This window comes from Pelophylax lessonae, assembly GCF_965119305.1.
Source record: "Pelophylax lessonae genome assembly, chromosome: 2".
Classification (NCBI taxonomy): domain Eukaryota; kingdom Metazoa; phylum Chordata; class Amphibia; order Anura; family Ranidae; genus Pelophylax; species Pelophylax lessonae.
The window spans coordinates 268,354,659-269,508,091 of NC_138769.1; the positions used below are offsets into that span (position 1 = coordinate 268,354,659).

The following is a 1,153,433-nucleotide window of genomic DNA, read 5'->3' on the forward strand; positions in this document are numbered from 1 at the left end:
TGCACATATTTACTATGAATGGAATAGCGCGGCATAATAAATTATCACTTGAAGACAAACCTGCACTTTGTTTCAAGGCGGGGTCTGGGGAGGGGCCAGGGGTGGGGCTGAAGGGGGCCCCATCAGGTAGGCTATACAGGGCCCCATGATTTCTATCAGCGGCCCTGAGTAGGGGTACAATACTCATGAGTAAGGGTACATACTCATTCACATGGGGGGCAGGAACTGGGGGCCCCCCTTGTTAAAGGGGGCTTCCAGATTCTGGTAAGCCCCCCTGCCCGCAAACCTCTACAACCACTGCCCAGGGTTGTGGGGAAGAGGGTCCTGTCCCCATCAACATGGGGATAAGGTGAGTGAAACACCACTCAAGGTGGACCTCCACTGTTCCCACTGCACACTGGTGAGTGATGGCTCTGTACATCACAGGAATCCCAATGTGAAGAAAATCTGTCTGGCCGCACCTCCATCAAATCGCCTTTATTAATGCAGAAAATGCACGACGACAAATCCACAATGTATAAATGATGGGTATAGAATACAACTAACGTGTTTCATGCGATTCTTAATCGTAGCTTGAGCACCCCCCCCCCCCCCCCCATGTTGAGGGCATGTAGCCTGGTATGTTTCAGGAGGGGGGTGGGCGCTAGCTCGTCCTCTCTTTTCCTGACCTGCCAGGCTGCATGCCCTGATAAGGGTCTGGTATAGATTTTGGGAGGGACCCCATGTCATTTTTTTAATTTATTTTATTTTTTACATTTTGCTTTTTTTTGGTGCTTTTCATAGTTTTTAATTGCCATATGTTTTCTTTGTATATATCAATAACCAGATAGTGTGCAAATTACTAATATATATATATATATATATATATATATATATATATATATATATATATATATATATATTGTGGGAGATTAGCTCGGTGGCGGGTGTGGATGAGCCCTTGGGGGGTTTGTTACACAGGGAGATAGCCGAGAAGTGGTTGCAAACAACAGTTTGGTTTATTCATGCAATTTACTTCACACAAGTGCAAGCCTCAAAAACATCAAAATAAAAATAAACACAAAATAAATCCTTGCCACTGTGGGCGGCTACCTTCTCACATACAGGAACCTACCTACGGAGTCTGTCTCCAACCTACTGTTGGGCAAACTTTGCTGATCCTACAGCAGACACTCCATAGTCCATGTTTTTTCTTCACACAACAAATGTCCATTGAACATGTCCCTTTTCCTCTTCACATTGAACATGTCCCTTTTCCTCTTCACATTGAACATGTCCCTTTTCCTCTTCACATTGAACATGTCCCTTTTCCTCTTCACATTGAACATGTCCCTTTGCTTCTTCACATTGAACATGTCCCTTTGTTTGTCTCTTCACATAGCAACCATTCCTTTGCTTGTCTCTTCACATAGCAAACAGTTCATTTATTTCTTTCCACATAGAAATAGTCCAAGTCCTCACCTTGAGTAGTCTTCACACTTTTTACCTTCCTCAGCGCACATCGCTCCAGGAGGTCTTCTCCCATGCTCACACAGCGTCGGGAGGCACACATCTGACTGTCCTCCTCTCCCCAGCTTCACACAGCGTCAGGAGGCAGCAATCCATAGACTTCCTTTGGACAAATTATAGAGGCCTTAACTTCCTCATTTTGAACAGTTGAAGGCCTTTCAACTTCCTTAAGCCGTCCTGGCTACCTTTGCAGCCGACACCCTATAGTAATTGGTGAATTTCCTAAACCAGGTGGAAATGTATCTCCTGTCTGTGACTAAATCCACAGATTTACCTGACTTCCTGTCACAAAATATATATAGCATGACAGTGAATTAGATCAGTTGCTATTCATTTGGTGCTCTAAACACTCATGTAAATCAAAATAATAAATGATAATGTGCCATATCAAAAATAAAATTCAATACTGTGATGAAGGATAAGGAAACCAATCCACTTCGTGAGCCCTAAGTATATCGCTCTGAACATAATCCAGGCACAATATAGATGGACACTCTCCTCTTCTTCCTTCGTTTGGTGGATAATTAGTATCACCTCTATCTCTCCTTTCAGAAAATGTCAAGATAGCTCTCCTAATGTATAAGAAAATAGGGAACAGGAAACCTGATGACGCGATATGTGAAATGCATGGTGGTCTTGCGTCACTTCCTCTTAGCTGTGGAACGCACGCCGGCAGCGTCAACAGTACCAGGCTTTTGAATAGGAGTGAGCAGTTACCTCTCTTACACGGAGAACAACATTACAATTTGGGCAATCCTTCCCTGTGCCAGGAGGGCACTCTGAATGTAAGCGCATGTTCTCTTAATTTAATTTTAATAAACGGGATTACACTAGTGGGTTTCCTGTTCCCTATTTTCTTATATATTGGGAGAGCTATCCTGACATTTTCTGGAGGAGAAATAGAGGTGATACTAATTATCCACCAAATGAAGGAAGAGGAGGAGAGTGTCCATCTACAGTGCCTTGAAAAATTGGGCATGCAAAATTATTCAGCCCCCTTAAGTTAATACTTTGTATCTCCACCTTTTGCTGCGATTACAGCTGTAAGTCGCTTGGGGTAGGTCTCTATCAGTTTTGCACATCGAGAGACTGAAATTTTTGCCCATTCCTCCTTGCAAAACAGCTCGAGCTCAGTGAGGTTGGATGGAGAGCATTTGTGAACAGCAGTTTTCAGTTCTTTCCACAGATTCTCGATTGGATTCAGGTCTGGACTTTGACTTGGCCATTCTAACACCTGGATATGTTTATTTGTGAACCATTCCATTGTAGATTTTGCTTTATGTTTTGGATCATTGTCTTGTTGGAAGACAAATTTCAGTCCCAGTCTCAGGTCTTCTGCAGACTCCATCAGTTTTTCTTTCAGAATGGTCCTGTATTTGGCTCCATCCATCTTCCCATCAATTTTAACCATCTTCCCTGTCCCTGCTGAAGAAAAGCAGGCCCAAACCATGATGCTGCCACCACCATGTTTGACAGTGGGGATGGTATGTTCAGGGTGATGAGCTGTGTTGCTTTTACGCCAAACATAACGTTTTGCATTGTTGCCAAAAAGTTTGATTTTTGTTTCATCTGACCAGAGCACCTTCTTCCACATGTTTGGTGTGTCTCCCAGGTGGCTTGTGGCAGACTTTAAACAACACTTTTTATGGATATCTTTAAGAAATGGCTTTCTTCTTGCCACTCTTCCATAAAGGCCAGATTTGTGCAGTATACGACTGATTGCTGTCCTATGGACAGAGTCTCCCGCCTCAGCTGTAGATCTCTGCAGTTCATCCAGAGTGATCATGGGCCTCTTGGCTGCATCTCTGATCAGTCTTCTCCTTGTATGAGCTGAAAGTTTAGAGGGACGGCCAGGTCTTCGTAGATTTGCAGTGGTCTGATACTCCTTCCATTTCAATATTATCGCTTGCACAGTGCTCCTTGGGCTGTTTAAAGCTTGGGAAATCTTTTTGTATCCAAATCGGGCTTTAAACTTCTCCACAACAGTATCTCGGACCTGCCTGGTGTGTTCCTTGTTCTTCATGATGCTCTCTGCGCTTTAAACAGACCTCTGAGACTATCACAGTACAGGTGCATTTATACAGAGACTTGATTACACCTAGGTGGATTCTATTTATCATCATTAGTCATTTAGGTCAACATTGGATCATTCAGAGATCCTCACTGAACTTCTGGAGAGAGTTTGCTGCACTGAAAGTTAAGGGGCTGAATAATTTTGCACGCCCAATTTTTCAGTTTTTTATTTGTTAACAAAGTTTGAAATATCCAATAAATTTCGTTCCACTTCATGATTGTGTCCCACTTGTTGATTCTTCACAAAAAATTAGTTTTATATCTTTATGTTTGAAGCCTAAAATGTGGCAAAAGGTTGCAAAGTTCAAGGGGGCCGAATACTTTCTCAAGGCACTTTATATTGTGCCTGGATTATGTTCAGAGCGATATAGGTCTCTGGGACCTGCTGATTTCTGGTGAGCATTCTATATATCACAGCTCACGAGGTGGATTGCTTTCCTTATCCTTCATCACAGTATTGAATTTTCTTTTTGATAATGGCACATTATCGTTTATTATTTTGAGTTTTGTTTTACATGAGTGTTTAGAGCACCAAATAAATAGCAACTGATCTAATTCACTCTCTCTCTCTTTCTATATATATATATATATATATATATATATATATATATATATATATATATATATATATATATATATATTTTAGTAACTTTCACACTATCTGGTTATTGGTGTATATACAGAACCAGCACCTACTCTTTTTGTTTTCTTCAGTTGTATTTATGTAGTTTACACATTTAAAGGGGCAGCAGGTCGTTTCCAGCCTTTACTTCTCTTTACAGACCAGGCGCCTTCACATTGTTTCAGAGATATAGGTTTTCTTTACATAGTTCTTTACATAGTTACATTACATAATTGTTGAGGTTGAATAAAGACAATAGTCCATCCAGTTCAACCTGTGTAGGTGTGTATGACCCTAATCATCTCTCATACCCCTGGATGTTCTGATCCTTGAGATGTACGTCCAAGAGTCTTTTGAAAGTAGCCATACTTCCCTCAGAAACCACCTCTTTTGGTAGAGAATTCCACAATCCTGGATCCCTAACAGTAAAGAACCTCCTGTGTTGCCTGAGGTTAAAACGCTTCTCCTCTAATCACATTGTATGCCCTCGAGTCCTCATGCAATCCTTTCGACCGAATAGCTTTTTTTCTATGCAGAGATCACCATTGAGGTAATTATAAATTGCTATCATGTCCCCTCTCAGGTGTCTCTTCTCCAGGAAGAATAAATCAAGCGATTGCAGACGATCTTCATAATTAAAGTCCTCCAATCCCCTAATTAGTTTAGTTGCCCTTCTCTGGACTCTCTCCAGCTCCAATACATCCCTCCTGAGGACTGGCGACAAGAACTGGACAGAATACTCCAGATGCGGTCGGACCAGAGTTATATAAAGTGGTAGAATTATAGTTTTATCCCTGGAACACATCCCTTTATGCATGCCAATATTCTGCCTGCTTTGGCAGCTGCCGCTTGACATTGCATGCTATTGCCTAGTCTATCCTCTATTAAGACTCGTAGATCTTTTTCCATTTTTTTATTCCCCCCAAAGGTTCCCCCCCAAAGTGTATTGTGCTTTTATGTTTTTAGTCCCCAAGTGCAAAACCTTACACTTCTCCACAATAACCCTCATTTGCCATGTCGTTGCCCACTCTTGTTGTTTTGTTCAGGTCACTCTGTAGGATTTCTGCTTCATGCTGTGCAATTATTGCCCTGCCCAATTTTGTGTCATCTGCAAAAACTAAAATAGAACTACTGATCCCGTCCTCAATGTTGTTTATGAATAATTTGAACAAGGTTGGTCCCAGGACTTAGCCTTGGGGGACTCCACTTACCACCCAGACCAGTCTGAGTATGTGCTATTTATTACCACCCTTTGGACACGCCCTTTTAGCCAGTTCCGTATCCAAGAGCAAACCTTGCGGTCGATGCCTGCAGACCTTATTTTATAAATTAAGTGCTAGTGGGAACTGTATCAAACGCCTTAGCGAAATCCAGATACACCACATCCACAGGTCTCCCCCTATCTAGCTCACAGCTCACCTCCTGGTAGAATGTTAAGAGATTGGTTTGACAAGAACGCCCATTTGTAAACCCATGCTGATTACTGCTGATGATGTTGTTGTCTTTATCAAATTCTATGACATAGTCCCTTATCATCCCCTCCAGAAGTTTACCTACTATCGATGTCAGACTGACAGGCCTATAATTTCCCGGGACATGCCTCTGGCCTTTTTTGAATATCGGTATCGCGTTAGCTTTTCTCCAATCCCCTGCTACATTTCCTGTCATAATACTGTCAGCAAAGATCACGAACAGTGGTCTAGATATAACCTTACTACGTTCTTTGAGTACTCTCGGATGTACGCCATCCGGGCCTGGTGATTTATTTGTGTTAATTTTATCCAGCCTTTTCCTGATTTCAGGAAGATAAAAGCATTAAGCACGGTTGCTTTTTCAGTGTCCTCTGTAACCATCCTCCCCTCATCATTAATTATGTGTGCAATATGCTCTACCCTAGATTTTTTTTGGGTTCTTTTTACTATCCTCCGCTATTTGTCTCTCAAAGTTGATTTTAGCCATCTTGATTTCGTATTTACTTTTCTTATTTGCCTCCTTGTATTGCTCAAAAGCCGATAATGTGCCCTCTGATTTATATTTCTTGAAGGCCATTTTTTTTACCCCTAATAAGTTTTTTAACATTACGGTTTAGCCAGCCAGGTTTGGCTTTGTCTCTTCAAAATTTATTTCCCATAGGAATGCACTGCCAGATGTATTTGTTTAATATGTTACTAAAGCATTCCCATTTTTCCTCCGTGGTCAGTGTTCCTAGGGTTTGGTCCCAGTTTATTTTCTGCATCATTGAGCACAACTTAGGAAAGTATGCTCTTCTAAAGTTTAGGGTTCTTATGTTCCTCTCTTGCCTAGTTATATTGTTATTTACGCTAAATGTGATCATCCTGTGATTGCTAGAGCCCAGGTTGTCCTGGACTCCAACCTCCGAGATTAGGTCTGGGTCATTAGTGATCAATAGATCCAGCACTGCATTTTCTCTAGTAGGAGAATCCACCAACTGAGACATGTAGTTGTCCTGTAAGGTTTCCATGAAGAGACGGGCCTTCTGTGAGTGTGTTGTCCCCTCTTCCCAGTCAATGTCGGGATAATTGATGTCCCCTAATATGATGACTGATCCCAGCTTTGCCACTTTACCCAACAGTGATATAAATTCCAGCTCTACCTCCTTCCTTTGGTTGAGTGGCCTATAGCAAACCCCCACAATTACTTTTCCCTTTATTTCTTCCCTATGGAGTTCTATCCACACGGATTCTAACTCCATACTCCTCCCTTCCATTATATCACTCCTCTCTATCACCCTTACATTATTGTTGACATAGAGACATACCCCTCCCCCTCTTGTTCCTACCCTGTCCTTCCGGTACACCGAATACCCTTGAATATTGGCCAGCCAGTCATGTGAGGGGTCGAACCAAGTTTCCGTTATTCCCACAAGGTCTATGTCATCCTCATGTACTAACATTTCCAACTCATCCATTTTATTAGCTAGGCTCCTGGCATTTGCATATACCCCTCTTAGTTTTGTGGAAGTCCCCCCAATTGACGTGATGGAACTACTGTCGCTGCTGTCTCTAATACTGGCTTCTGTCCTTTGCTCCCTCCTGAATAACTCTACTTTTGAGCCCTCCCCCCGTCTCCTAGTTTAAAATCCCTTCCGACTTGGTGGTCATCTTTCCCAGAAACTCACCACCTGATCTAGAAAGCGCCAGTCTGCCACACTGCGATAGGAAGAGGAAGTGCCGACACTGACACTAGAGGCCCCCTCAGCCACATCCCTGAACACAGACTACAAGAAAATGGCAGCCATTAAACTCTATGGGGAAACCAAAAACATGGCTGCTGGACTACACAAACATGGCCGCTGAAGCTGGGAATATAGAATCCAGAGCAAAATGGCAGCACCATGCGGTGCTGCACGGAATCCTGGACCCCCGGGAAAAACACAGACCCCAGGAGGGGACACCCCCAAAAGGGGGGCCGACAGTGGCACCCACCCACTACTTCTCCGGCCCAGCACCAGACAAGCCCCCTCTATCCAAATGCACCCATGCCCTCCTAAAAAAGGGTCAAGGGAGGGGGGACAGGGGGCGGATGAGGGAACCTACGCAGGGGGAACCTCGCTAAGGAGAAGGGGGGGAAGCATGAGTGGGAGGAAGGACACAGGAGGGGGCGTACCATCCCCAGGGAGGGCCCACGACCACCCCAGCAATTCAGTAAAAAAGGAGGGGGACACTACTCACCATACCACGGTACCAGGCAGATGCTACTCCCAGCAGTCCACCGCACCATCTTGGAATGGGGGTGCTGCGGCCTGAGGTATGTTGCAACTCTGATCGGGACTGCTGTCGTAAACCAGGGCTATGCAACCTCGTGAGGTTTCACTCGTCGGCCAGCCCCTGTCCAGTGGGGCTATGTCGCAGCCAACCTAGTGCTGAGCTAATAGTTGGGTTGCGCTCGCAGGCCAGACTGGGAAGACCATAAGGATCTAGAATATCCAGTGTGTCGCCCAGTTCGGCTGTTGATTGTTGTTCACACAGAAACAAAAATAATAAAGAATAGGTAAAAATTTCCTTTAAAAAAGGAAAAAATGCCAGGACTGCAGATCCCAGCAGAGAGCCAGGTCGTTACTCCTGACAAGGCAGAAAGTCCTATGGCAGGAAGCGATGGTATAAGTGATGGTATACCTTCTGGGACTGCCCCAGGGGCGTAACCAAAAATGTTTCCGCCTAGTCCTACTCCTGAAGAGAGAGCAGCATTAAGCCCAACGGTCTGAAGAAATGGAGCTGTGTCCATCAGTGAACGAAAGAGAAAGTAAGGAGCCAGTTTGTGCTTGGCGGTATGGAAGGTGTATTGCAATCAATGTTTTTTTATGCATGTACGTTTGTACATGCGTATACAAGCATGTCTCCCCTGTGCCCCACTGAATGTAATGCAGTGCAGATCGCACTGAATTACATTCTTTCCTGGCCATGCTGGCCAGGCAAATTGTCAAATGGGATCTGAAAGTGATATCATACACATCGCTTCTGGGTCAGAAACCAAATTTGGGAGGAGAGAGGAGGCATGTCCACTCTCCTCCCTGCCCTCTACCTTGTGGCACTCGCTATCCGCTCGCAGACCCTCAGATGGGCAGCTAAGCCTGGGACACATAGCGGGGGGTGGGGGGGACTTTAAGTAATGCAGTGGAAGGCATGTGGACAATCCTCAGTAGGACACAGAGCAGAAAGGCAACATCACAGCCTGTACATCACTTGGCCACCATATGCATGTAAAGCCTGGTAAACAATGTCAGTTGAACAAAAAAAAAAAAATAACAATCTGATGTTAGTACAGTGATCTCCCCTGCTGAGCTGTTGTGTTCTGACAGGAGGACGGTCCCCCCACCAGAACACTCTGGTCGGCGCTTTCAGCCATTTGCTGAGAGCGCTAATCAGGAGCCGGTCGGCTGCTGGTTTTCCAGCATGGTCGTCCGACAGAAGATGGCTGAATGTTCGGCTTCCGTCAGACCAGCTGCCATACACGGGCCGAATGTCGGCCAGTTTTTTTTTTAAGCCACCGATGTAACCAGGCATTTGGCCCTGTGTGTACTAGGTTTCATGGTGTGATGGGCAGTGGCTCACTAGGGAAGGACAGTGCAGCAAGGTGGGGGCGATAGGAGATCCAGTGACTCATACCACTTTAGGCCCCTTTCACACGGGCGCCTTCACTAAGTGGAATCAGCTTGCTCAGCAGGTGATCTGTCCACTGATCACCATTGAGCAGGCGGATGACAGGTCCATGTCCGCTCTACTATGCAGAGCGGACACAGTCCCACTCTCCTCTTTGGGGCAATCCGATGGAAACTGACCGCCTTTTTAATTCCACTTGATGCCATCTGATCCGATCCGCCGGACAGGTGGAAAATAGGACCACCATCAGTCTGTTTTTAGTGGACAGCATCAGACTGAATGGAGCGGGTGTCAGCTGACATCTGCCGCTCCAAAGAGGAGACTGGAGGGTCCGATCAGGTTTGCCTTAAAAACTAGCAGGCAAACCTATTTTGATAGCCTGTGTGAAAGGGGCCTTCGGCTGCATGGCTGTGGGATGACGGGGAGAGAGTGCAAAACTAAAGAGAATGAAAAAGAATAAAACATTTTTTTTTTAATGAATGGAAAACAGTTTTCATCTTTTTGGGAGAGGGGGGTGTAAATGGAAACCAGCTGCCACACACTTCATGTCCTCTAATCATTATGGATAGGGCGCCAGTTCAAGCCCACAACCCCAGCTGTTGGGCAGTGGCAGCAGGCAGGGGAAGCCCTCAGGGTCGTCGGTGACTGCTTGTAGCACCCCTGGCCACGCAGCAGGCAGGGGGCCATATAGGGAAAAGACACTTGCTGCAATCTAGCTGAGGCACCAGGCCACTAATTCTTAGGCGCCAATGCAACCTTCTGGGACGTGTAAGCAGAGGAATCTCATGAATATTTCTTAACAGTGGTTACTGAAAAACCGACAGCGCCAATTGGAGATCCCACGAGGGCAATGGAGACCGCACTGGGGGAGCCAAGTGGCGAACCCCCCCGAACAAAGGTGCAAACCACATAAAACATAGCCAAAGGTTGATGTAAGAAAATCGCCAAGGCTGAACCTGGCTCTCGGTGGTACCCGAGGCCAGACGCTGCTCCAAACCTTGTTGGAGGAAAGCCAAAGGTGAACACCAAGCGATTCACATCCGCTAAGTACGTTCTTCAAACACAATGGTAAATCTTCCTAGAAGTAGATTTACTAGCTTACAGCAGCGTGGGAATCAGATTCAGACAACCCCCTAGCCTTTCGGCACCTGGCTTCTGACAGCCAAGCCGTTCAAGCCAGTGAATGTAGCGCAAGATGTAAGATTGGCCCTTGAGCCAATAGATCTCCTCTAAGAGGAAGTCTCCAAGGAACATTGGCGATATACCGTATTTGATCTGCATACCAAGACCGGCGAGGCCAGTCTGGAGCCACTAGAATGGCCGTAATCCCTTCTGCCTCAAGCAGATGACTGACGCAGGAGTCTTGGCAGAAGTTCTACAAGAGGAAAGATATATCAGACGATACTTGACCCAAAGGAGCCACCAGTACCTCTGTGGCATCGGCCAGAGGATGCTGAGACCATGCCACAAACCCAAGCACCTTCCTGTTGTGGCGAGAAGCCAACAGGACCACCTCAGGAGTTCTCGACCAGAGACACAACTGATGAAACACTTCCAGGGGAAGTGTCCAGTATATACAGTGGGTACGGATAGTATTCAGACCCCCTTAAATTTTTCACTCTTTGTTATATTGCAGCCATTTGCTAAAATCATTTAAGTTCATTCTTCTTCCTCATGAATGTACACCGCTCCCCATATTGACGGAAAAACACAGAATTGTTGACATTGTTGCAGATTTATTAAAAAAGAAAAACTGAAATATCACATAGTCCTAAGTATTCAGACCCTTTGCTGTGACACTCATATATTTAACTCAGGTGCTTTCCATTTCTTCTGATCATCCTTGAGATGGTTCTACACCTTCATTTGAGTCCAGCTGTGTTTGATTATACTGATTGGACTTGATTAGGAAAGCCACACACCTGTCTATATAAGACCTTCCAGATCACAGTGCATGTCAGAGCAAATGAGAATCATGAGGTCAAAGGAACTGCCTGAAGAGCTCAGAGACAGAATTGTGGCAAGGCACAGATCTGGCCAAGGTTACAGAAAGATTTCTGCTGCACTTAAGGTTCCTAAGAGCACAGTGGCCTACATAATCCTCAAATGGAAGACGTTTGGGACGACCAGAACCCTTCCTAGAGCTGGCCGTCCGGCCAAACTGAGCTATCGGGGGAGAAGAGCCTTGGTGAGAGTGGTAAAGAAGAACCCAAAGATAACTGTGGCTGAGCTCCAGAGATGCAGTCAGGAGATGGGAGAAAGTTGTAGAAAGTCAACCATCACTGCAGCCCTCCACCAGTCGGGGCTTTATGGCAGAGTGGCCCGATGGACGCCTCTCCTCAGTGTAAGACACATGAAAGCCCGCATGGAGTTTGCTAAAAAAACACCTGAAGGACTCCAAGATGGTGAGAAATAAGATTCTCTGGTCTGATGAGACCAAAATAGAACTTTTTGGCCTTAATTCTAAGCGGTATGTGTGGAGAAAACCAGGCACTGCTCATCACCTGTCCAATACAGTCCCAACAGTGAAGCATGGTGGTGGCAGCATCATGCTGTGGGGGGGTGTTTTTCAGCTGCAGGGACAGGACGACTGGTTGTAATCGAAGGAAAGATGAATGCGGCCAAGTACAGGGATATCCTGGACAAAAACCTTCTCCAGAGTGCTCTGGACCTCAGACTGGGCCGAAGGTTTACCTTCCAACAAGACAATGACCCTAAGCACACAGCTAAAATAACGAAGGAGTGGCTTCACAACAACTCCGTGACTGTTCTTGAATGGCCCAGCCAGAGCCCTGACTTAAACCCAATTGAGCATCTCTGGAGAGACCTAAAAATGGCTGTCCACCAACGTTTACCATCCAACCTGACAGAACTGGAGAGGATCTGCAAGGAGGAATGGCAGAGGATCCCCAAATCCAGGTGTGAAAGACTTGTTGCATCTTTCCCAAAAAGACTCCTGGCTGTATTAGATCAAAAGAGGCTTCTACTAAATACTGAGCAAAGGGTCTGAATACTTAGGACCATGTGATATTTCAGTTTTTCCTTTTTAATAAATCTGCAACAATGTCAACAATTCTGTGTTTTTCTGTCAGTATGGGGTGCTATGTGTACATTCATGAGGAAGAAGAGTGAACTTAAATGATTTTAGCAAATGGCTGCCAAGAAAATGCCACCCCACTCGGACAGGCTGGCGTCCGTGGTGACCACCGTCCAGTACAGGGCAAGAAAGATTTACCCTGTTGAAGCGTCGGAAAGCAAAGCCACCATATCAGGGACCCTCTCTTTCCCCGGCTCAACAGGATCAGATTGTATAGAGACTGTGGATTCTTTCCCCACATGGCAAGAATCTCTCTTTGCAGAGGTCTCGTGTGGACAGATTTTTGAAACTCGTCCCATAGGACGAACACCCTGGCTGAGGCCAAGACCAGAACAGACCCAGATAGTCCCAACTAGGTGGGCGGAACCAGAGCAAATACCTGGAAATGTAATTTCCAACTGAACTGCAGAGTCCCCACAGTAATCTCCAGGTTGTCCTTCAGAGCAGTTGGAGACTCTGCTCGCAGAAGATCATCCTTGTACTCCAGTATCGCAATTCCCCGCTGGCACAACAATGCCAACACCGGGGTGAACATTTGCAAAAACCAGAGGGGTTGAGATGAGACCTCTTGATAATGCTTCTTGTCCACAGCAAGCGGAGGAAGCGCGGATGACTGACATATAACGGAATATGAAGGTAAGCCTCCTTACTATCTATAGAAGCCAAAGGTACCCCTGAAGTAGGGATTCCACTACCGTAAGAATGGACTCCATTCAAAACATCTGTACCCGCACAAAGCGGTTTAGAGCTTGGGGTCCAAGATTGAACCAACCTCGCTTTCCTTCCTGGTACCTGCAAACATGAAACAAATGTTTCAAGATCTGAGACAGAAGCAATCACCCCTTTTACTAGCAAGTCTTGCACCGCCCCGAAGAGACCTCGCAGGCGGTCTGGGGATAAACGCAGGTTTGAAGGAAAGAACCTCTCTGGAGGAGAAGACTGAATACTTGATCTTGTAGCCAGACCCAAATAAGCTTGTGGACCCACTTGTCTTTAATCGGGGAGATCCACGGGTCTGGAAAGAAACAGACGTGCTCCCCCACCCCAGATACGGTTGAGAGCGCCCCTTCAGGCAGAAGGGGTGTTTGTCTGCAGGTTTTGGAAGGACTCGCTCTCGGCATATCTTTCCAGGGAGGCTCCGAACAGACAATTCCCCACAAAGGGAAGATCACATAAGGCCACCTGGAAAGTCTGGTCCGCAGACCAGCATTTTAGCCATATCATGCGCCGAAGGATCATTGCTGTCACGGACAGCCCAGAGACTAAGGGAGCCGCATCCAGAGAGGCATCACAGACTAAGGACTGAACCGGCCACAGAAAACATGTGACGGACTAAAGTCTTGGCTCTCCCATCAAAAGGATCTTTTAAAAACCGGAGACTCCTCCACCGGAAATAGGGCAGAATTATTCAGCCTGGAGACCTGAGCCAGAGGTGGGACTACCCACGTACTCAACAGAGACTCTTCAAGGAATACCGTATATAGAAAAGCTTAGGCACCTCCATGTTGAGTTTAGAACAACTCCACTGACTTGTAACCATTTTGTCATAGTAGGCGGGAAAAGGGAAATACCTTTGCCTCTTTAGAGGATCTGCAGGCCCCAAGGGCCGACTCCTCTGATGCAGCTGCATCCCCCATGTTTAAAGTTTTCCTGCACTGATACAATTAGTGCATCTGCCAGTGCCCTTGCATGCTCGTGTGCAGTAAAAAAGGAATCATCCTCCCCATTAGAGCACCCAAAGTGCGTGGACGCAGACCCAGTAGAGTCGCTATATGCTAAGCTCTCCCTGAGAACATAACAAGCAGGGGAGGTCACCAACCACAGTCCCGCAAGGAGACACTAGCTAAAGGTCCACAAAAGGATCACCTATTCGACCTAAGGGTCGCCCTCCATAGAGGACATATTAGGACAGGGCCCCCTAGAAAATGGAAGAGGGGGCCCGCCATGACGCAGACGTGCAGGCAGAGTACCCTCACACAATAATGTCTGCTTCACTTCACTAAAAAATGTGGGGGCGGGGGGGGGGGGAGGCGAACACTTGTCTGCAAGAAAGGAGAGAGCGGCGCCAGCTTAGTATAGTACAAGTTTATTTAACACTGTTAAAATTGGTGACTCACTGTCCAAGGTTGGGTGAGACCGGTACACAAAGACTGTTAGGGTCATCCATCTTCCTCTTCCAGGATAGTGGTCATAGGAGAAGGTGGTGAGGTTCCAGAGGTATAGCCGAGCCGCTGTGGGGCTGCTAGTTGTCACTGGCCGCGGCGGAGCATGCACAACAGGGCTCCGGCTGCCGACTTCTGATCCCTGATGACATCACTTCCTGGCAGGAGAAAAATAGGGGTTGCACGCGTTCAGAGCATCCGTGCTCCTTCGTCAGGCGAACACTTGTCTGCTGCTCCATCAACCCGGTCAGCAGCCAGAACAGCCTGGTCATCAGCTCAGTTTCACCAGCAGCTCGGACAGCCAGCCTTGAGTAGGCCACAAAGCTGCGGCCTAAATTTGGGGCCTGATCCGGCCTCGTGAGTCGCGAGTCTGCCGGCAGCTCTGTTAGTTTGATCAGCACCTCGGATAGTTCGGGTAGGAGCTCGGACAGCATGGTCATTCACTTGGACAGCTTGATCAGTCACCTGGACAGCCAGCTCTGTCAGCCACGAGTAGGCTGCAAAGCCATGGCCCTAACTTTCTGCCCGACCCGGCCACATGAGGCACGTATCCGTCGGCAGCACCGTCCGCCATATCAGCAGCTCGGACAGTCTTGTTAGTCACTCGGATAGCCTGGCCAGGCACTCTGACAACCGCCAGTAGGCTGCAAGGACGCGGCCTCAAGTTTTGGCCCGATCCGGCATCGTGAGACGCAGACCCATGGAGGATGAGACATTCGCTCCCCCCCAGCCTAATAACCACCGCAGGGAGCCCAGGGGACATCCCTGCCCCAATCACAAACCCCCAGGTGGCCGGGAACTTGCTCAATGACCCCTGTGTGCGATCCGGACAGCCCGGTCAGCAACAACCACATCCACCAACCCCCCCTTATAGGAGTAAGTGGCAAAGCCAGCTCCTACCTCACCGGGGGAGGGGGAGTGGGGGTAGGTTGGGGCCAAAAGACCACCGTGACTGTTAGGGGGGGGGGAATGGAAGGGAACCCGGGGGTTCAACCATCCCAAGGAGGGGCCCACGTCCACCCCGAAGGAAGAAGGGGAGGAAACTAGTTACCACACCATAGAACCTGTTCGGCACCACTTGGGGCAGACCACCTCCCCATCTTGGAATGGGGGGTGTTGTGGGCTAGAGGTACTCTGCAACGAGGTTGCATGTGTCCTCGCGAGGTGTTTTACTTGCAGGCCAGTCCCCGTCTAGTAGTACTATGTCGCGGTCAACCTAGCACGGAGCTTAAGTCTGCATGCACTTGCTGGTCAGGCTGGGAAGACCATAAAGATCTAGGATATCCAGTCCGGCAGTTGATTGTAGTTCTCACAGGAACCAAATTGATTGTAGTTCTCACAGGAACAGAAAATAATAAAATAAAATAATTTTTTTTAACCACCTCCCACCCGGGCCATTGTACATATACGGCCGGGTGGGAGTCTCGTCGTTCTGATCGGATGTTCTCGAACGTCCTTCAGAAGGAGAGAGATTGCGCCGCTGCGGGCACGCGCAGCAGTGCAATCTCGATGTGCCTGTGTCCCTAGGACACAGAGCAACAAGATGCGGCAGGAGGGCCCTGTGATTGGCCCTCCTGATCACATGACGGCTGTGTCCAATCACCGCTGTCATGTAATGTCAATACAGCCGTTGACGATTCGATCTCTTCTCCTCCTGACAGATCCTGTCAGTGAGGAGAAGAGGAGAGGATCGGTGCTGCAGCCGGGGGGGATAAGTGAGTATTTCTAATTACTCACTGATCACAGGGGGGGTCTGTGCTGGTAATCAGATGATTGATTACCAGTGCAGCCCTGGGGGGAGGGGGTGCCACTAGAGCCACCAGGGATGCCCACCCATGACCACCAGGGATGCCCACCATGGCCACCAGGGATGGCAAACAGGACTCAGAGAGCCTGCCAGTGGTGCCCCCCTATCAGTGCTGCCCACCAATGCCATCTACCAGTGCTGCCCACCAGTGCCGTTATTGCCATCTATCAGTGCCGCCCACCAGTGCCCATTATTGCCCACCAGTGCTGCCTATCAGTGCCCCCCATCAGTGCCGATCAGTGCCGCCGATCAGTCCCCATCAGTGCTGCCTATCAGTGCCCATCAGCGCTGCCTATCAGTGCCCACCAATGCTGCATGTCAGTGCTACCTATCAGTGCCCATCAGTGCTGCATATCAGTGCCACCCCATCAGTGCCTCCTCATCAGTGCCTGTCAGTGCGGCGTCATCAGTGCAGGAAATAACTTATCTATATACAAAATTTTATAACCTAAACAAAAAAACGTTTTTTTTTTTTTTTCAAACTTTTCGGTCTTTTTTTATTTGTGCACCAAAAAAGAAAAAACCTGGCGGTGATCAAATACCACCAAAAGAAAGCTCTATTTGTGGGGAAAAAATGACATAAATTTGGTTTAGGTACAGTGTTGCATGACCGCGCAATTGTCATTCAAAATGCAACAGCGCTAAAAGCTGAAAATTGGTCTGGGAAGGAAGGGGGTTTAAGTGCCCAGTATTGAGGTAGTTAAAAAGGAAAAAATGCCAGGACCAGAGATCCCAGCAAGGAGCTAGGTCCTTACTCCTGACTAGGAAGAAAAAAACTGAGATCCTAGAGCAGGAAGTGGGAGTATACCTCCTGGGACTGCCCCATAGGTGTAGTTAAGCTTTGTTAACTTTTGTTAACCTTTTTTCTGCCTGTTGTCCTACTCCTAGGAAGAGCAGCATAACCCATGGGTCAAAGAAGATATGGAGCTGTGTGTCAATGTACTAAAGCGGAAATGTAAAAATAATTTAAAGGATTGGAAGCAGTAGGAGGCTGACAGCTCCCACAGTCCATCTGGGCTGCTTGCATGGAGTGGTTACCTACAAATGATTGACCCTGAAAGCACACCTCTATGTGGCTTCTGCTGTCCCACCTGGAAGACAGGTGGTGTTACAGGAAAGAGAGACCAATCGTCTGTTCGCTGATCTACTCAGGTTTTGTAAGAATCTGGAAGCAATGTGTATGTTGTACATCCAGCTTCAGCTGTCACCTTCTCTGGCTGCTGGGGCTGAGGAAGAAGAGAACCGAGTACTGATTACTATATACTGTATGCTTCATTAGCTTTAGTGGAGGGACCGGGAGAAATTCTGATTCTAATAGACCCCTGATGTCTCGGTAAAGAGTACCTGTCCTAGCAAAATGGAACCACATAAGGAGGTTGTCAGTCCCCTATGTGGTAGCAATAAAATTAACTTTTTAAAGTAGAGTTCCCTCCACCCTCACACTCAAAATCAACCTACATTTTGAGCGTGCCTATGCACCAAAGCGGTGAGTGCACTACACGTTACATATCGCTTTGCACATCAGAGCAACAGCGATAATGCTATGGGTGATTATTTATGGTTAACTCTAAACACATTACCTGTAAAGGTTTTTAAATCATCACCTATGGAACATTTTGTGTACCAAAGTCTGTCACCATTTTACAGGTGCACGAAGTCTTGAGCCTTGATATGTTGGGCATCTATTTACTCAAGGTAGCTTCATCCCTTATATTTTACCAAAAATTGGGTAATATATTGTGTTTATATGTAATCAAAGTAATTTTAAGTATATTTTATGAAAATATGCATTTTATAAACCACAGTGCAAATATGATGTAGCACCCTCCAAGGTATGTGCTAGGTAGTGCAGAGGTTTGTTTGGGTTTCCGTGCTTACCAGGGGAACGGCCAGGCAAATTTAGGTAATCTCTGCCTAACAGAGAGCAGTGATCCATCGATCGGGTCTGCTCAGTGTGATCCGATGCTGCTCATGTTGTCTGCCTGTTTCACACTGGTCCAATCGGACGGGGTATATTGGACAGTGAGAGGAAACCTGACAAATAGGAGCATGGGTTTAGATACAGCCCTGGCCATTGGCAGAGGAAGGTGCCTCAAAACATGCTGAGTGACTGTATTTATACCAAGAGAACACGTGTGCAGGGGTCTTCGGCTGGACAGCAGGGTCCCGGGGGGAGGGGCTGCTCCTCTCCTCTGTACAAGCTGCCATGTGGCTTCAGGTGGTTGACCTGAGGGCTGGAGCTATACAGAAGCTGCAACCCTGATGTCCGGCAGAACTGACTGAGAAGGGAATATACCTGGAAGAGTCTGTTTCTGGTTGCTGTTAGTACAGATCTACGTCTAGGGGCCTGTTCGGTGAGGGCCATCCCTAGTGAAGTCAGTGGATGGGTGCCAGCTAAAGAGGATACTGATTAGTGTCCTGAAGAGTCAGTGTTCATTGAGTCTGCTGCCAGAGTAAGCAAAGGACTTTTCTTCCATGCAAATCCTGTATGGTTCAGCAGTGTGTCTGGTATTCAGTTCAATTAGATGCCAATAAATACAAAAGAAACCAAATTCCCTGGACTTGTCATTGGATAACAAGTGGATTAGTGCGTACCTGGCTGTGTAAAAATACTCAATCATCTGGCTGCAGGATAATCAGAGGGAGACCCAGGGAACATCATACTCAGCAACCCCTACGGGGGCAGTGCTACAATCATGTAACATTAAAAGAAATTACCACCATTTTATTCTCCATTTTTGCTGTCAGAAAATATGTTTTGTGGGTTTTAACTAATCTTCTGGCCTAAAATCTACATTTTACATGTATGCAAAAAAATACAGAACAACTCTGGAAGCAAAGAGGTAGAAGGGCTGCACAGGAGAGGGGAGGAGAAGAGAGAACGCTTGTCAATGACTGAGATTTCCAGGTACAGTGACATCACTCATGACTCCTATTTCCCAGTTGCTGTTGCTGCTCCCTCCTCTCCTTTGCAGCTGACACAGAGGAACCGGATCACGTGGCAAGACCAGAGCAGAGCAGCTGAAAATAGGAAGTATATACATCCTTTTCAAACAGGTTAGTCAGCATAGGTGTTGGTAGAGGGGAAAGGACATTTTACCTACTTGCCGCCCATAGGATGTCCAAGAACCTTTTTGGGATTGCAGTAGTTATACCGGGATGATGCCTGCACCTACAGGCATTATCCCGGTATTTAATTTTTCAGCCAGCGATTCCCTATGTAGCAGAAGTGATTTGAGTGACTAGATAGCCACTCGATCACATCTGCGGGTGGTGGAGGGGGATCCCTCCCCCCTCCCATTGCCTCTCCCAGGCTTTTCCACCCGATCGCGGAGCCCAGGGCGATGCGACCAGCAGCATTGTCTGCACGGAACAGAGAGGAAATTACCGTACATTGTTCCTCTCTCTCTCCGTGGCCCCAGAAACAGAAAACGATGACTATGTCATCACTTTCGGTCCCCCCTCTGTTTACCTGGCTGCTAGCGGCCAGAAAAGCAGCCAATGAGACTGATCTGTGTCTGATTGGCTGCACTGGACCCCCCTCTAATAGACCACAGATCTCCCCATAAAGAGGATCTGCCATGGTCTATGCTGTCACAAGGGATGTTGTTCATCCCTTGTGATAGCCATAAAGTTAATCCAAAGAAAAAAAAAATAAAGTATAAAAAATAAAGTTTTGTATAAAATAAAGAATATTGAAAAAGTTAAAGTGCCCCATGCCCCTGTGCTTACGTGCAAATATGAACGCATACGTTACTCCGACACACATATGTAAAAGGTGATTGCACCACACATGTGAAGTATTGCCACAAAGGTTAGAGTGAGAGCAATAATTCTAGAACCAGACCTACTGCGCAACCTGTAAACGTTTAAAGTGATGCCTATGGAGAGTTTTAAGCACCTTGGTTTGCCACCATTCCACGGGCAGATGCAATTTTAAAGCATGACATGTTGGGTATCTGTTTACTGGACCTATCATCTTTTACATTATACAAAGAAATTGGGGTAACATTTTTTTTTTATTACATTTTTTTCATTTGTATCTTATCCTGTATTTTTTCTAAAATAACTGCGTTTGAAAAACTGCTGCACAAATACTGTGGGACATAAAAAAATTGTATTGATTTCCATTTTATTCTCTAAGGTCTCTGCTAAAAATATGTTTGGGAGTTCTAATTCATTTTCTAGCAAAAAAAAAAAAGGTTTGTTATTTGCAGAATTACCAGGTGAAGTCCTTAATCTGCAAAATTTCTATTAACTCCAAAAATGTCATTTTTTTTTTTTTCTGTTGTGCAAAAAAATGGATGTACATTCTGGTCAATTAGTGGTCAGCTACACTATCATAAAACTGCAGCACAGAACTTCTTGAACTTAAAGCAATTTGGATACTCTTATGACAAGTCCATGCAAAACTAAAGACAGATGGTAAATTTCTCAATCTTTATCCAGCCAAATTCCAACCACACCTAGCAAAGGCATTTTCTACTCTGAAATAGAATCAGGCCTTAACAGTACTGCTACCGTAACTGTGCATGCAAAGAATTAGCTACATCATCATTATAAATGTAACATGAAGAAAACTGTTCCATTGAGCATATCTTATTTCATTACATGACAGTCCTGGAATGCTTGAATTTACCCAGGGCACCTTCACAATTCCGTAAAAGTAATCACTTTTACATAAAAGCCAGGGGCCAACTGAACAAACTGGTAATAGGCTAACAGCTGACAGTCATGAGGTTGTTTGACTATAGTTTGAATAACAAAAGGAGGAAACCCTAAGGAAGATTTCCTTCATCCACCTTTTTGTGCGGCTAGCGATCCATTACCTCTGACTAGCTGCTATTGTGGTATCACTAGAGTTGCAGTACCTCACAAAATGGAGTACACCTCTCATATTTTTGTAAATATTTTACTATATATTTTCATGTGACAAAACTGAAAAAATGACACTTTGCTACAAAGTAGTGAGTGTACAGCTTGTATAACAGTGTAAATTTGCTGTCTCAAAATAACTCAATACACAGCTGTCTAAACCGCTGGCAACAAAAGTGAGTACACCCCTAAGTCAAAATGTCCAAATTGGGCCCAAAGTCTCAATGTTTTGTGTGGCCACCATTATTTTCCAACACTCCGTTAATCCTCTTGGGCATGGAGTTTACCAGAGCGTCACAGGTTGCCACTGGAGTCCTCTTCCACTCCTCCATGACAACATCACGGAGCTTATAGCCTAGGCTATGTTTATGTAGAGCAACAAATCTTATTTTCAGATCCTCAGCGAGTTCTTTGCCATGAGGTGCCATGTTGAACTTCCAGTGACCAGTATGAAAGAGTGAGAGCGATAACACCAAATTTAACACACCTGCTCCCCATTCACACCTGAGACCTTGTAACACTAACGAGTCACATGATACCAGGGTGGGAAAATGGCTAATTGGGTCCAATTTGGACGTTCTTAGGGGTGTACTCACTTTTGTTGCCAGCGGTTTAGACATTAATAGCTGTGTGTTGAGTTATTTTGAGGGGACAGAAAAATGTCAATGTTATACAAGCTGTACACTCACTACTTTACATTGTAGCAAAGTGTCATTTCTTCCGTGTTATCACATAAAAAGCTATAATAAAATATTTACAAAAATGTGAGGGGTGTACTCACTTTAGTGAGATACTGTGTTTATGAGCAATGTTTGATTTATTCATTCCTGAGGTGAGCAGCCATTGCACTCAATGTTGGATACCTTGGTTTGGGAATGTTCGCATCGGTGACACATTTGGATTGAAAGTTTTTCATAACATTGCTGGATCACCATTGTTTGCTAATTTCCTGCACTTGCACGTGGACTTTTGATGAACTTTACACATTTATTGTCTAACAGTTTTGCATCATTTGCACTTTATATGGACTTTATATTTGGATTTATATTTTTGCCTTTTTTGGCCTTACATCATTTTAATTTTGCACATCACATTTGTTATATATTTATTATAATCATTTTGTTTATCAGATTATTTATCTGAAATTGGCGCAGATTTGTTTGCATTATTTATTTTCTGGTATGTGGTGACACTACAAATTGGCAGCTTTTTTTCCTTGTATTATTATTTTATTTTGATTATTCTTTACTATCACTTTCATTTACTTTACTGGTAGCGCATAGGCTCTTAATTTCTAATTTTGATCACCTGTGCGATTTTTTTTTTTTTTTTTTCTCGCTATAAACAAAAAAAGAGCGACAATTGTAAAAAAAAAAATATATATATATATTTCAGTGTATACTTATAGCTATGTGAGGAATAAATGAAAAAAGAAAGAGCAAGGGGGACAGGGACTGTAACAAAAAAAAGTGGAAAAAAAAAAGTGAGATATGATAAGCAATAAGTCCTTTTTAAAGTGTCACCAAGGTAATAGTCTCAAAGACGAGGATGTGCCAATGGTTTACCACCTGTCTTCTCCACCCAAAATTAAAATGGTCAGTGTGGTAGGAGAGCAGTAGAAAATTAAAGCAAAGGGGTAGCTAACTATTTCAACAAAATTCCCAGAAGCTCAACAGTAATTTCAGAAACTGTCACCCGATTGTGCTTTTCTCAATCCATGAAATACCTTCTTTCTGAGATTGGTAGTGGCAGCCAAGCGAGTCATTTTCTTCCAGATGTTGGGGAAGGCTAGTAGGACTGTGAATGACTTTACCAGTGGCCCAGTCATCCTGCTGGAAACAGAGACCGCCCCCTTAGCAGAATTGCTCCCAATCTCTTCCCAATCACAACAGCTGGATGGAACTGTGAGTGACAATTGCAGCTACAGCAAAGAAAGAGAACCAAACAATGTTTCTCATGTTGTACAATGTGTGGCACAGCGTCTACCTCAGTGCGGCTGTGGTGTGGGGAGTTTTGAGATCGTAAATTAATTAGTGCGGCGTCTCACTAATCCTTCCTTGTGCTGCTCTGCTCATGGGGAGGAAGTCGAGTGCTGGGAAAAGAGGCTACGTGGCACCCGTGCCGGGGGTAACCTACCCCTGTTCTACTGTGTCTGTGGAAAAGGAAGTAAAGGGCAATCTTAAGATTGGGACACAGACTGAAAAAAATGTAAAAAACGTTTTTGCTATACATATGCTTTAAACACATTTGAAACAACTTAAAATTGCCACTGTCTCCATGCAAATTAGATATTTTTCTAGGAAAACACCAGTATTTTACAATCTTTGAAGCTAATATCAAGAAATGTCATATTTAACAAGGTCTTATATCTTTGGTATAAAATGAAGTATGCATACAAAATGGGCTGCAGTACAGAAATCAATTTATATGTTAAGATTTCTCTGCTTTTTTGTCCCCCCCTTTTTTTCTTTGTTTCATATAGTCAGAATGAACACCTTATCCTAGTTCTGCACACAGTGACTGGGGACAGATCCTGCAGGAAAGTGGACTGCCTGGGTGAGTTTGATGCATCATTTTTTAAAATACGGTACAGTTTATGCTGCTGTGTAATCCCTGTATTTTCTTAACTAGATCTGAGATGAGTGCTGAGACGGGTAGAAAGCAGACCACTAATATATCCAGTGAGAACACATACAGCATGGTCTCTGATGCACTTCCAGATGGTCCTGGCATTAGGGTAAGCTCTGTATATATATTACAGTGTGTAAATAGTTATGACAAATTATAGCTGATGCTTTGGTATAATACTATTGGAATACCATCTTGATGCTTTCTATGTATCCTAAAGCTAGCCACACAATGCTCAAATTTCCACCGATTGCTTCTGAGTTGGTGGCCTTGTCAGCACCATCTCAAAACATAAAAAGTGGATTTGTTGTCTCAAATGCTTTTCATCAAAACCCCTCTGCAATAAGTGCCTTGAGCATCTGTCTTTTAAGGAAGAATGCCTGTTTGGTTCCTCCTTTGATAAATAAATTGAGGTGATCACGGGGAGTAAGAGTACCCTTCTCCCCCCAGAATAAGTAGGCTCGTGCTCCTGCAGGTAGATCTAATATTGAGTCTAGGAAAAGTTCCTTTGATTCCCTCATAGGACTTCAGCTCCATATCTAAGTCTGGAAGTCAGAAGATATGGTCCTCAAACCAGCCAATTCTGACTCTAAGCCCTCTTCGTGGTGATGTTTTGTCAAACTAGGGGGTATGCCTGTCAGCTTTCTGGGTCTTCAAGTCCCAGGAAATCTCCAGTGTTTGGGTCCAGAGTGTCCTTTTACAGGCACAGCCTGTAATGTTGCTCTGTGTACTGGATCCTGAAATGGCAGTCACCTTGGCAATTGGTGCAGTTAGGTGCAGGGTGCTATACAAATCAAGTGTTGTGGTCTGTTGCTATGAAACCCAGTCCTCGCATATGCCCTCTGAGAGGGCTAAAACCTGGTCTTTAAATACAGTCCAGCATCATGGCCATGTAAGATCTAAGCACTCTGTATGCTTTTGCACTGTGCTCTTAACCACTTCCATGCAGAGCAGTTAGACCCCCTTCCTGCCCAGACCAATTTTCAGCTTTCAGCACTCTCACACTTTGAATGACAATTGCTCAGTCATGCTACACTGTAACCGAACAAAATTTTTATCATTTTTTTCACACAAATAGAGCTTTCTTTTGGTGGTATTTGATCACAACTGGGTTTTTTTTTTTTTCGTGATATAAGCAAAAAAAGCAAAATTTTTGAAAAAAAAAAACACTTTTTTTTAGTTTCTATTATAAAATTTTGCAAAAAATTAATTTTTCTTCATACATTTGGGCCAAAATTGATACTGCTACATATCTCTGGTAAAATTAACCCAAATTAGTGTATATTATTTAGTCTGTGTGAAAGTTATTGAGTCTAGAAGCTATGGTACCAATTACTGAAAATTGATCACACCAGATGTACTGACGGCCTATCTCCTTTCTTGAGGCCCTGAAATGTCAGGACAGTACAAATACCCCCCAAATGACCCCTTTTTGTAAAGTAGACAGTCCAAGGTATTTAGTAAGAGGCATGGTGAGTTTTTTGAAGTTATCATTTTTTCCCACAATTCTTGGGAAAATGAAGAAAACAACATTTTTTTTTTCTTTTTTTTCCCACAAAGTTGTCAATTTATCAGCTATTTCTAAGACATAGCATGTACACAGCAAAAATGACACCCCAAAATACATTCTGCTACTCCTTCTGAGTATGTTGATACCACATGTGTGAGACTTTTACACAGCCTGGCCACAAAAAGAGCCTCCACATCCAAGTAGCACCTTCAGGCGTTCTAGGAGCATAAATACACATAAAACTTTCTTACTACCTATCAAACTTTTGAAGGCCCTAGAGCACCAATACAATGGAAAAGTCCACAAAATGACCCCATTTTAGAAAGCAAACACTCCAACGTATATTTTATGAGGCATTATGGGTCGTTTGAACATGTCATTTTTTTCCACAAGTTTTTGGAAAATGTGGGAAAAAAATAAACTTTTTTTTTTCCCACAAAGTTGTCAATTTATAGGATATTCCTAACACATAGCATGTACACAGCAAAAATGACACCCCAAAATACATTCTGCCACTCCTCCTGAGTGTGGCAATACCACACGTGTGAAACTTTTTCACAGCCTAGCCATATAGAGGGGCCCAAAATCCAAGGAGCACCATCATGCATCCTAGCCACTTGCCTAGGCCTATTTTTGACATTTGGTGTTTACAAGCTAAAATCAGTTGTTTTTGCTAGAAAACTACTCGGAACCCCCAAACATTATATATTTTTTTTTAGCAGAGACCCTAGAGAATAAAATGGAGATTATTGCAATATTTTTTATCACACCGTATTTGTGCAGCGGTCTTCCAAACGCAATTTTCTCTATCGCTCATTGACAGACGTAGTCCTCGGTGATACAGCACCTTCGGGTTATGTTGCCTCCACAGGAGTAGGACTAGACAGGAAATAAAATGCTCTGGCCACACCCTAGGGTATATCCTCTCTCTCTCTGCCTCAGCAAATCAGTTTTTTTCTGTCTAGTCAGGAGTAAGGACCTAGATACCTTGCTGGGATCTTCGGTCCTGGCAGGATTTTTTTCTTAGAAAAGAATTTTTTAAGACAGCTTTTTTTCTCCAGTGTTCCTGTGAGATCTTCAAGCAAGAAAGCTGAACTGGGCGACGGGCTGGATGTTGAGATCCAGTGGTCACCCCAGTTCAGCCTACGAGCGCGTGCAGGCCATAGCTCCGCGCTGGGTCGGCCGCGACATAGTCCCACTGGACGGGGACTGACCCTGTGAGTTAAACGTCTCGCTGAAACGCCAAAGACCATGAGTCACGGCGCCCGTATTGTTCGACAGCCCTCCTACCTCGGTGGAGAGGGGTACTGTCAGGATTTGGCGCCCGCCTGGTTCCGGTATGGTGAGTAGTATGTTCCCCCTTTCCCCCTGACGAGTCTTGTGGTGAACGCGGGCCCCTCTCTGTAATGGTAAGGATGGGTTCCCCTCTATCCTACAACATGTCACAGATCCCCCTAATTGAGTGTGATTTTTGTGTACAAGAAGCCAGGAGGCTTGGTTTGGGAGCTGACAATCTAATTGTAAAGATGTGTAAATGATTGTAGTCAGTGGCAGTACTAGAACTTTACTGTGATAGTATAAGGTATCCTACCTGTCAGTAGCCACAGGGCGATGTCTATACATGTATACTGCATTCCAGATCATTCCTCCAGCTAAGCAGCGGTCCGCATACGGCCCGCTAGGGTCCGGTACCTCCGACCACGCTGACCACCATGAGGGTGAAGGGTTGTGAGGCCGAGATCCTGCTGCAGACATGCCGCTATTCTGTGCAGGCCGCCGCCATTGTCTGGTAGATCGCACGAGGCCGCCATTTTGGTGTAGCCTCGTGTCTCCAGCATGGGGGCGGCCATGTTTGAGGTGACTCAAACACCTCATGGAGCCAGGGGGAGGAGCCGGCAGGTGTGTTAAGGGGCGGAGCCGCCTCTTTTACCCAGGAAATAGGGCCAAAGACTTCCTGTCTGTAACAAGACAAGCACTGAGCAAGCTGATGAAAACTTCTGTGCATCAGGGATGAGCCTTGGGGTCTGTCTCTCTCTCTGTGGGGTCCAAAAAGGCAGGTAACACTGAGGGGCGCTGTTGCGACTGGGGGACACAAAAAAAAAAAAAAAAAATTTCTTTTACTTTCTCATTTTTTGTCGCTGGCAAGTGTCTTGTATAATCATTGACCCTGCCGCATAGGTATCCCCACCTGATCCCCTCAAGGTGGCCGCAGGACCCTCCAGTACCCCACTTGTGTTTTAATGCATTATCGGCAATTTTGGAGTCTTTGGTATCCCGGGTGGAGGTGGCCTGTCAGGGACGGGGGTCAAGTAGCGACCCCCGCCTACCCCTATTGTTTATCAGATACTTCAGATACGGATTCGGAACTGGTCAATGCAGTTGCAGGTCCCTCTTAGGGGGCTGTTGTCTCAGGTAATATCTCCTCAGCAGTGAGGAGCACGTTTCTGCCTCCGCCATAGCACAAGAGTGGTGGATGCACTAGTTGTGTCCGTCCGGGAAACCCTTAGTCTTGAGGTTACACCGGCAGAGGTAGCTGAGACTGAGATTCCTTTTTGGTACTTGTTAGCCTACCAAAAGGGCGAAGGATTTTCCTTTACCCAAATGGGGTCGTTTTGAAACGAACCCCTGTTATTTCCAAACGCATGGCTAGGTGCTATCCGTTTGAGGAATTCCTCTTTATAGGATAGACGGTACCACCTGCTGTCTTGCCACAGACTGTTAGGATAAAAAGACCTCGTAACTAACGAGGACCTTCCTTTTCTGCTCATATAGAGTTGTTCGTTCCGCGAGGGCGGGCGATAAGGCGAAACCCTCCAAAGCCCCTTTAGAGGGGTTTCAAAGGGCGCTGGTCGGGTAAACAAATAGTCCGGCTCAGCCAAGCCTGAAGAATATAGCCTGATGCGCCCCTACCCATCTCTGGGGTGGGGGGGGGATGTCTTCACCGGTTTCTGGAGGACACAGGATCGAGTTTCGATCACTTCCACCGGTGCGATTCTGCCCTTCTAACATTGAGCGGTTTCAGGGGTTCTATTCAAACCTATTCACAATGCCCAGGAAAGAGGGCAAGGTGCGTCCAAATCTGGACTTGGGAAGAAATAGAGTCCATCCGTACAGTGGTGGCCTCCCTGCATAAAAGAGATTTCCTGGCGTCCATAGACATATAGGATGCCTATCTTTATATCCCCATCATCGCAGGACATCAGCGTTTTTTCGCTTTCCCAAAGATCATCCCTGATTCCCACCAGGAGACTGAACTATCTGGGCCTAAGGTTGGATACATCCTGGGCAAGAGAGTTTCTCCTTGCTGGGAAACTCCAGAAGGTTCAGTCAACGATTCGGATGTTGCTGTCCGTCAATTGGCTGGGACTGATGGTGGCCTTCTTAGAGGCAGTACCGTATACCCAGTCTCATACCCGAATTCTCCTGAAGGAGATTCTTTTTTAATGGAATCAGAATTCCGATTCCCTGGACAATCGGATCCGGTTGAGCGAGCGGACCAGGAAGTCTCCGATGCTCAACCAGGGGAAGTAATTTCTTCCGATAGTATCCAGATTACCAATAAGGGTATCGGAATTGAGAGCGATCAGATTTTGTCTGATTTACTGGATCGAGCAGCTCTAGAGCAGCCCGATTCGGATCCAATTGCATATGGCCTCTTCATCCAGAGGTTTTTTCCCTAGCTGTCCCTTCATTGGGACATCCCGGATGTGGATCTGTTGGCACCTTGGCCTAACAGGAAGGTGCGGAGGTTTGTAGCTCGCGCCACGATCCTCTAGCGGACGCAGCAGAAACGCTGATCGCCCCGTGGGGGCAGTATCAGCTACGGCATGCCTTCCATCCTCTCAAGTTGCTGCGGGAACTTCTTCGCAGGATAGAGGTGGAGGGAATTCCAGTTATTCTGGAAATTCTGGATTGACCTCGTCAAGCCTGGTACGCCGACTTGGCGAGGCTAGTCGCGGACGCTCCTTGGAGACTTCCTCTCAGGGAGGATTTGCGGTCTCAGGGACCGATCTTCCATCTTGCTTTACAGTCGCTGGCTTAATGGCCTGGCCATTGAGACCCAGGTACTGAAGGACAAGGGAGTGTCAGCTTCAGTTATTCCTACCTCCAGTTAAAGCAAGGAAAGCGACTTCCAGCACATGGAAGTCTTATATTGCATGGTGTGAATCTATTGGATTTTCCCCACATACCTATTCGGTGACCCGAATTTTGGTCTGTCTGCAACAAGGGGTTGAGCAGAAACTATCCTTGAGCACGATCAAGGGTCAGGTTTTCGGCGTTAGCAATCTTCTTTCAAGAGACCTTTGGCTAATCATTCCTTGGTGCGGAATTTCATCCAGGGGGTGCGACATCTGGCTCCGCCAGTGCGCGCACCCTTACCGCCTGGTATCTTAATTTAGTGTGGTCGGTTCTTCAGAAACTTCTCTTTGAAGATATTAGGGAGATTCCCTTGCTTACATTCCCAGAAGGTGGCCTTCTTGGTGGCCATTACTTCTCTACGCAGGGTGTCAGAACTGGCCGCATTATCCTGTCGTTCCCCAGATCTGGTGGTTCATAGGGATAAGGTGGTTCTTCTTCCGAATCCATCCTTCCTTCCTAAAGTGGTTTTCGTAAGACGGACTCACTTTTTGTGATCACGGATAGCCCTTGAAGGGGGTTGCCTGTGTCTGCCGCGACCATATCTACATGGATCAGTCAGACGGTGGTACAGGCTTATTCTATTAAGGGTCGGAATCCTCCGTTCCCTGTTAGGGCGCACTTCACTCGAGCGCTCAGTACTTCCTGGGCCTTTCGCCATCAGGCGTCAGTGGTCCAGGTATGCAAAGCGGCCACCTGGTCGTCGGTACATACCTTTACAAAATTTTATAAAATTGATGTGATGGCATCGGCGGATGCCTCATTTGGCCGCAAGGTTTTGCAGGCCGCAATTTGAGGAGACCGGTGGTCTACCTCGAGGGTTTTTTTTCTGTTTGAAAATTTTTTTGTTGAGTCTCATCATTAAGGATGAGCATTGTAAACTTCTAGTTGGCACCGGTTGGGCCTTCTAGATTTGGATTTGATTTCCATTTTCCCACCCCTCATTTGTGATACTGCTCTGGGACTTCCCGAAGGTGCTGTATCACCGAGGACTACGTCTGTCAATGAGCGATAGAGAAAAATGGATTTTTGTAAAATCTTACCGTAAAATCCTTTTCTCTTAGCTCATTGACAGACGTAGTACCCGCCGCTCTGTTTTTTTGAGTTGGGTTGGGTTAAATTCTCTAAAGACTGCTTTTATGACATAACTGATTTGCTGAGGCAGAGAGAGAGAGGATATACCCTCTGGGACTGCCCCTAGGGTGTGGCCAGAGCATTTTTTTTCCTGTCTAGTCCTACTCCTGTGGAGGCAACATAACCCGAAGGTGCTGTATCACCGAGGACTACGTCTGTCAATGAGCTAAGAGAAAAGGATTTTACGGTAAGATTTTACAAAAATCCATTTTTTTTGGAAAAAATTCACTTTTTTGAATAAAAAAATAAGAAACCAGTAAAGTTAGCCCAATTTTTTTTCATAATGTGAAAGATAATGTTACACCGAGTAAATAGATACCCAACATGTCATGGCGTCAAAATTTTCTCACGGAATGGCGACAAACTTTGGTACTTAAAAATCCCCATAGGCGACATTTTAAAAAATTCTACAGGTTGCCATCTTAGAGTTACAGAGGAGGTCTAGGGCTTAAATTATTGCTCTTGCTCTAACGATCGCGGCGACACCTCACATGTGTGGTTTGAACACCATTTACATATGTGGGCGGGGTTTCCATATGCGTTCGCTTCTGCGCGCGAGCTCACGGGGACAGGGCGCTTTAATTTTTTTTTTTTTACTATTTATTTTATTTATTATTTTTTATTTTTACACCGTTTTTTAAAAAAAAAAAAATTGATCATTTTTATTTCTATTACAAGGAATGTAAACATTCCTTGTAATAGAAAAAGGCACGACAGGACCTTTTTTTTGTGAGATCTGGGGTCAAAAAGTCCTCAGATCTCACAAGTACACTAAAAGATAGAAAAAATAAATAAATAAATAAATAAAATGAAAAAAAAAACAAAGGACCTTTAAACCGGTTGCTAGGCAACGACATTTGCCGTAGCTCTGGTCCTCCATGACCATAGAGTCAAGTGAGGGCAAGCTTGCCCTCACTCGACATCCTGTCTGTGAGGATCGTTTTCCCCGCTGCCGGCGGGTACGGTAAGCGGGGAGAAAGACCGGAACGCGGCGTGAGGGGGGGGGGGCACCTCTTCCGCCATCCTGAAAGGGTGATCCCACGGCGAATCCGCCACTGGGACCACCCTTATTGGAAAGCCAACCGTCCACCGTTTAAAAAAATACCAGGGTTATGGCAGCTATCTGCTACCATAACAGCGGTATTTAGGTTTAAACGGAGGACGTATATAAACCTTTTTGGACTTGGACATGGTGGCTGCATGAAGGGTGACAAGTACTCGGGTACTTTGCTGGGCAGGTGACAGGTACTCTGGTACTGATGAGCAGGTGGCAGGTACTGGAGTACTCCGATAGGCAGGTGACAGGTACTCGGGTACTCTGATGGGCAGGTGATGGGTACTGATGAGTAGTACCGATAGGTGATACTGTACTGATGGGTACGGATGATCAGTACTGATACTGATAGATACTGATGGGTACTGATGAGTACTGATGAGTAGTGATGGGTACTGATGAGCAGGTGGCAAGTACTCGGGTACTTCAGGTGTCAGGTACTCTGATGAGCAGGTGGAAGGTACTCTGGTACTCTGATGGGTAGGTGACAGGTATTCGGGTACTCTGATGGGTAGGTGACAGGTACTCGGGTACTCCGATGACGGGTACTCCAATGACAGGTACTCAAAGTACCCGAGTACCTGTCAGAGTACCCGAGTACCTGTCAGAGTACCCGAGTACCCTTCATCAGAGTAACCCGAGTACCCTTCATCAGAGTAACCCGAGTACCCTTCATCAGAGTAACCCGAGTACCCTTCATCAGAGTACCCGAGTACCCTTCATCAGAGTACCCGAGTACCCTTCATCAGAGTACCAGAGTACCCGTCATCAGAGTACCCGTCATCAGAGTACCCGTCATCAGAGTACCCGTCATCAGAGTGCCCGAATACCTGTCACCAGCCCATCAGAATACCCGAGTACCTCTCTGTATCCCATCAGAGTACCCGAGTACCTGTCACCTACCCATCAGAGTACCCGAGTACCTGTCACCAGCCCATCAGAGTACCGAGTACCTGTCATCAGAGTACCTGATGGGCTGGTGACAGGTACTCGGGTACTTTGATGGGCTAGTGACAGGTACTTTGATGGGCTAGTGACAGGTGCTCTTTATTGGGGGGGGGGGGGGGGGCAATCAGTGTGTTTGGAATGCACTGTAATTGGTAACTAGCTGTTACCACAATCTCCTCCTCACACAGGATCAGTGTGTGAGGAGGAGAACACGGTGACAGCTAGTTACCATGTTCTCTGTTGACATTTGTGACCGGCTGTGATTGGACACAGCCGGTCACGTGGTAAAGAGCCAATTTCACTGGCTATTTACCTAGATCGGGGGTGGGCTCTGTCCAAGGGACGAGCCTCGTCCCCGATCGCCGCCCTGCGCTCCCCCGTCGGGGCGCGCATCGAGGAAGGAACGAGCGGCTCGCGCTGGAGCCGCTCATGTGATTGGCTGTGATTGACACAGCCGATCACGTGGTAAACAGCCAATTTCATTGGCTGTTTACCGTGATCGGGGTTGGGCTCAGTCCAAGGGACGAGCCTCACCCCCGATCGCTGCGGGGGCGTGCAGTAGCGGCATATGACGGCCGCCCGGATCGAGAAAGACTTCCTGCCGCTGTCATTTTACTATGGCGCGGTATGGAAGCAGTTAAAGACCAGGCAGTATTGGAATTGTATTCACTATATTGTAAACTTTTCAAGTGGGTGCTAAAACTCAACCACTCAGTTTAGTCTTGGGTGGATGACCAGGTCTGACATCACACCACAGGTCATACATTTTTTTTTTTTTATAAATGTATTTATTGTTTTCAAAAATAAAGGAGCATACAGATACATTCATACATTAAAAACGTCAATTTCCAGTGATATAACTCCTCCCTTCCCTTATTTTCCCTCTATTGGTCCCCCCCTTATCTGTTGCTAATTGTCTTTCTCTTTTTCTCCACTCCATTTAGCGTATTCTCTCGTTGTCTTAAACTCTCTCCAATTTTCCCTTATATCACCCCATTCCTCTGTATCGTCTTCTTCCCAATCTCTCATGTATTCCAATGTTCTTATTCTCTCAACTCTCTGTACCCGTACAGTCTCCCATGGTCGGGGCCTCTTCCTTTTGCCAAAATAATGGGATTTATCCTTTTGCTGCATTCATCAGATGGGGTATTAATGTTTTATATTGCCTAATGGCATTTTTAATACCGTGAAATAGGCAGTACCAGGGATCTTCAGGAAACTCTATTTTTGTAATTTTTTGATTAGGTCCAAGATTTCCTTCCAGTACTTTTGGATCTTTGGGCAGTCCAACCATAAATGCGCCATTGTACCTACTTCTAAACAACCACTCCAGCTGTTTTTTTGATTTTCTTTTTGATAATTATGAGCTTTATCAGGGGTAATGTACCATCTTGCAATGCATTTGTAATTCATTTCAGCTGTGTTTATATCAACTGTGGAACTATGTATTAATTTTAAACTTTTTCCTAAGTGAAAATCTCTATTTCGTGTGCCCAGTTCCCTCTCCCATTTGTCGATGAATAGCGGGACCGCCGGTCCTTTCAAGTCCACTAGGATTTTATATATATTTGATATTTTATTATCATATTTCTCGGAGGAGCAGATCCGCTCAAAAGGGAGCAATTCTTCTCCCGTAGTGGGTGGGGAGTCGGAGGTATTTCTATTGCTGCCGGTGAAGAAGTCGGAAGTACGAAACGCGTCGGGGCGTGACCAGGCGGCATAACCTCACCTAGTGTACGAGGAGCTTGGACACCCGGAAGGTGCGCGGTCCACGGCGTGGAGTCTGGACACGAGTCCCGAAGGGTGCACACCTCCCTATGTTATGATATGCGGATGTTTTACTGGATACATGTGAGTGCAATACTTGTTTTATGTGCTTAATAAAGTGGTGTAAGCATTATCACACTAGTGGAGCATTGTTCTTTCCCCTACATGTTGCTGAGCTTGACTGATCATTTATCGCTGTGCCTACTTTGGACCCCTTAGTGGATGTGTTTTGCATCAGGCTTGTCTGCTCAGTCACGAGAGTAACTGAGCCAGTGAAGTTGGTGAGTTTGCATTGCTTCTCCCCACTTTGAGCACGGTGGTGGCGGTCATGGTGATCCAGTATGCCTGCACATACTATTTAACATTCCAGGAATAACAATTGTGGACTATTGCTATTATTGCTATTATTCCTGCTGTCTTGGTGGAACTTATATTGACTGTATTCAGACTGTCTATGCACTAGCAGTCATGGTCACAGATTGTTAGATGGTGAGGAGTTGTCACCATCTTTGCGCTACTGGAATATTTTATTTTATTATATGTTTTTCATTTATATGTATTCCGCCTTTCATATTATCTTTTTTAAGTAGCAGCATTGTATATTATACAGCTAGTAGATACGTGTTCTCACTGAGCGCTTGGGTGCTTACTTTAGGTATTGCGGTTTTGTAAGCTCTATATAAGTATAAATGTATAAATAATATGTTTTTAACCACGTGCAAAATAATTATAAAAATGTGCACCGCAACGATAACTAATAAAATTAAACAAATGCACCTAGAAAATCACTCTAAATTGCATAAATATGATCAATATCACCAATTATAAAGTGCTTAGTGACATTGCCTGGTTAATTGGTTAAATAAATCCCAATAAAGTGACATTGTGACATAAAGTGCAAAAACATATTTAGTGATGACTTTAGTGGCTTGAGGGAGGTGTAGTAGAATCAATAATTATTATAGATAACCTAAATAAATCAGTGACAGTAATAAATATATAAAAATAAATTGATATAAAAAAATCGATAATTATAAAACCAAAGAGTGGAGACAAAATAAGTATATATATCCAGTAATAAAAAATAAAGTGATTAGTGCAATAGTGTGACACCTGTGATAGGTATAATAAATTACACTGGGAATAAAGTTCAAAGTGGACAGTATCCAATATAGAAGTGCATAAAAAGGTTAATAAAAAAACTTTTTGGGGTGCAAATGATTGTATGCACAGTGAAATATAATCCAAAGCTCAGTGCATAAATTATAAAAATCCATAAATGGTTGTGCTCGATCTTCATGTGGCGATCCCAGATTTCTTCATATTATAAAGAAGGGTGCCCAGGGTTGTTTTAAAATAGATTGCACTCACCAGAGTGCCTAACCCCACACAGGGGTATTAGGCAGAGATAATATTGAGTTGTGTACCACAGCGTTGAGATAGCTGGTCTTGTGGGTCCTAAGCAATGCTCCCATGTCCGGAGCATGTCTCTGTACCAGGAGGGGGGTGGGGGGAGTAAGTGCTGATCCTCAGCAATCAGTATACTTCCTAAGTTGGACTCCAGCAGTAATGTGTATGAAACTGAACAAGGGGGGGACATATAGTGTGATACCGTAACAACAAAAGTTTTTTAGTAAAGTTCACAAGGTTAGGTACTCACAGTTCCATAGTAGATAAATGGCATAAAAACAGCAACTATACAGGGGAGACCGTGCAGGCAATGCGCATCCGAGTGGATGCGACTCTGGAACGCTGTACTTTACACGAAGGTCCCGGATCTGTAAATGATGCAACTATGCTGTACGCGTTTCGTCATAGACGTCCTCAGCAGCGTCACTTCACTTCCTGGTCACAACTATATGTACGCTGCGGTTGCCCAGCAACAAACCCATCAGAGTCACACATTAAGGGAGACCGTGGTTTCCATATAACTGGAAGTAGGGCCAATTGTTGAGATATATACTGATACTTATTAATGGCAACGAATGGATAGGTGTAATCAGATATTGAAGGTCCAATCAGTGTGTAATGCCAATTATATGTATATGCTATTAATGCAGTGTACATAAGGTTAACCCCATTAGTTAATAATCAATATACAATAAATACATTCTAAATAGGAAAAAAATATATGAATATTAAAAAATAAATGAATAAATTCCTTAATATTAAAAATGCTTCTAGGAGGGGTCTAATTAATATGGAGAACAACTTAATATAACAGTATAATTAGTTTATTTGGGAAGAGGAAATATATTGATATATATGAAATTTAATAAATAATAATAAAATAAGATGATAAAATTACTAAAAAACATATGCAGTAGGCTCAGAGAAAAAAAAAAAAAAAATATATATATATATATATATATATATATATACACACACAGTGCCTTGTGAAAGTATTCGGCCCCCTTGAACTTTGCGACCTTTTGCCACATTTCAGGCTTCAAACATAAAGGTATAAAACTGTAATTTTTTGTGAAGAATCAACAATAAGTGGGACACAATCATGAAGTGGAACGAAATTTATTGGATATTTCAAACTTTTTTAACAAATAAACTGAAAAATTGGGCGTGCAAAATTATTCAGCCCCTTTTACTTTCAGTGCAGCAAACTCTCTCCAGAAGTTCAGTGAGGATCTCTGAATGATCCAATGTTGACCTAAATGACTAATGATGATAAATAGAATCCACCTGTGTGTAATCAAGTCTCCGTATAAATGCACCTGCACTGTGATAGTCTCAGAGGTCAGTTTAAAGCGCAGAGAGCATCATGAAGAACAAGGAACACACCAGGCAGGTCCGAGATACTGTTGTGGAGAAGTTTAAAGCCGGATTTGGATACAAAAAGATTTCCCAAGCTTTAAACATCCCAGGGAGCACTGTGCAAGCGATAATATTGAAATGGAAGGAGTATCAGACCACTGCAAATCTACGAAGACCTGGCCGTCCCTCTAAACTTTCAGCTCATACAAGGAGAAGACTTATCAGAGATGCAGCCAAGAGGCCCATGATCACTCTGGATGAACTGCAGAGATCAACAGCTGAGGTGAGAGACTCTGTACATAGGACAACAATCAGTCATATACTGTACAAATCTGGCCTTTATGGAAGAGCGGCAAGAAGAAAGCCATTTCTTAAAGATATCCATAAAAAGTGTCGTTTAAAGTTTGCCACAAGCCATCTGGGAGACACACCAAACATGTGGAAGAAGGTGCTCTGGTCAGATGAAACCAAAATCAAACTTTTTGGCAAAAATGCAAAACGTTATGTTTGGCGTAAAAGCAACACAGCTCATCACCCTGAACACACCATCCCCACTGTCGAACATGGTGGTGGCAGCATCATGGTTTGGGCCTGCTTTTCTTCAGCAGGGACAGGGAAGATGGATGGAGCCAAATACAGGACTATTCTGGAAGAAAACCAGATGGAGTCTGCAAAAGACCTGAGACTGGGACGGAGATTTGTCTTCCAACAAGACAATGATCCAAAACATAAAGCAAAATCTACAATGGAATTGTTCACAAATAAACATATCCAGGTGTTAGAATGGCCAAATCAAAGTCCAGACCTGAATCCAATCGAGAATTTGTGGCAAGAACTGAAAACTGCTGTTCACAAACGCTCTCCATCCAACCTCACTGAGCTCGAGCTGTTTTGCAAGGAGGAATGGGCAAAAATTTCAGTCTCTCAATGTGCAAAACTGATAGAGACATACCCCAAGCGACTTACAGCTGTAATCGCAGCAAAAGGTGGCGCTACAAAGTATTAACTTAAGGGGGCTGAATAATTTTGCACGCCCAACTTTTCAGTTTATTTGTTAAAAAAGTTTGAAATATCCAATAAATTTCGTTCCACTTCATGATTGTGTCCCACTTGTTGATTTCTTCACAAAAATGTACAGTTCTATATCTTTGTTTGAAGCCTGAAATGTGGCAAAAGGTTGCAAAGTTCAAGGGGGCCGAATACTTTCACAAGGCACTGTATGTATGTGCGTGTGTATATATATATATATATATATATATATATATATATATATATATATATATAATTTTTTTTTCTTAATTAGTAGGATAAGCGTATATATGTACTCTATGTGTGTGTGTGTGTGTATATATATATATATATATAATGTGTGTGTATATGTATATAAAAATATACATCATGTACCAAAAGGGCATTTTGGGTGAACTTGACATGTATAGGATTGAATGTGGGTATGCAGACCTTTAATGTGGGTAACTGTACAATAATCAAATAACTTGAAGGATATAAATCTATTGAATGGGTAAAATAAGAGGGAGGTGGCAAATAATACAGAATTGCATGAGCATGCTAAAAAACTTGTTTGGTAAAAGGTATACGAGGTGGTATGTGGTAAATGGGAAATTGGAATATAGCATTTAAAAATGAGAGATAAAACAGTTAAGATCTATATCTATATTTAACCCTTTTGGTTGCAGGTTCTCCAATTAAAAAATCCAGGCCGTTTTGTTTCTTGAAATACTAATTGTTTTATTAACAACTCTACAGCGGGGTTTTACAGCGTCAATCCCATAGAATATTAATTTAATAGGGTCTTTAATATGGGCCTCGGCAAAATCCCTCGAGAGGCTATGTTTTGGAAACCCTTTTCGAATATTATTTACAGTGGGTACGAAAAGTATTCAGACCCCCCCTTAAATTTTTCACTCTTTGTTATATTGCAGCCATTTGCTAAAATCATTTCGGTTCATTCTTCTTCCTCATGAATGTACACATAGCACCCCATACTGACAGAAAAACACAGAATTGTTGACATTGTTGCAGATTTATTAAAAAAGAAAAACTGAAATATCACATGGTCCTAAGTATTCAGACCCTTTGCTGTGACACTCATATATTTAACTCAGGTGCTTTCCATTTCTTCTGATCATCCTTGAGATGGTTCTACACCTTCATTTGAGTCCAGCTGTGTTTGATTATACTGATTGGACTTGATTAGGAAAGCCACACACCTGTCTATATAAGACCTTCCAGATCACAATGCATGTCAGAGCAAATGAGAATCATGAGGTCAAAGGAACTGCCTGAAGAGCTCAGAGACAGAATTGTGGCAAGGCACAGATCTGGCCAAGGTTACAAAAAGATTTCTGCTGCACTTAAGGTTCCTAAGAGCACAGTGGCCTACATAATCCTCAAATGGAAGACGTTTGGGACGACCAGAACCCTTTCTAGAGCTGGCCGTCCGGCCAAACTGAGCTATCGGGGGAGAAGAGCCTTGGTGAGAGAGGTAAAGAAGAACCCAAAGATCACTGTGGCTGAGCTCCAGAGATGCAGTCAGGAGATGTGAGAAAGTTGTAGAAATCAACCATCACTGCAGCCCTCCACCAGTCGGGGCTTTATGGCAGAGTGGCCCGACGGACGCCTCTCCTCAGTGTAAGACACATGAAAGCCCGCATGGAGTTTGCTAAAAAACACCTGAAGGACTCCAAGATGGTGAGAAATAAGATTCTCTGGTCTGATGAGACCAAAATAGAACTTTTTGGCCTTAATTCTAAGCGGTATGTGTGGAGAAAACCAGGCACTGCTCATCACCTGTCCAATACAGTCCCAACAGTGAAGCATGGTGGTGGCAGCATCATGCTGTGGGGGTGTTTTTCAGCTGCAGGGACAGGACAACTGGTTGCAATCGAGGGAAAGATGAATGCGGCCAAGTACAGGGATATCCTGGACAAAAACCTTCTCCAGAGTGCTCTGGACCTCAGACTGGGCCGAAGGTTTACCTTCCAACAAGACAACGACCCTAAGCACACAGCTAAAATAACGAAGGAGTGGCTTCACAACAACTCCGTGACTGTTCTTGAATGGCCCAGCCAGAGCCCTGACTTAAACCCAATTGAGCATCTCTGGAGAGACCTAAAAATGGCTGTCCACCAACGTTTACCATCCAACCTGACAGAACTGGAGAGGATCTGCAAGGAGGAATGGCAGAGGATCCCCAAATCCAGGTGTGAAAGACTTGTTGCATCTTTCCCAAAAAGACTCCTGGCTGTATTAGATCAAAAGGGGGCTTCTACTAAATACTGAGCAAAGGGTCTGAATACTTAGGACCATGTGATATTTCAGTTTTTCTTTTTTTATAAATCTGCAACAATGTCAACAATTCTGTGTTTTTCTGTCAGTATGGGGTGCTATGTGTACATTCATGAGGAAGAAGAATGAACCTAAATGATTTTAGCAAATGGCTGCAATATAACAAAGAGTGAAAAATTTAAGGGGGTCTGAATACTTTTCGTACCCACTGTATATGTTCACGGATTCTTACATATAGGGGCCTAATCGTCCTACCGACATACTGGAGTCGGCAGGGGCATTCTATGACATATGTCACATGGGAGGTGTTGCAGGTAATTAGTTCCTTGATTTCAAATGTTTCATTATTCCACCTAGATTTAAATGTAGTGGTTTTCCTCGGTAGGTTCCTGTTAGTCTTGCACGGCAAGCACCGTTTGCACCCAAAAAACCCTTTAGTGTGTGAAAACATTTTCACAGTTTTGGGGGGATTTACCACGTTGTGTACTAGATGATTCCTTAAAGTAGGTACTCTTCGATCTACAAATTTTGGCTTGTTAGGGTGGAACTTGGATAGCACCCTGTCTGATTTGAGTATAGGCCAATATGTATTTATAATACGTTCCGTAGATTTATATTGCCTATTAAATCCTGAAAGCTACATTCGTGAAATTCCTTTTATTCTTTTGCTGTTTATATAGTAGCTCTTCCCGCTTCATTTCTTTACTTGTTCTTTTACTTTAATCAGTTTCTTCTTATCCAAATATATATATAAACTTAGACACCCACTGTCAAGTCCAAATATCTTTGCGCTTTAGGAGGAGTCAGTCACTTGACTGCTATAATGTGGAAACACTGCTGCTACTTAAACAAATACTGGATAATATTTGGAAATACAGAAATGGAAAAGGAGTAGCGCATGAAATCACTGTTAGATGACTTAAGGTGTAAAAAGCATGCTTGTCAAAGATACTGCTTGATAAACACTCAAAAACATATAAAGAAAAGCAATGTCCTTCAAGTCCATAAAATCCAGGAGTGCGTGAAGTATATAAATGGATCACCATCCACCACCAGGTGTCACATCGATAGATAGCAGAAATGGCAACTCACCAGAAAACGATGCTCAAGTGTTCTCACACCAGAGCAAACTGAGCAGGGATACCATACAGATGTAGGGAGTACACGCATGGAAGACCAGAGTCTCTTCACCACTGCCGCATAGAAGTACCCTTCACACACTTTCCTCAATGTAATGGTATTATGGAGAGAAAGAAGGGCTCCAAATAGTGAAGTACCATCAAAACACTTGCTTTATTAAAATATATAAATTTTGCACTCACATGTGAAAGCATATGGATAGGCATTGAATTCCATATCGGTCAAAGAGGAAGCCTAACTCGTCCAGTGTACTGGGCTAACTCCACGCCAGCCCAGTCCCTTCCGGGTAGCTCCTCTGCCGTGTCACGTGATGTCGGATGTGTCGTCTGGTCACGCCCCGACCGGTTTCGTCATGTCCGACTTCAACTGGAGGTGTGACCTAAACGACAACATCCGGCATCTAAATAGCCCTGCTGGGACGCTCTGCGTCCAATCGGCAATGAGGTAAGTAAACCGGAAGTTAACCCGCTCACCGCACTGCGGAACTTCCGACATCAATAACCACAATAAGGAAACCTGACATATAATATAGATTCACTTTAGCACTGAAAAATGACAATCCAAATCACATAATATGGGAAAAAGATAACATTATTATTCCTTGGAGTACTACCCCGTGCCGATGTGGATCTGCAGAGCATTACCAGTAACATTCTGCATATAAAACAGGTCATCTTGATATAAAGTAAAAATGCAACACACAATCTATATTGCAATAATCAGTACCCCAAACTGAAGGTACCAATATGATATCTATTAAAAATGATAAAAAGCATATTAAAAAAGCGCACCAATGGTACAAAAAATATATCAATTAAGCCTAATCAATAATACTCCAGTAACCATTTTGAGAGTGATGGGAAAATGAAAGATCAAGAATCGCTAATATAGCAATTCAAGTCTAACTCTATATTTAACCCCGTCGGTGCGAGGGCCTGGGTGAGGAAAATCCACTTGGTCTCACATTTGGATAATTCCCTCACCCAATTTGACCCCCGCCACGACGGGGTAACTCGCTCAATCCCCCAGAAGTGGAGGCTCCTAGGATCCCTCTGGTGGAACTGGCGGAAATGTGCGGACACGTTGTGATCGCGATTTCCTTTCAAAATGTTGGTGATATGCTCACCTACTCTAACTTTTAAGGCCCGCTTAGTACGGACAATATAAACTAAATTACAGGGACACATCAGTCCATAGACCACATGTGTGGTGTCACAGGTAATTAAGCTTTTGATTTTGAAGGATTTGTTGATAGCTCGAACCCTGAAGGAGTCCCTTCTCCTGAAATTGGTCGGTGTAAATGAACAGGCTCTACATCTTCCACAGGTTACATAGTTACATAGTAGGTGAGGTTGAATAAAGACAATAGTCCATCCAGTTCAACCTGTGTAGGTGTGTGTGACTGTAATCATCTAACATAGCCCTCAATCTCCTGATCCTTGAGATGTAAGTCTAAGAGTCTTTTGAAAGTCACCATACTACCCGCAGAAACCACCTCTTGTGGTAGACAATTCCACAATCTTGTAGCCCTAACAGTAAAGAACCCCCCACGTTGCCTGAGGTTAAAACGCTTCTCCTCTAATCGCATTGTATGTCCTCGAGTCCTCATGCAATTCCTTCGAATGAACAGCTTTTCTTCTAAGCTGAGATCCCCATTAAGATATTTATAAATTGCTATCATGTCCCCTCTCAGACGTCTTTTCTCCAGGGAAAATAAATCGAGCGATTGCAGCCGCTCTTCATAGGTAAGGTCCTCCAACCCCCTAATCAGTTTAGTTGCCCTTCTCTGGACTTTCTCCAGCTCCAACACATCCCTCCTGAGGACTGGCGACCAGAACTGGACAGAATACTCCAGATGCGGTCGGACCAGAGTTTTATAAAGTGGAAGGATTATAGTCTTATCTCTGGAATACATCCCTTTCTTTATGCATGCTAATATTCTGTTGGCTTTGGAAGCTGCCGCTTGGCATTGCATGCTGTTGCCTAATCTATCATCAACTAAGACTCCCAGATCTTTCTCCATTTTTGATTCCCCCAAGGGTTCCCCTCCTAACGTGTATTGTGCTTTTATGTTTTTGGTCCCCAAGTGCAAAACCTTACACTTCTCCACATTAAACCTCATTTGCCATGTCGTTGCCCACTCCGTAATTTTGTCCAGGTCATTCTGTAGGATATCTGCTTCATGCTGTGCAGTTATTGCCCTGGCCAATTTTGTGTCATCTGCAAAAACTGATAACGAACTACTGATCCCTTCCTCAATGCTGTTTATGAATAAATTGAACAAGGTTGGTCCCAGGACTGAGCCCTGGGGCACCCCACTTACTACCTCAGACCAGTCTGAGTATGCGCTGTTTATTACTACCCTTTGGACACGGCCTTTTAGCCAATTCCGTATCCAAGAGCAAACCCTGCTGTCGATACCTGCAGACCTTATTTTATAAATTAAGCGCTTGTGGGGAACTGTATCAAACGCCTTAGCGAAATCCAAGTACACCACATCCACTGGTCTCCCCCTATCTAGCTCACAGCTCACTTCCTCGTAGAATGCTAAGAGATTGGTTTGACAAGATCGCTCATTTGTAAACCCGTGCTGGTTACTACTGATGATGTTGTTGTCTTTAGCATACTCTACGATATAGTCCCTTATCATCCCCTCCAAAAGTTTACATATTATTGATGTCAGACTGACAGGCCTATAATTTCCCGGGATATGTCTCTGGCCCTTTTTGAATATCGGAATCACGTTAGCCTTCCTCCAATCCCCTGGTACATCTCCTGTCCTAATACTGTCAGCAAAGATCAGGAACAGTGGTCTAGATATAACCATACTGAGTTCCTTGAGCACTCTCGGATGTACGCCATCCGGGCCTGGTGATTTGTTTGTGTTAAGTTTATCCAGTCTTTCCCTGATTTCCCCCTCTGTTAGCCATAGTGGCAAGTCCTGTGTATTACTACTAACCATACAGTCATGGTCAGTGTACCCTTCCTTTTCCTGCGTAAAGACTGACGAGAAAAAAGAATTCAGCACGGTTGCTTTTTCAGTGTCCTCTGTAACCATCCTCCCATCATCGCTAATTATGTGTGCAATATGCTCTGCCCTAGTTTTTTTGCTGTTGATATATTTAAAGAATTTCTTTGGGTTTTTTTTACTATCCTCCGCTATTTGTCTCTCAAAGTTGATTTTAGCCATCTTGATTTCGTGTTTACACTTCTTATTTTCCTCCTTGTATTGCTGGAAGGCCGATACGGTGCCCTCTGATTTATATTTCTTGAAGGCCAATTCTTTTCCCCTAATAAGTTTTTTAACGCTACGGTTTAGCCAGCCAGGTTTGGCTTTGTCTCTTCTAAATTTATTCCCCATAGGAATGCACTGCAAGATGCCTTTGCTTAATATTGTTCTAAAGCATTCCCATTTTTCCTCTGTGGTCAGTGATCCCAGGGTTTGGTCCCAGTTTACCCTTTCCATCAATGAGTACAATTTTGGAAAGTCTGCCCTTCTGAAGTTTAGGGTTCTTATGTTCCCCACTTGCCTTTTTATATTGTTATTTATACTAAATGTGATCATCCTGTGATCGCTAGAGCCCAGGTTGTCCTGGACTCCTACCTCCGAGATTATGTCTGGGTCATTAGTGATCAATAGATCCAGGATAGCATTCTCTCTAGTAGGGGAATCCACCAACTGCGACATGTAGTTATCCTGTAAGGTTTCCGTGAATAGCCGGGCCTTATGCGAGTGTGCAGTCCCCTCTTCCCAGTCAATGTCGGGATAATTGAAGTCCCCCAATATGATGACTGATCCTAGTTTTGCCGCTTTACCTATTAGTGCTAAAAATTCCAGCTCTACCTCCTCCCCTTGGTTAGGTGGCCTATAGCAAACCCCCACAACTACTTTTCCCTTATCTTCTTCCCTATCGAGTTCAACCCACACAGATTCTAAATCCATGCTCATCCCATCCGTAATGTCACTCCTTTCTAGCACCTTTATATTGTTCTTGACATAGAGACATACCCCTCCCCCTCTTTTACCAACCCTGTCCTTCCGGTACACCGAATACCCTTGGATATTGGCCAGCCAGTCATGTGAGGGGTCGAACCAAGTCTCCGTTATTCCCACAAGGTCTATGTCCTCCTCATGTACTAACATTTCCAACTCATCCATTTTATTAGCTAGGCTCCTGGCATTAGCATATACCCCTCTTAGTTTTACGGAAGTTAAACGTGATTGGCGGTTTTGTTTATTTCTGTTTGGTCTGCTGTTCTCCCGCACAGACCCGCCAATTGATGTTGTTGACCTACTGTCGCTATTGACCCTACAACTGCCTTCAGTCCTCTGCTCCCTCCTGACTGATTCTATTTCTGACCCCTTCATGTCCGGGAAGAAGGAGACATTGGGAGGGTCTAGTACTTTCTTTACGATTTGATCACCAAAATTTGGGGCCCGCCTATATATAAACGATGGCTTGGCTGGTAAGGCTGAACATAATGTTCTATCCATTTGTAATATAGGCCAATGGTGTCTAAAGATTTCCTCTACCTTCTTGTAATCGTTGGAAAAATCTGACAAGAAGCTCCATTGTTTATGATCATCGTCCATCCTAGCAGGTTTAGCTGCAGGTCTTAATGGTCTGGGGGCATTCCCAATCTTGGTGATTTCTTTATTTAAGTTGGTCTCATCATAGCCTTTGGCCACAAACCTATCCCTCAAAACTGCTGCTTGTTCCATGTAGTCATCTACAGAAGTGCAGTTCCGCCTGACTCAGATGAACTGGCCCCTAGGAATATTCCTAAGCCAGTTAGGGTGGTGTCCACTTTGGATGGCCAAATAACTGTTCCTGTCTGTCATTTTGAAGTACACTTTCATGGTTAATCTGTTACCTTCTCTTTTAATGGTGACATCCAGGAAATTGATTTCATCAGGACTATGATGAAAATCCAACTTAATATTATTGTGGTTGGTATTTAGGTGTTCCATGAAGACCACCAAATCCTCCTCTGCCCCTTGCCAGATGAAAATGATGTCATTAATAAAGCGCTTGTACAGCCTGAGTTCATGTCGTACCTGATTAAAGACAAACTTGTCCTCCCACTCCGACATGAACAAGTTTGCCAGGCTGGGGGCAAATTTGGCGCCCATGGCAACACCTGTTTTTTGACTGTAGAACCTACTTTGATGCCAAAAATAGTTATGGCTCAGACAAAAGTCTAAAGCCCTACCAATGAATACTTTCTGTTCCCGAGGTAGATCCTCCCTCTGACTAAGTGCCCAATTTAAGGATAACAAGGCATCATCATGCTGGATGATGGTGTACAGGGACGACACATCGGCCGTCACAAGGAAGACCGGCGAGTCGTCCCCAAGTACCACACCATCCAGCATGAGCAGAAGATCCGTAGTATCCTTCAGAAAGGCTTTGGTTTGAACCACACTTTTCTGTAAAAACTGGTCCAAATATTGGCCCAGTCTGGCACTCACTGATCCAATCCCGTTCACAATTGGGCGTGGAGGAGGGTTAGTTGCGTCCTTATCAGTGTTGGGGGTAACGAGTTACAATGTAACGGATTACAGTAACTACATTACTTTTTTGGGTAGCGTAGTACCGTAACGCGTTACATTCGTAACATCGGTAACTACATTACTTTACAGGGCTTGAGGAACGCACTTTCCTGCGTTACCCAAGCCGTGCTTTACAATCAGGCAGCTTTATTTATTCTTCTTGCAATCTTTATTGTTTCCCTGGGCCCCATCTGCTCAAAAGAGGGTCCCAGGAGGCTGTAGCAGAGCAGGAACTTTTTTTCCATTTTCGGGCGGAGGTATATGATGTGCACTGCTGCACATTATAGTTCCGGCCGGCCGCCCACTGCCTATCCTCTGCCTTCCTCAGCGGAGTGATTCTTTGTAACTCCGCTCACTCCGCAGGTGCTGTGGAGTGAGGGAGAAGTTTCTGACAGGGCGCAGATCAGCAATCCCGGTGGCGGACGGTGCACAGGCAAGCGGCACAGTGACAGTCTCAGACAACTCAGAGGACTCGAGGAGGAGACGCGGGGGATCGTGTGGCCGAGGAGGAGGCGGGAGGACTGATGAGAAGACGCCCACCACTGCAGGTAAGTGCACTGGTCTCTCTGGCGTGGTCACTCTGGCATTGAAAGGGGAACACTGTGGTCAATCTGGGGGGCAGGCTGTGGTCACTCTGGGGGCACACTGTGGTCAATCTGGGGGCATGCTATGGTCACTCTGGGGGCACACTGTGGTCAATCTGGGGGGCACACTGTGGTCAATCTGGGGGGCACACTGTGGTCAATCTGGGGGGCATGCTGTGGTCAATCTGGGGGGCATGCTGTGGTCAATCTGGGGGGCACGCTGTGGTCACTCTGGGGGGCACACTGTGGTCAATCTGGGGGGCACGCTGTGGTCACTCTGGGGGCACACTGTGGTCAATCTGGGGGCATGCTGTGGTCACTCTGGGGGCACGCTGTGGTCACTCTGGGGGCACGCTGTGGTCACTCTGGGGGCACACTGTGGTCAATCTGGGGGCACGCTGTGGTCACTCTGGGGGCACGCTGTGGTCACTCTGGGGGCACGCTGTGGTCACTCTGGGGGCACACTGTGGTCACTCTGGGGGCACACTGTGGTCACTCTGGGGGCACACTGTGGTCACTCTGGGGGCACACTGTGGTCAATCTTGGGAAACGCTGTGGTCACTCTGGGGGCACACTGTGGTCACTCTGGGGGCACACTGTGGTCAATCTGGGGAAATGCTGTGGTCACTCTGGGGGCACACTGTGGTCAATCTGGGGGGCACGCTGTGGTCACTCTGGGGGCACACTGTGGTCAATCTGGGGGGCACGCTGTGGTCACTCTGGGGGCACGCTGTGGTCACTCTGGGGGCACACTGTGGTCACTCTGGGGGCACACTGTGGTCACTCTGGGGGCACACTGTGGTCAATCTTGGGAAACGCTGTGGTCACTCTGGGGGCACACTGTGGTCAATCTGGGGGGCACGCTGTGGTCACTCTGGGGGCACACTGTGGTCAATCTGGGGGGCACGCTGTGGTCAATCTGGGGGGCACGCTGTGGTCACTCTGGGGGCACGCTGTGGTCACTCTGGGGGCACGCTGTGGTCACTCTGGGGGCACACTGTGGTCACTCTGGGGGCACGCTGTGGTCACTCTGGGGGCACACTGTGGTCAATCTGGGGGCACGCTGTGGTCACTCTGGGGGCACGCTGTGGTCAATCTGGGGGCACGCTGTGGTCACTCTGGGGGCACACTGTGGTCAATCTGGGGGCACACTGTGGTCACTCTGGGGGCACACTGTGGTCACTCTGGGGGCACACTGTGGTCAATCTTGGGAAACGCTGTGGTCACTCTGGGGGCACACTGTGGTCACTCTGGGGGCACACTGTGGTCAATCTGGGGAAATGCTGTGGTCACTCTGGGGGCACACTGTGGTCAATCTGGGGGGCACGCTGTGGTCACTCTGGGGGCACACTGTGGTCACTCTGGGGGCACACTGTGGTCACTCTGGGGGCACACTGTGGTCAATCTTGGGAAACGCTGTGGTCACTCTGGGGGCACACTGTGGTCACTCTGGGGGCACACTGTGGTCAATCTGGGGAAATGCTGTGGTCACTCTGGGGGCACACTGTGGTCAATCTGGGGGGCACGCTGTGGTCACTCTGGGGGCACACTGTGGTTAATCTGGGGGGCACGCTGTGGTCAATCTGGGGGGCACGCTGTGGTCACTCTGGGGGCACGCTGTGGTCACTCTGGGGGCACGCTGTTGTCACTCTGGGGGCACGCTGTTGTCACTCTGGGGGGCACGCTGTGGTCACTCTGGGGGGCACGCTGTGGTCACTCTGGGGGGCACGCTGTGGTCAATCTGGGGGGCACGCTGTGGTCACTCTGGGGGCACGCTGTGGTCACTCTGGGGGCACGCTGTGGTCACTCTGGCATTGAAAGGGGGCACGCTGTGGTCACTCTGGCATTGAAAGGGGGCACGCTGTGGTCACTCTGGCATTGAAAGGGGGCACGCTGTGGTCACTCTGGCATTGAAAGGGGGCACACTGAGGTCAGTCTGGCATTGAAAGGGGGCACGCTGTGGTCACTCGGGCATTGAAAGGGGGCACGCTGTGGTTATATATATATATATATATATATATATATATATATATATATATATATATATATATATATATATATATATAAAAAACAATAAATATTGTATTGTTTTTTTTGTGCACTACAAATAAATATGCGCATTGGAATTTGTTCATATTTTTTTTCAAAAGTAAAGTAAAGTAATAAGTAGTGAAGTTACTTTTCAAATGTAGTAACTAGTAAAGTAATTTCATTACTATTTACAGAAGTAACTAGTAACTAGTAATTAGTTACATTTTTTGAGTAACTACCCCAACACTGGTCCTTTATGGACCTTAGGCAACGTGTATAGAATCGGGATCCGGCACGCACTAGGTGTTAAATAGTTGCGTTCCTTCTTTGTTAGGACACCGTCCCTGAAACCCGATTCTACCAACCGTTTCAAATCATTCACAAAGTCACCAGTCAGATCTTTTGATAATCTGGTGTAAGTTGTAGTATCACTTAACATAGCTATGATTTGATCGTGATAAAATTGCTTGTCCATCACCACCACTCCCCCGCCCTTGTCAGCTGGGCGGATGATAATCTCTTTACGAGATTCTAGCGAATCTAGGCCTTCCTGTATGTGTTTATATGCAGAATGTTACTGGTAATGCTCTGCAGATCCACATCGGCACGGGGTAGTACTCCAAGGAATAATAATGTTATCTTTTTCCCATATTATGTGATTTGGATTGTAATTTTTCAGTGCTAAAGTGAATCTATATTATATGGCAGGTTTCCTTATTGTTGTTATTGATGTCGGAAGTTCCGCAGTGCGGTGAGCGAGTTAACTTCTGGTTTACTTACCTCATTGCCGATTGGACGCAGAGCGTCCCAGCAGGGCTATTTAGATGCCGGATGTTGTCGTTTAGGTCACACCTCCAGTTGAAGTCGGACATGACGAAACCGGTCGGGGCGTGACCAGACGACACATCCGACATCACGTGACACGGCAGAGGAGCTACCCGGAAGGGACTGGGCTGGCGTGGAGTTAGCCCAGTACACTGGACGAGTTAGGCTTCCTCTTTGACCGATATGGAATTCAATGCCTATCCATATGCTTTTACATGTGAGTGCAAAATTTATATATTTTAATAAAGCAAGTGTTTTGATGGTACTTCACTATTTGGAGCCCTTCTTTCTCTCCATAATACCATTACATTGAGGAAAGTGTGTGAAGGGTACTTCTATGCGGCAGTGGTGAAGAGACTCTGGTCTTCCATGCGTGTACTCCCTACATCTGTATGGTATCCCTGCTCAGTTTGCTCTGGTGTGAGAACACTTGAGCATCGTTTTCTGGTGAGTTGCCACTTCTGCTATCTATCGATGTGACACCTGGTGGTGGATGGTGATCCATTTATATACTTCACGCACTCCTGGATTTTATGGACTTGAAGGACATTGCTTTTCTTTATATGTTTTTGAGTGTTTATCAAGCAGTATCTTTGACAAGCATGCTTTTTACACCTTAAGTCATCTAACAGTGATTTCATGCGCTACTCCTTTTCCATTTCTCCAGTTTCTTCTTATCGTATCTGACCGGGCTGTGCGACTGTGAGTGTTGTGCGACTGACCAGGCTGTGCGATTGCGAGTGTCAAGTGAGTGTAGTGGAGTACCAGAGGGTGAGAAAGCAGAGTTAGGAAGCTAGGAAACAGCAACACAGGATAGACTAAAATTACTGAATCCCCATTAGATTAGATTAGTAGGTACAATGCCCAGCGGGTGAGGAGATGCGATTTGGTGTGCATCTTGTGATATGTATGCGTTCCTCGATCATGCGATCGAGGGCGAGTACAAATGCGCAAAATGTAAGCACGTTGCTTGAATCTCAGGTCCTGAATCTAGGGAAGCAGCTGGCAACACTGAGCCGAATTTCCATACCGAAGGAGAGCCGGGATTGTACCCTTCAGGCGCAGGCAGGCGCCTGCACAGAGGTGGGCGGAGTATTGGAGGTGCAGGCATCAGAGCAGAGTATAGAGGGGTGACAGGAGGGGTAGAAGGGGACAAGGCAAGGAAGCCGGTCCTGGGCTGGAGCACCCCAATAGATACGACCCATTGCATGATGTTTGGGAAACCAGTCAGGGACCAGCATTGCTGGAGCAGAGCAATGCCCCTAGCTGCCAGGGGAAGAACTCCTCCAGTGAGGCCGGGAGAAAGGGAAAGGAAAGGAAATACAGGTGCTGGTGGTAGGGGACTCAATCATTAGAAGGACAGACATTGCAATCTGTCACAAAGACCGTGAGCGCCGAACAGTCTGTTGTTTACCGGGCGCTCGGGTTCGGCACATCGCGGACCGGGTGGACAGATTACTGGGTGGGGCTGGGAAAGACCCAGCTGTCATGGTACACGTGGGTACCATTAACATAGGCAGAGGAAGATGGAGAGTCCTAAACTATTTCAGGGACTTAAGCGCTAAGTTGAGGAATAGGACCTCCAAGGTAGTATTTTCAGAAATACTACCTGTACCTCGAGCCACACCAGAGAGGCAGCGGGAGATTAGGGAAGTTAACAAGTGGCTGAGGAGCTGGTGTAGTAAGGAGGGTTTCGGGTTCCTGGAGAACTGGGCCGACTTCTCAGTCGGCCACCAGCTCTTTGGCAGAGATGGATTGCACCTAAATGGGGAGGGTGCAGCCGTACTGGGTGAGAAGATGGCCATAAAGTTATAGGGGCTTTTAAACTAGGTGATGGGGGTCAGGGTACAGATGTAGAATTAGTCAGTGGAAAGCAAGATTCAGAGGGCACAAATGGGGACATTAGCGGTAGGGTGTTCAGAGCTCCTAAACCTAGGGTGGGTTTGGGGAAAAATCTCAAGAGCAGCCTAAAAACATCAAATGAGGATCTATGTAACCGGTCAAAATTAAGAGGTTTATATACCAATGCCAGAAGCCTGGCCAACAAGATGGGAGAGCTGAAGCTGCTGATGTTTGAGGAGGACTTAGATTTTGTGGGGATAACAGAGACTTGGTTTGACAGCTCTCATGACTGGATGGCGACCATTCAGGGGTATTCCCTTTATCGCAGAGATAGAGAAGGTAAAAAAGGGGGAGGGGTATGTCTGTATATTAAGAACAGTGTACAGGTAAATATGAGGGATGATATTAATAATGGAGCTATGGACGAGGTAGAATCCCTATGGGTAGAACTTCAAAGGGAAGGCACTGTGGGGAAGGTAATATTGGGCGTATGCTATAGGCCCCCCAACCAGATGGAGGAGGGGGAGGCGGACCTCCTTTTACAGATAGGATTGGCAGCAAAGATGGGAAATGTCATTATAATAGGGGACTTTAATTATCCAGATATAGACTGGGCAGAAGAAACTGCGCATTCAGCCAAGGCTTGGCAGTTCCTAAATGTTTTGCAGGACAATTTTATGGGTCAGATGGTGAACACACCGACAAGAAACAATGCGGTACTTGACCTACTGATTACAAACAATACAGACCTGCTCACGGATATAGAAATATGGGGCAACTTAGGAAACAGTGACCATAGGTCAATTAGTTTCAGTATTATTCATAGTAATAGGAAACATAAGGGTAATATAAGGACACTGAATTTCAAAAGAGCCAGTTTTCCAAAACTGCACTCTAGAAAATATCAAATGGGATAGAACCCTGGGAACAAAGAACAAGGAGGAAAAATGGGAGTGCTTCAATTGCATACTAAACAAAGGCATTGGCCAGTGCATTCCAAAGGGAAATACATTTAAAAGAGCAAAATTAAACCCTGGGTGGCTAAACTCCAACATAAAATGCATATTAATACTAAAGAAAAGGCCTTCAAAAAATACAAGGCTGAGGGGTCATTGGCAGCATTCAAGCATTACGAAGAGTGTAATAAGAAATGTAAAGGCGAAATCAAGGCGGCTAAAATAGAACACGAGAGACATATAGCGGAAGTGAGTAAAAAGAACCCCAAGAAATTCTTTAAGTAGATAAACAGTAAGAAAGCGAGGCCATAACACATTGGCCCCATAAAAGACGACAAAGGAAATCTGGCCACAGAGGACAGAGAGAAGGCGGTAGTGTTATATAATTTCTTCTCTTCAGTCTTCACAAAAGAATTGGGGGGCTACACTAACCCAGCTTGTAATGCTAAACTAAATAATACACCATAACATAAATAAATCACCGGGTCCGGATGGCTTGCACCCGAGGGTTCTTAAAGAGCTCTGCCAGGTGATTGCCAGACCATTATTCTTGTTCTTTAAGAATAGTTTACAGGCGGGTATGGTGCCAGCTGATTGGAAAAAAGCCAATGTGGTACCAATATTTAAAAAAGGGCAGAGATATATCCCGGGTAACTATAGGCCGGTCAGTCAGCCTAACATTAATATTCTGCAAGATTTTGGAGGGGATGTTAAGGGACCACATACAAGACTTTAGTAATAAAAATGGTATTATTGGTAATAATCAGCATGGATTCATTAAAAATCGTTCTTGCAAAACCAATCTATTAACCTTCTTTGATGAAGTGAGCTGCCACCTAGATAAAGGTAAGCCTGTGGATGTGGTGCTTTTGACACCGTTCCCCACAAACGCTTACTGTTCAAACTAAGGAAGGTAGGTATGGACCATAAGGTGAGTACCTGGATAGAGAACTGGCTCCAGGGGAGAGTGCAAAGGGTGGTGATTAATGGGGAGTACTCGGATTGGGCGGGTGTGGAAAGTGGGGTCCCCCAGGGTACTGTCCTGGGACCAATCCTGTTTAATTTATTCATAAATGATCTAGAGGTGGGGATATCTAGTACAATCTAAGTATTTGTGGATGATACTAAGCATGCCAATATCTTCTATGCAGGATGTGGAAACCTTGCAAACCTTATCTGAACAAAATAATGGGGTGGGCAACTACATGGCAGATGAGGTTTAATGTTGAAAAATGTAAAGTAATGCACTTGGGTGCCAGAAACCAGAAAGCAAGCTACTCATTAGGGGGGAACCTCTGGGTGAGTCTAGGATGGAAAAGGACCTGGGGGTACTGGTAGACAACAGGCTTGGCAGTGGCATGCAATGCCAAGCCGCTGCAAGCAAAGCCAACAGAATACTGGGATGCATAAAAAAGGGGATTCACTCCAGAAATAAAGAGATTATTCTCCCTCTCTACAAGACTCTGGTCCGGCCACATCTGGAGTATTCTGTCCAGTTCTGGGCACCGGTCCTCAGGAAGGATGTGCTGGAACTGGAGAGAGTCCAGAGAAGGGCAACAAAAATAATTAGGGGAATGAAGGACATCAGCAATGAGGAAAGACTACAAGCACTGAACTTATTCTCTCTGGAGAAGAGACGATTAAGGGGGGATATGGTATCAATGTACAAATACTGTACTGGCGACCCTAGCATAAGGAACAAACTATTCCGAGAAAGAGAATACAATAAAACACAAGGCCACTCACTAAAACTAGAGGAAAAACGTTTTAACCTTAACATACGTAAGGGGTTCTTCACTGTCAGAGCAGTAAGGATGTGGAATTCTCTTCCACAAGCAGTCGTATCAGCAGGGGGCATCGATAGTTTAAAAAAACTATTCGATGGGCACCTTAAAGACCACAACATACAGGGGTATACAATGTACGGTTAACAGCAAACACACACACGCACATCATAGGTTGAACTGGATGGACGGATGTCTTTTTTCGATCTCACTAACTATGTAACTATGTATCCCTTTTCTTCAAATCTTCTTATAAGAGTAAGTGCTTGTTCTTCAAAATCATTATCAGTGTCACAGTTCCTGCTAAGTCTTGTAAATTGACTTAGTTAGGTTAGGTTAGGGATATTCTCTAACCATCTAGGATGGTGATAGCTTGAGGTAGGTATATAACCATTATGGTCTGTTGGTTTAAAAAAGGTTTTTGTCCTCAATAAATAACTCTTTAAAAACTTGTAAATCTAAAAAAATCAATAGATTCGTGACTCGAATTGCCCGTAAATTTGATGCCATACTCATTATTATTTAGATCTTGAAAAAAGTGCTCCAGTGCATTTTCAGGGCCTTCCCATAAAATAACAATATCATCAATGTACCTGTTTGTAAAATTTAAGATGTAGTTTATCTTTTGAATAAATTATTTTCTCTTCTAGCATGTCCATAAATAAGTTCGCTACGCTGGGTGTTTAGCGTGCTCCCATCGCTACACCTTTCTTTTGTACATAAAAGTTTTGCTCATACCAAAAGAAATTATTGCTCATGGCTAGGTCTAATCCCTCTAATATATATACTTTATTTATGCTTGTTTGAGATTCGTCCTCTCATGTAAGGCCTTAGACACTCCTTGTATACCGTTGTGCTGCTTAATACTTGTATACAAGGAGTTTGCATCGATAGTTGCCAAAATGCAGTTGTCAGAAACATTGATATCTTTCAATAATTTAATGAGTTCAGAACTATCTCTCAGGTAGGATCTTCCCATCTTCACTATTGGCTGTAAAAATTTGTCTAGGTATTCACCTAATCTCGAGAAGAGGGAATCTATCCCACTGACTATGGGCATACCTGGTGGTTTCACTGGGTTTTTGTGAATTTTTGGCAAATAATATATAACAAGTGTTTTAGATGTTTCTGGTATTAGATATTTGCTCTCCTTGTTCAATATCCCGCCTTCCTTTTTGAACAAAAGTCCTTAGTTTTTTTCTTGTATTGTTTTGTGGGATTGTTCTTCAATTTTTGCTAGGTACCCTCGATCTGTAATAAATTTATCATTTCCTGTTGGTAATCTGCTTTTTTTAAAATCACTAGTCCTCCTCCTTTATCCGAGGGGCAGATTACAATGTCCTTTTGTTTTTCTAATTTTTTAATGGTATTCCAAATTTTATTAGTATCTTTCGATTGTATGTCTATTTTCCTTAAGTCTGTTTCCACCATCTTCTTGAATGCTCCTAAGCAGTCGCTCCCTGGTACTTTTGGGTTAAAAAGGGAGTGATTTCTGAGATCCGTATGCCTAAAGTCATCTTGTACCGTATGAGTCGGGCCTGTGCCTTTGAGACTAAAGAATTTTTTAATATTGAGTTTCCTCATAAATGTTTGCAAATCTACATACAATTCGAATTTGTCTAGGTCCTTTGAGGGGACGTATTTAAGACCAAGGTCTAGTAAATGGAGTTCCTCTTTCAAAAAACACCACTCAAATTAAAAATTCCTTTCCATAGTAAACGCGTCTTTGCTTTCTTCCTCCCTCCTCTCTTACCTCTGGCACGTTTCCTTCTTCCCATTGGCTGTTGTAATCCTTTTGGTAATGACCTCTCCATTGGCATTGGTAGCCTCCTCCTCTGGAAAATGGGGGTTCCCTGTTTTGTGGGTGTTCTTGATTTCAGTTTTGGTAATTCCCTCGAGGTCCTCTTCCTCCTTGTCTCCATTGTGGTCTGTGCCATCCTTGGTGTCTGGGTGGTGGTGGTCTTCCTCTGGGTCCACCCCGAAAAAAAACCCCTCTGCTCTTCATTTGGTACTGTCTCTGTTCTTCCTCTCCTTGGTATATAGGGTTCTGTCCTTCTCAATGGGGAATAATGATTGTAGGTGGAGATATTATATCTCGGTGTTACAGGTGAAATTGGTCTCTGTGATATTTGAGGTCTGCTCCTCTCGCGTACTGGTGGATTTAATTTTGTGAAAGGTGTACTCCACTGTGTAATTCCTAGTGGGTCTAAATGTGAATTCACGTGGTGTTCTGATTCCTGGTGTCTCCATTGATGTTACCAAGTCGTCGCCATCTGGGGTGGTCTCTTTTGATTCGAAAATAACTGTAGGTTGTGCAGTATCCATTTGTTCTATTCCTATTTGCCATTTATAGACTTTCTGATTTCTATAGTCTGCAACATCATGGCATCTTTTGTTTTTTGTTCTGGACCTCCGCATCATATTTGGCAATATAGGTTTGTAACTGTTTTTCTTTTTTTTTTATATTCCCTTAAATTTGAGAAGGGTGCTAGCAAATTTTTGAGGGTCAGAATTTCTGCTTCAATCTTTCTTAATTTGAATTTTCTCCTGCTATTAATTAATGGGAGGAGATCATATCTATTAAAGAAGGTGTACCACTCGTCCATCAGGGTTGTGTCATCTATCCCATCATTTGGGTTCACATCCCATCTGAGTTTTTGAGTTTAAAAGCTGTTTAAATAGACTCTCCATATCGTGATTGCTAGTGACCCTTTCTTGGTTAAAAACCTCCGCCACATTAATGTTCCTATTTCCTATATAGCCAAAAATATCCATTGCTGCAGGATTTGTCATGCCCCTAGGGGAATATAGGTAGATGTAAAGAAAAGTCCCACGCTATGCAAATCAGGGGAAAGGGAGAAAAGGCTGCTGCCAAAGGCTATATCAAGAATGTAGATGGATAAGGGTAGGGAAAATGGCTCTGCCAAAATGGAATGGGTAATAGGTAGTAAAACTACAGAGCAGATGAACTCTAGTAAGTATAATCCAAGAAGGTGGTAGGATGAATGTATTGATGTGACCCTTTGGTCTTGCCTCCACCCCCATGGTCTTCACCAACGTGTTGGCGGTACTAGGGTACTTGGACGATCTCCTCTTAAGAGCAGACTCCCACTCAATTCTGGTGGGTGATCTGTCAGTCACTGTACGGACTTTGCAAGAGTTTGGTTGGACCATCAATTTCAAAAAATCTGCTCTGTTCCCAGCCTCCAAAATGGTTTATCTGGGACTGACTCTGGACTCCCTCGGAAAAGCTGCAAAAGTTGCAGAGGGCGATTTGGTTCTGTTATCCAGCACTCTGTTCATATTGCGGACTTGCATGAGAGCTCTAGGCCTGATAGTGTCTACCTTCGGGGCGGTTTCCGTTTGCTCATTTCCACACAAGACTTCTGCAAAGGGGTATTCTTGTCAAGTGGAACAAGGATACAAAATCTTTGAACAATCTGATTCGGTTGAGTCAAAATGCAAGATGTGCTCTTCTGTGGTGGCTCTGTTCCTTGGCCCTGCGTCAGGGAAAGCCCTTCCTTCCATTGTATTGACCGTCCTTTCCAGCTGGTGGGGGGGGGGGGGTTTGGAAAGGTGAGGTCCAGACAAAGTTACGCTATTGAAACGTGTTGACGTCACTGTGGTGGTGTATCCTCACCAAGAACCCCAGATGAATGACGGACCCATAGCGAAGTCCTGACTTTAGCCTTTGAGCCACAAGCGACCCAACACAGCGGGCACTCCCTGCAGGGGCTACGGCATGCGGAACAGCTGCACAGATGCATTTAAGCCTCATCACGGAACAAGCCAGGGGACTACCAGTATCAAGCGGCTGTAAGGTAACAGAGCACTGTGCAACAAACTGAACCATTCGTTTCAATTTTTGATTATTGTCATATGTGATTCTAGCACAGCCAAGCTCTATTCATATCACCGCCAGCCACTACATGTCTCCCCTGTTTGCACAGGAAAAGTAACATCTATTGCAGGAATGTTTTTTCTGCTGACACGCCGACCCTCTTAAGATACATAGTTTCAAAGGAAGTAGCCTGTCAGATACAACTGCATTCAATCACTTACACAGTGTTCCTCTGACTGTTATGAAGATCGCAGTATATCGGGCCACCTCATATATACTCATTGCTGCTTACTGTATCCTGTCAGCAATGTTTCAATCCAGCAGATCTTTTCATTGGAACTAAATTGTTTGCACCTCAAATGTGGAACTTAATTTATGATGGATTGTTTCAGGAACAGCATTAACAGTGCCTTTTATTTTTGTGCCTAAATTTCACCAGGCTTCCTGCCATATATGATATATCCAGTACAGTAAAACCTTGGTTTGAGAGTAACTTGGTTTAAGAGCGCTTTGCAAGACAAGCAAAATTTTCAAATAAATTTTGACTTGGTTTACAAGCGATGTCTTGATATACAAGTAGCTTCAAGTCACAGCTGAGTATAAAAGAGAAGAGAGGCGCCTCTAAGTGTAGCAATATGGTTACATTTAATGAAGGTACAACATTTAGCAACTCACATGGTTGATGATTGGAACAGGCACATCTAAGTATGCAGGCATCCAGGCTAAAGCTGTCCACATAGACCAACCTCTGCACCGCCATCTACGTCATCCCTTCCATGCTGCCCCTCGCTTTTAGATCGCTTTACTGCAGGGTGGTCTTCCCGGTCAGGATTACAGACTGGCAGCCGGCGGTGCAGAAGATAGTCCATGTGGACAGCTTTACCCCGGATGCCTGCATACTTAGATGTGCCTGTTTTATTCATCAACCATGTGAGTTGCTAAATGTTGTACCTTCATTAAATGGAACCATATTGCTACACTTAGAGGCGCCTTTCTTCTCTTTGATACTCTGTAGCTCCTACTGGATTTTGCTTCTTATCCCCTTGTGGAAGGTGCTATTTGTGGATGGACATTTTATGGTTATATAACCTATAGCAATGCTATAATCTTTTTATATGGACTATAAACTGAAGGACTTATGAATAAATGGTTGTGGAACGAATCATCTGAGTTTCCATTATTTCTTATGGGGAAATTTGCTTTGATATAAGAGTGCTTTGGATTACAAGCATGCTTCCGGAACGAATTATGCTCGCAATCCAAGGTTTTACTGTACTTTCAATATCCTGCACTTTATTATGATATTTTGCATATACTCGCATGTCTATGAATTTACATATATTTTCTACTACATGACTAATAAATATTTGGAATTGTCCATTTGTCTCGCTGCCTATTCTAAGGATCAAGCCATATAACCTCCTTTCTTTTCCACTCTCTTGTGGGATACATTTTTTGCTTGTGTGTCCAGGGGACCTTGACTCTGAAAGAGTCCAGACTTAAGATCAATATTCTGGAACTCAGAGCGATAAAGCTTTGCTTGAGTCACTGGATAAATCTTCTGCAAGGTTGTCCTGTTTGGATTCAATCAGACAATGCCACGGCCATGGTTTACATCAATCATCAAGGGGGCACCAAGAGTGTCCTGGCGCCCGGGAGGTGACTAAGATCTTAATATGGGCAGAAGATTTTGTTCCATCGCTCTCCGCCGTGCATATTCCTCGGAGTTGACTGGCAGGCGGATTACTTGAGTCGTTAGGTGATGGATCAGGGGGAATGGTCCCTGCACCCAGAGGGGTTTCACCTGTTGTGTGTCCGGTGGGGGACACCCGATGTAGACCGGTTCGTATCTCGGCTCCACGAGAAGGTACAGAGGTTTGTAGCCAGGTCTCGGAATCCTCTGGCCGACGCCACAGACTCACTGGTGGCTCCTTGAGGTCCTTATTGGTTGGTCTGTGTTTTTCCACCGCTGAAACTTCTGCCGAGGCTTCTGCGTTGAATAGAGGTGGAATGGATTCCGGTCATTTTGGTGGCCCCAGACTGGCCTAGCTGATCTTGGTATGCAGATCTGGTAAGGTTGGTCGCCGATGCTCCTTGGAGACTTCCTTTCAGGGAAGATCTGTTTTCTTAAGGGCCGATTAACGGCGTGGATGTTTAAAGCCAGGTATTTAAGGATAGGGGTCTTTCTGACTCAGTGATTCCTACACTGATGAAGGCTAGAAAATCTAACTCCAGGAAGATTTATTATTGTACGTGGAAATCGTACATCTCATGGTATGAATTCGTGATTGACTGATATCGTTTTTTTATTGCCAATACCGATATTTTGGTCATTCCTCTACAACAGTACCTGTCAAGAAAAAAAAAAAAAAAAAAAATATATATATATATTTTTTTTTTCTTGATCGGTACTGTTGTAGAGGAATCTGCAGGTCTAAAAGACCCCAAACCCCTCCTCTGCACTTAAAAGCATTCAAACGCCAAGTTTGGCTGTTTTGAATGCTGTCATTTTTTTTAAATCTGGCGCAGGGTAGGCCTGCAGGCTGGTTGCCCGGGTCTCCCAGTAGGACAGGAGACCCAGGCGAGCCACGGAAGGGGGGGGCACGTCCCCTCCCGCTCCTTGTAATGACAGACGAGCGGCTTCTCAGCCACATCGGTTGTCATTACAAGACAGCCGACCACCGTCTATGGATGCCGGTACCAGGGTGATGCCTCTAGCTGCAGGCATTATTCAGGTACAAGCACTTTCCCGAAATATCGGTAACATCTGGGGCCGATTCCGATATATCGGGGAAAGTGCATATCAGCCCCCAATAATCGGTCGATCCCTAGTGTGAATCGATTAAGGTGTATCCACGCTCCTTTTTAGTGGCTAGGATATTTGCTTTCCCCTAAAGAGGGATTGAGAAGCGGTTGGCCCTGGGTACTATTAAAGGCCAGGTGTCGGCTTTGGCGTTTTGTTTTTTTTTTTTTTGTCAATGCCCTTTAGCTGCGCATTCTTTGATTCACACTTTTATCCAGGGAGTTCGTCATGTGGCTCCTCCGATACGGTCCCTGTGGGATCTTAACTTGGTACTGTCTGTTCTTCAAAAACCTTCATTTGAAAACCTTAGGGAGATTCCTCTGCTTACACTGTCATAGATGACAACCTATTTGGTGGCTATTACCTCTGCAAAGTAGATGTGTTGGCATCCTTGGATGCTTCTTTTGGCCGCAAGGTTTTGCAGGCTGCTGTTTAAAAGAGCAATTTTCTCTTTGAGGGTGTATGTTGTTTCTAGGTGAGCTCCAGTTGTTCCTGGTTGAGCTCAGTGTTATCTGGTTGGCTAAGTTTAGCCTTTGGGGAATTATGTTCTTTCTCTGCATTGTTTTCCCATCCCTCATGCAAATACTGCTTTGGGATGTCCCAATGGTTAAGAAGAACATGGAGCTGCGACTGTCAATGAACGATAGAGAAAACTGGATTTTTACCGTAAAATCCTTTTCTCTGAAGTTCATTGAGACGCAGCACCCGCCCCTCTATTTCTGAGTTGGATGGGGTTTTTTACTTCTGACACTGCTTGCAACAAAACTGAATCCTATAGCAGAGTGAGTGGGTGTATGCCTTAAGGGACTGCCCCATAGGCATGGTAAAGTGTTCCTGCCTAGTGTCCTACTCCTGTAGGGGCCTGCATAACCCAATGGTTAAAAAGAATATGGAGCTGCATCTGTAAATGAACTTCAGAGAAAAGGATTTTACTGTAAATTAAAAATCAAATTTTTTTTCCAGTGTGGATGTGTATGTCACATAATAATATAAAACAGCCCTACTAGCAATAAAGTAAGTTGAAGTACATTTCTGGGCCTTACAATAGAGACTAGAATATTGCTGGGCTGCCTGTTTTTCTATGCATAATCTTGATCTGCATTTACAATTTTTAGTCTAGAGCAGTGTTTCTCGACTCCGGTCCTCAGGGCCCACTAACAGGCCAGATTTTAAGTATTACCTTGGGGAGATGCAGACTAGAACACTGCAATCACTGAGCAGCAAATGATATCACCTGTGATGTATTTCAGTTTTCTTGCAAACCTGGCCTGTGTGTGCCCTGAGGAACGGAGTTGAGAAACACTGGTCTAGAGTACTATAAATAGGTGTGCGAACACCTGTCTAGGTCATAAATAAGTACTGAAGTAGAGATGGTATATTATTTTTTTTGTGAGATGCTTTGTGGATTTACACAGGGTATTTTTTGTTTCCAAAAGCCATCTCGACCGTCAAAGAAAGGAATCGCCTTTGGGAAACGCTCTAACTCTATGAAAAGGAATCCAAATGCTGTAGTCACAAAGATGGGCTGGCTGTACAAACAGGTGAGTGAAAGATCTAATTAAACCTTTGAAATGAACATTACATTTGAAACAGCCATATCATATCATATAAAAAGGTATCAACCTATTTATACTGCTTCTGTATCTGAAGTCAGTGGATTTTCATTTTCACCACAAATATTGAATTTGGCAACATCCTCTATTACTGTACTTTAAGCAGAGCTGTTTTTCAAGTAAGCATCTGACATTTCAGGTAAAAAATATGTAATTCTCACTCCTCGGATGAATACCTTGCCTATACCTGAACAACTGAAAGCCCAGAGATAAGAATTTGACAAATGGAGCTCACATCCAAATTGCATTATACCTACCCCCCCCCTTTTTTTCATGCGTTTTAGTGCACACACTAATGGGCCAGAGTTTTGCTTTCCTATAACAGAACACTTTCTGTAATGAGGACTTGCTTCCTCCATATACCAGCCAATAGAAGATGCCGGGGGAGGTTGTGGCCCTACAACCATGTTCACATGAGATGAGCCCCCTTTGGCCTGGACCCCTACTTTGCACAGTTCTTTCTAGACCACATCATAAGTCTCGAACCGAAGCTAGACTAGGATACGGAAAGGATAGTAGGCTTTTGCACTGTTTGCCTTATGTACATATACATTGATGCATCTTTTGTTCGGTATCTAGGCTGTAGGTTTGACTATTTGTACTGTCAAGTTTTAACCTCTGTTATTTTTTGTTTTTGTATGTGGCATGCCAATAAATAAAGAATTAAGCTTGAGCATAGTGCACTGAACTTGCATCTTGAGAAGCACCTGGGCCGAACCAGGACTAACAATATTTTTCCACACAATTACCAAACTGAGATACACAGTCAAAGATGACAAAGAAGAAAAGCAAGTTTCCCAGACAGTCCCAAAACTTATTGATAGACCTTATGTGTTTGCCAAGTATGTCAACCTCAGCAGAACCACCACTGACTCCAAATACTTGGGAGGATGACAAAAGACCGCTATTTTAAAGCAGTGCTTACTGAAGCGGATATGGACATTTAGCTCTAGGGACTAGTAATGGAGCAGGATTGTAAAGCCCTTATGCAAGTCATCACTTAGCTTAACCACTTAAGCCCCGGAAGATTTTACCCCCTTCCAGACCAGACCTCTTTTTTCAACTTGGCACTTCCTGAATTTAACTGACAATTGTGCGGTCATGCAATGCTGTACCCAAACGAAATTTATGTCCTTTTTTTCCCCACAAACAGAGCTTTCTTTTGGTTGTATTTGATCACCTCTGCGCTTTTATTTTTTGTGATATTAATAAAAAAAGAGCGGAAATTTTTAGAAAAAATGACATTTTCAATTTTGTCTTTTAAAAAATATCCAATATACTCAATTTATATCATATTTTTTGGCCAAAATGTATTTAGCTACATGTCTTTTGACAAAAAAAATTTCAATGAGCTTATTTTTATTGGTTTGCGCAAAAGTTATAGCGTCTACAAACTATGGTGTAAATACTGAAATTTACACAGCTTTAATTTCTGACTGCCTATCTCAATTCATGAAGTGCTAAAATGGCAGGGCAGTACAAAACCCCCCCAAACTACCACTTTTTGGAAAGTAGACATCCTAAGGAATGGTCCTGAGAGGCATGTTGAGCTCACTGTATATTTAATTTTTTTGTCACAGGTGTTTGAAAAATGACTAAAAAAAACATTTTTTTTTTTACACAAAGTTGTCATTGAAATTATATATTGCTCACACATGCCATGGGTATATGTGTAATTACACCCCAATATCTATTCTGCTGCTTCTCCTGAGTATAGGGATACCACCTATGTGAGACTTTTTGGGAGCCTAGCTGTGTACGGGACCCCCGAAAACCAATCCCCACCATCAGAATTTCAAAGGGCGTACATTTTTCATTGCATTTTCTCACTACCTATAACGGTTTAGGAGGCCCTGAAATGTCAAGATACCACAAACCCCCCCAAATGACCCCATTTTGGAAAGTAGACACCCCAAGCTGTTTGCTGAGAGGCATGGTGAGTCCATGGAATATTTTTTATATTTTGCCACAAGTTTAGGGAAAATTACAAGTTTTTTTTTATTTTTTTTATTTAACACGAAGTTTTCACTAAATGATAAATTGCTCACACATGCCATGGCTATATGTGAAATGACACCCCAAAATACATTCTGCTGCTTCCCCTGATACCCTGTGTGTGAGACTTTTTTGCAGTCTAGCCGAGTACAGGACCCCAAAAACCAATCCCCACTTTCAGGCTTTCCAAGGGCGTAAATGGTTGATTTCACTCCTGACTACCTATCACAGTTTTGGAGGCCATGAAATGCAAAGACAGCACAAACCCCCCCCCCCCCCAATGACCCCTTTTCAGGAAGTAGACACCCTAAATTATTTACAGAGAGGCATATTGAGTGTTTTGCAGATCTCACTTTTTGTCACAAAGTTTTGGAAATTGAAAAAAGAGGAAAAAAATGCATTTTCCTGTTTTTTCTTCATTTTCCAAAAAAAAATGAGAGCTGCAAAATACTCACCATGCCTCTCAGCAAATAAATTGGAGTGTCTACTTTGCAAAATGTGGTCATTTGGGTGGGGTTTGTGCCATCTTGGCATTTCATGGCCTTCAAAAGTGTGATGGGTAGTGAGGAGTGAGATCAACAATTTACGCCCTTAGAAAGCCAGAAGGTGCGGATTGGTTTTCCGGGTCCTGTACGCGGCTAGACTGCCAAAAAGTCTCACATATGGGGTATCCCTGTATTTAGGAGAAGCAGCAGAATGTATTTTGGGGTGTCATTTAACATATACCCATGGCATGTGTGAGCATTATATTACCTGCATTCCCGTGTGGTCTGGTTTTCTGGCACCCTGACACTACACAAGGGCCATGAATGCTGACGATGCAGGTGCTCCTACACTTCCCATGCTGGTTACCAGGCTTGATCAACAAGATCACCTTTTGGGTCAGTTCGCTCAGTTATTGCAGACGTTTCTTGCACGCACAGCACACCTTGATCCTGGTGCTGCTAGGCCAGTGGTTCCTTCTGTTGTTGCACCCGCTTCTGCTCCTGTTGCAGGTCCTGCTCCTGCTGCTTAAGTCTCTGTTGCCAGAGGGATGACTGGTTCAGCCCCCCTCCAGCAGTGCTATGGGGGTGAAAAAAGTCAGTGTCGTGGTTTCCTAAACCAAGTGGGCATTTTTTTAAGTGGTCCCTAAGGCGTTTACCTCTGACAGGTCCATGGTGGGCTTCCTAATCTCGTTCCTTTCAGGCAAGGCCTTAGCCTGGACAAATGGGAGAACGATAATCCTGTGATTCTCAATTACCAGAGAATCCTCCTTTTGTAGGGTATTCGATGTGCCTGCTTGCACTGCCTCTGCTGCTAAGCTGCTCCTGTCCATTCAACAAGGTATACGAACTGTTGCCGAGTATGCCATCGAATTTCGTACCCTGGCAGCAGAGGTGGGCTGGAATAATGAGGCTCTGGTGTCTGTCTTCTCTCATGGTCTCTCCGATGCATTGAAGGACAAGATTGCGGCCAAGGATCTCCCTGACTAGCTCGAGGCTCTCATTTCCTTCCTGATTTTGATTGATACCAGGTTCAGGGAGAGACCATCGTTTAACCACTTGCCGACCGCCGCACGACTATTTACGGCGGCGGTCAGCCCCTCACAGGCAAAGCGACATAGGGCTACGTCGCTAGCCTGTGAGGCTCTAGGGAGCGAGAGCGCTCCCGCTCGGTCACGGATCCCCTGCGCGTGTGCCTGGCGGACCCGATGTCCGCCGGGCACTCGCGATCGTCCGTTACACCGGAAGAAAGGCAGGCGGCTAATGTAAACAAAGTTGCCTGTCATTCTTCCCTGTGTAAGAATGGAGATCATACGGTTCTGCTATGTAGGACCATTGATCTCTGTTCTTACACATCAAGCCACATCCAATCACAGTAAGAAACACGCCCCTGGGGACACACTTAACCCCTCCCTCTCAAAAAAGTTAACCCCTTCACTGCCAGTGTAATTTTTACAGTAACAGTGCATATGTATAGCACTGATTAATGTAGTAATAATAATTGTAGTAATGTCACTGGTAACCCCAAAAGTGTCAAAAATGTCAGTCAAGGGTCCGATCTGTCCACCGCAATGTCGCAGTCCCGCAAAAAAAATTGCAGATCGCCGCCATTACTCGTTAAAAAAAAAAAACAACAAAAATGACAAAAATCTTTCCCTTAGTTAGTAAACGCAATAACTAGTCTTTACCAAGCTTGGCTTAAGGGCGGCGTATAACCTCATAAGGATCAAGGAGGGTGACGGGTGGAAGACCACGTTTAATACCAGAACCGGTCATTACGAATCTCTGGCGATGCCTTCTCGGCTTGTACAATGTGCCTGCTGTCTTCCAGGAGTTCCATCAATGATGTCTTTCGTGATATGTTGCAGCAATGCATGGTAATCTATTTGGACGACATCTTATTTTACTCGGACTCCATTGAATCACACTACCTGGATGTCAGACGGGTGCTGCAACGGTTTACATGAAAATTGGCTTTTCTGTAAGCTTGAAAAATTTAAACTCCACCTGTCTTAGGCTGCCTTCTTGGGCTACATAATTTCAGCTGATGGGTTCTCCATGGACCCTCAGAAAGTTTTAGCTGCTCTACAATGGCCTCGCCCCAGTGGTCTCTGTTCCATTCAGCATTTCCTTGGGTTTGCCAACTATTATCGGAAATTTATCAGGATCTTTTTCTTTTTCTTTGTCCAAACCTATCTCAGATCTGACCAAGAAGGGCAGCGATTCCCACAATTGGAAGCCTGCTGCCATCCAAGTTTTAGAGACCCTAAAGTCTGCTTTCGCTTTCGGGTCCCATTCTGTCTCATCCCAATTCTAGTTTTCCCTTTGACCTAGAGGTGAATGCTCCTGAGACGGGAGTAGGCGCCCTCCTGTCTCAGCGTCGGACACCTGATGGACCCTTACTTCCTTGTGGGTTCTACTCCAAGAAGCTGTCTGACGTATTTCTCGGAGGCCAAGAGGCTCACACCCCGTCAGGCCAGATGGACCTTAATTTTTGTCTCATTTTAACTATGTGGTCTCCTATTTGTCTGGCTCCAAGAATGTTAAAGCTGATGCCTCACCAGTTTTCTGAGTTGTCCAGGGAGCACTCTGTGCCAACACTGGTCATACCTTCAGATAATATCCTGGCTGCCATCCGTACCCAACTTAACCTCTCCTCTTGGGGAACAGATCTTAGCTGCACAACCTGATGCTACCACAGAGAGACCTGCAGGCAAATGGTTTGTACCTGAGGGTTTGCGCATCAGACTGTTGCACAGATACCACAATTCCAAGACCGCTGGTCATCCTGGTAAGAACCAGATGTCCTGGGCTATTTCTCGTCAGTTCTTGTGGCCATCTCTCTGCACTGATGTTGCTGCGTATGTGGCTGCTTGTTCGGTCTGTCCCTAGAACAAATCTCAGCACCTACCTTGGGCCTATTGCATCCCATTCCCTATGCGGAGCGTCTCTGGTCTCACCTGGCCGTGAATTTTATTGTGGAACTTCCCGCATCTTGAGGTTACACAGATATCCTCATGGTTGTTTACCGGTTCCCCAAGATGTGAGGCTGTCTACTGTCCAGGAGCTTGCCTCTGTGTTTGCCAGGGAGGTCTTCCGTTTACACGGGTTACGTAAGGAGATTGTCTCAGAACGTGGGAGCCAGTTTGTCTCCAGGTTCTGGCGCGCCTTTTTCTCCCAGTTGGGTATTCGACTCTCCTTCTCCTTGGCCTACCATCAGCTGTCCACTGGTGCCGCTGAGCATTCCAACCAAGCTCTGGAGCAGTTTCTCCACTGCTATATCTCTGACCATCATGATAATTGAGTTGATCTACTACCCTGGGCGGAGTTTGCCAGGAACTCTGCCATCAACTCGTCTTTTCCGGAATGTCTCCGTTCATGGCCAATTGTGAGTTCCAACCTGCTGTGTTGCTTGAGTTGTTTTCAGCAAAGGACATCCTGGCTGTGGAGAATCTTCTTTGTGCTCTCAGTTTCTCTTGGATGCAGATTCAAGAGTCATTGTGGGTCTCTGCGCATTGTGGGTCAGAAGCTCCAGGCTGACCAGAGAAGTTTATCTACTCCTTCGTACCAGGTCGGGGAGAGGTTGTGGTTGTCAACCCCTAATGTCAACCTTAGGGTGCTCACTCCTAAACTGGCACCCTGTTTTTGTTGGGCCTTTTCACATCCTTCGTAAGGTGAACCCGGTGGCCTATGCCCTTGATCTTCCCCCTGGCATGCATAACTCCAATGTCTTTCACGTGTCACTTTTGAAGCCACTGGTTTGCAATCGCTATACTTCTTTACTTCCCCATCCTTGTCCCATTCCTGTTGGAAATCATGAGGAGTATGAGGTTAGCAGCATCTTGGATTCTCGTCTGTTCCAAGTTCAGGTTCAATACCTGGTGCACTGGATGGGTTATGGTTCTGAGGAGCGCTCCTGGGTTCCCTCCACTGATGTTAATGCTTCTACCCTTCTCCATGCTTTTCATGCTTGCTTTCCTCAGAGGTTCTGTTGAAGGGAGGGTACTGTCAAGGTCTTACCTTGCCCTCCTGTTGGCAGCAATATTGGACATGTGCAGACTGCTGCCTCCGTTAGACTCTGATTGCATTTTCACTTCCTGCTGCCTGGATGTCGCACATTGATGTCGCACACCTGACTATATCTATCATCTGCTGGGTTGCTATCATTGCCCTTGTGTTTGTGCTCCAAGGTGCATCTCTGCTAGCAAGCAGTCTTTTGTTCTCTGTGTTCCTCCGCGCATTACCTGGCTTGGCTGATGTCTCTCCTGGCTCTAGACCTGGCATCGGCTGACGACCATGCTTTGGCAGACTACCCACTTCTGGATCCGACCCGGCTTGGATTACTACCTGCTCCTGGACTTGTTCCTGCTCTCATTTCCTCACTGTTACTGTGCGATTTATTATTATTGTTGTTTTCTCCAATAAACTGCTTCATTTTAGTTGCATTCCAGTGTGGTCTGGTTTAGTGGCACCCTGACAGGGAGGCATCCTCGGCACAGATTGTGCTCCGAGGGTGTGGACTCTGGAAGATGTACTAGAACTCCGAGCGACTTTGTCTTGATCAGTGGACAATTTGTCTTCAGGGGTGTCTGGTATGAATCCAATCAGACACCCCTGGTCATGGTCTATCAATCACCAAGGGGGCACAAGAAGTGTCCTGGCATCTTGGGAAGTAGCTGGCATTCCAAGGTGGGCAGACTGATTTATTTATTTACCAGAGAGAGTTTATCAACTCTCTCTGCTGTACACGTTCCAAGGAAGGTACAGAGGTTTGTGGCACGATCTCGGGATCCTCTGACTGACACCACAGATGCATTAGTGGCTCCTTGGAGTGGAGATCGTCTGATTTACGCCCCCCCCCCCAAACTTCTGCCAAGGCTCCTGTGCAGGATTGAGGCAGAAGGGATTCCGGTCATTCCAGTGGCTTCAGACTGGACATGTTGGTCTTGGTATGCCGATCCGGTACGGCTGGTCGCCGATGCCCCTTGGAGAATTCCTCTCTGGGAAGATCTGCTGTCCTGAGAGAAAATCTTGGGGTGAGACTCTTGGGGTTCTCCCTCGCTCCTCCTCAGTGGCTCGGAATCTTGGCTTTCCTCCAACGGGGGAGTGTTGCAGCGCCTGGTCTTTTGAGTACCATCAAGGGCCAGGTTTCGGCCTTGGCGTTTTTTCTTTCAATGTCCATTGGCCATATATTCCTTGGTGCATACCTTTATCCAGGGAGTTTGACACTTGGCTCCTCCAGTACGGTCTCTATTGCCATCGTGGGACCTCAATTTACTTGTCAGTTATCAAGGAACCTCCCTTCGGAAATATTCAGGAGGTTTTCCTGCTTAGGTTGTCCCAGAAGGTGGCCTTTTTGGTGGCTATTACTGATGCGGGTGTCAGAGCTGACGGCGTTGTCTTGTCATTGACCTTAGCTGGCGGTTCACAGAGATAAGGTGGTTCTTCATCCCTGTCCGTCGTTCCTTTGAAGGGTCGTCTCTTATTTCCATTTGAATGAAGACATTGTGTTGCCTTTCCTATGACCCAGGCCTAAACATCCTAAGGAAATTGCCCTGCATTCCCTGGATGTGGTTCGGGCAATCGGGGTGTACTTGGCAGCTACGAGTCTTTTAGGAAGTCAGACTCACTATTTGTGCTCACAGATGGATCTCTGCTGCGACCATTTTCAAATGGATCAGACAGACAGTGATTCAGGCCTATTCAATTAGGGGTCAGGTCCTCCTTTCCCTGTTTAAGGCGCACTCTACTCGGCCGCTTAGTTCCTCCTGGGCCTTCCAACATCAGGCGTCAGTGATGCAGGTTTTCAAGGCGGCCACCTGGTCGTCTGTGCACACTTTCACACAGTTTTATAAGGTGGATGTGTTGGCATCTGTGGATGCTTCTTTTGGCCGCAAGGTTTTGCAGGCTGCTGTTTAGAGGACCTGGTCCTCTTTGAGGGTGTATTTGTTTTTTTTCAGGTGAGCTCCATGTTACCTGGTTGGGTACAGTTTAGCCTCGGGAATTTTTTCTTGCTGTTCCCACCCTTCATGCTTTGGGACGCAGCAGTGGTCAAGAATAAAAGGAGCGTTGTTCGTCAATGAACGAAAAAGAAAATGGGATTTTTGACTTGCCGTAAAATCCATTTCTCTGATGTTCATTGCGGACACAGCACCCACCCCTCTGTGGAGTTGGCTTTCTTCTGACTCTGCTTGTAACAAAACCGAGTGCCTATAGGTGAGAGTGGGAGTATACTCCCTGGTACTGCCCCATAGGTGTAGTCAAGCTTTTTCCTTCCTAGTGTCCTACTCCTGTAGGGGGCAGTATAACCCAATGGTCAAGAAGATAAGGAGCTGTGTCTGTCAATGAACATCAGAGAAATGTATTTTATGTTAAGTCAAAAATCCAATTTTTTAACTTTCTGCTATGAAACATTCCCAAGAAAAAAAATAAAAAAATCAAAATGTTTCATCATTTTAGGCCAATATGTATTCTGCTACATATTTTTGGTGAAAAAAAAAAATCCAAAAAGTGTATATTGATTGGTTTGCACAAAAGTTATCATGTCTGCAAACTAGTGGAAAGATTTGTCATTTTTATTTTATTTTTTACTAGTAATGGCAGCGATCAGCGATTTTTAGGGAGACTGCGACATTGCGGCGGACAGATCGTACACCTAACTGACATTTTTGACATTTTTTGGGGGGGACCAGTGACATTACTACAGTAATCAGTGCTAAGAATATACACTGTTACTGTACTAATGACACTGGCAGGGAAGGGGTTAACACCAGGGGCAATCAAAGGGTTAAATGTGTCCCTATGGGGTGCTTTCTGTGTGGGGGATGGGCTTGCTGAATGAACACAGAGACCTGTGTTCCTAAATAAGAGGAACACAGGATCCCTGTGTTCATTACTGACAGAACAGTAGTCTGCTGTGTTTACGATGGCAGACCGCCATTCTGTCTCCACGGGGAGTGATCGCGGAGGTGTCCGGCGGACATTGCGGCCACCGGACCCGCTGATTGGTGCCCCCACTAGCGGACATGCGAAACGGCATACAGGGAAGTATAAGTAATTTTTCGGGACAGAGCTTACCTGCCGCAGTATAAGTACGGCAGCTGGTCAGCCAGTCGTTAAGATAATTTTTTTGTTTTAAAATAAAACAAAATGTTACACCTACTGCTCTGGTTTGCAGTGTTTAGGGACAGAGGTGGGCAGAACAGGTACAGTGCCAGTTTACTAAATAGACAGAATAGGCACCGGTTTGTGGCACCCACGGCGTTTAAGGGCCCTGCGACAACTATCAAAATAATAATTAAGTCACTGTATCGCGTGACGAAACCGGTCTGTTCTATTCAGTGCACTGGATTGGAAAGTCCACTCTCCTTGTAAGTATATTACAACTGTGTTTTTAAATAAAGTAGTCCCTTATTTTGATATACTACACCATGATGTTTTTGATTTGGTTCTATCCCTGGCTGAGCTCTGGAGGCTGTGAGAGTTGGATATATGATGTAACCTGATCCTGAGGTCTGTTATCTCCTGGAGTACTTCTGCAGTGAATACACCCAGTAATCTGGGAAGGCTTGTGCTGACCTTACCTATTTAAGGGGAGTCTCTAGATAAGGTAAGAGGCAGCTTGAATAGGTGGTGGAGCACAGAGGTGATCACTATTGGGCACTTCATTTTAGGAGAGCACGTGTGTGTATGTGTGGTGTGTGTGTGTATGTATATATGTGTGTGTATATATATATATATATATATCTATATATATATATATATATATCACAGTGAAACAAAAGCATAGTACCAGGAGTGTACTGTGATTTGGCAAAGCACCATGTGTGTGTGTGTTTAAATGCAGTGCACAGAGGTGGACTGTTATATACAGTGGAGATCAAAAGTTTGGGCACCCCAGGTAAAAATGTGTATTAACCACTTTACCTCTGCCCACAGTAATATTACTGCGGCAGAGTGGCTCGTTATTGTCTGACGACGTAGTACTACGTCGTCAGACACTCCCCTTTCTCGGCGGCGCGCGCATGCCGCCGGAGGCTCGCTCCCGCTGTTTTCAGTCACAGCGGGAGTGGGGCCAGGGGAGGAGCAGCGGCGATCGCCGCCGCTCTTCCCCGATCGTCGGGGATCTATTGTGGAGATCCGCCTGCTTGTGTAAACACAAGCGGGCGGATCTCCTAAGTGACAGGCAGGGTCAGATTGCCGGGTTCAGCATAGCTGAACCCTGGATCTGTCCTTGTCACATAGTCGCCTCCCCCCACACACGTCAGTAAGCACCAGGCATACATTAACCCCTCCCTCTCCAATAAAATTAACCCCTTCCCTGCCAGTGTCATTTTTACAGTAACAGTGCATATATATAGCACTGATTACTGCAGTAATGTCACTGGTACCCCCAAAAGTGTCAAAAATGTCAGTCAAGGGTCCGATCTGTCCGCCGCAATGTCGCAGTCCCGCAAAAAAAATCGCAGATCGCCACCATTACGCGTTAAAAAAAAAAACACCAAAAATGACAGAAATCTTTCCCTTTGTTAGTAAACGCAATAACTTTTGCGCAAACCAATCAAAATACGCTTATTGTGATTTTTTTTACCAAACATAGGTAGCAGAAAACAAATTGGCCAAAAATTTAAAAAAAAATTGCTTTTTACATCTTTTTTGGGGGGAATTTCATATAAAAAAATGTTAAAAATATTGTTGTTTTTTCAAAATAAACGCTTTTTTTTTTGTTTATAGTGCAAAAAGTAAAAATCGCACAGGTGATCAAATACCACCAAAAGAAAGCTCTGTTTGTGGGAAAAAAAGGACGTAAATTTCGTTTGGGTACGGTGTCGCACGACCGCGCAATTGTTAGTTAAAGTAGCACAGCGCCAAATCGCAAAAAGTGGCCCAGACGTAAGACAGCAAAATACTCCGGTGGTAAAGTGGTTAATGTGCATAAAGAAGCCAAGGAAAGATGGACAAATCTCCAAAAGGCATCAAATTACAGATTAGACATTCTTATAATATGTCAACAAAAGTTAGATTTTATTTCCATCGTTTACACTTTCAAAATAACAGAAAACCAAAAAATGGCGGCTGCAAAAGTTTGGGCACCCTGCAGAGTTAACCACTTTACCACCGGAGGATTTTGCTGTCCTACGTCCAGGCCACTTTTTGCGATTCGGCACTGTGCGACTTTAACTGACAATTGCGCGGTCATGCAACGCCGTACCCAAACAAAATTTAGTTCTTTTTTTTCCCCACAAACAGAGCTTTCTTTTGGTGGTATTTGAACACCTATGCGTTTTTTATTTTTTGCGATATTAATAAAAAAATGCAAACATTTTGAAAAATATCCAATATATTCAATTTTTGTCATATATTTAGGCCAAAATGTATTTAGCTACATGTCTTTGACAAAAAAATTCTCAATGAGCGTATTGTTAACCGCTTTAAGACCGGAAGATTTTACCCCATTCCTGACCAGGCCATATTTTGCGATTCGGCACTGCGTTATTTTAATGGACAATTGCATGGTTGTGCAATGCTGTACCCAAATTTAATTTATGTCATTTTTTCCCCCACAAATAGAGCTTTCTTTTGGTGGTATTTGATCACCTGTGCGATTTTTACTTTTTGCGCTATAAACAAAAAAAGAGCGATAATTTTGAAAAAATAACAATATTTTTCAAATTTTGTTTTATGAAATTCCCCCAAAAAAATGTAAAAATCAAAATTTTTTAACATTTCAGGCCAATTTGTTTTCTGCTACATATTTTTGGTAAAAAAAAAAATCGCAATAAGCATATTTTGATTGGTTTGTGCAAAAGTTATTGCAGCTACTAACTACGGGAAATTTGTCATTTTTATTGTTTTTTTTTTTTTAAGTAGTAATGGCGGCGATCTGCGATTTTTTTTTTTTTTTTTTGCAGGACTGATATTGCGGCAGACAGATCGGACCCTTGATTGACATTTTTGACACTTTTGGGGGTACCAGTGATATTACTACAGTAATCAGTGCTATAAATATGCACTGTTACTGTAAAAATGACACTGGCAGGGAAGGGGTTAACTTTTATTGGTGATTAAGGGGTTAATGTATGCCTGGTGCTTACTAACGTGTGTGGGGGGAGGGGACTGTGTGATACAGGCACAGATCGCAGGTTCAGCTATGCTGAATCCTGTAATCTGTCCCTGCCTGTCACTTAGGAGATCCGCCCGCTTTGTTTACACAAGCGGCGGATTTCCACACTCGATCCCTGGCGATCGGGGAAGAGCGGCGGTGATCACCGCCTCTCTTCCCCTGGCCCGACTCCCGCTGTGACTGAATACAGCAGGAGCGAGCCTCCAGCGGCGCGCGGCGCCCACAAGGGGAGGAGTCCAGCGACGTAGTTCTACGTCGCTGGAAGATATTGAGCCACTTTGCCGCAGTACGGTCAACGTGACCGGTCGGCAAGTGGTTAATATCTTGTACTGCCCCCTTTGGCAAGTATCACAGCTTGTAAACGCTTTTTGTAGCCAGCCAAGAGTCTTACAATTCTTGTTTGAGGTATCTTTGCCCGTTCTTCCTTACAAAAGTTTTCCAGTTCTTTGAGATTTCTGGGCTGTCTGTCACGCACTGCTCTTTTAAGGTCTATCCATAGATTTTCAATTATGTTGAGGTCAGGAGATTGTGAAAGCCATGGCAAAACCTTCAGTTTACGCCTCTTGATGTAATCCCCCGTGGATTTTGAGGTGTGTTTAGGATCATTATCCATTTGTAGAAGCCATCCTCTATTTAACTTCAGCTTTTTCACAGATGGCATCAAGTTACCATCCAAAATTTGCTGAAATGTTATTGAATCAATTTTTCCTTCTACTCGTGATGTTCCCTGTGCCACTGGCTGCAATACAACCCCAAAGCATGATTGATCCACCCCCATGCTTAACAGTTGGACAGAGGTTCTTTTCATTAAATTCTGTGCCCCTTCTCCAAACGTACCTTTGCTCATTTTGGCCAAAAAATTTGATTTTAACCTCATCGGTCCACAGAACTTGTTTCCAAAATGCATCAGGCTTGTCTATATGTTCATTTGCTAAGTTCAAACGCTGATTTTTGTGGTGAGGAGGTAGAAGAGGTTTTCTTCTAATGACTCTTCCATGAAGAGCATATTTGTACAAGTATCTCTTTATAGTGGAATAGTGTACCACAACTCCAGTGTCTGCCAGATCTTTCTGGAGGGATCGTGCAGTCAAACGTGGGTTTTGAATTGTTTTTCTCACAATCCTGCGAGCTGTTCTGTCTGATATTTTTCTTGGTCTTCCAGATCTTGCTTTAACTTCCACTGTTCCTGATGACTGCCATTTCTTAATTATATTCCGAACAGAGGATATTGACATCTGAAAACGCTTTGCTATCTTCTTATAGCCTTCTCAAGCTTTGTTAGCATCAACTATTTTCAGTTTCAGTTTTTTGGCAACTGCTTAGAAGATCCCATGGTGCTGATTGTTGGGGCAAGGTCAGATGAGTCTGGGCATTTAAAACCTTTGAGATTGACATCACCTGGTCTTCCCAGATGATGATTGAGAACAATCCATGACACTGGCAGGTCTCGGCCTTGCAAAGGGGGCAGTGCATGCTATACATTTTGCAGGGTGCCCAAACTTTTGCAGGCACCATTTTTTTGTTTTGTGTAATTTTGAAAGGGTCAATGATGGAAATAAAATCTAACTTTTGTTGACATATAAGAATGTCTAATCTGTAATTTGATGCCTTTTGGAGATTTTTCCATCTTTCCTTGGCTTCTTTATGCACATGAATACTAATTTTTACCTGGGGTGCCCAAACTTTCGATCACCACTGTATGCGCTCATTTTGTATATGTATGCACTTATTAATTGTAATATATTTTTGTATGTGTTGATGTGTAGATTTGCATTATACTGAATTGATAACACATTACACACATTAACACATTAATAATTATTTGGTTGTACTGCACATTTTTTTTTTGTTTTATAATTTTTGATTAAAATAATGATTTAACCTTGAAATAAATTGCAATGAATTATTCTTAAATTGTTTACGAAAGATAGATAAAAAATGAATTAGTGCAAAGAAAGGAAAACATTATTTTAAAAACGCTGTATTAATGTATTGTACCCAATAACAACATAAAGTACAAAAACCATACCCGTCAGGTTCATATTAGTTTGTCTTTTTAAAAGCTTATCTTCTTTCAGCTGTCAGTTTGTAAAAAAATAAACAAAAATTGGCACAACCTACGTATGTGTAATGTACAGTAGTGATGGTCATCTGTCTAGCGGCCAACATGCACTCTACTTATGTCAAGGTTATTCTACTACAGTGCTCACACGAGAAACCTGGGAAGGGGGGCCCCAAGGTTTTGACTGCCTAGGGGCCTCCTTAGAGTTTAATCCGGCACTTTACAGGTAGTGGCCATTTTTTGTTTGACTCTATGCCTTGCTAAAGGAAGGTGATGTTCTTAAATAGTTTCCCAAATATGATTCAACTCATTTCTAAGAGCTATCACAGATATGAAATCTACGGACCTTATTAATAAAATTTACTTTTTTTTTCTATTTATTATTTCTCTAGCTATTGTATGTTCTTTACCTTTTCAATCTCTATAAATCTTTTATGGAGGGAACAAACCCCGTGATCTTAAACAGAGATTAAGGTGTCTCTCCAACTTCAGAAGATTTTTCTTTCTAAAAAAGAAAAAATACAGTAAAACCTTGAATTGCGAGCATAATTTGTTACGGAAACATGCTTGTAATCCAAAGAACTTGTAAATCAAAGCTAATTTCCCCAAAACAAATAATGGAAACTCCGATGATTCCTTCGACAACCATTTATTTCTAAGTCCTTCAGTCTATAGTCCATAAAAAGAATATTGCAATGTAATCGGTTGTGTAACCAAAAAATGTCCATCCACAAATGGCAGCCTCCACAAGGGGATTAGAAGCAAAATCCAGCAGGAGATACAGAGTATAAAAGAGAAGAGAGGAGCCTCTAAGTGTAGCAATATGGTTACATTTATTGAAGGTACAACATTTAGCAACTCTCGTGGTTGATGATTAAAAGAGGCACATCTGAATATGCAGGCATCCGGTGTAAAGCTGTCCACATAGACCATCCGCCGGCTCTCATCGCTGTCAGTCTGCAGTTGTGACCAGGAAAACTACCCTGCAGTAGAGCAATCCGAAAGCAAGGCTTGAAGAGCTCGTGGAGAACAGCGTGGAAGAGATGTCGATTGCGGTGCGAAGGATGGTCTATGTGGACAGCTTACTTACATGCATACTTATATGTGCCTGTTTTAATCTTTAACGATGTGAGTTGCTAAATGGTTGTACCTTTTACTACGTGTAGCCATATTGCTACACTTGGAGGCGCCTCTTCTCTTTTATACTCCGTTGTGACGTGATGCTACTTGATGAACGAGCGATGTCTTGATATACAAATCAAAATTTATAAAAAAAATTTGCTCGTCTTGCAAAACACTCTTAGACCAAGTTACTCTCAATTCAAGGTTTTACTGTATACTATGGTTAGAATTAAAATCGTATAACCCCTAGATTTTATGCCCACAGAAAGTGCATTTTACTGCTAAAAACAAAAACTAAACTCCCTATGCATCGCATTGACCAGTGGATTCTCAATGACTTGCTAACACAATAATCCAAAGAGATTGGGTATATTGTCCTTAATAAAAAAAAAAAAAAAAAAACCCACTCAAAATGGTAAATACTAAGACTCACCTCGTCAAGTGCTTTACTTGTGTAAAAGAAGACTTACTGGGTTAACAATTACACTAGAAGATATATTACCCTAGAAGCCACCATCTCACATTGTTTGACAAAACCTTTACTTTCTTGGCAGAGTTTAAAGACTGGATCTCAGTACTAAGTGAGAAATTTAATTTCTATCTTGACCAAACTACAGCCACCTCTAAAAGATGCTCAGTTCACTTGTTTTCCAGGATTTAAAGGAGCTGTAAAGTCTAAAGGTTTTTACCTTAAAGCTTAATCTGCATTTTGGGTAAAGAAAAAAAAAAACATTACCTATCCAACCTACCCCATCACTAAACCATTACCTTGCTCTTATTACTGCTCCAGCGCTGTCACTGCTCCGGCACTCCTACCCTCACTTCCTGGTCACACAGAAGAAACTAATGACAGTGGAGCCATATGCTCCTGCTGCTGTCAGTCAAATGGTTCCTGCTGCTGTCAGCCAAACTCCTGCGAGGAAAGAGTGAGGGGTGTGAATTCATTTGTGAGTATGATTACCTATTTTACCTTAAATGGTGCTTGGTATAACGCACTAGGCTGGTGCACCCTTTATAGAGCCTTTTTGCTACAGGGCACACCATCTTTATTACCATGCAAGCGTAGAGTGTTTAATCATTAAAAGCAATAAAAATTCACTCCCTAGTTTAAAAGATCAAGTCTTGTCATACAACGCCCATAAGGACCTCCAAGGATTACTGTGCGGCTGCAGAGCTTGGCAGGCAAATGGCTGGCTTAAGCAGAGTTCAGTCGGGGAGCTGCTGGTACAACATCAGATTTCAGGCTTAGGCTTAACCCCCTTTGTCCTGATGTAATCACACAGCCAATCAAAGTGCTGGTCGTAGCTGCAGCCATCTTTCTACAACCAGAAGCTGCTGCCTGTGTTTCAGCCTAAGCCTGAAAGCTGAAGTTCTACCAGCAGCTTCCTAGCTGAACTCTGCTCAAGCCAGCTGCTTGCGTCCCAAGCTCTGCAGCCCCACGGTGATCCTTGGAGGTTTTTATGGGTGTTTTTATGACAAGCCTTGATCTTCTTTAAACTAGGGAGTGAGGCATCTCTGGAGGTGGTGCAGTGTGTAAAAGCATCGGAGCTGCAGATGAGAGGCTGTGAGATCGAACCCAGAGTGCTGTGTGCTAAACTTGGTATGGCAAAATATGGTGAGCACAGGCTGACATTGGTAAGAAGAGCGCCTTACTTGTCATCCGCTGGTGGCAGAGCTAGGAATATGTGGCAGGAAAAAACTCAATTTCAGGGGTAGTAGTCAGTCAACAGTAAATGGCTTTAAACATGCTTGGGACAAACCTAGATGGCCCAGGTTTGTACTCTGGCTTCAGAACTTGCATAGAACAGTGGGGCCCTTACTGCTACCTTGTAGCACATTTTCTATGAACATAAAAAAGGATGAACTTGCCATGAGACCCATTCCTACCTCTCTGGGTGATTTGATCTCCCTTTGCATTTAGATAGACATTTGTTTTCATAAGCATGCTCTTGGATCTTGTTCACCCAGAGGGAGGTGATGCAGACACGTTTTCCAATTCATCAAGTTTCTATTGTCCTACCTTGTTTCAGTCCGCTGGGCTCAGAGCACTTATCAATTTCGTACATACGTGGACTTCTGTAACCTATTTTAACAAATCCTTGGCTTCCAAGTTAAGCATTCCTTTGGTCTCCCTGCAAATTCCCCTCTCCATTTCTGTGGTTGATGGTTTCAGAAACCACAAAATCCCAATAATGGGCACAAAGGTAGTAGATAACCAGTGTAATATTCGGTCCCACAACCTGGCAGCTCACACACTTGGGGACTAGATGAGAAAACAAACGAGCTAAAAACATGCAGCGCCTGTATTGTGTGTAATAGAGGCCAGTGGGAAGCATAGGAAACACATAAATAATCAAGTTAAAGTCAAACTTTTATTCACAAGGTAATTTTGAAATTAAAAACCAGCTCGATCCATAGTTCATGCCTAGGTTATGGTAAGCAGGGGATGGATGACTCACGTCCCATGTCTTGAAAGAAAAGCCCGAGAAGGCAAGAGGGAGCCGTTCAGGCGCACAGGGAGTAGCTGTTAGACCGTAAAGTGTCACAGCCTGCTAGAGCGAATCACCATCGCAGGAATGCAGGAAGTCTGAGCCAGTGAGGTCGGAAATGATGTTGAATTCCTGGCCAGGAGCCGCGGCTATGTCCTGCCCACAAACGAACCCGGGAGTATAGCTGTAGCCCCGATCATAGGTCCTATACACATCCAGTACCTCTCTACAGCTTTGCACTTCAGATTTTCGCTTTGTAAACCCATCAATTCCATCATTCTAGGCCTCCTTTGGTTGCAAAGACACCACATCTGTATTAGACAGATACTAGCTTGGAGATCTTTCTTACAAATTTTACTCAGGGGCATACAACTTCCCTATATTCCTCTGGCCAAAACCTTCACCATTCTGATGCTTCCTCCACAGTGCCAGTCCTTCTGTGATCATGCCACTCCTTACCAAGCCTTTGACTTGCCATTTTTCTTCTGTGGGGAATTTCTTCTCCTTGTGGTTTTATCTTCTTTTATCTATGAAACATAGACAATGCCTGAGTACATCCAGGAAAACCTGCCAAAAGCCTTCATCGGGAAGTCCAATTTAACATTAGGTTAAGACTCTTTATTCTAAAGAATAGGTCACTACGATGTTGCATCAACTACAAAGGCCCTAATGCCATCACGGTTAAGAATGCCTATCTCTTTCACTGCTTTTCAAACTTTGACAGACTTTGAGGTGCCCAATTACACCCCTAGTCCCTGGCAAAAAGCAAATGCAGTTCTCTTTTTGTTAGGAATGCACCGAATATTCGGCGGCCGAACATTATTCGGCCGAAAATAGAAAAAATAGCACTTTCGGTGTTCGGCCGAATAATTTTGTGCCGAACAATAGGGCTGAACGATAGTCGATATGATATCGACTATCGTTCTGTGACCGTAGGCGATATTCATATCGCCGAGGTCATGATATTTACAGGGGGAAGGGACTTGGAGGAGGACAGGAGGACTCACAGACTTCCGTGTTAGGCAGGGGAAGCCGGGACACTTCAGCGGTGAGCATACATACATTACTCACTCGTGCACTGCAGCCCGCCCCACACATTCAGTGAGTCTTACTCTCCTCCCTAGTTTTTTCAATGGCACATTCAGGAAGCCAATCACGCCGTGATTAGCTGCACAGCGAACCAATCACACGTGCCTGCACACCTGATTGGTTCCGCTGTGCCGCTACTCATGGCGTGATTGGCTTCCTGAATGTGCCATTGAAAAAACTAGGGAGGAGAGTAAGACTCACTGAATGTGTGGGGCGGGCTGCAGTGCACGAGTGAGTAATGTATGTATGCGGCTGTGCTCCTTTCCAGGCTCCTACTAGTCCACCTCCAGCCTCCTACTACCACCACTATGAGAGACTGTCTGTCATGGTATAATCTGATCGAGTCCACACTGACACTGACCGACTGTCACTGAGTAATTGATGTTACCACATTAACCCTGACCTGCCCAGTGCCCCGTATCTGCAATTAAAATTTACAAGGCTGCCTGCATGCTTCCTGATTTCCATTCCCAGCATCCTTCCCAATCCCTACAGTGTCACTAACATTAACCCTATGGTACAAGGCTGCAGTGTGCACTGAATCCCATTCCCTACAGTAACATTTAGGGAGAGAGACATGAGAGAACGAGAGAGAGGGAGACATGAGAGGACAAGAGAGAGAGAGAGACATGAGAGGACAAGAGAGAGGACAAAAATTGGCAAAATAAATGGAAAAAATGCGAAACACCGCGTTCGGTATTCGGCCTTCGGCCAAACATTTCATTATTATTCGGCTTCGGCCAAGAATTTCATTTTGGTGCATCCCTACTTTTTGTATACAAACTTTTATTGGAAGGAAACCGAAAATGGTGGTACAAAGAGAGTTGGCACATTAACAAGACAAATAATGGTATTACGTAGAGTAAACATAAATATAACATTCTTATGTATTAAGTTATCTCAGTCCAATACAGAAATTTGATATGAAGATAGGAACAAGGATATCAAAGATATAGTTACTGTAAATAGATGCATAACATCCAAGATAATGTCTTATTAAAGATAATTCCATGACTTTAAAGTGTTAGGCAGGAAACGTGGTGTCAAATGATAGGATTCTAAATGTTTAATCACCAGTACAGTAGTCTGAAAAAAAAAATGTCAGAGTGTGTAATCCATGGGTCCCATTTATTAGTGTGAAATTTCATAGAGTTGTAGATGGTATGAAAGATTCTTTCCATAATATAGATTGAATTAATTATTTTTTTAAGTTGTGAAACAGTGAGCGAATTTGATTTCCAATGTTTGGCAATCAACCATAGTATGGCTACAGAGATTGTGTGAATCAATCTAGTTTGAGGTATAGATAGATTAATAATCTGGGAAAAAAGCAAGCAGTTGGATAGAGAAAGCGTGATGTTAGTGTCTGCGATTTTCGTAGAAAAAATTTCCAACTGGCGCCAGATGAAAGATTTTATCAAAATACCAAAATATATGGGTAAAGGAGCAACCTCTGAAACAATTCGAAGGAGTGGAAGGGAAAATGGCGTGTAATTTAAGAGGTGTTAAATACCATCTAGTAAGCAGTTTGATCGGTGTTTCCCTAATAGTGAGGGATCTTGTACACTTTCTGAGATTCTCAATATTGGTATACCAATCTTCTAAGGTTAGGGTCAGTGAACATTAATTTTCCCATTTGAGCATATATGGGAGCTTATTTTAAGGAGTGGTATTGATTAAGTTGTTATATATTAAAGAAATCAGGCCTTTACCTCTAGGGTTTTTGAGGCATATATTTTCATAAAAGGTAGGGGAATCTAGGTTGGATAGTGGATAATGCATGTGATAGAAATGTCGAATTTGTAGAAATGCAATGCTCCGAATTCGGAATTTGGTACTTTGAATGTAGGGAAGAGAGTCAGGTACTCCCAATCTACCCTTGTGTTGTGAAGTATATAAAACTGTTTTGGAAAACCGAGGACGGGAATTTGTCCATATAAACTTATTAATTTATTTTTGAAATTTCATAATGAGGTACTTGTTCAGCCTAATGGGAACAGCTCTAAATAGGTATAGGACCTTTGGTAGGACAGTCATTTTGACTGCAGTGACCCTGCTTAGAAAGGAGATGTGAAAGGCCTTCCACATTTTGAGGGTCCTTCTGATTTTTAAAAAGAGAGGAGTGAAATTTTTTGCAAAAAGGGAACGAATGTCTGGGGTGAGGTGAACCCCTAAATAGGAGATAGAGAAGGACCACGTAAATTTAAAGGATTGTTGAAGAGCGCTAAGCTGTGAAGTGGGAATATTTAGTGTCATACCAATAGATTCGGATACATTAACTTTAAGGCCTGAAAAGGAGGAGAATATTTATTTGTAGAGTTTAAACAGGTTTGGTAGAGAATTTATAGGTTGAGATATGAAAAGTAGCATTCATCAGCGTACATACTGAGTTTATAAATTTTATTGGAGGAATGATATCCTTTAATATTGGGATGGGACAAAATAGCTATGGCAAGGGGTTCAATGGCTAGGGTGAAAAGTAACGGGGATAGGAGACATTCTTGTCTGGTACCTCTACCAAGCTGAAAAAAAACTCAGAGTTGCATCCTGGAATACGAACTCTAGTCCGAGGGCTTTTATATAATGCTTGAAAAGCGTGTAAGAATTCTCCATGTATCCCATATTTGGGAAGGATATTATTCAGGTAGTCCCAAGAGACACTATTGAAGGCTTTATTTATGTCCAAACTTAAAAGAAGAAGAGGTTCGGATTTGATGTTCGCTTCTTGGATAATGTTAGCCGCGAGGCGTATATTGTCAGTGATCTGACGGCCGGGGATGAAGACTGATTGGAAAGGAGATATTAGGCGGGCAATAACTGAGGAGAGTCTGTTTGCTAAAAGTCTACAAAAGATCTTAAGGTCATTATTGATAATGGTAATCGGTCTATAGTTTTACGGGAGGGTGTGGTCTTTGTCGGGTTTAGGGATAAGGGACATATTTGCCAATAACATTTCATAAGGGAAGGAGCCTCCTTTAAGGATAATATTTTATAGTTCGGATAACTTGGGTGATAATAGATGGGAAAATTGCTTATAGTAAAATGAGGTGAACCCATCAGGGCCAGGGGCTGAGCCCCTTTTTAAAGGATTTAATGATCTGTGTGATTTTGTCATGGGTGCCGGGGGCATTTAGTTTGTCTACTTGAGAGGAAGATAAGGAGGGAATCTGTAGGTTATCTAACCACGAAGGGTCGGTAGGGGCTGTGACAGATGAAGATTTTGAGAGAAGATTCATATAGAATTTTTGAAAGATTGACATGACATCTTTGGGACTCGTGACAATCTGGTTTGATCGGTTTTTAAGTTTATAGATATGTGGTGGTTTGATAGATTGGTTCAATTTGCGAGCAAACATGGTAGAATATGAGTTGCTGGAGAGGAAGAACTTTGCTTTGGACCACCTAAGGGCTTTCTCTGCTTTAAATGAAAGAAGGGCATCTACTTCTTTACGTTTGTCCGAAGAAATTCTTTAAATATATCAACAGCAAAAAAAACTAGGGCAGAGCATATTGCACACATAATTAACGATGATGGAGGATGGTTACAGAGGACACTGAAAAAGCAACCATGCTGAATGCTTTTTTCTCGTCAGTCTTTACACAGGAAGAGGAGGGGTACACTGACCATGACTGTATGGTTAGTAGTAATACACAGGTCTTGCCGCTATGGCTAACAGAGGGTGAAATCAGGGAAAGGCTGGGTAAACCTAACACAAACAAATCACCAGGCCCGGATGGCGTACTTCCGAGAGTACTCAAGGACCACTGTTCCTGATCTTTGCTAACAGTATTATGACAGGAAATGTACCAGGGGATTGGAGGAAAGCTAACGTGATACAGATATTCAAAAAGGGGCAGAGGCATAGCCTGGGAAATTATAGGCCTGTCAGTTTGACATTGATAGTATGTAAACTTCTGGAGGGGATGATAATGGACTATATCGTAGAGTTTGCTAAAGACAACAACATCATCAGCAGTAATCAGCACGGGTTTACAAATGGGCGTTCTTGTCAAACCAATCTCTTAACATTCTACGAGGAGGTGAGCTGTGAGCTAGATAGGGGCAGACCAGTGGATGTGGTGTACCTGGATTTCGCTAAGGCGTTTGATACAGTTCCCCACAAGCGCTTAATTTATAAAATAAGGTCTGCAGGTATCGACAGCAGGGTTTGCTTTTGGATACGGAACTGGCTAAAAACTGGCGTGTCCAAAGGGTGGTAATAAACAGCGCATACTCAGACTGGTCTGAGGTGGTAAGCGGGGTCCCCCAAGGCTCAGTCCTGGGACCGACCTTGTTCAATTTATTCATAAACTGCATTGAGGACGGGATCAGTGGTTCGATATCAGTTTTGCAGATGACACAAAATTGGGCAGGGCAATAACTGCACAGCATGAAGCAGATATCATACAGAATGACCAGGACAAAATAATGAAGTGGGCAACGACATGGCAAATGAGGTTTAATGTGGAGAAGTGTAAGGTTTTACACTTGGGGACTAAAAACATAAAAGCACAATACACGTTGGGGGAGGGGAACCCTTGGGGGAATCAAAAATGGAGAAAGATCTGGGAGTCTTGGTTGATGATAGATTAGGCAATAGCATGCAATGTCAAGCGGCAGCTGCCAAAGCCAGCAGAATATTAGCATGCATAAAGAAAGGGATGTATTCCAGAGATAAAACTATAATCCTCCACTTTATAAAACTCTGGTCCGACCACATCTGGAGTATTCTGTCCAGTTCTGGTCGCCAGTCCTCAGGAGGGATGTGTTGGAGCTGGAGAGAGTCCAGAGAAGGGCAACTAAACTGATTAGGGGATTGGAGGACCTTAATTATGAAGAGCGTCTGCAATCGCTTGATTTATTCTCCCTGGAGAAGAGACGCGTTAGGGGGGACATGATAGCATTTATAAATATCTCAATGGGGATCTTGGCATAGAAAAAAGGCTATTCAGTCAAAGGGATTGCATGAGGACTCGAGGGCATACAATGCGATTAGAGGAGAAGCGTTTTAACCTCAGGCAACGTGGGGGGTTCTTTACTGTTAGGGCTACAAGATTGTGGAATTCTCTACCACAAGAGGTGGTTTCTGCGGGAAGTATGGTGGCTTTCAAAAGACTCTTAGACCTCTTAGATGTGAGATGATTACAGCCACACACACCTACACAGGTTGAACTGGATGGACTATCGTCTTTATTCAACCTCACCTACTATGTAACTATGAGATAAATTCCAAGGTTTGCGGGTCTTGTGAGTTCATGTGAGATTTATAGATGTGCTGAAGGTCTTTTGTGAGTGCGAGTATTTTCTCCCATCTAAGTTTATTTTGAGTGGCTGCCAATTTGATCAATTTACCCCGCAGAACCGCTTTATGCGCTAACCACAGCGTCTCGACATTCATTTCGGGGGTGTTATTGAGGTTGAAATATTCATCTATAGTGGAGGCAATCTCCTGTTGGAGTGAGGGATCAGTAATCAGGGCTTCGTTAAGTCTCCATGAATAAGAAGTATGGGAGAGACTGCTGAATCTTGTGGAGAAGGTTATGTGATAAAATAAATCCTCCTGTATTGAATTGTATTGTAACTGTATTGTCTTCCCTCATATTGTAAAGCGCTGCGCAAACTGTCGGCGCTATATAAATCCTGTATAATAATAATAATACTGGAAGCAGTGATGGAATTGGATAAAATTATAGGGGTGCAAAATATATAATCTAATCGAGAGTATGATTGATGTGGGTGAGAGTAGAAAGTATACTCTTTTTTTTGTTGCCCCTATATTTAATTCTCTCCATGAGTCAATGAGTTGTAAAGAATTTAAGTTGGAGTTTAATGACTTGGGGAAGGCATTTGAGAATGGGGAATGCTTGCTACGGTCTAAATGTGGCTGTGCAATGGAATTTAAATCTCCCCCTAAGATGATGTGTGGAGTGATATTTTTGTAGGACCTCAAAGAAATTTATGAAAAAGGAGGCTTGTGCATCATTAGTGTTGGCTATTGTGAGATCTCTACCTGCCAAACGGCCTTTTATAATTATATAGCGGCTTTCAGGGTCCTTATAAACATGTTGTATTTCCATTGGGAAGGTGTGGTGTAGAAAAATTGCCACACCTTTTAGTTTTTGAATCCGTGGCAGTGTAAAATGTTTGGTTGTAAGCTTTGTGGAAAAAGGTAGGGTGATTATCTGTCTTAAAATGTGTTTCTTGTAACAGGACCACCTTGGCCTTAAGATTTTTATAATGGAGAAAGGCTTTTTTGCATTTGATCGGGGAGTTAAAGCCCTGAACGTTGTGGGAAACAATGACTATAGCCATATTAATATGTAGATATAAGATTGTTGGAATGTTATTGCTAAGCTGAAAGGAGTTAAGTGGGGTGAGACAGGTGTTAGGGATATAACCGGGCCCGAGTGTATGGGTTTTATAATACCAATTTTGAAATAACTAACCAAGGTTAGTTCGGAGACATTGAACGTATACCAAAATATAGTACCATAACAAAATTGAACAAAATAGTTTAGAGCAGGCATGTCCAACCTGCGGCCCGGAACCCCAGGCAATGCGGCCCACTGCCCCCTGACAATTTTTTTTTTGCTGGTGAGGAAGAAAGTTGGGTCGGGGGCATGGCCACAGCGGCTTCCAACTAACGGTAGGCAGAGGTTGCCTCGGATGGGGAGGGGGGGGGGGGTTTTGTGAGCATGTGCAGTGTTTCTGACTCATACCACCACTTCAAATCACTGAATTGGTCATGGTGGTTAGAGTGTTCCTTTAATATCTCTCAGAAGAAGTAAACCTCCATATACTGATTCAATTTCATTTGATAATCCTCTAGTTGTGTTAAATTAGTGCGGGGGGGGGGGCGGCATTTTATAACTTGTATACCTTAACTATAGTATATATTTTCTATGCGGCCGAGAAAATTTCTCTACAATCAATGTGGCCCAGAGGAGCCAAAAAGTTGGACACCCATGGTTTAGAGTATCTAGTAAATAATATATGTAAACATAAGTGTGATAGAACACATGTAATTTGATGCAGGGTCCAGAGTATGGGAAAACTCTGGACAACAAAACAAAAGCCAGAGACTAAATTGTCTCAATCTCAGTCTGACCACAGGGCCAGGAGCCACAGCCAGAAGCAGAGATGAAAAAAAAAAACGAGAAAACATTTTCTGTCCTGGGTAGCCCGGAACCCGCCAGATCATGGGTGGAACTAGTGAAGAAGTGTTTGTTCAATAATACCTTATCAAAAATGTACCGACATCCCTTATAGTCATTAATGTCAAAATTGGGGAGAGCCCCTAAATAGAGGAGAGACAAGACCAGGTGGTAAGGTCTGTCCGACCGAGAGTCCGAGAGTAAGAGAGGGAAAGAATTATCCCAGAAATGATAGAATACAGAACAGAGCAGAATAGAATTGGTGAGGGCAAATGGGATTTTTAAATGGTACTTAGCTCAAATTCCATAAGGAAGTGTATGAGATGATACAAATCGTATAAAATTGTATACATTTTTATTCCGAAATCTTTAAAATGACATACAAAAAAATATATAAATGAGACATACAACAGACAATAAAAAACTTTCAGTACAGGAGTACATATACAGGATTTTGTGCTTTAAATATATCTGATAAAAATACAGAATCAACCCGACATGTTTCGCAGTTTTTCTTTACTGCTTCTTCAGGGGTATATATTAATTGTACTGCAACATACAGTTTTCCTGAGTATTCCTGCATAACAATAAACATATTAGTATACATGGGCAAAGTTTACAGTTTAATTAGAACTCTTTATAGAAGGCACATGATGTCCCAAGGTACTCCCTCCAAAAAGCCCTCAAGTGGTCCCAGTGAGTGAAGAGTGAAGAGAAAGGGAGGGAAGGAACACCACAAATTATACGTCTCACCGACGAGTGTGGAGGCAAATAGCAGCATGCAAAGGCAGGTTATATATATATATATATATATATATATATATATATATATATATATATATAGGGACCCAAGAGGTCAGTAGCCCCTAAGGACCAAATTTTAGAGTGAGTGTTAAGAAGTTTTTAAATCAAATGGTGTATAGAATAGAATTGTTATACTCATAGATGCATCATGAGGTGCACTAAGAGTTAGTAAACAGATCACTATATAAAGTCGAGGACAGGGTCCCGCATGAAGGAAAGCATATATATATATATATATATCTGATGTTCCCTGAGGTTCACTCAGAGTATTCCACCTATGATTGTACCTATATGAAAAATGGAAGATGGTATCAAAACAACTACTCGCCATAAAAGGAGGAATTATTTATGTTCACCCCCAAATGCTAATAAATGTGCCATACCTCATACAAAATCAATTGTAGGTGTGTAGATGTATACTGCCCAATCTCTAACAAGAGAGGACCAGTGGGAGGGGAGAACACCAGGGCGGATCAAGTAAAGTTCTGTATATCCCTGACCATAAAGTTAAATGGGTTTTCAGGTTGAGCTGAAATGCAGTCAAGTATTGCACCAGGCACAATCCGGGTAAGAAATAATGCATAAGTTTAGCAAAGTCAAAAGAGAATGATGTATATATACACAAATAATCATTGAGCATTCAAGTCTCAAAGGCTGATGTATAAGGCATGATAAATTTACCCAATATGACCATCACATCGGGAAAAACCTCCCGCTACTGAGAGGCGTGCATGTGCTGCCTTTTGTACTAAAGCCTCAACCTGGCGTGTGACGTCAGATCCGCTCCGGGGCCCCGGACGTGACGCACATTCGCCGGAAATGACGCAACGTCATGCCGAGCGACTCGAGAACACCGGAGCCACGGAGCCACCGGAAGTGATGCGCCAACAGTCGGGTCAGGTCTCCAACTGGGCATACCCCTCATACCGAAGGGGCGTGCACAGTGCTGCGTAGGTGATTGGTCATGAATGACACAACCTAAAGCAACCACAGTGCGGTCGATGACCACAATGTCCGGAGACCACACACCCGTCGGGGACATATTGGGTGGAAGCCCATCCCCATCTACCACACAATGGGGCCAGGGGACAAGAAAGAGCGGAGCACCTGAGACATCATGTTTAGCCTAAAATACAATTGTATATAGAACATACATAGTAATCAACATTGTATAATCATAACAACACCTTGCAGTAAACACAAACATATTGGAATGCATATAGGCAAACAAAAATAAACATCAAAGGCCGTAAGAGGCCTGGAGTATCATATATAACAAAATCTATATATGTGTGTGTGGCTGTATGAGAAGGCCGTACAAAAAGGGTCGTCCCAGCAGCCTCACACACTGCATATCAGCATCATACTGGGAGAAATATATTAATACATCGGTTGCAATAAAGGTCTGTTTGCAACGGAACTTTGTTTAGTAGCATACAGGATAAACATAAAGATCCATCAGGAAACCACCTTTAGCTCGCTCACAGAATCCCCCCACTTATGGGGAAGAAGTCAATTCTCCCTCAGCGGGGCATATCCAACAGTAGTGGTCCAAAAAGAACTGCACCACACTGAATGGAAGTATGCCGCCTTGGGTCAATTCATTTACCTGAACAGTGGGCATGAAACAGCTAGTATAGCAGCTATGCAGAAAGATGTATTTACATGTTTTTAATTGCCCAAACTCGGGGTTTATAGAGTTTTGCCTCATTAACTGCCTAAAAAAGGCTTATAGGATATTGCCTCATTAATTCCAGGAGGCTTTGTCGCATCCAACATCTCTATCCAGAGAGTCTCTTTTTGAAGTATCCGTTTATCCCAGTCCCCCCGTCGGGGGTCTGGGAAAATTACCTCTAACACAAAGAATGAGACCACTGAGGTGTCATATCTATGATGGAGACCTATGTGGCGGGTTACGCTAGTTTGGATAGTAGAATAATAAGTGTGATCTCCTATTCGTTGGCTGAGCTTCCGCTTTGTTTTGTCTACATAAAATGCTCCACAGGCACAGGTCATCAGATATACCAAACCCTGAGTATTACAATCCGCAAACTGTTTTGATTTGTGCCACTTACCATTTGGTAATTTAATACCATTGCCAGCCAAAACCCATGGGCATTTGTTACAAAACCCACATGGGTATGTGCCCTTCCTTTGACGGGAACACTCCTCATGTGGGGTATAATGGCTCTTAGTGAGCGGATCTCTTAAGGAGGTAGCTCTCCTAAATACAAGGTTGGGCCTAGGGTTTAGATATTTAGCTAGAGTATAATACTGAGTTAGGATTGGCCAGTGTTTGTTTAAAATGTTGCGTAAGGGCTCTTCATGTGACGAAAATTTCGTAATGAATCTTACTATATTTTGATCTGTTTTGGGTTTGGTTTTGTATAGTAACTCTGTTCGAGAGCGTGTCCTAGCCCTATTGAAAGCTCTTCTTAAGAGGGTACGGGAGTACCCTCTGGCTAGTAAACGGGTTTGAAGCTGATTGGCCTGTATCTGGAAATTTGCATCCGTAGAACAATTCCTTCGTAGCCTCAAGTATCGGGCTTAAGGAATACTTTTAATCAGGGGGGTGGGATGGGCACTTGCTGCGCATAAAATGGTGTTACCCGCACTGGGTTTGCGGTAAAGATCTGTATCGAGTTGACCATTCGGCAACAAACTGATCTGTAAATCCAAGAAAGATATCTGTTCTTTTTCAATTGTATGTGTAAATTTAAGATTGTAATCATTGTGATTCAAAGCAGAGATAAAGCGTAGCAGATCAGAGTGTGTGCCGGTCCAAATGATCAGGAGGTCATCGATGAATCGATGCCAGATAAGAATAAAAGGCATCCATTCATCCATGACCTCACTCGAGAAGATCATCCGCTCCCAGCCACCTAGATAAAGGTTGGCATAGGAGGGTGCGCAGCAAGTGCCCATCTCAACCCCCTGTGTCTGTAAATACAATTTATCCAGGAATGTGAAATAGTTCCTGGTCAATACAAATTTTAACAACTTGAGAACAAATTCCATAAGGGGCCACGTATTGTGGTCCTGTTCCTTTAGGAAGGATTCAGCCATCCGGACACCCTGCTCGTGCGGGATACTCGAGTATAATGCCTCGATATCTATAGCAACGAGCAGGGCGTCCGGAGGGACCTGAATCTCTTCCAGGTGTTTTAGGAGATCCGTGGTGTCACGTATATACGAAGGGAGGCCCAAAACATGGGGCAATAGGAATGAATCCATATATTTACTAGCGTTTTTCATCAACGACCCTATACCCGATACGATGGGTCTACCGGGAGGTCGCTGAAGGTTCTTATGTACCTTTGGCAAGGTGTAGAACGTAGCCGTTCTAGGATGTCTAACGTTTAAAAAGTCAAGGGTATCCTTATTTATAAGGCCTTCCATGAAGGCCTCTGTGCATAGTTGGCGGAATTCACTTGTAAATTGTTTAATAAGATCAAAAGGGATTGGACAGTACCATTCACGGTTAGCTAACACTTCCAGGCACATAGTCTCGTATTGATGTCGTAGTAGTGTGATAGTGTGATAGAACACATGTAATTTGATGCTGGGTCCAGAGTATGGGAAAACTCTGGACAACAAAACAAAAGCCAGAGACTAAATTGTCTCAATCTCAGTCTGACCACAGGGCCAGGAGCCACAGCCAGAGGCAGAGATGAAAAGAAAAATAAGAAAACAAACATTTTCTGTCCTGGGGAGCCCGGAACCCGCCAGATCATGGGTGGAACTGAGTAGGGTGGAGTCATGTCGGCATAGAAAAGGGCAACCGCAATAGAAAAACATATGAACCGTGAAAAATTAGATAAAGTTGAGACTTGTTGAAGCCTCGAAAGAGGGGAGACGCAGGGGGATGTAAGGCACTAAAATAAACTTTACCTGCATTCCTCTTTTTCCTTTGTATTAGGGGAGAAAATTATAAGCAAACCGATAAACTATAGAGCTACACAATATTAGCTGTAAATACTATAAGGGTCCTTTCACACGGGCGTTCCGATCAGATCCGCCTGTCAGTTTTTTAGGCAGATCTGATCGGATGCCCCATTCAGCCCTATGGAGCAGCGGATGTCAGCGGTGACATGTCCGCTGACACCTGCTGCCATCCGCATCCGATCCTGTCCGTGAAATCCAGACGGATGGAAACCCTATTTTCCATCCGTCCAGCGGATCGGATGAGAGCAGACAAGCGGTCCGCTCTCATCCAATTCCCCATAGAGAGAAGCTGGGCTCTGACACCTCCCTCTCCGCACTGTGTGTGGAGACGGAGCAGTCCTCTGCCGGCTCAGCGGGGATCGGCGGATCGATCCCCGCTGAGCAGAGCACGGTCCGCAACGGAATGCGGACCGTGTGAAAGAGACCAAATGGCCATATTGTGTGAATGATTGCTGACAGCTAGAAAATATAAAGAGGTATTTAGAATGACATCATAACAGAGTGAGGTAAAATTAATGGTCAAGTGTCCATTTTGCAAAAACCTTCAATACGGTAAAACCCGCAATTAAATAGTGGGAAAAATATAAATCAGCAACAGCGGAAATTTAAGTACAGTAAACAATAGGGAAAATATTGTAGGCACAAAAAGTGATGTCATATTCAAAGGCGACAGTAGGTGTGCTCGGTGCAATAAATCATTGAAACCAGTGGTGTGGACTTGGCACATAAAAAAAACAGCAGGCTGTAACTGTGCAAAGTCACCACAAGATGTCCTCAGTTTAACATAACAGTCAAAAAAAGTTAAAGCTGAAAAACTGAAAAGGCTTTCTTTCTCAGTGGTAAAGAAAAAAAAAAGAAACCGATTACCAAAAGAGAGAGAAGGTTTTACAGTGTACAACCACTGACTTTTAACATCAAAATCAATCGTGATATTGAGGGCCAGCTTCATGGCGGAGTCTGCGCCTATCCCTGCGTGGAGATGGGACATGGGGTTGAGGTGGTGCGAGGTACTGTTTCTGGATCCAATAGGCCCAATTTAATTAGGATGTCTTTACCTTCAGAAATAGATGTTGCAATATATGTTGAGCCATTATGTGGAACGATCAATTCAAAAGGAAAGCCCCAATGATAACGGATTCTGGCTGAGGATAAGACTGAAGTTATTTCTTTCATTTTCCTTCTGCGATCTAATGTGGCCTGTGAGACACCAGGGTAACTCTGGATAGGAAAACCGTCTAATTTGAGGTTGCGTGTGTTACGTGAGGCTCTTAAAATTTCCTCTTTGATAAGAAAGTCTTTAATGCAGGGTACAATGTCTCTGGGGGGTTGGCTCTAAGGGCACGATGGATCCTAACGCAGGTAAATGCTTGTGCATCTTGATCAGGGAGAAGGCTCTGGAACAACTTAGTGGAGAATGCTATCAGGTCAGTGACCGATTCAGGGGCACCTCTGATTCTGAGGTTATCCCTCCTATTCCTATTATCAAGGTCTTCAACATGAGCTTGAAGCTGAAAACAAGCGGAGGAAAGAGCATCATGTTCCCTAGATAGGTCATTAAAAGCAATGGCTAATTTGTCATGCTTATTTTCAAGGAGGTCCTTATGGGTGCCAAGAGCTTCAATTTCTTGGGACAGTGTAGCGGTGGATTTTTGTAGTTATGATTGGAATTTATTCAGTAATTTGGAGCAGAGTGTCTCTAGACTGTTATCTAGGTCCTGTTTTGTGAGGTGGTTGTACTCCCTGTTAGATGCAGAGCTGGCAGCAGGTTGAGAAGTCTCTGGTGTGAGGGAAGTGGAAGCTGGAGTTTCTGCAGGGGCGGAGAGTGGAGAATCTGTGCCTTGATGTGCCATGCTGAACTTTTCCTGTGATCTTAGGAGGTACTGTGTGAGTGTTTTCTGGGGTCCCCTCCGTTGTTTTTTGCGTGAGGTCAGCATACACGATGTCTGTGACCCAGGGGAGTGTATTTAGTTAGACAACTGCGTTCGTTTGGCCCTGGTATAGCGGTTTTATGCCCTGTGCATAGCGGAGCTCACATCATTGTTTGGGAACTTTTTCCCTGGTGGCCTAGATGACAATGGCAGGCTGCATGGGGTAGAGCAGGCCTCAAACCACCGGACTACCAATCCAGGCTACACGGTCCAAAATAGTGAACACACCGGATGCCTGACTTATCCCCTTTTCTTCCGTGGCACTCGGGTCTGTGGATTGAGGTGTTGTGGCTTGGATGGAACCAGATTGAAGCCTGGATGTGGTGCAGGCCTCAGTGATCTGGCCTAAGATGTCAGCTGCCAGTCTTGGTAGGCCCGAGCAGGGGAGATGAAAGTCTTTATTCTGTTCCCCAGGTGATGATGGGGTGCAGGGGGAGGCTCAGAGGGGTTATATTAGAGTGGATGGGGGATAATTTCCTTACCCCGTCCTCTGATGCTTGCCTCAGTCTCGGAGTGTGTGCTGGCTGCGGTGTCACTAGTAGGCCGTGGGTCCCGCCGAGTAGCGATCCGGCTCTTCTGTGCCAAAATAGGGGTGTCTTCGGGTGCCCTGGATGAGGCTCTATACCAGAGGGTTATTTTAGAGTTAATACCGATCTGGAAACTCGGATGGATACAGATTCAGTTTGTTATGGTGTGGAGCTCAGTCAGAGCATCCTGCTCTGTTGATGTCCGGACACGCCCCCAGCAAATGTAGTTCTTGCAGTCTGCAGACAACCTCATCTGAGGACAATGATTACGTCTCATCCCTAACATGGTAACACCAATTTCATCACCTCTCACTAATGTGGAGGAGTCTCTGCAAGAATGCTAATGGATAATGTAAACTATGGATAAATAAAATGGTAACATAGATTTGGAAGTACAGATGCTTGCACAATATTTAACTTGCAATTGTATAGTGCCTGTATAAAACATATACTGTGATTCTGCTTTCTTACTACTATTTTGTTACCAACATCATCTGTATTGCTACCAGTGTTGTTTCCATGCTTCTATTCTTTGACTCGTACCCAAAGTATGTATTCCATGTGTATTGTATGATGCCTGCTCTGTCCTCTGTCATGTCTTTTATTATTTGTGAACTGTTTTTTATCAAAGTACATGACTTTTGTCCCTTTTCCTTTTGATTGTTCCTGTCTCTGTTGTCTGCAGGCCAGTTCTGGAGTAAAGCAGTGGAACAAACGCTGGTTTGTCCTTGTCGATCGTTGCCTCTTCTATTACAAAGGTACCTAGTAATTGGCTCAGTTTTAGCACCTGCCTAGTAATTTAGTGGAAAGTTATTTGTATTGTCTGAACAGATGGTTAGAAGACCTTTGCTCCCATCTGCTACTTGGTCACATTTCACCTACTGTATATTCAGATGTGGAGAAAGTGGGGTTTAAATAATTCATCAGTGCTGTATTGTTTTGTGTGTTCTGGTGAATTTACAAACACCTATTTATACATGCATGCGTAAAGGTGCTGACATTAACTCCAAGAGAAAAAAAATTACTTTGGTAGGATCATTCAACAGCACAGTAGATTGAAGAATTCTTCGGCAGTGAAGGAGTTAACCAGTGCTTTTGCTTTGACATATGTTACCCTCCCATGTTCCCTGACTGCAGAGTTGATAACTCTTCAACACCCTCCTGTACTCTTTCAAAAAAATGTTTGTGCCTTTTGTCACCAAATAATTCATTATCAGCTACCTTTTTCTTCCTGTTTACTATACTTTCTGTCTGTTCTGTTCACATCCTATTGGTAAGGTTATCCTATGGCGTCAACTGTAATATTTTTTAATATTGCCTATACTATTCTTTTATATCACGTTTTACTCTGCATTTTTCATATTCAGATGAAAAAGAAGAAGGGATTTTGGGAAGCATCCCCTTGTTAAGCTTTCGGATTTCTCCTGTTCAGCCATCTGATAACATCAGTCGCAAATATACTTTTAAGGTCAGTAAACCTTAGGTAGATGTAATGAGTATTTTTGTAAATGACCAATTTCATGTTATAAAGGCATTAGTCTGGTTATTTTTGCATATGAAATACAATTGATTATGCTAAAAAAAATTAATGTGGGTAGGGAATATGGCGCTGCCAGATAGGTGTTGATTAATGAAACAAATGGATTCAAATGTAGCCAGCGAATGGTGTATAGGTAAAATAGTCTACTGTAAGCCCTCAGATAAATTAGTAAAGAAAGTATGCATTCAGCAAATAATAGATGACAAGTGAAGAAATTTGCCAATTAAAGTATATAAATCCAATGACACGTTATCATAAATAAAATAAAAACAGTGATATAATCATAAACTGCTAGGTGCTATAATTTAATGAATAGATCTCTCAATATGGTGATCCAGTGGCATAGGGTGCAGACATATATATTGGTGACTATAGTGGCTAAAGGAGGTAAATATACAATATATATATATATATATATATATATATATACACACACAGTGCCTTGCGAAAGTATTCGGCCCCCTTGAACTTTTCAACCTTTTGCCACATTTCAGGCTTCAAACATAAAGATATAAAAAATGTAATTTTTTGTGAAGAATCAACAAGTGGGACACAATCATGACGTGGAACAAAATTTATTGGATATTTCAAACTTTGTTAACAAATAAAAAACTGAAAAATTGGGCGTGCAAAATGATTCAGCCCCTTTACTTTCAGTGCAGCAAACTCTCTTCAGAAGTTCAGTGAGGATCTCTGAATGATCCAATGTTGACCTAAATGACTAATGAGGATAAATAGAATCCACCTGTGTGTAATCAAGTCTCCGTATAAATGCACCTGCACTGTGATAGTCTGAGGTCCGTTTAAAGCGCAGAGAGCATCATGAAGAACAAGGAACACGCCAGGCAGGACCGAGATACTGTTGTGGAGAAGTTTAAAGCCAGATTTGGATACAAAAAGATTTCCCAAGCTTTAAACATCCCAAGGAGCACTGTGCAAGCGATAATATTGAAATGGAAGGAGTATCGGACCACTGCAAATCTACGAAGACCTGGCCGTCCCTCTAAACTTTCAGCTCATACAATGAGAAGACTGATCAGAGATGCAGCCAAGAGGCCCATGATCACTCTGAATGAACTGCAGAGATCTACAGCTGAGGTGGGAGACTGTCCATAGGACAACAATCAGTCGTATACTGCACAAATCTGGCCTTTATGGAAGAGTGGCAAGAAGAAAGCCATTTCTTAAAGATATCCATAAAAAGTGTTGTTTAAAGTTTGCCACAAGCCACCTGGGAGACACACCAAACATGTGGAAGAAGGTGCTCTGGTCAGATGAAACCAAAATCAAACTTTTTGGCAACAATGCAAAACGTTATGTTTGGCGTAAAAGCAACACAGCTCATCACCCTGAACACACCATCCCCACTGTCAAACATGGTGGTGGCAGCATCATGGTTTGGGCCTGCTTTTCTTCAGCAGGGACAGGGAAGATGGTTAAAATTGATGGTAAGATGGATGGAGCCAAATACAGGACCATTCTGGAAGAAAACCTGATGGAGTCTGCAAAAGACCTGAGACTGGGACGGAGATTTGTCTTCCAACAAGACAATGATCCAAAACATAAAGCAAAATCTACAATGGAATGGTTCATAAATAAACATACCCAGGTGTTAGAATAGTCAAGTCAAAGTCCAGACCTGAATCCAATGGAGAATCTGTGGAAAGAACTGAAAACTGCTGTTCACAAACGCTCTCCATCCAACCTCACTGAGCTCGAGCTGTTTTGCAAGGAGGAATGGGCAAAAATTTCAGTCTCTCGATGTGCAAAACTGATAGAGACATACCCGAAGCGACTTACAGCTGTAATCGCAGCAAAAGGTGGGCCTACAAAGTATTAATTTAAGGGGGCTGAATAATTTTGCACGCACAATTTTTCAGTTTTTTATTTGTTAAAAAAGTTTGAAATATTTAATAAATTTCATTCCACTTCATAATTGTGTCCCACTGGCCACTTGTTGATTCTTCACAAAAAATTACAGTTTTATATCTTTGTTTGAAGCCTGAAATGTGGCAAAAGTTGGAAAAGTTCAAGGGGGCCGAATACTTTCGCAAGGCACTGTATTTATCTATGTATATATGTGTGTGTGTGTGTGTGTGTGTGTGTGTGTATATATAATATATATATATATATATAATATAAATAGGTTGAATTTTAATAATCAAAAATTAGAGACACAGCTGTAATAATATACAATATATGCAGTAGTGAATAAAGTGATAAGTGCGGTGATGTAGTGGAGATAATTTAGTAAAAAATATTAAAGTGAAGTGCAAGGTGGACTATATAAATCAGGGATTAAAGTGCAAATGCTCTTATGCACAGTGAAAATGATGCACAGTGAAAGTGATCCAATGCTCAGTGCATAAATCCTAAATCAATGTCCATAGGTGGTGGTGCTCAATCTTCATATGGCAATCCCAAAAATCTTATTATTATAAGAGGATGCCCGGGGTGGTTATAAAATAGATTGCACAAACCTAAACCCACACAGGGATATTAGGCAGGGGTATATATAAGCTGTATACCACAGTGTAGAGATGGCTGGTCCTGGGGGTCCTAGACACTGTTTCCACATCTGTACATCTTGGTACCAAAGGGGGTAGGGGAGTAAGTACTGTTCCACAGCATTCAATATGTTTCCTGGTTGGTACTCCAGCAGTAGTGTGTATGTAAATGAACAAGGGGGGAGGAACGATACATAGTGTGATACCGTAATATAAATTTATTTGAAATATCACAAAGAAAGGTACTCACAATATGGTAGTAGGTATTGCGCATAAAAACATCCAAATATCCAAATATGGGGGACCGTGTAAGCACACGCCAAAGGGTTCGTAGCTCCGAAACGCAGTGCGTTCCACGAAGGTCTCCGGATCAGGAAGTGACGCAACTACGCTATACGTGTTTCGTTAGACGTCCTCAGCAGCGTCACTTCACTTCCTGGTCACCACTATATGTACGCTGCGGTTGCTCGGCAACGAAGCCAACGGAGTCACACGCTGCAAAAGACCGTGGATTTCCGTGCTTCTGGATGCGGAGTCACACATAATTATCTTTATTGAAGTTTATGGCAAAAAAATAGATGGAAAATTTAAATAAATCTTTATATGAATATATTGCCAATTGTATGTATGTATAAATAATTAACTCAGCGTACATAAGTAAACCCCATAGAATAAATTAAATATGTACATAGTAAGTGTGATCATAACATATGTATAAAAATGAAACATGAAATAGCATAAAATAAATATAAAATTAAAATAAATTCACAGGAGTGGTCTAATATAAATGAGATTAAAAACCTCTTATTGTAAATATAGACAAAGAAATTAATTTAATAAATTTGGGTTAAGAAGAATAAAGATGAAAAATTATAAATAAATATATGAAAGTAGAATCAGATGGTTAAAATTTATAGTAAATTTGTATTGTAACACTAATGTGCACTAAAAACTATTACCAATTTCATGTTATAAATGCATTAGTCTGGTTATTTTTATATATGAAATACAATTGATTATGCTTACTGGGCAGTGATTTAGTGGAGAATGGTTTAGAAACATGTTTGACTTTATCGGGTTAATCAGGCATAACATAACTGGGAGGTTTTTTAACCAAATGTACTTGTATATTTATTCTGTGTTAGAGGAATCACTTTGTTTATAGCAAAAATATAAAAATGTTGTATACCTTTTTATATTAGGGGTGCACCGATCCGACTTTTCTAGTCCCGATACCGATGCCTGGCTTTGTGTTTCTGACGATACCGATCTTGAACTATTGTTTTGTTATAATAATTGTGCATTCAATCACACTCAAAATTAAAAAGAATAAAAAAAAAAAAAAAAAAACTGTTTATTGCTTGAACATACAATAGCAATCAAACAGTAAACATGTAAAAAATATAAAGTGCAAAATCCTGCAAACAGGAATTTAAAATGCAACATAGAACATAGCAGCTGAACCTGAGAAATATATATTTATATATATCTCTATATCTATCTCATATATATATATAGCCTTTAAGGGTAATTGCAGGGATTTTTCTTGTAGGCACTGTCTGTCTGTGGCTGAGCCCGGGAAGCATGCAGCTGCAGTACAGAGCAAAGCCTCTGCTTCCTGTGTATGGCTCCTCCATTCACAGGCGGAGTGCATCTGATATCACTCTGCCTGTGAGGTGGACCTATACAGGAAGTAGCGGCTCCCTGCAAGTAAGTGACGGCTGAGCCGGGACTCAGCAGACACCGGGGTAGGTTCTGCTGCGATGAAACCGGATCGGCCCCTGGACCTGTTAATTTTACCGATCCAGCTATTTTGGCAGTATAGAGGCCGATATCCGATCCTAATATCGGATCGGTGCACCGCTACTTTACATATTATTGAAAGCGCCACTTCCCAAGTTAATATGCAGAAAAAAAAGTTTCCAGAGAAGCGAAGAAACAAAACTGACTTTTTTTGGGTGCATATTTCGTCACTTGAATTGAACAAAGAATTTTACATGTACCGTTTCTTAAAAATCATACATTAAGTATACATGAAAATAATTTGACAATCAATACATTTCCTAATCCTTTATATTTTGTACAGTTTACTATACCCTTACAGTATGTGAATCCTATTTGGTATGAATTTTCAATTATTGGAAATAGTCAATTCCATGTAGGGTAGTTGGCAGATTAAAACCACTTGCCGACCGCCTAAATGTAAATATACATCATGATTTTGAGGTTAAATAGCTGCCATAACCCAGACAGCTTTTTTTTTTTTTATTAAGCGGCCAGCTTTCCCATAAAAGTGTTGGCAGTGGTGGTTTTACCACGGGATCACTTTTATAGGTGACGGGGGAGGGGCACCCCCTCCCGTCACTGGTTGTTTTTCGAGCTTACCGGAGCCACCGATGAAGTCCGGAAATTATCTGGTGCAGCCGATTGCTGGGCAGGAAGTTTAGTGAGGACAAGATGGCCATCACTCGGCTCTCTGCCCTTGAAGGACCGAAGCGACCTCTGACATCACTTCCAGTAAAAATGTTAAAAAAAAAAAAGAGACATTTTTTTTTGCTTATAAGGTTAAATGAGAGATCTAGGGTCTTTGCGACCCCAGATCTCTCAATAAAGAGGACCTGTCATGCTTATTTCTATTACAAGGGATGTTTACATTCCTTGTCTATATTAATAAAATACAAGTGTCTCTGCGTCCACTCCAGTCCCTGTGTCCGTGGGATTGTGCTACTGCGCATGTGCCCCACGGACAGCCGTTACATTAATCGTGCAGCTCTACAGTAGAGGCTTTTGAACAGTCAAACAGCTTTTAACGGTTCTCTCTCAGTTTAAACGTTTACAGGTGGTGGATACGGCTCCACAATCCAGCCCCTCTTTCTGTCCCTCCCTCTCTTGGACATGTGGCCCTGCTTAGTGAAGAGGGGCGCACCCAAGCTGCTATCTAGAGCGAGCACGCTCTTCAGGTGCTTCTTTTTCCATGGCATCATGTCCCCACTCCCCAGCTAAAATCCGGAGGCAGAGACCGCATGACACAAGCAGTGAAGTGTCCTCACCTCCCAGCAGCTGGACGATGTTTCCCTGGCTGTTATGTGCAAGATTCTAACTCCTCCTCCAGTGGGCTATGATGTTCCTGTGTCCTCCAAATACCCCCCCCTCCTTCACCCCTCACTCGGGGGCTGTGTCCGCTTCTCCTCCAGCTGATGCGAGGAGTGGGGAGTGAACTAGTTGACAGGATAGAGAGGAGGGAGGAGTGTAGTGAAAACTTCTCATGTCCAGCTATCCCTGCATGAACACAGCTATAGACTTCACACATGCCACTTTGTTATTTCAGAAGAGGAGACATGGTAAAGGGCATAGTAACCGGTTTCTTGTGTCTGTTCCCTGAAATGAACATAGTGCTATGTGTAGGGAGCATACCTGTGTTCAGTACATAGCCGCTCTGCAGAAGAGAGGGAGACTGGCAACTCCCTGCCATCTAAAGTGACCCCGGATATTTCCCCAGAGTCTCATAAATTGTACATAAAAATCATCCCTATGTCACTGATCCCATCCCGCCACCACTATCCCTCTGTCACTAATCCCACCACCATTCCTCTATCACTGATATCATTCCCCCCCACCCCAACCACATCTGCCTCTGACTGATCCCCCCCCCCCCATCAGGCAGTAGTGGTGGGGATAGGGATGACATCAGTGGTGGTGGTGGAGGCATAGGGATTACATTAGTGGGAGTGGACTGATGTCATTCCTATCCCTTCATCACCACTGCCACTGATGTCATTCCTATCCCTTTATCACCACTGCCACTGATGTCATCCCTATGCCACCATCACCACTGCAACTGATGTCATCGATATCCCACCATCACCGCTGCCATTGATATCACTACCGCCACTGATGTCATCCCTATCTCTCCATCACCACTGCCACTGATGTCATTCCTATACCCCCATCACAACCTCCACTGATGTCATCCCTATCCCTCCATCCTCACCTCCACTGATGTTATCCCTATCCCCTCACCTCCGCTGATGTTATCACTATACCCTCACCTCCACTGATGTTATCACTATAACCTCACCTCCACTGATGTTATCACTATTCCCTCACGTCCACTGATGTCCTCCTTATCCCCTCACGTCCACTGATGCCATCCCTATCCCCACCTCCCCTGATGTCATCCCTATCTCTCCACCTCCCCTTATGTCATCCCTATCTCTCCACCTCCCCTGATGTCATCCCTATCTCTCCACCTCCACTGATGTCATCCCTATGTCCCCACCTCCACTGATGTCATCCCTATGTCCCCACCTCCACTGATGTCATCCCTATGTCTCCACCTCCACTGATGTCATCCCTATGTCCCCACCTCCACTGATGTCATCCCTATGTCCCCACCTCCACTGATGTCATCCCTATTTCCCCACCTCCACTGATGTCATCCCTATGTCCCCACCTCCACTGATGTCATCCCTATGTCCCCACCTCCACTGATGTCATCCCTATATCCCCACCTCCACTGATGTCATCCCCATATCCCCATCTCCCCACCTCCATTGAAGTCATCCCCATCTCCCCACCTCCATTGATGTCATCCCCATCTCCCCACCTCCATTGATGTCATCCCCCATCTCCACCACCACTGCCACTGATGTCCTCCCTATCCCTCCACCACCGCTGCCAACAATGTCCTCCCTATCCCTCCACCACCTCTGCCAACGATGTCCTCCCTATCCCCACCACCACTGCCACTGATGTCATCCCTATCCCTTCATCACCACTGCCACTGATGTCATCCCTATCCCTTCATCACCACTGCCACTGATGTCATCCCTATCCCTCCATCACCACTGCCACTGATGTCATTCCTATCCCTCCATCACTACTTCCACTGATGTCATTCCTATCCCTTCATCACTACCTCCATTGATGTCCTCGCTATCCCCCCACCTCCACTGATGTCATCCCTATCCCCCCCCACCTCCTCTGATGTCATCCCTATCCCTCCATCATCACTGCCACTGATGTCATTCCTATCCCTCCATCACTACTGCCATTGATGTAATCCCTATCCCTCCATCACCACCTCCATTGATGTCCTCACTATCCCCCCCCCACCTCCTCTGATGTCATCTCCATCCCCTGTACTCCTAGCAGTGTGAAACTAGCCTAAGCATATGTGTATGGAAAGCTGCATGGGAGGCTCAAACACATAGAACAATCTGAATCTATATTAATAAAATGCAAGTGTCTCTGCGTCCACTCCAGTCCCTGTGTCCATGGGATTGCGCTACTGCGCATGTGCCCCACGGACAGCCGTTGGGACGCAGAGACTGGGTGGGCGTGTGCAGGAGCGAATCCCCGCCCACCTTTCAGCATCCTCCTCAGGATTGGCTGACGCCTACTCCATCATCCAGCTGGGGAAGGAGAAGTACTCCACCTCGGTGGCGGAGAAGAGCGCGACTCCGGTATGGAAGGAAGAGGCCTGTCGGATAATCCCTCCCGTTGAAAAATGCATCTGACGGACTGCGCATGCGCGGTAAATGACGTACCTCCAGCTGACTGCTCCGCTCAGCTGGGGTTGACGTTATTATTGCGCGTGCGCAGTCCGTCAGATGCATTTTTCGGTGGGAGACAGTGCGGGAAGAACAGCTGACTGAGAAGAGATGGGGAGGCATTATCCGACAGTACACCGGCATAGCGATCATTACTCAGGACACCGTACCCCACTGACACCTACCTGCCTCTACCATCACCTACCTCTGCCACCTACCTCTACCATCACCTACCTCTGCCGCCTACCTCTACCGCCTACCTCTACCATCACCTACCTCTACCATCACCTACTTCTACCATCACCTACCTCCCTCTGCCACCTACTTCCACCATCACCTACCTCTACCATCACCTACCTCCCTCTGCCACCTACCTCTACCATCACCTACCTCTGCCACCTACCTCTAACATCACCTACTTCTACCACCTCCCACCCTCTACCACCTACTTCTACCATCACCTACCTACTTCTAGCGTCACCTACCTCTGCCTAGCTTCACCTACCTACCCCTTCTACCTGCCTTCTCTGCCACCTACCTTTACCACCTACCTCTGCCAGTGGTCCTGATTACTTTGTACAATGTTTACTAAACCCTCCACACAGACATGGGGTGGTGATCAGAGTGAAGGATACTTTGTATGGGTATGTCCTGTGTGATGGTATTCATCCTCTATACATCTACATTTCATTCCTAACGCCATCCCATCTATACAAAAGTACAAGTGTCTCTGCGTCCAGTCCCTGTGTCCATGGGATTACGCTACTGCGCATGTGCCCCACGGACAGCCGTTGAGACTTGGAGCGCAGAGACTTCGGGCGGCTGGTGTAGCATCGGATAATGCCTCCCATCAAAGAATGCATCTGACGGACTGCGCATGCACTGTAAATGACGTCACTCTGGCTGACTGCTCCGCTCAGCTGGGGTTGACATCATTATTGCGCATGCGCAGTCCATCATATGCATTTTTTGATGGGAGACTGCGGGAACAATCGTCGGATTCTGCCTGACGATCTGCGCATGCGCGCAGCGTCATAGCAGGAACGCAATTCTATTGGGCGGGCTATGGCTGGTCGCGCAGTTTGTCGGATGCACTATCCGACGGTATATAGAGAGCGGAGGGGAGAGAATCTATTCTCAGATTCTTCCTCGCTCTCTGTTCTATCTATGGGGACGGATTGGATTGCAGAGTATTCATTCTTATATGAGAAATGGCGGGAATATTGTCTGATTAGAGAACACAAACACAGCTCTTATCGGGGCACTCCCCTTTAATGTGCCCCGATAAGAGCTGTGTTTGTGTTTTCTAATCAGACAATATTCCGCCATTTCTCATATAAGAATGAATACTCTGTAATCCAATCCGTCCCCATAGATAGGACAGAGAGCGAGGCAGAATCTGACAATAGATTCTCTCCCCTCCGCTCTCTATCTACCATCGGATAGTGCATCCGACAAACTGCGCATGTCAGTGTCGTCACTGCCAGCACAGCTGATCGGAGCAGTCAGTTGGAGTGAGGTCAGTCCGCCGGATACATTCTTCGACGGGAGGCATTTTCCGACACAACACCGGGCGAAACTGATGAAGCGGCGGGTGTGCGCGGGCACGCGGCGGGTGCGCGCTCGCGTGGACTTACTGCTAAGGGCGAGCGATGTCACGGGAGAGCCGCTCGGTCAGCTCTGCGCGTGTCCCCCATGTTGTTTGGCAACAGGGAGGCTATGCGGAGAGCTGGCTACGTCATGCGGCTCTTGCGTTGTTAGAAAAAAGAACGAGATAAGCGAAATCCACCCAGTCAGCTCTGCGCATGTCCCCGACGTTGCTAGGGCAACAGCTGACAGAGGCTCTCGCTTAACTGAAACAAGTCTGTTTTTATAAATGTTTGACCACATATGTTCTAGCGCCCGTTCATTTAACGGGCTTAATGTCTAGTAATAGGAATAAAAGTGATCAAAAAATTAAAAGGGACAGTGCAAAAATAAAATGTAAAGCGCCCCTTCTCTCCATGCTTGTGCGCAGAAGTGAACGCGTACGTAAGTCACCCCCGCATATGTAAGCAGTGTTCAAACCACACGTGAGGTGACGTTGCGATCGTTGGAGTGAGAGCAATAGTTCTAGCTCAAGATCTCTTCTGTAACTCTAAACCGGTGTAACGTTAGAATTCCATACCTCGTTAGATTTCCATACCCTCGTCACTTCCTGTCTCAAACAGATGAGTAGCACAGCAGTGCGCATGCTCAGAGCCCCGGATACGTAATTGAACAGCAAAGAATTTGACAAGTGCGCATGCTCGGAGGGTAGGAAATTATCACGGCACTGTGTGTAATGTTATACTTGCGGCGGTCCTGATCTCGCCTAATAAATATAAAAGCGGTGGCGGGTGTATGAGATGTAAATGACGGCGATCGCGGCTCCGTGATCCGCTTTTATATTTATTACCTGAGAGCAGGGAAGTGACAGGGGAAGGAGCGGAAATGAGCCATGTTGCAGAGGAGCTGTTTTAATGTAACCGCCGCAAGTGTAAGTAGCGTGAGAAATCCATACCCTCCGTAGGTGCATCGGAAGTGACGAGGGTATGGTTTTCTCACGGGTATGTTTTTTTTCACGGAACACCGGTAACCTGTGACAAAGTTTAAAGCGTCTCCTATGAAAATTTTTAGTAGTTTGTCAGCATTCCACAAGCTTGCACAATTTTAGAGCTTGACAGGTTGGGTATCTATTTACTCAGTGTAACATCATCTTTCACATTATATAAAATATTGGGCTCACGTTACTGCTTTGTTTTTTTTTGTTTTTTAATTCATTTAAGTGTATTTTCTCTGTCGCTCATTGACAGACGTAGTCTTCTTGATTCACAAGAACTGGGTTATGTTGTCTCCGCAGGAGTAGGACTAGGCAGAAAAGAAAAAACGTTCTGGCTCCACCCTAGGGGCAGTCCCAGAGGGTATATCCTCCCTCTCTCTGCTACAAGGCATCAGTTTTTTTTCTGTCTAGTCAGGAGTAAGGACCTAAGTTCCTTGCTGGGATCTCTGGTCCTGGCAAGATTTTTTTTTAGAAAAAATATTTTTTAGGTAGTTTTTTCTCCAGTGTTTTTTCCTGTGAGATCTTCAAGCAAATACGCCGGACTGGGCGACACCAGTGGTCACCCCAGCCGGCCTACGAGCGCGCGCAGACCATTGCATTACACTTGGTCGGCCGCGACACATTCAAGTAAGTATGCAGGGCCGGGCGACGGGCTGGATGTTGAGATCCAGTGGTCACCCCGGTTTCTGCCTACGAGCGCGTGCAGACCAGAGCTCCGCGCTGGGTCGGCCGCGACGGAGTCCCATTGGAGGGACTGACCTTGCGAGTTAAAAGTCTCGCTTGGACGCCAGGAACCAGAGAGTCGAGGTGTCCGGAGTGGTCCACAACCCCCCACCCCGGTGGAGAGGGTATTGTGAAGAGAGGGTGCCTGTCGGTTCGGTATGGTGAGTAAACGTTCCCTTTTTTCCTCGTTATGAGGCAGTATGAATTATGGGCCCCTCCATACATGGTCAGTATCTGTCTGACACTAAAAGTCCCCCTTGTAAATACAGCATGTGTTTGGTGGGAAGTGGACTTGGTTTGAGAGCTAACACTCTACCCAGCAGACTGTAGTATTACAGCAGACATAGGAGGTATAATCCTACCTTAATTGTAGTGTACCTCCTGCAGATCGATAAACCGCCATTTAGCAGAGATGCAGGTGGATGTGCTGGGAAAAACGATTTTGGCAGTCTGCCGCCATTTTGCCGTAGACCGGGTGCATGAATGTCCTCAGGTCACGCCGGCCGCCATGTTTTTGGAGTCTATTGTCTCCTGTATGGGGGCGGCCATGTTTGATGAGCCCAGCTACCTCGTGGAGAGCTGAGAACGCCGGAAGGCGTACACAGGGGGCGGAGCCACGTCCTTCTACCCGGGAAAACTAACACAGCTCTTTCCAGTCTGTAAAAGACAGACGCTGACTGCAGTTGGTTGGAAACTTCTCTGCATCGGGTGGTGAGCCTTGAGGGTCCCTCTCTCTCTCTGTGGGGATCGAGAAGCAGGTACTCTGAGGGGCGCTATTGCGCTAGGGGGATACACATAAAAAAAAAAAAAAAAAAAAGTTTTTGTTTTTTCTGGCAAAGGTGTCCTGAATTAACATGGACCCTGCCACTCATGTATCTCCACCGGATCCCCTCGAGGTGTCTGCAGGATCCTCCAGCACCCCACTGACGGTTGAATCATTGTCAGCTATTATGGAAACTTTTGTGTCCCGGGTGGAAGTGGCTTGTCAGGGACAGGGCGCAAGAAAGCGACCCCCGCCTAACCCCTTATTATCTGAAACTTTGGATTCAGAATCTGAGCCTATTTCTGCAGTTGCAGGTACTTCATCTGGGATTGGTGTCTCGGGTACTGTCTCTTCAGACAGTGAGGAGGATGTTTCGGCATCAGCCATAGCCCGAGAGGAAGCGTTGGTAAACGCACTCATTGTATCTGTTCAAGAAACCTTAAGATTACAGGGTATTCCGTCGGAAATAGCTGAAACTGAAATCCCCTTTGGGACTAAAAAACGCATCAAAGTAGCGAAGGTTTTTCCATTGCCCAAATGTTTTGGCAATCCAATCAAAGAAGAATGGAGTCTGCCAAAACGCACTTCTGCTATTTCTAAACGCATTAACAGGCGTTATCCGTTTGAGGAAACCCTCATTAAGAAATGGACAGAACCACCTGTGGTGGATTCACCAATTGCTAGATTGAATAAAGCCACGGTTATTCCTTTAGAAGACGCCCCGTCTTTTAAAGATCCAGTGGATCGCAAGATAGAAGCTATGTCTCGCACCATGTTTTCCTTGATTGGATCAGCTTTCAGACCAATAATTGCTATTGGACTGGTTTCGCAGACTGTAACTGAATGGACCAAGTGGTTGCGCCGGGACTTAGAAGAAGTCCCTCAGGCGGTATCAGATTTGTTGGAACAAATGATACAGGGGTTACAGTTTGTGTGTGATGCGGCGTTAGACGCCACTCCATTATTGGCGCGAGCATCAGTTTCAGCAGTGGTTCTCAGGCGTACACTGTGGCTAAAAGGTTGGTTAGCCGACCAAGGTTCCCAAAAAGCATTGGCTAATATCCCCTTTTTAGGAGAGCGTCTATTTGGAGCCAACTTAGATGAGATCATTAAGGATCTCACGGGAGGAAAGAGCACCTTTTTACCGCAAAATGTTAAAGGTAAAGGACCTCGTCAAAGACGAGGGCCTTCTTTCTCTGCTCACAAAAAGTTTTTTTCGTCCCGCGGGTTAAAAAATTAAGTCCTCCAAAGCTCCTTCAGGAGGCTTCAGGGGACGTTGGTCGGGCAAGCAAAAGCCCGCCCCCTCCAGACCTGAAGATAAATCGTCCAAAGCCTGAAGGTGCGCCCCCACCCATAACTGGGGTGGGGGGACGTCTTCGCCGGTTCCCGGATCCATGGCTTTCCAGAATCCCGGACAAGTGGGTTTGCGAAGTCATAAGGTCAGGGTACAAGATCGAGTTTCGATCTCTCCCACCGGCGCGATTCTTCCCTTCCAATATCCGACTATCCCCGGATCGTCTAGAAGATCTGTGGAGAGCAGTCACGGATTTACTACAACAAGGAGTGGTAGTCCACGTTCCTTGGACAGAACGTTTTCAGGGGTTTTATTCAAACCTATTTACAATACCCAGGAAAGAGGGCAAAGTGCGTCCAATTCTGGACTTAAGGGCACTCAATTCCTTTCTCAACATAAGAAAATTGAAGATGGAATCCATTCGCACAGTAGCAGCCTTCCTGCATCCAGGGGATGTCCTAGCGTCCATAGACATCAAGGACGCCTATCTTCACATTCCCATTTTCGCAGGACATCAGCGGTTTCTACGCTTTTCCGTAGAAGAGAACCACTATCAGTTTGTGGCGTTACCTTTCGGTCTCGCCACGGCTCCTCGGGTCTTCACGAAGGTGTTGGCCCCAATGTTGGCACTACTGCGCCAAAGAGGCATATCGTTTCTAGGTTACCTAGACGATCTCCTGCTTCATGCAGAGTCTCCTCAGACCCTGCTACAAAACCTAGAAATTACTATAATTTCTTTACAGGAATTCGGGTGGCTGGTGAACCAGCTAAAGTCATTTCTGGTTCCCACCCAGAGGCTCGAATATCTGGGTCTAATTCTAGACACAGTCAGGACAAGAGTTTTCCTTCCTGTAGGGAAACTCCGGAAGATTCAATCAGCAGTCCAGTTGTTACTATCCAACAGCTGGTCTTCTCTTCGAACTTGCATGAGGGTTCTGGGGGTGATGGTGGCTTCCTTCGAAGCAGTCCCATTTGCCCAGTCCCATACCCAAATTCTTCAGCAAGAGATTCTTCTCAGATGGAATCCGGAATCCCTGGACAATCGGATCCGATTGAGCAAACAGACCAGAGAGTCTCTGGTCTGGTGGCTTCGGTCGCCGATGCTCAGCCAGGGAAAGTAATTTCTGCCAATATATTGGACGATAGTGACCACGGATGCCAGCCTATCCGGATGGGGAGGAATTCTCGGTCAGTTATCTGTCCAGGGACTTTGGTCCCCGGAAGAATCCAGGTTGCCGATAAATGTATTGGAACTGAGAGCGATCAGACTTTGTCTGATTCACTGGACCGAGCAGCTCCAGGGCAGCCCGGTTCGGATCCAGTCAGACAACGCCACGGCCGTGGCTTATGTCAAACACCAGGGGGGCACCAAGAGTGTCCGAGCGGCCAAGGAAGTGGCTTGCATTCTTCGCTGGGCGGAACGATTTGTTCCAGCGATCTCTGCGGTGTTCATTCCGGGGGTGGAAAATTGGCAGGCAGATTATCTCAGCCGTCAGACTCTGGATCAGGGGGAATGGTCCCTCCATCCAGAAGTTTTCCACCAGTTGTGCCTACATTGGGGCACCCCGGATGTGGATCTGTTGGCATCACGATTCAACAGGAAAGTACAGAGATTCGTGGCTCGCTCCCGCGATCCTCTAGCAGAGGCCGCAGACGCACTGATCGCCCCGTGGGGGCAATACCAGCTAATGTATGCCTTCCCTCCTCTCGGGTTACTGCCAAGACTTCTTCGCAGGATAGAGGAGGAAGGAATTCCAGTAATCCTGGTAGCTCCGGACTGGCCTCGCCGAGCGTGGTACGCCGACTTGGTCAGACTGGTGGCGGACGTCCCCTGAAGACTTCCTCTCAGGGAGGACCTACTGTCTCAGGGACCGATCTTCCATCCTGCTTTACGATCGCTGGCTTTAACGGCCTGGCTATTGAGACCCAGGTGCTGAAGGACAAGGGTTTGTCAGCTTCAGTTATCCCTACTCTAGTTAAAGCAAGGAAAGCGACTTCCAGAAAGATTTATCATCGCACATGGAAGTCCTACATTGCATGGTGTGAACCTCTGGGGTTCCGTCCACGGTCTTATTCGGTTAGTCGAATATTAGCTTTTCTGCAACAAGGGGTTGAGCAGAAACTGGCCTTGAGTACTATCAAGGGTCAGGTCTCAGCCTTAGCTATCTTCTTTCAGAAGCCTTTGGCTACTCATTCCTTGGTGCGGAATTTCATCCAGGGGGTGCGACATCTGGCTCCGCCAGTGCGCGCGCCGTTACCACCCTGGGATCTTAATTTAGTATTGTCGGTTCTTCAGAAACCTCCCTTTGAAGATATTAGGGAGATTCCTCTACCTACGTTGTCCCAGAAGGTGGCCTTCTTGGTGGCTATCACTTCTGCACGCAGGGTGTCAGAACTGGCCGCATTATCTTGTCGTTCCCCATATCTGGTGGTTCATAGAGATAAGGTGGTTCTTCGTCCGAATCCATCCTTCCTACCAAAAGTGGTTTCAGAATTTCATCTGAATGAAGAAATTGTATTACCTTCCCTGTGTCCTAAGCCCAGTCATCCTCGGGAGTTTGCTTTGCACTCCTTGGATGTGGTCCGGGCGATCAGGGTATACTTGAAAACGACAGACTCGTTTCGCAAGACGGATTCACTTTTTGTGGTCCCGGATGGACCCAAAAAGGGGTTGCCTGCATCTGCCGCGACTATTTCCAAATGGATCAGACAGACGGTGGTACAGGCTTATTCTATTAAGGGTCGGGAGCCCCCGTTCCCTGTTAAGGCGCACTCCACTCGGGCACTTAGTGCGTCATGGGCCTTTCGCCATCAGGCGTCAGTGGTCCAGGTGTGCAAGGCGGCTACCTGGTCGTCGGTGCATACCTTTACAAAACATTATAAAGTTGATGTAATGGCATCGTCTGATGCCTCGTTTGGCCGCAAGGTTTTGCAGGCCGCCATTTGAGGAGACCAGTGGTCTACCTCGAGGGTTTTTTTTCCGTTGGAATTTTTATTTGAGTCTCATTCTTTGTTTATAATGAGCCTTTAAAACTTCTAGTTTGGCACCGGTTGGGCCTTCTAGATTGGATTTTGATTTCTGTCAATCCCACCCCTCATTTGTGGCACTGCTTCTGGATGTCCCAGTTCTTGTGAATCAAGAAGACTACGTCTGTCAATGAGCGACAGAGAAAATCGGATTTTTGTAAGATCTTACCGTAAAATCCTTTTCTCTTAGCTCATTGACAGACGTAGTACCCGCCCCTCTATCATTGAGTTGGGTTGGGTTAAATTCTCTGTTGCTGCTTTGTGACAGAACTGATGCCTTGTAGCAGAGAGAGGGAGGATATACCCTCTGGGACTGCCCCTAGGGTGGAGCCAGAACGTTTTTTCTTTTCTGCCTAGTCCTACTCCTGCGGAGACAACATAACCCAGTTCTTGTGAATCAAGAAGACTACGTCTGTCAATGAGCTAAGAGAAAAGGATTTTACGGTAAGATCTTACAAAAATCCGATTTTTCTCCAAGAAAATTGTGTTTTAAAGACTGCTGCCCAAATATATGACCTAAAATATAGCAAGGACCACCATTTCATTCTCTAGGGACTCTGCTTATATATATATATATATATATATATGTGTGTGTATGTATATATATATGTATATATATGTGTATATATATATATATATATATATGTATATATATATATATATATATATATATATATATATATATATATATATGTTTGGGGGTTCGAAGTAATTTTTTAGCAAAAAATACAGATTTTTATGTGTAAACAACAAATTTCAGAAAAAGCCAGGGTCAGCAAGTGGTTAGAGCAGACAAAATATGCTTCTTTAAGCTTGACTAGAAATCGGTATCTAAAACATACAATAAAAGTCAGTACATAGTGTACCTTTTTCGTCATATCATCATTTTGGTGGTCATTAGATAGACAAATTCACAAAGTTTAAGTAATATTATTTATATACCATATTATATAATATTAAATTATGTATTATTTTATTTCTTAGAAGCCTGTTCAGCATTACACCCACGATCCACAGATTGCAGGTGCAACGTCAGGCCCCTGCAAGACTCTATGTAGCTGTTGGTCTGTGCAGGTATACAGGTAGACAGTTACTGAAGAGCAGGAAGAATTGATGAACTATATACAGTGCCTTGCAAAAGTATTCGGCCCCCCTGAACTTTGCGACCTTTTACCACATTTCAGGCTTCAAACATAAAGATATAAAACTGTAATTTTTTGTGAAGAATCAACAAGAAGTGGGACACAATCATGAAGTGGAGTGAAATTTATTGGATATTTCAAACTTTTTTAACAAATAAAAAACTGAAAAATTGGGCGTGCAAAATTATTCAGCCCCCTTAAGTTAATACTTTGTAGCGCCACCTTTTGCTGCGATTACAGCTGTAAGTCGCTTGGGGTATGTCTCTATCAGTTTTGCACATCGAGAGACTGAAATATTTGCCCATTCCTCCTTGCAAAACAGCTTGAGCTCAGTGAGGTTGGATGGAGAGCATTTGTGAACAGCAGTTTTCAGTTCTTTCCACAGATTCTCGATTGGATTCAGGTCTGGACTTTGACTTGGCCATTCTAACACCTGGATATGTTTATTTGTGAACCATTCCATTGTAGATTTTGCTTTATGTTTTGCATCATTGTCTTGTTGAAAGACAAATCTCCGTCCCAGTCTCAGGTCTTTTGCAGACTCCATCAGGTTTTCTTCCAGAATGGTCCTGTATTTGGCTCCATCCATCTTCCCATCAATTTTAACCATCTTCCCTGTCCCTGCTGAAGAAAAGCAGGCCCAAACCATGATGCTGCCACCACCATGTTTGACAGTGGGGATGGGGTGTTCAGGGTGATGAGCTGTGTTGCTTTTACGCCAAAAACATAACATTTTGCATTGTTGCCAAAAAAGTTCAATTTTGGTTTCATCTGACCAGAGCACCTTCTTCCACATGTTTGGTGTGTCTCCCAAGTGGCTTGTGGCAAACTTTAAACAACACTTTTCATGGATATTTTTAAGAAATGGCTTTCTTCTTGCCACTCTTCCATAAAAGCCAGATTTGTGCAGTATACGACTGATTGTTGTCCTATGGACAGAGTCTCCCACCTCAGCTGCAGATCTCTGCAGTTAATCCAGAGTGATCATTGGCCTCTTGGCTGCATCTCTGATCAGTCTTCTCCTTGTATGAGCTGAACGATCAGGTCTTCGTAGATTTGCAGTGGTCTGATACTCCTTCCATTTCAATATTATCGCTTGCACAGTGCTCCTTGGGATGTTTAAAGCTTGGGAAATCTTTTTGTATCCAAATCCGGCTTTAACCACTTCCCCCTAGGTGGACGTCATATGACGTCCAAACTTTGCGGGGGTATACCGGGATGATGCCTCTAGCTAGAGGCATCATCCCGGTACCGTTGTTTGAAGCCGACGGTCGGCTTTCCGTCGGTACCGATCGATGCGGCTCGGGAGCCGCTCGATCGTTACCCGGGGGGGGCGGAAGGGGACATCCCCCCCCTCCCGCCGCCTTCCGCGGCTTTTACCGGGGCTCCCGTCCCACCGGGAGCCCTGAGCACCCAGCCGGCGCGTCCGCCGGCTGGATGCAGTCCCGATGAATGCCGGGAACGGCATCGATCGGGTCTCCGATGACGTAACCCGGAGGCTGCGTCCATGACGTCACTTCCGGGTTAGTGTGCTGCAAAACGGTGCCAAATTTGAAAAACGGCTGTATGCAAAAACGCCGTTTTCGGCGTTTTGCATACAGGGAAGTGTAGTGGAGGGGTCTACGGTCTTTTAGACCCTCGATCCCTCCATAAAGTGTACCTGTCACTGCATATTGCTGTCACAAGGGATGTTTACATTGCTTGTGACAGCAATAAAAGTTATCAGATTTTTTTTTTTTTTTAAAAACTGTAATAAAGTTAAAAAAATAAATAAAATAAATGGGGGAAAAAAAAAAATTTAGCCGCCCCGATCACCGTTAGCTCGCGCACAAATAAAAACGTATACGGAAGTCGAGCTGCGAATGAAATCGCTGTTCAAACCACACATGTGAGGTATCGCCGCGATCGCCAGAGCGTGAGCAATAATTTTAAAAAAAGAGCTACACTCTAACTCTAAACTGGTAACCGTTAAATAAATTTAAAGTGTCGCCTATTGAGATCTCTATTGACCATAGTTTGTCGCCATCCCACGGGGGGGGGGGGGGGGGGCACAATTTTAAACCGTAACATGTTGGGTATCTATTTACTCGGCATAACATCATCTTTCACAATATACAAAAAAAATGGACTAACTTTACTGTTTAGTATTTTTTAAATGCAGTGAAATGTAATTTTTCCCCAAAAAAATGGCGTTTTAAAGACCGCTGCGCAAATACCGCGTGACAAAAAATATTGCAATGACCGCCATTTTATTCTCCAGAGTCTTTGCTAAAAAAATATATATAATGTTTGGGGGTTCTAAGTAGTTTTCTAGGAAAAAATACTGGTTTTAACTTGTAAACACAAAGTGTCCGAAATAGGCCTGGTATGGAAGTGGTTAAACTTCTAGACAACAGTATCTCGGACCTACCTGGCGTGTTCCTTGTTCTTCATGATGCTCTCTGCGCTTTAAACGGACCTCTGAGACTATCACAATGCAGGTGCATTTATACAGAGACTTGATTACACACAGGTGGATTCTATTTATCATCATTAGTCATTTAGGTCAACATTTGATCATTCAGAGATCCTCACTGAACTTCTGGAGAGAGTTTGCTGCACTGAAAGTAAAGGGGCTGAATAATTTTGCACGCCTTTTTCAGTTTTTTATTTGTTAAAAAAGTTTGAAATATCCAATAAATTCCGTTCCACTTCATGATTGTGTCCCACTTGTTGATTCTTCACCAAAAATTACAGTTTTATATCTTTGTTTGATGTGGCTGTGTGGGTGGAGCCCTGTATGGCCACGTTTTTTTTGAATTGTGACAACAGGTGCTAGGAGAGGATCCTCCGCCTGCTGTCACAGAAGAGGGATTGGGGGGCTGCTTTAGTAACATGTTACATCCATATTCAACATGTTGTAACATGTTACTAAAGGTGAACTTGTGCTTTAAGAAATATCCCCTATAGGACTGCAGAGAAAATGAGGGCATATGAGCAGACATAAGATGGAAATAAGGTCTTTCCAATGTTTAGATTGGTATATACAGTGGGGAAAATATTTGCTAGGAATAGTATTTGATCCCCTGCAGATTTTGTAAGTTTGCCCACTTACAAAGAAACAATGGGTCTATAATTTGTATCATATGCATACTTTAAATGGATAGAGACAGAATATCACCCAAAAATCCAGAAAAAAACACGATACTATTGCTATAAAATTGAGTTGCAGTTGAGTGAGTAAAATGTGTTTCTCTATCGTTCATTGGCAAAGAAAAAAAAGAGAGCAAAACTGCCTGATACCCCTCATGGACTAAAATGACAAATGCCTTAGTAAAATCATATAAATTTTATTAACATATCGTGTTAAAAGGTACAGTTGTGTGTCACTATGACCAGGGACACGAAACATATACAAATACAATACACAATTGGACTATTGTACACTGTATGGTATAATGTTGGGGATGAGGATGACACCTGACGTGTTTCGGACTTATCAGGGTGATGTCCTTCTTCAAAGGCTGCATCCAGATTCATCCATACATTTGAACAGGATAATAAATGCAATATTTCAAGATATAATCAATGCATGCTTTTTAGTAATGTATAATTATATATATATTGCAGTACTCACATATCCATAAAGGATTGATGTGTGAAAACAGAGTCTAATGTCCGCTCATAAAATAGCCATCAAAGTGAACACTGCTAGTGCATGGTGGCAACAGGTCTCGATTATGAGGAAAATTTGCAGCAGATGTGCGGTGCGATGTGCGGGCCAAGTGGGCTGTATGGATCCCAAACACCCGGGGCCGGTTTGGATACCTGGGCCCTATTGCCACTATTGATGGACGCAGTCTCTGTTTGTCTTAACAGTAGGGTTATACTGCCCCCTACAGGAGTAGGACACTAGGCAGAAAAAAAAAGTTCTGGCTACACCTATGGGCAGTCCCAGGAGGTATACTCCCTCTCTCTGCCATAGAATGTATGTTTTATTTTGCCTAGTCAGGAGTAAGGATGTAGTTCCTTGCTGGGATCTCTGGTCCTGGCAAATGTTTTTTCTCTAGTTCGTTTTTTTTTCTCTGGATTTTTTCCTGTGAGATCTACAAGCAACTAAACTGGATCTGGGCAATGGGCTGGATATATAGATCCAGTGGTCACCCCCAGCACCCTAGGTCAGCCGCGACATAGTCGCACAGGACGGGGACTGCCCCTGCGCGTGAAACGTCTCGCCAGGTCGCATACGACCGGGTCTAGGCCCGAGCCGCAGCGTTCCTATTGGCCGACAGCCCCCCACTTCGGTGGAGAGGGGTTCTGTATGGAGATGGTGCCCACCTGTTCCAGGTATGGTGAGTAAATGTTCACCCCTCTCCTCTGGCAGATTTTTGGGGTGGACGTGGGCCTCTCCTTAGAACAGTGAGACTCCCAGGTTCCCCTCTGTCCTGTCAAGCACCCCTCACTCTGCCTGTCCCCCCTCCACACCCTCCTTCCCTCACTTACTGGGGTTATTGGGCTCTTGAACTACCCCAGGGGGTTGGGACCGGGCGTCATGCCAACGGTGGGGGCAGGGGGGGTGCGCTGTCAGCGACAGAACGAGCGATCGTGCGGGGGGGACTCACCTGTCACTACCAGGGCCCCCCATCCTGTCGATCTTGTCCAGGAGGCTGTGGGGTCCTCTCAAGGGCACCCAGAAGCTCAGTAGGCCACGCGGGGCCTCCATTTTCTTGTAGCCCATGTGCTAAAAATGATCGGCAGGCCATGTTTTTGTAGCCCGGCGGCCATTTTACGGTGGTTCCCCATTAAAATTAATTGATGGCCATGTTTTTGGAGTCACTAGAGGCGTGTTTTGGTCTCCTTTTTCCCTAGTGCTGACACTCGGGTTTCCTTCTAATCACAGATCGCTGCAGACGTGCTCTACAGACATCCTGGGCTTTCCTGGGGCATTTCTGGGGCGGGTGGTGAGTTGGGGGGTCTCTCTCCCTGCTGGGGGTCTTCAGTGCTTGTGCCTGACCTTTTGGGGGCGCTATAGCGTGGTGGGACGTTAAGAAAAAAAAAAAAGTGTTTTTTTCTAAATTTACTGCGGGGTTCTACTGCTGCAACATGGACTCTGTTTTCCCACCTGACCCTCTCTCTGAGGCTGCAGAGCCCTCCCGATCCCAGCCATCCATAGATGCCAGCGGTCCTGGAATCCTTTGTGTCCCGGGTGGAGGTGGCCTTTAAGGGCTGAAGTGCCAAAAAACGCCCCCCCCCCCTGCCTACCCCTGCATCATCTGAGGTGTCAGATTCTGACTGATTCAGCCACCGCAGACGTGAGTCTCCCTGCCGGTCTACTACCTTGCGCCCTGTCTCCTCTGACAGTGAGGATGATACTTCCACTGCGCAAGAAAAGGCGCTGGTGGATGCACTGGTTGTATCTGTGCGTTAGACCCTAAAAATTAAGGATGCAGCTGCGACTGCAACTGAGGCACAGGTTATGTTTGGCACTCACAAGCCATCCAAGCGGCAAAGATTTTTCCCTTTCCCGCGTATTTTGGCAATATGGTCAAAAAAGAGTGGGACCACCCCAGGCGTCCCCTTGCGGTCCCTAAGCGGACCCTCCGGTCTCTAGACTGAATAAAGCTACCATGATTCCAGTGGAGGATTCCCCGTCCTTTAAGGATAGAAAGGCGGAGTCTGTGGCCCGCAATATGTACTCCCTGGCGGGGTCTGCCGGTGTTTACTTTTGCCCTTGTGTCACAAACCTTGACTGAATGGGCTAAGTTACTACGACGTGACCTGGAGAAGGTACAACTTGCCCCTGCCTTTTGCGGAGCTGACGGACCAGTTGGTTCAGGGGCTGCAATTTATTTGCAATGCCTCGCTGGATGCGGCTCCACTAGTGACCCGATTGTCGGTTTCGCCAGTGGTCCTCCAGCGTATACTTTAGCTAAAATGCTGGTCTGTTGGTCAGACTACTAAGAAGGCCTTGACTGATCTCCCTTTACAAGGAGATCGCCTGTTTGGGGTTACCCTTGATGACATTAAGGTCTTACAGGGGGACAGCGTGCCTTTCTTCCACAGGCTACCAAGAGTAAGGTCCCTTGTCGTAGACGGGGTCCTTCCTTCTCAGCACACAAAAAGTTTTGTTCGTCCCTCAGGGTCGAGTGATAAGGGATCAAAGTCTCTCAAGGCCCCCTCGGGTGGTTCCAAGCGACCCTGGTCTGGCAAACAGAAATCTGGTTTCTCCAAACCTGCGGATAAGACCCCTTCGGCCTGAAGGTGCGTCCTCACCCATATTTGGGGTGGGAGGACGTATATGCCAGTTCCAGGACCTGTGGCTATCCCAGATACATGACAAGTGGGTCCACGAGGGCATACGGTCTGGTTACAAGATCATAGTTGCATAGTTTGTGAGGCTGAAAAAAGACATCAGTCCATCCAGTTCAACCTATGATGTGTGTGTGTGTGTGTTTGCTGTTAACCGTACATTGTGTATGTTGTGGTCTTTAAGGTGCCCATCTAATAGTTTTTTGAAACAATCAATGCTCCCTGCTGATACGACTGCCTGTGGAAGCGAATTCCACATCCTTACTGCCCTGACAGTGAAGAACCCCTTACATATTTTAAGGTTAAACAGTTTTTCCTCTAGTTTTAGTGAGTGGCCACGTGTCTTATTGTATTCCCTTTCTCTAAAAAGTTTGTTCCTTATGCTAGGGTCATCACCAGTACAGTATTTGTACATTGATATCATATCCCCCCTCAAGCGTCTCTTCTCCAGAGAGAATAAGTTCAGTGCTTGTAGTCTTTCCTCATAGCTGATGTCCTCCATTCCCCTAATTTTATTTTTATTAAGTTTTTTATTTAGTTCTAAGTCTATCTTCTGTTAGCCATGGTGGTACTTCCTGAGGTGTATTATTTAATTTAGCATTACAAACTGGGTTAGTGTAGCTCCCCGATTCTTTTGTGAAGACTGAAGAGAAGAAATTATTTAACACTTTTGCCTTCTCCCTGTCCTCTGTGGCCAGATTTCCTTTGTCATCTTTTATGGGGCAAAAGTGTTCTGGCCTCGCTTTCTTACTGTTTATATACTTAAAGAATTTCTTGGGGTTCTTTTTACTCTTTTCCGCTATATGTCTCTCGTCTTCTATTTTAGCCGCCTTGATTTCGCCTTTACATTTTTATTACACTCTTTGTAATGCTTGAATGCTGCCAATGACCCCTCAGCATTGTATTTTTTTGAAGACCTTTTCTTTAGTATTAATATGCATTTTTATGTTGGAGTTTAGCCACCCAGGGTTTAGTTTTGCTCTTTTAAATTTCCCTTTGGAATGCACTGGGCAATCCCTTTGTTTAGTATGCTCTTAAAGCACTCTTATTTCTCCTCCATGTTCTGGTTACCTGGGTTCTTTCCCATTTGATATTTTCTAGCAAAGAGCGCAGTTTTGGGAAATTGTCTCTTTTGAAATTCAGTGTCCTTATATTTCCCTTGTATTTCCTATTACTATGATTGATACTAAATCTAATTGACCTATGGTCACTGTTTTCATATTTCTATATATCCGTGAGCAGGTCTGTATTGTTGGTAATCAGTAGGTCTAGTAACGCATTGTTTCTTGTCGGTGCGTTCACCATCTGACCCATGAAATTGTCCTGCAAAACATTTAGGAACTGCCGAGCCTTGGCTGAATGTGCGGTTCCTTCTGCCCAATCTAAATCTGGATAATTAAAGTTCCCTATTATAATGACATTTCCCATCCTTGCTGCCAATCCTATCTGATCCTATCTAATCGATACCTTTAAGTACTACCCATAGGGATTCTTCCTCGTCCATAGCTCCATTATTAATATCATTTTTTCATATTTACCTGTACACTGTTCTTACAGACATACCCCTCCCCCTTTTTTACCTTCTCTATCTCTGCGATAAAAGGAATACCCCTGAATGATCGCCATCCAATCATGAGAGTTGTCGAACCAAGTCTCGGTTATACCCACAAAATCTAAGTCCTCCTCAAACATCAGCAGCTCCAGATCTCCCATCTTGTTGGCCAGGCCTCTGGCATTGGTATACAAACCTCGTAATTTTGACCGGTTGCATACCATATCCTTATTTGTTGTTTTTAGGCTGCTCTTGTGATTTTTCCCCATACCCACCTTGGATTTAGGAACCCTGAACACCCTACCACTAATGTCCCCATTTGTGCCCTCTGAATCTTGCTCCCCGCTGGCTAATTCTACATCCGTACCCTCGCCCCCCATCACCTAGTTTAAAAGCCCCTCTAACTTTTTGGCCATCCTCTCACCCAGTACCCAAAACCCTCCTTACTACACCAGCTCCTCAGTCACTTGTTAACTTCCCTAATCTCCCGCTGACTCTCTGGTGTGGCTCGAGGTACAGGTATTTCTGAAAATATTACCTTGGAGGTCCTATTCCTCAACTTAGCGCCTAAGTCCCTGAAATCGTTTAGAACTCTCCATCTCCCACTGCCTATGTCATTGGTACCCACATGTACCATGACACCTGGGTCTTTCCCAACCCCGCCCAGTAATCTGTCCACCCGATCCGTGATGTTCTGAATCTGAGTGCCCGGTAAACAACAGACAGTTCACCGCTCACGGTCTTTGTGACAGATTGCACTGTCTGTCCTTCTAAAGATTGAGTCCCCTACCACCAGCACCTGTCATTCCTTTCCCTTTCTCCCGGCCTCACTGGAGGAGTTCTTCCCCTGGCAGCTAGGGGCGTCGCTCTGCTCCAGCAATGCTGGTCCCTGACTGGTTTCCCCAACATCACGCAACAGGGCGTATTTGTTGAGGTGCTCCAGCCCAGGACCAGCCTCCTTGCCTTGTTCCCTTCTACCCCTCTTAACTTTCACCCATCTACTCTGCTCTGATGCCTGAGCCTCCGTTTCTCCGCCCTCCTCTGTGCAGGCCCCTGCCTGCACCTGTTGGGTACAATCCCAGCTCTCCTTCGGTATGGACATTCGTCTGTGTTGCCAGCTGCTTCCCTGGATTCAGGACCTGAGCTTCCAGGGAAGCAACGTTCTTATATTTTGTGCATCTGTATTCGCCCTTGATCGCATGATCAAAGAACATATACATGCCACAAGATGTACACCGAATCGCATCTCCACACCTGCCGGGCATTGTACCTACTAATCTAATCTAATGGGGATTCAGTAATTTAAGTCTGTCCTGTGTGGCTGTTGGCTGTTTCCTAGCTTCCTAACTCTCCTTTCTCCCCCTCTGGTACTCCGTCAGTCACAGTCACAAACTATTCCCTCTGACTCCCCCCCCCCCCCCCCCCCCCAGCGGCCGAACAGCTGATCGGTCACCTACTCACGTCCTGTTCCTCCTTCAGTCCCTCTGGGTCCTCCGCCGCCGCTGTTCAGATGATACACCTCTTCAGTCACCGGTCACCTCGGCTCCCCCCCCCGCTGCTGCTCCTTCGCTCTCAGCACACAGCACGCGCTGCACGCTGCCTGCCCGTACACACACAAACACAAGTTACTGCTTCCGGCTTCTCGCAGCGCCTCCAATGAAAGATCGAGTTTCAATCCTTTCCTCCGGTAAGGTTCTTCTAGGGGAAGGATGGATTCTAATGTGCGACAGTCTCCAGACCCCTTACAGATTCTCTTTGGAGCGGTACAGGACCTGTTAAAACAAGAAGTAATAGTTCCTGATTCCATCTTTGGAAAGTTTTCAGGGTTTTTACTGAAACCGGTTTACGGTCCCCAGGAAGGAAGGCAAGGTGCGTCCAATTCTGGACCTAAAGGCACTGAATTGCTTTGCGTGAGTTAAAAAATTCAAGATGGAATCCATTCGCACGTTGGTAGCTTCCCTGCATCAGTTACTTCCTTGCCTCCATAGAGATCAAAGATGCCTACCTTCACGTTCCAATATGTGCAGGACATAAACGGTTTGACGTGGGAGAGGATCACTATCAGTTTGTGGCGTTACCCTTTGGTCTCGCCTCTGCCCCTCGGGTCTTCACAAAGGTGCTGGCTCCAGTCCTGGTGTTACGCCAGCGGGGGATATCGGTCCTGGGTTACCTGGACGTTCTGCTTCTCCTGTCAGTCTCCCACAGCGCTGGTGACAAACTTGGAGGTCACCGTAAGAACTCTGGAGGAGGTCGGGTGGATTCTGAACCTTCAGAAGTCATCCCTGATCCCTTCCTTGAGACTGGATTATCTGGGTCAGACTTTGGACTTGTCCTCAGGGTGTTTCTTCCTCCGGACAAACTTCAAAAACTCCAGGCTGCATTTCAGCTAATGCTTTCCAGCAAATGGTCGTCCCTTTGGACTTGTATGAGAGTTCTGGGACTGATGGTGTCGTCCTTCGAGGTGATCCCTTTCGCTCAATTCCACATGAGAATCCTCCAGAAGGAAATCCTTCTCAAATGGAACAAAGATCCAAATTCCCTGGACAACCAGATCCAGCTGAACTAGGTGACCAGGGGGTCCCTGATATGATGGCTTCGGTCCCCCATGCTCAAACAAGGAAAATCCATCCTTCCCCTATATTGGACAATTGTGGCCACGGATGCCAGTCTGTCCGGGTGGGGAGGTGTTCTCGGCAAGCTTTCTGCGCTTTCTGCTCAAGGGGTCTGGTCCCTGGAAGAATACAGCTTACCAATCAATATTCTGGAGCTGAGAGCGATCAGGCTTTGCCTAGTCCAATGAACGGAGTACCCTCAGGGCTGTCTAGTGCACATTCATTTGGACAATGCCACGGCCGTGGCTTGTATCAATCACCAAGGGGGCACCAGAAGTGTCTTTGCGGCCTTGGAAGTGGCAGGCATCCTTTGGTGGGTGGAACACTTTCTTCCAGTTCTCTGCCATTCACATTCCAGGAGTTGAAAATTGGAAGGCAGATTACCTCAGTCAGTAGACCTTGGATCAAGCGGAATGGTCTCTCCATCTGGAAGGGTTTCAGCAGTTGTGTCTTCATTGGGGCACTCCAGAAGTAGATCTGTTGGCGTCTGGGATCAACAGGAAAGTGCAGAGGTTTGTGGCCCGCTCTCGGGACCCTCTGGTAGACGCCACAGACGCGCTGGTGGCTTTGTGGGGTCAGTATAAGCTGATGTATTCCTTTCCCCCTCTCAAGTTGCTGCCAAAAAGGATTCACAAGATTGAGGCGGAAGGGATTTCGGTCATTCTTGTGGCTCCAGACTGGCCTCGCCGAGCTTGATACGCTGACCTGGTCAGGCTAGTCGCAGACATTCCTTGGAGACTTCCTCTCTGGGTGGATCTACTGTCTCAAGGGCCAATCTTCCATTCTGCTTTAGTCGCTGGCTTTGACGGCTTGACTGCTGAAGAACCGGGGATTGTCTGCTTCAATTATTCCCACTCTGCTTAAAGCATAAAAAGCGACTTCTAGGTCTATCATCGTACGTGGAAGTCATATATTGCGTGTTGTGAGTCTCTTGGGGTTCCCCCTTCCTCTTACTCGGTGGCTCGGATCTTGGCTTTCCTTCAAAGGAGAGTTGATCAAAAGTTGGCCTTGAGTACTATCAAGGGTCAGGTTTTGGCCTTGGCAATTTTCTTCCAAAGGCCATTAGCCACCTGTTCCCTGTTGCGTAACTTTATCCAGGGGGTGCGACACCTGGCACCACCGGTGCAACCTCCGTTGCCACATTGGGACATTAATTTGGTGCTGTCGGTTCTCCAGAAACCCTCCCTTTGAAAATATTCGGGAGATTCCTCTGCTTACCTTATCCCAGAAGGTGGTCTTCTTGGTGGCTATTACTTCTGCGTGCAGGGTGTCAGAACTGGCGGTGTTGTCCTGTCGTCCTCCCTATCTGGTGGTTCGTCCGGATCCGTCCTTCCTTCTGAAGGCGGTTTCCAGTTTCCACTTAAATGAAGACATTGTGCTACCCTCCTTGTGTCCTAAGCCTAAACATCCTAGGGAATTTGCACTGCATTCTTTGGATGTGTTTCGGGCAATCAGGGTGTACTACTGAGTCTTTTGGAAAATCAGATTTGCTCTTTGTACTCATGGATGGACCAAAGAAAGGGCTGCCTGCGTCTGCTGTGACTATTTCCAGGTGGATCAGACAGACAGTTGTGCAGGCTTATTCAATTAAGAGTCAGGTTCCACTTTTCCCTGTTAAGGAGCATTCTTCTCGGGCTCTTAGTGCTTCCTGGGACTTTCGCCATTGGGCATCTGTGGTTCAGGTTTGCAAGGCAGCTACCTGGTCGTCTGTTCGTACCTTTACAAAGTTTTATAAGGTGGATGTGCTGGCATCTGCAGATGCCTCCTTTGGCCACAAAGTTTTGCAGGCTGCCATTTAAAGGTGTTTGTAGTCTCCCTTGAGGGTGTTTAATGTTTCAGGTGGGAAGAAAGGGGGAATGGTCTGACACTAGCAATTGTGTGCACCTCCATCCCTAATTCAAATGCAAAGAAAAGAGTGCCCAGATGGGACTTTGAATGAGGTGCACGCAATAGTCACTACTATGGAATAATGAATGTGTTTTTTTTTTATAAAAACATAACTGAATATGAACAAGTACCGACAAGTAACAGATGTCAGATATTAATAAAAAAACATGATCAACATGACAGGATTACAGAGCAACATACATATGAAGCAATAGACTTAGTATATTGCTTAAATTGAGTAAAAACATACAATAAAAGTATAATGGTTAATGCACAGGCCAATGAGCATCAGCTCAAGGCATATGTCGCAGTAATGTCTTGGATAAAAAATTAACAGAATATCTATATAGTATAAAACTCGACGCTTTTCGTGGGTCTGTTGGCCCACTCATCAGAAGTAAATAAATATGTAAGCCTGTCAAAGATAATAGTGCACATGTTCTAAAATAGCCAGCAAGTATTGAATATCAACAAGTGTATGACCCAAGTGGGGAAAACCATACTTGCATACACTAAATATGACTAGTGGAGGGAATGCTGTCATGTGGTGGAGGTACCATAAGTCTGACCCGGGAGCTGAAGGGACAAGGATTGGCGGCAAAGGGATGGAGAGCCTAAGAGAAAAGTTCCCCTTGGGGTGGGACTTTAACGGCACACATAATAATTTATAGATTCAAAAATAGAATTATCAAAATAGATTTATTGAATGAAATACATATACAAAAAAAAAAGTTTAAAAGAATATGGCAGGTTAGATACAATTCATATGGTCATGTGGCAGAAGGATACCGCTGTAGTGAAGGTAAGTGCCCAACGCGTTTCAAAGACGTAAGTCAAAGCTCCTTCTTCAGGGGCAACCTTTAAATAGCGGTCTGTAAGTGATCAATCACAAAGGTAATTTAATCATTGATATATATATCAAAATGGCTACAGATATACAAAATATGCAAGAATGCAACATGCAGCTTTACAACATTGATAATGTCAAAAAAAGAAGAAACTAACAACAACACTTACAAGATCTGCCATGTGACTCTTTAAAGTGTATGCCTGCCAATAATGTTAAAAACAAGTGGCTGGATTGCTCTCATCGCTCATTGGGGAGAATGAATAACTTTGGAATAAAGGCAATTCATGCAAACAAGTTCCAATTGTGAGTGCCCATCAGCTGAAAGCTGACTGGAGACAGCTGAAACCCAAGAAAAATGGGAGATCTGCCGGGTGAAGACAGAGGGAAAATTACTAGAGGCGTTGTGCTTGTGATTGCTATAATAGCAAAAGAGTAATCATTGCGCTGTTTTATTGTGAACCACATCTGCCAAAAATGCTGCACATGCTTATCAAAATTAATTTAAAAAGTTTGACTGTTTAAACATAACAATAATATAAAATGAATAGAATCAATCCTGATTGTATCACTTAATGATGTCTGTAGGCAGTTATGATGCAACGGGCTCTAAAGTATACTGACAATAAGGCATTCATCATATGATACAAATCCATTAAAATAATGGAGCAGTCCCAGCGCTGGTTGAAAGTTAAAACAGCGTGTGAGGAACAGGATTCATTGAACCAGTGCAGCACCGATGACAGACAGATCACATTCATTACAGCAGCAGTCTAATGATAAATATAGATTTGATTACCTTGTCAGTCTCATGGGCTATTAGGGAACCGTGCAGCAAACATCCACCTTCCAGCGAGTGAGCAATATAACTCACTGCTCGAAGGGGAGCGGTTTATATTGTCTAAGTATTTGGCTTAGTTAAAATCAGCTGGATATGTTACCTCTCATTATGCCCAATTGGCAGTCCCCCAGTGGGTTCCCTGGTGCGCAGCCGCCGGACACGTTCCCGACTGCGCATGCGTTAAGGCATATTGAGGCGGAAACCCGTGCGGCCGATGCGCTCCACCGGCACGGTCACATCCGCCGGCGTGGACCGCAAGCGGAAGTGAGTGAACACAGCCAGAGGATCTCAAAGAGAGCCAATAGCAATTGCTCAGAAGGCGGACATCCAGAAGGGTGTCCGCCTACCGTGCCGGGCATGTCACCAAGGGCACAAAACAGAATGGAGAAGAAAATTGTTGTTTGACTCGTAAACAAACAAGATAATTAACGACTATGAATTGTGTCTTAAGTATATTTGCTTTAAGAGAAATAATGGAATGTAATTTTATAAAGGGTATTAAACTAAAATACTATAGTGAAAAATCCCCTATGAAGGTCATCATCCCAAAATGAGGGAGAAAGGCAAAACAGCCAAATGTAACATTCTTGTAGATCAAGCAGATCTCCCCTTAAAAAGTACACTGAACTAATTGATATCCTTAAGAGAATAACAACAGAGAAATTACAGAAAAAATAAAGGGGATTATATATTTGTTGAATATTAACATCAATAATACAGATCATGATGGAGTTTGACAGAAAGCTAACACTGATTGCCATATATGTAAATGAATAGAAGAGTAATGAAAGGTCAGAGATAGTTCGAAGAATGTAAAGAGGAATTATTGTTCCATACCTCCTGATGTGAACCCTTCTAAGAAAGGTTTAAAAGAAACCATTTCGTTTAACCCTGGAGGATCTGTAGCCTTTAAGGTATAGATCCACCGTTGCTCCATTTGTAGAAGAATTTTATTCCAGTCCCCTCCACGGGGACTGGGATGAATTCTATCTAAAATCAAAAATTAAATTTTTGGAAATTTTCCTGCGTGTACTAAACTGGTATGACGTCCTAAAGGTAAGTCTGAGTTACAAGTTTTCATGCTCTTTACATGTCTATTTGCTCGTTTAAAAAATGTCAGTTTGGTCTTGCCAACATAAAAGCAGCCGCACCCACAGAGGAGTAAATATACAACTCCGTGGGTGCGGCAGTTGGCGAAATGCTTGGGGAAAAAGATCTGGCCGTTGGGTAATGTTGGATTTTTTGTGGTTAACATATAACCACAATGGTTGCAATTGCCACAGATATAGGTGCCCTTAATTTTACAAGGATCTTGATTTTTATGCGTTTTAAATTCACTTTGTACCAGCTTTTCTTTCAGAGCTGGCACTTTTTTAAAAGTGAACTGAGGGCGATCTGGGACATGTTTACCCACAGTGGGGTAATGGAGAGCCAGACGAGAAGACGTGTGATATGAAAGTATGATTATAGTAATGTGACACCAACTGAAAAATGCATGGATAAAAATCTCAGTATTAAAAAAATGTGTAAACTGTATCACGTAGTGATAACAGAAAAAAGTATTGGTATCCAAATATATTCCAGGTATATATATGGTATCACATGGTAATAGCAGAAAAGGGCAATAGTGTGAAAAAATGTTGCAAAAAAAAACAGATAAAAATAAAACCAAGAGAGAAAGGGTGAGAAGACTGAGATTACATCACCTGGTGCTGATCTGATAGACAGGAGAATGAAGGGAATAATACAAGGTGTAGAAATTAGTAGAGCTAGGTGTGTGATCCAACTTGGTACCGTATATACTCGAGTATAAGCCGAGACCCCTACTTTTACCACAAAAAGATGGGAAAAATCATTGGCTCGAGTATAAGCCTAGGGTGAGAATGCAGGGCGGCGGGCATGGTACAGGAGAATGCAGGGTGACTGGCACGGTGCAGGAGAATGCAGGGCGGCGGGCATGGTGCAGGAGAATGCAGTGTGGCTGGCATGGTGCAGGAGAATGCAGTGTGACTGGCATGGTGCAGGAGAATGCAGTGTGACTGGCATGGTGCAGGAGAATGCAGGGTGACTGGCATGGTGCAGGAGAATGCAGGGCGGCGGGCATGGTGCAGGAGAATGCAGGGCGACTGGCATGGTGCAGGAGAATGCAGGGTGACTGGCATGGTGCAGGAGAATGCAGGGTGACTGGCATGGTGCAGGAGAATGCAGGGGACTGGCATGGTGCAGGAGAATGCAGGGTGACTGGCATGGTGCAGGAGAATGCAGGGTACTGGCATGGTACAAGAGGATCCGGGGTTGTGGGCATACTACAGGAGATGCAGTGCTGTGGGCATGGTACATGTGGACCATGCCCGCAGCACTGCATCCCTTGTAGTGTGCCCGCAGCCCTGCATAATGGCAGGTAGTGAAGCTGTTTCACTTACCTGTTCCAGGGGCGCCTTCATTTTAAAAATGGCGCCGCCCGGCGCCGACACGTCATTGCGCACGCGCCGCCGCCGCTCGTATACTTTCGGCTATTCCCGGCCTCTCCCGAGCGGCGCCGGGAATAGCCGAAATTACACAAGCGGCGGCGGCGGCGCGTGCGCGGTGACATGTATGCGACGGGCTGCGCCATTTTTAAACCTTAAACCCGTCGGAGCGGACAGGAAATTTTTTTTTTTTCCCTTGACTCGAGTATAAGCCGAGGGGGACGTTTTCAGCACAAAAAAAATGTGCTGAAAAACTCGGCTTATACTCGAGTATATACCAAATTGGCACTGACTGAACTTGCATAAAAATGTAACAAAGTATTCAAAGTGTATAAGCTGTAACACAAAAGTGACAGCAAAATAACGAGATGTAGAGTATATTAGTACATCTTGTAAAAAATAATTATTTTTATATATATATATATATATATATATATATATATATGTATGTAAAAATATATAATCCAGTCAGAACCCAAGAGGGACCAAAAAACAGTAAAAAACTGTGATCTCTACACCGTACAAGTGGTGGGTGAACAGAAAGTGATGATAAAAAAGTGTTTCAGGTGGGTCTTATCTTGTTGTTCTGATGAGTTCTATGTTGCCTGGTTGGCTATGGTTCAATTGTTGTCTGCTGTTGCAACCACTCATGTTTTATGGCACTGCTTTGGGACGTCCCTACTGTTAAGAAGAACAGAGACTGCGTCCGTCAATGAACGATAGAGAAAATTAGATTTTTGTCTTACCGTAAAATCCTTTTCTCTGAAGTTCATTGACGGATGCAGTACCCGCCCCTCTATTTTGAGTTGGGTTGGTATTGTTTTCTCTGACACTGCTTTGTTACAAAACTGACATCCTACAGCAGAGTGAAGGAGTATACCTCCTGGGACTGCCCATAGGCATAGCCAGAACTTTTTTTCTGCCTAGTGTCCTACTCCTGTAGGGGGCAGTATAACCCTACTGTTAAGAAGAACAGAGACTGCGTCTTTCAATGAACTTCAGAGAAAAGGATTTTACGGTAAGACAAAAATCCAATTATTTGATCCCCAAGCAAAGCATGACTTAGTACTTGGTTGAGAAACCCTACTTGGCAAGCACAGAGGTAAGACATTTCTTGTAGTTAGTAACCAGGTTTGCACACATCTCAGGAGGGATTTTGGTCTATTCTTTTTTACAGATCTTTTCTAAATCCTTAAGGTTACTTGGCTGTCGCTTGGCAACTTGAAGTTTCACCTCCTTCCTAAACCACTTAAGCCCCGGAAGATTTTACCCCCTTCCTGACCAGGGCCTATTTTGCGATTCGGCACTGCGTGGCTTTAACGGACAATTGTGCGGTCGTGCGACGCTGTACCCAAATGAAATTGACGTCCTTTTTTTTCCCCACAAAAAGAGCTTCCTTTTGGTGGTATTTGATCACCTGTGCGATTTTTTGATCATGCGCTATAAACAAGAAACAACAAAAAAGAGCGACAATTTTGCAAAAACAATATTTTTCACATTTTTTTATATGAAACCCCCCCCCCCCCCCCCCGAAAAAAAAAAATGTAAAAAATGTAACATTTTAGGCCAATTTGTTTTCTGCTACATATGTTTGGTAAAAAAAAAAAAAAATCACAAAAAGCGTATTTTCATTTGTTTGCGCAAAAGTTATTGCGTTTACTAACTAAGGGAAAGATTTTTGTCATTTTTTTTTTTAACGAGCAATGGCGGCGATCTGCAATTTTTTTTTTTTGCGGTACTGCGACATTGCGGCGGACAGATCGGACCCTTGACTGACATTTTTGACACTTTTGGGGGTACCGGTGACATTACTACAGTAATCAGTGCTATACATATGCACTGTTACTGTAAAAATGACACTGGGAGGGAAGGGGTTAACTTTATTGGAGAGGGAGGGGTTAAATGTGTCACTAGGGGCGTGTTTCTTACTTTGATTGGATGTGGGTTTGTGTGTAACAGCACAGATCAACGGTCCTACATAGCAGGACCGAGTGATCAGTGCTTTTACACAGGGGAGAGTGACAGGCGGCTTTCTCCCTCTCCACCCGACGATCGCGAGTGACCGGCGGACATCGGGTCCGCTGGTCACACGCCCTGGTTTCTTCGGGTACGGGCGGGAGCGTGCTCGCCCCCTATTCGCTCCCAGGCTAGTGACGTACCGGTACGTCACTTTGCCTTGGAGGGGCTGACCGCCACCGTATATAGTCGGCGGCGGTCGGCAAGTGGTTACATTTTCGAACAGTATTTTCTCCAAACGTGGCGAGTCCCCCTCTTCAAGAAGTCACATGCCATGCCATGCCAATGAACATCTGAACTTAAACTCTCTTACCTTTGCCTCTCTTCTCCACCCCACAGCTTATATATATCACCCTGTCTTCTTTCCTCTTCCTATTACTGCTCCTACCAACTCTTGCTAATTTTACATCCATATGCTGATAAAACCTCCAGGACTCTGGGACATGTCTCTTCATATAAATCGCACTCCAACATTACCTCCCTCACCCTCTTGCTTCTCCTAACCTCTGGTGACCTATCCCAAACCCTGGGCCTTTATCATCTGTCTTTTCCCTACACCCTCTGGCAGCAACCACAACCCACGGAACTTGGTCTTTATTCCTCTTCTTCCCAAAACCAGCCTCCCCTTCTCCTCTGCCCTCTCGAATGCCCACTCTGTCTGTAACAAACTTACTGCCCTCCATGTCCTCTTTATCACAAATTCCCTTAACCTACTTGCCATTGCCGAAACCTGGCTTTGTGAATCCGACACTACTTCTCCTTCCCTCTCCCATAGTGGCCTTCTCTAGACTCCCTCCCCCAGATCAAGTGGATAGAAGGGAAGTGAAGTGGGAATCTTTCTTGTCCCATGCAGCACCTATCAGGTACTTCACCCACCTCCCTCTCTGAGGCTCTCCTCTTTTGAGGCACATTGTATTAGTCTATTTTCTCCTGTTTCTTTAAGAATTGCTGTCATCTACCAGCCCCTTGGACCAGTATCAACCTTCCTGGATGACTTCTCTGCTTGGCAACCTTACTTTCTCTGTCGCTCATTGACAGACGTAGTCCTCGTTGATTAATAACAACTCGGGTTATACTGCCCTCTACAGGAGTAGGACTAGACAGGAAAGAAAACGTTCTGGCCACACCCTAGGGGCAGTCCCAGAGGGTATATCCTCTCACTACCTGCTACAGCAAATCAGTTTTTTTCTGTCTAGTTAGGAGTAAGGACCTAGATGCCTTGCTAGGATCTTCGGTCCTGGCGGGATTTTTTTCTTAGAAAGATTTTTTAGACAGCTTTTTTCTCCAGTGTTCCTGTGAGATCTTCAAGCAAGAAAGCTGGAACTGGGCGACGGGCTGGATGTTGAGATCCAGTGGTCACCCCAGTTCAGCCTACGAGCGCGTGCAGGCCATAGCTCCGCGCTGGGTCGGCCACGACATAGTCCCACTGGAGTGTTTCACTTAGGTCTCATCTTTTTGCTCGATGAGTCCTTGATGCTTCTGGTTGGCTCCGGTTGGCGGGGACTGACCCTGCGAGTTAAACTTTTCGCTTAAACGCCAATGACCATGAGTCACGGCGTCCGTATTGGTCGACAGCCCTCCCACCCCGGTGGAGAGGGGTACTGTCAGGAGTTGGCGCCCGCCTGGTTCTGGTATGGTGAGTAGTATGTTCCCCCTTTTCCCCCTGACGGGTTTGTGGTGAACGCGGGCCCCTCTCTGAAATGGTAAGGATGGGTCTCCCCTCTATCCTATAACATGTCACAGATCCCCCTATTTGAGTGTGATTTTTGTGAACAAGAATCCAGGAGGCTTGGTTTGGGAGCTGACAATCTAATGTCATTTCAAAACTGTAAAGATGACTGAAGTGTTCACAGGGCAATGTCTATGCATGTATAACTGCAGTCCAGATCGCATTCCTCCAGCAAGGGCAGGCTGCCTTCCGACGGCCCACGGACCGCATGCGGCCTGCCAGGGTCCGGTACCGCCGGTCAGGCTGATCACCATTCAGGGTGAAGTTTGGGGGGCCGATGCACTCCCGCAGGCCGCTAGGCCGAATACAGCATCCCGCAGGCCGCTGCTAAGCCGCCGCTATCCTAACAGGCCGCCGCCATTGTCTTGCAGAGCACACGAGGCCGCCATATTGGCGTAGCCTCGTGTCTCCAGCATGGGGGCGGCCATATTTGAGGTGACCAAACACCTCGTGGAGCCAGGGGGAGGCGCCGGAAGGCGTGTTAAGGGGCGGAGCCGCCTCCTTTACCCAGGAAAAAGGGCCAAAGACTTCCTGTCTGTAACAGGACAGCACTGAGCAAGCTGATGAAAACTTCTGTGCATCAGGGATGAGCCTTGGGGTCTCTCTCTCTCTCTCTCTCTCTGTGGGGTCCAAAAAGGCAGGTAACACTGAGGGGCGCTGTTGCGACTGGGGGGATACAAAAAAAAGAAAAAAAAAGTTTTTTACTTTGTCATTTTTTGTCGCTGGCAAATGTCTTGTATAATCATTGACCTTGCCGCATACGGATCCCCACCTGATCCCCTCAAGGTGGCCGCAGGACCCTCCAGTACCCAACTTGTTTTTAATGCATTATCGGCAGTTTTGGAGTCTTTGGTATCCCGGGTGGAGGTGGCCTGTCAGGGACGGGGGTCAAGAAGCGACCCCCGCCTACCCCTATTTTTTATCTGATACTTCAGATACGGATTCGGAGCTGGTCAATGCAGCTGCAGGTCCCTCTTATGGGGCTGTTGTCTCAGGTAATGTCTCCTCAGCAGTGAGGAGAACGTTTCTGCCTCCGCCATAGCACAAGAGTGGTGGATGCACTAGTTGTGTCCGTCCGGGAAACCTTTAGTCTTGAGGTTACACCGGCAGAGGTAGCTGAGACTGAAATTCTTTTTTGGTACTTGTTAGCCTACCAAAAGGGCGAAGGATTTTCCTTTACCCAAATGGGGTCGTTTTGAAACGAACCCCTGTTATTTCCTAACGCATGGCTAGGCGCTATCCGTTTGAGGAATCCCTCTTTAAAGGATCGACGGTACCACCTGCTGTCTTGCCACAGACTGTTAGGATAAAGAGGACCTCGTAACCAACGAGGACCTTCCCTTTCTGCTCATAAAGAGTTTGTTCGTTCCGCGAGGGCGGGCGATAAGGCGAGACCCTCCAAAGCCCCTTCAGAGGGTTTTTCAAAGGGCGCTGGTCGGCTAAACAAAAAGTCCGGCTCAGCCAAGCCTGAAGTATACAGCCTGATGCGCCCCTACCCATCTCTGGGGTGGGGGGGATGTCTTCACCGGTTTCCGGATCCATGGCTTGACAGAACCCCGGACTAAGGGGTTCGCGAGGTCATACGGTCAGGATACAGGATCGAGTTTCGATCACTTCCACCGGTACGATTCTTCCCTTCTAACATTGAACGGTTTCAGGGGTTCTATTCGAACCGGTTCACAATGCCCAGGAAAGAGGGCAAGGTGCGTCCAATTCTGGACTTGGGGAAAGATGGAGTCCATCCGAACAGTGGTGGCCTCCCTGCATCAGGGGGAGTTCCTGGCGTCCATTGACATTTAGGATGCCTATCCTTGTATCCCCATCATCACAGGACATCAGCGTTTTCTTCGCTTTCCCAAAGATCATCCCTGGTTCCCACCAGGAGACTGAACTATCTGGGCCTAATGTTGGATACATCCTGGGCAAGAAAGTTTCTCCTTGCGGAGAAACTCCAGAAGGTTCAGTCAATGATTCGGATGTTGCTGTCCGTCAATTGGCTGGGACTGATGGTGGCCTTCTTAGAGGCATTACCGTATACCCAGTCTCATACCCGAATTCTCCTGAAGGAGATTTTTTTTCTAATGGAATCAAAATTCCGATTTCCTGGACAATCGGATCCGGTTGAGTGAGCGGACCAGGAAGTCTCCGATGCTCAACCAGGGGAAGTCATTCCTTCCGATAGCATCCAGGTTACCAATAGGGTATCGGAACTGAGAGCGATCAGATTTTGTCTGATTTACTGGACCGAGCAGCTCTAGAGCAGCCCGATTCGGATCCAATCGCACTATGCCACGGTCGTGACTTATGTCAAGAAAGGGGCACTTAGAGTGTCCTGGTGGCCATCGAAACTACTAGCATCTTTTCATTGGACGGAACGGTTTGTTCCGGATCTCCCCGCAGTGTTCACTCCGGGGGTGGGAAATCGGCAGGCAGATTATTTCAGCCATCAGATTCTGGATCAAGGGGTATGGCCTCTTAATCCAGAGGTTTTTCACTAGCTGTCCCTTCATTGGGGCACCCCGGATGTGGATCTGTTGGCACCTTGGCTCAACAGGAAGGTGCGGAGGTTTGTAGCTCGCACCCGCGATCCTCTAGCAGACGCAGCAGAAACGCTGATCGCCCCGTGGGAGCAGTATCAGCTACGGCATGCCTTCCATCCTCTCAAGTTACTGCGCGAACTTCTTCGCAGGATAGAGGTGGAGGGAATTCCAGTTATTCTGGAAATTCCGGACTGACCTCGTCGAGCCTGTTACGCCGACTTGGTGAGGCTAGTCGCGGACGTTTCTTGGAGACTTCCTCTCAGGGAGGATTTGCGGTCTCAGGGACCGATCTTCCATCTTGCTTTACAATCGCTGGCTTAATGGCCTGGCCATTGAGACCCAGGTACTAAAGGACAAGGGAGTGTGAGCTTCAGTTATTCCTACCTCTAGTTAAAGCGAGGAAAGCGACTTCCAGCACATGGAAGTCTTATATGGCGTGGTGTGAATCTTTTGGATTTCCCCCACATACCTATTCGGTGACCCGAATCTTGGTCTGTCTGCAACAAGGGGTTGAGCAGAAACTGTCCTTGAGCACTAGTATCAAGGGTCAGGTTTCGGCGTTAGCAATCTTCTTTCAGAAACCTTTGGCTAATCATTCCTTGGTGCGGAATTTCATCCAGGGGGTGCGACATCTGGCTCCCCCAGTGCGCGCACCCTTACCGCCTGGGATCTTAATTTAGTGTGGTCGGTTCTTCAGAAACTTCTCTTGAAGATATTAGGGAGATTATCTTGCTTACATTATCCCAGAAGGTGGCCTTCTTGGTGGCCATTACTTCTGCACGCAGGGTGTCAGAACTGGCCGCATTATCTTGACGTTCCCCATATCTGGTGGTTCATAGGGATAAGGTGGTTCTTCTTCCAGATCCATCCTTCCTTCCTAAGTGGGCCTTCTGGATTTTGATTTCTGTTATCCCACCCCTCATTTGTGGTACTGCTTGGGAACGTCCCGAGTTGTTATTAATCAACGAGGACTACGTCTGTCAATGAGCGACAGAGAAAAATGGATTTTTGTAAAATCTTACCGTAAAATCCTTTTCTCTTAAGCTCATTGACAGACGTAGTACCCGCCCCTCTGTTTTTGAGTTGGGTTGGGTTAAATTCTCTAAACACTGCTTTGTGACATAACTGATTTGCTGTAGCAGGAAGTGAGAGGATATACCCTCTGGGACTGCCCCTAGGGTGTGGCCAGAACGTTTTCTTTCCTGTCTAGTCCTACTCCTGTAGAGGGCAGTATAACCCGAGTTGTTCTTAATCAATGAGGACTACGTCTGTCAATGAGCTTAAGAGAAAAGGATTTTACGGTAAGATTTTACAAAAATCCATTTTTCTCTCTTCTGAAATCCCCCATAATCATTCTCGGTGACTTAAAAATTGATATTTATGCTAATACTACTACTACTTCCAAACTCCTCAGTCTAACCTTATCTATTGACCTGAAGAAATAGATACAGGCTCCTATTTATTCCAACGGCAACACCCTAAGTCCCGGTTCACATTTGTGCGATGCGGGAACGCTGCGAATATGCAGGTTGATCCCGCATCGCATCCGCACCTCTGGCAGTTCACACTGCCATATGCGATACGCAGGGGGTGTCAATTAAAAGTTAACGACACCCCCAGTTGCGATCGCATATCGTAGTGCGATCTGCAAGTTCGTACAGAATCAGATCGCACTAGTGTGAACCACTATGCGATCAGATTCTGCTGCGGATGAAAAAAAGCCTCATGTGCGTGTTTATTGTGGATGCGGTGCGAATTCAGCAATACGAAGTGTGTGGCTGAAATTCACACCGCACATGAGATCGCATGTACAGTGGGGATCGAAAGTTTGGGCACCCCCAGGTAAAAACTTGTATTCATGTGCATAAAGAAGCCAAGGAAAGATGGAAAAATCTCCAAAAGGCATCACATTACAGATTAGACATTCTTATATGTCAACAAAAGTTAGATTTTATTTCCATCATTGACACTTTCAAAATGACAGAAAACAAAAAAATGGTGTCTGCAAAAGTTTGGGCACCCTGCAGAATTTATAGCATGCACTGCCCCCTTTGCAAGGCCGAGACCTGCCAGGGTCATGGATTGTTCTCAATCATCATCTGGGAAGACCAGGTTATGTAAATCTCAAAGGTTTTAAATGCCCAGACTCATCTGACCTTGCCCCAACAATCAGCACCATGGGATCTTCTAAGCAGTTGTCTAGAAAACTGAAAATAGTTGACACTCACAAAGCTGGAGAAGGCTACAAGAAGATAGCAAAGCGTTTTCAGATGTCAATATCCTCTGTTCGGAATGTAATTAAGAAATGGCAGTCATCAGGAACAGTGGAAGTTAAAGCAAGATCTGGAAGACCAAGAAAAATATCAGACAGAACAGCTCGCAGGATTGTGAGAAAAACAATTCAAAACCCATGTTTGACTGCAAGATCCCTCCAGAAAGATCTGGCAGACACTGGAATTGTGGTACACTATTCCACTATAAAGAGATACTTGTACAAATATGGTCTTCATGGAAGAGTCTTTAGAAGAAAACCTCTTCTACGTCCTCACCACAAAAATCAGCATTTGAACTTTGCAAATGAACATATAGACAAGCCTGATGCATTTTGGAAACAAATTCTGTGGACCGATGAGGTTAAAATTTAACTTTTTGGCCGGAATGAGCAAAGGTACGTTTGGAGAAGAAGGGGCACAGAATTTAATTAAAAGAACCTCTGTCCAACTGTTAAGCATGGGGGTGGATCAATCATGCTTTGGGGTTGTATTGCAGCCAGTGGCACAGAAAAAATGGATTTAATAACATTTCAGCAAATTTTGGATGGTAACTTGATGCCACCTGTGAAAAAGCTGAAGTTAAAGAGAAGATGACTTCTACAAATGGATAATGATCCTAAACACACCTCGAAATCCACGGGGGATTACATCAAGAGGCATAAACTGAAGGTTTTGTCATGGCCTTCACAATCTCCTGACCTCAGCATAATTGAAAATCTATGGATAGACCTTAAAAGAGCAGTGCGTGACAGACTTTTGTAAGGAAGAATGGGCAAAGATACCTCAAACAAGAATTGAAACACTCTTGGCTGGCTACAAAAAGAGTTTACAAGCTGTGATACTTGCCAAAGGGGGCAGTACAAGATATTAACTCTGCAGGGTGCCCAAACTTTTGCAGACGCCATTTTTTGTTTTCTGTTATTTTGAAAGTGTAAATGATGAAAAAAAAATCTAACTTTTGTTGACATATTATAAGAATGTCTAATCTGTAATTTGATGCCTTTTGGAGATTTTTCCATCTTTCCTTGGCTTCTTTATGCAGGTTAATACAAATTTTTACCTGGGGTGCCCAAACTTTCAAACCCCACTGTAATTTATATATCATAGGTAAAAAGGCGCTGGTAATCTTAATATATCACGTGTTATAAAAATTTAATAGGTGATTTAAAGTGTAATATATGTGATTAAAAATTGCTACAAATATATATATGATCTACTATTGGTGCAATTAGCAAAGAAAAGTGCATACCAGTGCAATTTCAATTCAGAAGTGTTTGTGCTTCTCAAAGTAAATTAATCCACAAAGGTGTGGATCAGTGAACCAATAAATAGATATATAAAGAATTCCATACAAAAATCACATAAGAATATATAAAAATATAAATATATAAATGTGCTCCAAGTAGTGTTTAAAAATCCAGGCAATAGCATGCAATCAAAATTGTGCTTGGTGGATTCTTATTAATCCCTTCACAGTGCTCCAGGTGCTGGGATGTGACAACCGTCAATTAAGAAGTGCTTGTGCTTCTCAAAGTAAATTAATCCACAAAGGTGTGGATCAGTGAACCAATAAATAAATATATAAAGAATTCCATACAAAAATCACATAAGGATATATAAAAAAATCACATAAGAATATATAAAAAAGTATAAATATATAAATGTGCTCCAAGTAGTGTTTAAAAGTCCAAGCAATAGCATGCAATCAAAATTGTGCTTGGTGAATTCTTATTAATCCATTCACAGTGCTCCAGGTGCTGGGATGTGACAACCGTGGCCTCTTACCAGCTAGCAGCAGGTCACAAGGACCCCCAACGCCTGTGATCCCTTTATTGGGTGGATCAGACCTCTCCTCGATTGCTTGGATCTCTGGCTCCTATATTACTCGAGTTGGACCATGTAGTCCCCCCATACACATAAAGATATAGAAGAACAAATAGCCTCCAATAGTGAAATACTGTTTTATTCTCCAAAAAACATACACTATAAGGTGACAATTAGCCTCTTACTATTTGTTGTGCCCTCCTGGCACTGGGCAATTCGGCAGTACAAAATCGTTTTTTTGGGTCTTAGGAAGATATTCTCCGGGGATCTGCAGCACCCTGTATCTCCTTTCCCCCTTTCTTTGTATTGCAGCGGTGGATGTGTATCCCAGCCTCTGTTCCGAATGCCTCTGTGTGTTACTTCCGGGTTAGCATTGACCACAATGCATTTCGCTTAACGAGCGTCCTCAGGCAGTCTGAGCATTGTGGTCAATGCTAACCCGGAAGTAACACACAGAGGCATTCGGAACAGAGGCTGGGATACACATCCACCGCTGCAATACAAAGAAAGGGGGAAAGGAGATACAGGGTGCTGCAGATCCCCGGAGAATATCTTCCTAAGACCCAAAAAAACGATTTTGTACTGCCGAATTGCCCAGTGCCAGGAGGGCACAACAAATAGTAAGAGGCTAATTGTCACCTTATAGTGTATGTTTTTTGGAGAATAAAACAGTATTTCACTATTGGAGGCTATTTGTTCTTCTATATCTTTATGTGTATGGGGGGACTACATGGTCCAACTCGAGTAATATAGGAGCCAGAGATCCAAGCAATCGAGGAGAGGTCTGATCCACCCAATAAAGGGATCACAGGCGTTGGGGGTCCTTGTGACCTGCTGCTAGCTGGTAAGAGGCCACGGTTGTCACATCCCAGCACCTGGAGCACTGTGAATGGATTAATAAGAATTCACCAAGCACAATTTTGATTGCATGCTATTGCTTGGACTTTTAAACACTACTTGGAGCACATTTATATATTTATACTTTTTTATATATTCTTATGTGATTTTTTTATATATCCTTATGTGATTTTTGTATGGAATTCTTTATATATTTATTTATTGGTTCACTGATCCACACCTTTGTGGATTAATTTACTTTGAGAAGCACAAGCACTTCTTAATTGACGGTTGTCACATCCCAGCACCTGGAGCACTGTGAAGGGATTAATAAGAATCCACCAAGCACAATTTTGATTGCATGCTATTGCCTGGATTTTTAAACACTACTTGGAGCACATTTATATATTTATATTTTTATATATTCTTATGTGATTTTTGTATGGAATTCTTTATATATCTATTTATTGGTTCACTGATCCACACCTTTGTGGATTAATTTACTTTGAGAAGCACAAACACTTCTGAATTGAAATTGCACTGGTATGCACTTTTCTTTGCTAATTGCACCAATAGTAGATCATATATATATTTGTAGCAATTTTTAATCACATATATTACACTTTAAATCACCTATTAAATTTTTATAACACGTGATATATTAAGATTACCAGCGCCTTTTTACCTATGATATATACCTATTTATTGTTTTATTACAATTAAAAGGGCAGCAGGTTCAACAATCTTTTATTTAAAGGGCCAGGCGCCTTCTCTTTTCTTTTTATTCCCACTGTAATTTAGGAGCAGTGCGCTCCGAATTACATGCGATCTCCGCAATCGCACAAATGTGAACCGGCACTTAACCTTATCGTCTATCTGTGCACTCTATGCAACCTCTCCAACAATCCTATCCCATTCTCTGGTCACCACTTTATTCATTTTACTCTATCCTGGTCTTCCACCTCCTCTCCCTCCAACCCCTTAACAGTTATCCGCAGAAACCTTCTCTTCTCTACTCTGCTACTGGCCACCTCTATGAAAAAAAATCTCATCCCTGTCCTGCCCCAACCTAGCCACTTTTGTCTGCAACAGCTCACTGTCATCCTCCCTACACAAGCTCGCCTCCCACTCCCTACACACAGAATCAGGCCTGAATGCTACAACCCTGGCAAACAGACTATACCAGAAGTCTCAGAAAACGGAACCGCGCTCTTGAGTGTCTATGGCGGAAGACTTCAGCCAGTATAAATCCGCCCTCCTAAAATATTATTCCTTCCTCCACACTGCCAAACAGAACTATTTTATCCTGCTCATTACCACATTATCACCCAGTCCCCATCCCCGTCAACACTTCAAAAATAAGATTGATACAATTCGTGAGGCGATCTCCAATGCGCAGAAACCTCCCCGACTCAACACCCCATGTCCACAGGTACAATCATTGCTTCCCTTCTAAAACTCTGCTAGTATTAACAAAGTTGCTAAACTTTTTTCTCTATCGTTCATTGACAGGCGCAGCTCCATATTCTTCTTGACCATTGGGTTATGCTGCCCCCTACAGGAGTAGGACACTAGGCAGGAAAAAACTTTACCTCGCCTGTGGGGCAGTCCCTGCAGACATACACCCACACACTGTGCTATAGCCTTCAGTTTGTTCCTGCCTAGTTTATGAGTAGGACCTCGTTCCTGGCTGGGACTTTGGTCTTAGCTTGTTCTTTTATTTTTAAAGGGAACCTTTGTTAAATATGTAAGTTTTTTTTTTTAGCTCGTTAAGTTCCTCAGAGAACTGCAATCAGCAGCCGACCTGGGTTTTCAGGATTTGATATCCTAGATCCTTAAGGTCTCCCAGACTGGCCAGCGAGCATGCGCAGGTAATAGCCCAGCGCTAGGCCTCACCACGACAGAGCCCCAATGGACGGGGTCTGGCCTGTGAGTGAAACACCTCATGGGAACACACACGACCTGGTTTGGCCCAAGTTGCAGTGTACCCCTTGGTCGTCAGCACCCCCACCCCGTGTGGAGAGTCAGTCTGTCCGGAAGGGTGCCCACCTGATATCGTTGGTATGGTGAGTAGGTGTCCCCCAATAACTCTGGCAGTCTCGGGGTGGACGTGGGCCCCTCCCTGGGAAATTTGGACTATCATGTACCCCTTATTTCCCCTGGCCAGTCGGGGCCAGGCTCCCCCATTTTCCTGTAGAATTGTCTGGCCTCATACGTTTTTTTCCATTGAAATGCATGGGCGGCCATGTTTTTGTGGTTTCCCCATAGGAATGCATTGGGCGGCCATTTAGATACCAGGGAGCGGCTAGGCCTTTACTCTAGTAATGACCCAGGTATTTTCCCTTCCTGTAAATGAGGCCGGTAAATGTGGCCTCTCTTGTAGCCAGAGTATCCGCGGTAGGGGTAGCCATTAGATGCATGGTGTGGCTAAAAAGCTGGTCTGCGGATCAGGCTTCAAAAAAAGTCTCTAAATCAGAGCTCCCCTTTACGGGGGACCGCTTGTTTGGATCCTCTTGGATGAACTGATCAAGGGGCTTACCGGTGGGAAGACTACTCTTCTTCCTCAGAAAAATGGATAAAATGAGTCAGGGACAGTCTTGGTATAAATCCAACCCAGCACCTGGGAAGATACCAATCTTCAGCCCTGCTAAAAATAGGTGGGATTTTTTGAGGGCTGTAGCATGTGCTGTAAAGTTATGAACAAGTGGAAAACTCCATATGTAAAAATTTAAACAACTTTAATACATGGAATACAAAGACATACATATTAAAACGTAATTGCAGAGAATTACATGTCAGACGTTTACAAAAAGAAAACAGTAGTATGGATCACAAGGGCCTACATGTTTCGCCGAGGTATAAATCCTCATGTAGTGGCTTCTTCAGGGCCCAAATACTTGTAATCAATTACTGATTCTAAATAAAAAGCAAAAAATTACAAAAACATACAGGAAACATAGGGAGTGATATGCACTTACAGAAAGCTGTTGGGCACAACACATAGATTCCCATGTATATACCAGTATTTGTACTAATGAACCAAAAAACAAAAATACAAAACTTACCATTTCATGAATGATATAACATCTGCTGAAAGAGAAAAGTGTCCTAGGGCGTAAAAGTGTGGCCTGAATGCTAACCCAGTGAAAGCCAGATGGTCAGATCTGGCATACCCGGGGTACCCAAAAGATTGGTGGACACTGGACCGGGCCACGGTCCGCAGGTGGAGTGCTTAGAACCAGGGGGTAAAGGAGTGCCTTAAATATACAAATGCAAAATAGGGGGAATAGGGGCACAAAAATATGCCCTAATCTGAAATTGTGTTTCACATTTTAGACAATCTGGAGGGAGAGGTATAGTCCTTCACCAGGAAAGCAGCCGTATATTATGCTAATCTCGCCCAAAATTTAGAGGGAGCAGGAGACCCAGAGTGTAAAAAAAGGATGTTAGGTTGTGAAGAGTACCATAGAGGGGTGAGACATAACCCAACACGGATAATGATCACAGCCAAAGAACAAATCAGGCATAGGAAATCCAAAGAGCCTAAAAGTAAGCATTCACCAGATGAAATAATATGGCCACATGCATACAGGTTGCCAGGTATGTTATAATAGAAGTATAAGGGTAGAGTGAAAATATATGCTTGGAATGCAGAGTGCAGTACAAGTAGTAAGCTCACCTTTTGATGTAACAATCGTTCCCCAAGGTAGATACAGTTGTGCTCAAAAGTTTACATACCCTGGCAGAATTTGATTTATTGGCATTTTTCAGAGAATATGAATTACTAGACATTAAGCCCGTTAAATTAACAGGCGCTAGAACATATGGCTGACTGAGCGGGGGCTGCGCGCATGGTACAGGGGAATGCGGAGCTGCGCGCATGGTACAGGGGAATGCGGAGCTGCGCGCATGGTACAGGGGAATGCGGAGCTGCGCGCATGGTACAGGGGAATGCGGAGCTGCGCGCATGGTACAGGGGAAAGCGGAGCTGCGCGCATGGTACAGGGGAATGCGGAGCTGCGCGCATGGTACAGGGGAATGCGGAGCTGCGCGCATGGTACAGGGGAATGCGGGGCTGCGCGCATGGTACAGGGGAATGCGGGGCTGCGCGCATGGTACAGGGGAATGCGGAGCTGCGCGCATGGTACAGGGGAATGCGGGGCTGCGCGCATGGTACAGGGGAATGCGGGGCTGCGCGCATGGTACAGGGGAATGCGGGGCTGCGCGCATGGTACAGGGGAATGCGGGGCTGCGCGCATGGTACAGGGGAATGCGGGGCTGCGCGCATGGTACAGGGGAATGCGGGGCTGCGCATGGTACTGGGGAATGCGGGGCTGCGCGCATGGTACTGGGGAATGCGGGGCTGCGCGCATGGTACTGGGGAATGCGGGGCTGCGCGCATGGTACTGGGGAATGCGGGGGCTGCGGGCATGGTACAGGAGATGCAGTGCTGCAGGCATGGTACAGGAGTACCATGCCCGCAGCACTGCATCTCTTGTAGTATGCCTGCAGCCCCCGCATAATGGCAGGCAGTGCAGCAGTGGAGGAGTCTAACTTACCTGTTCCTGATATGTGCTGGGAAGGATGGGGGAGCTCCTCGGTGTTGGAGGCCGGGTCCCGGGTGTTGGGGGTCACCCCCGATAATGGTGCGGTGTGAGGGCCGTTCTGAATTCCTATGTGCTGGGGGGCGGGCACTGACCTTTTTAGGCTGGGGGAGCTCCTCGGTGTCGGAGGCCGGGTATTGGGGGTCACCCCCGATGATGCTGCGGTGTGAGGGCCGTTGTACTGCCGATCGTTTCAGTAGCCACCGTCTGATCCGTATGTGCTGGGGAGGCGGAGTTCTGATCCGTTGCCTTAGATTTAAAAATGGCGCCACACGTCATTGCGTATACGCCGCTGCTCGGTAATTTCCGGGAATACCCAAACGTATCCGAGCTTTCCCAAGCGGCGGCGTATACTCAATGACGTGTGGCGCCGGGTGGCGCCTTTTTTAAATCTAAGGCAGGAATTTAAGGAAGGAAACTCCGCCTCCCCAGCACATACGGATCAGACGGTGGCTACTGAAACGATCGGCCCTCACACCGCAGCACCGTGAGCACCGGCAGTACAACGGCCCTCACACCGCAGCATCATCGGGGGTGACCCCCAATACCCGGCCTCCGACACCGAGGAGCTCCCTCAGCCTAAAAAGGTCAGTGCCCGCCCCCATTCCCAATCCCATTGGCTGTCTGTGGTGCACATGCGCAGTAGCGCAATATCACGGACACACGGAATCTAGAGTGTGGACGCAGGGACAGTTGCATTTTATTAATATAGATAACACAAAAACTTTTCTTTCACTTATATTTAGTGTTTGGCTGAAGCCATTTATTATCAATCAACTGTGTTTACTCTTTTTAAATCATAATGACAACAGAAACTACCCAAATGACCCTGATCAAAGGTTACATACCCTGGTGATTTTGGCCTCATAACATGCACACAAGTTGACACAAAGAGGTTTGAATGGCTGTTAAAGGTAACCATCCTCATCTTAGATCTGTTTGCTTGTAATTAGTGTGTATGTATAAAAGGTCAATGAGTTTCTGGACTCCTGACAGACCCTTGCATCTTTCATCCAGTGCTGCACTGACGTTTCTGGATTCGGAGTCATGGGGAAAGCAAAGGAATTGTTAAAGGATCTGTGGGAAAAGGTAGTTGGAACTGTATAAAACAGGAAAGGTGTCAACTTCTCACGTACCTGACTGATGAGCCCGATAGTGCAGAGGAAGGCCTCCCTTACGTATCTGACTCGCGGCCCCGGGTAGAGCAGACAGGTGGCACGGGAGAGCAGAATGGTATGAGGGCCTGGCGGGTCAGCTGTTGGACGGGCAGCTCCAAGGTCCCAGATGCTTTAAAAGGAGACAACCAGCAGGTAGGAGGATCCCAACAGCAGGCCGGCAGAAGGACGGAACACCCAAATCCACACTCACTCTGGGGGCTCACAGGCAAACGGATGAGTTCACAGGCCAGGTCAACAACAGGCGGGCGGCGTGGAATCCAAAGGAGCATGCAGGTTCAAGGTCAGAAGGGAGCCGAGGTCAGGTGCAGGCGGAAAGCAAGGGAAGTCCAAAGTCAAGCCGAGTCAAACAGGAGATCAATCACAGAAGCAGGTAAACAGGAGCAGGGGTCACAGGAAGCTGCTTATCAGACAGCAAAGACATAATGCTTCTGAGGAGTTTAAATAGAGCAGCCTGTTGCCAATCACTGCAATTAGTCTGCAGACTCTACACTAAGTTAACCCCTTAGGTTACAGACCCATGACAAAAGGGATATAAAAAGATATTCAAGGAATTTTGAATGCCAATCAGCAGTGTTTAAACTCTAATCAAGAAGTGGAAAATGAGGGGTTCTGATGAAACCAAACCACGGTCAGGTAGACCAACTAAAATTTCAGCCACAACTGCCAGGAAAATTGTTGGGGGATGCAAAGAAAAACCCACAAATAACTTCAGGTGAAATACAGAACTCTCTGAAAACATGTGGTGTGGCTGTCTCAAGATGCACAAAAAGGAGGCAATTGAAAAAAGATGGTCTGCATGGTCGAGTCGCCAGAAGGAAGCCATTACTACGCAAATGCCACAAAGTATCCTGCTTACAATACGCCAAACCACACAGAAACAAGCCTCAAACCTTCTGGCACAAAATCTTTTGGAATGATGAGAACAAAATTGAGCTTTTTGGCCACAACCATTAGTGCTATATTTGGAGAGGAGTCAACAAGGCCTATGATGAAAGGTACACCATTCCTACTGTGAAACACGGAGGTGGATTGCTGATGTTTTGGGGATGTGCGAGCTACAAAGGCACTAGAAATTTGGTCAGAATTGATAGCAAGATGAGAGCAGTATGTTATCAAAAAATACTGAACTAAAATTTGCAATCATCAGCCTGGAAGCTGCGCATGGGATGTACTTGGACATTCCAACATGACAATGATTCTAAACACAGAGCCAAGTCGACCTGTCATTGGCTACAGCAGAATAAAGTGAAAGTTTGGAGTGGCCATCTCAGTCTCCTGACCTCAATATGATGGAGACACTCTAGGGAGGTCTCAAATATGCAGTTCATGCAAGACAGACCAAGAATTTCCAGGAACTGGAGGCTTTTTGTCAGGAAGAATGGTCAGCTTTACCATCATGATCTGGGTCATTTGGGTAGTTTCTGTTGTCATTATGATTTAAAAAGAGTAAACACAGTTGATTGATAATAAATGCCTTCAGCCAAACACTAACCATGAGTGAAAGAAAAGTTTTTGTGTTATCATTCATATTCCCCGAAAAATGGCCAAGAAATCCTAAATTCTGCCAGGGTATGTAAACTTATCAGCACAACTGTAGTAACCTCCTGTTCCGTGGTCCGGCGTGCAGAGGGAACCAAGTACGGCTTCCTGCTCTGCCGCGGACCTATATGTATGCCGGTCCTACCGGAAGTGATGCGGCCAATACCTGGCCTCTGAATGTCACTTCCCGTGCGAGCGCTATCTTGCAGTTCACAACCAGCGTGGACCGCAAGCAAAGCGGACACACGCTGGAGTGATACCTGGATAGAAGTCCGCACTGAAGGGACACGGGGAAAGAAGGGGAACAGAGATGGATTAACTCACCCTACCCCGGCTTAGCGTCTGAGTGCTTATCAGAATAGGGTGAAGCAAGGGACCGTGCCACAGTACCGCCATGGGAAAAAGTGACCTCGATCAGCATGATGTTTTACAAAGCGACATAATGTAAACAATTCCTAAATGTACATAGGACAAATCAAAAGGACATAATACACATATAATTGTTTTAACTCAAGAACAATTGTTTATTTCTCTTACGTCCTCAGACAGTCGCCGCCGCCTCTAAGTCATCACTGTTGGGTATTGACTTCCGCTCCGCAGGAGTAGCTAGGCATATAGACTTATTTAAAAGACATTAGCATATACACACCCATGGGGCCTGTCCCATCTGGTCAATACCCCCCTGCAGTGACCACTCCCAACTCAGTTTTAATCTGCCTAGCGTCAGGAGTAGTCAGGCTTCCCTGTGCTGGGGCTTCAGTCTCAGCCTTCCTAATCTTTAATTTGATTTTCTTTGAAAATGTCAGTTTTTTCTTACTTTACTAGCTGTTTATTTTGTCAGCTTCTAGTGTTAGTCGTTTCTTCAGATATAGACGGATCATGCAGTGCTGGGATTCGGACTGACCGCCCTGGTTCTCCAGGGCAGAAGGGTCAGATGGACCCCCAGCCCGCCATCAAGCGTTCAGCTATGGTTCGCCCTGGCATTACGAACGACCTATCCCTGCTCGCCGCAGGGATGCAGCCGTGAGGTGGCTACCTCACAGGACACATCTGCGATGCTGCAGTGTCATGTCCCTGGCTCACGGTACTCCCTGTCAGATGAGGACAGCGGTTTTCCATTCATAGAGGCATCCCACGCCATCTGGTACAGGTAAGTACTTCTGTGTGGGGCCTCTGTCTGGGTCGGCAGTCTGTGTTGCTGTGTGTTCCCCATGTCTGTGCCTGTGTGACTCCCTATGCGGTCCCTGTGGGGATCGCTTGTGCAGATACTGTATGTTTTCTGGGGGTCTCCTTCCCTGTGTCACTTCGGTGCATTTTTGGGGGTGCAGACGTTTTTGTGTGGCGACCGCAGCGGCGTGAATTTGAGCGGTCCGCCATCTTTGATATGGGTAGGCATGTATAGCTTCCCTGTGGGCGATGCTATTTTGGCGCCATCCGCCGCCATTTTGTGGGAGGTGGACGATCGGTCCGACCGCATGTTCGGCGGCCATTTTGGCGTAGCCTCCAATGCATTCCTATGGGGCAGCCATTTTCCCTAAGTCTGGCAGTCTATGGTTCAGCCTACTTCAGCAGCACTTCCTTTCCCTCTGCAGCAGGACATCGGTGGCAACACTCTGCGGGCTCTGCAGGTTATCGCCCTCAATATTCCTCTGTATTATCGCTTCTGGCTCAGTTTTCTCTTCTCCTTTTGAGGGTCTTTGTCACTGTAGCTGTAGCGGTGAGCTGCGCATTCTGCAGCGATCTTAAAGGAGCAGTACACATTTTATTGCACTGTTTTTTTCTGTAACCTTGAGCAATGGATTCTCAGGATAGCAAATTCCCCCCAGCTCTGGTGGGGGCGCCCAGTTCTCCTGTGGCCCCGCTGAGACCTGATTTGGCTGCTGTAGTGTCGACTTTGGTGTCGAATATGGAAATGCTGATGACTGAACGTGCTGCAAAAAAGAGGGCTAGATTGTCTCTGTCCTCTGATTCAGATGGTGATATGGCTGCTGCTGCGAGCGTGCCCTTTTCAGGGTCCCGCTCATCCTTGGACCCCCCGGGGTCTGAGGGGGAGGCTGAGGTGGAGGGGGTTGATACCTCCCCGGGGTCGCCTGAAGAACGGGCGACCATGGATGAGTTAATTGTTTCTGTTAAGGAAACTTTACATTTGGAGGATGAGCCCAGTCCTCCGGGCGTTGTGTCCTCGTTTGGGACGCACAGGACCCGCAAGTCGGCGCAGGTTTTTCCCTGCCCAGCTGAATTTCATTACACTGTTAATGAAATGTGGCGCACGTTGAAACGTCCATTCCTGGTACCTAGTCGGTTCAAATTGCTTTATCCTTTTGCGCCGGCTACGGAATCACGATGGTGTGTGCCTCCACGGGTGGATCACTCTGTGGCCGTGTTAAACAAGGCTACCTTGGTTCCTTCCGAGGATACTCCGGTGTTCCGGGACCCTACGGACCGGTGGTTGGAGTCTCTAGCCCGCTATTCCTACACGGTGGCGGGTTCGTTGCTCAAACCCATTTTCGCGTCCCTTTTGGTGGCTCATTAGACTAAGATGCTTAGGAGCAATCTCATGTCTGATGGTGTTCCGCCTGCCCGGCTGGAAATGGTGGATCAGATCCACCAAGGAGTCCTGTATTTGTGTGATGCGGCCTTGAATGAGGCCCCTTTAGTGGCTCGCCTCTCTAGTGTCGCGGTGCTTAACCGGCGACTGATATGGCTGAAGAGCTGGTCGGCCGACCAGTCCTCACGGAAAACTGTTGCTGATTTTCACTATGCTGGCTCTCGCCTTTTTGGCGAGGCGTTGGATACCCTGGTGAAAGGCGTCACGGGGGGCAAGAGCACTATGCTGCCCCAGAACCCGAAGAACAAGTCCTTTCGAGGCAAGCGGGGTTCTGCGCCTAGATCCAATCAGGGGTCCTTTCGTGCCTTTCGGAACCAATCCAAGGGCAAGCCCTTCAAGGCCCAGGGCAACCGGAAGACGCCCTGGGCGGGGAAGCAGAAGTCGGGTAATACCGGCTTGGCGGGTCAGTCTGCCTCTGCCTGAAGGGGCGCCCTCACCCATTTCAGGGGTGGAGGGACATTTGCGCGGTTTCCTCCAACCTTGGCTGCTCCGGATATCGGACGGGTGGGTTCAGGAAATCATTCGATCGGGGTACAAGATCGAATTCCTTTCCAGGCCGGCGGACAGATTTTTTCCCTCAAATCCTCACTTGCCTCCGGGGCGTCTGCAGGACCTGCACCAGGCGGCACAGGACCTTCTTGCTCAGGGGGTGATTGTCCCGATGCCTCATCGGGACAGGTTTCGGGGGTTTTACTCAAATCTGTTCACTGTGCCCAGAAAGGAGGGCAAAGTGCGTCCTATTCTGGACTTAAATTTGCTGAACCGCTTAGTGCGTGTTCGGAAGTTCCGTATGGAGTCTCTCCGTTCGGTGGTGGCCTCTCTGAGCCCAGGGGAATTCCTGGCTTCGATAGATCTGAAGGATGCGTATCTGCACATCCCCATTTTCGAGGGTCATCAGCGGTACCTTCGGTTTGCTATCGCAGAAGGACCACTACCAGTTTGTGGCGTTACCTTTCGGTCTCGCTTCGGCACCCAGGGTTTTTACCATAGTGCTGCCGCCGGTTCTGGGCCTACTGAGGACACAGGGCATTGCGGTCTTGGGCTACCTGGACGATCTCCTTCTGAGGGCACGTGCCAGCCAGGACCTGGTGCGCGATCTGTCCACCAGGGTACAGACGCTCCAGGAGTTCGGATGGACCATCAACGTTCAAAAATCGGCGTTGTCTCCATCGGTTCGTCTTATCTATCTGGGAATGATTCTGGACTCTGCTCAGGCAAAGGTGTTCTTGCCGAAGGACAAGCTCCGGACCTTGCAGGACGAGATCAGGTCCCTCAGGGACAACCCGTCCTCGTCACTAAGAACCTGTATGAGGTCTCTGGGGTTGATGGTGTCCGCCTTTGAGGCGATACCCTTTGCTCAGTTTCACACGCGGGCTCTCCAGACGGAGATCCTGGCCAGGTGGAACAGACTGCCTCAGTCCCTGGATCTGAGTGTCTCCTTGAGTCGTAAGTCCAGATTGGCTCTTCTGTGGTGGCTCCGGTCCCCGTCGGTGGCGGAAGGCAAGTCCTTCCGTCCGTTTGTGTGGACGGTGATTACCACGGATGCCGGCCTGTCGTGCTGGGGTGGAGTCCTGGGCAACCTGTCTGCCCAGGCACTTGGTCGGAGGAGGAGTCCTCCCTCCCGATAAATGTGCAGGAATTGCGAGCGATAAAACTCTGTCTCTTCCAGTGGTCGGACCGTCTTCAGGGCCTTTCTGCCCGAGTACAGACGGACAACGCTACCGCGGTGGCTTACATCAACCACCAAGGGGGCACCAGGAGTGCTCGTGCGGCCCTGGAGGTGACCGACATTCTATCGTGGGCTGAGACTCATGTCCCGGCGATCTCAGCAGTTCACATTCCGGGTGTGGAGAATTGGCAGGCCGACTATCTGAGCCGCCGGACCCTGGACCAGGGGGAATGGTCCCTGCACCCGGAGGTCTTCCAAATGCTGTGTGCGAGGTGGGGATCCCCGGACGTGGATCTGTTCACATCTCGACTAAACCGAAAGGTGGAAAGGTTCGTGGCAATAACACGCGATCCACTAGCAGTCGCCTCAAATGCGTTGGTGGCTCCTTGGCATCAGTATCGTCTGATGTATGCCTTTCCTCCGATTCAGTTGCTATCCAGGTTCCTCCGCAGGCTAGCCTCGGAACCGCACCTGGTGATTCTGGTGGCTCCAGACTGGCCACACCGGTCCTGGTACGCCGACGTTGTTCATCTGGCAGTGGCGCCTCCGTGGCGGCTGCCCATGCGGGAAGACCTCCCGTCTCAGGGTCCGATCTTCCATCCTGCTTTACAGGATGGAACAGCCTGGCTGTTGAGACCCAGGTCCTGAGGGACAGGGGTCTCTCCTCTGAGGTCATCCCTACTCTTGTCAAGGCTAGGAAGACCTCCTCTGGAAAGATCTATTACCGTACCTGGAAGGCTTACTTCGCCTGGGGGTTCTCCCCTCGCTCGTACTCAGTGTCGAGAGTGTTGGCTTTTCTCCAGGCGGGAGTGGACCAGCGCCTGGCACTGGCCACGATCAAGGACCAGGTATCCACCCTGGCTATTCTTTTCCAACGCCCTGTGGCGTCTCATTCTCTTCTCAGGAAGGAGCCCTTACCTCCGTGGGACTTGAACTTGGTTCTGTCCGTGTTACAACGTGCTCCCTTTGAAAACATTCGGGATATCTCGTTGCCTCTGCTGTCTAAGAAGGTTGCCTTTTTGGTGGTGATCACTTCGGCTCGCAGAGTGTCGGAACTGGCAGCGTTATCCTGCCGTTCTCCATACTTGGTGATTCACCGGGATAAGGTGGTTTTGCGTCCGCAGCCCTCCTTTCTTCCTAAGGTGGTCTCTGAGTTCCACATTAATGAGGACATTGTCCTGCCTTCGCTTTGTACGAAGCCTAAGCATCCTAAGGAGGTTGCTCTGCACTCCTTGGATGTTGTCAGGGCGATCAGGGTTTACCTGTCGTCTACGGAATCTTTTCGTAAAACGGATTCCCTCTTTGTCCTTCCTGAGGGACCTCGGAAAAGGGCATGGCTGCATCCGCAGCGACCATTGCCAAATGGATCAGACAGACCATTGAACAGGCTTCCGCCTTGAAGGAACGGGTTCCACCCTTCCCTGTTAAGGCGCACTCTACCAGATCTGTGAGTGCATCCTGGGCCTATTGGCATAGGGCCTCGGTGGCCCAGGTGTGCAAGGCTGCGACTTGGTCGTCGGTGCACACTTTTTCCAAATTCTACAAAGTAGACTTTCTGGCATCAGCTGATGCTTCCTTTGGCTGCAAGGTTCTCAGTGCGGCAGTGCCATGAGGACCCTTGTGTTTTTTTCTGGGTCCCTGGCTGTTGGCATTTGCTTTCCTGGGCTGTTGCTCCTGTTGAGCATTGTTTCTTTCTGTTGCCCAGTCGGTTCTCTTACGGTGCATGTAAGATTCCTTTCTCTGATGTGGGTACTGCGTTAACTTTTCTACGGTTGCATCTCCCACCCCTCATGTCTATACTGCTTTGGGACATCCCAACAGTGATGACTTAGAGGCGGCGGCGACTGTCAGAGGACGTAAGACAAAACTGAATTTTTGTAAAATCTTACCTGTAAAATTCCTTTCTCTGAGTCCTCCGACAGTCGCCGCCCCCACCCCTCTTTTGGGGTTCTTGTTACCTACTGCTATGGTACCAAACTGAGTTGGGAGTGGTCACTGCAGGGGGGTATTGACCAGATGGGGCAGCCCCCATGGGTGTGTATATGCTAATGCCTTTTGTCTTTTGACTAAGTCTATATGCCTAGCTACTCCTGCGGAGCGGAAGTCAATACCCAACAGTGATGACTTAGAGGCGGCGGCGACTGTCGGAGGATTCAGAGAGAGGAATTTTACAGGTAAGATTTTACAAAAATTCAGTTTTTTAAAGCATCTAAAAAACCACATATACAAAATTATATGTGGAAAGTACCTGAGGAGTGACAAAAGAAAAAAAAAATGGGGAGGTAAACACAAAACAGAGAATGATCAATTTATTCCACAAATGGCTTAAATGATAAGGCTGTGTTCAAGCCGGGGGGTTGTGTGGCTTGCAGCCGATTAAATCCACTTGGATTCACATTTTAACTGAAATGATAAAAATTACCACCCCTAGGCCTTGGCATAATCGCTTCCAGCACTGAAAATTGCATAGTGTATGGATCAAAACTGTGATTGAGACCAACATGTTTACAGATGGGGGTGTATAGAAGGCCGGCGTCAATGTAATAAAGGTGGTCCTGTATAGGGCGAGAAAAGGGCCTTTTGGTCTTGCCAACATAAAAGGATCCACAAACGCAGCTGGCCAGGTACACCATCCCCTCCGTTCAACAGGTGGCATGAAAGGGTAGCCATTAGATGCATGGTGTGGCTAGAAAGCTGGTCTGCGGATCAGGCTTCAAAAAAGGCTCTAAATCAGAGCTACTCTTTACGGGGGACCGCTTGTTTTGATCCTCTTTGGATGAACTGATCAAGGGGCTTACAGGTGGGAAGACTACTCTTCTTCCTCAACTCTCCAAGGGCAAGTCACCACGTAATAGACAGGGGCCTTATTTTACAACCCACAGGCGGCACGCAGGAGAAAGGATCTAAGCCATTTAGGTCTTCTGGGGGATTCCAAGAAGACATAGTCAGGTAAACCGAGGGCAGGCCCCCCAGATCTGCAGACAAAACCCTGTCTGCATGAAGGGATGCCCTCGCTCGTATCTGGGGTGGGGGGACATCTTTGTTTCTTTCCGGATCCATGGACCTCCTTGATTCAGGACAAATGGGTCCACTAACTGATCCGATCGGGTTACACAAGATCGAATTCAGGTCCCGCCCGTCGGACAGATTTTTCACGTCCAATCTCCACCTATCTCCAGGTCGATTGTGGGACCTACGAGGGGCAGTACAGGACCTGCTGTCACAAGGGGTGATTGTACCGGTTCCCTCCCAGGAACGCTTTCAAGGGTTTAATTCAAACTTGTTTACTGTTCCCAGAAAAGAGGGAAAAGTGCATCCAATTATGGACCTCAAGGCTTTAAATCCCTGGCGGCTACTGAGAAAATCAGACTCTTTTTGTCCTCACGGAAGGACCTTGAAAAGGATTGGCTGCGTCTACTGCAACCATATCCAGATAGATCATGCAGGCGGTGGTACAGGCTTTATTCACTGAAGGGTCAGGTTACACCTTTCCCTGTGAAGGCGCATGCTACTAGGGCGCTGACTGCTTCTTGGGCTTTTCGCCTTCAGGCGTCAGTAATGCAAGTTTACAAGGCAGCAACTTGGTCGTCTGTGCACACGTTCACAAAATTCTACAAAGTGGATGTGTTGGCATCCCCGGATGCTTATTTTGGCCCCAAAGGTTTTGCAGGATGCGGATTAGAAGAGAAAATATTATCTTTGAAGGGTGTATGTGTTTCTAGGTGAGCTCCAGTTGTTTCTGGTTGAGCTCCATGTTCACTGGTTGGCTAAGTTTAGCCTTTGGGGAATTACATTCTTTTTCTTCGTTGTTTTTCCACCCCTCATGCAAATACTGCTTTGGGACGTCCCAATAGTTAAGAAGAATATGGAGCTGCGTCTGTCAATGAATGATAGAGAAAACTGGATTTTTGAATTACCGTAAAATAATTTCCTCTGAAGTTCGACAGACGCAGCACCCGCCCCTCTATTTCTGAGTGGGATGGGTTTTTTTCCTCTAACACTGCTTGCAACAAAACTGAATCCTATAGCAGAGTGAGTGGGTGTATCCCTTCAGGAACTGCCCCATAGGCGTGGTAAAGATTTTTCCTGGCAAGTGTCCTCTTGTAAGGGGAAGCATAACCCAATGGTTAGGAAGAATATTGAGCTGCGTATGTCAATGAACTTCAGAGAAAAGGATTTTCCGGGAATTCAAAAATCCAGTTTTTTGCTCAGCTTTTTTGAGGCCTGTTGATGGGTGTTGCACATAGGCTGCTTCAGCACACGCATGGCCCCAGAGAGTTTAGCATGCGGCCTGGGCCTATCTGGAGATGCTGGGGATGCCATGCAAACATGGCAGCTGTGGCAGCCTACATTGACAAGCCAGGCAAATGCACATCTGGAGAGAAGCCATGTAAACAAAGTTGATGGGTGCAGGGTGTGTGTGCTAATAAGGTCAGCTAGTGAACTGCTTCCTGTGTCTTACTGTTTTTTTCATCCTAAGTCTACATACTGCTTTCAGAAGAAAGAGAAAGTTCCCCTAGTGGTGGGATTTTGAAGGCACTCCAAAAATTGAAAAAACATATATAAGATATCAACATAATACTTTATTGAAAATACATCAATAGTTACATAGTTACATAGTTAGTGAGGTTGAAAAAAGACATCAGTCCATCCAGTTCAACCTATGATGTGTGTGTGTGTGTGTTTGCTTTTAACCGTACATTGTATACCCCCGTATGTTGTGGTCTCTAAGGTGCCCATCTAATAGTTTTTTGAAACTATCAATGCTCCCTGGTGATACGACTGCTTGTGGAAGAGAATTCCACATCCTTACCGCTCTTACAGTGAAGAACCCCTTACGCACTTTAAGGTTAAACCGCCTTTCCTCTAGTTTTAGTGAGTGGCCACGTGTCTTATTGTATTTCCTTTCTCTGAATAGTTTGTTCCTTATGCTAGGGTCGCCAGTACAGTATTTGTACATTGATATCATATCCCCCCTCAATCGTCTCTTCTCCAGAGAGAATAGGTTCAGTGCTTGTAGTCTTTCCTCATAGCTGATGTCCTCCATTCCCCTAATTATTTTTGTTGCCCTTCTCTGGACTCTTTCCAGTTCCAGCACATCCTTCCTGAGGACCGGTATCAGCATACTCCAGATGTGGCCGGACCAGAGTCTTGTAGAGCGGGAGAATAATCTCTTTATTTCTGGAGTTTATACATGCCAGTATTCTGTTGGCTTTGCTTGCAGTGGCTTGGCATTGCATGCCACTGCCAAGCCTGTTGTCTACCAGTACCCCCAAGTCCTTTTCCATCCTAGACTCACCCAGAGGTTCCCCCCCTAGTGAGTAGCTTGCTTTCTGGTTTCTGGCCCCCAAGTGCATTACTTTACATTTTTCAACATTAAACCTCATCTGCCATGTAGTTGCCCACCCCGTTATTTTGATCAATTTTATCAATGTAGAAGGCATAAAATCAGCAAGCAGTACATATTACATATCACAAAGTGCAGGTGATGACCATATTGGAACAGCAGGCAAGTACCCAACACGTTTCGAAGTATATAGTAACTTCTTCCTCAGGGGTAGTTCTAACCTTAGGTGGTATTCTGTCAACAATCAGATACATTTATCAATAATATACATGATTAATTCAAGTATAACAACATACATATATATATATATATATACTGTGACAGGAAGTCAGGTAAATCTGGGAATGTAGTCACAGGCAGGAGATACATTTCCACCTGATTTAGAAAGTTCACCAATTACAATAGGGTGTTGGCTACAGAGCTAGCCAGCAGGAAGTTGAACAGACTTCAGCTGTTCAGAATGAGGAAATGAAGGTCTCTATAATTTGTCCAAAGGAAGTCCTATTGATTGCTGCCTCCTGTTGCCGTGTGGGCTGGGAGAGGAGGACAGACAGATGTGTGCCTCCCGACGCTGAGGAAGCCTGGGAGAAGGACTGCTGCCTCCTGTCGCCGTGTGGGCTGGGAGAGGAGGACAGACAGATGAGTGCCTCCCGACAAGCTGGTGAGCATGGGAGAAGACGCCATGAAGTGATGTGCGCTAAGGAGGGTAAACAAGTGTGAAGACTACTCGAAGTGAGGTCTTGGATCGTTTCTAGTTGAAAAGAAACCAATGGAAACCAATCCTGTGTGAAGGGGAAATTAAGTAAGATTGAAGACTTCTCAAAGGTGAGGACATGGACTGTTTTTCTATGTGGAAAGAAACAAAGGGACATGTTCCATATGAAGAGGAAAAGGGACATGTTAAATGAACTGTTTGCTGTGTGAAGAGATTATAAATGAACTATTGATGGTCTGCTGTAGGATCAGCAAAGTCTGCCCAACAGTAGGTTGGGGACAGACTCTTAGGTAGGTTCCAGTGTGAGAAGGTAGCCGCCCACAGAGGCAAGGATTTATTTTGTCTTTTATTTTATTTTGCTGGTTTTGACGCTTGCAGTCTGGTGAAGAAAAATGCATTAATAAACCAAACTGTTGTTTGCAAGCACTTCTCGGCTATCTTCTTGTGAAAACGCACCCCCCAAGGGGTCATCCACGCCTACTACCGAGCTAATCCCTTACAATACCGATATAAATAATATTGCTCATTAGGTATGAAACACTTACATCAGCTGCGTTTGTGTAGGATTTCTATCGCTTGCAAAGGTTAAAAACAACCAAGTTGTGGAAAGCCTGACTGGTAAGACATGACAGGGATAGGATGATTAATATTAATGGAGATCCCGGGATGGCTATTCAGTGTATGCTCACAGCTTAAGCCGGTAGGGCAAGTCCAAATAGCTAGAGACCCTGTTGAACAGAAAATCAAGGAATAATCTACTAAAAAAGGGGGATGTACCTATATACCAAATAGAAAATATCAAGATGCATATTAAAGGTAAAAAAAAACACAAGCTCATGGCAGTTAACCATCTGACCCTTTTGGCTTTTTTGCAGTTGCGGTTTGCTGCTTTTTTGCTGGTTTTTGGGCAGCCCGGCACGGACAGAGGCGCCACTCTATGTGGACGCCTGTAATTGAGCAAGACGCTTTCCATCCTGATCTCTGTTGGAGAGATGAGCAATGTTATCTATATCGGTATATACAGTGCCTTGCGAAAGTATTCGGCTCCCTTGAACTTTGCGACCTTTTGCCTCATTTCAGGCTTCAAACATAAAGATATAAAACTGTAATTTTTTGTGAAGAATCAACAAGTGGGACACAATCATGAAGTGGAACAAAATTGATTGGATATTTCAAACTTTGTTAACAAATAAATAAAAAACTGAAAAATTGGGCGTGCAAAATTATTCAGTCCCTTTACTTTCAGTGCAGCAAACTCTCTCCAGAAGTTCAGCGAGGACCTCTTAATGATCCAATGTTGACCTAAATGACTAATGATGATAAATAGAATCCACCTGTGTGTAATCAAGTCTCCGTACAAATGCACCTGCACTGTGATAGTCTCAGAGGTCCGTTTAAAGCGCAGAGAGCATCATGAAGAACAAGGAACACACCAGGCAGGTCCGAGATACTGTTGTGGAGAAGTTTAAAGCCGGATTTGGATACAAAAAGATTTCCCAAGCTTTAAACATCCCAAGGAGCACTGTGCAAGCGATAATATTGAAATGGAAGGAGTATTGGACCACTGCAAATCTACAAAGTCCTGGCCGTCCCTCTAAACTTTCAGCTCATACAAGGAGAAGACTGATCAGAAATGCAGCCAAGAGGCCCATGATCACTCTGGATGAACTGCAGAGATCTACAGCTGAGGTGGGAGACTCTGTCCATAGGACAACAATCAGTCGTATACTGCACAAATCTGGCCTTTATGGAAGAGTGGCAAGAAGAAAGCCATTTCTTAAAGATATCCATAAAAAGTGTTGTTTAAAGTTTGCCACAAGCCACCTGGGAGACACACCAAACATGTGGAAGAAGGTGCTCTGTTCAGATAAAACCAAAATCAAACTTTTTAGCAACAATGCAAAACGTTATGTTTGGCGTAAAAGCAACACAGCTCATCACCCTGAACACACCATCCCCACTGTCAAACATGGTGGCGGCAGCATCATGGTTTGGGCCTGCTTTTCCTTAGCAGGGATAGGGAAGATGGTTAAAATTGATGGGAAGATGGATAGAGCCAAATACAGAATCATTCTGGAAGAAAACCTGATGGAGTCTGCAAAAGACCTGAGACTGGGACTGAGATTTGTCTTCCAACAAGACAATGATCCAAAACATAAAGCAAAATCTACAATGGAATGGTTCACAAATAAACATATCCAGGTGTTAGAATGGCCAAGTCAAAGTCCAGACCTGAATCCAGTGGAGAATCTGTGGAAAGAACTGAAAACTGCTGTTTACAAACGCTCTCCATCCAACCTCACTGAGCTCGAGCTGTTTTGCAAGGAGGAAGGGGCAAAAATTTCAGTCTCTTCATGTGCAAAACTGATAGAGACATACCCCAAGCGACTTACGGCTGTAATCGCAGCAAAAGGTGGCGCTACAAAGTATTAACTTAAGGGGGCTGAATAATTTTGCACGCCCAATTTTTCAGTTTTTTATTTGTTAAAAAAGTTTGAAATATCCAATAAATTTTGTTCCCCTTCAAGATTGTGTCCCACTTGTAGTTTATTCTTCACAAAAAATTACAGTTTTATATCTATATGTTTGAAGCCTTAAATGTGGCAAAGGGTTGAAAAGTTCAAGGGCACAGAATACTTTCGCAAAGCACTGTATATATGTTATACTTGAATTAATCATATATATATATGTATATTATTGATAAATGTATCTGATTGTTGACAGAATACCACCTAAGGTTAGAACTACCCCTGAGGAAGAAGTTACTATATACTTGAAACGCGTTGGGTACTTACCTGCTGTTCCAATATGGTCATCACCTGCACTTTCTGATATGTAATATGTACTGCTTGCTGATTTTATGCCTTCTACATTTATGTTTTTTTAATAAAGTATTATGTTGATATCTTATATATGTTTTTTCAATGTTTGGAGTGCCTTCAAAGTCCCACCACTAGGGGAACTTTTTCTCTTAATTGATTAAGGGATGTGGCACCAATATTAGAAAGCCTACCGAGAGCAAGACCTCTACTGCTTTCAAAAGTGGTTGTTTGAGAGGCTAGGGTGGATATATTCCCAGAATTTGTCACTGACAGATTACATTTTGGTGTAAAGTACACGGAATTGCTTTAACCACTTACCGCATACTAACGTATGGGTACGTCGGTAAACTTTGCGGTAGTGTACCGGGATGATGCCTCTAGCTAGAGGCATCATCCCGGTACCGTGGTTTAGAGCCGACGGTTGGCTTTCCGTCGGTACCGACCGATGCGGCTCGGGAGCCGCTCAATCGTTACCCGGGGGGGTGGGAGGGGACATCCCCCCCTCCCGCCGCCTTCCATGGCTTTTACTGGGGCTCCCGTCCCACCGGGAGCCCGAGCACCCAGCCGGCACGTCCGCCGGCTGGATGGAGTCCCGATCAATGCCGGAAACTGCTTTGATCGGGTCTGACGTAACCCGGAGGCATCCTCCATGACGTCACTTCCAAGTTACTGTGCTGCAAAAGGCGGCAAATTTGAAAAACGTCTGTATGCAAAAACGCAGTTTTCGGCTTTTTGCATACAGGGAAGTGTAGTGGAGGGGTCTAGGGTCTTCTAGACCCTCGATCCCTCCATTAAGTGTACCTGTCACTGCATATTGCTGTCACAAGGGATGTTTACATTGCTTGTGACAGCAATAAAACTGATCAGATTTTTTATTTTTTTTTAAACTGTAATAAAGTTAAAAAAATAAAATAAATGGGAAAAAAATTAAAATTTAGCCGCCCCCGTCACCGTTAGCTCGCGCACAAAAAAAATTTATACGGAAGTCGAGCCGCAAATGAAATCGCTGTTCAAACCACACATGTGAGGTATCTCCGCGATCGCCAGAGCGTGAGCAATAATTAAAAAAAAAGAGCTACACTCTAACTCTAGACTGGTAACCATTAAATAAATTTAAAGCGTCGCCTATTGAGATCTCTATTGGCTGTAGTTTGTCGCCATCCCACGGGGGGGCGCAATTTTAAACCGTAACATGTTGGGTATCTTTTTACTCAGCGTGACATCATCTTTCACAATATACAAAAAAATGGGCTAACTTTACTGTTTAGTATTTTTTAAATGCAGTGAAATGTGATTTTTCAAAATATTTCCAAAAAAATGGCGTTTTAAAGACCGCTGCGCAAATACTGCGTGACAAAAAATATTGCAATGACCGACATTTTGTTCTACAGAGTCTTTGCTAAAAAAATATATATAATGTTTTGGGGTTCTAAGTAGTTTTCTTGGAAAAAATACTGATTTTAACTTGTGAACAAAAAGTGTCCGAAATAGGGCTGGGGCTTAAGTGGTTAAATGGTTTATAAAAATCTTTTTGTATAAAGGAATAAAGTACAGTTGTATGATTTATTTATACATTGTGTCTCACTCATATGTAACACCTTTAAAGTCCCACCCTGATTAAGAGTTTATATTTTTGCACATTACTTTTTAGGCATGCAGTATCTTAATCATCCCTCCTACCACATAAATAATTAATTTGAACTGCTTATAGTCTAATAAAAACTGGAGAAATGGTGGTGGTCTAAAATTTTTTTCTAGTGGATTATGTTGTGATTTACCCCACTGAAAAAAACATACATACTGTCATTTTTGACACCTAAACCTACAGTAAATGAAAATACCATCAATAATGTGAGAAGTAATTCGTTCTTTTGCTACATGTGACATTGCTTATCTTGTACATTTTCTCCCGAATTCCATTTCTCTATACTGTACCAGCAAGTCAAATAAATTGTGCAGTTCATTTGAGTTACAAATAGGGGGCCTTTGCTTTGAATGGCTTAAGTCCCCTCCCCCTGTGTGTGGCATCTCTCACCTGTTCTGTCTTCCCTCCTGTGCTGGAGAGAGGATCCCATGGACCATACCTCTGTCAAGAGCCTGCCCCCCTGCAGAAGTGCTGTGCTAGGTAGTATATTTTGCTATACCTGCTGCATGCTCCCATTACCCACAAACTGCCTGCATCAGGCTGAATTTGCATGCTGAACTGTTACACATATATACACACACTCAAAAGAGCTATTTTTTTTTAGTCTATGTGTCGGCAAAACATTTTTCACATTTTGGATAGAGTAGAAAAGGGTTGGAACAAATGTGTCAAACTGATGTCCTTATGTGCTGAGTGTGGCCCTGTCAGCAAACGAGCAGTGAATGTGGCCCTATGGTTTAATGGTAAAAAGAAACCAATGCTTCTCAACTGTTTTGTAGTTGACAAGTTACACTTTCTTGCATAATTTTACAGCTGTATACTTCAGTAAAAGTAGAACTATAGGCAAAATCTTTTTTTTTTTTTCTTTTTTTTTTTTTTTTTTTCATTTTGAATATACTAAGAAAGGGCTATAACCCCTGTCAGTTTTTTTTTTTTTTTTTTTGCCATCTGTGTCCTATTGGGGAGATTTACCTTCACTTTCTGTCCCTCAGCCAAAACAAGTGAGAGGAAATCCCTGCAAATTAAGGGAATCAACCTGGGGGGCCCCAATAATCAGAACTACTTTCTCCATCGGAAAATTTCCCCTCTATCACTTTTCTGGAGACAAGCCTAAATTTGTGATTTTCTTTTGCTTTTACTTTCATTGATAATGGTAAAAAAGACAAGTAGAGCGGGTGAACCTCCTTAACGGGCAGAGACCGCAATGAAAACATGACAGGTTTTCTAATCTCTCTCCACCTTATCGGAGTTTGACATGCCTAGGTTAGCTTATTGCTGTCTGTGTTTCAGCTGGGGAGATTCACTCGTGTTCAAAAGTGATGTAAAATTCAAAATGTTAGCGTTATGAGAGTAAGGCCCCTTTCTCACGGCTCCGTTCCATCGACGGAGCCGTTCTGCTCAGCGGGGGATTGATCCACCAATCCCAGCTGAGCAAGCGGATGACAGCTCCATCTCCGCTCTGTGTGCGGAGATGGAGGTGTCAGATCCCCGCTGTTCTCTATGGGGGAATCCGATGAGAACAGACCGCCTGTCCATTCTCATCCGATCCGTCCGGATTTGAGGGACAGGATCGGATCGGATGTCAGCTGACATGTCTCCGCTGACATCCGCTGCCCTTTAGAGATGACAGGCGGATCTGAACGGATCCGCATGTGTGAAAGGGGCCTAAGAGATGAGAGTTTTTCATCCAGTGGTAACATGTTCCTGTGACAACTGGCTGAGATAGAATTCCCTGTACTTCCCCCTAGATTCCCTCCAGGACAAAAAGTGAAGGCAAATCTCCCTATTAGAATACAGACAGAAAAAAATTACCTAATAGGGGTTTGTTTTGGATTGTCCTAGAGTGCTTTTTAATAAACTATATTTATTTAAAAATACAAGGGGTGATAAGGTATCATTACAGAATAAAGAGGTAAAAACGTGTACAAAAAAGGTAAATGGAGGGTAATATGTACAGAGAATAAGACAAAAAGTCTCACTAGAAATGTTTTGATTTCCTCCTGTCCCAGGGTGACACAGTGCATGTAGCATTTTGTCCTGTTTTGATAGTTGGTCTTGAGCGACAGCATGCCCCCTCCCTTCAATGCTTTCTGACCATAGTGAAAACAAGGATATGAATAACCAACAAGGTCCAATAAACAGTGCTGGTCTCTGGCAGGAGTGCTGCTCTGGAGATCAGTGATCATTCAGCACAACAGGGATAGGGCATCATAACATAAGCACTCACATTAAAGGATTTGTTTACTATTGTGAGTGCAATCCTTAATCTACATGTGTACAAAAAAGAAGAAAAGATTAGCGCAAGTTACAGTGGGAGCCACTAGCAGTTGAGGAAAACACACAAGCTCCGAATGCAATAGTGTACAAAGAATTAAAGCACTATTGTACTACTACGAACACACCTGATAATCAATAATTAAAGAGCAAAAGTCCTCTTTATGGTAATGATACCCAAAACAAGTCCATAAAGTGCAAACATCCTTCATTTGCAATACTCTACATTTAGGCTACATATATAGGGCCACTCAAAATACCCACTAGAGGCCCCTGAGGACGCGTATTGACTGGAAACGCGTTGGGTGGTGCCATTCACGTGACGTCATGCCGCCGCTAGTGCCAATCATGGTGATGCTTATATTCAAGTGTTCTATGTCTTTTATGTTATGTGCATGTATGTTTTTAACCACTTCTGGACCGGAAGGATTTGCCCTCTTAATGACCAGGCCATTTTTTGCGATTCGTCACTACGTTACTTTAACAGACAATTGCGACGCTGTACCCAAATAAAATTGATGTCCTTTTTTCTCCCCACAAATAGAGCTTTCTTTTGGTGGGGTTTGATCACCTGTGCAATTTTTATTTTTTGCGCTATAAACAAAAAAAGTGACAATTCTGAAAAAAAGTGACAATTCTGAAAAAAAGAAAACAATATTTTTCTTACATCCTCTGAAAGTTGTCGCCGCTTTTAATTCATTATGATTGGGTAATGGCTGTGCACTCTAGGAGTGAGCTAGGCAGTTATTAAACAGTTAATAACAACAGTTTTTTTAACCAGACACACCTCTAGGGGGCTGTCCTACAGACATTATCCCTCAGATACTTCCTGTATCTAATCAGTTTTCTGCTGCCTAGCTCAGGAGTAGGCTTGGTTTCCCTGGCTGAGACTTAGGTCTCAGCTTTTTTCTTCTTTTTATTTTTTCTCTCTACAAAAGTGTTTTTCTTTTAAAAAGATAGCTTTTTATTTTCTCCTTCGCTTAGTTAGTCAGACTTTAGAAGACTATAGCGTTTGCAGAGCTGGGCCTTGCACTGGTTGTTATAGAACCTTACGGACTCCCAGCCTGCCACCGAGCTTTAGCAGGTTATTGGTACGCCCAGGCCTTGCAAACGACAGTGTCCCTGGTGTCAGGGATGAGCCTGCGAAGTTGCTATCTTAACTGGGATGTCTCAACTGTGGTATGCCCGCGTGTTGCTAGCGTCCCTTTTGGCTGACGGCACCCCCACTCAGGGTGGGAGGTTTCCTGTCGCAGAGAGGTGCCCATGTTCGCTGGACCAGTGAGTGCCATGACTACCCCTCTGTCTCTGAACGATGTTTGTTGGGGTGTGTGTGTGGGCCATCTGTTTGGGGATGACAGTTCACGTAAGGGTTCTGTGATTTCACCCTCATGGCTGTACGTGCGGCCCCTGTGTGTCCCTTCCCTGTCCCTGCGGGGGCGCTGTCTCGGTTTGACCGCGGTGTGGGGGGGGGGGGTGTGGGGGTCTCCTATGTCCCAGGGGTGCTTGTGGTGCTCTGTGGGGGCCAGTGCATGGTGTTATGGGGCCGCAACTAGCGCTAATCCGCGCAGCCGCTAATTTGTGTGTGGGCAGGCTGTTCGGCCTCATAGTGTGGGCAGCAGCCATTTTCTGTCATCCTTTTGGCGCCGATCGGGCGCCATCTTTAGTGTGGGCATGATGTCCTTTGTGGGCAGCGGCCATTTTCCCAGGGCTTTTCTCCTATAGACTTCTATTGGCAACCATTTTCTTGTGACTCAGGGCTGGCTTTGCCTCTAGGGGCGTGAGGTCACTTCCTCTTTCTTCCCTTCAGATCCTCAGCAGCACGCAAGTATAACACATGTGGGGGACTTTTTACTGGTTTCTCTGGCCTGGATTCCTGCTAGCACTCATTTTTACAGACTCCTGTAGCAAGGGACAAGGTCTCCATTTGCGGTGCAGGTTTGCAGGGGCGCCGCGGGAATCGTCGATTTAAAGGGCCAGCGTCACTTAAATTGTGTATTGCTATTATGGAGTCCCAGGATAGCAAATTCCCCACAGACCTGGTGGGTGGTTCAGGTACTCCTGAATCAGCTTCCATAAGTCTCTCTATCTGTTGCACTTGCGACTTTAGCGTCAAAAGTGGATTTGCTGATGTCTGACCGGGTTTCTAAAAAACAGCTTATGCCCTCTAAGTCTTCTGATTCGGAGCCAGATTTGGTTGCCATGGACAACGTCCCCCCTGAGGGGTCCCTGTCCTCTCAGTCGGATGTGGAGGAGGAGGATTCGTCCTCTGGGTCAGTGCGGGACCATGCTGTGGTGGACGCGCTTATCAGCTCTGTTAAGGAAACGTTAAATTTGGATGATGAGCCCCCCCTGTCGGGTAAGCGTGTTTTCTTCGGGACCCGCAAAGCCCAAAAATCGTGGCAGATTTTTCCTTGTCCTGAGGAGTTTCACGAAACAGTGAATGACCAATGGCCAGTATCAAACATATGTTTGTGGTGCCCAAGAGATTTCAGTACCGTTCTCCTTTTGTGGATCCGGTGGATTCTCGCTGGACTGTGGCTCCTGAGGTGGACCACACTGTTTCCAGGTTAAATAAAGTCACTTTAATGCCTGTGTTTGAGGACCCGGCGGATAGGTGGGTGGAGACAAGGCCCCCTAGTCGCTTAGCTGTCGGCGGTCGCGGTTGCAATCCACCGCATTACTTGGTTGAAAAGCTGGTCGGCCGACCAGTCTTCCAAAAAAGTGACTGACATCCCTTATGCTGGGAGTCTTCTTTTTGGGGACTCTCTGGATGAACTGATCACAGGGCTCGCTGGGGGTAAGAGCACTCCTTTGCCCCAGGTGGCTAGGGGAAAATCGTCCCGCGCCAAGCGGGGTCCCTCTTTTTAACCAAACCAGGGGTCCTTTCATAAGCCCGAGACCAGTTCACTTGGTTCGGCGTCACAATCCTCCTCTTCATGAAGGGACACCCTCACCCGTACCAGGGGTGAGGGGACGTCTGAGTGGTTTCAAGAACTAGATTCAGGATAGGTGGGTTCACGAGCTAATTTGCTCGGGTTGAAAGATCGAGTTTTAGATCCTTCCCTGCAGACAGGTTCTTTCTATCAAACCTCAGGTTGTCGTCAGACCAACTCGAAGGTCTCCGGGGGGCGGTGCAAGTCATGCTCGCCCAGGGGGTCCTTATACAAGTAACTGTGCAGGACAGGTTTCGGGGTTTTTACTCCAACCTATTCACTGTCCCCAGAAAAGAGGGGCAAGTGCGTCCTATTCTGGATCTGACGTCCCTTCACCGCTAGGTGTGGGTGCAGAAGTTCAGAATGGAATCTATCACATCTGTGGTGGCGTGATTGAGTCCAAGGGACTTTCTAGTCTTCATCGACTTGCAGGATGCATATCTCCGCATCCCTATTTTCAAGGGTCACCAGGGCTATCTCTGCTTCATAGTAGCGGGGGAGCATTTTCAGTTTGCGGCGTTGCCCTTCGGCCATGCTTCGGCTCCCAGAGTCTTCACCAAAGTTTTGGCCCCTGTATTAGCTTTAATGCGTTTAAAGGAGATTGCTGTCCTTGGTTATCTGGACGACCTCCGGTTAGGATCCTGCTCAGTTGCAACCCTGTCGCAGGATCTGTCAATGACATTCCAAATGCTTCAGGAGTTTGGGTGGACCGTGAACTTCCACCAATGGACTCTGATACGTCAGTGCGTATTCAGTATCTGGGCATGATCCAGGACTCTGCCCGGGCTCGGGTGTTTCTACCGGAGGACTAACTTCGGGTTCTACCAGAAGAGATCAAGTCCCTCAGAGACAGGGATCTCTCCTCCCTGCGGACCCGTATGCGGTCGCTGGGTCTGATGGAGTCGGCCTTCGAAGCAGTTCCGTTTGCTCAATTTCACGCCAGATCTCTACAAGAAGAGATCTTGGCCAGATGGGACAGGACTCCTTAGTCCTTGGACATGAGAATTTTTTTCTCAGTCATCAAGTGAGACTAGACCTCTTGTGGTGGCTCCTATCACCAGCCCTGACTCAGGGCCGGTTATTCCGGCCTCTCGGCCTCTCTTATGGACAGTGGTAACCACGGATGCCAGTCTTTTTGGGCTGGGGTGGAGTACTGGGCTGGTTGTCTGCCCAAAGTTTGTGGTCCATGGGGAGGCCTCACTCGCACTGACCGTGTTGGAACTTTGAGCGACAAAGCTTTGCTTGTTTCGGTGGATTTCCCGACTTCGGGGCTGTCCGGTCCGAGTACAGACGGATAACACCATGGAAGTGGCTTACATCAATCAACAAGGGGGTGCCAGAAGTGCCCGGGTCCCCTTTAGAAGTGCTAGAGATTCAAAATTGGGCCGAAACGCATGTCCCGGCAATTTCTGACGTTCACATTCCGGGTGTGGGGAATTGGCAGGGGGACTGCCTGAGCTGTCAGGGCCTGGACCGGGAGAATGGTCCCTACATCCAGAAGTATTCTGGCTCCTGTGTATCCGGTGGGGGAGTGTATCCGGTGGGGGACTTCGGACGGGGGTCTGTTTACGTCCCGTCCGAACAACAAACTGACAAGGTTTGTGTCCAGAACACGCGATCCTCTGGCGGACACCACGGACGCCTTGGTGATTCCTTGGCATCAGTATCGACTGATGTATGCCTTCCCTCTGATTCAACTGGTATCCAGGTTCCTTCGCCGAGTGGCGTCAGAACAAAGCTCGGTGGTTCTGGTGGCTCCAGACTGGCCACGTCGGTAGTGGTGCGCAGACATCATACAAATGGCCTTCGAACCTCCTTGGCGGCTACCATTGCGAGGCGATCTTCTGTCTCAAGGGCGGAAAAGCCTATTTTGCTTGGTGTGATTTGCGGGGTTTTCACCCGGGAAGGGGTAGATCAGCGTTTACGCTGTCTAAGATTGCGGGCCAGTTGTCGGCTTTGGCCGTCCTTTTCCAGCACCCCGTGGCGACCAATCCGTTGCTTCGCACTTTCATTCAGGGGGTGTGTCATTTGGCTCCCCCACGGAAGGCTCCGGTGCCTCCTTGGGTCTTGCATTTGGTGTTGTCAGTTTTGCAACAACCTCCTTTTGAGGACGTCAGAGATATTCCTCTGCCTGTTTTATCCCAGAAGGTTGCCTTCTTGGTCGCTATCACATCTGCTCAGAGTGTCCGAGATGGCAGCCTTGTCTTGCCGTTCACCTTACCTGGTGCTACATAGGGTCAAGGTAGTCTTGCGACTAAACTAGTCGTTTTTTGCCCAATGTGGTCTCTTCCTTCCACCTTAATGCAGATATTGTTCTGCCTTCGCTCTGTGCTAAGCCTGAGCATCCTAAAGAAGTGGCCTTGCATTCTTTAGCTGTGGTACGGGCTATTAGGTTTTACCTATCTGTCATGGAGTCTATCAGAAAATCTGATTCCTTGTTTGCTCTTCCTGAGGGAACTCGGAAGGGCTTACCTGCGTCCGCAGCGACCATTTCAAAATGGATCAGACAGATTGTGGTTCAGGCCTATTCCGTTAAGGGTCAGGTTCCTCCTTTCCCTGTAAAGGCTCATTCCACTCGGGACATCGGTGCCTCTTTTCGCCGTCGGGCTTCTGTGGCTCAGGTGTGTAAGGCGGAGACTTGGTTGTCTGTGCACACCTTTGCAAAGTTTTACAAACTTGATGTTTTGACATCCTCGGATGCTTCTTTTGGCCGCAAAGGTTGTAAGTGCAGCAGTTGTTTGAAGTGTTTTTGGCTCTTTGGTTTTTTTGTGGTCCTGGTTTTTTCCAGTTCCTTTAAGGGCAATGTTTTTTGCCTGGGGTGGCCTTTGTTACCTCCTTGATGGTTGCATTTTTTCCCACCCCTCACACCTTGGTACTGCTTTGGGACATCCCAATCGTAATGAATTAAGAGCGGTGACGACTGTCAGAAGACGTAAGAGAAAATAGAATTTTTGTAAAATCTTACCGTAAAATTATTTTCTCTGAGTCCTCTGACAGTCGTCGCCCCCGCCCTTCTGGTGTCTATTTTTATAGATATGGGGTTGTGTTTGCCTTGCGGCACTGCTTGCTACGAAACTGATTAGATACAGGAAGTAGCTGAGGGATAATGTCTGTAGGACAGCCCCCTAGAGGTGTGTCTGGTTAAAAAACCTGTTATTAACTGTTTAATAACTGCCTAGCTTACTCCTATGGCGCTTTTTCCACTGCATGGAACCGTACTGGTTCGGCACGCTTTTGTGCTTTTCCACTGCGGTACCGCATGGTATAGGGTCGGAACGGTTCGGTACGGTACGGTATAGGTTTGCTTTTCCACTGCATGGAACCGTACGGTACGGCTCTGAAAAAACAGTACCTACTCGATTGTGGTTCCAACAGGTGCCAAACTGGTACCATATCCCACAATCCTTTGCATGCAGTCACTACTAGCCACTGATTGGTCAGAGAATCACACCCACCCCGTTGTTATTCCACCCACTTAACTTTAGTACTACTTTAGTGGAAAAGCAAACCTATACCGTACCGTATATATAACTAAGTTGCGCTAAATGTGTTATAAATGGCAATGAATGTCAAATTAAAGCACAATATGATGTTAACTCCAAATGAATGTCCTCTGAAAGTCCCAGATAATCTCCAGAAATAAACACAGTCCAAAATGTAAATTCCAAAGTCAGAAACGTGTATCACCGGTGATGTAGTCTCCTTACCGGATAAAGGAAAGGGAAAAGCCAAACTCAAATTAGGTCTGCCAATCTCAGATCTGCAAGCCCATATTCATCTCAGGTGATGGATGGAAATCATGTAAAGAAAACAGAAGCTTCCATAGCATAATCCTGTTGTTAAATGACACCCTGAGAAGTGCACACCACCACCAGAGTAGATAAGGATGAAAGTTATGCACCAGCACCCCTATGTTCCAAATGCTTACCAGAAGATAGGTAAAGGGACACACAAAAGCCACCAAATTCAAAGGTTCAAAAGATCACCCCAACACCACTGCCTCTTACCAAATCGCATATGGGTAAACGCCAAATGTCCCATGGATGACCCTCGGAACCAGCAGTAGGTGGAACGATCACTCCAAGTCACAACCAAGTATGTAATAAAAGAAAGCTTGATAGTGTAAAACCAACAAACCCTTTATTCACAAATTCGCGGCGTGCTGACGTCACCAGCTTGTTGAGGACGGGCGGAGAAGCCGACCGGCCGGCGGCTCATCTCAATCCCTGTATCCACGCTTGATGCTTCCTATGTTTTTGAGTGAAATTTACCATTTGTGAATAAAGGGTTTGTTGGTTTTACACTATCAAGCTTTCTTTTATTACATACTTGGTTGTGACTTGGAGTGATCGTTCCACCTACTGCTGGTTCCGAGGGTCATCCATGGGACATTTGGCGTTTAGCCATATGCGATTTGGTAAGAGGCAGTGGTGTTGGGGTGATCTTTTGAACCTTTGAATTTGGTGGCTTTTGTGTGTCCCTTTACCTATCTTCTGGTAAGCATTTGGAACATAGGGGTGCTGGTGCATAACTTTCATCCTTATCTACTCTGGTGGTGGTGTGCACTTCTCAGGGTGTCATTTAACAACAGTATTATGCTATGGAAGCTTCTGTTTTCTTTACATGATTTCCATCCATCACCTGAGATGAATATGGGCTTGCAGATCTGAGATTGGCAGACCTAATTTGAGTTTGGCTTTTCCCTTTCCTTTATTCGGTAAGGAGACTACATCACCGGTGATACACGTTTCTGACTTTGGAATTTACATTTTGGACTGTGTTTATTTCTGGAGATTATCTGGGACTTTCAGAGGACATTCATTTGGAGTTAACATCATATTGTGCTTTAATTTGACATTCATTGCCATTTATAACACATTTAGCGCAACTTAGTTATATATACTTTTTTGATTGTTTGTCGCAATTTAAGTTGCTGCTGGATCTCATTAGTTAGCGCAGTTATCTTCTTGTATTAATCTATACCGTACCGTACCGAACCGTTCCGACACCGTACCATGCGGTACCGCAGTGGAAAAGCAAACCGGGCCAAGCAGGGCCGAGTAGAGCCGAGCCGGTACTAGCCGGTACTTGCAGTGGAAAAGTGCCACTAGAGTGCGCAGCCATTACCCAATCGTAATGAATTAAGAGCGGCGACGACTGTCGGAGGACTCGGAGAAAAGAATTTTACGGTAAGATTTTACAAAAATTCTATTTTTTCACTTTCTGCTATATAACATTCCCAAAAAAAATAAATTTAAAAATCACATTTTTTTTAACATTTTAGGCCAATTTGTTTTCTGCTACATACTTTTGGTAAACAAAATCGCAATAAGCGTATTTTGATTGGTTTGCGCAAAAAGTTATTGCATCTACTAACTATGGGAAATCGGTGAGCTGCGATTTTTAGCGGCACTGCAACATTGCAGTGGACAGATCGGACCCCTAACTGACATTTTTGACACTTTTGGGGGGACCAGTGACATTACTACAGTAATCAGTGCTAAAAATATGCACCGATACTTTAATAATGACACTGGCAGGGAATACTGTGGGTGACACAGGGGTTAATACTGTGGGTGATCAAGGGGTTAAATGTGAGCTTAGGGGAGTGATTCTAACTATATGGGGGCGTTGTGAAATTATCACAGAGACCTGTGATCCTACATAGCATGATCACAGGTGCTCTGTGATCATTCCAGGGAGAAGAACGGTCAGCTGTGTTTACAACAGCTGCCTGTCCATCTCTGCGGGGAGTGATCGCAGGTGTCAGGCGGCAATCGGAGCCGCCTGCCCTGTGCATCGAAGTCCCCACTGCCGAGTGGCGGCGCATGCTCACCCCCTAGCTGCAGGCGCATGACCGACGTATACCTACGTCGGTTCACGCAGGAGGGGCTGCCTGCCGCAGTATAACTGCGGCAGGCGGTCCTTAAGTGGTTAAGATGGATATTTTAATGTATACTACAATATGATACCTTGTTTCCTCTGTTTGGTATCATATGGTGGGAGTGTCCGGTTGCCCCCTAACAATGTACCGTTTAATATCCTTGGAGCAAGTGGATGTTGAAGGCAGTGTTGCTGGTATCCGTATACTCCCTGCTGTGTTCACTGGATGGTGACAGGCTCATTTTTTTTTTGTTTAATATGTTTTTATTGAGATATATATAATTATACAAACACGAGAATACCTCCGTGACAAAAGATACAAGTACACAATCCTTGAACAAATTTGCAAACATGGATAACACCCAAGAGCATGAAATAAAAACCAACAGCTAGGTATTCATGAGGAGTCAATATTTCAGGGATTATGAAACGCATCGAACCAGGTGTTTGAGCGGAGGCGCTCGAGGAAAGCAGAGAAAAAAGGGCGGAAAAAGGAAGAAAGGGAAAAAGAGGAGGAAACGACAGATGGAGGAGGGAAGGAGGGGGGGGGCTCCCTTAGTGTTACACAAGCCTAGACAATCTAACCTGAAGAGACATCAACCATATACATCGCATATGTACTGGAGTGGGTAAATGTTAGCCAACATGGCCATATCTTGCAGGCCAGGGATGCCTGACCACGGAAGTCCAGGGTCATGTCCTCCAAATGGTAAATACGATCAACCGAGCGCAGCCATTGAGGTATCGGGGGAGCAACTGACTGCTTCCAATATTTCGGGATTAGGGCTTTAGCCGCGTTTAAGAGGTGGGGGGTGATGGATTTGCGGTACTGTGCAGGGTGAAGTTTGGTGTCGTGAAACAGAACCGACCACGGATCCATGGCGATCGGTGAGCCCTGAATTATTTTGATAAGGGATAGGACAGTGGTCCAGAAGGGGCGAATAACAGGGCAGGACCACCAAATGTGTGCATGTGTGGCTCTGAGCCCACATCCTCTCCAACATTCGGCCGACAGAGATGGTAACATCCTTTGCAACTTGGCAGGGGAATAATGCCATCTGGTAAGAAGCTTGTAGTTAGCTTCTGCCGTCCTAGCGGAGATTACTGAGGTGTGAGACAGTTGAGGAATTACCTTCTCCTGTGTCGGGGAGAGAGTGCACTGAAGGTCTAACTCCCACTGTTTCAGAAAAGATGGGGTGGGGCTGGGAAGTAATGCGTCTAAAGCTTTGTAGAACTGTGATAACAGGCCTTTACTCGGTTCAGTGCGCGATAGGATTTGTTCGATCGGGTTCAGAGATTGCAGGTGGCGTAGGGGGTGGGGAAGTGCTTTCACAAACTGCTGTATTTGGTGGTACTTCCAACAATCCATGAATGTCTTTGGTGCAGAGCGGCATAACTTGAAGAGTGGCAATATCCCCTCCATCCCGGTTATATGATGGAGAGTAGCCGTAGCCCGTGGAAGCCACTGAGAAAACGAGGGATCCCTATGGCCCGGCAGGAAGTGGCGATGACCTAGAATCGGCATAAGCGGTGAATTATATGGAATCTTATGGGACTTGTGGAGAGCATCCCAGACACGGAACACGAACTGGTAAGAGGCGAGACAGTGTCGGCTAGGCTTCTAGCAGCCGGGGGTATCCAAAGCTGAGCATACAGGGAGGTAGTCGCCAACTTCTGCTCCAGCTCGACCCAGAGCTTTACACCTGAATAAAATTTCCAGTCGGCTATCCGTACCAGGGAGGCGGCGGTCAGGTATCTCCCAAAGTCAGGCACCACCAACCCCCCCCTGCTTTTGACCCGCAAAAGTAGCAAGAACACCACCCGGGGCTGTGAGCGGCGCCACACATGTGATCTAACCAAGGAGTTCAGGGTCTTAACAAAGTTACCAGGCACGTTGAACGGAAGCATTTGGAACATGAAGAGCACCCTGGGCAGCACATTCATTTTGACAACATTCACCCTACCTATCCAAGAAGTGGCTAGATGTTGCCAATTTGTGAGGTTAACTCTAATTGAGTTGAGTAAGGGGATGTAATTAACCCGAGCTAAATCGTCTACATGGGCGGTGATGTAAACCCCTAAATATTTAAGGGAGTGAGGTTGCCATATGAAAGGGAAAGACGGACGAATGGTAGAAACCACGGCCGGAGAGATGGTAACGTTTAAAATTTCCGACTTCGCAAGGTTAATTTTGAAATTGGACAAGGTGCCGTATCTATCAAATTCGGAAAGGAGATTGGGAAGGGATATCAGGGGTTGTTGGACATAGAAGAGGACATCGTCCGCATAAGCGGCATATTTATGTATCATGGACCCGACTGTAATGCCGTGGATGGATGGGTTTGCTTGGATTCTGGCAAGGAAGGGTTCCAAGGACATGGCGAAGAGTATAGGGGAAAGCGGGCACCTTTGCCTGGTACCGTTAGAAAGCTTGAAGGGATCACTAAGGATACCGTTAACTCTAATCTGGGCAGTAGGGGATTTGTAAAGGGCACTGATCAATCGGAGCAGGCGGGGGCCCAGGCCAAACGCCTGAAGTGTGGCCATCAGGAACTCCCAGTCGCTCCCAGCCCACCCTGTTTCTCTCCACGGATGCCGAAAAGGCGTTCGACAGGGTGGGCTGGGAGCGCCGCCGGACAAAGGACAAGAGGGAAATGGTACGGGACACATTATCCCTGGCCTCACGTCCAGGAACAAAGCCAGTTTGGCTGTTGGCAATACAGGCGGGGAGAAGAGGAAATAGTCTATTAGCAATTACCTTGGCGTATAGTTTGGCGTCGATGTTTAGCAGGGAAATGGGGCGGTAACTGGGACATAAGGAAGGATCCTTACCCTCTTTCGGGATCACAGTGACGTATGCGTGCAGAGTCTCCGAGCGCAGGGCCGAGTCGTCCGAAATGGAGTTAACGTAGGAGGCCAAATGGGGAAGGAGAATGTCAGAGTATTGTTTAAAGTAGGAGGCTGAGAAGCCGTCGGGGCCTGGGGCCTTGCCCGCAGGCATGGAGATGAGGGCAGATTGAAGTTCGTCCACCGAAACATCAGCTTCCAAGGAGTCCAATTTGTCTAGGGGGATGGATGGGAGGTTGGCACTCGCCAGGTATTCGAACATAAGTGATCTACGCACTTCAGGGTCCAGGATAGCCTTAGGGACGGTGTAAAGGTTTTGGTAGAACTTATGAAATTCGGCCGCAATTGAAGTGGAGTCATGCGCCAGGGAATCGTCGTGTCGCTTGATCTTAGGGATAAAAGAAGCTGCTTTTTGTTGTTGCAAGGAACGTGCCAGATGTCGACTGGGTTTATCCCCCCATTCGTACACCCTTTGGGAGACCTTACGGTAAATAGCTTTGTTTTGCGCATGAAATAGGGCCTTAAGTTCCTCCCGTTTCTGAGTGAGTAGATGTAGCATGGAGGCAGCGAGGGAAGCCTTATGAGAGCGCTCAAGGACCTGAATTTCAGCAATGAGAGCTCTTTGGCGCAAGGAGCGCTCTTTCTTCCTCCTCACTCCCAGTTCTATGAGCTTACCCCTGATATAGGCCTTATGGGCCTCCCAACATACAGCAGGACTGACGTCGGACGAGGAGTTGTCAATAAAAAATCTGACAAGTTCTTCGCCTATGTTCTGTTTGTCCGAGGGATCAAGGATTAGGGAATCGTTTAGCTTCCATGTGGATCTTTTGTGAGGGAGGGAGGGAATCTTCAGGACTAGGCAGATGGGAGAGTGGTCTGAGATGGAGGATGAGGCAATGGTGGAAGAGTCAACTAGTTCGAGGTGGAAGTGGTCCACCAAGAAGTAGTCAAGTCTCGAGTAGGAGGTGTGGGTTTTAGAGAAATATGAGTAATCCCTGTCTGAAGGGTGCATAGCACGCCAAACATCTATTAATTGAAGTTCGTGAAATTGTGTACGCAGAAAATTTAACCGTTTGTGTGCGATGTAGGACTTACCGGAAGAGGTGTCCAGCAAAGGGTCCATGGGGACATTGAAATCACCTGCCACCACCCATATACCGGCTGCAAAGTCGTGGAACCTGCGCAGGGTGGACGTCAAAAAGGACACTTGGTCTTGGTTAGGAGCATAGATATTAGCGAAAGAACATACAGTGCCGCCCAGAGTGCCCTTCAAGAACGAATACCGCCCACAGTCATCAGCTACCATGTATGTGAGTTTGAAGGACGACCCCCTGCGAAACCCAATGGCGACACCTTTGGAGTTACGGATGTCCGAGAGACCATAGTACCAGATAGGGTAGGTAGGGGTGGCCAGCTTAAGATTAGAGGTGTGGGTAATGTGAGTCTCCTGAAGAAACACCACTTCCCCTTTCAATGCATCCAATTCCCTAAATAGGCAGTGACGCTTAGCAGGGGTATGGAGACCTCTCACATAGGATACACAGGTTACAGACGCCATGGGGATCACATCGGGCAGGTGCCAACATCTTCACACAAGCTAGTGAACACCAGGGAGAGGGGACAGGAGGGAGATAGGAAAACAAGGAAGAGCCAGAGAGAAAGGACAGGGGGAGGAAGAAAGAAGAGAACAGAAGTGGAGAGCCGCCTTAGCGGCAACATGTCGGTGAGCAAACACTCACCAATGAGCGGGAGAACGGAATCCCCCACCCGCGAGACCAGCAACCCGGGAGGAAACGCAGGCGAAGAAGAGCCGAACACCGCTCAGGGATTGGGGGGGGGTGGTCAGCAGGAGGAGAGTCCAAGCCAGACCCATAGAGGTAAGGCACGGAGCCCCTCCGCGAGACCCCGCCAGAAAACCAAACATATGTCACTAACATCAAAGAAAATCAAAAGTCAAAAATCAAAAACCAGCAGGTCAGCATTGAACGCCGTGAATAAACCAGATGAGCCTAATCCGGAAACGGTAAGGGATAATCAGGTCGCCCCAAAAGACTTAACAGGGTGAGAACAACTCAGAACTTGTAGGGCATCACAGAAAGCTCAGAGTGGGGACAAAAACCCCAGCCAGAGGGAGTGCAGAGGTGTAGTCGCAAGTGTTCAGGTAGACTTGTGGGAGGGGCGGGGATCAGAGGGAGATTTCTGTGGTTTAGAGATCCTCTGCCAGGCGAAATCCACAAAAGAAGATAGGGCCGGGAGAGCTTCATATTGCCAACCGGGGAGGTCAGGCGGGGTTATGTTGAGAACCAAGCAGAACTTCTCCAGATCTTCCGGAAATCGCAGAGTCGCAGAACGGCCATCTCTGGAGGCAATTAAGCAGGATGGGAAGCCCCAGCGGTACGGGATGGAGGCAGCTCGCAGCTTTTCAGTGAGAGGCTTGAGTGCCCTGCGGCGCTCCAAGGTCTCCCTAGCCAGATCAGGATAGAGGGAGAGAGACACCCCGTCAAAGTCCAAAGATTGCGCTTCCTGCGCTCTGAGCATAATAAGCTCCTTTTCAGGATAATGGTGGACCCTGCAGATGACATCTCTGGGGGTGTCCGTTTGTAGATTGCGGGGGTGAAAAGCCCTGTGGACTCTATCAATCCGCATAGGATTATCAATGGGAAGACCGAGCAGCTTGTTAAAAATGCCACGTACCGTAGGGAGCAAGTCAGAGTCCTTAGTGGCTTCAGGCAGGCCGCGAATCCGTATGTTATTACGCCTGCTCCAGTTCTCCTGGTCCTCCAGCTTGTATAGGGCCATCCTGTGAGCTAGAGCCAGGCGTTTGGAAGTGGCTTGGAGTTCTTGGATAGCTGCAGCGTGCAAATCAAGTCTGTGCTCAGAGTCTTCCACCCGGGTGAGCACGTGGTTCAGGTCCGACCGGACCGAGGAAACTTCCTTTTTAATCGATTTCTCCAGACCTCTGAGCATGGAAGCCAAATCAGCCTTGGTGGGGAGACCGCTCACTAGCGCAGCCAACGCAGACCGGCTCGGCGAGACATCCGTCCCGTCGAAGCAGCAGGAGGAGGCAGGGGATCTGTGGCGAGCTGGCGGGCTCCGAAGGGGGGCGGAGCTTACACCGCCAGGCGAGCGGTCTGGTTCACCGGCGTCTAATGATTCCTCGGCTTCCGCCGTTAGGTAACGCTTTATGGAACCAGAGGACGGCTTCTTTTGTGGCTGGGTCCGTCCGGTTCGCTTCCCCATGGTGGGTGAGCGGTTTGGCGGCGTCAGGTAAGTGCTGGCTGGCTAGGCAAGTTGGCGGGTATCGCGGAGGAGCTCCGGCAGCGTGCGTCCTCACAGCCTCATGCGCAGGCCACGCCCCCACTACAGGCTCATTCTTATAATCTGTCTGGTGAGTTTGCACTGCAAGTGGGGGAGATGAAGTAAAGCACTGAGTCTTTTGTTTGCCATCATGACAGGTGTTTCTTTTCTTTCCACTTCTAACAAAATTTGGATGATATACTGCACTATGAGTTTTTTCTTTTGAACTTTTCACTTTATGGTGGAGAAAGAGACACAAGTACTTAATCATTAATAGCAGGCCCATTTTGTAGACCCACACATGTACCTTCAGTTAATCTAAGTTAAAGAGCCATTTTAGTTTTGGTGAGCGACTTTCTCTCGTATTTTTGCATATGAAGGATGTTTGTACTTCACACTTTATGGACTTGTTTTGGATATCATTACCCTAAAGAGGTCTTTTGTACTTTATTTGTTGTACAATAGTGCTGCAATGCTTTGTACAGTTATTCTGCATGTAGTTAGGCACATACAGTGCATTGCAAAAGTATTCTGCCCCGTTGAACTTTTCAACCTTTTGCCACATTTCAGGCTTCAAATATAAAGATATAAAACTGTAATTTTTTTGAAGAATGAATAACAAGTGGGACATAATCATGAAGTGGAACGAAATTTATTGCATATTTCAAACTTTTTTTAACAAATAAAAAACTGAAAAATTGGGCGTGCAAAATTATTCAGCCCCTTTTACTTTCAGTGCAGCAAACTCTCCCCAGAAGTTCAGTGAGGATCTCTGAATGATCCAATGTTGACCTAAATGACTAGTGATGATAAATAGAATCCACCTGTGTGTAATCAAGTCTCCGTATAAATGCACCTGCACTGTGATAGTCTCAGAGGTCCGTTTAAAGGGCAGAGAGCATCATGAAGAACAAAGAACACACCAGGCAGGTCCGAGATACTGTTGTGGAGAAGTTTAAAGCCGGATTTGGATACAAAAAGATTTCCCAAGCTTTAAACATCCCAAGGAGCACTGTGCAAGCGATAATATTGAAATGGTAGGAGTATTGGACCACTGCAAATCTACGAAGACCTGGCCATCCCTCTAAACTTTCAGCTCATACAAGGAGAAGACTGATCAGAGATGCAGCCAAGAGGCCCATGATCACTCTGGATGAACTGCAGAGATCTACAGCTGAGGTGGGAGACTCTGTCCATAGGACAACAATCAGTCATATACTGCACAAATCTGGCCTTTATGGAAGAGTGACAAGAAGAAAGCCATTTCTTAAAGATATCCATAAAAAGTGTTGTTTAAAGTTTGCCACAAGCCACCTGGGAGACACACCAAACATGTGGAAGAAGGTGCTCTGTTCAGATGAAACCAAAATCGAACTTTTTGGCAACAATGCAAAACGTTATGTTTGGCGTAAAAGCAACACAGCTCATCACACACCATCCCCACTGTCAAACATGGTGGCGGCAGCATCATGGTTTGGGCCTGCTTTTCTTCAGCAGGGACAGGGAAGATGGTTAAAATTGATGGGAAGATGGATGGAGCCAAATACAGGACCATTATTGAAGAAAACCTGATGGAGTCTGCAAAAGATCTGAGACTGGGACAGAGATTTGTCTTCCAGCAAGACAATGATCCAAAACATAAAGCAAAATCTACAATGGAATGGTTCACAAATAAACATATCCAGGTGTTAGAATGGCCAAGTCAAAGTCCAGACCTGAATCCAATCGAGAATCTGTGGAAAGAACTGAAAACGCTCTCCATCCAACTTCACTGAGCTCGAGCTGTTTTGCAAGGAGGAATGGGCAAAAATTTTAGTCTCTCGATGTGCAAAACTGATAGAGACATACCCCAAGCGACTTACAGCTGTAATCGCAGCAAAAAGTGGCGCTACAATGTATTAACTTAAGGGGGCTGAATAATTTTTCACGCCCAATTTTTCAGTGTTTTATTTGTTAAAAAAGTTCGAAATAATCAATAAATTTCGTTCCACTTCATGATTGTGTCCCACTTGTTGATTCTTCAAAAAAAATTACAGTTTTATATCTTTATGTTTAAAGCCTGAAATGTGGCAAAAAGGATGAAAACAACAACAGTAGTAAATAATTATAGGTTACATGCATGATAAGAACTGCATTCTCTGCTGTTCTTCTCCGCTCGCAGATTAGCCTAGTGTATACACTTTGAACTGAGAAGATGCTCAGTGCCTACCGGGGCAACACAAGGTGGGGGGCTCCATCTCAGTGCATGCTAAAATTACCTTCACCAGTGACAGTAATGGCAACCCTTGGCACCCCAGATGTTTTGGAACTACATTTCTCATGATGCTCAACTACACTGAAGAGTGCATGAGCATTATGGGAAATGTAGTTCCAAAACATCTGGGGTGCCAAGGTTCGCCATCACTGACCTACACTTTGGCCCAGGTACCCTCTAGGCTCCCCCCCCCACCCCAGGAAGTCATGGGTTGTTTCTGAATGGTGCCAGAGCAATTCTTTTTTGAAGTTTTATTACTGGATGGGTTCAGGTTGTCACTCTCAACCCAGGATAGGGGGATGAAGGTAGGCATGCCATATTGATGGACAATCAGGGGACTTTGTCCTAGGGCTGAGGCTCTGAAGGAGGTTACTGGACATCAGCGTGAGTGACCATTTTTTCACCAGGACCCAAGTAGCGTGAGTGACCAAAAGTAGAGATGAGCACCATTTGTTGGGCTAGTAAGAGCTGAACCAGGTCAGACATTGTGTGCATTTCCCCACAGTGAGCTACAGCTATCACAAATTGACATAAAGATGTGCTTTTAGTGCCCAATGTGGCTGTGGATCAGAACAATACCAAGGGTTTATCGAAATCTGGACACCCCCTGTAACAAGGGGCCCCCCCCCAGATCCCGGACCCCCCCTGTGTGAATGAGTATGGGGTACATTGTACCCCTAACTTTTCACCCCAAAAAAAGGTAGTGTAGTGTAAATAATGACAAGAGATGGTTTTGAGAAGTCCTTAATTAAAAATCTTCCTCTGATCTTCTCCCTCTGGTTTTCTTTCTCCCTCCGGTCCTCCTCCGACAATGTCTCCCGTGATTATTATGCCGGCTCCTCTCTTTGCAGCTTCTAATATAGCCATGGGGGCGCGGCCACCTGGTGACGTCACCCCGTGACCCCGTCCCCTTGTGTCGCTATGCGCCATCAGATTATGCCACAAGGGGGCAGGGTCTCCAGGTGACGTCATCGGATGGCCACGCCCCCATTCCTATAGAAGAAGCTGCAAAGATCGGAGCCGGCATAATCACGGGAGACGTCGGAGGAGGACCGGAAGGAGAAGATCGGAGGAAGATTTTTAATAAAGAACTTCTCAAAACCGTCTCTTGCCATTATTTACACTACGCTGCCTTTTTTGGATGAATGTGTAGGGGTTCAATATACGCCATACTTATTCACATAGGGAGGGGTCCAGGATCTGGGGGGGCCCCTTGTTACAGGGGGCATCCAGATTCCAATAAGCCCTTTGCCCGCAGACCCCCACAACCACCGTCCAGGGTTGTCAGGAAGAGGCCCTTGTCCTAATCAACATAGGGACAAGGTGCTTTGGGGTGGGGTGCAGAGCCCTCCCCTGCTCCAAAGCACCCACCCTCCCATGTTGAGGGTGTGTGGCCTGGTATGGTCCAGGAGGGGGTGGGGCCGTTTGCTCGTCCCCTCCCCTTTCCTGACTTGCCAGACTGCATGCTTAGATAAGGGTCTGGTATGGATTTTGGGGGTGACCTCCCCCCAAAGGGCCTTGGGGGGACCCCCACGCCATTTTGTTTTCCCATTTTGGCGTGGAGTTCCCCCTCAAGATCCTCAGAGTGCATGTCACACCTCAAGTCTGATCATCCTGCTCTGACTTTGATGCGACTTCTATTCAAATCAATGGGCTGAAAGCCATATCAAAGAAGGCTCATAGGCAACCATTGATTTTGAATAGAGGCAGAAAAACGCTGCTAAAAACTAACATGGCTAAACGTGCATTAACGCCAATGGAAAAAGCTACTAAAAGCACGTTTTTACAGCTGCTTTTTCCTGGCATTAACCGTTGCTCTGCAGCTCATTTTTGGAATGCCCTGTGTGCATGAGGCCTTAAGATGAAAAACCTCAGTTGCCCTTCCATGTGCCCCTTGCTACAAAAGCCAGTTATAGGTGAGGTGGTGGCAATTTATTTGTACTGTTGAAATACGGGTGAGGGGAGTCACTGGACACCTTTGCTGCCATTGTGCTTTATGCTGGGTGTCCAGTGCGCCCCTGTGCCTTTGAGGGGTGGGCTCCCTCTAGACTCACCTGCCCTATATTTATCCATAATAATGCATGTGCTTCCACTGTGTAGGATCTCAAAAATGTATAGCGTTAGGACTACAGATAATACTGGGGTGCCATGAAGTGGTTCTGCAGCTTACACATATATTTGCAAATGTGTGCAAACTAAACCCCTGTTTTTAACGTATACTGTTAGGATAATTTGGTTGATTGCCGGCTGGTTGGTAAGTTGAGCTGGGAATTTTCTTTTTCTTTGGTTTTGTTTGAAATGTATTGCATATAGTCATTTAATAATTGAACACACATGCATAAAATTTCATGTCCTATGTATACACTACAAATCCAAAATCAAACCAGTCCACCAAAAGGACCGGTATAAGCAGAGAGCATCAGTGGAGGACTGCATGGGACCAAACTGGAAGAATGGTTTATTCCTGGCATAACAAACATAGTAGTAAGATAGAATACTTAGACAGTATACCACCACCATACCATACCATGTTTTTTATTCTGGATACACAATTTATGCATGGCATGGAAGTAGATGTAGGAGTTGGAGGGTTGAGGCAAACCATTTAACACTGATGGGTGCTTACAATGGTCCGCTTTTGTGGACCATTGCATTGACTGCCTAAAAAGTGGCTGGATTTTGGCCACATTTTGTTAGTGTATATAAATCTTTTAGTGTATCTAAAAATTCCCTCCTCCCAAACTAAAAAGGCTGCTGTCCAAAGGCATCTCTGTTACTGTTTCATCCAGAGTGTAAGCACCCAAAGGCAAGGAAGTGTGTTACTACCCAAATCACCAGGTGAAAGCCTAAAAAAGATAACGAATGCAGCCACAACATCTAAAGATTGGTAAGCTGCAATTTGTAAAATTTTTGGTTTGTATTTTTTAATAACGCTTTAAGCAAAGCTTGTGTCAGGACCTAAGTTTTCCATTTTGTAACATGGTGCAGCCAAATTTAGGGTGTAACATGGTACAAATGTGCAGGTCCCCACACCCTCAATTTGGCAGCGAGCGGGGGGGATCTTCTCCTCCTGCTTGCTGCCACAATCTAAAGTAAACACTGCTGTTTCATTCATTCACAGCGTTCTGTGAATGAATAGACTACAACTACAGACAGCCTTTGTGGCTGCAGGTTTGTAGTTCTCAGTGAACTATCATGGCATTGTTGAGCGTTGTGGTAGTTCATTGGTTCTTCCTGTCAGTGTACGATGTACAGGCAGACCGCTTACACTGACAGTCTGCAGGAGACCTGCATGACATCAGCGATTTGCTGATTGCGGGCGCAATGCGTTCCAGGCTTCTAAAACAAAAAATAGTAAATGCACATTTTTTTTACCTGCAAACTGAACTCAGCCAATACTATTTGAGTTGATCAGATTCACAGCTTCTGGCTCATAGGAAGTTGTGTCCTGGCTCTATTCAGAGGCGTACGGCCAATTTCTTTATTAGAGTATCATTAGATTTGTCCATGAGGGTTTTACACTATCCATTTAGATCTTCAGCCCAGCCTAGCCTGCAGTGGTTTGAACATACTTTGAGGCCATGGTAGGTTGGACCTCTTTAGAGTGTCAAGCAAACCTTTTGAAGCCACTGTAAGCTGATATTTTCTATATTTTTTAGGAGCCTGTGAAGCATTGCACCCACGATCAGAAGATTGTGGGTGTAATGCCAGGCTCCTCCAGATTGTCAGTGTAGCTGTCTGCCTGTATGTCCAATATGGACAGGTAGTTACTAAATGACAGGAATCTCTGTAAACTACCTAGGGCACCTATCAGTGCTCATCAGTGCCCTGGTTGTTCATTGAGAGCTACAGCCATCAGCTGCAAAGGCTGATTGATTCACAGGTTGTATGGAGAAGAAAAAAAAAAGTGTACAGAGCGTTAAAGTGGTTGTAAAAGCAGAGGGTTTTTTTTTTTTTTTCCCTAATGCATTCTTAACCACTTCAATACTGGGCACTTTCACCCCCTCCCTGCCCTGGCCAATTTATAGCTTTTAGCGCTGTTGCATTTTGAATGATAATTGCGCGGTCATGCAACACTGTACCTAAACCAAATTTATGTCATTTTTTTCCCACAAATAGAGCTTTCTTTTGGTGGTATTTAATCACTGCAAGGTTTTTTCTTTTTTGCTAAACAAATAAAAAAAAGACTGAAAAGTTTGAAAAAAAAAAATAAGTCTTTTTTGTTTGTTATAAAATGTTGTAAATAGATACGTTTTTTTCCTGCATTGATGAGCACTGATGAGGCCGCACTGACAGGCACTGATGGGGTGGCACTGATAGGCAGCACTGATATGCAGCACTGATGGGCACTGATATGTGGCACTGATATGCAGCACTGATGGGCACTGACAGGCAGCACTGATAGGCGGCACTGGTGAGCAATAATGGGCACTGGTGGGTGGCACTGATAGATGGCAATGATGGGCACTAATGGGGAGGGCACTGGTGGGCAGCACTGATTGGGAGGGCACTGGCAGGCTCCCTGAGCCCTTATTGCCAACCCTGGTGGCCATTGTTAGCATCCCTGGGGTCATGGGTGGGCATCCCTGGGGTCATGGGTGGGCATCCCTGGTGGTTCTAGTGGCACCCCCCCCCCCCCAAGGGTCTGCACTGGTAAGCAATACTCTGATTACCAGTGCAGACCCCCCTGTCAGGAGAGCCGCAGATCGGCTCTCCTCTTCTCGTGCCTGTCATGCGCGAACTGAGGAAAGTCGATCAACGGCACTTCCTATTTACTATGTGACCAGCTGTGATTGGACACAGCTGGTCACATGGTAAAGAGCCTACGTCAGTAGGCTCTTTACTGGGATCGAGATGCTGCGTGTTAGAGTAACACGCCGCATCACCGATCAGGGCGCATTATCCTGCAGCCGTCATATGACGTCTGGTCAGGATAATGTAACCACCTTCCCGCCGTTATTTGCCTATAGGGCGGGCGAAAAGTGGTTAAGGTAAAAATCCACCTGTGATCAGCTCCCTCCCCTCCCCTAGCACCCCCTAAATACTTACCTGAGTCCTGAGCTGTTCTAGCTGTCCTCCCTGAATATGGAGGCAGCAGTGGGAGCCATTGTCAGTCAAATCCAGTGAGGACATAGCTGAGTGTCCCTATAGCAAGCGGCTTGCTATGGCGGGCATCCAGAAGGGAAGAGAAGCCAGGCACGCCAGCAGGGGGCCTTCGGAAGAGGATGTTTGGGGCTGCTCTTTGCAAAGCCATTGTACAGAGCAGTCAAGTATAACCTTAAAAATGGAAGTTTAGAATCACTTTAAATATAGAGTTGTATGTACAGAAAAATAGTGAATCTAGTCATATATATAAGCAGTCAGCCCTAAACTATTTATTCTAGTCTAAGCTTATAACAAAGTAATAATGAATTTGCACAATTATTGCTAAATATAAATATATTTATATACATTAGATCAGTTTTGATAGTTGATGCATTCTTTGTATGATGGTCAAGATCGTTGGTCGTTTACTAAAACTGTCATAAATACAGAGGGATCCTTTCCTACTCTATCCAACGGTAAAAAAAAAAAAAAAAAAAAAGTGGCTATAGATGCACCTAAATTTAAACCTGTATATATTTGAAGAAAAAAGTATCTAGTTTATATAGCAGGCAGCTAGCAGTGTCCCATCGTACCTTACATTGCATGCCTACTTTACTGATGCAAATAAGAACATCCTGAAAATCAGCCTCTTTTATCACAGATCTTCAGTGACTTATGTGGCAAGCAGAACAGGCATTTGCAAGAATTTAGTTGCATGTTAACTTTAACAAAAATTCTGCAGTATGTATATAGACACACAGTATGTGTATATACATGTATGTATATGCATGTGTGCATATAGATAAAGATGAGAGTGTGTGTATGTATGTGTAAGTAAATATCATTGGCATTGCTAAGTATTTGGTGGTTGTAAAATAAAGTGCAACATGCATAAACATCCACCACTTCCCATGACTGTTACTGTAATATTTTCTGCTGTGCTGCTTTTGCTAGCTTTGTAAATATACTTTGCACAGGCCAATTAAAATATTTCTTAGTAATGCAGAAAATCGCTTTAGCTTACTGACACACAATGGGAGAGTCAAAAATATTTAATGCAGTCAAATTAAAAATTGCTGCATTTAATGTAAAACTCAGATCGAGGGTTTGTTTGGGAATCATAGAATATATGTGTTTTCTGCATGATTTAATATTAATTACTACCTCTGATATCCCCACAGGTAACAGTGTGCTGGGTAGGGGATGAGTCTCTCCATAACAAAGCCCAAATGTCTCGACAGGCAGAGCACGCTGGCATCCGCACTTATTACTTTAGTGCAGAAAATCGAGAAGAGCAAGATTCTTGGGTACATGTAATGGGGGAGGCATCGCAGGTCCAAAACCCTATCACTTCTAGGTCAGTTACTAGTCACTAGTATCTGTGTATTTTAGCTCTTGATTTGCAAAATTTTCATGTACTTAAAAACAATACCATGTATTAAGTTAAGGTTCTATTAAAGCACAAACATCTATGCATGCTCGACATACTAACAAGGGCCACCCTGGTAACTGAAGAATTCCAGACCAATGTCTTTTGTGATGAAAATATAAGTTATGTTTATTGAACATAGTCATGTGAAAAAATAGGTACAGCCCATGAAACTGTGTGACTCTTTTTAAATATATTTAAACAGGCAAACATTAGATCATTACTCAAACATTGTCTACAGGTAAAGGTGATATACACTACTGCAAACATTTTAGGCAGGTGTGAAAAAATTTAGTAAACTAAAAATGCTTTCAGAAAAAGTGTTAATAGTTTATTTTCTCTTACGTCCTCTGACAGTCGCTGCCCACTCATACAGTCTTCACTACTGGGTATTGGTCTTATCCACAGAAGTAAGCTAGGCAGAAGATTTTGTAAGAAACATTCACAAAAACTTTGCATAGACACACCTACAGGGGGCTGTCCCTCTGTTTCAATACCCCCCTGCTAGCAGCATTCCCAATTCAGTTTGTCTTTGCCTAGTTAGGAGTAGGCAGGCTTCCCTTGGCTGGGGCTGCAGTCTCAGCCTTTTCTTCTTCTTCTTAATTTTTATTTCTGCAAAGTGATTTTTCTTTACACTTCTAGCTTTTTATTTGTTCCTGCGCTTAGTTAGTCAGACTTCGGAAGACTACAGCGTTTGCGGAGCTGGGAATTGCACTGGTTGTCCTAGAGCCTTACGGAATCCCAGCCTGCCATTGAGCTTTAGCAGGCTATGCGTATGCCCAGGCCTCGCAAACGACCTGTCCCTGTCCTCAGGGACAAAGTCTGCGAAGTGGCTACATCGCTGGGATGTCTCAACTTCAGTACGCCGCGTGTTGCTAGCGTCCTGTTCGGCTGACGGCACCCCCACCCAGAGTGGGAGGCTTCCTGTCACAGAGCGGTACCCATGTTTTCGGTGGACTGGTGAGTACCATGCTACCCCTCTGTCTATGGCATTTTCTGTCGGGGGTGTATGTGGGGCCTCTGTTATGGGGATGGCAGTCTATGTGGAGTCTGTGTTATCCCCCTCATGTCTGTCAGTATGTTTCCAGTGTGTCCCATCATGGTCCCTGCGGGGGCGCTATAGCAGTTCTGCCGTGGCGTGGGGGGGTTGCGGGGTCCCTGAGTCCCTTGTGATGCTTGTGCAACGTTTTGGGGGTACAGACATGTTTGTGGGGGCCGCATCGGTGTAAAACCGCAGGGCCGCCATTTCAGGTATGGGCAGGCTGTTTGGCCTCATTGTGAGGGCAGCAGCCATTTTCTGTAATGCCTTGGCGCCCTTTCAGGCGCCATCTTTAGTGTGGGCAATGTGCTTCCTCATGTGCTCGGCGGCCATTTTCTCGGAGCCTCCCCCATAGACTTACATTGGCAACCATTTTCTTGTGGCTCAGACCTTTGTTCGGCCTCTAGTGGCGTGACATCATTTCCTCTTTCCAAGCACACAGATCGAGCTGGCAGCATGGGTACAGTTTAGACACACTTCTGGGGGCTTTTTTGCTATTTTTTCTGGTTTATATCTCTGCTGGCAGTTATCTTTAAGTGCTTAGTAGCACAGGCTAGTCACTCATTGCGGTGCATTGCGGTGGGAACCGCCGCTATAGCCGATCTAAAGGGTCAGCGCCATTTAATCTGTTAAAGACATGCTACATTTAGAAGATGAGCCCCACCTGCCGGGTAAGCGGTCTTCCTTTGGGACCCGCAAAACCCAGAAGTCGGTTCAGGTGTTTCCCTGTCCCGCTGAGTTTCACGAAACAGTGAACGAACAATGGCGCAATTTAAATCGCAATTTTTTGGTGCCTAAGCGGTTTCAGTACCGCTATCCCTTTGCGTCTCCGGTGGATTTGTGCTGGACTGTGGCCCCTAAGGTGGACCACACGGTGTCCAGGTTAAATAAAGCCACTCTGATGCCCGTGGAGGATTCTCCGGTGTTTAACTACCTCCCACCCGGGCCATTGTAAATATACGGCCGGGTGGGAGTCTCGTCCTTCTGAATGGACGTTCCGGAACGTCCTTCAGAAGGAGAGAGATCGCGCCACCGCGGGCACGCGCAGCGGCGCGATCTCGATGTGCCTGTGTCCCTCGGACACAGAGCAACATCATTTGGCAGGAGGGCCCTGTGATTGGCCCTCCTGATCACATGACGTCTGTGTCCAATCACAGCCGTCATGTAATGTAAATAGAGCCGTTGTAACGGCTTCGATCTCTTCTCCTCCTGACAGATCCTGTCAGTGAGGAGAAGAGAAGAGGATCGGTGCTGCTGCTGGGGTGATCAGTGAGTATTTCTAATTACTCACTGATCACAGGGGGGGTCTGTGCTGGTAATCAGATGATTGATTACCAGTGCAGCCTTGGGGGGGGGGAGGGGTGCCACTAAGCCACCAGGGATGCCCACCCATGACCACCAGGGATGCCCACCATGGCCACCAGGGATGGCAAGCAGGGCTCAGAGAGCCCCCCAGTGCCCTCCCTATCAGTGTTGCCCACCAATGCCATCTATCAGTGCTGCCCACCAGTGCCGTTATTGCCATCTATCAGTGCCACCCACCAGTGCCCATTACTGCCCACCAGTGCCGCCTATCAGTGCCCATCAGTGCCGATCAGTGCCCCCCATCAGTGCCGATCCGATTATTGCCGCCCAACAGTGCCACCTATCAGTGCCCATCAGTGCCGCCAATCAGTGCCCATCAGTGCTGCCTATCAGTGCCCATCAGCGCTGCCTATCAGTGCCCACCAATGCTGCATATCAGTGCTATCTATCAGTGCCACATATCAGTGCTGCATATCAGTGCTACCTATCAGTGCCCATCAGTGCTGCATATCAGTGCCACCCCATCAGTGCCACCCCATCAGTGTCTCCTCATCAGTTCCTGTCAGTGCGGCATCATCAGTGCTCATCAGTGCAGGAAAAAACTTATCTATTCACAAAATTTTATAACCTAAACAAAAAAACTTTTTTTTTTTCTCAAAATTTTCAGTCTTTTTTTTATTTGTGCACCAAAAAAGAAAAAACCTGAAGGTGATCAAATACCACCAAAAGAAAGCTCTATTTGTGGGGAAAAAATTACACAAATTTGGTTTAGGTACAGTGTTGCATGACCGCGAAATTGTCATTCAAATTGCAACAGCGCTAAAAGCTGAAAATTGGTCTGGGAAGGAAGGGGGTTTAAGTGCCCAGTATTGAGGTAGTTAAGGACCCAGCGGATAGGCGGGTGGAGTCTCTGGTGGCAGGTTCCTTGATGAAACCCGTGTTCGCCTCAGTAATGGTCTCTCAGGCTGTGGTGGAGTGGACTAAGGTGCTAAGACGCACCCTTGTGGCTGATTCCGCCCCTCCTGCTACTCTGGAGATGGTGGACCAAATTATTCAGGCTGTTTTATACCTGTGTGACGCGGCCTTGGACGAGGCCCCTGTAGTTAGTGGAGGAGCACTATCAGTTCATGGCGTTGCCTTTCGGTCTCGCTTCGGCTCCAAGGGTGTTTACCAAAGTGTTGGCTCCTGTCCTGGCCCTGTTGCGGGAGCAGGGGATTGCAATCCTTGGGTATCTGGACGATCTCCTGTTAAGGTTAAGTTCCAGTGCCACTCTGTTGCACGACCTGTCAACCACGGTTCAGATTCTCCAGGAGTTCGGGTGGACCATCAATTTTCAAATGTCGACATTGTCTCCTCTATTCGCCTCCCTTACCTGGGGATGGTTCTGGACTCCGCCCAGGCAAAAATCTTCCTGCCGGAGGACAAACTCCAGACTCTGCAGAACGAGGTCAGGTCCCTCAGGGACAACGAGTCCTCATCGCTCAGGACCTGCATGCGGTCCCTGGGATTGACGGTGTCAGCCTTCGAGGAGATACCGTTTGCACAGTTCCACACACGATCTCTGCAAGTGGAGATTCTGGCCAGGTGGGACAGACGTCCTCATTCCTTGGAAAGGAGGATCTCTTTGAGCCACCAAGTCAGAACGGATCTTCTGTGGTGGCTTCTGTCTCCGGCTCTAACGGAAGAGAAATCCTTCCGGCCGTGGTTATGGACGGTGGTCACCACGGACGCCAGCCTGTCGGGCTGGGGTGGCGTTCTGGGCAATTTGTCTGCCCAGGGCACTTGGTCGGAGGAGGAATCCTCCCTACCGATGTCTTGGAACTGCGAGCGATCAGACTATGTTTGCTCTGTTGGTCGGATCCTATGTTTGCTCTGTTGGTCGGATCATCTTCGGGGCCGCCCTGTGCGTGTGCAGACGGACAACACAACTGCGGTGGCTTAAATAAATCACCAAGGGGGCACCAGGAGTGTCCGGGCGGCCAAGGAAGTGGCCGATTATTCTGTCCTCGGCCGAGACGCAGGTCTCGGCGATTTCGGCAGTTCACATTCCAGGTGTGGAGAACTGGCAGGCCGACTATCTGAGCCGTCAGACCCTGGACCAGGGGGAATGGTCCCTACAACCGGAGGTGTTTCAGATGCTGTGTGTGCGATGGGGATCCCTGTACGTGGATCTGTTAGCGTCTCGTCTAAACAACAAGGTGGGAAGGTTCGTGGCAAGAACACGCGACCCTCTGGCAGACGCCTCAGACGCGTTGGTAGTGCCTTGGAATCGGTATCGCCTGATTTATGCCTTCCCCCCCCCAATTCAGTTGTTGTCCAGGTTCCATCGCAGGTTGGTCTTGGAACCGAGGTTGGTGATTCTAGTGGGCCCGGACTGGCCGCGCCAGTCTTGGTACGCGGACATCATGCAACTGGTCGTCAAGCCTACCTGGCGGTTCCCATTACGAGACGATCTGCTGTCTCAGGGGCCGATCTTCCATCCTGCTTTACAATCACTGGCTTTAACGGTGTGGCTGTTGAAAGCCAGGTCTTGAGAGATCGGGGTCTCTCGTCGGCGAACATTCCTACCCTACTCAAGGCTAGGACGGCCTTTTCTGGTAAGATTTTATTATCGTACCTGGAAGGCTTATTTTACCTGGTGTGAATCGCAGGGTTTCCATTTTAGCTCCTTTTCGGTGGCGAGGGTGTTAGCCTTCCTGCAATCTGGTGTGGACCAGCATCTTGCGCTGACCACTATTAAGGGTCAGTTATCTGCGCTGGCCATTCTTTTCCAGCGCCCGTTGGCGTTAAGTTACTTGATCTGCACCTTTATTCAAGGGATGCGTCATCTGGCTCCCCATAGGAGGGCACCCTTGCCTCCTTGGGACTTGAACTTGTTTCTGTCCGTTTTGCAACGTCCTCCATTTGAGAACATCCGGGAGATTCCTCTGCCTGCGCTGTCACGGAAGGTTGCCTTTCTGGTGGCGATCACATCTGCTCGCAGAGTGTCAGAGTTGGCGGCCCTGTCTTGCCGCTCCCCCTACCTCGTTGTTCATAGGGATAAGGTGGTCTTGCGACCTCATCAATCTTTCCTTCCAAAGGTGGTGTCCGATTTTCATCTCAACAAGGACATCGTCTTGCCTTCGCTGTGTGCGAATCCTAAGCATCCTACAGAGTTTGCCTTGCATTCCTTGGATGTAGTCCGGGCGATCAGGATGTACCTGTTGTCTACTGAATCCTTCAGAAAGTCAGATTCTCTTTTTGTCCTTCCTGAGGGACCTCGGAAGGGTATGGCTGCGTCTGCGGCAACCATTTCTAAATGGATCAGACAGACGATTGTACAGGCTTATTCGCTTAGGGAACGGGTTCCACTCTTCCCTTTCACGGCGCACTCTACTAGAGCGGTGAGTATGTCTTGGGCTTTCCGCCATCAGGCGTTTGTGCCCCAGGTGTGCAAAGCGGCGACCTGGTCGTCCATGCACACCTTTACAAAATTTTACAAACTTGATGTTTTGGCATCGGCAGATGCCTCCTTTGGCCGCAAACTTCTGAGTGCGGCAGTGCCTTAGGGGAGACATGGCGTTTTTTCGCCTGTTCCCTCCTGTTGGGGTTTTTTATCCCTTGGTTATTTTGCTTTCCTGGGTTTGTTCGCTCTTGTTGAGCTTTCCTGTTACCCAGTCTTTTATCTTTCTGGTTCAGATAAGGTTCGTTTCTCTGACCTGGGTGCTGCGTTGCCTTTTGACGGTTACGTTTCCCACCCCTCCCCACACTGCTTTGGGACATCCCAGTAGTGAAGACTGTATGAGTGGGCGGCGACTGTCAGAGGACATAAGAGAAAATAGAATTTTTGTAAGAACTTACCGTAAAATTCTTTTCTCTGAGTCCTCTGACAGTCGCCGCCCCCCCCACCCCTCTTTTGGGGTTCATAGACTATCTACTGCTTGCTACCAAACTGAATTGGGAATGCTGCTAGCAGGACCAGAGGGACAGCCCCCTGTAGGTGTGTCTATGCAAAGTTTTTGTGAATGTTTCTAACACAATCTTCTGCCTAGCTTGCTCCTGTGGATAAGACCAATACCCAGTAGTAAAGACTGTATGAGTGGGCGGCGACTGTCAGAGGACTCAGAGAAAATAATTTTACGGTAAGTTCTTACAAAAATTCTTTTTTTTTTAATCAATTAAAAAATGGGAAGTACGTTTTGTCCTTGCGCTGAAGATAGTTCTTGTTGACATTGGCTGTATGTTTGGGGTCATTGTCCTGCTGCAGAATACATTTGGAGCCAATCACATACCCTCTGATGGTATGACATGACAGATAAGTATCTGCCTGTATTTCTAAGCATTGAGGACACCATTGATCCTGACAAAATCTCCAACTCCATTTGCATAAATGCAGCCCCAAACTTGCAAGGAACCTCCACCAGGTTTCACTGTTGTCTGCAGACACTTATTATTGTAACGCTTTCTCGCCCTTTGACAAACAAACTGCCTCCTGCTTTTAATACTAATGAAAAAAAAAAAAAAAAAGAAAAAGGTTGTGCTATTAATGTAAAGTGCATAAATTCATACAAATTAAGTAAAAAATACCTATGTATTAAAAACTATAAATGGGAAAGTGTTAAGCATTCATAAAGGACATACTTGTGTCAACAAAAATCCATATTTCTCTTTCATTCACTGACAGATACAGCTTCAATTCTTCAGACCAGTGGGTTTTATGCTGTCTCTTTCAGGAGTAGGACTAAGTGGAAACCTTTGGTTACGGTGCCCCTGGGGCAGTCCCAGAGGGTATACCATTACTTTCTGCTGTAGGACTCCAGTTTTTTTTCTGCCTAGTCAGGAGTAAGGACCTGGCTGTCTGCTGAGGTCTGTGGTTCTGGCATTTTTTCCTATTTAAATTGAACTTTTTACTTTTTCTTTATTATTTTTGTTAACTACAATCAACAGCCAGACTGGGCGACGCACTGGATATCCTAGATCCTTACGGTCTTCTCAGTCTGGTCTGCGAGCGCGACCCAACTATTAGCTCTGCGCTAGGTTGGCTGCGACATAGCCTCACTGGACAGGGGGCCGACCGGCGAATGAAACACCTCACGAGGTCGCATAGCTCTGGTCACAACAGCAGTTACGAGTCGCAGCGTACTTCAGACCGCAGCACCCCCATTCCAAGATGGTGCAGTGGTCTGCTGGGAGTGGTGCCCACCTGGTGACCATGGTATCGTGAGTAGTGTTCCCCTTCTTTCCAGCAGAATTGCTGGGGTGGTTGCAGCCCCCCTCCCCCCCCCGGGGATGGTAGGCCCCTCCTATGTCCTTGCTCCCCCCTTGTTTTTTTTTTTTTTAATTTTTAATTTTATTTTTTTAATTTTTTCCCCCTTCTCCTTTGTGGGGTTCCCCCCTGAGTAGGTGCCGTTATCTGTCCCGTGCCCCCCCCCCCGACCCCTTTTGGGGGCATGGGTGAATTTGGGTAAGGGGGCTGCATGGTGCTGGGCCGGAGGAGCGGTGGGTGATGCCGCTGTCTGCCCCCTGTAGGTTGTGTCTGTACCTGGGTGTAGTGCAGCGTGGTGCTGTCATTTTGCCATGAAATCTGTATTCCCGGTTTCGGCAGCCATTTTTGTGTAGTCCAGTGGCCATGTTTTTGGTTTCCCCATAGAGTTTAAATGGTGGCCATTTTACTGTAGTCTAATGCAGTGCTGAGGCTGCGGGGGCCTCTAGTGTCAGGTCAGGGTTTCCTCTTACTCTTTCCAGCAGTGTGGCAGACCGTTTTGGTGCTCTCCAGCTGGGGTAGCGAGTCTCTGGGGGTATATATATCCTTCCTCTGCTGTATTCAGCGCTGCGGGTTTGCTGATTTTTGTGGTGCTCAGGGGGTAGGGGCCCGTCGGGTTTTTAAAAAATAAAAAAAGTCTCCTTTGCTGAGCAGCGCGGTTACATTTAACCCTTTGTGGGCACAGAGCCTATGGAGCGCGTTTCACCACCCGATCCACTACTGGAAGCTGCGGGACTCTGTGGGTCTCAGTCTGCCATGACGGCAGCCCTGTAGTCGCTAGTAGCCAAAGTAGATATGGCCCTGCAAAGGAGGCCTGGCAAAAAGCGCCCCTCCGCCTTCGCCTGTATCTTCTGCTTCCTCAGATTCTGAGGTGGATTTGGCCGCTGTGGACGAGATCAGCCCACTGGGTCTGCATCCACGCACGCTGAGTACTCTAATAGTGAGGATGAGTCCTCCTCCTCCTCCGCCGTGCATGGAAAAGCGCTGGTGGAGGCCCTAATTGTGTCATTTCGGGAAACTTTGAAGTTGGTGGAGGCAGAGTTGGTGGCACCAGTGCAGTTTGGCCCCCGCAAATCGTCCAAGGTGACCAAGATGTTTGCCTTTCCTGCCTATTTTGATGAGATTGTCACTAGTCAGTTGGGTTCCCTGAAACGCATGGTTGGAAAATCTAAGCAGGAGATATCCCTTTGAGGAGTCTCTTCTGAAGAAACGAACGGTTCCACAGTGGATTCTTAGGTTTCCAGGCTGAATAAGGCCACACTTTTGATGATGGAGAATTCCCTGTCTTTTAAGGACCCCGTGGACAAAAGAGCTGAGACTCTGATCCGGTACCTCTTCACCATGGCTGGTTCAATTCTAAGACCAGAATGGAATGGAATGGAATGGGCTAAGATTTTGCGCCAGGATCTGGAGAGGACTCAACACCCTCCTGAGCTGGCAGACCAGTTGATCCAAGGGTTACAGTATATATGTGATGCATCCCTGGATGCGGCCCCCTTGGCCCGACAGGGTTTCTGTGATGGCGGTAATCCTTCGCTGCATGATCTGGTTGAACTACTGATCAGCTGATCAGGCTTCTAAAAAGATGACTGGGGGTGTGGCCTGAGGCTAGATGTGAGCGGACGCGTGTGAGCTGCTCTCTCCCGGCCGATATCCTGCAACGATCTCCTGTGCCCATCCACCGATCTCAACTTACCACTGCTGGACGCCGCTGACCCGCTTAACTCATCCGGTATGTCTCCGCCGAAGAAAACCTCTGAGGCGGCTCAAGAACTTGATAAATTTCGAAATGGAGAGCTGCGCTCAGGCCCAAAATGGCTTCTACCCGTCCACCTCCGGCGGCTCTCCCGCTGCTGACGCCCGCCATAGCCAGCTCCTTGAGGCCATCTCTGCCTGCCAAACCTTCCTCACCTCCAAGCTGGAAGAGGTGAAAGTGGGTATATCCCTCATTCGCCAGGATATGCAAAAACTTTGTGGCCGCATCACCGAGGTGGAGGATAGGGTGGGCCTGGTGGACGACGCTGTGCTGCCTGTCCAGTCGGCTGTGGAGCAGGCCTCCAGGGGCATCCAGCAGCTCCTGCACAAACAGGATGATCTGGAAAACTGCTCCAGGCGTAATAACCTTCGCTTCATTGGTTTACCTGAGGGGGCAGAGGGGTCTCACCCCGCCACTTTCCTGGAGGATCTTCTGATTACCACATATGGCCGTGCAGAATTCTCCCATGCTTTTGTGGTGCCGGCCAAGAAACCACCCCCGGGAGCCCCCCCGCTAGTCTTCATTGCTAAACTTCTGAACTTCAGGGATTGTGATGCTGTTCTTCGACTTGCTAGGGAGAAAGGCAATATTCCCTTAAATAATACTAACGTTATGGCTTTTCCAGACTTTTCGCGAAGGTACAGAAACAGCGCAGCAAGTTTATGGACATTAAACGGCGCCTCCCGGTGCGCAATCTTCAATGCTCTATGCTGTACCCTGCACGTCTGCGGGTGGTGGGAGAGGACCGGATCCACTTCTTCGAGGACCCTGAAGCTGCTGTTGCCTGGTTGGACAGTCTACCCTGATGTGTGCTGCACTTGAGTATCTTTTGGGGTTATTTCTCCACCCCCCTTATTTTTGTGCCTTGATCCTGTGGATTTCTCCTATCCCTCTAGGGCTGGATGGGCCCCTTTCTTCTGAACTTTACTGCTGGGACTGTTCTTGGCTCACGCTGCTACTGAACTTTCTCCACCTGCTCATGTTTGGGCCCCTCTGTGGGGACCGCACTTCAGCGCATGTTCGCCCCAGTTGCTCTGCTGCCCCAGGACTCGCGCTTCGGACTGCCCCTAGTCTGTGGGGGGTGATTCTTGCACTAGCCCCCATGTTGCAGTCCTGTGGGCTGAGCCATGTTTGTTTGACACTACAGTGTCGCAGTTCTGGGTTGTATACTCCCATGTGTTGGGGTTTATGTGGAGCTGGGAGAGTTATGTGGGTTTTGTGGGTTGTTGTATGTTTCATTTTTTGGTCTAATATGAATGTGGAGCTTACATATATGTCTTTACTTTGGTGCTGCATAATGTGCTACATGTGCTGTTCTGTGTGCTGGGTGGGCCTGCCTGTCCCGGGGATCACCTCTTTGATTTTGTCTGCCCCGATTAGCCCCCCCTTCTATGGCCACCCTAAAAGTGATCATGTGGAACGTGAGTGGTCTCCATGACAGCATTAAACGCGCTGTGATCTTTTCCTATCTCAAGGACAGTTGAGCGGATGTAGTGGCATTGGTGGAGACGCATGCTAAGGGTCAACTCTGTCGTGCTCTTTGCCGCCCTTGGGTGGGCTGGACATACCATGCCACGCATTCCTCGTACTCGAGAGGGGTCACACTTCTTATCTCTATGTCTGTGCCCTTTGTACCGTAGGAGGTGCTTACTGATCCCCAGGGCAGGTATGTCTTTATTCATTGTACGGTGGGTGGGCGTGCATTGTTACTTCTTGCCTGGTATGTCCCCCCCCCCCCCCCATATGTGGCCTCACTGCTGGTGGAGGGCCTTCACTTTATGTCTTGTTTCCCTTCCGTCCCTGCTATCTGGATGGGCGAATTTAATATGGTGTCCGATCCCGGGCTTGACCGCCAGGGACCCGTGCCTACCCCGCCCTCTCCCCCCCGTGACACTCGATTTTGTCGTTTACTACAAGGTTTTGGTCTACTGGACTCATGGCGCTGCTTGTTCCCCTCAAAACGTGCATACTCCTGTTACTTTGCCACTCACTCCACGTATTGATGCTATATGGGTTTCGCAGGTGTTAGTTCCCCGCCTCTGGTCTGCTGGATTTGGGCCCTGACTACTGTCAGATCATGCTCCGTACTGGATCGAAATAACCCCGTTTACACCGTCCACCCCCTAGGGGGTAGCGGTTGAACACGTTTTGGTTCACGGTGGTCCCAGATCTGGCTGGCCTGGGGGATGAGTGGGAACACTTTTTTACTGTGAATGCACCCTCTGCCAGTCCTCTTATTGTGCGGGGAGTCGTTCAAGGGTCATGCCAGACTGGTTCCCCTGATTCACTGGCCCACTTGAGACTACAAACCAGGGTTGTGGAACAGCTATGTCGCGAACGGGCTCATCGCAAGTTGTTTTTCTGTAAACAGAGGGCGTATGAAAAGGGGGAGCGGACGGGCAAATTATTGGCGTACTTGGTCCACATGAATGATAGACCCCCGTAGTCATTACCCTTCATCGCGTCTCCCAGGGTGATCCGTCCGATCCCATGGCAGTTGCGGGGGAATTTGCTAGATATTTCAAGGACATTTACACGACTAGGGTTCAGTAGGACGATGAGGATTTAGAAGACCTCCTTGACCCCCTCCCCTTCCCTGCACTGACAGAGGAGCAGGTTTCTATGCTTGATGCCACATTGACGCTCGACGATGTTACAAAGGCCTTATCTGCATTTGCTCTGATGGGCTCCCAGTTGAATTTTATCTCCAATACGCGGACTCCCTGGCCCCTAGACTCCTGGAATTGTACAACGCGATGTTTGAAGCGGACGCTATACCCCCCTCCATGTGTGAGGCCCTTATTGTCCTCATCCCCAAACCCGGCAAGGACCCTCATTACCCCGAATCATACCGCCCTATATCCCTTTTGCAGTGTGATGTAAAGGTTCTAGCTAAAATACTGGCCATTCGCCTTAACAAGGTTATTCTGTCCCTTGTTCACCCGGGTCAGACCGGCTTCATGCCCACTAAGAATACCGCTTGCAACACGCGTCGTTTATGAATATCCAGGCCTCTCATATAGTAGGTACTAGGGTGCTAGTCACTCTTGATGCAGCTAAGGCCTTCGACTCTGGCGAGTGGCGGTATTTATGGCACTGTTCGGTTTTGGACCACGCTTTATTAAATGGCTTACACTTCTTTATCAGAACCCCTGTGCTCGAGTGGTGGCTAATGGCTGGGTGTCCGACTTTCCCCCTTACTAGGGGGACGCGGCAGGGATGCCCGATCTCACCGCTACTGTATGCCATTGCGGTTGAGCCTTTGGCCATGGCCATTAGAGAACATCCTGGCATTCAGGGTCTCCTCTCTGGCGCGCATGTCGATAAGGTTGGTCTATATGCAGATGACATGGTCTTGTACCTTGCTGATGCTGGTCTCTCCCTGGCTACCACTCTTGCACTTATTGAGCGCTTTGGTACCTTTGTGGGGCCTGGCGGTTCCTGATTTCAGTGCGTATTACCTCGCAGCCCAACTCTCCCACATTTACCACGTGAATAATCTGGACCGGGAGAGGTACCTCTCTTTGGCATACCATAGACTGGGTACCCGCTCTCCTCACCCGCTCTGCGACATTATGCGCGGAGCGTCGGGCCTCCCCGGCCCCTCGTTGCGCTGTAGCACTTCGGCCCATTTCAGGAAGGTTTGGGAGGTCGCGCTCGCTAAAACTGATAGCCCGGCCATGCATGTTTCTACCCCTTTATGGTATAACAGGCATCTGCCAGAACTGGCAGATTACTTGCAGATTACTGACCCCAGTGCGTGGATGGATCGGGGTATTTACTACTTATCCCATGTGCTTCGCGATGGCGTGAATAAATCATTTGTGCAATTGCGCGCTGAGTTCTCTCTACCCCTCACTATGCAATTCCGTTATATACAGCTGCGGCATGCCCTTCCGGCTCAGTTTCCCGCGGGTATCCCTTCCCTCCCTTCCCCGGATATTCTGGAGATAGTGGGGGGCCAGGAGTCGAGCAAACTCATCACTGTTTTCTATGACACTCTCATTTCGGGCGTTGCCTCTCGTCTGGCCTATGGCCTTCGAGACGCTTGGATGGCTGACGTAGGGAACATAGACGATGAGGAATGGAGCGACGCTCTGGAGGGCTGCACCTTGGTCTCCCTTAGGGCGGCCGACCGTCTCACACAGGTGTAAATTGTCCATAGGGCATACTTCTCTCTAGACAGACTGGCTAAAATTGACTCTTCCCGTGACCCCACGTGCACCCGGTGCAGTCTCGCGGTTGGCACGTTCATCCACTTGTTGTGGCAGTGCCCCCGTGTCCACGGTTCTGGGAACAGGTGGTGAAGTTTCTCCATGACCGGATGGGTGCCCCAGTGACGCTGGACGCTAAGATTTGCCTGTTAGGTATATTCCCTGACAAAACTTTTGAAGCTACAGGATGCTGTTCGGCTCCTGTTGTCCAACCATTGATCATCACTCAGGACTTGCATGCAAGTGCTGGGTCTGATGGTCTCCATCTTCAAGGCGGTTCCATTTGTGCAGTTCCTCACCAGACCTTTGCAAAGGGAGATTCTGATCAAATGGAAAAAGGATCCGCTGTCATTGGACAATCTGATCCTGTTGAGTTGGGGTTCGAGGGAGTCTCTCCTATGGTGGCCCTGCTCCCTGGCTCTACGTCTGGGAAAATCTTTTCTTCCCCTGTATTGGACTGTAATCACCATAGATGGGGAGGTGTCCAGGTCCAGGTTGCCGCTCAACATACTGGAAATTCTGGCGAACAGACTTTGTCTTAATTGAAAGATCGTCTGCAGGGACGCCCTGTGCGGATACAATCGGACAACGCTACAGCTGTGGCATATGTCAATCATCAAGGGGGCACAAGAAGTGCCCTTGCGGCCCGGGAAGTGGCCGGCATCTTGAGGTGGGCAAAACTATATGTTCTGGTCTTCTCTGCTGTGCACATTCTGGGTGTGGAGAATTGGCAGGCGGACTAACTCAGACTGAAGACGTTGGATCCGGGAGAATGGTCTCTTAACCCGGAGGTATTTCATCAACAGTGTCTTCGGTGGGGGACCCCTGATGTGGACTTCCTGGCTTCCCGTCTCAACAAAAAGGTGCAGAGGTTCGTGTCAAGGTCTTGGGATCCTCTGGCTGACGCCGCAGACGCTCTGGTGGCCCCTTGGGGTCAGTATTGTCTGATTTTCTCCAATACAACTTCTGTTGAGACTGCTACGCAGAATCAAGGTATAAGGAATTCCAGTCATTCTGGTGGCACCTGACTGGCCTCACCGCTCTTGGTACACAGGCCTGGTAAGGCTGGTAGCAGACGCCCCTTCGGTCTCGGGGACCAATCTTCCATCCTGCTTTACGGTCACTGGCTTTAACGGCTTGGCTATTGAAAGCCAGGTGCTGAAAAACAGAAGGCTGTCGGAGTCTGTGATTCCTAAGTTGTTAAAGGCTATGAAATCTACTTTCAGGAAGGTTTATTGAGTTTGGAAGGCATATATTACTTGGTGTGAGTTTCTGGGAGGTTTCTCCCGGCTCCTTTTCTGTGTCTCGCTTGTTGGAGTGTCTACAATTGGGTGTAACTTAAAATAAAAATATATGGCGTTCAAGGTAACTTTCACATAAATAGCGGTGAAGGCATAAAATATGTCTGTCATTGCAAATCTCATAAACTTATATTTTATTCACAATATAATAGATAAAATATCAAATGTTGAAAGTGAGACATTTTGAAATGTCATGCCAAATATTGGCTCATTTTGGATTTCATGAGAGCTACAGATTCCAAAAAAGTTGGGACAGGTAGCAATAAGAGGCCGAAAAAGTTAAATGTACATATAAGGTTATAAGGTCAATTGGCAACATGATTGGGTATTAAAGGGCCTCTCCGAGTGGCAGTGTCTCTCAGAAGTCAAGATGGGAAGAGGATAACCAATTCCCCCAATGCTACAGTCCCTATGTCCTAAGCCTAAACATCCTAAGGAAATTGCCTTACATTCTTTAGATGTAGTAAGGGTGATTCGGGTGTACCTGGCGGTGACTGAACCAATTAGAAAATCATATTTGTTTGTTCTTATGGATGGACCTCGTAAGGGGCAGGCCACATCTGCTGCAACCATTTCCAATTGGATCAGGCAGACGGTATGGCAGGCCTCCTCCATTAAGGGTGAGGTTCCTCGTTTCCCTGTTAAAGCGCATTCTACGAGGGCGCTTAGTGCCTCCTGGGCTTTCTGTCATCAGGCGTTAGTGGTTAAGCTGTGCAAGGGGGCTACATGGTCGTCTGTACACACATTCACAAAATTTGATAAGGTGGATGTACATGCATCTTCGAGTGTGGCGTTTGGCCGCAAAGTTTTGCTGGCTGCGGTTGCAGAGGCTTTCGCTTCTTGAGGGTGAACATTTTTTCAGGTGGCGAACTCCAGTTGTTCCTAGTTGAGCTCCTGTTGTTACCTGTTTGGCTAGGTTTAGCCTTGTTGGGAATTCTGCGTTTGCTGTGTTTTTTCCACCCCTCATATTGACACTGCTTTGGGACATCCCACTGGTCTGAAGAACTGAAGCTGTGTTTGTCAGTGAACTGGATTTTTGTCTTACCGTAAATTCTTTTTCTCTGAGGTTCACTGACAGACCCAGCACTGCCCCTCTGTTGGGGTTGAGTTATTTGTTCTTCTGACACTGCTTGTTACAAACTGGAGTCCTACAGAAGGAATAGATGGTACACCCTTTGGGACTGCCCCAGGGGAGTAACCAAAAAGGTTTCTGCCTAGCCCTACTCCTAAAGAGAGACAGTAGAACGCCCACTGGTCTGAAGAATTGAAGCCGCGTCTGTCAGCAAACCTCAGAGAAAAGGATTTTACGGTAAGACAAAAATCCAGTTTTTAGTGTGGATAGCAAATTCTTCACACCCAAAAGTGCACACCCAACTCTGCCTTCTGCTATACCCAGATATTTAGAATTTCGACTCCTTCATGCAGAGCTGCCATTTTTCATTCCTATGATTTTTGTGCTCCTATGTGCCTGTGCTTGATGGGGTCCCTGTACCACTTGCCCTGTTTGGGGATGGCAGTCTAGGGTACCATCTTGCCAGGGTTTGTTCCTGGGCTTGTGTTTGCAGGTAGCAGCCTACAGGTGCACACTTCAGTACCCTTTTAGGACAGGCGCATATCTATACGGTTGCGTCTATAATCTGGTCAATATACCAGTGAGAGAGGGCTTCTGATGCCACTGTTCCTACACAGGTATAGGTGCCGAGGGCCATTCCTTTTTTAAAGGTGCTGGCAAAAAAAAAACGGTTCGCTGCCCAGCGTTACCTCAGATGCGGCTCATTCAGCTATGATTTTGTTTATCTAACCCTGTATTCCGCAGTGTATATCGTTTTTTGTATGGGCTTTTTTCTCTTTGTTGAGCTCCTTGCGTAGCAAAAAAGAAAAAAAAGCAGGTTTTTTTTCTTGCAGGGTGGATATTCTTAGTTTACCACTGCCAGTGAGGCTCTGCAGCCAGTTTTGGCCGTGGTCTGAGTGTCTTACAGTGGAAGGTCGTTATACAGAGCAGGTAAGCCTGCACTTGCCGCTATGTCTACCATTGCATGGATGGTGCTGTAACCTGGGTGACCATGGCCCTGTTGTCTTGCATGCTTACCATGGGCCAAGTTTAAGTTGAGCACAAGGTTTGTGGATCAGGTATATTTGGACCCGGCGGACCAGTTGGTCCAGGGCCTGACATATGGATATGATGTATCGTTAGGTGCTGCTCTGCTTCTTTCAAGCTCTCCGGCGGTGTTGCTTGGAATCAAATGCTAGGCTGCTGATCAGCCTTCTGAAATAGGTCCTGGTAGATCTTCCCATCCAGGGAGATTGCCTACTTGGTGCTAGATTGGATGGCTTTGTCAAGAATCTTTCAGGTGGCAAGAGTACCATCCTCCCACTGGCAAGACAGGAAAGGAATCATGTTGCCTCCATGCCTTTCAAGGCCCCCGAGGATGAGGCCATGTGCTGCTGGATCCTTCAGTCCACCTAGCCTGCAGATAAATCCATTTCAGCATGAAGGTTTGACCCGCTGATTCCCAGGGTGGGGGTTGTCTTTGCTGGTCATCCCAGCTGGACCTCCCTTATTCCCAACTTGTGTGTAAGTGACTGGTTTGTGGCCATCCATAAAATAGGGTTTCATTCTGTTCCATTATCGTCTTCCAGCAACACGCCTTTGGGCCTGTGCTGTGTGGTGCAGAACCTGCTTTGCCAGGGAGTAATTGTCCCTGTACCCAAGCCAGATTGGTTATGCAAGGCAGGGGTTTCTCCTGGTTCTGGACCTGTAGGCTGTGGATTGCTTCATGCTGGTTCAGTGGTTCCGGCTGGACTTTATCTACTCATTTGTAACCTTTTCATTTGGGATATTTTAAAGCATACTTGGCCATCAAGAGTGCATACTTGCACATTCTCAGGTGTGAGGGACATCAGCGGTTCCTAATCTTTGTGGTTGGGAATGCACCCTGTCAAAGTGTGGTATTTGCCTTCAGACTGGTCTCAACTCCATGACTGTTCAGCAGCGGTCTTGCATGCAGACTCTGGATCTTATGGTGTCCACCGCCAAGGTGCTTCCTTATGTGCAGTTTCATAAGGAGTTTTGCAGAAGGAAAACCTGCCCAAATGGGACACACCTGAGGCTTCCCTAGACAACTGGATTGTCTGAAACATTTGTTGAGGTGCTTTCTTTCCCTCCACTGGACAATGACGGATGCCATCCTGCCCGACTTGGAAGGAGTCCTGTGTTCAGGCTTGGCATACAGCTATTTGACTCTAAAGGGGGCTTGCTTACTAGTCACTGTACTGGAGCTACGAGCTATTGGGTTTCCCTGGGGCTCTGGATGGACTTCCTTGGGGGGGGGGGGACTCCTGGTCAGGATCCAACTGGACAATGCCACTGCAGTGGCCTGTGCCAACTGTCAGTGGCACGAGATGTGTGGTAGTGGCGCTGGAGGATTCCTTTGTCCTAAGGTGGTCAGAAAAGCACCTTCTGCTTCACTCCCTCTTGCACATTCACTGCGCCATTAATTGGCAGGTGAATTGCCTCAGTCATTGGCTGCTCAATTAGTGGAAGGGGTCCCCACAGCAAGACGTGTTTTGTCAGCTATTACTATGCAGGAGAACCCTGGATGTGGATCTTCTGGTGTCCTGCCTCATCAGGAAGGTGACGCGATTGTGGCATGAGTGCGGTACCCCCTGGCGAAGGTGCTTGTAGCGTCGTGAAACCAGTATCAACTCATTTACACCTTTCCTCCTCTCAAACCTGCTTCCTCGTCTGCTGTGCAGGATTGCTGGATGGTGGCTGAAAGGTTGCTCTCCTTCTGGTAGTTCTAGTCTGGTCTGTGTACACCGCGAGGGCCACTGGTTCTAGGGTCTGACTACCTTTTCTGCCTCTGACTTTGTTTACAGCCATGTATTGAAGAACAGGGGGTTATCTAGTTTGGTGTTTGTCATGAGGTTGAAGGCTTGCAAGTCTCCCTCTTTAATTGTTCCTGCAGGTATATTTTGCCTGGTGCAAGGCTCTGGGTGACCAACCACAGCCCTTCTTCTTCTTGTCTAGGGTGTTGCCCTGTTTTTCGACAGACCTTTGCATATCCCCTTGCCTTGATTACCATTGCTGGTCGATTTTCGGGCCTCACTGACTTCTTAAGCATCCCTTTGCATGTACTTCCTGCTTCACACCTTTATTAGGGGGTTGTCATCTGGCATCCACCTTGCTTTCCCTGTTACCACCACGAGACTTGCTTTTGGTTGGTAGCCTTCCTTTAGAGCAGGGATCTTCAAACTACGGCCCTCCAGCTGTTGCAGAACTACAAGTCCCATGAGGCATTGTAAAACTCTGACATTCACAGACATGGCAAGGCATGATGGGAATTGTAGTTTCTGCACAACTGGAGGGCCATAGTTTGAAGACCCCTGCTTTAGAGAGTATTGGGGATATTCCCCTGCTTACTCTTCTGCCAAAAGTTGCCTCCCTCTCTGCTATAGGCAATTCAGTTTGTAACAAGCAGTGTCATAAAAACGTAATTTCCAATTGAGGGGTGGGTTCTGTGTCCTTCAATGAACCCAGAGAAAACATTTTACGGTAACAAAAAAATCCCGCTGTCTCTTACATTCATTGACTGACACAGCGCTTCTGAATCTTGACCATTATGACGTCCCAAAGCAGTTGCTCAACAAGGGGCGGGCAAATCAAAAAGCAACTAGAGCAACCAGGTAAACATGCTAACCTCCCCAAAACCCCTAAGCGGGTAAAAATGAGCAGCAGCCTGCAAACCTTGCAGCCAAAACAAGCATTTGAGGATGCAACCTTTAACTGTGCAAAATTTGTAAAGTTGCACACTGATAACTACGTAGCCGCCACAAAAACCTGAGAAACTGATGCCATAAGCACAGGGGGCACTAACAGCCCTAGTAAAAGGTCCTGGAAAGAGGATGGAAGGAGCCGCCCCTTAACAGAGTACACCTGGACAAGCGTCTGCCAGATTCAATGGGAATAGTGGCACAGGAGGCCACCAGGCCTTCCCTAGAACCATTCATGAGTATAAAAGAAGTCCTACCACCAGCATGAGACCGCAGTAGACAGGCACACACGATCACCCAGACCACAGCCAAGGAGGGCAATGCAACCTCCGCAGTAGGTGACGGCTGTGGACAGAAGGGAGACAGGACACTGTGCTCAGTTTGATGAAATCTGACCCCCACCTTCGATAGAAAGATGGGCACAGACGAAAAGTCACCATTACAAGACCGTCCACTCAGACACCTGCCTCGCAGAAGCCTCGGCAATTGAAAAGGTAACTTTGGAGGAAAAAGTAAGCAGGGGAATCTCCTGGATACCCTCCAAAGGAAGGCTTGGGAGGTCGCGCTCGCTAAAACTGATAGCCCGGCCATGCATGTTTCTACCCCTTTATGGTATAACAGGCATCTGCCAGAACTGGCAGATTACTTGCAGATTACTGACCCCAGTGCGTGGATGGATCGGGGTATTTACTACTTATCCCATGTGCTTCGCGATGGCGTGAATAAATCATTTGTGCAATTGCGCGCTGAGTTCTCTCTACCCCTCACTATGCAATTCCGTTATATACAGCTGCGGCATGCCCTTCCGGCTCAGTTTCCCGCGGGTATCCCTTCCCTCCCTTCCCCGGATATTCTGGAGATAGTGGGGGGCCAGGAGTCGAGCAAACTCATCACTGTTTTCTATGACACTCTCATTTCGGGCGTTGCCTCTCGTCTGGCCTATGGCCTTCGAGACGCTTGGATGGCTGACGTAGGGAACATAGACGATGAGGAATGGAGCGACGCTCTGGAGGGCTGCACCTTGGTCTCCCTTAGGGCGGCCGACCGTCTCACACAGGTGTAAATTGTCCATAGGGCATACTTCTCTCTAGACAGACTGGCTAAAATTGACTCTTCCCGTGACCCCACGTGCACCCGGTGCAGTCTCGCGGTTGGCACGTTCATCCACTTGTTGTGGCAGTGCCCCCGTGTCCACGGTTCTGGGAACAGGTGGTGAAGTTTCTCCATGACCGGATGGGTGCCCCAGTGACGCTGGACGCTAAGATTTGCCTGTTAGGTATATTCCCTGACAAAACTTTTGAAGCTACAGGATGCTGTTCGGCTCCTGTTGTCCAACCATTGATCATCACTCAGGACTTGCATGCAAGTGCTGGGTCTGATGGTCTCCATCTTCAAGGCGGTTCCATTTGTGCAGTTCCTCACCAGACCTTTGCAAAGGGAGATTCTGATCAAATGGAAAAAGGATCCGCTGTCATTGGACAATCACATAAGCACAGGGGGCACTAACAGCCCTAGTAAAAGGTCCTGGAAAGAGGATGGAAGGAGCCGCCCCTTAACAGAGTACACCTGGACAAGCGTCTGCCAGATTCAATGGGAATAGTGGCACAGGAGGCCACCAGGCCTTCCCTAGAACCATTCATGAGTATAAAAGAAGTCCTACCACCAGCAGGAGACCGCAGTAGACAGGCACACACGATCACCCAGACCACAGCCAAGGAGGGCAATGCAACCTCCGCAGTAGGTGACGGCTGTGGACAGAAGGGAGACAGGACACTGTGCTCAGTTTGATGAAATCTGACCCCCACCTTCGATAGAAAGATGGGCACAGACGAAAAGTCACCATTACAAGACCGTCCACTCAGACACCTGCCTCGCAGAAGCCTCGGCAATTGAAAAGGTAACTTTGGAGGAAAAAGTAAGCAGGGGAATCTCCTGGATACCCTCCAAAGGAAGGCTTGTAATGAACCGAAAGAACCACATCACATCCAATGGGGACAACAAGGAGGGCATGGGGGACACCAAAAGACAAATTTCTTGAACAAAAGTTTTGAAGCAGGAAGTGCTTAGAGACACTAAAAAAAAAAAGAAACTCAGGGTAATGAAGGTAATTAACTGTACTTGTTTAATGTCTTGAAAAGGAAAAACCAGCACTCGAGTCACTGAGAAGGGACCCGGATGGACACCCAGAGCCTTGCACCCAAAAAACGAAGCCTTCAGTTGCAAAGACAAACACCTGGGATGAGTAAGCTTGCGAGCCTAAAACATGACGCATAACACCAAACCAGACACTCCCTGTCCAGCAAGGCTGGCTTACAATAGCCATGTCTTTCAGCCAGAAAGTACTCAAAGTGGAGAACAAACCCTGGGGCAGGAGGTGCTCCTGACTAGGCAACCCCCAGGAAGCGGTGCACCATGACAGTGTACCACAGACTGGTCTAGAGCCACCAGAAAGACCGGAAGTCCTGTGAGTGGTAGCTGACCTGCAAACCCACGCAGCAGGTGAGGGAACAGCCTGAGAGTTGGAAAGGCAGAATAAAGAAGATACTGGTCCCACAATGCCACCAGCATATCCCGTGTATCCGCAGGGGTCCTGCACCCTTGCCATAACAGTGGCACCTTCCTGTGGAGCAAAAGGCCAGAAGATCCTCTTCCGGGATTCACCACCATAGGCAGACTTGAGGAAAACTGTCCGGGTGCAGAGACCACTCCAGCGCAGGGGTAATCTGCCTGGCAATTCTCAACAATGAAAAAGTGCACAGGGGAGAGAGCAGAACATGCTGCGCCCTCCCCCCTAAACGTGAGGAAGCCTTCAGCACCACAGCCACATGTCATGTGCCACCCTGGATGTTGACATAAATCACCAGGTGGCATTGTCTGATTGGATCCTGACTGGGAGCCCGCAGAACAGGACAGTCCAGAACATGCTCTCAGCCCCAGAACATTCATAAGAGGGAGAGTCTCCTATTGAGTCCAAAGGTCTCAGGTCCAATGGAAATACTTTCTGGCTCGCCAGACAGGGGACTGAAACTACTACTATAGGAAGAAGGCCCTATCAATTGTTCCAGATGACCTGGTTGTTTGGGAGCCTGTAGATTTGCCCCATTTGGATAGGATATCCCTCCGCAGAATTATTTCATAAAAATGCACACAGGACCGCTGGGGAGGTGGATACCAGAGGACCCAGGTTCACATGCAAGTTTGCCGGGATTGCCGTTTGTGAGACAAGAGTAGTTGGTAGTTAGAAACATGGCAGCCTGCTCTGAGGTGGGAGTCAGACCCAGAGACTCTAGTCTCTTGGTCCACGCAGACTGCTTGAGGTTCGGGAACCATCTCAGATCTTTCAGCGAGCGCACTTTGATCTCCACGTTGTTTGTTAGCATTACCTGGAAGTCCTCCTGCAGAAGCCATTCACCCAAGCAACCAATCACAGCAGTCCCTTGTTGTCGCAGCAATACCCAGATCAGAGCCAGCACCCTGTGGAGTACCCAGCAGCAAGATGCCAACTCAAGGGAAAGCGCCACAAAGGAGAGCGTGCGCCCCCAACTGCAAAGCCAAGAAGGGCAGCTTGGAAAGCAACATGGCTGCATCCAAGGATGCATCATATCTTGCTGAACACCCCTGACTATTCGGTCTGCCAGTTACATTTAGATAGCAGACACCAGTCATTCACCCATTCCTTGAATAGGAGCTTGGCACAAGAGCAACTGCCAGAGACACCAGGTCTGTGGCTAACGCAGGGTCGAGCCAGCAATGTGAAGCACAGTGTGGGCAACTGAGACAGCCTAACCGAAGATGAGGGCCCCCAGATGCTACCACTGGACTGCACCAGGAAACGAAACTCACAACCGGTGCACACTGCGTCCTGAAGGAATAGTGGTCATGTCTCTACTGCACCTTGCCCCACAAGGAGGGTGGCAGGGAGCATGCTGACAGGCAAGGGGGATAAGCACAAGGCAAGAGAGCTGGACACAGCCCACCCAGTACCTGGCCATCATCAGATGCTGCAACCCAGCCAACAACTGCGCAACAGAAAGGGCACCAGACTCCTGAGCAGAAGTGGCATTCCTGAAAAAGTGGCATTTTGGACTCCTAAGCAGAAGAAGCCAGCATCTGCCCAGAATGGCTGCCAGGGTGTGAAAGGTCATCGACTACAAGAGCATGGTGGGCACCACTTCCTTCTCCAGAAGGCCACAAAGCCATTGTGGGCCCCCAGGAGAAAACCCAGTTAGTCAAGCAACTAGAGGAAATCCCTAGTGCTCACAGAAGGCTCACAGACAGGGTGCCAAATGGAAAGCAGTCCACCGACGTCCCCCCTACTGACGGGTCAGTAGTACCCCAGGGAGAGACCCAGACCATAACACAGGAGAGGCAGACAAAGCCTTCCCCGGGTGGGTGGGAATGGGAGTGAGGGAGGGATGGTGAACGATCTACTGAGCCTGTAGGGGTAGAGGGGAACCCCACAGGGCCGACCACCCTAGGAATACCTGCGCCCACACCACGTCCAGGGAGGGAAGGGAGGGGGCAGCTACTTACCAATCCAGCGGAGCATGCAGTTAAGGCTCCCATTATAGATCCTCCTCACCACCGAAGTGGGGGGGGGGGGGGGTGGTTTGTCGGCCAGGGTAACCCTGTGAAATAGACTCCGGCGCTCAGTCATATGTATTCCTGTAAAACATTTAACTCGCTGGCTGCCCCGGTCCAGGATGGGCCATGTTGCGGCCGACCCAGTGCGCAGCTAAAGGTCTCGCTGGCCAGACTGGGGTGACCACTGGATCTAGACTATCCAGCCCGTTGCCCAGCCTGGCTGTTGATGGACGATCTCTGCAGGAAAAATCCCAGGAAAAAAATGAAAAGCAAAAAGACTACTGAACCACATGCCCCAAGTCCTTACTCCTGAACACTAGGCAGGAAAACTGGATTGCCTATAGCAGAGAGGGGGGTTATATGCCAAAGGGACTGCCCATAGGTTCTTTTCTCCCTAGTGTCCTAGTCCTGTGGCAATATAACCCAATGGTCCAGATTCAGAAGCGCTGTCTGTCAATGAACGTAAGAGAAAAGGGATTTTCTTCCTAACCATTGGGTTATACTGCCCCCTACAGGAGTAGGACACTAGACAGGAAAAACCTTGACTACGCCTATGGGCAGTCCCAGGCGGTATACACCCACTCATCTATAGGTAGTTTTTTTTCTGCCTAGTCAGGAGTAAGGACCTAGTTCCTTGCTGGGATCTCTGGTCCTGACAATTTTTTCCTTTTTTAAATTGAATTTTTTCCTCCTTTTTATTACAGTGCCTTGCTAAAGTATTCGGCCCCCTTGAACTTTGCAACCTTTTGCCACATTTCAGGCTTCAAACATAAATATATAAAACTGTAATTTTTTGTGAAGAATCAACAAGTGGGACACAATCATGAAGTGGAACGGAATTTATTGGATATTTCAACTTAAATAAAAAACTGAAAAATTGGGCGTGCAAAATTATTCAGCCCCTTTACTTTCAGTGCAGCAAACTCTCTCCAGAAGTTCAGTGAGGATCTCTGAATGATCCAATGTTGACCTAAATGATTAATGATGATAAATAGAATCCACCTGTGTGTAATCAAGTCTCCCTATAAATGCACCTGCACTGTGATAGTCTCAGAGGTCCGTTTAAAGCGCAGAGATCATCATGAAGAACAAGGAACACACCAGGCAGGTCGGAGATACTGTTGTGGAGAAGTTTAAAGCCGGATTTGGATACAAAAAGATTTCCCAAGCTTTAAACATCCCAAGGAGCACTGTGCAAGCGATAATATTGAAATGGAAGGAGTATCAGACCACTGCAAATCTACGAAGACCTGGCCGTCCCTCTAAACTTTCAGCTCATACAAGGAGAAGACTGATCAGAGATGCAGCCAAGAGGCCCATGATCACTCTGGATGAACTGCAGAGATCTACAGGCTAAGGTGGGAGACTCTGTCCATAGGATAACAATCAGTCGTATACTGCACAAATCTGGCCTTTATGGAAGAGTGGCAAGAAGAAAGCCATTTCTTAAAGATATCAATAAAAAGTGTCATTTAAAGTTTGCCCCAAGCCACCTGGGAGACACACCAAACATGTGGAAGAAGGTGCTCTGGTCAGATGAAACCAAAATCGAACTTTTTGGCAACAATGCAAAACGTTATGTTTGGCGTAAAAGCAACACAGCTCATCGCCCTGAACACACCATCCCCACTGTCAAACATGGTGGTGGCAGCATCATGGTTTGGGCCTGTTTTTTTTCAGCAGGGACAGGGAAGATGGTTAAAATTGATTGGAAGATGGATGGAGCCAAATACAGGACCATTCTGGAAGAAAACCTGATGGAGTCTGCAAAAGACCTGAAACTGGGACGGAGATTTGTCTTCCAACAAGACAATGATCCAAAACATAAAGCAAAATCTACTATGGAATGGTTCACAAATAAACATATCCAGGTGTTAGAATGGCCAAGTCAAAGTCAAGACCTGAATTCAATCGAGAATCTGTGGAAAGAACTGAAAACTGCTGTTCACAAACGCTCTCCATCCAACCTCACTGAGCTCGAGCTGTTTTGCAAGGAGGAATGGGCAAAAATTTTAGTCTCTCGATGTGCAAAACTGATAGAGACATACCCCAAGCGACTTACAGCTGTAATCACAGCAAAAGGTGGCGCTACAAAGTATTAACTTAAGGGGGCTGAATGATTTTGCACGCCCGATTTTTCAGTTTTTTATTTGTTAAAAAAGTTTGAAATATCCAATAAATTTAGTTCCACTTCATGATTGTGTCCCACGTGTTGTTGATTCTTCACAAACAACTACAGTTTTATATCTTTATGTTTGAAGCCTGAAATGTGGCAAAAGGTCGCAAAGTTCAAGGGGGCCGAATACTTTCGCAAGGCACTGTATCTATCTATCTATCTATCTATCTATCTATCTATCTATCTATCTATCTATCTATCTATCTATCTATCTATCTATCTATCTATCTATCTATCTATCTATCTATCTATCTAATATATATATATATATATATATATATATATATATATATACAGAATATATGTATATATATATATATGTACACACACACACACACAGTATACGGTAATAGTAGTGGGTAGGTACTTGCAGAGCCAGAGATTTGCTTGTAGGCACTGTCTGTCTGTGGCTGAGCCCGGGAGGAAGCATGCGGCTGCAGTATAGCGCAAAGCCGCTGCTTCCTGTGTCTGGCTCCTCCTGTCACAGGCGGAGTGCATCTGATATCACTCCGCCTGTGAGCCAGACCTTTACTGGAAGTAGATGCTCCATTCTAGGAAAGCACAACTGTGCCGGGAGTCCGGACACAGCGGGGAGAGTTTTGGAATGAAGTCATACATTTTATTGAAAACATTACCAATACCACTCTCACTCTAGACGCTGCTTGCTGTCTTTTGCACATACATAACTTCTCTTATAAGAGATACAAACAATCTCTTTCTAGGCATCTGCTCAACGCAGCCAAGGCGCTTATACAACTTCACTGGAATTCCCAAACTAAACCATCAACAAAAGAATGGCTCGACAAAGTTAAAATGTTATACGAGATGGAAGAGATTATTGCTATTAAAAAAGAAAATGACTCTGCTTTTCATAAGACTTGGCGACCATGGATAGAATTCACCTTGTCTGACACGTACACAAATCTCTGTACTCATTAGACTCGAAATTAAACCATGATTACTCTACCCTTGACACAGGCTTCAATATTTAGATAATCCACCGGCGACCCTTAGTTGGTCCACTATGGTCTCACCTCTTTGTACCCTATCATTTTCCCACCCCCACTTTCCTCCCCTTCAACGCTCCCACTACTCACTGTCATTTCCTCCTCTCTTATTTCTCTCATCTCTTTTTTCTTCTTCCTTCTCTTTGCGGCTTCTGAGCCGCTGACGTGGGCATTGGCCTACCCTACTCAGGGTTTTTGTATCCATCTATATTCAATAGATATTGGTTTCATTGTTAAGTCACTTTATTTGAATATACCAAGCTCTTAGATGAAACGGTTATCTGTCACGCCTTTTTCATACCTTATATTTGCCATGTTTTAATATGCTTTGTTACACTGTTGCATATGTTTGTTTCAATAATCCTCAATAAAGCTTTTTATTGGAAAAAAAAAATTGATGGGAAGATGGATGGAGCCAAATGCAGGACCATTCTGGAAGAAAACCAGATGGAGTCTGCAAAAGACCTGAAACTGGGACGGAGATTTGTCTTCCAACAAGACAATGATCCAAAACATAAAGCAAAATCTACAATGGAATGGTTCACAAATAAACATATCCAGGTGTTAGAATGGCCAAGTCAAAGTCCAGACCTGAATCCAATCGAGAATCTGTGGAAAGAACTGAAAACTGCTGTTCACAAACGCTCTCTATCCAACCTCACTGAGCTCGAGCTGTTTTGCAAGGAGGAATGGGCAAAAATTTCAGTCTCTCGATGTGCAAAACTGATAGAGACATACCCCAAGCGACTTACAGCTGTAATCGCAGCAAAAGGTGGCGCTACAAAGTATTAACTTAAGGGGGCTGAATAATTTTGCATGCCCAATTTTTCAGTTTTTTATTTGTTAAAGTTTAAAATATCCAATAAATTTCGTTCCACTTCATGATTGTGTCCCACTTGTTGTTGATTCTTCACAAAATATGGCAAAAGGTCGCAAAGTTCAAGAGGGCCGAATACTTTCGCAAAGCACTGTATTTTGTTCCTGTGATCTAGAAATCAAGTGCCAGACCGGGCAACTAACTGGATAATCTAGATCCTTAGGGTCCCCCCAGTCCGGTCATCGAGCATGTGCAGACCGCAGCTCCTCGCTATTTCGGCCGCAACATAGCCCCCTTGGACAGGGGCTGGGCTGCGAGTTAAACGTCTCACGAGGACGCATATGAACTGGCTTTGGCTTGAGTAGTAGCGTTTTCTCCTTGTCGTCAGCACCCACATTACAATGGAGCCGTGCCCACTCTGTTCCTGGTGTGGTAAGTAGCTGACCCTGGAGGGTTTTGGGGTGGACGTGGGCCCCTCCCTGGGATGGTGGGCCCCTCCCTGGGATGGTGGGACCCCCGAGTTCCCCTCTTTTTTTTCTCACTTCTATCGACATGGGCCTACCTGCACACTCATGCCATTTACCAGCGCTTCCTCTGTTTTGCCGTGGACGGGGATTATTATCCGTTTGCGGCATTGACCTTGGTCTCGCCTCCGCTCCTCGGGTCAAGAGTGTTGGTCCCGGATCGCAGTACCAGGATTGCGGTACTGGAAGTACCTGGACGATCTTCTTCTGCGAGCGGAGTCTCTAACTCTGATGGTCACCTGGAGATTGCTCTGGTTTGGTTGGATTCTGAACCTTCAGGCTTTGCTTTGGTTCCGTCCACAAAAACTGGACTATCTGGGTCTGACTCAAGACTCGGCCTAAGCCAGAGTTATTCTTCCTCTGGAAAAACTCCAGCCATCGCTGTTCAGCAGACGGTCATCCTTCCGGGCTTACATGCGAGTGGGGCCTGATGCTGTTCACCCTTGATGCAGTCTGTTTACACAGTTTCACGCAAGATCTCTGCTAAAGAGATTCTGGTAAAATGGGACAGAATCCACAGTCTCTAGAGGTGGCTTCGTTCTCTGGCATTTCAACAGGGAAAATCCGATGCCAGCCTGTCCGGGTGGGAAGGCGTCTTCCGCACAGACGTGCTCAGGGGCGTCAGGACTTTGGCAGAGTCCAGACTGCTGATTAATGTACTGGAACTCTGAGTGATCAGACTTTGTCTGGCTCATTGGACAATTAGTCTTCATCGGTGTACAGTACAACTTCATTTGAACAATGCCATGGCCGTGGTCTATGTCAATCACCAAAGAGGGCACAAGAAGTGTTCTGGCAGCTCGGTAAGTAGCCAGCATTCTAAGGTGGGCTAACCGATTCGTTCCAGCCTCTCAAACTTCTGCCACAACTCCTATGCTGGTTCAAGGCAAAAGAGATTCCGGTCATTCTAGTGGCTCCAGACTGGCATCGCTGGTTGGTGCGCTGATCTGGTACAGCTGTTCGCCGATGCTCCTTGGGGACTTTCTCTCATGGAGGATCTGCTGTCCCAAGGACCAATCTTCCATCCTGCTTTACAGTTGCTGGCTTGACGGCTTGACTGTTGAGCGCCAGGTGCTGAAGGATGGAGGTTTGTCTGAGTCGGTGATTCCTACGCCCTACGAGACCTACATTGCATGGTGTGAGCCTCTCAGGTTTCATCCTTGCTCCTTCTCGGTGGATCGGATCTTAACCTTCCTTCAACGGGGGGTTGAACAAAAATTGACCTTGAGTACCATCAGGGGCCAGATATCATTTATTTGGCAGTATTTTTCCAACAACCTTTGGCCACACACTCTCTGGTGCGTACCTTTCCTTCAGGGTGTCTGACATTTGGTTCCTTCAGTGTGAGTTCTGTTGCCACTCTGGAATACTAATGTGGTGCTTTCAGCTCTACAGAACCTCACTTTGAAAATATTCAGGAGGTTTCCCTGCTTCGCTGCCCCAGAAGGTGGCCTTCTTTGGTGGCTATCACCTCTGCACGCAGGGTGTCAAAACAGGAGGCGTTATCCTGTCGTTCACCTTGTGGTATTCACAAGGATAAGGTGGTGCTTTGCCTCTCTCTGTCAATCCTTCCTAAGGTGGTCTCTGACTGTCATTTGAATGAAGACATTGTGTGGCTTCCCCTGTGTCCCAGGCCTAACCATCCGAAGGACATTGCCTTGCATGCCTTGGATGTGGTTCGGGCAATTAGGGTGTTCCTGACAGCTACGGAGTCTTTTAGGAAGTCAGACTCTATTTGTGCTCACGGACGGACCTCACAATGGGTTGTCTGCTTCTTTTGAGACCATTTCCAGATCGATCAGACGGTAGTTCAGGCCCATTGCATCAAGGGTCAGGTTCCCCTTGCCTTGTCAAGGCACACTCTACTTCTGTGGATGCTTCTTTTGGCCGCAAGGTTTTGCTGGCTGTTGTTTGGAGGACCTGGTCCTCTTTGAAGGTGTATTGTTTTCTCTTACGTCCTCTGACAGTCGCCGCCCACTCATTCAGTCTTCACCAATGGGTATTGACCTCTTATCCATAGGAGCAAGCTAGGCATAAGTCTTGTTAAAAAACAAAGTGATTTACATAGACACACCTATGGGGGCTGTCCCACTGGTCCAATACCCCCCTGCTATCAGCCATCCCAACTCAGTTTGTCTTCTGCCTAGTTAGGAGTGAGATAGGCTCTCCCTGTGCTGGGGCTACAGTCTCAGCCTTCTTCTATTTCTTATGATTTTATTTCTGCAAATGTGTTTTTTTTCTTTGCATTACTAGCTGTTTATCAGTGTTTAATTAGTCACTTCTTCAAGATGATGACGGTGTCGCAGAGCAGTCCAGTCGCACTGGTCGTCCTGGTATCCCAGGACAGAGGGCCTTATGGAATCCCAGCCCGCCATCTAGCGTTTAGCAGGCTATGCGTATGCCCTGGCCTTGCAAACGACCCATCCCTGTCCTCAGGGATGAAAGCCCGCGAGGTGGCCACCTCGCCTGGACGTCTCTCCCACAGTTCCCGTGCGTTGCTAGCGTCCTGTGTTTCTGGCTGACAGCACCCCCGCCATCTGGGATGGGAGGTTTCCCATCAATGTGAGGCACCCACACCATCAGGTATGGTGAGTACATTCTGTGTGGGCCTCTGTCTGGGGCTGGCAGTCCTGTGTGTCTGTGGTATCCCCTAATGTCTGTGCGTTTTTGGGGCTTTCTTTCTCCCGGTCCCTGTGGGGACTTTCACTCAGCTAGTTTGCTATGTGGGTTGTGGGGGGTTCCTCTCCTATGTGACACTTATGGTGTGTGTGGAGGTGAAGACACGTGCGGCGACCGCTGCGGGGTTAAAAACCGCCGGTCCGCCATTTTAGGTGTGGGCAGCATGTCTGGCTTCACTGTGGGCGCTTCTGCAGCGATGTATGTAGTGTATTTTGGCGCCTTACGGCGCCATCTTGGTGGCATTGTGTTCTCCTGAGCACATGTCGGCGGCCATGTCCCCGGAGCCTCCCATTGCTTTCTATGGGCAACCATGTTTCCTTAGTCTGAAGTCCTAGTTCAGCCTCCTGCGGTGACATCACTTCCTCTTTCTGTACAGAATCGGAAACACCAGATCGACAGGCGTGTGGTAATACTTGTGGGGTCTGTCTTTGCTGATTTTTTGTCGCTATACCTCTGGCTATCAGCTTATTCCTGTTTGGGGGTCTGCTTGCAGAATCCTTCATAGCAGTGTACTGCGGGGGATCACGGTGCGCTTAAAGGGCCAGTACCTTGAAAAAAAAAAAAAAAGTTTTTTATTATGGAGTCCTTGGACAGCAAATTTCCCCCAGCTTTGGTGGAGGATTCAGGTTCCTCTGAATCATCTGCTCTGACTGCCACACTTGCGACTTTAGCGTCCAAGGTGGATCTTTTGATGACAGAACGGGATGCTAGAAAAAGGCCTAGGCTCTCTTTCTTCTGATTCTGAATCTGACATGGTTGCCGTAGATAGCGTGCCCCTTGAAGGGTCTCGCTCTTCTCAGTCTGAGGGGGAGGCGGAGGATACCGGGGTGGATAATTCCCCCCCTGGGACGGCCGTGGACCACACAGCTATGGATGCGCTGATCATTGCCGCTGCCACTGCCTGAAGGGGCGCCCTCACCCATTTCAGGGGTGGGGGGACGTCTGCGCGGTTTCCTCCAACCTTGGTTGCTCCGGATTCCGGACAAGAGGGTTCAGGAAATCATTAGATCAGGTTACAAGATTGAATTCCTTTCGCGACCAGCGGACAGATTATTTCCCTCAAATCTTCATTTGACCCCAGATTGGCTGCAAGATCTTCATTGGGCGGTTCAGGATCTACTCGCCCAGGGGGTAATCGTCCCGGGGGCCACATCGGGACAAATTTTGGGGGTTTTATTCAAATCTGTTCACTTTACCAAGAAAGGAGGGCAAGGTGCGTCCGATTCTGGACTTAACAGCTCTCAACCGCTTTGTGCGCGTTCAAAATTCCGCATGGAATCGCTCCGCTCGGTGGTGGCCTCCCTGAGTCGGGGAGATTTCCTGGCTTCTATCAACCTAAAGGATGCGTATTTACACAGCCCCATATTCAAGGGTCATCAGAGGTACCTCCGATTCGCTATCGCGGAGGAACACTATCAGTTTGTGGCGTTACCTTTCGGTCTCGCTTCCGCTCCACGGGTGTTAACCAAAGTGCTGGCTCCTGTTCTGGGCCTATTACGGGCACAGGGCATTGCGGTCTTGGGTTATCTGGACGATCTCCTGTTAAGATCGAGTGCCAATCAGAGCCTGCTGCGCGATCTGTCCACTACGGTTCAGACGCTCCAGGAGTTCGGATGGACCATTAACGTTCAGAAGTCGACTTTGTCTCCTTCGGTTTGTCTCCCATATTTGGGAATGGTCTTGGACTCCGCCCAAGCAAAGGTGTTTCTGCCAGAGGACAAGCTCTGGACCCTGCAGAGCGAGGTCAGGTCCCTCAGGGACAACGAGTCCTCGTCGCTCAGGACCTGTATGCGGTCCCTGGGATTGATGGTGTCGGCCTTCGAGGCGATACCATTTGCACAGTTTCACACGCAGTCTCTCCAAGCGGAGATACTGGCCAGGTGGGACAGGCTCCCTCAGTCCTTGGACCTGAGGGTGTCTCTGAGTCACCAAACCAGAGTGGATCTTCTGTGGTGGCTTCGGTCCCCGGCTGGACGGGAAATCCTTCCGGCCGTTGCTGTGGACGGTGATTACCACGGATGCCAGCCTGTCGGGCTGGGGTGGCGTCCTGGGCAACCTGTCTGCCCAGGGTACTTGGTCGGTGGAGGAATCATCCCTACCGATAAACATCTTGGAATTGAGAGCGACCAGGCTGTGCCTGCTCCATTGGTCAGATCGTCTTCAGGGCCGCCCTGTACGGGTGCAGATGGACAATGCCACTGCGGTGGCTTACATCAATCACCAAGGGGGCACCAGGAGTGCCCGGGCGGCTCAGGAAGTGACCAGCATTCTGTCTTGGGCCGGGACTCACGTCCCGGCGATTTCGGCAGTTCACATTCCGGGTGTGGAGAACTGGCAGGCCGATTATCTGAGCCGCCAGACCCTGGACCAGGGGGAATGGTCCCTGCACCCAGAGGTTTTTCAGATGCTGTGTGCGAAATGGGGATCCCCGGATGTGGATCTGTTCGCGTCCCGGCTAAACAACAAGGTGGGAAGGTTCGTGGCAAGAACGCGCGATCCTCTGGCAGACGCCTCGGATGCGCTGGTGGTGCCTTGGCACCGGTATCGTCTGATATATGCCTTTCCTCCGATTCAGTTGTTGTCCAGGTTCCTGCACAGGTTGGTCTCGGAACCGAAGTTGGTGATTCTGGTGGCCCCGGACTGGCCGCGCCGGTCCTTGTACGCGGACATCATTCAACTGGACGTCGAGCCTCCGTGGCGGCTACCGTTACGAGATGATCTACTGTCTCAGGGACCGATCTTCCATCCTGCTTTACAGTCGCTGGCTTTAACGGCATGGCTGTTGAAAGCCAGATCCTGAGAGACAGGGGTCATTCCTACCTTGCTCAAGGCTAGGAAAGCCTCGTCCGGTAAGATCTATTACCGTACCTGGAAGGCTTATTTTGCCTGGTGGGAGTCCAGAGGCTTCCCTCCTCGTTCCTACTCGGTGGCGAGGGTGTTAGCCTTCCTACAAACTGGTGTGGACCAGCGCCTGGTGTTGTCCACGATTAAGGGCCAGTTGTCAGCACTGGCCGTCCTTTTCCAGCGCCCATTGGCGTCCAACTCTTTGATTCGCACCTTTATTCCAGGTGTGCGTCACTTGGCCCCTCCTCGGAGGGTGCCCCTACCTCCTTGGGACTTGAACTTTGTTCTGTCCGTCTTGCAATGTTCTCCCTTTGAAAACATCCGGGAGATCTCTTTGCCTCTGCTGTCCTAAACATCCTAAGGAGTTTGCTTTGCATTCCTTGGCTGTAGTCTGGGCGATCAGGGTTTCCCTTTCGTCTACTGAATCCTTCAGAAAGGCGGATTCTCTTTTTGTCCTTCCTGAGGGACCTCGGAAGGGTATGGCTGCATCTGCGGCGACCATTTCAAAATGGATCAGACAGATGATTGTGCAGGCCTATTCGATTAAGGAATGGGTACCGCCCTTCCCTGTCAAGGCACACTCTACCAGAGCGGTGAGTGCGTCATGGGCCTTCCGACATCAGGCTTTGGTGGTCCAGGTGTGCAAGGCTGCGACTTGGTCGTCTGTGCACACCTTTTCAAAGTTCTACAAACTTGATGTTCTGGCATCGACAGATGCCTCCTTTGGCCGCAAAGTTCTGTGTGCGGCAGTGCCTTAAGGGGACCCTAGTTTTTAGGGACGCTGACTGTTGGGGTTGTTTTCCCCCTTGTTTATTTCCTTTCCTGGGTTGTTGCTCCAGTTGAGCTTTTCTGTTGCCCAGAGGATACCTTTCTGCTTACGTAAGGTTCCTTTCTCTGCGGTGGGTGCTGCGTTGCCTTTCTGACGGTTGCGTTTCCCACCCCTCATGTCTACACTGCTTTGGGACATCCCATTGGTGAAGACTGAATGAGTGGGCAGCGACTGTCAGAAGACGTAAGACAAAACAGAATTTTTGTAAAATCTTACCGTAAAATTCCTTTTACGCCCCCGCCCCTCTATTTTGGGTTCTTTGGACTTTAACTGCTTGCTACCAAACTGAGTTGGAATGGCTGATAGCAGGGGGGTATTGGACCAGTGGGACAGCCCCCATAGGTGTGTCTATGTAAATCACTTTGTTTTTTAACAAGTCTTATGCCTAGCTTGCTCCTATTGATAAGAGGTCAATACCCATTGGTGAAGACTGAATGAGTGGGCGGCGACTGTGAGAAGACTCAGAGAAAGGAATTTTACGGTAAGATTTTACAAAAATTCTGTTTTTTTCAGGTGTGCTCCAGTTGTTTATGGTCGAGCTCCATGTTACCTGGTTGGCTATGGTTAGCCTTGGGATTGTTTTTCTGCTGTTTCCCACCCCTCGTGTTTGATACTGCTTTGGGGCGTCCCAATGGTTAAGAAGAATCAGGTTTTGTGTCTGTCAATGAAGGAAAGAGAACGAAACGAAAGAGAAAATGGGATTTTTGACTTACTGTAAAATCCATTTCTCTGATGTTCATTGATGGACACAGCACCCACCCCTTCTGACACTGCTTGTAACAAAACTGAGTGCCTATAGCTGAGAGTGACACAGCTTCTGCCCATAGGCGTAATCCAGCCTAGTGTCCTACTCCTGTAGGGGGCAGTATAACCCAATTATTAAGAAGACCAGGAGCCATCAATGAACGGAAGAGAAAATCGCTTTTTCATGTAAACCAAAAGTGTCAGAAAATGCTTGATCTTCAAGTAATTTAGAAGAGTTGGTGATTTGTGGCATAAGCTTCTAATATTTGAAATAAAATGCCAGGACAGTTCAAGCATCCCCCAAATGGCCCCTTTTTGAAAGTAGACACCCCAAGCTATTTTCTGAGAGGCATGTTGAGTCCATGGAATATTTTTTATTTTGCCACAAGTTTCAGAAAAATTAAATTTTTTTTTTTTTTTTTTACACAAAGTTGTCACTAAATGATATATTGCTCACACATGCCATGGTTATATGTGGAATTACACCCCAAAATACATTCTGCTGCTTCTCTTGAGTACGGGGATACCACATGTGTGAGACCTATGAGTTTTGCGGGAGCCAAAGGCCACCCGCGTCCCTGCCGGTGTGGGCTCATCAGCCAATTTTAAAGTTTCCATCACTGAAAAAATCAGGTCTTCCACTAAAGCACGTTCTTGCGCTGAAGCTGAAGAAGACAGGTCCTCTTCACCATCTGACTGTGAGGACAGCGACCCTTCAGGTAGGCGGGCACCCGTGGCGATCACATCAGCCTCTGAATCGGAGGACTCTACCAAAGATGGAAAGATGGAGAAGGCAGCGGCCGTTTCAGGCTATTAACCTTTTTCATGACAAAATCAACTTTTGTTGCCAGGCTTTCCAGAGCTTCTGAAATTGCGGCCAGCGACTGCAATCTGGGCTGTTCGGGAGTTGCACAGGGGTTCTGAGGGTGAATTCACAGCCTGGGACTCCATAATTAAAGTTACAAAAAAACTGAGTACAGTCACTTTACCAATCACGGTTTCCAGAGTCCTCCTTTAATATACACTAACAGCAGAGTGCTCAAGACCCCAGTATTGTACCACCTCCAGAGAGAAAGCTCCTGAACGGCCTCTGCAGCATGAAGAGACACAGGAAGCTGTGCCTGTCATTGAACATCAGAGAAATGGAATTTACGGTAAGTCAAAAAACCCATTTTTTTTTTAGTTACCATAAAAACCCTTTTTATTGATGGACACAGCACCCACCTATTTGTTGGAGTTTTCTCTTCTGACACTGCTTTGTTACGAACTGCTTTGCCAAGAACAGAGAGGGGATTTTATACCAGCTAGGACTGCCATAGGAGACGGTATAGGTGTAGGTGGCGGTATAACCCTATGGTCGAGATTCAGAAGAGCAGTGTCCTTCAATAAGAGAGGTATTTTACAGTGAATAATAAAAAAAAAAATAATCCTGTTATTTCTGAAAGAATTCTTACTTTATAGTATTTCTTCACACTTGCCTAAAACATTTGCACGTTACTGTAATTGATTTAGAACATAAGAAACATTTAGCTTTTGAAATACTCATTCAACAAAAATATCAATTGATATAATGGTGTAAAAGTAAAATGATTGAGCACTTATCAATGCAAAATTCCTATTGTTGAAATATGTTTGTGGGTTTTCCCCCCAAAAATGTTTTTGTGGGAATTAAATCAAGACAGTCCATAACCCTCTATTATTATTTTTTTTTTTTTTTTACTATTTCATGTTGAATGTTCCTACGAGGATCATTATCGTATAGAAAGACTTATTTCAGGTTTAACTTCCGTTTTTGGACAGATAGCAGTTGATGTACTAAAGGAAAATATGCTTTTCACTTTGCAAGGTAATTTACACTTTGCAAGAGAGTCTTGCCTTAGCTTAGCAAATGTAGTGAACATTCACTTTGCTGAGAATACCCAGTCACAAACAAGAGAAACATCGTACATAACGGGACACAGAGCCATATTCATTACCATATGGGTTATACGCCACCTATAGGTGAATGGACACTGGCAACCAATCAGACAGGAAGTCCCCATATATAACCCCTCCTACACAAGAAGTACCTCAGTTTTTTTTGGCCAGTGTTCTAAAGGTGATGGTCATGGTGGAGAAGCTCTCCACGTTTTTTTTATGTTTTTTCAAAGAAGAAAAAAGAAAGATTGTGCTACAATCCCCGATCATACATCTCTGAATCTAAGGGGTTAGCAATCAGATACATCCAAAAGAGTGGTACCTGAGCCTTGGGAAAGGAGATACAAGGTTTTGCCTGTAATGTTGTCCTTTGTAGGCACTGAACTTTGGGATCCGGACCCTTGGTCAAACCAATCCCAAAGGCTCTCCGGCAGGGTGCTCTAGAGATCCAAGGGAGTGGCCCCTCAAAAACATGGGGACCCAGTCTTTGAAGTTTGGCAAGTGACAGAAACTCACTGTGATGGGTGAAGATTGGATTCTTGTTACAAGACAGAATCCTGCGGCGGAACTGGTAAGTCCTCTTTAAAATATTTATAAAAATACTTTTATGCACTGTTCCCTTTAAAAGATAACAGATACCGTGTGCCATGTTGGTCTCTATAAAGAGACAATAGGTGTATTAGCTGTATCAAAGCACACCTTGTTTGTTTTAAATGTTTTGTGCTCTACCTGTGCAAAACAGTAGGTGTATCAGCTATGTTAAAGCACACAAAAGTTCTCTTTCGTTCATTGACAGACACAACTCCAGAATCTTCATGACCAGTGGGTTATGCTGTCCCCTACAGGAGTAGGACACTAGGCAGGAAAAAGCTTTACCATGCCTATAGGGCAGTCCCATGGGGTATACTCCCACTTCCTGCTATAGGCATTCAGCTTTTCTCTTACGTCCTCTGACAGTTGCCGCCCACTCATACAGTCTTCACTTATGGTATTGGTATTATCCACAGGAGCAAGCTAGGCATAAGATTTTGTTATAAACTTTAACAAAACACTTTGCATAGACACACCTATAGGGAGCTGTCCCTCTGGTCCAATACCCCCCTGCTAGCAGTATTCCCAAATCAGTTTGTCTTTTGCCTAGTCAGGAGTAGGCAGGCTTCCCTTAGCTGGGGCTACAGTCTCAGCCTTTTCTTCTGTTTTCTTGATTTGATTTCTGCGAAGTGTTTTTTCTTTACAGCTTTTTATTTGTTCCTGTGCTTAGTTAGTCAGACTTCGAAAGACTACAGCGTTTGCGGAGCTGGGAATCAGACTGGTTGTACTAGAGCCTTACGGAATCCCAGCCCGCCATCGACCGTTTAGCAGGCTATGCGTACGCCCTGGCCTCGCAAACGACCTGTCCCTGTCCTCAGGGACAAAGCCTGCAAAGTGGCTACTTCGCTAGAATGTCTCAACTGTGGTACGCCGCGTGTTGCTAGCGTCCTGTTCGGCTGACAGCACCCCCACCTGGGTGGAAGGCTTCCCGTCGCAGAGTGGCACCTACGCTTTCGCTGGATCGGTGAGTACCATGCTACCCCCTCTGTCTATGGCATCGTATGTCGGGGGGTGTGTGTGGGGCCTCTGTCATGGGGATGGCAGTCTGTTTGGAGTCTGTGATATCCCACTCATGTCTGTATGGTCCCCATGTGTCTCTCATGGTCCCTGCGGGGTCGCTATTGCGGGTATGCCGTGCTGTGGGGGGTTTGCGGGTTCTCTGAGCCCCTTGGTAGTGCTTGTGCATTGTTTGGGGGTACAGACATGGTTGTGGGGGCCGCTGTGGTCTTAAAATCGCGGGGCCACCATTTTGGGTGTGGGCAGGCTGTTCGGCTTCATGTGAGGGCATCAGCAGCCATTTTCTCTGTAGTGTTCTGGTGTAACGTTAAAAAACCATACCCCGTGAAGAAACCATACCCTCGTCACTTCCGGTCTGAAACAGCTGAGCAGCGCAGCAGTGCGCATGCTCAGAGCCCCGGATACCTAATAGAACATGAAAGGATTTGAGAAGTGCGCATGCTCGGTGGGCATGAAATTATCACGGCACCGTTTCTAATGTTATACTTGCGGCGGGTACATTAAAACACTTCGGCTGGAACATCAATCATCTCCTCTGCTATCGCTGTCACTTCCCTCATCTCCGGTAATAAATATAAAAGCGGCGGCGGGTGTATGAGTTGTAAATGACGGCGATCGCGGCTCCGTGATCCGCTTTTATATTTATTACCGGAGATGAGGGAAGTGACAGGGGAAGGAGCGGAGATGATTTATGTTGCATAGGAGCTGTTTTAATGTAAGCGCCGCAAGTTTAACTACCGTGAGAAATCCATACCCTCCGTAGGTGCACCGGAAGTGACGAGGGTATGGTTTTCTCACGGGTATGTTTTTTTCACGGAACAACGCACCCTTTCGGGTGCCATCTTTAGTGTGGGCAATGTATTTTCCCATGTGCTTGGCGGCCATTTTCCCGGATACTCCCCCATAGAATTACATTGGCAACCATTTTTCCTTGCCTCAGTCCTATTTTGGCCTCTAGCGGCGTGACATAATTTCCTTTCTCCAGGCATTCGGATCAAGCTGAAAGCGTGGTATTGTACAGATACACTTCTGGGAGGCTTTTTCTGCTATTTTTATGGGATAATACCTTTGCTGGCAGTTATATTCCTCAGTATATAGTAGCTCAGGCTAGTCCTCATTGCGGTGGGATCTGCCACTATCGCTGATTTAAAGGGCCAGCGCCATAACATTTTTTATGGAGTCCCAGGACAGAAAATTCTCCCTTGGGGATGGTTCTGGACTCCGCCCATGCAAACATTTTCCTGCCGGAGGACAAACTCCGGACTCTGCAGAACGAGGTCAGTTCCCTCAGGGACAACGAATCCTCATCGCTCAGGACCTGCATGCGGTCCCTGGGTTTGATGGTGTCAGCCTTCGAGGCGATACCATTTGCACAGTTCCACACACGATCTCTGCAAGCGGAGATCCTGGATAGGTGGGACAGACGTCCTCATTCCTTGGAAAGGAGGATATCTTTGAGCCACTGAGTCAGAGCGGACCTTCTGTGGTGGCTCCAGTCTCCGGCTCTGACGGAGGGGAAATCCTTCCGGCCGTTGTTGAGGACGGTGATCACCACGGACACCAGCCTGTCGGGCTGGGGTGGCGTTCTGGGCAATCTGTCTGCCCAAGGCACTTGGTTGGAGGAGGAATCCTCCCTACCGATAAATGTCTTGGAACTGCAAGTGATCAGACTATGTTTGCTCCATTGGTCGGATCCTCTTCGGGGCCGCCCTGTGCGTGTGCAGACGGACAACGCAACTGTGGTGGCTTACATCAATCACCAAGGGGGCACCAGGAGTGCCCGGGCGGCCTAGGAAGTGACCAAAATTCAGTCTTGGGCTGAGACGCAGGTCCTGGCGATTTTGGCAGTTTACATTCCAGGTGTGGAGAACCTGCAGGCCGATTATCTGAGCCGTCAGACCCTGGACCAGGGGAAATGGTCCCTACACCCGGAGGTGTTTCAGATGCTGTGTGCGCATTGGGGATCCCCGGACATGGATCTGTTTCGTCTAAACAACAAGATGGGAAGGTTCGTGGCAAGAACACACGATCCTCTGGCAGACGACTCGGATGCATATTAAAAAAGAATAGCGCGCAAATGCAAAAGAAATAACTACCAAATCTGAAGACAATCCATAAATAAAAATGGGGGTTTGGTCCCACTATATGGCCATATCGTGCTCAAGCCCACTACTGCGTCAAAGTACCCCATTATCAGTGGGTCCTACACTATCCATGAAAAAGAGATGAATCCAGCCTTTCTAACCCTTGGAGATAATACTCCTTGCTGGGAAGGATGTGCAAATGCACTACAGGGGACTCCTCCTATATCCACTTGATGGTGGACACTGATTGAGTACAGGTGTGTGTGGGGGGGTGGGGAGGGTTGCTCAACCTCGATAGTCTGGTCAGACCGAATACATAATAAACAGGCAAAAAATTTGGGGGAGCATACCCATGTATTTCTAAAGCTGCTGCAGCTATGAACCAAAAGACATGTATATTAAAAAAGAATAGCGCGCAAATGCAAAAGAAATAACTACCAAATCTGAAGACAATCCATAAATAAAAATGGGGGTTTGGTCCCACCATATGGCCATATCGTGCTCAAGCCCACTACTGCGTCAAAGTACCCCATTATCAGTGGGTCCTACACTATCCATGAAAAAGAGATGAATCCAGCCTTTCTAACCCTTGGAGATAATACTCCTTGCTGGGAAGGATGTGCAAATGCACTACAGGGGACTCCTCCTATATCCACTTGATGGTGGACACTGATTGAGTACAGGTGTGTGTGGGGGGGTGGGGAGGGTTGCTCAACCTCGATAGTCTGGTCAGACCGAATACATAATAAACAGGCAAAAAATTTGGGGGAGCATACCCATGTATTTCTAAAGCTGCTGCAGCTATGAACCAAAAGACATGTATATTAAAAAAGAATAGCGCGCAAATGCAAAAGAAATAACTACCAAATCTGAAGACAATCCATAAATAAAAATGGGGGTTTGGTCCCACCATATGGCCATATCGTGCTCAAGCCCACTACTGCGTCAAAGTACCCCATTATCAGTGGGTCCTACACTATCCATGAAAAAGAGATGAATCCAGCCTTTCTAACCCTTGGAGATAATACTCCTTGCTGGGAAGGATGTGCAAATGCACTACAGGGGACTCCTCCTATATCCACTTGATGGTGGACACTGATTGAGTACAGGTGTGTGTGGGGGGGGGGGTGGGGAGGGTTGCTCAACCTCGATAGTCTGGACGACTCGGATGCGCTGGTGGTGCCTTGGAATCGGTATCGCCTGATTTATGCCTTACCCCCAATTCAGTTGTTGTCCAGGTTCCTTCGCAGGTTGGTCTCGGAACCGAAGTTGGTGATTCTGGTGGCTCCGGACTGGCCGCGCCGGTCTTGGTATGCGGACATCATGCAACTGGTCGTCGAGCCTCCCTGGCGGCCTCCGTTACGAGACGATCTGCTGTCTCAGGGGCCGATCTTCCATCCTGCTTTACAGTCGCTGGCTTTAACGGCGTGGCTGTTGAAAGCCAGGTCTTTAGAGATTTCGGGGTCTCTCGTCAGCGGTCATTCCTACCCTACTCAAGGCTAGGAGGGCCTCGTCCGGTAAGATTTATTATCGTACCTGGAAGGCTTATTTTGCCTGGTGTGTATCGCAGGGTTTCCATCCTCGCTCCTTTTCGGTGGCGAGGGTGTTGGCCTTCCTGCAATCTGGTGTGGACCAGCGTCTGGCGCTGACCACTATTAAGGGTCAGTTGTCTGCGCTGGCAATTTTTTTCCAGCGACCTTTGGCGTCTAATTCCTTGATCCGCACCTTTATTCAGGGGGTGCGTCATCTGGCGCCCCCTAGGAGTGCGCCCTTACCTCCTTGGGACCTGAATTTGGTTCTGTCCGTTTTGCAACGTCCTCCATTTGAGAACATCCCGGAGATTCCTCTGCCTGCGCTGTCACGGAAGGTCTCTTTTCTGGTGGCGATCACATCTGCTCGCAGAGTGTCGGAGTTGGCGGCCCTGTCTTGCCGCTCCCCTTACCTGGTTGTTCATAGGGATAAGGTGGTCTTGCGACCTCACCAGTCTTTCCTTCCAAAGGTGGTATCAGATTTTCATCTTAACGAGGACATTGTCTTGCCTTCGCTGTGTGTGAATTCTAAGCATCCTAAGGAGTTTGCTTTGCATTCCTTGGCTGTAGTCTGGGCGATCAGGGTTTCCCTTTTGTCTACTGAATCCTTCAGAAAGGCGGATTCTCTTTTTGTCCTTCCTGAGGGACCTCGGAAGGGTATGGCTGCATCTGCGGCAACCATTTCTAAATGGATCAGGCAGACGATTGTACAGGCCTATTCAATTAGGGAACGGGTGCTGCCCTTCCCTGTCAAGGCACACTCTACCAGAGCGGTGAGTGCGTCCTGGGCTTTCCGCCATCAGGCGTCGGTGGCCCAGGTGTGCAAAGCGGCGACTTGGTCATCAGTGCACACCTTTTCCAAATTTTACAAACTTGATGTTTTGGCATAGGCAGATGCCTCCTTTGGCCGCAAAGTTCTGTGTGCGGCAGTGCCTTAAGGGTGACATGGCGTTTAGCCTGTCCCCGCCTGTTGGGGTTGTTCCCCCTTGGTTAATTTGCTTTCCTGGGTTTGTCGTTCCTGTTGAGCCTTCCTGTTACCCAGCGTGTTACCTTTCTGGTTCAGATAAGATTCTTTTCTCTGACCTGGGTGCTGCGTTGCCTTTGTGACGGTTGCGCTTCCCACCCCTCATGTCTACACTGCTTTGGGACATCCCATAAGTGAAGACTGTCAGAGGACGTAAGAGAAAATAGCATTTTTGTAAGAACTTACCGTAAAATTATTTTATCTGAGTCCTCTGACAGTTGCCGCCCCCCACCCCTCTTTTTTGGGGTTCTTGGACTATCTGCTGCTTGCTACCAAACTGATTTGGGAATGGTGCTAGCAGGGGGGTATTGGACCAGAGGGACAGCCCCCTATAGGTGTGTCTATGCAAAGTGTTTTGTGAAAGTTTACAACAAAATCTTATGCCTAGCTTGCTCCTTACTGGGATCTCTGGTCCTAGCATTTTTGTCTTTTTTAAAACTGATTTTTTTTCCTCTCTTTTGTTATTTTCTGTTCCTGTGAGAACTACAATCAACTGCTGGACTGGGCAACTGACTAGATATTCTAGATATTTGAGGATGCATAGACCTGGCGACGACCTGAGTTGCAGCGTGCCTCTGACCTGCAGCACCACCATTCTGGTGGTGCAGTGGTCTGTCTGGAGTGGCGCCCAGCCGGTTTCCATGACTTGGTAAGTAGTTTCCCTCCTTCTACTGGTGGCTTTTTGTGGTGGACGTGGGCCCCTCCCTTGGACCGTTGGACTCCCGGGTTCCCTTCCTTGCCACATAGCGTCCCCCCCTGATTTATCAGGGTCCCCATGTGGATCGCTCCCCCCTCCCTCCTCAGGGGAGGCCATACATGTAATGTCTGTGTGGGGGTGTTGAGGCTACGGGACCCTCTGGGTCCCAGTCAACTTTGTCTGCTATGACAGCCTGGTATTGGTATATAGCCTTTGCTATGGTCCTGCAAAATGGGATGGGCAAAAAGGGTCCCCCACCTTCACCTGCATCCTCTGTCTCCTCCGATTCTGTGGTGGATCTGGCAGCCACAGACGCGAGTCTCCCTACTGGGTCTGCGTCCACGCATCCTGAGTGCTCCTCTTCCACTACAGCTGCGCATGTAAAGGCGCTAGTGGGTGCGCTAATCGTATCAGTGCAGGAAACTAAAACTGGAGGATGCGGCTGCTGCGTCAGAGTTGCTGTTATATTTCAGTACCCGCAGATCCTCAAAGGCAACAAAGGTTTTCCCCTCTCCCACCTATTTTGACAAAATTGTCACGAGTCAGTGGGAATTTCCTAAACGCTCTGTCCGGGGGCCTAAGCATTTCGCTAGAAGGTATCCTTTTGAAGAGTCCCTGTTAAATAAACAACAGTTCTGCCTGTGGTGAATTCTTAGGTTTCCAGGTTAAGTAAAGCCTTTTAAAGACCCTTTTGACAAGAGAGCTGAACCTCTGGTCCGACACCTTTTTGCAATGGCCAGTTTCATCCTTAGACCAGTGTTTACCATAATTTTTGTTTTCCCAGACCTTAACTGAACGGGCAAAGCTTTTGCGCAAGGATTTGAAAGGGGAACAGATTCCCCCTAACCACGTGGAGCTGGCGGACCAGTTGGTCCAGGGGTTGCAGTTCATCTGTGATGCCTCTCTGGATGCTGCTCCCTTTGTCTGCCGGGTATCTGTATGGTTCAAATACTGGTCTGTGGACCAGGCTTCCAAGAAGGTCCTCTCTGATCTCCCTTTTGTAGGAGATCACCTGTTCGGAGCTTCCATGGATGAGATCATTAAGGGTCTTGCAGGGGGAAAGAGCACTCTTCTCCCACAGGCTACCAGGAGCAAGGAGTCTCGTCACAAACTTGGCCCTTTCTTCTCAGCTTACAAGCGGCACTTTCATTCCCAGGATCTTGGGACAAGGGATCATCAAAACCAGTTCGAACCCCCTCAGGAGGTTCAAAGAGGCCCGGGGTCTGGTAAGCCAAGAGTGGGTCCCTCCAGACCCACAGACAAGCCCTCTTCTGCCTGAAAGGGCGCCCTCACCCGTATCTAGGGTGGGGGGGATGTCTTTGCTTCTTTCTAGACCTGTGAACCTCCTTGATTCAAAACAAATCGGTCCACGAGCTAATTCAGTCCAGGTACAAGATCGAGTTTCGGTCTTCGCCTCTGGCAAGGTTCTTTCCTTCCAACCTGCATTTGTCCCCAGATCACCTGCGAGGTCTGCGTTGTTCAATCTGGCAATGCCACGGCCATGGCATATGTCAATCATCAAGGGGGCACAAAAAGTGTCCTAGCGGCTCGGGAAGTAGCTGGCATTCTAAGCTGGGCGGAACGTTTCGTTCCAGCTCTCTCAGCTGTGCATATTCCAGGGGGGGGAAATTGGCAGGCAGATTACCTCAGTCGACAGGCCTTGGACCAAGGAGAATGGTAACTTCATGCGGAGGTGTTTGATCAGCTGTGTCTCCGGTGGGGAGCTCCCGAGGTGGATCTGTTGGCCTTTCGTCTCAACAGGAAGGTGCAGAGATTCATGGCAAGGTGTGGAGATCCTCTAGCCAATGCCATGGATACACTGGTGACTCCTTGGGGGCAGTACCATCTGTTATATTTTTTTTTATATTTTTTTTGTATGTACCATCTGTTATATGCCTTTCCACCTCTCAAACTTGTGCCGAGACTTCTGTGAAGGATTGAGGCAGAAGGAATTCCGGTCATCCTTGTGGCCCTAGACTGGCCTCACCGGTCTTGGTATGCTGACCTGGTACGGCTGGTCGCTGATGTCCCTTTGCGACTCCCTCTCAGGGAAGACCTGTTGGCCCAAGGACCGATCTTCCATCCTGATTTACAGTCACTGGCTTTCACGGCTTGGCTGTTGAAAGCCCAGGTGCTGAAGGATAGAGGGTTGTCTGACTCAGCGATTCCCATGCTTTTAAAAGCTAGGAAATCTACCTCTAGGGAGATTTACCATCACGTCTAGAAGTCGTACATTGCTTGGTGTGAGTCTCTGGGGGTTTCTCCCCGTTCATTTTCGGTGGCTCGAATTTTGGCCTTCCTCCACAGAGGTGTGGAACAGCACCTAGCCTTGGGTACCAAGGGCAATTTTCTTTCAATGTCCTTTGGCTACGCATTCCTTGGTTCGCACCTTTGTTCAGGGGGTTCGCCACTTGGTTCCGCCTGTGCGGTCTCCATTGCCTCTGTGGGAACGCAATTTGGTACTGTCGTTTCTTCTGCCGGAAACTGCCTTTTGAAAATATTTGCGAGATTCCTCTGCTTACATTGTCCCAAAAGGTAGCCTTCTTGGTGGTGATTACGTCTGCACGCAGGGTGTCCGAGCTGGCAGCTTTGTCTTGTCTTTCACCTTATTTGATGGTTCACAGAGATAAAGTGGTGCTTCACCCTTGTCAGTCGTTCCTTCCTAAGGTTGTCTCTGGTTTCCATCTGAATGAAGACATTGTGTTGCCTTCCCTGTGTCCTAAGCCTAAACATCCCAAGGAGATTGCATTGCATTTTCTGTGTGTGAGCAGGGTGTATCTGGCATCATCCGAGTCATTTAGGAAATCAGACTCGCTTTTTGTCCTTACGGATGGACCTTTCAAGGGGTTAGCTGTGTCTGCTGCGACCATTTCCAGATGGATGAGACAAATGGTAGTGCAGGTCTATTCAATCAAGGGTCAGGTTCCTCCTTTCCCTGTTAAGGTTCCTTCTACACGGGCGCTTAGTGCCTCCTTGGCCTTCTGCCATCATGCGTCAGTGATGTAGATATGCAAGACGGCCACCTGGTCCTCTGTGCACACTTTCACAAAATTATGTGTTGGCATCTGCTTTTGGCTGCCAAGTTTTGCAGGCTGCTGTTTGAGAGGACTTTATCCTCTTTGAGGGTGTATTGTTTTCAGGTGAGATCCAGTTGTTCCTGGTTGGCTAGGTTTAGCCTTTGGAAATTTTTTCTGCTGTTTTTTTCCCACCCTTCATGTTTGACACTGCTTTGGGATGTCCCAATGGTCAAGAAGATTCTGGAGCTGTGTCCATCAATGAACGAAAGAGAAAATTGGATTTGGGTGGGCAAATTGTTCTTCCCCTTGTATTGGACAGTGGCCACAACAGATGCCAGCCTGTCCGGGTGGGGAGATCTCCTTGGCAAAAATTCTGCTCAGGGGGTCTGGACACTGGAAGAGTCCAGACTACCGATCAATGTCCTGGAACTCTGAGCGATCAGACTGTGCCTAGAACATTGGACAGATCGTCTTCAGGGATGTCCAGTGCGCATTCAATCGGACAATGCTACGATCGTAGCCTATGTCAATCAGAAGGGGGGCACAAGAAGTGTCCTGGCGGCTCTGGAGGTAGCCGGCACTCTAAGATGGGCTGAATGTTTCGCTCCAGTCCTCTCCGCCGTACACATTCCCAGGTTGGAAAACTGGCAGGAGGATTACCACAGTCGGCAGACTTTGGACCAATGGGAGTGGTCTCTTCATCCGGAGGTGTTTCATCAGTTGTGTCTACAGTGGGGCATCCCCGAGGTGGATCTTTTTGCTTCTCGGCTCAACAGAAAGGTGCATAGAATTGTGACTCGGTCCCGGGAACCTCTGGCAGACACCACAGATGCGCTGGTGGCCCTGTGGGGTCAGTATCCTCTGATTTACGCCTTTCCTCCTCTTAGGCTTCTGCCAAGACTTCTATGCAGGATCAAGGCAGAAGAGATTCTGGTTATCTTAGTGGACTGGCCCCGCCGGACTTGGTATGCCCATCTGATGTGGCTGGTCGCCGACATTGCTCGGAAGCTTCCTCTTAGGGAGGATCTGCTGTCCCAAGGACCAATCTTCCTTCCATCCTGCATACTTTTCTTCAGGTAGTTCGGCACTTGGCTCCTCCAGTGCGGTCTCCATTACCGCCTTGGGACCTCAATTTGGCGCTCTCAGTCCTCCAGAAGCCTCCTTTCGAGAATCTTCGGAAGATTCCCCTGCTTACGCTGTCCCAGAAGGTGGCCTTTTTGGTGGCTATAACCTCTGCGTGCAGGGTATCGGAATTGGTGGCGTTATCCTCTTGTTCACCTTACTTGGTGGTTCTCAGAGATAAGGTGGTTATTCGTCCCTGTCTGTTGTTCCTTCCAAAGGTTGTCCCTGATTTTCATTTGAATGAAGACATTGTTTTGCCTTCCCTGTGTCCCAGGCCAAAACATCCGAATTAAATTGCTTTGCATGCCTTGGATGTGGTCCAGGCGATTAGGATATGCCTGGCAGCTACAGAGTCTTTTAGGAGATCAGACTCACTATTTGTGCTCACGGATGGGCCTCAGATAGGGTTGTCTGCTTCTTCTGCGACCATTTCCAGATGGATCAGACAGACAGACGGATTCAGGCCTATAAAGTGGATGCATTGGCATCTGCGGATGCTTCTGTTGACCGCAAGGTTTTACAGGCTGCTGTTTAGAGGACATGGTCCTCTGAGGGTATATTGTTTTTTTTTCAGGTGGGCTCCAGTTGTTTTGGTTGAGCTCCTGTTTACCTGGTTGGCTATAGTTTACCCTTGGGAATTTATTTTTCGCTGTTCCCACCCCTCATGTTTAACACTGCTTTAGGATGTCCCAGTGGTTAAGAAGATCAGGCGCTATGTCCGTCAAAGAACGAAAGAGAAAATGGGATTTTTGACTAACCGTAAAATCTATTTCTCTGATGTTAATTGATGAACACAGCACCCACCCCTCTTCTGACACTGCTTGTAACAAAACTGGGTACTTATAGTAGAGAGAGGGAGTATATCCCTGGGACTGCCCATAAGCATAGCCAGACTTTTTTCTGCCTAGTGTCCTACTCCTGTAGGGGGCAATATAACCCAATGGTTAAGAAGATCAGGAGCTGTGTCCGTCAATGAACATCAGAGAAATGGATTTTACGGTAAGCCAAAAATCCTATTTTTGTTTTTTTTTACCAACAAATTACTTTGAACCCCCAAACATTGTATATATTTTTTTTAAAGCAGAAGCCCTACAGAATAAAATGGTGAGTGTTGCAGTTTTTTTTTTTTGTCACACAGTATTTGCGCAGAGATTTTCCAAACGCAATTTCTTTAGAAATTTTTTTTTTTTTTTTTTAAATTGAATGCACAAATACACAATAAATTGCCCAATTGTTTAGTAAATTATAAAAGATGATCTTATGTCAAGTACATAGATACCAAATATGACATGGTTTAAAATTGCACATGCCAGTGCATCAGTGACAAACTAGATACATTTTTAAAAGCCTTTAAAGGTTACCACTTTTTTTTTTTTTTTTTTTTACACCTTTCCATTAAATATTTTTTTAATCATTTTTATTTTTATTACAGGGAATGTAAATATCCCCTATTATAGCAATAGGTAGTGACAGGTACTCTTTAAAAAAAAAAAAAAAAAAAAATGTCTATTAGACTCTAGATCTCTCCTCTGCCCTTAAAGCATCTGAACACACCGAGATCGATGTAATAAGATGCTTTTCCAATTTTTAAAAATGGCGCTGTTTTTGTCTGGTGAAACTGAAGTGATAAAATGCTTGTAGCTTCCGGTATCTTAAGCTGATGATTGGAGCCATTCTGGTCTCCGATCAGCTCTATGGTCAGCTGACAGAACCACCGGCTGCAGTCTCGAGTTACCTGGTAGGACAGGAGAGCCCGAAAAAAGTATGGAAGGTGGAGGGGTGGGAAATCCCCCTCCAACTGCTTGTTAAAGCAGTCTAGCGGCTGATTAACTGCTAGGATTGCTTTTACATGAGAGCCGACCGCTGGCTGTAAAAACCATACCAAGATGATGCCTAAACCTGCAGGCATCATCCTGGTATGACCACTGTAAAGTCAAGTGATGTACGGGTCTGTGGGCTAAATGAAAAAAGGGAACCTAACAGATTCCTCCATTTACATTGATCGATGTGGACGAAGAAATCTCTGCAAAGAGAAGTGTTAAAAATATATGGCAAAGCAAAGGGGAGATCCACCCTCTGTGTCCATATGCTTCATCATATATGCTCTTTTTACATCTTCATTTTACATCTTACATGCATCTTCTTTAGAGTACTCTTTGAGTAGGGGTACCAGGGAGGACATCCGGAAAATGCCTCTCATGCAGCCAGCTGGATTGTGAATTTGATCTACAGCACCTTCTGGATACAGGACTGTGATGATCACTTTGAATTTTAGGAAGGATCCACTTCTTCCTGACGCTCTGTATAGCACATAAGCATTCAGCAGAGCCAATTGGAATAAGTATACAGACACTTTTTTGTACCAGCGTCTGGCCTTATGGGCAATTAAGTATAGTGCCAACATCTGGTCTTTGAAGTCCACCCCTCGCATGTTAAGGTTGTAGTCGCGGACACAGAGGGGTTTCTCAACGGCCCCAGTCACCGTAATTTGGACTGTGGTATCTGCATGAATGGAAGACATAACGAAAACATTCCGTGTGTCCTTCCACTTCACTGCAAGCAATTTATTACACTTCAAGCAGGCTCCCCCCCCCCCACGTCTAAGTCAGACATCTACAAGCCATTGGGGGAAGCCCCAGCGATTAGGTTGCGTGGAGCCACATGCGCCAACTCCAGGATCAAAAAGGTGACTAAAAAGTGGCACGCTTGTGTAATAATTATCCACGTATAAATGGTACCCCTTTACAAATAAGAGTGACACCAAGTCCCAAACAATCTTGCTGCTGCTCCCTATGTAGTCTGGGCAGTCGAGAGGCTCCACACCAGTGTTAATTTCGTCGACTAAAACCGACTAAAACGTTTTCGTCGACTAACACAATTCAGATGACTAAAATACGACTAAAACTAAAATGGCATTTTAGTCTTAAGACTAAAATACGACTAAAACTTAAATCGCATTTTAGTCAAAAGACTATAACTAAAACTAAATCGAAATTTGCTGCCAAAAATTAACACTGGTGCACGCTCAAAGCATAAATAATAACATATTAGATTTTTCACTCCAGGACCAGCAGTAGTATATAATGAGTTTGGAAATTGTAGAGAAATGCTTAAATAATGCATTACAAATTACAATTCAACTACACCCATTCAATTATAGATGACTAAAATGAGTTTTAGTCGACTAAAATGTAGGGCGTTTTAGTCGACTAAAATATACTGGAGTTTTAGTCGACTAAATACGACTAAAACTAAAACACTTGCAGAAGACTAAAATAGGACTAAAACTAAAATGCCATTTTAGTCCTAAGACTAAGACTAAAACTAAATTGAAATTTGCTGCCAAAATTAACACTGCTCCACACTGCTATTATTTTCCTCATAAATCCGGAAACTACATGTATAGTCTGTTACCCTTTCACTGAGCTTATACATCTTGACCCCTTATCTGGCACGCTTGCTAGGGAGACACTGTTTAAAAAAAAGGCGGTCAGAAAATTTAATCAGGGACTCATCAACAGCTTGTTGAGGCATATACAAGACTGCAGATTTTTGGTTGAAGTGATTTACTAGGGGCCGAATTTTGTGGAGTCGGTCATATCCAGGGTCACCATGAGGACGATAGAGTTCATTGTCAATGCATTGCATTAAGCGCAAGATTTGCTTGTATCCAGTCCTGGCCATGGTAGCAGAGAACATGGGCGAATGATGAATTGGGTCAGTTGACCAATATGACCACAACTTATTCTTTTAGTAATGCCCATGATGGGAGATAGGCTCAGAAAGGTTTTCAATTCGGAAACAGTGATTTGTTTCAATGCAGATTCTCTGGCAAGGGTCAAATTTGGGTTTGTGGCGATAAATTGATTAGCATGTAAATTGCTTTGTTCCACAAAAGATCTGTACAGATCTTGCATGAAAAACAGCTCATAAAAAAACAAGGGGAGTAAAATCGGCTGTTTCCACCTGAATTCCGGGTTGGCCAGTGAACGGGGGATGTTCAGGCGCTGCAGAAGTGGTGGGCTCTCAATCAGGATTTGCAAGCACATCAGGAAGGACACTATGAGCTCTACGGACCTGTCTTTGAATTCTTGCTTGCTGCAAGACACTACTTGTGCTAGCCACGTGACCAGCTTGAACTGCACTTATAGGACTCGCCATGTCACCAAGTGCAGTGTTGGTTTGTCTATGACTAGTATGTACTAGGCTGCTGGTGCTTGCCAGTTCACCAAAAGGTTGAGTGGCACTAGTACCGATCGACACTCTGCTGCATGCGAGAGCCATGCTATTGTTGCACCTCAGCAACCTGGGAAGGGGGTCGGGTACGTGTGACCTTAGCAGGGACCACTACTCAGTCATCAGAGCTATCTGTCAGGGTGCCGCTGCTCTCTACTGGTTCGAATACTGATCCTAATTCTGACAGTGAGGCTTCCCCATTGCTCTCATCTGCCATGCTCAGCATTGCGTAGGCCTCTTCGCTAGTGTACCTCTGTTTGGACATTGCGGGCATTAAATTTACAGGTACCTAGTGTAACTCACAGATAAAAAAGCACCTGGTTGTCAAGGACTGTTTGCTACCAAAAAATGTAACTGCTAGCACTAGCAGAGATCAGTCTGGACTCTGATAACACTGCAGTTTTGTGTGCTGTGTATCGGAAGTGACAGTGATCTGCTGATACTGCAATTCTTGGGGACTGGGGCTAAACGCAGATGCTGGCAGGTGTTGGGGCTGATCCTGCTAACGCTGCAATTTGGGAACACTATACTCAACTATTGGGGACGCTAGTATAGTTCTGATCTGATCAAAGATATTCATCCATTCAGACACTATACTAGTAATGGAGGTATTTAGTGTGTGTGTGTCACTGGCAATTGAAGGATTAAAACTTTATTACTGAATATGTGGCGGACAATCTGAAGCTATCCTGACGTCACCCGTGACCCTAATACAGGGGTCAGAAAAAAAAAATCTGTACAGTATAGTAATGACACTGTGAGAGGGCAGTAAAGGGGTTAACTGGGTGTGATCAGGGGGTTAAATCTTTATTAGGTTTAGGGTACCTGCCATATATTCCCTATCTGGGACTAACGCTAACTACCACTAACTGCTGCTCACACTAACTGGCGTCACCAGTGACACTAATACAATGATCAGTAAAAAAACCTGTACATTGTATATAGTCATAATGTGACAGGAAGTAAAAGGGTTAACTGGGGGGTGATCAGGGGGTGAAAAATGTGCCTATGTGTACTGGTGTTCGTGTAGTGTTTGTGTACTCACAATAGATGCTTTCACCTCCCTAAGGCACTTTGTCCCTGTATGAAGGTCTTGGGTATAATGGTTGCCGCCTTTAAGGCTGTGCTGTATGCCTTGCTTTACTCCATACTGATTTCACACAACAATGTGATAGTGTGGAACAAACAGATTCTGCCTTCCTTAACCTCACAATTTGGAGCTTAATGCTGGACTCCTGTTTTTGCAAGGACAGCATATAACAATCCAGTCAGACAGTGCCACGACCATGGCCTTACATCGCTCATTAAGGAGGCACCAGAAGTCACGCCACTCAAAGCGATGTGGGCTTCACAAACTTCACGTTCTGGCCCTTTCCATGGTCTACATCCCAGGGTAGAAAAATGGCAAATGGATATGTCAGTGTCTGAATCCAAGGGAATAGGCAATCCATCTGGAGGTATTTCAGGCCTTTTGTCTCAGTTTGGGGACGCTGGACTGCTGACATCACAATTCAGCAACAGTCTGGATAGATTTTCCACCAGGTCCAGGGACATTCAGGCCATTACAGTGGATGTTCTGGTGACCCCGTGAAATCAGTACAACTTGATCTATGCCATTCTGCTCCTCCAGGTTCTCGCTCCTCTGCTTTGCAGGATTGAGATTGATAGCATTCCAGGATTTCTCAACACGCCGGGATGTAGTACTCGGACATACTCAGACTTTTGGCAGACTCTTTGAGGGCCCTTCTGGATCTTCTGTTGCAATGGTCGGTGTTCTGGTCGCTGGCTTTAATGGCATGACTGTTAAAGCCAAGGTACTGAGAAATGGTACTATCGAACTCTGTCCATACTTTCTTGAAGGCTAGGGTACTGACTTCTGTCAAACAATACCATCACCCCTGGTAAACCTGTCTTGCTTGTTGTTAAGGAACCTTAATCTTAGACGGTACACTGTCGGATGTATTCTGTCCTTCCTCCAGTTTCGTCTGGATCAACATCTGGCTATGATTACTGTAACGGAACCGCGGACCCACTGTGTACTTGTGGTCTTCCACCGGTATAGGGCTTCCTTGCAGTCATGAACATATATACCACAGTTTCCCTGCCACCCTCATACAAAGCTAGTTAACAACTTAGCTTGTACAAGTTTTGGAACCTCCTTTATTGAACAGTTACACACTCAACTTATACACACAAGCACATCCCCCTCCTGATCAAATTACTACACACAGGTCAGGGGTTGCCTGACTACATTATCCTATGCAGATGAAATTGTAATCAGAAATAGAATTAACATATCTAAAGAACAACCAACACAAACCGTATATTTCCACTCAGCAACTAATAGATGACAGTAATTCAATCAACCTGAGCCAATTAAGTAGCAGATGGCCATCCTTGAGCTCCTGCAATACAATACACAAACAATAGGTGTACCTATTGTAGATAACAGGTGAGTACATCAGCATATTCAACGAGGTCTGGAAGACAGGTGGTTAAACTGATATTAGCATATTGTCTGTCTTTCATTCCCAGTGACAGTGAATACTGTCACAATTACCATCAAAGAACAGATCTTGACCTTTGTCATTCTGTTTCAGAGACACTTGGCCTTTCACTCCCGAGTTAGGGCCTTTGTTTAGGGTATCACACATCTCTTCCCTAGTACATTCTGCAGCTACCTCTTGAAACTATTAGAGATACATCATTTGTGGTATATCACTCGCAACATGTTCTTTCTAGTTGTTATCACCAATGTGCAGAGGAACTCTAAAGCCTAGTACACACGGGCCGAATGTCAGACGGCATCGGGCTGTTTAATAGAAACCAGCCAAGATACAGCTTGTGTGTATGACAGCTGGTCCGACAGAAGCTGGCCATTCGGCTGGCTTCTGTTAAAGGTTCGTGACCAAAAAAGGTCTGCCAGCCGGTTCCCTATCGGCTCTCTCAGCCAATGGCTAAAAGTGCTGATCGAAGTGTTTTGGCGGGGAGGTCTCCCCCCTTTCAGAACACAATAATACAGCAGGGGAGATTGCTATAGTAACATTGGATTGTTAGTACAGTGGCTCCTACTTGAGCTTTCAGTTTTTTCCTTCAATCTGTGGGGTTGAACGAAAAAAATAAAATAAACTAGTAGCTTAAAGCCTCGTACACACTATCAGATTTTGTTTGTTCAACCCAGGGGGCTGAACAAAAAAAACGAAGAGCTCGGAAGGGGATAACTATACTAACATTGGATTGTTAGTACAGGATCTCCTCCCAAGCTGTTCAGTTTTCTTTTACCTTTTTTTAGTCATGCCCCTTCGACAGAAACTGGACGTTCAGCCAGCTTCTGTTGGATTGGCTGCTGTACACACGGGCAAAATGTCAGCCGGTTTCTATTGAACCGGCCAATACCGCCTGATATTCGGTCCGCTAGTTAAGCTAGTTGCCCTAAATCATAAATGTTGCACAAGGACACAAAGGTTGTCTTGAGGTCTAAATTCTCCTTCCTGAAAAGGTGGTCTTTTCCTTCCACATTAACCACAACATTATTTGTGCTATATAATCTGCTTCAAAGCATCCAAAGAATGTTCTCTCTTGATGCACTTTGAGAGGTTACCTGTCTGCTACTACCACTTTTAGGCTAGGTTCACATGTGTCTGGTGTGAATTTCCCCTCAGTTATCACTGCAAATTTCCTAAGCAGCAGTTCAGCTGCTAAGCAAATGCGGTTCAGATGTATATTTTTGGAACTGGGGACACTGGCGTCTTTAACATTAGCTGGTTGTTAAAGAGTGGGCCAGGAAGCCAGCCGCCGCGTTCCTTAACAACAGATGACTTATTAGTCATCCCCACTGACAGCTGACTGTAAAACATTAAAAAACAAAAAAAGGCATGAGGCATTAATCCATAATAGCCCCTAGACACTAGTTAGGATTTTGAGGGGAACCCCCACACCAAAATTTAAACCACGAAAATCCATACCAGACCCTTATTCAAGCATGCAGCCTTCCATGCACCGGTCGAAAACATCACAAGGCGGCGGTGCCAACTGGTGACATCGCTGGATGGCCCACCATTTAGTTATTTAAGAACTGTCAGATGGCAGAGCTGACACATGGCGGGAGCATTTGGCGTGAGAGGAGCTTTTTGGGGTGGCGGTGGGGGTCATGATTGCTGATGGATCTACACTGGTGGACATTGTTTTTAGATTTTTATTTAAGGAATTGTCAAAAACTGTCTGTTTTTTTTTCTTTTTAACACTTTTTTTTGGTGAATGATTAGGAGCACAATGTACCCAATACATATTCACATGAGGGGCGGGATCTAGGGGGCCGCTTTATTTAAAGGGGGCTTCCAGATTCCGATAAGCCCCCTGCCCGCAGAACCCCACAATTAACAGCCAGGATTGTGGGGAAGAGGCCTTTGTCCCCTTTGTAAGGGATTATGGGGGGGGACCCCACACTATTTTTTTTTTTCCTTTTTAATTTTGGCATGGGGTTCCCCTTAAAATCCATAAAAGACCTGAAAGGAACCCCCACAATGTGTGTGTTTTTTTTTTTTTAATGATTGAATTTGTGTTTTAAACTGATGACATATGCAATTCAGAAGAGTTCCCATAAAAGGCAATGAGCCTGGAATTCACATTTCCGAATTGCACTGCAGTGCTCAGAAAACACACAGGACTCTTTAAATGTGCAGAAAATGTGCATTGCTGCTGCACTGTATATACAATTGTGCTCATAAGTTTACATACCCTGGCAGAATTTATGATTTCTTGGCCATTTTTCCGAGAATACTAATACAAAAATGTTTCTTTCACTCATGGTTAGTGTTTGGCTGAAGCCATTTATTATCAATCAACTGTGTTTACTCTTTTTAAATCATAATGACAACAGAAACTACCCAAATTACCCTGATCAAAAGTTTACATACCCCAGTTCTTAATACAGTGTACTTCCCCCTTTAACATCAATGACAGCTTGAAGAATTTTGTGGATGAGGCTCTTTATCTTCTCAGATCGTAAAGCTGCCCATTCTTCCTGGCAAAAAGCCTCCAGTTCCTGTAAATTCTTGGGCTGTCTTGCATGAACTGCACTTTTGAGATCTCCCCAGAGTGGCTCAATGATATTGAGGTCAGAAAACTGAGATGGCCACTCCAGAACCTTCACTATATTCTGCTGTAGCCAATGACAGGCCGACTTGGCCTTGTGTTTAGGATCATTGTCATATTGGAATGTCCAAATACATCCCATGCGCAGTTTCCGGGCTGATGAATGCAAATTTTCCTCCAGTATTTTTTGATCACATACTGCATTCATCTTTCCATCATTTCTAAACAAATTTCCTGTGCCTTTGTAGCTCACACATCTCCAAAACATCAGCGATCCACCTCCATGTTTCACAGTAGGAATGGTGTACCTGTCATCATAGGCCTTGTTGACTCCTCTCCAAATGTAGTGTTTATGGTTGTGACCAAAAAGCTCAATTTTGGTCTCATCGCTCAAAATGACTTTGTGCCAGAAGGTTTGAGGCTGGTCTCTGTGCTGTTTGGCATATTGTAAGCGGGATACTTTGTGGCGTTTGCATAGTAATGGCTTTCTTCTGGCAACTTTGCATCCAAACAATTTTCCTGGCAGTTGCGGCTGAAATTTTAGTTGGTCTACCTGACCGTTGTTTGGTTTCAACAGAAACCCCCATTTTCCACTTCTTGATTACAGTTTGAACACTGCTGATTGGCATTCTCAATTCCTTGGATATCTTTTTATTTCTTTCCTGTTTTATACAGTTCAACTACCTTTTCTCAGCAGATCCTTTGACAATTCTTTTGCTTTCCCCATGACTCAGAAATCCAGAAATGTCAGTGCAGCACTGGATGAAAGATGCAAGGGTCTGTCAGGAGTCCAGAAACTCATTGACATTTTATACACACACACTAGCTACAAGCAAACCGATCACACGTGAGGATGGTTACCTTTTAATAGCCATTCAAACCCCTTTGTGTCAACTTGTGTGCATGTTATCAGGCCAAAATCACCAGGGTATGTAAACTTTTTATCAGGGTCATTTGAGTAGTTTTTGTTGTCATGATTTAAAAAGAGTAAACACAGTTGATTGAAAATAAATGGCTTCAGCCAAACACTAACCATGAGTGAAAGAAAAGTTTTTGTGCAATCATTCATATTCTCGAAAAAATGGCCAAGAAATCATAAATACTGCCAGGGTATGTAAACTTATGGGCCCAACTGTATGTGAGCCGGCTCCAAAGAAAGCGGGTTTGGTTCACATGACATGCGGTGTAAAACGCATCCAAATTGCATATATGTGAACTGAGCCTCAGGCAATTGGATTCCTGCTTTTTACTTCCTGAGGGATCCTGCTGGTGTTTTTCTGCTTCTTGCTATGTGGTTGCCAGGTGGATCAGATAAGTTATCTTTTGAGCTTATGGTTTAAATGAGAGGGTTTCTCACTTTCCTGTTGAGACCCATTCTATTAGATCTGTTAGTGCTTCACAGGCTTTTCACCATCAGACATCTGTTTCTCAGATTTTCAACCTTCCACCTGGTCTTCTATTCACACATTTTTTAGGTTCTACCAGGTGAATGTTCAGGTTTCTTCTGATTCCAGTTTTGGATGCAAGTTGTTACATGCTGTGTCTATTGAGTCGTCTTGACCGGTTGTTGTGTGGGTCCATTGACATTGTTGCTTTTCTTCCTACCCCTCATTTGGACAGCTTTTGAAATGTCCCAATGGTAATTATTAAAGATCTCGCATTCCATACTGTGCGGCTAAGAAAGTAAGATTTTTGACTTAAAGAATAAAAATAACATCCACACAAATGTACATATGAAGGCAACTGGCAAAAGGAAAGATGCAGTCCCTTAATAAGCATATAAAAGAAATCGCAGTGCCTAAAATGAAAAATTAAAAAACTTATCTTATAAAAAAGTCCAGACTGAGACACAGTCTTACAAAGAGTGCAATAGCAGCTTCATCCAGTTTCCTCTTTGATCCATACATGGGAATGCTTTGATCTGCTGGATGGTGCTCGATGAATGAGAGACAGCGTGTTGGTCCAGGTTTTCAAATGCTGGCTGTAAACTGACAAGTTGTGCTGTGTTCTCTGCTGATGGGTGCCTGAAGGGAGGAGTTATGAAAGTGCACCAGTCCTGATCCCTTACATGATGTTTTCTATTCTAAGTGGGTTCTACTTATAAGGGACCGATAAAGGATTATCTAACCTACATTTTCTCACTGGATGAAGCTGCTATTGCACTCTTTGTAAGACTGTGTCTGGACTTTTCTTATAAGATACAATTTTTAATTTTAGGCGCTGCAATGTCTTTTATATGCTTATTAAGGGACTGTATCTTTCCTTTTGCCAGCTGCCTTCATATGTAGATTTGCGCGGATGTTATTTTTATTCTTTGATCTGATTTTTGATACCATTTTCTCATGATGCAACATTTTATTGTGTGATTATGGATGTGTTTGAGATTAGGAATAAGAGAGTCCTGAATGAAGATGAGGTATTTGAGGATGACCAGTGTGGTGAACTACAAGGAATGTTCACACACCTCAAAAATATTATGACCTCTTGAATAAGCGTGTCATGGGACATGTTATTGTTAGAACACAGTATAACGGAAAGGATGGTACCTAGGTTCCTTGGATGGGATGTACCCCCAGGACATGATGGTCTGGGTGATGATCAGGAATGGTATACGTTCTTCAATGAAGCAGGCATAGACCTTCTTAACTTTTTGGTCTTAAAGTAAAAGCAAAAACTAGCTAAATTGGACTCTGAAATTAATGCCACTAGAGAGACACTTATACCATTTAAGGACAAAGAAGATTACATGAGAGAATCAGAGAAATTAAGCATAATTGTAAATACTACAGAAAAGGAGCAGACATTTAAAAAGAAGTATAATAGGGATACTAAGGATTATAAGGAAGGTGTTGTCTTTAAATGGCAGGTGACGATGGAGGAAGGAAACATTGAAGGAAATGTTGTCCCTCCTGATCCAGAAACTGCAGGACCCTCCAATGCCTGGGTTTCAGTTAGAAAGCCAAAAAAGAAATCTAATAGAAACAAAATACTAACCATGGAAACGTCATGGCTGGTTTTTCTGCAGGTCAGGATAGCCAGTATTATGGAGGACAACAGTCCTTACCAGGTCTACCCACGAATAGTCGTTTTCAGCCTCTGAGTAATTATCGGGAAGATGGGCATGGAGCAAATTACATACTTGAGCATCCGTATCAATCTCCAACACCCTATAGGGGGCCACGTACCTATAGTCAATCCAGACCGAAACCTCATTATGACCCTTATTCTAGTGAGTCGAGGAAAGGGGGTTGGACTGATAATAGGAACAACAATGGGTATAATTCCAATCCAGCGTGGAGACCGGCTGGCTGTAGACGTAACAGCCATCATCCTAATACACCTAGACGGAACAATTATTACCATTTTAATAAAACTACCTCTAGGAACTATAATGAAGGGAGAGATTCCAGTTTCCAACGACCTCCTATAAATGCAGGTCCGCAACCACCAATAAATAATAATCCCAATGGTTATTTTTTAGGGGTTCGTGTGGACAGAAAACGGAATACGGACGGAAGAGATGAAAAAGAGGAGGGAGAAGGACAAATGGATCCCAAAAAAACACAAGATTTGGGATTAAATAAGGGTATCTTCAATCTAAGTTCAGCAACATTGGATAATGAGGAACTGTTAGTCTTGAATAAGGGCCTCAAATTTGCCCCAAAAAAGAGACTAAACAAGTTTCAAACCTTCATTGACATTAACAAGTTTGTTAGACAACTGAGTATTAAAAAACATTATATGCAGAACCCTATACATCTTCAGACTCTGCCCTCCCAATTTAAACACACAAATCTGAAAAATGCTTCTCTCTTTAATCATCCGAACACCAACCCAAACATTAGTAACAGGAGTCGTCCCGGAAGATTGGAAATTGGCAAATGTCGTGCCCATTCACAAAAAAAGGTAGTAGGGAGGAATCGAGCAACTATAGACCAGTGAGTCTGACATCAATAGTAGGCAAATTAATGGAAACCCTATTAAAGGATAGAATTGTGGAACATCTTAAATCCCATGGATTGCAAGATGAAAAACAACATGGGTTTACTTCAGGGAGATCATGTCAAACAAATCTTATAGATTTTTTTGACTGGGTGACTAAAATAATAGACGGTGGAGGTGCAGTAGACATTGCATATCTAGATTTTAGTAAGGCTTTTGACACTGTCCCACATAGAAGACTTATCAATAAACTGCAGTCATTGAGCATGGACTCCCATATTGTTGAGTGGATTAGGCAGTGGCTGAGTGACAGACAACAGAGGGTTGTAGTCAATGGAGAACATTCAGAACAAGGTCATGTTACCAGTGGGGTACCTCAGGGATCTGTACTGGGACCAATTTTGTTTAATATCTTCATAAGTGATATTGCAAAAGGCCTCGATGGTAAGGTTTGTCTTTTTGCTGATGACACAAAGATATGTAACAGGGTTGATGTTCCTGGAGGGAAATGCCAAATGGAAAAGGATTTAGGAAAACTAGAAGAATGGTCAGAACTCTGGCAACTGAAATTTAATGTGGATAAGTGCAAGATAATGCACCTGGGGCGTAAAAACCCAAGGGCAGAATATAGAATATTTGACACAGTCCTGACCTCAGTATCTGAGGAAAGGGATTTAGGAGTAATTATTTCAGAAGACTTAAAGGTGGGAGGACAATGTAATAGAGCAGCACGAAATGCCAGCAGAATGCTTGGATGTATAGGGAGAGGTATAAGCAGTAGAAAGAGAGAAGTGCTTATGCCGCTGTACAGAACACTGGTGAGACCTCACTTGGAGTATTGTGCGCAGTACTGGAGGCCATATCTCCAGAAGGATATAGATACTCTAGAGAGAGTTCAGAGAAGAGCTACTAAACTAGTACATGGATTGCAGGAAAAAACTTACCAGGAAAGGTTAAAGGACCTTAACATGTATAGCTTGGAAGAAAGAAGAGACAGAGGGGATATGATAGAAACTTTTAAATACATAAAGGGAATCAACTCGGTAAAGGAGGAGAGCATATTTAAAAGAAGAAAAACTACCACAAGAGGACGCAGTTTTAAATTAGAGGGGCAAAGGTTTTTAAAGTAATATGAGGAAGTATTACTTTACTGAGAGAGTAGTGGATGCATGGAATAACCTTCCTGCAGAAGTGGTAGCTGCAAATACAGTGAAGGAGTTTAAGCATGCATGGGATAGGCATAAGGCTATCCTTCATATAAGATAGGGCCAGGGACTATTCATAGGATTCAGATATATTGGGCAGACTAGATGGGCCAAATGGTTCTTATCTGCCGACACATTCTATGTTTCTATGTTTCTATATTGGTCTTCAGGAATTGAGTCATCCAGGATTTAGAGAAATTGAATGTGCAAAAAACTCAGGAAGAGAGAATGTTCTCCTCTGGTCTGAAAAAACTTCAGAATAGGAGTGACGTCATTATCAGGCCTGCTGATAAGGGAGGAGGATTGGTTGTGCTAAGCAAGGAGCAATATTTAAACCAGATATATGACATCCTTAATGATAGACACTTATTTACTACTTCAAAAAAAATCCCACTAAAAATTACTTGAAAGAACTAGAAGCTCTTATTAGTAAAGGTAAGGCAATGGGGATTTTGACTAAAAAAAGGAAAGTAAATTCCTTATCCTGACAGGTCCTCAGATACCTGTTATGTATAGCTTGCCCAAGATCCACAAGGACATGGTAAATCCACCAGGCAGGCCTATCATAAGCGTTATAGGTTCACTCACTTCTAAAATTGGAGAGTACATTGATACCTTCTTACAGACTCTAGTTACTGATACCCCAGCTTATCTTTGGGACACAAAGCATGTTCTAAACGAGCTGGCTGATTTTGAGTACAGGGAAGGGATGACATTGGTTACTGCTGATTTTGCCTCCCTGTACACAAATATAAAGCATGAACATGGTTTAAGAGCTGTTAAATACTATTTAAGCAAGGATCTAACAATTCCTGTTAAGCAGAGGAATTTTATCCTGGAGCTTTTGACATTTGCTATGTCTCATAACTTTTGTTGGTTCTAGGACAGATTCTACCTACAACAAAAAGGGGTGGCCACGGGGGCTAAATTTGCTCCGAGCCTGGCAAATTTATTCATGGTTTATTGGGAGAGGGATGCCATCTACCAGCGAAGACAGGAGGGCCTGGCTTTTCACAGGAGGTTCATAGACGATATTTTGCTCATTTGGACAAGCGATGCGTCCTCATTGAACACCTTTATGAGTGCTCTTAATACAAATGAGAAGAGTATCAAACTGAACTTCTGTACTAGTCGGGAAAAAATAGATTTCCTTGATAAATCCGTTAAAGTCAAGCAGGATAGGTTGGAAACCAGCACCTTTTTTAAGGTAACTGACAGAAATAGTTACATCCCTGTCACCAGCTGTCATTATTCCCCTTGGCTTCAGAATATCCCAAAGGGGAAAATAATGAGGATTAGGAGGCATTGCACCTTTTCGGAAGCTTTCATTGAACAAAGTACAGTTCTCAAGAACAGGTTCTTGGAAAAAGGTTACGACCAGGAAACCATTAATAAGGTGATAGATGAGGTGAGTAAAATGGATAGAACTGCACTAATGAGAACCGATCAGTGAAAACGAAAAAGAAGATGGTATGTCCGTTCATTACCTCCTCCTCCAAACAAGCATATCAAATCAAATTAATTATCAAAAAACCATGGGATATATTGCAAGCAGACCATACTTTGAGAGATTTTCTCCCTGAAAATCTGGAGGTTATTTATAGAAGAGCACCGAACTTAAGGGATAAAATTGTACACAATGTGGTAGATCCCCCCAAACCTAAACGTTAATGTTAGGAGGTTTAAAAGGTTTTTATCCCTGCAATAGGTGTCATATGTAAATTAGGCCATAATAGGCTGAAGATTACAAATTTCTCCTCTAATGTAACAGGAAGGAGTTATGAGATTGACACCTTTATATCTTGCGAGTCCAAGTTTGTGGTCTATTTATTGAAATGCGGCTGTAAGAAACAATACTTAGGACGCACGACAAGGGGACTCAGGGATAGACTAAGAGAGCATGTGTACTGTATTAAAACTGGTTATAGGAAACATAGTCTATCACTGCATTATAGACATACCACAACAGTAACCTTAGCTGCTTGAAATTTACTGCTGCTGCATTACTTGATCCCCATTGGAGGGGTTGTAATAAGAAGAGGGAGGTATCAAGATTGGAAATGCAGTGGCTGCATGAATTAAAATCTTATTTTCCGTTTGGTCACAATGTAGAGTGGGATCTCCATTGTTTTATAGACAATGGTTGAGCCTGCACTGCTTTGTGACCTTTCATTTTGTGTTTCTGCTCCTTATGAATTCTGCTCTAGATTGATCTTATAATTATGAGGGGGAAGAGGCTAATCCTCTTCTACACTCCATATACAGGTTGGTTACAGGGATGGGGGTGGGACTAGTTTGTCCTCGCTCTATGTCCATTTTTCCCCCTGTGTTTTATTTATTCGTATTAATTTGTAGGTTTTAAAAATATCTTTGGGTTAAGTTCATTCCCTATAAGAATTTTATGTTTTAAATGATGTTTGAGTGCAAATGGGTCTGATAGTTGCACAGAACTTGTCTCTTCCCTTCCTGTGCCTATGCTGCTGCTTCTGGTCTCACAGATAATGGCGTTGCATCACCGAAGTGATGTATTAGGCTACGGGGGGGGGGGGGGGGAGAACTTCCGTACTTTAATTAGATGTGGCTGTATAGTGAATTTAAAAGGACTGTGATAGACAGATGATCTAAGCCTCTTGATGATCGACGATTGGTCGGAAACACTTTGGGCATGGTTTCTCTTGCTAGTCGCGCCGCTGTGTTCTGTAACAGCGACGTGACCGATGTAAGTACACGGTCCACTTTTATTATTGTACCAATAAAAGTTTTGGGGTTTTAATCCCTGGTTTCCTCTTTGATCCATACATGAGAATGCTTTGATTTGCTGGATGGTGTTCGATGATTGAGATTTTTTACTTCCCAGTAAAATCCGTTTCCTGGAAAACAGTATGGGATATGTCCCGTTCCTGGCTCTTAAAACTGAGGCTCGCTGAGAGTGGGAGAGAATATACAGGAGGATGTTCCTGCAGCCTTCTTTTTCCAGTGACCTGAATGTAGATGCTTATAACCCAATGATGATTATTAAAGATCCAGTGTCCCATACTGTACTACAAGAAACACATTCTACTGGTCAAAATTCCTATTTTTCTGTTCTTGCAAAAACACACACAAACATAAAAATCCTTAACAACTGATCCTAGTATTGTTTGTGTTTTTTCAGACTAGAGAGGCAGGACAGTGAAAATATACCACCTGCCAGAGATCAAGATCCTGAAACAAGAAGCCGTGGTGAAGGAGATGGAAAAGGTTCTGAAAAGTTAGAGAGAAGATCTGAAAGTAGCCAATTAACCAAGGTTAATGGTTCAGGGTCTTCATCTGAAAGAATCCTAGACATGGACCCCTCTAGATACCTACCTGAAGGAGAGTACCCTCCACAACCAAATGGATGGATTTTTGCCCCTTCTCCAGTTCGACCAGTGGGTAAAGCTGTTACAGAAAAAAATGGACAGCGAGCAAACCTGCCACGTACACACACAGAAAAGGTAGCTCAGAGACAAAACTCAATGTCACAGCTTCAGCAGTGGGTGAATCTACGCAGAGCTGCAGTTCCTACAGAAGACATGCAAAGGTAAAATGCTTTTTACATTATGTATAGAAGAAGGTAGTGGCTACAGTTAGTGTTCCCTGTAAGATCCCGATTCTACCCTCTACATGGTATCTTTAGTGTGTATTTACTAAAATTGTGTTTGACTGTAGAGATTTAGATACAAAAAAGGAGTTGATTTACAAAGTTTCAGGCCATTATATGCAGTGAAATATAACAACCTAATCTGGTTTATACAGTGGGTTTTCGAAAGTTTGGGCACCCCAGGTAAAAACTTGTATTAATGTACATAAAGAAGCCAAGGAAAGATGGAAAAATCTCCAAAAGGCATCAAATTACAGATTAGACATTCTTATGTCAACAAAAGTTAGATTTTATTTCCATCATTTACACTTTCAAAATAACAGAAAACAAAAAAATGGCATCTGCAAAAGTTTGGGCACCCTGCAGAGTTAATATCTTGTACTGCCCCCTTTGGCAAGTATCACAGCTTGTAAACACTTTTTGTAGCCAGCCAAGAGACTTTCAATTCTTGTTTGAGGTATCTTTGCCCATTCTTCCTTACAAAAGTCTTCCAGTTCTTTGAGATTTCTGGGCTGTCTGTCACGCACTGCTCTTTTAAGGTCTATCCATAGATTTCAATTATGTTGAGGTCAGGAGATTGTGAAGGCCATGGCAAAACCTTCAGTTCACGCCTCTTGATGTAATCCCCCGTGGATTTCGAGGTGTGTTTAGGATCATTATCCATTTGTAGAAGCCATCCTCTCTTTAACTTCAGCCTTTTCACAGATGGCATCAAGTTACCATCCAAAATTTGCTGAAATGTTATTGAATCCATTTTTCCTTCTACTCGTGAGATGTTCCCTGTGCCACTGGCTGCAATACAACCCCAAAGCATGATTGATCCACCCCCATGCTTAACAGTTGGACAGAGGTTCTTTTAATTAAATTCTGTGCCCCTTCTTCTCCAAACGTACCTTTGCTCATTCCGGCCAAAAAGTTAAATTTTAACCTTATCGGTCCACAGAACAGTTTCCAAAATGCATCAGGCTTGTCTATATGTTCATTTGCAAAGTTCAAACGCTGATTTTTGTGGTGAGGACGTTGAAGAGGTTTTCTTCTGATGACTCTTCCATGAAGACCATACTTGTGCAAGTATCTCTTTATAGTGGAATAGTATACCACAACTCCAGTGTCTGCCAGATCTTTCTGGAGGGATCGTGCAGTCAAACGTGGGTTTTGAAGTTTTTCTCACAATCCTGCGAGCTGTTCTGTCTGATATTTTTCTTGGTCTTCCAGATCTTGCTTTAACTTCCACTGTTCCTGATGACTGCCATTTCTTAATTACATTCCGAACAGAGGATATTGACATCTGAAAACGCTTTTCTATCTTCTTATAGCCTTCTCCAGCTTTGTGAGCGTCAACTATTTTCAGTTTCAGTTTTCTAGACAACTGCTTAGAAGATCCCATGGTGCTGATTGTTGGGGCAAGGTCAGATGAGTCTGGGCATTTAAAACCTTTGAGATTGACATCACCTGGTCTTCCCAGATGATTGAGAACAATCCATGACACTGGCAGGTCTCAGCCTTGCAAAGGGGGCAGTGCATGCTATAAATTCTGCAGGGTGCCCAAACTTTTGAAGACACCATTTTTTTGTTTTCTGTAATTTTGAAAGTGTCAATGATGGAAATAAAATCTAACTTTTGTTGACATATTGTAAGTAGGGATGCACCGAAATGAAAATGCAGGATGCCTTTGGCCGAAAACCGAAACCGAAAATTACTTTTTCCCCCAAAAAATTCTAACAGATAGAAGAGGGGCATACACCAGAAACAGGCAGCGATGTACACCTGTCGCTGCCACCCTGTCACAGTATATGTACTGTGACGGGTTGGCAAGAGGTTAATTTAATTACCAATGGTATTTGTATTATGCAGCATGAGGGGGTTAATGTATTGCCACTGCTGGTCACTGATGAATTAGTGACCGACCAGTGGCAGTTAATTAACCCCTTTGTGCTGCATTAGTGCAACCAGTATCAGTGTTAATTACCACTGATTGCACTAAAGCAGCACAAAGGGGTTAATTAACTGCCACTGGTTGGTCACTAATGCAGTAGTGACAATACATTAACCCCTCATGCTGCATAATACTAATTCCATATGTAAGCTGCCTCAGCGTCCCTCCGCATCCCAAGGATGAAATCTCCTTACTCTCACTCTGCACCTTTTTTTTTTTTTTTTTCTTCAGCATAATGATCAAACAAATAAAAAAAAGCAGTCAATGTATGGGTTGCATAAGTGCTCAATGGAATTTGGAAGAACAGAGGGGGGGGGGGGGGGCAGATAGGGGAGACAAGGGAGGGAGATGGGGACAGTTATGTGTAATGAAAAGTGTAAATGCAGTGCTCAGTGCTCACTCATTCAAGGTCCGAGGACGAGGCAGAGGCTGGATGGCTCAGGTATCATGAGGCTTGGAATGTGTAGCTGCTTGCTGTTCTTCATATTTCCCGCCCACATCCCCCTCTCTGTCCTACACATACGTCGAGATAGGAGAGTGGGTGGCCCCGGGCAGACACAGAAAACCTGGGGTGGGAGGGGGGAGGAGGATGAGCTGCATGTCTTTCTCCTCTCCTGTCCGTGTCTGGGAGGGGTGAATACTGCTCGCTGCTGGGCTGTGTGATAGACGAGGTGTCACAGACGCTCTGCTCTGCTGCAGCCACAGCCCCTAATTGAAAAGACTGATTCTCCTATCCTACGGATGGGAGAATCAGGGACTTTTCAAACCTGCGCTGCGCCCTCCTCCTTCCTCACGGCGGCCATTAATTTCGGCACTTTTAACCTATTTTCGGCCGAAATGGGATAGGCTCATTTTCGGCCGAAAATTTCGGTGGCCGAAATTTCGGTGCATCCCTAATTATAAGAATGTCTAATCTGTAATTTGATGCCTTTTGGAGATTTTTCCATCTTTCCTTGGCTTCTTTATGCACATTAATGCACATTTTTACCTGGGGTGCCCAAACTTTCAATCCCCACTGTAGGTTTACCAGATTATAGTAGCCATAATACAAAAAGTATTGGTTGTATTTGGTTTCTGCAGTTCACAGATTGCCATTTTCAGCCTTGTTATTTTTTTTAACGAATGACCAAAAAAAATCTATATCAAATTTACATTTTGAAGTTTCTACATTATCCACTTAAACTAGTACCCACAGCTCCATCACCTAATGTAAGGGGTGGGGGGTCACTCACCAGATATCTTTGGGCCACAAGGACCATCACAGCTTGTGTGGTTAATCCTAAGATTAGTGTATACTTGGCGTCCACCTCCTTTGCTCTTTCATCCAAAATCACCAGCAGGGAAGTCCCAGAAAAAAAAAAAAAAGCGCAATAATCGTGCTATAAGTTTATCTAAAAACAATCCTAGTTAAAAACATATGCCATTGCACTTGCATTTCCATGTGCCAGAAAGGGGCACCCACTGTACAATGCCTGGGAAGTTAGAATCCTCGCTGCTCGTCTCCATGAGCCGCCGTGCGTGCAACCTGAGTCAGACGTGATGTCATGTGGCCGCCATTTTATCTATTGGTCCTATATACTCCCTTGTGCTGTCCCATTGGCTTACTACTCTCCTAAGCATCTTTATATATGCTAATAGCATATAATGGGGATGTTTATGCCAATAATGTTATTGACAATTTAGAGACATTAAAGGATGTACATGTTATACATCTATGCATAACATGTTAGAACTTAAAAAAACTTGGTTTTTCGCATACCTTTATTGGATAAAAACGTATATACATAATTTGCTATATGATCCTATAATACCTATTATAATGAAAATGTGTTTTAATATTATTATTATTTGTATTTCAATACCTCTTTTCCTTGACTCCCCTCTAGTGATACAAATGTGAATTACTTCCCTTTTATTTAAATCAACATATATGAGATCCTATTTATACAAAATACTTTATTAATTGCTATATTTCCTCTTCATTTTTCAAAATTAAACATTTAAAATCATTCAGGAAACAATTTATATCTATATCTATGTTTTATGGAAAGTATTCATAGTGCTTCACTTTTTCACATTTTGTTATGTTACAGCCTTATTCCAAAATGGATTAAATTCATTATTTTCCTCAAAATTCTACAAACAATACCCCACCATGACAATGTGAAAGAAGTTTGTTTGAAATCTTTACAAATGTATTAAATAAAATCACATGTACATAAGTATTCATAGCCTTTGCTCAATCATTTGTTGAAGCATCTTTGGCAACAATTTCAACCTCAAAAGTCTTTTTTTCCCTCCAGACATGACACTTGCCATTCAGTCCAAAGTGTTCAATCTTTGTTTCATCAGACCAGAGCATTTTGTTTGTCATGGTCTGAGAATCCTTCAGGTGCCCTTTGGCAAACTCCAGACGGGCTGTCATTTGCCTTTTACTCAGGAGTGGCTTCCATCTAGCCACTTTACCATACAGGCACGATTGGTGGAGTGCTGCAGAGATGGTTGTTCTTCTGAAAGGTTCTCCTTTCTTCACAGAGATATGCTGGAGCTCTGTCAGAGTGACCATAGGGTTCCTTGTCACCTTCCTGACTTAGGCCCTTCTTCCTTGATCGCTCATTTTGGCTGGGCGATCCGCTCTAGGAAGAGTCCTGGTGGTTCCAAACTTTTTCCATTTATGGATGATGGAGGCCACTCTGCTCATTGGGACCTTCAATGCTGCAGATATTTTTCTGTACCCTTCCCCAGATCTGTGCCTCGAAAGAATCCTGTCTTCAAGGTCTACAGACAATTCCTTGGACTTCAGGTCTTGGTTTTTGCTCTGACATGCACTGTTAATTGTGAGACCTTATGTAGACAGGTGTGTGCCTATCCAAATCATGTCCAATGCACTGAATTTACCACAGGTGGACACCTATCAAGTTGTAGAAACATCTAAAGGATGATCAGTGGCAAAAGGATGTCCCTGAACTCAATTTTGAGTGTCATGGCAAAGGCTATGAATGTTAGTGTAGTAGACACTAGTAAGCGCTGGCGTTCTGTTAAATGGGTGTGAAGATGGTATGCATATAATACTCTATGGCATATACAAAAACACTCTATGGCATATAATAAAAAGGTTCAATAAAGTGCTCACGTGCCCAGTGCCACAAAAAATAAATTGATAGTGAACTCCTATTATGGTGGGAAGTAAATAAATATAAAAGTGCTGTATTTTTACTTGTGAAGCAGTGAATATCTACTAGATGGTAGGTGCATATATACTATGAATAATTAGTTATAATTATAGTTATTATCAGATGAAGATATAATTATATAAATTATGACAAATAAATATATATATATTGATGATTATAAATAAGTGAATATTCCTTTAAATAAATTATTAAAATATTAAAAAAATTAATAAAAAAGTGCTAGTGCAAAAAGATAGTCCAAAATAAATAGTTTGTGATCCTTACAAAGTGCTAGTGTTATTCCCAAGTTCAAGGGAAAAATAAAATATCCACTCCACTCACACGTTGGGCTGGATCGTACGTCACTTTGTCACTTCCGCTAAATGTGGTTCTGTCTCGTGGAACGACCCGAACATCCAGTCCGAGCGCTTACCGAGCGAGATTGCTGTACGCACAGATCCAGTACTGTGAGTGGATATTTTATTTTTATTAAATATATTGCAAACTACTACACTATGGTCGGTTTACTCTTCTTTTGGGGCAACGTATGAGCAACGTATGAGCACCTCCGAAACATCAAACCAGAGGGTTAGCGTGGAGACACCTATACACACCAGGACCGGTACCAGAGGCATAGCCAGACTGGAACCAGTAAAAGCATAACCGCAGGATCTCCTGGACCATCTCTATTGCTGTGCAGAGCCTGCTACCCCTTTAAAGGGGAAAGCATTGCGGGGAGTGCAATTCTTATGGGGCACTGTATCACCGCACAGAGCACAGCCAAGTAAGAAATTAGCACACCTCCATCGTCTCACCTACATTTCTTCTAGCTTCTTTTTTTTTCCCTTAAACTTGGGAATAACACTAGCACTTTGTAAAGATCACAAACTATTTATTTTGGACTATCTTTTTGCACTAGCACTTTTTTTAATTAATTTTTGAATATTTTAATAATTTATTTAAAGGAATATTCACATATTAATAATCATCAATATATATATTTATTTGTCATAATTTATATAATCATATCTTCATCTGATAATATATAACCAATTATTCATAGTATATATGCACCTACCATCTAGTAGATAATCACTGCTTCACAAGTAAAAATACAGCACTTTTATATTTATTTATTTACTTCCCACCATAATAGAAGTTCACTATCAATTTATTGAACCTTTTTAATATATGCCATAGAGTGTTTCTGTATATGCCATAGAGTGTTGTTATATGCATACCATCTTCACACCCATTTAACAGAGCACCATTGCTTACTAGTGTCTTACTACACTAACATATTAGAAGTAGCGCCAATACCCTTCATATTTCCAAATCCATTTCAGACTTCCCACTTTTAGTGAGAAGTATTTTAGGGAGGCTGCAAACTTTAAGACCATAACACATATTTCTTCCACCTATCTGCGTGGGATTACATATCATTTAAAGGCTATGAATACTTATGTACATGTAAGTTTTTTCATTTTTAATAAACGTGCAAAGATTTCAAACAAACTTTTTTAACGTTGTGATTATGGGGTATTGTTTGTAGACTTTTGAAGAAAATAATGAATTTAATCATTTTTGGAATAAGGATGTAACCTAACAAAATGTGAAAAAAGTAAAGCGCTGTGAATACTTTCCAGATGCACTATATGTCACTACCTCTCCAGTAATAGTGCACCCTGTCCATCCCATAAAATTTCAATTTAGTTGGATCTATAAAATAAGACACACTGTAATGTTTATATCCTCTTTAAATATTCTACACATGCTCATTTATGCATTTGTATGACATCTGGGGGTCCAACCTACGTATCTCAGGCCACATGGACAGGTTAATAAATAACATATTTAGTGGTGCAAGTGCTGAATTTTTTGATTTCAAACTCCCTTCCATCAGATGATGTATAGGATTCTTCCTTTCTTTTCTAATCTGCAGTTGTTTTGCACCCCTTGCACCTTACACATCTAAAGAACCCATCACTTTGCAGGAATGTGGTTCCCCTTAGGGGTGTCTATAACATTTTATGTTAATAGGGTTTCTCAAACCTGGTGCCCATTTGTATATGAAAAAAGTTTTTTGGGGGACTATATTCCTGAGTGTGCGGTCTTTCATGAGTATGGGCCAGTACTTCTTAATACTCTTTTCTACACTTTTGTTCTGCAGATTGAATCCTGTGATAAAGGCCATTTCCTTGCTATCTGTTGTTTTTGGTTTTTTTAAGTCTTCTCTTTTCAGTCTATTAACTAGTTCCCTAATGTTCAATAATTCTTCCTTCTTATATCCTTTTTTCCATTAACCTATCTATTAGTACATCTGTTTGGAAAAAATAAACCAACCTTTTAATACGAGTGAATTGGCTCTTGGGTATGGCTTTTGTCAATGTAGGGTGATGGCAGCTTCTAGTAGATGTATAGCCATTCCGATCCACACTTTTAAAATATGTCCTTGTGCCTAATTCGTCTTCATCCTTATATACCTTCAGGTCTAAAAATGGAATTTCTCTTACGTCCTCCGACAGTGCCCCTTCATAATCTTCACCAATGGGTAATTGACCTTTGCTCCGCAGGAGTAGCTAGGCAACAAGATTTGTTAATATCAAAGCTTTTAGCATATCACACCCCTAGGGGGCGGTCCCCTCAGTCAATACCTCCCTGCTTCCAGCATTCTCAACTCAGTTTTCAATTGCCTAGCTTAGGAGTAGCTGGCTGTTCTTGTGCTGGGGCTTTCAGTCTCAGCCTTCTATCCTCTTTTTGATTTTATTTCAAGTATTTTTCTCTTTCTTTTACTTAGCTGTTTTTTTCTCAGCATTAGTTTAGTTTTCTTCGGATGAAGATGATCATGCGGAGCTGGGTCTCGGACTGGCCACCCTGGATCCCAGGGCTGAGAGCCAGGGGTTTCCCCAGCCTGCCATTGAGCGTTCAGCTCAGGTTTCCCTGGCATATTGAACGACCCATCCCTGTTTGCTGCAGGGATGCTGCCTGTGAGGTGGCTACCTCACCGGACGCCATTTGCGGTTTCGCACCGCAGTCCACTGCGTCCTGGCTGCGACACTCCCTGTCCTCAGTACAGCGGTTTGGTCGCTAGAGAAGGCTCCCCACGCCATCCGGAATGGTAAGTAAATTTCTATGTGGGGACCTGTCTGTTTGGGTGTCAGTCTGTGACTGTGTGACCCGCATGTCTGTGTAAGTGCTGAGCTCCCTGTCAGATTCCTGTGTTAGCTGCCTTTCTGTGGGCTGCGGGGGGGGGGGGGCTGTCCCGCTCTGCTGTGTGAGATGTATGGGGCAGACTGGGCTCAGACATGCTGTACGGCGACCGCTGATGCGGCCCGCCTTTTTTTTCGGCAAACTGTGGTGACCGGCCCTGTGTGGTACAGCTCGGTGTTTTGGCGGCGATCGCTCCTGCAAGCACATGTCGGCGCCATTTTCTTATTGCCTAGATTCCCTCAGCCGAGCGGCCATGTTTGTGGAGCCTTCATAGGCTATATAGGGCGGTCAGTCATTGCATCACTTCCTTTTTCACTGGAACAGCGATCGGTGGCAGCAGCTGTGTGCTCTCTCCAGGTTTTTACCTTCCTTATCCTGTATTTCCTTGCTCAGTGCTTCTTATCCCTGCGGGGGTCGGTACATACAGTAGTGTGCGGTGGGCTGCGCTCGCCGCGGTCTTAAAGGGGCAGTCCTTTATTTCAGTTGATACTGGGGCATGGATTCTCAGGATTGCAAGTTTCCTCCCACCTTGGTGGGGGGCCAAGGGGCTGCTGCATCCCCCGAGGGGGCTGATCTGGCTGCTGTTGTAGCGAACTTGGCTTCTCAGGTGCAGATGCTAATGGCTGATCGATCCGCAAAACGGCCCAGGTTATCTATTTCCTCTGATTCAGAGGGCGATGGGGCTGCTATGGCTGGAGTGCCCTTCTCAGGGTCTCGTTCATCTCTGGACCTTGTGGGGTCTGAGGGGGAGGCTGAGGTAGAAGGAGTTGATACTTCTCCCCCTGGCTCGCCTGAAGAGCTTGCACTCATGGATGAGTTGATTACTTCTATCAGTGAAACACTGCATCTGCAGGATGGACCGTGTCCTCCTGCTTTGATGTCCTCTTATGGGACGAAAAGGAAACGCAAATCAGCGCAGGTTTTTCCCTGCCCTGCGGAATTTCAGCGCGCTGTTGATGAGCAATGGCGCAATTTGAAGAAGCCCTTTACTGTGCCAAGTAAGTTCAAGCTGCATTATCCATTTACACCCGCCACTGATGAGCGTTGGTGTGTGCCGCCTCAGGTGGATCAAGCGGTGGCAGTTTTGAATAAATCTACTGCAATTCCTGCTGAGGATACCCCGGTGTTGCGGGACCCTACGGACAGGAGATTGGAGTCTCTGGCCCGTCATGCTTATACGGTTGCTGGTTCTATGCTGAAGCCTATTTTTGCTTCCATTATGGCAGCCCAAGCTATTGCAGATTGGACGCAGGTGCTCAGGCGCACCCTGGTGGCTGACTCTGCTCCGCCGACAACATTGGCTATGGTAGATCAAATTCATCAGGGTGTCATGTATTTGTGCGATGCGGACTTGGATTTAGTCCCTTTGGCTGCACGCCTCTCCAGTGTAGCGGTGTTGAACCGTCGCCTGATATGGCTGAAATGTTGGTCGGTTGACCAATCCTCTCGCAAGACTCTGGCTAATCTTCCCTACGCGGGATCTCGCCTTTTTGGCGAGTCTTTGGATACTCTGATAAAGGGAATTTCTGGGGGTAAGAGCACTCTCTTACCCCACACTCACAAGAATAAGTTTGTTCGCGGTAAGAAGAATACCTTGTTTAGGCCCTCTCAGGGGTCCTTTCGTGCCTTTCGGTCGCAATACAAGGGCAAGCCCTTCAAGGGCCAAGGCTCCCAGAAGAAGCCGTGGGCAGGTAAGCAGAAGTCCGGCCAGTCCGGGTCCGCTGCCCATGCCAATTCGGCCTGAAGGGGCGCCCTCACCCGGTTCTGGGGTGGGGGGACGTTTGCTCGGTTTTCTTCAACCCTGGCTGGCCCGCATTCGGGACAGGTGGGTTCAGGAAATCGTTCGATCTGGATACAAGATCGAGTTTCTCTCTCGGCCGGCGAGCAGATTTTTTCCCTCAAATCTTCAGCTATCTCCGGAGCGTTTGCAGGATCTGCACATGGCTTTGCGGGACCTGCGGGCCCAGGGAGTGGTGGTTCCGGTGCCTCATCGGGACAGATTTCGGGGGTTCTACTCCAATCTGTTTACTGTGCCCAGAAAGGAGGGCAAGGTACGTCCGATTCTGGACTTGAAAGCTCTGAACCGCTTTGTGCGGGTTCGCAAGTTCCGCATGGAATCCCTGCGCTCAGTGGTGGCTGCCCTGAGTCAGGGGGAATTCATGGCCTCCATCGATCTGAAGGATGCGTCACCAAGGTGCTTGCGCCGGTCCTGGCTTTATTGAGAGCCCAGGGCGTCTCTGTCTTGGGATATCTGGACGATATCTTGCTTCGGTCTGCGACCAGTCAGGGCCTGGTGAACGACCTGTCCACCACGATGCAGACTCTGCAGGAGTTTGGTTGGACGATAAATTTTCCAAAATCATCGTTGTGTCCGTCGGTTTGTCTTCCCTCCCTGGGGATGATCCTGGACTCTGCTCAAGCGAAGGTCTTCCTGCCGGAAGACAAGCTCCGGACACTTCAGGACGAGGTCAGGTCCCTCAGGGACACTCAGTGCTCGTCCCTCCGGACATGTATGAGATGTCTAGGTCTAATGGTCTCGGCTTTCGAGGCGATTCCCTTCACCCAGTTTCACACGCGGGGTCTTCAGGCGGAGATCCTGGCCAAGTGGGACGGGCGTCCGCAATCTCTGGATCGTCAGCTTTCGTTGAGCCGCCACACCCGAAGGGGTCTTTTGTGGTGGCTCCAGTCCCCGGCGGTGTCGGGGGGCAAGTCCTTTCGTCCTTTGTCGTGGACGGTGATCACCACGGATGCCAGCCTGTTGGGCTGGGGTGGTGTTCTGGGCGTTCTGTCCGCCCAGGGAACTTGGTCGGAGGAGGAATCCTCCCTTGCGATCAACATTCTGGAATTGAGGGCGGTAAAACTTTGCCTTCTGCATTGGTCGGAACGGCTTCAGGGCCGTCCGGTTCGGGTTCAGACGGACAATGCCACAGCGGTGGCCTACATCAACCATCAAGGGGGCACCAGGAGTGCCCGTGCTGCTCGGGAAGTAAACGGCATTCTGTCGTGGGCCGAGACACACGTCCCAGCGATAACGGCTGTGCACATTCCGGGGGTGGAGAACTGGCAGGCGGACTATCTGAGTCGCCAGACCCTGGACCAGGGGGAGTGGTCCCTTCACCCGGATGTCTTCCAGAAGTTGTGCGCAAAGTGGGGTCTTCCGGATGTGGACCTGTTCGCGTCTCGTCTGAACAACAAGGTGGAAAGGTTCGTGGCAAGGACGCGCGATCCTCAGGCAGACGCCTCAGACGCGTTAGTGGCGCCCTGGCATCAGTATCGTCTGATGTATGCCTTTCCACCGATTCAGCTGCTGTCTAGGCTGCTTCGCAGATTGGCCTCGGAACCGCACGCGGTGATTCTGGTGGCACCGGACTGGCCTCGCCGGTCTTGGTATGCAGACCTTGTAAATCTGGCAGTCGACGCTCCGTGGCGCCTGCCGCTTTGGGAAGACCTTCTGTCTCAAGGGCCGATATTCCATCCTGCTTTACAGTCACTGGCTTTAACGGCCTGGCTGTTGAAAGCCAGGTCCTGAAGGATAGGGGTCTCTCCCCTGAGGTCATTCCCACTTTGATCAAGGCTAGAAAAGCCTCTTAAGGAAAAATTTACTACCGTACTTGGAAAGCGTACTTTGCCTGGTGTGAGTCCAGGGGGTATTCCCCTCGCTCATACTCGGTGTCGAGAGTGTTGGCTTTCCTCCAAACTGGAGTGGACCATCGTTTGGCGCTGGCCACAATTAAGGGTCAGATTTCTGCGCTGACCGTTCTTTTTCAACGCCCTGTGGCGTCTAATTCATTGGTTAGCACCTTTGTTCAGGGGGTGCGACATTTGGCCCCTCCTAGGAGGGAACCTTTGCCTCCATGGGACTTGAACTTGGTTCTGTCCGTGTTACATCATGATCCCTTTGAAAAGATCAGGGAGATCTCGTTGTCTCTGTTGTCCAATAAGGTTGCCTTTTTGGTGGCGATCACTTCGGCTCGCAGGGTGTCGGAGCTGGCGGCTTTGTCCTGCAGCTCTCCCTACCTGGTGATTCACAAGGATAAGGTGGTCTTGCGACCTAACCCATCTTTTCTTCCGAAAAGGATCTCGGAGTTTCACCTGAATGAGGACATTGTCTTGACTTCGCTTTGCGCGAAGCCTAAGCATCCGAAGGAGGTGGCTTTGCATGCCTTGGATGTTGTTGGGGCGATCAGGGTTTACCTGTCATCGACTAAGTCCTTTCGCAAGTCGGATTCCCTATTCATTCTTCCAGAGGGACCTCGGAAGGGCATGGCGGCGTTGGCTGCTACCATCGCCAAATGGATCAGACAGACGATTGTGCAAGCCTATGCTTTAAGGGTGAAGGTTCCTCCTTTCCCTGTGAAGGCGCACTCTACCAGATCTCCAAATGCGTCTTGGGCCTTTCGTCATCAGGCTTCTGTGGCCCAGGTGTGTAAGGCGGCGACTTGGTCGTCCATTCACACCTTCTCGAAATTTTACAAAGTGGATGTTCAGGCATCGGCAGATGCTTCCTTTGGCCGTAAAGTTCTTAGTGCGGCAGTGCCTTAGGGTCCCTTGTTTGGGCCCTTGGCTGTTGGGGTGTTTTTACCCCTGGGTTACTTGTTCTTCATGGGTTGTTGCTCCTGTTGCGCACGTTTTTCTGTTGCCAGGTTGGTTCTCTTACCTTGGTAAGGTTCCTTTCTCTGATGTGGGTACTGCGTTGCTTTATGCGCGGCTGCGTTTTTTTTCCCACCCCTCATGTCTACACTGCTCTGGGACGTCCCATTGGTGAAGATTATGAAGGGGCGGCGACTGTCGGAGGACGTAAGAGAAAACTGAATTTTTGTAAAATCTTACCGTAAAATTCCTTTCTCTGAGTCCTCCGACAGTCGCCGCCCCCGCCCCTCTTTTGGGGTTTGTTTATGTACTCTACTGCTATGCTACCAAAACTGAGTTGAGAATGCTGGAAGCAGGGAGGTATTGACTGAGGGGACCGCCCCCTAGGGGTGTGATATGCTAAAAGCTTTGATATTAACAAATCTTGTTGCCTAGCTACTCCTGCGGAGCAAAGGTCAATTACCCATTGGTGAAGATTATGAAGGGGCGACGACTGTCGGAGGACTCAGAGAAAGGAATTTTACGGTAAGATTTTACAAAAATTCAGTTTTTCTCTTTATTTTAGTTCCCTGTTAGTTTAATCTCATATGGGCTATAATTTACCTTCTGGAGGAAGTTGAACAGCTCCTCCTCCGGACCCTCCCAAATTATCATAACATCCTCTATGAACCTTCAGTAGTATTTATGATTCAATAGATTTTTATAAAGAATTTTTCAAGAAATAGAACATACAAACTTTGAAAAACATACATTTGGAATGCAATGAACAAGTAATATTAACAAGAAAGAACCTGGGGTCTACGCTGAAAGGGCCCCCATAGTCCTCACTGTAATTCATGACACATAACCAAGTTCAGTAAATTACCTCTGCAGGAGGTCTTTTATGAACACAATCAATCACGCATTGGTTCAAGGACCAAAGAATATTATGGTCCACCATGGCTCCAGAGAGATGCCCCCAGCACCCCACTGGGATCAATCTGCGCCCGGAGGTCAGCAACCCTGCCCACAAAGCCCCAACAGGCGGTAAGCTGCTGTCTTCAATAATACTTTATAACATGGTAGATGTAGTCACTTTTCAAATGTAGTCAGATAAGAGAAAATATTTATACATGCAGAGTGTAAGCATAACGAAGGAAAAAGAATTGTAGGAAAAGAGAGTAGGAGAGAAAGAACAGAAGAAAAATAGGAACACTAGATACCATCATCATTATATAAAGAGTATATGTACGCATACACCATTAAGGTCAGGATTAATGTAGAGGAGGGAATCCTATATCATGGAGATGGGTGTAATTGTGTCCAGGTAGACCATTTGTGGTTGAATGCTTGTAAGGAAGTATTATTACTAGATATTGCTATTTCAAGCTGTATATTTATAAGTGCCATATGTGGAACAGCCTTGGTAAAGGTGCCAGTGGTGGATGAGATTAACGTAAAGTCACTTTTTCAGAAACTGACCACACTACGACAATCCCACAATAAGTGCATAAGCGTGCCAAGCTGCCCACATCCTTTCCAGCATAATGGGGATGTATTTGGATATATCCTTGACAATCTAGCGGGAGTCAAGTATCCATTATGCAATACTTTCCCAGTGATTAGTGCAGTGTGTAAGGGAGAAATTACAGTGAAAGGCCTTGTTCCACATTTGTTCCAAATGTTCCACATTTCCAATGAAAAATGTTTTTTTTAGGGCAGTCTCCCAGTTGAGGATGAAGGCCGGCTTATGAGAATCAGGTGGTTATTGAAGGGTGTTATAGAACCAGGATATACCTCTTTTGTTATTGGGTCCCGTGGACATAAAGTTCTACACCTGTTCAAGTACAGAAATATGGGTGATAGGATGGGTCTTATAAAAAAATTATAGCTGACGTAGACTATAGGTATTCGGTAGAGAAGGATCTTGCAACACGTCGGTCATATTGGTAAGACCCTTCGCAACCCAATTTGAAGTTTGCAGTGATGGGATGAGACATTCAAAGGCCTTCAATGGGATAGGAACTTGTTTAGTTGGTTCGGACCCAGGTAAGGAACAAACTATATGCTTCCAAGCTGTTGTATAAACCTGCATGGAAGGTATAAGTGGGAACCGTGGATGACCTGTTGCACTAGCGCACAATAATGAGTGAAAACCCCATTTCCCACCATATGTTTTTCGATTTGGACCCACAGTTTGTCCAATTCCTGATGAAACCAAGCTTGTAGCTGATCTAAAACTGTTGCCATATGGTAATTCTTTAATACTGGGAGACCTACTCCCTCTTTAGTCCTATGTTTAATCAGTGTGTTGTAAGGGATCCTGGGTTTCTTACCATTCCAGATGTACGAGCACAGTTCTTTGTCTAGTGCAACAAAGAAATTATTGGGTATAGCAATAGCTATAGTGCGGAATAGATAGAGTAGTTTGGGTAGAAGCAACATTTTAAATGCCGCTATGCGGCCTATCCAAGAAATCTTAAAAGAAGATATGTGTTTGAGCCCTTTTTTAAGTTCTTCGAGTATTTTCGGGTAATTGGCTTCATATGTTTTGTGGGTGGGAACTGACAGCTCTACACCTAAATAAGACCGAGATCCACTGGACCATTGATATTGGAATTGCAATTTAAGTTTCAACTCCGCTTTTTTGGGGACATTGATTGTTAATATAGAGGATTTAGACACGTTAAGTTTGTAATACGAGGCCATACTGAAGTGGTGCAATTCTTTTTTCACTTCCGCCAGGGAAGAGGCAGGTTCTGTAAGTGTAAGGATCACATCATTGGCAAACAAGCCAATTTTGTGGGTGTGGGCAGAGTCTGCCACTTGTATGCCTTTGATGATGTGGTTATCATGTATACTGGCAGCTAAGGGTTCCATGAGCAGGGAAAAAATTATGGGAGACAGGGGGCAGCTCTGTCTGATACCATTAGATATATTGAAGGCGTCCGACAGAGCACTTGATGTGTAAACCCGGGCTGAGGGGCATGTATAGAGAGCCATTACTGCCGAGCTGACAAAACCATCCAGGCCAAACTTACTCTGTACCGCCTGTAGGTAGCCCTAGTGTACTCTGTCGAACGCCTTCTCTGCATCCAAGGCAAGGAAGACAGCCAGCACTCTTTTCCTTTCCACTATATTGAGCAAGTTGAACATTCTACGCATACCATCTGGGGCTTGTCTGCCTTTAACAAAGCCAACTTGGTCAGTTTTTATAAGAGAAGGGGTAACTTTCGATAATCTGTGACAATAATCGCCTGGAGCATTTCAGGAGGAAAAGTGGAGAAGCGAGCAGCTTAATTTAACATTGATGTCATGGTAGGGACCAAAATGTCTGCAAATGCCTGATAGTATTCCATTGAGAATCCATCACACTCAGGAGATTTGTTGGTGGCCAAAGATGCAATAACACGCTTAACCTCTAAGGTTGTAATCGGTGCATTAAGGATACTCGAAGTCCTGATGAGTTTCCCGTGGAAGACAAATAGATTTCAGAAAGCCTTCTATAATAGTTGGCGTGGGTTGTGGGGTATTAGCATCATCCTGCAAATTATACAAGGATCAATAATACTTTTGAAAAGCTTTAGCAATATCCTTAGGGAAATAAACTGGTGCTCCACTAATCGGGTCCTTAATAAAGCTCAATTTAGTTTTCAGTTGGCGGGTTTTCAAGAGATTGGCCAGCAGCTTGCCAGCCTTGTTCCCTTGAGAATAGAATTTGGCTTTGCAGCTATTGAGGGGGTGTTCGTGTTCCCTTAAGAGATGCAACCGGAGCGTCTGCCTGACTTGCGAGAGGTCTGATAATAATTTCCTGTGTGGGATTAGATTTAGTTTGGTGTTCCAATTGTTTAATATTTGACAACAGTGTACTAATTGTCTGCGTCCTACTCCTTTTCTCCCTTGCTGCAATTTGAACTAGCAGTCCTCTACTAACCGTTTATGTGCACACCATACATTGAATACATTAGTTTGAGAACATTCATTCAAAGTAAAAAATTCCGTAAGGTGAGTTATCATCTTATCTTGAATTGGTTTCAGGGACATCAAGTATGTATTGTTGCACCATAAAAGAACTGGAGATGGGTGGTTGTCATCCCTGATTGTTACTGACACAGGAACATGGTTCTCCGACGTAATGTAAGGTCTACCACACACACATCAATTTGGGAATATGTTCCGTGCGCCACCAAAAAAAAAGTATAGTCTTTATGCACAGGGTGTAGACAGCGCCACGGATCAAAGAAATCGAAGGTGTGCAGCAAAGGAGCCAGAGAGGGGAGTCTAGCAGGGTTAGGGGCTGTAGTATCCAGTGAAGGATGGAGTGTAGAGTTAAAGTCCCCACACATAAGCAAACTGCCCTTTTGAAGGCAAAGGTTTTTTATCAGCATTTTACGTAGAAAAGTCACTTGGCCCGCATTAGGGGCGTAAATGTTTACAATGGTATAAGGGACAATATTTACTTCGCAGGTTAAAATGATGTAGCGGCCATTAGGGTCTGTCAAGGCTGTCAATACCTGTTCCAAGTGCAGGCAGGGCAGGTCATGTAGAGAGGGTGGTCTGGAGGGTCCTCTGCAGGATTGTAAAGAGGAATTTTACTCGCTGTAGCATACCATTTGCTGTGATGACGGTAAAGAGCAGAAAAAGAGAAAAAAAAGAGTTAAGAACAATTATAACAGTCATAGCAACAAAGTATTGCATTGACAATTCAAAGGGGGTCAATTCCGGTGTTTACCCCGCACAAAACGGTCAGATCATAGTTCCCTAAGAAAACATGAACTGAACAAATTAGAATGAGACTTCGGTGGGCGAATCAGGATCATCCCGCCTTTTCCCACTCAGGGGACAGGCGTTGTTTAGTGGGGTTAGCCCGAGGGTAGTTCTCCGAAGGGGGTAAGAAGTCCCATTGTTTAGCCATTTTAAGGCCTTCTTCCAGAGAGCTGATCATGTGCGTGGAGTGATCCTTGGTGATTTGACCGGGTACCGCCACTGATAGGTAATCTAATGATTGCGCAGTAACTTTGTTAAGGTACTCATTTTCTGTCGAGCTTGTATAGTGTACTGGGACAGTCAGTGAAAAGGGTAACCGCGGAGAAGGGCTCTGGCAGCGGAAAGTGTTGTCTGGCGAATCGCATAAGATCCTCCTTGATGTGATGAGTGTATTTTTGAAATGACATCCCTTGGTACTGATTCAGGGAGATGAGCTGGCCGAGGTAGCCTATGGGCCCTATCCACCACCCATTCCCTATCCAGGGGAATCCGGTAGTAGAGCTGCAATCATATTTTGAATATAGGAGCGGAGATCTTTGGGCAGGAGGGACTTGTTAATACCACGGGACTTCAAATTGTTCCTGCGGGACCTGTCCTCCAGGTCCACTAGTTTTGCTTTAAGCAGGGTAATGTCATCCTCCTTGTCATTGTGAGCATCCACAAACTCATTGTGGGCCTCAGTGAATTCCACCGTTTTTCCTTCCATGTGGTTTACCCTGGTCCCCAAATCAGCTACATCTTCACTTACTTGGGAGATTAACATAGCCTTATCTTCATGTAGGGAACCCCCGTGGGGATAGACTAGCATCTCTTTGAGCGTAGTATCCATAATGGGTTGATTTTTAGTGGGGAAATTGTCAATCAATTCCACTGCCTCCCTGGTGTTATCCTGGGAGTTGCTGTCCTCCTCAATATGGTTGTACCCAATACGGGTGATGAAACCTATAGAATCAAGGCAACTCCTGCTCCTCACAGAATAGGAAGCTGTGATTACCAGGGGGTTAGCAAATGAAGGTAAGAGCAATAAAACATAAAAAGAAGCCATGGCCATCGAGTAGCCTCACAGTCAAGGTGTCCAAAGGAGAGAGCATTGTGTCAGCCACACTACAGTGAGGATAATTGCATTCAGAGAACTTGGCTAGCTGTGAGTCAGTCTTCAAGTAAAGGAAGTTCAGGGAGATGGTATGTGAAACTACACCTAGGCCAGAAGGTGCCTCAGTTACACTCAGTGGGTGCATGCTGTAAGGTATTAAATAAAGAGAGTTTATGACCCTGAGAGCATCGTTTAGGTCAAGCAGGTAGCCAGGTTTTTGACGTTGATGGTAGCTGTACGTCCGTGAAGTGCCACCAGTCAGGGAAGTCCACAGTCTCCAGGCTTAGTTGAGACCAGAAGTGGGCGAGGTCATTTTTGGTGTGTAAAATAGCAGATTTTCTGTTCGTTCTGCCTGAAGATTAAAGGGGACTCCCCAACGATAGGTGATGCCAGCTTCTTGTAAGGCTTCCAGGAGAGGATGAAGTGCTCTTTGCTTTGCATTAGGATGCGACAAGATAAGTCCTGGTAAAAGAATAAGTGAACACCATTGAAGTCAAAGAAGGGGCATTTTCGCATACATTGCATTAATTGCTCCTTGACCTTATTCTTGTGTAATTTACAGATAATGTCTCTGGGATTTGCAGCATCCTGTGAGGGGGGTCTGAGGGCCCTGTGTGCCCTGTCAATCTCAACTGATTTGGTTGGGGAGAGGCCCAGGAGAGTGGGGACAATGTTCTAGGCTGCTGTTGTTTCGGGTAGTCCTCTGATGCGAATATTAGATCGGCAACTACGATTTTCATAATTGTCCAGCTGGGATATAAGGGTCTCAATCCTCTGATCCTGAGCTGTGCACTTATCCCGAAGCTGGAAAATTGCTGGAAGTGTGTCCTCAACCCTCTGCTTCAAAGTTTCCAATCTAGTGCCCAGATGCGTGGTGTCTGTCTTTAGTTGCTCAATGTCCTGCCTGAAGGCCTTCTCTATGCTGCAAACAAAACGTTCCAGAGCTTCCCTTGTGGAGAGGGACAATATACCACTGGAGCACGTAGCAGTCATGTGAAACGCGTCTACTGTACCCTGCTGTACCTTGTACCACTTATGTGAATAAAGGAACTTTTCTTTATTGGATTCCATGGTGGTGTGTGACCATTTTCTTTTTTTATGCATTTTCTTTTTTTATGCATCTTGGAAGTCTCGCCATGTGGCCACCCGCCGCCACCGAAAAAATAGTTTAGGTAGCCCTGGTCGTGTTTTACTGACCTCCACGGCTGCGAGGAGGCTCCCTGGAGCTGGGAAATTACAGGGGATATTGTGGATTAGTGGAAGATCCCCCAGTATGTGCTGTTTCAGCTGCAGTCTGTGAGGAGCTCTTGAGTTTTGCTTCCTCACTCGGCCATATCCAAACCACAATGTTTTTTTGTCACTTAGGATTCTCTGCATTTCAGCTTCATAGTCTTATTTCTGTAGGATAACTAATCCCACCCCCACCGCCCCTTTTCCGCTGGCTTAATTACGATTTTCTAATTTCTTCTTATATTTTTTTTTATTTGTTCTGTTTTGTTACTTTGATTTCTTTTATCTCTTGTTGTAGCATATTTTTGAAATGTAGTGAGTGTAGATCCAGGCCAGACTTTTAAACAACTCAGATATAGAATGGAGAAACAAATAAGATCATGGTGGGACATCATATCCCTAGAACAATATATCAAGGAAAATTTAACACCTAGGAGGTAAAGGGGGGACTTGGCTCCAAATGATGGTATGGAATACCAACAATTACTGAATGAACGGTATCATTTTTTTCAATCTGGGTGAGAAGAAATTGATAGAAATTATAGTAACTAGAAGAAAAATCAAACTAAATCTGATTGAAACAAAAATTAAAACTGAAGAAAACCTGATACCGTTCTAGGAAGCTCAGGAATATAAAAATTAAGTTAAATGTATGGAAGACTATATCACTATGTATGATAAAGATATTAAAAAGAAAAAAAAATCAAAGTACCAAAGAGACACCAAAGATTATAAGGAAGGAACAGTATATAAATGGCAGGATAACCAAGAGGCCTTGGTGTCCAAAGAGTCCTCAGTGGATAGGGATGAAATGCCCCCAGAAATGAGGAAACACATTACAAGACATTTTAATATTAACCACCAGAGTCCAGAGAATAATAACAAAGATGGAAGAGACACTCAACGGGATTGTCACAAGTTAGCCTGTAGTTTTGTTTGTATCTCTTACCTCCTTGCTGCTATTGCCTCTATCTTGCCTCCCTTCACATGTGGTGTTTGGCTTCTCTGTTCTCCTATGGGCGTCGCCTGCTCCATTGTGGCTTATATCCTGTTCCTGTCTATTACTTCCTGGGTCACCTCCCTGTGTGCTTCCCTATATATACACATGCTCAGTGCACTGCTCCTTGCTTGAGCAACATCACTGTTCTCTGAGCTCCCATCCGTGTATCCCTTGGCTATTGTATCTGATCTCCTGTGTACCGACCCGGCTTCGTTTCTCCGTCTATGTTCGTCTGCTGCCTGTCCTGACCTCGACTTGTCTCTTGGATCTCCTTATAGTCTCCTGTTTACCCTGCACACGCCAGCGGTCTCCACATCCTCAGCTGGGCCTACCTGGGGGCCGCGACCTGGTTCCAGTCTGCTGCAAGTCCATCCCCACTATCAGGGGCCCTGTTGAAGAAGCAGGCTGGGGCTTAGACTCCACGCCCTGGGAAATCCTAAACTGGGGATCTATAAGGGCTCAAAACCACAGACTCGTTGACAGTTTGCTCAAGCCATGAGCTCCTCGGAGACACCGCAGCCACTTCTGGATCAACTTCAGAGTTTGGCGCAGAGAGTTGACGTTCAGCAGGCTTAACAAGAACAGATTATGCAGTGTCTGCAGGCACTTTCCTCCCGTCTGGATCAGCTGCAGATTTTGCCTACTCCCTCTCCCTCCGTTCCAGCTCCTGGGTCCGCCCCTGTCGCTTCTGCTTCCGCAGTCCCTCCAGCAGAGGTCAGTCCTGCAAAACTCCAGCTGCCTCCGCCACCGCGCTTCTCTGGGGACCCCAAAGCTTGTCGGGGCTTCATAAATCAGTCCTCAATCCACTTTGAGCTAGCGGGCTATTACTTTCCTACTGATCGTTCCAAGGTGACGTACATGATTTCACTCCTGTCGGGACCAGCTTTGGCTTTGGCCTCACCACTGTGGGAGCATCAAGATTCTACCATTTCAAATCTCTCTGCCTTCCTACAAGCTTTCCGTAATACCTTTGATGTGCCTGTCAGGGCCTCATCTGCTTCTGGAGCTCTTCTTCGTCAAGGAAACATGACTGTTGGTCAATATGCAGTTCAGTTTCGCACCTTGGCTTCAGAACTGGCATGGAACAATGAGGCACTTACTGCAACCTTTTAGCAAGGTCTTGCGGATCATATCAAGGATGAACTAGCTGACAGAACTATACCCACCACCTTGGATGGCTTGATTGCCCTTAGCATCCAAATCGATATCCGCTTCCAGGAGCGAGATCTGGAAAGGACTGCGTCACGTCACCCCCCGGTGGGTCACTTCGCTCCTGTTGTCCAGAACATTCCTGAACGACCCATCTCTCCCGCAGTATAGGCTTCTGAAGAACCCATGCAATTGGGCCAGACATGCCTCACTCCACAAGAGAGGTCACGTCGCCTGAGACTCGGCCTGTGACTTTACTGCGGAGCTGGGGGTCATATGATAAAATCCTGCCCTGTCCGTCCGGGAAACTCTCTGGCCTAGGTCGCTTAGAGGGAGGCGATCTAGACCAGAATTTGAACTCTGCCACTTACCCTCGATTTTGTTATACCCGTCTCTATTCATTGGGCCCTGAATTCGTACCAAGTTTCTACATATGTGGACTCTGGAGCAGCTGGGAATTTTATTGAGCAGTCCTTGGCCACTGAACTGGGCATTCCTCTAGTCCCCCTGGCTATGCCCCTATCTGTATCGGCAGTGGATGGCTCGACCTTGGCCTTCGGACCCCTACGCTTTAGAACAACCTCCATCACCATGCATGTTGGTGTCCTTCATCGGGAGGAAGTCTCCTTTCTGATACTTCCCAAGTCTTCTAGTCCCATCATTCTTGGACTTCCATAGTTGAAGAAACACTCACCCTATCTGGATTGGAACTCTGGCCAAGTGTTATCTTGGGGGTCCCAGTGCCATCAGACCTGTCTCCCTAAGGTATCTCCACCTCTCTGTGTACCGGTGGCTGAGGTCACTACCTCACCAATACTCCCTCTGCATTATCTGGCCTTCCAAGATGTCTTTTGCAAAAATCTGCTGACAGTTTGCCTCCTCATTGTCCCTATGACTGTGCGATTGACCTTCAACCAGAGACTTCACCACCCCGAGGTTGAGTCTACCCTCTCTCCATCCCTGAGACCCAAGCCATGTCTAAGTACGTCCAGAAAAATCTGGAGAAAGTATTTATACGTAAATCCAATTCTCCTGCTGGGGCTGGGTTCTTTTTTGTGGAGAAAAAGGATGGTACACTCCGGCCCTGCATTGATTATAGAGGTCTCAATGTCATCACAATTAGGAATCGGTACCCGTTACCCTTGATTTCCAAACTTTTTGACAGGTTACGAGATGCTCGTATTTTCACCAAGTTAGATCTCCGTGGAGCCTACAATTTGATTAGGATTTGAGAGGGAGATGAGTGGAAAACCACTTTTAACACCAGAGACAGGCACTATGAATACCTCGTAATGTCTTTTGGCTTGTGTAACGCCCCAGCTGTCTTCCAGAACTTTGTTAATGACATTTTTCTGATCTCCTATACGTTTGTGTCATCGTGTATCTGGATGACATACTCATCTTTTCTCCAGATTTGAACACTCATCGCCAGCATGTTTGTACAGTTCTTCAACGTCTTCGGGACCACCGCTTGTATGCGAAGTTGAAGTGCCTCTTCGAGCAAACCCAAGTTCCTTTCCTAGGCTACATAGTCACAGATAAAGGGTTGTTTATGGATCCTGCCAAACTTCAGGCCATCTCTAACTGGCCTCAGCCTTCTGGTCTAAAAGCTACACAACGTTTCTTGGGGTTCACCAATTTCTATCGCCAGTTCATCCCTGATTACTCCTCTCTGGTGGCACCCATTACCTCTTTGACCCGGAAGGGCGCCAATGCCAGAACCTGGCCTCCTGAAGCTGTCGAGGCTTTCCACAAGCTCAAAACGGCCTTCCTATCGGCATCTATTCTCAAACGTCTTAACATTCTTCAGCCTTTCTTCTTGGAAGTAGATGCTTCATCCTTGGGAGTGGGGGGCGTCCTTCTCCAAATGCATGACAGTAAGCTCCGCCCCTGTGCATTCTTCTCTAAGAAGTTTTCTGATGCGGAAAAAAAATTACACCATTGGGGATCGGGAGCTTCTGGCTATCAAGCTGGCACTACAAGAATGGCAACATCTACTGGAGGGGTCTCCTCATCGTATTCTGATCTATACCGATCATAAGAACCTCCAGTATCTGCAGTCCTCCCGACGTTTGAATCCCAGGCAAGCACAATGGGATCTCTTCTTTGCCAGGTTTAATTTTGACATAACCTTCCGGCCCGGCTTCAAGAATGCTCGTGCTGATGCCTTGTCCAGATCATTTGACGTGGCTGACTCCGAGTGTCATATTGAACCTGAACCGATTATTCCTGCCAATTGTTTCCTGGCCTCCACTCACCTTCAGTCTCCACGTATCCCTCCCGGAAAGACCTTTGTGGTGCCCTCCCTTCGCCCCAAGCTTCTCAAATGGGCACATGACTCTAAACTCTCTGGACATCCTGGTGTGCAACGCACCTGTGCCTTCCTGCAGCGTTACTACTGGTGGCCATCACTCCGGAAGGATGTTGAGGAATATGTCCAGGCTTGCTCCATTTGTGTGCAGTCTAAGTCCTCTACATCAGCTACAGCAGGTCTCCTTTTACCTCTACCTGTTCCAGATGTACCATGGCGCTGCATCTCTATGGATTTTATATCGGAACTACCCCCCTCAGCAGGCTCCACCGTTATCTGGGTGGTGGTGGACAGGTTTTCTAAAATGTGTCACTTAACTCCACTTCCAGGCCTACTCTCTGCTGTCACTTTGGCTTCCATCTTCATTAGGGAAATCTTTCATCTCCATGGTATGCCCTCACACATTGTCTCAGAGGAGTTCAGTTTACTGCCCGCTTCTGGAGAGCCCTGACCACATCGTTTGGAATCAAGTTGGACTTCTCCTCAGCTTTTCATCCACAGTCAAATGGTCAAACGGAAAGAGTTAACCAGAATGTGGAACGGTATCTTCGCGCCTTCATTTCTGCCCATCAGGATGATTGGGTAGACCTTTTACCCTGGGCAGAATTTGCCCTCAATAACCACGCAAATGCCAGCACTGGGGAGTCTCCCTTTTTCACGGTATTTGGCCGCCATCCTTCAGTATCATTTCCTGTTCCGATCTCTGCTGAGGTGCCGGCGGCCGCAGAGATGCAACGGTCTCTCAATTCTATCTAGGCAGATGTTTCCAAGAATTTACATCTGGCGGCTTCCAGGTACAAAGTAGCGGCAGATCTTCCTCGCTGCGTGGGCCCCAAAATCCTCCCTAGTGATAAGGTTACCCTCTATGAAATTTGCTCCCCGTTTCATTGGTCCCTTTACAATCCTTTGCCAGGTTAACCCTGTCCCTTTTAAGCTCCGTCTCCCATCGCATCTAAAAATCCCCAATGTTTTCCATGTTTCTCTCCTTAGACCATACATCATTAATAGGTTTTCTCGTCCTATTCGTCATCCTTCTCCAACAGCTAGTACTTCGGATCAGTATGAAATCAAGCAAATCTTGGATTCTAAATTCTCCAGGGGGAGGCTCTTCTATCTAGTTGACTGGAAGGGGTATGGTCCTGAGGAGAGATGTTGGGTTCCTTCCACTGATGTTTCTGCCCCTCGTTTGGTGAAACTTTCATCAGAAGTTTCCTTTTAAGGCTGGGCCCAAACGAGTGGGGAGGCCCCGTAAGAGGGGGGGGGGGGGTACTGTCACAAGTTAGCCTGTAGTTTTGTTTGTATCTCTTACCTCCTTGCTGCTATTGCCTCTATCTTGCCTCCCTTCACATGTTGTGTTTGGCTTCTCTGTTCTCCTATGGGCGTCACCTGCTCCATTGTTCCTGTCTATTACTTTCTGGGTCACCTCCCTGTGTGCTTCCCTATATATACACATGCTCAGTGCACTGCTCCTTGCTTGATTGTATCTGGTCTCCTGTGTACCGACCCGGCTTCGTTTCTCCGTCTATGTTCGTCTGCTGCCTGTCCTGACCTCGGCTTGTCTCTTGGATCTCCTTATAGTCTCCTGTTTACCCTGCACACGCCAGCGGTCTCCACATTCTCAGCTGGGCCTAACTGGGGGCCGCGACCTGGTTCCAGTCTGCTGCAAGTCCATCCCCACCATCAGGGGCCCTGGTTAAGAAGCAGGCTGGGGCTTAGGCTCCACGCCCTGGACAATCCTGAGCTGGGGATCTATAAGGGCTCACAACCACAGACTCGTTGACAGGGATACACAAGAAAATAACAAACCCACACAAAATAGAGAAGGACCAAGGAATGCCCCATGTAGTGGGAATGAACCACATTCCTCCTATAGCAGGGATCTCCAAACTACAGCACTCCAGTTGTTGCAGAACTACATGTCCCATAAGACTTTGTAAAACTCTGACATTCACAGACATGACTAGACTAGGCATGATGGGAATTGTAGTTCCTGAACAGCTGGATGGTTTGGAGACCCTTGCCCTATAGGATACCTACCTCCAACAGATAGCATCCAGTAGTCTCCTTTGAGAGAAAGATCCCCGGGGCAATACACTTAAATCCCCTATAGAGGGAATTAATCAACTAACAAACCTCCCCCACCACCGAAAAGAGGGCAGGAAGCCCACACCTATAGAGAGTACCCTGACACCCCATATAGACATCAAAGGGGCAAATTTAGGGGTGACCATAGGGGAAATTTCTCTGTCGCTCATTGACAGACGCAGTCCTCTTGATTAATATCAAATCGGGTTATACTGCCCTATACAGGAGTAGGACACTAGGCAGAAGGAAAACGTTCTGGCCACACCTTAGGGGCAGTCCCAGAGGGTATATCCTCTCTCTCCCTGCTACAGGATGTCAGTTTTTTTCTGTCTAGTTAGGAGTAAGGACCTAAGTTCCTTGCTGGGATCTTTGGTCCTGGCAAGATTTTTTTAGAAAAACTTTTTTTAGGCAGCTTTTTTCTCCAGTTGTTCCTGTGAGATCTTCAATCAAGTATGCTGAAACTGGGCGACGGGCTGGATGTTAAGATCCAGTGGTCACCCCAGTCAGCCTACGAGCGCGTGCAGGCCCTAGCTCCGCGCTGGGTCGGCCGCGACATAGTCCCACTGGACGGGGACTGACCCTGCGAGTTAAACGTCTCGCCTGGTCGCCGACGACCAGTTGTAAACTGAGTCACGGCGTTCGTATTGGTCGACAGCCCCCCACCTCGGTGGATAGGGGTTCTGTCAGGAGTGGTGCCCGCCGGTTCCGGTATGGTGAGTAAGATGTTCCCCCTCTCCCCCTGTCGGGTTTGTGGGTGGACGCAGGCCCCTCCCTGGGATGACCGGGCCTTTATAATCCTGGATCCCCCCTCTATCCTATAACAGGTGTCACAGATCCCCCTCTTGAGGGTGATTTAGTGAATAGGAACCAGAAGGCTTGGTTTGGGAGCTGACAATTGAAAGTCACTGTATGAGGGGCACTGTAAGGGACCATGACTGAAGTCAGTGGCTGGCATTACTGTTAGGATGGCCATGTAAGAGGGTGATAGCATCTTACCTGATACATAAGGTGCAATACAGGCCGATGCCTGTGCCTGGACTACCGCCATCCGCAGGCCGCCATCCTCCCACAGGCTGTACACCTCCCGCAGGCCGCACAGGCCGATGACTACCTTCCGCAGGCCGCAGCAGGCTGCTGCCATCTTTCCACAGGCCGCTGCCATCTTTCCACAGGCCGCTGCCATCTTTCCACAGGCCGCTGACATTTTCCCGCAGGTTGCGCGGGGCCGCCATCTTGGCATAGCCTCGTGTCTCCAGCATGGGGGCGGCCATTTTGGAGATGATCAAACACCTCGAGGAGTAGTATGGGAGGCGCCGGAAGGCGTGTAAAGGGGCGGAGCCGCCTCCTTTACCCGGGAAAACGAGCCAAAGACTTCCTGTCTGTAACAGACAGTGCTGGGAGCAGTTTGATAGAAACTTCTGTGCATCAGGTGGTGAGCCTTGGGGTCTCTCTCTCTCTCTCTCTGTGGGGTCCAAGCAGGTAACACTGAGGGGCGCTGTTGCGCTGGGGGACTACAAAAAAAAAAAAAGTTTTTTTCTTTGCAATTATTTTTTTTTTGTTTGCTGGCAAGTGTCTTGAATAATCATGGACCCTGCCACACATGTATCCCCACCTGATCCCCTCGAGGTGGCCGCAGGACCCTCCAGTACCCCACTTGTGATTGATGCATTATCAGCAGTTTTGGAGTCTTTGGTATCCCGGGTGGAGGTGGCCTGTCAGGGACGGTGGTCAAGAAAGCGACCCCTGCCTACCCCTATTTCATCTGATACTTCAGATACGGATTCTGAGCTGGTCACTGCAGCTGCAGGTCCCTCTTCTGGGGCTGCTGTCTCAGGTACGGTCTCCTCAGACAGTGAGGAGGATGTTTCTGCCTCCGCCATAGCACAAGAAGAAGCGTTGGTGGACGCACTAGTTGTGTCTGTCCGGGAAACCTTAAGACTTAAAGTTACACCGGCAGAGGTAGCTGAGACTGAAATTCCTTTTGGTACTAGCAAGCCTACCAAGATGGCAAAGGTTTTTCCCTTGCCCAAATGTTTTGGTAATAAAATTAAAGAGGAATGGGATCGTCCGAAACGAACCCTTGCTATTTCCAAACACATTGCTAGGCGCTATCCGTTTGAGGAATCCCTCCTTAAAAAATGGACGGTACCACCAGTGGTGGACTCACCGATTTCCAGACTAAATAAAGCCACTGTTATCCCGTTGGAGGACGCTCCATCCTTTAGGGATCCGGTGGATCGAAAAGTGGAAGCGGAATCCCGCTCCATTTTTTCCCTGATAGGGTCAACCTTCAGGCCAGTGGTTGCCATTGGTTTAGTTTCACAAACATTGACAGAATGGGCCAAATTGTTACGCCGTGACTTAAAGGGGAGAAGTATCCCCCCCGGCAGCATCCGATTTGATGGAGCAGATTATACAAGGACTACAGTTCGTCTGTGACGCCGCCCTGGACGCCACTCCCTTGTTAGGGCGTGCATCGGTGTCAGCAGTGGTCCTCAGACGCGTGTTGTGGTTAAAGTGCTGGTCGGCGGATCAAGGCTCCAAAAAAGCTGTTTTGGGCCACCTTGGATGAGATTATAAAGGATCTCACTGGGGGCAAGAGCACTTTTTTGCCACAGACTTCTAAAGGTAAAGGACCTCGTAACAGGCGAGGACCTTCCTTTTCTGCTCATAAAAAGTTTATTCGTTCCGCTGGGGCGAGCGATAAGGGCTCCAAAGCCCCTTCAGGGGGTTTCAAAGGGCGCTGGTCGGGTAAACAAAAGTCCGGCTCAGCCAAACCATAAGATAAAACCAATACAGCCTGAAGGTGCGCCCCGCCCCATCTCTGGGGTGGGGGGACGTCTTCACCGGTTTCCGGATCCATGGCTTTCCAGGATCCCGGACAAAGGGGTTCGCGAGGTCATACGGTCGGGATACAAGATCGAGTTTCAATCACTTCCACCGGTGCGATTCTTCCCTTCAAACATTCAACTATCCCCGGATCGCTTAAAAGCTTTGCGGGGGGCAGTAATGGACTTGATGCAACAGGGAGCGGTAGTTCCCGTTCCTTGAGCAGAACGTTTTCTTCACTTTTCCCAAAGATCATTCCTAGTTCCCGCCAGGAGCTGGAAGATTCAGTGAACGATTCGGATGTTACTATCCGTCAACTGGTCTTCCCTTCAGACTTTCATGAGGATCCTGGGACTGATGGTGGCCTTCTTAGAGGCAGTACTGTATGCCCAGTCTCATACCCGAATTCTCCTAAAGGAGATTCTTTTCGAATGGAATCGGAATCCCGATTCCCGGGACAATCGGATCCGGTTGAGCGAGCGGACCAGGGGATCTCTGGTCTGGTGGCTTCGGTCTCCAATGCTCAGCCGGGGGAAGTCGATAGAATCCAGGTTTCCGATAAATGTGTAGGAACTGAGATTGATCAGACTTTGTCTGATTTACTGGACCGAGCAGCTCCAGGGCAGCCCGGTTCGGATCCAGTTGGACAATGCCACGGCTGTGGCTTATGTCAATCACCAAAGGGGCACCAAGAGTGCCCTGGCGGACATAGAAGTGGCCAGCATTCTTCAGTGGGCGGAACGGTTTGTTTTGACTCCCTCCGCGATATTCACTCCGGGGGTGGAAAATTGGCAGTCAGATTATCTCAGCCGTCAGATTCTGGATCAAGGGGAATGGTCTCTTCATCCAGAGGTATTTCACCAGTTGTGCCTTCATTGGGGCACCCCGGATGTGGGTCTGTTGGCATCTCGGCTCAACAGGAAGGTGCGGAGGTTTGCAGCTCGCGCCCGCGATCCTCTAGCGGACGCAGCAGACGCGCTGGTCGCCCCGTGGGGGCAGTATCCACTACGGTATGCCTTCCATCCTCTCAAGTTACTGCCGAAACTTCTTCGCAGGATAGAGGTGGAGGGAATTCCAGTCATCCTGGGAACTCCGGACTGACCTCGTCGAGCCTGGTACGCCGACTTGGTGAGGCTGGTCGCGTACGCTCCTTGGAGACTTCCTCTCAAGGAGGATCTGCTGTCTCACGGACCGATCTTGCATCTTGCTTTACAATCGCTGGCTTTAACGGCCTGGCCATTGAGACCCAGGTGCTGAAGGACAAGGGATTGTCAGCTTCAGTTATTCCTACTCTAATTAAAGCAAGGAAGGCGACTTCCAGCAAGGTCTATTATCGCACACGGAAGGCTTATATTGCGTGGTGTGAATCTCTTAGATTTCCTCCACGTACCTATTCGGTGACCCGAATCTTGGCCTTTCTGCAACAGGGGGTTGAGCAGAAACTGTCCTTGAGTCAGGTTTCAGCGTTAGCAATCTTCTTTCAGAAACCTTTGGCTACTAATTCCTTGGTGCGGAATTTCATCCAGGGGGTGCGACACCTGGCTCCGCCAGTGCGCGCACCCTTACCGCCCTGGGATCTTAATTTAGTGTTGACGGTTCTGCAGAAACCTCCCTTTGAAGATATTAGGGAGATTCCCTTGCTTACGTTATCCCAGAAGGTGGCCTTCTTGGTGGCTATCACTTCTGCACGCAGGGTGTCAGAACTGGCCGCATTATCTTGTCGTTCCCCATATCTGGTGGTTCATAGGGATAAGGAGGTTCTTCATCCGAATCCATCCTTCCTTCCTAAAGTGGTTTCAGAGTTTCATCTGAATGAAGATATTGTATTACCTTCTCTGTGTCCTAAGCCCAGTCATCCTCGGGAGTTTGCGTTACATTCATTGGATGTGGTTCGGGCAATCAGGGTATACCTGAAAACTACGGACTTGTTTCGTAAAACGGATTCACTTTTTGTGATCACGAATGGCCCCAAAAAGGGGTTGCCTGCATCTGCCGCGACTATCTCCAGATGGATAAGACAGACAGTGGTACAGGCTTATTCTATTAAGGGTCGGAATCCTCCGTTCCCTGTTAGGCTCACTCCACTCGGGCACTTAGTGCTTCTTGGGCCTTCCGCCATCAGGCGTCAGTGGTCCAGGTTTGCAAGGCGGCTACCTGGTCGTCGGTTCATACCTTTACAAAATTTTATAAAGTTGATGTGATGGCATCGTCGGATGCCTCTTTTGGCCGCAAGGTTTTGCAGGCCGCAATTTGAGGAGACCGTTGGTCTACCTCAAGTTTTTTTTCTGTTGGGTTTTCAGTTGAGTCTCATCCTTTGGTTTGATGAGCCTTTAAGACTTCTAGTCCGCACCGGTTGGGCCTTCTGGATTTAAATTTTATTTCTGTTATCCCACCCCTCATTTGTGGCACTGCTTTGGGACGTCCCGATTTGATATTAATCAAGAGGACTGCGTCTGTCAATGAGCGACAGAGAAAAATGGATTTTTGTAAAATCTTACCATAAAATCCTTTTCTCTTAAGCTCATTGACAGACGCAGTACCCGCCCCTCTACTTTTGAGTTGGGATGGGTTAAATTCTCTGACACTGCTTTGTGACATAACTGACATCCTGTAGCAGGGAGAGAGAGGATATACCCTCTGGGACTGCCCCTAAGGTGTGGCCAGAACGTTTTCCTTCTGCCTAGTGTCCTACTCCTGTAGAGGGCAGTATAACCCGATTTGATATTAATCAAGAGGACTGCGTCTGTCAATCAGTTTAAGAGAAAAGGATTTTACGGTAAGATTTCACAAAAATCAATTTTTACCTCCTAGGGCACATTACCAACAACAGGGGAAATGGAGGGCATACCATCAACACCAGGGGGAATGGAAGACATGAAAGGAGCCATACTTGGGACCTTACCCAGCAGAAAACAGATACGAAAGAAAAGAAAGAGGCAGAAAGAAAAAGGGAAGAGTAGACTCAGGAATATTTAATTTGGCCGGTGTACACTTTTCAGACAATGAATTGGAAATATTACAGTAAGGACTAAAGTACGCACCTGACATATTTTTAGATAAATTCTAAGTTTTATGTTGATGTTGAAAAATTTGCTAGAAAATTTGAATTGTTTTTTTTTTTTATGTTAATCTAAAAATACAACACACATTCCTTCAGGTTTTAAGCATACTCTAGTGGCTTAAAAAACAAATGCGTTTTTAATCCCAAATCTAGTACATACCAGTACATAGACGTTTTCAAAAATATGGTACAAGAAGACCTAAAACAATTTAAAGTTACAAAAAATAGAACAACAAAAAAAGTATGTGACGTAATTAAAAAATAAATCATAATTAGGCCCATGAACAAGGGGAGGGGATCCTAAAGAAAGAAGACTATGAAGCTGAAATGCAGAGAATCCTAAGTGATAAGACAACATATAAAAAATTAACAGGGACTCTATTTGTAAATTAAAGAAAAAATTAGAATGGCTAAAAAAGGGAACCAGAGGTGGGCGTGGCTGCCACGGACTAAGATGTAGGCTTAAGTCCAGAGCTCTGCTCCACTGCTCAGATCCCCAGCAACCACAGGCAACAGCCTGAGCCGAAATCCAGCCATCTGGAGTGGGTAAGGGCAGAGGATTACCCTGGGCATGTCCAGATGGCGATATAAGCCGCCAGTTCCCTGCCGCCTCACCAATTAATATGACACAGCAGCCATGCACTCAGCCCAAAATGGCTCCGGGAATGGCTGTGGCACATCCTCCAGCTCCCAGCCTGAGGGGACAAAACAAGCAGCTCCCCACCTAGGAGATTGCTCTGCCACAATCACCAGGGAGGACATGGACAAACTACCATCACCAGAGACCCCCTCCACAACACAATCAGCAGACCGAGGAAAGAGACTGGCATCCTCTCCTGCTCTTTCCCCTTGCAAAGGACCCCAATCTAAAAAACAATTGTGGGACCGCTTGTCTGGTGGTCCCACTGAAGCAGAGCTCACTCCACCCCCTCCTGCCATCCCTGTATCAGACCAGCCAGTTTCTGAAGCCTATGCTCCTCACTCTGCAAAAAGATATGCACAGGGAACTTTAAATCTCTATCTCTCAAATACTTGACAGAGTTGATTGCTTAGAAGAGAGAGCTGATGCACTGGGGGAAATTATGCATGACCATGCCAAAGCAAATAACGAATTATTAGATGCACACAATCACCATGCAGAAGAAATGCATCACATTAAAATGAAATTGGCTGACCTAGAAGATCGCTCTAGGCGAGACAATAATAAATTTAGGGGCATCGCAGAATTCAATAAAGCAAATTAACTCACTCCCTATCTGCAGCAAATGTTCTCGCAACTACGTCCCGCTTAAGCGCGCATGATCTCACTATTGACCGGCACATAGAATTGCTAAACCTGCTTATCTCCCTGCTGATGTCCTAAGAGATGTTTTGGCACAGGTACACTTTTTTCATGTAAAAGAGCAAATTCTCCACACCGCCAAAGCAACCAAACTCCTACCAGCACCCTACACTAATATCCTACTCTTCAGCGACCTCTCTCCAGCTACAAAGGAAATGCATAGAGCTTTTGAACCTATCCCTTCCATTCTACAAGAATGAAAAATCATCTGCAAGTGGGGTTTCCCTACCGATTTGATGGTCACCTATCAACAGCAATCAATATCCATTCTCACTCCCGAATGAATATAAAATCTGACCAACTGGGGAGTGCTACCTTTCCCTCCCAAATTAGCAGGGCGTGGAAACTCCCAACCAACACCACCAGCCCCCCGAAGCCCAGCACCCAATAAAGACAGAGGCTAACAGCTACCATTGCCTCTGATCCCATGCATGCATTAGATCCAGCATGGGCAACAATGCGTCTATTTAATCCACTCCCTCAGGTTACAGTGTGCTGAGCACACTATATCATTCATTACATATTGTTGATATTCTATTTTTAGCGTGAATTGTAATTTACTTCTTATTGAGCTACACCGGTTCTGTTTTCTTTTTTTTTTTTCTCTTAACTCAACTGTAGACTGACATATCGCACATCTGTACCAGCTTTATATATTGTAAACTGGCTTGATAACCTTACTGCATTTACTTGACAAGTGCCTAAAGGTGTGGCCCCGTTCCCGTCGCCCACAACTCCAGGTAACACTCATTATGGCCCTCTTTGAACACTAATGGCTTGAACTCACATTTCAAATGAACCCTCTAAGATACACATTTTGCTAAAACCAAAGCCCCAACATGTTCACACAAGAGATACCCATATTGCTTTTTTTGCTAACGCCCCCACTAAAAAGAAAGGGGTCATGATCACTATCAGCACCTCTATATCGTTTACAATTCATCACTGTGAATTTGATGAAAATGGCAGATACCTAATATAATGTGTGACAATTGAGAACTAAAGCCTCACCTTAGTCAATCTTTATGCGCCCAATACAGCCCAGAAAAAATTCTACTCAAATCTGCTCTCCAAGTTGGCACTATATAAAGCTGATCCAATTATATTTTGTGGGGACTTTAACAACATTTTTGATACTAATCTTGAAACCCCCAACCCATGAAAATGAAGGCCCTCCACCCTATCCTCACTACTGAAAAATTAAGGCCTATATAATCCCAGGATGTACTTACACGATGAGGAATGGGACTACCCCTTCTATTCCCACTCTCAACAATCTTACTCTCAAATCAATTTTTTCCTAACTGATAGATACCTACTCCAATCAGTCACAGAAGCACGTATTGGTGCGATCACTTGGTCCGATCATGCGCCAGTCTCCATAAAAATATTCGATCATAAACAATCCCTAAGACACACTGTGTGGAGACTTAACTCCTCCCTTCTAACCAACCCCCTCACATGAAGCCAAGATTTGATCCGAGATTGAGATCTACTTCAACCTAACTTACTCTCAATTGATGATCACTCTGTGATCTGGAATGCACACAAAAAAGAAAATAGGCGCTTCTGAGTGTAGCACACGAACTTTATTGAACGACAATGTGTAGACTTGCATGGAAGTAAATGCTTGTCCTCATGGCAGACAGATCTGTCTGAAGAAGGAGCGTTGTACACATGCTCCGAAACGCGTTACATCATCACGTCCGTGCGGTTCATCTGGGAGGTTTGCGGTCCACCACTGCCTCTGTTTGATCTGGTCTCTCCATTGGCCTTTCCTGTATCTCCATCTCCCGGCTGCTGGCCAGCCAGAGGACAGAAGCGCCATGCATCAGGAAGTGATCTGGGAGCCATGAGGACAAACATTTACTTCCATGTGAGTCTACACATTGTCATGCAATAAAGTTTATGTGTTACACTCAGCGGCGCCTATTTTCTTTTCAGTTCGCCAGCGGGACCTCACTTCTGCCTGACAGAGCTGCCCTTTGTGTTGGCACAGCACCATTGTGCACCTCAGAAGTCCGGCCGTTGATTTGATTGCCCTCTCCTATCAAGACCTATGCATTGGGGATCCATCCCTCAGCACAAGTGCCCAACAAACCCCTTTTTTTCTCTCTGGAATGCACACAAAACTTTTCTACGGGGTCTATTCAGAAAATTAGGAGCTTATGAAAAAAAAAAAAAACACGCACTCACCACAGAAGCCTTACTAAAACAAATTTGAGATCTGGAACAAATAAATAAGCAAGGCCCAACCGATAAAGTATCACTAGAATTGAAGAAAGATCAGATGCCAACTTAGCGAACACCTGCATATAATATTTGATTACTACATAAAGGGACTTAAACTTCAATTCTGTAGCTCAGCCAACAAACTGTGTGCATTTCTGGCCAAGCAAATAAAAAGACAACTCTCTAACAAATTAAATCCCTCACAAATTCCCACGGTAAACACTTAAACAACCCATTAGATATAGCAAATGAGTTTACATTACAGCCTTCCTCTCATCTATCCACCTTCCCTCCATCTCTTCTGCCCAAATAGAATCCCTATTGGCAGCCTTCTCTCCCGCAAAAATTCTTAAAGCCATAAAACTACTCCCACTACACACAGCCCCTGGCCCGGATGGCTTCCCCAATAAATATTATAAACGCTTCTCACACCTGATTACCCCATATTTAAGTAATAACTTCAACCACTATGCCTTCACAGATAAAATTCCCAAATAATCCTTGGAAGCCTTAGTGGTTACACTACCAAAACCTGGAAAAGCCCCTGACAACCCTGCTAACTACCGGCCAATATCACTCCTAAACACAGACCCCAAACTCTTAGCACAAGGCGTCTCCTAGAGGACAAGCGTCTGACGACACTAGACATTTCATTGATCTTAATCTGTGGAGCACAGTCAAACACCTTTTCTCTTCCTTTTATTGGATGCAGAAAAGGCATTCAATAGGGTCCACTGGATCTATATGGAAGCAGCACTTCATAAATTTTGACTCTCAGGAAAATTTTTACCTGCCATTTTAAATCTCTTCTCCTCCCCAAGTGCATGAGTGTGAACCTCAGGCATAATATTGGACCCCTTTCCAATCGCCAATGGCACAAGACAAGGCTGCCTGCTATCCCCCTTGATCTTTGCCATGGTCATGGAACCCCTTACACAGACTATTAGAGCAACATCGTCAATATCTGGTATCACAATAGTGAACACAGAACATAAATTGCCCTATATGCCGATGATGTTATCAACCCTACCCAATCCCAAAACATCCCTTAGGGACGTTCAGCAGCTTCTAGAACGCTTCAGTTCAGTTTCCCGCTTTCCCTCTACAAAATAAACCACACTAAATCCATCATGTTAAACCTGGGCATTGACCAACAGACTACACAATCTCTATCAGAAGAAATCCCCTTTATGTGGTCCTCCAGCTTTCTCTACCATACTTGTGAATCCACCTAACTTTCCCGAGCCAAGCCTTATTAAGAAGAAACTTTAATGACCCAGTAGAAAAGCTGAACCGTCTATCTAAAGAACTGAGCCACTCTCCTGTCTCATTGGCAGGCAGAGTCGCCCAAGCGAAAACGTACCCACTTCCTCACATATTATATATGTTTCGTACTATTACTCTACCCTTCCTACCTTTTCACTTAATAATAAAACTACAAGGACTAATTAGCACGTTTATCTGGCAACACAAAAAACTGAGGCTAAAAAAAATCCATTCTCCTCACCCCTGTCCCTCATGGAAGAATGGGAGCTCCCAATATTCAAACATACTACAGAGCAACAGTCCTAGACCAACTCAGAGCATGGTGGTCCCCTAACTCCAAGAAAACATGGAAACAAATCGAGTCTCAACAAAGACCCAAAACTGCTCAACTTCAAGCTGCAACACCAGCACCTAGGCACCATTACCGCAGCAATACATGTGTGGTCAGCCGCTCTCCAAGTTAAAAAATACTCCCACAATCCATTCTTTCCCGGTTAGCCATTAAAGCCATGGAACTACTGTCCCCAGACCTATCCTTCACAACTTGGACGGATAAGGGACTAGATAATCTAGGTCTCTATTTTCTGCAACAGAAATGCAGCCTTTCTAATATTTTCAGCAAACATTCGTTATCTCCTCTAAGACATTCTTCTTGTCCACTTACCGACCACCCACCGCCTATTTACGTTGGTCCTTTGACACTAAATACCGGGGTTATGGCAGCACATAGTTACATAGTACAGTAAACCCCCCTCCATTGTGGGGGTTACGTTCCGGACCCAGCCGCGAAAAGTGAAATTCCGCGAAATAGAAAAACCCTATTAAAATGCATTGTAGGCATGTTTATTTTACTGTGACTGTATGTGTAGAAGCATTTTAAGGTCTTTAAACACACTTTTAAAACAATAGAAACTAATTTAAACACATAAAAGATACTAAGAGACATAGCAAGAGCTATGGAAAACACAAACATATTTCATTTTTAATGATTCATATAGTAAAATAACATTACAAAAAAAAAACGCGAATTACCGGGACCGCAAAAACTGAACCGCGATGGAGCGGGGGATTACTGTAGTTGAGGTTGACTAAAGACAATAGTCCATCCAGTTCAACCTGTGTAGTTGTGTGTGGCCGTAATCATCTCCCATACCCCCTTATGTTCTGATCCTTGAGATGTATGTCCAAGAGTCTTTTGAAAGTAGCCATACTTCCCCCCAGAAACTACCTCTTGTGGTAGAGAATTCCACAATCTTGTAGGCCGAACAGTAAAGAACCCCCTGCATTGCCTGAGGTTAAAACGCTTCTCATCTAATCGCATTGTATGTGCTTGCGTCCTCATACAATCCTTGCGACTGAATAGCTATTTTTCTATGCTGAGATCACCATTGAGGTATTTGTAAATTGCTATCATGTCCCCTCTCAGGCGTCTCTTCTCCAGGGAGAATAAATTAAGCAATTGTAGACGCTCTTCATAGTTGAGGTCCTCCAATCCCCTAATTTGTTTAGTTGCCCTTCTCTGGACTCGCTTGTGCTCCAACACATCCCTCTTGTGGACTGGCGACCAGAACTGGACAGAATACTCCAGATGCGGTCGGACCAGAGTTTTATAAAGTGGAAGAATTATAGTTTTATCTCTGGAATACATCCCCTTCTTTATGCATGCTAATATTCTGCTGGCTTTGGCAGCTGCCGCTTGGCATTGCATGCTATTGACTAGTCTATCCTCTACCAAGACTCCCAGATCTTTCTCCATTTTTGATTCCCCCAAAGGTCCCCCCCCCCTAAAGTGTATTGTGCTTTTATGTTTTTAGTCCCCAAGTGCAAAACCTTACACTTCTCCACATTTAACCTCATTTGCTATGTCGTTGCCCACTCTGTTATTTTGTTCAGGTCATTCTGTAGGATATCTGCCTCATGCTGTGCAGTTATTGCCTTGCCCAATTTTGTGTCATCTGCAAAAACTGATATAGAACTACTGATCCCGTCCTCATTGCTGTTTATGAATAAATTGGAACAGGGTTGGTCCCAGGACTGAGCCTTGGGGGACCCCACTTACCACCCCAGACCAGTCTGAGTATGCGCTATTTATTACCACCCTTTGGACACGCCCTTTTAGCCAGTTCCGTATCCAAGAGTAAACCTTGTGGTCGATGCTTGCAGACCTTATTTTATAACTTAAGCGCTTGTGCGGAACTGTATGAAATGCCTTAGCGAAATCCAGGTACACCACATTCACTGGTCTCCACCTGTCTAGCTCACAGCTCACCTCCTCGTAGAATGTTAACAGATTGGTTTGACAAGAACGCCCATTTGTAAACCCGTGCTGATTACTGCTGATGATGTTGTTGTCTCCAGAAGTTTACATACTATCGATGTCAGGCTGACCGGCCTATAATTTCCCGGGACATGCTTCTGCCTTTTTTTGAATATCGATATCACGTTAGCTTTCCTCCAATCCCCTGCTACATTTCCTGTCATAATACTGTCAGCAAAGATCAGGAACAGTGGTATAGATTTAGTTTTACGAAGTTCTTTGAGTACTCTCGGATGTACGCTATCCGGGCCTGGTGATTTATTTGTGTTAATTTTTTACAGTCTTTCCCTGATTTCACCCTCCGTTAGCCATAGCGGCAAGTCCTGTGAATTACTGCTGACCATACAGTCATGGTCAGTGTACCTCTCCTTTCCCTGTGTAAAGACTGAGGAGAAAAAAGCATTAAGCACCATTGCCTTTTCAGTGTCCTCTGTAACCATCCTCCCCTCATCGTTAATTATATATGCAACATGCTCTGCCCTAGTTTTTTTTGCTGTTGATATATTTAAATAATTTCTTAGGGTTCTTTTTATTATCCTCCTCTATTCGTCTCTCGAAGTTGATTTTAGCCATTTTGATTTTGTATTTATATTTCTTATTTGCCTCCTTGTATTGCCGGAAAGCCGATACTGTGCCCTCTGATTTATATTTTTTGAAGGCCATTTTTTTTTCCCCTAATAAGTTTTTTAACATTACGGTTTAGCCATACCATAGCTGCCCCGGTATTTATAAAAATGGCGGGCGATCGGCTTTCAGATAAGGGTGGTCCCAGCGGCGGACGCTTACGGTGCAGCGGAAGAGGTACCCCCCCCCTCCTGCCGCGTCCCGCACCCGCCGGCAGCGGGGAAAACAATCCGGTCCTGGATCCTCTTAGAAAGGAAGTCGAGTGAGGGCAAGAGGAGGACCAGAGCGACGTCAAACGTTGTTGACTAGCAACTGGTTTAAAGGGACGATTTTTTTTTTTAACACTTTTTTCCCCTTTTTTAGTGTAGTTGTGAGGTCTGAGGTCTTTTTTTTTTTTTTTTTTTTTTTTTTTTTTTTTTTAAACGGTGTAAAAATAAAAAATAATAAATAAAATAAATAGGGAAAAAAAATGAAAGTGCCCTGTTCCCGTTAGCTCGCGCATTGAAGCGATCGCATACAGAAGTCCCGCCCACATATGTAAAAGTGTTCACACCACACATGTGAGGTATCGCCGCGATCGTTGGAGCACGAGCATTAATTTGAGCCCTAGACCTCCTCTGTAGCTCTAAACTGGTAACCTGGAGAAATTTTTAAAATGTCGCCTTTGGGATTTTTAAGTACCAAAGTTTGTCGCCATTCCGTAAGCATGCACAATTTTGAAGCATGATATGTTGGGTATCTATTTACTCGGCGTAACATTATCTTTCACATTATGGAAAAAAATTGGGCTAACTTTACTTTTTCTTATTTTTTTAATTAAAAAAAAGTGAATTTTTTCCAAAAAAATTGCGTTTGGAAGACCGCTGCGCAAATACGGTGTGAAAAAAAATATTGCAACAATCTCCATTTTATTCTCTAGGCTCTCTGCTAAAAAATATATATAGGGATTCTAAGTAGCAAAAAAAAATGATTTTAGCTTATAAACACCAAGTGTCAAAAATAGGCCTGATCTTAAAGTGGTTATACCTTAGTCCGATCGATACTATCGCGGGTGGCGAGCGGTACAGTAAACCCCCCCCCCCCTTTTTTTTTTTGCGGCGGGCGGCGAGTGGTGCGGACCCCCCCCCCCCCTGGCAGAGAGGGAGCAGAGGAGACTAGCGGAGCAAAGGCTGACCGGGAGGTGACAGAGGGAGGCGGGTGCAGAGCGGAGACTGACCGTCTGAGGGAAAAAAAAAAAAAAGCCAGGAACTGCTAGAGTCAGACTTAAAGGGACATACACTAGGTAAGTAAGACTGGTGACTGAGATTGTACACTGACTGAGGGTGTAGTGTAGTACCTGAGTACCTGTGAGTACCTGTTACTACCTGAGTATCTGCGAGTACCTGAGTATCTGTGAGTATCTGTGAGTACCTGTGAGTACCTGAGAATCTGTGAGTACCTGTGAGTATCTGTGAGTACCTGAGTACCTGTGAGTACCTGAGTATCTGGGAGTATCTGTGAGTACCTGAGTATCTGGGAGTATCTGTGAGTACCTGAGTATCTGGGAGTATCTGTGAGTACCTGAGTACCTGTGAGTACCTGAGTATCTGTGAGTACCTGAGTATCTGTGAGTATCTGTGAGTACCTGAGTACCTGTGAGTACCTGAGTATCTGGGAGTACCTGTGAGTACCTGAGTATCTGGGAGTACCTGTGAGTACCTGAGTATCTGGGAGTACCTGTGAGTACCTGAGTATCTGGGAGTATCTGTGAGTACCTGAGTATCTGTGAGTACCTGAGTATCTGTGAGTACCTGTGAGTACCTGAGTATCTGTGAGTACCTGAGTATCTGGGAGTACCTGTTACTACCTGAGCGTTGTGCGTCTGACCGGGCTGTGCGACTCGGGGTTGTGCGTCTGACCGGGCTGTGCGACTCGGGGTTGTGCGTCTGACCGGGCTGTGCGATCGGGGTTGTGCGTCTGACCGGGCTGTGCGACTCAGTGTTGTGCGTCTGACCGGGCTGTGAGACTCAGTGTTGTGCGTCTGACCGGGCTGTGCGACTCGGTGTTGTGCGTCTGACCGGGCTGTGCGACTTAGTGTTGTGCGTCTGACCGGGCTGTGCGACTCAGCATTGTGCGTCTGACCGGGCTGTGCGACTCAGCGTGGTGCGTCTGACCGGGCTGTGCGACTCAGTGTTGTGCGTCTGACCGGGCTGTGCGACTTGGTGTTGTGCGTCTGACCAGGCTGTGCGACTCAGCGTTGTGCGTCTGACCGGGCTGTGCGACTCAGCGTTGTGCATCTGACTGGGCTGTGCGACTCGGTGTTGTGCATCTGACCGGGCTGTGCGACTCGGTGTTGTGCGTCTGACCGGGCTGTGCGACTTAGTGTTGTGCGTCTGACCGGGCTGTGCGACTTAGTGTTGTGCGTCTGACTGGGCTGTGCGACTTAGTGTTGTGCGTCTGACCGGGCTGTGCGACTTAGTGTTGTGCGTCTGACCGGGCTGTGCGACTTAGTGTTGTGCGTCTGACTGGGCTGTGCGACTTAGTGTTGTGCGTCTGACCGGGCTGTGCGACTGAGGGTTGTGCGTCTGACCGGGCGGTGCAACTCAGTGTTGTGCGTCTGACCTGGCTGTGAGATTGTGAGTGTTGTGCAACTGAGTGTCAAGTGAGTGGAGCGGAATACCAGAGGGTGAGAAGGTAGCGTTAGGAAGCCAGGAAATAGCCACATAGGATAGGCTTAAATTACTGAATCCCCATTAGATTAGATAGTAGGTACAATGCCCGGCGGGTGTGGAGATGCGACTCGGTGTACATCTTGTGATATGTATGCGTTCCTCGGTCATGTGATCGAAGGCGAATACAAATGTGCAAAATGTGAGCACGTTGCTTCCCTGGAAGCTCAGGTCCTGAATCTAGGGAAGCAGCTGGCAACACTGAGACGAATGTCCATGCCGGAGGAGAGCCAGGATTGTACCAATCAGGTGCAGGCAGGGGTCTGCACAGAGGTGGGCGGAGTATCGGAGGTGCAGGCATCAGAGCAGAGTAGAGGGGTGACAGGAGGGGTAGAAGGGAACAAGGCAAGGAGGCTGATCCTGGGCTGGAGCACCCCAATAGATACGCCCCGTTGTGTGATGTTGGGGAAACCAGTCAGGGACCAGCATTGCTGGAGCAGAGCGACGCCCCTAGCTGCCAGGGGAAGAACTCCTCCAGTGAGGCTGGGAGAAAGGGAAAGGAAAGACAGGTGCTGGTGGTAGGGGACTCAATTATTAGAAGGGCAGACAGTGTAATCTGTGACCAAGACCGTGTGCGCCGAACAGTCTGTTGTTTGCCGGGCGCTCGGGTTCGGCACATAGCGGATCGGGTGGACAGATTATTGGGTGGGGCTGGGGAAGACCCAGCTGTCATGGTACACGTGGGTACCAATGACATAGGCAGAGGAAGACGGAGAGTCCTAAACGATTTCAGGGACTTAGGCGCTAAGTTGAGGACTAGGACCTCCAAGGTAATATTTTCCGAAATACTACCTGTACCTCGAGCCACACCAGAGAGGCAGCGGGAGATTAGGGAAGTTAACGAGTGGCTGAGGAGCTGGTGTAGTAAGGAGGGTTTCGGGTTCCTGGAGAACTGGGCCGACTTCTCAGTCGGTCACCGGCTCTTTGGTAGGGACGGATTGCACCTAAATGGGGTGGGTGCAGCCGTACTGGGTGCGAGGATGGCCGAAAAGTTAGAGGGGCTTTTAAACTAGGGAATGGGGGGGAGGGTACAGATGTAGAATTACCCAGTGGAAAGCAAGTTTCAGAGGGCAGAAATGGGGGCATTAGCGATAGGGTGTGCGGAGCTCCTATACCCAGGGTGGGTACGGGGAAAAATCAAGAGAGCAGCCTAAAAACATCAAAAGAGGATAAATATAACCGATCAAATTTACGAGGTTTGTATACCAATGCCAGAAGCCTGGCCAACAAGATGGGAGAGCTGGAGCTGCTGATATTTGAGGAGGACTTAGATTTTGTGGGGATAACTGAGACTTGGTTTGACAGCTCTCATGACTGGATGGCGTCCATTCAGGGGTATTCCCTTTATCGCAGAGATAGAGAAAGTAAAAAAGGGGGAGGGGTATGTTTGTATATTAAGAACAGTATACAGGTAAATATGAGGGATGATATTAATAATGGAGCTATGGACGAGGCAGAATCCCTATGGGTAGAGCTTCAAAGGGAAGGCACGGCGGGGAAGGTAATATTGGGCGTATGCTATAGGCCCCCCAACCAGAGGGAGGAGGGTGAGGCGGACCTCATGTTACAGATAGGATTGGCAGCAAGGATGGGAAATGTCATTATAATGGGGGACTTTAATTATCCAGATATAGACTGGGCAGAAGGAACCGCACACTCAGCCAAGGCTCGGCAGTTCCTAAATGTTTTGCAGGACAATTTCATGGGTCAGATGGTGAATGCACCGACAAGAAGCAATGCGGTACTTGACCTACTGATTACCAACAATACAGACCTGATCACGGATATAGAAATACGGGACAACTTAGGGAACAGTGACCATAGGTCAATTGGTTTCAGTATTAATTACAGTAATAGGAAACACAAGGGTAATATAAGGACGCTGAATTTCACAAGAGCCAATTTCCCTAAACTGCGCTCGCTGCTAGAAAATATCAAATGGGATAGAACCCTGGGAACAAAGAACACGGAGGAAAAATGGGAGTGCTTCAAGAGCATACTTAACAAGGGAGTGGGCCAGTGCATTCCACAGGGAAATAAATTTAAAAGAGCAAAACTAAACCCTGGGTGGCTAAACTCCAACATTAAAATGTATATTAGAGCTAAAGAAAAGGCCTTCAAAAAATACAAGACTGAGGGGTCATTGGCAGCATTTAAGCACTACAAAGAGTGTAATAAGAAATGTAAAGATGAAATCAGGGCGGCTAAAATAGAACACGAGAGACATATAGCGGAGGAGAGCAAAAAGAACCCCAAGAAGTTCTTTAAGTATATAAACAGTAAGAAAGCCAGGCCAGAGCACATTGGCCCCATAAAAGATGATAAAGGAAAAATGGCCACTGAGGACAGAGAAAAGGCGGAAGTGTTAAATAATTTCTTTTCTTCAGTCTTCACAAAGGAATCGGGGGGCTACACGAAACCCGCTTGTAAGGCCGAACTAAATAATACACCTCAGGAAGTGCCGCCATGGCTAACAGAGGATAGACTTAGAGCTAAACTAGAGAAACTTAACATAAATAAATCCCCGGGACCGGATGGCTTGCACCCGAGGGTTCTTAATGAGCTCAGCCAGGTGATTGCCAGACCATTATTCTTGATCTTTAAGGATAGTTTACAGACGGGTATGGTGCCAGCTGATTGGAAAAAAGCCAACGTGGTACCAATATTTAAAAAGGGGCCGAGATATATCCCGGGTAACTATAGGCCGGTCAGCCTAACATCAGTAGTCTGCAAAATTTTGGAGGGGATGATAAGGGACCACATACAAGACTTTAGTAATGAAAATGGTATTATAAGTAGAAATCAGCATGGATTCATGAAAAATCGTTCGTGCCAAACCAATCTGTTAACCTTCTACGATGAAGTGAGCTGCCACCTAGATAAAGGTAAGCCTGTGGATGTGGTGTATCTGGACTTCGCAAAGGCCTTTGACACCGTTCCTCACAAACGCTTACTGTACAAACTAAGGAAGGTAGGTATGGATCATAAGGTGAGTACCTGGATAGAGACCTGGCTCCAGGGGAGAGTCCAGAGGGTGGTGATTAATGGGGAGTACTCGGATTGGGCGGGTGTGGAAAGTGGGGTCCCCCAGGGTTCTGTCCTGGGACCAATCCTGTTTAATTTATTCATAAATGATCTAGAGGAGGGGATATCTAGTACAATCTCAGTATTTGCAGATGATACTAAATTAGGCATGCCAATATCTTCTATGCAGGATGTGGAAATCTTGCAAGCAGACCTGAACAAAATAACGGGGTGGGCAACCACATGGCAGATGAGGTTTAATGTAGAAAAATGTAAAGTAATGCACTTGGGTGCCAGAAACCAGAAAGCAAGCTATTCACTAGGGGGTGAACCTCTGGGTGAGTCTAGGATGGAAAAGGACTTGGGGGTACTGGTAGACAACAGGCTTGGCAGTGGCATGCAATGCCAAGCCGCCGCAAGCAAAGCCAACAGAATACTGGGATGTATAAAAAGGGGGATTCACTCCAGAAATAAAGAGATTATTCTCCCGCTCTACAAGACTCTGGTCCGGCCACATCTGGAGTATGCTGTCCAGTTCTGGGCACCGGTCCGCAGGAAGGATGTGCTGGAACTGGAGAAAGTCCAGAGGAGGGCAACAAAAATAATTAGGGGAATGGAGGACATCGGCTATGAGGAAAGACTACAAGCACTGAACCTATTCTCTCTGGAGAAGAGACGATTGAGGGGGGATATGATATCAATGTACAAATACTGTACTGGCGACCCTAGCATAAGGAACAAACTATTCAGAGAAAGGGAATACAATAAAACACGTGGCCACTCACTAAAACTTGAGGAAAGGCGGTTTAACCTTAAAGTGCGTAAGGGGTTCTTCACTGTAAGAGCGGTAAGGATGTGGAATTCTCTTCCACAAGCAGTCGTATCAGCGGGGAGCATAGATAGTTTCAAAAAACTATTAGATGTACACCTTAAAGACCACAACATACAGGGGTACACAATGTACGGTTAAAAGCAAACACACACGCATCATGGGTTGAACTGGATGGACTTGTGTCTTTTTTCAACCTCACTAACTATGTAACTATGTAACTATGTAACTATGTAACTATCCAAAATTTATCTAACAGATAAAGACTCCATCCTAGAGGCTCTGGTCAACATTTGACACCCCCAATCCTTCAATAAAAGCAATCTCTCTGGCATATAATTTGCTCACAACATCTTTGGATGAACAGCCGTCGTCCTCAATCAAATTTTGGTCCACTCTTACAAGCAGTCAACCTCAGATCAAACTTTGGCATCAAGCTCTGACCCTACCTTTGTGCATGTCTCACTGCATCTCCCATTGGGAATCCTTACAAAAGCTATTCCATAAATGGTACTTTACCTCATCCAGGCCTGCCGCTAAATACCGCGCAGCGTCTCCGCTTTGTTGGAGAGGATGCAACATGACTGGAACTCTACGCCACATTTGGTGGGACTGTCCTATCATCAAAAATTACTGGCAAGACATTTCTTCCGTCATCTCCACTTTATGCAACATCTCCCTCTCTTAGACCCAGAAGATCCAGAGGGGTCAATCAGTCCCTACTTGGCTTGGACAATCCAAAGTTCTGGCAACTCATATCCTCTGGCAACTCATAGCCGCCCGCCTAGCCTTGGCGAAACAATGGAAATCACACACTCCCCTACACTCTCGTACATCATTAGACTGCTGAACAACCACTTCCAACTGAAATTCTTCTTTGCTAAAGCTAATCTGACTACTTCATCTTTCTACAAAAATTGGGCAGCATGGATCGCCAACCATAGGACAGCCCTCTAAGATTTGAGCAATGGTCGGCTTTCCTCCTCCCAAACTCTTTATCCCTTCAGTTCTGCTCCTTCTCTAGTTGTACACATATAGTTTTTTCGGAAGGTTTGCAGATAGCTATGTCAAGTAATTATTTCTGGTACAATAAGGAGTAATTTAAACAGATAAAAGGAGTAGCCATGGGGGGCTCGGTATGCCCCCACTGTTGCTAATTTGTCCCTCAATTAATATTTTGTGTATACCACAACTTAAAGTGGAGTTCCACCCATTTTTGGAACTTTAGATCTTTGTAATCCCCTTTAAAATGGCTTTTACCATTGGAAACTTTTTTTTTTTTTTTTGCTAGTAAATACCTTAATTTCGGATTTATTCCTCCTCTCCTCACTTCCTGGTCCGATCGGCGATGACGTCATTCGGCGATCCGCAGTGTCTGCTGGGATGTATTCTATTCCAGAAATCTCAGTAGCTGTATCTGTACTGAGCCGTGCCTGCCCCGCCTCCGCCCCGCCTCCTCTCAATGAATTGCATTGTATGAATGTATTAAGGCTGTTCTCTGCCCAGCCTCCGCCCCGCCTCCTCTCAATACAACTCAATGAGAGGAGGCGGGGTGGAGGCGGGGCAGAGAACGGCCTTAATACATTCATACAATGCAACTGAATGAGAGGAGGCGGGGCGGAGGCGGGGCAGGCACGGCTCAGTACAGATACAGCTACTGAGATTTCTGGAATAGAATACATCCCAGCAGACACTGCGGATCGCCGAATGACGTCATCGCCGATCGGACCAGGAAGTGAGGAGAGGAGGAATAAAGCCGAAATTAAGGTATTTACTAGCAAAAAAAAAAAAAGTTTCCATTGGTAAAAGCCGTTTTAAAGGGGATTACAAAGATCTATGTATTCCAACCTATTAAAAATGGGTGGAACTCCGCTTTAAATACTACTGAAGGTTCATAGATGATATGATAATTTGGGAGGGACCGGAGGAGTCGCTTTTCGGCTTCCTCCAGCAGTTAAATTATAACCCATATGAGATTAAAGTGGATGTAAACCCTCTCCTATACGCAGTGAAGTGAACAGCCTCAAATGATACACAGGGATGAAATAAATGTCCCCACATAAGGTTTATTTGTATATGTGCTGACTTCAGCTTGCTCTATTCTTTATAATTCTAACATTCTGTTAGAATTTTTAGTTCTTCTTTCAGCAGTGTCATACACTGTGTGACAGCTGATTGGAGGAAAGGCACACAGCCCCCTACACATAGGCAGATGAAGGAAAGATGAAGAAAAGAACGTGCAGAGCTGTGCTGTGACAAGACAAGCTTTCTGCTAATCTATTTATAGCACCTGCCCTCACACATTTCAGGCATGATTTTATCTAGGTTGTTGAAGAGCTTGTCAGAAGTTATACTGATAACAGAGGAACGAAACCGCAGAAAGACACAGGACTTAGGGCTTTGGAAAGAGATAGGTAAACTCTACATACAGTATCTCACAAAAGTGAGTACACCCCTCACATTTTTGTAAATATTTTATTATATCTTTTCATGTGACAATAAGGAAGAAATTACACTTTGCTACAATGTAAAGTAGTGAGTGTACAGCTTGTATAAGTGTAAGATTGCTGTCCCCTCAAAATAACTCAACACACAGCTGTTAATGTCTAAACTGCTTACAACAAAAGTGAGTACACCCCTATACTAAGATATCCAAATTGGGCCCAAAATGTCAATATTTTGTGTGACCACTATTATTTTCCAGCACTGCCTTAACCCTCTTGGTAAAAAAAATACACCTAAATTGTACGGAGCTGCGCTCACCTAAAGTGCACTATATGATTGATAATAAATAAATATAAAATTCATAAATTCTTAAATACAAAGTGCATAATCAAATATAAAGTGCATCAACAGTTAATAAATTAGTGAATCTTAAATGAAGTCCCATACAGAGTCTATTAATCAAATATAAAGTGCAACAACAATTGGTATGTTCATTCATGAAGGATCCTCATGAAGGATCCACCTTGTAATCGCCTGTATAACAGATATACTCCGCACTCCTCTGCCAACCTCACGCATGCACGGTGCAGATCGGCCGTGTCTGGCGGAGTCCTCGGTGTCCAGGACAGATCTCCTCCCTTCCTCCCCCTCTAGCTGTCACCCCGCACTCTGTCTGCAGCTGGGGCTCCCCTGCACCGACACAAGCTCCGGCTACTACAGGCGGACAGAAGCCCGTACCTCCTCCAATCCTGAGCCCGGCCTGTCCTCTACTCCTTCCCGATCCAACAACGACTGTCCGTCCGCTCCGATCCGCCCCAAACACTGCCCGCTCCGGAGGATGGGAGCTCTACTGGTGGGCGAGCTGCTGGAGCGCCACACTCTGCTGCTGCAGGAAAACATGGGCTACTACAAGCTGGGGAGTGCGGAGTATATCTGTTATACAGGCGATTGCAAGGTGGATCCTTCAGGAGGGCTCAGACTCACTCTGTATTCTGATCATTGTGTCACACTTCTGCTTGCATTGACCCCCGATAATAAAGGGTCGGTGCCTTCTGGTAAGCATTTCCACACACTGGGTGTCCATGTGGTGAAGGGAGTGAAGATTTGTCTTTATGTGGAAGAATTATCCTTTAGAGACTGCATCATTGTTTCTCTGTTGGTGTATGGGACTATATATATGATTCACTCATTTACCAATTGTTGATGCACTTTATATTTGATTAATGGACTCTGTATGGGACTTCATTTAAGATTCACTTATTTATTAACTGTTGATGCAATTTATATTTGATTATGCACTTTGTATTTAAGAATTTATGAATTTTATATTTATTTATTATCAATCATATAGTGCACTTTAGGTGAGCGCAGCTCCGTACACTTTAGGTGTATTTTTTACCACTTTCACGTTTTTACGGTTTTGCTGCAGCCCCCTTCTTTATTTGATACCAACATATAAATTTGTGTCACTTATGCACTTTTGTATTGCACTTTATGGATTTGTCTAACACATATATCTAAATACCACACACATATATTTTTTACCATTTGCGCAGGTACTATTGGCAACTAACACCAATTCATTTTTCATTAACCCTCTTGGACATGAAGTTTACCTGAGCTTCACAGGTTGCCACTGGAGTCCTCTTCCACACCTCCATGACAACATCACGGAGTTGATGGATTTTAGAGACCTTGCGCTCCTCCACCTTTCGCTTGAGGATGCCCCACAGATGCTCAATAGGGTTAAGGTCTGGAGACATGCTTGGCCAGTCCACCACCTTTACCCTCAGCTTCTTTAGCAAGGCAGTGGTCATCTTGAAAGTGTGTTTGGGGTCGTTATTATGTTGGAATACTGCCCTGCGGCCCAGTCTCTGAAGGGAGGGGATTGTGCTCTGCTTCAGTATGTCAGAGTACATGTTGGCATTTATGGTTTCCTCAACTGTAGCTCCCCAGTGCCGGCAGCCCCAGACCATGACACTCCCACTACCATGCTTGTCTGTAAGCAAGACACACTTGTCTTTGTACTTCTCATCTGGTTGCCACCACACACGCTTGACACCATCTGAACCAAATAGGTTTATCTTGGTCTCATTAGACCACAGGACATGGGCAGCAAACTGTTTGCGGGCTTTCTTGTGCATCATCTTCCTTCTGGGATGACAGTCATGCAGACCAATTTTATGCAGTGTGCGGCGTATGGTCTGAGCGCTGACAGGCTGACCCCCCACCCCTTCAACTTCTGCAGCAGTGCTGGCAGCACTTATACGTCTGTTTCCCAAAGACAACCTCTGGATATGATGCCGAGCATGTGCACTCAACTTCTTTGGTCGACCATGGCGAGCCCTGTTCTGAGTGGAACCTGTTCTGTTAAACCGCTGTATGGTCTTGACCACCGTGCAGCAGCTCAGATTCAGGGTCTTAGCAATCTTCTTATAGCCTCTGCCATCTTTATGTAGAGCAACAATTCCTTTTTTCAGATCCTCAGAATTCTTTGCCGTGAGGTGCCATGTTGAACTTCCAGTGACCAGTATGAGAGCGATAACACCAAATTTAACACACCTGCTCCCCATTCACACCTAAGACCTTGTAAGACTGAGTCACATGACACTGGAGAGGGAAAATGGCTAATTGGGCCCAATTTGGATATTTTTACTTAGGGGTGTACTCACTTTTGTTGCCAGTGTTTTAGACATTAATAGCTGTGTGTTAAGTTATTTTGAGGGGACAGCAAATTTACACTGTTATACAAGCTGCACATTCACTACTTTACATTATAGCAAAGTATAATTTCTTCAGTGTTGTCACATGAAAAGATATAATAAAATATTTACAAAAATGTGAGACGTGTACTCATTTTGTGAAATACTGTATATATGTGCCTAGGTCAAATTTCATGAATCAGGTTTACATCCACTTTTTTTTTTTTTAATCCAAACAAGAACTTTATTAAACCAGCAATATCAACAATGACAGCAATGCAGTACATGTGTTAAAGATCATGGGTTTACATTCACTTTAAACTAACAGGGAACTAAAATAAATAGAAAGTAACATTTGTAGACCTGGAGGTATAAAAGGATGAAACAAATTGAGCACAAGGACATATTATAAAAGTGTGGATAGGAATGGCTATATATCTATTAGAAGCTGCCATCACCTCACATTGACCAAAGCCATACCCAAGGGCCAATTCACTTGTATTAAAAGCAATTGTAACAATAATATGGACTATATTTTCCAATCAGATGTACTAATAGGTTCATGGAAAAAAGATATAAGAAGGAAGAAATATTGAAAAGTAGGGAACTAGTTAATAGAATGAAAAGAGATGACTTACTAAAACAGAACCCAAAAAGAACAGATAACAAGGAAATGGCCTTTATCACAGGATTCAATCTGCAGTACAAACGTGTAGAAAAGAGTATTAAGAAGTACTGGCCCATACTACGGAATAAACACTGCTCAAAAAAAATTAAAGGAACACTTTGAAAACACATTAGATCTCAATGGGGAAAATATCTTGTTGGATATCTATGCTGATATGGACTAGGCAATGTGTTAGGAATGAAAGAATGCCACATCGTTTGATGGAAATTAAAATTATCAACCTACAGAGGACTGAATTCAAAGACACCCCAAAAATCTAAGTGAAAATTTGATGCAGCAGGCTAGTCAGTTTTCCTGAAATGTCATTGCAGCAACTCAAAATGGTACTCAGTAGTTTGTATGGCCCACGTGCTTGCACATATGCCTGACAACATCAAGGCATGCTCCTAATGAGATGAGAGATGGTGCCCTTGGGTATTTCCTCCCAAATCTGGACCAGGGCATCACTGGGTTCCTGAACAGACTGAGGTGCAATCTGGTGGCATTGGATGGACAGAAACATAATGTCCCACAGGTGTTCTATTGGATTTAGGACAGTCGAGCATGAAGGCCATTCAATGGTATCAATTCCTTCATCCTTCTGGAACAGTCTGCATACTCTCACCACATGAGGCCAGGCATTTTCGTGCACCAGGAGGAACCCAGGACCCGCTGCACCAGAGTAGGGTCTGACAAAAGGTTAGAGGATTTCATCCCAATACCTAATGGCAGTCAGGGTGCCATTGTCTAGTCCAGTGTTTCTCAACCTACGGTCCTCAGGGCACACTAACAGGCCAGATTTTAAGTATTACCTTGGAGAGATGCAGACTAGAATACTGCAATCACTGAGCAGCAAATGATATCAGCTGTGATGTATTTCAGTTTTCTTGCAAACCTGACCTTTTAGTGTGCCCTGAGGACCGTAGTTGAGAAACACTGGTCTAGCCTGTAGAGGTCTGTGCGTCCCTCCATGGATATGTCTCCCCAGACCATCACTGACCCACCACTAAACCGTTCATGCTGAACGATGTTACAGGCAGCATAACATTCTTCTCGGCTTTTCCCAGATCCTTTCACGTCTCTCACATGTGCTCAGGGTGAACCTGCTCTCATCTGTGAAAAGCACAGGGTGCCAGTAGCGGACCTTCCAATTCTGGTGTTCAATGGCGAATGCCAATCGAGCTCCACAGTTCAGGGCAGTGAGCACAGGGCCCACTAGAGGACGTCCGGCCCTCAGGCCACGCTCATAACGTCTGTTTCTGATTGCTTGGTCAGAGACATTCTCACCAGTGGCCTGCTAGAGGTCATTTTGTAGGGCTTTGACAGTGCTCATCCTGTTCCTCCTTGCACAAAGGAGCAGATACTGGTATGCAAGTTTTTATCCAATAAAATATTTTATATTTTAAATAATGTTTTATGTTCTAATGCATTCTGCATAGTTGTATATGGTTATATATTATATTGTTGTGGAGCTGGATATGGTTGTACCGGGACACGTAAATTGGATTATGAGATCTAGAGTATTACTATCACAATCTTGATTGGGAAAAACATGTACATCCTTTGATGTCTCTAAATTGTCATTAACATTATTGGCATAAACATCCCCATGATATGCTGTTAGCATATATAAAGACGCTCAGGGGAATAGTTAGCCAATGGGACAGCACAAAGGACTCCGATAAAATGGCCACCACATGACTTCCTGATGGCACCTTTCGGGAGAAATTCATTGAGGTCTTAGTAGTGACGGAACTTCCGGGTCTTGCTGATGTCACATCCAACTCGAGTGGAACGCACGCCGGCTTACATGGACAAGCGGCGAGGATTGTAACTTCCCAGGCCTTGTACAGTGGGTGCTGCTTTATGGCACATGGAAATGTGAGTGCATTGGCATATGTTTTTAACTAGGAATTTCTTAAACTTATTGCACAATTATCGCACTATTGTTTTTTCATTCAGTGACTTCCCTGCTGGTGATATTGGATATAAGAGCAAAGGAGGTGGACGTTAAGTATACTAGTGTGTAGTACCTTAGAATTAACCACATAGGCTTTAAGGGTCCTGGTGGCTCAAAGATATCTGGTGAGTGGCCCCCCGCTTATGTTAGGTGAGGGAGCACATATATAAAGTGGAGCACTATAAAGTGAGAAGAGCATGCATCACTAATGCACACGTGGTGACAGAAAAAAGTTGAATAGAAGATTGTTTCCTGTCTAGATATTTATCACTACAGGACTTTCACTTGCTATCAATTTGGTTGCACAGACTTGTTTGTTTTTAATTAATTTAATTATATTTGTATTGCATAGTGTGTGGTTATTGAAATATTCACATCTTCACATATATTTTTATTTTAAGCTAGCGCCTCGACTCATGATTTATACAAATGCATATTTCAATTGTTTATTTCTCTATCGTTCATCGACAGATGCAGCTCCATCTAGTCAGAGACTATAGGGTTGTGCTCCTCCTATCAGGAATAGGCAGGAAAAAAGCTTAACCACACCTATGGGGGCTGTCCCTACAGGCATAACCCCACACAGCCTATCAGTTTGTTTCTGCCTAGTTTAAGGAATAGGACCTTGCTTCATGCTGGGACTTCTGTCTTAGCTATATGGGAAAGTTTGTTAGTTTGTGAATTTTTTTATTTTCACTAGTTAGTTCCTGAGGACCAAGATCCAGAGGAACTACAAGCAACAGCCGGCTGAGGTTTCGCACTGCATAATCTAGATACTTAAGGTCTCCCAGCCTGGCCAGTGAGCATTAGCAGGTTATAGTCCAGAACTAGGCCTCGCTACGACAGTGCCCCGACAGATGGGGACGAGCCTGCGAGTGGACCGTGTCACTGGTACTCACATGACCTAGAACGCCCTGAGTCACAGCTTCCCCTTGGCTGACAGCACCCCCATCCCGGGTGGGAGGTGATCTGTTTTTGGAATGGTGCCCACCTGGTACCGTGGTATAGTGAGTAAATTGTCCCCCCCCCCCCCCAAAAAGACCCTGGCAGTCTCGGAGTGGACGTGGGCCCTTTCCTGGGATAGTCAGACCTTAGGGGCTCCCTGGCATCTCGGAGGACTAGTCCTGTGTACCTACCCCTGTCCCCTAGCAGGTTTTTACCTTGGGGGGGTAATAATGTGGCCGTTGTGGAGCTTATTTGAGGGGGGTGAATTGTCCTGTGTGGGCCCCTGGTCAGGGACTTTCCGATGCCTGTTGTTCTGGGCCCCCTTATGGGGGTCCTGGAGACCACATAGCGTGCCGTGGGGGCCGCCATTTTGCTGTTGATCATGATTTTTATATTCCCATTAGATTATATGGGCAGCCATTTTTTGGTAATTCCCCATTGAGAATGCATGAGCCGCCATTTTCTGAGGTCCATAGGCTGGATAGGCATGCAGCATGGTTTTTTAAAATGGGCTGAGTTTTCTCTTCCTCTTCCTGTACAGTCAGTTTCATTTTTGTACAGATCGTACTGGAAGTCTCCTCTGTGGTTTGGTAATGTTTTCCTGGGGTTTCTTGTGGGTTTTTCTTCACTGCTATTATCTTATGATAACCAGGGATTGTGAGCCCGCACTTGTAGTGGTGGGACCGTGTTTTTGGCAGTCTTGGAGAGACTGCCCAAAATATTTTAAAAAGTGTAAATGGAGTCCTAGGATAATATTTCACCTACAGACCCCGTAGGAGCGATTGCGGGACCTTCTGGTTCACATTCTCAGCCAGAGATTGCATTTTTTTTTAGCAAAATCTGATGTCTAAGGTAGATTTTGTCATTGCTAGTGCTGCCAGTCGCAAACACCCTCAGCCCACACCTCCATCAGCAGGGTCTTCGGACTCCGAGATAGACATGGCCACCGCAGACAGAGACCACCATGAGGGGTCGTTGCATTCTGACGGTGAAGAGGACCTGTCCTCCTCAGCCGCCACATGGGAACGTGCTTTGGTGGAAGCTGATGGTTTCATTGCGGGAAATTTTAAAATTGGCTGATGAACCCACAGCGCCGGGTACGCAGGTGTCTTTTGGCTCCCGCAAATCCCGTAAATCGGGCAAGGTGTTCCCTTGCCCAGAATTGTTTCATACTATTGTGGATGAACAATAGCGGCGCATTAAGCGTTTTGCACGCCGTTACCCCTTTGTGTAGGCAGCGTCCAGGTTGAATAAAGCTACTCTGGTACCGGTGGAAGAGCCTCCAACTTTTGCGGACCCTGTGGATAGATGGGTGGAATCCTTGTCCTGCCATTTACACGTGGTAGCAGGTCACATAGTAAAGACTACTGTTGTGAATGTTTTGGTAGCGCAGACTGCTACGGAATGGGTGAAGTTGCTTAAAAGTAACTTGGAAGCTGAACGGCTCCCCCCTGCGGTGTTGAAACTACTGGACCATTTGGCTCAAGCCCTGGTGTTCATGTGTGATACGTCAATGGATTCAGCCCCGTTGTTGGCCAGGGCGTCAGCAGTGGGGATTGCTATTAGGCGCATGGAGTGGCTAAAAAGATGGTCGGCGGACCAGGCTTCTAAAAAGGCCTTGACTGATCTTCCCTTCTTAGGGGAGAGGCTGTTTGGATCCTCTCTGGACGAGTTGATCAAAGGTATCACAGGGGGTAAGAGCACTCATCTTCCCCAATCCTCTAAGGGCAAAGCGCCAGGTCATAGGCGGGGGCCCTCCTTTAATACTTGTAAACGTCTTTTTGTGCCTCTGGGTCGCAAGAAAAAGCTATATCATTCAGGTCTTCTGTGGGTTCCAAGAAGCCGTGGTCGGGAAAAGCAATGACCGGCCAATATGGACCTGCAGACAAGTCCTCGTCTGCATGAAGGGGTGCCCTCACCTGATTCTGGGGTGGGGGGGACATCGTTGTTCCTTTCTGGAACCCTGGACCTCCTTGATTCAGGACAAATGGGATCACAAACTGATCCGATCTGGGTACAAGATCAAATTCTGGTCTCGCCAGTCGGACAGGTTCTTCCCGTCCAGTCCGGTTAAGGGACTTGCCAGGGGCAGTACACGTTTTGCTGTTGCAAGGAGGGATTGTACCAGTTCCTTTTCAGGAACGTTTTCAAGGGATTTATTCAAACCTCTTCATAGTGCCCAGGAAGGAAGGCAAGGTGCATCCCATCCTGGATCTCAAGGCCCTGAACCGCTTTGTGTGGTTACAGAAGTTTCGGATGGAATCCATCCGCACTGTAGTGGCGTCACTACACCAGGGAAATTTCTTAGCCTCTATAGATATCAAGGACGCATGTAACGGATCAACAGGCAGGGGTCAACAGAGCCATGCACTGAAGTCAGCTCTTCTGCGTGGTGTCTGGGGATCAAGATTCACTATCTCCTGTCTGTGGAACCCAGAAGATGTTTTTGGGGCTGCACCCTCCATAAGACCTCCACATCCAAGACCGTGGTTGCAGGTGAGCAAAGCACACTATTACTGTGCCATAGTGTCGATTCTACAGCCAGAATTTCCAGACAGTCAGCTGGTACTTCTGGATATTTCCAGGCAAGGGGAGCCCAGCCCTGGCGCTGAACAGAGTCTAGCAGCCATCTGTAGGCGATCTCCAGCTCCCATTCCTGAACGGCCAGAAACTCAATATCTTCCAGTGCCCAGAGCACTTCCGAGATATTCAGAATCCTTTTTCTGTAAACCATAATTTCCTCTAACCGCCACTCCAAATTGCTCCCAAAGTTAGGGACCCCTGACATCTTCTCGTACAACAGTCCTCGGCCACGTAGCCAAAGCCTTCCGTTGGGCTGTCATCCGCTATACAAGGGCATGTTTGGGATACATGCCACCGGAGGGCTCTATAGCTCTCTTCCAATTGCATCCCTGCCCAGACCAGCCTGCTTAACCCAGCTGTCTGCTCCTTGTGCGGTGTATCTCCCAAAAACAGCTCCCGCAATCCATACCGCGACCAGTACCTTTTCTGGATGGAGGGGAGGATTTTTCCCTTGTGGCACTGCTTATGGGCTAGCGTTTCCTTCCAAAGATCCAAGCACACAGAATCATGCCATGCTAGCAGGACCTTCTCTGACACTGGTCCCCTGTGCTGTATCCGCATCTCTCGCAACCTCCTTACAAATTCTTCTTCCATTTCGGCTGATATCTGTACCTCTCCTCTTCTACTATCTGGAACCTTAGATCCCGGTGGAGGTTTGGATGTCCCAGACTGCAGGAAGCATCCCACCGCTTGCCACCAATGTAACGGATCATCTGGCACCCAGACTGGGTACCTCTGTTGATGGATGCTCCTAGTGCTTCCCGAGGGCTCCAAGCACTCCACCAGACACCATAACTACTGCAGACCCCACGAACCGCCACAGCTTGGTTCGGGTCTCGCCATCTCCAACCCACCCTGGACCTATGTCAAGGCTCCAGGTTCCGGTGGGTGAACCTTTCTTTCCCCAGAAAGTGAAGCAGGAACAGGAACAAGCTCTTACAAGAGCTTAGTGATTATTCAAGGGATTATGAAGAGCATAGCAATCCCTTGTAGCAGTTTCCCCCAATAAGAGACAGGACTCTAGATTGAGGGTGATGCAGAACTCAAGGTTTAATGGTACAGCTGCTCTTTTATACAGTTTCCCCCCACAAGGTTACCACCTATGTTTTCCTCGTGGGGAACAGGACATGAAATTCACAATCCAATAAAAACAGAGTTTTGCACTCAGTCACTCCCATACAGTGTACACAATCCCTCCCCTTTGCCTGATTACATTCTCATATGCGATGAAATTGTATACAGAAACAGAATTAACCTGAACTAATTATCTAGCCACCTGGACAGAACAATGTGAGGGCATTAACATTTAACAATGGAACAGGCAGACTTAACACAATCCACATCCCACCTCAAAATAGACATTTGGACAAGACTGCCAATGACAGTCTGTCCATCTTCTACATTGAAGTTCGTGGTATACACATCTACGTATTGCTATGATTATTTAGGTGTCATAAACTTCATGGCAACAGGCTATAGGTCTCACAGTGTAAAGTGGGATTAAATCTTCATATTTCTTGAGAGATATTGTTGATAAATTTTACTCTCCCATTTGAAGTTATCCAAACCATTTTCTCAGTGTCCCTTAAGTAACTGTCTTTCACTCCTAGTGACGGTGAGTACCGTCACAACACGTATATACACATCCCTATTTACGCTGGACACCAGGGGTCTCTTCGCTTTGCGGTCGCACAGGAGCATTATCAATTTGTGGCGTTACCCTTTAGTCTCGCCTCCGCTCCCAGAGTGTTTACCAAGGTCTTAGCACCGGTATTGGCATTGCTGCGCCAGTGGGGATTGCGGTACTGGGGTACCTAGACGATCTCCTGTTGAGAACGGACACTCCTTCAGTCTTGTTGGGGGATCTGAGGGTCACTGTCAGAACTCTGCAGTATTTCAGTTGGAACATCAATTTCAAGAAATCGGTGCTGACACCTGTCTTGAGACTGGATTATCTGGGCTTGACTCTGGATTCAGCCTTGGTCAAGGTGTTTCTTCCCCCAGACAGGCTGCAAAAGTTGCAGGAGGCGATTCGGTTGTTATTGGCGAACAATCTGTCCTCTGTTCGAGTTTGCATGCAGGCCTTGGGTCTGATGGTATCAACCTTCGAGGCAGTTCCATTTGCTCAGTTCCATACCAGACCTTTGCAAAGGGAGATTCTTGTCAAATGGAACAAGGATCCAAAATCTTTGGACTCTTTTGATTCGGTTAAGCCACAACACAATGTCTGCTCTGTTGTTGTGGATTCAGTCTCCAGCGCTATGCCAGGGCAAGTCCTTCCTCCCGTTGTTTTTGGCGGTGGTGACCACAGATGGCAGCCTATCTGGCTGGGGCAGGGTGCTGGGAAAGCTCTGTGCCCAGGGTACCTAGACGATGGGAACTACCGATAAATGTTTTGGAGCTCAGAGCAATAAAGCGTTGTCTGATCCATTGGACGACTCGTCTCCATGATTGTCCGGTTCGGATTCAATCAGACAACGCCACGGCTGTGGCTTACATCATTTACCAGGGGGGAGACAAGAGTGTCTTGGCGGCCAAGGAGGGGGCCGAGATTCTGGCCTGGGAGGAAACATTTATTCCAGCCCTCTCTGCTGTACACATTCCAGGTGTGGAGAACTGGCAAGCGGATTACCCGAGTCGTCAGGTGTTGGATCAAGGGGAGTAATCCCTGCACCCAGAGGTGTTTCATCTCCTGTGTGTTTGGTGGGGGACTCCCGAGGCCGATCTGTTTGCTTCTCGCCTCAACAAGAAGGTTCAGAGATTCGTAGCCAGGTCTCAAGATCCTCTGGCTGACACCACAGATGCTCTGGTCGCTCCTTGGAGGTTTAGTATTGGCTAATTTGTTTTTCCTCCCTTGAAACTCCTGCCACCGCTTCTGGGCAGGATAGAGCTGGAAGGGATTCCGGTCATTCTGGTGGCTCCGGACTGGACTTGCCGGTCTTGGTTCGTAGACCTAGTATGGTTGGTCGCCGATGCTCCTTGTAGACTTCCTCTCAGGGAAGATCTGCTGTCTCAAGGTCTGATCTTCCATCCTGCTTTACAGTCGCTGGCTTTAACGGCATGGCTGTTGAAAGCCAGGTATTAAGAGATAGAGGTCTTTCTGACTCTGTGATTCCTGTGCTATTGAAGGCTAGGAAGTTGACTTCTAGGAAGATATATCATCGTACATGGAAATCATATATTTCATGGTGTGAATCACTGAAGGTGCACCCTCGCTTGTTTTCGTTCGCTAGGGTCTTAGCCTTTCTGCAGAAAGGAGTTGATCAGCAGTTGGCTTTGGGCACTATCAAAGGCCAAGTGTCTGCTTTGGCTATATATTTCCAACGCCCCTTAGTGATTCGTACTTTTATACAGGGAGTGCGCCATATGGCTCCTCTGAGAAGGTCTGCGCCACCTCCATGGGAACTCAATCTGGTATTATCTGTTCTTCAAAAGCCTCCTTTTGAGAACATTCAGGAGATTTCTCTGCTCTTGTCATCCCAGAAGTGGCTATCACTTCTGCTTGCAGAGTATCTGAACTGGTGGTGTTGTCCCTGCCGCTCACCTTAACTGGTGATACACAGAGATAAAGTGGTACTCGGACCTAATCGGTCGTTTCTTCCTAAAGTTGTTTCTGATTTTCATCTGAATGAAGACATGTGTTGCCTCCACTCTGCCCTAAGCCCAAATATTTTAAGGAATTTGCGTTGCACTCTTTGGATGTGGTTCGGGCGATCAGGGTCTATCTGGAGACCACTGAGTCTTTTAGGAAATCAGACGCTCTTTTTATCCTTACCGAAGGATCTTGTAAGGGATTGGCTGAGTCTGCGGCAACCAGATCCAGATGGATTAGGCAGACAGTAGTGCAGGCTTATTCACTGAAGGGTCAGGTTCCTCCTTTCCCGGTGAAGGCGCATTCTACGAGAGCGCTGAGTGCCTCTTGGGCTTTTCGCCATCAAGCTTCGGTGCTGCAAGTTTGCAAGGCGGCAACTTGGTTGTCTGTGCATACGTTTACAAAATTCTACAATGTAGATGTGTTGGCATCTTCGGATGCTTCCTTTGGCTGCAAGGTTTTGCAGACTGCTGTTTAAAAAGAACTGTTTTTTTTTTCTGTTTCTCTTTGAGGGTGTATTGTGTTTTCAGGGTGAGCTCCAGTTGTTCCTGGTTTAGCTCCATGTTACCTGGTTGGCTAAGTTTAGTCTTTGGGGAGTTACGTTTCTGTTTGCGTTGTCTTCCTACCCCTCATGAATATACTGTTTTGGAACATCCCTATAGTCTCTGACTAGATGGAGCTGCGTCTGTCGATTATCGATAGAGAAAACTGGATTTCTCTTACGTCCTCCGACAGTCGCCGCCCCTTCCCAAGTCTTCACCAATGGGTATTGACCTTTGCTCCGCAGGAGTAGCTAGGCACAAGATTTGTTAATAACAAAAGCTTTTAGCATAGACACACCCCTAGGGGCTGTCCCCTTAGTCAATACCTCCCTGCACCAGCATTCCCAACTTAGTTTGATCTTGCCTAACTTAGGAGTAGCAGGCTTTCCTGTGCTGGGGCTTCAGTCTCAGCCTTCTACCCTTTTTTGATTTTATTTCAAGTATTTTTCTTTCTTTACTAGCTGTTATTTTGTCAGCTTTAGTTTAGGGATCTTCGGATGAAGATGATCATGCCGGAGCTGGGTCTCGGACTGGCCGCCCTAGATCCCAGGGCTGAGGGCCAGATGGATCCCCAGCCTGCCATTGAGCGTTCAGCTATGGTTCGCCCTGGCGCTATGAACGACCCATCCCTGTTCGCTGCAGGGATGCTGCCTGTGAGGTGGCTACCTCACTGGACGCCATTCTGCGGTCTAGTGCTGCAGTCCACGGCGTCCTGGCTGCGGCACTCCCTGTCATCCTGATAGCGGTTTGTCGCTTGAGACGGCTCCCCACGCCATCCGGTACGGTAAGCACCTTCTGTGTGGGGACCATCTGTGTGGGTGTCAGTCTGTGGCTGTGTGTACCCCCATGTCTGTGTGCTATGCGGGCTCCTTGTCAGATCCCTGTATGGATGCATGCCTTTGGGGCTGCGAGGGCCGCTCTGCTGTGAATTCTGTGGGGCAGATTGGACAGACATGCTTGAGCGGCGACCGCTATGCGGCCCGCCATTTTTCAGCAGAAATTGCTATGGCCGGCCCTGTCCCTATACAGCGCTGTGTTTTTGGCGCAGATCGCCGCCATTTTGGCGGGCCGCGCTCGTTTGTGCACATGTCGGCGCCATTTTCTTGTAGCCTCGATCCCTCAGCCGAGCGGCCATTTTTGCGGAGCCTTTCACAGGCTATATCAGTCAGCCGGTTATTGCATCATTTCCTCTTTCTCTGGGACAGCGATCGGTGGCAGCAGCCTGTTTGTGCTCTCTCCAGGTTTTTCCTTCATTGTCCTGTCATTCCTTGCTCAGTGTTCTCTATCCCTGCGGGATCGGTGCATGCAGTAGTGTACGGTGGGCTGCGCTCGCCGTGGTGTTAGAGACAGTACCCTTTTTTTCCTTTCATTGCTGTGGGCATGGATTCTCAGGATAGCAAGTTTCCCCCCGCCCTGGTGGGGGACCAGGGGGCTGCTGCACCCCCCGAGGGGGCTGATCTGGCCACGGTAGTGGCGTCATTGGTGTCTCAGGTGCATATGCTGATGGCTGAACGATCCGCAAAAAGGGCCAGGTTATCCATTTCCTCTGATTCAGAGGGCGATGTGGCTGCTGTGACTGGCGTGCCCTTCTCAGGGTCTCGCTCATCTCTGGACCTCATGGGGTCTGAGGGGGAAGCGGAGGTGGAAGGGGTTGATGCTTCTCTCCCTGGCTCGCCTGAAGAGCTTGCACTCATGGATGAGCTGATCGCCTCCATTAAGGATACTTTGCACTTGGAGGATGAGCCCACTCCTCCTGCTAGGGTGTCCTCCTTTGGGATGCAAAGAACCCGCAAATCAGCGCAGGTTTTTCCCCGCCCTGCTGAATTTCACCATACTGTTAATGAGCAGTGGCGCAATTTAAAGAAGCCCTTTACAGTGCCGAATAAGTTTAAACTGCTTTATCCATTTGCGCCATCCACCGACGAGCGTTGGTGTGTGGCGCCTCAGGTGGATCACGCGGTAGCCGTTTTAAACAAAGCTACTGCGATTCCTTCGGAGGATACCCCGGTTTTCCGGTACCCTACTGACAGGAGGTTGGAGTCTCTTGCCTTTCATGCCTATATGGTTGCTGGTTCTATGCTAAAACCCATTTTTGCTTCGGTTATGGCGGCCCAGGCGGTTGCCGATTGGACGAAGGTGCTCAGGCGCACCCTGGTGGCTGATTTGGCTCCGCCTACCACATTGGCCATGGTGGATCAAATCCATCAAGGTGTCATGTACTTGTGTGATGCGGACTTAAATTTAGCTCCTTTGGCTGCACGCCTGTCTGGCGTGGCGGTGCTCAACCATCGCCTGATATGGCTGAAGAATTGGTCGGTGGACCAATCTTCTCGCAAAACGTTGGCGGATTTTCCCTACGTGGGTTCTCTCCTTTTTGGCGAGGCTTTGGATACTCTGATTAAGGGTGTTACGGGGGGCAAGAGTACTCTCTTACCCCAGAATCCCAAGCACATATCCTTCCGTGGCAAACGGAATTCCTCGTTTAGGCCCTCCCAGGGGTCCTTTCGTGCCTTTCGGTCACAATCCAAGGGTAAGCTCTTCAAGGGCCAGGGCTCCCAGAAGAAGCCATGGGCTGGTAAGCAAAAATCCGGCCAGTCCGGTTCAACGACCCACGCCAGTTCCGCCTGAAGGGGCGCCCTCACCCGTTTCTGGGGTGGGAGGACGTCTGCGCAGTTTCCTCCAACCTTGGCTGATCCGCATTCAGGACAGGTGGGTTCAGGAAATCGTTCGATCTGGTTACAAGATCGAATTTCTCTCTCGGCCGGCGGGCAGATTTTTTCCCTCAAATCTTCAGCTGTCTCCGGAGCGTTTGCAGGATCTGCACCTGGCGGTGCGGGACCTGCGGGCCCAAGGAGTAGTGGTTCCGGTGCCTCATCGGGACAGATTTCGGGGGTTTTACTCCATTCTGTTCACTGTGCCCAGAAAGGAGGGCAAGGTGCGTCCGATTCTGGATTTGAAAGCTCTGAACCGCTTAGTGCGGGTTCGCAAGTTCCGCATGGAATCCATGCGCTCAGTGGTGGCTGCCCTGAGTCCGGGGGAGTTCATGGCCTCCATCGATCTGAAGGATGCGTACCTGCACATCCCCATCTTTGAGGGTCATCAACGGTACCTTCGATTCGCCATTGCGGAGGAACACTACCAATTCGTGGCGTTACCTTTCGGTCTCGCTTCGGCTCCGCGGGTCCAAATGGATTAGACAAACCATTGTGCAGGCCTATGCCTTGAAGGGGAGGGTTCCTCCCTTCCCTGTAAAAGCGCACTCTGCCAGGTCTTTGAGTACGTCTTGGGCTTTCTGGCATCAGGCTTCTGTGGCCCAGGTGTGTAAGGCGGCGACTTGGTCGTCCGTTCACACCTTCTCAAAGTTCTATAAGGTGGATGTTCAGGCATCGGCCGATGCCTCCTTTGGCCGTAAAGTTCTCAGTGCGGCAGTGCCTTAGGGGCCCTTGTTTTTGGGTCCTTGGCTGTTGGGGTGTTTCACCCCTGGGTTACTTGTTTTTCCTGGGTTGTTGCTCCTGTTGAGCACGTTTTCCTGTTGCCCAGTTGGTTCTCTTACTGTGTGTAAGGTTCCTTTCTCTGATGTGGGTACTGCGTTGCTTTTTCTGCGGCTGCGTCTCCCACCCCTCAGGTCTACACTGCTTTGGGACATCCCATTGGTGAAGACTTGGGAAGGGGCAGCGACTGTCGGAGGACGTAAGAGAAAACGGAATTTTTGTAAAATCTTACCGTAAAATTCCTTTCTCTGAGTCCTCCGACAGTCGCCGCCCCCCGCCCCTCTTTTGGGGTTTTTGTGTACTCTTACTGCTATGCTACCAAACTGAGTTGGGAATGCTGGTGCAGGGAGGTATTGACTAAGGGGACAGCCCCTAGGGGTGTGTCTATGCTAAAAGCTTTTGTTATTAACAAATCTTGTGCCTAGCTACTCCTGCAGAGCAAAGGTCAATACCCATTGGTGAAGACTTGGGAAGGGGCAGCGACTGTCGGAGGACTCAGAGAAAGGAATTTTACGGTAAGATTTTACAAAAATTCCGTTTTTTGTAAGCACTTACCGTAAAATCCTTTTCTCTGAAGTTCGACAGACGCAGCACCCGTCCCTCTACTTCTAAATGTGTGTTTTTTTTTTCTATTCTAAACACTGCTTGCAACTAAACTGTTTGATGATAGCAGGGTGTGTGGGGTTATGCATGCATGGACAGCCTCCATAGGTGTGGTTAGGCTTTTTTCCTGCCTAGTGCCTATTCCTGATAGGAGGAGCATAACCCTAAAGAGTCTGGCTAGATGGAGCTGCATCTGTCGAACTTGAGAGAAAATGATTTTACGGTAAGTTCTTAAAAAAATTCATTTTTTTTTTTTTTTTCCAATTTACAAAATGCAAAGTGTGCGAACAGAAGACAAATCTAAATCAAATCGATATTGGCTATGACTACCCTTTGGCTTCAAACCAGCATCAATTCTTACCCTTTGTACATTTGAAGAAAGTCTGTGATTTTGTAGGATTAGAGTTAGGTGTATGATTACCAATTTTACCATGCAGGTGCTAATGACCATCAATTTAATATGTAGGTTGAAACACAGTTATTAATTAAACAGAAACAGCTGTGTAGGAGGTTTTTAAACTGGGTGAGGAACTCTGCTACTAAAATGAGGTTGTGGAATACCGTTTCATGTCATAGGTCATTTACTATAGCAAGACTGAGCACAGCAACAAATTGCAAGGTAGTTATACTGCATCTGAAAGGACTCTCCCAGGAAAATATTTCAAAGCAGTCTGGGGTTTCAAGATGTGCTCTTCAAGGTCTTTTGAAGAAGCACACGGAAACGAGCAACCTTGATGACTGCAGATGTAGTGGTTGGAAACTTGATGCAGCAGATGGAAGACATAGGAGTTGATTTACTAAAGGCAAATAGACAGTGCACTTTGCATTTGCTCCAGAGCTTAGTAAATTAGCAGAAGCTCTGCTGACTTCCATCATCCAATTGTGCAAGCAAAAATGCTAAGTTAGCAAAGTGAAGCATTCCCTTATTTACAGTATCTCACAAAAGCGAGTACACCCCTCACATTTATGTAAATATTTTATTACATCTTTTCATGTGACAACACTAAAGAAATTACACTTTGCTACAATATAAAGTAGTGAGCGTACAGCTTGTATAAGAGTGTAAATTTGCTGTCCCCTAAAAATAACTCAACTCACAGCCATTAATGTCTAAACCGCTAGGAACAAAGGTGAGTACACCCCTAAGTCAAAAAGTCCAAATTGGGCCCAAAGTGTCAATATTTTGTGTGGTCACCATTATTTTACATCACCGCTTTAACCCTCTTGGGCATGGAATTCACCGGGGGTTCACAGGTGGCCACTGGAGTCCTCTTCCACTCCTTCGTGATGACATCACAGAGCTGGTGGATGTTAGAGACCTTGCGCTCCTCCACCTTCTGTTTGAGGATACCCCACAGATGCTCAATAGGGTTTAGGTCTGGAGACATGCTTGGCCAGTCCATCACCTTTACCCTCCGCTTCTTTTGCAGAGCAGTGGTCATCTCGGAGGTGTGTCTGGGGTCGTTATCATGTTGGAATACTGCCCTATGGCCCAGTCTCCAAATTGAGGGGATCATGCTCTGCTTCAGTATGTCACAGTACATGTTGGCATTCATGGTTCCCTCAATGAACTGTAGCTCCCCTGTGCTGGCAGCACTCATGCAGCCCCACACCATGGTACTCCCACCACCATGCTTGACTGTAGCTAAGACACACTTGTCTTTGTACTCATCACCTGGTTGCCGCCACACACGCTTACTGAACCAAATAGGTTTATCTTGGTCTCATCAGACTACAGGACATAGTTCCAGTAATCTATGTCCTTGGTCTGCTTGTCTTCCGCACACTGTTTGCGGGCTTTCTTGTGCATCATCTGTAGAAAAGACTTTCTTCTGGGATGACAGCCATACAGACCAATTTGATGCAGTGTGCGGTGTATGGTCTGAGCACTGGCAGGCTGACCTCTGACCCCTTCAACCTCTACAGCAATGCTGGCAGCACTCATATGTTTCTTTCCCAAAGACAACCTCTGGATATGATGCTGAGCACGTGCACTCAACTCCTTTAGTCGACCATGGCGAGACCTGTTCTGAGTGGAACCTGCCCTTTTAAACCGCTGTATGGTCTTGGCCATCGTGCTGCAGCTCAGTTTGAGGGTCTTGGCAATCTTCCTATAGCCTAGGCCATGTTTATGTAGAGCAACATTTCTTTTTTTCAGATCCTCAGAGAGTTCTTTGCGATGAGCTGCCATGTTAAACTTCCAGCGACCAGTATGAGAAAGTGAGAGCAATAACACCAAATTTAACACATGCTCCCTAGGTGTGTTAAACTTGTGTTAAAGGTGTGTTTCACTTAGGAGTGTACTCATTTTTGTTGCCAGCGGTTTAGACATTATTGGCTGTGTGTTTGAATTATTTTGAGGGGACAGCAAATTTACACTTTAATTCAAGCTGTGCACTAACTACTTTACATTGTCGCAAAGTGTCATTTCTTCAGTGTTGTCATATGAAAAGATATAATAAAATATTTACAAAAATGTGAGGGGTGTACTCACTTTTGTGAGATACTGTACAAAGCTCTGAAAGAACTGCACTTAGCAAAGTGCATAGTCTATTTGCCTTTAGTAAATCATCCCCATAATGCTGAACTCCCTTCGACATCAGAAGATGTCCAGCCATGCCATCAGCACAGAACTGGCATAAATTAGTGGGACCCAGATACACCCATCTACAGTCCAGAGAAGTCTGGCCAGAAGTGGTCTTCATGGAAGGAATGCGGGCAAAAAGCCATACCTTTAATGTTGGAACAAAGCTAAGTAACTCAATTATGTAAGAAAACTTAGGAACTATGGTGCAGAAAAATTGCAGGAGGTGCTCTGGTGTCAAAATGTGAAATATTTGGCTGTAGCAGGAGGCAGTGTGTTCACTGAAGGGCTGGAGAGCAGTACAATAATCAGTGTCTCTAGGCAACAGTAAAGCATGGTGGGGGTTCCTTGCAAGTTTGGGGTTGCATCTCTGCACATGGAGTTGGAGATTTAGTCAGGATCAATGTCGTCCTCAATGCTGAGAAAAACAAATATCTATCCATTGTGCCATACCATTAGGGAGATGTGTGATTGACTCAAAATGTATTCTTCAGCAGGACAATGTACCTAAACATGCAGCCAATGTCATTAAGAACTATTTTCAGCGTAAGAAAAAACAAGAGGTCCTGGAAAAAAATGGTTTGGCACCCACAGAGCCCTAATGATAACATTGTGTCTGTCTGTGCTTACATGAAGATAATCCACAGAAGATCTGTGGTTAGTTCTCCAAGATGTTTGACACAACATCCTGCCAAGTTCCCTGAAAAACAGTGTGCAAGTGTCCCTAGAAGAATTGATGCTGTTTTGAAGGCAAAGGGTGGTCACATACAGCTGCAAAAAAAGTATGTCAACCCTTTGGAATGATATGGATTTCTGCACAAATTGGTCATAAAATGTGATCTGATCATCATCTAAGTCTCAACAATAGACAATTACAGTCTGCTTTAACTAATAACACACAAATAATGAAATGTTGCCATGTTTTTATTGAACACAGCATGTAAACATTCACAGTGCAGGTGGAAAAAGTATGTGAACCCTTGGATTTAATAACTGGTTGAACCTCCTTTGGCAGCAATAACTTCAACCAAACGTTTCCTGTAGTTGCAGATCAGACGTGCACAACGGTCAGGAGTAATTCTTGACCATTCCTCTTTACAGAACTGTTTCAGTTCAGCAATATTCTTGGGATGTCTGGTGGGAATCACTTTCTTGAGGTCATGCCACAGCATCTCAATCGGGTTGAGGTCAGGACTCTGACTGGGCCACTTCAGAAGGCGTATTTTCTTCTGTTTAAGCCATTCTGTTGTTGATTTACTTCTATGCTTTGGGTCATTGTCCTGTTGCAACACCCATCTTCTGTTGAGCTTCAGCTGGTAGACAGATGGCCTTAAGTTCTCCTGCAAAATGTCTTGATAAACTTGGAAATTCATTTTTCCTTCGATGATAGCAATCCATCCAGGCCCTGACGCAGCAAAGCAGCCCCAAACCATGATGCCCCCACCACCATACTTCACAGTCGGGATGAGGTTTTGATGTTGGTGTGCTGTACCTCTTTTTCGCCACACATAGTGTTGTGTGTTTCTTCCAAACAACTCAACTTTGGTTTCATCTGTCCACAGAATATCCTCTTCCTCTGTTGTATCCCCCCATGAAATCCATTCTTGTTTAGTGTTTTACGTATTGTAGATTCGCTAACAGGGATGTTAGCATTTGCCAGTGACTTTTGTAAGTCTTTAGCTGACACTCTATTGAGCAGTCTGCACTGTGCTCTTGCAGTCATCTTTACAGGACGGCCACTCCTAGCAGTGCTGAACTTTCTCCATTTATAGACAATTTGTCTTACCGTGGACTGATGAACAGCAAGGCTTTTGGAGATACTTTTATAACCCTTTCCAGCTTTATGCAAGTCAACACTTCTTAATCGTAGGTCTTCTGAGAGCTTTTTTGTGCAAGGCATCATTCACATCAGGCAATACTTCTTATGAAAAGCAAACCCAGAACTGGTGTGTGTTTTTTTATAGGGCAGGGCAGCTGTAACCAACACCTCCAATCTCATCTCATTGATTGGACTCCAGTTGGCTGACATCTCACTCCAATTAGCTCTTGGAGAGGTCATTAGTCTAGGGGTTCACATACTTTTTCCACCTGCACCTTGAATGTTTACATGGTGTGTTCAATAAAAACATGGCAACATCTCATTATTTGTCTGTCATTAGTTTAAGCAGACTGTGATTGTCTATTGTTGTGACTTAGATGATGATCAGATCACATTTTATGACCAATTCGTGCAGAAATTCATATCATTCCAAAGGGTTCACATACTTTTACTTGCAGCTGTATATGGAGATTAGGATTTCTCTTCTGTTCATTTACTTTGTTTTGCAATATGATAAATATAAACTATTACATCTATTTCTGAAAGCATTCCTAATTTACAGCATTTTTTTCATACCTGCCTAATACAGTAGTGTATATACAGTTGCTCAAAGTGCCTCCAAACTCCCCCAAGGGCTCCTTAGTTATACAGGGCACTTACAGTTGTTCCTTAGTAAAATAGTGTTGCCCTCAGTTATATAGTTTCCCTAATTATTTCTGCACTCTAAACATTTGTGTCTGAATTGCATACAATGCTCATTAGTTATGTAAACTGCTCTTTAGCTATATGCTGTGCCCTTCAATTACCCCTATTCCTCTGTTATACACAATGATTTTCAGTCAATGTTGTACCTTACTGTTATTTACGTCAGTGCATGTCCTCTTTTATACACAATGTGCAGTTACATGAAAGGAGCTCCCTATCCAAATCTAACTCTAAGGCTGGCCATACATGGTGCAAATTTATTTTCTGCAGCCACGGGTTGTATGAAAGAAAATGAGTGTTGACTGGGAAAACCAAAACCAATCCCTGCCGGAAGAAGACCGTGATTATTGCCAGCGGCAATAAGGAGAATCTGGCAGGCTGGGTTGTACCCAAGTTGATCGATCACCTTGATACATTCAGCCTGCCCATTAACAGTTCAAATCTCGGATAGTTCTTGCTGAACTGGCTGTGGTTCGACCCGTGTATGGTCGGCCTAACCTTGATCCTGAGCTGTACTGCAGATGTAACATTCAAGAACCCTACCTGTGTACTGGGCACTCTAGTGATCACACATTACCTTGAGTAGGCAGAGTATACTTCTTCAGTCCGCTCCTGAATGCTAGTAGGTCAGCTGACATTGAAGTGCTCCTGACTGACCTCAAGCTAGACTAATGTGACCACAGAAAAACTGAATTTTTGTAAGAACTTACTGTAAAATCCTTTTCTCTGAAGTTCATAGACAGACGCAGTTCCATCTTCATTACTAGTAGGTTATGCTCCTCCCATCAGGAATAGGCATAGGAACAGGAAAAAGCTTAACCACAAATATGGGGGCTGTCCCTGCAGGCATAACCCCTCACACTTTGCTATCAGTAATCAGTTTAGTTGCAAGCAGTGTTTAGAAGAAAAAAAAACTCATATACTCAGAAGTAGAGGGACGGGTGCTGCGTCTGTCGGACTTCAGAAAAAAGGATTTTACGGTAAGTTCTTACAAAAATCCAGTTTTCTCTATCGTTCATCGACAGACGCAGCTCCATCTTCATTACTAGTAGGGATGTCCCAAAGCAGTTTATAATGAGTGGTGGGAAGAAAATGCAAAAAACTAATGTAAGTCCCCCAAAGGCTAAATTTAGCCAATCCAGTAACCTGGAGCTCAACCAGGAACAACCGGAGCTCTCCCAGAACAAAATTACACCCTCAAACAGAAACTAAAAAAAAAAAAGGAGTTCTCTGTCAAACTGCAGCCTGCAAAACCTTGCGACCAAAAGAAGCATCCGTGGATGCCAACACGTCTGCTTTGTAGAATTTTGTAAACATATGCCCAGACAACCGCCTTGCACACTTGCAGCACCGACGCCTGATGGCGAAAAGCCCAAGAGGCACTCGGCCCTATCGTAGAATGCGCCTTCCCCGGGAAAGGAGGAACCTGACCCTTCAGTGAATAAGCCTGTACTACTGTCTGCCTGGTCTATCTGGAAAGGGTTGCAGCAGACGCAGCCAATCCCTTACAAGGTCCATCAGAAAGGACAAAAAGAGCATCTTGATTTCTGACAAAAATTTGGTTGCCTCCAAAAAAACCTTGATCGCCCAAACCACATCTATTAGGATGCATGGGCTTAAGACCGAGAAAAGGCAACACAATGTCTTCATTCAAATGAAAATCCAAAACGACCTTAGGGAGAAACCACTGATTAGGACGAAGTACCACTTTATCTTTGTGTATGACCAGACAAAGTGAGCGGAATGACAAAGCCGCCAATTCAGATACTCTGCGAGCAGAAGTGATACCCGCCAAGAAGGCAACCTTCTGAGACAACAAAGGCAGAGAAATCTCCCATTTTTTTTTCAAAAGGAGGCTTTTGAAGAACAGATAATACCAGATCGAGATCCCATGGAGGTAGCGAGGACCTTCTCGGAGAAGCCATATGGCGCACTCTCTGGATGAAAGTACGAATGCATGCGTAGCTAATGGGCATTGAAAATATATAGCCAAAGCCGACACTTGGCCTTTGATTGTGCCCAAAGTCAACCGCTGTTCAACTCCTTTCTGCAGAAAGGCCAAAATCCTAGCTATAGAAAACAAGCAAGGATGCACCTTCACACCATGAGATGTATGACTTCCATGTACGATGATAAATCTTCCTGAAAGTCGACTTCATAGCCTTCAAGAGCGTAGGAATCAGAGTCAGAAGGACCCCTATCCCTCAACGCCTGGCTTTCAAGCCGTTCAAGCCAGTGACTGTAAAGCGGGATGAAAGATCAGACCTTAAAACAGCAGATCTTCCCTGAGAGGAATTCTCCAAGGAATATCAGCGACCAGCTTTATTAGGTCCGCTTACCAAGATCAGCGAGGACGGTCCGGAGCCATTAGAATAACCGGAATGCATTCCGCCCCTATCCTGCGCAGAAGCCGCGGCAGAAGTTTTAATGGGGGAAATGCATAATTCAGTCGATACCGACCCCCAAGGAGCCACCAGTGCGCCTGTGGCGTTGGCCAGAGGATCTCGAGGCCTGGCTATTAACCTCTGAACCTTCTTGTTGAGTCAAGAAGCAAACAGATCGACCTCAGGAGTCCCCCCCCCCCCCCCCCCCGAACACACAGTAGTGTGCAGGGACCACTCCCCTTGATCCAGCACCTGACAACTCAGGTAATCTGCCTGCCATTTTTCCACACCAGGAATGTGTACAGCAGAGAAGGCTGGAACAAACCTTTCTGCCCAGGCCAGAGTCTCGGCCACCTCCTTGGCCGCCAAGACACTCTTGGTGCCCCCCTGGTGATTGATGTAAGTAACAGCCGTGGTGTTGTCTGATTGAATCTAAACCGGACAATCTTGCAGACGAGTTGTCCAATGATGCAGACATAGCTTTATTCCTCTGAGCTCCAAAACATTTATTGGAAGTCTTGACTCTTCCATTGTCTGGGTACCCTAAGCACAGAACTTCCCCAACAGGCTGGCGTCCGTGGTTACTACTGTCCAAAACAATGGAAGGAAGGACTTGCCCTGGCACAGAGCTGGAGACTGAATCCACTACAACAGAGCAAACTTCCTGTTGTGGCTCAACCGAATCATAGAATCCAAGGACTTTGGATCCTTTTTCCATTTGACTAGAATCTCCCTTTGCAACGGCCTTGTGTGGAACTGACAAAGGGGACCGCCTCGAAGGTCGATACCATCAGACCCAAAGCCCGCATCCAAACTTGCAGAGAAGACAGATTGTTGTCCAACAACAACCAAATCGCCCCCTGCAACTTTTTTAGCTTGTCCGCGGGGAGAAAAACCTTTGCCAAGGCGGATTTCTTGAAATTGATGTTCCAACCGCACTTTTGTAGAGTCCTGACCGTGATCTCCAAATCCCCTAACAAGGCTGAGTGAGAGTCCGCTCTCAACAGGAGATCTTCCAGGTACCCTAGTACCGCAATCCCCCGCTGGCATAACAATGCCAGTACCAGAGCTAGAACCTTGGTAAACACTCTGGGAGCAAAGGCGAGACCAAAGGGTAACGCCACAAATTGAAAATGCTACTGCAAAGCAAAGAAACCACCAGTGTCCAGCGTGTATAGGGATGTGTACCTATGCATCCTTGATATCTCTGGAGAACTCTCCCTGATGAAGAGACACCACTACTGTGCGGATGGATTCCATCCGAAACCTCTGTACTCTCACAAAGTGAATCAGAGCCTTGAGATCCAGAATGTGAATAGGTTTGAATAAAACCCTTGAAACCGTTCCTGATATGGAACTGGTACAATCACTCCTTATGACAGCAAATCTTGTACCGCCCCATAACCGGACTGGGGATAATTGTAGATTGAACGGGAAGAACTTGTCCAACAGACAAGACCGGAATTTGATCTTGTACCCTGATCGGATCAGTTTGTGAACCCACTTGTCCTAAATCAAGGAAGTCCAGGGTTCTTGAAAGAAATGAAGACGTTCCCCCTACCCCAGAATCAGGTGAGGGCGCCCCTTCATGCAGCTGAGGACTTGTCGGCAGGTCCAGATTTTCTGGACTTAGTCTTTCTTTCTTGGGACCCCCAGAAGACCTGAACAATTTTTCTTTCTCTTGCGACCCGGAGGTACGAAAAAGACATTTAAGAGCATTATAAGAAGGCCCCCGCCTAGCACGTGGCACCCTACTTTTAGAAGATTGGGGCAGACTAGTGCTCTTACCCCCCCCCCATGATACCTTTGATCAACTCATCCAGAGAGGATCCAAACAGCCTCTTCCTTGTAAACGGAAGATCAGCCACAGCCTTTTTTGAGGCCTGGTCAGCCGACAAGCATTTCAGCCATACCAAGCGCCTAATCGCAATCCCCACTGCTGACATCCTGGCCACTAACGGAGCTGAATCCAGGGACGTATCATACATGAATACCAGCACTTGAGCCAACTGGTCTAGTAATTCCGGCACCACAGGGGGGAGCCCTGCAGTTTCCAAGTTACTTTTAAGTAACTTCACCCATTTAGTAGCAGTCTACGCTAACAGAACATTCACAAACGTAGTCTTTAACATGTGACCTGCCACCACATGTAAATGGTGGGGCGATTCCACCCATCTATCCACGGATCCGGAAAAGTTGGAGATTCTTCCACCGGTACCAGAGTCGCCTTATTCAACCTTGCCACCAGAGAATCTACCTTTGTTGAAACAGTCCACCTTTTGGCCACCACCTCCGCAAAGGGGTAACGGTTTGCAAAACGCTTAGGCACCACCAACATGTGCTTAATTCATCTCCATTGTTCATCTACAATGGAGTGAAACAATTCTGGGCAAGGAAACACTTTCCCCGACTTAGGACATTTGCGAGCGTCAAAAGACACCTAGTGTCACGATCCGGGGTCAGGCTCGAAGACCAATAGCTATAGCAGTCGCAGGTCACACAGGAACCAGCAGGATAGGAACACTGGCAGGTCACCCAGGCACATGACGCAGGCTCACCTGAGGGGCGGAGTCTAAGTACTAACCGGTCTTCACCAGCGCTCCTGAAGGTGGAGATGGATTTTGCTGCGTGTTAGCACCAGGTCGCAGTCCTCAAGATCGCCCCACCAGGAGGTGAGCAAGTCAGAGTCCAGTAGCAGATAGGGATTAAGCTGAAGCGTAGTCAAGGAGTAGCCAAAGGTCGGTAACCAGTAGTTGCAGGTTGGGATCAAGCAGAAGAGTAGTCGAGGAACAAGCCAAGTGTCGATAACGGATGGTAGCAAAGATACCGACGGCAGCAGGAGAGACAAGCGAGATATCGGCTGTTGAAGGCACAATATTCTGGCAACAAATCGGCTGTTGAAGGCACAATATTCTGGCAACCAGGAAGTGCAAAGACTTGGCTTATAACAGGAAGTTCATGGGAGGAGCAAAGGGTTCAAGGCAATAAAGATTCACAGCAGGATCATTCAAGGATTTGTCCAGGGACCTGTCCAGCATTCCAGGTAGCTCAGCGAGTAGAGTCATAGCCAGACACCTTGGAGGCCCCAGGTTCAAGTCTGGGTCCTGACACCTAGGCACCTGATGCTGTAGGTTCATCAGCCAATTATAGAGTTTTCCGCACAGAAACAGTGCTTCCACCAATGTGAGCTCCCCCGCTTGCAGTTGATGACAGGTTCTCTTTACCATCAGAATGCAAAGATACCGACCCCTCAAGGTGGTCTGCATCTGCGGCGACCATATCTATCTCAGAGTCCAAAGACCCTGCTGATGGAGGTGAGAGCAGAGGGTGTTTGTGGGTGGCAGCACCAGAAATGGCCATATCTGCTTTTGACATCATATTTTGAAAAAAAAAAAACTGCAATCTCTGGCTGAGACTGGGAACCGGAGGGTCACTCAGTCACTCCCAGGGGGTCTGCAGGTGAAATTCTGCCCTGGGACTCCATGTTACTGTAACAGAATTTTTGCGGGTATATCCCGTTAAGACCACAAAAACAGCAGTCCCACCGTCACAGCGCGGGCTCTCAAATCCTGATCATTTATATAATAATAGCAGAGCAGAAAGGAAAAACCCACAGGAACCCCAGAAAAAATGTTACCAGACCAGAGGGGAGCTGCCAGCACGATCTGCAAAAATGAAACTGAATCTAACTGCACAGGAAGAGAAATCAGCCTCTATCTGTATAACCTCATGCGACATGTCTGTCCAGCCCATGGACCTCAAGAAAATGGCTGCTCTTACATTCTCAATGGTAAATAATAGAAAATGTGTGCCCATGCAATCTTATGGGAACACCGAAGTCATGAACCCCAGCAAAATGGCAGGCCGGTGGCACGCCATGCGGTCTTCAGGACCCCCAAAAGGTGTCCCAAAACAATAGGCATCTAAAACTCCCTCACCAGGGACCCACACAGGACAATCCAACCCCCTAAAAAAGACATCATAACAGCCACATTATTACTGCCCTTCCAAGGTGAAAACCTGCTAGGGGTAGGAGAATGCAGAGGGGTATCCAGATTTGTCCTCCGAGGTGCCAGGGAACTGAGGGAGCCCCTAAGGTCTGACCATTCCAGGGAAGGGCCCATGACTGCTCTGAGAGCTCCAGGGTTTTTTGGTGGGCAATATTTACTCACCATACAACGGTACCAGGTCTGCACCACTCCGAGACAGATCACTTCCCACCCAGGATGGGGGTGCCGTCAGCCAAGGGGAAGCTGCGACTCGGCGTTCCAGGTCGTGTGCGTCCCAGCGAGACTCTCCATTCGCAGGCTCATCCCCAACCATCGGGACACTGTCGTGGCGAGGCCTAGTTCTGGACTATAACCTGCTCACGCTCGATGGCCAGGCTGGGAGGCCTTAAGGATCTAGATTATCCAGTGTGAAAACCACAGCCAGCTGTTGCTTGTAGTTCCTCTGGATCTTGGTCCTCAGGAACTAACTAGTGAAAAAATAAAAAATCACAAACTTTCCCTGTTACAGCTAAGACCAAAGTCCCAGCAGGGCAAGGTCTTATTCCTAGCACTAGACAGAACAAACTGATTAAGGATAGCAGAGTGTGAGGGGTTATGCCTGCAGGGACAGCCCCCATAGGTGTGGTTAAGCTTTTTGCCTGCCTAGTGCCTATTCCTAATGGGAGGAGCATAACCTACTAGTAATGAAGATGGAGCTGCGTCTGTCAATGAACGATAGAGAAACAAAGCTTTTTCCTCCAAATATACCAGTTCCCAGTTATTTTTTTTTTTTTAAGCTAAGGTACTAAAAGTGGGATATAAAATGAGGTTACAGCGCTCAAATAATGATTTAAAGTGACAATCCAAAATACTGATGTGAAAAAAAGGTGTATATGACAATTCAGTCCGTAACAACATATATTATACTTTAAATAAATCCACAGATGTGTGCTGATATTCAGGGCTAATCTAATAAAAAAAGACACTCCTCCACCAGTGATCCTTCACCAAGATAAGAATGCGCACTCACCAGACCGATATGCTGCCTGGTTAGGACAGCAACTCTAAAAGCTGAATAAAACATCCAATATTGATCCATAAAATGCAGACATCAATTAAAGCACTTGCATAAAGAGCCAACAGATTTAGAGTAGTACTGGTGGCTATGGACCTCTGGCATGTAGCACTGCTCTATGGCCATTTCACGTTAATACGCTTCCTCAGGAGCAGTAATGATACATGACAGGCCCAATCAATCCAATCAATATTGGATGTTTTATTCAGCTTTTAGAGTTGCCTGTTATGCTTTATTTTAAATAAATACTACACCATAAGAAGATTTTCTCTCTCCTGTGTCTGCTGATTTGTGCACCTGTCCTGTTGGAGTATTGAAGAAGGAGATATCCTCTGGTGTGAACCCCCTTATATCTGGCTTTACTCAAGACCTGATACTGCATTAAAAACGCATTTGCTGTCCTAACCAGGCAGCATATCGGTCTGGTGAGTGCACATTCTTATCTTGGTGAAGGATCACTGGTGGAGTGTCTGTTTTAATTATATTGGCACTGAATATCAGCGCACATCTGTGGATTTATTTAAAGGACTTTATATGTTGTTACGGACTGAATTGTCATACACACCCTTTTTCACATCAGTATTTTGGATTATTTGTCACTTCAAATCATTATTTGAGCACTGCAACTTAATTTTATATGTTATGTTGGTGTTTGTATATATACACTGTTTGCAAGCTGCTATTTTATTTTGAGGCGCTGACATTTATTTTACTAAAAGTGAGATGCTAGCATTTTCTGCTAAAATTTGGGATCATTATATAGAGATTAGGAAGGTTTAGGGAACTGGGTATTTTGGAAGGAATCTTTATAAAACATACAGTATATATGGCATAAAAAGTGGGGTTTGGTACATGGCAATTGCAGAAGAGGGCCTGATTATTTGCCATTATCAGTTAAAAAATAATTTCTGTGTAGCTTAATTGTTTTTATGATTTTTACAGTGTGTGTGGTCTGTAAAACTTTTAGAGCAATGGACAAGTTGCTTTCCTGTAAATAAATGTAATGTTTTTTAACAGCCCTAACAGATATTTCCCAGGACCGCACCATATTCCTGGATACAACCCTCAGTATTCTTCACAATATCCTGATGGCTACCAGTACTACACTCAGGCAGGATCGCGTCCTGACAGCATTTGCTCTATGTCCGCTTTTGACAGGGCCATACCACAGTGGACTGTTGAAGACAGACCACAGATCTTTCACAGTAGACCATTATATGAGCCAAGGGAGTGGAAGGACCCTGCTGTTTATAGACGACCAGTAGAACTGTGGGCTCCTCGCCCTGCTTTTTACTACCAGGAGGCCGATGCAGCTTGTGGATCTCTTCGTCGCCTCTCTCTACAGCCTCGTTCTCGCTCAGTACCACGCTCTCCAAGCCAGGGGGCATACAGAACCCATCAAAGAGTCTGTTCACCTGTACGCTCCCCTAGTGCACGGTTCGAACCTGGTTCTCGAGATGAGATCTTTGGGGATCCAGCTGCGTACACCTTGAGACGTTCAATCAGTTCTCCAAAAGTGAGTTTATTTTTATGAATCCTGCAGATTTAAACACGTTGTATGCTGCTTTTATATTCTGTATATATATTTTCAGTATGCTGCAGATTTAATTAAATTCTAATTGATATATATATAAGTGTGTGTGTGTGTGTGTGTGTGTGTGTGTGTGTGTATATATATATATATATATATATATATATATATTTACAGTATCTCACAAAAGTGAGTACACCCTTCACATTTTTTTAAATATTTTATTATATCTTTTCATGTGACAACACTGAAGAAATTACACTTTGCTACAATTTAAAGCAGTGAGTGTACAGCTTGTATAACTGTGTAAATTTGCTGTCCCCTCAAAATATCTCAACACACAGCCATTAATGTCTAAACCGCTGGCAACAAAAGTGAGTACACCCCTAAGTGTAAATGTACAAATTAAGCCCAAAGTGTCAATATTTTGTGTGGCCACCATTATTTTCCCTCACTGCCTTTACCTTCTTGGGCATGGAGTTCACCAGAGCTTCACAGGTTGCCACTGGAGTCCTCTTCCACTCCTCCATGACAACATTATGGAGCTGGTGGATGTTAGAGACCTTGCGCTCCTCCACCTTGCATTTGAGGATGCCCACAGATGCTCAATAGGGTTTAGGTCTAGAGACATGCTTCCTGGTTCCCTCAATGAACTGTAGCTCCCCAGTGTGGGCAGCACTCATGCAGCCCCAGACCATGACACTCATACCATCATGCTTGACTGTAGGCAAAACACACTTGTCTTTGTATTCCCCACCTGGCTGCTGCCACACACGCTTGTCACCATCTGAACCAAATATGTTTATCTTGGTCTCAGACCACAGGACATGGTTTCAGTAATCCATGTCCTTAGTCTTCTTGTGCATTATCTTTATAAAAGGTTTCCTTCTGGGATGATAGCCATGCAGACCAATTTGATGCAGTGTGCGACATATGGTCTGAGCACTGATGGGCTGATCCCCTACCCCTTCAACTTCTGCAGCAATGCTGGCAGCACTCATACGTCTATTTCCCAAAGACAACCTCTGGATATGACACGGGTCATGTGCACTCAACTTCTTTGGTCGACCATGGCGAGGCCTGTTCTGAGTGGAACCTGTCCTGTTAAACTGCTGTATGACCTTGGCCAGTTTCAGGGTCTTGGCAATCTTCTTATAGCCTGGGCCATCTTTACGTAGAGCAAAAAATTTTTTTTTTTTTTTTTTTTTTTCAGATCTTCAGAGAGTTGTTTGCCATGAGGTGCCATGTTGAACTTCCAGTGACCAGTATGAGAGAGTGAGAGTGATAAAACCAAATGTAACACACCTGCTTCCCTGCAATCTATTGGCTTATGATGCTTGAGATTCCTGTTTGGCCCGGATATCCAAAAGATCATTGCAGATTCTGTGTTCCATTATACCAGATCTTAGCTTGATATGGGCATGTAACAGGTTCTTGTGCTATTTACCCACCTTGTCTGGGGAGATACTGTAATGTATATACAATATATATTTTTTCCATATGATATGGTTTTAAGATTTGTTATCATGTTGTCATAATTAATTTCATATTTTTTATATGTTGAGTACTTGTGTTTCCTTATGGGATTACCAGTGGCTACCTTTAAAGTCCTACTCATCCTTCCATTTCTTTGCATTATATTTTTTGGATGTGGTGCCACATATCTGAGTCCTGTCTCAAATCTGCCGCGTACAACCTTAGGGATTGTCAAAACTATGGCTAAAAGGCCAGGAGAAATTCATGATAAACTTGCTCTTGAGATAGACAACCCAAATTTTAACCCAAAGTTGCCACTTTTATCTTTGGCTCTGTGTGGTGGACATGTAGAACACAATTCATAACATCTCTAGAATTTTTGTACCTTCTGGCATATGCACAGAATACTGTTCTTTAAAGTCTGAGAAACTGATTCGGTGTGGGAAATATGCCTTTTGCGCATGCTCTTGAAATGCGAGCTTCTCTTTGGCATGTCCCTCAATTGTATATATTGAGGCAGCTACTGGTGAGAGAGGTTTCAGACCTTGCTTACCAAAGGTTACACTTCACCATGCAGTTTTCATCTATGTGCTCCTACTAGTTCAAAATCATCATTTACAGTTGGTCCTTCTGGTTGTTGCAAACCTTCCCTCTATAAGCCCACTGAAATGCCTATAAAGCCTTTCTCATGCAAATAGGTCACCCACTCTTATGGAAAGAGATGGGGTGGTTCTCTCTTTATCTTTGCAGATGTACAAGTATTCATAATTGCTGTCCTCTCCTAACTTTTCTAGTTCCTCCTTTTCTAATTGGAAAAGAATAAGATTCCTTAATCCCGCTCTTGCATATTGTTACAATGGATATTTGTCCTTTTTCCTACTAAGGAAAGGATTTCAGGATTTACCAACCCCTACACACAAACAAGATGCATTGGTTTGATTATTTTGGTAGTCAGGCTTTCATGGGCCACCCCTTGACACTGCCACTTCCTTGAGCTATGTTATGACTCCTGTACAAATGAGTCAACATCTGATACCGAGGAAATTCTCAGGTTTTTGCATTCCTGTCTGCTTTCCTGTGAGCTTTTTCTTGCTGATGTTAATGATTACTCGCATTCATTATGTCTGTGGGGTGCTGCATTATTAGGATTGTTCTCAGCCTATGGGATAACCAGTGAGATTAGTTGTGGCTATAGGCCTTCAGACACCCAAATTCTGTCATTAAAAACCTGACAGCTGCTTTTCCCTTTCGTTCATAGATGGACACAGCCTCTTCTTTATCCATAATGAAACAGGGTTTTATAGCCCCACCTACAGGAGTAGGACACTAGGCAGCAAGAAAGACTCGGCACCTCCTATGGGCAGTAGGACTCTGCTATAGAACTCCAGTCTTTCTGCCTAGTGTCTTCAGAAGTATGAACTTGTTTTTTCTGCAGGGACTTGTGATCCTACAACTTTTTTTCCCTTTTTATGTTTTTTTCCTTTTCTCCTGCAGAGATCTTCTATCAACAGTCGGACTGCTCCATTCCTCCCCCCCTTTTTTTCCACTTGGGAAGTGGGGGTTGCCTGCTGCTCTGGGGATCACTGTCTTGCCTGGGTCCCTGGATGGGCGCATTTCCCTTAGCGGTCCAGTGTGGGGGCAGTGTTGACTGCCATGTGGCATCCTCTCTTGCTATCAGCAAGTGTGCTCCCTGCGGGGGAGGGGGGGTCGTGCAGTGTGGTGTTGCTTTGGTGCACCCTGAGGGTATTTCAGTCCTCAGGCTGTGAGCTGGGGCTTGTGTGGGGCTGCAACCTTGTCCTGTGCTTCCCCTGGCCCTGCCCACAGGTGCACCATGCGGCTGGGCTGCCCGCAAATTTAGGTCGCAGCCTGCAGCCTTCTGGGTGGGCTTCAGTGCCGCTATCTTGACACAGGCATTAATGGCTGTGAGTTGAGTTATTTTGATGGGACAGCAAATTTACATTGTTATACAAGCTGTACACTCCCTACTTTACATTGTAGCAAAGTGTAATTTCTTCAGTTTTTTCACATGAAAAGATATAATAAAATATTTACAGAAATTTGAGGGTGTACACACTTTTGTGATATACTGTATCTCCATCTTCATATGGCAGCAGTGATCCCAGTGCGGGAACCTACCCCCTAGTAGGATCCTGCGGAATGCAAGGCAGAGGGGATAGCCAAGTCGCTGCCCACCAGTGCGGGATCAATGATCTGGTCTGTGTTGGCCACGGTCTGGTGACTCAGATGCTGTCTGAATAGGCAAGGTTTTGTGACCATCCTTGGCTTCTAGCCAAATGCCTGAAGCATATGTGGGACTTGCGGAATGGCTTTTCCAGGGGCACATTTGTGGCGCATCCCACTTTTCCCCACACCTTCCGTTTTGGCGGTGCTTCTATGTGGGTCCTTTGGCTCCATTGTTGGTCGGCTGACCAGGCTTCTGGACCAGCCTTGGCAGACCTGCCCTCCCAGGAAGTCCGGCTGTTTGGTGCTACCCTGGATGATAGTATCAGGAATTTTATGGGTGGCAAGAGTACCTCTCTCCCTCAGACCCTTTAGGAAAAGGAACATCCCAACAGAATACTGGGATGTATAAAAAGGGGGATTCACTCCAGAAATAAAGAGATTATTCTCCCGCTCTACAAGACTCTGGTCCGGCCACATCTGGAGTATGCTGTCCAGTTCTGGGCACCGGTCCGCAGGAAGGATGTGCTGGAACTGGAGAAAGTCCAGAGGAGGGCAACAAAAATAATTAGGGGAATGGAGGACATCGGCTATGAGGAAAGACTACAAGCACTGAACCTATTCTCTCTGGAGAAGAGACGATTGAGGGGGGATATGATATCAATGTACAAATACTGTACTGGCGACCCTAGCATAAGGAACAAACTATTCAGAGAAAGGGAATACAATAAGACACGTGGCCACTCACTAAAACTTGAGGAAAGGCGGTTTAACCTTAAAGTGCGTAAGGGGTTCTTCACTGTAAGAGCGGTAAGGATGTGGAATTCTCTTCCACAAGCAGTCGTATCAGCGGGGAGCATAGATAGTTTCAAAAAACTATTAGATGTACACCTTAAAGACCACAACATACAGGGGTACACAATGTACGGTTAAAAGCAAACACACACGCATCATGGGTTGAACTGGATGGACTTGTGTCTTTTTTCAACCTCACTAACTATGTAACTATGTAACTATGTAACGCTAGAAGGCTGGACCAAGCCTTTTGGCTCAGAAGCAGGTTTTTTGTTCCTCTGGGTCCTCAACTTAGAGTTCCAAACCTTTCAGGACTTTGTGGGTGGCACCTCACGTCCCAGAGGTCCCCTAAGCCCGCAGATAAGTCCTCCTCAGAGGACTTTTACCCCCCCCCCCCAGGGGGTAAGGCGGTCTCCTTCACTAGTTTGTGGGCGCTTGTGGGCTTCCGTCGGAACACCGCTTCCTTCAGCCTTGAACATGGATATAAAATATTACAGCGCCCCCCTACAAAACTAGCCGAGAAAAGCTTGTATAGAACTGGAACATTTATTGAACAAACTCACACCTAATATATACAAGATGAACATCCCCCCCTCCTGATTAGATTACCCCACCATGTCAGGTGCCTGATTACATTATCATATACAGATGAAATTGTATACAGAAATAGAATTAACCTGCACTAATTATCTAAGGAACCACCAACACAAACAGTATTCTACTTTCCCACCAGTCACTAATAGATGGCAGTGATTCAATCAACCTGAGCCAATTAACTAGCAGACTGCCATCCTCGAGCTCCTGAAGTACAATACACATTATCATAATGTAAACACAGAACCCACAGTAGATAACAGGTGAGTAAATCAGCATATTCAACAATGTGTTGAAGACAGGTGGTTGAGCTGATGATGTTATTAGCATCTGCTAGAAGTCTGACTGTGTGAAGCAGTCTCTTATTGGCAACAGGCAGCTAGGCCTTAACATGAATCCTAGGTCTAGAGTCCCAGAGTCTTCATATGTTCCTTGAGATATATTATTGACAAATATTACTGTCCCATTTGAGTAACCCAAGCCATATTCTCAGTGTCCATTAAGTCTATCATTTTCTTGGTCACCCTGTGTCCCTAATAGACACAGGGTGACTTACACATGAGAGGCCTTAGGGGGCTGAGAGAGGGCTTTCCCAACCTCTCTAAGGTAAGCTGTGTTCCACGGGCCCCCCAACCAAAGTGACTCCCGTCATAGGCAGTGTCTCACTCGTCCTTCCATCCAGGACTTCCATGGATCATGGCTTTCGGGAAGTCTGTGTTTACCCTATCTAAGCGCTTGGAGGTTTTGGGGCTGTTCCTCAATTCAGGGCGGCCCACGGTGTTCTGCCCACCGGCAATCTCCAGAAGTTCTGGTCTGCGGTCTGGCAACTCTTGGCTTGCGGGTGGCCTTTTGGAGTTTTATGTTTGCATACAGGTTTTAGGCCTCATGGTGGCTACCTTTCCGGTGGTTCTGTATGCTCAGTGCCATACAAGAACACTGCAGAAGGAAATCCTATCCAAATGGAAATAGTCTCCCGCTGCCTTGGACATTCAAATGCACCTGGAGCGATGAACGAGGGCCTCCCTCTTCTGGTAATAGCAGCCTCCGTCCTTCTGGTAAGGGATGTTCTTCCTTCCTCTTCGCTGGCCCATGGTTATGACAGATGTATGCCTTTCAGGCTAGGAAGGAGTCCGGGGTTTGGACATGGCTCAGGATTGATTGATTCCGGAGGAAGCCTGCTTGTCCTTCCTTGTTCCTGGGCTTCAGGCAGTCAGGGTACCGCTGATAAATTAGAAGGATCGCCTAAAGGGTCTACAGATCAGGATCCTGTCAGACAATGCCACCGTGGTGGGTATGTCATTCATTAGCGAGGCGGCACTGGAAGTGTCTCTCATCCTGCAATGGATGGACCAGTTCGTTCCAGCTCTGTGAATATGCCAGGTGTTGGAAACTGGCAAATGGACTATCTCAGCCGTAAGAGGCTGGATCTGGGCGAGAGGTGTTTCATGAGTTCTCTCTTCTTTGGGGGATACCGAACATGGATCTTCTTACATCTTGCCTCAACCGGAATATTCCCACGTGCGTCAAGATCATTGGTTCCTCTGGCGGACTCAACGGATGTGCAAGTGGCGCCATGGGATCAGTACAATCTCTTCTACACCTTTCCACTTCTCGGTCCCATACCTTGTTTGTTGCATGGGATTGTGGCAAAAGGATCCCAGTCATCCTGGTAGCTCTGGACTGGCCTTTTCATCTGTGTCAGGGTGCGGTTGGTGACAGATGCCCCCTGGCTGCTTTTTATTCGAGGAGACCTTCTATCCCAGAGGCTGGTGTTCCACCCTGTTTTAGTATTGTTGACTTGACAGTGTGACTGTCAAAAGCCAGGTTGTAGAGGGGGTTGTTGGCTTTGGGAAACCTGACCCTGTTAAAGGCTCATAAGCCTACCTTCTGGACGGCCTATAACGTTTGGTGTGAAGCCTTGGAGTTCCATCGTTGATCTGTGGCTTAGGTGTTGGCCTTCTTGCTACGTGGCATTAATCAGACGCTTGTTTTGGGTACGATTAAGGCTCAAGTCTCTATTTTGGCTACTTTTTTCAGCATCCCTTGGCTAGGCATTTATTGGGCCGCAGTTTAATTAATGAGGTTTCTCATGTGGTGCCCCCTGTGCGTTCCCATTTGGCATTGTCGGCTCTTCAGAAGCCTTCCTTTTGAACAGCTTCTGGGATATCCCCTTACACTCTAGACTCTAGCAGATGGTTGCCTTCTAGTCGCCATCACTTCTGTCATGTACCTGGGTGTCCTTGAACCGGGTTCCCAGTTTTGCAGTCTGCAGCCTTGCCTGTTGTGCCACAGGGAAGCTCTTGAGTCTTTTCAGTGATTTTCCAACCTGATGCTTTGCCTTGGACTCACTAGCCCCACCTGCTGCCAGCTGCAAACAATGTACAATTTAACCAGCCCATAAATAGCAGCACTTCCTGTTACTCATAGTGCCAATTTGTTTGGAGTATCTCCCTGGGTGTGCTGTATGCTCTTTGATTATCGTGTATGAACTTTTTCCTGAATTCTTGACTACTCTTCAGGAGAGAGAGAGAGCCAAGCGTCGATCTAAGTGTAGCACAGCAGTAATTTTAATGACACACAATAAAATCGTTACTCACAAGAGGTCCATAAAAGCAGGCATTGGTAAAATCAGTAAGGGGAAGGTCTCTGGGGTCACATCCGAGGTGGAAGATCCAGTCAGGCGGTAGCGCTGTGATGAGGGAGGACAGCCGATGGCCCCATGTCGGAGGCGGGAGACGTGCAGGTCCTCTGTGGTGGTGGAGCAGGGTGGGACCGCCGGTCGGATGGCTGTGACGTCACTTCCGGAGACAGCAGGGAATCAAACGGCGACGCGTTGCGGAGCTCCGCTCCTTCTTCAGGCCGTGCAGGGGCCATTTTGAATGTGGTATTTATGCCCATAGTCCGGGACAACAACTACAGTGGCTCAGGAGGGACAAATTTGGGAAGGGCGAACCAGCAATGGGATTAGTATCTACACAAAGAGTGGTGGAGGCTAGAGAAGGGAGGAGGGAGCTGTATGGGGAGGGGGAAGGGGGGGAAAAGGAGGGGGGGGGAAGAGGGGGTGGAGGAATGGCGGGGGGGGGGAGGGAAAAAGAAGAAGGGGGAGGGAAAAATGTGCTGACTTGACTGGATGTTTTAGTATTGGGGCCAATAACACTACAGGATGAATGTTCATGGTATGGAGAGTAGTGTGCATGAAGGGACTTGATTATCTTTTTGGACTGAAACGGTCCGTGCGGTAAGAGTGCACATGTATGGATATATACAGTAAGGACAATTGATATGAAAAAGAAGTAATAAATATGTGAAGGGTGTAGTCAGGGAATGTTTGGACTGGTGCAACATGATTGGATTGATTTTGTGACATGTATGGACCTACGCATGAAGGCAAGAATGGGGGGGGAGGGGGGGAAAATGTGTGCGTGCGTGAATGCGTATTAATGCACGCATGTTCGCAAGCATGTGTATATGCACGCTACCACATATACACAAACACACTCACACACGCACACCCATAGGAAGTTGGTGTGCCAGTGTGTGGGCGGGTGTCGTGCGGGGCATATATGGAGGAAGGTCATACTATGAATCGGATAGTGGTAACGAAACTATGTGGGCAAGGTTAACTAATATATGGGTACTTACTTTGGTGTTGGCTTGATATGAAGAAGCATATGTCGGGAGGGTTCAAAAAGATCTCTGGAAGACGGAAGGAAGAACCTGGGCAGAAAATGATCATGTTAGTATACCACAAGAAATATTACTTAGGGAGATGGGCTACAGCAGCACATTGATTTCAATTTCTTCGTTCAGGCCCCCAGGCGAGACCGTTTCAAGGGAGTAAATCCAGAAGGTTTCCCTCTGGCACAACCGCTTGAAACGCTCTGTCCTGGGCAAGGTATTAGGAATTGACTCAATTACCCACACCTTGAGTCCGGAGGGAGATTGGTTGTGGAACTCTGCAAAGTGTCTGGGGACACTGTGTTTGTCCTTCCCTTTTTCGACCAGCCGACGATGCTCACCAAATCGTTTCCTAAGGGGTCTTATGGTGCGGCCTACATAGAATAGTCCACATGGGCAGGTTAGACAGTATATGACATATTCTGTGGAACAGTTGTAGAATTGTTTAATTTGGTGTTTTTTGCCTTTCACAGTGAACTCTGTCTGTCCGTGTTGAACATGGGCGCAAGTGAGGCACAAGGGTTTGCGGCACTGGAACATCCCTATGAGGGGGATGAGGCAGATGGTGGTGGTGGGGTGGGGGGTGGCTGATTTGAGTTTGCTCGGGGCAATGAGATTTTTGATGTTTGAGGATTTTCTGTAGGAGACTTTGGGAACAGAAGGTATGGTGGATTTTAAATGGGGGTCCTCTGATAAGATGGACCAGTGTTTTCGTAAGATCTTTTCCATTTGTCTGTGTTTAGTATGGAACTGTGTGGTAAATCGTAGGGGTTGGGGCAATGAGTTCTTTGAGTGGGGTGGGGCCTGGGGAGCGCTAGAGTCATATTGTAGCAGGTATTCTGAGTGGGCTTGTTGGACCAGGGATTCGGGGTACCCTTTATCTAGGAATTTTTGGGTTAAGAGGGCACTTTGTTCGCAGTAGTCCTGTTGTTTGGTGCAATTGCGTTTTAAACGGCAGAATTGACTCTTTCGGATTTTAGAGATCCACCTGGGATGGTGGCAACTATGGTAATGTAAGAATGAGTTTCCAGCGGTGGGTTTTGTGTAATTTTTGGCTACAATGTTGCCATCTTCATGATATAGGTTAAGATCTAAAAATGCCAATTGAGCCGAATCGCATACAGAGGTGAAGGATAAATTGAAAGGATTTTGGTTGCAATGTTGTACAAATTGGGTAAAGGTGGATTGGGGACCGTCCCAGATGACAATGATGTCATCTATGTACCGGCCATAAAAAATGATGTGAGGGGTGAAAGGGTTGTTCTGCCAGATGTATTGGGCTTCCCAGAAACCCATGGTGAGGTTGGCATAGCTGGGTGCAAAATTGGCCCCCATCGCTGTGCCAGTGACTTGGAGATAGAAGTCTCCGTTAAACTCAAAATAGTTCCGGGTGAGGCAGAATTTGGTGGCATCTAGGATGAATAGTGCTTGCTGGGGGTGGATCGTGGGGTCTGCGGATAGGAAGTGTGAGACGGCCCTGAGTCCAACCTGATGGGGAATGGAGGTGTAGAGGGAATTAACATCCAGGGAAGCCCACATGTAAGTGGGTTCCCAGGAATAGTGACTGAGGAGGTCGAGTAGGTATGATCCGTCTCTGATGTATGAGGGAAGGCCTTGTGCTAATGGTTGCAGGAATTGATCAATGTATTGGGAAAAAGGGCTGGTGATGCTGTCCATGGCAGCTACAATGGGACAGCCTGGGGGGTGGGTGCTGTTTTTATGGATTTTGGGTATGTGATAAAAATATGGGGTGGAAAAGAAGTCTCTATTGAAGAATGAGAGTTCTTGTTTATTGATTATCCCCTCTTCAATTGCATCTCTGGCGAGGCACTGCGCCTCTGCTTGGAACTTTGTGAGGGGGTCCTGCGGGAGGGGGCGGTATGTGGAGGTATCTGAAAGAAGGCGGATGGCTTCCTGGACGTAATCGGCCCTGTTTTGGACCACTATGCCTCCACCTTTGTCAGCGGTTTTAATTATGAGGTTTTGGCTCTGGGTGAGGTGTTTGAGGGCAGATTTCTCTGCTTGGTTTAGATTGGAAGCTGGGTCATGGGAGGGGTTTTTGGATTGTTTACACATTTTGAGAATGTCCGCGTATACTACTTGATAGAACGTTTGGAGATACGGACCTTTGGACTGGGTGGGATTGAATACTGATTTTGGTCTGAGTGAAGAATGGCGGACTGGGGGGGAGGAAGAGGGATGGAGGGTGAATGGGATGAGGTCCTCATCATTATGGTGCTCAATGTGTAGTTCTTCTAAAATTTGGAGGGCCAGTGCATCCATGGAGGAGTCAAGATCAGGAGTGGAAGGAAGGGGTTGTGGGTTGGGAGAGGGGTCAAGAGAAGCCTTGGAGGATTGGATGTTGTAATGACGTTTCAGGGTAAGGTTCCGAATGAACCTGTTGAGGTCTTTGAACAGAGTAAATTGGTTTGGTGTAGTGGCTGGGGCAAAATTGAGGCCTCTATTCAGTAAGGCGGTTTCAGCAGAGGATAGTGAGTGGGAGGATAGGTTGTATATTTTTACTGTGTTAGTAGTTTGGCTCTTTTGTTTATTTCTGAGTCTTCCCCCCCGCTTTCCTCTGTGTCTAGTTTTCTTTTGTTTGTTTGAGGAGTCGGTACAAGCAGGGGTCGGTACCACCATACAGGGTCGCTTCACCCTCTACAAGCCTGCAGCCATCCAAGTGTCCAGCTATTGGATTACACTCCACCATCTGCCCACAGTATACTTTTGCAGTCACCCGTACTGTCTGTTTGCGCCACTTCTCTCCCCCCTCTGCCTGCCTTGACTACTCTTCAGCCTGCCGATTCCGTACTTCACCGCCAGCTTGTGTATGACCTCTGCCTGCCTGACCATTCTTTGGATTTTGTTTGTATACCGCTTCACCTGATCTGTTGCCGGCCCGATCTCTCCGACTACGTTTTCGCCTGAATCCTCAGCACTCAAGCTTCAGACTTTACCTCACAGGTACCTAACATAACAAATGGGCCATAATGACAGTGGACCCTGCTGAGATTGTTAAGGTACTTATGCGTCAGGGTAAAATAAAATGCAGCGCTAAAAAATTAAAAAATGCAATTGATTTAAAATGCACAATACTGAAAAGTCCACACAAACGCATGAACTGAAAATATCCAAAGTGGAGATTAATATGTATAAAACAACACTTATGATATGCAAGATTGAATAAGCAGTTCAAAGTGCTCCAAAATGCAGAAATACAAAATGCAATGGTTTAAAATGCACAATGATGAATAGTCCACAAAAACGCATGAACTGAAAACATCCGAAGTGTAGATAAATTTATGTAAACAGCACCCTTGATGTACAAAGTTGAAATTCAAGACCCAAAGAAACTCTCTGCTGTCTTGCAATGGCCCCAATTGACCACTCTGAAGGGACTCCAAAGCTTTCTAGGGTTCCCAAATTACTACAGGCGCTTCATCAACGGTTTTGCCTCCATAGCTGTCCCCCCTTACTGCTAGGACTAGGAAAGACACCAATTGCAAACTGTGGCCCTAAGAAGCAGAATCTGCTTTCCAGATTTTAAAGGGTATGTTCAGCAAGGCTCCAATTCTTCAGCATCCAAACCCTCATCTCCAGTACATAGTTGAGGTTGATTTCTCTGAGATAGGAGCAGGTGCCGTGGTGTTGCAGAGACAACCTAAGACCGGTAAAATTTATCCAGTGATGTTTTTTTTTCTAAAAAGTTTTCTCTAGGGGAGATGAATTACCATGTTGGGAATCGAGAACCCCTGGTTATAAAACTTGCATTAACTGAATAGCGACATCTTCTGGAAGGGGCTCTAACGCCTTTTTCTATCCTAACCGACCATAAAAACCTGCTGTATCCTCAGACTGCTAAATGTTTGAATTCACGTCAAGCACGATGGGTTCTGTTCTTCTCCTGTTTTAATTTTGTCCTTTCTTATGTCCCTGGGCATAAGAACAGGAAGGCCGATGCTCTGTCCAGTTTGTTACTTCTGAAGAAGATCAACCTACCGAGCAATATATTATTCCACCTCACAAGATTGTCGCACAGATCTCTACGGCTCTTTTCCAACAGTTACAGGAAACCCAGAATCGTGTTCCTTAAGGACTGAAGGTACCACCAGGTCACCTATTTGAAGCCCCCAGCCTCAGGAAACCTGTACTCCTCTGGGCAGATCATGGAATGTTCTCTGGTCATCCTGGTGTCACAATCACTCTTAAGACCTTGCAACGTCATGTTTGGTGGCCTAACATGAAAAGCCTTGGACCCATTTATCTATGGACAGAGTTACCCAAATCTGATGGCATGACTGCTATTTGGTTCATAGTGGATCACTTTTCAAAGATGTCTCATTTTGTACCACTCTCTGGATTACCTACAGCGGAAGCTCTGTCTACCCTCTTCCTTTCTCATAGTGTGAAACATCATGATATACCTACCAATATCGTCTCAGACCACGGATCTCAGTTAATTTCCCAATTCTGGAGAGCGTTTTGTAAGAAACTGGGAGTAACGCTGTCACTCTCGACCTCACATCACCGGCAAACAGATGGTCAAACAGAACGCATGAACCAGACCCTTAAAACCTATCTTCGATATTACATCAACTTGTTACACTCCAATTGGTCTAAGTCAGGGTTTCTCAACTCCAGTTCTCAGGGCACACTAACAGGCCAGATATTAAGTATCACCTTGGGGAGATGCAGACTAGAATACCGCAATCACTGAACAGCAAATTATATCACCTGTGATGTATTTCGGTTTTCTTGCAAACCTGGCCTGTTAGTGTGCCCTGAGGACCGGAGTTGAGAAACACTGGTCTAAGTATTTGCCTTTGGCTGAATTTGCCATTAACTCCCGTTGGCACAGTGCCCTGCATACTACGCCATTCTACGCAGCCCTAGGCTATCACCCTTAGACCTTTCCACTACTTCAGCTACACTGGAAAAAGATTTGCTTATTGCTATGGAAGTCAGCAGGCAGATATGAACTTTTCTCGAACAGACGAAGATGCCATATGCCTCCATATGCAGTGGGGGACAGAGTTTGGCCGTCTACCAAATATGTGAGACTGAAGCAACGCTCTACCAAATTCCTCGATTCATTGGTCCTTCTAGAGTAATTGCTAGAGTCGGACCAGTCTCCTTTTGGTTTAAATTGCCCTCCTCTCTCCGGATACACCATGTGTTCCATGTTTCTCTCCTTAAAAGGGCAATCTTCAATCGTTACTCCAGGACTCAACAACTACCTCCTCCTGTTCTTGTTGATGGACAACATGAGTTTAAAGTCTCTAAGATTCTAGAAGGTGGGGTCATGGCCTACAATATCTGGTTCATTGGAAAGGATATCCCATCACAGACCATTCCTAGGTTTCAGCTAAAGATTTGCATGCCCCTGCTCTCATTCAAGACTTTCATGCCTCCTTTCTCCCTAAGCTTCTGGAGGGGTCCATTGGAGAGGGGGCCCTGTCATGTACCTGGGTGTCCTTGAACCGGGAGGTTCCCAGTTTCGCAGTCTGCAGCCTTGCCTAGTGTGCCACAGGGAAACTCTGGAGTCTTTGCAGTGATTTTTTCAGCCTGATGCGTTGCCTTGGAGTCACTAGCCCCACCTGCTGCCAGCTGCGAAAAATTTACAATTTACTCAGCTCATAAATAGCAGCACTTCCTGTTACTCAGTGCCTATTTGTTTGGATTATCTCCCTGGGTGTGCTGTATGCTCTTTGACTGATTATTGTGTATGAACTTTTGCCTGAATTCTTGACTTCTCTTCAGCCTACCGATTCCGTACTTCACCGCCAGCTTGTGTATGACCTCTGCCTGCCTGATCATTCCTTGGATTTTGTTTGTATACCGCTTTGCCCGATCTGTTGCCGGCCGATCTCTCTGACTACGTTTTCGCCTGAATCCTCAGCACTCAAGCTCCACTTCGGACTTTACCTCACAGGTACCTAACAGCTTAAGCGCGGTGGATGTCTGTGTTGACTGCCTTGTCCTGTATGCCCCCTTATCTGGTCCTGCACAGGGACAAGGTGGTGTTTCGACCCTCCCTTTCTTCCTAAGGTGGTATCTGTTTTTCACTAGAAAGTGGACATCATCCTTCCTTCCTGGTGTCCTTGGCTGTCACAACTAAAGAGGTGGCCTTCCTCTCCTTAGATGGCGTTTGTGTGATTCGCGTGTACTTTTCTGTGACAGCTGCTTTTCGGAGGTCTGATTTTCTTTTTGTGCTCTTGGACAGTCTGAAGTAAGGCGTGGCGCTCTATTTTGCCAGTGTTTATTTTTAAACTAGGGAAGTGCTTGTGCAGGCAAATGCTTGTAAGAGGCTGGTATCTCCCTTCCCTCTTGTGGCACAAATCACCTGGATGGTTAGCTACTTCTGGGCGTACCAACTTTTGGTGTTTGCTCGTAATCAGTGCCCTGGTTGTCTGCGCACACATTTTCTAAATCCTTTAAGGTTGATGTTTTTGGTATTTTAGGATGATAGTTTTGGCCACAGAGTTTTGCAGGCTGCTGTTTTAGAACCCTCAGGCACAACTTGGGGTGGTTCGAAGTCTTGGCATGTTGACCTGGGTTATTTATCCATTAATTGGTTTGCCCACCCCTCTTTGTGGCACTGCTTGGGGACATCCCTGTTTCGATAAGGATAAAGAAGGCTGTGTCTGTCTGTGGATGGAAGAAAAAAATGGGACAGCACCCCCCCCCTCTATGGAGTTTCCTCCTTTGACACTGCTTGTGACTGATTGGAGGCCTAAAGCAGAGGCCTATGCCCAGAAGAGGACTGCCCATAGGAGTTGCCAAGCCTTTTTTGCTGCCTAGTGACCTACTCCTGTAGGTGGGGCGTTAAAACCTTGTTTCTCTTGCGTCCTCTGACAGTCGCCGCCCGATGGTATTAGCCTTCACTAATGGGTAATGGCGCACTCTGCAGAAGCAGGCTAGGCAGATAATTATCAGGTTAATACAAAAAAACCTTTGTACCTCAGCACGCCACTAGGGGGCCATCCCATAGCCATTACCAGCAACCCAATCTGATATTACTTCACTTTAGTTTCATTCTGCCTAGCGTCAGGAGCAGAGCTTAGGTCTTTCCCTGCTGAGACCTAGCGTCTTGGCTTTTTTATATTTTTTTTCTGAATTTCAGTGTTTTTTCTTTCCACACTCAATTTTATTTTCTCTCACTATCACTAGTTAGTCAGGGATTCCTTTCCTGGAGGACTACGAGTGACTGCAGAGCTGGGCCTCGGACTGGGTAAAATAGATCCTTATGGAGTCCCAGCCTGCCAACAAGCGTCGCAGGTTAACTGGTACGCCCAGGCCTCGCAACGACAGTGCCCCTCCAGATGGGGATGAGCGGGCTGAGCTGCGCTTAGCAGAGGATGACTCAACCCGGATTGCCCGCTTGTTGCCAGCGTCCTTCCATGGCTGACGGCACCCCCACTTAGGGTGGGAGGTCTCCCGTTTTTTGAGTGGTGCCTGCTGCTGGACTGGTGAGTACTGAACCCCCTTGTCCCTGTGGACGTTTGGGGAGTTTTGGGCCCACTCCTGGGGATAGCAGGGTGGACGGTCTCTTTAGGATCCCTCTTCTGGCCGGGTTGGGGTTCCCCCCTCCCCTCCCTGCCCCCGTTGGGTATGCTGTGGGGGTCTCCCTGGGGTCCCTGCTAATAGCCAGAAATGTGTTTGGAGCATTTATTCTGCAGCCATTTGGAGCGGCTGCCACTTTAGTGGTATGCAGATTCTCAGCTCTGGGTGAAACATCAGCCATGTGAGTTTTCTGCTTTAAATCCTGGTCGGGCGCCATCTTTGATGTGGGCGACATGCCTAGTAAGGGCAGCGGCCATTTTCCCTGTGACTTTTGTCATAGGCTTTCAATGGACACCTTTTCTCTTGGCTCGAGGGCTGGCCTCTAGCGATGTGAGGTCACTTCCTCTTCTCCTGTGTAAAAAATATGTGCTGACAGGCTGGGGATTTTTGCTCATATCTCGGTCATTATTTGACCAAGTCGAATTCTGATTTTTGCTAGAGTGTTTTCACAAAGGGCCTCATCTGTAAGTGCAGTTTGCAGGGGGGTCCGCGGAATCGCCGTCTTAAAGGGCCAGGGTCCCTTTTTTCATTTTAAGGCAAAATGGACTCCCAGGAAAACAAATTCCCCGCAGACCTATTAGGGGCTTCAGGTACATGGCCTCCTTATCTGCTGCCTTTGCGACTTTGGCGTCCCAGGTGCATCTGCTGATGTCAGAACACTTTTCCAAAAAACGGCCTGTGCCCTCCCAGTCCTCTGACTCTGAGCCAGAAATGGTTGCCACGGACGATGGTCCCCCTGAGGGGTCCCGGACCCCCGCGTGCTTCCTTTCGTGCCTTCGGGATGCAAGAGAAAGGTAAACCCTTCCGACCCCCGGGTGGCCAAAAGAAACCATGGACGGGTAAGCCAAAAGCCAGACAGTCTGGCTCGGCGGCCGGTCCACATCTGCCTGAAGGGACACCCTCACCCGTTGTCGGGGTGAGGGGACGTCTGAGTTGTTTTCAGGAACCCTGGTTGTCCGGCATTCAGGACAGGTGGGTTCCAGAACTGATTCGTTCAGGGTACAAGATCGAATTCTGATCTCGCACCGCAGACAGGTTCTTCCCATCCAATCTCCAGCTGTCTCCCGATGATCTCCACTATCTGCTTGCCCAAGGAGTCATTGTACACGTTCCCTCATGGGAACGTTTTTACTCCAACCTATTCACAGTGCTCAGGATGTAGGGCAAGGTACGTCCGATTCTGGACTTAAAATCTCTGAACCGCTGTGTGCCAGTGCAGAAGTTCAGGATGGAAACCATCCGGTCGGTGGTAGCATCGTTGAGATTTGGGGCCTTCCTGGCTTCAATAGACTTGGATGCGTATCTACAAATCCCGATTTTCGAGGGTCATCAGAGATGTTTCCGCTTTGCGGTGGCTGGGCAGCACTATCAGTTTGTGGCGTTGCCTTTCGGCCTCGCTTCGGCTCCCAGGGTCTTCACCAAGGTGTTGGCTCCGGTTCTAGCTTTACTGTGTTTTTGCGGGGCATTGCGGTCCTCGGTTACCTAGACGACCTCTTGTTCAGGTCGAACTCATGGGTGACCTTGTCGAGCGACCTGGCAGTGACTGTTCAGACACTCCAGGAATTCGGGTGGACCTTCAATTTTCAGAAGTCAGCACTGACTGCCTCAAATCATCTTCAGCATCTGGGGATTGTCCTGGATTCTGCTTAATCTCGGGTCTGCCTTCCGGAGGACAAACTCAGCAATCTCTCCTCTTTGCGGACCTGCATGCGAGTTCTGGGCCTGATGGTCTAGGCCATGGGTGTCCAACCTTTCGGCTTCTCTGGGCCACATTGAGTGTAGAGAAATTTTCTCGGGCCGCATATAAAATTATACTATAGTTAAGGTATATAAGTAATAAAACGCCGCCACACCCTTCCCGCGCCATGCCACACCCCCCCCCTGCACTAATTTAACACAACTAGAGGATGATCAAATGAAATGCAATCAGTATACAGAGTTTTACGTCTTCTGAGAGATTTTAAAGAAACACTGTAACCATCATGACCACTTCAGTGATTTGAAGTGATCAGCGTCTACAGATCAGTGTCTACAGTTATGTGCTGGGGGATAGTTGCACCCCTAGCACATATGACTTAGGCAGCCAGAAAATGTCATGTCCTTATTCATACATGTATGAACAAGGACATGACATATTATGACAAAACACAACTGTTTATTAAAAAACATATTGCAACAATTTACACACACTAATGCACATACCTTTTCTACTTATTTTGCAGACTGCTGGCGGTTACTGCTGGTGCGGTTACTGCTGGCGAGTAATGCTGGTCATGAGGGTACTGCTGGAGGAAGCAGCGGATGCAGCAGAGAGCAGAGCCGCTGCTTCCTGTATGGTTCCTGTCACAGGCGGACTGCATTTCATATCACTCTGCAAGTGACAGAGCTGGAACTATACAGGAAGCAGCGGCTCTGTCACTGACTGCAGACATCCTAAGTCTCCCGCAGCAGCCTAGTGCATGCCCATCCAATGCAGCCTAAACCGTGCCATCCAATGCAGCTTCACCAGTGCGTGCCCATCTAATGCAGACTGATCAGTGCCCATCAATGCAGCCTCACCAGTGCATGCCCATCCAATGCAGCCTGATCAGTGCTCATCCAATGCAGCCTGATCAGTGCTCATCCAATGCAGCCTGTTCAGTGCTCATCCAATGCAGCCTGTTCAGTGCTCATCCAATGCAGCCTGACCAGTCCATGCCCATCCAATGAAGCCTGATCAGTGCCCATCCAATGCAGCCTCACCAGTGCATGCCCATCCTATGCAGCCTGATCAGTGCCCATCCAATGCAGCCTAACCAATGCATGCCCATCCAATGCAGCCTCACCAGTGCACGCCCTTCCAATGCAGTCTGCAATAAAGAGAGAGTAGAGCCGCTGGATTACACAGAGCGGGGATCTCCCATTTACCCGGCGACCAATGTCATCGAAGTCCTGCCTTGTGGACCGGCTCCTATGATAGAAGTCACCAATGTGCAGTCTATCATAGGAGCCGGTCCAGGAAGCGGGGCTTCCTATGACAGCGACCGCTGGGTAAGCAGGAGATCCCTGATCTGCTTGTAATCCGGCAGCGCTCCCCTCCTCCTCCTATCTGAGGCAGCCTCTGCCAACAGTTAGTTGGAAACCACTGTGGCCGTGCCCCCAACTCGACTTCCTTCCTCCCCAGCAAAAAAATAATAATTGTCAGGGGGCAGTGGGCCGCATTGCCTGCGGTTCCGGGCCGCAGGTTGGACATGCCTGTTCTAGGCCTTCGAAGCAGTTCCATTTGCTCGATTTCATACCAGGACTCTGCAAGCAGAGATCCTGGACAGGTGGGACAGGACACCTCAGTCCTTGGAAAGGAGAATTTCCTTGAGTTGCCTGGTGAGGTCGGATCTCTTGTGGTGGCTCCAGTCGCCGTCTGAGACACAGGGCCAGTCTTTCCGGCCTCTGTTGTGGACAATTCTCACCACAGATGCCAGCCTGTTGGGCTGGGGAGGAGTTCTGGGGACACTCTGTGCCCAGGTGACCTGGTCGGCAGGGGAGACCTCGCTGCTGATCAATGTCCTGGTGCTCAGGGCGATAAAGCTTTGCCTATTCCGGTGATCATCTCAACTTCAGGGGTTTCTGGTCCGGGTACAGACGGACAATGCCACAGTCGTGGCATACATAAATCACCAGGGGGGCACGAAAAGTGGCCGAGATCCTGTCTTGGTCCGAATCGCATGTACCGGCGATATCAGCTGTTCACATTTCGGGTGTGGAAAACTGGCAGGCGGACTATCTGAGTCGCCAGACCTTGGATCAGGGGGAATGGTCCCTGCATCCGGAGGCGTTTCACCTTCTGTGCGCCCGGTGGGGGACCCCGGACGTAGATCTGTTTGCGTCCTGTCTCACCAAAAGGTGGAAAGGTTTGCGGCCAGAACTCGCGATCCTCTGGCAGACACGGCGAATGTGTTGGTGGGGCCTTGGCACCACTACCAGCTGGTCTATGCCTTTCCTCAGATTCAACTGCTGTCTAGGTTCCTTCGCAGGGTGGCATCGGAACGGTTGTCAGTAATTCTAGTGGCCCCGGACTGGCCTTGACGGTCTTGGTACGCGGACATCGTCCAGATGGTCATCGATCCTCCCTGGCGGCTTCCGTTGCAAGATGATCTTCTGTCTCGGGAACCGATCTTCCATCCTGCTTTACAGTCGCTGGCTTTAACGGCATGGCTGTTGAAAGCCAGGTCCTGAGGGATAGAGGCCTTCCGCAGGCGGTCATCCCTACCTTTTTAAAGGCTTGCTAAGCCGCTTCCAGGAGGATTCATCACCGCACCTGGAAAGCGTATATCGATTGGTGCAAGGAAAATGGTCGTCTTCCTCATTCCTTCTCGGTGGCGAAGGTCTTGGCCTTCCTACAGTAAGGAGTGGATCAGCGTCTGGCGCTGACTACGGTCAAGGGTCAGTTGTCGACCTTGGGCATCTTTTTTCAGCGACCGTTGGCGTCACATTCTTTGATCCGCACCTTTATTCAAGGGTTGCGGCACTTGGCTCCCCCGAGGAGGGCTCCTTTGCCTCCCTGGGATCTGATTCTGGTTTTATCGGTGTTACAAACATCTCCTTTCGAGAACATCAGAGAGATTCCTCTGTCTGTGTTGTCACAAAATGTGGCCTTTCTGGCAGCCATCTCGTCCGCTCGCAGAGTGTCTGAATTGGCGGCCTTGTCCTGCCGTTCTTATCTGGAACCTTATAGAGATAAGGTGGTAATGCAACCGAGTCAATCTTTTCTTCCCAAGGTGTTTTTCTTCATTCAACCTTAATGAGGGTGTCGTGTTGCATTCGCTGTGCGCACGGCACAAGCATCCTAAGGAGTTTGTTTTGCATTCTCTGGCTGTGGTCCGGGTGGTCAAGGTCTACCTGTCCGCCAAGGAGTCGATTCATTCGGCAGTCTGATTCTCTATTTGTTCTTCCTGAGGGATCTCGGAAGGGATCGGCCGCCTCCGCAGCGACCTTTTCTAAATGAATCAGACAGACGATTGTTCAGGCCTATTCTATCAAGGATCAGGTTCCTCCTTTCCCGGTAAAGGCTCATTCTACGAGAGCTGTTAGTGCCTCTTGGGCTTTTCGCCATCAGGCGTCTGTGGCTCAGATGTACAAGGCGGCGAGGTCGTCCGTGCACACTTTCACAAAGTTTTACAAACTTGACGTTTTGGCATCTTCGGATGCTTCCTTTGGCCGCAAAGTTTTGAGTGCGGCAGTTGTTTGAGGGGACATTATTTTAATGTCTTTCCTTGTTGGGGTGCTTTTTCTGGGTTTGTTCCAGTTTTTTTCTGTTGTATCAGGTTGTTACTGGCCCGGTTATTTGCGTTACCTTCTTATCTGGTTGCGTAGCTTTCCCACCCCTCATGCCTGCACTGCTTTGGGACGTCCCATTAGTGAAGGCTAATACCATCGGCGGCGACTGTCAGAGGACGTAAGAGAAAATAGAATTTTTGTAAGAACTTACCGTAAAATTATTTTCTCTGAGTCCTCTGACAGTCGCCGCCCCCACCCCTCTGGCTTTTGGATCTGGGGGTTGTGGCCTTCCGGTACTGCTTGCTACGAAACTGAAGTAATATCAGATTGGGTTGCTGGTAATGGCTGTGGGATGGCCCCCTAGTGGCGTGCTGAGGTACAAAAGTTTTTTTGTATTAACCTGATAATTATCTGCCTAGCCTGCTCCTGCAGAGTGCGCCATTACCCATTAGTGAAGGCTAATACCATCGGGCGGCGACTGTCAGAGGACTCTGAGAAAAGAATTTCTCGGTAAGTTCTTACAAAAATTCTATTTTTGTTATGGATAAAGTTGTGTCCGTCAACTAACTCAGAGAAGTGGATTTTACGGTAAGTAACAAAAAATCTAGTTTTTCCTATTCGTTCATTGACAGACACAGCTCCATATTTTCTTGACCTTTGTGTTTATGCTGTCCCTCACAAGAGTAAGACACTAGGCAGAAAAAAGTTGAATATGTCTATAGGGCAGTCCCAGGGGGTATACTACCACTTCCTGCTATAGGTCTTCAGTTTTTTTCTGCTTAGTCAGGAGGAGTATTGTATTAGCATTTTTTTCCTTTTTAAACTGAATTTTTACTTCTTTTATTATTTTCTGTTCCTGTGAGAACTTCTATCAATTTGGTTCCTGTGGGAACTACAATCAACTGCCGGACTGGGCGACAGACTGGATATCCTAGATCCTTATGGTCTTCCCAGTCTGGCCACCGAGCGCAACACGATTTTAGCTCTGCCTTACACCCCCCGCTGCTCTCGGTGGTCGGCTCCGCTGGGGCTCCCGGCTATGCAGGCCTACTGGGCCACACGACCACTTTGGGTGCTGCCCTTGAGGGGCGGCCTTAGTGAATTTAGCTGAAGCTTAGTGAAGTCACGGCAGGCGTGACTGGGTGGCCCTTTTGCGTTTTTGCGGGGTCTAACAGGTGGTCCTTTTTGGGGATCTTTGGAAGGCGTCTCCTTGTGGGACTGAGGTTGGGGGCCTCCGCTGCTTGTTATGTTTTCATGGTGAGCTTAGAATATAGCGACCCTACTGGGTATGCCTCCTCGCACTTTGAGTGCTCTGACAGTGAAGATGATTCCTCTTTTGCTGGTGCTGGTGGATGCACTGATTGTATCATTGCGGGAAACTTTAAACATGGGGGATGAAGCTGCATCAGAGGCGCCGGTCCCCTTGGGGTCCACAGATTCTCAAAAGCGGCAAAGGTATTCCTTTTTTTCCCGCCTACTGTGACAAAATTTCGCGAGTCAGTGGAGTTCTAAACGCAATATGGTGGTGTCTAAGCGTTTTGATAGACAGTATCCCTTGAGGAGTCTCTGTTGAGTACGTGGGCAGTCCCACCTGTGGTGGACTCTCAGGTCTTCAGGCTGAATAAATCTACCCTAATTCCTGTGGAGGAGTCTCCGGTTTTTAAAAAATCCTTTTGATAGGAGAGCCGAGACTTTGGTCCGCCACATGTTTACTATGGCCGGTTCGGTCCTTAGGCCGGTGTTCACTAAAGCTTTGGTGCCCCTGACTTTCCCGAGTGGGCAAAGCTTTTGCGCCAGGATCTGGAGGGGGGAAAAGCTTCCTCCTGCCTTTGCAGAGCTGGTGGACTAGTTGGTCCAGGGGTTGCAGTTCATCTGTGATGCATTTCTGGATGTGGCTCCCTTAGTCTCTGGGCTGTCCATGAGAGCAATAATCCTTCAGCGCATGATATGGCTAAAATTCTGGTCTGTGGACGAGACTTCCAAAAAGCCTTATGTGATCTTCCATTTGTGGGGAATCGTCTGTTCAGAGCCTCCCTGGAAAGACTTCCTCCCGAGGTTCCATGAGGACCTTGTCTGGTATGCCGAAAGCGGGTCCTTCCAGACCTAGTGCAGACAAACCACTCTTCTGCCTGATGAGGCTCCCTCATCCATATCTGGGGTGGGGGAGAACATCTTTGCTTCTTTCCTGTCCCGTGGACCTCCCTGATTTAAGACAAGTGGGTCCACGAGCTGATTCGGTCCAGGTACAAGATCGGTCTTCTCCTCCAGAGAGGTTCTTTCCTTCCAATCTGTGTGTATCCCCAGACCGCCTGCCGGGGTCTCTTCCAGGCAGGGCAAGTCTTGCTACTACAAGGGTGATTGTTCCAGTCTCAGAATCGGAACATTTGTTTAATGGGTTTTATTCAAACATGTTTGCAGGTCCCTAAAAGGAAAGCGAGGTACGTCCAATCTTGGACCTCAAGCTCTGAACCACTTTGTGCGAGTACAGATGTTTCGAATGCAGTCTATTCGTACTGTAGTGGCATCCCTATATCAGGGGGATCTTCTGGTCTCTATCAATATTAAGGACTCTTACCTTCATATTCCGATATGTCGGTCATCCGCGCTTCCTCCGCCTGCCGTGGGTAAGGAGCACTATCAAGAGGTCTCACCTCAACCCCTCAGGTTTTCACAAGTGTTGGCTCTGGTGTTGGCATTTTTGTGTCAGCGGGGGATTGGGGTACTGAAGTACCTGGATGATCTTCTTCTGCCAGCAGAGTCTCCGACTGCTCTGAAGGACAACAGGGAGATTATGTGCAGACTCTGCAGAGTTCGGTTGAAAATTAAATTTCCAGGTATTGGCTCTGGTTTCATCCACCTAGTTTGCCTATCTGGGTGTGTTCTGGACTCGGCCCCAGCCAGGGTGTTCCTCTCATGGGACGAGTTCCAAAATCTGTTCACGAGACCTCTGCAAAGAGAGATTCTTGCCATGTGGGGTAAGAATCCACAGTATATAGACAATCTGATCCTGTTGAGCCGGGAAACGAGAGGGTCCCTGATTCGGTGGCTTGGCTCTCCGGCGCTTCGACAGGCTAAAACTTCCTTTCCCTGTACTGGACGGTGGTCACCATGGATGCCAGCCTGTCTGAGTGGGTTGGCGTTTTTTGGCACGGATTGTGCTCAAGGGGTCTGGACTCTGGAAGAATCCAGACTACCGATCTATATACTGGACATTTCTTCCGGAGGTGTTTCATCACTGCTGAGGTGATCCTGTTGGACTCTTGTCTCAACAGGAAGGTGCTTAGGTTTGTGGCACGGTCTGCCAAGAATCATGTGTAGGCTTGAGGCAGAAGGGATTACGGCCATCCTAGTGGCTCCAGACTGGCCTCGCCGGTCTTGGTACTCAGATGTGATACGGTTGGTCCTCTTAGAGGAGATCTGTTGGCTTCCCCAAGTGCAGTCTTCATTGCCATCGTGGGATCTCAACTTCATACTGTCGGTTCTTTAGTAACCGCCATTGAAAAACATTTGCGAGATTCCTCTGCATACATTGACCCAGAAGGTACCCTTCTTGGTGGCTTTTTCTTCTGCACGTAGGGTGTCGGAGCTGGCAGCTTGTCTTGTCATTCCCCTTACTTGGTGGTTCACGGAGATACAGTGGTGCTTCCTCCCTCCCTCCCAGTCATTCCTTCCTAAGGTCGTCTCTGGTTTCCATTTAAATAAAGGCATTGTGTTACCTTCCTTGTGTCCTAAGCCTAAGCACCCTAAAGAGATTGTCTTACCTTCTTTGGATGGGGTTCGGGCAATCAGGGTGTACCTGACGGCGACTGAGTCGTTCCAAAAATCTGATTACCTATTTGTCCTTATGGCTGGACCCTGTAAGGGGCCGGCCCTGTGTGCTGCGACCATTACCAGATGGATTAGGCAGATGGTGGTGCAGGCCTATTCCATTAAAGGTCAGAATCCTCCTTTCCCCGTTAAAGCACATTCTGCAAGGGCGCTTAGTGCCTCCTAGGCCTTCTGTCATCAGGTGTCAGTGGTGCAGGTATTTGTAAGGCGGCTATCTAGTGCCCTGAGCACACTTTAATAAAATTTTATAAGGTGGATGTGTTGGCATCTGCGGATGCTTCCTTTGGCCACAAGGGTTTGCAGGCTGCTGTTGGAGAGGATTAGTCCTCTTTGAGGGTGTACTTTTTTGTCGGCTGAGTTCCAGTTGTTCCTGGTTGAGCTCCTGTTTCACCTGGTTGGCTATGTTTAGCCTTTGGTAAGTATGTTTATTGCTGTGTTCTTCCCACCCCTCATGTTGACACTGCTTTGGGACGTCCCAAGGGTCAAGAAGATATGGAGCTGTGTTCCTCAATGAATGAAAGAGAAAACTGGATTTATGTCTTACCGTAAAATCCTTTTCTCTGATGTTCAATGACGGACACAGCACCCACCCCTCTAATGAGTTGGGTTAAATTTTCTCCTGAAACTGCTTGTTACAAAAATGAAGACCTATAGCAGGAAGTGGGAGTATACTCCCTGGGACTGCCCTATAGACGTAGTCAAACCTTTTTCTGCCAAGTGTCCTACTCCTGTAGGGGGCAGCATAAACCCAAGGGTCAAGAAGCTATGGAGCTGTGTCAGATTTTACGGTAAGACAAAAATCCAGTTTTATCTATACCCTCCAAAGGCTGGGCTTACGCTGAGGGAAGTTTATTTTTCCTGAAAAATTGTCTAGGTACTATTGTCTCTTCAGACAACCCTCTTCAGAGCGGCATTCCTGTTTATATCTGATTTTAAAAAAATAAACTTTTTTCCTTAGACCTTCTTCTAGGGATGCTCCACTGCCCTTTATAGGATGGTCTTTTGCTTTTCTGAGGATGTTTCTAAACCCAGAACAGGGTAGTACTGCAGTTAAATTACCATTCCTAGGATAAGGTGTTTATTCTGTCCTCCACTGCCAAGGTCTTGACCACGATACGAGGGACACCATTGCCACATTGTATCAGCAATGGTCCAGTTCCCCGATAACCTTTTTGTAAGCAGGTGACCAAAACTGAACTACATATTTCAGATGAGGTCTTACTAATAGTTTGGGTATATGGTAAAATGTAGACCGCACACACATTAATGATTAATACCAAGCTCATAGACGTGCATATAGTGATTATACCACAATAAAAGATAATCAGTGATCACAATAAATATTATAGTGCAAACGTGCTGGAACAATTAATAATCCTAGGGGATTGAACTAAAATAAGTATGTGCAATATATGGGCATAAATAAATATGAGTCTCTATTTAATACGGACACAGTCCCAATCCATATGGTGTTCCTTGTATGGGGTCACCCGTGCTTACACAGATCTTGTACAGCCTCCGCCAGATAAGAATTTCACCCAAACTTGTGAGATTGCTGGCAGCTTACCAGATTGACTTGACCCCTGAATCAGGGGGCAAAATGATGTCTCCCTCTAAGGAATCTTCACCTAGTTCTTTGCTAGCTTGGCATGCTATTAAGTCTATGATCAGATCCTTCTCAGCCATTTACTCACCCAACTATTCTCCTAGAATTTATTATACATGCATGATTTTAGCCCCTAGATGCATAACTTTACATTTATCAACACTAAACCTAATTTCCCACAAAGTTGCCCAATTAAATTGTGCATTGATGTTGGTTTGTAAGTTGGAGGCATCCTGTAAAGATGTTATTCCACTGCATAGCTTGATGGTATCTGCAAACACTGAAATGGTACTTTTAATCCCAAACGCTATATCATTTACAAATATGTATTATAAGTAAAGCCAACACTGAACCTTGAGGTACACCACTAATAATCTTAGACCAGGAGTAGGCAAGCTTAAAGAGATGGAGATCTACCTTAACATGACAAAAGTCAAAGATCACAGGGCAATGTCACCTCCTCCTGTCGCAATCGCGTGCATTGTAGGACAATCATGGGTTTAAATCAGGTGGTGAGGAGGCAACATATTGCCTCCTCACCACCTGTCAAACACACTTGAATCACTTTTCAGAGGATCAGCAGTGCCTGCTGCCCTTGAAAATGAGCCCTAAAATGCATTTGGCAGCAGCAGCCATAGGGCTTGTTCACACATAAAGTTGATTAAATGATGATAGTGTTCCTTCATTTTTATTTTTTTAATGCTCTTTTCTTATTATTTATAGCTTTTTTGACTTTGTACATAGGTTTTATGTTTTAGCTTTTTCAATGTATTTTCCATGGGAAAATATTTTGCAGTGTGTTTTACATGCAGTTTATTTGAAACAGAACAGAAACTGGAATGCTACAAATTCTCTGTGTAAATTCTGTTTTACATTTTTCCCCAAACAATAAGCTAACAAAATATCCACCAAAGATAAGATGAAGTTTGGGGGCGTGGCAAACATGGCGGACTGACTGGACATCTTTCCAGGATCTCTGCTGGGGGAATCCTCTATTATACTCCTGATCTGGGCTGTTTGGACTCCTTGCTCTACTAACCTGTTGCGGATGCTGTGTAAATCGTCCGGGCGTATAAAAGGGGGTAAGAGACTTTGATTCCCCCCCCCCCCCCCGATACTACCTACTGTGCCAAATCCTGAGCCTCGGCCTAGTGTAGGCCCCATGCCCAGTGGCGTCTCCAGCTTTCATTTCTAGGGGGGGCACATGGGGGGACAGGGATAAAAGTAGGGGGGCCAACTATAATATGCGATTTTACACAGACACACACACACACACACACACATATATATATATATTTCAATAATAGAATGCACTCTAGAGGTCTTGTTACAAATTCACCTTTGTTTTATTTGTGCAATATACAACAACACCAAAAACAACTACAGATCCCTGGACTGATCATCGACATAACTAAATTAGAACCGCATTATCACACACCTTAATAAATGTGCATTATCAAAACGTCACCATAAAAAAATTATCGTATACACACGAGGTCCACGACCATTGATAAATAAGAATAATTACCTCAAAACACTATGGTAAAATACTCTAAGTATAATAGAACAAATTGCGTGTGTATGTGTGTTACATTCATACACACATTACACACACGAATACTCATGCCAATGAACAGCAGTTGCATTACCTTGGTATAACTTGCCAATGAGCAAGAGCAATAAATGCATACACTTTATATATCCTAACAATGGGCATCAAAACGCATAAACGTGAAATATTCCTGAAAACGGTCAAATGCATAAACATTTTATTATTCATGACTGATGGCCATTGCCAGGAATATTTCATATTTATGCATTTGATGCCCACTGTCAGGAATATTTCATGTTTATGCATTCGATGCCCACTGTCAGGAATATTTCATGTTTATGCATTCGATGCCCACTGTCAAGAAACAATGGGCATCAAACGTATAAACGTGAAATATTCCTAAACAATGGGCATCAAACGCATAAACTTTTACTGTATTTTCTGGCGTATAAGACTACTTTAGAACCTCAAAAAAATCCCCCAAAAATTGGGGGTCGTCTTATACGCTGAGTATAATATCTCCAAGGTAACTTAAGTATAAGTATTACCAGTAGATGAAAATTCGTCTTATACGCCGGAAAATATGGTAATATTCCTGAAAATGGGCATCAAAAATGCATAAACATGAACTATTACTAACCATGGGCATCAAACATGTAAACATGAAATATTCCGCACAATGGGCATCAGACGCATAAACATGAAATATTCCTAATAGTAGGTATCATGCGCATAAACATGAAATATTCCTAATAGTAGGTATCAAGCGCATAAATATGAAATATTCCCAACACGTAAACATTTAATAAAGCTGAAAATGAGCATTAAACACAAAAAAGTTAAATATTCATGACAATGGGCTGGGCATAAAATGCAGAAAAATGAAATATTCCTGACTGATGCCCATTGTCAGTAATATTTCATATTTATGCATTTGGTGCCCACTATCAAGAAAAAACAATGGGCATCAAAGGCATGAACATGAAATATTCCTAAGAATTTGTCAGCAATATTTCATGTTTTTGTGTTTGATGCCCACTGTCAAGAAACGATGGGCATCAAATGCATAATTATGAAATATTCCTGACAGAATTTTACAGCTGGACATATCAAACTTAATGACATGTATTATAGATGTTTGCCATGTTCAGCTGTAAAATTCTGTCAGGTGGGTCAGCCCACATTGTCATTTGCAGGGTGAGGGTGGGTGATATGACTCATATCACCCTCATCCTGCAAAGGACAATGTGGGCTGACACACCCTGAGAGAATTTTACAGCTGAACATGGCAAACATCTATAATACATGTCATTAAGTTTGATATGTCCAGCTGTAAAATCATATGAGATTGTCATTTGTAAACAAGCACTCTGCAGTGGACTCACTGCTCAACTCACCTGCCGGCGCCAGACGCCAGTGCCACCGTGACCTCTGCAATGGATGCTCTGGGCCTACTGCTACTCGTCATGTCCTTTGCTCTGGCTCAGTGGCTGTCTCTTCCTCTTCACCTTCCGTGGTGCTCTGTCTCCTGGGCTGGTGCGGTGCCTCTGTCTGCTGGTCCGATGCCTCTGCCGGCTGGGCTGGTGGCGGTGCCTCTGCCGGCTGGGCTGGTGGCAGTGCCTGGCAGCCTCAGTGTGGGCTCTGGCGGGGCCTGGCAGGAGTCCAGGCTGGGGCTGCCATTCATCCTCTTACTATGGGTTTGTTACAATGTGTGGCACATAGACATTCCTCCCGCTATATTGCCAATATGAGCTCTGTTCCTGGCCAGCACTCACAGTGGTCAGCTATTGATTCAAACCTCTAGCCTGAGTGGAACCCACACCTTTACAGTTGGGAACTGCAACAAAACTTAGCTTGCACAGGGCTAAGGACACTCCTTATGTGACAGCGCTGGTGCTGGGTGATTGGCCTAGTCCAGACTCTATTTTACTGGGTATTGTTTATTCTACCAGCAGCTGTAAGGAGCATTGGAGGAGCATGTTGAGTATGTGCTGTGCAGAGAAAAAAAGGGGAAAGAGGAAATTAAAGCAAACCTATTTCTTCTTTAAGTTGGCCAACAGGGCCGGCCTTTGGGGTGTGCGAGCTGTGCGGCCGCACGGGGCGCCATGGGCAACAGGGGCGCCGTGAGGCCATCACAGCTCACAGACTGTGAGTTGCAGACAGCTTACTCACATGATCAGTGGAGTCCGAACGAGTAGTAGCAGCAGGCACTGCCAGGTCCCCCTGCCCTGGGACTGGGTGAAGAGCTAAGAGCATCGGATCAGATCGGGATCGGCACCTGAAAAAATGGCTGCTGCCAGCTTCCGAAAGGCACACTGCGCAGGCGTCGCTGCTCGGGTCCCCGAACACGCTCGAAACACGCTCGGGTATTCTCGGGCAGACGGCGCAGGCGCATGCGCAGTGACGTCTAAGCGCCGGGACTTGGGAGGCGCCATTTTTAAATTCAAAGCCAGTAGCCACCGTCCACAGAACGGGTAAGTGTCACTGGTGCTGCCTGTGTCGTGTTATATCTACTTTTTCAGACAAATTAGGCTAAATACTTTCTATTTTATTGAAGGGGAGGATATAAGGAACTGTCACTTGTCTTAATATAAGGAAAAAAAAAAGTAGAATTAAAATACAATAAAATAATACAATACTTAAAAATAATATTTTTACTACATAATTGCATCGGTAATGGCAGTTACATACATGTATGTAATGCATGTATGTAATGTATGTATGTAATGTAATGTATACATGTATGTAATGTATGTATGTAATGTATGCGTGTAATGTTATCTATGTAATGTAAAACAAATTATTTGTTACAAATATTTTTTTCCTCTTTGTGTATGTTTGGGTGAAGATGGGCGGGGGGGGGGGGGCGCCACAGGATTAGCTCGCACAGGGCGCCTGAACACCTAAGGCCGGCCCTGTTTGCCAAACACAACTCAAATGTCCCTGCTGACACGCCCAGGCTTGACAACCTTAATTAAAAAATTGAAGGAGGGGAGCTAAAAGAAAGTCAGCCAAGGAGTGACTGCAGCCAATCTGCTGCAGTCACTGTTTGGATATTCTGACAGCCACCCGTGACTCCGCTTTAAGAGCATATTTATGCCTTTTTTACATGCATTTTTAAAGAGTTATTGGTCCGGCCAGAATAATCCCAATCTGACAGCTAGAGAGACATGACAGTAACTGATGGGTGGGGGGTAGTGGAAGCCTGAGGCATACACAGATCCCCCGGGAGTCTCAGACTGGGGTGACTGCAGCACCCATATAGTCTGTGTCATCATTGCTGGGAATAATGTTTCTCCTTTCCCACACCACTGATAAAACACAGACTTGGTTACAGGGCCTCTTTAAGAAAGCACTTCAGTCATCCTGGGGTCTTCTGAACATAAATACACACAGATAACAGATGTGGGATCACTTATAAAAGATTACATCCAGGTCTGGTGTTCTGTAAAAGAACTCTTCGTGTAAATCCATTGTGTGCTGGCTAAATGTCACACTGCAGCCAGGGCTCACCTCAGCCTGCTGTATGAGAGATGACAGGGAGAGAGCTCCATCCCACCTCTTCAGTCCTATGGATACCAGAAGCACGCACCCTGCCCAGTGACTGATGAGCCCAGTACACCTTTCTTCATCATAACTCGCCTACACTGACACATATCTTATCACATGGATCCCACTCTCCCTCCGGCTAGAAGGTGTCACTGTCTTCCTTGTGTTCAGTGGAGAGGGGAGGGGCCTCTGACCAGGGCAGCTAATCGGCTTCAGTGTACAAATGAATTACTTTGCTTGTACACTGAAGAGAGAAGCTGATTAGCTGCTCAGGTCAGAGGCCCCTCCCCTCTCCACTGAACACAAGGAAGTGACCTGCTAGCCGCAGCTGATTAGCTCCCTGGGTCCAAGGCTCCTCCCCTCTCCACTCTACACACGGAGGTGAGCTGCTAAGCCTGAGAGAGATCCCAAACTTCAGCTATCAGTGACCTGATGCCTGGCGGTGGCCAGAGAGCGGGATAGAATTAAAAGCATCCGATCCTTTTATTCGGGGGGGCACATGGTGGGGCACACTGTAATTTTGGTGGGGCCATGGCCCCCTCTGGCCCCACCCTAGTGACGCCACTGCCCATGCCACAAGCTACCATGGCTTCTCAAACTAACATGCTGGAGGGGACTGTGAGTCCTATACTGGGGATCCCGGAGGTGATGGCAGCCATTGTAGCCTCACAGACAACCCTTGGACATTGGACATCTCAGACAGGATCTGGACAAGGTCCGCTCCCTGCCTGACGACTGCGGAGGTGAGGGTGGGCCAGGTGGAAGATATAGTGGTGGAACATGCTGTACAGATCAGCTCCCTGCAAACTAAGGTGAATGTCCTTGAACATCGGGCTGAAGATGCTGAAAATAGATGCAGACGGAATGGCATTCACATTATTGGACTGGAGAAAGGCGCAGAAGGAAAGAACCCTACCGTTTTTGTTGAGGGGCTGCTGAGGACCCTGCTACCTGCAGCGCAGCTGTCCCCCTATTACACCCCGGAACAGACTCATCATATGCTGCCACAGCAGGGGTCACAAGGGTTCCCCCCCCCCCGCTCCTTCATTTTGCGGCTTCTTAATTTCTGGGACCGGGAAGTAATCCTAAAAGCTGTGAGATTGGCGGGCGAGCTTCTCTACCGTAACAACCGATTGATGATGTTTCCCGACTACTCGGTAGAGACCCAGAAACTCAGAAGATCATTCAACTCTGTTAAAGCTGCTCCCGTCTTAAAGCAATCAATTACAGTGTTTTGTTCTTGTCAAAGCTGAGGGTCGTGGATGGGGAAACTGTGAGATTCTTTACCTCTCCTAAGGATGCTGCAAAGTTGCTGGAGACCCTTCCACGATAGGATGTTTGGTGGGACTGTCTCACTACTTACCTACCCTGCATTGGTACCTCTGCCTACCCTGGCTTAGTGTGCCCACTCTGTTGACTGCCTATACCAGTTGGTACAATGCCGTTCCACCTGCATATCATTTTGGAGGAGCCGAGAGATGGACTGCCTTCTTTTCCCCTTGTTCAGTTATTATTAGTGACATGTTTTTCTCTTTTTTGGGCAGTCTTTCTTGGCCCATTTATTGTTTTTGTTTTATTCTTCTCTACACGCTACAAATTTGAGTGTCCCTGGCTGAGACCAGCTGATTAACCAGATCGTGAATCCTACTTCTGCTCAGCATCTCCTGTTGGGGATTTTTGACCCCCAGAAAAGTCGTCTGTGGTGGGTCAGTGAACGCTACACATCTGACTGCATGATCTCGTCTTTGTTGCCCTAGGGCTAGTTATTGGGGATCTAGGCAGCCTAACACTTGGGGAGTCCTGCGGGGTGGGGGGAATGGGATGTCAACCGTTGTTGACGCTTGTTGAGCTTTTTTGCTTCCTACAGTTTTTTTACTGTTTATGTATAATGTATGTACTTTTATGACATGGCTTGCTCTTCTCATCGCACCTGACGCTGATTTAGGAGTACGATTTTGTGTCCCTTGGAGCGCTGGCGTACATGCCCCTCCCTTGCCCTTCCCGCACTTATTTCTCTTATTTACCATGGCTCAGATCTCTATCGTTTCCTGGAATGTGAGAGGGCTAAATTCCGCAGTTGAGGTCTTTGGTTTTTCATTTTCTACGCACCTTCTCCCTCCAGATACTGTATGTGTATTGCAGGAGCCTCATCTCCTGGGCTCCCGCATTCTAGGACTTAAACAGGCTTGGGTGGGTTCCCATTCCCATGCAATGTACTCCAGGGGGCTTAGTATATTAGTGCACAAGTCACTTCCCTTTCAACTTCTGGATATTAAAACTGACCCAGGAGGCTGCTATCTGGTTATGCATGCCCTGATAGCCGGATTCTGCCTGGTACTAGTAAGAGTGTATTTTTTTTTTTTTAACAGAAAAGTTTTTATTTATGTGCAAAACAAAGGACATACAGAACAAGGTACATCCAATCATAAACAGAACACAAACTTGGGGGTTACATAATCAAAAAGAGCTAGAACCGAGATATTAAGCAACCTATTGAAGTGTAGCAAATTTCAAATACAACAATAGTGCAAACTTCACATGTCACAGTGCTGAGATTGAGGTAGCAGTGAAGAGAGGATGGGGGGGGGGGGAGAAGGAGGAGGCAGCGAAGGGGTGACACTCAAAAGACATTAAAGAGATATTGCAGAGGGATCCGGGAAAAGGGAGAAAGGGTAAGAAAAAGGAGAAGAGAAGAGGGGGGGGGGAGAAGGGAGGGGGGAAGGGAGGGGAAGAGGGGGGCTAGAGAAAGACTGGGGTGAAGGTGAGGAGGCCGAAGCCCCGCCACTGGCAAGGAGTAGGGAAGAGGTCTAGCGATTCAGCCAAGGTCCCCATATCTTATCAAACTTAGCAGGGCACTTCCTGGACATATAGGTTAGTCTATATAGGGGAAGAACCGCGTCCACCACCTTCCGCCATTGGGACACGGTAGGAGGATCAGTCTTCTTCCAGTTGGCAAGTAAAGTTTTCCTGGCGTAGAAAGAAGTGTAAAAAATCAGAAGTTTAGTGTGTTTCCCCGCAGGAAGGCCATCAGCCACACCCAGGAGGAAAATTTTGGGGTCCAGTGGGACATCCTGGGTCGTTATTGTAGACAACTCCCCTGCAACCACCCTCCAGAAGTCCTGGATCAAAGGGCAAGACCAAACCACATGTATAAAGGAGCCCAGTGCGTTCTGGCATTTGGGGCAACGGTCAGACCTAGCGGGATATATCCGGGCCAACTTTTGCGGGGTATAGTAAACTCTATGGAGGAAGCGGAGTTGTGTGTAACGGTCCCTCGCTGAGATGACCAGTGGAATATAGTTCCTCAGGCCCTCCTCCCAGTCATCCATCGTCAAGGAAGGAATGTCCCCCTGCCAGGCGTCAAAGAGTCGGGTCAGGGCCACAGGGTCATGGGTCGAGATCCTAAGGTATATGGAGGAAAGCAGCCTATCCGCATTCTTGGTAATAAGAAAACGTTCCACCGTGTGTGGAGCTACCTGGGGCGGAGTGGGAAATTGCCTGGAGTACGCATGTCTAAGCTGAAGAAAGCGGAAAAACATAGACGAGGGGAGTTCAAAGGTAGACTTAAGGTCATCGAATGAACGCAGGGTACCCTCCGGCATAATATGTTCCAATTTCTTGATTCCGTATCTGGCCCAAAGAGCTGGATCAGGAATGGAATAGAAATTAGGGAGACAAGGGTTCCCCCAGAGAGGAGTATGGGGGGAGACATCCCCAGTACCCGAAACTGCCTCCGACACCTGTCTCCAGACCAAAACCGTGGTACGCATTGGGACAGTCACGTTAGGGTGTGCCTTAGGGCCTCTATAGACCAAGTTACTGAGCGCCGTGTACGATCCCAGGATGGCCGCCTCGAGATTAACCGACGGATTGGAACGAGATTGGGCAAACCACCATCGCACTGTCACCAAGACCGCCGCCCAGTAGTACTGACGAAATGAGGGCAACGCCAGTCCTCCCTGCGAAAGTGGGAGTTGAAGTGTTTGTTTCGCTATCCAGGGAACAGAACCAGACCAAATAAAGGCGGAAAGGACCGTATCCAATTTACGAAAGAAGGACAAGGGAATGGGGACCGGGGTATTCCGGAAAATATATAGGAACTTGGGGAGAAAGGTCATCTTAATAAGATTAATTCTACCTACAGGGGAGAGTGGGAGCGTCTTCCAGGCCTGGCACCTAAGTATAAGTTGTTGGAGCACAGGGTACAGATTGTCCGACAAGAAGGAGGAGAGGTCCCTTTGCACCCCAATCCCCAGGTATCGAAATTTCAGAACCCAGGACAATGGAAGGGAGGGTACAGAGGGCGGCGGCGTTGGCGACAGCGAGAAAAGCAGGGATTTATTCCAATTAATCCGGACTCCCGAGAATCCACCAAACCTATCTATAATCTCAAGGGCCGCAGCGAGGAGTCCCCCGCATCAGGGAGGTAAAGCAAAGTGTCGTCTGCGTAGAGGGAGATCTTTTCCATCAAGGGGCCTACCGGGATCCCCGCAACAGAGGGGAGGGCCCTTATCAGAATAGCCAGGGGTGGCTATTCCAATGCCAAAGCAAACAGGGAGGGGGAGAGCGGGCACCCCTGTCGGGTTCCCCTACCCAGCTCAAAGGGGGGCGAAAGAATACCATTCGTCCGCACCCGGGCCATGGGTTTGTTGTACAGGAGTTGAATCCAGGAAATAAACTTGGCTCCCACCTCGAAACATCGAAGCACCCGCCAGAGAAAGGCCCACTCTACGGAGTCAAAGGCCTTCTCTGCATCCAATGAAGCTACAAGACCCGGTGAAGCAGTCTCCCACATATGCCAAATTGGTAAAGAGGCGGCGGAGATTGATGTCAGTGCCCTTGCCCGGCATGAAGCCCGTTTGATCTCCGTGAACGAGGGATAAAATCACAGAATTCAGGCGAATAGCCAGGAGTTTAGCAAAGATCTTGGCATCAACGTTGAGCAGGGAAATCGGTCTATATGACCCACATAATTCAGGATCTTTGCCGGGCTTAGGCACCACCACAATCACCGCCTGAGCCATGGACTGGGGAAGGGCACCTAAAATAGCCACCTCATTCACCAGGCCATGGAAGTGGGGTAGGAGAACATCCTCATTAGCCTTGAAAAACTCAGATGGAAGCCCATCGGGGCCGGGAGTTTTACACGTCTGCAGGGAGCCTATCACCGTCTGGACCTCCTTCAGAGTAAAGGGGGCCTCCAAGCGCCTCGCCGCCTCGATAGACAACTCAGGGAAGTCAACTAGGGAGAGAAAGGAGTCCAATTGAGCATTAGTGTAGTCCACTCTTGAGGCGTAAAGTCGGGCATAAAAACTAGCAAAATGGTCGTTGATTTGACTAGGGTCCGAGCAGATAGAGCCGTCATCCCCCCTAATGCGTGCTATGTGGGTAGTGGTCGAGCGTTCCCTGGAGAGCCATGCCAGCAGTCTGCCCGTCCGCTCACCCTGCTCAAAAATACACTGCATTTGGGAGAGCACCAATTTTTTGCAGGAAACAGTGCGGAGGAGGGTTATTTCCCTATAGGTCATCGTCAGTGCACCATAAATCTCTCTATTACCAGTAGCCACATACTCCGCTTCCTGTCTCTTGGCCTTGGACTCCAGGTCCTCCAGCTCCAGAGAGGATTCTTTACGAGCCGTCCCTATAAGCAGTTGGTACTGACCCCTAGCATAGGCCTTAAATGCATCCCAGGTCGTGGCCGAGTCTGCGGTGCCCTTGTTGTGAACCCAGAAGTCCAGGAGTTCAGACGTCACCCTCGGGGCCACCCTCTCATCCGTCACCCAGAACCGAGACAGCCGCCAAAGGCAGAGCCCAGGAGACGTGTCCGTGCTGAGCCGCAGGAGCACAGGAGCATGGTCCGAGATGCCCCTAGGGAGGATGGAGGCCTCAAGGGTAAGCGCTAGGAGGGGATTGCTGACCAACATGAGGTCAATACGGGAGAGTGTAGCATAAGTGGCAGAGTGGCAGGTAAACTGCCGCTCGTGGGGGTGCTTCCACCGCCAGACGTCCCAGAGGCCATAGACTTCAGCCCAACGGGAAAGTGGGGAATCCCCGGCTGGATCGCCTCCCATCCTGTCCACTGAAGGGATCGGGGGCATATTAAAGACACCGGCCAACAGCACAAGGGCAGAAGGGTATTGAGCGAGGATCGGGGTCAGCGTATGGAGAAGAGACATAGCGGCCGGGGGGGGATTGTAGATCCCTGTGATAACCATTTCAAGTCTATCACACATGGCATGAAGTACAACATATTTACCCCCGGGGTCAAGGTGGAGATCCAGTAAAACAAAATGTAGGGACTTGTGGATAAGAACACTGACACCCCTCCAGTAGGAAGAGTATGTGGAGTGGTAATGGGAGCCCACCCACGGTTTCTTAAGTGCAAGGAGTCTGCTGCCCATCAGGTGGGTTTCCTGGAGAATGCAGATAGGCGGGCGGTATTTCTTCAGGTAGTCAAACATAAGTGAGCATTTAAATTTGGAGTTAAGGCCCCGGACATTCCAGGACACAATGACTAGGGGGTCCATAATAGCAGGGAAGGACAACACAAGGGGGTCTGGATCTCTACCCAGGATCATTCAGGAAGGAGGGAAGGGTAAGGCACACAGCACCAGAGGACAGAAACATTAGTAGAGGGCAGCTCCAAGACAACAGGAGCAGCCCAGAAGACCATCGTTGCATAAGAGGAACCCACAAAAAAGAATATGTCACAGTAAACCCCAACAGAAAAAACAGGCAAAACAAACCCCTCCCCCCCCCTCCCCCCACGCAACCCCCCAAACCTGGGCGCGTTTCAGAGCCCCAAACCAGGATGGCAACTGCCATACGGGGGAATGACCAGTGGCACCCCGAAGGGTGATGTAAGGCCAAGTTCCAGAGTCCAGGCCCCAACGTGGATCGCCATGTAGAATGGGAAAATCACATACGCACGGTCCCTGCAGGATAGCGAATCAGCGAAGAGTCCGGGGGCACAAAGCTTGATTGCAGACAACTTCAGAAGGAGTAACAACTATGAAAAGTAAATCCAGTAACACCAGTTCCAAGGCCTCGTATCAGGATACCGAAGGACAGGCTTGGAAGACATCAGTGAGAGGGCCAACAGGGCAGATAGTTGTAGTCCGGGAGAAAAAACAAAGGGGGAAAGAAAAATAAAAGCTCCAGGTCTCAACCAGACTACCGCAGGCCATCCAAATGCGTAGAAAATAGGCGGGCAAGGAGAGATGATTCAGGTCCTAGGGAGGGTTTCAATCCAGCGTGAGGCTTCATCTGGCGAAGTAAAGAACCGGACCGACTCCCCATCCTGCACCCGCAACCGAGCAGGGAAGAGCATACTGTATTTAATTTTCCTGTTACGAAGATCCAGCTTGACATGGTCAAAGGAGCAGCGGAGCCTTTGTGTGTCCACAGAGTAATCAGGGAAAATCATTAGCTTAGCGGCTTCAAAGTGCAGGGAATCCAACTTCCTAGCCTCCCGCAGGACCAGATCCCTGTCGCGAAAGTTGAGAAGGCGGAAGATAAATGTGCGTGGTGGGGACCCCGGGGGCCTGCGGGCCAGTAGGCATTCTGTGCGCCCTCTCCACCACGAAAAATGGGGAGAACTGTGCCTGAGGAAGGAGGGAGCGCAGCAGGCGCTCAGTGAAGGACGCGGGGTCGGGGACCATCAGCCCCCTCAGGAAGGCCGACCACCCGGAGATTATTCCTCCTATTACGATTCTCCGCATCTTCTCCCCTGGACTCCAAAGACTTCACCTTGACTTTCAGGGTGTGGAGGATACCAGTGTGCTCATGAATAGTGTCCTCCGCCTCCCCCACCCGGCGCTCAACCTCCGTCATGCGGGTGCGGAATTTATCCATGTCCCTCCGCAGGAGACCAATGTCGGACTGGATAGAGTCAATCTTACCCGTTAGGGTGGCCTGGCAAGTGTTAATAGCCAGCATCAGGGCAGTGAAGTGCTCCGAGTCGCGCTGGGTCGGGTCCGCACCATCCGTCTGGGACGCCATGTTAGAGCGTCTGGCGGGAAGGGCCTTGGGGACGGCAGCGGAGGAGGATTTACCGGACTTCGGGTGGTGAGAGGAGCGGGAGCTTCGGCGCATCACCTCCACCGCCACAGCGCGGGTCGGGAGAGCAGCTCAAGAAGGTCGGTAGGTGCAGGGACCAGGTAAGCAGCGGCGGTCCACACGGAGCTCTCTCACTCCGTCGGCCATCTTGGACACGCCCCAGTGAGAGTGTATTTACCACCTCCGGTGGATGTTTCACTGCTTTCTAATATGCAGATCGTTATTGCTTATGGGGCTGAGGGAGTTCTATTATTGGGTGACTTTAATTTGACTCCTTGCCGGGATCTGGACAAGCTCCGCCCTGTGACTCGCTGGTCTGCCGGCCTGGCCCAATGGGCATGTACCTTCATTCTTACCGATGTATGGCGACACTTGCTTCCCAGAGACGGATTTTACGTGCCACAAATCCTCTTTCCAGACGTTATCCCGTATAGACTTGGTGTTTACCAGTCCGGCCATGCTTCGGAGGCTGTTATACTGCATAGGGGAGTCTCTGATAATGCCCCGTTGATGGTGTGGTTATCGCTGGCTTCACACATTGCTACTGCACCCAGGGAGTCTGAACATTCTCTTAAATCGCTGGAGGAGGAGGATAGGCAAAGGGAGGCTGCATATGTGGCACATCCTGATCGGGGAGCTTATGGGGCCTGGCAACATGCATTGAGAGAGGTCTCACTTTTATGAGCAGAGATGACTCAGAAGTCTATCTTAAATACTGCACAAAGAGTCTTTGAACATGGGAATAAAAACGGTAGACTTCTAGCATAGTTAGCTAAGGGACAATATGCCACCACTCACAGGGGTATTAAGGACTCTACCGGGAACCTACTGACCTCACCATACACAATTTATACCTACTGACCTCACCATAACAAAATTTTATTTATTGCAGATGCCTGCAATATTATTGCGACCTGTATTTATCCCGTATAGTATACAACTCTCAGGAATTATCATCCTATCTGGCCAATGTTGAGTTCCCTAAACTTGACCCGGAGACCTGCTCTCGTTTAGATCAAGACATTTTGCTAGAAGAAGTGCAGATAGCTGTGGGTCAACTCCAATCCGGTATAAATCCTGGTGTAGACGGGCTCCCGACTAAATTTTATTCGCAACACCTTGACCTACTTGACCCCAGACTCTCCTTTTATTTGAGCAATTCTTTCAGTCTGGTGCTCTACCTGACTCTATGAATAAGGCAGTGGTGGTGTTAGTGCCCAAACCAGGAAAGGACCCAGAGGAATTCTCCTCAAACAGACCGATATCACTCAATGTAGACACTAAGATTTCGGCGAAAAATTCTGACTAATCGACTCTCTACGGTACTTGAGGAGCTAATTCATGCCGGTCAAACTGGATTCATGCTTGGGAAGGGTACTGACCTCAACCCTAGACACCTTTTTCTTAATCTCTCAATTGACCACAGCAATAGGGAATGATGGGTTATTGGCTCTCTCAACGTGGAAAAGGTATTTGATTTGGTGGAATGGAGGTTCTTATGGGAGGTTCTACGTCGATTTGGCTTTGGACCTAATTTCCTTCAGTGGGTAGGGATGTTATATCAGGCCCCTAGAGCTCGGGTCTGGACTAACAACAGATTATCGGAGGCCTTCCTGATGCAGAGGGGGACCCGCCAGGGATGTCCTTTGTCCCCATCCCTCTTTGCGCTAGCTATGGAGCCATTGGCCATTCTCATTCGGGAGTCACCTGCGGTTGAGGGCCTCCAGATCGTTGCCTTGATAGAAAAGATATCTCTTTACATGGATGATGCCCTCCTATATCTAAACGACGCTTGCTCCTCTTTACAGGCAGCCCTGGCTCTGTTTAATGAATTTGGCAGATTTTCGGGTATATGTATAAATTGGGCCAAGTCAACCACCTTTCCTTTGGATCCCCAGGCTAGCGTAGAGGCAGCTGTCACCCTCCAGGCTTGGGTACATGAATTTTGTCCAGATAGGGAGGGACCTTAAAAGTTTCACTGACCTTAACCTGGCTCCGCTACTTTCTCAACTACGGTCCAAATGTGCCTCATTAGCCTCTCTACCCTTGAATCTCATGAGTAGGATCAACCTCCTTAAAATTATTTTTCTCCCCAATTTTTTTTTTTTTTTCCGTAATTGCCCTATCAGGCTACCAAACTCTTTTTTTAGGGAGATGGCAGCGTGGGAACCTTCATCTGGGGGGGGGGGGGGGGTGCTTTCCCTCCATTGGCAAAATCGACCCTGTTCCTCCCTGGGGTGATGTGGGGGATTTGCATTACCGGACTACCGTACATACTATTGGGCAGCTACCCTTGTAACGGTCCAGTGGTGGTTTATGCGATCAGCCGTGTGCCTGGAGGCGGTTGTTTTGGGCTCCCTTCGTGAGCTAGGGAACTTGGTCTACAGAGGCCAGCGGACCTACTCCAATCTTTCACTCCCCACTAGAACGACGCTCAAGGTATGGGGGGTTGCCAGGCATAGATTCCTTAGACCTGACAGCCTGTTCCTGTCACCCTTCTGTCCACTTTAGGGGAACCCCAATCTTTCACATTTCCATTCCATGCCGGATCCCCAAATATGGGCCAAGCATAGGGTGAAGACCCTCCGGGACATATACTCAGGGGGAGGATTAATTTCCTTCTCTACCCATAGGACCAAGTTTAAATTCCCAGTTATTTGAGGGTAGAGGATTTCCGCGCTTTTGGACAAGGAAAAGGAAGAAAAGGCTGCAGCCAACCCCAAAATATAGCCCCGAAAGCTATATCTAGGTATATAGGAGAAGGTGAGGTAAGGTGGCACTGCCTAATTAGTGTAATAAATAAAATGTGATGCTCACAAGAATAAATAAAAATAAATATAAAGTGCTATGGTGTTGACTGGCATATAATTGGTTAATCCAAAATTCTAAAGTGCATATGTGAGAGAGCGAAACAAATTTAATAACCAGGGTGATCCCCTAGTTAGGGTGTTGCTCAGTGTTGAAAATAAAAAGTAAATAAATAAATGCTGTATTGAACCCGTGAGAAAATATTAAAAAACACAATAAATAAGTGTGGGTAATATGTACCCTGAATACAAGAATATAATCAGTGCAAAATACTGCAATAATAAAGTATATATTGGAATTTGTGCCAATCAAGGTGATCAGTGCAAAATAATGCAATAAATATATATATATATATATCACAATTTGTGCCAATTCAAGCAAATAATAAATAAATATTGAAAAAATGTATAAAAATATATAAATATTGTTCATGCAAAAAACATATGATGATCCGATAAGTAAATTAGTAGTCCTTTAGTTGCTAGGTGAGTAAGTGATATAAAAACGTGGTATTCTCTAGGCAGTGACAAAGCAGTTGTAAAAATGCTGGTGAGGTGATCCCAGTGATCCAAAACTTGTTTAGGTGATGGGTGAGACACACAGGTGCACCCCTCCAATTGATCCCGCACTCACCGGAGGTATATACCCCTGCAGGGGTAACAAGCCTTAGTGTAGTATCCTCTTAGCCAAGGTTATGTGGGACTCCTGGGGGGGAAGAACCCCTTCACCCAGATATTAGGATCTCCTCTTATTACTCAGTCAGACGGTGATATGGAAAGAAGAAGCGCTAATATAGTGATGTACCATTTAAATTCGCTTTATTAGATTAAATAAAAGACAGGTACTCGCATAAAAACAATGTTCGTAGGCATCCGAAGCAGTAGGGGCCGCAAATCCCGAATTATTTTTATTTATTCTTGTGAGCATCACATTTTATTTATTACATTTATTAGGCAGCGCCACCTTACCTCACCTTCTCCTAAATTCCCAGTTACTTCCAACTGCGTCATGCGGCCCGAGCCCAATTCTCTACCCCTCTGGACCTACCTATGGACCTAATTGAGGAACTCCTGGTGCAAGAAACCTTATATATACTCTTGTCGGCCCTCTACCTTGCCCTGCTCAGTACTAACTCCCCCAAGATGGAGCGATTTATGGGTCCTTTGGAAGACAGACTTGCCTGATCTTGATAGGGAGGACTGGGAGGGTTGCTTTGAGGATAGTACCAGATTTTTGATCTCTTCGAGAGATAAGCTTATTCAGATTAAATTTCTACATAGGGTTTGCTATACCCCCAGAGGTTACATAGTCTAAATCCCTCTAAGTCACAGGAATGTACTCGCTGTGGGGATAATGTGGGTACCTATATTCATGTTTTGGACCTGTCCGCAGGTGGCCCAATTCTGGGAAGCAGTGGTTGTACATATTAATTTCTGCCTCCAGCTGTCTCTCCCAGTATCCCCCGAACTGGCCCTATTAGCAGAGACCTAGATGCACCAAACTGTTGCTTGCATACCTATTTTATTATGCCAAGAGGGAAATTGTCCTCGGGTGGCATTCCCGTTCCCCTCCCTCAGTAGGTTTGTGGGAAAAAAATCCGTTATTTCTGCTCCTCCTCTTTAGAAGTTGACCTATATAATAGGGATAGACCGATTATCAGTAAGGTCGCTATATCAGGGGGTGATAAGCACTTTCCCCCGATATATCGGTATCGGCCCCCGGAACTGGCCGATATTGCTGATATTTTTGTGACGTCATTCTGCCTTCTTAGGCCACCTCTATTGCCTTGGACAGCCTCGTCTGGAGTCGGGACTTGTCTCGCGGGGGTGTATCACAGCCATACACCCACCCACAGCAACCTAGTGGCAGCCAGCCACCCACATCCACAGACTCTGAGCCAGCCAGCCAGCCACAGACACTGTACCAGCGAGCCAGCCAGCCACCCACAGGCCCTGTACCAGCGAGCCAGCCAGCCACCCACAGGCCCTATGCCTGCCAGCCACAGCCACTGAACCAGCCAGCCACCCACTGGCCCTGTACCAGCCAGCCACCCACAGCCCCTGTGCCAGCCACCCACCACAGGGTGTCAGACAGCCAGCCACCCACCACAGGGTGTCAGACAGCCAGCCACCCACTGACAGGGTGCCAGACAGCCAGCTGCCCACAGGCCCTGTACCAGCCAGCCACCCACAGACCCTGTACCAGCCAGCCACCCACAGCCCCTGTGCCAGCCACCCACCTACCACAGGGTGCCAGCCAGTCGCCCACCACAGGGTGCCAGCCATCCATCCACCACAGGGTGCCAGCCAGCCAGCCATCCATCCACCACAGGGTGCCAGACAGCCAGCCATCCACCACAGGGTGCCAGCTAGCCAGCCACCCACCACAGGGTGCCAGCCAGCCATCCACCACAGGGTGCCAGCAAGCCAGCCACCCATCACAGGTTGCCAGACAGCCAGCCACCCACCAGAGAGTGCCAGCCAGCCACCCAGTACAGGGTGCCAGCAAGCCAGCCATTAAGCATTAAACAAAAATTAACATGTTCAGTACCAGATTTGTGTCAAAAATTGTTTTTTTTTTCAAAACTTTAAATGTACAAAATATTGGCCCATATCGGCGGATACTGATACGTTGTGACCAAAATATTGGTATCGGCCCTGAAAAAACCATATCGGTCTATACCTGCTATATAAACAGCAACTGCCCTAGGAAGTTTGAGAAGGTGTGGCAGCCATGGACAGCCCAGTAGGGGTAGTCTCCCCTTGTGAGTGATGTAGTCTTCTGTCGGTGGCAGCAGCGGCGCAGAATCGAGCTGCTCTGGATGGAATGTATTCCACGTACTACCTGTGGCTTAACAGTGAACGTGTGATGGGTGCCTGTTAAGCCCTTGCTGTAGAAGCCTGTTAATAACCTCTGTTTAAAGTGCGATGCTCTGCTTCATTTTTTTCTTTTTTTAAATTCTTATTATTGATTTTATTTCTGCACCCCATTCTGTAAATTATCTGCCATGTTTTTGGTTCAATAAAAGAACATTCTGTTTTGTAAAAAAAAGATAAGAGGAATTTTGACGTACTTGTAAATGATGTACCTTTGAGTACAGTACAGAACACAGGTCCCTCCCCTCTCTTCTCTGTGATCTTTCTATTGCTTGCTAACTAAAGGTAGCAACATATAACCCAAGGTCTATGAAGTGTTTCCTGTGTCCTGTACTGTACTCAAGTACAGTATGTAGAGTTTACACCAAATTCTTCTTTATTGCCTGAAGTTAAGCCTGGTACACATGATGAGAATTTCGAATGAATGATCCCCTGTATTTGTTTGCAAGCTAGTCTCATATCGAAAACGAATAGGTTACTAGAGTTACAAAAATTCTGTGGTTTTTAAGCCACTTTTTTTTCTTTTCACAGTTCCCTCTATTAGATAACATTAAGCTCCTCAGTGGATGTCATTATTAAAAATATGTTGTATAATACCTTATTTACGAGCGCCACTTGGCGCTCACATGACTGAACACTGGTCTCCTCTCCCGATCTGATAGCTAGCTGCAGGGGGAGGAGCTGGGTATCCCCCACTGCTGTCAGCCAGGACAAGGAGAGGAGGAGACCGGCTGGCAGTCACGTGAGCGGCGCTCGTAAATAATGTATTATACAGCATATTTTTATAGCGGTTCTATATACATCTGACACATTCATTGAAGGCTGGTTTTTACATATGCTCGGTGAGTGCATTTAATTTTAATAAACTTTCATTTTTGGAACGTATTACACTATGGCCTTCCCCCTTTTTGTGTTTTTGACATACGGGAGAGGGGTTATATGATCTGGCCTGGCTCCTGGATCTTCTGGGATTTTCCACTGAGTGTTTCCGGGGCTGATCTCCTATATGACCATAAGGCATTTTATGACCACTGTGAGAGCAGCGGTCACGGCTATCTGGTAAGAGGCCAATCGGCTTTTCTCTGTGTGGTGGAGGTGCTTATCGTCCTGGTCTCACTCACCAGTATCTATAGATCTTCACTTGTCAAGGTGTCTTCTGTTATTGAACACTTCACATACCATCTACAAGTGGACTTATGTTATACTGTGGACTGTATACATGCATTTTAGCGCTGCATTTTTGTTTTACATTTTCTTGTCAATTTTTGATTAATGCTGGCTGCTATTTCTAACTTTAAGTAGCGCCGAAATTCTTCTATTTTTTATACTTTTATATTTTTTATAAATGGCATACACTTGGAAGCTTAATGTTGTATAATAGAAGGAACTATAGAAAGAGCAAACTGTTTTTTTTTTACAGCAGGAGGGGAGGATCGGGGAGCTGACAGGCAGGGAGGGGAGGGAGAGAGGACACCGGAGACAGAGAGCAGGGCTGCGGCTGACAGAGGCACGTAAACTGACCACAGTGACAGGACTCCGTGACCATGATATACTGTGGTCAGTTTACATAGGGGAGGGTATAGCCAGGCAGCATCAGCTAGGTATTACAGCACTGTGCTGTATAACGATTTAAAGGAACAGGATTTTTTTTTTGTTTAGGGTAACAGACACTTTAAGACAGAATACAACTTCCTTTGATGATGTAATGTATTGTAATGTATTATTCCATTTCTAAACATGCGCTTTTTTGGTCATTTTTGTTCTTGTCCCTTCGGATAATTTCTCATGAACTGATCAGCTCTTGAAAGATGTCTACTAACAATCAGATTATCGGACGATCGCTTCGAAAGTGGTATTTTTGGTCTGATTCTCTCATCCTGTGTACTAGGCATTCGGCTTTAAAAATGCATTAGTCATAGAAGCTTATTAATGAAGATGGGGAAAATAAAACAGGAGTTGTCAATAGCAACATTCATAAAATTGACTTAGTTGGTTGCTCATTTCCTTTTATCCATTGGTTTTTGAACAGGCCTAAACAGTAAAACATTTTTTTTCTCTCCCTGGGACTTTGGATTGGCAATACCAATGTATGTATTATGCATTTATCAGTATGCTTATATGTCTAACGTAGGTACAGATAAATATATATAACATTAAACAGAATTGCATATGATTAGAAACTTACAAAATATTATATAGTCTAAAAGGACAGATTCAAACTTTAAAGTATGCTTCAATGTGTATATAAACTGAAGCAGATATTGTTTTGCATCTGAGAAAGGTTAATTAAAATAATTAAAATGTATAAAATCTCCAATCTCTTTATTTAGTATGATTATTTAGGAGACAGACGCCCGCTGCCTGCAGGAGCATACTCTGACAGCTACCCAGCTTCCCCACCTCTGCATGACAAAATGGTAAGTTGCTAAATTGCAGGAGGAAAGCATGTAGATACAATTTGTTAGATGTCTCTAAGCTGTGTATTGTGCTAGTATCATTTTGTTAGATGTCTCTAAGCTGTGTATTGTGCTAGTATAATTTCACTGATATCTTTGTAACACTGCAACTCTCCATTGTCCTGTTCCTGTCAGTTACTATACCTTGGATTGCGAGCATAGTTCGTTCTGGAAACATGCTTGTAATCCAAAGCACTCTTATATCAAAGCGAATTTCCCCATAAGAAATAATGGAAACTCAGATGATTTGTTCCACAAGTTCTTCAGTTTATAGTCTATATACTAAGATTTTAGCAATGTAATAGGTTGTGTAACCATAAAATGTCCATCCACAATATGCAGCCTTCCCAAGGCGATTAGAAACAAAATCTAGCAGAGCTACAGAGTATAAGAGAGATGAGAGGAGCCTCTAAGTGTAGCAAAATGGTTACATTTAATGAAGGTTCAACATTTAGCAACTCACATGGTTGATGATTAAAATAGGCACACCTAAGTTTGCAGGCATCCGGGGTAAAGCTGTCCACATAGACCATCTTCTGAACCACCTGCTCTCACCACTGTCAGTCTGCAATAGTGACCAGGAAGAATAGCCTGCAGTAGAGTGATCTGAAAGTGAGGCTTTGAATCACTCGTGGAGTGCAGCGGGGAAGGGATGATGAAGATGGCTGTACAGAGGATGGTCTATGTGGACAGCTTTACCACAGATGCCTGCATACTTGGATGTGCCTGTTTTATTCATCAACCATGTGAGTTGCTAAATATTGAACCTTCATTAAATGTAACCATATTACTACACTTTAGAGGCTCCTCTCTTCTTTTTTTATACATGACACTACTTGTATATCAAGACATCGCTTGTATATCAAGTCAAAATTTATTTAAAAAATGTGCTTGTCTTGCAAAGCGCTCTCAAACCAAGTTACTCTCAAACCATGGTTTTACTGTGTATGTGGAGTTTGTGCTGAAATTGAGATTGATTTACTAAAAAAATAAAGGCTTCTGACTTAGACAGCGCCAGGCTGAAGGAAAGCTAGAAGAGGTGGCCACCTTGGTCACTTCATTAAGAGGGTCACAAAAAGGGCAAGACCTGCAACTGATCCTGCTGTTCATAGGTCATGCGGGGTGCTCTTTTTGCCTGCGTGCTAAAGGCCCAAATTTTTAATAAAAAAAAAAAAAATACAAAATACTGGATCTTCCCTGAATACCCATGGTTGGGTATTTAACCACTTAAGGACCAAGCCTATTTCTGACACATGTTTACAAATTAAAATCAGTATTTTTCTTTCATTCATTGACATACAAAGCCCCTGATCTTTTTAACCATTAGGTTATCCTGCCCCCTACAGAAGTAGGACTCTAGGCAGAAAAAAAGTCTGGCTACGCCTATGGGCAGTTTCAGGGGGTATACTCCCTCTCTCTGCTATAGGTACTTTTTTTGCCTAGTCAGGAGTAAGGGCCTAGTTCCTTGCTGGGATCTCTGGTCCTGGCAATCTTTGGTTTATAAATAGATTTTTTTATTTTTTTCCTGTTGGATCTACAATCATCTGCCAGACTGGGCAACAGGCTGGATAATCTAGATCCATTGGTCACCCCAGTCTAGCCAGCGAGTGCGCGCAGACCTCCCCCCCAGGTTCCCCTCCTTTCACCCCCTCATCGGTCTGGTGGTCTCTGTAGGCCATCTCGCCCCCCCCTCCCCCCTTCACTTACACTGGGGCTGTGGGGTGATCTGGTCCACCTCCTGGGGTTGGGGCTAGGAGCTGTAGTGGCGATGTAGGGGGGGGGTGTGCTGTAGGCAACTGGGCGATCGGCTGTGGGGGGGTTGTACCTGGTGGGGGTTCCTGCCAGGCCCCTCCTTCCTGCCTTTTCTGTTTTCTGAGGCCTAGGGATCCCTTGTGGGGCCGCCATTTTCTTGTAGCCTGTGTGCTCAATGCATGGTTGCCATATTTGTGTAGTCCTGCTGCCATTTTGCGTTTATTTACCATTGAAAATGGTGGCGGTGGAGACGTGGCGTCCGAGCTCCGTGATGGCTGCTTAGGAGAGGAGCTCCGCCAGACTGCCGGGACAAACACACACTGACAGCGCCCACGACCGTTCTGCCAGCATCATCCGGAGCAGGAAAGCATCCGGAACCTCCGGACATGCCGCGGAAGAAGCTCGACCCGCCGGTTCAGCTTCGCAAGCTGGCCGGCTCCTTCACACAGCGGCGCACGCTCCAAGATGGCGGCGGCCTGCGATCCCGCGGCCTTTGCTAATCCTCATCCATCCGAGGCTCCCCTCCTAGATAGAGACTCTATCCATAGTGGGTCATCATCCGGAGCATCCACCCCATCTGCTAGGAGACCTGCCAAGTCCCATCCACGTACAGGTTCGCACGATGCAGAAGCTGGTCTGCCTGACATGGAGGTTAGTGAAGCCGCCCTCTCTCCATCTACCCCCAGGAATTCCAGAGACCCTATTGCTGGATTCCCCACCAGAGGGCAACCCATCTCGGACATTGTGCTCAAAGAGATGCTCATGTCTCTCAGGGACTCCCTGCACCAAGATCTTGTGGCCTCTGTATCCCAATGCCGCAGAGAGGTACATGCTGTGGGGGATAGAGTAGATCAGGTGGAGCAGGCCTTAGGAGAATACTCCCAATCTTTACAAAACCCTAGTAGATGCACACAGTGCTCAAAGTGAAGACATAATGTGGATAAAAGACAAACTAGCTGGGGATTTGGAAGACCACTCTCGCAGAAAACAATTTAAAGTTGAGGGGTGTCCCTTAATCTGTTGGACCATCTCAGCTCCCGCAGTACGCTAAAGATCTGTTCCTTGCCATACTGCCCAATTCCTCAGACCTTGAGCTTACTGTGGACAGAATCCACAGGGTCCCCAAGCCGTCTTTCCTATCGGATGAGATCCCCAGAGATGTCCTATTGAGAGTACACTATTTTAGGACCAAAGAATCACTACTGGAGCAATTCCTCAAACAAGACCAGCGTCCACCGACCTACGCGACCATACAGATCTTAACTGACCTCTCCTGCTATACCCTCCAACGGTTGCAGAACCTAGCCACAATCACTAAAGCCCTGAGAAATCACCAAATGCCACATAAGTGGAAATATCCAGCAACACTCATAATCACCCACAATGCATCGGCTACTTCCATCTCCTCCATGGAGGAGGGCATAGCACTCCTACGTCAATGGGGAATCCTCCCGGATCAACCTATAGACCCAGCTGGTGCCCAACACCATTCCCCAGCTACATCCCCCCAAGACTGGCAGGTCGTGACCTGCAAACGCTCATCACACTCCAAAAGAAACAAACCTGGCGCTAAGAATACTGCTCAACCACCCATATAGTCCCGGCGGGTCTTCAGTGGATACCCCACTGTGCCCCAGCTCATAAGAGCATACTAAATGTTCCCGGTACCGCTTGTGGTTCTCCTTTTTATATCCCCTTCTTCCCCTTTTGTTCTTTTTTTAGTTTTTCTCTTATCACAGGTCGTCCTGCAACACCGATGCCTCCCTGATACCAGTTGCTACCCTCCATCTGATGTAACCTCCAGTTCTTCAACACCTCTTCACCATGGTATTACGCCACACCGTTGCCTGCACTTGATTCCAACGTGGTCATGTAAGTCCGTATATCGCACTGCAAACATTATCCACTACCCATACCAATGACTATTACAGTAAACCCCCCTCCATTGTGGGGGTTACGTTCCGGACCCAGCCGCGAAAAGTGAAATTCCGCGAAATAGAAAAGCCCTATTAAAATGCATTGTAGGCATGTTTATTTTACTTTCACTGTACGTGTAGAAGCATTTTAAGGTCTTTAAACACACTTTTAAAACAATAGAAACTCATTTAAACACATAAAAGATACTGAGAGACATAGCAAGAGCTATGAAAAACACAAAAATATTCAATTTTTAATGATTTATATAGTAAAATAACATTACAAAAAAAAACGCGAATTACCGGGACCGCAAAAACTGAACCGCGATGGAGCGGGGGATTACTGTACTTGCCTTTCCATAAATGCCAAGGGTTTAAACCACCCGGCAAAGCGAAGATCACTGTGGAGAGCAGCTACCACCCGCAATGCGGACATACTTTGTGTCCAGGAGACACACTTTGAGCAATCAAAGACCCCAACATGCTGCCATCCCCGATTTCCTCACATCTTTATGTCCACCTCAGACAAGAAGGCTAAAGGGGTGATGATAGCAGTAAGAGGCACGGTCACCTTTTCTCTCAAACAAGTCATCCTAGACTATTCCGGGCGCTTCGTCATACTGACCTGTGACCTTGAATCTAAACCCTTCACTACAGCCTCTCTATATGCCCCTAATGTACGTCAAGTCCACTTCCTGAAAAAGGTACTTAAAAAGATTCGCCAAGTCAGCTATGGACGGATTCTAATCTGTGGGGACTTCAACGCAGTTCCAGACCCTACCTTGGACTCCACCAAAGGGAAATCACGAAGTGGGCCTTGCCTACGTACCCGGTTTTACAATGAGGACTTTGATGTGTGGAGATGCCAACACTCCAATGAGCGTGACTACACCCACTACTCACCCAGACACAGATCATACTCACGGATGGACCTCTTCCTCTCGGACAAACGACTCTTACAATGCTTATCTCAATCGAAAATTTTTGACATCACCTGGTCAGATCATGCCCCCATAGTGATCACCTTAAAGGAAGGTGCTGCCTCTATTAGAAACCCTGTGTGGAGATCCAACACCCGTTTATTACAGGACCCAGACTGTGCCAAAATATTAATGACAACCTTGTGGAGTTCTTCGTCCACACCGCTCCCTCTACCCCCGATGCTTTCCTTCTGTGGACTGCCCACAAAGCTTTTATTAGGGGGATTCTACTGCAACAAGGTGCCAGGTTGAAGAGATGCCACAATTCTAATTTAGACTCCCTCCTCTGAGATATTCACTACCTAGAAATTACAAACAAAACAAACCCGTCCCCGGTCCTGTCGGACAAGCTGCAAAAGCTACGGGAAGAGCTCAGGCTCTTGCTGATGCAGCAGTACGATATGCACCTCAGACGGCTAAAACTCCAGACTTACACTAGCGCCAACAGAGCGGGAAAATACCTAGCCAATCGGCTAAAGGCCGCTAGACCAAAAACCAAAGTAGGATACCTCATACACCCTATATCCAAGCACAAAGTCCTGAATCCACAGGCTATTGCTGACCAATTCGCAGACTACTATAGCGATCTTTACAATCTAAAGGACGACCTTAATACTCCCCAACCTACTGAGGACTTAATACTCCAATTCCTTAACAAAATCAATCTCCCAACACTTACCGAAGCTCAAATCCACACCCTCAGCGCCCCAATAACAGAACCAGAAATATGCAGAATTGTGACGTCTCTTCCGAATGGCAAATCACTGGGGCCTGATGGTCGCCCAATGAGTATTACAAATCCATGTTGAAACACTTGCTGCCTTCTCTATCCCTTGTGTTCGACCGAGCGGCTGCTTCCTCCTCATTCCCTAAAGAAATGCTACAAGCCTATGTGGTCACAATTCCCAAACCAGGTAAAGATCCCACCACCCCTTCCAATTTTAGCCAATCTCCCTCCTTAACTCTGATGTTAAAATATATGCTAAACTCCTAGCAACTAGACTGGCTTCTGTTATCCCTACAATAAAAATGACCAACTGGGGTTTGTGAGGGGGAGGCAGCCATTGGATGCAACACATAGGATCCTAAACCTAATGCACCATGCGGAGACCAGTCGAACGCCTTCTCTACTATTGTCTATAGACGCGGAGAAGGCGTTCGACAGAGTCGAATGGAGGTATATGTCAGAGGTGCTGACCAAATTTGGGTTTCGGGGGATCATTAAATTGGCCATCCTGGTACTGTACTCGTGCCCCTCTGCCCAGGTGTACACATCCGGCCTCCTATCCAAATCCTTCCTAATCTCCAACGGCACTCGCCAAGGAAGCCCGCTCTCACCCACCATTTTTAATCTGATGATTGAACTGCTCGCAGAGACGGTTCGTCAACATCCTGCAGTCACTGGATTTCGGTTGGGTAGCGAGAACCATGTCATTAACCTTTTCGCGGATTATGTGATTCTATTTCTGACGGAACCTAAACGCTCGCTCCCTCAGGCCCTCAAGATCCTGCAATCCTTTAGTTCAATATCCTTTTATAAGGTGAATTTCTCTAAGTCCCTGATATTAGACTTAGGAGTCGACCATGATACTAAATCCCTACTCCAGAGTACCCTGCCCTTTACCTGGGCAAGTGAGGATATACCCTATTTGGGCATAACCCTAACCCCATGCGCTCGCTCTATGGCGCAAGCAAATTATAAACCACTGGGCCACGAAACAGCTATCGTGGGTGGGCAGACTCGCAGCGTACAAAATGTCAATCTTACTGCAAATACTCTACCACTTTAGGATCCTTCCTATGCCTATTCCGCACCGGTATTTAAAATCCCTTACGCAATCCCTGAATAAGTTTCTTTGGCTCCACAAAAAGCCTAGATGCGCTAAGAAAATCTTAATCGCTCACAAATCGGTGGGTGGGATGGGGCTTCCCGACCTCAACGACTACAGACTAGCTACTATTCTTGACCAACTACGGCACTGGTTCTGTGCAACAGACAGGCCACGCTGGGCAGCTATAGAAATGCTCTTAACCAAAACCCCAGATCTGAGATATATTTTGCTCCTTAGGGACCTCGGGACCTCCAACCCCTTCCCCGACAGTGAGAGCCTCCATATTAGCGTGGCATCACCTTCTTAGCAACTCAAAAGATACACCTTCTATTGACACCCCTCTCATACCCATTCAGGCCCTATCCTCTAGGATTCCCTTTCTATACACTAAACCCTTGACAGCGTATGGCATTGCTCATGTGCAGGACTTCCTAGCTGAAGGCAAGTCGCTCACGTGGACTGAAATGCAACAGAAGTTCTCACTCCCACCTTCTCTATTTCTCGTGCCACCGTATATCACAATTTCTCAACAGACACCCACTTCCCCCCCCCTTCCCATTTCACCAACGGCATGGCTGTTCCTCAACAAAGACCCCCCCCCCCCCCGACTAAAGGGGGTATATCCCTCTTCTACAATGCCTTACAATCTAAATCTAAACCTCAAAAATCAGTACCCATGCAAAAGTGGGAGGAGGACCTCGGGGTGGAGTACGCCTGGGCGGAGTGGCAACGAGCAATCCGATTCACATATCAATTCTCCAAATGCACCAACCACTGAGAAATGATCCTCAAACTCTTGCACAAATGGCACTATACACCTTACAAACTATCCAAATTCTCCCCCCATAACTCTTCTCTCTGTTGGCGATCATGTGGACAGGTTGGTACGCTCCACCATGTAATGTGGGAGTGCCCCAGCCTAACGAGCTACTGAAATACAGTAATCCAAATGATCTCCTCCATCACGGGCTGCTTGACATCACCCGACCAAGGTCTGGTGCTGCTCAACCTGGGCATCACCAAATTTCCACCACAAGCGAGACAAGTAGTCTGCCACATACTCCTTGCAGCTCACAGCAATATACTGCAACTCTGGGGCTCTCAAAACTCTCCCAACTTATCTCATGTTAAAACCTTGGTAAATCGCAATTACACTTTTGAACGCTTACTAGCTATTAATCGCGGGACTTGCAAATCATTTGATGACCATTGGTTTCTGTGGCGGAAAACCAATGTACCTAACACAACCTTGTGAATGACCTAAGCTATCCTCCATTATTCTTCCCCTCGTAGAGTGGGAACGGACCTGCGCCCCCTCCTCCGCACTGTTTGCACCCAGATGGGGTGCGGAGGGGGACCAGCGCAGACCCGGCCGACTCCTCACCACTTCATTAAAGATGTAAGTTTAGACTTTAGCACTAGTCTATATATACCTCACGCTATTTGCAACTGTATACCTGTGAAGTTGAACATCTGTACGTTACATCGGTGTTGATATAGTTACCGGTTACTTCGTGCTTTGTTTTCTTGAAAATAATAAAAATGTATTTAAAAAAAAAAGAAAATAGCGGCAGCCATGACAATGGAGCCCTCTGAGCAGCGATTTTAGGGGTTGGAGCTCCTCATCATCCCCTGGTGCTGACTGCTGGATCTTTTCATTTCCGGATCACTGCAGGTGCCTGTTTCTACTGGGTGGTGAGTCTGGTGGGGTCCTCTCCCTCTCTGCTTAGGATCAATTAAGTGCTCTGTTACTGGCGACCGGGTGGTGCTGCGGAGCGGTGGGGGTGTCCCTTAGCAGTGTTTTTTGTTGTTGTTGTTTTTTTTTTTTTACACCTTTTTTTGGGGTCTCCCCTATTGACTCATGGAGTCCTTGGAGCACATTTCCCCACCTTATCCTCTCTCAGAGGCTGTGGGCCCCTCCGGGTCCCAACCATCTATTGATGCACTGTCAGTCCCGGAGTCCTTTGTGTCCCGGGGCTGTGGTTTTTGGGCGACGGGTTTCCAAAAAGCTTCTCCTGCCCCATCTGTTTCCTTGGATCCTGAATCTGATGCTGCCGCAGCGGACATTGGTCACATTGCTGGGTCTGCGACCACACGCCCTGCATTCTCAATTGTGAGGATGATTCCTCCACTCCTGTAGCTGCGCACAAAAAGGAGCTGATTGTATCTGTGCGTAAGACCTTAAAAATGGAGGATGCAGCCGAAGCTGCGATGGAGGCGTTGATTCCCTTTGGCACTCACAAGCCATCCAGAGCGGCAAAGGTGTTTCCTTTCCCCTCCTATTTTGACAGAATTGTCATTAAAGAGTGGGAACAACCAAAATGTCCCCTTGTGGTCCCTAAGCGATTTGCTATGCGCTACCCCTATGAAGAGTCCCTTCTTAAAAAGTGGACTGCTCCACCGGTGGTGTACCCTCCGGTCTCCGGATTGAACAAGGATACCATGATTCTGGTTGACGAGTCCCCGTACTTTAAGAACTCGGCTAACAGGAAGGCGGAGGATGTGGCCCGCAATATGTACACTGTGGCTGGTTTGGCACTGAGACCAGTATTTACCATTTCACTGGTCGAGAGTGGGCTTCTCCAGACACGCAGACAAGGCTACTTCAGCCCTCACCCGTATCAGGGGTGGGGGAATGTCTTTGCTGGTTTCCAGACCCGTGGACTTTCCTGGAACAAGACAAGTGGGTCCACAAAGTCATACAAGTCCTGCTACAAGATCAATTTTTTTTCTTACCCTCCGGAGAGGTTCTTTCCTTCCAACTTGCGCCTGTCCCCGGACCGCTTTCAGGGTCTTTTTAGGGCGGTGCAAGACCTGTTAGTTTAAAAGGTGTTTTGTCCTGGTTCAGACATCAGAACGTTTTAAGGGGTTTTACTAAAACTTGTTTACAGTTCCCAGGAAGGAAGGCAAGGTGCGTCCATTTCTGGACCTCAAGATGATGAACTGCTTTGTACGGGTGCAGAAGTTCAGAATGGAGTCCATTCGCACGGTGGTGGCATACCTGCATCAGGGGGATTTTCTTGCCTCTATCGACATCAAGAACGCTTACCTTCACATTCCAATATGTGTCGGTCACCAGCGCTTCCTGTGCTTTGCCATGGGAGAGGAGTATGATCAGTTTGTAGCTTTAACTTTTGTTCTCACCTCTGCTCCTCTGGTCTTCACAAAAGTGTTAGCCCCCAGTGCTAGCATTGTTACGTCAGTGGGGGATCGTGGTACTGGGCTACCTGGATGATCTCCTTCTGCAGAGTGTACTACTGCTCTGGTAGAAAACCTGGAGATCACCATATGAACTCTGAGGGAGTTCGGCTGGATTCTGAATTTTCAGAATTCTGCTCTGATCCTGTCCACAAAGCTGGACTGTTTAGGTCTGACTCCTGACTCAGCCTTAGCCAGAATGCTCCTTCCTCTGGACAAACTCCAGAAACTACAGGCTGAAGTTCACCTCCTGCTGTCCAACAGATGGTCATCCCTCCGGACTTGCATGCGGGTGCTGTGCCTGATGGTGTCTACCTTTGAGGCGGTTCCGTTTTGCACATTTCTATATGAGGTCCCTGCAAAAGGAGATACTAAGGAAGGTAGGTATGGACCATAAGGTGAGTACCTGGATAGAGAACTGGCTCCAGAGGAGAGTACAGAGGGTGGTGATTAATGGGGAGTACTCGGATTGGGCGGGTGTGGAAAGTGGGGTCCCCCAGGGTTCTGTCCTGGGACCAATCCTGTTTAATTTATTCATAAATGATCTAGAGGAGGGGATATCTAGTACAATCTCAGTATTTGCAGATGATACTAAATTAGGCATGCCAATATCTTCTATGCAGGATGTGGAAATCTTGCAAGCAGACCTGAACAAAATAACGGGGTGGGCAACTACATGGCAGATGAGATTTAATGTAGAAAAATGTAAAGTAATGCACTTGGGGGCCAGAAACCAGAAAGCAAGCTACTCACTAGGGGGGGAACCTCTGGGTGAGTCTAGGATGGAAAGGGACCTGGGGGTACTGGTAGACAACAGGCTTGGCAGTGGCATGCAATGCCAAGCCGCCGCAAGCAAAGCCAACAGAATACTGGGTTGTATAAAAAAGGGGATTCACTCCAGAAATAAAGAGATTATTCTTCCACTCTACAAGACTCTGGTCCGGCCACATCTGGAGTATGCTGTCCAGTTCTGGGCACCGGTCCTCAGGAAGGATGTGCTGGAACTGGAGAAAGTCCAGAGAAGGGCAACAAAAATAATTAGGGGAATGGAGGACATCAGCTATGAGGAAAGACTACAAGCACTGAACCTATTCTCTCTGGAGAAGAGACGATTGAGGGGGGATATGATATCAATGTACAAATACTGTACTGGCGACCCTAGCATAAGGAACAAACTATTCAGAGAAAGGAGATACAATAAGACACGTGGCCACTCACTAAAACTTGAGGAAAGGCGGTTTAACCTTAAAGTGCGTAAGGGGTTCTTCACTGTAAGAGCGGTAAGGATGTGGAATTCTCTTCCACAAGCAGTCGTATCAGCGGGGAGCATTGATAGTTTCAAAAAACTATTGGATGGACACCTTAAAGACCACAACATACAGGGGTATACAATGTACGGTTAAAAGCAAACACACACACACATCATAGGTTGAACTGGATGGACTGATGTCTTTTTTCAACCTCACTATGTAACTATGAGATTCTGGGCAAATGGGACAATAATCCACAGTCTCTGGACAATTAGATCCGGCTGAGCTGGGGAACGAAAGAGTCCCTGATATGGTGGCTTTGTTCTTCGGCGCTTTGGCTGGGCAAATCCTTATTCCCCTTGTATTGGACAGTGGTCACCACGGATGCCAGCCTGTCCGGGTGGGGAGGCGTTCTCACAAAAATTCTGCTCAGGGGGTCTGGACATTGGAACATTCCAGACTACCGATCAATATCCTGAAACTCCGAGTGCTCAGACTGTGCCTGCAACATTGGATGGATCCTCTTAAGGGATGTTTAGTGCGCATTCAATCAGAAAATGGCACGACCGTAGAAGATGTACCATCTTACGTGGAAGACGTACATTGCGTGGTGTGAGTCTCTTGGGGTTCATCCTCACTCTTTTTTGGTAAATCGGATCTTGACCTTCCTTCAATGGGGGGGGAGACAGAAACTGGCCTTAAGTACTATTAAGGGCGCTAGGTGTTGGCCTTGGTGGTCTTCTTTTAACGGCTCTTGGCCACACACTCCCTGGTGCGTACTTTTCTTCAGGGAGTTCGGCACTTGGCTCCTCCAGTGCAGTCTCTGTTACTGCCTTTGGACCTCAGTTTGGTGCTCTCAGTCCTCCAGAAGCCTCCTTTTGAGAATCTTTGGGAGATTTCCCCTTTGGCCTGGCCTTTTTGGTGGCTATCATCTCTGCGCGCAGGATGTCGGAATTGGTGGCGTTATCCTGTCATTCACCTTACTTGGTGGTTCCATCAAGGGTCAGGTTCCTCCTTTCCCTGTCGAGGCGCACTCTCCTCGGGTGCTCAGTGCCTTCTGGGCTTTTAGTGATGCAGGTTTGCAAGGGGACCACCTGGTCATCGGTGCACACTTTCACAAAGTTCTATAAAGTGGAAGTGTTGGCATCTGCGGATGCTACTTTTGGCTGCATGGTTTTGCAGGCTGCTGTTTAGAGGACTTGGTCCTCTTTGAGTGTGCATTTTTTTTCAGGTGGGCTCCAGTTGTTTTGGTTGAGCTCCTATTTACCTGGTTGGCTATAGTTTAGCCTTGGGAATTTATTTTCCACTGTCCCCACCCCTCATGTTTAACACTGTTTTGGGACATCCCAATGGTTAAGAAGATGAGGAGCTGTGTCCATCAATGAACGAAAGAGAAAAATTTTTTTTTGACTTACCATAAAATCATGTTCATTGACGGACACAGCACCCACACCCCTTTGTGGAGTTGGAATTCTTCTGACACTGCTTGTAACAATAAAAAGGTACAGCGCCAAACACTTCTAAAAAAATAAATGCATCAGAAGAAAGACTGAACAAAGTCCTTAAAAGTCTGTGAGGCCAGGTGCTAGGGTTCAGGAATGAATGTAGAAAGATTCCAACACCATAGGGTTAAACCACAGTCTTGAAAACCACCACGTGCTCATGTATAGTGATTCCCTTACCGGAACGTTAGACCCCCTGTTAAGGAAGGTCAAACGGGCATGAAACATGGAAATGGCCAATAGGATAGGGTCCACTCAGGAATCTGGCACCAGGTCCACCACGGTACTTCATCATCAATAATGTATCCTTATACATTCATACTTCATGAGTGATGGATAATGATGTCCCTTGGGATCGGGCCTCGCTCTCAGCTCCCCCACCGGCCACTCATTGAATCCGCCTCACACTGCAATCGAGGAGGGAGCGCGCCAGGCCAATCAAAGCTGAATGTGGTTTCGTCCGGGACTCTAACCAGCCAGCGGAGGTTCCCGGCTTGTTGCTCGTGTGCCCCCGGGGGACGGGAGTCCTGAGCAGAGCAGCAGAAGGCGGCGGGAGGGGAAGGGATGTCCCCTTCTGCTCGCTGGGATAACAGCCGAGCAGCTGCTGAGCCGCATCGGTTGTTATCACCAGAAAGCCGACCGCCGGCTCTTATCTGTTTCGGGGTGATGCCTGCGGCAGTGAACATACACTTTCCTTAGTGAATGGCTTCTACTTTTTTAGCAAATCAATCCCAGTATCTGATATTTCAATTATTATCATCATCATAGATTACATTGTAGGCTGTGCATTAGGCTAATTGATGCTGCATCTGTATTATTGAATAGTCAAACTAAACCTATTTATTACTGGAATTTATTCAGCACTTACAATTTATACAATGTTTTGCATATTTTTACATCTATATCAGTCTATCACATTTAAGCCCTGTAAATATGGGCCGAATGCCGGGCAACATCGGCCGGTTCAATAAAAAAACAGCTGTCATTCAGCCTGCGTGTAGTCGGACAGAAGCCAGCCGTTTGAAAAACCAGCGGCTGACTGGCTACCAATCAGCGCTGATCCGAGTGTTCTGGGGGGGCAGCATTTTATTTACCTACCTAATTTATCTATCATTTGCCATAACCCTGAGGAAGACCTCTAGAAGTTTTTTAAAGTCATTAACCCTCCCAACTAGTGCTTGCTGTCCAGCTCCCAGAACAAAATTAAATTGAGCTGAGTATTACTCAGCCATTCACAGCACTGTATTTTTCTGAATTAATGCAAAGCTTCCTCTGATTGGCTGAGGTGGAAATTGTGAGTTCATCTGCTCGCCTGTCTACATCAGCCAGTCATAGGAAGCCTTATTCGGGAAATAGAGAGCGTTATGTGAAAAAGCTGAGCAGTGCTAAGCCCAATTCAATTTTATTCTGAGAGCAATAATGACTGTAAACAAACAATTCAATTTACATATGTATGCATATTTATTTTTTAAGCAGGATTTGTCTCTGGGCCCAGTGCTCTACTTATAGGCAGGATAGGCAAAGAGGCTGCTTTTCCATGTACTATTATTGGCTACACATTTTTTTCCCAATATTCTAAACCTGGTTAGGATTAAGAAAACATAATTTCTCTATCGTCCGCCGACAAACGCAGCCTCATTCCATGAGCTGAGTGGGTTTATGCTCCTCCCATCAGTAGTAGTATAGGCAGCCAGGGGGCTGTCCCTCTATGCATAAACCCCACTGCATAATCCAGCACATCAGTTTGTTTCTGCCTAGAGAAGGGGTAGGACCTAGGTTTCCTGCTGGGACTGCGGTCTACGTTTTTTTTCTTTTCACAATATTTTCTTTTATTTATCTTTACTCACTTGCTAGCTAGTGTTCAGGAAATAATTTTCCTGGCGATCTACAAGCAAGGATACCGGCTTGGGCTTTGTACTGGATAATCTAGATCCTTATGGTCCCCCCAGTCTGGCCTACGAGCGTAAGCAGTTTTATAGTTTCGACCTAGGCCTAGCCATGACGGTGCCCCCCTGGTCCGGAGGGGGACAAGCCTGCGAGCGGATCCCTCGCCGGAACGCATCGGCCTGGAACGCCCTGAGTCGCAGCATACCCATCAGCTGGCAGCACCCCCACTTCGGGTGGGAGGCAGTCTGCCCTGAGCGGAGCCCACCTGATCCATGGTATGATGAGTAAATGCCCCTGCTGGCCTTGGGGGGGGATGTGGGCCCTCCCCTTGGTATAATGGGATTTGTGCCTCCCAAGAGATCCCCCTGGTCTGCCCGGTACTAGGTCTGTATGTCCTTCCCTCTCCCTTTCCCTGCGTGGACTGTGTGTCTGGTGTGCTCTGGCACTGTTGGTGGGGGTGACATGGTACATTGGGCTTGATGGTCCCTGTTGTGGTTCCTGAGGCCTTCATGTGTTGGTCCCTAGCCACATGGTGCACTGTGGGCACTGCCATCTTAGATGTGGGCAATGAGATGTTTTCCCCATAGACTTGTATGGGGCAGCCATTTTCTATGCAGCTTCCTATTGTTTCCTATGGGCGTCCATCTTTGTTTAGCCCTGGTGCTATACTCGGCAGTGTTTCCCTATCAGGCGACATCACTTCCTGTGTGGTCATTTGCTGCTGCTGTGCAGAGGTCACTTCCTGCTTTTCTTTCCATGCTGTGGTAGATTCAGGAGGAAGTGTGTCTGAGGTGGTAATGTATTGGGGGTCTCTGCGGGCATATCCTTACACTTTCTGCTTTCAGTTTGGTTTAAAGGGGTTCCCTGCAGATTGCTGCGTTGGGTGGTAGATACCGCGATAGGCACTCTAAATGTCACAGTACTTTTTTGTGATTTGCACTATGGAGTCCCAAACTGGAAAATCACCCTCAGACCCACTCTGTGCGACTCCCGGATAGTCCAGATCCCAGTCGCTGGCCTCGATTTCAGCTCCCCTGGAAAGCCTGGTGACAAAAGTTGCTTTAGTCATGAAAAAGATTGATAGCCTAAAACGGCCGCTGCCTTCTCCGTCTATGGAAGTGTCCTCTGATTCCAAAGGCTGATGGGGTCGCCCCGGATGCCCCCCTACCTGAGGGGTTGCTGTCCTCGCAGTCTGATGGTGAAGAGGACCTGTTTTCTTCAGCTGCATTGTGGGAACACGCATTAGTGGAAGCCCTGATTATTTCAGTGCGGGATAATTTAAAATTGGCTGATGAGCCCACGCCGGCAGGGACGCGGTTGGCTTTTGACTCCCAAAAGTCTCAGAAATCTAGCAAGGTTTTCCCTTGTCCCGACACCTGATGACCAATGGCGGCACGTTAAGCACGTGTTAGTGTTGCCTAAACGCTTTAAATGCCGGTATCCTTTTGCTGATAAGGTCTCCAACCGTTGGACGGTGCCACCTAAAATGGACCATCCTGTTTCCAGATTGAACAATTCTAGCCTTGTGCCTGTGGAGGATTCCCCAGTTTTTACGGATCCAGTGGACAGGCGGGTGAAATCCCTGTCCCGCCATCCTCATGTGCTGGTGGGTTCCCTTTTGAAACTGTTTTTTGTGTCTGTGTTGGTTTCACAGACGGTGACGGAATGTTTAGGGGGTTTCGGGAGTCTTTGGACCCCGAGACTGTTCTTCAGGAACAGCTGGAACCATTGGACCAAGTGATCCAGGCTCTGGTGTTCCTGTGTGATGCGTCTATGCGGCTCCCCTGGTGGCCAGGGTCTCGGCCGTGGGCATTGTTTTAATATGCATGGTTTGAATGAAGAACTGCTCGGCTGACCAAGCTTCTAAAAAGGTCTTAGCTGATCTCCCCTTTCTGGGAGACGGGTTATTTGGCGACTCATTGGAAGACACCCCATCCTAAGCAGGGTCCTCCCTTTTCTGCTCACAAATGCTTTTTTCGTGCCTCTGGGGCGCAAGAAAAAGGTAAGCTGTTCAGAACTTCTGGCGGTGCTAAAAAACCCTGGGGCAAGACAAAGGCTGGTCAGTCTGATGCGGCAGACAAGTTCTCTTCAGCATGAAGGGGCGCCCTCTCCCGACACATGGGTGGGGGGATGTCTGCGCTTCTTTCAGGAACCCTGGACTTCCTTCATTCAGGACGATTGGGTTCGCAAACTGGTTTGTTCCGGGTACAAGATCGGATTCCGATCCCGGCCAGGGGACAGGTTCTTTCAGTCAAATCTTCACCGGTCTCTGGAGCGTTTGAAGAATCTGCTGTGCGAGATCTTCTGGCTCAAGGGGTGATTGTGACGGTTCCCCAACAGGAACGCTCTCGAGGTTTCTATTTAAACCTGTTCACTGTGCCCAGAAAGGAGGGCAAAGTGCGTCCAATCCTGGACCTCAAGGCTTTGAACTGCTTTGTGCGGGTGCAGAAGTTTCAAATGGAGTCCATTCGGTCGGTGGTGGCATCTTTGAATCGGGGATTTTATGGCTCCCATCGATCTCAGAGATGCGTATCTCCACGTCCCCATATTTGAGGGACACCAGCGATTCCTCCGCTTTGTGATGGAAGAGGAACACTTTCAATTTGTGGTGTTACCCTTTGGTCTCACCTCGGCTCCCAGAGTTTTTACCAAGTTCCTAGCCCCTGCGCTGGCCTTGTTGCGTCTACGAGGTATCTTCATTGTGGGGTATCTGGACAATCTCCAGTGGCAAGCAGTTTCCCATTCGGATCTGCTGGACAATGTCTCCATCACCATTCGGACCCTTCAGGAATTCGGGTGGGCGATCAATGTCACCAAATCTGCCCTGACTCCGTCTGTGCCGGTCACCTATCTGGGGCTGATCCTCGACTCTGCTCTGGCGAGGGTCTTCCTTCCCTTGGACAAGTTTCAGAGGTTTTAAGGGGCGGTCAGGTTGCTGATGGAGGCCAATCAGTCCTCCTTGCAAGCGGGCCCTGGGTCCATCCTGCCGCTGTTTTGGATGGTGGTCACCATGGATGCCAGCCTGTCAGGCTGGGGTGGAGTTCTGGGGAAGCTCTGTGCCCAGGAAAACTGGACGACAGAAGAGTCTTCCTTTCTGATCAATATCCTGGAGCTGAGAGCGATCAAACTCTGCCTGCTTTACTGGATGAGTCGGCTACGCGGCTCTCCGGTTCGAGTCCAGTCGGACAATGCCATAGCCTTTATTAATCATCAAGGGGGGCATCAGAAATGCGAGGAGGTGGCCAAGATTCTGCTATGGGTGGAACACAATGTTCTGGCTCTTTCCGCGGTTCACATCCTGGGTGTGGAGAATTGGCAAGCGGATTACCTGAGTTGTCAGGTGTTGGATCAACGGTAGTGGTCCCTGCATCCCGAGATGTTTTATCTCCTGTGTGCCCGGTGGGGAACTCCGGAGGTAGACCTGTTCGCGTCTCGCTTCAACAGGAAAGTTCAGAGGTTTGTGGCCAGGTCTCGGGATCCTCTAGCCTACGCCACAGATGCTCTGGTGGCTCCTTTGGGTCGGTATTGCCTGTTATATGCCTTCCCTCAGCTCATTATACTGCCGAGGTTTCTTCGCCGGGTGGTAATGGAAGGCATTCCAGTCATTCTGGTGGCTCCAGACTGGCCTCGGTGGTCTTGGTACGCAGAACTGGTAAAAATGGTTGTGGATCCTCCATGGCGTCTTCCTCTGCGGGAAGTTTTTCGATCTCAAGGACCGATCTTCTATCCTGCTTTACGGTCGCTGGCTTTAACGGCTTGGCTGTTGAAAACAAGGTGTTGAGGGATAGAGGTCTCTCTGATTCGGTGATTCCTACCTTTTTGAAGGCCAGAAAATCGACCTCTAGGAAGATCTATCATCATACAGGGAAATCTTACATTTCATGGAGTGAATCGCTGCAGCTGCACCCTCACTCGTTTAGGTTAGGGTTCTGGCCTTTTTGCAAATAGGGGTTGAGCAGCACTTGGCGTTGGACTATCAAGGGTCAGGTGTTGGCCTCGGCTTTTTCAAAACTTCCGACGTCCGTTGGCTACTCATAGTTTGAATCGCACCTTCACCCAGGGGGTGTGTCATCTGGCCCCTCTGAGGAGATCCCCATTGCCTCCGTGGGATCTTAATCTGGTTTTGTCTGTTCTTCAAAAGCCTCCTTTTGAGAATATTAGGGAGCTATCTCTGCTCTTTGTCGCAGAAGGTTGCCTTCCTAGTGGCTATCACTTTTTCCCCCTGAGTCTCTGAGTTGGCAGCGTTGTCCTGTCGTTCGCCTTATTTGGTGGTCCACTAGGATAAAGTGGTCCTCCAACCTAATCTGTCTTTTCTTCCTAAGGTGGGGTCGGATTTTCACCTGAATGAAGACATTGTGTTGCCTTCCTTATATCCTAAGCCTTAACATCACAAAGAAGTTGCCTTGCACTCTCTGGATGTGGTTCGGGCGATAAGCGTTTATCTGACGGTTACTGAGTCCTTCAGGAAGTCGGACTCTCTATTTGTCCTTCCGGACGGTCCTCACAAGGGTTTGGCTGCGTCTGCTGCAACCATTTGGAGATGGATCAGGCAGATGGTGGTTCAGGCTTATTCAATCCAGGGTCAGGTTCCTCCTTTCCCTGTGAAGGCGCATTCTACTAGAGCGCTGAGTGCCTCTTGGGCTTTTTGCCATCAGGCCTCTGTTGTACAAGTTTGAAAGGGAGCGACTTGGTCGTTTGTGCACACCTTTTTACCAAATTTTATAAGGTGGATTTTTTGGCATCTTCAGATGCCTCTTTTGGCCGCAAGGTTTTGCAGACTGCTGTTTAATAAGAGAATGTTTGTTTGTCATTCTCTTTGGGGTCTTTTTTCTGGGTGAGCTCATGTTGTTTGGTCGAGCTCCATGTTGCCCGGTTGGCTAAGTTTTGCCTTTTGGAGTTGACGTTACTATCTGGTTGTGTTTTTTCCACCCCTCATACCTACACTGCTTTGGGACATCCCACTCAGCTCATGGAGATGAGGCTGCGTTTGTCGATGGACGATAGAGAAAATAAGATTTTTGTAAGATCTTACTGTAAAATCTTTTTCTCTGATGTCCGTCGACAGACGCAGCACCCACCCCTCTGTTTGGGGTTGGTTCTTTTGTCTTCACTGCTTTTAAACTAAACTGATGTGCTGGATTGTGCAGTGGGGTTTATGCCTAGAGGGACAGCCCCCTGGGCGTGTGTATTCAAATTTTACTGCCTAGACTACTCCTGATGGGAGGAGCATAAACCCATTCAGCTCATGGAGATGAGGCTACATCTGTCGACGGACATCAGAGAAAAAGATTTTACGGTAAGAGCTTACAAAAATCTTATTTTTTTTAAAAAAGGGGTGTTGCTTGCCAAAGGGAGTTTACCTTCAGGCAATAGCAATAAAAGTCTATTACTGTTTTTAGCAATGATAGAACTGCTTTTTAGTTGAATTCATGTTAATGTCAATGACACTAAGTGCCAGTTCACGCATATGCGATGCGGGAACACTGCAAATCCACTGGGGGTTCCCGCATTGCACTAGACTCGCAGGCAGTTCATGCTGCCATATGTGAATCGCTGAGGGTGTCAATACAGAGTTAACAACACCCCCAGATCAGATTGCATATGTGCCAGTGTGGACAATAATCAGATCGCATAGATGTGAACACATGAGTATGCTATCCGATTCTGGTGCGGACCAAAAAAAGGGTCCTGTCTGACTTTGGTCCAAATATGATGTGAATTCAATCAGACAATCTGTATGGTTAAATTTGCACCGCACAGACATCGCATGTGATTTACAGAGCAGTGCGCTGCGAATCACATGCAATGTCTGACATTGCATATGTGTTTAAAGCGGATCTTCACCCTCTATGACATGTTGTCTCCCATCCACCACTCTTCCTCTCTGCTGCACAAATTGGACATTCTTTTTTTTTTTTTTATTTCATTTACGTTTCTTGTTAAAATTTTTACTTTCAATAATGTTTGACTTTTTCACATAACAAATAACAAAGACAACCATAGAATATTAAAATGAAGAACAAATTACAGGGCGTTCTGTGTATACATAGTAGAAGCTACAGGTAAAACTTAATGCATGTAACATAGTGATGAGATTATCAACAGGAAGGAACAAAGTATCTACTTTGAGTCCAGACTGACCAGTCTTTGTGGAATTTCGGACCACATAGGGTAGAAAATGCGTATGCTTTTTCTAGGGAATATTGGACATTGACCTGTCGTATGACTTCTAGGTGGGAAGGGGCGATAGGTTGCTTCCAGTAGCGCGCTATAACGGTTCTAGCCGCAATAAGAATATGGGTTACCAGGGTTCGCATATCAGGTGGTATTATGTCCAGTCCCAGGGACAGTAGGGCTAGAGCTGGATTCGGTTTAAGCAATATGCCAGAGACAATGGAGATAATTTCAAAGATTTTGCCCCAAAAACTGGTCAGTCCCTTACACATCCAAAAGACATGGAGCATCGTGCCGATCTGATCGCAATTGCGCCAACATTTGGGGCTTTGATTATCGTAAATCTTGGATAAACGGTATAGAGTTAAATACCACCGATTTAAGATTTTCTGTGCTTGTTCCCAGTGGGATGATTTGTATGAGGTACGAATAGCCATTTTCCATTGTGCATCGGAAAATGGTAGCCCCAGCTCTCCTTCCCAAGCAGTCATATGTGGCGTTTTGTGAAAAGTTTTTGACCAAAGGATTTGTAAAACAAGGAGATACCTTTTGGCAGGACAAAGAGGGTTGGAAAGAAATTGCCACAGTTGGGGGGGGGTAAGGGTATCTTCGGCGGAGGGTATTTGTGAAGAAAACTAGAGATACTATTATACGAGAAAATGGCTTGTGTCGGTAGTGTAAATTCCCTTTGGAGTGTCTGAAATGACTTCAGGGCTCCGCCATGGTAGAGTTGTGATATGTCCTCAATACCCGCTGATGTGAGTTTAGATATGTTAACATATGAGAGTAGGGTTCGAAAGACGGTGAGTGGTTGGGGGATCTTAATAAGTGGAATTAAGGGGCGGAATTGAGGATGAGTTTCCTCCAAGAAAGCAATGATGCTTGAGTTGGAAGAGTTCCCTTTAGGCTTTAGATGTGAACTCCTTACCCCCGTCTGTAGCAGGTACTACAGAGAGCAGTCATCAGCCAGTTTTCAAAGGAGTTTTCAGAGGAGCGCTTCAGCAGCTGGGGGCGGAGCTTTTACCACCGTTTTACACGGCTTTGGGAACTCATGTAGCCGGAAGTGAGCAGAGCTGTTGCGATGGAGAGCTGAGCAAGACGCGGACACCTACATGCCTATGATGTCAATGCGTTTCGCGTGCGTCACACACACTTCGTCAGGACCATTTATATCGGTGTTGAGTTTTAATTGCAGTTTTTCTTTTGGATTTCCTGCTTAAGGCAGAACTACAAACCCTTGATTAATAAAGCAAACGATCATAGCATATGGCAGTGGTAATATATACATCAGAGACATATACAGGCAAAGGCACAGGCGGAAATTCTTTTGTATACAAGGATAAAAATAGAAGCCCAGAATATATTAGCTGACATAAAGTGCTGTCATAATTTTAAAAGGTTTGGCAGTTGACAAAATGTTTTGGGAGGAGCAAGTGGCCATTAGGTAATTGCATGCTTCCTCTCATGTCAATATTGACAGTGTAAACAGGAGCCACATGGAAAGGTTCCAAATAATTTGCATGCGTTGCTATTTACATGTCCCCGATATTCACTTTGTACTAGCTGGTCTCTCACAGACCATACCTGTCTGTAGGTGATCAAAGGGGGGGGGGGGGGGCTGGGGGGACAAAGGGACCCACTGTGGAATATGAAATTACAATTAAAAACTATAGTAATTGTAATTACAATTGTAAACTATAGATAGTTTACAGCCACACCAGAGAGGCAGCGGGAGATTAGGGAAGTTAACAAGTGGCTGAGGAGCTGGTGTAGTAAGGAGGGTTTCGGGTTCCTGGAGAACTGGGCCGACTTCTCAGTCAGCCACCGTCTCTTTGGTAGGGACGGATTGCACCTAAATGGGGTGGGTGCAGCCGTACTGGGTGAGAGGATGGCCAAAAAGTTAGAGGGCTTTTAAACTAGGGAATGGGGGGGAGGGTAAAGATGTAGAATTAGCCAGTGGAAAGCAAGTTTCAGAGGGCAGAAATGGGGGCATTAGCGGTAGGGTGTTCGGAGCTCCTATACCCAGGGTGGGTATGGGGAAAAATCAAGAGAGCAGCCTAAAAACATCAAATGAGGATAAATGTAACCGGTCAAAATTAAGAGGTTTGTATACCAATGCCAGAAGCCTGGCCAACAAGATGGGAGAGCTGGAGCTACTGATGTTTGAGGAGGACTTAGATTTTGTGGGGATAACTGAGACTTGGTTTGACAGCTCTCATGATTGGATGGCGACCATTCAGGGGTATTCCCTTTATCGCAGAGATAGAGAGGGTAAAAAAGGGGGAGGGGTATGTCTGTATATTAAGAACAGTGTACAGGTAAATGTGAGGAATGATATTAATAATGGAGCTAAGGACGAGGCAGAATCCCTATGGGTAGAGCTTCAAAGGGAAGGCACGGTGGGGAAGGTAATATTGGGCGTATGCTATAGGCCCCCCAACCTGAGGGAGGAGGGGGAGGCGGACCTCATTTTACAGATAGGATTGGCAGCAAGGACGGGAAACGTCATTATAATGGGGGACTTTAATTATCCAGATATAGACTGGGCAGAAGGAACCGCACACTCAGCTAAGGCTAGGCAGTTCCTAAATATTTTGCAGGACAATTTAATGGGTCAGATGGTGAATGCACCGACGAGAAAAAATGCGGTTCTTGACCTACTGATTACCAACAATACAGACCTGCTCACGGATATAGAAATAAGGGAGAACTTAGGAAACAGTGACCATAGGTCAATAAGTTTCAGTATTAATTACAGTTATAGGAAGCAGAGGGGTAATATAAGGACGCTGAATTTCAAAAGAGCCAATTTCCCAAAACTGCGCTCGCTGCTAGAAAATATCAATTGGGATAGAACCCTGGGAACAAAGAACACGGAGGAAAGATGGGAGTGCTTTAAGAGCATACTTAACAAGGGGATTGACCAGTGCATTCCAAAGGGAAATAAATTTAAAAGAGCAAAATTAATCCCTGGGTGGCTAAACTCCAACATAAAAATGCATATTAGTGCTAAAGAAAAGGCCTTCAAAAAATACAAGACTGAGGGGTCATTGGCAGCATTTAAGCATTACAAAGAGTGTAATAAGAAATGTAAAGACGAAATCAGGGCGGCTAAAATAGAACACGAGAGACATATAGCGGAGGAGAGTAAAAAGAACCCCAAGAAGTTCTTTAAGTATATAAACAGTAAGAAAGCGAGGCCAGATCACATTGGCCCCATAAAAGATGACAAAGGAAATTTGGCCACTGAGGACAGAGAAAAGGCGGAAGTGTTAAATCATTTCTTCTCTTCAGTCTTCACAAAAGAATCGGGGGGCTACACAAACCTAGCTTGTAAGGCCGAACTAAACAACACACCTCAGGAAGTGCCGCCATGGCTAACAGAAGATAGACTTAGAACTAAACTAGAGAAACTTAACATAAATAAATCACCGGGACCGGATGGCTTGCACCCAAGGGTTCTTAAAGAGCTCAGCCAGGTGATTGCCAGACCATTATTCTTGATCTTTAGTTTACAGATGGGTATGGTGCCAGCTGATTGGAAAAAAGCCAACGGGGTACCAATATTTAAAAAGGGGCCGAGGTGTATCCCGGGGGAACTATAGGCCGGTCAGCCTAACATCTGTAGTCTGCAAGATTTTGGAGGGGATGTTAAGGGACCACATACAAGACTTTAGTAATGAAAACAGTATTATTAGTAGCAATCAGCATGGATTTATGAAAAATCGTTCTTGCCAAACCAATCTATTAACCTTCTACGATGAAGTGAGCTGCCACCTAGATAAAGGAAAGCCTGTGGATGTGGTGTATCTGGACTTTGCAAAGGCCTTTGACACCGTTCCCCACAAACGCTTACTGTACAAACTAAGGAAGGTAGGTATGGACCATAAGGTGAGTACCTGGATAGAGAACTGGCTCCAGGGGAGAGTCCAGAGGGTGATGATTAATGGGGAGTACTCGGATTGGGCGGGTGTGGAAAGTGGGGTCCCCCAGGGTTCGGTCCTGGGACCAATCCTGTTTAATTTATTCATAAATGATCTAGAGGAGGGGATTTCTAGTACAATCTCAGTATTTGCAAATGATACTAAACTAGGCATGCCAATATCTTCTATGCAGGATGTGGAAACCTTACAAGCGGACCTGAACAAAATAATGGGGTGGGCAACTACATGGCAGAATAGGTTTAATGTTGAAAAATGTAAAGTAATGCACTTGGGTGCCAGAAACCAGAAAGCAAGCTACTCATTAGGGGGAGAACCTCTGGGTGAGTCTAGGATGAAAAAGGACCTGGGGGTACTGGTAGACAACAGGCTTGGCACTGGCATGCCATGCCAAGCCGCTGCAAGCAAAGCCAACAGAATACTGGGATGTATAAAAAAGGGGATTTACTCCAGAAATAAAGAGATTATTCTCCCACTCTACAAGACTCTGGTCCGGCCACATCTGGAGTATGCTGTCCAGTTCTGGGCACCGGTCCTCAGGAAGGATGTGCTGGAACTGGAAAGAGTCCAGAGAAGGGCAACAAAAATAATTAGGGGAATGGAGGACATCAGCTATGAGGAAAGACTACAAGCACTGAACCTATTCTCTCTGGAGAAGAGAAGATTGAGGGGGGATATGATATCAATGTACAAATACTGTACTGGCGACCCTGGCATAAGGAACAAACTATTCAGAGTAAGGGAATACAATAAGACACGTGGCCACTCACTAAAACTAGAGGAAAGGCGGTTTAACCTTAAAATGCATAAGGGGTTCTTCACTGTGAGAGCGGTAAGGATGTGGAATTCTCTTCCACAAGCAGTCGTATCAGCAGGGAGCATTGATAGTTTCAAAAAACTGTTAGATGGACACCTTAGAGACCACAACATACAGGGGTATACAATGTACGGTTAAAAGCAAACTCACACACACATCATAGGTTGAACTGAATGGACTGTTGTCTTTTTTCAACCTCACTAACTATGTAACTATGTAAGTGCCAATATTTGTTCAAGATGCATCTAACCTGTTATGTTCAGTAGAGTATTTTGTGATGATGCTAGTGGTGTCAAGCTTTTGTACTTTTCTTTTGGCAAATGGAAGATTGTGTCTGCTGGTCAGAACTGCTTGCTTAAACACTTTTTTCAGACACTCGTGGCTATATCCTGTCTCTAGTAGTCGTTGTATAAGTAGCCTCCGTGGTATAAGCATCCTTACTCAAAGCAATTCTGTCTAGCTAAAGGTAATGACTATATGGAATAGAAGCTGCCACGGGTTGGGGTTGGAATCATGTAGCGTGTAAAATATTATTACCTGCAGTGGGTTTGTGAAACTCACTATAAACTGCAACACTGGATTCACTAGAAGATATAGTGAACCCAAGGTTAAACGTGTTGCAGTTTATAGTAGTAAGACAGGCCTGAAGCAGATCCTCTGGACCATCCCAGAGAACAAAGCTGTCATCTATGTAGCGATACCACAAAAGTATGTTTTCCGTATACATAGAAAAATTGTCATTCATGAACAAAGAATGCTCTCACTCCCCCTGGTACAGGTTGGCATAGGCTGGGGCATGGCATGTCTCCATAGCTACACCCTGCACCTGGAGGAAGTTGTAGCCATTGAATGTGAACACATTGTGCTTCAATTTGTATTCAAGTGATTCAATGATGATTTCAATAAATGGTTGCTCAAGATAACTGGTCTGTATACAAGTTCTGTAATCCAAGTGGTGGTAGAAGTAAAATAACAGGGAAGGAAAAGATACTTTTGCATTATCCACACAGAGATCCTCAGTCATCCTGGCCTTGGATGGGATAGCCTCCCTATCTTTATAATTAAAGTGTTACTAAATCCAGAACCTGCATTCACTATATTTGGTCTCCCACGGTACACGGAACATTATATAGCAGCCTTGTGACTTGTATCAGTTCCTAGTAAAGCTTGTAAGAGGAGTTTTCATTCTTTCCTGATCCCCTGTCTGGACAGTGCTGATTGGCCCTGTGCTGATCACATGCACTCCTCCAAGAAAAAAAATAAAAACTCTCTAGCAATACACACCAAACTGCGCTTGCGCAGCCTAACTCATAAGCCCCCATGCACACAGGGCGTCAGAAAAAAATGAGCTGCAGAGCCAGTTCTAACGCCAGGAAAAAGCAGCTGTAAAAATGTGTTTTCAGTAGCTTTTTCCATTGGTGTTATTGCACGTTTGGCCATTTTTTAGCAGCGTTTTTTCTGTCTCCTTTCAAAATCAATGGTTCCTTATGGGAGCCCATTGATTTGAATGGAAGGCGCATCGCAAGTCGGATCAGGATGATCCGACTTGCACTGTGAGAATATTGAGGGGGAACTCCACGCCAAAATGGGGAAAAAAACAGCGTGGGGGTCCCCCCCCAGGTTCTAAACCAGGCCATTCGGGTCTGGTATGGATTTTGAGGGTAGCCCCATGCCGAAAAACGGCGTGGGGTCCCCCCCAAGATCCATACCAGACCCTTATCCGAGCATGCAGCCCGGCAGGCCAGGAAAGGGGAGGGGACGAGCGAGCAGCCCCACCCCCCCCCTGGGCCATACCGGGCCACACGCCCTCAACATGGGGTGAGTGCTTTGGGGCAGAGGGGGCTCTGCACCCCCCACCCCAAAACACCCTGCCCCCATGTTGATGAGGACAAGGGCCTCTTCCCGACAACCCAGGCCGGTGGTTGTGGGGGGTCCACAGCAAACATGGGAGAGGCAACTATGCCTTAATAAACGCTATTGGATTTTTACCCTACGCTTGTTAAGGAATACCAACCCCTCACACATTATTTCTGTGGAGGCGGTTTTCCATATCCACCAATCTAGCAGGATTGATAGAGGCCACCGATTTGATATGTTTAACATTATGCTGCAGGGGTTGCCATTTATCCTTCAGATTACTAGGACAGCCTTCTAATGCTAAGCAGCACTCTTGCAGCTTCTGCATATCCTGGCGCACTAACGATGGCTCCATTTTAAAAATTTGGGGGAGCATACCCATGTATTTCTAAAGCTGCTGCAGCTATGAACCAAAAGACATGTATATTAAAAAAGAATAGCGCGCAAATGCAAAATAAATTACTACCAAATCTGAAGACAATCCATAAATAAAAATGGGGATTTGGTCCCACCATATGGCCATATCGTGCTCAAGCCCACTACTGCCCACTACTGCGTCAAAGTACCCCATTATCAGTGGGTCCTACACTATCCATGAACCAAAAGACATGTATATTAAAAAAGAATAGCACGCAAATGCAAAAGAAATTACTACCAAATCTGAAGACAATCCATAAATAAAAATGGATTTATGGATTGTCTTCAGATTTGGTAGTAATGTCCCCAAAATTTTTTGCCTGTTTATTATGTATTCGGTCTGACCAGACCACCGAGGTTGAGCAACCCTCCCCACCCCCCACACACACCTGTACTCAATCAGTGTCCACCATCAAGTGGATATAGGAGGAGTCCCCTGTAGTGCATTTGCACATCTTCCCCAGCAAGGAGCATTATCTCCAAGGGTTAGAAAGGCTGGATTCATCTCTTTTTCATGGATAGTGTAGGACCCACTGATAATGGGGTACTTTGACGCAGTAGTGGGCTTGAGCACGATATGGCCATATGGTGGGACCAAATCCCCATTTTTATTTATGGATTGTCTTCAGATTTGGTAGTAATTTCTTTTGCATTTGCGCGCTATTCTTTTTTTAATATACATGTCTTTTGGTTCATAGCTGCAGCAGCTTTAGAAATACATGGGTATGCTCCCCCAAATTTTTTGCCTGTTTATTATGTATTCGGTCTGACCAGACCACCGAGGTTGAGCAACCCTCCCCACCCCCCACACACACCTGTACTCAATCAGTGTCCACCATCAAGTGGATATAGGAGGAGTCCTCTGTAGTGCATTTGCACATCTTCCCCAGCAAGGAGCATTATCTCCAAGGGTTAGAAAGGCTGGATTCATCTCTTTTTCATGGATAGTGTAGGACCCACTGATAATGGGGTACTTTGACGCAGTAGTGGGCTTGAGCACGATATGGCCATATGGTGGGACCAAATCCCCATTTTTATTTATGGATTGTCTTCAGATTTGGTAGTAATTTATTTTGCATTTGCGCGCTATTCTTTTTTAATATAAACCATGACTACCTGAATTATGTGCCATGGTGAATAGACACTGGCAGAAACAGACAAGACGTCCTCCACTAAAATACCCCTCCCATACATGGAGTACTTCAGTTTTTGAAAAGGGACTCATCCAACATGGATCTGATAGTATCCAAGTTCAGTGCGAAGCTTAGCAAGGTTGTCTCTCAGGGATCCTCAGGCATTGCGTTTAGATTCCCTGGTGACGCTGGGGGACCAGCTCATCTGATTTATGCCATTTCTCCTATACAGCTGCTTCCACACCTGTTACACAGAATTTGGTTGGAAGATATTCCTGTGATTCTAGTAGCACTGCCTTGGCCAAGGTAGCACATTAAAGTGTCATGGAAAAGAAAGTAGAATGCATAGTGTTCGTATTTATGCAGACTTGTGTATGACTGGAATCAGTCAATAGAGGAAAAAGGTGCTACTACCCTAGATTATGCAAAAATCCTCTTAAGCTTTCGGGTGCAGGATATGCAGTCGCTAAGCTGTTTACCTACTTCCCACCCGGCCAATGTACATAAAAACGGGTTGGAACTTCGTCTTCTGAGTGGATGTACCCATGCATCCCTCAGAACGTGAGCCCACTCACGGATGAACAATCCTGTGATGGCTGTGATCACAGGACACAGCCAAGACAGGATCAGGATGCTGGGTGCTGTGATTGGCCTTCCCGATCACCTGACAGCTGTGTCCAATCACAACCTTCACAGTGTAAACAGACACGTGTCATAGTTACATATAGTTGGTGAGGTTGAATAAAGACAATAGTCCATTCAGTTCAACCTGTGTAGGTGTGTGTAGCTGTAATCATCTCGCATAGCCCTGAATGTTCTGATCCTTGAGATGTATGTCTGTAAGTTATCCCTGCTGGGCTCAGTAAGAGCGCCTTCCCGGGGAGGGTAGGGGGGGGGGGAGAGAGAGGATCTGCAGCCTCTGTGACAGCCCTCCCTCTGTGTAAGGATTTTACACACAGAGCTGTCACAGATCCCCACACACACAGTACACCAATGCCAGTGGAAAAAAACATCTGTCACAGTCCCCCATCACATCTGTACCAGTGCAAAAAAAAATCTGTCACAGTCCCCCATCCCATCTGTACCAGTGCTCAAAACATCAGTCGGTGTCCCACCACGTCTTTACCAGTGCACAAAACAGCTGTCCGTGTCCCATAACATCTGTAACCGTGCACAAAACGTCTGTCACAGTACCCCATCACATCTGTACCAGTGCACAAAACATCTGCAATAGTGTCCGCCAGTGGACGATCAACATCTAAACAAAAAATTCTCCTGGGCTTGGTTGGTATGTAATGAAGGATAAAGGATCTTATATGGTCTTGATATGCACCACTCAAGGTCTTGCTGCCCCCTCAGGACCAAGGGTATCCAAAATGTACCGAAAGACACTGAAAGACAACAACAAAAAAAGAAGAGGACGACGCACCAACCTCGTGCATTACCACTAAGGTTTATTATTTCAAAGACTACATACATTATACTCACAAACGAGTGATGATATAGCACATAAAAGACAATGGAACCGGTCGTCTCCAAGGTGACCAGGGAACCCCCGTACTGGATGACGTGCTGGTGTGAGGAGCTGTATGGCTGGGCTGATGCGTTTCGAGGGAGGACCCTCTTCCTCTACCCAGCACTTTTTGGCTCTGAGGAAGAGCATTCTATGCATTAAGATAAAAAGCCTTCCATGTGCAGCAGCCCTCCTCAGACCCCCTAACACTTATCTGAGGTCCCTCTCAGATGGGTATCTGTCAGCTTTGGAAGCTGAATTGCATCTAGAAACGACTTCATGGTGGTTGTGCCATAGTTAGGTCAGCTTTCAGGTTGTAAAGAGAGCTATAGTAAGAGCTCAAATCATCTGCTACGGGTGTTCTAGAAAGGGAATATGGGTCTTAAGGTGGTGACCTTTAATTTCCTGGGACAGGAGTTTGCCTGCTTTATTGCCCGAAGCATAAAACATCATTCTAGTAAGTTTCTGCATATTTCCAAACCTTTCTAGTAGAAGCGTATTGAGCTCCAATCTTAAGTGCCCTAATTTAGATTTAAGAGCAGGGTTAGGTTGTTGTTTATTTAGAGTGTTCGTAGTTTGAATTTGAGTGAGTAGATGGTCAATGTGCTGCGCCCTCTGCCTCTTCGCCCTTGCCCCATATTTTATAATGAGGCCTTGCATGTGGGCTTTCTGTGCGGCCCATAGGGTTGATGGATCAGAGACTAAGTCTCAGTTGTAGAGGATTTCGGAGTTCATCCTCAAGGAGCTGATTGAAGGAGGTGAGTGTTCAACTGCCATATATATGAGGGAGCAAAGACTTGATTGTCCTCAATAGTAATGCATGCAGGTGAATGGTCAGACCAGGTGGTTAATAGGATTATAGATGACAATGTCGTCTGTACGAGCCACTGGTCTGTGAGGAAAAGGTTGATTTGGGAATATGTGGTGTTGCACGCTGAAAGAAACATGTAATCCGGCTCCATATCGTGCTGGTAGCGCCATACATTGAACATATGAAGGTTTTTTAAAAGGGGGTTTAGGCAAGGTTTTCCCCTTTTGGAAGTCTGTGAGGAGTCCAGCAGCTGTGGGTCAGGAACCAGATTGAAGGCGCCGCACAGGAGTAGAGAGCCTTGTTTGGCGTTGGCTATCTTCCTGTAAAGTTTCCGCAGGAAAAGCACCTGGTGCGTATTGGGAGTGTAAACATTACCACCGTGTAGCGGGTGTCATTCAATGAACATACGAGAATAATGAATAATCCTGCCGGTTCAGTAATGCAGTCGTGTAGCTGGAAAGAGACATTATTTTCTATTGCAATGAAAATATGGGGGGGGAGTTCTTGTTAGTAGAGTAGAAGTTAGTAGATAGAGAGGCTGATGAGAAGTATGGAAATAGGTTTCTTGCACACATATGACGTTGCAGTGAGTATCTGCTGCCAGTTTCCACACGGATGACCTTTTTGCTTGGTGGTTAAGATCTCTTGTATTGATGAAAAGAATCGGTATAGGCATAATGGGGAGGCAATCACTTTAACGGGGAAGAGAAATTTGTTAATGTGGGTTGATGGAGTATCCCAGTTATACGGTATAGTCGCGAGTAGAAACAATCAGAGGCACTGGTACTGCTAAGATGAAGACAAGATAAAGATATCCAAACAGCTGCAATGAGTGGTTAGTATGCAGGCAACAGCAACAAAAAAGAAAAAAAAAAAACAAATAAAATACAAAAATCAAAGATGGGACAGACGTCCCTCAAACTGCTTCCTAAAGCATGGCGAAAACGGCAAGGAAACAAACCCGGGAGTAAAAAAAGTTCAGTAAGGCCATGGGTGACTGAACACTAGACCAGGTGTTAAGAGGAGAAGGCCCTTCAAGGCACGTGGTTAGTGAGGTCTGGAGCTGTGATTCCGCTGCGGGAGAGAGGCGGTAGAAGGTGAGGCATCCCTTCTTTGTGAGGAAGGCAAGGGTTTAGGAAGGATGTTCGAGATGTTTAGCAGACGTAGACCTTCTTGAAGGGAGATGGTGTGTTTAGAGCCATTGTGCGTGATCAGGATTTTCGCAGGATTCGCCCATTGATACTCGATCCTATGGTTCTGCGAGGCTTTGGTGATGGTGTTCAAAAACTTGCAACATTGTAGCGTATGTTGCGATAGGCCTACGAAAATTTGGAGATGAGCGTACTGATCTGGGAACGCCCCTAGAGTTCTTGCCTTTTGCATCAGTTGATTCTTGACATGATAGAAATGGATGTGAAGTATGACATCCCTAGGGACGGATTTGGGTAAATGTTGCATTTTGGGGAGCCTTTGGATGCGGTCAGTGACCAGCTCAATATTTTTCATTTCAGGTAGCAAAGCTTTTAATCATACTGTGGGCATAGGCAGAGAGGTCAGGAGCCTGCACATCTTCAGGGATGCCCCGAGTATTAATGTTGTTGCAAGGGGACCTGATCCCCAATATGCTCTTCATGTGCCTCAATTAGCTCATTTACAGTTGATGCAACATCTCTCATTTTTGTTTCAATGTGGTTCATCCTCTCTCCTATGAATTATTTATTGGTTAGCTTGCAGACTACTAAACACTTGTAAAGAAGCAACGCTTGCTTTTTTTTTTTTTCAACATTTACCCACTTCCCGCCCGCATGACGTCATGTGACTGGACTTTGAGTGGAGATATCTGGATGATGAATGCAGCTACAGCCTTTCAGACAGCAATTTTCTACAATGTAAAAGCCATCCTAGGGGCTTATTAGCTGCTTGATGGCTTTTACAGTCAGCGGGAGGATACACCCCCCCCTCCGGAGATCTGATCCTGATCCGGTGTGGCGCTGGGTTACCACAGAGCTTGGTCCCTGGCAATCTCTATGACCCTGTTTATCCCGGACAAATGGGTACTCTAGTTGATGCGGTCCAGGTTACAAGATTGAATTTCAATCCTTGTCCCCTGGCAAGGTTCTTCCCTTTCAATTTGCATCTTTCCCCGATCAGCTTCATGGCCTTCTAGGAGCGGTACAGGATTTGTTGTCACAAGGGGTGATAGTTCCAGTTCCTCAGTCAGCAGGTTTTCAGGGGTTTTATTCAAACCTCTTCACGGTACCTAGGAAGGAGGGGAAGGTTCGTTCAATCCCAGATCTCAAGGCCCCGAACCACTGTGTGGGTTCAGTAATCCAGAATGGAATCCATTTGCAGAGCTGTGGCTTCTCTTCATCAAGGGGACTTTCTAGCCTCCATCGACATCAAGGACGCTTAGCTTCATGTCCTGATCTACATCAGGCATCAGCGTTTTCTCTGCTTTTCCATAGGCGAGGAGCACTATCAATTTGTGGCATTGCCCTTTGGTCTTGCTTCAGCTCCTTGGGCATTCACAAAGGTGTTTGCTCCGGTGTTAGTCTTGCTCAGACAGTGGGGGATTTCGGTACTCGGTTACCTGGAAAATCTTCTTCTGAGAGCAGAATCGTCTCTTGTCCTGCAGGAGGATCTGGACATCACAGTGAGAACTCTGCAGGAGTTTGGCTGGACTCAATTTTCCAAAGTCAGCCTTGACTCCGTCCACCAAGTTGGACTTCTGGGGCTAACTCTGGATTCAGCCTCAGCCTGGGTGTTCCTTCCGGAAACAAAGCTCAAAAAATTGCAGCATGCGATTCAGCTCCTGTTATCCAACCATCGGTCGTCTCTCAGAAATTGCGTGCAGGTGCTGTGGCTGATGGTTTCCACCTTCAAAGCTGTTCCATTCGCCTAAGTTCCATACCAGAATTTTGCAAAAGGAAATTCTAACCAAATGGGACAAGGATCCACAGTCTTTGGACAATTTGATCCTGTTGAGTTGGGGCACGAGAGGATCTGTCAGGGAAGAAGTAAGCCCAGGCACATAGTTATGTGCAGACGGAGAGTGTTTGTTAGCCAACGGAGAAAGCATATTAGCCAAACCTATGGACAGAGAATTCCTGTTCACCGCCCACGCCCACCACTAAGTGGTGCCAAATGGTCTATATAAACACATCTGCTGCACTAGGACCTTGCCTTATGGTCTAAAGCTTCCTGCTTCCTGTTTTCTGTTCCTGGTGTTTAAACTCTGTTGCTGTCCTGATCGGTCTGACCACGCTTGTACTCTGCCTGAACTGACCCCTGGCTTGCTCTTCGACAACGTCTCCGCTTTATCCTGCTGTCTGCCGTTGCCAACTCCAGCCTGAACCTGACTACTCTGCTGCCTTCTGCTCTGTTACTGACGTGCCTGCTAGCTACAGACCCGGCTTGCCTGACCCTGCTGTGTAACCCGCCATCCTTATTCCTGCTGTCTGTTTCCTGCCAGCCTTCCAAGTGTCTGCTGCCTGTGATCTGCCAGCCTGCTTAGAATCTGCTGCCTGTGACCAGCCAGTCTGCCAAGTACCTGCTGTCTACGTCCCGATCCAGCCTGCATCCAAGTACGCACGGACCATCTGCAGCCTTCACCATCTGTACTTCTAGGCACTTGTGCCACTCCAGGCTTCTGTGCCTTCTGTTTACATTATCAGGAGTACTAGGCCGGAAGTGTAAGAGAACGCCTTCCTCTCCACGTCAGGCTCCATCTCCAGGTATGCGACAGGATCTCTGCTTTGGTGGCTTCGCTCCCCAGTGCTTTGAGAAGGGAAATCCTTTCTTCCCCTGTCCTGAACAGTGGTTACTACAGACACGGGAGGGGTCCTGGGCACAATATCAGCCCAGGGGTTCTTCTCCAGGCAGGAGTCCAGTCTGCTGATCAACATCCTGGAAATTTGTGCGATCAGGCTTGGCCTGTCCCAATGAACGGATCGTCTGCAGGGGTGTCCCGTGAGGATTCAGTCGGGCAACGCCACAGCTGTGGCATATATACCAATCACCAAGAGGGCACAAGAAGTGCCCTAGCAGCCAAAGAAGTGGCTGGTATTTTAAGGTGGGCAGAACACTTTGTTCCAGCGCTCTCTGCTGTGCACATTCCTAGGGTGGACAATTTGCAGGCGGACTACCTCAGTCGTCAGGCACTGTGTCCGGGCGAATGGTCCCTTTACCCAGAAGTGTTTCAACAACTATGTCTCTGGCGGGGGACCCCCAATGTGGACCTGTTGGCCTCTCGTCTCAACCTGAAGGTTCTGAAATTTGTAGTGAGATCTCGGGATCCTCTGGCAGAAGCCGCAGAAGCGCTGGTGGCCCCCTGGGATCGGTATCGTCTGATTTATGCCTTCCCTCCAACACAACTTCTGCTGAGACTTCTGCGCAGAATCGAGGCAGAAGGGGATTCCAGTCATTCTGGTGGCCCCAGACTGGCCTCGTCGGTCCTGGTACACGAGCCTGTTAAGATTTGTAGCTGATGCCCCTTGGTGGCTTCCTCTCAGAGAAGACCTTCTGCTTCAAGGACCGATCTTCCATCCTGCTTTATGGTCGCTGGCTTTAACGGCCTGGCTATTGAAAGCCAGGTGTTAAAGGATAGGGGGTTGTCGAAAATGGTGATCCCTACTCTGTTGAAGCTAGGAAATCTACTTCTCAGAAGATTTGCCATCGAGTTTGGAAATCATATGTTACTTGGTGTGAGTCTAAGGGGGGATTCCCTCTGTTCTTTTTCGGTATCATTGGAGTTTCTCCAAAGAGGTGTAGATCAGCGTTTAACTCTGGGCACCATTAAGGGCCAGATTTCAGCTTTGAGAATTTTCTTCCAAAGACCGTTGGCTGTGAATTCCTTGGTTCACACTTTTGTGCAGGGGGTTCGCCACTTGGCCCTGCCGGTGCGGTCCCTGGTGCCTCCGTGAGACCATTACCTGGTACTGTCAATCCTTCAAAGACGCCCTTTGAGAATATTTGTGAAATTCCTTTAGTTACCTTGTCACAGAAATTGGCTTTCTTGGTAACACTTCTGCACTCAGGGTCTCGGAGTTGGCTACGTTGTCCTGTTGGTCGCCTTATCTGATGTTTCATAGGGACAAAGTGGTACTCCGCCCATGTCAATCGTTCCTTCCAAAGGTAGTTTCGGGGTTTCACTTGAATGAGGACATTGTGTTGCCTGCCTTATGTTCCTAATCCAAAGCATGCGAAAGAGGTTGCTTTGCATTCTTTGGATGTGGTTCGTGCCATCAGGGTGTATTTGATGGCAACTGAGTCTATTCGGAAATCTGATTTCTTGTTTACCCTTACGGATGGTCCTTGTAAGGGGCAGGCTGCATCTGCTGCAACCATTTCCAGATGGATCAGACAAACGGTGGTGCAGGCCTATTCCATTAAGGGTCAGGTTCCTCCTTTCCCTGTTAGGACGTATTCCACAAGGGCGCTTAGTGCCTCCTGGGCCTTCCATCATCAGGTGTCAGTGGTTCAGGTTTGCAAAGCGGCCACCTGGGCATCTGTACCTAAGTTCACCAAGTTCTACAAGGTGGATGTTTTTGTATCTGCAGATGCTGCAAAGATTAGCAGGCCGCTGTGGCAGAGACTTCTGCGTCTTGAGGGTGTTTTTGTCTGGTAGGTGAGCTCCAGTGGTTCCTGGTTGAGCTTCTGGTTTACCTAGTAGTAGGCTAAGTTTAGCCCTTCTTTTTGGGAATATGTTTATTTGTGGTGTTTTTTTTCCCACCCCTCATGCTGATAGTGCTTTGAGACGTCCCATCCGTCTAATAAAGATATGAAGCTGTGTCTGTCAATAAACGAAAGAGAAAACTGGATTTCTCGATCGTTGATTGACAGACGCAGCTTCATATTCTTCTTAACCATAAGGTTATGCTGCCCACTACAGGAGTCGGACACTAGGCAGGAAAACAATGTACCACCCTTTTTCTGGCAGTCCCTAAAGGCATACCCCCACTAAATCTGCTCTAGGATTCAGTTTGTCTCTGCCTAGTTTAGGAGTAGGACCTTATTCCCTGCTGGGACTTTGGTCTTAACTTGCTTTTTTATTTTAAAGGGAACCTTTGTTAAAAATTTAATTTTTTAGCTAGGTATGTTCCTGAGAGAAATGCAATCAACAGCCGGACTAGGTTTCAGACTGGATATCCTAGATCCTTAACCACTTCCATACTGGGCTATTATAAAATGACGCCGGCAGGAAGTCTTTGTCGATCCGGGCGGCCGTCACATGACGTCCGCCCGCTCTCGCCGCTACTACGCACCCCTGGGTGCACGCAGCGCGCTGATCGGGGGTGAGGCTCGTCCCTCGGACTGAGCCCATCCCTGATTAAGGTAAACAGCCAATGAATTTGGCTGTTTACCACATGATCGGCTGTGTCAATCACAGCCGATCACATGAGCGGCTCCAGCGTGAGCCGCTCGTTCCCTCTTCAATGTGCGCCCCCGGGGGGCGCACAGCGCGGCAATCAGGGATGAGGCTCGTCCCTCGGACGGAGCCCATCCCCGATCTATGTAAAGAGCCAATGAAATTGGCTTTTTACCACGTGACTGTCAATCATAGCCGGTCACAGAATGTCAACAGAGAACACGGTAACTAGCTGTCACCGTGTTCTCTTCCTCACACACGGATCCTGTGTGAGGAGGAGATTGTGGTAACAGCTAGTTACCCATCATAGTGCACCCCAAAACACACTGATTGCTCCCCCAATAAAGAGGACCTGTCACTAGCCCATTAAAGTACCTGTCACTAGTCCATCAAAGTACCCGAGTACCTGTCACCAGCCCATCAGAGTACCCGAGTACCTGTCACCAGCCCATCAGAGTACCTGTCACCAGCCCATCAGGTACTCTGATGACAGGTACTTGGGCACTCTGATGGGCTGGTGACCGATACTCAGGTACTCTGATGACAGGTACTTGGGTACTCTGATGACAGGTACTTGGGTACTCTGATGACAGGTACTTGGGTACTCTGATGACAGGTACTTGGGTACTCTGATGACAGGTACTTGGGTACTCTGATGACTGGTACTCTGATGGGCTGGTGACAAGTACTCGGGTGCTCTGATGGCAGGTACTCAGGTACTCTGATGGGCTGGTGACAGGTATTTGGGTACTCCGATGACAGGTACCCAGGTACTCTGATGACAGGTACTCGGGTACTTTGAGTACCTGTCATTGGAGTGCCCGAGTGCCTGTCATCAGAGTACCCGAGTAACTGTCTCCAGCCCAGAGTGCCCGAGTACCTATCTGCACCCCATCAGATTACCCGAATACCTGTCTCTAGCCCATCAGAGTACCCAAGTACCTCTCTGAAGCTCATCAGAGTACCCAAGTACCTTTCTGAAGCCGATCAGTGTACCTGAGTACCTGTCTGCAGCCCATCAGAGTACCGGAGTACCTATCTGCAGCCCATGCCTCCTAGATTATGTGTTGGGGTGTTTGCTTTCCAAAATGGGGTCATTTGTGGGGGTTTCCATTGTCCTGGGGCTCCAGGGCCTTCAAAAGTGTGATTGGTTGTAATGAAATTAGATGTGTAATTTATGCTCCTAGAACACCTAAAGGTGCTCCTTGCATGTTGGGCCTCTGTATGTGGCTATGCTGTGACAAAGTCCCAAATATGTGGTATCACCATACTCAGAAGGAGTAGCAGAATGTATTTTGGGGTGTTTTTGCTATGTACATGCTATGTGTTAGAAATATCTTATAAATTGATAACTTTGTGTAAAAAAAAATGTGTTTTCATTTTCTTTCCACATTTTCCAAAAACTTGTGGAAAAAAATGACATGTTCAAAAGACTCATTATGCCTCATAGAAAATACGTTGGGGTGTTTGCTTTCCAAAATGGGGTCATTTTGTGGGTAATTCCATTGTCCCGGTGCTCCAGGGCATTCAAAAGTGTGATAGGTCGTTAGGAAATTATATGTGTAATTTATGCTCCTAGAACACCTGACGGTGCTCCTTGAATGTTGGGCCTCTGTATGTGGCCAGGCTGTGTAAAAGTCTCACACATGTGGTATCGCCATACTCAGGAGGAGTAGCCGAATGTATTTTGGGGTGTAATTGCAAGTATGCATATACTGTGTGTGAGAAATAACTTGTTATTATGACAATTTTGTGTAAAAAAAAAATATATATATTTCTTCATTTTCCCAAGAATTGTGGGAAAAAATTACAACTTCAAAAAATTCACCATGCCTCTTACTAAATACCCTGGAATGTCTACTTTCCAAAAAGGAGTAATTTGGGGGGTATTTGTTCTGTCCTGACATTTCAGGGCCGCAAGAAAGGAGATAGGCCATGGGTACATCAGGTGTGATCAATTTTGACTCAGACTAAATAACCACTAATTTGGGTTATTTTTACCAAAGATATGTAGAAGTATAAATTTTGGCCCAAATTTATGAAAAAGAAATTACGTATTTGCAAAATTTTATAATAGAAACTAAAACAAAATGTGTTTTTTTTCAAAATTGTCACTCTTTTTATTCACTTATATCGCAAAAAATAAAAAACCCAGTGGTGATTAAATACTACCAAAAGAAAGCTCTATTTGTGTGAAAAAAAATGATAATTTGATTGGGTACAGCGTTGTATGACTGAGTAATTATCATTCAAAGTGTGAGAGCGCCGAAAGCTGAAAATTAGTCTGGGCAGGAAGGGGGTGTAACTGCTCTGTATGGAAGTGGTTAAGGTCTCCCAGTCCGGCCAAGCATGTGCAGGTTATAGCCCCGCGCTAGGCCTCACCACAACAGAGCCCCAATGGACGGGGGTCTGGCCCGCGAGGGAAGCACACGACCTGGTTTGGCCTGAGTCACAGCGTGCCCCTTGGCCGTCAGCACTCCCACCCTGAGTAAAGAGGTAGTCTATGAGGAGTGACGCCCACCCGATTGTCGTTGGTATGGTGAGTAGTGTCCCCCCATAGCTCTTGCGGTCTCAGGTGGACGTGGGCCCCTCCTTGGGATGGTCGACCCCTGGGTTCCCTTCCATTTCCCCTAGCCCCACTAACAGTCACAGTGGTCTTTTGGCCCCAGCCTACCCCCATGCCCCCCCCCCGGGGCTAGGTGGGCTGGCTTTGCCACTTGCTTCAGTAAGGCGGGGTGGATGCAGTTGTTGCTAACTGGGCTGTCCGGATCGACATGGTGTTTGAGCAAGTTCCCGGCCCCCTGGGGGTTAGTGACTGGGGCAGGGTTGTCCTTTGGGCTCCCCACGGTGGGTATAGGCTTGAGAGGGAGCAGATCTTTCTTCATCCGCAGGTCTGCGCTTCACGTGTCTGGGTCGGGCCGAAAATTTTGTCCGCGGCTTTGCGGCCTACTCGCGGCTGTTCGGGTACCTGAACCTAGCTGACCGAGATGAGGTGGCTGACCAAGCTGACCGTCGGATGCGGCCTACTCGCGGCTGATGGAGCTGGCTGTCTGAGTGACTGACCAAGCTGTCTTGGTGACTGACCAGTCTGTCCAAGTTCCTAACCGAGGTGTCTGAGCTGCTTATCAAGCTGACAGAGCTGACGGTGAACTCGCGACCGGATCAGCCCCAAATTTAGGCCAAGCTGCTGACTGACTTGCTGACCAGGCTGTTTGAGCTGCTGACCAGGCTGTTTGAGCTGCTGACTGGGATAATAGAGCAGCGGATGGGCATCCGCCCTCCCCCCCCCCCCCCCCTCAGGGGGGTGGACATATGGACTGCCTGGCACTCCCCCCCCCTTAAACCGGGGGGCTTTTTTGTGTGGGGATACTCTGCCTGCACGTCTGCGTCACAGCGGATCTTGTACCGCACCTGTAGATCTCTTAACCGATCTGAAGATAGGCATAGATTGGACAGGAAGAATCTGTCTGTCATACATCTCATGGTGTGAATTGATTATGGTGCATCCACGCTCCTTTTCAGTGGCTAGGATATTGACTTTCCTCCAAAGAGGGGTTGAGCAGCGGCTGGCCTTGAGTACCATTAAAGCCCAGGTGTTGGCTTTGGTAGTGTTCTTCAAAAACCTCCCTTTGAAATCTGAGGGAGAGTCCTGTGCTTACACTGTCACAGAAGGTAGCCTTTTTGGTGGCTATTACCGCTGCCCGCAAATTGTCTGAATTGGCGGCGCTGTCCTGCCATTCTCCTTCTCTGGTGGTCCACAGAGATTAAGTGGTACTTAAACCTAATCAGTCGTTTCGTCCTAAGGTGGTTTCTGATTTCCATTGAATGAAGACATTGTGTTGCCTTCACTCTGTCCTAAGTCCAAGCATCGCAAGGAAATTGCCTTGAATTCTTTGGCTGTGGTTCGCGCAATTAGGGTTTGCCTGACGGTTACTGAGTCTTTCAGAAAATCAGACTCTCCTTTTGTCCTCATGGAAGGACCTCGGAAGAGATTGGCTGCATCTGCTGTGACCATATGCAGATGGATCTAGCAGGGGATGTACAGGTGTATTCACTTAAGGGTCAGGTTCCACCTTTCCCTGTGAAGGTGCATTCTACTAGAGCGCTGAGTGCCTCTTGGGCCATTTCGCCATCAGGCGTCAGTAGTACAAGTTTGCAAGGGGGCAAGTTGGTTGTCTGTGTACACATACTCTAAATTCTACAAAGTAGATGTGTTGGCATCCTCGGATGCTTCTTTTGGCCGCAAGGTTTTGCAGGCTGCTGTTTAAAAGAGCATTTTTTTTCTCTTTGAAGGGTGTATGTTGTTTCTAGGAGAGCTCCAGGTGTTCCTGGTTGAGCTCCATGTTACCTGGTTGGCTAAGTTTAGCCTTTAGGGAATTCTGTTCTTTCTCTGTGTTGTTTTCCCACCCCTCATGCAAATACTGCTTTGGGACGTCCTAATGGTTAAGAAGAATATAGAGCTGCATCTGTCAATGAACAATAGAGAAAACTGGATTTCTCTTACGTCCTCCGACAGTCGCCGCCCACTCATACAGTCTTCACCAATGGGTATTGACTTCCTCTCCGCAAAAGTAGCTAGGCATAAGACTTGTTAAAAACAAAAGCATTTAACATAGACACACCCATGGGGGATGTCCCACTAGTCCCCCTGCAGTAAGCCATCCCACTTCAGTTTGTCTTCTGCCTAGCGTTAGGAGTAGATAGGCTTCCCTGTGCTGGGGCTACTGTCTCAGCCTTCTAATCTTTTTCTTATGATTTTTATTTGCAAGAATTTGCTTTATTAGCTGTTTAATTTGTCAGCTTTAGTTTAGTCGGATCTTCGGACGAAGATGGATTTTGCGGAGATGGGAATCGGACTGGCCGCCCTGGCTCTCCAGGGCAGAGGGTCCGATGGATCCCCAGCCCGCCATCGAGCGTTCAGCCATGTGTTCGCCCTGGCACTAAGAACGACCCATTCCTGTTCGCAGCAGAGATGCAGCCTGTGAGGTGGCTACCTCACTGCACACTTCTGCGGTTCAATGCTGCAGTGTCCTGCGTTTTGGCTGACGGCATTCCCTGCCATCTGAGGGCAGCGGCTTTCCGTTACTGAGAGACACCCCATGCCATCCGGTACAGGTAAGTACTATCTGTGTGGGGCCTCTGTCTGGGGTGGTAGTCCTGTGTGCTGTGTCTCCCCTCATGTCTGTGCATTTGTGGGGCTCCCTGAGGTGATCTCCGCGGGGTCCTTTTTTATTTGCACTGCTGGCACTGTGTGGGAGAGGGGGCCCCTCTCCTATGTCACTTCGGTGTTTGGAGGTGCAGACTGTGTGTGCGGCGACCGTTACGGGGTGAAAACCGCGCGGTCCGCCATTTTAGGTGTGGGCAGCATGTCTGGCTTCACTGTGGGCTTTGTTACACAGCTTCTATGTAGTGTTTTTGGCGCCATCCGGCGCCATCTTGTGTGTGGCGAACGATCGTTCGGTGCACATGTCGGTGGCCATCTTGCCGAAGCCTCCCATTACTTCCTATGGGCAGCCATTTTCCCTTAGCCTGCAGCATATTATTCAGCCTCTGGCGACCTCACTTCCTTTTCCTCTGGAGCAGAGATCAGTGTGGTAACACTCTGTGGGGCTCTGCAGACTGTCCTTTCCATATTTCCTCTGTTTTATCCCTTCTGGCTCAGTTTTGTCCCTGTGTACACAGTCTATTTAGCGGTGGGCTGCACGGTCCGCAGCGCTCTTAAAGGGCCAGTACTTTGTAACTTGTGTTTTCTGCAATGGCATCTCAGGACAGTAAATTCCCCTCAGCCTTGGTGGGGGACCCCAGTTCTGCTGAACCCCCCGTTCTACCTATTTTGGCCGCTGTGGTGGCGACTTTAGTGTCCAAAATGGAGGTGCTGATGGCTGAACGGGCTGCTAGAAAAAGGCCTGGGATATCTTTCTCTTCTGATTCAGATGGTTATGTGGCTGCTGAGGGTGGCGTGACCTTTTCAGGGTCTCGCTCTTCTCAGGACCCGCTGGGGTCTGAGGGGGAGGCGGAGGTGGAGGGGCTTGATGATTCTCCCCCGGGGTCGCCTGAAGAACGCGCAGCTATGGATGCGTTGATTTCTTCGGTTACAGAAACACTACATTTGGAGGATGAGCTCAATCCTCCGGGCATTGTGTCCTCTTTTGGTACACATAGGTCCCGCAAGTTGGCGCAGATTTTTCCCTGCCCCGCTGAGTTTCATCACACAGTGAATGAACAATGGCGCAGTTTGAAACACCCGTTCACGGTGCCAAAACGGTTTCAACTGATTTACCTCTTTGCGCCTTCTACGGATTTGCACTGGTGTGTGGCTCCCCAGGTGGATCACACTGTGGCTGTGTTAAACAAGGCTACTTTGGTTCCCACTGAAGATACCCCGGTGTTCCGGGATCCTACGGACAGGAGGTTGGAGTCTCTTGCCCGCCATGCCTACATGGTGGACGGGTTCCATGCTCAAACCTATTTTCGCTTCTGTCATGGTGGCTCAGGCTGTGGCGGATTGGACTAAGGTGCTTAGACGCACTCTCGCGTCTGATTCTGCCCCACCTGCTACGTTGGACATGGTGGACTAAATTCATCAAGGGGTCATGTATTTGTGCGATGCGGCCTTGAATGAGGCCCCTTTGGCTGCACGCCTGTCTAGTGTCGTGGTGCCTAACCGTCGACTGATCTGGTTGAAGAGCGGGTCGGCTGACCAGACGTCATGGAAAACGGTGGCTGATTTTACTTATGCAGGGTCTCTCCTTTTTGGCGAGGCCTTGGATACTTTGGTGAAAGGAGTCACTGGGGGCAAGAGCACTCTGCTGCCCCAGAATCCGAAGAACAAGCCTTTTCGTGGTAAGTGGGGTCCCGCCTTTAGACCCAATCAAGGGTCCTTTCGTGCCTTCAAGACACAAAACAAGGGCAAACCCTTCAAGGGCCAAGGTGGCCAGAAAAAGCCCTGGGCGGGCAAGCAAATATCCGGCCACGCCGGTGCGGCGGCTCAATCCACCTCTGCCTGAAGGGACGTCCTCACCCATTTCAGGGGTGGGGGGACGTTTGCGCAGTTTCCTCCAACCTTGGCTGCTCCGAATTCCGGACAGGTGGGTTCAGGAAATCATTCGATCAGGATACAAGATTGAATTCATTTCGCGGCCGGTGAACAGATTCTTTCCCTCAAATCTTCTTTTGACCCCAGGGCTGTTACAGGACCTTCATCAAGCGGTGCAGGACCTTCTTGCCCAGGGGGTGATTGTCCCGGTGCCTCATCGGGACAGGTTTCGGGGGTTTTACTCGAATCTGTTCACTGTGCCCAGAAAGGAGGGCAAAGTACGTCCGATCCTGGACTTGAAAGCTCTGAACCGCTTTGTGCGTGTTCGAAAGTTTCGCATGAAATCAGCCATAGCGGAGGACCACTATCAGTTGGTAGCATTACCTTTCGGTCTCGCTTCGGCTCCAAGGGTCTTTACCAAAGTGTTGGCGTCTGTTCTGGGCCTGTTGCGGGCACAGGGCATTGCGGTCTTGGGGTATCTGAACGATCTCCTGTTAAGATCTAGTGCCAGTCAGAGCCTGTTGCGCGATCTGTTGACTACGGTATAGACGCTCCAGGAGTTCGGTTGGACCATCAACGTTCAGAAGTCGACTTTGTCTCCTTCGGTTCATCTTCCCTATTTGGGAATGGCTCTGGACTCTGCTCAAGTGAAGGTGTTTCTGCCGGAGGACACGCTCCGGACCTTACAGAACGAGATGAGGTCACTCAGGGGCAAGAACACGTGATCCTCTGGCGGACGCCTCGGATGCGCTGGTGGCCCCTTGGCATCAGTATCGTCTGATGTATGCCTTTCCTCCGATTCGGTTGTTATCCAGGTTCCTTCGCGGATTGGCTTCGGAACCAATGTTGGTGATTGTGGTGGCGCCGGACTGGCCACGCCGGTCCTGGTACGCGGACATCGTTCACCTGGCCGTCGAGCCTCTTTGGCGGCTGCCGATGCGGGAAGATCTGCTGTCTCAGGGACCGATCTTCCATCCTGCTTTACAGTCACTGGCTTTAACGGCATGGCTGTTGAAAGCCAGGTCCTGAGAGACAGGGGTCTCTCCTCAGAGGTCTTTCCTACTTTGATCAAGGCTAGGAAAGCCTCGTCTGGTAACATTTATTACCGTACTTGGAAAGCTTATTTTGCCTGGTGTGAGTCCAGGGGTTTCTCTACTCGCTCATACTCGGTGGCGAGAGTGTTGGCTTTCCTCCAGTCTGGTGTGGACCAGCGACTTGCTCTGGCCACGATCAAGGGCCAGGTATCTGCACTGGCTGTTCTTTTTCAACGCCCTGTGGCGTCTCATTCTTTAATCGCACCTTCATTCATGGTGTGCGTCATTTGGCCCCTCCCTGGAGGGCGCCTTTACCTCCATGGGACTTGAACTTGGTTCTGTCCGTGTTACAGCGTTCTCCCTTTGAAAACATCTGGGAGATATCGTTGCCTCTGCTGTCTAAGAAGGTTGCCTTTCTAGTGGCGATCACGTCACCTCGCAGGGTGTCGGAGTTGGCGGCGTTGTCTTGCCGCTCTCCTTATTTGGTGGTTCATAAGGATAAGGTGGTCTTGCGGCCTAACCTGTCCTTTCTCCCTAAGGTGGTGTCTGTTTTTCACCTGAATAAGGACATTGTTTTGCCTTTGCTCTGTGCAAAGCCTAAGCATCCTAAGGAGGTTACATTGCATTCCTTGGATGTTGGATCAGGGTTTACCTGTCGTCCACTGAATCCTTACGAAAATCGGAAGGGCATGGCTGCGTCTGCGGCGACCATTGCCAAATGGATCAGACAGACAATTGTTCAGGCCTATGCTTTGAAGGAACGGGTTCCACCCTTCCCTGTTAGGGCGCACTCTACCAGATCGATGAGTACGTCCTGGGCCTTCCGACATCAGGTTTCGGTGGCCCAGGTGTGCAAGGCTGTGACTTGGTCGTCAGTGTACACTTTTTCCAAATTCTATAAGATTGATGTTCTGGCATCAGCTGATGCCTCCTTTGGCCGCAAAGTTCTCTGTGCGGCAGTGCCTTAGGGGACCCTGTTCTTTTTGTGGGTCCCTGGCTGTTGGGGTTGTTTATCCCCAGGCTTATTTGCTTTCCTGGGCAGTTGCTCCTGTTGAGCCTTTTTTCTGTTGCCCAGAAGGTTCTCTTACTGTGCGTGTAAGGTTCCTTTCTCTGATGTGGGTACTGTGTTGCCTTTTTATACGGTTGTGTCTCCCACCCCTCATGTCTACACTGCTTTGGGACATCCCATTGGTGAAGACTGTATGAGTGGGCTGCGACTGTCGGAGGACATAAGAGAAAAGTGAATTTTTGTAAATTCTTACCGTAAAATTCCTTTCTCTGAGTCCTCCGACAGTTGCCGCCCCTCTTTTGGGTTTTTTCCTGTACACTTACTGCTATGCTACCAAACTGAAGTGGGATGGCTTACTGCAGGGGGGTATTGACCAGTGGGACAGCCCCCATGGGTGTGTCTATGTTAAATGCTTTTGTTTTTAACAAGTCTTATGCCTAGCTACTCCTGCGGAGAGGAAGTCAATACCCATTGGTGAAGACTGTATGAGTGGGCGGCAACTGTCGGAGGACTCAGAGAAAGGAATTTTACGGTAAGATTTTACAAAAATTCAGTTTTTTGACCTACTGTAAAATCCTTTTCTCTAAAGTTCATTAACAGACGCATTACCTGCCGCTTTATTTCTGAGTGGGTTGGGGTTCTTTACTTCTGACACTGCTTGCAACAAAACTGAATCCTATAGCAGAGTGGGTGGGTGTATGCTTTCAAGGACTGCCCCATAGGTGTGGTAATGTGTTTTCCTGTCTGGTGTCCTATTCCTGTAGGGGGCAGCATAACCCAATGGTTAAGAAGAATATGGAGCTGCGTCTGTCAATGCACTTCAGAGAAAAGGATTTTACGGTAAGTCAAAAATCCATTTTTTTGTCTTACCGTAAAATCCTTTTTCTGATGTTCTTAGACGGACACAGCACCCACCCCTCTCTGGAGTTGGGTTATGTATTCTTCTGACAAACCTGAGATTCTAGTGCAGGAAGTGGAAGTATACCACCTGGGACTGCCCCATAGGCATAGTTAAGCTTTGTTAACTGTTGTTAACTCTTTTCTGCCTAGTGTCCTACTCCTAGGAAGAGCAGAATAGCCCATCTGTCTAATGAAAATATGAAGCTGTATCCGTCAATGAACATCAGAGAAAATGATTTTACGGTAAGACAAAAATCCAGTTTTTTACTCTACAAAAATGTGTTATATATTTTTAATTTTTTTAAAAAAAATTGGGTGGAAAATTGTGATTGAAAAATCACTGTGCAAATACAGTGTGACATAAATTGCAACAATCGCCATTTTGTTCTCTAGGGTGCCTGCTTAAAAAAACATAAATTTCTCTAACGTCCTCTGACAGTCGCCGCCCCTCATATAGTCTTTACCAATGGGTATTGACCTCTTATCCATAGAAGCAAGCTAGGCATAAGACTTGTTAAAAAACAAAACAATTTGCATAGACACACCTATAGGGGCTGTCCCACTGGTCCAATACCCCCCTGCTATCAGCATTCCCAACTCAGTTTGTCTTCTGCCTAGTTAGGAGTAAGAGGAGTAAGGCTTCCCTGTATTGGGGCTACAGTCTCAGCCTTTCTTCTGTTTTATTACCTTTATTTTATGCCAAGTGTTTTCTTTGCGCTACTAGCTTTTTATTTGTTCTGAGCTTAGTTGGAAGGGTATTTATTACTCGCGCCTAGGTAATGTTAATAATCTAATGTAATAGGAAGCGGCAAGTAATCAAAAGCACTAACTGGTAAAGTTCGTGGTCTTAAAATTGTAAAATATGTAAATTACTGCGCTAACCTGATGAAATTGCTTGAGAAATAAAGTGCACATGCAAACGTGTACCAATGCTTATATATTGCCTTATGTTGATATAATAAAATTATTTAAATTATAGAAATGAATAAATATACAAATAAATAAATGAATAAATAGTGCCGTGTATAGTATATCACTAAAATGCACGTGCAAACGTGTAAACAATATTACTGCTACTGCTTGATAATGAATCAATACACAAAAACAGTTCAAATATATAATAGTCCGTGAAGTGAACACAACTTAGTAATGTGCAAAAAAGAAAGAAACGTGCTCAAAAAAGTCTCTGGTGCAAGGATGGGGTCGTGCGTGACGGTGATCCTTTGGGTTCTATCACTCTGTGCCCAGGGGTAAGGTAGCACACTTACCAGAGGATGTGGATTCCAATGGCGTACGCCAAAAGGAATCTAAAGCGCTTAAGCTGCTGCTCCCATGTATGGATAGGTGGGTGGATGATCTCCTTATGGATAGGGCTGGACACTCGGCATGGAAGAAAAAAGGTAGAAGCTCCTCCTAGTGTAAAAAGGTTTTCCTTTTATTGAACTCCAAAAAATGCACAACAAACTTCACATACAACGTCCATAAAAAATATCCATAAAACCCCCGATCGGTACTGCAGCCAAACTTTAAAAACACTCCAAGGTGATAAAACCACTCCAAATGAATCGTGGGAGACACATCAAAAACAAACTTCGCCCAATATGAGTGGGGTCAATATAATAAAAGACCGCTGTTGAGCTCCTATGTTGCCTCGCGGCTGGATAGGACGCTGGCTCTCTCCGCTATTTTCGCCGAACCCGGAAGTAAGAGTCTCGGCGTGTGGTCCAGCTACTAGCTCAAAGCGAGGCAACGTGCGTGCCAACTTGACGCGTTTCGTCAGTGTGACGTCTTCGGAAGTGGCACGTACGTTGCGTTTCAGCTTGGTTATATGCCGGAATGGTGACTCATTTCCGCTCCTTTTCCACCCGCTCATAATTCCCTTTCTTAGGATATAAACCGGAAGCGATTCACTAAGTTCATAATCTGTATTACTATTCTCTTTATGTAATTGTATTTTAAACATGTATTCATAGCAGGTGGAGATAGTAATTAAATGAAGCTCGACTAAGACAAGGGTTGATAAAAATGAATGTAATTTGTATGCCGGTCACTATCCAGCTAGTTTAAAATCCCCAGTGCGAATAAGTATATATACTATTGTGTAAGTTGCAAACTATATAGTATTGCAATAATAAAGTGCAAAATTGCAAAAAAATGTGCGTAAAAAAGACTAATATCCCGATATTCCAATATTGTAAAAACTAATTATATTCTGTGTGATGTGATAATAAAATACACTGTCCAGATCTATGAAAATATTACTACTATCCAGATCTATGAACCAATGTTTGGCTTCCGTTTACATTCATGCCCTAGATGTTTCATATATACTCCAATATAATGAATATGAATATATAACAATAAACAAAAAGCAAAAATTACATTTATGCATTTAGATGGGTATTTATCCCCCCATCCGCCATCTTTTGACAATATCTACTACATCCCATAAATATATCATATTAAAATTACAAGTCAATATATTAATTTAAAATCAATAATTAGATAAAAAACAATTGATGTCCAGGTCTTTGTTCATTCCCCTTGGCTGTAAAGTATCTAGTTCACATATCCAAAAAGTTTCATTCTTTGATATGGCTATTTTTCTGTCTCCTCTTCGCCAGTGTGATTCAACTGTATCTATGCCACAAAATTTTGCTAGTGTGGGGTCTCTATTGTGATGGGTTCTGAAATGCATGGAAAGACTATGTTTTTTGAAACCCGTTCTAATATTATTTAAGTGTTCCCCTATTCTAATGCTCAATTTTCTGGTCGTGCGGCCCACATACTGTAGGCCGCATGGACAGGTTACTATATAAGTTACATGAGTGGTAGCACATGTGATGAGTTTTTTAATTTGATACTCTTTGGATGTAGTGTGGGATTCGAAGGAAGTTTGTTTCCTATTCTTTGCTTTGACTGTCTTGCATGCTTTGCATTTCCTGCAAGCATAAAAACCTTTAAAATCTAGGAAGGTCGACCCCAACTTCTTGGGAGGGTCTGGAATATTATGGACCAGTTTATCTCTCAAATTAGGTACTCTGCGGTATATAAACGCTGGTTTCGGGGGTAATATTGTTTTGAGAGTATTATCTCTCATCAATATATGCCAGTGACGTTTAATTACTTTCTCTAGTTGTTTATGGTTTCTATGGTATTGTGTAATGAATGCTAGGTTAAAGTGACTGGTGCTAGGTTGGATACTCTTATCCTTATCCATTAGTAGTGTTGTTCTATCCATCTTTCCAATATCATCTCTCAGTGTGACTAAAGCTTTTTCATTATACCCCTTATCTGTAAATCTATTTATTAATGTATTAGCTTTTTGCACATAGTCATTATCGTCTCTACAGTTCCTCCTCATTCTCAGCAGTTGACCCTTGGGGATGGCATTGATCCATCTCGGGTGGTGGCAACTGTGGGTCGGTATATACCCATTTCGATCTGTACCTTTAAAATAACTCTTAGTATAAAATTTTCCCTGTTTAAAATTAAGTCAGATCCAAAAAATTAACTTCGTTTTTATCATATATACCCGTGAAATTTATTCTATAGTTGTTGATATTCATGTTATGCATAAAGACTTTTAAGGCTTCCTCCGTTCCTGACCAAATAATAAAAATATCATCAATGTACCTTTTATAAATTAAAAGATCGCTAATGTTTTTTTGAAAAATTTCCTCCTCCTCCCATTTACTGAGGAATATATTGGCTACACTGGGGGCGTACTTAGCCCCCATGGCTACGCCTCTGTGTTGCCTATAGTATTGGCCCTCATGCCAGAAGTAATTGCTACCCATGGCGAGGTCTAGCATTTCACCTAGTAGAATTTGTTGGTCGTGTTTTAAGTCCGTTTTTTCTTTTAGAGCCCACATGATAGCTCGTAGGGCATCTGTTTGATCAATGTTGGTATACAACGACTCAACGTCTATTGTAGCCATAATTAAATTAGAGGTGCCTTGTATTTCATTTAAGATGTTAATTAGTTGTTTACTGTCCCTCAAATAAGCAGGGTAGGTCTGTGCTATGGGTTGTAGATGGAAGTCTAGGTATTCCCCTATTCTAGAAAAAATGGAATCTATTCCATTAATAATGGGTCTACCTGGTGGTGCTACAGTACTCTTATGTATTTTGGGGACTTGGTAGATGACGGGAAGTCTGGGGTGGTCTGGGATGAGGTATCTATATTCCTTTTTGGTCAAAATGCCTCTTTTGTGTGCCTTTTTCAATAATAATTTACATTTGCTTCTATATTTATTGGTGGGGTTGTTTTTTAATTTCTCATATGTAGCTATATCCTGCACCAGTCTGTTTAATTCCTGTTTATACATGTCCTTGGTTAAAATAACTATTCCGCCCCCCTTATCAGCGGGGCGGATAACTATATTTTTCCTTTGTTCTATTTGCTTAATGCCTTCCCATATGTCTTTCTTGGCCCTACCTTTATTCTTGTTCACATCCTTTAAATCTTGGGCTACCATATTTTTAAAAGTTTCTGTAAAATGGTTATTTGGGGGTTTGGGATTACAAGTTGATTTATTTTTAAGATGGCTATGTTTAAAATCACTGTGGGGGGTTTAGGGGGAGAATTATAGATTTTAAATTAATATATTGACTTGTAATTTTAATATGATATATTTATGGGATGTAGTAGATATTGTCAAAAGATGGGGGGAAAAATACCCATCTTAATGCATAAATGTAATTTTTGCTTTTTGTTTATTGTTATATATTCATATTCCTTTATATTGGAGTATATATGAAACATCTAGGGCATGAATGTAAACGGAAGCCAGACATTGGTTCATAGATCTGGATAGTAGTAATATTTTCATAGATCTGGACAGTGTATTTTATTATCACATCACACAGAATATAATTCGTTTTTACAATATTGGAATATCGGGATATTAGTCTTTTTTACGCACATTTTTTTGCAATTTTGCACTTTATTATTGCAATACTATATAGTTTGAAACTTACACAATAGTATATATACTTATTCGCACTGGGGATTTTAAACTAGCTGGATAGTGACCGGCATACAAATTACATTCATTTTTATCAACCCTTGTCTTAGTCGAGCTTCATTTAATTACAATCTCCACCTGCTATGAATACATGTTTAAAATACAATTACATAAAGAGAATAGTAATACAGACTATGAACTTAGTGAATCGCTTCCGGTTTATATCCTAAGAAAGGGAATTACGAGCGGGTGGAAAAGGAGCGGAAATGAGTCACCATTCCGGCATATAACCAAGCTGAAACGCAACGTACGTGCCACTTCCGAAGACGTCACACTCTGACGAAACGCGTCAAGTTGGCACGCACGTTGCCTCGCTTTGAGCTAGTAGCTGGACCGCACGCCGAGACTCTTACTTCCGGGTTCGGCAAAAATAGCGGAGAGAGCCAGCGTCCTATCCAGCCGCGAGGCAACATAGAAGCTCAACAGCGGTCTTTTATTATATTGACCCCACTCATATTGGGCCAAGTTTGTTTTTGATGTGTCTCCCACGATTCATTTGGAGTGGTTTTATCACCTTGGAGTGTTTTTAAAGTTTGGCTGCAGTACCGATCGGGGGTTTTATGGATATTTTTTATGGACGTTGTATGTTAAGTTTGTTGTGCATTTTTTGGAGTTCAATAAAAGGAAAACCTTTTTACACTATGAGGAGCTTCTACCTTTTTTCTTCCATGCCGAGTGTCCAGCCCTAGCCATAAGGAGATCGTCCACCCACCTATCCATACATGGGAGCAGCAGCTTAAGCGCTTTAGATTCCTTTTGGCGTACGCCATTGTAATCCACATCCTCTGGTAAGTGTGCTACCTTACCCCTGGGCACAGAGTGATAGAACCCAAAGGATCACCGTCACGCACGACCCCATCCTTGCACCAGAGACTTTTTTGAGCACGTTTCTTTCTTTTTTGCACATTACTAAGTTGTGTTTACTTCACGGACTATTATATATTTGAAATGTTTTTGTGTATTGATTCATTATCAAGCAGTAGCAGTAATATTGTTTACACGTTTGCACGTGCATTTTTGTGATATACTATACACGGCACTATTTATTCATTTATTTATTTGTATATTTATTCATTTCTATAATTTATATAATTTTATTATATCAGCATAAGGCAATATATAAGCATTGGTACACGTTTGCATGTGCACTTTATTTCTCTGAGCTTAGTTAGTCGGATCTTCGGAAGACTACAGCTTTTGCGGAGCTGGGAATCGGACTGGTTGTACTAGAGCCTTATGGAATCCCAGCCCGCCGTGGAGCATTTAGCAGGCTATGTGTAAGCCTTGGCCTCGCAAACGACCTGTCCCTGTCCTCGGGGATAAAAGCCAGCGAGGTGGCCACTTCGGTAGGATGCCTCAACTGCGGTTTCCGTGCGTTGCTAGAATCCTGTTTGGCTGACGGCACCCCCACTGCATGGGGTGGGAGGCTTCCCGTCGCAGAGCGGCACCCACGCCATCATGGACCGGTGAGTACATTCTGTGTGGGGCCTCTGTTCTGGGGATGACAGTCTGCTGAGAGTCTGTGTTCTCCCTCATGTCTGTGTGTCTGGGGATCGCATTCCCTCCCGGTCCCTGCGGGGGCACTATCGCGTCCAGGACGCTCTGTGGGGGTCCCTGTCCCCTCCGGCACTGTTGTGTGTGTTTTTGTGGGGTGCAGGCACGCATGTGAGGGCCGTTGCGGTGAAAAACCGTGGGGCCACCATTTTGGGTGTGGGCAGCTGCTCTGGCTTCAGTAAGGGCGATCAGCAGCCATTTTCTATGTAGTGTATCGTACCCTTTTGGGCGCCATCTTTTGTGTGGCAAGGTGTTTGTTATGCGCGTGTTCGGCAGCCATTTTCCCGGAGCCTCCCATTGACTTCTATAGGAAACCATTTTTCCTTAGCCCGAGTTTTACTAGCGGTGTGACATCACTTACTCTCTTCATGCAGCCAGATCGTTCAGCAAGCGTGGTAACTGTATAGCTACACTTCTGGGGGTCTTTTTCTGCTGTTTTTCAGGTGATATTCCTTTGTTGTCAGTTATATTCCTTCCTGTGGGGTGCTTCAGTATAGTCCTTACTGCTGTGCTTTGTGGTGGGTTTCGCCGCAATCGCGATTTAAAGGGCCAGCGCCTAAAAAGTTTTTATGGAGTCCCAGGACAGCAAATTCCCCCCAGCTTTGGTGGAAGATTCAGGTACGCCTGAATCGTCCGCGATTACTGCTGCACTTGCGACTTTAGCATCCAAAGTGGATCTTTTGATGTCTGAACGGGCTTCTAGAAAAAGCCCTAGGCTTTCTCACTCCTCTGATTCAGAATCTGATATGGTTGCCATGGACAGTGTACCCCCTGGGTCTCAGTCCTCTCAGTCGGAAGGGGAGGCGGAGGATGAGGAGGGGGATGATTCCCCCCCTGGAATCCAGAGAAGCTGGAAGCCAGATTACGCGCTGCTATGTCTGCGCTTATTACCGCTGTTAGGGATAGACTACGTTTAGAGGATGAGCCCAACCCGCCAGGTAAGCGGTCTTATTTTGGGACCCGTAGAATCCAGAAGGCGGCTCAAGTTTTTCCCTGTCCTGCTGAGTTTCACGAAACGGTGAACGAACAATGGCACAATTTGAAGCACAATTTTGTGGTACTGAAACGGTTTCAGCTCCGTTATCCATTTGCGTCTCCTACGGATTCGCCCTGGTCCGTGGCCCCTAAAGTGGATCACACGGTGTCCAGGTTGAACAAGGCCACTCTTATGCCCGCGGAGGATTCTCCGGTGTTTAGGGACCCTACGGATAGGCGGATGGAATCTCTTGCTCGCCACTCCTCTATGGTGGCGGGTTCCATGATGAAACCTATTTTTGCCTCCGTCATGGTGTCTCAGGCTGTGGTAGATTGGGCCAAGGTGCTCAGACGCACCCTTGTGGCTGAATCCGCCCCTCCTGCTATTTTGGAGATGGTGGACCAGATTATTCAGGCTGTTCTGTTCCTGTGTGACGCGGCCTTGGATGAGGCCCCTTTAGCCGCACGACTGTCTGCTGTTCTGGTGCTAACCCATCTCTTGGTCTGGCTGAAAAGCTGGTCGGCTGACCAGACTTCCAGAAAGACGGTGTCCGACATCCCTTATGCGGGGAATCGCCTTTTTGGGGACTCCCTGGACGAATTGGTTAAGCGGGTCACTGGGGGCAAGAGCACTTTGCTGCCCCAGAACCCTAAGGGTAAGTTTTTCCGCGGTAAGCGGGGCCCTTCTTTTAAACCAAATCAGGGGTCCTTTCGTGCCTTCAAGGCACAGGACAAGGGCAAATCCTTCAAAGGCCATGGTGGCCAGAAGAAGCCTTGGGCCGGCAAGTCAAAAGCTGGCGCGGCGGCCCAGTCTGCCTCGACCTGAAGGGATGCCCTCACCCGTTCCAGGGGTGGGGGGACGTCTGCGCGGTTTTCTAGAACCTTGGCTGCGCCAGATTCCAGCGCACAGATTCTTTCCCTCAAATCTTCGTTTGACCCTAGATAGTTTACGAGATCTTCATCGGGCGGGTCAGGCTCTTCTCGCCCAGGGGGTAATCGTCCCGGTGCCGCATCGGGACAGGTTTTGGAGTTTTACTCGAATCTGTTCACTGTGCCCAGAAAGGAGGGCAAGGTACATCCTATTCTGGACTTGAAAGCTCTGAACCGCTTCGTGCGGGTTCAAAAATTCTGCATGGAATCCCTCCGCTCGGTGGTGGCCTCCCTGAGCCCGGGAGACTTCCTGGCTTCCATCGATCTCAAGGATGTGTATCTACACATCCCCATATTCAAGGGTCATCAGAGATACCTCCGATTCGCAATCGCAGAGGAACACTATCAGTTTGTGGCGTTACCTTTCGGTCTCGCTTCGGCTCCAAGGGTGTTTACCAAAGTGTTGGCTCCTGTCCTGGCCCTGTTGCGGGCGCAGGGAATTGCAATCTTGGGCTATCTGGATGATTTCCTGTTAAGATTGAATGCCAGCCAGTGTCTGTTACGCGTTCTGTCAACTACAGTTCAGACGCTCCAGGAGTTTGAGTGGACCATCAACCTTCAGAAGTCGACTTTGTCCCCTTCTGTTCGCCTCCCTTACTTGGGGATGGTCCTGGATTCCGCCAAAGCAAACGTTTTTCTGCCGGAGGACAAATTTCGGACTCTACAGAATGAGGTCAGGTCCCTCAGGGACAACGAATCCTCATCGCTCAGGACCTGCATGCGGTGCCTGGGATTGATGGTGTTGGCCTTCGAGGCGATACCGTTTGCACAGTTCCACACACGATCTCTGCAAACAGAGATTCTTGCCAGGTGGGACAGGCATCCTCATTCCTTGGAAAGGAGGATCTCTTTGAGCCACCAAGCCAGAGAGGATCTTCTGTGGTGGCTCCAGTCTCCGGCTCTGACGGAGGGGAAATCCTTCCGGCCGTTGTTGTGGATGGTGGTCACCACGGACGCCAGCCTGTCGGGCTGGGGTGGCGTTCTGGGCACTCTATCTGCCCAGGGCACTTGGTCGGTGGAGGAATCCTCCCTGCCCATAAACATCTTGGAACTGCGAGCGATCAGACTGTGCTTGCTCCGTTGGTCGGATAATTTTCGGGGCCGCCCTGTGCGGGTGCAGACGGACAACGCCACTGCGGTGGCTTACATCAATCACTAAGGGGCCACCAGGAATGCCTGGGCGGCCCAGGAAGTGACCAAAATTCTGTCTTGGGCCGAGACGCAGGTCTCGGCGATTTCGGCAGTCCATATTCCAGGTGTGGAGAATTGGCAGGCCGATTACCTGAGCCGCCAGACCCTGGACGAGGGGGAATGGTTCCTACACCCAGAGATGTTTCAGATGCTGTGTGGGGATCAGATGTGGATCTGTTTGTGTCCAGGCTAAAAAACAAGGTGGGAAGGTTAGTGGCGAGAACCCGCGATCCTCTGGCAGACGCCTCGGATGCGCTGGTGGTGCCTGGAATCAGTATTGTCTGATTTATGCCTTCCCCCCCGATTCAGTTGTTTTCCAGGTTCCTTCGCAGGTTGGTCTCTGAACCGAAGTTGGTCATTCTGGTGGCCCCGGACTGGATGCGCCGGTCTTGGTACGCGGACATCATGCAACTTGTCGTCGAGCCTCCATGGCGGCTTCCGTTACGAGACGATCTACTGTCTCAGGGGCCGATCTTCCTTTCTGCTTTACAGTCACTGGCTTTAACGGCGTGGCTGTTGAAAGCCAGGTCCTGAGAGATCGGGTCTATCGTCGGCGGTCATTCCTACCCTGCTCAAGGCTAGGAAGGCCTCGTCTGGTAAGATCTATTACCGTACCTGGAATGCTTATTTCGCCTGGTGTGAATCCAGGGGCGTCCATCCTCCCTCCTTTTCGGTAGCGAGGGTGTTGGCCTTACTGCAATCTGGTGTGGACCAGCGTCTTGCGCTGACCACTATTAAGGGTCAGTTGTCTGTGGTGGCAATCCTTTTCCAGCGCCCTTTGGCGTCAAACTCTTTGATACGCACCTTTATTCAAGGGGTGCGTCATTTGGCTCCTCCTCGGAGGGTGCCTTTACCTCCTTGTAACTTGAATTTGGTCCTGTCAGTTTTGCTATGCCTTTGTGTTCTGACAGGGACTGCCCCTCCCCCACCCACCGCCAGAACTGGCAGCACTGATCAAATGCTTATTTTCTACCTTGCTCGTTTAACAGAAACCAGTTGTCAAACCAGATTCTGTTGGACGGGCTGCTGAAGATGCTGACTTATTCCCCACCCAGCACATTCAGTTGTCCAAGAAGGGGGGCCTGGATCACCTTTAGGGCACCCAGGAAGAAGAAGATCAGGGCTGCTCTGTGCAAAACAATAGCACAGAGCAGGTAAGCATAGGCATGTTTGTTATTTTAAACAAAAAAATCTTTAATTAAGTTTGCAGCCTGAAGTCCAGCGTGCAACCCCCACATCCCTGAACGTTGCCAGGCAACATGGCCTTCGACATGGGGGGAGTATCTTACTGGGGGATGGGGAACGCTAATGAGGATCTGGGGGGCTTATCATAACCTCTAGGCGCATTCAGAAGTAGAGGGTAAAGGCGTCCCCAACTACAACCACCCCACCCCTATGAATCAGAAAAGGGTACATAGTAGTACCCCTACGCATTCACAAAAGAAAATTCAATGGTAAATAAATACACATACACACTTTTTGACAAGTTTTTATTAACCTCTCCCCACCCAGCCACTGCAAATACAGGGCCAGGTGGGTGCTTTCTCCTTCTGAGTGGAGGTTCCTGAACATCCTTCAGAAGGAGGGAGATCGCACAGCCGCGTGCCCGCAGCTGCGTGATCCCGGTGTGCCTGTGTTCCCCAGACATTTCGCAAAACACCACTCGGCAGGAAGGCTCTGTGATTGTCCCTCCTGATCACATGACAGCTGTGTCCAATCACAGCTGTCATGTAATGTAAACTCAGTCATTGTGGAATATTTTCAGAACATCTGTCTGTGATCATCTGGCGCACATCTGCCAGTGATCATCTGCCACAGCTGTCTGTAATCATCTGGAGCACTTTATCTGCCACATCTGTCTGTAATCATCTGCCACATCTGTCCCTGTGAACATCTGCCACATTCCATGGATTCACATCTCTCACACATCTGTCCCAAGAATCATCTGCGCACATCTGTCCACATGGCTAAAAAATATCAAGGGCCTTCAAAAGTGTGATAGTTACTCCTATCCAGGAGTTCGGCTTGGAACCCGAGAAGAGGAGAATCCGGGCTTCTCTGTGCAAAATCATTACACAGAGCAGGTAAGTGAGACATGTTTGTTGTTTAACCTCCTCCCAGCCGGCCAATACATATAAACGGCCGGGTGGGAGTTTCATCCTTCTGAGTGAACGTTCCTTAAAGTCCTTCAGAAGGAGGGAGATTGTGCAGCCGCGCAATCTTAGTGTGCCTGTGTCCCCAGGACACAGCGCAACACTGCTGGGTAGGAGGGCTTTGTGATTGGCCCTCCTTATCACATGAAGGCTGGGTCACAGACGTCATGTGATGTCAACACAGCCATTGTAACAGCCATTGTGAGAGCGATCAGTTCTGCTTCTCATCACACAGTGAGGAGGAGGAGAGCGGATCTGTGCTGCTAGTCGAGGATCAGTGAGTACTGAGCTGTTTTACTCACTGATCACCCATCTAGTGTCCCCAACACCGTGAAAACACCTGCCACACATCTGTCCGAGTAAAATAATCTGTTAAGTGAACATCTGTCTGTGATCATCTAGCGCATCTGTCCGTTATCATCTGGCGCATCTGTCCGTGATCACGTCTGCCCTTGATCATCTGGCACATCTGTCCGTGATCATCTGGTGCATCTGTCCGTGATCAGTATCTGTCGGCGATCGTCTGGTGCATCTGTCCGTGATCGTCTGGCGCATCTGTCCGTGATCGTCTGGCGCATCTGTCCGTGATCATCTGGCGCATCTGTCCGTGATCATCTGGCGCATCTGTCCGTGATCATCTGGCGCATCTGTCCGTGATCATCTGGCGCATCTGTCCGTGATCATCTGGTGCATCTGTCCGTGATCAGCATCTGTCGGCGATCGTCTGGTGCATCTGTCCGTGATCGTCTGGCGCATCTGTCCGTGATCGTCTGGCGCATCTGTCCGTGATCATCTGGCGCATCTGTCCGTGATCATCTGGCGCATCTGTCCGTGATCGTCTGGCGCATCTGTCCGTGATCATCTGGCGCATCTGTCCGTGATCATCTGGCGCATCTGTCCGTGATCATCTGGCGCATCTGTCCATGATCATCTGGCGCATCTCTCCGTGATCATCTGGCGCATCTCTCCGTGATCATCTAGCGCACCTATTCTTGATCATCTGGCACACATCATCTGCCACATCTGCCAGTGATCATCTGCCACACCTGCCAGTGATCATCTGCCACATCTGTCCGTGCTCATTTGGCACATCTGTCAAATTGATAGAGCCAGTAGAAAGTTAGTATAAGGAAACCTTCAAGAAACTTGGGCTTAGGGTAAGTGTTGATGAAGGGAATTTGTATAATTTACCTAAAGGTATGATCATTTTACTGTTTAGTATGCAAGCTTTGTAATTGCTTCATTGTCTGGTAAAAGTAGCTTAAGAATATTGCAAATTTGACGCTGCAACTCTCAGAAATTCATTGAAGATGCAAGTGCCATGTCCACTGTACAAATCAGGCTAGGAGATAGAAGCAGTGCGGCCCTCTTTAAATCAGGGAATCCTGTACTGCACAAGAAACAAAGGGGGTGCAAATGCCTAGTGCTTTATCTCCAGCATTTCAACCTCAAGGATTTATGTGGAGTCAAGTAAATGCTCTGAGGAAGGGGGCCAGTCCCCCAAAATGCGTCAGCTGGTACAGTCATCTGAACTATTTGTTGAGGGTGTAATAAAGTGCAGGAGATAATGCCCTAGGCATTTGCACACTGTTTTTTTTTTTTTTTTTTTCTTGTTGTCTGGTGAAAATAAGGACATTAGGGCTATAGGAAAAATGAAAAAATAGAGTAAGAGAGAGGGCATAAAGTGAAGCATCAATAGGAGAAAAAAAATTGAAAAAGCCCTGGGATGGGATGTAGAAGAGAAAAGGGTTCTGATTGCAATTGATTGAAATATTTTTCTCCTGGATTTTTCCTGTGAGATCTACAATTAACTGCCGGACTGGGCTGGATAATCTAGATCCAGTGGTCACCCCAGTCTGGCCAGCGAGCGCACGCAGACCTCACCTCCGCGCAAGGTTGGCCGCGACATAGCCCTACTGGACGGGGGCTGGCCTGCGAGTTAAACACCTTGCGAGGTCGCATACAAACGGGTCTCGGCCCGAGTCACAGCATTCCTCCTGGCCGACAGCCCCCCCATTTTGATGGAGAGGGGTTACGTCTGGAGCGGTGTCCGCCTGGTTCATGGTATGGTGAGTAGCTTTCCCCCTTCTCCCCCTGGAGAGTTTTGGGGTGGAGGTGGGTCATCCTGGGGGTACAAGGATGGTTGGACCCCCAGGTTCCCCTCCTTGCCGTCAGGCATCCCCCTTGTCATCTGTCCCCCATCCTACCCCTCCAGATATGTTGGGGCTGTTTGGGTGGTGATCGATTGTGCGGGGAGGGGGGGTTGTACCTGATGGGGGTTCTCACCAGGGCCCCCCATCCTGCCTTGGTCTGTCCCTGAGGCCTGGGCTCCCTCCTGGGTCCTTATAAGCCTCGTGGTGTCACGCGGGGCCACCATTTTGTTGTAGCCTGAGAGTTTTTGTACACGACGGCCATGTTTGTGTAGTCCAGAGGCCATTTTGCAGTGGTTTGCCATTGAATATAATGGCGGCCATGACAGTGGAGCCCTATGGGTGGAAATTTTGGCAGTGGAAGCCCCTCCTCATCCCCTGGTGCTGACTCCTTTCACTTCCTTATCACCGCGTATGGAGTGCAGATTATTCTGGTGGCTGCGGGTGCCTGTTTCTGCTGGGTGGTGAGTCTGGTGGGGTTCTCTCCCTCTCTGCTGAGGATTGCTTGGTGCTTGTGCCTGGCAACCGTGTGGAGCTTGACCCTTGCACTGTTTTACAATTTTTGTGGTGTCCCCCTGGTGACTCATGGAGTCTTTGGAGCACATCTTCCCACCTGATCCCCTCTTTGAGACTGCGGGGCCCTCCGGGTCCCAACCATCCATCAATCGATTCACCAACGGCGGTCCTGGAGTCCTTTGTGTCCCAGGTGGAGGTGGTCTTCAGGGCAACAGGCTTCCCCTGCCTCATATGTCTTATCAGATTCTGAATCTTATTGCGGTCCTGAATCGCCCTGCTGGGTCTGCAACCACGCGCCCAGAATCCTGTCATAGTGAGGATGATTCCTACACATCTGCAACCGTGCACGAAAAGGCGCTTGTGGAAGCACTGATTGTATCTGTGTGTGAGACCTTGAAGATGGAGGATGCAGCTGCGACGTAGGCACAGGTTCCCTTTGGCACTCACAAGCCATACAGAGAGGTAAAGGTGTTTCCTTTCCCTGCCTATTTTGACAGAATTGTTGCTAAAGAGTGGGGGCGACCAAAGCGTCCGTGGGGTCCCTAAGCGCTTTACAAGGCATTATCCCTATGAAGAGTCCCTTCCTAAGAAGTGGACTGTTCCACTTGTGGTGGACCCTCCATTTTCCAGATTGAACAAGGCAACCATGATTCTGGTTGAAGATTCCCTGGCCTTGAAGGATCCGGCTGACAGGAAGGCAGAGGCTGTGGCCCGCAATATGTACATTCTGTCTGGTTCGGCACTGAGGTATTCACCATTGCCCTGGTGTCACAAATTCTGACCAAGTTGGCTAAGTTTTTACACTGTGACCTGGAGGAAGAACAGCTCCCCCTGCCTTTGCTGAGCAGGTGGTCCAGGGGCTGCAGTTTATCTGTGATGCCTCTTTGGATAAGGTTCCCCTAGTGGCTTGGATCTCTGTTTTGGCAGTGGTCCTTAGGCATGTCTTTTGGCTCAAATTCTGGTCTACGGACCAGACTTCTAAAAAGGCTTTGACTGATCTTCCCCTTCAAGTAGATCACCTATTTGGAGCTACCATGGATGACATCATTAAGGTCTCACAGGGGGGGAGAGTACCTTTCTTCCGCAAGCTACTAAGGCCAAGGAACCTCGTCGTAGATGTGGACCTTCCTTCTCGGCTCATGAGAAGATTTTTTGTCCCTTAGGGTCAACTGACAAGGGCTCAAAGCATTTCAGAACCTCCTCTGGAGGATTCAAACAAACCTGGTCTGACAAGCCGAGAGCAGGCTTCTCCAGACCCGCGGACAAGGCTCCTTTATCATGACGGTGTGCCCTCACCTGTATCTGGGGTGGGGGAACGTCTTCGCTGGTTTCCGGACCCTTGGACTTCAGATCGAATTTCGCTCTTGTCCCCTGGCAAGGTTCTTTCCTTCCAATATACGCCTGTCCGCGAACCGCTTACAGGGTCTGTTTGGGGCTGTACGTGACCGGTTATATCAAGTTTTGTCCCGGTTCTGACTTCTGAACATTTTCAGGGTTTTTACTCAAACCTGTTTACAGTTCCCAGGAAGGAAGGCTTAAGTGCATCCAATCCTGGACCTCAAGGCGCTGAACTGCTTTGTGCGTTTAGAAGTTCAGAATGGAGTCCATTTGCACGGTGGTGGCATCCCTGCATCAGGGGGATTTCCTCACATCTATAGACATCAAAGATGCTTACCTTCACATTCCAATATGTGCCAGTCTCCAGCGCTTACTCCGCTCAGCCTTAGTGCTCCTTCCTTTGGGCAAACTCCAGAAATTGCAGGACCATTGGACGGATCATCTTCAGGGTTGTCCAGTGCGTATTCAATCAGACAATGCCACAGCCATGGCTTATGTCAATCACCAAGGATGCACAAGAAGTGTCCTGGCGGCTCTGGAGGTAGCAGGCATTCTGTGGTGGGCCCGTGGGGTCAGTATTGTCTGATTTATGCTTTCCCTCCTCTCCAGCTTCTGCCGAGACTTCTATGCAGGATCGAGGCAGAAGGGATTGCGGTCATCTTAGTTAACCTGGACTGTCCTCGCCGGGCTTGGTACACCAATCTGGTGCGGCTGATCGCTGATGCTCCTTGGAAGCTTCTGCTCAGGGAGGATTAGCTGTCCCAAGAACCGATCTTCCATCCTGCTTTACAGTCGCTGGCTTTGACGGCTTGGCTGTTGAACACCAGGTTCTGAAGGATAGAGGTTTATCTGGGTCGTTGATTCCTACACTGTTAAAAGCTAGGAAATCTACTTCTAGGAGGATCTACCATATGTGTAAGACTTACATTAAGTGATGTGAGTCTCTTGGGGTTCATCCTCGCTCCTTCTCGGTGGCTTGGAGTACCATCAAGGGCCAGGTGTCCGCTTTGGCGGTCTTCTTCCAACGACCTTTGGCCACACACTTCCTGGTGCGTACCTTTCTTTAGGGTGTCCGGCATTTGGTTTGGGCTCTGTTGCCACCTTGGGACCTCAATTTTGTGCTTTTGGTCCCCAGAAGCCTTCCTTTAAGAGTCTTCGAGAGATTCTCCTGCTTACGCTGTCCCAGAAGGTAGCCTTTTTGGTGGCTATCTCCTCTGCGCGCAGGGTGTCGGAACTGGCGGCGTTATCCTGTTGTTCACCTTACCTGGTGATTCCTGGAGATAAGGTGGTTCTTCGTCCCTGTCCGTCGTTCCTTCCAAAGGTTGTCTCTGATTTTCATTTGAATGAAGACATTGTGTTTCCTTCCCTGTGTCCCAGGCCTAAACATCCAAAGGAAATTGCCTTGTCATGCCCTGCATGTGGTTCTGGCAATTAGGGTGTACCTGGTAGCTATGGGGTCTTTCAGGAAGTCAGAATCTCTGTGCTCACGGATAGGCCTCGGAAAGGGTTGTCCGCTTCCTCTGCGACCATTTCCAGATGGATCAGACAGACAGTGATTCAGGTCTATTCCATCAAGGGTCAGATTCCTCCTTTCCTTGTTAAGGCGCACTCTACTTGGGTGCGTAGTGCCTCCTGGGCTTTCCATCTTTTCTTAAATTAATTAATTGATTCTTTTTTTACCCAAAAAAAGGGGGGTTTTTTGGGACTTTAAATGAGATGAATGAACATCTCCATCCCGGTTCAATATATATATAGAAGAGGAGAAGGTTGAGACTTTGAATGAGACGTGTGACAAAGGCCATGGTAGTAAAAATGGTAATAACAGATTTATTATATAGATGCATACAAATATAACAACTGTAAATACAGTAAAAAAAAGCAATGATTCTGAGCTGGAGTACATACATACATCAAAATTGCACAATACATTGGTCAAAATTGTACAGCGTAAGTATGTAACAGTAACCCATAATATAAGTAATGGTATGCATCAAGATAGGCTCGACGCGTTCCTGTGGACTGGTATTCCACTTCATCAGGAGCATATGATGCAAATCTGTTAAGCTCTCGGTAAATACTGTTAGTGTCTGCCCTCCAACACTCTGTAACTGAAAATGATGCTCCCTTGGTGCAGTATCAAAGGATGGAGCTGGTTTTCCGCCTATATCCTGAATGCTGGCAAGCTCTTCATTCAGGGTAAAAGATACCTCTGTCTTTCCTTAGTTTTTGACAATCCTCAGCTTTCCCACTTCACCCCTTCCCATTGCCTTCGCCCACTGCTGTGCCCCACTTCAAAGTGACGGGGGTGTAGCAATCTGACAGGGTATAGCATTCTGTCAGAACACCGGCAGGGGCTTCGTGAGCGCTGCCGGAAGTCTATCCCACGCCGTGCTCCGTACTCTGGTGTGCATCGGCTTTTGGTCTTCCCCAGCATGTGTGATATTCGTGTTGTGGTAGCAGTGTACAGCTGTGAGGAAACCGAGCACCGACATGTCTGCCGATAAGGGAGAGCTGGATCTGAGTGGAGCCAAGCAGTACACAGGCGTGTGGCTGATGAAGCTTCCAAAGTACTTCGCACAGCAGTGGGCGAAGGCAACGGGAAGGTGTGAAGTGGGAAAGCTGAGGATTGTCAAAAACCAAGGAAAGACAGAGGTATCTTTTACCCTGAATAAAGAGCTTGCCAGCATTCAGGATATAGGCGGAAAGCCAGCTCCATCCTTTGTTACTGCACCAAGGGAGCATCCTTTTCGGCTATGTCACTAGAAGTACAAATTATGAATTTACGGCTGTCCTATTTTGGTCACACTGTCAGAAGAGAGATATCACTGGAGAAGGAAATGTTTGGGTAGACTGAAGGAACGAGGCAAAGAGGGAGACTGGCTACTAGATGGCTAGACGCAGTGAACACAGTTGTGGAAATGACCATGAATAATCTTGCAAGACTAGCACAAAATTTACTTCTCCTTAGATCTCTCATTCATCAAGTTGGTAGGGCTTGAAAAAAAAAAAAAAAATACTATTAAGTACATATTGGTTGGTTTACGTAAGTAATATTGGAATTTTTATTTGGGTTTTATTTTTTCACTACCAGTGACGGTGATCAGCGACTTATAATGGGACTGGGATAGTGCAGCAGAGAATCTGACACTAACTGACGCTGAGGGGGAACTGACTGTCTGCCACTGACATCACCAGTGATACTAATACAATGATCATTGCTAAAAATATACACTGTCACGTTTCTAATGACACTGGCTGAGGAGCGGTTACCATCTGGGGGCGATCAAGGGGTTACATTTGTTCCTAATAATTTATGTGTGCTGATTATTACTAAATATTTTTGTTTCTTATCCCTGCTTTGTAGGGATAAGAAATAAAGACATTGTTCCCTCTGTACAGAGCCCTGTGTTGATTGTGTCAGCTTTCATCAAAACTGACCTTATCAGTAGTCCCTTTATGATGTTAATTCTAATGATCTGCATCAGGTGGGGCGTAACAATCTGATATTATCACGCACGCCAATTGGCGTGGTGCCGTCTTTGTTTTTACTGCTGTCTGTTTCTGTGCTGTTTCTATATATGTTTTATCATACTACAGTAGTTTATGGGTATTGGTGTTTGCTTCTGCCGGATGAACTTACTTTTATGTTTACCATTTATAAATTAGGGCAGCATTAGTGTGTAAATATATATATACACAGTTTATGAGAATTGGTGTATGGCGCTGTCATTTATTTTGTGCTTGGAGTTAAGTACATAAAATATGAGTTTTAAGCATTAGGTGTACGCAAAAAACAAGAAAGCAAGCAGGAGTCTCCCACAAAATCCATACTAGACCCATATCTGAGCATACAGCCTTGCAGAAAACCTGATATCGAGCCACATGCCTTCAACCTGGGGGGACCTTGTCAGGGGGAATGCCCCAGGCTAAGCACCTTGTTAGGGTGTGGGGGTCTGTGGGTGGGGTACTATCGGAATCTGCAAACCCCCTTTAAAAATAAGGGGACCCCCTAGTTACAGCCCCAGTTTCCCATTTGGAGAAGTATGGGGTACATACCCCTACTCATTCATATAAAGGGAAAAAATTGTAAATAAGGCCCACATTTTGACAAGTCTCTTATTAATAAATAATAAGCAAAACTTACCCACATTGTAAATCTATTGTTAATCATGTCATTCAGTGATGCAGACCCTTGTCAATTAAAATGAACGATGCCCACCAAAATTAACAAACATTTGCAATCCCGTTGCTACACTCGCCGTGAATTGCATCTCCTTATCCTGGCCACTAAATGTTAACAAAGTGTGGGGTCTCCCAGGTGAATTAATTGACTAACAATGGCCATGGCCAAAATTGGTTAAAAGAGAAGTTCAGGGTTTTAAAAAACAAACATTTATACTTACCTAGTTGGATGCAGCATTGATCCCTCAGTTCTCCCCCTCTGCTCTGAGCAGAGAGCCAGTACTGTCATCCAGTTACTCTCTGCTCTCTCCTAATGCTCACTGGAACGGGGGACAAGGTGCTTTGGGGTGGGGGGGCAGAGCCCCCCCTGCCCTAAAGCACCCACCACCCTATGATGAGGGCATGTGGCCTGGTATAGTTCAGGAGGGGGAGGAGGGCGCTCGCTCGGCCCCTCCCTTTTCGGACCTGCAAGGCTGCATGCCTGGTTACGGGTCTGGTATGAATTTTGGGGGGACTCCACACTGTATTTTTTTTTTTATACTTTGTAATTGTCAGCTTTTTTTTTTTTACAATCTTTGGGTTGGCAGGAAAGCCTTCTGACAGCTGATAAGTCATCGGTTGTTAAGGACGCAGCAACCAGCATTATCAAAAACAGCGTGGGTGGTCCCCTGACGCCCAGACTGTTTTTTGACAAATTCCAGTCTGCTCCTTAGCAGCCATCTTAATGCGGTAAATTATCCCATTAAATAATGCAGTAATTACTGCTAAAACAAACAAATAACGCATTCGATACTTAATGGTAAATTCTTAGTGAATTGAATTTTCACATCTGATTTAGCGCATGCAGTATTTTTACCAAATTTTATTTGCCGTTATTTAACTCTTAGTCAATCAACCCCTTTATAATTTTGTTAACAGACCCCTTAGAATAGTGGTCTTTTGTAGCTGAAAGTGGTTAGGAGTAACTCCCTGTTGTTAATAGTCTGTTAGTACAGACCTCTAATTTACATCTTTCTCCCGTGAGATGCAGAGAAACATCACTGATTATGTCTAGTCTTCACCACAGGGTTAACCTAACAAATTGGTACTTGGTCATGCTATGTAATAATTCTAACATTAACAGTGATGATGTTGATACTGATGGTAATAAGGCTTGTTTATTCCATGCTCTCCACATCACCTCATCATCCTCCTTTGTGTCATTGTTGAATGCTAATACATTCTGCATGGGTGTCATGTGTAATATGTTGTGACATTTGTGTAAAATGTGTGATTGTTAAGTTTGTTATCTGCTTAGCATGACCCCTTTTCTTCTCTGCTTTAGCACGAATACTGTATATGCAGCTTGATGGATTTAAGGTCCTCTAACTCTTGTGTAGGACTAGCCACTAATGTGATGGATAGAAGTTCACTGATTGCCCTGTTTTCTGCTTTCCCTTGTTAATACTTGTTTGTTTCCTGCCGCTACTTCCCCTTACCCACAGGATGAAATGTTAGATCTCCAGTTACAGAGGCACCTTGATTTTTTGGATCAGCAGGTAGGATGTCACAGCAGTACTCAATCTTTGCTTTACCCTATGTGACTATACTTTTGTGATACATAAAGATATTTTATACTTTTGATAACCTCAAGTGTGACAGGATAAATCATTTGTAAAATTTTACTGTAACTAAATATTCTTTAAGCTCGCTCCAGAGTATGGATTAGAACCTGTAAAGCTGTTTTTCTTTTGTGGTCTGTGCCACCATGTCTTGGTAACCCCTTATCTGCTACTTTCTTTTTCTGGTGCGACTAGAGATGTAAAATTTCTGGAAATTTTGAAGCCTTGGGAAAAAAAAAAATTCAGTGTGGAGCAGTTTTACAAATTGAAAGTTATTGTGTTACACTGGGAAGGTGAAATGCACTGTATATCAAAGTAATATGGTTGATAAATGTACAGCTTATTCAGTAGTAAACTAAACTTGCTTTTTAAAATGCTATTACACATGGCTGTATATGTTAAGAACATTTCAACTATACTTGAGAACAGGTACCCCCCCCAGTCCTCGTAATAATTTAAATAATAATCCCTGATAATTGAGGATGGGCTGTGTGTTACGTTCGACTCGAACATCAGCTGTTCGTGTGTTCACTGACAAACAAATGGGGTGCTCTGTGGGAAGTTCACCCGCCGATGAGCATCCCATAATGCACTGGGCTCTTGCAGTGCATTGATTGCTAATGATTGGCCAAAGCACACACCTGACCTGTATGCTTTGTCCAATCAAAGCACACTGTACTGTGAGAGCCATGATTGGCCAAAGGCAGAGTGCCTTTGGCCAATCATGACTCAGGGGCTAAGTCCACACCCCACACTATATAAGGCTGCTGCTTACATAGTAGCCGTGTATAGTGTGTGACAATGGAGTTTAGGCAGATAGTTAGTGGATAGTGTGTTCAGTCAATTTAGTGCAGTCAGTGTAGTGTAGCAGGCATACCCCACTTTTTAAAAGTATGGATATGTTGTAATCCTGGGACCCCTCTCGGTGATCCCCAAGTTTTGGCGTCCCTGTCACTTATGGTTCGGGAGTAGTGCCATGTCAAGCTGACCAAGATTTTCAATGAGCACTGAAAGCTGAAAATTGGTCTGGGCAGGAAGGGGTTGAAAGTGTCCTGTATTTAAGTGGTTAAGGGGAACCCTATGACAAAAAAAAAAAAAAAATGCGTGTCGTCCCCCCCCCCCCCCCCCCAAAATCTGTACCAGGCCCTTCGGGTCTGGTACAGTTCCTGCAGGCACCCTACCTTGCCAAGTCCCTCATCCTGCTTGGGCTGTTTGGGTGGTCTGGCCACTTTCCTGGGATAGGGTGCTAACTGGGGATGGGGGTCGGGGGGGGGTACATCACCAGCGACCAGACGAACGACTGTGTGTGTGGGGGGTTGTGCCTTGTGGTGCCGCCATTTTGTTGTAGCCTGTGAGTTTCTATGCACAGCGGCCATGTTTGTGTAGTCCAGTGGCCATTTTGTTGTGGTTTGCCATTGGAAATAGCGGCAACCATGACAGTGGAGCCCTGTGGGTGGAGATTTTGGGGGTGGGAGCCCCTCCTCATCCCCTGGTGCCGACTCCTGGATCATTTTACTTCCTGATCCCCGCACATGTAGTGCAGATTCTCCTGGTGGCTGCAGGTACCTGTTTATGTGGGTGGTGAGTCTGGTGGTGTCCTCTCCCTCTCTGCTAAAGATCGCTTGGTACTTTGTGCCTGGTGACCGGGTGGTGCTGCCAGCGTGGTGGGGGTTGTAACTTAGTATTATTTTTCACTTTTTGTGGGGTCCCTCTGGTGACTTATGGAGTATTTGGAGCACATTGCCCCACCTGATCACCTCTCTGAGGCTGCAGGGCCCTCCTGGTCCCAACCTTCCATCCATGCACTGACAGTGGTCCTGGAGTCCCTTATGTCCTGGGTGGAGGTGCCTTGCGGGCAACGGGTAGCAAAAATGGCCCCTGCCTTTCCCTGCCTCATCTGATCCTGAATCTGATTCGACCGGCACAAACTTGGGTCACCCTGCTGGGTCTGCAACCATGCGCCTGGAATCCTCTGATCGTGAGGATGATTCCTCTACGTCTGTGGCCAGCACTATGTACACTCTGGCTGGTTCGGCAATGAGGCAGGTATTCACCATTGCCGTAGTGTCACAAACGCTGACCAAGTGGGCTAGGCTCCTACACTGTGAACTGGAGGGGGGGGAACAGCTCCCCTGTGCCTTTGGCGAGCTGGCAGACTGCAGTCTCTGGACAATCAGATACGGCTGAGTCGGGGAACAAAGGAGTCCCTGATAAGGTGGCTTCATTCTCTGGCACTTTGTCTGAGAAAATCCTTCCTCCTCTTGTATTGGACAGAGGTAACCACAGTCCAGACTACTGATCAATGTCTTGGAACTCCAAGTGATCAGACTGTGTCTGGATCATTGAATGGATCGTCTTCAGGGTTGTCCAGTACGCATTCAATCAGACAAGGCCACAGCCGTAGCTTTTGACAATCACCAAGGGGGCACAAGAAGTGTCCTGGAAGTAGTAGGCATTTTAAGGTGAACAGAATGATTCATTCCAGCCCTCTCCACCGTACCCATTCTCAGGGTGGAAAATCGGCAGGCTGATTTCCTTAGCCGCAGGCGTTGGTCCCTTCATCCGGAGGTGTTTCATCTGCTGTGTCTTTGGTGGGGCACCCCCAAGGTGGATCTGTTGCCGTCTCGGCTCAACAGAAAGGTTCAGAGGCTTGTGGCTCAGTCAAGGGATCCTCTGGCGCAGTCATTTTTGTCTGATTTATGTCTTCCTTCCTCTCAAGCTTTTTCCCAGACTTCTACGCAGGATCGAGGCAGAAGGGATTCTGGTCATCTTAATGGCTCCGGACTGGCCTCGCCAGGCTTGGTACGCCGGTCTGGCGGCCGACATTCCTTGGCAGATTTTTTTAGGGAGGATCTGCTGTCCCAAGGTCTGATCTTCCATCCTGCTTTACAGTTGCTGGCTTTGACGGCTTGGCTGTTGAACGTAAGGTGCTGAAGGATAGAGGTTTATCTGAGTCGGTGATTACTACACTGTTGAAAGCTAGGAAATCTACTTCTAGGAAGGTCTACCATCGTATGTGGAAGACTTACATTGAGTCTCTTGGGGTTCATCCTCGTTCCTTCTCGGTGGCTTGGATCTTAACCTTCCTTCAACGGGGATTAAACAGAAATTGGCCTTGAGTACCATCATGGGCCAGGTATAGGCTTTGGCGGTCGTCTTCCAACAACCTTTGGCCTCACACTCCATGGTGCGTACCTTTCTTCAGGGTGTCCGACATTTGGTTCCTCCAGTGCGGGCTCCGTTGCTGTCTTGGGATCATAATTTGGTTCTTTCAGCTCTACAGAAGCCTCCCTTTGGAATTTTTTGGGAGATTCCCCTGCTTATGCTGTCCCAGAAGGTGGCCTTGTTAGTGGCTATGCCCTCTGCGTGCAGGGTGTCGGAACTGGCGGCTTTATCCTATCGTTCACCTTACCTGGTGATTCACAGGAATAAGGTGGTTCTTCGCCCCTGTCCCTCATTCCTTCCAGAGGTTGTCTCTGATTTTCATTTGAATGAAGACATTGTGTTGCCTTCCCTGTGTCCCAGGCCTAAACATCAGAAGGAAATTGCCTTGCATGCCTTGGATGTGGTCCGGGCAATTAGGGTGTACCTGGCAGCTACGGAGTCTTTCAGGAAGTCAGAATCTCTATTTATGCTCACGGACGAACCTCAAAAAGGGCTGTCTGCTTCCTCTATGACCATTTCCAGATGGATCAGTGGTTTAGGCCTATTCCATGAGGGGTCAGATTCATCCTTTCCCTGTTAAGGCGCAGTCTACTAGGGTGCTTAGTGCCTCCTGGGCCTTCCGTCATCAGGCGTCAGTGACGCAGGTTTGCAAGGTGGCCACCTGGTCGTCAGTGCACACTTTTACAAAGTTTTATAAAGTGGATGTGTTGGCATCTGCTGATGCTTCTTTTGGCCGCAAGGTTTTGCAGGCTGCTGTTTAAGACGACTTGAGCCTCTTTGAGGGTGTATTTTTTATTTTTTTTTTCAGGTGGGCTCCAGTCATTTGGTTGAGCTCCTGTTGCCCGGTTGGCTAATGTTTAGCCTTGGGATTTTTTTGTTGTTCCCACTCCTCATGTTTGACACTGCTTTGGGACGTCCAAATGGTTATGAATATCAGGAGATTTATCTGTCAATGAATGAAAGAGAAAATGGGATTTTTGTCTTACCAAAGAATCTATTTCTCGAATGTTCATTGACGGACACAGCACCCACCCCTCTGTTGAGTTATAATTCTGCTGACACTGCTTGTAACAAAACTGAGTGGCTATAGCAGAGGGAGGGAGTATACCCCCTGGGACTGCCCATGGGTGTAGCCAGAACTCTTTTCTGCCTAGTGTCCTACTCCTGTGGGGGACAGTATAACCCCAAGGTTATGAATTTCAGGAGCTGTGTTCATCAATGAACATCAGAGAAATTGATTTTACTGTGTCAAAAATTCAATTTCTCACAGCCTTATCACAGAGAGGGACCCACAATCCAAAAAGCACCTTCAGGCTTTCTAGGGGAATAAATTACACATCTAATTTCCTTACCACCTATCACATTTTTGGTGGCCCTGGAGCCCCAAGACAGTAGAACACTGACAAAATGACCACATTTTAGGGGGTCAACACCCCAAGGTATTTTTTAAGAGGCACGGTGAGTCTTTTAAAGACTTCATTTTTTGGAAAATGCAGAATAAGAATGATTTGTTTTACATTAGGTTTTGAAATTATTTCTCACACACAGTACGGGCATGCTTACAATTACACCCTGAAACACACTGTGCTGCTACTCCCGAGTATGTGTGAGCCTTTTTCACAGCCTAGATGTATAGAGGGGCTCAAAATCCAAGGAGCACCTGTTGGCTTTCAAGGAGCATAATTTACGCATTTAATTTTCTTACTACTATCATATTTCTTGAGACCCTGAAGTGCCTGGCCACCAGTCAGTAAGTACAGGAGGCTAAAGGAAGGAAGAACAAAACCATTTGTGTGGTTCCAGGAGTCCAGTTGTCTGCAGAAGATGGCTGGGACTGGTGTCTTGCGGGAACATCAGTTCAGTTGTGCAGATGCAGTTTAAGTTATTCAGTTGTGCAGATGGGTCAATTCAGGTGGCCGGCAGAGACATAGTCAGCAAATAGGCAAAGCATTGGTCCAGGCAGCAGGCAGAAACATTGTCAATAAACAGGCCAGGGTCAGTACAGTATAGCAGGCAGTGGCAACACTGCATTGGTGAGGTGTAGATCAGGAATGCTGTTACATAGTAGGTGAGGTTGAATAAAGACAATAGTCCATCCAGTTAAACCTGTGTAGGTGTGTGTGGCTGTAATCATCTCACATAGCCCTGAATGTTCTGATCCTTGAGATGTACGTCTAAGAGTCTCTTGAAAGCCACCATACTACCCGCAGAAACCACCTCTTGTGGTAGAGAATTCCACAATCTTGTAGCCCTAACAGTAAAGAACCCTCCACGTTGCCTGAGGTTAAAACGCTTCTCCTCTAATCGCATTGTATGCCCTCGAGTCCTCATGCAATCCCTTCGACTGAACAGTTTTTTTTCTAAGCTGAGATCCCCATTGAGATATTTATAAATTGCGATCATGTACCCCCTCAGGCGTCTCTTCCCCAGGGAGAATAAATCAAGCGATTGCAGACGCTCTTCATAATTAAGGGCCTCCAATCCCCTAATCAGTTTAGTTGCCCTTCTCTGGACTCTCTCCAGCTCCAACACATCCCTCCTGAGGACTGGCAACCAGAACTGGACAGAATACTCCAGATGTGGTCGGACTAGAGTTTTATAAAGTGGAAGGATTATAGTCTTATCTCTGGAATACATCCCTTTCTTTATGCATGCTAATATTCTGCTGGCTTTGGCAGCTGCTGCTTGACATTGCATGCTATTGCCTAATCTATCATCAACCAAGACTCCCAGATCTTTCTCCATTTTTGATTCCCTCAAGGGTTCCTCTCCTAACGTGTATTGTGTTTTTATGTTTCTAGTTCCCAAGTGCAAAACCTTACACTTCTCCACATTAAACCTCATTTGCCAAGTCGTTGCCCACTCTGTTATTTTGTCCAGGTCATTCTGTAGGATATCTGCTTCATGCTGTGCAGTTATTGCCCTGGCCAATTTTGTGTCATCTGCAAAAACTGATATCGAACTCCTGATCCCGACCTCAATGCTGTTTATGAATAAATTGAACAAGGTTGGTCCCAGGACTGAGCCTTGGGGGACCCCGCTTACTACCTCAGACCAGTCTGAGTATGAGCTGTTTATTACCACCCTTTGGACACGCCCTTTTAGCCAGTTCCGTATCCAAGAGCAAACCCTGCTGTCGATACCTGCAGACCTTATTTTATAAATTAAGCGCTTATGGGGAACTGTATCAAACGCCTTAGCGAAATCCAAGTACACCACATCCACTGGTCTGCCCCTATCTAGCTCACAGCTCACCTCCTCGTAGAATGTTAAGAGATTGGTTTGACAAGAACGCCCATTTGTAAACCCATGCTGATTACTGCTGATGATGTTGTTGTCTTTAGCAAACTCTACGATATAGTCCCTTATCATCCCCTCCAGAAATTTACATACTATTGATGTCAAACTGACAGGCCTATAATTTCCTGGGATATGCCTCTGACCCTTTTTGAATATCGTAATCACGTTAGCTTTCCTCCAATCCCCTGGTACATCTCCTGTCCTAATACTCTCAGCAAAGATCAGGAACAGTGGTCTAGATATAACCTTACTGAGTTCCTTGAGTACTCTTGGATGTACACCATCCGGGCCCGGTGATTTGTTTGTGTTAAGTTTATCCAGCCTTTCCCTGATTTCACCCTCTGTTAGCCATAGTGGCAAGTCCTGTGTATTACTACTAACCATACAGTCATGGTCAGTGTACCCCTCCGTTTCCTGTGTAAAGACTGACAAGAAAAAAGCATTCAGCACGGTTGCTTTTTCAGTGTCCTCTGTAACCATCCTCCCATCATTGTTAATTATGTGTGCAATATGCTCTGCCCTAGTTTTTTTGCTGTTGATATATTAAAGAATTTCTTTGGGTTTTTTTTACTATGCTCCGCTATTTGTCTCTCAAAGTTGATTTTAGCCATCTTGATTTTGTGTTTACTTTTCTTATTTGCCTCCTTGTATTGCTCGAAAGCCGATACTGTGCCCTCTGCTTTATATTTCTTGAAGGCCAATTTTTTTCCCCGAATAAGTTTTTTAACGCTACGGTTTAGCCAGCCAGGTTTGGCTTTGTCTCTTCTAAATTTATTTCCCATAGGAATGCACTGCAAGATGCATTTGCTTAATATGTTCCTAAAGCATCCCCATTTTTCCTCTGTGGTCAGTTATCCCAGGGTTTGGTCCCAGTTTGCCCTTTCCATCAATAAGTACAATTTTGGAAAGTTTGCCCTTCTGAAGTTTAGGGTTCTTATATTCCCCACTTGCCTTGTTATATTGTTATTACACTAAATGTGATCATCCGGTGATCACTAGAGCCCAGGTACCTCCGAGATTAGGTCTAGGTCATTAGTGATCAATAGATCCAGGACTGCGTTTTCCCTAGTCGGAGAGTCCACCAACTGTGGCATGTAATTATCCTGTAAGGTTTCCGTGAATAGACGGGCCTTCTGTGAGTGTGTAGTCCCCTCTTCCCAGTCAATGTCAGGATAATTAAAGTCCCCCAATATGATGACTGATCCCAGTTTTGCCACTTTACCCAATAGTGCTAAAAATTCCAGCTCTACCTCCTCCCCTGGTTTAGGTGGCCTATAGCAAACCCCCACAATTACTTTTCCCTTTTCTCCTTCCCTCTGGAGTTCTACCCACACAGATTCTAAATCGATGCTCATCCCTTCCGTAATGTCACTCCTCTCTATCACCCTTACATTGTTCTTGACATAGAGACATACCCCTCCCCCTCTTTTTCCTACCCTGTCCTTCCGGTACACCGAATACCCTTGGATATTGGCCAGCCAGTCATGTGAGGGGTCGAACCAAGTCTCCATTATTCCCACAAAGTCTATGTCATCCTCATGTACTAACATTTCCAACTCATCCATTTTATTAGCTAGGCTCCTGGCATTATCATATACCCCTCTTAGTTTTACGGAAGTTAAACGTGATTGGTGGTTATGTTTATTCCTGTTTGGTCTGAGGATTTCCCGCACAGACCTGTTGTTGGCTAGACTGATCTGGTGACAGTGGGACTTGTGTAGCGGCGCTCAGGAACACTGTTGCTGGCTTAGGTTGGTCTGCTGACACTGGGGACTAGTGTTAAAGCAATCAAGAACACTGCTGCTGACTTACACTGGTCTGGTGACAATCAGGGACACCGTTCCTGGCTTACACTGGTGTGGTGACACTGACTGGTGTGACAGTGATAAGGGACACTGTTGCTGGCATTGCTCTGATCTTGGAACACTAGGACTGGTGTGCCCGTGATCAGGAAAACTGTTGCTGCGCTGATCTGGTGTGGTGGCAATCAGGAACACTGATTTTAGCTACAGTGGTCTGGTGACACTGTGGCTGGTGTGCAAGTGATCAGAGAACTGTGACTGGCTGCAATATTAGGGCTCATTTACACATGAGGTGGGGAATGGCAAAACCTTGAGGTTTAGCAATGGTTTAACGGCCCCAGGGTTGTACACATGCCTTGGCTTTACAGATCTGGCAGGATTTATACCCTGTGTCTCCACCAATCGCGACCTATTCAAGTGATTGGGGGTGCTTGTGTGGGGTTCGAGGCGTTAAATTGGGTGCTGAGGAGGCAATACAATGCTTTCTCACTGCCTGTCAGATGCTCTCCGAAAAGCGATCCAAACACAAATGGCTCTTCAGAGAGCATCACATATGTAAACAAGTCCTTATGGTGAAACTGGGACTGGTGTGGCGGTTATGAGGGACACTGGGACTGGTGTGGCTGTCATCACGGACAGTGTAACCAATGTGATAGTGATAAAGGACACTGTAACTGATGTGGCAATGATTAGGGAGAATATGACTGGTGTGACGATGGTCAGGGACACTGTGAGAAGACAGCAGTAATTAGGAACATAGACTTGTGTTGTGGTGATTTGGGATACTGACTAAAGCAGCACAGGTCTGGTCACATTGTACTGCAGTGGCAGTGATTAGAGATGATGGCTGACAGCACTGACATACAGTGACATCAGAGCAGCCAGCCATTGTACATTATCGCTGCCACAGCAGTACAATGTGACCATAGTGACACTGCACTTGGTATGGTGACAGTATGTAAAAAACATTTTTTTTTTGTTTACAAAATTGCCAACAGAAGAGTGCAGTATTACCATAGTGACACTGTACTGCTCTAGGGGAAAGGTGGCTGATCTGAATTTTTCTTTAAATTATGAATGTTTATATAATGATGATCATTGTATAAGCAATCATTTCTGTCTGTGTTTGACATCAATCATGCTGCCATTGTTAACTACTGTGAGTGCTGTGACTGGTCCCAGCTATCATATGTTGCTGTGGTTGGCCCTGTAGCATATTATCATTGTGTCCAGTCACAGAGATCACAGTACTAAACAATGGTGGCGTCATTATTTATAGCCATTGTTTTGTAATGCTGACGTTGATCAGCACGATCAGGCACGTTCACCCACATCAGCTCTGTTTCCGCCTGGCCATATCTGTACTTTGGCCAGACAGAAGTTGGTAAATATTAACTGGCTGGATGAGATGTTCTTTTTGCCTTAGGGGTTTACTTTAAAATAGAGAGCACTTATTGTTTTTTATGCTCTGTTGGTCACCACTATGTTTCCTTGTGCTTACATTTTACATAGTTAATGTGGTTGAAAAAAGACATCCAGACTTCTTTCTGTTATCACTTTGTGATACAGTTTACTTACCCCTGCCCCCTTTTTGTTTTTTAACACTGCATTTTTTTATCCTTGCATTTTTCAGTTGGTGTCAAAATACCATCATCATACTTTCACACCACATGCTTTTTCGCCTGGCTCTCCATTCCTCTGCCGCCAATCCTTGTCCCTTCAGCTCCCGGGTCAGACATACGGTACCTCCACTAGTCATATTTAGCCGCATACAAGTATGGTTTTCCCCACTTGGGTCATACATTTGTTGATATTCCATATTTGCTGGCTATTTTATAAGACATACTATTGTCTTTGACAGGCTTACATATTTATTCATTCCTGATAAGTGGGCTAACAGATATTCTGTTGAGTTTTAATCCAAGATGTTCTACTTATGTATTACTTTACATATGCCTTGCACTGATGCCCATAGGCCTCAGTATTAATTATTAAACTTTCATTATATGCTTTTACTTCATTAAAGCCATATACTTGGTCTATTGTTTTATATACACGTTGCTCTGTAATCCTGTCATGTGTATCATGTTTTGTATCAATATTTGACATTTGTGATTTTTCGATACTTGTTTACTATTAGTTATGCTTTCATAACAATAAATACATTTATCATTCTATAGTAGTGACTATTGCGTGCACTTCATTTAGAGCCCATTCACACTAGCGCGACTTGTGAGGCAACTTGTGTTGCCTCAGGTCGCCCCAGGTAGCTTGACATAACAAAAGCAATGTTAATCAATCAGTGCCATCTTAATTGGCACTACTGAAGTCGCTCCGACTTCAGAAAAGGGTCCTGTACTACTTTGAGGCGACCTGTGATCCGACTTGTCCCATATACTTCAATGGGAGTCGCCTCCTTATCTTAATTGACACGACCTATCAGACTTTCCAGGAAGAAGAAAGAGATTAGCCAGGCATTCCCCACATTGCAGCCATGCCTATAATGGAATATATATACCATTATCTCTGCTTGGTCTGTGTGAGTGGCACTGGTGGACACAGATAAGTGGCACTGGTGGACACTGATTCATGGCACTGATACGTGGCACTGGTGGACACTGATTCGTGGCACTGATACGTGGCACTGGTGGACACTGATTCGTGGCACTGATACGTGGCACTGGTGGACACTGATTAGTGGCACTGATAGGTGGCACTGGTGGACACTGACACATGGCACTGATACGTGGCACTGGTGGACACTGATTTGTGGCACTGATACGTGGCACTGGTGGACACTGATTCGTGGCACTTATACGTGGCACTGGTGGACACTGATTCGTGGCACTGATATGTGGCACTGATGCGTGGCACTGGTGGACACTGATATGTGGCACTGATACGTGGCACTGGTGGACACTGATACGTGGCACTGGTGGACACTGATACGTGGCACTGGTGGACACTGATTCGTGGCACTGATATGTGGCACTGGTGGACACTGATATGTGGCACTGATACGTGTCACTGGTGGACACTGATACGTGGCACCAATACGTGGCACTGGTTGACACTGATTCGTGGCACTGATATGTGGCACTGGTGGGCACTGATACGTGGCACTGATACGTGGCACTGATACGTGGCCACTGATACGTGGCACTGATATGTGGCACTGGTGGCCACTGATACGTGGCACTGATACGTGGCGCTGGTGGCCACTGATACGTGGCACTGGTGGCCACTGATACGTGGCACTGATACGTGGCACTGGTGGACACTGATTAGTGACACTGATACGTGGCACTGGTGGACACTGATTAGTGGCACTGATATGTGGCACTGGTGGACACTGATTCGTGGCACTGATACGTGGCACTGGTGGACACTGATTCGTGGCACTGATACGTGGCACTGGTGGACACTGATTCGTGGCACTGATATGTGGCACTGATGCGTGGCACTGGTGGACACTGATACGTGGCACTGGTGGACACTGATTCGCGGCACTGATATGTGGCACTGGTGGCCACTGATACGTGGCACTGATACGTGGCACTGATACGTGGCACTGGTGGCCACTGATACGTGGCACTGATACGTGGCACTGGTGGGCACTGATACGTGGCACTGATATGTGGCACTGGTGGCCACTGATACGTGGCACTGATACGTGGCACTGATACGTGGCACTGGTGGCCACTGATACGTGGCACTGGTGGCTACTGATACGTGGCACTGGTGGACACTGATTAGTGGCACTGATACGTGGCACTGGTGGACACTGATTTGTGGCACTGATACGTGGCACTGGTGGACACTGATTCGTGGCACTGATACGTGGCACTGGTGGACACTGATACGTGGCACTGGTGGACACTGATACGTGGCACTGGTGGACACTGATTCGTGGCACTGATATGTGGCACTGGTGGACACTGATATGTGGCACTGATACGTGTCACTGGTGGACACTGATACGTGGCACCAATACGTGGCACTGGTTGACACTGATTCGTGGCACTGATATGTGGCACTGGTGGGCACTGATACGTGGCACTGATACGTGGCACTGATACGTGGCCACTGATACGTGGCACTGATATGTGGCACTGGTGGCCACTGATACGTGGCACTGATACGTGGCGCTGGTGGCCACTGATACGTGGCACTGGTGGCCACTGATACGTGGCACTGATATGTGGCACTGGTGGACACTGATTAGTGACACTGATACGTGGCACTGGTGGACACTGATTAGTGGCACTGATATGTGGCACTGGTGGACACTGATTCGTGGCACTGATACGTGGCACTGGTGGACACTGATTCGTGGCACTGATACGTGGCACTGGTGGACACTGATTCGTGGCACTGATATGTGGCACTGATGCGTGGCACTGGTGGACACTGATACGTGGCACTGGTGGACACTGATTCGCGGCACTGATATGTGACACTGGTGGACACTGATATGTGGCACTGATACGTGTCACTGGTGGACACTGATACGTGGCACTAATACGTGGCACTGGTTGACACTGATTCGTGGCACTGATACGTGGCACTGGTGGGCACTGATACGTGGCACTGATATGTGGCACTGGTGGCCACTGATACGTGGCACTGATACGTGGCACTGATACGTGGCACTGGTGGCCACTGATACGTGGCACTGGTGGCTACTGATACGTGGCACTGGTGGACACTGATTAGTGGCACTGATACGTGGCACTGGTGGACACTGATTTGTGGCACTGATACGTGGCACTGGTGGACACTGATTCGTGGCACTGATACGTGGCACTGATATGTGGCACTGATACGTGCCACTGGTGGGCACTGATACGTGGCACTGGTGGGCACTGATACGTGGCACTGATATGTGGCACTGGTGGCCACTGATACGTGGCACTGATATGTGGCACTGGTGGCCACTGATACGTGGCACTGATACGTGGCACTGATACGTGGCACTGGTGGCCACTGATACGTGGCACTGGTGGCCACTGATACGTGGTACTGATACGTGGCACTGGTGGACACTGATTAGTGGCACTGATACGTGGCACTGGTGGACACTGATTTGTGGCACTGATACGTGGCACTGGTGGACACTGATTCGTGGCACTGATACGTGGCACTGGTGGACACTGATTCGTGGCTCTGATATGTGGCACTGATGCGTGACACTGATACGTGGCACTAATACGTGGCACTGATATGTGGCACTGATACGTGGCACTGGTGGACACTGATACGTGGCACTGATACGTGGCACTGGTGGACACTGATTCGTGGCACTGATATGTGGCACTGATGCGTGGCACTGGTGGACACTGATACGTGGCACTGATATGTGGCACTGATATGTGGCACTGATACGTGGCACTGGTGGACACTGATACATGGCACTGATACGTGGCACTGGTGGACACTGATTCGTGGCACTGATATGTGGCACTGGTGGACACTGATATGTGGCACTGATACGTATCACTGGTGGGCACTGATACGTGGCACTAATACTTGGCACTGGTTGACACTGATTCGTGGCACTGATACATGGCACTGGTGGGCACTGATTTGTGGCACTGATACGTGGCACTGGTGGCCACTGATACGTGGCACTGGTGGCCACTGATACGTGGCACTGGTGGACACTGATACGTGGCACTGATACATGGCACTGGTGGACACTGATTAGTGGCACTGATACGTGGCACTGGTGGCCACTGATACGTGGCACTGGTGGACACTGATTAGTGGCACTGATACGTGGCACTGGTGGACACTGATTTGTGGCACTGATACATGGCACTGGTGGACACTGATTTGTGGCACTGATACGTGGCACTGGTGGACACTGATTCGTGGCACTGATATGTGGCACTGGTGGACACTGATTCGTGGCACTGATATGTGGCACTGATGTGTGGCACTGGTGGAAACTTGATACGTGGCACTGATATGTGGCACTGATACGTGGCACTGGTGGACACTGATACGTGGCACTGGTGGACACTGATTCATGGCACTGATACGTGGCACTGGTGGACACTGATTCGTGGCACTGATATGTGGCACTGGTAGACACTGATTCGTGGCACTGATATCTGGCACTGGTGGACACTGATACGTGGCACTGGTGGACACTGATACGTGGCACTGGTGGACACTGATTCGTGGCACTGGTGGACACATACGTGGCACTGGTGGGCAGTGGCACTGGTGGACACTGATACGTGGCACTGGTGGGCAATGAGGAAATTAGTAAAAAAAAAAACAGAAAAGGGGAATTAGGTCACAACACATCATATTCTGATCGGCCAAACACAAAGTTGTCTGTCATATAAGTCCTGCAAAATAATTCACAAGTCGCGGTAAAGTCACGGTAAAATCGCGGTAAAATTGCGGTAAAAAAGTCGCTCCGACATGGGGCGACTTTATGGCCGTGGCAGTGTGAACCGGCTCTTAAAGTCCCACCTGGGCACTCTTTTCTTTGTATTTAAATAGGGATGGAGTTGCACACAATTGCCAGTGTCAGACCATTACCCCTTTCTCTCTACGTTTTTGAAAGTAGACAGTCCAAGGTATTTTAATAAGGGCCCTTTCATTTTTTTACCTTGAAAGAAAAACACAAGAAAAATGTTTCCCTTTAAATCCTAGGGGAGTCTTCAAGCAGTGGCATTACAGGTGCGGTGCATTTTGAAAAATCCTGCATGCTGCACCATTGGTGCGGTTTTAAAAACTGCACCAAAAATGCAGCTTCCTATTGAAATGAATAGGAAATGCTGTAAAATCGCAATAAAAATGCACTGCGATTTGCGTTTTTGGTGTGTTTCAATTCATTTTTTATTTTTAACACACTGTGACCAGAACAATACAGTGTCGCCATAGTGATCAGGATTTTCTTTTTTTTACGCATTATGATTTCTTATATAATTGAATTTCACGGTTGTAAGCAACCATTTTTACTGAATGAAATGGATTTATTCAGTGTGTAGTGTTATGAATAGCTGTGATTGGCCACAGCTAATCACCTGGTACGGATGGGCTGTGATTGGCCCTGTCTGTACCATGTGATCACTGTGACCAATCACAGCTAGCAACACAAGTGTCCTTAATGAATGGAAGTCCTCTATTGTTTACAATTGTCATGTGATCTGCTGTGATTGGTCACTGCGATCGCCGATCACAAAGTACCGACAGATGCCCGGTACACTGATCTGTCATTGACTGTGTCCAGTGTGTGACAGACCTTGCCTACTGATTATGCGCCCTGGCTTTTGAAGGGACTCTATTCTTTGGGAGATGTGTGCCTGGGGGACCTTTGGAGTGGTTTTGCTTCATATTCGGGTCCATGTCTCCCCGAAAACAGACTCTGGGAACCTAAGACCTGGATACAGATTTGGGTCTTTAGTGCCCAAACCAGCATTGATTTATTTTTGTTATTATTCATTTTGCTTTTTTATTTTATTTTGACACCTTCCCTTTTCTTTTTTTTTTTTTTTATTTAAATATTTATTTAATTTAAATATCCCCTATGATAGCAATAAGTGTCGGTTCACACTTATGCGATGCGGGAAGGCTGCGATTTTGCAGCCTGTTCCCGCATCGCAAACGCACCCCTGGCAGTTCACACTGCCATATGCGATACGCTGGGGGTGTCAATGTAATCTTAACGACACCCCCAGTTTGATCGCATATCGCAGTGCGATCTTGCAGTTCGCACAGGATCGGATCGCACAAGTGTGAACCGGTGTGCGATCCGATCCTGATGCGGCTGCAAAAAAGGGTCCTGTGCGTCTTTGCTGCGGGTGCGGTGCGAATTTAGCCATACAAAGTGTATGGCTAAACTCGCACCGCACAGCCGATCGCATGTAATGAAGGAGCAGTGCGCTCCGACATTACATGCGATCGCTGCAGCCGCATCAGTGTGAACCGGCACTAAATGACAGTAGAGCTGCACAATTTAATTGTATGATAATCGTGATCTCAATTCACATTCTCCCCTCCCCCCCCCCCCCCCCCCTGCAATCTCAATCCCCCATTTTCACGATTCTCAGTTCAGTGAGTTAGGCGTTGTGTCTGCATATGACCCATAGCCAGATATCCCAAGTCTCTGGCATGTGGGCTGCAGCTGCCTGACACCCGGGCGATATCCTGGCTGTCTGTGTTAGAGTTCAGCTGACCAAACTGAGCCGATGCTTCCTGTGTAGTTCTGGCTCCATTCTGTCACAGGTGGAGTGATATGAAATACACTCCTCCTGTGAGAGGGTACCAAGGAGACCAACGGGAAGCATCGGCTCTGCGCCGCTCCTCACACTTTGCCAGTAGTACCGCAACAGTACCCACCAGCCAGCAGTACTCACAGCAGTACCCACCAACCAGCAGTACTCACAGCAGTACCCACCAGCCAGCAGTACCAGCCAGCAGTGCTTACAGCAGTACCAGCTGGCAGTACCCACCAGCAGTACCAGCCAGCAATAACCACCAGCAGTGCCAGCCAGCAGTACCCACCAGGATTACCCACCAGCAGTAAGTCACATGTGCTAGGGATGCAACTAGCCCCCAGCACATAATTATTACATAAGTATCCCAGCATGTGCAGTGTTTCTGACTCCTACCACCATGACCATTTCAAATCACTGAGTCCCCAGGGACGTTGCACCCTTTATCCCTCTATGTGAAGTGTACATTCATGCCATGCTTTTTTAAATGTGAGCTGTCTTTATTTAACCCATTATTATCATGACAGAGAAGGGGGTAATCCGTGACGGGGGGGGGGGGGGATCCTAGTCACAGCTTTTTTTAAATGGTTAATAAAACTTCTAAGCAAAAAAATTGTGATTCTCATTTTTGCCAGAATCGTACAGCTCTAAGTGACAGGTACTCTTTTTTCAAAAAAAAAAAAAAAAAAAATGGGGTCTATTTTTTTTCTCCTCTGCCCTTAAAGCATCTGACCACACCAAGACTGGTGTGATAAGATGATTTCCCAATGGTGCTGTTTATATCTGGCGAAACCGAAGTCATGAAATGCTTGTAGCTTCCAGTATTTTAGTCTCTACTCTTTTCTCTCTGAAAATTGTAAAAAGCCAGCATCCACTCTTCCCTCTGCCCCCCAAACCTTCTAATCAAAAAATGATACATACAGTTCAGTATTCGCATCAATAGGGTGAGTTCTTGCAGGAAGCCTAGGCTTCGGATGATCATGTCATTTGCTTAAATTAAAAGTCCAGTCAAATTGGATCACAACTATGCAACACAGGACATTCAGAGTTTAGGAGATGGCATATGCAAACCTAGTTCTCTACTTAATATATTTATTAGTGTTTAAATCTCTGGCTCACCATCAGGGATAAAAATTCCCTAAAGTGCTTCTAAGATATAGGTTAGGGTTTGGTCACAGTTTGATCCCAGGTGGGGGACCAAACCTTCCCCTTAATGGGGAAGCCTATATAGTGATATAGGCAAAGGGGATTGTAACTTTTAGAATTTTCTCTTTTTGATAAACCTTGTCTAAAAGGAACTTGTACTGCAGTATGTTTTTTTCAATGTATATGTTCTTTACATATTTGTACTACTGATTGTGTACATTGAGTTTTTGTAATTCATAATTTTTGCAAATAAACATTTGAAGTTAAAAAAAAAAAAAAAAGTCCAGTCAAATACTAAGCCCTTAACCTGCTCTTCCCGCATTTCTTTACTTACCTATTCTGAGGGAGGTCTGGTCTGGTCACATGATCGGCTCCCCGTGCTGGCTTCAGTGTACAGGGGGAAAAGCCGATAACAGATGTCCCATAAAAATCGAATGGGTAATGTCACTGCATAGGCATTGCAGCCTTTGTTGGTGATCTCTCCTTCACTGAAGTGGGCTATTGGGGAGATCACATGACCGGACCAGATTGCCTTCAGAATTGGTAAGTATAGACAACTTTTCTTTACAGGGTAGTTAGAATACAATAAGGAATAAGATGAAAAAAAAAAGGCTGGTTAACATCCTCTGTTTAAAGAAAATGGACATAGTAAGGTTCTCTGTATTTTACCCTCTCTTAGTGCCAGTTCACACTACTCCGACTTATCAGGCGACTTGGTCGCCTGACAAGTCGTGCTCCATTCTGTGCAATGGGAACCGTTCTAATAGGAGCGACGCAAGTCGCTCCGACTTAGAAAAAGGTTCCTGCACTACTTTTGGCCGAAGTCGGAGCAACTTGCATTGACTTCCATTATGTGAAGTCTGTGCAAGCCGCGCCGAAGTTGCGGTGCCCGGCGACTTGTTCAAGTCGTGTCGCCATAGTGTGAACCGACTCTTAGTGTTTTGTTATGCATAAGTTACTAATATACTTTTCATTACATTGGGTTTAAAAATTAACATTTAAGCATTGTGTATATAAATGTAATAAAATAGATTTTTTTTAAAAACAAGGCCACAGATAGGATTCCAGTTTTTTAGTGAAAGCTGGAAATCAAGCAATTATCTAGTTGGCTATAATAGGGAATATGTTTCTTTTTGTGTAAAGGCCACACTTATTTGTAATAGACATGGATATCCCTTGGTAATGTATATCCAAGTCAAAATACACATATAAAAGATAAGGCATATATATCTCATTGCAAATAATAGAAATAACACTCGCGCCAAACATAAATAAATAATAGATGTATGGAAATATACAGGATTGCAGCTGCTACACATCCACCAAATGGGGAAACAGTATAGCTATACCCCGAAGTTTATGACCTCAATAGAAATGAGGTCATAAACTTTGAGATATAGCTATATATATCTCATACAGTTAAGAAGACATGCTTTACTCATAGAAGGTTAACTTATTGATATATTTTATGATTTGGTTTCTAATATAGAAGTTTGCAACTATGTTAAGTTTTTTTTTTTTTTTTTTTTTTCTTCTTTTTAATCCAATATATCAATTTTCATGCAAGAAACATATTTGTATGCTTTTGTCCACCTGTGATTTTTTTTTTTTTTGTACAACAACTAAAAGAATGTGGAAAATGAATGTATACTGATGTAAACTGAAGCTGAAGAGGGATGTACAAATTGATGTAAACAGATTCAGTTTCCTTTGTTTTTTTTTGTTTTTTTGTTTTTTTTTTTAATTGTTTTTTTTTTTGTAAAGAACAGATGACATTTACATGAAAGGACCCTACGGTTACTTCTTTAGTTATGTTCAGTTTATATCCTTTATTGCATCATTTTTTATGTCATTTTTATTTTTTTTTCTGAAGAAAATAGTCATTGGTGATAGTAAAAACAGAAAATATTTTTCCTGCCTAAAAATGTATGTAATCTGTCTGCAAAACAGAAAAAAAAAATGCTGCATATCTTTTCAGTTTTTTCTTTTTTCCCTGCAAGCATAAATTGACTCATAGTGGATGTAAATAGACGTAAATTTGCTTTTTGTCTTTCCGCCCATAAACATTCTTAGTGGTTCAGTCAGGATCTGTCTGAAAAAATGACTGATGGATTCTGATCAAACTTTTTTGTGAAAGGACCATAAAACCACTTTCTTGAGCTTTCATTAAAAAGCCATGTAATCTACTTCTATAATTTGCCTGAACAAAAAAATGACATAACACTGATTTGTACAAAAACAAAAGCCCATGGTCTCTATTAAACAGCTATATTATTTAAAAATGTTTGTTTTAGTTGTACACATTAGTAAGTATTATTACGCTAACAAGAATGACTGTGATTACTTAGCGTGTGTATATATACGGTGCTCAGCATAAATGAGTAAAACCCTTTTGAAAAGTAAGATTTTGATCAATATCTCAAAAAACTCAATAACCATTTCTAAAATTTTGACTTTTAAGGTTAATAATATAACTTGGATTACAAAACTTCAGTTTTCCTCAAATTAGTTGATGCAGAAATGAATACACTCCACAACAAAAACTACTACATCTAGTATTTTGTATGGCCTCTATGATTTATAAGGACAGCACCAAGTCTTTTAGGCATGGAATGAACAAGTTGGCGTTATATTTCAACATCTATTTTTATTCTTCAAGAACTACCTGTTTTAGAGCCTGGATGCTGGATGGAGAGTGATGCTGAGACATTCTTGGCCACTGAATCACTTTCACCCTGTTCTTCTTCAAAAATGCAACAGTGGCCTTAGATGTGTGTTTTAGATCATTGTTATGATGGAAAATTGCCCAAAGACCAAGGGCACGGAGTGATGGTAGCATCTTCTTTCTTAATATGGAGTAATACATCTGTGAATTCATGTTACCATCAATGAAATGCAGCTCCCCAACACCAGCAGCACTCATACAGCCCCACAGAAGGGCGCTGCTACCACCATGTTTCACTGTAGGCACCATGCATTTTTTTTTTAGTTTTTTGTACTTCTCATCTTTGCGACACCATACAGTTTTGAAGTCATCAGTTCCAAAAACATTTACCTTGGTCTCATCACTCCAGAGTACAGAGTCCCAGTAGCTGCCTTCTTTTTCAGCATGGGCCCTGGCAAATTCTAGGCAGGCTTTTTTGTGCATGGGCTTTGGGAGATGTTTACTTCATGGATGACACCCAGGCATGCCATTCCTCTGCAGCATATGCTGTATTTGGTCATTGGACACAATCACCCCAGTTTGGCTTTCTACTTCATTAGCTAACTGCAGTGAACTTGCATGGCAATTTTCTTCAACCCTTCTCATCAGAAGATGCTCCTGTCAAGGTGTTAACTTTTGTGGATGACCTGGATGTCTCTATGGGATGGTTGTTGTGCATCTTTGTTAAATGTTTGTATCACTTTTGCTACAGTATTCTTACTGATAAGTAAAGATTTGCTGATCCTCTTGTAGCCTTCACCTTTCTTGTGTAAAGAAATTATTTTCTTTCTTAGGCCTTGTGACATTTGTATTTTGGAGTATTTTGTAGTATAGTGTCCCATAGAAAATGTCAATTCTAAATGGTAAGTAAAGGTTTTCTGACAAATCTGTTGGGGTTTACTCATTTATGCCGAGCACTGTATGTGTGTGTGTGTGTGTGTGTGTGTGTGTGTGTGTGTGTGTGTGTGTGGATATATATATATATATATATATATATATATATATATATATATATATATATATATATATCCACACACAAACTCTGTATATAAAATATGGGGTTCGCAGCCCACCTAAGTGGTGTTTTGTCAGTCCATATAATACATTGGAATACAGTGGAAGAGCAGGAAATGTCAGTGTCTGGAGTGTCATTATGTATATATTTTTCTTCATCCTGTGTTTCCCCCTCACCACCTGCTACAGATGAGTGAGAGTGAGACATTGATCAGCATGGTGAATAATATGGTACACTGTTCCCCCAGAGCACAGATCTTCATGCAAGTAAGAAAACACTCCATTCTGCATGACGCAGTTCATTTTCATTCTTACAGGAATATGACATTACTATCCTGATAGTCTGATGTTACTAATCAGAATTGTATTGGTATAATGCCTTTAATAAAATATTATGTAAACAGATTCCATTTTTCTAATGCACAAAAGGTATATGCTATGGCAACTAGAAGAGTCATTGTGTCATCTGCATGGATAACATATGGTCATATTTAGGGTTCTTTCATTAGTATGTGTAGCTCATTAGCAGTTAGATATGGGCTTCCCATAGGTATGCAATCTAGGTAGTTTTCAGTCTTTGCCAGAAACTGAATGTTTGGACATTCTGGATTGACATTTCAGATTGGCAACCCAGGAGAAGAGAAAAGGTGAAAGTAACTGAAATAAGCTGTGGTTAGGCAGAGTTAGGAAACTAACACAAATCCGCTAGTGGAAAAACTTGGAGACAAGAAACATTTTGGTTGGACAAAGTATCCTCCATCAGGAGTTGTAGCCATATTGGTGCAATTTCAACAAAAACAATTTAGTGCTGTCCATGATATGTGTTTTTATTTGCACTAACATCTACATTTTCAGGACAAGCTTTTGGGGTGTACCCCCTTCTTCAAGGTTAAAGCAGTACTAATACGTCTGCTTGGACCTTAACCACTTCCCGCCCGCCCTATTACAGATTGACGGCGGGAATGTGGTTGTGTTATCCTGACCGGACGTCATATGACGTCGGCAGGATAACACAGCTCTGGGCGCCCCCCGGGGGCGCGCAGAGCGGCGATCGGTGATGCGAGGTGTCAGTCTGACACCCTGCATCTCCGATCTCGGTAAAGAGCCTCTGACGGAGGCTCTTTCCAATGTGATCAGCCGTGTCCAATCACGGCTGGTCACATAGTAAAACAGGAACAGCCGTACACGAGTAAAGGAGCGCCGATCGGCGGCTCCCCTGACAGGGGGGGGGGGGGTCGGCACTGGTAATCAGATCATTGATTACCAGTGCAGACCCTCGGGGGGGGGGGATGCCACTAGATCCACCAGGGATGCCCACTATGACCCCAGGGATGCCCACTATGGCCACCAGGGATGGCAATCAGGGCTCAGGGATCCCCCATTGCCCTCCCCATCAGTGCTGCCCACCAGTGTCCTCCCTATCAGTGCTGCCCACAAGTGCCCATCATTGCCACCCTTTAGTGTCGCCCACCAGTGCCCATTATTGCCCACCAGTGCCGCCTATCAGTGCCCATTAGTGCCCGCCAGTGCCGATCAGTGCCCACCAGTGCCGCCTATCAGTGCCCATTAGTGCCCGTCAGTGCCACCTATCAGTGCCCATCAGTGCCACCTATCAGTGCCCATCAGTGCCACCTATCAGTGTCCATCAATGCCGCCTATCAGTGCCCAGCAGTGCCGCCTATCAGTGCCCACCAATGCTGCATATCTGTGCCGCATATCAGTGCCGCCTATCAGTGCCACCCCATCAGTGCCTCCTCATCAGGGCCTGTCAGTGCAGTCTCATCAGTTCTCATCAGTGCAGGAAAAAACTTATTTATTTACAAAATTGTATAACATAAACAAAAAAACTTTTTTTTTTTTTTTCAAACTTTTCGGTCTTTTTTTATTTGTTTAGCAAAAAGGAAAAAACCCACAGGTGATCAAATACCACCAAAAGAAAGCTCTATTTGTGGGGGGAAAATGACATAAATTTGGTGTAGGTACAGTAATGCATGACCGCGCAATTGTCATTCAAAATGCAACAGCGCTAAAAGGGGAAAATTGGCCTGGGCAGGAAGGGAGGGAAGTGCCCTGTATTAAAGTGGTTAAAGAAGGGGGTACTTACCAAAAGCATGTCCTAAAAATTAGAATGTTAGTGCAGAAAAAAAAGTATGATGGACAGTATTTAATTGTTTTGTTAGACAAAGGAAAGGCCAAGTTCTCAATCAAAAACAACTCTCTGAGCACATAATTTAAATTTAGCACCTGGTGACTTTGAAGGACACTTGCATAGCTTTTTGTCTGCATGTTGACAATGGGAGATAGGTGGTAAGGGGCCAAAAAAATGTCTTGTATAAAAAAAAAAATATATATATATATATATATATACTTAACGCATGTTATGTTTACTGTTAAAAATCAAGCATTTTAGGAAATGAGTGACCTTGCGTTGATTCATAAAGAAACAATGATTCATTTAGATATTGCTATAGCAAGAGGGAATTGAAACTTTGTGTTTTTAAAATAGTTTCTCTGTGCATAGCCATAGAGCATAGGAGAGATCTAAATGACCAGCCCTGACCAGCTGCTTACAACACACAATGGTTCACAGGGCTGCTCATTGGACGGACTATTTTCAGGCCTGTCCCCCAGTGTGTTTTAAAGATATTGTACCTTTACCTTTAAGTGCTGAAGAAATCTGCCACTAGGAAAAAATGTGAAAGGAAAGTACATGTGCCTCCTCAAATCTGATTATTATTATACAGGATCGCTTCCAGAGTTTTACACTGCAGCTCTGACAGTTCCCCAAACACACATACTATAGTTCACACAGTAATACTCACAACCTAGTGGAGAACTTCATCAGTATTTACCTTCCCACTGCACATGAGCAATGTGCACATCAAAATACACGCTTTGTGCCCCTGTTTTGCATTTTTCACAGCTCATTCTAAACTATATGTAGTACATTCTCCAGGCAGCTCCCCCTGACTGTCTGCACTACTGTCCCACATTATTCTGGCATCATCCATCCCAGAAACGCGTTTTCTGCCAGTTTCGGTTCCTATTCATGCTGTGTTTTCTGGACACTTACCCTCCTTGTCCATGTGATTTTCAGTGGAACATTCTCTTTTGATGTGAGTCAAGTGTAGTGCTAGATCAGATATACTGGTTGCAATAGAAAATGTGTGATTTAAACTTGTTGGTGCCAGTGAAGTCAAGCTGAGGCAGCTCTCAAGCCAGAGTTACCACAAAAAAAAAGAAAGAAATCCTAGGTTTGACCAGTTAAAATATATATATTCAAGGGATGCCAACAGGGATAACCGTTACAGTTTTCTTTATTGTTTGAAAATGAACAGAATGCCAATCCATTTTGGGAGTATGAAACGACCAATTTATTCATGGCTAAATTGTAGATATACATGATAGATATACTGAAATGAGAATCCAGACTAATATTTTAGCAAATTTGCAGCCTGCTAATACAATTCCACAAAGAAAATTCACTGCACATGTTTACATATCTATTTCAAGGTGTTAGCTCCACTGATTGTACCTTAAAGTCAGCATAAATGAAGGATGCTTTTTCTTCTCAAACAATAAGGCCTCAAGCACACTGGATGTTTTTACAGCTGCTGTTTTTTTTGGCTTCAGCGTTTTTTTATTTTTTTCTGTAGCCAGTAAATTCTCCAGCATGTTATCCTATGTGTCCATGCACACATAGGTTGTTATCAGCGTTTTTTTGGCAGTGCATTTTCTGTCTGGAAAAAACCCCAGTACTAATGGGTTTTAAGAAGAGTTTTTCAGTTGTAATGCTCTAACTCTGATTAAAGTTAATGTGGCTATTGTGCGTTTATCAGCGTATTTAGACCATAAGCTTTTGGGGAGTATAGTTTTTCTAAAAAATGCTACTGCAAAAAAAAAGCTGCAAAACTCATTCTACAGCTACAGTTTTATACAGCTATCGCTACAGAAGTTTTTTAAAGTCCAGTGTGCATGAGGCCTAAAGCGGAGTGTACAAACTTAAAGTAGCTGTTGTTATCCCTGTTGCTGCATCTGATTCATTGTTTGTATTCCACTCCCATCGCTCTCTACAATATTGTCTGCTGCATAAAGCACTACACACTGATGTTGATTTATTGATACAGGAGAGTGCAAAATCTGGTAAAGCTGTTAATAGAAACTATTTAGCTTCCAGTTTTTTTTGTCAGAACTTAATTGAACAAGCTGAAGTTAGAAGCTGATTGGTTACCATGCACAGCTACACCAGATTTTGCTCTCTTCAGTTTTAGTAAATCAATCCCACTGTCTGATCTACATCTATCCCTTGTCCATTATCAGAGACTACTGTTTTTTTCCTCTTCCCCCCATGTCCACAATCATTTATTTGTTGACTACTTGAATAGCAGAGGTGCCCGTAGTAGTATGCATTATTTAGGAATGGGTTGTTGAGTTTGAATTAAACATAGACTTTAACCCAGTCCTAAATAGTAGTGCTTTTATGGACAACTCTACCATTTAAGTAGTTGATGGAGTTTTTTTCTTTCCTCTACAATTTATTTCTTCACCCCCTTTATATTCTGCTTGAGGATCAGGGACCAGGTTTCCCAAGGTATCGAGAGCTACCTACCTCTCTGCTGCATGGAGACTGGTATCCTCAGTACAGGTACTCGGTAGGTTGCATCTGCCATATAACTTGGTGATTTGCAGCCTCACCAAATGTAAGATGATTTGTTTTTTATTCTTTAATTTTTTTAAATAAAAATAATGTGTACATACTACATTATAAGGGCTGTCCCATCAATTCTTTTATTTTTTCCCTTGTATTTCTCTGAGGACCACCACCCCATGAACATGATCATTTCCTAAAGCCCCGTACACACGTAGCTATTGTCGGCCGAACGATCGGCCGTCTTTTGTCCAGTGCTGTCCTGTCGGCTGAAAAGTGCTAAAGACTGCACACGAATTTTGTCGGCCAACAACAGCCGACTGCAGAAGTGATGTCATGTGATGGTTAACTTTCCGTGTGTTTTTTCTTTTCTGAGCATGCCCAGTCTTGCTAATCTGCTGTTTGTCGGCCGAATTCTGTACTGACTGGCGAACAATCGGCCGTTCTGGTGACGGCCAACAAAAATTTTAAAGTCTGCACGCCAGATTCTGTTCGGCCAAAAATTCGCTGTCGGTTGTCGGAAGCATCATCACTAACAAGCCGACAATCGGCCGATCGTTCGGCGGCCGAATATTTACGGCCGACAATCGCTACGTGTGTACGGGGCTTTACTCTCTATATAATTTTTTATGGTGTTTGCTTAAAGGAAATCTATCATCACAGCCTACACTTCATTTTATATCGATCGATCGAACTTGGGGGAGTCTAACGATTTTCGTTCCTGCAACCTATGGCTGCAGGTTAGAAAATTGCATCATCTTTGGCCTGCCTAAGTCTCCCATTACCAAATACACCTACACTTATCCTCCCTCTTCTTTTTTTTCAGTCAGCTCATACTCTTCTTTTCCCAGTGTTCCATGGTCAGCTGTTGCTCTTTCTCTCCTTCACTACTTGCAATAAACACACTTAATTCTGTCTCCTGCATACTCCTTCTTCCCAACTCAGTTACTGTTCTGCCTTCTTTATCTCCCTTACATTGTGTCTATTCTTTGCTCATAGTCCATGAGGCCTTCCTGTTCTCTTCTACATCACACACACACACCTGACCAAATATTATGTCCAAACTAGTGTGTGGAATTGCACAGAGATAAAAAAAAAAACATCCAGCCCAAATTAACCTTTTCATGGAGAGACCATCTTTCGCTGGTTATCTGTAAAATATGGTTTCAAACCTGGCTAGTTTCTGTTTAGGTCATCCAGTTCCTAAAGTGCGTGCCATTTATTTGAATTTCTTAAACAAAGTCTACTGTTGTACATACTTTGAGCTAAGTTTTATTAAACATATTTGTAATTCTTAGGTATCCCCATACGCAGATCCTTACAGAGAGGCATTACAGAGCTACAAGTTCAATGAACAGGATACTGATGTAAGTTGATCATTTATGACCAGTCTCATCCAATGGAATGTTGATGTAGAAGCATCTTAATAAAAAGACAATTGATGGCTTCACTAACATTATGCTCTCCTTGTGGCAGAAACTCCTGGGCAGGCTGTGTGAACAACACAAAGTAGTGAGGGAGCAAGACCGTCTGGTGCAGCAGCTGAGAGCTGAAAAGGTAAGCCAAATTAAAAAAAAAAAACAATAACTAAATAAGAAATATGAAAAAATGTTTGGAAATCTATGTAATAAAACACCACAAGACTACAATCAACAGTTTTTATTTCTCTTCTAATGGAGCTTTCTGTATCTTTCAGTTTGTTTTTTCACTGGCATATTAGACTAGGCCTTTTGATTTTCTAAGTACAGTATACCTTTTGCAATATTGCTTGATACTTTCACAGACGTTGCTATTCCGCCATCGCTGTTGGAGCTCTCAGGGTGTTATGACAAATGTCTTTGCTGCCAAGCTACCGAGGTCCTGATGAAGCAACTAAATGTGAAACGCATTGACCTCTTGCAACAAACAGCATAGATACAGTTATTGTTATATCACTTGGTATATGTCATACAATGGGAGCAATGTTTCTTGGTTTTAAACAAAAACGTTTTTTTTTAAAGACATTGTGCAATACATTTTAAAATTTTACTATATACACATAGTCCTCCTTTTGGTAACAGTAAATGCCAACATTCTGCCCCATTATTTTCCCCCTTTCCTTTTGTTCTTTATTATTTAGGGTGCTTAAACCTCCACAGTGTATCAATCGGTGGGTACAATCGTTTTGAATGTATAGAGTAAGCACACCACATAGCCAAACTGCTTTAGCAATAAGTTTGTATTAAGCATGTACATACAATTATACATCAGGTACAGATAACCAACTATGTCATCTTACATCAAGCATAATACAACAAAGATGTTCACTCCACTGTTGAATTATAGCAAAAAACATGCATGTATTAGGGTGCAATGAGCTACACTTACACCATGTAAGAGCTGATGTTAAGAAATGCATACAGAAATTCAGTACCCACACAGAGTAATGAAAAGGAAAGCAGTGCCAGACCCTGTTGAAAAGAGAGAGGAGGAAGAGAAACCAATGTTTTGGGGATGTAAAACACCCTTTCTCCTTCGTTTATGGACGGGGACAGTGTTCCATATTCAGAACCATAGGGTTATATTGCCCCCTATAGGAGAAGGACACTAGGCAGAAAAAACAAACTTGGCTACACCTATGGGCAATCCTAGCTGGTATAAATACCCCTCTCCGCTATAGGCTTCCAGTTTTTTGCTGCCTAGTCCCAGGAGCAAGGACCTAGCTCCCTGCTGGGATCTTTGGTTCTAGCACTTTTTTCCTTTTGCATTCTCCTTGATTTTTTTCTTCCTGTTTTTTTTTCTGCGGAGAGCTACAACCAACGGGCATCCAGCGTGTACAGACAGTCAGCTATGCGCTAGGTAAGCCGTGACATAGCCTCACCAGACAGGGGCTTGGCTAGCGAGTTAAAGGCTCTAGCAGGGTCGCATACAACCGGGCGCCTGGTTCGAGTCGCAGTGTTCCTCTGCCCAACAACCCCCCACTTCGGTGGCAAGGGGCTCTGTCTGGAGCTGTACCTGCGTGCGTTGATCAGTGAGTACTGTCCCCCCTCTCTCCTGGCGTGGTGTGGGGTGGACGTGGGTACCCCCCCTGGGATGCTTAGACCTCGGGATTCCCCTCCTCCCACATGGCCCCCCAGTGGGTTGCCGTGTTCTCCTCCCTTCCACCCTGTCCATCCCCCCCTCCCCTCCGTGGGTGGGCCTTTGGGCCGGGTTGCTTTTATGGGCTTCAGTGGTGCAGTAAGGGCCTGCTGGCCCGCTCACTGACTGGTGAGCGGTTTCCCGTGGGGATGAGCACTGGGACTGTTTTGGTTCCACATACCTGGTTGTCCCCCTTTTTCTATTTGGTGTGTTGGGCTCTTGCTCCCGCAGGTATCGGATCACTCTCCCTGGGAACCTCGTGGTGCAGTGCACAGTGGCCATTTTTCTGTGGTTTGGTTTTCAGATGGCGGCCATGTTTTTGGGGCCTGTAGCCTTCTCCCGAGCAGAAATTTTCTTGTGATCTAGAGACCATTTTTCGTTGATCAGCCAGGCTAATGTAATGCACTGGCACCTAGTGAGCAGACACTGTTCCTTTGCCCCTTCTCCATTCTCCTGTGGTTTCTCCTCTCAGGATGCTTTCTGCACATGGGACTTCTGGTGTTTCTACTGCTTGGTGACTGGTGCTCCTTCCGTGGGATTGGGTTGTCCCCTTCTCTGCTTCACTGCAGGGGGTTCAGGCTCTGTATAGGTGGGTTAACCGGCCGTGCCAAAAATTTTGGTTTATGGGTAGCCTCTTTTTTCATTGGAGCTTCAGGAGCACATCTCCCCACCTGATCCCCTCTTGGAGGCGGCAGGTCCCTCGGGGTCTCAGGTCGCCATTACATAGTTATACAGTGCCCCTTGAACTTTGCGACCTTTTGCCACATTTCAGGCTTTAAACATAAAGATATAAAACTGTAATTTTCTGTGAAGAATCAACAACAATTGGGACACAATCATGAAGTGGAACGAAATTTATTGGATATTTCAAACTTTTTTTAACAAATAAAAAACTAAAAAATTAGGCGTGCAAAATTATTCAGCCCCCTTAAGTTAATACTTTGTAGCGCCACCTTTTGCTGCGATTACAGCTGTAAGTCGCTTGGGGTATGTCTCTATCAGTTTTGCACATCGAGAGACTGAAATTTTTGCCCATTCCTCCTTGCAAAACAGCTGGAGCTCAGTGAGGTTGGATGGAGAGCGTTTGTGAACAGCAGTTTTCAGTTCTTTCCACAGATTCTTGATTGGATTCAGGTCTGGACTTTGACTTGGCCATTCTAACACCTGGATATGTTTATTAGTGAACCATTCCATTGTAGATTTTGCTTTATGTTTTGGATTATTGTCTTGTTGGAAGACAAATCTCCGTCCCAGTCTCAGGTCTTTTGCAGACTCCATCAGGTTTTCTTCCAGAATGGTCCTGTATTTTCCACATGTTTGGTGTCTCCCAGGTGGCTTGTGGCAAACTTTAAACAACACTTTTTATGGATATCTTTTAGAAATGGCTTTCTTCTTGCTACTCTTCCATAAAAGCCAGATTTGTGCAGTATACGACTGATTGTTGTCCTATGGACAGAGTCTCCCATCTCAGCTGTAGTTCTCTGCAGTTCATTCAGAGTGATCATGGGCCTCTTGGCTGCATCTCTGGCCAGGTCTGCATAGATTTGCAGTGGTCTGATACTCCTTCCATTTCAATATTATTGCTTGCACAGTGCTCATTGGGATGTTTAAAACTTGGTAAATCTTTTTGTATCCAAATCCAGCTTTACATTTCTCCACAACAGTATCTCGGGCCTGCCTGGTGTGTTCCTTGTTCTTCGTGATGCTCTCTGCGCTTTAAACAACTAACAGATGACAATGATTCAATCAACCTGAGCCAATTAACTAGCTGACGGCCGTACTCGCTCCTGAAATACAATACACATCTCAATAAACATCTAAGCATTGCTTTGATTATTTAGGAGTCACAGACTTCATGGCAACAGGCTATAGGTCTCACAGTGTAAAGTGGGATTAAATGTTCATATTTCTTGAGAGATATTTGTTGATAAATATTACTCTCCCATTTGAAGTTATCCAAACCATATTCTCAGTGTCCATTAGTTATCTGTCACATAGTGTCTGTCTTTCACTCCCAGTGATGGTGAGTACTGTCACACTCTCCAATGTACGTCTACCAACTGATCATCTCAAAGCCCTTTCCGGGTGGTGCAGGATCTGTTGTGCCAGGGGGTAATCGTCCTGGTTCCGGTCGGGGAACAGTTTCAAGGGTTTTATTCAAACCTGTTTGCGATCCTAAAGGGGCAACGTTCTTCCGATTCTGGACCTCACGGCCCTGAATTGTTTTGTGCGGGTGCAGAAGTTCAGGATGGAATCCATTTGATCTGTGGTGGCTTCCCTGCATCAGGGTGATTTCCTGGCTTCTATCGACATCAATAATGCCTACTTGTACATTCCGATTTGTGTTCAACACCAGCATTTTCTCTGTTTTGCTGTTGGAGAGGAGAACTATCAGCTCTTGGCGTTACCCTTTGGTCTCACCTCCGCTCCTTGGTTCTTCACGAAGATGTTGGCCCTGGTCTTGGCAGCGCTGCGTCAGTGGGGGATTGCTGTGCTGGGTTATCTGGATGACCTTTTCTTGAGGGCAGAGTCCTGGTCTGCATTGACAAATTACTTGGCAATCACAATCCAGACCTTACAGGAGTTTGGTTGGCTCCTGAACTACCAGAAGTCCGCCCTGACCCTGTCTAGAAAATTTGATTACCTGGGTCTGACTCTTGATTCAGCGCTGGCCAGAGTGTTTCTCCCTCTGGAAAAACTCCAAAAGTTGCATTCCACGATTCATCTGTTGCTGTCCCACAGGCGGTCCGCCCTACGGACTTGCATGCAGGTGCTGGGCCTTATGGTGTTTACCTATTGAGGCGGTCCTGTTTGCACAGTTCCATATGAGGTTCCTCCAGAAGGAGATCCTGTTAAAGTGTCCCAATTCTCTGGACAATCTGATTTTTCTGAGCCGGGAGTCAGTTTCTCTGATCTGATGGCTTCATTCCCTTGCCCTTTTATCAGGGCAAGTCTTTTTTCCCCTTGTATTGGACAGTGGTCATGACAGATGCCAGTCTGTCTGGGTGGGGAGGTGTCTTGGGGCTGAGATCAGCTCAGGGTTGTTGGGCGCTGGAGGAATCCAGGATACAGATTAATGTCTTGGAACTCCAGGCGATCGGGCTGTGCCTGGATCACTGATCGGAGCGTCTCCGGGGCGCCCGATACGGATCCAATTGGACAATGCCACGGCGGTGGCTTATGTCAACCCCCAGGGCTGAACAAAAAGTTTGGTGGCAGCACTGGAGGTCTCCGGCATCCTCTGGTGGGCAGAAAGCCACGTTCTGGCACTCACGACCGTGTACGTTCAAGGTGTGGACAATTGGCAGGTGGATTACCTCAGTCGGCAGGCGCTGGACTAAGGGGAGTGGTCCCTGCATATGGACATGTTTTATCTGCTGTGTTGGTGGTGGGGCACCCAGGATGTGGATCTTTTGGTGTCTCAGCTCAAAAGGTTCTCTTCCAGAATGGTCCTGTATTTGGCTCCATCCATCTTCCCATCAATTTTAACCGTCTCCCCTGTCCCTGCTGAAGAAAAGCAGGCCCAAACCATGATGCTGCCACCACCATGTTGGACAGTGGGGATGGTGTGTTCAGGGTGATGAGCTGTGCTGCTTTTATGCCAAACATAACGTTTTGCATTGTTGCCAAAAAGTTTGATTTTGGTTTCATCTGACCAGAGCACCTTCTTCCACATGTTTGGTGTGTCTCCCAGGTGGCTTGTGGCAAACTTCAAACTACACTTTTTATGGATATCTTTAATCTTTAATCTGATCTTTAAGCCCCGGAATATTTTACCCCCTTCCTGACCAGGGCCTATTTTGCAATTCGGCACTGCGTGATTTTCACGGACAATTGAGCGGTTGTGCGATGCTGTACCAAAACGAATTTGACGTCCTTTTTTTCCCCACAAACAGAGCTTTCTTTTGGTGGTACTTGGTCACCTGTGCGATTTTTTGATCATGCGCTATAAACAAAAAAAGAGCGTCAATTTTGCAAAAATAACAATATTTTTCACATTTTTTATATGAAATTCCCCCAAAAAAATGTAAAAATCAAAATGTTTTAACATTTTAGGCCAATTTGTTTTCTGTTACATATGTTTGGTAAAAGAAATCGCAAAAAGCGTATTTTGATTGGTTTGCACAAAAGTTATTGCGTTTACTAACTAAGGGAAAGATTTATGTCGTTTTTTCTTTTTAACGAGTAATGGCAGCGATCTGCGATTTATTTTTTTGCGGGACTGCGACATTGCAGCGGACAGATCGGACCCTTGACTGACATTTTTGACATTTTTGGGGTTACCAGTGACATTACTACAGTAATCAGTGCTATACATATGCGCTGTTACTGTAAAAATGACACTGGCAGGGAAGAGGTTAACTTTATTTGAGAAGGAGGGGTTAAGTGTGTCCCTAGGGGCATGCTTCTAACTGTGATTGGATGTGGCTTGTGGTGTAAGAACAGAGATATACGATTCTGCATAGCAGAACCGTATGATCTCTATTCTTACACAGGGGAGAATGACATGCGGCTTTGTTTACAATAGCCGCCTGCCTTTCTCCTGCTGTGACGGACAATCACGCGATGTCTGCCGGGCACACGCACGGGGGGTCCGTGAACGAGCGGGGACAGGAGCGCGCCTCCGGCGGCCCGCGCTCACCCCCTAGAGCCTCACAGGCGAGTGACGTAGACCTATGTCGCTTTGCCTGTGAGGGGCTGACTGCCACAGTAAATATACTATGGGCAGTTGGCAAGTGGTTAAGAAATGGCTTTCTTCTTGCCACTCTTCCATAAAGGCCAGATTTGTGCAGTATACGACCGATTGTTGTCCTATGGATAGAGTCTCCCACCTCAGCTGTAGATCTCAGCAGTTCATCCAGAGTGATGAGCCTCTTGGCTGCATCTCTGATCAGTCTTCTCCTTGTATGAGCTGAAAGTTTAGAGGCACGGCCAGGTCTTCGTAGATTTGCAGTGGTCTGATACTCCTTCCATTTCAATATTATTGCTTGCACATTGCTCCATGGGATGTTTAAAGCTTGGGAAATCTTTTTGTATCCAAATCCAGCTTTAAACTTCTCCACAACAGTATCTCGGACCTGCCTGCTGTATTCCTTGTTCTTCATGATGCTCTCTGCGCTTTAAACGGACCTCTGAGACTATCACAGTGCAGGTGCATTTATACGGAGACTTGATTACACACAGGTGGATTCTATTTATCATCATTAGTCATTTAGGTCAACATTGGATCATTCAGAGATCCTCACTGAACTTCTGGAGAGAGTTTGCTGCACTGAAAGTAAAGGGGCTGAATCATTTTGCACGCCCAATTTTTCAGTTTTTTATTTGTTAACAAAGTTTGAAATATCCAATAAATTTCATTCCACTTCATGATTGTGTCCCACTTGTTGTGGATTCTTCACAAAAAAATACAGTTTTATATCTTTATGTTTGAAGCCTGAAATGTGGCAAAAGGTCGCAAAGTTCAAGGGGGCCGAAATACTTTTGCAAGGCACTGTAAAACAGTTAAGGTCGAAATGGACAGTCAAGCCCCTGGGAGAGAGAACCTTTGTTTTGAAAATCCAGAAGGATTCTTTCTTGCTGAGTTGGCGAATATGATTACCACCTCGCCAATGTATTCTTACTAATTCTAACCCCCAAAATTGCAATGAATCCGGTTTCTTGTTGCGAAACTCCTTAAAATGTCTAGCGACATTGTGAGAAAGTGATCCTTTTTTAATATTCCTGATGTGCTCAGCTATTCTCACATTCAGACATCTAGAGGTACGTCCCACATACTGGAGACTTCACCCGCATTCCACCATGTAGACGACCCCAGTAGTAGAGCACGTGATCAGATCTCTTATCACGTACTCCCTACCAGTACTAGATGCCGGGAACGTCTTTCTATTTTTCTTGTTGTGTCTCGTGTGGCTACATGCCCCACATTTGCCACAAGCATGGAACCCGGACAAAAAATTGAATAAGGTATTCTGCCTAGATATTGGGGGATTAACAACTCCCGGGGCCAGCCTATCTTTAAGGATAGGAGCTCTCCTATAAACAAACTTAGGCTGCGGAGGGAGATGTGGGCCTAAAATCCTATCCTGCCTAAGAATCCCCCAATGTTTCTTGATAATATGTTCTACTTGTTTGTATTGAACATTAAAATCAAAAATCAGTTTAAAGTCGTCAGTTCCAGTATTGGATTTGGTATTATCATTTAGGAGTATATTCCTGTCCATGGCTACCACTTCTTTTTGGTCTGCATGGACCTTATTCATGTCATAGCCCTTCTCTCTAAATCGATCTATAAGGACCTGACACTGAGAAACATAGTCCACCTGATCAGAATAGTTGCGGCGTATACGGATCAATTGACCCTTGGGAATATTTACAAGCAAGTTACGATGATGGCAGCTATCTATAGGAAGATATGAATTCCTATCAGTAGACTTGAAAAAAAATGTTGTTAACTGATGTCCTTGTTTTTTATATATCTCAAGATATAGGAATTGGATACTTTCTGTACTTATTGTCCAGGAAAGCTCAATTCCTTTATTGTTCTTACTCATTTTCTCTTTGAACGAATGCACGTCCCCTTTCCAAATGACCAGCAGGTCATCTATATACCTCTTACAATACAAGAGTTCCCTCGGGCGATTCTTTAAGATGACATTATGTTTCCATTGGGACATAAAAAGATTCACTATGCTGGGAGCGAACCTAGCTCCCATCGCGACGCCTCTAGTTTGCAAATAAAAATCTCCCGCATACCAAAAATAATTATGGCTGGGACAAAAACTCCGGCATTCAACAATATATTAGGAATGTATTTCCTCAAGGTCCGAGTGACTCAAGGCCCACCTGGTGGCTGCTATAGCTGCATAATGTCCTATGACGGTGTATAAGGAATTGGCGGTGTATAAGGAACTGACGGTGTATAAGGAACTGACATCAGCAGTTGCCAAAATTCATGCCTCAGTACTTTCCAGCTGTTGTAGAAACTGTATCACATGTTTAGTGTCTTTCAAAAATGCTTCCGTTTTCCCCACCAGGGGTTGCAAGAAAAAGTTGATGTATTTACCAAGTCTTGAACTCTGGGAATCAATCCCGTTAATTGGTCTTCCTGGTGGTCTTTCCAAATTTTTGTGAATTTTTGGTAGAAAATAAATAATGGGGGTCCTATATGCTATTGGATTCAGGTATTGAGCTTCCTTTTTTTTAAGTATGTCTTTATTTAGCTCCTTTTTTACCAATTTATCAAGTAAAATTGTATACTCCTTCAACGGATCATGGTTCAAAGGACTATAAGTTCTTTTATCTGATAGCTGTCTCATCATTTCCTCTTGATAATACTCAGCGTTCATCACTACTAGGCCACCACCTTTATCTGCTGGGCGTATAACAAGTTGTTTTATTTTTCTCTAAACTTGTTATTTTCTTTCTAATCCATTGGGGATTTTGAATTTTTTTTTTTTTAATTCTCCAGATCTGTAACCACCAATTTCTTAAATACCTTACAAAACTTGTTGTCCTTGTTAGGTGGATTTAAAACGGATTTGTTTTTTAACCACTTGCCGACCGCTCACAGCGTACTGCGGCAAAGTGACTCGATTTTGTCCAGCGACGTAGACCTACGTCGGGTGCGATCACGACTCCCAGAGCGCGCGCCGCGTTAGCCGATCCTGGCCTGATTCGGCAGAGAACCGATCAGTCACCAGATACAGACCAATGATTTTTGGTCTGGATCTGGTGATTGGTTCCAGCCAATGGTAACCTCTCCCTTGCCTGTGTAATGTAAACACAGGCAGGGGAAGTGATGTAACTGTCCCTCCTGGAGCCCTTTCGGTTCCAGGAGAAGACAGAGACACATCAAAAACGTGAGTTCCACCAAGCAGCACACTGACACACCTCACAATGGCACATTTAACCCCTTGGTCACCCCTGATCACCCCCCAAACCCCTCACAGTGTACACTATATACCGTGGTATACAGATCTTTTACTGATCACTGTATAAGTGTCACTTGTGAGTCTAATTTGCCCTTGCGTTATGCCCAATTAGGGTTAGGGCACCCGCCATCTATCCCCTAATAAACTTCTAACTCCTTGATCTCCCCAGTTAACCCCTTCACTCCCTATCACACAGTGCACTAATATATACAGTATATCAGATAACTACTGATCACTGTATTTAGTGTCACTTGTGACCATAATTTGCGCTAAGCCCAAATAGGTTTAGGCCACCTGCCTTCTATCCCTTATAAAGGTTTAACGACTTGATCTCCCCCAGTTAACCCCTTCACTCCCTATCACACAGTGCACTAATATATACAGTGTATCAGATAACTACTGATCACTGTATTTAGTGTCACTTGTGACTCTAATTTGCGCTAAGCCCAAATAGGTTTAGGCCACCCGCCATCTATCCCCTATAAAGATTTAACCCCTTGATCTCCCCCAGTTAACCCCTTCACTGTCCTGTCACAGTGTTCACTATATACAGTGATTACCGATCACTGTATTAGTGTCACGGGTGACACAACTTAGGCTAGTTAGCGTCAGGGTCCCACTACACCATTGTTATTTAGCGTCAGAGTCAAGTACACTAACGCACATACACACACACACCTCCATTACTAGTATAGTGTTTGAACAGATCAATATCTGATCTGATCAGAACTATACTAGCGTCCCCATAGTTTAGTGTTCCCAAAACACAGTGTTTGCACAATCAGCACTGATTCCTGCCAGCACCTGCGTTTAGCCCCCCTGCCCAGCCAACCCTACCCAGGCAAGTGTAGTAATCAATAGATTACTGTCACTTCCAAAAAACACAAATCACACAAAACCGCTGCGTTAGCAGTGTCAGGCCTGATCTCTGTTAGCACTAGCAGTTTTTTTTTTGTACCGACCAAATAATCCTTGACAACCAGGTGCTTTTATTACCTGTGAGTCACACTACTGTACCGGTAAATTTAGTTACTAAAATGTCCAAACGTTGGTACAGTAGTGCAGAGGCTTTTAGTATACTGACAATGTCAGATGAGAGCGATGGGGAAGCCTAACTGGCAGAATCAGGGTCAGTATATGAACCTGATAACAGCAGCGGCTTCCTGACAGATAGCTCCGGCGACAGAGAGGTCCCTGCTAAGGTCAGGCATACCCGACCCCATTCTGGAGTTGCTGAGATGCAAGAACCGGAATATTCTCGTATGCAGCAGAGTGCCAGTACTAGTGCCGCTCACACTTCTAGTGATCTGGCAAGCACGAGCGGCCTAGTACACCCTGGACCTAGTACAACCAGCACTGCAGTATCACTTGGTGACGTGGTGAGTCCCATAAGTGCAGTTGAAGCTGGTGCGGTGGCTAGCACGAGTAGTGGCCCGCAGCCACTGCGTATTCGAAGACAGGCCCGTAGAGCCCATAGTGTCCCTTGAAGCGCTGGCATTTCCTAATTGGCAGCCTACAGTTTTCACAGCGCCAGTACTTCCCCCATTTACTGCCCAACCCGGAATCCAAGTGGAAACAGCTGGTTTTAATCCCATTAACTTTTTTGAGCTGTTTTTCACTGAAGATCTTTTCAGGTCTATTGTGGACCAATCAAATTTATACGCACAACAATTCATTGCCGCCAACCCAAATTCACCCCTTGCCAGACCATTCGCCTGGAATCCTATTACGATTCCCGATTTTAAAATCTTTCTGGGCCTTTCCCTCAACACGGGCATTACAAAAAAGAATGAATTGCAGTTATATTGGTCCACTGACCCAATTCATCAAATGCACGTGTTCTCTGCTGCTATGTCCAGGGCTCGATACGAACAAATATTTTGGTTCATGCATTTCAAAGACAATGAACTCTGTCGTCCTCGGGGAGACCCTGAATATGATCGGCTCCACAAAATTTGGCCCCTCGTAGACCACTTCAATCAGCGGTTCGCAGCCTTGTTTACCCCCCAACAAGATGTCTGCGTTGACGAGTCCTTGATTAAGTTTACTGGCCGCCTTGCTATCAAACAGTATCTCCCCAGCAAGCGTGCCAGATACGGGGTCAAGTTGTGTAAGCTGTGTGACAGGGCCACAGGCTATACAGTTAATTTCCGTGTCTACCAGCGGTACACAAAATGAATTTTGGTTACGGCCGTGAACACGGAAGTGATGTCACCCGGCTCCTCCCGACAGTAATGCACTTACAGTGGTAGATTTCAATCAGGCAATGTCCCTTTAACAGCGTTTCTACAGTCGCAGATTTGCTTTGCTGAGTGTGACAGCTTTTTTCCTCTGTTTAAAGGATCCTTTTCCTGACAGCAACAGCTTTTTTCCTTTAAAAATTAATCATGGCTCTATTCGCTTTTTTCACTACAATAATTACAGTCAAAGGGTTTGCCAAGTATACGTTTCCTCATGCAATTCCAAGTATAAGTTTCCTCATACAATGTCCTTTTAATATCTTTAAGTCTCTCCCTCATCAGCCCCCTTGTCCGACCTGTCACGCACTGTGCACTGCGTCCCTGTTGCTCTAGCAATCTAGCAATCCAATCTAGTGTCCCCATCGGAGTGCCTCCTTACATTAGTGTCCCCATCGGAGTGCCTCCTTACATTAGTGTCCCCATCGGAGTGCCTCCTTACATTGGTGTTCCCATCGGAGGTTTCCCTTACATCAGTGTCCCCATCGGAGTGCCTCCTTACATCAGTGTCCCCATCGGAGTGCCTCCTTATATCAGTGTCCCCACTGGAGAGTGCTCCCTTACATCAGTGTCCCCATCGGAGTGCTCCCATCGGAGTGCCCCCTTACATCAGTGTCCCCATCGGAGTGCCCCCTTACATCAGTGTCCCCATCGGAGTGCCTCCTTACATCAGTGTCCCCATCGGAGTGCCTCCTTACATCAGTGTCCCCATCGGAGTGCCTCCTTACATCAGTGTCCCCATCGGAGTGCTCCCTTACATCAGTGTCCCCACTGGAGAGTGCTTCCTTACATCAGTGTCCCCACTGGAGAGTGCTCCCTTACATCAGTGTCCCCATCGGAGTGCTCCCTTACATCAGTGTCCCCATCGGAGTGCTCCCTTACATCAGTGTCCCCATCGGAGTGCCCCCTTACATCAGTCCCCCTTAATAATGCGGTCGGGGTCCCCCTTAATAATGCAGTCTGGGTCCCCCTTAATAATGCCATCAGAGTCCCCCTTAATAATGCCATCAGAGCCCCCCTTAATAATGCCATCAGAGTCCCCCTTAATAATGCCATCAGAGTCCCCCTTAATAATGCCATCAGAGTCCCCCTTAATAATGCCGTCGGAATCCCCCTTAACCACTTAAGACCCGGAAGATTTTACCCCCATTCCGACCAGGGGGTATTTTGCGATTCGGCACTGCGTGACTTTAACGGACAATTGTGCGGTCGTGCGACGCTGTACCTAAACGAATTTGACGTCCTTTTTTTTCCCACAAACAGAGCTTTCTTTTGGCGGTATTTGATCACCTGTGCGATTTTTTGATCACGCGCTATAAACAAAAAAAGAGCGTCAATTTTGCAAAAATAACAATATTTTTCAAATTTTTTTATATGAAATTCCCCCCCAAAAAAAAGTAAAAATCAAAATTTTTTAAAATTTTTGGCCAATTTGTTTTATGCTACATATGTTTGGTAAAAAATCGCAAAAAGCGTATTTTGATTGGTCTGCGCAAAAGTTATCGCGTTTACTAACAAAGGGAAATATTTTTGTCATTTTTGTTGTTTTTTTTTTAACGCGTAATGGCGGTGATCTGCGATTTTTTTGCGGTACTGCGACATTGTGGCGGACAGATCGGACCCTTGACTGACATTTTTGACACTTTTGGGGTTACCAGTGACATTTCTACAGTAATCAGTGCTATATATATGCACTGTTACTGTAAAAATACACTGGCAGTGAAGGGGTTAACTTTAATTGAGAGGGAGGGGCTGTGTGTGTCCCTAGGGGCGTGATTCTAACTGTGATTGACTGTGGCTTGAGGTGTAGTTACACTGATCAACGGTTCTACATAGTAGAACCGTATGATAAGTGTTTCTACACAGGGAGAACTGACAGGCAGCTTGTTTACACAAGCTGCCTGCCTTTCTCCCTCTCCCACGCCGATCGCCGAGTGACCAGCAGACATCGGGTCTGCCGGTCACACGCGCGGGGGGGTCTGTGACCGCGCGGGAGCGGGAGAGCGCCGCCTGCGGCGCGCGCTCGCTCCCCAGACCCTCCCAGGCTAGTGACGTACCGATACGTCACTCTGCCTGTGAGGGGCTGACCGCCGCAGTATATGTTCGTGCGGCGGTCGGCAAGCGGTTAATAATGCCGTTGGAGTCCCCCTTAATAATGCCGTCGGAGTCCCCCTTAATAATGCCGTCGGAGTCCCCCTTAATAATGCCGTCGGAGTCCCCCTTTAATAATGCCGTCGGAGTCCCCCTTTAATAATGCCGTCGGAGTCCCCCTTTAATAATGCCGTCGGAGTCCCCCTTTAATAATGCCGTCGCAGTCCCCCTTTAATAATGCAGTCGTAGTCCCCTTTAATAATGCAGTCGGAGTCCCCCTTTAATAATGCCGTCGGAGTCCCCCTTTAATAATGCCGTCGGAGTCCCCCTTTAATAATGCTGTCGGAGTCCCCCTTAATAATGCCGTCGGAGTCCCCCTTTAATAATGCCGTCGGAGTTCCCGATGAGAGCTGTGTTTGTGTTCTCTAATCAGACAATATTCCCACATATATATATATATATATATAATATACACAGTACAAAATGTCAGCTTCACAGAGTAATGAGACGCCTCCTTCTCTCTCTCTCTACTTATCTGCTATGTAACCCCGATGGTGTACACAGAGCCTATGTGTGCTGCTGAGCATATAACTTCTACTGTCTGATTGGTAGGTGGGAGTGATTTATGCAAATTACCCACAGAACTGCAGAGCTGATCACATGCTGAAGTGCAATGCTGTATTTATTAGTTTCTAATGTATATATATATATATATACATTATATAGACTTTGCATTTATTATTAAAGACTTTGCATTTCGTTCTGCACAATATATATATATATATATATATATATATATATATATATATAGATATCATATATATTGTGCGGAACGAAATGCAAAGTCTTTAATATATATGTGCATTATGAAGTACATTGAATACAACATTTAAATGGCTTTTATTATTCATGACAGTACCGTAATGTGAAAAGGCAGTTGTTATGGGCTGGCAGCAGTGACTGCCGGCTATTCACTCAGATGCGGCTGTGGGTTGCCACCCACAGTTTGGGAAGTCCTATCCTAACTCACTGAAGTAGGGTGGGGCGAAGTCTCTGCACTCCCAACGGCTGTCTGAGGGGCACATGCGCAGTAGCGCAATCCCACGGACACAGGGACAGGACCCAGAGACACTTGGATTTTATTATTATAGATGATGCCTGCAGATTTAGGCATCATCTTGGTATTGTTTTTTACAGCCAGCGGTCGGCTTACATGTGAAAGCAATCGTAGCGGATAATTGGCCGCTAGACTGCTTTTACATGCAGTGGGAGGTAGTGATGGGAAGTTCGATTCTTTTAAATGAATCGGTTCATTTCGAGTTACTCACTGAAATGAACCGTTTCATGAATCGATTCTTCGGTTCACTTGCTGAGTCTGCTGACAAGCAAGTGAACTGAAGCTCCGACTCAACTCTATTCAAATGAGCTGAATCAGAAGAGTGACTCATACGTTTGGCAGCTCTCTGGGGATGTTTTCTTTGATTTAGCTCTCCTTGGCTCCTCAGAGCTGTCTCAAGCCTGTGTCAGACACAATACACGTTGTCAGATTAGCCAGTATTATCACGTTCAGGACTTCAGGTGACTCAGCTGTATACATTTAAAGCAGGTTTCTGTGCATGTGAACTGCATTCTGATGGGCCAACTTCACAGTTAACATTGCCAGCTATCAGATTTGTCCAGTTTTTACAGCGCATGCACAGGAATAACGATCAGATTTTACTACTGTGTGGGTACTTCGGCCACAGTAATAAAATTAGATCGTTATTCCTGTGCATGCACTGTAAAAACTGGACAAATCTGATAGCTGGCAATGTTAACTGTGAAGTTGGCCCATCAGAATGCAGTTCACATGCACAGAAACCTGCTTTAAATGTATACAGCTGTATGTGCTGGTGATGAACGGTTATTTTAGTGTACTGTGTTCTAACAGAGACCGACTCATATGTTTTGATTCTTTTGACTCAGTAACTGGTGTACTGAACTACTCAGTGAACTGACTCGACTCTTCACTCTGAACTGTTACAATACAAGCTTGTTTCTGGCCAGTTCTTCAGTGTCAGTGTGCTGATTGGTTACAGGTAGGAGCTGAGCTCCTCACTCTAGTATCAGATTACCATCAGCCCAGACCAGCTCTCCTTCAGTGAATAGTGAACTGTTTCATACCGAGTCGTTCATGAAGAAGAACCGAGTCATCCAGTTCACTGAAAAGAATCGATTCAAAAGAGCGATTCGTTCATGAACTGGACATCACTAGTGGGAGGGGACTCCCCCCCTCCTACCGCCTTCCGCGGTTTTTCTCGGGCTCTCCTATCCCACCAGTTAACCCGAGAGTGCAGTCGGTGGTTCAGTTATCTAACCATAGAGCTGATTGGAGATGAGAACGGCTCCAATCATCTCTATGGCCTAAGATATCAGAAGCTACGAGCAATTCATTCTGTTCGCCAGAAATAAACAGCACCATTGGGAAATTGGGAAAGCATTTTATCACACCAATTTTGGTGTGGTCAGATGCGTTAAGGTCAGAGGAGAGATCTAGAGTCTAAAAGAACCCCATTTTTTTTTAAAAAGAGTACCTGTCACTACAGATTGCTATCATAGGGGAAATTTAAATTCACTGTGATAACAATAAAAATGATTAAAAAAAAATGAAAGAAAAGGTGTCAAAATAACATAAAAAAGCAAAAAAAAAATCAAGCCCCCCTGTCCCCCCCCGTGCTTACGCGCAAACCACAAACGTTGGTCTAGTGTCATATGTAAACCCCAATCGCACCATGCATGTGAGGTATTGCCGCGAACGCCAGGTTGAGGGCAGTAATTCTTGCAGTAGACCTCCTCTGTAAGTCCAAAGTGGTAACCTGTAAAGACTTTTAAAGGCTTTTAAACCATACGTAGTTTGTTGCCGCTGCATGGGCATGCGCAATTTTTAAAGCATGTCATGTTTGGGGTCTATGTACTCGGCATAAGATCATATTTTAAATTTTACCAAACAATTAGGAATTATATAGTGTATTTCTGCATTAAATATAAAAAAAGTGCTTTTTTTTTAACGCAAAAATTGTGTTTGGAAAATGTGTGCGCAAATACCGTGAGACAAAAAAATTGCAACATCCACCATTTTGTTCTGTAGGGCCTCTGCTTTAAAAAAATATATAATGTTTGGGGGTTCAAAGTTTCTTGTAAAAAAAAAAAATATTTTTTCATGTAAACAAAAAGTCACAGAAAAGGCTTGGTTTTCAAGTGGTTAGAAGAGTGGGTGATGTGTTGCTAAGATTGAGCATAAAATGCCAGGACTGTTCGAACACCCCCCAAATGACCCCTTTTTGAAAAGTAGACACCCAAAGCTATTTGCTGAGAGACCTATTGAGTCCATGGAGTATTTTACATTTTGCCCTAAGTTTTTTTTTTTTTTACACAAAGTTGTCACTATTGCTCAGGCATGCCATGGGTATATGTGAAATGACACCCCAAAATACATTCTGCTGCTTCTCCTGAGTACAGGGATACCACATGTGTGAGACTTTTGTGTACGGGACCCCAAAAACCAATCCCCACCTTCAGGTTTTCTAATGGCGTAAATTGTGTATTTTACCTCTGCACTACCTGTCACAGTTTCAGAATCCCTGAGATTTCAAGATAGCACAGAACCCCCCCCCCCCCCCCCAAATGACCCCATTTTGCAAAGTAGACACTGTAAGCTATTTGCTGAGAGGCATGGTGAGTCCATGGAATAGTTTATATTTTGCCACAAGTTTCGGGAAATATATATATATATATATATATTTTTTTTTTTTTTTTTTACACAAAGTTGTCAGTAAATGATATAATGCTCACACATGCCATGGGTATATGTGAAATGACACCCGAAAATACATTCTGCTGCTTCTCCTGAGTACAGGGATACCCCATGTGTGAGACTTTGTGGCAGTCTAACTGCGTACAGGACCCGGAAAACCAATCCCCACCTTCAGGCTTTCTAAGGGCGTAAATTGTTGATCTCACTCCTTACTACCTAATTCACTTTTGAAGGCCATGAAATGCCAAGATGGCACAACCCCCCCCCCCCCCCCAAATGACCCCATTTTGCAAAGTAGACACTCCAAGCTGTTTGCTGAGAGGCATGGTGAGTATTTTGCAGCTCTCTTTTTTTTTTTTGGAAAATGAAGAAAAAACAGGAAAATGCTTTTTTTTTCCCTCTTTTTTTCAATTTCCAAAACTTTGTGACAAAAAGTGAGATCTGCAAAACACTCAACATGCCTCTCTGCAAATAGCTTGGGGTGTCTATTTTCCGAAAAGGGGTCATTTGGGCGGGGGGGGGGGGGGGGGTTTGTGCTGTCTTGGCATTTCATGGCCTCCGAAACTGTGATAGGTTGTCAGGAGTGAAATCAACAATTTACGCCATTAGAAAACCTGAAGATGGTGATTGATTTTCGGGGTCCCGTACACAGCTAGGCTCCCAAAAAGTCTCACACATGGGGTATCCCCATACTCAGGAGAAGCGGCAGAATGTATTTTGGGGTGTCATTCCACATATACCCATGTCATGTGTGAGAAATTTATCTTTTAGTGACAACTTTGTGTTAAAAATAAAACAAATTGTAATTTTCCCAAAAATTGTGGCAAAATATAAAATATTCCATGGACTCACCATGCCTCTCAGCAAACAGCTTGGGTGTCTACTTTTCAAAATGGGGTCATTTGGGGGCGGGGGAGGGGGTGGGGGTTTGTGGTATATTGACATTTCAGGGCCTCCTAAACCATTATAGGTAGTGAGAAAATGCAATGAAAAATGTACGCCCTTTGAAATTCTGATGGTGGGGATTGGTTTTCGAGGTCCCGTACACAGCTAGGCTCCCACAAAGTCTCACATATGTAGTATCCCTGTACTCAGGAGAAGCAGCAGAATATATTTTGGGGTGTAATTGCACATATACCTATGGCATGTGTGAGCAATATATCATTTCAATGACAACTTTGTGTAAAAAAAAAAAATATATATATATATATTTTTTTTTTAGTCATTTTTCAAACACCTGTGACAAAAAAATGAAATATTTAATGAGCTCAACATGCCTCTCAGGACATTCCTTAGGATGTCTACTTTCCAAAAAGTGGTAATTTGGGGGGGTTTTGTACTGCCCTGCCATTTTAGCACTTCATGAAATGAGGTAGGCAGTCAGAAATTAAAGCTGCGTAAATTTCAGTATTTACACCATAGTTTGTAGACGCTATAACTTTTGCGCAAACCAATAAAAATACGCTCATTGAGATTTTTTTTGTCAAAGACATGTAGCTAAATACATTTTGGCCAAAATATTACATAAATTGAGTATATTGGATATTTTTGAAAAGACAAAGTTGAAAATGTCATTTTTTTTCAAATTTTTTGCTCTTTTTTTATTAATATCGCAAAAAATAAAAGATGCAGAGGTGATCAAATACCACCAAAAGAAAGCTCTGTTTGTGGGAAAAAAAGGACATAAATTTTGTTTGGATACCACATTGCATGACCGCACAATTGTCAGTTAAAGTCACGCAGTGCCGAGTTGTAAATAGTGGTCTGGACGTAAAGCAGGAAAATCCTCCCGTCCTGAAGTGGTTAAATTAGAATACGGGTTCCTTTCCAAGACTGGAGGTCGATTGTCAGGTTTAGCCAGAAAATATTTTTTCTGATTCAGAGACCTCATAAATTTCTGTTCGTTCACATAAGTGTTGAATTTATTAAGGTTCTTGACCGGTACAAATTTTAGTCCCTTGTCAAGAACCTTAATTTCCTCTGTACTTAGAGTAGTGCCGCTAATGTTGAAAATACCTTCACCCGAATGGTATTTTTTTCTTTTGTGTGCGTCTTCCTGCTCTCTTTCCTCTTTTCCTCTTTTGTTTCCCCCAAATGGATTTCCAGTGGACCCCCCGTACCGCCACTGGGGCCTGGGGTTCCCTAAAAAAACATCACCTGAGGGCCCAGCTTCACAATTGGATCTGGAGAATTTAAAAGTGAGACAAATTCGAGATCCCCAATGGATTAGAAAGGGAATAGCAAGTTTAGAGAAAAATAAACAACTTGTTATATGCCCAGCAGATAAAGGCGGTGGCCTAGTAGTGATGAACGCTGAGTATTATCAAGAGGAAATGATGAGACGGCTATCAGCTTTCTTGCAACCCCTGGTGGGGAAAACGGAAGCATTTTTGAAAGACACTAAACATGTGATACAGTTTCTACAACAGCTGGAAAGTACTGAGGCATGTATTTTGGCAACTGGTGATGTCAGTTCCTTATACACCGTCAGTTCCTTATACACCATCATAGGACATGACGCAGCTATAGAAGCCACCAGGTGGGCCTTGAGTCACTCGGACCTTGAGGAAATACATTCCAAATATATTGTTGAATGCCTGAGTTTTTGTCTCAGCCATAATTATTTTTGGTATGCGGGAGATTTTTATTTGCAAACTAGAGGTGTCGCAAAGGGAGCTAGGTTCGCTCCCAGCGTAGTGAATCTTTTTATGTCTGAATGGGAACATAATGTCATCTTAAAGAATTGCCCGAGGGAACTCGTGTGTTATAAGAGCTATATACAGGTCCCTCTCAAAAAATTAGCATATTGTGATAAAGTTCATTATTTTCTGTAATGTACTGATAAACATTTGACTTTCATATATTTTAGATTCATTACACACAACTGAAGTAGTGCAAGCCTTTTATTTTTTTTAATATTGATGATTTTGGCATACAGCTCATGAAAACCCAAAATTCCTATCTCAAAAAATTAGCATATCATGAAAAGGTTCTCTAAACGAGCTATTAACCTAATCATCTGAATCAACGAATTAACTCTAAACACCTGCAAAAGATTCCTGAGGCTTTTAAAAACTCCCAGCCTGGTTCATTACTCAAAACCGCAATCATGGGTAAGACTGCCGACCTGACTGCTGTCTAGAAGGCCATCATTGACACCCTCAAGCAAGAGGGTAAGACACAGAAAGAAATTTCTGAACGAATAGGCTGTTCCCAAAGTGCTTTATCAAGGCACCTCAGTGGGAAGTCTGTGGGAAGGAAAAAGTGTGGCAGAAAACGCTGCACAAAGAGAAGAGGTGACCGGACCCTGAAGAAGACTGGGGAGAGGGAAATGCCAAAATGCCTGAAGTCCAGTGTCAAGTACCCACAGTCAGTGATGGTCTGGGGTGCCATGTCAGCTGCTGGTGTTGGTCCACTGTGTTTTATCAAGGGCAGGGTCAATGCAGCTAGCTATCAGGAGATTTTGGAGCACTTCATGCTTCCATCTGCTGAAAAGCTTTATGGAGATGAAGATTTCATTTTTCAGCACGACCTGGCACCTGCTCACAGTGCCAAAACCACTGGTAAATGGTTTACTGACCATGGTATTACTGTGCTCAATTGGCCTGCCAACTCTCCTGACCTGAACCCCATAGAGAATCTGTGGGATGTTGTGAAGAGAAAGTTGAGAGATGCAAGACCCAACACTCTGGATGAGCTCAAGGCCGCTATCGAAGCATCCTGGGCCTCCATAACACCTCAGCAGTGCCACAGGCTGATTGCCTCCATGCCACGCCGCATTGAAGCAGTAATTTCTGCAAAAGGATTCCCGACCAAGTATTGAGTGCATAACTGAACATAATTTTTTGAAGGTTGACTTTTTTTTGTATTAAAAACACTTTTCTTTTATTGGTCGGATGAAATATGCTAATTTTTTGAGATAGGAATTTTGGGTTTTCATGAGCTGTATGCCAAAATCATCAATATTAAAACAATAAAAGGCTTGCACTACTTCAGTTGTGTGTAATGAATCTACGATATATGAAAGTCAAATGTTTATCAGTACATTACAGAAAATAATGAACTTTCTCTATCGCTCATTGACAGACGTAGTCCTCGGTGATACAGCACCTTCGGGTTATGTTGCCTCCACAGGAGCAGGACTAGACAGGAAATAAAAATGCTCTGGCCACACCCCAGGGGCAGTCCCCGAGGGTATATCCTCTCTCTCTCCGCCACAGCAAATCAGTTTTTTTCTGTCTAGTCAGGAGTAAGGACCTAGATACCTTGCTGGGATCTTCGGTCCTGGCAAGATTTTTTTCTTAAAAAGATTTTTTAGACAGCTTTTTTCTCCAGTGTTCCTGTGAGATCTTCAAGCAAGAAAGCTGAACTGGGCGACGGGCTGGATGTTGAGATCCGGTGGTCACCCCAGTTCAGCCTACGAGCGCGTGCAGGCCATAGCTCCGCGCTGGGTCGGCCGCGACATAGTCCCACTGGGGGACTGACCCCGCGAGTTAAATGTCTCGCTGAAACGCCAAGGACCATGAGTCACGGCGTCCGTATTGGTCGACAGCCCTCCCGCCCCGGTGGAGAGGGGTACTGTCAGGAGTTGGTGCCCGCCTGGTTCCGGTATGGTGAGTAGTATGTTCCCCCTTTTCCCCTGACGGGTCTTGTGGTGAACGCGGGCCCCTCTCTGTATGGTAAGATAGAGTCCCCCTCTATCCTATAACATGGCAGAGATCCCCCTACTTTGAGTGTGATTTTATGTGCAAAAAGCCAGGAGGCTTGGTTTGGGAGCTAACAATCTAATTGTATACATGTTTAAAAGATTGTAATCAGTGGCAGTCTGGGAATCTTACTATGATAATAATAAAGTACCTACCAGTCAGAAGCCACGGACATGTAGACTGCCTTCCTAGTCAAATCTCCAGCTATAGCAGGCCTTCCGAACGGCCATGCGGTCCGCCAGGGCCGGTACCGCCTACCACGCCAAATCCCCATGCAGAGAAGGTGTTGTGTGCTCTGCAGCACACCGCTATTCGGTACAGGCCGCCGCCATTTTTTTTGCTGGATCGCATGAGCCGCCATTTTGGCGTAGCCTCGTGTCTCCAGCATGGGGGCGGCCATGTTTGAGGTGATCCAAACACCTCGTGGAGCTAGGGGAGGCGCCGGAAGGCGTGCAGAGGGGCGGAGCCGCCTCCTTTCTTCCTGGGCAGCCAGCCAAAAGACTTCCTGTTTGTGAAGACAGCGCTGTAACCTGTTGCAGTTAAACTCTGAGCATCAAGTGGTGAGCCTGGGGGTCTATCTCTCTCTCTCTCGATCGATAGGGATCCCTAGCAGGTAACACTAAGGGGCTTTTGTGGCGCTGGGGGTCTGAAAAAAAAAAAAAAAAAAAAAAAAAGTTTTTTATTTAATTGAATTGTATTATCCGGGAAGTTACTGGAATAATCATGGACCCTGCCACACAAATTCCCCCACCTGTTTCCCTCGAGGGGGCCACGGGACCCGCCGGTGCACAGAGTATGGATGCATTTACAGCAGTTTTGGAGTCTTTGGTGGCTCGGGTGGAGGCAGCCTGTCAGGGACGGGGGTCAAGGAAGCGACCCCCGCCTACCCCTATATTATCTGACACCTCTGACTCAGATTCAGAGATGGTCACTGCAGCTGCAGGTCCCTCTGCAAGGGCTGTTACCTCAGGTAAAGCTCCCTCAGACAGTGAGGAGGACGTTCCTTCTCCCGCTATAATTCAGGAAGAAGCATTGGTGGACGCACTAGTTGTGGCAGTGCGGGAAACCTTAAGACTTGAGGTTTTACCGGCAGAGGCAACTGAAACAGAGATTCCCTTTGGTACTAACAAGCCCATCAAAACGATGAAGGTTTTTCCTGTACCCAAGTGTTTTGGTAATAAAATTAAAGGAGAATGGGAGCATTCTAAGCGTACCTTTACGATTTCCAAGCGTATTGCTAGACGCTATCCATTTGAGGAATCCTTCATTAACAAATGGACGGTACCACCAGTAGTGGATCCACCTATTTCCAGGCTGAATAAAGCCACGGTTATCCCAGTGGAGGACACTTCGTCCTTTAAGGATCCGGTGGATCGGAAGATGGAAGCAGAGTCCCGCACTATCTTCTCTCTGATAGGGTCAGCATTTAGACCAGTAATTGTTATTGGTCTAGTTTCCCAGACACTTACGGAATGGGCGAGATTGGTACGCCAAGACCTTAGGGGAAAAGATATTCCCCAGGAAACATCTGATTTGATGGAACAGATTATACAAGGGCTACAGTTTATCTGTGACGCAGCCTTGGACACTACTCCCCTATTAGGGCATGCATCTATGTCAGCGGTAATCCTCAGACGTGTGCTGTGGTTAAAATGCTGGTCAGCTGACCAAGGTTCCAAAAAGACCTTGACGAATCTCCCCTTTCAGGGGAATCGTCTATTTGGGGCCACCCTAGATGAAATTATTAAAGATGCCACTGGGGGCAAGAGCACTTTTTTGCCACAGGCTGCTAAAGCTAAGGGACCTCGCAACAAGCGAGGACCTTTCTTTACCGCCCATAAAGGGTACGTACGCCCGGCTGGAACAAGCGGGAAAGGCAAGACTCCTCCAGGAGGGTTCAAGAAAGGCTGGTCGGACAAACAGAGGACCGACTCAGCCAAACCCGAAGCAAAGGATTACACAGCCTGAAGGTGCGCCCCCACACGTTTTCACCGGTATTCAGGATATTAGATCGAGCATCGACTACCACTACCGGTGCGATTCTTCCCTTCCAACATTTAAGTACTACAGGGAGCGGTAGTCACCGTTCCCTGAATAGATCTTTTCCTTTACCTTTTCCTAAGATTAGTCTCTATTCTCCACAGGAATCGGATCTGGTTGACCAGACAGACCAAGAAGCCTCTAGCCGGGTGACTTCGGTCCCTAAGGTTCAACCAGAAAAGATCACCCTTCCTGATAGGAATCAGGTATCTGATAAATGTGTGGGAACAGAAAACGACCAGACTTTCTCGGATGGTCGGGGCCAGATAGCTCTAGGGACGCCTGGTTCAGATACAGTCAGCGCCAGTGGTCCTAGAAATTCTAGGCTGGCCTCGTCAAGCCGGCCTGGCCGACTTGGACATGCTAGTTTCAGACGTTCCGTGGGAACTTCGTCTCAGGGAATGTCTGTGGTCTCAAGGACCAATTTACCATTGTGTTTTACAGTCGCTGGTTTTAATGGCCTGGCCATTGAGACCCAAGTACTGAAGGACAGAGGGTTGTCAGCTTCAGTCATTCCTACCCTTATTAAAGCAAGGAAAGCGACTTCCAGCAAGGTCTATTATCACACATGGAAGACTTATATTGCGTGGTGCGAATCTTTAGGATTTCCTCCACGTACCTATTCGGTGACTCGAATATTGGCCTTTTTGCAAAAAGGGGTTGAGCAGAAACTAGCCTTGAGCACCATCAAGGGTCAAGTTTCAGCATTAGCAATCTTCTTTCAGAAACCTTTAGCTACCAAGTCCTTGGTGCGGAATTTCATCCAGGGGGTGCGGCACCTGGCTCCACCAGTCCGCGCGCCCTTACCGCCCTGGGATCTTAATTTAGTTTTGTCGGTTCTACAGAAACCTCCCTTTGAAAACATCAGGGAGATTCCCTTGCTTACTTTATCCCAGAAGGTGGCCTTCTTGGTGGCTATCACTTCTGCTCGCAGGGTGTCAGAACTGGCTGCATTATCATGCCAGTCCCCATACCTAGTGATTCATAGGGATAAGGTAGTACTTCATCCTAAGCCATCCTTTCTTCCTAAGGTGGTTTCAGATTTTCATCTGAATGAAGATATTGTACTACCTTCCGTGTGTCCTCAGCCCAATCATCATCGGGAACATGCGTTGCATTCCTTGGATGTGGTTCGGGCAATCAGGGTATACCTGAAAGCTACGGAATCATTCCGTAAGACGGATTCACTTTTTGTGATCACGGATGGCCCCAGAAAGGGGTTGCCTGCATCTGCCGCGACCATTGCCAAATGGATTAGACAGACGGTGGTACAGGCTTATTCTATTAAGGGTCAGAGTCCTCCGTTCCCTGTTAGGGCGCACTCCACTCGAGCGCTCAGTACTTCCTGGGCCTTTCGCCATCAGGCGTCAGTGGTCCAGGTATGTAAGGCGGCCACCTGGTCGTCGGTACATACCTTTACAAAATTCTATAAAATTGATGTGATGGCATCGGCGGATGCCTCATTTGGCCGCAAGGTTTTGCAGGCCGCAATTTGAGGAGACCGGTGGTCTACCTCAAGGGTTTTTTTCTGTTTGAAAAATTTATTTTTGTTGAGTCTCATCATTAAGGATGAGCATTGTAAACTTCTAGTTGGCACCGGTTGGGCCTTCTAGATTGGGATTTGATTTCCATTTTCCCACCCCTCATTTGTGATACTGCTCTGGGACTTCCCGAAGGTGCTGTATCACCGAGGACTACGTCTGTCAATGAGAGATAGAGAAAAATGGATTTTTGTAAAATCTTACCGTAAAATCCTTTTCTCTTAGCTCATTGACAGACGTAGTCCCCGCCCCTCTGTTTTTGACTTGGGTTGGGTTAAATTCTCTAAGCACTGCTTTTGTGACATAACTGATTTGCTGTGGCGGAGAGAGAGAGGATATACCCTCGGGGACTGCCCCTGGGGTGTGGCCAGAGCATTTTTATTTCCTGTCTAGTCCTGCTCCTGTGGAGGCAACATAACCCGAAGGTGCTGTATCACCGAGGACTACGTCTGTCAATGAGCTAAGAGAAAAGGATTTTACGGTAAGATTTTACAAAAATCCATTTTTATCACAATATGCTAATTTTTGGAGAGGGACCTGTAGATGACCTGCTGGTCATTTGGAAAGGGGACATGCGTTCGTTCAATACTTTCAAAGAGAAAATGAGTAAGAACAATAAAGGAATTGAGCTTTCCTGGACAGTAAGTACAAAAAGTGTCCAATTCCTAAATCTTGATATATATAAAAAAACAATTACATCAGTTAACAAAACATTTATTCAAGTCTACTGATAGGAATTCATATCTTCCTATAGATAGCTGCCATCATCGTAACTGGCTTGTAAATATTCCCAAGGGTCAATTGATCTGTATACACCGTAACTGTTCTGATCAGGAGGACTATGTTTCTCAGTCTCAGGTCCTTATGCAAGGTCCATGCAGACCAAAAAGAAGTGGTAGCCATGGACAGGAATATACTCCTAAATGATAATACCAAATTCAATACTGGGACTGACGACTTTAAACTGATTTTTGATTTTAACCACTTGCCGACCGCCGCACGACTATCTACGTCGGCGGTCAGCCCCTCACAGGCAAACTAACGTAGGGCTACGTTGCTTGCTTGTGAGGGTCTAGGGAGCGAGCGCGCGCCCCCGCTCCCGCGTGGTCACGGACCCCCCCCCGCGCGTGTGACCAGCGGACCCGATGTCCGCCGGTCACTCGGCGATCGGCGGGGGAGAGGGAGAATGTCAGGCAGCTTGTGTAAACAAACTGCCTGTCATTCTCCTCGCTGCAAAGACACTGATAAAACGGATCTGGTATGTAGATCCGTTGATCAGTGTCCTTACAGCTAGAGCCACAGCTAATCACAGTAGAAACCACGCCCCTAGGGACACACACAGCCCCTCCCTTCCAAATAAAGTTAACCCCTTCACTACCAGTGTATTTTTACAGTAACAGTGCATATGTATAGCACTGATTACTGTAGAAATGTCACTGGTAACCCCAAAAGTGTCAAAAATGTCAGTCAAGGGTCCGATCTGTCCGCCCCAATGTCGCAGTACCGCAAAAAAAATCGCAGATCGCCGCCATTACGCGTTAAAAAAAAAAACAACAAAAATGACAAAAATCTTTCCCTTTGTTAGTAAATGCGATAACTTTTGCGCAAACCAATCAAAATACGCTTTTTGCGATTTTTTTTTTTACCAAACATAGGTAGCATAAAACAAATTGGCCGAAAATTTTTAAAAATTTTGATTTTTACATTTTTTTTTGGGGGAATTTCATATAAAAAAATGTGAAAAATATTGCTATTTTTGCAAAATTGACGCTCTTTTTTTGTTTATAGCGCGTGATCAAAAAATCGCACAGGTGATCAAATACCACCAAAAGAAAGCTCTGTTTGTGGGAAAAAAAGGACGTCAAATTCGTTTAGGTACAGCGTCGCACGACCGCGCAATTGTGCGTTAAATTCACGCAGTGCCGAATCGCAAAATACCCCCTGGTCGGAATGGGGGTAAAATCTTCCGGGGCTTAAGTGGTTAATGTTCAATACAAACAAGTAGAACATATTATCAAGAAACATTGGGGGATTCTTAGGCAGGATAGGATTTTAGGCCCACATCTCCCTCCGCAGCCTAAGTTTGTTTATAGGAGAGCTCCTATCCTTAAAGATAGGCTGGCCCCGGGAGTTGTTAATCCCCCAATATCTAGGCAGAATACCTTATTCAATTTTTTGTCCGGGTTCCATGCTTGCGGCAAATGTGGGGCATGTAGCCACACGAGACACAACAAGAAAAAGAGAAAGACGTTCACGGCATCTAGTACTGGTAAGGGAGTACGTGATAAGAGATCTGGTCACATGCTCTACTACTGGGGTCGTCTACATGGTGGAGTGCGGGTGCGGGCTCCAGTATGTGGGACATACCTCTAGATGTCTGAATGTGAGAATAGCTGAGCACATCAGGAATATTAAAAAAGGATGACTTTCTCACAATGTCTCTAGACATTTTAAGGAGTTTCACAACAAGAAACCGGATTCATTGCAATTTTGGGGGTTAGAATTAGTAAGAATACATTGTCGAGGTGGTAATCATATTCGCCAACTCAGCAAGAGAGAATCCTTCTGGATTTCCGAAACAAAGGTTCTCTCTCCCAGGGGCTTGAATGTCCATTTCGACCTTAACTGTTTTATAAGCGACAAGTAACACTCTAGACATTAGGTTTAGCGGTTGACAGTTTATGAAGGATATGTTTCTGTATGTTCATTCACATTTGGATGTTGATATGGAGTGTTCATTTAAGCTCACCCTATATATAGAGCGGATATGTAGTTCACTCTATATATAATTCTGATTTTGCTATGTAGGAATTATAATATTTTAATGTATATTTTTAATGTACATTTTTAATTTATTTTTAATACATTTTTATACAATTTTAATATGTTTTAATATGTTATTAAATGTTGATAATATTGCTAGAGAATACAGCTGTTTTATGAGCTTCTTGTGTAGTGTAATAATGTACATTTATATTTATTTTTATATGAATGTGGCTGTTGTAAAGCCAGATGGAGAGCATTTTTTGATGCGGCGGGTATTAGGGAGGCTCTGCAATAAGTTTCCCCTTTTCCTGTGTGGTCCGTTTTAGGAGGAAGGAGTTTTCTCCTTATCTTCCGGTTTCAGTGATATAGAGTGAAGGGGACTTAGGACTGATACAGTCCGGGTGTATTGACAAACCTCCGCTGCAGGCCGGGCCAGCCTTAAATGATAGCTGCTAATGTGTAGGCTCCACCTCTACTGTTGAAGTCAGCGCCCTATCGGCTTAGACGTAACGCGTATAGGGGGTGGAGCCTTCCCTGCTGCTCGCTGCATCCTCTTAGCTGTGCGGTCTATGTTTTATAAGCGTGATTACAAGAAGTTGTTTGTGAGTATTTTGATTTAAATAAACAGCTTTATTCAGCTTACTTGCACGGAGAGCATTCAATTTCTTTCTGCTTCTTTCACTTATGTGGTGTTCTCTATTGGCGCTTTTTCCACTGCATGGAAATCGAACGGTTCGGCTCGCTTTTGCGCTTTTCCACTGCATGGTACCGCATGGTTTGATGTTGGAACGGTTCGGTATGGTACGGCGGCGCTTTTCCACTACATGGAATAGAACGCTACGGCTCACTTAAACAGTACCTACTCAGTTGTGGTTCCAAGAAGGCCATACCGGTACCATATCCCACAATCCTTTGCATGCAGCATTGACTGTTTGTCACTACTAGCCACTGATTGGTCAGAGAATCGTTGTTCTGACACCCACTTTACTTTAGTGGAAAAGCAATCCGTACCAAACCGAACCGTTCCAACACTGTACCATGCGGTACCATGCAGTGGAAAACCAAACAGAGCCAAGCAGGGCCGAGTGGAGCCGAGCCGGTACTTGCAGTGGAAAAGTGCCATATGTGCCCCGTGTGAGAGCGGCACCATAGCTGTTAACTTGTCCCTGTGCATCTGCTAAAGACCCTCATTCCATCCGGTGACACCAGCCAGTAACCCCAGTGGGGTAAAAAAGCATGTTTTGGCTCAATTTTTGGGTCAAACTCTAAGGTGAGAGGCTTTGATCTCTGGTGGCGGCGGAGTGGAGCACATTTATATGTACTAATCACTTGTACTGGGTGATCGTCTTTGGACCTGAAATGCACTTATAATTTATGGACACTTCATTTTTTATTGTATACACCTATCGATTTTTGATTATAATTTTATCGGAAAGCACATATGATATATGGATTAAGTTTGTAAGTTATTGTATACACAGATTGATTTTCACTATATACACAGATTGATTTATGTTTCTGGCGCAGCACTTTTTTGATTTTGAATACTTTATTGTGTAAGTGAATAACACTGTTTGGTGTTTGCTGCCGGACCAATTTAAATTATTTATTTATATATAATTTTTTTTTTTTTTTGAAAATGTTTTTATTGGTATCAAACAGAGAAAAAACCAACAACACAGTACAAAAACAACAATGGTGCATTCAATCAGTTACATGACCATGAAGGGATAAACATGGTGCTGTCATTCACATTATTAACGCGGAAAGATACAGCGTTCACAGTTAACATAATGAGAGAGAAAAAGGGAAGAAACAACCCACTCGTGAAATCAGCAAAACCAAGGGAAATGGAGTAGCAGGACCAAGGATCCCTATTCATTCCGCGCACGCCAGCAGGGCGGCCGAGGAACCCTCCAGCCATTGCTGCCAGACGCGGTCAAATTTTTTTGGACAGCCCCTGTGTGCGTATGTGTCTCGGTATAGTGGGATAACTCCATCTACCAGATCTCTCCATTGCTGGAGTGTGGGGGGAGCCTGCCTGCGCCATTGCAAAGCAATAATCTTCCGGGCATAGAAAAGCAGGAGACCCAGGAGGGTGCGTTCCGCCACCCTAGGCACCAAGTCATCCAACAGTCCCAGGAGGCCAAGCCGGGGGGAAGGGTCCAGGTCCATCTGCAAAAGAGTAGACGACACCGAAAAAACACGGGAGCAGTAGGCTGAAAGTTTTGGACAGGTCCAAAAAATGTGGCAAAAATCCCCTGGAACACCCCCACAACGCCAGCACTCCGGGGACTGCATAGGATAGAATCGATGCATGCGATGTGGGGTGAGATAAGCCCTGTGCACAATTTTAAATTGGACCTGACGGTCGCGCATGGAGACTAGAATCTTGAATGGGGAATCCCAAATATGCAACCAGTCCACCGAGTCCCAAGTCCGGAACGTCCCGGGCCCAGCGAGAGTGGAGGCCCAGGAGCTCCGGAGAGGAGACCCGGAGGAGATGGCGGTGTAGCACCGAGACCGCCCGAGTGGAGCAGTCGTATCGTAGGACCCGCTCCAGATCCGACTGCACCAGCTGAGAACTCTCAGGGGGAAACTGGGCTCTGAAGGCGTGGGACAACTGTAGGTAGTGGAAGAAGTGCGAGGGGGGGACATTGCGATCCGAAACTAGACTCGTGAAGGACGGGAGGGTTAGGTCAGGCGTGAGGTCTGAGACCTTTTTAATATTAAACTTGGTCCATCGCACCGGGTCAGGGAGACTGTACAGGTGGGGCAGGGAGGGGTTCCTCCACAGAGGGGCGCTCGGGGAGAACGCGGTGCTCGGATAAGACTCCAAAAGAAGCCCCTGGCGCCACGCTCGAAGCGTCGTGCGCATGGAGGTAGTCAATTCGTAAGGGGCCCGAGGCCCACGAAACAAGAGAAGGGACAACGCCTCCGTTGAACCCAGCACCGCGGCCTCCACCACTACTGCGGAATTAGAAGCCTCCGGGGCCAACCACCAGACAGCTGTGACCAGCTGAGAGGCCAAGAAATATTTGTGGCAGTCGGGGAAAGCCAGTCCCCCCTGGGAGAGGGGACGCATAAGGGTGGCGAATTTGTATCTGGGGGGGCGGGGGCCCCATAAGAAACTGGAAAACATCTTATTTAGTGCAGTGAAAAAGGACTTCGGGATCCATTGCGGAGAGTGTCGAAACAAGTACGTCAATTTAGGAAGGAGTTCCATTTTTATCAAATTGACCTTGCCTAGCAGGGAAAGAGGGAGGTTCTCCCACACCTTCAGTTTGGCCCTAAGTGCAGCCACAGCCGGATCCAGGTTCAGGGCAACAAAATCGGCAGGGTTCCGCGAGACCCGGACCCCAAGGTACATGAAGCTATCCACCCACTGGAGAGAAACACCCGGCCCACATCCACTTCTAGCCTCAGGGTCAATTGCCAACAGTAGGGACTTGGACCAGTTAACCCTGAGTCCCGTCACATCGGAGAAAGCATTCAGGATCCTGAGGGCACCTCCGAGAGATGGTCCAGCGTCATTCAGAAACAAGAGGAGATCGTCAGCATACAGAGCTACCCTCTCCTCCAGCCATGCCACCCGTAGACCCTTAACATGTGGGGAGACCCGAAGGGCCTCCGCCACGGGTTCCATGGCAATGGCAAAAAGGGCCGGGGAGAGAGGGCAGCCCTGCCGCGTACCCCGCGACAACCGAAATACGGAGGACAGGCGTCCCCCGAGGCGAATGGCAGCCTCGGGGGAGGCATAAATGGTCTGCAGCCATTTATGAGCAGTCATCGAATGAACAGGAGTGGAAAACCCATCCTCCGGAGCACCTCCCATAGGAAAAGCCACTCCACTGAGTCAAACGCCTTCTCGATATCGAGAGAGGCGACGACTCGGGAGCCAGAGTTGGTGTGATTGGCCTGTAAATTTGTAAAAAGCCTGCGGAGGTTAATGTCCGTGGACCTGTGAGCCATGAAACCGGTCTGGTCTTGGTCGACAATGGAGGGGAGCAGGGGTTGAAGTCTAGCCGCCAGTATCTTCGTGAGGATTTTTAGATCATTGTTAAGTAAAGCAATCGGCCGGTAGGAGGCGCATAATTTAGGGTCTTTAGGAGACTTATGTATCAGGATTATATGGGCCTGCGCCATGGAGGGGGGGGAGAGCCCCCTCCGCCAGACAATCGTTAAATAGAGCGGCTAGCAGCGGGGCCAGCAGATCCAGATAGGCCCGATAAAATTCGATCGGAAGCCTTCCCCCTGGGAATAGAGCGGATCACCACTTTCACTTCCTCCTCCGTGATCGGCCGGACCAGACCGGGACCGTTCATGATCAGACAACCAACCCAGAGCAATCGGATCTAGAAGAGGGTATAGGTCCCTCGGCAGGAGACTCGGCGGGAGGGTAGTGGTGTACAAACGGGAATAAAAATCTCTGAATTCTGACAGAATCGCCTCGGGAGAGGAGAGGACCTCCCCTGCCGAGGAGATGAGCTCGGGTACTAGCGTCAAGGGGGTATCCTGCTGAGAGAGTTGAGCCAACAAGCGACCATTCCGGTCCCCCTGCTCAAAACAACATTGCCGTGAGCGATACAGGGACAGCCTGGTGTGCTCCAAGAGGTGAAGCTGCAGGTCCCGACGGGATGCCTGGAGCCCCTCAAAGTTCGCTGCCGAGGGGTCCTGCTCATAGTGGACAGAAGCCTTCTCCGCCGCCGCCTCCAGCACCACCGTGTCAGCGGTCAACCGGCTGCGCACCGCCTTAATGGAAGAGATATAGTGACCCCTAGTGAACGCTTTGAACGCATCCCACACCGTAGCAGGGGAGGACATGCCATCATTAATGTTCCAATATTCTCGCAACACTGGAGGGGCCTGTCGTGAGACATCCGGCTGGTCTATCCAGTGTGTGCCCAGGCGCCACATAGATCCATCGCGAGTCAACCCAGACCGCAACGTAACCAGCAAGGGACTGTGATCAGACAGGCCACTCGGGAGATATGCCACCCCCTCCACCTTTGACAGGACGGACGGGCTGGCAAAGGCAAGGTCAATCCTGGAGGAGGTCTTGTGCGTAGCAGAGAAGCAGGAGTACTCCCTCTGCTCAGGATGTTTCCAGCGCCAGGCCTCCCGGACCCCAGCCGCCTCCGCCCAGTCAAGCAGATCGCGGGAGAATACCTTGGGCGGAACCGGTCTGTCTAGGACGGGGGAGAGGATGGCATTGAAATCTCCGACAATTACCAATTTGGCAGGGGCATAGAGGGAAACCTTGTCCAACACATTGTACAGAACTTCGGCCTTAAAAGGCGGGGGTACATAAATCCCCACCACAATGTACCGCTGCCTCCACAAGGTGAGCACCAACACGACAAACCTGCCCGTGGGGTCTGTATGGACAGCCTCTATCTCATGGGGCAGGGACTTGCGCACTAGTATTGATACCCCCCTAGCATAGGAGGAGTAGGACGCATGAAAGGCCCTCTGGACCCAGGGTTTCTTGAGGGCCTGTAGCTTGCCACCCACCAGATGTGTCTCCTGCAGCACAAGAATCGAGGGATTGTGGGACTTAACATACTGGAATAATTGCGCCCGCTTAAATTTGTTATTCAGACCGCGGACATTCCACGAAAGGATGGAGAAGCTAGAGGATTTAAGTGACGCCATATCTAGATACAATAGGCATGAGAGGGTCAACCAGCACGCACGCACGCTGGAGACCCATCTGGTGAGCAACAGCACAGCAGAGAGTAATGCACCAAACACCAAAACATGTAACTAGAAAACAAAAAAGGAAGAAACAAGCATGTACATTAAAACATACAACAGTCACCCCAGAGCCGAAGTGGCTCACCCTATCGTGCCCCGGACACCCCATAAAACACAGGGGAGGCGGGGGGACGATCTTGACCCAAAAACAAAACTGAAAAATTTGCACAGGCCGCTAACCGTGCAGCCTGCCAAGCAGTCTCATCAAGGGGGGAAGAAAACAAAGAGGGATGATTCCCAGTCTCCTTTCTGGGCCGGGAGAGCACAATCCGAACAGTACAGGGAAAAAATCAGCAGACAAAGCGATATCAGCAGCACTAGGAGGGGGATAGCTCCAGTGAGTAGGGACATCCATCCAGGGGAGGAAGTATTAGGGGGGGGGGAAGAGCAGCAGGGCAGGAAGATGGGAATCAGAGATGGGGGGGAGGCAGACGGCTGTCCTGGAGAGGCAAAGTCAGTAATGGGGTGGTCCAGGCAAGAAGGGAAATACTCAGAGAGGGGGGGGGGAGCACAAAAAAAAGAAGGGCACTCGGCTGCAGGGGGAGAAATAGGTTCAATACTTGCGACAGTGCAGGAGGTTCTCAGGCAGCCGAGTGATCATCCAGGCAGCCAGCCAGGCAGCCGCCGCCTCAGGGGTGTCAAAAAATCCAGCCAGGCAGCCGCCGCCTCAGGGGTGTCAAAAAATCGAGCACGGTCTCCATCTATGACTCGCAGGCGACTGGGATAGAGGAGGCTATACTTCAGACCCTTGTCTCGCAGCCGTTTCCTGACGTCGGTAAACTGGCGCCGTTTGCCCTGAACCTCCGGCGAGTAGTCAGGGAAGAACATCAGCTTGGCGTTTTCGTAGCAAACCTCTTGTTTGGCCCTGGCCGCAGCAAGGATTTGGTCCCGGTGCCTGTAATTGAGAAGGCGGAGGAGGAAAGGCCTAGGAGGGGCGCCTGGTACCGGGGGGGTCGGGGGGACCCTGTGCGCCCGCTCCACCACGAATGTTGGCGGCATGTCAGGAAGGCCTAGCAGCGAAGGGAGGAACGCCTCAGCAAACTCCGCCGGTTTGGAGCCCTCCGTTCGTTTCGGCAGGCCCAGGATGCGGACGTTGTTGCGACGGAGGCGGTTTTCTGTGTCCACCGCTTTATCTTGCAGGGCCTTAACCTGGATCTGAAGGGCGTGGAGTTCCGTGGAGTCGGCTCGTGTGGAGTCCTCCAGCTGAGATATCCTCTCCTCCGCTTCCGTCACTTGGGAGCGGAACTTATCAAGATCATGGCGTATTAGGCTAATGTCCGTAGCAAGGTAGTCCATTTTCGCAGTGAGGGTGTCTTTACAGGCCTTAATTGCCTCCAGGATGTCAGCCGGGGAAGGATCCGATGGGCTGCCGGAGTCCCGAACAGGCTGAGCTCCAGCAGACATCTTCGTCGGAGGAGCCCTCGTGTCCAAGATGGCCGCCACGGGACCCGAAGGCTGAGAGGAGCTCCGGGATTTGGCGGACCGCAGCTTCCCCGGTGAGAACGGAGGGATCTGCGACGTGCCGCCCTTCCTTCTGGACCCCAGGGTGAGTTTTTAGGGGTGTAGATGCAGGGGATGGATGCCGATGGAACAGATAGGATTAAGTCAGGAGCGGAGCTAGAGCCCTGTGCGTCCGTGCAGTCTCACATCCCGGCCACGCCCCATTTATATATAATTTTTATATATAATCTTTATTATGGTTGGTGATTTCCCCCCCCCTTTTTTTTTTTCATTTGAGCTGCTCTGATAGTTCTTTTGCACATTTTTTTCTGCATATACACTTATTTTCCTTTTTTCATTTCTGTACTCTTTAGTTCTGAGTTAAAGTGCAGCACCTATTTTCACCGGTTAGCGCACCCAATCTTTTCTATTTGACAGTGATTCAGACCTATTCTATTAAGGGTCGGGTTCCTCCTTCCCCTGTGAAGGTGCACCCTGCTCGGGCGCTTAGTGCTTCCTGGCCCTTCCGTCATCAGGCGTCGGTGTCGCAGGTTTGCAAGGTGGCCACATGGTGGTCGGTGCACACTTTCACTAAGTTTTATAAAGTGGATGTTTTGGCATCTGCGGATGCTTCTTTTGGCCACAAGGTTTTGCAGGCTGCTGTTTAGAGGGTCTTTCCCTCTTTGGGGGATGTTTTTTTTCAATTGGGGCTCCTGTTGTTCTTGTCGAGCTCCTGGTACCCTGTTTGTCTTCTTGTGTTTACCCTTGGGTTTTTCTCTATCGTTCATTGACAGACACAGCTCTCATACTTCTTATTCATTGGGTTTTGCTGCCCCCTGCAGGAGTAGTATTAAGCAGGGAAAAAAAAAAAAACAATTCACCACGCCCACGGGGCTGTCCCTATAGGCATAACCCCACACACCCTGTTCCAGCAAAACAGTTTTGTTTCTGTTTTTTTTATCTTTACTCACTTTGCTAGTTGGTGTTCGTGGGATCCTCCCGGTGATCTACAAGCAATGCCGGCTGAAGACTCGCACTGGATAATCTAGATCCTAAAGGTCTCCCAGCCTGGCCTATGAGCGTGAGCAGGTTATAGTCCCACACTAGGCCTCGCCATGACGGAGCCCCTTTTTGGATGGGAACGAGTCTGAGAGTGGATGTCTCGCTGGGACGTGACAACCTGGAACGCCCTGAGTCGCAGCGTACCTCTCGGTTGGCAGCACCCCTACTTCGAGTGGAAGGCGGTCTGTCCGGAGCGGAGCCCACCTGGTCCATGGTGTGATGAGTAAATGCAGCCCCCCACTGTCCCTTGGTGGTCTTGGGGGGGACATGGGCCCACCCCTGGGGATAATGGGACCTGGGCTTCCTAAAAGATCCACCTGGCCCTGTGCCCTGCCCCCTCTCCTGCCCCCTGGTGGGGGGGGGGGTGGAAATGGTACCTTTTCCTGCTGGGTCTGGTCTTAGATCCCGTCTGGCCTTCATATTGGGGGTCCCTGACCGCATGGCACGCTGTGGGCGCCTCCATCTTTAGTTTCGGCAATATACATTTTTTTCCCATTGACTTGTATGGGGCAGCCATTTTCCCTGTGTTTCCCATAGACTTGGATTGGCAGCCATTTTTGTGTAGCCCTATGGAGCTACACAGGCAGTGTGACCTTTCACATACCAGGCTGATTTCATTTCCTGTGACTCTCACTTCCTGCTGCAGATTGATTCAGGAAGTTTTCTCTGAAGGTGGTAACATACTGGTCTTTGTGGGCATATCTCTGCGCACTCTGCTATCTGCGGCCAAGGTCGATTTTGTAATGAAAACGGTTACTAGCCGAAAACGGCCGCTGCCTTCACCATCATTGGTGGGGTCCTCTGATTCAGTGACTGATATGGTTGACATGGACGCCCCCCTACCTGAGGGGTTGCTGTCCTCGCAGTCAGTTGGTGAAGAGGACCTGTCGTCCTCAACTGCAGCGCGGGAAGGAGCCTTGGTGGAAGCCCTGATTGTTTCAGTAAGGGAAACTAAAAAATGGCAGATGAGCCCACGCTGTCTTTTGGCTCCCGCAAGACCCAAATAATTGAGCAAGGTTTGTCCTTGTCCCGAGAATTTTAATGATATTGTTAATGACCAATGGTGGTGCATCAAGCACGTGCTAGTAGTGCCTAAGCGCTTTAAACGTTGTTATCCCTTTGCTGAGACGGTTTCCAACCATTGGACGGTACCGGCTACGGTGGATCATCCTGTTCCCAGGTTGAATAATTCTACTATAGTGCCTGTGGAAGATTCCCCGGTTTTTATGGATCTGGGGGATAGTGGGTGGAATCATTTTTTCCCCCATCTTTATGTGTCAGCGGGTTCTATCCTGAAACCGTTTTTTTGTGTCTGTTTTGGTGTCACAGACGGTTATGTAATGGGTGAAGGTTCTGAAGGGGAACTTGGATCCCGACATAGTTCCCCCACAAATGATGGAACCTTTGGATCAGATGGCCCAGGCCCTGGTGTTCCTGTGTTATGCGTCCTTGGATGCGTGTCGGCTGTGGGGATTGGCTTAAGACGCATGGTTTGGCTGAAGAGCTAGTCAGCTGATCAGGCTTCTAAGGGTCCATGTACACGGGACGCTGGAAATGGCCGTTTAGGAGCAGTTGGGTGTTTTTTTCAGAAGCCCCTGAACCCATCTACATTTTATCTTATCTGTCCATATACACCAGGTCGTTTACAGTCATTTGCAGGCAGTTGCGTTCAGGGACTTTTTTAGAACGCAATTATTTGCGTTCGAACGTGTGTTTCCCGGCGTTTCAAACGCGTCCGAACGCGTCTGAACGCGTCCGAACGCGATGACCTGCGTTTAGCGTTCGCGTTTTTCCATTTTAAAGGGGAATAATTTTTTTGACCTCTAGGAACTCTTCTAAACGCAAACGCCGCTAAACGCGGATACAAACGCGTCCGAACGGACGTTTCAAATGTCCTAAAAATTCCAGCATTCAAAGGGACTTTTAACAACGTCCCGTGTACATGGAGCCTAAGAAGGCCTCAACAGATCTTCCTTTTCTGGGAGAGCAATTATTTGGCGACTCGCTGGATGAGTTGATCAAGGGTCTGACTGGTGGGTAGAGTACTCTTCTTCCTCAATCCTCCAAAGATAAAGCACCCTGTACTTAGCGGGGGCCTTCCTTTACCTCTCATAGACTTTTTTTCGTGCCTCCGGGGGGCTAGAAAAAGGTAAGCCGTTCAGAGCTTCTGGATGAACAAAAATGCCCTGGGGCAAGCTCAAGACCAGTCTGTCCGGTTCTGCGGACAAGTTCTCTTCCGCATGAAGGGACGCCCTCCCCCGTTTCTGGGGTGGGGGGACATCTGCGCTTCTTTCAAGAACCATGGACTTCATTGATTCAGGACAAATGGGTTCACAAACTGATCCGATCAGGGTACAAGATCGCATTCTGGTCTCGACCGTCGTACAGTTTCTTCCTGTCCAATATTTATCTCCAGACCTGTTAAGGAATCTATGAGAGGCGGTACAGGATCTGCTTGCACAAAGGGTGGTTGTGCCGGTTCCCTCTCAGGACGCTTTCAAGGGCTTTATTCAAACCTGTTTACTGTGCCCAGAAAAGAGGGAAAGGTGCGTCTGTGACGGTATTCACCGTCACTGAAGGAGAGGAGCAGATAATTAATGGTTTGAATTTCTTCAGATGGGACATTAATATTTGTCAGCAATATCTTCATATAGAAATATGAACATTTATTCCCACTTTACACTGGGAGACTTAGACTGTTATAGACCATTGATATGAAGTCTGACTTCTAAATAATGTGTATTCCGTGCGCTTGTCTGTGAGAGAGACGCACAGACTGTCATTGGCAGACTTCCCTATTGTATTTGTATTGGGAGGGAATGTGGATTGTGTCTGTCCCATTGTTAAATGTTAATGACCTCACATTGTTCTGTCCAGATGGCTAGATAATTAGTTCTTGTATACACTTTCATCTGCATATGATACTGTAATCAGCCAGTGGGGAGGGGTTGTGTACACTGTATGGGAATGACTGAGTGTAAAACCCTGTTTCTATTGGATTGTGAATGTCATATCCTGTCCCCAACAAGGTCCACCTGGGCGGTACCCTTGTGGGGGAAAACTGTATAAAAGAGCAGCTGTACCATTAAAGTTTGAGTTATACTTCACCCTCAATCTAGAGTCCTGTCCCTCATTGGAGGAATATGCTACAAGGGATTGCTATGTCCTTCATACTCCTTTGGATAATCAATCACTAAGCTCTTGTAAGAGCTTGTGTAAAAGTTTGTACCTGTGCCTGCTGCCCTCTATGGGGAAATAGAGGTTCACCCACTTGAATCTGGAGCCTTGCCGAAGGTCCAGGGTGGGTAGGAGACGGCGAGACCTCAACTAAGCTGCGGCGGTTTGTGGTGTCTGGTGGAGTGCTTTGTGCCCTCGGGAAGCACTAGGAGCATCCATAAATGGAGGTACCCATTTGGGGTGCCGGTTGATCCATTACAGCATCCAATCCTGGATCTCGAGGCCCTGAACCACTTCATGCGGGTACAGAAGTTTCAAATGGAATCCATCCACATGGTAGTGGCATCCCTGCACCAGGGAGGCTTCTTGGCCTCCATAGATATCAAGGACGCATATCTACGCTGGGCATCAGCGGTTTCTTCGCTTTGCCATAGCAGAGGAGCATTATCAATTTGTGGTGTTACCCTTTGGTCTTGCCTCCACCTCCAGGGTTTTTACCAAGGTACTGGCCCCCGTTTTGGCATTGCTGCCAACAGAGGATTTTGGTACTGGGGTATCTGGATGATCTCCTATTAGGAGTGGACTTTCATTAAGCCCTGTTGGGTGATCTGTCGATCACTGTCAGAACCCTGCAAGAGTTCGGGTGGAATATACATTTCGAGAAATCCGCCCCGATACCTTCATTGAGACTGGATTATCTGGGCCTGACTCGTGATCCTGCTTTGGCGAGGGTCTTTCTTCCCCTGGACAAGCTGCAGAAGTTGCAGGGGGTGATTTGGTTGCTGTTGGCAAACAATCTGTCCTCTCTGCGGATTTGCATGTGGGCCTTGGGTCTGATGGTATCAATCTTCGAGACGGTTCCATTTGTTCAGTTCCACGCAAGACCTTTACAAAGGCGAGATTCTTGTCAAATGGAACAAGGATCCGTAGTCTGATTAATGCTTTTCCTCCTCCTGCCAAGGCTTCTATGCAGGATAGAGGCGGAAGAGATTCCGGTCGTTCTGGTGGTCCCAGACTGGCCTCGCCAGTCTTGGTACACAGACCTGGTAAGGTTGGTTGCATATGTTCCTTTAACTACTGTGACGAGACCAATCTCGCCACTGGGGCGTTGGAGAAGCCTGGTTGCTCGCCTCCTGCAATGTGACTATGGACCCTCTCATCAGCCAATGCTAAACGTAAACACCATGGCAATTTGACTGTGTTTGTGGCATCTGAGCGCTGTTTGGATATGTTGAGCGCTCAGATCCAGGCTATCGGGGGATGGGTTGAATGTGGGGGCTCTGTTCAGTAGACTGGGAGTTATGCATTTTTGTGTCTCTTTGGGTTTCTTTGGCCATGTGGATAATGGAGTCTTGCCTCTATCTTGGAAGCTAAAACGTATTCCTGTAAACTGTAAGGAACAGGAAGTCAACTCCTAATATGGTCATCCCAGGAAGTTCTGAGGAGACAGACTGTCTAAGGTGGCTCCCCATTCACCTTTTGTCAGGTGTGCTAATGACCTGACCTGTTGTCTGCTAAGGGAGGTATTGACACTCAGAGTAATGTGTATTGAGGGCTCGTTAGGGAACCATTGTTCTGTGTCTGACTATAGTTTACATTTATTGCCCCCTGGGGCTTCTGTCTCCTTGCATTGGTCAAAGCTATCTGACCAATCACTGTTGACTCATTTTCAAGCCCTCATTTGCATGGGCTGGAGAGGACCTTATTGGGAACTGCAAGTACTTTACAATTGACCAATGGGAAAGCGGTTGTTGGGGGAAGGATGTTCCAATTTCTGTATAAAAGTGTGCTGTGTTCTTATATACAATATATATATATTCAATAAATGTTGTTGTTCCTGTTTTACCCTCATCTCGGAGCTTTGTCTCGTTATTGGGGGAATCTGCTGCAGGGATTGCTATGGTCTTCCATACTCCCTTAGAGAATCACTAAGCTCTTGTAAGAGCTTGTGTAAGAGCTTGTTCTGCTGCACTCTCTGGGGAAAGAGAGGTTCACCCACAGGAACCTGGAGCCTTGTCGTTGGTCCAGGGTGGGTAGGAGATGCCAAGACCCTAACCAAGCTGCGGCGGTTCGTGGAGTCTGAAGTGCTTACGGTGTTTGGTGGAGTGCTTGGAGCCCTCGGGAAGCACTAGGAGCATCTGTCAACGGAGGTACCTGCTCAGGGGTGCCCTGTTCCGTAACAACTACTATGCGTTCATCTCTTGTCTTTGACTGTATTATGGATACATTTTGAATTGATTTTATCTTTTGAATACGAATAAAACCGATTTTATATTTTTCACCTTCAAGTTGGAGTGCAGCTATTTCTCTCTATACATTGCATATGTTCCTTGGAGACACCCTCTCAGGGAGGATCTGCTGTCTCAAGGGCCGATATTCTATCCTGCTTTACAGTCGCTGGCTTTAACAGCATAGCTATTGAAAGCCTGGTGTTGAGAGATTGAGGTCTTTCTGACTTTGTGGTTCACTATTGAAGGCCAGGAAGTCGACTTACAGGAAGATCTATCATCGTACATTTCATGGTGTGAATCACTGAAGGTGCACCCTCCCTAGTTTTCAGTAGCTAGGATTTCGGCCATTCTGCAAAAAGGGGTTGAACAGCGGTTGGCTTTGGGCACTATCAAAGGCCAAGTGTCGGCTTTGGCTACATATTTCCAACGCCCGTCAGCTATGCATGCCTTGATTCACACTTTCATTCAGGGATTGTGCCATATGGCTCCCCCGAGACGGTCCCCGCTACCTCCGTGGGATCTGAATTTGGTATTATCTGTTCTTCAAAAGCCTCCTTTTGAGAACATTTGGGAGATTTCTCTGCGTTCATTGTCTCAGAAGGTTGTCTTTTTGGTGGCTATCTCTTCTGCCCGCAGAGTGTCTGAATTAGCGGCATTGTCCTGCTGCTCAACTTATTTGATGTTCCACAAAGATAAGGTGGTACTCCGACCTTATCAGTCTTTTCTTCCTAAGGTGGTTTGATTTTCATTTGAATGAAGACATTGTGCTGCCTTCACTTTGTCCCAAGCATCCCAAGTAAATTGTCTTGCATTCTTTGGATGTGGTTTGGGCGAATGGGGTTTATCTGGTGGCCATTGAGTCTTTCAGAAAATCAGATGCTCTTTTTGTCCTTACCGAGGGACCTCTTAAAGGATTGGCTGCGCCTGCTGCGACTATAGCCAGATGGATCAGGCATACGGTTGTTCAGGCTTATTCTATGAAGGGTCACGTTCCTCCTTCCCCTGTGAAGGTGCATTCTACTAGGGCGCTAAGTGCCTCTTGGGTTTTCGCCATCAGGCGTCAGTGATGCAAGTTTGCAAGGCGGCAACTTGGTCATCTGTGCATACGTTCACAAAATTCTACAAAGTAGAACCTTTTTGTTGGTTCTCTTTGAGGGTGTTAGTTTTTCTAGGTGAGCTCCAGTTGTTCCTGGTTTGCTAATTTTAGGCTTTGGGGAATTAAGTTCTTCTTTGCGTTGTTTTTCCCACCCCTCACCCCAATTTACTTGGGATGCTTGGGACAAAGTGAAGGCAGCACAACTGCTTGAGACGTCCCAATGGTCTAAGAAGATATGGAGCTGCATCTGTCAATAGAGAAAACTGGGTTTTTGTACTTACTGTAAAATCCTTCTCTCTGAAGTTCATTGACAAACGCAGCACCCACCTTAGTTTCGTACCCCATTTTACTTGTAAGTAAAATGGGGTACGAAACTAAGGGCTGTAGCAGAGTGTTTGGGGTTATGCCTGCATGGACAGCCCCATAGCATAGGGGTGGTGAAGCTTTTTCCTGCCTAGTGTCTATTTCCTAAGAGGAGCATAACCCAATGGTCTAAGAAGATATGGAGCTGCATCTCTCAATGAACTTTAAAAGGATTTTACGGTAAGTAGAAAAATCCCGTTTTTGTTCCTGCTTATTGTGGGGATTGTAGGGTAGGTCATGTCTAGTCTGATTACATGCCCTTTTATAGGCTTTCTTGAGACAAGTGGTAGAATAGCCCCGTAAGAGAAGTATCTCTCTTTTTTTTTCTGCCTCTCTCTTGAAGTCTATTTCATTAGAACAATTCCTTCTCATTCTAAAATATTGACTATACGGGATAGATCTGATAAGTGGCTGTAAATAAAAACTGGTTGCATGTAAAATCGAGTTACCTGCCCACGGCTTCCAAAAAAAACTACTCAACAAATAACCCTCCGATTTTTTGTAAATATTCACATCCTGGAAGGTGATTGTTAGAAAATCACTTTCCATGGTAAATTTTAGATTAAAGTTGTTGTCATTTATTAATTGCATGAATCTATTCAGATCATCCATGGGACTGTCCCACACAACAAAAATGTTGTCAATAAAACGGAACCAAAAAATTGACCATTGCATGAACGGGAGTTAGTTCTTCTAATGAGTTTATAGAGCACTCCCATCCCCCCAGGTACAGATTGGCGTACGATGGGTCACAGCACGTCCCCATTGCAACACCTTGTACTTGGAGGAAATGGAAGCCGATAAACACGAAAAAGTTGTGATAAAGAATGAACTCCAGACTGTCAATGATAAAGTTGTTCAAGTCCCACTCGACTCTACTTTTCTGTGACAAAATGTGCTTAATGCATGCCAGACCTTTATCATGCAGGATCAAACAAAATAAGGCCTCTACATCAATAGCAACCAACATAGCTTGTGGTGGAATGTGTATACCATCAATATTTTGTAGGTGGATGGTATCTCGTATATAGCTGGGGAGATTTCGGACCTAGGCCCCTAGAAAATCATCTACAAATTTACTAAGGTTCTCAGTGAGGGAGCCATTGCCAGAGACAATGGGTCTCCCTGTTGGATGGTTTAAGCTCTTATACAACTTGGGTAAAGAATAGAAGGTTGGTGTGCATGGTAAGGCTGTCCAAATGAAATTCCAGTCGCATTTCTGATGACACCTTGCAAAAATGCTGTGTCAACTAATTGGTAAGAATCCGACTGGAACTTCTCAATTTTACTGGACGAGATACGATGATACCATTCCTTATTGTTTAAGATTTTGTAACACAGAGATATTTTTCATTATTTATCATAACGATATTTCCCCCTTTGTGGGAGGGTTTGATCGTAATCATGGAGTTTTGGGAGAGATTGTGTAGAGATTGTGTAAAGGGGAGAGATTTTCCTGGCTATTTTTCTTGAGTAGAATCTTAGAGATTTTGTTGCTTGTAAGTTTAAAAAAGGCCAGAACATTGTTATTGAGGTTGAGGGCTGGAAACTTGTCTGACTTTTTTATATTTTTGGAGGTCACTGATGTACAAGCCCCCAGTATGTCCGAGGTTTGGTTAACCTGGGAAAGTAACTGGTCAAGATCAGTCTGATCGATCCAATTGGAGGGATCATTATCCTCTAAGAGGCTGATTAGATTGTCAAAAGCTTTCATTTCTACAGCATTAAATTGAGAACTACATGATTGGTTTTTGTTGTATAGTAGTTTTAGAATGATTTTTCTGGCAAACAGTTGGAGGTCCTTAACCTCAAACTTGTCTATATCCTCATTAGGGCAAAAACTTTAGCCCCACTTTAAAACCTGTTTCTCAATACCAGTGAGTATGTGATGTGATAGATTGACAATATTTAACAAATCTCCTTGTTCTGTGTGTGCAGAGTGCAAATCAGTAACTTCCAATCTACAAGCGTTCATTGTGAATTGGGGTCTAAAAAAATCTCCTGTGTACTGTCTGATTCTCCTGCATCAGACAATGGTTGGTGGGGAGTGTTTACATCTGATGTGCACTGATTGTCACCACGTGAGTTCGATAAAGACGATACACCCAGATCACCAGAAACTTCTGTGACTGCTTAGACTGAGAAGGCCCTTTGGAGGAAAGAGACATGTTGGAATTAGAAGAGATATTAAGACATAGCTTTTTCAGATTGATCTTGACGTTTTTTTAATAAAAATTCTGTCATTCTTTTTTGAAAAGGGGGCAATATTGTTTTTGACATATTGTTCAAAGGAACCAATATGCCAAAAGATACAATGACTTTTTTTCTAGAAGATTTCTTTTCCTCATCTTTTTTCATTTCTCTATCCCTGAGCACTGACAGGCTGACCCCCCCACCCCGTCAACCTCTTTAGCAATGCTGGTAGCACTCATACATCTGTTTCCCAAGGACAACCTCTGGATATGACGCTCAGCAAGTGCACACATCTTCTTTGGTCGACCATGCTGAGGCCTGTTCTGAGTGCAACCTGTCCTGTTAAACCGCTGTATGGTCTTGGCCACCGTGCTGCAGCTCAGTTTCAGGGACTTGGCAATCTTCTTATAGCCTAGGCAATCTTTATGTAGAACAAAAATTATTTTTTTCAGATCCTCAGAGAGTTCTTTGCCATGAGGTGCCATGTTGACCAGTGACTAGTATAAGACAGTGAGGGCGATAACACCAAATTTAACATACCTGCTCCCCATTCACACCTGAGACCTTGTAACACTGAGTCACATGACACCGGGGAGGGAAAATGGCTAATTGGGCCCAAATTGGTCATGTTCACTTAGGGGTCTACTCACATTTGTTTCCAGCTGTTTAGACATTAATGGCTGTGTGTTGAGTTATTTTGAGGAGACAGCAAATTTACACTGTTATACAAGCTGTACACTCACAATTTTACATTGTAGCAAAGTGTAATTTCTTCGGTATTGTCACATGAAAAGATATACAAAAATATTTAAACAAATGTGAGGGGCGTGCTCACTTTTGTCAGATACTGTGTGTGTGTATGTATATGTATATATATATATATATATATATATATAGAAAGGGGTTAGCTCGGTAGCGGGTGTGGGTGACCCCTTGGGTGGGTGCGTTACACAGAGAGACAGCCGAGGAGTGGTTGAAAACAACGGTCTATGGTTTATTCTTCCAATTTGCTGGAAACAAGTGCAAGCATCCAAACAGCATAAATCAAACAAACATAAAATAAACCCTGGCCACTTGGGGCGTCTACCTTCACAACACAGGAACCTACCTATGGTGTCTGTCCCAACCTACTGCTGGGCAGACACTGCTGGTCATACAGCAGAAGACCAATAGTCTATTTGTTTTCTTTTCACACAGAAAAAGTCAACACCACCTCACCTTCAGAAGTCTCTCAGCTCACTGCTCTCCTTAACGCACAAAGCCTCAGGATGCAGCAAATCAGTAGTCATCCTCTGGATAAATTATAGAGGCCTTAATTGCCTCATTCTGAATAGCTGAAGCTTTCCAACGTCCTTAAACCTTTCTGGCTATCTCTGCAGCCGACACCTAATAGTAATTGGTGAATTGTCTAAACAAGGCAGAAATGTATCTCCCGTCTGTGACAACACCCACAGATTTACCTGACTTCCTGTCACAATATATATATATATCCTCTCGTGTTGTAAAGTGGAGTCTAGTTGACACAGCGCTCATTCTGAGATGGAAGGTATAACAAATGAAAAGAATTATTGTGTAGTAGAAAGTGTTAAATACCTGATTGATTCCCGGTGTAAGATGAGGCTTTTGAAATGATGTGGATCATTTGATTGTTCCTACCTGAGGAAGGGCGTGAACATTTTCTATAGCTCAAAACTGTTGTATCTGGAACTTTCAAATATCTATATTTGTATATTTTTTTCTTTTTCAGTAAATATGGTGTGCAGCAGTCCTGGACTTTTTTTCTTGTATATGGCCTGTGGGAGGGCCTGATTGCTAGCACTTGCAAGGGTATTGAGTACTGTTTGTCTCTTCTGTTTTATATATATATATATATATATATATATATATATATATATACACACACACCATAGTTTGTAAACGCTATATGTTTCACACAAACCCAATTATTAGATACTTATTGGGATTTTTTTTTATTACCGAAGACATAGCCGAATACATTTTGGCCTAAATTTATGAAGCTATGATGTTTTTAATGGTTGTGTTTTTATGTAGAAATTCTAAATAGATTTAAATGAAATGTGTGTGTGTGTGTGTGTGTGTGTGTATATACACACACACACACACACACACACACACACACAAACTATATTGTTAAAAGTTATAGTGCGCCTGCCTTTAAATACACATGAACTTTAATGGCATCCCAGTCTTAGTCCGTAGGGTTCAATATTGAATTGGCCCACTCTTTGCAGCTATAACAGCTTCAACTCTTCTGGGAAGGCTGTCAACAAGGTTTATGAGTGTGTTTGGGAATGTTGGACCATTCTTCCAGAAGCACATTTGTGTGGTCAGGCACTAATGTTGGATGAGAAGGCCTGGCTTGCAGTCTCTGCTCTTATTCATCCCAAAGGTGTTCTATCAGGTTGAGGTCAGGACTTTGTGCAAGCCAGTCAAGTTCCTCCATCCCAAACCCGCTTATCCATGTCTTAGCCCTGGTTATGAAGGTGGTAAAACCTTCTGGAGCTGAGGTGGTTAAACTGATCACATTCACTCATTTATACTTTAATGAAAGATTACCACAATAGGTTAGTTTTCTTTCATCCAAGTTTTGATTCTCTGCAGGATAATGCATTTGCAAAGGCCTACACTAAAATCCCAACTATGCCAAAGGGACCCATTCTTTTGAAAATGCCCTGCCTGTTGCATTCAGAGGTCATTGCGTCTGTGTATGGTAATGCTTTGTTAAATGCTTCTTGTTTTATAAAATTCAGACTAATTCAAAGAAATAATGGGGTATATTTATTAGAGATTAAATAATATTTTTTCTCATTATTCATTGGTCAACAGTCACCCTATGTACAAAGCCTAACTAAGGGGCATTCCTGCATGCCTGCCCTTTAGCTTTGGATTTGCTTTGAGCACTGGGTTCTTCAGCATCCCTGATACCCTGGAGGAGATACTGGCAATGTGGGGGTGGGAATGAGATGCATGTCTCCTCTCTATTGAACCGATTTTAGCTGTCCCTCACTCAACACCCTACCACTGAGTGTGGCTAACAAAAGGTGAAATACTAGGGCTCAAGATGGTAAATAAAATAATATGTCAAAGGTCCACAAAGTCCATGACAATGTCCACAGAGAATCAAAGGGGCCTGTGAGAAAGGCTGTAGGTAGTAAGCAAACACTAAGGGCACAGCTCTTCTCTGGAGTGAAGCCGACTCTAGATGTAGCATAAAAATAACATCAGAAGAGGTCTCTAAGTGTAATATTTTTATTTATGCAAATAGAACAATCAGCCAAATAAAAACTCACATGGAGTACAAGTTCAAAAGGCTCATCTGGGTGTGACGATCCAGCAGCGGAGAGATCGTGCCTCCCGGCCAGGTACATGTGATGCCGCGGTATAGCAGGGAACTCACCAGCGGGGACCGAGCGATTCCAGGTAGAAGCTGGGTGAATGGCAGTGTGGAATGCAGCGGTGACTGGTGTGTGACGTCACCAAAGAGAAGGAGAGACAACGCGTATCAGTGCATGTGCAAGGCCCATACAGAGCATGCGCACTCCTTTCTCAAGTGATAAAGTGACGGGAAGGAGTCAAATTTAAATAGACAAGGTGGCAGTACATAAACCGTCTAATAGATGGTCACACAAAGTAATAATTCTAAAAACAGGATATATATCATGGTGATGCATACTTAGTGATAAAGAATGAACTGGAAAGTATATACTGGAGGTATATATTATTGTGACATATGTATATCTCCATAAATTATTAAAAGTCATATAGAGAGATTTTATAAAAGATGTTATGGAGACAGAAAAAATAAATAAATAAATCTCTAAGGATGTATCACCATGATGTATATCTTATTTTTAGAATTATTGCTTGTTGTGACCATCTATTAGAGGGTTTACACACTGCCACCTTGTCTATTTAAACTTGTCTCCTTCCCTTCACTGTATCACTTGAGAAAGGAGTGTGCATGCTCTGTACAGGCCTTGTATATGCTCTGCAACAGGTTGTGTCTCCTTCCCTTTGGTGACGTCACACGCCAGTCGGCGCTGTGCTTCACACTGCCATCCCTCCAGCTTCTACCTGAAATCACTGGGTCCTCGCTGGTGAGTTCCCTGCTATACCGCAGCACACTTCTACCTAGACTGGAGGCATGGATCTCTCCACTGCTGGATCGATCGTTACCCCAAGATGAGCCTTTTGAACTTGTACTCCATGTGAGTTTTTATTTGGCCGATTGTTCCATTTGCAAAGATTAAAATATTCCACTTAGAGGCGCTCTTCTGTTTCTTTTGTCCAGGAAATAAGTTACACATGAAATAATTCCTGTGAATTTGGCTGCTGTGGATTAAAACAAATGCTGTATATAATCAAAACACGGAATATAAAAGCGAATTTCATAGATAAACCTCACTGCTCCAAACCTTCATAGACATAATACAAAGCATGACTATAACAGAAATGCTATAACAATAAAAAATAACATTAAGACTAAGTATGCATACAGTATCTCACAAAATTGAGTACACCCCTAACATTTTTGTAATTATTTTATTATATCATTTCATGTGACAACACTGAAGAAATGACACTTTGCTACAATATAAAGTAGTTAGTGCACAGGTTGTATAACAGTGTAAATGTGCTGTCCCCTCAAAATACCTCAACACACAGCCAATAATGTCTAAATTGCTGGCAACAGAAGTGAGTACACCCCTAAGTAAACATGTCCAAATTGGGCCCAAAGTGTCAATATTTTGTGTGGCCACCATCATTTTCCAGAACTTAACCTTAACCTTCTTGGGCATGGAGTTCACCAGAATTTCACAGTTTGCCACTGGAGTCCTCTTCCACTCCTTCATGACAACATCATGGAGCTGCTGGATGTTAGATACCTTGCGCTCATCCACCTTCCATTTCAGGATGCCCCACATATGCTCAATAGGGTTTAAGTCTGGAGACATGCTTGGCTAGTCCCTCACCTTTACCCTTAGCTTCTTTAGGCAGTGGTCGTCTTGGAGGTGTGTTTGTGGTGGTTATCATGTTGGAATACTGCCCTGCGGCCCAGTCTTCAAAGTACATGTTTGCATTCACGGTTCCCTCAAAGAACTGTAGTTCCCCAGCATCTGCAGCACTTATGCTGCCTTAGACCATGAAACTCCCCCCACCATGCTTGACTGTAGGCAAGACACACTTGTCTTTGTACTCCTCACCTGGTTGCCGCCACACACGCTTGACACCATCTGAACCAAATAAGTTTATCTTGGTCTCATCAGACCACAGGACATGGTTCCAGTAATCCACGTTCTTAGTCTGCTTGTCTAAAGCAAACTGTTGGCGGGTTTTCTTCTGCATCATCTTTAGAAGAGGCTTGATGCAGTGTGTTTTGTGGCGTGGCGTATGGTCTGAGCACTGACAGGCTGACCCCCCCCCCCCCCACCCCTTCAACCTCTGCAGCAATGCTGGAAGCACTTGTATGTCTATTTTCCAAAGTCAACATCTGGATATGACGCTGAGCACATGCACTCAACTTCTTTAGTCGACCATGGCGAGGCCTGTTCTGAGTGGAACCTGTCCTGTAAAACCTCTTTATGGTCTTGGCAATCTTATAGCCTAGGCCATCTTTATGTAGAGAAACAATTATTTTTTACAGATCCTCAGAGAGTTATTTGCCGTGAGGTGCCATGTTGAACTTCCAGTGACCAGTATAAGAGAGAGTGAGAGCGGAAATGCCAAATTTAACACACCTGCTCCCCATTCACACCTGAGACATTGCAACACTAACGAGTCACATGACACCAGGGAGGGAAAACTGCTAATTGGGCCCGATTTGGACATTTTCACTTAGGTGTGTACTCACTTTTCTTGCCAGCAGTTGCGTTGTTATTTTGAGTGGACAGCAAATTTACACTTTTATACAAGATGTACACTCACTACTTTACATTGTAGCAAAGTGTAATTTCTTCAGTGTTGTCACATGAAAAGATATAATAAAATATTTACAAAAATGTGGGGGGTGTACTCACTTTTGTGAGATACTATATAAACCATGAATAATTGCAAGTAAAAATTCCCAAATAAAAGAATGCTCTTGCAGATGTAAACAAAACAGGTGCTCAACTTCTTAGTGCCTCCAATGTTCGCATACAGACAGACACTCACTACAAGTTGTTGTCCTACTTTTGCTAGTCAGTAGTGCTTGTGTTTGGGGATATACCTGTAAGTCTCCAATGGCTCGTTCCTTTGGGTCTTTCTCCGATGATGTACCATTATGCATGCAAGTAAAACACCAGGGAGGATCTTATAGCAAAAAACTTTGATTCTATTAAAAACACACAGAAATATTATAAAAAAAATTCACACTTACATTTGTAGGTGCCTATAGGAACCAGCACTGGGTATGTATGGCTTGCATAGAGAGGAAAACATTGCCCCAGCTGTTCATGTGTAGAAAACGAGCACGTGCTCTAACAGGGGGAATATGTCGCCTGAAATGACGTCAACATGAAGGCCGCACCTTGACTGGTTTCGCCTATTGGCTGCAGAAGGAAGAAAGTTAACTTTCCTAGTAGACACATAAATCACTATGTACACCTAACAGCTTTTATGCACAACTTCTGGAAAGCTTCTGCGTGCAAATTTGACTTCAGGCTTAAAAATCTACTTTCCCCAGGGCAGTGGGGCAGTATAGATGACATTTGCTGGCTGCTACTGTTACCTGGTGTACATTCACCCTTTTATAAATGAGGTGAATGTAACTGTGGCATTCTAGGCAAATGCTGTCTAATGTCACTTGGCTAGATAGCAGTAAAGTAATATTAATTTGTAAAGCAGTAAAGTAATATTAATTCATTAATGATTACATTTTCCAACAAATCCTTTGATATATTTATAAAGTGCACAGGTGATTAAAATTCTGTAGTAACATACTGCTATAAGCCTAAGAAGATAGACTTCCACTGTGGGGGATATTTGAATGGTATTTGAGCTAGTTTAACAGATGTTATCTATGACACTGCTGACTTACTTCTTTTAATTTGTTAGGAGAGTTTGGAGAGTGCGCTAATGGGAACTCACCAGGAGATGGAGATGTTTGGCAGTCAAACAGCATTTCCAGACAAGTTATTGCATCGAAAGGAGTCTCTACAAAATCAACTGATCAGCATTCGTGTGGAACTGTCACAAGCCACTACAGTAAGAAATTAGAAAAATATATATTTCCTCTATTTAAACAGTTATACAAATGTGCTTTGCAGTGAAAATAAGTACTATGCATATGTATACATCTACAACTCATTTCTAGCACAAGATTATGTATGTTTACTCGACACGTAAACTAGCCCAATTTGTTTTTCAGGCATTAAACAACAGCACTATGGAGTATGAGATCCTAGAGGCAGAGGTTTCTGCTTTGCATGATGCTCTATGGGAACAGCTAAATCTCAACATACAGGTAAGAATGGAATGTCACTTAGGCATCCTGGGCAGCTTGGGGGGGGGGGGGGGGGGTAAAAATGGTTGCGCTCAACTGCTCAACCTCAATTTAACATGACCACTAGCCATGCTTAGTACACACTGCCATGGTGCTGTGCAGAAAAATTTGTACCACAGGTTACTTTTGGCAGGCAGAACCTCTGCCCAGTGAGCCAGTGCTGCAGGCTTTTAAGGATTAAGAAAGACATCCAGGAGACAAGCTATTGCTTCTAAACCACCTTCAAATGTTTCTGAAAAGTGATACAGTGCAGATCTATTTTTAGATGGGTGGTAATATTAGCTGCAAGTGTAAACAAGCCCTTAAAGCTGAATTTCTCTTTCCTTCGCTGACAGACACAGCTTCAATTCTTCAGACCAGTGCGGTTTATGCTGTCTCTCTTCAGGAGTAGGACTACGTGGAAACCATTTTGGTTATGCCTCTGGGGCAGTCCCAGGGGGTATACCATCACTTCCTGCTGTAGAACTCCAGTTTTTTTTTTGCCTAGTCAGGAGTAAGGACCTGGCTCTCTGCTGGTATCTGCAGTCCTTTCATTTTTTCCTATTAAATGGAATTTTCTACTATTTTTTTTAATTAAATTTTTGTTTCTGTGTGAACTACAATCAACTGTTCTTTTGTGAACTACAATCAACAGCTAGACTGGGCGATGCACTGGACATCTTAGGTGCTTACAGCCTTCCCAGTCTGGCCTGTGAGTGTGACCCAACTGTTAGCTCCGTGCTAGGTTGGCCGTGACATAGCCCCACTGGGCGGGGGCTTACCAGCGAGTGAAACACCTTGCAAGGTTGCATAGCCCTGCTCACGACAGCAGTCACAACCAGAGTCGCAGCGTACCTCAGGCCCTAGCACCCCCATTCCAAGATGGTGGGGTGGACTGCTCAGAGTGGTGTCTGGTGACCATGGTATGGTGAGTAGTGTCCCCCCTCCTTTCCTGCAGAATTGCTGGGGTGGTCACAGGCCCATCCTGGGGATGGTAGGCCCCTCCTGTGTCCTTCCTTCCCTTGTGTTTTCCCCCTTTTCCTTTGCAGGGTTCCCCCCTGAGTAGGTGTCCTCATCTGTACCCTGCCCCCCCCCTGGCCCCTTTTGGGGGCATGGGTGAATTTGGGTAGGGGGGCTGCATGGTGCTGGGCCGTAGTAGCGGTGGGTGATGCTGCTTTCGGCCCCTTGTAGGGGGTGTCTGTATCTGGGTGCTGCAGGGGGGGGGGGGGGGTGTGGTCATGTTTGTGTAGTCCAGCGGTCATGCTTTTGGTTTCCTTATAGAGTTTCAATGGTGGCCATTTTCCTGTAGTCTAAAGTAGTGCTGAGGCTGTGGGGGCCTCTAGTGTCAGGTCAGCCTTTCCTCTCCCTCTTTCCAGCAGTGTGTCAGACCGTTTTGGTGCTATCCAGCTCAGGTGGTGAGTCTCTAAGGGTATATATCCTTCCTCTGCTGTATTCAGCGCTGCAGGTGCGCTGATTCTTGTGGTGCCCCAGCGGTGCACGGGGGGGAGGGGCCTCCCATTTTTTTTTTTCAAAAAAATAAAAAAAATTTTTTTTGGGTGAGCAGCGGGGTTCCGTTTACCCCTTTGTGGTATTGGAGCCTATGGAGCGCATTTCACCACCCGATCCACTCCTGAAAGCTGCAGAACCCTCTGCGTCTCAGGTCTCAGTCTGCCCTGGCAGCCATGATGGCAGCCCTGCCGTCACTAGTAGCCAAAGTAGATATAGCCCTGCAAAGGAGGCCTGCCAAGAAGCGCCCCTTGCCTTCACCTGTATCCTCTGCTTCCTCAGATTCTAAGGTGGATTTGGGCGCCGCAGATTAGAGTGAGCCCACTGGGTCTGCGTCCACGCACACTTTCATCCATCTGGATCACAGGAAAAGGGCTTGAGATCCACCCGTAGCTTTGTGACCCTGGAATGGTAAGTCCAAAGAGGGCACTTTGGGTTCCACAGACAAGCCTTCTAACCCACGTGTGTGGTGGGGGGACCTCTTCGCTTCTTTCCAGATCCATGGACCTTGATCATTCAGGACAAATGGGTCTACGAACTGATTCAGTTCAGTTACAAGATCGAGTTTCGGTCTTTGCCTCCGGTAAGGTTCTTTCCTTCCAAATTACGCCTGTCTCCAGAGCGGCTACAGGGCCTCTACGGAGAGGTGCAGGACCTGTTAGCACAAGGAGTTATTTTGCCAGTTCCAGAGTCGGAACGTTTTCAAGGTTTTTTTTCAAATCTGTTTACAGTTCCCAGGAAGGAAGGCAAGGTTCGTCCAATCTTGAATCTCAAGGCTCTGAACCATTTTGTGCGAGTTCAGAAATTTCAGATGGAGTCCATCTGCACAGTAGTAGCTTTCCTTTATCAAGGAGATCTGCTGGCTGCTATAGATCTCAAGGATGCTTACCTTTATATTCCAATATATGTCGAGCATCAGGGTTTTCTTTGTTTTGCAGTGGGCGAGGAGCACTTTCAATTTGTGACATTACCCTTTGGTCTCGCCTCAGCTCCTCGATTGTTCACAAAGGTTTTGGCCCCAATGTTGGCCTTGTTACGGCAGAAGGGAAATGCGGTACTAGGTTACCTGGGCGATCTGTTTTTTGCGTGCAGAGGCTTCCTCGGCTCTAGAAGCTGACTTGGCCGTTACGATGTGAACTCTGCAGGAGTTCGGGTGGACACAGAATTTTTAGAAATCAGCACTGTCTCCGTCCACAAAGCTGGACTACTTGGGTCTGACGCTGGATTCGGCGTCAGCCTGGGTGTTTCTTCTTCAGACAAAAGTTCTGAAGCTACAGGATGCAGTTCGGCTCCGATTGTCCAACCATTGATCATCGCTCAGGACTTGCATGCAAGTGCTGGGTCTGATGGTCTCCACCTTCGAGGCGGTTCCGTTTGCGCAGTTCCACACCAGACCTTTGCAAAGGGAGATTCTGATCAAATGGAACAAGTATCTGCTGTCATTGGAAATTCTGATCCTGTTGAGTCGGGGTTTGGAGGAGTCTCTCCTATGATGGCTCCGCTCCCCGACCCTACGTCTGGGAAAATCTTTTCTTCCCCTGTATTGGACTGTAATCACCATGGATGCCAGTCTGTCCAGATGGGGAAGTGTCTTGGGAGTATGTTCGACCCAAGGTGTCTGGACTCGGGAGGAGTCCAGGTTGCAGAACAACATCCTGGAAATTCAGACATTTAGATTTTGTCTCAATGGACGGATCGTCTGCAGGGAAGCCCTGTGCAGGTACAATCTGACAATGCTATGGCTGTGGCATATGTCAATCATCAAGGGGGCACAAGAAGTGCCCTGGCAGCCCCGGGAAGTGGTCGGCATCTTGAGGTGGGCAGAACGCTATGTTCGGGCCCTCTCTGCTATGCACATTCTGGGGGTAGAGAATTGGCAAGCGGACTATTTTAGATGGCAGACGTTGGATCCAGGAAAACAGTCTCTTCACCCGGAGGTATTTCATCAACTGTCTTCGTTGAGGGTCCCCCGATGTTGACCTGCTGCCCTCTCATCTCAATAGAAAGGTTTCATGTCAAGGTCTCGGGATCCTCTGGCCGACGCCACAGATGCTCTTGTGGCCCCTTAGGGTCAGTATCATCTGATTTCGCATCTCCTCAAATACAACTTCTGTCGAGAATGCTACGCAGAAGAATTGAGGTAGAAGGAATTCCAGTCATTCTGGTGGCACCAGAATGGGTTCGCCGGTCTTGGTAGGTGGGTCTAGTATGGCTGGTAGCAGACGTCCCTTGGAAACTTCCTCTCAGGGAAGATCTTCTGTCTCAGGGACCAATCTTCCATCCTGCTTTACGGTCGCTTGCTTTAACGGCTTGGGTATTGAAAGCCAGGTCCTGAAAGACTGGGGGCTGTCACAGTCGGTGATCCCTACGCTGTTGAAGGATAGAAAATCTTCCAGGAAGGTTTATCATCGAGCTTGGAAGGTGTACACTACTTGGTGTGAGTCGCTGGGAGTTTCTCCCTGCTCCTTTTCTGTGTCTCACCTGTTGGAGTTTCTACAATTGGGTGAAGATCAACGTTTGGCTCTGGGCACAATCAAGGTCCAAATTTCCGCCTTGACTATTTTTTCCCAAAGGCCATTGGCGACGATGTCCTTGGTTCACACTTTTGTGCAGGGAGTTTGCCATCTGGCTCCTCCGGTGCAATCCCTGGTACCTCTGTGGGATCTCAATTTGGTTCGGTCGGTGCTTCAAAGGCCTCCCTTTGAAAGTATTCAAGAAATTTCTACTCACTCTGTCGCAGAAGGTGGCTTTTTTAGAAGCTATTACTACCGCACGTCACGTGTCAGAGTTGGCTGCGTCGTCTTGCCAGGCACCTTACTTGCTGATTCATAGGGACAAAATGGTGTTGTGACCCTGTCAGGCGTTCCTTCCTAAGGTTGTCTCGGGTTTCATTTCAATGAAGATATTGTGCTACCGTCCCTATGTCCTGGGCCTACACATCCTAAGGAAATAACCTTACATTCTTTAGATGTGGTAAGGGAAATTCTGGTTTACCTGGCGGTGACTGAACCGATTAGAAGATCTGATTCTTTGTTCTTACAGGTGGACTTCGTAAGGGGCAAGCTGCATCTGCTTTGACCATTTCCAAGTGGATCAGGCAGACGGTGGTGCAGGTCCACTCCAATAAGGGTCAGGTTCCTCCTTTCCCTGTTAAAGCACATTCTACGAGGGCGCTTAGTGCCTCCTGGGCTTTACCTCATCAGCCGTCAGTGGTTCAGGTGTGCAAGGTGGATATGTGGTCATCTGTACACACATTGACAAAATTTTATAAGGTAGATGTACTTGCATCTTCGGATGCCGCATTTAGCCTTTTTTGGGAATTCTGCGTTTGCTGTGTTTTTTTCCCACCCCTCATGTTAAAACTAATTCGGGACATCCCACTGGTCTAAAGAATTGAAGCTGTGTCTGTCAGTGAACAAAAGAGAAAACAGGATTCTGAAATCCTTTTCTCTGAGGTTCACTGACAGACACAGCACCAGTCCCTCTGTTGAAGTTGTTATTTGTTCTTCTGACACTGCTTGTTACAAACTGGAGTCCTACAGCAGGAAGTGATGGTATACCCTCTGGGACTGCCCTAGGGGCATAACCAAAAAGGTTTCCGCCTAGTCCTACTCCTGAAGAAAGACAGTATAAAGCCCACTGGTCTCGAGGCATTAAAGCTGTGTCTGTCAGTGAACTGCAGAGAAAAGGATTTTACTGTAAGACAAAAATATATATATATTTTTTTGGCTGAGTATTCAAAGACCCTGGTTTAATGTCGCAGCCCATTGAATAGCACCTGTTCCCATCTGTACGGCTTTAAAAACCAGCGACGTTGAAAAGTTACCTGCTCTACTTTGATGCAACTTTTGATGTGACTTCGATCCAGAGGGTGTAAAGTTGGATCAAAATTGCATCATAGTTGCACTCTAAATTGCAACAGTGGAAACGTAGACTAAAGCTTAGTTTTAACTAGTGTGACTTTGGACACAAAATCGCATGAGAAGTCACAGCCCATTGATTTCAGCTACTTTGAAAAGGTACCTGCACTACTTTGATGCAACGTTTGATGCGGCTTTGATCCAGAGAGTGTAAAGTTGGATAAAAGTCGCACTCTAAATCACAATAGTGGAAACGTAGACTAAAGCTTTTAAACTAAAACGTAGACACAATGCAGCATATATTTTATATACAGGTTACAAAAGTCACCTGGATCCACACCAGACTCTGTAAAAATGACTAAATGAAAGTATCTCTGTTTTATTTGTTTTCCTCTTAGAGTCACAGTTTGGGGTACTATTTATTCAAATGCTTTATTTGTAAGGAATATATATATATACATACAGTGCCTTGCAAAAGTATTCGGCCCCCTTGAACTTTGCAACCTTTTGCCACATTTCAGGCTTCAAACATAAAGATATAAAACTGTAATTTTTTGTGAAGAATCAACAAGTGGGGCACAATCATGAAGTGGAACAAAATTTATTGGATATTTCAAACTTTAAACTCTCTCCAGAAGTTCAGTGAGGATCTCTGAATGATCCAATGTTGACCTAAATGACTAATGATGATAAATAGAATCCACCTGTGTGTAATCAAGTCTACGTATAAATGCACCTGCACTGTGATAGTCTCAGAGGTCCATTTAAAGTGCAGAGAGCATCATGAAGAACAAGGAACACACCAGGCAGGTCAGAGATATTGATGTGGAGAAGTTTAAAGCCGGATTTGGATACAAAAAGATTTCCCAAGCTTTAAACATCCCAAGGAGCACTGTGCAAGCGATAATATTGAAATGGAAGGAATATCAGAGCACTGCAAATCTACAAAGACCTAGCCGTCCCTCTAAACTTTCAGCTCATACAAGGAGAATACTGATCAGAGATGCAGCAAAGAGGTCCATGACCACTCTGGATGAACTGCAGAGACCTACAGCTGAGATGGGAGACTCTGTCCATAGGACAACAATCAGTCGTATACTGCACAAATCTGGCCTTTATGGAAGAGTGGCAAGAAGAAAGCCATTTCTTAAAGATATCCATAAAAAGTGTTGTTTAAAGTTTGCCACAAGCCACCTGGGAGACACACCAAACATGTGGAAGAAGGTGCTCTGGTCAGATGAAACCAAAATCAAACTTTTTGGCAACAATGCAAAACATTATGTTTGGCGTAAAAGCAACACAGCTCATCACCCTGAACACACCATCCCCACTGTCAAACATGGTGGTGGCATCATCATGGTTTGGGCCTGCTTTTCTTCAGCAGGGACAGGGAAGATGGTTAAAATTGATGGGAAGATGGATGGAGCCAAATACAGGACCATTCTGGAAGAAAACCTGATGGAAGTCTACAAAAGACCTGAGACTGGGACGGAAAAATACCTGAGACCGGGACAGAGATTTGTCTTCCAACAAAACAATGATCCAAAACATAAAGCAAAATCTACAATGGAATGGTTCACAAATAAACATATCCAGGTGTTAGAATGGCCAAGTCAAAGTCCAGACCTGAATCCAATCGAGAATCTGTGGAAAGAACTGAAAACTGCTGTTCACAAACGCTCTCCATCCAACCTCACTGAGCTCGAGCTCTTTTGCAAAGAAGAATGGGCAAAAATTTCAGTCTCTTGATGTGCAAAACTGATAGAGACATACCCCAAGCGACTTACAGCTCTAATCGCAGCACATGGAGGCGCTACAAAGTATTAACTTAAGGGGGCTGAAAAATTTTGCACGCCCAATTTTTCGTTTTTTTGTTAAAAAAGTTTGAAATATCCAATAAATTTCGTTCCACTTCATGATTGTGTCCTACTTGTTAATTCTTCACAAAAAATTACAGTTTTATATCTTTTTGTTTGAAGCCTGAAATGTGGCAAAAGGTCGCAAAGTTCAAGGGGGCAGAATACTTTTGCAAGGCACTGTGTATATATATATCTATATTTAATGTGATTCTATACCTCATCCATTTTATGTAGAATTGTCTGTGTTTACCTATGCTAATAAGTCAGCATGTCCACAGTTAAGCTAGAAGGCCATTGTGGCCACAGGAGTGTACAGCCAATTACTCTGTAAATATTTTTTATCAATAATTTTTTACACTGAAAAGTCATTTTATAATGAAAAAGCTGCGCTCAGCTATTATTCCCTAATGGAGTTTGCCTCTTTGGCTGGGATTATCTCCACCTAAGCATGTGGTGGTTCCAGGTAAAGGTGATAGCAGGTAGGGATAGTGATCAAAATATTGATCAAAAGAGAGGAGATTGTAAAGGAAATTTGTACATCCTGTTAATTTTTGTATTATAGTTTGTATGTATTGCACACTGCTCTCATTGTGCACACGGCACTAATAATGTTTTCATTATATGTTTGCATTGTTTTGAGTCCTGGTTAGAATGAGCCTGCCTATGTTACGCCCCTTATCTTACCATAAAAGTACAATTGTAATATTAATGTGATACCTACATAAATTAATCATGTGTATAAAAACCTTCAATTGCGTCAAATAAAGCAGAACCGTTATTTTGGAAAGATGCGAAAAGATATTTTGGAAAGATGCAGAGTGTATCTTTTTGTGTCTGTTCCCTACTGTAGTAGTTATTATTAATTTGGAACCACTAATCATTATGAGGATAGGAGTTGCCTATAAAATGTCTGGGACGGACATTTCTAAAGCTGTTTCCACTAGTGTGACCTTTCATGCCACTTTGGACACACACAGTCACATGACAAGTCACAGCCCACTGATTTCAATGGCACCTGTTCTTATCTATGCAACTTTGAAAAGGTACCTGCACTACTTTGATGCAACTTTTGATGTGATTTAGATCCAGAGTGTGTAAAGTTGGATCAAAGTCGCACTCAAAATCAAAATAGTGGAAACGTAGACTAAAGCTTGGTTTCCACTAGTGCGACTTTGGACACAAAGTCACATGACAAGTCACAGCCCATTGATTTCAATGGCACCCATTCCTATCTATGTGACTTTGAAAATCAGTGACTTTGAAAAGGTACCTGCACTACTTTGATCTAACGTTTGATGCGACTTTGATCCAGAGAGTGTAAAGATGCATCAAAGTCGCACTCTAGTGGCTATTTTTTCTCTAGTGCGACTAAGTTGTGCGATTTAGAGTGTGACTTTAAGTGCAACTTGGATCCAACTTTACACTCTCTGGATCAAAGTCGCATCAAAGTAGTGCATGCACCTTTTTAAAGTCGCTGATTTTCAAAGTGGCATAGATGGGAACGGGTGCCATTGAAATCAATTGGCTGTGAGTTGTCATGTGACTTTGTGTCTAAAGTCGTATGACAAGTCTCTCTCTCTCTCTCCCCCTTTCCCTTCTAAACGAGGCTGTGAAGACAGGAGATCATGTTCTGTGAAGGATAGGAGGGATGGGGGTGGGGCTGGGCAGGTCTAGGCATGCCTGTCTAAGAAAGACCGGCAACCTTTTCAGGAAGTGAAAGACAGCTTAGCAAATTCAGATAAAGGTAGATAGCGTTGTCGGTGAAGAACAGGAAGAAGCTATCAATCCAAAACACAAGCTTTTAGTGAGTTGTTGGTACCTCGGGCCAAGTAAAAAGTGGGACTTTGGAGGCAGGTAAAGGTAATCACGAAAAAAGTACAAGTAAAGTAAATGATAAATAATAAAGTGGTATTTAATACTTAAAAAACATGTACAGTTGAGTACATTAAGTGGTAGGGTTATAGACCCTTGTGATAGTGTGTAGTAGATAGAAAGTTAGTGACACGTGATTAATGGTGACTTTAAGGGTATATCTCTGTCATTCCATGCTGTTTAAGCTTGGTTTTCCAGATCAGAGATGTCTCCTATGTTCCTACGCGTTTCGGCCCCTATGGAGCCTTTTTCAAGGTTAACAGTCACCATTTCTGTGGGTTAAATACAGATATGGTGGTAGGGATATATGTGCAATTGAAGTACGGGTTTGAGGAGGTTTGTAGGGTTAAATTTCAAGAGAGATGGTGTGGATACCTTGAGTCTTGAGTTTGGGCGATTTTTTGCAGCGATTCTGGGGTTCCCTCGGAGTGGGTGTTTTTTCTTTGCCAGATCGCACTTAATGAAAAAAATCCCTGGTTATTGGTATGTTTGTGTTGCTTCACAATTTTTACAGGTTTTTCAAGGGAGTGTTATAAAAACTTACATTTGATCAGTTCACCGCTCTCCGTCCTCTCTCTTCCCCGTTCAGCAAGGGAATGAGAGAGGCAGTGGTTCCCCAGCCGTTTTATCAGGCTTGCGCATGCGCCGTAGGCGCCGCACGTCTGATGCCTGATCCTACACAGCTGGTGTGTGTCTCTGGTGCGCCTGCGTCGGGTTGCCGAGTGCGCTTCCAGGTTGCACCGCTGGTGTTCACTGGCGTGGCCGCCGACACGGATGGGACACAGGGATCTCAGACTGGGGAGTCTGAGGAGCCGATGTTGGTGGCAGTTTGCTGTGCCTGCAAGAATGCCCCTGGAGGGGGGGGGGGATCCTCCCAGGGGCTTACCGTGCCGGGTGTACTATTTTGGGGAGGATTTTCATACAAGGATTTTTTACACTGTTTTATTCGTAGGGAATAATAATATATAAACAAATGCAATCGACATTTAATGTTTCAAGTAATCAAATAAAATCTTAACAGCAGTATCATTCTGGTCGGGATAAAAAACAGGAAGGGGGGAAGGTTTCGGGTGGTATCTACATTGGAAATGGGGATGGTGGTCCGTCAAAAAGTTTTAATAAGGCTTTAAAAAGCGGGAGGATGTATTCCTCTATTGCTGGATCCTTTATTATTATGCGATCACTGATTGTCATCAATAAGGATGTCCGGGGTATTTTAAAGGAAAGCATATTTTTCCTTTTTTGTCTTCAGAGGGGGTTTCCTTCATGGTGTCTGTATGGTTTTGTTTTCCAAGGAAAAACGTTTTGGTGCCGATCCTTTGACAAGTTTTTTTGTGAATGGATCTTTGTGAGTGAGTTATCAAGATAGTATTATGGGTAATGGTGTGTGAGCACAGGATATACCCATGATAACTCTTTGTATCACCTCTTGGTGGCGTGCTGTTAAGTGATTTTTTTTTCTCGTGTGTTCATGGGACGAGAGTTTTGGTGAATGGACTTTCTGAGATTTTTTTTATATCCTTTTGTCTGTGGATATTTTTCTAGTCCGTCTTCCCTGATGTGAAGCCTTCTAGAAAGGGGGCATAGCTCTCTGATTAGTTTAGGCCTGGAAAGGTGGTTGCTTTGAGATGTTTAATCCATCTCATCTCCATTTGAAGCAGGGTTTTGTTCCAATCGCCCCCTCTCCTTGGGATATGGATCCGTTCAAGGGCTATGAATGATTCTTCCGGCATCTTGTTGGCATGTTTGTAGGCCACGTGTCGACCTAGCGGTAGATGGAAGTTGCACATTTCCATTGAATTAACGTGTTTATTTATTCTCTTCCCAAATTCTTGTCTTGTCTTGCCTATATAGAAGGCATTACATTCGCATCTCATCATATATACAACGCCTCTTGTTCGACATTTGGCGAAATGTTTGGGTTCGAGGTTTCCCCGTTGGGTAGAGTTGTTCTAATGCATTTTCTTATGACTTTGCACTGATTACATGATCCACGTGGGTATGCGCCTTTGGTTTTGCAAGGATCCTTGCGTGTTCCTTCTTTGAACTCGCTATGGACCAGTTCCTGTCTTACTGATCCGGTCTTTCTATATGTAATTGGGGGATGGTCAGTAAGAAAATCCTTCACTGTGGGATCCTCTTTCAAAATTTTCCAATGTTTTTCCAAAATAGTTTTTATTTTTTTGTGCTCGTTGGTGTATCTCAAGATGATTCGCGTTTTTTGGTCTTGTTTTGCATCCTGAGTAGGTTTTTTTAACCACTTACCGCATACTAACGTAGGTCTACGTCGGTAAACTTTGCGGTAGTGTACCGGGATGATGCCTCTAGCTAGAGGCACCATCCCGGTACCGTGGTTTAGAGCCGACGGTTGGCTTTCCGTCGGTACCGACCGATGCGGCTTCCGTGGCTTTGCACGTCCGCTGGCTGGATGGAGTCCCGATGAATGCCGGAAACGGCATCGATCGGGTCTCCGATGACGTAACCCGGAGGCGGCGTCCATGACGTCACTTCCGGGTTACTGTGCTGCAAAAGGCGGCAAATTTGAAAAACGGCTGTATGCAAAAATGCCGTTTTCGGCGTTTTGCATACAGATCCCTCCATAAAGTGTACCTGTCACTACATATTGGTGTCACAAGGGATGTTTACATTGCTTGTGACAGCAATAAAAGTGATCAGATTTTTATTTTTTTTTTAAAACTTTAATAAAGTTAAAAAAATAAATAAAATAAATGGGAAAAAAAAAAAATTTAGCCGCCCCGTCACCGTTAGCTCGCGCACAAAAAAAAACGTATACGGAAGTCGAGCCGCAAATGAAATCGCTGTTCAAACCACACATGTGAGGTATCTCCGCGATCGCCAGAGCGTGAGCAATAATTTAAAAAAAAAAGAGCTACACTCTAACTCAAAACTGGTAACCGTTAAATAAATTTAAAGCGTCGCAAATTGAGATCTCTATTGACCATAGTTTGTCGCGATCCCACGGGGGGGGCGCAATTTTAAACCGTAACATGTTGGGTATCTATTTACTCGGCGTGACATGTTCTTTCACAATATACAAAAAAAATGGGCTAACTTTACTGTTTAGTATTTTTTAAAATTAGTGAAATGTGATTTTTCAAAAATTTTCCAAAAAAATGGCGCTTTAAAGACCGCTGCGCAAATACCGCGTGATAAAAAATATTACAATGACCGACATACTATTCTCCAGAGTCTTTGCTAAAAAAATATATATAATGTTTGGGGGTTAATCACGAAAAAAGTACAAGTAAAGTAAATGATAAATAATAAAGTGGTATTTAATACTTAAAAAACATGTACAGTTGAGTACATTAAGTGGTAGGGTTATAGACCCTTGTGATAGTGTGTAGTAGATAGAAAGTTCGTGATACGTGATTAATGGTGACTTTAAGGGTATATCTCTGTCATTCCATGCTGTTTAAGCTTGGTTTTCCAGATCAGAGATGTCTCCTATGTTCCTACGCATTTCGGCCCCTATGGAGCCTTTTTCAAGGTTAACAGTCACCATTTCTGTGGGTTAAATACAGATATGGTGTTAGATATTATTTTTTTCACCACTTGGTTTAATTGTGGTGGGTAATTCGTGGTTAATACATACATATTTTTCTCTTTAAATCCTTGTATGCTGTGGAGGCTCCCTTTCTTAGCACAGCGAGAACCTATGCGATTTCCTGAAAAAATATATGTAAGATTCAAATTCCAGGTTCCTATCAGTTTCCGTCACTCTAAAGTGTACTATATGTTGGACTTACATACCGCAGTGTACAAGGTTTTGGGGTGGGTCATATGGATCTCCCCCAATGGCTATTTGGGTTCGGTATTTAGTAGACCGGTACCTTTCATAAATGTTCTTTGCCTTTAAATTGTACTGATCTGTGTAAGAGGGATATATGTGCAATTGAAGTACGGGTTTGAGGAGGTTTGTAGGGTTAAATTTCAAGAGAGATGGTGTGGATACCTTGAGTCTTGATTTTGGGCGAATTTTTGCAGCGATTCTGGGGTTCCCTTGGAGTGGGTGTTTTTTCTTTGCCAGATCGCACTTAATGAAAACAAAGTCACATGGCAAGTCACAGCCCATTGATTTCAATGGCACCATTCCTATCTATGTGACTTTGAAAATCAGTGACTTTGAAAAGGTACCTGCACTACTTTGATCTAACGTTTGATGCAACTTTGATACAGAGAGTGTAAAGATGCATCAAAGTCGCACTCTAGTGGCTATTTTTTCTCTAGTGCGACTAAGTTGTGCGATTTAGAGTGCGACTTTAAGTGCAACTTGGATCCAACTTTACACTCTCTGGATCAAAGTCTCATCAAAGTAGTGCATGCACCTTTTTAAAGTCGCTGATTTTCAAAGTGGCATAGATGGGAACGGGTGCCATTGGAATCAATTGGCTGTGAGTTGTCATGCGACTTTGTGTCTAAAGTCGTATGACAAGTCTCTCTCTCTCTCCCCCTCTCCCTTCTAAACGAGGCTGTGAAGACAGGAGATCATGTTCTGTGAAGGATAGGAGGGATGGGGGTGGGGCTGGGCAGGTCTAGGCATGCCTGTCTAAGAAAGACCGGCAACCTTTTCAGGAAGTGAAAGACAGCTTAGCAAATTCAGATAAAGGTAGATAGCGTTGTCGGTGAAGAAAAGGAAGAAGCTATCAATCCAAAACACAAGCAACAGAAGCATATGGAAGAAATGGACTGGATGGCAGCACTCCAAAAAATTCTTCTTTTATTGAAGAAAAAATAAAATACAAAAATACATGAAGGATAATCATACCACAGCGGAGATGATGACACTGGCAACTAACGTGTTTCACACCCAAGCTGGTGCTTAGTCATATGACTAAGCACCAGCTTGGGTCCGAAACACGTTAGTTGCCAGTGTCATCATCTCTGCTGTGGTATGGTTATCCTTCATGTATTTTTGTATATTTTCTTTTTCTTCAATAAAGGACTAATTTTTTGGAGTGCTGCCATCCAGTCCATTTCTTCCACAGGAAGAAGCTGTTTGTCTAGTTTAGATTAGACTTTCTAAGCTACACAAGCAGCTAGCCAGAAAATGAATAATATCAAAGATAAAGATATTTAACATACTATTATTAGGACACATTTCATTTTTGACCAGTTTCCCTTTAGGGCACTAGATCCTGCATGGGCACTCAGCCAAACACTCTGTGCAATGCGTGTAGTTAGCAGCAGGGTACTATAAAGGTACAGGGATGTGTTCCATCCCATTAGAACCCATACCCTAAAGACCCTTCTGAGTTTAAGCCCACTGTGATGGCCGATGCCTGGACCCCAGACAAAGACCAGCATTGTGGACAGGTACGACTAGGGTCACTATGTGTCTCTGATGGTTACTTTAAATGTTTATTGTGTTTGGACTGTATAAACGTTTACAGTGTAAACTTTTTGAACTTGGAAATTCATCCATTCAGCTCAGTCTCAGGTGGATGACCAGGTTGTATATTACACCACAGGTCACACATTTTTCTGCCACTTCCACCTAGAGCTCCTTGTAAGGTTCTCAGGTGCTTCTTCCCACCCTCTTGCCATGAGGCCTTTGCTACTGAGTCTGTACCCAGTTTACTGCATTCTCCTTCTAGATATGTTTTCCTTCTGTCCACGAAATACTCGGTAAGTACCCCACAGGAGGTTACTCTCATCTATAGCAATGGCAGAAACCAGGCATAAGGGAGCCTCGGCAAATGCTCAATCACACATTCACTTTGTCAAAAGTCTACACAGCAATCAACCTCTGAGTGACAATGCTTCCCTTGCAGCAATGCAGGACCTTATTTAAATAACGTTCTCTGCATCTGATTCTACTTTCATATCAGGCATGCAACATTTAGCCTACCTGACCATGCAGGAATTGTCTGCGACCTTTGTTAAATTTCCTCTGCCAAGTGACGATCATGGCTGGGGAGCATGTGGCTGGGGTTCTTTTTTTTATAAGTGGGTCCTTTATTAAAGTAAGGGCAGTTTGGCTCTACTTAAACTGAATTTCACCTGAATGTCTCATCTGAACATCTTTTATCTGTCCTTGCACAGGTATGTTGCTTTTTCACATCCACCCAAAACCTAAAAAATTTAAATCGGTTGCTTTCAATGTACTTGTGTCTCTGGTATGTTGCTGCTTTACGTGGCGCCTCCTCTCAAACGTCGTCAGAGAGGAGGCGCCGCGTCATCACTACTAGACCTAGGCAGTGGTCCGCACTGCAGGCGGACCCCGCCATACAGCTCCACCTTGAGGGAACTCGCTATATTTGTCTTCATAACTGTAAGTGCAATCACTTGTATTCAATAAAATCTTACTGTTGATAATGCACTATGGCGGTCCCCTATGTTGTGTCCCCTATAATTGAGGTTAACCAGACACAGAAGTCACAGTAGCCTATCAGAGTCCAGGCACTTTTGGCAGGATCGTTTACCATCAGGTTTCTGTTTGGGTCTGTTCCTCTTGGACACAAGCAATTACAGCAACCATCCTAGAGCCCAGCAATTCCCGGCAGGATCACTCATCAATATCATTCCAAGCTTCTTGTCTGGCTTTTGTCCGGTAAGAGTCTAGGGAGCACTAGTGTGTTAGAGTGCCTTCTGAGTTTTTTTTGGGAATCCCTCCACCTGGTTTCATGACCCCTGGAGCGGTCACATCCGTATATGCCCTTAAAGTTCAACTTTTGGTAAGAGGCTAAGCTGGTGGTGGGACCTTGCACCTTCCAATCACAGTTCACATCTTCCTGAGTTTGAAGTTTATGTCACCACATTTGCACCTTTATTTATGGACTTTTAATATGGACGTTTATTGCACATTGGTGATTCACCAGTCACATTTCGGACTATTTAGTTAGCACGATTTGTATTGTTTTCATAATTTATTCCATAATTAGTATATTTTTTACACTATTGTTGTATTTCAATATACACATTTGGGTAGCGCACCTGATTTTTTACACATTCCACATTATTCACTCTAAGGTAGCGGCACACCCTTATCCGAATCAGCGCACTTTCCCACCTAACACTATGTTGCTGCTTTCACCATCTGTAGCCCTGCCCACATTATTGTGATGTTTATGTAGTTCTTTAGTTTCCTAGCAAAATTATGGATTGATCTTATCTTTACAATTCTGCCATCTTGTAAGTCTGATTCGCATTTGAAAAGTTTGCGCTGCTAGCCAGACAACCTTTATTAACTCCTTTTTGGTAAATTGACAAATACAAACCCCCACCCTTAACAGTATAAAGCTAGACCTCCCTTATGGGGAAGAACATGGCTGGGGTTCTTTCTATAAGTGGGTTCTTTGTTTAGGTGGGTTCATTTTGGCTCTGTACTTTAGTAATTACATGAAGCGAAACTACACAGCAAACTATTGTGAAAAAACATCTAACAGACTGCAGGTGACCTTGTTTTCCCATTCCGCTCTCCTTCCTCTATGTAAAATGCACTCTCTACCACTCCTTCTGACCGTTGTGTCCTCTCTCATTAAACTCTCTTTCCTTCACTCCTCTTCTCCACCACACAGCTTATATACAGTTTATCACCCTTACCTCTGGCCTTTTCTTATTACTGCACTCACCAACTCCTGCAAATTCGAATCCAACATGTTAATAAAACCTCCAGGATAGTGGGGCATGTGACTTCATATAAATCACACTCCCATATTATTTCTCTCACAATTTTGCTCCTAACCTCTGGAGATATATCTATATATCAAAACCTGGGTCTCCATCATTTACCTGTATCCAATGCTCCCATCACCCCACACCCTTTGGCCGTAGCCACGAACCAAACCATTTACTTTCTCTTCCTCTCCTTCCCAAAACCAGCCGACCCATCTCTTGGGCCCTTTGGAATGCCTGCTCAACCTTTAAAAAACTCACCCAGGTTAATGATCTCTTTATTACTAAGGGCTCGTTAATACCTGCTTTGACTTTAACACATTAAAGTGCCTACTGCCCCAACATGCTTTTTTAATGTGTTTTTGATGCTAAAAAATAAATATGGAGATCGTTGCAATATTTTTTATCACACCGTATTTGCGCAGCGGTCTTCCAAACGCAATTTTTTTGGAAAAAATTCACTTTTTTAAATTAAAAAATAAGAAAGCAGTAAAGTTAGCCCAATTGTTTTCCATAATGTGAAAGATAATGTTAGGCCGAGTAAATAAATACCCAACACGTCATACTTCAAAATTGTGCATGCTCGTGGAATGGCGACAAACATTGGTACTTAAAAATCCCCATAGGCGACAATTTAAAATTTTCTACAGGTTACCAGCTTAGAGTTACAGAGGAGGTCTAGGGCTCAAATTATTGCTTTCGCTCTAATGATTGCGGCGATACCTCACATGTGTGGTTTGAACACTGTTTACATATGTGGGCGGGACTTGCGTATGCGTTCGCTTCTATGCGTAAGCTAACAGGGACAGGACGCTTTAATTTTTTTTTCCTATTTATTTTATTTGTTATTTTTTATTTTTACACAGTTATAAAAAAAAATGTGTTCATTTTTATTCCTAATACAAGGAATGTAAACATCCCTTGTAATAGAAATAGGCATGACAGGTCCTCTTTATTGTGAGATCTGGGGTCAAAAAGACCTCAGACCTCACAATTACACTAAAAAAGAAAAAAAAATCGCCCCTTTAAACCGGTTGCTAGGCAACGCTCCGGTCCTCCAAGACCATAGAGCCGAGTGGGGGCCATCTTGCCCTCACTCGACTTCCTGTCTCTGAGGATCCATGACCGGATCATTTTCCGCCACACCGTAAGGGTGATCCTGCGGCGAATCCGCCGCTGGGACCATCCCTATCTGAAAGCCGACCGCCCGCCGTTTAAAAAAATACAGATAGCTGCCATAACCCCGGTATTTAGCTTTAAAAACGACCGACGTATAATGACGGCGGGCGGTCGTTAAGTGGTTAATGTCCCCCATGTTCTGCTGTGTGCCCCCTCTCCTGCAGTGTGTCCCTTAATGTGCTCCATGCCCTGACATGAGCCCTGTAATATGCCCCATGTTCTGCTATGAGCCCTGTAATGTGCCCCGTGTTCTGCTATGAGCCCTGTAATGTACCCCATGTTCTTAATTTTTTTTTTCTATTATTTACTGTTCTGCTGTGTGCCCCATTTCTCTTTCGTTCATTAAAGGACACCGCTCCTTATCTTCTTGACTGTTGGGTTATACTGCCCCCTACAGGAGTAGGACACTAGGCAGGAAAAAACTTAACTATGCCTATGGGGCAGTCCCACTCTCAGCTATAGGCATTCAGTTTTTTTCGGCCTATTCAGGAGTAAGGACTTAGTTCCTTGTTCTGATCTCTGGTCCTGGCATTTTTTTTCTTTTTAGATAGAATTTTTTCTCCTTTTTTTTCCCTGTGAGATCTGCAATCAACTGCCGGACTGGGCGACGGACTGGATAATCTAGATCCAAATGGTCCTCCCAGTCTGGCCAGTGAGCGCGTGCAGGCCTCAACTCTGCGCTAGGTCAGCCGCGACATAGTCCCACTGGACGGGGGCTGGCCTGCAAATTAAACATCTTGCAAGGTCGCATACGACCTAACCTCAGCCTGAGCCGCAGTGTTCCTCCTGGCCAACAGCTTCCTCTATTCTGATTGAGCAGTGGTTTATCCAGAGCGGTGCCTATCCTGTTCTTGGTATTGTAAGTATGTGTCCTCCCTCTACTCCTGGCGGGTTTTGGGGTGGACGTTGGGCCCTCCCTGGGATGGGCGGACCCCCTGGGGTTCCCCTCCTTCCCATGCAGTGCTTCCCTCCATTCTCTGGGTCCTTTACAGACTGTTCCCATCTGCCCACACCCCCCTTCCCCCTCTCCTCCCATGGGGTGGCCATATCTTTTAGGTCGGTCTGGGGTGTCAAGCTGGCAATGGGGGTGGGAGGAGAGCGCGCCGTCGGCGACCAGACGATTGACCTTTGGGAGGGGGCAGTCCCTGGTTGTGGTCGGAGCTCCTGGGAGCCGCGTGGTGACGCCATTTTATTGTAGCCTTTTGTGCTGCAGATCGGTGGCCATGTTTGTGTAGCCTCAGCTGCCATTTTCTTGAGGTTTCTCATTGAAAATAGCGGTGCCCATGTTTTTGAAGCTAAATGGGTGGTGATTAGGCGGTGGGAGCCCCTCCTCATCTCCTATAACTGACTCCTGGATCTCTCTCTTCCTGATTGCTGCATGGTGTGCAGTTAGCCTGGTGCTGTAAGTGCCTGATCAGTGGTGGTGAGTCTTTTGTGGAGTTCACTCTCCCTGCTATAGCAGTGGTAGCGATCTGTGCGGGGCCTTGTGGTTCCGCCAACGAGGTGGGGGTGTCCCTAGCAGTGTTATACAGTTTTTTTGTGTGGGTCCCCCTTTTCACTAATGGAGTCCCTGGAGCACATTTCCCCACCTAATCCCCTCTCAGAGGCTGTCGGGCCCTCCGGATCCCAACAATCATTGACTGCACTGACGACGGTCTTGGAGTCCCTGGTGTCCAAGGTGGATTTAGTCCTGGGAAAACTGGCTATCAAAAAGCATCCCCTGCCTTTACTGGCTTCATTTGTCTCGTCAGATCCTGACTCCGATTCAGCTGCCGTGGAGGCCAGTCACCCTCGTGGGTTTGCGTCCATGCACCCTGCAGGCTCAGATAGTGAGGAATATTTTCTCTGCTCCTTTACCCGCGCATAAAATGGCGCTGGCAGGTGTGCTGATTGTGTCAGTGCATGAAACTTTAAAGATGGAGGATGCGGCTGATGCTGCGCCGGTCTCTTTTGGCACTCAAAATCCCTCCAAGGAGGCGAGGTTGTTTCCCCTTTCCTGCTTACTTTGATAATATTGTCACAAAACAGTGGGGTTGTCCAAAGCGCATTTTTGCAATCCCTAAGTGTTTTGCGATGTGGTATCCTTAGGAGGATTCCCTGCTTAAAAAGTGGATGGTCCCATCTGTAGTGGATTCGCCGGTTTCCAGGTTAATTAAAGCCACCTTAATTCAGGTTGAGGAGTCCCCGGCCTTTAAGGATCTGACTGATAGGAGGTCGGAGGCTCTGGCCCGCCATATTTCCATTGTGGCTAGTTTGGTCTTTCGGACAATATTTACTGTTGCCCTGGTGTCACAAACTCTGACCGAGTGGGCTAAACTTTTACGCCAGGACCGAATGGGGAACAGCTTCCCCCCGCCTTTTGCGGAGCTGGCGAATCAGTTGGTCCAGGGGCTACAGTTTGTTTGTGATGCCTCTTTGGATGCGGCTCCTTTTGATTTCTAGACTGTCTGTCTCAGCAGTGATCCTTTGGCGTGTTTTCCGGCTGAAATGCTGGTCTGCGGATCAGACTTCTAAGAAGGCCTTATCTGATCGCCCATTTGTGAGGGATCGCCTGTTTGAAGCTTCCTTCGAAGACATCATTAAAGGCCTCACAGGTGGAAAGAGTACTCTTCTTCCGCAGGCTTCCAAGGGCAAGGAGCCCCGTCGTAGACAGGGACCTTTCTTCTCAGCTCATAAGAGGTCTTTTCGTCCCTCAGGGTCTCAAGACAAGGGATCTAAGCCCTTCAGGGCATCCACCAGAGGTTCCAAGGGGACTGGGTCTGACAAACCACGAGTGGGCTCTTCCAGACCTGCAGACAAGTCTTCCTCTGCATGAAGGGGCGTCCTCACCCGTATCTGGGGTGGGGGGACGTCTTCGCTGGTTTCTGGGTCCATGGACCCCCTGGTACAGGACAAGTGGGTCCATGAAGTAATTTGGTCCGGTTACAAGATCAGGTTTCGATCTTTTCCTCCAGAAAGGTTCTTCCCTTCCAACCTGCGCTTGTCCCCAGATCGCTTTTGGAGTCTCTTTGGGGCAGTACAAGACTTGTTACTTCAAGGGGGGATTGTCCTGATTCCGACTTCAGGGGTTTTTCTCAAACCTGTTCACAGTTCCCAAGAAGAAATGCAAGGTACGTCTAAGTCTGCACCTTAAGGCACTAAACTGCTTTGTGCGGATACAAAAGTTCAGAATGGAATCTATTTGCACAGTGTTGGCGTCCCTCCATCAGGGGGATTTTCTAGCTTCTATCGACATCAAGGACATCTACCTTCACATTCCAATATGTGCCAGGCACCTGCTCTTCGCCGTGGGACGAGGAGCATTAGCAGTTTGTGGCGTTACCTTTTTGTCTCGCCTCTGCTCCTTGGACATTCACAAAAGTGTTGGCCCCAGTACTAGCATTGCTGCATCAGCGGCGGATCGCCGTGCTGGACAATCTTCTGCGTGCGGAGTCTCCAACTGATCTGATGGACAACTTGGAGATTACTCTATGAACTCTGAGGGAGTTTGGTTGGATTCTGAACTTTCGGAAGTCTGCACTGGTTCCGTCCACAAGACTGAACTATCTGGGTCTGACTCTGGACTCGGCTTCAACCAGAGTGTTTCTTCCTCTGGAAAAACTCCAGAAATTGCAGGAGGCAATCCAGTTTCTGCTGTCCAGCAGATGGTCATCCCTCCGGACTTGCATGCGGGTGCTGGGCCTGATGGTGTCTACCTTCAAGACGGTCCCGTATGCACAGTTCCACACGAGATCTCTGCACAAAGAGATCCTGGTGAAATGGGACAAGAATCCTCAGTCTCTAAACAGTCTGATCCTGTTGAGCCAGGGTACGAGAGGGTCCCTGATATGGTGGCTTCGTTCCCGGGCACTTCGACAGGGAAGATCCTTTCTCCCCTGTACTGGACGGTTGTCACCACGGATGCCAGCCCTTTTTTGAGTGGGGAGGCTTCCTTGGCACAGGTTGTGCTCAAGGGGGTCTGGACTCTGGAAGAGTCCAGACTGCCGATCAATGTACTGAAACTCTGAGCGATCAGACTTTGTCTGGATGATTGGACAATTCCTCTTCAGGGGTGTCTGGTATGCATTCAATCGGACAATGCTACGGCCGTGGCCTATGTCATTCATCAAGGGGGCACAAGAAGTGCCCTGGTGGCTCGGGAAGTAGCCGGTATTCTAAAGTGGGCAAAACTATTCGTTCCAGCCCTCTCTGCTGTACACATTCCAGGGGTGGAAAATTGGCAAGCGGATTACCTCAGTCGACAGGCGTTGAACCAGGGGGAATGGTCGCTTCATCCGGGGGTGTTTTATGAGTTGTGCCTCTGGTGGGGTACTCCTGAGGTGGACTTGTTGGCCTCTCGCCTCAACAGGAACGTACAAAGGTTTGTGGCACGGTCTCGGGATCCTGTAGCCGACGCCACAGACGCATTAGTGACTCCTTGGAGTCAGTATTGTCTGATTTACGACTTTCCTCTTCTCAAACTTCTGTCAAGACTCCTGTGCAGGATAGAGGCAGAAGAGATTCCGGTCATTCTAGCGGCTCCAGACTGATCTCGCCAGTCTTTGTACGCCGATCTGGAACGGCTGGTCGCCAATGCTCCTTGGAGACTTTCTCTCAGGGAAGATCTGCTCTCCCAAGGGCCAATCTTCCATCCTGCTTTACAGTCACTGGCTTTAACAGCTTGGCTGTTGAAAGCCAAGTGCTGAAGAATAGAGGTTTTTCTGAATCGGTGATATCTACGCTGTTGAAGGCTAGAAAATCTAAATGTACATTGGGTGGTGTGAGTCTCTTGGGGTTCATCATTGCTCTTTTTCAATGACTTGGATATTGGCTTTCCTCCAACAGGAGGTTGAGCAGGGCCTGGCCTTAGTTATTTTCTTTCAATGTCCATTGGCCACAAATTCCTTGGTGCATACCTTTATACAGGGAGTTCGACATTTGGCTCCTCCATGAGGTCTCCATTGCCGCCGTGGGACCTCATTTTTGTGCTGTCAGTTCTTCAGAAGCCTCCTTTCTAAAGTCTTTGGGAGGTTCCCCTGCTTACATTGTCCCAGAAGGTGGCCTTTTTGGTGGCTATTACTTCTGCGCACAGGGTGTCACAGCTGGTGGTGTTGTCTTGTCGTTCACCTTAGCTGGTGGTTCACAGAGATAAGGTGGTTCTTCATCCCTGTCTGTCATTCCTTTTGAAGGTCGTCTCTAATTTCCATTTGAATGAAGACATTGTGTTGCTTCCCAATTTCCCAGGCCTAAACATCCTAAGGAGATTGTGTGGCATTCTTGGATGTGGTTCGGGCAGTCAGGGTGTACCTGGCAGCTACAGAGTCTTTTAGAAAGTTAGTCTCACTGTTTGTACTTACGGATGAAACTCAAAGGTTTGGCTGCTTCTGCTGTGACCATTTCCAGATGGATCCGACAGACAGTGATTCAGGCCTATTCACTTAAGGGTCAGGTTCCTCCTCTCCCTGTTAAGGCGCACTCAACTCGGGCACGTAGTGCCTCTTGGGCCTATCGTCTTCAAACGTCAGGGATGCAGGGTTGCAAGGCGACCACCTGATGGTCCATGCACACTTTCACAAAGTTTTATAAGGTGGATGCGTTGACATCTGTGGATGCTTCCTTTGGCCGCAAGGATTTGCAGGCTACTGTTTAGGGGACCCTTTCCTCTTTGAGGATGTATTGTTTTTTTTTTTCAGGTGAGCTCCAGTTGTTTATGGTTGAGCTCCATGTTACCTTGTTGGCTACGTTTTAGCCTTGATTTTATTTTTTTTGCTGTTCCCACCCCTCATGTTTGACACTGCTTTGGGATGTTCCAACGGTGAAGAAGATAAGAAGCTGTGTTTGTCAATGAACGAAAGAGAAAATGGGATTTTTGACTTATGGTAAAATCCGTTTCTCTGATGTTTATTGATGGACACAGCACCCACCCGTCTGTGGAGTTGGCTTTCTTCTGATACTGCTTGTAACAAAACTGAATGCCTATAGCTGAGCTGGAGAGTATACCCCTTAGGACTGCCCCATAGGCGTAGTCAAGTTTTTTCCTGCCTAATGTCCTACTCCTGTAGGGGGCAGTATAACGGTCAAGAAGATAAGGAGCTGTGTCCATCATCGAACATCAGAGAAATGGATTTTACGGTAAGTCAAAAATCCAATTTTTCTGCTGTATGCCTTGTGTGCCCCATGTTCTGCTGTGTGCCCTTATTATGTGCCCCATGTTCTACTGTGAGTCCCCTAAATGCCCCCTGTGCCCTGTTGTATGCCCTTTTAGCCCCATGTTCTGCTGTATGCCCCATGATCTGCTGTGTGCCCTTCAAGGTTTCCCATGTTCTACTGTGTGCCCCTTGATGTGCCCCATGTTCTGCTGTGTGCCCCATAATGTGCCCTGCTGCCCACATGTATTGTGTGAAAAGTGAGACCGCACTCAGGTTGCTGTTTTGTTGAAATCAAAAAGTATTTCCTTTATTCCTCAAGATAAAAATGGACAGACAGTGTACAAGCAGACGTGTCAGGTTAAAGCGTTTCACAACATTATTAGTCACTTACTCATAACCACACTGGCAGTGTGGTTATGAGTAAGCAACTAATAATGTAGTGAAACGCGTCAACCTGACACGTCTGCTTGTACACTGTCTGTCCATTTTTATCTTGAGGAATAAAGGAAATACTTTTTGATTTCAACAAAACAGCAACCTGAGTGCGGTCTCACTTTTCACACAATACATGTTTCTGGATGACGGATCCGACCTGCACCAGGTCTGAGACATACACCTGAGCGGCTCCACTCTTTTGTCTCTCACATGTATTGTGTCCCATAATGTGCCCTGCTGTCCCCCCTGTATTGTGTCCTCCTGACCTTCTCTGCTCTGCTGCCTTCTGTACACTGCTTATCTCCAGTCAAACCCAAAATTGAGCCTCTGTGCAGAAAAAAAAAAAACAGTACAAGTTTCACATAAAATAGGTAAGTTTTATCATTTTTGTCTATTATTCAATGCTATTTCTTTGTTGTTATATCACAGCTCGTTGATCACACCGCTGTTCCATGAGATGTAGATCTGAACTTTACTTCAGGGGTTCCCCGAGATCTCAGACTTTTTGCCAGGGGTTCCCCAGAGGTAAAATGGTTGAGAAACACTGCTTATGGGGGTTTAGGTCAGGCGAGTTTGCTGGCCAATCAAGCACAATGATACCATGATCATTTAACCTGGTATTGATTCTGCTAGAAAATTAAATCAGCATCTCCATAAAGCTTGTCAGCAGAGGGAAACATGAAGCGCCCTAGAATTTTCTGGTAGAGGGCTGCTCTGACTTTGGACTTGATAAAACACAGTGGACCAACACCAGCAGATGACATTGCTACCGAAACCATCACTGACTGTGGAAACGTCACACTGGACCTCGTACAACCTGAATTCTGTGCCCCTCCACTCCTCCGCCAGACTCTGCGACTTTGATTTCTAAATGAAATGCAAAATGTACTTTTATCTGAAAAGAGGACTTTGGACCACTGAGCAACAGTCAAGTCCTTTTTCTCCTTAGACTTGATGTTGTCTCCGGATTAGGAGTGGCTTGACACAAGGAATGTGACAGCTGTCGCTTATGTCCTTAAAACGTCTGTGTGTGTGTTGGCTCCTAAAGCACTGACATCCGCTGTAGTCCATTTCTTGTGAATCTCCCCCAAATCCTTAAGTGGCCTTTGCTTCAAAATCCTCTCAAGGCTGTGGTTATCCCTGTTGCTTTGCACCTTTTTCTACCACACCTTTTCCTTCCACTCACTTTTCATTAAAAATGCTTGGATATAGCACGGTAGTTTGTGACTTACCCTCCTTGTGGATGGTGTCAATAACTGTCTTCTGGACAACTGTCAAGTCAGCAGGCTTCCCCATTAATGTGTAACCTACTGAACCAGACTCAGGAAACCTTTACAGGTGTTTTGAGTTATTTGGCGGAATAGAGTGTTACACCATGAGTCTACAATATTGCATTTTTTCACAATATTCTAATTTTCTGAGATTTTTGGTTTTCACTAGCTTTAAGCTATAATTCTAAAAATCAAAGAAAGAAATGCTTAAAATATATATATCACTCTGTGTGTAATTAAATAAACTATATAATATATGAGTTTCACTTTTTGAATTGAATTACTGAAATAAATGTACCTTTTTGATCACATTTTTTTGAGATGCACCTGTATAAACATAAACTGGAAGTGACTGCTGATGACGTCTTCCCAGTACGTGTTTTGGTTTCACAGTGCATCGGGGGATCCCATACCTGCCATACCTCCAAAACAAAGCAAAGCTAACTCTGGATAAAAGCTTTTTAAAAGCTTCTGTTGGTGCTAGTTAGTATTTCCTAGATTTCTATAGAGGCTTTGGAGACACTTTGAAACCCCAAGAAAGCAACATGGGTATAATTGTAAAAGTGAAACAAATCAAAGCAAACCTAACGTGTGAACAGGACTGTAAGCTTTTCCATTTTATTTACTGACAGGTGCTTTGATTGGCATTCAGAGTGCTGAAAAAAATCATTTCAAATGCCACATTTTGAAGCAAGTATAAATGAGCCTTAACTCCTTTAAAGCAGAGCTTTATCCACAACAGCTTGATAAAAAAAATGTGCTTTAGTAAGGAACACACATTCCACATTAATAATTATACTACCAACATTAGTGAATTGTCTCCAGCATTGTTCCCATTTCTTCTTACTGGAGGCTGCCAATTTTGCTGAAGCCCAGAGCCCCTGAGCAGAAGTTAACCTTTAGGCTGTCGGCAGATTGACTTCTACATTTTGGACACAGTTCCAAAAAATAGAGAGCAACTGAGTATTTGCAAAGCAGGGTGGGACCTGTATTACATTATTTTAAACGGTATAGGCACATAGCTTTCATGTTTTACATAGCTATATTTGCAAAAAGGGCCAGCATGAAGGGATCTAGCAGGAACCGATTTTCTGATACTTAGAACCCCCAAACATTATATATATATATATATATATATATATATATATATATATATATATATATATATACAGGGCCGGTGCAAGACTATTTTGCGCCCTAGGCAAGACCAGCTACTTGTGCCCCCCCCCCCCCCTCAAAAAATAAATTAAAAAAATTAACTAAATAATTCTAGTGCTAAAACTCCTGCCTAACACTAAACTGATGACCTGTAGGGGCTTTGCGTATGTGCGCCCATGAAACTACGAAAAACTTCAGTTCCGTATATTTTTTCTTAGGCAATGCTTTAAAAGCCCCATGCAGATCATCAGTTTAGCGTCAGGCAGGAGTTCTGATGCTAGAAATATTTCTCTCACTCCGGTGTGCGCTATGATACAAACCATGTATATGCCAATCATAGGCGCTAAAGCACATGCATTTTTTTGTGTGTACAGCATACAGGTGTGGGCGGGCAACACTGGCACTGGGGTGTACAGTATTCAGGTAGGGGGGCAGGGGTGTGCAGTATGCAGGTGGGGGTATGCAGTATACAGGTAGGAGGGTGGGGGGTGTACAGTATACAGGTAGGGGCGGGGGGTATGCAGTATACAGGTGGGGGTATGCAGTATACAGGTAGAAGGGCCGGGGGTGTGCAGTATACAGGTGGGGGCAGGGGGGTATGCAGTATACAGGTGGGGGGGATGTGCAGTATACAGGTGTGGGGGTGCAGTATACAGGTAGGTGGGGGGGATGTGCAGTATACAGGTGGGGGGGGTGTGCAGTATACAGTCAGGTGGGGGCAGTATGCAGCTGTATGTCCTCTCACACACCAGGCAGTCAGGCTGTGTGGAGAGGTGACTCACAGTTAGGCAGGGGACTATCAGTGTGATGTGTACAGAGCCCCATCCTGGCTCCTCACATCACTGGACACCGACTCCACTCTCCTCTATTACCGATCATAGACTCCTCCCTCTTCCTGACTCTGGACCGTCCAACCCCGCCTCCTCCACGACGTCATTCAACTCCGCCCTTCAGAGTTCCTCATTCGTCCTGCATCTGGGCAGAACAAGAAACAAGGGAGGGGGATGATTTATGTAAAGAAGGGGGACAGCAGGATGTCAGGAGAGGCAGGGCGCGCCATCGCAATGGGCTCTGTATCGATCCTGTTTTGCCTAATGGTAGCGCCGACCCTGCAGGCTGCAGATGGCTCCTCCAACTCCCCCACCAGCCGGGACAATACCACACCCCCCACTGCGCCGGTCCTAGTCCTGCGGGCCGCTGTCACATCACATGACGTTGTAGTGAAGAAATCCAGGCTCTCAGGAGGTGCCGCCGCCCCCACTGCTGCTCACCTCCCATCCCAAGCTCTCAGGCTTACCTTCCCCTCAGTGTTCTCTTTCTCTGCGGCCGCCGCCCGCTTGCAGCGTGGAGACAGATGCCTACTCCACGAGAACACCGCTGCTTGCTTCCACCACCCTGAACCAAGACTCTCCAATGCCCGAGGCAGCGCCCTAGGCAGCTGCCTAGTCCGCCTAGTGGTAGCGCCGGCCCTGTGTGTATATATATATATATATATATATATATATATATATATATATATATATATATATATATATATATATATATATATATATATATATATATATTATATATATATATTCTTTCACCATTTGGTAATGCGCCCTCTCTGCAGGAGCAGGCTAGGTAGTGAAAAGGTTAACAACAAAAACTTTTACACACCTCTAGGTGGCTGTTCCTCAGCCATTAGATATCAGCCACTAGGTGTTGCTCTTCAGTTTCATGTTGCCTAGCTTAGGAGTAGGACCTAGGTTTACCTGCTGGGACCTATGTATCAGTTTTTTTGTCTTTTTCTTTTGAGAAAAACTTTTATTTCTTTCCTCACTCACTATCGCAGTTAGTCAGGGGGATCCCTGGAGGACTACAAGCGACAGCAGAGCTGGGCCTCGCACTGGATAATATAGATCCTTACGGTGTCCCAGCCTGCCAACGAGCGTCGCAGGTCATTGGTACGCCCAGGCCTAGCCAAGACAGTGCCCCTGAGGACGAGCACGAGCCTGCGGAGAACCCATCTTCGCCGGGATGTCTCAACCCCGGAACGCCCGTGTGTTGCTAGCATCCCTTCCTGGCTGACGGCACCCTCCACTCAGGGTGGGAGGTGTTCCATATCGGAGAGGAGCCTGCGGTCCATGGTATGGTGAGTGATGCTACCCCCCGTGTCCCTGGGACAGTCGACCTGTGTGGGGTGTCATGTGGGCCCACTCCTAGGGGAAGGCAGAATGTGGCGGTCTCTGTAGTGTCCCCCTGACCGCTATGGAAGGCCCCTACCCTCCCGGCCCCTTTGGGGGCGCTCTGTGGTGCTCAATGCCTGGTGGTGGGTGTGGGGGTTTTGTTACCTTGTCCTGGGGATGTCTCTGAGGGCTCCCCGCGGTGGCCAGCTCCTGGGTGTCCTGACTCTTGGCGCCATTTCGATCGGCCGCCATTTTGGGTGAGGGCGGCTTCACTGGCTTCCCTGTGTGGGCAGCAGCTATTTTCTAAGCCTTGGCGCCGGTTTGGACGCCATCTTAGCTGTGGGCGGCCGCCTAGTGAGAGCAGCTGTATACATTGCATACCATAGGCAACCATTATATTGTGGCTCAGGGCTCTATCGGCCTCTAGTGGCTGAGGACACTAATTGTTTTGCTGCAGCCGTTAGTGAGCATGTCTGCTTTTACATAGTGACGCTGTGGGGCTGTTTTCTGTTTTTTTTGGGGTTGTCCTCATAAAACTGTGCCTTTGCTGTTTTTTGCATCATTTGTAAGGGGACTCTGGCGGGGTGCAGAATTGTGGTGTGGACCACGGCAACCGCCGATTTAAAGGGCCAGTCTCCTAATTATTTTTGCTTTGAAAACTGGAGTCCTAAGATGGCAATTTTTCCCCACAGACCTGGTACTAGTTTCAGGAACTCCTGAATCAATGGCCATGACCTCCTTACCTGCTGCACTTGCAACCTTAGCGATTAAGGTTTATCTGCTGCTGTCTGATTGCGCTGTTCATAAACGGCTGATGCCTTCTCAGTTTTTTCTGCCTCAGAGCCTGATTTTGGTTGCCACGGACAATGTCTCCCTCCTGAGGGGTCCCAGTCCTCGCGTTCGGATGGGGAGGAGGAGGAGTACTCCCCCACTGCGGCGCAGGAACACGCTATAGTGGATGCGCTTGTTAGCTAAATATTGCGGTTGAGCCCACCCAGCCATGTATGCAGGTTTCTTTTGGGCCTTGCAAAGCCCAGAAGTTGAGTCAGGTTTTCCCCTGTCCCAAGGAGTTTCACAAAACCGTGAACGAACAATGGCGTTGCATCACGCATATGCTGGCGGTGCCTAAGCGGTTTTCCATACTGTTATCCCTTTGCGGATCCTGTCAATAATCTTTGGACGGTGTCACCTATGGTGGACCACACTGTTTTCAGTTTAAATAAATCCACACTGATGCCCGTGGAGGACTCCCCGGTGTTCACAGACCCGGCGGATAGGCGCGTGGGGGCACTTTCCCGCCACATATATTTGGTGGTGGGCTCCCTGCTCAAACCTGTGTTCGCTTCTGTGATGTTTTCTCAAGCGGTCACGAAATGGTTCAAGGTGCTTAGGCGCACCTTAGTGACTGAGTCGGTCCCTCTTACTGCCCTTGTCCTGGTGGATCACATGGCCCAGACCATAATGTACCTATGAGATGCGGCCTTGGTCGAGGCTCCTTTGGTCGCAAGGTTATCTGCGGTTGGGATCATTCCGCCGCATTTTTGGCTGAAAAGTTGGTCGGCTGCCCACACTTCCAAGACGGCTGTGTCTGATGTCCCTTATATGAGTTATCGACCTTTTGTGGATACCTTAGATGAGTTGATTAAAGGTCTTACGGGTGGTAAGAGTACCCTTTTTTCCCCCAAACCTCTAAGGTCATATCGCTCCGTGCTTGGTGGTGTCCTTCCTTCAAGGCTCATGGTGGGTCCTTTTGTGCCTCAGGGGCACTGGAAACAGGTTCCTCCTTCAGGAACTCAGGCGGTCACAAGAAGCCATGGCCGGGAAGCCCAAGGCCGGACGTCCTCCTGTCGAGGGCAAGCTCGTGTGCCGCTCTGTCGAGCGATCTGACGGTCACGGTTCAGACGCTCCAGGAGTTCGAGTTGAGAATTTTTCAGGAGTCGGCACTGACCCCATCAGTTCGTCTCAGTTACCTGAGGATGGTCCGGAACTCCGCTCAAGCAAGGTTTTTTCTCCCGGAGGGGAACCTCCGAACCCTGCAGGGCGAGATCAGGTCCCTCAGGGACGCCGATCTCTCCTCTCTACGGGCCTGCATGCGGTCCCTGGGTCTGTTGGCTTTGGCATTCGACGCCATCCTGTTTGCTCAGTTTCCAGTGAGCTCTCTGTAAGCAGAGGTTCTTGCCTGGTGGGACAGTATTCCTCAGTCATTGGACAAGAGGATATCTTTGAGCCATCTCACGGGGAAGGACCTTACGTGGTGGCTCCTGTCCCCTGCTCTGACACAAGGCAAATCATTCACCAGGGGGGCACCAAGAGTGCCTGGGCAGCCAAGGAAGTGGCCCAGATCCTGTCTTGAGTCAAGATGCGCGTTCCAGCGATTTCGGCTGTTCACATTCCGGGAGTGGGGGTTTGGCAGGCGGACTATCTGAGTCGCCAGTCCTTGGACTGGGAGGCATGGTCCCTGCATCCGGAGGTGTTTTGCCTCCTGTGTGCTCAATGGGGGACTCGGGACATGGCTTTGTTCACGTCCCGTCTCAACATGGAGGTTGGAAGGTTCGTGGCCGGAACCCGCGATCCTCTGACAGACGACACGGTTGTTCCTAGGGATGCAGTGGTCTTGCGACCTACTCAGTCTTTTCTCTTTAGGGTGGTGTCTGCTTTCCACCTGTTCTAAGCTGTTTTTTTCCTTTGCTTGTGCGAAGCCCACGCATCCCTGGGACTTTGCTTCGCATTTGCTGGCTGTAGTCCGGCCGATCAGGGTTGACCTGTCTGCCATGGAGTCCTTTAGAGAGAGTGCTCCCTGTCTGTCCTTCTGAGCGCCTTCGGTAGGGTTCGGCTGCGTCTGGTACAACCCTTTCCTGTTAGGCTGGACAGGCTATTGCGCTGGCCTATTCACGAAGGGGTCAGGTGCCTCCTTTCCCTGCGACAGCGCGCTCTACTAGAGCTGTCCTTGCCTTTTTGGGCTTTTCGCCATCAGTTTTTTCTGTGGCTCCGGTGTGCACAGCGGTTGCATGGTCGTCTCTGCATGCTTTTCACTAACTTCTACGATTTTGAGATAATGGCATCCTCGGATGCTTCCTTTGGCTGCTAAGTTTTGTGCGCGCCGGTTCTTGCAGAGACGTATTGTTCTGTCTCTTCTTGGGGTGCATGTTGTTCTTGGGTTGGCTCCTGTTGAGCTTATGTTGCCCTGTTGGCTCAGTTTTTTCTCTGGCCTAGTTGATACGTTTCCTTTTCTTGGTTGCGTCTTTCCACCCCTCACACGTGCACTGCTTTGGGATGCCCAATGGTGAAGGAATACTGAACGGGCTGCGACTGTCAGAGGAGGTAAGAGAAAATAGAATTTTTGTAAGAACTTACCGTAAATTATTTTCTCTGAGTCCTCTGACGTCGCAGCCCCCGCTCCTCTATTTTTTGGGGTTGCTTATCTTCCTGTAATGCTTGCTACGAAACTGAAGAGCAGCACCTAGTGGCTGATGGGCAATGGCTGAGGAACAGCCCCCTAGAGGTGTGTTGTGTGTAAATTTTTTTTAACCTTTTCACTACCTAGCCTGCTCCTGCAGAGAGGGTGCCATTACCCAATGGTGAAGGAATACTGAACGATCTGCGACTGTCAGAGGACTCAGAGAAAATAATTTTACGGTAAGTTCTTACAAAAATTCTATTATATGTAGCACTACTCCTATGGGAGCTGCTGAGTGTGGGTTCTCCTGGATTACCATTAGCAACAATAGAACATTCAGACATGTTTCCAAGTGTTTTTACCTCAGACAAGGACCAGTCCAGTTTCTTTGGTTTGTTTTGTTTTATTAGGAACTTGGATAGGAGAAGGGATGAGTGGGATACTTCAATGGTACTAAACTATGAACAAAAAGGCAGGGACTGTACAGAAAATGCTGACTGACGCTGTTTAATCACACACTGGGTTAGCTGGCTCCTTGATCTCCCTGACCTCTCTGGAGTGGCCCCTCTCTTAGGCAGACCCCAGGGCAGATCCTTAAGTACTCACGATACTGTTTTTCCAGAAGTATTATGCACAGCAGCTCCACTTGGTCAGCACACACTGGATCCGCTACAGCACAGCTCAACCCCCGGTCCCTAGGCCAACCGCCTAGACCACCTTCCTCACTTCAGCAGGAGGAGAGACAGCCGACCACCTGCTCCTGGGACTTTGCTCCCGGCCAAAAGACACCCTGTCACATGCCCCCTCAGGATTTATTCCCAATCCCAGGATGCATTGCAGCAATGCCCACCCACTGGGATAGTCATAAACCCTGGTGTGCTATTGGCCGGGTCTCCTCCACTGTCCAACAAGGTCCCTCATAGGATACAGTGGTGAGACTCCCCAGACTCAACAGGTCACACCTGGAAGCATGTGACAGGCTAACTAACAGATCAGACCCCTCTGATGAGCAGAACAGGGCCACACATACAGTCAGGTCCATAAATATTGGGACATCGACACAATTCTAATCTTTTTAGCTCTATATACCACCATAATGGATTTGAAACGAAACAAACAAGATGTGTTTTAACTGCAGACTTTCAGCTTTAATTTAAGTGTATTTACATCCAAATCAGGTGAAAGGTCTAAGAATTTCAACAGTTTGTATATGTGCCTCCCACTTTTTAAGGGACCAAAAGTAATGGGACAATTGGCTGCTCAGCTGTTCTATGGCCAGGTGTGTGTTATTCCCTTATTATCCCATTTACAAGGAGCAGATAAAAAAGGTCCAGAATTAATTTCACGTGTGCTATTTGCATTTGGAACCTGTTGCTGTCAACTCTCAATATGAGATCCAAAAAGCTGTTTCTATCAGTGAAGCAAGCCATCATTAGGCTGAAAAAAAAACAAATTAAACCCATCAGAGAGATAGCAAAAACATTAGGTGTGGCCAAATCAACTGTTTGGAACACCCTTAAAAAGAAAGAACGCACCGGTGAGCTCAGAAACACCAAAAGACCCAAAAGACCACGGAAAACAACTGTGGTGGATGACCAAAGAATTCTTTCCTTGGTGAAGAAAACACCCTTCACAACAGTTGGCCAGATCAAGAACACTCTCCAGGAGGTAGGTGTATGTGTGTCAAAGTCAACAATCAATAGAAGACATCACCAGAGTGAATACAGAGGGTTCACCACAAGATGTAAACCATTGGTGACCCTCAAAACCAGGAAGGCCATATTAGAGTTTGCCAAACAACACCTAAAAAAGCCTTCACAGTTCTGGAACAACATCCTATGAACAGATAAGACCAAGATCAACTTGTACCAGAGTGATGGGAAGAGAAGAGTATGGAGAAGGAAAGGAACTGCTCATGATCCAAAGTATACCACCTCATCAGTGAAGCATGGTGGTGGTAGTGTCATGGCGTGGGCATGTATGGCTGCCATTGGAACTGGTTCTCTTTTATTTATTAATTATGTGACTGCTGGCAAAAGCAGCAGGATGAATTCTGAAGTGTTTTGGGCAATATTATCTGCTCACATTCAGCCAAATACTTCAGAACTCATTGGACGGAGATTCACTGTGCAGATGGACAATGACCCGGAGCATACTGCGAAAGCAAAGAAAGAGTTTTTTAACCACTTAAGCCCCGGAAGATTTTACCCCCTTCCTGACCAGGGGGTATTTTGCGATTCGGCACTGCGTGACTTTAACGGACAATTGCGCGGTCGTGCGACGCTGTACCTAAACGAATTTGACGTCCTTTTTTTACCACAAACCGAGCTTTCTTTTGGTGGTATTTGATCACCTGTGCGATTTTTTGATCACGCGCTATAAACAAAAAGAGAGCGTCAATTTTGCAAAAATAACAATATTTTTCCCCTTTTTTTTATATGAAATTCCCCCCAAAAAAAAAGTAAAAATCAAAATTTTTTAACATTTTCGGCCAATTTGTTTTATGCTACCTATGTTTGGTAAAAAAAATCGCAAAAAGCGTATTTTGATTGGTTGGCGCAAAAGTTATCGCGTTTACTAACAAAGGGAAAGATTTTTGTCATTTTTGTTGTTTTTTTTTTTAACGCGTAATGGCGGCGATCTGCGATTTTTTTGCGGTACTGCGACATTGCGGCGGACAGATCGGACCCTTGACTGACATTTTTGACACTTTTGGGGTTACCAGTGACATTTCTACAGTAATCAGTGCTATACATATGCACTGTTACTGTAAAAATACACTGGCAGTGAAGGGGTTAACTTTATTTGAGAGGGAGGGGCTGTGTGTGTCCCTAGGGGCGTGATTCTAACTGTGATTGGCTGTGGCTTGAGGTGTAGGGACACTGATCAAAGGTCCTACATAGTAGAACCGTATGATCAGGGTTTCTACACAGGGAGAACTGACAGGCAGCTTGTTTACACAAGCTGCCTGCCTTTCTCCCTCTCCCCCGCCGATCGCCGAGTGACCGGCGGACATCATGTCCGCCGGTCACACGCGCGGGGGGGTCCGTGACCGCGCGGGAGCGGGCGCGCGCCGCCGGCGGCGTGCGCACGCTCCCCAGACCCTCCCAGGCTAGTGACATTTATATACGTCACTTTGCCTGTGAGGGGCTGACCGCCGCAGTATATTTACTTGCGGCGGTCGGCAAGTGGTTAAGGGGAAGAAGTGGAATGTTATGCAATGGCCAAGTCAATCACCTGACCTGAATCCGATTGAGCATGCATTTCACTTGCTGAAGACAAAACTGTAGGGAAAATGCCCCAAGAACAAGTAGGAACTGAAACAGTTGCAGTAGAGCTGAAACAGTTGCAGTAGAGGCCTGGCAGAGCATCATCAGGGATGAAACTCAGCATCTGGTGATGTCTATGCGTTCCAGACTTCAGGCTGTAATTGACGAAGTATTAAAAAGTGAAAGTTTGATTTATGATTGTTAATCTGTCCCATTACTTTTGGTCCCTTAAAAAGTGGGAGGCACATATACAAACTGTTGTAATTCCTGCACCGTTCACCTGATTTGGATGTAAATACCCTCAAATTGAAGCTGAAAGTCTGCAGTTAAAGCACATCTTGTTTGTTTCATTTCAAATCCATTGTGGTGGTGTATAGAGCCAAGAAGATTAGAATTGTGTTGATGACCCAAAAATTCTGGACCTGACTGTATATGACGACCCCCCTAATTTTCAAGTTAAAACATAGGTTTTGGGCTATACTCTACTCGCCGTGTTAAATGTAATCTCTCATATATCTACAAGGTACCGTAAGTACTGTAAATGTAATCTCTCATATATCTCCAAGGTACCGTAAGTACTGTAAATGTGATCTCTTAGCTCCAAGGTACCGTAAGTATTACCAGTAGATGTAAACTCTCAAGGAGCTGGCTGTGCGGGAATCCTATACCGGTATACCGAATGTGCCGTAGCTTTGGCTACATACAGTATACCACATTGTTTTGCTAGAATTATTGCTTTCGCTCTGGCGATCGCGGAGATACCTCACATGTGTGATTTGAACACAGCTTTACATTTGCAGGCTAGACTTACATATGCGGTTTCTTTGGTGTGTGAGCTTACGGCGTCGGGGGCGTTTTACATTTTTTTTTTTTTTCCTATTTATTTTTTTGTTGGTCAAGAAAAATGTTTGAGTAGAAAAATGCATTATAAAATTCACATCAGGCACATCAGCTTTGAAGCAAATGACAAAAATACATATAATAATTAACAGTAAACATTTAACCACTTAAGCCCCGGAAGATGTTTCCTCACCAGGGGGTTTTTTGGGATTTTTTACTGCGTGACTTTAACGGACAATTGCACGGTCGTGCGACGCTGTACCTAAACGAATTTGACGTCCTTTTTTTTCCCACAAACAGAGCTTTCTTTTGGTGGTATTTGATCACCTGTGCAATTTTTTGATCATGCGCTATAAACAGAAAAAGAGTGTAAATTTTTCAAAAATAACAATATTTTTCACATTTTTTTTATATGAAATTCCCAAAAAAAATGTAAAAATCAAAATTTTTTAACATTTTCGGCCAATTTGTTTTGTGCTACATATGTTTGGTAAAAAAAATCGCAAAAAGCGTATTTTGATTGGTTTGCGCAAAAGTTATCACGTTTACTAACAAAGGGAAAGATTTTTGTAATTTTTGGTGTTTTTTTTTAACGCGTAATGGCGGCGATCTGCGATTTTTTTTTTTTTTGCGGGACTGCGACATTGTGGCGGACAGATTGGACCCTTGACTGACATTTTTGACACTTTTGGGGCTACCAGTGACATTACTGCAGTAATCAGTGTTATACATATGCACTGTTACTGCAAAAATGACACTGGCAGGGAAGGGGTTAACTGTATTGGAGAGGGAGGGGTTAAGTGTGTCCTAGGGGTATGTTTCTAACTGTGAATGGACATGGCCACTACTGTAAAAACAGAGATCAATGGTCCTACATAGTAGAACCGTCTGATCTCCATTTTTACACAGGGGAGAATGACAGGCAACTTGTTTACATTAGCCGCCTGCCTTTCTCCCTCCCCGGCGAACGATCGCGAGTGACCGGCAGACATCGGGTCCGCCGGTCACACGCACTGACTTGTTAGGGAACGAGCCGGGGCGGGCGCGCGCCTCAGCTATTGGCTCATAAGCCAGTGACAGGCTAGTGACGTACCGGTACGTCACTTTGCCTGGCCGGGGCTGACTGCCGCAGTATATGTACTTGCGGCGGTCGGCAAGTGGTTAAACATCAAGGTCATGCCTTGTATATATTTCTTAAGTAGTGTGCAATACCAATATCTGAAAGATGTGCAAACCGGTAGGAGTGCTATTTAAAAAGTTACATGCTACAAGTTAGATAACTTCAACTTTAGAAAATAAAAAGGGGGGGGGGGATGAAAAATAGAAAACCCAGTGAAACATTCCCTCAACCAGTATTATGATTCCTCAGTATTGTTTTCCTCAGCTCTACGGAGTCTGTTTAGAATCAGGGGATGTGGCGTTAGGCCTGGAACATCTGGCCATGGTTGCCACAGGGAAAATAATCTTTTAGGTACATTACGGTGTTGGTATGTTAATTTTTCACGTATAAGTGAAGTATTCACCTGTTCCACCCATTGTTTCTTAGTAGGGACATGCAAAGACATCCAGTAACGGGCAATCAATTTGCGAGCAATGAATAGTAAAAGCAGCACCACCACATGTGCTTTTGGCCCCAAAGACTCTTCTTCCAGAGCACCCAATAAAAAGATCACAGGGTCTCTTGGAAGTTGAAAATTATAGACTAGTGAAATAGTGCCTGTAACGGAGCTCCAATACCCAGCCTAGGTATCTCCGCTGTATCATCCTTGAAGCTGAGGAAGTGCTAAAATATCCAAGGCAAAACCCCCCCAGTAACTGGACGACACACAGTTCTGAGAGTCAAACTAGACTAAGTTTGTTTATTGAAAACACAAGGGATCTTCAATCTAGGAAAACCCCTCCCTCTTTGAGCCATCCCACACACACGGCTGAACATCCCATAATAACCTTACTCACAGGAACAATAGACAATAGACTGCAGGTATTTACAAATAACAAACCCCCACCCATCTCCTGAGGGACACTGCTCCTTCACTCTTCCAACACAAATCACACTCTTAGTGTCCATTCCGCTACACTGCTCCCCCTTAACAACAAGCCGGCATACACAGTCTGATCCATAACGGATCGGCTTGGGGATGTCCGGGGAATACTCACAGATCATTTTTCCAGTTCAGTTTGTCGCGATAACCCGTCAGCCTTGCCATTCTGTTGTCCATACAAGTAGGGCTGAAGCTTCTTTTCCCTGGGCAGAAGCTTTCTGCTCAAGTAGGTTACGGGTTGTTCTCTGCCATCTTCTCCAACCTGGCTCAATACTGCTCCCAATACAAACATTAAAGTGTCTGGACCTCAGAAGGCCAGTAGGTCTCTGTGATGTGGGCGTGGGATCTGGACTGGCAGGAATTCTGAGGGCAACTGGCCTAGGTCGTTTCCCAGTAAGATGTCGGTGGGGAGCTCCCGTATCAACCCCACATCGATCAGACCTGACCCGTCACCCCAATTCAAGTGGACCCTTGCAGTGGGTAGCCGATGTACTGCTCCCCCTGCCATCCGTACCACTACTGAGCCTCCAGTTCGAGCGGCATCTGGGACCAGGTGTCGTTTGACCAAGGTGAGAGTAGCTCCCATGTCTCGGAGACCTTGCGCGGGCATTCCATTTAACTGGACGGATTGTAGATGGTGTTGTCGGTTCTCCGTAGTGGCTTGCACCAGGTTAGCTTCGTGAAGGGTACCCAATTGCTCCTCGGTGGGTTTGAACCTGGGTACGACTGGGGGAACCTCTGCGGCATAGTAGGGGACCGTTGTCCGTGCTGAAGGGGGTGATCCTGGTCGGATCCCTGCAGCTTGGTTCCTGCTATGGGTACAGTTTTGTCGATAGTGCCCAAACTTCTTGCACCTGTGGCACTGTACCCCACTGCGGGACGGGTATCTGGGTGTCTGGTGTTTGGAGGAGTTTCGCCCCCTCTGTGGTAGTGGGGGTCCTGTTCGAATCCATGAAGCGTGGTTCCGATTCTGAGTGCAGTCTCTCTGATAGTGCCCAAATTCCTTGCACAAATGGCACTGCACTCCGTTGTGCCCGTGGTATAGATTTTCTGGGCGCTTAGAGATTAGTCCTGATCTTTGTGGTGCTGGTGACCCTGGGTTATTGTTCAGCGGTCTGGGGTTTGGACTGAAGCTAATCTGTGATTGCCTGCGGGCATCCTGATATTCATCGGCCTGCCTGGCCGCTTCAGGGAGAGTGGTAGGTTTGCGGTCCTTTACCCACTCCTGTACCCCTGGGTTTAGTCCATTATAGAATTGTTCCAGTAAAATCAGCTGGGCGATCGCTTCTGCTGTGGTTGCCTGACAGGCTTGTAGCCAGGCTTGGGCTGCCCTCTGCATATGGCAAGCCCATTCAGTGTGGGAGTCCTTCTCCTGTTTCTTGGTTTCCCTGAAGCGTCTCCTGTACGCCTCTGGGGTGATGGCATATCTTGCCAAAATCACTTCCTTTACCCGGCTATAGCTTGAGATTTCCTCCTCTGGCACGGCTCTGTAGGCTTCTGCTGCACGGCCTGACAGTTTACCAGCTAGGATCCGTACCCAGTCTGTTAGTGGTACTTGGTACAGCCTGCATTGCCGTTCAAAATCTTGCAGGAAGCCATCAATCTCTTCCTCTGCTTCCACAAACTTTTTAAAGGCATCATGTGGTACCTTTAATCTTGTCTCTGGTGCCTGTGTAGTAGTTGGCCGTCTCTCCAAGGCACGCTGCTCTGCCAGCCGGAGTTGGTTCTCCCGGTCCTCTCTTGCTGTGATAAAGGCATCCACTTGGGCTAACGTTGCCTGTATCCGCTCTATTGAGAGGTTTTCTCCATAAAACGCTAGCCTGCGTTTCACTTCTTTGTCAAATTCTGTATCCATGGCTTCCGTAGCCATACTGCGTGCCCGATCCTCCTCGGTCAGCTCTGCAATCAGCGTGGCTTTGGTTTTATTGCTGGCTATCTTCCCTCTCGCTTCCAGCAAATCCTTTAACGTGGCTCGTTTTAATCCAGCATAGTTCGTCTCCATTCACACTTCCATTCGTGTAACCGAATTTGTACAAACTGCGGTTCTCCCGTTGCCGTTTATGTATCCAAATCCATACGAATGCTGCTTCCTCTTGCTGCAAGGCTTGTATCCGACCGCTTGCCACCAATGTAACGGAGCTCCAATACCCAGCCTAGGTATCTCCGCTGTATCATCCTTGAAGCTGAGGAAGTGCTAAAATATCCAAGGCAAAACCCCCCCAGTAACTGGACGACACACAGTTCTGAGAGTCAAACTAGACTACGTTTGTTTATTGAAAACACAAGGGATCTTCAATCTAGGAAAACCCCTCCCTCTTTGAGCCATCCCACACACACGGCTGAACATCCCATAATAACCTTACTCACAGGAACAATAGACAATAGACTGCAGGTATTTACCAATAACAAACCCCCACCCATTTCCTGAGGGACACTGCTCCTTCACTCTTCCAACACAAATCACACTCTTAGTGTCCATTCCGCTACAGTGCCTATGATCTCCGACCAGTATCTGAATAACTTGGGACATCTCCATATCATATGTAGTAAGTCTCCTTGCTCTTGTTCACATTTTGGGCAAAGAGGAGTGTCTTTACTCCCCCCCACTCCCCCCATGCAGCTGAATTGTTGTTCTGTAAGCTCTATGCAACAGAAAAATATGTGAGTGCTTCTGCTAGGCTGACACTGAAACCAGAGTCATAGACAGACATAGTTCCCATGTGTCACCGTCAATGCTGCCCACATCTCTCTCCCAACCCCTTTTACATTTTAGTGTAATTTTTTTCAGCAAGGCATTAAATATACTGTAGTACGTCCTGGATATCATACCCTTTTTGTCTTGTGCCATTAGTGTATCATAAAGGAAGGGGTGTTCTGTTAACTTGAGTGTAGATAACCTGGACTGGAAATTAAGAGCATATCTCAATTGTAGGTACCTGTAGAATTGAGTCCCAGGAAGTACAAATTATTTTTGTAGGTCTGAAAAATCCCTCTGACCAAATACCTCTAGTTTCATCAAATCACAATATTGTGAATTTTGCCATATTGAGGTGCTTGGCAAGAAACCCCGGATACCCAAAATTAACTTGATACATGACCACAATTTTTAAGAAGTGTTACTGTTGGAGTGTTATTAATTATATGGGTAAATCCTGCCTCCAAGTGTGCTAGGGCTGACTATGCAGAGTTCCCCGGCATAAGCCTGGCCCTGATAGAGTCCTTCGGATCCATATGACCCCCACCCTCCCAATTTGTTGTATTTGGGAAGCTAAATAGTAGACTCTGTATTTCAGAACCACCATACCTCCCTGTTTCTTACCCATTTGTAGTAAAGACATAGTAATTATTGCTGTTTTTTTTCGCCAAATCAATTCACTAAACTAGGAGTCTATGCGAACAAATCACTTCCGAGATATCCATATTGGAGAATTATTGAATATGTATACCCTGTTTCCCTGAAAATAAGCCCTACCCCGAAAATAAGACCTAGCGTTAATTTTGGAGATGGCTGCATTATAAGCCCTACCCCGAAAATAAGACCTAGCGTTAATTTTGGGGATGGCTGCATTATAAGCTCTACCCCATAAATAAGCCCTAGGTAAAGTCAACGTAAAAACATGTAATCTGTTTTGTAAAAAGATTATATAATGTGTAGTGTATCTCCTTTTGTAACTTTATTGTGGAAAATACCTTATTTACAGTGCCGCTGGGTGCTCACATGACCCATCGTAGATCTTCTCCTCTCCTCCCGGTTGATGTCAGCGGCCCCTCACTCTGCAATGCTCAAAGTGGGGAAAAAGAGCTCCGGTGGGTCACGTGAGCGCCTAGCGGCGCTGTATTTTTATTGTTTTAGTCCAGGTTTTTTAAAACAAAGAGAGGGGTAAATAACACGGCGCAAGCACTGTGCTGTCTATCATGCCTTAAAGGATCAGGATTTTTTTTTTTTGTTAGGGTTACAACCACATTAAGATCGTCATGATGACATGACTTTTTATGTAATGGAAATAAATAAGACATCCCCTGAAAATAAGCCCTAGTGTGTTTTTTGTAGCCAAAATGAATACAAGACCCGGTCTTATTTTCGGGGAAACACGGTAATAGTTGAGGGGCCCACAACGTTTTAATTAAAATTATTCTTCCAAATACGGATAGTGGGAGTTTACGCCAGGATATTCTCTCTAAATTTACACATTGGAAGAAGGTTTACCTTAAGATAATCATTAGGATCAGGAGAAATGTGTATGCCCAGATATTTGAAGGTGGATACTATTTGTATCAATGAAGTGCATGATGGTAATGGGTCCAGGGGCATGAGAACTGATTTGTCCCAGCTTATGGAAAACCTGGGTAGTGCTCCAAAATCATCAGTCATTGTCATAACCTTCTGTAAAGACTTTTGTGATGCACAGTAATGTGTCGTCAGCGTACAATGATGTTCTGGCTATCTTTGGACCCCGTTAAATTTGACCATGCCTGGGGACGTACAAATACGTGCCATCAGAGGCTCCAGAGCAAGGGCAAACAATAGGGGGCACCCCTGCCTGATACCCCTATGTAAAGCAAAGGGACCCGGCAGCTCTCCATTGATTCGAATGCCAGCAGTAGGGGTTGCATACAGCACACAAATCAATTTAATAAAAAGTTTTGCCCACCCCAAAGTGCTCCAAGACCTCCCACAGATACAGCCATTTGACACTGTTGAAGGTCTTTGCAGCATTCAGGGAAAGAATCTCCCTATTTCCCGTATTGTCTATGTACAATTGTAAATTCATGAAGGGTCGTCTAATATTTTATGCTGTGGAGCGTGAAGGTTAAAACCCGACTGGTCTCTATGGATTATTTTGTGAATGACCTTCGCTAATCTAGTTGCCATTATCCTTGCTAAAATTTAGACATCAGCCGTAAGAAGGGAGATAGGCTTATATGAGTCAGCCAGTAAAGCATCTTTCTCTGTCGCTCATTGACAGATGTAGTCCTCGTTGATTAATAACAACTCGGGTTATACTGCCCTCTACAGGAGTAGGACTAGACAGGAAAGAAAACGTTCTGGCCACACCCTAGGGGCAGTCCCAGAGGGTATATCCTCTCACTTCCTGCTACAGCAAATCAGTTTTTTTCTGTCTAGTTAGGAGTAAAGACCTAGATGCCTTGCTAGGATCTTCGGTCCTGGCAGGATTTTTTTCTTAGAAAGATTTTTTTTTTTTTTAGACAGCTTTTTTCTCCAGTGTTCCTGTGAGATCTTCAAGCAAGCAAGCTGTAACTGGGCGACGGGCTGGATGTTGAGATCCAGTGGTCACCCCAGTTCAGCCTACGAGCGCGCGCAGGCCATAGCTCCGCGCTGGGTCGGCTGCGACATAGTCCCACTGGACGGGGACTGACCCTGCGAGTTAAACGTCTCGCTTGAACGCCAATGACCAAGAGTCACGGCGTCCGTACTGGTCGACAGCCCCCCCACCCCGGTGGAGAGGGGTTCTGTCAGGAGTGGCCTGGTTCCGGTATGGTGAGTAGTATGTTCCCCCTTTCCCCCTGACGGGTTTGTGGTGAACGCGGGCCCCTCTCTGGAATGGTAGGATGGGTTTCCCCTCTATCCTTTAACAGGTCACAGATCCCCCAATTTGAGTGTGATTTTTGTGAACAGAAACCAGGAGGCTTGGTTTGGGAGCTGACTATCTAATGTCATTTTAAAACTGTAAAGGTGACTGAAGTCAGTGGCAGTACTAGAATGGGCACTACTAATGAAGCAAGAGGTATCTTACCTGTCAGAGGTGTTCACAGGGCGATGCCAATGCCTGAATCACTGCAGTCCAGATCGCCATTCCTCCAGCAAGGGCAGAGATCTGCCTTCCGACGGCCCACTGCGGCCCGCCAGGGTCCGGTACCGCCGGCCAGGCTTATCACCATCAAGGTGAAGGTTGTGGGGCCGAGATACTCCCGCAGGCGAACATAGAATCCTGTACAGGCCGCCGCCATTGTCTGGCAGATCGCACGAGGCCGCGATATTGGCGTAGCCTCGTGTCTCCAGCATGGGGGCGGCCATGTTTGAGGCCAAACACCTCGTGGAGCCAGGGGGAGGCGCCGGAAGGCGTGTTAAGGGGCGGAGACGCCTCCTTTACCCAGAAAAAGGGCCAAAGACTTCCTGTCTGTAACAGGACAGCACTGAGCAAGCTGATAGAAAACTTCTGTGGATCAGGGATGAGCCTTTGGGTCTCTCTCTCTCTCTCTCTGTGGGGTCCAAAAAGGCAGGTAACACTGAGGGGCGCTGTTGCGCTGGGGGATTACAAAAAAAAAAAAAAAAGTTTTTTACTTTGTCATTTTTTTGTCGCTGGCAAATGTCTTGTATAATCATTGACTCTGCCGCATAGGTATCCCCACCTGATCCCCTCAAGGTGGCCGCAGGACCCTCCAGTACCCCACTTGTTTTTAATGCATTTTTCGGCAGTTTGAGTCTTTGGTATCCCGGGTGGAGGTGGCCTGTCAGGGACGGGGGTCAAGAAGTGACCCCCGCCTACCCCTATTTTTTATCTGATACTTCAGATACGGATTCAGAGCTGGTCAATGCAGCTGCAGGTCCCTCTTATGGGGCTGTTGTCTCAGGTAATGTCTCCTCAGCAGTGAAGAGAACGTTTCTGCCTCCGCCATAGCACAAGAGTGGTGGATGCACTAGTTGTGTCCGTCCAGGAAACCTTTAGTCTTGAGGTTACACCGGCAGAGGTAGCTGAGACTGAGATTCCTTTTTGGTACTTGTTAGCCTAACAAAAGGCGAAGGATTTTCCTTTACCCAAATGGGGTAGTTTTGAAACGAACCCCTGTTATTTCCAAACGCATGGCTAGGCGCTATCCGTTTGAGGAATCCCTCTTTAAAGGAAGGTCATACGGTCAGGATACAGGATAGAGTTTCGATCACTTCCACCGGTTCGATTCTTCCCTTCTAACATTGAACGGTTTCAGGGGTTCTATTCGAACCTGTTCACAATGCCCAGGAAAGAGGGCAAGGTGCGTCCAATTTCTGGACTTGGGGAAAGATGGAGTCCATCCGAACAGTGGTGGCCTCACTGCATCAGGGGGATTTCCTGGCATCCATAGACATCTAGGATGCCTATCCTTATATCCCCATCATCGCAGGACATCAGCGTTTTCTTCGCTTTCCCAAAGATCATCCCTGGTTCCCACCAGGAGACTGAACTATCTGGGCCTAATGTTGGATACATCCTGGGCAAGAAAGCTTCTCCTTGCGGAGAAACTCCAGAAGGTTCAGTCAACGATTCGGATGTTGCTGTCCGTCAATTGGCTGGGACTGATGGTGGCCTTCTTAGAGGCAGTACCGTATACCCAGTCTCATACCCGAATTCTCCTGAAGGAGATTGTTTTCTAATGGAATCAGAATTCCGATTTCTTGGACAATCGGATCCGGTTGAGCGAGCGGACCAGGAAGTCTCCGATGCTCAACCAGGGGAAGTCATTCCTTCTGATAGCATCCAGGTTACCAATAGAGTATCGGAACTGAGAGTGATCAGATTTTGTCTGATTTACTGGACCGAGCAGCTCTAGAGCAGCCCGATTCGGATCCAATCGCACTATGCCAAGGTCGTGACTTATGTCAAGAAAGGGGCACTTAGAGTGTCCTGGTGGCCATCGAAACGACTAGCATCTTTCATTTGACGGAACGGTTTGTTCCGGATTTCCCCGCAGTGTTCACTCCGGGGGTGGGAAATCGGCAGGCAGATTATTTCAGCCATCAGATTCTGGATCAAGGGGTATGGCCTCTTCCTCCAGAGCTTTTTTCACTAGCTGTCCCTTCATTGGGGCACCCCGGATGTGGATCTGTTGGCAACTTGGCTCAACAGGAAGGTGCGGAGGTTTGTAGCTCGCACCCGCGATCCTCTAGCGGACGCAGAAGAAACGCTGATAGCCCCGCGGGGGCAGTATCAGCTACGGCATGCCTTCCATCCTCTCAAGTTACTGCGGGAACTTCTTTGCAGGATAGAGGTGGAGGTAATTCCAGTTATCTGGAAATTCCGGACTGACTTCCTCGAGCCTGTTACGCCGACTTGGTGAGGCTAGTCGCAGACGCTCCTTGGAGACTTCCTCTCAGGGAGGATTTGCGGTCTCAGGGACCGATCTTCCATCTTGTTTTACTATCGCTGGCTTAATTGCCTGGCCATTGAGACCCAGGTACTGAAGGACAAGGGAGTGTCAGCTTCAGTTATTCCTACCTCTAGTTAAAGCAAGGAAAGCGACTTCCAGCACATGGAAGTCTTATATTGCGTGGTGTGAATCTCTTGGATTTCCCCCACATACCTATTCGGTGACCCGAATCTTGGTCTGTCTGCAACAAGGGGTTGAGCAGAAACTGTCCTTGAGCACATCAAGGGTCAGGTTTCAGCGTTAGCAATCTTCTTTCAGAAACTTTTGGCTAATCATTCCTTGGTGCGGAATTTCATCCAGGGGGTGCGACATCTGGCTCCGCCAGTGCGTGCACCCTTACCGCCTGGGATCTTAATTTAGTGTGGTCGGTTCTTCAGAAACTTCTCTTTGAAGATATTAGGGAGATTCCCTTGCTTACATTATCCCAGAAGGTGGCCTTCTTGGTGGCCATTACTTCTGCATGCAGGGTGTCAGAACTGCCCGCATTATCTTGTCGTTCCCCATATCTGGTGGTTCATAGGGATAAGGTGGTTCTTCTTCCGAATCCATCCTTCCTTCCTAAAGTGGTTTTCAGAGTTTTCATCTGAATAAAAATATTGTGTTACCTTCCCCGTGTCCTAAGACTAGCCATCCTTGGGATTACACTCCTTGGATGGGGTTCAGACAATCAGGGTACACTTGACTACTACGAACTTGTTTCGTAAGACGAACTCACTTGTTGTGAGCACGGATAGCCCTAGAAGGGGGTTGCCTGTGTCTGCCGCGATCATATCTAGATGGACCAGTCAGACGGTGGTACAGGCTTATTCTATTAAGGGTCGGAATCCTCCGTTCCCTGTTAAGGCGCACTCTACTCGGGCGCCTAGTGTTTCCTGGGTCTTCCGCCATCAGGCGTCAGCGATCCAGGTTTTCAAGGCGATGACTTGATCGTCGGTTCATACCTTTACATCATTTTATAAAGTTGATGTGATGGCATCGTCAGATGCCTCTTTTGGCCGCAAGGTTCTGCAGGCCGCAATCTGAGGAGACTGTTGGTCTATCTCAAGGGTTTGTTGGGTTTTTCACTTAGGTCTCATCTTTTTGCTCGATGAGTCCTTGATGCTTCTGGTTGGCTCCGGTTTGGCCTTCTGGATTTTGATTTCTGTTAGCCCACCCCTCATTTGTGGTACTGCTCTGGGACGTCCTGAGTTGTTATTAATCAACGAGGACTACGTCTGTCAATGAGCGACAGAGAAAAATGGATTTTTGTAAAATCTTACCGTAAAATCCTTTTCTCTTAAGCTCATTGACAGACGTAGTACCCGCCCCTCTGTTTTTGAGTTGGGTTGGGTTAAATTCTCTAAACACTGCTTTGTGACATAACTGATTTTCTGTAGCAGGAAGTGAGAGGATATACTCTCTAGGACTGCCCCTAGGGTGTTGCCAGAACGTTTTCTTTCCTGTCTAGTCCTACTCCTGTAGAGGGCAGTATAACCCGAGTTGTTATTAATCAACGAGGACTACGTCTGTCAATGAGCTTAAGAGAAAAGGATTTCACGGTAAGATTTTACAAAAATCTATTTTTTCCTGGTTTCAATAGTAGTATAATTATGGCTTTGTTTATCGATTGGGGTAACGACCCTGTCTGTAATGCAGTATTATATACAAGGGTAGCGGTTTTTCTGCATATTGCCCATAGACCTCAGACGGAAGGCCATCTGCTCCAAGAGATTTCCCAGTAGGTGTGACTTTCAGCACCTCCCTAAACTCCTCCTCCATCAAAGGAGCATGAAGCATCTGTGTATTTGAGGCCGACAGGCGAGGCAGAGAGCAGGTATCTAAGAGCTAATTTTTGAATCGGTGGGAAGAATCTTAGAGGAGTATACAGTATCTCACAAAAGTGAGTACACCCCTCACATTTTTGTAAATATTTTATTATATCTTTTCATGTGACAACACTGAAGAAATTACACTTTGCTACAATGTAAAGTAGTGAGTGTACAGCTAGTATAACAGTGTAAATTTGCTGTCTCCTCAAAATACCTCAACACACAGTCATTAATGTCTAAACCGCTGGTAACAAAAGTGAGTACACCCCTAAGTGAAAATGTCCAAATTGGGCCCAAAGCATCAATATTTTGTGTGGCCACCACTATTTTCCAGAACTGCCTTAACCCTCTTGGGCATGGAGTTCACCAAAGTTTCAATGGTGAGGCCTGTTGTGAGTGTAACCTGTCCTGCTGCAGCTCACTTCCAGGGTCTTGGCAATCTTCTTCGAGTCTATGACATCTTCATGTAGAGCAATTTCTTTTTTCAGATCCTCAGTGAGTTCTTTGCCATGAGGTGCCATGTTGAACTTCTAGTGACCAGTATGAGAGATTGAGAGCGATGACACCAAATTTAACACACCTGCTCCCCATCCACACCTAAGACCTTGTAATACTAATGAGTCACATGACACCGGGGAGGGAAAATGGCTAATTGGGCCCAATTTGGACATGTTCACTTAGGGGTGTACTCACTTTTGTTACCAGTGACTTAGACGTTAATGGCTGTGTGTTGAGTTACTTTGAGGGGACAGCAAATTTACACTGTTATACAAGCTGTACACTCACTACTTTACACTGTAGCAAAGTGTCATTCCTTCAGTGTTGTCACATGAAAAGATGTTATAAAATATTTACAAAAATGTGAGGAGTGTACTCACTTTTGTGAGATACTGTAAGTCCATATAGAATGTGCGGAATGTCTGAAGCATATCCTGAGTGGAATTCTTTAACAGTCCTTGAGAGTCTTGTATGACAGAGATATAGGAAGGAGCTTGCTGAGAATGCACTATTATTGCCAGCATATGACCCGTATTTTCTCCCTCCTCAAAATGCCTCTGTTTTAAAAAGAAGCGCTTATTCTCCGCCAACTGAGTCTCCACTGTCTTGGACAGTGACTGGATTGCCAGCCACACCTGTTTTGTGTACTCAGAAGGGTTGGCAATATACACCTCCTCTGTCCTCCCAGCTTCCGCAAGGACCAGCATCTCCCAGGCTTTGGTGGATGTTTTAATTTCATTAATAATGTGTATAAATTGACCCCTTAGATTAGCTTTAGCTGCGTCCCATACCACACCCGTTTTGGAAGAATTAATATTGTGGCTAAAGAAGGAGGCTAACAGCCCAGGTACTGGGTCTGGGTTCGGAAATAGTGATAACCAGAACGTGTTAAATTTCCAGCTATGTATTTTAGGAGTAGAAGGGATGGTAATGTCTACCCAAAAGGGGGAATGGTCCGAGAGATGCCTGGGTTCGTAGCCAGAGGAGGCAAGGAGAGCCAGGAGTGAGCCATTCCCCAGTCCCAAGTCTATCCTTGAGAGACCCTCATACGTAGCAGAGTAGCAAGAGAACTGTTTAACGTGAGGGTGATGCAATCTCCACACATGTGTCAGCCCAAGTTCATGTTGTGTCTAGCAGGTTATTGCAGCAGCGTTACATCTGGGAATCAGGCCATATACCTCGCCAGTATTTTAGGAACTTCAGCTGAGAACAGAAAGGGGATTTACACACCCGCAATCAAACAGGATAACCCAGCAATATTACACATTAAAAAAAAAAAAAAATACTGACCGTATGGGTCAAAAATTTCTTGACTACACATAAATTGAGTACCATGTTTCTCTAAGAAACTTACAGCTCTGGAATATGAGGAATAGGTAGAATGGTATTGCTGACTACATAGCCGTGTAGAAAAGTAAGAGGGTGTGGAGGAGGGTATATGAGTCTTCTGCAGGCAAATAATGTCCGCCTTAAGACGTTTAAAATTCCTGAGGATTGATGTTTGTTTTATCAGTTTATTAAGTCCACGGACATTCCAGGACAAAACATGTGCAGTATCCAGCATATATCAAATAGAGTTCGTAGTAAAGCGTGTATTTCAATATCACATCTCCATGTGCCCTCTTCCTTATAATTAGTGACAAACATACAAATTCCCTTTCTCGGCTTTGAGGTGTAGTCTTGTGGGCATTGGGGGCAATGGAAGAGGAGAACAAACTTAAGGTTCCAGCAAGCCAGCTACCAACAACAGGCCAGGGTGAGTGAGTTACACCAAGACACCCACCCACACAACAGGCTGACCCCAAGCCAGCCACCCACCACAGTGTTCCTGCAAGCCAGCCACCCACCACAGTGTTCCTGCAAGCCAGCCACCCACCCACCCACCACAGTGTTCTAGCTAGCCAGCCACCCACTACAGTGTTCCAGCAAGCAAGCCACCCACAACAGAGTGACATCAAGCCAGCCACCCACCACAGTGTTTCAGCAAGCCAGCCACCCATAACAGGGTGACAGCAACCCAGCCAGCCACCACAGTGTTCCTGCAAGCCAGCCACCCATAACAGGGTGCACCAAGCCAGCCAGCCACCACAGTGTTCCTGCAAGCAAGCCACAAATAACAGGTTGACAGCAAGCCAGCCAGCCACCACAGTGTTCCTGCAAGCCAGCCACCCAGAACAGGGTGACATCAAGCCAGCCACCACAGTGTTGCTGCAAGCCAGCCACCCATAACAAGGTGACACCAAGCCAGCCAGCCACCACAGTGTTCCTGCAAGCCAGCCGTCCAGAACAGGGTGACCCCAAGCCAGCCAGCCACCCACCACAGTGTTCCTGCAAGCCAGCCACCCATAACAGGGTGACACTAAGCCAGCCAGCCACCACAGTGTTTTTGCAAGCCAGCCACCCATAACAGGGTGACACCAAGCCAGCCAGCCACCACAGTGTTCCTGCAAGCCAGCCACCCATAACAGGATGACACCAAGCCAGCCAGCCACCACAGTGTTCCTGCAAGCCAGCCACCCATAACATGGTGACACCAAGCCAGCCAGCCACCACAGTGTTCCTGCAAGCCAGCCACCCATAACAGGGTGATACCAAGCCAGCCAGCCAGCCACCCAGAACGGGGTGACACCAAGCCAGCCAGCCACCACAGTGTTCTGGCAAGCAAGCCACCCACAACAGGGTGACACCAAGCCACCCATACTGCCAAGCGTCTGCCACCAACCCACACTGCCAGGCGTCAGCCACCAACCCACAACAGGGTGCCAGCAAGCAACCCACACTGCCAGGCGTCAGCCACCAACCCACAACAGGGTGCCAGCAAGCAACCCACACTGTATGAAACAAAAAGAGATGACCGCACTCCGATGTAAATCAAAATTGGAGTATATTTATTCCACATCAAACAATAGGCAAACTTGAAAACATCACACTGTGAGTGCAGGACAAAAAGGCAGACTTAGAGATGTCGCTTACTCATTACCATGTGTATATATATGTATGTGTAGATATGGTAATGAGTAAGCGACATCTCTAAGTCGTGAAACGCGTCTGCCTTTTTGTCCTGCACTCACAGTGTGATGTTTTCAAGTTTGCCTATTGTTTGATGTGGAATAAATATACTCCAATTTTGATTTACATCGGAGTGCGGTCATCTCTTTTTGTTTCATACGACTTTAGATTGCGGATCCGACCGGCACCTGATACCCATCCCACCTGGAGTGGTCTCTCCTATCTGGACTCTATCTAAGCAACCCACACTGCCAGGTGTCAGCCACCAACCCACAACAGGGTGCCAGTGCCAGCAGGAGCAGCAACTTCAGCAAGCTATTTTATAAATCTTTTTTGTGTCTTTCAAATTGAAATGGAGATGGGTGAGGAGAGAAAAAGTAAAAGTGTGGTCTGGGACTATTTCTCATCTCAACCTTCTCCAGGAAAAGCAGCAGTGTGCAAAACATGTACAAACAACATAAGCATGGGGTCAGTAACAGCAAAAAACAAAAATATGTCAAATCTTTGGGCCCATCTAAGAGTTCATCATATTGAATTGTATCATGCACCACAGATAAAACAAAATTAATATCAATGTGATTTTGATTCAATACCTCCTCCACTATCCCAGGCAACAAAAACAGATATGTTTGTGAAAAAAAAAAAAATACATGTCACTGTCTAGATTCAGATGGAAGATCCCAAATGCTGGACAGAGTAATCACAGAGATGATTGTCACCGATAACCAGCCATTTACAATGGTGTCTGACTCAGGATTTCAGCGGTTGATGTCCATACTTGAGCCACACTGAAGAGTGAGAAGTATTATTGAACCGAAAGCTGGCAAAGCTTCACCAAAAGGTCGTTGACAAAGTAAAGGCTATGCTGCAACCAGAGAATGCTGGCAACTCACTCACGACAGACACAAACGGTCGCAGGACGATCACAAGATCAGAGTCACTAATGTCAGAGTCAGAGTCACTAATGAGTAAAAGAGTAGTGTCCAATCCAATCCACTGTCTAGCTTTTTTTCTAGCAGTTTTGCACTGTCTGCTGTAGTTGCAGTGAGTGCCCTACTACAGAGGTCGTCCACTGACTCCAGTCCAATATACTGTGTAGCTGTTGTCTAGCTGTTTTTTCTAGCAGTTTTGCACTGACTGCACTGCAGTAGTGATTTATTGCAGTGAGTGAGTGAGTGCAGTAATGCAGCAGTTTATTTATTATGCAATATGCATTCCATTAATGCAGATGATGTGAAACTGATGTCCCTGCAAGTGCACTTTTCCTATCAGTTTTCATGCAGTTGAGGTGTGAAGAATGTTAAAAATGTTAATAAATAAAGATTAACATGTTTATTAACAGATTTGTGTCGAAATTTTGTGTTTATTTTGCAAAATTTTAAATGTGTGAAAATATCGGCCGATACCGATATGCGATCACCAAAATATTGGTATCGGCAACGAAAAACCGATATCAGTTGATCACTTTAATATTAAGGGTGTTACGGGCATGCTTTAATAGATTAAATGCAGGATCTTCGGCGAAGAGCAGGAGGGACAAATCCTGTTACATCCGCTGCTCCTTCCTATTTATTTTACTTTTATTTTTAACACTGTTTAAAAAAAAAAAATCTGATCACTTTTATTACTGTCACAAGGAATGTAAACATCCCTTGTGACAGTAATAGGCAGTGACAGGTACTCTTTATGGAGGGGTCTGAAAGACCCCAGACCCCTGTACTGCACTTCACAAGTAATAAAAATGCGGCATTTTTGAATTAGGACACTTTTTTTTCAATCGGTGCTGTTGGCAGTCGAACATGTAACCCGGACGTCACGTTGTGACGTGACTTCCGGGTTACATGTTTGGAGACCTGATTGAAGTCTAATTTAGCTTAGTTCGGGACTCTGACCAGTCGGCGGACATGCTGGCTGGTTGCTTAGGTCTCCCGGTGGGGCGGGAGACCCGGGCAGAGCGGCCGCAGAGGGGGTTGTTATCTCCAGAAAGCCCACCGCCGGCTCTAAAAAACAATACCGGGGTGATGCCTCTAGCTGCAGACATCACCCGGTACAACCACTTCTTCAAGCACAGGACGTCGATTTGCGGGAAGTGGTTAATCTATTTGCTGTTACTGAAATCTGGCTTCATGATTCGGACACTGCTTCTCCTGCTTGGTGTCATCTGCAAAAACTGAAATGATACTTTTAATCCCTGACCCTATATCATTTATAAAGATATTTATAAGTAAGGGTCCCAACACTGAACCTTTTGGGGTACCACCACTGATAACCTTAGACCATTCTGAGTAAGATTTATTAACCACTGCTCTCTGAACTCTATCTTTTAGCCAGTTTTCTATCCATTTACAAACTGATCTTTCCAAGCCTGTAGACTTTACCTTACATATTAGCCATGTGTGTGGGGAACTGTGTCGAACACTTTTGCAAAATCCAAGTATACTACGTCCACAGCCTCCCCTCTACCCAAGGTTTTACTTACCTCCTCATAAAAAGAAATTAGATTTGTTTGACAACTTCTGTCTTTCATGAATCCATGCTGTCTGTTGTTTAAAAAATATTTTCTGCAAGAACTCATCTATGTGGTCTTTTATTAAACTCTCTAGTATCTTCCCGACTATAAAAGTTAAACTAACAGGTCTATAGTTACTTGGCAAAGACTTTGATCTCTTTTTAAATATATGTGTGGGTGGATGCCATCTGGTCCAGGTGCTTTATCCACCTTTATTCTGTCTAAATATTTATGGACCATATCACTTTTGAGCCACTTTGGATCATTTGGGGCTGTGTCAATACAATTCTCATTATGGTCACAAGTCCCCCATGCTCCTTTGTATACACAGAGCTGAAGAAAGTAATTAATAAATTTGCCTTGTCTTTGTCCCCAGTCACCCACTCTAGTTTACCCAGCCCATCCCAGTGTATCTATATCTGCTACTACATCTATCTCCCCCTTCCCCCCAAGACTAGCTATTTTCCTGTCTCTGTGCTCCTTCATCCAGAGTGGAGGCACTGTATTACAGGAGGTGTGTATCAATTATATAAAATAATACAGCCACCACATCTAATGGTGGTAAGCTGAAAAATATTACATTTTTGTTTTTGGGTTTAATACCGATTTGTGTCATTGCAGCAGACAGAGCAAACTGTTTTGTATCCTTTGTTTATTCCTCAGAATGAGCTAATGAACAGACACATTCAGAGAGAAATCTGGAGAATTCAAGATGTAATGGAAGGACTTAGAAAAAATAACCCCTCTAGGGGTACAGACACAGCCAAACACAGAGGTAAGTAAGTTCAAAAACTCAAATTGTGTCTATTGTTAACTTAGGGACACAGCATTGTAGATAGATTGATTGTTAGATATATTGTTCCTATAGGAGGATTGGACACTGGTTTGTAAAGCAAAAGAAAGGGGGTTGCTTCACCTGTTAGGTATACCCCACAACTGTTATAGAGCTTTAGGTCCAGACTGTTGTCGCATTCATTTGACAGACCAGCTGGCGCAGGATCTGGTATCCCTGTATGATGCAGTACTTGACTTTAGTCAACAGGTTTTCTTGCTTTAGTGTGACTTAGATGGTTGCAAAATGGCCTTATCCCTACAGTTCCCTGGGCAACAAAAGTATGTATTCACTATTATGTATTATGGTTGGTAAACCGTACAAATGTCAGATGTAGTATTAGAAACTGACATTTTTTTTTTTCTTGAATTCTGTTATTCAATAACTAAAAGTATCACAAAGGGCAAGGGAGAGGACTGTCTGGAGACCACTCAGTCGGGCTTTCACCGCGGACATTTACAACAGGTTTACCAGCGCCCTCATCCCCATAATAGAGCTATGTGTATTTGTTTTTTGGAAAAGTGAGTGTGATACTTTTAGTTATTGAATAAATCTTGTTATTTAACTACTTGCCTTCTGTGCACTTAAACCCCCTTCCCATCCAGACCAATTTTTAGCTTTCAGTGCTCTCGCACTTTGAATGACAATTGCGCGGTCATGCTACACTGTACCCATATGAAATTTTTATCATTTTTTTCACACAAATAGAGCTTTCTTTTGGTGGTATTTAATCATCTCTGGGTTTTTTATTTTTTACAAAAAAAAAAAGAAAAAAGACAAAAAATTTTGAAAAAAAAAAAGTTTTTCTTATTTTTTGCGAGTAAATTTTGAAAATAAATACATTTTTCTCCTTCACTGATGTGCGCTGATGAGGCGGCACTGATGGGCACTGATAGGCTGCACTGATGGTCACTGATGAGGTGGCACTTATGGTCACTGATGAGGTGGCACTTATGGGCACTGATGAGGTGGCACTGATGAGGAGGTACTAATATGCCGCACTGAGCACTGATAGGCGGCACTGATGAGCACTGAGAGGCGGCACTGCTGGGCACTGGCGGGCGGCACTGATGGCCACTGGCGGGCGGCACTGATGGGCACTGGCGGGCGGCACTGATGGGCACTGGCGGGCGGCACTGATGGGCACTGGCGGGCAGCACTGATGGGCACTGGCAGGTGGCACTGATGGACACTGACGGGTGGCACTGATGAGCACTGATGGGCGGCACTGATGAGCACTGATGGGCAGCACCATCAGTGCCCACACTCAGTGCCCATAGTGCTGCCAGTCAGTGCTCATCAGTGCCTAGATGAGCAGGCACTAATGGGCACTGACTGGCAGCACTATGGGCACTGATTGTTTGCACTGATGGGGGGCACTGTGGGCATTTAAGGTGTGTTTGGAGATTACCTCTAGTAATCAGGGCACTGGTGATCGGTGCCCTGATTACTTTTTTCTGTGTCCCCGGCGCTGGGCAGCTCTCCCTCCTTCCTCACACGCAGGCTCTGTGTGAGGAAGGAGCGCTGGCGATGAGAGATGATCTCATATGTTTACATATGAGATCATCTCTCATTGGACGATCCAAGGGAGAGATGATCCAAGGGACACGGCCGACAGATTTTCCCCGATGCGCGCTCGCGGGAGCGCGCGGGGAGACTGTTTCTGGGAGGCCGTTTAAAAACGGCCTCCCGAAAATGTGAGTCCCCGCTGCAGCCGTATATAGGCTGTAGCGCGGATGGGAGAAGGTTAAACGGTATCACGTTATGGAAGGGTTTCTGTTTATATCTTCCGCATACATTATATTAGAGGAGTGTCTGCAGCACAGGGCAGTGATCTGGATGGAGCTTCCTGTTTTGTCTAACGCTGTGGCTGCCTAATCCATGAGAGTGGATAGGCATTGATTTTTGGTGAGTTTGAATTTCAGACATCTGTCCCTGCACTGAAGGGGGTGGCAAGCAAGGGTGGTCCTTTAATTTACACCATGTATCCTGCATGTCTGCACTTTACATTTTAGACTCCTCATGAATGCACCTTAATATGCTCTATGCACTTTATTAATGGACTTTATGGACTTTTATGGATGTTAATTTATGTGATTTTATTCATTTATCTCATATTTATGCATCTTATCAGTATTTTGAGTAATCACATTGTATTGGCAGTGTGATTCAGTGGGAGGTCATCACCGTCCCTGTGCTACTAAAATTCTAGTTTAAAGAGCCAGTTCTTTTTTGGTGAATTTTATTTTATAATTGCATTTACATGTTCTGTGCACTGTCAGAGACCAGATATACAGTAGTTAATGCAGGGTCCTTGGTTTAGTAACACTTTAAGCAAAGAGTCTGATTTAAAAAAATAATAGTGAAGTATATAACCATACTTTGAAAAAATGGAATAAGGACTTAAGTGGACTGTAACGGAGACTAAACCAAATGTATCTGTATTAAATAATACATTTTTATCACAGAGTGCTTAACCACTTTTAGCTCCGAAAGGTTCATGACCAGGCCATTTTTTGCTACTCGGCACTGTGCTACTTTACCTGGCAATTGTGCACTCGTGCAACACTGTACACAAATTACATTTCATTTCTTTTTTTTTTTTTTTACACAAATAGAGCTTTCTTTTGGTGGTATTTGATCACCACTAGGATTTTTATCATATAAACAAAAAAGAAGTAAAATAACTTATTTTGGGCGACAGGCACCCCGCAATTCTATTTATGCGATTTTACTGTACTTCATCAAGCAACAACCTTGCCAAAATTGAGCCGCATTTGGGGTTCCATTACAAGTGATGGTAGTCGCACAGGTATCCCTTGATTTGCCATGATTTTGGATCACGGGCAAAATCGCAGCGATTCTGCCTGCGATCAGGGATGCCAAAATGTGAACAGAGCCTGAAAGTTACAAACTGTGGTATGTGTATTTGAAACTTATACTAACAGCCAATCTCATTTCTTGAAACCCTTAAATTGCCAGGACAGTACAAATACACCACCACCCCATCCCCCCAAATTACACTTTTTTTGGACAGTCTCCGGTATTTAGTAAGAGGCATGGCAAGTTCATTGAAGTTGTCATTTTTTTGTCACAATTTTTTGACAAATAAAAAAAATTAAATACATTTTTTTTTTTTTACTGCCCCCCCGCAAATTTTTATCTGCATAATGTCCCCAGTTCAGTACAGCATCATCATATGACTGGCTTGGTGGTGAGCAGGGACACTGACTGGTGACCTGTTAAAATATATACATTTCTCTTATGTCCTGTGACAGACGCAGCCACTTCATAGTTTCCTCACAAATGGGTAATGCGCCACCTACAGGAGTAGACTAGGCAGTGAAACTATTTAGAAAAACTTTTCACTAAACACACCCTTAGGGGCTGTCCCCTTAGACATTACCCCCAGACACATCCAGCTTACTTATCAGTTTCTTGCTGCCTAGTGTTAGGAGCGTACCTAGGTTTCCCTGCTTGGACTTTTCTTTGATAATTGTTTCTGTTTATTTTTCCTTACTCACTATCGCTAGCTAGTGTCAGGGGGATTCCACATGGTGAACTACAAGCGACAGAGGTTTCGCACTGGATAACATAGATCCTTATGGTCTCCTGCCTGGGCTACGAGCGTGCGCAGGTTGTGGTCTACCCAGGCCTCGCCACGATGGTGCCCGTGACGGATGGGGACGAGCCTGCGAACGGATGCTTCGCTGGGACACATCAACCTGGAACACCCTGAGTTGCAGCGTACCCTCTTGGCTGACAGCACCCCCACTTAGGGTGGGAGGCGAGCTGCTTCTGAGCGGAGCCTCCCCGTCCATGGTATGGTGAGTGATGCTGTGTCCCCGTATTAGAGAGGAAGATGGGGCCCACTCCTAGGGATAGCAGGCTGTGTCTCTCTGCAAGGATCCCCCAGGCCTATCTGGATGGTCCTGCCCTCCCCGCTCCCGCTGAGGGCACTCTAGTGGCGTCTGACACCTGGGGGGGGGGTCTTGGGGTTGTTACCTTGTCAAAGGGGGGTCCCCTTAGGTGAATCCCTGCTGTGGCCTCATTCCTGGGTTCCCTGTATGATTGGCGCCGTTTTTGGCTGCCATTTTGGCTGTGGGCATCAGGTTGACTTGGTGTGAGGGCAGCAGCCATTTTCCTGAGGCTTGGCGCCATTTTTGGGTGCCGTCATTAGTGTAGGCAACCACGCTGTATGGGCGGCTGCCATTTCCCCAGTGTTTCCTATGTTTTCTAATGGGCGCCATTTTGTTGTAGCCATCGGCCTATAGTGCTGTTTCGTCACTTCCTCTCCTCACGCTGAAGACTGCAGGAAGGGCAGCTGCTTCTCAGGTTTGCTGCCACAATAAGGGCTTTTTTAATTCTTGGGGCATTCCTCAGACATACCTTGCTCCTTTCAGGAAACTTAGTAGCATTAAAGGGGGACTCCAGCTGTAGCACGGAAATGCGGTGCGGACCGCGATCACAATTTAAAGGGCCAGTGTACTCATTTTTTTCACTTTATCCAACATGGAGTCCCAGGTTGAATATTCCCCTTCTGCCTTTATTTGTGCATCTGGACCCTCCGGATCACCTTCATCACCACTGTGATGAACCAAGTCACTGCTAGTAACAGGCCGATTCACTCTGTCTTCTGATCAGGACCTGATTTGGTTTCCGCGGACAACGCCCTCCCGGAGGGATCTCTGTCCTCACTGTCCGTCTGTGAGTCCTCAGCTGCGGTGCGAGAATGTGCACTTGTGGCAGCACTGATTCGTTCAGTGAGGGAAACATTAAATTTGGATGATGAGCCCACACAGTCAGGGAAGCGGGTTGTCTTTGGCTCCCGCACAGCCCACAAGTTGGGTCAAGTTTTGTCTTGCCCCGAGGAGTTTCACGAGACCGTGAATGAGCAATGGAGGCGCATTAGGCACATGCTGGCAGTGCCTAAGCGTTTTCAGCGTTGCTGCCCTTTTGCAGACGCCGTTTCCACTGTTGGACGGTATCCCCTACAGTGGACCACACTGTGTCCCGGTTGAATAAATCCACGGTGGTTCCCATGGAGGACTACCCGGTGTTTAAGGACCCGGTGGACAGGCGCCTGGAATCTCTTTCCCGCCACAAGCACCTGGTGGCGGGCTCGCTCCTCGAGCCTGTGTTCGCTTCCATGCTGGTCTCTCAGACGGTCACGGAATGGATTAAGGTGCTTAAGAGCAACCAGCTGCCGAAGTCGGTTCCACCGACTCTCATCGAGCTCACGGACCAAATGGCGCAGGCCATGGTGTATCTGTGTGACGCGACCCTGGATGAGGCTTCCCTGGTCGTGAGATTGTCTGCAGTGGGGATTGCTATTCGCTGCATGATCTGGCTGAAGAGCTGGTCGGCAGACCAAGCCTCTAAGAAGGCCGTGTCTGATCTCCCCTTTTTGGGGGAACGCCTTTTTGGTGACTCCTTGGATGAGATGATCAAGGGTCTCACATGGGTAAGACTACTCTTCTGCCCCGGTCAGCGGAGGGCAAGGTCCCTGGCGGTCAGCGCAGTTCCTCCTTTAAGGCCCACTGGGGGCTTTTTAGTGCCTCAGGGTGCAGGAAAAGGGAAAACCATTTAAGGCCTCCGGCAGAAACAAGAAGGCTTGGTCGGGTACAACCAAGGCTGGTCAGTCCAGTGCTACGGCCAAGTCTTCCTCCGCATGACATGATGCCCTCACCCGGCTCGGTTGGGGGGACGTCTGCGTTACTTTCAGGATCCCTGGACGTCTCTGATTCCAGACAAATCGGTTCTTGATCTGATTCGTACAGGGTGCGAGATCGAAAGCAGACAGGTACTTTCCATCGAATTTCCCTTTGTCCCCGGATCGTTTAAGGGATCTCAAGGGGGCTGTGCAAGATCTTCTCGCACAGGGCGTTATTGTCTCGGTTCCTCAGCGGGACAGGTTTCTAGGCTTCTACTCAAACCTGTTCACGGTACCCAGGAAGGATGGCACGTGCGTCCTATCCTGGACCTCAAATATCTGAACCACTTTGTACAGGTGCAGAAGTTCCAGATGGAATCCGTCAGGTCGGTGGTGACATTTTTAAATCAAGGGGATTTTCTGGCCTCCATCGATTTTAACTACTTGCCTTCTGTGCACTTAAACACCCTTCCCATCCAGACCAATTTTTAGCTTTCAGCGCTCGCACACTTTGAATGACAATTGCGCGGTCATGCTACACTGTACCCATATAAAATTTTTATCATTATTTTCACACAAATAGAGCTTTCTTTTGGTGGCATTTAATCATCTCTGGGTTTTTTATTTTTTATAAGAAAAAAGACAGAAAATTTTGGAAAAAAAAAAAGTTTTTCTTATTTTTTGCGAGTAAATTTTGAAAATAAATAAATTTTTCTCCTTCACTGATGTGCGCTGATGAGGCGGCACTGATGGGCACTGATAGGCTGCACTGATGGGCACTGATGAGGTGGCATTTATGGGCACTGCTGAGGTGGCACTTATGGGCACTGATGAGGTGGCACTGATGAGGAGGTACTAATATGCCGCACTGATGAGCACTGAGAGGTGGCACTGATGAGCACTGATAGGCGGCACTGCTGGGCACTGAGAGGTGGCACTGCTGGGCACTGAGAGGTGGCACTGCTGGGCACTGAGGTGGCACTGACGGGCAGCACTGATGGGCACTGGCGGGCGGCACTGATGGGCACTGGCGGGCGGCACTGATGGGCACTGGCGGGCGGCACTGATGGGCACTGGCGGGTGGCACTGATGGGCACTGGCGGGTGGCACTGATGAGCACTGATGGGCGGCACTGATGGGCAGCACCATCAGTGCCCACACTCAGTGCCCATAGTGCTGCCAGTCAGTGCTCCTCAGTGCCTAGATGAGCAGGCACTGATGGGCACTGACTGGCAGCACTATGGGCACTGATTGTGTGCACTGATGGGGGGCACTGATGGTGGGCACTGTGGGCATTGAAGGTGTGTTTGGTGTACCTCTAGTAATCAGGGCACTGGTGATCGGTGCCCTGATTACTTTTTTCTGTGTCCCCGGCGCTGTGCAGCTCTCCCTCCTTCCTCACACGCAGTCTCTGTGTGAGGAAGGAGCGCCGGCGATGAGAGATGATCTCATATGTTTACATATGAGATCCTCTCTCATTGGACGGCTTGATCACGTGGTGAATGGCCGCTGTGATTGGCCATTCACCACGATCTGTGATCGGCTGTGTCCAAGGGACACGGCCGACACAGATTCCCCCCGATGCGCTCTCGCTGGAGCGCGCGGGGGGCGTGTCACTGGGAGGCCGTTTAAAAACGGCCTCCCGAAAATTCGAGTCCGCGCTGCAGCCGTATATAGGCTGTAGCGCGGATGGCAGGAGGTTAAAGGATGCGTACCTGCACATCCCTATCTACAAAGGTCACCAGTGGTTTCTCCGCTTTGCAGTAGCGGAGGAATATTTTCAATTTGTGGCATTACCCTTTGGTCTAGCTTCAGCTCCCTGGGTTTTCACCAAAGTTTTGGCCCCTGTGCTGGCTCTGCTGCGTAAGAAGAGGATTGCGATCCTCGGTTATCTGGACGATCTCCTGCTTTGGGCAGGCTCGTGTGCCACTCTGTCGGGCAGTCTGACAATCACGTTTCAACCCCCGCAAGAGATCGGGTGGACCATCAACATCCAGAAGTTGGCACTGACCCCGTCAGTGCGTCTGCATTATCTGGGCATGGTCTTGGACTCCGCTCAAAGGAAAGATTTCCTCCCGGAGGAGAAACTTCAGACCTTGCAGGGCGAGATCAGAGTCCTCAGGGACAGCGATCTCTCCTCCCTGAAGACCTGCATGCGGTCCCTGGGGTTGTTGGTGTCAGCCTTTAAGGCGATCCCGTTTTCCCATTTTCACACAAGGATTTTGCAAGCGGTCATTTTTGCATGGACAGCATGGTTCGTTTGAACGGTCTCACGAGGTCGGAGCTTTCGAGGTGGCTTCTGAGCCCGCTCTGAGCCAGGGCAAGTCCTTTCTGCCGCTGTTGTGGACAGTGATCACCACGGATGCCAGCCTGACGGGCTGGGGTGAAGTTCTGGGCACTCTTGTGCCCAGGGTGTGTGGTCAAGGGAGGAATCTTCCTTGCCGATAAATGTTGTGGAGCTCAGGGCCTTGGATCAGGGGGAATGGTCCCTGCATCCGGAGGTGTTTCACCTCCTGTGTGCCCGGTGGGGGACACCGGACGTGGATCTGTTCATGTCTCGCCTCGACTTGAAAGGTGGACAGGTTCGTGGCCAGGGCTCGAGATCCTCTGTCGGACGTCAGGAAAGCGTTGGTGGTGCCTTGGCACCGTTATCGGCTGATTTATGCCTTGCCTCCGATTCAACTGTTGTCCAAGTTCCTCCACAGATTGGCACTGGAACAGGTGCAGGTTATTCTGGTGGCTCCAGACTGGCTTTGCCGGTCTTGGTATGCGGACCTCGTAAGGATGGTCGTCAAGCCTTCCTGGCGGCTGCCTCTGCGGGAAGATCTACTTTCTCGAGGGCCGATCTGCCATCCTGATTTACGGTCTCTGGCTTTAGCGGTGTGGCTGTTGAAAGCCAGGTGTTGAGAGATAAAGGTCTCTCTGATGCCGTGATTCCTACCTTGTTGAGGGCTCGAAGGGCTTCCTCCCAGGAAGATTTATCATCGTACCTGGAAGGCGTATATTGCCTGGTGTGAGTCGCAAGTGTTACATCCTCCTTTCTTTTCGGTGGCGAGGGTCTTAGCTTTCTTGCAGAAAGGTGTTTAACAACGTTTGGCTTTGGGCACACTCAAGGGTCAGGTGTCGGCCTTGGCCATTTACTTCCAGCGTCCCTTGGCGACTAATTCCTTGATTCGCACCTTTGTTCCAGGGGTCATCTGGCTCCTCCAAGGAGATCCCCCTTGCCTCCGTGGGATCTGAATTTGGTTTTGGCCGCTTTGCAACGACCTCCCTTTGAGAATATCAGAGAAGTCTCTCTGCTTGTGTTGTCCCCGAAGGTTGCCTTTCTGGTGGCTATCACTTCTGCTTGCAGGGTGTCTGGGTTGGTGGCGCTGTCTTGCATAAGGGATAAGGTTGTTCTGCCACCCAACAAATCTTTTCTTCCTAAGGTGGTGTCTGCTTTCCACCTCAATGAAGATATTGTGTTGCCTTTGCTTTGTGTGAAGCTCAAGCATCCCAAGGAATTTGCTCTGCATACTCTGGATGTGGTCCGGGCGGTCAGGGTTTACCTGTCGGCCACAGAATCCTTTCGTAAGTCTGATTCCCTGTTTGTCCTTCCTGAGGGACCTCGTAAGGGTTCGGCTGCATCCACTGCAACCATTTCTGAGTGGATCAGCCAGAATTGTTCAGGCCTATTCACTGAAGGGTCAGGTTCCTCCTTTCCCTGTGAGGGCACATTCTACTGGAGCACTGAGTGCCTCTCGGGCTTCTGTGGCTCAGGTGTGTAAGGCGGCGACCTGCTCAGTACACACTTTTACAAAATTCTACAAGATTGACTTATTTGCATCCTCGAATGCTTTCTTTGGCCGCAAGGTTTTGCAGGCTGCTGTTTGCTGAAGAGACTTGTTTTTCTCTTCCTGGGGTGAATTTTCGTTTTTGGGGTTAGCTCCTATTGGTTGAGCTTCTGTTGCTCTTTTGGCCATGTTTTTTTCTGGCCTTGATGGATCGTTACCGTTTCATGGATCTTCCCACCCCTCATGCCTACACTGCTTTGGGACATCCCATTTGTGAGGAAACTATGAAGTGGCTGCGTCTGTCAGAGGACGTAAGAGAAAATAGAATTTTTGTAAGAACTTACCGTAAAATTATTTTCTCTGAGTCCTCTGACAGACTCAGCCCCCGCTCCTCTATTTTGGGGTTGGTTGTCTTTTTCCTTCACTGCTTGCTACGAAACTGATTAGTAAGCTGGATGTGTCTGGGGGTAATGTCTAAGGGGACAGCCCCTAAGGGTGTGTCTAGTAAAAACATTTTCAAAATAGTTTCACTGCCTAGTAGGTGGATTTGTGAGGAAACTATGAAGTGGCTGCATCTGTCAGAGGACTCAGAGAAAATATTTTATGGTAAAAATTATATATTTTTTTTTCTTTAACATTTTTTTTCTGTTCAAACGGTTTTTATTAAGGCAGAAGGAATGTAGTACAAAACAATACCAATAGGTAACAGTGGTGCATAACAGATGAATACACGTCAAAATGACATCATGAACAGCAAGTAGTAGCATAACAATCAGGTTAAGGAATAGGAAAGGGGCAAGCTGGGCGCCCGGAATACAGGTACAAGGGATAAACACAGTGCACAGGGGTGGCTGGGGGTAGGGCAAAAAGGGAGGCCGTAGTGCAGTAACATTTTTTTTACATGCTTTCATCAGGGTAGTTCAGGGTCACCATAGTAACACTGTGTCACTCTGGGTGTGATCAGGGTTTTTGTTTAATACTTTGATTGCTGTTACATGGGTTACATTCATAACAGCTGGGATTATAGTGATCTATGATTGGTTACTGCCAATCACATGGTACAAGTTGCTGTGATTGGCAGGGTACCATGTGATAGCTGTGGGCCATTCACAGCATCACGGTATAGAAAGCACAGCTGTTATGCATAACATTTATTCATAACTGCTTTGTTGACATTGTGATCATGTGATTGCATAGTAATCACCCAGGCTGGATTATGTTACATGTACATAATTGTAAGGTACATGCTGTGAGGTAGAGTCTGAACTGGAGCTTAGGCTGAGGGTTGAGGCATAAGAGTAGTCAGGCAGTCTGGGTCAGCAACAAATCTGGCAGAAAGGCACAAAATCAGGATCTGGAAGAATAGTCAAGGTCAGGAAGAGGAAAGCAGAATCATCAAGCGAATGTATAGTCGAAAAATTAGGCAGAAGACCTAAACCAGTAGTTCAGCAATTTATACAGGAAGGCAGCCACCCAAGGAACAAATCCACACAAATGGGCACAGAGCACAGAAAGTACTGCTATTTAAAGGGATGATTGCAGATTGACTGCAGCTGGAAGGCAGGGGAGCTAAAAACTCCAAAGGGGCAGAAGCACTTAGCAGAGATTAATATGCTGCAGAGATTTCGCTCTTCCTGTGGCAGAGTGAAAAGAAGCTCGGGGCGCCGAAGCTCGAGTGCCAGAGTCCTCCCCTCCCTCTCTCCCTCCTCCTCTCCTTGTGTGTGTCACACACAGTGGGCATCTCCCACTGTGACACAGAGCTTGGGTCTGACATGCCGGACGGCCGCTGTAACAAAGTCCCGCCTCCTAGACCGGCTCCTGTGAGGCAGTACACTGATCCCATGCTGGGAAATTGGATCAGTGTGACGTGTATTAGAGGAGCCAGTTTAGAAAGCGGGACTTTGTTAGGGTAGCCTGGGAAATTCAAAAGCTCTGTGACACAGTGGGAGATCGCAGCTCAGATTGTAGGTGTAGTCTAATCTTTCTGAGTAAGGGAATGTAATTGTATGTGTATAAAGTGTCAAGGCTCCCAGTAAGCTGAATGTCTATGTATCGCATGGAGGAGGATGCCCATGTGAAAGGGAAAGCCCCTTTCAAAGCAGAAGACAAGGTTGGAGATCTAGTAATGGGTAAGATTTTGAATTTGGTGCAATTAATCTTAAAATTAGAAACCCGGCTATAAGCCACCAGTTCCTCCATTAGGATGGGCAATGAGACAGTGGGGTCCACCACATGAAAGAGAACATCATCTGCATAAGCAGAGAGCTTATGTTCTACAGAGCCCACAAGGACCCTCCTAATGTTCTGGTTGGCTTGTATCCTTCTAAACAAAGGTTCCATGACTAACGCAAAAAAGAAAAGATGAAAGAGGACACCCCTGCCTAATGCCATTCCGGATAGGGAGCTCTAAAGGACAGGCAACCATTCACTCTAACCTGGGCCTTCGGGGATGTATACAATGCAGAAATCTGTCGCTACATATGTGGACCTAGACCTAGTTTCACAAGTACCGCGTTGAGGAACACACCAATACTTCTCGGCATCTTTGCAAAGGATCAAATTGGGAGGTTGGGGATTACGAGTGCAGACCCAGTGAATGAGCTGTAGAGCCCAGATGGAGTTGTCTCTGGCCTCTGGTTGGCAAGGATTTTAGCAAGCAGCTTTAAATCTGTATTCAGTAACGAAATCGGAGTGAGGTCTTTCCCTTCTTTCGGGAGGACAGTTATATGAGCCAGTTAAGTTCCCAGAGGGAGGAGCCCATTGGTAGCCAAGGCGTTACACATAGGAGCCTGTATCTGCTTTAAAATTTTTAGATAATAAGCCTTCGTAAAGCCATCCGGACCAGGGCTCTTTCCATCAGGATGAGCTCTCTCCATTGCCAACAGTTCCGTCTGTGATATGGGGGCCTCCAAATCCCTTTGTCGCTCAAGGGGCAATTTAGGGAAACCAGAGGAGGAGAGGTAATCCTTGATTTTTGCGCGATATCTGCACTAGGAGTATTGGAGTCTAAATTATATAGCGATGCATAATAATCACGAAAAATTTACGCTGTTTTTAAATTGTGATGTATCGATTCGCCCGAGGAAAAATAGAGCTTGTGTACATAGGCAGATGTTTTCGAAGAGCTCTTGCCAACATCCTCCCGCATTTATTATCACATTCATAGTACTTATTTGCAACATAACGCAACCGTCAGTTAATTTGTCTATCTAATAGCTTAGAGAAGAGCGCTTGTAACTCCGTAAGACGAAGAAGCACAGCCGGGTCTGCACTACGCTTGTGTTCAAGTTCCGCCTGCTGTAACGCATGGAGAACCCGTTGAAAGTCTGCTTGCTTCTCTTTCTTCACCCTAGATCCCCACGCAATCAAGAAGCCCCTTACTACCACCTTGTAACCCTCCCAGAGTATACCATCGCTGACCTCCCCATTGGCGTTTTCCATAAAATAATGAGTCAGGGTCTCTTCCACCCCTGAAACCACCCTGGGATCATCCAGGAGGTTTTCGTTAAGTCTCCGTGTCCAAGATTTAGTCGCCATATGCGGTAACATAAGCAATATAGTCACAGGGGGTATGGCCAGAGATGGTAATCTGTTCAATAGTTGAGTCTGCCAATAACTTTGGGGTGTTCTGATCTACTAATAGCAAATCTCTTCTAGTGTACATGTCATGGACACCAGAGTAGTAGCTATAATCTCTCTCCGAGGCATGCAAGACCCTCCAGCTATCGATCAAAGTATATCTCTGAAGGGACTTACGAAAATGCTTCAGGAAAGCATAGGAATGTGTCAAGTGATTTGCAGAAGTATCCAGAGAAGGGTCAGGGCTGACGTTAAAGTCGCCTCCCAGGACTAGTTAACCCTCCCGAAAGTCAGCCAATTTGTCCTAGACTAAATCAAAGAAAGTAAGTTGTTGTTGTAAGTTAGGGGCATATATGGTTGCAAATGTATAGACCTGTCCCATGATGATGCCTTTCAAGAACACATAACGTCCCAGGGAGTCAGTTTGGTGAGCTAGGGGCTGAAAGAGGCAACTCTTATGGATGGCAATAGCCCCCGGGATTTCCGTGTTGGTGAACTGCTCAGGTACCACTGTGGGAAGAGGTGGTTGGGAAGCTTCGGGATAGAGGCATTTGTAAAATGTGTCTCCTGCAGATAGAGAAACTGTGCCCTTGTGCGTTTTAGCTCCAGCCATAACCTGCTACACTTGTTGGGAGAGCATTAACCACAAACATTATAGGAGACTACCTTAACCGTTGCCATGATGTTTTAGAGATCAGTTATCCATGTGGGACCAGTTGGAATATGGAACCAGGCGTGAGCAGCCAGCAATCTGAGTCTGAGTCAAAGAAAACATAAATGAGAGAAAATAAGCACCGAATAACATAACATACAAACAGTCTCCAACAGAGAGAGCCACTAAAAGGCACATCATGCCCCCGAGGGCTTAAAGTCAGCTGCGTCCCTGACCCCGGCGACCCCCCCAAGAAGCAAGGAGTCACCCTGGTGAGGCATGGTGCCCAAAACAGGGCTCATACCCAAAACGGGTAATCCTATGTAGAAAGCTTAATTGGACACGAAGAACAAGGTACACCCCAGTCCACGCAGTGTATAAACGTGAAAAAAGTACAAAAAATTTTTGGGATCCTGTTGTGAAAGTAATGAAAAGAAAAGGGGAGGGGGAAGCCCCTTCCTGTTAGCCATATGGATGATAAGGGGGTTGTCCAGTAGAGGCCAAGTCTGTCCTGTAGGTTTGCAGCTGCAATAATGGAGAGGATGGACTAGACAGTTGGTGTACTATATCATCCCCACATCAGATCAAACCAGGTAGGGTCGAGAATAACCATTGAATAAAGGATCCGGGAGCCCAGAGAGCATCAGATGCTACCATTCTGGGCTCCAGGTGAGACATTTGCTGCAGAGTGTTTGCGGCCCTGCGAGCGTCATTTGGGCCGAGCAGGCAGCCAAGTGTGTGATGCCAAAGGAAGTTGCACATTCGTATGGTGGCGCCAGTCCAGAAAGTCCACAGGATCAAGTCCCAGTTGAGAGAAGAAGTGTGGAAGATTGTCCGTAGTGCGCAAGGTAGCAGACTTGCCATCTCTGTCAGCCTGAAGGTAAAAAGGGAACCCCCAGCAATATGTGATGCTGGCCTCTCATGGCAACTAAGAAGGGCTGGAGAGCTCTGCGTTGCATCATGGTGCGACATGACAAATCCTGGTAGAAAAACAAATGGGCCCCATCAAAATCAAAGAAAGGGCATTTGCGCATATGTTGCATAATCTGCTCTTGTATTCGCAGCATCCTGGAAGGGTGGTCTAAGAACTCTATGCGCTCTGTCAATCTCCACTGTGTTAGTAGGGGAGAGATCCAAAATCTCTCTGAAAATGCCTTCCAAAATGGGGACAATATCTTTAGTTGATGTTGCCTCTAGTAACCCGTGAATGCGGATATTAGAGCGGTGGATAAGGTTCTCATAGTCATGAAGCTGACGGAGAAGAGCCTCAATCCTCTGATCCTGAGCAGAGCATTTGTCACTGAGCTGGGAGAGTGTCCTCAACCCTCTGTTCTAGGGCCTCCAGGCTGGTGCCTAATTGAATGGTATCTGTCTGTAGCTGTTCAATGCCCTGCCTAAAGGCCTTCTCTGTTCTACACACAAAACGCTCCAGGTCGTCCCTAGTGGCGAGAGCCCAGATGTGCGGTTTTAAGTCCTGGTCCCCCATAAGCTCAGATGTCCGAACTCCGGCCCGTGAGACTGAGAAGCCAGGGGAGGCTGGTGGGGCTGTCTCGCTTACAAGTCTCAGCGACGCTATGGGGGAGACCGCAGGCTGCAGAGATGGATGGGCTGTGGGAACCACATCCCGGCACCATCTTTGGGGCCTCGCCATGCCGCCATCCGCTGTCGCTAAAGAAGGAGCTGATGGAGCCCTTGAGAGGCTTCAAGGACCCCAGTGGCTGAGAGTGGGCTCTCCGGCGCTGAGACATCCCGTCGGGGGCCCAGAAAAGCTGCTGATAACCCCCGTGTAGGCGGTAAAAGTATCGATCTGTGAGGAGCTGTAAAGCCGCGTGTCCTCACTCAGTCATGCCCAAGCCACGCCCCCGGGTTATGTTTCTTCTTACACTGCTTGCAACAAAACTGAGTGCCTATAGCAGGAAGTGGAAATATATCCCCTAGGACTGCCTATAGGCGTCGTCAATGAACATCAGAGAAAAGGATTTTACGTAAAACAAAAATCCTATTTTTTTGGTTCTCCGGATTTCATAATTTCTGGATTAGGGTCCGGAGGCTTCAAAGAAATTTGGGTGGGAGAAGCCTCTACCCCTGTGCCCAGGTCTTACCTGACCGAGGCCCTCCACTTCTAACTTACTGCCATCATGCCTCTGCCTGTCGCATGAACTGATCACACCTCTGCCTGCTATCTGTACTATGGGAATAATTAGCTGTAGCAAGAGGCATTATGTTTATGCAGGGCTGGAGAGCGGTACAATAATAAGTTTCTGCAAGTAACAGTGTACCAGGACCAATATTATGGCTGTGTTGACCATGTCTCTGTCTGGACAATTCCTTTGGACAAATGCTTTGGCTGTGCTGACAATATCCCAGTACTGACTATAGATAATATTACCGCCTGCTGCCTGGATAATTACTATTGTTGTAGCTTACCATGTCCTTGCCTGCTGCCTGGACCAATGCTCTCCTTTGCGAATAACTGCACTAATAAAACCACAGGTAATACTTTTTTTTTTACCCTTTCCTCAATAGAATGTATTTTGGGGTGTACAGTATTTCTTAGTATGTACATGCTATGGGGGGGGCCTTCAAAAATGATAGGTTGTTAGGAAATTAGATGTGAATTTTGTGTTCCTAGAGCATCTGTGATGCCCAGAACTCTGCAGAAGAGCTAATTTTCTGCAAACCAGCTGAACACATTTGTAAAGTGGATGTGGCTTCATCAGCAGATGCCAGCTTCAGCTGTAAGGTTTTACAGGAGGGAGTGTGAATCAACCCTTGCTTATGGGGACTAAGGTTTGTCGCCAATTTATTTGGTAGTGTTATGGTGTACTCATTAGGTGCTGATTTTGGATGTCCTAGTGGTCTATTTACAGTGCTGTGTTCATCGTTGAATGATGGAGAAATTAGGATTGTGTATATTCCTTGTTCATTGAGAGACACAGCTTCCATCCTACTTGGATATCAAAGCAGATGTAAACCAACCGATTTACCAGTTTCAAAGAACAGTTACAGCTTTAAAGTGGAGTTAAACACTTGACTCCTTTTACAGCCAAGAAGGCTGCCATCTTAGCCTCTTTTTTATCTGTAGTTGCCATGGTGCTGCACATGTGATCATCTAGGACACCAACCATCTGATGGCTTGACAGTTCAGTTGAGAGTGCAAGAAAATAGGGCCGTTATCATTCACGGCATGCCTTGAAAATAACTGTTTTGGGAAATCGTTAAATTGATAGGTTAAGTTCTGCTTTAATTGCTACTTACTACAACTGAAGCTCTATAGCAGTTGTTGAGTAAAACCACCAAGTGGAGCTGTATTTTTTCCTTTGTTTTACATCCCAGTGTCAAATCCTTCTACAGGCAGTTGTATGCACCAACAATGCAGTGTCCCTTAATGAACACTTTAGAGAAATGGATTTTGTGGTGAGTACAATAAAATCTAATTTCTCTGTCGCTCATTGACAGACGCAGTCCTCTTTTATTAATATCAGTAGGGTTATACTGCCCCTACAGGAATAGGACACTAGGCAGGAAAAACGTTCTGGCCACACCTTAGGGGCAGTCCCAGAGGGTATATCCTCTCTCTCCCTGCTACAAGATGTCAGCTTTTTTCTGCAGGAGTAAGGACCTAAGTTCCTTGCTGGGATCTCTGGTCCTGGCAAGCTTTTTTAGATAAATCTTTTTAGTTAGCTTTTTTCGCTCCAGTTTTTTGTTCCTGTGAGATCTTCAAGCAATTATGCTGGAGCTGGGCGACGGGCTGGATGTTGAGATCCAGTGGTCACCCCAGCCGGCCTACGAGCGCGTGCAGGCCCTAGCTCCGCGCTGGGTCGGCCGCGACATAGTCCCACTGGACGGGGACTGGCCCTGCAAGTTAAACGTCTCGCCAGGACACCTACGACCAGTCGGAAACTGAGTCGCGGCGTCAGTATTAGTCGACAGCCCCCCCACCTCGGTGGAGAGGGGTTCTGTTAGGAGTGGGTGCCCGCCTGTTCCGGTATGGTGAGTAGAATGTTCCCCCTCTCCCACTGTCGGGTTTTGGGAATGGATGCGGGCCCCTCTGTGGATGGTCGGACCCTCATGATCCCGGGTTCCCCTCTATCCTGTGACACACTCCACATATCTCCCTATTTGCAGGTATACCACTCCAGGAGGCTTGGTTTGGGAGCTGACTATCTACACGAGTCACTGCAAGGAGCCTGCATTGTAAGAGGAAGGAAGCCATGTCTGAGCTCAGTCAGGGATGGAGACAGGGCGCCGCTGGCGTTACTGTTTGAAACAGCCACGCAGAGGGGTGATACGATCTAAACACCTACCTATCGCATAGCGATGCATCTGCACGGACCGCCATCCTTCCGCAGGCCGCACGGACCGCCATCCTTCCGCAGGCCGCACGGACCGCCATCCTTCTGCAGGCCGCGTAGCCTAATGTCTCCTGCATGGGGGCGGCCATTTTGGATACACCCAGCTACCTCGTGGAGTAGCGGTGGCAGTGCCGGAAGGCGTGTAAAGGGGCGGAGCCGCCTCCTTTACCCGGGTAAATCGATCCATGAGACTTCCTGTTCTGTAAAGACAGCACTGAGAGCAGTTCGGTAGAAGCTTCTGTGCATCAGGTGGTGAGCCCTTGGGGTCTCTCTCTGTGGGGGTCCGAAGCAAGTGACACTGAGGGGCGCTGTTGCGCTGGGGGATTACACAAAAAAAAAAAAGTTTTTTTCTTTTGCAATCCTTGGTTGCTGGCAAGTGTTCCTGGAATTGTCATGGAACCTGCTACACATGTATCCCCACCTGATCCCCTCGAGGTGGCCGCAGAACCCTCCAGTTCCCCACTAACTATTGATGCATTGTCAGCGGTTTTGGAGTCTTTTGTATCCCCGGTGGAGGTGGCCTGTCAGGGACGGGGTGCAAAGAAGCGACCCCTGCCTACCCCTATTTCATCTGACACTTCAGATACAGATTCTGAGCCTGTCGCAGCAGCTGATGGCCCCTCTCCTAGGGCTAGTGTCTCATATCCCATCTACTCAGATAGCGAGGAAGACATTTCTCCCTCCGCTATAGCGCAGGATGAAGCGTTGGTAGACGCACTGATTGTGTCTGTGCGGGAAACTTTAAGACTTGAGCTTATACCTACAGAAGCAGTTGATACTGAAATTGCTTTTGGTACTAGCAAGCCTACCAAGATGGCAAAGGTGTTTCCTTTGCCCAAATGTTTTCAAGATATAATTAAGGAAGAATGGGTCCGTCCTAAACGAGCCCCTGGTATTTCCAAACGGATTGCTAGACGCTATCCATTTGAAGAATCCCTCCTTAATAAATGGACGGTGCCACCGTCGGTGGATTCACCGATTTCCAGATTAAATAAAGCTACGGTTATCCCGGTGGAGGACGCTCCGTCCTTTCGTGATCCAGTGGACAGTAAAGCGGAATCTATATCCCGCTCTATATTTTCCCTGATAGGGTCAGCCTTAAGGCCAGTGTTCACCTTTGCTCTGGTTGCACAAACATTGACAGAGTGGACCAAGTTGTTACACCGAGATCTGGAAGGGAGAAGTCTCCCCCCGGCAGTATCGGACTTGCTGGAGCAGATGGTACAAGCGCAACAGTTTGTCTGTGACGCCGCCCTGGACGCCGCTCCATTAATGGGGCGCGTATCGATCTCGGCGGTGGTCCTTCGGCGTATGCTGTGGTTAAAATGCTGGTCGGCGGATCAAGCTTCCAAAAAAGCTTTGACTAATCTCCCCTTTCAAGGGGATCGCCTGTTTGGTGCCACCTTGGATGAGATCATCAAGGGTATCACTGGTGGCAAGAGCACCTTTTTACCACAGATTACTAAGGGGAAAGCACCGCGTCGCAGACGGGGACCTTCCTTTTTCGCTCATAAGAAGTTTTTTCGCTCCTCTGGGGCGGGCGATAAGGCGAAATCCTCCAAAGCCCCCCCCAGGGGGATTCAAAGGGCGCTGGTCGAGTAAACAAAGGTCCGGCCCTGCCAGACCTGAAGATAAGACCAACACAGCCTGAAGGTGCGCCCCCACCCATATTTGGGGTGGGGGGACGTCTTCACCAGTTTCCGGACCCATGGCTCTCCAGGATTCCAGACAAATGGGTTCAAGAGGTCATACGGTCGGGATACAAGATCGAGTTTCGATCACCTCCACCGGTGCGATTCTTCCCTTCCAATATCCGACTATCCCCGGACTGCTTAGAAGCTTTGCGGGGGGCAGTGACGGATTTAATGCAACAAGGAGTGGTGGTCCACGTTCCTTGGACAGAACGTTTTCAGGGGTTCTATTCAAACCTATTCACAATACCCAGAAAAAAGGTGCGTCCAATTCTGGACTTGAGAGCACTCAATCATTTTGTCCAGGTGCAAAAATTCAAGATGGAGTCCATTCGCACAGTAATGGCCTCCCTGCATCAGGGGGATTTTCTGGCGTCCATAGACATCAAGGATGCCTATCTTCACATCCCCATTTATGCAGGACATCAGCGTTTTCTTCACTTTTCCGTGGGAGAGAACCATTATCAGTTTGCGGCGTTACCCTTTGGTCTCGCCTCTGCTCCCCGGGTCTTTACAAAGGTCTTGGCCCCAGTTTTGGCAGTGTTGCGACAGAGGGGCATTTCGGTTCTAGGCTACCTAGACGACCTTCTACTCCGTGCGGAGTCTCCGCAGGCTCTGTTGCTAAACTTGGAGATCACGATGATCTCTTTGGAAGAGTTTGGGTGGCTGGTGAACTGGCAGAAATCATCCCTGGTTCCCACCAGGAGACTGAACTATCTAGGCCTAACTTTGGATACATCCTTGGCAAAGGTGTTTCTCCTGGTGGAGAAACTCCGGAAGATTCAGTCGGCCACTCAGTTATTATTGACCGTCAACTGGCCTTCCCTGCGGACTTGCATGAGGGTTCTGGGACTGATGGTGGCCTCCTTCGAGGCAGTACCGTTTGCCCAGTCTCATACCCGGATGCTTCAAAAGGAGATTCTTCTTAAATGGAACCGGAATCCCGATTCCCTGGACAATCGGATCCGGCTGAGCGAACAGACCAGGGAATCTCTGGTTTGGTTGCTTCGATCACCAATGCTCAGTCAGGGGAAGTCATTTCTTCCAATCTATTGGACGATTGTCACCACGAATGCCAGTCTATCCGGGTGGGGTTCTCGGCAGACGATCTGCTCAGGGGCTCTGGTCCCTGGAAGAATCCAGGTTACCGATAAATGTATTGAAACTGAGAGCGATCAGACTTTGTCTGATTCACTGGACCGAGCAGCTCTGGGGCAGCCCGGTGCGGATCCAGTCGGACAATGCCACGGCAGTGGCTTACGTCAATCACCAGGGGGGCACCAAGAGTGTCCTGGCGGCCATGGAAGTGGCCAGCATCCTTCGTTGGGCGGAACGATTTGTTCCAACCCTCTCCGGTATTCATTCCGGGGGTGGAGAATTGGCAGGCAGATTTTCTCAGCCGTCAGATTCTGGATCAAGGGGAATGGTCTCTTCATCCAGAGGTATTTCACCAACTGTGCCTTCGCTGGGGCACCCCGGATGTGGATCTGTTGGCATCTCGGCTCAACAGGAAGGTGCAGAGGTTTGTAGCTCGCTCCCGCGATCCTCTAGCAGACGCCGCAGACGCGCTGGTCGCCCCGTGGGGGCAGTATCAGCTACTGTATGCCTTCCCTCCTCTCAAGTTGCTGCCGAAACTTCTTCGCAGGATAGAGGTGGAGGGAATTCCAGTTATCCTGGTAGCTTCGGACTGGCCTCGTCGGGCCTGGTACGCCGACCTGGTCCGGCTGGTCGCGGACGTCCCTTGGCAACTTCCTCTCAGGGAGGATCTGCTGACTCAGGGACCGATCTTCCATCCTGCTTTACGATCGCTGGCTTTAACGGCCTGGCTGTTGAGACCCAGGTGCTGAAGGACAAGGGTTTGTCAGCTTCAGTTATTCCTACTCTAATTAAAGCGAGGAAAGCGACTTCCAGAAAAGTCTATCATCGCACATGGAAGTCTTATATCGCGTGGTGTGAATCCCTTGGGTTTCCTCCATGTTCCTACTCGGTGGCCCGGATATTGGCTTTTCTGCAAAAGGGGGTTGAGCAGAAACTGTCCTTGAGCACTATCAAGGGTCAGGTTTCAGCGTTAGCAATCTTCTTTCAGAGGCCTCTGGCTACTCATTCCTTGGTGCGGAGTTTCATCCAGGGGGTGCGGCACCTGGCTCCGCCGGTGCGCGCACCCTTGCCGCCCTGGGATCTTAATTTGGTGTTGTCGGTTTTTCAGAAACCTCCATTTGAAAATATTAGGGAGATTCCCTTGCTTACTTTATCCCAGAAGGTGGCCTTTTTGGTGGCTATCACTTCTGCACGCAGGGTGTCAGAACTGGCCGCATTGTCCTGTCGTTCCCCATATCTGGTGGTTCATAGGGATAAGGTGGTTCTTCGTCCGAATCCATCCTTCCTTCCTAAGGTGGTTTCAGATTTCCATCTAAATGAAGATATTGTGTTACCTTCCCTGTGTCCTAAGCCCAGTCATCCTCGGGAGTTTGCGTTACACTCCTTGGATGTGGTTCGGGCGATCAGGGTGTACTTGACTACTACGGAATCTTTCCGTAAGGCGGATTTACTGTTTGTGATCACGGATGGCCCTAGAAAGGGGTTGCCTGCGTCTGCCGTGACCATCTCCAGATGGATCAGACAGACGGTGGTACAGGCTTATTCTATGAAGGGTCGGGTTCCTCCGTTCCCTGTTAAGGCGCACTCCACTCGGGCGCTTAGTGCTTCCTGGGCCTTCCGCCATCAGGCATCAGTGGTTCAGGTTTGCAAGGCGGCTACCTGGTCGTCGGATCATACCTTTACAAAATTTTATAAAGTTGATGTGCTGGCATCGGCGGATGCCTCTTTTGGCCGCAAGGTTCTGCAGGCTGCTGTTTGAGGAGACCGGTGGTCTACCTCGAGAGTTTTTTTCTGTGGGGTTTTCAGTTGAGTCTCATCCTTTTGTCTGATGAGCCTTTAAGACTTCTGGTTTGCACCAGTTGGGCCTTCTGGATTGGATTTTGATTTCCGTTATCCCACCCCTCATTTGTAGCACTGCTTTGGGACGTCCCTACTGATATTAATCAAAGAGGACTGCGTCTGTCAATGAGCGACAGAGAAAATTGGATTTTTGTAAGAACTTACCGTAAAATCCTTTTCTCTTAAGCTCATTGACAGACGCAGTACCCGCCCCTCTATTTTGAGTTGGGTTGGGTTAAATTCTCTGACACTGCTTTGTGACATAACTGACATCCTGTAGCAGGGAGAGAGAGGATATACCCTCTGGGACTGCCCCTAAGGTGTGGCCAGAACGTTTTTCCTGCCTAGTGTCCTACTCCTGGAGGGGGCAGTATAACCCTACTGATATTAATCAAAGAGGACTGCGTCTGTCAATGAGCTTAAGAGAAAAGGATTTTACGGTAAGTTCTTACAAAAATCCACTTTTTCCAACACGAAATGTACATCTAATGTGGAAAAAAGACTTGAGAACAAATTGTCAAATGATTGTAGGCTTACACGTTTTTCATATCCTCTTTTTTTTAGTAGTCACAGGGCCATCAGCAACTTTCAGTTCCAACAGTCCAGCCAGTCCCTTAAGTTCTGCCAGTCTCACTAGTCCACTCAGTCCCTTCTCACTCATCTCAGGATCCCAAGGATCACCAACGAAGCATACCACAAGTGAGGTAGGTAAAAAAAATGTATTTATTTTTAAGAATATTTGTAGTTTTTGGAGAGAGTGATTTTGGAATGCCTAAGTAACCTTACAGACAGTTGTAAAACTTGTCTGAATAAGCAAAGCAACGCATCAGAGCTGTCTTTTATTTCTCTAAACTTTGCTAAAAATCTAAAATTAGAATATACATTTTATAAGGGTAATATTGTATTAACCCATTTCATTGTTTTTTTTATAAATATCCCTGGATTGACAGAGGTTAGGATGCTGTGGGTTTACTGCATGCATATCGTCATTGTCATCTTATACTCTGCTTTAATCTGCAGTTTATGTTTGTAATATTTATGTTCTATTTGTAATATCATGCAAAGCTATAACCTAAAATACAGTTTATGCCATAAATGAAACACTACCCATGACTTCTCAACATTAACCACAATGATAGGTCTACAGTTTAGGCATTTTTTTTATTTTTTTATTTACAGCAAAATACTACATACAGTTCCATAGATAAGTTGAAAAAAGACACAATTCCATATAGTTCAACCAATACACATAACGTATTGCTCAAAAAACTTAAAAAAATATATATATATATTTTTTTTTTGTTATGGTAGCCCATATTTAATCCACACATCATTTTTATTTCATTAAAGAGATTTGTTTAGGAGAAAAACATGGAAGCCATTCATCTTAAAGCTGGACACTGGTTAAGATGTCAAAGTTACCTTTCCTTTGCAGTGGGGCTCCCTCCGCACAGTAATGGTTAAATGGTCTACAGGTAACATAAACAGCAGTTTTACATACCTGTTCCTTACTTTCCTAGCAGTCAGCGCTCTCCTCTTCTCTCTGATGCTCCGGGTTGTGGACAGGCCCTTGACATCCTCACTTACAATGCAGGATTGCCTGTCCTGCATTATATGTGATGAGGTCAGAGCACCTATGACTGACAGAGCAGCAAAGAAAGAAAAGTGGCTTGAGGGGAGTTGTGCAGCTGGAAAGTGCAGCAGCAAAATCATTATATGACATTCCTCAGTGTATTAGTATGCAAATAGCAACTTTGTAGTGGTCAATTTCCTGCTGGTCTGCGTAGGAACAGTCCTCTGTTCCAGGTATCCCCCCAGTGATGTGGTCGGAGGTTTCAGCGACAGGTATCTATTATTTCCAAATCTATGGCACTTGGTGACTCGGTCTCTTAAAAAAATGCTGTATAGTTCAAGTAGGCTGTGTATAAAACGGCAAACTGTGTAAAAAAAATAAAAAAAACACTTTTGTTTATCCCTCTGGGAACCCTGTGGTGTTTTGGTGCTTGTGGACTGGATTCACTGTGCTGGCAATCCGGCCACAATTTCCTTGGTTGAAATTATTCTTCTTGGGCTCTGCACAGAAACCAAATTGCACAAAGAGGAGGAGTCTCTTCATCATTTTCCTTGGTCCGCAGACCATGAGTAGCAGCACCTCCTCACTCCTCCTGGCACCCTGCAAATCAACCAACTGGGGACACAGAATTGGTTATGGAAGGTGTTCACTGCCTGCAGTGATTTTGATCGCAGCCTGGCTGTCTTTTTACTTTTAACAGTTGAGTTTTGAAATAAAGCACCGTAAACTCTTTCACTACTGATTTTTCTCAGAGATGTCTGGCACAAGAAAGCATGTGGAACCACATGCAGATGCTGGCAAACCTGTTGCACACTTCTCCCATTCATGGTTATCTGTCTGCGGCATAAAACTTGTTTGGGACAGGGATAGCTCACAATGTTACAACTAAATGCGTATGCTGAGCTGCCAGTTTTGGCACCTCTTTCGAGCCTTCGCAAGTGTCTGTGGCCAACAGTTACCCCACATTAGAAGCCTTTTTCTCCACTGAAGACTTTTATGTCTCAACTGACTCAACTCTTATTTACAGTATGATAGCAGGGGACACAAATGTCCTTCTTATCCTTACCCTGTAGAATCAGGTCTGGGCAAGGGTCAAATGTGAAACTCTTAAGTCTGTAAGCGGCCTCAAAAAAATCCTTTCATCCTTGGCTCTGATGTCTTCCCAAAAGAAAACAGTATCCTTCCTTTTTGAAATGGTGTGTAACACCTTGGGCTGGGGGACTGTCTTTTCCCCACTTTGAGAAAGGTAAAAAGTCTTGCTTCTTACAAACCTATAAGGTTTGCTAAAGTGTCTTCTCCTCATCTATTGCTTGATGATTTCATTTATAAGGATTGGAAACTCTTGGATAGCTTCTTTCTGCCTTTTGAACATTTTCCTTATCTGTGTCCCTTCATAAGGAATTTGTTTAGAAAGTGGTCCACCTGTTGTGGACCCACCAATGTCTCAACTTAACCACCTCAAGATTAGACATTTTCACCCCCTTCCTGCCCAGTCCATTTTTCAGCGCTGTCACACTTTGAATGACAACTACTTAGTCATGCAATACTGTACCCAAAGGAATTTTTTATCATTTTTTGAGACAGATAGAGCTTTCTTTTTATAGTACAAATAATAAAAAAGTTGCAAATGCCTAATGCATTTTCCACAGCACTTTATTGAAGGATAAAAGATATCAATTATACTCATAAAACCATTGTGAATAACCGTGTTATATAGAAACCCAGGAGTCAGGGTCTGGCATACCAGCTGTGCTCTGAGCAAGAGGGCTTGTCCCCCGAAACACATCAGCTGGTATTATCTATTTGAACTTGAAGTGTTCCACTGATGGGCTTGCTTTTGAATCCTGGGTTTTATACAACACTGTTATTCACAGTGATTTTGTGAATATAATTTACATATTTTATTCTTCAATAAAGTACTGTGGATAATGCACTAGGCATTTGTGCCCTTTGTATTTTATTGTTTGTGCAGTTACAAGATTACTGATCTTAAGAGGACTGCAACCCCTAGATTATCCAGTCCAGGTTGTTCAGTGACTACGATTAGAACTCCCGTGTTCAGCTTCTTTGGGAGTTTATAGGGCTACCTGTGGTTACCCCCCGAAATGTCATGTTCAGTGGCCAGAAAGTACAGGAGGCTGAAGAAAGGAAGACCAAAAAGTTCCTGTGGTTCCAGGAATGTAGTTGGCTGCAGGGGCTGGGACTGGTGTCTTGCAGGAGCGTAGCCAGCAGGATGTTCAGATGCGTCGGTTTGGGCCGCAGGCAGAGACATGGTCAGCAAACAGGCAAAGGATCGGTTCATGGAGCAAGCAGACATGTGGTCAATAAATACATTGGGGTTAGTACAGACAGCAGGCAAAGGAAACACTGCATTGGTGTTGTGGTTCACAGGAACATTTTTTGCTGGCTGCACTGGTCTAGTGACAGTGGAACTTATGTAGTGGCAATCGGGAACTCTGTTGCTGGCTTACACTGGTCTTGTGATACTGGGACTGGTGTAGCAGTGATAATGAAAACTGTTGCCTGCAGCACTGGCCTGTTGTCTGCTGTAGGTGGCAGCCAGAAACACTGCTCCTAGCTACACAGGTCTGGTGATACTGTGGCTGGTGTGGTGGTGATCAGTGAATTGTGACTGGCTGCACTATTAATGCTCATTTACATGTGAGTTTGGGTGGCAGTAAAATCCTACTGCCCCTCAACCGCTACTCACTTTAGCTGCAGACACAGTGGCCAGGGATGTACACATCCAACAGCTGCAACGCTTTGCTTGGCAGCTGAAGAAAAACTTATATCCCCTGAATGCCCTCAAATTGCGACCTGTTCAAATGAATAGGGGTGCTTGTGCGGGATCCAAGGGGTTAAAGCAGGTAGTGAGGAGACGATACAATGTCTTCTTGCTGCCTTTCAAATGCTCTCTGAAGAGTAATCCAAACACAGATGCCTCTTCCAAGAGCATCACACATGTGAACAAATCCTTATGGTAACACTATGACTGGTGTGGTGGTGATCAGGGAAACTGGGAGTGGTGTGGTGGTGATTAAGGACACAGAATATCCGCACTGGTTTGGTGACATTGTACCACTATGGCGGTGATCAGAGACAAAGAATGGCGGCACTGACATACAGTGATATCAGAGCAATACATGATCACTGTCACAATTTTCCTTTTTTATTTTATATAAACTTTAACCATAGCAGTGCAGTGTCACCTTAGACACTCTACTCCTCATTGGAAGTGGGGAGTGGTGATTGAAATTTTATTTTTTTAGACTATGATTGCTTATACAGCAATGTATAGACAATCATTATTGTGCTTGGCATCATTCATGATGCCATTGTGTACTATAGTGATAGCTGTGATTGGTTACAGCTATCATATGGTGCAGGACTGCTGTGGTTGGCCCTGTACCATGTGATCGATGTGACCAATCAGAGAGATCACACAGGAGTAAAAAAAGGCAGCCATTTTTACTGCTGCTGAATGTGATTGCTGTGGTTGATTACAGAGATCACATGGTACATGGCCAATCACAACGGCCCTGTACACCAATCTGTGATCCTCTGTGTCAAGTGGACACTGTGGTCTCAGATTTTTCCTAAATGCCCATTCAGGGAGGATGTACAGGTAGATGCTCGTCCTACCTGGTAATATATGTGCAGTGGCCGGGCAGGAAGTGGTTAACAAGGTTACTAGTGTTAAGGATCCTGCAGACAAGAAATTTGAGTCCAAGGGGTCAAGTCACTAATAAAAATTGCAGTGGAAATTTTGGCTCTGAAGAAGAGGGTTCTCCCTCGAAACGTGTCAGCCAGGTCATTGCGGATGCCATCACACCATCCAGCAGCATAGAAGTGTCCTGGAGGCGATTGGTCCCTATTCCCTATTTCCTACATGCGTGTATATATATCTTACGTTTGTGAGTATAATGTATGCTACCTATTTGGATTTTGATAAACTTTTTTAGCAGTAATGCACAAGGTTGGTGTACCCTTCTCTTGTTGTTTTTCAGTGTTATTGGATACCCTTGGTCCTGAGGGGGCAGCAAGACCGCTAGTTTTGTGCAAAAAGAGCATTTAGATCACTCACCTTCCCACATACCACTTGAGCGTAGAGATACTGTTTTTGGTCAAGTCACTAATGCTTGTTGTGTGAGATAAGCCTTGTGTTTTATACAAAAAGTCCCCTGCGATATGTAAACTGTCTATTCACTACCAGTAAATACCACAAATGTGATAATTATCTGCAGTAAATATCGCAAAATATGCAATATTACATTAAGGTTTATTTACTAAAAAATACATTTGTTTTTTATCTTGTGGTTTAGCCACTCACTGTTTTACAAATGTATTAATTAAAAGTTGGAAGATTTAGCAGAGGTATTCCTACCACTGCTAAATGTGACAGCTCCATCTCAGGGATGCTGGTTGTTAGGGAGAGTCCTAACAGCCAGTGATTCATCCCTGCACTTCTCTTTCAGCTGTCAGCCAGAGATTCCCTACTCACAGGTAAATATAGACTGAGGAGCAGGGACAGTGTGAAAAAACAGTGAGTTCCCCACAATCCATACCAAGCCCTCTGAGTGTTAGTACACCCAGCACCAAAAGAAAGAACAATGGCCTGGGGCCCCCTAATTCCATACCAGACCCTTAGCATGCAGCCTGGATTTCCCATGGCAAAGCACCCTGACCCCATGCTGATGAGGACAAGGGCTTCTTCCCCACAAACGTGGCCCAGTGGTTGTGGGGTTCTGCCAGCAGGGGGCTTATCAGAATTTGGAATCCCCCTTTAACAGTAGGAGGGCCCCCAGATAACCCCCCATGTGAATAATTAAGGTGTACACAGTAACCCTACTCATTCACAAAAAAGTTGTCCAATGATGCAGATACATGTCAATCACAATGAACGATTCATCCTGACCTGAAAGAAAAAACCTGATGCCTGCCAAGACACCTCTGATTCCATTGCTTCCCTCGTGCTGACATATTTGGCAATGACATCACCCAGGTGACTCTGCCCCTTCATTTACTTTAGTGGCCGAGACCTGGAGTTGTATTTCGGCTCAAAGAAAGCAATGGGATCAGATGTCATCTTGGGGTTCCCACCACTAAAATAAACAAAAGGGTGGAGGTCACCCGGATGACCCCACCCCTTTGATTACTTTTACAGCAAGGACCCAGAGATGCATATTTGATCCTGTTGCTTCCTTTTCCTCCGAATGATATCTATGGTTCCCCCCTGTTAAAGGGATGGAGTAACCCATGTGACATACCCATATGGAACCTCGCTTGTTTTTTTTTGCATTTTTGGCATGGGCCCCTTAAAATTCTTATTTAACTAGAAGGGTCTTATGGATTGTGGAAGAACCTTTCTTTTTTTTTTTCTTTTTTTTTTTTTTTCCAACACTGTCCTGGCACCTTTGCTTACTTTCAGTAGAGATTCCCGGCTCACTGGTTGCTAGGATGCTGGCGGGTGCATGCGGTATTTAACACATTTTCTCATTAGTTCATCAACAGACACAGCGTATCTGCTTTATATCATAAAAACATAATTTGATCTGTGCTTGGTAAATAAATTAGAGTTAGTATTCAGCACCAACAGGTTTGATCGTATGCCAGCAATACAAATTTAAAACAAAGGGTGCAGCACCAACAAAAAGTCCCATAAACACTATATTCAAAGTCCATGCGTTGCAACTAGCAAAGATGTTGAAATCCCCACACCCACTGAAGTGAGAAGATTGCACATGTCACCACCGTGGGAAAAAAGGGGCAATCCTACTTACTGGATGTTGTTGACCCTGAGATTATAGAGAGGTTAATATCTGCATGTAAGAAGCCAAGATTGGATAGATCCACACGAGAGTCAGGCACACACAGCTTCCTCCACTGCAGTATCTAGAACCCGGTACACTCCACACTCCTAGTATAATGGGCTTCCACTCCCGAAATAGCATACAAATCATAAGCAATAAGCCTCAAATAAATAAAGCGATACAATGGCGTAGTAGTTCTAAAATTGCTAAATGAGCTATTTTATTATAAGGAGATGCGCTCACATTCAATAAAAACATCACAGGCGTATCAATTTGTAAAAAGATGGCCACTGCGTATCGCGTGCTTATGTTATGTCGTAGGAGACGCCTTTACGCGTTTTGTCATATAACAACGTCTTCAGAGGCGTGGCCGGCAGACGTAGTCACGCTTTAAATAGCACCTAAACCGGAAATGACCGGTTACAGAATGTTTGTCACCAGCTTGCGCCTCATGATGCGCTCCATACAGAGGAAAAGGAAAAAATACTCTCATGATTGAATGTATTACTAAGAACTATACTCAGTATTTTAAAAGAGGGAAAAGGGGAAGAATATTCTACCCCAATAAAGGCCCAAATTTATTTCCAATTGTGACCAATATATCCAACCCAAATAAAAAGTTCATAAGAAAATATAAAAAAGTATGTATCACGATGTTACGCATAGTAAAGGCGCCATCTAGTGGACTTTCAAAAATAAACAATCACTTTTCCACATAACTATAGGTGAACAGTACAAGAATAAAGGGCCAAAATTTCACATTACAATGGATAGACATATATAATATAAAAATGGCAAATATTCCCGATGTCTTTTATAAAAACACATATGTCAAAATAAACCTGAACCATGAATAATATAAAACAAATCATAAAAGCAAAATACAGTAAAACCTTGGATTGCGAGCATAATTCGTTCCGGAAGCATGCTTGTAATCCAAAGCACTCTTATATCAAAGCGAATTTCCCCATAAGAAATAATGGAAACTCAGATGATTCGTTTCACAACTATTTATTCATAAATCCTTCAATTTATAGTCCATATAAAAAGATTATAGACTTGCGATAGGTGGTGTAACCATAAAATGTCCATCCACAAATAGCCGCTTCCACAATGGGATTGGAAGCAAAATCCAGCAGGAGCTACAGGGTATCAAAGAGAAGAGAGGCGCCTCTAAGTGTAGCAATATGGTTCCATGTAATGAAGGTACAACATTTAGCAACTCACATGGTTGATGAATAAAACAGGCACATCTAAGTATGCAGGCATCCGGGGTAAAGCTGTCCACATAGACCATCTTCTGCACTGCCGGCTGCCAGTCTGTAATACTGACCGGGAAGGCCACCCTGCAGTAAAGCGATCTGAAAGCGAGGGGTAGCATGGAAGGGATGACGTAGATGACGGTGCGGAGGATGGTCCTATGTGGACAGCTTTACCCCTGATGCCTGCATACTTAGATGTGCCTGTTCCCATCATCAGCCATGTGAGTTGCTAAATGTTGTACCTTCATTAAATTTAACCATAGTGCTACATTTAGAGGCGCCTCTCTTCTCTTTTATACTCAGCTGTGACTTGAGGCTACTTGTATATCAAGACATCGCTTGTATATCAAGTCAAAATTTATTTGAAAATTTTGCTTGTCTTGCAAAGCGCTCTTAAACCAAGTTACTCTCAAACCAAGGTTTTACTGTATTATAAAATCACCCATTGTTTAAGAAGCAATTAATGTCCCACTCTATGTACACATAGGTGCGTAGCTTTTGAGGTAATAAATCCAGCGGGTCTAGAGCTTCGAGATCTCCCGCCGGATATAACTCTCTCTCCAATGTTGGGAAAAGCGGTCTATGCCCACAATTAGGGTCCCATCAGGTTTTTTCATGTGGTAACACGCATAATGCTTGGACAGACTATGTCCAGGGAACCCTCACCGGATATTGCTCATTAACTCTGATTTGCATGGTCCTTATTGTACAGCCCACATATTGTAGGCTGCATGGACATTGTAGGAGGCAAACCACATTGGTAGATGAACAAGTAATGAAAGATTTAATATCATACATTGTGGACATGACGTGAGATTGAAAGGTACACACCCTCCTATCCATTAAAGAATTAACACGACATACAGCGCATTTTCTGCACGGGAAAAAGCCTTTTAGATCTTGGAAAAGTGGTTCTCTAGGGATTTTCTATGATATTAGGGGCTACATATAATCTCAAAGATTGCACCCCCCGGTACACAACCTGGGGTTTATCCACTAATAAAGGACCAAGTAGCTTATCAGTTTTAAGAACCTTCCAATGTCTAGAAAAAATATATTTGATGTCACGATGCTGGTCAGAATAAGTGATAAAAGAAAAGCCAAATTGGTTCAAATCTCTTTCAAACTTGGGCTTACCTTCCAACATTTTTACTCTGTCAAGACTACCAACGTCTGTAATTATGCTATCCAATTTATCAGGATGGCCACCTCTATCTATAAATTGGGATCTCATATAGGGTTATATCGCCTCCTGCAGGAGTAGGACTAGGCAGAACAAAAAACTTGGCTACCCCTATTGGCGTCCTTAGCTGGTATATAACCCCCTCTCTGCTATAGGTATTCAGTTTGTTTCTGTCTAGTCAGGAGTAAAGACATAGGCTCCCTGCTGGGATCTCGAGGTCCTGGCAATTTTTTCTCCTTCTATGCATCTTTTTGCCTTTTTTCCTGGGAGGTCTCCAGTCAACTGCCGGGCTGGGCAATGGGCTGGATAATCTAGATCCAGTGGTCCCCATAGTCAAGCCAGGGAACACATGCAGACCGCAGCTATGCGCTAGGTCGGCCGCGACATAGCCTCGCGGACAGAGGCTGGCCCGCGATTTAAATGTCTCGCAGGGTCACATACGACCAGGCGCTGGTCCGAGTCGTAGCGCCCCCTTGGCCAACAGCTCCCCCACTTCGGTGGTCAGGAGTACTGTCTGGAGCATCACCCACACCATGGAACAGTAAGTACAGTCCCCCCTCTCCCCTTCGTGCGGCCTGGGGTGGACGTGGGTACCCTCCAGGGATGGTTAGATCTGCCTGCAGGTTTCCTCCTCCCGTCCTAAAATCCCTCAGTTGAGCTTGCCTTTTCTCCCCTCCATCCCCCCTCTGTAAAGTCCATAGGGTGGGTATGTCCTGCTCTGGCAGCATGGGATGCAGTACCTTGAGTCTGGTGGGGGTCCCAGTGCAGAAGGCGCAGCGGAGACCCCTGGGTGTCTCCCCTCCATCCCCCTCTGTAAAGTCCATGGGTTGGTGTATGTCCTGCTCTGGCAGCATGGGATGCAGTACCTTGAGTCTGGTGGGGGTCCCAGTCCAGAGGGCGCAGCGGGCATCTCGGAGACTCCTGTGACAGTCTGCCATTGTTCCTGCAGCATTCAGTGCAACCATGTTTGTGTAGTCCGTGATGTTACAGCATTTTCCCTTGGTCCGGCATGACGCTGGAGACGGCCGAAGCCGTGCGGTGGTGCCTGGGCTCTAGGCCCTCCTCTTCCTTAAGGATATGAACTGTTTGCACACATGGCGAGCTGCAGGGTCCAAACATACGGTGCTCCTCTGGTGGGTAGTGGTGAGTCCTTGGAGGTCCCTGCTAGTAGGTGCCTTGAGTGTAGGGGGATCAATAGTGGTGGCAAAACCTTTTTGTTACTGCTCCCTTTTCCTATGGACTCCCCCAGTGACCCCCTCATGGAGGCGCCAGGTCCCTTGGAACCTCAGCTCCCTATTGTTGCACTGACGGCGGTCCTCCAGTCCTTGGTATCCTGGGTGGAAGCTGTGGGTGGGCAAAGGCCCAGGAGGAAGCGTTCCTTGCCCTCTCCTGCTCAGTCAGTCTCCTCTGATTGTGAGCCTGGTGTCCCCGTGGGTGTGGCCCATCCAGTGGCACATAATACCATGCCCCTCAATCTGTCCGATAGTGAGGATGACTCCTCCACAGTCACAGCAGCGAATGAGAAAATGCTGGTGAACGCATATATTACTGAGGTGTGTGAGACTTTAAAAATTGAGGATGTGGCTGATGTGGCCACGGATGTGGCTGTCCCTTTTGGTACACACAACACCTTGTACAGCTAAGGTGTTTCCTTATCTTCCTTATTTTGACAGATTTATCTATAAGGAGTGGGGGCAACCAAAGCAACCCTCAGTACGTTAGCCCTTTGAGGAAACACTTTTTAAAAAGTGGACTAGTCCAACAGTGGTGGACCCTCCTGTTTCCAGGTTGAATAAAGCAACCACGATCCCAGTAGAGGAATCCCCATTTTTTAAAGACCGAGCTGACAGGAAAGCAGAGGCGCAGCATGTTTACTATTACTGGTTCGGTATTGCAACCAGTCTTGACCTCAGCCCTGGTGTCTCACTCCCTAACTAAATGGGCCAAGCTTTTGTGTCAGGATTAGGGTAATGAGCGGGTTCCCTCTGTCTACATTGATCTGGCAGACCAGTTGGTTCAGGGGCTTCAGTTCTTTACAGTACTGCCAAGCTCTCCGTTTGGTGATTAGGTGCGTGCTGTGGCTTAAGAACTAGTCTGCAGACCAAACCTCCAAGAAAGCTCTCATTGATCTGCCCTTTCAAGGCGATCACCTGTTTGGGGCTACTCTGGATGGCATCATTAGGGTCTCACGGGAGAAGGGGGAGAGAGTACCTTCCTGCCACAGCCTAGGAAAGGGAAGGAGCTTTGTCGTAAATGTGGGCCCCCTCCTCAGCCCATAGAAAATTTATTTTGTGCTTCCCGCATGGCAGATAAGGTAAATAGATCTTTCAAGTCTTCTCTAGAAGATTCCAAGCAACTTTGGTCTGTTAAACCTAGAGCTGGCTTCTTCAGACCCGCAGACAAGACCCCATTCAGCATGAAGGTCTGCCCTCACCCATGACTGGGGTAGGGAAACATCTTCATGGGCTTCCGGCCTCATGGACCATCTCCTTGAGCGTCAAGGGGGTCCACAAAATGATTCTTTGGGGGTGGCGCCAAAGAAGGGGGGCAGATTTTATCTGTTTTTGGGTTTTTAGGCCCTGAGTCTCTATGTGCGGATATAATTCCTGCAAAGGTTCGGGTGATGTCCGTACTACTCAAGGTCCCCGCTATCCCCGTCCAGGAAAGGTAATCACCTGGGTCTGACTCTGGATTTAATGTTGACCGGGTGGTCCTTTTTCCCTTCAAACTTCTGGAACCACAAGCTGTGATTTTCTGGCTGCTGTCACATGGACAGTCTTCTCTCCTGACTTACATACAGGTTCTGGGTCTGGTGGTGTCTACCTTCAAGACAGTTCTGTTTGCACAGTCCTGTGTGTAGCTCCTTCAGTAGGTTCGGCTCGACAGGAGGATACCGAGGTTCATGGCAAGGTCACAGGTTTCTCTGGCAGATGCCACAGGCGTCCTAGGGGCACTGTAAGGTCAGAATCATCCTCGGCTCAAGCCGCAAAGAATCAGAGGCAAGGGTCTTCCAATCATTTTGGTGGCCATAAACATCCCTTCGGGGCTGCCTCTCACTGTTTTAATGGCTTAGCTATTGAAAGCCAGGTACTGAGGGGCTAGAGGTCTGTCTAGACCAGTGGTCCCTACAATGTTGAAGGTGAGGAAGTCGACTCCTAACAAGATATACCATCCTACGCGGAAAGCGCACATTTCTTGGTGTGAGTTGATTGGTGTTCATCCTCGCTCCTTTTCTGTGGCTCACATCTTGGCTTTTCTTCAATGTGGCGTTGAGCAGAAGTTGGCCTTGATCACCATCATTGGCCAGGTGTCTTCCTTAGTAATCTTCTTTCGGTGCCTCTAGCCATGCACTCTTAAGTTCTCACCTTTTATTCAGGGGGTTCTACATGTGGCTCCACCTGTACGGTTTCTTTTGCCCCAATGGGATTTAAACGTTGTGCTCTCAGTTCTCAAGAAACCTCCATTTAAGAATATTCAGGAGATTCCCTTGCCTATGTTGTCCCAGAAAGTGGCATTTTTGATGGCTTTTACCTCGGCCCGCAGGGAATCGGGGGTTGGCGGCACTATCCTGTTGTACTCCCTATTTAGTGGTCCCTGTCTGTTATTACTACCCAGAGTTATCTCTGACTTCCATTTGAATGAGGACATTGTGTTGCCCTCCTTGTGTTCCAAGCCAACTCATCCCAAGGAATTTGCTTTGCATACCTTGGATGTGGTTTGGGCGATTCGGGTGTATCTGGCAGCCACAGAGTCTTTTCAGGGGTCAGACTAGCTTTTTGTGGTTACACAAGGACCAAGGAAAGGGCTGGCTGCTTCTACGGCTACCATCTCCACATGGATCAGACAGACGGTGACTCAGGCCTATTCTTTTAAAGAGCAGATTCCTCCTTTCCCTGTCAAAGCACATTCTACTCGAGCGCTTAGTACTTCCTGGGCCTTCCGTCTTCAAGCGTCAATATCTAATTTTTGCAAGGCAGCCACTTGGTCATAGGTGCACACTTTCACCAAATTCTACAAGGTAGATATTTTGGCATCTGTAGATTCTTCTTTTGGCTGCAAGGTTTTGTTTGAGGGCCTGTTCCCTCTTGAGGTGTGTTTTTCTTGAAATTTTTATTTCAGATAGGGCTCCTGTGACCCGGTTGGGGCTCTTCTGTTTAGCCTTGATTTATTTTCCCCACCCTTCATTTTCCTTTTGGCACTGCTTTTGGACATCCCTATAGTCATGATTATGGAGTGCTGTGTCCGTCGATAAACTAAAGAGACAATTGGATTTCTCTTTTGTTATTTGCAGACACAGCTCCTGATTCTTCTTAACCATTGGGTTATACTGCCCCCTACAGGAGTAGGACACTAGGCAGGAAAAAGCTTGACTATGCCTATGGGCAGTCCCAGGGGGTATACACCCACTCTCAGCTATAAACACTCAGTTTTTTCTGCCTAGTCAGGAGTAAGGACCTAGTTCCTTGCTGGGATCTCTGGTCATGGCGATTGTTTTTCTTTTTTAAAAGGAATTATTTCCTATCTTTGTTATTTTGTTCCTGTGAGAATCTACACTCAGTTGCTGGACTGGGAGACGGACTGGATATTCTAGATCCAGAGGGTCCCCCCAGTCTGGCCAGTGGGCACGTGCAGAACGCAGCCCCGCACTAGGTCAGCCACGACATAGCCATACTGGACGGGGGCTGGTCTGCAAGGTAAACGTCTCGCGAGGGCGCATACGACCTGGCCTTGACCTGGTTTCTCCTGGCTGACAGCACCCACATTACAATGGAGCGGTGGTCTGTCCGGAGCGGTTCCCACCCTGTTCCTGGTATGGTAAGTAGCTGTCCCCCCTCTACTCCTGGAGTGTTTTGGGGTGGATGTGGGCCCCTCCCTGGGACGATGGGACCCCTGGCTTCTCCTACCAACCAGCCCCTCTAAAATTTTGGTGGTCACTGTGGGTGTTTCGGCTCCCTTCCCCCCCCCCTCCTCCCTGGGTGAGGTTATGAGCTGGCTGTTGCCACATGCTCTTAAGGGGGGGGCTGGAGTTGCTGCTGACCGGGCTTTCCTTGTGGGCAACGGGGGGTTGTGCAGGGTTCCCTGCCATCCTGGGGGTTGGTTACTAGGGCGGGGATGTTCTCTGGGCTCCCTGCGGCGGTTGTTAGGCTGGAGGAGTGGATAGTTTAGCATCCGCGGGCCTCACGCGGCCGGATCCAGCCTAAAATGTAGGCCGTGGCTTTGCTACTTGGAAACTATGTGAGACAACCCCTGTGAGCATGGCTGAAGCCACTGCCTCTCGTTTGGGCATCAACCCTCCCCTCTGCTGCCCCTGGGTGGTTAGCTCTGCTGGGGCTCGCGTCCAAGTGGCTGGGTGCCCACAAAACTTTAGGCCTGCGCCCTACTAGGCCATGCGGCCCCAGTGCATTTAGCTGAAGCCCCCACTCTTCCTTTGGGCATCTGCCAGGCTGGGATCCGTGCACTTGCGGCTGGGCCTCAACAAAAATTTGGGCTTGTGGCCTGCTAGGCCATGTGTTCAGCTTGGCGCCTCCCTTCGAAGGGGTGGCGTTGTGGGGGCACTTCATTTTTTAATGACAGCCTTGCCACCATTATTGTGTGGGGCACCTGCCCCTTTTAGCGCTGCGGGACCATCAGGGTACCCTGTGCGTCCGCGTCAGGCGGGCGGCCCACTTTTAAGGGGACTATTTCCTACTATGCCCTTTATGGAGGGCGACCCCCCCTTGTTTTTTTTGTTGCGGGGTCCAGTAGGTGGTCCATTTATGAGCCCTTGGTCGGCGTCCCCTTTGTGGGATCACAGTTGGCTGCCTCCCCTGATTGCTATGTTTTCCGGGTGAGCTTAGTATATAGCGCCCTACTGGGGATTCTCTGCTTAAAAAGTGAACGGTCCCACCTGTAGTGGACTCTCCGGTTTCCAGGTTAAATAAAGCTACCTTAATTCTGGTTGAGGAGTCCCCGGCCTTTAACGATCCGGCTGATAGGAGAGCAATCAGCCTTTGTTTGGCTCATTGGACAATTTGTCTTCAGGGGTATCCGGTACAAATTCTTTTGGACAAGGCCACAGCCGTGGTCTATGTCAAGCACCTAGGAGGCACAAGTAGTGTCCTGGCGGCTCGGTAACTAACCGGCATTCTAAGGTGGGCTGAACAATTAGTTCCAGCCCTCTCAAATTTTTGCCATGACTCCTGTGCAGGATGAAAGCAGAAGGGATTCCGTCCAGGATGAAAGCAGAAGGGATTCCGTCCAAACTGACCTCGCCGGTCTTGGTACGCCAATCGGGTACGGCTGGTCGCCGATGCTCCATGGGGACTTCCTCTCAGGGAGGATCTGCTGTCCCATGGACCGATCTTCCATCCTGCTTCACAATCGCTGGCTTTGATGGCTTGGCTGTTGAACGCCAGGTGCTGAAGGATGGAGGTGATTCCCACGCTGTTGAAAGCCAGGAAATCTACTTCTAGGAAGATCTACCATTGTATGTGGAAGACGTACATTGCATGGTGTGAGTCTCGCTCCTTCTCGGTGGATTGGATCGTAACCTTCCTTCAATGGGGGGGGTTGAACAGGAATTGGCCTTGAGTACCTTCAAGGGACAGGTATCAAAAGTCAGACTCTATATTTGTGCTCACGGACGGACCTTACAAAGGGTTGTCCGCTTCTTCTGCAACCATTACCAGATGGATCAGACAGATGGTGGTTCAGGCCTATTGCATCAGGGGTCAGGTTCCTCCTTTCCTTGTCAAGGAGCACTCTACTAGGGCGCTTAGAGTCTCCTGGGCTTTCCATCATCAAGCGTCAGTGACGCAGGTTTGCAAGGCGGCCACCTGGTCGTCAGTGCACACTTTTACGAAAAGTGGATGTGTTGGCATGCGGATGCTGCTTTTGGCCTGCAAGGTTTTGCTGGCTGCTGTTTAAAGGGCCTGGTCCTCTTTCAGGGTTTGTTTTTTTTTTTTCAGGTAAGCTCCAGTTGTTTGTTTGAGCTCCATGTTACCTGGTTAGCTATGGTTAGCCTTGGGAATTTGTTTCTGCTTTTTTCCCACCCCTCATATTTAACACTGCTTGGGGACGTCCCAATGGTTAAGAAGAATCAGGAGCTGTGTCTGTCAATGAACATCAGAGAAACGGGTTTTACGGTAAGTCAAAATTTCCAATTTTTGTACTCACCGTAAAAATCCATTTCTCTAAATTCGACGGACACAGTACCCACCCCTCTAAGGAGTTTTTTTACTTCTAATACTGTTTGCTACTAAACTAAACACCCATAGCAGAGAGAAGGTTATATAACCGCTGAAGATGGCTCAAGGACATAGCCAAGTTCTGTTTTCTTTCTAGTCCTACTCCCGCAGGAGTCGATATAACCCCTATATAACCCTATAGTTATGATTAATAGAGCGCTGTGTCCGTCAATGCACTCAGATAAACGGATTTTACAGGGAATACAAAAATACAATTTTTTAGTTAGTTGCCTGCTCCTGAGATATATTATGCATGAGTTATTGTAACAAAAAAAAAATGAATGTAGTATTTATCTCTTAGTGAATTGACTCCCCTGTCCTCCATGTATCTGTGAACAAACCATTTTGGCTTCAGCTTTAGTGGCTCAAACTCTGGTCAACTGAGCAAAAATCCCTGTACACCTGCCGCAAGTGTAAGCACTACTGACTTTGAGTTTTGGTATCCTGTAACCTTTTGTTAAAGGTGTGATGTGAATCTTGATTCCTGTTATCCAGTGTCACACAGAAGTCCTGCTTTCTGTTCAGATGGCCAGGACCCTAGAATTAAAATCCTGGTGGCCCTAAAAAGGCTTTGCTGTGTCTCCCCTTTGTGGGAGACCTCTTCCCACCATCTCCAGTAATGTTACGGAGGGAGTAGGAATTTAAATCTACTCCGTGCTCATAAAGTGAAAAAACACTCTTGTGAGACCAAAGCGATTCTTTTTGTACCCTGAAAATTAGCTCACAATTGTCATCTATGACATCTGGGAAACCTTGGCAGGCCAAGAACCCCAAAACCTTGAACAAGTCTTTATCTGCATGAAGATTTGGCCCCATCTGCAGACTTTTGGGGGACCCTGTCTGCCTTTTATCTAATTCCACATAGTGGAACTTACTTTCTGAGTGGGACAAGTCACCCCTGTCCTTTGCCAGGAAAATCCAGTTGGGCCTATGTGCTTGTTTGTCCCTCACATGGTGGGTAGCCTTCCTGACCCTAACAGAGGGTGGGCATTTGATTCCTTTATGGTGGAAAGTGGTCAAGACAGTCAATTCTTCTAGGTTTGGGAGGAGTACAGGGCACATTGTCGGTTCAGGCATGTTTGTAGCCAGAGGAAGCTACGTTTTCAATCAACAATCTGGAACTTTGAGTGATTTGCCTGTCTCTCTTTCACTGGACTTAACTGCAGTTTGCTCAAGATCAGGATAAATTCGGACAACACCATGGCAGTTGTTTACCTCCCTTATACAGGGTCAGTGAATGGATGCACTGTTCACATTGTTGGTTTAATTCTGCCTGATGTACACCTTCCCACCTTTGGATTCTGCCTCCGCTACTTAAAAGGATCACTGGAGAAGCAGATATTCTGACAATTCTCATAGCACAGGAGGGCTTGGTATGCAGACTGATCACTGATGTACTGTGGCCTCTACCTGACCCACCAAATTTTCACAAGGACAGATCTTGATTTCTGCTTTCCTTACAACTTTGCTGTTTAAACCACAGAGACCTTTCTTTTTTTTTCTCTTCTTGTGGCAAGCAAGATAAGGTTGCAGTTTGGCTGGAATCTTCATTTTCACACAAGGTGGTCATTGCATACAAAATAAAATATTGTAAACTCCTTTTATTAGTCCAGGTTCTACCCATTCTTTTGAGATTTGTCTCCATTGTCTGAATGTAGTTAAAATGTTACAAAACCCACAACAGTAAAATCAGTCTGTACATGTAGTGATGCATGCTTTTTATTCTCTGTGGAACCTAAGGGGCTAATCATCTCCATTGTGTAAAAAGGCTGTTTGATCTTGTATGCACAGATCCTCCTCTTGTTCCACTGACTCCAGAACATGTCCAGATAAGACAGAGCCTTTGGAGTTAGGCTGCACATGCTCAGTTTGGTGTGTATTGCTTGCTAGAGTGTTTTTTTTTTTATTTGGCCCTGTCCTGATCACATGCACTCTCCTATCAGCACTGTCCAGACAGAGGGTCAGAGGTCCTGCATCCTGATATGACAGCTCAGTGCAGTGTAGTGCTCAGCTGACACTGCTAGAAGTCACAAAACTGCTATATTCTGCTGATAAGAAAAGGTATTTAGCAGTTTATATTTACTAAAATGATTGCATTTCCATGTTCTGTGTACTGTGGAAACCAGATAATGTGACTACAGGGTCCTGGGTTTAGTAACACTTTAAGGTTGTTAAAGTTTATTTAAACACCAGTTTTTCCTCTTTTGCCGTCCCTGTAAAAGTGCTCCAGCTCTGCCATGTCTTGGTGGATCAGACACACTATTATTTAGGCTGTCAATTAGTTGAAAGAAGAAAGTTCCCCCTTTCCCTTAGAACATTCCTAGGGCAATGAATGCCTTTTTGGCATTTCATCATTAGACAACTTTGTCTCAGGCCTCTAAAGTTGTCTTCTCTCGTCGCTGTCAGGACATCTCCGGGGCTTCATGAGCGGAGCGAGTCCCTAGATGTGCATGGAGAAGATGCTGGGTAGCGTGGATGTGCCGTTTTCCCCCGAGATAAGCAGAGCTAATGCTTCATGCGGCCATCTTAGACAGCAGTCGCCACGCCCCCCCCCCCCCCCCATGCTTCTAAAGTATAAAGGGCTTCCACTCTTGCTTTTACCAAGTTCTGATGGGTCTGCAAAGGCAGATGCTAGTGTAGATTGCAAGATTTAACAGGCAGGTCTCTAAGCCCCTTGTTTTTGTTTGGCTACAGTTTATCTATTATTTAGTGTTGGGCTGTACCTGTCTCTCTGCTTTGAACTGCTTTGGGACATCCAGTGTTTAATATACAGTAAAGTGCTGAATCCCTCAGTAGACTCAGGGAAAGGGATTTTATGGTAAGTAAGACAATGCCATTTTTTTCTTTCAAAGATGTTATTTTACTTTGCAAAGTGCATGTTGGTAAATAAGGGGAACAATACTATGTTTTCAAAATGAACATGTTAACCTTTTTTACTTACTTCAGTTTCCCATGTATTTAAAAATGCATGTGCTGAATTTCTTGTAAATATATTGAAGATAGAAGTGTTTTAAAGGGTATCTCTAATGAAACCAGTATTAGAACTCCTATTGAGGTATTACTGCTCTTTGGGGCTCTTTTGGAGCGACTTTCCCTCACTATGTGTGAATGTTCTTGTATGTCTGGCCTTATCTTCTCTTTTTAGTTTTGGATAGAGAGAGGAAAGGATGAAACCCCTGTCAGGTTTGCACATCTAGCAGGGGCTCTCTAAAGCTGAATATGTACGGATCGAAATTTGACCAGTTCAGCAGGGACCAGCGGAAGTTCGATCTGTGTGTAGCCCTCCTTTCTGGATCTGATGGAAATTTTTCATTTGATCAGCAGCTGCAGCGCTGATCAGTGTGATCAGATTACAATGTTGTGTTTGTGAATTCCTGCATCTTCGTCTGCTGACTTATTTAATTAAATTATTTTCTTACTCTCTGTCTCGGTGACAGAGTGTAAGGGTAAATGGAAACACAGAAATAAAATATCTTTTTAAAAAGATATTTATATCAAGAGTGTAAGGGGATATACATATTTTATCTTAAAGTAGTACTAAATGCTGGAACTTTAATGCATGGATATAATCGTTTTACATATAATGCACAATACTGATACATTTTTACTTTAAATGTATTTGTAATATGCCAAAAATTACCCCCCTCAGTCTATCAACCCCCAGCTTCTCTGGATTCAGATATTGATCTTCTCTGTAAACATTGAATTTTTTTTTTTTTTTTTTTTTTTTAATTAACAAACCTGTCATACTTACCTGCTTTGTACAATGGTTTTGCACAGAGCTGCCACAATCCTCCTCTTCTGGGGTCCCCTGCTGGCACATCTGGCTCCTCCTGCCTTCCAAGTGGCCCAAAGCAAGCTGAAAAGTATAGCATAGAGTGCCCCTATAGCAAGGTAGAAAAAAACGAATGCCTTTAGAATCACTTTAAAACACTTCCTTCTCCTGCCCAGGACTACATGTCACATGAGAAATTGCTCCTCACACATTCACAAGTTTTCAGGCACTTACTGACATGTATATACGGTGTACTGAGCTGTATGTGTCCTGCACTGTGTATACTGATGTGAATGAACGGTGTACCGAGCTGTATGTGTGATGCGCTGTATTTTCTGATCTGTAAACCAATAATGCATTCTGAATGAAGGCCAACTAATCGGCTGACCAACTAATCAGTAATGAAAATAGTTGACAACTGTTTTTATAATCGATTATATCGATTAGTTATTTCAGCCCTAGTTAAAACTCTTGCAGGTTATTATTTGCTGTCTGTGTTTCATTGGGTACATTTCCCTTCATTTCCTGTCCTGGGGTGACCACAAGAAGTTAGAGAAGCTCTCCCAAATTAAGGATATTCTCCTCTTAGACAGTTTTACGGGGGAACAGATATTTACCCATACTTTTTTTTTGGTACCAGCAGTACAAATGGTGAGTCTCCAAAATGGGGACTCATACAGCAATAAAAACTTGACAGAGGGTCTAAATCCTTCCCCACTCTACTCAAAACTATAAAAAGGGTTTGCATTTACAGTAAAAATACAAAGATGCACTTAAGCCAAAAAGTTCAATATGCGTTTGTTTACAGTTTGTCATGCAACTGATTCCATTATTTTCATTACATTGTTGACTGTTTCAGTTTTTGTTAAGTCCTTTTTCAAATGTTATGTCCTGCTTACCCTTATATTTTTCCTAATATTTCATCCCTTGCTGATAATGCTCTCTGGCTTCCTCTCTGCTCAGGACTCGGGCCCCCCTCGGCCCCCTCTCCCTCTTTCATACACACCTCTGGATTCTCCTCCAGCTGTCCCTCCACCCCCAGGGGAGGGCCACTTCCAACCTTGGCCTTACCCTGTCTCTCCCTGCTGGCCACACAGTGAGGTAACTAGGGGGCATGCACTGTGTACAATTATGGGGAGGGAATGTAAATGTTAAGAGTGCATGGAAATGTTTGCTACATCAGACAGCTTAATTCATGTTTTTCCTTGACAAATATAGTTTCCTTTAATGTATCATGCATTTTCTTAAAGTGTATTATTTTCCAAAATACTATAATTCATCATACCCTGACAAAGATATTCATCAGTGTGCAGCGTGGTACTGTTTGTCATGATCAGAGGTAATAAATTAGGTTCACAGATATATTGCATAATTAAGAAAATAATTCAAAGTAGAAACACACCCAAAAACTTTAATTTTAATAACATTAGAACTGTCAAATATCTATCAAAAATGTATTTGTCTCTTTCCTAATTTTTTTGATTTTCTGTCATTTTAACCTGTATCATTTGGATAGGATATAAGCTGAATCTATCTAGTAAGGACAGAGCGCAATAAAAGAAAAAACTTGAATTAGTTTAGTGGAACAAGGTTCAGAAGCCCTTTAAGGTTTTTTTGTTGCAGTTGATTTCCTTTCTGCTGTGTCACAAGGATTGATAAACAGGATTTGTATGGCATGCTACTTTATCAGTATTGACTTGTTTATATGAATTCCTTTTCATAATGTGTTTTTTTTTACTGTATATTAAAAAAAAATGTAAGTGGGTTGCCAAGTCTGATACAATTATTAGGCCCAGGTGCAATTAACAAAATGTAAATGTTAACTTATTAAAGGATAAAAAAAAAAAAAAATCTACACTAAAAGAATGAACTCTGCTATAAGAGCAAAATGTGAGTTTTCATTGGTGATTTTATCCTGCAAATACCTTACTGTCATGGAATACTTTTTGAATCTGGTCCAGAGACATTATGTTTGGCAAATTAAAGCTCCAGCTTGAACAAAAACAAGCCAACAGCCTCTTGCAAAAATGGAAAAAAGCCACTCCAGCTGATACATGCAACCTACGTCTGGTGCTGTTATGTCAGTTATCTTGTAATATATTCCTCTAAGAACATTTGGAAACTATTTTGCTGCTTAGAGAACACTAAAAAACATAATAGGATTCTTGTTGAGTTATTTGTGAAACATTTTCCTTTTCAAATTGCTTCATTCTAAAATGACAACATGCAAACATTAGCAGAGCCACAAGAAAAGTTAAAATGTATCTTAAAGCCAAAGTTCTTGTACACAAATTTTTATTTAAGACCCCGTTCACACTGGGGCGACCTGGTCGCCCCAGTGTGAACGGGGTCTAAAGGAGTTGTAAAGGCAGAATATTTTTTATCGTAATGCATTCTATACAATAAGATAAAAAGCCTTCTTTGTGCAGCAGCCTCCCCAGCACCCCCTAATATTTACCTGAGGTCCAACGATGTCCAAAGTTGTCTCAGCCGTCCAAGATTCTCCCTCCTGATTGGCTGATACACAGTCATTGGCTGCCGCTGCTGTCAATCAAAGTCAGATAGCCAATCAGAGGTGAGAGGGGGTAGGGGGCAGGTCAGGGCTATGTGTCTGAATGGACCCTGCAAGCTGTGACTGAGCTCAGGTGCCCCCATAGCAAGCTGCTTGCTGTGGGGGCACTGAACAGGAGGGAGGGGCAAGAGAGCCAAAGAGAAACCTGAGAAGAGGAGGACCTGGGCTTCTCTGTGCAAAACCTACTGCACAGAGGAGGTAAGTATAACATGTTTGTTATTTTTATAGGGAAAAAAACAAGACTTTACAATTACTTTAAATATGATCCTCAATAGCCACAGGGGATATAAATCTACTTTCTCTGTCGCTCATTGACAGACGTAGTCCTCGTTGATTAATAACAACTCGGGGTTATACTGCCCTCTACAGGAGTAGGACTAGACAGGAAAGAAAACGTTCTGGCCACACCCTAGGGGCAGTCCCAGAGGGTATATCCTCTCACTTCCTGCTACAGCAAATCAGTTTTTTTCTGTCTAGTTAGGAGTAAGGACCTAGATTCCTTGCTAGGATCTTCGGTCCTGGCAAGATTTTTTTTTAGAAATACTTTTTTAGACAGCTTTTTTTTCTCCAGTGTTCCTGTGAGATCTTCAAGCAAGTACGCTGAAACTGGGCGACGGGCTGGATGTTGAAATCCAGTGGTCACCCCAGTTCAGCCTACGAGCGCGTGCAGGCCATAGCTCCGCGCTGGGTCAGCCGCGACATAGTCCCACTGGACGGGGACTGACCCTGCGAGTTAAACATCTCGCCTGGACGCCAATGACCTACAGAGTCACGGCGTCCGTATTGGTCGACAGCCCCCCCACCCCGGTGGAGAGGGGTTCTGTCAGGAGTTGGCGCCCGCCTGGTTCCGGTATGGTGAGTAGAATGTTCCCCCTCTCCCCCTGTCGGGTTGTTGGTGGACGAGGGCCCCTCTCTGGGATGGTCGGACACTTGGTTTTCTGGGTCTCCCCTCTATCCTATAACAGGTCACAGATCCCCCAATTTGAGTGTGATTTTTGTGAATAGAAACCAAGAGACTTGGTTTGGGAGCTGACTATCTAAAGTCACTATATGACTGTAAGGGTGAATGAAGTCAGTGGCAGACTACTAAAAGGCATTACTATTGAGGTATAGAGGTATCCTACCTGTCTAGTGTGTACACAGGCCGATGCCTATGCCTGAGTTACTGCAGCCACAGATCGCCATCCCTCCAGAAAGCCAGTCACTTCCACAGGCCACACAGCCTCCCGCAGGCCGAGGCACTTCCGCAGGCCGCACAGGCCGAATGCACACATCCCGCAGGCCGCTTGCAAGCCGCCGCTATCCTACACAGGCCGCCGCCATTTTCCTGCAGATCGCACGAGGCCGCCATATTGGCGTAGCCTCGTGTCTCCAGCATGGGGGCGGCCATGTTTGAGGTGACCAAACACCTCGTGGAGTAATTGGGAGGCGCCGGAAGGCATGTAAACGGGCGGAGCCGCCTCCTTGACCCAGGGAAAGCAAGCCAAAGACTTCCTGTTTGTAACAGACAGTGCTGGAAGCAGGTTGATAAGAAACTTCTGTGCATCAGGTGAGCCTTGGGGTCTCTCTCTCTCTCTCTTTCTGAGGGGTCCAAGCAGGTAGACTGAGGGGCGCTACTGCGCTGGGGGACTACGTTTAAAAAAAAAAAAAAAAAAATGTTTTTTTTTTTTTCTTGCAATTAATTGTTTTGTGTTTGCTGGCAAGTGTTTTGTTACATGAACCCTGCCACTCATGTATCCCCACCTGATCCCCTCGGGGTGGCCGCAGGACCCTCCAGTACCCCACTTGTGATGATGCATTATCAGCAGTTTTGGAGTCTTTGGTATCCCAGGTGGAGGTAGCCTGTCAGGGACGGGGGTCAAGAAAAGCGACCCCCGCCTACCCCTATGTCATCTGATACTTCAGATACGGATTCTGAGCTGGTCATTGCCGGGAAACCTTGAATCTTGAGGTTACACCGGCAGAGGTAGCTGAGACTCATATTCCTTTTTTGGTACTAGCAAACCTACCAAAATGGTGAAGGGTTTCCCTTGCCCAAATGGGGTCTTCCGTAAACGAGCCCCTGCTATTTCCAAACGCATTGCTAGGCGCTATCATTTTGAGGAATCCCTCATTACAAAGATGGACGGTACCACCAACAGTGGACTCACCGATTTCCAGACTAAATAAAGCCACTGTTATCTCGTTGGATTGACAGAATGGGCCCCACCCATCTCTAGGGTGGGGTGACGTCTTCACCGGTTTTCGGATCCAGGGCTTTCCAGAATCCTGGATAAAGGGGTTTGCAAGGTCATATGGTCAGGATACAAGATCGAGTTTCGATCACTTCCACCGGTGCGATTCTTCCCTTCCAATATTCGACATCCCCGGGTCGCTTAAAAAGCTTTGCGGGGAACAGCTTGATGCAACAAGCAGTGGTAGTTCTCATTCCTTGGAAGAGTTCTAGTCGAACCATAGGCGTGCGCACAGGGTGTGCCGGGTGTGCCCGGGCACACCCTAATCACCTAGGGCACATTAGCATTATCGCTCTGTTTGCCAGTGAGGAGATGGGAAAGATCTCCCTCGGACCTGCTCTGCCATAAGAGAAGTGCCACACACTTCTATTTCACTTTGCCAGCAGGGAGAGTAATGTATCAGGGCCATGTACATGTAGGCAAACACATGCATGTGTATTTAAACTTTGGGGTGCACACCCTAATGCAATAGGCTGCGCACCCCTATGAGTCGAACCTGTTCACAATGCCCAGGAAAAAGGGCTAGGTGCGTCCAATTCTGGTCTTGGAAGAGATGGAGTCCATCCATACAGTGGTGGCCTCCCTGCATCAGGGGGATTTCCTGGCGTCCATAGACATTTAGGATGCCTATCTTCATATCCCCATCTTTGCAGGACATCAGCGTTTTCTTTGCTTTTCCCAAAGATCATCCCTGGTTCCCACCAGGAGTCTGAACTATCTGGGCCTAATTTTGGATACATCCTTGGCAAGAGTGTTTCTCCAGGCGGAGAAACTCCAGAAGATTCAGTCAATGATTCGGATGTTGCTGTCCGTCAACTGGCTGGGATTGATGGTCGCCTCCTTAGAGGCAGTACCGTTTGCCCAGTCTCATACCCAAATTCTCCAAAGAGGAGATTCTTCTCATATGAAATCGGAATCCCGATTCCCTAGACAATCGGATCCGATTGAGCGAGCAGACCAGGGAGGCTCTGGTCTGGTGGCTTCGGTCTCCGATACTCAGCCAGGGGAAGTAATTTCTTCTGAAAAATTCCAGGTTACCGATAAAGGTGTTGAAACTGAGAGCGATCAGACTTTGTCTGATTTACTGGATCGAGCAGCTCCAGGGCAGTCCGGTTCGGATCCAATCGGACTATGCCACGGTCATGACTTATGTCAATCACCAAGGGGCACCAAGAGTGCCCTGGCGGCCATAGAAGTGCCCAACATTCTTTATTGGGGGAACAGTTGTTCCAGTTCTCTCCGCGATATTTATCACGGGGGTGGACAGGCAGATTATTTCAGCCGTCAGATTCTGGATCAAGAGGAATAGTCTCTTCATCCAGAGGTATTTCACCAGCTGTCCCTTCATTGGGGCACCCCGGATATGGATCTGTTGGCAGGTTGTCTCAACAGGGCTAGCGCCCGCGATCCTCTAGCGGACACAGCAGACGCGCTGAGCGCCCCGTAGGGGAAATATCAGCTACTGTATGTCTTCCCCCCTCTCAAGTTACTGCTGAGATTTCTCCGCAGGATAGAGGTGGAGGGAACTCCAGTTATCCTGGTAATTCCGGGCTGGCCTCGTCAAGCAGGGTACGCCGACTTGGGCAGGCTAGTCGCAGACGCTCCTTGGAGACTTCTTCTCAGGGAGGATCTGCGGTCTCAAGGACCGAGCTTCCATCGTGCTTTACAGTCGCTGGTTTTAACGGCCTGGCCATTGAGACCCAGGTTCTGAAGGACAAGGGGTTGTCAGCTTCAGTTATTCCTACTCTAATTAAAGCAAGGAAAGCGACTTCTAGCAAATTCTATTATCGCACATGGAAGACTTATATTGCGTGGTGTGAATCGTTGGGATTTCCCCCACGTACCTATTTGGTGACCCGAATTTTGGCTTTTCTGCAAAAGGGGGTTGAGCAGAAACTATCCTTGAGCACTATCAAGGGTCAGGTTTTCAGCGTTAGCAATCTTCTTTCAGAAGCCGCTGGCTACTCATTCCTTGGTGCGGAATTTCATCCAGGGGGTGCGGCACTTAGCTCCGCCAGTGCGCGCGCCCTTACCGCTCTGGGATCTTAATTTGGTTTTGTCGGTTCTGCAGAAACCTCCCTTTTAAAAGATCAGGGAGATTCCCTTGCTTACATTATCCCAGAAGGTGGCCTTCTTGGTGGCTATCACTTCTGCACGCAGGGTGTCAGAACTGGCTGCATTATCATGCCATTCCCCATACCTAGTGGTTCATAGGGATAAGGCAGTTCTTCATCCGAAGCCATCCTTTCTTCCTAGGGTGGTTTCAGACTTTCATCTGAATGAAGATATTGGGCTACCTTCCTTGTGTCCTAAGCCCAATCATCCTCAGGAATGTGCGTTGCATTCCTTGGATGTAGTTCGAGCAATCAGGGTATACCTGAAGACTACGGAATCGTTCCTTAAAACGGAGTAACTTTTTGGGATCACGGATGGCCCCAGAAAGGGGTTGCCTGCGTCTGCCGCGACTATCTCCAAATGGATTAGACAGACGGTGGTACAGGCTTATTCTATGTAAGGGTCGGAATCCTCCGTTCCCTGTTAAGGCGCACTCTATTCGGGCGCTCAGTACTTCCTGGGCCTACCGCCATCAGGCGTCAGGGGTCCAGGTTTTCAAGGCGATTACTTGATCGTCGGTTCATACCTTTACAAAATTTTATAAAGTTGATTTGATGGTATCGTCGGATGCCTCATTTGGCTGCAAGGTTTTGCAGGCCGCAATTTGAGGAGACCGTTGGTCTACCTCGAGGGTTTGTTGGGTTTTTTCACTTAGGTCTCATCTTTTTGCTCGATGAGTCCTTGATGCTTCTGGTTGGCTCCGGTTGAGCCTTCTGGATTTTGATTTCTGTTATCCCACCCCTCATTTGTGGCACTGCTTTGGGACGTCCCGAGTTGTTATTAATCAACGAGGACTACGTCTGTCAATGAGCGACAGAGAAAAATGGATTTTTTAAAATCTTACCGTAAAATCCTTTTCTCTTAAGCTCATTGACAGACGTGGTACCCGCCCCTCTGTTTTTGAGTTGGGTTGGGTTAAATTCTCTAAACACTGCTTTGTGACATAACTGATTTGCTGTAGCAGGAAGTGAGAGGATATACCCTCTGGGACTGCCCCTAGGGTGTGGCCAGAACGTTTTCTTTCCTGTCTAGTCCTACTCCTGTAGAGGGCAGTATAACCCCGAGTTGTTATTAATCAACGAGGACTACGTCTGTCAATGAGCTTAAGAGAAAAGGATTTTACGGTAAGATTTTACAAAAATCCATTTTTTTTGCACCAAGGCACTTAGCAAATCTAGCTATTACCTCGTACAAGGGGGGGAGGGTGACATTATCATCACTGTGCTGCATGTAGGCTTAAGGATTGAGTGTTGGCTACTTCCTGCTGAACTGGTTGAATTTTGATGGAGTGAAAGGCCATTGGGAGGAAATATTTAGGATGTTCATTTTACTATGATCTATTTGAAGCTTTATACAGATTTACATCAATGAAAACAGCTACTATGGAAGTGTCTATGATACACCAATTATTTTGGCCTAAACTCCTGACACTGAATGCCAGCCTACCTTTAGGATTGAAAATGAGGATCATTGCACCTAATATTGCTATAGCAAGATGTGAGATAGTATTTGTCTCTAGTGGGAAGAGGGTCTTTGAGGATCAGGAGTAGCACTCCAAAATTTGCAGGGCTCTAGAAATATCCTATAAAATGAAGCTCATGCTTTATAAATGCACTACTGACTTGTTCCTTACTTCCAGCCCTGACTTAATCCTGCAATGAGTACTTTGGCCCTTGGATGAGCAGGTGGTAAGGAATCAAGTAAATGCTTGGAGTGGAGAGGTGTATTAATTACATGGCAGCTGTACTGTATTAAAGCCCTTTTCCTAAAAGTCATTGGGGATCTAATTTTCCTAGATCCCCAAACCTACAATCCTAATATGGTTAATTCTTTAAAATCTCGGGCTCCCCAGGTACCATATTTCTACTGTTTTTAAAACTGTATGCTAGTTAGTAATATAATTATTTTATGTGGTGCCCATACCTCCCAACCATCCTGGATTCAACGCAACCCTCCTGGAACTTCAAGAAAATCCGGTGTGCCATGAATCTGGGACAGCGGAATCCTACAGCGGAGCCCAGTACCAGTACAAGTTCCAGAATTTGGCTCCACCAATCCCCCTGTCCATTGCATGCTGCTCCGCACTACAGCTGGTGAGGCTGAGGCTTGCTCAGTGCACAGCCCGCCCACTCACCCGCCCGCCTACTCTACATTCAGTACAAGGAGGGAGGAGAAGGTAGGCTAGTTTTCCCCCACGTGTCCCCCCGTATCCACCCACAACCAACGGCGTACTGCCAATGCTGTGCTGTGAAGGGGTTGTGTGGTTGAGAACTTCACTGCAGCCAGTGCACACAGTGCTCTTTTCCTATCTTCCCTACTCTGTCCACATTTCCCCAGTCACCATGCCTTCTGTTTTGTCCCCATCTTCTTTGTCCCCATCTCCTTTGCTCTGTCTCCATGTATTCTTCTCTGACTGCCTTCATGTCCCCTTATCAGCCCCCATTATATTAAGAAAGATAGTTAAAGTGGAGTTCCACCCTAAATTTATACTTACCTCCATCTTCTCGCTCCGGGTCACCTGAAAAACAAATGGATAATCTCAATTTTTCTTTTTTTTTACTTCCCTTGTAGAGAAAATATACTTACCTTACTTCCTTCTTCCTCCCCTCGGCGGCCACGACGATTCGTCACTTCCTGGCTTTTTCAATGATTCCTGGTAGCTGAACGTCATCGCTCCCAGGAATCAATGCACCTGCACCGGCCCCCACGTCAGTTCCGGTGCACGCGCGTCATTCCCTTCTAAACAGCTTCTGGGCATGCCCAGAAGCTGTGGAGGGATGACGCGCGCGCACCGGAAGTGACGGCGGGGCCGGTGCAGTGCATCGTGGGACCGAAGAAGAAGGAAGAGGACGCAGAAGAGGATCGCGCTGGCTTCAAGCTGCCCACACCTGAGATGGCAGCGCTGGAGAATACTTTTTCAAGGTAAGTATTTCTCCTAAAAGGTAAGTGCAACAGATCAGAGGCTAGCCATTGTGGAATGTACTAGCCCTGACTGTCCCGGGGGTATTTTTATTAAAAAAAGTATCCCCTGGGTGGAACTCCGCTTTAACCACTTTGCCCTAACTTTCACTGAGGCTGAGCGATCCCACTCTACTAGTCGGGATCCTGTGCCTGTTGGCCTCTCCCTCTTGTCTCACTCATTTCTTCCCCCTCATCTCACACACACACCTCCAGTTCAGTGACTAGTGTCTCCAGCCGATACTTTCGCTTCTGCAGGCTCTGCTACTGCCCAAGTGGGAAGGCACTGATTGTCACTGCAGGGGCTGGAGGGAGTGAAGCAGGTGGTGGATGTGAGCCAGGGGGTGTCTTGTTGTTCAGCTGGGAGAGAGGGGGAGGAGGACCAGGACTGCAGGGGGAAGTCACTGTAAGGAGGCAGCGGCTGACGTTTACAGAGCTCGGGGCTGTGCTGGTCATTACCATGCACTATGCCTAACCTGAGCTAGGTAAAGATGCCTGCTCTGTCCCCATGTATTCTTCTCAGACTACCTTCATGTCCCCTTCTCAGTCCCCATTATAATAAGACACCTAGTTTAGCACTTTGCCCTACCTTTCACTGAGGCCGCACGATCCAACCGTACCATACCGGATCTTATGCATGTTGGCTCCTCCCCTTGTCCCACTCAGCTCCTCCCCTTGTCTCACTCAGCTCCTCCCCTCATCTCACACACACCTCCAGTTCAGTGACGAGTGTCTCCAGGCAATTCTTGTTCTTCTGCAGGCTCTGTTACCGCCCAGGTGGGAAGGCAATAATTGTCACTGCAGGGGCTGGAGAGAGAAGCAGGGGGTGGAGGTGGGCCAGGTGGTGTCTGTTCTTCACCTGGGAGAGAGGAGGAAGAGGGCCGTGAGTGCAGGTGGAAGTTGCTGTAAGGCAGCAGCTGAAGTTCAGAGAGCCTTGGACTGTGTTGGCCGTTGCCGTGTATGCTATGCCTGACCTGAGCTAGGTAAATCTGCCTGGCGCTGGCCCTGTATACCAAACTAATCCCACTTTGTTGAGATAGTTTACTTCATAAGAGATTTTGTTGCTTTTACCTTAGTACAGCACATTACTGATGTTGAAGGTTAACTGAGTGGTTTACAGAAAAACCTATGTCTGCAAGCAGACATTACAAGGTGCAAAAAACAAATGTGGTGCGCATACCCTCGCACCAAATAAGCCGCAGGGCAAAAACCTAACTTATTGGAGTTACCTAAAAAAAAAGGGCATCATCCAACAGAAAATGTTTCTGTGTTTAATACTTATAAAAGGAGGCTGAGGCTCTAGCACACACTTTATATGAAGCCTCTCATCACTAAATGATGCTCATTATTTTGGTAAGTTTCTTTATGTCTCTGAAAATTAACTCTCAAAGACGTACATCGGTGTTGCAGAGGCATAAACATAAGGGGCTGGGTCTCTAACACCCTCTTTAGATAAAGTTTCCCATCACTGACTATGAATCATATGTTCCAGTCAGTTTATATGCACGAATGCTTACATTCCTCAAGTACCAGATTTAGAGCTCAATTATAAAGAGGCATAAAGTGTCTCCAGGCCTCCACTTAGAAGTGAAAACTGGGACTCTAACACGTTCTTTAGAAAAAGCCATTTCTCACTGATTATGGGTCATATGTTTCCAGTCATTTTTTGTATATCTCTGCAAATTAATCCCAAAGCTGTATATCTGTATTGCAGAGATATAAACGCAAAGAGGTTTACAACATTTTACCCATGTGTGCTCAATAAGGGTTTTGTCACTATGATTGATCCACCCCCATGCTTAACAGTTGGACAGAGGTTCTTTTCATTAAATTCTGTGCCCCTTCTTCTCCAAATGTACCTTTGCTCATTCCGGCCAAAAAGTTCAATTTTAACCTCATCGGTCCACAGAACTTGTTTCCAAAATGCATCAGGCTTGTCTATATGTTCATTTGCAAAGTTCAAACGCTGATTTTTGTGGTGAGGACGTAGAAGTTTTCTTCTGATGACTCTTCCATGAAGACCATATTTGTACAAGTATCTCTTTATAGTGGAATAGTGTACCACAACTCCAGTGTCTGCAAGATCTTTCTGGAGGGATCGTGCAGTCAAACGTGGGTTTTGAATCGTTTCCTGCGAGCTGTTCTGTCTATTTTTCTTGGTCTTCCAGATCTTGCTTTAACCACTTGCCGACCGCTGCAAGTACATACACTGCGGCGGTCAGCCCGCTGGCCAGGCAAAGTGACGTACCGGTACGTCACTAGCCATCGCCGCTCTGGCGCGCACTACCGCGGTCCCGCCGGTGACACGGTTGGGTTCAGAACCGATCAGTCAGCAGGTCCAGGCCAATCATTTTTGGCCTGGACCTGTTGATCGGTCCTGCCCAATCAGATTACACTCTGAGCCTGTGAAATGTAAACACAGGCTCAAGACGTGCCCTCCCTTCCCATCATCCTTTTTGGATCCAGCGTGAGAGGAGAGCACATCTTACCGTGAGTAACTGCACAAGCACACATTTCTACACTTAGATAGGCACGTTTAACCCCCGATGGCCCCCCCAGTTAACACCTACACCCCCTGTCACAACACACACTGTATACAGCATATAGCTGATCTACCACGCATGTTTGTGAGTAGTTGATTTTAAACTATTGTTATTAAAAGCTTGCTGAGGATAATGCGCTAGGCTGGTGCGCCCTTTCTTTGTGTTTGTTTTACAGTGTCTTTGACCACCCCGGTCATGAAGGGCAGCAAGGCTTAGCCATACGGGATGCCAAGTGTAGGTTCCCAGATCGAAACAGCCTGAGGACCTGGCTTTGAGCGCAGGAGTAGGGTGCTTGGCATCACTCGTTTCTTTTTTAGCATTTTTCTATATACCTGTATAAGTGTGATTTGTGAACAGGTGTAGCGCTTGCGACCCCCCCCTTTTCACTAAAAATGCCCGCCACCCCCCCAATAAAGATTTAACCCCCTGATCACCCCTAGTTAACCCCTACCCCCTGTCACATTCAACACTAATACAAACGTAATATACTGTGTTTTTGTATTTTTGTATTAGTGTGATTGTGATCTGAATTAGCGCTAGGGACTAGGTTTCTGTCCCAAGGAGTTTTAGGGTCCCTGCCACCCCCCAATAAAGATTTAACCCCCTGATCCCCCCCAGTTAACCCATTCCGTGCCCTGTCACAGTGTCACTTTTATAGTGTACAGTTTTTTTTCTGATCACTATTATTAGTGACACAGGTGACATTAGCTAGTTTAGTGTCAGTCTACAAAAGCGCAGATACCCCCGGCGCATAGTTAGAAATAACCCCTTGATTACCACACACACACACACAAACACACACACATACGCACACATACACTTCCATTACTAGTATAGTGTTTGAACAGATCAATATCTGTTCTGATCAGAACTATACTAGCGTCCCCATAGTTTAGGGTTCCCAAAACGCGGTGTTTGCATGGTCAGCACTGATTCCTGCCAGTGCCTGCGTTTAACCCTTTCACCCAGGCAAGTGTAGTAATCAATAGATTACTATCACTTCCAAAAAAACAAAACACACAAAACCGCTGTGTTAGCAGAGTCAGGCCTTATCCCTGTTAGTATTAGCAGTTTTTTTGGTAGCGCTTGAAATAGTCCCCGACAACCAGGTGCTTTTATTACCCGTGAGTCAACACCACTGTACAGGTAAATTTAGTTACCAAAATGTCCAAACGTTTGTACAGTGGTGAAGAGGCTGTGTCAGATGATAGCGATGGGGAAGCTACACTGACCGAATTACTGTCAGTATACGAACCTGATGACAGCAGCGGCTCCCTGACAGATAGCTCCGAAGACAGATGGGTCCCTGTTAGACCCAGGCGAACCCGACCCCATTCTGGAGTTGTTGAGATGCAGGAATCGCAGGGTGCTCGTATGGAGCAGAGTGTGGGTACTAGTGCCGCTCATCCTTCTGGCGACCTGGCAAGCACCAGCGGCCTAGTACACCCTGGACCTAGTACAACCAGCACTGCAGTATCACTTGGTGACGTGACGAGTCCCATAAGTGCAGTTGAAGCTGGTGCGGTGGCTAGCACGAGTAGTGGCCAGCAGCCACCGCGTATTCTAAGACAGGCCCGTAGAGCCCATAGTGCCCTCCCTGATGCGCTGGCATATCCCAATTGGCAACTCACTGATTCTACAGCGCCAGTACTTCCCCCCATTCACTGCCCAACCTGGAATCCACGTGGAGACAGCTGGTTTTACGCCCCTGAACTTTTTTGAGCTGTTCTTCAAAGAAGATCTTTACAGATCTATTGTGGATCAATAAAAGTTATACGCACAACAATTCATCGCTGCCAACCCAAATTCGCCCCTTGCCAGACCATTTGGCTGGAAACCTATAACGGTTCCCGATTTTAAAATCTTTCTGGGCCTTTCCCTCCACATGGGCATAACTAAACAGAGTGAATTGCTGCTATATTGGTCCACTACCCCAGTTCACCATATGCACATGTACTCTGCCTCCATGTCCAGGGCGAGATATGAGCAAATTCTGCGATTTATGCATTTCAGCGACAATGAAATCTGTCGTCCTCGGGGAGACCCTGAATATGATCGGCTCCTCAAAATTCGGCCCCTCATAGACCACTTCAATCAGCGGTTTGCAGCCTTGTTTACCCCCGAACAAGTTGTCTGCATTGACGAGTCCCTGATTAAATTTACTGGCCGCTTGCTATGAAAAAGTACCTCCCCAGCAAGCGTGCCAAGTACGGGGTCAAGCTGTATAAATTGTGTGACAGGGCCACAGGGCTCTGATGAAGGGGGAACACCCTGACACGAACTATACTAGCGTCCCCATAGTTTAGGGTTCCCAAAACGCGGTGTTTGCATGGTCAGCACTGATTCCTGCCAGTGCCTGCGTTTAACCCTTTCACCCAGGCAAGTGTAGTAATCAATAGATTACTATCACTTCCAAAAAAACAAAACACACAAAACCGCTGTGTTAGCAGAGTCAGGCCTTATCCCTGTTAGTATTAGCAGTTTTTTTGGTAGCGCTTGAAATAGTCCCCGACAACCAGGTGCTTTTATTACCCGTGAGTCAACACCACTGTACAGGTAAATTTAGTTACCAAAATGTCCAAACGTTTGTACAGTGGTGAAGAGGCTGTGTCAGATGATAGCGATGGGGAAGCTACACTGACCGAATTACTGTCAGTATACGAACCTGATGACAGCAGCGGCTCCCTGACAGATAGCTCCGAAGACAGATGGGTCCCTGTTAGACCCAGGCGAACCCGACCCCATTCTGGAGTTGTTGAGATGCAGGAATCGCAGGGTGCTCGTATGGAGCAGAGTGTGGGTACTAGTGCCGCTCATCCTTCTGGCGACCTGGCAAGCACCAGCGGCCTAGTACACCCTGGACCTAGTACAACCAGCACTGCAGTATCACTTGGTGACGTGACGAGTCCCATAAGTGCAGTTGAAGCTGGTGCGGTGGCTAGCACGAGTAGTGGCCAGCAGCCACCGCGTATTCTAAGACAGGCCCGTAGAGCCCATAGTGCCCTCCCTGATGCGCTGGCATATCCCAATTGGCAACTCACTGATTCTACAGCGCCAGTACTTCCCCCCATTCACTGCCCAACCTGGAATCCACGTGGAGACAGCTGGTTTTACGCCCCTGAACTTTTTTGAGCTGTTCTTCAAAGAAGATCTTTACAGATCTATTGTGGATCAATAAAAGTTATACGCACAACAATTCATCGCTGCCAACCCAAATTCGCCCCTTGCCAGACCATTTGGCTGGAAACCTATAACGGTTCCCGATTTTAAAATCTTTCTGGGCCTTTCCCTCCACATGGGCATAACTAAACAGAGTGAATTGCTGCTATATTGGTCCACTACCCCAGTTCACCATATGCACATGTACTCTGCCTCCATGTCCAGGGCGAGATATGAGCAAATTCTGCGATTTATGCATTTCAGCGACAATGAAATCTGTCGTCCTCGGGGAGACCCTGAATATGATCGGCTCCTCAAAATTCGGCCCCTCATAGACCACTTCAATCAGCGGTTTGCAGCCTTGTTTACCCCCGAACAAGTTGTCTGCATTGACGAGTCCCTGATTAAATTTACTGGCCGCTTGCTATGAAAAAGTACCTCCCCAGCAAGCGTGCCAAGTACGGGGTCAAGCTGTATAAATTGTGTGACAGGGCCACAGGGCTCTGATGAAGGGGGAACACCCTGACACGCGTAAGCGGATTTTTGGAGGTCTACATCCTTCCACGGCCTGCGGCAGCTGAGGATGCCCAGTGGAGACCCCTGGTGGTCCCTCATTGCTTATTGCCCATGTTTCATAATCGTTTTGTGAGTATAATGTGTATACATGTCTATTACAATAAATTGTTTTAAAGATAATGCGCTAGGCTGGTGCGCCCTCTGTCCATTACTCTTTTCCAGGGCCACAGGTTATACAGTTAGTTTCAGGGTCTATGAGGGAAAAGATAGCACTGTGGAGCCCCCCAACTGCCCAGACTACATAGGGAGCAGCGGCAAGATAGTTTGGGACTTGGTGTCACCCTTATCCGGAAAGGGGTACCATTTGTACGTGGACAACTTTTACACAAGCGTGCCACTATTTAGTCATCTTTCTGAATTACAAATTGGCGCATGTGGCACTGTGCGACCTAATCGCCGGGGCTTCCGCCAGCGGCTTGTAAATTCCCGTCTTAGTCGGGGGGTGAGAGCCTGCTTGAAAACGGACAAATTGCTTGCAGTGAAGTGGAGGGATACACAGGATGTTTATGTTCTGACCTCCCTTCACGCAGACACGACGATCCAAATCCCTACGGCAACTGGCGTTATGGAGAAACCCCTCTGCGTCCACGAATATAACCTTAATATGGGAGGGGTGGAGCTTAACGACCAGCTTTTGGCGCCGTATTTAGTTGCCCGTAAAGCCAGACGCTGGTACCAAAAAGTGTCTGTTTACCTTTACCAATTGGCTATGCTGAACTCCTTTGTCCTATACAGGGCGTCAGGAAAAACTGGATCCTTACGGGAATTCCAGGAAGCGATCATCCTTGCCTACCTGTACCCAGGAGGCATGCCTGCCCAACTTCCCCTTCCAGATGCAGTGAGCTGGCTGCATGAGAGACATTTTCCTTATGTCCTCCCGAGTACCCCTACCCAAAGACGACCCCAAAGACGATGTCTTGTCTGTAGCAGGCGCGGATGAATGCGTGACACCCGTTATTATTGTCCCAAATGTCCTGACCAACCTGGTCTCTGCATCGGAGAATGTTTCGAGTGCTACCATACACTAGTGGAGTATTAGTGTAGGGTACAGAACGACACAGTGTAGTGCACACAAACACAGGGTCTCGAAAGATGTTGGATGTCAATCGACATTTTGAGAGACCCAAGCTGGAAGATCGCAGTCCCAAATCGAGGAACAACAGTTAGAAAGAAAAATAAAAGGATCCAAAAACTGTTGTTGTGTCAGTCATTTTATATGTTCTTCTACTCTTCCTACTGTACTTTTAATGTGCTTTGTTTGTTTTCTCATTCTTTTGTGACCTGTTTCTCTTGCAGGTACTCGTCGACTGCCACGGCATTGATTTTATATATTCTGACACAAACAGCGTTTGCGCTCAGCATATATGGATACCTTTGCTGGCAGCAGCTGTGGTGATTTTCTGATTTCAGCACTGCAGTTAAAATCCTATTTTGGTATACGTGGATAGTGTCGTGTATACCCATCATTAAATTAAGTGGGTGCATGAAAAAAAAAAAGCCTACACTATATGCCAAACAAGGACCAGCAATGTACTGGTACGTTGCTGGACTTTGAGTGGTTATACCAGGATGATGCCTGCAGATTTAGGCATCATCTTGGTATTGTTTTTTACAGCCAGCGGTCGGCTTACATGTAAAAGCAATCCTAGCAGGTAATTGGCCGCTAGACTGCTTTTACATGCAGTGTGAGGGGACTCTGTGCGCAAATACCGTGTGACAAAAAAAATTGCAACATCCACCATTTTATTCTATAGGGCCTCTGCTTTAGAGAAATATATAATGTTTGGGGGTTCAAAGTAATTTTCTAGTAAAAAAAAATATATATTTTTTCATGTAAGCAAAAAGTCACAGAAAAGGCTTGGTTTTCAAGTGGTTAGAAGAGTGGGTGATGTGTGGATAAGATTGAGCATACAATGCCAGGACAGTTCCAACACCCCCCAAATGACCCCTTTTTGAAAAGTAGACACCCAAAGCTATTTGCTGAGAGGCATGGTGAGTCCATGGAATATTTTATATTTTGCCACAAGTGTCGGGAATATTATTATTTCTTTTTTTTTTTTTTGTTGTTTTTTTACAGAAAGTTGTCACTAAATGATATATTGCTCACGCATGCCATGAGAATATGTGAAATGACACCCCAAAATAGATTCTGTTGCTTCTCCTGAGTACAGGGATACCACATGTGTGAGACTTTTTGGGACCCTAGCTGTGTACGCGACCCCGAAAACCAATCCCCATCTTCTGGTTTTCTAATGGCGTAAATTGCTGATTTTACCACTGCACTACCTGTCACAGTTTCAGAGGCCCTGAAATTTCAAGATAGCACAAAACCCCCCCAAATGAACATATTTTGCAAAGTAGACACCCCAAGTTATTGGCTGAGAAGCATGGTGAGTCCATGGAATAGTTTATATTTTGCCACAAGTTTCGGGAAAATTATTATTTATTTATTTTTTTTTACACAAAGTTGTCAGTAAATGATATAATGCTCACACATGCCATGGGTATATGTGAAATGACACCCTAAAATACATTCTGCTGCTTCTCCTGAGTACAGGGATACCCCATGTGTGAGACTTTTTGGCAGTCTAGCCACGTACAGGACCCGGAAAACCAATCCTTACCTTCTGGCTTTCTAAGGGCGTAAATTGTTGATCTCACTCCTTACTACCTATCACACTTTTGAAGTCCATAAAAAGCCAAGATGGCACAACCCCCACCCCCCCCCCCCCCCCAAGTGACCCAATTTTGCAAAGTAGACACTCCAATCTATTTGCTGAGAGGCATGGTGAGTATTTTGCGTAAACCAATAAAAATTCGCTCATTGAATTTTTTTCTGTCAAAGACATGTAGGTAAATATATTTTGGCCAAAAAAAAATTACATAAATTGAGTATATTGCATATTTTTTAAAATACAAAGTTGAAAATGTCATTTTTTCGCAATATTTTCGCTCTTTTTTTATTAATATCGCAAAAAAATAAAAAGTGCAGAGGTGATCAAATACCACCAAAAGAAAGCTCTGTTTGTTTGAAAAAAGGACGTAAATTTTGTTTGGGTACAGCATTGCATGACCACGCAATTGTCAGTTAAAGTCACGAAGTGCCAAGTTGAAAAAAGGGGTCTGGTCAGGAAGGGGGTAAAATCTTCCGGGGCTTAAGTGGTTAACTTCTACTGTTCCTGATGACTGCCATTTCTTAATTACATTCCGAACAGAGGATGTTGACATCTGAAAACGCTTTGCTATCTTCTTATAGCCTTCTTCAGCTTTGTGAGCGTCAACTATTTTCAGTTTTCTAGACAACTGCTTAGAAGATCCCATGGTGCTGATTGTTGGGGCAAGGTCAGATGAGTCTGGGCATTTAAAACCTTTGAGATTGACATCACCTGGTCATCCCAGATCATGATTGAGAACAATCCATGACACTGGCAGGTCTCAGCCTTGCAAAGGGGGCAGTGCATGCTATAAATTCTGCAGGGTGCCCAAACTTTTGCAGATGCCATTTTTTGGTTTTCTGTCATTTTGAAAGTGTCATTAATGGAAATAAAATCTAACTTTTGTTGACATATTATAAGAATGTCTAATCTGTAATTTGATGCCATTTGGAGATTTTTCCATCTTTCCTTGGCTTCTTTATGCACATTAATACAAATTTTTACCTGGGGTGCTCAAACTTTCGATCCCCACTGTAGCTATTTCTTTGACTTGGCGCAATGTTCTATTATACCTCCATTTCCCTCCTCTGATTCTAGCTCCCTCCCAGGTGCTCATAATGCGGCCTATCTTTGACCTATTTTCTGCCACTGTGTCTAAATTAATGAGAAACCTTTTGGCCCTCCTAGAACTTTTAGTTTGCAGAGGTCAAAAATGCCACATCTCTTCTACCTGACTCTGTTTGTGATTCTGGGCTAGACCCTCCAAACCTTGAGGATGAAATGGAGGACAGTGAAGAGGGAGTGGATATTGTAGCGGAAGCTGCAGAGGATTTTTCAACCTCTGCATTTTATAAAACAAAAACTATAGCTTCTCACCATTTGCTCTCTACTTTAGACTCACTGATTGAAATGGTACGAAATAGTCTTTCTCCTTCGTTCATTAAGGGACACAACTCCATAAATCATAACTACTGGATTATATCGCCTCCTCCAGGAGTAGGACTTAGCAGAACAAAAAACACTTGGCTATGCCCATGGGCTGTCCTCAGCTGGTATAAAACCCCCCTCTCTGCTTTAGGTTTTCAGTTTTAATCTGTCTAGTCAGGAGTAAAAACCTAGGCTCCTTGCTTGGATCTCTTGGTCCTAGCAATTTTTCTCCTTCCTTGCATCTTTTTTTTTTTTTTTTTTTTGGGAGATCTACTATCAACTGCCAGGCTGGGCAATGGGCTGGACAATCTAGATCCAGTGGTCTCCCCAGTCCAGCCAGCAAGGGCGTGCAGACCGAAGCTTTTTGCTAGGTTGGCTGCAACATAACTTCATGGACAGGGGCTGGCCCACGAATTAAATGTCTTGCAGGGTCACATACGACCGGGCGCTGGTCCAGGATGCAGCATTCCCTTGGCCGACAGCTCCCCCACTTGTGGCGAGGAGTTCCGTCTGGCGCGTCGACTGCAAACCACCTCCGGTAGGGATCCCGGGGCAAAGGACGCAGCGGAGATCCCTGGGGTTTTCCTCACCATCCCCCTCTGTAAAGCTCATGGGGTGGTGTGTGTCCTGCCCTGGCAGTATGTGGTGCAGTACCTTGAGTCTGGTGGTGGTCCCAGTGCAGAAGGTGCAGCGAAGACCCCTAGGTGCATGTGTGTGCAGTGTGAGGTATAGTGCATTTTGGGGGTCCCAGTGCAGAGGGTGCAATGGTGCAAATACAGTACCTTCAGGGGGATACCCTTGCAAAGAGTGCATCAGTGCAGTGGGCACAGGGAGGATCCCGGCAGCATGCTCTTCGCCGTCTTGAGCAGCCAGCGGCGATGTTTGGGAAGCTTGATGATGTCACGCGCCCTACGTTTGTGTAGCCCAATCACGTCACGGAGGCCATTTTCCGTTAGTCCTGTGAGGCGCTTGAGACGAGCAGAGCTGCGTGGAGGTGCCGGCGCTCCACCTCTTTCTCTTCTTCCTCCTCTTCCTGTGCCCGGGATGTATGTGTGTGTGTGTATGTATATATATATATATATATATATATATATATATATATATATATAGTATCTTGCAAAAGTGAGTACAACACCCCTCACATTTTTGTAAATATTTTATTATATCTTTTCATGTGACAACACTGAAGAAATGACACTTTGCTACAATGTAAAGTAGTGAGTGTATAGCTTGGATAACAGTGTAAATTTGCTGTCCCCTCAAAATAACTCAACAGTGACAAGGTCCAAATTGGGCCCAATCAGCCATTTTCCCTCCCTGGTGTCATGTGACCCGTTAGTGTTACAAGGTCTCAGGTTTGAATGGGAAGCAGGTGTGTTAAATTTACGTGTTATCGCTTTCACTCTCTCATACTGGTCACTGGAAGTTCAGCATGGCATCTCATGGCAAAGAACTCTCTGAGGATCTGAAAAAAAGAATTGTTGCTCCACATAAAGATGGCCTAGGCTATAAGAAGATTGCCAAGACTCTGAAACTGAGCTGCAGCACAGTGGCTAAAACCATACAGCGGTTTAACAGGACAGGTTCCACTCAGAACAGGCCTCGCCATGGTCGACCAAAGAAGTTGAGTGTATGTGCTTAGCGTCATATCCAGACGTTGTCTTTGGGAAATAGATGTATGAGCGCAGACAATAGTGCTGCAGAGATTGAAGGGGTGGGAGGTCAGCCTGTCAGTGCTCAGACCATACACCACACTGCATGAAATTGGTCTGCATGGCTGTCGTCCCAGAAGGAATCCTCTTCTAAAGATGATGCACAAGAAAGCCTGCAAACAGTTTGCTGAAGACACACAGACTTAGGACATGGCTTACTGGAACCATGTCCTGTGGTCTGATGAGACCAAAATAAACTTATTTGGTTCAGATGGTGTCAAGCGTGTTTGGCGGCAACCAGGTGAGGAGTACAAAGACAAGTGTGTCTTGCCTACAGTCAAGCAGGGTGGTGGGAGTGTCATGGTCTGGGGCTGCATGAGTGCTGCTGTCACTGGGGAGCCACAGTTCATTGAGGGAACCATAAATGCCAACATGTACTGTGACATACTGAAGCAGAGCATGATCCCCCTCCCTTCAGAGACTGGGCCGCAAGGCAGTATTCCATGATAAAGACCCCAAACATACCTCTAAGAAGACAACTGCCTTGCTAAAGAAACTGTGTGTAAAGGTGATGGACTGGCCAAGCATGTCTCCAGACCTAAACCCTATTGAGCATCTGTGGGGCATCCTCATACAGAAGGTCTCTAACTTGTGCCAGCTCCATGATTTCATCATGGAGGAGTGGAAGAGGACTCCAGTGGCAACCTGTGAAGCTCTGGGGAACACTATGCCCAAGAGATTAAGGCAGTGCTGGAAAATAATGGTGGCCACACAAAATATTGACACTTTGGGCACAATTTGGATGTTTTCAACTTAGGAGTCTACTCACTTTTGTTGCCAGCAGTTTAGACATTAATGGCTGTGTGTTGTTATTTTGAGGGGACAGCAAATTTACACTGTTATACAAGCTTTACACTCACTACTTTACGTTGTAGCAAAGTGTCATTTCTTCAGTGTTTGTCACATGAAAAGGTATAATAAAATATTTACAAAAATGTGAGGGGTGTACTCACTTTTGAGAGATACTGTATGTATGTATATATATATATATATATATATATATATATATATATATATATATATATATATATATATATATACAAACCCGATTCCAAAAAAGTTGGGACACTGTACAAATTGTAAGTTAAAAAGGAATGGACTAATTTACAAATCTCATAAACTTATTTTTTATTCACAATATAATATAGATAAAATATCAAATGTTGAAATTGAGACATTTTGAAATGTCATGCCAACTTTTAGCTCATTTTGGATTTCTTTTTTTCCAAAAAAGTTGGGACAGGTAGCAATAAGAGGCCGGAAAAGTTATATGCAGAGTTGTGATCTAAAGTTTGGGCACCCCAGGTAAAAATTTGTATTAATGTGCATAAAGAAGCCAAGGAAAGATGGAAAAATCTCCAAAAGGCATCAACTTACAGATTAGACATTCTTATAATATGTCAACAAAAGTTAGATTTTATTTCCATCATTTACACTTTCAAAATAACAGAAAACAAAAAAATGGCGTCTGCAAAAGTTTGGGCACCCTGCAGAGTTCATATCTTGTACTGCCACCTTTGGCAAGTATCACAGCTTGTAAATGCTTTTTGTAGCCAGCCAAGAGTCTTTCAATTCTTGTTTGAGGTATCTTTGCCCATTCTTCCTTACAAAAGTCTTCCAGTTCTTTGAGATTTCTGGGCTGTCTGTCACGCACTGCTCTTTTAAGGTCTATCCATAGATTTTCAATTATGTTGAGGTCAGGAGATTGTGAAGGCCATGGCAAAACCTTCAGTTTACGCCTCTTGATGTAATCCCCGGTTGATTTTGAGGTGTGTTTAGGATCTTTATCCATTTGTAAAAGCCATCCTCTCTTTAACTTCAGCTTTTTCACAGATGGCATCAAGTTACCATCCAAAATTTGCTGAAATTTTATTGAATCCATTTTTCCTTCTACTTGTGAGATGTTCCCTGTGCCACTGGCTGCAATACAACCCAAAAGCATGATTGATCCACCCCCATGCTTAACAGTTGGACAGAGGTTCTTTTCATTAAATTCTGTGCCCCTTCTTCTCCAAACGTACCTTTGCTCATTCCAGCCAAACAGTTCAATTTTAACCTCATCGGTCCACAGAACTTGTTTCTAAAATGCATCAGGCTTGTCTATATGTTCATTTGCAAAGTTCAAACGCTGATTTTTGTGGTGAGGACGTAGAAGAGGTTTTCTTCTGATGACTCTTCCATGAAGACCGTATTTGTACAAGTATCTCTTTATAGTGGAATAGTGTACCATAACTCCAGTGTCTGCCAGATCTTTCTGGAGGGATCATGCAGTCAAATGTGGGTTTTGAATTGTTTTTCTCACAATCCTGCGAGCTGTTCTGTCTGATATTTTTCTTGGTCTTCCAAATCTTGCTTTAACTTCCACTGTTCCTGATGACTGCCATTTCTTAATTACATTCCGAACAGAGGATATTGATATTTGAAAACACTTTGCTATCTTCTTATAGCCTTCTCCAGCTTTGTGAGCGTCAACTATTTTCAGTTTCAGTTTTCTAGACAACTGCTTAGAAGATCCCATGGTGCTGATAGTTGGGGCAAGGTCAGATGAGTCTGGGCGTTTAAAACCTTTGAGATTGACATCACCTGGTCTTCCCAGACGATGATTGAGAACAATCCATGACACTGGTAGGTCTCAGCCTTGCAAACGGGGCAGTGCATGCTATAAATTCTGCAGGGTGCCCAAACTTTTGCAGACACCATTTGTTTGTTTTCTGTATTTTTGAAAGTGTCAATGATGGAAATAAAATCTAACTTTCTCTGTCGCTCATTGACAGACGCAGTCCTCTTTGATTAATATCAGTAGGGTTATACTGCCCCCTACAGGAGTAGGACACTAGGCAGGAAAAACGTTCTGGCCACACCTTAGGGGCAGTCCCATAGGGTATATCCTCTCACTTCCTGCTACAGGATGTCAGTTTTTTTCTGCCTAGTCAGGAGTAAGGACCTAAGTTCCTTGCTGGGATCTCTGGTCCTGGCAAGCTTTTTTAGATAAATCTTTTTTAGTTAGCTTTTTTTCTCCAGTTTTTGTTCCTGTGAGATCTTCAAGCAATTATGCTGGAGCTGGGCGACGGGCTGGATGTTGAGATCCAGTGGTCACCCCAGCCGGCCTACGAGCGCGTGCAGGCCCTAGCTCTGCGCTGGGTCGGCCGCGATATAGTCCCACTGGACAGGGACTGGCCCCCCGAGTTAAACGCCTCGCCAGTTCGCCCACGACCAGTCTGAATCGGAGTCGCGGCGTCTGTGTTGGCCGACAGCCCCCCCACCTCGGTGGAGAGGGGTTCTGTCAGGAGTGGGTGCCCGCCTGTTCCGGTATGGTGAGTAGAATGTTCCCCCTCTCCCCCTGATCGGGTTTTGGGAGTAGATGCGGGCCCCTCTGTGGATGGTCGGACCCTCATGATCCCGGGTTCCCCTCTATCCTATGACATACTTCACATATCTCCCCCTCGCTAGTATGAGTGGGTCAGTAAGGTATACCACTCCAGGAGGCTTGGTTTGGGAGCTGACAATCTATATGAGTCTGTCGCTGCAAGGAAAGCCTGCATTGTAAAAGGACTGAGGAATCCATGACTGAGGTCGGTCAAGGATGGAGAAAGGGCGCCGCTGGCGTTACTGTTTAAACAGTCGTGCAGAGGGGGGATACTATCAGGCACCTACCTATCGCACGGGAGTCCTCTATCAGCGATGTAGCCGCACGGAGCCGCCATCCTTCCGCGGGCCATGCGGGCCCGCCATTTTGGCGTAGCCTAATGTCTCCGCCTGGCTTGAGTGCTGAGCAGCGGGGGGAGTGCCGGAAGGCGTGTAAAGGGGCGGAGCCCCTCCCTTTGCCTGGGTAAATCGGTTCCTGGAGGTATCCAGGTTACCGATAAATGTATTGGAACTGAGAGCAATCAGACTTTGTCTGGTTCACTGGACCGAGCAGCTCCGGGGAAGCCCGGTTCGGATCCAGTCGGACAATGCCACGGTCGTGGCTTACGTCAATCACTAGGGGGGCACCAAGAGTGTTCTGGCGGCCGTAAAAGTGGCCGGCATCCTTCGTTGGGCGGAACGATTGTTCCAGCCCTCTCCGCGGTTTTAATGCCGGGGGTGGAAAATTGGCAGGCAGATTTTCTCAGCTGTCAGATTCTGGATTAAGGGGAATGGTCCCTTCATCCAGAGGTATTTCACCAATTGTGCCTTCGTTGGGGCACCCCGGATGTGGATCTGTTAGCATCTCGGCTCAACAGGAAGGTGCGGAGGTTTGTAGCCTGGTCGCTCCGTGGGGGCAGTACCAGCTACTGTATACCTTCCCTCCTCTCAAGTTGCTGCCGAAAATTCTTCGCAGGATAGAGGTGGAGGGAATTCCAGTCATCCTTGTGGCTCCGGACTGGCCTCATCGGGCCTGGTACGCCAACTTGGTCAGGCTGGTCGCGGACGCTCCTTGGCGACTTCCTCTCAGGGAGGATCTGCTGTCTCAGGGACCGATCTTCCATTCTGCTTTACGATCGCTGGCTTTAACGGCTTGGCTGTTGAGAGCCAGGTGCTGAAGGACAGAGGTTTGTCGGCTTCAGTTATTCCTACTCTGATTAAAGCGAGGAAAGCGACTTCCAGAAAGGCCTATCATTGCACATGGAAGTCTTACATTGCGTGGTGTGAATCCCTTGGGTTCCCTCCACGTTCTTACTCGGTGGCTCAGTCCTTGGTGCGGAATTTCATCCAGGGGGTGCGGCACCTGGCTCCGCCGGTGCGCGCGCTCTTGCCACCCTGGGATCTTAATTTGGGAAACCTCCCTTCGAAAATATTAGGGAGATTCCCTTGCTTACCTTATCCCAGAAGGTGGCCTTTTTGGTGGCTATCACTTCTGCACGCAGGGTGTCAGAACTGGCCGCATTGTCCTGTCGTTCCCCATATCTGGTGGTTCATAGGGATAAGGTGGTTCTTCGTCCGAATCCATCCTTCCTTCCTAAGGTGGTTTCAGATTTTCATCTAAATGAGGATATTGTGCTACCTTCCCTGTGTCCTAAGCCCAGTCATCCTCGGGAGTTTGCGTTACACTCCTTGGATGTGGTTCGGGCGATCAGGGTGTACTTGACTACTACGGAATCTTTCCGTAAGACGGATTCACTTTTTGTGATCACGGATGGCCCTAGAAAGGGGTTGCCTGCGTCTGCCGCGACTATCTCTAGATGGATCAGACAGACGGTGGTACAGGCTTATTCTATTAATGGTCGGGTTCCTCCGTTCCCTGTTAAGGCGCACTCCACTCGGGCGCTTAGTGCTTCCTGGGCCTTCCGCCATCAGGCGTTAGTGGTTCAGGTTTGCAAGGCGACTACCTGGTCGTCGGTTCATACCTTTACAAAATTTTATAAGGTGATGTGCTGGCATCGGCGGATGCCTCTTTTGGCTTCAAGGTTTTGCAGGCCGCTGTTTGAGGAGACCGTTGGTCTACCTCGAGGGTTTGTTCGGTTTTTCACTTGGGTCTCATCTTTTTGCTCGATGAGTCCTTGATGCTTCTGGTTGGCTCCGGTTGGGCCTTCTGGATTGGATTTTGATTTCTGTTATCCCACCCCTCATTTGTGGCACTGCTTTGGGACGTCCCTACTGATATTAATCAAAGAGGACTGCGTCTGTCAATGAGCGACAGAGAAAATTGGATTTTTGACTTACCGTAAAATCCTTTTCTCTTAAGCTCATTGACAGACGCAGTACCCGCCCCTCGAGTTGGGTTGGGTTGAATTCTCTGACACTGCTGTGTTACATAACTGACATCCTGTAGCAGGAAGTGAGAGGATATACCCTATGGGACTGCCCCTAAGGTGTGGCCAGAACGTTTTTCCTGCCTAGTGTCCTACTCCTGTAGGGGGCAGTATAACCGTACTGATATTAATCAAAGAGGACTGCGTCTGTCAATGAGCTTAAGAGAAAAGGATTTTACGGTAAGTCAAAAATCCAATTTTTGTTGACATATTATAAGAATGTCTAATCTGTAATTTGATGCCTTTTGGAGATTTTTCCATCTTTCCTTGGCTTCTTTATGCACATTAATACAAATGTTTACCTGGGGTGCCCAAACTTTCGATCACCACTGTACATGTAAGGAACAGCTGGAGGACCAATTTGCAACTTAGGTTAATTGGCAACATAATTGGGTCTAAAAAGAGCCTCTCAGAGTTGCAGTGTCTCTCAGAAGTCAAGATGGACAGAGGATCACCAATTCCCCCAATGCTGCGGCATAAAATAGTGGAGCAATATCAGAAAGGAGTTTCTCAGAGAAAAATTGCAAAGAGTTTGAAGTTATCATCATCTACAGTGCATAATATCATCCAAAGATTCAGAGAATCTGGAACAATCTCTGTGCGTGTCAGGCCGGAAAACCATACTGGATGCCCGTGATCTTCGGGCCCTTAGACGGCACTGCATCACATACAGGAATGCTATTGTAATGGCAATCACAACATGGGCTCAGGAATACTTCCAGAAAACATTGTCGGTGAACACAACCCACCATGTCTTTCGCCGCTGCGGGCTAAAACTCTATAGGCCAAAAAAGAAGCCATATCTAAACATGATCCACAAGCGCAGGAGTTTTCTCTGGGCCAAGGCTAATTTAAAATGGACTGTGGCAAAGTGGAAAACTGTTTTGTGGTCAGACAAATCAAAATTTGAAGTTATTTTTGGAAAACTGGGACACCATGTCATCCGGACTAAAGAGGACAAGGACAAAGCAAGTTGAATCTCTGATGGAATGGGGATTGCATGAGTGCGTGTGGCATGGGCAGCTTACACATCTGGAAACGCACCATCAATGCTGAAAGGTATATCCAAATTCTAGAACAACATATGCTCCTATCCGGACGTTGTCTCTTTCAGGGAAGACCTTGCATTTTCCAACATGACAATGCCAGACCACATACTGCATCAATTACAACATCACGGCTGCGTAGAAGAAGGATCCGGGTACTGAAATGGCCAGCCTGCTGTCCAGATCTTTCACCCATAGAAAACATTTGGCGCATCATAAAGAGGAAGATGCGACAAAGCAGACCTAAGACAGTTGAGCAACTAGAAGCCTGTATTAGACAAGAATGGGACAACATTCCTATTCCTAAACCTGAACAACTTGTCTCCTCAGTCCTCAGACGTTTGCAGACTGTTATAAAAAGAAGAGGTGATGCCATTACAGTGGTAAACATGGCCTTGACCCAACTTCTTTGAGATGTGTTGATGCCATGACATTTAAAATCAACTTATTTTTCCCTTAAAATGATATATTTTCTTAGTTTAAACATTTGATAAGTCATCTATGTAGTATTCTGAAAAAGATATTGAAATTTGAAACTTCCACATCATTGCATTCTGTTTTTATTCACAATTTATACAGTGTTACAACTTTTTTGGAATCGGGTTTGTATTTAATATATCTATGTACCGTATTTATCGGCGTATAACACGCACCTTTTCCCCCTGAAAATAGGGGGTTAATGATGTGTGTGTGTTATACGCCAATATAGTGTTAAGAAGCCAAGGTACATACCGCATAGCCGTGAATCTAAGGCGAGTTGATATCACAGTAACGGCCCGGAAAACCTGTGAGTCCCGGGCCACCCAGGACCAGCATTGCAGGTCTCCGGCAGCCTTCCTCTGCTCCAGGCGAACACATCACAGCAGTTGAATTCTCGTGGCCGTCGGAGCGTAACCACGGTAACGCTCTGCACTGCTCGCGAGAGTTTGCTGGCTGATGAGAGAAAGTTACAGAACTTGTACCCGTCAGGTACAAGTAAATTAATGAAGTAAAAATATGTGAGAAAGAGAGGAGTTTTGAACACAGAAACACTGCCTGACAGGGGAAGGGGGAGCTAAGAGACACACACACTAGCTGACAGCCCCTCCTCCCTGCAAAGGCAGCAGTGTGCACTGATTTTAAAGGGGACCAGAGTATGAAAAGAAGTCTGCCGGGGGAGCAAAGAAACACTTCCTGATAGGGGGATGGGAGCTAAGAGAGACACACTAGCTGACAGTCATTTTACATTATTTACCTTTATAAGTGGTAATATTAATAGAAAAAAGTTCTGAGCCACCCTTATTTTGATTCAAAGTTCTTCATTTAAAATGTAAGTTTTTTTCTGAAATTTCCCTCTCAAAATTGAGATGCGTGTATACGCCGGTGCGTGTTATACGCCGATAAATACGGTATATGTGGATGGCGTCAATGATGGTTGCTGGGTCGGAATTGTGAGATGCTCCTCCGGCTGGTAGGATGAGTCCTTGGGGGTCCCTGTTTCTCTATCTGCTGATAGGACACCTCGCACACCAAAGGTGTTTCCTTATCTGCCCTATTTTGACAGGTTTATCTATAAGGAATGGAAGCAACCAAAGCTACCCTTTGTGGTCCCCAAACGTTTCTCAGTAGCTTAACCCTTTGAGGAATCACTTTTAAAAAAGTGGTCTAGTCCACCAGTGGTTAACCCCCCCCTATTTCCAGGTTGAATAAAGCAACCATGATTCCAGTAGAGGAATCCCCATCCTTTAAAGACCCAGCTGACAGGAAAGCGGAGGCTGTGGCACGCAGCATGTTTACTATGGTTGGTTCGGCACTGCGACCCTGGTGTTTTAGACCCTAAGTGAATGGGCCAAGCTTTTGCGCCAGGGCCTGTGGCAGTGAGCAGGTTCCCGCAGCTTATGTTGATTTAGCGGACCATTTGGTCCAGGGGCTGCAGTTTATTTGTGATGTAGCTTTGGATACAGCTTCTGTGCTGTACATGTTTTCTGTTTCAGCGGTGGTGATTAGGAGCATGATGTGGCTTAAGAATTTGTCTGCAGACCAAGCTTCCAAGAAAACCTTCATTGATCTGCCCTTTCAAGGCGGTCGCCTGTTTGGGGTTACTCTGGATGACATTAGGGGCCTCACAGGCGGGGGAAGAGTACCTTCCTGCCACAGTCTAGGAAAGGGAAGGAGCTTTGTCGCAGACGGGGGCCCTCCTTCTCAGCCCATTGAAAATTATTTTGTGCTCCCAGGACTGCAGATAAGGGAAGCGACCTTGGTCTGGTAAGCCTAAAGCTGGCTTCTCTGGATCTTCACTGGTTTCTGGCCCCGTGGACCTCCTTTGTGAGCGTCAAAGGGATCCATGAAATTATTATTTTGGGAGTACACAGAAAGGGGGGCAAAGTTCATCCATTTTGGGATTTTTAGGCCCTTAATCCACTTGTGTGGATATAATTCCTGCAAAGGTTCAGTCAACATTCAAACTACCCAAGGTCCCCCCTATCCCTGTCCAGGAAACTGAATTACCTAGATGTGATTTTATTTCTGACCAGGGTGGTCCTTCCTCTGGAGAAACTTCAGGAACCACAGGCCGCAATTCACCGGCTGCTGTAACACAGACAGTTCTCTCTACTGACTGGCATACAGGTTCTGGGTCTGGTGGTATCCACCTTCAAGACAGTTCTGTTTGCACTGTCCTACATGCAGCTCCCTCAGCAGGTACAGCTCCACAGGAGGTTTGTGGCGAGGTCACAGGTTCCTCTGGCACACGGTATGTGTTTTAATGGCTTAGCTATTTAAAGCCAATTACTGAGGGATAGAAGTTTGTCTGAATCAGTGTCCCTACTATGGTAAAGGTGAGGAAGTCGACTTCCCTCAAGATATACCATCATACCTGGAAAGCGTACAATTCTTGGTGTGAGTCGATTGGCGCTCATCCTCGATCCTTTTCTGTGGCTCGCATCTTGGCCTTTCTGCAACGGGGCGTTGAGTAGATGTTGGCCTTGACTACCATGGAGAGCCAGGTGTCTGGCTTCTTCATGGCGAAATCTTCTTTCAGCGACCCCAAGCCATGCACTCTTTAGTTCGTATCTTCATTCAGGGGTTTTGACATGTGGCTCCACCTGTACATAATCTCTTGCCACTGTTGGATTTAAACTTAGTGCTCTCAGTTCTTCAGAAACCTCTATTTGAGAATATTTGGGAGATTTCCTTTGCTATGTTATGTCAGAAGGTGGCATTCTTGGTGGCTATTACCTCGGCCTGCTGGGTATCCAAGTTGTTATCCTGTCATACTCCCTATTTAGTGGTCCATAGAGATAAAGCAGTCCTTTGTCCCTGTCCGTCATTCTTGCCCAAAGTGGTCTCTGACTTCCATTTGAATGAAGACATTGTGTTGCCTTCCTTGTGTCCCAAGACGGCTCATCCCAAGGAATTTACCTTGCATACCTAGAATGTGGTTTGGGCGATTCAGGTGTATCTGGCAGCTACGGAGTCCTTACAGAGATCAGAATCGCTCTTTTGTGGTTACACAAGGACCAAGAAAAAGGCTGGTCGCTTCTTTGGCTACCATCTCCAGATGGATCAGTCAGACGGTGACTCAGGCCTATTCTATTAAAGGTCAGGTTCCTCCTTTCCCTGTCACGGCACATTCTATTCGGTCACTGAGGACTTTCTAAGCCTTCCATTATCAAGTTTGCAAGGCGGCCACTTGATTGTCGGTGCATACTTTCACTAAATTCTACAAAGTTGATATTTTGGCATCTGCAGATGCTTTTTTTGGCCGCAAGGTTTTGCAGGCTGCTGTTTAAGAGGGGCTGTTGCCTGTTGGGATGTTTTTCTTTAACTTTTTATCTTTTAGGTGGGGCTCCTGTGACCCGGGTAAGGCTCCTGTGTCCTGGTTAGGGTTCTTGTGTTTAGCCTTGGGTTATTTTCCCCACCCCTCATTTTCCTTTTGGCACTGCTTTTGGACGTTCCAGTAGTTATGATTTATGGAGCGCTGTGTTCGTCGATGAACGAAAGAGAAAATGGTATTCATTGATGAACACAACACCCACCCCTCTTAGGAGTTTTGATCCTTCTAATACTGCTTGCTACTAAACTGAATACCTCGAGCAGAGAGGGGGATTTTTTACCAGCTTAGGATGACCCATGAGCATAGCCAAGTGTTTTTGTCAGGCCTATTCCAACTCCTGGAGGAGGCGATTTAACTCCGTGATTATGATTTATGGAGCACTGTGTATGTCAATTAACTCAGAGACATGGATTTTACGGTGGGTAAAAAATCCCATTTTGCCTAGTAGCACGTGAGTCTCCAAAGTCCAAACAAGCCCTTATGGGCACCTAGAGGCTGGCAAAATGTAAAAAAAAAAATGCTTTTCCTATCTATGTACAAATTTTCACAGTAGTAGATCCTGTCTTTTCAGTCCTCAATAAACACCTTCAAGTTCCTTTGGGGGATGTTCTCTCCTTTAGGGATTCTGCTAACCCTTTCACTGCCAGGCCCTGCATGCCACTTTTAAACTTAAGACCGTTTTTGAAATTTTTCCATTGCTTTTTTACTTTTCCCTTACAGCTTTTAGAGTTTGTGAAAGCTTTCCCCCCCAAAATATACTTTTTCTGATAGCATAGGACCAGTAGCATACACAACATAATTTACAAAACTCCTGCTCTAGGAATAGCTACTAGGGCCTCATTCACATAGGGCATATTAAAATGTTCACCCGCATGGGAATGCACAGGCAGTCCTGCTCATGTTAATTGGGATGCAACAGCCGCACAGGCACAGCCGCTGCTCCCAATCTGACATCCATGTGGGTGCAAGATCCTGAATGCAGACAGTGTGGGCTCAGGGACATGCACCAGTACTGACATGGATGTCGAATTGGGAGACTATTTTCATGCAGTTGCTACATACTAAATGATGAGATAAAATTACCACAAGTTACAGTCTCATTACAGACGCACATAAACCTCAGAACAAAAGATCATTTAAATAAAATCAAATTTAAATTTTTCTTTTCTTTTCTTAACTTCAAACATAAAGATATAATTTTGTCTGGCTGAACCTATCTTAAAGAAAAACTTAAATAAAACCAGCAACTGTTGAGATAACAAAAACTTTGGTCAGGACTGTGTAATGATCAACATATGTAGAGTGAGTAAAGCTAGCCATAGATTAAAAAGAAAAAAAAAAAAATATATATATATATATATATATATATATATATTTTTTTTTTTTTCAGTTTAGCCAGTGAGACTCCTCTGCTGTCATCATTTTTCCAGCAATACTGTTTGACAGAAGTCAATTGTTTAGGATGGAAACAGACATAGGTGGACCAAAATTCAGTTGCTCCCTGCTGAACTGGCTGAATTTAAATCCATCTATGGGCAGCTTAAGGCTAAGTTCACACTGGCATTGAAAGCAGTCATTTGAGGGGCATTTTTAACGCTCCTCAATTGCCTATACAAATGATACGATGGACAGCACACAGTGCTGTTCACATGATCAAAACATGAAGTGATAGCATGCTTGCGCTTCAAAATGAAAGCCTCCATGTCGAGTTAGGAGGAATATTTGCAAAACAATACTTTGTCGGGGTACATTCTACCCTGTACTGCGACGCAGCACATAAATACACTACATGACAATACATTTTCAATCATACAAATAAATACATTCATACTACGGTATGATGCCTAATGTGTTGTGCGGAGTAAGGATACCCCGAACCATCATATCATGCATGACGACGCATTACCCCGAAAGCATATAACTTCATCCTAAATTATATAAATAAGACTTTGAATGCACAGAACACGTGTGCATCCTTCTATGGGTAAACACCTCATGTCAGTCATCGGGGTTGAGAGAAGGGGGGGAGAAAAACTTATTAGGGGAAAAAAATTGGCCTTCAAGAAATATAAATCAGAGGGCACAGTATCGGCTTTCGAGCAATACAAGGAGGCAAATAAAAGTAAACACGAAATCAAGATGGCTAAAATCAACTTTGAGAGACAAATAGCAGAGGATAGTAAAAAAAAACCCAAAGAAATTCTTTAAATATATCAACAGCAAAAAAAGTAGGGCAGAGCATATTGCACACATAATTAATGATGATGGGAGGATGGTTACAGAGGACACTGAAAAAGCAACCGTGCTGAATGCTTTTTTCTCGTCAGTCTTTACACAGGAAACAGAGGGGTACAATGACCATGTCTGTATGGTTAGTAGTAATACACAGGACTTGCCACTATAGCTAACAGAGGGTGAAATCAGGGAAAGGCTGGATAAACTTAACACAAACAAATCACCAGGCCCGGATGGCGTACATCCGAGAGTACTCAAAGAACTCAGTAAGGTTATATCTAGATCACTGTTCCTGATCTTTGCTGACAGTATTAGGACAGGAGATGTACCAGGGGATTGGAAGAAAGCTAACGTGATTCCCATATTCAAAAAGGGACAGAGGCATATCCCGGGAAATTATAGGCCTGTCAGTTTGACATCAATAGTATGTAAACTTCTGGAGGGGATGATAAGGGACTATATCGAAGAGTTTGCTAAAGACAACAACATCATCAGCAGTAATCAGCACAGGTTTACAAATGGGCGTTCTTGTCAAACCAATCTCTTAACATTCTACGAGGAGGTGAGCTAGATAGGGGCAGACCAGTGGATGTGGTGTACTTGGATTTCGCTAAGGCGTTTGATACAGTTCCCCAAAAGCGCTTAATTTATAAAATAAGATCTGCAGGTATCGACAGCAGGGTTTGCTCTTGGATATGGAACTGGCTAAAAGGGCATGTCCAAAGGGTGGTAATAAACAGCACATACTCAGACTGGTCTGAGGTAGTAAGCGGGGTCCCCCAGGGCTCAGTCCTGGGACCGACCTTGTTCAATTTATTCATAAACCGCATTGAGGTCGGGATCAGTAGTTCGTTATCAGTTTTTGCAGATGACACAAAATTGGTCGGGGCAATAACTGCACAGCATGAAGCAGATATCCTACAGAATGACCTGGACAAAATAACGGAGTGGGCAACGACATGGCAAATGAGGTTTAATGCGGAGAAGTGTAAGGTTTTGCACTTTGGGACTAAAAACATAAAAGCACAATACACGTTAGGAGGTGAACCCTTGGGGGAATCAAAAATGGAGAAGGATCTGGGAGTCTTTGTTGATGATAGATTAGGCAATAGCATGCAATTTCAAGCGGCAGCTGCCAAAGCCAGCAGAATATTAGCATGTAAAAAGAAAGGGATGTATTCCAGAGATAAGACTATAATCCTTCCACTTTATAAAACTCTGGTCCGACCGCATCTGGAGTATTCTGTCCAGTTCTGGTCGCCAGTCCTCAGGAGGGATGTGCTGGAGAGAGTCCAGAGAAGGGCAACTAAATTGATTAGGGGATTGGAGGACCTTAATTATGAAGAGCGTCTGCAATCGCTTGATTTATTCTCCCTGGAGAAGAGACGCCTGAGGGGGGACATGATAGCAATTTATAAATATCTCAATGGGGATCTCAGCATAGAAAAAAAGCTGTTCAGTCGAAGGGATTGCTTGAGGACTAGAGGGCATACAATGCGATTGGAGGAGAAGCGTTTTAACCTCAGGCAACGTGGGGGGTTCTTTACTGTTAGGGCTACAAGATTGTGGAATTCTCTACCACAAGAGGTGGTTTCTGCGGGAAGTAGGGTGGCTTTCAAAAGACTCTTAGACGTACATCTCAAGGATCAGAACATTCAGGGCTAAGTGAGATGATTACCGCCACACACACCTACACAGGTTGAACTGGATGGACTATTGTCTTTATTCAACCTCACCTACTATGTAACTATGAAATTGGTGCTACTGGGGGGGTGAATCAGAAAGGGGCAACAAGATGGGGGGGGCATTTAAAAGCACAAGAACAGCAGCAGGAGATGGAGAGGCTGGAAGCACAGTAGCCGTGGGTGGGGGGAGGGATCACATGTTGGGTGAATTGCTCTGATCAGAGGCTTGTTGGCTGCTAATCAGAGCTATCTGTTTGTTCAGCAGAATTGGAACAGATTTGCTATAAGCTCATGTTCAGTCTAATGCCCAGTACACACGATCTGAAAATCGGACGACGTTCCGTCCATTTTGTTCGGTTGCTAGGAACTCTCAATTATATTCGCAAATGGGAGAGGTTACTTACGATACGAATTTTCTCGGACGATTATTCAAAAGCTTCCGGTATGCGTAACCACGTTGTAGTGTGTGAGGGGAAATGATGTCTACTGCTCATGCGCTGTCTACTGCTCACCATTTTTTTCGGACGAACAACATACTGATAATACGATTATCGTACAATGTGTTATATTACGATCAAAATTTTTATGCTTGCACGACCGGATAATATCGGGCGAACTGTCGTGATCGCCTCTCGTAAGCTGTGTACTAACGATCAGATTATCGTCCGATCTTTTCACAAGCGTTATTTCTCTGTCGCTCATTGACAGACGTAGTCCTCGTTGATTAATAACAACTCGGGTTATGCTGCCCTCTACAGGAGTAGGACTAGACAGGAAAGAAAACGTTCTGGCCACACCCTAGGGGCAGTCCCAGAGGGTATATCCTCTCACTTCCTGCTACAGCAAATCAGTTTTTTTCTGTCTAGTTAGGAGTAAGGACCTTGCTGGGATCTTCGGTCCTGGCAGGATTTTTTTCTTAGAAGATTTTTAGACAGCTTTTTTTCTCCAGTGTTCCTGTGAGATCTTCAAGCAAGAAAGCTGGAACTGGGCGACGGGCTGGATGTTGAGATCCAGTGGTCACCCCAGTTCAGCCTACGAGCGCGTGCAGGCCATAGCTCCGCGCTGGGTCGGCCGCGACATAGTCCCACTGGACGGGGACTGACCCTGCGAGTTAAACGTCTCGCTGAAACGCCAATGACCATGAGTCACGGCGTCCGTATTGGTCGACAGCCCCCCCACCTCGGTGGAGAGGGGTACTGTCAGGAGTTGGCGCCCGCCTGGTTCCGGTATGGTGAGTAGTATGTTCCCCCTTTTCCCCCTGACGGGTTTTGTGGTGAACGCGGGCCTCTCTCTGAAATGGTAAGGATGGGTCTCCCCTCTATCCTATAACATGTCACAGATCCCCCTATTTGAGTGTGATTTTTGTGAACAAGTAACCAGGAGGCTTGGTTTGGGAGCTGACAATCTAATGTCATTTCAAAACTGTAAAGATGACTGAAGTCAGTGGCAGTACTAGAATATTACTGTGGTAGCATAAGGTATCCTACCTGTCAGAGGTGTTCACAGGGCGATGTCTATGCATGTATAACTGCAGTCCAGATCGCATTCCTCCAGCAAGGGCAGGCACGGACCGCATGCGGCCCACCAGAGTACGGTACCGACGGCCAGGCTGATCACCATCCAGAGTGAAGTTTGGGGGGCTGATGCACTCCCACAGGCCGCTAGGCCGTATACAGCATCCCGCAGGCCGCTGCTAAGCCGCCGCTATCCTAACAGGCCGCCGCCATTTTCTTGCAGAGCACACGAGGCCGCCATATTGGCGTAGCCTCGTGTCTCCAACATGGGGGCGGCCATGTTTGAGGTGACCAAACACCTCATGGAGCCAGGGGGAGGCGCCGGTAGGCGTGTTAAGGGGCGGAGCCGCCTCCTTTACCCAGGAAATAGGGCCAAAGACTTCCTGTCTGTAACAGGACAGCACTGAGCAAGCTGATGAAAACTTCTGTGCATCAGGGATGAGCCTTGGGGTCTCTCTCTCTCTCTGTGGGGTCCAAAAAGGCAGGTAACACTGAGGGGCGCTGTTGTGACTGGGGGACACAAAAAAAAAAAAAAAAGTTTTTTACTTTGTCATTTTTTGTCGCTGGCAAGTGTCTTGTATAATCATTGACCCTGCCGCATAGGTATCCCCACCTGATCCCCTCAAGGTGGCCGCAGGACCCTCCAGTACCCCACTTGTTTTTAATGCATTATCGGCAGTTTTGGAGTCTTTGGTATCCCGGGTGGAGGTGGCCTGTCAGGGACGGGGGTCAAGAAGCGACCCCCGCCTACCCCTATTGTTTATCTGATACTTCAGATACGGATTCGGAGCTGGTCAATGGAGCTGCAGGTCCCTCTTATGGGGCTGTTGTCTCAGGTAATGTCTCCTCAGCAGTGAGGAGAATGTTTCTGCCTCCGCCATAGCACAAGAGTGGTGGATGCACTAGTTTTGTCCTTCCTGGAAACCTTTGGTCTTGAGGTTATACCGGCAGAGGTAGCTGAGACTGAAATTCCTTTTTGGTACTTGTTAGCCTACCAAAAGGGCGAAGGATTTTCCTTTTCCCAAATGGGGTCGTTTTGAAACGAACCCCTGTTATTTCCTAACGCATGGCTAGGCGCTATGCGTTTGAGGAATCCCTCTTTAAAGGATAGACGGTACCACCTGCTGTCTTGCCACAGACTGTTAGGTTAAAGAGGACCTCGTAGCCAACGAGGACCTTCCCTTTCTGCTCATAAGGAGTTGTTCGTTCCGCGAGGGCGGGCGATAAGGCGAAACCCTCCAAAGCCCCTTTATAGGGGTTTCAAAGGGCGCTGGTCGGCTAAACAAAAAGTCCGGCTCAGCCAAGCCTGAAAAATACAGCCTGATGCGCCCCTACCCATCTCTAGAGTGGGGGGACGTCTTCACCGGTTTCCGGATCCATGGCTTGCCGGAACCCCAGACTAAGGGGTTCGCGAGGTCATACGGTCAGGATACAGGATCGAGTTTCGATCACTTCCACCGGTGCGATTCTTCCCTGCTAACATTTAACGGTTTCAGGGGTTCTATTCGAACCTGTTCACAATGCCCAGGAAAGAGGGCAAGGTGCGTCCAATTTCTGGACTTGGGGAAAAATAGAGTCCATCCGAACAGTGATGGCCTCCCTGGCGTCCATAGACATTTAGGATGCCTATCTTTATATCCCCATCATCGCAGGACATCAGCATTTTTCTTTGCTTTCCCACATTCCTGGTTCCCACCAGGAGACTGAACTATCTGGGCCTAAGGTTGGATACATCCTGGGCAAGAGGTTTTCTCCTTGCGGAGAAACTCCAGAAGGTTCAGTCAACGATTCGGATGTTGCTGTCCGTCAATTGGCTGGGACGGATGGTGGCCTTCTTAGAGGCAGTACCGTATACCCAGTCTCATACCCGAATTCTCCTGAAAGAGATTATTTTCTTATGGAATCAGAATTCCGATTTCCTGGACAATCGGATCCGGTTGGGCGAGCGGACCAGGGAGCCTCCGATGCTCAACCAGGGGAAGTCATTCCTTCCGATAGTATCCAGGTTACCAATAGGGTATCGGAAATGAGAGCGATCAGATTTTGTCTGATTTACTGGACCGAGCAGCTCTAGAGCAGCCCTATTCGGATCCAATCGCACTATGCCACGGTCGTGACTTATGTCAAGAAAGGGGCACTTAGAATGTCCTGGTGGCCATCGAAACGACTAGCATCTTTCGTTGGACGGAACGGTTTGTTCCGGATCTCCCCGCATTGTTCACTCCGGGGGTGGGAAATCGGCAGGCAGATTATTTCAGCCATCAGATTCTGGATCAAGGGGTATGGCCTCTTCATCCAGAGGTATCTCACTAGCTGTCCCTTCATTGGGGCACCCCGGATGTGGATCTGTTGGCACCTTGGCTCAACAGGAAGGTGCGGAGGTTTGTAGCTCGCACCCGCGATCTTCTAGCGGACGCAGCAGAAACGCTGATCGCCCCGTGGGGGCAGTATCAGCTACGGCATGCCTTCCATCCTCTCAAGTTACTGCGGGAACTTCTTCGCAGGATAGAGGTGGAGGGAATTCCAGTTATTCTGGAAATTCCGGACTGACCTCGTCGAGCCTGGTATGCCGACTTGGTGAGGCTAGTCGCGGACGCTCCTTGGAGACTTCCTCTCAGGGAGGATTTGCGGTCTCAGGGACTGATCTTCCATCTTGCTTTACAATCGCTGGCTTAATGGCCTGGCCATTGAGACCCAGGTACTGAAGGACAAGGGAGTGTGAGCTTCAGTTATTCCTACCTCTAGTTAAAGCAAGGAAAGCGACTTCCAGCACATGGAAGTCTTATATTTGCGTGGTGTGAATCTCTTGGATTTCCCCCACATACCTATTCGGTGATCTGATTCTTGGTCTTTCTGCAACAAGGGGTTGAGCAGAAATTGTCCTTGAGCACTATCAAGGGTCAGGTTTCAGCGTTGGCAATCTTCTTTCAGAAACCTTTGGCTAATCATTCCTTGGTGCGGAATTTCATCCAAGGGGTGCGACATCTGGCTCCGCCAGTGCGTGCACCCTTACCGCCTGGGATCTTAATTTAGTGTTGTCAGTTCTTCAGAAACTTCTCTTTGAAGATATTAGGGAGATTCCCTTGCTTACATTATCCCAGAAGGTGGCCTTCTTGGTGGCCATTACTTCTGCACGCAGGGTGTCAGAACTGGCCGCATTATCTTGTCGTTCCCCATTTCTGGTGGTTCATAGGGATAAGGTGGTTCTTCTTCCGAATCCATCCTTCCTTCCTAAAGTGGTTTTCAGAGTTTTTATCTGAATAAAAATATTGTGTTACCTTCCCCGTGTCCTAAAACTAGCCATCCTTGGGAGTTGCATTACACTCCTTGGATGGGGCTCAGAAGGATACACTTGACTACTACGAACTTGTTTTCGTAAGACGGACTCACTTTTTGTGATCACGGATAGCCCTTGAAGGGGGTTGCCTGTGTCTGCCGCGACCATATCTAGATGGATCAGTCAGACGGTGGTACAGGCTTATTCTATTAAGGGTCGGAATCCTCCGTTCCCTGTTAAGGCGCACTCTACTCGGGCACCTAGTGTCTCCTGGGTCTTCCGCTATCAGGCGTCAGCGATCCAGGTTTTCGAGGCGATGACTTGATCGTCGGTTCATACCTTTACAACATTTTATAAAGTTGATGTGATGGCATCGTCAGATGCCTCTTTTGGCCACAAGGTTCTGCAGGCCGTAATCTGAGGAGACTGTTGGTCTACCTCAAGGGTTTGTTGGGTGTTTCACTTAGGTCTCATCTTTTTGCTCGATGAGTCCTTGATGCTTCTGGTTGTCTCCAGTTGGGCCTTCTGGATTTTGATTTCTGTCATCCCACCCCTCATTTGTGGTACTGCTTTGTGACGTCCCGAGTTGTTATTAATCAACGAGGACTACGTCTGTCAATGAGCGACAGAGAAAAATGGATTTTTGTAAAATCTTACCGTAAAATCCTTTTCTCTTAAGCTCATTGACAGACGTAGTACCCGCCCCTCTGTTTTGAGTTGGGTTGGGTTAAATTCTCTAAACACTGCTTTGTGACATAACTGATTTGCTGTAGCAGGAAGTGAGAGGATATACCCTCTGGGACTGCCCCTAGGGTGTGGCCAGAACGTTTTCTTTCCTGTCTAGTCCTACTCCTGTAGAGGGCAGCATAACCCGAGTTGTTATTAATCAACGAGGACTGCGTCTGTCAATGAGCTTAAGAGAAAAGGATTTTACGGTAAGATTTTACAAAAATCCATTTTTTTCATCCGATTTTTGGATTGTGTGTATGGCCATAATGGCCCGTTATTTTTCGTCCAATTTTCGGATCGTGTGTATGGGCCATAATGGCCCGTACACACGATCCGAAAATCGGACGAAAAATAACGCTTGTGAAAAGATCGGACGACAATCTGATCATTAGTACACAGCTTACGAGAGGCGATCACGACAGTTCGCCCGATATTATCCGGTCGTGCAAGCATAAAAATTTTGATCGTATTATAACACATCGTACGTTAATCATATTATCAGTATGTTGTTCGTCCGAAAAAAAATGGTGAGCAGTAGACAGCGCATGAGCAGTAGACATCATTTCCCCTCACACGCTACAACGTGGTTACGCATACCGGAAGCTTTTGAATAATCTTAAGAGAAAATTCGTATCATAAGTAACCTCTCCCATTTGGGAATATAATTGAGAGTTCCTAGCAACCAAACAAAAACAGACGGAACGTCATCCGATTTTCGGATCGTGTGTACTGGGCATAAAGGTCTATAGAATGTCCCTTATCTCTGCTCAAATGCGCAGAATTTTGTTAAAAGCTTGATTTCCTGCCCCTTTTACACATACCTTTTACCGGTGAATGTCTGTTTGTGGAATCCCTTGAGAAATTCATCACGTAAGTCACTGAGTGAAAGGTACTCCTTCCCCATTAAACAAGCCTAAGTCTCTTCCATAGCTACTACTTCTGCTAAGGGGCCTTTTCCAGGCATCAGCTTCCAGTCTGAGTTTGGAGGAATATGAAGCATTTCAACACCTCCTAATCAAGTCTATGGTAATTCTCCACAAAGGCACTGGCAGATGTTTGCGGCGTGGTTGCGGTGCGTTAAGATTAGCGAGAGGAACATAATATCCCACAATGCCCTGTAGTGATAGAGGAGAGCATAGAGTGTCCTGCAGTCACCTCCTTCTATGCACTTCCTGTTTGTGCTGCTTTAGGATGGCTGATGTCCACTTCCTAGGGTGGGTGCGTAAGTCATGGTACAGGGCATGAAAGTGCCCTTTAGAATATCTCTGAGAGACAATTAGATGTAACCAATAGTGCCTGGATGCCCTTCCCCTCTTCCTCTACTCAGCCAATTTGGTCATACATCAGCATCACCTGCAGGAGGTGACACATGAGATAAAGCATAGCAAAGGAATCCATGCTGCTGCCTTCCTTGCTAATGGAGTATGCACATGAATTCACAATGACAAGCCACACCTCAAATTGTTTATTTTCTATAATGTCACTTCCCTTAAAAAAAAAAAGCGGTTGAGCTGTGGTTTTACCACTCCCCCTTTAGTTGACAAGGCATCTGCTGAGGGTGTACACATGCTGCAGCCATAATGTTTTGTTTCACAGCCGTGGCAGGAGCTAGACCCCTGTTCCATTTAGTGAGCGTAGTGCTGCCTAATGAAGGTGAATTGGGCTGCACGGCAACCATCCTGCAGCTGTGTGCAATGCATATGGTTGTGGTGCAGCATTTAAGGGATTAAAACAGGTGGTGCGGTGGTGACGTATAACCTCTTGACCACCTGTTACCTGTCGGCAACCAATGTCGCACATGTGAAGGAGCTCTGAGCAGCAAAGGGAGGGAGACCTACAAATGTGAAGAGGTTGTTCTGTATGCCTGCTTACTCACCAATTACTCCCCAAGGCTCAGGAAGCCAAGATCTAGAACTGCTTTGTGCTCTATATTGAAATTTACCACCTCCACATGCCCACACTACAAGTCCTTTCACAGGTAGTGTGTGCACGTCAGGGGGTTGAGTGTGGGCTAAGCAGACACTTAAGGGATAGGCTAAAAGGCAGAGCAATCTTGTCTCCTTCGTCCTCTTCATGTAGAACTGTGTTGTGCCAATCCTGTGTCTCACTATCTCGCTCACGAGATTGACACAGCACAGTGAATCCCTCCCCCCCCAGCTGATACTTTCACAGCCAGCAGTAACAGGATAAATAAAACAGCAGCGGATGCAGCATTGCTGATAAAACAGAATGGATTACTACATGCGTGCAGTGTGTGACAGGGCACAGTGGGCCCCTCTTCCCTCAGGGCTTATGTGCCCTGTACACCCTTGTACTTATTATGATACACCACTGATTCTAATTGTAACATAAATATTTAAAAAAATAAATAACTTATAATATGATTGTAAGTGGCAGAAGTTTAGAAATTACTAATTTATTGATGACAGAAGTGTACCGAAACTAGAGGATAGACTAGAGGATAGACTAGGCAATAGCATGCAATGTCAAGCGGTAGCTGCCAAAGCCGGCAGAATATTAGCATGCATAAAGAAAGGGATGTATTCCAGAGATAAAACTATAATCCTTCCACTTTATAACACTCTGGTCCGACCACATCTGGAGTATTCTGTCCAGTTCTGGTCGCCAATCCTCAGGAGGGATGTGTTGGAAGTCCAGACAAGGGCAACTAAACTAATTAGGGTATTGGAGGACCTTAATTATGAAGAGCGTCTTCAATAACTTGATTTATTCTCCCTGGATAAGAGACGCCTGAGAGGGGACATGATAGCAATTTATAAATATCTCAATGGTGATCTCCGCATTGAAAAAAAGCTATTTAGTCGAAAGGATTGCATGAGGACTCGAGGGCATACAATGCAATTAGAGGAGAAGCGTTTTAACCTCAAGCAACGTGGGGGGTTCTTTACTGTTAGGGCTACAAGATTGTGGAATTCTCTACCACAAGAGGTGGTTTCTGCGGGAAGTATGGTGGCTTTCAAAAGACTCTTAGACATACTTCTCAAAGATCAGAACATTCAGGGGTATGAGAGATGATTACAGCCACACACATCTACACAGGTTGAAGTGGATGGACTATTGTCTTTATTCAACCTCACCTACTATGTAACTATGTGAAAAAATTCAAGATGCACTTGTAATGTAAAAATATATAAAAAATATGAAACTCTTATTGCACATACTTTTCTGCAAGTTTTTGACATTGAGCTAAGCCTAGTGTAAGGGCTCTTTCACACGGTCTGCCTCCGTAGGTGGATCCGTGCTGCTCAGCAGGGGTTCGTAAATACAGATCCCCACTGAGCAGGAAGGTGACAGCTACCTCTCTGCTCATGTGCGGAGAGGGAGGTGTCAGAGCCCCATGCATCTCTATGGGGGAATCGGATGAGAGCCGGAACGCCTGTCCGCTCTCATCCGATCCTGGACGGATGGAAAATAGGGTTTTCATCCGTCTGGATTTCACGGACAGGATCGGATGCAGATGGCAGTGGGTGCCAGCGGACATGTCTCCGCTGACATCTGCTGCCCCATAGGCATGGAGCATCCGATCAGATCCGCCTAAAAAACTGACAGGCGGATCTGATCAGAGCGCTCGTGTGAAAGGACCCTAACAAAGAAATTCACTTTATTAGGTATACACTGCAGGGGTCAGGACTGTGTAGTAAATAGACTGTAGATTTGCTAGATTGGAGACACTGGACAAGATACCCAGGGCACATGCGCACGCCTCCCATGTCCCAGGTCTAGTGACACCTTTTGCGAACAAAAAAAATTAGCAAAATACACTGTGATGTGGGGATGATAACTTTTGAAATAAACCCCAATGTAAATTGGGACTGATGAAAGCTCCGAGCAGCACTGAGATGTATCAAGCTTCTATTGCATTTAGAAAATGGTAGCACAATCTTAATAACTAGAAATGGAAACAAGCAGGCAGGTACAGGGGGGGGGGAGGATGAGATAACATGCAAGAATGCATAGGAAATACTGCTGAACACCATCAGGAATGAAAAATGAAATAACCGTTTTTGTGCAAACTAAAAAATTTGCAGCCACCCACATCAAGCAGCTTGGCGTACTATAATTGAAATCTGGATTACCTTCCTACCATAGCTATTTGACTGTCCTTTTCCATATATGCCTTGCCGAAAGACTCTGGAAATGCATAGGATTGCATTGAGTAAAATTACAGCTTACTGTGCAAAAACCAATAAATAAAAGTGTACACAAGGTCATTAGGAAGGTTGTGTACTTGGCATCCAGGTTGCATTATTGCAGTGCCCTGAAGGAATGTTATTGCGGTTTATACTAGCGGTATTACACTTCAAAGCAAAGCTTCTCTTTGCCCAAGTTGTAAAGTAGCGTCAGTAGCTATGGATAAAATCTAGCCATTGCATACTTGTCAGAGTACCCAAAGTTGATTTGTCATTCGTTTCCATTAAGTTATTTTATATATTTCTGTTTGTTGGATTACCCCCTTTCCTTCTGTTTCTATTTATTTATTCTACCTTTCTTTGTGCAGGTAAAGCTCAACTTAGAGCCATATAAGAGAGAATCACCCCATTTCTTAACACCTCTGCCTAATGAAGGAGTTAGCTCCCTGCCTACAAGAACAGATGCAGACACTGAAAAACAATGGCAATTACAACAGCAGGCTGCAAATAAAGGTACTGTTAAAGGACATGTTATGAGTAAACTGTTTAGTCTGAACGTTGGACAGCAGGTGAGGAGTGGTGGGAAATATAGATACAGTAAATATTTCATCTTACAAAAGCACTTCCATCAAACCATGCATCTGAACTGGTAAAACCTGCCATACACATAGATTTATTTTTATTCAGCCTGTAGCCTACCAAGATATTTAATACCATTATTGGGACTTAAATCGTCTCAGAACTTTATAATATTGTATCTAACAGTATATGTTTTTTTGCAAAACTTGTATTCTTAACAAATCATTAAAGACTATGTAAACCCAACATTTCATATTCCTTATATCTGCCTGATCTCAGGCACCATGTACTTGTATGAAATACTACCCTGTTAACTTTGTATTGCTTCCTTTGTGTAAAATCCCTGGTGTTCTTGTCAGTCCCTCTGCTCCAAATGAAAACTGACCATGTTAAACAGGAGAACACACCATGATCAGTTCTCTAGCTATGCTGGGAACTCCACCTGCTCTCCTCCTATGATCAGACTCGTACTGACCCCCCCCCCCCCCCATTCGGTCAATACAAATACATGTATTTTTTTTGGTAAGCATATATTTTTCAGCTGCTTTGCTGTTAGGTTTTATTATTTGGGTGTTTTCTAAACTCATGTGTCAGTACTACAGTCTTGTACACAGGCACAACAGAGTCTGTGGCACCTCCCCAACAGAAGCAAGGCACAACAAGCCCTTTTCCCTTTGATATGTTATTGGATGTGATGGAATAATATTCTGTTATATTTACAGTTCCAATATTGGCATTAAATTTCTTGGTAACTTTGTTATCTGCTTTATGATTTAATGTAGAGTCTTGTCAGTGGAATAGCAGACAGAAAGAAGCTGAACTCAAGGCTATAAAATAGGACGACTGGCACTAGAAAGTTGATAGTGTTTTGAGGAAGGTGACTGAGTAGATTTGAGATGTTGTGACTGAAAATGGCAGGACATCCAAATGTTTTAGATGGGAGAAGCGAGTTTTGCAGTGTGAAGGTGAAAATAGATAGATAGCCATCGGATGTCCATTTACAGATGGTTAAATGCAGATAGAAACACTTGTTAAGACAGGAGAGGGCTGAAAAGGTGCAGGGAAACTGATTTGAACATCATCTGCATTTATGCACTGTTGGTGACTATACAAAGGGAACAATTCTTTGAAGTGGTGATACTGTATACAGTAAATAGTAACAAGTTTTGAGCTAGGGAATAATTATTTGGAGTGCTCTGACAGAGAACATGTATTAGGGATTTAGGTACACCTCAAGCAGCCATATGAGAAAAATGATATTACAGATACAAAGAGAATGCAGATTATTCCGTATGGTAAATACATCCCTGACTATTAGGAATGCCTGAAACACATGTTGTGGAGAAGATAGGCTAAAGTTGATTTTGTCATGGTTATTTGAGTGAAAAGGTAGAGAACAGAGCTGAATTACTGTTGGGATATTTGGGATGGGATAGTTAGGTACACTTAGATGTTGTATCTGTTTTCTAATTCTCTTGTTGTCTGTATTCTAAGTTGGCATTGTTCCTCCACGGACAAAGTCACCAAATGATGAAGGATCATTGACAAAACAACTGGTAGTAATAAGAGGAGGAAACCATGCATCGAACAGACAGATCTCAAGGGTAAATAGAATATTTTATGTTGTTTCAGACTTTTCCTGCCCCTGTCGCTGGCAAATTTCCATTTCAGCATGTGATTAAATGTGGAGAAGTGTGTGCAAGTGGGTTTAACCAGAACTTAGAATGATTGCCTTTTTCTGTAGGGGGGCCTAAACTAGTCATGTAAGTTCCTAGACTAAATAGGAGGTTTGTACCCCTGCATAAATTTCCAGTTTCAGCAGGGAATAAGAATACCACAGAGTACTGAATATTCTAAAACTGGTGTACACACACAAATCATATTTCCTAATCATACATAAGGGACACAGGATGAAGTATTCAGATACATTCGATTATGCTGATGCCTTCAGGAGATCGAGCACTGGCAAACAAAGCTGTAACGACAGCGCAGTATAACCTTTCCCACTCCATGACTCAGTTTTTTTGCTAGTTTCCTGCATTTTCTACTTTTTCTCAAGACATTTTTTTTTTTTTTTTTACAATATTCTGCAGTTTTTGTAGACCCACTGGGGCTCATTTTCTGGCTTTCTGGATTGGCTGATCTTCAGCATAGCCTTGAAGGTCATACCCAGGCCCCACTGTAAAGAGGGAGCAGGGGCGGCCTGTAATGCACCCTCTGAGCATTTGACTCTGCATTAGATTCAGGGCTCTGGTGTGATGGAACCTTGTCCATGGTTTTTCTGCCAGGAGGGCAAAGTCTAGTTGGATGGTGCATGTACTCTTGATCCTGCCTACTTTTCCCTAGAGCAGGGGTAGGCAAATTTTGAGAGATGGAGATCTACTCTGACAATATTGCAGAGAACAAAGGTCAACCAGGATGCAGTGCCCCCCTTTAAAAAATAAATAAATAACTAGCAAGCCCTCAGTAAAAAGTAAAGACAGCATGAAAAAAAACTAGTAAAACCAATGGCACTGTAAAAATATAAACTTAGCCTACCTTTAAAGTTTGCTTCAGTGAGAAACTTAACATTCACTTTCATTCACAATTTTTTCATTTCTAGGGAGCATATGGGTTACCCCCACAAGGCTGTTGCAGAAGTTCATCGTGAAAGCAGAACATCTTGTACTGCAAGCTGATTTTCTTGACTAGTTTCAGGCCTGGCTATCTAATCTGATTTCTGGCCAGTGCAAGTAGTATGTAGGGCAGCGTACAGTGATCAGTAGTATATAGTGCGTTTCCAGAGGTCAGTAGTATGTAGAACAGTGTCCAGCAAGCGGTAGTAGGTAGGGCTGTGTCCAGAGGTCAGTTAGTAGGTAGGGCAGTTTTCAGGGCTCAGTAATAGGTAGGGCAGCGTCCAGGGCTCAGAAGTATATAGGGTGGTGGACAGAGGTCAGTAATTTGTAGGGCAGTGGACAGAGGTCAGTAATTTGCAGGGCAGTGGACAGAGGTCAGTAGGATGTCTCTTGTAAAAGCAGTCTAGCGGCTAATTATCCCCTAGGATTGCTTTTATATGTAAGCCGACCGCTGGCTGTAAAAAATGATACCAAGATGATGCCTAAATCTGCAGACATCATCCTGGTATGACCACTCAAAGTCCAGCATATTGTAGGGTTCTTTTTTTCATGCAGCCTCCTGTCAGATTCCTCCATTCACATCGATCGAAGTGGATGAAGAAATTTCTGCCAGAAAATGTGTGGTATGCCCACCATTAGACCTCCCAACATCCATCCACTTCTAATGATGGGCATGCATGAAATGTTCTTTTTTTTATTTTTTCATGCAGCTTTTACATGGGCTGAAGGAACAAAAAAAGAACATAGCAGATTCCTCCATTCGCATCGATCAACGTGGATGAAAAAATCTCTGCCAAGAGAAGTGTTAAAAAATATATGACGAGGCATAGGGGAGATCCTCCCTCTGTATCCACACCCCATCCCCTATGCTTTGCCCCGTATATGCTCTTTTTTTAAACTGCGGTGGTGAAATCCCCTTCTACAGCGCTGCCATCATAGATTTCCATAAATGCTGAGAGCAAACGCTGTTGCTGTCAGAATATATAAATCATTGCGGCAGCTGATTGGCATACCTGCAAGGCAAATAATGATTAACAATAAAACAGTAACCATAAAACATTACATTATAATAGCATAGAATGTTGGTATCTGAAAAGCAAAAAAAATGGTTAACAATAAAACATTACAGTATAACACTATATTTTAAAGTACAGTAAAAGTAGAAAAGTAGAGTAAGAACAGAAAATTAACTCAATAAAACGACAACTATTTTTGGCTTTTTTATTTTTTGTAACCTTTTTGTAACTTTTTTTTTTGTAGCTTTAAAAGTTACAGGTTAGGGTCTCTACAAATGCGATTGCCATCTAACATCTTTCGAGACCCTGTGTAAGTGTGCCCTAGACTGTGCCGTGCTGTACCCTATACTAATAATCCACTAGCGTGTGGTAGGGACGGAAACAGTCCCCGTTGCAGAGACCAGGTTGGCTAGGACAGGAGGGACAAAAATAGCGGGTGTCACGCCTATCCGCGTTTTCAACAGACACAAAACTTTCTTTGGGGGTTTCTTTGGGTAGAGGAGGGACAAAAATAGTGTGTGTCACGCCTATATCCACGTTTTCAACAGACACAAAACTTTCTTTGGGGGTTTCTTTGGGTAGAGGAGGGACAAAAATAGTGGGTGTCACGCCTATATCCACGTTTTCGACAGACACAACACTTTCTTTGGGGGTTTCTTTGGGTAGAGGTACTCGGGAGGACATCCGTAAAATGCCTCTCATGCAGCCAGCTCACTGCATCTGGATTGTGAATTTGGGCCACAGCACCTCCTGGATACAGAAAGGCTGTGATGATCTCTTCCTGGAATTTTAGGAAGGATCCACTTCATCCTGACGCTTTGTATAGCCAGGGCCGACCTTAGGTGTTCAGGCGCCCTGTGCGAGCTAATCCTGTGGCGCCCCCCTAAACATGGCTGTAAACTATTTTAGAGTATAATTGCTGCTAATTGACTGCAAGTGGGTGCAGCAGCAAGATAAAAACAGGGAAAAAAACTGCACAAAATTATTCTTAAGTATTTACCCTAAAATTATATATAAATATGTCACCCAAATCTGTTTCTGTTGTAAAAAGTGCACAGTGCTAAATTATTAATTAAATCTGCATGGCTACTACAGTATACATATCATATACCAATACTAAATAAATAACAATGAAATATTCATAACTTCTACAATGTGCAAGAAATGAATCAACATAGCGCGATTCCATAAAATACATAGCCTTTTATTTAAGTCTGGTGAGTCAGTTTGGGGTGATTGGTGGAAGCAGCACATAGGGTGCTTTTCTGCGCACACCTTCTGTTGAAGATTTGTCACTATAAATATTTATTTGCACTTTTTTGCACATTTTCTTGCACCTTTTTGGCACTTCATTGGACTTTTCTTGGAACTTTTTTATGTTCACTAATAACTTAGCCCCCCTTACATCAGAGACCCCTCATGGAGCCCCCCCCTTACATCAGAGACCCCTCCCATGAAGCCCCCCTTACATCAGAGACCCTCCACAGAGTCCCCCTTAAATCAGAGACCCTCACAGAGCCCTCCTTACATCAGAGACCCCTCACAGAGCCCCCCTTACATCAGAGACCATCACAGAGACCCCCTCTTACATCAGATACCCCCACAGACCCTCCTTACATCAGAGAGCCCCCCTTACATTAGTGACCCTCACAGAGCCCCCCTTACATCAGAGACCCCCCCCCACAGAGCCCCCCTTACATCAGAGACCCCCCCACAGAGTCCCCCCTTACATTAGAGCCCCCCTTACATCTGAGACCCCCACAGAGCCCCCCTTACATCAGAGACCCCCGCATAGTCCCCTTTACATCAGAGATCCTCAGAGCCCCCCCCTTACATCAGAGACCCCCACAAAGCCCACCTTACATCAGAGACCCCCCACAGAGCCCCCCTTACATCAGAAATCCCCACAGAGTCCCCTTTACATCATAGACCCCCCACAGACTTCCCTTACATCAGAGACCCTCAGAGAGCCCCCCCTTACATCAGAGACCCCAGCAGAGTCCCCCTTACATCAGAGACCCCAGCAGAGTCCCCCTTACATCAGAGACCCCCGCAGAGTCCCCCTTTACATCAGAGACCCCCCCACAGAGCCCCCTTTACATCAGAGACCCCCCACAGAGCCCCCCTTACATCAGAGACCACCCCCACATAGCCATCTTTACATCGGAGACCACCCCCCCACAGAGCCCCCTTTACTTTAGAGATCACCCCCCCCACAGAGCCCCCTTTGCATCAAAAACCCCCCTTACATCAGAGACCCCCCACAGACCCCCCTTACATAAGAGCCCCCCACAGACCCCCCTTACATCAGAGCCCCCCACAGAGCGCCTCTTACATCAGAGCCCCCCTTACATTTGTTACATACTGGGGCAGGAGAGAGGGTAAGCTTACTTACCCCAGGATGAAGGCTCAGGCTGTCTGCAGCTGTTCTTCTGTGTTAAAATTCCCGCCCACACATCCCCTTAGAGTGTGGGCGGGGCAGACCCAGGAGGAGAGGGGCGGGAGGAGAAGGGGAGGGAGGAGAAGGAGCAGCTGATGATCTCTCTCTCTCTCTCCTCTCGTGTCCCTGAGGCTTAGCTGTGTGTGAGATACACAGCTCAGCCCTGCAGTTCGGACTCGGAATGGAGACACAGGCACAAGTGCACAGCAGGAAGTAAGCGACGGCCGCGGCCTGTGTTATCCCTGTCCAGACCGCGGTCGCCGCTTACCTCCCGCTGTGCGGCCTCATCATTTGTGAGCTGCGATGGCCGCACGGCACCCCTGTTGCCCATGGCGCCCTGTGCGGCCGCACAGCTCACACACCCCAAAGGCCGGCCCTGTGTATAGCACATAAGCGTTCAGCAGAGCCAATTAAAATGTTGAAGTATACAGACACTTTTTTGTACCAGCGTCTGACCTTACAGACAATTGAGTATGGCGCCATCGTTGAAGTCCACCCCTCCCATGTTAAGGTTGTATTCATGGACACAGAGGGGCTTCTCAACAACAACAGTCGGCGGAAAACATTCCGCGTGTCCCTCCACTTCACTATAAGCAATCTGTTAGACTTCAAGCAGGCTCCCTCCCCCCGTCTATGTCGGGTATCCACAAGCCTTTAGGGGAAGCCCCGGCGATTAGGTCGCACGGTGCCACATGCGCCAATTGCAAATTCAGAAAGGTGACTAAAAAGTGGCACGCTTGAATATAAGTTGTCCACGTATAAATGGTACCCATTCCTGAATAAGGATGACACCAGGTCCCAAACAACCTTACCGCTGCTCCCTATGTAGTCTGGGCAGTTGGGGGGGTCCACACTGCTGTCTTTGCTCTCGTAAACACGGAAACTACATGTAAAGCATGTTGCCCTGTCACAGAGCTTATACATCTTGACCTCCATATCTGGCACGCTTTGCTGGGGATAAACTGTTTGAAAGCAAGATGGCCAGAAAATTTAATCAGAGATTCATCAAGGCAGACAGCGTGTTGGAGCATATACAAGGCTGCAAACTTCAGGTTGTGAGCAGTGGCGGCCGGTGTGTTGGGGGCGCCACCCCCCCCTATCCATGCGTCCGGCCCCCTAATCTACATGCGGGGCGCTGGACGCATGGAGTTCAATGGGCTTTATTTGCATCACCTGATTAGAGCCAGAGGCTCTAATAGGCTTCAGCAAAGGGTGGACCCGGGGCGCAGAGCAGTGCCCCCCCGAGCCCACCCATTGTGTGACAATAACGAATGAAAATTCGCTATTGTCACACGGATCCTCCTCCTGGCCAATCAGGAAGGGGGTCCAATACGCGCTTCCTGATTGGCCAAAAGGCAAACCCCATGCCTTTGGCTGGGGAGGACGCCGGGGGACTGAAGAGAAGCCACGAGCCGCTGCTGCACCAGGGGGCACACAGACAAAGCCTGTCCCCGCTTCGAGCCCCGCTCAGCCTGCCCTATGATGTGACCCGCTTCATGATCGAGTGCAACGCCTGCAAGGACTGGTTCCATGGTAGGTAGGGTTCGGCTGTGTGTCATCCAGGCCTCCCGGTGTGCGGTGCCCGGGGAGGGGAGGAGGGTGTCCGGGGAAGGGGAGGGGGGGTCTTATTGTTACCCCGGTGACTGTCATCTCATGCCTCTATTGTGTGAATTTCCCCCACTCACTGTCCCGATGTGTGATCAGGGAAGATGGGGATGTGTTCGCGGGGTTTGGTTTTGGTGGGAATGACAGACCGCCTCTTCCTCCATCTCCCCTCCGTCGTCCTGTGTGCCGCCTGTCAGTCTACACAGCACTATTGTCCTCCATAGTGTCACTGGACACCCCCACATCCTCCATATGGACCCCCTCTGACACATCCTCTATATGAATCTTCTCTGCAACATCCTCCGGTAGGCTGAGGTAAGTGCACTGGTCTCGCGCGCGGGGGGGGGACATGCTTACGCTGGTCACTCTGCATTGAAAGGGGGCATGCTGGCATCTCTGCATTGAAAGGGGGCACGCTGGCATCTCTGCATTGAAAGGGGGCACAATGATCTCTGCATTGAAGGGGGCACGCTGCTCTCTGTGCATTGAAAGGGGGCACGCTGATCTCTGTGCATTGAAAGAGGGCACGCTGGTCTCTGTGCATTGAAAGGGGGCACGCTGGTCTCTGTGAATTGAAAGGGGGCACGCTGGTCTCTGTGCATTTGAAAGGGGGCACGCTGGTCTCTGTGCATTTGAAAGGGGACACGCTGGTCTCTGTGCATTTGAAAGGGGGCACGCTGATCTCTGTGCATTGAAAAGAGGCATGCTAGTCTCTGTGCATTGAAAGGGGGCACGGTGGCATCTCTGCATTGAAGGGGGCACGCTGGTCTCTCTGCATTGAAAGGGGGCACGCTATACCTTAATTACTGAAGGCCCCTTTCACACTTTTGTGACCTCAAAGTCACACAATTTTTTGCCGCAAAGCAATGCCTATTACATTTTTCTGTTTGCGCCCCCCCAAAAATTTTGAGCACCAGCCACCACTGTTTACGAGGGGCCGGTCATATCTAGGGTCACCACGAGGATGACAGAGTTCATTGTCACTGAAGTGCATGAACCACAGGATTTGCTCACATCTAGTCCTGGCTATGGCAGCAGAGAACCCAGGCATATGGTGAATTGGGTCAGTGGACCAATATGACCACAGCTCACTCTTTTTAGTAATGGCCATGAGGAGGGACAGGCCCAGAAATGTTTTAAATTCAGAAACAGTGATACTTTTCCATGCAAATTCTCTGGCAAGAGTCAAATTTGGATGTGCAGCGATGAATTGATCAGCATATAAATTGCTTTGGTCTACAATAGATCTGTACAGATCTTCCGTGAAAAACAGCTTGTAAGAGTCAAAGGAAGTAAAATTGTCTGTTTCCACCTGAATTCTGGGTTGGCCAGTGAATGGGGGGAGTACGGTCGCTGTAGAAGTGATGGGCTCCGAAATAGGATTTGCCAGCGCATCAGGAAGGACACTATGGGCTCTACAGGCCTGTCTTCGAATTCTTGGTGGCTGCGGAACACTATTTGTGCTAGCCACTGCACCAGCTTGAACTGCACTTGTGGGATGCGCCACGTAACCAAGTGTTACCACAGTGCTGGTTTGACTTCGACTGGGATTTACTAGGCCGCTGGTGCTTGCCAGTTCACCGGAAGGTTGAGCGGCACTAGTACCAACACTCTGCTGCATGCGAGAACCTTGCGATTGCTGCACCTCAGCAACAGTAGAAGAGGTTGAGTACGCCTGACCTTAGCAGGGACCACTACTCCGTTGTCAGGGCGATCTGTCAGGGTGCCTTTCTACAGGTTCGTATACTGAACCTGATTCTGACTGTGAGGCTTCCCCATCGCTCTCATCGGCCATGCTCCGTATCCTGTAGGCCTCTTCACTAGTGTACATTTCGTTTGACATTTTGGCCAATAAATTTACAGGTACCTAGTGTGACTCACAGGTAAAAAAGCACCTGGTTGTCGAGGACTGTTTCAATCGCTATGAAAAAAAAACTGCTAGTGCTAGCAGAGATTAGGCCTGATTGCGCTAACTGCGGTTTTGTGTGTTGTGTATTGGAAGTGACAGTAATCTGTTGATTACTGCACTTTTGCGATGGGCTAAATGCAGGAGTTGGCAGGTGTCGTGGCCGATCCTGCTAACGCTGTGTTTTGGGAACACTAAACTATTGGGGACACTAGTATAGTTCTGATCAGATCAAAGATATTGATCTGTTCAGACACTATTCTAGTAATGGAGGTGTTGAGTGTGTGTATGTGTGTCACTGGCAATCAAAGGGTTAAATTATATTATATAATATGCGGCAGGGATGTGACGCTGTCGTAGATTGATGCTAACTAGCGTTAACGCTAACTGATGTCACCTGTGACACCAATACAGTGAGCAGAAAAAAGAACTGTACACTATAAAAATTACACTGTGACAGGGCAATGAAGGGATTAACTGGGGGGATCAGGGAGTTACATTTTTATTGGGGGTGTGGCGGGTACCCTAAACCTATTTGGGACAGAAACTAATGGTCTCTAATGCTAAATGAAGTCACACTATTAAAGTAATCAGTAAAAAAAAGCTATATACTGTATATAGTGTGCACTGTGACAGGGAGTGAAAGGGTTAACTGGGTGGTGATCATGAGGTTAAATGTGCCTATGTGTACTGGTGTCAGTGTTCTGATTTGTGTACTCACAGTTAAATGCTCTCTTCTCTCAAGCTGGAACCGAAAAGGGCTCCACGAGGGAAGAGAGCATCATTTCCTGTGCCTGTGTTTACAAAACACAGACGCAGGACGGTCTGGCATTGGTGAAAACCGATCACCAGGTCCAGGCCAAAAATAATTGGCCTGGACCTGATGACTGATTGGTTCTAACCCGAATCAGACCATCGTGGGGAAGGAGAGTGCGCTCTCGCACGTACCCCTACATTGGTTCGCACAGGAGAGGCTGACTGCCGTAGTAATTCTGCGGTGGGCGGGAACAAGTTAAGGAGACGGATCTATACCAAAGCCAAAGATCTGTGACATATGCCTAATTTACAATCTTAGAAATACTAAAGTAAACTTAACAATTAATGTAGTAACACTGACATACATTCATTATATGTCACTATATACATTATCCCTATAGGTGTGAAAATAGAGCAACAATTATTCAATTGTATCTTATTCAAACTTCCATCTCACAATAATATAAAAACCATACAAGACAGGAGATGCTGAATTATCTGGGGCATAGAAATGTGTTACTGCCAAAACAGATACGTGTCAGATCAGAACAGAACAAAGATCTAGCACCCAATAAATACAGTACAAACTGAAAGGACTGCACCAATATTATCTAACGGGGGGGAGGGGGGTGCAACCCAAAGATATTTACTTATGAAAACAGACTAATTACCGTAAGAAAACAATTTAGAACAATACTTCCATTGGTGAATTGTCTTTGAAGGCTGTGATCTGCTTTTGCTTTGAAAATCTTAAAGCACAGGTGTCAAACACAAGGCCCGCGCAGCTTCTAGGCACAAAGAACTGGAAAAGCACAGGCAGGGCACTGGAAAGTCACCAGGTGAAATCCTGTGCTGAAATGGCCTGATACAGTGTAATCCGTTAGGATCACAGCTTTGTATCGTGTCATTTAGTGTATTTACACTTTGCCGCCGGTTCCACCCCCCTGCGTCGCAACGCTCGCAGGGAAGGGAACCGTAAGACAGGTGACGGCATCGGCCGAGCACACAGCTGTAGGACAGCGGAAGGACAGCGGGGGATCGCAGGGGAAGGTGAGTTTTAAAATATAAAACAACAGATTTCTATGCAAAACAATGTACCGCTTTTAGCACAGAAGTCCTGACATAATCAGACCGCCAGGGAGGTTAATACACATATGTATATACACACAGCTGTTCACACTCACAAGCCTTGCAATTAACCTGTGTCAAAGAAGGGGGGGGTTCAGCACTCTCAGTGGGCTTTCAGCACCTTTCAACTATGATATAGAACTCCTGATTTTCAAACTTTAAACGGCATTTGTGAAATGGCTTTTTTTTACATGTCACTAATGCTTTAACATTTCACTTTACTTCTTTTTAATAATTTTTTTAACTGCATTGGATGTGGCTCCAATAACCACATGATTAACCACCTCTGCAAGTGTTTATATTTACGATTTTTGGCTCGCAGTTTTCTTAGATTTACCTTTTTCAGAATAAGCAATATAATATTTTATGTTTTTTTTTTTTTTTACCTAATGGGAAAGTGCAAAATGACTACACATTGCACACAATTTTACAATTTTAAGTCAATAGTTACCCCAATTATAAAATTCTAATTGCTCACAATTTAATATAAGGAAATAAAAAAAATGTAGTCTTTTTAAGGACACACTTTACACATCAAATATTTGTTTTTTTCGGCTTCTAAAAGTTGCCATGACCAGCATGGCACTGACTCGTTACCTTTAGATGTTCTTGTGGCAAAGTCACATCACTTTAAAACATAAGAAACAAACACAAAACAAATCATTATGCAACCAATATTCAATCAGTGTTATCAAATGTTTTGCTGATACAGCACTTTAGGAACACTATTACAACTAACACAACATAACAATCCATGGATCCCACACACCTCTACATGACTAACCTACTCTTACAATTAGCTAGCTAAAATCTGTAGACAAAAATATTAGTGAATTTCTCTAATAAAGCTGCACTTTCTCTTTTTCTGGACTGTACCTAGTTCAATAGGTCTCATCTTTCCTCTCTATTTTTTTTTTTCCTGGTGTACACTTCTTACAATAGAGTCAAATCCATTCCTCTACCTAGGTCATTATAAGTAGGCTGGGTGGTAGTTTATAATGTGCTTACAGTTATCTCCGCAATGTTATTATCAGCTTCATATTCATATACAAGACAATAATTCACTTTCATTTCCTCTTTAGCATCTTGGTAGTATTTTTTTTTTTTTTTACATTTTTACATATTTCTAAAGCTTAAAATCAAATTTCCCTTCTAGGGGTAAAAAACCCCTGCGTGCCTTAGTTCCATTACTTGAGGGACTCGGCCACTCCTGTTCCCAAAGTTATATATCATATAATCTTTGGCAATCCAGGAGGAACTCTTGGTGGAATCACACAGATTTCCATTTGGAGTGTACACGGTGGTACAATTCCTCATCTCACACGGTGGTGAGACTTCCTCAAGAATTAGTATATAATACAAAGAGGGTGCAGCGCTACAATAAATAAGAGTATAAATATATACACTCAAGGATATGGATGTAAAGGAGTCCTTAAAACAATCCAATCACAGTCAATAAATAGACCTAAATGCAAGGTAGAGTCCTTATATGTCACAGAGCCAAGCTTGAGAAATAAAGGAGACCCGTGCTGTAAAGGATGAAATATTGCACCTCTTCATTTGTGATTCCATCACCATAAGTGCTAGCCTCTCACCTCAATTACCCGACCTCTAGGGTCATTGCGCAGTGTATTGCCAAATACCGGATGGGCTCCCAATCTCCAAAGCAATGCCTCCAATCTCAGACCGTTTAACAGTATTAAATTCCACCAAAAAGAAGGAACAAAAGACATCTAGTGCTCTCCGTTTGGTCAATATTTAATGCATATTAAAATCAGTGTACTTACAAACACAGCACTTTCCAAGTGCATAACGATCAGCTAATACAGAGATACACAACAGGCTGTGTGCTCGATGTGAGATCCCTTCGGAGCGTCGCGGGTGACGTCACAGCTCCTCCCCCGTACGCGTTGCGTCAGTGGGTGTGACTTCTTCAGCGGGGTACGTGGAGGGCGGCACCCGCACGCTATTTATCGATGCTGCTTGGCAACCAGATGCTAAATCCCGGGGCGGAACAGGAAACACTCAGGTCTCCATTTTGAAATTGGGAAACCCGCCTTACTTCCGGGAGGCTCCGGAGCCATCAAAGCCAATATATTGTAAACCGGAAACTGGGAATAAAAACACGGATCAAAAACACCCAGACCCGATCGATATAATATTGGGCAGACATGCATAATATTGCACTTATTCCATAATGGATGCATAAACCTACGGTAATAAGAAAAAACAACCATACAAAGTGCATGCAATGTTTTTAAATATAATGTTTTTTAAAAATAATTTAAAAATTTCCTAAAGGTAATGACTACCTAAAATTGGGGATAGTGAATAAAATTCTAAAATCACCTCATAAAAAGCTATAAAAGATGTGTACCGCGAGGCTCCGTATGGATCTTAATCATCTACATAGCACCATAATTTACAAGCATATAAATAAAAACACATAAGGACACATAAACCACATAAAAAACCAGCATAGCCTATCTGTTGGAGATAAAGCAATTCAAGTCGAATTCCACATTTAAACCCCCCGGAACTAAAACTTTGGTCTGGTAAATCCAGAATGGTTCCCTTCGACTTAATTGCCTGACAAAATTTCCTCCCCTCCAATGTCGAGTGGTTTTCTCAATACCCCAAAACTTTAATCCGGTGGGGTCACAATGGTGGTACCTTTTAAAGTGTTTGGGGACATTATGCTTATCCTTACCCTGTCTAATTCTGTTCATGTGCTCTCCAACTCCTACATGCAACGCCCTCGTGGTTTTACCCACATATTGGTATCCGCATTGGCATTCAAGCATATATACTACACCCTTGGTTTCACATGTAATAAAATCTTTCAAAACATGTACTTCTTGTGTAGCTGTAGCCAGGAACTCCTTTCTTCTTTTAATATTGCCTTTGGAGGTTTGGCATGCAGCACACCTTCCACAGGCATAAAAGCCTTTCAGGGATGGAAAAAGCCTATTGTCAGATTTGTTAGGAGGATCTATAACCCCTGGTGCCAACCGAACTCTAAGAGTTGGTGCCCTTCTGTAAACAAACTTGGGTTTTACTGGAAGGGCGGGGCCTAATATCCTGTCGTGTTGTAAAATAGGCCAATACTTGGTCACAATTTTTTCAAACTTCCTGTACTGGACATTATAGTCCAGCACAAAGCTAAATTCGTTACTAGGGGCTGTTTTTGTAGAAGGCATGAGAGTGGTTTCTCGTTCGATGGTACTAACTTTAGACAATTCCTTCTCAATGTGCCCAGGATCGTAACCTTTTTCTAAAAACCTGGAGGCCAATATTTTAGACTGAGAATGAAAGTCCTCTTCCAAGGAGCAATTCCGTTTCATCCTCAGAAACTGCCCCCTAGGAATGTTGCACAACCATAGATTATGATGGCAACTTCCTGTTGGTATATACGAGTTACGATCCGTGGGTTTGAAGTAGGTTCGAGTTTTCAAACACCCTTCATTCTTAAAAATCTCCAAATCCAGGAATATAATGCTCTCGGTGTTCACATTCCATGTCAATTCAATGTTCCTGTTGTTAGAATTGAGATGGTTCATGAATTGCTGCAAACTGGTCATATCCCCTCTCCAAACCAGGAGGAGGTCGTCGATAAAACGACGGTAACAGCTCAGTTGGGGAGGACGGTTTGAGAAGATCACCTCTTCCTCCCAGTGTGACATAAATAAATTTGCCACACTGGGAGCAAACCGTCCTCCCATCGCAACTCCCTTCACTTGTAAAAAATATTCCTGGTTATACCAAAAATAATTTTTTAGTAAGCAAAAATCCAGACATTCCACAAGAAATTTCCGATGTTTGGATGGTAAGTCTGACTTACTCAAAGCCCACTTAACAGAGTTCAGAGCATCTTCGTGGTTAATGATGGTGTAAAGCGACCCTACGTCAGGAGTCACCAGTATGCTATCTGAAATCTCTGTTAAGTCACCAAGTAATTGTATGACATGTTTCGTGTCCTTAAGGTATGCGGAAGTACCACATACCAAGGGTTGTAAATAATGGTCAATATATTGACCTAACCTGGCCGTTACGGAGTCTATACCGTTTACAATCGGACGGCCTGGTGGACACGTCTGGTGCTTGTGAATTTTTGGGAGAAAATAAATGATAGGGGTTCTACAAAATAAGGGATTCAGGTACTGAGCTTCCTTTGAGCTCAAAATTCCTGATTTCTCTCCCTTATTTATCAAAACTCCCAGTTCTTTTTTGAACCTGATCATAGGGTTACCTGAGAAGAGGGAGTAAGTGTCCCTGTCACTTAGGAGCCTTTGCATCTCTTGGCGGTAATAAGTCCCACTCATTACTACCAAGGCTCCTCCCTTATCAGCAGGGCAAATTACGAGGTCTTTCCTGCCTTCAAGCAATCTGATACCCTTTCTGATTTGTTGTGGATCACTCGCTTTCCTGATCCTGAGTGAGTCGAGATCCCGGCTTATCATATTTTTAAACACTTCAATATTTTTTGTGTCTACATTAGGGGGATTAAACACCGATTTATTTCGTAATTTAGAATGGTGTGAGACAGTTGCCTCTCCTTTGCCCTGTTGCAGGTTCGATAAGAAATGTTTTTTAATACTTGGTGATCTAGTGAACTTCTGGAGATTAATATAGGTATTGAACTTATTCATGTTCTTAGTCGGCGCAAATTTTAATCCTTTGTCTAAAACTCTAATCTCGTCATCTGTGAGAGTAACGCCGCTAAGATTGAATATTCCAGTTCCTATCGGGATTTTGGCTTTTTGTACCCTTTTACCTCCTCTGCATCCTCTTTTTTTCTTTTCTTTTGATTTCCCGTCCCGTTTGTAAACGGATACGGGGGCTGCTGAGGAGGATAATAGGGTCTGGTTCCCGATGGGGTTGATGGGCCCGGTTGAGGGTCCCTCCAAGGGGTCCTCTGTACCCCTAAAAAATGGGGATCCTCTCCTTGATTCTGTAATGGTTGAAACCTATTCTCTGTTGGGATGGGATGATTCCCTGATGGGAAAGTGCCTCTCTGTCCTCTACGGCCTCTCGGTCCTCCTCGATAACCCCTATTTTGATAGGGGACAGTTTGCCACTCGGAGTTAGATTGGTAATAATCATTACCACTCCAATTCTCAATGGATGAGGATTGGTGATAAGACTTCTGACCTCTCCCTCTGCCTCTCCCTCTTTTATTTCCACGACCTCTTCCTCTTGGTGGAGGGCCCCCTAACGGGGGGAACCTCGATTGAGGAGTCCCACAATCTAAAGTAGGTACTTCCTCACTCACTGAGGAACTGGGAATTACTTCAGGGATGGTTGAGGGTGAAAGGGAGACTTGCCACCTATACACCATTTTGCTGCCAAAATCTCCTATATCTCTTAAAAAATTTTTCTTTTTCTTTTCCTGAGCTTCCTTATCCCATTTAATGAGTTTATTTTTGAGCTCTTCTGATAATTTTATAAACTCTGGCTTATCCTTCTCTTTCTCTATAGAAGTTTTTCCTCAAGAATTAGTAGGCCCCACGGTAACACGGACACGATTTACTTCAAAGCAAGAACTGACAACTAAGCCACACAGGCCAATATAGATGCACAAACACCTCAGTCACGTAGACCAAGGAAAGAGAGGGGGGTAAGGAAACTCAGGATTTAAAATGTAAAAAAACAAAAAAACACTCTTTTCTAAATAGATACAGCTCACTTATATGCAAGATGCCTGGCAGCACATAAAAAGATCAATGCAATGCAGCACAGTAACCAAAAATATCAATAGGAGAAGATTAAAGAATCTGTGAGAGAGTAAAGAATCTGATAGTTCTGCTTCCCTATAAAGTCTTCCACGTCAGTTTATAGACACTACAGCAGAAGAATAGAAGAGACAGTTCTCCTGCTTATGGTGTGACTTTTATTGGAGAGCCACGCAGAAGAGAAAAATTAGATAACTCGTCACCCTCGGCAATAAACCAGGGCACCACCAAACAAAGTACCTTATCAATCACACCTTATGAATGATACCTTGAGTCCGAAGTCCCGATTCCTGACCTGGTCAGTCTCCTGATCGCAGGAACTGCAGAAATCCTACCTAACCACACATTGAGATAGGGCAAATCATTCAGCAGAACACATTCATGCAAACTACAGAATAAGTCACAGATAGTATAGAAAGTTAAAATAAAATTCAACAGTTAAGGTTCTTTGGAAAGGGTACTTTTCCACTACATCGACTTACATAAATAAGCACAGCACAAGGGGAAATCACAGTAAGCAGAAAGTTAGCTGACCTTTGCCGAAGAAGTGAATTCCCAACTTGTGTTGTCCTGTTCTGTTTCTTAGCGATGTCCATAGAGTTTCCCTTTCCGGCTCAGTCGAAGGGCCAATTTGTAGGGGAAATCCCAAAAACTCTTGGGTTTCAGTATTATTTTGACTGTTGAAGCCAGATTGAAAAATAGATGTATTTATTTTTACAAATATGTAGGTAGACCGCTCACCTTGATGCTATTAGCAATGCGCTTTTAGATCTAATCTCGGATCCGATCCTCTATCCTCTCTTCACCTAGGCTTTATTAGATCAAGTATGGGGGGGTGTGCTGGTATATTCCTCCTTTCCGGGATCTGGCTCAGGTTAATGCCCCGGTGCCTCCTCGTATCTCAAAGTAATAGGGCCAACATTGTGTAGTATTTCACAAATTTTATTTGACAAAAACAAGTAACAACTCACAGTTTAATTTGCTGTATTCGGCTTGTATGCCGCGGCACTTCTCCCCCGTGTCCCGTAACGGCACTTCCGGTGCTCTGTCTGCCCTACGTGTTACGTCATGCTGTCACGTGACTTCTTCAGCACTTTATTATTAATTTTGATCAACATATTTATCCATTAATTATTTTTAGTAATTTATTAATATGGCAGATTTAATTTTAGACTTGGTTTTAAATACGTTTATGTACTTTAGATTTATACACCGTTTGAATATTTATTGATATATATTTCACTAATCATGCTATTACATTAACCATCCCTGAAGCGCGGTACTCCCCCCCCATATTAATTTTATATAACTGTGTGGTTGCCAGTAACAGTACAAGCAGCTTTAAGGGCGTATACATTCAAGAGTCTACCGAGACAGCGCAAGAATCATGCCCATATAAACAAAATACTAATATTCTGGTTGTCATATTTCCTGGGGGGAGTTGGAGGTGGGTGAAGAACCTTCACAAATTAATATCTAGCATGAATACAGCTTGATCAATATCAATATCCCCCCTCCCTCCACCTAATACAAAGCTGTTCCTCGCCCTGGCCCCCTCCTCCTAATACAATGCTGTCCCCCCCGGCACCCTCCCCCTAATACAATGCTGATCCCCCCCCCCGCCCCAAATAGGATAGCATTGTAATAGGGGGAGGGTGCCAGGGGGAACAGCATTTTATTAGGGGGAGGGGGGAACAGCATTGTATTAGGAGGAGGGGGGATCAGCATTGTATTAGGGGGAGGGGGATCAGCATTGTATTAGGGGAGGGGGCTGCTCATCGATGACGGTCACCGTTGTCTGTGTGGGAGGGAAGGGATGCCTGCCGCCATGCTGTGCAGCCAGTGACTAGATCCGCAGCCGCCAGATATGAAGTCATGTTGTCATCCTTCGGCTAGCTCAGCCTCAGACCCAGAGGCCGCGAAAAGAAAGGGGAGAAGATCATTTTTTTTTCAGCCACATCTCAAAGCGGCCCCAGGGGCCGGCGGCCTAACGGGAAATTTTCCAGTATCCCGCTAGGCCAGTCCAGCCCTGGGGGTCAGCAGTGTATTAGATAGAGGAGAGGTGGAGTCAGCAATGTATTAGCGCGGAGGGGGGGTCAGCAGTGTATTAGATAGTGGGGAGGGGGGTCAGCAGTGTATTAGATAGCGGGAAGGGGGGTCAGCAGTGTATTAGATAGCGGGAAGGGGGGTCAGCAGTGTATTAGATAGCAGGAAGGGGGGTCAGCAGTGTATTAGATCATGGGAAGGGGATGTCAGCAGTGTATTAGAAAGTGGGAAGGGGGGTCAGCAATGTATTAAATAGCGGGGAAGGGGGTCAGCAGTGTATTAGATAGCGGGGAGGGGGGTCAGCAGTGTATTTGATAGCGGGGAGGGGGGTCAGCAGTGTATTAGATAGCGGGGAGAGGGGGTCAGCAGTGTATTAGATAGCGGGGAGGGGGGTCAGCAGTGTATTAGATAGTGGGGAGGGGGTCAGCAGTGTATTAGATAGCGGGGAGGGGGTCAGCAGTGTATTAGATAGCGGGGAGAGGGGGTCAGCAGTGTATTAGATAGCGGGGAGGGGGGTCAGCAGTGTATTGGATATCGGAAAGGGAGGGTCAGCAGTGTATTAGATAGCGGGAAGTGGGGTCAGCAGTGTATTAGATAGTGAGGGTCAGCAGTGTATTAGATAGTGGACCAGCTGGGCTGTTCCTAGAGCCTGTGGCCTCCCAGCTGAGCATGGACCCTGCGCCGCACGCATTTATTTACAGGGCTGGTTTTTATTCCCAGTCCGGCCCTGCTCCCATGTAGCATATCTTCAGACCCTAGTAATGGGCACCACCAGCCTCCAAGTGTCATTGTATCTACAGAACCTACATATATATAGTTACATAGTTACATAGTAGGTGAGGTTGAATAAAGACAATAGTCCATCCAGTTCAACCTGTGTAGGTGTGTGTGACTGTAATCATCTAACATAGCCCTCAATCTCCTGATCCTTGAGATGTAAGTCTAAGAGTCTTTTGAAAGTCACCATACTACCCGCAGAAACCACCTCTTGTGGTAGACAATTCCACAATCTTGTAGCCCTAACAGTAAAGAACCCCCCACGTTGCCTGAGGTTAAAACGCTTCTCCTCTAATCGCATTGTATGTCCTCTAGTCCTCATGCAATTCCTTCGAATGAACAGCTTTTCTTCTAAGCTGAGATCCCCATTAAGATATTTATAAATTGCTATCATGTCCCCTCTCTTTTCTCCAGGGAAAATAAATCGAGCGATTGCAGCCGCTCTTCATAGGTAAGGTCCTCCAACCCCCTAATCAGTTTAGTTGCCCTTCTCTGGACTTTCTCCAGCTCCAACACATCCCTCCTGAGGACTGGCGACCAGAACTGGACAGAATACTCCAGATGCGGTCGGACCAGAGTTTTATAAAGTGGAAGGATTATAGTCTTATCTCTGGAATACATCCCTTTCTTTATGCATGCTAATATTCTGTTGGCTTTGGACGCTGCCACTTTGCATTGCATGCTGTTGCCTAATCTATCATCAACTAAGACTCCCAGATCTTTCTCCATTTTTGATTCCCCCAAGGGTTCCCCTCCTAACGTGTATTGTGTTTTTATGTTTTTGGTCCCCAAGTGCAAAACCTTACACTTCTCCACATTAAACCTCATTTGCCATGTCGTTGCCCACTCCGTAATTTTGTCCAGGTCATTCTGTAGGATATCTGCTTCATGCTGTGCAGTTATTGCCCTGGCCAATTTTGTGTCATCTGCAAAAACTGATAACGAACTACTGATCCCTTCCTCAATGCTGTTTATGAATAAATTGAACAAGGTTGGTCCCAGGACTGAGCCCTGGGGCACCCCGCTTACTACCTCAGACCAGTCTGAGTATGCGCTGTTTATTACTACCCTTTGGACACGGCCTTTTAGCCAATTCCGTATCCAAGAGCAAACCCTGCTGTCGATACCTGCAGACCTTATTTTATAAATTAAGCGCTTGTGGGGAACTGTATCAAACGCCTTAGCGAAATCCAAGTACACCACATCCACTGGTCTCCCCCTATCTAGCTCACAGCTCACTTCCTCGTAGAATGCTAAGAGATTGGTTTGACAAGAACGCCCATTTGTAAACCCGTGCTGGTTACTACTGATGATGTTGTTGTCTTTAGCATACTCTACGATATAGTCCCTTATCATCCCCTCCAAAAGTTTACATATTATTGATGTCAGACTGATAGGCCTATAATTTCCCGGGATATGTCTCTGGCCCTTTTTGAATATCGGAATCACGTTAGCCTTCCTCCAATCCCCTGGTACATCTCCTGTCCTAATACTGTCAGCAAAGATCAGGAACAGTGGTCTAGATATAACCATACTGAGTTCCTTGAGCACTCTCGGATGTACGCCATCCGGGCCTGGTGATTTGTTTGTGTTAAGTTTATCCAGTCTTTCCCTGATTTCCCCCTCTGTTAGCCATAGTGGCAAGTCCTGTGTATTACTACTAACCATACAGTCATGGTCAGTGTACCCTTCCTTTTCCTGCGTAAAGACTGACGAGAAAAAAGAATTCAGCACGGTTGCTTTTTCAGTGTCCTCTGTAACCATCCTCCCATCATCGCTAATTATGTGTGCAATATGCTCTGTCCTAGTTTTTTTGCTGTTGATATATTTAAAGAATTTCTTTGGGTTTTTTTTACTATCCTCCGCTATTTGTCTCTCAAAGTTGATTTTAGCCATCTTGATTTCGTGTTTACACTTCTTATTTTCCTCCTTGTATTGCTGGAAGGCCAATACGGTGCCCTCTGATTTATATTTCTTGAAGGCCAATTTTTTTCCCCTAATAAGTTTTTTAACGCTACGGTTTAGCCAGCCAGGTTTGGCTTTGTCTCTTCTAAATTTATTCCCCATAGGAATGCACTGCAAGATGCCTTTGCTTAATATTGTTCTAAAGCATTCCCATTTTTCCTCTGTGGTCAGTGATCCCAGGGTTTGGTCCCAGTTTACCCTTTCCATCAATGAGTACAATTTTGGAAAGTCTGCCCTTCTGAAGTTTAGGGTTCTTATGTTCCCCACTTGCCTTTTTAAATTGTTATTTATACTAAATGTGATCATCCTGTGATCGCTAGAGCCCAGGTTGTCCTGGACTCCTACCTCCGAGATTATGTCTGGGTCATTAGTGATCAATAGATCCAGGATAGCATTCTCTCTAGTAGGGGAATCCACCAACCGCGACATGTAGTTATCCTGTAAGGTTTCCGTGAATAGCCGGGCCTTATGCGAGTGTGCAGTCCCCTCTTCCCAGTCAATGTCGGGATAATTGAAGTCCCCCAATATGATGACTGATCCTAGTTTTGCCGCTTTACCTATTAGTGCTAAAAATTCCAGCTCTACCTCCTCCCCTTGGTTAGGTGGCCTATAGCAAACCCCCACAACTACTTTTCCCTTATCTTCTTCCCTATCGAGTTCAACCCACACAGATTCTAAATCCATGCTCATCCCATCCGTAATGTCACTCCTTTCTAGCACCTTTATATTGTTCTTGACATAGAGACATACCCCTCCCCCTCTTTTACCAACCCTGTCCTTCCGGTACACCGAATACCCTTGGATATTGGCCAGCCAGTCATGTGAGGGGTCGAACCAAGTCTCCGTTATTCCCACAAGGTCTATGTCCTCCTCATGTACTAACATGTCCAACTCATCCATCTTATTAGCTAGGCTCCTGGCATTAGCATATACCCCTCTTAGTTTTACGGAAGTTAAACGTGATTGGCGGTTTTGTTTATTTCTGTTTGGTCTGCTGTTCTCCCGCACAGACCCGCCAATTGATGTTGTTGACCTACTGTCGCTATTGACCCTACAACTGCCTTCAGTCCTCTGCTCCCTCCTGACTGATTCTATTTCTGAGCCCTCCCCCCCGTCTCCTAGTTTAAAAGCCCCTCCAACTCGGTGGCCATCTTTCTCCCCAAAAGAGCTGTACCGTCCCCATTAAGGTGCAGCCCATCCTTACTAAAGAGCCGGTAGCCGACTGAGAAGTCAGCCCAGTTCTCCAGGAACCCAAACCTAGTTGTCTGTCAATCCAGCCTCCGTGTGTCATTGTATTTTTACAACCCATCAGTCAGTCCTTCCTTCCAGCCTCCATGTGCCTCCTCAGCCAGGTGATTGCCAGACCATTATTCATGATTTTTAAGGATAGTTTACAGACGGGTATGGTGCCAGCTGATTGGAAAAAAGCCAACGTGGTACCAATATATAAAAAAGTGCCTGAACTTTGAACTATCTGAACTTTGCAAAGGCCTTTGACACAGTTCCCCACAAACGCTTACTGTTCAAACTAAGGAAGGTAGGTATGGACCATAAGGTGAGTACCTGAATAGAGACCTGGCTCCAGGGGAGAGTGCAAAGGGTGGGGAGTACTCGGATTGGGCAGGTGTGGAAAGTGGGGTCCCCCAGGGTTCTATCCTGGGACCAATCCTGTTTAATTTATTCATAAATGATCTAGAGGAGGGGATATCTAGTACAATCTTAGTATTTGCGGATGATACTAAACTAAGCATGCCAATATCTTCTATGCAGGATGTGGAAACCTTACAAGTGGATCTAAACAAAATAATGAGGTGGGCAACTACTTGGTAGATGAGGTTTAATGTTGAAAAATGTAAAGTAATGCACTTGGGTGCCATAAACCAGAAAGCAAGCTACTCACTAGGGGGGAAACCTCTGGGTGAATCTAAGATGGAAAAGGACCTGGGGCTACTGGTAGACGTAGACAACAGGCTTGGCAGTGGCATGCAATGCCAAGCCGCTGCAAGCAAAGCCAACAGAATACTGGTATGTATAAAAAAGGGGATTAACTCAAGAAATAAAGAGATTATTCTCCCTCTCTACAGGACTCTGGTCCGGCCACATCTGGAGTATGCTGTCCAGTTCTGGATACCGGTCCTTAGGAAGGATGTGCTGGAACTGGAAAGAGTTCAGAGAAGGGCAACAAAAATAATTAGGGGAATGGAGGACATCAGCTATGAGGAAAGACTACAAGCACTGAACTTATTCTCTCTGGAGAAGAGACGATTAAGGGGGGGATATGATATCAATGTACAAATACTGTACTTGCGACCCTAGCATAAGGAACAAGCTATTCAGAGAAAGGGAATACAATAAGACACGTGGCCACTCACTAAAACTAGAGGAAAGGAGAATCTTGAAGTACGTAGGGGGTTCTTTACTGTCAGAGCAGTAAGGATGTGGAATTCTCTTCCGCAAACAGTCGTATCAGCAGGGAGCATCGATAGTTTCAAAAAACTATTAGATGGGCACCTTCAAGACCACAACATACAGTGGTATACAATGTATGGTTAACAGCAAACACACACACACATCATAGGTTGAACTGGATGGACTGATGTCTTTTTTCAACCTCACTAACTATGTTACTATGTGTCATGCCTTCAGACCCTGTCAGTCAGTCTCTCTATGTGTCATTGTATCTTCAGTCCCTCCTCAGCTACCTTCAGTCATCCTCCATGTGTCCTCAGCCACCAGTAGTCAATCCCTCAATCCTCTATGTGCCTTCAGATGTCCTCAGTGCCCCCCCCCCCCCCCATCCTCCTCACCTCAAGACCTGTGCAAGCTGCAGCAGGTGGACAGAGCCCTGCAGGATCCAGGCACAGAGGCGGCAACAGCTGTTGTCCCCAGGAAGAGATGGGCAGGTAATCCACCGCCAGCCACAGGTAAGACGCCCTGTTGACCAATGCAACGGAACATTCCAGCTAGCATAGATAAGAGAAGAAGTCCAGCAGAGCAGCCACCACCCACAGCCCGTCCTACTGTGTGGCTGTTAGGAACCTGTCAGGAAGGCTCTGGCAGAGGATGAGTTAAAACTCACAGGCTATTCCGGCTCCACCCTCCTCATCAAGAAAGAGCACTATTTAAGCTGGATCAGCACACAGGTTCAGTGCTGTCTTGTCTTCAGCTCCTGCCGTTGTTCCTGAACCTGTGACCTGTTTGCTGCTGATTTCCTGTTGACCTTTTGGCTTGTTCCCGACTCCGCTCGTCTGCTGCCCGTCCTGACCCCCGGCTTGTTTGACCATTCTCTCGGATCTCCCTTGTCTGTTTACCCGCCTTCGGATCTTGATCGGTTCTCCCTTGGTGGGGCGACCCTGAGGACCGCGACCTGGTATCCACACGCAGCGAAGTCCATCCTCACCACCAGAGGCTCTGGCGAAAACCGGTGGATACTTAGACGCCGCACCTCAGGCTTGCCTGTGTCACTTACCTTGGGGGTTCCGTCCAAGCTCCGCCGTCTAGCGGACATCGGGGCCTATCTCTGTCATCAGGTTACCACCAGCACCCTAACAGCGGCCTTCATGAGAGGAGCCCACTTCTGGGGCCACTCCCATCTCCGCTGACATTCACAGGGGAATCAGACAGAATCATCACCCCTACCGGATTCCCTGCAATAGGAGGGGCAGGGTCATGTCTGTGCAAAAGGATCACCTGATCCCAGGGTTGCCCATGTCTGCCGCTGTGCCATAGGAATAGAGTTTCATCCTCAATCTTCTCCCTTCGGAGTCTGACGTCACAGATCCTCCAGTCTGTGCCCCCCCCCCTGAAAATTTTTTCAAGGGGACAAGGTGCTTTGGGGGGGGAGCCCTGCCCCAAACCACCCCTCCATGTTGAGGACATGTGGCCTGGTATAGTTTGGGGGGGGGGTCGCTTGTCCTGCCTCCCACCCTTTCCTGACCATCAGGGCTGCATGCTCAGATAAGGGTCTGGCATGGATTTGGGGGGGGATTTTTTTCGGTGTGGGGTTCCCCTTAATATTCATACCAGACTCGGAAGTGCCTGCTTAGGATTGGGGGGGGGGGGGGATGGTACACTGTTTCTGTTTCTTCTTCATTTTTCACCGCTGTCGATTCTTCTTTTTACATTCCACTGTCAGCAGGGAACTGCGCTAACAGCTGATGATTAATCGGTTGTTGAGGAAGCGGTGCCCGCCCGCTCCTTGACAGCCATGTTTACTGGTTGTTAAGGATGCCAGTGGCTGTTCCTTAAAGTGAATGTAAATGATCCCCTTGTAAAACAGCCCATTCTGTTTAAAATAACAGGCAGCAACACCAGGGATCTCACATAAAGGAAGCAATACAAAGAGAACAGGATACTTTCTGATATTAGTACATGGTACAACAGACATGCATCAGGAATATGAGGTGTTGAGGTACCAAACACTTTAACTATCGCATACCAGGACCTCTACTGACTTTAACTCCTGTTTCATGCTGTATTTACCAATCGTTTTTGCTTTAAAGCAATAGTAATTTGACATTTTCATGATTGCATTCTGTATTTGGGAAAACACATACCGTAAATACTGCATGCGATCTGCTTTTGTGAATGGAGCCCAATGAGTAGGGGGATGTCTATTGGCCTTTGCGGTTATCTGATCCCAGGACATTTTGGATGTTTTGGTCCAGAACATTGTAATCTATAGGGTACAAGCTAGAATTTCAGTCCCTGCTTCATCCTGTCAAAGCACGAATCTCCCTGCAAAGATTTGGGGCCTTCATGCTTCTCTGGTGCAGCTCCTCTCTCAAGGAGTCATAGCCAATGTCCTGTAAAGAAGAGGTTCCAGGATTTATACCCGAATGATTCACCATTCCCTTGCATCTCAAGGTATTCAACACCTTCCTCTGGGTGAAAAAGTTTAGCATGGTGTCTGCCAGGAAAGTCCTTGCTTCCTTCCAATATCAATTTGTTGCCTTTCTATTTGGCCTTTCCACTGCACCTCAGGTCTTTACCAAACTGTTAGGCCCTTTGCTTTACATAGTGGGATATCTGTACAAACTTCTTCTGAGGGATTGATCCGCTTCTGGCGCTGTCAGCCATTGTCCATGAGAGTGCGAAGACCCTACAGAGATTTAAGTGGTTCTTTGGAGTTTCTAAACCTGATCCTGGACATGGCCCGATCCAAGAATTTTCGTCTCCTGGACAAACTGCAGTCTTTCCACTCCTATGTTCAGACTCTACAATCCAGGAACCAGCCAACTCTTCATTTTTCCATGAGGGTTCTTGACTTAATTGTGGGCTTTCATCGAGGCAGTTACATATACATTGTGTCACTCCAGACCGATGCAACTGAACATTCTGGTAGCATGGATAAGAAGGCACCTCTTTGGACTCCATGGATAAGAGGGCACCTCTCTGCACCTCCTTCCCAAATGCTTGCCCTGGAAAAGTGGATCACAAGTTCAGTGCTGTAATCGGGAATATCCATCCTCCCATTGGTTTAGAAGATTCTTGGCACAGATGCCAGTCGTTGGAGCTGGGGAGGACTCCAAGAATACTCTCTTGGTCCTAAGACTTGGACATGGGCTTGGAACGCTTGTTTGCCAAATAATATTTTGCAAAAATAAATCAATTTGTTTTTCTCTTCAACTCTGGACCTCTTGATTGCGAGGTAATCTAACTGGGGCTTAGCTGAACAATGCATGGTAGTGGCTTACAGCAATCATCAGTGAGAAACTAGAAGTCTCATGGCTCAGAGAAGAGGATCTGATTTTCGATAGGGCAGAACTTCATATTCCAGGTCTGTCTACATCCCAGGCATAGAAAATTGGCAGGTGGACTGCTTAAGTTGTTAACATCTGGATTCCAAAGAATGGTCTCGTTACCCCATGGCATTTCAAGACCTCTATCACAGAACGGATATGCTGGATGGGGGCCTACTGGCTTTCAGGCTCAACAACAAGCTGAGCAGGTTTGTCTCTAGATCCAGGTATTCTCTAGTCATTGTAGTGGATGCTCTGGAAACTCATTCCTCCCCTGCTCCACAGAATTTAAGATGTGCACCAGTTTTCTACCCTGCTTCTCAGGCACTGTCTTTTATGGCCTAGCTGTTGAAGAGCAGGTCTTGAGGATCATGGGTCTGCAATATTCTGCTCTCTCTCTGCTCTCAAAAGCTAGGAAATTTACATCTCACAAAACCTACCATTGCACCTGAAAAGCATTTTTTTTTTTTTTTGAGACTACACAATTTCATCCCAGTAAGTTCTATCTTTTCTCCAGTCTTACCTGAATCAACATTTTGGTCCTGAGTGCCATTAAGACCCCTTTCACACTTGTGTGATCTGAAAGTCATGCGATTTTGCAGCAACTTTTAATGGACTTAAAGCAATGCCTGTGTAATCTTGAGGTCTATGGACCTCAAGTCCCATCAAAGTCAGGCCAAAGTAGTGCAGGGACCACTTTGAAGTCGCTGTGACTTGCACTCACACAGATATGAACAGTACTCATTGGAAATCATGGGGTACGACTTGTCATGTGACTATGTAGTCCCAAGTCACAGGGCAAGTTACACAAGTGTGAGAGTCCTAAAGGTCAAATCTTGACCTTTGTGCTTGTTTTTCAGAGACTGTTTGCCTGTCGTTTCAAAAGCAGATGACTGAAAATCACATACTGTAAATGTAACTCATATAGGAGTACACAGTAGGAGTTTTCTATGAGTAGGAGTACTCATAGTAAATGGATTTCTCTTGTCATGTGATATTACATGATGCATGAAAAATAACACAGATGTGAAAAGGGCCAAAGTTTTAGTTGATGCAAGCCTTGTTCTTGAAGGCTAAGCTCATCTTCTGAACTTTTTACATTTTACACCCATATTTAGGGTGTAACCTTATCAGTACTTCCACCTCTCCCCCCAATACCCCCCCTTACTTTTGATTGTGGGCGGGGATTCCTTCCCCACACCTGCCATCACATTTTAAAAACAGTGTGGCTGTGCAGGGCTCCGCCCACACAGCAGCACCATTCATTTACTGGTATCTGTGAATGCATAAACTATGGGTTCCATCTAGGAAAGATAGGGGGAAGTACCGCGCTTCAGGGATAACTATGTGTATGATCAATTCTTATAAATGAGTAATAAATCGATAAACTAAATTAGTGGCAAATGATGGATAAATTGTGTTGTGCCAAAGTGTAGATAAAACAAATACTTAATGTGTATCTTCTATTGGTATAGCAATACATACCAATATACCAATAAATATAAAATAAATAGATATGATATACAGTGGGTACGGAAAGTATTCAGACCCCCTTAAAATTTTCACTCTTTGTTATATTGCAGCCATTTGCTAAAATCATTTAAGTTCATTCTTCTTCCTCATGAATGTACACATAGCACCCCATACTGACAGAAAAACACAGAATTGTTGACATTGTTGCAGATTTATTAAAAAAGAAAAACTGAAATATCACATGGTCCTAAGTATTCAGACCCTTTGCTGTGACACTCATATATTTAACTCAGGTGCTTTTCATTTCTTCTGATCATCCTTGAGATGGTTCTACACCTTCATTTGAGTCCAGCTGTGTTTGATTATACTGATTGGACTTGATTAGGAAAGCCACACACCTGTCTATATAACACCTTCTAGATCACAATGCATGTCAGAGCAAATGAGAATCATGAGGTCAAAGGAACTGCCTGAAGAGCTCAGAGACAGAATTGTGGCAAGGCACAGATCTGGCCAAGGTTACAAAAAGATTTCTGCTGCACGTAAGGTTCCTAAGAGCACAGTGGCCTCCATAATCCTCAAATGGAAGACGTTTGGGACGACCAGAACCCTTCCTAGAGCTGGCCATCCGGCCAAACTGAGCTATCGGGGGAGAAGAGCCTTGGTGAGAGAGGTAAAAAAGAACCCAAAGATCACTGTGGCTGAGCTCCAGAGATGCAGTCAGGAGATGGGAGAAAGTTGTAGAAAGTCAACCATCACTGCAGCCCTCCACCAGTCGGGGCTTTATGGCAGAGTGGCCTGACGGAAGCCTCTCCTCAGTGTAAGACACATGAAAGCCCGCATGGAGTTTGCTAAAAAAACACCTGAAGGACTCCAAGATGGTGAGAAATAAGATTCTCTGGTCTGATGAGACAAAAATAGAACTTTTTGGCCTCAATTCTAAGCGGTATGTGTGGAGAAAACCAGGCACTGCTCATCACCTGTCCAATACAGTCCCAACAGTGAAGCATGGTGGTGGCAGCATCATGCTGTGGGGGTGTTTTTCAGCTGCAGGGACAGGACGACTGATTGCAATCGAGGGAAAGATGAATTCGGCCAAGTACAGGGATATCCTGGACAAAAACCTTCTCCAGAGTGCTTTGGACCTCAGACTGGGCCGAAGGTTTACCTTCCAACAAGACAATGACCCTAAGCACACAGCTAAAATAACGAAGGAGTGGCTTCACAACAACTCCGTGACTGTTCTTGAATGACCCAGCCAGAGCCCTGACTTAAACCCAATTGAGCATCTCTGGAGAGACCTAAAAATGGCTGTCCACCAACGTTTACCATCCAACCTGACAGAACTGGAGAGGATCTGCAAGGAGGAATGGCAGAGGATCCCCAAATCCAGGTGTGAAAGACTTGTTGCATCTTTCCCAAAAAGACTCCTGGCTGTATTAGATCAAAAGGGGGCTTCTACTAAATACTGAGCAAAGGGTCTGAATACTTAGGACCATGTGATATTTCAGTTTTTCTTTTTTAATAAATCTGCAACAATGTCAACAATTCTGTGTTTTTCTGTCAGTATGGGGTGCTATGTGTACATTCATGAGGAAGAAGAATGAACTTAAATGATTTTAGCAAATGGCTGCAATATAACAAAGAGTGAAAAAATTTAAGGGGGTCTGAATACTTTCCGTACCCACTGTACAGTAAAAAATAAACCAATGATATTACGATTGTGTAAAAATAAATTGATATGAATAGATAAGGTGCTTATACTGCTTATGGTGATGATGTGTTTATATTCATATACAAAAAATAGTTCTTAAAAAGTGTTTGGTGCAAATATATAACATAATATCCAAAATTATCTATATATGTGTATACAACATGAAGTGCCAGAATATAATTATAATGAGTGCAGAAGAAGTCACGTGATTGGTTGTGACGTAACGCGTAAGGTATAGCACCGGAAGTGACGTATGATATGCGGAAGTGAGTCCCGCAATTGATTATACACCGCTAAGACCGGCAATTTTTAAATGTTAGTTATTACGATTTTTTAAAATTTTTTAAATAAACTGTGGTTTTGAAAAATACTACACTATATGGGCCCCTTATTTTGAGATCCGAGGGAATATCCGTGGGCACTCAACCCGATCCAGATAAAGGTGAAGCACTCCATTATCTCCCTATTATATACACCCTAAGGAGGAAAGGAGAGGAGGAGAAACCAGACCCTATATATATTTAAAGGCGCATTACTTGAAAGCCTGAGGTGAGCATTTAGCACACCCATAGATGTGGCGCACGTAAGAGCACCCCATATTTCACATGGTGTAAAGGCGGAAGATGTTTGGCTGAGACATCTGGAAGAGGAAGATCATTGTTTTATGTTTCCTCTGATGCTTTGGGACACTCGAGCACTCTTTATTATAAATATATTCTGGCACTTTATGTTGTATACACATATATAGATCATTTTGGATATTATGTTACATATTTGCACTGGACACTTTTTAAGAACTATTTTTTGTATATGAATATGAACATCACCATAAGCACTATAAGCACCTTATCTATTTATATCAATTTATTTTTACACAATCATTGTAATATTATTGGTTTATTTTTTACTGTATATCATATATATATTTTTTTAAATATTTATTGGTATATTGGTATGTATTGCTATATTCATTTATAAGATACACATTAAGTATTTATTTTATCTACACTTTGGCACAACACAATTTATCCATCATTTGCCACTAAATTAGTTTATCGATTTATTACTCATTTATGAGAATTGATCATACACATAGTTATCCCTGAAGCGCGGTACTTCCCCCTATCTTTCCTAGTCTTTCAACTGTGAGGTAAACAGTAATTAGTATCAGCAACATTAAGGGTATCTCCACCTGTATCTCTCTAGACAGCGCGAGATTCACACCCATACACATATGGGTTCCATCTGCCGCCATGACAGATGGCTTGTAGTCCTGAGTGAACTATGAGGGTGCTGATAAGCGCCCTCATAGTTCATTGACTCTTTCTGCAGTGCAGTAACTGCCTGCCCTATGGAATGTCTGTAGGAGTCTAACATTGGTCACAGATGCAATACTTTACAGGCTTCAGTGTAAAAAAATAATATTTTTTTCTTTTTTTTTTTAACATGCAAACTTGTGCATTTTTTTTTTTTTTACTAAAGGTGAACTTAGCTCTTACTTTTTTCAGGCTGCTTTGTAGACATTTGGAGCTACTTCTGTTAACCTATTGTTTTTTTTTTGGGTGGTTAGCCTTTTGTTTGCTCTGTTGCCCACCCCTTATTTAGACTGCTTATGTACGTCCCAATGTACCTGAATACTTTATCTTGTGTCCCTTAATGTAGGAAAAAAAAATAAGATTTTGGTTTTAAAATACATTTTTATTAAGAGTTTTAAACATATAAAATCTCCACGGAACAACAAACAGCATTGCGACATGGAAAAAGGCATAGAGTGATTATTACAAACAACCAGGACATTCAGTACATGAGAATATCAGCATAAAATGCAGTAAGTCAAAATAATGGTGATAATTATGGTATTGGGAGTTGACATGGTGATCACCCCCCCATAGCACCCCCAAATGGGAACAACTGAAAGAAACATCAAAAAAGTATTGCAAAGAAAAATCACAGCTGTTAATTCTGTGTTTAAGACATATTGAAATAAGTGCACCAAGGCTGCCACGCCACCTTAAATTTTTTCCGAGAACGATCTTTTGATGCCACCAGTTGTTCATATACATAGATTTCATGAATTTGGTTAATCACTTCCTTGGGATCAGGAATTACATTTGTCTTCCAATACCTCATTATACATGCCCATGCAGCAAAAATAATCTGCATGCAGATAGGTCTTAAAGAGGGGTGAATATGTTCAGCACCAACACTTAAGATGGTCAAAGCCGGGTTCGAATTAACATGTACACCTGTTATGGCTGCCATCAAGGTGAACATTGCAGGCCAAAATAACCTCAATTTTGGGCACGACCAAGTTATATGGAGAAGTGTGCCTATAAGTCCACACCCTCGCCAACATGTGTCTTCGTGCGCGTCAGATAACTTATGTAGCAGGTATGGTGTAAAGTACCACCTCTGTTATAGTTTTTGCGCCATTTCCCAATAATTAGCACATTTCGAGTGTTGATAGTTATGTTTAATGGCTTTCAGCCATTGTATATCTGATATTGGTGTACCTAGGTCTCTTTCCCATTTACCCATATAGGCAGGTTTAACAAAAACAAATTTATTTTGTAGGAGCGAATAAAACAGTGAAATGCCTTTACTGGAAGATGTTGGAGTAGTCCAGTATTTCCAGACTTGTAAGGGGAGGTGTGTGTAAGAGTGCCTTAAAGATTGTATAAAGTGTTTGATTCGTAAGTATGGGAATATACTGTTCCATGATAAGGAAAAGTGTTGGGAGAGTTCTGCAAAGGGTATAATCCCGTGTTTATTAGTTATATCTGCAACATTGACAATAATTTTCAAGTCTGTAAGGGGCAAGTCTTCCAATAGAAAATAAGATTTTTGATTTGCTGTTAAATCTTTTTCTTGAAGTACTTTAAGAGACTCCCCTCTTCCTATTATCCACTCTTACTATTGCTTGCTACAAAACTGAGGTATGCAGGGAGTGGGGAGTTTTTTTACTGCACTATCCTTACAGCTTTGTTTCCCTTAATGTTCTCCAATAGAAGGATCATAGGCTAAGTCCTAAAAATCCTATTTTGCAGCATATAATGGCTAGTTAGACATTACCCATCCTGTAGTAAGAAGTCCCTTGGTGTGATATCTTTCAGTGCAGCTGGAATATGTTGATTCTTGGGGTTTTGAATTGTGGGCTGTATTGCACTCTTCAGCTACAAAAACTGTACATGCAAGTAGCCGTGTGGTAAGCCTGTGGAATATGTTAGTTCTTCAAGACCTTATGCGTTTCCAAATTGGTGTGTTTTCTGTGTGCATGGCATGGGGCAGTGCAGCAGTGGGTTGAGTGGAGTCCTGTTGCCTTCTTGGGCTTTTTTTTTTTTATTAGTCTTTATTTAAGGGTATGCAGCATTAGTATGACATGACAGTACAGTGCCGAAAAAGATTATCAGCGGTGACATAATAGAAATTAAAATAACATAAATTAATTGTCACTAACCTATCTATATACTCTGTCAATTGGATGATAAATCCTGCCTTACAACACAGGGTCATATTCAACTTTGAAAGAAAAACATAACCATGTATATAGAAGTATTTGTAGGAACATAGCTCACATGTACATACTGAAAGGATCGGATCACTTACAGGCAAGCATCATTTGTAATGGAAAAGTAAGCGATGACCTTCTTCAAAAAAAGGGGTACCTTGCTCAGTTCATTAAAAAAAACTGTTGTACCGTACAGTTGGTGCATACCGAAAGGCATTTCTCTGTCGCTCATTGACAGACGCAGTCCTCTTGATTTATATCAAATCGGGTTATACTGCCCTCTACAGGAGTAGGACACTAGGCAGAAGGAAAACGTTCTGGCCACACCTTAGGGGCAGTCCCAGAGGGTATATCCTCTCTCTCCCTGCTACAGGATGTTAGTTTTCTCTGTCGCTCATTGACAGACGTAGTCCTCGTTGATTCAACACACTCGGGTTATGCTGCCCTCTACAGGAGTAGGACTAGACAGGAAAGAAAACGTTCTGGCCACACCCTAGGGGCAGTCCCAGAGGGTATATCCTCTCACTTCCTGCTCTAGCAAATCAGTTTTTTTCTGTCTAGTTAGGAGTAAGGACCTAGATACCTTGCTGGGATCTTTGGTCCTGGCAGGATTTTTTTCTTAGAAAAATTTTTTAGACAGCTTTTTTCTCCAGTGTTCCTGTGAGATCTTCAAGCAAGAAAGCTGAACTGGGCGACGGGCTGGATGTTGAGATCCAGTGGTCACCCCAGTTCAGCCTACGAGCGCGTGCAGGCCATAGCTCCGCGCTGGGTCGGCCGCGACATAGTCCCACTGGACGGGGACTGACCCTGCGAGTTAAACGTCTCGCTGAAACGCCAAAGACCATGAGTCACGGCGTCCGGATTGGTCAACAGCCCTCCCACCTCGGTGGAGAGGGGTACTGTCAGGAGTTGGCGCCCGCCTGGTTCCGGTATGGTGAGTAGTATGTTCCCCCTTTCCCCCTGACGGGTCTTGTGGTGAACGCGGGCCCCTCTCTGTAATGGTAAGGATGGGTCTTCCCTCTATCCTGTAACATGTCACAGATCCCCCTGTTTGAGTGTGATTTTTGTGAACAAGAAGCCAGGAGGCTTGGTTTGGGAGCTGACAATCTAATTACAAAGATGTTAAAATGATTGAAGTCAGGGGCAGTACTAGAACTTTACTGTGATAGTGTAAGGTATCCTACCTGTCAGAAGCCACAGGGCGATGTCTATACATATATACTGCATTCCAGATCATTCCTCCAGCTAAGCAGATGCCTCCCGACGGCCACGGACCGCATACGGCCCGCCAGGGTCCGGTACCGCCGACCATGCTGACCACCATGAGGGTGGAGGGTTGTGAGGCCGAAATCCTTCTGCGGACATGCCGCTATTCTGTGCAGGCCGCCGCCATTGTCTGGTAGTTCGCACAAGGCCGCCATTTTGGCGTAGCCTTGTGTCTCCAGCATGGGGGCGGCCATGTTTGAGGTGACTCAAACACCTCATGGAGCTAGGGGAGGCGCCGGAAGGCGTGCAGAGGGGCGGAGCCGCCTCCTTTCTTCCCGGGAAGCCAGCCAAAAGACTTCCTGTCTGTTCTAGACAATGCTGAAACAAGTTGCATTTTGAAACTCTGAGCTTTGGGGTCTATCTCTCTCTCTCGCTCTATAGAGGTCCCTAAGCAGGCAACACTGAGGGGCTTTGTGGCGCTGGGGGTCTGAAAAAAAAAAAAAAAAGTTTTATTTCTTTTTGGCAAATTGATTTTTCCAGGCAGTATCTGGAATTATCATGGACCCTGCCACACAGGTACCCCCACCGGTTTCCCTCGGGGGGGCCGCAGGACCCGCCAGTGCACAGAGTATGGATGCATTCACAGCAGTTTTGAAGTCTTTGGTGGCTCGGGTGGAGAGGGCCTGTCAGGAACGGGGGTCAAGAAAGCGACCCCCGCCTACCCCTATATCGTCTGAGACTTCAGATTCAGATGCTGAGATGGTTATTGCAGCTGCAGGCCCCTCTGCAGGGGCTGTTATCTCAGGTAAGGTTTCCTCAGACAGTGAGGAGAACGTTCATGCTTCCGCCATAAATCAGGAAGAAGCATTGGTGGAAGCACTAGTTGTGCGGTTCGGGAAACCTTAAGACTTGAGGTTTTTCCGGCAGAGGCAAATAAAAAGGAATTTCCCTTTGGTACTAGCAGACCCACCAGGACGGTGAAGGCTTTTTCTTTACCCAAGTGTTTGGGTAAAAAGATATAAGAGGTATGGGATCATTCTAAGCGTACCTTTACTAGTTCCAAGAGCATTACTAGACGCTATCCGTTTGAGGAATCCCTCATTAAGAAATGGACGGTATCACCAGTGGTGGATCCACCTATTTCCAGACTGAATAAAGCCACGTTTTTTTTCAGTGGAGGACGCTTCGTCCTTTTAGAATTCGGTGGATCGGAAGGTAGAAGCGGAGTCTCGCACTATCTTTCCCTGATAGGATCAGCCTTTAGACCAGTTATTGTCATTTGATCTAGTTCTCAGACATTTACGGAATGGGCGAGATTGGTGCGCCAGGACCTGAAGGGGAAAGGTACCCCCCAGGCAACATCTGTTTTGATGGAACAGATTATATAAGGACTACAGGTTGTCTGTGCTACCCCCCTATTAGGGCATGCATCTATGTCAGCGGTAATCCTCAGACGTGTGCTGTGGTTAAAATGCTGGGCCAGCGTAAGTACTACAGGGAGCGGTAGTTACCGTTCCCTGAACAGATCATTTTCTTTACCTTTTCCAAAGATTAGCATCAGTTCCCCACAAGAATCGGATCCGGTTGAACGGACAGACCAAGGAGCCTCTAGCCGGGTGACTTCGGTCTCTAATGTTTAACCAGGAGAAATCACCACTCGTGATAGGAATCGGGTGTCTAAATAATGTGTGGGAACAGAGAACGATCAGACTTTGTCGGATTGCCAGGGCCAGATAGCTCTAGGGCAGCCTGGTTCGGATCCAGTCAGGCAATATCAGGGTGATGACGTAAGTCATTCGCCAAGGATTTCACCATCTGTGCCTTCTTCACAGCATCCCGAAGGCACGGAGATTGGTAACGCGCGCCCACGATGCTACAGTGGACGCAGCAGACGCGCTGAATGGCCTGTAAAGGCAGTGTCAGCTATTAAAGGGATTCCCTCATCTCAGATTGTTGCTGAGATTTCTCTGCAGGATGGAGATGGAGGGAACTCCAGTTGTCCTGGAAATTCTAGGCTAGCTTCGTCAAGCCGGTCCGGCCGACTTGGACATGCTAGTCGCGAACGTTCCTTGGGAACTTCTTCTCAGGGAGTGTCTGCGGTCTCAAGGACCGATCTTCCATTGTGCTTTACAATCGCTGGGTTTAATGGCCTGGCCATTGAGACCCAGGTACTGAAGGACAGAGGGTTGTCAGCTTCAGTTATTCCTACGCTAATTAAAGCAGGGAAAGCGACTTCCAGCAAGGTCTATTATCGCACATGGAAGACGTATATCGCGTGGTGCGAATCTTTAGAAATTCCTCCACGTACCTATTCGGTGACCCGAATATTGGCCTTTCTGCGAAAGGGGGTTGAGCAGAAACTAGCCTTGAGCACCATCAAGGGTCAGGTTTCAGCATTAGCAATCTTCTTTCAGAAGCCTTTGGCTATTAAGTCCTTGGTGCGGAATTTCATCCAGGGGATGCGGCACCTGGCTCCACCAGTCCGCACGCCCTTATCGCCCTGGGATTTTATTTGGTTGTCGGTTCTGAAGAAACCTCCTTTTGAAAGCATCAGGGAGATTCCCTTGTTTACTTTATTCCAGAAGGTGGCCTTCTTGGTGGCTATTACTTCTGCACGCAGGGTGTCAGAACTGGCTGCATTGTCAGACCAGTCCCCATATTTAGTGATTCAGAGGGATAAGGTAGTTCTTCATCCTAAGCCATCCTTTCTTCCAAAGGTGGTTTCAGGCTTCATCTGAATGAAGATATTGTACTACCTTCCTTGTGTCCTCAGCCCAATCATCATCAGGAACATGCGTCGCATTCCTTGGATGTGGTTCGGGCAATCAGGGTATACCTGAAGGCTACGGAATCATTCCGTAAGACGGATTCACTTTTTGTGATCACGGATGGCCCCAGAAAGGGGTTGCCTGCATCTGCCGCGACTATCTCCAAATGGATTAGACAGACGGTGGTACAGGCTCGGAATCCTCCGTTCCCTGTTAGGGCGCACTTCACTCGAGCGCTCAGTACTGCTGGGCTTTCCCCCATCAGGCATCAGTGGTCCAGGTATGTAAGGCGGCCACCTGGTCGTCGGTACATACCTTTACAAAATTTTATAAGATTTAGGTGATGGCATCGGTGGATGCCTCATTTGGCCGCAAGGTTTGCAGGCCGCAATTTGAGGAGACCGGTGGTCTACCTCGAGGGTTGTTTTCTGTTGGAATTTTCTGTTGAATCTCATCTTTAATTGATGAGCATTGGAAACTTCTAGTTGGCACCGGTTGGGCCTTCTAGATGGATTTGTTTTCCATTTTCCCACCCCTCATTTGTGGTACTGCTTTGGGACGTCCCGAGTGTGTTGAATCAACGAGGACTACGTCTGTCAATGAGCGACAGAGAAAAATGGATTTTTGTAAAATCTTACCGTAAAATCCTTTTCTCTTAAGCTCATTGACAGACGTAGTACCCGCCCCTCTGTTTTTGAGTTGGGTTGGGTTAAATTCTCTAAACATTGCTTTGTGACATAACTGATTTGCTAGAGCAGGAAGTGAGAGGATATACCCTCTGGGACTGCCCCTAGGGTGTGGCCAGAACGTTTTCTTTCCTGTCTAGTCCTACTCCTGTAGAGGGCAGCATAACCTGAGTGTGTTGAATCAACGAGGACTACGTCTGTCAATGAGCTTAAGAGAAAAGGATTTTACGGTAAGATTTTACAAAAATTCATTTTTTTCTGTCTAGTTAGGAGTAAGGACCTAAGTTCCTTGCTGGGATCTTTGGTCCTGGCAAGATTTTTTTAGAAAAACTTTTTTTAGGCAGCTTTTTTCTCCAGTTGTTCCTGTGAGATCTTCAAGCAAGTATGCTGAAACTGGGCGACGGGCTGGATGTTAAGATCCAATGGTCACCCCAGTCAGCCTACGAGCGCGTGCAGGCCCTAGCTCCGCGCTGGGTCGGCCGCGACATAGTCCCACTGGACGTGGACTGACCCTGTGAGTTAAACGTCTCGCCTGGACGCCGATGACCAGTTGGAAACTGAGTCACGGCGTCCGTATTGGTCGACAGCCCCCCCACCTCGGTGGAGAGGGGTTCTGTCAGGAGTTGGTGCCCGCCTGTTCCGGTATGGTGAGTAAAATGTTCCCCCTCTCCCCCTGACGGGTTTGTGGGTGGACGCGGGCCCCTCCCTGGGATGATCGGACCCTTATGATCCAGGATCCCCCCTCTATCCTATAACAGGTGTCACAGATCCCCCTTTTGAGGGTGATTTAGTGAATAAGAACCAGGAGGCTTGGTTTGGGAGCTGGCTATCAGAGTCACTGTATGAGGGGCACTGTAAAGGGACCATGACTGAAGTCAGTGGCTGGCATTACTGTTAGGATGGCCATGTAAGAGGGTGATAGCATCCTACCTGGTACATAAGGTTGCAATACAGGCCGATGCCTGTGCCTGGACTACCGCCATCCGCAGGCCGCCATCCTCCCACAGGCCGTACACCTCCCGCAGGCCGCACAGGCCGATGACTACCTTCCGCAGGCCGCTGCCATCTTTCCACAGGCCGCCGCCATTCTCCCGCAGGTCGCGCGGGGCCGCCATCTTGGCGTAGCCTCGTGTCTCCAGCATGGGGGCGGCCATTTTGGAGATGACCAAACACCTCAAGGAGTAGTATGGGAGGCGCCGGAAGGCGTGTAAAGGGGCGGAGCCGCCTCCTTTACCCGGGAAAAGGATCCAAAAGACTTCCTGTCTGGAAGAGACAGCGCTGAGAGCAGGTTGATAGAAACTTCTGTGCATCAGGTGGTGAGCCTTGGGGTCTCTCTCTCTCTCTCTGTGAGGTCCAAGCAGGTAACACTGAGGGGCGCTGTTGCGCTGGGGGACTACAAGAAAAAAAAAAAGTTTTTTTCTTTGCAATTATTTTTTTGTTTGCTGGCAAGTGTCTTGAATAATCATGGACCCTGCCACACATGTATCCCCACCTGATCCCCTCAAGGTGGCCGCAGGACCCTCCAGTACCCCACTTGTGATTGATGCATTATCAGCAGTTTTGGAGTCTTTGGTATCCCTGGTGGAGGTGGCCTGTCAGGGACGGGGGTCAAGGAAGTGACCCCCGCCTACCCCTATTTCATCTGACACTTCAGATACGGATTCTGAGCTGGTCACTGCAGCTGCAGGTCCCTCTTCTGGGGCTGCTGTCTCAGGTACGGTCTCCTCAGACAGTGAGGAGGACGTTTCTGCCTCCGCCATAGCGCAAGAAGAAGCGTTGGTGGACGCACTAGTCATGTCTGTCCGGGAAACCTTAAGTCTTGAGGTTACACGGGCAGAGGTAGCTGACACTGAAATTCCCTTTGGTACCAGCAAGCCTACAAAAATGGCGAAGGTTTTTCCCTTGCCCAAATGTTTTGGTAATCTAATTAAAGAAGAATGGGATCGTCCGAAACGAACACCTGCTATTTCCAAACGCATTGCTAGGCGCTATCCGTTTGAGGATTTCCTCCTTAAAAGATGGACGGTACCACCAGTGATGGACCCACCGATTTCCAGACTAAATAAAGCCACTGTTATCCCATTGGAGGACGCTCCGTCCTTTAGGGATCCGGTGGATCAAAAAGTGGAAGCAGAATCCCGCTCCATTTTTTCCCTGATAGGGTCAACATTTAGGCCAGTGATTGCCATTGTTTTAGTTTCACAAACATTGACAGAATGGACCAAATTGTTACGCCGTGACATAAAGGGGAGAAGCATCCCCCCGGCAGTATCAGATTTGCTGGAGCAGATCATACAAGGGCTACAGTTCATCTGTGACGCCGCCCTGGACGCCACTCCCTTGCTAGGGCGTGCATCGGTTTCAGCAGTGGTCCTCAGACGCGTGTTGTGGTTAAAGTGCTGGTCGGCGGATCAAGGTTCCAAAAAAGCTTTGGCTAATCTTCCTTTTCAAGGGGATTGCCTGTTTGGGGCCACCTTGGATGAGATTATAAAGGATCTCACTGGGGGCAAGAGCACTTTTTTACCACGGACTGCTAAAGGTAAAGGACCTCGTAACAGGCGAGGACCTTCCTTTTCCGCTCATAAGAAGTGTGTTCGTTCCGCTGGGGCGGGCGATAAGAGGAAGCCCTCCAAAGCCCCTTCAGGGGGTTTCAGAGGGCGCTGGTCGGGTAAACAAAAGTCCGACTCAGCCAAACCTGAAGATAAGACCAATACAGCCTGAAGGTGCGCCCCCACCCATCTCTGGGGTGGGGGGACGTCTTCACCGGTTTCCGGATCCATGGCTTTCCAGAATCCCGGACAAAGGGGTTCGCAAGGTCATACGGTTGGGTTACAAGATCGAGTTTCGATCACTTCTACTGGTGCGATTCTTCCCTTCCAACATTTGACTATCCCCGGATCGCTTAAAAGCTTTGCGGGGGGCCGTAATGGATTTGATGCAACAGGGAGCGGCAGTTCCCGCTCCTTGAGCAGAACGTTTTCTTCACTTTTTCCAAAGATCATTCCTAGTTCCCACCAGCAGATTGAACTATCTGGTCCTGGGACTGATGGTGGCCTTCTTAGAGGCAGGACCGTATGCCCAGTCTCATACCCGAATTCCCCAAAAGGAGATTCTTTTCAGATGGAATATGAATCCCGATTCTCTGGACAATCGGATCCGGTTGAGCGAGCGGACCAGGGAGTCTCTGGTCTGGTAGCTTCGGTCTCCGATACTCAAACAGGGGAAGTAATTTCTTCCGGTAGAATCCAGGTTACCAATATATGTATCATTACAGACAGCTACTCCACTGAAATCCCGTGAGAATAGTTTTGGAAGAGCAATGGGAATAGTACAACCCGGGACCTGACCGCCTTAGTCACATGTATGTGTTTACTATATATATTTTTTTACTATTTTCTCAAATACCATACACTTCAATATACATTTATTACATTTTTCAGACATGGTGAACTGTCTCCGCTTCCTTGATAAAGGCAATATACGCCGAAACGCGTCGGAAGTCTGACAAGACACTCTCTCTCAACAAGCTCACAATTCTGAGCCCCATAGACAGAGTTTCAAAAAAAGTCACCATTTTCACCTTGTCACCTTTCGTTCCATTCTCACCTTCTCACATGGGTCTATAACCCATTTGCACCATTGGTATTATATTATTTTGTTTGTATTTATATTTTTTGCTTAACAGCAAATTTATCTACATAATAATCTCCAATAAATATAATAATTTTTTATTAAGCCCGTAAAAGTCCCATTTTCTTTGACCTGAGGCATCAAAATGTTTTAATACGTTTCTCTGGGACGCTGGCTACACCAACTAAGTTTAGGTATCAGGGATCGCATCTTTTTTTCTCTCACCGATATATGTATTGGAACTGAGAGTGATCAGACTTTGTCTGATTTACTGGACCGAGCAGCTTTAGGGCAGCCCGGTTTGGATTCAGTCGGACAAGGCCACGGCCGTGGCTTATGTCAATCACCAAGGGGCACCAAGAGTGCCCTGGCGGCCATAGAAGTGGCCAGCATTCTTCATTGGGCGGAACGGTTTGTTCCGGCTCTCTCCGCGGTATTCACTCCGGGGGTGGAAAATCGGCAGACAGAATATGTCAGCCGTCAGATTCTGGATCAAGGGGTATGGCCTCTTCATCCAGAGGCATTTCACCAGCTGTGCCTTCATTGGGGCACCCCGGAGGGGGATCTGTTGGCAGCTCAGCTCAACAGGAAGGTGCGGAGGTTTGTAGCCCGCTCCCGAGATCCTCGAGCGGACGCAGCAGACGCGCTGGTCGCCCCGTGGGGACAGTATCAGCTACTGTATGTCTTCCCTCCTCTCAAGTTACTGCCGAAACTTCTTCGCAGGATAGAGGTGGAGGGAATTCCAGTTATCCTGGTAGCTCCAGACTGGCCTTGTCGACCCGGGTACGCCGACTTGGTCAGGCTGGTCGCGGACGCTCCTTGGAGACTTCCTCTCAGGGAGGATCTGCTGTCTCAGGGACCGATCTTCCATCCTGCTTTACAATCGCTGGCTTTAACGGCCTGGCTATTGAGACTCAGGTGCTGAAGGACAAGGGATTGTCGACTTCAGTTATTCCTACTTTAATTAAAGCAAGGAAAGCGACTTCCAGAAAAGTCTATCATCGCACATGGAGGTCTTCTATTGCGTGGTGTGAATCCTTTGGATTTCCTCCACGTGCCTATTCGGTGACCCGAATCTTGGCTTTTCTGCAACAGGGGGTTGAGCAGAAGCTGGCCTTGAGTACTGTCAAGGCCAGCTTCTTAGCAATTTTCTTTCAGAAACCGTTGGCTACCCATTCCTTGGTGCGGAATTTCATCCAGGGGGTGCGGCACCTGGCTTGCCTGCATCTGCTGTGACTATCTCCAGATGGATCAGACAGACGGTGGTACAGGCTTATTCTATTAAGGGTCGGAATTCCCTGTTAAGGCGCACTCCACTCGGGCGCTTAGTGCTTCCTGGGCCTTCCGCCATCAGGCGTCAGTGGTCCAGGTTTGCAAGGCGGCTACCTGGTCGTCAGTTCATACCTTTACAAAACTTTATAAAGTTGATGTGATGGCATCAGCGGATGCCTCTTTTGGCCGCAAGGTTCTGCAGGCCGCAATTTGAGGAGACCGTTGGTCTACCTCGAGGGTTTTTTTCTGTTGGATTTTCAGTTGAGTCTCATCCTTTGGTTTGATGAGCCTTTAAGACTTCTAGTCGGCTCCGGTTAAGCCTTCTAGACTGGATTTTGATTTCTGTTATCCAACCCCTCATTTGTGGCACTGCTTTGGGACGTCCCGATGTGATATTAATCAAGAGGACTGCGTCTGTCAATGAGCGACAGAGAAAAATGGATTTTTGTAAAATCTTACCGTAAAATCCTTTTCTCTTAAGCTCATTGACAGACGCAGTACCCGCCCCTCTACTTTTGAGTTGGGTTGGGTTAAATTCTCTGACACTGCTTTGTGACATAACTGACATCCTGTAGCAGGGAGAGAGAGGATATACCCTCTGGGACTGCCCCTAAGGTGTGGCCAGAATGTTTTCCTTCTGCCTAGTGTCCTACTCCTGTAGAGGGCAGTATAACCCGATTTGATATTAATCAAGAGGACTGCGTCTGTCAATGAGCTTAAGAGAAAAGGATTTTACGGTAAGATTTTACAAAAATCAATTTTTTTGGGTGTGTTTTTTTAAAGAAAGAAAAAAGTGGATACACTAGGTGTCTAAAAAAAGAGGAGGAATAAAACTGAGAAAAATAGGGCGGGGGGGGGGGGGAGTAAGGGAAAGGAAGAGGACCTCTGTGGGGTTCACAGTCCTCAAATGAGGTAGGTTGTCTTTGAAACCTGGAATGATCCAGAAGAGATCAAATGAAGTAGGTTAGTTGCAACAGTTTCTATTGGCCCAGGGCTGAAGAGGTAAAAAAAAAAAGCCAAAGAATTCAGAATTCTGACTGGCGGACCCATCCAGAGGGACCAAGGAAGGAAGAAGCTCTAACTAGGTCCTGATCATGTCAGCGTTGAAAGGCTCGATCAGTAAGACTCGGAAGAAAGTTTGGGTGGCCGATGATAGAAGTCAGTGGCGGGGGGAAGCTGGAAGTCGCTGCCAGTTTGTAATACCTAAAGATTTCTTTCAAGGTGGATTCAGTCAACGAGTGGGGAGGAGGCACCACTCGTGAGTGTTGGACTCCTGTCCATAGAAGGCCAGCTAGCAGCCACCGATTCCTATTCCAAAAATATCCAAAGTTTGTGAGAGGTGTGTCTACACCAATCGACCACTCTGGCCATATGTGTGGCTGTACAGTATAAGACAGAGTCAGGAAGTCTGACACCACCTCTGAGCTTGGGTCTTTGCAAGAGTTCCCATTTGAGATGGGAAGGTTTACCTTAACAAACATATCGGATAAGTGCCATTCAGATGTTTAAAAAAAAAAAAGCTTGAAACAAACAATGAAAAGCTTGCAGAAGGTAAAAGAGAAGTTGCAATGGCTTTCATTTTTCAGACATTACATCTGCCAAACCAAGAGACTGCCAGGGATTTCAATTTCTCTAAATTTACAGAGAGGGTAGCCAATAAAGGTTGGAAATTATATTGGAAAATAAGTTAAAGATTGGAAGGGATTCTAGACCCCAAGTACTGGATGGCTTGGGAAACCCATCAGAAAGGAAAATTACCACTGAGGTGAGCAATGGACAGAGGGGAAAGTTTAACATTGAGAGCTTCCGATTTTCGTAGATTGGCTTTAAAATCTGATAATTCTCCATATGTATGGATTTCAGATAAGAGAACTGGTAAAGATGCAAGTGGGTTGGATAAGTAGAATAATAAGTCGCCCGCACAAGCAGCGACTTTGCGGTGATATGTACTAGTTTTAAGGCCACTAATGTCTGGGTTATTCTGAATGGGCTGCAACAGAGGTTCCAATGGAAAAATGATTTGGAGCGGGGAGAGGGGACAGCCCTGTCTCGTTCCATTTTCAATTTCAAAGAAATTGCAGGCTACTCAGTTCACTTTATCCGTGGCTGTGGGGATCGAGTATAGGGTGGAAATCCAAGACAGTACAGAGCTCAGCATCTCTATGTGTCATAAGGTGGCTTGAAGGAGGCTCCAGTTCACTCTGTCAAATGCTTTTTCTGCATCAGTTGAAAGCAGGATGAACAGTGTATTAACCTCCCTAGCAGTATTCCCGAGTGTGGCTCGGGGTTAATATAGTTTACCAAAAGCCGTAACCCTGAGCCACACTCGGGATTTCTCCAGAATCATACTCCCCTTCCCTGCGATCCCCCGCCGTCCTTCAGCCATCCTCCCACTATCCTCTCGCTCTGTGCTGGGCAGATGCCGGAACATGCCTTCCGGTTCTCTTCCCTGCGAGCGTTGTGACGCAGGGGGGTGGAACTGGCGGCAAATTCAAAAATGTAAATACACTAAATGACATGATAAAAAGTTGTGATCCTAACAGATTACACTGTATCATGCCATTTTACCACAGGATTGCACCTGGTGACTTTTCCAGTGCCCTGCCTGTGCTTTTCCAGTTCTTTGTGCATGGAAAATTGAAAATGACCATGGCGTCCAAAAAGCGTTCTTTTTGCACAAAAATGCTTTTAGACGAACTGGAAAACAGCGACAGCGAAACTGAGTTACTTGAAGAACTGAGCGATAGCGATTCATGGGAAAATTCGTCATCAGGTATGGAAAGAGATGACAGCGACGATTCTGAAGTCTCTTTATGGCACATAGCTTGTGGAATTTGAGAAGTAAAACAAATGATTCTTCAGAATTTCCAACGGAGCTATGTGCCAGAAAGAGACATCAGAATCGTCGCTGTCGTCACTTTCCGTACCTGATGACGAATTTTCCCACGAATCAATATCGCTCAGTTCTTCAAGTAACTCAGTTTCGCTGTCGCTGTTTTCCGGTTTGTCTAAAAGCGCTTTTGCACAAAGTACGCTTTTTGGATGCCATGGTCGGTCTCGATTTTCCAGGCACAAAGAACTGGAAAAGCACAGGCAGGGCACTGGAAAAGTCACCAGGTGAAATCCTGTGGTGTAATGGATTGATACAGTGTAATCCGTTAGGATCACAACTTTGTATCATGTCATTTGGTTTATTTACATTTTTAAAATTGCCGCCAGTTCCACCCCCCTGCGTCGCAACGCTTGCAGGGAAGGGAACTGGAAGACAGATGCTGGCATCGACTGAGCACAGAGCGAGAGGACGGCGGGGGATCGCAGGGGAAGGTGAGTTTTAAAATATAAAACAACAGATTTCTATGCAAAACAATGTACCGCTTTTAGCACAGAAATCCTGACATAATCAGACCGCCAGGGAGGTTAAGATGCTGGATTCTCATTATGACATTAATAGTTCTAATCGTGTTATCTCAGCCCTCTCTGTTATGGATAAAACCGACCTGATCCAGGGGAATGATACGCTGAAGAAAGAAACCCAGTCTCTCCACCAAGATTTTTGTGAACAATTTTAGGTCGCAATTAAGTAGGGAGATGGGTCTTTAGTTGACACAAAAGAGTGGGTCTTTGCCTGGCTTTGGGATAACCAAAAATGCTTGCACTTAGGAGGTCTGGGGGCATGGCATGGCCATCTAAGATAGCATTAAAAGCATTAGTAAAATGGGATGCCAGTTGTTCATAGAAAGCTTTGTAGTATGCGGTTCTGAAGCCATTAGGCCCAGGTGTTTTTCCTCGTCCGTGAGTGAGGGCAGTCTAACAGCCTGGAGGTACGCATCAATTGCCCCTGACTTATCCAGGGTGCCAGCTGCGGCGGAGGATGAATGTAAGGTATAAAGTGATGCATTAAAATCCCAGTATGTCTCTAGGGAGGGGGGGAGTAACCCCAGGGAAGGGGGGGGGGGTAACCCCCTGTAAACACTCATGGATAACTATATATAAGAAAAAACTTTTCATACATTGTTTAGTGTATACACTTCTTAGTAACACAGCCTCCCAGGGTCAATATTTAAAAACAGAAAAAACACTCCTCGGGAACTCCCCATCCAATCTACACTGCTCAAAAAAATGAAAGGAACACTTTTTAATCAGAGTATATCATCAAGTCAATTTATCTCCTGGTATATTGATCTGGTCAGTTAAGTAGCACAGGGGGTTGTTAATCAGTTTCAGCTGCTTTGTTGTTAATTAAATTAACAGGGGCACTAGATGGGCAACAATGAGACAACCCCAGAAAAGGAATGGTTTTACAGGTGGAGGCCACTGTTATTTTTATTTCCTACACGTTTGAAACTTTTTTTCACTGGTTTTGCATTTGGCTATGGTCAGTGGCCCTACTGGTAGCATGAGGCGATACCTGGACCCTATAGAGGTTGCACAGGCAGTCCAACTCCTCCAGGATAGCACATCAATACATGCCATTGCCAGAAGGTTTGCTGTGACTCCTAGCACAGTCTCGAGCATGGAGGAGAGTCCATGAGACAGGCAGTTACTTTAGCAAAGCTGGGCAGGGCCGTAGAAGGTCCTTAACACATCAGCAGGACCGGTTTGTGCAAGGAGGAACAGGATGAGCACTGCCAGAGACCGCAAGCATGCCACTGGTGTGAATGTCTCTGACCAAACAAACAGACTTCTCGAGGGTGGCCTGAGGGCCCCACGTCCCCAAGTGGGGCCTGTGTTCACTGCCCGGCACTGTGGTGCTTGATTGGCATTTGCCATTGAACACCAGAATTGGCAGGTCCACCACAGGCAGCCTGTGTTTTTCACAGATGAGAGCAGGTTCACACTGAGCACATGTGACAGACATGAAAGGGTCTGAAAAGCTGTGGAAACCGTTTGTAACTTTGTGAGAACGTTAGTCAATGGGAGCCACTTTGGTTTGGGGGCCATGGAACCCAGCTTACCTTAGAGAGGTTGAGAAATTCCTCTCTGTTCCCTAGGTCCCTCTTATGTGTAAGTCACCCTGTGTCTATTAGGGACACAGGGTGACCAAGAAAATGATGAATAATTACTTGATGGACACTGAGAATATGATTTGGATTACTTCAAATGAGACAGTAATATTTATCAACAATATCCTTCAAGAAATATGAAGATTAAATCCCACTTTACACTGTGAGACCCATAGCCTGTGGTAGACCGTTGCCATGAAGTCTGTGACTCCTAAATAATCAAAGCATTGCTTAGATGTAGATTCCATGTACTTCAATGTAGGAGACGGACAGTCTGCTACTAGGGTCTCCTGCTATTATTTGTTTAATAAGGTGTTCTGTGTTTATACTTAGGATTAAGTGTAATGTGCTTTATTTTAGCCTTGTTGCAGTGCTGAGTTAATTAACATGTTAATGATAACATTGTCTGGGTCTGTCTTTCCATTCACCTATTGTTTCTGTCCAGATGGCTAGGTAATTAGTTCAGATGAATTATGTTTCTGTATACAATTTCACCTGCATATGATAATGTAATCAGGCTTACCTGACTTGTGTGTGGTAAATATTGTGTGTGAGTCTGTTTAATAAAGGTTCCAGATCTATACAAGCTATTCTTGGCTAGTTTTGTATGGGGGCAGCTAGAATATCTGATATCTATGTTCAAGACTGAAGGAAATAGTATTATGACCGAGGCCCACAAACACAGTGTGGGTTGTGGTTCCGTTGCAGTTATGCTGCCTGTAACATCGTTCAGCATGACCAGTTTGGTGGTGGGTCAGTGATGGTCTGGGGAGGCATATCCATAGAGGGACGCACAGACCTCTACAGGCTAGACAATGGCACCCTGACACCCATTATCTATCGTAGTGAAATCCTTGGACCTATTGTCAGACCCTATGCTGGTGCAGTGGGTTCTGGGTTCCTCCTGGAACACGACAATGCCCGGCCTCATGTGGCGAGAGTATGTAGCCAGTTCCTGGAGGATGAAGGAAATAATACCATTAAATGTAGAAGGGGTTTTTTGATCTCTATAGCCCTATGTATAGTCGGGTTTGCCGTCGTCCCTGGTTAAATATTGTATCAGTTTTTGGTACCTCAGGCCAATGAAAAAATGGGACTTTTAAGGCAAGTAAGAGAATACGATAAAGTTCAAGCAAAATCGCTAATAATAATAAAATAATATTTAATCCTTAAAAATCATAAGAACAGTGAAAGTACAGTAGCGTGAGAGGGTTATAGACCCTTGTGAAGGTGTGTAATAGATGGAGGATAGTGACACGTGGTAAATGGTGACTTTTTAGGGGTGTATCTCTGTCATTCCCTGCTGGTAAGCTTGGGTTGTTCTGATCAGAGATGTCTCCTATATCCTACGCGTTTCGGCCCTTTTAGGGGGGCCTTTTTCAAGGTTGCTAGTCACCATTTCTGTTGATAGAATACAGGTATGGTGTTAAATATTTATAGGTATTCACCACTTTTATTAAATATAAGTTGTGGTGAGTTTTTCAAAATAGTACATACATATTGTTTTCTTAAATCCTTGTAGGTTGAGGTGGCTCTCTCTTTAGCACAGCGGGAACCTATGCGGTTTCCTGAAAAATATATGGAGTTCAACTGCAGGGTTTGTATTATGGGTTATTTAATTCTGTAAGTATACTTATTTTGACCTTACATATTAGGTCATGTTTCACTTAGTGGCTAATTTTGGTTCCGGTGTAAGTGAAAACAGGTCCTTTTCAAAGAGGTCCTTGTGCCTATAGGTGGTGCAATGTGAAACAGGTATATGTGGTTCAAAGCATTAAATAAAATAAATGAATCGGATACAGTGTGTAAAAAACGTTGGGTGTTGTTACCTTAATTCTTATATAATTGCCGCGGTGGAGTCTTTAAAGTTTGTCTCCAGCCGGATCGCACTTTAAAAGAGGGAAAAACTCCTTCCTTAGTGTGCTATCTTTTAGGGGTTTTCAGTGTTTAAAGCAATTGTATCCGAAGTTGAAACTTACATTTTCGTTTTCAGGTGCGCCGCTCTGGTCCTCTCTCATCCCCATGTGGTTGGAGAATGAGAAAGGTAGTGGTTCCCCGCCCTTTTTTTCAGACTCGCGCATGCGCAGTGAGCGCTGCACGTCTGAAGCCTGATCGCACACAGCTGGTGTATGTCTCTGGTGCGCCTGCGTCAATAGCAGAGTGCGCTTCCAGTTTCCACCACTGTTGCTCACTGGCGCGGCCGCCGACACGGAGAGGGCACAGATTCCAGACTTTTTAAGTCTGAGGGGCCGATATCGTTGGCTATTGAGCTGTGCCTGTGAAGTGCCCCTAGGAGGAAATCAAGGGGGGTCCTCCTAGTGGCTTACCGTGCCGGGTGTGCTAGAGTTTGGGAGAATTCTCATGCAAGGATTTGTACATAACATAAGTGCATGGTAATCAGAAAAAGGAAATAAATAAACAGAAAAACACAAAAACATTTGTGTAGTTTAATTAAGTTCTTAATAGCAGTGTAGTATTTGGTCAGGTTAAAGGGGAAGGAGGGGGATATCCGGTTGTATCCATGTTGGAAAGGAGTGAGGACAGTCTGTCTGAACGTTTTTTCTATGTGTAGGCTTCCAGGTATAAGTATTCTGGGAGGCAGGTGTTTTTTATGTACAGTCATTTGTCAGGGTTTTTAGGAGATCATGTTCGTTCTAGTCTCCATGTGATGTTCTTTTTTGAAAGGAGAAGGTTGAACAAGTTTTTTTGTGAATGGATTTAGTTCTAAAAGATTGTAAAGTGGAGGGTGGTTGTGGGCTTCGGGTGTATCCGTCATTACTTCATTATGTTCTATCCCCTCTTGGTGGAGTTGGGTAATATTCTTGAACAAGAGTTTTGGTGAATGGATTTTCCAAAAATATTTATAATTTTTTGTTTTTTTGGTGAATGTTTTTTTCTAATCGGTTTTTCCTGAAGAAAAGCCTTCTAGGAATGGGGCATAGCTTTCGTCTTCATTTAGGCCAGGAAAGGTGGTTGCGTTGAGACGTTTAATCCATCTCATCTCTAGTTGAAGCAAGGTTTTGTTCCAATCGCCCCCCCTCCTTGGGATGTGGATCCGTTCCAAGGCCATAAAAGATATTTTTGGCATCTTATTGGCATGTTTATAGGCCACGTGTCGACCCAAGGGTAGATGGAAGTTGCACATTTCCATTGAATTTACGTGTTTGGTATTATTAATAATACCATTAAATGGCCCCCACGCTCAACTGACCTTAATCCAATAGAACACCTCAGGGACATTATGTTTCGGTCCAACCAATGCCACCAGGTTGCACCTCAGTCTGTTCAGGAGATCATTGATCCCCTGGTTCAGATCTGGGAGGAAATACCCCATTGTCTCATTAAGAGCATGCTCCGACATTGTCAGGCATGCGTACAAGCACGCGGGGGCCATACAAACTACTGAGTACCATTTTGAGTTGCTGCAATGAAATTTCAGAAAAAAAAATTGCCTACTGCATCATTTTTTCACTTTGATCTTCAAGGTGTCTCTGAATTCAGCCCCCTATGGGTTGATAATTTTAATTTCCAATAAATTATGTGGCATCCTTTCCTTCCTAACACATTACCCAGTCCATATCAGTATAGATATTCAGCATGATATTTTTCCCCATTGAGATCTGATGTGTTTTCAAATTGTTCCTTTCATTTTTGTTGAGCAGTGTATATAAAATTGCCTAAAACTACAGCGCAACCTGTATGAAGCTAATGGGGGAGTTTAAAGGAGAACTAGTCCAGGGTGTAGTGCCAGTCCAATTTGGCCCCTGCTAGCTTTACCAATCCCCTGATAATGCGAGAGCACACCTCTATCTGGCAACCCCTCACTGCCCCTGGGGGGCAGAAGGACATAGAGCCATCTAGCATAGCAAGCAAATTTAGAAGGCAAACAGATGTTTCTATATAAGGGTGCAGGAAGAGAAAAAAGAAAAGGTTTCATGCTGGTCGTACAGGGAGACTTCCCCTGATAAGTGACTGATTTAACCGTTACCTGTCGTGACAAAACCTGTAGTGGATCCATTCAGGTTAGTCGTTAGAAAGGTGTGGGAAGGGCGAAAGTAGAATACAAAATTCCTGTAGGCGGGTCTGGGTTGGACATCTGAGGTCTACCCAGAGCCCATGCAAAACTGTGATCAAAACAGAGAGTGAGCCTCTGGGCGAAGTTAACTGTGTAAGTCTCTGGATACCATGAATGGGCTATGACCAAAATACAGCCCAGAGATCTGACTTTTAGGATTCACGGTCTTGAACATCTTGCTGTACTCTTCGCTGGGAGCGATGACTTCTGCCGGATCTCTATGGCCTGCTAGCTGCAGGAATTGTGGCATTGGTGGTTGCTTGGAGAGTGAACGCCAGACAATTAGGGAGAGAAACTGGTGCCATCTCCAGGGCACTAAATAAAGTCGGTAACTCTGATGGGTGTCGTAAGGAGTAAAAACAGTGACCCTTCTGGGCGAAATGGGTGGCCCCATTTGTAGGTGATGCCAATGTTGCTGAACCTCTCCAAGAGAGGCTTCATGCAGCGGCACATCTGAAGAGTCCCCCGTGACACATCTGACAACAGGAGGATGAGGGCACCATCAAAGTCTATCAGGCCCTTGCACTAGGCCTGTTTAAAAAGGCCCTCTTTGGGAGAATAACTGTGAAGTCAGCAAAGGGTATCTCTAGGTCTATCTTCCGATTTGTTACTGGGACATAATGTCCTGTGAACCCTGACGATGGCAATGCTGGACTCAGCATGGCGCTCCAAGTATATGTTAAAAATGGAGTAGACTATGGCTTTAAGGTCTGCTTGCAGAGTGGCTTCTGGAAGCCCTCTTATTCGGATGTTACGCCTTCAGCTGCAATTTTTCAAGTCATCTAGGAGTAGCATTTAGTAACTTGGTCTGCGTGGTGGTCGTGTCAGTTTCTAACGTGGTAACACGCGTTGTATCATCTGCCACTTCTTGCTTAAGCCCTGCCAGTTCCCCCCCCCCTAAAGAGCCATGTGTACATGAGAGACCAGTTAGCCATCCTTTACAGGGTGGGAGTTTTTGCAAGAATGCCCTAATGGTCTGTTCAGAGGGCTGCTCAGTGGAAGAACCCTGGGGGGAAGACTTAATGCTAGGGGTACTCACTGTGGCTGGAGATTTGGAATCTGGCTTCAGAATGTGTCTCTCTTTAACACACTGGGGCTGTGAGAAACTGGAACTGAATAATGTAGATTGCATGTCTGTTGGATCTTGCAGGGAGCACAGCTCATCTTCTCCTGGACTAGGAAGAGGGGTGAGGGTGAGAGAGCAAGGCAGGCAGGGAGAGAGGTGGCTGGGTGGTTAGAATGGCAGCATGTCATTATCCGAGCTGGTCTTCTCCCTCTCCAAGTCTGCAGTTACAAGCCTGAGTTCTGTTCTCATGGCGGCTGCCGACGCTATCTTGGATGTGTCTGGTGTAGATGCCGCAGGCTGAATGGGGATCAGGAATCTCTCCATCGCTCCGCTGACCTCTGTAGCGGTGGTCAGTCTTCCCTGTCAGGTTAATAGCAAGAGGGGAAAATGTAGTGTAAGGCTGCAGGAGAGCCGCAGACCAAGAGCCGAGCAGGAGAACGTCCTCACTCTTCCATGCCGCCCCCCTTCTTTTGAAAGATTTTGTATGCTATGTAACCAGAAGGAAATATTTGTACAAGGCCCTAGATGTTGGGTACCACCTGGTTAGGAATTTATAGTTGGTCTCTTGGTACCTGTTGGCTTCAGAAGTCTTGTGGACAAAACTGATGGTGTAATCAGTTTGTGTCAGGGGAAACAAAATATTCAGCGCATGCTCCCTTTTTTGAATATAGAGCAAAGTGGACCAAATTCTTTTTTGAGGAGAATTGCATAGGATTCAAAAAGAGCCCTGATGGTTGTTGCATTTTCATTACAGTGATATTTACATTTTTTCAAGTGTGTAAGAGCGAAGGGGTGGAAGGGAGGCTAAGAAACAAGAGAGCTGTAGTCTCAGCCCAAACCACAGCTATGTAAGTAGATTTATGGGTGGGGCCCATTCGGCAGATTGAATAAGGTGGGTGGTTCAAACATAGTGTTCCGCCTACCATTGGGGAAAGGTGGCTTCTGTCTGGCCCATGTGGAATGTCCAATGATAGGGCTGGGAGGTTGAGGCCCATTGAGCAGATTGAATAAGGTAGGTGGTTCTAAGTTTGTGTTCTTCTTGCCATTGGAACAAAGGCAGGTTTTTATTAGGCCTGGTTGAATGTCAAATGATAGGTGTGAGAGGTATGGAGACTGGGGAGATATGAAGTCCAGGAAAGCATTTGGCTGCAACTGTCAGAGCAGGCCCAATAGTCAGATCCTAGGGCAGTGATGGTGAAAGTGTAGTTGAGCATCATGGATAATGTAGTTCCAAAACATCTGGGGTGCCAAGGTTCGCCATCACTGTCTTAGGGGATGATGATATTTTGGGGGGAAACCAAAGTAGCCTCTGTAGTGGGAAAGTGGCAACACCTTTTCAAGTGTGGTGCACTGTTTGTAAGGTGTGCCTGAACTTTTTGATTGAGGAGAGGGTTGGGCATACCGAGGCCGCCTTTGAGTTTTGGTAAAATTAGCATTGTTCTTTTAACATGGTTTGGAAAATGGGACAGTAAAAAATTTGTGAATTTTGCTCTGATGGTTTTGAGGAGGGTGGTGGGTATGGCAATGGACAATTTCTGGAGTACAAATAAAAGATGTGGCATTACTATGATCTTGACGATTTTGCTGCTGCTGAACCAAGAGAAGTCGTGTCCATCTTAGGAGATCAGATTTGGTCTTTTTTGTAGAAACGTGAGAAGGTTCAAAAATACAAGTTTCCTGAGGTTGGCTGCCGAGGTATTGGATTGGTTTAGTGACCCAACGGAAGAGAAATTGTTAAAGTTGCGTAATTTGAGCAGGTGAAATGAATCAGTGCTTTGGCACAGCTGTCTCTTAACTGCTTACCAATCAATCACTTTTTATACAGCTATCTGTGGATGAATTGAACATGGGTCTTTGAAACAATTCTGTAAGATTTGGAATGCAGTGTTTGTCCTCTGAATTGGATCTTATACATTATACTTTGCAAATTTTGATGGTGTCAGATTATATACTGTTTAAAAGATATTTCCAGGTACAGGGAGTGTGAATGCTCAGTAGTTTATTTTAAAGGAAACTTTAATTAAAAGCAATAGAAAGGCTATCATTGCTGATCACTTTCTGTAAAATAAAGTCTGAAGACTTACAAAGCTGACACTGACTAGAACACTGAAGTACAGATCTGTTTATCTTCTCCTTGAGCCCCCTCGAATCTTGGGCCCTAGGCACTTGCCCTATCCTGCCTTTTTTTATAATCCGTATGAATACACTAAATACAGCACACAGTACATGCCTACATTAATCAAGTCCCAATTTAAAAAGAAGGTATGTAATTTAGTATTTCTTAATGAAACCTAGGCAGTCTAATCTCTCTGACTTTTGAGTCAGTTCATGATTTCATTTGAGTTTACTGACTAACATAAATAATTCATACCAAGAGTGTAATTATCACTCACATGACTACTATGGGCCCTTGCAGCATCTGATCATGGGATCAGAAACAATCATGCCCCATAGTGGTCGTGTGGGCTTCTCTGAGATTATCACATTCTTGGTATGAGTAATTTTTGCAATTTAGTAAACAAACATCATGAAGCAAGCAAGATGTGCAGTGAAGTTTGCCAAACTCTCTTATGACTAGTCGGTACACACTGAGTGAATGAGTTTTTTTTTTTTCATTCAGCCCATGCACGCTATAGGTGTTTACAGGAGTTTAGAGGCAAAAAAAAAAACCATCACTTGCGTATTTAGGAGAAGAGCTTTTGAGCATAAAAATCCCTGATGTGCCTAAACATGGGTAAATGAGTGTAAACGTGTTTAAATGTGCGTTAATGCTATGTTCTTTTTATTAATTAATATTCTGGCTAATAAAATGAATAAACGTCCAAGTGCTTGACACAACTAAACTTACTTGAAAAAAGGTGGCTTATTTTCGACTTTTGAACAAGCATGCAAAACAGACCCTCACCGGCGTGGGCTCATATCTGATATCTACGCCCAACTCTTGTCTACTCAGGATGCCACCCCGCCCACATATACAGCTAAATGGGAACGGGACTTGAACCTCACATTGGACGATGCTGATTGGATACAAATTTGGCAGGCTACTAAATCGGCGTCTCCTAATATTGTTGCTCTGGAGACTAACTATTAGGTCCTTACCAGGTGGTACTTGGTCCCTGCCACAATCTCTAAATACGTGCCTCAGTACTCACCCCGCTGTTTCCGTGGATGCAAATCTCCCAGCACCCATGCACATATCTGGTGGGAATGCCCGTTGTCCGTGCCTTCTGGTCTGATGTCTATGGTACTCTGTCTACTATTTTTCATACACCTCTCACCCCTGACCCGGCAACTGCACTCCTGAATCTCAAGCCACCTGATCTCACACATCGTCAATTTAAACTCTTTCTGTATGTCACGACTGCAGCCAAGCAGACGATAGCGAAAGCCTGGAAGACCTCCACTCTTTGTGTCCTGGCAATGAAGAACAGAGTCACCCAGGCACTGATTCATGCTAAAACGGAGGCAATTCTGTTGGACAAGCTGACCCTCTATGAAAAGCTTTGGCGGCCCTGGATTGACAATTGCCTGCCTTTTGGCTTTGATGACACCCTTGTACTCACTTGACCAAATGCATTTACTCTCCCTCCCCGTGTACCCACATGGGCCCCCACTGGTGGCTCGTGACTCTCTCTGGGCATCTACTACTTCTACTCCTGCCACCTCTCTACCTCGGCCCCTCCTGTTTACCCCGGTTTCCTCCTTGCCCCCCCCCTCCTTCCAAGTTGCTTCTGGAACTCCTGTGCTAGTTTTACTCTTTTATGGTGGCTAGACTTCCTTCCCTGGTTTTACTCAGGTCTACCGGCAAAGGTTGTGTCCTAGACCTCTCCTATACCTTCTGCTCGATATCTGAGCACGTTCAGCAAGGTACCAGGACCACCCTCTCTTTCAACTCGCACTGTTACTTATTACATGATTGTTATGTTCTTCCATAGTATTTCCACTGTGACTTGTTTTGATACGGTATGTATTTTTCCTTTATACTGACATTTTGCTGTACCATGTTTATTTTGGTTTCAATAAAATTGTTTAAAAGAAAAAAGGTGGCTTAACTGCTTCCATACAGAGCAGTTAGACACCCTTCCTGCCCAGACCAATTTTCAGCTTTCAGCACTCTCACACTTTGAATGACAATTGCTCAGTCATGCTACACTGTAACCAAACTAAATTTTTATCATTTTTTTCACACAAATAGAGCTTTCTTTTGGTGGTATTTGATCACAACTGGGGTTTTTTTTTTTTTCGTGATATATGCAAAAAAAGAGCAAAAATTTTGAAAAAAAAACACTTTTTTTTAGTTTCAATTATAAAATTTTGCAAAAAATAAATTTTTCTTCATACATTTGGGCCAAAATGTATACTGCTACATGTCTCTGGTAAAATTAACCCAAATTAGTGTATATTATTTAGTCTGTGTGAAAGTTATTGAGTCTAGAAGCTATGGTACCAATTACTGAAAATTGATCACACCAGATGTACTGACTGCCTATCTCCTTTCTTGAGGCCCTGAAATGTCAGGACAGTACAAATACCGACCAAATGACCCCTTTTTGTAAAGTAGACAGTCCAAGGTATTTAGTAAGAGGCATGGTGAGTTTTTTGAAGTTGTAATTTTTTCCCACAATTCTTGGGAAAATGAAGAAAAGAAATTTTTTTTCTTTTTTTTTCCCACAAAGTTGTCAATTTATAAGCTATTTCTAACACATAGCATGTACACAGAAAAAATTACACCCAAAAATACATTCTGCTACTCCTTCCGAGTATGGCGATACCACATGTGTGAGACTTTTACACAGCCTGGCCACAAAAAGAGACTCCACGTCCAAGAAGCACATTCAGGCGTTCTAGGAGCATAAATACACATAAAACTTTCTTACTACCTATCACACTTTTCAAGGCCCTAGAGCACCAATACAATGGAAAAGTCCACAAAATGACCCCATTTTGGAAAGCAAACACTCCAACGTATATTCTATGAGGCATTATGGGTCGTTTGAACATATCATTTTTTTCCACAGGTTTTTGGAAAATGTGGGAAAAAAATGAAAACTTTTTTTTTTTACACAAAGTTGTCAATTTATAGGATATTCCTAACACATAGCATGTACACAGCAAAAATGACACCCCAAAATACATTCTGCCACTCCTCCTGAGTATGGCAATACCACATGTGTGAGACTTTTTCACAGCCTAGCCATATAGAGGGGCCCAACATCCAAGGCGCACCATCATGCATCCTAGCCACTTGCCTAGGCCTATTTTTGACATTTGGTGTTTACAAGCTAAAATCAGTTGTTTTGCTAGAAAACTGCTTAGAACCCCCAAACATTATATATTTTTTTTTAGCAGAGACCCTAGAGAATAAAATGGAGATTATTGCAATATTTTTTATCACACCGTATTTGCGCAGCGGTCTTCCAAACGCAATTTTTTTGGAAAAAATTCACTTTTTTTAATTAAAAAATAAGAAACCAGTAAAGTTAGCCCAATTTTTTTCCATAATGTGAAAGATAATGTTACGCCGAGTAAATAGATACCCAACATGTCATGTTTCAAAATTGTGCACGCTCACGGAATGGCGACAAACTTTGGTACTTAAAAATCCCCATAGGCGACAATTTAAAAATTTCTACAGGTTGTCATCTTTGAGTTACAGAGGAGGTCTAGGGCTCAAATTATTCCCCTTGCTCTAACGATCGCAGCGATACCTCACATGTGTGGTTTGAACACCGTTTACATATGTGGGCGGGGTTTCTGTATGGCTTCGCTTCTGCGCGCGAGCTATCGGGGACAGGGCGCTTTAATTTTTTTTTTTTTTTTTTTTACTATTTATTTTATTTATTATTTTTTATTTTTACACCGTTTAAAAAAAAAAAAATTGATCATTTTTATTTCTATTAAAAGAAATGTAAATATTCCTCGTAATAGAAATAGGCACGACAGGACCTCTTTTTTGTGAGATCTGGGGTCAAAAAGTCCTCATATCTCACAAGTACACTAAAAGATAGAAAAAAAAATAAAATTATTATATAAAATGAAAAAAAAAAAAAAAGGACCTTTAAACCGGTTGCTAGGCAACAACATTTTCCGTAGCTCCGGTCCTCCAAGACCATAGAGTCAAGTGAGGGCAAGCTTGCCCTCACTTGACATCCTGTCTGTGAGGATCCGGGACCGGATCGTTTTCCCCGCTGCCGGCGGGTCCGGTAAGCGGGGAAAAGGACCGGAACGCGGCGGGAGGGGGGGGGGGCGCCTCTTCCGCCATCCCAGTAGGATGATCCTACGGCGAATCCGCCGCTGGGACCACCCTTATCTGAAAGCCAACCGTCCACCGTTTAAAAAAAATACCAGGGTTATGGCAGCTATCTGCTGCCATAACACCGGTATTTAGGTTTAAACTGAGGACGTATATAAACCTTTTTGGACTTGGACATGGTGGCTGTATGAAGGGTGACAGGTACTCGGGTACTTTGTTGGGCAGGTGACAGGTACTCTGGTACTGATGAGCAGGTGGCAGGTACTCGGGTACTCCGATAGGCAGGTGACAGGTACTCGGGTACTCTGATGGGCAGGTGACAGGCAGGTGATAGGTACTGATGAGCAGTACTGATACTGATAGGTGATACTGTACTGATGGGTACTGATGATCAGTACTGATACGTGATAGGTACTGATGAGTAGTGATGGGTACTGATGAGCAGGCGGCAAGTACTCGGGTACTTCAGGCGTCAGGTACTCTGATGAGCAGGTGGAAGGTACTCGGGTACTCTGATGGGTAGGTGACAGGTACTCAGGTACTCTGATGACAGGTACTCCGTTGACAGGTACTCAAAGTACCCGAGTACCTGTCATCAGAGTACCTGAGTACCTGTCATCAGAGTACCCGAGTACCCGTCAAAAGAGTACCCGAGTACCCGTCATCAGAGTACCCGAGTACCCGTCATCAGAGTATCCGAGTACCCGTCAGAGTATCCGAGTACCCGTCATCAGAGTACCCGAGTACCCGTCATCAGAGTACCCGAGTACCCGTCATCAGAGTACCCGAGTACCTGTCATCAGAGTACCCGAGTACCTGTCATCAGAGTACCCGTCATCAGAGTACCCAAGTACCTGTCAGAGTACCCGTCATCAGAGTACCCGAGTACCTGTCATCAGAGTACCTGAGTACCTGTCATCAGAGTACCCGAATACCTGTCACCAGCCCATCAGAGTACCCAAGTACCTGTCATCTGAGTACCTGATGGGCTGGTGACAGGTACTCGGGTACTTTGATGGGCTAGTGACAGGTGCTTTGATGGGCTAGTGACAGGTGCTCTTTATTGGGGGGGGGGGGGCAATCAGTGTGTTTAGGGTGCACTGTAGTTGGTAACTAGTTGTTACCACAATCTCCTCCTCACACAGGAACAGTGTGTGAGGAGGAGAACACGGTGACAGCTAGTTACCGTGTTCTCTGTTGACATTTGTGAACGGCTGTGATTGGACACAGCCGGTCACGTGGTAAAGAGCCAATTTCATTGGCTCTTTACCTAGATCGGGGATCGACTCTGTCCGAGGGACGAGCCTCGTCCCCGATCGCTGCTCTGCGCGCCCCCGGGGGCGCGCATTGCAGAGAGAACGAGCGGCTCGTGCTGGAGCCGCTCATGTGATCGGCTGTGATTGACACAGCCGATCACGTGGTAAACAGCCAATTTCTATTGGCTGTTTACCTTGATCAGGGATGGGCTATGTCCGAGGGACGAGCCTCATCCCTGATCGCGCCGCTGCGCGCCGCCGGGGGCGCGCACTGGCTGCTAGAACGGGCCGACGTCATATGACGGCGGCCCGGATCTAGACAACCACTTTGCCGACGTAATTTTACATGACTCGGTATGGAAGTGGTTAAAATCCTCTCCTGCCAGGTGAAAAGCATTTAGAAGGGCCCCAGTGTGCATGAGGCCTAAACATGCTTGGGACAAACCTAGATTTATACTCGGGCAAAGAAGGTTAAAAAATAGAAAGACTGGCAGGCTGTCAAGATTCTGTTGCAATAGAAAGTAATAGGAAAGGAGCTAAGAAGTGCATTTGCTGTGAACTTTGAAGATCGTTTTCCCTACATTGCCTATGGCTACTGAGGTGAATGAGGATTTGTTTTACGGTGCTTTTTCAGCTTGTTCAGAATATGTCAATCCATTTGTTTGTCTAATCTAGGTACAGGTTCACTAAAAATGGTATGTACAGTTATTGCTACCCCCTTGCCCCCTTCTCAGGCTATAGGCATTTAAAAAGTTCTCAGATGTGCTGATGAGGGGAACTGTACTGGGGAGTCATGAATAAGAAGGGTGGTGGATGTAATGTAGCTGATGCATGACGATGGCAATACATGACTTTGCCTACAACACTTTTGCTGTCTGTCTCATCTTCTAAAAATTTGTGTGTGGGCTAAGCTCATGACAGTAGTCTGTCTGAAACACTGAAGGATATAGAAGGAAGCACACGCACAATGAGCTCACAAGAGTGAGCCCTAGGGTAAACCCAAATATTTAATTAAGAACTAACACAGAGGTTGGAAATCTACTACCAGCAGCTTATGCTGTATACAGACATAGGTTGTCTTCAGAATATACACATGCTTCTACTATATGCATGTGCAGAAGTGGGTGGGTGAGCAGTATTAGGAATTTGGGGCAGATAAGAAAAATGTGACAGTTTTCCTATCATATTTATACTAGCAGTTCCGGGACAAGGTCATCCAGCGCCCAGCGCAAAGAAAAGATGATGCCAAACTGCACCCCCCCCCCCCCACACACACACACACACACACTTCCTTTAGGATTAGGGTTAGCAGTGATGTCGCTGTCACTTCTCCTGTCAGCCTTGTAACAGTAGCAACTGGCACAGAATGCCCCCATCCCCGCAATAAACCATTACACCCAGGGCAGTTGCCCCTCCTGCCAACACCTTGTCCCGGCCCTGTATACTAGTACCTTTGCTTGCTCTTAGGTAATTTTACCATATGGTTTAAATACTCTTAATCTGTGGAAAAGTATTCTGTATAATTTAAAGTGTAACTATGATATAAATAAATTAAATATCCTGCATAATTAAGTGTTAGGTAAAACTCCTTTTCTTGGTCCATCTGCAGCCAGATCTAAAAATTAAAAAACAAAATACAAACATGGCTTCGCTGGATAGAATACATTCTGTTCATGGTTGGTTTAAAAACTCCCCATGAAAAAGATATTTACTGCTCATGTGATTAGTTCATTGCTTTTCCCATTATTTTTTTTGTTTTGTTTTTTTATTTACAAAACTGAGACTGATAATGTGACTGTAGCAGAAAAAAACCCATTGGCTCAGAAAGTAATTGAAATCCATGTCTTTCAGTACAAATGCCAGAAGGTAGAACTATGCATTGAAAGGTTGCTAAACCCTATAAGTGTACAGTATGTAATTGCAGTTTTTTTTCAACAAAAGTAATTTTAATTTTTAAATCATGTAATGTTTATATTTTAAAGACCCAAAAGGTCATAAATGTCCTATGTAATTTACAGGAACGTCCAAAAAGTGCCCTGTTCCCTGCTGAAGTCAAGTCCAAAATGAGCGTAGAAGAGCAAATAGATCGCATAAAGCGGCATCAGAGTGGGTCTATGAAAGAGAAGAGGCGGAGCCTTCAACTCCCTCCCAGTCAGCAAACAGATCTCAGCACTACCAAACCAACAGGCACATACAGAGTGGTGAGCTAGGCTAAATGTTATAACAACAGTAGATTGAAGGTCTAAATGAATTTGATATAACAGTAATTGGTTACAGGTAAGAAGACATCGGAGCATCCATGAGGTAGACATCTCAGACCTTGAAGCAGCTATACGCTCACAAGAGACTCCGAAGATGTATGAGTCTCCACGAGAGGAGATTGCACGCCTGCGCAAGATGGATTTGGAGCCTCAGGCATTTAGTATAGACATCAACAGAGAGGTTGGTACCTAAAGCATAACAATACACCATAGAAAAGACAGGAGCTTGCAAACAGAAATTTATATTTTGTTTTTTAAATGCTGTTGAGCATTAGATTTTACTTTCCCACAAAGGATCGTTTTTTACCACTTAAAAACCAGGCCATTTCTGACATTTCACTCATACATGTAAAAAGCTGTATTTGTTTGCTATTAAAATTACTTGGAACCCACAAATATTATATATTGTTTTAACCACTTGCCTTCTGTGCACTTAAACCCATCCAGACCAATTTTTAGCTTTCAGTGCTCTCACACTTTGAATGACAATTGCTTGGTCATGCAACACATACCCTTATGAATTTTTCGTCCTTTTTTTCACACAAATAGAGCTTTCTTTTGGTGGTATTTAATCATCTCTGGGTTTTTTATTTTTTACAAAAAAAAAGACAGAAAATTTTGAAAAAAAAAAAGTTTTTCTTATTTTCTGCGAGTAAATTTTGAAAATAAATACATTTTTCTCCTTCACTGATGTGCGCTGATGAGGCGGCACTGATGGGCACTGATAGGCTGCACTGATGAGGTGGCAATTATGGGCACTGATGAGGTGGCACTTAGGGGCACTGATGAGGTGGCACTGATGAGGAGGTACTAATATGCCGCACTGATGAGCACTGATAGGCAGCACTGATGAGCACTGATAGGCGGCACTGATGAGCACTGATAGGTGGCACTGCTGGGCACTGAGAGGTGGCACTGCTGGGCACTGAGAGTTGGCACTGGTGGGCACTGGCGGGTGTCACTGATGGACACTAACAGGTGGCAATGATGAGCACTGATGGGCGGCACTGATGGGCAGCACCATCAGTGCCCACACTCAGTGCCCATAGTGCTGCCAGTCAGTGCTCATCAGTGCCTAGATGAGCAGGCACTGACTGGCAGCACTATGGGCACTGATTGTGGGCACTGATTGTGGGCACTGATGGCGGGCACTGTGGGCACTGATGGTGGGCACTTAGTGTGTTTTATTTACCTTATGTAATCAGGGCACTGGTGATCAGTGCCCTGATTACATTCCTCTGTGTCCCCGACGGCTGATCGGCTCTGCTCCTTCCTCACACTGCAGTCTCTGCAGTCTCTGTGTGAGGAAGGAGCGCTGGTGATGAGAAATGATCTCATATGTTTACATATGAAATCATCTCTCATTGCATGGGCCGATCACGTGGTAAATGGCCGCTGTGATTGGCCATTTACCACGATCTGTGATTGGCTGTGTCCAAGGGACATGGCCGACACAGATTTTCCCCGATGCGCGCTCGCGGGAGCGTGCGGGGAGCTTGTCTCTGGGAGGCTGTTTAAAGACGGCCTCCCGGAAATTCGAGTCCGCGCTGTAGCCGTACTTCGGCTATAGCGCGGATATGAAGAAGTTAAGCAGAGGACCAAGAGAATAAAATGGTTTGTATTGCAATGGGTGGGATGTCGTATGATATTTGTGCAGGGGTTTTTCAAACGCAATTTGTGTTTGGAAAAAATATACTTTAAAGTGGATGTAAACCCCCACATATAACCAGTGAAGTGAACAAATTGCTATCACAAGGGACAAACACTGCATTGGCCATGACGGGTTCTCTTTGTGGAGAGATCTGGGGTCTATTAGACCACATATCTATCCTCTGCCAAAGCAGCTGATCAAACCAAGATCAGTTGGATTGGCTGCTTTACAAGTCTTGTTTTTTTATTGCTTCTGACATCACAGAAGGTGGGAAGAGAATTCTGTTTCTTCCAATCTCTACAGTGCATGAAATCTGACCAGTCGCATTGGTACTAGGCTCCCTGAAGAGATGGGAGAGGCTGGTAAATGGGGCAGGAGGGGGTTGACTGTAGCTGCAGCCATGATCCTTGTATAACCACCTCAACATGAGGCCGTATATATACGTACGGTGGTATTGGGGTGGTTAAATGAAGATTAGTTAGAAACCAACTGAAACTGGACATCACAGTCCAGTGATGTCTTAGGAGTAACTTGAATAATGACACGGTTCCCCCGCCCAGGCCATGGTGTACCTGTGTGATGCGGCCCTGGACACAGCCCCTCTGGTTGCCAGAGTGTCAACAGTGCGGATTGCCATACGCCGCATGGTGTGGCTGAAGAGCTGGTCGGCGACCAGTCTTCTAAGAAGGCCTTAACTGATCTCCAATTTTTGGGTGAACGCCTGTTTGGTGACTCCTTGGATGAGTTAATCAAGGGCCTAACAGGGGGTAAGAGTACTCTTCTCCCCCAATCCTCAAAAGGCAAGGCACCTCACAGTTAGCGGGGGCCTTCTTTCACGGCTCACAGGATTTTTTTTTTTTCGTGCCTCTGGCGCAAGAAAAAGGTAAAACCGTTCAGAGCCTCTGGAGGGAACAAGAAGGCTTTGTTAGGGTAAGCCCAAGACTAGCCAGTCCGGTTCGGGGGACAGATCCTCCTCTGCATGAAGGGACGCCCTCACCTGATTCCGGGGTGGGGGCAATGTCTGCGTTGCTTTCAAGAACCCTGGACGTCTCTGATTCAGGACAAATAGGTTCACAAACTAATTCGTTCAGGGTACAAGATCGAATTTTGGTCTCGCCCAGCAGACAGGTTCTTTCCATCAAATCTCTGTCTGTCTCCGGATCGATTGATGGATCTCAGAGAGGCAGTGCAGGATCTCCTTGCACAGGGAGAGATTGTGCCGGTTCCTCAGAAGGAAAGGTTTTTATTCATACCTGTTCACAGTGCCCAGAAAGGAGGGCAAGGTGCGTCCAATTCTGGACCTCAAATCACTGAACCGCTTTGTGCGGGTGCAGAAGTTTCCGATGGAATCCATTCGGTTGGTGGTAGCATCTTTAAATCAAGGGGACTTTCTGTCCTCCATCGACATAAAAGATGCATATCTGCACATCCTTATCTACAGTGGTATAATGCACAGTGGTATAGTGGGAGAGACTGCACAGCGCCGCCGGTCTCCTCAGCGTGCGCCGATAGTTGACAGCCTCACCTAGACAATAGTGTATCGCTCCGTCCGTCCTTGCCCCTCCCCTACGCGATACAATATTGTCTAGGTGAAGCTGTCAATTATCGGCGCACGCTGTGGAGACCGGCTATACCACCACGATTTCCACCATTCACTTGATGCTATTGTCCAAGTGCATGTATTGCACCTACAAATGTGAGTGAGATGTATCCACCTTTACTTAATAAAAGCTGATTATTTAAAGGATTTCATACACTATTGCAAGTCTCTTTGTTTGCATATATACTGCATTTATTGATGCTGCAACTCCTGTGAATGAGAGGAGCCCTGAAGGATATGGATGGATGATCTTTTTGGGATAACAATCCATGCGCTCTTTTTAAGGATTTCAGGTGAGCACCCATTCACAAGGGGGTGCACGGCTGGCTGTCCACTGTGACACTCTTGTCACTTCTCTCTGGGAGCACAGATCACTTTAGGATTTTGGACTTTATTTATTGGCTTTTTGCACTTTGCACACTGGACTTTTATATCTATATATTTTCTCTTTTCTACGAATATTATATTATATATTATATTATACAACTTTTTTAGCACTATTGGCACTTTAATATTATGTCAAATATGAATATTTTGGATTTTTAATTATTTAAGCACAAAATTAATTAATTTAATAATTTTTTATCTGCGCAACACTATATATTTATTTCAGAAAAAGTTATTTTTTCAAAATTTTTCAAATACCACCAAAAGAAAGCTCTGTTTGTGGGCAAAAAAGGACGTACATTTCGTTTGGGTATGGCGTTGCATGACCGCGCAATTGTCAGTTAAATCATATCACATATCACATCATAGGTTGAACTGGATGGACTGATGTCTTTTTTCAACCTCACTAACTATGTAACTATGAGAACCTCAGCTATGAGAAAAGATTAGAGAAACTGAATTTATTCTCTTGAGAAGAGGAGATTAAGGGGGGATATGATCAACATGTATAAATACATAAGGGGTCCATATAGTGAATTTGGTGTTGAGTTGTTCACTTTAAGGTCAACACAGAGGACAAGGGGGCACTCTTTACGTCTAGAGGAAAACAAAGTTAGTCTCCAAATATGGAAAGGTTTCTTCACTGTAAGAGCTCTGAAAAGAGGTGGTTCTGGCTAGCTCACTAGATTGCTTTAAAAAAGGCCTGGATTCTTTCCTAGGTGTACATAGTATAAATGGGTACTAAAAAATTTTTTTAGGTAAAGTTTATCCAGGGAATAATAAAAGGACAGAGGTGACCAGCGCTATGGAATTGTGAGATTATCGTGTGTGAATAATAAGGTGTGAGCAGCCAACAACCAAACCCCTAGGGGTTTAAGAATTAAAATGAAAGTGCAAAGAGGTTGATACGGCGCTACCTGTGAGTGACCAAGTGTCAAATAAATGATGTGGTAACTCAAAGTGATAAAATTCAAACTTAATAAAATAGCAAATGAAATAAGTGCACAACAGTATTATCCCGCTTGGAAAAAAATCTGAATCCGACTGTGTGCAGTGACCACGTGCAAAGTGCTTATGTGCAAATAAATAAACAAGAATTTTTAAGAAACGGGTGATGATTTATTCCAAATTTATATACAGTGCAAACTCTAATAAAACATCAGTGATTACTGAAAATAAAGTTGTGTTCAAGTATGGGAATTCTGGTTGTGCAAATAATGAGAAGTGATAAGAATTTCCCAATCAGTGAATAAAAAAATTTGCTTGCATACACCTGTGTGACCACTAGGTGTCGCAACTTATATACAACCTGTTATTGTAGATGCAGTGGAACAGATTATATAAAGTTCCAGGGTTCCTCCCGTCAACCGAGCAGGCACAAGCTGGCTAGTTTCATAGAGAAAAAGAGAGGGGGCTCCATGATGCAGTATACAATAGTAGAGAAAAAAGCAAGTGTAGAGACTCACGGTGTAGGCTGTTTTCGATCAGTATAGGCACACCGGAAGCTTCCACGTTCCACGGCCCGATGTTTCAAAACCGGAAGTGACGTATGACGCAATGGACTCCGCCCTACGCGTTTCACCAGAGGACGTCTGCTGGAGCGGCGTCACCACAGCGTACTCCCGGTCATTAAATAGCCTGCCCGTATCATAGCAACCAAACGGCTTCCCGCCGCCATATTGGTGCCCCGCTAATGCTGCCGATCAAAGGACATATTGCTCCTCTCTGCAATGTCGGCTACGTGTATATATAGAAGGGCGGCTACATGTCATCATTTCGAAGCAGCCTCACCGAAAAAATATGTGTAAAAAACCTTATTTGAACTTAGAAAAAAGTGTTTAAAAATTAAAATTAAAAACCAGACATCCTCAGTAGGGAAGTCAGAGGGGATCTTCCTGATAAAACAAGTTATGTCTTGTATATAATGAAGGGTAGTAATGTGAAAAATTTCTGTATTAGTCATTTTTAACAGAGGAAGAAATAAATGTATATATTTTTTCCTTTTTTGGAAAAACCAAAAATATACAAAAAATAAAAGGAAGATATAGATTATCTGACACCAGCAAACCAATAATTTGATGTTGGATGAGAAGGATCATAGGTATTTTATTCAAGAACCGGATTCCCATAAAAATATGTCAAAACCTCCAAAAACTCTATAGAAATGTATTCTAAGGTCAACATATAAATAGTTTGGGATAGGGAATGCTGAATGTTGAGTGGGGATAACAATAGAAAAATAAAAAAAAATAATTTTGATGCTGGATGAGAAGGATCATAGAGAATTTTCTCAAAATGAGGATCCCGTGGAGGTATCTCATTTACATATTATAAACTTAATACACAAGGGGGGTATTTTAGAGTCAAGTTGGAATAAGTGATGCTGGATTAGAAGGATCATAGGGAATTTTTTCTAAATTCAAATCCCATGAAGGTATAACATTATTCCATTTTAATTACATAGACTCTGTACACAAGGGGGGTATTGTAGAGTCAGGTTGGAATGAACGATGCTGGATGAGAAGGATTCTAGATGTTCACCAATTGACGTGTAAAGTACAAAAAAGTGCAAGAAGCGTATTGAACGTTAAGAAAGTTAAAAAACGTTTAAAACCAGGAGGGATGATACTGTGTAAAATTGGAGTAAAAGGATAAAATAAAAAGTAAAAATTAAAAGTGAAAGTAAAAATAGGGTCCTAAAACCATATAAAGGTCTTAAAACCACATAAAAATTAATTATTTAAGAAGGAACTATAGAATTTCTTTTAAAATTAAAAATTAAAAAAGTCTGAAAAAAATCCATAAAACCCACTGGAGAGAGGGCTTGATAGAGCAACGTGAAAGGACCAGGAGGGGTGATTATTAAAAGGTAAGGGAACCACCAATGTTAAAACTTAAAAATGATAATTAAAAAAACAATAAGAATGTCATAAAAATGTCATAAAAAACGAAGGGTTATAATAGAGTCCTGAGGCCAAACAATTGTATAAACGTTATATAAAAAAGGGGAATAAGAACTGTGTATAGGTCCCCAATTTTAATCATACATCTGTAATAAAGCAGTTCAGGTCTATATCGGCGTTTAACCCATCAGGGCGCAATGATTTCATCAGAAAAATCCATTTCGTTTCATTTTTTGAAATCATTCTTTTTTTGTTGCCTCCTCTCCAGTCCCCTTTTATTCTATCTATTCCGTAGAAAATTAATCCGGAGGGGTCCTGTGAGTGCACTTCCTTGAAGTGTCTGGAGAGAGTGTGCTTTTCAAAGCCCTTTTTGATGTTTTTTATGTGTTCTCTGATTCTTATATACAGAGGTCGGGTGGTTCTGCCTATGTATTGGAGCCGACAAGGGCATTCAATGAATTGGCGTGCTGGTACAAGTAATAGTGTCTTTTATTTTGTATATAACGCCGGTGGTGTGGGATCTGAAATTCTTGATTTTCTTTGGTTGCCTTTTATTGGTTCTACAGGGTAAACATTTTTGACATCTGAAAAAACCATTAATACTCGTGGGGAGAGAAATGTTTTTTGGTGGGTTTACCATATTGTGCACTACCTTGTCCTTTAGTGTTGGCGCTCTCCTATAAACAAAGGACGGTTTGCTCGGTAGGATTCTCCTCAAGGTCCTATCGGCTGTGAGTAGTGGCCAATGTTTTTTATAATCCTTTCTAACTGTTTATGCTGCCTGTTAAAGCCAGTTATGAAGGCAAACTCATGCTTGTTTTGTTTATCCCTTTTTCCATTTTCTTTAATGAGGTCTTCTCTTTTGGTGTTTCTTACCAATTATTTCAAATGTTCCAAATCATTCTTTTTGTAACCCTTTTCAACAAATCTTTGGATGAGTATATCCGCTTGGACATCAAAATCTTGAATGTGGCTGCAGTTTCTCCTTATCCTTAAAAGTTGACCTTTGGGGATATTTCCCAACCACTGTGGGTGGTGGCAGCTCCTAATTGGGATATACCCATTTTTATCGTTTTTTTAAAAAAAAGTTTTACTAGCCAGTTTACCATCTTGTTTAAATAATTCCAGATCCAGATAGGCCACTTTCTGTTGATTCCAATTTCCTGTGAAAGTAATTCCGTATACATTGCTGCTGATTTCATCAAAAAAGGATTGTAATGTTTCCATACCTCCTCTCCAAACCAAGATGATATCATCTATATATCTTCGATAATAAATTCGATTTGGTCTTTCCACGCTGAAAACTTGTTCCTCCTCCCATTTTTGCATAAATATATTTGCGACGCTGGGGGCATATTTAGCCCCCATGGCTACTCCTTTTGTTTGTTCATAATAACGTCCCTTGTACCAGAAGTAGTTCAAATTCATTGCCATTTGAAGGCCTTCTAAAATAAAGTGCACTTGTGCATGTTTTAAATCTCTGTGTTTAAAAAGTGCCCACTCCACACTATCCAATCCATCTTTTTGTACTATATTGGTATATAGTGAGTTGACATCTATAGTTACCAAAATATCCTCCTCTGTGATTTCCAAATTTTGAATGTCTGACAGCAATTACTTGCTGTCTCTGAGGTATGATTTCCCTTTGGGCACTAGCGGTTGCAAAAATTTGTCCAAATATTCTCCCAACCGGGAGTGGACAGAGTTTATGCCACTTACTATAGGGCAGCCGGGCTGTTTTTCCTCGTTTTTATGTATTTTAGGCAAATAATAAATTATTGGCGTTCTGGCTGCCTCTATATGTAAATAATTTGCCTCTTTTTTGTTTAAAATACCTGAATCCTTTCCTTTTTGGATGTATGTTTTTAGGGCTTTGGTAAATTTCCATTTAGGGTCTCCTGGGAGTCTTTTGTATGTATCTTCCGCACTAAGGAGATGCTCTAGTTCTTCTTCATAGTCCTTTTGATTTAAGATGACCAGGCCCCCACCTTTATCTGCTGGTCTGATAACAATTCCCTTTTTCTTTTCAAGTTTTCTGATAGTATCCCATATATCCTTTTCTTTCTTGTTTTTTAATCTTCAAAGCTCTAATTTCTTCCTCAACCATCCTTTTAAAAACTTTCAGATTCTCATTTTGAGGGTTCTTCGGATTAAAAACAGATTTATTTCTAAGTGCAGTGTGCTTATATTCTGTATTCATCATGGCTTTTATCCTTTTTGATCTCAAAAAATTTCTTAATATTAATCTTGCGTATGTATTCCTGCAAGTCTATGTATGCTTCAAATTTATCTAGGTTCTTAGAACCCCAACAAATGGGGGAAGAAACAATGGAGAAAGAAATATTGAACCAAGATATACACATGTTGACCGCTGGGATGACCGCAGGGAAAACACGCATCAAAATCAGGGAAGAGATAGAACACCAGCTTACTCTTACAATCGGATTGACACATACAATAGATTCTCAACCCTGAGCCATCACCAGGAATCCCAATATGAAAACAGAGACCCCCCTCCTAGAAGGGGTTTTTTTCCAAGGGGAAACAGAGGAAGACCCCCGAGAGGAGGCAGAGGCCCACAGGGACAACAAGCCCAATGGAGGAACAACAGATGGCAACAACCTTGGGGACGGGAAGGATCACCAAGGAGGCCCGAGAGGAGCATACAGACCCCAAGGAGGATACCGTATAAATTGGAGAGAAGATTGGAGAAGACCAACAGGAGGACCATCGGGGATCCCCCAGACAAAGAGGATTCGATATGAACAGGAGAGAAGAACCCCCCAGATTTTACGACTACGCAAGAAACGGAAACCAAGGGGAACACAAGGGGGGTCTAAGAAAAAGGAGAGAATTTTAGGAAAATGGATTTTTAATTTAAGCAACGTGACTTTTAACAAGGAGGAATTGAAACTTTTGGATCTAGGTCTAAAATACGCACCCGACAAGAACCTAGATACATTTGAAGCATACATAGACTTGCAGAAATACATACGCAAGATTAATATTAAGAAATTTTTTGAGATCAAAAAGGATAAAGGAACGCCCATGATGAATACAGAATATAAGCACACTGCACTTAGAAATAAATCTGTTTTTAATCCAAAGAACCCTCAAAATGAGAATTTGGAAGTTTTTAAAAGGATGGTTGAGGAAGAAATTAGAGCTTTGAAGATTAAAAACAAGAAAGAAAAGGATATATGGGATACTATCAGAAAACTTGAAAAGAAAAAGGGAATTGATATCAGACCAGCAGATAAAGGTGGGGGCCTGGTCATCTTAAATCAAAAGGACTATGAAGAAGAACTAGAGCATCTCCTTAGTGCGGAAGATACATACAAAAGACTCCCAGGAGACCCTAAAGGGAAATTTACCAAAGCCCTAAAAACATACATCCAAAATGGAAAGGATTCAGGTATTTTAAACAAAAAAGAGGCAAATTATTTACATATAGAGGCAGCCAGAACGTAAAAAAATTTATTATTTGCCTAAAATACATAATGTAATGATTAAGCTACACAGTCAGTGTGTGAAACGCGTCTACCTTGTCACTTATTGTCATATTTGGATGTCCAGTCAATAAATCTGGATTTTGACTCAACCTGGAGTGCTGCCAATTCCTTTTCCTTTATCAAATTATTGGTTTGCTGGTGTCAGAAAATCTATATCTTCCTTTTTTGTTTTTGTATATTTTTGGTTTTTCCAAAAAAGGAAAAAAAATATACATTTATTTCTTCCTCTGTTAAAAATGACTAATACAGAAATGTTTCACATTACTACCCTTCATTATATACAAGACATAACTTGTTTTTATCAGGAAGATCCCCTCTGACTTCCCTACTGAGTATGTCTGGTTTTTAATTTTAATTTTTAAACACTTTTTTTCTAAGTTCAAATAAGGTTTTTTACACATATTTTTTCGGTGAGGCTGCTTCGAAATGATGACATGTAACCGCCCTTCTATATATACACGTAGCCGACATTGCAGAGAGGAGCAATATGTCCTTTGATCGGCAGCATTAGCGGGGCACCAATATGGCGGCGGGAAGCCGTTTGGTTGCTATGATACGGGCAGGCTATTTAATGACCGGGAGTACGCTGTGGTGACGCCGCTCCAGCAGACGTCCTCTGACGAAACATGTAGGGCTGAGTCCATTGCGTCATACGTCACTTCCGGTTTTGAAACATCGGGCCGTGGAACACGGAAGCTTCCCGGCGTGCCTATACTGATCAAAAACAGCCTACACCGTGAGTCTCTACACTTCTCTACACTTTTTTCTCTAATATTGTATGCTGCATCATGGGGCCCCCTCTCTTTTTCTGTATGAAACTAGCCAGCTTGTGCCTGCTCGGTTGACGGGAGGAACCACTGGAACTTTATATAATCTGTTCCACTGCATCTACAATAACAGGTTGTATATAAGTTGCGACACCTAGTGGTCACACAGGTGTATGCAAGCAAATTTTTTTATTCACTGATTGGGAAATTCTTATCACTTCTCATTATTTGCACCACCAGAATTCCCATACTTGAACACAACTTTATTTTCAGTAATCACTGATGTTTTATTAGAATTTGCACTGTATATAAATTTGGAATAAATCATCACCCGTTTCTTCAAACTCTTGTTTATTTATTTGCACGTAAGCACTTTGCACGTGGTCACTGCACACAGTCAGATTCAGATTTTTTTCCAAGCGGGATAATACCGTTGTGCACTTATTTCATTTGCTATTTTATTAAGTTTGAATTTTATCACTTTGAGTTACCACATCATTTATTTGACACTTGGTCACTCACAGGTAGCACCGTATCAACCTCTTATCCAGGGAATATCCGATTGCCTCTCGGGGGATCAGGAAGTAATTTTTTTCCCTGCTTTAGCAAATCATGCTTTGCTGGGGTTTATTTTCACCTTCCTCTGGATCAACGGCGGGTATAGGATTGTGTATATGGGATTGTATGGTTGGGTTTTTAATACTGTTTTTTTTTTTTTTTTTTGGATGAACCGGATGAACTTGTGTCTTTTTTCAACCTGACTAATTATGTAACTATGTTACTATGTATATAGTCCCTTAACATGGCCTTCAAAATCTTGCAGACTACTGATGTTAGGCTGACCGGCCTATAGTTACCTGGGATATGTCTCGGCCCTTTTTTAAATATCGGTACCACTTTGGCTTTTTTCCCAATCAGCTGGCACCATACCCGTCAGTAGACTATCCTTAAAGATCAAGAATAATGGTCTGACTATCACCTGGCTGAGTTCTTTAAGATTCCTCGGGTGCAAGCCATCCGGTCCCGGTAATTTATTTATGTTAAGTTTCTAGTTTAGTTCTAAGTCTATCTTCTGTTAACTATGGGGGTACTCCCTGGGGTGTATTATTTAATTTAGCATTACAAGCTGGATTAGTGTAGCCCCCCAATTCTATTGTGAAGACTGAAGAGAAGAAAGGATTTAGCACTTTCGCCTTCTCACTGTCCTCTGTGGCCAGATTCCCTTCATCGTCTTTTATGGGGCCAATGTGTTCTGGCCTCGCTTTCTTACTATTTATATACTTAAAGCATTTCTTGGGGTTTTTTTTACTCTCTTCCGCTATATGTCTCTCGTGCACTATTTTAGCCACCTTGCTTTTGCCTTTACATTTCTTATTGCACTCTTTGTAATGTTGGAATGCTGCCAATGACCCCTCAGTCTTGTATTTTTTGAATGCCCTTTCTTTAGTATTAATATGCCTTTTTATGTTGGAGTTTAGCCACCCAGGGTTTGCTTTGCTCTTTTAAATTTATTCCCTTTTGGAATTCACTGGCCAATCCCTTTGTTTAGTATGCTCTTGAAGCACTCCCATTTTTCCTCTGTGTTCTTTGTTCCCAGGGTTCTATCCCATTTGATATTTTCTAGCAAAGAGCACAGTTCTGGGAAGTTGGCTCTTTTGAAATTCAGTGTCCTCCTTATATTACCCTTGTGTTTCCTATTACTATGATTTATACTGAAACGAATTGACCTATGGTCACTGTTTCCTAAGTTGCCCCGTATTTCTTTTTTTTTTTTTTAAACATTTTATTGAGGTAAAAATGGTAAGACATAAGTGAACAACATTTTTTTTTAGGCATTACAAAATGCATCAAAAAGAAAAGCAGGGTAAACAGCAACAGTATGCACCGTGAATAAGGTTGAGTAAACAAACCACGACATAATCATACAGTGAAGTACAGGAATGTACAAGATCATCACAAGTCAGGCAGTGTAGACCGGTTAGTAAAGTGAGGACAATCTTGGTCCCCATACTCTTGGCGCCGGGCCATGGGGGTAACACAAACCAATACAAAACAAAAAAAAAAAAGCCCCCATGGCGACCTCCACCACGATTGGGCGTGCGACGGATAAGGCACCTCCAAGGGCAGTGGTGACCGCTCCCACATGCCCCGTATTTCTAAATCCGTTATCAGGTCTATATTGTATGTAATCAGTAGGTCAAGTACCGCATTGTTTCTTGTTGGTGCGTTCACCATCTGACTCATGAAATTGTCCTGCAAAACATTTAGGAACTGCCGAGCCTTGGATGAATGCGTGGTTCCTTCTGCCCAGTCTATAATTAAAGTCCCCCATTATAATTACATTTCCCATCCTTGCTGCCATTCCAATCTATGAAAGGAGGTCTGCCTCCCCTACTCCCTCTGGTTTGGGGGCCTATAGCATACTCCCAATATTACTTTCCCCATAGTGCCTTCCCTTTGAAGTTCTACCCATAGGGATTCTACCTCCTCCCAGTGGCGTACCTAGAGCATTTGGCACCCGGGCGGATCCTATATCTGGCACCCCCCCCCCCCAACTTTAAAATGTAAAAACACCCACAAAAATTTGTAATGTTTGCAAGAATATTTATTGCACGCATTTCACAGCCCCCCCCCCCATTACTGTGCCCCTTGCAGTCTGCCCCCCTGTCTCTCTAATCACAGTTCCCCCTTTTTGCACTCTCTGCCTCCCCTGCACAGTCCTACCTTCAGCATAAACACATAGCTAATATTATTAGCAATGTGTTTAAGTTTGAGTAAGAGATTGGAGACTTGCTAAAGGAGATGGTCAGAGACTGCAGACATGATACAAGAGATGGTCAGAGACTACAGACATGATACAGTAGATGGTCAGACGCTGCAGACCTGATACAAGAGATGGTCAGAGACTACAGACATGATACAAGAGATGGTCAGAGACTACAGACCTGATACAGTAGATGGTCAGACGCTGCAGACCTGATACAAGAGATGGTCAGAGACTGCGGACATGAAACAAGAGATGGTCAGAGACTGAGGACATGATACAGTAGATGGTCAGAGACTGTAGACATGATACAGGAGATTGTTAGAGACTGCAGACATGATACAAGAGATGGTCAGAGACTACAGACATGATACAAGAGATGGTCAGAGACTACAGACATTAAACAAGAGATGGTCAGAGACTGCAGACATGATACAGAAGATGGTCAGACACTGCTGACGTGATACAAGGGATGGTCAGAGACTGCGGACATGATACAAGAGATGATCAGAGACTGAGGACATGAAACAAGAGATGGTCAGAGACTGAGGACATGAAACAAGAGATGGTCAGAGACTGAGGACATGAAACAAGAGATGGTCAGAGACTGAGGACATGAAACAAGAGATGGTCAGAGACTGAGGACATGATACAAGAGATGGTCAGAGACTGAGGACATGATACAAGAGATAATGTGAAATAAAACAAAAAGACCAGCGCTACGGGTGAAATCCCAGAGACTGATTGTAAGTAACAATAGGTTGCAGCCTCCAACCTACCCCTAAGAATTAGGGGTCAGAGTATCAGGTGGGGGGAAGGCAGTTGGAATTGGCGCTACCTTTTATGTGAATCGTACCAGCAATATATCCAAGCCGTAAGATAGAAAGTGCAATGAAAAGTGCCAGTGCAAATATGTGCAAATAAATAAAATCGTGCAAAAATAAATTGTATAGTGTATGGCTGGATAAAAAAATCTTTTTCCACAAGTGCTGGTGCATATATTTATTGTGACAAGATATAAAATCAATAAATATTATGTGAGCATAAAAGCATAGAAGAATTAACGGTGAGAAGAATAATAAATATATAATAAAATTTATATATAAATAGTGGTGGTGGCTAGTTGTGAGTGCTTAAAACCCAGCTGCCACTAGAGGTCGCACTTACCCCTCAGCATAGGTAACAATCCCGGCTGTAAAGGGTAGAGCAAATAGTCCCCAGGTATAGTAACAGTGATCCTTACGATCAGGGGGATCCCATCTGAATATTCAAATAGAGAGACCTCATAGCGTAGTATGTAACAATTACATTACACAAGGGAGCAGCAGTAACTCACAGTTAGGCTGTAGCTGATCGACTCAGAACGTGTTTGCAGCGTCGGGGAGCTTCCGCGTTCCACACACGGCAGACTGCAAACCGGAAGTGACATAGTTAGTGAGGTTGAAAAAAGACAACAGTCCATCCAGTTCAACCTATGATGCGTGTGTGTTTGCTTTTAACCGTACATTGTATACCCCTGTATGTTGTGGTCTTTAAGGTGTCCATCTAATAGTTTTTTGAAACTATCAATGCTCCCTGCTGATACGACTGCTTGTGGAAGAGAATTCCACATCCTTACCGCTCTTACAGTGAAGAACCCCTTACGCACTTTAAGGTTAAACCGCCTTTCCTCTAGTTTTAATGAGTGGCCACGTGTCTTATTGTATCTCCTTTCTCTGAATAGTTTGTTCCTTATGCTCGGGTCACCAGTACAGTATTTGTACATTGATATCATATCCCCCCTCAATCGTCTTTTCTCCAGAGAGAAAAGGTTCAGTGCTTTTAGTCTTTCCTCATAGCTGATGTCCTCCATTCCCCTAATTATTTTTGTTGCCCTTCTCTGGACTTTCTCCAGTTCCAGCACATCCTTCCTGAGGACCGGTGCCCAGAACTGGACAGCATACTCCAGATGTGGCCGGACCAGAGTCTTGTAGAGTGGGAGAATAATCTCTTTATTTCTGGAGTGAACCCCCTTTTTTATACATCCCAGTATTCTGTTGGCTTTGCTTGCAGCGGCTTGGCATTGCATGCCACTGCCAAGCTTGTTGTCTACCAGTACCCCCAAGTCCTTTTCCATCCTAGACTCACCCAGAGGTTCCCCCCCCTAGTGAGTAGCTTGCTTTCTGGTTTCTGGCCCCCAAGTGCATTACTTTACATTTATCAACATTAAACCTCATCTGCCATGTAGTTGCCCACCCCGTTATTTTGTTCAGGTCTGCTTGCAAGGTTTCCACATCCTGCATAGAAGATATTGGCATGCCTAGTTTAGTATCATCTGCAAATACTGAGATTGTACTCGATATCCCCTCCTCTAGATCATTTATGAACAAATTAAACAGGATTGGTCCCAGGACAGAACCCTGGGGGACCCCACTTTCCACACCCGCCCAATCCGAGTACTCCCCATTAATCACCACCCTCTGTACTCTCCCCTGGAGCCAGTTCTCTATCCAGGTACTCACCTTCTGATCCATACCTACCTTCCTTAGTTTGTACAGTAATCGTTTGTGGGGAACGGTGTCAAAGGCCTTTGCAAAGTCCAGATACACCACATCCACAGGCTTACCTTTATCTATGTGGCTGCTCACTTCATCATAGAAGGTTAATAGATTGGTTTGGCACAAACGATTTTTCATGAATCCATGCTGATTACTACTTATAATACCGTTTTCATTACTAAAGTCTTGTATGTGGTCCCTTAACATCCCCTCCAAAATTTTGCAGACTACAGATGTTAGGCTGACCGGCCTATAGTTACCCGGGATATATCTCGGCCCCTTCTTAAATATTGGTACCACGTTGGCTTTTTTCCAATCAGCTGGCACCATACCCGTCTGTAAACTATCCTTAAAGATCATGAATAATGATTTGGCAATCACCTGGCTGAGCTCATTAAGAACCCTCGGGTGCAAGCCATCCGGTCCCGGGGATTTATTTATGTTAAGTTTCTCTAGTTTAGCTCTAAGTCTATCTTCTGTTAACCATGGCGGCACTTCCTGAGGTGTATTATTTAGTTCGGCCTTACAAGCTGGGTTTGTGTAGCCCCCCGATTCTTTTGTGAAGACTGAAGAGAAGAAATGATTTAACACTTCCGCCTTTTCTCTGTCCTCAGTGGCCATATTTCCTTTATCATCTTTTATGGGGCCAATGTGTTCTGGCCTCGCTTCCTTACTGTTTATATACTTAAAGAACTTCTTGGGGTTCTTTTTACTCTCCTCCGCTATATGTCTCTCGTGTTCTATTTTAGCCGCCCTGATTTCATCTTTACATTTCTTATTACACTCTTTGTAATGCTTAAATGCTGCCAATGACCCCTCAGTCTTGTATTTTTTGAAGGCCTTTTCTTTAGCACTAATATACATTTTTATGTTGGAGTTTAGCCACCCAGGGTTTATTTTTGCTCTTTTAAATTTATTTCCCTTTGGAATGCTCTGGCCAATCCCCCTGTTTAGTATGCTCTTGAAGCACTCCCATTTTTCCTCCGTGTTCTTTGTTCCCAGGGTTCTATCCCAATTGATATTTTCTAGCAGCAAGCGCAGTTTAGGGAAATTGGCTCTTTTGAAATTCAGTGTCCTTATATTACCCCTCTGCTTCCTATTACTGTAATTAATACTGAAACTTATTGACCTATGGTCACTGTTCCCTAAGTTGTCCCGTATTTCTATATCCGTGATCAGGTCTGTATCGTTGGTAATCAGTAGGCCAAGTACCGCATTGTTTCTTGTCGGTGCATTCACCATCTGACCCATGAAATTGTCCTGCAAAACATTTAGGAACTGCCTAGCCTTGGCTGAGTGCGCGGTTCCTTCTGCCCAGTCTATATCTGGATAATTAAAGTCCCCCATTATAATGACATTTCCCATCCTTGCTGCCAATCCTATCTGTAAAAGGAGGTCCGCCTCACCCTCCTCCCTCTGGTTGGGGGGCCTATATTATACGCCCAATATTACCTTTCCCGCCGTGGCTTCCCTTTGAAGCTCTACCCATAGGGATTCTGCCTCATCCATAGCTCCATTATTAATATCATCCCTCATATTTACCTGTATACTGTTCTTAATATACAGACATACCCCTCCCCCTTTTTTACCTTCTCTATCCCTGCGATAAAGGGAATACCCCTGAATGGTCGCCATCCAGTCATGAGAGCTGTCAAACCAAATCTCAGTTATCCCCACAAAATCTAAGTCCTCCTCAAACATCAGCAGCTCCAGCTCTCCCATCTTGTTGGCCAGGCTTCTGGCATTGGTATACAAACCTCTTAATTTTGATCGGTTACATATATCCTCATTTGATGTTTTTAGGCTGCTTTTTTGATTTTTCCCCATACCCACCCTGGGTTTAGGAGCTCCGAAAACCCTACCGCTAATGCCCCCATTTCTGCCCTCTGAATCTTGTTTTCCACTGGCTAATTCTACATCTGTACCCTCCCCCCCATTCCCTAGTTTAAAAGCCCCTCTAACTTTTTGGCCATCCTCTCACCCAGTACGGCTGCACCCACCGACGTATGGTACCGCCCTACGCGTTTCATCATTGGACGTCTACTGGAACGGTGTCCGTCACTCAACTTCCCGGTCTATTATATAGCCGGACGTAACCAAGCAACCAAACATGCGCCCGCCGCCATATTGGTGCTCTGCTTGATACACAGGGGACATCTTGATCTGCCCAGTGTTCAACAGCTGAATTAAGGATACATAATCTACGGCTTAGCACATCATCATGCTCGATCAGACTGCAGCACACATTCCACAAAGGACAAACGATTCTTTTTAATAAACATATAGACTTTAAAAAACAAATGAATGTTGGTTAAAAAATTGTTTCGAAAGGAGAATAAAAAATGGCAGGAGTCCTTATTATTGAGTAATAAGGATCATGTCTTCAGAGACTGAAGACATGATACAAAGAGATGGTCAGAGACTGCGGACATGATACAGTAGATGGTCAGACACTGCAGACGTGATACAAGAGATGGTCAGAGACTGCGGACATGATACAAGAGATGGTCAGAGACTGCAGACATGATACAAGAGATGGTCAGAGACTGCAGACATGATACAAAGAGATGGTCAGAGACTGCAGACATGATACAAAGAGATGGTCAGAGACTGCAGACATGATACAGTAGATGGTCAGACACTGCAGACGTGATACAAGAGATGGTCAGAGACTGCAGACGTGATACAAGAGATGGTCAGAGACTGCGGACATGATACAAGAGATGATCAGAGACTGCAGATTTGATACAAGAGATGGTCAGAGACTACAGACATGATGTAAGAGATGGTCAGACACTACAGACGTGATGCAGAAGATGGTCAGACACTGCAGACGTGATACAAGAGATGGTCAGAGACTATGGACATAAAACAAGAGATGGTCAGAGACTGAGGGCATGATACAAGAGATGGTCAGAGACTGAGGACATGAAACAAGAGATGGTCAGAGACTGAGGACATGATACAAGAGATGGTCAGAGACTGCGGACATGATACAAGAGATGGTTAGAGACTGAGGACATGATAGAAGAGATGGTCAGAGACTACAGACATATACAAGAGATGGTCAGAGACTGCAGACATGATACAGAAGATGGTCAGGCACTGCAAACATGATACAAGAGATGATCAGAGACTGAGGACATTTTTACGTGTTACTTTATTGAGGGGCAGTTCATCCGAAGCACAGATTTTATTTTTTGGGTGGATACATTTATATCAAATCATCTACTAATGTTATCAGATCTTTCCAGTGTCCAGTTCTCTGTCCCTGAGTTCCCAACTGGGAGCATCAAAATGGCTTTTGAGATTGGGCTTTACACTCTCCTACAGATTCATTATTTATGATGTAACAAAGAGAATATGGCAGGAATAGAATGAAGCTTCCATTGCTTTCTTTCAAAATTGCTATGCAGTTGGCACTGTGAGAGAATGATTGAATGATTCAACACATATTTATCTACTCAAAAATTAAATGCTTAAAGCTCATCAAGTTTTGGGTGGAGTGACTCTTTCAATTGTAGTACAATTGATAATGACACCGATCATGATGATAATGAACAGGGTTTTTTCCCAGTAGCCTAGAGGCTGCCAGCATACCGGAGCAGCAATCACAAGCACACTGACATAAAAAAGCAGCCATGGGGAATGTTGATTTTTTTTTTTTTTAATTAACAAGGTCTTTATTGTGAAAAAATAAAATTCAGATACAAAGAAAAATACAAGTGTACATTTGGAGAATGCAATGAGAATACAACTGATTATGCATGAATAGGTGAACAAAATACATCAAGCAACTATTACGGTGGAGAAAACTGTTGAATACAGCAAAAAACATATGTCAGACGTGGGCAGCACCCTATAGATAATGTAGAGAACAGCACACCCCCGACCATTAGAATTGGCAGCACCGCACGCGGTGAGAAGGGAAACCATACGCCCAACAGTGTAGGGTCTAGATACATGTCTCTGGGGCCTGAACCCACCTGTCCCAGATCTTGTTGTACTTGGATGGACATCCTCTATGAGTATATACCAGTTTTTTATAGGGTAGGGTCACATTGACTTCTCAGAGCCAGTCATGGAAAGAGGGAGGTGTGTCCCGCATCCAACGTCGTGCAATACATTTTCTGGCAAGAAACCGTGTCTCATGTAAAAATAAGGTGGTATGTTTATCTATACTGACATCAGGGGGTATTCCTAATAAACAAAATTTCGGGGCCAATGTTAAAGGGGAACCCATGGTGTCATGAAGAAATTTAACTACTTGCGTCCAGAGGCCCTGGAAGTCCGGGCAATTCCATAGAAGGTGGTAGAAGGTACCCCGCTCCCGCTGACACATGGGACACTGCCCGGAGGCCTCACTGCAATATTTTTCTGTCATTATAGGTGTCAGGTAGGCCCGGTGAAGGACATACAATTGAGTTAGTCGATCTGAAAGTTTCGGGGAAACCAGTTTACAATTATCTAGAGCATCTTCCCATTCCTCATCGTCCATAGTCTCCACATCACCCTCCCATTTAGTTTTAACGGCATAAGCTAAAACTGTAGAAGCCGGTAAGAGAAGTGCATTTTACAGATGTGAGATGAGTTGTTTAAATTCAGAGCCCATTACCACTTCCAAGATTGAGATTGGGGCTAAGTCGTGCACAGGTCGGGAGAATTGAGCGGAGAAAGCGTGTCTGAGCTGTAGGTATCAGAAAAACATGTGGTTAGGAAGGTCATATTGTTGTTTTAGGATGTCAAAGGGCTTAAGGGTGCCATTGGTAAGTATATGGGCGAGATAGCTGAGACCATACTGGGCCCATACATGTGCATCCAGATTGTAGGCCAATTTCGGGGAGTCTAGCATTGTACCAGATCGGCGTGTGTGCATGGAGCAAGGGAAGGTCCAATTTAGCGGACACCACGTCCCAAACACGCCTGTACTGAAAATGCATGGTCTTGTCCCCGCGGGACTCTGTCCCCCGTATGCCCGTTAGAACCATCGACAGAGGATCTACAGATGCATGGGCCCAGGTAGGATAGGAGTGAGGAGAGCCAGGAATCTCTCTCTATCAAAATTGTGAAGGTGGAAGAAGTGGGACAGCTGCGAAGCCAAATAGTATAAATTAAAGTCTGGGAGGGCTAGGCCACCGAGTTCAGTGTGATTTTTAAGTTTGCGCCCGGCCAGTTTGTGTCTACTAGAGTCCCAGATGAAGGGTTTGAGGATGGAATCAATCTGGAGGAAATACTTGAGTGGAAGGTATATCGGAGAATGCCATAATATATATAAATGTTTGGGGAGTAATACCATCTTAACTGGATTAACTCGGCCACGCACCCCTAAAGGGAGATGCGCCCAAGTCTGAGTTTTGGATTTCAGTAAGGCAAAAAGAGGCTGTAAATTATCTGGTATGTAATCCTTCGGGGAGTTGGTCACCTGAATCCCTAAATATTTGATGTGCTTCACTACCTGCAGAGGGGAGAGCGGGTCAATAGGAAAGGAGGAGATATCATCAATGGGCGAGATTTGTCCCAGTTAATTTTTAAGCCTGCAAAGCGACCAAATTGCTCTATAAGGGTGAGGGCAGCTGAAAGGGAGGCACCCGGGTCGGCCAGGTATAGCAGAGTGTTATCTGCATACATAGCTATCTTTTCCTCCAGGGTACCTACTCGGAGTCCATGTATGTTGGGATGTGACCGTATCGCAATTGCTAGAGGTTCGGCCACCAGCGCGTACAGGAGGGGAGAGAGGGAACAGCCTTGCCGGGTACCCCTGGTGAGAGGAAACCCGGCCGACGTCCACCCATTAGCCAAAACTTTAGCCACTGGTGCCTGATAAAGAATATGAACCCAACGGATGAAGTTGGGGCCGAAGCCATATCCCTCCAGACACCGCCATAGGAAGCCCCACTCAACTGAGTCGAATGCCTTTGCTGTGTCTAAAGACGCCACGACTCTAGAGCCAGAGTTATCATGGCTGGCCTGCAAGTTCATGAACAAACGCCTCAGGTTGAATGAGGTGTTCCTACCCGGCATAAAACCCGACTGGTCTGCGTGGACCAAAGACAATATGACTTTGTTAAGTCGGATCGAGAGTACCTTGGCCAGTATCTTAACCTCCACTTGCAGTAGAGAGATCGGGCGGTAAGAGGCTGGCTGATGAGGGTCTTTACCCGGCTTAGGAATAAGAACAATCAGAGCTTCCTGCAGGGAGGGAGGTAATGTGGAAGTTTCAAAGGCGTGTTCAAACATATTCAACAAGTGCGGTATCAATACTTCGGAGTAAGTTGAGTAGAACTCTATAGGCGACCCCTCCAAACCCGGTGGTTTAGACCTAGGGAATTTGGCCATAGCCTCAACAATCTCCTCCTGCGTTAGCGGGGCCTCTAGGTGCGTCAGTTGGTCAGCCGTCAGTTGGGGGAGAACGTCCGGGGACAAGTATGGGGAGATCGGAGAGTCATCGGCCAGGGCAGTGGAGGTGTATAGGTCCTGGAAAAATTCCCGAAAGCAGTTTGCCACCATCCCAGGGTCTGAAACGGGGGGACCATTAGGGGAGTCTAAGGTAATCACCACTGGAGGCCTGTCATTACTATGAACGAGATAGGCCAAAAGTTTACCCGCTCGCTCACCATGTTCATACAGCTTCTGCTTCTGGAAAAAAAAGGGCCCTTGGTGCCTTCTCATAATCCAATTGCTCCACTACTCTTTTCAAAAGTTTTAGTTGATCTGCCCCGGGGGTGTTGAATCGGCCACGTACGCCGCCTCTGTGATGGTCAGGGCCTGTGTGGCCTGAGTGTAAGCCTGAGCAGAGTCCGATTTAATGGCCTTGATAGTAGCCGTCAGGGTTGCCCTAGCATGCAGCTTGAAGGTCTCCCAGACCACCAAGGGGGAAGCCGAGTCACCATTGTCGGCAAAGTATTGTTGCCACTTGGCGGCCAGATCACTCCCCTCAGGGATGAGGGAGAGCGAGAACGGGTTCAGCCGCCAAGCCGGCCGGAGGTGTTCGCTCTGAAGTTTAAGTGTGACCCAATAGGGGCTGTGGTAAGAGAGACTGCGGGCTGAAAAGCCAGCGTCTAAGAGCCTGGGGAGCAGAGAAGGAGAAATAAAAATAAAATCGATGCGGGACATGGAGCTATGAGTAGCAGAGAAGCATGAGTATGCCCTAAGTGAGGGGTATTTAACCCTCCAGGTATCGAGCAAATTAAATTCTGTCATTAATCTGGCAAACCTGGTGGTCGTGGGTTGGGGCTGTGCAGTCCCGGGAGCATGCAACCTATCTAGACTAGGGTTCATGGTGTTATTGAAATCCCCGAGCCAGATCACTGGAATGCAGGGATGCAACATCATGAAGTCTAGGACCTCGAGCAGTATAGTGGCCGCAAAGGGAGGGGGGACATAGAAGGCTAGTAACAAATAGGGTTCACCATCTAGCAGTACTTCCAGAAACACGTATCTTCCCAATGGGTCTCCTAGGGACCCCCGGAGCTCAAAGTGCACTGATTTGGCAACCAAGACTGCCACTCCCCGGGAGTGAGAAGAGAACATGGAGTGGAACGTCCAACCTTGCCAGGGGCATTTCAGCGCCTGCTGGAGGGCACCATCAATATGGGTCTCCAATAAAACTATGACATCCCCATTAAGGCGTTTTAGGATATCAAACACTGCTGATCTTTTAAGCTTATCGCTAATACCCCGGACGTTCCAGGTGAGAAGTTTAAGGTGTACCATAGAAAGGGGCGAGCAGGATAACATGCAGGAGCTCCGGGGGTTCCGTTTGACCCATACATCCACCTAACAGCAGTACATTAGGAAAACGCATATTAGCAAAAGGAGAGGCCGTATTCTCACCCTCCAGTAAAAGGGTGAACAAAACAGGTACTAGAATGCATTGCGTATACCTCCAAAAAAAAATAAAACAAGACATACAGTGACAATAAAGACAACTCACCCACCCACCCCGCCCTGCAACCATCCCAACTTGTGCGGGCATTCAGTAACCCAGCCCAACCAAACAACCTGCTGGACTCAAAAGAATCCCACAGAAAAAAAAAGAAAAAAACCAGTGCAGTAATAAAAACAGTGAAAAAGAGGGGCCCAGCAACACGACTGGCCCGGTGTAGAGGCGTCCTCTGCCACCTGATGCAGCAGCAGAGGGGTGGTTGGAGTATGCGCCTAACATAGGCGAACATGGAGAGCGAAACTTTGCTGGGTAGCAAGGCATGCGTATAGGACAAAAAGTGAGAGATAAAAAAAAGGGAGGAAATGCAAAAAAAACGGGGGGGGGGGGGGGGAGTCCAGTCCAGATACTCCGCCGGCTTGCCAGGATAGGAGTGTCAATGCCAGGTAAAAATGAGTAAGGTATAGAACAAATGAAGAATGTTCGCACCCGGCCAGGAGCATAAAGAGGGGTACTAGCCTCCCAGCAAGGGAGCCGGAACAGCATCAGATATTCCCAGGCACTATCTGTCATGGCCGCAGTTCCAGTTCAGGAATAAGGAGGGTTCCAGGGGAGAAGCCGGAGTAACAGCAATATACAGGTGCAAAAGAAGTAATCCAGGAGGTCTGGAGGGGTGCTGCCACGAAACACGGGGAGTGAGGCATCAGGTGCAGTCAGCCCTGTGCCTTAAGGTGTTCTAGCCAGGAGATGGCGGCATCCGGATCATCGAAGAAATGCACTCTATCATTGCCCTCCACAAGAAGGCGGGCAGGGAACAGCATGGCATACTTGATGTTCTTTATGCGGAGTCTGCGCTTTGCTTCAATAAACGGTTTGCGTTTTTTCTGAACCTCCGCCGAGAAATCAGGGAAGATGGCTAGTCTCCCATTTCCAAAAGGGATATTGCCCTTCTCCCTGTTGAGCCGGAGCACTGCATCCCTGTCTCTGAAGTTCAGGAGTTTAGCTATGAAGGTACGGGGGGGGGGGGTGCTCCCTGAGGCGGTGGTCTGCCAGACAAGCGGTGGGCTCTCTCCACCACAAAAGTAGGAGAAAAGGCTTCACGGCCTAGAAAGTGGGATGGATGAGCCCCTTCCGCCCCCTCAGGCAGCACTATGAGCCTGATATTACATCTCCTCAGCCTATTCTCCATATCGTCCTGCTTAAGCATAAGCTGGTTAACTTGAAGCTGGAGACGATCTGATGTAGTTTGCAGGGGGGGCAGGGAGTCCTCCACAACACTGATCCTCTGTTCAGCCTCAGTTACCCTCTCCCTCAGCTTCTGAAGATCTTGGCTGACCAGGGAAATATAAATTTTCACCTCATCAATCTTTGAGGTGAGTGAAGCCTGACCCTGTGAGATGGCCTCCAGCACTTTTGCTGTCTCGGCTCCCTCCGTGCTTACCTCCGCTCCCGCCTCGGCGCCATCTTTGGACACGGGGGCCTTGTCTGTGCGGCAGTGTTTGTCGAGTTTGGCGGCCGTGTCCGACGATTTTTTTTGGGCGGCGACATGCTGCGGAGTGTCCTGAGAGTGATCGGAGGTATCGGGGAGGCTGAAGAGGATCTCGAGGTGCAGGATTAGTGAAGAGAGGAATGTTCGCTGACGGAGCTGCTCTCACTTGCGTCCTACTTCATGCCGCTCCAGGCCACGCCCGCCAGGGGAATGTTGTTTTAGTGATTTATTGTTGATAAATTGAACAGTGGGAGAGGGTGCAGGTTATGGGATACTCCAGACTATAAGGCCTCATGCACAATGGGCATTTTTTACAGCTGCTGTTTTTGGCGTCAAACTTTTTTTTTTTAACTGCCTCTAAACTTCCCTGCATGTTGTTCTATGTGTTCATGCACACATAGGGATTTACCATAATTTTTTGATGGGAGAGTTTAGTGGAAGAAATAAAAAAAACCCTCTGCCAGCATGTTCTGGAGCAGCAGCGTCTTACCTTTGGGTCTGGCATGGATTTTAAGGGAAACCCCCATGCCACTTTTTTCACATTTTTGTTTTGCCGGCAGTGGTTTTTGTTACCTCTTATAGCCCATGACTCGTCCATCGTTAACGATGCTGCCCCGTTCCTTAACCAGGTATTCACTGGTTGTTAAGAACGCCGGCTGCAGCAACTAAATGTAGGACATTAAACAAGAGATGGTCGGAGACTGCAGACATGATACAGGAGATGGTCAGAGACTGCAGACATGATACAAGAGATGGTCAGAGACTACAGACATGATACAAGAGATGGTCAGAGACTGCAGACATGATACAGAAGATGGTCAGACACTACAGACGTGATACAGAAGATGGTCAGACACTGCAGACGTGATACAAGAGATGGTCAGAGACTGCGGACATGATACAAGAGATGGTCAGAGACTGTAGACATGATACAGGAGATGGTCAGAGACTACAGACATGATACAAGAGATGGTCAGAGACTGCAGACATGATACAAGAGATGGTCAGAGACTGCAGACATGATACAGAAGATGGTCAGACACTACAGACGTGATACAGAAGATGGTCAGACACTGCAGACGTGATACAAGAGATGGTCAGAGACTGCGGACATGATACAAGAGATGGTCAGAGACTGTAGACATGATACAGGAGATGGTCAGAGACTGCAGACATGATACAGGAGATGGTCCGAGACTGCAGACGTGATACAAGAGATGGTCAGAGACTGAGGGCATGATACAAGAGATGCTCACAGACTGAGGACATGATAGAAGATAGAACAGCACTAGAGGGGCCAGAGAGCACAGGGGAAGCAAAGAGCACTGGAGGAGCAGAAGGGCACGAGGGGGGGGGGACTGGGGAGAATTAAGAGGGGGTTTGGAAAGCATTGTAGGGGGGTTGGAAGGCGCAGGGGGTGGAGAGCACTGGTGGGGGAGGAGCACTAGGGAGGCGGGCAGGGAAAACCAGGGGGTTGGAGAGCTCTGGGGGAGCCAGAAAGCATAGGGGGGAGGGAGATGAAAAGCACTGTGGGGAGCTAAAGAGCACGGGGGTCTAGGGCACTGGGGGGGGGGGGGCTAAGAGCACTGAGGGGGGGGGGGTTGAGAGCACTAGGGGGCCAGCAAAAGAAGTTGTATAGGAGGGGGATGGGGCAGCTGCATATAGAGGAATTGATCTTTCCATATTCTTCCTGCAGGAGGGAGAGGAGGAGAATCAGGTATTCAACGGCTGCAGGAAAAATAGGGAAATATCAATTCCTCCATATGCAGCTGCCCCACTCCCCTCCTGTCCAGCACACACACTTGGGCACTCACCTTCTTCCCGCCGTGGCTCCGCCCCCTTCCAGCCGAGGCTGACCCCCCCCTCGAGTAGCGCGGAGTGGAGGAGCTGACAGAACACGCCAGGCAGGACACCAGCTGACTCCCCCCAGTGCGTGGCACCCGGGGCAGGCCGCCCCCCGCACCCCCCCGTTGGTACGCCACTGCCTCCTTCTTCGCTTTATTAGCACCCCCCGTTGGTACGCCACTGCCTCCTCCTTAGCTTTATTATTAATATCATCCCTCCTATTTACCTGTACACTGTTCTTAATATACAGACATACCCCTCCCCCTTTTTTACCTTCTCTATTTCTGCGATAAAGGGAATAGCCCTGAATGGTCGCCAGCCAATCATGAGAGCTGTCAAACCAAGTCTCTGAAATCCCCACAAAATCGAAGTCCTCCTCATACATCAGCAGCTCCAGCTCTCCCATCTTGTTGGCCAGGCTTCTAGCATTGGAATACAAACCTCGTAATTTTGTCCTGTTGCATACTATATCCTCGTTTGATGTTGTTTTTAGGCTGCACTTGCGATTTTTCCCCATACCCACCTTGGGTTTAGGAACTCTAAAGACCCTAACGCTAATGTCCCCATTTGTGCCCGCTGAACCTTGCTCCCCACTGGCTAATTCTACATCTGTACCCTCCCCCCATCACCTAGTTTAAAAGCCCCTCTAACTTGTTGGCCATCTCCTCACCCAGTACAGTTGCACCCCCCCCCCCCCCCATTTAGGTGCATTCCGTCCCTACTAAAGAGTCGGTAGTCGACTGAGAAGTCGGCCCAGTTCTCCAGGAACCCAAAACCCTCCTTACTACACCAGTTCCTCAGCCACTTGTTTACTTCCATAATCTCCCGCTGCTTCTCTGGTGTGGCTCTAGGTACAGGTAGTATTTCTGAAAATACTACCTTGGAGGTCCTACTCCTCAATTTAGCTCCTAAGTCCCTGAAATAAATCGTTTTTAAGGACTCTCCATCTCCCTCTGACTTTGTCATTGGTACCCACTTGTACCATGACAGCTGGGTCTTCCCCAGCCCCACCCAATAATCTGTCCACCAGATCAGTGAGGTGCCGAACCCGAGCGCCCAGTAAACAACAGACAGTTCGGCACTTACGGTCTTTTTGACAGATTGACCTCTTTGCCCTTCTAATAATTGAGTCCCCTACCACCAGAACCTGTCTTTCCTTTCCCTTGCTCCCGCCCTCACTGGAGGAGTTCTTCCCCTGGCAGCTAGGGGCATCCCTCTGCTCCAGCAATGCTGGTACCTGACTGGTTTCCCCAACATCACGCAACAGGGCGTATTTATTTGGGTGCTCCAGCCCAGGACCAGCCTCCTTGCCTTGTTCCCTTCTACCCTTCCTATGCCTGCACCCTTGTATCTTCGACCTTTTCTATGCAGGCCCCTGCCTGCACCTGACGGGATTCTTCTCAGTGTTGCCAGTTGCTTCCTTAGATTCAGGACCTGAGATTCTAGGGAAGCAACGTGCTTTAATTTTGTGCAGCTGTAATCACCCTCGATCGCATGATCGAGGAATGTATACATGCCACAAGATGTGCAAGGAGTCGCATCTTCACACCCGCCGGGCATTGTACCCACTATCTACTCTAATTGGGATTTAGAAATGTAATTCCGTCCTTTGTAGCTAGAGTAGAGTAGCCTAACTCGACTTTCTCACAAACGGCCTCTCGGCGACACTCAAGTACTCGCAGACACTCAAGTACTCACACACAAGCAAAAGCAAAATTGTGATTGTCCCTTCAGATATTTGTGCATGAAATGTGATGATGGATTCTTGACCGGTTTGTTCTAATGATCAGATTATCGGAGGATTGCTCTGAAAGCGGTATTTTTGGTCTCATTTTCTCATTGTGTGTACTAGGCATTACTGTGCCTCACACTGTACCTGTCCTTACATGTACCAACTACTGTGACCATTACACACAAAGTAAATGTTTCAACTCTTTGTGAATCTGTAATCTCTCAGTGGTCACATTTACTCTTAGATGTTGTGCTATCACTATTGTCTGCACATGAATATAAGAAACTAAAATAAGCTGGTGGTCTTTATTGGTACTTTACAGCAAGGTAACAAAAACATCCAGAATTTATTTAATGAATACAAAAACAAGCACAAAAAACATAAACCCAACAGCATGATGGCGGGATTACAAAGAAATTCCACACTAATTATGTACTAATTCATAGAAATCATAATATGGGAAATTCTATTGATGGCCCATGAGTCCATCTGGAAATTTTGTATTTCCCTGGCAAGTTTTACAGACAGCACCTCTTCCTCACGAGACTGGGGCCTCCAAAAAATATCACAAAAAAAAATTGAGCTTGACCCGCAAAAAACAGCAAGAAGTGAGGTGACTCATATCTGCATTCTGTGGCGAGGGTGAGAGCGTGTATATGGGGGACCAATAGGTGCCAAGGCTGCACATTCGCAGAGTAAAATGAAGATGGAAACAATTGTAAAGCTCTAGAGAACCGTCTGTGAAGATATCCCCTTAGGTTAGTTTGCGCAGGCTGGTTTGTTACCTGAAGGGTGAATTCGATTTAAAGGGATACCAATTGAAGGGGTTTGCTATAGCTTTATATTTGTCACCATCTTCATTTTACTTTGTAGATAGATGGCCTTGGTACCTATACACGCCTATACAGTCTCCCACACTGCTCCGGAATGAATACACAGCACGAGCACATTTGAGCCACCTCGCTTCTTTCTGTATTTTGTGAGTCAAATTAAAGTGTATGTAAAGCCCAAACTTTTTTTTTTTTTCAATTTTAGATATCATTTGGTACAGAAAGTGATGGGAAATGCAACCTTTTTTGAGTTCTCACAGGAACAATAGGTGAGGGTAAATCTTCCATTGGGGGCATCTGTTCTCATGACAACTGGCGTGCGTAAGAGAGTGCTTAGCTCTTAATGTAGCTATGTTTAGAAAGAAAAGGGGAATCTCCCAGATGGGTACAAAACCCCTAAAGTAGTCTTAACCATTCCATACTGTATGCAAAACATGCAAAGTTTTGACTTTACTCTATAAGCCATTTTGCTGAATTTTTACTTGTTACTTTATTGAGGGGCAGTTCATCCAAAACACAGATTTTATTTTTTGGGTGGTTCATTTATATCAAATCATCTACTAATTTTATCACATCTTTCCAGTGTCCAGTTCCCTGTCCCTGAGTTCCCAACTGGGAGCATCAAAATGGCTTTTGAGATGGGGCTTTACACTCTCCTACAGATTCATTATTTATGATGTAACAAAGAGAATATGGCAGGAATAGAATGAAGCTTCCATTGCTTTCTTTCAAAATTTCTATGCAGTTGGCACTGTGAGAGAATGATTGAATGATTCAACACATATTTATCTACACGAAAATTAAATGCTTAAAGCGCATCAAGTTTTGAGTGGAGTGACTCTTTCAATTGCAGTACAATTGATAATGACACCGATCATGATCAAAATGAACAGGGTTTTTTTGCCAGCACACCGGAGCACCAATCCCAAGCACACTGACATAAAAAAGCAGCCCAGGTAAATGTTGTTTGTGATTTATTGTTGATAAATTAAACAGTGGGAGAGGGTGCAGGTTATGGAATACTCCAGACTATAAGGCCTCATACACAATGGGCATTTTTTACAGCTGCTGTTTTGGGCGTCAAACTTTTTTTTTTAATTGCCTCTAAACTTCCCTGCATGTTATTCTGTGTTCATGCACACATAGGATTTTACCAGCATTTTGTGATGGGAGGGTTTAGTGGAAGAAATAAAAAAAAAACCTCTGCCAGCATGTTCTGGAGCAGCAGCGTCTTACCTTTGGGTCTGGCTTGGATTTTAAGGGGAACCCTCATGCCACTTTTCTCACATTTTTGTTTTTCCGGCAGTGGATTTTGTTACCGCTTATAGCCCATGACTCATCCGTCATCAAGGATGCTGCCCCGTTCCTTAACCAGGTATTCACTGGTTGTTAAGAACGCCAGCTGCAGCAACTAAATGTAGTTGCTGCAGTAACTAAATGTAGCTTACACACTAGGCTAAGCACTGTTAAACATCGGCAAAAAATAATAAAACATTAGTGTTTTTTGTCTGGCATTTCTAAAGCAGTTTTTAGCTTTCTAGTGTTCATGAAGCCTAAGACTCAAAAACAAGAGAACTTTTCTCTGAAGTAAGCTTCTCTGAGACAATATCTCTGGTGAGCTTCAGTATACTGTTCCCCTTGAGAGATAAAGGAAAGGCCAGAAAAAGGGACCCTATGCGAGCAGTCCCCCTGAGAGAGCTACACTGGCACTGATATCCCTATAGTACACAGCCACCAGGATTTTGTATCTCAGTTAGAATTTAACAAGGCCATAGAGCAGCTGCACACTCTTAGCTTCCTCCAGGTGCCTTTCAGTGAGATTGTTCAGACCAGATCTGTCAAGAATTTTCAAGGTGTCAGAGATGATTCAGGTGTAGGTCCCCCAGCTCTGCTACAGAGATACAGACAAGAAAGCTGGAAAGAATATCTGCAGGAGCCTGATATTGTATCTGCAGTGTTTTCCATACTATATGAGGATATAGCTGCTTGGACAACTTCTCCACATGGATTATAACAGAGTCCTCTCCAGTGACTGGGACTTGGATAGATGCTGCATGCTCTTGTGCTCGCTGCTGGTGGCCCGCACACCAGACTTGGCAGATAAGGACCCAGCACCTGGGGACAGCTCACTTGCCCAGTCACTGCTGTCCCATCAGGCAGGATCTCTCTGAACACAGGAAGCTGGGTGGAGCTGGCATTTATACTCCCTGGGCATGTCCTGGAATTCAGGGGATGCTGGGAGCCCAGAGGATTGTGGGGAATTGAGTTAAAGGGACTTGAACCTGCATCTGGATAAAGGGGCACACCACTACACTACTTCCTCAGGGTATAGACAGGTTTATTTCTTTATATTCATTTTTTTGTTTTTGTGCAGGCAGTTAGGCAGGGAGTAGGGGGCTCTGGGGGAGGGTAACACCAGCTCCCACTGAAGTATTCTTATTATCAGGTGGTGCTTATATACAGTAGGGAGGGAATGAGCTGGTTAGGGTTGTGTTTTGTGTAGTGGGATTTATATGGAAAGTTTCTTGGGGGGATCTTTGGGTTTTAATGCTGATCTTTTTTACATTTATATGTTGTTAAACTTTTTGTAAAGGTAACTCATTAGGGTGTGTTCATCTTCTCTTTTTTGCTTTATTATTTTTTATTTTTTTATGACATTTGAATTTTGATTAAACACCCCCTACCTATATAATTAAAGAGGAGTACCTCCTTCTTTTGTCTGATGGTGCAAAGCTCCCAGGATCATTCTTTCTCTTTGTCATAGAGTATTTTACAGGTGCCTGCAGGGAAAAAAATAAAGGCATTTTTTTCTGCAAAAATATGTGAATTTTTTCCCTGAAAGGTGAACTTATCCTTTAAATGTGCTTTAAAGTGTATCTTTATCCTAAATTTAAAAAAAATGGTTTGCCTAAAGTGGGAAAGAATTAGGCAAAGTTTTTATTTGTTGTCTGTATTGCCATTTGGGAGATTTAGCCCTCTATTTGTACTGATAACCTTTGTCATTTTCAAAGAGAGTGGGTGGAATTCAAGATCTTAGAGTTGTCCCCAGGACAAGAGGTAAAGGGAAATATTTGAATACAAAACAGGACTTTGTAGGTTTTGAGCTCCCCCCCCCCTCAGGTACTACTAAAATTACAAATGTCTTAATAAAACATCTCAATTTTTTAAATAAAGGTAAAAAGCTCCAATCAGTGGAGACATAGCATAAATAGCATAAAGTATAAAAACAGTATATGACATTGTATCACACTGAAAATGATAAAACCCATATCATAGGACCCCCCCCCCCCCCAAAAAAAAAAAAATTGTGGGTACCGCCCATATACACATCAACTAAAACAGCCGAGTAGCCAGTGATGCAGCAGACGGGATTCCTCCCATTGTGTTTCACCTTGCGGCTTCTTCAGGGTTGTTTACAGGGGGGGTTCAGGTGGGTTACTACAAACATAAGAGAAAAAGTAATCAACTAGTATAAAATAAATATTTCATTCTGACAAATATCTCGTATGACAATATATTTTACAGGAACTTACAGGTAAATAGATAATATTGCAATTTGCTAGAGGAAATTACAGAAGCTCGCAAAGATCAAACAGAGTGGACACTTTTAGCCAGATATAACTTCACAGGGGTGAAGTGACCTTCAACCTATAGGTAAGGAGGGGGGAGAGGGACATCTTCCAGACATCCACCAGACATCCATTGAAAGATGGCTCCCCCTCCACTCCCCTCCCCTCCTTACCTATAGGTTGAGAGTCGCTTCATCCCTGTGATGTTATATCAGGCTACAAGTGTCCACTCTGTTTGATCTTCGCAAGCTTCTGTGATTTGCTGTAGCAAATTGCAATATTATCTATGTATCTGTAAGTTCCTGTGAAATATATTGTCATATGAGATATTTGTCAGAATGAAATATTTATTTGATACTAGTTGATTGATTCTTCTCTTATGTTTGCAGTAACCCCCCCTCCCCCATGTAAACACCCCTGAAGAAGCCACAAGGCGAAACGCATTGAGAGAAGTCCCGTCCTCTGCATCACTGGTTTCTCAGCTGTTTTAGTTGATGTGTATAGGAGCAGTACCCTCGTTTTTTTGGGGATCTTATAATATGGGTTATATCTTTTTCAGTGTGACACAATGTCATATACTGTTTTTATACTTTATGCGATGTCTCCACTGATTGGAGCTTTTTAACTATTAAACAAAGTGACATGTTTTATTAACCGATGTGTAATTTTAGTAGTACCTGAGGGGGGAGCGCAACACCTACAAAGTCCTGCTTTCTCTTTTTCTGTTTTTTGATATTCCTTTTGGGATGTGTTGTTGGCCTAGGCATTTATACAATACAGAAATATTTTAATGGGGATGCTTGTTCTAACTGTTTAAAAGGAGAATTTTTTCATACGGTATCTCACATTTTTGTAAATATTTTATTATACCTTTTCATTTGACAACACTGAAGAAATTACACTTTGCTACAATGTAAATTAGTAAGTGTGCAGCTTGTATAACAATGTAAATTTGCTGTCCCCTCAAAATAACTCAACACACCCATTAATGTCTAAACGCTGGCAACAAAATTGAGTACACCCCTAAGTGCAAATGTCCAAATTGGGCCCAATTAGCCATTTTCCCTCCTCGGTGTCATGTGACTCGTTAGCGTTACAAGGTCTCAGGTGTGAATGGGGAGCAGGTATGTTAAATTTGGTGTTATCGCTCTTACTTTTTCATACTGGTCACTGGAACTTCAACATGGCAACTCATAGAAAAGAACTCTCTATGGATATGAAAAAAGAATTGTTGCTCTACATAAAGATGGCCTAGGCTATAAGAAGATTGCCAAAACCCTGAACTGAACTGCAGCACGGTGGCCAAGACCATACGGTGGTTTAATAGGACAGGTTACACTCAGAACAGGCCTCGCCATGGTCGACCAAAGAAGTTGAGTGCACGTGCTCAGTGTCATATCCAGAGGTTGTCTTTGGGAAATAAACGTATGCGTGCTGCCAGCATTGCTGCAGAGGTTGAAGGGGTGGGGCGTTAACCTGTCAGTGCTCAGACCATATGCTGCACACTGCATCAAATTGGTCTGCATGGCTCTCATCCCAGAAGGAAGCCTCTTCTAAAGAGGATGCACAAGAAAGCCTGCAATCAGTTTGCTGAAAACAAGCAGACTAAGGACAGGGATTACTGGAATCATGTCCACTGGTCTGATGAGACCAAGATAAACTTATTTGATTCAGATAGTGTCAAGCGTTTGTGTCGGCAACCAGGTGAGGAGGTCAAAGTCAAGTGTGTCTTGCCTACAGTCAAGTATGGTGGTGGGAGTGTCATGGTCTGGGGCTGCATGAGTGCTGCCACCACTGGGGAGCTACAGTTCACTGAGGGAACCATGAATGCCAACATATACTGTGACATACTGAAGCAGAGCATGATCCCCCCCCCCCCCTTCAGGAACTGGGCCCCACGGCAGTAATTTCAATATGATAACGACCCCAAACACGCCTCCAAAACGACCACTGCCTTGTTAAAGAAGCTGAGGGTAAAGGTGATGGGCTGACCAAGCATGTCTCCACACTTAAACCTAATTGAGCATCTGTGGGGCATCCTCAAACAGAAGGTGGAGGAGCGCAAGGTCTCGAACATCCATCAGCTCAGTGATGTCGTCATGGAGGCGTGGAAGAGGACTCCAGTGGAAACCTGTGAAGCTCTGGTGAACATACCCAAGAGGGTTAATGCATTGCTGGAAATATTGGTGGCCACACAAAATATTGACACTTTGGGCCCAATTTAGACATTTTAACCTAGGGGTGTACTCACATTTATTTCCAGCGGTTTAGACATTATTGGCTGTGTGTTGAGTTATTTTGAGGGGACAGCAAATTTACACTGTTATACAAGCTGTACACTCACTACTTCACATTGTAGCAAAGTGCTGTTTCTTCAGTGTTGTCACACGAAAAGATATCATAAAATATTTATAAAAATGTGAGGGGTGTACTCAGATACTGAATAGGGAGATTTCCTCTAACTTCCTTTTGCACCTCTGGGACAGGAAGTGAAGGAAAGTTTCCCCAATAGTGTATAGACAGCAAAATATAAACCAGCAGGGTTTTACCTTTTCTCTACTCTGTTGAATAAAACTTAGGCTATACATATGCATTAATATTAATAAAAATGGTAATACAATTGCTATTCCCGTGTTTTCCTGTTGACTCTTAGTTTGACTCATTAGCACTTATTTTATTTAGCTTATATTATATTTAGCTTATATTATGAAATATTACAATAATATGGGGACTTCTATTAGATCTGCATGAATTGCACTGTATCATGCTTTATGCCCATTTCTGTGTCTCAGCTGTCCACACCAAACAAGGTGCTAATTCCAGAGCGTTACCTTGACATGGAACCTGAGAGCCCTTTAAGCCCAGAAGAACTGCAAGAGAAGCAGAGGAAGGTGGAACGGATAAAAACGCTTATCGCAAAATCAAGGTTAGAAACACATTATATTAAAATAATATATAGATTTATAATATACACATACATGCATGCAAATTGACCTAATTAATTAATTGACTTAATATGTAGCATCGGTAACAAGTATTATCTCCATGTCCAGAGGTAATTACTGTAAACTTTAATATAGTTAATAAGACTGTAAACATAGTTTTTGTACTAACATGATTTTGTTTTTTAGCACAAAAGGTTTTTTTTTTTTTTAAGTACCCTAAATATGTTTGTTATAATAAGCAAAGAATTGGACAAAAAGCAAATTTAGTTTTAGTTCTTTCATGTAATAATGAATGCAATTTCAAATATTTTCACCAAAGTTTTGCCAAAAAATATGCATAGGTTTCGATACTTACTTTCATTGCTGTATGGTTGATACAGGTTTATATTTTGGAAGATATTAAGTAACATTTAACCAACTGAAAAGCTAGCCAAGTTTTGCAGGAACTCAAAAACCCTCCTTACCCCAGTTTTGCAGCCAATTATTCAACTCCCTAAACTCCTGTTCCCTCTCTGGTGTGGTTCATGGCACAGGTACAATTTCTGAGATATGTGTTTTTCCCCTTTTTGGGGTGATATGCAGGCGGTGACAGTGTTTAAGAGGGGTGAGCTGGACGGAGTGTTTGCTGTGACATCACTACGCACTACTGCGTATGCTTGTACACTATTTTGTGTCTTATTTAGTTACATTTATTCCTATCTCACACTGCATAACAGCATCTAGCTTGCATCCTCACCATCATGCATCTGAGCCAACTTCCTATTACCGGAACACAGCAAATAACGGGACATTTGCATTTTCGGGAAGGGGTGCTACCACCTTAGTGTTCACGAATAGGCTGACACGCCTCTCAGCTGAGTGGTCACTTTCCGCTGGTTACAAACCTATCATCCTCAGCAAGCCATGGCTTCACACAGGCAATTGTCCTCTCAGATTCCTTTATCAGGTTGAGTGGTCCCCCTGCAAAGTTTGCCCTGCAACTGCTTCCCTGTGGGTCAGATTGGTTCTGAATGCCTGCTTTTATCTGGTACCTCCACTGTTTTTAGGGGCACAATCTTCTACTTCGTATGTGTCAAGGGGGGGAAGCCACGGAGGTTTAAGAATTCTCTGTAGATGAGTATCCGCTAAGAATCTCATGGTAAAGGGTTGTCTCGGATACAGAAGGCCCCAGTGAATTTGTGGGAGATTTAGTTTGCACTAACCTCAAATAGTTACTACCAGAATCTTTCCTCCCTAATGTCTGTGGTTTTGGGCCCTAGCGGCTGCCAGAAATTTCCAAGTATCTCTCAGTGCCCCTCATTTGCAGGGCGTAATATATGTAGACCCAGAGAAGATGTTCTCGCAGTGAAACAGTTTGCTCATCAGAAACCCGTGAAGAATAAATTTCACAAGAAATTAGGTTTGCCAACTGGTGATCTTGCCATTTCCTATTTAATAAGACCCTGACCGTCCCAATGGGTAATGTCTTTAAGGACGCCATGTAAAAGGAGTTGGGAGTCCCTTTTAGCATCCTTTTTCCAGCTGGGAGTGGCTTTCTAAATAACTTTCTGAAAGCCCTGAGCTTCTCAGGTGATGGAAGGAAGCTTTTAGGAGGTGGGCAAGTATGTCTGTCCACATAAAAAGGATCCTATGACTTAAGTATTGGTTGGAGGAATTGAGAAACTGCCCTTTGAGGGTTAATGCTTATTTAGACCATCATTGTATGCCTCTATCCAAAAAGTGAAAAGCATCCTTTCTCTTACGTCTTCCGACAGTCGCCGCCCCTCACATAGTCTTCACCAATGCGTATTGACTTCCGCTCCGCAGGAGTAATTAGGCATAAGACTTGTTAGAAACAAAAGCTTTTAGCATAAACTCACCCATGGGGGCTGTCCCACTGGTCAATACCCCCCTTGCAGTAAGCCATCCCAACTCAGTTTGTCTCTGCCTAGCGTTAGGAGTTGTCAGGCTTCCCTGTGCTGGGGCTACAGTCTCAGCCTTCTAATCTTTTCTTCTGATTTTTATTTTGCAAAAATGTCAGTTTTTTCTTTACTAGCTGTTTATTTTGTCAGCTTTAGTTTAGTCGGATCTTCGGATGAAGATGGATTTTGCGGAGCTGGGAATCGGACTGGCCGCCCTGACTCTCCAGGGCAGAAGGTCAGATGGATCCCCAGCCCGCCATCGAGCGTTCGGCTATGGTTTGCCCTGGCGCTAGGAATGACCCATCCCTGCTCGCAGCAGGGATGCAGCCTGTGAGGTGGCTACCTCACTGGATACATCTGCGGTTCTGTGCTGCAGTGTCCTGCATTTCTGGCTGACGGCATTCCCTGTCATCTGAGGACAGAGGCTTTCCGTTCTTAGAGGCACCCCACGCCATCCGGTACAGGTAAGTACTTTTCTGTGTGGGGACCTCTGTCTGGGGTGGCAGTCCTGTGTTGCTGTGTGTCCCCTCATGTCTGTGCGTTTGTGGGGCTCCCTGATGCGATTTTTTTTTTGCAATGGATTCTCAGGACAGCAAATTCCCCCCCCCAGCCTTGGTGGGGGACCCCAGTTCTGCTGAACCCCCCGTTATACCTAATTTGGCCGCTGGGGTGGCGACTTTGGTGTCAAAAATGGAGGTGCTGATGGCTGAACGGGCTGCTAGGAAAAGGCCTAGATTATCTTTCTCCTCTGATTCAGATGGTGATGTGGCTGGCGTGCCCTTTTCAGGGTCTCGCTCGTCCCTGGACCCTCTGGGGTCTGAGGGGGAGGCGGAGGTGGAGGGGGTTGATGAATCTTCCCCGGGGTCGCCTGAAGAACCCGCTAATATGGATGCGTTGATTTCTTTTGTAAAAGAAACACTAAATTTGGAGGATGAGCCCTTTCCTCCGGGCATTGTGTCCTCATTTGGTACACATACAAGTCGGCGCAGGATTTTCCCTGTCCTGCTGAGTTTCATCACACGGTGAATGAACAATGGCGCAGTTTAAAACGCCCTTTCACGGTGCCTAGTCGGTTTAAACTGCTTTACCCCTTTGCGCCTTCTACGGATGCGCGCTTGTGTGTGGCCCCCCAGGTGGATCACGCTGTGGCCATGTTAAACAAGGCTACTTTGGTTCCCACTGAAGATACCCCGGTGTTCCGGGATCCTACGGATAGGAGGTTGGAGTCTCTGGCTCGCCATGCCTACACGGTGGTGGGTTCCATGCTCAAACCTATTTTCGCTTCTGTCATGGTGGCTCAGGCGGTGGCGGACTGGACTAAGGTGCTTAGACGCACACTAGTGTCTGACTCTGCCCCACCTGCTACGATGGCAACGGTGGACCAAATTCATCAAGGGGTCATGTTTTTGTGCGATGCAGCCTTAAATGAGGCCCCTTTGGCTGCACGCCTGTCTAGTGTCGCGGTGCTTAACCGTCGACTGATCAGGCTGAAGAGCTGGTCGGCTGACCAGACGTCATGGAAAACGGTGGCTGATTTTCCCTATGCAGGGTCTCGCCTTTTTGGCGAGGCTTTAGATACTTTGGTGAAAGGAGTCACTTGGGGCAAAAGCACTCTGCTGCCCTAGAATCCGAAGAACAAGTCTTTTGCGGCAAGCGGGGTCCCGCCTTTAGACCCTCTCAGGGGTCCTTTCGTGCCTTTAAGCCTCAAAACAAGGGCAAACCTTTCAAGGGCCAAGGTGGCCAGAAGAAGCCCTGGGCGGGCAAGCAAAAGTCCGGCCATGCCGGTACGGCGGCTCACTCCGCCTCTGCCTGAAGGGGCACCCTCACCCGTTTCAGGGGTGGGGGGACGTTTGCGCGGTTTCCTCCAACCTTGGCTGCTCCGTATTCCGGACAGGTGGGTTCAGGAGATCATTTGATCAGGATACAAGATCGAATTCCTTTCACGGTCGGCGGACAGATTCTTTCCCTCAAATCTTTATTTGACCCCAGGGTGTCTACAGGACCTGCATCGTGCGGTGCAGGACCTCCTCGCCCAGGGGGTGATTGTCCCGGTGCCTCATCGGGACAGGTTTCGGGGGTTTTACTCCAATCTGTTCACTGTGCCCCGAAAGGAGGGCAAGGTGCATCCTATCCTGGACTTGAAAGCTCTGAATCGCTTTGTGCGCTTTCGGAAGTTCCGCATGGAATCCCTCCGCTTAGTGGTGGCCTCCCTGAGTCCAGGGGAATTCCTGGCCTCTATTGACCTGAAGGATGCGTACCTGCACATCCCCATTTTCGAGGGTCATCAGAGGTACCTCCGGTTCGCCATTGCGGAGGACCACTATCAGTTCGTGGCATTACCTTTCGGTCTCGCTTCGGCTCCAAGGGTCTTTACCAAAGTGCTGGCGCCTGTTCTTGCCCTGTTGGGGGCACAGGGCATTGTGGTCTTGGGATATCTGGACGATCTCCTGTTAAGATCGGGTGCCAATCAGAGCCTGTTGTGCGATCTGTCGACTACAGTACAGACGCTCCAGGAGTTCAGTTGGACCATCAACGTTCAGAAGTCGACGTTGTCTCCTTCGGTTCGTCTTCCCTATCTGGGAATGGTTCTGGACTCTGCTCAAGCAAGAGTGTTTCTGCCGGAGCACAAGCTCCGGATCCTTCAGAACGAGATCAGGTCCCTTAGGGACAACGAATCCTCATCGCTCAGGACCTGTATGCGGTGCCTGGGGTTGATGGTATCGGTCTTCGAGGCGATACCATTTGTTCAGTTTCACACTCGGTCTCTCCAAGCAGAGATCCTGGCCAGGTGGGACAGGCTACCTCAGTCCTTGGATCTGAGTGTCTCGTTGAGTCGCCGGACCAGAATGGATCTTCTGTGGTGGTTTCAATCCCCGGCGTTGTTGGAAGGAAAATCCTTCCGTCCGTTGTTGTGGACAGTGATTACCACGGATGCCAGCCTGTCAGGCTGGGGTGGAGTCCTGGGCAACCTGTATGCCCAAGGCACTTGGTCGGAAGAGGAATCCTCCCTTCCGATCAACGTGTTGGAATTAAGAGCGATCAAGCTCTGTCTCTTCCAGTGGTCGGCTCGACTTCAGGGCCGTCCTGTACGGGTACAGACAGACAATGCTACAGCGGTGGCTTACATCAACCACCAAGGGGGCACCAGGAGTGCCTGGGCGGCCCGGGAGGTGACCGACATTCTGTCTTGGGCCGAGACTCATGTCCCGGCGATTTCGGCAGTTCACATTCCGGGTGTGGAGAATTGACAGGCAGATTATCTGAGCCGCCAGACCCTGAATCAGGGGGAATGGTACCTACACCCGGAGGTCTTCGAAATGCTATGTGCGAAGTGGGGATCCCCAGACGTGGATCTGTTCGCGTCTCGGCTAAACCACAAGGTGGGAAGGTTCGTGGCAAGAACACGCGATCCTCGGACGGACGCCTCGGATGCGCTGGTGGCCCCTTGGCATCAGTATCGTCGAAAGTATGCCTTCCCCCCGATTCAGTTGTTCAGGTTCCTTCGCAGGCTGACCTAGGAACCGAAATTGGTGATTCTAGTGGCACCGGACTGGCCACGCCGATCCTGGTACGCTGACATTGTTCACCTGGCGGTCGAGCCTCCTTGGCGGCTGCTGATGGAGGGAAGATCTACTGTCTCAGGGACCGATCTTCCATCCTGCTTTACAGTCGCTGGCTTTAACGGCCTGGCTGTTGAAAGCCAGGTCCTGAGAGACGGGGGTCTCTCCCCAGAGGTCATTCCTACTTTAATCAAGACTAGAAAAGCCTCGTCTGGTAAGATTTATTACCATACTTGGAAAGCTTATTTTGCCTGGAGTCCAGGGGATTTTCTCCTCGCTCATACTTGGTGACGAGAGTGTTGGCTTTCCTGCATACTGGTGTGGTTCAGCGCCTGGCGCTAGCCACGATTAAGGGCCAGGTATCTGCACTGGCTGTTTTTTTTTTTCAACGCCAGGTGGCGTCTCATTCCTTAATTCGAACCTTCATTCAAGGTGTGCGACATTTGGCCCCTCCCCGGAGGGAGCCTTTACCTCCATGGGACTTGAACTTGGTTCTATCCTTGTTACAGCGTTCTCCCTTTGAAAACATCCGGGAGATATCGTTGCCTCTGCTGTCTAAGAAGGTTGCCTTTCTGGTGGCGATCACTTCGGCTCGGAGGGTGTCTGAGTTGGTGGCGTTGTCTTGCCGCTCTCCTTACCTGGTGGTTCATAAGGATAAGGTAGTCTTGCGACCTCATTCGTCATTTCTCCCTAAGGTGGTGTCTGACTTTCACCTTAATGTGGACATTGTTTTGCCTTCGCTCTGTCCGAAGCCTAAGCATCCGAAGGAGGTTGCATTGCATTCCTTGGATGTTGTCAGGGCAATCAGGGTTTACCTGTTGTCCACTGAGTCTTTTCGGAAATCGGATTCCCTCTTTGTCCTTCCTGAGGGACCTCGGAAGGGCATGGCTACGTCTGCGGTGACCATTGCCAAATGGATCAGACAGACGATTGTCCAGGCCTATGCTTTGAAGGAGCGGGTTCCGCCCTTTCCTGTTAAGGCGCACTCTACCAGATCACTGAGTACGTCCTGGGCCTACCGGCATCAAGCCTCGGTGGCCCAGGTGTGCAAGGCTGTGACTTGGTCATCGGTGCACACCTTTTCAAAATTCTATAAGGTTGATGTTCTGGCATCAGCTGATGCCTCCTTTGGCCGCAAAGTTCTCAGTGCGGCATTGCCATAGGGGACTCTTGTTTTTTTGAGGATCCCTGGCTGTTGGGGTTGTTTATCCCCTGGGTTATTTTCTGTTGCTCCTGTTGAGCCTGTTTTCTGTTGCCCAGAAGGTTCTCTTACTGTGCGTGTAAGGTTCCTTTCTCTGATGTGGGTACTGCGTTGCCTTTTCTACGGTTGCGTCTCCCACCCCTCATGTCTACACTGCTTTGGGACATCCCATTGGTGAAGACTATGTGAGGGGCGGCGACTGTCGGAGGACGTAAGAGAAAACGGAATTTTTGTAAAATCTTACCATAAAATTCCTTTCTCTGAGTCCTCCGACATTCCCCGCCCCCGCCCCTCTTTTGGGGTTTTTTCTTGTACACTTACTGCTATGCTACCAAACTGAGTTGGGATGGCTTACTGCAGGGGGGGTATTGACCAGTGGGACAGCCCCCATGGGTGTGTTTATGCTAAAAGCTTTTGTTTCTAACAAGTCTTATGCCTAGCTACTCCTGCGGAGCGGAAGTCAATACCCATTGGTGAAGACTATGTGAGGGGCGGCGACTGTCGGAGGACTCAGAGAAAGGAATTTTACGGTAAGATTTTACAAAAATTCATTTTTTTACCCCCTTAAGATAAATGTTACAGTTTAGAAGACAGCGACACCTTCAGAGTCCATAAGTCCCTCTTGTAAGCAACCATCCTCGAGCTCCAAACAAAGCCCACATCTCTTTTTCATTAAAAGAACTGAAACCTCAATCCTTGTATTAATGACACTAGCGGACCTAACTAGATTTTATTTAAATTAAGTAATTTAAGGACACAATCATAAAGTGGAACAAAATTTATTGGATATTTCAAACTTTGTTAACAAATAAAAAACTGAAAAGTTGGGCGTGCAAAATTATTCAGCCCCCTTAAGTTAATACATTGTAGCGCCACCTTTTGCTGCGATTACAGCTGTAAATCGCTTGGGGTATGTCTCTATCAGTTTTGAACATCGAGAGACTGAAATTTTTGCCCATTCCTCCTTCCAAATAGCTCGAGCTCAGTGAGGTTAGATGGAGAGCATTTGTGAACAGCAGTTTTCAGTTCTTTCCACAGATTCTCGATTGGATTCAGGTCTGGACTTTAAATTGGCCATTCTAACACCTGGATATGTTTATTTGTGAACCATTCCATTGTAGATTTTGCTTTATGTTTTGGATCATTGTCTTATTGGAAGACAAATCTCCATCCCAATCTCAGGTCTTTTGCAGACTCCATCAGGTTTTATTCCAGAATGGTCCTGTATTTGGCTCCATCCATCTTCCCGTCAATTTTAACCATCTTCCCTGTCCCTGCTGAAGAAAAGCAGGCCCAAACCATGATGCTGCCACCACCATGTTTGATAGTGGGGATGGTGTGTTCAGGGTGATGAGCTGTGTTGCTTTTACACCAAATATAACGTTTTGCATTGTTGCCAAAAAGTTAGATTTTGGTTTCATCTGACCAGAGCACCTTCTTCCACATGTTTGGTGTGTCTCCCAGGTGGCTTGTTCTTCTTGCCACTCTTCCATAAAGGCCAGATTTGTGCAGTATACGACTGATTGTTGTCCTATGGACAGAGTCTCCCACCTCAGCTGTAGATCTCTGCAGTTCATCCAGAGTGATCATGGGCCTCTTGGCTGCATCTCTGATCAGTCTTCTCCTTGTATGAGCTGAAAGATTAGAGGGACGGCCAGGTCTTCGTAGATTTGCAGTGATCTAATACTCCTTCCATTTCAATATTCTCGCTTGCACAGTGCTCCTTGGGATGTTTAAAGCTTGGGAGATCTTTTTGTATCCAAATCCGGCTTTAAACTTCTCCACAACAGTATCTCGGACCTGCCTGGTGTGTTCCTTGTTCTTCATGATGCTCTCTGCGCTTTAAACGGACCTCTGAGACTATCACAGTGCAGGTGCATTTATATGGAGACTTGATTACACACAGGTGGATTCTATTTATCATCATTAGTCATTTAGGTCAACATTGGATCATTCAGAGATCCTCATTGAACTTCTGGAGAGAGTTTGCTGCACTGAAAGTAAAGGGGCTGAATAATTTTGCACGCCCAATTTTTCAGTTTTTTATTTGTTAACAAAGTTTGAAATATCAGAAATATCCAATAAATTTGTTCCACTTCATGATTGTGTCCCACTTGTTGTTGATTCTTCGCAAAAAATTACAGTTTTATATCTTTATGTTTGAAGCCTGAAATGTGGCAAAAGGTCGCAAAGTTGGGCCAAATACATTCGCATGGCACTGTATGTTAGTTGATTTAATTGCTGAGTTTAAAAAAAATGATTGTTTTATTTGTGGTATTAAGATTTGCACAGCTGCGGCTCCTTTACCCTGTGTACTATTTAAATGCTGTTGCTGACGCCTTCAGCCAATCTCCATCCCTGACGATGACCTTGTGGTGCAAATGCATTGGTGGGGTTTAGACCTTCTGACATGATTGTGCACGCCAGGGAAACTTTTGGCGGCATCTTTTTTTATTTTTATATATAATAATTTTTATTACATTGTTCATCAGCATATAAAAACATAAGTCAAGTCATTACATCAGTAACTAGCAAATGTAGCAGTTACAAGTAGCTTCCTATTATTGCAAGCCCCTCTACCCTCCTCCACCTCCAAAAAAATAAAAACAAATAAGTATATATCCAGGTCCCCTCCTGTTATGTTACTTCTATCCTCATACTCTACCAAACTCCTTCTCTCTTAAGCATCACAATTCCTAGCCCTAACTCTGGTCGCCCAGGCTCCGGTGATTCCGCTCCCCAAACTGTCTCTGTTATCCACCTCGACCACCAAGCAGCTTTATGTAATCCTCAGTTTTTTTTATACTTCAGCCAGTCCCCTCATATACCCATATATTTCACGCAAGAGTCCTCCGCTATATACGGTACATCGTTTTCGCCATCGATCTCGCCCAATCCACTCTTATAATCCATTCCCTCATACTCAGGACTTCTGGCGACCACCAAAGTGTCGGTATCAGGCTATTATGCAGGATATATCTTCCCCTTTTTCTCTGTGTTATTATACAGACAACTCCAGGGTTCCAACTGAATACAATCCCCAGTGATCTTGTGAATTAACCTTACAAGCTCCTCCCAAAAGACTTGAATCTTTTTGCACTCCCACCACAAATGCGCAAAGGTCCCAGTAGCTCCTCATCCCCTCCAACAGCTTGAAAATGTCTGTGCACAAACCTCTCGGCCCTCTGCGGAGTAAGATACCATCTAGTAAAAAGCTTGTAACACATCTGTTTTCCTTAAATCGACCGATGAGTAGCAAGCTAATTTCAACACTTTCTTCCTCTTATGCTCATTTTGGAGGGGTCCTAGTTCCTGTTCCCATTTTCCTAAGTCAGTGGATATACGGACTCTGTTTCCCCTAATAAAATCTTGTATATTTTAGATATGCCATGCTTTTTACATTCAGGGGAGCTAAACAATGTCTCCGTTGGCCTCATGCTGTCCCCTTGCTGCAGAGGCTGTGGTAGAGAGTACACAAAGTGCTGCAATTGTGTATGCCTAGAAACATAGAATGTGTCGGCAGATAAGAACCATTTGGCCCATCTAGTCTGCCCAATATATCTGAATCCTATGAATAGTCCCTGGCCCTATCTTGTATGAAGGATAGCCTTATGCCTATCCCATGCATGCTTAAACTCCTTCACTGTATTTGCAGCTACCACTTCTGCAGGAAGGTTATTCCATGCATCCACTACTCTCTCAGTAAAGTAATACTTCCTCATATTACTTTTAAACCTTTGCCCCTCTAATTTAAAACGGTGTCCTCTTGTGGTAGTTTTTCTTCTTTTAAATATGCTCTCCTCCTTTACCGAGTTGATTCCCTTTATGTATTTAAAAGTTTCTATCATATCTCCTCTGTCTCTTCTTTCTTCCAAGCTATACATGTTAAGGTCCTTTAACCTTTCCTGGTAAGTTTTTTCCTGCAATCCATGTACTAGTTTAGTAGCTCTTCTCTGGACTCTCTCTAGAGTATCTATATCCTTCTGGAGATATGGCCTCCAGTACTGCGCACAATACTCCAAGTGAGGTCTCACCAGTGTTATGTACAGCGGCATAAGCACTTCTCTCTTTCTACTGCTTATACCTCTCCCTATACATCCAAGCATTCTGCTGGCATTTCATGCTGCTCTATTACATTGTCTTCCCACCTTTAAGTCTTCTGAAATAATTACTCCTAAATCCCTTTCCTCAGATACCTCCATCTATCAAGTGGCATATTCCCCCATTTTTGTGTTAATTCAGAAAAAGTGCATACTTGATTTCCTACTATTACATCCCTAACTGTATCACCTCCTTTTTTGCCAAAATAAAAATAACAAAATATAAATAATCCTCTTTCCCTGGTTTAAAATCATTTGTGTCGAATAGTGAAATCAACGGTGCATTGTGTTCCCAATGGAATAATCTACATAGACTATCCCAAATTCTTAACGTGTTCCTAGTCGGTGTACTCGTACTATTGACCACATCTCAATGTGCTCATGGTACCCACACCATTTTTCCCAAATCTACCCCAATTTGTGCACATTCAATTTTCACCCAACTCCTGTCTTTCTTGTGTATCCATTCAGCTATTTGTGTTATGGAAATTGCCTGATATTTTTTAAAATCAGGGGCAGCTACCCCCCCTGACCCTTTTCCCTTTATTAATGCTTTATAGGGTATTCTCGGGCGTTTATGTACCCATATTTATTTTAATATCATTGGCCTTAACTTCCTAAAGTACACCTGAGGGAGGGCGATTGGGATCATTTGAAAAATGTATATAAGCTTGGGGAGAATATTCATTTTTACCGCGTTTATTCTACCCAGCCATGAAAGAGGTCTATGTCTCAGAGAGTTCAGCTGGTCCTTCACCTTTTTTAGCATTGGCAAAAAATTAGCCTTATACAAAGTTGCAGACAATGCAGTTCACTTGATACCAAGGTATCCCAATTCATCTCTATACCATACGAAGGAGAATTTAGGCTCCATTACCTTCTCTCTTTGGTATTTTAACATTAACAATCTCTGATTTAGCAATATTAACCTTAAAATTTGATAACTTCCCATATCTCTATATATCATAATTCCTCCAATACTACCGGTAGCGTTAACCTGGGATTTATTAAATACTTTCTTCAGCTTTGTGTATATAAAGGAGAATTGTGGAGCTCATGACCATAATGAGGATGGTATTGACACAGCCCCAAACAATCCACAATACCTCAAAAGTGATATGGTCCAGAAATATTTAGACAGAATAAAGGTGGATAAAGCGCCTGGACCAGAAGGCATCCACCCACGCATCCTAAAATTATTGAACGCTGTAATTTCAAAGCATTTGTTTATAATTTTTAGGGACTCGTTAAGGACTGGAATAGTACCACTGGATTTGTTACCTTACCCAGTAAATACTAGTATAAAAACATTATATAAAAGTGGAAGAATAACATTAGCAGTGCTTTAAAAAGTAATATTCTTAAAAAATAGTTTGAGAGAAATTGTGCGTGTCCATTACCTTAAAGGGGAGCAGGAGAGTTGTGGTGAAGATGGCATGGTGTGAGCCTTGTTACATCTGAACACCAGTGAAAGATAGGACTTTATTGGACTTCATTCCCTTGCCAAGTTTTTCTCAAACAATTTTTTAAGAATAATGACTTTTTAAAGCGCTGCTAATGTTATTCTTCCACTTTTATATAATGGTTTTATACTAGCATTTACTGGGTAAGGTAACATATGGAGTTTATGATAATCCATTAGTTATAACAGCAGCTATTGTCAAAACTTTCAGCTTAAAAAACATATTTTTGGGGGAGAGGAACAGATTGCGATTCCTTTTGTGGGAGCGCTGGGTGAGGGTTTACTGTATAATTTTCACAATAATCGCTATTTTTAGTACCACTGGATTGGCGTAGGGCCAATGTGGTGCCTATGTTTAAAAAGGGATCAAAGTCTTTGCCAAGTAACTATAGACCTGTTAGATTAAATTCTATGGTTGAGAAGATACTGGAAAGTTTAATAAAAGACCACATAGATGAGTTCTTGCTGGAAAAAAAAATATTTTAAGCAACAGACAGCATGGATTCATGAAAGACAGAAGTTGTCAAACAAACCTGAATTCTTTTTATTAGGAGGTAAGTAAATCCTTGGACAGAGGGGTGGCAGTGGATGTAGAATACTTGGATTTTTCAAAAGCATTTGAGACAGTTCCCCACACACGACTAATGTGTAAGGTAAAGTCTACAGGCTTGGAAAGATCAGTTTGTAAATGGATTGAATATTGGCTAAAAGATAGAATTCAGAGAGTAGTGATTAAATATTCTTACTCTGAATGGTCTAAGGTTATCAGTGGTGTACCCCAAGGTTCCGTGCTGGGACCCTTACTTTTTAATATCTTTATAAATGATATAGGGTCTGGGATTAAAAGTACCATTTCAGTCTTTGCATATGACCCCAAGTTTTCAGTGGAATAACTTCCTTACAGGATGTCTCCAACTTACAAGCCGACCTCAATGCACCGTTTCATTGAGCAACTAGGTGGCAAATGAGGTTTAATGTTGATAAATGTAAACTTATGCACTTGGGGGCTAAGAATATGCATGCATCATACAAACTAGGGGGAGTAGAACTGAGGGAATCCATAGCGGAGAAGGATCTGGGTGTTCTGGTAGATCCTAAGCTTAATAATAGCATGCAATGCCAAGCTGCAGTCTCCAAAGCAAGCAAAGTCCTTTCTTGTATTAACAGAGGCATGGATTCCAAAGAGAGATATAATTTTGCTCCTGTACAAATCATTAGTAAGACCTCATCTGGAATATGCAGTTCAGTTTTGGGCACCAGTTCTTAAAAAGGATATCAGGGAGCTAGAGAAGGGGCAACCAAACCGATAAGAGGCATGGAGGAGCTAAGCTATGAGAAAAGATTAGAGGAACTGAATTTATTCTCTCTTGAGAAGAGGAGATAAAGGGGGGATATGATCAACATGTATAAATACATAAGGGGTCCATATAGTGAACTTGGTGGTGAATTATTTACTTTAAGTTCAACACAGAGGACAAGGGGGCCCTCTTTATGTCTAGAGGAAAACAGATTTAAGGCCCATACACACGATAAGAAATTCGGAAGGGAAATTTCGTCCGGCGACCGATCTGCCGATTTTCGGATTGTTAGTATGGTGCATTCGACAGCCGACTCCGACTTTTCGGCTGACAAAATCCTGATGTGCAGGCTATAAAATTTTCGTCTCGTTAGTACAGATTTCGACGGGGAAAAATCTTATGAGCAAGACTAGGCATGTTTAGAGACGAAAGAACACCTACAAAGCAATCCAACACATGCCATCACTTCTGAAGTAGAATTCTGTCGTACGGGAAAATTCGTATGAAAATAACCTCTTCACTTTCCACATGAGACTAGCATGCCACAAAAAACGGACGACAGATCGTTCGATAATCTGATCGTGTGTACGGGACTTTAGTCTCCAAATACGGAAAGGTTTCTTCACCATAAGAGGTGTGAAAATGTGTAATAGACTCCTTCCAGAGGTGGTTCTTGCTAGCTCACTAGATTTCCTTTAAAAAAGGTCTGGATTGTTTCCTATGTGTACATAATATAAATGGGTACTAATATTTATAGGTAAAGTTAATCCAGGGAATATCTGATTGCCTCTCGGGGGATCAGGAAGGAATTTTTTTCCCCTGCTGTCGCAAATTGGATCATGCTTTGCTGGGATTTTTTGTCTTCCTCTGGATCAACTGCGGGTATAGGATTGTGCATATGGGATTGTACATAGTTACATAGTTACATAGTAGGTGTGGTTGAATAAAGACAATAGTCCATCCAGTTCAACCTGTGTAGGTGTGTGTGGCTGTACTCATCTCACATACCCCTGAATGTTCTGATCCTTGAGATGTAAGTCTAAGAGTCTTTTGAAAGCCACCATACTACACGCAGAAACCACCTCTTGTGGTAGAGAATTCCACAATCTTGTAGCCCTAACAGTAAAGAACCCCCCACGTTGCCTGTGGTTAAAACGCTTCTCCTCTAATCGCATTGTATGCCCTCGAGTCCTCATGCAATCCCTTCGAATGAACAGCTTTTTTTCTAAGCTGGGATCCCCATTAAGATATTTATAAATTGCTATCATGTCCCCCCTCAGACGTCTCTTCTCCAGGGAGAATAAATCAAGCGATTGTAGACGCTCTTCATAGTCAAGGTCCTCCAATCCCCTAATTAGTTTAGTTGCCCTTCTCTGGACTCTCTCCAGCTCCAACACATCCCTCCTGAGGACTGGCGACCAGAACTGGACAGAATACTCCAGATGCGGTCGGACCAGAGTTTTATAAAGTGGAAGGATTATAGTCTTATCTCTGGAATACATCCCTTTCTTTATGCATGCTAATATTCTGCTGGCTTTGGCAGCTGCCGCTTGACATTGCATGCTGTTGCCTAATCTATCATCAACCAAGACTCCCAGATCCTTCTCCATTTTTGATTCCCCCAAGGGTTCCCCTCCTAACGTGTATTGTGTTTTTATGTTTTTAGTCCCCAAGTGCAAAACCTTACACTTCTCCACGTTAAACCTCATTTGCCATGTCGTTGCCCACTCTGTAATTTTGTCCAGGTCATTCTGTAGGATATCTGCTTCATGCTGTGCAGTTATTGCCCTGGCCAATTTTGTGTCATCTGCAAAAACTGATAACGCACTACTGATCCCGTCCTCAATGCTGTTTATGAATAAATTGAACAAGGTTGGTCCCAGGACTGAGCCCTGGGGCACCCCGCTTACAACCTCAGACCAGTCTGAGTATGCGCTGTTTATTACCACCCTTTGGACACGCCCTTTAAGCCAATTCCGTATCCAAGAGCAAACTCTGCTGTCGATACCTGCAGACCTTATTTTATAAATTAAGCGCTTGTGGGGAACTGTATCAAACGCCTTAGCGAAATCCAAGTACACCACATCCACTGGTCTCCCCCTATCTAGCTCACAGCTTACCTCCTCGTAGAATGCTAAGAGATTGGTTTGACAAGAACGCCCATTTGTAAACCCGTGCTGATTACTGCTGATGATGTTGTTGTCTTTAGCAAACTCTACGATATAGTCCCTTATCATCCCCTCCAGAAGTTTACATACTATTGATGTCAAACTGACAGGCCTATAATTTCCCGGGATATGCCTCTGGCCCTTTTTGAATATCGGAATCACGTTAGCTTTCTTCCAATCCCCTGGTACATCTCCTGTCCTAATACTGTCAGCAAAGATCAGGAACAGTGGTCTGGATATAACCTTACTGAGTTCCTTGAGTACTCTCGGATGTACGCCATCCGGGCCTGGTGATTTGTTTGTGTTAAGTTTATCCAGCCTTTCCCTGATTTCACCCTCTGTTAGCCATAGTGGCAAATCCTGTGTATTACTACTAACCATACAGTCATGGTCAGTGTACCCCTCCGTTTCCTGTGTAAAGACTGATGAGAAAAAAGCATTCAGCACGGTTGCTTTTTCAGTGTCCTCTGTAACCATCCCCCCATCATCGCTAATTATGTGTGCAATATGCTCTGCCCTAGTTTTTTTGCTGTTGATATATTTAAAGAATTTCTTTGGGTTTTTTTTACTATCCTCCGCTATTTGTCTCTCAAAGTTGATTTTAGCCATTTTGATTTCGTGTTTACTTTTCTTATTTGCCTCCTTGTATCGCTCGAAAGCCAATACAGTGCCCTTTCTTGAAGGCCAATTTTTTTCCCCTAATAAGTTTTTTAACGCTACGGTTTAGCCAGCCAGGTTTGGCTTTGTCTCTTCTAAATTTATTTCCCATAGGAATGCACTGCAAGATGCCTTTGCCTAATATGTTCCTAAAGCATTCCCATTTTTCCTCTGTGGTCAGGGATCCCAGGGTTTGGTCCCAGTTTACCCTTTCCATCAATGAGTACAATTTTGGAAAGTTTGCCCTTCTGAAGTTTAGGGTTCTTATGTTCCCCACTTGCCTTGTTATATTGTTATTTATACTAAATGTGATCATCCTGTGATCGCTAGAGCCCAGGTTGTCCTGAACTACTACCTTCAAGATTATGTCTGGGTCATTAGTGATCAATAGATCCAGGACTGCATTTTCTCTAGTCGGAGAATCCACCAACTGTGACATGTAATTATCCAGTAAGGTTTCTGTGAATAGGCGGGCCTTCTGTGAGTGTGCAGTCCCCTCATCCCAGTCAATGTCAGGATAATTGAAGTCCCCCAATATGATGACTGATCCCAATTTTGCCACTTTACTCATTAGTGCTAAGGATTCCAGCTCTACCTCCTCCCCTTGGTTAGGTGGCCTATAGCAAACCCCCACAATTACTTTCCCCTTTTCTCCTTCCCTATGGAGTTCAACCCACACAGATTCTAACTCCATGCTCATCCCATCCGTAATGTCACTCCTTTCTATCACCTTTATATTGTTCTTGACATAGAGACATACCCCTCCCCCTCTTTTTCCTACCCTGTCCTTCCGGTACACCGAATACCCTTGGATATTGGCCAGCCAGTCATGTGAGGGGTCGAACCAAGTCTCTGTTATTCCCACAAGGTCTATGTCCTCCTCATGTACTAACATTTCCAACTCATCCATTTTATTAGCTAGGCTCCTGGCATTAGCATATACCCCTCTTAGTTTTACGGAAGTTGAGCGCAATTGGTGGTTATGTTTATTCCTGTTTGGTCTGAGGTTTTCCCGCACAGACCTACCGATTGGCGTTGTGGACCTACTGTCGCTGCTGACCCTACAACTGCCTTCAGTCCTCTGCTCCCTCCTGACTGATTCTACTTCTGAGCCCTCCCCCCCGTCTCCTAGTTTAAAAGCCCCTCCAACTTGGTGGCCATCTTTCTCCCCAAAAGAGCTGTACCGTCCCCATTAAGGTGCAGCCCATCCTTACTAAAGAGCTGGTAGCCGACTGAGAAGTCAGCCCAGTTCTCCAGGAACCCAAACCCCTCCTTCCTACACCAATTCCTCAGCCACTTGTTAACTTCCCTAATCTCCTTCTGCCTCTCCTCTGTGGCTCGAGGTACAGGCAGTATTTCAGAGAAAACCACCTTGGAGGTCCTTTTCCTCAATCTATTACCTAAGTCCCTGAAATCGTTCTTAAGGATCCTCCACCTACCTTTAACTTTGTCATTAGTGCCCACATGCACCATGACCGCTGGGTCATCCCCAGCCCCCCACATCAATCTGTCTGCCAGATCTGCGATGTGCCGAACTCGGGCGCCCGGTAAACAACATACTGTTCGGTTCACGAGATCTTTTTTACAGATTGCCCTCTCTGTCCTCTTGATAATTGAGTCCCCAACTACCACAACCTTTCTAACCTTTCCTGAGTTACAGCCCCCCTTCTTCCTGGATCCGTCCCTCCCCTGGCAGCTGGGGGAGGGTGCATGCTCCAGCTCTGCCACCCCTGATTTGATATCCCCCTCAACCTGCAACTCGGCAAATTTGTTAGGGTCTATCAACTCAGGATTGGCCTCCCTGGCACTCCTCCCTCTACCCTTCCTAACAGTCACCCAGCTGCGTACCTCTGCTGCTTGCGTCTCCTCTGTTCCTCCCTCCTCTATGCTGGCCCCTACCAGCGCCTGATAGGCAATGTCCAAGCTCCTTTCCAGGTTGTTGATGCCACGCAGTGTTGCCACTGTGTTCTGTAGGTCCAGGATCTGGTCTACCAGAGCAACAAGTCGCTCACATCTTGCACAGCAGTATTCGCCCTCGATTGGTTCATCAAGGAACGCATACATGCAGCAAGAAGTGCACTGAGTGGCATCCGCAATCCTGTCGGACATTATTACCCTCTACTCTATGGGGATAATATTAACGACCTGCTCTTCCTTACCTACACTACCTCTGTCTCCCCTGGTACTAAACCTGGGGTCCTCACCAGTCGCTAAGATACTCACCAGTCGCAAAGATCCAACAGACGGTAAGATACTCACCAGTCGCAAAGATCCAACAGACGCAAAGATACTCACCAGTCACAAAGATAATCACCAGTCGCAAGGATACTCACCAGTCGCAAGGATACTCACCAGTCGCAAAGATACTCACCAATCGCAAAGATACTCACCAGTCGCAAGGATACTCACCAGTCGCAAGGATACTCACCAGTCGCAAGGATACTCACCAGTCGCAAGGATACTCACCAGTCGCAAAGATACCAGTCGCAAAGATACTCACCAGTCGCAAAGATACTCACCAGTCGCAAAGATACTCACCAGTTGCAAAGATACTTACCAGTCACAAAGATACTCACCAGTCGCAAAGATACTTACCAGTCGCAAAGATACTTACCAGTCGCAAAGATGCTCACCAGTCGCAAAGATGCTCGCCACCAGTCGCAAGATACTTACCAGTCACAAAGATCCACACCAGTCGCAAGATACTCACCAGTCGCAAGTCGCAGAGCACCTCTCAGTCTATAGTAACCCCTTAGTAACCTGTATTGCTTGTAGTGTTTGTACTTGTATGTAGTTTGTACTTGTAGTCCCCCCACCAGCCCGCCCCCCTACCAGGAGATCAGATCAGATTGTTTCCAACTTACGTCCCTCGGTCTCAGTCTGGTCCTTGTCTCCCCTGCACTGGTTCCCTGGTCCGAGGCTCCGAGCTCCTGCTTCCTAGTGCGGCTTCCCCCGCTCTCCTCCGCACGTGCGTCTCCTGCTTCCTAGTGCGGCTTCCCCCGCTCTCCTCCGCACGTGCGTCTCCTGCCCCCGGCTGTATGGTTGGGTTTTTCAAATTTATGTCATTTTTCCCACAAATAGAGCTTTCTTTTGGTGGTATTTGATCACCACAAGGTTTATTTATTTTTTGATAAACAAATTTAAAAAAAGACCGAAAAGTTTAAAAAAAAAAAAAAAAAACGTTTTTTGTTTGTTATACAATTTTGTAAATAGAAAAGTTTTTTCCTGCACTGATGAGCACTGATGAGGCTGCACTGACAGGCACTGATGGGGTGGCACTGATGAGGTGGCACTAATATGCAGCACTGATATGCAGCATTGGTGGGCACTGATAGGCGGCACTGCTGGGCACTGATGGACGGCATTGATGGGCACTGATAGGTGCCACTGATAGGCTGCACTGATCGGCACTGATGGGCGGCACTAATGGGCACTGAGACGGCACTGGTGGGCAATAATGGGCAATGGTGGGCGGCACTGATAGATGGCAATGATGGGCACTGGAGGGCAGCACTTATGGGGAGGGCACTGGCGGGCTCCCTGAGCCCTGATTGCCATCCCTGGTGGCCATGGTGGGCATCCCTGGGGTCATGGGTGGGCACCCGGGGGCGCACAGAGCGCATTATCCTGACTTCCAGTGCAACCACTTTCCCGCCGTCAATCGCCTATAGGGTTGACAAGAAGTGGTTAAACCTAACTATTTTGTAACATTTTTAGCACATTTGCTATCCCTTAGAGGCCTGTTCGCACCATGAGTGTTTTATGTTGAGTTTTCTGTTAGATATCCTTTTTTTAATAAATGAGCTGTCCAAAGACCCCTGAATATTTACAAAAGAAGTCCTGCACAATTTTTTCAGTGCAGTAAAATACAATGCGGAGCAAAAAAAACCTATGCAGCTGGAAAATTACAGTGATCACCAAGAATGTGTTGACCTTAACCACTTCAGTACTAGTACATTTTATTCCCTTCATTACCGGGTAATTTGTCAGTTTTGTGACACTTTGACTATTTACTCAGTCATGTAACACCATAACCAAATACATTTTATATAGAGCTTTCTTTTGATGGTATATTTTAACTGTTTTTTTTCTGCTATATAAAGAAAAAAAGACCAAAACATTGAAAAAAAGCATGTTTCCCTTGCTTTTGGTTTTAAAGCATAGCAGATAAAAGACCACTGATACACCACATACATTATCTCACAAAAGTGAATACACCCCTCACATTTTTTGTAAATATTTTAATATATCTTTTCATGTGACAACACTGAAGGAATGACACTTTGCTACAATGTAAAGTAGTGAGTGTAAAGCTTGTATAACAGTGTGAATTTGCTGTCCCCTCAAAATAACTCAACACACAGCCAATAATGTCTAAACCACTGGCAACAAAAGTTGGTACACCCCTAAGTGAAAATGTCCAAATTGGGCCCAAAGTGTCAATATTTTGTGTGGCCACCATTATTTTCCAGCACTGCCCTAACCCTCTTGGGCATGGAGTTCACCAGAGCTTCACAGGTTGCCACTGGAGTCCTCTTCCATGGTGGATGTTAGAGACCTTGCGCTCCTCCACCTTCTGTTTGAGGATGCCCCACAGATTCTCAATTGGGTTTAGGTCTGGAGACATGCTTGGCCAGTCCATCACCTTTACTCTCAGCTTCTTTAGCAAGGCAGTGGTTGTCTTGGAGGTGTGTTTGTGGTCCTTATCATGTTGGAATACTGCCGTGCGGCCCAGTTTCCGAAGGGTGGGGATCATGGTTGGCATTCATGGTTCCCTCAATGACCTGTAGCTCCCCTTTGCCAGCAGCACTTATGCAGCCCCAGACCATGACACTCCCACCACCATGCTTGACTGTAGGCAAGACACACTTGTCTTTGTACTCCTCATCTGGTTGCCGCCACACACGCTTGATACCATCTGAACCAAATCCGTTTATCTTGGTCTCAGTTCCAATAATCCATTTCCTTAGTTTGCTTGTCTTCAGCAAACTGTTTACGGGCTTTCTTTCGCATCGTCTTTAGAAGAGGCTTCCTTCTGGGACGACAGTCATGCAGACCAATTTGATGCAGTGTGCGGCATATGGTCTGAGCACTGACAGGCTGACCCCCCACCTGCTCAACCTCTGCAGCAATGCTGGCAGCACTCATAAGTATATTTACCAAAAACAACCTCTGGATATGATGCACGTGGACTCAACCTCTTTGGTTGACCATGGCGAAGTCTGTTATGCATGGAACATGTCCTGCTAAACCCCAGTATGGTCTTGGCAACAGTGCTGCAGCTCAGTTTCAGGGTCTTGGCTATCTTCTTAAAGCCTAGGCTTTATGTAGAGCTACTATTCTTTTTATCAGATCCTCATAGAGTTCTTTGCCATGAGGTGTCATGTTGAAGTTCCAGTGACCAGTATGAGAGAGTGAAAGCGATAACACCAAATTTAACACACTTGCTCCCCAATCACACCTGAGATATTGTAACACTAACGAGTCACATGACACAGAGGAGAGAAAATGGCTATCTGGGCTTAATGGTTTGGATTGCTTCAATTGGATTCTGCGTTTACACTTATGCTAATGTGTATTGTGCTTCATTGTCAGAGACGGGCTCTCCCTATTGTCTGCGTATTGAGGTGGAATGTGGATTCTGTTAAGCCTGTCTGTCCCATTGTTAATCGTTAATGAACACATATTGTGCCTGTCCAGATGGCTATATAATTAGTTCAGGTTAATTATGTTTCTGTATACAATTTCATCTGCATATGATAATGTAATCAGGCAACCCCTGACCTGATGGGGTAATTTGATCAGGAGGGGGATGTGTTCATGTGTGTATAAATTGAGTGTGAAGCTGTTAATAAAGGAGAAGGTTCCAAAACTTGTACAAGCTAAGTTGTCAGCCCAACAGCAGCTACACAGTTCAGAGAAGAAGGTGGTCATCCTTCATCCCCGGCGAGAGATCCACAGTCTGGGAGCGGAGTAAGCCAATCTCCCTCCTCGAAAGGGGAGAGATGTGACGGGAGTCACTTTGATTGGGGGGCCTGTGGAGAGGTTGGGAAATACCTCTCTCAGCCCCCTAGGCCCCTCTTATGTGTAAGTCATCCTGTGTCTATTAGGGACACAGGGTGACCAAGAAGCCCAGTCTGGCCTGCCCAACCAGACTTCCACAGACTGATTGGCTGTGGGAGCTCCATGCACCCTGCCGGGACAAACTTACAAACTATGTGGAACTTTGTCAAGGAAGCTGCCATGATGGATTGACTCTTTGGGACTTGTTACTTGACTAACTCAGGCACAGACCAATTGAGCGCTGCCCAACACCAACAGCAGCTTCAGCCTCCCTGAGAGAAGAGGCAGCTGACCTTTTTGCTACACCACTGACAGGGACCTGGGATTTCCTTCCAGCAGCATCTGTGGAGTTACAAGAAACTTCTCCAACTGAAGAGCTGAAAACTGGACAGAGGGTCCAAGACCTCTGTCCCACACCTGTGGCAGTTCCAGAGGCCAAGGGTGAGAAGGTGGTGACCACTCCCCAACAGCAGCTACACGGTTCGGAGAAGAAGGTGGTCATCCTTCGTCTCCAGCAAGAGATCCACAGTCTGGGAGCGGAGTTAGCCAGTCTCCCTCCCCAACAGTTAGCCGAAGCGGATTATGTGGAGTCCTCAGCAGAAGTGCTGGCAACAGGGCAGAGTGCTACCAACCTCTGCCCAGCACCCGCAACAGCTACAGAGTTCCAGGAAGCTGGGGGAATCGGCCCCTCGCCCCAGCGACAAGCTGATATAGTGAAGCTTCTACACCCAGCAAAAGTGCTGGCTACTGGACAGAGAGTCAACGACCTCCTCCCCACACCTACTTAAGACAACCCTTTCCTGCGGCCAGAAATGGAAATCAGGTTGACTACCTATGTGGGTTCACTCTACCCTCAACTAACAAAAGATGGAGTGACTGTGATAGTGGATGGGACCCTGTGTCTATTAGGGACACAGGGTGACCAAGAAGCCCAGTCTGGCCTTCCCAACCAGACTTCCACAGACTGATCGGCTATGAGAGCTCCATGCACCCTGCCGGGACAAACTTACAAACTATGTGGAACTTTGTCAAGGAAGCTGCCATGATGGATTGACTCTTTGGGACTTGTTACCTGACTAACTCAGGCACATACCAAATTGAGGTGTGGTACCTGGTTAGTCTACCTTTGGGGGGGGGGGGAAGATATGTGACGGTACTCACTGTCACTGGGGGTGAAAGACAGATATTTAATGGTTTGGATTGCTTCAAATGGGTTCTGTGTTTACACTTATGCTAATGTGTATTGTACTAGGCTCTCCCTATTGTCTGTGTATTCAGGTGGGATGCGGATTCTGTTAAGCCTGTCTGTCCCATTGTTAATTGTTAATGAACTCACATATTGTGTCTGTCCAGTTTCAGGTTAATTATATTTCTGTATACAATTTCATCTGCATATGATAATGTATTCAGGCAACCACTGACCTAATAGGGTAATTTGATCAGGAGGGGGATGTGCTCATGTGTGTATACATTGAGTGTGAAACTGTTCAATAAAGGAGAAGGTCCCAAAACTTGTACAAGCTAAGTTGTCGGCTAGCTTTGTATGGGGGCGGCTGGAAAATCTGATATCTATGTTCAAGACTGAAGGAAGCTGTGTACTGATGGAAGTCCACAAGCACAGTGTGAGTCGGCGGTCCCCTTACAATTTTCACTTAGGGGTGTACTCACTTTTGTTGCCAGCGGTTTAGACATTAATGGCTGTGTGTTGAGTTATTTTGAGGGGACAGAAAATGTATACTGTTATACAAGCTGTACACTCACTACTTTACATTGTAGCAAAGTGTAATTTCTTCAGTGTTGTCACATGAAAAGATATAGTAAAATATTTACAAAAATTTGAGAGGGTGTACTCACTTTTGTGAGATACTGTATAAGGCTAAAAAATACCTATAGTAACATATCGTCATTTGTGTAGCCCCTGCAGAAATTAGTGTACCAATAAAACCGTTCAGGCTTCTTGTTTCCTCCCCCAGTGATCAGTATGGTGATGCTTTAATGGCTCCTTACACCTTGAAAAACTTTTGGTTCTACAGTATATGAATGCAGGCTTTTTCATTTGAAGTTTTTTTTTTTTTATGGACTTTTGCTTTTATGGACTTTTGCTTTCCCTGTAACAAACTATGTGAACTTCCATTTCTTATGTGAAGATTGCAGTTTAAATCCACCTGGAAGCTTTCGAAGACTTGCTAAACTTTCACTATTCACACAGTGATTATGATGATGGTATCACACTTCAAATGTACCCAAAGAATGCTTTCAAGCCTGTGTATGATGACCATTATATACAGTATTTACATGAATTATGACTTTTAGCAGCATATAATAACTTTGATAAGCCCTCCAGTTTCTGATAAGGACACATTTGGAAATCTTGGGACAATTCTCAGTTGCAGTGTTTCAATGGATGACCCATCTTCTATATCCTGGTGAATGAGTATTCTATGGCTATTACCATTTACTACAAGATAAAAGGGGCCTTCTATCTATTGTATTTAAAGACTTCTTGCACTCCATAAAGCACTGCTTTTTCTTTTTACATTTGATGTAGTTAGTACCTCCTTTGCTTTATGATCTAAGGAACACATGTATTTGATTCAATAATTACAAACCTACTTATATTTTCATTATCTTGGATGTTTTTATGCACTTTACTATAAATATGGATCAGTTGGGTGGGAGTTATGTTTTCAAAAGGCATTCCTTTTTGTCTTAAATATGTTTAAATATGTTTGACATCAATAGTATGTAAACTTCTGGAGGGGATGATAAGGGACTATATCGTAGAATATGCTAAAGACAACAACATCATCCGCAATAATCAGCACGGGTTTACAAATGGGCGTTCTTGTCAAACCAATCTCTTAACATTCTACGAGGAGGTGAGCTGTGAGCTAGATAGGAGCAGACCAGTAGATGTGGCGTACTTGGATTTCGCTAAGGCGTTTGATACAGTTCCCCACAAGCGCTTAATTTATAAAATAAGGTCTGCAGGTATCGACAGCAGGGTTTGCTCTTGGATACGGAACTGGCTAAAAGGGCGGTAATAAACAGCGCATACTCAGACTGGTCTGAGGTAGTAAGCGGAGTGCCCCAGGGCTCAGTCCTGGGACCAACCTTGTTCAATTTATTCATAAACCGCATTGAAGACGGGATCAGTAGTTCGTTATCAGTTTTTGCAGATGACACAAAATTGGCCAGGGCAATAACTGCACAGCATGAAGCAGATATCCTACACAATGACCTGGACAAAATAACGGAGTGGGCAACGACATGGCAAATGAGGTTTAATGTGGAGAAGTGTAAGGTTTTGCACTTGGGGACTAAAAACATAAAAACACAATACACGTTAGGAGGGGAACCCTTGGGGGAATCAAAAATGGAGAAGGATCTGGGAGTCTTGGTTGATGATAGATTAGGCAACAGCATGCAATTTCAAGCGGCAGCTGCCAAAGCCAGCAGAATATTAGCATGTAAAAAGAAAGGGATGTATTCCAGAGATAAGACTATAATCCTTCCACTTTATAAAACTCTGGTCCGACCGCATCTGGAGTATTCTGTCCAGTTCTGGTCGCCAGTCCTCAGGAGGGATGTGTTGGAGCTGGAGAGTGTCCAGAGAAGGGCAACTAAACTGATTAGGGGATTGGAGGACCTTGAGAGGGGGGGAGAGATTGGCGCAAACGGACTGAGCGGGTTGCTGCAATAGTCTATGAGGTGGGCAAATGGTAAAAGTCCAGTGAGATTGCTTGTACACTTTGCTGGCTGCCGGCTTGTAGAGGGTGAAGCAACCCTGTATAAATCCAAAGAGAGAGAGAGAGAGGGCCAAGCGCCGATCTAAGTGTAGCAATATAGGCAATTTATTGGACACACAAGAAGAATCTTACTCACAAAGGATGTATAAAAGCAGGCATCTTAAAAGCAGTGAGGGGTCTCTGAAGTCACATCCAGGGTGGGCTGTCCGGTCAGGCTGTAGCGCTGATGCTGTAGAGGGTAAGCGGCGATCTCCTGTTGCGAGGCAGGGGACGTGCTGATCCTCAGCGGTGGTGATGCAGCGTGGACCCGCCAGTCGGATTGCCGTGACGTCACTTCCGAGACACCAGAGAGATAGAACGGCCTTTCTATCTCCCTGGTGTCTCGGAAGTGACGTCACGGCAATCCGACCGGCGGGTCCGCGGGTCCACGCTGCATCACCACCGCTGAGGATCAGCACGTCCCCTGCCTCGCAACAGGAGATCGCCGCTTACCCTCTACAGCATCAGCGCTACAGCCTGACCGGACAGCCCACCCTGGATGTGACTTCAGAGACCCCTCACTGCTTTAAAGATGCCTGCTTTTATACATCCTTTGTGAGTAAGATTCTTCTTGTGTGTCCAATAAATTGCCTATATTGCTACACTTAGATCGGCGCTTGGCCCTCTCTCTCTCTCTCTCTTTGGATTGGAGGACCTTAACTATGAAGAGCGGCTGCAATCGCTCGATTTATTCTCCCTGGAGAAGAGACGCCGGAGGGGGGACATGATAGCAATTTATAAATTTCTCAATGGGAATCTCAGCTTAGAAAAAAAGCTGTTCATTCGAAGGGATTGCATGAGGACTCGAGGGCATACCATGCGATTAGAGGAGAAGCGTTTTAACCTCAGGCAACGAGGGGGGTTCTTTACTGTTAGGGCTACAAGATTGTGGAATTCTCTACCACAAGAGGTGGTTTCTGCGGGTAGTATGGTGGCTTTCAAAAGACTCTTAGACTTACATCTCAAGGATCAGGACATTAAGGGCTATGTGAGATGATTACAGCCACACACACCCACACAGGTTGAACTGGATGGACTGTTGTCTTTATTCAACCTCACCTACTATGTAACTATGTAAATATAAGTTTCCAGTTGCTCCTGTAAGTCCTGAATGTGTTGCCTATTCTGATTGGTGCGAGCGCAAATGGATTGCAGCTTAGTTTTCATCTCCTCAATATGGGAGCCCAGGCCCTGTATGTGTGCTTTGAATTCAAAAGTGATTTGTGCAGCAATTTTAACCAAGCCTTGTTCTAAAAGAGAATTTGGCAAAGAGGACTTGTGCACCAAGGTCTGCAGATTGAAGCAGGGCAGGTATCCAATCAGAGAGCTCAGGGCTAGGAGGAGGCAGCACAGACTGTGAATCAATGAGCTCATCCACTCTATTAAAGATTCAGTCGATGCTGGAGACTCTCTGGGTGGTAGAGGATCTTGAGCAGGGCAAGAAAGAGCTGTGCAGCCATCAAGTCCTCACCGCCAACCTCAAGTGCAGAGCAAAGCTCATGGCTGCTGTGATGGAGCGGCGGCCATCTTGGCTTTAGGCTGGGCAGAGTGAGTGGATGGTCGAGACCTCCCATGGCACTCTGATCCGCCAGCCATATGGAGTGGCAGAGGTGTCCGCTGGGCATCCCAGGCACAAAGAGAGCTCTAGTGGCTCATAGGAAAGCTGTAGTGAGCCGGTATCAGCACCTGGGGTGCGGAACTTCTAAGCTAAGCGGCCACCTTTGGATTTAATCTCCAAATACGGAAAGGCTTCTTCACAGTAAGAGCTTTGAATATGTGGCAAACTCAATAGATTATTTTAAGAAAGGCCTGGATTCTTTCCTAAATGCACATAATATAACTGGATACTGATATTGCTAGGTAAAGTTGATCCAGGGGATCAGAAAGGAAATGTTTTTTTTTTTTTTTTTTTTTTGCATTCTTCTGTATCAACTGTGGGTATTGGATACTGTATATAGAGGTTTTCTATTTAAAGGTATTTTTGAAAAAAAATATCTTTTGGTTGACTTTTGTGGGCATTTCTTTTGTTCAACCTGGCTATAAAGTTCATGACGCTGATTCAATGTTCATTGAATATTAGGTGATGATGTGAGATAAGATTCCACTTTCCTGAACCAAGAAAAGTGTGTGTTACGATCAGTGTGGCAGAGATCACAAGAATGGCTAAAATACAAGTCCTTTTACAAATAAAACAGTAAGAGCCGGTTCACACTACCACGACCAGAAAGTCGCCCCGTGACTTGAAGAGACTTGTTTAGAGACTTGGAAGAGACTTATGCACTACTTTGAAGAGATAGGCGACTTTGTCTGTGGGGAATACCTGGCTAATCTCTTTCTTCTTCCTGGAAAGTCTGATAACAAGTCGCTTCAATTAAGATAAGGAGGCGACTCCCATTGAAGTATATGGGACAGTCGGATCACAGGTCGCCTCAAAGTAGTACAGGACCCTTTTCTGAAGTCGGAGCGACTTCAGTAGTGCCAATTAAGACGGCACTGATTGATTAACATTGCTTTTGTTATGTCAAGCGACCTGGGGCTACACAAGTCGCCTCACAAGTCGTGCTAGTGTGAATGGGCTCTAAACATACATGTATCTGATTATTGTTTTTATTTGTTTTAGTTTAATTAGAACTAAATTGTCATAACTAATGCTATATGTCACAGTGCTTCTCTTTTTTTTCATGTCCAGTACAACATCAAACATGTTTGTTAATTTCTTAGTTTGCAGAATGTTATTCCCTTGAGTGACTCTGAGCTGGAGATGCCACCAGATCCTGAGTCTCAGCTTCAAGAGCAAGAGAAGCGAATAGAACTATCCTGTACATTGGCAACTGAGGCTTCACGTCGTGGTCGTCTTCTTTCTGGTAATGCCTGGTTCTGTAATGCACATATATCCACTTTTATTTAAGGGTCCATGCACACTGGGGTTAAAGAAATGCTGCTTCTACAGAAGTTTTGCATTTTTTTTTCCGCATGTAGAAGCAGCTCAGTGTTATCCTATGTGTCCATGTACATTAGGATGTTTAGAGTTATATTTTAAACTCAACTTTTAGAAGCAGAAAAAAACCCTCCTGAATTGTTTTCTGGCAGGAAAATGCTAAAAGTGCCTAAACTTGTGTACAAAAACACTCTGTAAGCATTTAGAACTGTCGTTTTTTTAAGCCCCAGCGTGCATTGACCCTTAGCAGTGTTCGCTTTTAGTCACTGATTTAGAGAGAAGGTCTTTTTTCTTGTAATGTGTAAATCAGTAATAAACACAATATATTACTATCAGTCTTATCTTTTAGTCATTGATTAGGAGGGAGCCTTTGTTTTTTTTCAACATTTCAGTTGAATTGGAAAAAAAAGCTCCACTATATTTGTTCTGTGTTCTCATTCATACAGCATATCTAAAATGTTGTTTGAAAAAAAATATTGTTACCTTTCTAGGTGTTTGTTTGAAGCAGGACTTAGTAAGCTACTCAATTTGATATGAGGGAAAACTCGTTCTGACTCCACTGACAGAGGGACACAGAGTATCACCTTTCATCATTCTCACTCCAAGCAATGGGTTTCTATACAGCAGTCGCTTAGTCCTTATGACCTTGCACTACTGTTTTGTATTTTGAAAAATGTTTCAGTTAACTCAGATAGAAGATAGCTAAAGCTCAAGGACAAATGTGAGGTACTGAGTTCAAATCTTTCTTTTGTCAAATAAGGAATGGTAGGGAGGGGGGTCCGCGAAGTAGGGGCCTCCTGAATTAAAAGATCCATGTAAAATCAATAAACAGTGCCAAAAAAAAGTAGAAAATATATATATATTTTTTAAATGTTGCTTTTGTTTATATAGCAAAAAATGTCAACTCTGTGGTGATGAAATACCACCAAAGGAAAGCTCTATTTGTGTGGAAAATTATATAAATGTACAGTGCCTTGCAAAAGTATTCGGCCCCCTTGAACTTTGCGAGCTTTTGCCACATTTCAGGCTTTAAACATAAAGATATAAAACTGTAATTTTTTGTGAAGAATCAACAAGTGGGACACAATCATGAAGTGGAACGAAATTTATTGGATATTTCAAACTTTAACAAATAAAAAACTGAAAAATTGGGCGTGCAAAATTATTCAGCCCCCTTAAGTTAATACTTTGTAGCGCCACCTTTTGCTGCGATTACAGCTGTAAGTCGCTTGGGGTATGTCTCTATCAGTTTTGCACATCGAGAGAGTGACATTTTTGCCCATTCCTCCTTGCAAAACAGCTTGAGTTCAGTGAGGTTGGATGGAGAGCGTTTGTGAACAGCAGTTTTCAGTTCTTTCCACAGATTCTCAATTGGTTTCAGGTCTGGACTTTGACTTGGCCATTCTAACACCTGGATATGTTTATTTGTGAACCATTCCATTCTAGATTTTGCTTTATGTTTTGGATCATTGTCTTGTTGGAAGACAAATCTCCGTCCCAGTCTCAGGTCTTTTGCAGACTCCATCAGGTTTTCTTCCAGAATGGTCCTGTATTTGGCTCCATCCATCTTCCCATCAATTTTAACCATCTTCCCTGTACCTTCTTAAGAAAAGCAGGCCCAAACCATGATGCTGCCACCACCATGTTTGACAGTGGGGATGGTGTGTTCAGGGTGATGAGCTGTGTTGCTTTTATGCCAAGCATAACGTTTTGCATTGTTGCCAAAAAGTTTGATTTTGGTTTCATCTGACCAGAGCACCTTCTTCCACATGTTTGGTGTGTCTCCCAGGTGGCTTGTGGCAAACTTTAAACAACACTTTTTATGGATATCTTTATCCATAAAAGGCCAGATTTGTGCAGTATACGACTGATTGTTGTCCTATGGACAGTCTCCCACCTCAGCTGTAGATCTCTGCAGTTCATCCAGAGTGATCATGGGCCTCTTGACTGCATCTCTGATCAGTTATCTCCTTGTATGAGCTGAAAGTTTAGAGGGACGGCCAGGTCTTCGTAGATTTGCAGTGGTCTGATACTCCTTCCATTTTAATATTATTGCTTGCACAGTGCTCCTTGGGATGTTTAAAGCTTGGGAAATCTTTGTGTATCCAAATCCGGCTTTAAACTTCTCCACAACAGTATCTCGGACCTGCCTGGTGTGTTCCTTGTTCTTCATGATGCTCTCTGTGCTTTAAACGGACCTCTGAGACTATCACAGTGCAGGTGCATTTATACAGAGACTTGATTACACACAGGTGGATTCTATTTATCATCATTAGTCATTTAGGTCAACATTGGATCATTCAGAGATCCTCACTGAACTTCTGGAGAGAGTTTGCTGCACTGAAAGTAAAGGGGCTGAATAATTTTGCACGCCCAATTTTTCAGTTTTTTATTTGTTAACAAAAGTTGAGATATCCAATAAATGTCCTTCCACTTCATTATTGTGTCCCACTTGTTGTTGATTCTTCACAAAAAAATACAGTTTTATATCTTTGTTTGAAGCCTGAAATGTGACAAAAGGTCGCAAAGTTCAAGGGGACTGAATACTTTCGCAAGGCACTGTATAGGCTAACATAGAAGTGCATGCAGAGGCTGAAATAAAAAAAGTCAAACGCCTTTAAAAAGAGCATTTTTTGCATCCTGTGTGCATGAGGTCTTATAGGATTTTTTTCACACACAACATAGACATACAGAGCAAAACACATTCTTCTATTCCTCCCAAGTACAGGGATACCACATATATGAAACTTTTTCAGTATTTGGACTTATTATGTGCCAGACATTGCATCTGTACTGTAATGTACTGTAATGGTCGCCCCTGTACGAGTAGTCAGGGAATATAGCTTAGTGTAGCATCACCTATAGCAGGCCCCATTCCTATAAGCCAATCAAACCTAGCCTAGTGGTATTCAGCTGCCCCTTGGAATGCCATATTCACTGGCCAGGAGGTACAGGAGGCTGAACAAATGGTGAATAAAAGAGTTCCTTTGATTCCAGGAGTACAGTTGGGTCAGTTCAGTTGGCAGGCAGAGGCATGGTCAATAAACATGCAAAGGATTGGTCCAGACAGCAGTCAGAAACGTGGTTAATAAACAAGCCAGGGTCAGTACATGCAGCACACTACGCTGGTGTCGTTGGTGGCTCTGCTGACAGTGGCACTAGTGTGGCGGTGATCAGGAACATTGTTGCTGGCTAAACTGGTCTAGGACACTGTGACTGGCTGGTCATGCTGTCTGTTTTCGCAGCCTTGAACCCTCATGGATGTTACATTTGAGGCAGCGCCTGTGTCTTTGCTGTATTGGCTCTTCTGAGGCTGTACTGATGTGGCGGAGATCAGGGGTACTATTAATGGCTGCATTGGTTCTGGTGACAGTGGCACTGCTGTGGAGGCAATCAGGAACATTGTTGCTAAATACACTGGTTTAGCGACACTGAAACTAGTGTGACTGGGATCAGGGACACAGTGGTTGTGTTTCTTCAGCTACTGAATCCCAATAGACAATGGGGATGCACGGAACAACTGTGCATGCCCTTGCAGGTAAATACAGCCCGCTCATGGGGTATGCACTGATATACCCTCTGTGAACCTGGCCTTATGATGACACTGGGATTGGTGTAGTGGTGATCAGGGACACTGTGACTGGCAGTACTATTAGACCTTGTTCATACGGGATGTATCAATCTGTACTCTGAGCAAGGGCTGTGTTTACTTGCATGGGGATGCACAGGAGTTCCATTTATCCCTGTGCAGGCAGTCCCGTTGTCTATTGGGACACTGCGGCTGCACGGACACAGCTGCTGCTCTCAATGTGACAACCATACAGATCGAGCCTTGCACCAACACAGATGTCGAATTTTAAGCAACGGCTGTGTTCGTGCAGCCACTGTGTCCCAATAAACATTGATGTAACATCCTACATGATGATGCACAGAACACCTCTGTATCCCCGCATGGGGACAGTAAAACGCTGTGGTTCAGCCACATTTTTACCAGCCCTCAACCTCAGCCCTACACCTTGTGTACACAAGCTGCAGCAGGAATTATAACACCTTCCACATTTGGCGGCCTCTTCTGCTGCCTGAGCACAACCTATTCAAGGGAATGGGGCCACACTTTAACTACTTCACAGCCGTGCTCATTACCAGAGCAGTGTAATGTCAACATAGTGAAACTGCATTGTTCTGGTGACAGTGGGCTACATTCACAAAAGCATCTCGCATGCATATTTAGGTGTCCAGACACATTTTCCCCATATAATCGCATGCGATCCATGATCTGTATGTGCCGTCATGATCCGTCCCTGCAACCGTCCTCCTTATATGTCCCCCACCCTGCCGGGCGCCAATACGGCGTGCATAGGGATCGCGCCTAAGGATGACGTCACAAAACGGCGCCATCCTGGCTTCCGGCGGGGCGTGCGTTCAAAAGGCCCTAAGCACAAACCAGATGTGCAGGGCTAGGGAGGTGACAGAACCCCAGACAAAGGTCCGAGGCAAGCCCCTCCCGAAATACAGGAAGAGCAGGAAGATCGGGCTCCCCCTGCTGGAACACATATACCCGCCCAACAAGCCAATGCCATCCCACAGAGGGGGGTCATTCAAAATGCATATGCAATATAGTAACTAGACAGATGCCTATCATTGTGACAGATGTAATGTAAAACAGATCAAAATCAATAGCTTAATAATCATGCTGAATTATATCAAGTTGCATATTGTACAAAGATGGATTATTATAAAAGACAAAGAATTCATAGGTCAATTGAGTAATTATTATTGTGCAGTGCACTACATCAGATGATAATCTGAATATGCACATATGAACGAACGTCATGGGAGGAATTGTCAACAGGACAGTGAGGAGAGAGGATTTTTAGATTGTTTCGAATAAAGGAGGTGTATTATTATACGAACAGTTTGAAGCTGACAATAGTATAAACGAAATTACACAAATGCCCTTTTTTCACAATAAAAAAGACCATGTATTTTTTATTGGTGGAAGAAGGGTATTCATGTGTGTAATTTTTGATACTATTTTAATTTATCGTTTGACATTTTTAAAGATATTTTGTATTTAGTCATTTGAACTTAGTTGTTTTTGATACACCACGTGTCCTGTGAAACGGCTTTCTTTTAAGTGGTATTCTAGTCGCATCTGTGTTAACACATATGCTGAAGGGACTGCACTGACCTAGCGAGTTGGCAAATTTCTGCGGTTTAAACTATTTTACCTCTTTCTTGGCAATGAAAACTGACAGGTGTTCTAATTCTTCTCCACTGTATTAATCCCACTGGATATTGCGTGAGATAAAGTACCACATGGTTTAAAGAGATAAATGATTACATATTTTGATGAAATATTGCATGCAGTATTTTAATAGCTTTTTTTGTGAATTGCAAAAAAAATTTTTTTAACGCTAATTTTAAAGAGGAAAATACTGCTTCATGAGTCCAGTGATTGGTGACAGATGCTTTTATTGTTTTCCTTTATTTTATTGATTGATTTTATTTTCTACAGTGCTCAGCACTGTGATCGCTGTGAGAGGAGAGATGTCACAGGCTATAGAACTGCAGCCTGTTATACACGTGTGATCACTTTGGTTGGTCACAGCGATCACATGGTACAGGGCCAATCTGTGATCCACTGTGTCTTTGGGACACCACAATCAGATCTTGCCAGTGTGGGTCTGGCACGCACAACTGGACAGTGCACTGGTAAATTCTCCAAGAACAACTCTTAGCCAGCTGAGAAGCAGCTAAAGTGTTTGTAAAGTCACTAAAGTGTCTGTGTGTTAAAGCGTAGTACTGACTTTGATTTTAATTAAACAGGAATGAATGAACATGTGATTTCTTTGACTGATATTAACCACTTGCCGACTGCTCACAGTATATTTACTGCGGCAGTTAGCCCCTCACAGGCAGAGCGACGTAGACGCCTGCGAGGCTCTGGGGAGCGAGGGCGCCGCTGGAGGCGCGCTCCAGCTCCCGCGCGGTCACGGACCCCTCCGCGCGTGTGACCGGCGGACCCGATGTCCGCCGATCGTCGGTGGAGAGGGAGAAAGGCAGGCGGCTGATGTAAACAAGCCACCTGTCATTCTCCCCTGTGTAGGAATAGTGATTATACGGTTCTACTATGTCCCTCCCTCTCAAAAAAAGTTAACCCCTTCACTGCCAGTGAAATTTTATAGTAACAGTGCGTATTTATAGCACTGATTACTGTAGAAATGTCACTGGTAACCCCAAAAGTGTCAAAAATGTCAGTCAAGGATCCGATCTGTCCACCGCAATGTCGCAGTACCGCAAAAAAAATCGCAGATCGCCGCCATTACGCGTTAAAAAAAAAAACAACAAAAATGACAAAAATCTTTCCCTTTGTTAGTAAACGCGATAACTTTTGCGCAAACCAATCAAAATACGCTTTTTGCGATTTTTTTTTTTTTTTTACCAAACATATGTAGCATAAAACAAATTGGCCGAAAATGTTAAAAAATTTTGATTTTTACATTTTTTTGGGGGGGGAATTTCATATAAATAATTGTCGCTCTTTTTTGTTTATAGCGCATGATCAAAAAATCGCACAGGTGATCAAATGCCACCAAAAGAAAGCTCTGTTTCTGAAAAAAAAAAAAGGATGTCAAATTCGTTTAGGTACAGCGTCGCACGACCGGGCAATTGTCCGTTAAAGTCACGCAGTGCCGAATCGCAAAATAGGCCCTGGTCAGGAAGGGGGTAAAATCTTCCGGGGCTTAAGTGGTTAATAAAGCTGCTAAGTTTTGAAGTTTTATTTGTTTTTTAATACTGTAATGAGGTGGCCATGACTTGTTTATTTGGTGTTACTATAGAAAACAAGTATTCTGAAAGCTTGCCACTAAAATAAATTGTTAGTCAAAGGCTCCACTTTTCTGTAGACATTGTTCCTCACCATTTTGTAGATTGTAAGTGCCACAGGTAATTGATGTGAAAGCTCATGGTAAGAAAAATCATCAAGATAAAAATCTCCTATTTGAACTTCCACATCCAATAACACCATTTCAAATAATTTTTCTTTTTGACCACATACTTACCTATATTTTATTTAGACAGTAAAATATTAGAGTTGAATGCCTCAATAACCTGGTAGCAAATATCAGACACATGGGGTCTACTGATAAATTGTTTCACGTAGGATTTGCACATTTTTCCAGTTGAATTCAATTAAAAAGTGTGTAAATCCTGGGTGAAAGTTGAGGTAATCTTAAGTTAAAACATTACTAAATAGCCCCCCATGTGTTGAGAATAATTTCTATGATTTTATTAACCCACTTGATTTTTAACGCTGCATTCACATCCGGGTGTCATGTTTTTTTTTCCTGCTATTTTTATGCATTTGTGGCACAATAGCATAGGACAGCCCATTCACTTGAATTGACTTCCTTATACATGACAAACATGCCAAAGTAGCTCTTGACCCTCTGTTTGGCAGTGAGCAGGGATTTGCAGTGCACGTTTTGGCGCATTATTCGCACATAAAAATGCATGACTGCTACCCGAGTTTGGGGCTCTTTTAGGAAATAATGGCTGACGCATGTTTTGGCGCATTGTTCACGCATTCCTGGAGGGCAAAGGTGTAAATGCAGCCTTTATTCACCTTTAGTATTTGTTCAAAAGTTTATTTAGATATGCTTTTTTAATCTTTGTAGATAAAAGTTCTGATTCAACATAACCTTGTTTTTTTCATATCTGTATCATTGGCTTTGGCTGATGGCCTGACCAAAAATGATTCAAAGTCTTTTCCCTTACCAAATTAGATTTTCTTTTATGACCAGCATAGACTCATTAGCTCTCAAATACATGAGCAGATGAGGAAGGCCTCTGGTATCAGCTGCTGTAACTTAAGCCCTCATTGTCTCTTTATGATGGCTCACACACTTGAGTGTGTACAAACTATATGGCTCAGACAAATTCAATTTATATCAATACTGACGAAACAATATTAGCAGCTACTGTACTCTTTGCTTGTTGGTTAAAAAATGTCAATAATGATAAAGCCTATGATAAGAAATAATTTCTACTTCAGTTTAAGATTTAAAGTGACAGAACATCAGGCACTAGAAAGTACAGTGGGTATGGAAAGTATTCAGACCCCCTTACATTTTTCACTCTTTGTTATATTGCAGCCATTTGCTAAAATCATTTAAGTTCATTCTTCTTCCTCATGAATGTACACATAGCACCCCATACTGACAGAAAAACACAGAATTGTTGACATTGTTGCAGATTTATTAAAAAAGAAAAACTGAAATATCACATGGTCCTAAGTATTCAGACCCTTTGCTCAGTATTTAGTAGAAGCCCCCTTTTGATCGAATACAGCCAGGAGTCTTTTTGGGAAAGATGCAACAAGTCTTTCACACCTGGATTTGGGGATCCTCTGCCATTCCTCCTTGCAGATCCTCTCCAGTTCTGTCCGGTTGGATGGTAAACGTTGGTGGACAGCCATTTTTAGGTCTCTCCAGAGATGCTCAATTGGGTTTAAGTCAGGGCTCTGGCTGGGCCATTCAAGAACAGTCACGGAGTTGTTGTGAAGCCACTCCTTCGTTATTTTAGCTGTGTGCTTAGGGTCATTGTCTTGTTGGAAGGTAAACCTTCGGCCCAGTCTGAGGTCCAGAGCACTCTGGAGAAGGTTTTTGTCCAGGATATCCCTGTACTTGGCCGCATTCATCTTTCCCTCGATTGCAACCAGTCGTCCTGTCCCTGCAGCTGAAAAACACCCCCACAGCATGATGCTGCCACCACCATGCTTCACTGTTGGGACCGTATTGGACAGGTTATGAGCAGTGCCTGGTTTTCTCCACACATACCGCTTAGAATTAAGGCCAAAAAGTTCTATTTTCGTCTCATCAGACCAGAGAATCTTATTTCTCACCATCTTGGAGTCCTTCAGGTGTTTTTTAGCAAACTCCATGCGGGCTTTCATGTGTCTTACACTGAGGAGAGGCTTCCGTCGGGCCACTCTGCCATAAAGCCCCGACTGGTGGAGGGCTGCAGTGATAGTTGACTTTCTACAACTTTCTCCCATCTCCTGAATGCATCTCTGGAGCTCAGCCACAGTGATCTTTGGGTTCTTCTTTACCTCTCTCACCAAGGCTCTTCTCCCCCGATAACTCAGTTTGGCCGGACGGCCAGCTCTAGGAAGGGTTCTGGTCATCCCAAACGTCTTCCATTTGAGGATTATGGAGGCCACTGTGATCTTAGGAACCTTAAGTGCAGCAGAAATCTTTTTGTAACCTTGGCCAGATCTGTGCCTTGCCACAATTCTGTCTCTGAGCTCTTCAGGCAGTTCCTTTTGACCTCATGATTCTCATTTGCTCTGACATGCATTGTGATCTGGAAGGTCTTATATAGACAGGTGTGTGGCTTTCCTAATCAAGTCCAATCAGTATAATCAAACACAGCTGGACTCAAATGAAGGTGTAGAACCATCTCAAGGATGATCAGAAGAAATGGAAAGCACCTGAGTTAAATATATGAGTGTCACAGCAAAGGGTCTGAATACTTAGGACCATGTGATATTTCAGTTTTTCTTTTTTAATAAATCTGCAACAATGTCAACAATTCTGTGTTTTTCTGTCAGTATGGGGTGCTATGTGTACATTCATGAGGAAGAAGAATGAACTTAAATGATTTTAGCAAATGGCTGCAATATAACAAAGAGTGAAAAATTTAAGGGGGTCTGAATACTTTCCGTACCCACTCTATGTACCAAACTGAATTTTCTTTTCCAATTATTTTTATTGAACATTCAAAAAAGATTACACGTTTCCAATAATTATAAACATAAGAAAGGATGTATACCAACATACAGTGCCTTGAAAAAGTATTTATACCCCTTGAAATGTTTTCACCTTTTGTCATGTTACAACCAAAAACATTAATGTATTTTATTGGGATTTTATGTAATAGACCAACACAAAGTGGCACATAATTGTGAAGCGGAAGGAAAATAAAAACTGGTTATAAATATTAAACAAATATGTGAAAAGTGCGGCGTGCATTTGTATTCAGCCCCCCAAGTCAATACTTTGTAGAACCACCTTTCACTGCAATTACAGCTGCAAGTTTTTTGGGTATGTCTCCACCAGCTTTGCATATCTAGAGAGTGACATTTTTGCCCATTCTTCTTTGCAAAATAGCTCAAACTCTGTCAGATTGGATGGAGAGTGTCTGTGAACAGCAATTTTCAAGTCTTGCCACAGATTATCAATTGCATTTTGGTCTGGACTTTGACTGGGCCATTCTAACACATGGATATGCTTTGATCTAAACCAAACCAGGCATGTCCAACCTGCAGCCCGCGGGCTGCATGCGGCCTGGAACTGCAGGCAATGCGGCCCGCCGGCGGTATCCGAGCATACAAAGCACTCGGCACACTGGTATATGTCTCAGTGTCAGTGTACCGAGTCAGTCCTAAGATGCTGCTGGCTGGGGAGTGGCCGAGCAGGATGAGCGCCAACGGCATTGGTTTAGAGCAGCCCGGGTGGGCAGGCTGTGGGCATGGCATGTGGGGGGGAGCCAGAGCTTCACATGGGTTAGAGTGCGGAGCAGGATTCCAGGCGGGAGGACAGGTCGAGCACACAGGTTTCTGCTCTTTTTTTCTGCACATTGCACCTGTATGAAAGTTTTCCAATGTGAATAGCATGCATACCATATTTTATTTGTATGAAGTATACTTAATCTATTGGCAATTATTGCAACCAGCTCATTGATTAATTGGCACAGGTTTTTATTACATATAATTTTCATTATATATTTTACCTTGTAACAGTTCATTGACAAATTAGCACAGGTTTATCACTACTAATATATGGTTTGAATATCACCCAAGGCAAACATATCAAGGATCTTTTCCATTTACATTGTTTTTTACTTTATATCACTAATTTTATTTATTTACTGCTTGACAACCACCCGCCGCAGATGTACTGCGGCAGGCAGCCGCCCCCAGGCAAATCGCCGTACATGTATGTACGTGCATGCTCCCGCCCCCGCTCATCAGTGGGAAGCCGGTGCATGTGTCAGGCCACCTGACACCTGCGATCTCTCCCTTGCTGAGAGAGGACGGTCGGCTGTTGTAAACACAGCCGACCATCCTCCTCCCTTAAATGATCACAGAACTCATGTGATCCTGCTATATAGGATCACATGTCTCTGTGATCATTTCAATAGCCACTCCCCCCCCTCCCCCAGTTAGAATCACTCCCCTAGGCTCACATTTAAACCCTTGATCACCCACAGGGTTAACCCCCTTCCCTGCCAGTGTCATTATTACAGTAACAGTGCATATTTTTTAGCACTGATTACTGTAGTAATGTCACTGGTCCCCCCAAAAGTGCCAAATGACAGTTAGGGTCCGATCTGTTCCCGAAAAAAAGTCGCAGATCGCCGCCATTACTAGTAAAAAAAAACATAAAAATGAGAAATCTTTCCCAATTTTTTTTACCAAAAATATGTAGCAGAAAACAAATTGGCCTAAAATGTTAAAAACATTTTGATTTTTACATTTTTTTTTTTCTGAGAATGTCATATAGCAGAATATGAAAAATATTGTTTTTTTTTTTTTTTCAAAATTGTCGCTCTTTTTTTGTTTATAGCGCAAAAAATAAAAATCGCACAGGTGATCAAATACCAGCAAAAGAAAGCTCTATTTGTAGGAAAAAAAGGACGTACATTTTGTTTGGGTACAGCGTCGCTCAACCGCGCAATCGTCCGTTAAAGTAATGCAGTGCCGAATCGCAAAATAGGGCCTGGTCAGGAAAGGGGTAAAATTTTTCCAGGGCTGAAGTGGTTAATCTAGGTAGCGCCACCACTCGCTTGCACATCAGCACTTTTACACATCTTTTTAATGTATGTTTTCTCAGCTCATCAGGGCAAGTCCCTCCCATTTGCTGACCGCACTATAGCCGATTGACGGCTACAGCGCAGTCGGCTAGTTCTGGGAGGCCATCATATAGCGGCCCCCAGTTCGAACGCGTGGAAGTGTTTATGATGGCTGGTTCCGCAGGACCTAGCGCATCATGGATTCGGGTAAAGGGCAATGACAGCAGCCCTTTACCACCAATGCAGCACGATAGGAGAGAGAGACACCGCAGCAACGTGAGCTAACCTTTAATGACACTGGTTTGCTGACAAGTGATCACGCGGCCCCTTACCGCGTGATCGCTCCGTCCAATGATGGGGCAATCACTTTTCAACCAATCGGCGTCGGTTCAGCTCACGTTGCTGCCGTGTCTCTCTCTCTCTCTCTCCTCTTGCACTGCATCTGTGTGAGAGGAGAGAGAACCCCCCTGCAGCAGCATGAGCTGGCACGATCCTTTGTGCAATCGGTGCTCCTACAGTGCCAGCAAAGTGCGATCTCAGTGCCATCACAGTGCCCCATCCGTGCAATCAGAGTTCCATCAGTGCCATTAGAGGCTTTTATTGTTATTATCAAGTAGCCATGTAAGTTTTTTCTTTTTTTAAACTTTGCTTTGTTTATTTGTGTACCTAACCATTATGACAAGCTTGCGTAAGGCTTTTCTAAAAAGAAATTTCTTAATACATTGATTCCAGCATGGCTTCAACCTCGTTTCAACAAAAAACAGAACCCAAAAAAGATAACAAAAAGAGAAAAATCGCAGATGAAAAAAGAGTATTCAATGAAAAATGGATGGATGAATACTTTTTTGTCAAGGCAAATACTAAGGCTCTATGTTTAATTTGTAGGGAAAATGTTTCTGTTTTCAAAGAATACAATTTAAAGAGGCATTATACAGAAAAACATGCTTCAAAATTCGAAGCTTATCAAGGAATGTGTTGTAAAGACAAATTAGCGGAATTTTAAAATAGTCTGGCGTCCCAACAAGTTTTTTTCAAAAAGTTACAACTGAAAATGACTGTATTATAAAAGCTAATTATGTGGTAGCAAATCTGATTGCCAAAAAATCGGAACCTTTTACCAATGGTGAGTTTGTTAACCTGCTCACATCCGCGCTACAGCCTATATACGGCTGCAGCGCGGACTTGAATTTTCGGGAGGCCGTTTTTAAACGGCCTCCCATAAACACGCCCTCCGCGCGCTCCTGCGAGCGCGCATCGGGCAAAAGCTGTGTTGGCCGTGTCCCTTGGACACAGCCAATCACAGATCGAGACGAATGGCCAATCACAGCGGCCATTCGTCACGATCGAGGCATCCAATGAGAGATGATCTCATATGTAAACATATGAGATCATCTGTCATTGCCTCGGTACTAACAGACTCCCCGCGCGCTCCCGCGAGCGCGCACCGGGGATAATCTGTGTTGGCCGTGTCCCTTGGACACAGCCAATCACAGATCGTGACGAATGGCCAATCACAGCGGCCATTCGTCACGATCGAGGCATCCAATGAGAGATGATCTCAAATGTAAACATTTGAGATCATCACTCATTGCCAGCTCTCCCTCCTCACACACAGACTGCAGTGTGAGGAGAGGAGAGATCGTAAGTGTGAAAAAAGTGCCCACCATTGCCCACCAGTGATCACCAGTGCCCACCAGTGCCCACCAGTGTGCCCACCAGTGTGCCATCAGTGTGCCAAGTGATCAGTGTGCCCAGTCTCATCAGTGCCCACCAGTGCCCACCAGTGTGCCTGCCCAGTGCTCATCAGTGCCGCCCAGTGCTCATCAGTGCCGCCCAGTGCTTATCAGTGCCCACCAGTGTGCCCATCAGTGCCCGCCCAGTGCTCATCAGTGCCGCCCAGTGCTCATCAGTGCCGCCCAGTGCTCATCAGTGCCGTCCAGTGCTCATCAGTGCCGCCCAGTGCTCATCAGTGCCGCCCAGTGCTCATCAGTGTGCCCAGTGCCCACCAGTGTGCCCATCAGTGCCGCCCAGTGCTCATCAGTGCCGCCCAGTGCTCATCAGTGCCGCCCAGTGCCCACCAGTGTGCCCATCAGTGCCCGCCCAGTGCTCATCAGTGCCGCCCAGTGCTCATCAGTGCCGCCCAGTGCTCATCAGTGTGCCCAGTGCTCAGTGTGCCCACAGCGCTCATCAGTGCTCATAAGTGTGCTCATCAGTGTGCCTACAGAGCCCATCAGTGTGCCCATCAGTGAGCCAGTTTAACCGTGCCCATCAGTGTCACCGTGCCCATCAGTGTCACCAACGATGGCAAAAAAATTTTTCTCAGCCGAGGAGGCCTTCAATATAATCAGTGAGGACATGGACAGGGAGCTTTCTGCTTCGGAATCTTCGGAGTCAGAGTCTGACTCCGAAGTAAATTACGAGCCGGTCATTAGCAGCGGGACGCAGACCGACGAGGAGGAATACTGCCCGCCTACCAAACGAAGGCGTTCTGGTGAGGAGGAGGCAGTGCCATCCACCAGCTCCGCAGTGCCATCCACCAGCTCCGCAGTGCCATCCACCAGCACCACAGTGCCTCGGCAAGAAAGGCCAAGCTCAAGTGGGGTGTCACCTCGCCCCCAAAGGGTTAGGACCAATGCCAGCCTTCCCTATGCCCTTCTGAACCCCCTGTGGCTTCCTCCCAACTCAGGAGAAGCCATCATCCCCCCTTTCACTGCCCAGCCAGGAGTCCAGGTCAACACGGAGAACTTTGCCCCAATTGACTACTTCCGTTTAATTTTTACGGAGGACCTGCTGACGTCCATTGTGGCCCAGTGCAACCTGTATGCACATCAATTTATCCAGAGTAACCCCACATCTTTTTATTCCCGTCCCTTTGAGTGGAGAGACCTAACGGTGGAGGAGTTCAAGATATTTTTAGGCCTCACCTTCAACATGGGACTCAATAAAAAAAACGAACTGCAAGCATATTGGTCAACCAAACCAATCTACCATATGCCCATCTACTCTGCAGTAATGCCCAGGGCCAGGTATCTGATGATCATGAGGTTCCTCCATTTCAACGACAATACCCAGTGCCCTCCCCGAAATTCCCCAGCATTTGACAAGCTGTTCAAAATTCGGCCACTTCTAAATTATTTTTCAGAAATATTCCCTCAATTATTTACCCCAGACCAAAATATATGTGTGGATGAGTCCCTTGTTAAATTTACCGGCAGGCTGGGCATCAAACAATTCATTCCCAGCAAACGGGCCCGCTATGGGGTGAAGCTTTACAAACTATGTGACCGAGCCACAGGGTACACCTATGCCTTCAAGGTGTACGAAGGGAAGGACCCCCAGCTACATCCCCCTGAATGTCCGTACTACATGGGATCAAGCGGGAAAGTTGTTTGGGACCTCATTTACCCCCTCCTAGAAAAAGGCTACCACCTGTACGTAGACAATTTCTACACCAGTTTGCCCCTGTTCCGAAACCTTCACAGAAAGAAGACTCCTGCATGTGGCACGGTCCGAAAAAAACGGAAAGGCTTTCCTCAAAGGCTAGTAAACACCAAGCTGAGAAGAGGGGAGACGGCGAGTCTGAGAAATGAAGTTCTGGCTGTGAAGTGGAGGGACAGAAGAGACGTCTACATGTTGTCTTCGATCCACAATGACAACAATGTGGAATCCCGACGAAGGAATGGCCCAGTCCGAAAGCCAACATGTGTACATGAGTACAACTTATTCATGGGGGGAGTGGATTTCAATGACCAAATGATGGAACCCTATCTACCCACAAGACGTACCTATCATTGGTACAAAAAAGTAGCAATTTATATTTTTCATTTGGCCATATACAATTCCTACATTTTATACCGCAAATCCACCGAAAGCCCCCAACCCTTCCTTTATTACCTGGAGGAAATCTTCACAACCCTCATATTTCCAAACGGCCCACCAGAAAACATTACATCTGACGTAATAAGCAGACTGTCTGAACGCCATTTTCCCAGTAAAATCCCTCCCACACAAAGAGACCAAAAACGGCAGAAAAAATGTAGGGTGTGTACCAAGGCAGGAATTCGAAAAGACACCCGCTATTATTGTCCCCAGTGTCCTTCCCAACCAGGCCTCTGTGTAGACGACTGTTTCCGCCGTTACCATACTTGTCTAAATTATTAGTATGGTAAACGTAGTCCTCCGCTTTCACCCCTTATGCCACTGTATGCTCCTGAAATGACCCTGGACTGTTATACAACGACACCTTTGCCTGCTGATTTTGTACCTATGTCTGCCTGCTCCGGAACTGACCCTGGCCTGTTTTTTGACCATGCTTCTGCCTGCTGATTCTGTTCATACCTCTGCCTGATCTGGAACTGACCCTGGACTGTTATTTGACCACGCCTTTGCCTGCCGATTTTGTACCTACCTCTGCCTGCTCTGGAACTGACCCTGGACTGTTTGACCACGATTTTTGCCTGCCTCTGGAAGTAGTGGGATTCATACCACAGGGGTCTCGCATATGTGAGGGGACCAGAAATGTTTTTCTGGATGAAGAAAACAATTTTTTTTGTTTTTCTTCTTCTCAGATTAGGGTCTGGATCCCGGAGGCTTCAAAGCGATTTGGGTGGGAGAAGCCTCTACCCCTGTCCCCATTCTATCCCGACAGAGGCCCTACTTCTGCCTGCAGGACTTACTGCCATCATGCCTCTGCCTGCCGCATGCACTGACACTGGACTGGTATCCTTGCCTGGAGAATTGCATGCACTGTTGCTGACCAAGTCCCTGCCTGCTGCCTGGACTCAACTCCTGTGGACAACTGCGCTTCTAAAACTACAGGTAAGCTTTTGTTTACCCTTTGCTCAGCAGAATGTATTGTGGGGTGTAATTCATGGTAATTCATGGTATGTGCATGCTATGTGTCTTTGCATGTTGGGCCTCTGTATGTGACCTGACTGCGTAAAAGTCTCACACATGTGGTATCGCCATACTCAGGAGGAGTAGCAGAATGTATTTTGGGGTGTCATTTTTGCTATGTACATGCTATGTGTTGGAAATATCTTATAAATGGACAACTTTGTGTAAAAAAAAATGCGTTTTCATTTTTTTTCCACATTTTCCGAAAGATTCTGGAAAAAAATGACATGTTCAAAAGACTCATTATGCCTCATAGAATATACGTTGGGGTGTTTGCTTTCCAAAATGGGGTCATTTAGTGGGCTTTTTCATTGTGCTGGTGCTCCAGGGCCTTCAAAAGTGTAATAGGTGGTTGAGAAATTAAAAGTGTATTTTATGCTCCGAGAACGCCTGGAGGTGCTACTTCAATGTTGGACTTCTGTATGTGGCCTGGCTGTAAAAAAGTCTCACACATGTGGTATCGCCATACTCAGGAGGAGTAGCAGAATGTATTTTGGGGTGTCATTTTTGCAATGTACATGCTATGTGTTGGAAATATCTTATAAATTGACAACTTTGTGTAAAAAAAATGCGTTTTCATTTTTTTCCACATTTTCCGAAAGATTCTGGAAAAAAATGACATGTTCAAAAGACTCATTATGCCTCATAGATTATACGTTGGGGTGTTTGCTTTCCAAAATGGGGTCATTTAGTGGGCTTTTCCATTGTGCTGGTGCTCCAGGGCCTTCAAAAGTGTAATAGGTGGTTGAGAAATGAAAAGTGTATTTTATGCTCCGAGAACGCCTGGAGGTGCTACTTCAATGTTGGACCTCTGTATGTGGCCAGGCTGTAAAAAAGTCTCACATGTGGTATCGCCATACTCAGGAGGAGTAGCAGAATGTGTTTTGGGGTGTAGTTGTAAGTATGCATATGCCATGTGAGAGAAATAACCTGTTGAATATGACAATTTTGTAAAAAAAAAAAAAAAAAATTAATTTTGCAAAGAATTGTGGGAAAAAATGACAACTTCAAAAAACTCACCATGCCTCTTATTAAATACCTTGGAATGTCTACTTTCCAAAAAGGGGTCATTTGGGGGTCATTTGTACTTTCCTGGCTTGTTAGTGAGATAGGCTGTCAGTACATTAGGTGTGATCAATTTTCAATGATTAGCACCATAACTTGTAGACTCTCTAACTTTCACGCAGACCAAATAATGTACACTTATTTGGGTTATTTTTACCAAAGATATGTAGAAGTATACATTTTGGCCAAAATTTATGAAGAAAAATTACTAATTTGCAAAATTTTATAACAGAAACTAAAAAAAAAACGTTTTTTTTTAAATTTGCGGTCTTTTTTCATTTATAGCGCACAAAATAAAAAGCCCAGCGGTGAATAAATACCATCAAAAGAAAGCTCTATTTCTATGAAAAAAAGGACGAAAAATTTATATGGGTTGAGTGTTGCATGACCGCGCAATTGTCATTCAAAGTGTGAGAGCACTGAAAGCTAAAAATTGGTCTGGATGGGAAGGGGGTTTAAGTGCAAAGTAGGCAAGTGGTTAAACAATGTATGGAAAGCGTGGCAGATATTATTTGCCCTGATAAAAAAAAAGATTTTTCAAAAATCAGTTTATCTTACCAGACTATAGCCAGACGAATTGCAGAAATAAGAAAATCTATTGAAAGAGCTTTGAAGACTAAAGCTGCAGATTTTAAATTTTATTCTTTGGCAATAGATGAAAGTACTGACGCTACAGATACAGCTCAAGTTGCCATTTTTATTAGAGGTATTGATAACGAATATAATGTCACTGAAGAAATGGCTTCTTTGGTGCCATTAAAAGACACAACTAAATCTCTTGATTTGTACGAAGCGGTAAAAATGACATTAAACCGATTTTCGTTAACCCTTGTCAACATATCCGGTATATCTACTGATGGCGCCCCGGCGATGGTTGGTAAAAGTGAGGGACTTACAAAATTGATAGAAGATGATGCAATTGCCGAGAGAAACTCACATTTGATGAAGTATCACTGCATTATGTGCAAAGGCATTAAAAATGCATAATGTCATGCAAATTGTCATCAAAACAGTGAATTTCATAAGGGCCAAGGGATTGGACCATCGCCAATTCCAGGAGTTCCTTAAAAATATGGATGCGGATTATGGGGACATCATTTATTTTTCTGAAGTAAGGTGGCTATGTCGGGGTAAAATGCTTAAAAGATTTTATGATTTGCGAAATGAAATCAAGTAATTTATGGAATCAAAAAGGAAAACTGTACAAGAACTCGAAGATGAAAAATGGCTCACAGATTTAGCATTTTTGGTGGATTTGACTGCTCATTTAAATGAGTAAAACATGCGTCTTCAAGGTGAAAACCAACTTATTACTTCAATGTTTCAAACCATAACAGCATTTGAAATGAAACTTAAAGTATGGCAAGCTCAAATTCTGGAAAATAATTTTATATATTTTAATATGTTGGCTAAACACAGTCCTGTGAACAATGAGAAGTATGCATCCTTGCTTTTCGATTTGATATAGGAATTTGAGAACAGGTTTCAATATTTCCAAAAAAATCATTAATATTTTGCTATATTTTCGACTCCATTCTCAGTTGACATAACTGCATTGCCTCCGAATTTTCAAATGGAATGCATAGAGTTGCAGTCAGACATTCAACTCAAAGAAAAATTTGACCATGTCTCTCTGCTGGACTTTTATAAGGCCTATCTTCCCAAAGAAAAGTATCCCTCACTTTACAATCACGCCTTCTTCATGACATCTCTTTTTGGCAGCACGTACATTTGTGAGCAACTATTTTCAAGAATGAAGCACATGAAGAGTAAAATTTCTGACGAGCACCTTGAAAACTCACTGAGAATTGCAACCACTTTCATCGAACCAGACATTGATGCATTAGTTTCTCAAAAACAAAGTCAAATAACCCACTAGTTTGTCCCGCTCTATAATTCTTCCTGTGGATCCACCTCACTCCTACACCCCCCCCCCTACTCCGGACCGGCAGGGGTTATCCCCGTGCCCACTGGGCTACCAAGCACAACTCTTTTTGCCACTCCGCACTTATCCTACTTACTGAGAAGACATTACTACCCTAAATAAAATAGCAGAAGCGAATAATACTGGGCCACTGAGCCTAAGGCAACATGGCTCAGAACAGCAAGAATATGCCAGTAGCACCCTGACTAGGCTAAAAGCACTATTTGAGCAATTATGGGCCCAGTTGAAGGAGCGGTGTGCAGCAACACTCTCCACAGAGTCAGTGTGAACAGAAGTCTGGAGAGTCTTCTACAGGTAAATCACCCTTACAGGCTCAATCCAAGCCTTACTCTACTTACCTGTCCTCCTGGGATAAAGGCCAGATAGGGTTTGCCACCACACCGTCCACCTCAACTGAGAACCGCTAGCCAGCATTGTTAGACCATGTGGATTCTTAGTTATTTGCCACTTGGCCTTAGTGAGATACTGGGTCTGTGGCACAGAGATGTGGGCCTTTCTACGAGCCTGGACTGGAGGGATGCTACTGGACTTTCCTGTTCACCTTTGAGTCTACCAGCAATGTGAGTCGGTTGAATGTCGGTGCCCTGATCTATGAAGGCTTACAATACCCCAGGCCTCTGTAGCCACCATTTTATATTTTCTAGGTTTTCTCTTGTTTACACATTATTTTCACTCTCAGTCTTTATGATTTGTTTGAGTTTGAGCGCTGCATTACTATGATGTTCTAGTCACCCAGTGGTACAAAAATCCTAATGTCTGGAAAGTTTTATGTGAAGGGGAAGACTATGCTCAGTTATATCTAGCTATGGTATTCTAGCTTGTTTTTCAATACTATAACCCTGTATTGTAAGCTAGTCCTCTTACAATCTCCATGACTAGCTAGCCTTTCTCATCTATGAATATAGTATCTGTTCGTCGTTCCAGACATGCCAGTCTAGCCTGTTTTCACTTGTTATTTAAAAAAAAAAAAAAGAAGAAGAGGTATTACTATCATCTTTCAATTGTAGTAACATACCTGTACATTGTGTTTTTGATCAATGTATTACATGTTATGTCAATATACTTGCCTCAATAAAGAGATTGACATAAAAAATAAAAATATCCCAATAATTTTATGTTGCCCTGTCTTTTTTTACATTTTATAATGAAAAATATAAAAAATAAATTACGTTTTATTACTTATATACCTTAACTATAGTATATGTTTTATATGCGGCCCGAGAAAATGTTTTGCACTCAATGTGGCCCAGAGAAGCCAAAAGGTTGGACACCCATGATCTAAACCATTCCATTGTAGCTCTGGCTTTATGTTTAGGGTCATTGTCCTGCTGGAAGGTGAACCCCTGCCCCAGTCTCAACTATTTTGCAGACTTACAGGGCAATCTTAGGCAAGAAAATCTGTTATTTGACTCCATCTATATTCCCATCAACTCTGACCAGCTTCCTGTCTCTGCTGAAGAAAAGCATGTGTGTTCAGGGTGATGTGCAGTGTTAGTTTTCTGTCACATATTGTGTTTTGATTTTAGGCCAAAAAGTAAAATTTTGGTCTCATCTGACCAGAGCACCTTCTTCCACATGTTTGCGGTGTCCCCACATGGCTTCTGGCAAACTGCAAACAGGACTTCTTATGACTTTCTTTCAACAATGGCTCTCTTCTTTCCACTCTTCCATAAAGGCCAGATTTGTGGAGTGCACAACTAATATTTGTCCTGTGGACAGATTCTCCTACCTGAGCTGTGGATCTCTGCAGCTCCTCTTGAGTTACCATGGGCTCATGGCTGCTTCTCTGATTAATGTTCTCCTTGCCTGGCCTGTCAGTTTAGGTGGACAGCCATGTCATGGTAGGTTTGCAGTTGTGCTATACTCCAATCAATATTCCGAAAACGGGAGGAACGGTGCTCCATGAGGTGTTCAAAGCAGGGGATATTTTTTTATGACCTAGCCCTGCTTTAAACTTCTCCACAGCTTTATCCCTGACCTGTCTGGTGTGTTCCTTGGCCTTCATGATGCTGGTTGTTCACTAAGGCTCTCTAACAAACCTCTGAGGGCTTAACAGAACAGCTGTATGTATACTGATATTAAATTACACACAGGTGGACTAATTAGGTGACTTCTGAAGGCAGTTGGTTCCACTAGATTTTAGCTAGGGGCATCAGAGTAAAGGGGGCTGAATACAAATGTACAACACACTTTTCAGATATTTATCACTTTCCTTCCACTTCACAATTATGTACCACTTTGTGCTGGTCTATCACATAAAATTCTAATAAAATACATTTAGGTTTTGGTTGTTGACAAAATGTGGACAATTTTAAAGGAGTATGAATACTTTTCTCTTTCGTTCATTGACGGACACAGCGCCTTATCTTTTTGAACATTGGATTATACTGCCCCCTACAGGAGTAGGACACTAGGTAGGAAAAAGCTTGACTACGGGCAGTCCTAGGGGATATACTCCCACTCTCCGCTATAGGCACTCATTTCTTTTCTGCCTAGTCAGGAGTAAGGACCTGGTTCCTTGCTGGGATCTTTGGTCTTGGCAATTTTATTCCTTTTAAATTGAACTTTCTTCCTTTTATTCCTGTGAGAATCTACAATTTACATCAGACTGGGCAATAGATTGGATTATCTATATCCAGAGGGTCCCCCCAGTCTGGCCAGTGAGCGTGCGCAGGCTTCAGCTCCGAACTAGGATGGCCACGACATAGCTCCACTGGACAGGGCTGGCCTGCGAGTTAAACGTCTCCTGGTCTCTGCAAGAGTAGCAGTGTTCTTCCTGGCCAACAGCCCCCCATTCAGATGGAGTGGTGGTCTGTCAGGAGCGCTGCCCACCCTGTTCCTGATATGGTAAGTACCTGTCCCCCCTCTTCCCCCTCCCTGGGACAGTGGGACCCCCAGGTTCCCCTCCTTCCCCCCCAAGCCCCTCTAAAATTTCAGTCACTTTGGGTCTTTGGCCCCCCCTACCCACTGGGTGAGGTTTTTAGCTGGCTGTTGCCACATGCTTTTAAGGGGGGCTGGTTGGATTTGCTGCTGACTGGGCTGCTGATCGAGTTTTCTTGGTGCACAATGGGGGGTTGAGCAGGATTCCCTGCCATCCTGGGAGTTGGTGACTAGGGCAGGAAATTCCTCTGGGCTCCCTGCAGCTGTTGTTGGACTGGGGAAGCGGATAGTTTATCATCCGCGGGCCTCACACGGCCGGACATGGCTGTAAATTTGGGCCGCGCTTCACGGACTACTACTCAGAAACTACGTGATGTGGCCCCAGTGTGTGTAGCTGATGCCCCCACTCTTCTTTTGGGCATCTGCCAGGTTGAGGATCCGTGCAATTGCAGCTGGGCCTCCACGAAAAAAATTTAGGCCTCGGCTTGCAGCCCGCTAGGCCATGTGGTTGGCTTGGTGCCTCCCTTGGAAGGGGTAGTGCTGAGAGAGCGCTTCATTTTTTAATGACCACCTTGCCACCATTACTGTGTGGGACACCTGCCGGGTTTTAGTGAGGGTACCCTGCCTGTGCTTCTGCGTCATGGCGGGCAGCCCCATTTTAATGGGCTATGTCCTATTATGTCCTCTAAGGAGGGCTTGGAGGGCAACCCCCTACCTACCCCAGTCGGCAGCCTCCCCTGATTATGTTTTTTGGGGTGAGCTTAGTATATAGCGACCCTAGTGGGTGTGTGGCTATGCACCCTGAGTGCTTAGATAGTGAGAGGCTGATTCCCCTGCTCCTCTAGCCACGCTTAAAAAGGCACTGGTGGATGCACTGTTTGTGTCAGTGCGTGAAACTTTAAAAATGGAGGTTTTGGCTGATGCAGCGTCGGAGGCACTGATTCCTTTTGGCACCCACAGGGCCCTCCAAAGCGGTAAGGGCCGCTTACCTTGACAACATTGTCATGTCCAAAGTGCAGTGGTTGCTAAGCGTTTTTGCTTGCGGTATTATGAGGATTATGAGGATTAACTGCGTTACAGGTGGATGGTTCCATCTGTAGTGGACTCGCCGGTTTCCAGGTCAAATTGAGCTACCTTCATTCCAACTGAGGAGTCACCGGCCTTTACAGGTCCAGCTAATAAGAGGGCGGAGACTCTGGCTGCTTCGGTGATTAGGCCGGTAATTCTATTGCCCTGGTGTCGCAAACTGACAGAGTGGGCTAAGTTTTTACTCTGGTACCTGGAAAAGAAGCAGCTGCCCCCTGCCTTGGTGGAGCTGGCGGATAAGTTGCTCCAAGGGCTACAGTTTGTCTGTGACACCTATTTGAATGCCGCTCCTCAGCTTTCTAGACTGTTTGTCTCAGCAGTGGTCCTGCGGCGCATTATCTCTCTGAATTACTGGTCTACAGACCAGGCTTCTGAGAAGGCCTTGTATGATCTTCAATTCGCCTGTTTGGAGCTTCCTTGGATGACCTCATCAAGGGCCTTACAAGGGAAAAGCGTACTCTTCTTCCTCAGGCTTTCAGGGGTAAAGAGTCCCGTCACAGATGGGGACCCTCCTTTTTTGCTTACAAGCGAACTTTTCATCCCTCAGGGTCTCAAGACAAGGGATCCATGCCCTTTCGTGCCTCCACTGGGGGTTCCAAAAAGACTTTGTCGGGCAAACCACAAGCAGGTGCTGCCAGACCTGTGAGTAAAAGCTGCACCCCACCCATATCTGGGTGGGGGAACGTCTTCGCTGCTTTCAAAGTCTGTGGACCTCCCTGATCCAGGACAAGTGGGTCCACAAAGTCATTCGCTCCAGCTACGGGATCGAGTTTCAATCATATCCTCCTTTCTTTCCAACCTGCACTTATCCCCAGATCGCTTATACGAACTCTATGGGGCGGTGCAAGATTTGTTACATCAAGGGGTGTTTGTTCTGATTCCAAAGTCAGAACGTTTTCAAACCTGTTTACAGTTCCCAGGAAGGAGGGCAAGGATTGCCCAATACTGGACCTCAAGGCGCTAAAACGCTTTGTGCGGGTACAGAAGTTCCGCATGGAGTCAATTCGCACATTGGTGGCATCCCTACATCAGGGGGATTTCCTTGCCTCCATCGACATTAAGGATGCCTTACTTCACATCCCAATATGTGTTGCCCATCAGCGTTTCCTCCGTTTTGTTGTGGGTGAGGAGCATTATCAATTCATAAGGTTACCCTCTGGTCTCGCTTCCGCTCCTCAGGTCTTCACAAAAGTGTTGGCCCTGGTTCTAGCAATACTGCGTCCGCAGGGGATTGCAATACTGGGGTACTTGAATGATCTGCTTTTATGAGCAGAGTCTTCGTCTGCCTTGTTGGACAACTCAGAGATTACTGTGCAAACACTGAGGGAGTTCGGTTGGATTCTGAATCTTCAGAAGTCTTCCCTGGTTCCATCCACAAGCCTAGTCTATCTGGGTCTGACTCTGGACTTGTCCTCAGTCAGAGTGTTTCTTGGTAAACTTCAAAAGTTGCAGGTGGCAATTCGGCTTTTGCTGACCAGCAGAAGGTCAGCTCTTCGGACTTGCATGCAGATTGTGCTCAGGGGATCTAGTCTCAGGAAGAGTCCAGACTATTGATCAATGAACTGAGCCCCGTGCGATCAGACTTTGTCTGTATCATTGGACAAGTTGTCTCCAGGGTTGTCCGGTGCTGATTCATTTGGACAATGCCACGGCCGTGGCCTATGTCAATCACCAAGGGGGCACAAGAAATGTCCTGGTGGCTCGGAAGTAGCTGGCACTCTAAGGTGGGCAGAAAGATTTGTTCCAGCCCTCTCTGCTGTGCACATTCAAGGGGTGGAAAATTGGCAAGCGGACTATCTCAGCCAACAGGTGTTAGACCAGGGAGAATGGTCTCTTCATCCGGAGGTGTTTTATCAGTTGTGTCTCCGGTGGAGTACTTACAAGGTGGATCTGTTGGCCTCTCACCTCAACAGGAAGGTTCAGAGGTTTGTGGCACGGTCTCGGGATCCTCTACACTTTAGTGGCTCCTTGGAGTCAGTATCGTCTGATTTACGCATTTCCTCCTCTCCAGCTTCTGCCTAGACTACTACGCAGGATCGAAGGCAGAAGGGATCCTGTTCATCCTAGTGTCTCCAGACTAGCCTCTCCGGTCTTGGTACGCTGATCTGGTACGGCTGGTCGCCGATGCTCCTTAGAGACTCCCTCTCAGGGAAGATCTGCTATCCCAAGAGCCAATCCTGCTTTACAGTCACTGTCTTTGACAGCTTGGCTGTTGAAAGCCAGATGCTGAAGGACAGAGGGCTGTCTAACTTGGTGATACCTTTGCTGTTAAAGCTAGAAAATCTACTTCTAGGAGGTTTTACCATCGTACAAGGAAGACGTACATTGCGTGGTGTGAATCCCTTCGAGTTCACCCTAGTTCCTTTTCAGTGGCTCGGATCATGGCTTTCCTCCAAGGAGGGGTTGAGCAGCACCTGGTCTTGAGTACCATTAAGGGCCAGATCTCTGCCTTGGCGGTTTTCTTTCAATGCCACACACTCCTTGGTGCCTACCTTTCTCCAGGGCGTTAAGACACTTGGTTCCTCCAGTGCGGTCTCTATTGCTGCTGTGGGACCTCGATTTGGTGTTGTCAGTTCTCCAGAAGCATCTCTTTGAAAATATTCAGGAGATTCCCCTGCTTACGTTGTCTCAGAAGGTGGCCTTTTTCGGTGGGCATTACTTTGGCGCGCAGGGTGTCTGAACTGGCGGCGTGTCTTGTTGTTTACCTTACCCGGTGGTTCTGCATCCATGTCCGTCGTTGCTTTCGAAGGTCGTCTCCGACTTTCATCTAAATGAAGACCTTGTGTTTTCCTCCCTGTGTCCCAAGCCTAAGCATCCTAAGTTAGTTGCCTTAAACTCCCTGGATGTGGTTTGGGCAATAAGGGTGTATCTGACAGCTATGGAGTCTTTTAGGAAATCAGACTCACTATTTGTCCTAATGGATGGACCTTACAAGGGGCTGGCTGCTTCTGCTGGGACCATTTCCAGATGGACCAGACATATTCTATTAGGGATCAGGTTCCTCCTTTCCCTGTCAAGGCGCACTCTACTCGGGCGCTTAGTGCTTCCTGGGTCTTCCGTCATCAGGCGTCAGTGATGCAGGTTTGCAGGCGGCTACCTGGTCCTCTGTACACACATTCAAAACGTTTTATAAAGTATATGTGTTTACATCTGTGGATGCTTCTTTTGACCGCAAAGATTTGCAGGTTGCTGTTTAGAGGACTTGTCCTCTTTGAGGGTGTTTTCTTTTCAGCTGAGCTCCAGTTGTTGACAGTTGAGCTCCAAGTTACCTGGTTGGCCATGTTTCACCTTGGGGAAGTTTGTTTTTTCTGCTGTTCCCACCCCTCATGTTTGACACTGCTTTGGGACGTCCCTACAGTCAAGAAGATGAGGAGCTGTGTCCATCAATGAACAAAAGAGAAAATGGGATTTTTGACTTACCGTAAAATCTATTTCCCTGATGTTCATTGACGGACACAGCACCTACCCCTCTATGGAGTTGGGTTTTTTCCTTCTGACACTGCTTGTTACAAAACTGAATACCTATAGCAGGATGTGGGAATATACCCACAGGGACTGCCCCATAGGCGTGCTCAAGCTTTTTCTCTGCCTAATGTCCTACTCCTGTAGGGGGCAGTATAACTCTACAGTCAAGAAGATGAAGAGCTGTGTCCGTCAATGAACATCAGAGAAATGGATTTTACGGTAAGACAAAAATCCCATTATCTCCATACTCTAGAGGAGTAGCAGGGTTTTGGGGTGTAATTCTAAGTATGCACCATACTGTGTGTGGGGAAACATCCAATTAAATTACACATACGGTTTCTTTCTTCATTTTTCAAAAATGTGGCCTTCAGAAGGCTCTCCATGCCTTTTAGCATATGTCTGCTTTTCAAATTGGGGTAATGTTGCTTGTGTTTCTACTGTTCTGGCATTTTTAGGGCATCACGAAATGTGATAGGCAGTCAGAACATCAGGGTTCAGAAACTTAAAATATATGCTATAGTTTGTAGACACTATGAGGTTGATTTACTAAAGGTAAACAGACTGCTTGCTTTGCAAGGGAAGTTGAACTTTTTGGAAGATAATTTTCCCTGGAGCTCAGTGAGATATTCTTTGCAAAGTAAAGCTTCACCACTTTCAATAAGATATGGGAAAACTCCCTTCCTAACTTGCAAAAGTTAACAGCCTCTTTGCCTTTAGTAAACCACCCCTATTACTTTCACACAGACTAAATAATATAAAAACATTTGTTTTTTTTTGTACCAGGGTGTAACACTGCAAACAGGGGCTAACACAGAATTCAATTATAGTCTATATTTATAAAGAAAGATTATTTTTTGATATATTTTAAAACAGAAAAGTAAGGGAAACAGGTCTTTTTTTTTTTTTTTTGGTCCTTTTCCCTTTATTATAGTACCTTAAAAAAAAAAAAAAAACAGTGATTATTAAATTGCACCAACATTTGGGCACAGTGTTGCATGACCAAATATGTGTCAGTCAAAGTATCATAGCCCTGAAAAATATCCTGGTAAAGAAGGGAGTTAATATGCAGATATTGAGATGGTTAAATGCATGTAAATATAAGCAGCACTGATCCTGCTACTAACACAGTTCCAAACGCAGCTAGGCTAGAGAATCATTCTGGTAGCTAAATAATTCATTCCATACTGCTATACATGTACACGCATTATAATTACCCCTCCAAATACACAAGCAGCACCATTGCATGTTGCTATTCATTTTGGGTTGAATTTGTTCTATCTTTCTGAGATTGTAGTGAAAATATATTCCCCCAGTAGTTTGAGTGTATGCTGTAACAAAGGTTTAGGTTTCTCAAAGCTGATTTAAAGAATATGTAAACCCAACAATTCACATTCCTTATGTGTGCCTGTTGTACCATGTAGTTGTATGAAAAAGTATCCTGTTCTCTATGCATTGCTTTCTTTGTTTTAAATCCCTGGTGTACCTACCAGAATCTTTGCTTTTCTATTAGAAACTGGCCACACTAGGCATGAGAGCAAAACATGGTCAGTTTTCTAGCTGTGCTGAACACTTAACCTGCTCCCCTCCAATCATTAGGCTTGTCCTGACAGACCCACAGGCATTCACTGGGAAGATTATTTTGCTGCTGCTGCTGCTTCTCCTCCCCCAGCTTTGTAATCCGTATGCAGCTGAGAACAGAGGGTATGTGATCACTTATAAAAAAAAAAAAGTGGGGGAAAGGTGTTTATAATGGTTTTTATATCTATACACAAATATTTTGCCTTTCATTTATATTTCAAACAGAATTGGTTGCTTTACCATAGTCAGGAAGATACTGGAGAGTTCAAAAGACCACATAGATGAGTTCTTGCTGGAAAAAACATTTTAGGCAGCACACAGCATGGATTCATGAAAGACAGAATTTGTCAAATAAACCTGATTTATTTTATGAGGAAGTAAGTAAACCCTTGGACAGAGGGGTGGCTGGGAACGTAGTATACTTTGTTCTACATAGACTTCTCAGCTGTCACGATACTTCAGGAAAGTTGTTTATTCTTTAAGCCTCGGTTCACACTTGTGTGATGCGGGAAGGCTGCGAATGCGCAGCCTGTTCCCGCATCGCAAACGCACATCTGGCAGTTCACACTGCCATATGCGATACACAGGGGGTGTCAATTAAATGTTAACGACACCCCCAGTTTGATTGCATATCGCAGTGCGATCTGCCAGTTCGCACAGGATCGGATCGCACAAGTGTGAACCACTGTGCGATCCGATCCTGATGCGGCTGGAAAAAAGGGTCCTGTGCGTCTTTGCTGCGGGTGCAGTGCGAATTTCAGCCATACAAAGTGTATGGCTGAATTCGCATCCGCACATCCGATTGCATGTAATGAAGGAGCAGTGTGCTCCGAATTACATGCGTTCGCCGCAGCCTCACAAATGTGAACTGGCCCTTAAAGTATAGCAAAACATAGATACAAGACAAAAAAAGAATCCTTTTCATGCATCAAAAGGAGAGAAAAAGAGGTGTTACGTGTCATCAGAGTGTAAGGTGTCTTTTATGCTGTATGTAAAGACAATTTCAGCAAAAAGTGTGTATCCTAAGAAAGTAGTAATTCTAAATGTAACACCCACTCTTACATTTATGATTTTTACTCTATAGTTGACGCATAACCCTTCCCAACATACTAACATAAAAACTCAGAATAGAAATACATACATAGCAAAATGGCGTCTCTGTCCTTGCCAAAGGGACATATGAAATAACCTTCAAACAAACATCATTACATTATATATTTGAGAGACTTTTATCATTTAAACTCTAAATCTCTAACAATTCCCCCTTAATGCACTATAATTAACAAATAAGTGCATTCATCTTAAATGTTTTTACAACTATAAATTATCATTTAAATAAGAAATGTCTCTGATCATCTTTTTGATTTTACAATACAAACTGTAACAAATAATACAATAAAAAATAATAAAAGTAACCATAAAATTGGATGTGTCAGATAATGTCCATAAGCACTTCTCAAAGCTAGAAATTTTCCAGTGAAAAAGTTAACTATTTAATTCCACCAAGAGACATTTAAATCATTTTATTGCTTATTAATTTTAGTTAATTATCCATCCAAATAGTATTATATGATCAAAGATTTTCTTCCTTCAATCTCATAAATTTGTTTAGCTTCTTGTAAAACTCTTGCATCCTTGACCATTTCATATAACTGTTTTCCTATTTCAATGTGAGGAAGAGGTAAATTTATATCTTTGATATGTTAAATTATATTGTTCTGTAATTTAAATTATTGGTTGATAAGTAAAATTTCTTCCATCTCAAAAAATGTCAATAACTGAATGATTTGTACAATATAGGCCTTTATACATTATCTTTGACACGATACAATTATACGTATGATAAGTAAACCACTCATCTGTAGACACATGAAAACATAACTCTCCATTATTCAATTGCCATATTAATGGTTTATATATTCTATCTATGAACAACAAACATCTTTTTTCTATATTCAAATTTTCCCAACATTTATGTATTATTAAATTCAACAGTAACTCCGTTTGGACATATTAAATCAGATCCTTCTCTTCCACACAAGCCTGTATATACTTTAACTATACCTTTTTTTTGTCTGGATGTGAATAGCATCTTCTTCACCAGAAGTATATAACCATAAATCATTACGTAAAGCTCCTAAATCTATTCTTTTTAAAAGCGGATAAATTTGCCCTTGAACTGGTATTAATGCTACAAATGTACAATTTTGTATGTCTTTATTATAAAAACCCATCCATCCACCTTTCCACCAAGTTGGATGTGTTCTAGCAAAATTTGTAAATCCTGACCATCTACCTCCTAGTTCCCAAGGCCAATGTCCATTTAATAAAGTTTGTAACACAATTTTAGCATTTGTATATATTTCTTCCTGTAAAGAAATACAAGCTAATGCCATGTTAGTATTGTTGTTTATCTGTTCAGTTAAATCAATGAATTAATTTATATTATTCTGAATGAAATTTACAATAGGACTATAAAACCTATAATTATTCACCATAATGTTTCCTTGTAATAGTACTTTGTACAAGAGCTGCTTTTGATAAATCTGCTCCTACTGCGGCTTGTGAAGATAGTCTTGAAGATAATGTCTGTATATCAATTGTATTCAAAATTCCCGCTGTGGTACCCACTCCTCCTAACAAAGTGTCATATCAAGCTCTCCTTACTCTAGTGCGTCTATTAACAATATAAGCTGTAAACCGTCGCCAAAAATTATACTGTAGTTGTTTAACATATGCAAAACAGTGTGGAAACTGATGATTTATTCTCCACAATCACATATTCAAATGCCATGTGAACATTCCATACTGAGTATTCAAAGAAATATAATCTACTGAAGGAACCATCTTGATCCACTTTTTTTGTAATACAAAATACATTTCTTGTTTACATGTCTCGCTTCTGTGATTTACTTCTGTCCAATTATTAACCACTTCCATACAGAGCAGTTACACCCCCTTCCTGCCCAGACCAATTTTCAGCTTTCAGCGCTCTCACACTTTGAATGATAATTACTCAGTCATACAACGCTGTACCCAATCAAATGTTTTATAATTTTTTTCACAAAAATAGAGCTTTCTTTTGGTAGTATTTAATCACTACTAGGTTTTTTCTTTTTTGTGATATGAGTGAAAAAAGAGCGAACATTTTGGAAAAAAAACATTTTGTTTTAGTTTCTATTATAAAATTTTGCAAATAAGTATTTTTTTTTCATAAATTTGGGCCAAAATTTATACTTCTACATATCTTTGGTAAAAATAACCCAAATTAGTGGTTATTATTTATTTTGTGTGAAAGTTATAGAGTCTACAAGCTATGGTACCAATCATTGAAAATTGATCACACCTGATGTACCGACTGCTTTTCTCATTTCTTGAGGCCCTGAAATGTCAGGACAGTAGAAATACTCCCCAAATGACCCCTTTTTGGAAAGAAGACATTCCAGGGTATTTAGTAAGAGGCATGGTGAGTTTTTTGAAGTTGTAATTTTTTCCCACAATTCTTGGGAAAATGAAGAAATTATTTTTTTATTTTAACACAAAACTGTCATAATAACAAGTTATTTCTCTCACACAGTATATGCAATTTTGCAATTACACCCCAAAATACATTCTGCTACTCCTCCTGATTATGGCAATACTACATGTGTGAGACTTTTACACAGCTTGGCCACATACAGAGGCCCAACAAGGAGCACCGTCAGGTGTTCTAGGAGCATAAATTACACATATAATTTCCTGACAACCTATCACACTTTTGAAGGCCCTGGAGCACCAGGACAATGGAATTACCCACAAAATGACCCCATTTTGGAATTCAAACACCCCAACCTATATTCTATGAGGCATAGTGAGTCTTTTGAACATGTCATTTTTTTCCACAAGTTTTTGGAAAAATGTGGAAAGAAAATGAAAACCTATTTTTTTTTTTTACACAAAGTTGTCAATTTATAAGATATTTCTAACACATAACATGTACATAGCAAAAATTACACCCCAAAACATATTCTGCTACTCCTCCTGAGTATGGCAATACAACATATGTGAGACTTTGTCACAGCATAGTCACATACAGAGACCCAACATGCAAGGAGCACCGTCAGGTGTTCTAGGAGCATAAATTACACATATAATTTCCTGACAACCTATCACACTTTTGAAGGCCCTGGAGCACCAGGACAATGCAAACCCCCATAAAATGACCCCATTTTGGAAAGCAAACACCCCAACACATAATCTAGGAGGCATGGGCTGCAGATAGGTACTCCGGTACACTGATCGGCTTCAGAAAGGTACTTGGGTACTCTGATGAGCTTCAGAGAGGTACTTGAGTATTCTGATGGGCTAGAGACAGGTACTCGGGTAATCTGATGGGGGGGCAAATAGGTACTCTGGGCTGGAGACAGGTACTCTGGACTGGAGATAGGTACTCGGAGCTGGAGACAGGTACTTGGGTACTCTGGGCTGGAGACAGGTACTTGGGGGGCTACAGAGAGGTACTTGGGTACTCTAATGGGAAGAAGACAGGTACTATCGGGCTGCAGATAGGTACTCAGATACCCTGATGAGCTGGAGACAGGTACTCGGGTACTCTGATGGGATACAGAGAGGTACTCGGGTACTCCGATGACAGGTACTCGGGTACTCTGATGACAGGTACTCAAAGTACCCAAGTACCTGTCACCAGAGTACCCAAGTATCTGTCATCAGAGTACCCGAGTACCTGTCACCAGCCCATCAGAGTGCCAGAGTACCTGTCACCAGCCCATCAGAGTACCCGAGTGCCTGTCACCAGCCCATCAGAGTACCCGAGTACCTGTCATCAGAGTACCTGATGGGCTGGTGACAGGTACTCGGGTACTCTGAGGGGCTGGTGACAGGTACTCGGGTACTCTGAGGGGCTGGTGACAGGTACTCGGGTACTTTGATGGGCTGGTGACAGGTACTCGGGTACTTTGATGGGCTGGTGACAGGTACTTTGATGGGCTGGTGACAGGTACTTTGATGGGCTGGTGACAGGTACTTTGATCGGCTAGTGACAGGTACTTTGATCGGCTAGTGACAGGTACTTTGATCGGCTAGTGACAGGTACTTAGATGGGCTAGTGACAGGTACTCTTTATTGGGGTTGGAAATCAATGTGTTTTGGGGTGCACTATGATCAGTAACTAGCTGTTACCGCAATCTCCTCCTCACGCAGGAGCAGTGTGTGAGGAGGAGAACACAGTGACAGCTAGTTACCGTGTTCTCTGTTGACATTCTGTGACCCGCTGTGATTGACAGCCAGTCATGTGGTAAACAGCCAATTTCATTGGCTGTTTACCTTGATCGGGGATGGGCTCAGTCCGAGGGACGAGCCTCATCCCTGATTGCCGTGCTGTGCGCCCCTGGGGGCGCGCAGTAGCGGCGAGATCGGATGGACGTCATATGACGGCCGCCCGGATCGAGGAGCACTTCCTGCCGGCGTCATTTTACTATTGTCCGGTATGGAAGTGGTTAAACAAATTTTGGGGGCGTGGCCTGATGGTGGAGTGAGCGGTTCACTTTCACAGGAGCTCCGAGAATCCACATCCATCCTACCATCCATCCGGCACTGATCCGCAGCCGAGTGACACTCCTGACACACCAGAGACCGTGTGCTACCGACAAGCCATCACTATGGTGAAAATAGGGCAGTGTATGGCCCCCTCAGCGACCGGGAAGCTGGACAGGTTTCTGAGGCAAGATGGCGCCCGTGGCCTTCCCTCCTCGGTCTCCACTGCTCCGCTGCCTGCACAAGGAGACTCGGCACGTTCCTCTCTTAAAGTGCATGACCTCATCTGCTCCGCTCCACTGTTCTCAGATGCCATCCTGCTCTCCGCTGACTCAGGTGAGGCGATCCTATCTCCTGCTGAACCAACTCTGGTCCAAATAATGTCAGCCATACAAGACTGTAAAACTTCCTTAACTACTCAGATAGAAACCATACATATAGACTTTTTAATGCTGAAGCAAGATGTACAGAACTTGAGGAATCGCACTGGAGAAGTGGAAGCACTATGGAGGACACAGTGGCCCCTCTGACTACTAATTTGCGTGCAGCGTCCGCGGAGTTGATGGCGCTCAAATCTAAGATTGATGACCTTGAAAATAGATCTAGACGCAATAACCTGTGTTTTGTGGGGTCCCGGAGAAGTCAGAGGGGGCTAGCCCCGAGCAATTCCTTATCACCTGGCTAAGAGACACACTGGGCCGTGATATTACCCCCCTCCTTTGCCATAGAAAGGGCTTACCGCACTCCTCCTCATCCCCCCCCCCCCAGCCAGGAGCCTCGCCAAGGCCTATTATTGCCCGTCTCCTCAACTTCCAGGATAAGGTAGCTATTTTGCATGCTGCAAGACAACATGGAGAACTTCATTACAATGGCAAAGCTATCCATATCTTCCCTGATTTCTCAGCAGAGGTCCAACGCCAGCGTGCCTCCTTCAATGCCATCAAAGCCCGGCAGAGGGACCATCCTATCCAATATTCCATGCTATTCCCGGCAAAGCTTAACATCATCTCTGCAGGAAAGGCTAATTTTTTCACCTTACAAACCGAAGCTTCATCCTGGATGGATGAAACCTTGGGCCGGGCACAGGGGGATCGCTGGCGCTGACAGAGGCCTTATTCTCCCACTTGTTACCTGGCTGGAGGAACAACTGTCCTTTGCTGCCTTTCACCTGTTGCTCCCCCCTTTGATGCAATGTCTTGCGTCAAGTGCTTTAATTGCTGACCTGTTTGTCTCCAGATGACTCTTCTGCAGCTCATACTCACGTTGGTCTGTGCATCTTCATCTGACTATTTGCGGAATGATAGATTTGGGGGGTCTGTTCTGTTTTACTATTCCCCCACTATTCTTCTCTCCTGAAGGATTTCTCTGGAAGCTCAAAATTTTCTCCACCCACCCGCTTCCCACTCAGATGTGATGTCTGCATCATGAGTTTGTTTTCAAGTTAACTGTTTGTTTTTGTTTGGGTCTCAGTCTCTCTTTGATTGGGATGGAAGAGCATGGTGGGTGGGTTGGGTTTTTTTTTTTTGCTTTTTTCTCTGGACTCCAAAGTCTGCCTTTTTTCTATGGACTGTTATATAATCTGTGTTCTTTGGTATATGCCTGTGCCTTCCTAATGTCTGCTTGGTTTCCCAGCGATGTCTACTCTTGGGGGGAATCCCTAGGTGTGCAGTGGTTCCTCCCATCAGTAATAATCTTCTCTTTGTGCTGTAATGGCTAAAAGTCTTCAACTCCTTTCATGGAATGTCAGGGGTCTGAACTCGCCACATGTCCTATGTCTGCAGGAGACACATTTAATACCTCCCAAAACGTTAGCGCTCAGAAAGGCTTGGATTGCACACTCCTTTCATGCATCCCACACCTCCTACTCTAGAGGGGTCTCCAATCTCCTCACTAAGACCCTGAAGGCCGTTTTGTAGTTATTTCTATTCAGGTAGGATTCTGTGTCTTCAATTTAGTTAATCTCTATATGCCCCTCCCCCGCCCTGTTCTCTCCAGACCTTCTGACACGATTGGCCTTGATCGTCTTGGATCTCCCCCAGGACCTCTGTTGTATGTTGGGTATTTCAACGCGGTAGTGGATCCTGCTTGAGACCATTTGCGGGGCGAGGGCAAATCATATCAGGGTTTTTTGAATTGGATACAGGTATATGATCTTGTTGATGTGTGGAGATGGGAGCATCCAGGGGTTAGACAGTTCACCTGCCATTCAGACACCTTCCGCATGATGTCTCGTATTGACAATGCTTTTGCCACTACCTCCATTCTCCCTTTCATATCCAGTGCCTCTATTTTACCCCGTGGTATCTCTGATCATGCCCCGCTGCTGATTGAACTAGATATCCTCCCTTCTCACAACTATGTCCTAGCTAATGCTCCCTGTAGAATTCCTAAGACCATCTTCCATCAAATCGACTCTGTGTGCTCAGGCTTCCTTTGGAATCGCCGGGTTCCTAGAATTGCTCGGGAAACGATCAGGCTGCCTTCTAATATGGCTGGCCTGGCCTTTCCGAGCTTCTGTTTATATTACCTAGCTTCTCAACTTGTGGCTATCCATGATTGGTTCCATCCTTCCCCTCATAATGCCTGTACTAATACTGAAGCCGCTATAGCCTCCTCTTTGGAAACATTTTGTAATATAGTATATCGGGGGAGGGTGCCTGACCGTCCGGGGACGACCATGCTGCATACTACATTGTCCATTTTCGCCACTATTGTGTCCCGCTTTTCGTAAGGCTCTTGGGAGGCCTCCCCTTATAATCCACTCTGGTAGAACCCTGTGCTGCATCAGCTCCTTATGGTCCCTAATTCACAATATTGGATAAATAGGGGTAATAAATATCTTTGTCAGTTATATACCGAGGACAGCCTCAAGTCCTTTGCACATTTGGTGGAGGAATATGCACTCCCACCCTGTTCCCCCTTTTCATATCTACAACTCTGACATGCTCTACGAGCTCAGTTTGGCTCTATATCATCGCCCTTATAAGCTATGGGGCAGTTCGATCTCTAGCCCCCTTACCTTACTACCGCAAGACTCGGGTGACTAAGCTGAGGAACGAATGATTTATTGTTGATGTAACCAACCATATGTTTTATTGCTATTATCATCCTCATGTTGTTTCACTTGCACTATTTGCCATGGCAACGGACTTCCACTTGATGGGTCTATTACTCGCATAATATGGAAGGCACAGATTGATTACGGTTGTAGTCAGTGTTAACTCTGTATGTTGATTGTATGTCGTGTATTGTATTGGTTTTTGTGTTTGTTATATGCAAAATTTTCAATAAAAATATCTTTAAAAAAAAAACCCATACATTTTATATTTATAGAGGTATGTTAGACATCAGAACGCTTAAACTAAAATCACGCTTTAGCTGTCCATATCTAACACCTTTTGGATGTAAAGGATAAATATTTCCTTTTATTCCACAATTCCAACCAGGAATTGGCTTAACATTTCCTATTCTAGATGATTTCCAGTCTGTATTAATGTGTGATCCTGTAAAAGGATTAAAAAACCTAGATGTAACAACTATTAAGCAAATTGAACTTGTATCATTTACTAGCTGTTTCTGTGATCTCAATCTTCCAAGGATCTACTAAACTAACAGATTGTAGAGGAGAAAGTTCCAGATTTCAATGTCAACATGGAGTCACTCATTTTTCCTTCTGTCTCGTCACTACCAGCAAGATTAATATAGCAGGATTTTACACATAATGTTCCTGTAACTGTAGAATCCATTCTAAAGCGACACAGTGTGTTTTACCCTGTAAATCATAAGCAGTAAAATAATTGTCATGCTCTAAACACTAATATTTTCCTATATCAGACAATTCATGTGTAAGAAATGTAACCCCATGTGTAAATGTCAAATAGGAAAAAACATAAAAATAAAAAAATTCATCTATGAGAATCGCATTCCAACACCCCCTTTCATAATGAGCGAACGATCAGAATGTCTCTTTTAATTCAAGTCCATATGAAGAAATCGTCAGAGTACATCCAAAAACGATTGTCCTTGAGAACACAATCGAGAGGGACTAAGGGTGAAATCAAAACCAAGAGGTACTGTCAAATAGAAGTATGGCTGTTTTTATCTCATGGTCATAGTAGAATTCAAAAGTCCAGAAATAATATTCTTTACGCTTAGTCAATATGGACCATTCTGGACTTAGAATCTTTTTTGCGTTTATCAATTCTCTGTATAGCAGGTAAAGAATAGCAGGTAAATGAGTTACCCATGGATGAGGAATTGGCTGCAATTTCAAAAAGTGTTTATTCAGGAGAAAATAAATAAAATATGTCCAGATGGTGCAAGGCTTTCAGCAGGGAACAAAAGGTTGACATGTTTCACATGACTTGCGTGCTTTGTCAAAACCATACACATGCAATCACATAGACAAAATATATATGAATATCTAGTCACATGATCTTTACATTATCGTCAATTAATTACAGATGTGCTGCCCCAGTAATTGAATGCATGTGTTCCATTATTCCTTATCTTTGAGACACAACACATCTGTAATTAATTGCTGATAATCTAATGATCATGTGACTAGATTTTCATATATATTTTGTCTATGTGATTGCATGTGTGTGGTTTTGGCAAAGCACACAAGGCGTGTGAAACGCGTCAACATTTTGTCCCCTGCTGTAAGCCTTGTACCATCTGTGCTTATTCTATTTATTTTCTCCTGAATAAACACTTTTTGAAATTGCATCTTACAGGCGTGCAGCCAATTCCTCATCCAGTCACCCATGATTTTCTGCAGCGGTGGCAGGGTGTGCACCTCTGGCACCTTGTGGGACTGCGACATTGCGGGCGGACAGATCGGACCCTTGCCTGACATTTTTGACACTTTTGGGGGTACCAGTGACATTACTACAGTAATCAGTGCTATACATATCCACTGTTACTGTAAAAATGACACTGGCAGGGAAGGGGTTAACTTTATTGGAGAAGGAGGGGTTAAATGTGTCCCTAGGGGCGTGCTTCTAACTGTTATGGGATGTGGCTGTTTGTGTAACTACAGAGATATATACGATCCTACATAGCCGGATCGTATGATCTCTGCACTTACACAGGGGAGAATGACAGACGGCTTTGTTTACATTAGCCGCCTGCCTTTCTCCCTCTCCAGCGGGAGCTCGCGAGTGGCTGGCGGACATTGAGTCCGCCGGTCACACGCGCGGGCATCACAGTAAACAAGCGGGGGCAGGAGCGCGCCTCCGGCGGCGCGCGCTCGTCCCCTATTGGGTCGCAGGCGAGTGACGTACCCCTACGTCACTTTGCCTGCACGGGGCTGACCGCCGCAGTATATGTACTTGCGGCGGTCGGCAAGTGGTTAAAGAAAATATCAACTATAACAAGAGCATACTTGTATACCCCTTTAGCAGGTGAAAAAGGACCAATATAATCAATCTTTATTAATTGCCAAAGTCCATCAGCGATAGGTATTTTTTGTCATTTTGGTTTTCCTTTTCCTTTTGGATTGTTCTGTAAACAAATAAGACAAGACTCAGTAGTTTGATGACAAAGGGCTCTTAGATGAGGATTCCAAAACTTTATTTTTATTAGCTCATACAAAGAATCGGGTCCTTGATGTGCAAAAAGAAATGAGCTCTAGCCATCATTGTTGGAATATAGGGAACCAATTGACCTTCAATATTTTTACAATAAATGTTATCTCCACTATCAGTCTGCACTGATTCTAACTGAGACAAAATTTCAGGATCCCCCCTCTGTATCCTGTGACCGAATTAAATCTTGCAAAGGAGTAGCCTCATCAGATTCTTGTTCTTTGACTACTATACTCACAATTTCTTCTTCCATGTCAGGATATCGATCTATGCCTGTCATAGCAGCTTCTTTTGCAGCTTTATCAAAAAAGACATTTCCTATGACATGTTCATCAGTAGACAACTTTTAAAGTGCTTTAACTTTGCAAAAAGACCACTATTTTGGTTTGGTCTTTCCTATATGTTCTATTTCTGAAAGAACCTGAGACCTCATCTGGAATATGCATTTCAGATTTTGGGTACCAGTTCTCAAAAAGGATATCGGGGAAGTGCAAAGAACTGCAACCAAACTGATAAGAGGCATGAGGAGCTCAGCTATGAGGAAGGATTAGAGGAACTGAATATATCCTCCTCAGAGAAGAGGAGATTAAGGGGGGATATGATCAACATGTATAAATAAATAAGGAGTCCATAGAGAGAACTTAGTGTTGAGTTAGTTACTTTAAGGTCATCACAGAGGACAAGGGGGCACTCTTTAGGTCTAAAGAAAAAGAGATTTCATCTCCAAATACGGAAAGGTTTCTTCACAGTAAGAGCTGTGAAAATGTGGAATAGACTCCCTCCAGAAATTGTTCTTGCCAGCTCAGTAGATTGCTTTTAAAAGACCTGGAATCTTTCGTAAATGTACATAATTTAACTGGGTACTGACATTTATAGGTAAAGTTGATCTAGGGAAAATCCAATCAACTGTAAAGGATTGTGTATATGGAATTGTATGATTTTTATTTATTTGTTTTTTTATTGGTTGAACTAGATGGGCTTGTGTCTTTTTTCAACCTTACTAACTTTGTACCAATGCAACATATACTTTAATTTTACAACATTATGGAGATTCCATCAACAGAGTATAACGCTGTCATTTAACTTTGAGAGTGACAATTCTGAAAAAAAAAAAAATATTTTTCACATTCTGCTAACATTATCAAAAAAAAAATTAAAAATCAAAATTTTTTACATTTTAGGCCAATTTGTTTTCTGCTACATATTTTTGGTAAAAAAAAATTGCAATAGGCGTATTTTGATTGGTTTGCGCAAAAGTTATTGCATCTATTAACTAGGGGAAAGACTTATGTAATTTTTTTTTTTTTTTTTTTACTAGTAATGGCAGCGATCTGCGATTTTTAGCGGGACTGCGACATTGTGGCAGACAGATCGGACCCCTAACTGACATTTTTGACACTTTTGGGGGGACCAGTGATATCACTACAGTAATAAGTGCTAAAAATATGCACTGGTACTGTGCACTGTTACTGAAATAATGACACTGGCAGGGAAGGGGTTAAATGTGAGCCTAGGGGAGTGATTCTAACTGGGGGGCCTGGCTTCTGAAATGATCATAGAGACCTGTGATCCTATATAGAGGGATCACAGGGGCTCTGTGATCATTCCAGGGAGAAGAACGGTCAGCTGTGTTTAGAACAGCTGACAGTCCTTCTCTCTCAGCGGGGAACGATCGTGGGTGTCAGGTGGCAATCGGAGCTGCCTGACCTGTGCATCGGCTTCCCCACTGCCAAGTGGGGGCGGGAGCGCGCCGCCGGCAGCGCACGCTCGCCCCCTAGCTGCCTGCTCGTGACCGACGTGGACCTACGTCGATTTGCCCAGCAGAGTCACATTGCCGCAGTAAAAAGGCGGTGGCCTGTCAGAAACCGTTTAAATAACGTTTCAAAGTTGAATGACGCTTCAAAGTCTCATGACTGCACTTTTTTCATGTCACAGAGTATTCTCTGAAGTATTATGGAAAGGAAACTTTGCAGGTTCTACAATGCAATCTTTATTTTTTAAATTAATTGTACAATGAAGGTACAGAGTGGAGTAAACTCCACTGCAGCAGAGAACATTATAAATGTGTCCAGCAGAGAACATTATAAATGATCCCTTAGTTGTAATTCAAGCTATATATATATTATTTTTTTTTTTTTGTGTAATAGTCAATTTTTTAATTACCAATGTTTGCCTGGCCCTTTTCAGTGACATGTTAATAATAGAGAAAGTTTGTAATAAAAGGTGCCATGGCATTCAATTATGCATTCAGAAATTGTGTGCTGGCAAGGTATTTGATAATGAGTGCAATATGTATTTAACTAGAACTTTACATGTTGACATCATATTCTGGGGGAAGGAGGGTTCTGTGGTTGAATTGTGTAGGATGCTGATTTCCATTGCTCCATTTTTCTGACATATGCACAAAAACACCTTTCATGATTGCTGCTTTATCTTATTTTCATTTTCTGTTTCCAGCTCTATGCTCCACCCCAAGTCCCCCTACGTCTCCCACCTCCCCAACTCCACAGACCCTCCCATCCTCTTCTGAACACTCGGCTCTAGGTGGAGGCAGCAACAGCAGTGACAGCACTGGGGAATATGGGGCGAACATCATGTGTGTCTGAGTCAAAGTGTAAGACATTGCTTCCCCTTTGATTAAAAAAATAAATTTGCAAAGCAGTATATAATTTGAGGAACTATATTAAATATATTTACAGTATTTCGCAAAAGTGAGTACACTCCTCACATTTTTGTAAAAATGTATTATATCTTTTCATGTGACAACACTGAAGAAATGATACTTTGCTACAATGTAAAGTAGTGAATTTATAGCTTGTATAACAGTGTAAATAAGCTGTCCCCTCAAAATAACTCAACACACAGCCATTCATGTCTAAACTGCTGGCAACAAAAGTGAGAACACCCCTAATTGAAAATGTCCAAATTGGGCCCATTTAGCCATTTTCTCCCTACGGTGTCATGTGACTCGTTAGTGTTACACAGTCTCAGGTGTGAATGGGGAGAAGGTGTGTTAAATTTGGTGTTCTCACTCTCTCATACTGGTCACTGGAAGTTCAACATGGCACCTAATGGCAAAGAACTCTCTGAGGATCTGAAGAAAAGAATTGTTGCTCTATATAAAGATGTCTACGCTATAAGAAGATTGCCAATACCCTGAAACTGAGCTGCAGCACAGTGGCCAAGACCATACAGTGGTTTAACCACTTTACCACCGGAGGATTTTCCTGCTAAAAGACCAGGGGTTATTTTGCGATTTTTTACTGCGTGATTTTAACGGACAATCGCGCGGTCGTGCGACGCTGTACCTAAACGAATTTCACGTCCTTTTTTTCCCACAAACAGAGCTTTCTTTTGGTGGTATTTGATCACCTGTGCGATTTTTTGATCACGCGCTATAAACAAAAAAAGAGCGTAATTTTTGCAAAAACAACAATATTTTTCACTTTTTTTTATATGAAATTCCCCCAAAAAAAAATGTAAAAATCAAAATTTTTTAAAATTTTCGGCCAATTTGTTTTACGCTACCTATGTTTGGTAAAAAAAATCGCAAAAAGCGTATTTTGATTGGTTTGCGCAAAAGTTATCGCGTTTACTAACAAAGGGAAAGATTTTTGTCATTTTTGGTGTTTTTTTTTTTAACGAGTAATGGCGGCGATCTGCGATTTTTTTTGCGGTACTGCGACATTGCGGCGGACAGATCGGACCCTTGACTGACATTTTTGACACTTTTGGGGGTACCAGTGACATTACTGCAGTAATCAGTGCTATATATATGCACTGTTACTGCAAAAATGACACTGGCAGGGAAGGGGTTAACAGTATTGGACAGGGAGGGGTTAAGTGTGTCCTAGGGGCGTGATTCTAACTGTGCAGGGACAGGTCTACTAGTGTAAAAACAAAGATCAACAGTTCTACATAGTAGAACTGTTTGATCTTCACTTTTACACAGGGAGAACTGACAGGTGGCTTGTTTACACAAGCCGCTCTGTCTTTCTCCCGCTGTAGCGGCGATCGTAGTGTGACCGGCGGACATCGGGTCCGCCAGTCACACTCCCGCACTCCTCCGTGAACGAGCCGAGGCGGGCGCGCGCTATTGGCTCTGGAAGGAGTGACAGGCGAGCGACGTAGACCTACGTCACTCTGCCTGGCCGGGGCCGACTGCCGCAGTAAATATACTGTGCGCAGTCAGCAAGCGGTTAACAGGACAGGTTCGACTTAGAACAGGCCTTGCCATGGTTGACCAAAGAAGTTGAGTGCACGTGCTCAGTGTCATATCCAGAGGTTGTCTTTGGGAAATAGACATATGAGTGCTGCAAGCATTGCTGCAGAGGTTGAAGGGGTTGGGGGTCAGCCTGTCAGTGCTTAGACCATACACCACACACTGCATCCAATTGGTCTGCATGGCTGTCATCCCAGAAGGAAGCCTCTTCTAAAGATGAAGTTCTAGAGAAACAGTTTGCTGAAGACAAGCAGACTAAGGACATGGATTACTGGAACCATGTCCTGTGGTCTGATGAGACCAAGATAAACATATTTTTGGTTTAGATGTGTCAAGGGTGCGTGGTGACAACCAGGTAAAGAGTACAAAGACAAGTGTGTCTTGACTATAGTCAAGCATGGCGATGGAAGTGTCATGGTCTGAGGCTGCATGAGTGCTGCCAGCACTGGGGAGCTACAGTTCATTGAGGGAACCATTAATGCCAACATGTACTGACTTACTGAAGCAGAGCATGATTCCCTCCCTTCGGAGACTGGGCTGCAGGGCACTATTCCAACATAACAAACCCAAACACATCTCCAAGATGACCACTGCCTTGCTAAAGAAGCTGAGGGTAAAGGTGATGGACTGGCCAAGCATGTCTCCAGACCTAAAGCCTATTGAGCATCTGTGGGACATCCTCAAATGAAAGGTGGAGGAGCGCAAGGTCTCTTAACATCCACCAGCTCATCATGGAGGAGTGGAAGAGGACTCCAGTGGCAACCTGTGAAGCTCTGATGAAGAGGGTTAAGGCAGTACTGGAAAATAATGGTGACCACACAAAAGTTTGGACATTTTGACCTAGGGGTGTACTCACTTTTGTTGCCAGCGGTTTAGACACTAATGGCTGTGTGTTGAGTTGAGGTTTTGAGGGCATAGCAAATTTACAGTTATACAAGCTGTACACTCACTACTTTGCATTGTAGCAAAGTGTAATTTCTTCAGTGTTGTCACATGAAAATATATAATAAAATATTTAAAAAAATGTGAGGGGTGTACTCACTTTTGTGAGATACTGTATAGAAAATAGACAAATGTATTAAATAAATAAATGATCTTTTTCCTTAGCATGATACCCTGCTTGTATGTTATATACATAAATGAAATGCATTTGGTTCATTTTTACGGTCAATTTCTTGTGAAATTCAGATAAAAAGGACAATTACAAATCACTGTTTTGAGTAATAAAGATTTAAGAGTCCCCCTGCCCCCTCCCTCAAGCTAAATTACCCTACTCTTTAGATCCAAACTTGCCTTGTTCCAGCTACCTCCAGTGTTTGTTTGCATCGTTCTCACAAAGCTTCTGTGCACTGGCCACATCTGTGCAAGTAGCTCACCGAAGACATCCTAGGCAACTCTTGCTTTTCAATCTGGTCCCATAAAAGGACTTGGGATGTAAAAAAAGTAACAAAGGTAAAGAAGATGTTTCTTTAGCCTGTTTAAAGCACAATCAGAAAAAGGTCCTCTGTTTTATCCAGTCATAGCTGTGAAAACCAGTCCCTGAACCACATAAATTTGCAGTCCAGTATCCCCCACCATCAGGACACTGTATATTTACAACGATACTTACAGCTGTCAGAATACACTGATTAGCAACTGATCAAGAAAGGTTTTCCAGTTCCTTTAACAGAAGACAATCAACTGATTGATTGTTGGGCGGGGACGGCCACACACTGATCTGAATTTGTGCAGTCCCTGCTTAACTGGCTGAATTTCGATCAGCGGTGTGGCCAGCCTTAAGCTGGGCATACATTTTACAATTTTCTTGTTCGATTTCCTTTAGATTCACCTTAAACTATGTAGTTCAAGGGCCTGCCTGATGACATACAAATTGAAAGGGTTTGGGTTTGACCTCATATTATATGGTTTTGGTAAATCTAAAGAAAGTTGTATAGTGTGTATCCAGCTTTAGACTGCATTCAAGCCTAAAAGTACATATTGGTGGGGGGGGGGGGGGGGGCGACTTGGCAAACTAAACTGAACTGAAATACAAATGTTTTGGTTTACCTGAAATAATGCTTGGGCTGTCTGGTTTTAGCACAATTGCAATTTTCAATTTCTTTAATGTGTCCAAATATGCACTTGAATGAATACATTTACCTTGGAAAACTCTTCCATAGAATTCCCCCATTATTAATCTATACATTTTACAAGCCTCAGATGCAGAATTACAGTTAATAGTAATTCTTTTAACTAGAAAGTAATGGTAAGCTTACATAGAGCCACCATAAATGCCTGCTTTTTAACCCCTGCTTACCCATGTATATGCTGATGTCATCTATAAACAGGGCTGGTGCAAGCATTTTTGACACCCTAGGCAGAACCTCATTTTGCCACCCCCTCGGCTCCGCCCCTTACTCCATCCCCTTTGCCGTGCCCATGTAACACATGTGACCTACCTGACCATTACACTGACCTACCTGACACATACACTGGCCTACCTGATACATACACTGAGCTACCTGTCACATACACTGACCTACTTGACGCATACACTGACCTACCTCACGCATACACTGACCTACCTGATGCATACACTGATCTACTTGACACATACACTGACCTACCTGACGCATGCATTGACCTACTTAACACATACACTGACTTACCTGACACATACACTGGCCTACCTGATGCATGCCCTGACTTACCTGATGCATACACTGACCTACCTGACACATACACTGGCCTACCTGACGCATACACTGACCTACCTGATGCACACACTGACCTACCTGACACATACACTGGTAAATTATACATTTATTTTTGTTAGCCTACATAATATATTTTTGGAAGTCATATAATCACCTAGGAAATAACTCTCACAATACTGCATCAGTCTGTAAATTTGGTCATACACAGCTTGAATTTCATGTGGTTTCTCTGAAACCACCAAAATGCAAGATGTGGGTAGCCCTGCTGACACCACCTGACTCCGCAAACTTTGATTGAAAAGGCCAGGTCAGCTCAAGCCTGTCCTTTTTGTTGATTAAAATTATAAACTTAAAAAACATATAACAATTCTGTTTTTTTTTTTATTTTTTACCCATACAATTTCAGTCCCCTTTCATTTGTTTTCCTAGTTTTATTTGCTCCTTACTTTTTCTCTTCTATCTATTTATACAGCCACAACTGCAAGACTGCACAGACTTTAGTTGTGATAAAGCAGATCCTTCTTTTTTGTCCGCCGATGAGGTTCCAGCACAGATCCAAACCACACCTGGAATTAACAGAATCTTCTGGAATTAAAGAACTGCAACTTCAGTGGACTAAAAGGACCCAATGTTTACTCCAAACTGTTAAACATTTGGTACATAGATTCTTTATGCAAGCACAACAGATACTGCATTTGATCATTTATTCAACAAGATGAAAAGTACTTGTATCCTAATTATTAACAACTGAGCTTTGCTTACTTCTATAAACCCCTTAAGAGTTTTTTGAAAGGTCAGCATATTCTTCAGCTCTGTATAGCAGTTGTAAAACATTTTGCAGAATTTCAACTTGAAGCGTAAAGCCCAACTAAACCTTTAATTTAAATTGGCAACATACATTTCAAATGCATCAAAATATAAAAATGGAAATGACTAAAGAATGGCACATAGCCTGCACCAGTCTTCTAAAATGAGGAAATGGAACATATTCTGCACTAATTAACAAAGTGGGCCGAAGCCCATCCTGGAGTTGTAAAGGAGTTGTAAAGTCAGAAGGTTTTTTTTAACTTAAAAAGCCTTCTGTGTGTAGCAGCCCCCTTCAGATCCCCTAATACTTACCTGAGCCCCATCTCTTTCCAGCGATGTGTACGAGTCCCATGCCTGTTCAGGACTTTCCCTCCTGATTGGCTGAGACACTCAGTCAGCCAATCAGGGGAGAGGGGGGCGGGCCAAGCAGCAGCTCCTTGTCTGAATGGACACTTGGGAGCTGCACCTCAGCTTGGGTGCTCCAATAGCAAGATGCTTGCTGTGGGGGCACTTGATAGGAGGGAGGAGCCCAGAGCAGCAACGAGGGCCCGAGAAGAGGAGGATCCGGGCTGCTCTGAAAAACCAACTGCACAGAGAAGGTAAGTATAACATGTTTGTTATTTAAAAAAAAAAAAAAGCTTTACAATCCTTTTAACTCTGAATTTATTTTAACAGCTGGGTATTAAGAGAGAAAAAGGAGGTTTCCCTGCCTATATGTGTGCTCTGTCCATGTAGTGTGTTTACTGCATGGGCAGAGAGAGGCATTTGAGCTGTCTTGCAGTTTACCAGTAGACGGGCCACATCCTGTATAGCAGAGCCAATCTGTCAGGGACTTGCAACACCTTTCTATATTGCATATTCCTATATTATAAAATTATTCTAAACATACAATGCCTTGCAAAAGTATTCACCCCCTTGAACTTTTACCTATTTTGTTACAGCCTTAAGTTCAATGTTTTGTTAATCTGAATTCTATTTTATGGATCAGAACACAATAGTCTAAGTTGGTGAAGTGAAATGAGAAAAATATATTCATAAAACTATTTTTTAGAAATAGAAAACAGAAAATTGGCATGTGCGTATGTATTCACCCCCTTTGTTATGAAACCCATAAAAAGCTCTGTGCAACCAATTACCTTCAGAAGTCACATAATTAGTGAAATGATGTCCACCTGTGTGCAATCTAAGTGTCACATGATCTGTCATTACATAGAGACACCTTTTTTTAAATGCCCCAGAGGCTGCAACACCCAAGCAAGAGGCACCACTAAGGAACTCTCCAAACAAGTAAGGGACAATGTTGTAGAGAAGTACAAGTCAGGGTTAGGTTATAAAAAAAAAATATCCAAATATTTGATGATCCCCAGGAGCACCATCAAATCTATCATAACCAAATGGAAAGAACATGGCACAACAGCAAACCTGCCAAGAGACGGCCACCCACTAAAACTCACAGACGGGGCAAGGATGGCATTAATCAGAGATGCAGCACAGAGACCTAAGGTAACCCTTGAGGAGCTTCAGAGTTCTACAGCAGAGACTGGAGTATCTGTACATAGGATAACAATAAGCTGTACGCTCCATATAGTTGGTCTTTATGGCAGAGTGGCCAGAAGAAAGCCATCACTTTCAGCAAAAAAACAAAATGGCACATTTTGAGTTTGCGAACAGGCTGGTGGGAGACTCCCAAAATGTATGGAGGAAGGTGCTCTGGTCTGATGAGACTTAAAGTGAACTTTTCGGCCATCAAAGAAAACGCTATGTCTGGCGCAAACCCAACACATCACCCAAAGAACACCATCCCCACTGTGAAACATGGTGGTGGCAGCATCATGCTGTGGGGATGTTTTTCTGCAGCCGGGACTGGGAAACTGGTCAGAGTTGAGGTAAAGATAGATGGGTGCTAAATACAGGGATATTCTTAAGCAAAACCTGTACCACTATGTGCGTGATTTGAGGCTAGGACAGGGGTTCACCTTCCAGCAGGACAATGACCCCAAACACACTGCTAAAGCAACACTTGAGTGGTTTAAGGGGAAACAATTAAATGTGTTGGAATGGCCTAGTCAAAGCCCAGACCTCAATCCAATAGAAAATCTGTGGTCAGACTTAAAGATTGCTGTTTACAAGCGCAAACCATCCAACTTGAAGGAGCTGGAGCAGTTTTGCAAGGAGGAATGGGCAGAAATCCCAGGGATAAGATGTGGCAAGCTCATAGACTTATCCAAAGCAACTTGGGGCTGTGATTTCTGCAAAAGGTGGCTCTAAAAAGTATTGACTTTAGGGGGATGAATAGTTATGCACATTGACTTTTTCTGTGTTTGTCCTATTTGTTGCTTGCTTCACAATAAAAAAAAAAAAATCTTCAAAGTTGTGGGCATGTTCTGTAAATTAACCACTTTCAGACCAGAGGATTTGGCTGCTCAATGACCAGGCCCTATTTTGCGATTCGGCACTGTGGGATTTTAACGGACAATTGCGCGGTCGTGTGACGCTGTACCCAAATGAAATTGACGTCCTTTTTTTCCACAAATAGAGCTTTCTTTTGGTGGTATTTGATTACCTGTGCAATTTTTTTTTTTGCGCTAAAAACTAAAAAATAGCGTGAAAATGTGAAATTCAAAATGTTTTAACATTTTAGGCCAATTTGTTTTCTGCTACATATTTTTGATAAAAGAAATTGCAATAAGCGTATTTTGATTGGTTTGTGCAAAAGTTATTGCATTTACTAACTACGGGAAATATTTATGTCATTTTTTTTTTTTTACTAGTAATGGCGGCGATCTGCAATTTTTTTGCGGGACTGCGACATTGTGGCGGATAGATCGGACCCCTAACTGACATTTTTTACACTTTTGGGGGTACCAGTGACATTACTACAGTAGTCAGTGCTTAAAACATGGTGATACTGGTACTGGTGATCAAGGGGTTAAATGTGACCCTAGGGGCATGATTCTAACTGTGGGGGGCGTGGCTTGTGAAGTCATCACAGAGACATGTGAACCTATATAGAAGGATCATATGAAATCTGTGACAACTTCAGGGAGAAGTACGGACGGCTGTGTTTACATCAGCCATCCATCCTTCTCTGTCAGCGGCGGGAGATCGCCTGGCACACGCACTAGCTTCCCCACTGACAAGCGGGGGCGGGAGCACACTTCCGGCGGCGCGCAATCGCCCCCTAGCTCCTCCTAGGCGAGTGCCGTACATGTACAGGCTTTTGCCTGGGAGCGCCAGCCTGCCACAGTACATCTGCGGCGGCTGGGGCTAAAGTGGTTAAGATAAAAAACCTTCTGACTTTACAACTCCTTTAAGGTCTAAGGTGACACTTGTGTGTCAGGCTTCTGCAAGGAGATCACAGCTGCCACACAGAGAGCAAGGGTTCATCTCTTCAGAATACTAGAAGTGGACAGGCTTTTTTACTCTAAAGAAATCAGCCGTCAGGCCCTAAGCATTTTTCAGCTCATAAAACGCTCATCTCTGAAGTCTCAAAACTCCCAGCAAGCAAAATCCCATTCATTTCAATGGCCCCTGTTCACATATGAGGGTTTTGTCGCTTGAAGCAAAACGCCCGAAGCTCATGAGCTTCTTTTTTGGCAAATTACAAGCATTTTTGTTAGATGTCAATGCCTGCCTCCAAACACCTGCAAAAGAACGCCTGAAAAAACACCCAGACTTAAGACTTTTGTTTTGATGTTACTGGACTGTATTTCCTTTATTTGAAAGTAAAGTTCAATTGGACTTTAAGTTGTAACCTCCTTGTAACTTATACAAGCAATAAATTAGCAACATTTGAACACTATTTCAGTGCAGCAGTCATGTACACTCTTCATGTATACTCTGTGTAAAAACACATTTTATTCTGATTCTGTGCAAAATGTTTTCTCTCCCCCCCCCCCATCTCTTGCTCTTTCTCTCTCTCTCTATAAATATAAATTTATATTTATATGTGTGTGTGTGTGTGTGTATATATATATATATATATATATATATATATATATATATATAATCCTAATATTTATCATATGTTTATTATTATAGGAAGTGTTCAGAGTATACTGTAGATAAAAGGAACGTGGAGCCTTACCCAAAACCTAAGGTTCTTTAAAACCAATTTGTAGGCGTATTTATAAATGTTTTCACCCAAGAGTCACACAACATTTACCCAGGATCCACACATTTTTTTAAGTTGAATCCTAATAGAAAATCTGTAAATTTTTTGAATCCTAATAGAAAATCTGTACATTTTGGATGAAAGTTCTGTGAATCTTGGGGAAAATATTTGTAGACGCTTTAGTGTTTTTGAATTTACCTTATTTACATGCCATGCTCTTAAGCAGTTGTTTTTATTTTTTTAACTGATATGTAATTAATAGGCATAGTTAAACTAATAAAAAACTATTTGAAATGTTCATTACAGCTACTACAGAGTAGTTGAAAACTGCTATGGTGTTTGTACTGTATTTTTTCAGTCATTGCAAAATACAAAAAAAAAGTGACAGCACACTGGGAAAATGTATTCAAGTTAAGTCTGACCACAGCTCTGCTTTATTTGTCTGCAAAAAAGTATATGGATTCACTTGCAGAACCTAAGGGATTAGTGCAGTGCTTTGTGCTGCTGGAGCCGGTTTCACAGCTTCTGCAGATGTTGCTGTCATTTTTCTGGCAAGATTCGAACCTTTCAAGCTTAAAGTGATTGTAAAGTCTTAGGTTTTTTTTTGTTTTTTTACAACAAACATGTTATACTTGCCTCCTCTGTGCAGTTGGTTTTGCACAGGGCAGCCCAGATCCTCCACTTCTCGGATCCCTCATTGCTGCTCCCAGCCCCTCCCTCCTGTCAAGTGCCCCCACAGCAAGCAGCTTGCTATGGGGGCACCCTAGCTGAGCTGCAGCTCCATGTAGTCATTCAGACACGGAGCTACGGTTCGCGCCCCCTCCTGATTGGCTAACTAACTTTGATTGACAGCCGCGGGAGCCAATGACACTGCGGCTTTGTCTCAGCCAATCAGGAGGGAGAGTCCCGGATGGTCAAGAGACTGGAGGACATTGCTGGTAAGAGATGGGGCTCAGGTAAGTATTGGGGGGTGCTGGGGAGGCTGCTGCACACAGAAGGCTTTTTTTTTTTTAATCCATAGAATGCATTAAGATAAAAAAACTTTCTGACTTTACAACTCCTTTAAGCTCATAGTAAGGGGAAACGCTTTGCCCTTTTTCTTACTCTGTGAACTTGAAGCAACAACTTTTCTCTGCTCCTGCCTGAGACCTACACCACCAACTATCATCTGCTCAGGGATATAGTACCAGTACACTTATGTTTGGGTCACAATTCACCTCCTGCAGAGAAGATTAATAGGCAGGCTGATTGACCCGCCACTTCCTAAGGGCTTTGTCTCCCACTCTACTCCTTGATGTAATCCCAGTGGGTAAGAAAATTTGCACTGTAGTGTTTTGTTGATCTTTCACTGCACCTTCTATTTTTGTAAATCACTGTTTCTTGCCAATTTCTAGCACAAAAAAAGTGAATAGGTTGTCATGGGAATGATGGCACACTTACTTTGCCATTTTCTTTTGCAAAAAAATTGTATGTTCTGCTTAACATTTGATTGCAACAGGGAAAGCTATTTTTTTTGTTTACAAACTGTTTATTTAATAGTATTGTATATCAAATAGCATTATAGAATATAAACATCTAGGTTTACAGCAACAAGAGTTACTTTTACAAGTAAATCAGGAAAAGCTAATTTCTCTGTTGCTCATTGGCAGACGCAGACTTCTTGATTAATATCAGTAGGGATATACTGCCCCTACAGGAGTAGGACACTAGGCAGGAAAAAAGTTCTGGCCACACCTTATGGGCAGTCCCAGGGGGTATATCCTCTCTCTCCCTGCTACAGGATGTCAGTTTTTTTCTGCCTAGTCAGGAGTAAGGACCTAAGTTCCTTGCTGGGATCTCTGGTCCTGGCAAGCTTTTTTTAGATAAATCTTTTTTAGTTAGCTTTTTTTCTCCAGTTTGTTCCTGTGAGATCTTCAAGCAATTATGCTGGATCTGGGCGACGGGCTGGATGTTGAGATCCGGTGGTCACCCCAGCGGGCCTATGAGCACGTGCAGGCCCTAGCTCCGCGCTGGGTCGGCCGCGACATAGTCCCACTGGACGGGGACTGGCCCCGCGAGTTAAACGTCTCGCCAGGTCGCCTACGACCAGTCGGAATCTGAGTCGCGGCGTCCGTATTGGCCGACAGCCCCCCCACCTCGGTGAAGAGGGGTTCTGTCAGGAGTTGGCGCCCGCCTGTTCTGGTATGGTGAGTAGAATGTTCCCCCTCTCCCCCTGACGGGTTTTGGAGTGGACGCGGGCCCCTCCCCGGGATGGTCGGACCCTCATGATTCCGGGTTCCCCTCTGTCCTATTACGCACCCCCACCTATCTGCCCCCCTCACTAGTGGGTACAGGCCACATATGGAGGCGGTGGGGGGGCGCCGCCGGTGTTACCCTAAAAACGATCAGGGGGGGTTAATACCTGTGCTTTCAGGCCCATCTATGATCGATCCGTAGGGTAGGCTCACGGGGGTCCCCTGTTGACACTGCGGACCGCACGAGGCCGCCATTTTCCCGCGGGATGCGCGGGGCCGCCATTTTGTTGTAGCCTGCATGTCCTCGGCATGGTGGCGGCCATCTTGGTACACCCAGCTCGTCCTGCTTGAGAGCTGAGCAGCTGTAGTAATCACCAAGGGCGTGGCCCCTCCCTAGATCTGGGAAAATCACTCCACAAAAGACTTCCTGTCAGATAGACAGCGCTGAGAGCAGTCCTGGTTTGAACTCTGGTGCATCAAGTGGTGAGCCTTTTGGGGGTCTCTCTTCTCTCTCTCTGCAGGGGTCTCGAGCACGTGACCACTGGGGGCGCTTTAGCGCTGGGGGATTCTTTTAAAAAAAAAAAAAGTTTTTTTTTTTCTCATTTTGTCATTTTTTGCTGACAGGTTTCCCTGGCATTGCCATGGACCCTGCTGCACATGAGTCCCCATCTGATCCCCTCGAGGTGGCCGCAGGGCCCTCCGATTCTCCACTCCCCATTGATTCGCTTTCAGCGGTCCTGGAGTCATTTGTGTCCCGGGCGGAGGTGGCCTGTCAGGGACGGGGGGCTAAAAAACGACCCCCGTCCACCCCTGTCTCGTCCGATACCTCAGACTCTGGAACAAAAATAACCCCTGAGGATTGGGACTTTCAACGGCAAGAATCAGGACTTGAGTATGAAAATATATAAATTTTATTACACATGTAATGAAGATAAATTATACATAATCACATGTGAAGTATAAAAACAAGGTCATAGATACGTCTTGGAACCAGGAGGGTCTGAGGTGTCTGGATCGGACTAGACGCGTTTCGGTCCAAATGCCTTTCTCAATGGTCCACAAAACACCAGAGCTCAGACAGATATGTAAGACCTCTGTGGAATCCAGGACGTGAGACCAAAAGGGATGGGCCTTGGTGAATGAGAAAAAGGCCTTCAATTGACTATGGCCGCAAAAGGTATATGCTAAACAAGTTGGGTCTATACAAGATAGACTTAGAGTAATATGTTAATGTTTATATGGGTTTCCAGGGGAGATTTCAATACTTATAAGCCAAATATACAGTGATATGGCAAATGACAGTGAGAAAGGAGCTCCACGGACAGAGAATCCCACGAGGATCTCCAGAGTGAGGTCAGAAACGCACAGGTCATCTGTAAAATAGTAGTAGAATGAGCATGTCCCCCGATGGATTTATAATGCTGGGACGTGTCCAGCCATGCATCCCTGTATAGGTCTGTGCGTATGAGTAATGGCGACGACCCCCGTCCACCCCTGTCTCGTCCGATACCTCAGACTCTGATCCTGAGCCGGTCGCTGCTGCCGCGGGTTCCTCCTTTAGGGTTGATGTCCCGCGTCCCTCTGACAGTGAGGATGATCTCTTCCTGCCTCTGCCATAGCGCAGGACAAAGCACTGGTGGACGCACTGATTATGTCAGTCCGGGAGACCCTAAAACTGAAGGTTGCACCAGTGGAGGCAGTTCAGATGGAAGTTGCCTTTGGCACTCGCAAGCCCTCTAAGGTGGAAAAGGTGTTTCCCTTTCCCAAATGCTTTCATGATATTATTAAAGACGAGTGGGCTCATCCAAAACGACCCCCTGGGATGAAAATGGACGCTGCCACCTGTGGTGGATCCACCGGTTTCCAGACTAAATAAAGCCGCAGTTATCCCGGTGGAGGATTCCCCGTCCTTTCGGGATCCAGTTGACCGTAGGGCGGAATCTGTGTCCCGCTCCATATTCTCCCTGGTAGGATCGGCCCTAAGGCCAGTGTTTACCATTGCTCTGGTTTCACAGACATTGACGGAATGGGCCAAGCTATTACGCCATGACCTGGAGGGTAGAAGTCTCCCTCCTGCCGTGCCGGAGTTGCTGGAGCAAATAGTGCAGGGGCTACAGTTTGTTTGTGACGCCGCACTGGACGCTGCCTCATTGCTGGGGCGTGTGTCTATCTCGGCGGTGGTCCTCCGGCGCATGCTATGGTTAAAGTGCTGGTCGGCGGATCAGGCTTCCAAAAAAGCATTGACTGATCTCCCCTTTCAGGGGGATCGCCTGTTTGGTGCTACCTTGGATGAGATTATTAAGGATCTCACTGGGGGCAAGAGCACCTTTCTACCACAGGCTAATAAAGGTAAGGAACCTCGTCGCAGACAGGGACCTTCCTTTACAGCTCACAAGAAATGTTTTCGCTCCTCCAGGGCGGGCGATAAGGCAAAGTCCTCCAAAGCCCCCCCGGGGGGTTTCAAGAGACCCTGGTCTGGTAAGCAAAAATCCGGTCCTTCCAGACCTGAGGATAAGACCGCTTCAGCCTGAAGGTGCGCCCCCACCCAGATCAAGGGTGGGGGGATGTCTTCGCCGGTTCCCGGACCCGTTGCTCTACAGTATTCAAGACAAATGGGTTCATGAGGTCATACGGTCGCAACACAAGATTGAGTTGCGTTCGCTTCTACCGGTGCGGTTCTTCCCTAATAGCGCCTAATAGCTCTGTTGGGGGCAGTGCAGCACTGGATGCAAAGGGCGCCCATAGACGGTGCCTATCTTCACGTTCCCATTTACGCAGGACACCAGTGGTATCTGCGCTTTGCGGTGGGAGCGGACCATTATCAGTTTGTGGCGTGACCCTTTGGTCTCGCCTCTGCTTTCCGGGTCTTCACAAAAGTTTGGGCCCCAGTGCTGGCGTTGTTGCGGCAGCGGGGCATATCGGTCCTGGGCTACCTGGACGACCTCCTCTTCTGTGCGAAGTCTCCGCAGGCTTTTCCGAAAGTATCCAGGTTATCGATAAATGTGTTGGAACTGAAAGCGATCAGGTTTTGCCTGGTTCACCGGACCGAGCATCTTCAGGGCTGCTCAGTTTGGATTCAGTCGGACAAGGCCACGGCCGTGGCCTATGTCAATCATCAAGGGGACACCAAGAGTGTTCTGGCGGCTGTGGAAGTGGCCGGCAGGTTTTGGGCGGAACAGTTTGTTCCGGCACTTTCTGCAGTTTACGTTCTGGGTGTGGAAAATTGACAGGCGGACTTTCTCAGCCGTCAGACCCTGGATCAAGGGGAATGGCCTCTTCAGACAGAGGTGTTTCACCAGTTGTGCCTTCATTGGGGCACCCCGGACGTGGATCTGTTGGCATCTCGGCGCAACAGAAAGGTGCAGAGGGTTGTAGCCTGCGCCCGCGATCCTCTGGCGGACGCCGCAGACGCACTGAATACTCTGTGGGGGCAGTACCAGCTGCTGTATGCCTTTCCTCCTCTCAAGTTGTCACCAAAACTTCTTCACAGGATAGAGGCGGAGGGAATTCCAGTCATCCTTGTGACTCCGGATTGGCCTCATCGGGCCTGATATGCCGTCGTGGTCAGGCTGGTCGCAGACGCTCCTTGGCGACTTCCTCTCAGGGAGGATCTGCCGTCTCAGGGACAGATCATCCATCCTGCTTTACGATCGCTGGCTTTGACGGCTTGGCTGTTGAGAGCCAGGTGCTGAAGGACAGGGGTTTGTCTGTTTCAGTTATCCCTACTCTGATTAAAGCGAGGAAAGCGACTTCCAGAAAGGTCTATCATCGCACATGGAAGTCTTATATCGCGTGGTGTGAATCCCTTGGGTTTCCTCCACATTCTTACTCGGTGGCTCGGATATTGGCTTTTCTGCAACGGGGCTTGAGCAGAAACTGGCCTTGAGCACTATCAAGGGTCAGGTCTCCGCATTGGCAATCTTCTTGCAGAGGCCACTGGCTACTCATTCCTTGGTGCGGAGTTTCATCCAGGGGGTGCGACACCTGGCTCCTCCGGTGCGCGCGCCCTTGCCGCCCTGGGATCTTAATTTGGTGTTGTCGGTTCTCCAGAAACCTCCCTTTGAAAATATTAGGGAGATTCCCTTGCTTACCTTATCCCAGACGTTGGCCTTTTTGGTGGCTATCACTTCTGCACGCAGGTTGTCGGAATTGGCCGCATTGTCCTGTCGTTCCCCATATCTGGTGGTTCGTAGGGATAAGGTGGTTCTTCGTCCGAATCCATCCTTCCTTCCTAAGGTGGTTTCAGAGTTTCATTTGAATGAGGATATTGTGTTACCTTCCCTGTGTCCTAAGCCCAGTCATCCTCGGGAGTTTGCGTTACACTACTTGGATGTGGTTCGGGCGATCAGGGTGTACTTGGCTACTACTGACTCTTTTCGTAAGGCCGATTCACTTTTTGTGATCACGGATGGCCCTAGAAAGGGGTTGCCTGCGTCTGCCGCGACTATCTCCAGATGGATCAGACAGACAGTGGTGCAGGCTTATTCTATTAAGGGTCGGGTTCCTCCGTTCCCTGTTAAGGCACACTCTACTCGGGCTCTTAGTGCTTCCTGGGCCTTCCGCCATCAGGCGTCGGTGCTTCAGGTTTGCAAGGCGGCGACCTGGTCGTCGGTTCATACCTTTACAAAATTTTATATGGTTGATGTGCGGGCATCGGCGGATGCCTGTTTTGGCCACAAGGTTCTGCAGGCCGCTGTTTGAGGGGACCGTTGGTCTACCTCGGGGGTTTTTTGTTTTTTTCAGTTGGGTCTCATCCTTTTGTTCGATGAGTCCTTGATGCTTCTGGTTGGCTCAGGTTGGGCCTTCTGGATTGGATTTTTATTTCTGTTATCCCACCCCTCATTTGTGGCACTGCTTTGGGACGTCCCTACTGATATTAATCAAGAAGTCTGCGTCTGTCAATGAACGACAGAGAAAATTGGATTTTTGACTTACTGTAAAATCCTTTTCTCTTAAGCTCATTGACAGATGCAGGACCCGCCCCGCTATTTTTGAGTTGGTTTGGGTTGAATTCTCTGACACTGCTTTGTTACATAACTGACATCCTGTAGCAGGGAGAGAGAGGATATACCCCCTGGGACAGCCCATAAGGTGTGGCCAGAACTTTTTTCCTGCCTAGTGTCCTACTCCTGTAGGGGGCAGTATATCCCTACTGATATTAATCAAGAAGTCTGCATCTGTCAATGAGCTTAAGAGAAAAGGATTTTACGGTAAGTCAAAAATCCAATGTTTGTGATGTCTGCAATCTTGCAGCCGAGCTGCTAGTTTCTCTGTAGCATGTCTTGATTTTTTTTGGTGTGTTTTTACCTTATGGGTGAAACCCTTCTCCTCATAGGGCTTAATATTGAAACTTTCCAAAATTGTGAGACAACCTTACAGCAGGAATTTCAAACAGCACCATCAATCCTTATTGAATTGGAAGTGTAACCCTTTGTGGGACAGGTCTCTTAAGTTGAACTCCTATTCTTACTAAATAATAAAGATATTAAAAGTTATCTGTAATCACTGGTCCCATTGTCAAAACAGAAGAAAACCATCTCCCTCATTATGGTGGTTCAAAAAACATTTTCTCTATTGTCCATCGACAGACGCAGCCTGATCTTTATCAGCTGAATGGGTTATGCTGCCCCCTACAGGAGCAGTCTAGGCAGTACAAACATTTTACATTTACACGCCCACGGGGGTGTCCCCGCAGGCAAAACCCACCCGCGCTCAGCAAGCCAGTTTGTTTCTGCCTAGAGAAGGAGTAGGTCCTAGGTTTCCTGCTGGGACTCCGGTCTCAGTTTTTTTATTCTTTTCAGAATATTTTATTTTATTTCTCTTTACTCATTTGCTAGCTAGTGTCAGGGGGATTCTCCTGGTGATCTACAAGCAATGCCGGCTGGGGCTTTGCACTGGATAATCTAGATCCTTATGGTCCCCCCAGCCTGGCCCACGAGCGTGAGCAGGTTATAGTCCCCCACTAGGCCTCGCCACGACGGTGCCCCATTCTGGATGGGGACGAGCCTGCGAGCGGATGCCTCGCCAGGACACAATGACCTGGAACGCCCTGAGTAGCAGCGTATCCCTCGGCTGGCAGCACCCCATTTCAGGTGGGAGGAGGTCTGCCTGAAGCAGAGCCCACCCGGTCCATGGTATGGTGAGTAAATGTGACCCCCCCTTGCCCCTGGTGGCCTTGGGGGGATTTGGGCCCTCTCCTGGGGATGATAGGACCTGTACCTCCTTAAGGATCCCCTTGGCCTCCCTCTCCTGTCCCCGCGGGGACTATGTGACTAGGGGCGTCTTTCACCCTGAGGGGGTAGCATCATACCTTGTGGAATGCTGGGTCTTGTTGTGGATCTTGTAGGCCTCATTGTGTTGGTCCCTGGCCACATGGTTTGCCTTGGGCCCCGCCATCTTAAGTGTGGGTAATGTACAGTTTTTCCCCATTGACTTGTATGGGGCAGCCATTTTCCCTGAGCTTCCTATTGTACTGTATTGGCAACCATTTTTGTGTGGTGGTCTGTACTGCACTAAGCAGCATGACCTTTTACTTCCAGGCATGATCACTTCCTGTGCTTCTGCTTCCTGCTGCTGGCTGAGGTAATTTCCTGTCTCTCTTCTACATGTGCTAAGGACGATCAGGAGGGGTTTTTCTGGCGGTGGTACAGTACTGGGGTCTTTGCGCGCATACCCCTGTACACTCTGCTGTTAGTGTATTTTATAGGGGGACTCTGCAGACCACTGCGATCGGTGGTGGGAACCGCGATCGGCGCATTTAAAGAGACGGTACTCCATTTTTTGGTAACTTTAATTATGGATTCCCAGGCTGTGAATTCACCCTCAGACCCACTCTGTGCGACTGCCGGACAGTCTGGATCGCAGTCGCTGGCCACAATTTCAGCAGCTCTGGAAAGCCTAGCAACCAAAGTTGATCTTATCATGAAAAAGGTTAATAGCCGGAAACGGCCGCTGCCTTCTCCATCTTTGGTGGTGTCCTCTAATTTAGAGGCTGATGTGGTTGCCCCGGATGTCCCCCCAACTTGAAGGGTCGATGTCCTCACAGTCAGATGGTGAAGAGGACCTGGTGGCCCAGGCCCTGGTGTTCCTGTGTAATGAATCCCTGGATGCGGCTCCCCTGGTGGCCAGAGTTTCAGCTGTGGGGATTGCCTTACGAAGCATGGTTTGGCTGAAGAGCTGGTCGGCTGACCAAGCTTCCAAAAAAGCCCTGACGGATCTCCCTTCTCTGGGAGAGTGCTTGTTTTGTGACTCCTTGGATGAGTTGATCAAAGGTCTGATGGGCAGGAAGAGTACTCTTCTTCCTCATTCCTCCAAAGGTAAAACACCCCGTACTAAGTGGGATCCTTCCTTTACTGCTCACAGACGTTTTTTTCGTGCAAGAAATGGGTAAGCCATTCAGAGCTTCTGGAGGGGCTAAAAAGCGTTGGAGCAAGCCCAAAGCCAGTCAGTCTAGTGCTGCAGACAAGTCCTCTTCAGCATGAAGCGGCGCCCCCAACCGTCTCAGGGGTGGGGGGACATCTGTGCTTCTTTCAGGAACCCTGGAATTCCTTCATTCAGAACAATTGGGTTTGCAAGCTGGTTTGTTCCGGGGACAAGATAGAATTTTGGTCCTGGTTGGGGGACAGGTTTTTTCAGTCAAATCTTCACCTGTCTCAGGAGCGTTTGAAGGATCTTCAGGCAGCTGTGCTGGATCTTCTGGCTCAAAGGGTGATCGTGCCGGTTCCTCTGCAGGAGCGCTCTCAGGGTTTCTATTCAAGCCTGTTCACAATACCCAGAAAGGAGGGCAAGGTGCGTCCCATCCTGGATCTCAAGGCTCTGAACTGCTTTGTGCGGGTGCAGAAGTTTAGAATGGAGTCCATTCAGTCAGTGGTGGCATCCTTGAACCAGGGGGATTGTATGGCCTCCATGGATATCAAGGATGCATATCTCTATGTCCCCATATTCAAGGGACGCGATTCCTCTGCTTTGCGGTGGCAGAGGAGCATTATCAATTTGTGGCGTTACCCTTTGGTCTCGCCTCTGCTCCCAGAGTTTTTACCAAGGTCCTGGCCCCTGTGCTGGCCTTGTTACGTCAGCGAGGAATCTCGATTGTGGGATATTTGGACGATATCTTGTTGCGAGCAGTCTCCTATTCGGATCTGTTGGGCAACATCTCTATTACAGTTCAGACCCTTCAGGAACGTTGTTCTGGACGGTGGTGGCCACGGACGCCAGCCTGTCGGGCTGGGGTGGAGTGCTGGGGAAACTTTGTGCCCAGGGGACTTGAGCAGCAGAGGAGTCCTCCTTGCCGATCAATATTCTGGCGCTAAGAGCGATCACGCTCTGCCTGCTCCATTGGACGAGTCGGCTTCGCGGCTCACCGGTTCGGATACAGTCGGACAATGCCACGGCTGTGGCTTACATCAATCATCAAGAGGGCACCATGAGTGTCCTGGCAGCCAAGGAGGTGGCTGAAATTCTGGTTTGGGCGGTAGCCAACATTCCGGCTCTTTCCGCAGTCCACATTCCGGGTGTGGAGAATTGGCAAGCGGATTACCTGAGTCGTCAGGTGTTGGATCAAGGAGAATGGTCCCTTCATCCAGGAGTGTTTCACCTCCTGTGTGCCCTGTGGAAGACTTCGTAGGTGGATCTTTTTGCTTCTCACCTCAAAAAGAAAGTTCAGCGGTTTGTGGCCAGGTCTCGGGATCCTCTGGCCGACGCCACAGAAGCTTTGGTGGCTACTTTGAACCAATATCCCCTGATTTATACCTTCCCTCTGCTCGTACTCCTGCCGAGGTTTCTTCACCTGGGTGGCGGTGAAAGGCATTCCGGTCGTTCTGGTGGCACCAGACTGGCCTCTGCGGTCTTGCTACGCAGAACTGGTAAAACTGTTTGCGGATCCTCCGTGGTGACTTCCACTACGGGAAGATCTGCTGTTTCAAGGACCGATCTTCCATCCCGCTTTACAGTCGCTGGTGTTGAGGGATAGAGGTCTTTCCGACTCAGTGATTCTTACCCTTTTGAAGGCCAGGAAATTGACATCTAGAAAGACCTATCATCGTACGTGGAAATCCCAAATTTCATGGTGTGAATCGCTGCAGCTGCACCCTCGCTTGTTTTCTATAGCTAGGGTTTTGGCCTTTTTACAAAAAGGTGTTGAGCAGCACTTGGCATTGGGCACTATGAAGAGTCAGGTGTCGGCCCTGGCCATTTACTTCCACAGTCTATTGGCTACTAATAGCTTGATTCGCACTTTTATTCAAGTGGTGCATCATCTGGCTCCTCCGAGGAGATCCCTGTGCCTCCGTGGGATTTCAATCTGGTGTTGTCTGTTCTTCAAAATCCTCCTTTTGAGAACATTAGGGAGATTTCTCTCCTTTCCTTGTGTCAGGGAAATGGCCGTAGGAGAACTGGCAACATTGCCAGTAATAGCAATGGACATTCCTGACTCAACTGACATAGCCCTCTGCTGGCCTGTCAGGGAAATGGCCTATAAAAGGATGCCATAGGATCAGATTCATTGCTGGATTATCTCTCAGCTTCCTGTGTTCCTGTGCTTCCTGTTTGGATTTCCTGTTGTGACCTCGGCTTGTTCCTGATTCCGTTTCATCTCCTGCTTCTGGTTTGACCCTTGGCTTCTCCCACTGACCTTGCTTCTGTTACCTACCGTGTATGACCCCGGCTTGCTTCAAGAGCTCGGCTATTCTGGTTGTCTCCTGTGCATGACCTCGGCTTGTACCACAGTTCCCGCTGCCTGCTCCAGTCCCAGACCTCGGCCAGTACCTGTCTCCGCTACTAGAGACTATTCCTCAGCACAAGGTAGCCCGGCTGCTTCAGAGCCCTTAAAAGACTTATACCCTGCTGTCTTTTCAGCCTGTTCCAGTTCGCTCTCAGATTGCTCCTGGTTCTACCTACCTGCCTGCAGCTGGTAACCCGTGCCACTTAGGGCGCCACACCCTCTGTACCATCTCCAGGGGTGCACCGCACTGAGCCGCAAGGGGAGCCCTCTCAGCACCTTGGCCTCGGATCAGGTAAACCCTGACAGTATAATCCAGCCATGTCAGAGGCCGACAGAGGTGCTTCCCCATTTGAGGCTTTGTGCCAGCAGGTCACTGCCCTCACCCAGGCAGTTCAGCGTCTACAGGAGGGATACTTCCAACTGGAAGGTCGACTGCAACATCTGACAACTTCTCCTGCTCCTGCGGACCTCAGTCCTCCATCCACCAGCACAGTTTCTGCTCCACCCCTTACGGGACAGCCGGTTTCCTCCCACACTATGGTTCCTCCTCCTGAGCCACGGGTGCCAATACCTGAACGCTTCTCCGGTGATCGGAAGAAATTCAGGGCCTTCAGAAACGCCTGCCAACTATACCTGGCCCCGCAGCCTAGGACTTTTACTTCAGAGACTGTAAAGGTTGGATTTGTGATTTTATTACTGTTGGAGGAGCCCCAGGCCTGGGCCCATGGCCTGCTGGAGCAAAAGGACCCTGCTCTCAATTCTATGGACACCTTCTTTGATCTAATGGCCCAGCTGTATGATGATCCTCAGCGTGTGGCTACGGCTGAGGCTACCCTGCATTCCCTCCAGCAGGGAAAACGCTCCGCCGAAGATTACACAGTAGATTTCCGCAAGTGGTCTGCTGATACGTGCTGGAATGAGGCGGCCCTTAGGTACCAATACTGTCTGGGATTATCCGAATCTCTTAAGGACGAGCTGGCGAGGGTAGAGACTCCCACTACCCTGGAGGGACTGATTCAACTTACTATCCAGCTCGATAGGCGCCTCCGGGAGCGTCGAAAAATAAAGTGAATGTGTTCCCATATTGGCCTCTGATGTAGATCAAGAAGTATAGAAGATATCAAACAAAGATATATAAATGACTCATCAGGTACCTGTTGATCACGGCATATATGAACAAAAAAGAAAAGGGGGAAGTGGGTAGGTGGGAAGATAGCCCTCCAGCCCACCCCCACAAGAAAGGGATCAACTGGCAGTACCAATGAGACAGAGATATGGATATAATGCTAAAAATAATATATGTTTATTAGGCACTTGTGCCTGGTGAAAGTAGTTTGCACATGTGAAGACACAAAACACCTCAATATAAAAGCAATTAAAACCAACAAGAGAACATGCACATAACTGGAGCCTAGAACAAATATATGTATATATCAGGCTGATACAATTCAGTATACTACTATATGCAGCATGGAAGTGGAATCTGCTGTGTGATCATCTAAGGAGAGTCCATAGACACACCGATGGTTATCCTGTAGAACAAACGTGTGTAACACACTATCACTGGACAAACAATGTTCAGTGTTGGCAGAAGAATGTAAATTCCAATCCTAAGAACGGAATGCTGACTGTTTGGAAATTCAAATTAACTGCCCGGAGTATGCATGTAAAGATGAAAGTACTCAATTCAAAGTCCTCCGTAATGTTGCAAATGGGTAGCGGTAAACGGAAAAGTACAGCCAAAGTAGTCATAAGTTCATACCTCTGTGTATTGTTTGGTGACTCAGCCGGCGCCTGGAGTCCTCGTTCGGCGTTCCCTCCCGTGCTCGCTCAAGCCTTCTTCCATGTAACGGTGTGTAGGTCCGTCAGTGGTGGCCTGACGTCATATCCGGTGCGGCGAGCCTGGAGCCGGGGGAGCCGTGAGGAGCCGGCCGTGCATGAGTCAGAGGCTCACAGAGAAGGCTGATCCAGAATGTGCAGTTCAGTTGACGCTACCGCTGACGCGTTTCGCCGACTTTGCGTCGGTTTCCTCAGAGCTAGTTATGGAAGTATGGGATGTTCTCATTTATAGTGGTTACCCGCTGATCAACTAATCAAATACAGGTGTATAAGATCAATTGAAACCACCGCCAAGCACTATCATCTTCTACCACTAGATGTCAGTGTCCCAACTATCCAGATTTGAAGATCACAACATCGCCTGCTTCCTAGCGTCCACCTGACTAACTCACATGGGAACCTCCAATACATCTTCATTACATTACAGAAAGCTCATCATTAGAAATATGAACCTCGTATTGTAGTAAGACAAGTATTCCCATGAAAGTGAATCAGGTTTTGTTAAAATTTATATACAGATAATACTGGGAGGGTCAAGAAGGTATTCTCACCATATACTGAGAGAAGGTCAAAAAATTGACTAACAGAAATAAATAAATAAATAAAGATGATTTTACCACCGGTGCTGTATTTTGATCAGACTTGAATGACTACATATTGATCCCCTATATTCATCTATCATTAGCTCGGCCCCCCTTCCTGCTTATTTCCCAGGTGTAAGATTATCAAAATGCTCAGAAATCACACAAACCACTTACTAACCTATGCCTATAGCTGACATACAGAGAGAGATTGTATTTACCCTCTCTCGGCACCCAATGTTGTATATATAAGTCAACGCGGAATTCATATACAGTGGGTACGGAAAGTATTCAGACCCCCTTAAATTTTTCACTCTTTGTTATATTGCAGCCATTTGCTAAAATCATTTAAGTTCATTCTTCTTCCTCATGAATGTACACATAGCACCCCATACTGACAGAAAAACACAGAATTGTTGACATTGTTGCAGATTTATTAAACAAGAAAAACTGAAATATCACATGGTCCTAAGTATTCAGACCCTTTGCTGTGACACTCATATATTTAACTCAGGTGCTTTCCATTTCTTCTGATCATCCTTGAGATGGTTCTACACCTTCATTTGAGTCCAGCTGTGTTTGATTATACTGATTGGACTTGATTAGGAAAGCCACACACCTGTCTATATAAGACCTTCCAGATCACAATGCATGTCAGAGCAAATGAGAATCATGAGGTCAAAGGAACTGCCTGAAGAGCTCAGAGACAGAATTGTGGCAAGGCACAGATCTGGCCAAGGTTACAAAAAGATTTCTGCTGCACTTAAGGTTCCTAAGAGCACAGTGGCCTCCATAATCCTCAAATGGAAGACGTTTGGGATGACCAGAACCCTTCCTAGAGCTGGCCGTCCGGCCAAACTGAGCTATCGGGGGAGAAGAGCCTTGGTGAGAGAGGTAAAGAAGAACCCAAAGATCACTGTGGCTGAGCTCCAGAGATGCAGTCAGGAGATGGGAGAAAGTTGTAGAAAGTCAACCATCACTGCAGCCCTCCACCAGTCCGGGGCCTTATGGCAGAGTGGCCCGACGGAAGCCTCTCCTCAGTGGAGACACATGAAAGCCCGCATGGAGTTTGCTAAAAAAACACCTGAAGGACTCCAAGATGGTGAGAAATAAGATTCTCTGGTCTGATGAGACCAAAATAGAACTTTTTGGCCTTAATTCTAAGCGGTATGTGTGGAGAAAACCAGGCACTGCTCATCACCAATACAGTCCCAACAGTGAAGCATGGTGGTGGCAGCATCATGCTGTGGGGGTGTTTTTCAGCTGCAGGGACAGGACGACTGGTTGCAATCGAGGGAAAGATGAATGCGGCCAAGTACAGGGATATCCTGGACAAAAACCTTCTCCAGAGTGCTCTGGACCTCAGACTGGGCCGAAGGTTTACCTTCCAACAAGACAATGACCCTAAGCACACAGCTAAAATAACGAAGGAGTGGCTTCACAAGAACTCCGTGACTGTTCTTGAATGGCCCAGCCAGAGCCCTGACTTAAACCCAATTGACCATCTCTGGAGAGACCTAAAAATGGCTGTCCACCAACGTTTACCATCCAACCTGACAGAACTGGAGAGGATCTGCAAGGAGGAATGGCAGAGGATCCCCAAATCCAAGTGTGAAAGACTTGTTGCATCTTTCCCAAAAAGACTCCTGGCTGTATTAGATCAAAAGGGGGCTTCTACTAAATACTGAGCAAAGGGTCTGAATACTTAGGACCATGTGATATTTCAGTTTTTCTTTTTTAATAAATCTGCAACAATGTCAACAATTCTGTGTTTTTCTGTCAGTATGGGGTGCTATGTGTACATTCATGAGGAAGAAGAATGAACTTAAATTTTTTTACAACAAAAATGGCTAAAATTAACCCATCTATTAATTTTTGCTGATATGGACCTATGTTTGGTGACCCGCATAAGAATAAGGCCACTATACCTACAGGGAACTAAATGCATCAGTAAGGGCACCAGTCTGAACAAGAGTAAGAAATAATTCAATAATCCATTGAACAGAAATGAATGTCCTGCATCAACAAGATCTACTTAATAAAGGGCAGGAAAATAAATGGTAGGGTGGGAACCTGAGTATGGTGACCTCAAGACCGTCAGGGCCACAATATGGTGTATACCACTTGTCTTAAGGGGACACCAGTGGCCACTGTGTTTTTCGGTCCCAATGTCATTACTCATGTTCACTTAAATAGATTGAACAGGAAAAGAATTGAAGTAGAGATCCACTCTCTTTTTGGTCCCACTGTGATTACTCCTATTAAGTTAAACAAAGTTAAGCAAAATCAAAATGGAGTGGAACTCACAATATGACTAGGGGGACAGAAAAGGTTTGAGACTGAATTCCACATTCAAGCCGATTGGAGCAAGGGAACCCATCTTATAGATCCATAATTTCTCTTTCTGTAGTAAAATCGTGTCAAAATCACCACGTCTGGCAGGTAGTTTTAAGGCGTAAATGCCTCTGATTAACAGCCCATCGGGGTTGGCATTATGGTATTCCAAGAAGTGTAATGGAATAGTTTTGTTGTCAACCTTGTTTCTAATGTCAGCTAGATGTTCAAGAATTCTGACTTTTAGTTGGCGCTTCGTCTTACCAATGTACGATTTGTTGCATGGGCAGATCAGTTGATAAATGACGCGTTCGGTTTGGCAGTTTATGAAACCATTAATAGTGAATTCTTGCTGCCTATCACAGCTTAGAAAGGTCTTCGAATTAATCACAAATTTGCAAATGGAACATTTTCCACATGCAAACATCCCCTTCAGCGGGGGTAGTGATGTTAACCAATTTCCCTGCTTTTTGGTTCTAATAAATTCCGAGTGGACCAGGCTGTCCTTTAAATTTTTGGCCCGTTTGGCTGTGATCAAAGGCCTTGGTCCAACAATTTTCTCTATCAATGGTGACACAGTTAACACTTGCCAGTGCTTAGAAATGACTGATTTCACTTGGTCCCATTGTGTACCAAAGCGAGTCACAATCCTTGGATATGTTTGCTGGGGCTGTTCAGACAAAGGCAAGGGGCCTCCATTGTTTAGGAGCAGCTCCGACCTTTGTCTGAGAGCCACTTTTTTGTGTGTCCTCTTAATAGTTTTGTGGGAATATCCCCTTTCTCTGAAGCGCTTATGCAGGTCTCTCGCCTCCGTTTGATAGTCTATGGGATCTGTAGAATTCCTCTTGAGGCGGAGGAACTGACCGACCGGGATACCCTCAATCAGAGATTTGGGGTGGTGACTGTCCGCAGATAATAGGGTATTGGCTGACGTTTCTTTACGATACGTTGTGGTTTTGAGTGTTGTATTGTCCCGTAAGATAAGGAGGTCCAGAAAAGGTAAGTTATTTGGGGTGGCAGTATAGGTTAGTTTGATGTTCCTATCATTACAGTTCAGTTCACCAACAAACACCTCCAGCTCGAGCAGCGTTCCCCCCATAGGAGCAGGACATCGTCAATGTACCTCAGCCACATAAACGAGTGGCTGAGGTACATTGGGGATGGATATATCACCTGCTCCTCCCAGAGTCCCAGATGTAGGCACGCATAGGCCAGAGCCCCCATCGAGGTACCTCTGGTCTGCTGGTAGAATGAAAACAAGAACTGGAAGTAATTGTTGCCCAACATGAACTGTAAGAGCTCCACAACAAATTCGTTGTGGGCTCCCAGATGTGGGAACTTCCGTTCCAAAAAGTGAGACACTGCTTTCAAGCCCCATTCCTGGGGTATTGATGTGTACAAGCTTTCAACATCAATCCCCACCAATAATAGCTGAGTAGGCACAGAAATTCCCGAAAGCTTGCTAAGGACATTTCTGGTGTCCTGCACATATGAGGGAAGATCGGTAACCATCTCTTTGATCAAAGCATCAACGTATTTACCCACTCTTTCCAATGGGCCACCTATAGCGGAGACAATGGGTCTCCCTGGTGGCTGAGTTAAAGATTTATGTAATTTTGGAATAATGTAAAAAGTGGGTACATTGTAGCATTTGACCAAGAGATGGTCAGCTTCTTTTTTGGAAATCAGGTTGATTTTCCTGGCCAGAGTGATTTTTTGATTAAGAGTAGCGACAAGGGAAGTAAAAGGGGTTGTTCCTCAATTTTGTATAAGTGCTGGTGTCATTGAGTTGACGTAGCACTTCCTTCTCATACATGTCCTCCCCTAGTAGAACTACATTTCCTCCCTTGTCACTACCCCTGATCACCAAATTTGGTGCTGCCTCAAGTTCCCTGAGTGCCAATCGCTCTGACTTGGAAAGGTTGTCCATCCCCTCCCTCCACTGCCAATTAATCTTACGGAGGTCTTCCTGGACCAAATCGAGGAATATCTCGATGTTATTATGTTTAGTTAAAGATGGCATTTTCATGGATCTAATACAAATATTGGCATCCCGTCTAATTTGGTCCGGATAGTCAGTCTCATCCTCAGGAGGGCCACCTTCCAGTAGCAAGGATGTAAGAGTCTCAAGTGCCTCTCAGTCTTGCTCAGTGAGTGGAACATCCTGATTAACATCAGTTTTAACAACGTTATGCCACATCTGGAAAATGACCCTCCTGAGGAACAGACTGACATCCTTGTATACCTCAAATTCAGACATTGTGGAGGTTGGTGAAAAGGACAGACCTTTACTTAGCAAGTTAATATGTCTCTGTTGCAAGTCAAACTCAGATAGATTAACTACCTTGAGGTCCATGATTCCCCCCTCTATCTCTGTGATTTTTGGCTGTGTGACCGTGTTGATCTTTGTGGGGCTGTTTTGTATTGGGTTTCTTTGTTTTTGACCTTGTGATTGGTTCTTTCTTTTTGTATCCCCTTTAGGGTGTCCTGGTGTTGCAGTTGTCCCTCATTGCTTTCCACCTCTGTCCCCGGCACTAAAAAAGTAACGGACTTGTCCCCCAACTCAGAATCACTGCCAGAGGAATGTCCCTTGCTCCAGCTTGAGTTTCTACATTTTCTATAATTCCCTCTAGATCTGCTCCTACTCCTGAATTGGGTAGGATCAAATAGATCCTCCCGTTCACAATCCAAAATGTTCTGCTTAAATTTATTTTGTTTCGTTATTTTAAGATTTTTTTGGGTCCGTTCCACCACCTTTTTAAGGTTTTCATTGAGTTTAGTAAACTCCTCCTTCTCTTTGAAGGATTCTAAAGCAGTCGTACTTTTTTCTATTTCTATCTGTAGATCTTGTAGTTGGAGTTGTTCCTCCTCAATGATTAGTCTCATAATTTGTACACCTCTGGCTATGCAATCCTGTTTCCATATCGCTAGAAACCTAGGGGTATGGAGGTGTTGAGCTGGGATCACCCTTTCTCTCAGCCCTCTTGGTATGATTTTATTCGTAACATGTGATTGTAGGGAAGCAATGTCCCATTTTCTGTTTAAAGACTTGATGACTAGTTTCTTGTGTTGTCTGAATAAATCACCAAGAGGTTCTGAATTAGAGAGGGATGATTCCAGTTGAGTATCAAATGCTACCTTGATTTCCTGTTCAATATGGGAATCAATGCAATATGCCATGATAAATATATAGGCTAATATTACACAGCACCGGTGGCAAAGAAAAATTATAAAGATGAAACACAGTATAAAATGACAATCCAATCAAGTACCCTCAGTGCCTTGATCAACTACCATGTGCAAACACTAATCACAAGGCATGTTTGCCAATTAAGGACTCACTGGTTGAGTTACTATCTATAGGGCCGGGAACAAGAATGGATCAAAAGCAGATCCCACAAATTAGTGAAAAATAAAGTGAATGTGTTCCCATATTGGCCTCTGATGTAGATCAAGAAGTATAGAAGCTATCAAACAAAGATATAAATGACTCATCAGGTACCTGTTGATCACGGCATATATGAACAAAAAAGAAAAGGGGGAAGTGGGTAGGTGGAAAGATAGCCCTCCAGCCCACCCCCACAAGAAAGGGATCAACTGGCAGTACCAATGAGACAGAGATATAGATATAATGCTAAAAATAATATATGTTTATTAGGCACTTGTGCCTGGTGAAAGTAGTTTGCACATGTGAAGACACAAAACACCTCAATATAAAAGCAATTAAAACCAACAAGAGAACATGCACATAACTGGAGCCTTGAACTAATATATGTATATATCAGGCTGATACAATTCAGTATACTACCATATGCAGCATTGAAGTGGAATCTGCTGTGTGATCATCTAAGGAGAGTCCATAGACACACCGATGGTTATCCTGTAGAACAAACGTGTGTAACACACTTTCTCTGTCGCTCATTGACAGACGTAGTCCTCGTTGATTAATAACAACTCGGGTTATACTGCCCTCTACAGGAGTAGGACTAGACAGGAAAGAAAACATTCTGGCCACACCTTAGGGGCAGTCCCAGAGGGTATATCCTCTCTCTCTCTGCTACAGCAAATCAGTTTTTTTCTGTCTAGTTAGGAGTAAGGACCTAGATGCCTTGCTAGGATCTTCGGTCCTGGCAGGATTTTTTTCTTAGAAAGATTTTTTTTAGACAGCTTTTTTCTCCAGTTTCCTGGAGATCTTCAAGCAAGCAAGCTGTAACTGGGCGACGGGCTGGATGTTGGGATCCAGTGGTCACCCCAGTTCAGCCTACGAGCGCGTGAAGGCCATAGCTCCGCGCTGGGTCGGCCGCGACATAGTCCCACTGGACGGGGACTGACCCTGCGAATTAAATATCTCGCCTGAACGCCAATGACCAACAGAGTCACGGCGTCCGTATTGGTCGACAGCCCCCCCACCCCGGTGGAGAGGGGTTCTGTCAGGAGTTGGCGCCCGCCTGGTTCCGGTATGGTGAGTAGAATGTTCCCCCTCCCCCCCTGTCGGGTTTGTGGTGGACGCGGGCCCCTCTCTGGAATGGTAGTGTAATGTTCTGGTACCTTTGGTACCCTTATTCCACTTTCCAATTCCGTGTATGCGTCCCACCATTCTCTTCTGGTAGGTGCGCATACACCTTTAAGACCGATGCTGTCATCACTGAGCGCCGCAGAGCAGCTATTTCAACCGCCGGCGTTCTCACTCACATCGTTCGTTCAACCTGCCGTGAAGCTCATATGCTTACAAGCGTACCTCGCTGTCGGAACCTCGCTGCTGATCCCTGTATCCCGCTACCGGATCACTTGCTCATACCGAACCACTCTACTACTGCTTGCTATTAGTGATAAGTACCCCGCAGGGGAATCCTCCATAACCTTCCTACCAAGCTTACACTATTTAGCTCTGCATACTAAGGACTATTACTATCATCTGCACTATTTAGATTGCTAGCTCTTGAGCCTACTAACATCTATCCTTGCACTGGGTTAGTCTCTCTTGTATGTCATCTGCTATCCTACCACCTACTACCATACATGATTGCTAACCTATCTGCATCCCACCTGCTACCATCTATACTCTCATGAACATTCCTCTCAAGTGTTTGTCTCCTGTTGTCTCCATTCAAACCTGTCTCTCTAGCTCATCATCACTATACTGCAATATACATATATCACTCTAGGAACATCTTATTGAGGGTGTATATTTGTATGCTGAATCAGACAGACCACTGTGATGAGTCTTGGGAGTTGGGATTGGTATTTCAACGTATCTCTGCATGACTACTGAGTGGAGTTTTTCTGCAGCTGCAAATCCATCTTGTTCAAAAAACGCAGGAGCGTTACAGATTGAACGAACCTAAAATGGATTCAGCAGATTTACCCACTCAGGTGACACAATTAAAACAACAAGTAACTGCATTAATACACGCTCTTACTGAATTAAAAGAAGACAATCAGGCTCTGAAGCAGCAGGTAACCCGTCTGTCACAACTTGCCGCTGCTCAGCCCCCTGAACCCAAAATAAATCCTCCTCTGGTGTTCACAGGTGATCGCAAAAAAATTTAGTGAATTCAAAAACCCATGTCAGTTACTTTTTTTGCTAAAACCTCGTACTTACCTTACTGATCATATCAAAGTCTGCACTATTATTTCATACCTAACGGGTGATCCACGGGCCTGGGTAGACTCTCTCTTTGAGAAAAACGATCAGCTTCTCAACTCCTATGCTTTATTCCTAGCGGAACTTGCTAGTCTATATGATGACCCCAATAGGCAGAGTACTGCCGATATTCAATTGAGGTCCTTGAAACAAGGTAGGAGACCTGTAGAAGACTTTGTAGCAGAGTTCAAAAGATGGACCCTTGATTCAGGGTGGAATGATACATCTCTGAGAACTCAATTTAGACTTGGCCTATCAGAAGCCGTTAAAGACGAGCTCGCCCGAGCGGATTTACCGGACACCCTGGATGCTTTGATACAACTCAGTATCAACATAGACAGGAGGCTACGTGAAAGAAAGGCTGAAAAAATGGGAATGCCATTATCCAGTCCTTCTCGGATTTCGGCCATTGACCCTACTCCTATGGAGGTAGGAACCATACGCCCACCTTTATCAACTACTGAAAAAGCCAGGAGACGATCCAGTAATCTCTGCTTGTACTGCGCATCCCCGGATCACATGATAAGCGTCTGTCCCCTTGTCCGCAAAAAAAAGGGTGAGTGTTCACATGTCCTCCTAGGGGGATTGACAACTTCACTTACTAACCCTTACCTTTTTGTTCGCTTGACATTGCAGTGGGACCAGACCAGGATTACCACTAAGGCCATGATCGACACAGGATCTTGCGGAAATTATATTGATATACGTTTTGCTACTTTAAATAAAGTACCTATTATTTCAAAACCTAAGCCTGTCTCTGTGAGTCTTATTAACGGTATTCCATTATCTTCTGGCCCGATCACAAATCAGACACAAGCACTCCTAGTCACTACTAACGAGTCTCATACGGAGATCACCACCTTCGACCTATTATCTTCACCCCACTTTCCCATTGTTTTGGGACTTCCCTGGTTACACACACATCAACCAACCATAGATTGGAAGAAACGGACCCTAACCTTCCTCTCTTACTATTGCGAGAGTACGTGTAACCTCCCGTCTTATGGAAAGATCCTGTCTGTGGTGACAGATGAGATTGCACCACTATGTTATCAGGATCTGTCCGAAGTTTTTCTTGAGAAAAATGCTCAAGTACTGCCTCCCCATAGGGATTATGATTGCACTATTGATCTACTCCCAAATAGTAAATTACCTTTTGGTCATGTTTATCCTCTTTCGCAGGATGAACTTTCCCATCTCAAGAATTACTTGGATGAGAATTTGACAAAAGGTTTTATTAGACCTTCCACTTCTTCCACAGCAGCAGGACTTTTTTTTGTCCGCAATAAAGACTCAAGTCTCAGACCTATTATCGACTATAGGCAATTGAACGCCATTACAGTAAAAGATCGCTATCCTTTGCCGCTTATCCCTGAACTCATTGAGCAAGTGCGTGGAGCTACCTACTTTTCAAAATTGGACCTGAAAGGGGCATACAATCTAATCCGAATCCGTGATGGAGATGAGTGGAAGACAGCATTCAGAACCAGATACGGATTGTTCGAATATCTTGTAATGCCATTTGGGCTATGTAACGCTCCCGCAGCTTTCCAACGATTCATAAACGATATATTTAGAGACTTACTTGACGTCTGTGTTGTAGTATATCTGGACGATATACTTATTTATTCACGATCCTTGTCTGAACATATAAAACATGTAAGACTTGTGTTATCCAGATTACTCACACACAATCTATACGTGAAACTAAAAAAATGCTTATTTCACAAAGAAGAAGTATTATTCCTAGGATACATCATATCCAAAACAGGAATCAAGATGGATATGAGTAAGATATCCTGTATTCAGGATTGGCCTATACCAACCACCCGCAAAGCACTACAGCGATTTCTTGGATTTTCAAACTTCTATAGGAAGTTCATCAAGAACTTCTCTGCCATTGTGAGACCTCTCACACAACTCACAAGTATTAAGAAACCATTTAAATGGTCAGATGAAGCAAATGAAGCTTTTCGCTTGTTAAAAACAAGCTTTACCTCTGCTCCCATACTACGCCATCCTGACCCATCCCTCCAATACATTCTGGAAGTAGATGCGTCAAATATGGCAGTAGGAGCAGTACTCTCCCAACGACCAACGAATACTTCACCACTCCATCCTGTCGCCTTCTTCTCTAAATCTCTAAGCAGCCCAGAGGTGAATTACCCAGTGGGTGAAAAGGAACTGCTTGCTATAAAACTGGCCCTGGAGAATTGGCGACATCTACTTGAAGGTACCCGATTACCAATACTTATATATACAGATCATAAAAATCTTCAATATCCTCAGACTAACGGACAGACTGAAAGAGTCAACCAGTTCATCGAGCAATATTTACGTTGCTACACATCATACCTACAGGATGATTGGGTGGATCTCCTCCCTCTGGCAGAATTTGCCTACAACAACGCAACCCACAGTACGACCAAACAGAGTCCGTTCTACTTGAACTATGGGTTTCATCCCACTATTCTTCCACCACGCATCCTTCCCTCAAGTAACCCAGTAGCCTCAGACTATCTTACCCAAATAAAAGACTCTCTGGGTTTACTTAATACTACCATCTCACACGCTCATAGTCAACAAAAGAAGTACTATGACCTTCGTAGAAGACCTTCTCCTCAGTATGCTATTGGGGACCTCGTTTGGCTATCAACAAAAAACTTAAGATTAAAGATCCCTAGCAAAAAGCTTGGGCCTCTATTCTTGGGACCCTTCCCAATCAGGAAACTTATTGGGAAAGCTGCAGTTCAGCTCACATTACCAACAGACCTCAAGATACATCCCATCTTCCATGTGTCGCTACTGAAGCCCCATGTTCCTGACCAAGGACTAAGGCCTACCATCCCACCTCCACCTCCTGTACAAGTTGAAGGCGGAGAAGAATATGAGATAAAGGAGATTCTGGATTCTCGTATCCACAGAAGAAGACTCCAATATCTAGTACGATGGAAGAACTATGGGCCCCAAGACGACACCTGGCTGGATACCTCTGATATACATGCCCCTAGACTGATTCGCAATTTTCACGCGAAATACCCGGAAAAACCAGCTCTAGAGGCCTTCAGGAGCCGGCCTTAGGGGGGGGGTACTGTAATGTTCTGGTACCTTTTGGTACCCTTATTCCACTTTCCAATTCCGTGTATGCGTCCCACCATTCTCTTCTGGTAGGTGCGCATACACCTTTAAGACCGATGCTGTCATCACTGAGCGCCGCAGAGCGGCTATTTCAACCGCCGGCGTTCTCACTCACATCGTTCGTTCAACCTGCCGTGAAGCTCATATGCTTACAAGCGTACCTCGTTGTCGGAACCTCGCTGCTGATCCCTGTATCCCGCTACCGGATCACTTGCTCATACCGAACCACTCTACTACTGCTTGATATTAGTGATAAGTACCCCGCAGGGGAATCCTCCATAACCTTCCTACCAAGCTTACACTATTTAGCTCTGCATACTAAGGACTATTACTATCATCTGCACTATTTAGATTGCTAGCTCTTGAGCCTACTAACATCTATCCTTGCACTGGGTTAGTCTCTCTTGTATGTCATCTGCTATCCTACCACCTACTACCATACATGATTGCTAACCTATCTGCATCCCACCTGCTACCATCTATACTCTCATGAACATTCCTCTCAAGTGTTTGTCTCCTGTTGTCTCCATTCAAACCTGTCTCTCTAGCTCATCATCACTATACTGCAATATACATATATCACTCTAGGAACATCTTATTGAGTGTGTATATTTGTATGCTGAATCAGACAGACCACTGTGATGAGTCTTGGGAGTTGGGATTGGTATTTCAACGTATCTCTGCATGACAACTGAGTGGAGTTTTTCTGCAGCTGCAAATCCATCTTGTTCAAAAAACGCAGGAGCGTTACAGGTAGGATGGGTCTCCCTTCTATCCTATAACAGGTCACAGATCCCCCAATTTGAGTGTGATTTTTTGTGAACAGAAACTAGGAGGCTTGGTTTGGGAGCTGACTATCTAAGGTCATTGTAAAACTTTAAGGGTGACTGAAGTCAGTGGCAGTACTATAAGGGGCATTACTATTGAAGTAAAAGGTATCCTACCTGTCAGAGGTGTACACAGGCCGATGCCTATGCCTGAGTCACTGCAGTCCAGATCGCCATTCCTCCAGCAAACGGTCACTTCCAGAAGGACAGAGGGCTGCCTCCCGACGGCCCGCGGACGGCATGCGGCCCGCCAGGGTCCTGTACCGACGGCCAGGCTTATCACCATTCAGGGTGAAGGTTGTGGGGCCGAGACACTCCTGCAGGCCGTCAGGCCGAATATAGACATCCCGCAGGCTGCTGCTAGCCGCCGCTATCCTTCACAGGCCGCCGCCATTGTCTTGTAGATCGCACGAGGCCGCCATATTGGCATAGCCTCGTGTCTCCAGCATGGGGGCGGCCATGTTTGAGGTGACCAAACACCTTGAGGAGCTATGGGGAGGCGCCGGAAGGCGTGTAAAGGGGCGGAGCAGCCTCCTTTTACCCGGCGTAGCCTCGTGTCTCCAGCAGGGGGGCGGCCATGTTTGAGGTGACCAAACACCTCGAGGAGCTAGGGGGAGGCGCTGGAAGGCGTGCAAAGGGGCGGAGCCACCTCCTTTTACCCGGGAAAGCCAGCCAAAGACTTCCTGTCTGTAATAGACAGTGCTGGAACAGGTTGTATTGAAACTTCTGAGCATCAAGTGGTGAGCCTTGGGGTCTCTCTCTCTCTCTCTCTGTAGGGGTCCCTAAGCAGGTAACACTAAGGGGCGCTGTGGTGCTGGGGGTCTAAAGAAAAAAAAAAGTTTTTTTTTTTTTGGCAAAATTATTTTTTTCCCGGCAAGTGTCTGGAATAATCATGGACCCTGCCACACAGGTACCCCCACCTGATCCCCTCGAGGTGGCCGCAGGACCCTCCAGTTCACAGAGTATTGATGCATTCACAGCAGTTTTGGAGTCTTTGGTGTCTCGGGTGGAGATGGCCTGTCAGGGACGGGGGTCAAGAAAGCGACCCCCGCCTACCCCTATTTCATCTGATGCTTCAGATTCAGATTCTGAGATGGTCATTGCAGCTGCAGGTCCCTCTGCAGGGGCTGTTGTCTCAGGTAAAGTTCCCTCAGACAGTGAGGAGGACGTTCCTGCCTCCGCCATAGCACAAGAAGCAGCATTGGTGGACGCACTAGTTGTGGCGGTCCGGGAAACCTTAAGACTTGAGGTTTTACCGGCAGAGGCAACCGAGATGGAAATTCCCTTTGGTACTAGTAAACCTACCAAGACGGCGAAGGTTTTTCCCTTACCCAAATGTTTTGGTAATAAAATTAAAGAGCAATGGTTTCATTCAAAACGTACCTTTACTGTTTCCAAGCGCATTGCTAGACGCTATCCGTTTGAGGAATCCCTCATTAAGAAATGGACGGTACCACCAGTGGTGGATCCACCTATTTCCAGATTGAATAAAGCCACTGTTATCCCGTTGGAGGACGCTCCGTCCTTTAAGGATCCGGTGGATCGGAAGATGGAAGCGGAGTCCCGCACTATTTTTTCCCTGATAGGGTCAGCCTTTAGACCAGTGATTGGCATTGGTTTAGTTTCACAGACATTAACGGAATGGGCAAGATTGGTATGCCATGACCTAAAGGGGAAAGGTATCCCCCAGGCAGCATCTGATTTGGTGGAACAATTTATACAAGGACTGCAGTTCGTCTGTGACGCAGCCCTGGATGCCACCCCCTTGTTAGGGCATGCATCGATGTCAGCGGTAATCCTCAGACGTGTGCTGTGGTTAAAATGCTGGTCGGCGGATCTAGGTTCCAAAAAAGCCTTGGCGAATCTCCCCTTTCAGGGGAATCGCCTATTTGGGGCCACCCTAGATGAGATCATTAAGGATGTCACTGGGGGCAAGAGCACTTTTTTGCCGCAGGCTGCTAAAGCTAAAGGACCTCGTAACAAGCGTGGACCTTTCTTTGCCGCTCATAAAGGGTTCGTTCGCTCCGCTGGGGCGAGCGGGAAAGGCAAAGCCCCTCTAGGAGGGTTCAAGAGGCGCTGGTCGGGCAAACAAAAGGCCGACTCAGCCAAACCTGAAGGTAAGGCTAATACAGCCTGAAGGTGCGCCCCCACCCGGCTTGAGGGTGGGGGGACGTCTTCACCGCCATTCAGAGCTAGAGCCTTCCTGAATCTCGGACTAAGGGGTTCAGGAGATCATACGATCAGGACACAAGATCGAGTATCGATCACTGCTACCGGTGCGATTCTTCCCTTCCAACATTTAGGTGCTACAGGGAGCGGTAGTTCCTGTTCCCTGAACAGATCATTTTCTTTACCTTTTCCAAAGATTAGTCTCAGTTCCCTACAGGAATCGGATCCGGTTGAGCAAACAGACCAAGGAGCCTCTAGTTTGGTGACTTCGGTCTCTAATGCTCAACCAGGAGAAATCATCACTCCTGATAAGAATCAAGTTTCTGATAAATGTGTGGGAACAGAGAGCGATCAGACTTTGTCGGATTGCCTGGACCAAGCAGCTCTAGGGCAGCCTGGTTCGGATCCAGTCAGACAATATCAGGGTGATGACCTAGGTCGATCACCAAGGATTTCACCATCTGTGTCTTCATCAGAGCATCCCGGAGGTGGATCTGTTGGCATATCGGCTCAACAGGAAGGCGCGGAGGTTGGTAACGCGCGCCCGCGATCCTCTAGCGGACGCAGCAGACGCGCTGAACGGCCTAGAAAGGCAGTATCAGCTACTATACATCTTCCCCCCTCTCAAGTTGCTGCTGAGATTTCTCCGCAGGATAGAGATGGAGGGAACTCCAGTTATCCTGGAAATTCTAGGCTAGCCTCGTCAGGCCGGTCAGGCCGACTTGGACATACTAGTCGCGAACGCTCCTTGGAGACCTCCTCTCAGGGAGGATCTGCGGTCTCAAGGACCGATCTTCCATCGTGCTTTACAGTCGCTGGTTTTAATGGCCTGGACATTGAGACCCAGGTACTGAAGGACAGAGGGCTGTCAGCTTCAGTTATTCCTACTCTAATTAAAGCAAGGAAAGCGACTTCCAGCAAAGTCTATTATCGCACATGGAAGACTTATATTGCGTGGTGTGAATCTTTGGGATTTCCCCCACGTACCTATTCGGTGACCCGAATCTTGGCTTTTCTGCAAAAGGGGGTTGAGCAGAAACTATCCTTGAGCACCATCAAGGGTCAGGTTTCAGCATTAGCAATCTTCTTTCAGAAGCCTTTGGCTACTCATTCCTTGGTGCGGAATTTCATCCAGGGGGTGCGGCACTTGGCTCCGCCAGTCCGCACGCCCTTACCACCCTGGGATCTTAATTTGGTTTTGTCGGTTCTGCAGAAACCTCCCTTTGAAAATATCAGGGAGATTCCCTTGCTTACATTATCCCATAAGGTGGCCTTCTTGGTGGCTATCACTTCTGCACGCAGGGTGTCAGAACTGGCTGCATTATCATGCCATTCCCCATATCTAGTGGTTCATAGGGATAAGGCAGTTCTTCATCCGAAGCCATCCTTTCTTCCTAAGGTGGTTTCAGAATTTCATTTGAATGAAGATATTGTGCTACCTTCCTTGTGTCCTCAGCCCAATCATCCTCGGGAATATGCATTGCATTCCTTGGATGTGGTTCGGGCAATCAGGGTATACCTGAAGGCTACGGAAACGTTCCGTAAGACGGATTCACTTTTTGTGATCACGGATGGCCCCAGAAAGGGGTTGCCTGCATCTGCTGCAACTATCTCCAAATGGATCAGACAGATGGTGGTAAAGGCTTATTCTATTAAGGGTCGGAATCCTCCGTTCCCTGTTAAGGCGCACTCCACTTGAGCGCTCAGTACTTCCTGGGCCTACCGCCATCAGGCGTCAGTGGTCCAGGTGTGTAAGGCGGCCACCTGGTCTTTGGTACATACCTTTACGAAATTTTATAAAGTTGATGTGATGGCATCGGCGGATGCCTCATTTGGCCGCAAGGTTTTGCAGGCCGCAATTTGAGGAGACCGGTGGTCTACCTCGAGGGTTTTTTCCGTTGGAATTTCAGTTGAGTCTCATCGTGTGATTGATGAGCCTTTAAAACTTCTAGTTGGCACCGGTTGGGCCTTCTAGATTGGATTTTGATTTCCATTTTCCCACCCCTCATTTGTGGTACTGCTTTGGGACGTCCCGAGTTATTAATCAACGAGGACTACGTCTGTCAATGAGCGACAGAGAAAAATGGATTTTTGTAAAATCTTACCGTAAAATCCTTTTCTCTTAAGCTCATTGACAGACGTAGTACCCCTCTGTTTTTGAGTTGGGTTGGGTTAAATTCTCTAAACACTGCTTTGTGACATAACTGATTTGCTGTAGCAGAGAGAGAGAGAGGATATACCCTCTGGGACTGCCCCTAAGGTGTGGCCAGAATGTTTTCTTTCTTGTCTAGTCCTACTCCTGTAGAGGGCAGTATAACCCGAGTTGTTATTAATCAACGAGGACTACGTCTGTCAATGAGCTTAAGAGAAAAGGATTTTACGGTAAGATTTTACAAAAATCCATTTATCACTGGACAAACAATGTGAATAATATGAAGTTGGTGGTCTGAAACAATTCCTGAATATTAATGGAATATGAGTAGTTTCTCAGCCATTCAGGTATACTAATTATCTGCTGTAAGAGATCAGGTCGTTGCTCCAAAATTGAAGTAAAAATCAGATTAAGGATGATTCCACATGAAGGGAGGAACGCCAGGAATGGTGCATGCAATTCCGGTAAGAACGTTCAGTGTTGGCAGAAGAATGTAAATTCCAATCCTAAGAACAGAATGCTGACTGTTTGGAAATTCAAATTAACTGCCCGGAGTATGCATGTAAAGATGAAAGTACTCCATTCAAAGTCCTCCGTAATGTTGCAAATGGGTAGCGGTAAACGGAAAAGTACAGCCAAAGTAGTCATAAGTTCATACCTCTGTGTATTGTTTGGTGACTCAGCCGGCGCCTGGAGTCCTCGTTCGGCGTTCCCTCCCATGCTCGCTCAAGCCTTCTTCCAGGTAATGGCGTGTAGGTCCGTCAGTGGCGGCCTGACGTCATATCCGGTGCGGCGAGCCGGGGGAGCCGTGAGGGGCGGCCGTGCATGAGTCAGAGGCTCACAGAGAAGGCTGATCCAGAATGTGCAGTTCAGTTGACGCTACCGCTGATGCGTTTCACCGACTTTGCGTCGGTTTCCTCAGAGCTAGTTATGGGAGTATGGGATGTTCTCATTTATAGTGGTTACCCGCTGATCAACTAATCAAATACAGGTGTATATGATCAATTGAAACCACCGGCAAGCACTATCATCTTCTATCACTAGATGTCAGTGTCCCAACTATCCAGATTTGAAGATCACAACATCGCCTGCTTCCTAGCGTCCACCTGACTAACTCACATGGGAACCTCCAATACATCTTCATTACGTTACAGAAAGCTCATCTTTAGAAATATGAACCTCGTATTGTAGTAAGACAAGTATTCCCATGAAAGTGAATCAGGTTTTGTTAAAATTTATATACAGATAATACTGGGAGGGTCAAGAAGGTATTCTCACCATATTCTGAGAGAAGGTCAAAAAATTGACTAACAGAAATAAATAAAGATGATTTTACCACCGGTGCTGTATTTTAATCAGACTTGAATGACTACATATTGATCCCCTATGTTCATCTATCATTAGCTCGGCCCCCCTTCCTGCTTATTTCCCAGGTGTAAGATTATCAAAATGCCCAGAAATCACACAAACCACTTACTAACCTATGCCTATAGCTGACATACAGAGAGAGATTGTATTTACCCTCTCTCGGCACCCAATGTTGTATATATAAGTCAACGCGGAATTCATATATATCACCAAGTATAACATATTACAACAAAAATGGCTAAAATTAACCCATCTATTAATTTTTGCTGATACGGACCTATGTTTGGTGACCCGCATAAGAATAAGGCCACTATACCTACAGGGAACCAAATGCATCAGTAAGGGCACCAGTCTGAACAAGAGTAAGAAATAATTCAATAATCCATTGAACAGAAATGAATGTCCTGCATCAACAAGATCTACTTAATAAAGGGCAGGAAAATAAATGGTAGGGTGGGAACCTGAGTATGGTGACCTCAAGACCGTCAGGGCCGCAATATGGTGTATACCACTTGTCTTAAGGGGACACCAGTGGCCACTGTGTTTTTCGGTCCCAATGTCATTACTCATGTTCACTTAAATAGATTGAACAGGAAAAGAATTGAAGTAGAGATCCACTCTCTTTTTGGTCCCACTGTGATTACTCCTATTAAGTTAAACAAAGTTAAGCAAAATCAAAATGGAGTGGAACTCACAATATGGCTAGGGGGACAGAAAAGGTTTGAGACTGAATTCCACATTCAAGCCGATTGGAGCAAGGGAACCCATCTTATAGATCCATAATTTCTCTTTCTGTAGTAAAATCGTGTCAAAATCACCACGTCTGGCAGGTAGTTTTAAGGCGTAAATGCCTCTGATTAACAGCCCATCGGGGTTGGCATTATGGTATTCCAAGAAGTGTAATGGAATAGTTTTGTTGTCAACCTTGTTTCTAATGTCAGCTAGATGTTCAAGAATTCTGACTTTTAGTTGGCGCTTCGTCTTACCAATGTACGATTTGTTGCATGGGCAGATCAGTTGATAAATGACGCGTTCGGTTTGGCAGTTTATGAAACCATTAATAGTGAATTCTTGCTGCCTATCACAGCTTAGAAAGGTCTTCGAATGAATCACTAATTTGCAAATGGAACATTTTCCACATGCAAACATTCCCTTCTGCGGGGGTAGTGATGTTAACCAATTTCCCTGCTTTTTGGTTCTAATAAATTCCGAGTGGACCAGGCTGTCCTTTAAATTTTTGGCCCGTTTGGCTGTGATCAAAGGCCTTGGTCCAACAATTTTCTCTATCAATGGTGACACAGTTAACACTTGCCAGTGCTTAGAAATGACTGATTTCACTTGGTCCCATTGTGTACCAAAGCGAGTCACAATCCTTGGATATGTTTGCTGGGGCTGTTCAGACAAAGGCAAGGGGCTCCATTGTTTAGGAGCAGCTCCGACCTTTGTCTGAGAGCCACTTTTTTTGCGTGTCCTCTTAATAGTTTTGTGGGAATATCCCCTTTCTCTGAAGCGCTTATGCAGGTCTCTCGCCTCGGTTTGATAGTCTACGGGATCTGTAGAATTCCTCTTGAGGCGGAGGAACTGACCGACCGGGATACCCTCAATCAGAGATTTGGGGTGGTGACTGTCCGCAGATAATAGGGTATTGGCTGACGTTTCTTTACGATACGTTGTGGTTTTGAGTGTTGTATTGTCCCGTAAGATAAGGAGGTCCAGAAAGGGTAAGTTATTTGGGGTGGCAGTATAGGTTAGTTTGATGTTCCTATCATTACAGTTCAGTTCACCAACAAACACCTCCAGCTCGAGCAGCGTTCCCCCCATAGGAGCAGGAAATCGTCAATGTACCTCAGCCACATAAACGAGTGGCTGAGGTACATTGGGGATGGACATATCGCCTGCTCCTCCCAGAGTCCCAGATGTAGGCACGCATAGGCCAGAGCCCCCATCGAGGTACCTCTGGTCTGCTGGTAGAACGAAAACAAGAACTGTGTGATGATCCTCAGCGTGTGGTTACGGCTGAGGCTACCTTGCATTCCCTCCAGCAGGGAAAACGCCCCGCCGAAGATTACACAGTAGAGTTCTGCAAGTGGTCTGCTGATACGTGCTGGAATGAGGCGGCCCTTGGGTACCAGTACCGTCTGGGATTATCCGAATCTCTTAAGGACGAGCTGGCCAGGGTAGAGACTCCCACTACCCTGGAGGGACTGATTCAACTTACTATCCAGCTCGATAGGCGCCTCCGGGAGCGTCGGTCTGAGCGCTCACAGACTTCTCGCCCAACCTGGATGTTGCCTAGAGCCCCTTACCACTTCACTCCTACTCCAGCACCAGCGCCTTTCCCCGCTATCCATGCAGAGGATGAACCAATGCAGATCGGCCTGGTGCGTTCTTCACTGAGTGCAGATGAAAGACAACGCCGCCGACAAGCCAATCTTTGTCTCTACTGCGGAGGGCCCGGACACTTCCTACGAAACTGCCCCGTGAGACCCCGTAAGTTCCTCCCACAAAGTTCCTCCTTCCAAGTATCCAGATCTTCTCCGTCTCATCTCGTTCTTCCTGTCTCACTACAGGTGGCGGAAGAGGAGGTCCGGCTCCTAGCCATAGTTGATTCAGGGGCTTGCAGCTGTTTTATGGACTTGACTGTGGCAAGAAGACTCCGTGTATCCCTCTGCAATAAACGTCAGCGACTTGAGGTGCATCTGGCCGATGGTTCCTTGCCCAGTTCTGGACTTGTCACCCAGGAAACCAAGCCCATCCTCACAATAACAGACTCTGGGCACCAGGAATTTATTTGTTTTGACATCATTTGCTCTCCCATGTTCCCCATCATCCTGGGAATTCCCTGGTTGCAGGCCCATAATCCACAGATCAACTGGGCCAAGAAGGAGATTTCCTTTCCCTCTTCCTACTGTCTGCAACACTGCTTCGTTCCGGGGGGTTAGCAGTCCCGCCAGTTGTTCAACCATCCAATCAATTCCAGATGTCGGTCAGGCTATACCTACAGTCTATCACGAGTTTTTGGATGTTTTTGATGAGAAGAAGGCTAATGTTCTCCCACCTCATCGGCCTTACGACTGCCCCATTGAACTGCTTCCCGGTGCCGAGATCCCCTTCGGGCGTATATTTCCGTTATCTGAGGTTGAGCTAGAGACTTTACGACTGTATATTGATGAGAACCTTGAAAAGGGATTCATCCGCCCTTCTTCCTCCCCCGCTGGAGTTGGAATTTTTTTTGTCGGGAAGAAGGATGGTTCACTAAGGCCATGTGTGGATTACAGGGAACTTAACAAAATGACTATTAAAAACCGGTACCCACTTCCCCTCATCCCTGAACTTTTCCAAAGGTTCCGAACTGCCCAGCTCTTTACTAAACTTGACCTACGGGGAGCTTACAATCTGGTTCGTATCCGGGAGGGGGACAAATGGAAAACAGCTTTCAGGACCGGTTCGGACATTTTGAATATTTAGTTATGCCATTTGGATTATGTAACGCCCCAGCCACGTTCCAGCACTTCGTAAACTATATTTTCTGGGAATTTCTGGACTATTTCGTAATCGTTTACCTAGACGACATCCTCATCTTCTCTGCTACCCTGGATCTCCACAGAGCTCACGTGAAAAAAGTCCTTGCGACTCTAAGGAAGCACGGTTTATACATTAAAGCAGAAAAGTGTGAATTTGAAAAGACTTCCATCCAATTCCTGGGTCTTATCATCTCTACCGAGGGAATCGCAATGGACCCACAAAAGGTGAAAACTATCCTTGAATGGCCAGCCCCTTCAGATAAGAAGGGTGTTCAACGATTCATAGGTTTTGTTAATTTTTACCGAAGATTTGTAAAAGACTTTTCAGCTATCATTTCACCAATTACTCAGCTGACTCGTCAGCAGACCAGGTTCAAATGGTCCACAGAAGCTCAGGCAGCATTTGACAAACTCAAAGGACTGTTTACCTCTGCACCAGTCTTACAACACCCAGATCCAGCTTTACCCTTTGTATTAGAGGTAGACGCCTCAGAAATAGCCACAGGGGCCATCTTGTCTCAGCGCCAAGGACCTAAGGCCTTACTCCACCCTATTGCCTTTTTCTCTCAAAAGATGAGCCCCTCAGAGAGAAATTATGACGTGGGTGATCGAGAACTGTTGGCCATTAAAACCGCCTTGGAGGAGTGGAGATATTTATTGGAAGGTGCCGCCCACCCAATTATGATCTTCACGGATCGTAAAAATTTAGAATACCTGAGGGCCGCTAAACGTCTGAGACCATGACAGGCCCGGTGGGCTTTATTTTTCTCAAGATTTAATTTCCACATAACTTACCGATCAGGCTCCAAGAATGGGAAAGCAGACGCCCTCTCCCGAATGTTCCCTGATACCCCCGAGTCTGTGGAACCAAGTACCATTCTGTCAGCACAACATTTTTTCCTGATCCAGCCAGAATTAAAATCCTCAATTAAACAGGCATCCACCCAGTATGCGGACACAGAAGTACCCTCCTTGGAGAGTCGAGACAGGTTTCTTTGGCACCAGGACAACGTTTTCGTTCCCCAACCAGTCAGGCTCCAAGTTCTAAAGACTTTCCATGACCATCAGCTGGCCGGACATTTTGGTGTACGAAAGACCCTTGAGCTTATCCAACGCTCCTTCTGGTGGCCCAGTTTAAGGAAGGATTGCCAGTCTTACATTAGCTCCTGTGTGGTCTGTCAGCGCTACAAGGGGTCCAACACCAAGTCTTGGGGTCTGTTAAGGCCTCTACCCATCCCTGAGCAACCCTGGAAGATGATCTCATTGGACTTTATTGTTGACTTACCTTCCTCTGGGGGTTTTACTACCATCTTGGTGGTAGTGGATCGTCTGACCAAAATGGCCCACTTCTTGCCCATGACTGGCACTCCATCAGCCCCAGAAACAGCAAAAATGTGCATCAAGGAAGTAATCAGACTACATGGGCTTCCGGATAATGTTGTTTCCGATAGAGGAGTACAGTTCACCTCCAGATTCTGGAAGGATCTTTGTAAGACCTTGTACATTAAAATATGTCTTTCTTCCGCTTACCATCCCCAAAGCAATGGCCAGACAGAACAAACCAGACTCTAGAACAGTATCTTCGTTGTTTCTGTACTTTTTCCCAAAATGACTGGATATCCCTTCTCCCATGTGCAGAGTTTGCATACAATAATTCAGTACATGCCGCCACTAACCAGTCCCCATTTTGGGTGAATTATGGGTTCCATCCCTCCTTTTTGCCCAATACCCTTCCTGAGGCATCTGTCCCTGCAGTCCAAGACCGGAGATTCTATCCGGACGAACTATTTATTCCTTCAGGAGGCCATCCAGAAAGCACAAACAGATTACAAGAGGTTCTATAATAAAAAGAAAAGAAACAAACCTACCTTTAAAAAAGGGGACAAAGTGTGGCTTTCCTCAGCTAATCTGAAACTTTCCTGCCCATCCCGGAAACTGGGTCCAAGATTCGTTGGACCCTTTGAGATCAAAAGGGAGGTCAACCCTGTGGCTTTCGAACTGGTTTTACCCAGCTCCTACAAAATTCACCCAGTATTTCGCGTATCTCTGCTAAAACCAGTTGTACCAAGTCCCTTTTCTGGTAGGGGTGAATTGCCTCCTCCTCCAGTCCTGGTGGAAGGCGAAGCGGAGTACGAAGTGGAGGCCATAATGGACTGCAGAAAGAGGGGTAGAAAAACCCACTACCTCATCAAGTGGAAGGGATATTCTGCAGAGGAAAATTCCTGGGAGCCTGCAGATAATGTACACGCTCCTAGACTGATCCGGGAGTTCCACAACAGACACTCGGAGAGACTGGCCCGTCTGGGCATCCGGAGGCTGCCCCTTGGGGGGGGGGGGGGCACTGTCAGGGAAATGGCCGTAGGAGAACTGGCAACATTGCCAGTAATAGCAATGGACATTCCTGACTCAACTGACATAGTCCTCTGCTGGCCTGTCAGGGAAATGGCCTATAAAATGATGCCATAGGTTCAGATTCATTGCTGGATTATCTCTCAGCTTCCTGTGTTCCTGTGCTTCCTGTTTGGATTTCCTGTTGTGACCTCGGCTTGTTCCTGATTCAGTTTGATCTCCTGCTCCTGGTTTGACCCTTGGCTTCTCCCACTGACCTTGCTTCTGTTACCTACTGTGTATGACCCCGGCTTGCTTCAAGACCTCGGCTATTCTGGTTGTCTCCTGTGCATGACCTCGGCTTGTACCACAGTTCCCGCTGCCTGCTCCAGTCCCAGACCTCAGCCAGTACCTGTCTCTGCTACTAGAGACTATTCCTCGGCACAAGGTAGCCCGGCTGCTTCAGAGCCCTTAAAAGACTTATACCCTGCTGTGATTTCAGCCTGTTCCAGTTCACTCTGATTGCTCCTGGTTCTACCTACCTGCCTGCAGCTGGTAACCCGTGCCACTTAGGGCGCCACACCCTCTGTACCATCTCCAGGGGTGCGCCGCACTGAGCCGCAAGGGGAGCCCTCTCAGCGCCTCAGATCAGGTAAACCCTGACACCTTGTCACAAAAGGATGCCTTGTTAGTGGCTATTACTTCTGCTCGCAGAGTATCTGAGTTGGCGGTGCTGTCCTGTCATTTGCCTTATTTGGTGGTCCACAGGGATAAAGTGGTCCTCCGACCTAATCCATCTTTTCTCCCTAAGGTGGTGTCAGATTTTCACCTTAATGAAGACATCGTGTTGCCTTCCTTATGTCCTAAGCCTAAACATCCCAAGGAAATTGTCTTGCATTCCCTGGATGTGGTCTGGGCGATAAGAGTTTATCTTACGGTTACTGAGTCCTTTAGAAAATCGGACTCTCTCTTTGTTCTTACGGAAGGTCCTCGCAAAGGTTCTGCTGCGACCATTTGGAGATTGATCAGGCAGACTGTTGTTCAAGCTTATTCCATCAAGGGTCAGGTTCCTCCTTTCCCTGTGAAGGTGCATTCTACTAGAGCGCTGAGGGCCTCTGGGCTTTTCGCCATCAGGCCTCTGTTGTACAAGTTTGTAAGGCAGCGACTTGGTCGTCTGTGCATACTTTTACTAAATTCTACAAGGTAGATTTGTTGGCATCTTCGGATGCCTCTTTTGGCCGCAAGGGTTTGCAGGCTGCAGTTTTGTAAGAGAATGTTTGTTTCTTTACCTGGGTGAGCTCCAGGTAAAATTTCTGTACTGCCTAGACTACTCCTGCAAGGGGCAGCATAACCCATTTAGCTGATGAAGATCAGGCTGCATCTGTCGATAGACTTTAGAGAAAATGATTTTACGTTAAGATCTTACAAAAATCTTATTTTTAGGTTAGAAGATTCACCTGCTTCCACTTCTACAAAGGTTAAGGGTCTTGATACTTGCAACTCAAAGTGATCACATGGATCTGCTACTTAACTATATGTGTGATGCTAGCTTAGACTCTAACCACATGCAACACCCTGCTTTTGTCCAGATATGTAGAGAGCTATAGCTAAAATGCTGCTCAAGAGAACACACATCCAAAGAAAAGCCTTATTGTCTCTACCAATTATGGGAACGTAATTCTTTGGAGCCTTGCTGGACAAATAAATCAAGTGTAGAAACAAATTCCAGCAAGATAAATGTACTCCTTTTTCTCTATTTCCCTCTTCAATTTCCTCTGCAGGATCCAAGAGAGGTGAGGGGACATCTATTAGCTTTCTAAGGGATTTGGATTCGCACACGGAGGGGTTGCATTGGTGATGGAAGTAATCTCAAGATACAAACCACAGTTCTGTTTCAGTTTGCTCTACACCTCCACCTTCCCCATGTTCTATTTAGGGTTCCTAAACAGAGGGCATTTGCCCTATTTTGGACTGTTGAGGATCTGAACACATTTGTTTTGACCCAACAATTCAAAATTAAATTATTTGTTTTATAAAAGCTCATTTCCACTGAGGGATTTTCTGGCCTCCATAGATTTTTGAGATGCATACTTACACATTCGAATTTTATAAATTTGCGGTCTGTTTTTAACATCACGTTTCTTGCCCCTGTTATAGCTCTTTTACTTCCATAAAGAATCTCAATTATAGGCTACCTGGACAATCTTCCCCCTGAAGGATCCCTTGCAGTTGGATTTAACAAGTGACATCAGAATTATCGTTTGGAGTTCTAGAGGAACCAGAGGAGTTATTTTGGTTACTGAACATCCAAAAGTTAGCACTGACTCCAAGCTTAAGGTTTGGCAACTTAAGTTCCAGCATCAGTCCTCTCTACAAGGTTCAATGAGCGTTCTGGGTCTAAAAGTGTTCTTTGTTTACAGCAACAGAATTTACTCATTTTCAAGAAGGGGCCTACAGAAAAACATTCAATCTGCTTGGTATGGGACACCCTTGTTCTTTGGACAGGAATATCCATTGGGGTCTTTGTACACTGTCATCTCTGACATGGTTGCTTGTCCCCTCGAGGGCAGTACTTTCTCCCTTGCTGGCGAGAGGAGGAGGAAGCAAGCCTTCTGGGCTGTAGTGAAGTTCTGGACAGCTTGTCAGTGTGGGGTTGTTGGCTGCTGAAGGAGGCAAAGCTTTTATTTGGCATTCTGGAACTTTGCCTGTCCCTTATTTGCTAGACTGTACTATTGACTGGCTATCTACTCTGGATTCAGTCAGACAGTGCTACAGGTGTGGGTTACATAATTCACCAAGAAGGAACAAAGAGCACTGTAGCAACCAGAGAGGTCACATTCCATCTGGATGGACCAGAACAGCATGTTTCAGCTCTGTCTGTGGTTCAAGTTCCTGACATAGAAAATTGCAAGCAATCAGCAACAGCTGTATCCCAGAAAATGGTTCCTCCACCAGAAGGAAATCTGGCTCCAGTTGGTAGATGCTAGACGTAGATCTGAATGGTGCCTTGCTTCAACAAAAAAGCAGGGCAGGTTTTTTGCCAGGTCATGGAATAGTATGGCAGAGGCAGTGTCTGCACTGGTGGTGCCATGGGATCAGTTCTTTCTGTTTACATCTCCACGTCTCTGAACCTATTATTTCAGCTACTTCAGAGGATTGAAGTAGAGAGAATTCTGGTGATTTTGACACACCATGGACTCTACAAGACGAATCAAATATAAAGCCTAAGGACCGATTTTGCACCCTGCTTCTGGGTTGCCGATACTAACACTATGTAACGCTCCTGCGTTTTATGTATGATGTGGATTTTCAGCTGCAGAAATATTCCACTTCAGTAGTCATGTAGAGAAACGCTGAGACACCATTCCCAACTCTCAATGACTCATCATGTGTGGATGATCTCAATTCAGCAAGTAAATACACACACTCAATAAGATGTTTCCTAGAGTGACTTATGTATATAGTAACACAGTGATGATAGGCTGAAGAGACAGGTTGGGTAGAGATGGTAGATGACAGACACTTGAAAGGAAATGTTCTTGAAAGTAAGATAGTAGCAGATGGGATGCAGATAGGTTTAGCAATCATGTATGGTAGCAGATGACAGAGTAGCAGGTGGACATACAAGAGAGATCAACCCAGTGCAAGAACAGGTGGTGGTAGGCTCAAGAGCTAGCAATCTTAGATAATGCAGATGTAGTAATAGTCCTTAGTATGCAGAGCTAGATAGTGTAAGCTTTAGTATGAAAGTTATAGAGGTTTCCCCTGTGGGGTACTTATCACTAATAGCAATGTAGCAGAGGAGAGGTTCGGCAAGAGCGGATGATCCGGTAGCGGGATACAGGGATCAGCGCAGCGTGGTTCCGACAGCGAGGTATGCTTGCAAGCATGAGAGCTTCAAGACAGGTTAGCATCAAGGCACAAAGCAGTTTGAATGAACACATGTGAGTGAGAGCCGGCGATCTAAATAGCCATCCAGTCCAGCGCTCAGTGATGACAGCATCAGTCTTAAAGGTGTATGCGCACCTTATCAAAAGAGAATGGTGGGGCGCATACACTTATGAAAGAGTAATTAGGGTACCCAAAGGTACCAGAACATTACAGTACCCCCCCCTTAAGGCCGGCTCCTGAAGGCCTCTGGAGCTGGTTTGTCTGGGTACTTCGCATGAAAATTGCGGATTAATCTAGAGGCATGTATGTCAGAGGTGTTTAGCCAGGGGTCGTCTTGGGGCCCATAGTTCTTCCATCGAACCAAGTACTGAAGTCTTCCTCTGTGGATACGAGAATCCAGAATCTCTTTTATCTCATATTCTTCTCCACCTTCAACTTGTACAGGAGGAGGAGGTGGGATAGTAGGCCTTATTCCTTGGTCAGGAACATGGGGCTTCAGTAGCGACACATGGAAAATGGGATGTATTTTGAGGTCTATTGGCAATGTAAGCTGTACTGCAGCTTTTCCAATAAGTTTCTTGATTGGGAAAGGTCCCAAGAACAGAGGTCCAAGCTTTTTGCTAGGGATTTTCAGTCTTAAATTTTTTGTTGAGAGCCAAACGAGGTCCCCGATAGCGTACTGAGGAGAAGGTCTTCTGCGAAGATCATAGTACTTCTTTTGTTGACTATGAGCGTGTGCAATGGTAGTATTAAGCAAACCCAGAGAGTCCTTTATTTGGGTAAGATAGTCTGAAGCTACTGGGTTATTTGAAGGAAGGATGCGTGGTGGAAGAATAGAGGGATGAAACCCATAGTTCAAGTAGAACGGACTCTGCTTGGTCGTACTGTGGGTTGCGTTGTTGTAGGCAAATTCTGCCAGAGGGAGAAGATCCACCCAATCATCCTGTTGGTAAGAAGTGTAACAACGTAAATATTGCTCGATGCATTGGTTGACTCTTTCAGTCTGTCCGTTGGTCTGCGGATGGTAAGGAGAAGTGAGCTTCCGCTCGATCCGTAGTATGTGACATAGTTCTTGCCAGAACTTGGAAATAAATTGTGATCCACGGCCAGACAGAAGAGTTTTTGGGATACCATGTAACTTAAAGACATGTTTCATCAGGAGTTCTGCCGTTTGTTTGGACGAAGGTAGTCTGCGAATAGTAATGAAATGTGCCATTTTTGTCAGATGGTCCACTGACACTAAGATGGTATTAAATCCTTTGGAAGGAGGCAATTCCACTATAAAGTCCAAGGACACAACTTCCCATGGAGTTTGGGGTATTGGTAGACTGCATAGTAGACCGGATGGTCTCGTAGTGTCAATTTTGGACCTGGCACAGACATTGCATGAAGAGACGAATTTTTGTATAGATGTTTTCATGTCAGGCCTCCAGAATTGCCTGGTAATCAGATTAAGAGTCTTTGTCATACCCATATGTCCTGCCATAGGCACATCATGCGATAATTCCAAGATCTTGGTGCGTATGGTAGGTGGTATGTAAAGTTTGTCGTTGTAGTAGAGGAAGCCTTCTGCATCAGTATTTAGTTGTGGTGGGGGTGAATCCAAACTTATACCATGCAAAACCTCTTCCTTCAAGGAACGGACAACTCCAATAATGCGTTTGTGAGGTATTATAGGAACTGAAGGGATTTCGAAGCAGTTTTCTTCAGCTAGTCGTGACAGTGCATCCGCCTTTTTGTTCTTATCTGCAGGTGTGTAGGTCACTAAACCTTAGAAAGAATAGTGACCATCGTACCTGTCGGTGCGAGAGAGTTTTGTTAGTCTGAAGATATTGGAGATTTTTATGGTCCGTGTATATAAGTATTGGTAATTGGGTGCCTTCGAGTAGATGTCGCCAATTCTCCAGAGCCAATTTTATAGCAAGCAGTTCCTTTTCACCCACGGGGTAATTTATCTCTGGACTGCTTAGGGATTTAGAAAAAAAGGCGACTGGATGAAGTGGTGAAGTGTGAGTTGGTCGTTGGGAGAGTATTGCTCCTACTGCCATGTTTGACGCATCTACTTCCAGAATGTATTGGAGGGATGGGTCTGGATGGCGTAGTATGGGAGCAGAAGTAAACCTTGTCTTTAACAGGTGAAAAGCTTTATTTGCTTCATCTGACCATTTGAAAGGTTTTTTAATGCTAGTGAGCTGTGTGAGGGGTCTCACAATGGCAGAGAAGTTTCTAATGAACTTCCTGTAGAAATTCGAAAATCCAAGGAATCGCTGTAGCGCCTTGCGTGTGGTTGGTGTAGGCCAATCCTGAATGCAGGATATCTTACTCATGTCCATCTCGATTCCTGTTTTGGATATGATGTAGCCTAGAAACAGTACCTCTTCTTTATGAAACAAGCATTTTTTCAGTTTCACATAAAGGTTGTGTGCAAGCAATCTCGATAATACTAGTCTTACATGTCTTATGTGTTCAGACAGGGATCGTGAATATATAAGTATATCGTCCAGATATACCACAACACAGACATCTAGTAAGTCTCTGAAAATATCGTTTATAAATCGTTGAAAAACTGCAGGGGCGTTGCATAGCCCGAATGGCATTACAAGATATTCGAACAATCCGTATCTGGTTCTGAATGCAGTCTTCCACTCGTGTCCATCACGGATTCGAATGAGATTGTATGCTCCTTTCAGGTCCAATTTTGAAAAATAGGTAGCTCCACGCACCTGCTCAATGAGCTCAGGGATAAGCGGTAGAGGATAGCGATCTTTTATTGTAATAGCATTCAATTGCCTATAGTCGATGATAGGCCTGAGACTTGAGTCCTTATTGCGGACAAAAAAGAGTCCTGCTGCTGTGGAAGAAGTGGAAGGTCTAATAAAACCTTTTTCCAAATTCTCATCCAAATAGTCTTTGAGATGGGAAAGTTCATCCTGTGAAAGAGGATAAACATGACCGAACGGCAATTTGCTATTTGGGAGTAGATCAATGCTACAATCATAGTCTCGATGGGGAGGTAGTGCTTGAGCATTTTTCTCAAGAAAAACCTCAGAGAGATCCTGATAACATAGTGGTGCAATCTCATCTGTCACCACAGACAGGATCTTCCCGAAAGACGGGAGGTTACACGTACCCTCGCAATAGAAAGAGAGGAAGGTCAGGGTCCGTTCCTTCCAATCTATGGTTGGTTGATGTGTGTGCAACCAGGGAAGTCCCAAAACAATGGGAAAGTGGGGTGAAGGTATTAGATCGAAGGTAGTGGTCTCCATATGAGACCCGTTAGTAGTGACTAGGAGTGCCTGTGTCTGATCAGTGATCGGACCAGAGGATAAAGGAACACCGTTAATAAGACTCACTGAGACAGGTTTAAGTTTAGAAATAATAGGAACTTTATTTAAAGCAGCAAAACATATGTCAATATAATTTCCACAAGATCCTGTGTCAATCATGGCCTTAGTAGTAATCCTGTTCTGGTCCCACTGTAATGTTAAGCAAACAGAAAGGTAAGGGTTAGTGATTGAAGTTGTCAATCCCCCTAGGAGGACATGTGAACACTCACCCTTCTTTTTGTAGACTAGGGGACAGACGTTTATCTTGTGATCCGGGGATGCACAGTACAAGCAGAGATTACCAGATCGTCTTCTGGCTCTTTCCATAGTTGATAGAGGTGGGCGTATGGTTCCTACCTCCATAGGAACGGGGTCAACGGCCGAAATCTGAGAAGAACTGGATAATGGCATTCCCATTTTCTCAGCCTTTCTTTCTCGTAGTCTTCTATCTATGGTGATACTGAGTTGTATCAATGCATCCAGGGTTTTTGGCAGATCCGCTCGGGCGAGCTCGTCTTTAACGGCCTCTGATAGGCCAAGCCTAAATTGGGATTTCAAAGATGCATAATTCCATTCTGAATCAAGGGTCCATCTCTTGAATTCTGCGACAAAGTCTTCTACAGGTCTCCCACCTTGTTTCAAGGATCTTAATTGAAGATCGGCAGTACTCTGCCTATTGGGATCATCATATAGGCTAGTGAGTTCTGCTAGGAACAAGGCATAGGAGTTGAGAAGCTGGTCGCTTTTCTCAAAAAGAGAGTCTGCCCAGGCCCGAGGATCGCCTGTTAGGTAAGAAATAATAGTACAAACCTTAATGTGATCAGTAAGGTAGGTACGGGGTTTTAGCAAGAAAAGTAACTCACATGCGTTTTTAAATTCGCGAAAATTTTTTGCGATCGCCTGTAAATACCAAAGGAGGATTTATTTTGGGTTCAGGGGACTGAGCAGTGGTAAGTTGTGTCAGTCTAATTACCTGCTGTGACAGAGCCTGATTGTCTTCTTTTAATTCAGCAAGTGCGTGTATTAACGCAGGTACTTGCTGTTTTAATTGTGTCATCTGAGTGGTTATTTCTGCTGAATCCATTTTGTGGTTCGTTCAATCTGTAACGCTCCTGCGTTTTATGTATGATGTGGATTTTCAGCTGCAGAAATATTCCACTTCAGTAGTCATGTAGAGAAACGCTGAGACACCATTCCCAACTCTCAATGACTCATCATGTGTGGATGATCTCAATTCAGCAAGTAAATACACACACTCAATAATTGGATTTTTGTAAGATCTTACCGTAAAATCCTTTTCTCTTCGCTCATTGACAGACGTAGTCCTCTTTGATTCACATCAATTGGGTTATGTTGCCTCCGCAGGAGTAGGACTAGGCAGAAAGAAAAAACGTTCTGGCTCCACCCTAGGGGCAGTGCCAGAGGGTATATCCTCCCTCTCTCTGCTACAGGGAATCAGTTCTGTTATAAAGCAGTAACAGAGAATTTAACCCAACTCAATGATAGAGGGGCAGGTACTACGTCTGTCAATGAGCTAAGAGAAAAGGATTTTACGGTAAGATCTTACAAAAATCCAATTTTCTCTGTCGCTCATTGACAGACGTAGTCCTCTTTGATTCACATCAATTGGGACATTCAGAAGCAGTGCCACAAATGAGGGGTGGGATTGACAGAAATCAAAATCCAATCTAGAAGGCCCAACCGGTGCCAACTAGAAGTTTTAAAGGCTCATTATAAACAAAGAATGAGACTCAAATAAAAATTCCAACGGAAAAAAACCCTCGAGGTAGACCACTGGTCTCCTCAAATTGCGGCCTGCAAAACCTTGCGGCCAAACGAGGCATCAGATGATGCCATTACATCAACTTTATAATGTTTTGTAAAGGTATGCACCGACGACCAGGTAGCCGCCTTGCACACCTGGACCACTGACGCCTGATGGCGAAAGGCCCATGACGCACTCAGTGCCCGAGTGGAATGCGCCTTAACAGGGAACGGGGGCTCCCGACCCTTAATAGAATAAGCCTGTACCACCGTCTGTCTGATCCATTTGGAAATAGTCGCGGCAGATGCAGGCAACCCCTTTTTGGGTCCATCCGGGACCACAAAAAGTGAATCCGTCTTGTGAAACGAGTCTGTCGTTTTCAAGTATACCCTGATCGCCCGGACCACATCCAAGGAGTGTAAAGCAAACTCCCGAGGATGACTGGGCTTAGGACACAGGGAAGGTAATACAATTTCTTCATTCAGATGAAATTCTGAAACCACTTTTGGTAGGAAGGATGGATTTGGACGAAGAACCACCTTATCTCTATGAACCACCAGATATGGGGAACGACAAGATAATGCAGCCAGTTCTGACACCCTGCGTGCAGAAGTGATAGCCACCAAGAAGGCCACCTTCTGGGACAACGTAGGTAAAGGAATCTCCCTAATATCTTTAAAGGGAGGTTTCTGAAGAACCGACAATACTAAATTAAGATCCCAGGGTGGTAACGGCGCGCGCACTGGCAGAGGCAGATGTCGCACCCCCTGGATGAAATTCCGCACCAAGGAATGAGTAGCCAAAGGTTTCTGAAAGAAGATGGCTAATGCTGAGACCTGACCCTTGATAGTGCTCAAGGCCAGTTTCTGCTCAACCCCTTGTTGCAGAAAAGCTAATATTCGACTAACCGAATAAGAACGTGGGAGGAACCCCAGAGGTTCACACCATGCAATGTAGGACTTCCATGTGCGATGATAAATCTTTCTGGAAGTCGCTTTCCTTGCTTTAACTAGAGTAGGAATGACTGAAGCTGACAATCCCTTGTCCTTCAGCACCTGGGTCTCAATAGCCAGGCCGTTAAAGCCAGCGATCGTAAAGCAGGATGGAAGATCGGTCCCTGAGACAGTAGGTCCTCCCTGAGAGGAAGTCGCCACGGGACGTCCGCCACCAGTCTGACCAAGTCGGCGTACCAAGCTCGGCGAGGCCAGTCCGGAGCTACCAGGATTACTGGAATTCCTTCCCCCTCTATCCTGCGAAGAAGTCTTGGCAGTAACCCGAGAGGAGGGAAGGCATACATTAGCTGGTATTGCCCCCACGGGGCGACCAGTGCGTCTGCGGTCTCTGCTAGAGGATCGCGGGAGCGAGCCACAAATCTCTGTACTTTTCTGTTGAATCGTGATGCCAACAGATCCACATCCGGGGTGCCCCAACGTAGGCACAACTGGTGGAAAACTTCTGGATGGAGGGACCATTCCCCCTGATCCAGAGTCTGATGGCTGAGATAATCTGCCTGCCAATTCTCCACCCCCGGAATGAACACCGCAGAGATAGCTGGAACAAACCGTTCCGCCCAGCGAAGAATGCAAGCCACTTCCTTGGCCGCCCGAACACTCTTGGTGCCCCCTTGGTGATTGACATAAGCCACAGCCGTGGCGTTGTCCGACTGGATCCGAACCGGGCTGCCCTGGAGCTGCTCGGTCCAGTGAATCAGACAAAGTCTGATCGCTCTCAGTTCCAATACATTTATCGGTAACCTGGATTCTTCCGGGGACCAAAGTCCCTGGACGGATAACTGACCGAGAATTCCTCCCCATCCGGATAGACTGGCATCCGTGGTCACTATCGTCCAATATATTGGCAGAAATGACTTTCCCTGGCTGAGCATCGGAGACCGAAGCCACCAGACCAGAGACTCTCTGGTCTGTTTGCTCAATCGATTGTCCAGGGATTCCGGATTCCGATTCCATTTGAGAAGAATCTCTTCCTGAAGAATTCGGGTATGGGACTGGGCAAATGGGACTGCTTCAAAGGAAGCCACCATCAACCCCAGAACCCTCATGCAAGTCCGAAGAGAAGACCAGCTGTTGGATAGTAACAACTGGACTGCTGATTGAATCTTCCGGAGTTTCCCTACCGGAAGGAAAACTGTTGTCCTGAATGTGTCTAGAATTAGACCCAGATATTCGAGCCTCCGGGTGGGAACCAGAAATGACTTTTGCTGGTTCGCCAGCCACCCGAATTCCTGTAAAGAAATCATAGTAATCTCTAGGTTTTGTAGCAGGGTCTGTGGAGACTCTGCATGAAGCAGGAGATCGTCTAGGTAACCTAGAATCGATATGCCTCTTTGGCGCAGTAGTGCCAACATTGGGGCCAACACCTTCGTGAAGACCCGAGGAGCCGTGGCGAGACCGAAAGGTAACGCCGCAAATTGATAGTGGTTCTCTTCTACGGAAAAACGTAGAAACCGCTGATGTCCTGCGTAAATGGGAATGTGAAGATAGGCGTCCTTGATGTCTATGGACGCTAGGACTTCCCCTGAATGCAGGGAGGCCGCTACTGTGCGAATGGATTCCATTTTGAATTTTCTTATGTTGACAAAGGAATTGAGTGCCCTTAAGTCCAGAATTGGACGCACTTTGCCCTCTTTCCTGGGTATTGTAAATAGGTTTGAATAAAACCCCTGAAAGCGTTCTGTCCAAGGAACGTGGACTACCACTCCTTGTTGTAGTAAATCCGTGACTGCTCTCCGCAGATCTTCTAAACGATCCGGGGATAGTCGGATATTGGAAGGGAAGAATCGCGCCGGTGGGAGAGATCGAAACTCGATCTTGTACCCTGACCTTATGACTTCGCAAACCCACTTGTCCGGGATTCTGGAGAGCCATGGATCCGGGAACCGGCGAAGACGTCCCCCCACCCCAGTTATGGGTGGGGGCGCACCTTCAGGCTTTAGTAGACTTATCTTCAGGTCTGGAAGGGGCGGGCTTTTGCTTGCCCGACCAACGTCCCCTGAAGCCTCCTGAAGGAGCTTTGGAGGACTTAATTTTTTCACCCGCGGGACGAAAAAAATTTTTATGAGCGGAGAAAGAAGGCCCCCGTCTTTGACGAGGTCCTTTACCCTTAGCACTTTGCGGTAAAAAGGTGCTTTTTCCTCCCGTGAGATCCTTAATGATCTCATCTAAGTTGGCTCCAAATAAACGCTCTCCTAAAAAGGGGAGATTAGCCAATGCTTTTTTGGAACCTTGGTCGGCTAACCAACCTTTTAGCCACAGTGTACGCCTGAGAACCACTGCTGAAACTGATGCTCGCGCCAATAATGGAGTGGCGTCTAACGCCGCATCACACACAAACTGTAACCCCTGTATCATCTGTTCCAACAAATCTGATACCGCCTGAGGGACCTCTTCTAAGTCCCGGCGTAACCATTTGGTCCATTCAGTTACAGTCTGCGAAACCAGCCCAATAGCAATTATTGGTCTGAAAGCTGATCCAATCAAGGAAAACATGGTGCGAGACATAGTTTCTATCTTGCGATCCACCGGATCCTTAAAAGACGGAGCGTCTTCTAATGGAATAACCGTGGCTTTATTTAATCTAGAAATTGGTGAATCCACCACAGGTGGTTCTGTCCATTTCTTAATAAGGGCTTCCTCAAACGGATAACGCCTGTTAATGCGTTTGGAAATAGCAGAAGTGCCTTTTGGCAGACTCCATTCTTCTTTGATTGGATTGCCAAAACATTTGGGCAATGGAAAAACCTTCGCCACTTTATTGCGTTTTTTAGTCCCAAAGGGAATTTCAGTCTCAGCTACTTCCGACGGAGTACCCTGTAATCTTAAGGTTTCTTGAACAGATACAATGAGTGCGTTTACCAACGCTTCCTCTCGGGCTATGGCTGATGCCGAAACATCCTCCTCACTGTCTGAAGAGACAGTACCCGAGACACCAATCCCAGATGAGGTACCTGCAACTGCAGAAATAGGCTCAGATTCTGAATCCGAAGTTTCAGATAAAATGGGGTTAGGCGGGGGTCGCTTTCTTGCGCCCTGTCCCTGACAAGCCACTTCCACCCGGGACACAAAGGTCTCCATAATAGCTGACAATGATTCAATCGTAAGCGGGGTGCTGGAGGATCCTGCAGACACCTCGAGGGGATCAGGTGGAGATACATGAGTGGCAGGGTCCATGTTAACCCAGGACACTTTGCCAGAAAAAAACTTTTTTTTTTTTTATCTGTATCCCCCTAGCGCAATAGCGCCCCTCAATGTACCTGCTTCTTGACCCCCACAGAGAGAGAGAGGGACCCCCAAGGCTCACCACCCGATGCAGAGAAGTTTCCTAACAACTGCAGTCAGCGTTTGTCTCTTACAGACTGGGAAGAACTGTGCTCGTTTTCCCGGGTAGAAGGAAGTGGCTCCGCCCCCTGTGTACGCCTTCCGGCGTTCCCAGCTCTCCTCGAGGTTAGCTGGGCTCTTCAAACATGGCCGCCCCCATACGGGAGACAATAGACTCCAAAAAAATGGCGGCCGGCGTGACCTGCGGACGCTCGAGTACCTGGTCTACAGCAAAATGGCGACGGATTGCCGGAATAGCGTTTTCCCAGCACATCCAACTGCATACCATGCTAATGGCGGTTTATCGACCTGCAGGAGGTCCACTACAATCAAGGTAGGATTATACCTCCCATGTCTGCTGTAATACTGCAGTCTGCTGGGTAGAGTGTTAGCTCCCAAACCAAGTCCGCTTGCCCACCAAACACATTCTGTATTACACGGTGGACTTTTAGTGCCAGAAAGACTCTGACCATGTACGGAGGGGCCCGTATTCCAAAATGCCTCATAACGAGGAAAGGGAAACATTTACTCACCATACCGAACCGACAGGCACCCTCTCTTCACAATACCCTCTCCACCGGGGTGGGGGGTTGTTGACCACTCCGGACTCCTTGACTCTCTGGTTCCTGGCGTCCAAGCGAGACCTTTTAACTCGCAAGGTCAGTCCCTCCAATGGGACTCTGTCGCTGCCGACCCAGCGCGGAGCTCTGGTCTGCACGCGCTCGTAGGCTGAACCGGGGTGACCACTGGATCTCAACATCCAGCCCGTCGCCCGGCCCCGCATACTTACTTGAATGTGTCGCGGCCGACCAAGCGCAATGCAATGGTCTGCGCACGCTCGTAGGCCGGCTGGGGTGACCACTGGATATCAACATCCAGCCCGTCGCCCAGATCCGGCGTAATTTGCTTGAAGATCTCACAGGAAAAAAACTGGAGAAACTACCTAAAAAAAATATTTTTTCTAAAAAAAAATCTTGCCAGGACCAGAGATCCCAGCAAGGAACTTAGGTCCTTACTCCTGACTAGACAGAAAAAAACTGATTCCCTGTAGCAGAGAGAGGGAGGATTTACCCTCTGGGACTGCCCCTAGGGTGGAGCCAGAACGTTTTTTCTTTCTGCCTAGTCCTACTCCTGCGGAGGCAACATAACCCAATTGATGTGAATCAAAGAGGACTACGTCTGTCAATGAGCGACAGAGAAAAGATGTTTCCTAGAGTGACTTATGTATATAGTAACACAGTGATGATAGGCTGAAGAGACAGGTTGGGTAGAGATGGTAGATGACAGACACTTGAAAGGAAATGTTCTTGAAAGTAAGATAGTAGCAGATGGGATGCAGATAGGTTTAGCAATCATGTATGGTAGCAGATGACAGAGTAGCAGGTGGACATACAAGAGAGATCAACCCAGTGCAAGAACAGGTGGTAGTAGGCTCAAGAGCTAGCAATCTTAGATAATGCAGATGTAGTAATAGTCCTTAGTATGCAGAGCTAGATAGTGTAAGCTTTAGTATGAAAGTTATAGAGGTTTCCCCTGTGGGGTACTTATCACTAATAGCAATGTAGCAGAGGAGAGGTTCGGCAAGAGCGGATGATCCGGTAGCGGGATACAGGGATCAGCGCAGCGTGGTTCCGACAGCGAGGTATGCTTGCAAGCATGAGAGCTTCAAGACAGGTTAGCATCATGGCACAAAGCAGTTTGAACGAACACATGTGAGTGAGAGCCGGCGATCTAAATAGCCATCCAGTCCGGCGCTCAGTGATGACAGCATCAGTCTTAAAGGTGTATGCGCACCTTATCAAAAGAGAATGGTGGGGCGCATACACTTATGAAAGAGTAATTAGGGTACCCAAAGGTACCAGAACATTACACACTATAGCTGTTGATGCCCAGGTGCTGGGAGATGGAGGAATGTCAGCCTCCATGACTCCTACCATATTCGGGGCTCACAAATCTATCGCAAATGTTATCTTTTTTTGATAGTGTGAAGCCCAAAAGTTTAAATCTCACTTCTTTTCAATAGGGAAGATGTTTCTTCTTCCTCCAGATAGATGTCGATTGAATAATGGTTCTGAGCACCATTAAAAGTCAAGTGTCACCCAAAGGCCACTGGCTACCCTCTTGTTAATTCAGACTTCTATTCAAGGGGTTACACACATAATTCCCCATTATAGACTATCTCTTGAGCCAGGGCAGTTCTGAAACTGTCTTTGCTGGTGCACCACCAGGATAAGGTTGTTGTAAGGCCATAACCTTCCTGTTTATAAAAAGTGGTCTTTGCTTTTCATTTGAATACTTTCTTACCTTCCTTTTGTCCAGCTCTTGTTCACCCTAAAGAGGTTTCTCTTCACTGTCTGTGTTTAGAGCTGTTAGGGTTAATTTCAACACTATATCTTTTTTCGAAGGGTGCTTCAGCTTCCACTTATACTACTACTTGGTGGATTTTCTGCACTATTTTTTATACATACAGTCAGGTCCATAAATATTGGGACATTGACACAATTCTAATCTTTTTGGCTCTATACACCACCTCAATGGATTTAAAATGAAACAAGACGTGCTTTAACTGCAGACTTTCAGCTTTAATTTGGGGGTATTTACTTCCAAATCAGGTGAACGGTGTAGGAATTACAACAGTTTCTATATGTGCCTCCCACTTTTTAAGGGACCAAAAGTAATCGGACAGATTACCAATCATAAATCAAACTTTCACTTTTTAATACTTGGTTGCAAATCCTTTGCAGTCAATTACAGCCTGAAGTCTGGAACACATAGACATCACCAGATGCTGGGTTTCATCCCTGGTGATGCTCTGTCAGGCCTCTACTGCAAGTGTCTTCAGTTCCTGCTTGTTCTTGGAGCATTTTCCCTTCAGTTTTGTCTTCAGAAAGTGAAACGCATGCTCAATCGAATTCAGGTCAGGTGATTGACTTGGCCATTGTATAACATTCCATAACATTCCACTTCTTTCCCTTAAAAAACTCTTTGGTTGCTTTCGCAGTATGCTTCAGGTCATTGTCCATCTGCACTGTAAAGCGCCGTCCAATGAGTTCTGAAGCATTTGGCTGAATATGAGCAGATAATATTGCCCGAAACACTTCAGAATTCATCCTGCTGCTTTTGTCAGCAGTCACATCATCAATAAATACAAGAGAACCAGTTCCATTAACAGCCATACATGCCCACGCCATGACACTACCACCACCATGCTTTGGATAATGAGCAGTTCCTTTCCTTCTCCATACTCTTCTCTTCCCATCACTCTGGTTGATCTTGGCCTCATCTGTCCATAGTATGTTGTTCCAGAACTGTGAAGGCTTTTTTAGATGTTTGGCAAACTCTAATCTGGCCTTCCTGTTTTTGAGGCTCACCAATGGTTTACATCTTGTGGTGAACCCTCTGTATTCACTCTGGTGAAGTCTTCTCTTGATTGTTGACTTTGACACACATACACCTACCTACTGTAGAGTGTTCTTGATCTGGCCAACTGTTGTGAAGGGTGTTTTCTTCACCAGGGAAAGAATTCTTCGGTCATCCTCCACAGTTTTTTTCCATGGTCTCCCGGGTCTTTTGGTGTTGCTGAGCTCACCTGTGCATTCTTTCTTTATAAGGATGTTTCAAACAGTTGATTTGGCCACACCTAATGTTTTTGCTATCTCTCTGATGGGTTTATTTTGTTTTTTCAGCCTAATGATGGCTTGCTTTACTGATAGTGACAGCTCTTTGGATCTCATATTGAGAATTGACAGCAACAGATTCCAAATGCAAATAGCACACTTGAAATAACTGGACCTTTTATCTGCTCCTTGTAAATGGTATAATGAGGGAATAACACACACCTGGCCATGGAACAGCTGACAGTGAATTGTCCCATTACTTTTGGTCCCTTAAAAAGTGGGAGGCGCATATACAAATTGTTGTAATTCCTACACCTTTCACCTGATTTGGATGTAAATACCCTCAAATTAAAGCTGAAAGTTTGCAGTTAAAGCACGTTTTGTTTGTTTTATTTCAAATCCATTGTGGTAGTGTATAGAGCCAAAAAGATTAGAATTGTGTCGATGTCCCAATATTTATGGACCTGACTGTATAAGTTGAATAGGATAGTTAACTATCAGTTTGCCATCAAGTATCTGTGTCTTGGGTTTGCAAAGTTATATCTTGGGTTTTGGCCCACAACTTTACCAAGTTCTTCAAGATGAATATTTTAACAGCAGAAGATGCTAGTTTTAGCCTTGCAAGCTCCCAGTTTGTTGCTGAGATTTGGTTTGCATGTTTATTGATAAGGTATACCCCTACAAGTTCCACGTGGTTTTAGGCGCAGCCGCTCAAAAAGAACAGGCTGCGCACGGAAAGTAATGGGCTGACCAGCCTGCATTTCCAGTGTTGGCAGTTCTTAGTTGCAGTCTATCTCTATGGCTTTGTAGTGCAGTCTCTCTTTGGGGGCAGAGCAGTCTCTCTGTCTCTGTGTGGGACAATGTGGAGCAGTCTTTCTCTCTGGGGGCAATGTGAATCTCTAGGGGCAATGTGGTGTAGTCTCTCTCTCTGGGAACAATGTGGAACAGTCTGGCTGGGGGCCATGTGGACCAGTATGCCTTTTGGGGGGGCATGTGGAGCAGTCTCTCTCTCTCTGTGGGCATGGTGGAGCAGACTCTCTGGGGGAAATTTGGAGCAGCTTTTTTCTCTGGGGGTTATGTGGGATAGTCTCTCACTGGGGGCAGTGTGGGGTATTCCCTCCGGTGGCAATGTGAGGTAGTCTTGCTCTCTCTGGGGGCCACGTGAAGCAGTCTGTTTCTCTAGGGGCTATGTGGAGCAGTCTCTCGAAGTGCAATGTGGGGTAGTCTCTCTATTGGGGCAATGTGGAACAGTCTGGCTGGGGGCCACATGGACCAGCCTGTCTCTCTGGGGGCCACATGGAGAAGTCTGTTTCTGGGGACATTATAAAGCAATTCTACTTTTTTGGGGCAATGTGGAGCAATCTGTCTATTTCTGGAGGCATTGTGGAGCAGTCTCTCTTTCTGGAGGCAATGTGGAGCAATGTCTCTCTCTGTTGGCAATGTGGAGCAGTGTCTCTCCCTCTGGTGGCAGTGTGGAGCAGTCTGTCTCTCTGGTGGCAATGTGGAGCAGTCTGTCTCTCTGGGAGCAATATAGAGCAGTCTGTCTCTCTGGGAACAATGTGGAGCAGTTTGTCTCTGTCTGAGAGCAATGTGAAGCAGATTGTCTGGGAGGAATGTGGAGCATTCTGTCTCTGGGGGCAACGTGGAGCAGTCTCCCTGTCTCTGGGGGCAATGTGGAGCAGTCTCCTTGTCTCTGGGGGCAATGTGGAGCAGTCTCCCTGTCTCTGGGGGCAATGTGGAGCAGTCTCCCTGTCTCTGGGGGCAACGTGGAGCAGTCTCCCTGTCTCTTGGGGGCAACGTGGAGCAGTCTCCCTGTCTCTTGGGGGCAACGTGGAGCAGTCTCCCTGTCTCTGGGGGCAACGTGGAGCAGTCTCCCTGTCTCTGGGGGCAATGTGGAGCAGTCTCCCTGTCTCTTGGGGGCAATGTGGAGCAGTCTCCCTGTCTCTGGGGGGCAATGTGGAGCAGTCTCCCTGTCTCTGGGGGGCAATGTGGAGCAGTCTCCCTGTTTCTGGGGGGCAATGTGGAGCAGTCTCCCTGTTTCTGGGGGGCAATGTGGAGCAGTCCCTGTCTCTGGGGGGCAATGTGGAGCAGTCCGTCTTCCTGGGGGCAATGTGGAGCAGTCTGTCTCTCCGGGAACCATTGTGGAGCAGTCTGTCTCTCCGGGGGCAATGTGGAACAGTCTGTCTCTGGGGGGCAATGTGGAGCAGTCTGTCTCTCTGGGGGCAATGTGGAGCAGTCTGTCTCTCTGGGGGCAATGTAGAGTAGTCTGTCTCCCTGGGGGCAACGTGGAGCAGTCTGTCTCTCTGGGGGCAATGTGGAGCAGTCTGTCTCTCTGGGGGCAATGTGGAGCAGTCTGTCTCTCTGGGGGCAATGTGGAGCAGTGTGTCTCTCTGGGGGCAATGTGGAGCAGTCTGTCTCTCTGGGGGCAATGTGGAGCAGTCTGTCTCTCTGGGGGCAATGTGGAGCAGTCTGTCTCCCTAGGGGCAATGTTGAGCAGTCTGTCTCCCTCGGGGTCACGTGGAGCAGTCTGTCTCTCTGGGGGCAATGTGAAGCAGTCTGTCTCCCTGGGGGCAATGTGAAGCAGTCTGTCTCCCTGGGGGCAATGTGGAGCAGTCTGTCTCCCTGGGGGCAATGTGGAGCAGTCTGTCTCCCTGGGGGCAATGTGGAGCAGTCTGTCTCCCTGGGGGCAATGTGGAGCAGTCTGTCTCCCTGGGGGTCACGTGGAGCAGTCTGTCTCCCTGGGGGTCACGTGGAGCAGTCTGTCTCCCTGGGGGGTTACGTGGAGCAGTCTGTCATGTGAAGCAGTCTGTCTCTCTGGGGCCAATGTGGAGCAGTCTGTCTCTCTGGTGGGCAATGTGGAGCAGTCTCCCTGTCTCTGGGGGGCAATGTGGAGCAGTCTCCCTGTCTCTGGGGGGCAATGTAGAGCAGTCTCCCTGTCTCTGAGGGGCAATGTGGAGCAGTCTCCCTGTCTCTGGGGGGCAATGTAAAGCAGTCTGTCTTTCTGGGGGCAATGTGGAGCAGTCTGTCTCTCCGGGAACCATCGTGGAGCAGTCTCTCCGGGGGGCAATGTGGAGCAGTCTGTCTCTCTGGGGGGCAAAGTGGAGCAGTCTGTCTCTCTGGGGGCAACGTGGAGCAGTCTGTCTCCCTGGGGGCAACGTGGAGCAGTCTGTCTCCCTGGGGGCAACGTGGAGCAGTCTGTCTCCCTGGGGGCAACGTGGAGCAGTCTGTCTCCCTGGGGGCAATGTGGAGCAGTGTGTCTCTCTGGGGGCAATGTGGAGCAGTCTGTCTCTCTGGGGGCAATGTGGAGCAGTCTGTCTCTCTGGGGGCAATGTGAAGCAGTCTGTCTCTCTGGGGGCAATGTGGAGCAGTCTGTCTCTCTGGGGGCAATGTGGAGCAGTCTGTCTCTCTGGGGGCAATGTGGAGCAGTCTGTCTCTCTGGGGGCAATGTGGAGCAGTCTGTCTCCCTGGGGGCAATGTGGAGCAGTCTGTCTCCCTGGGGGTCACGTGGAGCAGTCTGTCTCTTCGGAGACCATGTGGAGCAGCCTGTCTCTCCGGGAACCATTGTGGAGCAGTCTGTCTTTCTCTGGGGGCCATGTGGAGCAGTCTCTATCTCTCTGGGGGCCATGGGGAGCAGTCTCTATCTCTCTGAGGGCCATGTGGAGCAGTCTGTCTCTCTGGGGCAGTTTGGAGCAGTCTGTCTCTCTGGGGGGCAATGTGGAGCAGTCTCTCTCCCTGGGGGCAATGTGGAGCAGTCTGTCTCCCTGGGGGCAATGTGGAGCAGTCTGTCTGCCTGGTGGCAATGTGGAGCAGTCTGTCTCTCTGGGGGCAATGTGGAGCAGTCTGTCTCTCTGGGGGCAATGTGGAGCAGTCTGTCTCTCTGGGGGCAACGTGGAGCAGTCTGTCTCTCTGGGAACAACGTGGAGCAGTTTGTCTCTGTCTGGGATCAATGTGGAGCAGTGTGTCTCTGTCTGAGAGCAATGTGAAGCAGATTGTCTGTTTGGGAGGAACGTGGAGCATTCTCTCTCTGGGGGCAATGTGGAGCAGTCTCCCTGTCTCTGGGGGCAATGTGGAGCAGTCTGTCTCTCTCTGGGGGGGCAATATGGAGCAGTCTCTGGGGGCAACGGGGAGCAGCCTTTCCGTGTGCCACTCAAGAAGAACAGGCTGCGCACAGAAAGCAATGGGCTGATGGGAGAGATCTCCCCTGACCAGCTTGCATTCCCACTGTTGGCAGTTCCCAGTTGCAGGCTCTCTACAGCTTTGTAGTGCAGTCTCCCTATGAGGGCAAAGCAGTCTCTCTCTATTTCACAGTGGGGTACTGTGGAGCAGTCTTTCTCTCTGGTGGCAATGTGGAGTAGTCTCTCTTTTTGGGGGCAATGTGGGGAAGTCACTCTTTTTGGAGGCAATGTGGAAAAGTGTCTATCTCTAGGGGCAATGTGGGGTAGTCTATCTCTCAGGGAGAAATGTGGAACAGTCTGACTGGGGGCCATGTGGAGCAGTCTGCCTTTCGGGGGGGGGGGGTATGTGCAGCAGTCTCTCTCTCTCTGGGGGCATTTTGAAGCACTCTCTCTCTCTCTCTGGGGGCATTTTGAAGCAGCTTCTCTCTCTGGGGGCAATGTTGAATAGTTTCTCTCTCTGGGGCAGTGAAGGGTAATCTCTCTATTGTTGTGGAACCTTTATTAGGATTAGTGTGGTCGGTTTGCTTGCAATACGCTCATTAAGGAAAGACTATTGGCAGTGAAAACCTTCCCTTAGATGTGTAGACTCCTTTGCTCTACATAGACATCTCCACTGGTGAACACTCTGTGCGTAGGTCTGTTTGCCGGTAGAGATCTATGTGTATTGCCCTGTGAAGTCAATATTGTTTTGATAAGAAAATAAAAAATGGACCATACAATGAATGTATGGTACCTGCGCATATGGTTGATATTATAAATGCAAATCAAGCTGCTGGTTGTGAGTCCAAAAGAACTAATGTAATAAAAACTATCAGAGTGACCGGTCAGCCAATAATCTGAAAACCGCACTTAAATATAAAGTGATAAAGTGCAAATATAAAGTGCATAAATAAATATATGGTTAATTCTTACAGTGACAATATGTGCATAGGTGCTATCAAAATATATGAATAAATAATTATGAGCACTGTCCGAAGTATTAATGTGAATCACAATAATAAAAAATAGATGTCCATAACACCAATGTCAATCACACGTGTACACTCTTGTGGATCACCCTTCATAAAATTCCATTCACAGGCTGTGTCAAAATTGTGCCTAAATCCACCACCAGTAAAAGTATCAACACACCAGAGGTAAGTATATAACTTGCATATCACAGTAAGAGGATCCTCATATCACAAACATAGATTCTCCACCGGGACCACCCCAATAAAGCCACATTACATAGATGTAACGCCACATAAACCTCCCCTCGATGGCTCACATTAGGAGGGACAAGCGAAAGAGAGGGCTCCATAGTGTAATATTGCCAATTATCAAAATTGTATATAGGTTGAAACCACTTACATTATACAAAAACGAAATTGCTTCTATAAAATGAGCAGGGACGTCGATTGCGCTCCACCTGTTCATCATGACGTCAGACGCCTCTGACGAAACGCGTAGGGTCACGGGTTAACGTGACACATCACTTCCGCCGTCTGTAACGCAGGTTGAGCGCAATCAACACTATGGAGGCCTCTCTTTCTCTTGTCCCTCTTAATGTGAGCTATCAAGGAGGGTTATGTGGAGTTACATCTATCTAATGTGGCTTTATTGTGGTGGTCCCAGTGGAGAATTTATGTTTGGGATTTGAGGATCCTCTTCCTGTGATATGCAAGTTATACCAATTTTAATAAATGGCGATATTACACTATGGATGCCTCGCTTTCTCTTGTCTCTCTTAATGTGAGCCACCGAGAAGGTTTATGTTGAGTTACACTCCCGGTGAAGAATCTGTTTGTGATTTGAGGATCCTCATACTGTGATATGCAAGTGTGTCTCTGTCTGGGATCAATGTGGAGCAGTGCGTCTCTGTCTGGGGGCAATAGGGAGCAATCGGTCTCTCTCTGGGGGCAATGTAGAACAGCCTATTCTTGCTGGAGGATGTGTCCTTTTCTTTGGATTCACCCCTTGTGACTGACAGCAGATACTGTACCTACAGATATGAGGGGGGATTACCTGGAAAAATACCACTACACACAAACTATACGGGGGGTTGCTACCTGAGAATAAACCAATATGGGGGGGGGGGATTACAGTTTTAACAAAAAATTGTTAGCTTTTTGATTGTATTTATTTTCATAAAAAGACCCACCAAAATACTTAGTACCAGGCCCATGCACAGTAAGTGTGGCACTCCTACAATGTCCAGGGGACACCAGAAGGTAAAAAAAAAAACATTATTGTCTCCCAGTTCCAGCAAAACACTTGTGAAAAAGGAATACAAACTAAAATATGACATATATCGATTATTCGAACATTATGTAAAGGTCCATATAGTTACATAGTTAGTGAGGTTGAAAAAAGACATCCGTCCATCCAGTTCAACCTATGATGTGTGTGTTTGCTGTTAACCGTACATTGTATACCCCTGTGTGTTGTGGTCTTTAAGGTGCCCATCTAATAATTTTTTGAAACTATCGATGCTCCCTGCTGATACTACTGCTTGTGGAAGAGAATTCCACATCCTTACCACTCTTACAGTGAAGAACCCCTTACGTAATTTAAGGTTAAACCGCCTTTCCTCTAGTTTTAGTGAGTGGCCACGTGTCTTATTGTATTTCCTTTCTCTGAATAGTTTGTTCCTTATGCTCGGGTCACCAGTACAGTATTTGTACATTGATATCATATCCCCCTCAATCGTCTTTTCTCCAGAGAGAAAAGGTTCAGTGCTTGTAGTCTTTCCTCATAGCTGATGTCCTCCATTCCCCTAATTATTTTTGTTGCCCTTCTCTGGACTTTCTCCAATTCCAGCACATCCTTCCTGAGGACCGGTGCCCAGAACTGGACAGCATACTCCAGATGTGGCCGGACCAGAGTCTTGTAGAGTGGGAGAATAATCTCTTTATTTCTGGAGTGAATCCCCTTTTTTATACATCCCAGTATTCTGTTGGCTTTGCTTGCGGCGGCTTGGCATTGCATGCCACTGCCAAGCTTGTTGTCTACCAGTACCCCCAAGTCCTTTTCCATCCTAGACTCACCCAGAGGTTCCCCCCCCTAGTGAGTAGCTTGCTTTCTGGTTTCTGGCCCCCAAGTGCATTACTTTACATTTATCAACATTAAACCTCATCTGCCATGTAGTTGCCCACCCCGTTATTTTGTTCAGGTCTGCTTGCAAGGTTTCCACATCCTGCATAGAAGATATTGGCATGCCTAGTTTAGTATCATCTGCAAATACTGAGATTGTACTCGATATCCCCTCCTCTAGATCATTTATGAACAAATTAAACAGGATTGGTCCCAGGACAGAACCCTGGGGGACCCCACTTTCCACACCCGCCCAATCCGAGTACTCCCCATTAATCACCACCCTCTGTACTCTCCCCTGGAGCCAGTTCTCTATCCAGGTACTCACCTTATGGTCCATACCTACCTTCCTTAGTTTGTACAGTAATCGTTTGTGGGGAACGGTGTCAAAGGCCTTTGCAAAGTCCAGATACACCACATCCACAGGCTTACCTTTATCTAGGTGGTTGCTCACTTCATCGTAGAAGGTTAATAGATTGGTTTGGCAAGAACGATTTTTCATGAATCCATGCTGATTACTACTTACAATACCGTTTTTATTACTAAAGTCTTGTATGTGGTCCCTTAACATCCCCTCCAAAATTTTGCAGACTACAGATGTTAGGCTGACCGGCCTATAGTTACCCGGGACATATCTCGGCCCCTTCTTAAATATTGGTACCACGTTGGCTTTTTTCCAATCAGCTGGCACCATACCCGTCTGTAAACTATCCTTAAAGATCAAGAATAATGGTCTGGCAATCACCTGGCTGAGCTCATTAAGAACCCTCGGGTGCAAGCCATCCGGTCCCGGGGATTTATTTATGTTAAGTTTCTCTAGTTTAGCTCTAAGTCTATCTTCTGTTAACCATGGCGGCACTTCCTGAGGTGTATTATTTAGTTCGGCCTTACAAGCTGGGTTCGTGTAGCCCCCCGATTCTTTTGTGTAGACTGAAGAGAAGAAATGATTTAACACTTCCGCCTTTTTTCTGTCCTCAGTGGCCATATTTCTTTTATCATCTTTTATGGGGCCAATGTGTTCTGGCCTCGCTTTCTTACTGTTTATATACTTAAAGAACTTCTTGGGGTTCTTTTTACTCTCCTCCGCTATATGTCTCTCGTGTTCTATTTTAGCCGCCCTGATTTCATCTTTACATTTCTTATTACACTCTTTGTAATGCTTAAATGCTGCCAATGACCCCTCAGTCTTGTATTTTTTGAAGGCCTTTTCTTTAGCACTAATATACATTTTTATGTTGGAGTTTAGCCATCCAGGGTTTATTTTTGCTCTTTTAAATTTATTTCCCTTTGGAATGCACTGGTCAATCCCCCTGTTTAGTATGCTCTTGAAGCACCCCCATTTTTCCTCCGTGTTCTTTGTTTCCAGGGTTCTATCCCAATTGATATTTTCTAGCAGCAAGCGCAGTTTAGGGAAATTGGCTCTTTTGAAATTCAGTGTCCTTATATTACCCCTCTGCTTCCTATTACTGTAATTAATACTGAAACTTATTGACCTATGGTCACTGTTCCCTAAGTTGTCCCGTATTTCTATATCCGTGATCAGGTCTGTATCGTTGGTAATCAGTAGGTCAAGTACCGCATTGTTTCTTGTCGGTGCATTCACCATCTGACCCATAAAATTGTCCTGCAAAACATTTAGGAACTGCCTAGCCTTGGCTGAGTGCGCGGTTCCTTCTGCCCAGTCTATATCTGGATAATTAAAGTCCCCCATTATAATGACATTTCCCATCCTTGCTGCCAATCCTATCTGTAAAAGGAGGGCCACCTCACCCTCCTCCCTCTGGTTGGGGGGCCTATAGCATACGCCCAATATTACCTTCCCCGCCGTGCCATCCCTTTGAAGCTCTACCCATAGGGATTCTGCCTCATCCATAGCTCCATTATTAATATCATCCCTCATATTTACCTGTATGCTGTTCTTAACATACCCCTCCCCCTTTTTTACCCTCTTTATCTCTGCGATAAAGGGAATACCCCTGAATGGTCGCCATCCAATCATGAGAGCTGTCAAACCAAGTCTCAGTTATCCCCACAAAATCTAAGTCCTCCTCAAACATCAGCAGCTCCAGTTCTCCCATCTTGTTGGCCAGGCTTCTGGCATTGGTATACAAACCTCTTAATTTTGATCGGTTACATTTATCCTCATTTGATGTTTTTAGGCTGCTCTCTTGATTTTTCCCCATACCCACCCTGGGTATAGGAGCTCCGAACACCCTACCGCTAATGCCCCCATTTCTGCCCTCTGAAACTTGCTTTCCACTGGCTAATTCTACATCTGTACCCTCCCCCCCATTCCCTAGTTTAAAAGCCCCTCTAACTTTTTGGCCATCCTCTCACCCAGTACGGCTGCACCCACCCCATTTAGGTGCAATCCGTCCCTACCAAAGAGCCGGTGACCGACTGAGAAGTCAGCCCAGTTCTCCAGGAACCCGAAACCCTCCTTACTACACCAGCTCCTCAGCCACTCGTTAACTTCCCTAATCTCCCGCTGCCTCTCTGGTGTGGCTCGAGGTACAGGTAGTATTTCGGAAAATACTACCTTGGAGGTCCTAGCCCTCAACTTAGCGCCTAAGTCCCTGAAATCGTTTAGGACTCTCCGTCTTCCTCTGCCTATGTCATTGGTACCCACGTGTACCAGGACAGCTGGGTCTTCCCCAGCCCCACCCAATAATCTGTCCATCCGATCCGCAATGTGCCGAACCCGAGCGCCCGGCAAACAACAGACTGTTCGGCGCACACGGTCTTTGTCACAGATTACACTATCTGTCCTTCTAATAATTGAGTCCCCTACCACCAGCACCTGTCTTTCCTTTCCCTTTCTCCCAGCCTCACTGGAGGAGTTCTTCCCCTGGCAGCTAGGGGCGTCCCTCTGTTACAGCAATGCTGGTCCCTGACTGGTTTCCCCAACATCACACAACGGGGCGTATCTATTGGGGTGCTCCAGCCCAGGATCAGCCTCCTTGCCTTGTCCCCTTCTACCCCTCCTAACTGTCACCCCTCTACTCTGCTCTGATGCCTGCACCTCCAATACTCCGCCCACCTCTGTGCAGACCCCTGCCTGCACCTGACTGGTACGATCCTGGCTCTCCTCCGGTATGGACATTCGTCTCAGTGTTGCCAGCTGCTTCCCTAGATTCAGGACCTGAGCTTCCAGGGAAGCAACGTGCTTACATTTTGCGCATTTGTATTCGCCCTCAATCACATGTCTGAGGAACGCATACATATTACAAGATGTACACGAGTCGCATCTCCACACCCGCCGGGCATTGTACCTACTATCTAATCAAATGGGGATTCAGTAATTTAAGTCTATCCTATGTGGCTATTTCCTGGCTTCCTAACGCTACCTTCTCACCCTCTGGTGTTCCGCTACACTCACTTGACACTCAGTTGCACAACACTCACAATCTCACAGCCCGGTCAGTCTCACGACACTCCCAGTCGCACCACCCGGTCAGTCGCACAACACTCCTGTCGCACACACTCACAGTCTCACAGCCCGATTTAGTTGCACCACACTCACAATCGCACAGCCGGTCAGTCGCACATCACTCTCAGTTGCCCAACACTCAGTTGCACAGCCCAGTCAGTCGCACCACACTCACAGTCGCAAGGACACTCACCAGTCGCAAGGACACTCACCAGTCGCAAGGACACTCACCAGTCGCACGGACACTCACCAGTCGCACGGACACTCACCAGTCGCAAGGATGCTCACCAGTCGCAAGGACGCTCACCAGTCGCAAGGACGCTCACCAGACGCAAGAACACTCACCAGTCGCAAGGACACTCACCAGTCGCAAGGACACTCACCAGTCGCAAGATGCTCACCAGTCGCAAGGACACTCACCAGTCGCAAGGAAACTCACCAGTCGCAGGGACACTCACCAGTCGCAAGGATGCTCACCAGTCGCAGGGATACTCACCAGTGGTAAGATGCTCACCAGTCGCTAGATACTCACCAGTCGCAAGGATGTTCTATATCTATAGAAATAATAAAACAGGGATGGAGACTCAGTTGGTCATGAGTCTCACACAAAGTCCCACATTCTTCCCCTTCCCATATACAGTGCCTTGCGAAAGTATTTGGCCCCCTTGAACTTTGCGACCTTTTGCCACATTTCAGGCTTCAAATATAAAGATATAAAACTGTAATTGTTTGTGAAGAATCAACAAGTGGGACACAATCATGAAGTGGAACGAAATTTTTTGGATATTTCGAACTTTAACAAATAAAAAACTGAAAAATTGGGCGTGCAAAATTATTCAGCCCCTTTAATTTCAGTGCAGCAAACTCTCTCCGGAAGTTCAGTGAGGATCTCTGAATGATCCAATGTTGACCTAAATGACTAATGATGATAAATAGAATCCACCTGTGTGTAATCAAGTCTCCATATAAATGCACCTGCACTGTGATAGTCTCAGAGGTCTGTTACTGTCAGATACTGTTGTGGAGAAGTTTAAAGCCGGATTTGGATTCAAAAAGATTTCCCAAGCTTTAACCACTTAAGCCCCGGAAGATTTTACCCCCATTCCGACCAGGGGGTATTTTACGACTCGGCACTGCGTGACTTTAACTGACAATTGTGCGGTCATGCAATGTGGTACCCAAACGAAATTTACGTCCTTTTTTTCCCACAAACAGAGCTTTCTTTTGGTGGTATTTGATCACCTCTGTGCTTTTTATTTTTTGCGATATTAATAAAAAAAGAGCGAAAATTTTGCAAAAAAATGACATTTTCAACTTTGTCTTTTAAAAAATATCCAATATACTCAATTTATGTATTTTTTTTGGGCCAAAATATATTTAGCTACATGTCTTTGACAAAAAAAAATTCAATGAGCGTATTTTTATTGGTTTGCGCAAAAGTTATAGCGTCTACAAACTATGGTGTAAATACTGAAATTTACGCAGCTTTAATTTTTGACTGCCTATCTCATTTCATGAAGTGCTAAAATGGCAGGGCAGTACAAAACCCCCCCAAACTACCACTTTTTGGAAAGTAGACATCCTAAGGAATGTTCTGAGAGGCATGTTGAGCTCATTGAATATTTCATTTTTTTGTCACAGGTGTTTGAAAAATGACTAAAAATTGTTTTTTTTTTTTTTTTTACACAAAGTTGTCATTGAAATGATATATTGCTCACACATGCCATGGGTATATGTGTAATTACACCCCAAAATATATTCTGCTGCTTCTCCTGAGTACAGGGATACCACATATGTGGGACTTTTTGGGAGCCTAGCTGTGTACGGGACCACAAAAACAAATCCCCACCATCAGAATTTCAAAGGGCGTACATTTTTCATTGCATTTTCTCACTACCTCTAACGGTTTAGGAGGCCCTGAAATGTCAAGATACCACAAAACCCCCCCAAATGACCCCATTTTGGAAAGTAGACACCCCAAGCTTTTTGCTGAGAGGCATGGTGAGTCCATGGAATATTTTATATTTTACCACAAGTTTTGGGAATATTACTATTTTTTTTTTTTTTTTTACACAACGTTGTCACTAAAAGATAAAATTCTCACACATGACATGGGTATATGTGGAATGACACCCCAAAATACATTCTGCCACTTCTCCTGAGTATGGGGATGCCCCATGTGTGAGACTTTTTGGGAGCCTAGCTGTGTACAGGACCGCGAAAACCAATCAACACTCCCAGGTTTTCTAATGGCGTAAATTGTGCATGTCACCTCTGCACTACCTGTCACAGTTTCGGAGGCCCTAAAATTCCAAGATAGCACAAACCCCCCCCAAATGACCCCATTTTGGAAAGTAGACACCCCAAGCTATTTGCTGAGAGGCATGGTGAGTCCATGGAATACTTTATATTCTGCCACAAGTTCCGGGAAATACATATATATATATATATTTTTTTTTTTTTTTCACAAAGTTGTCAGTAAATGAAATATTGCTCACACATGCCATGGGTATATGTGAAATGACACCCCAAAATACATTCTGCTGCTTCTCCTGAGTACAGGGATACCCCATGTGTGAGACTTTTTTGCAGTCTAGCTGAGTACAGGTCCCCGAAAACCAGTCCCCGCTTTCAGGCTTTCCAAGGGCGTAAATTGTTGATTTCACTCCTGACTACCTATCACAGTTTCGGAGGCCCTAAAATTCCAAGATAGCACAAAACCCCCCCAAATGACCCCATTTTGGAAAGTAGACACCCCAAGCTATTTGCTGAGAGGCATGGTGAGTCCATGGAATATTTTATATTTTGCCACAAGTTCCGGGAAATATATATATATATATTTTTTTTTACACAAAGTTGTCAGTAAATGATATATTGCTCACACATGCCATGGGTATATGTGAACTGACATCCCAAAATACATTCTGCTGCTTCTCCTGAGTATAGGGATACCCCATGTGTGAGACTTTTTTGCAGTCTAGCCGAGTACAGGACCCCGAAAACCAATCATCGCCTTCAGGCTTTCCAAGGGCGTAAATTGTTGATTTCACTCCTGACTACCTATCACAGTTTTGGAGGCCATGAAATGCCAAGACAGCACAACCCCCCCCCCAAATGACCCCTTTTCGGGAAAGAAGACACCCTGAGCTATTTGCAGAGAGGCATGTTGAGTGTTTTGCAGATCTCACTTTTTGTCACAAAGTTTTGGAATTTGAAAAAAGAGGAAAAAAAATGCATTTTCCTGTTTTTTCTTCATTTTCCAAAAAAAATGAGAGCTGCAAAATACTCACCATGCCTCTCAGCAAATAGATTGGAGTGTCTACTTTGCAAAATGGGGTCATTTTGGGGGGGGGGGGGGGTTTGTGCAATCTTGGCTTTTTATGGACTTCAAAAGTGTGATAGGTAGTAAGGAGTGAGATCAACAATTTACGCCCTTAGAAAGCCTAAAGGTGCGCATTGGTTTTCCGGGTCCTGTACGCGGCTAGACTGGCAAAAAGTCTCACACATGGGGTATCATTGTACTCAGGAGAAGCAGCAGAATGTATTTTGGGGTGTCATTTCACATATACCCATGGCCTGTGTGAGCAATATATCATTTACTGACAACTTTGTGTAAAAAAAATAAAAAAAAATAAAAAAATTTTTTTTCCCCGAAACTTGTGGCAAAACATAAACTATTCCATGGACTCACCATACTTCTCAGCCAGTAGCTTAGAGTGTCTACTTTGCAAAATGGGGTCATTTGGGGGGGTTTGTGCCATCTTGAAATTTCAGGGCCTCTGAAACTGTGACAGGTAGTCAGGGGTAAAATCAGCAATTTACGCCATTAGAAAACCTGAAGATGTGGATTGGTTTTCGGGGGCGCGTACACAGCTAGGCTCCCAAAAAGTCTCACACATGTGGTATCCCTGTACTCAGGAGAAGCAAAAGAATGTATTTTGGGGTGTCATTTCACATATTCCCATGGCATGCATGAGCAATATATCATTTAGTGACAACTTTCTGTAAAAAAACAACAAAAAAAAAAAAAATAATAATTTTCCCGAAACTTGTGGCAAAATATAAAATACTCCATGGACTCACCATTCCTCTCAGAAAAAAGCTTTGGGTGTCTACTTTTCAAAAAGGGGTCATTAGGGGGATGTTTGAACAGTCCCGGCATTTTATGCTCAATCTTATCCACACATCACCCACTCTTCTAACCACTTGAAAACCAAGCCTTTTCTGTGCCTTTTTGTTTACATGAAAAAATATTTTTTTTTTACTAGAAAATTACTTTGAACCCCCAAACATTATATGTTTTTTTAAAGCAGAGGCCCTATAGAATCAAATGGTGGATGTTGCAAATTTTTTTGTCACACGGAATTTGCGCACAGATTTTCCAAACGCAATTTTTGCGAAAAAAATACATTTTTTTTTAATTTATTGCACAAATACACTATATAATTCCAATTTTTTTGGTAACATTTAAAAGATGATCTTATGCCGAGTTCATAGACACCTAACATGACATGCTTTAAAAATTGCGCATGCCTGCGCAGCAGGCAAAAACATATGTACATTTTAAAAAACCTTTAAAAGTCTCTACAGGTTACCACTTTAGACTTACAGAGGAGGTCTACTGCAAGAATTACTGCACTCGATCTGGCGATCGTGGCGATACCTCACATGCATGCTGCAATTGCGGTTTACATATGACACTAGACCACCGCTTGCGTGCGCCATTGCGCACAAGCACCGGGGGTAAGGGGGGGGGGGCTCAATTTTTTTTTTCTTTTTTCTTTTGCTTTTTTTATGTTATTTTGACACCTTTCCTTTAATTTTTTTTTTTAAATCATTTTATTGTTATCATAGTGAATTTAAATATCCCCTATGATAGCAATCTGTGGTGACAGGTACTCTTTTTTAAAAAAATTGGGGTCTTTTAGACTCTAGATCTCTCCTCTGACCTTAACGCATCTGACCACACCAAAATTGGTGTGATAAAATACTTTCCCAATTTCCCAATGGCCCTGTTTATTTCTGGCGAAACAGAAGTCATAAAATGCTCGTAGCCTCCGGCATCTTAGGCCATAGAGATGATTGGAGCCATTCTCATCTCCAATTAGCTCTATGGTTAGATAATTGAACCACCGGCTGCACTCTCGGGTTAACCGGTGGGACAGGAGAGCCAGAGAAAAACCATGGAAGGCTGCGGAAGGCGGCGGTGGGGGGGGGGGGTGAAGGCCCCTCCCACTGCATGTAAAAGCAGTCTAGCGGCCAATTACCTGCTAGAATTGCTTTTACATGTAAGCCGACCGCTGGCTGTAAAAAAACAATACCAAGATGATGCCTAAATCTGCAGGCATCATCCTGGTATAACCACTCAAAGTCCAGCAACGTACCAGTACATTGCTGGTCCTTGTTTGGCATATAGGTTTTTTTTTTTTTTTCATGCAGCCTGTGGGCTGAACGGAAAAAAAGAGAACCTATCAGAAATCAGCACAGGAATAATGCGTAGTATTACTCATCATTAACCGCCCAAACAACCACCCACTGAATTTAATGATGGGTATACACGGCACTATCCACGTATACCAAAATAGGATTTTAACTGCAGTGCTGAAATCAGAAAATCACCACAGCTGCTATCAGCAAAGGTATCCATATATGCTGAGCGCAAACGCTGTTTGTGTCAGAATATATAAAATCAATGCGTGGTAGCCGACGAGTACCTGCAAGAGAAACAGGTCACAAAAGAATGAAAAAACAAAAAGTACATTAAAAAAAGTACAGTAGGAAGAGTAGAATACAAGAACAATAGAGTTCCCCTTGGGGCGGGACTTTTAAGGCACTATATAATATCAAGATGCACAATTTATTTGAAAATTTTATTGAAAAAGTAAATATATACAAAACAAGAAAAATATGTAAAATGCTGGCAAGTTATACAGACATAATGTACCACAGTGAAATGCACCACAAATGAACCGCGGGTATTGACCCGACGCGTTTCGGAGAGGAACCCCGAACTCCTTCTTCAGGGGTGCCCGCAGGAAGTGGTCTAAAAATAATTAGTATGTAAGTCATGTGTCACTTAGACAAAAAAATATATACATTATAGTATTTTGACAAAATTTACAAAACACTTACATGTTCACTGTAAAGAATGAAGAAAAACTTGCCCGCCTATAAAGGCTAAAACCAAGAGATCAGACTGCCGCAAGGTGCCAAACTAGGATGCCATGTGGAAATGCTCGATGTTGGACCCAAAAGAAACCTTCTCTGTGTGTCACAGGTGGTTGGAAAACTGCTTGCAACCCCAGTTCCCCAAAAGGGAAAGAGGGGGTAGGAATAGCTGGAACCCCCAGAAGACAATCCTGCTGAGAGAAGCCAAATGATTAGAAAAAATCCCCAATTTAGCTAAAAAAGCACAGTAGTGATAGTAATTGCTTTTTTGGAAAAAATCCCAAAAATAAAACCAAAAAACAAAAATCAAAAAATATTGAATAGAAAGTATTGTTTTGGTTTCTTTTGTTTGAGGGGAAAAGGCCATCGTCTATTACTTAAGTAGTAAGTGACAGCACAGATTAATTATGAGTGGAAGAATTGCACTTCAGGGTTTGTAAGTCCCAAAAGCTATGGTTAAAAAAAACCAGAGGAAAGACATAGTGAATATCCTCTTGTAAAGAGTATGAGTTCAAAAAGAAAAAGAAAAAGATCAAAACTTGCCATCGCCATTGAGGTACATCGGCAGGCTATTAAACAGAAATTCTCAAAAAATAAATACCTTAGAGTCACTTGTAGCGGACAGACAAATCCAGCTTGGCAAAAAAGATGTTATCTCATGCACGGCAGCGGAACAAATGAGTCCAATGTCGGGCATGTGAGATATATGAGGAGCTTTGTCAATCAGCTGAGACTAGTCTCAGCCGAGAGACAATTGCAATCAGCTGGTTGTCAGTAGGGTTCCCCGGGTCACATACGCCGGGCCTGCCCCCTGCTGGAAACATCCGGCGGAAGCTGGGCCGGCCTGTGCGTCCCACCGACACGGTAAAGGACTTCCGCCTACGTGGAACGCAAGGCGGAGTCCACTGGGCATGCGCCTAATAGCTCAGCCAGAGCTAGATGGATTAGGCTGTTGCCGCTATTGCGGGCGCCATCTAGTGGCGTCCGCTTACCGTGCCGGGCTATTCCAAAGCCGAGATGGGAATAAGTAACTCCCCATCACGCAGTTTCCATCGATCGAGACATCAGAGAAGGTTTGGGTCCTGTAGAAAAATAAAATGAGATAATATAAATAAAACAATAAATACCAAGAGCCTAAATGCAAATGGTTATCAACAATGCAATATCCGAATATAATTTTAAGAAAGGATATCTTTCAAAATTACCAATTGGCACCATAGTCGGTCAGACTGACCTACCTGTGTACAAAGATTTAATTCGTGCATATGCTAAAATTACAAGATGTTATGGAATCACTCAATATTTACCATTGCATGAAATAGAGTTACAAAGCATCTAAACAACCCTCGTATTAAATTCATGTCAATAATTGGATACATTGGGTAACAATGAAGTTTATAAGAAAAAGAAAAGAATTGCAGAAAAAGAAAAAGAACTGCGACATATCAAAAAAACTGAAGTCATTAGATTTCATTTCCATACCACCGGATGTGAAACCTTCCAGGAAGGGTTTGTATGAGACCATCTCATTAAGTCCTGGTGGCTCTGTTGCTCTAAGACGATAGATCCACCTCAGCTCGAGTTGGAGGAGGGTCTTGTTCCAATCCCCCCCTCTCGAGCTGGGGTGGACTCTATCCAGGATCAGAAACTTTATTTTAGGAAACCTCCCTGCATGTACCAAACTGGTATGGCGACCGAGAGGAAGCTCCGGGTCGCAAGTTCTCATACTTTTTATGTGCCGGCAGGCACGTTTGGTGAAATCCAGTTTAGTTTTGCCAACATAAAAACAGCCGCACCCACAGAGAAGTAAATATACCACCCCGTAGGTGCGGCAGTTGGCAAAATGCATGGGCTTAAAAATTTGTCCATTCGGAAGAATGGGATTCTTGGTAGTATGCATGAACTTGCAATACTTGCATGCCCCACACATGTAGGTTCCCCTGACTTTGCAGGGGTCCCTGTTGCCATGGGCAGCAAATTCGCTGTGTGTCAATTGGTCTTTAAGAGCTGGAACTTTTTTATGTGTAATTTGTGGAAATGCTGGAACATGTTTACCTACAATTGGGTCAAATGCAAGCATGTGCCAGTATTTGGTCATAATCTTTTTGATTTCCATATGTTGCTCTGAATACCTAACAATTAGTCTAAGGGTGTGATCATCCGATTTTTTGGTTTTTGGGGCCAGTAGTGTGTTCCTGTCTATTCCTTTGGCATTTCTATAAGCCTTTTTGAGAGTCGTCGGGGAATAGCCCCTTGCTAAGAGTCTACTCCTCAGATCATTAGCAACTCCTTGAAAGACGGTGAGGTCCGTGCAATTCCGTCTGGCCCGAAGATATTCGCCAAACGGAATGGAGCACACCAATGTCTCGGGATGAAAGCTAGAGGCATGGAGGATGGTGTTGCCAGCAGTGGGCTTTCGAAAAAGCCCACTGTGGAGAACACCATCCTCTCCCCTAGACACCTCTACATCCAAAAAGGTAACATGGCAGGGATCAAAATTCATAGTAAATTTCAAATTGAAATCATTCTTGTTTAATCTGTCCATGAAAGCATTGAGTGATTCAGGTGATCCATGCCAGAGCATAAACACGTCATCGATGTACCGGACCCACAAATTAATGTGGTCCGTGTACACCGATAACGCGTCGTCCCTGAGAATGGCTTGCTCCCACTCCCCCAGGTACAAATTGGCGTAGGATGGGGCACAACAAGTGCCCATCGCTACGCCTTGCACCTGGAGGTAGTGGGAGCCGTCAAACGTGAAGACATTGTGCAATAGAATAAACTGTAAACTGGACAGTATAAATTCACCATATGCATCTAAGTTGTTATCTTGCATCATTGTGTGTCTGACTGCTGAGAGGCCTCGATCATGGGGAATGGAACTGTATAGTGCCTCCACATCAATCAGGACCAACAGGCAGTCAGGAGGCACCCATATATGTTCAATTTTTTGTAAGAAGTGGATAGTGTCTCGTATGTGAGATGGCAGTTGTGTCACGAATGGTTTCAAAAAGGAATCGACCAATCTACTGGCATTGTCCGTTAAGGACCCTCTACCTGAAATAATAGGACGCCCTGGTGGATTAGTGGCGTCCTTATGTATTTTGGGGAGGGCATAAAAGGTGGGGGTAATCGGAAATGGTGTACGGATAAAGTCCCATGTGTGTTTAGAAATAATCGCATTTAAGTATGCAGAGTCAACTAGTTGATAAAATTCCAACTGATATTTCAATACTATATCTGATGGAATTCTCCTATACCATTCCTGGTTTTTAAGGATCTTCAAACACATGGCGGCATACTGGGAATTATTCATAATCACCACGTTGCCGCCTTTGTCGGCCTGTTTGATGGTAATTGTAGGATTCGCCTTTAGTTTCTCAATAGCTTGCTTTTGGCTGAAGGTGATGTTTTTGTTAGTAAATTTTTTGGTATTCAATTTTTCAATTTCTTTAGTTACTAATTTGACGAAGGCGGCAACGTGGGGATTAGAAATGTTGGGAAACTTGTCTGACTTCTTTTTGAGAAGGGAGCCTGCATTATGTTGTGTCGTTTTTTCCGGATCACAACCTGCCAGCAGAGAAGGCAGGTCGATGCGATCAATGAGATCGTCATTTTCCTCCAAGAGAGAAATGAGTGTCTCCAATGCAGGGTCTGGTTTAGGCTGCGCAGTTTTAGATGTATTTTCTTTATCAAACAAAATCTTAAAATTTAATTTCCGGGCAAAAAGGTGTAAGTCCTTTATGAACTCAAACTTATTTAACTTTCTGCTCGGACAAAAACTCAGACCTTTGGAAAGTATTTCAATTTCCTCTTTGGATAGATGGTAATCTGACAGATTGACAACAGATAAATCGACATGTGGGACTTGGATAACAGGTGTAGTTGGTGAAAGGGGTGAATCAGTAGCACTTAGATCGGGGCGGTTGGGGTGAGGGTCGGTGCTTGTGAATGAATTAGCTCTAAAAAAGTAGTGTCCTGTAGATTAATGGTAGATGCTAGTGAGGAAAGTGCAGTGTTGGAAGTAGGATTGATATCAGTGTTAGGTTGTGTGGTTTCTTGAAGTGAATTAGTGTCCATGTGTGGCCTCTGTGAGGCTGCTTTAAACAAAGGAAGATTTGTGCCTGAATCGCCTTGAGTGTAAGGTTTTTTAGTGGAATGTCCTATTGTCAGAGAAACCTTCAGCTGCAGACTGGTCATCACATGACAAGCACCACATGACTTCCACATGACTTCCTGGCTGCCTATAAAAGCTGAGCAAGTGCTCAGAGGAATTGCTGGTTTGTCTTTCAGCTTCCTGTACCTGAGTTCCTGTTTCCTGTGTGATCGTTTACCTGCTGTGACCCGGATTGACCCTGACCTGCTCTGCTCTTCTCCTGGACCCGACCTTGGCTTGTTTTACGGACTTTGCTTTTGCTTACCTGTGTTTGACCCTCTGCCTGCGACCCGGATTTACCTTCAGTCTCCTGTGCCTTGACCCTCTGCTTGTGACCAAGTCTTGTCTCCTATCTCCAGTGCCTTGACCCTCAGCCTGTGACCTGGATTGTCTGCTTACCTGTGTTTGACCCTCAGCCTGCTCCGGACTTTTACTGCTGGATCCTGATCAGTCTCTGCTCCAGCTCTACAGGACCTCCACGCAAGCTCTACCCTGCCTGCTGGTAGCTTGTGCCTCTTTGTGCCATCCACCCTCTGTATCACCTCCAGAGGGGCGGAGTGCGCTTAGTCGCAACAGCGAACCGCTCTCGGCATCTCGGCCTCGGTGAGTACCTCTATTCTGATACCTATGCTGTTGTCTTCTTGAAATGCACGTTTGGTAGTTCTATGTTTATTTGGAATTTGGGGGGAGTTTTTGGGTCCACCCTTGGAGGGGATTAGGGGAGCGGATGGTCGTTCCCTTTGGGTGAATGGAGATATTGAGGGTTTGGGTGTGTTCCATTTGTAAGCCTTTTTCTGACCAAAGGCTATGGAATCACGACCAAATTTTTGTTGTTTTTTTATAAGGATATTGCGGTTATATACTTCCAAGTGTTCCTTCAACTGTTTCTCCTTAATTGGAAAAAGTTTGTGGGACTTATATTTTTGAATTTTCTCACATAGATTCTTGATTTCCAAGTCTAATTGGGAGGTACGGACAGTATACTCTCCAATAAGGAGTGTCATGAGATTGGCTGAACAATCACTAAGAGTGTTCTCCCACTTGGTCTTAAAATCTGCACTAAGGTCCTCCAACATTGGGAAGACCTGCATCCTAAGACCAATTGGGTTGATTTTATTTTTTAAGTAATCTTGGAATGTTTTGACATGCCAAAAATAGGCAGACTTTTTTTCCAAAGATTTAGATAACTGAAAAAATAAGGCCGATAAGTCTACATCCGCATATTCCCTATCTCCAAACTCTTTTAGGTATTTTGCCATGAGTGATTCCCACTCATCCCCTACATAGGTGGACATGTTTATATACCCCTTGTAAAGAGATCTCACAGTACAAAAGAGAAAAATTGAAAATTGAAGGTGTGAAAAAGAATATTGAGGAAATTGTAATCAAGCAATGTACAAATTAATCCCAGAAAACTTATATATGATATAAAAACTGTTCTGTACAGTCATAAATGTCAAAAAAGAAATATCAAAAGGTATATATTCAAAAAATGGGGAGGACACCACATGAATCGAAAACGGGGAATGGTATTTGCTACCTGGTATGAGTCAAAGGAACTTTGATTCATGTGGGGTGGTCCCCTGAGTGCCACATCCCAAAATAGGAATACAAGAACAATAGAGTTCCCCTTGGGGCGGGACTTTTAAGGCACTATATAATATCAAGATGCACAATTTATTTGAAAATTTTAGTGAAAAAGTAAATATATACAAAACAAGAAAAATATGTAAAATGCTGGCAAGTTATACAGACATAATGTACCACAGTGAAATGCACCACAAATGAACCGCGGGTATTGACCCGACGCGTTTCGGAGAGGAACCCCGAACTCCTTCTTCAGGGGTGCCCGCAGGACAACCAGCTGATTGCAATTGTCTCTCGGCTGAGACTAGTCTCAGCTGATTGACAAAGCTCCTCATATATCTCACATGCCCGACATTGGACTCATTTGTTCCGCTGCCGTGCATGAGATAACATCTTTTTTGCCAAGCTGGATTTGTCTGTCCGCTACAAGTGACTCTAAGGTATTTATTTTTTGAGAATTTCTGTTTAATAGCCTGCCGATGTACCTCAATGGCGATGGCAAGTTTTGATCTTTTTCTTTTTCTTTTTGAACTCATACTCTTTACAAGAGGATATTCACTATGTCTTTCCTCTGGTTTTTTTTTTTTTTTTTTTTTAACCATAGCTTTTGGGACTTACAAACCCTGAAGTGCAATTCTTCCACACATAATTAATCTGTGCTGTCACTTACTACTTAAGTAATAGACGATGGCCTTTTCCCCTCAAACAAAAGAAACCAAAACAATACTTTCTATTCAATATTTTTTGATTTTTGTTTTTTGGTTTTATTTTTGGGATTTTTTCCAAAAAAGCAATTACTATCACTACTGTGCTTTTTTAGCTAAATTGGGGATTTTTTCTAATCATTTGGCTTCTCTCAGCAGGATTGTCTTCTGGGGGTTCCAGCTATTCCTACCCCCTCTTTCCCTTTTGGGGAACTGGGGTTGCAAGCAGTTTTCCAACCACCTGTGACACACAGAGAAGGTTTCTTTTGGGTCCAACATCGAGCATTTCCACATGGCATCCTAGTTTGGCACCTTGCGGCAGTCTGATCTCTTGGTTTTAGCCTTTATAGGCGGGCAAGTTTTTCTTCATTCTTTACAGTGAACATGTAAGTGCTTTGTAAATTTTGTCAAAATACTATAATGTATATATTTTTTTGTCTAAGTGACACATGACTTACATACTAATTATTTTTAGACCACTTCCTGCGGGCACCCCTGAAGAAGGAGTTCGGGGTTCCTCTCCGAAACGCGTCGGGTCAATACCCGCGGTTCATTTGTGGTGCATTTCACTGTGGTACATTATGTCTGTATAACTTGCCAGCATTTTACATATTTTTCTTGTTTTGTATATATTTACTTTTTCAATAAAATTTTCAAATAAATTGTGCATCTTGATATTATATAGTGCCTTAAAAGTCCCGCCCCAAGGGGAACTCTATTGTTCTTGTATTCCTATTTTGGGATGTGGCACTCAGGGGACCACCCCACATGAATCAAAGTTCCTTTGACTCATACCAGGTAGCAAATACCATTCCCCGTTTTCGATTCATGTGGTGTCCTCCCCATTTTTTGAATATATACCTTTTGATATTTCTTTTTTGACATTTATGACTGTACAGAACAGTTTTTATATCATATATAAGTTTTCTGGGATTAATTTGTACATTGCTTGATTACAATTTCCTCAATATTCTTTTTCACACCTTCAATTTTCAATTTTTCTCTTTTGTACTGTGAGATCTCTTTACAAGGGGTATATAAACATGTCCACCTATGTAGGGGATGAGTGGGAATCACTCATGGCAAAATACCTAAAAGAGTTTGGAGATAGGGAATATGCGGATGTAGACTTATCGGCCTTATTTTTTCAGTTATCTAAATCTTTGGAAAAAAAGTCTGCCTATTTTTGGCATGTCAAAACATTCCAAGATTACTTAAAAAATAAAATCAACCCAATTGGTCTTAGGATGCAGGTCTTCCCAATGTTGGAGGACCTTAGTGCAGATTTTAAGACCAAGTGGGAGAACACTCTTAGTGATTGTTCAGCCAATCTCATGACACTCCTTATTGGAGAGTATACTGTCCGTACCTCCCAATTAGACTTGGAAATCAAGAATCTATGTGAGAAAATTCAAAAATATAAGTCCCACAAACTTTTTCCAATTAAGGAGAAACAGTTGAAGGAACACTTGGAAGTATATAACCGCAATATCCTTATAAAAAAACAACAAAAATTTGGTCGTGATTCCATAGCCTTTGGTCAGAAAAAGGCTTACAAATGGAACACACCCAAACCCTCAATATCTCCATTCACCCAAAGGGAACGACCATCCGCTCCCCTAATCCCCTCCAAGGGTGGACCCAAAAACTCCCCCCAAATTCCAAATAAACATAGAACTACCAAACGTGCATTTCAAGAAGACAACAGCATAGGACATTCCACTAAAAAACCTTACACTCAAGGCGATTCAGGCACAAATCTTCCTTTGTTTAAAGCAGCCTCACAGAGGCCACACATGGACACTAATTCACTTCAAGAAACCACACAACCTAACACTGATATCAATCCTACTTCCAACACTGCACTTTCCTCACTAGCATCTACCATTAATCTACAGGACACTACTTTTTTAGAGCTAATTCATTCACAAGCACCGACCCTCACCCCAACCGCCCCGATCTAAGTGCTACTGATTCACCCCTTTCACCAACTACACCTGTTATCCAAGTCCCACATGTCGATTTATCTGTTGTCAATCTGTCAGATTACCATCTATCCAAAGAGGAAATTGAAATACTTTCCAAAGGTCTGAGTTTTTGTCCGAGCAGAAAGTTAGATAAGTTTGAGTTCATAAAGGACTTACACCTTTTTGCCCGGAAATTAAATTTTAAGATTTTGTTTGATAAAGAAAATACATCTAAAACTGCGCAGCCTAAACCAGACCCTGCATTGGAGACACTCATTTCTCTCTTGGAGGAAAATGACGATCTCATTGATCGCATCGACCTGCCTTCTCTGCTGGCAGGTTGTGATCCGGAAAAAACGACACAACATAATGCAGGCTCCCTTCTCAAAAAGAAGTCAGACAAGTTTCCCAACATTTCTAATCCCCACGTTGCCGCCTTCGTCAAATTAGTAACTAAAGAAATTGAAAAATTGAATACCAAAAAATTTACTAACAAAAACATCACCTTCAGCCAAAAGCAAGCTATTGAGAAACTAAAGGCGAATCCTACAATTACCATCAAACAGGCCGACAAAGGCGGCAACGTGGTGATTATGAATAATTCCCAGTATGCCGCCATGTGTTTGAAGATCCTTAAAAACCAGGAATGGTATAGGAGAATTCCATCAGATATAGTATTGAAATATCAGTTGGAATTTTATCAACTAGTTGACTCTGCATACTTAAATGCGATTATTTCTAAACACACATGGGACTTTATCCGTACACCATTTCCGATTACCCCCACCTTTTATGCCCTCCCCAAAATACATAAGGACGCCACTAATCCACCAGGGCGTCCTATTATTTCAGGTAGAGGGTCCTTAACGGACAATGCCAGTAGATTGGTCGATTCCTTTTTGAAACCATTCGTGACACAACTGCCATCTCACATACGAGACACTATCCACTTCTTACAAAAAATTGAACATATATGGGTGCCTCCTGACTGCCTGTTGGTCACGATTGATGTGGAGGCACTATACAGTTCCATTCCCCATGATCGAGGCCTCTCAGCAGTCAGACACACAATGATGCTAGATAACAACTTAGATGCATATGGTGAATTTATACTGTCCAGTTTACAGTTTATTCTATTGCACAATGTCTTCACGTTTGACGGCTCCCACTACCTCCAGGTGCAAGGCGTAGCGATGGGCACTTGTTGTGCCCCATCCTACGCCAATTTGTACCTGGGGGAGTGGGAGCAAGCCATTCTCAGGGACGACGCGTTATCGGTGTACACGGACCACATTAATTTGTGGGTCCGGTACATCGATGACGTGTTTATGCTCTGGCATGGATCACCTGAATCACTCAATGCTTTCATGGACAGATTAAACAAGAATGATTTCAATTTGAAATTTACTATGAATTTTGATCCCTTCCATGTTACCTTTTTGGATGTAGAGGTGTCTAGGGGAGAGGATGGTGTTCTCCACAGTGGGCTTTTTCGAAAGCCCACTGCTGGCAACACCATCCTCCATGCCTCTAGCTTTCATCCCGAGACATTGGTGCGCTCCATTCCGTTTGGCGAATATCTTCGGGCCAGACGGAATTGCACGGACCTCACCGTCTTTCAAGGAGTTGCTAATGATCTGAGGAGTAGACTCTTAGCAAGGGGCTATTCCCCGACGACTCTCAAAAAGGCTTATAGAAATGCCAAAGGAATAGACAGGAACACACTACTGGCCCCAAAAACCAAAAAATCGGATGATCACACCCTTAGACTAATTGTTAGGTATTCAGAGCAACATATGGAAATCAAAAAGATTATGACCAAATACTGGCACATGCTTGCATTTGACCCAATTGTAGGTAAACATGTTCCAGCATTTCCACAAATTACACATAAAAAAGTTCCAGCTCTTAAAGACCAATTGACACACAGCGAATTTGCTGCCCATGGCAACAGGGACCCCTGCAAAGTCAGGGGAACCTACATGTGTGGGGCATGCAAGTATTGCAAGTTCATGCATACTACCAAGAATCCCATTCTTCCGAATGGACAAATTTTTAAGCCCATGCATTTTGCCAACTGCCGCACCCACGGGGTGGTATATTTACTTCTCTGTGGGTGCGGCTGTTTTTATGTTGGCAAAACTAAACTGGATTTCACCAAACGTGCCTGCCGGCACATAAAAAGTATGAGAACTTGCGACCCGGAGCTTCCTCTCGGTCGCCATACCAGTTTGGTACATGCAGGGAGGTTTCCTAAAATAAAGTTTCTGATCCTGGATAGAGTCCACCCCAGCTCGAGAGGGGGGGATTGGAACAAGACCCTCCTCCAACTCTAGCTGAGGTGGATCTATCGTCTTAGAGCAACAGAGCCACCAGGACTTAATGAGATGGTCTCATACAAACCCTTCCTGGAAGGTTTCACATCCGGTGGTATGGAAATCTAATGACTTCAGTTTTTTTGATATGTCGCAGTTCTTTTTCTTTTTCTGCAATTCTTTTCTTTTTCTTATAAACTTCATTGTTACCCAATGTATCCAATTATTGACATGAATTTAATACGAGGGTTGTTTAGATGCTTTGTAACTCTATTTCATGCAATGGTAAATATTGAGTGATTCCATAACATCTTGTAATTTTAGCATATGCACGAATTAAATCTTTGTACACAGGTAGGTCAGTCTGACCGACTATGGTGCCAATTGGTAATTTTGAAAGATATCCTTTCTTAAAATTATATTCGGATATTGCATTGTTGATAACCATTTGCATTTAGGCTCTTGGTATTTATTGTTTTATTTATATTATCTCATTTTATTTTTCTACAGGACCCAAACCTTCTCTGATGTCTCGATCGATGGAAACTGCGTGATGGGGAGTTACTTATTCCCATCTCGGCTTTGGAATAGCCCGGCACGGTAAGCGGACGCCACTAGATGGCGCCCGCAATAGCGGCAACAGCCTAATCCATCTAGCTCGGGCTGAGCTATTAGGCGCATGCCCAGTGGACTCCGCCTTGCGTTCCACGTAGGCGGAAGTCCTTTACCGTGTCGGTGGGACGCACAGGCCGGCCCAGCTTCCGCCGGATGTTTCCGGCAGGGGGCAGGCCCGGCGTATGTGACCCGGGGAACCCTACTGACAACCAGCTGATTGCAATTGTCTCTCGGCTGAGACTAGTCTCAGCTGATTGACAAAGCTCCTCATATATCTCACATGCCCGACATTGGACTCATTTGTTCCGCTGTCGTGCATGAGATAACATCTTTTTTGCCAAGCTGGATTTGTCTGTCCGCTACAAGTGACTCTAAGGTATTTATTTTTTGAGAATTTCTGTTTAATAGCCTGCCGATGTACCTCAATGGCGATGGCAAGTTTTGATCTTTTTCTTTTTCTTTTTGAACTCATACTCTTTACAAGAGGATATTCACTATGTCTTTCCTCTGGTTTTTTTTAACCATAGCTTTTGGGACTTACAAACCCTGAAGTGCAATTCTTCCACTCATAATTAATCTGTGCTGTCACTTACTACTTAAGTAATAGACGATGGCCTTTTCCCCTCAAACAAAAGAAACCAAAACAATACTTTCTATTCAATATTTTTTGATTTTTGTTTTTTGGTTTTATTTTTGGGATTTTTTCCAAAAAAGCAATTACTATCACTACTGTGCTTTTTTAGCTAAATTGGGGATTTTTTCTAATCATTTGGCTTCTCTCAGCAGGATTGTCTTCTGGGGGTTCCAGCTATTCCTACCCCCTCTTTCCCTTTTGGGGAACTGGGGTTGCAAGCAGTTTTCCAACCACCTGTGACACACAGAGAAGGTTTCTTTTGGGTCCAACATCGAGCATTTCCACATGGCATCCTAGTTTGGCACCTTGCGGCAGTCTGATCTCTTGGTTTTAGCCTTTATAGGCGGGCAAGTTTTTCTTCATTCTTTACAGTGAACATGTAAGTGTTTTGTAAATTTTGTCAAAATACTATAATGTATATATTTTTTTGTCTAAGTGACACATGACTTACATACTAATTATTTTTAGACCACTTCCTGCGGGCACCCCTGAAGAAGGAGTTCGGGGTTCCTCTCCGAAACGCGTCGGGTCAATACCCGCGGTTCATTTGTGGTGCATTTCACTGTGGTACATTATGTCTGTATAACTTGCCAGCATTTTACATATTTTTCTTGTTTTGTATATATTTACTTTTTCAATAAAATTTTCAAATAAATTGTGCATCTTGATATTATATAGTGCCTTAAAAGTCCCGCCCCAAGGGGAACTCTATTGTTCTTGTATTCCTATTTTGGGATGTGGCACTCAGGGGACCACCCCACATGAATCAAAGTTCCGTAGGAAGAGTAGAAGGACATATAAAATGACTGACAACAACAGTTTTTGGATCTTCATCATTAACCGCCCAAACAACCACCCACTGAATTTAATGATGGGTATACACGGCACTATCCACGTATACCAAAATAGGATTTTAACTGCAGTGCTGAAATCAGAAAATCACCACAGCTGCTATCAGCAAAGGTATCCATATATGCTGAGCGCAAACGCTGTTTGTGTCAGAATATATAAAATCAATGCGTGGTAGCTGACGAGTACCTGCAAGAGAAACAGGTCACAAAAGAATGAAAAAACAAACAAAGGACATTGAAAAAAGTATAGTAGGAAGGAGTAGGACATATAAAATTACTGACACCACAACGGTTTTTGGATCCTTTTATTTTTCTTTCTAACTGTTCCTTTATTTCTTGATTTGGGAGGGACTGCGATCTTCTGCGATCTTCTCTTCCAGCTTGGGTCTCTCAAAATGTCGATGGACATCCAACATCCTTCGAGACCCTGTGTTTATGTGCCCTACACTGTGTCATGCTGTACCCTACGCTAATAATCCACTAGTGTATGGTAGCGCTCGAAACATTCCCCGATGCAGAGACCAGGTTGGTCAGGACATTTGGGACAATAATAACGGGTGTCACGCCTAAATCCGCGCTTGCTACAGACACGACATCTTCTTTGGGGCCATCTTTGGGTAGGGGTACTCGGGAGGACATGTGAAAAATGCCTCTCATGCAGCCGGCTCACTGCATCTGGAAGGGGAAGTTGGGCAGGCATGCCTCCTGGGTACAGGTAGGCAAGGATGATCTCTTCCTGGAATTCCCGGAAAGATCCAGTTCGTCCTGACGCCCTGTATAGGACAAAGGCGTTCAGCATAGCCAATTGGTATAGGTAAACAGACACTTTTTTGTACCAGCGTCTGGCTTTACGGGCAACTAAATACGGCGCCAAAAGCTGGTCGTTAAGGTCCACCCCTCCCATATTAAGGTTATATTCGTGGACACAGAGGGGTTTCTCCATAACGCCAGTTGCCGTAGGAATTTGGATCGTCGTGTCTGGGTGAAGGGAGGACAGAACATAAACGTCCCGTGTATCCTTCCACTTCACCGCAAGCAATTTGTCCGTTTTCAAGCAGGCTCTCGCCCCCCGACTAAGACGGGAATCTACAAGCCGTTGGGGGAAGCCCCGGCGATTAGGTCGCACGGTGCCACATGCGCCAATTTGTAAATCGAGAAGGTGACTAAATAGTGGCACGCTTGTGTAAAAGTTGTCCACGTACAAATGGTACCCCTTTCCGGATAAGGGTGACACCAAGTCCCAAACGATCTTACCGCTGCTCCCTATGTAGTCTGGGCAGTTGGGGGGCTCCACACAGCTATCTTTTCCCTCATAGACCCGGAAACTAACTGTATAGCCTGTGGCCCTGTCACACAATTTATACAGTTTGACCCCGTACTTGGCACGCTTGCTGGGGAGGTACTGTTTCATAGCAAGGCGGCCAGTAAATTTAATCAGGGACTCGTCAACGCAGACAACTTGTTCGGGGGTAAACAAGGCTGCAAACCGCTGATTGAAGTGGTCTATGAGGGGCCGAATTTTGTGGAGCCGATTGTATGCAGGGTCTCCCCGAGGACGACAGATTTCATTGTCGCTGAAATGCATAAATCGCAGAATTTGCTCGTATCTCGTCCTGGACATAGAGGCAGAGTACATGCGCATATGGTGAACTGGGCTAGTGGACCAATATAGCCGCAATTCACTCTGTTTAGTTATGCCCATGTGGAGGGAAAGGCCCAGAAAGATCTTAAATTCGGAAACCGTTATAGGTTTCCAGCCCAATCGTCTGGCAAGGTGCGAATTTGGGTTGGCGGCAATGAATTGTTGTGCATATAAATTTGATTGATCCACAATAGATCTGTAAAGATCTTCCGTGAAGAACAGCTCAAAAAAGTTCAGGGGCGTAAAACCAGCTGTTTCCACGTGGATTCCAGGTTGGGCGGTGAATGGGGGAAGTACTGGCGCTGTAGTATCAGTGGGTTGCCAATTAGGAAATGCCAGCGCATCAGGGAGGGCACTATGGGCTCTACGGGCCTGTCTTCGAATACGCGGTGGCTGCGGGCCACTACTTGTGCTAGCCACCGCACCAGCTTCAACTGCACTTAGGGGACTCGCCACGTCACCAGGTCTTACTGCAGTGCTGGTTGTACTAGGTCCAGGTTGTACTAGGCCGCTGGAAAAAATGAGCGGCACTAGTAACCACACTCTGCTCCATACGAGCACCCTGTGATTCCTGCATCTCAACAACTTCAGAATGGGGTCGGGTACGCCTGGGTCTAACAGGGACCCATCTGTCGTCGGAGCTATATGTCAGGGAGCCGCTGCCGTCATCAGGTTCATATACTGACACTAATTCGGTCATTGTAGCTTTCCCATCGCTATCAGATGACTCGTCAGCATATAACTGATAAGCTCTTCATCATTGTACGAACGTTTGGTCATTATGGTAACTAAATTTACCCGTACAGTGATGCGACTCACAGGTAATAAAAGCACCTGGTTGTCGAAGATTATTTCAAGCGCTACAAAAAAAAACTGCTAATGCTAGCAGGGATCAGGCCTGACTCTGCTAACACAGCGGTTTTGTGTCTTGTGTTTTTTTGCAAGTGACAGTAATCTATTGATTACTACACTTGCCTGGGTGAAAGGGTTAAACGCAGGTGCTGGCCGGAATCAGTACTGATCGTGCAAACACCGCGTTTTGGGAACCCTAAACTATGGGGGCGCTAGTATAGTTCTGATCAGATCAGATATTGATCTGTTCAAACACTATACTAGAAATGGAAGTGTATGTGCGTGCGTGCGTACGTGTGTGGCAATCAAGGGGTTACTTCTAAACTATGCGCCGGGGATCTGGGGGGGGGGGGTGGCGGGGACCCTAAACCTCCTTTGGGAAAGAAACTAGCTCGCTAGCGCAACCTCAAGTCACAATGACACCAATACAAAATACAGTAAAAACAGTATATTATGTGTGTATTAGTGCTAATGTGACAGAGGGTGTAGGGGTTAACGGGATGTGATCAGGGGGGTATCAGTTTAAATCTTTATTGGAAGGGACTGGCGGGTATCCTAAGGATAAAAGGAATGGTGGCAAGCGCTAAACCTGGTCACAAGTCACACTTATACGGGTATATAGAAAATGCTATATACTGTATACAGTGTGCTTTGTGGCAGGGGGTGCAGGGGTGATCAGGAGGGGATCAGGGGATTAAATCTTTATTGGGCGGGTGGCGGGGACCCTAAACCTCCTTGGGACACAAATTTAGTCGCCTGCGCTAATTCTGATCACAATGACACTAATACAAATATACAAAAACACAGTATATTACGTTTGTATTAGTGCTGATGTGACAGAGGGTGTAGGGGTTAACTAGCGGTGATCAGGAGGGGATCAGGGGGGATCAGGGGCTTAAATCTTTATTAGGGGGGGGTGGCGGGTAATTCAAGTGGAAAAAGGGGGGTCGCAAGCGCTAGACCTGACCACAAATCACACTTATACGGGTATATAGCAAAATGCTATATACTGTATACGGTGTGTGTTATGGCAGGGGGTGTAGGGGTGATCAGGGGGGGGTCAGGGGCTTAAATCTTTATTGGGCGGGTGGCGGGGACCCTAAACCTTCTTGGGACAGAAACTTAGTCGCCTGCGCTAATTCTGATCACAATGACACTAATACAAAAATACAATAACACCGTATATTGCGTTTGTATTAGTGCTGATGTGACAGAGGGTGTAGGGGTTAACGCCGGTGATCAGGGGGGGGTCAGGGGAGATCAGTGGGTTAAATCTTTATTAGGGGGGGGTGGGGGGTAATTTGAGTGGAAAAGGGGGGGTCGCAAGTGCTACACCTGTTCACAAATCACACTTATACAGGTATATAGGTAACTGCTATATGCTGTATATAGTGTGTGTTGTGTCAGGTGCTGTAGGGGTTAATTGGGGGGGCGATCGGGGGTGAAATGTGCCTATCTAGCTGTGTGTGGTGTGCTTGGTGCAATTACTCACAGTAAGATGTGCTCTCCTCTCACGCTGGATCCAAAAAGACCGTTGTGGGGGGAGGGCACATCTCCTCTAAGCCTGTGTTTACATTTCACAGGCTTAGAGGATGATCTGATTGGGCAGGACCGATCAACAGGTCCAGACCAAAAATGATTGGCCTGGAACTGATGACTGATCGGTTCTGAACCCAATCGAGCCATCGGTGGCGGCGGGGGCGCGCGGGAGCGCGCACAGGGCCGGCAAAAAGTGCTGACGTAGACCTACGTCAGTTTGCCTGGCCGGGGCTGAGTGCCGACGTAGATCGTCGTGCTGCGGTCGTACAGTGGTTAAACATCCCAAGGAGCACTGTGCAAGCGATAATATTGAAATGGGAGTATCAGACCACTGCAAATCTACGAAGACCTGGCCGTCCCTCTAAACTTTCAGCTCATACAAGGAGAAGACTGATCATAGATGCAGCCAAGAGGCCCATGATCACTCTGGATGAACTGCAGAGATCGCCGGCTGAGGTGGGAGACTCTGTCCATAGGACAACAAACAAGTCAACAACAAGTCGTATACTGCACAAATCTGGCCTTTATGGAAGAGTGGCAAGAAGAAAGCCATTTCTTTAAGATATCCATAAAAAGTGTCGTTTAAAGTTTGTCACAAGCCACCTGGGAGACACACCAAACATGTGGAAGAAGTTGCTCTGGTCAGATGAAACCAAAATCGAACTTTTTGGCAACAATGCAAAACGTTATGTTTGGTGTAAAAGCAACACAGCTCATCACCCTGAACACACCATCCCCACTGTCAAACATGGTGGTGGCAGCATCATGGTTTGGGCCTGCTTTTCTTCAGAAGGGACAGGGAAGATGGTTAAAATTGATGGGAAGATGGATGGAGCCAAATTCAGGACCATTCTGGAAGAAAACCTGATGGAGTATGCAAAAGACCTGAGACTGGGACGGAGATTTGTCTTCCAACAAGACAATGATCCAAAACATAAAGCAAAATCTACAATGGAATGGTTCACAAATAAACATATCCAGGTGTTAGAATGGCCAAGTCAAAGTCCAGACCTGAATCCAATCGAGAATCTGTGGAAAGAACTGAAAACTGCTGTTCACAAACGCTCGCCATGCAACCTCACTGAGCTCGAGCTGTTTTGCAAGGAGGAATGGGTCAAAATTTCAGTCTCTTGATGTGCAAAACTGATAGAGACATACCCCAAGCGACTTACAGCTGTAATCGCAGCAAAAGGTGGCGCTACAAAGTATTAACTTAAGGGGGCTGAATAATTTTGCACGCCCGATTTTTCAGTTTTTTATTTGTTTAAAAAGTTTGAAATATCCAATAAATTTCGTTCCACTACATAATTGTGTCCCACTTGTTGTTGATTCTTCACATAAAATTACAGTTTTTTATCTTTATGTTTGAAGCCTGAAATGTGGCAAAAGGTCGCAAAGTTCAAGGGGGCCAAATACTTTCGCAAGGCACTGTAGTTATTAGGGATGGAGGTGTGATATACCAGCATCTTTCATTACCTCATTTGTTATATTTTTATTCTTTATTTTATTTTTTGTTGGCCCCGCTAATATTCTCTATATTCTCTTAACATCATGGTTCCGATATTTCCTTGCTGGGTATATCCCCAGCATGGGTTCTTTCACTCTTGTACCATCCTGTATTTTTGGGGCCGCTTGTCTCTCCATGGTTCTGTCCCTCTTCGGGCACTGCGATGCACTCCGTCCATTTCCCTCCCCCTTTTCCCCCCCTCCCCCTACCCTTGGGGCGGGGTTGTGGGTGTGAGGGGTGGGCGTTGGCCGCAGTGCATCGGCGCCACGCTCCTCCGGATGGGATGTGACGTCAGTCTTGGCGCCGGTGTCCCGTCACGTGTCTCCCATCTGTGCTTTAAATGGGGAGGCTGTGCGGCGGCCGCGGTCAGTCCAGCAGCTCCCCCTATGATCTAGCACTTGCGTGACGCTAGGTGCAATCCCTGCCTCAGCGCCATTACAGGTACATTTTTTCTTGGTACATTCTTTACCACTCTCCCCACTTTTTATTTTTTTATATTTTACATTTTACATTACTCTTTCACGCTTTGGTTCTCTGGATCTCAATTTTAGTTACATTCTCCGCTTTACCCATATTACTATAACAATATATTACATACATACTTTATTATTTCTATAGATATACAACTATCTGGTTAGTGGAGACTATTTGATATCCATTTTTGGAGATCCTTATCACCAGGGCTTTTTTTCTCATAGAAAAGGTGCAGAAACTCACCCCCCATCTAGGTCATGCCCCTACCGCCCCCATGACCGCCCTCTTTAGAGAACAGGGAACCAAGTATAATTTGGGGGCTATACAAGTTATTTGTATGCAATTTTAAAAAAAAGCAACGCAGTGAAATGTGAAAAAAACTAGAAAAAATCCAGCACTTACCAAAGTAAGCTCAGAGGCACTTCCAGATGATTTCAGCATTCTTGTCGTATGCATCTTCTCTGCGTCTCTCCTTGCTTCTCACATCAGTAGCAGCATGACGACCACGAAGTAGCCATAAGTCAACATATTTAGAGGGGTCAAAACAATGTTGAGGAGGACCATTAACTCTGATAAACAGTAGTCCTGAAATGGTTTTATCAGAAGAGAAACTCTGTTGGGAGTAACTATTAAATTAATTTGTGAGAATCCTCTTTCACTCTCGCTGGATGAAATTGGGACACTTTTGATGGCATTTATAAGAGGGCACAGGTCATCAGGCAAAATTTTGTCAAGCAAATATTCTCTGAAAGCATGAATCATTTTTCTTTCATTCAACTGGAATCTAATGGACAAATTTCTAATTTCTTCTTCTCCAAAAGTAAGCTTTTGCTCAACATTGTCAGGCCAATGTTTGGAGTAAAGAACCCTGGTGCAGTTGGCAAGAGCAGAATCATTTTCAGTGAGTAGTCTACTCTCTATTGAAGATTTAAATTTTTCATAAAAAGCATCAGGATCTATAGGAGGGTCATTCTTTGCTTCTTTTCTGTAAAGGGAGATTCCCCGGAAACAGAGCTTTTCAGAGGCAACAGCTGCTTTTTTATAATAAGAACCTGGCTCTGTTCTTCTGCTTTCAAAGAGTTGTACAACCGTTTGTATTTGTTTATTTGCCCTGTAGAGATTTATTCTTCGCTCTTGCAACACCAATCTTAATTCAGACAACTCTTGAAGAGCATCACACATGAGTCCCAAATCCAATATGAAGTTCTGTGCTGGTAATTTTTTTCAATAGGCCTTCATACATACACTTTTTAGTATTATCCCGTGCGATATCTTGCCTTGCCTCTTCAAAATGATGGACCAAAACTCTGTAGCTTTCCCACACTGCTGACACGGTTCTAAAAGGACTTGTACTAAGAACTCGTCCTATTTTAGAAAGCTGCGCCTCTAGAGAGCTAGCACAGGCTTGCAGTTCTCTGCAGATGCATGATATAGTACATACAATTTATCCATAAAGACCTTAAGGGCTCTTTCACACGGTCCGCCTCCGTAGGCGGATCCGTGCTGCTCAGCGGGGATTGATCCGCGATCCCCACTGAGCCGGCGGATGACAGCTCCATCTCCGCTTGCCGTGCGGAGAGGGAGGTGTCACAGCCCCTGCTGCTCTCTATGGGGGATCGGATGAGAGCGGACCGCCTGTCCGCTCTCATCTGATCCCATCCGATCCGATCCCCAGGCCGGATGGAAAATAGGGTTTCCATCCGTCCGGATTTCACAGACAGGATCGGATGCGAATGGCAGAGGGTGTCAGCGGACATGTCACCGCTGACATCCGCTGCTCCATAGGGCTGAATGGGGCATCCGATCAGATCCGCCTAAAAAACTAACAGGCGGATCTGATCGGACCGCCCGTGTGAAAGAGCCCTAGATCAATTAATTCCTGATGTTTGTTTGACTGTGTCTCCAACTGACAATTCTAATCTGTGATTAGCACAATGCCACAGAATAATTGAAGGAAATTTTTCCTTCAACAATTTCCCAACACCGCTCTTATTTCCTAACATCACGGCTGCACCATCACATGTAACACTGATTAAATGTTGTCTTAAGTAGTTGTCCAACATCCCATAACAATGCAAGCTGTTAAGCAGAGATGTGCAAATTCCTTTCGCATTCACGCTTTCAAGCTGAACCAAATCAAGAAAGATATTTTCTGGGGAATCCATTGCACTGTGTGCAAGAAGATATCTAATATATACAATCAGTGTCGATTTTTTACTTAAGGTGGTTGACTCATCTATGATAAGGGTAATTTTACTTTTTGACTCTTATGATTTCATTGACCAGGTTTTTTCTCATTTCTTGTGCCATACGATTCACAATATTAATGCAGGCATTTGTTGAGTGAAGAATTCTGCCCATATTAATGCCATTTAACTCCTGCAGATCTATTTCAGAGCAAAAACTATTGAACGACTGGTTTTCTTTGGCTATTTTGTATGCAGTGCGAAATATCTTCTTAGTTATTTCTTTCTCTTGGGCTAAGTTTTTTAAACAAATAGTTTCCAGATGTTCATTTTGTCTTACGGCCTCTGTCTGGGGCTGGCAGTCCTGTGTGTCTGTGTTATCTTCTCATGTCTGTGAGTTTTTTGGGCTCCCTGATCCCGGTCCCTGGGGGGCTCTCTCACAGCTGGTACGCTAGGTGGATTTGTGGGGGTCCCTCTCCTATGTCACTATATGGTGGTGTTGGAGGTGCAGACACGTGCGGCGACCACTGTGGGGTTAATAACCGCCGGTCTGCCATTTTAGGTGTGGGCAGCATGCTGGCTTCACTGTGGGCGTTTATACAGCAGTGTATGTAGTGTGTTTTGGCGCCTTGCGGCGCCATCTCGTGTGTGGCAATGTGTTTTTTTCTGAGCACATGTCGGCGGCCATGTTCCCGAAGCCTCCCATTACTTTCTATGGGCAACCATTTTTCCTTGGTCTAAAATCCTAGTTCAGCCTATTGCGGTGACATCACTTCCTCTTTCTGCACAGAGGAGATCGGCAGGCGTGTAGATAAGACTTGTGGGGTCTGTCTTGCTGTCTTTTTTGTGGGAATACCTCTGGCTGTCAGCTTATTCCTGCTTGGGGGTCGTTTTGCATTGTCCCTCATAGCCGTGTACTGCGGGGGATCGCGGTGCGCTTAAAGGGCCAGTACCTTTAAAAAAAAAAAGTTTCCCAGGACAGCAAATTTCCCCCTGCCTTGGTGGATGGTTCAGGGTCCTCTGAATCCTCTGCTCTACTGCTCTGTCTGCTGCACTTGCGACTTTGACATCCAAAGTGGTTTTTCTGATGTCCGCACAGAGTACTAGAAAAAGGCCTAGGTTCTCTTTTTTCTTCTGATTCTGAGTCTGACATGTTTGCCGTAAGGTAGCGTGCCCCTTGAAGGGTCTCGCTCTTCCCAGTCTGAGGGGGAGGCGGAGGTTGTGGGGGTGGATGATTCCCCCCCTGGAACGGCCGAGGACTGCGCAGCTATGGATGCGCTGATCCTTGCCATCAAGGAAACACTACATTTAGAGGATGAGCCCAATCCTCCGGGAATAGTGTCCTCTTTTGGTACACACAGATCCCGTAAGGCGGCGCAGGTTTTTCCTTGCCCTGCTGAGTTTCACGCAACTGCGAATGAGCAATGGCGTAACTTAAAGCGCACTATTGTGGTGCCCAAAAAGTTTCAACTTCTTTATCCCTTTGCATCTCCTACGGATTCGCGCTGGTGTGTGGCTCCTACTGTGGATCACACTGTGGCCAGGTTAAACAAGACCACTCTGGTACCCACCGAGGATTCTCCGGTGTTTAGGGATCCTACGGATAGGAGGCTGGAATCACTTGCCTGCAATGCTTACATGGTGGCGGGTTTCATGCTGAAACCTATTTTTGCCTCTGTAATGGTGGCTCAAGCCGTGGCGGATTGGACCAAGGTGCTCAGACGCACCCTCGTGGCTGATTCTGCTCCCCCTACTACTCTGGAGATGGTGGACCAGATTTATCAAGGGATCATGTACTTGTGCGATGCGGCCTTAAATGAAGCCCCGTTAGCTGCATGTCTATCCAGTGTCGCGGTGCTTAACCGTCGCCTGATTTGCCTGAAAAGTTGGTCGGCTGACCAGACTTCTAGGAAGACGGTTTCCAACATCCCATATGCGGGGTCTCGCCTTTTTGGGGAATCCCTGGAGGAGTTGGTTAAGGGTGTCACTGGGGGCAAAAGCACACTGTTGCCCCAGAGTCCTAAGGGTAATTTCTTCTGCGGTAAGCGGGGCCCCTCCTTTAAACCAATAGCCGCCCAGGCTGGTGTGGCGGCCTAGTCCGCCACGGCCTGAAGGGGCGTCCTCACCCGTTTCAGGGGTGGGGGGACATCTGCGCGGTTTCCTTCAACCTTGGCTGCTACGGATTCCGGACAGGTGGGTTCAGGAAATCATTAGATCAGGTTACAAGATCGAATTCCTTTCGCGGCCGGCGGACAGATTCTTTCCCTCAAATCTTCATTTGACCCCAGATCGGTTGCAAGATCTTCATCGGGCGGTGCAGGATCTGCTCGCACAGGGGGTAATTGTCCCAGTGCCACATCGGGACAGATTTCGGGGGTTTTATTCAAATCTGTTCGCTGTGCCCAGAAAGGAGGGCAAGGTGCGTCTGATTCTGGACTTAAAAGCTCTGAACCACTTCGTGCACGTTCAAAAGTTCCGCATGGAATCGCTCCGCTCGGTGGTGGCCTCTTTGAGTCCGGGAGATTTCCTGGCCTCCATCGACCTGAAGGATGCGTATTTACACATCCCCATATTCGAGGGTCATCCGAAGTACCTCCGATTCGCTATCGCGGAGGAACACTATCAGTTTGTGGCGTTACCCTTCGGTCTCGCTTCGGCTCCAAGGGTCTTTACCAAAGTGCTGGCTCCTGTTCTGGGCCTGTTGCGGGCACAGGGCATTGCGGTCTTGGGATATCTGGACGATTTCCTGTTAAGATCGAGTGCCAGTCAGAGTCTGATGAGCGAGCTGTCCACTACGGTTCAGACGCTCCAGGAGTTCGGATGGACCATCAACATTCAGAAGTCGACTTTGTCTCCTTCGGTTCATCTCCCATACTTGGGAATGGTCCTGGACTCCGCCCATGCGAAGGTGTTTCTGCCGGAGGACAAGCTCCGGACCCGGCAGAACGAGGTCAGGTCCCTCAGGGACAACGAATCTTCGTCACTCAGGACCTGTATGTGGTCCCTGGGATTGATGGTGTCTGCCTTTGAGGCGATACCGTTTGCCCAGTTTCACACGCGGTCTCTCCAAGCGGAGATACTGGCCAGATGGGACAGGCTTCCTCAGTACTTGGATCTGCGGGTGTCTCTGAGTCGCCAGACCAGATTGGATCTTCTGTGGTGGCTCCAGTCTCCGGCCGTAACGGAAGGGAAATCCTTCCGGCCGTTGCTGTGGACAGTGATTACCACGGATGCCAGCCTGTCGGGCTGGGGTGACGTCCTGGGCAACCTGTCTGCCCAGGGCACTTGGTCGGTGGAGGAGTCCTCTTTTCCTATCAACATCTTGGAGTTGAGAGCGATCAGGCTGTGCCTGCTCCATTGGTCAGATCATCTTCAGGGCCGCCCTGTACGGGTACAGACAACCAATGCCACTGTGGTGGCTTACATCAACCACCAAGTGGGCACCAGAAGTGCCCGGGCGGCCCAGGAAGTGACCAGCATTCTGTCTTGGGCCAAGACTCATGTCCCGGCGATCTCTGCAGTTCACATTCCAGGTGTGGAGAACTGGCAGGCTGATTATCTGAGCCGCCAGACCCTGGACCAGGGAGAATGGTCCCTACACCCGGAGGTGTTTCAAATGCTGTGTGTGAATCCCGGATGTGGATCTGTTTGCGTCCTGGTTAAACAACAAGGTGGGAAGGTTCTTGGCAAGAACGCGCGATCCTCTGGCAGATGCCTCGGATGCGCTGGTGGTGCCTTGGCACCGATATCTTCTGATGTATGCCTTTCCTCCGATTCAGTTGTTGTCCAGGTTCCTTCGTAGGTTGGTCTCGGAACCAACGTTGGTGATTCTGGTGGCGCTGGACTGGCCACGCCGGTCTTGGTACGCGGACATCATTCAACTAGCCGTCGAGACTCCATGGCGGCTCCTATTACGGGACGATCTTCTGTCTCAGGGGCCGATCTTCCATCCTGCTTTACAGTCGCTGGCTTTAAAGGCATGGCTGTTGAAAGCCAGGTCCTGAGAGACAGGGATCTCTCCTCAGAGGTCATTCCTACCTTTCTCAAAGCACGGAAGGCCTCATTTGGTAAGGTTTATTACCGTACCTGGAAGGCTTATTTTGCCTGGTGTGAAGCCAGGGGCTTCCCTCCTCGTTCCTACTCGGTGGCGAGGGTGTTGGCCTTCCTACAAACTGGTGTGGACCAGTGCCTTGCGTTGACCACGATTAAGGGCCAGTTATCTGCACTGGCCGTCCTTTTCCAGCGCCCCGTGGCGTCTAACTCATTGATTCGCACCTTTATTCAAGGTGTGCGTCATTTGGCCCCTCCTCGGAGGCCGCCTCTACCTCCATGGGACTTGAACTTGGTTCTGTCCGTTCTACAACGTTCTCCTTTTGAAAACATCAGGGAAATTTATTTGCCTCTGCTGTCTAAGAAGGTTGCCTTTCTAGTGGCGATCACTTCTGCCCGCAGAGTGTCCAGGTTTGGCGGCTTTGTACTGCCGCTCCCCTTACCTGGTGGTTCATAAGGATAAGGTGGTCTTGCGACCAAACCAGTCTTTCCTTCCAAAGGTGTTTTCTGACTTTCACCTTAATGAGGACATTGTTTTGTCTTTGCTCTGTGGGAATCCCAAACATCCTAAGGAGTTTGCTTTTCATTCCTTGGATGTTGTCAGGGCAATCAGGGTTTACCTGTCGTCCACTGAATCCTTTCGGAAGTCGGATTCTCTTTTTTGTCCTTCCCGAGGGACCTCGGAAGGGTATGGCTGCATCTGCGGCGACCATTTCAAAATGGATCAGACAGACGATTGTACAGGCCTATTCGATTAAGGAACGGGCACCGCCCTTCCCTGTCAAGGCACACTCTACCAGAGCGGTGAGTGCGTCCTGGGCCTTCCGGCATCAGGCTTCGGTGGCCCAGGTGTGCAAGGCTGCGGCTTGGTCGTCTGTGCACACCTTTTTCAAAATTCTATAAACTTGATGTTCTGGCATCAGCAGATGCCTCTTTTGGCCGCAAAGTTCTGTGTGCGGCAGTGCCTTAAGGGGGCCCTAGTTTTGCAGGGCCCTGACTGTTGGGGGTGTTTCCCCCTTATTTATTTGCTTTCCTGGGTTGTTGCTCCAGTTGAGCTTTTATGTTACCGGAGGATACCTTTCTGATCTCGTAAGGTTCCTTTCTCTGATGTGGATACTGCGTTGCCTTTCTGACGTTTGCGTTTTCCCACCCCTCATGTCTACACTGCTTTGGGACATCCCATTGGTGAAGACTGTATGAGTGGGCGGCGACTGTCAGGGGACATAAGAGAAAACTGAATTTTTGTAAAATCTTACCTTAAAATTCCTTTCTCTGAGTCCTGACAGTCGCTGCCCCCGCCCCTCTATTGGGGTTCTTTGGACATTAACTGCTTGCTACCAAACTGAGTTGGGATGGCTGATAGCAGGGGGGTATTGGACCAGTGGGCAAAAAAGCTAGTTATCTATTTCATGGTAAAAATTAAAGGGTTTTACTTCTTGATAAAGGAGTAGAGTAGATGGATGGATGAAGATGATCTAAAAATATAGATGATTGAAAACTAACTCACTACGGGTAATGGCTTTGTATATTGCAAAGCACAGTCTAAGTCAGCCTTTCTCAACCTTTTCAATACAGAGGATCCTTGAAATAAATTTCTGGTCTCGGGGAACCCATGCTAAAAAGGAAAAATCTAAAACTCATGATGACACATTAGTGTGACAGTCAGTGGGAAGAATGCTACTTACTTTTGTCATCATTGGGGAAAACACAGATAGCTAAAAGGAACAATGGTGTCATTGGGCACTTATCAGACAGACAGAAATTGCCCATTTCTCAAGGAACCCCTATCAACCTCAGGAGGAACCCTGGTTGAGAAACCCTGGTCTAAGTTGTCAGGTCATATGTATAAACTAAAAAAGGTTATGTTTTAGCAATAAGGAAAAAAAACACACACAACATGTACAAAGTTTTTTTCATAAGGATTTCACATTATTTATAATAAACTTGATCGCTTAACCTGTATAATTGTATACACATCAAACTAAAAAGATTGCGATACTCTAACAATGTTAAACTTCACTTTTAGATCCTGTATCTACATTTTCACAACCTGCATTTCCACATGCACCTACAAACACTAGTACCATCACATGTAAAAAAAAACCACACACACACACACAAACGGCATGGCAATAACAAGATAAAGTAAGAATCCATATTAATGACATACCCCTCTTGACAATCTCCCCAGTAATCAGTTACTTTACTTTAGTAAATGTAGTAAGGAAGAATCCTGATAAATAAGTATACTCCCAAAAATTGCCTAACAATGGGAGTGGCTGAAAGGGTTATGAATCTCATTAAACAGAAATTTTTGCTACACATATGCCATAGTTTTTCTACCAACAAAGTTAGCCTAATTACTGTCTGTACCACAAGTGACAGACAACCCTAAACTGAGTATTTTTTTTTAAGATAAATTACTCTTCCATTGCATATGCGTTATTCCAAAAAAAAAAAAAAAAACACAACCAGGAGGTTTTACATACCTGTTGATGGGTTCACACGAAGAATGGTGGCATGAGGGCTGCAGGCTGACAGACTGTAGGGGGGGCTCAAATTATAAAGATCCTGAAAGAAACAGCAAATAAATATTAATAACTCACTCTTCACTTTCTGACCTCAGACCAGACCCAAATACTGCACCTTAAAAAAAAATAAAAAAATTAAATCAAAAGTGTAGTACCCTCCTAGGCAGGTGCTAGTGAGAGAGCATGGTTTTTAGCTCTGCCTGCCTATCAGAGGGGCAGCAAGTGAATCTGCCTACCACAGAGCAGGATCTGTTGGTGAGGTCTGCTCATTGTGCTCAGTATGTGATTCATTGTGTCTAGAGATTGTTTCCCACTGGTCCAATAGGGAGGCATGCGTGTGAGGAAACATGACCAATGGATACATAGGCTTTGATACAGTCCTGGTGATTGGCAGAGACTGGCTGTCTCGGTGCATTCTGGGATACTGTATGAATGCCAGGCACATGTGCTATGGGGTTTTTGGCTGGAGAGCAGAGTCCCGGAGGGAGGGTGGGGCTGCCTCCTCTGTTGCAGTAGTACGTGGCATCAGGAGGTCGTCCTGAGGGCCAGAGGAATGGAGTTGAACCCAGAGGTCCAGGAAAGCCACTGGAGACCATAGATAAACAGTATTGTGAGTACAGGGGATCGTGTCAAGTGGCTTGACCTGAGGGGGGGGCCCCCCCAAGAGTAGGATAGTCAGCGGACGGGTGTTAGCAGCTAAGAAAGGGGAAACTATGAGAGTGTCCTGAAGATAATTAAGTTCATCAAGTAATCTGGAAAGAGACTTAACCCTAAATCCATCTAAGTGGCAAGGTGGATCAACAGCCTGGCTGTACCGAGAGATAGAAGTCCTCCCAACTTGCGAAAAGTTAATCTGTAGTATCCCATTATTCCCTTCTCCCATCCCTAATTTATACAATAAAAAACAACTACAAATCCCTGGATTGAATATTGACTGAGCCAAGAAGTAAATGATAGACTGTGAATGTCAAAGTTGCTAATGGTAGCCAAGAGGAACCTGAAAGTGTACAATTCAGCCGTCAATTCAGCTACAAAAGTTTTACATACCTGTTTTTGCAGGGTTCACACGCTGAGCAGAACACACGAAAGGTTGCTGGCGGACAGACTGTAGGGGGCCTCCATTTATAGAGATCCTGAAAGAAACAGCAAAAAAATATTAATAACTCTTCACTTTCTGAACTCAGACCAGGCCCAAATACTGCACCTTAAAAAAAAAAACAGCTTTACATACCTGTTGCAGGATTCACACGCTGAGCAGAACACATGAAAGGTTGCTGGCGGACAGACTGTAGGGGTCTTCCAGTTATAGAGATCCTGAAAGAAACAGCAAAAGAATATTAATAACTCTTCACTTTCTGAACTCAGACCAGGCCCAAATACTGCACCTTAAAAAAAAAAAACAGTTTAATATACCTGTTGCAGGGTTCACACGCTGAGCAGAACACACAAAAGGTTGCTGGCGGACAGACTGTAGGGGGCTTCCAATTATAGAGATCCTGGAAGAGACCACATAAATAATAATTGCAGAGCTGACTTTCCCACACAGCCCTACAGCATGACACTGCCACAGTCCAATCCATCAAAGAGACAGCCCTCCGCAGTCCAGGAAAGAGAGAGGCTGTCTCTTTCCTACACATAGTTACATAGTTACATAGTTACATAGTAGGCGAGGTTGAATAAAGACAATAGTCCATCCAGTTCAACCTGTGTAGGTGTGTGTGACTGTAATCATCTAACATAGCCCTCAATCTCCTGATCCTTGAGATGTAAGTCTAAGAGTCTTTTGAAAGTCACCATACTACCCGCAGAAACCACCTCTTGTGGTAGACAATTCCACAATCTTGTAGCCCTAACAGTAAAGAACCCCCCACGTTGCCTGAGGTTAAAACGCTTCTCCTCTAATCGCATTGTATGTCCTCGAGTCCTCATGCAATTCCTTCGAATGAACAGCTTTTCTTCTAAGCTGAGATCCCCATTAAGATATTTATAAATTGCTATCATGTCCCCTCTCAGACGTCTTTTCTCCAGGGAAAATAAATCGAGCGATTGCAGCCGTTCTTCATAGGTAAGGTCCTCCAACCCCCTAATCAGTTTAGTTGCCCTTCTCTGGACTTTCTCCAGCTCCAACACATCCCTCCTGAGGACTGGCGACCAGAACTGGACAGAATACTCCAGATGCGGTCGGACCAGAGTTTTATAAAGTGGAAGGATTATAGTCTTATCTCTGGAATACATCCCTTTCTTTATGCATGCTAATATTCTGTTGGCTTTGGAAGCTGCCGCTTGGCATTGCATGCTGTTGCCTAATCTATCATCAACTAAGACTCCCAAATCTTTCTCCATTTTTGATTCCCCCAAGGGTTCCCCTCCTAACGTGTATTGTGTTTTTATGTTTTTGGTCCCCAAGTGCAAAACCTTACACTTCTCCACATTAAACCTCATTTGCCATGTCGTTGCCCACTCCGTAATTTTGTCCAGGTCATTCTGTAGGATATCTGCTTCATGCTGTGCAGTTATTGCCCTGGCCAATTTTGTGTCATCTGCAAAAACTGATAACGAACTACTGATCCCTTCCTCAATGCTGTTTATGAATAAATTGAACAAGGTTGGTCCCAGGACTGAGCCCTGGGGCACCCCGCTTACTACCTCAGACCAGTCTGAGTATGCGCTGTTTATTACTACCCTTTGGACACGGCCTTTTAGCCAATTCCGTATCCAAGAGCAAACCCTGCTGTCGATACCTGCAGACCTTATTTTATAAATTAAGCGCTTGTGGGGAACTGTATCAAACGCCTTAGCGAAATCCAAGTACACCACATCCACTGGTCTCCCCCTATCTAGCTCACAGCTCACTTCCTCGTAGAATGCTAAGAGATTGGTTTGACAAGAACGCCCATTTGTAAACCCGTGCTGGTTACTACTGATGATGTTGTTGTCTTTAGCATACTCTACGATATAGTCCCTTATCATCCCCTCCAAAAGTTTACATATTATTGATGTCAGACTGACAGGCCTATAATTTCCCGGGATATGTCTCTGGCCCTTTTTGAATATCGGAATCACGTTAGCCTTCCTCCAATCCCCTGGTACATCTCCTGTCCTAATACTGTCAGCAAAGATCAGGAACAGTGGTCTAGATATAACCATACTGAGTTCCTTGAGCACTCTCGGATGTACGCCATCCGGGCCTGGTGATTTGTTTGTGTTAAGTTTATCCAGTCTTTCCCTGATTTCCCCCTCTGTTAGCCATAGTGGCAAGTCCTGTGTATTACTACTAACCATACAGTCATGGTCAGTGTACCCTTCCTTTTCCTGCGTAAAGACTGACGAGAAAAAAGAATTCAGCACGGTTGCTTTTTCAGTGTCCTCTGTAACCATCCTCCCGTCATCGTTAATTATGTGTGCAATATGCTCTGCCCTAGTTTTTTTGCTGTTGATATATTTAAAGAATTTCTTTGGGTTTTTTTTACTATCCTCCGCTATTTGTCTCTCAAAGTTGATTTTAGCCATCTTGATTTCGTGTTTACACTTCTTATTTTCCTCCTTGTATTGCTGGAAGGCCGATACTGTGCCCTCTGATTTATATTTCTTGAAGGCCAATTTTTTTCCCCTAATAAGTTTTTTAACGCTACGGTTTAGCCAGCCAGGTTTGGCTTTGTCTCTTCTAAATTTATTCCCCATAGGAATGCACTGCAAGATGCCTTTGCTTAATATTGTTCTAAAGCATTCCCATTTTTCCTCTGTGGTCAGTGATCCCAGGGTTTGGTCCCAGTTTACCCTTTCCATCAATGAGTACAATTTTGGAAAGTCTGCCCTTCTGAAGTTTAGGGTTCTTATGTTCCCCACTTGCCTTTTTATATTGTTATTTATACTAAATGTGATCATCCTGTGATCGCTAGAGCCCAGGTTGTCCTGGACTCCTACCTCCGAGATTATGTCTGGGTCATTAGTGATCAATAGATCCAGGATAGCATTCTCTCTAGTAGGGGAATCCACCAACTGCGACATGTAATTATCCAGTAAGGTTTCCGTGAATAGCCGGGCCTTATGCGAGTGTGCAGTCCCCTCTTCCCAGTCAATGTCGGGATAATTGAAGTCCCCCAATATGATGACTGATCCTAGTTTTGCCGCTTTACCTATTAGTGCTAAAAATTCCAGCTCTACCTCCTCCCCTTGGTTAGGTGGCCTATAGCAAACCCCCACAACTACTTTTCCCTTATCTTCTTCCCTATCGAGTTCAACCCACACAGATTCAAAATCCATGCTCATCCCATCCGTAATGTCACTCCTTTCTAGCACCTTTATATTGTTCTTGACATAGAGACATACCCCTCCCCCTCTTTTACCAACCCTGTCCTTCCGGTACACCGAATACCCTTGGATATTGGCCAGCCAGTCATGTGAGGGGTCGAACCAAGTCTCCGCTATTCCCACAAGGTCTATGTCTTCCTCATGTACTAACATTTCCAACTCATCCATCTTATTAGCTAGGCTCCTGGCATTAGCATATACCCCTCTTAGTTTTACGGAAGTTAAACGTGATTGGCGGTTTTGTTTATTTCTGTTTGGTCTGCTGTTCTCCCGCACAGACCCGCCAATTGATGTTGTTGACCTACTGTCGCTGTTGACCCTACAACTGCCTTCAGTCCTCTGCTCCCTCCTGACTGATTCTACTTCTGAGCCCTCCTCCCCGTCTCCTAGTTTAAAAGCCCCTCCAACTCGGTGGCCATCTTTCTCCCCAAAAGAGCTGTACCGTCCCCATTAAGGTGCAGCCCATCCTTACTAAAGAGCCGGTAGCCGACTGAGAAGTCAGCCCAGTTCTCCAGGAACCCAAACCCCTCCTTCCTACACCAATTCCTCAGCCACTTGTTAACTTCCCTAAGCTCCTTCTGCCTCTCCTGTGTGGCTCGAGGTACAGGCAGTATTTCAGAGAAAACCACCTTGGAGGTCCTTTTCCTCAATCTATTACCTAAGTCCCTGAAATCGTTCTTAAGGATCCTCCACCTACCTTTAACTTTGTCATTAGTGCCCACATGCACCATGACCGCTGGGTCATCCCCAGCCCCGCCCAACAATCTGTCTGCCAGATCTGCGATGTGCCGAACTCGGGCGCCCGGTAAACAACAAACTGTTCGGTTCACGAGATCTTTTTTACAGATTTCCCTCTCTGTCCTCTTGATAATTGAGTCCCCAACTACCACAACCTGTCTAACCTTTCCTGCGTTACGGCCCCCCTTCTTCCTGGAGCCGTCCCTCCCCTGGCAGCTGGGGGAGGGCGCATGCTCCAGCTCTGCCACCCCTGAGTTGATATCCCCCTCAACCTGCAACTCAGCAAACATGTTAGGGTGTACCAACTCAGGACTGGCCTCCCTGACTCTCCTCCCCCTAACATTCCTAACAGTCACCCAGCTGCGTACCTCTGCTGCTTGCGTCTCCTCTATTCCTCCCTCCTCTATGCTGACCCCTGCCAGCGCCTGCTGGGTAATGTCCAAGCTCCTTTTCAGGTTGTAGATGCCACGCAGTCTTGTCACTGTGTTCTCTAGATCCACGATGTGGGCTTCCAGAGCAACAAGTCGCTCACATCTTGCACAGCAGTATTCGTCCTCGATTGTTTCATCAAGGAACGCATACATGCCGCAAGAAGTGCACTGAGTGGCATCCCCAATCCTGTCGGACATTATTACCCACTACTCTATGGGGATAATATTAACGACCTGCTCTTCCTTACCTACACTACCTCTAACTTCCCTGGTACAAAACCTGGGGTACCCACCAGTCGCTAATACCCTCACCAGTCACTAGATACTCACCAGTCGCAAGGATCCTCACCAGTCGCAAGGATCCTCACCAGTCGCAAGATACTCACCAGTCGCAAGATACTCACCAGTCGCAGGATACTCACCAGTCGCAAAGATACTCACCAGTCGCAAAGATACTCACCAGTCGCAAAGATACTCACCAGTCGCAAGGGTACTCACCAGTCGCAAGGATACTCACCAGTCGCAAGGATACTCACCAGTCGCAAGGATACTCACCAGTCGCAAGGATACTCACCCGTCGCAAGATACTCACCAGTCGCAAAGATACTCACCAGTCGCAAAGATACTCACCAGTCGCAAAGATACTCACCAGTCGCAAGGACACTCACCAGTCGCAAAGATACTTCCAGTCGCAATGATACTCACCAGTCGCAATGATACTCACCAGTCGCAAAGATACTCACCAGTCGCAAAGATACTCACCAGTCGCAAGGATACTCACCAGTCGCAAGGATACTCACCAGTCGCAAGGATACTCACCAGTCGCAAGGACACTCACCAGTCGCAAAGATACTCACCAGTCGCAAAGATACTCACCAGTCGCAAGTTACTTCACCAGTCGCAAGGATACTCACCAGTGCAAGGATATTCACCAGTTGCAAGGATACTCACCAGTTGCACGGATACTCACCCGTCACAAGGTACTCACCAGTCGCAAGGATACTCACCAGTCGCAAGGATACTCACCAGTCGCAAGGATACTCACCAGTCGCAAGGATACTCACCAGTCGCAAAGATACTCACCAGTCGCAAGGACACTCACCAGTCGCAAAGATACTCACCAGTCGCAAAGATACTCACCAGTCGCAATGATACTCACCAGTCGCAAAGATACTCACCAACGGAGCGATCCGTTGTCTCTTTCCTACATGGAGCGATCCGTGGTGGCAAGGCTCCAGGGTGGCTGGAACGCACGCTGCCACAACTAGAAAGTGCGGCCGCATCCTGCGTTCCAAGCCACTGATGTCTTTTCCGGGCCAACGAAATCAAAATGTCCCTTCCACCCTTAGTGTAGCGTGTAGTGTAGTGTATAGCGATGCTATACCTAGTGGTGAGGGACACAACCCTCCCCATCCCACCAGCACAGTGCACGCCCAACAAAAACCAAATGACACCAAAAAGGGGGAGGCCAACACAAAAATACACAAAAACAAACAGAATCCACCCAGTGCAGCCGACAGAGCATGTGCACAAAAGGCAGTCTGTTCAGGGTGAGTTTTCATAGCCATGTAGTGCAAAGTAGGGCAATTAGTAATATGCAACGTGGAGCCACTCAGGTGGGAGACATAAAAAACAGTATTACATCTATACAGAGATCAAAATTAGAACAAAATATCAAAATGACTACTATAAATCTAAATGTAAAGAACACACTGCATAATCGGCTTGTTCATAAATGAAATTATCCAAGGTAAATGTATAGAACCCCTAAAAGATACAGTAAAAATTACATTAAAACCAACCTATATAATAATAATAATCGTATAGCAGAATAAATTCCACCCTGATATGGGAGGACACTAATCTAATAACCACTTATTGATTCATTTAGTTATCTATAAGTGACAGATATATGGTTCTCTTCCATCAGGTGGCGCCAGCAATACAACTGGCTATCCCTTGACGTCACATTGTTGTATATGTCAATCAAACATCAATGTGGTCTGAAAGCAGTCGAATATTATCGTAGCAATCTGCACCCCCTACAGGTATCCTTTCTGATGAACTCTATAGAATTCAGCCTGACACACAACTATTTTTCCTTTATAGGGGATTACTACAGACAAGTCACAGGCACTGCCATGAGGGACAGAATTGCCCCCAGTTGTGCCAACTTATTTATGGGTTATTAGGAAGACCAATTCATTTGGGCTAATAATCCATATGGGGCAAACCTGGCCCTATATTCCAGGTACATTTATGATATCTTGATCATCTGGGACGGGACAGCTGAGGATCTCAGTGGGTTTCTTTCTCACTGCAATTTTAACCCTTTTGGTATATCCTTCACTCATGTCGTGGATGACACCCACCTGGTCTTCCTAGACCTAAAGGTTAGAGCAGGTGATGAAGGCGGCGGGAGGAGGGGGATGTCCCCTCCCACTTCTTGTAATGACAGCCGAGCGGCTTCTCTGCCGCATCAGTTGTCATTACAAGAAAGCCAATCGTCGACTATGGACGCTGGTACCGGGTGATGCCTCTAGCTGCAAGTACTTTCCGAAATATCGGTAACCTCAGGGGCTGATTCGGATATATATCGGGGAAAGTGCATATCTGCCCCGATATATCGGCTTTGCCGATAATTGGTCGATCCCTAGTTTTAATGTATTTATTACTGTATCTTTTAGGGGTTATATACATTTACCTTGGATAATTTGATTTATGAACCAGCCGATGTGTATGCAGTGTGTTCTCTACATTTTTTGGTGATCATTTTGATATTTTGTTCTACTTTTGATCTCTGTATAGATGTAATATTATTTTTTTGCATACTACTAATTGCACTAAATGGCTATGACAAGCTCCCCCTGAATGGACTGCCTTTTGTGCACATGCTCTGCCGGTATTTTTTTTTTGAGTATTTTTGTGTTGGCCTCACCCTTTTTGTTGTCATCTGGTTTTTGTTGATGGAAGGTCACTTTCGGTGGGCGTGCACTGTGCTGGTGGGATGGGGGAGCGTTGTCTCCCTCACCACTAGGTATAACATCGTGGTGCACGTGAGGCACTTGTAGTTTGGGCTATGCTAAGGGTGGAAGTGTCAAGGTCTTACCTTGCCCTCCTGCTGGCAACCATCTTAGACATGTGCAGACTGCTGCCTCTGATTGTATCAACACCTTGTTCCTGGGCGTTGCACAGTGATGATGCTGCACACCTGACTATGTCTATCATCTGATGGGTTGCAGTCCTTGCCCTTGTGTTTGTGCTCCAAGGTGCATCTTTGCTAGCAGTCTTCTGATCTCCGTATTCCTCCGTGTATGACCTGGCTTGGCTCATGACTCTCCTGGCTCTTGACCCGGCATCAGCAGATGACCCGGCATCGGCAGACTACTCGCTTCTGGACTCAACCCCGATTTGGATAACTACCCGCTTCAGGACTTGACCCCAGCTTGGGTGACTACACACTTCTGGACGTGACCCGGGCTTGTTCCTGCTTCCACTTGCTCACTCTAGCTGGGCATTTATTGTTGTTTGCTCCGATAAACTGCTTTATTTTACCTGCATCCCCCTGTGGTCTGATTTCCTGGCACCCTGACAGTACACAAAACAAAAGTAGAGGAACCCCCTGTGGGACTTTCAACGGTCTTTATCCAAATTGTTGAATATACATAGTATGCAGGTTAAATGTGAACCAAACCAAAAAAAAATATATATATATATATATATATATATATATATATATATATATATATATATATATATATATATATATTTTATTAAAGAATAAACAGGTGGCTAGCCCTTAAAAATACCTCATCATATAAATATGGCTTTCAATGTGATCGATTTGCAAAAGAGCAGATATTGGTCATGAGGAGTGTAAGGGTGTAAGGTCATACTCATGATCAATATCTGCTCTTTTGGCCAGGGTGTAAGGTCATACTCCTCATTATCAATATCTGCTCTTTTGCAAATCGATCACATTGAAAGACATATTTATATGATGAGGTATTTTTAAGGGCTAACCACCCGTTTATATTTGTGTATGTATATATGTTGTACATTTCTTATCACATTCTTTATTAAAATATATTTATTTTATTTTTTGTTTGGTTCACATTTAACCTGCATACTATGTATATTCAACAATTAGGATAAAAAAAAAAAAAAAAAAGGATAAAGACCGTTGAAAGTCCCACAGTGGGTTCCTCGCCTTTTGTGCTCCATTTCAGGGATGTTGGTCTTATCCGCTGCCTCCTTATTCCACTAGCCGGTCCCGTTTCTCCTGACAGTACACAAGGGTCATGAATCCTTACGATGCAGGTACTCCTACGCTGCCCATGCTGGTTACCAGGCCCGATCAACAAAATCACCTTTTGTGTCAGTTTGCTCAGGCGTTGCAGACGTTGCTTGCGCACACAGCGCACCTCACTCCTGGTGCTGCTAGGCCGGTGGTTCCTCCTGCTTTTGCACCTGCTGCTGCTCTTGTTATCATTCCTGCTCCTGCAGTTACAGCTGGAATCGCTGTTACCAGTGGGATGACTGGTTCAGCCCCCCTCCTGCAGCGCTATGGGGGTGAACCGAGTCATTGTTGTGGCTTTTCAAACCAAGTGGGCATTTTTTTGAAGAGATGGTTCCTCAGGCGTTTCCTTCTGACAGGTCCAAGGTGGGCTTCCTAATCTCGTTGCTATCGGACAACACCTTGGCCTGGGGGAATCCCTTATGGGAGAAAAATATTCCTGCTATACCTTATTACCTGAGTTTTGTTGCCTCCTTTCGTAGGGTATTTGATATGCCTGTTTGCACTGCCTCTGCTCCTAAGCTGCTCCTTTCCATTCAACAGGAATGAACCGTTGCCGAGTATGCCATCGAATTTCATACCCTGGCAGCAGAGGTGGGCTGGAATAATGAGGCTCTGGTGGCTGTCTTCCCTCATGGTCTCTCCGATGCACTGAAGGTTAAGATGGTGGCCAAGGATCTCCCTGACGAGCTTGAGGCTCTCATTTCCTTCCTGATTTTGATCGATACCAGGCTCAGGGACAGACCATCGTTTAAGGAGCACCTGCGTAGATGTCCTACCAGATTCACTCCTATGTTTTCTTTCCCACCCATTCCTCCCTCACCCCCCACGCCTCCTGGGGATGGTGCGTCTGGCTGTGAACCCATGCAGCTGGGGTTCACTTGCCTTTCCGAGGATGAGCGATGCATTAGGAGGAGGGAGGGCCGGGGCCTGTATTGCGGTCTTGGTGGGCATTTCCTAAAATTTGTTCCGACCCGTCCAGGATATGCTCCCACCTAAGGTCCTGTCGGGGCAGATCCTAGGTGGAATTTCCTCATCCCCGGTTTCCCATAAAGATAAACCGCTAATCACAGTTGACCTCTCCTGGGCAGTGGGTGCAGTGGCTACTCAGGCATTGGTAGACTCAGGTGCTGGTGGTTATTTTATTTATAGTACATTGCTCCTGTGAATTCCATACCCTTGCAACCTCATGTTTCTCCACTAGTTATGGAGGCGATTGATGGCAGACCCCTGCAACTGGCACAGGTTACCCACGAGACTGTTCCACTTGATATGGCAACAGGGGCTGTGCACAGGGAGTCAACCTGTTTCCAGGTTTTTCAGTCCCCACACTACTCCATTATTTGGGGTACCCTTAGCTTCAGAAACACAATCTGACCTTTGATTGGCAGTCATTCAAGACCCTCTCTTGGTCTCCACAGTGTGGCGCTGTTTATATCCATGGGCCTGTTAAGGTACTTTGTACCTCCTCAGATTCAGCGTTGTCTACTGAATATCGTGAGTATCAAGATGTATTTGGCGAGGTGCGCGCTGGTACTCTTCTTCCTCATCGTCCATACAAATGTGCCATAGACTTGCAACCTGGTGCCATTCCCCCTCCTGGCAGGGTTTATCCTCTATCAATTACGGAGAATAAGGCCATTGGGTAGTACGTTGCGGATTCGCTTGTCCGTGGGCATATTCGCAAGTCCACTTCTCCAGCAGGTGCCGTGTTTTTCTTCGTAAAGAAAAAGGGGGGGGGGTGAGTTGAGACCTTGCATTAATTATATGGGCCTCACATCACGGTCAAGAATCCATCCCCGATTCCATTGATTACTGAATTATTCGACCGCCTCAAGGGAGCAACGATCGTTACTAAGCTTGACCTAAGGGTCGCGTATAACCCCATAAGGATCAAGGAGGGCAACGAGTGGAAGACCGCATTTAATACCAGAACCGGTCATTACAAATCGGCTTGTGCAATGCGCCCGCTGTTTTCCAGGAGTTCATCAATGATGTCTTTCGTGATATGTTGCAGCAATGCATGGTAGTCTATTTGGATGACATCTTGATTTATTCAGACTCCACTGAATCACACTACCTGGATGTCAGATGGGTGCTGCAACGGTTACGTGAGAACTGGGCTTTTCGGTAAGCTTGAGAAATGTGAATTCTACCTGTCTCAGGTTGCCTTCTTGGGCTACATAATTTCTGCTGAAGGGCTCTCCATGGACCTTCAGAAGGTTTCGGCTGTTCTACAATGGCCTTGTCCCAGTGGTCTTCATTCCATTCAGCCTTTCCTTGGGTTTGCCAACTACTGTCCGAAATTTATCAGGAACTTTTCCTCTTTGGCCAAACCTATCTCAGATCTGAATGAGTAAGCTATAAACGCTGCTGGACTATATAGTCTATGATGAGCAATAAATTGCTATACATATAATATTTACATATATAATTTGTAACAAACAAAATTAATAAATAAAATAAAGTGCTCTGTGCAAAAAAGTTTTTATCTCAAAATTGATAAATATATAAATATATGAAGTCCTTCTGTGCTTCAAAGTGGCAGTGCTTGAAATCCAAAATAGGTGAGTCACTCAGTGCTCCCCTCACATGTCCCTACTCACCGAAACAATGTGAAAAATAGGCATCTAGTGCTATGGGAGCACGATGGATAATGCTTGGGATCTTTTTCTTCCTCCTAGGTATACTGGATATATATCATGTGCCAAAAGCCCTAAAATGTACGATGGGGTTATCCCTTCTCCTTATGACTCCCAATGGCAAATTACTTACAACTTACAAATTAAAAGTAGTGTTCAGCATGAAAATCCCGTGGAGTCTGCCGCCACGGCTTGTGTTCCAACCACCGTTAGTGACGTCAGACGTTAGTCCTCTACTTGATGCATTTTGCCCCTCCCACTGGGCATCATCTGAAGCTGGGGTATCTTATGGATTTCTGTCCTTTATACTAAAATCTCCTCCTACTACACCTAGTCCAACCTACTACACCCATTTATTACTATAGTATAGATGTCACATCCACCGGAAGTACCGTTAACTCCATCTTGGTACCCTCATGTGGGTGGTTTGTTCTTTTACACTTCCTATATATATATATGGAAACTGCTATGAAGTTTACACTTGTACATTGTTTTCTCATATCATATCTTAATGTTAACATTCATTTCTTATTAATACATATGTGTTTTCGCATATTTTGACCAATGAATGATAAGCTTTGTCTTAATGGAACGATTCTATGCTAAAATTAAAGGGACCCATTAGATATCTCATATCTTACAATAATACTGAGCAATTTGTGTATAACTCACGTGTTAGTGTATAATATTGATACTAATCTTTTAAAATTCTTAATAAATAATCCACAGTTAATCACTAATCAAATAATAATAAAATAAACACCTTCATATTAGTCCTGGGATAATAAATGATAAGCATACAGATATTCATAATGATTATTAAAAATCATTAATAAATTGCCACTAAAATATTATTAAAAATCATTGATAAAACAATTGACGTTGAGTTTTACATTTAACCCTGCAGGAGCCATGCTTTAAAGCTGGTATATCCATTTTGTTTCATTTTGAGAGATGACTCTTTTCATATTAGTACCCCTCCAATGTCTTTCTAATCTATCTATCCCACAAAAAAGCCGATTTACTAGGATCTTTGTTATGGTATAATCTAAAATAGTTTGATAGACTATGTTGGCGGAAGCCTTTTTTAATATTTTTAAAAGGTTCTCGTAGCCTTACTCTAAGTTCTCTGGTTGGCCTACCCATGTATTGTAGTCCACACTCACTCTCTAGCTATGTAACGTGTGCGCTACTACACGTGATGAATTTGGAAATTTCATAAATAGATGAGGTAGTATTCAATTTAAAATTTGTTTTTTTTTTCTTACCTTCTTTTTTACAGGTTCTACAAGTAATGCATTTTCCACACGTAACCACTTTTAGACCGGAAGATTGTGCTGCTCAATGACCAGGCCACTTTTTTCAACTTCTCACTGCGCGACTTTAACTGACAATTGCGCGGTCATGCAATGCTGTACTCAAACTAAATTTACGTCCTTTTTTTCCCACAAACAGAGCTTTCTTTTGCTGGTATTTGATCACCTCTGCACTTTTTATTTTTTGTGCTAATAATTAAAAATAGCGAAAATTTTGAAAAAAATTGACATTTTCTACTTTGACTGGTAAAAAATATCCAATATATTACATTTTTGTCCTATATTTAGGCAAAAATGTATTTAGCTACATGTCTTTGACAAAAAAATTCTCAAGGAGCGTATTTTTATCCACTTTAAGACTGGAATATTTTACCCCCTTCCTGACCAGGCCATATTTTGCGATTCGGCACTGCGTTAATTTAACGGACAATTGCGTGGTCGTGCGATGCGGTACCCAAACAAAATTTATGTCCTTTTTTTCCCACAAATAGAACTTTCTTTTGGTGGTATTTGATCACCTGTGCGATTTTTTATTTTTGAAAAAAGGAGCAACAATTTTGAAAAAAAAAAACTATTTTTCACATTCTGATATACAACATTCCCAAAAAACATGTAAAAATCAAAATTTTTTAACATTTTATGCCAATTTGTTTTCTGCTACATATTTTTGGTAAAAAAAAATCTCGATAAGCGTATTTTGATTGGTTTGCGCAAAAGTTATCGCGTTTTCTAACTACGGGAAAGATTTATGTAATTTTTATTGTTTTTTGGGTTTTTTTTTTTACTAGTAATGGCGGCGATCAGCGATTTTTTTTGCGGGACTGTGACATTGCGGCGGACAAATCAGACCCCTAACTGACATTTTTGACACTTTTGGGGGAACCAGTGACATTACTACAGTAATCAGTGCCATAAATATGCACTGTTACTGTAATAATGACACTCGCAGGGACGGGGTTAACACTGTTGGTGATCAAGGGGTTAAATGTATGCCTCATGCTTACTGACGTGTGGGGGGGGGGGTTCCGTGACACAGACAGAAATCGCAGGTTCAGCTATGCTGAATCCTGTGATCTCTCCCTGTCTGTCACAGAGAAGATCCGCCTGCTTTGTTTACACAAGTGGGCGGATCTTATCACACTTTCCCCGACAATCGGGGATGAGGATGCCGCCTCTCCTCCTCCAGCCCGACTCCCGCTGTGTTTAGACACGCGCGCACTGCCGTGGCCACTAGGAGTCCAGCGACGTAGGTCTATGTCGCTGGACCCAGGGGAGCCGACCTGCCTCAGTAATATTACTGTGAGCGGTCGACAAGTGGTTAAAGAATCCTACCTGGTCCAAAAAAGTGACCATTTTCTTGGGGGGATCTGGGATACTTTGGACAATTTTGTCCCTAAGTGTGGGTGGGCGACTGTATATAAATTGAGTTTTTTTTGGTAAAATCTTTTTAAGAATAGGATCTCTAAGTAATATAGGCCAATGTGTTTTAAAGACTTTTTCTATTTGTCTATATTGTCTATTGAATTCCGTACAAAAAGTTATGTAGAATTCCTCTTTTTGTTTAGGTTTGGGTATTAGTTGCTCTTCTCTATTCAATTTTTTTATATCTTGTACTTTGTGCAAATGTGAGCGTTTGTATCCTTTTTCTGCAAACCTATTTAATAATATCTTTGTTTGTTCCTCATAGTCTTCTATTTTATAACAATTCCTTTTTATTCTTCATAATTGACCTTTGGGTATTCTTGCTATCCACTTCGGATGATGACCACTAGTGGTAGGGATATAGCTATTCCTATCTGTGTCTTTAAAATACGTTTTGGTGAGCAGCTGTGTGACAGTATTCACCGTCACTGGAATTTAAAGACAGATAAGTAATGGTTTGGATTGCTTCATATTTGCCAGCAATATCTCCATATAGAAATATTAAGATTTATTTCCATTTGCCATGAAATCTGTAATTCCTAAATGCTGTGTATATTGCATATCTTTCAATGTCAGCAAGGTTTTCCTTTTGTTTGTGTATTGGGAGGGAATGTGGATTGCCCTGTCTCATTGTAAGTGCGAATGACCTCCCATTGTTCTGTGTCTGGCTATTGTGTACATTGATTGCCCCCTGGGGGCTTCTGTCTCATTGCAGATGGCAGTCCTTCTGGTCAAGCTATCGGACCAATCCCTGCTGACTCATTTTCAAGTCCTCATTTGCATGGCTAAGGAGGACCTGAATGAGGACCACAGGTACTTTACAATTGACCAGTAGGAAAGCGGTTGTTGGGGGCGGGATGTTCCAAATTCTGTATATAAGTCTTGTTCAATAAAGTTGTTCTAGAGTTAGTTCACCTTCATCTAGAGTCCTGTATCTCATTGGGGGAATCTGCTGCAAGGGATTGCTATGGTCCTCCATACTCCCTTAGAGAATCACTGAGCTCTTGTAAGAGCTTGTGTAAGAGCTTGTTCGTGCTGCACTCTCTGGGGAAAGAGAGGTTCACCCACAGGAACCTGGAGCCTTGTCGTAGGTCCAGGGTGGGTAGGAGATGCCAAGACCCTAACCAAGCTGTGGCGGTTCGTGGAGTCTGAAGTGCTTACGGTGTCGGGTGGAGCGCTTGGAGCCCTCAGGAAGCACTAGGAGCATCTGTCAACGGAGGTACCCGGTCAGGGGTGCCCTGTTCCGTTACAAGCTGGTTCCCTTGTTTGAAAATTTCCAAATCCAAGTAGTTAACCCTTTCTTTACTATATTGGGCTGTGAAAGATATATTATACTTGTTATTGTTCATTTGTTGGATACATTCTTTGAGTGTATTTTCCGATCCTTCTCAAACAATTAATATTTCATCAGTATACCTTCTGTAGGCCTTCAAATGTGGGTGGGGTTCCAAATAAATTTTTTTCAGATTCCCATTTGCTCTGGGATTTGGATCTGGGATTAAAGTATGCACCACCCAAGAGCATAAACAAATTTAAACATTTAAAGATTTGCACAAACTTGTTCGAAAATTAAACACCAAAAACATTTTGCAACAAAAACACAAGGAATTATGAATATGAACCACCAATGTGTACATAGTGGACTCAGAAATAAATCCACATTCAATCCTAAAATTAGTAGTAACTAATGTCTAGAAGTGTTTAAATTGATGGTAGAAAAGATATAGAAACCATTGATACACATCCACTTAGAGGAAGCAAACAAATTAAACAAGGAATCACAGCCTTAGAAAAGAAAAAATACATTATTATTAGACCAGCAGATAATGGCAGGAGCATAGAGGTCATGGACAAAAAAGATTATCTTATGGAACTTAATCGCCTAAAGGAGGACCCTGATACCTATGAAAAACTAAAAGGAGATCCGATAAATAAACCGAAAGCAAAATTAACAAGAAAAATTAAAAAGGCACATAAAGAAGGTATAGTTGACAAGAAAGAAACAAAATACCTAATACCGAAGGCCCCAAAAAACACCTATAATTTAAGTTTCAAAAATACAAAATAACCTCCAGAGGGGGCAATCAAATGGTGTAGACTCATTGTTCTCTAGAGTTGGGGAGTATTTAGATCATTGACTCCAACCAATAGCACAAAGTTACCCCTCCTACCTCAAAAATAGTAGATCATATAAACTACAACAGAAATATCCCAATTTCAGAAAAAACTATTATAGCCAACATTGATATGAACTCACTTTACACTAATATCAAACAAAAAGATGCCCTCCAAGCAGTTGAATAGGCTCTCACTAAAGAAACCAGATTACCTGAACTACAAATCAAATTTATGTTGGACATTTTGGAAACAGCGATGGGCAACAATTATTTCTGACATAATAAACAATATTATAAACAGGTGAGAGGGGTCGCTATGGGAGCCAAATATGCTCCCACGGTGGCCAATATTTTCATGAGCAAAAGGGAATCTAAAAAAAAAATAGAAAAATTATTTGGAACCCCACCCACATTTAAAGACCTACAGAAGGTATATTGATATATTCATTGTTATGGAAGGATAGGAAAATACACTCAAAGAATTTATCTAACACATGAACAATAACAAGTATGATATATTATTCACAGCCCATTATAGTAAATAAAGGGTTAACTACTTGGATTTGGAAATTTTCAAACAAGGGAACCAGCTGCTCACCAACACGTATTTTAAAGACACAGATAAGAATAGCTATATCCCTACCACTAGTGGTCATCATCTGAAGTGGATAGCAGGAATACTCAAAGGTCAATTACTAAGAAATAAAAATGGAATTGTGATAAAATTAGAGGACTATGAGGAACAAACAAATATATTATTAAATAGGTTTGCAAAACATGGATACAAACGCTCACATTTGCACAAAATACAACAAGATCTAGATAAACTGAATAAAGAAGAGCTACTACAGTAATACCCAAACCTAAACAAAAAGAGGAATTCAATATAGCTTTTTGCACGGAATTCAATAGACAATATAGACAAATAGAGGAAGTCTTTAAAACACATTGGCCTATATTACTTAGAGATGCTATTTTTAAAAAAATGTTACCAAAAGAAAACCTACATTTATATATAGGCGCCCACCCACACTTAGGGACAAAATTGTCATAAGTATCCCAGTTCCCCCCCAAGAAAATGGTCATGTCCCAATTTTTTTTTTAATTTCTTTATTAAAGCAAAAGTACAATACAGTGACAAACATAACAAAATGTGAAAGTAGCCATCACTTAGGGATACATAGTTACATAGTTTGTGAGGTTGAAAAAAGACATCAGTCCATCCAGTTCAACCTATGATGTGCTTGTGTTTGCTGTTAACCGTACATTGTATGTTGTGGTCATTAATTTGCCCATCTAATAGTTTTTTGAAACTATCGATGCTCCCTGCTGATACGACTGCTTGTGGAAGAGAATTCCACATCCTTACTGCTCTGACAATGAAGAACCCCTTACGTATTTTAAGGTTAAACCGTTTTTCCTCTAGTTTTAGTGAGTGGCCATGTGTCTTATTGTATTCCCTTTCTCTGAAAAGTTTGTTCCTTATGCTAGGGTCGCCAGTACAGTATTTGTACATTGATATCATATCCCCCCTCAATCGTCTCTTCAGGGAGAATATGTTCAGTGCTTGTAGTCTTTCCCTTATAGCCGATGTTCTTTATTCCCCTAATTATTTTTGTTGCCCTTCTCTGGACTCTCTCCAGTTCCAGCACATCCTTCCTGAGGACCAGTGCCCAGAACTGGACAGCATACTCCAGATGTGGCCGGACCAGAGTCTTGTAGAGTGGGAGAATAATCTCTTTATTTCTGGAGTGAATCCCCTTTTTTATACATGCTAGTATTCTGTTGGCTTTGCAGCGGCTTGGCATTGCATGCCACTGCCAAGCCTGTTGTCTACCAGTAACCCTTAGGTCCTTTTCCATCCTAGACTCACCCAGAGGTCCCCCCCCCCCAGTGAGTAGCTTTCTTTCATGTTTCTGACACCCAAGTGCATTACTTTACATTTTTCAACATTAAACCTCATCTGCCATGTAGTTGCCCATCCCATTATTATGTTCAGATCCGCTTGCAAGGTTTCCACATCCTGCATAGAAGATATTGGCATGCTTAGTTTAGTATCATCTGCAAAAACTGAGATTGTACTTGATATTCCCTCCTCTAGATTATTTTGAATAAATTAAACAGGATTGGCCCCAGGACAGAACCTTGGGGGACCCCACTTTCCACACCCACCCAATCTGATTACTCCTCATTAATCACCACTCTCTGGACTCTCCCCTGGAGCCAGTTCTCTATCCAGGTACTCATCCTATGGTCCATACCTACCCTCCTTAGTTTGTACAGTAAGCGATTGTGGGGAACGGTGTCAAAGGCCTTTGCAAAGTCCAGATACTCCACATCCACAGGCTTACCTTTATCTAGGTGGCAGCTCACTTCATCGTAGAAGGTTAATAAATTGACACAAAAAAGGCCATAAATAATTGCATGTCACGTTGAGCATAACAGCTACCGAATACATCGAGATAAACAGGAGTACTTTGCCAAAAATGTTTCCTTTATATAAAGTGGGTTACCCTCAGAGCACAGATTCAGTAAGTGAAGTAATGACAAGATGAACCACCAAGTTGTGCCCGAGCGAACCCAGCAGAACATCTCCTAGAGACATATGCTGATAAGTAATAACATCAGACAACCACGTGAAGGAATGAATGGGAATAGAGGGGCAAAAAGAGGGAAAGAGAAGAAGGAAGGAACAAAAAAAAAAAAAAAAAAAGGGGGGGGGGAGTAAGGCCAGAAGGACTGCGAGAAAAAGTAGATCACACCAATGTAGTCAAAGCAAGCACCAAAAAACAGAATGTGATTTAGACGTGAGTTGGAACGCTGATCCTGGAGATAAGCCTCAGTAACAGTGAAGTACACCCAGGGCTGCCACAGGTCCCACATTTTTTCCTCTGTATTATTCAATGTGGCCATCAGTGCCTCCATATGGTGTATGTCATTTATTTTAGAAAACCATAATGAACGCGAGGGGGGCTGCGTTTGCCTCCACATGGCCTGGATACAAGCCTTTTCAGCATTAGGGAGTTGGATTGTTGGGGACTTCCTGTATTTCTGGATTGGCCTCCCCGAAAGATAGAGTAGGCACATAGCAGAATTATCTCTCACATCAACAGAAGTTAACTGTTTGATGATGGATGCCACCTCGCCCCAAAAGTCCGTAAGCAATAGGCAAGCCCAGAAAATATGCAGCATTGTCCCACCCACCAAGTCGCACCTCCAGCACCTATCTGGGTTTTTTGCGTCCATCCTGTGTAGCACTGAGGAAATTCTGTACCATCTTGTGAGAATTTTATATCCCACTTCTTGGTATTTGTTAGCTATGGATGCTTTGTTTGCTAAAGTCAGAATCTTGTCTATGTGCTTGGGCGTGAAAGTGATGCCAAGGTTCCGCTCCCAATGTGTAACGAAAGGTAGACGCTTTGCCTCGTCTGAGTCTGACAGGAGATTATAAAGCAGAGATAGGGAATGTCTGATTGGCTCTCCCTTCCTACAGATAGCTTCAAACGGTGCCAGGGGTCTGGGAGAATAGCCTGTCTTCTGAAAAGATTGAAGGAAATGCCTAACTTGAATGAAGCTAAGGGGATCGAGAGGGGGATCAGACCAGCCGGCGATCTCCAAAGGAGATGGAATGTCACCTCTTGGCCACATGTTCAACAAGCAGGCTTTCCCTGATAGGGCCAACTTCCGCACCCTGCCAGTCATGCAACTTGTGGGAAATTCAGGATTACCCAGTATGGGCATCAAGGGGGGGGGGGGGGAAAGAGGCGCTACTTGCGAATGCCGTTGGATCAACCTAACTTCCCTAAGAGTAGCCCCGATCACTGGGTGGTTAGAAACTAGTTCCGTGGGGCTGGAGGATAGCCAAGGGGCCAGAGGTAAAGATAGACCGGCGTCTTCACTCTCCATCGGCACCCACTGTTTGGCATCTGCATTGCAGTACCAGTCCACCACCCGCATAAGGTGGGAAGCTCTATAGTACCTGAGGAGGTCCAGAACTTGTTTGAAAAAGGATAAGGGGGTATGAATCGGGAGAGCCTGTAAAACATAAAGTAATCAAGGTAACACATTCATCTTAAAGGGGTTACAACGATCAAACTATGTCAGCGTCAGCGATTGCCAAGCTCGAAGATCCGACTTAATTACTCCCAAAAGAGGAGGCAGATTGTCCTGGAAAAGGTCAAGAGGGTCAGCAGTGATATGTACACTCAGGTACTTAAGGGACCTGTCTGCTTAATGAAAAGGGTATGATGCCCAGGGAGCTCTCTCGACATCTGTAGGCACGGAGCTCTGTTTATCTTGCAATTAGACAGCTTACCGTAAGTGCTTAGAGCGTCAAGAATATTTGGTAAAGAGATGCTTGGATTAGAAACAAAAAATATCAAGTCATCCGCATATGCAGCTACTTTATGATGGCCTGAGACCTTCTGAACTCCCAAAATATCCGGGTTTCGTCTGATAGAACACAGGAACGGTGCCAATGTAAGGATAAAAATCAGGGGAGACAATGGACATCCCTGTCGGGTGCCAGCATTTAAGAGGTCCTCTGAGGTGTGAACCTCCCCCCCCCCCCCTCCCGCTGAATGTGGGTAATGAATGTGCATTTCCTAGGCCCTCTCAGTGCCCTCACCAACATCGCCCCAGGCTTATTCGAGAATTCGTAATAATGTCGCCTAGCCCAAGCCAGACCCTGAATCGAATTTAGAAATAAGAGATTGTTCAGTTACTCCCTGGCCTTCATAAGGGGCAACAGATGCTCCTCTACTAATGATTTCTTATACTGTATTTGGCACTCAATTTGTCTATGTGGGCTAACAGAGTCACGACTTTACTATCCTTTTCCTCTTCCGTTGGGAGCCAATACATATGAGAACACCCCTTATGAGCCTTCCAGACTGTGGAAGGTGCCATTGAGGGGTCCGTGTTGTCCGCAAAATAGGCCGACAGGGCCCCGTCAAGTTCCACCCGTACCTCGGGATTCTGTAAGAGCGACTCGTTAAGCCTCCAGGTCGGGGGTCTAGTTTATCAGGATTCCCAGTTCATAGTGATATGGATAGAGGCATGATCTGAAAACGAGAAGGACCCTAACTGAGAGGAAGTGACCAAGGGTCAACTTGGTTGAGGAGAGAGAGTTCCTTTTTCAGTTTTCTTAAGTATACGTAAGAGATATGCGAGGTACCACACACCGTGTCTAGCAAGGGTACGGGGGCAAAGTTAAAATCCCCACCCATGAGAAGGAAACCCTTACGGAAGCCCATAACAACAGGAGTCAATTGCTGCAAAAAGGACAAATGATCCGAATTAGGCAAATATACATTAATCAAAGTAACCACAGTGTGCCCAATTCTGCCCTTCACCAACAAGTAACGACCCATAGGGTCAGCTGATCTGCCATAAAAGTCCAGTGTATTTTCTTGGAGATCACAATGCTCACCCTTTTTGATTTTGGTGTAGGAGAAGGGGCATGGTACACCCACGGGAAGTCCCTATTGTACAATTTGGGGATAGAATCCCGCCTAAAAGCAAGTTTCCTGCAAAAACGCAAAATGAGACCTACTTCTTTTAAGATCGACCAGCAACCGAGAGCGTTTCTCTGAGGTAGACAGCCCCCTCACGTTCAGCGAGGTCAGTGTATAACCGAGAGCACGTTGTCTGGCAGGAATTGGCATGGTTAGATTGCACAAAGTTCCCCGACCTGCGAGCAATAAAAAAAAAAAAAAAAGTGGAGGGAAAAGGAAAGAAGAGAGAAAAGAAGGAGAGATGAAACAAGAAAAGTGGGAGGAGGACAAGAAGCAACTATCCCAGGACTATCTCCCAATCACACTAAGGTAAAAAGGCAAACAGACTCTGGGGTAGAGCAGGGGGAAGGTTATCTGCAATAATATATCAGTAGGAAAACTAAACTTGGTTCACTGAAACCTAGCACAACTAGGCACCTCCTAGTGTGGAGAGGTGTAGGTTAGACTCTGAGACAATGGGAGACGTGACCCTAAGGTGCCAGCCGACCAAAAATAACACATGATAAGCTGAAACCTCAGAGTCAAGAACTTTAACCAGCATTAAACATAAGTAACCTTCTCACATGCACAGCAGGACAAAAAGCATGGCAAATCAAACATCCCCCCCTCCAGAGCAGTAAACCCCCAACTACAGGGCTCACCCCACTGACCAGTCATTGGTGAGCTCCCAACCCCAACCGGCAGGCTGGTCTCCTGGTGACCACCAGCAGTCCAAAGAGATTATGAACCCCCTCCGGCAGGGAGGAAGCAAGGTGAGATAAGGAGTTGCGGCTATCCGCCTGTCCAGAAGGCAGCATCAGGAGTCTCAGGCACTAGGCAGAGAAGGGTGGGGGGGGGGGAGGAAAAAAAAACAGCCTCCAGGGCTTACCAAGCCATGTGTAGACCTAAAGTTCATGGAGTATCATCCCGCTGCATGACAGATCTGGAGCATCTCCTCCGGTGTTGTTGGGGTCTCGGCGACTGGGGTCTCGATGGTCCTTGACCCCAGGGATTGCTCAGCCAGTCAGGCACTTGTATCAGGGGGGGGGGGTTTCCGGGAATGAAAAAAGATCCAGCAGTTGTTCTGGCCATCTCAGGGCGAAGGAACTGCTGCCTTTCAGGACCACCAAATGGAACGGGTGTCCCCAGTCGTACATTGCTCCCGCACCCCTGACTGCCTCCAACAAAGGCTTCATGGCACCCCTCATTCTGAGGGTTAGACGTGACAGGTCAGGAAACAGGCGGACAGAAGCACCATCAAAGTCCACAGGGCACTTAGTCCAGGCCTTCCTCATGATCTCCTCCTTAATAGAGTAAAAATTAACCCTGGCCAGCACGCCCCGCGGTAGCGCAGCCTCAGCACTGTGGGGGCCCTGCACCCGGTGGACACGGTTCAGTTAAATGTCCTCTGTGGGTGGTCTATCCAGCAGTTTATTAAAGATAGCAGTGACAGTGGCTTTGAGGTCTTTAATGTTTTTCCTGCGGCTGCGGTTCTCACCATCATCCTGTTGCAACTGCAGCATGATGAGATTTCTCTGGAAGAGAGCCTGGGGGTTTCCCAAAGCAGAGACCCTTGATGAGATTTGAGGCCTTCACCTCTTCCACCGCCTCCACCCGGCCATCCACCTGATCAATCTGTTGCTTTACGTTGTTAATTTCATTGGAGAGGGTACTCACGATTGAGGCAGCCATCTCCGTGAAGTCCTGCTTGGTAGGGATCAGGGACAGGATTTCCTGCTATTCGGAGGCCGACGGCTGCTGCTGCTGGCTGGACACAGTGGAGGAGGCTGAGGAGTCCACAAGGGGCAGCTCCTGGAAAACGATCGGAGAAGGCGGCCTGTTCAGGGACAGAGCAGGGGCCGAAGACTGGCTCTGTGCCAATTTCCCTTTTTCAGAGGAGCGGGGCAAGCTGAGGACGGGTGGAGCGGCGCCATCTTGGAGGCCAGGAAGGAAGACGAAGCGGCGGAATGCCAGAGAAAGTAGGTGGAGGTCCCCGAGCCACCACTGGAGTGCCTGGAGGTATACCACTTACGGAGAAATTGGGGGAGAACGGTTGAGCTAACCCTTGTGTGCCATAATCCTAACTGTAAACAAAAACAAAAAAAGGGGTTGGTACAACATTAGTTGCACAACAAGAAATTGCGGACTTTAAGGCCCCGTTCACATAGGGGCGACGCTACTTCGCACCGCGACCTCCGAGGTCGCGGTGTGAGCAGCGCGCCGCGACCTCGGAGCGGCCGCCACGGACTTCATAACATTGAAGTCTATGGCGGTCGCCTCCTGGTCGCCCCAAAGAAGCTCCGGACCCTTTTTCTAAGTCGGAGCAACTTGTGTCGCTCCTATTAGAACGGGTCCGCAGCTTCCCTATGGGAGACGACCTACGGCGACCTGTGAGGCGACCAGGTCGCCTCACAGGTCGCCTTAGTGTGAACGGGGACTTAGGGCACATACTGAACAGGCAAAATTGTTTGATTTAAAAACGTTTATATTTTATTGAAAACATTTTATAAAAGAAAAATAAAAAAAAACATATGTGCATCATACAACATATTAAAACCGAACTCTTAATGGGAAAAAACCTCCATATAAGTTCCAAATGGATATGCAAGCATTACACATGATTTGTTACAAAAGGTACGTGTGTTGTACTGGTCTGGAAAGGTCGACACGTTTCGCATTACGCTTCTTCAGGACCACGGACAATTAAGTACTCTCTTAACAGAATAAGCAAAATACGTAATTAATAACCAATAGACATTGTCATATGTTTACATTTTTCATTTACTTAATATGATGACAAAATTTCAAAAACAATGCATCGACCAACCTCCTGTAATGCAATACACCGAGTCATCCATGGCAGATCAACGGCCAATGGGGGGGGGGGGGTAACAAGGGAACCCACCTGTGTTATAAGATAGTAAGAGATGTATAAGCTTTCAACATTACTCTGTCTAAGAGCAATATCCCAGATAGCTATTTGCCCCATAGTTACCTATGGTTCCAATTAGTCTCAGATGGAGAACGGCAGGGCGAAAGGTGACACTTAAACTAGCAGGCAAAAGGTTTAAGCCTGGCGGTAAAAAGTATATGTGTGTTACATCATAAAATAATAGACTGGCGTTCGTTTTAAATGAATTTAGATTTGCATTTACCTTATTAGCTGTAACGATGAAGATTCACAGCTCAGAAGATTGTTATGCCTTTTCCCTCTATATATTTTATTTTTTTCTCTTTGTATATCAAAAGGTATGTACAAAAATAAATTAAGACAGCGCTAGCATCACATCTAAGGTGACTAGTGTATATGGTGAATATTATATGTGCAAGGTGGTCGATATAAAATATATAGATAAGAACCAGCAAATAAGTAAGAACCAGCAAAAAAAACAGCAAAAAAATCACAATTAATGAACCAGTATTGAATCACCATCAATCACAATAAATAATAAATAATTAAAAAGAGTCCTTTAAATCTTGGTGTGATATGAATATAAGGTGCTCAAGTGCAAAAAACCATCCGATCAAATAGTGCTCAGGTGAGTGGCCCGTCCCTCCAGGTCCCCTACTCACCAAAGGTATATATCATATGCACTTGATAGGATCATGTATGGGTGATCGGGCTTCAATGTAAATGGTCCCAGAGAATAGGAATGCCTTAGTTAGGATCGCTCCAGAAAAGGTTCCCGTTGTTCCCAAATGAAAAGAAAAAGAAGGGGGCCAATAGTGTAATACGTTTTTAAAATAGTTTTATTCCCCCAAAGTATAAGTTGTACTTACAAGATATTCGAACTGAACTCGCATTGAGTGTATACAGAAAACGAGGAGCGCCGCTATCGGCGTGCGTTCCACTGAATCCAGGAAGTAAAACCGGATGTGACGATGCATACTCGTGTGCCGGAAATTACGTCAACGCGTTTCACCCGTAAAGTGGGCGTTTTCAAAGACATAATTTCCGGGCACTGTGAATCTATTTATACTCAGCACGGAACGTAGTAATATCCGGTGCTATAACCAATTCCGGTTTCTATTGCTTGTGTATTTGCCTTCAAATAGTAATATAAATCAATCCTTCCTGAATATTTTAATATATTGAACATATCTGCTATAACCAAATTGTGTTATGCTAATGTATATAATTTTATTCGCATGGTGCAGCGATGTTACTTCCTGTTTACAAAAACCTTAAACCTTGTATATATATTCTATTATATTACATATAAGAACTTGCTATCTATACTATAATGCAATATGACCATCAATGCATTAAGAGTGAAAGTGAATTAAAAGTTGTGTGTAAAAAATATATGTGAATTTGAATCAAATAATTTATGTGAGGAATATATATATTAGTGTAAATAATTATATGGTGAGTGGAATATTTTATTTTATTATGTGAAATATAACATGTTCATGTTCTAGAATCAGAATTTTGAGAGGGATGTAAAATATTGGATTAAAATATATTAATTTAAATTTTATTAATATTATAGATCAATATAAAATGGAATTATTGTAGAAACATTGAATTTGCAAAATTTAATTAAAATGGTATTTATTTAATCAAGTTAAAATAAATATTAAATTATTATTACAATTTATTAAAAAATCATATATGTAAAAATGAGAAGGTAAATCTTTGAATATAGATAATGGAAGGTATCTCACTGGATCAAGAAGATAGAAGGGGAGGTTACCAATTAGATTTACATCTAGATCAATGTTTAAGCCTTTGGGCTTCAAAGTTTCCATACGATGGATCCACTGTGTCTCATTTTGGGATATAGCTTTTTTTAGGTTGCCCCCTCTCCAATGGGGTTCAACTCGATCGATGGCACAAAAAGTGAGGAGACTGGGATCTTTGTTGTGTGTTAATTTAAATTGGTAGGAGAGACTATGGTTTCTGAAACCTTTTGAAAACGTGCTCCCTTAATCTCACCCTCAGCTCCCTAGTGGTCCTTCCAATGTATTGGAGGCCACAGGGGCACGAGAGGAGATAAGTTACATGTGTGGACGCACATGTAATGAATTTCTGGATTTCGTAAGTTTTTCCATTCGCATAGGATTTAAAATCAATAGTCTTCCTTTTTCTGTGTTTAGACGTTCTACAAATCATACATTTCCCACAACTAAAAAAAACCTCCCCTTCTATCTTCTTGATCCAGTGAGATACCTTCCATTATCTAGATTCAAAGATTTACCTTCTCATTTTTACATATATGATTTTTTAATAAATTGTAATAATAATTTAATATTTATTTTAATGTGATTAAATAAATACCATTTTAATTAAATTTTGCAAATTCAATGTTTCTACAATAATTCCATTTTATATTGATCTATAATATTAATAACATTTAAATTAATATAATATATTTTAATCCAATATTTTACATCCCTCTCATAATTCTGATTCTAGAACATGAACATGTTATATTTCACATAATAAAATAAAATATTCCACTCACCATAAATTATTTACACTAATATATATATTCCTCACATAAATTATTTGATTCAAATTCACATATATTTTTACACACAACTTTTAATTCACTTTCACTCTTAATGCATTGATGGTCATATTGCATTATAGTATAGATAGCAAGTTCTTATATGTAATATAATAGAATATATATACAAGGTTTAAGGTTTTTGTAAACAGGAAGTAACATCGCTGCACCATGCGAATAAAATTATATACATTAGCATAACACAATTTGGTTATAGCAGATACGTTCAATATATTAAAATATTCAGGAAGGATTGATTTATATTACTATTTGAAGGCAAATACACAAGCAATAGAAACCGGAATTGGTTATAGCACCGGATATTACTACGTTCCGTGCTGAGTATAAATAGATCCACAGTGCCCGGAAATGATGTCTTTGAAAACGCCCACTTCACGGGTGAAACGCGTTGACGTAATTTCCGGCACACGAGTACGCATCGTCACATCCGGTTTTACTTCCTGGATTCAGTGGAACGCACGCCGATAGCGGCGCTCCTTGTTTTCTGTATACACTCAATGCGAGTTCAGTTCGAATAACTTGTAAGTACAACTTATACTTTGGGGGAATAAAACTATTTTAAAAACGTATTACACTATTGGCCCCCTTCTTTTTCGTTTCATTTGGGAACAACGGAAACCTTTTCTGGAGCGATCCTAACTAAGGCATTCCTATTCTCTGGGACCATTTACATTGAAGCCCGATAACCCAAGCCATACATGATCCTATCAAGTGCATATGATATATACCTGTGGTGAGTAGGGGACCTGGAGGGACGGGCCACTCACCTGAGCACTATTTGATTGGATGGTTTTTTGCACTTGAGCACCTTATATTCATATCACACCAAGATTTAAGGACTCTTTTTAATTATTTATTATTTATTGTGATTGATGGTGATTCAATACTGGTTCATTAATTGTGATTTTTTTGCTGTTTTTTTTGCTGGTTCTTACTTATTTGCTAGTTCTTATCTATATATTTTATATCGACCACCTTGCACATATAATATTCACCATATACACTAGTCACCTTAGATGTGATGCTAGCACTGTCTTAATTTATTTTTGTACACACTTTTTCCAAGAATTACTTGGATGCACAGCAGCTGCATCAATTTGCACATAAATTTGGACACTTTGCACTTTATTATATAGATGTTAATAATTAGTATGTTAGCGCTGTTTTAATTTGGTTCACCTATATCAAAAGGTAGACAGTTCAGATATTCTGAGATGGGGACACTCATCACAGGTCACACATGTGAGTCGGCTAAGGATCAATTAAGATATAGATTTAATAGACAAGATTGTCAAAATAAATCACTCTCAGGATGAAATTGTATATTTGTATACTTACAAGCCATACATATAGCTTGTAGCCATTGGTTTCATAAGTGTAAAGAGACCACACTTGAGGAAATATGCATCTGTCTCAAAAGGAGAGGGAGGGTAATCCCATATCCCAAATGGGTCTTGAAGAGACCCTTGCCGCTAAGAGGGAGAAAGGGTAGATATATCCAGCTTACGGAAAATCAAAAAATTGAGGGATTCTTGAGACAAAGTCTCAACATAATCTATAAAATAACTCCAGTTCCAGATATATCTTTACTTACTTTGATATGTCTCTCCCTTCGTGTCCCGCCGTTCTATTGTATTCGGTGGCGGTGTAGTGACCTAAATACCCCCAAACACACCGGCCGCTAAACGACACAGGTGTTAGGTGATGACCGCGGCACACCGGAAGTGCGTCATGTGGCCACTCCGGAGATGACGTTCACTGGAACGCATCTCCGCCGGAAATGGGGGAGGTCGGGCGGAAGTGACCGACGCTCAGCAACAACCCATTGGGGGTGGGTATACCACTCACAGCATGTGAGAAGGGCGAGGTATCTTGCAGTTATATAGCTGAAACGCTGCCGGCTATCACGGAGCTACCTGAGCTGCGTCCTCACAGCGCCATCGCCAAACCACGCCCCCCATGTCCCAAAATTAAACAAAATGGCTCCTGCAGGGTTAAATGTAGAACTCGACATCAATTGTTTTATCAATGATTTTTAATAATCATTTTAGTGGTCATTTATTAATGATTTTTAATAATCATTATGAATGTCTGTATGCTTATCATTTATTATCCCAGGACTAATGTGAAGGTGTTTTTTTTATTATTATTTTATTAGTGAATAACTGTGGATTATTTATTAAGAATTTTAAAAGATTAGAATCATTATTATACACTAACAAGTGACCTTATACACAAATTGCTCGGTATTATTGTAGGATATGAGATATCTAATGGATCCCTTTAATTTTAGCATAGATTTGTTCCATTAAGACAAAGCTTATCATTCATTGGTCAAAATATGCAAAAACACATCTATGTAAAAATGCAACATTAATAAGAAATGAATATTAACATTATGATATGAGAAAATATGAGAAAAGAATGTACCAATGTAACCCTCCTAGCAGCTTCCATATTTATAGGAAGAAGAAACAATCCACATGAGGGTACCAAGATAGAGTTAACGGTACTTCCAGTGGAAGTGACGTCCACGCTATAGTAATGAATGGGTGTAGTAGGTCGGACTAGGTGTAGTAGGAGGAGATTTTAGTATAAAGGAAATACATTTATAAGATACCCCAGCTTCAGATGATGCCCAGTGGGAGGGGCAAAATGCATCAAGTAGAGGACTAACGTCTGACGTCACTAACGGTGGTTGGAACACAAGCCGCGGCGGCAGACTCCACGGGATTTTCATGCTGAACACTACTTTTACATACTTTGTAAGTGTGATATATCTACATGTTATAATAAAATATACAGTTTTACGCTATGAGAACCTCTCTCTCAATTTTATGAAATCTGCCATTGGGAGTCATAAGGAGAAGGGATAACCCCATCGTGCATTATAAGGCTTTTGGCACACGATATATATCCAGTATAACTAGGAGGAAGAAAAGGATCCAATGCATTATCCATAGTGCTCCCATATCACTAGATGCCTATTTTTCACATTGTTCTGGTGAGTAGGGACACGAGAGGGGGGCATTGAGTGATTCACCTATTTTGGATTTCAAGCACTGGCACTTAGAAGCACAGAAGGACGTCATATATTTATATATATATATATATATATATATATATATATATATATATATATATATATTTTTTTTTTTTTTTTTTTTCTTTTTTTTTATCAATTTTGAGATAAGGACTTTTTGCACAGAGCACTTTATTTTATTTATTCATTTTGTTTGTTAACAATTCTGTATGTAAATATTATATGTATAGCACTTTATTGCTCATCATAGACTTTATTAGTCCAGCAGCGTTGATACCTTACTCATTCATCTTTTGAAGGTTTTTTCCTTTGTAATTAGGAGCAGCCATTAATCAGTTGTTCCACTTTACCATTTTACTCCTAAGCGCGGGTACACAAACATTTTTAGTTATCTCACATCTGACCAAGAAGGGCAGCGATTCCCACAAATGGACGCTTGCTGCCATCCAAGCTTTCGAGGCCCTCAAGTCTGATTTCGCTTCTGCTCCCATTCTGTCTCATCCCAATCCTGGTTTGCCCTTTGTCCTAGAGATGGATGCGTCTAAGACTGGAGTAGGTGCCCTCCTCTCTCAGCGTCGGACACCTAAAGGACCCTTACTTCCTTGTGGGTTCTATTCCAAGAAGCTGTATCCAGCTGAATGCAATTACCAGATTGGAGACAGAGAGCTCCTGGCTCTCAAAGAGTGGAGACCCTTGCTCGAAGGTTCTGTGGTTCCAGTTCTCATTCTCACCGATCATTAGATTCTGACATGTTTCTCAGAGGCCAAGAGGCTCACACCCCATCAGGCCAGATGGGCCTTATTCTTGTCTCATTTTACCTATGTGGTCTCCTATTTTCTCGGCTCCAAGAATGTTAAAGCTGATGCCTTGTCTTGCCAATATTCTGAGTTGTCCAGGGAGGACTCTGTGCTGACACCAGTCATACCTTCAGATGATATCCTGGCTGCCATCTGAACCAACTTAACCTCTTCTTTTGGGTAACAGATCTTGGTTGCCCAACCTGATGCTCCCACTGAGAGATCTGCTGGCAAACGGGGTTGCGCATCAAATTGTTGCACACGTACCACAATTCCAAGACTGACAGTCATTCTGGTAAGAACCAGATGTCCTCGACTATTTCCCGTCAGTTCTGGTGGCCATCTCTCTGCACTGATGTTGCTGCGTATGTGGCTACTTGTTCGGTCTGTGCAAAGAAACAAATCTCATTGGCACCTTCCCTTGGGCCTACTGAATCCCATTCCCAATGGGGAGCATCCCTGGTTTCACCTGGCCATAAATTTTATTGCGGAAATTTCCACGTCTCGAGGTACACGGTGATCCTCATGGTTTTCGACCGGTTCTCAAAAATGTGCCACTGTGTTCTGATTAAGTGGCTGCCTAGCACTCAGGAGCTTGCCTCATTGTTTACCAGGGAGGTCTTCTGTTTATACTGGTTGCCTAAGGAGATTGTCTCGGAGTGTGGGGGCCAGTTTATCTTCAGGTTCTGGCGTGCCTTTTGCTCCCAGTTGTGTATTCGACTCTCCTTCTCCTTGGCCTACCATCTGCAGTGCAATGGTCCTGCTAAGCATTCCAACCAAGCTCTGGATCAATTTCTCAGCTGCTATATCTCTGACCATCAGGACAATTGGGTTGATCTGCTACCCTGAGCGGAGTTTGCCAGGAACTCTGCCATCAACTCATCTTCCGGAATGGGTTCCAACCCGATGTGTTATAGGTGAGTAGTCTAAAAATTAGGCTACCTATAGCGCTTGCTCTGAAAAGTATAAAATAATTAATAGTGTATTCCCGTGAGGTAATAAATAATGTGTTAATCCGTGAATAAAATTAATATATTAGCAGCTGCTATAGTAAAAAAAGATAAATGTAGGTGAGTAGTCTAAAATTAGGCTACCTATAGCGCTTGCTTTAAAAATCGTGAGGTGAAAAAATATTTATAAATGTATAGATAATTCAAGTGAATAGTATATAAAATTTCAGTGAATCAATATATTATTATTAAGCAGCTGCTATAGTACAGATAAGTTGAAAGTAGTCTAAAAAACAGGCTACCTATAGCGCTTGCTCTGAATACATATAATTATAAACATAAAGTGTTAAATTAATATATATTATAATAGTCCAATAAATATAAGCAAAAAGTTCTTCAGTGGAAACAGTCTCCAATTAAAGTCCCAAAGAAAAGTTGCAAACAATTTATATAGACGGTGATTCTTCATTGCAAATTAACTTCTTAAATAAAGTGCAGGTGCTGTGTGCAATAATAAATCCAAGTGACAGAGGGATTCAATCACTCACCAGACATTGTGGGTCATGTGTGCCTTATAGCACCAAGACCTAATCAGGCTTGTATAGTCCACCGGGCTAAAAACAATCTCTTTATCTTGCTTCTGTGTGGGTGAGATAATGGGGTCCCCCTCCGTCTCCTCTCCCCTCGCCAAGCCAAGATATATGCAAAAAATGTGAAACTCTACATGGTGTGTTACCTTTTTTAACTTTTTATTCCCAATTGGGCAAAAGTACACACATGCCAAAAAATAAACTTTAGGTCAAACAGGCAAACTTCAAGCAAAAAAATTCAAGCAAAAAAAACCAAGGTATAGCCAAACTTCAAGCCAAAAAGAAGGCCAAAAATAAATACAGGGGAAGTCAGGTAAATTCTTGTCCAAATTTTGGCCTCGTGGGCCGCTTGTGACCGTATGTGTACGGTGCAAACCGAACGGTGTGGACCTCAGCCGGAGAGCTTCCGGCTTCTCTAGATTGGAACGCACAGCGTGGTGACGTATGTGAGGTGTTGGGACGCAAGCCGGGTGAAACTTGTAGGAGGAGTTTTCATACTGCACTGAGCTGTCCTATGAGGTTGCAGGGCTCCTGACCCTCTGTCTGGACAGTGCCGATTGGCTCTGTTCTGATCACATGCACTCTCCCAAGAAAAAAAAAAAAAACCTCTATATAGCAATACAGACCAAACTGAGCATGTGCAGCCTGACTCCAAAGGCTCTGTCTTAGCTGGATATGTTCTAGAGTCAGTGGAAGATGAGAAGGATCTATACATACAAGATCAAGCAGCTCACATGCAGAGGATTAACCCCCTTGGTTCCACAGTGAGAATAACCAGCATGCTTTACTGCATGTACAGACTTATTTTACTGTTGTGGGTCTAGTAACACTTTAAGTTAAAAAGGAACAAAGGAAAAGCTTTTGTTCAAGCCTGGAGGATGAAACGCTCCCAACTCCAAAATCCATTGGGTTTCTTTCTGCAAGATAATTTGATCAAGATTGCCTCCTCTGGGGTTGGGATTGACCATCTCCAACACCCAGCATGTTAATGATGTACTGTCAGTTGGGGTTCAGACCAGATATACATGTCTGGCTACAGGTGCTTTTAAAATAAATGCTTTTAATACTATAAGCTCCACTTCTATCCCCACAATCTATCCCCACAAACAGATTTATGAGTACATTCATCCTATGGAGGAAGAAAAAAAAAAACAGGATAGTCTTATTCCACTTATTCCTAAACAGCCCAAAATTGAGACGGTTTTGAAAGAAAGCTATAAGCAGAGACACTTTGCAGCATAGGCGTGCGCAGGGGGTGTGCCAGGTATGCCTTGGCACACTCTAATCACCCAGTGCGGCGCCGATTTCCCTTATTGTCCAGGGCCCACTGCCCTACTGACACCGTCCATGTTTTTATAAATTATTAAATGTTTGTTCACATTTATTCATAACAGTATGTGTGTCGGTTTGTGTGTGATATACATACACTGTATATACATAAACACACACATATGTTTGAGCTTTGGGGTGCACACCCTAATGCAATAGGCTGCGCACACCTATGATACCCCATAAACAACATCGGTCCATTTTGGTGAGTACCCGCGAACATTGCAGTACATGTTACCTTTCACTTTGGTTCCCTTTACTAATTTGGTATTACCCCCCCAAACTGTCTGGGAAAAGACCTCCAATATCACGCTCCTCTCCGACCTGTTGCTTCTATATGACACTAAACATCCCCAGCACCCCACTTGCCATTCAGGATTACACCCGTCTGCGTCTCACGCTTAGCAGCATTTCTACCTGAGGGGACGAATGGACCACCCCTGAACGGTTAAAATGTTAAGAGACTTTCATGCTATGCAAACACCTCAGCTGCCCAGTTCCCCTTCTTTTTTTCATCCATCTCCAATGACACTGTCAGCGCTGACTCAATAAGGATGCTTCAGGAAGAAAACAAATGGGATGATGTCGCTGATTGTGCCTTCGGTGCGACTGACTAGGTTTGTCACCTCCTCAAAAGGACGCATGAGCCTACAGGCATTGCGCATGAGTGTCCAGTAACGTGGCAAAAAAATACCCAGCTCTGCAGAGGCTGTCCTAGCACCCTGGTCATACAAATACTTGTTGACGGCTTTTTCTTGTTGGAGCAGGCGGTCGAACATTAGGAGTGTTGAATTCCAACGTGTCGGGCTGTCGCAAATCAAGCGCCTCACTGGCATGTTATTTCGCTGCTGAATATCGGGAAAGTGAGCCATGGCCGTGTAGGAATGCCTGAAATGGCCACATACCTTCCTGGCCTGCTTGAGGACGTCCTGTAAGCCTGGGTACTTATGCACAAAGCGTTGTACGATCAGATTCAACACATGTGCCATGCACGACACATGTGTCAACTTGCCCAAATTCAATGCCGCCAACAAATTGCTTCCGTTGTCACACACCACTTTGCCGATCTCCAGTTGGTGCGGGGTCAGCCACTGATCCACCTGTGCTTTCAGGGCGGACAGGAGTGCTGGTCCGGTGTGACTCTCTGCTTTCAGGCAAGTCAACCCCAAGACGACGTCACACTGTCGTATCCGGGATGTGGAATAGCCCCTGGGGAGCTGGGGGGTGCAGTTGATGTGGAGCAAGACGCAGCAGCAGAAGAGGACTCAGCCGAGGAGGATAGCGAAGAGGATGGAGTAGGAGGAGTAGAGGAGGTGGCAGCAGGCCTCCCTGCAAGTCGTGGTGATGTCACCAACTCCTCTGCAGAGCCACGCATTCCGTGCTTGGCAGCCATCAGCAGGTTTACCCAATGCGCAGTGTACGTGATATACCTGCCCTGACCGTGCTTTGCAGACCAGGTATCAGTGGTCAGATGGACCCTTGCCTCAACACTGTGTGCCAGACATGCCATGACTTCCTTCCTTTTCCACAATAGAGTACAGGTTGGGGATTGCCTTTTGTGAAAAAAAATTTTGGCCGGGTACCTTCCACTGTCCCAATAGCTACAAATTTTTTGAAGGCCTCAGACTCCACCAGCTCAGACTCCACCAGCTGTAAAAGCTGGCGGGCCAAGAGTTCCGACAAGCCAGCTGTCAGACGCTGGGCAAGGGGGTGACTCTGTGACATTGGCTTCTTACGCTCAACCATTTCCTTGACAGACACCTGACTGTGGGCAGATGAGCAGGAACTGCTAAAGGTGAGAGGCGGAGTGGAGGGTGGTTTATAGGGGGCAAGGAGAACAGCAGTGGTTGATGTGGCTGAAGATGCTGGACCAGGAGGAGGATGGTGGCTTTGAGTTTGTGTGCTGCTTGTACTCATCATGTGTTGATCCCATAGGCGTTTGTGATGTGAGATCATGTGTCTTCGCAAAGCAGTTGTACCTAGGTGGGTGTTGGACTTCCCACGACTCAGTTTCTTTTGGCACAGGTTGCAAATGGCATCGCTGTTGTTATGAGGCAGGTGGAAGCCTGTCGTGCAGAGAAGGCTTACCGTTGCCGGTGGGCGGAGCTTGGTTGGAAACCCGAGGTGAGTAGAACAGGCTAACCTGAGGTGCGGGGTCTAAGCATCCACCGGTCTTCACCAGGGCCTCTGAAGGTGAGGATGGATTTGGCTGCAGGTGGATACCAGGTCGCTGTCCCCAGGGTCGCCCCACCAGGGGGTAACCGGTCAAGGTCCGAAGGTGGATGAGCCGACAAGGACACCGGTAGGAGCAGGACAGACAGGGACTGGTCCAGTCGGGGAAAAACGTGCGGGAGTAGTCACCCGTGGCAGCATCCAGGTTGGCCGAAACTGTTGTGGAGGCCGCTCTGCCCGGCGCTCCCGGAGCCGGCGGTCGATCCGAATGACCTGGGAAATCAGATCTTCCAGGGTGTCAGGTATACCCACTCGGGCTAGTTTATCCTTCAGTCCTTCAGATAAGCCCAGGCGGAACTGGTAGCGCAGTGCCGCCTCGTTCCAGGAGGTATCGGAACTCAGGCGGCGGAAGTCGGTGACGTAGTCCTCGACGGGCCTGCGACCCTGCTGGAGAACGTGAAGTGCAGCTTCTGCGGTGGAGGACCGCTGCGGATCATCATAAAGTTGAGCCATGGCCGTAAAAAATGATGATAATGAGTCCAGATGGGGACTGCTCTCCTCTAGAAGCCGATGGGCCCAGGATTGAGGCTCGCCTAGGAGCAAAGAAACAACAAACCCCACCTTGGTGACCTCCAGGGAAAAGGTCCGGGGCTGCAAGGAGAAGTACAATTGGCAGGCATTACGGAAGGCTCGGAATTTACCCCGGTCTCCAGAGAATTTTTCGGGGTTCGGAACACGGGGTTCCGGTGGCAACATCACTACCGTGGGACTAGGAGCAGATCCTGTGGACGCTGCAGAGGTGGACGGAGCAGATAACACTGGAGGGTTCCCCGGGAGAGTGGCGGATTGTAATCGTCCCTCTAGCTGTGTGTAACCATCCCGGAGGGTCTTCACGGCTTGTGACAGGACTGCGAGGTGCTGGCAAATTTCCTCCAACGGTGAGGCCTCTCTTGCAGGCTCCGACATGGCTGTGTTGTACTGTTATGAGGCAGGTGGAAGCCTGTCGTGCAGAGAAGGCTTACCGTTGCCGGTGGGCGGAGCTTGGTTGGAAACCCGAGGTGAGTAGAACAGGCTAACCTGAGGTGCGGGGTCTAAGCATCCACCGGTCTTCACCAGGGCCTCTGAAGGTGAGGATGGATTTGGCTGCAGGTGGATACCAGGTCGCGGTCCCCAGGGTCGCCCCACCAGGGGGTAACCGGTCAAGGTCCGAAGGTGGATGAGCCGACAAGGAGAATCCAGAAGAGTAGTCAAAACGAGCCGGGATCAGGACAGGCAGCAAACAAGCGAAGTCAGAGACGAGCCAAAGGTCAACAGGTATCAGACAGGAAATCAACAGGAAGCAGGTTCAGAACACAGGAAGCTGAAGGCAACACAGCAATGTGCAGTGCTGTTGAGCTGTTTAAATAAGGCAGCCTGTTTGCCAATCACTGCAATTAGTCTGCTCTGGATTAACCCTTTAGGTTGCAGACAGCACATCATGACACACATCAGTGTGCTCAGGAAGCGTTCCTAACATTGCCCCCCCCTTAAGGGCAACCTCCGGGTGCCCAACAAACTGCTTTTTTGAGGATGGGCAAGAAAAAACGCCTGGATTAAATCTGCAGCATGGATGTTCCTCTCCGGTTCCCAGGAATTTTCTTCCGGCCCATAGCCTTTCCACTTGATCAGGTACTGGAGCTGGTTACCTCTCTTCCGACAGTCAAGTATGGCCTCCACTTCATACTCCACGTCTCCATCAATAATCACAGGTTCGGGAGGTCCAGAATTTCTGCCAGGGAAGGCATCAGGAACCACAGGCTTTAAGAGGGTGACATGGAATACAGGATGGATCCGCAGGGTATCAGGTAAGGATAGTTCGTAAGCAACGGCATTGAGTCTCCTTTTAACTGAAAATGGACCGATAAATCTGGGAGCCAACTTCTTGGACGGGCAGGCCAAGCGGAGGTTAGCTGTGGACAGCAAAACCCGATCACCGGGCTGGAGGATTAACTCTCCCCTCTTTTTCTCGTCAAAGGTTTTCTTGGACGCTGCCTGAGCCTTGCTCAACGTTTCCCGCAGAAGTTTGTTATTGCTGGTGACAAAGTTGAAAATGTCCTGGACTGCGGGAACTCCAGATTCAGAGGAGATGTCAGGCAGGAAGGAGGGATGGAACCCGTAATTGGCGAAGAAGGGGGATTGCCCGGTGACGGAATGTTTGGAATTATTATATGTGAATTCCGCAAATGGCAATAAGGTTACCCAGTCATCCTGGACAAAGGTAGTGAAGCAACGGAGGTATTGCTCCAGGGTCTGGTTAGTCCTCTCGGTTTGACCGTTGGTCTGTGGATGGTAGGATGAGGACATAGCCAGGTCGATCTTCAGGAGCCCACATAATGCCTTCCAGAAACGGGACGTGAATTGCACCCCTCTGTCAGAGATGATACTGGTAGGTACACCATGTAGTCTTACTACCTCCTTGAGAAAGATGTCTGCGGTCTCTTTCGCGGTGGGAGTACCCTTGAGGGGTAAAAAGTGGGCCATCTTGGAAAGCCGGTCTACGACCACAAAGATGGCAGAGCACCCTCCTGAAAGAGGCAGTTCCACGATGAAGTCCATGGCGATTGTCTGCCAGGGCCGGTCAGGAACTGGGAGTGGTCTGAGAAGCCCCCAAGCCTTGCTTCTTGCGGTCTTACTCCGGGAGCAAGTGGTGCAGGAAAGGACATAGTGTCTGCAGTTCTTTTCCATCTCGGGCCACCAAAAGGTGCGCTGCAGAAGGTCAAGAGTTCTTTGGATGCCAAAATGACCGGCTAGAAGATGATCATGACAGGCACCCAGAACTGCCACTCGGACGTCCTCTGGAACAAAAATCTTGTCCCCGGCCCATAACAAGCCATCCCTGCGTGACAGGAGAGTTCCCGGTGGGTCAGAAATTTTAGCCGAGGCTTGTTCGAGACGGGACCTCAGACCTGTGAGAAGAAGCAGAAAGTTCTTTTCAGACAGAATGGTGTCAGGTACTGGGACCTCTTTAGGGTTGTCAAACATCCTAGACAGGGCGTCTGGTTTGACATTTTTGGATCCAGGTCGGTAGGTAATGTGGAACGAAAACCTAGAGAAGAACAGTGCCCATCGTGCCTGACGGGGTCGCAGACGTTTGGCAGATCTCAGGTACTCAAGGTTTTTATGGTCCGTGAAAATGAGAATAGGGTGTGCCGCACCCTCAAGCAGATATCGCCATTCTTCCAGGGCGGCTTTAATAGCCAAAAGTTCCCGGTCTCCCACATCATAATTCCTCTCCGCCGTGGAGAGTTTTCGGGAAAAGAAAGCTATTGGGTGCATCAGGTCCTTGACCCCCTGTCTTTGGGAGATGACTGCCCCAATAGCGACTTCTGAGGCATCTACCTCAAGGAGGTAGGGTAAGGTGGGATCTGGATGGCTCAGGATAGGAGCAGATGTAAAGAGCTTCTTTAAAATCATGAAAGCGGACTGGGCCTCAGGAGTCCAAGAATAACGGACATCTTTCTTGGTGAGCTGGGTGATAGGGGAAATGATGTTGGAGAATCCCCTTATGAACCTCCTATAAAAATTGGCAAAGCCGACAAAGCGCTGCACTCCTTTCTTATCAGATGGCGGAGGCCAATCCAGAATAGCAGAAACTTTCTGGGGGTCCATCTTTATTCCTTCCGTGGAAATTATTAGCCCCAAAAATGAAATGCTGCTTTGCTCGAAGTCGCATTTTTCAGCCTTGGCATATAGACCATGCTGGCGGAGGCGGCTGAGAACATTTCGGACATGCTCGCGGTGTTGTTCCAGGGATGGGGAAAAAATCAAAATGTCATCCAGGTATACAATGACAAAGATGTCCAACCAATCCCTGAAGATGTCGTTCACGAAATGTTGGAACGTAGCCGGAGCATTACATAGGCCGAACGGCATCACTAGATACTCAAAATGTCCGAACCGGGTGCGGAAAGCCGTCTTCCACTCGTCCCCCTCTCGGATGCGGACTAGGTTATAGGCCCCACGAAGGTCCAATTTTGTAAACAGGGCAGCGGACCTGAGTCTCTGAAAAAGCTCGGGAACCAGAGGAAGGGGGTAGCGGTTCTTAATAGTGATCTTGTTTAGATCCCTGTAGTCAATACAAGGTCGGAGAGAGTGATCTTTTTTTTCCACGAAGAAAATACCTGCTCCCGCCGGAGAAGTGGATGGGCGGATGAACCCTTTCTTTAGGTTTTCGTCCACATAATCCTTCAGCACGTCCAGTTCCCGTTCAGATAAGGGATAGATCCGGCCGAACGGAATCGCAGCCCCAGGCAGCAGTTCGATGGGACAGTCATACGGACGATGCGGGGGCAAGGTCTCGGCGCCACGTTTACTAAACACATCCAGAAAGTCGTGGTAGGCCTGGGGCACGACGGAGCGTAGTTCAGGCTCAGACTCGAGACAGAGTAGGGCTTTGGAAGCTTGGAGCGGCATGGGTAGGCAGGAGTTTCTGCAATATGATGACGGGAATTGGATGGCTCCTGTGGTCCAATCGATCTGCGGGTTGTGGGCCTGCAACCACGGCAACCCCAGGATAACGGGAAATAAGGGAGATGCAATAATGTCCTGACTTATCATCTCCTTGTGGCCAGACGAGGAGACCATGGGAAGAGGAGGGGTTTCCTGGGTCACAGGTCCGGATTTAATGTGGGATCCGTCAGCCAGAAAGATGGTGAGGCCTTGGGTCTTCGGCTGGAGAGGTATGCCGTGTTGAGCAGCGAAGGTGCGATCAATAAAGCAGCTGCAGGCTCCTGAATCAATGATCGCTGTAACCGGGACGGGACCTTCCGAGAGCTGCAATGACACAGGGAAAGCTAGGTGAGAGGTATTGGTAACAGATGCCACACAACTGGGTGGAGGAACAGAACGAAACTTGCAGGGCAGGAACGCACATAATGGCCGGCTTCTCCACAATAGAGACAGAGGTTACCCATTTGCCGACGACACCTCTCTTCTGGAGACAGGGCTGGTCGCATGATCCTGAGTTGCATGGGTTCAGGCATATCTGGAGTGGCACCGGTAGGAGCAGGACAGACAGGGACTGGTCCAGTCGGGGAAAAACGTGCGGGAGTAGTCACCCGTGGCAGCATCCAGGTTGGCCGAAACTGTTGTGGAGGCCGCTCTGCCCGGCGCTCCCGGAGCCGGCGGTCGATCCGAATGACCTGGGAAATCAGATCTTCCAGGGTGTCAGGTATACCCACTCGGGCTAGTTCATCCTTCAGTCCTTCAGATAAGCCCAGGCGGAACTGGTAGCGCAGTGCCGCCTCGTTTCAGGAGGTATCGGAACTCAGGCGGCGGAAGTCGGTGACGTAGTCCTCGACGGGCCTGCGACCCTGCTGGAGAACGTGAAGTGCAGCTTCTGCGGTGGAGGACCGCTGCGGATCATCATAAAGTTGAGCCATGGCCGTAAAAAATGATGATAATGAGTCCAGATGGGGACTGCTCTCCTCTAGAAGCCGATGGGCCCAGGATTGAGGCTCGCCTAGGAGCAAAGAAACAACAAACCCCACCTTGGTGACCTCCAGGGAAAAGGTCCGGGGCTGCAAGGAGAAGTACAATTGGCAGGCATTACGGAAGGCTCGGAATTTACCCCGGTCTCCGGAGAATTTTTCGGGGTTCGGAACACGGGGTTCCGGTGGCAACATCACTACCGTGGGACTAGGAGCAGATCCTGTGGACGCTGCAGAGGTGGACGGAGCAGATAACACTGGAGGGTTCCCCGGGAGAGTGGCGGATTGTAATCGTCCCTCTAGCTGTGTGTAACCATCCCGGAGGGTCTTCACGGCTTGTGACAGGACTGCGAGGTGCTGGCAAATTTCCTCCAACGGTGAGGCCTCTCTTGCAGGCTCCGACATGGCTGTGTTGTACTGTTATGAGGCAGGTGGAAGCCTGTCGTGCAGAGAAGGCTTACCGTTGCCGGTGGGCGGAGCTTGGTTGGAAACCCGAGGTGAGTAGAACAGGCTAACCTGAGGTGCGGGGTCTAAGCATCCACCGGTCTTCACCAGGGCCTCTGAAGGTGAGGATGGATTTGGCTGCAGTTGGATACCAGGTCGCGGTCCCCAGGGTCGCCCCACCAGGGGGTAACCGGTCAAGGTCCGAAGGTGGATGAGCCGACAAGGAGAATCCAGAAGAGTAGTCAAAACGAGCCGGGATCAGGACAGGCAGCAAACAAGCGAAGTCAGGGACGAGCCAAAGGTCAACAGGTATCAGACAGGAAATCAACAGGAAGCAGGTTCAGAACACAGGAAGCTGAAGGCAACACAGCAATGTGCAGTGCTGTTGAGCTGTTTAAATAAGGCAGCCTGTTTGCCAATCACTGCAATTAGTCTGCTCTGGATTAACCCTTTAGGTTGCAGACAGCACATCATGACACACATCAGTGTGCTCAGGAAGCGTTCCTAACAGCTGTTATCAGAGGCAGACACACAAAAAAAATGCCACACTGCTGAGCTTTGCAATGACGGCATTCTGGTGGTGGCAACAGCATGCGTTGATTGGCGTGCTGTCTGGCTGACCCCAGGTGCCGATACATGCTGTCTGACTGTGCCACTAGCTCCTTGCGACGACCTCCACCTGCTTCCAAATCGTCTCTTCCTCCTCTCTGTCTCCCCATCTGTACTTTCCCCCTGTTCTTTTTCTCTTCGAGCGGGCACCCACGAGACATCCACGGACACATAGTCATCATCAACTGCTTCACTTGTATTTGACAACTCAGCAAAGGAAGCAGCAGCGGGTACAACATCATCATCATCACACCGTACGTCCATGTGTGTAATGCTGCCTGACTAAGACATATCCCTGTTATCTACATCCTCTGGCACTAATTGTTGCGCATCACTCATTTCTTCCAACTGATGCGTAAATAACTCATCTGACAGATCAAGTGAAGCGGCTGTGGTGCTAGTGTTGGTGGTGGCGGCGGGTGGGCGAGTGGTAACTTGAGAGGTGCCCGAAGCTCAGCTGGAGGAGGATGGTGCGTTAAGGTTCCGAGCGGAAGCTGTAGAAGATTGGGAGTCCTGTGTAAGCCAGTCAACTATGTCCTCAGAATCGAGCTCAGGGTAAGTGGCCTCTGAACACTGGGCATTATTCTAGGGCCAAAGGAAACCACAGCACCACGACCACGACGGCCCCTGCTGGGTGGCATGCCTCTGCCTGTCATTTTTTTTTAGATTAGTGGTACTATGCGTGCAAGGTACTGTGCCACCCTATATGAGTGGTGGGCAGTGGGCACAGTACAATCTGTGGGCCTGACACTCACTGGCATGCAACTGCAATTATATTACAGAGGAAAAATTAAATGACTTTTTTATCTGCAAGGTTATGTGCCACCCTATATGAGTGGTGGGCAGTGGGCACAGTACAGTCTGTGGACCTGACACTCACTGGCAGGCAACTGCAATTATATTACAGAGGAAAAATTAAATTAATTTTTTATCTGCAAGGTGCTGTGCCACCCTGTATGAGTGGTGGGCAGTGGGCACAGTACAGTCTGTGGACCTGACACTCACTGGCAGGCAACTGCAATTATATTACAGAGGAAAAATTAAATGAATGTTTTATCTGCGAGGTGCTGTGCCACCCTATATGAGTGGTGGGCAGTGGGCACAGTACAGTCTGTGGGCCTGACACTCACTGGCAGGCAACTGCAATTATATTACAGAGAAAAAATTAAATTACTTTTTTATCTGAAAGGTGCTGTGCCACCCTATATGAGTGGTGGGCAGTGGGCACAGTACAGTCTGTGGACCTGACACACACTGGCAGGCAACTGCAATTATATTACAGAGGAAACATTTAATGATTTTTTTTATCTGCAAGGTGCTGCGCCACCCTATATGAGTGGTGGGCAGTGGGCACAGTACAATCTGTGGGCCTGACACTTATTGGCAGGCAACTGCAATTATATTACAGAGAAAAAATTAAATGACTTGTTTATCTGCAAGGTGCTGTGCCACCTTATGAGTGGTGGGCAGTGGGTACAGTACAGTCTGTGGACCTGAAACTCACTGGCAGGCAACTGCAATTATATTACAGAGGAAAAATGTAATGATTTTTTTATCTGCAAGGGGCTGTGCCTCCCTATATGAGTGGTGGGCACTGGCAGTGGGCACAGTACAGTCAGTGGGCCTGACACACACTGGCAGGCAACTGCAATTATATTAAAGGGTACAAATTAAATTACTTTTTTATCTGCAAGGTACTGTGCCACCCTATATGAGTGGTGTGCACACATTACAGTCTGTATATATATAGAAAAAAATAAATAAAAGCAGACGGATGTACCAGCCCTAAAGAGGGCTTTTTGGGATGCTGTCAGGATGCTGTCCTTACAGCAGGAGTGGACACAGAACACTGGCCTAGCTAACGATTTTCCTATTAATTCAGCAGCAGCAGCACTCTCCCTGCTCTAACTAACACTGCAGCTTCAGAATGAATCTAGGATGGATGCTGTCCTTGCTTTTTTATAGGAGGGGGGAGGGCCTGGGAGGGAGGGTATGCTGATTGGCTGGAATGTGTCTGCTGACTGTGAGGTACAGGGTCAAAGTTTGCTCAATGATGTTGTATAGGGGGCGGACCGAACATCGCATATGTTCGCCCCCCAACGGCGAACGTGAGCAAGCGATGTTCACCGGGAACTGTTCGCTGGCGAATAGTTTGGGACATCTCTACTCCTCCTCTGCATAACATCTTGCATCCCACCGTCCTGAGAGATATCATAGGAAATTGGATGAACAGGCTGGATACACATTAACAGAGCGTGATTGCTGGTTGTGACCAGCTTATCATCTGGTGAGTCCATTTAGGGAGGATAGGGATACACGGATGGTGTGACCCCCACGAGTGAACACGGAAGACACTCATATATGTTTTTTTTACACTCTTTTTGCACTTGCACTTTTTTCCACTTGGGACTTATAAATGGATTATGGACTTTCTATTTCATATTTATATTCATAAGGACATTTTTTTTTTTTATATATTTATTCACGTATATATTATTCTTGATTGATTTTCGTATTTTTGCTTACAAATAATCAGAGATTCTTCACAAATATGTTTTAGAGACATTAGATTATGTTCTTTGAGGGTATTTTATAAAGTGCGGATGGTTAGTTGGACACTTCACACTGATCTGCACTTTATGGATATCTTCCAGCAAGCTGGTCATTATTTTGCACTGTAGTGAAAAAAGAGTGAATATATTGCGCTTAAACACTTAAAACACAACCAAAAAAGTGCTTGTGTGCATAAACATATAAATAAATAAATATATAAACTAGTAAATATATATGTATAAATAAATAAATATGTTGTGAAAAAGTCCTTAGTGAAATAAATCAACAGTCCTTAAAGTGCCCAGTGCAATACGGATCTCTCAGCAATGACTGAAAATCACTCTAGCTTCAAGTGAGGGACCTCCACCATAGGGACTTTCTCCACCCAGTGCTCAGGGTAAATACTTCTTACCGAAGCTGGTGGACCCCTTAATTACAGGGGGTCTAAAACAGCATATATGGTCCACAAATGCCTCCAAGCTATCCTTCAGGTCCCTTAATATGGCTCAGCTCGCACAAGGAACTCCAAGTATTTCCAGGGTGGTATAGGGAAAAAGATAAGGAAACTCCGATAGTGTAGTATGTTCTAATATTGGGGTTTATTATTAGAAATGCACTTACTTAAACATCATATACAGAATGCCTTCATGGGGTAAATGCAGCATGGGTTCGGTGTACGGGACGCTCCTCTGTTCCTGCGTATCACCAACCCAGAACTCCACGGTCTCACGTTCCCGACGCACGTTTCGTCAGACACGCTGACGTCATCAGGGGACCCCCTGATGACGTCAGCGCGTCTGACGAAAACGTGCGTCGGGAACGTGAGACCGTGGAGTTCCGGGTTGGTGATACGCAGGAACAGAGGAGCGTCCCGTACACCGAACCCATGCTGAATTTACCCCATGAAGGCATTCTGTATATGATGTTTGAGTAAGTGCATTTCTAATAATAAACCCCAATATTAGAACATACTACACTATCGGAGTTTCCTTATCTTTTTCCCTATACCACCCTGGAAATACTTGGAGTTCCTTGTGCGAGCTGAGCCATATTAAGGGACCTGAAGGATAGCTTGGAGGCATTTGTGGACCATATATGCTGTTTTAGACCCCCTGTAATTAAGGGGTCCACCAGCTTCGGTAAGAAGTATTTACCCTGAGCACTGGGTGGAGAAAGTCCCTATGGTGGAGGTCCCTCACTTGAAGCTAGAGTGATTTTCAGTCATTGCTGAGAGATCCGTATTGCACTGGGCACTTTAAGGACTGTTGATTTATTTCACTAAGGACTTTTTCACAACATATTTATTTATTTATACATATATATTTACTAGTTTATATATTTATTTATTTATATGTTTATGCACACAAGCACTTTTTTGGTTGTGTTTTAAGTGTTTAAGCGCAATATATTCACTCTTTTTTCACTATTTATGCGTATACACGTTTCTATTGCAGCTTGCACTATGGAAGCAATTCCTCACATATAATTAACATTTGACTAATAATTTACTATCGAATATCACCATCTGCGCAGTTTCTTTTGGGCTACCAATTCGTTATTTATACATTGTTTTGCACTGCACTTTATTTTTGCACATTTACCTCACAATATTTTTTATGAAATTGAATGACTTGCACTATATTGCACAGTTGGTTGAATAATTTTTGTATTGCACTTTATAGATATTTTCCAGTAAGCTGGTCAATTTTTCGGATTGTATTTTTTCTATAAGGAAACTGAACGATTTTTGCTTCACATAGATATTACTGTATATATGATTATTGTGGTATTTATAGATATATATTGTTTGCACTTGCACTTTTTTGCTTAAGACACACTGAATTGTGGCGTGGAATGGTAGATCACTACCTATGATTGATACCATCTGGGAATTATTAAGTATTGCGCTGATTGTTATTTTTCTCTTCTCAGAAGTGGTTAATGACGCGGTTTGTTCGTTTCAGAATCCACATTTTTTAAAATATCTTTATCAAGCAATATTTGTGGCCACTGTAAGCCCTGTATGTACCATTTTGTACACACAGTACTACACAGTAGTTGGTAGTAAAGTTGTGAAGATCTCAGTTAATTATATAAAATTCCAAGGTGGGTGGCTGATGTCACTATCTGCACCCCTGTATTTCAGAACAAGCCATGCATGCATACATTTTTTTGGTGTGTATATTGACAATTTCTACAGTAAGAAACAAAGCTGTTTACTGCACTTGCAGGTTTAGGTACATCACATGACAGAGGAATAGGGATGATCGAACTTTTGAAAAGTTCGGTTCGACCAGAACACCCGAATTTCCCGAAAGTTTTGTTCGGATTCCAGAACCCCATTGAAATCAATGGGACCCAAACTTCGGTAATCAAAAAACACCATTTTGAAGCCCTAAAACCCAATAAATGCCCCTAAAAAGTGCCTAGGGTTCTGGGTCATGCCCCAGGGACTATTAATCACACAAACAAAAGTTCTTAAAAATTGTCGTTTTTGATAGAGAGCCAAATATTGAAAAAAAAAAAAAAAAGAGAGATTTCTTTGGATTTAGTGTCTGGGGGGTCTAAAAGGTGTACCTGTGAAGTTTCAGCACTGTAGCATATCCAGAACCAGAATTATAGCATACCAAACCTTCAAAAATGACTTTTTTGCTTAACCGCACCTTTCTTTTGCTCCTAATCAACGGCACAGCCAATGTGTATGATGGGGACATAATGCAGTGCACTGTAAACAAGATTAGAGTTTTTTTTGGAAAAAGGTGCTGTCTCTTTAAATGTGCATATAATTAACGGGTGTATTTCCACAATGGGGCTATTATTACCAAATGTTTTCAAGAAGTCCAAAGATGTATGTAATTGCACTTTATTTCATGTAAAATGGTGTTTGGTGCACTTTAACTTGAATTCTCACAAGAAACAGACATATATGCACAGATACATTGAGGGTTAGGGTTATGGGTACGGGCCACAATGTAGTGCAGAGTGAACAAGATGTTTTGGATGAATACTGTTGTCTCTTGACTTTGAATAGAAGTAAAGGATGCTTAAAAATTGGGCCTTTGGTGGTGCCGACGATGCCTTGACACCATATCCCTATGAAAGTGCTGGTAATGAAGGCAATAATTGCCTTTGTAAGGAAAAAAATTACAATGATATGCATCTGTGTGACAGGTGCGCAAAAATTGTTGTTTGGGTGTTGGCGGAGCCATACCACTGTAAGCCCAAAGAGCTGGTGTTGAAGGAGGCCCAAAAATTGTAAAGGTGTGCACCTGTGGAACAGGTTCGCAAACATGGTAGTTTTTGTTTAGCGTAGCCTCCCCACCATAACCCCAAAGAGCTGGCTTTGAAGGAGGCCCAAAAATTGTAAAGGGGTGCACCTGTGGAACAGGTTCGCAAACATGGTAGTTTTTGTTTAGCATAGCCTCCCCACCTTAACCCCAAAGAGCTGGCTTTGAAGGAGGCCCGAAAATTGTAAAGGTGTGCACCTGTGGAACAGGTTCGCAAACATGGTAGTTTTTGTTTAGCTTAGCCTCCCCACCTTAACCCCAAAGAGCTGGCTTTGAAGGAGGCCCAAAAATTGTAAAGGTGTGCACCTGTGGAACAGGTGCGCAAACATGGTAGTTTTTTTTATAACTAAAATGAGGTTCTGTGAACGTAAAGAGAATGAGAGGAGGGTTTGAGGGTGGCACCATGGTCCAGGCTTAAACTGAGGCTCAGCAGCCACATCACAACGATAGCCTAGTCTACAAGGTCTGCATCAGGTGCATCAAAGCTTGATATCCACGACTGATTCATTTTAATGAATGTCAAACGGTCGACTGAGTCGGTGGAGAGTCTCGTTCGATGGTCTGTGACGAATCCTCCTGCTGCGCTGAATGCCCGTTCCGATAGGACACTGGAAGCAGGGCAGGCCAACAACTCCATGGCATACTGGGCCAGTTCTGGCCAGTGGTCTAATCTTAAGACCCAGTATGCCAGTGGATCGGCTTCGTCACATGAAAAGCCCTCTGTGTCACTTTGTGCCCTGACGTAATCGTCCACCATGTGATGCAGACGCTGTCGATGCGATGTGGCAGCTGAGAGGCCTGGGCGGTGAGGACTAAAAAAAGACCGAAAGGCATCCGTCAACCGCACGCCTTCTCCAACACTCCTCTCGTGACCAGCAGTAGAATCCATGGTAGGTTGTCCCCGCCCCTGCACCCTACGGGAGTCGGGGAACATGTTCACCAGAATCCTCTTGAGACTGTCCTCAAGGGATTTGATCCTGTGGACTCTCTGGGTGGATGGGAAAAGCTCCGAGACTTTAGACTTGTACCGGTGGTCAAGTAGGGTGGCTAACCAATAGTGGTCAGTCTGTTTAATGGCCTTGATTCTGGGGTCCTTTCGCAGGCTCTGAAGCATGATGTTTCCCATGCGTCGCAAATTAGCGAAGGCCTCAGAACTAGCTGACTCCTCGGGGTCACTCAAAACGACATTATCTTGAACGGGCTCCTCCTCCTCCCAGCCACGCACTACTCCAAAGTGTCCCGAGGGAGTCAAACTAGGCCTTGCAGATTGCCGCATGTCTTCCTCCTCCTCCTCCTCAAACCCTGCAAAAGTTCCCGCAGAATCGTCCTCCTCCTCCTCCTCCTCTTCCACCCCTGGATCCTGCTCGGGCCTCTGGGAGCTAGGCATAATGGGGGTCAGGATTCTCAGGATAAAGGGGGCCTTGAGAGGCAAGGAAATCCTCCTCTTCCCCCTGCTGCTCTGCCTCCAGTGCCCTGTCCATAATGCCACGCAGAGTGTGCTCCAACAAAAACAGTACCGGTAGGGTGTCACTGATGCATGCGCTGTCCCGGCTGACCATCCTTGTGGCCTCCTCAAATGGCGAGAGGACAGCGCATGCATCCTTAATCAAAAGCCACTGCCGTGGTGAAAAGAAGCCCAGGCGCGCAGAGCCAGTGCTGGTGCCGTACTCGCATAGGTATTCATTGAGGGCCCTCTGCTGCGTGTACAGGCGCTGCAGCATAGCCAAGGTGGAGTTCCAGCGGGTGGGCATGTCACAGATGAGGCGGTGTACCGGCAGGTGAAACTCGCGCTGCACTTCGGCCAAACGTGCAGTGGCACTGTACGACCGCCTGAAGTGACTGCACACCCTTCTTGCCATCCTTAGCACATCCTGCATTCCCGGGTACGAGTTCAAAAACCGCTGTACCACGAGATTCAGGACATGCGCCAGGCATGGCACATGGGTTAACTTTCCCTGACGAAGGGCGGCCAGGAGGTTTGACCCATTATCAGTAACCACCATCCCTGGCTGCAGCTGGCGTGGTGTCAACCACCTCTGGGCCTGTGCCTGCAGAGCCCCAAGAATCTCAGGGGCAGTGTGCTGCCTGTCCCCTAGACACACAAGCTGCAGCACTGCGTGACACCTTTTGGCCTGAAACATAGAATAGCCCTTTGAACGTTTACGTGGTACCTCATCATATTCAAAGGACCATTCTGCAGAGGAGGGCATGGAGGAGGTAGAGGAGGAGGAGCAGGAGGGGGTAGAAGTGATCGATCTACCCGGATCAGCGACACCACCAGCTGTTTGCAGACGTGGGGGCAACACTGGCTGCAGCACCGAGCCCTGGCTACAATCCCTTCCGCTGGCAAGCAGTGTCACCCAGTGAGCAGTGACAGAAATGTACCGTCCCTGCCCATGTTTGCTTGACCGAGTGTCAGCCGTCAAGTGTATCTTACGGCTGAATGACTTGGCCAGGGACGACACTACATTGCCTTCCACATGTTGGTATAGGGATGGCAGGGCCTTACGGGCAAAGTAATGCCGACTTGGCACCTGCCACTGTGGAACTGCACATTTTGCGAAGTCACGGAAGGGAGCAGACTCTACCAGGTTAAATGGTAATAGTTGCAGAGCCAGTAGTTTTGCCAAACTACTGTTTAGACGCTGGGCATGTGGGTGGCGGGGAGTATACATTTTTTTTTGTTCCAGCATGTGTGGAATCGAAATTTGGCGTCTAGATGTTACAGCTAGTGGTGTGCTGGAGGTAGATGCGACACTGCCTGCTATATCATCATCCCTGTCAGTGGAGGCTGCCAACAGGTGACGAGTGACTATAGCAGGGCCAGGAACAGACTGATGTGCAGGTGGAGCAGGTGGAGCATGAGGAGGAGCGCGAGGAGGACTAGGAGGCCGACTGACCGATCTTTGGCCCTTTTGTGGGTTCTTTAAATGCTCCTGCCAACGGGATGAGTGGTGGGTTGTCAAATGCCTGTTTAGGCAGCTTGTACCCAGGTGGTTGACATTTTTGCCACGTTTTATACCCTTCTTACAAATCTTGCAGATCGCAACTGTTTTGTCTGCATGGGATGTCTCAAAAAAGGCCCAGCAAGATGAGGTGTGTATAGTGGCCCGGGAGACAACAGGTGCGGCCTTAGATGGAGCGGGCCGTCTGCTCTCCCCTCTTGCTTGCTCTGCCTGCTCCTCAACCTCAGACCCAACATCTGACTCCATCAAAGACTGAGCATCAGGCCTGGCCTGGGAGACAAAAGGTGCGGCCTTAGATGGAGTGGGCCGTCTGCTCTCCCCTCTTGCTTGCTCTGCCTCCTCCTCAAACTCAGACCTAACATCTGACTCCATAAAGGACTGAGCATCAGGCTGGAGTAGATGGCTGACACTGTGGTCAAACAGCTCAGCTGACTCCTCTGTCATGTCTGAAGTTGGGTCTAAGGGAGGACGTGAGGTGGACATGGACTCATCTGTATTTGTTCTGACAACTACAGAAGACTGACCACTTTTCTCTGCCTGGGTCACTGTAGTTGCAGATGATGCCGATGATGAGGGTTTGGTCATATAGTCCACCACCTCCTGTACATACTGTGGACGTATAGCTTGGCCACTGCCGGAGAACAATCCAAATGGTGGCCTGGCTGAGGACTGACCACCACGTCCACCCCTGCCTCTAGACACCCTAGAAGCTGTGCCCCTTTCTGCAGCAGGGCCACGTATGCCTTTTCTTGCTCTACCAGGCATATTTGTCACTGATGCGTTGGCAACTGTGTGTGGTGAAAAACGCACACTGCTATGCGACCCACAGTTGTCGCTGGATACAGCACAGCAGATGTGTCACGCACAGTAGCAAAGCCTTTTGCACAGTGGACCTAACGCTTTGAACAACAGGCGTTAAGTTGTCACTGATGCGTTGGCAACTGTGTGCGGTGAAAAACGCACACTGCTATGCGACCCACAGTTGTCGCTGGATACAGCACAGCAGATGCGTGTCACGCACAGTTGCAAAGCCTTTTGCACAGTGGACCTAACGCTTTGAACAACAGCCGTTAAGTTGTCACTGTATTTTGCTGCCTAGCAAGCACGTATACCTGCTGTGATATATCAATACAGCAGCACTGTGCAACGTGCTCACTAATCAGAACCCTCACACTTTCCCTTTCCCTACAGAAACTCAATTATTAAATATAACTAATGTAGTACAAAGTTCCCTAACTACACTAGATATCCCTTTCCTCGCACTAAATAGAAAGCTCCATACAGCAGAAGACTGACACTGTCCCTTAAGTTTTTATTTTTTTTTGTAACTCAAAAAACCAGCACAATCGCTGTATCTAACTACTCTGGCTGTAAGCTAAATACAATTCTGCTATATGGAGCTTTAGAACCATGTAGATATGTAGAAAATGTAGTGTAGCAAAGCAGGAGTTAGAGAACTGCTTCCACTCTCTTCAACAGGCTCTGTATCACTGTGCTAGGGGTTAGGCGGGGCTATCTTATATAGTGTGGGGCGTATTCAGGTATTCACTCCTGATTGGCCTCTGGTCCCCGTAGTCACTCCAATCACGTTCCTAGGAGACTCCTGCCCCCTCATTGGTTTTTGCAGATGTTTCTGGGCCAATCACGGGCTTTTAAAGCCCAGTTCCTGTCCCAGTGCATTTTGGGCGGTTCTGGTGGCCGAATACCGAACTTTTACCACAAAAAGTTTGGTATTCGGCCGAATATCGAACATCCAATGTTCGGGTCGAACCGATGGTCGACCCGAACCGTTCGATCATCCCTACAGAGGAATACTTGAAATGTTTGTGATTTATGCAAGGGATTTATTGCGACTCATGTTATCACACCTGCAATACTGAGTCAAAAAAAGTGTTGTATACTTGAAACCGAAAAAACCTACTTTCCTGTCACAACATGGCAGCACACACTGGGTTGTGACTCCGCCCCTCACAACCTGTTAGGGCTGGTTAGCTATAAGATCTAAAGAGGGACCCCTCACAGCATTCTCATTTTTTCCCCTTTCCTCACCAGACGAAGTAATGGATGGATAGTTGGTCCCCCTTCCTGCCTTAGCCCCAGCCAGGTTGGCCTCTCCTGGGTGGAAGTCCCTGCCTGTACAGTCTCTAAAAGAGCTTTATGGAGGGAGCCCCACTCTGATGGTCTCAGGGGCCTATATTGCAGGGTGCCAATCAAGCCTAAAATAGGCTTAAACATCTTGCAGCAACCTCTTCACTTTATTTCTTTATTTATATATTTATTCACCTTTTCTTCTCCTGTGTTTCTCCGTTCAGCTGCTTGGCTGAGCTCTGTAGTCCCACGGCACCCGGGTGTCCAAATTGGCGGCTGTTCCCACATTGCGCATGCGCGACCTTGCCAATTGAGGATGCAGTAACCTTTAAAGATATGCTCGATTGCAGAATCTACCTTAAACTCAAGAAAACTTACTCATCGGAGGGTGGCTCCTGCAGACCAGCCATCACTCTGGCAACAGTAGGAAAGGCAATACCCGTTTGGACGGCCAACATTGAGAAACTACTTTTAGCAGGAACAGAGCAAGGAAAAACAGTCACCGCTCTTCAAGAACTCTCCCTAGCGGGAGACTTAGTGGCGGAAGCGTCGGTGGATATGATAAGATCTTCATCAAGAACCATGTTCGCCTCGGTTATAGCGGCTTCAAAAACAAATTGGTGTAGAATATGTTATGATGGCACAAATCTGTTGGGATCAAAACTTGATTCAGCCATCTCAAAGGTTAGAGGTGGTAAGTCGGGCCTCATTCCCTCTGACAGAAGACGAAAACAGCAAAGGCCTTTTAGACGCTATCTCCCAGAAGAATATAGGGAGGCGAGATTGTACAGACCAGGAAAAGAGTTCAAGCGTGATTGGAGGAACCCTCAAACTTCCTTTCGGAGGTTACAAAAGCCAAAATCTTCCGTTACAGGGGATCAACAGAAATCCTTTTGAAGGTGCGCCCGCCCAGCATGCGATAGTTGGTGCCAGACTGAAGCTATTTACGCAGGTTTTGGCGGCCCACATAAAAGATCAGTGGACATTATCCACTATCCAGATGGGTCACAGGTGGAGTCAAGTATTGCATACCCAGGGATCACTTTCAAACGCCCAGACTTCCGACTTCTCTACAAAAAAGAGAATTAATGACTAAATATGTCCAGGAACTACTATTCAAACAAGCAGTAGTAGAGGTCCATCACGATCAAAGAGGTAGAGGATTTTATTCTCCGCTTTTTTTTAGAAAAAAAAGAAGACGGGAGACTTATGACCCCTTCTAGATATAAAAAAACTCAACAAAAAAATAATTGTGGAATCCTTCAAGATGGAAAGTCTCCAGTCTGACGATAAAGGTAGGAGATTGGATGCTGTCAGTCAATTTGTACGACGCCTATTTGCACATCCCCATCCATCCTACATTTCAAAATATCTTTGCTTCGCGATAAACCAACATCATTTTCAATTCCGAAGCCTACCGTTCAGGATATCAACTGCACCCAGAACCTTTTCAAAAATTCTGCTATCATTGGTAGCCCATTAAGGGATTGAGGATACATCATTATCTCAACGACATTCTGCTCCTTTCCCACAACCGCCTCCTCCTACATCGAGAAATTCTAATATGCATGCTCCAACAGTTTGGTTGGTTAATAAACTGGAGGAAAAGCAACCTCGAACCAACTCAGAGAATGATTTTCCTAGGAGCAGAATTGGATACTGCCTCCAAAAGTGTGGAACTCCCTCAGGAGAAGATAGTTCTCCTAACACACAAAATGAAAAAGTTGTTAGTTGCCACTTATCTACCAGCAAGGGCGGGTCTGAGTCTTTTGGGTTCCATGTCAGCCACCTTCCCCATGGTCCAATGGGATAAATGGCACACAAGGACGTTTCAAAATTCGGCACAATGGAATGGCACAGAAATGCTGCAACTGATAATTATCAGCAAGGCGGTGAAAAATCGATTTGGTGGTGGACCCGGATTTGCAACCTCAAACGTCATCGACACATAGTACCTCTCCCAACCAGAAATAGTAACGTCAGATACCAGTTCACAGGGATGGGGAGCCCATTATCGGGATCAGGCGGTCCAGTGCTGATGGCATTTCTGCCTGCAGGGTATAGTCTCAGGGCTGCCTTTCAAGCAGAACCAACTAGCCGACGACCTCAGCAGGAGATTCATCTCGAACAACCTTTGGTCATTGAGCAGTCAAGCCTTTGCTCGCCTGACACAGAAGTGGGGTACTCCCGATATCGACCTGGCGGCAACCCCAATGAATACCAAATGCACAAAGTTCCTCTTGAGTGCTGAATACCCATCGGCAGCAGGGATAGACTGTCTACACGAACACTGGAACTTCCATCTAGGGTATATTTTTCCACCAATCCCACTAATAGCTAGGTTTCTAGCCAGACTCAGCAGGTCAATGTCAACGGTAATTGCAGTAATACCTTATTGGCCAAGGAGACCATGGTTTACAACCATCCTTCAGCTCAGTGTAGAGGACCCATTGACTCTCCCGATAACTCCGGATCTGCTCTTGCAGGGACAATTTCTACACCCGACGCCAGAAAGACTACACCTGATGGCTTGGAAGTTGAAAGGGAAAGGTTTCTTAACCAGGGATGTTCCCTTAAAGTAGTAACCACGATGCAGCAAGCAAGAAAAATGTAAACTAATAAGAATATGGGACAAATTTGCCAAGTTCACACAGCAGCAGTCATGGGATCCGTTGGCACCCACAGTGTCCCAAGTCCTGGATTTTCTTCAGACAGGCCTAGACAAAGGCCTAGCCTCTAGCACCATCAAGGTCCAAGTTTCGGCAAATGGGCCTTGGACCCTCTCGTCAACCAGTTTCTAAAAGCATGCTTAAAAATTAAACCACCAAGAAAACCAACACTTCCTACATGGGACCTCTCGATAGTTCTAGAAGCACTGTCAAAATTGCCCTTTTTCCCTACAGAGGTCGATATCCTTGTGGGACTTAACACTGAAAGTAACATTCCTAGTTGCCATAACTTCAGCAAAGAGAGTGTCTGAATTGAAAGCTCTCATGGTTAAGGAACTGCATCTGATCATTTATCCAGACAGAGTGGTACTAAGACCTTCGGAAAAATTTATACCCAAAGTAACATCTGCATTCCACTTCAATCCAGAAATTAGTCTACCAGAACTCCTTACTACTCGAGGGGATCCACACCCCCTGGACATCAAAAGGACCATCACCTCATACATAGCGGCTACTGATCCATTCCAAATGGCGGAGAACCTCTTTCTTATCACTCTCAGCATTAAAAAAAGCCAGGCGGCATCGTTGCGCATGATAGCATCATGAATAATTAAAACTATTAAGAAAGCGTACTTAACACAACATTTTCCAATACCAAAAGGGCTAAAGGCTCATTCTACCAGGGCGGTCTCAACCTCATGGGCAACGTACTGTAGGGTATCTCCAGAGACGATATGCAAGGCAGCAACCTGGTCATCCCGGTCCACATTCATGGCACATTACATAGTAGATCCAATCCCAGTGGACGCCAGTTTTTGGGGAAACGTGTCACACGTCGGGTGGAGGGCTGTATTGTCACGCTGCTCGATCCGCACTGCAGGCGGCCGAGCAATCCATATAACAATCTGTCTGTCTAGCGATGTTTTTATCATCCAAATGTAAGTGCAACCGTTTATGTTTTAAATAAATGTATCAGCTGCTCTGTTTCCTATTTGCATTTCATCTGGTTTTCCTGGTGCTATTGCGGAGAGTCTGGGGCTGATGCTGGAAGCTACTGCCGGATCCCAGCATGGTGCAGGAGTGGTGTTTTTGTCCTTTGTTCGAAGCAATACTTGCTGTATTGATGAACATCCCACAATTTGGCTATCGAAGCTATGTTTCTATGAGCCCATTGATACTCTGTATCTGGTAAGCAGTTACCTTATTGTGTGCACATGCAGCACTCGAGGGGTTAAATAAGTGAATTACCTTTACCCAGATTGCAGTCTGAAATCCTATGGACTTACCTGAAGATTTCTCATTCCAAGAGGCTTTTCACTTTGGACTTTTTTTACCTCACTCAGCACTTTATTTCTTTTTTCACTCTGGTTTAAATGAAAATACGTTGTTTTTGCAACAATTTTCTCATATGTGCATGTAACATTTTTATTTTTTTGCTTTTTAGCAATCTATGATTCATTTTTGTGTCACTATATAGTTTATGTGTTTGATCACTTTTTTATTAGCGCATATTTCCACATTTCAGTTTATTTTTTATTCCAAAGGTTCCGGGAATTCAGGTGCTGCTTTTACTATACAGGTTTAGCGCATCTATACACCTACCCATTACATAGTAGAGCCTGCAAAGTTGACTACGGCCAAATTTGTTTGTTATTCAAGATAACTCTACCATTTCTTGTGAAAAAAATAAATATATTGCAAGCACTCACTCGTAAAGCAAGTTATTTCCCAGTGTGTGCTGCCATGATGTGACAGGAAAACGGAAAAGTCTATACTCACTTTTCCGTAATTTTCCTTTCATAACGCATCTTCATGGCAGCACACAATAACCCTCCTATTGTTCTTCTTTTTAGAGGATAGTTAAAGAGAATGCTGTGAGGGGTCCCTCTTTAGATCTTATAGCTAACCAGTCCCATCAGGTTGTGAGAGGCGGAGTCACAAACCAGTGTGTGCTGCCATGAAGATGCGACAGGAAAGGAAAATTACAGAAAGGTGAGTATACAATTTTCCGTTTTCTTTTACATGCAAGCATCAAAGTTTTGTATTTTGAAGACCTAAGGTCTTCTTTCTTTGGTTACCAAGTTTGATACTTGTTTACATAAAGCAAACATAAAAATAAATCCAATATAATTGGACAAAGGTGTTGACTTTTTTATGTTATTAAAAAATGTATTACTGGAATAGTATCTACAGAAATGTAACTAAAAAGTAAACATGTTCAAAATTATAAAATGGTACAACAGTGGTAATTACAACATGTAACATTCTACGAGGAGGTGAACTGTGAGCTAGATAGGGGCAGACCAGTGGATGTGGTGTACCTGGATTTCGCTAAGGCATTTGATACAGTTCCCCACAAGCGCTTAATTTATAGAATAAGGTCTGCATCGACCGCAGGGTTTGCTCTTGGATACGGAACTGGCTAAAAGGGCGTGTCCAAAGGGTGGTAATAAACAGCGCATACTCAGACTGGTCCCCCAAGGCTCAGTCCTGGGACCAACCTTGTTCAATTTATTCATAAACAGCATTGAGGACGGGATCAGTAGTTCGATATCAGTTTTTGCAGATGACACAAAATTGGGCAGGGCAATAACTGCACAGCATGAAGCAGATATCCTACAGAATGACCTGGACAAAATAACAGAGTGGGCAACGACATGGCAAATGAGGTTTAACGTGGAGAAGTGTAAGGTTTTGCACTTGGGGACTAAAAACATAAAAGCACAATACACGTTAGGGGGGGAACCCTTGGGGGAATCAAAAATGGAGAAAGATCTGGGAGTCTTGGTAGATGATAGACTAGGCAATAGCATGCAATGTCAAGCGGCAGCTGCCAAAGCCAGCAGAATATTAGCATGCATAAAGAAAGGGATAAGAGATCCAGAGATAAGACTATAATCCTTCCACTTTATAAAACTCTGGTCCAACCACATCTGGAATATTCTGTCCTGTTCTGGTCGCTAGTCCTTAGAGGGATGTGTTGGAGCTGGAGAGAGTCCAGAGAAGGGCAACTAAACTAATTAGGGGATTGGAGGACCACTAATTATGAAGACTGTCTGCAATTGCTTGATTTATTCTCCCTGGAAAAGAGACGCCTGAGAGGGGACATGATAGCAATATAAATATCTCAATGGGGATCTCAGCTTAGAAAAGTTGAAGGGATTGCATGAGGACTCGAGGGCATACAATGCGATTAGAGGAGAAGCGTTTTAACCTCAGACAACGTGGGGGGTTCTTTACTGTTAGGGCTAAAAGATTGTGGAATTCTCTACCACAAGAGGTGGTTTCTGCGGGAAGTATGGTGGCTTTCAAAAGACTCTTAGACGTACATCTCAAGGATCAGAACATTCAGGGGTATGTGAGATGATTACAGCCACACACACCTACACAGGTTGAACTGGGTGGACTATTGTCTTTATTCAACCTCACCTACTATGTAACTATGTAACAAGTTTACAACATGGGAAAACTCTACAACTAAAAAATTATATAAAGTTATTTTGCCACGGAACCAGTCCTTCATCAGAAAGGAAGTAGTCCGCAAAATGTTCATGCATTTGGAGGGCATGATTACTAGGAAGAGTGCCGGTCTGATGACCTTGGGGTTCATTTGAGATCAGTTCTGGAGATTCACTGGGCACATTCTCATTTATCCTTAAGAAGTTATGTAGAGCACAGCACGCCAAAACCACATTTACTGCATGCTTAACAACCAGATGCATTGATTGTAATAAAACACGTCATTTTGATGTACATATTCCAAAAGCACACTCCACTTTACGGCACGCTCTACTCAGTCGATAATTAAAAATGCATTTTCTGAAATCAGAGCTATGCCTTGTATAGGGCCTGAGGAGGTAGGTGGATAAAGCAAATGCCTCATCTGCTACAACTACTAGATGCAGATCCAGACCAGTAGCACCAGGCAGAGACCTTGATTGTGGCACGTCAAATTCCCCATATTAGAAACGTTGACCCATCACAGAATTACGAAACATTCTAGAATCTCCAGAACTTCCATAGGCCCCAACATTCACCACTAGAAATTTCATGTTGGCATCACTGAATCCCAGCAGAGCAATTGAGAAATATTTTTTGTAGTTAAAGCAGTGGGAACCAGAATTAGGTGGCTTGATGAGACGGACATGGTTACCATCTAATGCCCCAACGCAATTTGGGAAGTTAGTTTTCTCCCAAAACTCATCAGCTATTTCTTCCCACACAATGGATGTTGGTTCTGGCATAACTGAGGTTTTCAGTTCTTCCCACAGAATGAGACAGGTGTCATGCACAATTGTTGAGATTCCCATTAAAAACTGATGGTGTAGGGAGGTGAAACTGGCACTAGTGGCAAGGTATCTGCAATTAAATAATTGAGAAAAAATGAGAAATCTGAAGATTTCAACATATTGAAAACCTACCTTCAAGTCACTAACAGTCGTTCTTCCGCACTAATGCTTCTTCTCATGTTGATGTGCCTTTGGTTCAGACATCCTCTTACAAGGTCTAGTAACTGATTAAAGGTTGCCACTGACACCCTAGTAAAATTGTAGAACTTGTCTTGGTGAGTACGCAGTTCTACAAGCATGAGGGCAAAGTAGCCCTCATGCTACTAACAAAGGATGTTGGGAGGGCAAGGGATGTATCCAATAGAGACCACGTCTCCTCTGCTGAATAAGATCCATCTGTCTCCTCCTTTTAATCCTCATAAGCAGCAAAATGAGCATTGCAATCAGATGTCTTCCGTAATCCATATTCAATGATCACACTTCAACAGAGGTTAAAGTCCTCTCACTGAACAAAGAAACAGGCACTGAACAAAGACACAGGAAATGGGTGGGCAGAAATGCACAATGAGTAGTCAAGGGACAAAGAAAAAATAAACATAGTTGCTATGGAAATGACAAAAATGTTCAACCACAGCTAAACGCAGCCGCATATAAACGCATGTAAACGCAAGCAGTCGTAATGTACACATCGTTGTGCTTGGAGTGTTGGGATTTCAAGATAACAAAAAACATGCTTTTACCAGCAGCAGAAAATCCACTCTTGGGAAAGAGGCCTTAATGTCCTAAAAAAAGAAAAAAAAAGGGAGAAGGTCTGCATCTATTTTTGTTGTTGTGGACATAAATGGATACAGAAGCGAACGTCTGCCCATAAACTTACATTGGCCATCCATTCAGATCCATCTGAAAATTGGGCAGACAGATCTGAACAGAATAAAGTACAATAGAGAGTATTTTTTTGAGGACTTCATAGCTTGTGAATCGACCCACGTGGTCTATCTCCTTGAATGCCCGTGCCACAAACAATGTATAGGCAGGACAACCAGGAGATTACGGGACAGACTTAGGGAACATGTCTATAATATCAGAAAAGGCTATAGACATCAAAGCCTTTCTCTTCATTATAGAACATGTCATAACAGAGATCCAAGCTCTCTCAAATTTGTGGGGATAGCGAAATTGAAACCACATTGGAGGGGCTGTCACCGGACGCGTGAGATCTAACAATTGGAGATGAAATGGCTACATGAAATAAAATGTTATGCCCCAATAGGACTCAATGTAGAGTGGGATGTAAACTGCTTCATTGATACTCGCTAGTAGGGATGATCGAACTTTTGAAAAGTTTGGTTCGACCAGAACACCCCAACCTCCCAAAAGTTCGTCCCGGATTTCAGAACCCCATTGAAATCAATGGGACCCGAACACCATTTTGAAGCCCTAAAACCCATTAAATGCCCCTAAAAGTGCCTAGGGTTCTGGGTCATACCCCAGGGACTATTAATCACACAAAAAAAGTTCTTAAAAATTGTCATTTTTGATAGAGAGTCAATTATTGAAGAAAAAAAAAATTCTTTGGATTTAGTATCTGGGGGGTCTAAAAAGTGTAACTGTGAAGTTTCAGCTCTGTAGCATGTCCAGAACCATAAAAAAAAAAGATCGTTTGTATTTTGTCACTTATAGAACAGGGTAGTGGCTTCTCTCTTTTCACACCTTGCCGGTTTAGTAGCAAGCGTTTTTTTTGGGCAATTTTTGGGGTCTTTTCAGGCAGTCAAAACATCTGAACTTGTGTATACGGGTATATATACACACATACTTATATGTATATATACACCTAGAAATATATAGGTGTGATAGTAGCAGAAGTATATGCTTGCGCTAATGAAATCATTTACACGAATATGGCTCCGCTCCTATAACACCTATATATGTCTAAGTGTAAAATACATATAAGTATGTGTGTATATATACCACTATACACAAGTTCAGATGTTTTGCCTGCCTCCAAAAACCCCCAAAAAATGCCCAAAAAAAACGCTAGCGCCAAAAAAAAATGCCCAGGTGTGTTGTTGCAGGCATTTTTTGGGGGTTTTTGGAGGCAGGCAAAACATCTGAACTTGTGTATAGTGGTATATATACACACATACTTATATGTATTTTACACTTAGACATATATAGGTGTGATAGGAGCGTAACTATATTGGTGTTAATTATTTCATTAGCGCAAGCATATATTTCTGCTACTATTACACCTATATATGTCTAGGTGTATATATACATATAAGTATGTGTGTATATATACCCGTATACACAAGTTCAGATGTTTTGCCTGCCTCCAAAGAACCCAAAAAAATGCCAAAAAAAATGCCCAGGTGTGTTGTTGCAGGCATTTTTTTGGGGTTTTTGGAGGCAGGAAAAACACCTGAACTTGTGTATAGTGGTATATATACACACATACTTATATGTATATATACACCTAGACATATATAGGTGTGATAGTAGCAGAAATATATGCTTGCGCTAATGAAATAATTAACACCAATATAGTTACGCTCCTATCACACCTATATATGTCTAAGTGTAAAATACATATAAGTATGTGTGTATATATACCACTATACACAAGTTCAGATGTTTTGCCTGCCTCCAAAAACCCCAAAAAAATGCCTGCAACAACACACCTGGGCGTTTTTTTTTTTGGGCGCTAGCGTTTTTTTGGGTTCTTTGGAGGCAGGCAAAACATCTTAACTTGTGTATAGTGGTATATATACACACATACTTATATGTATTTTACACTTAGACATATATAGGTGTGATAGGAGCGTAACTATATTGGTGTTAATTATTTCATTAGCGCAAGTAGTGTTTTCTGCTCCTTTCACACCTATACATGTGCAGGTGTATATATACATACATGGGTGTGTATATATACCCCCTATACACATGTTCAGATGTCATGCCTGACTCCAAACATGTGCTCAAAAAATCCCTATAGATGCCTGCAGCCAAAAAGCAAGCTGACAGGGGCGAAGCCATATTACTGCAGCGAAAGTGACTTCAGAGAAACTAGCTTTTCTCTATAGCGGTCACCCTAATATGGAAGGGTTTGGTCACCCTGCCATAGCAGTCACTGTCAGTTTACCCTACACTACACTACACTACACTACACTACGGTCACCCTGGCACTTAACACTTTCCCTACAGAAACTAAATTATTAAAGCTAACTAAAGTGTAAAAGAGCACCCTAACTACACTAGATATCCCTTTCCTCACACTAATAAATGCTAAATGACACTTTGTAGCAGAAGTCCACGAACTGCTTCCACTCTCTTCCATGTCCCTGTATAACAATGCTAGGAATTTGGCGGGGGCTATCTTATATACTAATATAATATATATTCACTAATGATTGGTCTATGGACCCCCTAGTCACTCCAATCACATTCCTACCATTCTCCTGCCCCCTCAATTGGCTTTTGCTAATGGTTCTGGTCCAATCATGGGCTTTTAAAGCCCATTTCCTGTCCCATTGCATTTTGGTCGGTTCTGGTGCCCGAATTCCGAACTTTTTGGGCAAAAAGTTCTAAATTCGGCCGAACCTCGAACAGCCAATGTTTGGGTCGAACCGATGGTCGACCCGAACCGTTCGATCATCCCTACTCGCTAGAAGCAGTAGCCATTTCCCATTCTGGATGACTGTATTTCATATACTAGAGTTCCTGTATTTCTGATCTTTATATACATATGGATTTATTATATTCATATATTTTTGCATATGTATTCGTTTTTTATATATATATTCTTTTTTTTGTGTGTGTACATATATATATTAGTCTATCCATCCATTCCAAATATATATAGATTTTTATTTTTATTTATGAAAAAAATTTGTTTCTCTTTTCTATGTATTTTGATATGTTTTTTTATGTTGGGGCTCCTCACCTGATTGCCAATTTGCATATTCTCAATATGCATTTTTAACCATCATCCAATTTTCATATTCTCAATCCCCATCCATATAGTTATAGTGGATACTGAGTTCTCCGCTTTGTTACTTTTGTTTATGGAGTCTTTCCTGTTTATATAAAGAATACTGGAGGTACGCACATTTAGGAGTCAGTGGGAATGGATATGACACTCCGGCCGCTGTTCTACAATGTTTTCCAATGACTAGCAGGAAGTGCTGTCAGCAAGATGGCACCGAAACCGGAAATGATGTTCTGCCCGCCTCTCTCTTCCTTTCGTCTATTACCATAACAGGAAGTGATGTCACCAATATGGGGGCGGAGCCGGAAATGACACCCTGGCCACCCCCAGCGTCCCCATTAGGAGAATGTAAAGCAGGTGAGGACATTCCATATAAAAAGGAACCCAGTCATGTATCATTACAGCTCCTGAGGAAGCGAATTAATGTGAAATGGCTGTAGAGCAGTGATGCATGCCAGAGGTCCAAAGCCACCAGTACTACTCTAAGTCTGGTGGCTCGTTATGTAAGTGCTTTCATTGACGTCTGCATTTTATGGATCAATATTGTCTGGGTTTTTTTTTTTTTTCTTTTTTTTTTTTTTTTTCCATAAAGTTTTTTATTGAAAAGTAATTGTGCATACAGCATGAGCATTAAACATCCAACAAGTGTTTAACAAAAAAAACGTACATAAATCCAAATGATAAGAAATCTCTGCATTACAGTTAACAGTAGAATGGTACATACTAAGCAATAACAGTATATATTCAAGTAAAAGCAGTAGGGGGGGGTAAAGATTTTTTTTTTAGCTTTTAGAGTTGCCTGTTATGCTTTATTTTAAATAAATGCTACACCATGAGAAGATTTTCTCTCTCCTATGTCTGCTGATATGTGCACCTGTCCTGTTGGAGTATTAAAGAATGAGATATGCTCTGGTATGAACCCCCTTATATCTGGCTTTACTCAAGACCTGATACTACAATAAAAATGCATTTGCTGTCCTAACCAGGCAGCATGTCGGTCTGGTGAGTGCGCATTGTTATCTTGGTGAAGGATCACTGGTGGAGTGTCTGTTTTAATTATATTGGCACTGAATATCAGCACACATCTGTGGATTTATTTAAAGGACTTTATATGTTGTTACGGACTGAATTGTCATACACACCCTTTTTTCACATCAGTATTTTGGATTATCTGTCACTTTAAATCATTATTTGAGCGCCGCAACCTCATTTTACAAGATCTGAACAGAATGCCTGTGTGAAATGGTCCCTAACTTTGTACCTGTTTAATATATTGCAAATTACAGTTACTGCCTGTCTGATCTGGCTGATTACCCATTCTGTTTTACGACATAATTGTATCATATAAGATAGCACTCTTGTTAGGCTTCTGCCTTCTCTCTCCCACCAGGACTTTTAAGTCATTCTTGAATCAGAAATGGCATTATAATTTAGAGGCAGAAAATGTGGCATGATCTCAAAGCATAATGGAATAAAGGAATAAGACATAAAGACATTTTTTTCTAAAGATTATTTTTGTACAAATAAATTCTTAAATTATAGTTACTTATATTACAGATTCAAAATGCTCCACTATCTGCAGCGTTGTGTTAAGACTATAGGTGCATCAATTGCCCAAGTATTTCTGTACTAGTTATATATTTTTCAAGTATTTTGTTGTGAAGGGGTTGGATCCTGCAGTAATGCTGATCTCATCTGGTAAGTGTGTATATAAGACAGTAACAAAGAAAGGAACTAAGGTGTATGAAAGAGTCGGCATACAGTGTGACCAGTGAGACTACCAGAAAACAGGCTATACTAGCAGAAAGTGACTTCAAACATAGAGGTAGGTGATGACTATAAGAATCTTTGGATGATGTGATAATCATGATATTGACCTAATTAATGGTCAGCTTGTAAATATACCATTACTAAAAGGAAAAATATAAAAACTGAACAAAATAAAAATATAACAATGTAAAAATGATAAAGCTGCAGAGTAACATATATGCAGAGGTTCTAAATTTCAGTGCAATGGAGAGAAAACATGCTGTATGAGTAGCTCTGGATCTGAACATTTATTTACAGAAATGTAATGTGTACTAAAAAAAAAAAACTATGGTGGAAAGATGACCACAGGAGATAAATTAGACAGAAAATGAATTCCATTACATAATTTACATTTCTCTTGGCTCTTGTGTTTTAGGCATTATTTTTGTTCCAATAATCTTACACTTACTCAGCGGGAAAAGACTTATGGTAAAAGGTATCATTTATTTGTGATTGATGTTTGTGACCAGAATTGATTTGGTTTCCGCAAATTCACTTTGATGAAGACTGCAGGAGGGAAGGCTGCCTGCAGCTTGAAGTTAGCAATGACATTATATTGAGAAGATATAATACAGAAGAGTATATATGTATAGTATTTATTAAAATATTACTAATTTCTAAACGTGTGATTGTAAAACCTTTATTGAGAAGACACTCGATAGGGTTGACTGTGTAAAAAAATATTTTCCATGCAGTGACCAATTACATAACTGACTGCTGTGTGGCACTATTTCTGTCAACACAGCATCTGTACTCTGTTATTACTAATTTCTACATCTAAAAAAAGTTATGTCCCAAGCTGTCAGGATGATCCTCTTAACCACTTAAGCCCCGGAGGATTTGGCTGCTCAAAGACCAGAGCCCTTTTTTCAAGTTGGCACGACGTGACTTTAACTGACAATTGCGCGGAAATGCAATGCTGTACCCAAACGAAATTTACGTCCTTTTTTCCCACAAACAGAGCTTTCTTTTGGTGGTATTTAATCACCTCTGTGCTTTTTATTTTTTGTGATAATAAGTAAAAAAGCGAAATTTTTTAGGAAAAAATGACATTTTCAACTTTGTCTTTTAAAAATATCCAATATACTAAATTTATGTCCTATATTTTGGCCAAAATATATTTAGCTACATGTCTTTGACAAAAAAAAATCTCAGTGAGCGTATTTTTATTGGTTTGCACAAAGGTTATAGCGTCTACAAACTACTGGAATTTACGCAGCTTTAATTTCTGACTGCCTATCTCATTTCATGAAGTGCTAAAATGGCAGGGCAGTACAACCCCCCCCCCCCAAATTACCACTTTTTGGAAATTAGACATCCTAAGGAATGTCCTGAGAGGCATGTTGAGCTCATTGAATATTTCATATTTTTGTCACAGGTGTTTGAAAAATGACTAAAAAAAATATATATATTTTTACACAAAGTTGACATTGAAATTATATATTGCTCACACATGCCATGGGTATATGTGTAATTACACCCTGAAATATATTTTGCTGCTTCTCCTGAGTACAGGGATACCACATATGTGAGAATTTTTGGGAGCCTAGCTGTGTACGGGACCCCAAAAACCAATCGCCACCATCAGAATTTCAAAGGGCGTACATTTTTCATTGCATTTTCTCACTACCTATAACGGTTTAGGAGGCCCTGAAATGTCAAGATACCAACCCCCCCCAAATTACCCCATTTTGGAAAGTAGACACCCCAAGCTATTTGCTGAGAGGCATGGTAAGTCCATGGAATATTTCATATTTTGCCACAAGTTTTGGGAAAATTAAAATTTTTTTAAAATTGTATTTTTTAACACAAAGTTCTCACTAAAAGATACATTTCTCACACATGACATGGGTATATGTGTAATGACACTCAAAAATACATTCTGCCGCTTCTCCTGAGGATGGGGATACCCCATGTGTGAGACTTTTTGGGAGCCTAGCTGTGTATGGGACCCCGAAAATCAATCACCATCTTCAGGTTTTCTAATGGCGTAAATTTTTGATTTTACTCCTCACTACCCATCACCGTTTCGGAGGCCCTGAAATTTCAACATAGCACAAAACCCCCCCCCAAATGACCCCATTTTGTTAAGTAGACACCCCAAGCTATTTGCTGAGAGGCATGGTGACTACATGGAATATTTTATATTTTGCCACAAGTTTTGGGAAAATTACATTTTTTTTTTAACACAAAGATGTCACTAAAAGATAAATTTCTCACACATGCCATAGGTATATGTGGAATGACACCCCAAAATACCTTCTGCTGCTTCCCCTGAGTACAGGGATACCACATGTGTGGGACTTTTTGGGAGCCTAGCTGTGTACAGGACCCCGAAAACCAATCAACATTCTCAGGTTTTCTAATGGCGTAAATTGTGCATTTCACCTCCGCACTACCTGTCACAGTTTCGGAGGCCCTAAAATTTCAAGATAGCACAAAACCCTCCCAAATTACCCCATTTTGGAAAGTAGACACCCCAAGCTATTTGCTGAGAGGCATGGTGAGTCCATGGAATATTTTATATTTTGCCACAAGTTCCGGTAAATATATTATTTTTATTTATTTTTTTGTTTTTTTACACAAAGTTGTCACTAAATGATATATTGCTTACACATGCCATGGGTATATGTGAAACGACACCCCAAAATACATTCTGATGCTTCTCCTGAGTACAGGGATACCCCAGCCGAGTACAGGACCCCGAAAACCAATCCCCACTTTCAGGCTTTCCAAGGGCGTAAATTGTTGATTTCACTCCTGACTACCTATCACAGTTTCGGAGGCCATGAAATGCCAAGACAGCACAACCCCCCCCCCCCCAAAAGGATCCCTTTTCGGAAAGTAGACACCCTAAGCTATTTGCAGATAGGCATGTTGAGTGTTTTGCAGATCTCACTTTTTGTCACAAAGTTCTGGAAATTGAAAAAAGAGGAAAAAAAATGCATTTTCCTGTTTTTTCTTCATTTTCCAAAAAAAAAATGAGAGCTGCAAAATACTCACCATACCTCTCAGCAAATAGATTGGAGTGTCTACTTTTGCAAAATGGGGTAATTTGGGGGGGGGGGGGGTTGTGCCATCTTGGCATTTCATGGCCTTCAAAAGTGTGATAGATAGTAAGGAATGAGATCAACAATTTACGCCCTTTGAAAGCCGGAAGGTGCGGATTGGTTTTCGGGGTCCTGTACGTGGCTAGACTGCCAAAAAGTCTCACACATGGGGTATCCCTGTACTCAGGAGAAGCAGCAGAATGTATTTTGGGGTTTCATTTCACATATACCCATGGCATGTGTAATCATTATATCATTTACTGACAACTTTGTGTAAAAAAACAAAAAAAAAATAATAATAATTTTTCCAAAACGTGTGGCAAAATATAAACTATTCCATGGACTCACCATGCCTCTCAGCTAATAGCTTGGAGTGTCTACTTTCCAAAATGGAGTCATTTGGGGGGGGGGGGGTTTTGTGCTATCTTGAAATTTCAGGGCCTCTGAAACTGTGACAAGTAGTGCAGAGGTAAAATAAGCAATTTACGCCATTAGAAAACCTGAAGATTTCGGGGTTCCGTACACTGCTAGGCTCCCAAAAAGTCTCACAAATGTGGTATCCCAGTACTCAGGAGAAGCAGCAGAATGTATTTTGGGGTGTCATTTTACATATACCCAAGGCATGCGTGAGCAATTTATCATTTAGTGACAACTTTCTGTAAAAAAAAAAACAAAAAAAAAACAAATTGTCACCTTCCTGAAACTTAGGGCAAAATATAAAATACTCCATGGGCTCAATATGCCTCTCAGCAAATAGCTTTGGGTGTCTACTTTTCAAAAAAAAGGTCATTTGGGGGGTTTTTGAACTGTCCTGGCATTTTATGCTCAATCTTAGCCACACATCACCCACTATTCTAACCACTTGAAAACCAAGCCTTTTCTGTGACTTTTTGTTTACATGAAAAAATATTTTTTTTTTTTTACTAGAAAATACTTTGAACCCCCAAACATTATATATTTCTTTAAAGCAGAGGCCCTATAGAACAGAATGGTGGATGTTGAAAATCTTTTTTGTCACACGGTATTTGCGCACAGATTTTTTTTTTTAAATTTAATGCACAAATACACTATATAATTCCAAATTGTTTGGTAAAATTTAAAAGATGATCTTATGCCGAGTACATAGATACCAAACATGACATGCTTTAAAAATTGTGCACGCCCGTGCAGAGGCAACAAACTACGTACATTTTTAAAAGTCTTTAAAAGTCGTTACCACTTTAGACTTTCAGAGGAGGTCTACAGCAAGAATTACTACCTCACATGCATGCTGCAATTGTGGTTTACATATGACACTAGATCAACGCTTGCGTGCACCTTTGCGCGCAAGCACGGGGGGACAGGAGGGGCTTGATTTTTTTTATTTATTTAGCTTTTTTATATTATTTTGACACCTTTCCTTTCATTTTTTTTAAATCATTTTTAATGTTATTACAGTGCATTTAAATATCCCCTATGATAACAATCTGTAGTGACAGGTACTCTTTTTTTAAAAAAAATTGGGGCCTTTTAGACTCTACATCTCTCCTCTGACCTTAACGTATCTGACCACACCAAAATTGGTGTGATAAAATACTTTCCCAATTTCTCAATGGCCCTGTTTATTTCTGACGAAACAGAAGTCATAAAATGCTCGTAGCTTCCAGTATCTTAGGCCATAGAGATGATTGGAGCCATTCTCATCTCCAATCAGCTCTATGGTTAGATAATCGAACCACCAGCTGCACTCTCGGGTTAACCGGAGGGACAGGAGAGCCCGAGAAAAACAACGGAAGGCGGTGGTAGGGGGGAGTCCCCTCCCACTGCATGTAAAAGCAGTCTAGCGGCGAATTATCCACTAGGATTGCATTTACATGTAAGCCGACCGCTGGCCATAAAAAAACGATACCAAGATGATGCCTAAATCTGCAGGCATCATCCTGGTATAACCACTCAAAGTCCAGCGACGTACCAGTACATTGCTGGTCCTTGTTTGGCATATTGTGTAGGTTTTTTTTTTTCATGCAGCCTGTGGGCTGAATGAAAAAAAAGAGAACCTAACAGAAATCACCACAGGAATATTGTGTAGTATTACACACCATTAACCGCCCAAACAGCCACCCACAGAATTTAATGGTGGGTATACATGACAATATTCCACGTATACCTAAAGGTATTTTAACTGCAGTGGTGAAATCAGCCTACCACGGCTGCTGCCATCAGAGGTATCCATATATGCTGTGCTCAAACGCTGTTTGTGTCAGAATATATAAAATCAATGTGGCAGCCGACAGGTACCTGCAAGAGAAACAGGTTAACAAAAAAATGAAAAACAAAGTACAGTAAAAGTACAGTAGGAAGAATAGAAGAACATAAAAAATGACTGACACGACAACTGTTTTTGGATTTTTCATTTTTTTTTCTACCACTGTTTTTTCTGTGAACTGCGATTTTCCAGCTTGGGTCTCTTAAAATGTCGATAGCCATCGAACATCTTTCGAGACCCTGTGTTTGTGTGCCCTACACTGTGTCGTGCTGTACCCTACACTAAAACTCTACTAGTGTATGGTAGCGACGGAAACAGTCCCCGATGCAGAGACCAGGTTAGTCAGGACAGGTGGGACAATAATAGCGGGTGTAACGTCTAAATCCGCGCCTGCTATAGACACGACATCTTCTTTGGGGGTGAGTTTGGGTAGGGGTACGCGGGAGGACATTCGAAAAACGCCTCTCATGCAGCTGGTTCACTGCATCTGGAAGGGGAAGTTGGGTACAGGTAGGCTTCGATGATCGCTTCCTGGAATTCTCGGAAGGATCCAGTTCGTCCTGACTCCCTGTATAGGAAAAAGGCATTCAGTATAGCCAATTGGAATAAATAAACAGACACTTTTTTGTACCAGCGTCTGGCTTTACGGGCAACTAAATACGGCGTCAAAAGCTGGTCGTTAAGGTCCACCCTCCCATATTAAGGTCGTAGTTGTGGACACAGAGGGGTTTCTCCATAACGCCAATTGCCGTAGAAATTTGGACTGTCGTGTCTGGGTGAATGGAGGACAGAACAAAAACATCCCGTGTATCCCTCCACTTCACTGCAAGCAATTCGTCCGTTTTCAAGCAGGCTCTCACCCCCCGACTAAGACGGTAATTTACAAGCCGTTGGGGGAAGCCCCGGCGATTAGGTCGCACGGTGCCACATGTGCCAATTTGTAAATCGAGAAGGTGACTAAATAGTGGCACGCTTGTGTAAAATTTGTCCACGTTCAAATGGTACCCCTTTCCGGATAAGGGTGACACCAAGTCCCAAACTATCTTGCCGCTGCTCCCTATGTAGTCTGGGCAGTTGGGGGGCTCCACAGTGCTATCTTTTCCCTCATAGACCCAGAAACTAACTGTATAGCATGTGGCCCTGTCACAGAGCTTGTACAGCTTGCCCCCATATCTGGCATGCTTGTTGAAGAGGTACTGTTTCATAGCAAGGCCAGTAAATTTAATCATGGACTCGTCAACGCAGACAATTTGTTTGGGCGTAAACAAGGCTGCAAATCGCTGATTGAAGTGGTCTATGAGGGGCTGAATTTTGTGGCGCCGATCATATTCAGGGTCTCCCCGAGGACGACAGATTTCATTGTCGCTGAAATGCAAAAATTTGCAGAATTTGCTTGTATCTCGCCCTGGACATGGAGTGCATGCGCATTTGGTGAAGTTGGCTAGTGGACCAATATAGCCGCAATTCACTCTTTTCGGTTATGCCCATATTCAGGGAAAGGCCCATAAAGATTTTAAAATCGGGAACAGTTACAGGTTTCCAGCCGAATTGTCTGGCAAGGGGTGAATTTAGGTTGGCGGCGATGAATTGTTGTGGATATAAATTTGATTGATCCACAATAGATCTGTAAAGATCTTCCGTGAAGAACAGCTCAAAAAAGTTCAGGGGCGTAAAACCAGCTGTCTCCACGTGGATTCCAGGTTGGGCAGTGAATGGGGGAAGTACTGGCGCTGTAGAATCAGCGGGTTGCCAATTGGGATATGCCAGTGCATCAGGGAGGCCACTATGGGCTCTACGGGCCTGTCTTCGAATACGCGGTGGCTGCGGGCCACTACTCGTGCTAGCCACCGCACCAGCTTCAACTGCACTTATAGGACTCACCACGTCACCAAGTGTTACTGCAGTGCTGGTTGTTCTAGGTCCAGGGTGTACCAGGCCGCTGGCGCTTGCCAGGCCACCAGAAGGATGAGCAGCACTAGTACCGACACTCTGCTCCATATGAGCACCCTGCGATTCCTGCATCTCAACAACTCCACAATGGGGTCGGGTACACCTGGGTCTAACAGGGACCCATCTGTCGTCAGAGCTATCTGTCAGGGAGCTGCTGCTGTCATCAGGTTTGTATACTGACCCTGATCTGAGGCTTCCCCATCGCTCTCATCTGACATGGTCAGTATACTGTAAGCCTCTGCACTACTGTACCAACGTTTGGACATTTTGGTAACTAAATTTACCGGTACAGTAGTGTGACTCACAGGTAAAAGCACCTGGTTGTCAAGGACTATTTCAAGCGCTACCAAAAAAAAACTGCTAATGCTAGCAGGGATCAGGCCTGACTCTGCTAACACAGCGGTTTTGTGTGGTGTTTTTTGTAAGTGACAGTAATCTATTGATTACTACACTTGCCTGGGTGGGGTGGGCTGGACGGAGGGGTTAAACGCAGGTGCTGTCAGGAATCAGTGCTGATCATGCAAACACCGCGTTTTGGGAACCCTAAACTATAGGGACGCTATTATAGTTCTGATCAGATCAGATATTGATCTGTTCAAACACTATACTAGTAATGGAAGTGTGTGTGTGTGTGTGTGGTAATCAAGCATTTCTAACCATACACCTGGGATCTGTGCTATTTTAGACTGACGCTAACACTAGCTAATGTCACCTGTGTCACTAATAATAGTGATCAGAAAAAAAACTGTACACTATAAAAGTGACACTGTGACAGGGCAATGAAGGGTTAACTGGGGGTGATCAGGGGGTTAAATCTTTATTGGGGGGGGTGGCGGGGACAGAAACAAACTCGCTAGCACAAACTCAAGTCACAATCACACTAATAAAAAATACAATAAAACACTATATTACGTGTGTATTAGTGTGCAATGTGACAGGGGGGAAGACTTTGGGGGGATCAGGTGGTTAAATCTTTATTAGGAGGGGGTGGCGGGTATCCTAAGTATAAAAGAAACGGCAGCAAGCTCTAAACCTGGTCACAAGTCACACTTATACGGGTATATAGAAAATGTTATATACTGTATACAGTGTGTGTTGTGACAGGGGGTGTAGGGGTGATCAGTGGGGGATCAGGGGGTTAAATCTTTATTGGGGGTGGGTGGCGGGGACCCTAAACCTCCTTGGGACAGAAACTAAGTCGCTAGCGCTAACTCAAGTCACAATCACACTAATAGAAAATACAGTAAAACACTATATTACTTGTTTATTAGTGTGCAATGTGTGGGGGGGAAGGAGTTAAGTGGGGGTGATCAGGAGGGATTAGGGGGTTAAATCTTTATGGGGGGCGGGTATCCTAAGGATAAAAGAAACAACCGCAAGCGCTAAACCTGGTCACAAGTCAAACTTATACGGGTATAAAGGAAAATGCTATATACTGTATACAGTGTGTGTTGTGACAGGGCTTGTAGGGGTGATCAGGGGGGGATCAGGGGGTTAAATCTTTATTGGGGGTGGGTGGCGGGGACCCTAAACCTACTTGGGACAGAAACTAAGTCGCTAGCGCTAACTCAAGTCACAATCACACTTATAGAAAATACAGTAAAACACTATATTACTTGTTTATTAGTGTGCAATGGGACAGGGGGGAAGGGGTTAACTGGGGGTGATCAGGGGGGGTCAGGGGGTTAAATCTTTATTGGGAGGGGGTGGCGGGTATTTTAGGTGTAAAAGGAACGGCCGCAAGCGCTACACCTGGTCACAAATCACACTTATACAAGTACATAGGAAAATGTTATATACAGTATACAGTGTGTGTTGTGACAGGGGCTGTAGGGGTTAACTGGGGGGGGGGTCGGGGGTTAAATGCGCCTATCTAAGTGTGTGTATGTGTGCTTGGTGCAGTAAACACGGTTAGATGTGCTCTCTCCTCTCGATGAATCCAAGAAGGATCATGGGAGGGGAGAGCAGGTGTTTTCTGAGCCTGTGTTTACATTACACAGGCTCAGCATAGAATCTGATTGGGCAGGACCGATTAACAGGTCCAGACAAAAAATCATTGGTCTGGACCTGATGACTGATCGGTTCTGAACCCAATCAAGCCATCAGCAGCGGCGGGGGCGTTTGGGAGCGCGCCCCAGAGCGGCGGGAATGAGCGACGTAGCCCTACGTCGGTTTGCCTGTAGGGGGCTGACTGCCGCAGTAAATGTCGTGCGGCGTTCGGCAAGTGGTTAACTCAATTTTTTGAGCGTCTAACACAAAACAGATATGGACTTTTCTGTGATCAATGATACAGTGAGATTTTCAAAAACAGCTGGGCAATGGCATTCTTCTTATTTCTGTCAAGAAAGATTTACTTCAAGGGCACAAAAAAGGAAACCCCCAGGCTTACCTTTTAATAATGGTGATTAGCTGATGTTTTAAAAAAGTGTGTGTTTAAGCTTTTCTCCATTATCCCTCTGTTAACCTTATTGCAGTCTGCAGATCACTAAACTAAAGCACTTATTTGAATCTTGAAAAAAAATAAAAATAATAATAAAAACTGCAGGAGCACATTGTTACATTTCAGGTTCTGTCACCAGAGTCTATGCAAGGGGACTAAAAGTTGTGGTCTAAAGTGAGCATTTACAACTTTTTTCTTTATATGTTTTTTAAAGGTTTAATTGCCAGTTTTGCATTGGGGAGATGTTAATTAGAAAATACTGTGACTTTACATTTTTATATAATTCCTGCTTTTATGTAAATCCCTTGTGTTATTATATATTATTTATTAGAATAGTGTGGTGAGTCCTGCGCTGTCTAGAGAGAACAATTTAAAAGGGTTGGTGTAAATCCCTGAAGCTGCTAGTACCAGAACTGATAACCATACAGTGTCAGAATCATAAACAGGTGGGGGGTACTGCGCTTCTGGGTAGATCAAAGTATGAACTGTGCTAAGTAATAACGCCTATTACAGTGAAAGAAGGGAACTAAAGCATGTATGAGTGATTAAATATATAAATAAATAAAGTGCTTGTGTATACAAATTGCAGATTAAATCCGTACTTGAATAAATAATTACACAGTGCTAAAATATTGAAACTACTAAAATAATGACACGGCACTCTAAAAGTAGTAAATAGATAGAAAACCACTTATAGTGCTAATAATGTAATAGTGACAGATAAAGTGCTCAGGTGCAAAAAATAAATATAATAGGCAAGATAAAGTGTCCTCTGTGCTCCACAAAAATATAACAGTCTGGGTGAAATATAGTCCAATTGGTTAGGGTAAGTGTTCAAGTGGGGGAAAAATATCCACAAGTGCTGTTCCTTCACCTAACACCGTGCTTGGGGTGGTGGGGTGCTTCTCCTCAGCCCCTCTAAGTGTTCTAGCAGCTCACCTCAAGGTCTAAAGGTAAAGGCCTTATAATTAATCCAGGGGACTCCTCTCCAATCCTGTACTGTGCTCCACTTGGGCCAGATATCTGGGCTGCTGCAGGTGGGTTGGCTCCTTACTCCCTCTCCAGGCTCCCAGCGGTCTCAGTGGATCTCAAAACAAAGGCTCGAAATAGTGCAAGTATGTCATGGAAAAACGGGGTGCTTTATTAAAATAGGGTTAAAAACACTCACATTTGTTGAATAAAATCAGCGCATATAGTAGCGTCCGAGTGGGATCGCAGTCCTCACTTCCGCAATGTGCGTCACTTCCGGTCCGAGCGTCCCTACGCGTTACGCCACTTCCGCATCACGTGGCTTCTTCAGGGGTTCTGAATTTATTGTTTGCAACTGTGCAGTCATGTGCGCATAGCAGCCTTGGCTTTTGGAAGTATGGATTGTTGATCAATGTGTGTGGTTCCCAACTATTAGACTGAAGACAAATTGTATTACTGCAACAAACTTTATTGCTGCTGGTAGTGCCATATTTCTTTTTCTTTCCCTTTATAGCAGCTTCCTGTGTGAGGCATCAATATGATAGGCAGCAGGTCTGTGCTAAGATATTAAAAATAAATAAATTTTTGATGAACAGTTAAATGTTTGATTTTAACTGTTAAAAGCTAGGTTTATAATTAAAAAAGTATATTAAGACAAACCTTATATATATATATTTAGTTTTGGATACAGTGGGGATGGATTAGAAGTCTTTTGTTTTTTTTTGTTTTTTAGTTTTTTACTGCTATCCAATGTACCATTAGAAAGATCTACCATCAATTCCTGTTCTGCTGACAAAACTTTCACCAAACAGGAAGCGAGGAAATATGCAACCAGGAAACAGAGAGAGAAGAAATCTGACAGGGGTTCTTGCCATCCCCTATGCTACAATATGGCTGTGTTGTTGTTGCAGAATTATGCTCATCTTCAAGACAGCAGGAAGTAAGAGTAAATTAGTTTAACAAAGCACTGGATAACATTAAAAACCTGACCATGGTTGTTATTACATCACACTCATTTTAAAAGTAGGAAAAAAGTTTTGGCTGAATATACACTTTAAATTGGCCACCTAAGGGCAGAAGTCTCACTGTGAGCAGTGAAATTAAATTATTTAGTGAATAATGTGCCACTAGTACCTTCTGCAAACCATAATTATCAAGACGCTGCCACAAGGAAATTGCTGGACTGCTGTTTAGCATCTATCAGACTGGACGGTGGCTGAATCGCTGGAATGGCTAGACTAATGGAGCAGAGTGGAGCAGACATCTAAGTGGCTGGATAGGCATAAGGGTATCCACAGGGCTGCTGGATTCAGAAAGCACTGTGAGTACCAAGTTCACTGTGAATAAATCAAGTGGCACTGTGTGTATGACTGAGGGGCAATGTGAATACTGAGGGGTTCTTGTAGCATTCAGAAACAGTTTAAGGCAAGCACATAGTGTTCAGAAAAAACTAAATACATAGAAAATACATTAAATAAAAAAAAACTGTATAATAAAAATAAATATTTGCTTATCCCCATTACGTTGGTGGATAACATCGTCGTGAGGTGACCCGGTGCACATCCTGCTCCATATACATGTAGCAGGATTTCCAGCCTTTGTGCTGAATGTGGGTCTGCCAGGGTTACCGCTAGTAACAACAGCACATTTAAGCATGTTCTCCAAGTGTGAGCACTGAGACAAGAAACAGTCCATCATCTTTGGTTTTTGTATTTGTTTTAGGAACTTGGATGGGAGAAGGGAATGAGTGGGATACTCCTCTGGCTCAACTATACATAATAGAATGGGACTCTGAGAAAAATGCCTCTTGACGCTGGCTGAATGCCGGTCAACGCCCGTTGGCACTTGTTAACACTGACTTGCTGTCTGTGAACTTGAACTGACTTCTGACAACTCCTTGTGACTCAAAAGTCCTTTGCACTTCTCCCTTTAGCCTTCCTGGCTAAGGCTAGCTATTTGTAAGCACTGCTGCAACTCTTAAGACTTCAGGGCCAACACTGGCACCCTCTCTCACTGAATTCTCTTCAGGGCTTAGACTCAGGCACCCCCTTTCTAAGCTTCCTCCTGGTTAGCTGGCTCCTGGATCCATCTGACCTCCTGGAGAGGTCTCCTATCCTAGGCAGACCCTGGGGCAGTTCACAGTACTCACAACTCTGCTTTCCTGGAAACTCCAACCCCAACACATGACTGGCTGGCCAATATCCAAGGGTATTCGGTGTACCGGAAGGACAGGGTAGAAAAAAGAGTTTCTATGTCAAGAATAATGCAAGGGTGATAGAGAGGAGTGATATTATGGAAGGGATGAGTATGGAGTTAGAATCCATGTGGGTAGAACTCCATAGGGAAGAAAAAAAGGGAAATGTAATTGTGGGGGTTTGCTATAGGCCACCCAACCAAAGGGAGGAGGTAGAGCTGGAATTTATATCACTGTTGGATAAAGTGGCAAAACTGGGATCAGTCATCATATTGGGGGACTTCAATTATCCAGACATTGACTGGGAAGAGGGGACTACACACTCACAGAAGGCCCGTCTATTCATGGAAACCTTACAGGACAACTACATGTCACAGTTGGTGGATTCTCCTACTAGAGAAAATGCAGTCCTGGATCTACTGATCACTAATGACCCAGACCTAATCTCGGAGGTAGGAGTCCAGGACAACCTGGGCTCTAGCGATCACAGGATGATCACATTTAGCATAAATAACAATAAAACAAGGCAAGTGGGGAACATAAGAACCCTAAACTTCAGAAGGGCAAACATTCCAAAATTGTGCTCAATGATGGAAAGGGTAAACTGGGACCAAACACTGGGAACACGGACCATGGAGGAAAAATGGGAATGCTTTAGGAACATATTAAACAAATGCATCTTGCAGTGCATTCCTATGGGAAATAAATTTAGAAGAGACAAAGCCAAACCTGGCTGGCTAAACCGTAATGTTAAAAAACATGGCCTTCAAGAAATATAAATCAGAGGGCACAGTATCGGCTTTCGAACAATACAAGGAGGCAAATAAGAAAAGTAAATACGAAATCAAAATGGCTAAAATCAACTTTGAGAGACAAATAGCGGAGGATAGTAAAAAGAATCCAAAGAAATTCTTTAAATATATCAACAGCAAAAAATCTAGGGCAGAGCATATTGCACACATAATTAACAATGAGGGGAGGATGGTTACAGAGGACACTGAAAAAGCAACCGTGCTCAACGCTTTTTTCTCGTCAGTCTTTACACAGGAAAAGGAGGGGTACACTGACCACGACTATATGGTTAGTAGTAATACACAGGACTTGCCGCTATGGCTAACAGAGGGTGAAATCAGGGAAAGGCTGGAGAAAATTAACACAAATAAGTCACCAGGCCCGGATGGCGTACATCCGAGAGTACTCAAAGAACTTAGTAAGATTATATCTAGACCATTGTTCCTGATCTTTGCTGACAGTATTATGACAGGAATTGTACCAGGGTATTGGAGGAAAGCTAACGTGATACCGATATTCAAAAAAGGGCAGAGGCATGTCCCGGGAAATTATAGGCCTGTCATTTTGACATCGATAGTATGTAAACTTCTGGAGGGGATGATAAGGGACTATATCGTAGAGTTTGCTAAAGACAACAACATCATCAGCAGTAAACAGCACGGGTTTACAAATGGGCCTTCTTGTCAAACCAATCTCTTAACACTCTACGAGGAGGTGAACTGTGAGCTAGATAGGGGGAGACCAGTGGATGTGGTGTACTTGGATTTCGCTAAGGCGTTTGATACAGTTCCCTACAAGCGCTTAATTTATAAAATAAGGTCTGCAGGCATCGACCGCAGGGTTTGCTCTTGGATACAGAACTGGCTAAAAGGGCGTGTCTAAAGGGTGTTAATAAACAGAGCATATTCAGACTGGTCTGAGGTGGTAAGCGGGGTCCCCCAAGGCTCAGTCCTGGGACCAACCTTGTTCAATTTATTCATAAACAGCATTGAGGACGGGATCAGTATATATATCTGTATATATATCAGTCTATACAGTGCCTTGTGAAAGTATTCGGCCCCCTTGAACTTTGCGACCTTTTGCCACATTTCAGGCTTCAAACATAAAGATATAAAACTGTAATTTTTTGTGAAGAATCAACAACAAGTGGGACACAATCATGAAGTGGAACGAAATTTATTGGATATTTCAAACTTTGTTAACAAATAAAAAACTGAAAAATTGGGCGTGCAAAATTATTCAGCCCCTTTACTTTCAGTGCAGCAAACTCTCCAGAAGTTCAGTGAGGGTCTCTGAATGATCCAATGTTGACCTAAATGACTAATGATGATAAATAGAATCCCCCTGTGTGTAATCAAGTCTCTGTATAAATGCACCTGCACTGTGATAGTCTCAGAGGTCCGTTTAAAGCGCAGAGAGCATCATGAAGAACAAGGAACACGCCAGGCAGGTCCGAGATACTGTTGTGGAGAAGTTTAAAGCCGGATTTGCATACAAAAAGATTTCCCAAGCTTTAAACATCCCAAGGAGCACTGTGCAAGCGATAATATTGAAATGGAAGGAGTATCAGACCACTGCAAATCTACATAGAACTGGCCGTCCCTCTAAACTTTCAGTTCATACAAGGAGAAGACTGATCAGAGATGCAGCAAAGAAGCCCATGATCACTCTGGATGAACTGCAGAGATCTACAGCTGAGGTGGGAGACTCTGTCCATAGGTCAACAATCAGTCGTATACTGCACAAATCTGGCCTTTATGGAAGAGTGGCGAGAAGAAAGCCATTTCTTAAAGATATCCATAAAAAGAGTCGTTTAAAGTTTGCCACAAGCCACCTGGGAGACACACCAAACATGTGGAAGAAGGTGCTCTGGTCAGATGAAACCAAAATCAAACTTTTTGGCAACAATGAAAAAAATGTTATGTTTGGCGTAAAAGCAACACAGCTCATCACCCTGAACACACCATCCCCACTGTCAAATATGGTGATGGCAGCATCATGGTTTGGGCCTGCTTTTCTTCAGCAGGGACAGGGAAGATGGTTAAAATTGATGGGAAGATGAATGGAAAATCTACAATGGAATATTTTACAAATAAACATATCCAGGTGTTAGAATGGCCAAGTCAAAGTCCAGACCTGGCCATTTTCAGGCTTCAAACATACAGATATAAAACTGTAATGTTTTGTGAATAATCAACAACAAGTGGGACACAATCATGAAGTGGAACAAAATTTATTGGATATTTCAAACTTTTTTAACAAATAAAAAACTGAAAAATTGGGCGTGCAAAATTTAGTTGAAGAGGTAGAGGTAAAATAGAGGCTAGTCCTGAATTTATACATCCCAATAAATATGCCAAGTTGCATGATATTGAGGATATCAGCTCAGGAGTGGCATTGCTGGAGCAGGATACCTCCCCTATCTGCTACGGGAATGACTGCTTGAGTAAGAATGGGGGCAAAGTTATTAAACTGCACTCTGTACTACATGATAACAAATAGGATAAAATTATTGCAACAAAGAACACTAAATGTTGTGTTACATAATGTGATTTTTTATTATTTCTCTGTGATCATAACTTGGTTTATCATTGCTCTGTGTCTTTAAGTTGTGTTATTTTGCCTAAACTGAGCTCTTTCTCCCACCATACTTTTGTATATCCCCTGCCCTTCCTTCTCACTGGAATCATTGCACTGTATTCTGTCATGTTGTTGACATCTTTCAATGCGGTTTACAGCATCAACGTTTTTCTACCTATGAGTATCCTTCATTAAACAGAACATTCGAAAGGCTTCATAGTCTGTCTTGTCATTGAGGTAAACTGTCTGAATTGATGCAAGGGATAAAAAAGGTCACCAGGTCCTATAAGCCCTATTTGTCGCTGGAGATAAAGTTTATAGCCTTGTAGTTGAGTCAGAACAGTCAAAAAAATTTAGTTTCTCAGCCTAATTACATGATTTCTGGGTGACAGTACGGATTCAGACAAGATGTATTGCCCTGGAAACAAGAAAGAACAAGAGAGCAGCACATGTATGCCTGATAACCTGAGTCCAAGCAGCATGGCTTCATATTACAGCATATTGCTTGCCTTTCACTTGCCAGTCATTATCAGCCTGTGTCAGCATGAGTTACAAAGGCTTCCTCTCACACACAGAAGCACAAGACCCTGAACCAGCTGAGTTACCCAAACGCTCAGGCAAACCAACTTGAAAAGTAATGGAGAATTAGGAAGATTTAAGAACTGAACTGACAACTAGCCTGAAATACACTGTCTATTAAACATGAACTACTGCCACTAGAGGGTGCCATTAACCAGTTCCCAACCACCAGCTGACCTTTTTACTGCGGCAGGGTGGCTCGTACAGGCAAAACGACGTAGATCTACGTCGCTCGCCTGGGAGGAGCTAGGGGGCGAGCGCGCGCTGCCACCCCCGATCATTAGCGGGTAAGTGGATGCGGGGGTGTCAGGTGGCTCCGATTGCCGCCTGACACCCGCGATCGCTCCCCGCTGAGAGAGGACGGTTGGCTGTTGTAAACACAGCCGACCATTCTTCTCCCTGAAATGATCACAGAGCTCATGTGATCCTTATATATAGGATCACATGTCTCTGTGGTCATCTCAGAAGCCACGCCCCCCACAGTTAGACTCACTCCCCTAGGGTCACATTTAACCCCTTGATCACCTATACTGTTAACCCCTTCCCTGCCAGTGCCATTATTAAAGTAACAGTGCATATTTTTAGCACTGATTACTGTAGTAATGTCACTGGTACCCCCAAAAGTGTCAAAAATGTCAGTTAGCTTTCCGATCTGTCCGCTGCAATGTCGCAGATCGCCGCTATTACTAGTAAAAAAAAAAAAAAAACAATAAAAATTACATAAATCTTTCCCGTAGTTAGTAGACGCGATAACTTTTGCACAAACCAATCAAAATACGCTTATTGCGATTTTTTGTTACCAAAAATATGTAGCAGAAAACAAATTGGCCTAAAATGTTAAAAAATTTAGATTTTTAGATATTTTTTTTTGGGGGGATGTTATATAGCAGAAAGTGAAAAATATTGTTTTTTTTTTTCAAAATTGTCGCTATTTTTTTGTTTATAACGCAAAAAATAAAAATCGCTCATGTGATAAAATACCGCCAAAGGAAAGCTCTATTTTTGGGAAAAAAGGACGTGAATTTAGGTTGGGTACAGTGTCGCACAACCGCGCAATTGTCCTTTAAAGTAACGCAGTGCCAAAATAGTGCCTGGTCATTAAGGGGGCAAATCCTTCCAGTCTTAAAGTGGTTAAACAACTTTTTGCCTCAAATGAGCTTTATCAGTTTACCAGCAAAAAAGTTTATTAACGTTCTACAAAGTATAAAAATGGAAGATTCACTAGATGAATTAAACAGCTTCCAGGTTCTTAATCTAGAAAGAGACAGTTTTATCCAGAAAACCAAATTAAAATCAAGAGCAAACATAGAGCTGCCACAAGAGATCCGTTTCCACCAGACATTCTAAAACGTCTTCTAAATCCCATAGTTCAAGATACTCAAAACATGGGGAGCCAGCAAGGTGCAGGTCACATATGCAGAAAAGAGAGTAGAGTTGGAAAATCAGAGAGCAGCAATAGAAATCTTAAACCAACAGTGTATACATGATGCAGCTATGGCAAGGCTAAGGGTCCTAGGCAAGCTATCAGACCAGATAAAGGTGTAAGTGTGAAAGACAGCATCAACCTAAACATAGCAGATATGGAAGATCCCCTTAAACCCATCAACATGCCAAGAAACAATTGACTTCAAGCAAGCAACTCACCTGAATGCATCTGCTGCAGCATATTTCCTTTGACAACAATGTCCTTTAACAACAATGTCAAAAATAGCACAATCAGCACTGTTCAGCCAACAACTAGAGTTAAGCGAACACCTGGATGTTCGGGTTCGGCGGGTTCCTGACCCCAACTTAACCCGAACTTTGTCCCGATTCCGAACCCCATTGAAGTCAATGGAGACCCGAACTTGTGAGCACTAAAATGCCTCTAAAACAAACATGGAAAGGGCTAGAGGGCTGCAAATTGCATCAAAATCAACTTAATAGCATGGCAAGTGCTCTGCAAACAAATGTGGATAAGGAAATAACTTAAAAAAACATAAAAAACAGAAAAATAAAAATTAATCATCTTGAATGATGTAGGAGGAGGACGAGGCCCATATGGAGAAGGAGGTTGAGGTGGCGGAGGATATGGCGGTGTAGGTGGAAGCGGCGGCGGCGGTGGAGGAGGAGGAGGACGAGGCCCATATGGAGTAGGAGGTTGAGGTGGCGGTGGATGTGGCGGTGTAGGTGGAAGCGGTGGTGGAGGAGGACGAGGTAGCCAACACTGGTTTTTGTTTTTAATTTTATTTTTTTAAATTAGGGTACACCCCAAAAAGAGTGAGAGTGAGTGAGAAAAATCAAAAATACAACAATGGCTGGGTAAGGCCAGTATACATGTCTACTCTGCACAAAGTACAGACAAGTCCTGTGGGATCCATGCCTGGTTCATTTAAATGAACGTGAGCTTGTCCACATTGGCTCTGGACAGGTGGACAGGCGGGTGTGCTTATCTGTGATAACGCCCCCCCCCCCCCCAGCCGTGGTAAATACACATTCAGACAATACACTGGCTGCAGGGCAGGCCAGCAACTCCAAGGCGTAAAGGGCAAGCTCAGGCCATGTGCCCAATTTGGAGACCCAGAAGTTGAAGGGGGCAGACCCGTCATTCAGTACGTCTAGGCGTGTGCACACATACTGCTCCACCATGTTAGTGCTGGGTCCTGGTGCTGCTGGTGGAGCTCCTGTTGCAAGGAGAGGATGTGGTTGATCTGTGCCAGCTACACGCACACGTGAAACACCTTTCTCAACTGCGAGTAGGCTACAGAACCTTACAGCAGTATTTGGCAGGGCCTAATGCGCCTCTACATATGTTGAGGCCAGAACAAGTACAGGCGATAGTAGATTGGGTTGCTGACAGTGCCTCCAGTTCCTTCACATTGTCTCCCACCCAGTCTTTTGCTGAAAGGTCAGAGTTGCCACCTGCAGCTTATGGCCATCAATCTTTCACCTCACCCCCTTGCAAATCAGCCAAGCATATGTGAAAAATTGGTTGGTGCGCTAAACAAAATGTGTGGGACAACAAATATGTTGATATACACTACATAAAAAGTGTGTGAAATGTGACAAAAATCAGAATACACGATTCCAAACAGCTGAAGAGACCAAAATGTCCAAAACTGTGATTCACAACAAAATCAAAGTCCATCAGGTGATAACAAATGAATTGAAGTATCTTGACATGAAGTATCTTGAGCCCTCCTATCCCAGTAGAAGTCTTTTCAGAGGAAACGCTTTGGAGAGGAGGCGTGTCGCGCCTGCCACCCACGTCATCCGAGGTGTCCGTGCTGCAGCCGGACACAGGATACTGAAAGGCTCCACATTTACATGCCAATATCAAGACCTGTTTCCTGTATGTACATTTGCCTATGTTTTCCTAATAAACCAAGGATAATACACTACGGGCGGTTCATTTGTTTCATTACATGGTATGCACTGGAGCTACAAGCTGAGCTATATCATTGGAAGAGTGAATTAACTGATAGTCTGGGGAACACTCAGGAGGATACCAACACCATTATCCAATTTAACCAGGGGAATTATCTCAGATACGCAAGTTACTAGAGACATCTGGTAAGAGGCTCCATTGTGTGTCCCACCAGGGTGAACTGTGCATGCCATGGCATAGAGTTAATGCCTGAGAAATATATCTATCTGGTAAGCTGGATTGTCAGCTGGTGGTGGGATCCTTTATCACTTCAACATCACTTTCCTTTGAATATTTCAAGCACCCACATGTCAAGATACTTCAATTCATTTGTTATCACCTGATGGACTTTGATTTTGTTGTGAATCACAGTTTTTGACATTTTGGTCTCTTCAGCTGTTTGGAATTGTTTATTCTGATTTTTGTCACATTTCACACACTTTTTATGTAGTGTATATCAACATATTTGTTGTCCCACACATTTTGTTTAGCGCACCAACCCATTTTTCACATATTATTTTGCTAGGCACAGTTTCTTGGTTGCAGCTTTACACGTTAATAATTATCAGCGCACTTCCACATATTCCCAAATCAGCCAAGCAGTCTGAGCCCCAAGTCGTGCATCAGTCTCTTCTTCTTTTTGATGACTCTATTAGCATGGTTTCCCAGGGCCATCCACCTAGTTCTGGGAAGTGGAAGAGATTGAGTGCACCGATGCCCAACCACTTATGTCTCAAGATGAGTACATGGGAGGACCATCGCAGCACGTCTCAGATAATGACGAAACACAGGTGCCAACTGCTGCGGAATTCCGAATTGTGGAGCTCGACAAGGGTTGCAGGGGTGAAGACTGCGTGGAAGATGATGTGGAGGACGATGAGGTCCTCGACCCCACATGGAATGAACGTCATGCAGGTGACCTGAGTAGTTTGGAGGAAAAGGCGGTGGTCGCACAGAGCCATCAGCACAGCAGAAGAGGGAGCAGGGTGCAAAAGCGGAGCGGCCGTGCCCTAGACACTACGCCTGCTACTGCCCAACACAGCAAGGGACCGAGCACACCAAAGCCAGCTCAAAGGAGTTCCCTAGCGTGGCAGTTCTTCAGACAATATGCTGATGACAGGACACGAGTGGTTTGCACGCTCTACAATCAGAGCCTGAAGTGAGGCACAAACCTTCTCAACCTGAGCACAACCTGCATGACCAGGCATCTAAGTGCAAAGCACGAGCTGCAGTGGAGCAGACACCTCAAAAACCAAGAAAGGTCTCTGGCTCCTCCTGCTTCCTCTTCTGCTGCTTCAGTCTCGGCCTCTTCATCCACCTCTGTAGTGACAGTGGCACCTGCCAACCCGCAAACAGAGGATCTGCCAGCAACACCACCACCTGGGTCACCAACAACAATCTCCACAATGTCCCATGGAAGCGTTCAGCTTTCTATCTCCCAAGCACTGGAGCAGAAGAGGAAGCACCCCCCTACCCACCCGCGATCCCTGGCCCTGAATGCCAGCATTTCAAAATTCCTGGCCTTAGAAATGCTGTCATTCCGTATGGTGGAGACGCAGAGTTTTAAAAGCCTTATGGTGTTGGCTGTCCCACAGTACGTCGTGCCCAGCCGCCACTACATTTCCAGGCAAGCCATCCCTTCCCTGCACAACCAAGTGGGTGACAAAATCAGGTGTGCACTGCTCAACGCCATCTGTGGCAAGGTCCACCTAACTACGGATACGTGGACCAGTAAGCACGGTCAGGGATGTTATATCTCCCTAACAGTACACTGGGTAAATGCAGTGGCGGCTGGGTCTGAGGTGGATAGCAGTTTGGCGCATGTCCTTCCACCACTGAGGATTGCAGTGCGCTTCAGTTTGCTTCCTGTTCCTAACTCCTCCTACTCCGCTTCCTCATCCTCTACAGCCTCCTCATCCGGTCAGCGTAACACCTTCACCACCTACTTCAGCACAGTATCACGTACCTGGTGTGGAGGTCAATGGAGAGAGGGCTTCTCTTGCGGCTAAGTTCCAGACTCCCCTTAAAGTGAGAACAGGAGGAGTCAGGCTCAAAGTAGCACAGGTCGCCTGTGATGTTGATTGCAGAAGAACTCAGAAAGGTTTCTGATGTGCGAAGTAGTGGCTGCAGCCAGGTGGTGCCTGTGAGAGGTGGCAGGTCTGTGTTTGCACTAAGGCAATGGGAAGTCAGTTCAAGTCAGAGTTCAGAGCCGGGAGGATACCAGAGCAGGCAAGGTCAGATAGGGAAGCCGAGATCAGACACAGGTAACAGGAGAGAATATCCAAAGACAAGCCGAGTTCGGGTCAGGAGACAAGCAGAATAGTAAGGACAAGCCAGGTCGGTAACAGAGAACTTTCAGGAACAAGGATCACAGGAACACGATACAAGCTGAAGATCAATCAGCAACTTCAATCACTGGCACACTTCCTTATAAAGGCCCATGTGATGTGCTGGCCTCAGATGCTGGGTCCTAGAGCCCTTCTCCTGCCATTGGTGTCCTGACTGATGCTGGGTCCTAGAGACCCTCTTCTACCACTGGAGCCCTGACAGTGCCCCCCCCCCCCCCGATGGGCAGCCTCCAGATGCCCATTTGGGCAATTTTCTCCAGGTGTTTGGCCCGAAACTCTCGGAGGAGTCTAAGGGCATGTAAATTGGCTTCGGGTTCCCAGGAGCTTTCTTCAGGTGGATACCCCTTCCATCTAATTAGGTATTGGATATGCCTACCTCGTTTCCTGCAATCCAGAACTGACTCTACTTCATACTCCGTCTCTTCTCCAACAGTTACTGGTGGTGGAGGTGGTTCCACTCTTCCTGGGAATGGGTCAGGAATGGCTGGCTTGAAAAGAGAAACATGAAAGACCGGGTGGATCCTGTAAGAGTCAGGAAGGGAAAGCTCAAATGCCACTGGGTTTATCTCACGTTTGATTTGAAAAGGACCGATATATCTTGGTCCCAACTTCCTTGACGGGCATGGTAGCTTCAGGTTCACAGTTGACAGCCGTACCTTGTCTCCTACTTTAAGAGGAGGATTGCCTCTTTGTTTCCTGTCAACCTCTTGTAGTCTGTCTGAGCCTTTTGTATGCAGTCTTGAAGGGTTTGGTAGTTGCTCTGTGTAAAGGTAAGCCTGTCTTGCACTGCTGGTACTGCTGATTCGCACATTTTTGCTGGCAGGGCGGAAGGGTGAAATCCGTAATTGGCCCAGAATGGAGATTGGTTGGTTGCTGAATGTAAAGAGTTGTTGTAGGCAAATTCTGCCAGTGGGAGCAGGGATGCCCAGTCATCTTGAGAGAATGCAGAGAAACAACGCAAATATTGCTCCAGTGTCTGATTTGTGCGTTCCGTCTGTCCGTTGCTTTGAGGATGGTAGGCGGATGAGAGGCAAAATTCCACTTGTAGTGTATTACACAGGGCTCTCCAAAACCTGGAGGTAAACTGTACCCGTCGATCCGAAACGATGTTACTGGGTAAGCCGTGGAGTCTGAAAATCTCCTTGATAAAGATGTGGGCAGAAAATGAGCCATTTTGGACAGCCGATCTACCACTACCAAAATGGTAGTAAACCCTTCAGAGGGAGGTAGGTCAACGATAAAATCCATGGAGATCATCTCCCAGGGACGGTTAGGAATGGGCAGGGGCCTTAATAACCCCCAGGCTTTAGCTTTGATGCCTTTGCTGTACAGGAATTGACATAGGCCCTACAGTCCCGGCTAAGGTTAGGCCACCAGAAGGCTCGTTGGATGAGCTCGCAAGTTTTACGAGCCCCAAAGTGTACGGCTAGTTGGTGGTCATGAAATGTCTTGAGAACCTGAGGCCTTGCCTCCAGAGGTATAAAGACCTTATCTTGGTGCCACAGCAATCCATCCTTCTTTTTTAGTGAAGCTTGTTCGGATTCAGGACATGATGCAGAAGCCTGCCTGATGGAGGATTCCAGACTAGGCTGAATTAGCAACAAATTTCGGGCAGAAAGAATGGTGCTGGAGGGAGCAGGTTCAGAAGATTCAGGGAACATCCGAGACAGGGCATCTGCCTTCCCATTCTTGGATCCTGGTCGGTATGTCAAATGAAAATTAAACCTGGAGAAGAACAAGGCCCATCTAGCTTGACGAGGTCTGTAGCGTTTAGCGGATCTGAGGTACTCCAAGTTCTTGTTATCAGTAAAAATCATGATTGGGTTACTAGCCCCCTCCAGCAGGTACCTCCACTCCTCAAAGGCTACTTTAATTGCCAGGAGCTCCCAATCACCCACATCATAATTCCTTTCGGCTTGGTTTAGTCTCTTGGAACAAAAAGCTACCGTGTGAAGCAAAGCCTTTGGGCCCTGACGTTGAGAAAGCACTGCTCCTGTTGCTACTTCGGAGGCATCTACCTCTAGAACGAAAGGAAGTGCTGGGTCTGGGTGTTGTAGCACAGGGGCAGAGGTAAATAGGGCTTTCAACTGTTCAAAGGCTGCTTGGGATTCTTGATTCCAAAGAAAGCGTGTATGTGAGTGAGTAAGCTGAGTAATCGGGGCAATGATATTTGAGAAACCCTTGATAAATTTCCGATAGAAGTTAGCGAATCCTATGAATCTTTGGACTCCCTTCCTGTCTGAGGGCGCAGGCCATTCCATAATTGCTGAGACCTTCTGAGGATCCATGGAAATTCCCTCGGTAGAGATTATGAGTCCCAAGAACTGAATAGACTGTCTCTCGAACTCACATTTTTCTGCTTTGGCATATAAGCCATGAGTTCTTAGGGTATTTAACAGCTTTTTGACATGGTCCCGATGGAGCTCGAGTGAGGCAGAAAAGATTAGTATGTCATCCAGGTAGACAATGAGAAAAAGGTCAAGGTACTTTCTGAATATGTTGTTCACAAAGTGCTGGAACATTGCAGGAGCGTTACAAAGCCCGAAGGGCATCACGAGATATTCAAAATGACCGAATCTCGTTCGGAAGGCGGTCTTCCATTCGTCCCCTTCCCTTATGCGGACTTAGTTGTAGGCCCCTCTCAAGTCCAACTTCGTGAACACCCGGGCTGCTCGGAACCTCTGAAATAATTCTGGAACAAGAGGAAGTGGGTACCTATTCCTGATAGTGATCTTGTTAAGCTCCCTGTAGTCAACGCATGGTCTGAGGGAGTGATCCTTTTTCTCGACAAAGAAGATACCTGCTCCGGCCGGCGAGGAAGATGGACGGATGAATCCCTTGGCTAAGTTTTCATCGATGTACTGTCGGAGGACTTACAGCTCAGTTTCAGACAGTGGAAAGATGCGTCCAAAGGGTATCTCTGCTCCAGGAAGTAATTTGATTGGACAATCATAGCATCGGTGTGGGGGTAGAGTATCGGCTTTTCTTTTGTCGAATACATCAAGGAAGTTGTGATAAACTGGTGGGACGGCACGGCTGGTATCTGTTGAGGGCTGGATGGACAAACATGCAGGAGGAGCGGCATGCATGGAGATGCCACAGTGTTGTTGACAGTAACTAGATGAAAAGGTAATTTCTCCCTTGGACCAGTCAATTTGGGGATTATGGGCCTGTAACCAGGGTATTCCTAGGATGACTGGGAATATGGGAGACCTGATGACATCGAACCGGAGGAGTTCTTGATGACCTGTATCTGTGGTTGATGAGATAGGAAGGGTCTCTTGGGTAACAGGTCCTAAGCTGGGAGTAGTGCCATCTGCTAGGTGTATATCAAGTCTTTGCTTTTTTGGTTTGAGAGGGATATGCAAGTCTTTTGCAAGATTAATGTCTATTAAGGTCTATGAAGCAGCTGCAGGCCCCAGGTTGCTCGCAGGTTGATTCCCTTTCCAGGCACCTGCAATGAAATGGGAAGAATGATGTGCGAGGATTGAGTCCCAGACAACTGGAGATAAGAAGAGGATGGTTGACGGGGCTTACTTGGTCAGATGGGACAATTGCGCAGAAAATGGCTGGTGGATCCGCAATACAGACAGAGATTGTTCTGTCGTCTGTGCTCCTTTTCTTCAGGAGTCAGAGCGGGTCGGAGTAGACCAATCTGCATGGGTTCAGCATCAGATGAACTAGAAGGTTGAGGAATCGGGGCAGGAATGGTAGAACCTGGGACCCTTGGTAGCACCCAAGTGGGTCGGAAGCTCTGGGTACGTTCGGAGCGTCGCTCCCGTAGCCATCTGTCCAACTGGATGGAGACTTGAATGAGATTCTCAAGAGAGGTAGGAGCCTCGATCTGGGCAAATTCATCCTTAAGGGTCTCAGCTAAGCCTAAACGGAACTGGTACTTTAAAGCAGCGGCATTCCATCCGGTATCAGCTGACCACTTACAGAACTCCACAATGTAGTCTTCCACAGGTCGCTGGCCCCGTACAAGGGTATGAAGGTCAGACTCAGCGGTGGCAGTTCTCTGTGGGTCATCGTAAAGGACAGCCATGGCCTCAAAAAATGTGGAAACAGAGTTCAGTGCTGTATTCTTTTACTCCAATAGGTTATGAGACCAGGATTGCGGTTCGTCAGACAATAAAGAAATAATGAACCCTACTCTGACAGTCTCAAGTGCGAAAGTCCTTGGTTGCAGAGCAAAATAATGTTCACATGCCTTTCTGAAGGCCCTGAACTTTCGTCTATCCCCTGAAAAGCGCTCAGGAGTGGGAACTCTGGGTTCTGGGGGAGGAAGCAAAATGGCAGCTGAAGCAGTGGCCGGAGGACTGGAAGGAGCCGCTAAAGGAATGGGGCTCATAGCCGGGTTAGGTTCTGTGGAAGTGGCTGTAGTAGTAAGAGCGCACATGCGTTCTTCAAGCTGGAAGTATCCTCCTTGCAAATCCTTGATGGCTTGTGTAAGTGTGGTCATCTGCTGACAGAGAGCTTCCATCGCAGCAGCACCTCTCTCAGCCTCAGACATGTGGCTGATTGATACTATCACGTACCTGGTGTGGAGGCCAATGGAGAGAGGGCTTCCCTTGCGGCTAAGTTCCAGACTCCCCTGTGATGTTGATTGCAGAAGAACTCAGAAGGGTTTCTGATGTGCAAAGTAGTGGCTGCAGCCAGGTGGCGCCTGTGAGAGATGGCAGGTCTGTGTTTCCACTAAGGCAATAGGAAGTCAGTTCAAGCCAGAGTTCAGAGCCGGGAGGATACCAGAGCAGGCAAGGTCAGATAGGGAAGCCGAGATCAGACACAGGTAACAGGAGAGAATATCCAAAGACAAGCCGAGTTCGGGTCAGGAGACAAGCAGAATAGTAAGGACAAGCCAGGTCAGTAACAGAGAACTTTCAGGAACAAGGATCACAGGAACACGATACAAGCTGAAGATCAATCAGCAACTTCAATCACTGGCACACTTCCTTATAAAGGCCTATGTGATGTGCTGGCCTCAGATGCTGGGTCCTAGAGCCCTTCTCCTGCCTTTGGTTTCCTGACTGATGCTGGGTCCTAGAGACCCTCTTCTACCACTGGAGCCCTGACAGTGCCCCCCCCGATGGGCAGCCTCCAGATGCCCATTTGGGCAATTTTCTCCAAATGTTTGGCCCGAAACTCTTGGAGGAGTCTAAGGGCATGTAAATTGGCTTCGGGTTCCCAGGAGCTTTCTTCAGGTGGATACCCCTTCCATCTAATTAGGTATTGGATCTGCCTACCTCGTTTCCTGCAATCCAGAACTGACTCTACTTCATACTCCGTCTCTTCTCCAACAGTTACTGGTGGTGGAGGTGGTTCCACTCTTCCTGGGAATGGGTCAGGAATGGCTGGCTTGAAAAGAGAAACACGAAAGACCGGGTGGATCCTGTAAGAGTCAGGCAGGGAAAGCTCAAATGCCACTGGGTTTATCTCACGTTTGATTTGAAAAGGACCGATATATCTTGGTCCCAACTTCCTTGACAGGCATGGTAGCTTCAGGTTCACAGTTGACAGCCATACCTTGTCTCCTACTTTAAGAGGAGGATTGCCTCTTCGTTTCCTGTCAAAAAACCTCTTGTAGTCTGTCTGAGCCTTTTGTATGCAGTCTTGAAGGGTTTGGTAGTTGCTCTGTATAAAGGTAAGCCTGTCTTGCACTGCTGGTACTGCTGATTCGCACATTTTTGCTGGCAGGGCGGAAGGGTGAAATCCGTAATTGGCCCGGAATGGAGATTGGTTGGTTGCTGAATGTAAAGAGTTGTTGTAGGCAAATTCTGCCAGTGGGAGCAGGGATGCCCAGTCATCTTGAGAGAATACAGAGAAACAACGCAAATATTGCTCCAGTGTCTGATTTTTGCGTTCCGTCTGTCTGTTGCTTTGAGGATGGTAGGCGGATGAGAGGCAAAGTACCACTTGTAGTGTATTACACAGGGCTCTCCAAAACCTGGAGGTAAACTGTACCCGTCGATCCGAAATGATGTTACTGGGTAAGCCGTAGAGTCTGATAATCGCCTTGATAAAGATGTGGGCAGAAAATGAGCCATTTTGGACAGCCGATCTACCACTACCAAAATGGTAGTAAACCCTTCAGAGGGAGGTAGGTCAACAATAAAATCCATGGAGATCATCTCCCAGGGACAGTTAGGAATGGGCAGGGGCCTTAATAACCCCCAGGCTTTAGCTTTGATGCCTTTGCTGCGTAGACACACTGTACAGGAATTGACATAGGCCCTACAGTCCCTGCTAAGGTTAGGCCACCAGAAGGCCCGTTGGATGAGCTCGCAAGTTTTACGAGCCCCAAAGTGTACGGCTAGTTGGTGGTCATGAAATGTCTTGAGAACCTGAGGCCTTGCCTCCAGAGGTATAAAGACCTTATCTTGGTGCCACAGCAATCCATCCTTCTTTTTTAGTGAAGCTTGTTCGGATTCAGGACATGATGCAGAAGCCTGCCTGATGGAGGATTCCAGACTAGGCTGAATTGGCAACAAATTTTGGGCAGAAAGAATGGTGCTGGAGGGAGCAGGTTCAGAAGATTCAGGGAACATCCGAGACAGGGCATCTGCCTTCCCATTCTTGGATCCTGGTCGGTATGTCAAATGAAAATTAAACCTGGAGAAGAACAAGGCCCATCTAGCTTGACGAGGTCTGTAGCGTTTAGCGGATCTGAGGTACTCCAAGTTCTTGTGATCAGTAAAAATCGTGATTGGGTTACTAGCCCCCTCCAGCAGGTACCTCCACTCCTCAAAGGCTACTTTAATTGCCAGGAGCTCCCTATCACCCACATCATAATTCCTTTCGGCTTGGTTTAGTCTCTTGGAACAAAAAGCTACCGTGTGAAGCAAAGCCTTTGGGCCCTGACGTTGAGAAAGCACTGCTCCTGTTGCTACTTCGGAGGCATCTACCTCTAGAACGAAAGGAAGTGCTGGGTCTGGGTGTTGTAGCACAGGGGCAGAGGTAAATAGGGCTTTCAACTGTTCAAAGGCTGCTTGGGATTCTTGATTCCAAAGAAAGCGTGTATGTGAGCGAGTAAGCTGAGTAATCGGGGCAATGATATTTGAGAAACCCTTGATAAATTTCCGATAGAAGTTAGCGAATCCTATGAATCTTTGGACTCCCTTCCTGTCTGAGGGCGCAGGCCATTCCATAATTGCTGAGACCTTCTGAGGATCCATGGAAATTCCCTCGGTAGAGATTATGAGTCCCAAGAACTGAATAGACTGTCTCTCGAACTCGCATTTTTCTGCTTTGGCATATAAGCCATGAGTTCTTAGGGTATTTAACACCTTTTTGACATGGTCCCGATGGAGCTCGAGTGAGGCAGAAAAGATTAGTATGTCATCCAGGTAGACAATGAGAAAAAGGTCAAGGTACTTTCTGAATATGTTGTTCACAAAGTGCGGGAACATTGCAGGAGCGTTACAAAGTCCGAAGGGCATCACGAGATATTCAAAATGACCGAATCTTGTTCGGAAGGCGGTCTTCCATTCGTCCCCTTCCCCTATGCGGAGTTAGTTGTAGGCCCCTCTCATGTCCAACTTCGTGAACACCCGGGCTGCTCGGAACCTCTGAAATAATTCTGGAACAAGAGGAAGTGGGTACCTATTCCTGATAGTGATCTTGTTAAGCTCCCTGTAGTCAACGCATGGTCTGAGGGAGTGATCCTTTTTCTCGACAAAGAAGATACCTGCTCCGGCCGGCGAGGAAGATGGACGGATGAATACCTTGGCTAAGTTTTCATCGATGTACTGTCGGAGGACTTACAGCTCAGTTTCAGACAGTGGAAAGATGCGTCCAAAGGGTATCTCTGCTCCAGGAAGTAATTCGATTGGACAATCATAGCATCGGTGTGGGGGTAGAGTATCGGCTTTTCTTTTGTCGAATACATTAAGGAAGTTGTGATAAACTGGTGGGACGGCAAGGCTGGTATCTGTTGAGGGCTGGATGGACAAACATGCAGGAGGAGCGGCATGCATGGAGATGCCACAGTGTTGTTGACAGTAACTAGATGAAAAGGTAATTTCTCCCTTGGACCAGTCAATTTGGGGATTATGGGCCTGTAACCAGGGTATTCCTAGGATGACTGGGAATATGGGAGACCTGATGACATCGAACCGGAGGAGTTCTTGATGACCTGTATCTGTGGTTGATGAGATAGGAAGGGTCTCTTGGGTAACAGGTCCTAAGCTGGGAGTAGTGCCATCTGCTAGGTGTATATCAAGTCTTTGCTTTTTAGGTTTGAGAGGGATATGCAAGTCTTTCGCAAGATTAATGTCTATTAATGTCTATGAAGCAGCTGCAGGCCCCAGGTTGCTCGCAGGTTGATTCCCTTTCCAGGCACCTGCAATGAAATGGGAAGAATGATGTGCGAGGATTGAGTCCCAGACAACTGGAGATAAGAAGAGGATGGTTGACGGGGCTTACTTGGTCGGATGGGACAATTGCGCAGAAAATGGCTGGTGGATCCGCAATACAGACAGAGATTGTTCTGTCGTCTGTGCTCCTTTTCTTCAGGAGTCAGAGCGGGTCGGAGTAGACCAATCTGCATGGGTTCAGCATCAGATGAACTAGAAGGTTGAGGAATCGGGGCAGGAATGGTAGAACCTGGGACCCTTGGTAGCACCCAAGTGGGTCGGAAGCTCTGGGTACGTTCGGAGCGTCGCTCCCGTAGCCATCTGTCCAACTGGATGGAGACTTGAATGAGATTCTCAAGAGAGGTAGGAGCCTCGATCTGGGCAAATTCATCCTTAAGGGTCTCAGCTAAGCCTAAACGGAACTGGTACTTTAAAGCAGCGGCATTCCATCCGGTATCAGCTGACCACTTACAGAACTCCACAATGTAGTCTTCCACAGGTCGCTGGCCCTGTACAAGGGTATGAAGGGCAGACTCAGCGGTGCCAGTTCTCTGTGGGTCATCGTAAAGGACAGCCATGGCCTCAAAAAATGTGGAAACAGAGTTCAGTGCTGTATTCTTTTACTCCAATAGGTTATGAGCCCAGGATTGCGGTTCGTCAGACAATAAAGAAATAATGAACCCTACTCTGACAGTCTCAAGTGCAAAAGTCCTTGGTTGTAGAGCAAAATAAAGTTCACATGCCTTTCTGAAGGCCCTGAACTTTCGCCTATCCCCTGAAAAGCGCTCAGGAGTGGGAACTCTGGGTTCTGGGGGAGGAAGCAAAATGGCAGCTGGAGCAGTGGCCAGAGGACTGGAAGGAGCCGCTAAAGGAATGGGGCTCATAGCCGGGTTAGGTTCTGTGGAAGTGGCTGTAGTAGTAAGAGCGCACATGGGTTCTTCAAGCTGGAAGTATCCTCCTTGCAAATCCTTGATGGCTTGTGTAAGTGTGGTCATCTGCTGACAGAGAGCTTCCATCGCCGCAGCACCTCTCTCAGCCTCAGACATGCGGCTGATTGATACTATCACGTACCTGGTGTGGAGGCCAATGGAGAGAGGGCTTCCCTTGCGGCTAAGTTCCAGACTCCCCTGTGATGTTGATTGCAGAAGAACTCAGAAGGGTTTCTGATGTGCGAAGTAGTGGCTGCAGCCAGGTGGCACCTGTGAGAGGTGGCAGGTCTGTGTTTGCACTAAGGCAATGGGAATGTCAGTTCAAGCCAGAGTTCAGAGCCGGGAGGATACCAGAGCAGGCAAGGTCGGATAGGGAAGCCGAGATCAGACACAGGTAACAGGAGAGAATATCCAAAGACAAGCCGAGTTCGGGTCAGGAGACAAGCAGAATAGTAAGAACAAGCCAGGTCGGTAACAGAGAACTTTCAGGAACAAGGATCCCAGGAACACGATACAAGCTGAAGATCAATCAGCAACTTCAATCACTGGCACACTTCCTTATAAAGGCCCATGTGATGTGCTGGCTGAGATGCTGGGTCCTAGATCCCTTCTCCTGCCATTGGTGTCCTGACTGATGCTGGGTCCTAGAGACCCACTTCTACCACTGGAGCCCTGACACACAGCCAGGGGTAAACGACAGCAGGAAGTTTTAAAACTTGCGTGTTTGGGGGGATAAACCACACACCGCGCAGGAGTTGTGGAGGGGCATTGAACAGCAGACCGATGAGTGGTTGGTGGCAGTGAGCCTCAAGCCCGGCCTGGTGGTGTGCGATAATGGGCGAAATCTCGTAGTAGCTCTGAGCCTAGCCGGTTTGACACTCATCCCTTGCCTGGCGCATGTGCTAAATTTGGTGGTGCAGAGGTTCCTTAGAAATTACCCCGATATGTCAGAGCTGCTTCAGAAAGTGCGGGCCATCTGCGTGCACTTTCGGCGTTCTCACCCTGCTGCTGCTCACATGTCAGCGCTGCAGCGTAACTTCGGCCTTCCTGCTCACCGCCTCATATGTGACGTGCCCACAAGGTGGAACTCCACCTTGCACATGCTATCCAGACTGTGTGAGCAGCACGCACGCATGAGTCGCTCTGCGGAACAGCACCACTTCACCACCAGTAACTGGGCCTCCATGCGAGACCTGTGTGCCTTGTTTCGCTGTAACATATGCAGACTAGGCCGCAATCTAATCTTTTTTCCCTAAATGGGTGTTTATTGAATAGCAGAATAGAACAATAGTATCCAACGAGTGTATCTCACAGTAAAATGTGCAGACTAAGCCGCAATGTAATATTTTTTCCCAAAATGGGTGTTTATTGAATAGAGGAATAGAACAACAGTATCCAATGAGTGTATCTCACAGTAAAATATGCAGACTTAGCCGCAATGTAATATTTTTTCCCTAAATGGGTGTTTATTGAATAGCGGACTAGAACAACAGTATACAACGGGTGTATCTCACACGTACAGATACAGACTAGGCCGCAATTTTATATTTTTTCCCTAAATGGGTGTTAATTGAATAGCGGACTAGAACAACAGTATCCAACGAGTGTATCTCACACGTACAGATACAGACTAAGCCGCAATTTAATATCTTTCTGTCCCCTAAATGTTTTTTTTTATTGCAATGCGCAATACAACAGTATGCAATGGGTGTATCTCACTGTAACATACGCAGACAGGGCCGCAATCAACTTTTTTCGCCCTTAAAAGTTTTTTTTTATTGCAAGGCACAATACAACAGTATGCAATGGGTGTATCTCACTGTAACATACGCGGACAGGGCCGCAATCAACTGTTTTTGCCCCTAAATGTTTTTTTTTATTGCAATGCACAATACAACAGTATGCAATGGGTGTATCTCACTGTAACATACGCAGACAGGGCCGCAATCAACTGCTTTTGCCCCTAAATGTTTTTTTTTTATTGCAATGCGCAATACAACAGTATGCAATGGGTGTATCTCACTGTAACATACGCAGACAAGGCCGCAATCAACTGTTTTTGCCCCTAAATTGTTTTTTTTTTATTGCAAGGCGCAATACAACAGTATGCAATGGGTGTATCTCACTGTAACATACGCAGACAGGGCCGCAATCAACTTTTTTTGCCGCTAAATGTTTTTTTTATTGCAATGCGCAATACAACAGTATGCAATGGGTGTATCTCCCTGTAACATATGCAGACAGGGCCGCAATCAACTTTTTTTGCCTCTAAATGTTTTTTTCTATTGCAAGGCGCAATACAACAGTATGCAATGGGTGTATCTCTCTGTAACATATGCAGACAGGGCCGAAATCAACTGTTTTTGCCCCTAAATGTTTTTTTTTATTGCAATGCGCAATACAACAGTATGCAATGGGTGTATCTCACTGTAACTTCCGCAGAAAGGGCCGCAATCAACTGTTTTTGCCCCTAAATGTTTTTTATTGCAAGGGGCAATACAACAGTATGCAATGGGTGTATCTCACTGTAACATACGCAGACAGGGCCGCAATCAACTTTTTTTGCCCCTAAATGTTTTTTTATTGCAAGGTGCAATACAACAGTATGCAATGGGTGTATCTCACTGTAACATACGTGGACAGGGCCGCAATCAACTGTTTTTGCCCCTAAATGTTTTTTTTTAATTGCAATGCACAATACAACAGTATGCAATGGGTGTATCTCACTGTAACATACGCAGACAGGGCCACAATCAACTGTTTTTGCCCGTAAATGTTTTTTTTTATTGCAATGCACAATACAACAGTATGCAATGGGTGTATTGCACTGTAATGTATGAATGAAAAACTGAAAAATAATTGTCCCCTTGATTGGTGCTTGTTGAATAGCAGATTTGAAAAGCAGTGTCTGTCTAAACGCTGTAAGTTACAGTAATACAGTAATATATGAAGGAAAACATTTTTTTTCTTTTTTAAATGCAGATTAAGCACACACATATGCACTGAGGTTGCATGAAATGTGCAGCACTGCACGCCTAACAGGTTGGATACTGTTGTTCTATTCCGCTACTGAATTAAAAAAAAAACCCATTTGAATGAAAAACTGAAAAATAATATTTTTTACCCTAAATACTGTAAAAGAATTTTCCTGACAGACTCCATGGCAGCGTAAGTGTGGGTTAGTCTTGTTTCCTCCTACCTCATAGGACCCCACTCCCATAAATTTTGCTCTGCCCCAGAGACCATGTTCCTTTTTTGTCCTCTTCCTGTTGCATGGATATCAAGTCTTACCTCATGAAGATTTTCAGTCTAATCCTGGTGGGTTACACGATTGATTCCAGGCTGAATTCCTGAAGAGTCCAGTACGCCCTAGCTACTAGCAGGGTAGGACACGGGTGTTCAATCCTATGCAATGGAGAAGCTTAAAGCCTGGCCACTGGTGGGCGAGGTGAATATGGCCAATCGTCTTGGCTACTAGCAGGAGGCCCATTAATACACCCTGAATGGATGTGCTGGAGTTTTTCGTGTCCCAGGTCTGACCGTGGTTCTGAGCGTGCTTGGTAATGTATGGCAACCGTTTTTTGTATTGTATTGTTTTCCCTGGAGGGTCTTGTGCGGCTGGGATGTGCTTGGAACATAGGTGCGTTCCATCTTGCGGCCCTGGCTCTTCCTGTGTCCCAGCGCGGCTTCCCGGTCACCGCTGTGTGTCTGGGGCGGCGCAGTGGAGTAGCTGAACCGTGTTCGCATATGCGCACGAATGCTGTCAGTCACGGGGGGAGGGGGGGGGAGGAAGTGACGTTATCATCTGGCGGCGGATTTTAAACTGCTGTCAGAGCAGATAACATTGGGATTGTACTGCGGGCATATGCGGCGGCTTCCCTGTGTCTGATGGGTCTATGCTAGTGGTAAGCTTTCATCTTGCAGGATGTCTTTGTGCAGTCTTTATATGTGCAGCACTTTCTTATACTTGTGTTTATTGAAGTCTTCCTGTTAGAGCAGTGTGGATACTTCACCGCCCCCCAGTGGCCAACCCTTACTCTACAGGTAAGAGTGGCTCTCTTTACCTATCCCTGTATGGTTTGGGTTTTAGGGCAGTCTGGGTAATCCTTCCCCTTCTCTTAGCCCTTCTAGGTCTGATAGACTACCTAAAGCACGTGAAGATAAGGACCTTCCCAGGTCACAACGTCATCACACACATCCTGGCGCTAGTCGCCATAGCTCCTCTTCCAGGCATCACAAGGAAGACTCCAGCGCTGCATCAGTACACAGACACTCTGACAGAAGATCTTGCTGAGGATGTGGAGCATGTGTCCCAGACGACAAGTCACTATGCGATTCCTGTTTCGCTCAAGCCTCTAAAGAAAGGGGGGAGGGGGTGATAACCAGCAGGTAGAAACCCTGGTTAGATGGGTGGTCCAGGAATCCTTACAAAACTTGGAGGTTGACCGCACCCGTAGCCCCTTGGCTGGCCAGGGATAGCCTAAGTGCTCCTGGCCCTTCCCAGCAGAGCCTTCCGGCTTCAACTCCTCGGATAGTGAGGCCGAATCAGATACTCCTGGCACAGGCTTTGATTTTGCCTTTGTCCCTACCCTGGTTAAGGCAGTTAAGGAAGCCCTGAAGTGGGAGGAGCCAATGGAGTCACCATCTAAGCAGAGAAGGTACTTCAAGCACCTTAAAAAAGAGCGCCATAACTTTCCCTTTTTAGGTGAGCTGGGCCAAATCATCTCGGATGAGTGGTGCTGTGCAGAGGAAAAATTCTCTGGTATCTAAAATTGCCAGGATGTACCCATTCAAGAGTGAGGATGTGAAACACCTGGAGTCAGCAAAATAAGTGCAAAAGGGTTGAAACGGCGCTACCTTTTCAAGTGATTGAGTGCACCAGGTAAATAAATAGTGTATCAAAATAAATAGTGATACTTAGATATATTGGAATATTTAAAAATAAATATAAAGTGCACAAGTGACTTACGGTCTAGAAAAGGACCGGTTTTTCTGACCCCAGAATAATGGTGCAATAATAAAGTGCAAAGTGCTAGTGTAATAAACCAACAAAGAAAATTAGAGAGACAGTGAATTTTATTTCAAAATAACGAATATTATACAGTGTGATTAAACCAGCGGTAACTTGTGCTTTTTAACTTATAAATGGTGAAATAAATCAAATCCATAAATAGGGAACAGATATATATAATAAAGGTGCAGCGATAAAATTGCATACAATAAATCACATAAACTGCTTAATATATACAAAAAATGTCCATAATAAATATAGTAGTCCTTTCAACTTCACAAAGGTATGCACAAAGATGTAGTTTAGGAGACCCGTGCTGTAAAGGATGAATAACTGCACCACTTCAATCGTGATTCCATCACCAAAGTAAGTACAAGCCTCTCACCTCCATCATTCGACCATTAAAGGTCATTGCACTTTTAATCGGGGTAAAGACCAGATGAACTTCTGCCAGACCCGATCTCCTATGCTCTGCAGCGAACTCCAGGAACGATCAGCAGTTGTGCATCCCATAAAAAACATGAAAACATCTAGTGCTCTCTGTTCTGTCCCCGGGGCTCCTCATCCCCTCAGCGGACCCTGATCAGAGGAGGGAGAAGGGTCCACTGAGGGGATGAGGAGCCCCGGGGACAGCACAGAGAGCACTAGATGTTTTCATGTTTTTTATGGGATGCACAACTGCTGATCGTTCCTGGAGTTCGCTGCAGAGCATAGGAGATTGGGTCTGGCAGAATTCCATCTGGTCTTTACCCTGATTAAAAGTGCAATGACCTTTAATGGTCGAGTGATGGAGGTGAGAGGCTTGTACTTACTTTGGTGATGGAATCACGATTGAAGTGGTGCATTTATTCATCCTTTACAGCACGGGTCTCCTAAACTACATCTTTGTGCATACCTTTGTGAAGTTGAAAGGACTACTATATTTATTATGGACATTTTTTTGTATACATTAAGCAGTTTATGCGATTTATTGTATGCAATTTTAGCGCTGCACCTTTATTATATATATCTGTTTCATTGGATATTGTTAGTTTTGACCTTTACCGGTGTTCAGCTGCTTATTTACCATTTCTGTCAGATCTGAGCGCTGAATAGTCTCCTTTTATTTTTTCTGTTTACATAAATAGGGAAAACTCTTCTTAAAGAAGTATTTGTGCAAATAAGAATAAAGAAAAATTCCAATAGGAAGCCGATCCAAATGAAAAAAATTCCAAATCAGTGAGCCTAAGATCATTAACTGCTGAAGACCTGGCTACTTCTTCTGAAACTGACCTTAGATCCGAATGCACTTCTGTCATCCAGGCCTCTATGGCCTTGGACAAAGCCGCAATGGCTAGGGCTGGCTTACATGCCACTCCAGCAGACACGTAGATCTTCTTAAGGTCAGTGTCAGTCCTCCTTTCCAGTCCACCTTTAAAAGACACTGTGTCTTTAAGGGAAAGAGTGACGTGCCTCACTAATCTCATGAGGGCGGCGTCCACTAGGGGCGCTGACTCCAGGTGAGATAAACAGAGGTGACCAGCGCTATGGAGTGTGTAACAGGTGTGTATTAGTTATAAGGTGTAAGCTGCCAACAACCAAACCCCAAGGGTTAAAGAATGAAATAAGTGTAAAAGGGTTGAAACGGCGCTACCTTTTCAAGTCATTGAGTGCACCAGGTAAATAAATAGTGTATCAAAATAAATAGTGATACTTAGATATATTGGAATATTTAAAAATAAATATAAAGTGCACAAGTGACTTATGGTCTAGAAAAGGACCGGTTTTTCTGACCTCAGAATAATGGTGCAATAATAAAGTGCAAAGTGCTAGTGTAATAAACCAACAAAGAAAATTAGAGAGACAGTGAATTTTATTTCAAAATAACGAATATTATACAGTGTGATTAAACCAGTGGTAACTTGTGCTTTTTAACTTATAAATGGTGAAATAAATCAAATCCATAAATAGGGAAAACTCTTCTTAAAGAAGTATTTGTGCAAATAAGAATAAAGAAAAATTCCAATAGGAAGCCGATCCAAATGAAAAAAATTCCAAATGAGTGAAAAAACTTGGGTTGCATCCACCAGTAAGACCACTAGGTGTCGCACCCTATATACAACCTGCTTTGTGTAGCTTCCGTGGAATAGGGAAGATAATGCCCAGGGGTTCCTCCGGTAGGATTAACGTTTGTAGGTTTTCTAATCCCTCAAACATAAAAAGAAAGGAAACCCCATGGTGCCGTATATAATGTAATTGAGAAATTAGAAGGTAGTAACTCACAGGGTAAGCTGTAGGCTGTCCGCGATCAGTAGTTTAGCCGGGAAGCTTGATCTGATGAAGGGCACAGCCCGAAACATGTAATCCTCCATTTGTGGCTACCAATTTCCTCACTGCAAGGCAGCTTGCACTGTTGTGCGGAGCGCTCGGTTCAGCAAGGCTGCCTCCCACATTGATCATCGGGTATGAGGCTCGGCTTGAAGCACTGTATGGGCTCCTGTGAGTCGACCGTCAGCGGCTGATGAAGTCATCCCTCAGCGCCGCCTCAGCCGCTGGAAGCTAGGAGACGACGCCGCTGTGCTGCGGGACAGCTTGCGGCAGGACCGGGACACGGGGGTCGAGCTTCTCCCCCCTTCCCCCCTTCTTCTCCCATCGCCCCTAGGGGTTTCCATCTTCACGGCTTCAGCGCTGCTGATGTCCCTCCAACATCTGGACAGGCATCCTCACCTGATCCCTGGGACCATTTTAAAGGTATTGCCTTACTGCTGGATGCCCCCTGCTGTCTACAGTGTTTTACACAGTTTTCATTGATTTTAATAAACCTGACATTTTTTACTGTGATTATTCTTCAAGATGTGTGATTCCAAAGTGCCTATCTGTCATTAATCTTGGGAGCGCCAGTATACCCATCTATCTGTTGTGTCATATGTCTCTCAGTCAGGATCTGGGCATGGGTCGGCTGCAACCCCAACATGACTAACTGTTTTTTAGTCAAATATCTGTGCATCCCACATAATTCACACACATTTTTTGGGATCTCTGATCATCTGTTTTTCAGCGCCAGGATTTGCTTGTTTGTGTACACTGGCTAGCAAAACTTTAAAAAAAAAAACAGACAAAAACGGGTAAATTCCAATTAGGAGCTGCCATCACCCACAGTGGTTGGGTAATATCCCTAAGGGGCAATTATTACAAATAAGGAGAAATTGTAGCAACATCCGAGATTTTGATATTCAAGCGGATATACTTATCCAAAGATTTGTCGAAAAGGGATACAAAAGGAGAAATTTGGAACACCTGAAAAAATTAATAAGGAACGCTGACAGAAAATACCTTATAAAAGAAAGTGAAAAGAAGGAAAGACAAAATAAACACGAGTTTGCTTTCATTACTGGATTTAACAGGCAACATAAGGAATTGGAGAGGATAATTAAAAAACATTGGCCTATCCTCACAGCTGATAGAACATTAAAAAAGATTTTACCCAGCAAACCATCCTTTGTGTACAGAAGAGCACCTACATTAAAAGATAAGGTGGTACACAACGTGGTAAACCCACCCAAAACTATCTCTCTTCCCACAAGTATCAATGGTTTCTTTAGGTGCCGAAAATGTCTGCCTTGCAGAAACAATAAGAGCCAACAGAGGAGGATTAACAATTTCAGATCTCACACCACTGGTATTGAATATAAAATAAGGGACACTATCACCTGCAACAGTACGCATGTGACTTATGTTATTGAATGTCCCTGCCATCTTCAATACATTGGCAGAACTACCCGACCCCTATATGTGAGAATCAGGGAACACATAAAAAACATTAAAAAGGGTTTTGACAAACATAACCTCTCTAGACACTTCAAGGAAGTACACTCCAAAGACCCCTCTGGACTAGTCTTTTATGGAATATACAAAATAAAGGGGGATTGGAGAGGAGGAAACAAAAAAAGAATGGTGTCCAGAAATGAAACGAAGTGGATTTTTTTGATGAAATCCCTCCGCCCTGATGGGTTAAATGCAGATATAGATCTGAACTGCTTTATTACAGACATGTAATAACCCAACTCGTGCCTTTTTACGCCTTTTTTACCTTTTAAAGATTTTTTATCTTGTAAAGTTTTTTATCCTATATGACCTTTTATGACCTTTTAAAGTGGGTGTCCCTCAAACACATTGGCACCCCACACCCTGATTTGCCCATTAATAATACATATGGTTTTATTTTGTTTTAGAACAAGTTTTCCCTGCTATCTTTTAATGATTTCTTATTGTAATAATAATTTTTTAAGAATTTTAAAAGCCCTATAAATCCTGCTTTTTATATTTATACTTATTTTTATTCTCATCCTCATGATTTATGATCTAGCCCAGGATCCTCTGGTTTTGTCTCCATGACATCTCCCTTAAAATTCCCTCCAGCTTATCCTTTTTATCCTTTATCCTTTTATTCTTTTTATGCCCCTTTATAGATGGGCTGTGTGTTTTTGGAATTTTTACTTACATTAAGGGACAAAATACCTAAAGGTTCCTTTTTTAATTAATAGGAACCCCCTGTGGAAAAACTTCCATATCCACACACACAAACTTCCCAAAAAATAGAAAAATAACCTAAATGGTTACCTTAGGGCTCTGGTTTGATCCATCTCTCCACAAAATCAAACATAGGAGTTCCTACTTATACACATACTGGAAATTATGTTTCGCATCATTCCCTAATTTAGACTATACATCTCCCTTCCTTGGGTATCCCAATAAATGGATGGGACTTTCTCGTCCAGCATCATTTATAGAATGTGGAGGTAAAATAGCATTATTTGAATTCACTATTCAAGTGAAAGTTTTTATTGATATGTACATGAATGCACATACGTATTTTTTTCTCCAAGTAAAAAAATCAGTGGGCTAAGTTTATCCTTTTTGCATTTTTACAAATTGTTTCCCGGTATTTCCAAAGTTTTTTATGGAAATAATTCCACAGCCTTTTTTCCCTTATCTGGGCCTGCGAAAGATATCAAGTTATTTTTTTATGAAACACAATCTAGATAAAAAGTTTTTCTATGATCCTTCTCATCCAACATCATTCTGCAGAATATGCAACTTTTTTTGGGACTGATAAATACAACAAGCTAATTTTTTCTATGAAATGCAGTCCCAATAGAGATTTATATTTGTTTCTATGACCCTTCTCATCCAGCATCAATATGCAAAATGTATCACCTTTTTTGAACATCCAACATGGTGTAACAGACAATACCCTTGGTTTTTATTTTTAACCTTATTTTTAACTTTTTTTGACCTTTTTATACAACTTCTTATTCAAAATTTCCGTTCAATTTTTCATTCAATTTTATCTGTGTTTACTGAATATCCTCTCTGTTTCCCTCTTTAAATAATAACAAATTTTAATTTTAAACTATGAGAGGATCTCCACTTTGATATAAATTTTGAAAAAGTTTTTAAAGATTTTAAGATTTTTTTACATCTCAGTTTTTGTGTAATTTTTATAATAAAGTATTTTTTTATATTTGTTCTAACTGTGATCGGTGTAGGCTGTTCCGAAATAATGAAGGAATAGCTCCCACTCCTTTTTCCGCAATCAAGCGGGCATTGCAGAGAGGCACAATATGTCCTCGGACCGGCTTCAGATTGCGAGCGGGGAGGCTGTATGGTTGCCAGGAGACCATAAACTTATTTAATAGCCGGGAGGTTGGTACGTTGACGTCGCTCCAGCAGACGTCCTCTGACTAAACGTGCGTAGGGTGGAGTCTACGACGTCATTACGTCGCTTCTGGCACTTGGAGCCAGGGCCATGGAACGTGGAAGCTTCCCGGCTAAACTACTGATCGCGGACAGCCTACAGCTTACCCTGTGAGTTACTACCTTCTAATTTCTCAATTGCATTATATACAGCACCATGTTTGAGGGATTAGAAAACCTACAAACGTTAATCCTACCGGAGGAACCCCTGGGCATTATCTTCCCTATTCCACGGAAGCTACACAAAGCAGGTTGTATATAGGGTGCGACACCTAGTGGTCTTACTGGTGGATGCAACCCAAGTTTTTTCACTCATTTGGAATTTTTTTCATTTGGATCGGCTTCCTATTGGAATTTTTCTTTATTCTTATTTGCACAAATACTTCTTTAAGAAGAGTTTTCCCTATTTATGGATTTGATTTATTTCACCATTTATAAGTTAAAAAGCACAAGTTACCACTGGTTTAATCACACTGTATAATATTCGTTATTTTGAAATAAAATTCACTGTCTCTCTAATTTTCTTTGTTGGTTTATTACACTAGCACTTTGCACTTTATTATTGCACCATTATTCTGAGGTCAGAAAAACCGGTCCTTTTCTAGACCGTAAGTCACTTGTGCACTTTATATTTATTTTTAAATATTCCAATATATCTAAGTATCACTATTTATTTTGATACACTATTTATTTTCCTGGTGCACTCAATGACTTGAAAAGGTAGCGCCGTTTCAACCCTTTTACACTTATTTCATTCTTTAACCCTTGGGGTTTGGTTGTTGGCAGCTTACACCTTATAACTAATACACACCTGTTACACACTCCATAGCGCTGGTCACCTCTGTTTATCTCACCTGGAGTCAGCGCCCCTAGTGGACGCCGCCCTCATGAGATTAGTGAGGCACGTCACTCTTTCCCTTAAAGACACAGTGTCTTTTAAAGGTGGACTGGAAAGGAGGACTGACACTGACCTTAAGAAGATCTACGTGTCTGCTGGAGTGGCATGTAAGCCAGCCCTAGCCATTGCGGCTTTGTCCAAGGCCATAGAGGCCTGGATGATAGAAGTGCATTCGGATCTAAGGTCAGTTTCAGAAGAAGTAGCCAGGTCTTCAGCAGTTAATGATCTTAGGCTGGCGCCTTCTTTTCTGGGAGAGGCTTCCCTAGATATTATACGTATGGTGGCTCGGGTCATGCTCTCTTCAGTGACGGCTAAGCGAGAACTGTGGCTGCGCCCCTGGCTAGCTGATCCTGCTTACAAGCAGGCTTGGTGCCGTATTCCATTTGAGGTGTCTTCCTTGTTTGGAAATAAACTGGATAGCGCTATTTCTCGGGCCACGGGCAGTAAATCGGGGTTCCTTCCGCAGGATCGCCGCCTGCTGGGTCAGAGAAGGACACAGTCCAGACAATCTTCGGATAGAGCGAAGGATGCTCGAAGTTACAGACCTGGTCGTGAATTTCGGAAAACATGGAGGAAAAATCCATCTTCAAACCAAAAGGCTTCCAAATGGGCCTCTTTCAGTAGCTGGGAAGCGGCTAAGTCTTTTTGATAATTTCGCCTGTTCAGACGGATCAAGTCGGTGCTCGCCTTCTCCAGTTTCGAAACGTCTGGGCAGCCTCCATAAAATACTTTTGGGTCGTCAGGACAATCTCCTCAGGCCACACTTGGTCATTCTGCAGTCCACATATCCTCAGATTCGTTCCCACATCTCTTCCACGTTCGGAAGAAAAAACACAAATCCTTCTGGCCTACGTAAATGTGCTGGTGGTTCAAGGCGCAGTAGTTCCAGTACCGGTCGAGGAACAATTTCGCAAGGCCTTTATTCTCCACTCTTCTTAGTCATGAAGAAAAACGGCTCTTGGAGACCGGTCATAGATCTCACACATCTAAACTCCTTTATAAGAAAGGAAAGATTCAAAATAGAGACGCTGTTGACAGTCCGCCAGGCGGTTCAGCCAGGAGATTGGCTTGTGTCAATAGACTTGAACGATGCGTACTTCCATGTGCCAATAGCAGTTCCAGAAATACCTGCGGTTTGCTGTAGATCAAAACCATCTTCAGTTTGCATGTCTCCCATACGGTCTCATAACATCTCCTCAAGTATTTTCAAAACTCTTATTGGCTGTGGTAGCCCTGATCAGAACCAAGGGAGTTCGTCTTCACCACTATCTAGACGACTTACTCCTTCTGTCACAAGACCAAAAAGCAGCTCCTGATACAGAGGTCTGGTCACTGCGACTCTTCTCGGCTGGTTGCTAAACTTGGAAAAGAGCCATCTGGAGCCCAAACAGGTGATTATCTTTCTCAGGGCTCAATTCAATACAGCCAAGGGCACCATCTCCTTGCCTCTAGAGAAAATTCCGGTCATCAGGGACAGAGTACAGCTGGCCATGTCATCATCTCATCTCCGGGCCTCGCAGTGCCTCAAGATAATAGGTACCATAGTGGCTGCGACACCTATGGTGAAATGGGCTCAATGGAGAATGCGTCCTTTTCAGACAGGTTTTCTTCGACAATGGAGCCCAGGCGACATGGATCATCTCATTTGCTTATCTCCAGTGATGCGGGACAGTCTCCTGTGGTGGTTGCAGAAGAAGAATCTGCTCAATTGCCATTCCATCTTTCCCATCTCTTGGGTCACGATAACGCCAGCAACACAGGTTGGGGCACTCACTGCCTATCGGAGATAGCCCAGGGCAAATGGAATCCTCGGTCACACAGGGAAGTTTCGAATATCCTGGAGCTTCAGGCAGCCTTCCAGGCTCTCCAAGCATTTCATCACCTTGCAGTGGCAACATCTGTTCTCTTGAGTCTGGACAACACGACGGCAGTGTCGTATATAAAACGGCAAGGAGGAACTCGCAGTCACTCTCTATTGAAAGAAGTCGAGCCAATAATGATCTGGGCTCAGAAATATTTGTCCAACCTCACTGTGGTTTATCTGCCAGGGACACAAAACGTCCAGGCGGATTTTCTCTCACGAGTCTCCATGGACAACAATGAGTGGAGTCTTCATGCCATGTGTTCCAGTGGCTAAAATCTCTAGGGTTTCTTCCGGAAGTGGATCTGTTCGCTTCCCCATGCAAATTCAAGTTGGAGAAGTATTACACGAGATTCAGATGCCCACAAGCTTTCGGGGTGGATGCCCTAATGGAGCAGTGGCGGTTTCACGAGGTCTACGCCTTCCCACCAGTTCCAGTCCTCCTTTGATTCCTGATGAGACTCAGGTCGGAAGAAGTGGAGGTTCTTGTGGTAGCTCCATACTGGCCAAACAGGCCCTAGTTTCCGATGCTACTACAGCTGAGCTTTCGGGAGCCAGTTCCACTGCCCTCCAGGCAGGATCTCCTGTCTCAGGGAACATTGCTGCACCCTTGCCCGGCCCATCTGCACCTGATGGCCTGGTTTTTGAAAGGGAAAGGTTGGAGGCATTAGGATGTCCAAGTGGAGCCATCTCCACACTGTTGAACGCGAGAAGCCAGGTACAAATAGAGTCTATTAAAAAAGAATAGCGCGCAAATGCAAAAGAAATTACTACCAAATCTGAAGACAATCCATAAATAAAAATGGGGGTTTGGTCCCACCATATGGCCATATCGTGCTCAAGCCCACTACTGCGTCAAAGTACCCCATTATCAGTGGGTCCTACACTATCCATGAAAAAGAGATGAATCCAGCCTTTCTAACCCTTGGAGATAATACTCCTTGCTGGGAAAGCTGTGCAAATGCACTACAGGGGACTCCTCCTATATCCACTTGATGGTGGACACTGATTGAGTACAGGTGTGTGTGGGGGGGTGGGGAGGGTTGCTCAACCCCGATAGTCTGGTCAGACCGAATACATAATAAACAGGCAAAAAATTTTGGGGGAGCATACCCATGTATTTCTAAAGCTGCTGCAGCTATGAACCAAAAGACATGTATATTAAAAAAGAATAGCGCGCAAATGCAAAAGAAATTACTACCAAATCTGAAGACAATCCATAAATAAAAATGGGGGTTTGGTCCCACCATATGGCCATATCGTGCTCAAGCCCACTACTGCGTCAAAGTACCCCATTATCAGTGGGTCCTACACTATCCATGAAAAAGAGATGAATCCAGCCTTTCTAACCCTTGGAGATAATACTCCTTGCTGGGAAAGCTGTGCAAATGCACTACAGGGGACTCCTCCTATATCCACTTGATGGTGGACACTGATTGAGTACAGGTGTGTGTGGGGGGGGGTGGGGAGGGTTGCTCAACCTCGATAGTCTGGTCAGACCGAATACATAATAAACAGGCAAAAAAATTTTGGGGGAGCATACCCATGTATTTCTAAAGCTGCTGCAGCTATGAACCAAAAGACATGTATATTAAAAAAGAATAGCGCGCAAATGCAAAAGAAATTACTACCAAATCTGAAGACAATCCATAAATAAAAATGGGGGTTTGGTCCCACCATATGGCCATATCGTGCTCAAGCCCACTACTGCGTCAAAGTACCCCATTATCAGTGGGTCCTACACTATCCATGAAAAAGAGATGAATCCAGCCTTTCTAACCCTTGGAGATAATACTCCTTGCTGGGAAAGCTGTGCAAATGCACTACAGGGGACTCCTCCTATATCCACTTGATGGTGGACACTGATTGAGTACAGGTGTGTGTGGGGGGGTGGGGAGGGTTGCTCAACCTCGACAGTCTGGTCAGACCGAATACATAATAAACAGGCAAAAAAATTTTGGGGGAGCATACCCATGTATTTCTAAAGCTGCTGCAGCTATGAACCAAAAGACATGTATATTAAAAAAGAATAGCGCGCAAATGCAAAAGAAATTACTACCAAATCTGAAGACAATCCATAAATAAAAATGAGGGTTTGGTCCCTCCATATGGCCATATCGTGCTCAAGCCCACTACTGCGTCAAAGTACCCCATTATCAGTGGGTCCTACACTATCCATGAAAAAGAGATGAATCCAGCCTTTCTAACCCTTGGAGATAATACTCCTTGCTGGGAAAGCTGTGCAAATGCACTACAGGGGACTCCTCCTATATCCACTTGATGGTGGACACTTATTGAGTACAGGTGTGTGTGGGGGGGTGGGGAGGGTTGCTCAACCTCGATAGTCTGGTCAGACCGAATACATAATAAACAGGCAAAAAAATTTTGGGGGAGCATACCCATGTATTTCTAAAGCTGCTGCAGCTATGAACCAAAAGACATGTATATTAAAAAAGAATAGCGCGCAAATGCAAAAGAAATTACTACCAAATCTGAAGACAATCCATAAATAAAAATGGGGGTTTGGTCCCACCATATGGCCATATCGTGCTCAAGCCCACTACTGCGTCAAAGTACCCCATTATCAGTGGGTCCTACACTATCCATGAAAAAGAGATGAATCCAGCCTTTCTAACCCTTGGAGATAATACTCCTTGCTGGGAAAGCTGTGCAAATGCACTACAGGGGACTCCTCCTATATCCACTTGATGGTGGACACTGATTGAGTACAGGTGTGTGTGGGGGGGGGGGTGGGGAGGGTTGCTCAACCTCGATAGTCTGGTCAGACCGAATACATAATAAACAGGCAAAAAAATTTTGGGGGAGCATACCCATGTATTTCTAAAGCTGCTGCAGCTATGAACCAAAAGACATGTATATTAAAAAAGAATAGCGCGCAAATGCAAAAGAAATTACTACCAAATCTGAAGACAATCCATAAATTAAAAATGGGGGTTTGGTCCCACCATATGGCCATATCGTGCTCAAGCCCACTACTGCGTCAAAGTACCCCATTATCAGTGGGTCCTACACTATCCATGAAAAAGAGATGAATCCAGCCTTTCTAACCCTTGGAGATAATACTCCTTGCTGGGAAAGCTGTGCAAATGCACTACAGGGGACTCCTCCTATATCCACTTGATGGTGGACACTGATTGAGTACAGGTGTGTGTGAGGGGGTGGGGAGGGTTGCTCAACCTCGATAGTCTGGTCAGACCGAATACATAATAAACAGGCAAAAACATTTTGGGGGAGCATACCCATGTATTTCTAAAGCTGCTGCAGCTATGAACCAAAAGACATGTATATTAAAAAAGAATAGCGCGCAAATGCAAAAGAAATTACTACCAAATCTGAAGACAATCCATAAATAAAAATGGGGGTTTGGTCCCACCATATGGCCATATCGTGCTCAAGCCCACTACTGCGTCAAAGTACCCCATTATCAGTGGGTCCTACACTATCCATGAAAAAGAGATGAATCCAGCCTTTCTAACCCTTGGAGATAATACTCCTTGCTGGGAAAGCTGTGCAAATGCACTACAGGGGACTCCTCCTATATCCACTTGATGGTGGACACTGATTGAGTACAGGTGTGTGTGTGTGTGGGGGGGGGGGGGGTGGGGAGGGTTGCTCAACCTCGATAGTCTGGTCAGACCGAATACATAATAAACAGGCAAAAAAATTTGGGGGGAGCATACCCATGTATTTCTAAAGCTGCTGCAGCTATGAACCAAAAGACATGTATATTAAAAAAGAATAGCGCGCAAATGCAAAAGAAATTACTACCAAATCTGAAGACAATCCATAAATAAAAATGGGGGTTTGGTCCCACCATATGGCCATATCGTGCTCAAGCCCACTACTGCGTCAAAGTACCCCATTATCAGTGGGTCCTACACTATCCATGAAAAAATAGCATTTGCGCGCTATTCTTTGCAACAAGAAGCTTGCCAGGATCTCCCCGCGGCCACTGGGAGGTGCAGAAAAATTGGGCCTTGCTTGTTGATAGTGCCTGAACACCGTAACCCCTCGCATTTACTCTTGGTGGGTGCAGGAACGGGACCTGCTGAATCCCGGACATCATCTTTGCTGGAGCGCTGCATATTACCCCTATTACACATCGCTCATCCCTATTACCTACCATTTTAGGGAGGAAGTACAACTGGTCCCACCAGGAGAGGAGAGGCTCACCGTGGTTTATCGGGGTTTACCCCAATTACCCAACGCTGGTTACCCCTGTAGGGGTGCCGCTCTCTGATGAGTGCGGGCTATTTAGGAAGGGGAGCACGGAATTCCCTCACCCAGCACCCACATCCTGATCCACACCAGGAGACACCCCCTCCATCCATGCAATTTTCCTTGGCACGTCCTATCACCATATTGCACGTTATTGGACTATTATATTGAGCATATATTTTTCTTTGGACTTTTTGTCACTTATATTACGGACTATCTTATTTTTTATATTCATATTTATTTATCCACCAGAAATTCACCTATTTATTGGTTTTTTACTTTTTATATTTCACTTGGCACATCATATGTATTTTTACATTACTTGGCTGGTTTCTATATATATTTAATTTCACTTGGATACCCATTTTTGCACTTAATTTTAGATTTTGATTTAATTACAGCACCTGGCACTTTTCATTACCTATTATTGGTTTCACTTGGATATCCATACTTAATTTTGAATCAATACTGCCACCTAGTGTTTACACCAATCGTTTTAAGAGTCACTATACTTTCAATTTTGAGACACTGTTCACTGTTTTTATTAATTTTATTGGCTTGCCTAATTATTGCATTTCTATCAAGTATTTATTCGTGATATTAATTGATGAATGGTTGGTTATATTATTAATTTATTTATTTTTTGATATCTTTAATATTTATTGTGGCTTATCACTAAGACCATTGGTTATATTATAAGGACCATTACTTACAGCAATAATTTTTTCTGACCACCTATATGCACCCAGATTTATGAGACACACCTTTATATTTTTCTTCATTATTTGGCAGCGCCAATTACCCTAATATTTTCTTCATATTCAGATATAGTTTCACAATATTTTTGGGGTAGGCTGCAGCCAACCACACAATTAGATCCATTTGCGCGGAATCCTTTCTTTACTACCAGGCATACATTAACCCCTCCCTCTCCAATAAAATTAACCCCTTCCCTGCCAGTGTCATTTTTACAGTAACAGTGCATATTTATAGCACTGATTACTGTAGTAATGTCACTGGTACCCCCAAAACTGTGAAAAATGTCAGTCAAGGGTCCGATCTGTCCGCCGCAATGTCGCAGTCCCGCAAAAAAAACTTGCAGATCGCCGCCATTACTCATTAAAAAAAACCACCAAAAATGACAGAAATCTTTCCCTTAGTTAGTAAACGCAATAACTTTTGCGCAAACCAATCAAAATAAGCTTATTGCGATTTTTTTTACCAAACATAGGTAGCAGAAAACAAATTGGCCAAAAATTTCAAAAAATTTTGATTTTTACATTTTTTTGGGGGGAATTTCATATAAAAAAATTTGAAAAATATTGTTATTTTTTTCAAAATTTACGCTGTAAATTTTTTGTTTATAGCGCAAAAAAGTAAAAATCGCACAGTTGATCAAATACCACCAAAAGAAAGCTCTGCTTGTGGGGAAAAAAAGGACGTAATTTTCGTTTGGGTATGGCATCGCACGTCCGCGCAATTGTCAGTTAAAGTCGCACAGTGCCGAATCGCAAAAAGTGGCCTGGACGTAAGACAGCAAAATCCTCCGGTGGTAAAGTGTTTAAAAGAAAAACTGAAAAAATATTTTTTTTCCCTAAATACTGAAAAATAATTATTTTCCCCTCAGATTGGTGCTTTTTGAAGAGCAGGTTAGAAAAGCAATGTCTGTCTAAAAACTGTATGTCAAAGTTAAATATGAAGTAAAACATTTTTTTTCTTTTTTAAATGCAGATAAAGCACACACATATGCACTGAGCTTGCATGAAATGTGCAGCACCGCACGCCTAACAGACTGATACATTTTTTTTGTTTCTCCTTTATCCTCCTCACTTGGCTCAGGTCAGGGCATAAAGATCGTTCACTGCACCCCCACACAATACAATCAATGTAGATCTCTGTCTGATTAAAGCAGATTGTTCCTATCCTATGCTTTCCCTACAAGCAATCTCTCCAGCCTGGCCCTACAGAAAACTCCTATCTCTCCCTCCGGGCAAAAAGATCGTGCACTGCACCCCACACAATCAAATCAATGTAGATCGCTGTATGATAAAGCAGATTGTTCCTATGCTTTCCCTACAAGCAATCTCTCCAGCCTCGCCCTACAGTAAACTCCTATCTCTCCCTCAGCAGTCAGGAACCTCTCCCTATAGTAGTTATAGCAGAGTGACGCGCGGCGCTGTGTGACTCCAGCTTATATAGAGTCTGGGTCACATGCTGGCCAATCACAGCCATGCCATTAGTAGACATGGCTGTGATGGCTTCTAGGGCACACTAGTTAAACGCTTGCTGATTGGCTGCCTTGCACCTGTTGAAAGCGTGCCATTAAAACCACGCCAAAATAAATAAAAATCAAATAACGTTACCGAACAACGGACAGTACCCGAACATACAGTGAAATGTCCGGGTTCGGGTCTGGGTACCGAATACCCAAAAGTCCGGTACGAACACGAAAAATACAGTACGGGTTCGCTCAACCCTACCAACAACGTCTTGCATAAAGACAGAGACAAACTGAGACAGAAGAGTTTGTGAGGTACATACTTTGCAGAGAGCTCACAAAGACTGGTCTCACAAGTTTTGATGATCAACCTGAAAACTGCAGAAGTTGGAAATGTGTCTTCAGAACTGCAATTAGTGATCTTGGTGTTACCACTGCTGAAGAATAGTGATGTCGCGAACCTAAAATTCGCGGTTCGCGAACGGCGAACGCGAACATCGGCAAATGTTCGCGAACCGGCGAACCGGGCGAACCGCCATAGACTTCAATAGGCAGGCGAATTTTAAAACACACAGGGACTCTTTCTGGCCACAATAGTGATGGAAAAGTTGTTTCAAGGGGACTAACACCTGGACTGTGGCATGCCGGAGAGGGATCACGCAAAAAAAAGTTCTTAAAAATTATAATTTTTTGATAGAGAGCCAATTATTGGATAAATTAAAAAAAAATAAAAATAAAAAATTTCTTTGGATTTAGCATCTGGGGGGTCTAAAAAGTGTACCTGTGAAGTTTCAGCTCTGTAGCATGTCCAGAACCCCTAAAAAACAGCATTTTTCTTATATTTTCAGGAATATGGCTTCTCTGCGGCTGGCTTTTTCTCTTGCAGGCATTTAGCGGGCATTTTTTTAGGCAGGCATGTCATTTTTTGTATTTAGTGTCTGGGGGGTCTAAAAAGTGTACCTGTCAATTTTCAGCTCTGTAGCATGTCCAGAACCCCTAAAAAACAGCATTTTTCTTATATTTTCAGGAATATGGCTTCTCTGCGGCTGGCTTTTTCTCTTGCAGGCATTTAGCGGGCATTTTTTTAGGCAGGCATGTCATTTTTTGTATTTAATGTCTGGGGGGTCACAAAAGTGTACCTGTCAAGTTTCAGCTCTGTAGCATGTCCAGAACCCCTAAAAAACAGCATTTTTCTTATATTTTCAGGAATATGGCTTCTCTGCGGCTGGCTTTTTCTCTTGCACGCATTTAGCGGGCATTTTTTTTAGGCAGGCATGTCATTTTTTGTATTTAATGTCTGGGGGGTCTAAAAAGTGTACCTGTCAAGTTTCAGCTCTGTAGCATGTCCAGAACCCCTAAAAAACAGCATTTTTCTTATATTTTCAGGAATACGGCTTCTCTGCGGCTGTCTTTTTCTCTTGCAGGCATTTATCGGGCATTTTTTTAGGCAGGCATGTCACTTTTTGTATTTAGTGTCTGGGGGGTCACAAAAGTGTACCTGTCAAGTTTCAGCTCTGTAGCATGTCCAGAACCCCTAAAAAACAGCATTTTTCTTATATTTTCAGGAATACGGCTTCTCTGCGGCTGTCTTTTTCTCTTGCAGGCATTTATCGGGCATTTTTTTAGGCAGGCATGTCATTTTTTGTATTTAGTGTCTGGGGGGTCTAAAAAGTGTACCTGTCAAGTTTCAGCTCTGTAGCATGTCCAGAACCCCTAAAAAACAGCATTTTTCTTATATTTTCAGGAATACGGCTTCTCTGCGGCTGTCTTTTTCTCTTGCAGGCATTTATCGGGCATTTTTTTAGGCAGGCATGTCATTTTTTGTATTTAGTGTCTGGGGGGTCACAAAAGTGTACCTGTCAAGTTTCAGCTCTGTAGCATGTCCAGAACCCCTAAAAAACAGCATTTTTCTTATATTTTCAGGAATACGGCTTCTCTGCGGCTGGCTTTTTCTCTTGCAGGCATTTATCGGGCATTTTTTTAGGCAGGCATGTCATTTTTTGTATTTAGTGTCTGGGGGGTCACAAAAGTGTACCTGTCAAGTTTCAGCTCTGTAGCATGTCCAGAACCCCTAAAAAACAGCATTTTTCTTATATTTTCAGGAATACGGCTTCTCTGCGGCTGTCTTTTTCTCTTGCAGGCATTTATCGGGCATTTTTTTTAGGCAGGCATGTCATTTTTTGTATTTAGTGTCTGGGGGGTCTAAAAAGTGTACCTGTCAAGTTTCAGCTCTGTAGCATGTCCAGAACCCCTAAAAAACAGCATTTTTCTTATATTTTCAGGAATACGGCTTCTCTGCGGCTGTCTTTTTCTCTTGCAGGCATTTATCGGGCATGTTTTTTAGGCAGGCATGTCATTTTTTGTATTTAGTGTCTGGGGGGTCTAAAAAGTGTACCTGTCAAGTTTCAGCTCTGTAGCATGTCCAGAACCCCTAAAAAACAGCATTTTTCTTATATTTTCAGGAATACGGCTTCTCTGCGGCTGTCTTTTTCTCTTGCAGGCATTTATCGGGCATTTTTTTAGGCAGGCATGTCATTTTTTGTATTTAGTGTCTGGGGGGTCTAAAAAGTGTACCTGTCAAGTTTCAGCTCTGTAGTATGTCCACAACCCAAAAAAAACAGCATTTTTCTTATGATTTTTAGTAGAAAACTAATGCAGTGTCTTTCCAGCTGTCTTTTTTTCTTTCTGGCAAGCTGAAATATGATATGCCAAGGCAAACATGCCTATCAGTTGAGCTATGACACAGACAACACTGCACACATGGGGAAATATGTAAAACAAAAAACAGGAAAAGGAAATTAGGTGACGGTCACAAAACATGATATTGTGATTGGCCAAATAAAAAGTCACCTCGCGATGAGGTCGCGCCAAAGTCGCGCTAAGTCGCGGAAAAGTAGCACTGGAAGCGACGCTACTTTAGTGGTAGCGGCAGTGTAAACCAGCACTAAAACATCCAGTGTGTGAATACGATCAGGTATGATGTTTTATCGGTCAAGTAGTGTAAGGGTTACGCCCGTCGCCCGCTTCACAGTGACAGACCAAACTCTGACAGACCAAACTCCCCGTTTAACAGTCAGTCAGTCCATTTGCACAACCGCAAACTCCCAATTTGCACAAGGTTGAATATCAAGCTAGCCATGTCCCGTTCCTTGTCCTCACTGACATCATTGAAGGTCTCTTCCTCCACCCAGCCACATACAACACCAAGGGTCCCCGAAAGGTGAGAACAAGCCCCCTGGGACGCCTGCTGTGGCTGGTATTCCACCTCCTCAAAGCCACCTTCCTCCTCTGACTTCTCTTCTTCAGACTCCTCTCTCTGCGTTGCCACAGGTCCAGCAATTGACAACGACAAGGCTGCTTCTGGTGGTGATGAGGACCACAACTCTTCCTCTTCATGCTCATCTACAGCCTGATCCAGTACTCTTCGCAGGGCACGCTCCAGAAAAAACGCATATGGGATGAGGTCGATGATGTTGCCTTGGGTTCGACTGACCACCAGGGTTGTCATCTCCGCAAAAGGACGCATGAGCCTACAGCCATTGTTCATGAGCATTCAGTAACGCGGCCAAAAAATACCCAGCTCCGCAGAAAGAATGAAAGAAAATGAATGTTTTTTTTTATGAAAAATTATCCTGCGGATCGCTTTTGGTCTGTACACAATGAAGCAACGACCTTATCATCTGGGGTGTGCCAACACAATCCTAGAGGTGATCGCTTCATTGTGATACGCAAGCCCCTTCACCACGACAAGGTAACGATCACGAAGGGGAATTGACACATGTATGTGCCTTTTTTTTTGTTTTTTGTTTTTTTGCAGCCACAGTGTAGCACCAGAGGCCAGAAAAATTAGGCATGTACACATGCATGAAAAAGTAGGTATTGTTGCAGCCGCTGCTGTAGCAGCGGCCTGAAAAATTGAGGTTTTAAGGCAGAAAGTGCACTAAAACATTGCTGCTTGAACCGTAGTTGGTGGCGGAGACGTCACGTAAGTCATCCGGCATGCAGAGAATGATTATATACAGCAGCGTGTGGACCATTTTTAGGCCAAGGCATCTCAGTCATCACCAGGCCTTTTTTAGTCAAATGCATCCCCCACTGTCAGTCCCTTCGGGATCCATGCCTCATTCATCTTAATAAACGTGAGGTAATCAAGACTTTTTTGACCTAGGCGACTTCTCTTCTCAGTGACAATACCTCCTGCTGCGCTGAAGGTCCTTTCTGACAGCACACTTGAAGCGGGGCAGGCCAGAAGTTCAATGGCAAACTGGGATAGCTCAGGCCACAGGTCAAGCCTGCACACCCAGTAGTCAAGGGGTTCATCGCTCCTCAGAGTGTCGATATCTGCAGTTAAGGCAAGGTAGTCTGCTACCTGTCGGTCGAGTCGTTCTCTGAGGGTGGACCCCGAAGGGCTGTGGCGATGCATAGGACTAAAAAAGCTCCGCATGTCCTCCATCAACAAGACGTCTGTAAAGCGTCCTGTCCTTGCCGGCGTGGTTGTGGTGGTAGGAGGAGGATTACTTTCACCTCTTCCCCTGTTGGATTCCCGTTGTGCTGTGACATCACCCTTATACGCTGTGTAGAGCATAGTTTTTAACTTATTTTGTAGCTGCTGCATCCTTTGCGACTGCCGGTAATTGGGTAACATGTCACAGACTTTCTGCTTATACCGGGGGTCTAGTAGCGTGGCCACCAAGTACAGGTCGTTCTCCTTCAGCCTTTTTATACGAGGGTCTCTCAACAGGCATGACAGCATGAAAGACCCCATTTGCACAAGGTTGGATGCCGAGCTACTCATGTCCAATTCCTCGTCCTCACTGATGTCATTGAAGGTGTGTTCTTCCCCCCAGCCACGTACAACACCACGGGTACCAGATAGGTGACAACGAGCACCCTGGGATGCCTGCTGTGGTTGGTGTTCCTCCTCCTCAAAGCCACATTCCTCCTCTGACTCCTCTTCCTCACACTCCTCTTCCAGTGTTGCCGCAGGTCCAGCAATCGATGGTAAGGCTGTTTCTGGTGGTGGTGATGGTGACCACAACTCTTCCTCTTCCTCTTCACGCTCATCTACGGCCTGATCCAGCACTCTTCGCAGGGCACGCTCCAGGAAAAAAACATATGGGATGATGTCGCTGATGGTGCCTTCAGTGCGACTCACTAGGTTTGTCACCTCCTCAAAAGGACGCATGAGCCTACAGGCATTGCGCATGAGCGTCCAGTAGCGTGGCAAAAAAATACCCAGCTCCGCAGAGGCTGTCCTAGCACCCCGGTCATACAAATACTCGTTGACCGCTTTTTCTTGTTGGAGCAGGCGGTCGAACATTAGCAGTGTTGAATTCCAACGTGTCGGGCTGTCGCAAATCAAGCGCCTCACTGGCATGTTGTTTCGCCGCTGAATATCTGCAAAGTGCGCCATGGCCGTGTAGGAACGCCTGAAATGGCCACACACCTTCCTGGCCTGCTTGAGGACGTCCTGTAAGCCTGGGTACTTCTGCACAAAACGTTGCACAATCAGATTCAACACATGTGCCATGCACGGCACATGTGTCAACTTGCCCAAATTCAATGCCGCCAACAAATTGCTCCCGTTGTCACACACCACTTTGCCGATCTCCAGTTGGTGCGGGGTCAGCCACTGATCCACCTGTGCATTCAGGGCGGACAGTAGTGCTGGTCCGGTGTGACTCTCTGCTTTCAGGCAAGTCAACCCCAAGACAGCGTGACACTGTCGTATCCGGCATGTGGAATAGCCCCTGGGGAGCTGGGGGGGTGCAGTTGGTGTGGAGCAAGACGCAACAGCAGAAGAGGACTCAGCCGAGGAGGTTAGCAAAGAGGATGGAGTAGGAGGAGTAGAGGAGGTGGCAGCAGGCCTGCCTGCAAGTCGTGGCGGTGTCACCAACTCCTCTGCAGCAGAGCCACGCATTCCATGCTTGGCAGCCGCCAGCAGGTTTACCCAATGCGCAGTGTACGTTATATACCTGCCCTGACCGTGCTTTGCAGACCAGCTATCAGTGGTCAGATGGACCCTTGCCCCAACACTGTGTGCCAGACGTGACATGATTTCCTTTTCCACAATAGAGTACAGGTTGGGGATTGCCTTTTGTGAAAAATAATTTCGGCCGGGTACCTTCCACTGCGGTGTCCCAATAGCGACAAATTTTTTGAAGGCCTCAGACTCCACCAGCTTGTATGGTAAAAGCTGGCGGGCTAAGAGTTCCGACAAGCCAGCTGTCAGACGCCGGGCAAGGGGGTGACTCTGCGAGATTGGCTTTTTGCGCTCAAACATTTCCTTCACAGACACCTGACTGTGGGCAGGTGACGAGCAGGAACTGCTGAAGGTGAGAGGCGGAGGGGCGGGTTGTTGATAGGGGGCATGGAGGACAGCAGTGGTTGACGTGGCTGAAGATGCTGGACCAGGAGGAGGATGGTGGCTTTCAGTTTGTGTGCTGCTTTTACTCATGTGTTGATCCCATAGGCGTTTGTGATGTGAGATCATGTGCCTTCGCAAAGCAGTTGTACCTAGGTGGGTGTTGGACTTCCCACGACTCAGTTTCTTTTGGCACAGGTTACAAATGGCATCGCTGATATCAGAGGCAGACACACAAAAAAAATGCCACACTGCTGAGCTTTGCAAGGACGGCATTCTGGTGGTGGCAACAGCTTGCGTTGATTGGCGTGCTGTCTGGCTGACCCCGGGTGCCGAATCTACATGCTGTCTGACTGCGCCACTAGCTCCTTGCGATGACCTCCTCCCCCTGCTTCCAACTCGTCTCCTCCTCCTCTCTGTCTCCCCATCTGAACTTTCCCCCTCTTCTTCTGCTCTTCGAGCAGGCACCCAGGTGACATCCACAGACACATCGTCATCATCAGCCGCTTCACTTGACAACTCAGCAAAGGCAGCAGCAGCAGGTACAACATCATCATCATCACAATGTACATCCATGTGTATAATGCTGCCTGACTGAGACATATCCCCGTTTTCTACATCCTCTGGCACTAATAGTTGCGCATCACTTATTTCTTCAAACTGATGTGAAAATAACTCCTCTGACGGATCAAGTGAAGCGGCTGTGGTGCTAGTGTTGGTGGTGGTGCCGGCGGGCTGGCGAGTGGTAAATTGAGAGGTGCCCGAAGCTGAGCTGGAGGAGGATGGTGCATTAAGGTTCCGAGCGGAAGCTGTAGACGATTGGGTGTCCTGTGTAAGCCAGTCAACTATGGCCTCAGAATTTTTTGAGTTCAGGGTCTGTGGTGGCCTCTGAACACTGGGCATTATTCTAGGGCCTAAGGAAATCACAGCACCACGACCACGACGGCCCTTGCGGGGTGGCCTGCCTCTGCCTGTCATTTTTTTTTTTTAATGTGTTGTTACTGTTGTACTATGAGTGCAAGCTGCTGTGCCACCTTATATATCAGTGGTGGGTGGGCAGTGGCACAGTACACTCTCTGTGGACCTGACAGCAGTCACTGGCACCCAGGCAACTGCAATTTAAAAAATATATATATTTTTTTTTACTTTGCAAGCTGCTGTGCCACCTTATATATCAGTGGTGGGTGGGCAGTGGCACAGTACACTCTCTGTGGACCTGACAGCAGTCACTGGCACCCAGACAACTGCAATTTAAAAAATATATATATATTTTTTTACTTTGCAAGCTGCTGTGCCACCTTATATATCAGTGGTGGGTGTGCAGTGGCACAGTACACTCTCTGTGGACCTGACAGCAGTCACTGGCACCCAGGCAACTGCAATTTAAAAAAATATATATATATTTTTTACTTTGCAAGCTGCTGTGCCACCTTATATATCAGTGGTGGGTGGGCAGTGGCACAGTACACTCTCTGTGGACCTGACAGCAGTCACTGGCACCCAGGCAACTGCAATTTAAAAAAAAATATATTTTTTTTTACTTTGCAAGCTGCTGTGCCACCTTATATATCAGTGGTGGGTGGGCAGTGGCACAGTACACTCTCTGTGGACCTGACAGCAGTCACTGGCACCCAGGCAACTGCAATTTAAAAAAATATATATTTTTTTTTTACTTTGCAAGCTGCTGTGCCACCTTATATATCAGTGGTGGGTGGGCACACAGTGGCACTGCAGTGGGCACAGTACACTCTGTGGACCTGACAGTCACTGGCAGCCCAGGCAACTGCAATAATAAAAAATATTTTTTTTTTCAATTTATTGCAACAAGATGCTGTGCCAACGTATATATATCAGTGGTGGGCAGTGCACTCTGTGGACCTGACACAGCACTCACTGCAATTATGACAGAGGAAAAAAAAATATTTTTTAAAATGCCAGGTACTGTGCCTGTGCCACCCGAAATGAGTGTGGTGTGCACACAGTACAGTCTGTGGTAGGTCTGTGGCCTCTCACACACAGCGGGCAGGCAACTGCAGTGTACAATAGATATATATATATATATATATATATATATATATATATAAAGAAAAAAATCTATTACCTTACCAGCCCTTGAAAGGGCTTTTGGGGACACTATATATATATATATATGTATATATATAAATAAAAAAATCCTCAATTACCAGCCCTTAAAAGGGCTTTTGGGGACACTAGATAGATATAGATATATATATATATGAAGAAACAACTCAATTACCAGCCCTTAAAAGGGCTTTTGGGGATGCTAGGTATATATATATATATATATATAAAAAAAAAAAAAAAAAAACACAAATACCAGCCCTTAGAAGGGCTTTTTGGGGTGCTGATATTACAGCAGTAGTGGACCAAGAACACTGCAAGACCAGGAACACTGACTAACTGTCCCTAGCTTAACAGCAGCAGCAGCAGCTCTCCCTTCTCTCACTACACACACTGCTTCAGAATGATCTAAGATGGATGCTGCCCTTGCTTATTTATAGGAGGTGGGAGGGTGTGGGAGGGAGGTACGCTGATTGGCTGGAAATGTGTCTGCTGACTGTAAAGTTCAGGGTCAAAGTTTGCCTCAATGATGTCTTATGGGGGGCGGACCGAACATCGCATATGTTCGCCGGCAGCGGCGAACGCGAACATGCTAAGTTCGCCGGGAACTGTTCGCCGGCGAACAGTTCTATACATCTCTACTGAAGAATTGGATCTGCTGATCAGATGGCTTGGTCCTCTATATCCTGCACATGTTAAGCCATTAAGATCAGTTTTCATGAACAATCTTAAAGCAGGCCTCACGGCTGCATGGGATCGACTAGAGCAAAGTTATGTCAGTCCGAAAGCTATAGAAAATGCCTTAGTCGTGCGTCTGGAAACTTTCACAAAGATATCTGGTAAGGACAACAAGGAGTTCCAAAGAGTGACCTTCTCCTTGAACTTCAGCTAGCCAAGGCAGACCCAAAACTACCTGGACTCAGTTACTTGGACACTGCCAGAGGAGTAAACTCAATTTTCTCCAAGCTCCCGTATGGTTTGCAAGAAAAATGGTCTGCTCTAGGGTCATCATACAAAAAAGAGAACAAGGTTTCCTTCCCTTCATTCTCTTTCTTCTGCAAATTCATCCGGGATATTGCTGAGACCGGGAATGATCAACGTTTTCCTACAGTGAGTACAGTCTTCTTTCACCCTTTCCTAAAAGTACCAGTCTTCAGGGAAACTATGGGAACCATAGAGGCCCAGTATACGTAAAAAAAAGACTCACATTCTTCCCACTCCTACCACAGTTGTGGCCACAAACAGAGTAGGAAGATTGAAAACCCTAACCAAGCAGGTAGGGGGGGCCTGACCGGAAACGGTCATGTGAGGACACGCTCCGTGCAGCTCGATGAGACTCCCTCCCTATCTCCCGGCTAATGAGGAAAAAGCTAGCGGGCAGTAATGCCATGCCGCCCTGCTGAGACGCTGGGACACAAGAAGCGACATACCGATGCCCAGGAGAGGCTCCGTGCAGTGAGTCACCCGCACTGGAAGCTGACTGGGAAAAAGAGAAGCGGGTCCCGCACAGCATAGTGCAGAGGAGGCGGAGGAGGAGTGGAGACCTGTGACCCCCCTTCCCGCCGCATCGTGGACTACAGCGGTGCTCTGTATTACAGGAGTGACATAACGATGCCCAGGAGAGGCTCTGTGCAGTGAGTCACCCACACTGGAAGCTGACTGGGAAGGAGAGAAGCGGGTCCCGCATAGCATAGTGCAGAGGAGGTGGAGGAGGAGTGGAGACCTGTGACCCCCCTCCCGACCGCAGCATGGTCTATAGCGGTGCTCTGTATTACAGGAGCGACAGAGACTTGTGACCCCTCTCCCTGCCACAGCGTGGATGACAGCGGTGCTCTGCAAACAAAATTACCCGAATACAGAAGCGACACAGCACAGCTGAAGAGGGGGTGGAGGAGGAGTGGAGACTTGTGGCCCCTCTCCCAGCTGTAGAGTGGAGAGCAGCGGCATCCTGCAAATAAAAGCACCTGAATTGAGGAAGAGAGAGCCTGCTGTGGAGACACAACGACTTACAAACGAAAGCACAGACCAGACAACATACAAAGTTGAAAGTTCCCCCGCGGAGGTGAGATTCCTTACTTTTTTACATGTGGGACTGTAAAATGTGAATGGAAAGTGTGGTAAGGAACTCACCAGGGGAGGAATAATATCCAGCTTGCCTTCCTAAGAAAAGGGGTCCCCCCCCAGCTATAAAAAAGAAGGGAAGAACCCGCAACACCCCAAACATATAGTAAAAGCTAGTATGACCCTTACAAAAAAACGTAAGGGCAGAAAGTGTACAGTGAAATACCCGGGAAAATCAGAGGGGGAGATAAGGAAGTTCCTATCTACCAGCCAGAAACCAATAGAAACAAATAAGGCAGTGGAGATGGGCGACACACCAACAGAATGGGACTCTAGTGATGTCACAGAATCTAGAAAAGCATCTCCCCTGCAGATGAGAGACCCTGAAGCCATCCCAAATACACCAACAGGACACATAAGTGAGTTAGCAGTCTCACTGGGGCCCCAATGGACCATACAAATGGCTGAGTTTAGAGCTATGACAAGCTCCCTCCCAACAAAACTGGATATGGAACAGTTAGTTGGACGAGTAGAAGAGACCCATAGAAAGGAAATCCAGCTTATTAAAAAAGAAGTTCAAACATTATCTATTAAGGTACGAGAAGAAGATGCAGAAATATCCTTAATAAAAGAACAGCTAATAGAGCTGGAGAAAAGGAAAGAACATCAGGAGGAAAGAGAATTCAGAATGCAATTACAACTTGAGGATAAGGAAAATCGGAGTAGGCGCAATAATTGATCCGAGGGCTATTGGAGTCCCTGAAAGGTCCACAATTGGAAGATTCAGTAAATACCCTATTTAAAAATATATTGGGAGCAAATTACCCAGGCAAAATAGAATTTGACAGGATACATAGGGTCCAGAGCCCGCAGAAAAAGCCCCAGGAGAGACCAAGAGACGTAATTTGTAAATTGCACTATTACTCCCAGAAGGAATTGATTCTGCAAAAAGCTCGGGTCTCTAAGGAGTGAAAGTTGGAGGATATGGACATATTGATTTTTTCGGATATCTCAAAAGGGACACTACAGAGAAGGGTCATCCTGAAACCTATTTTGGAACTGGCTAAGAAAAAGGGGTGTACCTACAGATGGGGTTTCCCATTTGCAGTGAAATCCTGCAGAGAGGGACGTTTTTTCACTCTGCGCAGCTATCAAGATAGAGAAGCTTTGTTTGATTTTTTAGAAGTGGAGGCTATAGAAGTTCCAAACTGGCTGGGTAGAGTAACAGGAAGCTGGCTTAGAGGTCCTATATGAGTAGGGGTGAGAGAGTGAGAAGGGGGAAGGTAGAGGGGAGAAATTGTTTCTCGGAAGGATTAGTAGGAATTTATGTTCATCCACCCCATATGATCTAGATAAAAATATATATATATTTTTTTTAGGGGCTCCCCCTTTTTTTTTTTTCTTTCACATTAAAATTGGATGTTTTTACATCCTCGTCTTACCCACAGCACAAAAAGGGGGCTTACGGTCTCACTTTGTGAGATGGGTTCAAATTTATTTATTTTTTTTGTAAAATTGGGTGATTTAACACTTTTGCTTTATTTACAGCACAAATAAGGGGTAGATGGTTGCACATTGTGTGTTGGAAGGGGGGGGGGTTCATTTTGATTGTTTCTTTTTTTTTTTGGGATCCAATTTGTGTATTTTTGAATCAAAGTATTTAGAATTTAGGTGTTAGCATTGAATATGGGGATGGATGATTTTGGCTAAATATTTGACAAGATGTATGATGTCTATAAGATGTTTCTTATTTTCTCTCTCTTTCTTCTGTTGCGCTCTAGCTCCTCTCTCCTCCCTTCCTCTTCTGAATTAGTTAAAAATGGGGAAAAAAATAGAATTTATCAGATTTATACTATACCGGAAAGGCCAGAGCATTCCCTGGAATAAAAAACCCTCCCCAATACCCGCTCCCCTGAGGGGGAGGGAGGAGGTAGGTGGGAGTCGGGGGAGGGGAGAGAGGAGGCGGAGAAGGGGAAAATAAAATTATTATTATTTTTTTGTTCTGCAAAATTGGGTGATTTAACACCCTCGTTTGATTCACAGCACAAATGAGAGGTAGATGGTCGCACATTGGGAGTTGGAAGGGTGGGTTTAATTTTGATTTTTTATTTATTTTTATTTTTTTTGCACATTAATAATTAACAGGTGGATTAGACTATATTTTTTTTTTCTTTCCCTCTCTTCTTCTTTTTTTTTTTTTTCTCCCCGGATATATGTCGGGGTTGGGAAGTCTGACTAAATCCTCATATTGTTATAAGAATAAGAGATCTAAGATGCAGTAGTAAATTTATAAATAGAAGCTAAGTCGAGATAGCAAGGCTCTGTAATAGGGGAAAGGGAAGGGAAAGGAAAAAAAAAGAGAAAAAAAAAAAGAGAAAAGAAACTAAGATCTCTATGAAGAGAAACTAGGTGGTTGGAGGAGATAGAGAGATGAGAGGAAGGGTGAAGAAGGTGATACCGAAACAAATCTCGGAAGAGTTTAGAAATTTTTATTCTCTGTTGTATAACTTACCGGAGATGGGAAAAACACAAAAAGAGATTAATGACTATCTGATACAAACAGGTCTCCCTAAACTCTCGGAAGAAGAACGAGACGATCTGGAAAGACAAATCTCATTGGAGACTATAAAAAATATGAAGATAGGTAAAGCACCAGGACCGGATGGATTAACACCACAGTATTTCCATGTATTGGCCCCCATTTTGGGACCATACATGGAAAGACTTTTTCTAGAGGGGCGTTTTCTAGAGATACCTTGGCGGCCTATTTGACGCTGATTCTGAAGGAGGGTAAAGATCCTGCAAATTGTGGAAGTTACAGGCCCATATCCCTGTTGAATACAGATTTAAAAATTTTCACGAAAATATTATCGACCAGAATGTCGAGGATCCTTTCGAGAGTAATCCATTTAGATCAAGTAGGATTTATGGTGACAAGAGAAGCGAAAGACAATACTACAAGAGTTCTCAATTTAATCCACATAGTTAATAAGGCAATGACACCCTGCGTTATACTGAGCACCGACGCAGAAAAGGCTTTTGACAGAGTTGAGTGGGCTTTTATGCAGTCGGTGGTCAGATATATAGGAGTAGGAGAAGTAATGAGGGAAAGAATAACCAAAGTATATTTAAATCCGACAGCGAGGGTTAAGGCTAATGGAGTTCTCTCAGAACCCTTTTATATAAAGAATGGTACAAGACAAGGGTGTTCACTATCCCCCCTACTCTTTGCTTTAGCACTTGAACCTTTTTTGTGTAAGATTCGCTTAAATCCAGATATAAGGGGAGTTTCCCGGGGTAAGGAGCAATATAAAATCGCAGCATACGCCGATGATTTGTTATTTACTTTGACAGAACCAGATATCTCACTGCCAGTGCTTCTAAAGGAATTTAAACAGTATGGGGATATTTCAAACCTTAAAATAAATTATGGGAAATCGGAAGCGTTGGGAATAGGGATCCCAAAAGTAAAAATGAAGAGATTAAAAAGTAATTTTGGTTTTGTCTGGGTGGAAGAGGCAGTGAAGTATTTAGGGACGCATATCTCAGCAGATCTATCAAGATTGGTGGATTTAAATCTGCTCCCTTTGGTCAAGGAGACAAGGAAACTCCTTGATCAATGGGAGGGGGGACTTCAGTCATGGTTTGGCAGAGGGAATTTAATAAAAATTAACATTTTACCAAAATATTTATATCTTATGCGAGCCCTGCCCATTAAAATACCGAATAGCTTCTTTAAAATTATAAATGGAATGTTCACTAGATAATCTGGGCTAAGAAGAAGCCACGTATAGCTCGTAATAGCTTAACTCTGCCTAAGCATATGGGAGGGCTTGCGATTCCAGATTTACGTAGATATTATCACGCTATACATTTAAATAGAATAATGGACTGGTGGCACCACTCAGAAATGAAAATATGGGTTCAAATAGAACAGGCACAGACTGCAGTGTCTTTAAAGAGAGTACTATGGTGCTACCAGAGCCTCCCTAAGACATTAAAATCACATCCACTGATTGGAAATACAATAAGGATAGGTAACCAGCAATCTCTGAGGCAAAATTTAACAACAATAGAATCTCCTTTATACCCTATACTGGGGAACCCTAACTTTGCCCCAGGACTGGATAGACAGCATTTTAAAAAATTACGAGAATCCGGACAAGAAAGTGTAAAAACTTTTGTGAACCAGAGGAGATTGCCTTCGGTCCCCGATTTGACGGACGGGAACGGACCATATGGTCTCCCCCTTTGGGAGGCACTCCAAGTATGACATTTCTTGGGGTCGCTCCCAAGGCCGGAGAAATTTGCGAAACCTCTGACAAACTTTGAGAGACTATACGAGAAGGTGGGGAGTAGTGGGCGTACACTCTCTAATCTATATAAAATGTTGAATATCCCAGTAGAACAGCCAAAACTGAGATTGCTGGAAAAATGGAAATCAGACTTAAACAAAGATATAACAATAGCACAGTTGCAGAGGATATGTAGGTCAACATTCGGGCCAACAAAGTGCACCAAAATTCAGGAAACAAATTATAAGATCTTAAACAGATGGTATAATACACCAGATAAATTACATAAGTGGTATCCTCAGGAATCTGATAGGTGCTGGAGATGTGGGGAAGGAGATGGTACGCTGTACCATATTTTCTGGAATTGCCCAGTTATAAAGAAATTCTGGTCAGAAGTAGGGGATATAATTAAAAAAATAACGGATTATAGAATCGAGGGAGATGCAGCTTTCTGCCTTTTGCAGATATCGGAGTTATCAAGGAAGAAATATGAAAGATCCATATTACCTCATATGATGAATGCTGCAAGAGCGTGAATACCTCAATACTGGAGGAGGATATATCCCCCTTCAGTGTCTGAATGGGCACGGAAATTAGAACATATAAATAAAATGGAGGACTTAGTATTCTCCTCACAAAATAAACACGAACAATATAAGGTTATATGGGGGGTCTGGAACCTCTTTACGACCTCAGATGAGGGGAAACAACTCCTCCACTTAGCACCTCAAAATATAAGCCCGGGGGATTAGACCATACATGTAATGCGTCCGGGAGCTCTTGGTTGAAAAGGAAGAGGCAGGAGGGGTGGAGCGAAGGAGGAAAACTTTTTTTTTTTTTAATATTTGTTGTTTGTTAGTTTGTCTGTTTATTTGCTTTGATGATGTATGTATGATAGTATGATTGGGGAGAGGGGGGGAGGGTAGGGAGGGAGGGGAAAAGGTTTGATAGGAGAATAGCATAGTGTAAGAGATGGAAAGATGACATTTATAGTCGTCTTCTTGGAAACACAATGTGAAGGTAGATTAAAGGGAGAAGTAGTAACATTTAGCGAGGATGGAAGAGAGAAGAGTTAAAGGGAAGAATTGGTAGAGCCTTGCTGTCTGGATAAATTGATTCCTCTTGGAGGATTTTTTTTGAGTACTACCCTGAAAGAGTAAGTATATTTGCCGAATGTAAACACATTGTGTGTCGGGAAGAGAAGGAGGTTTATGTATCTTGGCTTCCTGCTCTCTGTTTTTTTGTGTTTTGGATTTATATTTTATATATTGTGTGACAATACTCTTTGAAAGTGAAATAAAGAATAATAAATACAAAAGAAAACCCTAACTAAGAGTGTCCCCTTCACAAGAAGCCACACCCCTCAAAAAATGTATCGGCTTTAGGAAAAGCCCTCTTAAAGAGCATAAGGAGCTTTTAAAGACATTCAGGTGTTGTGCTTCTACTGAACATTTTGCTAAAGATTGTAATATGCTCATCAAGTGCATAGAGTGTGGCTCTGAAGAACATATGCAAGCCCTCCATCTGCTTGAGCCCAGCTCTGCACAACCTGCAAACTCTCCTCCTAGATCAACACACGGCGAGGAAAATACAAACCAAGTGCCTAATTCTACCATAATTTCTTCATCCTGCCCTAAAATTTGTGGGGAAGACCACTGTAATAAGTCCTGTGCTAAAATATGCTTGGTGAACATATACCACAAGGATCAAAATGAAAAGACTCTAAAGCCGTATGCTATCTTAGATGATCAGAGCAATAGATCACTTGCAAAATCAGAACTGTTTGATCTATTTGAAATAAAAGGTGAAGCTGATCCTTACACCTTGGGTATTTGTAGTGGAACTACAGAGGTTTCTGGAAGAAGGGCTCTTGGATAGGGTTGAGCGAACCCGGACTGTATTGTTCGTGTTCGTACCGGACTTTTGGGTATTCGGTACCCAGACCCGAACCCGGACATTTCACTCTATGTTCGGGTACTGTCCGTTGTTCGGTAACTTTATTTTATGTTTCGGCGCGGTTTTAATGGCGCGCTTTCAACAGGTGCAAGGCAGCCAATCAGCAAGCGTTTAACTAGTGTGCCCTATAAGCCATCACAGCCATGTCTACTAATGGCATGGCTGTGATAGGCCAGTGCAGCATATGACCCAGACTCTAAATAAGCTGGAGTCACACAGCGCCACACGTCACTCTGCTATAACTACTGTAGGGAGAGGTTCCTGACTGCTGCTGCTGAGGGAAGATAGGAGTTTACTATAGGGCGAGGCTGGAGAGATTGCTTGTAGGGAAAGCATAGGAGGAACAATATGCTTTATCATACAGCGATCTATATTGATTTGATTTTGTGGGGTGCAGTGAACAATGTTTTTGCCCGGAGGGAGAGATAGGAGTTTACTGTAGGGCCAGGCTGGAGAGATTGCTTGTAGGGAAAGCATAGGATAGGAACAATCTGCTTTAATCAGACAGCGATCTACATTGATTGTATTGTGTGGGGGTGCAGTGAACGATCTTTTTGCCCTGACCTGAGCCAAGTGAGGAGGAGAAGGGAGAAACAAAAAAAAATTATCAGTCTGTTAGGCATGCGGTGCTGCACATTTTTTTATTCAATAGCGGAATAGAACAACAACAGTATCCAAACCTGTTAGGCGTATGGTGCTGCACATTTCATGCAACCTCAGTGCATATTTGTGTGCTCAATCTACATTTAAAAAAGAAAAAACATTTTTTCCTTCATATTTAACTTTAAAGATTGTATGTCAGACAGACATTGCTTTTCTAACCTGCTCTTCAAAAAGCACCAATGTGAGGGGGAAATAATTCTTTTACAGTATTTAGGGTAAAAAAAATATTTTTCAGTTTTTCATTCAAATGGGTTTTTTTTATTTTTATTCAATAGCGGAATAGAACAACAGTATCCAACATGTTAGGCGTTCGGTGCTGCACATTTCATGCAATCTCAGTGCATATGTGTCTGCTTAACCACTTGCCGCCCGCCCGCCGTCAATTGACGGTGGAGCGGTGCGACCATTATCCTGGGAAGACGTCATATGACGTGATCCCAGGAAACAGGGCAGGCGCGCGATCGCGTGCGCGCCGCCCTGCACTGCCGGTGTCGGGGTGTCCCCGGGACACCCCCCGTCACCTGCAGGGGGGAAACAGCCAATGGGCGTGGCTGTTTCCCACGTGATCGGCTGTGTTCCAATGACACAGCCGATCACAATGGAGGCGACCACAAGATGACCGCGCATGCTCGATCGGGAGCGCGCAGCGTGGTCATGTCGGTGGCACTGTGTTCCGTAGGCACTGTGTTCACCGGCGGTAGTAAACAGTCACTGACAGTGACTGTTTACTATGTGATCGGCTGTGAATCCATTCACAGCCGATCAGAAAATGTAAACAAAGAGCAGTAACTGACTGTTACTAGCTCTTCTCCCCTCATACAGCTTCCAGTGTGAGGAGAGCAGAGCTAGAAACAGTGAGTTACTGCTCTGTACACATGTAAAAAGTAAAATCACACAAATAAATGTCCCCACACAGTCCTCAGCCCCCCCCAATGTCACCTGTCACCCAACAGTCACCTCATCAGTGCCCAGAAATTGACACCCATTGTTCACATGTGAGCGTAGCGATCCCGGGCAGAATCACCGCGATTCTGCCCGCGATCCGGAAATCATTGCAAATTGCGGGACGCCTGTGCGTTGCCCGTTTTTTGCAATAGCACCCCAAACGCTGTGCGATGTTGCAGCGATTTCCACCTGCCAAATCGCGGTAACATCGCGCAAACAACGCATGACGCCCAAAAAAGGTACAAGAGCTTCTTTGGGGCGTCATGCGTTGTTTGCGTGATGTTACCCCCATCAGTCATCGTCATCTGTCACCCTATCAATCATCGTCACTTGTCACCCCATCAGTGATCGTCACATGTCACCCCGTCAGTGATTGTCATCTGTCACCCCATCAATCATCGTCACTTGTCACCTCATCAATCATCGTCACCTGTCACCTCATCAATCATCGTCACCTGTCACCCCATCAGTCATTGTCACCTGTCACCCCATCAGTCATTGTCACCTGTCACCCCATCAGTCATCGTCACCTGTCACCCCATCAGTCATCGTCACCTGTTTGCCATGTACATGCAATCACTTACTGACCGCCTAACGACTATATGCGTCGGCCATTAAAAGCTAAATACTGGGGTTATGGCAGCAGATAGCCCCCATAACCCCAGTATTTTTTGAAGCGGCGGGCGGTCGGCTTTCATATAAGGGTGGTCCCAGTGGCGGATTCACCACGGAATTACCCTTACAGTGCAGGGGAAGAGGTGCCCCCCCCCTCCTGCCGCGTCCCAGACGTTTTCCCAGCTTACCGGACCCGCTGGCAGCGGGGAAAACTATCTGATCCCGGATCCTCAGAGACAGGAAGTCGAGTGAGGGCAAGATGGCCCTCACTCGACTCTATGGTCTTGGAGGACCGGAGCTACGTCAAAAGACGTTGCCTAGCAACCGGTTTAAAGGGCCGCTTTTTTTTTTCTTTTTTTTTTTCCTCTTTCAACAATTTCAACAATTTTTTTTTTCTTTTTGTAGTTGTGTAGTTGTGAGGTGTGAGGTCTTTTTGACCCCAGATCTCACAATAAAGAGGACCTGTCATGCCTATTTCTATTACAAGGGATGTTTACATTCCTTGTAATAGGAATAAAAATGATCAAAACATTTTTTTTAAACTGTGTATAAATAAAAAAATAATAAATAAAATAAATAGGAAAAAAAAAATTAAAGCGCCCTGTCCCCGTTAGCTCGCGCGCAGAAGCAAACGCATACGCAAGTCCCGCCCACATATGTAAACGGTGTTCAAACCATACATGTGAGGTATCGCCGCGATCGTTAGAGCGAGAGCAATAATTTGAGCCCTAGACCTCCTCTGTAACTCTAAGCTAGTAACCTGCAAAATTTTTTAAAATGTTGCCTATGGGGATTTTTAAGTACCAATGTTTGGCGCCATTCTGTGGGCATGCGCAATTTTGAAGCATGACATGTTGGGTATCTAATTACTCGGCGTAACATTATCTTTCACATTATGGAAAAAAATTGGGCTAAATTGACTGTTTTCTTATTTTTTAGTTCAAAAAAGTGAATTTTTTTCAAAAAAATCGCATTTGGAAGACTGCTGCGCAAATATGGTGTGATAAAAAATATTGCAACGATCTCCATTTTATTCTCTAGGGTCTCTGCTAAAAAAAATATATAATGTTTGGGGGTTCTAAGTAGTTTTCTAGCAAAAAAAAATATTTTAGCTTGTAAACACCAAGTGTCAAAAATAGGCCCAGTCTTAAAGTGGATAAATGGACAACTTTGTGAAAAGTGCTACTTGAATGTTAGGCATATGTATGTGGCCAGGCTGTGAAAAAGTGTTACATATGTGGTATCGCCATACTCAGGAGGAATAGCAGAAAGTATTTTGGGGTGCAATTTTTGCTATGTACATGCTATGTGTTAGAAATATTGCATAAATGGACAGCTTTGTGTAAAAAAAATGTGTTTTCATTTTCTTTCCACATTTTCCAAAAACTTGTGGAAAAAAAGACATATTCAAAAGACTCATTATGCCTCAAAAATTATACATTGGGCTGTTTGCTTTCCAAAATGGGGTCATTTTATGGGGGTTTCCATTGTCCTGGTGCTCCAGGGCCTTCAAAAGTACGATAGGTTGTCAGGAAATTATATGTGTAATTTGTGCTCCTAGAATGCCGGACGCTACTACTTGGATGTTAGGCCTCTGTATGTGGCCAGGCTGTGAAAAAGTCTCACACATGTGGTATCGCCATACTCAGGAGGAGTAGTAGAATGTGTTTTGGGGTGTAGTTGCAAGTATACATATGCTGTGTGAGAGAAATAACCTGTTAATACGTCAATTTGTAAAAAAAAAAAAAAAAAAATCTTCATTTTGCAAAGAGTTGTGGGAAAAAAATGACAACTTAAAAAAACTCACCATGCCCCTTATTAAATACCTTGGAATGTCTACTTTCCAAAAAGGGGTCACTTGGGGGGTATTTGTACTTTCCTGACTTTTTAGGGTCTCAAGAAATGAGATAGGCCTTCAGTACATCAGGTGTGGTCAAGTGTGATCAATTTTCAATGATTAGCACCATAACTTGTGGACTCTATAACTTTCACAAAGACCAAATAATATACACTTATTTGGGTTATTTTTACCAAAGATAAGTAGCAGTATAAATTTTGGCCAAAATTTGTGAAGAAAAATTACTCATTTGCTAAATTTTATGACAGAAACAAAGAAAAATGCGTTTTTTCACAATATTTTCAGTCTTTTTTTATTTATAGCACAAAAAATAAAAAACCCAGTAGTGATTAAATACCATCAAAAGAAAGCTCTATTTGTGTGAAAAAAGGACACAATTTTTTTATGGATACAGTGTTGCATGACTGAGTAATTGTCATTCAAAGTGTGAGAGCGCTGAAAGCTGAAAATCAGTCTGGGCAGGAAGGGGGTGAAAGCGCACTGTAGGCAATTGGTTAATCTGCATTTTAATAAGAAAAAAAATTTTTCCTTCATATTTTACTGTGACTTACAGCGTTTAGACAGACACTGCATTTCAAATCTGCTATTCAACAAGCACAAATTAAGGGGACAATTATTTTTCAGTTTTTAATTCATACATTACCGTGCGATACACCCATTGCATACTGTTGTATTGCGCCTTGCAATAAAAAAAACATTTAGGGGACAAAAGAGTTTATTGCTGCCCTGTCCACATATATTACAGTGAGATACACCCATTGCATACTGTTGTATTGCGCCTTGCAATAAAAAAAAACAATTTTTAGGGGACAAAAGTGTTTATTGCTGCCCTGTCCACATATATTGCAGTGAGATACACCCATTGCATACTGTCGTATTGCGCCTTGCAATAAATAAAACTATTTAGGGGACAAATGAATTTATTCCTGCCCTGTCCGCATATGTTACAGTGAGATACACCCATTGCATACTGTTGTATTGCGCCTTTCAATAAAAAAACTATTTAGGGGACAAAAAAGTTGATTGCGGCCCTGTCCGCGTATGTTGCAGTGAGATACACCCATTGCATACTGTTGTATTGCGGCTTGCAATAAAAAAAACTATTTAGGGGATAAAAGAGTTTATTGCTGCCCTGTCCGCATATGTTACAGTGAGATACACCCATTGCATTCTGTTGTATTGCGCCTTGCAATAAAAAAAAACATTTAGGGGCAAAAAAGTTGATTGTGGCCCTGTCCGCGTGTGTTACAGGGAGATACACCCATTGCATACTGTTGTTACATAGTTAGATAGTTAGTGAGGTTGAAAAAAGACATCAGTCCATCCAGTTCAACCTATGATGTGTGTGTGTGTTTGCTGTTAACTGTACATTGTATACCCCTCTATGTTGTGGTCTTTAAGGTGCCCATCTAATAGTTTTTTGAAACTATCAATGCTCCCTGCTGATACGACTGTTGGCGGAAAATAATTCCACATCCTTACTGCTCTCACAGTAAAGAACTCCCTGCGTATTTTAAGGTTAAACCGCCTTTCCTCTAGTTTTAGTGAGTGGCCACGTGTCTTATTGTATTTCCTTTCTCTGAATAGGTTTTTCCATATGCTAGGGTTGCCAGTACAATATTTGTACATTGATATCATATCCCCTCTCAATCGTCTCTTCTCCGGAGAGAATAAGTTCAGTGCTTGTAGTCTTTCCTCATAGCTGATGTTTTCCATTCCCCTAATTATTTTTGTTGCCCTTCTCTGGACTTTCTCCAGTTCCAGCACATCCTTTCTGAGGACCGGTGCCCAGAACTGGACAGCATACTCTGTGGCCGGACCAGAGTCTTGTAGAGTGGGAGAATAATCTCTTTATTTCTGGAGTGAATCCCCTTTTTTATACATCCCAGTATTCTGTTGACTTTGCTTGCAGCGGCTTGGCATTGCATGCCACTGCCAAGCCTGTTGTCTACCAGTACCCCCAGGTCCTTTTCCATCCAAGACTCACCCAGAGGTTCCCCCCCTAGTGAGTAGCTTGCTTTCTGGTTTCTGGCACCCAGGTGCATTACTTTACATTTTTCAACATTAAACTTCATCTGCCATGTAGTTGCCCACCCCATAATTTTGTTTAGGTCCGCTTGTAAGGTTTCCACATCCTGCCCAGAAGATATTGGCCTGCTAAGTTTAGTATCATCCGCAAATACTGAGATTTTACTCGATATCCCCTCCTCTAGATCATTTATGAATAAATTAAACAGGATTGGCCCCAGGACAGAACCCTGGGGGACCCCGCTTTCCACACCCGCCCAATCTGAGTACTCCCCATTAATCATCACCCTTTGCAACCTCCCCTGGAGCCAGTTCTTTATCCAGGTACTCACCTTATGGTCCATACCTAACTTCCTTAGTTTGAACAGTAAGTGTTTGTGATGAACGGTGTCAAAGGCCTTTGCGAAGTCCAGGTACACCACATCCACAGGATTACCTTTATCTAGTTGGCAGCTCACTTCATAATAGAAGGTTAATAGGATTGGTTTGGCAAGAACGATTTTTCATGAATCCATGCTGATTACTACTAATAATACAGTTTTCATTACTAAAGTATGTGGTCCCTTAACATCCCCTCCAAAATCTTGCAGACTACTGATGTTAGGCTGACCGACCTATAGTTACCCGGGATATATCTCGGCCCCTTTTTAAATATTGGTACCACGTTGGCTTTTTTCCAATCAGCTGGCCCCATACCCGTCTGTAAACTATCCTTAAAGATCAAGAATAATGGTCTGGCAATCACCTGGCTGAGCTCTTTAAGAACCCTCGGGTGCAAGCCATCCGGTCCCGGTGATTTATTTATGTTAAGTTTCTCTAGTTTAGTTCTAAGTCTATCTTCTGTTAGCCATGGCGGTATTTCCTGAGGTGTGTTGTTTAGTTTGGCCTTACAAGCTGGGTTAGTGTAGCCCCCCAATTCTTTTGTGAAGACTGAAGAGAAGAAATTATTTAACACTACCGCCTTTTCCCTGTCCTCCGTGGCCAAAACTCCCTTATCGTCTTTTATGGGGCCAATGTGTTCTGGCCTCGCTTTCTTACTGTTTATATACTTAAAGAATTTCTTGGGGTTCTTTTTACTCTCTTCCGCTATATGTCTCTCGTGTTCTGTTTTAGCCACCCTGATTTCTTCTTTACATTTATTATTACACTCTTTGTAATGCTTGAATGCTGCCAATGACCCCCCAGTCTTGTATTTTTTGAAGGTCTTTCCTTTAGCATTAATATGCATTTTTATGTTGGAGTTCAGCCACCCAGGGTTTAGTTTTGCTCTTTTAAATTTATTTCCCTTTGGAATGCACTGGTCAATCCCTTTGTTAAGTATGCTTTTGAAGCACTCCCATTTTTCCTCCGTGTTCTTTGTTCCCAGGGTTCTATCCCATTTGATATTTTATAGCAGAGAGCGCAGTTTTGGGAAATTGGCCCTTTTGAAATTCAGTGTCCTTATATTGTCCTTGTGTTTACTATTACTATAAATAATACTGAAACTAATTGACCTATGGTCACTGTTTCCTAAGTTGTCCCGTATTTCTATATCAGTCAGCAGGTCTGTATTGTTGGTAATCAGTAGGTCAAGTACCACATTGTTTCTTGTCAGTCCATTCACCATCTGACCTATGAAATTGTCCTGCAAAACATTTAGGAACTGCTGAGCCTTGGCTGAATGCACGGTTCCTTCTACCCAGTCTATATCTGGATAATTAAAGTCCCCCATTATAATGACATTTCCCATCCTTGCTGCCAATCCTATCTGTAAAAGGAGGTCCGCCTCCCCCTCCTTCCTCTGGTTGGGGGGCCTATAGCATACGCCAAATATTACCTTCCCCACAGTACCTTCCCTTTGAAGTTCTACCCATAGGGATTCTGCCTCGTCCATAGCTCCATTATTAATATCATCCCTCATATTTACCTATATACTGTTCTTAATATACAGACATACCCCTCCCCCTTTTTTACCTTCTCTATCTCTGCGATAAAGGGAATACAGTAAACCCCCCTCCATTGCGGGGGTTACGTTCCGGACCCAGCCGCGAAAAGTGAAAATCCGAGAAATAGAAAAACCCTATTAAAATGCATTGTAGGCATGTTTTTTTTACTGTCACTGTACGTGTAAAAGCATTTTAAGGTCTTTAAACACACTTTTAAAACAATAGAAACTCATTTAAACACATTAAAGATACTGAGAGACATAGCAAGAGCTATGGAAAACACAAAAATATTTCATTTTTAATGATTTATATAGTAAAATAACATTACAAAAAAAAACACAATATACCGGGACCGCAAAAACTGAACCGTGATGGAGCGGGGGTTTACTATACCCCTGAATGGTCGCCATCCTTTTATGAGAGCTGTCAAACCAAGTCTCAGTTATCCCCACAAAATCTAAGTCCTCCTCAAACATCAGCAGCTCCAGCTCTCCCATCTTGTTAGCCAGGCTTCTGGCATTGGTATACAAGCCTCGTAATTTTGATCGGTTACATATATCCTCATTTGATGTTTTTAGGCTGCTTTCTTGATTTTTCCCCATACCCCCCCTGGGTTTAGGAGCTCCGAACACCCTACCGCTAATGTCCCCATTTGTGCCCTCTTAATCTTGCTTTCCACTGGCTAATTCTACATCTGTACCCTCCGACCCATCACCTAGTTTAAAAGCCCCTCTAACTTTTCGGCCATCTTCTCACCCAGTACGGTTGCACCCTTCCCATTTATGTGCAATCCGTCCCTACCATAGAGCCGGTGAGAAGTCGGCCCAGTTCTCCAGGAACCCGAAACCCTTCTTACTACACCAGCTCCTCAGCCACTTGTTAACTTCCCTAATCTCCCGCTGCCTCTCTGGTGTGGCTCGAGGTACAGGTAGTATTTCTGAAAATACTACCTTGGAGGTCCTAGTCCTCAACTTAGCTCCTAAGTCCCTGAAATCATTTAGGACTCTCCATCTTCCTCTGCCTATGTCATTGGTACCCACGTGTACCATGACAGCTTGGTCTTCCCCAGTCCCACCCAGTAATCTGTCCACCCGATCCGTGATGTGCCGAACCCGAGCACCCGGTAAACAACAGACTGTTCAGCGCATACGGTCTTTGTGGCAGATTGCACTGTCTGTCCTTCTAATAATTGAGTCCCCTGCCACCAGCACCTGTCTTTCCTTTCCCTTTCTCCCGGCCTCACTGGAGTAGTTCTTCCCCTGGCAGCTAGAGGCGTCGCTCTGCTCCAGCAATGCCAGGCCCTGACTGGTTTCCCCAACATCACGCAACGGGGCGTATCTATTGGGGTGCTCCAGCCCGGGACCAGCCTCCTTGCCTTGTCCCCTTCTACCCCTCCCAACTGTCACCCCTCTACTCTGCTCTGATGCCTGCACCTCCAATACTCCGACCACCTCTGTGCAGGCCCCTGCCTGCGCCTGACTGGTACGATCCTGGCTCTCCTTCGGTATGGACATTTGGCTCAGTGTTGCCAGCTGCCTCCCTAGATTCAGGACCTGAGCTTCCAGGGAAGCAACGTGCTTACATTTTGCGCATTTGTATTCGCCCTCGATCGCATGATCGAGGAACGCATACATACCACAAGATGTACACCGAGTCGCATCTCCACACCCGCCGGGCATTGTACCTACTAATCTAATCTAATGGGGATTTAGTAATTAAAGTCTGTCCTGTGTGGCTGTTTCCTGGCTTCCTAACTCTACCTTCTCACCCTCTGGTACTCCGCTACACTCACTTGACACTCAGTCGCACAACACTCACAATCACACAGCCTGGTCAGTTGCACAACACTCTCAGTCGCACAACACTCTCAGTCGCACAACACTCTTAGTCGCAAAGCCCGGTCAGACGCACAACACTCTCAGTCGCACAACACTCAGTCGCACAGCCTGGTCAGACGCACCTTGTATTGCACCTTGCAACAAAAAAAAACTATTTAGGGGACAAAAGAGTTTATTGCTGCCCTGTCCGCATATGTTACAGTGAGATACACCCATTGCATACTGTTGTATTGCGCCTTGCAATAAAAAAAAACATTTAGGGGCAAAAAAAGTTGATTGTGGCCCTGTCTGCGTATGTTACAGTGAGATACACCCATTGCATACTGTTGTATTGCGCCTTGCAACAAAAAAATACTATTTAGGGGACAAAGGAGTTTATTGCTGCCCTGTAGTGTTGAGCGAACACGGACTGTATTATTCGTGTTCGTACCGAATAATTGGATTTTTTGTACCCGAACACGGACACGGACACTTTACTGTATGTTCGGGTAAAAATCCGTGTTCGGTCGTTTTATTTCCCGGTTTTGCATGCTTTGGCGCTCTTTTCATGGCGGGCTTTCAACAGCCAATCAACAATCGTTTAACTGGTGTGCCTTAAGCCATCCCAGCCATGCCTGCAAATGTCTCAGTAGCTGTGATTGGCCGTCTGAAGCATGTGACCAAGTCTTTATAAGTTCCAGGCAGCTGCAGCGTCTTCATTCTGCTGCTTAGATCAGGGACAGAGCACACATCAACGTGCTGGCTGCTGATTAGGGAAAGACAGGCAGGAAAAAACCATTTGTGTCCGGATAGAATTGAGGGACAGGTCGGAGTGTTTAGGCAGGGCGAGTTGTAGGCATTTTAGGGATAGAGTCTGCTGAATTATAGGGTCAGTGTCTTCTACAAAGTACAATCGATATTGCTGTGTGGGGGGTGGGGTGACTCTGCACTCAATCCTGATCTACGATCTCTTCTCAATCCTGTTAGGGAGAGGCTGCTGCTGCTGAATTTTAGGGAAACTGTGTTCTACAAACTACAATCGATATTGCTGTGTGGTGTGGGATAGGAGATAGGCAGGTGTCAGTGATCCACATCCATTTTTCTGTGTGTGAGCTGCAGTGAACACAATCTTTTTGGGCTGCAGTGAACACAATCTTTTTGGGATGCAGTGAACAACGTCCTTTTTGGGGTGCAGTGAACAAAATCTTTTTGGGGTGCAGTGAACAAAATCCTTTTTGGGGTGCAGTGAACAACATCCTTTTTGGGGTGCAGTGAACACAATCTTTTTGGGGTGCAGTGAACAAAATCCTTTGTGGGGTGCAGTGAACACAATCTTTGTGGGGTACAGTGAACACAATCTTTTTGGGGTGCAGTGAACAACATCCTTTTTGGGGTGCAGTGAACAAAGTCCTTTTTGGGGTGCAGTGAACACAATCTTTTTGGGGTGCAGTGAACAAAATCCTTTGTGGGGTGCAGTGAACACAATCTTTGTGGGGTGCAGTGAACACAATATTTTTGGGGTGCAGTGAACAAAATCCTTTTTGGGGTGCAGTGAACAACATCCTTTTTGGGGTGCAGTGAACAAAATCCTTTTAGGGTGCAGTGAACACAATCTTTGTGGGGTACAGTGAACAGAATCTTTGTGGGGTGCAGTGAACACAATCTTTGGGGGGTACAGTGAACACAATCTTTTTGGAGTGCAGTGAACAAAATCCTTTGTGGGGTGCAGTGAACACAATCTTTGTGGGGTGCAGTGAACACAATCTTTTTGGGGTGCAGTGAACAAAATCCTTTGTGGGGTGCAGTGAACACAATCTTTGTGGGGTGCAGTGAACACAATCTTTTTGGGGTGCAGTGAACAAAATCCTTTTTGGGGTGCAGTAAACACAATCTTTGTGGGGTGCAGTAAACACAATCTTTTTGGGGTGGAGTGAACAAAATCCTTTTTGGGGTGCAGTGAACAACATCCTTTTTGGGGTGCAGTGAACAAAATCCTTTTTGGGGTGCAGTGAACACAATCTTTTTGGGGTGCAGTGAACAAAATCCTTTGTGGGGTGCAGTGAACACAATCTTTTTGGGGTGCAGTGAACAAAATCCTTTTTGGGGTGCAGTGAACAACATCCTTTTTGGGGTGCAGTGAACAAAATCCTTTTTGGGGTGCAGTGAACACAATCTTTTTGGGGTGCAGTGAACAAAATCCTTTGTGGGGTGCAGTGAACACAATCTTTGTGGGGTACAGTGAACAGAATCTTTGTGGGGTGCAGTGAACACAATCTTTGGGGGGTACAGTGAACACAATCTTTTTGGGGTGCAGTGAACAAAATCCTTTGTGGGGTGCAGTGAACACAATCTTTGTGGGGTGCAGTGAACACAATCTTTTTGGGGTGCAGTGAACAAAATCCTTTTTGGGGTGCAGTGAACAACATCCTTTTTGGGGTGCAGTGAACACAATCTTTTTGGGGTGCAGTGAACAAAATCCTTTGTGGGGTGCAGTGAACACAATCTTTGTGGGGTACAGTGAACAGAATCTTTGTGGGGTGCAGTGAACACAATCTTTGGGGGGTACAGTGAACACAATCTTTTTGGGGTGCAGTGAACAAAATCCTTTTTGGGGTGCAGTGAACAACATCCTTTTTGGGGTGCAGTGAACACAATCTTTTTGGGGTGCAGTGAACAAAATCCTTTGTGGGGTGCAGTGAACACAATCTTTGTGGGGTGCAGTGAACACAATCTTTTTGGGGTGCGGTGAACAAAATCCTTTTTGGGGTGCAGTGAACAACATCCTTTTTGGGGTGCAGTGAACACAATCTTTTTGGGGTGCAGTGAACAAAATCCTTTGTGGGGTGCAGTGAACACAATCTTTGTGGGGTACAGGGAACAGAATCTTTGTGGGGTGCAGTGAACACAATCTTTGGGGGGTACAGTGAACACAATCTTTTTGGGGTGCAGTGAACAAAATCCTTTTAGGGTGCAGTGAACACAATCTTTGTGGGGTGCAGTGAACAAAATCCTTTTTGAGGTGCAGTGAACACAATCTTTGTGGGGTGCAGTGAACACAATCTTTGTGGGGTACAGTGAACACAATCTCATACTTCTGAAGATTTGAGGGTGCTGCCTGTTCCATACTCCTCCTCCTTCTGCTCAACCATCCTTTTAGGGGTACAAACAATAGTAATTGGGGCCTAGTGTGGTGGTGTACGTGTGAGATACATACACTTTCTTTTTGATCATATTTTCTATTCCGCTATTCAATTAAATCCTTTGGGGATCAATTAAATTGCGTGATAGTCTGTGTCGGTACGTGTGAGATCCACCTTTCCAAGTTTTTGGGGTTCATCTCATACTTCTGAAGATTTGAGGGTGCTGCCTGTTCCATACTCCTCCTCCTACTGCTCAACCATCCTTTTAGGGGTACAAACAATAGTAATTGGGGCCTAGTGTGGTGGTGTACGTGTGAGATACATACACTTTCTTTTTGATCATATTTTCTATTCCGCTATTCAATTAAAACCTTTGGGGATCAATTAAATTGCGTGATAGTCTGTGTCGGTACGTGTGAGATCCACCTTTCCAAGTTTTTGGGGTTCATCTCATACTTCTGAAGATTTGAGGGTGCTGCCTGTTCCATACTCCTCCTCCTACTGCTCAACCATCCTTTTAGGGGTACAAACAATAGTAATTGGGGCCTAGTGTGGTGGTGTACGTGTGAGATACATACACTTTCTTTTTGATCATATTTTCTGTTCCGCTATTCAATTAAAACCTTTGGGGATCAATTAAATTGCGTGATAGTCTGTGTCGGTACGTGTGAGATCCACCTTTCCAAGTTTTTGGGGTTCATCTCATACTTCTGAAGATTTGAGGGTGCTGCCTGTTCCATACTCCTCCTCCTACTGCTCAACCATCCTTTTAGGGGTACAAACAATAGTAATTGGGGCCTAGTGTGGTGGTGTACGTGTGAGATACATACACTTTCTTTTTGATCATATTTTCTATTCCGCTATTCAATTAAATCCTTTGGGGATCAATTAAATTGCGTGATAGTCTGTGTCGGTACGTGTGAGATCCACCTTTCCAAGTTTTTGGGGTTCATCTCATACTTCTGAAGATTTGAGGGTGCTGCCTGTTCCATACTCCTCCTCCTACTCCTCAACCATCCTTTTAGGGGTACAAACAATAGTAATTGGGGCCTAGTGTGGTGGTGTACGTGTGAGATACATACACTTTCTTTTTGATCATATTTTCTATTCCGCTATTCAATTAAAACCTTTGGGGATCAATTAAATTGCGTGATAGTCTGTGTCGGTACGTGTGAGATCCACCTTTCCAAGTTTTTGGGGTTCATCTCATACTTCTGAAGATTTGAGGGTGCTGCCTGTTCCATACTCCTCCTCCTACTGCTCAACCATCCTTTTAGGGGTACAAACAATAGTAATTGGGGCCTAGTGTGGTGGTGTACGTGTGAGATACATACACTTTCTTTTTGATCATATTTTCTATTCCGCTATTCAATTAAATCCTTTGGGGATCAATTAAATTGCGTGATAGTCTGTGTCGGTACGTGTGAGATCCACCTTTCCAAGTTTTTGGGGTTCATCTCATACTTCTGAAGATTTGAGGGTGCTGCCTGTTCCATACTCCTCCTCCTACTCCTCAACCATCCTTTTAGGGGTACAAACAATAGTAATTGGGGCCTAGTGTGGTGGTGTACGTGTGAGATACATACACTTTCTTTTTGATCATATTTTCTATTCCGCTATTCAATTAAAACCTTTGGGGATCAATTAAATTGCGTGATAGTCTGTGTCGGTACGTGTGAGATCCACCTTTCCAAGTTTTTGGGGTTCATCTCATACTTCTGAAGATTTGAGGGTGCTGCCTGTTCCATACTCCTCCTCCTACTGCTCAACCATCCTTTTAGGGGTACAAACAATAGTAATTGGGGCCTAGTGTGGTGGTGTACGTGTGAGATACATACACTTTCTTTTTGATCATATTTTCTATTCCGCTATTCAATTAAAACCTTTGGGGATCAATTAAATTGCGTGATAGTCTGTGTCGGTACGTGTGAGATCCACCTTTCCAAGTTTTTGGGGTTCATCTCATACTTCTGAAGATTTGAGGGTGCTGCCTGTTCCATACTCCTCCTCCTACTGCTCAACCATCCTTTTAGGGGTACAAACAATAGTAATTGGGGCCTAGTGTGGTGGTGTACGTGTGAGATACATACACTTTCTTTTTGATCATATTTTCTATTCCGCTATTCAATTAAATCCTTTGGGGATCAATTAAATTGCATGATAGTCTGTGTCGGTACGTGTGAGATCCACCTTTCCAAGTTTTTGGGGTTCATCTCATACTTCTGAAGATTTGAGGGTGCTGCCTGTTCCATACTCCTCCTCCTACTCCTCAACCATCCTTTTAGGGGTACAAACAATAGTAATTGGGGCCTAGTGTGGTGGTGTACGTGTGAGATACATACACTTTCTTTTTGATCATATTTTCTATTCCGCTATTCAATTAAAACCTTTGGGGATCAATTAAATTGCGTGATAGTCTGTGTCGGTACGTGTGAGATCCACCTTTCCAAGTTTTTGGGGTTCATCTCATACTTCTGAAGATTTGAGGGTGCTGCCTGTTCCATACTCCTCCTCCTACTGCTCAACCATCCTTTTAGGGGTACAAACAATAGTAATTGGGGCCTAGTGTGGTGGTGTACGTGTGAGATACATACACTTTCTTTTTGATCATATTTCCTATTCCGCTATTCAATAAAAACCTTTGAGGATCAATTGAATTGCGGGATAGTCTGTGTCGGTACGTGTGAGATCCACCTTTCCAAGTTTTTGAGGTTCATCTCATACTTCTGAAGATTTGAGGGTGCTGTCTGTTCCATACTCCTCCTACTCCTCATCCATCCTTTTAGGGGTAGAAACAATAGTAATTGGGGCCTAGTGTGGTTTTGTACGTGCGAGATACATACACTTTTTTGGATCATATTTCCTATTCCGCTATTCAATAAAAACCTTTCTAGGGCAAGATCTTAAATTACAGAAATATGAGGAGACCGTCAAATAAGGGCCGTGGCCTGGGTCGTGGTGCTGCTGGTAGAGCTCCTGTTGCAAGGAGAGGACGTGGTCGATCTGTGCCAGCTACACGCACAAGTGAAACACCTTCCTCAAGTGTGAGTAGGCGACAGAACCTGCATCAGTATTTGGTAGGGCATCATACGCCCCTAGAAGTGATGAGGCCAGAACAAGTGGAGGCGATAGTAGATTGGTTTGCTGCTGACAGTGCCTCCAGTTCCTTCACATTGTCTCCCACCCAGTCTACTGCAGAAAGGTCACAGTTGGCACCTGCAGCCGATGTCCAACCGTCTTTCACCTCACCCCCTTGCAAATCAGGCAAGCAGTCTGAGCCCCAAGCCATACAGCAGTCTCTTCTTCTTTTTGATGACTCTGTCAGCAGGGTTTCCCAGGGCCATCCACCTAGCCCTGCCCCAGAAGTGGAAGAGATTGAGTGCAGCGATGCCCAACCACTTATTTCTCAAGATGAGTACATGCAAGGATCATCGCAGCACGTCTCCGATGATGACGAAACGCAGGTGCCAACTGCTGCGGCGTTCAGCATTGTGGAGACCGACAAGGAGGGCAGGGGTGAAGACTGGGTGGAAGATGATGTGGAGGACGATGAGGTCCTCGACCCCACATGGAATGAACGTCATGCAGGTGACCTGAGTAGGAAGAGGCGGTGGTCGCACAGAGCCACCAGCACAGCAGAAGAGGGAGCAGGGTGCAGAAGCGGAGCGGCCGTGCCCTAGACACTACGCCCGCTACTGCCCAAGGCAGCAAGGGAACGAGCGCACCAAAGTCAGCTCAAAGGAGTTCTCTAGCGTGGAAGTTCTTTAGAAAATGTGGTGATGACAGGACACGAGTGGTTTGCACCCTGTGCAATCAGAGCCTGAAGCGAGGCATAAACCTTCTCAACCTGAGCACAACCTGCATGATCAGGCATCTAAGTGCAAAGCACGAGCTGCAGTGGAGTACACACCTTCAAAACCAAGAAACGTCTCTGGCTCATCCTGCTTCCTCTTCTGCTGCAGTCTCGGCCGCTCCAGCCACATCTGTAGTGATACCGGCACCTGCCACCCCGCAAACAGACGATCTGTCAGCAACACCACCACCTGGGTCACCAACAACCATCTCCACAATGTCCCGTGGAAGCGTTCAGCTTTCCATCTCCCAAACACTTGAGAGGAAGAGGAAGTACCCCCCTACCCACCCGCGATCCCTGGCCCTGAATGCCAGCATTTCAAAATTCTTGGCCTTTGAAATGCTGTCATTCCGTCTGGTGGAGACGCACAGTTTTAAAAACCTTATGTCGGTGGCTGTCCCACAGTACGTCGTGCCCAGCCGCCACTGCTTTTCCAGGCAAGCCATCCCTTCCCTGCACAACCAAGTGGGGGGAAAAATCAGGTGTGCACTGCGCAACGCCATCTGTGCCAAGGTCCACCTAACTACCGATACGTGGACCAGTAAGCACGGTCAGGGGTGTTATATCTCCCTAACGGCACACTGGGTAAATGCAGTGGCGGATGGGCCTGAGGCGGATAGCAATTTGGCGCATGTCCTTCCACCACCGAGGATTGCAGGGCGCTTCAGTTTGCCTCCTGTTCCTAACTCCTCCTACTCCGCTTCCTCATCCTCTACCGCCTCCTCATCCGGACAGCGTAACACCTTCACCACCAACTTCAGCACGGCCAGGGGTAAACGACAGCAGGCAGTTTTACAACTTGCCTGTTTGGGGGACAAACCACACACCGCGCAGGAGTTGTGGAGGAGCATGGAACAGCAGACAAATGAGTGGTTGCTGCCAGCGAGCCTCAAGCCCGGCCTGGTGGTGTGCGATAACGGGCGAAATCTCATAGCAGCTCTGGGCCTAGCCGGTTTGACGCACATCCCTTGCCTGGCGCATGTGCTGAATTTGGTGGTGCAGAGGTTCCTTAAAAACTACCCCGATATGTCAGAGCTGCTGCAGAAAGTGCGGGCCGTTTGTGCGCACTTTCGGCATTCTCACCCTGCTGCTGCTCGCCTGGCAGCGCTGCAGCGTAACTTCGGCCTTCCCGCTCACCGCCTCATATGTGACGTGCCCACAAGGTGGAACTCCACCTTGCACATGCTGGAAAGACTGTGCGAGCAGCAGCAGGCCATAGTGGAGTTTCAGCTGCAGCACGCACGCGTGAGTCGCTCTGCGGAACAGCACCACTTCACCACCAATAACTGGGCCTCCATGCGAGACCTGTGTGCCTTGTTGCGCTGTTTTGAGTACTCCACCAACATGGCCAGTGGCAATGACGCCGTTCTCAGCTTAACTATCCCACTTCTATGCCTCCTTGAAAAAACAATTCGGGCGATGATGGAAGAGGATGTGGCACAGGATGAGGAGGAGGATGAAGAGGTAACATTTCCAAGGCTTTCAGGGCAGTCATTCGCAAGGGGCTCCGAGGGTGGGTTCCTGCACACACAAACGCCAGGGACACAATTGTCCAGCAGGGGCACAGTTCTGGAGGATGAGGAGGATGAGGAGGAGAAGGAGGAGATGGAACCATGTTCACAGCAGGGTGGCACCCAGGCCAGCTCATGGCCATCACTGGTGCGTGGCTGGGGGGATACAGAGGACACGGACGATACACCTCCCACAGAGGACAGCCTTTCGTTGCCTCTGGGCAGCCTGGCACACATGAGCGATTACATGCTGCAGTGTCTCCACAACGACCGCCGAGTTGCCCACATTCTAACTTGTGCTGATTACTGGGTGGCCACGCTGCTGGATCCCCGTTACAAGGACAACGTACCGTCCTTAATTCACTCACTGGAGCGCGATCGCAAGATGCGCGAGTACAAGCGCACGCTGGTAGACGCCATGCTGCTGGCATTCCCATCTGACAGCGGGGCCGCAGTGGAAGCACAAGGCAGAGGAGGAGGAGGAGGAGGAGGTCGCCAACGCAACCAGGGCACCGCCAGCACCTCAGAAGGCAGGGTTAGCATGGCCGAAATGTGGAAAAGCTTTGTCAGCACGCCACAACAAACAGCAGCACCAGCAGCTCAGATGGAACGTCTTAGCAGGAGGCAGAATTTTACCAACATGGTGGAGCAGTATGTGTGCACACGCCTACATGTAGTGAATGAGGGGTCTGCCCCCTTCAACTTCTGGGTTTCCAAATTGGGCACATGGCCTGAGCTTGCCCTTTACGCCTTGGAGGTGCTGGCGTGCCCTGCAGCCAGTGTATTATCTGAACGGGTATTTAGCACGGCTGGGGGCGTTATAACAGACAAGCGCAGCCGCCTGTCCAGAGACAATGTGGACAAGCTCACGTTCATTAAAATGAACCAGGCATGGATCCCACGGGACTTTTCCGTACCTTATGCAGAATAGCAATGGATACCGACCTTACCCACCCATTGTTCCATTTTTGCTCTTTCTCACTCTTTTGGGGTGTACCCTCATTTAAAATTTGTGAAAAGAAGCAGTGTTGGCTACCTCGTCCTCCTCCATCAGGGCCAGATTAACGTAGGGGCTATTGGAGCTGCAGCTCCAGGCCCCTACCTTTTATATAGGCCCCGGGTTGGCCATATTCACTGTTACCGCTCTTCTGTCACTTGTAAACACAGAAGTCTGGCTTCTATGCTCGCTTCCCCAGGCAGCACCCTCAGAACCTCCCCACACAGCGCGAAGGCCGGACAAGGAGGGACAGTTGCCGATGCATGGATGTGTTTATGGGCTTCAGAGACAGCATCCCATGTTGAATAAGGCATGCATGGCTGCACCCTTCCTCCTCTGGGTGCATGGCAAGGCACGGCCCTTAAGGCCCTTCAAAATCCTCAGCACCAAGCCCATGATGCTCTTAATCCGGCCCTGGTCCTCCTCCACCGCCGCTTCCACCTACGCCGCCCATAGGTGTGCGCAGCCTATTGCATTAAGGTGTGCACCCCAAAGTTGAAATACACATGCATGTGTTTGCCAGCAGGGAGAGTAATGTATCGGGGCCATGTACCTGTAGGCAAAGAGAAATAGAGCAGAGCAGGTCCGAGGGAGATCTTTCCCATCTCCTCACTGGCAATGCTATGTGCCCTAGGTGATTAGGATGTGCCCAGGCACACCCGGCACACCCTGTGCGCATGCCTATGTCACCGCCACATCCACCACCACCTCAACCTCCCTCCTACTCCATATGGGCCTCGTCCTTCAGAGATGAAGAACATTGTTTTATTTTTCTGTTTTTTTTTGTTGTTTTAAGTTATTTCCCTATCCACATTTGTTTGCAGAGCACTTGCCATGCTCTTAATTACGTTTTGCTGCCATTTGCAGCACTCTAGCCCTTTCCTTTGGTGTTTTAGAGCCATTTTAGTGCCTTAAAGTTCGGGTCCCCATTGACTTCAATGGGGTTCGGTGTCCGGGAAAAGTTCGGTAAAAGTCCGGGACACGGACCCGGACTTTTTTTTAAAGTTCGGCCGAACCCGTCGAACACGGACATCTAGGTGTCCGCTCAACCCTACTGCCCTGTCCGCATATGTTGCAGTGAGATACACCCACTGCATACTGTTGTATTGCACCTTGCACAAAAAAAAAACATTTAGGGACAAAAAAAGTTGATTGCGGCCCTGTCTGCGTATGTTACAGTGAGATACACCCATTAAATGCTGTTGTATTGCGCCTTGCAATAAAATAAACTATTTAGGGAACAAAAAAGTTTATTGCTGCCCTGTCGGCGTATGTTACAGTAAGATACACCCATTGCATACTGTTGTATTGCGCCTTGCATTAAAAAAACTATTTAGGGGCAAAAAAAGTTGATTGTGGCCCTGTCGGGGTATGTTACAGTGAGGTACACCCATTGCATACTGTTGTATTGCGCCTTGCAATAAAAAAAAAACATTTAGGGGCAAAATAAGTTGATCGCGGCCCTGTCCGCGAATGTTACAGTGAGATCCACCCATTGCATACTGTTGTATTGCGCCTTGCAACAAAAAAAACTATTTAGGGGACAAAAGAGTTTATTGCTGCCCTGTCCGCATATGTTACAGTGAGATTCACCCATTGCATACTGTTGTATTGCGCCTTGCAATAAAAAAAACTATTTAGGGGACAAAAGAGTTTATTGCTGCCCTGTCTGCATATTTTACAGTGAGATACACCCATTGCATACTGTTGTATTGCGCCTTGCAATGCAATAAAGTAAAACGATTTAGGGGACAAAAGAGTTTATTGCTGCCCTGTCCGCATATATTACAGTCAGATACACCCATTGCATACTGTTGTATTGCGCCTTGCAATAAAAAAAAACTATTTAGGGGCAAAAAAAGTTGATTGCGGCCCTGTCCGCGTATGTTACAGTGAGATTCACCCATTTCATACTGTTGTATTGCGCCTTGCAACAAAAAAAACTACTTAGGGGACAAAAGAGTTTATTGCTGCCCAGTCCGCATATGTTACAGTGAGATACACCCATTGCATACTGTTGTATTGCGCCTTGCAATAAAAAAAACTATTTAGGGGCAAAAAAAGTTGATTGCGGCCCTGTCCGCGTATGTTACAGTGAGATTCACCCATTGCATACTGTTGTATTGCGCCTTGCAACAAAAAAACTATTTAGGGGACAAAAGAGTTTATTGCTGCCCCGTCCGCATATGTTACAGTGAGATACACCCATTGCATATTGTTGTATTGCGCCTTGTAATAAAAAAAAATATCTAGGGGACAAAAGAGTTTATTGCTGCCCTGTCCGCATAGGTTACAATGAGATACACCCATTGCATACTGTTGTATTGCGCCTTGCAATAAAAAAACTATTTCTCACCCTGCTGCTGCTCGCCTGGCAGCGCTGCAGCGTAACTTCGGCCTTCCGCTCACCGCCTCATATGTGACGTGCCCACAAGGTGGAACTCCACCTTGCACATGCTGGAAAGACTGTGCGAGCAGCAGCAGGCCATAGTGGAGTTTCAGCTGCAGCACGCACGCGTGAGTCGCTCTGCGGAACAGCACCACTTCACCACCAATAACTGGGCCTCCATGCGAGACCTGTGTGCCTTGTTGCGCTGTTTTGAGTACTCCACCAACATGGCCAGTGGCAATGACGCCGTTCTCAGCTTAACTATCCCACTTCTATGCCTCCTTGAAAAAACAATTCGGGCGATGATGGAAGAGGATGTGGCACAGGATGAGGAGGAGGAGGAGGATGAAGAGGTAACATTTCCAAGGCTTTCAGGGCAGTCATTCGCAAGGGGCTCCGAGGGTGGGTTCCTGCACACACAAACGCCAGGGACACAATTGTCCAGCAGGGGCACAGTTCTGGAGGATGAGGAGGATGAGGAGGAGGAGGAGCTGAAGGAGGAGATGGAACCATGTTCACAGCAGGGTGGCACCCAGGCCAGCTCATGGCCATCACTGGTGCGTGGCTGGGGGGATACAGAGGACACGGACGATACACCTTCCACAGAGGACAGCCTTTCGTTGCCTCTGGGCAGCCTGGCACACATGAGCGATTACATGCTGCAGTGTCTCCACAACGACCGCCGAGTTGCCCACATTCTAACTTGTGCTGATTACTGGGTGGCCACGCTGCTGGATCCCCGTTACAAGGACAACGTACCGTCCTTAATTCACTCACTGGAGCGCGATCGCAAGATGCGCGAGTACAAGCGCACGCTGGTAGACGCCATGCTGCTGGCATTCCCATCTGACAGCGGGGCCGCAGTGGAAGCACAAGGCAGAGGAGGAGGAGGAGGAGGAGGTCGCCAACGCAACCAGGGCACCGCCAGCACCTCAGAAGGCAGGGTTAGCATGGCCGAAATGTGGAAAAGCTTTGTCAGCACGCCACAACAAACAGCAGCACCAGCAGCTCAGATGGAACGTCTTAGCAGGAGGCAGAATTTTACCAACATGGTGGAGCAGTATGTGTGCACACGCCTACATGTAGTGAATGAGGGGTCTGCCCCCTTCAACTTCTGGGTCTCCAAATTGGGCACATGGCCTGAGCTTGCCCTTTACGCCTTGGAGGTGCTGGCGTGCCCTGCAGCCAGTGTATTATCTGAACAGGTATTTAGCACGGCTGGGGGCGTTATAACAGACAAGCGCAGCCGCCTGTCCAGAGACAATGTGGACAAGCTCACGTTCATTAAAATGAACCAGGCATGGATCCCACGGGACTTTTCCGTACCTTATGCAGAATAGCAATGGATACCGACCTTACCCACCCATTGCTCCATTTTTGCTCTTTCTCACTCTTTTGGGGTGTACCCTCATTTAAAATTTGTGAAAAGAAGCAGTGTTGGCTACCTCGTCCTCCTCCATCAGGGCCAGATTAACGTAGGGGCTATTGGAGCTGCAGCTCCAGGCCCCTACCTTTTATATAGGCCCCGGGTTGGCCATATTCACTGTTACCGCTCTTCTGTCACTTGTAAACACAGAAGTCTGGCTTCTATGCTCGCTTCCCCAGGCAGCACCCTCAGAACCTCCCCACACAGCGCGAAGGCCGGACAAGGAGGGACAGTTGCCGATGCATGGATGTGTTTATGGGCTTCAGAGGCAGCATCCCATGTTGAATTAGGCATGCATGGCTGCACCCTTCCTCCTCTGGGTGCATGGCAAGGCACGGCCCTTAAGGCCCTTCAAAATCCTCAGCACCAAGCCCATGATGCTCTTAATCCGGCCCTGGTCCTCCTCCACCGCCGCTTCCACCTACACCGCCCATAGGTGTGCGCAGCCTATTGCATTAAGGTGTGCACCCCAAAGTTGAAATACACATGCATGTGTTTGCCAGCAGGGAGAGTAATGTATCGGGGCCATGTACCTGTAGGCAAAGAGAAATAGAGCAGAGCAGATCCGAGGGAGATCTTTCCCATCTCCTCACTGGCAATGCTATGTGCCCTAAGTGATTAGGGTGTGCCCAGGCACACCCGGCACACCCTGTGCGCATGCCTATGTCACCGCCACATCCACCACCACCTCAACCTCCCTCCTACTCCATATGGGCCTCGTCCTTCAGAGATGAAGAAGAACATTGTTTTATTTTTCTGTTTTTTTTTGTTGTTTTAAGTTATTTCCCTATCCACATTTGTTTGCAGAGCACTTGCCATGCTCTTAATTACGTTTTGCTGCCATTTGCAGCACTCTAGCCCTTTCCTTTGGTGTTTTAGAGCCATTTTAGTGCCTTAAAGATCGGGTCCCCATTGACTTCAATGGGGTTCGGTGTCCGGGAAAAGTTCGGTAAAAGTCCGGGACACGGACCCGGACTTTTTTTTAAAGTTCGGCCGAACCCGTCGAACACGGACATCTAGGTGTCCGCTCAACCCTACTGCCCTGTCCGCATATGTTGCAGTGAGATACACCCACTGCATACTGTTGTATTGCGCCTTGCACAAAAAAAAAACATTTAGGGACAAAAAAAGTTGATTGCGGCCCTGTCTGCGTATGTTACAGTGAGATACACCCATTAAATGCTGTTGTATTGCGCCTTGCAATAAAATAAACTATTTAGGGAACAAAAAAGTTTATTGCTGCCCTGTCGGCGTATGTTACAGTAAGATACACCCATTGCATACTGTTGTATTGCGCCTTGCATTAAAAAAACTATTTAGGGGCAAAAAAAGTTGATTGTGGCCCTGTCGGGGTATGTTACAGTGAGGTACACCCATTGCATACTGTTGTATTGCGCCTTGCAATAAAAAAAAAACATTTAGGGGCAAAATAAGTTCATCGCGGCCCTGTCCGCGAATGTTACGGTGAGATCCACCCATTGCATACTGTTGTATTGCGCCTTGCAACAAAAAAAACTATTTAGGGGACAAAAGAGTTTATTGCTGCCCTGTCCGCATATGTTACAGTGAGATTCACCCATTGCATACTGTTGTATTGCGCCTTGCAATAAAAAAAACTATTTAGGGGACAAAAGAGTTTATTGCTGCCCTGTCTGCATATTTTACAGTGAGATACACCCATTGCATACTGTTGTATTGCGCCTTGCAATGCAATAAAATAAAACGATTTAGGGGACAAAAGAGTTTATTGCTGCCCTGTCCGCATATATTACAGTGAGATACACCCATTGCATACTGTTGTATTGCGCCTTGCAATAAAAAAAAACTATTTAGGGGCAAAAAAAGTTGATTGCGGCCCTGTCCGCGTATGTTACAGTGAGATTCACCCATTTCATACTGTTGTATTGCGCCTTGCAACAAAAAAAACTACTTAGGGGACAAAAGAGTTTATTGCTGCCCAGTCCGCATATGTTACAGTGAGATACACCCATTGCATACTGTTGTATTGCGCCTTGCAATAAAAAAAACTATTTAGGGGCAAAAAAAGTTGATTGCGGCCCTGTCCGCGTATGTTACAGTGAGATTCACCCATTGCATACTGTTGTATTGCGCCTTGCAACAAAAAAACTATTTAGGGGACAAAAGAGTTTATTGCTGCCCCGTCCGCATATGTTACAGTGAGATACACCCATTGCATATTGTTGTATTGCGCCTTGTAATAAAAAAAAATATCTAGGGGACAAAAGAGTTTATTGCTGCCCTGTCCGCATAGGTTACAATGAGATACACCCATTGCATACTGTTGTATTGCGCCTTGCAATAAAAAAACTATTTAGGAGTAAAAAAAGTTTATTGAGGTCCTGTCTGCGTATGTTACAGTGAGATACACCCACTATTTAGGGGACAGAAAGATATTAAATTGCGGCTTAGTCTGTATCTGTACGTGTGAGATACACTCGTTGGATACTGTTGTTCTAGTCTGCTATTCAATAAACACCCATTTAGGGAAAAAATATTAAATTGCGGCCTAGTCTGTACCTGTACGTGTGAGATACACCAGTTGTATACTGTTGTTCTAGTCCGCTTTTCAATAAACACCCATTTAGGGAAAAAATATTACATTGCGGCTTAGTCTGCATATTTTACTGTGAGATACACTCGTTGGATACTGTTGTTCTATTCTGCTATTCAATAAACACAGATTTAGGGAAAAAAGATTACATTGCGGCCTAGTCTGCATATGTTACAGCGCAACAAGGCACACAGGTCTCGCATGAAGGCCCAGTTACTGGTGTTGAAGTGGTGCTGTTCCGCAGAGAGCGACTCATGCGTGCGTGCTGCAGCTGAAACTCCACTATGGCCTGCTGCTGCTCGCACAGTCTGGCCAGCATGTGCAAGGTGGAGTTCCACCTTGTGGGCACGTCACATATGAGGCGGTGAGCGGGAAGGCCGAAGTTACGCTGCAGCGCTGACAGGGGAGCAGCAGCAGGGTGAGAACGCCGAAAGTGCACACAGATGGCCCACACTTTCTGTAGCAGCTCTGACATATCGGAGTAATCTCTAAGGAACCTCTGCACCACCAAATTCAGCACATGCGCCATGCAAGGGATGTGTGTCAAAACGGCTAGGCCCACAGCTGCTACAAGATTTCGCCTATTATCGCACACCACCAGGCCGGGCTTGAGGCTCACTGGCACCAACCACTCATCGGTCTGCTGTTCAATGCCCCTCCACAACTCCTGCGCGGTGTGTGGTTTTTCCCCCAAAACAGGAAAGTTTTAAAACTGCCTGCTGTCGTTTACCCCTGGCTGTGCTAAAGTTGGTGGTAAAGGTGTTACGCTGACCGGATGAGGAGGCGGTAGAGGATGAGGAAGCGGAGTAGGAGGAGTTAGGAACAGGAGGCAAATTGAAGTGCACTGCAATCCTCGGTGTTGGAAGGACATGCGCCAAACTGCCATCCGCCTCAGGCGAAGACCGCCACTGCATTTACCCAGTGTGCTGTTAGGGAGATATAACGTCCCTGACCGTGCTTACTGGTCCACGTATCCGTAGTTAGGTGGACCTTGCCACAGATGGTGTTGCGCAGTGCACACCTGATTTTGTCATCCACTTGGTTGTGCAGGGAAGGGATGGCTTTCCTGGAAAAGTAGTGGCGGCTGGGCACGACGTACTGTGGGACAGCCAATGCCATAAGGCTCTACAAATCTGCGTCTCCACCAGATGGAATGACATCATTTCAAGGCCAGGAATTTTGTAATGCTGGCATTCAGGGCCAGGGATCGTGGGTGGGTAGGTGGGTACTTCCTCTTCCGCTCCAGTGCTTGGGAGATAGAAAGCTGAACGCTTCCATGGGACATTGTGGAGATGGTTGTTAGTGACCCAGGTGGTGGTGTTGCTGGCAGATCCTCTGTTTGCGGGGTGGCAGGTGCCACTGTCACTACAGAGGTGGATGAAGAGGCCGAGACTGAAGCAGCAGAAGAGGAAGCAGGAGGAGCCAGAGACCTTTCTTGGTTTTTGAGGTGTCTACTCCACTGCAGCTCCTGCTTTGCACTTAGATGCCTGGTCATGCAGGTTGTGTAGTAAAACAAAATCTCCTGCGCTCGAGTGCTGTCTGATGGAGTAAAAAGAGGTGCACTACAAACTCAGGTGTAGAAAGAGCTATTGGTCTTGCTGCCCCCTTCAGGATCAAGGGTATCCAGAACCAACTGGTAGAAAAGACAAAAAAGAAAAAGAGGGGAGCACCGACCTAGTGCATTACCATAAAACCATTTATTTAAAATATTAAAAAGTGTACAAAGTACTCACAAGACTGGTGTGATACAACACACATCAACATAGCATATGCTGTCTCCAAGGTAGCCAGGTCCCAAATGTGGCGAATGGACATGCAGATGGTCGCATGGGGCTGCTGTGGCTAGGCTGACGCATTTCAGGGGCGAACCCCCTTCCTCAGAGCCAGAAAAAGTGCTGCTGGATCACAAGCCGGACGGCCGAAGACTAAATGGGAGCTGGCCACACCCCTTCCTGCTCCGCCCCAAACCCAAGGGCGGGACAAAGGGGAGGGGGGGAAAGAAGAAGAGGGAAGGGGAGGGGAAAGGGGAAGGGGGAAAAATGGGACTCATAGAATAGAAAAGGCAGCAATAGGGGAAGGGAGGGCGGAGTGGGGGTACTGGGACAGGGAAGGAACATGGAAGAGGGGGGGGGGCAGGGACACTTGTCCAGCCCGGGCCAAACCATGCCCACCTTCCAAGGCCAGCTCGGACTATGTGATCAGCGGCAGAAAATACAGCAAATGAAACACTTGTTCAAACATGAAAGGAAAAATAGAAAACCAAATGTGATGAATAATACATTGAAAAAATATATATATATATATACACACACAATCAATACCTTAAATCTCTATAGGTTCAATTAAATACTCCACTGCCTTACTTGTGCATCTTCAGTACAACAGCAAGCAGATCAGTGTCAATCACCCCTGACCTGCAATACTGCAGGGGGGACATTGTCCATGGAAGTGGGGCATTTAGGAATAGGACATAATGAAATGTATACAGTGTGTTTGGTATGGTGTACGGGAACCCTATTGGCCTCTGCATACAAAGTGGTACCTGTGATCCTAATGTAAGGTAAGGCGCCGTGACATGTCCACTGACCGGGACCAGAATGGTACGCTGCGTGCTTGACAATCCCCATTCAGATGGCTGTGTCATTCCTCTGGGATGCACGCCAACCCACACCCAGAAGTAGAAGACCGGAAGTGCGGGTGGATGCTTTCCACCCGCGTCACTTCCGCCATCCACTACGGGGCGCTGCACGGTCCATTTACCCACAGATCGCTGGCTTCACAGAACAACAGAAGACATGGGCAGGGCGGCGCTCACCCAACCCCGCCCTCCTCCCTGCATCTCTATGTGGAAGTGATACTACATGTCTGTAGTTTACAGTCAGGCGGCTCAGGATCGTGAACGATGATGACACAATTTATATGGGCTCGTGGAGCATATGAATGTGGTTGGAACATAATAATGATCAAGAATAATGGATAATAATAAATAATTAATTGATTAAATAATGATAACAATAATAATAGTAAAAAATAGTAGATGAGAAAATTAAAAATTAGAAATGAAAATAAACCACTTATAAAAAGTGTATATAATAACAACAATCATGAAGCGTATATAAATATGTATATGTTTATATTTAAACATATACTTTTTATTATTATTTTTATTTATATTTTTGTTTTTTGTGTCTTGCTCAAAATATGGTGCAAGTAAAGAGTGGCTATTATGTCATCATTGTCCACATTTGGAAAAAAGAAAAAGGGAAGGGGGGGGGGAAGCAAAGGGTAAGCCGCCACCCAAAAAAGGATAAAGGCTGTAAACTTGGATGACTGGTCTGTATACCTGTGCACACATGAACAGACCACAAGAGGACAAAAGTGTCACTATGCAGACATGTGTAATATGGAAAATATATTTAAACCAATACCATCTAATCATTGTGTGCATGAAGGAATGCTAATACTGATGGCCAAAGTTGGACAATCACAGCCATCCAACCCGGATGACTGTACCATAGTGATGTCGCGAACCTAAAATTCGCCGTTCGCGAACGGCGAACGCGAACATCGGCAAATGTTCGCGAACCGGGCGAACCGCCATAGACTTCAATAGGCAGGCGAATTTTAAAACACACAGGGACTCTTTCTGGCCACAATAGTGATGGAAAAGTTGTTTCAAGGGGACTAACACCTGGACTGTGGCATGCCGGAGAGGGATCACGCAAAAAAAAGTTCTTAAAAATTATAATTTTTTGATAGAGAGCCAATTATTGGAAAAATTAAAAAAAAATAAAAATAAAAAATTTCTTTGGATTTAGCATCTGGGGGGTCTAAAAAGTGTACCTGTGAAGTTTCAGCTCTGTAGCAATGTCCAGAACCCCTAAAAAACAGCATTTGTCTTATATTTTCAGGAATATGGCTTCTCTGCGGCTGGCTTTTTCTCTTGCAGGCATTTAGCGGGCATTTTTTTAGGCAGGCATGTCATTTTTTGTATGTAGTGTCTGGGGGGTCTAAAAAGTGTACCTGTCAAGTTTCAGCTCTGTAGCATGTCCAGAACCCCTAAAAAACAGCATTTTTCTTATATTTTCAGGAATATGGCTTCTCTGCGGCTGGCTTTTTCTCTTGCAGGCATTTAGCGGGCATTTTTTTAGGCAGGCATGTCATTTTTTGTATTTAGTGTCTGGGGGGTCTAAAAAGTGTACCTGTCAAGTTTCAGCTCTGTAGCATGTCCAGAACCCCTAAAAAACAGCATTTTTCTTATATTTTCAGTAATACGGCTTCTCTGCGGCTGGCTTTTTCTCTTGCAGGCATTTATCGGGCATTTTTTTAGGCAGGCATGTCATTTTTTGTATTTAGTGTCTGGGGGGTCTAAAAAGTGTACCTGTCAAGTTTCAGCTCTGTAGCATGTCCAGAACCCCTAAAAAACAGCATTTTTCTTATATTTTCAGGAATACGGCTTCTCTGCGGCTGGCTTTTTCTCTTGCAGGCATTTAGCGGGCATTTTTTTAGGCAGGCATGTCATTTTTTGTATTTAGTGTCTGGGGGGTCTAAAAAGTGTACCTGTCAAGTTTCAGCTCTGTAGTATGTCCACAACCCAAAAAAAACAGCATTTTTCTTATGATTTTTAGTAGAAAACTAATGCAGTGTCTTTCCAGCTGTCTTTTTTTCTTTCTGGCAAGCTGAAATATGATATGCCAAGGCAAACATGCCTATCAGTTGAGCTATGACACAGACAACACTGCACACATGGGGAAATATGTAAAACAAAAAACAGGAAAAGGAAATTAGGTGACGGTCACAAAACATGATATTGTGATTGGCCAAATAAAAAGTAGCCTCGCGATGAGGTCGCGCCAAAGTCGCGCTAAGTCGCGCCAAAGTCGCACTGGAAGCGACGCTACTTTAGTGGTAGCGGCAGTGTAAACCAGCACTAAAACATCCAGTGTGTGAATACGATCAGGTATGATGTTTTATCGGTCAAGTAGTGTAAGGGTTACGCCCGTCGCCCGCTTCACAGTGACAGACCAAACTCTGACAGACCAAACTCCCCGTTTAACAGTCAGTCAGTCCATTTGCACAACCGCAAACTCCCAATTTGCACAAGGTTGGATACCAAGCTAGCCATGTCCCGTTCCTTGTCCTCACTGACATCATTGAAGGTCTCTTCCTCCACCCAGCCACATACAACACCAAGGGTCCCCGAAAGGTGAGAACAAGCCCCCTGGGACGCCTGCTGTGGCTGGTATTCCACCTCCTCAAAGCCACCTTCCTCCTCTGACTTCTCTTCTTCAGACTCCTCTCTCTGCGTTGCCACAGGTCCAGCAATTGACAACGACAAGGCTGCTTCTGGTGGTGATGAGGACCACAACTCTTCCTCTTCATGCTCATCTACAGCCTGATCCAGTACTCTTCGCAGGGCACGCTCCAGAAAAAACGCATATGGGATGAGGTCGATGATGTTGCCTTGGGTTCGACTGACCACCAGGGTTGTCATCTCCGCAAAAGGACGCATGAGCCTACAGCCATTGTTCATGAGCATTCAGTAACGCGGCCAAAAAATACCCAGCTCCGCAGAAAGAATGAAAGAAAATGAATGTTTTTTTTTATGAAAAATTATCCTGCGGATCGCTTTTGGTCTGTACACAATGAAGCAACGACCTTATCATCTGGGGTGTGCCAACACAATCCTAGAGGTGATCGCTTCATTGTGATACGCAAGCCCCTTCACCACGACAAGGTAACGATCACGAAGGGGAATTGACACATGTATGTGCCTTTTTTTTTGTTTTTTGTTTTTTTGCAGCCACAGTGTAGCACCAGAGGCCAGAAAAATTAGGCATGTACACATGCATGAAAAAGTAGGTATTGTTGCAGCCGCTGCTGTAGCAGCGGCCTGAAAAATTGAGGTTTTAAGGCAGAAAGTGCACTAAAACATTGCGGCTTGAACCGTAGTTGGTGGCGGAGACGTCACGTAAGTCATCCGGCATGCAGAGAATGATTATATACAGCAGCGTGTGGACCATTTTTAGGCCAAGGCATCTCAGTCATCACCAGGCCTTTTTTAGTCAAATGCATCCCCCACTGTCAGTCCCTTCGGGATCCATGCCTCATTCATCTTAATAAACGTGAGGTAATCAAGACTTTTTTGACCTAGGCGACTTCTCTTCTCAGTGACAATACCTCCTGCTGCGCTGAAGGTCCTTTCTGACAGCACACTTGAAGCGGGGCAGGCCAGAAGTTCAATGGCAAACTGGGATAGCTCAGGCCACAGGTCAAGCCTGCACACCCAGTAGTCAAGGGGTTCATCGCTCCTCAGAGTGTCGATATCTGCAGTTAAGGCAAGGTAGTCTGCTACCTGTCGGTCGAGTCGTTCTCTGAGGGTGGACCCCGAAGGGCTGTGGCGATGCATAGGACTAAAAAAGCTCCGCATGTCCTCCATCAACAAGACGTCTGTAAAGCGTCCTGTCCTTGCCGGCGTGGTTGTGGTGGTAGGAGGAGGATTACTTTCACCTCTTCCCCTGTTGGATTCCCGTTGTGCTGTGACATCACCCTTATACGCTGTGTAAAGCATAGTTTTTAACTTATTTTGTAGCTGCTGCATCCTTTGCGACTGCCGGTAATTGGGTAACATATCACAGACTTTCTGCTTATACCGGGGGTCTAGTAGCGTGGCCACCCAGTACAGGTCGTTCTCCTTCAGCCTTTTTATACGAGGGTCTCTCAACAGGCATGACAGCATGAAAGACCCCATTTGCACAAGGTTGGATGCCGAGCTACTCATGTCCAATTCCTCGTCCTCACTGATGTCATTGAAGGTGTGTTCTTCCCCCCAGCCACGTACAACACCACGGGTACCAGATAGGTGACAACGAGCACCCTGGGATGCCTGCTGTGGTTGGTGTTCCTCCTCCTCAAAGCCACATTCCTCCTCTGACTCCTCTTCCTCACACTCCTCTTCCAGTGTTGCCGCAGGTCCAGCAATCGATGGTAAGGCTGTTTCTGGTGGTGGTGATGGTGACCACAACTCTTCCTCTTCCTCTTCACGCTCATCTACGGCCTGATCCAGCACTCTTCGCAGGGCACGCTCCAGGAAAAAAACATATGGGATGATGTCGCTGATGGTGCCTTCAGTGCGACTCACTAGGTTTGTCACCTCCTCAAAAGGACGCATGAGCCTACAGGCATTGCGCATGAGCGTCCAGTAGTGTGGCAAAAAAATACCCAGCTCCGCAGAGGCTGTCCTAGCACCCCGGTCATACAAATACTCGTTGACCGCTTTTTCTTGTTGGAGCAGGCGGTCGAACATTAGCAGTGTTGAATTCCAACGTGTCGGGCTGTCGCAAATCAAGCGCCTCACTGGCATGTTGTTTCGCCGCTGAATATCTGCAAAGTGCGCCATGGCCGTGTAGGAACGCCTGAAATGGCCACACACCTTCCTGGCCTGCTTGAGGACGTCCTGTAAGCCTGGGTACTTCTGCACAAAACGTTGCACAATCAGATTCAACACATGTGCCATGCACGGCACATGTGTCAACTTGCCCAAATTCAATGCCGCCAACAAATTGCTCCCGTTGTCACACACCACTTTGCCGATCTCCAGTTGGTGCGGGGTCAGCCACTGATCCACCTGTGCATTCAGGGCGGACAGTAGTGCTGGTCCGGTGTGACTCTCTGCTTTCAGGCAAGTCAACCCCAAGACAGCGTGACACTGTCGTATCCGGCATGTGGAATAGCCCCTGGGGAGCTGGGGGGGTGCAGTTGGTGTGGAGCAAGACGCAACAGCAGAAGAGGACTCAGCCGAGGAGGTTAGCAAAGAGGATGGAGTAGGAGGAGTAGAGGAGGTGGCAGCAGGCCTGCCTGCAAGTCGTGGCGGTGTCACCAACTCCTCTGCAGCAGAGCCACGCATTCCATGCTTGGCAGCCACCAGCAGGTTTACCCAATGCGCAGTGTACGTTATATACCTGCCCTGACCGTGCTTTGCAGACCAGCTATCAGTGGTCAGATGGACCTTTGCCCCAACACTGTGTGCCAGACGTGACATGATTTCCTTTTCCACAATAGAGTACAGGTTGGGGATTGCCTTTTGTGAAAAATAATTTCGGCCGGGTACCTTCCACTGCGGTGTCCCAATAGCGACAAATTTTTTGAAGGCCTCAGACTCCACCAGCTTGTATGGTAAAAGCTGGCGGGCTAAGAGTTCCGACAAGCCAGCTGTCAGACGCCGGGCAAGGGGGTGACTCTGCGAGATTGGCTTTTTACGCTCAAACATTTCCTTCACAGACACCTGACTGTGGGCAGGTGACGAGCAGGAACTGCTGAAGGTGAGAGGCGGAGGGGCGGGTTGTTGATAGGGGGCATGGAGGACAGCAGTGGTTGACGTGGCTGAAGATGCTGGACCAGGAGGAGGATGGTGGCTTTCAGTTTGTGTGCTGCTTTTACTCATGTGTTGATCCCATAGGCGTTTGTGATGTGAGATCATGTGCCTTCGCAAAGCAGTTGTACCTAGGTGGGTGTTGGACTTCCCACGACTCAGTTTCTTTTGGCACAGGTTACAAATGGCATCGCTGATATCAGAGGCAGACACACAAAAAAAATGCCACACTGCTGAGCTTTGCAAGGACGGCATTCTGGTGGTGGCAACAGCTTGCGTTGATTGGCGTGCTGTCTGGCTGACCCCGGGTGCCGAATCTACATGCTGTCTGACTGCGCCACTAGCTCCTTGCGATGACCTCCTCCCCCTGCTTCCAACTCGTCTCCTCCTCCTCTCTGTCTCCCCATCTGAACTTTCCCCCTCTTCTTCTGCTCTTCGAGCAGGCACCCAGGTGACATCCACAGACACATCGTCATCATCAGCCGCTTCACTTGACAACTCAGCAAAGGCAGCAGCAGCAGGTACAACATCATCATCATCACAATGTACGTCCATGTGTATAATGCTGCCTGACTGAGACATATCCCCGTTATCTACATCCTCTGGCACTAATAGTTGCGCATCACTTATTTCTTCAAACTGATGTGAAAATAACTCCTCTGACGGATCAAGTGAAGCGGCTGTGGTGCTAGTGTTGGTGGTGGTGCCGGCGGGCTGGCGAGTGGTAAATTGAGAGGTGCCCGAAGCTGAGCTGGAGGAGGATGGTGCATTAGGGTTCCGAGCGGAAGCTGTAGACGATTGGGTGTCTTGTGTAAGCCAGTCAACTATGGCCTCAAAATTTTTTGAGTTCAGGGTCTGTGGTGGCCTCTGAACACTGGGCATTATTCTAGGGCCTAAGGAAATCACAGCACCACGACCACGACGGCCCTTGCGGGGTGGCCTGCCTCTGCCTGTCATTTTCTTTTTTAATGTGTTGTGTACTATGAGTGCAAGGTGCTGTGCCACCCTATAGGAGTGTTGGGCAGTGGGTACAGTACACTCTGTGGACCTGACAGTCACTGGCACTCAGGCAACTGCAATTAAAAAATATATATATTTTTTTTACTTGGCAAGCTGCTGTGCCACCTTATATATCAGTGGTGGGTGGGCAGTGGCACAGTACACTCTCTGTGGACCTGACAGCAGTCACTGGCACCCAGGCAACTGCAATTTTAAAAAATATATTTTATTTTACTTTGCAAGCTGCTGTGCCACCTTATATATCAGTGGTGGGTGGGCAGTGGCACAGTACACTCTCTGTGGACCTGACAGCAGTCACTGGCACCCAGGCAACTGCAATTTTAAAAAATATACAGTGGGTACGGAAAGTATTCAGACCCCCTTAAATTTTTCACTCTTTGTTATATTGCAGCCATTTGCTAAAATCATTTAGGTTCATTCTTCTTCCTCATGAATGTACACATAGCACCCCATACTGACAGAAAAACACAGAATTGTTGACATTGTTGCAGATTTATTAAAAAAGAAAAACTGAAATATCACATGGTCCTAAGTATTCAGACCCTTTGCTGTGACACTCATATATTTAACTCAGGTGCTTTCCATTTCTTCTGATCATCCTTGAGATGGTTCTACACCTTCATTTGAGTCAAGCTGTGTTTGATTATACTGATTGGACTTGATTAGGAAAGCCACACACCTGTCTATATAAGACCTTCCAGATCACAATGCATGTCAGAGCAAATGAGAATCTTGAGGTCAAAGGAACTGCCTGAAGAGCTCAGAGACAGAATTGTGGCATGGCACAGATCTGGCCAAGGTTACAAAAAGATTTCTGCTGCACTTAAGGTTCCTAAGAGCACAGTGGCCTCCATAATCCTCAAATGGAAGACGTTTGGGACGACCAGAACCCTTCCTAGAGCTGGCCGTCCGGCCAAACTGAGCTATCGGGGGAGAAGAGCCTTGGTGAGAGAGGTAAAGAAGAACCCAAAGATCACTGTGGCTGAGCTCCAGAGATGCAGTCAGGAGATGGGAGAAAGTTGTAGAAAGTCAACCATCACTGCAGCCCTCCACCAGTCGGGGCTTTATGGCAGAGTGGCCCGACGGAAGCCTCTCCTCAGTGTAAGACACATGAAAGCCCACATGGAGTTTGCTAAAAAACACCTGAAGGACTCCAAGATGGTGAGAAATAAGATTCTCTGGTCTGATGAGACCAAAATAGAACTTTTTGGCCTTAATTCTAAGCGGTATGTGTGGAGAAAACCAGGCACTGCTCATCACCTGTCCAATACAGTCCCAACAGTGAAGCATGGTGGTGGCAGCATCATGCTGTGGGGGTGTTTTTCAGCTGCAGGGACAGGACGACTGGTTGCAATCGAGGCAAAGATGAATGCAGCCAAGTACAGGGATATCCTGGACAAAAACCTTCTCCAGAGTGCTCTGGACCTCAGACTGGGCCGAAGGTTTACCTTCCAACAAGACAATGACCCTAAGCACACAGCTAAAATAACGAAGGAGTGGCTTCACAACAACTCCGTGACTGTTCTTGAATGGCCCAGCCAGAACCCTGACTTAAACCCAATTGAGCATCTCTGGAGAGACCTAAAAATGGCTGTCCACCAACGTTTACCATCCAACCTGACAGAACTGGAGAGGATCTGCAAGGAGGAATGGCAGAGGATCCCCAAATCCAGGTGTGAAAGACTTGTTGCATCTTTCCCAAAAAGACTCCTGGCTGTATTAGATCAAAAGGGGGCTTCTACTAAATACTGAGCAAAGGGTCTGAATACTTAGGACCATGTGATATTTCAGTTTTTCTTTTTTAATAAATCTGCAACAATGTCAACAATTCTGTGTTTTTCTGTCAGTATGGGGTGCTATGTGTACATTCATGAGGAAGAAGAATGAACCTAAATGATTTTAGCAAATGGCTGCAATATAACAAAGAGTGAAAAATTTAAGGGGGTCTGAATACTTTCCGTACCCACTGTATATTTTATTTTACTTTGCAAGCTGCTGTGCCACCTTATATATCAGTGGTGGGTGGGCAGTGGCACAGTACACTCTCTGTGGACCTGACAGCAGTCACTGGCACCCAGGCAACTGCAATTTTAAAAAAATATATTTTATTTTACTTTGCAAGCTGCTGTGCCACCTTATATATCAGTGGTGGGTGGGCAGTGGCACAGTACACTCTCTGTGGACCTGACAGCAGTCACTGGCACCCAGGCAACTGCAATTAAAAAATATATATATATTTTTTTACTTTGCAAGCTGCTGTGCCACCTTATATATCAGTGGTGGGTGGGCACACAGTGGCACTGCAGTGGGCACAGTACACTCTGTGGACCTGACAGTAACTGGCAGCCCAGGCAACTGCAATAATAAAAAATATTTTTTTTTTTCAATTTATTGCAACAAGATGCTGTGCCACCGTATATATATCAGTGGTGGGCAGTGCACTGCAGTGGGTACAGTGCACTCTGTGGACCTGACACAGCACTCACTGCAATTATGACAGAGGAAAAAAAAAATATTTTTTAAAATGCCAGGTACTGTGCCTGTGCCACCCGAAATGAGTGTGGTGTGTACACAGTACAGTCTGTGGTAGGTCTGTGGCCTCTCACACACAGCGGGCAGGCAACTGCAGTGTACAATAGATATATATAGATATATATATAAAGAAAAAAATCTATTACCTTACCAGCCCTTAAAAGGGCTTTTGGGGACACTATATATATATATATATATATGTATATATATAAATAAAAAAAATCCTCAATTACCAGCCCTTAAAAGGGCTTTTGGGGACACTAGATAGATATAGATATATATATATATGAAGAAACAACTCAATTACCAGCCCTTAAAAGGGCTTTTGGGGACGCTAGGTATATATATATATATATATATATATATATATAAAAAAAAAAAAAAAACACAAATACCAGCCCTTAGAAGGGCTTTTTGGGGTGCTGATATTACAGCAGTAGTGGACCAAGAACACTGCAAGACCAGGAACACTGACTAACTGTCCCTAGCTTAACAGCAGCAGCAGCAGCTCTCTCCCTACTCTCACTACACACACTGCTTCAGAATGATCTAAGATGGATGCTGCCCTTGCTTATTTATAGGAGGTGGGAGGGTGTGGGAGGGAGGTACGCTGATTGGCTGGAAATGTGTCTGCTGACTGTAAAGTTCAGGGTCAAAGTTTGCCTCAATGATGTCTTATGGGGGGCGGACCGAACATCGCATATGTTCGCCGGCAGCGGCGAACGCGAACATGCTAAGTTCGCCGGGAACTGTTCGCCGGCGAACAGTTCTATACATCTCTACTGTACCACAGAGGAGAAGGGGGGGTAGGAAGAAAGAAGAGAGAGATTCACACGATTGTGTGAAGCTCGATCTCCTCATTCAAACCCTAGGGGGCAAGAGACCCCAGGGTGAATATCCAATAGGCCTCTCTGGTACAGAGCATTTGGTACTTGAGGCCACTATCCAAATCTTTGTCGATGGCCTCTATCCCAAAGACCCTCAAGCCTTCAACACTACTATTGTGTGCATCCAGAAAGTGCTGGGGAACAGAATATTTATCTTTCCGGAGAGTGATGCCACTTTTATGCTCACCAATTCTTACTCTCAAAGGTCTAGTAGTGCGGCCGACATAAAGGAGGCCACAGGGACAGAGCATACCATAGACCACATGGGTGGTGCTGCAGTTGATGAACTGATTGATCTTATAGGTTTTGCCATCAATAGCTGCAACATCTTTTTTCCTGTGGCACATGTGTGTGCACGTGCCACAGTTATTGACACCACACCTATAGCACCCCTTTTGGTCAAAGATTCAGCCCCAGGCCCCATTTAACCCATTGGTCTTCCTGTCTCTTCTAACCCTACTAGGGGCCACCATACATCTGAGGTCCCTAGGTTTCCTGAATATAAGGTTCGGGTATGGGGGTAGGCGGTCTTTCAACAAAGGGTCCTGTTGGAGGATTTTCCAGTTCCTCCTCAGGACCTTCTGTATTACAGGGGCTTGGTTATTAAACCTAGTACAGAATCTGACCTTCACCACCCCTTCTGTTCCAGGATTTCCCACTTTCACTCCACCTGTATCAGCCGGAGAAGCGTCATAAAGGGACAAGTACTTTCCATAGGCCTCCTTTACATGTTCGGTCTTGTATCCCTTTTCCTCAAACTTCTTACTTAAAATTGCTCCCTGTTCCTCATAATCCACCTTACGTGTGCATGTCCGCTTAAGCCTGCAGAACTGGCCGAAAGGGACATTTCTGATCCACTTGGGGTGATGATGACTACGGGCATGGAGAAACTAATTCCCAGCACTAGGCTTAAAGTGTGTTTTTGAATAGATCAGGCCTTCGTCATCCACCCGAAGCTCGAGATCCAGAAATATCAAACAATTTTCATCCAGCACATGAGTGAAAGCAATGCCATAGGGGTTATCCGAACAGTAAAGCAAAAATTGCTGCAACTGTTCATCGGATCCATCAACATTTGTAGAGACGCATTAGGCCCTGCCAAATACTGCTGTAAGGTTCTGTCGCCTACTCACAGCTGAGAAAGGTGTTTCACTTGTATGTGTAGCTGCCACAGATCGACCACGTCCTCTCCTTGCAACAGGAGCTCCACCAGCAGCACCACCACCCAGCACTAACATGGTGGAGCAGTATGTGTGCACACGCCTAGACGTACTGAATGACGGGTCTGCCCCCTTCAACTTCTGGGTCTCCAAATTGGGCACATGGTCTGAGCTTGCCCTTTACGCCTTGGAGGTGCTGGCCTGCCCTGCAGCCAGTGTATTTTCTGAACGTGTATTTAGCGCAGCTGGGTGCGTTATCACAGACAAGAGCAGCCGCCTGTCCAGAGCCAATGTGGACAAGCTCACGTTCATTAAAATGATGGCATGGATCCCACAGGACTTGTCTGTACCTTGTGCAGAATAGATATGTATACCGGCCTTACCCAGCCATTGTTTGATCTTTCTAACTCTTTTGGGGTGTACCCTAATTTAAAAAGAAATAAAATTAAAAACAAAAACCAGTGTTGGCTACCTCATCCTCCTCCACCGCCGCTTCCACCTACACCGCCACATCCACCGCCACCTCAACCTCCTACTCCAAATGGGCCTCGTCCTCCTCCTCCACCGCCGCCGCCGCTTCCACCTACACCGCCATATCCTCCGCCACCTCAACCTTCTACTCCACATGGGCCTCGTCGTCCTCCCACATCATTCAAGATGATTATTTTTTATTTTTATGTTTTTTATGTTCTTTTAAGTTATTTCCCTATCCACATTTGTTTGCAGAGCACTTGCCATGATCCTAAGATGATTTTGCTGCCATTTGCAACCCTCTAGACCTTTCCATGTTTGTTTTAGAGGAATTTTAGTGCTCAAAAGTTCGGGTCTCCATTGACTTCAATGGGGTTCGGGATTGGGACAAAGTTCGGGTTAAGTCCGGGTCACGAACCCGGACTTTATTTTCAAGTTAGTTCGAACCCGCCGAACCCGAACATCCAGGTGTTCGCTCAACTCTACACGTGGACTCATGGTTTCTTCTTGCAATTACCCCTACCTACACTTGTTGAGTGTAATCAGATACCTGCTAACAGGGAAGAAATCCCTACTCCAGCTGCTACCTTCAATCGCTCTCACCTGAAGGTAATAGCAAATGAGATACCGCCACTTGACAAAGATGCTCAGATCCTTCTTCTGTTAGGAAGAGACATTCTAAGAGTTCACAAGGTACACAGACAAGTGAGTGGACCCCCAGATGCCCCATTTGCCTGGCGCATGGATCTAGGTTGGGTCATCATAGGCAACGTTTACATAGGCAAAATTAAGAGACCTACCCACATTTAGTCATTCAAGACAAATGTTCTGCCAAATGTCCGAAACACTTACTTTGAGCCATGCCCACATCACTACTGGGTGAAAGAGAAGATAACCAGCTGCAATTGACAACATGCCCTTTCTCCCGCTATGATGACGGCCTTGGCTCTACAGTGTTTAGTGCAACCAGCAGTGAAGATGATATACTGGCTCCTTCAATGGAAGACAAAGAATTTATCAAAGTAATGGACAATGAGTTCTTTGAAGATGACTCCAATAATTGGGTAGCACCCCTACCTTTTCGTCTACCAAGAGAGAAATTGCCCAACAACTTGCAGCAGGCCATCAGTAGATTCTCCTCCTTAAAAGCGTAACTTAAGGAGGAAACCAGAGATACAAAAGCAGTTTGTGGAGTTGATGCAAAATATATACTTCCTGGCCAAAAAAAGTTGCCACCAAAAAAAAAGGTCACACACTAATATTTAGTCGGCTTTGATTACGGCACGCATTTGCTATGGCATTGTTTCGATAGGCTTCTGCAATGTCACAAGATTAATTTCCGTCCAGTGTTGCATTCATTTTCCCCAAAATCTTGTATTGATGATGGGAGAGTCGGACCACTGCGCAAAGCCTTCTCCAGTACATCCCAAAACTTCTCAATGGGGTTAAGTTCTGTACTCTGTGGTGGCCAATCCATGTGTGAAAATGATGTCTCATGCTCTCTGAACCACTCTTTCACAATATGAGCCTGATGAATTCTTGCATAGTCATCTTGGAATATGCCCCGTGCCATCAGGGAAGAAAAATCCATTGATGGAATAAACTGGTCATTCAGTATATTCAGGTAGTCAGCTGACCTCATTCTTTGGGCACATGCAGTAACTATCCAATAGGATAGTTACTGCATGCTTAGTTTAGTTAGTTGCTTAGTTAATTCCAGGTGGCAACTTTTTTTTTGGCCAGGCAGTGTATTTGACAGAGACCATGCAGAACCTGCACCCCCACTAGAGGGAGAAGAATGCTGGTACCTCCCATCCTTTGGCTTGTATCACCTACGCAAACCAGACCAAATCAGAGTTGTCTTTGATTCTAGTGCTCAGCATGAAGGTGTTTCTCTTAACAACATGCTGCTTACGGGGCCCAACCTGAATAACAGTGTAATAGGAGTCTTGAGCTGCTTCAGACTATTAAATAACCCGTAGCAGTAATGGCCGACATTCAACACATGTTTCACTGCTTCATTGTCAGAGAAGACAACAGAAACTTCCTCAGGTTTCTATGACACAAAGACAATGTCTTTGGTAATAGTCCTTCCCCTGCAGTGGCAACTTATGGGCTAAGGAGAACGGCTCAGGCTGGAGAAGAAGAATATGGATGTGACACTGGTCAATTTGTTGAAAGAAACTTCTATGTTGACGACACACTCAAGTCTTTTCCAACCGCTAAAAACGCAATCGTTCTTCTCACCAGAACAAAGGAGATGCTGTTTGTAGCAAACCTTAAGGGCCATACACACTATAAGATTTTCTGAAGACTTTTTCCTTCAGATTTACCTTTTCTATGTAGTTCAAGGGCCTGCCAGATTGCATACAAATTGAAAGTGTTTAGGTTTGACGTCATATTATATGGTTTTGGTAAATCTAAAGGAAAAAGTCTTCAGAAAATCCTATAGTGTGTATGGCCCATTAGACTTCACAAGATTATATCTAACAGCCAGGAACTTATGAATGCCTTTCACTCTGAGGACTATGCCACTAGTCTGCAAGACCTAGATTTAGGTACAGATGTGCCTCCAGTCAGTGCTTTAAGTGGCCCAAAAGAGGTGCCGGTACTCTATTATAGCCTATAAATTTTGTCCCCCCCCCCCCCATCCCACATCAGGGTCCCCACAGAGCACCCCCCAGGCCTGGGCTGGGACTCCAGAGCAGGAGGACTCACTGGTGGTGACTGGTCTGGCTCTGGAGTGGGAAATATTCTTGGGGGGGGGGGCAATTTAGGGCGCAGATGTCCAAAATTAGTGTACTGGTACACTAAGGCGCACGGAGAGGTGGCGGTATGCTCAAGAGCCATATTTGGAAGTGGCGGTACTGAGTACCAGTGCATACCGGCCCACTTAAAGCACTGCCTCCAGTACAGCGAAGTTTGGGTTTGTTGTGGAAAATCAAACAAGACACATTCACCTTTCAAGTGTCAGCTTGTGCCAAACCCTTGACTAAGAGAGGAGCCTTGTCGGTGGTGAACAGCATTTATGATCCACTGGGTTTTTTGCTCCAGTTACCATTCAAGGTAAGATTCTGCTAAGACATTTATCTACTGAGAACATAGACTGGGATACGCCTTTGCCTAGTTAAAAAAAACACAAGTGGAAAAAGTGGAGATATTCTTTGAGGTCACTAGAAAAACTTCTTATTGCTATGTTCCAGCTTCCATTTCAATTGTTGGCCGAAGAGAAATTCATATTTTCTCTGATGCATCATTTGAAGTTATTGCTGCAGTAGCCTATATAAAGACCTCTGAAATTTATTGAGAATCATGCTGTCATTTTGTACTAGGCCAGGCAAAACTCACTCCTAAACCTGCACATACCATACCAAGACTTGAACTAGCAGCAGATATTGCATGCATAGAAGAGGAAATTATCCGTTGTGTGGAACAAGAGGTGTATTAGGAGGAATTCGGGAGAATAAGAAATGGAACATAACTATCTAAAAACAGTTCACTCTTCAATCTAAACCCTATAGTTGACACCAATCAGCTTCTGAGAGTTGGTGGCCGTATGACCATTGCAGCAAAGAACAGAATCCTGTAATCATACCAGGTCCCCATCATGTTACTACTCTTCTGGTTCGTCACCAGCATGAACAGTTGCAACATCAATGCCATCAGTTTACAGAAGGTGCCAACAGGTCAGCTGGCCTGTGGATTATTGGTATGAAAAGGTGAGTCTCTTCCCTGCTCTTCAGGTGCATCAAGTGCCACAAGTTAGGAGAAAAACATCAACAGCAACAAATGGCAAGTCTCCCAGCTGATCGCCTAAGTACAGATCCACCCTTCACCTATGTTGAAGTAGACGTTTTCGGCCCATGGTCCTTCATCACTCTGGGAACTCGTGAAGCTGCCAATAGTAAAAGGTGGGCTGTAATGTTTACCTGTCTCAGCATCCGATATAGAAGTTATCGAGTCTATAGATTCTTCGTCATTTATTTGTGCCCTATGAAGATTCTTTTCTGTCAGAGGACCAGCCAAGCAGCTGAGATCTGACTGTGGTACCAACTTTGTTGGAACATGTAAAGAGATGCAATTGGACACTTTCCTGGCCAGCAATGGATGTACTTGGTTGTTCAACCCTCCAAATTCTTCACATATGGGAGGATCCTGAGAATGAATGATTGGAGTAGCATGAAGAATTCTTGACTCCATGTTGCAAAACCACAAGTTTTTACCACTCACCCATGAGTCTTTGTCCACCTTTCTCGCTGAAGTATTTGCTAAAGTGAATGCAAGACCTTTAGTGCCAGTATCTTCAGATCCTGATGCTACAGTGATCCTTACTCTAGCTTTGCATCTTACTCAAAAGATTGGGACTACTGTAATATCTGCAAGTGAGATCGACCCCAAGGCGTCCGTCTACAGGTGTCAATGGAAGCAGGTGCAACATCTAGCCAATGTGTTTTGGCATCGCTGGAGGAAGGAGTATCTTTGTCATCTTCAAGGTAGTAAAAAATGGCAAGCATCTCAGCCTAATCTTAAGGTTGGAGATCTCATCCTTCTAAAAGACATGGAAGTTTGAAGGAATGAATGGCCTATGGGTTTTATTACTAAAGTTATACCCAGTGATAGTCAAGGTAACCAAGGGAGGATCAACGCTGACATTTACTTGACCAATTACAGAGTTAAAATATTTTGAAAGGAGTATGCCTTCAGACAGCAGCAGTCTGAGCATATGAACTATCTAATATTGGTGCCACATCCTAAATATTGATTATTGAAACATGGAAGGCTGGGAAGAAAGGATTTTGTTGGCACTCGAAGTAGTTAAAATATTATTTATTTATTTTCACATAAAAGCAAAAAAGAAACAAACATATTATATCTCTATATAAAAAATGTGGCTTATAAATAAGCTCACTAATCATGTACAAAACATACAGCAGTTCTTGAATATTCTATTTCATGCACAAGTAGATAACTGTTGTACAAATCCTTAATAGGATAAAAATGTTATAGCACCAGGAGAATCCTGCCGGCGGCTTTCCAAAGGAATAGGCACCATCCAGCCGGGTCAGCTGATGTTGTAAATATGTATCAGTTCAATTGCTCAACATGTTTCGCCTTTTTCAAAGCTTCATCTGGAGCTTATATATGAATAAACTCTGTATAATGGAGAAATACAATTAAGAATCATATCATAGACACAGGGGCTGTTCATACATTATGAGACATGCACATACATAAAGTCAAGAACTTCATAAAGATTTTGTATATATATATGTCCGTGGTGACTAACCCAGTGACTGGCTGGGGGTCCACACATGGGCAAGGCAGCGGCTAATGTGGACCCAACAGGGGAATGCGGACACATAGGCTCACCAATTGGTTACATGTGGGGGTCCACACGGTACAACTAGAGAAGTTGTGTTAATTATATAATATATATTATCCAGAATTTTCGAGTACAGAAGACAAAATTTATTCTGTACATACCTGTACGATTATTGTGCAGGACACATATCTCTGCAGAGTTTTTTAGTAATTAACGAAGAGACAATCATGGATTTTTCAGAGTTTGATACCTTGAAGGGTGGAGCTAAATTCAGATGTGTAACTGCCGAGGAGTAGTATACACCTGGCTGACATCTAGATTGAGGTATAATAATTAGGTATACATGTTATATCATATAAGGACTATTTTTGGATTCAAGATTAAAGTGACTCCATGTTCGTCGATGACATCACCGCCCCGGCCACTCCCCCAGACAGGAAGCTCGCGCCACCCAGAGCGGTGTGAGACGCTGCGCTCGTGGCCGCGGGCCTATCCGGGGAAGGTGAGCGTCCATGCAGGACAGGAACTGCCCGCAGATTCGCCCACAGTGCCACAGGAAGTCCCCGCTGGAAGAAGTGGAGCGTCCATGCGGCCTATCTGGCCGCACACGTACCAACAAAGGGTGCCTTCCGGGAAGCGCACCACAACGTCCCTAGAGGCCACAGCCCAAACATCCACGGAATCAGCCAGCCACTGCCCTCGGAAGCACCACAAAAAAGCCGTAGAAATACTAAATACAGACATAGAAAAATTATACATTAAAATGGTCCCAAGAATTACAGTAGGGGAGTATATAATACAAATATATCAAAGAAGAAAGTTTATAACATATCAATTCATAACATATTAGGACATGTATATATATATACCGTATGAATTAAGAAGGATTTACATCATTGTATCTGACAAGCAGTGGCGGCCGGCCCATAGGGGGTGCAGGGGCGCCGCCCCTCCCCCCCCCAAAAAAAAAGAAAAAGAAAAAAAAAAGATTAAAAAAAAGAATTTTTGCCCACAAGGGGCGCCCGCCTCATTGGTGCCTATGGGGGGTGGGGTTTTCCACCCCCAGAGGCGCAGAGAGGCGGCCTTCTGGGGTGTAACTGTAGCGCAGAGCACTGCGCTACACCCACCCCCCTTTTGGAGCCCGCTCCATTGGTGCCTATGGGGGGGTGGGGTTTTCCACCCGCAGAGGCGCCAAATGGCAGCCTTCTGGGGGCGTAACTGTAGCGCAGAGCACGGCGCTACACCACCCCCTTTTGTGATGTCTTGGATCATGATTGGTCCAGACTCCAGCCTGGACCAATCATGATTAAGGACATCCATGCTGACCTCGTTGGGGGCAGTGCCGGTGCGTGCATCAGTCACTCACCGTCACCGCCCGGACAGCTTCCCGCCGCCGCAGAAGAGGAGTCGCGAGGAGGGGAGAAGCCGCCGCCGGGAGCCGAGCAGAAGAGGACGGACGTCGGAGTTGCGAGGAGGGGGAGAAGCCGCCGCCGGGAGCCGAGCCGTCGCCAGGTAAGTGTCTCAGCCAAGGAAGTGCTGACTCGTCACCTGTGCCATGCCTATTCCATCACCTGTGCCATGCATATACCATCATCTGTGCCATGCCTATTCTATCACCTGTGCCATGCCTGTACCATCTGTGCCATGCCTATTCCATCACCTGTGCCATGACCTTACCATCACCTGTGCCATGCCTATTCCATCACCTGTGCCATGCCTGTACCATCTGTGCCATGCATATTCCATCACCTGTGCCATGCCTGTACCATCTGTGCCCTGCCTATTCCATCACCTGTGCCATGCCTGTACCATCTGTGCCCTGCCTATACCATCACCTGTGCCATGCCTGTACCATCTGTGCCATGCCTATTCCATCACCTGTGCCATGCCTATACCATCATCTGTGCCATGCCTATTCCATCACCTGTGCCATGCCTATTCCATCACCTGTGCCATCTGTGCCATGCCTATTCCATCACCTGTGCCATGCCTATTACATCACTTGTGCCATGCCTGTACCATCTGTGCCATGCCTATTCCATCACCTGTGCCATGCCTGTACCATCTGTGCCATGCCAATTCCATCACCTGTGCCATGCCTATACCATCTGTGCCATGCCTATTCTATCACCTGTGCCATGCCTGTACCATCTGTGCCATGCCTGTACCATCACCTGTGCCATGCCTGTACCATCACCTGTGCCATGCCTGTACCATCTGTGCCATGCCTATTCCATCACCTGTGCCATGCCTGTACTATCACCTGTGCCATGCCTGCACCATCACCTGTGCCATGCCTGTACCATCACCTGTGCAATACCTATTCCATCACCTGTGCCATGCCTATACCATCACCTGTGCCACGCCTATTCCATCACCTGTGCCATGCCTATTCCATCATCTGTGCCATGCCTATACCATCATCTGTGCCATGCCTATACCATCACCTGTGCCATGCTTATACCATCTGTGCCATGCCTATACCATCACCTGTGCCATGCCTGTACCATCACCTGTGCCATGCCTGTACCATCACCTGTGCAATCCCTATTCCATCACTTGTGCCATGCCTATTCCATCACCTGTGCCATGCCTATACCATCACCTGTGCCATGCCTATTCCATCACCTGTGCCATGCCTATTCCATCACCTGTGCCATGCCTATTCCATCACCTGTGCCATGCCTGTATCATCTGTGCCATGCCTATTCCATCACCTGTGCCATGCCTATACCATCATCTGTGCCATGCCTATTCTATCACCTGTGCCATGCCTATACCATCTGTGCCATGCCTATTCCATCACCTGTGCCATGACCTTACCATCACCTGTGCCATGCCTATTCCATCACCTGTGCCATGCCTGTACCATCTGTGCCGTGCCTATTCCATCACCTGTGCCATGCCTATACCATCTGTGCCATGCCTATTCCATCACCTGTGCCATGCCTGTACCATCTGTGCCCTGCCTATACCATCACCTGTGCCATGCCTGTACCATCTGTGCCATGCCTATTCCATCACCTGTGCCATGCCTATACCATCTGTGCCATGCCTATTCCATCACCTGTGCCATGCCTGTACCATCACCTGTGCCATGCCTGTACCATCACCTGTGCCATGCCTGTACCATCACCTGTGCAATGCCTATTCCATCACTTGTGCCATGCCTATTCCATCACCTGTGCCATGCCTATTCCATCACCTGTGCCATGCCTATTCCATCACCTGTGCCATGCCTATACCATCTGTGCCATGCCTATACCATCACCTGTGCCATGCCTATACCATCACCTGTGCCATGCCTGTACCATCACCTGTGCCATGCCTGTACCATCACCTGTGCAATGCCTATTCCATCACTTGTGCCATGCCTATTCCATCACCTGTGCCATGCCTATACCATCACCTGTGCCATGCCTATACCATCACCTGTGCCATGCCTATACCATCATCTGTGCCATGCCTGTACCATCACCTGTGCCATGCCTATTCCATCTGTGCCATGCCTGTACCATGACCTCAAAGTCACGCAATTTTTTACCGCGTTTTGAGTACCAGCCGCCACTGCTGACAAGAATCATATAGTCAGTGCCACATAGAAGGAAAGAAAAGGGACATCCCTTTCCAATCATTTTATACCTTGACTATATACAAATTTGAATATTATTCCCACAGTGTCTACTTCATGGTTTTATTCCATGTGTGTATATGCAAGTCTTTTAGTGGTATTGACTTACTGGTAAGACAATGGGATTTATCACATATTCCCTCTGTCCTATCTGATTACAAACTCTACCACCACTATTGCATGATTTTCTTACGGGTGTCTATATAGGCCCCCTGTGAGTTGCAATGCATGCTTCTATGCATACGTTCCTATGGCTTCAATCTATTCATGCATGACTAAATACGCATTACTTACCTATACACTATTATCAGGTGATTGGTTTTTCTGCATGATTGGATCTATCTGCTCTACATCTTTGGCAAGTTTTTCAGGGTGTAGTATAGGAACATGGAGTCACTTTAACCACTTAAGCCCCGGAAGATTTTACCCCCTTCCTGACCAGGGGGTATTTTGCGATTCGGCACTGCGTGAATTTAACGGACAATTGCGCGGTCGTGCGACGCTGTACCTAAACGAATTTGACGTCCTTTTTTTCCCACAAACAGAGCTTTCTTTTGGTGGTATTTGATCACCTGTGCGATTTTTTGATCACACGCTATAAACAAAAAAAGAGCGTCAATTTTGCAAAAATAACAATATTTCTCACATTTTTTTATATGAAATTCCCCCCAAAAAAAAAATAAAAATCAAAATTTTTTAAAATTTTCGGCCAATTTGTTTTATGCTACATATGTTTGGTAAAAAAAATTGCAAAAAGCGTATTTTGATTGGTTTGCGCAAAAGTTATCGCGTTTACTAACAAAGGGAAAGATTTTTGTCATTTTTGTTGTTTTTTTTTTTAACGCGTAATGGCGGCGATCTGCGTTTTTTTGTATGTATTTATTTTATGTATGTGCATGTCTCATAATGTATGAACAGCCCCTGTGTCTATGATATGATTCTTAATTGTATTTCTCCATTATACAGAGTTTATTCATATATAAGCTCCAGATGAAGCTTTGAAAAAGGCGAAACATGTTGAGCAATTGAACTGATACATATTTACAACATCAGCTGACCCGGCTTGGAAAGCCGCCGGCAGGATTCTCCTGGTGCTATAACATTTTTATCCTATTAAGGATTTGTACAACAGTTATCTACTTGTGCATGAAATAGAATATTCAAGAACTGCTGTATGTTTTGTACATGATTAGTGAGCTTATTTATAAGCCACATTTTTTATATAGAGATGTAATATGTTTGTTTCTTTGTGTCTTTTTTGCTTTTATGTGAAAATAAATAAATAATATTTTAACTACTTCGAGTGCCAACAAAATCCTTTCTTCCCAGCCTTCCATGTTTCAATTACAGAGTTAGTACTAAGAATATATGTATCGTTTAAGGTTATGAAAGCTAAAGATTTCAGACGGGGAGGGTTGCGTTACACTATGTGATTTATTGTTTCTCTGTGATCATAACTTGGTTTATCATTGCTATGTGTCTTTAAGCTGTGTTCTTCTGTCTAAGCTGAGCTCTTGCTTTATCCCACTGTACTTTTGTATATTCCCTCCTTCTCTCTGGAATCATTCCACTGTATTCTGTCATGGCGTAGAAATATTTCCATGTGGCTTAACATCATCAACTTTTTTCTACCTATGGGTATCCTTCATTAAACTAAACATTCAAAAGGCTTCATTTTATTCATTGAATTAAACTGTCTGAATTGATGAAAGAGATAAAAAAAGGTCACCAGGTCCTATAAGTCCTATATGTCGCTGGAGATGATGTTTAGTAGTTGAGTCAGAACACTGAAGAAAAGTAGGAATTACATTTGGGCGGCTAAATATAAAGGTCAAAAGGACTATGCATAAATACATGTCCCTTTAATAAATATAAGACCAAAGGGTCACAATCTGTATTCCAAAACTACAAAGAATGAAATAGGAAATGTAACAGAGTGATCAGGGCAGCTAGATTCTGAGCAACACATTGCTGAGTGAGGAGAATAAAAAAAATCCCCCAAAAGTTTACAAATATATTAATAGTAAAAAGATGAGGTTGGAACATTTAGACCCCATAAAAGATAATTAGAGGAAGTTGGTCACAAGTGACAGGGAGAATGCAACTGTATTAAGTACATTCTTCTTCTCAATTTATACAAATGAGAAGGAAGAGTATACCAAACAAGACAGCAATGCTGGTAACAGTATATTGAATACTGTGGCCTTGTGGCTGATGGAAATCAGTGTTGAATGGCTTAGCCTTCTGATTGGAAAACCTAACTGGCGAAAAGCAAATGTAGAACCAATACTCAAAAGAGCCAAGATACAGTACATACCTGTCATTTACAGACTGGTCAGCCTAAGCAAAAATATGTAAACTAAAAGAAGGCATGATGAGAGACCATATCCAGGAATTTGTTGAGGATGAGAATGTAATTAGTAGTAACCAACATGGATTTATGAAAGACTGTTCTTGTTGACCAACCTTTAACCCAGGGGTGTTCAAGCTATGGCCCTCCAGCTGTTTAGGAACTACAATTCCCATCATGCCTAGTTATGTTGTCTGTGAATGTCAAAGATTTACAATGCCTCATGGGACGTGTAGTTCCGCAACAGCTGAAGGACTGTAGTTTTGACACCCCTGCTTTAACCAATCTATGAGGCTATACATTGTGATTTGGATAGAGGAAAGCTTGTGGATGTAGTGTACCTAGATTTCTCTAAGGCATTTGATACAGTACCCAATAAATGCAAATTAAGGTCTTTTGATATTGACGACATTTGTAATAGAGATTTGAGGCCTGCAATGTTTTTCTTTTACCTTCATTTAATCTTTATTAATAATGGGACTTACAGTGGAATACTGCTTGGACATTCTGATAAACAAAATGGATGTCATACACAGCTGACCAAAGCCTTTTCTCTAGACGATTTGGTTGCATAATTTATGGACTCTCTGGAATGTCAGTTCAAAGGAGATGGGGGGGGGGATTGGGAAAGGAACAGGAAGTACTTGACCATAAATGGTAGCTTGTGTGTTAAAGCTATGAACCCCCCCCCCCCCCCCACTCTGAAGGGAGTGTCCCTACCTGTGTGGGTGTGGGGAAATAAAAGAGGCCAGCTAGGGTCTCATTCTCTATTTTTCCCTTCTAACCTTTGGACAAGATGGTAACGTAATGTACATCTTCTCTGTGTGAGGTAACTCTTTTTTCTTGTGTAGTGTATCTCTATTGTTCTCTGTAGCTTTTGTCCACTTGGAACATCGTATTTGTAAAAATCACTGTTTTCAAGATTTTATCATCTAGGTTATATTTGATTATTGATGATTAATTCAAAGTATCTTTTCTGTAAAATAAATTAGATCTTTATTTTTTTAGTAGTTATCATTTATTATTGATTCTAATAGTAATAGCCTCAACAGCCTAGGCTAGATTATTTTATAGACAGAAGGTTATAATCACTTATTAGAATTATTATTAAGTTAATAAGTTAAGTGGTAGAAAAATCACCATAATAACACAATCAGTGTCACAGTGCCCATCAGTGTCACAGTGCTCATCAGTGTCACAGTGCCATCAGTGCCTCGGTGGCACAGTGCCCATCAGTGTCACAGTGCTCATCAGTGTCACAGTGCCATCAATGTCACAGTGCCATTAGTGTCACCGTGCCTCAGTGTCATCAGTGTTACTGTGCCATCAGTGTCACCGTGCCATCAGTTCCATAAGTGCCATCAGTGTCACACAGTGCTGCATATCAATGCTGCCAGTGCCATCAGTGTTACGTTACCATCAGTGCCGCACATCTGTGCAGCCTCATCAGTGCCTAACTGTGCAGGCTTATTAGCACCCATATGTGCAGACTTATCAGTGCCCATCAGTGCAGGCTCATCACCACTACCATGTCTAAAAAATATTTTCAACTGAGGAGGCATATCAAATCTATGTGCGGCCGACGAGCGCAATGGGGAGCTCTCTGTATTGGATTCTGCTTCGGATTGGGATTCTGACTCTGATTTCAATTACGAGCCAATGCTAAGCAGTGGGACACTGAGAGACTAAGAGGAGGAGGATAGTGTGCCCAGCAAACAAAAGCATTCTGTTGAGGAGGAGGCAGTGGTATCCACCAGCACTACAGTGCTATCCACTAGTGGTGCAGTACCTTAGCAAGAAATGCCAAGTACTAGTGGGGTGTCACCTCAGCCCCGAAGGGTTAGGACTTGCTAGCCTTCCCTATGCCCTTCAGAACCCCCTGTGGCTTCCTCCTAACTCAGGAGAAGCTAGCATCTCCCCTTTCACTGTCCAGCCAGGAGGCCAAGTGAACATGGAGAATTTTGCCCCGGAAGATTCCTTTCATTTAGTTTTTACTGAGGATCTGTTATCAGTTGTGGCCCAGTGCAACTGTATGCACAACAATTCATATTGAATAGCCCAACGTTCTATTATTCAAGTCCATATGAATGGAGAGACCTAACAGTCGAAGAGTTCAAGATTTTTTTGGGCCTCACATTTGATATGGGGCTCACCAAAAAAAATGAGTTACATTGATACCAGACACCAGATATTTGATGATAATGAGGGTCCTACAAAAAAAACGACAATACCCAGTTCTCTCCCCGAAATGACCCAGCTTTTAACA

The 1,153,433-nt window shown here is 45.5% G+C and overlaps 1 protein-coding gene across 2 annotated transcripts; it reads left to right on the plus strand.

Annotated features, from left to right (window-relative positions):
* Positions 1-23,795: 23,795 nt before the first annotated feature.
* On the plus strand, positions 23,796-973,640 carry PLEKHA6 (pleckstrin homology domain containing A6). Of its 2 annotated transcripts, XM_082245107.1 has the most exons (26): positions 23,796-23,821; positions 23,897-24,002; positions 63,318-63,422; positions 97,901-97,973; positions 98,583-98,683; positions 191,940-192,115; positions 258,651-259,058; positions 338,977-339,475; positions 387,638-387,724; positions 456,593-456,646; positions 478,264-478,341; positions 484,021-484,089; positions 484,199-484,279; positions 537,323-537,472; positions 537,636-537,731; positions 593,004-593,115; positions 616,377-616,516; positions 637,605-637,742; positions 683,144-683,288; positions 684,849-684,958; positions 747,010-747,192; positions 747,269-747,433; positions 783,513-783,646; positions 812,585-812,727; positions 855,150-855,298; positions 860,083-860,131. In XM_082245107.1, the coding sequence occupies exons 2-25, from the start codon at positions 23,904-23,906 to the stop codon at positions 855,296-855,298; spliced, it is 3,495 nt and encodes a 1,164-aa protein (XP_082101233.1). In that variant the 5' UTR covers positions 23,796-23,821; positions 23,897-23,903; the 3' UTR covers positions 860,083-860,131. The 2 variants fall into 2 exon arrangements, 1 of the variants encoding a protein (XP_082101233.1); XR_014224910.1 differs by lacking the exons at positions 456,593-456,646; positions 478,264-478,341; positions 637,605-637,742 and adding an exon at positions 973,629-973,640 and having other exon boundaries at positions 855,150-855,304; positions 860,083-860,127.
* The last annotated feature ends 179,793 nt before the right edge of the window (positions 973,641-1,153,433 follow it).

Bases quoted from the DNA above. Each gene is read 5' to 3' on its own strand.
- PLEKHA6 (XM_082245107.1), top strand. From the start codon at position 23,904: ATGAGTGCTGAGACGGGTAGAAAGCAGACCACTAATATATCCAGTGAG. The intron at 339,476-387,637 runs GTGAGTTTATTT...CTCTTTATTTAG, and splicing joins GTTCAATCAGTTCTCCAAAA to TATGATTATTTAGGAGACAG. The intron at 537,473-537,635 runs GTAAGAAATTAG...TTTGTTTTTCAG, and splicing joins AACTGTCACAAGCCACTACA to GCATTAAACAACAGCACTAT.